General features: G+C 46.0%; 27 protein-coding genes, 6 non-coding genes, 2 pseudogenes and 1 gene segment (V, D, J or C); 16 read left to right on the top strand and 20 right to left on the bottom strand.

Moving 5' to 3' along the window:
• Nucleotides 1-148,997: 148,997 nt before the first annotated feature.
• Nucleotides 148,998-678,370, top strand: LOC144484402 (uncharacterized). 4 transcript variants are annotated; one of them, XM_078202930.1, is made up of 2 exons: nucleotides 148,998-149,097; nucleotides 294,900-296,954. In XM_078202930.1, exon 2 carries the CDS (start codon nucleotides 295,258-295,260, stop codon nucleotides 296,236-296,238), a length of 981 nt encoding a protein of 326 aa, XP_078059056.1. In that variant the 5' UTR covers nucleotides 148,998-149,097; nucleotides 294,900-295,257; the 3' UTR covers nucleotides 296,239-296,954. The 4 variants fall into 4 exon arrangements, 3 of the variants coding, with proteins under 3 accessions (XP_078059056.1, XP_078059058.1, XP_078059057.1); XM_078202932.1 differs by having other exon boundaries at nucleotides 148,998-149,109; XR_013496085.1 differs by lacking the exons at nucleotides 148,998-149,097; nucleotides 294,900-296,954 and adding exons at nucleotides 192,676-192,710; nucleotides 678,312-678,370.
• On the bottom strand, nucleotides 172,600-175,546 carry LOC144484395 (uncharacterized). Its single transcript, XM_078202916.1, has 2 exons — nucleotides 175,439-175,546; nucleotides 172,600-173,851 (listed from the first exon to the last, which is right to left on the bottom strand). The coding sequence occupies exon 2, from the start codon at nucleotides 173,740-173,742 to the stop codon at nucleotides 172,630-172,632; it is 1,113 nt and encodes a 370-aa protein (XP_078059042.1). The 5' UTR covers nucleotides 173,743-173,851; nucleotides 175,439-175,546; the 3' UTR covers nucleotides 172,600-172,629.
• LOC144484403 (uncharacterized) lies at nucleotides 210,568-224,326 on the bottom strand. Of its 2 annotated transcripts, none has more exons than XR_013496086.1 (3): nucleotides 220,848-220,987; nucleotides 213,129-218,895; nucleotides 210,568-210,920 (listed from the first exon to the last, which is right to left on the bottom strand). XR_013496086.1 is itself a non-coding variant. In XM_078202934.1 (3 exons), the coding sequence occupies exon 2, from the start codon at nucleotides 218,529-218,531 to the stop codon at nucleotides 217,608-217,610; it is 924 nt and encodes a 307-aa protein (XP_078059060.1). In that variant the 5' UTR covers nucleotides 218,532-218,895; nucleotides 224,253-224,326; the 3' UTR covers nucleotides 210,568-210,920; nucleotides 213,129-217,607. The 2 variants fall into 2 exon arrangements, 1 of the variants encoding a protein (XP_078059060.1); XM_078202934.1 differs by lacking the exon at nucleotides 220,848-220,987 and adding an exon at nucleotides 224,253-224,326.
• Nucleotides 245,239-248,204, top strand: LOC144484415 (uncharacterized). The gene is made up of 3 exons (XM_078202951.1): nucleotides 245,239-246,220; nucleotides 247,476-247,609; nucleotides 248,070-248,204. Exons 1-3 carry the CDS (start codon nucleotides 245,239-245,241, stop codon nucleotides 248,202-248,204), a joined length of 1,251 nt encoding a protein of 416 aa, XP_078059077.1.
• LOC144484409 (uncharacterized) lies at nucleotides 283,984-290,008 on the top strand. Its single transcript, XM_078202947.1, has 2 exons — nucleotides 283,984-284,034; nucleotides 285,331-290,008. Exon 2 carries the CDS (start codon nucleotides 285,718-285,720, stop codon nucleotides 286,138-286,140), a length of 423 nt encoding a protein of 140 aa, XP_078059073.1. The 5' UTR covers nucleotides 283,984-284,034; nucleotides 285,331-285,717; the 3' UTR covers nucleotides 286,141-290,008.
• Nucleotides 331,456-334,594, top strand: LOC144484406 (uncharacterized). The gene is made up of 2 exons (XM_078202938.1): nucleotides 331,456-331,659; nucleotides 333,060-334,594. Exon 2 carries the CDS (start codon nucleotides 333,361-333,363, stop codon nucleotides 333,892-333,894), a length of 534 nt encoding a protein of 177 aa, XP_078059064.1. The 5' UTR covers nucleotides 331,456-331,659; nucleotides 333,060-333,360; the 3' UTR covers nucleotides 333,895-334,594.
• Nucleotides 377,039-436,509, top strand: LOC144484412 (uncharacterized). The gene is given in 6 exon segments (XM_078202949.1): nucleotides 377,039-377,108; nucleotides 382,758-383,653; nucleotides 393,554-394,440; nucleotides 417,003-417,443; nucleotides 422,635-423,717; nucleotides 435,193-436,509. Coding segments are annotated over 5 exon segments (4,398 nt in total). The 5' UTR covers nucleotides 377,039-377,108; nucleotides 382,758-382,846; the 3' UTR covers nucleotides 436,373-436,509.
• Nucleotides 403,921-409,732, bottom strand: LOC144484392 (uncharacterized). The gene is made up of 3 exons (XM_078202912.1): nucleotides 409,637-409,732; nucleotides 405,783-407,705; nucleotides 403,921-404,321 (listed from the first exon to the last, which is right to left on the bottom strand). Exon 2 carries the CDS (start codon nucleotides 407,394-407,396, stop codon nucleotides 406,122-406,124), a length of 1,275 nt encoding a protein of 424 aa, XP_078059038.1. The 5' UTR covers nucleotides 407,397-407,705; nucleotides 409,637-409,732; the 3' UTR covers nucleotides 403,921-404,321; nucleotides 405,783-406,121.
• LOC144484405 (uncharacterized) lies at nucleotides 409,477-411,804 on the top strand. 2 transcript variants are annotated; one of them, XM_078202937.1, is made up of 2 exons: nucleotides 409,477-409,536; nucleotides 410,799-411,804. In XM_078202937.1, exon 2 carries the CDS (start codon nucleotides 410,899-410,901, stop codon nucleotides 411,439-411,441), a length of 543 nt encoding a protein of 180 aa, XP_078059063.1. In that variant the 5' UTR covers nucleotides 409,477-409,536; nucleotides 410,799-410,898; the 3' UTR covers nucleotides 411,442-411,804. The 2 variants fall into 2 exon arrangements, with proteins under 2 accessions (XP_078059063.1, XP_078059062.1); XM_078202936.1 differs by having other exon boundaries at nucleotides 409,477-409,638.
• Nucleotides 448,644-450,667, bottom strand: LOC144484404 (uncharacterized). Its single transcript, XM_078202935.1, has 2 exons — nucleotides 450,433-450,667; nucleotides 448,644-449,996 (listed from the first exon to the last, which is right to left on the bottom strand). The coding sequence occupies exon 2, from the start codon at nucleotides 449,313-449,315 to the stop codon at nucleotides 448,659-448,661; it is 657 nt and encodes a 218-aa protein (XP_078059061.1). The 5' UTR covers nucleotides 449,316-449,996; nucleotides 450,433-450,667; the 3' UTR covers nucleotides 448,644-448,658.
• On the top strand, nucleotides 452,239-456,184 carry LOC144484385 (uncharacterized). The gene has a single exon (XM_078202906.1). It carries the CDS (start codon nucleotides 452,318-452,320, stop codon nucleotides 454,421-454,423), a length of 2,106 nt encoding a protein of 701 aa, XP_078059032.1. The 5' UTR covers nucleotides 452,239-452,317; the 3' UTR covers nucleotides 454,424-456,184.
• On the bottom strand, nucleotides 468,828-477,534 carry LOC144484398 (uncharacterized). Of its 2 annotated transcripts, XR_013496083.1 has the most exons (3): nucleotides 477,434-477,534; nucleotides 472,372-472,705; nucleotides 468,828-469,994 (listed from the first exon to the last, which is right to left on the bottom strand). XR_013496083.1 is itself a non-coding variant. In XM_078202919.1 (2 exons), the coding sequence occupies exon 2, from the start codon at nucleotides 472,352-472,354 to the stop codon at nucleotides 471,344-471,346; it is 1,011 nt and encodes a 336-aa protein (XP_078059045.1). In that variant the 5' UTR covers nucleotides 472,355-472,705; nucleotides 477,434-477,534; the 3' UTR covers nucleotides 470,794-471,343. The 2 variants fall into 2 exon arrangements, 1 of the variants encoding a protein (XP_078059045.1); XM_078202919.1 differs by lacking the exon at nucleotides 468,828-469,994 and having other exon boundaries at nucleotides 470,794-472,705.
• On the bottom strand, nucleotides 515,880-532,514 carry LOC144484391 (Ig heavy chain C region-like). The segment is given in 7 exon segments: nucleotides 515,880-516,329; nucleotides 516,826-517,134; nucleotides 518,058-518,369; nucleotides 519,342-519,641; nucleotides 530,710-530,778; nucleotides 531,948-532,274; nucleotides 532,406-532,514. Coding segments are annotated over 7 exon segments (1,755 nt in total).
• Nucleotides 602,023-602,095, bottom strand: trnav-aac (transfer RNA valine (anticodon AAC)). Its single transcript has one exon. It is a non-coding gene; the product is annotated as a tRNA-Val (tRNA).
• trnav-aac (transfer RNA valine (anticodon AAC)) lies at nucleotides 606,171-606,243 on the bottom strand. Its single transcript has one exon. It is a non-coding gene; the product is annotated as a tRNA-Val (tRNA).
• trnar-acg (transfer RNA arginine (anticodon ACG)) lies at nucleotides 621,163-621,235 on the bottom strand. The gene has a single exon. It is a non-coding gene; the product is annotated as a tRNA-Arg (tRNA).
• Nucleotides 625,856-625,945, bottom strand: trnap-agg (transfer RNA proline (anticodon AGG)). Its single transcript is given in 2 exon segments — nucleotides 625,856-625,891; nucleotides 625,910-625,945. It is a non-coding gene; the product is annotated as a tRNA-Pro (tRNA).
• A 12,258-nt stretch (nucleotides 678,371-690,628) lies between the features above and the next one.
• Nucleotides 690,629-710,588, top strand: LOC144484411 (Ig heavy chain C region, membrane-bound form-like; annotated as a pseudogene). Its single transcript, XR_013496089.1, has 8 exons — nucleotides 690,629-690,743; nucleotides 690,876-691,198; nucleotides 692,375-692,438; nucleotides 703,525-703,824; nucleotides 704,799-705,119; nucleotides 706,039-706,347; nucleotides 706,855-707,184; nucleotides 710,452-710,588. The product of XR_013496089.1 is annotated as an Ig heavy chain C region, membrane-bound form-like (transcript).
• Nucleotides 710,589-790,740: 80,152 nt separating this feature from the next.
• Nucleotides 790,741-809,228, bottom strand: LOC144484394 (uncharacterized). Of its 3 annotated transcripts, XM_078202914.1 has the most exons (5): nucleotides 809,166-809,226; nucleotides 807,889-807,977; nucleotides 802,938-803,233; nucleotides 796,070-796,181; nucleotides 790,741-793,090 (listed from the first exon to the last, which is right to left on the bottom strand). In XM_078202914.1, exon 5 carries the CDS (start codon nucleotides 792,738-792,740, stop codon nucleotides 791,562-791,564), a length of 1,179 nt encoding a protein of 392 aa, XP_078059040.1. In that variant the 5' UTR covers nucleotides 792,741-793,090; nucleotides 796,070-796,181; nucleotides 802,938-803,233; nucleotides 807,889-807,977; nucleotides 809,166-809,226; the 3' UTR covers nucleotides 790,741-791,561. The 3 variants fall into 3 exon arrangements, with proteins under 3 accessions (XP_078059040.1, XP_078059039.1, XP_078059041.1); XM_078202913.1 differs by lacking the exon at nucleotides 807,889-807,977 and having other exon boundaries at nucleotides 809,166-809,228; XM_078202915.1 differs by lacking the exons at nucleotides 802,938-803,233; nucleotides 807,889-807,977 and having other exon boundaries at nucleotides 809,166-809,221.
• Nucleotides 809,229-816,214: 6,986 nt separating this feature from the next.
• On the bottom strand, nucleotides 816,215-822,480 carry LOC144484399 (uncharacterized). Of its 4 annotated transcripts, XR_013496084.1 has the most exons (3): nucleotides 821,854-822,480; nucleotides 818,009-820,395; nucleotides 817,850-817,923 (listed from the first exon to the last, which is right to left on the bottom strand). XR_013496084.1 is itself a non-coding variant. In XM_078202921.1 (2 exons), exon 2 carries the CDS (start codon nucleotides 820,035-820,037, stop codon nucleotides 819,057-819,059), a length of 981 nt encoding a protein of 326 aa, XP_078059047.1. In that variant the 5' UTR covers nucleotides 820,038-820,395; nucleotides 821,854-822,480; the 3' UTR covers nucleotides 816,215-819,056. The 4 variants fall into 4 exon arrangements, 3 of the variants coding, with proteins under 3 accessions (XP_078059047.1, XP_078059048.1, XP_078059049.1); XM_078202921.1 differs by having other exon boundaries at nucleotides 816,215-820,395; XM_078202922.1 differs by having other exon boundaries at nucleotides 816,215-820,395; nucleotides 821,824-821,858.
• On the top strand, nucleotides 821,077-934,113 carry LOC144484419 (uncharacterized). The gene is made up of 8 exons (XM_078202956.1): nucleotides 821,077-821,236; nucleotides 826,095-826,987; nucleotides 847,127-847,410; nucleotides 860,335-860,545; nucleotides 919,323-919,988; nucleotides 924,357-925,150; nucleotides 932,192-932,510; nucleotides 932,760-934,113. The coding sequence occupies exons 2-8, from the start codon at nucleotides 826,436-826,438 to the stop codon at nucleotides 933,246-933,248; spliced, it is 3,315 nt and encodes a 1,104-aa protein (XP_078059082.1). The 5' UTR covers nucleotides 821,077-821,236; nucleotides 826,095-826,435; the 3' UTR covers nucleotides 933,249-934,113.
• On the bottom strand, nucleotides 822,612-832,456 carry LOC144484393 (uncharacterized; annotated as a pseudogene). The gene is made up of 2 exons (XR_013496082.1): nucleotides 832,413-832,456; nucleotides 822,612-825,611 (listed from the first exon to the last, which is right to left on the bottom strand). The product of XR_013496082.1 is annotated as an uncharacterized LOC144484393 (transcript).
• LOC144484407 (uncharacterized) lies at nucleotides 847,496-929,929 on the bottom strand. Of its 8 annotated transcripts, XR_013496087.1 has the most exons (3): nucleotides 858,830-859,047; nucleotides 856,514-857,424; nucleotides 847,496-849,081 (listed from the first exon to the last, which is right to left on the bottom strand). XR_013496087.1 is itself a non-coding variant. In XM_078202939.1 (2 exons), the coding sequence occupies exon 2, from the start codon at nucleotides 857,121-857,123 to the stop codon at nucleotides 856,644-856,646; it is 480 nt and encodes a 159-aa protein (XP_078059065.1). In that variant the 5' UTR covers nucleotides 857,124-857,424; nucleotides 858,830-859,016; the 3' UTR covers nucleotides 855,892-856,643. The 8 variants fall into 8 exon arrangements, 6 of the variants coding, with proteins under 6 accessions (XP_078059065.1, XP_078059070.1, XP_078059067.1 ...); XR_013496088.1 differs by lacking the exon at nucleotides 858,830-859,047 and having other exon boundaries at nucleotides 856,514-858,168; XM_078202939.1 differs by lacking the exon at nucleotides 847,496-849,081 and having other exon boundaries at nucleotides 855,892-857,424; nucleotides 858,830-859,016.
• On the top strand, nucleotides 848,416-852,958 carry LOC144484413 (uncharacterized). The gene is made up of 3 exons (XM_078202950.1): nucleotides 848,416-848,517; nucleotides 851,705-851,821; nucleotides 852,101-852,958. The coding sequence occupies exons 1-3, from the start codon at nucleotides 848,416-848,418 to the stop codon at nucleotides 852,830-852,832; spliced, it is 951 nt and encodes a 316-aa protein (XP_078059076.1). The 3' UTR covers nucleotides 852,833-852,958.
• On the bottom strand, nucleotides 868,429-884,072 carry LOC144484397 (uncharacterized). Of its 2 annotated transcripts, none has more exons than XM_078202917.1 (3): nucleotides 884,010-884,072; nucleotides 872,000-872,111; nucleotides 868,429-869,797 (listed from the first exon to the last, which is right to left on the bottom strand). In XM_078202917.1, the coding sequence occupies exon 3, from the start codon at nucleotides 869,444-869,446 to the stop codon at nucleotides 868,436-868,438; it is 1,011 nt and encodes a 336-aa protein (XP_078059043.1). In that variant the 5' UTR covers nucleotides 869,447-869,797; nucleotides 872,000-872,111; nucleotides 884,010-884,072; the 3' UTR covers nucleotides 868,429-868,435. The 2 variants fall into 2 exon arrangements, with proteins under 2 accessions (XP_078059043.1, XP_078059044.1); XM_078202918.1 differs by lacking the exon at nucleotides 884,010-884,072 and adding an exon at nucleotides 882,041-883,158.
• Nucleotides 887,882-930,055, bottom strand: LOC144484400 (uncharacterized). 6 transcript variants are annotated; one of them, XM_078202924.1, is made up of 4 exons: nucleotides 930,018-930,055; nucleotides 927,681-928,601; nucleotides 917,767-917,891; nucleotides 887,882-895,084 (listed from the first exon to the last, which is right to left on the bottom strand). In XM_078202924.1, exon 4 carries the CDS (start codon nucleotides 894,724-894,726, stop codon nucleotides 893,746-893,748), a length of 981 nt encoding a protein of 326 aa, XP_078059050.1. In that variant the 5' UTR covers nucleotides 894,727-895,084; nucleotides 917,767-917,891; nucleotides 927,681-928,601; nucleotides 930,018-930,055; the 3' UTR covers nucleotides 887,882-893,745. The 6 variants fall into 6 exon arrangements, with proteins under 6 accessions (XP_078059050.1, XP_078059052.1, XP_078059054.1 ...); XM_078202926.1 differs by lacking the exons at nucleotides 917,767-917,891; nucleotides 927,681-928,601; nucleotides 930,018-930,055 and adding an exon at nucleotides 896,511-896,545; XM_078202928.1 differs by lacking the exons at nucleotides 917,767-917,891; nucleotides 927,681-928,601; nucleotides 930,018-930,055 and adding an exon at nucleotides 895,613-895,732.
• LOC144484389 (uncharacterized) lies at nucleotides 897,960-907,093 on the bottom strand. The gene is made up of 2 exons (XM_078202909.1): nucleotides 907,066-907,093; nucleotides 897,960-900,314 (listed from the first exon to the last, which is right to left on the bottom strand). Exon 2 carries the CDS (start codon nucleotides 899,982-899,984, stop codon nucleotides 898,488-898,490), a length of 1,497 nt encoding a protein of 498 aa, XP_078059035.1. The 5' UTR covers nucleotides 899,985-900,314; nucleotides 907,066-907,093; the 3' UTR covers nucleotides 897,960-898,487.
• A 1,856-nt stretch (nucleotides 934,114-935,969) lies between the features above and the next one.
• LOC144484388 (uncharacterized) lies at nucleotides 935,970-947,261 on the bottom strand. Its single transcript, XM_078202908.1, has 4 exons — nucleotides 946,591-947,261; nucleotides 946,429-946,537; nucleotides 938,356-938,358; nucleotides 935,970-937,490 (listed from the first exon to the last, which is right to left on the bottom strand). Exons 1-4 carry the CDS (start codon nucleotides 947,259-947,261, stop codon nucleotides 936,669-936,671), a joined length of 1,605 nt encoding a protein of 534 aa, XP_078059034.1. The 3' UTR covers nucleotides 935,970-936,668.
• Nucleotides 947,262-954,322: 7,061 nt separating this feature from the next.
• LOC144484410 (uncharacterized) lies at nucleotides 954,323-956,039 on the top strand. Its single transcript, XM_078202948.1, has 2 exons — nucleotides 954,323-954,393; nucleotides 954,943-956,039. The coding sequence occupies exon 2, from the start codon at nucleotides 955,293-955,295 to the stop codon at nucleotides 955,701-955,703; it is 411 nt and encodes a 136-aa protein (XP_078059074.1). The 5' UTR covers nucleotides 954,323-954,393; nucleotides 954,943-955,292; the 3' UTR covers nucleotides 955,704-956,039.
• A 4,774-nt stretch (nucleotides 956,040-960,813) lies between these two features.
• LOC144484418 (uncharacterized) lies at nucleotides 960,814-974,570 on the top strand. The gene is made up of 4 exons (XM_078202955.1): nucleotides 960,814-960,898; nucleotides 965,512-967,616; nucleotides 972,555-972,716; nucleotides 974,054-974,570. Exons 2-4 carry the CDS (start codon nucleotides 965,695-965,697, stop codon nucleotides 974,568-974,570), a joined length of 2,601 nt encoding a protein of 866 aa, XP_078059081.1. The 5' UTR covers nucleotides 960,814-960,898; nucleotides 965,512-965,694.
• Nucleotides 974,571-985,990: 11,420 nt separating this feature from the next.
• Nucleotides 985,991-1,006,166, top strand: LOC144484417 (uncharacterized). Its single transcript, XM_078202953.1, is given in 2 exon segments — nucleotides 985,991-986,673; nucleotides 1,004,998-1,006,166. Coding segments are annotated over 2 exon segments (1,770 nt in total). The 3' UTR covers nucleotides 1,006,085-1,006,166.
• A 9,290-nt stretch (nucleotides 1,006,167-1,015,456) lies between these two features.
• On the top strand, nucleotides 1,015,457-1,018,824 carry LOC144484420 (uncharacterized). Of its 3 annotated transcripts, none has more exons than XM_078202958.1 (2): nucleotides 1,015,457-1,015,519; nucleotides 1,017,565-1,018,824. In XM_078202958.1, the coding sequence occupies exon 2, from the start codon at nucleotides 1,017,916-1,017,918 to the stop codon at nucleotides 1,018,504-1,018,506; it is 591 nt and encodes a 196-aa protein (XP_078059084.1). In that variant the 5' UTR covers nucleotides 1,015,457-1,015,519; nucleotides 1,017,565-1,017,915; the 3' UTR covers nucleotides 1,018,507-1,018,824. The 3 variants fall into 3 exon arrangements, with proteins under 3 accessions (XP_078059084.1, XP_078059085.1, XP_078059083.1); XM_078202959.1 differs by having other exon boundaries at nucleotides 1,015,508-1,015,752; nucleotides 1,017,565-1,018,603; XM_078202957.1 differs by lacking the exon at nucleotides 1,015,457-1,015,519 and adding an exon at nucleotides 1,015,632-1,015,780.
• Nucleotides 1,018,825-1,042,374: 23,550 nt separating this feature from the next.
• Nucleotides 1,042,375-1,050,954, bottom strand: LOC144484390 (uncharacterized). The gene is made up of 2 exons (XM_078202910.1): nucleotides 1,050,858-1,050,954; nucleotides 1,042,375-1,047,275 (listed from the first exon to the last, which is right to left on the bottom strand). Exon 2 carries the CDS (start codon nucleotides 1,046,999-1,047,001, stop codon nucleotides 1,045,571-1,045,573), a length of 1,431 nt encoding a protein of 476 aa, XP_078059036.1. The 5' UTR covers nucleotides 1,047,002-1,047,275; nucleotides 1,050,858-1,050,954; the 3' UTR covers nucleotides 1,042,375-1,045,570.
• Nucleotides 1,050,955-1,054,418: 3,464 nt separating this feature from the next.
• LOC144484384 (uncharacterized) lies at nucleotides 1,054,419-1,057,800 on the bottom strand. The gene is made up of 2 exons (XM_078202905.1): nucleotides 1,056,710-1,057,800; nucleotides 1,054,419-1,055,025 (listed from the first exon to the last, which is right to left on the bottom strand). The coding sequence occupies exon 1, from the start codon at nucleotides 1,057,792-1,057,794 to the stop codon at nucleotides 1,056,781-1,056,783; it is 1,014 nt and encodes a 337-aa protein (XP_078059031.1). The 5' UTR covers nucleotides 1,057,795-1,057,800; the 3' UTR covers nucleotides 1,054,419-1,055,025; nucleotides 1,056,710-1,056,780.
• Nucleotides 1,057,801-1,080,991: 23,191 nt separating this feature from the next.
• On the top strand, nucleotides 1,080,992-1,081,063 carry trnaq-cug (transfer RNA glutamine (anticodon CUG)). Its single transcript has one exon. It is a non-coding gene; the product is annotated as a tRNA-Gln (tRNA).
• A 5,630-nt stretch (nucleotides 1,081,064-1,086,693) lies between these two features.
• On the top strand, nucleotides 1,086,694-1,086,776 carry trnal-aag (transfer RNA leucine (anticodon AAG)). The gene has a single exon. It is a non-coding gene; the product is annotated as a tRNA-Leu (tRNA).
• Nucleotides 1,086,777-1,087,500: the final 724 nt, after the last annotated feature.

The raw sequence follows: 1,087,500 nt of genomic DNA, 5'->3' as shown, positions 1-1,087,500 counted from the left end.
GTACCACGTGTACTGAGCTCACCAGCGTTCTGTCTGTATTGTGTGAATCCAGTCTTGAAATATCCACTCATGTTGCTAATTCTGCCAAGACAGAAACAGAAAGAGTGTTTGAATTCTCCGTGATTAGAGCCCTTAACGATAAACAACATGGTGGATGAGAGAGATAGAGAGAGAGAGAGGAAGAGAGAGAGAGAGGAAGAGGGAGAGAGAGAGAGAGAGGAAGAGAGAGAGAGAGGAAGAGGGAGAGAGAGAGATGGAGCGATGCAGAGTAACAGAGAGATAGGGAGAGGGAGCAATGCAGAGAGTAACAGTTAGACAGTGAGGAATAGAGATTAATTCAGATGGATAGTGAGTGACAGGGGAGTCCAAGACGCTACATAAGCAAGGTAAAGATTTGAAAATGGAGGAGTGTTTCTTACCCACTTTTAAAAGACAATCCACACTCACACCAGTCACATTTCACACTCTCTGCTCAGTCCTGAATTGGGGGGTGATGAGTGTGGGATCAGTGTTTGCTTTTCTCAAACCGCACTGATATTCCCAACAAGGGCAAGAGGTTTCAGTGTTTAAAACTGTAAACATTTAAAAACAAAAGCAGACAGGATTTGGTTAAATCTCACGGGATCCAGGGTAAGGTAGCCAAATGGATATAAAATAGGCTTGATGACAGAAGACAGAGGGTGGTTGTAGAGGGTTGTTTTTTTTGTCAAACTGGGGGCCTGTGACCAGCGGGGTGCCTCAGGGATCGGTGCTGGGTCCACTGTTATTGGTCATCTATATTAATGATTTGGATGAGAATTTAGGAGGCATGGTTTGTAAGTTTACAGTTGACACCAAGATTTGTGGCATAGTGGACAGTGAAGAAGGTTATCTCGGGTTGCAATGGGATCTTGATCAATTGGGCCAGTGGGCTGTTGAATGGCAGATGGAGTTTAATTTAGATGAATGCAAGGTGATACATTTTGGTGGATTGAACCAACACAGGACTTACTCAGTTAATGGTAGGGTGTTGGTGAGAGTTACAGAACAAAGGGATCTCGGGGTACAGATTGATAGCTCCTTGAAAGTGGAGTCACAGGTGGATAGAGTGGTGAAGAAGGCATTCCACATGCTTGGTTTCATTGGTCAGAACATGGAATACAGGAGCTGGGACGTCTTGTTGGAGTTGTACAAGACATTGGTAAGACCACACTTGGAATGCTGTGTATTGTTCTGGTCACCCTGATAAAAAGGAGATTATTAAGCTAGAAAGTGTGCAGAAAAGAATTACTGGGATGCTATGGGGTCCTAATGGTTTGAGTTATAATGAGAGGCTGGATACTCTGGGACTTTTTTTCCCTTGAGTTGGCTTAGTGGTGTTCTTCTAGAGGTCTCTAAAATAATGAGGGCATGGATATAGCAGCTTTATAGAACCTTAGTTAGGCCGCACTTGGAATATAGTGTTCAATTCTGGTCGCCACACTACCAGAAAGATGTGGAGAATTTGGAGAGGGTTCAGAAAAGATTTACCAGGATGTTGCCTGGTATGGAGGGCATTAGCTCTGAGGAGAGATTGGAGAAACTTGGTTTGTTCTCACTGGAACGACGGAGGTTGAGGGATTATGAGGGGCATGGACAGAGTGGATAGTCAGAAGCTTTTTACCAGGGTGGAAGATTCAAAATCTCGGGGGCATAGGTTTAAGGTGTGAGGGCAAGGTTTAAAGAAGATGTACAAGGCAAGTTTTTTTACACAGAGGGTGGTGGGTGCCTGGAACTCGCTGCCAGGGGAGGTAGTGGAAGCAGATACGATAGTGAGTTTACGGAACGTCTGGACAAATACATGAATAGGATGGGAATAGAGGGATATGGTCCCCGGAAGGGTAGGGGGTTTTAGATCAGTCGGGCAGCATGGTTGGTGCAGGCTTGGAGGGCCGAAGGGCCTGTTCTTGTGCTGTAATTCTCTTTGTTCTTTGATAAGCTCGTCAACATCTTTTCCAAAAGGGAGGGGAGTCTAAAACTAGAAGACATAGGTTTAAGGTGAGAGGGGAGAGGGTCCAGAGGGTAATTCTTTTCACACATAGGGTGGTGAGGGATTGGAACAAGCTGCCAGAGGTCGTAGTAGAAGCGGATACAATTTTATATTTTAAAAAGGATTTGGACAGTTATTCTGGTAAGATTGGTATGGAGGGATTTGGGCCAAACGCAAGGCATTTGACACGAGCTTAATGGTAAAAACTGGGTGGCAGGGAAAAGTTGGGCCAAAGGGCCCATTTGTATCTGAGCTCTGTTTTCTGCCCGGAAACCATTTCTCAATCCATCCCAGTATTTTCCAAATTTGTGGATTGGACACAGTAAATTGCCGTTTCCTGTCCAAAGCTGTGTAGGTTCGGTGGATTAAGGTAAATGTGTGGGGTTACGGGGATAGGGCTGGGTCAAGGGCCTTGGCAAGATACTGTGTCAGAGAGTCAGTACAGACTCGATGGGCTGAATGGTCTCCTTCTGCACTGCAGGGATTCTGTGACTCTACTATTAAGATCCCTTTGTCATTTGAAGCTTCCAGCTAAAATGCTGACAATGCTGCCTATTTCTGTGCACTTTGGCAAACGTTCTGTCTCATCACCGGGCGACACGGTGGCACAGTGGTTAGCACTGCTGACTCACAGCGCCAGGGACCTGGGTTCGATTCCCCGCCTCGAGTGACTGTCTGTGTGGAGTTTGCACATTTGCTAAATTGCCCCTTAGTGTCAGGGGGATTCGGGCCTGGGTGGGATTATTGTCGGGGCAGGCTTGTTGGGCTGAATGGCCTCATTCTGCAGTGTAGGAATTCTATGGCTCTTGGATCTTAAGTGGTTGATAAAGAGAGAAACTGAGACACAAACTGGGGCTTGGCAGCAGCTGACAGAATGGGAATCATTGCATCCTGCAGGGATTTTTATTACAGAATCAATTTCAGAAAATTTACAACTCAAAATTCACAACAGCAAAGTGTGGGATTGCAAACTTGGAATGATTAGCCCAGGACTAAAGTTTAAAAGCTACAGGTTGACATTCAGAAACAAGAGATGGCCTCACATCTTCAATTCTGTGATTGTCTGGCATCTCCTGCTCTGAATATTACAAAATCTTTGCCCCCTTCATGCGTCTGGAGACTTTGAAAGTTACGCAGACATTGGTAAAACTTTCCTTTATCTCAAGGCATCTCCTGTGAAATACTCAACTTCTGCAAAGAGACACAATCTAATTGACACTTTCTGAATCTCCTTTCAAACAACCTCCCAACCCCACTGTGCAGGATGCAGGAATGTCACCTTTTGTCACATTCCCCAACACAATTGTTGACACGTTTTCGGGACAGGAAAAGTAGATTCAACTGACAGATTCTGAGCCCCAGGTTGAATCTTTAAGATGTAAAAATGAACTGAAAGCCCAGGTCTCTCTGTTCCTGCATCCATTTTTGCTTCTCCTGTGTGTAAAATACCATCTATCAACTTCAGGTTTGAACATTAATAAGCGACTGAGCATCAACTGTGAATTATAGAAGGTAGTTCCAAACTAATATCACACCTGGTGTGGCAAAGTGTTCCTGAATTTCACTCTGAAAAGTCTAAAACCCTAAACATTGTCTAAAATCCAATGTCCCCCAAGTCCTGTCCCCATCAAACACTCCCAGAACAGGTACAGCACAGGGTTAGGTACAGAGTAAAGCTCCCTCGACACTGTCCCCATTAAACACTCCCAGGACAAATACAGCACGGGGTTCAATACACAATAAAGGTCCCTCGACACTGTCTCCATCAAACACTCGCAGGACAGGTACAGCACGGGGTTAGATACAGAGTAAAGCTCCCTCTATACTGTTCCCCATCAAACACTCCGAGGACAGGTACAGCAAGGATTTAGATACAGAGTGAAGCTCCCTATACACTGTCACTATCAAATAATCCAAGTGACAGATACAGCATGGTGCTAGATTAAAGGAAAAGCTGCCTCCACATTGTGCACATCAAACAGACCCAGGACAGGTACAGCACGGGGTTAGATACAGCTCAAATCTTCCTCTACATTTTGCCGCATCATTCTGTGTGTGTGTGTGTGAGAGAATGTGTGTGTGAGAGAGAGAGAGAGAGTGTGTGTGTGTGTGAGAGAGATTGCGTGCGAGAGAGTGTGTGAGAAAGTGTGTCTGTGTGTGAGAGAGTGTGTGTGAGAGAGAGAGTGTGTGCGAAAGAGTGTGTGCGAGAGAGAGAGAGTGTGTGCGAGAGAGAGAGAGAGTGTGTGCGAGAGAGAGAGTGTGTGCGAGAGAGAGTGTGTGCAAGAGAGAGAGTGTGTGCAAGAGAGAGAGTGTGTGCGAGAGAGAGAGTGTGTGCGAGAGAGAGAGTGTGTGCGAGAGAGAGAGTGTGTGCGAGAGAGAGAGTGTGTGCGAGAGAGAGAGTGTGTGCGAGAGAGAGAGTGTGTGCGAGAGAGAGAGTGTGTGCGAGAGAGAGAGTGTGTGCGAGAGAGAGAGTGTGTGTGTGAGAGAGAGTGTGTGTGTGAGAGAGAGTGTGTGTGTGAGAGAGAGTGTGTGTGTGAAAGAGAGAGTGTGCGTGAAAGAGAGAGTGTGCGTGAGAGAGAGTGTGTGCGTGAGAGAGTGTGTGTGCGTGAGAGAGTGTGCGTGAGAGAGTGTGCGTGAGAGAGAGTATATGTTTGAGAGAGTGTATGTGTGAGAGAGAGTGTGTGTGTGTGAGAGAGAGTGTGTGAGAGAGAGTGTGTGCGAGAGAGAGAGAGTGTGTGTGTGAGAGAGAGTGTGTGTGTGAGAGAGAGTGTGTGTGTGAGAGAGAGTGTGTGTGTGAGAGAGAGTATATGCTTGAGAGAGAGTGTATGTGTGAGAGAGTGTATGTGTGTGAGAGAATGAGTGTATGTGTGTGAGAGAGTGAGTGTATGTGTGTGAGAGAGTGAGTGTATGTGTGTGTGAGAGACTGAGTGCATATGTGTGAGAGTGTGACAGTGAGAGAGAATGCATGGGTGAGAGTGTGAGCGTGAAAGTGTGTGTGAGAGAGAAAGTGTGTGAGAGAGAAAGTGTGTGTGACAGAGAGAAAGAGCATGTGTGTGAGAGAGAGAGTGCGTCAGAGATAGTGTATGTGTGTGTGAGAGACAGAGAGAGCATGTGTGTGTGTGTGTGTGTGTGTGTCTGAGTGTATGTAAAGAGAGCGTGTGTGTGACCTGATCTTCCTCTACAGTCTATCAGTAACTGAAACACGGGATTAGATGCAAAGTAAAGCTCCCTCGACACTGATCCCATCAAACACTCCGAGGAAAGGTACAGGTACAGCACAGAGTTCGATACAGAGTAAAGCTCTCTCTACACTGTTCCCATCAAACACTCCCAGGACAGAGACAGCACAGAGTTCGATACAGAGTAAAGCTCCCTCTACACTGTCCCCATCCAACACACCCAGGACAGATACAGCACGGGGTTAGATACAGAGTAAAGCTCCCTCTACACTGTCCCCATCAAACACTCCCAGGACAAGTACAGCATGGGGTTAGATATAGAGTAAAGTTCCCTCTACACTGTCCCCATCAAACAAACCAAGGACAGGTACAGCACGGGGTTCGATACAGTGTAAAGCTCCCTCTGCACTGTCCCCATCAAACTCGCCCAGGACAGGTACAGCACGGGTTTAGATAAAGAGTAAAGCTCCCTCTACACTGTCCCCATCCAACACACCCAGGACAGATACAGCACGGGGTTAGATACAGAGTAAAGCTCCCTCTACACTGTCCCCATCAAACACTCCCAGGACAAGTACAGCACGGGGTTAGATATAGAGTAAAGTTCCCTCTACACTGTCCCCATCAAACAAACCAAGGACAGATACAGCACGGGGTTCGATACAGTGTAAAGCTCCCTCTGCACTGTCCCCATCAAACTCGCCCAGGACAGGTACAGCACGGGTTTAGATAAAGAGTAAAGCTCCCTCGATACTGTCCCCATCAAACACTCCCAGGACAGGCACAGCATGGGTTAGATACAAAGTAAAGCACCCTCTGCACTATCCCCATCAAACACTCCAAGGACAGATACAGCAGGGGGTTAGATATGGAGTAAAGCTCCCTCTACAATATCCCCATCAGACAAACCAAGGACAGGTACAGCACGGGGTTAGATACAGAGTAAAGCTCCCTCTTCACTGTCCCCATCAAACACTCCCAGGACAGATACAGCAAGTGGTTAGATATAGAGTAAAGCTCCCACTTCACTGTCCTCATCAAACACTCCCAGGACATTTACAGCACAGGGTTAGATACAGATAAAGCTCCCTCTACACTATCCCCATCAAACACTCCCAGGACATGTACAGCACAGGGTTAGGTACAGATAAAGCTCCCTCTACACTATCCCCATCAAACACACCCATGACATGTATAGCACGGGTTTAGATACAGAGTGAAGCTCCCTCGACACTGTCCCCGTCAAACACTCCCAGGACAGACACAGCATGGGGTGAGATACAGAGTGAAGCTCCCTATACACTGTCCCCATCAAATAATCCAATGACAGATACAGCATGGTGCTAGATTAAAGGAAAAGCTGCCTCCACATTGTGCACATCAAACAGACCCAGGACAGGTACAGCACGGGGTTAGATACAGCTCAAATCTTCCTCTACATTTTGCCCATCATTGTGTGTGTGTGTGTGTGTGTGTGTGTGTGTGTGTGTGTGTGTGTGTGTGTGTGTGTGTGTGAGAAAATGTGTGTGTGAGAGAGAGTGTGTGTGTGAGAGAGCGTGTGTGCGAGAGAGCGTGTGTGCGAGAGAGAGAGAGTGTGTGACAAAGTGTGTGTGTGTGAGAGAGTGTGTGTGTGAGAGAGAGAGAGTGTGTGAGAGAGAGAGTGTGTGCGAGAGAGCGTGTGTGCGAGAGAGAGTGTGTGACAAAGTGTGTGTGTGAGAGAGTGTGTGTGTGAGAAAGTGTGTGTGTGTGAGAAAGAGTGTGTGTGTGAGAAAGAGTGTGTGTGTGAGAAAGGGTGTGTGTGAGAGAGAGAGTGTGTGCGAGAGAGAGAGTGTGTGCGAGAGAGTGTGTGCGAGAGAGTGAGTGTGTGCGAGAGAGAGTGTGTGTGCGAGAGAGAGTGTGTGTGAGAGAGAGAGTGTGTGTGTGCGAGAGAGCGTGTGCGTGAGAGACAGTGTGTGCCGAGAGAGAGTATATGTTTGAGAGAGAGTGTGTGTGAGAGAGAGAGAGTGTGTGAGAGTGTGTGCGAGAGAGAGAGTGTGTGAGAGAGAGTGTGTGCGAGAGAGAGAGTGTGTGCGTGAGAGAGAGTATATGTTTGAGAGAGAGTGTATGTGTGTGAGAGAGTGAGTGTATGTGTGTGAGAGAGTGAGTGTATATGTGTGAGAGAGTGAGTGTATATGTGTGAGAGACTGAGTGCATGTGTGTGAGAGTGTGTCAGTGAGAGAGAATGCATGGATGAGAGTGTGTGAGCGTGAAAGTGTGTGTGAGAGAATATGTGTGAGAGAGAGAAAGCGTGTGTGTGACAGAGAGGAAGAGCATGTGTGTGAGAGAGAGAGTGCGTATGAGATAGTGTATGTGTGTGTGAGAGACAGAGAGAATTTGTGTGTGTGTGTGTGTGTGTGTGTGTGTGTGTGTGTGTGTGTGTGTGTGTGTGTGTGTGTGAGAAAATGTGTGTGTGAGAGAGAGTGTGTGTGTGAGAGAGCGTGTGTGTGAGAGAGCGTGTGTGCGAGAGAGAGAGAGTGTGTGACAAAGTGTGTGTGTGAGAGAGTGTGTGTGTGAGAGAGAGAGTGTGTGTGAGAGAGAGTGTGTGTGCGAGAGAGAGTGTGTGCGTGAGAGAGTGTGTGTGAGAAAGCGTGTGTGTGTGAGAAAGAGTGTGTGTGTGAGAAAGAGTGTGTGTGTGAGAAAGAGTGTGTGTGTGAGAAAGAGTGTGTGTGTGAGAGAGACTGTGTGTGAGAGAGAGAGTGTGTGCGAGAGAGAGTGTGTGCGAGAGAGAGTGTGTGTGCGAGAGAGTGTGTGTGTGAGAGAGAGAGTGTGTGTGTGCGAGAGAGCGTGTGCGTGAGAGACAGTGTGTGCCGAGAGAGAGTATATGTTTGAGAGAGAGTGTGTGTGAGAGAGAGAGAGTGTGTGAGAGTGTGTGCGAGAGAGAGAGTGTGTGAGAGAGAGTGTGTGCGAGAGAGAGAGTGTGTGCGTGAGAGAGAGTATATGTTTGAGAGAGAGTGTATGTGTGTGAGAGAGTGAGTGTATATGTGTGAGAGAGTGAGTGTATATGTGTGAGAGACTGAGTGCATGTGTGTGAGAGTGTGTCAGTGAGAGAGAATGCATGGATGAGAGTGTGTGAGCGTGAAAGTGTGTGTGAGAGAATATGTGTGAGAGAGAGAAAGCGTGTGTGTGACAGAGAGGAAGAGCATGTGTGTGAGTGAGAGAGTGCGTATGAGATAGTGTATGTGTGTGTGAGAGACAGAGAGAGCATGTGTGTGTGTGTGTGTGTGTGTGTCTGAGAGTGTGTAGGGAGAGTGTGTGTGTGACCTGATCTTCCTGTACAGTCTATCAGTAACTGAATCACGGGATAAGATGCCAAATAAAGCTCCCTCGACACTGTTCCCATCAAACACTCCCAGGAAAGGTACAGGTACAGCACAGAGTTCGATACAGAGTAAAGCTCTCTCTACACTGTTCCCATCAAACACTCCCAGGACAGACACAGCACAGAGTTCGATACAGATTAAAGCTCCCTCTACACTGTCCCCATCCAACAGACCCAGGACAGATACAGCACGGGGTTAGATTCAGAGTAAAGCTCCCTCCACACTGTCCCCATCAAACACTCCCAGGACAGGTACAGCACGGGGTTAGATACAGATTAAAGCTCACCGTACACTGTCCCCATCAAACTGTCCCAGAACAGATACAGCACGGGGTTAGATATAGAGTAAAGCTCCCTCCACACTGTCCCCATCAAACAAACCAAGGACAGATACAGCACGGCGTTAGATACAGAGTAAAGCTCCCTCTGCACTGTCCCCAACAAACTCGCCCGGGACAGGTACACACGGGTTTAGATACAAAGTAAAGCTCCCTCGATACTGTCCCCATCAAACACTCCCAGGACAGGGACAGCATGGGTTAGATACAGAGTAAAGCTCCCTCTGCACTATCCCCATCAAACACTCCAAGAACAGATACAGCAGGGGGTTAGATATGGAGTAAAGCACCGTCTACAATATCCCCATCAGACAAACCAAGGACAGGTACAGCACGGGGTTAGATACAGAGTAAAGCTCCCTCGACACTGTCCCCATCAAACACTCCCAGGACAGATACAGCACGGGGTGAGAAACAGAGTAAAGCTTCCTTGACACTGTCCCCATCAAACACTCCCAGGACAGATACAGCAAGTGGTTAGATATAGAGTAAAGCTCCCACTTCACTGTCCTCATCAAACACTCCCAGGACATATACAGCACAGGGTTAGATACAGAGTAAAGCTCCCTCGACACTATACCCATCAAACACTCCCAGGACAGGTACAGCACGGGGTTAGATACAGATAAAGCTCCCTCTACACTGTCCCCATCAAACACTCCCAGGACATGCACAGCACGGGTTTAGATACAGAGTGAAGCTCCCTCGACACTGTCCCCATCAAACACTCCCAGGACAGGTACAGCACGGGGTTAGATACAGAGTGAAGCTCCCCATACACTGTCCCCATCAAATAATCCAATGACAGATACAGCATGGTGCTAGATTAAAGGAAAAGCTGCCTCCACATTGTGCACATCAAACACACCCAGGACAGGTACAGCACGGGGTTAGATACAGCTCAAATCTTCCTCTACATTTTGCCCATCATCGTGTGTGTGTGTGTGTGAGAGAATGTGTGTGTGAGAGAGAGAATGTGTGTGTGTGTGAGAGAGAGAGAGTGTGTGAGAGAGAGTGTGTGTGTTTGTGTGTGAGAGAAGGTGTGTGTGAGAGAGAGTGTGTGTGTGTGTGAGAGAGAGTGTGTGTGTGTGAGAGAGAGTGTGTGTGCGAGAGAGAGATTGTGTGAGAAAGTGTGTGTGAGATAGAGTATGTGTGAGAGAGTGTGTGCGAGAGAGAGAGTGTGTGTGTGTGTGAGAGAGAGTGTGTGTGAGAGAGAATGTGTGAGAGAGAGACAGAGTGTGTGTGAGAGAGAGACCGTGTGTGTGAGAGAGAGAGTGTGTGTGAGATAGAGAGAGTGTGTGTGTGAGAGAGAGACATAGAGTGTGTGTGAGAGAGAGACATAGAGTGTGTGTGAGAGAGAGACCGTGTGTGTGAGAGAGAGAGTGTGTGAGAGAGAGTGTGTGTGTTTGTGTGTGAGAGAAAGTGTGTGTGAGAGACATAGAGTGTGTGTGAGACAGAGAGACCGTGTGTGTGTGAGAGAGATTGAGAGTGTGTGTGAGAGAGAGTGTGTGCAAGAAAGTGAGCGTGTGCGTGAGAGAGAGTGTGTGAGAGAGAGAGTGTGTGCGAGAGAGAGAGAGTGTGCGAGAGAGAGAGTGTGTGCGAGAGAGAGAGTGTGTGTGAGAGAGAGAGTGTGTGTGTGCGAGAGAGAGTGTATGTGTGAGAGAGTGAGTGTGTGTGTGTGTGAGAGAGACTGAGTGCATGTGTGTGAGAGTGTGTCAGTGAGAGAGAGTGCATGGGTGAGAGTGTGTGAGCGTGAAAGTGTGTGTGAGAGAATGTGTGTGAGAGAGAAAGTGTGTGTGACAGAGAGAAAGAGCATGTGTGTGAGTGAGAGAGTGCGTCAGAGATAGTGCATGTGTGTGTGAGAGACAGAGAGAGCGTGTGTGTGTGTGTGTGTGTGTGTGTGTGTGTCTGAGAGTGTGTAAGGAGAGCATGTGTGTGACCTGATCTTCCTCTACAGTCTATCAGTAACTGAAACACGGGATTAGATGCAACGTAAAGCTCCCTCGACACTGTTCCCATCAAACACACCCAGGAAAGGTACAGGAACAGCACAGAGTTCGATACAGAGTAAAGCTCTCTCTACACAGTCCCCATCAAACACTCCCAGGACAGACACAGCACAGAGTTCGATACAGAGTAAAGCTCTCTCTACACTGTTCCCATCAAACACTCCCAGGACAGACACAGCACAGAGTTCGATACAGAGTAAAGCTCCCTCTACACTGTCCCCATCCAACACACCCAGGACAGATACAACACGGGGTTAGATACAGAGTAAAGCTCACTGTACACTGTCCCCATCAAACACTCCCAGGACAGGTACAGCACGGGGTGAGATACAGAGTAAAGCTCCCTCTACGCTGTCCCCATCAAACACTCCCAGGACAGGGACAGCACGGGGTTAGATCCAGAGTAAAGCTCCCTCGTCACTGTCCCCATCAAACACTCCCAGGACAGGTACAGCACGGGGTTAGATAGAGAGTGAAGCTTCCTCTACACTGTCCCCATGAAACACACACAGGACAGGTACAGCACAGGGTTGGATACAGATAAAGCTCCCTCTACACTGTCACTATCAAATAACTATCAAATCTCCACATCATGACGGTCAAATGTTCCAATGACAGATACAGCATGGGGATAGATACAGGGAAAAGCTGCCGATACATCAAACACACCCAGGACAGGTACAGCATCGGGTGAGATACAGCGTATATCTCCCTATACATTGTGTGTGTGAGAGAGAGAGTGTGTGTGTGAGAGAGAGAGCGTGTGTGTGAGAGAGAGAGAGAGAGCGTGTGTGTGTGAGAGAGAGAGAGAGCGTGTGTGTGAGAGAGAGAGAGAGCGTGTGTGTGTGAGAGAGAGAGAGCGTGTGTGTGTGAGATTATGTGTATGTCTAAGAGTGTGTGAGAGAGAATGTGTGTGTGAGAGAGAGAGTGTGTGTGTGTGTGAGATTATGTGTGTGTCTAAGAGTGTGTAAGAGAGAGCGTGTGTGTGTGAGCTGATCTTTTTCTACAGTCTATCGGTAACTGCAACACTATATTCTGCACCCTTTCCTCTCCTTCTCCCTGTGTACTCTATGTACAGAATGTTTTGTCTGTATAGCGCACAAGAAACAATACTTTTCACTGCATCCCAACACAAATCAATCAAATCAAATCAAATTAACACGGTGAAGTTTGGACCCTGTGGGGTGACAGTTGTCTGAATACAGATTCTATCTTATTGTAACATTCAGGTACCACGTGTACTGAGCTCACCAGCGTTCTGTCTGTATTGTGTGAATCCAGTCTTGAAATATCCACTCATGTTGCTAATTCTGCCAAGACAGAAACAGAAAGAGTGTTTGAATTCTCCGTGATTAGACCCCTTAATGATAAACAACATGGTGGATGAGAGGGATAGAGAGGGCGAGGGAGAGAGAGAGAGCGGGAGAGGAAGAGAGAGAGATGGAGCGATGCAGAGTAACAGAGAGATAGGGAGAGGGAGCAATGCAGAGAGTAACAGTTAGACAGTGAGGAATAGAGATTAATTCAGATGGGTAGTGAGTGTCAGGGGAGTCCGAGACGCTACATAAACAAGGTAAAGATTTGAAAATGGAGGAGTGTTTCTTACCCACTTTTAAAAGACAATCCACACTCACACCAGTCACATTTCACACTCTCTGCTCAGTCCTGTGTTGGGGGGTGATGAGTGTGGGATCAGTGTTTGCTTTTCTCAAACTGCACTGATATTCCCAACAAGGGCAAGAGGTTTCAGTGTTTAAAACTGTAAACATTTAAAAACAAAAGCAGACAGGATTTGGTTAAATCTCACGGGATCCAGGGTGAGGTAGCCAAATGGATACAAAATAGGCTTGATGACAGAAGACAGAGGGTGGGTGTAGAGGGTTGTTTTTTTGGTCAAACTGGAGGCCTGTGACCAGCGGGGTGCCTCAGGGATCGGTGCTGGGTCCACTGTTATTTGTAATTTATATTAATGATTTGGATGGGAATTTAGGAGGCATGGTTTGTAAGTTTGCAGTTGACACCAAGATTAGTGGCATAGTGGACAGTGAAGAAGGTTATCTAGGGTTGCAATGGGATCTTGATCAATTGGGCCAGTGGGCTGTTGAATGGCAGATGGAGTTTAATTTAGATAAATGCAAGGTGATGCATATTGGTGGATCGAACCAACACAGGACTTACTCAGTTAATGGTAGGGTGTTGGTGAGAGTTACAGAACAAAGGGATCTCGGGGTACAGATTGATAGCTCCTTGAAAGTGGAGTCACAGGTGGATAGAGTGGTGAAGAAGGCATTCCACATGCTTGGTTTCATTGGTCAAAACATTGAACACAGGAGTTGGGACGTCTTGTTGAAGTTCTACAAGACATTGGTAAGACCACACTTGGAATGCTGTGTATTGTTCTGGTCACCCTTATAGAAAGGAGATGATTAAGCTAGAAAGTGTGCAGAAAAGAATTACTGGGATGCTATGGGGTCCTGATGGTTTGAGTTATAATGAGAGGCTGGATACTCTGGGACTTTTTTTCCCTTGAGTTGGCTTAGTGGTGTTCTTCTAGAGGTCTCTAAAATAATGAGGGCATGGATATAGCAGCTTTATCGAACCTTAGTTAGGCCGCACTTGGAATATAGTGTTCAATTCTGATCGACACACGACCAGAAAGATGTGGAGAATTTGGAGAGGGTTCAGAAAAGATTTACCAGGATGTTGCCTGGTATGGAGGGCATTAGCTCTGAGGAGAGGTTGGAGAAACTTGGTTTGTTCTCACTGGAACGACGGAGGTTGAGGGGCGACCTGATAGAAGTCTACAAGATTATGAGGGGCATGGACAGAGTGGATAGTCAGAAGCTTTTTACCAGGGTGGAAGATTCAAAATCTAGGGGGCATAGGTTTAAGGTGTGAGGGGAAAGGTTTAAAGGAGATGTACAAGGCAAGTTTTTTTACACAGAGGGTGGTGGGTGCCTGGAACTCGCTGCCGGGGGAGGTAGTGGAAGCAGATACGATAGTGAGTTTTACGGAACGTCTGGACAAATACATGAATAGGATGGGAATAGAGGGATATGGTCCCCAGAAGGGTCGGGGGTTTTAGATCAGTTGGGCAGCATGGTTGGTGCAGGCTTGGAGGGCCGAAGGGCCTGTTCCTGTGCTGTAATTCTCTTTGTTCTTTGATAAGCTCGTCAACATCTTTTCCAAAAGGGAGGGGAGTCTAAAACTAGAAGACACAGGTTTAAGGTGAGAGGGGAGAGGGTCCAGAGGGCAATTCTTTTCACACATAGGGTGGTGAGGGATTGGAACAAGCTGCCAGAGGTCGTAGTAGAAGCGGATACAATTTTATATTTTAAAAAGGATTTGGACAGTTATTCTGGTAAGATTGGTATGGAGGGATTTGGGCCAAACGCAAGGCATTTGATACGAGCTTAATGGTAAAAACTGGGTGGCAGGGAAAAGTTGGGCCAAAGGACCCATTTGTATCTGAGCTCTGTTTTCTGCCCGGAAACCATTTCTCAATCCATCCCAGTGTTTTCCAAATTTGTGGATTGGACACAGTAAATTGCCGTTTCCTGTCCAAAGCTGTGTTGGTTCGGTGGATTAAGGTAAATGTGTGGGGTTACGGGGATAGGGCTGGGTCAAGGGCCTTGGTAAGATACTGTGTCAGAGAGTCAGTACAGACTCGATGGGCTGAATGGTCTCCTTCTGCACTGCAGGGATTCTGTGACTCTACTATTAAGATCCCTTTGTCATTTGAAGCTTCCAGCTAAAATGCTGACAATGCTGCCTATTTCTGTGCACTTTGGCAAACGTTCTGTCTCATCACCGGGCGACACGGTGGCACAGTGGTTAGCACTGCTGACTCACAGCGCCAGGGATCTGGGTTCGATTCCCCGCCTCGAGTGACTGTCTGTGTGGAGTTTGCACGTTTGCTAAATTGCCCCTTTGTGTCAGGGGGATTCGGGCCTGGGTGGGATTATTGTCGGGGCAGGCTTGTTGGGCTGAATGGCCTCATTCTGCAGTGTAGGAATTCTATGACTCTTGGATCTTAAATGGCTGATAAATAGTGAAACTGAGACACAAACTGGGGCTTGGCAGCAGCAGACAGAATGGGAATCATTGCATCCTGCAGGGATTTTTATTACAGAATCAATTTCAGAAAATTTACAACTCAAAATTCACAACAGCAAAGTGTGGGATTGCAAACTTGGAATGATTAGCCCAGGACTAAAGTTTAAAAGCTACAGATTGACATTCAGAAACAAGAGATGGCCTCACATCTTCAATTCTGTGATTGTCTGGCATCTCCTGCTCTGAATATTACAAAATCTCTGCCCCCTTCATGCGTCTGGAGACTTTGAAAGTTACGCAGACATTGGTAAAACTTTCCTTTATCTCAAGGCATCTCCTGTGAAATACTCAACTTCTGCAAAGAGACACAATCTAATTGACACTTTCTGAATCTCCTTTCAAACAACCTCCCAACCCCACTGTGCAGGATGCAGGAATGTCACCTTTTGTCACATTCCCCAACACAATTGTTGACACGTTTTCGGGACAGGAAAAGTAGATTCAACTGACAGATTCTGAGCCCCAGGTTGAATCTTTAAGATGTAAAAATGAACTGAAAGCCCAGGTCTCTCTGTTCCTGCATCCATTTTAACATTGACCCATTGATATTAAATTGCTTCTCCTGTGTGTAAAATACCAGCTATCAACTTCAGGTTTGAACATTAATAAGCGACTGAGCATCAACTGTGAATTATAGAAGGTAGTTCCAAACTAATATCACACCTGGTGTGGCAAAGTGTTCCTGAATTTCACTCCAAAAAGTCTAAAACCCTAAACATTGTCTAAAATCCAATGTCCCCCAAGTCCTGTCCCCATCAAACACTCCCAGGACAGGTACAGCACAGGGTTAGGTACAGAGTAAAGCTCCCTCGACACTGTCCCCATTAAACACTCGCAGGACAAATACAGCACGGGGTTCAATACAGAGTAAAGGTCCCTCCACACTGTCTCCATCAAACACTCGCAGGACAGGTACAGCACAGGGTTCGATACAGAGTGAAGCTCCCACAACACTGTCCCCATCAAACACTCGCAGGACAGGTACAGCACGGGGTTAGATACAGAGTAAACCTCCCTCTATACTGTCCCCCATCAAACACACCCAGGACAGGTACAGCAAGGGTTTAGATACAGAGTGAAGCTCCCTATAGACTGTCACTATCAAATGATCCAATGACAGATACAGCATGGTGCTAGATTAAAGGAAAAGCTGCCTCCACATTGTGCACATCAAACTCACCCAGGACAGGTACAGCACGGGGTTAGATACAGAGTAAAGCTCACTGTACACTGTCCCCATCAAACAGTCCCAGAACAGAATCAGCCTGGGGTTAAATATAGAGTAAAACTCCCTCTACACTGTCCCCATCAAACAAACCAAGGACAGATACAGCACAGGGTTAGATACAGAGTAAAGCTCCCTCTGCACTGTCCCCAACAAACTCGCCCAGGACAGGTACAGCACTGGTTTAGATACAGAGAAAGGCTCCCTCGATTCTGTCCCCATCAAACACTCCCAGGGCAGGGACAGCATGGGTTAGATACAGAGTAAAACTGCCTCTCCACTATCCGCATCAAACACTCGAACAACAGATACAGCAGGGGGTTAGATATGGAGTAAAGCTCTCTCTACAATATCCCCATCAGACAAACCAAGGACAGGTACAGCACGGGGTTAGATACAGAGTAAAGCTCCCTCTTCACTGTCCCCATCAAACACTCCCAGGACAGGTACAGCACGGGGTTAGATACAGAGTAAAGCTCCCTCTTCACTGTCCCCATCAAACACTCCCAGGACAGGTACAGCACGGGGTTAGATACAGAGTAAAGCTCCCTCTACACTGTCCCCATCAAACACTCCCAGGACAGGTACAGCATGGGGTTAGATACAGAGTAAAGCTCCCTCTTCACTGTCCCCATCAAACACTCCCAGGACAGATACAGCAAGTGGTTAGATATAAAGTAAAGCTCCCTCGACACTATCCCCATCAAACACTCCCAGGACAGGTACAGCATGGGGTTAGATACAGAGTAAAGCTCCCTCGACACTATCCCCATCAAACACTCCCAGGACAGGTCCAGCGCGGGATTAGATACAGAGTAAAGCTCCCTCTACACTGTCCCCATCAAACACTCCCATGACAGATATAGCACGGGGTTAGATACAGAGTAAAGCTCCCACTTCACTGTCCCCCATCAAACACTCCCAGGACAGATACAGCACAGGGTTAGATACAGATAAAGCTCCCTCAACACTATCCCCATCAAACACTCCCAGGACAGTTACAGCACGGGTTTAGATACAGAGTGAAGCTCCCTCGACACTGTCCCCATCAAACACTCCCAGGACAGGTACAGCAAGGGTTTACATACAGAGAGAAGCTCCCTATACACTGTCCCCATCAAATAATCCAATGACAGATACAGCATGGTGCTAGATTAAAGGAAAAGCTGCCTCCACATTGTGCACATCAAACACACCCAGGACAGGTACAGCACGGGGTTAGATACAGCTCAAATCTTCCTCTACATTTTGCCCCATCATTCTGTGTGTGTGTGTGTGTGTGTGTGTGTGAGAGAGAGAGGGAGAGAGTGTGTGTGTGTGTGAGAGAGATTGTGTGTGAGAAAGTGTGCGTGTGTGTGTGAGAAAGAGTGTGTGTGAGAGAGAAAGTGTGTGCGAGAGAGAGAGTGTGTGCGAGAGAGAGAGTGTGTGCGAGAGAGAGTGTGTGCGAGAGAGAGCGTGTGCGAGAGAGAGCGTGTGCATGAGAGTGAGTGTGTGTCTGTGAGAGAGAGAGTGTGTGTGTGAGAGAGAGAGTGTGTGCGTGAGAGAGAGTGCGTGTGTGAGAGAGAGAGTGTGTGCGAGAGAGAGAGTGTGTGCGAGAGAGAGAGTGTGTGCGAGAGAGTGTGCGAGAGAGAGAGCGTGTGCGAGAGACAGTGTGTGCGAGAGAGAGAGCGTGTGTGTGTGAGAGAGAGTGTGTGTGTGAGAGAGAGTGTGTGTGTGAGAGAGAGTGTGTGTGTGAGAGAGAGTGTGTGTGTGAGTGAGAGTTTCTGTGTGAGAGAGTACATGTTTGAGAGAGAGTGTATGTGTGAGAGAGTGAGTGCATGTGTGTGAGAGTGTGACAGTTGGAGAGAATGCACGGGTGAGAGTGTGTGAGCGTGAAAGTGTGTGTGAGAGAGAATGTGTGTGAGAGATAAAGTGTGTGTGACAGACAGAAAGAGCATGTGTGTGAGTGAGAGAGTGCGTAAGAGATAGTGTATGTGTGTGTGAGAGACAGAGAGAGCATGTGTGTGTGTGTGTGTGTATCTGAGAGTGTGTAAGGAGAGCGTGTGTGTGACCTGATCTTCCTCTACAGTCTATCAGTAACTGAAACACGGGATTAGATACAAAGTAATGCTCCCTCGACACTGTTCCCATCAAACACTCCCAGGAAAGGTACAGGTACAGCACAGAGTTCGATACAGAGTAAAGCTCCCTCTACACTGTTCCCATTAAACACTCCCAGGACAGACACAGCACAGAGTTCGATACAGAGTAAAGCTCCCTCTACACTGTCCCCATCCAACACACCCAGGACAGATACAGCACGGGGTTAGATACAGAGTAAAGCTCTCTCTACACTGTCCCCATCAAACACACCCAGGACAGATACAGCACGGGGTTAGATACAGAGTAAAGCTCCCTCTACACTGTCCCCATCAAACACTCCCAGGACAGGTGCAGCACGGGGTTAGATACAGAGTAAACCTCCCTTGACACTGTTCCCATCAAACATCCCCAGGACAGGCACACCACGGGGTTAGATACAGATAAAGCTCCCTCTACACTGTCACTATCAAATAACTATCAAATCCCCACATCATGACGATCAAATATTCCAATGACAGATACAGCATGGGGATAGATACAGGGAAAAGCTGCCACACATCAAACACACCCAGGACAGGTACAGCATCGGGTGAGGTACAGCGTAAATCTCCCTCCACATTGTGTGTGTGAGAGAGAGAATGTGTGTGTGTGAGAGAGAATATGAGTTTGTGTGTGTGTGTGTGTGTGAGAGGGAGAGTGTGAGAAAGAGAGACAATGTGTGATGGAGACAGAGTGCGTCTGAGAGAGAGTGTGTGTGTGTGTGAGAGAGAGTGTGTGTGTGAGAGAGAGTGTGTGTGAGAGAGAGAGAGTGTGTGTGTGTGTGAGAGAGAGAGTGTGTGTGTCTGAAAGTGTGAGAGAGTGTGTGTGTGAGAGAGAGAGTGTGTGTGAGAGAGAGTATGTGTGTGTCTGAGAGTGTGAGAGAGTGTATGTGTGAGAGAGAGAGAATGTGTGTGTGTGTGAGAGAGAGAGAGTGTGTGTGTCTGAAAGTGTGAGAGAGTGTGTGTGTGAGAGAGAGAGAGTGTGTGTGTGAGAGAGAGTGTGTGTGTGAGAGAGAGAGAGCGTGTGTGAGAGAGAGTGTGTGTGTGTGAGATAGTATGTGTGTGTCTGAGAGTGTGAGAGTATGTGTGTGTGAGAGAGAGTGCGTGTGTGTGAGAGAGAGTGTGTGTGTGAGATAGTATGTGTGTGTCTGAGAGTGTGAGAGTGTGTGTGTGTGAGAGAGAGTGCGTGTGTGTGAGAGAGTGTGTGTGTGAGAGAGAGAGCGTGTGTGTGTGTGAGATTATGTGTGTGTCTAAGAGTGTGTAAGAGAGAGTGTGTGTGTGTGAGCTGATCTTTCTCTACAGTCTATCGGTAACTGCAACACTATATTCTGCACCCTTTCCTCTCCTTCTCCCTGTGTACTCTATGTACAGAATGTTTTGTCTGGATAGTGCACAAGAAACAATACTTTTCACTGCATCCCAATTCAAATCAATCAAATCAAATCAAATTAACACGGTGAAGTTTGGACCCTGTGGGGTGACAGTTGTCTGAATACAGATTCTATCTTATTGTAACATTCAGGTACCACGTGTACTGAGCTCACCAGCGTTCTGTCTGTATTGTGTGAATCCAGTCTTGAAATATCCACTGATGTTGCTAATTCTGCCAAAACAGAAACAGAAAGAGTGTTTGAATTCTCCGTGATTAGACCCCTTAACGATAAACAACATGGTGGATGAGAGGGATGGAGAGGGAGAGAGAGAGAGGAAGAGAGAGAGATGGAGCGATGCAGAGTAACAGAGAGATAGGGAGAGGGAGCAATGCAGAGAGTAACAGTTAGACAGTGAGGAATAGAGATTAATTCAGATGGATAGTGAGCGTCAGGGGAGTCCGAGACGCTACATAAGCAAGGTAAAGATTTGAAAATGGAGGAGTGTTTCTTACCCACTTTTAAAAGACAATCCACACTCACACCAGTCACATTTCACACTCTCTGCTCAGTCCTGTGTTGGGGGGTGATGAGTGTGGGATCAGTGTTTGCTTTTCTCAAACCGCACTGATATTCCCAACAAGGGCAAGAGGTTTCAGTGTTTAAACATGTAAACATTTAAAAACAAAAGCAGACAGGATTTGGTTAAATCTCACGGGATCCAGGGTGAGGTAGCCAAATGGATATAAAATTGGCTTGATGACAGAAGACAGAGGGTGGTTGTAGAGGGTTGTTTTTTTGGTCAAACTGGAGGCCTGTGACCAGCGGGGTGCCTCAGGGATCGGTGCTGGGTCCACTGTTATTTGTCATTTATATTAATGATTTGGATGAGAATTTAGGAGGCATGGTTTGTAAGTTTACAGTTGACACCAAGATTTGTGGCATAGTGGACAGTGAAGAAGGTTATCTCGGGTTGCAATGGGATCTTGATCAATTGGGCCAGTGGGCTGTTGAATGGCAGATGGAGTTTAATTTAGATAAATGCAAGGTGATACATTTTGGTGGATCGAACCAACACAGGACTTACTCAGTTAATGGTAGGGTGTTGGTGAGAGTTACAGAACAAAGGGATCTCGGGGTACAGATTGATAGCTCCTTGAAAGTGGGGTCACAGGTGGATATAGTGGTGAAGAAGGCATTCCACATGCTTGGTTTCATTGGTCAGAACATGGAATACAGGAGTTGGGACGAGTTGTTGAAGTTGTACAAGACATTGGTAAGACCACACTTGGAATGCTGTGTATTGTTCTGGTCACCCTTATAGAAAGGAGATGATTAAGCTGGAAAGTGTGCAGAAAAGAATTACTGGGATGCCAAGGGGTCCTGATGGTTTGAGTTATAATGAGAGGCTGGATACTCTGGGACTTTTTTTCCCTTGAGTTGGCTTAGTGGTGTTCTTCTAGAGGTCTCTCAAATAATGAGGGCATGGATACAGCAGCTTCATAGAACCTTAGTTAGGCCGCACTTGGAATATAGTGTTCAATTCTGATCGACACACGACCAGAAAGATGTGGAGAATTTGGAGAGGGTTCAGAAAAGATTTACCAGGATGTTGCCTGGTATGGAGGGCATTAGCTCTGAGGAGAGATTGGAGAAACTTGGTTTGTTCTCACTGGAACGACGGAGGTTGAGGGGCGACCTGATAGAATTCTACAAGATTATGAGGGGCATGGACAGAGTGGATAGTCAGAAGCTTTTTACCAGGGTGGAAGATTCAAAATCTCGGGGGCAGAGGTTTAAGGTGTGAGGGGCAAGGTTTAAAGGAGATGTACAAGGCAAGTTTTTTTACACAGAGGGTGGTGGGTGCCTGGAACTCGCTGCCGGGGGAGGTAGTGGAAGCAGATACGATAGTGAGTTTTACGGAACGTCTGGACAAATACATGAATAGGATGGGAATAGAGGGATATGGTCCCCAGAAGGGTAGGGGGTTTTAGATCAGTCGGGCAGCATGGTTGGTGCAGGCTTGGAGGGCCGAAGGGCCTGTTCCTGTGCTGTAATTCTCTTTGTTCTTTGATAAGCTCGTCAACATCTTTTCCAAAAGGGAGGGGAGTCTAAAACTAGAAGACATAGGTTTAAGGTGAGAGGGGAGAGGGTCCAGAGGGCAATTCTTTTCACACATAGGGTGGTGAGGGATTGGAACAAGCTGCCAGAGGTCGTAGTAGAAGCGGACACAATTTTATATTTTAAAAAGCATTTAGACAGTTATTCTGGTAAGATTGGTATGGAGGGATTTGGGCCAAACGCAAGGCATTTGATACGAGCTTAATGGTGAAAACTGGGTGGCAGGGAAAAGTTGGGCCAAAGGGCCCATTTGTATCTGAGCTCTGTTTTCTGCCCGGAAACCATTTCTCAATCCATCCCAGTATTTTCCAAATTTGTGGATTGGACACAGTAAATTGCCGTTTCCTGTCCAAAGCTGTGTTGGTTCGGTGGATTAAGGTAAATGTGTGGGGTTACGGGGATAGGGCTGGATCAAGGGCCTTGGTAAGATACTGTGTCAGAGAGTCAGTACAGACTCGATGGGCTGAATGGTCTCCTTCTGCACTGCAGGGATTCTGTGACTCTACTATTAAGATCCCTTTGTCATTTGAAGCTTCCAGCTAAAATGCTGACAATGCTGCCTATTTCTGTGCACTTTGGCAAACGTTCTGTCTCATCACCGGGCGACACGGTGGCACAGTGGTTAGCACTGCTGACTCACAGCGCCAGGGATCTGGGTTCGATTCCCCGCCTCGAGTGACTGTCTGTGTGGAGTTTGCACGTTTGCTAAATTGCCCCTTAGTGTCAGGGGGATTCGGGCCTGGGTGGGATTATTGTCGGGGCAGGCTTGTTGGGCTGAATGGCCTCATTCTGCAGTGTAGGAATTCTATGGCTCTTGGATCTTAAGTGGTTGATAAAGAGTGAAACTGAGACACAAACTGGGGCTTGGCAGCAGCAGACAGAATGGGAATCATTGCATCCTGCAGGGATTTTTATTACAGAATCAATTTCAGAAAATTTACAACTCAAAATTCACAACAGCAAAGTGTGGGATTGCAAACTTGGAATGATTAGCCCAGGACTAAAGTTTAAAAGCTACAGATTGACATTCAGAAACAAGAGATGGCCTCACATCTTCAATTCTGTGATTGTCTGGCATCTCCTGCTCTGAATATTACAAAATCTCTGCCCCCTTCATGCGTCTGGAGACTTTGAAAGTTACGCAGACATTGGTAAAACTTTCCTTTATCTCAAGGCATCTCCTGTGAAATACTCAACTTCTGCAAAGAGACACAATCTAATTGACACTTTCTGAATCTCCTTTCAAACAACCTCCCAACCCCATTGTGCAGGATGCAGGAATGTCACCTTTTGTCACATTCCCCAACACAATTGTTGACACGTTTTCGGGACAGGAAAAGTAGATTCAACTGACAGATTCTGAGCCCCAGGTTGAATCTTTAAGATGTAAAAATGAACTGAAAGCCCAGGTCTCTCTGTTCCTGCAAGTATTTTAACATTGACCCATTGATTTTAAATTGCTTCTCTTGTGTGTAAAATACCATCTATCAACTTCAGGTTTGAACATTAATAAGTGACTGAGCATCAACTGTGAATTATAGAAGGTAGTTCCAAACTAATATCACACCTGGTGTGGCAAAGTGTTCTTGAATTTCACTCCGAAAAGTCTAAAACCCTAAACATTGTCTAAAATCCAATGTCCCCCAAGTCCTGTCCCCATTAAACACTCCCAGGACAGGTACAGCACAGGGTTAGGTACAGAGTATAGCTCCCTCGACACTGTCCCCATTAAACACTCCCAGGACAGATACAGCACGGGATTCAATACAGAGTAAAGGTCCCTCGACACTGTCTCCATCAAACACTCACAGGACAGGGACAGCACGGGGTTCGAAACAGACTAAAGTTCCCTCGACACGGTCCCCATCAAACACTCGCAGGACAAGGACAGCACAGGGTAAGATACAGAGTAAAGCTACCTCGATACTGTCCCCATCAAACAAACCAAGGACAGATGCAGCACGGGGTTCGATACAGAGTAAATCTCCCTCTGCACTGTCCCCAACAAACACTCCCAGGACAGGTACAGCACGGGGTTAGATACAGATTAAAGCTCACTGTACACTGTCCCCATCAAACACTCCCAGAACAGATACAGCACGGGGTTAGATACAGAGTAAAGCTCCCTCTACACTGTCCCCATCAAACAAACCAAGGACAGGTACAGCACGGGGTTAGATACAGAGTAAAGCTCCCTCGATACTGTCCCCATCAAACACTCCCAGGACAGGGACAGCATGGGTTAGATACAGAGTAAAGCTCCCTCTGCACTATCCCCATCAAACACTCCAAGAACAGATACAGCAGGGGGTTAGATACAGAGTAAATCTCCATCTACACTGTCCCCATCAAACACTTCCGGAACAGATACAGCACGGGGTGAGATACAGATTAAATCTCCCTCTACACTGTCCCCATCAAACTCGCCCAGCACAGGTACAGCACGTGATTAGATACAGAGTAAAGCTCCCTCGACACTGTCCCCATCAAACACTCCCACGACAGATACAGCAAGTGGTTAGATATAGAGTAAAGCTCCCACTTCACTGTCCTCATCAAACACTCCCAGGACAGGTACAGCACAGGGATAGATACAGAGTAAAGCTCCCTATACACTGTACCCATCATATAATCCAATGACAGATACAGCATGGTGTTAGATTAAAGGAAAAGCTGCCTCCACATTGTGCACATCAAACACACCCAGGACAGGTACAGCAAGGGGTTAGATACAGCTCAAATCATCCTCTACATTTTGCCCATCATTGTGTGTGTGTGTGTGTGTGTGAGAGAATGTGTGTGTGAGAGAGAGTGTGTGTGTGTGTGTGAGAATGTGTGTGTGTGTGAGAATGTGTGTGCGTGAGAGAGAGTGTGTGCGTGAGAGAGAGTGTGTGCATGAGAGAGAGTGTGTGCGTGAGAGAGAGTGTGTGCGTGAGAGAGAGTGTGTGCGTGAGAGAGAGTGTGTGTGAGAGAGAGAGTGTGTGTGCGAGAGAGAGAGTGTGTGCGAGAGAGGGAGCGTGTGCGTGAGAGAGAGTGTGTGTGAGAGAGAGAGAGACTGTGTGAGAGAGAGAGTGTGTATGTGTGTGAGAGAGTGAGTGTACGTGTGTGTGAGAGAACGAGTGCATGTGTGTGAGAGTGTGTCAGTGAGAGATAATGCATGGGTGAGAGTGTGTGAGCGTGAAAGTGTGTGTGAGAGAATGTGTGTGAGAGAAAGTGTGTGAGAGAGAGAAAGAGTGTGTGTGACAGAGAGAAAGAGCGTGTGTGTGAGAGAGTGCGTAAGAGATAGTGTATGTGTGTGTGAGAGACAGAGAGAGCGTGTGTGTGTGTGTCTGAGAGTGTGTAAGGAGAGCATGTGTGTGTGAGCTGATCTTCCTCTACAGTCTATCAGTAACTGAAACACGGGATTAGATGCAAAGTAAAGCTCCCTCTATACTGTTCCCATCAAACACTCCCAGGAAAGGTACAGACACAGCACAGAGTTCGATACAGAGTAAAGCTCTCTCTACACTGTTCCCATCAAACACTCCCAGGACAGACACAGCACAGAATTCGATACAGAGTAAAGCTCCCTCGTCACTGTCCCCATCAAACACTCCCAGGACATATACAGCACGGGGCTAGATAGAGAGTAAAGCTCCCTCTACACTGTCCCCCATCAAACACTCCCAGGACAGGGACAGCACGGGGCGAGATAGAGAGTAAAGCTCCCTCTACACTGTCCCCCATCAAACACTCCCAGGACAGGGACAGCACGGGGCTAGATAGAGAGTAAAGCTTCCTCTGCATGTTCCCATCAAACACTCCCAGGACAGGTACAGCACGGGGTTAGATACAGATAAAGCTACCTCTACACTGTCCCCATCAAATAACTATCAAATCTCCACATCATGACGATCAAATATTCCAATGACAGATACAGCATGGGGATGGATGCAGGGAAAAGCTGCCTACACATCAATCACACCCAGGACAGGTACAGCATCGGGTGAGATACAGCGTATATCTCCCTCTACATTGTGTGTGTGAGAGAGAGAGAGTGTGTGAGAGAGAGTGTGAGAGAGTGTGTGTGTGTGAGAGAGAGAGAGTGTGTGTGTGTGTGTGTGTGTGTGTGTGTGTGTGAGTGAGATAGTATGTGTGTGTCTGAGAGCGCGAGAGAGTGTGTGAGTGAGACAGAGAGTGTGTGTGAGAGACAGAGTGCGTGTGTGAGCGAGACAGAGAGTGTGTGTGAGAGACAGAGTGTGTGTGAGAGACAGAGAGTGTGTGTGAGCGAAACAGAGAGTGTGTGAGCGAGACAGAGAGTGTGTGTGAGCGAGACAGAGAGTGTGTGTGAGACAGAGAGTGTGCGTGAGCGAGACAGAGAGTGTGTGTGAGAGACAGAGAGTGTGTGAGAGAGACAGAGAGTGTGTGTGAGCGAGACAGAGAGTGTGTGTGAGAGACAGAGAGTGTGTGTGAGAGACAGAGTGTGTGTGAGCGATAGAGAGTGTGTGTGAGCGAGACAGAGAGTGTGTGTGAGCGAGACAGAGAGTGTGTGTGAGCGAGACAGAGAGTGTGTGAGAGAGACAGAGAGTGTGTGTGAGCGACAGAGTGTGTGTGAGCGATAGAGAGTGTGTGTGAGCGAGACATAGAGTGTGTGTGAGAGACAGAGTGTGTGTGTGAGAGACAGAGAGTGTGTGAGAGAGACAGAGAGTGTGTGTGAGAGACAGAGAGTGTGTGTGTGAGACAGAGTGTGTGTGTGAGAGACAGAGAGTGTGTGTGAGCGATAGAGAGTGTGTGTGAGCGAGACAGAGAGTGTGTGTGAGCGAGACATAGAGTGTGTGTGAGAGACAGAGTGTGTGTGAGCGATAGAGAGTGTGTGTGAGCGAGACAGAGAGTGTGTGTGAGTGAGACAGAGAGTGTGTGTGAGAGAGACAGAGAGTGTGTGTGAGAGACAGAGTGTGTGTGTGAGAGACAGAGAGTGTGTGAGAGAGACAGAGAGTGTGTGTGAGACAGAGAGTGTGTGTGAGCGAGACAGAGAGTGTGTGTGAGAGACAGAGAGTGTGTGAGAGAGACAGAGAGTGTGTGTGAGAGACAGAGAGTGCGTGTGAGCGAGACAGAGAGTGTGTGTGAGCGAGACATAGAGTGTGTGTGAGAGACAGAGTGTGTGTGAGCGAGACAGAGAGTGTGTGTGAGCGAGACAGAGAGTGTGTGTGAGCGAGACAGAGAGTGAGTGTGAGCGAGACAGAGAGTGTGTGTGAGCGAGACAGAGAGTGTGTGTGAGCGAGACAGAGTGTGTGTGAGCGAGACAGAGAGTGTGTGTGAGCGAGACAGAGAGTGTGTGTGAGCGAGACAGAGAGTGTGTGTGAGAGACAGAGAGTGTGTGTGAGCGAGACAGAGAGTGTGTGTGAGCGAGACAGAGAGTGTGTGTGAGCGAGACAGAGAGGGAGTGTGAGCGAGACAGAGAGGGTGTGTGAGCGAGACAGAGAGGGTGTGTGAGCGAGACAGAGAGTGTGTGTGAGCGAGACAGAGAGTGTGTGTGAGCGAGACAGAGAGTGTGTGTGAGCGAGACAGAGAGTGTGTGTGAGAGACAGAGAGTGTGTGTGAGAGACAGAGAGTGTGTGTGAGCGAGACAGAGAGTGTGTGTGAGCGAGACAGAGAGTGTGTGAGCGAGACAGAGAGTGTGTGTGAGCGAGACAGAGAGGGTGTGTGAGCGAGACAGAGAGTGTGTGTGAGCGAGACAGAGAGTGTGTGTGAGAGACAGAGAGTGTGTGTGAGCGAGACAGAGAGTGTGTGTGAGAGACAGAGAGTGTGTGTGAGCGAGACAGAGAGTGTGTGTGAGCGAGACAGAGAGTGTGTGTGAGAGACAGAGAGGGTGTGTGAGCGAGACAGAGAGTGTGTGTGAGCGAGACAGAGAGTGTGTGTGAGCGAGACAGAGAGTGTGTGTGAGCGAGACAGAGAGTGTGTGTGAGAGACAGAGAGTGTGTGTGAGCGAGACAGAGAGTGTGTGTGAGAGACAGAGAGTGTGTGTGAGCGAGACAGAGAGTGTGTGTGAGCGAGACAGAGAGTGTGTGTGAGAGACAGAGAGTGTGTGTGAGCGAGACAGAGAGTGTGTGTGAGCGAGACAGAGAGGGTGTGTGAGCGAGACAGAGAGTGTGTGTGAGAGACAGAGAGGGTGTGTGAGCGAGACAGAGAGTGTGTGTGAGCGAGACAGAGAGTGTGTGTGAGAGACAGAGAGTGTGTGTGAGAGACAGAGTGTGTGTGAGCGATAGAGAGTGTGTGTGAGCGAGACATAGAGTGTGTGTGAGAGAGACATAGAGTGTGTGTGAGAGAGACAGAGAGGGTGTGTGAGCGAGACAGAGAGGGTGTGTGAGCGAGACAGAGAGGGTGTGTGAGCGAGACAGAGAGGGTGTGTGAGAGACAGAGAGTGTGTGTGAGAGACAGAGTGTGTGTGAGCGATAGAGAGTGTGTGTGAGCGAGACATAGAGTGTGTGTGAGAGAGACAGAGAGGGTGTGTGAGCGAGACAGAGAGGGTGTGTGAGCGAGACAGAGTGTGTGTGTGAGAGACAGAGAGTGTGTGTGAGAGACAGAGTGTGTGTGAGCGATAGAGAGTGTGTGTGAGCGAGACATAGAGTGTGTGTGAGAGAGACAGAGAGTGTGTGTGAGCGAGACAGAGAGTGTGTGTGAGCGAGACAGAGAGTGTGTGTGAGCGAGACAGAGAGTGTGTGTGAGCGAGACAGAGAGTGTGTGTGAGCGAGACAGAGAGTGTGTGTGAGAGACAGAGAGTGTGTGTGAGCGAGACAGAGAGTGTGTGTGAGCGAGACAGAGAGTGTGTGTGAGCGAGACAGAGAGTGTGTGTGAGAGACAGAGAGTGTGTGTGAGCGAGACAGAGAGTGTGTGTGAGCGAGACAGAGAGTGTGTGTGAGAGACAGAGAGTGTGTGTGAGAGACAGAGAGTGTGTGTGGGAGACAGAGAGTGTGTGTGGGAGACAGAGAGTGTGTGTGAGAGACAGAGAGTGTGTGTGAGAGACAGAGTGTGTGTGTGAGAGACAGAGTGTGTGTGTGAGAGACAGAGAGTGTGTGTGAGCGAGACATAGAGTGTGTGTGAGAGACAGAGAGTGTGTGTGAGCGAGACAGAGAGTGTGTGTGAGCGAGACAGAGAGTGTGTGTGAGCGAGACAGAGAGTGTGTGTGAGAGACAGAGAGTGTGTGAGCGAGACATAGAGTGTGTGTGAGCGAGACAGAGAGTGTGTGTGAGCGAGAGAGAGTGTGTGTGAGCGAGAGAGAGAGTGTGTGTGAGCGAGACAGAGAGTGTGTGTGAGAGACAGAGAGTGTGTGTGAGCGAGACAGAGAGTGTGTGTGAGCGAGACAGAGAGTGTGTGTGAGCGAGACAGAGAGTGTGTGTGAGCGAGACAGAGAGTGTGTGTGAGAGACAGAGTGTGTGTGAGCGAGACAGAGAGTGTGTGTGAGCGAGACAGAGAGTGTGTGTGAGAGACAGAGTGTGTGTGAGCGATAGAGAGTGTGTGTGAGCGAGACATAGAGTGTGTGTGAGCGAGAGAGAGAGTGTGTGTGAGCGAGACAGAGAGTGTGTGTGAGCGAGACAGAGAGTGTGTGTGAGCGAGACAGAGTGTGTGTGAGCGAGACAGAGAGTGTGTGTGAGCGAGACAGAGAGGGTGTGTGAGCGAGACAGAGAGGGTGTGTGAGCGAGACAGAGAGTGTGTGAGAGCGAGACAGAGAGTGTGTGTGAGAGACAGAGTGTGTGTGAGAGAGACAGAGTGTGTGTGAGCGATAGAGAGTGTGTGTGAGTGAGACAGAGAGTGTGTGAGTGAGACAGAGAGTGTGTGTGAGAGACAGAGAGTGTGTGTGAGAGACAGAGAGTGTGTGTGAGAGACAGAGTGTGTGTGAGAGACAGAGAGTGTGTGTGGGAGACAGAGAGTGTGTGTGAGAGACAGAGAGTGTGTGTGAGAGACAGAGTGTGTGTGAGAGACAGAGAGTGTGTGAGCGAGACAGAGAGGGTGTGTGAGCGAGACAGAGAGTGTGTGTGAGAGAGACAGAGAGTGTGTGTGAGCGAGACAGAGAGGGTGTGTGAGCGAGACAGAGAGTGTGTGTGAGCGAGACAGAGAGTGTGTGTGAGAGACAGAGTGTGTGTGAGAGAGACAGAGTGTGTGTGAGAGAGACAGAGTGTGTGTGTGAGCGATAGAGAGTGTGTGTGAGCGAGACAGAGAGTGTGTGTGAGTGAGACAGAGAGTGTGTGTGAGCGAGACAGAGAGTGTGTGTGAGAGACAGAGAGTGTGTGTGAGAGACAGAGAGTGTGTGTGAGAGACAGAGAGTGTGTGTGAGAGACAGAGAGTGTGTGTGAGAGACAGAGAGTGTGTGTGAGAGACAGAGAGTGTGTGTGAGAGAGACAGAGAGTGTGTGTGAGAGAGACAGAGAGTGTGTGTGAGAGACAGAGTGTGTGTGTGAGCGAGACAGAGAGTGTGTGTGTGAGAGACAGAGAGTGTGTGTGAGAGAGACAGAGAGTGTGTGTGAGAGACAGAGAGTGTGTGTGAGAGACAGAGAGTGTGTGTGAGAGACAGAGAGTGTGTGTGAGAGACAGAGAGTGTGTGTGAGAGACAGAGAGTGTGTGTGAGCGATAGAGAGTGTGTGTGAGCGAGACAGAGAGTGTGTGTGAGTGAGACAGAGAGTGTGTGTGAGAGACAGAGAGTGTGTGTGAGAGACAGAGAGTGTGTGTGAGCGAGAGAGAGAGTGTGTGTGAGCGAGACAGAGAGTGTGTGTGAGCGAGACAGAGAGTGTGTGTGAGCGAGACAGAGAGGGTGTGTGAGCGAGACAGAGAGGGTGTGTGAGAGACAGAGAGTGTGTGAGAGAGACAGAGTGTGTGTGAGCGATAGAGAGTGTGTGTGAGTGAGACAGAGAGTGTGTGAGTGAGACAGAGAGTGTGTGTGAGAGACAGAGAGTGTGTGTGAGAGACAGAGAGTGTGTGTGAGCGAGACAGAGAGGGTGTGTGAGCGAGACAGAGAGTGTGTGTGAGAGACAGAGAGTGTGTGTGAGAGACAGAGTGTGTGTGTGAGCGAGACAGAGAGTGTGTGTGAGCGAGACAGAGAGTGTGTGTGAGCGAGACAGAGAGTGTGTGTGAGCGAGACAGAGTGTGTGTGTGAGCGAGACAGAGAGTGTGTGTGAGTGAGACAGAGAGGGTGTGTGAGAGACAGAGAGTGTGTGTGAGAGACAGAGTGTGTGTGTGAGCGAGACATAGAGTGTGTGTGAGCGAGAGAGAGAGTGTGTGTGAGCGAGACACAGAGTGTGTGTGAGCGAGACAGAGTGTGTGTGAGCGAGACAGAGTGTGTGTGAGCGAGACAGAGTGTGTGTGAGCGAGACAGAGAGTGTGTGTGAGCGAGACAGAGAGGGTGTGTGAGCGAGACAGAGAGTGTGTGTGAGCGAGACAGAGAGTGTGTGTGAGAGACAGAGAGTGTGTGTGAGCGAGACAGAGAGTGTGTGAGAGAGACAGAGAGTGTGTGTGAGAGACAGAGTGTGTGTGAGTGAGACAGAGAGTGTGTGTGAGCGAGACAGAGAGTGTGTGTGAGCGAGACAGAGAGTGTGTGAGAGACAGAGTGTGTGTGTGAGCGAGACAGAGAGTGTGTGTGAGCGATAGAGAGTGTGTGTGAGCGAGACAGAGAGTGTGTGTGAGCGAGACAGAGAGTGTGTGTGAGCGAGACAGAGTGTGTGTGAGCGAGACAGAGAGTGTGTGTGAGCGAGACAGAGAGGGTGTGTGAGAGACAGAGAGTGTGTGTGAGCGAGACAGAGAGTGTGTGAGAGCGAGACAGAGAGTGTGTGTGAGAGACAGAGTGTGTGTGAGAGACAGAGTGTGTGTGAGAGACAGAGTGTGTGTGTGAGAGACAGAGAGTGTGTGTGAGAGACAGAGAGTGTGTGTGAGAGACAGAGAGTGTGTGTGAGAGACAGAGTGTGTGTGTGAGTGAGACAGAGAGTGTGTGAGCGAGACAGAGTGTGTGTGTGAGAGACTGAGAGTGTGTGTGAGCGAGACAGAGAGTGTGTGTGAGAGACAGAGAGTGTGTGAGCGAGACAGAGAGTGTGTGTGCGAGACAGAGTGTGTGCGTGAGCGAGACAGAGAGTGTGTGTGAGAGACTGAGAGTGTGTGTGAGCGAGACAGAGAGTGTGTGTGAGAGACAGAGAGTGTGTGAGCGAGACAGAGAGTGTGTGTGCGAGACAGAGAGTGTGTGTGAGCGAGACAGAGAGTGTGTGTGAGCGAGACAGAGAGTGTGTGTGAGAGACAGAGAGTGTGTGTGAGAGACAGAGAGTGTGTGTGAGAGACAGAGTGTGTGTGTGAGAGACTGAGAGTGTGTGTGAGCGAGACAGAGAGTGTGTGTGAGAGACAGAGAGTGTGTGTGAGAGACAGAGTGTGTGTGTGAGAGACTGAGAGTGTGTGTGAGCGAGACAGAGAGTGTGTGTGAGAGACAGAGAGTGTGTGAGCGAGACAGAGAGTGTGTGTGAGAGACAGAGAGTGTGTGTGAGAGACAGAGAGTGTGTGTAAGAGACAGAGAGTGTGTGTGAGAGACAGAGTGTGTGTGTGAGAGACAGAGTGTGTGTGTGAGTGAGACAGAGAGTGTGTGAGCGAGACAGAGAGTGTGTGTGAGAGACAGTGTGTGTGTGTGAGAGACAGAGAGTGTGTGGGCGAGACAGAGAGTGTGTGTGAGAGACAGAGAGTGTGTGAGCGAGACAGAGAGTGTGTGTGAGCAAGACAGAGAGTGTGTCTGAGAGACAGAGAGTGTGTGTGAGCGAGACAGAGAGTGTGTGTGAGAGACAGAGAGTGTGTGTGAGAGACAGAGAGTGTGTGAGCGAGACAGAGAGTGTGTGTGAGAGACAGAGAGTGTGTGTGAGAGACAGAGAGTGTGTGAGCGAGACAGAGAGTGTGTGTGAGAGACAGAGAGTGTGTGTGAGAGACAGAGAGTGTGTGTGAGAGACAGAGAGTGTGTGTGAGAGACAGAGTGTGTGTGTGAGAGACTGAGAGTGTGTGTGAGCGAGACAGAGAGTGTGTGTGAGAGACAGAGAGTGTGTGAGCGAGACAGAGAGTGTGTGTGAGCGAGACAGAGAGTGTGTGAGAGACAGAGTGTGTGTGTGAGAGACTGAGAGTGTGTGTGAGCGAGACAGAGAGTGTGTGTGAGAGACAGAGAGGGTGTGAGCGAGACAGAGAGGGTGTGTGAGCGAGACAGAGAGTGTGTGTGAGCGAGACAGAGAGTGTGTGTGAGAGACAGAGAGTGTGTGAGAGACAGAGAGTGTGTGTGAGCGAGACAGAGAGTGTGTGTGAGCGAGACAGAGAGTGTGTGTGAGCGAGACAGAGAGTGTGTGTGAGCGAGACAGAGAGGGTGTGTGAGCGAGACAGAGAGTGTGTGAGCGAGACAGAGAGGGTGTGTGAGCGAGACAGAGAGGGTGTGTGAGCGAGACAGAGAGTGTGTGTGAGCGAGACAGAGAGTGTGTGTGAGAGACAGAGAGTGTGTGAGAGAGACAGAGAGTGTGTGTGAGCGAGACAGAGAGTGTGTGTGAGCGAGACAGAGAGTGTGTGTGAGCGAGACAGAGAGGGTGTGTGAGCGAGACAGAGAGTGTGTGTGAGCGAGACAGAGAGTGTGTGTGAGCGAGACAGAGAGTGTGTGTGAGAGACAGAGTGTGTGTGAGAGACAGAGTGTGTGTGAGAGACAGAGTGTGTGTGTGAGAGACAGAGTGTGTGTGTGAGTGAGACAGAGAGTGTGTGTGAGAGACAGAGTGTGTGTGTGAGCGAGACAGAGAGTGTGTGTGAGCGATAGAGAGTGTGTGTGAGCGAGAGAGAGAGTGTGTGTGAGCGAGACAGAGAGTGTGTGTGAGCGAGACAGAGAGTGTGTGTGAGAGACAGAGAGTGTGTGTGAGAGACAGAGTGTGTGTGAGCGATAGAGAGTGTGTGTGAGCGAGACAGAGAGTGTGTGTGAGCGAGACAGAGAGTGTGTGTGAGCGAGACAGAGAGTGTGTGAGAGAGACAGAGAGTGTGTGTGAGCGACAGAGTGTGTGTGAGCGATAGAGAGTGTGTGTGAGCGAGACATAGAGTGTGTGTGAGAGACAGAGTGTGTGTGTGAGAGACAGAGAGTGTGTGAGAGAGACAGAGTGTGTGTGAGCGATAGAGAGTGTGTGTGAGCGAGACATAGAGTGTGTGTGAGAGAGACAGAGAGTGTGTGTGAGCGAGACAGAGAGTGTGTGTGAGCGAGACAGAGAGTGTGTGTGAGCGAGACAGAGAGTGTGTGTGAGCGAGACAGAGAGTGTGTGTGAGAGACAGAGAGTGTGTGTGAGAGACAGAGAGTGTGTGTGAGCGAGACAGAGAGTGTGTGTGAGCGAGACAGAGAGTGTGTGTGAGAGACAGAGAGTGTGTGTGAGAGACAGAGAGTGTGTGTGGGAGACAGAGAGTGTGTGTGAGCGAGACAGAGAGTGTGTGTGAGCGAGACAGAGAGTGTGTGTGAGAGACAGAGAGTGTGTGTGAGAGACAGAGAGTGTGTGTGAGAGACAGAGAGTGTGTGTGAGAGACAGAGTGTGTGTGTGAGAGACAGAGTGTGTGTGTGAGAGACAGAGAGTGTGTGTGAGCGAGACATAGAGTGTGTGTGAGAGACAGAGAGTGTGTGTGAGCGAGACAGAGAGTGTGTGTGAGCGAGACAGAGAGTGTGTGTGAGCGAGACAGAGAGTGTGTGTGAGAGACAGAGAGTGTGTGTGAGAGACAGAGAGTGTGTGTGAGCGAGACATAGAGTGTGTGTGAGCGAGACAGAGAGTGTGTGTGAGCGAGAGAGAGTGTGTGTGAGCGAGAGAGAGAGTGTGTGTGAGCGAGACAGAGAGTGTGTGTGAGAGACAGAGAGTGTGTGTGAGCGAGACAGAGAGTGTGTGTGAGCGAGACAGAGAGTGTGTGTGAGCGAGACAGAGAGTGTGTGTGAGCGAGACAGAGAGTGTGTGTGAGAGACAGAGTGTGTGTGAGCGAGACAGAGAGTGTGTGTGAGCGAGACAGAGAGTGTGTGTGAGAGACAGAGTGTGTGTGAGCGATAGAGAGTGTGTGTGAGCGAGACATAGAGTGTGTGTGAGCGAGAGAGAGAGTGTGTGTGAGCGAGACAGAGAGTGTGTGTGAGCGAGACAGAGAGTGTGTGTGAGCGAGACAGAGTGTGTGTGAGCGAGACAGAGAGTGTGTGTGAGCGAGACAGAGAGGGTGTGTGAGCGAGACAGAGAGGGTGTGAGAGCGAGACAGAGAGTGTGTGTGAGCGAGACAGAGAGGGTGTGAGAGCGAGACAGAGAGTGTGTGTGAGAGAGACAGAGTGTGTGTGAGAGAGACAGAGTGTGTGTGAGCGATAGAGAGTGTGTGTGAGTGAGACAGAGAGTGTGTGAGTGAGACAGAGAGTGTGTGTGAGAGACAGAGAGTGTGTGTGAGAGACAGAGAGTGTGTGTGAGAGAGACAGAGAGTGTGTGTGAGCGAGACAGAGAGGGTGTGAGAGCGAGACAGAGAGTGTGTGTGAGAGACAGAGTGTGTGTGAGAGAGACAGAGTGTGTGTGAGCGATAGAGAGTGTGTGTGAGTGAGACAGAGAGTGTGTGAGTGAGACAGAGAGTGTGTGTGAGAGACAGAGAGTGTGTGTGAGAGACAGAGAGTGTGTGTGAGAGACAGAGAGTGTGTGTGAGCGAGACAGAGAGGGTGTGTGAGAGACAGAGAGTGTGTGTGAGCGAGACAGAGAGGGTGTGTGAGCGAGACAGAGAGTGTGTGTGAGCGAGACAGAGAGTGTGTGTGAGCGATAGAGAGTGTGTGTGAGAGACAGAGAGGGTGTGTGAGCGAGACAGAGAGGGTGTGTGAGCGAGACAGAGAGTGTGTGTGAGCGAGACAGAGAGTGTGTGAGAGCGAGACAGAGAGGGTGTGTGAGCGAGACAGAGAGTGTGTGAGAGCGAGACAGAGAGTGTGTGAGAGCGAGACAGAGAGTGTGTGTGAGCGAGACAGAGAGTGTGTGTGAGCGAGACAGAGAGTGTGTGAGAGCGAGACAGAGAGTGTGTGTGAGCGAGACAGAGAGTGTGTGAGAGCGAGACAGAGAGTGTGTGTGAGAGACAGAGTGTGTGTGAGAGAGACAGAGTGTGTGTGAGAGAGACAGAGTGTGTGTGTGAGCGATAGAGAGTGTGTGTGAGCGAGACAGAGAGTGTGTGTGAGTGAGACAGAGAGTGTGTGTGAGAGACAGAGAGTGTGTGTGAGAGACAGAGAGTGTGTGTGAGAGACAGAGAGTGTGTGTGAGAGAGACAGAGAGTGTGTGTGAGAGAGACAGAGAGTGTGTGTGAGAGACAGAGTGTGTGTGTGAGCGAGACAGAGAGTGTGTGTGTGAGAGACAGAGAGTGTGTGTGAGAGAGACAGAGAGTGTGTGTGAGAGACAGAGAGTGTGTGTGAGAGACAGAGAGTGTGTGTGAGAGACAGAGAGTGTGTGTGAGAGACAGAGAGTGTGTGTGAGAGACAGAGAGTGTGTGTGAGCGATAGAGAGTGTGTGTGAGCGAGACAGAGAGTGTGTGTGAGTGAGACAGAGAGTGTGTGTGAGAGACAGAGAGTGTGTGTGAGCGAGACAGAGAGTGTGTGTGAGAGACAGAGTGTGTGTGAGAGAGACAGAGTGTGTGTGAGCGATAGAGAGTGTGTGTGAGTGAGACAGAGAGTGTGTGAGTGAGACAGAGAGTGTGTGTGAGAGAGACAGAGAGGGTGTGTGAGCGAGACAGAGAGGGTGTGTGAGCGAGACAGAGAGTGTGTGTGAGCGAGACAGAGAGTGTGTGTGAGAGACAGAGTGTGTGTGTGAGCGAGACAGAGAGTGTGTGTGAGTGAGACAGAGAGGGTGTGTGAGAGACAGAGAGTGTGTGTGAGAGACAGAGTGTGTGTGTGAGAGACAGAGAGTGTGTGTGAGAGACAGAGAGTGTGTGTGAGCGAGACAGAGAGTGTGTGTGAGCGATAGAGAGTGTGTGTGAGCGAGACATAGAGTGTGTGTGAGCGAGAGAGAGAGTGTGTGTGAGCGAGACACAGAGTGTGTGTGAGCGAGACAGAGTGTGTGTGAGCGAGACAGAGTGTGTGTGAGCGAGACAGAGTGTGTGTGAGCGAGACAGAGAGTGTGTGTGAGCGAGACAGAGAGGGTGTGTGAGCGAGACAGAGAGGGTGTGCGAGCGAGACAGAGAGTGTGTGTGAGAGACAGAGTGTGTGTGTGAGAGACAGAGAGTGTGTGTGAGCGAGACAGAGAGTGTGTGTGAGAGACAGAGTGTGTGTGTGAGAGACAGAGAGGGTGTGTGAGCGAGACAGAGAGGGTGTGCGAGCGAGACAGAGAGTGTGTGTGAGAGACAGAGTGTGTGTGTGAGAGACAGAGAGTGTGTGTGAGCGAGACAGAGAGTGTGTGTGAGCGATAGAGAGTGTGTGTGAGCGAGACAGAGAGTGTGTGTGAGAGACAGAGTGTGTGAGCGAGACATAGAGTGTGTGTGAGCGAGAGAGAGAGTGTGTGTGAGCGAGACAGAGAGTGTGTGTGAGCGAGACAGAGTGTGTGTGAGCGAGACAGAGAGGGTGTGTGAGAGACAGAGAGTGTGTGTGAGCGAGACAGAGAGTGTGTGAGAGCGAGACAGAGAGTGTGTGTGAGAGACAGAGTGTGTGTGAGAGACAGAGTGTGTGTGAGAGACAGAGTGTGTGTGTGAGAGACAGAGAGTGTGTGTGAGAGACAGAGAGTGTGTGTGAGAGACAGAGAGTGTGTGTGAGAGACAGAGTGTGTGTGTGAGTGAGACAGAGAGTGTGTGAGCGAGACAGAGTGTGTGTGTGAGAGACTGAGAGTGTGTGAGAGAGACAGAGAGTGTGTGTGCGAGACAGAGTGTGTGCGTGAGCGAGACAGAGAGTGTGTGTGAGAGACTGAGAGTGTGTGTGAGCGAGACAGAGAGTGTGTGTGAGAGACAGAGAGTGTGTGAGCGAGACAGAGAGTGTGTGTGCGAGACAGAGAGTGTGTGTGAGCGAGACAGAGAGTGTGTGTGAGCGAGACAGAGAGTGTGTGTGAGAGACAGAGAGTGTGTGTGAGAGACAGAGAGTGTGTGTGAGAGACAGAGTGTGTGTGTGAGAGACTGAGAGTGTGTGTGAGCGAGACAGAGAGTGTGTGTGAGAGACAGAGAGTGTGTGTGAGAGACAGAGTGTGTGTGTGAGAGACTGAGAGTGTGTGTGAGCGAGACAGAGAGTGTGTGTGAGAGACAGAGAGTGTGTGAGCGAGACAGAGAGTGTGTGTGAGAGACAGAGAGTGTGTGTGAGAGACAGAGAGTGTGTGTAAGAGACAGAGAGTGTGTGTGAGAGACAGAGTGTGTGTGTGAGAGACAGAGTGTGTGTGTGAGTGAGACAGAGAGTGTGTGAGCGAGACAGAGAGTGTGTGTGAGAGACAGTGTGTGTGTGTGAGAGACAGAGAGTGTGTGGGCGAGACAGAGAGTGTGTGTGAGAGACAGAGAGTGTGTGAGCGAGACAGAGAGTGTGTGTGAGCAAGACAGAGAGTGTGTCTGAGAGACAGAGAGTGTGTGTGAGCGAGACAGAGAGTGTGTGTGAGAGACAGAGAGTGTGTGTGAGAGACAGAGAGTGTGTGAGCGAGACAGAGAGTGTGTGTGAGAGACAGAGAGTGTGTGTGAGAGACAGAGAGTGTGTGAGCGAGACAGAGAGTGTGTGTGAGAGACAGAGAGTGTGTGTGAGAGACAGAGAGTGTGTGTGAGAGACAGAGAGTGTGTGTGAGAGACAGAGTGTGTGTGTGAGAGACTGAGAGTGTGTGTGAGCGAGACAGAGAGTGTGTGTGAGAGACAGAGAGTGTGTGAGCGAGACAGAGAGTGTGTGTGAGCGAGACAGAGAGTGTGTGAGAGACAGAGTGTGTGTGTGAGAGACTGAGAGTGTGTGTGAGCGAGACAGAGAGTGTGTGTGAGAGACAGAGTGTGTGTGAGAGACAGAGTGTGTGTGTGAGAGACAGAGAGTGTGTGTGAGAGACAGAGAGTGTGTGTGAGAGACAGAGAGTGTGTGTGAGAGACAGAGTGTGTGTGTGAGTGAGACAGAGAGTGTGTGAGCGAGACAGAGTGTGTGTGTGAGAGACTGAGAGTGTGTGTGAGCGAGACAGAGAGTGTGTGTGAGAGACAGAGAGTGTGTGAGCGAGACAGAGAGTGTGTGTGCGAGACAGAGTGTGTGCGTGAGCGAGACAGAGAGTGTGTGTGAGAGACTGAGAGTGTGTGTGAGCGAGACAGAGAGTGTGTGTGAGAGACAGAGAGTGTGTGAGCGAGACAGAGAGTGTGTGTGCGAGACAGAGAGTGTGTGTGAGCGAGACAGAGAGTGTGTGTGAGCGAGACAGAGAGTGTGTGTGAGAGACAGAGAGTGTGTGTGAGAGACAGAGAGTGTGTGTGAGAGACAGAGTGTGTGTGTGAGAGACTGAGAGTGTGTGTGAGCGAGACAGAGAGTGTGTGTGAGAGACAGAGAGTGTGTGTGAGAGACAGAGTGTGTGTGTGAGAGACTGAGAGTGTGTGTGAGCGAGACAGAGAGTGTGTGTGAGAGACAGAGAGTGTGTGAGCGAGACAGAGAGTGTGTGTGAGAGACAGAGAGTGTGTGTGAGAGACAGAGAGTGTGTGTAAGAGACAGAGAGTGTGTGTGAGAGACAGAGTGTGTGTGTGAGAGACAGAGTGTGTGTGTGAGTGAGACAGAGAGTGTGTGAGCGAGACAGAGAGTGTGTGTGAGAGACAGTGTGTGTGTGTGAGAGACAGAGAGTGTGTGGGCGAGACAGAGAGTGTGTGTGAGAGACAGAGAGTGTGTGAGCGAGACAGAGAGTGTGTGTGAGCAAGACAGAGAGTGTGTCTGAGAGACAGAGAGTGTGTGTGAGCGAGACAGAGAGTGTGTGTGAGAGACAGAGAGTGTGTGTGAGAGACAGAGAGTGTGTGAGCGAGACAGAGAGTGTGTGTGAGAGACAGAGAGTGTGTGTGAGAGACAGAGAGTGTGTGAGCGAGACAGAGAGTGTGTGTGAGAGACAGAGAGTGTGTGTGAGAGACAGAGAGTGTGTGTGAGAGACAGAGAGTGTGTGTGAGAGACAGAGTGTGTGTGTGAGAGACTGAGAGTGTGTGTGAGCGAGACAGAGAGTGTGTGTGAGAGACAGAGAGTGTGTGAGCGAGACAGAGAGTGTGTGTGAGCGAGACAGAGAGTGTGTGAGAGACAGAGTGTGTGTGTGAGAGACTGAGAGTGTGTGTGAGCGAGACAGAGAGTGTGTGTGAGAGACAGAGAGGGTGTGAGCGAGACAGAGAGGGTGTGTGAGCGAGACAGAGAGTGTGTGTGAGCGAGACAGAGAGTGTGTGTGAGAGACAGAGAGTGTGTGAGAGAGACAGAGAGTGTGTGTGAGCGAGACAGAGAGTGTGTGTGAGCGAGACAGAGAGTGTGTGTGAGCGAGACAGAGAGTGTGTGTGAGAGACAGAGAGTGTGTGAGAGAGACAGAGAGTGTGTATGAGAGACAGAGAGGGTGTGTGAGCGAGACAGAGAGTGTGTGAGCGAGACAGAGAGGGTGTGTGAGCGAGACAGAGAGGGTGTGTGAGCGAGACAGAGAGTGTGTGTGAGCGAGACAGAGAGTGTGTGTGAGAGACAGAGAGTGTGTGAGAGAGACAGAGAGTGTGTGTGAGCGAGACAGAGAGTGTGTGTGAGCGAGACAGAGAGTGTGTGTGAGCGAGACAGAGAGGGTGTGTGAGCGAGACAGAGAGTGTGTGTGAGCGAGACAGAGAGTGTGTGTGAGCGAGACAGAGAGTGTGTGTGAGAGACAGAGTGTGTGTGAGAGACAGAGTGTGTGTGAGAGACAGAGTGTGTGTGTGAGAGACAGAGAGTGTGTGTGAGAGACAGAGTGTGTGTGTGAGTGAGACAGAGAGTGTGTGTGAGAGACAGAGTGTGTGTGTGAGCGAGACAGAGAGTGTGTGTGAGCGATAGAGAGTGTGTGTGAGCGAGAGAGAGAGTGTGTGTGAGCGAGACAGAGAGTGTGTGTGAGCGAGACAGAGAGTGTGTGTGAGAGACAGAGAGTGTGTGTGAGAGACAGAGTGTGTGTGAGCGATAGAGAGTGTGTGTGAGCGAGACAGAGAGTGTGTGTGAGCGAGACAGAGAGTGTGTGTGAGCGAGACAGAGAGTGTGTGAGAGAGACAGAGAGTGTGTGTGAGCGACAGAGTGTGTGTGAGCGATAGAGAGTGTGTGTGAGCGAGACATAGAGTGTGTGTGAGAGACAGAGTGTGTGTGTGAGAGACAGAGAGTGTGTGAGAGAGACAGAGTGTGTGTGAGCGATAGAGAGTGTGTGTGAGCGAGACATAGAGTGTGTGTGAGAGAGACAGAGAGTGTGTGTGAGCGAGACAGAGAGTGTGTGTGAGCGAGACAGAGAGTGTGTGTGAGCGAGACAGAGAGTGTGTGTGAGCGAGACAGAGAGTGTGTGTGAGAGACAGAGAGTGTGTGTGAGAGACAGAGAGTGTGTGTGAGCGAGACAGAGAGTGTGTGTGAGCGAGACAGAGAGTGTGTGTGAGAGACAGAGAGTGTGTGTGAGAGACAGAGAGTGTGTGTGGGAGACAGAGAGTGTGTGTGAGCGAGACAGAGAGTGTGTGTGAGCGAGACAGAGAGTGTGTGTGAGAGACAGAGAGTGTGTGTGAGAGACAGAGAGTGTGTGTGAGAGACAGAGAGTGTGTGTGAGAGACAGAGTGTGTGTGTGAGAGACAGAGTGTGTGTGTGAGAGACAGAGAGTGTGTGTGAGCGAGACATAGAGTGTGTGTGAGAGACAGAGAGTGTGTGTGAGCGAGACAGAGAGTGTGTGTGAGCGAGACAGAGAGTGTGTGTGAGCGAGACAGAGAGTGTGTGTGAGAGACAGAGAGTGTGTGTGAGAGACAGAGAGTGTGTGTGAGCGAGACATAGAGTGTGTGTGAGCGAGACAGAGAGTGTGTGTGAGCGAGAGAGAGTGTGTGTGAGCGAGAGAGAGAGTGTGTGTGAGCGAGACAGAGAGTGTGTGTGAGAGACAGAGAGTGTGTGTGAGCGAGACAGAGAGTGTGTGTGAGCGAGACAGAGAGTGTGTGTGAGCGAGACAGAGAGTGTGTGTGAGCGAGACAGAGAGTGTGTGTGAGAGACAGAGTGTGTGTGAGCGAGACAGAGAGTGTGTGTGAGCGAGACAGAGAGTGTGTGTGAGAGACAGAGTGTGTGTGAGCGATAGAGAGTGTGTGTGAGCGAGACATAGAGTGTGTGTGAGCGAGAGAGAGAGTGTGTGTGAGCGAGACAGAGAGTGTGTGTGAGCGAGACAGAGAGTGTGTGTGAGCGAGACAGAGTGTGTGTGAGCGAGACAGAGAGTGTGTGTGAGCGAGACAGAGAGGGTGTGTGAGCGAGACAGAGAGGGTGTGTGAGCGAGACAGAGAGGGTGTGAGAGCGAGACAGAGAGTGTGTGTGAGCGAGACAGAGAGTGTGTGAGAGCGAGACAGAGAGTGTGTGTGAGAGACAGAGTGTGTGTGAGAGAGACAGAGTGTGTGTGAGCGATAGAGAGTGTGTGTGAGTGAGACAGAGAGTGTGTGAGTGAGACAGAGAGTGTGTGTGAGAGACAGAGAGTGTGTGTGAGAGACAGAGAGTGTGTGAGAGAGACAGAGTGTGTGTGAGCGATAGAGAGTGTGTGTGAGTGAGACAGAGAGTGTGTGAGTGAGACAGAGAGTGTGTGTGAGAGACAGAGTGTGTGTGAGAGACAGAGAGTGTGTGTGAGCGATAGAGAGTGTGTGTGAGAGACAGAGAGTGTGTGTGAGCGAGACAGAGAGGGTGTGTGAGCGAGACAGAGAGGGTGTGTGAGCGAGACAGAGAGTGTGTGTGAGCGAGACAGAGAGTGTGTGAGAGCGAGACAGAGAGGGTGTGTGAGCGAGACAGAGAGTGTGTGAGAGCGAGACAGAGAGGGTGTGTGAGCGAGACAGAGAGTGTGTGAGAGCGAGACAGAGAGTGTGTGTGAGCGAGACAGAGAGTGTGTGAGAGCGAGACAGAGAGTGTGTGTGAGAGACAGAGTGTGTGTGAGAGAGACAGAGTGTGTGTGAGAGAGACAGAGTGTGTGTGTGAGCGATAGAGAGTGTGTGTGAGCGAGACAGAGAGTGTGTGTGAGTGAGACAGAGAGTGTGTGTGAGAGACAGAGAGTGTGTGTGAGAGACAGAGAGTGTGTGTGAGAGACAGAGAGTGTGTGTGAGAGAGACAGAGAGTGTGTGTGAGAGAGACAGAGAGTGTGTGTGAGAGACAGAGTGTGTGTGTGAGCGAGACAGAGAGTGTGTGTGTGAGAGACAGAGAGTGTGTGTGAGAGAGACAGAGAGTGTGTGTGAGAGACAGAGAGTGTGTGTGAGAGACAGAGAGTGTGTGTGAGAGACAGAGAGTGTGTGTGAGAGACAGAGAGTGTGTGTGAGAGACAGAGAGTGTGTGTGAGCGATAGAGAGTGTGTGTGAGCGAGACAGAGAGTGTGTGTGAGTGAGACAGAGAGTGTGTGTGAGAGACAGAGAGTGTGTGTGAGCGAGACAGAGAGTGTGTGTGAGAGACAGAGTGTGTGTGAGAGAGACAGAGTGTGTGTGAGCGATAGAGAGTGTGTGTGAGTGAGACAGAGAGTGTGTGAGTGAGACAGAGAGTGTGTGTGAGAGAGACAGAGAGGGTGTGTGAGCGAGACAGAGAGGGTGTGTGAGCGAGACAGAGAGTGTGTGTGAGCGAGACAGAGAGTGTGTGTGAGAGACAGAGTGTGTGTGTGAGCGAGACAGAGAGTGTGTGTGAGTGAGACAGAGAGGGTGTGTGAGAGACAGAGAGTGTGTGTGAGAGACAGAGTGTGTGTGTGAGAGACAGAGAGTGTGTGTGAGAGACAGAGAGTGTGTGTGAGCGAGACAGAGAGTGTGTGTGAGCGATAGAGAGTGTGTGTGAGCGAGACATAGAGTGTGTGTGAGCGAGAGAGAGAGTGTGTGTGAGCGAGACACAGAGTGTGTGTGAGCGAGACAGAGTGTGTGTGAGCGAGACAGAGTGTGTGTGAGCGAGACAGAGTGTGTGTGAGCGAGACAGAGAGTGTGTGTGAGCGAGACAGAGAGGGTGTGCGAGCGAGACAGAGAGTGTGTGTGAGAGACAGAGTGTGTGTGTGAGAGACAGAGAGTGTGTGTGAGCGAGACAGAGAGTGTGTGTGAGAGACAGAGTGTGTGTGTGAGAGACAGAGAGGGTGTGTGAGCGAGACAGAGAGGGTGTGCGAGCGAGACAGAGAGTGTGTGTGAGAGACAGAGTGTGTGTGTGAGAGACAGAGAGTGTGTGTGAGCGAGACAGAGAGTGTGTGTGAGCGATAGAGAGTGTGTGTGAGCGAGACAGAGAGTGTGTGTGAGAGACAGAGTGTGTGAGCGAGACATAGAGTGTGTGTGAGCGAGAGAGAGAGTGTGTGTGAGCGAGACAGAGAGTGTGTGTGAGCGAGACAGAGTGTGTGTGAGCGAGACAGAGAGGGTGTGTGAGAGACAGAGAGTGTGTGTGAGCGAGACAGAGAGTGTGTGAGAGCGAGACAGAGAGTGTGTGTGAGAGACAGAGTGTGTGTGAGAGACAGAGTGTGTGTGAGAGACAGAGTGTGTGTGTGAGAGACAGAGAGTGTGTGTGAGAGACAGAGAGTGTGTGTGAGAGACAGAGAGTGTGTGTGAGAGACAGAGTGTGTGTGTGAGTGAGACAGAGAGTGTGTGAGCGAGACAGAGTGTGTGTGTGAGAGACTGAGAGTGTGTGAGAGAGACAGAGAGTGTGTGTGCGAGACAGAGTGTGTGCGTGAGCGAGACAGAGAGTGTGTGTGAGAGACTGAGAGTGTGTGTGAGCGAGACAGAGAGTGTGTGTGAGAGACAGAGAGTGTGTGAGCGAGACAGAGAGTGTGTGTGCGAGACAGAGAGTGTGTGTGAGCGAGACAGAGAGTGTGTGTGAGCGAGACAGAGAGTGTGTGTGAGAGACAGAGAGTGTGTGTGAGAGACAGAGAGTGTGTGTGAGAGACAGAGTGTGTGTGTGAGAGACTGAGAGTGTGTGTGAGCGAGACAGAGAGTGTGTGTGAGAGACAGAGAGTGTGTGTGAGAGACAGAGTGTGTGTGTGAGAGACTGAGAGTGTGTGTGAGCGAGACAGAGAGTGTGTGTGAGAGACAGAGAGTGTGTGAGCGAGACAGAGAGTGTGTGTGAGAGACAGAGAGTGTGTGTGAGAGACAGAGAGTGTGTGTAAGAGACAGAGAGTGTGTGTGAGAGACAGAGTGTGTGTGTGAGAGACAGAGTGTGTGTGTGAGTGAGACAGAGAGTGTGTGAGCGAGACAGAGAGTGTGTGTGAGAGACAGTGTGTGTGTGTGAGAGACAGAGAGTGTGTGGGCGAGACAGAGAGTGTGTGTGAGAGACAGAGAGTGTGTGAGCGAGACAGAGAGTGTGTGTGAGCAAGACAGAGAGTGTGTCTGAGAGACAGAGAGTGTGTGTGAGCGAGACAGAGAGTGTGTGTGAGAGACAGAGAGTGTGTGTGAGAGACAGAGAGTGTGTGAGCGAGACAGAGAGTGTGTGTGAGAGACAGAGAGTGTGTGTGAGAGACAGAGAGTGTGTGAGCGAGACAGAGAGTGTGTGTGAGAGACAGAGAGTGTGTGTGAGAGACAGAGAGTGTGTGTGAGAGACAGAGAGTGTGTGTGAGAGACAGAGTGTGTGTGTGAGAGACTGAGAGTGTGTGTGAGCGAGACAGAGAGTGTGTGTGAGAGACAGAGAGTGTGTGAGCGAGACAGAGAGTGTGTGTGAGCGAGACAGAGAGTGTGTGAGAGACAGAGTGTGTGTGTGAGAGACTGAGAGTGTGTGTGAGCGAGACAGAGAGTGTGTGTGAGAGACAGAGAGGGTGTGAGCGAGACAGAGAGGGTGTGTGAGCGAGACAGAGAGTGTGTGTGAGCGAGACAGAGAGTGTGTGTGAGAGACAGAGAGTGTGTGAGAGAGACAGAGAGTGTGTGTGAGCGAGACAGAGAGTGTGTGTGAGCGAGACAGAGAGTGTGTGTGAGCGAGACAGAGAGGGTGTGTGAGCGAGACAGAGAGTGTGTGAGCGAGACAGAGAGTGTGTGTGAGAGACAGAGAGTGTGTGAGAGAGACAGAGAGTGTGTGTGAGCGAGACAGAGAGTGTGTGTGAGCGAGACAGAGAGTGTGTGTGAGCGAGACAGAGAGGGTGTGTGAGCGAGACAGAGAGTGTGTGTGAGCGAGACAGAGAGTGTGTGTGAGCGAGACAGAGAGTGTGTGTGAGAGACAGAGTGTGTGTGAGAGACAGAGTGTGTGTGAGAGACAGAGTGTGTGTGTGAGAGACAGAGAGTGTGTGTGAGAGACAGAGTGTGTGTGTGAGTGAGACAGAGAGTGTGTGTGAGAGACAGAGTGTGTGTGTGAGCGAGACAGAGAGTGTGTGTGAGAGACAGAGTGTGTGAGCGAGACATAGAGTGTGTGTGAGCGAGAGAGAGAGTGTGTGTGAGCGAGACAGAGAGTGTGTGTGAGCGAGACAGAGTGTGTGTGAGCGAGACAGAGAGTGTGTGTGAGCGAGACAGAGAGGGTGTGTGAGAGACAGAGAGTGTGTGTGAGCGAGACAGAGAGTGTGTGAGAGCGAGACAGAGAGTGTGTGTGAGAGACAGAGTGTGTGTGAGAGACAGAGTGTGTGTGAGAGACAGAGTGTGTGTGTGAGAGACAGAGAGTGTGTGTGAGAGACAGAGAGTGTGTGTGAGAGACAGAGAGTGTGTGTGAGAGACAGAGTGTGTGTGTGAGTGAGACAGAGAGTGTGTGAGCGAGACAGAGTGTGTGTGTGAGAGACTGAGAGTGTGTGTGAGCGAGACAGAGAGTGTGTGTGAGAGACAGAGAGTGTGTGAGCGAGACAGAGAGTGTGTGTGCGAGACAGAGTGTGTGCGTGAGCGAGACAGAGAGTGTGTGTGAGAGACTGAGAGTGTGTGTGAGCGAGACAGAGAGTGTGTGTGAGAGACAGAGAGTGTGTGAGCGAGACAGAGAGTGTGTGTGCGAGACAGAGAGTGTGTGTGAGCGAGACAGAGAGTGTGTGTGAGCGAGACAGAGAGTGTGTGTGAGAGACAGAGAGTGTGTGTGAGAGACAGAGAGTGTGTGTGAGAGACAGAGTGTGTGTGTGAGAGACTGAGAGTGTGTGTGAGCGAGACAGAGAGTGTGTGTGAGAGACAGAGAGTGTGTGTGAGAGACAGAGTGTGTGTGTGAGAGACTGAGAGTGTGTGTGAGCGAGACAGAGAGTGTGTGTGAGAGACAGAGAGTGTGTGAGCGAGACAGAGAGTGTGTGTGAGAGACAGAGAGTGTGTGTGAGAGACAGAGAGTGTGTGTAAGAGACAGAGAGTGTGTGTGAGAGACAGAGTGTGTGTGTGAGAGACAGAGTGTGTGTGTGAGTGAGACAGAGAGTGTGTGAGCGAGACAGAGAGTGTGTGTGAGAGACAGTGTGTGTGTGTGAGAGACAGAGAGTGTGTGGGCGAGACAGAGAGTGTGTGTGAGAGACAGAGAGTGTGTGAGCGAGACAGAGAGTGTGTGTGAGCAAGACAGAGAGTGTGTCTGAGAGACAGAGAGTGTGTGTGAGCGAGACAGAGAGTGTGTGTGAGAGACAGAGAGTGTGTGTGAGAGACAGAGAGTGTGTGAGCGAGACAGAGAGTGTGTGTGAGAGACAGAGAGTGTGTGTGAGAGACAGAGAGTGTGTGAGCGAGACAGAGAGTGTGTGTGAGAGACAGAGAGTGTGTGTGAGAGACAGAGAGTGTGTGTGAGAGACAGAGAGTGTGTGTGAGAGACAGAGTGTGTGTGTGAGAGACTGAGAGTGTGTGTGAGCGAGACAGAGAGTGTGTGTGAGAGACAGAGAGTGTGTGAGCGAGACAGAGAGTGTGTGTGAGCGAGACAGAGAGTGTGTGAGAGACAGAGTGTGTGTGTGAGAGACTGAGAGTGTGTGTGAGCGAGACAGAGAGTGTGTGTGAGAGACAGAGAGGGTGTGAGCGAGACAGAGAGGGTGTGTGAGCGAGACAGAGAGTGTGTGTGAGCGAGACAGAGAGTGTGTGTGAGAGACAGAGAGTGTGTGAGAGAGACAGAGAGTGTGTGTGAGCGAGACAGAGAGTGTGTGTGAGCGAGACAGAGAGTGTGTGTGAGCGAGACAGAGAGGGTGTGTGAGCGAGACAGAGAGTGTGTGAGCGAGACAGAGAGGGTGTGTGAGCGAGACAGAGAGGGTGTGTGAGCGAGACAGAGAGTGTGTGTGAGAGACAGAGAGTGTGTGTGAGAGACAGAGAGTGTGTGAGAGAGACAGAGAGTGTGTGTGAGCGAGACAGAGAGTGTGTGTGAGCGAGACAGAGAGTGTGTGTGAGCGAGACAGAGAGGGTGTGTGAGCGAGACAGAGAGTGTGTGTGAGCGAGACAGAGAGTGTGTGTGAGAGACAGAGTGTGTGTGAGAGACAGAGTGTGTGTGAGAGACAGAGTGTGTGTGTGAGAGACAGAGAGTGTGTGTGAGAGACAGAGTGTGTGTGTGAGTGAGACAGAGAGTGTGTGTGAGAGACAGAGTGTGTGTGTGAGCGAGACAGAGAGTGTGTGTGAGCGATAGAGAGTGTGTGTGAGCGAGAGAGAGAGTGTGTGTGAGCGAGACAGAGAGTGTGTGTGAGCGAGACAGAGAGTGTGTGTGAGAGACAGAGAGTGTGTGTGAGAGACAGAGTGTGTGTGAGCGATAGAGAGTGTGTGTGAGCGAGACAGAGAGTGTGTGTGAGCGAGACAGAGAGTGTGTGTGAGCGAGACAGAGAGTGTGTGAGAGAGACAGAGAGTGTGTGTGAGCGACAGAGTGTGTGTGAGCGATAGAGAGTGTGTGTGAGCGAGACATAGAGTGTGTGTGAGAGACAGAGTGTGTGTGTGAGAGACAGAGAGTGTGTGAGAGAGACAGAGTGTGTGTGAGCGATAGAGAGTGTGTGTGAGCGAGACATAGAGTGTGTGTGAGAGAGACAGAGAGTGTGTGTGAGCGAGACAGAGAGTGTGTGTGAGCGAGACAGAGAGTGTGTGTGAGCGAGACAGAGAGTGTGTGTGAGCGAGACAGAGAGTGTGTGTGAGAGACAGAGAGTGTGTGTGAGAGACAGAGAGTGTGTGTGAGCGAGACAGAGAGTGTGTGTGAGCGAGACAGAGAGTGTGTGTGAGAGACAGAGAGTGTGTGTGAGAGACAGAGAGTGTGTGTGGGAGACAGAGAGTGTGTGTGAGCGAGACAGAGAGTGTGTGTGAGCGAGACAGAGAGTGTGTGTGAGAGACAGAGAGTGTGTGTGAGAGACAGAGAGTGTGTGTGAGAGACAGAGAGTGTGTGTGAGAGACAGAGTGTGTGTGTGAGAGACAGAGTGTGTGTGTGAGAGACAGAGAGTGTGTGTGAGCGAGACATAGAGTGTGTGTGAGAGACAGAGAGTGTGTGTGAGCGAGACAGAGAGTGTGTGTGAGCGAGACAGAGAGTGTGTGTGAGCGAGACAGAGAGTGTGTGTGAGAGACAGAGAGTGTGTGTGAGAGACAGAGAGTGTGTGTGAGCGAGACATAGAGTGTGTGTGAGCGAGACAGAGAGTGTGTGTGAGCGAGAGAGAGTGTGTGTGAGCGAGAGAGAGAGTGTGTGTGAGCGAGACAGAGAGTGTGTGTGAGAGACAGAGAGTGTGTGTGAGCGAGACAGAGAGTGTGTGTGAGCGAGACAGAGAGTGTGTGTGAGCGAGACAGAGAGTGTGTGTGAGCGAGACAGAGAGTGTGTGTGAGAGACAGAGTGTGTGTGAGCGAGACAGAGAGTGTGTGTGAGCGAGACAGAGAGTGTGTGTGAGAGACAGAGTGTGTGTGAGCGATAGAGAGTGTGTGTGAGCGAGACATAGAGTGTGTGTGAGCGAGAGAGAGAGTGTGTGTGAGCGAGACAGAGAGTGTGTGTGAGCGAGACAGAGAGTGTGTGTGAGCGAGACAGAGTGTGTGTGAGCGAGACAGAGAGTGTGTGTGAGCGAGACAGAGAGGGTGTGTGAGCGAGACAGAGAGGGTGTGTGAGCGAGACAGAGAGGGTGTGTGAGCGAGACAGAGAGTGTGTGAGAGCGAGACAGAGAGTGTGTGTGAGAGACAGAGTGTGTGTGAGAGAGACAGAGTGTGTGTGAGCGATAGAGAGTGTGTGTGAGTGAGACAGAGAGTGTGTGAGTGAGACAGAGAGTGTGTGTGAGAGACAGAGAGTGTGTGTGAGAGACAGAGAGTGTGTGTGAGAGACAGAGTGTGTGTGAGAGACAGAGAGTGTGTGTGAGCGAGACAGAGAGGGTGTGTGAGCGAGACAGAGAGTGTGTGTGAGCGAGACAGAGAGTGTGTGAGAGCGAGACAGAGAGGGTGTGTGAGCGAGACAGAGAGTGTGTGTGAGCGAGACAGAGAGTGTGTGAGAGCGAGACAGAGAGTGTGTGTGAGAGACAGAGTGTGTGTGAGAGAGACAGAGTGTGTGTGAGAGAGACAGAGTGTGTGTGTGAGCGATAGAGAGTGTGTGTGAGCGAGACAGAGAGTGTGTGTGAGTGAGACAGAGAGTGTGTGTGAGAGACAGAGAGTGTGTGTGAGAGACAGAGAGTGTGTGTGAGAGACAGAGAGTGTGTGTGAGAGAGACAGAGAGTGTGTGTGAGAGAGACAGAGAGTGTGTGTGAGAGACAGAGTGTGTGTGTGAGCGAGACAGAGAGTGTGTGTGTGAGAGACAGAGAGTGTGTGTGAGAGAGACAGAGAGTGTGTGTGAGAGACAGAGAGTGTGTGTGAGAGACAGAGAGTGTGTGTGAGAGACAGAGAGTGTGTGTGAGAGACAGAGAGTGTGTGTGAGAGACAGAGAGTGTGTGTGAGCGATAGAGAGTGTGTGTGAGCGAGACAGAGAGTGTGTGTGAGTGAGACAGAGAGTGTGTGTGAGAGACAGAGAGTGTGTGTGAGAGACAGAGAGTGTGTGTGAGCGAGACAGAGAGTGTGTGTGAGCGAGACAGAGAGTGTGTGTGAGCGAGACAGAGAGGGTGTGTGAGCGAGACAGAGAGTGTGTGTGAGAGACAGAGAGTGTGTGTGAGAGAGACAGAGTGTGTGTGAGCGAGACAGAGAGTGTGTGTGAGCGAGACAGAGTGTGTGTGTGAGCGAGACAGAGTGTGTGTGTGAGCGAGACAGAGAGTGTGTGTGAGCGAGACAGAGTGTGTGTGTGAGCGAGACAGAGAGGGTGTGTGAGCGAGACAGAGAGTGTGTGTGAGAGACAGAGTGTGTGTGAGAGAGACAGAGTGTGTGTGAGCGATAGAGAGTGTGTGTGAGTGAGACAGAGAGTGTGTGAGTGAGACAGAGAGTGTGTGTGAGAGAGACAGAGAGGGTGTGTGAGCGAGACAGAGAGGGTGTGTGAGCGAGACAGAGAGTGTGTGTGAGCGAGACAGAGAGTGTGTGTGAGAGACAGAGTGTGTGTGTGAGCGAGACAGAGAGTGTGTGTGAGTGAGACAGAGAGGGTGTGTGAGAGACAGAGAGTGTGTGTGAGAGACAGAGTGTGTGTGTGAGCGAGACAGAGAGTGTGTGTGAGCGATAGAGAGTGTGTGTGAGCGAGACATAGAGTGTGTGTGAGCGAGAGAGAGAGTGTGTGTGAGCGAGACACAGAGTGTGTGTGAGCGAGACAGAGTGTGTGTGAGCGAGACAGAGTGTGTGTGAGCGAGACAGAGTGTGTGTGAGCGAGACAGAGAGTGTGTGTGAGCGAGACAGAGAGGGTGTGTGAGCGAGACAGAGAGGGTGTGTGAGCGAGACAGAGAGTGTGTGTGAGAGACAGAGTGTGTGTGTGAGAGACAAGAGAGTGTGTGTGAGCGAGACAGAGAGTGTGTGAGAGAGACAGAGAGTGTGTGTGAGCGAGACAGAGAGTGTGTGAGAGAGACAGAGAGTGTGTGTGAGAGACAGAGTGTGTGTGAGTGAGACAGAGAGTGTGTGTGAGCGAGACAGAGAGTGTGTGTGAGCGAGACAGAGAGTGTGTGAGAGACAGAGTGTGTGTGTGAGCGAGACAGAGAGTGTGTGTGAGCGATAGAGAGTGTGTGTGAGCGAGACAGAGAGTGTGTGTGAGAGACAGAGTGTGTGAGCGAGACATAGAGTGTGTGTGAGCGAGAGAGAGAGTGTGTGTGAGCGAGACAGAGAGTGTGTGTGAGCGAGACAGAGTGTGTGTGAGCGAGACAGAGAGTGTGTGTGAGCGAGACAGAGAGGGTGTGTGAGAGACAGAGAGTGTGTGTGAGCGAGACAGAGAGTGTGTGAGAGCGAGACAGAGAGTGTGTGTGAGAGACAGAGTGTGTGTGAGAGACAGAGTGTGTGTGAGAGACAGAGTGTGTGTGTGAGAGACAGAGAGTGTGTGTGAGAGACAGAGAGTGTGTGTGAGAGACAGAGAGTGTGTGTGAGAGACAGAGTGTGTGTGTGAGTGAGACAGAGAGTGTGTGAGCGAGACAGAGTGTGTGTGTGAGAGACTGAGAGTGTGTGTGAGCGAGACAGAGAGTGTGTGTGAGAGACAGAGAGTGTGTGAGCGAGACAGAGAGTGTGTGTGCGAGACAGAGTGTGTGCGTGAGCGAGACAGAGAGTGTGTGTGAGAGACTGAGAGTGTGTGTGAGCGAGACAGAGAGTGTGTGTGAGAGACAGAGAGTGTGTGAGCGAGACAGAGAGTGTGTGTGCGAGACAGAGTGTGTGTGTGAGAGACAGAGAGTGTGTGAGAGACAGAGTGTGTGTGTGAGCGAGACAGAGAGTGTGTGTGAGCGAGACAGAGAGTGTGTGTGAGCGAGACAGAGAGTGTGTGTGAGCGAGACAGAGAGTGTGTGTGAGCGAGACAGAGAGTGTGTGTGAGCGAGACAGAGAGTGTGTGTGAGCGAGACAGAGAGTGTGTGTGAGCGAGACAGAGAGGGTGTGTGAGCGAGACAGAGAGGGTGTGTGAGCGAGACAGAGAGTGTGTGTGAGCGAGACAGAGAGTGTGTGTGAGCGAGACAGGGAGTGTGTGTGAGCGAGACAGAGAGTGAGTGTGAGCGAGACAGAGAGTGTGTGTGAGCGAGACAGAGAGTGTGTGTGAGCGAGACAGAGAGTGAGTGTGAGCGAGACAGAGAGTGTGTGTGAGCGAGACAGAGAGTGTGTGTGAGCGAGACAGAGAGTGTGTGTGAGCGAGACAGAGAGTGTGTGTGAGCGAGACAGAGAGTGTGTGTGAGAGACAGAGAGTGTGTGTGAGCGAGACAGAGAGTGTGTGTGAGCGAGACAGAGAGTGTGTGTGAGCGAGACAGAGAGTGAGTGTGAGCGAGACAGAGAGTGTGTGTGAGCGAGACAGAGAGTGTGTGTGAGCGAGACAGAGAGTGTGTGTGAGAGACAGAGAGTGTGTGTGAGCGAGACAGAGAGTGTGTGTGAGCGAGACAGAGAGTGTGTGTGAGCGAGACAGAGAGGGTGTGTGAGCGAGACAGAGAGGGTGTGTGAGCGAGACAGAGAGTGTGTGTGAGAGACAGAGAGTGTGTGTGAGAGACAGAGAGTGTGTGTGAGAGACAGAGAGTGTGTGTGGGAGACAGAGAGTGTGTGTGGGAGACAGAGAGTGTGTGTGAGAGACAGAGAGTGTGTGTGAGAGACAGAGTGTGTGTGTGAGAGACAGAGTGTGTGTGAGCGAGACATAGAGTGTGTGTGAGAGACAGAGAGTGTGTGTGAGCGAGACAGAGAGTGTGTGTGAGCGAGACAGAGAGTGTGTGTGAGAGACAGAGAGTGTGTGAGCGAGACATAGAGTGTGTGTGAGCGAGACAGAGAGTGTGTGTGAGCGATAGAGAGTGTGTGTGAGCGAGACAGAGAGTGTGTGTGAGCGAGACAGAGAGTGTGTGTGAGAGACAGAGAGTGTGTGAGCGAGACAGAGAGTGTGTGTGAGCGAGACAGAGAGTGTGTGTGAGCGAGACAGAGAGTGTGTGTGAGCGATAGAGAGTGTGTGTGAGCGAGACATAGAGTGTGTGTGAGCGAGAGAGAGAGTGTGTGTGAGCGAGACAGAGAGTGTGTGTGAGCGAGACAGAGAGTGTGTGTGAGCGAGACAGAGAGGGTGTGTGAGCGAGACAGAGAGTGTGTGTGAGCGAGACAGAGTGTGTGTGAGCGAGACAGAGAGTGTGTGTGAGCGAGACAGAGAGGGTGTGTGAGCGAGACAGAGTGTGTGTGAGCGAGACAGAGTGTGTGTGAGCGAGACAGAGAGGGTGTGTGAGCGAGACAGAGTGTGTGTGAGCGAGACAGAGTGTGTGTGAGCGAGACAGAGAGGGTGTGTGAGCGAGACAGAGTGTGTGTGAGCGAGACAGAGAGTGTGTGTGAGCGAGACAGAGAGGGTGTGTGAGCGAGACAGAGAGGGTGTGTGAGCGAGACAGAGAGTGTGTGAGAGCGAGACAGAGAGTGTGTGAGAGCGAGACAGAGAGTGTGTGTGAGAGACAGAGTGTGTGTGAGAGAGACAGAGAGTGTGTGTGAGCGAGACAGAGAGTGTGTGTGAGAGACAGAGAGTGTGTGTGAGAGACAGAGAGTGTGTGTGAGCGAGACAGAGAGTGTGTGTGAGAGACAGAGTGTGTGTGAGAGAGACAGAGTGTGTGTGAGCGATAGAGAGTGTGTGTGAGTGAGACAGAGAGTGTGTGAGTGAGACAGAGAGTGTGTGTGAGAGACAGAGAGTGTGTGTGAGAGACAGAGAGTGTGTGTGAGAGACAGAGAGTGTGTGTGAGCGAGACAGAGAGTGTGTGTGAGCGAGACAGAGAGGGTGTGTGAGCGAGACAGAGAGTGTGTGTGAGCGAGACATAGAGTGTGTGTGAGCGAGACAGAGAGTGTGTGTGAGCGAGACAGAGAGTGTGTGTGAGCGAGACAGAGAGTGTGTGTGAGCGAGACAGAGAGTGTGTGTGAGAGAGACAGAGAGTGTGTGTGAGCGAGACATAGAGTGTGTGTGAGCGAGACAGAGAGTGTGTGTGAGCGAGACAGAGAGTGTGTGTGAGCGAGACAGAGAGTGTGTGTGAGAGACAGAGAGTGTGTGTGAGAGACAGAGAGTGTGTGTGAGCGAGACAGAGAGTGTGTGTGAGCGAGACAGAGAGTGTGTGTGAGAGACAGAGAGTGTGTGTGAGCGAGACAGAGAGTGTGTGTGAGCGAGACAGAGAGTGTGTGTGAGCGAGACAGAGAGGGTGTGTGAGCGAGACAGAGAGGGTGTGTGAGCGAGACAGAGAGTGTGTGTGAGAGACAGAGAGTGTGTGTGAGAGACAGAGAGTGTGTGTGAGAGACAGAGAGTGTGTGTGGGAGACAGAGAGTGTGTGTGGGAGACAGAGAGTGTGTGTGAGAGACAGAGAGTGTGTGTGAGAGACAGAGTGTGTGTGTGAGAGACAGAGTGTGTGTGAGCGAGACATAGAGTGTGTGTGAGAGACAGAGAGTGTGTGTGAGCGAGACAGAGAGTGTGTGTGAGCGAGACAGAGAGTGTGTGTGAGAGACAGAGAGTGTGTGAGCGAGACATAGAGTGTGTGTGAGCGAGACAGAGAGTGTGTGTGAGCGATAGAGAGTGTGTGTGAGCGAGACAGAGAGTGTGTGTGAGCGAGACAGAGAGTGTGTGTGAGAGACAGAGAGTGTGTGAGCGAGACAGAGAGTGTGTGTGAGCGAGACAGAGAGTGTGTGTGAGCGAGACAGAGAGTGTGTGTGAGCGATAGAGAGTGTGTGTGAGCGAGACATAGAGTGTGTGTGAGCGAGAGAGAGAGTGTGTGTGAGCGAGACAGAGAGTGTGTGTGAGCGAGACAGAGAGTGTGTGTGAGCGAGACAGAGAGGGTGTGTGAGCGAGACAGAGAGTGTGTGTGAGCGAGACAGAGTGTGTGTGAGCGAGACAGAGAGTGTGTGTGAGCGAGACAGAGAGGGTGTGTGAGCGAGACAGAGTGTGTGTGAGCGAGACAGAGTGTGTGTGAGCGAGACAGAGAGGGTGTGTGAGCGAGACAGAGTGTGTGTGAGCGAGACAGAGTGTGTGTGAGCGAGACAGAGAGGGTGTGTGAGCGAGACAGAGTGTGTGTGAGCGAGACAGAGAGTGTGTGTGAGCGAGACAGAGAGGGTGTGTGAGCGAGACAGAGAGGGTGTGTGAGCGAGACAGAGAGTGTGTGAGAGCGAGACAGAGAGTGTGTGTGAGAGACAGAGAGTGTGTGAGAGCGAGACAGAGAGTGTGTGTGAGAGACAGAGTGTGTGTGAGAGAGACAGAGAGTGTGTGTGAGCGAGACAGAGAGTGTGTGTGAGAGACAGAGAGTGTGTGTGTGAGAGACAGAGAGTGTGTGTGAGAGACAGAGAGTGTGTGTGAGCGAGACAGAGAGTGTGTGTGAGAGACAGAGTGTGTGTGAGAGAGACAGAGTGTGTGTGAGCGATAGAGAGTGTGTGTGAGTGAGACAGAGAGTGTGTGAGTGAGACAGAGAGTGTGTGTGAGAGACAGAGAGTGTGTGTGAGAGACAGAGAGTGTGTGTGAGAGACAGAGAGTGTGTGTGAGCGAGACAGAGAGTGTGTGTGAGCGAGACAGAGAGGGTGTGTGAGCGAGACAGAGAGTGTGTGTGAGCGAGACATAGAGTGTGTGTGAGCGAGACAGAGAGTGTGTGTGAGCGAGACAGAGAGTGTGTGTGAGCGAGACAGAGAGTGTGTGTGAGCGAGACAGAGAGTGTGTGTGAGAGAGACAGAGAGTGTGTGTGAGCGAGACATAGAGTGTGTGTGAGCGAGACAGAGAGTGTGTGTGAGCGAGACAGAGAGTGTGTGTGAGCGAGACAGAGAGTGTGTGTGAGAGACAGAGAGTGTGTGTGAGAGACAGAGAGTGTGTGTGAGCGAGACAGAGAGTGTGTGTGAGCGAGACAGAGAGTGTGTGTGAGAGACAGAGAGTGTGTGTGAGAGACAGAGAGTGTGTGTGGGAGACAGAGAGTGTGTGTGGGAGACAGAGAGTGTGTGTGAGAGACAGAGAGTGTGTGTGAGCGAGACAGAGAGTGTGTGTGAGCGAGACAGAGAGTGTGTGTGAGCGAGACAGAGAGTGTGTGTGAGAGACAGAGAGTGTGTGAGCGAGACATAGAGTGTGTGTGAGCGAGACAGAGAGTGTGTGTGAGCGAGACAGAGAGTGTGTGTGAGAGACAGAGTGTGTGTGAGCGAGACAGAGAGTGTGTGTGAGAGACAGAGAGTGTGTGTGAGCGAGACAGAGAGTGTGTGTGAGCGAGAGAGAGAGTGTGTGTGAGCGAGACAGAGAGTGTGTGTGAGAGACAGAGAGTGTGTGTGAGCGAGACAGAGAGTGTGTGTGAGAGACAGAGAGTGTGTGTGAGCGAGACAGAGTGTGTGTGTGAGCGAGAGAGAGAGTGTGTGTGAGCGAGACAGAGAGTGTGTGTGAGAGACAGAGAGTGTGTGTGAGCGAGACAGAGAGTGTGTGTGAGAGACAGAGAGTGTGTGTGAGCGAGACAGAGAGTGTGTGTGAGAGACAGAGAGTGTGTGTGAGCGAGAGAGAGAGTGTGTGTGAGCGAGACAGAGAGTGTGTGTGAGAGACAGAGAGTGTGTGTGAGCGAGACAGAGAGTGTGTGTGAGCGAGACAGAGAGTGTGTGTGAGCGAGACAGAGAGTGTGTGTGAGCGATAGAGAGTGTGTGTGAGCGAGACATAGAGTGTGTGTGAGCGAGAGAGAGAGTGTGTGTGAGCGAGACAGAGAGTGTGTGTGAGCGAGACAGAGAGTGTGTGTGAGCGAGACAGAGTGTGTGTGAGCGAGACAGAGAGTGTGTGTGAGCGAGACAGAGAGGGTGTGTGAGCGAGACAGAGAGTGTGTGTGAGCGAGACAGAGAGTGTGTGTGAGAGACAGAGAGTGTGTGTGAGAGACAGAGAGTGTGTGTGAGAGACAGAGAGTGTGTGTGGGAGACAGAGAGTGTGTGTGGGAGACAGAGAGTGTGTGTGAGAGACAGAGAGTGTGTGTGAGCGAGACAGAGAGTGTGTGTGAGCGAGACAGAGAGTGTGTGTGAGCGAGACAGAGAGTGTGTGTGAGAGACAGAGAGTGTGTGAGCGAGACATAGAGTGTGTGTGAGCGAGACAGAGAGTGTGTGTGAGCGAGACAGAGAGTGTGTGTGAGAGACAGAGAGTGTGTGTGAGCGAGACAGAGAGTGTGTGTGAGAGACAGAGAGTGTGTGTGAGAGACAGAGTGTGTGTGAGCGAGACAGAGAGTGTGTGTGAGAGACAGAGAGTGTGTGTGAGCGAGACAGAGAGTGTGTGTGAGAGACAGAGAGTGTGTGTGAGCGAGACAGAGAGTGTGTGTGAGAGACAGAGAGTGTGTGTGAGCGAGAGAGAGAGTGTGTGTGAGCGAGACAGAGAGTGTGTGTGAGAGACAGAGAGTGTGTGTGAGCGAGACAGAGAGTGTGTGTGAGCGAGACAGAGAGTGTGTGTGAGCGAGACAGAGAGTGTGTGTGAGCGATAGAGAGTGTGTGAGAGACAGAGAGTGTGTGTGAGAGACAGAGTGTGTGTGTGAGAGACAGAGAGTGTGTGTGAGCGAGACAGAGAGTGTGTGTGAGCGAGACATAGAGTGTGTGTGAGCGAGACAGAGAGTGTGTGTGAGCGAGACAGAGAGTGTGTGTGAGCGAGACATAGAGTGTGTGTGAGCGAGAGAGAGAGTGTGTGTGAGCGAGACAGAGAGTGTGTGTGAGCGAGACAGAGAGTGTGTGTGAGCGAGACAGAGTGTGTGTGAGCGAGACAGAGAGTGTGTGTGAGCGAGACAGAGAGTGTGTGTGAGCGAGACAGAGAGTGTGTGTGAGCGAGACAGAGAGTGTGTGAGAGCGAGACAGAGAGTGTGTGTGAGCGAGACAGAGAGTGTGTGTGAGAGCGAGACAGAGAGTGTGTGTGAGAGACAGAGTGTGTGTGAGAGAGACAGAGTGTGTGTGAGCGATAGAGAGTGTGTGTGAGTGAGACAGAGAGTGTGTGAGTGAGACAGAGAGTGTGTGTGAGAGACAGAGAGTGTGTGTGAGAGACAGAGAGTGTGTGTGAGAGACAGAGAGTGTGTGAGAGACAGAGAGTGTGTGTGAGCGAGACAGAGAGGGTGTGTGAGCGAGACAGAGAGGGTGTGTGAGCGAGACAGAGAGTGTGTGTGAGCGAGACAGAGAGTGTGTGAGAGCGAGACAGAGTGTGTGTGTGAGTGAGACAGAGAGTGTGTGTGAGAGACAGAGTGTGTGTGAGAGAGACAGAGTGTGTGTGAGAGAGACAGAGTGTGTGTGTGAGTGAGACAGAGAGTGTGTGTGAGCGATAGAGAGTGTGTGTGAGCGAGACAGAGAGTGTGTGTGAGTGAGACAGAGAGTGTGTGTGAGAGACAGAGAGTGTGTGTGAGAGACAGAGAGTGTGTGTGAGAGACAGAGAGTGTGTGTGAGAGACAGAGAGTGTGTGTGAGCGAGACAGAGAGTGTGTGAGAGCGAGACAGAGAGGGTGTGTGAGCGAGACAGAGAGTGTGTGTGAGCGAGACAGAGAGTGTGTGAGAGCGAGACAGAGAGTGTGTGTGAGAGACAGAGTGTGTGTGAGAGAGACAGAGTGTGTGTGAGAGAGACAGAGTGTGTGTGTGAGCGATAGAGAGTGTGTGTGAGCGAGACAGAGAGTGTGTGTGAGTGAGACAGAGAGTGTGTGTGAGAGACAGAGAGTGTGTGTGAGCGAGACAGAGAGTGTGTGTGAGCGAGACAGAGAGTGTGTGAGCGAGACAGAGAGTGTGTGTGAGCGAGACAGAGAGTGTGTGTGAGAGAGACAGAGAGTGTGTGTGAGAGACAGAGTGTGTGTGTGAGAGAGACAGAGAGTGTGTGTGAGAGACAGAGTGTGTGTGTGAGCGAGACAGAGAGTGTGTGTGTGAGAGACAGAGAGTGTGTGTGAGAGAGACAGAGAGTGTGTGTGAGAGACAGAGAGTGTGTGTGAGCGAGACAGAGAGTGTGTGTGAGAGAGACAGAGAGTGTGTGTGAGAGACAGAGTGTGTGTGTGAGCGAGACAGAGAGTGTGTGTGTGAGAGACAGAGAGTGTGTGTGAGAGAGACAGAGAGTGTGTGTGAGAGACAGAGAGTGTGTGTGAGAGACAGAGAGTGTGTGTGAGAGACAGAGTGTGTGTGTGAGTGAGACAGAGAGTGTGTGTGAGAGACAGAGAGTGTGTGAGCGAGACAGAGAGTGTGTGTGAGAGACAGAGTGTGTGTGTGAGTGAGACAGAGAGTGTGTGTGAGAGACAGAGTGTGTGTGTGAGCGAGACAGAGAGTGTGTGTGAGCGATAGAGAGTGTGTGTGAGCGAGAGAGAGAGTGTGTGTGAGCGAGACAGAGAGTGTGTGTGAGCGAGACAGAGAGGGTGTGTGAGCGAGACAGAGAGGGTGTGTGAGCGAGACAGAGAGTGTGTGTGAGCGAGACAGAGAGTGTGTGTGAGCGAGACAGAGAGGGTGTGTGAGCGAGACAGAGAGTGTGTGTGAGCGAGACAGAGAGGGTGTGTGAGCGAGACAGAGAGTGTGTGAGAGCGAGACAGAGAGTGTGTGTGAGCGAGACAGAGAGTGTGTGTGAGAGACAGAGAGTGTGTGTGAGAGACAGAGTGTGTGTGTGAGTGAGACAGAGAGTGTGTGAGCGATAGAGTGTGTGAGCGAGACAGAGTGTGTGTGTGAGAGACAGAGAGTGTGTGTGTGAGAGACAGAGAGTGTGTGTGAGAGAGACAGAGGGTGTGTGTGAGAGACAGAGAGTGTGTGTGAGAGACAGAGTGTGTGTGTGAGTGAGACAGAGAGTGTGTGAGCGATAGAGTGTGTGAGCGAGACAGAGTGTGTGTGTGAGAGACAGAGAGTGTGTGTGTGAGAGACAGAGAGTGTGTGTGAGAGAGACAGAGAGTGTGTGTGAGAGACAGAGAGTGTGTGAGCGAGACAGAGAGTGTGTGAGCGAGACAGAGAGTGTGTGTAAGAGACAGAGTGTGTGTGTGAGTGAGACAGAGAGTGTGTGAACGATAGAGAGTGTGTGAGCGAGACAGAGAGTGTGTGTGAGAGACAGAGTGTGTGCGTGAGCGAGACAGAGAGTGTGTGTGAGAGACAGAGAGTGTGTGTGTGAGAGACAGAGAGTGTGTGTGAGAGACTGAGAGTGTGTGTGAGCGAGACAGAGAGTGTGTGTGAGAGACAGAGAGTGTGTGAGCGAGACAGAGAGTGTGTGTGCGAGACAGAGAGTGTGTGTGAGCAAGACAGAGAGTGTGTGTGAGCGAGACAGAGAGTGTGTGTGAGAGACAGAGAGTGTGTGTGAGAGACAGAGAGTGTGTGTGAGAGACAGAGTGTGTGTGTGAGAGACTGAGAGTGTGTGTGAGAGACAGAGAGTGTGTGTGAGAGACAGAGAGTGTGTGTGAGAGACAGAGTGTGTGTGTGAGAGACAGAGTGTGTGAGTGAGACAGAGAGTGTGTGAGCGAGACAGAGAGTGTGTGAGCGAGACAGAGAGTGTGTGTGAGAGACAGTGTGTGTGTGTGAGAGACAGAGAGTGTGTGAGCGAGACAGAGAGTGTGTGTGAGAGACAGAGAGTGTGTGAGCGAGACAGAGAGTGTGTGTGAGCAAGACAGAGAGTGTGTGTGAGAGACAGAGAGTGTGTGTGAGCGAGACAGAGAGTGTGTGTGAGAGACAGAGAGTGTGTGAGCGAGACAGAGAGTGTGTGTGAGAGACAGAGAGTGTGTGTGAGAGACAGAGAGTGTGTGAGAGACAGAGAGTGTGTGTGAGAGACAGAGAGTGTGTGTGAGAGACAGAGTGTGTGTGTGAGAGACTGTGAGTGTGTATGAGCGAGACAGAGAGTGTGTGTGAGACAGAGAGTGTGTGTGAGAGACAGAGTGTGTGTGAGAGACAGAGTGTGTGTGTGAGAGACAGAGAGTGTGTGAGAGAGACAGAGAGTGTGTGTGAGAGAGACAGAGAGTGTGTGTGAGAGACAGAGAGTGTGTGTGAGAGACAGAGAGTGTGTGAGCGAGACAGAGAGTGTGTGAGAGACAGAGTGTGTGTGTGAGAGACTGAGAGTGTGTGTGAGCGAGACAGAGAGTGTGTGTGAGAGACAGAGAGTGTGTGTGAGAGACAGAGTGTGTGTGAGAGACAGAGTGTGTGTGTGAGAGACAGAGTGTGTGTGAGAGAGACAGAGAGTGTGTGAGCGAGACAGAGAGTGTGTGAGCGAGACAGAGAGTGTGTGTGAGAGACAGAGAGTGTGTGAGCGAGACAGAGAGTGTGTGTGAGCAAGACAGAGAGTGTGTGTGAGCGAGACAGAGAGTGTGTGTGAGAGACAGAGAGTGTGTGAGCGAGACAGAGAGTGTGTGAGCGAGACAGAGAGTGTGTGTGAGCAAGACAGAGAGTGTGTGTGAGCGAGACAGAGTGTGTGTGTGAGAGACAGAGTGTGTGTGTGAGAGACAGGGAGTGTGTGTGAGAGACAGAGAGTGTGTGTGAGCGAGACAGAGAGTGTGTGTGAGAGAGACAGAGAGTGTGTGTGAGAGACAGAGAGTGTGTGTGAGAGACAGAGAGTGTGTGTGAGAGACAGAGTGTGTGTGTGAGTGAGACAGAGAGTGTGTGTGAGAGACAGAGAGTGTGTGTGAGAGACAGAGAGTGTGTGTGAGAGACAGAGAGTGTGTGTGAGAGAGACAGAGAGTGTGTGTGAGAGACAGAGAGTGTGTGTGAGAGACAGAGAGTGTGTGTGAGAGACAGAGTGTGTGTGTGAGTGAGACAGAGAGTGTGTGTGAGAGACAGAGAGTGTGTGTGAGAGACAGAGAGTGTGTGTGAGAGACAGAGAGTGTGTGTGAGAGAGACAGAGAGTGTGTGAGAGAGACAGAAAGTGTGTGAGAGACAGAGAGTGTGCGTGAGAGACAGAGTGTGTGTGAGAGACAGAGAGTGTGTGTGAGAGACAGAGAGTGTGTGTGAGCGAGACAGAGAGTGTGTGTGAGCGAGACAGAGAGTGTGTGTGAGAGACAGAGAGTGTGTGTGAGAGACAGAGAGTGTGTGTGAGAGACAGAGTGTGTGTGTGAGTGAGACAGAGAGTGTGTGAGCGATAGAGTGTGTGAGCGAGACAGAGAGTGTGTGTGAGAGACAGAGAGTGTGTGAGTGAGACATAGAGTGTGTGAGAGACAGAGTGTGTGTATGAGAGACAGAGTGTGTGTGAGAGACAGAGTGTGTGTGAGCGAGACAGAGAGTGTGTGTGAGCGAGACAGAGAGTGTGTGTGAGCGAGACAGAGAGTGTGTGTGAGAGACAGAGTGTGTGTGAGAGACAGAGAGTGTGTGAGAGACAGAGAGTGTGTGTGAGAGACAGAGAGTGTGTGTGAGCGAGACAGAGAGTGTGTGTGAGAGACAGAGAGTGTGTGAGAGACAGAGAGTGTGTGTGAGAGACAGAGAGTGTGTGTGAGCGAGACAGAGAGTGTGTGTGAGCGAGACAGAGAGTGTGTGTGAGCGACAGAGAGTGTGTGTGAGCGAGACAGAGAGTGTGTGTGAGCGAGACAGAGAGTGTGTGTGAGCGAGACAGAGAGTGTGTGTGAGCGAGACAGAGAGTGTGTGTGAGCGAGACAGAGAGTGTGTGTGAGCGAGACAGAGAGTGTGTGTGAGCGAGACAGAGAGTGTGTGAGAGCGAGACAGAGAGTGTGTGTGAGAGACAGAGTGTGTGTGTGAGAGACAGAGTGTGTGAGAGACAGAGAGTGTGTATGAGAGACAGAGAGTGTGTGTGAGCGAGACAGAGAGTGTGTGTGAGCGAGACAGAGAGTGTGTGTGAGCGAGACAGAGAGTGTGTGTGAGAGAGACAGAGAGTGTGTGTGAGCGAGACAGAGAGTGTGTGTGAGAGAGACAGAGAGTGTGTGAGAGCGAGACAGAGAGTGTGTGTGAGAGACAGAGTGTGTGTGTGAGAGACAGAGTGTGTGAGAGACAGAGAGTGTGTATGAGAGACAGAGAGTGTGTGTGAGCGAGACAGAGAGTGTGTGTGAGCGAGACAGAGAGTGTGTGTGAGAGACAGAGTGTGTGTGTGAGTGAGACAGAGAGTGTGTGTGAGAGACAGAGAGTGTGTGAGTGAGACAGAGTGTGTGTGAGAGACAGAGAGTGTGTGAGAGACAGAGTGTGTGTGAGAGACAGAGAGTGTGTGAGAGACAGAGTGTGTGTATGAGAGACAGAGTGTGTGTGTGAGAGACAGAGTGTGTGTGAGAGACAGAGTGTGTGTGAGAGACAGAGAGTGTGCGTGAGAGACAGAGTGTGTGTGAGAGACAGAGAGTGTGTGTGAGAGACAGAGAGTGTGTGTGAGAGACAGAGAGTGTGTGTGAGCGAGACAGAGAGTGTGTGTGAGAGACAGAGAGTGTGTGTGAGAGACAGAGAGTGTGTGTGAGAGACAGAGTGTGTGTGTGAGTGAGACAGAGAGTGTGTGAGCGATAGAGTGTGTGAGCGAGACAGAGAGTGTGTGTGAGAGACAGAGAGTGTGTGAGTGAGACAGAGAGTGTGTGAGAGACAGAGTGTGTGTATGAGAGACAGAGTGTGTGTGAGAGACAGAGTGTGTGTGAGCGAGACAGAGAGTGTGTGTGAGCGAGACAGAGAGTGTGTGTGAGAGACAGAGTGTGTGTGAGAGACAGAGTGTGTGTGAGAGACAGAGAGTGTGTGAGAGACAGAGTGTGTGTATGAGAGACAGAGTGTGTGTGTGAGAGACAGAGTGTGTGTGAGAGACAGAGTGTGTGTGAGAGACAGAGAGTGTGCGTGAGAGACAGAGTGTGTGTGAGAGACAGAGAGTGTGTGTGAGAGACAGAGAGTGTGTGTGAGCGAGACAGAGAGTGTGTGTGAGCGAGACAGAGAGTGTGTGTGAGAGACAGAGAGTGTGTGTGAGAGACAGAGAGTGTGTGTGAGAGACAGAGTGTGTGTGTGAGTGAGACAGAGAGTGTGTGAGCGATAGAGTGTGTGAGCGAGACAGAGAGTGTGTGTGAGAGACAGAGAGTGTGTGAGTGAGACATAGAGTGTGTGAGAGACAGAGTGTGTGTATGAGAGACAGAGTGTGTGTGAGAGACAGAGTGTGTGTGAGCGAGACAGAGAGTGTGTGTGAGCGAGACAGAGAGTGTGTGTGAGCGAGACAGAGAGTGTGTGTGAGAGACAGAGTGTGTGTGAGAGACAGAGAGTGTGTGAGAGACAGAGAGTGTGTGTGAGAGACAGAGAGTGTGTGTGAGCGAGACAGAGAGTGTGTGTGAGCGACAGAGAGTGTGTGTGAGCGAGACAGAGAGTGTGTGTGAGCGAGACAGAGAGTGTGTGTGAGCGAGACAGAGAGTGTGTGTGAGCGAGACAGAGAGTGTGTGTGAGCGAGACAGAGAGTGTGTGTGAGCGAGACAGAGAGTGTGTGAGAGAGACAGAGAGTGTGTGTGAGAGACAGAGAGTGTGTGTGAGAGACAGAGTGTGTGTGTGAGAGACAGAGTGTGTGAGAGACAGAGAGTGTGTATGAGAGACAGAGAGTGTGTGTGAGCGAGACAGAGAGTGTGTGTGAGCGAGACAGAGAGTGTGTGTGAGCGAGACAGAGAGTGTGTGTGAGCGAGACAGAGAGTGTGTGAGAGAGACAGAGAGTGTGTGTGAGAGACAGAGTGTGTGTGTGAGAGACAGAGTGTGTGAGAGACAGAGAGTGTGTATGAGAGACAGAGAGTGTGTGTGAGCGAGACAGAGAGTGTGTGTGAGCGAGACAGAGAGTGTGTGTGAGAGACAGAGAGTGTGTGTGAGAGACAGAGAGTGTGTGTGAGAGACAGAGAGTGTGTGTGAGAGAGACAGAGAGTGTGTGAGAGAGACAGAGAGTGTGTGTGAGAGACAGAGTGTGTGTGTGAGAGACAGAGTGTGTGAGAGACAGAGAGTGTGTATGAGAGACAGAGAGTGTGTGTGAGCGAGACAGAGTGTGTGTGTGAGTGAGACAGAGAGTGTGTGTGAGAGACAGAGAGTGTGTGTGAGAGACAGAGAGTGTGTGTGAGAGACAGAGAGTGTGTGTGAGAGAGACAGAGAGTGTGTGAGAGAGACAGAAAGTGTGTGAGAGACAGAGAGTGTGCGTGAGAGACAGAGTGTGTGTGAGAGACAGAGAGTGTGTGTGAGAGACAGAGAGTGTGTGTGAGCGAGACAGAGAGTGTGTGTGAGCGAGACAGAGAGTGTGTGTGAGAGACAGAGAGTGTGTGTGAGAGACAGAGAGTGTGTGTGAGAGACAGAGTGTGTGTGTGAGTGAGACAGAGAGTGTGTGAGCGATAGAGTGTGTGAGCGAGACAGAGAGTGTGTGTGAGAGACAGAGAGTGTGTGAGTGAGACATAGAGTGTGTGAGAGACAGAGTGTGTGTATGAGAGACAGAGTGTGTGTGAGAGACAGAGTGTGTGTGAGCGAGACAGAGAGTGTGTGTGAGCGAGACAGAGAGTGTGTGTGAGCGAGACAGAGAGTGTGTGTGAGAGACAGAGTGTGTGTGAGAGACAGAGAGTGTGTGAGAGACAGAGAGTGTGTGTGAGAGACAGAGAGTGTGTGTGAGCGAGACAGAGAGTGTGTGTGAGAGACAGAGAGTGTGTGAGAGACAGAGAGTGTGTGTGAGAGACAGAGAGTGTGTGTGAGCGAGACAGAGAGTGTGTGTGAGCGAGACAGAGAGTGTGTGTGAGCGACAGAGAGTGTGTGTGAGCGAGACAGAGAGTGTGTGTGAGCGAGACAGAGAGTGTGTGTGAGCGAGACAGAGAGTGTGTGTGAGCGAGACAGAGAGTGTGTGTGAGCGAGACAGAGAGTGTGTGTGAGCGAGACAGAGAGTGTGTGTGAGCGAGACAGAGAGTGTGTGAGAGCGAGACAGAGAGTGTGTGTGAGAGACAGAGTGTGTGTGTGAGAGACAGAGTGTGTGAGAGACAGAGAGTGTGTATGAGAGACAGAGAGTGTGTGTGAGCGAGACAGAGAGTGTGTGTGAGCGAGACAGAGAGTGTGTGTGAGCGAGACAGAGAGTGTGTGTGAGAGAGACAGAGAGTGTGTGTGAGCGAGACAGAGAGTGTGTGTGAGAGAGACAGAGAGTGTGTGAGAGCGAGACAGAGAGTGTGTGTGAGAGACAGAGTGTGTGTGTGAGAGACAGAGTGTGTGAGAGACAGAGAGTGTGTATGAGAGACAGAGAGTGTGTGTGAGCGAGACAGAGAGAGTGTGTGAGCGAGACAGAGAGTGTGTGTGAGAGACAGAGTGTGTGTGTGAGTGAGACAGAGAGTGTGTGTGAGAGACAGAGAGTGTGTGAGTGAGACAGAGTGTGTGTGAGAGACAGAGAGTGTGTGAGAGACAGAGTGTGTGTGAGAGACAGAGAGTGTGTGAGAGACAGAGTGTGTGTATGAGAGACAGAGTGTGTGTGTGAGAGACAGAGTGTGTGTGAGAGACAGAGTGTGTGTGAGAGACAGAGAGTGTGCGTGAGAGACAGAGTGTGTGTGAGAGACAGAGAGTGTGTGTGAGAGACAGAGAGTGTGTGTGAGAGACAGAGAGTGTGTGTGAGCGAGACAGAGAGTGTGTGTGAGAGACAGAGAGTGTGTGTGAGAGACAGAGAGTGTGTGTGAGAGACAGAGTGTGTGTGTGAGTGAGACAGAGAGTGTGTGAGCGATAGAGTGTGTGAGCGAGACAGAGAGTGTGTGTGAGAGACAGAGAGTGTGTGAGTGAGACAGAGAGTGTGTGAGAGACAGAGTGTGTGTATGAGAGACAGAGTGTGTGTGAGAGACAGAGTGTGTGTGAGCGAGACAGAGAGTGTGTGTGAGCGAGACAGAGAGTGTGTGTGAGAGACAGAGTGTGTGTGAGAGACAGAGTGTGTGTGAGAGACAGAGAGTGTGTGAGAGACAGAGTGTGTGTATGAGAGACAGAGTGTGTGTGTGAGAGACAGAGTGTGTGTGAGAGACAGAGTGTGTGTGAGAGACAGAGAGTGTGCGTGAGAGACAGAGTGTGTGTGAGAGACAGAGAGTGTGTGTGAGAGACAGAGAGTGTGTGTGAGCGAGACAGAGAGTGTGTGTGAGCGAGACAGAGAGTGTGTGTGAGAGACAGAGAGTGTGTGTGAGAGACAGAGAGTGTGTGTGAGAGACAGAGTGTGTGTGTGAGTGAGACAGAGAGTGTGTGAGCGATAGAGTGTGTGAGCGAGACAGAGAGTGTGTGTGAGAGACAGAGAGTGTGTGAGTGAGACATAGAGTGTGTGAGAGACAGAGTGTGTGTATGAGAGACAGAGTGTGTGTGAGAGACAGAGTGTGTGTGAGCGAGACAGAGAGTGTGTGTGAGCGAGACAGAGAGTGTGTGTGAGCGAGACAGAGAGTGTGTGTGAGAGACAGAGTGTGTGTGAGAGACAGAGAGTGTGTGAGAGACAGAGAGTGTGTGTGAGAGACAGAGAGTGTGTGTGAGCGAGACAGAGAGTGTGTGTGAGCGACAGAGAGTGTGTGTGAGCGAGACAGAGAGTGTGTGTGAGCGAGACAGAGAGTGTGTGTGAGCGAGACAGAGAGTGTGTGTGAGCGAGACAGAGAGTGTGTGTGAGCGAGACAGAGAGTGTGTGTGAGCGAGACAGAGAGTGTGTGAGAGAGACAGAGAGTGTGTGTGAGAGACAGAGAGTGTGTGTGAGAGACAGAGTGTGTGTGTGAGAGACAGAGTGTGTGAGAGACAGAGAGTGTGTATGAGAGACAGAGAGTGTGTGTGAGCGAGACAGAGAGTGTGTGTGAGCGAGACAGAGAGTGTGTGTGAGCGAGACAGAGAGTGTGTGTGAGCGAGACAGAGAGTGTGTGAGAGAGACAGAGAGTGTGTGTGAGAGACAGAGTGTGTGTGTGAGAGACAGAGTGTGTGAGAGACAGAGAGTGTGTATGAGAGACAGAGAGTGTGTGTGAGCGAGACAGAGAGTGTGTGTGAGCGAGACAGAGAGTGTGTGTGAGCGAGACAGAGAGTGTGTGTGAGCGAGACAGAGAGTGTGTGAGAGCGAGACAGAGAGTGTGTGTGAGAGACAGAGTGTGTGTGTGAGAGACAGAGTGTGTGAGAGACAGAGAGTGTGTATGAGAGACAGAGAGTGTGTGTGAGCGAGACAGAGAGTGTGTGTGAGAGACAGAGAGTGTGTGAGAGACAGAGAGTGTGTATGAGAGACAGAGAGTGTGTGTGAGCGAGACAGAGAGTGTGTGAGAGAGACAGAGAGTGTGTGTGAGCGAGACAGAGAGTGTGTGTGAGCGAGACAGAGAGTGTGTGTGAGCGAGACAGAGAGTGTGTGTGAGCGAGACAGAGAGTGTGTGAGAGCGAGACAGAGAGTGTGTGTGAGAGACAGAGTGTGTGTGTGAGAGACAGAGTGTGTGAGAGACAGAGAGTGTGTATGAGAGACAGAGAGTGTGTGTGAGCGAGACAGAGAGTGTGTATGAGAGACAGAGAGTGTGTGTGAGCGAGACAGAGAGTGTGTGAGCGAGACAGAGAGTGTGTGTGAGAGACAGAGTGTGTGTGTGAGTGAGACAGAGAGTGTGTGTGAGAGACAGAGAGTGTGTGAGTGAGACAGAGAGTGTGTGTGAGAGACAGAGTGTGTGTGTGAGCGAGACAGAGAGTGTGCGTGAGCGAGACAGAGAGTGTGTGTGAGAGACAGAGAGTGTGTGTGAGAGACAGAGAGTGTGTGTGAGAGAGACAGAGAGTGTGTGTGAGAGAGACAGAGAGTGTGTGTGAGAGACAGAGTGTGTGTGTGAGCGAGACAGAGAGTGTGTGTGAGAGACAGAGAGTGTGTGAGAGAGACAGAGAGTGTGTGAGAGAGACAGAGAGTGTGTGTGAGCGAGACAGAGAGTGTGTGTGAGCGAGACAGAGAGTGTGTGTGAGAGACAGAGTGTGTGTGAGAGACAGAGTGTGTGAGCGAGACAGAGAGTGTGTGTGAGCGAGACAGAGAGTGTGTGTGAGCGAGACAGAGAGTGTGTGTGAGCGAGACAGAGAGTGTGTGTGAGCGAGATGGAGAGTGTGTGTGTGAGAGACAGAGTGTGTGTGAGAGACAGAGTGTGTGTGAGAGACAGAGAGTGTGTGAGAGACAGAGTGTGTGTATGAGAGACAGAGTGTGTGTGTGAGAGACAGAGAGTGTGTGTGAGCGAGACAGAGAGTGTGTGTGAGCGAGACAGAGAGTGTGTGTGAGAGACAGAGTGTGTGTGAGAGAGACAGAGAGTGTGTGTGAGAGACAGAGAGTGTGTGTGAGAGAGACAGAGAGTGTGTGTGAGCGAGACAGAGAGTGTGTGTGAGCGAGACAGAGAGTGTGTGTGAGCGAGACAGAGAGTGTGTGTGAGTGAGATGGAGAGTGTGTGTGTGAGAGACAGAGTGTGTGTGAGAGACAGAGAGTGTGTGAGAGACAGAGTGTGTGTGAGAGACAGAGTGTGTGTGTGAGAGACAGAGAGTGTGCGTGAGAGACAGAGTGTGTGTGAGAGACAGAGAGTGTGTGTGAGAGACAGAGTGTGTGTGTGAGTGAGACAGAGAGTGTGTGTGAGAGACAGAGTGTGTGTGTGAGTGAGACAGAGAGTGTGTGAGCGATAGAGTGTGTGAGCGAGACAGAGAGTGTGTGTGAGAGACAGAGAGTGTGTGAGTGAGACAGAGAGTGTGTGAGAGACAGAGTGTGTGTATGAGAGACAGAGTGTGTGTGAGCGAGACAGAGAGTGTGTGTGAGCGAGACAGAGAGTGTGTGTGAGCGAGACAGAGAGTGTGTGTGAGCGAGACAGAGAGTGTGTGAGAGCGAGACAGAGAGTGTGTGTGAGAGACAGAGTGTGTGTGTGAGAGACAGAGTGTGTGAGAGACAGAGAGTGTGTATGAGAGACAGAGAGTGTGTGTGAGCGAGACAGAGAGTGTGTGTGAGAGACAGAGTGTGTGTGTGAGTGAGACAGAGAGTGTGTGTGAGAGACAGAGAGTGTGTGAGTGAGACAGAGAGTGTGTGTGAGAGACAGAGTGTGTGTGTGAGCGAGACAAAGAGTGTGTGTGAGAGGCAGAGAGTGTGTGTGAGCGATAGAGAGTGTGTGTGAGAGACAGAGTGTGTGTGTGAGCGAGACAAAGAGTGTGTGTGAGAGGCAGAGAGTGTGTGTGAGCGATAGAGAGTGTGTGTGAGCGAGACAGAGAGTGTGTGTGAGAGACAGAGTGTGTGTGTGAGAGACAAGAGAGTGTGTGTGAGAGACAGAGTGTGTGTGTGAGTGAGACAGAGAGTGTGTGAGCGATAGAGTGTGTGAGCGAGACAGAGAGTGTGTGTGAGAGACCGAGTGTGTGTGTGAGAGGCAGAGAGTGTGTGAGAGAGACAGAGAGTGTGTGTGAGCGAGACAGAGAGTGTGTGTGAGAGACAGAGTGTGTGTGTGAGTGAGACAGAGAGTGTGTGTGAGGGACAGAGAGTGTGTGTGAGAGACAGAGAGTGTGTGTGTGAGAGACAGAGAGTGTGTGAGAGAGACAGAGAGTGTGTGTGAGCGAGACAGAGAGTGTGTGTGTGAGAGGCAGAGAGTGTGTGAGAGAGACAGAGAGTGTGTGTGAGCGAGACAGAGAGTGTGTGTGAGAGACAGAGTGTGTGTGTGTGAGACAGAGAGTGTGTGTGAGAGACAGAGAGTGTGTGAGTGATAGAGAGTGTGTGAGTGAGACAGAGAGTGTGTGTGAGAGACAGAGTGTGTGTGTGAGCGAGACAAAGAGTGTGTGTGAGAGGCAGAGAGTGTGTGTGAGCGATAGAGAGTGTGTGTGAGCGAGACAGAGAGTGTGTGTGAGCGAGGCAGAGTGTGTGTGAGAGACAGAGAGTGTGTGTAAGAGACAGAGAGTGTGCGTGAGAGACAGAGAGTGTGTGTGAGAGACAGAGAGAGTGTGTGAGAGACAGAGAGTGTGTGTGAGAGACAGAGTGTGTGTGTGAGAGACAGAGTGTGTGAGAGACAGAGAGTGTGTGTGAGAGACAGAGTGTGTGAGAGACAGAGAGTGTGCGTGAGAGACACAGAGTGTGTGTGAGAGACAGAGAGTGTGTGTGAGAGACAGAGAGTGTGTGTGAGAGACAGAGTGTGTGTGTGAGTGAGACTGAGAGTGTGTGTGAGAGACAGAGAGCGTGTGTGAGAGACAGAGAGTGTGTGTGAGCGAGACAGAGAGTGTGTGTGAGCGAGACAGAGAGTGTGTGTGAGCGAGACAGAGAGTGTGTGTGAGCGAGACAGAGAGTGTGTGTGAGCGAGACAGAGAGTGTGTGTGAGAGGCAGAGAGTGTGTGTGAGTGAGACAGAGAGTGTGTGTGAGGGACAGAGAGTGTGTGTGTGAGAGACAGAGAGTGTGTGAGAGAGACAGAGAGTGTGTGTGAGCGAGACAGAGAGTGTGTGTGAGAGACAGAGTGTGTGTGTGAGTGAGACAGAGAGTGTGTGTGAGGGACAGAGAGTGTGTGTGTGAGAGACAGAGAGTGTGTGAGAGAGACAGAGAGTGTGTGTGAGCGAGACAGAGAGTGTGTGTGAGAGACAGAGTGTGTGTGTGAGTGAGACAGAGAGTGTGTGAGTGATAGAGAGTGTGTGAGTGAGACAGAGAGTGTGTGTGAGAGACAGAGTGTGTGTGTGAGCGAGACAAAGAGTGTGTGTGAGAGGCAGAGAGTGTGTGTGAGCGATAGAGAGTGTGTGTGAGCGAGACAGAGAGTGTGTGTGAGCGAGGCAGAGTGTGTGTGAGAGACAGAGTGTGTGTAAGAGACAGAGAGTGTGCGTGAGAGACACAGAGTGTGTGTGAGAGACAGAGAGAGTGTGAAAGAGACAGAGAGTGTGCGTGAGAGACACAGAGTGTGTGTGAGAGACAGAGAGTGTGTGTGAGAGACAGAGAGTGTGTGTGAGAGACAGAGTGTGTGTGTGAGAGACAGAGAGTGTGTGTGAGAGACAGAGAGTGTGTGTGTGAGAGACAGAGAGTGTGTGTGAGAGACAGAGAGTGTGTGTGAGAGACAGAGAGTGTGTGTGAGCGATAGAGTGTGTGTGAGAGACAGAGTGTGTGTGTGAGAGACAGAGAGTGTGTGTGAGAGACAGAGAGTGTGTGTGAGAGACAGAGAGTGAGTGTGAGAGACAGAGAGTGTGTGTGAGAGACAGAGAGTGTGTGTGAGAGACAGAGAGTGTGTGTGAGAGACAGAGAGTGTGTGAGCGAGACAGAGAGTGTGTGAGCGAGACAGAGAGTGTGTGTGAGAGACAGAGAGTGTGTGTGAGAGACAGAGAGTGTGTGTGAGAGACAGAGAGTGTGTGTGAGAGACAGAGAGTGTGTGTGAGAGACAGAGAGTGTGTGTGAGCGAGACATAGAGTGTGTGTGAGAGACAGAGAGTGTGTGTGAGCGAGACAGAGAGTGTGTGTGAGCGAGACAGAGAGTGTGTGTGAGCGAGACAGAGAGTGTGTGTGAGAGACAGAGAGTGTGTGAGCGAGACATAGAGTGTGTGTGAGCGAGACAGAGAGTGTGTGTGAGCGAGAGAGAGTGTGTGTGAGCGAGAGAGAGAGTGTGTGTGAGCGAGACAGAGAGTGTGTGTGAGAGACAGAGAGTGTGTGAGCGAGACAGAGAGTGTGTGTGAGCGAGACAGAGAGTGTGTGTGAGCGAGACAGAGAGTGTGTGTGAGCGAGACAGAGAGTGTGTGTGAGAGACAGAGTGTGTGTGTGAGTGAGACAGAGAGTGTGTGTGAGAGACAGAGAGTGTGTGAGTGAGACAGAGAGTGTGTGTGAGAGACAGAGTGTGTGTGTGAGCGAGACAAAGAGTGTGTGTGAGAGGCAGAGAGTGTGTGTGAGCGATAGAGAGTGTGTGTGAGAGACAGAGTGTGTGTGTGAGCGAGACAAAGAGTGTGTGTGAGAGGCAGAGAGTGTGTGTGAGCGATAGAGAGTGTGTGTGAGCGAGACAGAGAGTGTGTGTGAGAGACAGAGTGTGTGTGTGAGAGACAAGAGAGTGTGTGTGAGAGACAGAGTGTGTGTGTGAGTGAGACAGAGAGTGTGTGAGCGATAGAGTGTGTGAGCGAGACAGAGAGTGTGTGTGAGAGACCGAGTGTGTGTGTGAGAGGCAGAGAGTGTGTGAGAGAGACAGAGAGTGTGTGTGAGCGAGACAGAGAGTGTGTGTGAGAGACAGAGTGTGTGTGTGAGTGAGACAGAGAGTGTGTGTGAGGGACAGAGAGTGTGTGTGAGAGACAGAGAGTGTGTGTGTGAGAGACAGAGAGTGTGTGAGAGAGACAGAGAGTGTGTGTGAGCGAGACAGAGAGTGTGTGTGTGAGAGGCAGAGAGTGTGTGAGAGAGACAGAGAGTGTGTGTGAGCGAGACAGAGAGTGTGTGTGAGAGACAGAGTGTGTGTGTGTGAGACAGAGAGTGTGTGTGAGAGACAGAGAGTGTGTGAGTGATAGAGAGTGTGTGAGTGAGACAGAGAGTGTGTGTGAGAGACAGAGTGTGTGTGTGAGCGAGACAAAGAGTGTGTGTGAGAGGCAGAGAGTGTGTGTGAGCGATAGAGAGTGTGTGTGAGCGAGACAGAGAGTGTGTGTGAGCGAGGCAGAGTGTGTGTGAGAGACAGAGAGTGTGTGTAAGAGACAGAGAGTGTGCGTGAGAGACAGAGAGTGTGTGTGAGAGACAGAGAGAGTGTGTGAGAGACAGAGAGTGTGTGTGAGAGACAGAGTGTGTGTGTGAGAGACAGAGTGTGTGAGAGACAGAGAGTGTGTGTGAGAGACAGAGTGTGTGAGAGACAGAGAGTGTGCGTGAGAGACACAGAGTGTGTGTGAGAGACAGAGAGTGTGTGTGAGAGACAGAGAGTGTGTGTGAGAGACAGAGTGTGTGTGTGAGTGAGACTGAGAGTGTGTGTGAGAGACAGAGAGCGTGTGTGAGAGACAGAGAGTGTGTGTGAGCGAGACAGAGAGTGTGTGTGAGCGAGACAGAGAGTGTGTGTGAGCGAGACAGAGAGTGTGTGTGAGCGAGACAGAGAGTGTGTGTGAGCGAGACAGAGAGTGTGTGTGAGAGGCAGAGAGTGTGTGTGAGTGAGACAGAGAGTGTGTGTGAGGGACAGAGAGTGTGTGTGTGAGAGACAGAGAGTGTGTGAGAGAGACAGAGAGTGTGTGTGAGCGAGACAGAGAGTGTGTGTGAGAGACAGAGTGTGTGTGTGAGTGAGACAGAGAGTGTGTGTGAGGGACAGAGAGTGTGTGTGTGAGAGACAGAGAGTGTGTGAGAGAGACAGAGAGTGTGTGTGAGCGAGACAGAGAGTGTGTGTGAGAGACAGAGTGTGTGTGTGAGTGAGACAGAGAGTGTGTGAGTGATAGAGAGTGTGTGAGTGAGACAGAGAGTGTGTGTGAGAGACAGAGTGTGTGTGTGAGCGAGACAAAGAGTGTGTGTGAGAGGCAGAGAGTGTGTGTGAGCGATAGAGAGTGTGTGTGAGCGAGACAGAGAGTGTGTGTGAGCGAGGCAGAGTGTGTGTGAGAGACAGAGTGTGTGTAAGAGACAGAGAGTGTGCGTGAGAGACACAGAGTGTGTGTGAGAGACAGAGAGAGTGTGAAAGAGACAGAGAGTGTGCGTGAGAGACACAGAGTGTGTGTGAGAGACAGAGAGTGTGTGTGAGAGACAGAGAGTGTGTGTGAGAGACAGAGTGTGTGTGTGAGAGACAGAGAGTGTGTGTGAGAGACAGAGAGTGTGTGTGTGAGAGACAGAGAGTGTGTGTGAGAGACAGAGAGTGTGTGTGAGAGACAGAGAGTGTGTGTGAGCGATAGAGTGTGTGTGAGAGACAGAGTGTGTGTGTGAGAGACAGAGAGTGTGTGTGAGAGACAGAGAGTGTGTGTGAGAGACAGAGAGTGAGTGTGAGAGACAGAGAGTGTGTGTGAGAGACAGAGAGTGTGTGTGAGAGACAGAGAGTGTGTGTGAGAGACAGAGAGTGTGTGAGCGAGACAGAGAGTGTGTGAGCGAGACAGAGAGTGTGTGTGAGAGACAGAGAGTGTGTGTGAGAGACAGAGAGTGTGTGTGAGAGACAGAGAGTGTGTGTGAGAGACAGAGAGTGTGTGTGAGAGACAGAGAGTGTGTGTGAGCGAGACATAGAGTGTGTGTGAGAGACAGAGAGTGTGTGTGAGCGAGACAGAGAGTGTGTGTGAGCGAGACAGAGAGTGTGTGTGAGCGAGACAGAGAGTGTGTGTGAGAGACAGAGAGTGTGTGAGCGAGACATAGAGTGTGTGTGAGCGAGACAGAGAGTGTGTGTGAGCGAGAGAGAGTGTGTGTGAGCGAGAGAGAGAGTGTGTGTGAGCGAGACAGAGAGTGTGTGTGAGAGACAGAGAGTGTGTGTGAGCGAGACAGAGAGTGTGTGTGAGCGAGACAGAGAGTGTGTGTGAGCGAGACAGAGAGTGTGTGTGAGCGAGACAGAGAGTGTGTGTGAGAGACAGAGTGTGTGTGAGCGATAGAGAGTGTGTGTGAGCGAGACATAGAGTGTGTGTGAGCGAGAGAGAGAGTGTGTGTGAGCGAGACAGAGAGTGTGTGTGAGCGAGACAGAGAGTGTGTGTGAGCGAGACAGAGTGTGTGTGAGCGAGACAGAGAGTGTGTGTGAGCGAGACAGAGAGGGTGTGTGAGCGAGACAGAGAGGGTGTGTGAGCGAGACAGAGAGTGTGTGTGAGAGAGACAGAGTGTGTGTGAGCGAGACAGAGAGTGTGTGAGAGCGAGACAGAGAGTGTGTGTGAGAGACAGAGTGTGTGTGAGAGAGACAGAGTGTGTGTGAGCGATAGAGAGTGTGTGTGAGTGAGACAGAGAGTGTGTGAGTGAGACAGAGAGTGTGTGTGAGAGACAGAGAGTGTGTGTGAGAGACAGAGTGTGTGTGAGAGACAGAGAGTGTGTGTGAGCGAGACAGAGAGGGTGTGTGAGCGAGACAGAGAGTGTGTGTGAGAGACAGAGAGTGTGTGTGAGCGAGACAGAGAGTGTGTGTGAGCGAGACAGAGAGGGTGTGTGAGCGAGACAGAGAGTGTGTGTGAGCGAGACAGAGAGTGTGTGAGAGCGAGACAGAGAGTGTGTGTGAGCGAGACAGAGAGGGTGTGTGAGCGAGACAGAGAGTGTGTGTGAGCGAGACAGAGAGTGTGTGAGAGCGAGACAGAGAGTGTGTGTGAGAGACAGAGTGTGTGTGAGAGAGACAGAGTGTGTGTGAGAGAGACAGAGTGTGTGTGTGAGCGATAGAGAGTGTGTGTGAGCGAGACAGAGAGTGTGTGTGAGTGAGACAGAGAGTGTGTGTGAGAGACAGAGAGTGTGTGTGAGAGACAGAGAGTGTGTGTGAGAGACAGAGAGTGTGTGTGAGAGAGACAGAGAGTGTGTGTGAGAGAGACAGAGAGTGTGTGTGAGAGACAGAGTGTGTGTGTGAGCGAGACAGAGAGTGTGTGTGTGAGAGACAGAGAGTGTGTGTGAGAGAGACAGAGAGTGTGTGTGAGAGACAGAGAGTGTGTGTGAGAGACAGAGAGTGTGTGTGAGAGACAGAGAGTGTGTGTGAGAGACAGAGAGTGTGTGTGAGAGACAGAGAGTGTGTGTGAGCGATAGAGAGTGTGTGTGAGCGAGACAGAGAGTGTGTGTGAGTGAGACAGAGAGTGTGTGTGAGAGACAGAGAGTGTGTGTGAGAGACAGAGAGTGTGTGTGAGCGAGAGAGAGAGTGTGTGTGAGCGAGACAGAGAGTGTGTGTGAGCGAGACAGAGAGTGTGTGTGAGCGAGACAGAGAGGGTGTGTGAGCGAGACAGAGAGTGTGTGAGAGCGAGACAGAGAGTGTGTGAGAGAGACAGAGAGTGTGTGTGAGAGACAGAGAGTGTGTGTGTGAGAGACAGAGAGTGTGTGAGAGAGACAGAGAGTGTGTGTGAGCGAGACAGAGAGTGTGTGTGTGAGAGGCAGAGAGTGTGTGAGAGAGACAGAGAGTGTGTGTGAGCGAGACAGAGAGTGTGTGTGAGAGACAGAGTGTGTGTGTGTGAGACAGAGAGTGTGTGTGAGAGACAGAGAGTGTGTGAGTGATAGAGAGTGTGTGAGTGAGACAGAGAGTGTGTGTGAGAGACAGAGTGTGTGTGTGAGCGAGACAAAGAGTGTGTGTGAGAGGCAGAGAGTGTGTGTGAGCGATAGAGAGTGTGTGTGAGCGAGACAGAGAGTGTGTGTGAGCGAGGCAGAGTGTGTGTGAGAGACAGAGAGTGTGTGTAAGAGACAGAGAGTGTGCGTGAGAGACAGAGAGTGTGTGTGAGAGACAGAGAGAGTGTGTGAGAGACAGAGAGTGTGTGTGAGAGACAGAGTGTGTGTGTGAGAGACAGAGTGTGTGAGAGACAGAGAGTGTGTGTGAGAGACAGAGTGTGTGAGAGACAGAGAGTGTGCGTGAGAGACACAGAGTGTGTGTGAGAGACAGAGAGTGTGTGTGAGAGACAGAGAGTGTGTGTGAGAGACAGAGTGTGTGTGTGAGTGAGACTGAGAGTGTGTGTGAGAGACAGAGAGCGTGTGTGAGAGACAGAGAGTGTGTGTGAGCGAGACAGAGAGTGTGTGTGAGCGAGACAGAGAGTGTGTGTGAGCGAGACAGAGAGTGTGTGTGAGCGAGACAGAGAGTGTGTGTGAGCGAGACAGAGAGTGTGTGTGAGAGGCAGAGAGTGTGTGTGAGTGAGACAGAGAGTGTGTGTGAGGGACAGAGAGTGTGTGTGTGAGAGACAGAGAGTGTGTGAGAGAGACAGAGAGTGTGTGTGAGCGAGACAGAGAGTGTGTGTGAGAGACAGAGTGTGTGTGTGAGTGAGACAGAGAGTGTGTGTGAGGGACAGAGAGTGTGTGTGTGAGAGACAGAGAGTGTGTGAGAGAGACAGAGAGTGTGTGTGAGCGAGACAGAGAGTGTGTGTGAGAGACAGAGTGTGTGTGTGAGTGAGACAGAGAGTGTGTGAGTGATAGAGAGTGTGTGAGTGAGACAGAGAGTGTGTGTGAGAGACAGAGTGTGTGTGTGAGCGAGACAAAGAGTGTGTGTGAGAGGCAGAGAGTGTGTGTGAGCGATAGAGAGTGTGTGTGAGCGAGACAGAGAGTGTGTGTGAGCGAGGCAGAGTGTGTGTGAGAGACAGAGTGTGTGTAAGAGACAGAGAGTGTGCGTGAGAGACACAGAGTGTGTGTGAGAGACAGAGAGAGTGTGAAAGAGACAGAGAGTGTGCGTGAGAGACACAGAGTGTGTGTGAGAGACAGAGAGTGTGTGTGAGAGACAGAGAGTGTGTGTGAGAGACAGAGTGTGTGTGTGAGAGACAGAGAGTGTGTGTGAGAGACAGAGAGTGTGTGTGTGAGAGACAGAGAGTGTGTGTGAGAGACAGAGAGTGTGTGTGAGAGACAGAGAGTGTGTGTGAGCGATAGAGTGTGTGTGAGAGACAGAGTGTGTGTGTGAGAGACAGAGAGTGTGTGTGAGAGACAGAGAGTGTGTGTGAGAGACAGAGAGTGAGTGTGAGAGACAGAGAGTGTGTGTGAGAGACAGAGAGTGTGTGTGAGAGACAGAGAGTGTGTGTGAGAGACAGAGAGTGTGTGAGCGAGACAGAGAGTGTGTGAGCGAGACAGAGAGTGTGTGTGAGAGACAGAGAGTGTGTGTGAGAGACAGAGAGTGTGTGTGAGAGACAGAGAGTGTGTGTGAGAGACAGAGAGTGTGTGTGAGAGACAGAGAGTGTGTGTGAGCGAGACATAGAGTGTGTGTGAGAGACAGAGAGTGTGTGTGAGCGAGACAGAGAGTGTGTGTGAGCGAGACAGAGAGTGTGTGTGAGCGAGACAGAGAGTGTGTGTGAGAGACAGAGAGTGTGTGAGCGAGACATAGAGTGTGTGTGAGCGAGACAGAGAGTGTGTGTGAGCGAGAGAGAGTGTGTGTGAGCGAGAGAGAGAGTGTGTGTGAGCGAGACAGAGAGTGTGTGTGAGAGACAGAGAGTGTGTGTGAGCGAGACAGAGAGTGTGTGTGAGCGAGACAGAGAGTGTGTGTGAGCGAGACAGAGAGTGTGTGTGAGCGAGACAGAGAGTGTGTGTGAGAGACAGAGTGTGTGTGAGCGATAGAGAGTGTGTGTGAGCGAGACATAGAGTGTGTGTGAGCGAGAGAGAGAGTGTGTGTGAGCGAGACAGAGAGTGTGTGTGAGCGAGACAGAGAGTGTGTGTGAGCGAGACAGAGTGTGTGTGAGCGAGACAGAGAGTGTGTGTGAGCGAGACAGAGAGGGTGTGTGAGCGAGACAGAGAGGGTGTGTGAGCGAGACAGAGAGTGTGTGTGAGAGAGACAGAGTGTGTGTGAGCGAGACAGAGAGTGTGTGAGAGCGAGACAGAGAGTGTGTGTGAGAGACAGAGTGTGTGTGAGAGAGACAGAGTGTGTGTGAGCGATAGAGAGTGTGTGTGAGTGAGACAGAGAGTGTGTGAGTGAGACAGAGAGTGTGTGTGAGAGACAGAGAGTGTGTGTGAGAGACAGAGTGTGTGTGAGAGACAGAGTGTGTGTGAGCGAGACAGAGAGTGTGTGTGAGAGACAGAGAGTGTGTGTGAGCGAGACAGAGAGGGTGTGTGAGCGAGACAGAGAGTGTGTGTGAGAGACAGAGAGTGTGTGTGAGCGAGACAGAGAGTGTGTGTGAGCGAGACAGAGAGTGTGTGTGAGCGAGACAGAGAGTGTGTGAGAGCGAGACAGAGAGTGTGTGTGAGCGAGACAGAGAGGGTGTGTGAGCGAGACAGAGAGTGTGTGTGAGCGAGACAGAGAGTGTGTGAGAGCGAGACAGAGAGTGTGTGTGAGAGACAGAGTGTGTGTGAGAGAGACAGAGTGTGTGTGAGAGAGACAGAGTGTGTGTGTGAGCGATAGAGAGTGTGTGTGAGCGAGACAGAGAGTGTGTGTGAGTGAGACAGAGAGTGTGTGTGAGAGACAGAGAGTGTGTGTGAGAGACAGAGAGTGTGTGTGAGAGACAGAGAGTGTGTGTGAGAGAGACAGAGAGTGTGTGTGAGAGAGACAGAGAGTGTGTGTGAGAGACAGAGTGTGTGTGTGAGCGAGACAGAGAGTGTGTGTGTGAGAGACAGAGAGTGTGTGTGAGAGAGACAGAGAGTGTGTGTGAGAGACAGAGAGTGTGTGTGAGAGACAGAGAGTGTGTGTGAGAGACAGAGAGTGTGTGTGAGAGACAGAGAGTGTGTGTGAGAGACAGAGAGTGTGTGTGAGCGATAGAGAGTGTGTGTGAGCGAGACAGAGAGTGTGTGTGAGTGAGACAGAGAGTGTGTGTGAGAGACAGAGAGTGTGTGTGAGAGACAGAGAGTGTGTGTGAGCGAGAGAGAGAGTGTGTGTGAGCGAGACAGAGAGTGTGTGTGAGCGAGACAGAGAGTGTGTGTGAGCGAGACAGAGAGGGTGTGTGAGCGAGACAGAGAGTGTGTGAGAGCGAGACAGAGAGTGTGTGTGAGAGACAGAGTGTGTGTGAGAGAGACAGAGTGTGTGTGAGCGATAGAGAGTGTGTGTGAGTGAGACAGAGAGTGTGTGAGTGAGACAGAGAGTGTGTGTGAGAGACAGAGAGTGTGTGTGAGAGACAGAGAGTGTGTGTGAGCGAGACAGAGAGGGTGTGTGAGCGAGACAGAGAGTGTGTGTGAGCGAGACAGAGAGTGTGTGTGAGAGACAGAGTGTGTGTGTGAGCGAGACAGAGAGTGTGTGTGAGCGATAGAGAGTGTGTGTGAGCGAGACATAGAGTGTGTGTGAGCGAGAGAGAGAGTGTGTGTGAGCGAGACACAGAGTGTGTGTGAGCGAGACAGAGTGTGTGTGAGCGAGACAGAGTGTGTGTGAGCGAGACAGAGTGTGTGTGAGCGAGACAGAGAGTGTGTGTGAGCGAGACAGAGAGGGTGTGTGAGCGAGACAGAGAGTGTGTGTGAGCGAGACAGAGAGTGTGTGTGAGAGACAGAGTGTGTGTGTGAGAGACAGAGAGTGTGTGTGAGAGACAGAGTGTGTGTGAGTGAGACAGAGAGTGTGTGTGAGCGAGACAGAGAGTGTGTGTGAGCGAGACAGAGAGTGTGTGAGAGACAGAGTGTGTGTGTGAGCGAGACAGAGAGTGTGTGTGAGCGATAGAGAGTGTGTGTGAGCGAGACAGAGAGTGTGTGTGAGAGACAGAGTGTGTGAGCGAGACATAGAGTGTGTGTGAGCGAGAGAGAGAGTGTGTGTGAGCGAGACAGAGAGTGTGTGTGAGCGAGACAGAGTGTGTGTGAGCGAGACAGAGAGTGTGTGTGAGCGAGACAGAGAGGGTGTGTGAGCGAGACAGAGAGTGTGTGTGAGAGACAGAGTGTGTGTGTGAGTGAGACAGAGAGTGTGTGAGCGAGACAGAGTGTGTGTGTGAGAGACAGAGAGTGTGTGTGAGAGACAGAGAGTGTGTGTGAGAGACAGAGAGTGTGTGTGAGAGACAGAGTGTGTGTGTGAGTGAGACAGAGAGTGTGTGAGCGAGACAGAGTGTGTGTGTGAGAGACTGAGAGTGTGTGTGAGCGAGACAGAGAGTGTGTGTGAGAGACAGAGAGTGTGTGAGCGAGACAGAGAGTGTGTGTGCGAGACAGAGTGTGTGCGTGAGCGAGACAGAGAGTGTGTGTGAGAGACTGAGAGTGTGTGTGAGCGAGACAGAGAGTGTGTGTGAGAGACAGAGAGTGTGTGAGCGAGACAGAGAGTGTGTGTGCGAGACAGAGAGTGTGTGTGAGCGAGACAGAGAGTGTGTGTGAGCGAGACAGAGAGTGTGTGTGAGAGACAGAGAGTGTGTGTGAGAGACAGAGAGTGTGTGTGAGAGACAGAGTGTGTGTGTGAGAGACTGAGAGTGTGTGTGAGCGAGACAGAGAGTGTGTGTGAGAGACAGAGAGTGTGTGTGAGAGACAGAGTGTGTGTGTGAGAGACTGAGAGTGTGTGTGAGCGAGACAGAGAGTGTGTGTGAGAGACAGAGAGTGTGTGAGCGAGACAGAGAGTGTGTGTGAGAGACAGAGAGTGTGTGTGAGAGACAGAGAGTGTGTGTAAGAGACAGAGAGTGTGTGGGCGAGACAGAGAGTGTGTGTGAGAGACAGAGAGTGTGTGAGCGAGACAGAGAGTGTGTGTGAGCAAGACAGAGAGTGTGTCTGAGAGACAGAGAGTGTGTGTGAGCGAGACAGAGAGTGTGTGTGAGAGACAGAGAGTGTGTGTGAGAGACAGAGAGTGTGTGAGCGAGACAGAGAGTGTGTGTGAGAGACAGAGAGTGTGTGTGAGAGACAGAGAGTGTGTGAGCGAGACAGAGAGTGTGTGTGAGAGACAGAGAGTGTGTGTGAGAGACAGAGAGTGTGTGTGAGAGACAGAGAGTGTGTGTGAGAGACAGAGTGTGTGTGTGAGAGACTGAGAGTGTGTGTGAGCGAGACAGAGAGTGTGTGTGAGAGACAGAGAGTGTGTGAGCGAGACAGAGAGTGTGTGTGAGCGAGACAGAGAGTGTGTGAGAGACAGAGTGTGTGTGTGAGAGACTGAGAGTGTGTGTGAGCGAGACAGAGAGTGTGTGTGAGAGACAGAGAGGGTGTGAGCGAGACAGAGAGGGTGTGTGAGCGAGACAGAGAGTGTGTGTGAGAGACAGAGAGTGTGTGAGAGAGACAGAGAGTGTGTGTGAGCGAGACAGAGAGTTTGTGTGAGCGAGACAGAGAGTGTGTGTGAGCGAGACAGAGAGGGTGTGTGAGCGAGACAGAGAGTGTGTGAGCGAGACAGAGAGGGTGTGTGAGCGAGACAGAGAGTGTGTGTGAGCGAGACAGAGAGTGTGTGTGAGAGACAGAGTGTGTGTGAGAGAGACAGAGAGTGTGTGAGCGAGACAGAGAGTGTGTGTGAGCGAGACAGAGAGTGTGTGTGAGCGAGACAGAGAGTGTGTGTGAGAGACAGAGTGTGTGTGAGAGACAGAGTGTGTGTGAGAGACAGAGTGTGTGTGTGAGAGACAGAGAGTGTGTGTGAGCGAGACAGAGAGTGTGTGTGAGCGAGACAGAGAGTGTGTGTGAGCGAGACAGAGAGGGTGTGTGAGCGAGACAGAGAGTGTGTGTGAGCGAGACAGAGAGTGTGTGTGAGCGAGACAGAGAGTGTGTGTGAGAGACAGAGTGTGTGTGAGAGACAGAGTGTGTGTGAGAGACAGAGTGTGTGTGTGAGAGACAGAGAGTGTGTGTGAGAGACAGAGTGTGTGTGTGAGTGAGACAGAGAGTGTGTGTGAGAGACAGAGTGTGTGTGTGAGCGAGACAGAGAGTGTGTGTGAGCGATAGAGAGTGTGTGTGAGCGAGAGAGAGAGTGTGTGTGAGCGAGACAGAGAGTGTGTGTGAGCGAGACAGAGAGTGTGTGTGAGAGACAGAGAGTGTGTGTGAGAGACAGAGTGTGTGTGAGCGATAGAGAGTGTGTGTGAGCGAGACAGAGAGTGTGTGTGAGCGAGACAGAGAGTGTGTGTGAGCGAGACAGAGAGTGTGTGAGAGAGACAGAGAGTGTGTGTGAGCGACAGAGTGTGTGTGAGCGATAGGGAGTGTGTGTGAGCGAGACATAGAGTGTGTGTGAGAGACAGAGTGTGTGTGTGAGAGACAGAGAGTGTGTGAGAGAGACAGAGAGTGTGTGTGAGAGACAGAGAGTGTGTGTGTGAGACAGAGTGTGTGTGTGAGAGACAGAGAGTGTGTGTGAGCGATAGAGAGTGTGTGTGAGCGAGACAGAGAGTGTGTGTGAGCGAGACATAGAGTGTGTGTGAGAGACAGAGTGTGTGTGAGCGATAGAGAGTGTGTGTGAGCGAGACAGAGAGTGTGTGTGAGTGAGACAGAGAGTGTGTGTGAGAGAGACAGAGAGTGTGTGTGAGAGACAGAGTGTGTGTGTGAGAGACAGAGAGTGTGTGAGAGAGACAGAGAGTGTGTGTGAGACAGAGAGTGTGTGTGAGCGAGACAGAGAGTGTGTGTGAGAGACAGAGAGTGTGTGAGAGAGACAGAGAGTGTGTGTGAGAGACAGAGAGTGCGTGTGAGCGAGACAGAGAGTGTGTGTGAGCGAGACATAGAGTGTGTGTGAGAGACAGAGTGTGTGTGAGCGAGACAGAGAGTGTGTGTGAGCGAGACAGAGAGTGTGTGTGAGAGACAGAGAGTGTGTGTGAGCGAGACAGAGAGTGTGTGTGAGCGAGACAGAGAGTGAGTGTGAGCGAGACAGAGAGTGTGTGTGAGCGAGACAGAGAGTGTGTGTGAGAGACAGAGAGTGTGTGTGAGCGAGACAGAGAGTGTGTGTGAGAGACAGAGAGGGTGTGTGAGCGAGACAGAGAGTGTGTGTGAGAGACAGAGAGTGTGTGTGAGCGAGACAGAGAGTGTGTGTGAGAGACAGAGAGGGTGTGTGAGCGAGACAGAGAGGGTGTGTGAGCGAGACAGAGAGGGTGTGTGAGCGAGACAGAGAGTGTGTGTGAGCGAGACAGAGAGGGTGTGTGAGAGACAGAGAGTGTGTGTGAGAGACAGAGTGTGTGTGTGAGCGAGACAGAGAGTGTGTGTGAGCGAGACATAGAGTGTGTGTGAGAGAGACAGAGAGTGTGTGTGAGCGAGACAGAGAGTGTGTGTGAGTGAGACAGAGAGTGTGTGTGAGCGAGACAGAGAGTGTGTGTGAGCGAGACAGAGAGTGTGTGTGAGCGAGACAGAGAGTGTGTGTGAGAGAGACAGAGAGTGTGTGTGAGAGACAGAGTGTGTGTGAGCGAGACAGAGAGTGTGTGAGAGCGAGACAGAGAGTGTGTGTGAGAGACAGAGTGTGTGTGAGAGAGACAGAGTGTGTGTGAGCGATAGAGAGTGTGTGTGAGTGAGACAGAGAGTGTGTGAGTGAGACAGAGAGTGTGTGTGAGAGACAGAGAGGGTGTGAGAGCGAGACAGAGAGTGTGTGTGAGTGAGACAGAGAGGGTGTGTGAGAGACAGAGAGTGTGTGTGAGAGACAGAGAGTGTGTGTGAGTGAGACAGAGAGTGTGTGTGAGAGACAGAGAGTGTGTGTGAGAGACAGAGAGTGTGTGAGAGAGACAGAGAGTGTGTGTGAGAGACAGAGAGTGTGTGTGAGCGAGACAGAGAGGGTGTGTGAGCGAGACAGAGAGGGTGTGAGAGCGAGACAGAGAGTGTGTGAGAGCGAGACAGAGAGTGTGTGTGAGTGAGACAGAGAGTGTGTGTGAGAGACAGAGTGTGTGTGAGAGAGACAGAGTGTGTGTGAGCGATAGAGAGTGTGTGTGAGTGAGACAGAGAGTGTGTGAGTGAGACAGAGAGTGTGTGTGAGAGACAGAGAGTGTGTGTGAGCGAGACAGAGAGTGTGTGTGAGAGACAGAGTGTGTGTGAGCGAGACAGAGAGTGTGTGTGAGCGAGACAGAGAGTGTGTGTGAGCGAGACAGAGAGTGTGTGTGAGAGACAGAGAGTGTGTGTGAGCGAGACAGAGAGGGTGTGTGAGCGAGACAGAGAGTGTGTGTGAGCGAGACAGAGAGTGTGTGTGAGCGAGACAGAGAGTGTGTGAGAGAGACAGAGTGTGTGTGTGAGCGAGACAGAGAGTGTGTGTGAGCGAGACAGAGAGTGTGTGTGAGCGAGACAGAGAGTGTGTGTGAGCGAGACAGAGAGTGTGTGAGAGAGACAGAGTGTGTGTGTGAGCGAGACAGAGAGTGTGTGTGAGCGATAGAGAGTGTGTGTGAGCGAGACATAGAGTGTGTGTGAGCGAGAGAGAGAGTGTGTGTGAGCGAGACACAGAGTGTGTGTGAGCGAGACAGAGAGTGTGTGTGAGCGAGACAGAGTGTGTGTGAGCGAGACAGAGTGTGTGTGAGCGAGACAGAGAGTGTGTGTGAGCGAGACAGAGAGGGTGTGTGAGCGAGACAGAGAGGGTGTGCGAGCGAGACAGAGAGTGTGTGTGAGCGAGACAGAGAGTGTGTGTGAGAGACAGAGAGTGTGTGTGAGAGACAGAGTGTGTGTGAGTGAGACAGAGAGTGTGTGTGAGCGAGACAGAGAGTGTGTGAGAGACAGAGTGTGTGTGTGAGCGAGACAGAGAGTGTGTGTGAGCGATAGAGAGTGTGTGTGAGCGAGACAGAGAGTGTGTGTGAGAGACAGAGTGTGTGAGCGAGACATAGAGTGTGTGTGAGCGAGAGAGAGAGTGTGTGTGAGCGAGACAGAGAGTGTGTGTGAGCGAGACAGAGAGTGTGTGTGAGCGAGACAGAGTGTGTGTGAGCGAGACAGAGAGTGTGTGTGAGCGAGACAGAGAGGGTGTGTGAGCGAGACAGAGAGTGTGTGAGAGCGAGACAGAGAGTGTGTGTGAGAGACAGAGTGTGTGTGAGAGACAGAGTGTGTGTGAGAGACAGAGTGTGTGTGTGAGAGACAGAGAGTGTGTGTGAGAGACAGAGAGTGTGTGTGAGAGACAGAGAGTGTGTGTGAGAGACAGAGAGTGTGTGTGAGAGACAGAGTGTGTGTGTGAGTGAGACAGAGAGTGTGTGAGCGAGACAGAGTGTGTGTGTGCGAGACAGAGTGTGTGCGTGAGCGAGACAGAGAGTGTGTGTGAGAGACTGAGAGTGTGTGTGAGCGAGACAGAGAGTGTGTGTGAGAGACAGAGAGTGTGTGAGCGAGACAGAGAGTGTGTGTGCGAGACAGAGAGTGTGTGTGAGCGAGACAGAGAGTGTGTGTGAGCGAGACAGAGAGTGTGTGTGAGAGACAGAGAGTGTGTGTGAGAGACAGAGAGTGTGTGTGAGAGACAGAGTGTGTGTGTGAGAGACTGAGAGTGTGTGTGAGCGAGACAGAGAGTGTGTGTGAGAGACAGAGAGTGTGTGTGAGAGACAGAGTGTGTGTGTGAGAGACTGAGAGTGTGTGTGAGCGAGACAGAGAGTGTGTGTGAGAGACAGAGAGTGTGTGAGCGAGACAGAGAGTGTGTGTGAGAGACAGAGAGTGTGTGTGAGAGACAGAGAGTGTGTGTAAGAGACAGAGAGTGTGTGTGAGAGACAGAGTGTGTGTGTGAGAGACAGAGTGTGTGTGTGAGTGAGACAGAGAGTGTGTGAGCGAGACAGAGAGTGTGTGTGAGAGACAGTGTGTGTGTGTGAGAGACAGAGAGTGTGTGGGCGAGACAGAGAGTGTGTGTGAGAGACAGAGAGTGTGTGAGCGAGACAGAGAGTGTGTGTGAGCAAGACAGAGAGTGTGTCTGAGAGACAGAGAGTGTGTGTGAGCGAGACAGAGAGTGTGTGTGAGAGACAGAGAGTGTGTGTGAGAGACAGAGAGTGTGTGAGCGAGACAGAGAGTGTGTGTGAGAGACAGAGAGTGTGTGTGAGAGACAGAGAGTGTGTGAGCGAGACAGAGAGTGTGTGTGAGAGACAGAGAGTGTGTGTGAGAGACAGAGAGTGTGTGTGAGAGACAGAGAGTGTGTGTGAGAGACAGAGTGTGTGTGTGAGAGACTGAGAGTGTGTGTGAGCGAGACAGAGAGTGTGTGTGAGAGACAGAGAGTGTGTGAGCGAGACAGAGAGTGTGTGAGAGACAGAGTGTGTGTGTGAGAGACTGAGAGTGTGTGTGAGCGAGACAGAGAGTGTGTGTGAGAGACAGAGAGGGTGTGAGCGAGACAGAGAGGGTGTGTGAGCGAGACAGAGAGTGTGTGTGAGCGAGACAGAGAGTGTGTGTGAGAGACAGAGAGTGTGTGAGAGAGACAGAGAGTGTGTGTGAGCGAGACAGAGAGTGTGTGTGAGCGAGACAGAGAGTGTGTGTGAGCGAGACAGAGAGGGTGTGTGAGCGAGACAGAGAGGGTGTGTGAGCGAGACAGAGAGGGTGTGTGAGCGAGACAGAGAGTGTGTGTGAGCGAGACAGAGAGTGTGTGTGAGCGAGACAGAGAGTGTGTGTGAGAGCGAGACAGAGAGTGTGTGTGAGCGAGACAGAGAGGGTGTGTGAGCGAGACAGAGAGTGTGTGTGAGCGAGACAGAGAGTGTGTGTGAGCGAGACAGAGAGTGTGTGTGAGAGACAGAGTGTGTGTGAGAGACAGAGTGTGTGTGAGAGACAGAGTGTGTGTGTGAGAGACAGAGAGTGTGTGTGAGAGACAGAGTGTGTGTGTGAGTGAGACAGAGAGTGTGTGTGAGAGACAGAGTGTGTGTGTGAGCGAGACAGAGAGTGTGTGTGAGCGATAGAGAGTGTGTGTGAGCGAGAGAGAGAGTGTGTGTGAGCGAGACAGAGAGTGTGTGTGAGCGAGACAGAGAGTGTGTGTGAGAGACAGAGAGTGTGTGTGAGAGACAGAGTGTGTGTGAGCGATAGAGAGTGTGTGTGAGCGAGACAGAGAGTGTGTGTGAGCGAGACAGAGAGTGTGTGTGAGCGAGACAGAGAGTGTGTGAGAGAGACAGAGAGTGTGTGTGAGCGACAGAGTGTGTGTGAGCGATAGAGAGTGTGTGTGAGCGAGACATAGAGTGTGTGTGAGAGACAGAGTGTGTGTGTGAGAGACAGAGAGTGTGTGAGAGAGACAGAGAGTGTGTGTGAGAGACAGAGAGTGTGTGTGTGAGACAGAGTGTGTGTGTGAGACAGAGAGTGTGTGTGAGCGATAGAGAGTGTGTGTGAGCGAGACAGAGAGTGTGTGTGAGCGAGACATAGAGTGTGTGTGAGAGACAGAGTGTGTGTGAGCGATAGAGAGTGTGTGTGAGCGAGACAGAGAGTGTGTGTGAGTGAGACAGAGAGTGTGTGTGAGAGAGACAGAGAGTGTGTGTGAGAGACAGAGTGTGTGTGTGAGAGACAGAGAGTGTGTGAGAGAGACAGAGAGTGTGTGTGAGACAGAGAGTGTGTGTGAGCGAGACAGAGAGTGTGTGTGAGAGACAGAGAGTGTGTGAGAGAGACAGAGAGTGTGTGTGAGAGACAGAGAGTGCGTGTGAGCGAGACAGAGAGTGTGTGTGAGCGAGACATAGAGTGTGTGTGAGAGACAGAGTGTGTGTGAGCGAGACAGAGAGTGTGTGTGAGCGAGACAGAGAGTGTGTGTGAGCGTGACAGAGAGTGTGTGTGAGCGAGACAGAGAGTGTGTGTGAGCGAGACAGAGAGTGTGTGTGAGCGAGACAGAGAGTGTGTGTGAGCGAGACAGAGAGTGTGTGTGAGCGAGACAGAGAGTGTGTGTGAGCGAGACAGAGAGTGTGTGTGAGCGAGACAGAGAGTGTGTGTGAGCGAGACAGAGAGTGTGTGTGAGCGAGACAGAGAGTGTGTGTGAGCGAGACAGAGAGGGTGTGTGAGCGAGACAGAGAGTGTGTGTGAGCGAGACAGAGAGTGTGTGTGAGCGAGACAGAGAGGGTGTGTGAGCGAGACAGAGAGGGTGTGTGAGCGAGACAGAGAGTGTGTGTGAGCGAGACAGAGAGTGTGTGTGAGAGACAGAGAGTGTGTGTGAGCGAGACAGAGAGTGTGTGTGAGAGACAGAGAGTGTGTGTGAGAGACAGAGAGTGTGTGTGAGAGACAGAGAGTGTGTGTGAGAGACAGAGTGTGTGTGAGCGATAGAGAGTGTGTGTGAGCGAGACAGAGAGTGTGTGTGAGCGAGACAGAGAGTGTGTGTGAGCGAGACATAGAGTGTGTGTGAGCGAGACAGAGAGTGTGTGTGAGCGAGACAGAGAGTGTGTGTGAGCGAGACAGAGAGTGTGTGTGAGAGACAGAGAGTGTGTGAGCGAGACAGAGAGTGTGTGTGAGAGACAGAGAGTGTGTGTGAGCGAGACAGAGAGTGTGTGTGAGCGAGACAGAGAGTGTGTGTGAGAGACAGAGAGTGTGTGTGAGAGACAGAGAGTGTGTGTGAGAGACAGAGAGTGTGTGTGGGAGACAGAGAGTGTGTGTGGGAGACAGAGAGTGTGTGTGAGAGACAGAGAGTGTGTGTGAGAGACAGAGTGTGTGTGTGAGAGACAGAGTGTGTGTGAGCGAGACATAGAGTGTGTGTGAGAGACAGAGAGTGTGTGTGAGCGAGACAGAGAGTGTGTGTGAGCGAGACAGAGAGTGTGTGTGAGCGAGACAGAGAGTGTGTGTGAGAGACAGAGAGTGTGTGAGCGAGACATAGAGTGTGTGTGAGCGAGACAGAGAGTGTGTGTGAGCGATAGAGAGTGTGTGTGAGCGAGACAGAGAGTGTGTGTGAGCGAGACAGAGAGTGTGTGTGAGAGACAGAGAGTGTGTGTGAGCGAGAGAGAGAGTGTGTGTGAGCGAGACAGAGAGTGTGTGTGAGAGACAGAGAGTGTGTGTGAGCGAGACAGAGAGTGTGTGTGAGCGAGACAGAGAGTGTGTGTGAGCGAGACAGAGAGTGTGTGTGAGCGATAGAGAGTGTGTGTGAGCGAGACAGAGAGTGTGTGTGAGCGAGACAGAGAGTGTGTGTGAGAGACAGAGAGTGTGTGTGAGCGAGAGAGAGAGTGTGTGTGAGCGAGACAGAGAGTGTGTGTGAGAGACAGAGAGTGTGTGTGAGCGAGACAGAGAGTGTGTGTGAGCGAGACATAGAGTGTGTGTGAGCGAGACAGAGAGTGTGTGTGAGCGAGACAGAGAGTGTGTGTGAGCGAGACAGAGAGTGTGTGTGAGAGACAGAGTGTGTGTGAGAGACAGAGTGTGTGTGAGAGACAGAGTGTGTGTGTGAGAGACAGAGAGTGTGTGTGAGAGACAGAGTGTGTGTGTGAGTGAGACAGAGAGTGTGTGTGAGAGACAGAGTGTGTGTGTGAGCGAGACAGAGAGTGTGTGTGAGCGATAGAGAGTGTGTGTGAGCGAGAGAGAGAGTGTGTGTGAGCGAGACAGAGAGTGTGTGTGAGCGAGACAGAGAGTGTGTGTGAGAGACAGAGAGTGTGTGTGAGAGACAGAGTGTGTGTGAGCGATAGAGAGTGTGTGTGAGCGAGACAGAGAGTGTGTGTGAGCGAGACAGAGAGTGTGTGTGAGCGAGACAGAGAGTGTGTGAGAGAGACAGAGAGTGTGTGTGAGCGACAGAGTGTGTGTGAGCGATAGAGAGTGTGTGTGAGCGAGACATAGAGTGTGTGTGAGAGACAGAGTGTGTGTGTGAGAGACAGAGAGTGTGTGAGAGAGACAGAGAGTGTGTGTGAGAGACAGAGAGTGTGTGTGTGAGACAGAGTGTGTGTGTGAGAGACAGAGAGTGTGTGTGAGCGATAGAGAGTGTGTGTGAGCGAGACAGAGAGTGTGTGTGAGCGAGACATAGAGTGTGTGTGAGAGACAGAGTGTGTGTGAGCGATAGAGAGTGTGTGTGAGCGAGACAGAGAGTGTGTGTGAGTGAGACAGAGAGTGTGTGTGAGAGAGACAGAGAGTGTGTGTGAGAGACAGAGTGTGTGTGTGAGAGACAGAGAGTGTGTGAGAGAGACAGAGAGTGTGTGTGAGACAGAGAGTGTGTGTGAGCGAGACAGAGAGTGTGTGTGAGAGACAGAGAGTGTGTGAGAGAGACAGAGAGTGTGTGTGAGAGACAGAGAGTGCGTGTGAGCGAGACAGAGAGTGTGTGTGAGCGAGACATAGAGTGTGTGTGAGAGACAGAGTGTGTGTGAGCGAGACAGAGAGTGTGTGTGAGCGAGACAGAGAGTGTGTGTGAGCGAGACAGAGAGTGTGTGTGAGCGAGACAGAGAGTGTGTGTGAGCGAGACAGAGAGTGTGTGTGAGCGAGACAGAGAGTGTGTGTGAGCGAGACAGAGAGTGTGTGTGAGCGAGACAGAGAGGGTGTGTGAGCGAGACAGAGAGGGTGTGTGAGCGAGACAGAGAGTGTGTGTGAGCGAGACAGAGAGTGTGTGTGAGCGAGACAGAGAGTGTGTGTGAGCGAGACAGAGAGTGTGTGTGAGCGAGACAGAGAGTGAGTGTGAGCGAGACAGAGAGTGTGTGTGAGCGAGACAGAGAGTGTGTGTGAGAGACAGAGAGTGTGTGTGAGCGAGACAGAGAGTGTGTGTGAGAGACAGAGAGTGTGTGTGAGCGAGACAGAGAGTGTGTGTGAGCGAGACAGAGAGTGTGTGTGAGCGAGACAGAGAGGGTGTGTGAGCGAGACAGAGAGGGTGTGTGAGCGAGACAGAGAGTGTGTGTGAGAGACAGAGAGTGTGTGTGAGCGAGACAGAGAGTGTGTGTGAGCGAGACAGAGAGTGTGTGTGAGAGACAGAGAGTGTGTGTGAGAGACAGAGAGTGTGTGTGAGAGACAGAGAGTGTGTGTGGGAGACAGAGAGTGTGTGTGGGAGACAGAGAGTGTGTGTGAGAGACAGAGAGTGTGTGTGAGAGACAGAGTGTGTGTGTGAGAGACAGAGTGTGTGTGAGCGAGACATAGAGTGTGTGTGAGAGACAGAGAGTGTGTGTGAGCGAGACAGAGAGTGTGTGTGAGCGAGACAGAGAGTGTGTGTGAGCGAGACAGAGAGTGTGTGTGAGAGACAGAGAGTGTGTGAGCGAGACATAGAGTGTGTGTGAGCGAGACAGAGAGTGTGTGTGAGCGATAGAGAGTGTGTGTGAGCGAGACAGAGAGTGTGTGTGAGAGACAGAGAGTGTGTGTGAGCGAGAGAGAGAGTGTGTGTGAGCGAGACAGAGAGTGTGTGTGAGAGACAGAGAGTGTGTGAGCGAGACAGAGAGTGTGTGTGAGCGAGACAGAGAGTGTGTGTGAGCGAGACAGAGAGTGTGTGTGAGCGATAGAGAGTGTGTGTGAGCGAGACATAGAGTGTGTGTGAGCGAGAGAGAGAGTGTGTGTGAGCGAGACAGAGAGTGTGTGTGAGCGAGACAGAGAGTGTGTGTGAGCGAGACAGAGAGTGTGTGTGAGCGAGACAGAGTGTGTGTGAGCGAGACAGAGAGTGTGTGTGAGCGAGACAGAGAGGGTGTGTGAGCGAGACAGAGAGGGTGTGTGAGCGAGACAGAGAGTGTGTGAGAGCGAGACAGAGAGTGTGTGTGAGCGAGACAGAGAGTGTGTGTGAGAGCGAGACAGAGAGTGTGTGTGAGAGACAGAGTGTGTGTGAGAGAGACAGAGTGTGTGTGAGCGATAGAGAGTGTGTGTGAGTGAGACAGAGAGTGTGTGAGTGAGACAGAGAGTGTGTGTGAGAGACAGAGAGTGTGTGTGAGCGAGACAGAGAGTGTGTGTGTGAGAGACAGAGAGTGTGTGTGAGAGACAGAGAGTGTGTGTGAGAGACAGAGAGTGTGTGTGAGCGAGACAGAGAGTGTGTGTGAGCGAGACAGAGAGTGTGTGTGAGCGAGACAGAGAGGGTGTGTGAGAGACAGAGAGTGTGTGTGAGAGAGACAGAGTGTGTGTGAGCGATAGAGAGTGTGTGTGAGCGAGACAGAGAGTGTGTGTGAGCGAGACAGAGAGTGTGTGTGAGCGAGACATAGAGTGTGTGTGAGCGAGACAGAGAGTGTGTGTGAGCGAGACAGAGAGTGTGTGTGAGAGACAGAGAGTGTGTGTGAGCGAGACAGAGAGTGTGTGTGAGAGACAGAGAGTGTGTGTGAGAGACAGAGAGTGTGTGTGAGCGAGACAGAGAGTGTGTGTGAGCGAGACAGAGAGTGTGTGTGAGAGACAGAGAGTGTGTGTGAGAGACAGAGAGTGTGTGTGGGAGACAGAGAGTGTGTGTGGGAGACAGAGAGTGTGTGTGAGCGAGACAGAGAGTGTGTGTGAGAGACAGAGAGTGTGTGAGCGAGACATAGAGTGTGTGTGAGCGAGACAGAGAGTGTGTGTGAGCGAGACAGAGAGTGTGTGTGAGAGACAGAGAGTGTGTGTGAGAGACAGAGAGTGTGTGTGAGAGACAGAGAGTGTGTGTGAGCGAGACAGAGAGTGTGTGTGAGAGACAGAGAGTGTGTGTGAGCGAGACAGAGAGTGTGTGTGAGAGACAGAGAGTGTGTGTGAGCGAGACAGAGAGTGTGTGTGAGAGACAGAGAGTGTGTGTGAGCGAGAGAGAGAGTGTGTGTGAGCGAGACAGAGAGTGTGTGTGAGAGACAGAGAGTGTGTGTGAGCGAGACAGAGAGTGTGTGTGAGCGAGACAGAGAGTGTGTGTGAGCGAGACAGAGAGTGTGTGTGAGCGATAGAGAGTGTGTGTGAGCGAGACATAGAGTGTGTGTGAGCGAGAGAGAGAGTGTGTGTGAGCGAGACAGAGAGTGTGTGTGAGCGAGACAGAGAGTGTGTGTGAGCGAGACAGAGTGTGTGTGAGCGAGACAGAGAGTGTGTGTGAGCGAGACAGAGAGGGTGTGTGAGCGAGACAGAGAGTGTGTGTGAGCGAGACAGAGAGTGTGTGTGAGAGACAGAGAGTGTGTGTGAGAGACAGAGAGTGTGTGTGAGAGACAGAGAGTGTGTGTGGGAGACAGAGAGTGTGTGTGGGAGACAGAGAGTGTGTGTGAGAGACAGAGAGTGTGTGTGAGCGAGACAGAGAGTGTGTGTGAGCGAGACAGAGAGTGTGTGTGAGCGAGACAGAGAGTGTGTGTGAGAGACAGAGAGTGTGTGAGCGAGACATAGAGTGTGTGTGAGCGAGACAGAGAGTGTGTGTGAGCGAGACAGAGAGTGTGTGTGAGAGACAGAGAGTGTGTGTGAGCGAGAGAGAGAGTGTGTGTGAGCGAGACAGAGAGTGTGTGTGAGAGACAGAGAGTGTGTGTGAGCGAGACAGAGAGTGTGTGTGAGAGACAGAGAGTGTGTGTGAGCGAGACAGAGAGTGTGTGTGAGAGACAGAGAGTGTGTGTGAGCGAGAGAGAGAGTGTGTGTGAGCGAGACAGAGAGTGTGTGTGAGAGACAGAGAGTGTGTGTGAGCGAGACAGAGAGTGTGTGTGAGCGAGACAGAGAGTGTGTGTGAGCGAGACAGAGAGTGTGTGTGAGCGATAGAGAGTGTGTGTGAGCGAGACATAGAGTGTGTGTGAGCGAGAGAGAGAGTGTGTGTGAGCGAGACAGAGAGTGTGTGTGAGCGAGACAGAGAGTGTGTGTGAGCGAGACAGAGTGTGTGTGAGCGAGACAGAGAGTGTGTGTGAGCGAGACAGAGAGGGTGTGTGAGCGAGACAGAGAGGGTGTGTGAGCGAGACAGAGAGTGTGTGTGAGCGAGACAGAGAGTGTGTGTGAGCGAGACAGAGAGTGTGTGTGAGCGAGACAGAGAGTGTGTGAGAGCGAGACAGAGAGTGTGTGTGAGAGCGAGACAGAGAGTGTGTGTGAGAGACAGAGTGTGTGTGAGAGAGACAGAGTGTGTGTGAGCGATAGAGAGTGTGTGTGAGTGAGACAGAGAGTGTGTGAGTGAGACAGAGAGTGTGTGTGAGAGACAGAGAGTGTGTGTGAGAGACAGAGAGTGTGTGTGAGAGACAGAGAGTGTGTGAGAGACAGAGAGTGTGTGTGAGCGAGACAGAGAGGGTGTGTGAGCGAGACAGAGAGTGTGTGTGAGAGACAGAGAGTGTGTGTGAGAGACAGAGAGTGTGTGAGAGACAGAGAGTGTGAGAGCGAGACAGAGAGTGTGTGTGAGAGACAGAGTGTGTGTGAGAGAGACAGAGTGTGTGTGAGAGAGACAGAGTGTGTGTGTGAGTGAGACAGAGAGTGTGTGTGAGTGAGACAGAGAGTGTGTGTGAGCGATAGAGAGTGTGTGTGAGCGAGACAGAGAGTGTGTGTGAGTGAGACAGAGAGTGTGTGTGAGAGACAGAGAGTGTGTGTGAGAGACAGAGAGTGTGTGTGAGAGACAGAGAGTGTGTGTGAGAGACAGAGAGTGTGTGTGAGCGAGACAGAGAGTGTGTGTGAGAGACAGAGAGTGTGTGTGAGCGAGACAGAGAGTGTGTGAGAGCGAGACAGAGAGTGTGTGTGAGAGACAGAGTGTGTGTGAGAGAGACAGAGTGTGTGTGAGAGAGACAGAGTGTGTGTGTGAGCGATAGAGAGTGTGTGTGAGCGAGACAGAGAGTGTGTGTGAGTGAGACAGAGAGTGTGTGTGAGAGACAGAGAGTGTGTGTGAGAGACAGAGAGTGTGTGTGAGCGAGACAGAGAGTGTGTGTGAGAGAGACAGAGAGTGTGTGTGAGAGACAGAGTGTGTGTGTGAGCGAGACAGAGAGTGTGTGTGTGAGAGACAGAGAGTGTGTGTGAGAGAGACAGAGAGTGTGTGTGAGAGACAGAGAGTGTGTGTGAGAGACAGAGAGTGTGTGTGAGAGACAGAGTGTGTGTGTGAGTGAGACAGAGAGTGTGTGTGAGAGACAGAGAGTGTGTGAGCGAGACAGAGAGTGTGTGTGAGAGACAGAGTGTGTGTGTGAGTGAGACAGAGAGTGTGTGTGAGAGACAGAGTGTGTGTGTGAGCGAGACAGAGAGTGTGTGTGAGCGATAGAGAGTGTGTGTGAGCGAGAGAGAGAGTGTGTGTGAGCGAGACAGAGAGTGTGTGAGAGCGAGACAGAGAGTGTGTGTGAGAGACAGAGTGTGTGTGAGAGACAGGGTGTGTGTGTGAGAGACAGAGAGTGTGTGTGAGAGACAGAGAGTGTGTGTGAGAGACAGAGAGTGTGTGTGAGAGACAGAGTGTGTGTGTGAGTGAGACAGAGAGCGTGTGAGCGATAGAGTGTGTGAGCGAGACAGAGTGTGTGTGTGAGAGACAGAGAGTGTGTGTGTGAGAGACAGAGAGTGTGTGTGAGAGAGACAGAGGGTGTGTGTGAGAGACAGAGAGTGTGTGTGAGAGACAGAGTGTGTGTGTGAGTGAGACAGAGAGTGTGTGAGCGATAGAGTGTGTGAGCGAGACAGAGTGTGTGTGTGAGAGACAGAGAGTGTGTGTGTGAGAGACAGAGAGTGTGTGTGAGAGAGACAGAGAGTGTGTGTGAGAGACAGAGAGTGTGTGAGCGAGACAGAGAGTGTGTGAGCGAGACAGAGAGTGTGTGTAAGAGACAGAGTGTGTGTGTGAGTGAGACAGAGAGTGTGTGAACGATAGAGAGTGTGTGAGCGAGACAGAGAGTGTGTGTGAGAGACTGAGAGTGTGTGTGAGCGAGACAGAGAGTGTGTGTGAGAGACAGAGAGTGTGTGAGCGAGACAGAGAGTGTGTGTGCGAGACAGAGAGTGTGTGTGAGCAAGACAGAGAGTGTGTGTGAGCGAGACAGAGAGTGTGTGTGAGAGACAGAGAGTGTGTGTGAGAGACAGAGAGTGTGTGTGAGAGACAGAGTGTGTGTGTGAGAGACTGAGAGTGTGTGTGAGAGACAGAGAGTGTGTGTGAGAGACAGAGAGTGTGTGTGAGAGACAGAGTGTGTGTGTGAGAGACAGAGTGTGTGAGTGAGACAGAGAGTGTGTGAGCGAGACAGAGAGTGTGTGAGCGAGACAGAGAGTGTGTGTGAGAGACAGTGTGTGTGTGTGAGAGACAGAGAGTGTGTGAGCGAGACAGAGAGTGTGTGTGAGAGACAGAGAGTGTGTGAGCGAGACAGAGAGTGTGTGTGAGCAAGACAGAGAGTGTGTGTGAGAGACAGAGAGTGTGTGTGAGCGAGACAGAGAGTGTGTGTGAGAGACAGAGAGTGTGTGAGCGAGACAGAGAGTGTGTGTGAGAGACAGAGAGTGTGTGTGAGAGACAGAGAGTGTGTGAGAGACAGAGAGTGTGTGTGAGAGACAGAGAGTGTGTGTGAGAGACAGAGTGTGTGTGTGAGAGACTGTGAGTGTGTGTGAGCGAGACAGAGAGTGTGTGTGAGACAGAGAGTGTGTGTGAGAGACAGAGTGTGTGTGAGAGACAGAGTGTGTGTGTGAGAGACAGAGAGTGTGTGAGAGAGACAGAGAGTGTGTGTGAGAGAGACAGAGAGTGTGTGTGAGAGACAGAGAGTGTGTGTGAGAGACAGAGAGTGTGTGAGCGAGACAGAGAGTGTGTGAGAGACAGAGTGTGTGTGTGAGAGACTGAGAGTGTGTGTGAGCGAGACAGAGAGTGTGTGTGAGAGACAGAGAGTGTGTGTGAGAGACAGAGTGTGTGTGAGAGACAGAGTGTGTGTGTGAGAGACAGAGTGTGTGTGAGAGAGACAGAGAGTGTGTGAGCGAGACAGAGAGTGTGTGAGCGAGACAGAGAGTGTGTGTGAGAGACAGAGAGTGTGTGAGCGAGACAGAGAGTGTGTGTGAGCAAGACAGAGAGTGTGTGTGAGCGAGACAGAGAGTGTGTGTGAGAGACAGAGAGTGTGTGAGCGAGACAGAGAGTGTGTGAGCGAGACAGAGAGTGTGTGTGAGCAAGACAGAGAGTGTGTGTGAGCGAGACAGAGTGTGTGTGTGAGAGACAGAGTGTGTGTGTGAGAGACAGGGAGTGTGTGTGAGAGACAGAGAGTGTGTGTGAGCGAGACAGAGAGTGTGTGTGAGAGAGACAGAGAGTGTGTGTGAGAGACAGAGAGTGTGTGTGAGAGACAGAGAGTGTGTGTGAGAGACAGAGTGTGTGTGTGAGTGAGACAGAGAGTGTGTGTGAGAGACAGAGAGTGTGTGTGAGAGACAGAGAGTGTGTGTGAGAGACAGAGAGTGTGTGTGAGAGAGACAGAGAGTGTGTGTGAGAGACAGAGAGTGTGTGTGAGAGACAGAGAGTGTGTGTGAGAGACAGAGTGTGTGTGTGAGTGAGACAGAGAGTGTGTGTGAGAGACAGAGAGTGTGTGTGAGAGACAGAGAGTGTGTGTGAGAGACAGAGAGTGTGTGTGAGAGAGACAGAGAGTGTGTGAGAGAGACAGAAAGTGTGTGAGAGACAGAGAGTGTGCGTGAGAGACAGAGTGTGTGTGAGAGACAGAGAGTGTGTGTGAGAGACAGAGAGTGTGTGTGAGCGAGACAGAGAGTGTGTGTGAGCGAGACAGAGAGTGTGTGTGAGAGACAGAGAGTGTGTGTGAGAGACAGAGAGTGTGTGTGAGAGACAGAGTGTGTGTGTGAGTGAGACAGAGAGTGTGTGAGCGATAGAGTGTGTGAGCGAGACAGAGAGTGTGTGTGAGAGACAGAGAGTGTGTGAGTGAGACATAGAGTGTGTGAGAGACAGAGTGTGTGTATGAGAGACAGAGTGTGTGTGAGAGACAGAGTGTGTGTGAGCGAGACAGAGAGTGTGTGTGAGCGAGACAGAGAGTGTGTGTGAGCGAGACAGAGAGTGTGTGTGAGAGACAGAGTGTGTGTGAGAGACAGAGAGTGTGTGAGAGACAGAGAGTGTGTGTGAGAGACAGAGAGCGTGTGTGAGCGAGACAGAGAGTGTGTGTGAGAGACAGAGAGTGTGTGAGAGACAGAGAGTGTGTGTGAGAGACAGAGAGTGTGTGTGAGCGAGACAGAGAGTGTGTGTGAGCGAGACAGAGAGTGTGTGTGAGCGACAGAGAGTGTGTGTGAGCGAGACAGAGAGTGTGTGTGAGCGAGACAGAGAGTGTGTGTGAGAGACAGAGAGTGTGTGTGAGCGAGACAGAGAGTGTGTGTGAGCGAGACAGAGAGTGTGTGTGAGCGAGACAGAGAGTGTGTGTGAGCGAGACAGAGAGTGTGTGTGAGCGAGACAGAGAGTGTGTGAGAGCGAGACAGAGAGTGTGTGTGAGAGACAGAGTGTGTGTGTGAGAGACAGAGTGTGTGAGAGACAGAGAGTGTGTATGAGAGACAGAGAGTGTGTGTGAGCGAGACAGAGAGTGTGTGTGAGCGAGACAGAGAGTGTGTGTGAGCGAGACAGAGAGTGTGTGTGAGAGAGACAGAGAGTGTGTGTGAGCGAGACAGAGAGTGTGTGAGAGCGAGACAGAGAGTGTGTGTGAGAGACAGAGTGTGTGTGTGAGAGACAGAGTGTGTGAGAGACAGAGAGTGTGTATGAGAGACAGAGAGTGTGTGTGAGCGAGACAGAGAGTGTGTGTGAGCGAGACAGAGAGTGTGTGTGAGAGACAGAGTGTGTGTGTGAGTGAGACAGAGAGTGTGTGTGAGAGACAGAGAGTGTGTGAGTGAGACAGAGTGTGTGTGAGAGACAGAGAGTGTGTGAGAGACAGAGTGTGTGTGAGAGACAGAGAGTGTGTGAGAGACAGAGTGTGTGTATGAGAGACAGAGTGTGTGTGTGAGAGACAGAGTGTGTGTGAGAGACAGAGTGTGTGTGAGAGACAGAGAGTGTGCGTGAGAGACAGAGTGTGTGTGAGAGACAGAGAGTGTGTGTGAGAGACAGAGAGTGTGTGTGAGAGACAGAGAGTGTGTGTGAGCGAGACAGAGAGTGTGTGTGAGAGACAGAGAGTGTGTGTGAGAGACAGAGAGTGTGTGTGAGAGACAGAGTGTGTGTGTGAGTGAGACAGAGAGTGTGTGAGCGATAGAGTGTGTGAGCGAGACAGAGAGTGTGTGTGAGAGACAGAGAGTGTGTGAGTGAGACAGAGAGTGTGTGAGAGACAGAGTGTGTGTATGAGAGACAGAGTGTGTGTGAGAGACAGAGTGTGTGTGAGCGAGACAGAGAGTGTGTGTGAGCGAGACAGAGAGTGTGTGTGAGAGACAGAGTGTGTGTGAGAGACAGAGTGTGTGTGAGAGACAGAGAGTGTGTGAGAGACAGAGTGTGTGTATGAGAGACAGAGTGTGTGTGTGAGAGACAGAGTGTGTGTGAGAGACAGAGTGTGTGTGAGAGACAGAGAGTGTGCGTGAGAGACAGAGTGTGTGTGAGAGACAGAGAGTGTGTGTGAGAGACAGAGAGTGTGTGTGAGCGAGACAGAGAGTGTGTGTGAGCGAGACAGAGAGTGTGTGTGAGAGACAGAGAGTGTGTGTGAGAGACAGAGAGTGTGTGTGAGAGACAGAGTGTGTGTGTGAGTGAGACAGAGAGTGTGTGAGCGATAGAGTGTGTGAGCGAGACAGAGAGTGTGTGTGAGAGACAGAGAGTGTGTGAGTGAGACATAGAGTGTGTGAGAGACAGAGTGTGTGTATGAGAGACAGAGTGTGTGTGAGAGACAGAGTGTGTGTGAGCGAGACAGAGAGTGTGTGTGAGCGAGACAGAGAGTGTGTGTGAGCGAGACAGAGAGTGTGTGTGAGAGACAGAGTGTGTGTGAGAGACAGAGAGTGTGTGAGAGACAGAGAGTGTGTGTGAGAGACAGAGAGTGTGTGTGAGCGAGACAGAGAGTGTGTGTGAGCGACAGAGAGTGTGTGTGAGCGAGACAGAGAGTGTGTGTGAGCGAGACAGAGAGTGTGTGTGAGCGAGACAGAGAGTGTGTGTGAGCGAGACAGAGAGTGTGTGTGAGCGAGACAGAGAGTGTGTGTGAGCGAGACAGAGAGTGTGTGAGAGAGACAGAGAGTGTGTGTGAGAGACAGAGTGTGTGTGTGAGAGACAGAGTGTGTGAGAGACAGAGAGTGTGTATGAGAGACAGAGAGTGTGTGTGAGCGAGACAGAGAGTGTGTGTGAGCGAGACAGAGAGTGTGTGTGAGAGACAGAGTGTGTGTGAGCGAGACAGAGAGTGTGTGTGAGCGAGACAGAGAGTGTGTGTGAGCGAGACAGAGAGGGTGTGTGAGCGAGACAGAGAGTGTGTGTGAGCGAGACAGAGTGTGTGTGAGCGAGACAGAGAGTGTGTGAGAGCGAGACAGAGAGTGTGTGTGAGAGACAGAGTGTGTGTGAGCGAGACAGAGAGTGTGTGTGAGCGAGACAGAGAGTGTGTGTGAGAGACAGAGTGTGTGTGAGAGACAGAGTGTGTGAGAGACAGAGAGTGTGTATGAGAGACAGAGAGTGTGTGTGAGCGAGACAGAGAGTGTGTGTGAGAGACAGAGAGTGTGTGAGAGACAGAGAGTGTGTATGAGAGACAGAGAGTGTGTGTGAGCGAGACAGAGAGTGTGTGAGAGAGACAGAGAGTGTGTGTGAGCGAGACAGAGAGTGTGTGTGAGCGAGACAGAGAGTGTGTGTGAGCGAGACAGAGAGTGTGTGTGAGCGAAACAGAGAGTGTGTGAGAGCGAGACAGAGAGTGTGTGTGAGAGACAGAGTGTGTGTGTGAGAGACAGAGTGTGTGAGAGACAGAGAGTGTGTATGAGAGACAGAGAGTGTGTGTGAGCGAGACAGAGAGTGTGTATGAGAGACAGAGAGTGTGTGTGAGCGAGACAGAGAGTGTGTGAGCGAGACAGAGAGTGTGTGTGAGAGACAGAGTGTGTGTGTGAGTGAGACAGAGAGTGTGTGTGAGAGACAGAGAGTGTGTGAGTGAGACAGAGAGTGTGTGTGAGAGACAGAGTGTGTGTGTGAGCGAGACAGAGAGTGTGCGTGAGCGAGACAGAGAGTGTGTGTGAGAGACAGAGAGTGTGTGTGAGAGACAGAGAGTGTGTGTGAGAGAGACAGAGAGTGTGTGTGAGAGAGACAGAGAGTGTGTGTGAGAGACAGAGTGTGTGTGTGAGCGAGACAGAGAGTGTGTGTGAGACAGAGAGTGTGTGAGAGAGACAGAGAGTGTGTGAGAGAGACAGAGAGTGTGTGTGAGCGAGACAGAGAGTGTGTGTGAGCGAGACAGAGAGTGTGTGTGAGAGACAGAGTGTGTGTGAGAGACAGAGTGTGTGAGCGAGACAGAGTGTGTGTGTGAGCGAGACAGAGAGTGTGTGTGAGCGAGACAGAGAGTGTGTGTGAGCGAGACAGAGAGTGTGTGTGAGCGAGATGGAGAGTGTGTGTGTGAGAGACAGAGTGTGTGTGAGAGACAGAGTGTGTGTGAGAGACAGAGAGTGTGTGAGAGACAGAGTGTGTGTATGAGAGACAGAGTGTGTGTGTGAGAGACAGAGAGTGTGTGTGAGCGAGACAGAGAGTGTGTGTGAGCGAGACAGAGAGTGTGTGTGAGAGACAGAGTGTGTGTGAGAGAGACAGAGAGTGTGTGTGAGAGACAGAGAGTGTGTGTGAGAGAGACAGAGAGTGTGTGTGAGCGAGACAGAGAGTGTGTGTGAGCGAGACAGAGAGTGTGTGTGAGCGAGACAGAGAGTGTGTGTGAGTGAGATGGAGAGTGTGTGTGTGAGAGACAGAGTGTGTGTGAGAGACAGAGAGTGTGTGAGCGAGACAGAGAGTGTGTGTGAGAGACAGAGTGTGTGTGAGAGACAGAGTGTGTGAGCGAGACAGAGTGTGTGTGTGAGCGAGACAGAGAGTGTGTGTGAGCGAGACAGAGAGTGTGTGTGAGCGAGACAGAGAGTGTGTGTGAGAGACAGAGTGTGTGTGAGAGACAGAGTGTGTGAGCGAGACAGAGTGTGTGTGTGAGCGAGACAGAGAGTGTGTGTGAGCGAGACAGAGAGTGTGTGTGAGCGAGACAGAGAGTGTGTGTGAGCGAGATGGAGAGTGTGTGTGTGAGAGACAGAGTGTGTGTGAGAGACAGAGTGTGTGTGAGAGACAGAGAGTGTGTGAGAGACAGAGTGTGTGTATGAGAGACAGAGTGTGTGTGTGAGAGACAGAGAGTGTGTGTGAGCGAGACAGAGAGTGTGTGTGAGCGAGACAGAGAGTGTGTGTGAGAGACAGAGTGTGTGTGAGAGAGACAGAGAGTGTGTGTGAGAGACAGAGAGTGTGTGTGAGAGAGACAGAGAGTGTGTGTGAGCGAGACAGAGAGTGTGTGTGAGCGAGACAGAGAGTGTGTGTGAGCGAGACAGAGAGTGTGTGTGAGTGAGATGGAGAGTGTGTGTGTGAGAGACAGAGTGTGTGTGAGAGACAGAGAGTGTGTGAGAGACAGAGTGTGTGTGAGAGACAGAGTGTGTGTGTGAGAGACAGAGAGTGTGCGTGAGAGACAGAGTGTGTGTGAGAGACAGAGAGTGTGTGTGAGAGACAGAGTGTGTGTGTGAGTGAGACAGAGAGTGTGTGTGAGAGACAGAGTGTGTGTGTGAGTGAGACAGAGAGTGTGTGAGCGATAGAGTGTGTGAGCGAGACAGAGAGTGTGTGTGAGAGACAGAGAGTGTGTGAGTGAGACAGAGAGTGTGTGAGAGACAGAGTGTGTGTATGAGAGACAGAGTGTGTGTGAGCGAGACAGAGAGTGTGTGTGAGCGAGACAGAGAGTGTGTGTGAGCGAGACAGAGAGTGTGTGTGAGCGAGACAGAGAGTGTGTGAGAGCGAGACAGAGAGTGTGTGTGAGAGACAGAGTGTGTGTGTGAGAGACAGAGTGTGTGAGAGACAGAGAGTGTGTATGAGAGACAGAGAGTGTGTGTGAGCGAGACAGAGAGTGTGTGTGAGAGACAGAGTGTGTGTGTGAGTGAGACAGAGAGTGTGTGTGAGAGACAGAGAGTGTGTGAGTGAGACAGAGAGTGTGTGTGAGAGACAGAGTGTGTGTGTGAGCGAGACAAAGAGTGTGTGTGAGAGGCAGAGAGTGTGTGTGAGCGATAGAGAGTGTGTGTGAGAGACAGAGTGTGTGTGTGAGCGAGACAAAGAGTGTGTGTGAGAGGCAGAGAGTGTGTGTGAGCGATAGAGAGTGTGTGTGAGCGAGACAGAGAGTGTGTGTGAGAGACAGAGTGTGTGTGTGAGAGACAAGAGAGTGTGTGTGAGAGACAGAGTGTGTGTGTGAGTGAGACAGAGAGTGTGTGAGCGATAGAGTGTGTGAGCGAGACAGAGAGTGTGTGTGAGAGACCGAGTGTGTGTGTGAGAGGCAGAGAGTGTGTGAGAGAGACAGAGAGTGTGTGTGAGCGAGACAGAGAGTGTGTGTGAGAGACAGAGTGTGTGTGTGAGTGAGACAGAGAGTGTGTGTGAGGGACAGAGAGTGTGTGTGAGAGACAGAGAGTGTGTGTGTGAGAGACAGAGAGTGTGTGAGAGAGACAGAGAGTGTGTGTGAGCGAGACAGAGAGTGTGTGTGTGAGAGGCAGAGAGTGTGTGAGAGAGACAGAGAGTGTGTGTGAGCGAGACAGAGAGTGTGTGTGAGAGACAGAGTGTGTGTGTGTGAGACAGAGAGTGTGTGTGAGAGACAGAGAGTGTGTGAGTGATAGAGAGTGTGTGAGTGAGACAGAGAGTGTGTGTGAGAGACAGAGTGTGTGTGTGAGCGAGACAAAGAGTGTGTGTGAGAGGCAGAGAGTGTGTGTGAGCGATAGAGAGTGTGTGTGAGCGAGACAGAGAGTGTGTGTGAGCGAGGCAGAGTGTGTGTGAGAGACAGAGAGTGTGTGTAAGAGACAGAGAGTGTGCGTGAGAGACAGAGAGTGTGTGTGAGAGACAGAGAGAGTGTGTGAGAGACAGAGAGTGTGTGTGAGAGACAGAGTGTGTGTGTGAGAGACAGAGTGTGTGAGAGACAGAGAGTGTGTGTGAGAGACAGAGTGTGTGAGAGACAGAGAGTGTGCGTGAGAGACACAGAGTGTGTGTGAGAGACAGAGAGTGTGTGTGAGAGACAGAGAGTGTGTGTGAGAGACAGAGTGTGTGTGTGAGTGAGACAGAGAGTGTGTGTGAGAGACAGAGAGCGTGTGTGAGAGACAGAGAGTGTGTGTGAGCGAGACAGAGAGTGTGTGTGAGCGAGACAGAGAGTGTGTGTGAGCGAGACAGAGAGTGTGTGTGAGCGAGACAGAGAGTGTGTGTGAGCGAGACAGAGAGTGTGTGTGAGAGGCAGAGAGTGTGTGTGAGTGAGACAGAGAGTGTGTGTGAGGGACAGAGAGTGTGTGTGTGAGAGACAGAGAGTGTGTGAGAGAGACAGAGAGTGTGTGTGAGCGAGACAGAGAGTGTGTGTGAGAGACAGAGTGTGTGTGTGAGTGAGACAGAGAGTGTGTGTGAGGGACAGAGAGTGTGTGTGTGAGAGACAGAGAGTGTGTGAGAGAGACAGAGAGTGTGTGTGAGCGAGACAGAGAGTGTGTGTGAGAGACAGAGTGTGTGTGTGAGTGAGACAGAGAGTGTGTGAGTGATAGAGAGTGTGTGAGTGAGACAGAGAGTGTGTGTGAGAGACAGAGTGTGTGTGTGAGCGAGACAAAGAGTGTGTGTGAGAGGCAGAGAGTGTGTGTGAGCGATAGAGAGTGTGTGTGAGCGAGACAGAGAGTGTGTGTGAGCGAGGCAGAGTGTGTGTGAGAGACAGAGTGTGTGTAAGAGACAGAGAGTGTGCGTGAGAGACACAGAGTGTGTGTGAGAGACAGAGAGAGTGTGAAAGAGACAGAGAGTGTGCGTGAGAGACACAGAGTGTGTGTGAGAGACAGAGAGTGTGTGTGAGAGACAGAGAGTGTGTGTGAGAGACAGAGTGTGTGTGTGAGAGACAGAGAGTGTGTGTGAGAGACAGAGAGTGTGTGTGTGAGAGACAGAGAGTGTGTGTGAGAGACAGAGAGTGTGTGTGAGAGACAGAGAGTGTGTGTGAGCGATAGAGTGTGTGTGAGAGACAGAGTGTGTGTGTGAGAGACAGAGAGTGTGTGTGAGAGACAGAGAGTGTGTGTGAGAGACAGAGAGTGAGTGTGAGAGACAGAGAGTGTGTGTGAGAGACAGAGAGTGTGTGTGAGAGACAGAGAGTGTGTGTGAGAGACAGAGAGTGTGTGAGCGAGACAGAGAGTGTGTGAGCGAGACAGAGAGTGTGTGTGAGAGACAGAGAGTGTGTGTGAGAGACAGAGAGTGTGTGTGAGAGACAGAGAGTGTGTGTGAAAGACAGAGAGTGTGTGAGCGAGACAGAGAGTGTGTGAGCGAGACAGAGAGTGTGTGAGCGAGAGAGAGTGTGTGAGCGAGAGAGAGTGTGTGAGCGAGACAGAGAGTGTGTGAGCGAGACAGAGTGTATGTGAGAGACAGAGTGTGTGTGTGAGCGAGACAGAGAGTGTGTGTGAGAGACAGAGAGTGTGTGTGAGAGACAGAGAGTGTGTGTGAGAGACAGAGAGTGTGTGTGAGAGACAGAGAGTGTGTGTGAGAGACAGAGAGTGTGTGTGTGAGAGGCAGAGAGTGTGTGAGAGAGACAGAGAGTGTGTGTGAGCGAGACAGAGAGTGTGTGTGAGCGAGACAGAGTGTGTGTGTGAGACAGAGAGTGTGTGAGTGATAGAGAGTGTGTGAGCGAGACAGAGAGTGTGTGTGAGAGACAGAGAGTGTGTGTGAGAGACAGAGAGTGTGTGTGAGAGACAGAGAGTGTGTGTGAGCGTGACAGAGTGTGTGTGAGCGAGACAGAGTGTGTGTGAGCGAGACAGAGAGTGTGTGTGAGCGAGACAGAGAGTGTGTGTGTGAGAGACAGAGAGTGTGTGTGAATGAGACAGAGAGTGTGTGTGAGTGAGACAGAGAGTGTGTGAGCGAGACAGAGAGTGTGTGAGAGAGACAGAGAGTGTGTGAGCGAGACAGAGTGTGTGTGAGAGACAGAGAGTGTGTGTGAGAGACAGAGAGTGTGTGTGAGAGAGACAGAGAGTGTGTGTGTGAGAGACAGAGTGTGTGTGAGCGAGACAGAGTGTGTGTGAGCGAGACAGAGTGTGTGTGAGCGAGACAGAGTGTGTGTGAGCGAGACAGAGTGAGTGTGAGAGACAGAGAGTTTGTGTGAGAGAGACAGAGAGTGTGTGTGAGAGACAGAGTGTGTGTGAGAGACAGAGAGTGTGTGTGAGAGACAGAGAGTGTGTGTGAGAGACAGAGAGTGTGTGTGAGAGACAGAGAGTGTGTGTGAGAGACAGAGTGTGTGTGTGAGAGACAGAGTGTGTGTGTGAGAGACAGAGAGTGTGCGTGAGAGGCAGAGAGTGTGTGTGAGAGACAGAGAGTGTGTGTGAGAGACAGAGTGTGTGTGAGCGAGACAGAGTGTGTGTGAGCGAGACAGAGAGTGTGTGAGCGAGACAGAGAGTGTGTGTGAGAGACAGAGTGTGTGTGAGCGAGACAGAGTGTGTGTGAGCGAGACAGAGAGTGTGTGAGCGAGACAGAGAGTGTGTGTGAGCGAGACAGAGAGTGTGTGTGAGCGAGACAGAGAGTGTGTGTGAGCGAGACAGAGAGTGTGTGTGAACGAGACAGAGAGTGTGTGTGAACGAGACAGAGAGTGTGTGTGAGCGAGACAGAGAGTGTGTGTGAGCGAGACAGAGAGTGTGTGTGAGCGAGACAGAGAGTGTGTGTGAGCGAGACAGAGAGTGTGTGAGAGACAGAGAGTGTGTGTGAGCGAGACAGAGAGTGTGTGAGAGCGAGACAGAGAGTGTGTGTGAGAGACAGAGTGTGTGTGAGAGACAGAGTGTGTGTGAGAGACAGAGTGTGTGTGAGAGACAGAGTGTGTGTGAGAGACAGAGTGTGTGTGAGAGACAGAGAGTGTGTGTGAGCGACAGAGAGTGTGTGTGAGAGACAGAGAGTGTGTGAGAGAGACAGAGAGTGTGTGAGAGACAGAGAGTGTGTGTGAGAGACAGAGAGTGTGTGAGAGAGACAGAGAGTGTGTGTGAGAGACAGAGAGTGTGTGAGCGAGACAGAGAGTGTGTGAGCGAGAGAGAGAGAGTGTGTGAGCGAGACAGAGAGTGTGTGTGAGCGAGACAGAGAGTGTGTGAGAGACAGAGAGTGTGTGTGAGCGACAGAGAGTGTGTGTGAGAGACAGAGAGTGTGTGTGAGAGACAGAGAATGTGTGTGAGAGACAGAGAATGTGTGTGAGAGACAGTGTGTGTGAGAGACAGAGAGTGTGTGAGCGAGACAGAGAGTTTGTGAGCGAGACAGAGTGTGTGTGAGCGAGACAGAGAGTGTGTGTGAGAGACAGAGTGTGTGTGTGAGTGGGACAGAGAGTGTGTGAGCGATAGAGTGTGTGAGCGAGACAGAGAGTGTGTTTGAGGGAGAGAGTGTGTGTGTGTGAGAGGCAGAGAGTGTGTGAGAGAGACAGAGAGTGTGTGTGAGAGAGACAGAGAGTGTGTGTGAGCGAGACAGAGAGTGTGTGTGAGAGACAGAGTGTGTGTGTGAGGGACAGAGTGTGTGTGTGAGTGAGACAGAGAGTGTGTGAGTGATAGAGAGTGTGTGAGCGAGACAGAGAGTGTATGTGAGAGACAGAGTGTGTGTGTGAGCGAGACAGAGAGTGTGTGTGAGAGACAGAGAGTGTGTGTGAGAGACAGAGAGTGTGTGTGAGCGAGACAGAGAGTGTGTGTGAGCGAGACAGAGTGTGTGTGTGAGACAGAGAGTGTGTGAGTGATAGAGAGTGTGTGAGCGAGACAGAGAGTGTGTGAGAGAGACAGAGTGTGTGTGTGAGAGACAGAGTGTGTGTGTGAGCGAGACAGAGAGTGTGTGTGAGAGACAGAGAGTGTGTGTGAGCGTGACAGAGTGTGTGTGAGCGAGACAGAGAGTGTGTGTGAGCGAGACAGAGAGTGTGTGTGAGAGGCAGAGACTGTGTGTGAGCGAGACAGAGAGTGTGTGTGAGAGACAGAGTGTGTGTGTGAGTGAGACAGAGAGTGTGTGTGAGGGACAGAGAGTGTGTGTGAGAGACAGAGAGTGTGTGTGTGAGAGACAGAGAGTGTGTGAGAGAGACAGAGAGTGTGTGTGAGCGAGACAGAGAGTGTGTGTGTGAGAGGCAGAGAGTGTGTGAGAGAGACAGAGAGTGTGTGTGAGCGAGACAGAGAGTGTGTGTGAGAGACAGAGTGTGTGTGTGTGAGACAGAGAGTGTGTGTGAGAGACAGAGAGTGTGTGAGTGATAGAGAGTGTGTGAGTGAGACAGAGAGTGTGTGTGAGAGACAGAGTGTGTGTGTGAGCGAGACAAAGAGTGTGTGTGAGAGGCAGAGAGTGTGTGTGAGCGATAGAGAGTGTGTGTGAGCGAGACAGAGAGTGTGTGTGAGCGAGGCAGAGTGTGTGTGAGAGACAGAGAGTGTGTGTAAGAGACAGAGAGTGTGCGTGAGAGACAGAGAGTGTGTGTGAGAGACAGAGAGAGTGTGTGAGAGACAGAGAGTGTGTGTGAGAGACAGAGTGTGTGTGTGAGAGACAGAGTGTGTGAGAGACAGAGAGTGTGTGTGAGAGACAGAGTGTGTGAGAGACAGAGAGTGTGCGTGAGAGACACAGAGTGTGTGTGAGAGACAGAGAGTGTGTGTGAGAGACAGAGAGTGTGTGTGAGAGACAGAGTGTGTGTGTGAGTGAGACAGAGAGTGTGTGTGAGAGACAGAGAGCGTGTGTGAGAGACAGAGAGTGTGTGTGAGCGAGACAGAGAGTGTGTGTGAGCGAGACAGAGAGTGTGTGTGAGCGAGACAGAGAGTGTGTGTGAGCGAGACAGAGAGTGTGTGTGAGCGAGACAGAGAGTGTGTGTGAGAGGCAGAGAGTGTGTGTGAGTGAGACAGAGAGTGTGTGTGAGGGACAGAGAGTGTGTGTGTGAGAGACAGAGAGTGTGTGAGAGAGACAGAGAGTGTGTGTGAGCGAGACAGAGAGTGTGTGTGAGAGACAGAGTGTGTGTGTGAGTGAGACAGAGAGTGTGTGTGAGGGACAGAGAGTGTGTGTGTGAGAGACAGAGAGTGTGTGAGAGAGACAGAGAGTGTGTGTGAGCGAGACAGAGAGTGTGTGTGAGAGACAGAGTGTGTGTGTGAGTGAGACAGAGAGTGTGTGAGTGATAGAGAGTGTGTGAGTGAGACAGAGAGTGTGTGTGAGAGACAGAGTGTGTGTGTGAGCGAGACAAAGAGTGTGTGTGAGAGGCAGAGAGTGTGTGTGAGCGATAGAGAGTGTGTGTGAGCGAGACAGAGAGTGTGTGTGAGCGAGGCAGAGTGTGTGTGAGAGACAGAGTGTGTGTAAGAGACAGAGAGTGTGCGTGAGAGACACAGAGTGTGTGTGAGAGACAGAGAGAGTGTGAAAGAGACAGAGAGTGTGCGTGAGAGACACAGAGTGTGTGTGAGAGACAGAGAGTGTGTGTGAGAGACAGAGAGTGTGTGTGAGAGACAGAGTGTGTGTGTGAGAGACAGAGAGTGTGTGTGAGAGACAGAGAGTGTGTGTGTGAGAGACAGAGAGTGTGTGTGAGAGACAGAGAGTGTGTGTGAGAGACAGAGAGTGTGTGTGAGCGATAGAGTGTGTGTGAGAGACAGAGTGTGTGTGTGAGAGACAGAGAGTGTGTGTGAGAGACAGAGAGTGTGTGTGAGAGACAGAGAGTGAGTGTGAGAGACAGAGAGTGTGTGTGAGAGACAGAGAGTGTGTGTGAGAGACAGAGAGTGTGTGTGAGAGACAGAGAGTGTGTGTGAGAGACAGAGAGTGTGTGAGCGAGACAGAGAGTGTGTGAGCGAGACAGAGAGTGTGTGTGAGAGACAGAGAGTGTGTGTGAGAGACAGAGAGTGTGTGTGAGAGACAGAGAGTGTGTGTGAAAGACAGAGAGTGTGTGAGCGAGACAGAGAGTGTGTGAGCGAGACAGAGAGTGTGTGAGCGAGAGAGAGTGTGTGAGCGAGAGAGAGTGTGTGAGCGAGACAGAGAGTGTGTGAGCGAGACAGAGTGTATGTGAGAGACAGAGTGTGTGTGTGAGCGAGACAGAGAGTGTGTGTGAGAGACAGAGAGTGTGTGTGAGAGACAGAGAGTGTGTGTGAGAGACAGAGAGTGTGTGTGAGAGACAGAGAGTGTGTGTGAGAGACAGAGAGTGTGTGTGTGAGAGGCAGAGAGTGTGTGAGAGAGACAGAGAGTGTGTGTGAGCGAGACAGAGAGTGTGTGTGAGCGAGACAGAGTGTGTGTGTGAGACAGAGAGTGTGTGAGTGATAGAGAGTGTGTGAGCGAGACAGAGAGTGTGTGTGAGAGACAGAGAGTGTGTGTGAGAGACAGAGAGTGTGTGTGAGAGACAGAGAGTGTGTGTGAGCGTGACAGAGTGTGTGTGAGCGAGACAGAGTGTGTGTGAGCGAGACAGAGAGTGTGTGTGTGAGAGACAGAGAGTGTGTGTGAATGAGACAGAGAGTGTGTGTGAGTGAGACAGAGAGTGTGTGAGCGAGACAGAGAGTGTGTGAGAGAGACAGAGAGTGTGTGAGCGAGACAGAGTGTGTGTGAGAGACAGAGAGTGTGTGTGAGAGACAGAGAGTGTGTGTGAGAGAGACAGAGAGTGTGTGTGTGAGAGACAGAGTGTGTGTGAGCGAGACAGAGTGTGTGTGAGCGAGACAGAGTGTGTGTGAGCGAGACAGAGTGTGTGTGAGCGAGACAGAGTGAGTGTGAGAGACTGAGAGTTTGTGTGAGAGAGACAGAGAGTGTGTGTGAGAGACAGAGTGTGTGTGAGAGACAGAGAGTGTGTGTGAGAGACAGAGAGTGTGTGTGAGAGACAGAGAGTGTGTGTGAGAGACAGAGAGTGTGTGTGAGAGACAGAGAGTGTGTGTGAGAGACAGAGTGTGTGTGTGAGAGACAGAGTGTGCGTGTGAGAGACAGAGAGTGTGCGTGAGAGGCAGAGAGTGCGTGTGAGAGACAGAGAGTGTGTGTGAGAGACAGAGTGTGTGTGAGCGAGACAGAGTGTGTGTGAGCGAGACAGAGAGTGTGTGAGCGAGACAGAGAGTGTGTGTGAGAGACAGAGTGTGTGTGAGCGAGACAGAGTGTGTGTGAGCGAGACAGAGAGTGTGTGAGCGAGACAGAGAGTGTGTGTGAGCGAGACAGAGAGTGTGTGTGAGCGAGACAGAGAGTGTGTGTGAGCGAGACAGAGAGTGTGTGTGAACGAGACAGAGAGTGTGTGTGAACGAGACAGAGAGTGTGTGTGAGCGAGACAGAGAGTGTGTGTGAGCGAGACAGAGAGTGTGTGTGAGCGAGACAGAGAGTGTGTGTGAGCGAGACAGAGAGTGTGTGAGAGACAGAGAGTGTGTGTGAGCGAGACAGAGAGTGTGTGAGAGCGAGACAGAGAGTGTGTGTGAGAGACAGAGTGTGTGTGAGAGACAGAGTGTGTGTGAGAGACAGAGTGTGTGTGAGAGACAGAGTGTGTGTGAGAGACAGAGTGTGTGTGAGAGACAGAGAGTGTGTGTGAGCGACAGAGAGTGTGTGTGAGAGACAGAGAGTGTGTGAGAGAGACAGAGAGTGTGTGAGAGACAGAGAGTGTGTGTGAGAGACAGAGAGTGTGTGAGAGAGACAGAGAGTGTGTGTGAGAGACAGAGAGTGTGTGAGCGAGACAGAGAGTGTGTGAGCGAGAGAGAGAGAGTGTGTGAGCGAGACAGAGAGTGTGTGTGAGCGAGACAGAGAGTGTGTGAGAGACAGAGAGTGTGTGTGAGCGACAGAGAGTGTGTGTGAGAGACAGAGAGTGTGTGTGAGAGACAGAGAATGTGTGTGAGAGACAGAGAATGTGTGTGAGAGACAGTGTGTGTGAGAGACAGAGAGTGTGTGAGCGAGACAGAGAGTTTGTGAGCGAGACAGAGTGTGTGTGAGCGAGACAGAGAGTGTGTGTGAGAGACAGAGTGTGTGTGTGAGTGGGACAGAGAGTGTGTGAGCGATAGAGTGTGTGAGCGAGACAGAGAGTGTGTTTGAGGGAGAGAGTGTGTGTGTGTGAGAGGCAGAGAGTGTGTGAGAGAGACAGAGAGTGTGTGTGAGAGAGACAGAGAGTGTATGTGAGCGAGACAGAGAGTGTGTGTGAGAGACAGAGTGTGTGTGTGAGGGACAGAGTGTGTGTGTGAGTGAGACAGAGAGTGTGTGAGTGATAGAGAGTGTGTGAGCGAGACAGAGAGTGTATGTGAGAGACAGAGTGTGTGTGTGAGCGAGACAGAGAGTGTGTGTGAGAGACAGAGAGTGTGTGTGAGAGACAGAGAGTGTGTGTGAGCGAGACAGAGAGTGTGTGTGAGCGAGACAGAGTGTGTGTGTGAGACAGAGAGTGTGTGAGTGATAGAGAGTGTGTGAGCGAGACAGAGAGTGTGTGAGAGAGACAGAGTGTGTGTGTGAGAGACAGAGTGTGTGTGTGAGCGAGACAGAGAGTGTGTGTGAGAGACAGAGAGTGTGTGTGAGCGTGACAGAGTGTGTGTGAGCGAGACAGAGAGTGTGTGTGAGCGAGACAGAGAGTGTGTGTGAGAGGCAGAGACTGTGTGTGAGCGAGACAGAGAGTGTGTGTGAGCGAGACAGAGAGTGTGTGTGAGCGAGACAGAGTGTGTGTGTGGGAGACAGAGAGTGTGTGTGAGAGACAGAGAGTGTGTGTGAGCGAGACAGAGAGTGTGTGTGAGAGACAGAGTGTGTGTGAGCGAGACAGAGAGTGTGTGTGTGAGACAGAGAGTGTGTGTGAGAGACAGAGAGTGTGTGTGAGAGACAGAGAGTGTGCGTGAGAGACAGAGAGTGTGTGTGAGACAGAGAGTGTGTGTGAGCGAGACAGAGAGTGTGTGTGAGCGAGACAGAGAGTGTGTGTGAGAGACAGAGAGTGTGTGTGAGCGAGACAGAGAGTGTGTGTGAGCGAGACAGAGAGTGTGTGTGAGCGAGACAGAGAGTGTGTGTGAGAGACAGAGAGTGTGTGTGAGCGAGACAGAGAGTGTGTGTGAGAGACAGAGAGTGTGTGTGAGCGAGACAGAGAGTGTGTGTGAGCGAGACAGAGTGTGTGTGAGCGAGACAGAGTGTGTGTGAGCGAGACAGAGAGTGTGTGTGAACGAGACAGAGAGTGTGTGTGAGCGAGACAGAGAGTGTGTGTGAGCGAGACAGAGAGTGTGTGAGAGCGAGACAGAGAGTGTGTGAGAGACAGAGAATGTGTGTGAGCGAGACAGAGAGTGTGTGAGAGACAGAGTGTGTGTGAGAGACAGAGTGTGTGTGAGAGACAGAGTGTGTGAGCGACAGAGAGTGTGTGTGAGAGACAGAGAGTGTGTGAGAGACAGAGAGTGTGTGAGAGACAGAGAGTGTGTGAGCGAGACAGAGAGTGTGTGAGCGAGACAGAGAGTGTGTGTGAGAGACAGAGTGTGTGTGTGAGTGAGACAGAGAGTGTGTGTGAGAGACAGAGAGTGTGTGTGAGAGACAGAGAGTGTGTGAGCGATAGAGTGTGTGAGCGAGACAGAGAGTGTGTGTGAGGGACAGAGTGTGTGTGTGTGAGAGGCAGAGAGTGTGTGAGAGAGACAGAGAGTGTGTGTGAGTGAGACAGAGAGTGTGTGAGCGATAGAGTGTGTGGGCGAGACAGAGAGTGTGTGTGAGGGACAGAGTGTGTGTGTGAGGGACAGAGTGTGTGTGTGTGAGAGGCAGAGAGTGTGTGAGAGAGACAGAGAGTGTGTGTGAGTGAGACAGAGAGTGTGTGAGCGATAGAGTGTGTGAGCGAGACAGAGAGTGTGTGTGAGGGACAGAGTGTGTGTGTGAGGGACAGAGTGTGTGTGTGTGAGAGGCAGAGAGTGTGTGAGAGAGACAGAGAGTGTGTGTGAGGGACAGAGAGTGTGTGTGAGCGAGACAGAGTGTGTGTGAGCGAGACAGAGAGTGTGTGTGAGCGAGACAGAGAGTGTGTGAGAGACAGAGAATGTGTGTGAGCGAGACAGAGAGTGTGTGAGAGACAGAGTGTGTGTGTGAGAGACAGAGAGTGTGTGTGAGAGACAGAGAGTGTGTGTGAGAGACAGAGTGCGTGTGAGAGACAGAGTGTGTGAGCGACAGAGAGTGTGTGTGAGAGACAGAGAGTGTGTGTGAGAGACAGAGAGTGTGTGAGAGACAGAGAGTGTGTGAGCGAGACAGAGAGTGTGTGAGCGAGACAGAGAGTGTGTGTGAGAGACAGAGTGGGTGTGTGAGAGACAGAGTGTGTGTGTGAGAGAGACAGAGAGTGTGTGTGAGAGACAGAGTGTGTGTGTGAGTGAGACAGAGAGTGTGTGAGCGATAGAGTGTGTGAGCGAGACAGAGAGTGTGTGTGAGGGACAGAGTGTGTGTGTGAGGGACAGAGTGTGTGTGTGTGAGAGGCAGAGAGTGTGTGAGAGAGACAGAGAGTGTGTGTGAGAGACAGAGAGTGTGTGTGAGAGACAGAGTGTGAGAGACAGAGAGTGTGTGTGAGAGACAGAGAGTGTGTGTGAGAGAGACAGAGAGTGTGTGTGAGAGACAGAGAGTGTGTGAGCGATAGAGTGTGTGAGCGAGACAGAGAGTGTGTGTGAGGGACAGAGTGTGTGTGTGTGAGAGGCAGAGAGTGTGTGAGAGAGACAGAGAGTGTGTGTGTGAGACAGAGAGTGTATGTGAGAGGCAGAGAGTGTGTGTGAGAGACAGAGAGTGTGTGTGAGAGACAGAGAGTGTGTGTGAGAGACAGAGTGTGTGTGAGAGAGACAGAGAGTGTGTGTGAGAGACAGAGAGTGTGTGTGAGAGACAGAGAGTGTGTGTGAGAGACAGAGAGTGTGTGTGAGAGACAGAGAGTGTGTGTGAGAGACAGAGAGTGTGTGTGAGAGACAGAGAGTGTGTGTGAGAGACAGAGAGTGTGTGTGAGAGACAGAGTGTGTGTGTGAGAGACAGAGTGTGTGTGTGAGTGAGACAGAGAGTGTGTGAGCGAGACAGAGAGTGTGTGTGAGGGACAGAGTGTGTGTGTGAGGGACAGAGTGTGTGTGTGTGAGAGGCAGAGAGTGTGTGAGAGAGACAGAGAGTGTGTGTGAGAGACAGAGAGTGTGTGTGAGAGACAGAGTGTGAGAGACAGAGAGTGTGTGAGAGAGACAGAGAGTGTGTGTGTGAGACAGAGAGTGTGTGTGAGAGACAGAGAGTGTGTGTGAGAGGCAGAGAGTGTGTGTGAGAGACAGAGAGTGTGTGTGAGAGACAGAGAGTGTGTGTGAGAGACAGAGAGTGTGTGTGAGAGACAGAGAGTGTGTGTGAGAGAGACAGAGAGCGTGTGTGAGAGACAGAGTGTGTGTGAGAGACAGAGTGTGTGAGTGCGCGCGAGTGAGTGAATGTGAGTGTGTGTGAGAGTGTGTGAGGGAGTATTAATGTGTGTGTTGATGAGAGTGTGTTAAAGTGAGTGTTTATGAGAGTGAGTGTGTGTGTGAGCAAGTGTGCAAGAGGGAGTGTGTAAAAGTGAGTATGTGTGTAATGTGTGTGAGACTGAGTAAGTGTATAAGAGTGAGTGAGTGCTGGCGGGAGAGTGCAGGAGTGTTAAGTTTCAGTTTATTTACGAGTGTCACAAGTAGGGTTACATTAACACTGCAATGAAGTTACTGTGAGAATCCCCTATTTGCCACACTCCAGTGCCTATTCGGGTTACACTGAGGGAGAATTTAGCACGGCCAATGCACCCTAACCAGCACGTCTTTCAGACTGTGGGAGGAAACCGGAGCACCCGGAGGAAACCCATGCAGACACGGGGAGAACGTGCAGACTCCGCACAAACAGTGACCCAAGCCAGGAATCGAACCCGGGTCCCTGGTGCTGTGATGCAGCAGTGCTAACCACCGGTGCTAAGGGGGAGAGTTAACAGAAAGCAGCTGGTGAGAATATACTGGCCGGTTTTAATTTAATCCAAATTAATGAATTAGAAACTTTTAATCTAAGGAATTGACATCCGAGGATTTCAGTTTAAAATCCCATTGAAGCTCCGTGTCTCTTAATGGGATGTTTTTGCCTGTATTTAGTAATTAGTGACTTCATATCTCACAGCGAGATAAATAAAACTTTTTTCCAATTGATAGGGACAGCTCAATGGACAAAACTGGTGTGAGAAAGGGGCAAATCCTTTGAAAATGGAGGCAGAGAGGAGGCTTTGTTCAACTCCCATTCTTTCCCTGTCTTCAGCAGGCTGGGCAGGAAGTGTGAGCAGAGAGGGGGGGATAGACAGACACACACTGACACAATCCCCCCAATCCACTCACTCACACATCCCCATTCCCCCTCCACTCGCTGGGTTGTGGGGAGCGGCTGCAGGGATTTTCAGGGCTGCTGTGGGGGGGGGGTCAGGGGGTTTTTGAAATGGACGAACACGACCTACAGGGGAAAAGAAATAAAGTTTGAAACTAAAGAAACTAAAGGCAGGAACTTGCAGAATCCATTGCCTCCCTGCATTAACATATCAAGAGTCAGTCTGACATTGCCACAAACTCCTCTGGGGTGAGAGGGGGAGGGGGGGTGAATTAGCATCTCAATAGAGAGACAGACATTGTAAACATGTCAGAGACTTCGGGTGGGGTTTGCATCCAGCACACTCAGGATAAATGTGAATCTGAGAGCCTTCAGTCCCCACACCAATAATCCCCCTGCACTGAAAACATTCCCACTCTGATTCAGTGTGTGTGTGTGTCAGTGTGTGTGTCAATCTGCTTTTTGACCTGTGCTTTGCTTGTGTGGACATGATGCTGAATGGACTTGAATGGAAATGCTGGACTCCTCGCTGTGATATGTTGTGTGTCTTATTGTTCAAATGGACTTGTCTCTTTTTCTCTCTCTTTTTAACCAATTTTTATCTCTTTTTCTCCTGAGGAATTTTGAAAACTGGGGATGTGTCGAGGATCCAAAGGACGGGAATGTTTGTGACCAGGATGAGGGAGAGGAGCTTCTTCCAGAGGGAGGGCTGACTGAGGCCTGTTGCTCAGGCTTCGGCCTGTTGCTCAGGCTTCACCCTGAGTGAGTTGTGTCTGTTTATTAACCTGATCCAGATTTAATGTTTCATATCAGAGGGAGCGAGATCTGAATGAGAGTGGAATAGAGAGAGAGAGAGAAACACACAGGGAGGGAACTGTCTCATAGAATCATAGAAACCCTACAGTACAGAAAGAGGCCATTCGGCCCATCGAGTCTGCACCGACCACAATCCCACCCAGACCCTACCCCCATATCCCTACATATTTACCCACTAATCCCTCTAACCTAGGCATCTCAGGACACTAAGGGCAATGTTTAGCATGGCCAATCAACCTAACCCGCACATCTTTGGACTGTGGGAGGAAACCGGAGCACCCGGAGGAAACCCATGCAGACACGAGGAGAATGTGCAAACTCCACACAGACAGTGACCCAAGCCGGGAATCGAACCCAGGTCCCTGGAGCTGTGAAGCAGCAGTGCTAACCACTGTGCTACCGTGTCACCCTAACTCTTTAGTCTCTGCTTTACAACTGACTTGTTGTGTTTGGGTGTTACTGAGAGATTGTGTAACTGAGAGGAGATCCTGGGTTTTTGCTGTGCTATTTAATTTAAATATTTTCTTGTATTTTAATTATTTTCTCTCTCTTTCCCCAAGAATTAATATTTAGATTTTACTGAGAGATTGTGTAACTGGGAAGGGGGAATCCTGGCCTCTTGTGCTATTTAATTTAAAGAATTCTTGTATTTTAATTAATTATTTTCTCTGTTCCCCAGGGATTTGAATTTTGAAGACTGCAATGTGACTCGGAATCCTTGGACAAGGAGCTTTTCTCCAGAGGATGATGGATGGACTGAGGCCTGTTCTCTAGGCTGCAAGTGAGTTGTTGTCTCTTTATTATCCTGATCCAGGTTTAATTTTAATCTCGCTTTCTTGGACGAACCAGTTCTGGTTCGATTGTGGGGTGGGGTGGAGTTTAAAACCCTGGGGTTAAAATATCCCGGCTTTGCAATTAGTCACAAACAGGTTAACCCTTTGCTGGGTGGCAAAGAGTAAATTAAATATCTGTAATATGAAACTGTCTAAAAGTTAGTTTTAAATCCAAGATAACAGGGATGGGAGACAGAGCGCTGTTCCTAATTGTTGAATAAAATTCATAGAGGCCTTTATAATTCAGTTTTCAGGTGTTCAGACTTTCATTGTGTCCTCTCTGCAGCTTTTCCCCCATTCTGTCTATTTCTCTCTCTCTTTCTCTCTCTCTTTCTCTCCCTGTCCTTCCTCTATCTGTCTCTCTTTTTTATTCCCTCTCTCTCCCTCTTTTTCGCAGGAAGTCATATTTTGTTGGACAATCTCTCAGTAAAATCTGAGAAAGGGGAATCCTGGGCTCTTGTGCGATTTAATTTAAACATTTTCTGGTATTTTAATATATTTCTCTCTCTTTTACCCAAGAATTAATATTTAGATTTTACTGAGAGATTGTGTAACTGAGAAAGGGGAATCCTGGGCTCTTGTGGATTAAATTTAAACATTTTCTTGTATTTAAATTAATTATATTCTATCTCTTCCCAAGGAATTCATATTTGGTTAGACAATCTCTCAGTGAAATCTTAGAAGGGGGAATCCTGGGCTCTTGTGCTATTTAATTTAAACATTTTCTTGTACTTTAATTAATTATTTTCTCTTCTCCCCAGGAATTTGAATTTTGAAGACTGCAACATGACTCGGAATCCTTGGACAAGGGGCTTTTCTCCAGAGGAGGATGGATGGACTGAGGCCTGTTCTATAGGCCGCATGTGAGTTGTCGTCTCTTTATTACCCTGATCCAGGTTTAATTTTAATCTTGCTTCCTCGGATGAACCAGTCCTGGTTCGATTGTGGGATGGGGGGGCTGGAGTTTGAAACCCTGGGGTTAAAATATCCCGGCTTTGCAATTAGTTACAAACACATTAACCCTTAGGTGGGTGGCAAAGAGTGAATTAAATGTCTGTAATATGAAACTGTCTCAATTTGTTTTAATTCCAAGGTAACAGGGATGGGTGACAGACCGCTGCTCCTAATTGTTGAATAAAATTCACAGAGGCCTTTACAATTCAGTTTTCAGAAGTTCAGAATTTCATTTCGTCCTCTCTGCAGCTTTTCCCCCATTCTGTCTATTTCCTCTCTGCTTTCTCTCTCTCCATCCCTTTCCTTCCTCTATCTGTCTCTTTTTTTTATTCCCTCTCTCTCTCCCTCTTTTTCCCAGGAAATAATATTTTGTTGGACAATCTCTCAGTAAAATCTGAGAAGGGGGAATCCTGGGGCTCTTGTGCTATTTAATTTAAATATTTTCTGGTATTTTAATATATTTCTCTCTCTTTTACCCAAGAACTAATATATAGATTTTACTGAGAGATTGTGTAACTGAGAAAGGGGAATCCTGGGCTCTTGTGTATTAAATTTAAACATTTTCTTGTATTTAAATTAATTATATTCGATCTCTTCCCAAGGAATTAATATTTAGTTGGACAATCTCTCAGTGAAATCTTAGAAGGAGGAATCCTGGGCTCTTGTGCTACTTAATTTAAACATTTTCTTGTATTTTAATTAATTATTTTCTCTGTTCCCCAGGGATTTGAATTTTGAAGACTGCAATGTGACTCGGAATCCTTGGACAAGGGGCTTTTCTCCAGAGGAGGATGGATGGACTGAGGCCTGTTCTATAGGCTGCAAGTGAGTTGTTGTCTCTTTATTATCCTGATCCAGGTTTAATTTTAATCTCACTTTCTTGGACGAACCAGTTCTGGTTCGATTGTGGGATGGGGTGGGGTGGAGTTTAAAACCCTGGAGTTAAAATATCCCGGCTTTGCAATGAGTCACAAACAGGTTAACCCTTTGCTGGGTGGCAAAGAGTAAATTAAATATCTGTAATATGAAGCTGTCTAAAAGTTTGATGCAAATCCAAAATAACAGGGGTGGGAGAGACTGACTTACCCGAATGTTAAATAAGATTCACAGAGGACATTACAATTCAATTTTCTGAAGTTCAGCCATTACATTTATCTTCCCCTCTACAGCTTTCTTCCCCATTCTATTTCTCTCTGCTTTTCTCTCTGTCTCTCTCTCCAGTATTTTTCCCCTATCTTCAGCTTTCTCTCCCTTCCTGTTTCTTTCCAATCATCTCTCCCTCTCGAGCATTCTTCCATATCTGTCCATGACTCACCAGAATGTCTCTCTCTCTCGAGCGTTCTTCCATATCTGTCCATCACTCTCCAGAATGTCTCTCTCTCTCTCGAGCATTCTTCCATATCTGTCCATCACTCTCCAGAATGTCTCTCTCTTTCTCTGGCTCCATCTTCCTTTGTGTCTCTTTAAACCTTTAATCAACAAAAACTGTGTTATTGTAAACAGGGAGACAGGAATATGGCATCGCTCATTTCAATGCAGAGTACATGAGAGAGGGGGAAAGAAACAGCTATGGACAGAGACAACGCGTGAGAAAGAGAGGGGACAGGGACAAGGATCTAGACAGGAACATCCATCTTTACACTGAGTAAGAGAGACAGGAGCAGAGGGAGAAAAGAGAGGGAGATAGTGAAAGGGAGATGGAGGGAGTTGTAGAAATCAATCTTGGGAGGGCGATTTTAGAAAGTGTCCCGAAGGAATCAGCAGCCCCTTCCCAAACTGAAAGAGGGAGATGAGCAGCTCCTGGAGTCTGAGAGGGAGACAGGGATGGACTGGGGGCTTATGGATATTGGAATTCAGTTTTAGGAGATTCTGTTTGTAGATTTCTCTCTCTCTGTTCGTGCCATTCTGATGTTTCTGAGAGATTGTGTAACTGAGAAGGGGGAATCCTGCGTTTCGGTGAGATTTAATTTAAATGGTTTCTTGTATTTAATTAATTTTCTCTCTCTTTTCCCCAAGAATTCATATCTAGTTAGACAATCTCTCAGTAAAATCTGAGAAGGGGGAATCCTGGGCTCTTGTGCTATTTAATTTAAATATTTTCTGGTACTTTAATTATTTTCTCTCCCTTTTCCCCAAGAATTAATATTTAGATTTTACTGAGAGATTGTGTAACTGAGAAGGGGGAATCCTGGCCTCTTGTGCTATTAAATTGAAACATTTTCTTGTATTTTAATTAATTATTTTCTCTCTCTCTTCTCCCCAGGAATTTGAATTTTGAAGACTGCAACGGGACTCAGAATCCTTGGACAAGGGGCTTTTCTCCAGAGGAGGATGGATGGACTGAAGCCTGTTCTATAGGCCGCATGTGAGTTGTCGTCTCTTTATTACCCTGATCCAGGTTTAATTTTAATCTCGCTTCCTCGGATGAACCAGTTCTGGTTCGATTGTGGGGTGTTTGGGGGGGGCTGGAGTTTGAAACCCTGGGGTTAAAATATCCCGGCTTTGCAATTAGTCACAAACAGGTTAACCCTTTGGTGGGTGGCAAAGTAAATTATGTATGAAACTGTCTATAAGTTTGCTTTAAATCTAAAATAACAGGGGTCGGAGACAGAGCAATGAACCTAATTGTTGAATAAAATTCACAGAGGCCTTTACAATTCAGTTTACAGATGTTCAGATTTTCATTTCATCCTCTCCACAGCTTTTCCCCCATTCTGTCTATTTCTCTCTGCTTTTCTCTCCATTTCCTTCCTCTATCTGCCTCTCTTTATTCTCTCTCTCCCTCTTTTTCCCAGGAATTAATATTTAGTTGGACAATCTCTCAGTAAAACCTGGAAAGGGGCAATCCTGGGATTTTGTGCTGTGTAATTTTCATTCTGGGTGTCCCGGGGGGTTTGATTTCACTGTCTCAGCCCCTCTCTGCCTCACTCTCTCTCTGTATAAACTTTTCCCAAATTACAAAACACTCAACACAGCTGACTGCACCTTGTGGGATCTTGCTGGGGATTTTGTTTTAAAAAGGGTGTTTTCTCAGAGGCAGTTTAAACCTTTCAGGGGACTGTGGGGAAGTCTCAGACTTGGGACAACACACACACAGGGTTGGGGGCTGGGGGTGGCGGGCGGGGAGGTGGGCAGTCGGGTATACTGGTATTCTGGGGGACTGATATTCCCAACAAGGGCCAGAGGTCTCAGTGCTGAAACATATTAAACTGTTCAAACAGAGGCAGGCAGAAAGCCATGAGGCTTCAGAGCTCCCTGTAGATGCAAAGGTAACTCCCATTGCCAAAAAGTAGCCACATGTGAAGTGGAAACACCTTCCCTCAGCTTGTTACACACTGACCTTTCCACAACCCCAACATGTTTACAAACACTCGCTGCAGTTTCTGCAAACTTTGTATCAAACTGCCTCCCATTCTGCTCAATACTGACCCCCTCTCAACCTGGCACTGAACTAGTGTCTGAATTGAGACAGAGACACACAGAGTTTTTAAAGTTGAAAGTTTTGAAGTTTATATATTAGTGTCACAAGTAAGGCTTACATTAAAACTGCAATGAAGTTACTGAGAGAGACAGAGAGAGGCAGAGACACACAGAGACAGAGACATAGATAAAGAGACAGAAAGAGACAGAGAGATAAAGAGACAGAGAGGATGTTTAAAGTTTTAAAGTGTGTTTATTCCTGTCACAAGTCAGGCTCACATTAACGCTGCAGTTACTGAGAGAGACAGAAAGAGAGAGTTTTTAAAGTTGAAAGGTTTAAAGTTTATTAGTGTCACAAGGCTTACATTAACACTGCAATGAAGTTAGTGAGAAAGACAGAGATAGAGGGAGCATCCAGAGTGGGTTCAGTAACACATTTATTTATCAGATATCTCTCTCTGTGACTCTTTAGCGATGAGATATTCAGCCAGGATGGTTTCACTGACCCTCTTCAGCAGGCAGATATTCCCAAATCCAGCCTAGGTCTCAGACACACACACACACACCACTCACACATTCCCTCTGCTCTGTCCAAGGGAATATTTTAATCCAGGAATTTCTATTTTATATTTACAGGGTGAGGGGGGGGAGAAACTCAACTCAAAAATCCTGCAGTCTCTCCAAGCTGCTTTGAAATTTCAATTCAAACCCTGGGCCACATGGGAAGCTGCAGAGATTGGGAAACTTACCAAACCCAGTTTGTGTGTGTGAGTGTCTGCAGTTTTTGTGTCTTTGAACTTGTGAGGGTGCCAGGGAGAGAATGTCACTGTCTTCACCTCTCTCTCTGCCTCTCTGTATAAAAAAATCACCAAATTAAACCACACTCAATAATGCGACCATACACAATTAATTATCAAATATCTGTCTCTCTCGCTTTATCTCTCTCTCTCTCCCTGTTCTCTCTCTCCCTGTCTCTTCTCGAGCAGAAACAGGTGGAGACAGAGAGGCAGGGAGAGAGAGGAAGAGGGAGGGATGGAAACAGCTGGAGTTGTGGGTTAGATGCAGGGGGAGAGACACAGGCTGTTAGAGGGAGGGGGGTTTTCAGTGAGGGACAGGGTCTCCAGTTTAATTCTGAGGGTCCTGAGAGAGGGATTTCACTGTCTCAGCCCCTCTCTGGCTCCCTCACTCTGTATAAACAATTCCCAAATTAAAAAACGCTCAACACAGCTGACTGCGCTTTGTGGGATCTTGCTGTGCACCACAGGGATTTTAGTTTTAAAAAGGGTTACTTTTAAGAGGGAGTTCCAGCCTTTCTGGAGATTTGGGATGATGCAGACACACACACACACAGGGTAGTGAGTGGGGAAGGGGGGTCACAGCAGGCGAGAGAGTGGGAGGGGGGTGGGGGGAGGACTGTGTCCCATCTGATTCAGGTTCACATTGCTGCTGCTGTGGGATCTTGCTGTGCACACACTGGGCCTGCGGCCTTTGCCCGCACTGCAACAGCGACCAGACTTTTTATTTTCAAACAAAATCTGGCTCAGGGACCGCAAAGTGGGTTCAAGGAAAAAGCTTGAAAAGGGGTCGGGTAAATTCAAGCACTTTAATCGCCAAGGCATCGTAGGCTCTGGAGCAAGTGCTGGGGAATGGGAGGAGGATAGATTGGGATTTGATGGCCAACATGGAGCTGGTGGGCCGAAGGGCCTGTTTCTGTGCTGTGTGACTCCAGATTCTTTTCTCTCTCTCTTTTCCCAGGAATTTCTATTTGGATGGGGGGGGGGGGGGGGTTATCGAATTTCCCTGTTTCTGTCTCTCCAGTATTCTTACCAATCCCAGCACCCCTCCACTCTCTCTCTCCCCAGACATTCCTGTCTATATTTCATCTTTCAATAAAATGTTTAAGAAAACACCAATGTGAATTGTTGTCAATTTAATTTGGGAAGAGAGAGAGAGAGAGAGGAGTGGATCCCATTTCCCACACACTCTCCTGCAGTCCTCACCCACAACATTTATTTAATCCGGCCCTCACCAGGTTGTGTGTGTGTGTGTGGGATCTTACTGTGCACACAGGTGGGTCTGGCTCCCTATTCCTCGCACTGTGACCGTGAGCAGAACTTTAAACAGGAAAGATTGAGGGGAAGGAGAAGGGTTGGGGAGGCGGAGGAGGCAGAGAGAGAGATAGAGAAATGGAGGGAGAGCTAAACAGAGAGGGTGTGGGGGGGGGGGGTGTGAGAGGGTCTCAGGAGGGGCAGGGGGAAAGAGACAGAGTCTGGGGCTGCCCTCCTCCATCGTGGGACTGGCAGTGGGATCTTGCTGTGCAGAATTACCTTCATTGTCATTTGAATCATTCATTCATTGACTAAGGGGGGGTGGGTGTGTGATTGTGGGATTGTAAATATTGTTACCACTCTGAGGTGATGTTTCCCTCTGCGCTATTTTGTAACCCCCCCAAAGGGATACACCTCGCCTCGTAATCTTAAGTAAGTGTGTGTGAGACAGGAGAAAGCTACTGGTTTTAGACAGATGTGCAGAAGGAGGTCATTCGGCCCATCTAGTCTGTACCGACCACAATCCCAACCAGGCCCTATTCCCATGACCCCACACTTTTAACCTGCTAATCCCCCTGACACTGGGGTCAATTTAACACGGCCAATCCACCCAACCCGCACAGCTTTGTGCTGTGGGAGCAATTGGTAAATTAAAGCAGGATCTGACACTCTCTGTATCAGGAACAACTAACAGGTCTTTAATTTAGACTGGGTGACAACTGTCGTGGTTCCCCAGGACGACAATTCATTCACATCGGTTTAAAACAGAGAGTCTGAGCAGCGATCTTTCAAGCAATAGACTTTATTTCTCATCACAAGAGACAAAGTCGGGAGCGTCCGGAACACTCCAAAGAGCCCTTGGGCTTACACTCTTTTATGTACATTTCAGCCTCCTATCTCAAGATCCTTATCTCCCTTTTACTGCCTGTCCTTGGTTGTAATCTTACCCTACAGCCCGCTCTTTCTTTGGCCACCATTATTTTTAGTTGACCCTTTATCTGTTTTCTTTGCAATCGGTCGTTCCCTGTTATATCTCTTCGTTTCTTAAACCATGGTGGTTATAACTCTTGCTCTTATCTGAACTTTTCTGTTTGTACAATAATCGTGGTTTTGTAAACTAAGGCCGAAAGTGTTTAGAAGAAAAGAAATCCTCCCTGCTGATTTATTGTCCACTAATGTGTTTAGAAAAAAAGACACTCTCTCTGCTGACTTATGTTCCACTATTAAGTTGAACCACCGAGCAGTCTTCCTTGTTTTCTTAAGTGACTATTGTTTGCTTTTGCTAATCAGTGACTGCTATATTACTTCTTTAGTTCCTCTCGTTCCTCCACTTTAATCATATCGACTACACTTGATTATATTAGGTCACACGAAGTTACTTTAGGTTACATTGGTTACATACCCATCTCACTATTCACCTAAATCTACTTTATCATTTCACTAAGACCTAAATCTACTTTATCATTTTACTAAAACCTGTGAATCTGAATTCCATACTAAACTCATACAATATCCAGTACAATTTCCCTTACAAGTGAATCTGAATTCCATACTAAACTCATACAATATCCAGTACAATTTCCCTTACAAGTGAATCTGAATTTCATACTAAACTCATACAATATCCAGTACAATTTCCCTTACAAGTCCCCCCTTTGAGGCTATTCCCTAGCCTCATCCCAATTACCAAGCTCAAATAATCCCCTCGCTCGATCCCATTTGTATTTTATTTTAATCACTCTTTGCAGGCGATGTGGAGGAGCCGAATATTTTGGTCAGGGATCAGTGTCCCTATTCTAACTTTATCATAATTTGTCTATCCCGGTTCTGATTTTTGGGTTGCTCCTCCAGATTGCCTGCCCCTGACAGTCATCAGCCAAAAACCTTCCCACTCTTGTCTAGGGAAGGGAAAAAGACTGATTCCTGTGTACAGACTAAGTTCTCCTGGTTTCGTGCGGACTTCAGCAAAGTGCTGTTGTTTCCACAAGGTGATCTTCCACTATTGTAGTTATTTTACAGAGTGACGAGTTTCAACTTCGACCAAGGTCATTGTGAATCCACTCAGCGGGGCGGCTCAAGATTTTCCCATTCCTCTGTTTTTTCTCTCGAGCGTGAGCTGCTTAGCACCCGCGTCACCATCTGCCGCGCTGCCACTCTGGTAAGGAAAGATCTCAGGGCGGGTAAAAAACAACAAAATATCAATCCCAGAATGATTATTGTTGCGATTGCTACAGCTCCAGCTTTGGCAAACCACGCCCCCCATCTTCCTAATATTCTGTCCAGCCAACTCCATACCTCATGCCCAAACCCAGCATTTTCTTTCACTTCTTTCTTAAGATTTCTTAACTTATTCATGGCTTGTGTAAATGACCCCTCTGGATTAGTGTTATTAGGGATAAATGTGCAGCACTGATCCCCAAACATAACACACACCCCTCCTTTCTCTGCCAGGAGCCAATCTAACGCCTGTCGGTTTTGCCACGCCATTTTGCTGGTCGCATCCAACTGCTCTCCTAAGGCCTCCAGGGCATCATTCGTATAATTAATAAACCTCTGCTGATTATAATAGATGTAATTGATCCACTCAGTATTCTTGCTGGGTGTGATCCAAATAAAGAGGGATTCAAACCCTGCAGCTATTTCGTTCCTAGCTTTGAACTCATTCGGGATGCCGCGGGGCTGTCCGATTGCGTCCAATTTTATCGTAGGGTCAGGGGTATATGCCCTCTTAATTCTTTGTGATTTAATTTCTCTTTCCCCCGGTAGTATCACAATGCTCTGGGCAAGCATAACTCGGGCACATAGTCCCTTCCAATTCTGTGGTAATTTTGCCAATAGCCCTTTCTCCGGGCCACAAAGCCACCAGAGATCGGCCAGTTGATTTTCTTGATAGTCTAACACAAAAGGAGGGGGTGCCCATCCCCCTCCTGAGAGGATCAGATAAAGAGCATCGGTTATATTCCAAATCCTTTCACACTCTCCTGTGTAATTTCCCACACTACTTCCTGTGCTACTTTCCCTCCAATAGCAATCTCGGATTTGTAAGTTGGGCTCTACACTCCATTCCTTTGGGACCGCGTCCACTGCCGTTTTTGGCCACTTTGGACACCTGTGGGTCAAGTTGTAGATGCCCTTTTTTACCCCAGCAAACAGGATGCAGTGGTATTGACACAACGGCGGCTCACCTTTACAAAGGTTATCACATGCGGATCCGGAACAGTCTATATTCTCATACGAGTATTTCCGATTCCCTATCATATGATACCTTATATATGTGGTATATGGACGGCAATTTTCCTTTCTCCAGCTTTGTTTCCTGGTTCTACAGTCTCCTGATCCCCATGGTATATCGGTTACTTGGGTGTTAGGTTTCTCTGATGCACATACTACACACTCTTTCCCATCACTGTTTCTCTGACCTGTATACTCAGCCCATTTCCACCATTTGTTTTTCTGCGCTTTTTCCCAAATAGTATTTGTGCTCACTAATCGTTCACGTTTTATTCGTCTTAATACTCTATCTTCCTGATTTTGCACCCTTATGTCTTCTGTATCCCATTCTCCTTTTCTATGGGTCACGGAAGTTCCTAAGGGAAATAGTTTCCAAGTCCCAGGTGGGGAATGGGGCCCCTTCCCTGTCCTCAGCTCCCTCGGCACCTTGACTAATAGGCTCAGGCTGGGCATTTGTATCATCAGCCAGCTCATGTACAGAACTACTTTCATCATCCTCTATTCTTTTTGTTCTTCCTTGGCCCTGTTCCTCCTCCCCACGATTCTCCCCATGTATTTCTATTTCTTCCTCGCTATCACCTCTATCCACTCTGTGTACTTCTTCAATTTCCCTTCTCTCCCCCACCCCTGGTACCGTTCTGGTACAATGGTTTAAGTGATACCACAGTGTACTGCCTTCTACTTGCAAAGCCGTGGGAGACACTTTGGTGACTTCAAACGGTCCTTCTCGTCTCGGTTCGTTCCAACGTCTCCGGAACTTTCTGATGTATACTCGATCTCCAGGCTTGATCTGATGTTCTGTTACCGGATTCTCCTCCTCCTTGGCTTTTTCCTGTTCAAATATAGTTCTATGTATAACAGTTAATTGTTGTATATATTCTTTTGTGCTTTGATCTAAACATTCTAGCGTAGGACCTCCTGATCCCCTGATCTTGGGTACCGGCATTACTCTTCCTGTCATCATTTCATGTGGGCTCAAATGTGTGATTCTGTTTTCCTGACTCCTGTATTGCATTAGAGCCAATGGCAGAGCATCTATCCAGTTTTTCCCTGTTTCACTGCAAATTTTGCTTATTTTAGCCTTAAGGGTCCCGTTTGCTCTCTCCACCATTCCTTGGGATTGAGGGTGATATACGCATCCAAACTTCTGCTTTATTCGGAGTGCCGAGAGTGTCTCTCTCAGTGCCCTTCCTATAAAAGCAGATCCATTGTCTGAACTTAATTGCGTGGGTATGCCAAATCTTGGGATAATTTCTTTTGACAGGAAGTTAATCACCGTTCCAGATCCTTGATCTTTGGATGGCGTTGCTTCTATCCATCTGCTGAATCTATCAATAATCACTAGCATGTATCTTTTCCCCCTCACCACCTTTCCCATATCCACATAGTCCATGCATAGATGTTTAAATGGTCCTTCAGGAATGGGTATATGCCCTATTGGGGCAGTAGTGCCCTTCCTGATGTTATTCTGAGCACACACCTCACACTGACTTAGTATGTAGTCAATTGAGTTTTGCAGGTATGGTGACCAGAATCCTTCCTTCTTGATCTTTCTAGCCACTTCTCCTCTTGCACAGTGGTCCACTCCATGCGCTTCGCTAATTAGTACGGTTAGTAATGATGTGGGTGCTATGACTAATCCCTCCCCATTTCTCCATATCCTGTCCTGTTGTCCCTGTAGTGCTCCTCTATCTTTCCACATTGCCTTTTCAGCTACAGAGGTTTCCTCCTGTAACTGTGCTACATCCTCTAATGTGATATGAGGTTCGATATCCCCCGTACCTGGCCCTGGGTGCGGCCTTGCTATTTCTACTGGGGCTATCGTAGCCTCAATGCATCCTGACGCTTCTTTAGCTGCCTTGTCGGCTTTGGTGTTTCCCTGTGTGATGCTGTCTGCTCCCTTTTTATGCGCCTGACACTTAATTATGGCTAATTCCCTTGGACCCATCATGGCCCTTATTAAAGCCCTGATTTGACCTTCGTGTTGTATTGGTCCTCCTCCGCTTTTCCTAAATCCCCTTTGCTTCCATATTGCCCCGAACAGATGGCAGACCCCGTGGGCATAGGCCGAATCAGTATAAATTTCCACTGCTTCCCCGTTTGCGAGCTCACATGCTCTGGTCAATGCTTTAAGCTCTGCTAATTGGGCCGAACAGGGCTGTTCACATTTCTCTGCTTCTATGACTTCAAGTGTTTCCCCTTTCTGTTCAACTATGGCATAGCCTGCGTGGTTTCCTAAGTGATCCCTGTAACATGAGCCATCTACATACAGTATCCTTTTCCCTTCTGTCACTAGTCCCTCTGCTCTTAAATCTTTTCTCAGTTTCATAAATGTTTTTGCTTCTCTTAAGCATTCATGTTCTTCTCCTTCATGAGGTAATGGCATGTAATCAGCTGGATTTACTCTGTTGCACTTTATTATCGTGATATCTGGAAATGTGGTTAGCATTCGATAATGATGGATCCTAGCAGGTGTCAGCACAAATTTTCCTTGCTCAATCAATTCAGCTACCTTATGGTATACATGTATGTTTATCGGATATCCCATTGTGACCGTGGCTGCCTTTTCGTACGCCCACCAAGCTGCTGCCAGGCCTTGATAGCACGGAGGGTATCCCATTGCTACGTCGTCTAGCTTGGTACTGTAATATGCTACAGCCTGCCTTCGTCTACCCTTGCAATTTTCCTGCGTTAACACTGCTGTAGCAAATCCGGCTTCTCTGTTACTCACAAATAAGTCAAAGGGCTTGTCATAGGTCGGTAAGGCCAATGCTGGTGCCTGTGCCATTTCTCTTTTCACGTTTTCAAATGCGTCTGAAGCATCTTTATCCCATTTTAGTTTGGCTTTTAATTCGTCACACCCTGCCTCCTTCATTATCTTTCGTAGTGCCTGCGTTTTTTCGGCATAGCTTTCCACCCATTCTGAACTGAATCCTGTCATTCCCAAAAATGTCATCATTTGTCCCACCGTCCGTGGTTTCGGAACTTTTAGTACTGCTTCTATTTGCTGTGAAGCTATCTCCTTCTGTCCTGCTGATATTTCTCTTCCCAAGTATTCTACCTTTTTCTGGCACAGCTGCAGCTTTTTCCTGGAAACTTTATGACCCCCTTCTGCTTGTCTTTTCAATAGTTTTAAACTATCCTTCCTGCACTGTTCTTGTGTTCCTGTGCATAATAATAAATCATCCACATATTGTATCAGTGTTCCTTCCAACTGTATTCCTTCTAAATCTGCTCTCAACACCTGATTGAATACATGTGGGGAATGTTTAAATCCTTGGGGCATCCTATTGTATGTGTATTGTTTCCCCTCGTACGTAAATGCAAAGAGATACTGACTTTCTTGAGCTAGTGGCACACTAAAAAATGCCGAACATAGGTCTACTACAGTAAACCATCTACTTTCAGGTGGTATATTTGTCATCAAGGTATAAGGGTTTGGAACCTCTGCTGGCATATCTTCCACTACCTCATTAATTGCCCTTAGGTCATGCACCAATCTCCATTTTTCTCCGTCCGCCTTTTTCACTGGTAGTAGCGGTGTATTACACCTGCTCCGGGTTTCTTTTAATACCCCTGCTTCTATCAATCCCTTAATTGTCCCTCTAATTCCTTCAATTGCTTCTGTCTTGATTGGGTATTGCGGCCTATACGGCCCCTGACGTCCTATCTTTAATCTGACTTCAACTGGATTCGCGTTTTTGACCCTTCCTACATCCGTGTCCTGTCTGGACCACAACTCCTGCGGGAGGGAGTTCAAATCCTGCTCTAACCTCTCTCCACTCCAGTTCCTGTTTCTCGATTTGCACTCCTATTATTATCTGCTTCGGTTTCCCAAGCATTTTAACATCCAAAATTATTTTCGTCATTTGTCCATTGCTGGACGTCCAAATATCTACATTGTCTGTCTGGACAAATTCTAAATCTTGTGCTCTCAACACCATTGGTCCTAGGTCTTTTGATCTGTATCCCGGATTCACTTTCAATGTGACATGTGGCTCCGCCCCAGATACAGAGAACCATTTGTTAACCCATTCATTCCTAACAATGGTGAGGGCTACTCCCTCTAGTCCGATTAAAATACTTCCTGACTTTATTTCCTGTTCTCGTCCTGCCTCCCTTTCCCATTTCTCCTGTATCTCAGGTTCCTGCCCTTCATCAAATATCATTGTACTGTGTAATTCTGTTCTTGGCCATTTGGCTTGTGGAACCCAAGTGTTTATAAGCTTTCCCCAAACTTCCCATGTCTGTTTTTTAACTTGTTCCTCTATATCTCCCAACCAATATACATTAACCCCTTCCTTTCCTGGTATTTCAAGTGGATACATTCCCATCAAATCAATTCCTTGTTCAGTGCATTCTAATTTCAGTCCTAAACCTAGGATTGCATCCCTTCCCAATAGATTTAAAGGAGTTTTATCACATACTAAAATAGGTACATGGGTTGTCTTATTTCCAATGGTAACAGGCACCGGCGTCGTCATTCGAGCTAATATTACTTACCCGAGAACCCCACAGTTTTTACAAACTGGTTTGACAATGGTAAGTGATCCGCATATTTCGTTTGCATGCACGTACATGTGGCGCCGATGTCTATCATCATGGGGACCTCGATCCCTCCTACTCTAACGTTAACTATAGGTTCCTGCTCTGCAGTTTCTGTTATCTGTACGTACTGTCCTACCATTTCGGGGTTCTCTGGGCCTCCCTATGGGGAACTCTGATGGTTTACCGGCCCTTGAAACATCGGGATGCTGTTTGGCGATCCTTGGATCAGTTGTTGGCCTGTCTGCTGCTGGTTTTCTCCCTGTCTGGGGAAATTCCGCGGGCAATTCCTTTTTATGTGCCCTGCCTCCCCGCACCCCCAACACACACCTGAAGGGCCAGGCAGTGGTCCCTGTCTCGGAGTCTGATGATTAACCTGTCCCTGTCCTCTCTGATTCTGATAGGGTGGCCTACCACCTCCCTGTCCTTTCCCATTTCTATTCCAGTCAGTCTGACTTTGCAGGGCGTATGGGTTTTGATAATTTAGGCCATAGGCTCCTGGGTTCATGGACAGTGGGAAGGCAGAAATGTTATAGGTTATGACGGGCTGGCCTCCATCTCCGCTCCCCCCTTTGATTAGTGCAGGTATTTCCTCTGGCTTTTGCTCCACCATCATCGGTGCTATTTTTCTGGGTGCGAGATCCTCTTTTGCCTTTAGCTTATCCTTGCTTTTGATCTCCTCCAACTGTGCCTGAAGGAGTTTACGTTGTATCTCCTTCAGCTGTTTGTCTGTATTCTTTTCATCTTTGCGATGTCTCTCTACTGCATGGGCAACATAATCCACAAACTCTCGGTAATTTTTTGAGTCCAAGCCCACCACTTCCTCCAGCCTTGTCTTAGCTGGGGCTGGCAAGCCCTCTAGGATTGCAGCCCGGAACATGGAGTTGGTCAGTGGGTCTATTAGAATGTCCCTCTCCGTGTCCCTTCTCCACCTTTTTAATTGATTCTCCACATACACCGCTGCATTCTCCTCCTCACCCAGTGGCTCTCCCTTTAGGGTTTTTACATCCATTCGATTGGGGTACATATCCCGCAGTGCCTGCCAGATGTCTTGGCGGTACTGGTCCATTAGTATCCCATCCACCGCTGGGTCATAAGCTGCGGTCGGGATGCCAGCACGTCTCATTACTTCCGCCATTTGGTCCATTCCTAGCACCTTTGTCAGGAGAGCTTTGATGTCACCCAGTGCCATCCTTTTTCCCACCATTCCTGCCTCCAACTGTCCAATCCACCTTCCAGCTCCATCCAAAATATTGGGTAATTCATTAATTAAATTAGGCAAATCCTGACCTGACCAAGGGATATACTGCGGTCTGCCACCCTTCAGAATCACCGGGAATACCCTTTTCCCTCTCCTATCCACATCTGGAAACTTTACAGGTGGGTGCCTTTCCCGCCTTGATTTTCTTTGCACCCCTAACATTGATTGGCTCTCTTCGTCTTCACTACTTTCTTCTGTTTCTCCTTCCGTCTCTCTCGCCATTCTACTTTCCTCTGGGTGCTTCCACCTCCATCCTTTCTCCCATTGTTGTCTGTCTGGCTCTCTGCACACTTCCCAGCGCATCCCCTCTCCGCTCCTTTCTCTTTCTTATTCTTCTCTGCTCACTCCGACTCTCTTTCCTTCTATTTTTCCCTGTGATGTCTCACTTCCACACTCGCAAAAATCATTTACTGTTTTCCCCTCATATTCTTTTCTAACATTTTCTCCTCCCTCTTCTCGTTCTTTTTCCTTTTTCATTACCTTCTTTGCCCATTCCAAAAGTTCTACCACCTTTACTTCGTCCTCCAACTCCTTTCTCCTTTGGTTCAGCCCCTCCAAATCCTCTTCTGTTTTTCTAGCCGCTTCCTCTATACCTTGTCTCTTTTCTCCCTCCTTTTGTGCCTGATATAACTGGGTACAGTCCCGTGGAGCTCTGTTTCTCTAAGTATGGGGGTGGGGCTATGTTTGGATCTTCCAATTTTGCTTTTTCCTCAAGTTGTACTGGCATCTGCATTCTACCTCCCCTCCATACCCCTCTTCTCTCTTTCCCTTCTTGTTGGAATAGGGCTAATATCTCTAACTCCTTTTCTCGCTTTTCCCCTCTTTTGCTCGATTTATCCTTAATCTTATAGTTCTTTATCATTCCCTTCTGGTCCTCACACCTCTCTATGGACCATGTGCCTTCCTCCGGCCACTGTGTATTGGTCTTATTTGTTCTTTTGGCCCATTTTTTAGAGACGTGTTCTATATCTCCCCTAAGGGCTGGGAACTTATCCCCTAATATCTCCACTGGTGTCTTAACTTGGTGCGCCATTACTCGTCTTTTTGGATCACTGTCGCAATTTTTGTCACTTAGTCCGTCAGAGTTAGGTATTACAGTGATTATTACTTGCTGTATTGTTTTTCCGTGCTCAGTCCCCTGTTTACCTTTCCTTTGGATTTCTTTTGCCACTATCTGTAATTCTAACCGGGGTCCTGATATCCACTTCCCGTAGTCCCCTGTCCCGGCACTATCTTCCTCTCCCGGGCCAGAGGGTAGTAGGTTTTCACTTGCTCGTCTCTGTGTATCAGAATCCTGTATCGGTCAGATCCCTTTATTAATTTCTCTAGGGTTTCCAATTTTATTTCGTCTATCCAATTCCTATCGACTACTCTTTCCCAATTTACATACGGCCACTCATTCTTTATCTCCTCTAAGTTAATTATGTGTGTAATCTTTTTCCAATCCAGTGTTGCTTCCGTTTTTGTTATTATTCAAAGATTAGTTATTTTCAATCTTGCCACCAGGCAGTTTTGTCAGGGTAATTTTTCAAGTTGTTAGTTATTACCCTACCTATATTCCGACTCTCTCTCTTATTTCTGTCCTTCACGCTGTTTTCTCAGACCAGTTTGTTCAAATTGGTCTTTTACTTCCTCTATTCTAGCTGCTACTCCCCTTTCCTGTGGTTAAAATCCACTCCTGTGCTTTTGGCTACTATATTAGGTCCTGGAGCGATCTCTCACTGATCTCTCTCCCTCTCGGTTGACGTCCCTTACCCGAGGTCCTGGGTAGGTTTGGACTGGCAGATTTTCCCACACTTACTCTCTTCTGGGCAAGTCGTGACCTGAAAAACCCGCTCCAAACCGCTTGACTTAACCTAATTGCATTACTTTAGCGTTCGGCCTTTTTCCCGTCTCACTTTTTACCCATTCACAGACAATACAGTATTCGCAGCGCGCTTTTGCATGCAAAAATTCTGCTCTTCGGATCAGACTCAGTCTCTCAAAATTTTTACACAATTTGGTTTTACCTGTGCAGGATATCTTTTTGGGTTGGGGAGATCCAGGACCAGCAGAGAGCCGGGCGCACCGGGCCTCGAGAAAACCCCTTTCTGACAACAAGGATTTACATGCATGCAAGTCTGCTTACCTTGTTGACAGAAGGCCGGCTGGGGACTTCTCGGTTCCGGCCGGACCACTGTCTCCGCCACTCCTTCCAGATGCTTTTCTGGGCGATCTCTCACCAACCCTGCTAAGCAGCGCCAATTTTGTCGTGGTTCCCCAGGACGACAATTCGTTCACATCGGTTTAAAACAGAGAGTCTGAGCAGCGATCTTCTAAGCAATAGACTTTATTTCTCAGCACAAGCGATAAAGTCGGGAACGTCCGGAACACTCCAAAGAGCCCTTGGGCTTACAATCTTTTATGTACATTTCAGCCTCATATCTCAAGATCCTTATCTCCCTTTTACAGCCTGTCCTTGGTCGTTATCTTACCCTACAGCCCGATCTTTCTTTGGCCACCATTATTTTTAGTTGACTCTTTATCTGTTTTCTTTTCAATTGGTCGTTCCCTGTTATATCTCTTCGTTTCTTAAACCATGGTGGTTATAACTCTTGCTCTTATCTGAACTTTTCTGTTTGTACAATAATCGTGGTTTTGCAGGCTAAGGCCGAATGTGTTTAGAAGAAAAGATATCCCCTCTGCTGATTTATGGTCCACTAATGTGTTTAGAAGAAAAGACATTCTCTCTGCTGACTTATGGTCCACTAATGTGTTTAGAAGAAAAGACATTCTCTCTGCTGATTTATGGTCCACTATTAAGTTGAACCACCGAGCAGTCTTCCTTGTTTTCCCAGGTGGCTATTGTTTGCTTTCCTTAATTAGTGATTGCTATATTACTTCTCTAGTTCCTCCACTTTGATCATATCGACTACACTTGATTATATTAGGTCGGTCACACGAGGTTACTTTAGGTTATATACCCATCTCACTACTCACCTAAATCTGCTATATCATTTTACTAAAACCTGTGAATCTGAATTTCATACCTCGCTCATACAATTTCCCTTACACACCCTGGGGAATTTCCTCTGCACCTTCTCCAGTGCAATTACATCCTTCCTCTCGTGTGGCAACCAGAACTGCACACAGTACTCCAGCTGTGGCCTATCCAGTGTTTTAGACAGCTCCATCATAACCTCCCTGCCCTTATATTCAATGATGTGGAGATGCCGGCGTTGGACTGGGGTGAACACAGTAAGAGTTTTAACAACAACAGGTTTATTTGGTAGCCAATGCCATTAGTTTCAGAGCGCTGCTCCTTCGTCAGATGGAGTGGATATCTGCTCTCAAACAGGGCCATGATGTGGAGATGCCGGCGTTGGACTGGGGTGAACACAGTAAGAAGTCTCACAACACCAGGTTAAAGTCCAACAGGTTTATTTGGTAGCAAATACCATAAACTTTTGGAACGCTGCTCCTTCGTCAGATGGAGTGGAAACAGGGCACAGAGGCACAAAATCAAGTTACAGAATACTGATTAGAATGTGAATCTCTACAGCCATATATTCAATGCCTCGGTTAATAAAGGCAAGTATTCCATGTGCCTTCTGAACCACCTTATGTAACTGTCCTACTGTCTTCAGAGATCTATGGACATTCACACCAAGGTCCCTCTGATCCTCTGTACTTCCTAGGATCTGACCATTCATTGTGCATTCCGTTACCTTGCTCGTCCTCCAAAAATTAACTAAACTTTTCAGGGTCGAATTCCACTTGCCACTATTCTGCCCATTTAACTAAAGTTTTAAGGTTTATTTACCAGTGTCACAAGTAGGCTTACATTAACACTGCAGTGAAGTTACTGTGAAAATCCCTGAGTCGCCACACTCCAGCGCCTGTTTGGGTACACTGAGGGAGAATTTAGCATGACCACTGCACCTAATCAACACGGCTTTTGGACTGTGGGAGGAAACCGGAGCACACGGAGGAAACCCACGCAGACATGGGGAGAATGTGCAGACTCCACACAGAGGGTGACCCAAGCCGGGAATCAAACTTGGGTCCCGGGCACTGTGAGGCAGCAGTGCCTCCGTGCCACCCTGTCGATATCATCCTGTCATCTAAGGCTTTGCTCCTCGGTTTTTAGCACATCATCAATTTTTGTGTCATCTGCAAACTTACTTATCATACCTTCTATATTCACCTCCAGATCATTAACGTACACTACAAGTAACAAACAACCCAGCACCAATCCCTGCGGAACATCACTAAACACAGGCATCCTGTCACAAACACAATTTTGAGTCCAGTTTGGCAAATTGCCCTGGATCCCATGGGCTTTTACCTTCTTCGTCAGCCTCCCATGTCAAAAGCCTTAATGAAGTCCATGTTGACGACATCAACTGAACTCCCCTCATCTGCACACCGAGTCACCTCCTCAAAAATTCAACCAGGTTTGTAAGGCATGATCTCTCTTTGCCAAAACCATGCTGCCCATCCTTGATTAATCCTTACCTCCCCAAGTGGAAATTAATTCTGTCCCCCAGAATTTTTTCCAATCGTTTCCCTATTGCTGAATTTAGACTCACTGGCCAGTAATTTGTTGTTTTTTTCCCTACTTCTCTTCTTGACTAGTGGTACCATATCAGTTGTCCTCCAGTCCTCTGGCACCGCTCCTGTCCCGAGGCAGATACATTAGGGAGACCATGCAGACGCTACGACAACGAATGAATGAACACCGCTCGACAATCACCAGGCAGGAGTGTACCCTTAAGTTGAGAAACACTTCAGCAGTCACGGGCATTCAGCCTCTGATCTTCGGGTAAGCGTTCTCCAAGGCGGCCTTCATGACACATAACAACGCAGAATCGCTGAGCAGAAACTGATAGCCAAGTTCCACACACATGAGGATGACCTCAACCGGGATCTTGGGTTCATGTCACACTATCTGTAACCCCCACGACTTGCCTGGGCTTGCAAAATCTCACTAACTGTCCTGGCTGGAGACAATACACATCTCTTTAACCTGTGCTTGGCCCTCTCTCCACTCACATTGTCTGTACCTTTAAGACTTGATTACCTGTAAAGACTCGCATTCCAACCATTATTTTGTAAATTGAGTTTGTGTCTTGATTAATATGCCCTGTTTGTGAACAGAACTCCCATTCACCTGATTAAGGGACAGCGCTCTGAAAGCTAGTGGCTTGTGCTACCAAATAAACCTGTTGGACTTTAACCTGGTGTTCTGAGACTTCTTACTGTGTTTACCCCAGTCCAACGTCAGCATCTCCACATCATAACTGAAGCATAACATCCTCTTTCCTATGTTCAATTTCCCTCGTAATAAAGGACAGCATTCCATTTGTAAAAACTTTGATTTATTTAAATGAAGATTTATAGGGTTCACTTGTTTACAATAACCTCCCTAATCGTAAATCACACCAGGTTCCAGTGACTTAACCAAATGGCAAGAAAGAACGCTTTAAATGGTGAATTCAGAAAGTTTATTAATGATTAAAAATTTAACAAGAGAGAAGGATGAAAAAAGCAAAGAATCTATTACCAGTAAAAGGAGAAAGCTTAACTTAAACAATTGAACAAACTTCTCTCCATCCTTCTCAGACCAGGGCAAAAAGTGACCGCTCCAAAAACATGGATGACTTGTAAAATCAACAGCTTTCAACACCTCTCTGTCGGGCACAGTGGTTAGCACTGCTGCCTCACAGCGCCTGGGACCCGGCTTGGGTCACTGTCTGTGCAGGGTCTGCATATTCTCCCCCAGTCTGTGTGGGTTTTCTCCCACAGACCGAAGGACTTGCTGGTTAGGTACATTGAGCATGCTGAATTCTCCCTCAGTTTACCCTAACAGGCGCCAGAGTGTGGTGACTGGGGGATTTTCAGAGTAACTTCATTGCAGTGTGAATGTGTGACACGAATAAATAAACTTTAAAAAACCATGAACTTTTAAAAACTTCAACCAAATTGGTTTCTTGAATCCCCTTTTTTATACTTTCAAAATGTAGAAAGCCCAGCTCAGCCAATTGTTGGGAATTAGCCAATTGGTCGATAACTTGTCAATAATGAAACTGGTTTGGTTTTTAGCTAGTTACACACATTGTCTGAATTTTAAGACAATTCTTTCTCTCAAACGATATCTCTTAGCTTGGGGTAGCCTGAGTGTTGACCAATAATTGGTTAACATCAGTCATTCAATGTTGAGACATCTTGAACAGGAACTGATTCATTCCCTCCAGTCAAGGTTAAGAAAGTATTAAAGTTTATTTATTAGTGTCACCAGTAGGCTTACGTTAACACTGCAATGAAGTTACTGTGAAAATCCCTTAGTTGCCACACTCTGGCGTCTGATCGGATACACTGATTGAGAATTTAACATGGCTAATGCACCTAACCAGCACGTCTTTCGGACTGTGGGAGGAAACTGGAGCACCCGGAGGAAACCCACGCAGACACGGGGGAGAACGTGCAGACTCCTCATGGTCACCCAAGCCGGGAATCGAGCCCAGGTCCCTGGCACTGTGACGCAGCAGTGCTAACCATTGTGGCACCGTGCCACGCTAACAAGTCTTGTTATCTGTTTTTTTCTATTCTGTTGCTGCCAGAAGGTAACATTTTATAATTCCCACAGAATTTTAAACATTCTTTATATCTTTATAATTCTAAACGTTATAAACTTTTGTGTTCAAATTTACATTTCGAGCCTAACAACTGTATTAATGAATCATTTATTCTTCAATTGTCACACAATTCAGGCTGTCCATTTAACTAATCTCCTGCTTTACAATTGTGGGAACTTCATTCCACAAATAAGGTAGTCAAATGTGTTGTTAAAAGCAGGATGTTCTTTATATAAATAAATAACAACGTTTAAAAATCATTGGCAAACAAAAGGAAACAGGAGCATTGGAACCAGCCTGGACTTGCAGACTGAAACCCCGCCCAAAGCCCGCACGTGCTCAGAAGGGAGAGAGGTTGTGAAGAACACTCTGGAACACTTCTCCTCTCCTTAAATTTCAATCCCCCATCAGGACAGAAATACAACAAAGTAATGTCTTTAACAATACGGAAGCCTGTCAGGAGCTTTGTGGTTGCATTGCAACCTGTACAATACCACTGGTAAATCTTGTAATGGTGTTTCTGGAATGGGAGGTGAAGAGGTAGTTTGAGAATCTGTACATGAACATTCCTCTTCCACTCCCACAGCAGAGTCAACTGGCAAAGCTGGAACCATTTCCTGGTGATCTGTGCTTCCAACCATTATCAATGCACATTTACAACGACCCCTCAAAGGCCACATTGAGTCTGGACCACGGCCTATCAGGCCACTCCTAAGGATGAAGTGGGAATGTACCCAGTGTGTTGTGCCTGATTCAATCGACAAACAATTTATTGAGTTACGCCAGCGGGGAGAAGCCACAGGGGCTGACCATGTGCAACTCCACCCAACAAAGAATATCATCAATTCTTATCCAGTTACTCAGCGCATCAGAATGGTGATAGATTACATGCATTATAGGTTCAATAAAATTAGTATCTGGGCATTATGGGGCTTTGTGATCATCTCATGGACAGGTGCCCCCATCATGATGCTTTCCAGACCCCCCTTGGTGGGGTCTTTCTTGGGCTTTCTTTGTACATCGACTCCCTTAGTTAGAAATGGGGTGGATTAAAAGTTCTCAAATGGACGTCAGCACTCTTCCTTTGTTTTAATCTAATGACCACATGGTCTGGGAACATTTCTATTTAACACTCTCTCTTTTTAAACTCTTTTCTTCAGTATCCAATTCCAGAATTTTCCCTTTCTTTGTGTTACTTGCGTCAGGAATAAATCTTTGGACCTGACAGGAAGTTTAACCCAAGATCAATCCAACACAGGATTGGTCAGAATCATTTCACATGTGTCAAATTTTAAATAACCATTACAAATTAAAACTCTCATTCTCTCATGAGTGAGTTTTATCCGGATTAAAATTCCCACATGTTTAGTAAAATATCCTGGAATCCTGTCTCTGGCCAGTAAATATGGCTCCAGGTTCACAACTTCAGAACAAAAAAAGTTTTATTGATCACACTTCCTTTGTTAAAAATCTGTTTGATTTAAATCACAGACAGAAAACCTCAAAGCTTGAAGCGTTCAACCCACAAATATCGTCCATACACAAACAGAGAAACTTAGCATGTGCTTTACAACAACAATAACCAAAATTAATTACTTAAGCGTTCTTGTGATCCTGTTTTTAAACTTCCAAAAATGCCTTTAATTAAAGACTCACGGTAAGGTTAATTCTCCAGAAAGATAAACCTTAACAAATGTAGCCCAAAACAATGATAAAACACATCGACAAACATCCACAAAAAACAAATGAAACACACAGGTGGAAAAAGTGGTGAAGAAGGCATATGGCATGCTTGCCTTTATTGGACGGGGCAGAGTATAAAAGTTGGCATATGATGTTGCAGTTATATAGAACGTTGGTTCGGCCACATTTGGAATACTGCGTCCAGTTCCAGTCGCCACACTACCAGAAGGATGTGGAGGCTTTGGAGAGAGTGCAGAGGAGGTTTACCAGGATGTTGCCTGGTATGGAGGGTATTCGCTATGAGGAGAGATTGGGTAAACTAGGGTTGTTCTCACTGGAAAGACGGAGGTTGAGGGGCGACCTAATAGAAGTTTATAAAATTATGAAGGGCATAGATAGGGTGAACAGTTGGAAGCTTTTTCCCAGGTCAGAAATGACAAACACAAGGGGTCACAAGTTCAAGGTAAGGGGGGCAAGGTTCAATACAGATATGCGGGGGACGTATTTTACACAGAGGGGGGACGTATTTTACACAGAGGGTGGTGGGAGCCTGGAATGCACTACCAAGCAAGGTGGTTGAGGCAGACATGCTAGGATCATTTAAAACTTATCTAGATAGCCACATGAACAGACTAGGAATAGAGGGATACAAACGGATGGTCGAGCGAGGAACACATGATCGGTGCAGGCTTGGAGGGCCGAAGGGCCTGTTCCTGTGCTGTATTGTTCTTTGTACACATTCCAGACTTTCACTCGACTGTAGGTGGATATCAGATTGAAATATTCCATTCAACCACACCCAAGGTGAGTTACTCCAATTCCTTTTTTGTCCAGGACAATATATTCACAATATCTTTAAAACAGAAATTAAACATTCCCATTTGATTTCAGACAGGAACATATTCTGTTAGTTTGTTCTTTAGTGTCAATGTCAGGCTGGGGTTGTTCTCCTTGGAGCAAAGGAGGTTGAGGGGAGATTTGATAGCGGTGGACAAGATTCTGACAGGTTTAGATAAGGTGGACAAAGAAAAGCTGTTCCCATGAGCTGAAGGGACAAGGACGACAAGGGGACACAGATTTCTTGTTTTGAGTCAGAGATGCAAGGGGGAGAATGGTGGGGGGGGGGGGGGGGGGGGGGGGGGGAGAGATGTGAGGAAGAATATTTTGATGCAGCGAATGGTAATGACCTGAAACCCGCTGCCTACGAGGGTGGAGGAAGTGGAGACAATAAACAATTAAAAAGGAAATTGGATGGGCATTTGGGGTGTTCCAAACAGAACGAAGAACAAAGAAAATTACAGCACAGAAACAAGGCCTTTGGCCCTCCAAGCCTGCAGCAACCATGCTGCCCGTCTGAACTAAAACCCCCTACCTTTAAGAACATAAGAAATAGGAGCAGGAGTAGGCCATCAAGCCCCTCGAGCCTGCCCCACCATTCAATCAGATCATGGCTGACCTGAAGTGGATCAGTTCCACTTACCCGCCTAATCCCCATAACCCCTAATTCCCTTACCGATCAGGAATCCATCTATCAGTGATTTAAACATATTCAACGAGGTAGCCTCCACCACTTCAGTGGGCAGAGAATTCCAGAGATTCACCACCCTCTGAGAAGAAGAAGTTCCTCCTCAACTCTGTCCTAAACTGACCCCCCTTTATTTTGAGGCTGTGCCCTCTAGTTCTAGCTTCCTTTCTAAGTGGAAAGAATCTCTCCACCTCTACCCTATCCCGCCCCTTCATTATCTTATAGGTCTCTATAAGATCCCCCCTCAGCCTTCTAAATTCTAACGAGTACAAACCCAATCTGCTCAGTCTCTCCTCATAATCAACACCCCTCATCTCTGGTATCAACCTGGTGAACCTTCTCTGCACTGCCTCCAAGGCCAATATATCCTTCCGCAAATACCTTTCCGGGGACCACATCCCTCTATTCCTATGCTATTCTTATATTTGTCAAGACACATCCTAAAAGTCACGATCATATCTGCTTCCACTACCTCCCCCGGCAACGGGTTCCAGGCACCCACCACCCTCTGTGTAAAAAACCTGCCTTGTACATCTCCTTTAAACCTTGCCCCTCGCACCCTAAAACAATGCCCCCTAGTCATTGACTCTTCCACCCTGCGAAAAAGCTTCTGATTATCCACTCTGTCCATTCCTCTCATAATCTTGTAGACTTCTATCAGGTCGCCCCCCTCAACCTCCGTCGTTCCAGTGAGAACAAACCAAGTTTCTCCAACCTCTCCTCATAGCTAATGCCCTCCACACCAGACAACATCCTGATAAATATTTTCCGTACCCTCTCCAAAGCCTCCATATCCTTCTGGTAGTGTGATGACCAGAATTGAACACTAGATTCCAAGTGCGGTCTAACTAAGGTTCTATAAAGCTGCAACATGACTTACCAATTTTTAAACTCAATGCCCCGGCCGATGAAGGCAAGCATGCCATATGCCTTCTTGATTATCTTCTCCACCTACATTGCCACTTTCAATGACCTGTGTACCTGTACACCCAGATCCCTCTGCCTATGAATATTCTTAAGGGTTCTGCCATTTAATGTATATTTCCCATCTGTATTAGACCTTCCAAAATGCATTACCTCACATTTGTCCAGATTAAACTTCATCTGCCATCTCTCCGCCCAAGTCTCCAACTGATCTATATCCTGCTGTATCCTTTGCCGGTCCCCATCGCTATCCGCAATTCCACCAACCTTTGTGTCATCCACAAACTTACCAATCAAACCAGTTACATTTTCCTCCAAATCATTTATATATATTACAAACAGCAAAAGTCCCAGCACTGATCGCTGAGGAATGTCACTTGTCACAGCCCTCCATTCAGAAATGTACCTTTGCACTGCCAACCTCTGTTTTCTTCTGACTAAATATCTCTAAACTTCCTAACACCCTGTCACTCTGTGATCCTTGTGACATTTGAAATCAGGTATTCACAAAAAGACACAAATAGCATCAGCCCACTGGAGGCTGAGACCGGCCAGTCCATCACAAAGAAACCCTCTGACCCTTCCTATTGACCAACTGTGAGAATGAACAAAATGCAGTCCTGGATGTAACTGAGAGCAGAAACAATAACAGCAGAATCCAACCACTGTCATCACTCGTGAACTTGTTGATGTCTCAGCAGCCGGGATGAAACGCTGAAACCCTTCCCACACACAGAGCAGGTGAATGGCCACTCCCCAGTGTGAACTGGCTGGTGTCTCCGCAGGTCAGATGACTGAGTGAATCCCTTTCCACACTGAGAGCAGGTGAATGGTTTCTCTACAGTGTGAATTCGCTGGTGTGTCTGCAAGTTGGATAACTGAGTGAATCCCTTCCCACACTGGGAGCAGGTGAATGGCCTCTCCCCAGTGTGAACTCGCTGGTGTGTCTGCAGGTTGGATACCCGAGTGAATCCCTTCCCACACTGAGAGCAGGTGAACGGCCTCTCCCCAGTGTGAACACGCTGGTGTGTCAGCAGGTTGGATACCCGAGTGAATCCCTTCCCACACTGAGAGCAGGTGAATGGTCTCTCCCCAGTGTGAACTTGCTGGTGTGTCTGTAGGAGGGATACCCGAGTGAATCCCTTCCCACACTGAGAGCAGGTGAATGGTGTCTCCCCAGTGTGAACTTGCTGGTGTGTCCGCAGGCTGGATAACTGAGTGAATCTCTTCCCACATTGAGAGCAGGTGAATGGTCTCTCCCCAGTGTGGCTGCGCCGATGAACTTCCAGCTCTGATGGGGCTCTGTATCCCTTCCCACAGTCCACACATTTCCATGGTTTCTCCATGATGCAGGTGTCCTTGCCTCTCCCTTGGGTGGACAATTAGTTGAAACTTCGTCCACACACAGAACAAGATTACAGTCTCTCCCCGCTGTGAATGGTGTGATATTTATTCAGACTGTGTAACTGGTTAAAGCTCTTTAGTCAGTGCAGTGGAACACACTCACTCAAGTGTGGCAGTGTGTTGATGCATTTTTCACTCACACTGACATTTCAAATCTTTTCAAATCGACAGACTGGACAATCATTTCTCCTCCTCGATTCAAAGTTCGATGATATTGAGGTCCCAAGGGATATGACTCTGTCACGTCTAGACGTGATGTTTGAGATTTCGGCCTGTGATTCCTCTTTCAAGATCCTGTAAAATTAGTTTCCAAAAGTCATCAGTGTCAGTACAGGATAGAAATTCAGAACAGACAATTTCTATGGAACATTCTTTCCTCTCTCATTCCCCAAAAGCTGTAAATCTCCATCCCATACACTCTCTCCCCATTCTCAGCAGGTCTGGCAGCATCTGTATGGAGAGAAAAGAACTGATGTTTCAGAGCTTTGACAAAGGGTCATCTCGACAAGAAACATCAACTCTTTTCTCTCCTTACAAATGCTGCTAGAACTGCTGAGATTTTCCAGCATTTTCTCTCTTGGTTTCAGATTCCAGCATCCGCAGTAATTTGCTTTTATAAGGCTGCAGATACCTCCTCCCAAGTAACATGCGTGTGCCCAAGACATCATCACTTGTTTCCCTTATTTCTTTAGCACCCATGGTGCTCTCCGCAGTAAACACAGAGGAGAAGTATTCATTAAAAATCTCACCCATCTCCTGTGGCTCCACACACAGATGGCCATACTGATTTTTAAGGGGATCTATTCTCTCTCTAGCCACCCTTTTACTCTTAATATAGCTATAGAACCTCTTGGAATTTTCTTTAATCTTACCTGCCAGATCCATATCATACCCTCTTTTTGTCCTCCTGATTTCCCTCTTCAGTATTTTCTTACACTTTTTATAGTCAGAGTGATTCACTTGTCCCCGATTTCCTAAACCCAATGTATGCTTCCTTCTTTTACCTGACCAGAGCCTCAATGTCCCTTGTCTGCCAGAGATCCTTAAATTTACCATTATTTCCCTTCACCTTAACAGGAATATACTGCCCCTGGATTCTTGATATCACACTTTTAAAACCTCCCATTTGCCAGTCATTCCTTTCCTTTCAAACAAACTCACCGAATCGACATCTGCTCGATCCTGCCTAATGCCCACAAAAGTGGCCCTGCTCCAGTTTAGGGCCTTGACCTGTGAACCTGTCCTATTTTTTTCCAGAACTATTTTGAAACTATTGGTGCTCCCAATAGTGCTCCCTGACTGACACTTCAGTCACTTGCTCGACCTTGTTTCTTAACTGTCTAATAGAAAGTGAGTCCAGGAATTGATGATGAAAAATAAGGAGCTGGGAGATGAATTGAACAAGTATTTTGCCTCGGTCTTCACAATAGAGGATACAGTTAAAACTCAGAAACAGCTGGAAATCAGAAAACAGGAGTGTGGGATGAACTCTGAAAAAGCACAATTCCCAGGGAAGTGGTCCTCAGCAAACTGTTGGAGCTGTGGGCTGATGAGTCCTCGGGTCCTGCTGGGCTTCATTCTCGGGTCCTGCTGGGCTTCATTCTCGGGTCCTGCTGGGCTTCATTCTCGGGTCCTGCTGGGCTTCATTCCCGGGTCCTGCTGGGCTTCATTCTCGGGTCCTGCTGGGCTTCATTCTCGGGTCCTGCTGGGCTTCATTCTCGGGTCCTGCTGGGCTTCATTCTCGGGTCTGAACAGAGGGAGATAGTTGATGTTGTTCAATTTTCTAAACCGTCTGTCGCCATTACCCGCACTGCGCATGCTTCAGGTCCCGCTCCTCATTCACTCCGATTGTTTGGAGGACCAGCCGCTCCCGCTCGGTCATCCAGCCCCGCCCCCTCTTCCTATTGGCCCGGAGCTGCCGTCAATCAGTCCCGGGGCATTGTGATGTGGAGCATGCGCAGTGTCATTGCTGTCCTTGGCGCTTGTTTGTCCCGGAGAAGCGGAGTCAGCGTTAGGCGGTGGCTGGGAGGATTTGGAAACACTTTGTGGATCCGCAAACCCTTCAGAATCATTGTCAGCTCCCTGGTTTGCAGCTGCGGGGCTTCTCCCTCCCAGGAACAGGCCCAGGTTAACGGCCCCATCCTGGCTCAGCCACTGGAGGATGGTTCACATCAGAGGATGGGGGAGGGGGACAATAAATAAGAGGTTACACTTTGGCCTCAAATCAATGAGGACTCTGATCTCTGGGAAGGAAGGAAACCCTGGGAGGTGGGCGGGGAGGATTCACAAACACCCGCTGGAGACCCCAACACCCCCAATAAGAAGCTGCAGCTCCCTGCAGTGACCGGGAAAGAAAATAATTGATTTTATTTTCACTCTGTACAAAAGAGAATTGAACCCAGCCAGAATAGAGGGTGGGAGAAAAGATTTGTGAAGATATTTCACACTGGGTTTGCCAGGCTGACCAACTCTCTGAGAAAATGAAAGGACATCCTTCATGAGTCTGTCGGAGCAGGTGAGCAGTATTGTGTGCGGTGCTGCTGGAACTGTGTGGGTGGACAGGGGCTGGTTGGCAGCCAGAACAGTTGGAAGAGGGTGCTGCACACATCCATCTTATGGGTGAAACAGCGCCCATACGCCATGCAGCCTGGCACAGTGGAGTCATGGGACAATCCATTGAAATATGAGCTGATTGGTCAATGTGGGAGTTGGTTGCAGGACAGGGAGGAGGTAAAGTGTTCAGGATGAGGATTTACTGCTGCACAGGAACAAGTGAGGAAACGATGTTCCACAGAACATAGTTTCAAATTCCAGCATCCGCAGTAATTTGCTTTGATTCCAAATAAACTTATTGGACTTTAACCTGGTGTTCTGAGACTTCTTACTGTGCAAACTCCACAGAGACAGTCACCCACCGCTGGAATCGAACCCAGACTCAATGAGGCAGCAGTGCTAACCACTGTGTCACAGTGAAGGGAGTTTGCCGCAAATTTCGGGTGATAACAATGGACTGGATGCTGCTCAGAATGTGGAGCACTGCAGCAAAGTACAGAGAGACAGAGCAGCAAACTGGACTGAGAAATGGAGTCTGCAGACTGGAATTGGCAGCATGAGGAGAGGTTATTTAGTCTAACACTCACAGCAATCGACAACCCACCCCCATTACCGAGACAGAGATTACAAACACTCACCAACACAGCTCCAGTGAAACGTCCCAGGAAAAAGAGGGAATCTGTGGCAGTTCCTGTCCTGATATAGCCCCAGGACTGTCACTCAAACCCCCAACCCGGCCCAGTTCACAGCTCAGCCTCTCAGCTTGCAGCTTCCTGCACCTTGAGCCAACCCTGTCCAGGTGTGGGAGGGATGTGGAACCACAGAGTGGGGGGAGGGGTGACCACCTGCTGTGCCCCAAATAGTTTCTCCTTCCCCTCCCCCTTGGCTCTCTAAGGTCTGAATGTGGATGTGTTGATGGACATTGCAGAGCCTCACTGAACTTATCCTGGGTCACCCCCTCCCCCTGGGTTCAGTGTGTTCAGTTCGCTGCTTCTTTCCCTGCTGAACCTTCAGTTAATCAAAAACAGAAAGTGCTGGAAAACCTCAGCAGGTCTGATCGCATTTGTGATCATCCAGACTGGAAGCATTAACTCCATTCTCTCTCCACAGATGCTGTCAGACCTGCTGAGATTTTCCAGCATTTTCTGTTTCTGTTTCAGATTCCAGCATCCGCAGTATTTTGCTTTTATCTTCATTTAAACAAACATTCTTTCATGGCCTTTACCCTCCGTGCTCCTTTCCAGAGCTTCCCACCTTCTGCTATTGTCCCTGACTCCCACATTAACTGTCATTCCTTCCCTTTATCCCGCTCACATCCCGCTCGAAACTCAGGCTCAGAGTTTTCCCGCCATCTCCCCCTCCCCCAGCTCCCACATCCCAACACCCGGAATCTCCAACCCAGCGGTTCCAGTTTGTCTGGTTTGAGTTCAGATTTGCCGCAGCACCGACAGGATTTCACTTCAAACCAGCCGGAACTGACTGCTCACAAATCCCTAAATGTTTCTCCAGCAGCCCGGGCTTGTTAATGTTGTTTAAAGTCAGCGCCCAAATGCAGTTACTCTCCTCAGTTTAAAAAACTTCTCCGTTTAATCCAAAGTATTATTCGCAGCAGACATAAACACAAAATTGTGAACGTTACCCACCGCCCCCGCCCCCAACTCCCCCTCCCCCTCCTCCCCCCCCCCTCCCCCTCCTCCCCCCCCCCTCCCCCTCCTCCCCCCCAACGAGACCCGAGCTGGGGTGTCCTGAGTAAGAGACATCTGTTTCGGGTGTGACAATTCTTACACATTCTCTGGTTGACATAAAACGGAAAACGCTGGAAATTGCCTCCATTACCGAGACAGTGAGACAGAGATTACAAACACTCACCAACACAGCTCCACTGAAATGTCCCAGGGAAAAGGGGGAATCTGTGGCTGTTCCTGTCCTGATATCGCCCCAGGACTGTCACTCAAAACCTCAACGCCGCCCAGTTCACAGCAAATTGCTGCTTTTGCCAAAAGGGTCACTTGGACTCGAAACGTCAGCTCTTTTTGTCTCCTTACAGATGCTGCCAGACCTGCTGAGATTTTCCAGCGTTTTCTCTTTTGGCTGGAAATACTCAACAAGTCAGGCAGCCTCTGTGGAGAGAGAAACAGACTGAATGTGACCTGTCATCGGAACTGGGAAATATAATATTATTTCTCGCAACTGAAAGAGACACTTTACAGCCTTCAGAACAAAAGTGAGCTCAACAATTTTACACCACAATCTCTGCCCCCATTGTGTTCTGCGTTTCGTTGCTGCTTTTTTCACCTCATTTCCCTCTTGTTTACTTTACATTCAGACTATCGCTAACCGGCTATTCACACCTCATCCAGAACATCTTTTGTGTCTTTACTTGTCCCATTACCACTCGCTTTGGTCTTGGGCCGTGAAACATTTTGTCAGTTTGCAGATCTTTCATTTTGTTCTCCTCCACCTCCCTCTCTCAATTGATCATAGGTCAGGTTTGACAAAGGGTCATCTGGACTCGAAACGTCAGCACGTTTCTCTCCTGACAGATGCTGCCAGATCTGCTGAGATTTTCCAGCATTTTCTCTTTTGGTTTCAGATTCCAGCATTCACAGTAATTTGCTTTTATCTTGATTTTCTTTGTGTGGCTCTGGAGAGCGCATTGGACTTGAGACATTAGGGACAGAGAGAACTAGATTTTTCTCTCTCTCTCAGAGGGTCTTTGGTCTGTGGAATTCTCTTCCCCAGAGAGCAGTGGGAACAGAGTCATTGAATATTTTTAAGGCTGAATAAATGGATTCCTGATTGACAAGAGAGTCAGAGGACTTGGGGGGAGACAGAAACGTGGAGTTCTGACCTCAATCAGATCAGTCGAGATCTTGTCAAATGCTGCAGCAGAGGGGCCCAATGGTCCACTGCTGCTCCTCATTCATATGGATGTTTGGCTGTATGTTTCACTCTGTTTTTGGCCCAATAGAAGCTGCTGGGCCTGTTGACTATTTGTGGCATTGACTGTTTTATTTCAGATTTTAAGACTCTGTGACATGTCACTGTGTAATCCAACAATTAATCCAGTTCTCCTGGATTACTGCTCTGTAACATATCACTGTGTAATCCAACAATTAATCCCGTTCCCCTGGATTACTGCTCTGTAACATATCACTGTGTAATCCAACAATTAATCCAGTTCTCCTGGATTACTGCTCTGTAACATATCACTGTGTAATCCAACAATTAATCCCGTTCCCCTGGATTACTGCTCTGTAACATATCACTGTGTAATCCAACAATTAATCCAGTTCTCCTGGATTTCTGCTCTGTAACATATCACTGTGTAATCCAACAATTAATCCCGTTCCCCTGGATTTCTGCTCTGTAACATATCACTGTGTAATCCAACAATTAATCCCGTTCCCCTGGATTACTGCTCTGTAACATATCACTGTGTAATCCAACAATTAATCCAGTTCTCCTGGATTTCTGCTCTGTAACATATCACTATGTAATCCAACAATTAATCCAGTTCTCCTGGATTACTGCACTGTGGCATAGTGCTTAGCACCGCTGCCTCACAGCGCCAGGGACCCGGGTTCAATTCAAGTTTCAGGTCACTGTCTGTGTTCAGTTTGCACATTCTCCCCGTGTCTGCGTGGGTTCCCTCTGGATGCTCCAGTTTCCTCCCACAGATCAAAGATGGGCGGGTTATGTGGATTGGCCATGCTAAATTGCCCCTTAGTGTCAGGGGGACTACCTAGGGTAAATGCATGGCGTTAAGGGGATCGGGCCTGGATAGGATTGTGGTCATGCAGACTCGATGGGCCGAATGGCCACCTTCTCCACTGTTGGATTCTATGATTCTAGTTAGAAATCTCACAACACCAGGTTAAAATCCAACAGGTTTATTTGGTATCACGAGCTTTTGGAGCGCTGCTCCTTCATCAGGTGAGTCAATCGTCTATGATTCTAGATACAGACAAACTCACAGATGTATAAATATATTCACAGACACGCATATATGATTTCAAGAAGTAATTAGATATAGCTCATGGGGCTAAAGGGATCAAGGGATATGGGAGGAAGGGGGGAATCAGGATATTGAATTCGATGGTCAGCCATGATCAAAATGAATGGTGGGGCAGGCTCGGAGGGCCGAATGGCCTACTCCTGCTTCTTGTTTCTATCTTTCTGCACTCACACACACACACTGAGACCACCTGCTGGGCACCAAAATAATAACAGAAGCAAATCTGAAACTCAGTGTGTGGGTTTTATTGTGAAATGAGATAATGTATAAATATATCCCCATAGCTCCGGGTGGGAGTGGAATTGATGATTTTTTGACTGTCTGTCTGCACTGCTGCCTCACAGCGCTAGGGACCCGGGTTCAATTCCCGGCTTGGGTCACTGTCTGTGTGGAGTCTGCACGTTCTCCCCGTGTCTGTGTGGGTTTCCTCCGGGTGCTCTGGTTTCCTCCCACAGTCTGAAAGATGCGCTGTTTAGGTGCATTGACCTGAACAGGTGCCGGACTGTGGCGACTCGGGGAATTTCACAGTAACTTCATTGCAGTGTTAATGTAAGCCTTACTTGTGACTAATAAATAAATTTAACTTTTAACTTTAATTTTGTGAACTCATAGAATCATAGAATCTTACAGAGCAGAAGAAGGCCATTCAGCCCATCGAGTCTGCACCAACCACAATCCCACCCAGGCCCTACCCCGGTAACTCAACATATTTAACCTGCTAATCCTCCCGACACTAGGGTCAATTTTGCAAGGCCAGCCAACCTAAGCAGCACATCTTTGGACTGTGGGAGGAAACCGGAGCACCCGGAGGAAATCCACACAGAATGGGGAAAATGTGCAAACTCCACACAGTGACCCAAGCCGGGAATCAAATCCAAATCCCTGGCACTGTGAGGCAGCAGTGCTAACCACTGTGTCACTGTACCACCCAGTGCTCTGAGGTTGAGTTTCTTCTTCAAACCTAAGAAGATTCAGTGTCACATCAGGGCGGGGAAAAGGAAGTCCATTGGCTTCAGATGGATAAGGGTAAAAGTTAAGATCCCAATTTATTCACTTTATTCCTTCAAGCTGAGGTTTACAAAGTGAAAATTCTGCTGTTTACAGCAGTGACTAAATAAGCAATGACACTCATCCTATATTTAAATTAGTCTGGAATACACCTCAATTTCACACATGTTAACAGCTTTCAAGCATTTGGAACCCCAAATGTCTGCTGATGTGTCATCCAGAGCTGTTTTCCTGGCAGTTTGTGTCAGTAGCAGGCTGCCGTTACCATCCACTCTTGGGCAGGGTGAGGAGACAGCTCCGACACCGACCTCAGCTGGAATGGGAATTGAACCATACATTAGTCCGCAGGCCAGCAATGCTGCAGGAATTGCAAAGGGGTTGCACAGAGGTCCAGAATTAGAAGAGGGGGTTGTGAAGATGGAGGAAGCGTCTGCAAGACATGGGGACATTTTGGATTATCTCAAAATTACAGAATGTGGGAGACCAGTCAGGAATGTGTTGAAATTGTCAAGTCTGGCAGTAATGTGTGGATGTGGGATTCAGCAGCAGATGAAGGGCTGCACGGTGGAACAGTGGTTAGCACTGCTGCCTGACAGCAGTGGGTTTCTGTGTACGTTCTCCCTGTGTCTGAGTTTCCTCTGGGTGCTTCCGTTTCCTCCTACATTCCAAAGATGTGCAGGTTAGGTGGATTGGCCATGTTAAATTATCCATTCGCATCCAAAGATGTGTAGGTTAGGGGGGTTAGCAGGGTAAATGCACAAGGGTACAGGGCCCATCAAGTCTGCACCGACTCTCCAACAGAGCATCTTACCCAGGCCCTATCCTCGTAGCCCCACATATTTACCCCGCTATTCCACTGTGTTACTTATTCATTACAATAGGGACCAGAGTCTGAGGTTATAAATGGGTGAGTTTACTCCAATAGTAATTCTTTCGACATCTGCCAAGTTTACAGCTATTAACATCCTGCCTATCAAATAGCTCCAGCCGACATATGAGAGGACCAACATTCAGAGCTTTTAAATCTTTATCCTGAAGTTACAAAACAGACTTTAGTCATCGGCCTGCTGATACATCGGCACATTCACACAGGGGTGGATTGGACTGTGATCTGTTTATTGTTCATCTTTAGTTCAATACAGTTTCTGAGTGATTTAAATTTAAAACAAGGTCTGCAGGCGTGAAGGTTTATTGACACATGAATGTGAGATGCTGTGGGGCATTCTACAAGTCCAACAGGGTTGATTTACATCAGAAAAACTCCAACTATCAGGATAAACATTATTTAGTTGGGATGTAATTAACAGCAGCAATAACAGCAGAATCACACCCCTGTGATCACTGGTGAACCCGCTGGTGTCTCACCAGGTTGTATGACTGGGTGAATCTCTTTCCACACTTTGAACAAGTGAACGGCTTCTCCTCACTGTGAACTTGTTGGTGTCTCAGCAGAATGGATGACCGGGTGAATCCTTTCCCACACTCAGTGCAGGTGAACGGTTTGTCCTCAGAGTGATTTCGCTGGTGTGCGAGCAGAAGTTTTCTGCTTTTAAAGCTCTTCTCACAGTCAGAACATTTGAACGGTCTCTCATTTGTGTGAACAACTTGGTGTGAAGTGAGAGAGGATAAACAAGTGAATCCCTTCCCACACACAGGGCAGGTGAACGGCCTCTCCCCAGTGTGAATTCGCTGGTGTACAGTGAGGTCGCCTGATCGCCTGAAGCCAGTCCCGCAGTGAGAACACGTGAATGGTCTCTCGTCAGAGTGAACACATTGATGGTGACGCAGTTCCTCAGAACTTTTATAGCCCTTCCCGCAGTCTGGACATTTAAACGGTCTCTCTTCACTGTGAACTCGTTGGTGTTTCTGCATGTTGGATGATCGGTTAAATCCCTTCCCACATTCAGAGCAGGTGAATGGCCTCTCTCCAGTGTGAATGCGCTCATGTGCCACAAGGTGGAATGATGTCCTGAACCCCTTCTGGCAGTGGGAGCAGCTGAACGGTGTGGAACCGGTGTGAATGTACTGGTGCTCCCGCAGTGTGCGTGGAGTTTTAAAACTCTTTCCACACTCAGGGCATTTAAACTCTTGTCGGTGTGAACCCGCTGGTGTCTCTGCAGGGCAGAGAAATCTGTGAATCCCTTCACATACACGGAGCAGGTGAAAGGCCTCTCCCCTGTGTGAATGTGTCGCTGTATCAGCAGGGCCGATGACTGAGTCAATCCTTTTCCACATTCAGAGCAGGTGAACTGCCTCTCCCTGCTGTGAATGCGCTGGTGTGTCAACAGGCCAGCTGTCCACATTCAGAGCAGGTAAAAGTTCTCTCTCCAGTGTGAATGTGTTAGTGATTTTCCAGGTCAACTGGATAATTGAATCCTTTCCACAGTCTCCACATTTATACGGTCTCTCCCTGGTGTGACTGCGCTTGTGACTCTACAGGCCAGATGATTGGTTGAAGCCTTGTCCACACACAGAACACGTGTATGGTTTCTCCCCACTGTGAACGGTCCTTCTTTCTTCCATGTTGAAAGGCTGATGATGTTTAGATCCTGATGAATCGAGACACTCTGTCAGATCTTGATGTGATCCTTGATTTACAATTGTCTGTCATTCCTCACGTTCTAATCCCTTGAAAAATGAAGTGAAAACAGAAAGAGGGAAACATGAGAGACAAGCCATTAAAACACAAAATACGAAATTCAGCTGAACTAATCTGGTAAACTGTGGAATTGGGACTAGGAAATAGTGGATATGAAAGCTGCTGGATTGTGACAAAGCCTCAAACTGTTCACCAATGCACTGAGAGAAAGGAACCCTCCACCTCTTCAGAGCTACAAGAATTCAGCCTTTATGTGTGAAGAGGGAGAGGTCGGGAGGAGGATGACGAAGAGAGACTTTATACATCAGCAACTCAACCAGGATTTTGGCAGAATCTCCTAAACCCACAATCTTCCCCACCTGGAAGTACCAGAGCAGCTGGAACATGGGAAAACCACACAACTCCCTGACTTGGACAAATATCACTGTCCCTTCAATGTGACTCTTACAATCATAGAATCCTACAGTGCAGAAAGAGGCCATTCGGCCCATCGAGTCTGCACCAACCACAATCCCACCCAGGCCCTATCCCCATATCCTTACATATTTACCCACTAATCCCTCTAACCTATGCATCCTGGGACACTAAGGGGCAATTTAGAATGGCCAATCAACGTAGCCCGCACATCTTTGGACTGTGGGAGGAAACCGGAGCACCCGGAGGAAACCCACGCAGACACAGGGAGAACGTGCAAACTCCACACAGACAGTGAGACCTGAGCTGGGATTTGAACCCAGGTCCCTGGAGCTGTGAAGCAGCAGTGCTAACCATTGTGCTACCGTGCCGCCCCTGGGTTAAAATCTGGGTTAAAATTCTAATACTCTTGCATTGTGGGAGCACCTTTACTATATGGACTGCAGAGGTTCAAGAAGGCGGCCAACTATCACCATCACAAAGGACAATTGGTGATTGGTAAGATATCTCTGTCTGTGATAGTAATTCAGTAAGAAGTTTAACAACACCAGGTTAAAGTCCAACAGGTTTATTTGGTAGCAAAAGCCACACAAGCTTTCGAGGCTCTAAGCCCCTTCTTCAGGTGAGTGGGAATTCTGTTCACAAACAGAATTTATAAAGACACAGACTCAATTTACATGAATAATGGTTGGAATGCGAATACTTACAACTAATCCAGTCTTTAAGAAACAAAACAATGGGAGTGGAGAGAGCATCAAGACAGGCTAAAAAGATGTGTATTGTCTCCAGACAAGACAGCCAGTGAAACTCTGCAGGTCCACGCAACTGTGGGAGTTACAAATATTGTGACATGAACCCAATATCCCGGTTGAGGCCGTCCTTGTGTGTGCGGAACTTGGCCTCAACCGGGATATTGGGTTCATGTCACAATATTTGTAACTCCCACAGTTGCGTGGACCTGCAGAGTTTCACTGGCTGTCTTGTCTGGAGACAATACACATCTTTTTAGCCTGTCTTGATGCTCTCTCCACTCCCATTGTTTTGTTTCTTAAAGACTGGATTAGTTGTAAGTATTCGCATTCCAACCATTATTCATGTAAATTGAGTCTGTGTCTTTATAAATTCTGTTTGTGAACAGAATTCCCACTCACCTGAAGAAGGGGCTTAGAGCCTCGAAAGCTTGTGTGGCTTTTGCTACCAAATAAACCTGTTGGACTTTAACCTGGTGTTGTTAAACTTCTTACTGTGTTTACCCCAGTCCAACGCCGGCATCTCCACATCATAGTAATTCAGGACAGATACCTGGGCCTTGCCAGTAATGTCCACTTCCAAAGAATTTTTTATTTTTTTGCAAATCTGTATGAAACCTGCAAGTTCATACATTCATAAGATATAGGAGCAGAATTAGGCCATTCGGCCCCTCAAGTCCGCTCTGCCATTCAATCCTGGCTGATATGCTTCTCATCCCCATTTTCCTGCCTTCTCCCCATAACCTTTCAACCCATAACCAATTAAAAATCTGTCCAATTCCTCCTTAAATTACTCACTGCCCAGCATCCACCGCACTTTGGGGTAGCAAATTCCACAGATGAAAGGAAAACAAGGAAACAAAACCCATGACCGCTACAATCTAGGAGGACAAGGACAGTGGACAGGTGGGGAAAACCACTACCTGGAAGTCCCCCTCGAAAGCACTCAGCATCTTGACTTGGAAATATGTCACTGTTCCTTCAATGTCATTGGATCAAAATCCTGGAATTCCCTCCCCAACAAGACTATGGATGTACCTACACCACATAGACTGCAGCGATTCAAGAAGGCAGCTCACCACCACCTTTTCAAGGGCAATAAATGCTAGTCTCACCAACGACTAGAATCAATTGAATGATTTTAAAAATGACTTGGAATATCCATGAGAAAACAATCCTGACAGTTACTCAAATAAATACTTCACTCAGTCACACCAGCTTCCGAGTTTACATTTGACTGGAGTGGTTGGATTTTGCTGTCATTGCTGCTGATTGTTGAAAACTTTGGGGCATTTTCCCAGTCCATTACGCAAACCAGCCTCCCATCCATTGACTCTGTCTACACTTCCCGCTGCCTCGGAAAAGCAGCCAACATAATAAAGAATGCCACACACCCCAGACATACTCTCTTCCACCTTCTTCCATTAGGAAAAAGGTACAAAAGTCTGAGATCATGTACCAACTGACTTAAGAACACCTTCTTCCTTGCTGCCATCAGACTTTTGAATAGACCTACTTCTCATTAACTTGATCTTTCTCTACAGCCTAACTGTGACTGTAACACTACATTCTGCACTCTCCCCTTTCCTTACCTATGTACAGTATGCTTTGCCTGTATAGTGCACAAGAAATAATACTTTTCACTGTACACTAATCCACGTGACAATAATAAATCAAATCAAAAAAGAACCCCACACACCCTCTCTTCCACCTTCTTCCATCGGGAAAAAGATACAAAAGTCTGAGATCACGTACCAACTGACTCAAAAACAGCTTAATCCTTGCTGCCATCAGACTTTTGAATGGAGTTGCCTTATATTAAGTTGATCTTTTGCTACACCCTAGATATGACTGTAACACTACATTCTGCACCCTCTCCTTTCCTTCTCCCCTATCTGCTCTATGAACAAAGAACAAAGAACAGTACAGCACAGGAAACAGGCCCTTCGGCCCTCCAAGCCTGTGCTGCTCCTTGGTCCAACTAGACCAATCGTTTGTATCCCTCCATTCCCAGGCTGCTCCTGTGACTATCCAGGTAAGTCTTAAACGATGTCAGCGTGCCTGCCTCCACCACCCTACTTGGCAGCGCATTCCAGGCCCCCACCACCCTCTGTGTAAAAAACGTCCCTCTGATGTCTGAGTTATACTTCGCCTCTCTCAGCTTGAGCCCCTGACCCCTCGTGATCGTCACCTCCGACCTGGGAAAAAGCTTCCCACTGTTCACCCTATCTATACCCTTCATAATCTTATATACCTCTATTAGATCTCCCCTCATTCTCCGTCTTTCCAAGGAGAACAACCCCAGTCTACCCAATCTCTCCTCATAGCTAAGACCCTCCATACCAGGCAACATCCTGGTAAACCTTCCCTGCACTCTCTCCAATGCCTCCACGTCCTTCTGGTAGTGCGGCGACCAGAACTGGACGCAGTACTCCAAATGTGGCCTAACCAGCGTTCTATACAGCTGCATCATCAGACTCCAGCTTTTATACTCTATACCCTGTCCTATAAAGGCAAGCATACCATATGCCTTCTTCACCACCTTCTCCACCTGTGTTGCCACCTTCAAGGATTTGTGGACTTGCACACCTAGGTCCCTCTGTGTTTCTATACTCCTGATGACTCTGCCATTTATTGTATAACTCCTCCCTACATTATTTCTTCCAAAATGCATCACTTCGCATTTATCCGGATTAAATTCCATCTGCCACCTCTCCGCCCAATTTTCCAGCCTATCTATATCCTGCTGTATTGCCCGACAATGCTCTTCGCTATCCGCAATTCCAGCCATCTTCGTGTCATCCGCAAACTTGCTGATTACACCAGTTACACCTTCTTCCAAATCATTTATATATATCACAAATAGCAGAGGTCCTAGTACAGAGCCCTGCGGAACACCACTGGTCACAGACCTCCAGCCGGAAAAAGACCCTTCGACCACTACCCTCTGTCTCCTATGGCCAAGCCAGTTCTCCACCCATCTAGCCACTTCTCCTTGTATCCCATGAGTCTTAACCTTCTTAACCAACCTGCCATGTGGGACTTTGTCAAATGCCTTACTGAAATCCATATAGACGACATCCACGGCCCTTCCTTCATCGACCGTTTTTGTCACTTCCTCAAAAAACTCCACCAAATTTGTAAGGCACGACCTCCCTCTTACAAAACCATGCTGTCTGTCACTAATGAGATTGTTCCGTTCTAAATGCACATACATCCTGTCTCTAAGAATCCTCTCCAACAACTTCCCTACCACGGACGTCAAGCTCACCGGCCTATAATTTCCTGGGTTATCCCTGCTACCCTTCTTAAACAACGGGACCACATTCGCTATCCTCCAATCCTCAGGTACATCACCCATGTCCAAAGAAGCGACAAAGATTTCCGTCAGAGGCCCAGCAATTTCACCTCTTGTCTCCCTGAGCAGTCGAAGATAGATGCCATCAGGCCCTGGGGCTTTGTCAGTTTTAATGTTCCCTAAAAAAACCTAACACTTCCTCTCTTGTAATGGAGATTTTCTCTAACGGGTCAACACCTCCCTCCGAGACACTCCCGGTTAACACGCCCCTCTCCTTCGTGAATACCGATGCAAAGTATTCATTTAGGATCTCCCCTATTCCCTTGGGTTCTAAGCATAATTCCCCTCCTTTGTCCCTGAGAGGTCCGATTTTCTCCCTGACAACTCTTTTGTTCCTAACGTATGAATAGAATGCCTTAGGATTCTCCTTAATCCTGCCTGCCAAGAACATCTCGTGACCTCTTTTTGCCCTTCTAACTCCCTGTTTGAGATCTTTCCTACTCTCTCTGTATTCCTCCAGAGCTCCATCTGTTTTCAGTTGCCTGGACTTAACGTACGCCTCCCTTTTCATTTTAATCAGATCCTCAATTTCCCTGGTTATCCACGGCTCTCGAATCCTACCTTTCCTATCTTTCCTTTTTACAGGCATATGCCTGTCCTGCAGCCTTATCAATAGTTCCTTAAAAGACTCCCACATGCCAGACGCGGACTTACCCTCGAACATCCTCTCCCAATCAACATCCACCAATTCCTGCCTAATCCGGCTATAGTCAGCCTTCCCCCAATTTAGCACCCTGCCCGTAGGACAGCACTCATCCTTGTCCATTACTATCCTAAAGTTAACAGAGTTGTGGTCACTATTTGCCACATGTTCCCCTACCGAAACTTTGACGACCTGACCGGGCTCATTTCCCAGAACTAGGTCCAGTATAGCCCCCTCTCTAGTCGGGCTATCTACATACTGTTCCAAAGAACCTTCCAGTACGCATTTTACAAATTCCTCCCCGTCCGGTCCCCCAGCTCTAAGCACTTTCCAGTCTGTGCCAGGGAAATTAAAGTCCCCCACTACAACAACCCTATGTTTTCTGCACCTATCCAGAATCTCCTGACATATCCTTTCCTCCACTTCCCGTGGGCTGTTGGGTGGTCTGTAGTACACCCCCAGCATAGTGACTGCACCCTTCCTGTTTCTGAGTTCCACCCACAGCGACTCAGTACATGACCCCTCTAAGTTGTCTACCCTCTGCACCGCGGTAATATGCTCCTTAACTAATATCGCTACTCCCCCACCTTTTTTAGCCCCTCCTCTGTCTCGCCTAAAACACTTATACCCCGGAATATTCAGCTGCCAGTCCTGTCCTTCTTTTAACCAAGTTTCCGTCACCGCAACCACATCCAAATTCCGCACAAGCATTAAGGCCCTAAGTTCGTCTGTTTTACCCGTTACACTCCTCGCATTGAAGCAGATGCACTCCAGACCTCCAGGCCCAGTCAGGTCCTCCTCCTCCAGAGTGCTCCTCTTCTTAGCTAGCCTTGCCCTGGCCCCCAGCTCGACCCCAGCCTCAGTATTTACTGACCTCCTGTTTTGTTCCCCACCCCCCTGCCACACTAGTTTAAATCCTGCCGAAACACTCTAGCAAAACTCCCAGCCAGGATATTTGCTCCCTTCCAGTTAAGGTGTAACCCATCCTTTCTGTACAGTTGCCATCCTGACTTGAAGATTTCCCAGTTATCTATGAATTTAAAACCCTCCCTCTTGCACCAGTCCTTTAGCCATGCGTTCAACTGTAGAATCTCCCTGTTCCGAGCCTCACTTGCACTAGGCACCGGGAGCAGTCCAGATATTGCTACCCTGGAGGTCTTACTTTTTAGCCGAGCACCCAACTCCCTGAATTTCTCTCGTATGACCCCCCTGCTCTTCCTACCTACATCATTTCCCCCAATGTGTACAATCACATCCGTTTGACTACCTTCCTTTTTAAATATGCTTCCTACCCTCTCGGAGACATCCAGTACCCCGGCACCAGGGAGGCAGACTACCATCCTGGATTCTCGTTCAGTCCCACAGAAGCGCCTGTCTGTGCCTCTAACCATTGCGTCCCCCACAACTATCGCTCTCCTAAACCCCTTCTTTCCCTTTCGGACCCCTGAGCCTGTCTCCGTGGAGGCGATCTGGTCCTCGTGGTTTACCCCTGGAGGGTCATCCCCCTCCACAGAATCCAAAACAAGATACCTATTTTGGAGGGGGACAACCACAGGGGATCCCTCCACAGACTGCTCACTCCCTTCCCTTCTCCCATCTGTTGCCCATTCCTTTCTTTTATGGGAGACTGCCACTGGGGTACTTTCTGGCACATCACCCTTCTGACTATTACCCCTCCTAACTGTGACCCACGTGTCTTCCTTCCGAGACCCTGGTGTCACTACCTGACTATAACTTTTATCTATTACTCTCTCATTTTCCCTAACTAAACTGAGTTCATCGAGCCTCAGCTCCAGCTCCCTTACACGATCCTTCAGGAGATGCAGTTCCACACATCTGGCACAGATATGGACTTCCGGGAGGCAAGTTGTCTCCAGGAACTCCCACATCCCACACCGAATGCAGTATACTGGCCTCCCACTCATACCAGCCATGTCCTTTTTAGTTTTGGGGATAAAACAAAAAGGGGGTGTAACCGAAGAAAAACAAACAAACAACCTTCCTCGCCTTCGCCGAAGCCCTGTGAGCCAAAGCCCTTTTAGCTCTCACTCTGTCCCCTGCTCACTCCGCTGCCCGCTCAAAGGTGCGGCCTACTTTTAAACCCTCCAAAACCTTCCCAGGCTGCTGCTGGGCCTATTTCCTGTTTAGAAAAACAACCTCCGATTTTTTTCACTAATCTAACTGAAAAATAATTAAATAAATTAGTGCACACACAAGCTCCCTTACCCTCAGCCTGCTCCTGTGGAACAGTATACTTTGTACAACGCGCAAGAAGCATTAATTTTCACTGTAAACCAATACATGTGACAATAATAAATCACAATTATCCACCAATTCCCACTTCTGTTCTTTCTGATGAATGAAGGATCTGTGCACAGCTTTTTCGACCCTCCTCCCAATCTCCACATCGCAGCAAAAAGATCACCGGTCAACAATAACGACTTTCAATGACGGAGGGTTTACCCAGCATTCGCCGCGGTGGTGAATGCCCCCTATTTACACCAGAGGAAGGCACTGTTCAGCCACAGTATCGCCCTGTATTGGAGCATGCGCAGTCAGTCATGGCGATGGGGTGAGTCTCTCTTTTGGTCTCTTTGCCACGGGAAAGGAAGCGGAAACTCTGAGGGAGCAATGGAGCCGGCTCTGGATAAGGAGAGTTTCTAAACACCTGGTGGGCACCTCAAACCCCGATTGAAACTCTGCGCTTCCGTGTTTGCAGCTCCGGATCTTTTCCCCCCCGAGGCCCAAGTCCAGGCTAAAGGCCGCCATCTTGGATCAGCGAGAGGCGCATGCGCCAGGGTCTTCGTGACGCAACAGTAAGGGCGGGGCTTAGGTTTTACAGTTCCCACCGGGTCCCAGTTTCCAGCACATCAGAGTGAATATTTTTTATTAGTGTCAGAAATAGGTTTACATTGACACTACAATAAAGTTACTGTGAAAATCCCCTAGTCGCCACACTCCGGCGCCTGTTCAGGTACACAGAGAGAATTTAGCACGGCCAGTGCACCTAACCAGCACATCTTTCGGACTGTGGGAGGAAACCTGAGCACCTGAAGGAAACCCACACAGACACAGGGATAATGTGCAAACTCTACACAGACAGTGACCCAATCCGGGAACTGAAGCCAGGTCTAACCACTGTGTCACCATGCCTCCCAGCAAACTGGGCAACAGGTGTCTAAACAGTTTCACCCGCTCCCAGCCTGCAGCTGATGTTTGCAGGAGTCCATGAACCATGTACATATTCAGTGTGAGAGGTTGCAGTCCCTGAAGGAGCTGCTTCTCCACTTTTAGTTCCACTTCTATTCTGCCCCATGCTCCTAATCATTGGCTTCCCATGTGGAGGAGGCTTGGGAGGTCAGAGGATCTTTTCCTGGACCTGCTCTTGGGGCTGGTTAAAACAGTGATTTGTAGATCAGCATGGGGTAACTAGGTTGTTGGCCTCTCTCCCACGGTCTTGTCCATGCTCGCGTGGTCCTGGAGAAGAAGCGTGCAGTGTCGACTGGAACACTCGATACCTTCCACAACTCAGGGTACAGAGTGTCTCATAGACACTGGAAACAAAGTTCTGGTTTAGTTGAGATGGAAGTTGATTGGACCACAAGATTGGGAAACAAGAGAGAAAAGAATATTCCATGGAAATGAGAATTGTCTGTTATGACTTTCTATCCTGTGCTGACAATGATACTGACTCTGCCAATGTCTTTTACAAGGTCCACGAGGGCGATGAATTGCAGATTGGAAACTGAAACCAAACATTACATCAAGAGCTGATAGAGTCCCTCAATTCATCAGAACCTGAATATCATCAACCTTTAAATGTGGAAGGAGAAATGTTTTTCTATTTTGGCGGTGAGGAAAGATTTCAAACGTCACTGTGACTAGAAAAGCACCAAGACATACACACACACCTGGGTGAGAGTGTTCCAGTAAACTGACTGAGGAAAGAGCTTTAACCAGTTACACAGCCTGATTTTTAAAAAAAGTTTCACTATTCACAGCAGAGAGCCAAAGGATGAGAAGATCTTGGAGCAGAATTAGGCCATTGGGCCCATTCAGTCTGCTCCACTATTCACTGATCTGATATAATCCTGAACTCCACTTTCCTGCCTTATCCCCATGACTCTTGATTCCCTTACTGAGAAATAATACACAAGTTCTTTATGTGGACAAGGCTTGAACAGATTGTTTAACCTAGAGGGACACAAGGACACCCACACCATGGAGAAACCATGGAAATGTGGGGACTGTGGGAAGGGATTCAGTTACCCATCGCTGCTGGAAATACATCGCCGCAGTCACACTGGGGAGAAACCATTCACCTGCTCCGTGTGTGGGAAGGGATTCATTCAGTCATCCCACCTGCTGACCCACCAGCAAGTTCACATTGAAGAGAGGCTTTTTAACTACTCTGACAGCGATAACAACTCTAAAACCTCTGAGGACCTGGTCAAGCACCAGATTGTTCACATTGCGAGACAGGTCAGTTGCTCTCACTGTGGGAAGCTGTTTAAACAATCACAGAACCTCATTGAACATGAACGCACTCACACTGGGGAGAGGCCGTTCACCTGCTCTGTGTGTGGGAAGGGATTCACACGATTATCCTACCTCGCTACACACCGACTGGTTCACACTGATAACAGACCTTTCAAATGTTCCGAATGTGAGAAGAGTTATAAAACCACAAGTGATCTGCTGATACACCAGCGAGTTCACAATGAGGAGAGGCCATTCAGATGTACAGTGTGTGGGAAGGGATTCACTCTGTTATCCAGCCTCCAGAAACACCAGCGAGTTCACACTGGGGAGAGGTCGTTCAACTGCTCCTTGTGTGGAAAAGGATTCATTTATTTAACCAGCCTCAGATCACACCAACTTGTTCACTCAGATAAGAAACCTTTCAAATGTTCTGAATGTGAGAAGAGCTTTAAGACCTCAAGTATTCTGCTGAGGCACCAACAAGTTCACACTGGGGAGAGACCGTTCACCTGCTCTGACTGTGGAAAAGGATTCACTCGCTCATCCACCCTGCGAACACACCAGCACATTCACACCAGGGAAAAATGATTCACTTGCTCTGAATGCGGGAAGGGATTTTCTCACTCATCCCACCTGCTGAGACACCAACACACTCACAATGGAGAGAGACCGTTCACCTTCTCTGAGTGTGAGATGGGATTCACTCAGTCAACCCATCTTCTAACTCACCAGCAAATTGACAAGTATCTGGAGGAATTGGATTCTGCTGTTATTGCTGCTGTTAATCACATCCAGGACTGAACAATGTTCATTCTGACAGTTGGGGTGTGTTTTTGCTGATGTTAGTGATCGCTATAACTGGGCTGGAGTTTATTACTCCGGATAAATGTCAAATTAACTCATATTGTTTAAGACACAAAGCTGAGACCTTCATTTCTCCAGGATAAGAAAATATTAATCAATGTCTTGTTACCAATTGCTGCATTTTTGTGGCATTTTCTCCTTTCTAACTCTGGATTATTTCAGTTTTCATACCTTCAGTTACTCTCCTGGGCAAGTCCCAGCTCCCCATACCTTCCAGAGTGTCTTTCCTGGCCTGAGAATCCATGGAAGGCATCAGTAACACATCCGTGATCACCAAACACTAATCACAGTTCCAGTCATTCAGGATGGTGATGTTTGTGGAGCTTTCTCTTGTCCACCACCATTCACGACTGGATGTGGGGGGACTGCAGCTCTGATCTGATCCGTTGTTTGTGGGATCGCTTGGCCCTGCCTGGAACATGCTGCTTCTGCTGTTTAGCATGTTTATAGTCTCATGTTACAGAGTAATCAGGTTGGAATCTCAGTTTTAGGGTGCCCAGTGCTGCTCCTGACTTGTTCTCCTACACTCCATGTTGAACTAGGGGAGGTGATGACTGGTGGTATTATTGCTGAACTATTAATCCAGAAACTCAGCTAATGATTTGGTATGGTACATTGGGGAAACCATGCAGACGCTACGACAACGGATGAATGAACACCGCTCGACAATCACCAGGCAAGACTGTTCTCTTCCTGTGGGGGAGCACTTCAGCAGTCACGGGCATTCAGCCTCTGATCTTCAGGTAAGCGTTCTCCAAGGCGGCCTTCACGACACACGACAGCGCTGAGCAGAAACTGATAGCCAAGTTCCGCACACATGAGGACGGCCTAAACCGGGATGTTGGATTTATGTCACGTTATCAGTAACCCCCACAGCTTGCCTCCTGGACTTGCAGGCTGTCCTGTCTGGAGACAATACACATCTCTTTAACCTGTGCTTAATGCTCCCTCCTCCCACATTGTCTGTATCTTTAAGATCTGGCTGGCTGTAGGGATTCGCATTCTAATCAGTATTCTGTAACTTGATTTTTGTGTCTATGTGCCCTGTTTGAGAGCACTTTTCCACTCCATCTGACGAAGGAGCAGCGCTCCGAAAGCTAATGGTATTTGCTACCAAATAAACCTGTTGGACTTTAACCTGGTGTTGTTAACACTCTTACTCTGCTCCCTCTACTCAGGTCTGAACTGCTGGTAGGACAGCACATTTTGGCAGGAAGAATAAAAGGGAAGCAGATTATCTAAATGGTGAGAGATTGTAGAGCTCTGAGATGCAGAGGGATCTGAGTGTTCTAGAGATTGAATAAACTGGGATTGTTCTCCCTGGAAAGATGGAGGCTGAGGCGTGACCTGATAGACGTTTATCAAATTATGAGGGGTATGGATAGGATGAACAGTTGGGACCTTTTTGCCAGGGCAGAAATGACAATTACAAGGCGGCACAAGCTCAAGATAAGGGGGAAAGGTTCAGTGGAGATGTGCGGGGGATGTTCTTTACACAGAGGGTGGTGGGGCCTAGAATGCGCTGCCAAGTGAGGTGGTTGAGGCAGACACGTTAGTGACATTTAAGACTTATCTGGGGCGGCACGGTAGCACAGTGGTTAGTACTGCTGCTTCACAGCTCCAGGGTCCCGGGTTCGATTCCCGGCTCGGGTCACTGTCTGTGTGGAGTTTGCACATTCTCCTCGTGTCTGCGTGGGTTTCCTCCGGGTGCTCCGGTTTCCTCCCACAGTCCAAAGATGTGCGGGTTAGGTTGATTGGCCAGGTTAAAAAAATTGCCCCTTAGAGTCCTGGGATGCGTAAGTTAGAGGGATTAGCGGGTAAAATATGCGGGGGTAGGGCCTGGGTGGGATTGTGGTCGGTGCAGACTCGATGGCCTCCTTCTGCACTGTAGGGTTTCTATGATTCTTTCTATGAAACATATGAACAGACGGGGAATAGAGCGATATAAGCGGTTGGTGTCGATAGGACAATGTGATCAGCGTTGGCCGAAGGGCCTGTTCCTGTGCTGTTATTTGTTCTTTGCATGAATCACAAAAAGCTTGTCAGCAGGTAAAGCAAGTAATTAGGAAAGCTATCATTTGTGAGGGGAATTAATTACATAAATATGGAGGTTATGCTTCAGTTATCCAGAGCACCAGTGAGACCACATCTGGAGTACGGTGTACAGTATTGGTCATCTTGTTTAAGCAAGGATGTAAATACATTGGAAGCAGTCGATTGACCAGACTAATGCCAGAAATGTGTGGATTATGGGTAAAGCTTGGACAGGCTAGGTTTGTGTCTGCTGGAGTTTAGAAGAGTAAGATAAATTTGATCGAAACATGGAAGATCCTGAAGGGTCTTGACAGGCTGATGTGGAAAGGATGTTTCCTCTTGTGTGAGAATCTAGAGCTAGAGGTCCCTGTTTAAAAATAAGGGTTCACACATTTAAAACGGAGATGAGGTTAAATATTTTCTTTCAGGAGGGTCGTAAACCTCTGGAACACTCTTCTGAAAAGACGGTGGGAGCAGGATCTTTGAATATTTTTAAGGCAGATGTAGATAGATTCTTGGCAAGCAAGTGGGTGATAGATTACTGGGGGTAGGCAGGATGCAGATTTAAGGTTACTATCAGATCAGCCCTGATCTGATTAAATGGTGGAGCAGACTCGAGGGACCAAATAGCCGAATCCTGCTCCTTGTTCCTGTGAGACATTGGCAGTAAGATATGATTCAAAGTATGACTGTGTCAGCCTGTTGCTTGACTGTAGGAACGGTCATGTTTAATAGTTTGTAGCTTAGTTATGTGTAATGATCAAGTAATTGAAGTTTATTAATCAATTAACCTGATGTGATATTCTGCTTAATTGTAATACATTCGTATCATGTAACTGGCTTCGTCTGTAGCTGCATCCTTATTTGACAAGTGAAATACATCACATGACCCGAGGCCGGTGTAAAGCTACACTTTTATACTTTAATTACAGAGTCCTGTGGATCCCATCAACTCTGGATGAGCTGAGGTCTAGAATTGTTCATTCCTCTGCCATTGACAACAACAGTTATACTTGAGTTAGAGGCCATATTGTGTGAAGAAATCAGCTGTGAAGTTTCAAACCTTCAGCACCGTGTCATAAATTAATGTATCCTTTTAACTTGTAATATCTTAAAAGAAGCAGTTACTTTCCTTCAGACTTTATAACTATCTTTGATTTGAAAAATTAAAGATTTTAGTTCTCCAATCAGTTTTCATAGCGTAGTGGTTATTCTGACTAATTACTTTTGAACATTTATCAATTGAATGTATCATACTGTATTTGTGTTTCCTGCTATCTCACCTTTTACACACTGATTTGATGCCCACTATCTTTGGATTTCAGATCTGAAGTAACTTTGTAATTTCTGTATTAGTTTAAGGCTGTGTGTCACTTTGTGTCCTTTTAATTAACTGTGTTCCAAGCTCTGGCAACCACTACAAAAACCAGCAAGCACTTTCTTTAACCAAAATATACTGAGAGTCACCTGCCCCAATGAGAACTCTACAGGATTTCTACACATCAATTAGACATTTGAGACAATGAACCCAAATGTTAACCATGGGGATTTGACACCATAAACTTGCTTATCTCAAATAAGTGACAAAGAAGATATCTTTAGGCCCCCATTATCTCAGTATAAAGAAGCCATAAAATTTAATAAAATGACAGGAAAGGTTATAACGTGGGGCAGACTCCGAAAGTAACTGATACATTAGAGGGCCAGTCAGGAGGTTGCAGGAAATGATCGGTAGATGACCATCACCATGAAGAAACCAATCAGAAACTGATTCCACACCACCTAAATAAATCAGGGACATCTTTCTTGTGTCCAACCAAATAAACAAAATCAACTTAACTTCGGGACAACTCAAAAGGGGCAGCTTCCTAAAAGGAGGGGAACCGCCCGAAACAAAAAACAAAGCGGAAAGGAAACTTAAAGCATCAAATTAAAATGTGATTAAAGGGGTCAATAATACACCCCAGTCCCTGCAGTGCCCAGCGGGCATGGAAGGCTTCAGTGGTGCCCTCGGACACCGCATGCTCCCTTTCCAGGGACACCTGGCCATGAATATAGCTGCGGTAGAGGGGGCAGACAGTCAGGTTGGAAACCCCTTCGATCGCCCTCCGCCTGGACCTGTAAATGGAATTAAATCAATCAGAGACTGATCATGGTGAACCAGAGTTCAGGAACACCATTGATCGTGCTCAGGGGCTGTGTCCAGAAAAAGTTAATAAGTATCAGCTTTCAGCTGCCCGGTTCACAGCTCAGAGAAGCTGAGAAGGAAGAAGATAGACAACAGTCTATCTGTATTATGTCACCCAGTGGCGGCATGTAGATGAGAAACAGGAGGGGCAAAGGATAAACTCTTGGGGGACACTTAGTGCAGGGGCTTTGGAGAGGAAAGAGAGGTTGGAGATGGGGTAGTAGCTGGCAAAGACTGTGGGATTGAGTGTTTTTTTAGGATTGGTGATGACAGTGGATTTGAAAGTGAGAGGGACAGTGTGAGAGAAAAGAGAGAACCGTCAACAATATCACCTAATGTGGGGAAGTTGGATGATCAGCAGTTTAGTGAGAATAGGATTGATGGAGCACAAGGCGGGTCTCATGGACAAGATGCAGAGGGCATGAAGGGAGATAGGAGAGAAACTGGAGAAAGCTGTAGGTTCTGGGCTTGGGCAAGACGGAACTTTAGACACGGTTTGTCCCGGTGAGCTTGTGGAAGGGAGGGAAGCAGCAGAGGCAGCTGATCAGATCAGCCCAATCTTACAAAGAAGCTCCATGAGCTCCTCACACTTGGAGGTGAGGATGGAAGAGGCAGGGGAGTGTGAGAACCCTTCAAAAGGAAATAACATATGTTAAAAGATTAAACACTGTTAACACAAAGCTAATTTATTGAAATTATTTGTGAATTCGCTGGTGTCTCAGCAGGTTGGATGACTGAGTGAATCTCTTCCCACACTTGGGGCAGGTGAACGGCCTTTCCCTGGTGTGAACTCGCTGGTGTGTCAGCAGGGAGGATGACTGAGTGAATCCCTTCCCACACTGGGAGCAGGTGAATGGTCGCTCCCCAGTGTGAACTCGCTGATGTACAGTGAGGTCAGATGATGTCTTGAACCCAGCGTCACAGTGAGAGCACCTGAATGGTTTCTCGTCAGTGTGAACACGTTGATGGCGCATCAGTTCCCCAGAACTTTTAAAGCATTTCTCACAGTCTGGGCATTTAAAAGGTCTCTCCTCAGTGTGAACTCGTTGATGGTGGAGCAGTTGCCGGGAACTTTTGTAGCACTTCCTGCAGTCTGGACATTGAAATGGTCTCTTCTCATTGTGAACACTCTGGTGATTCAGCAGAGTGGATAATTGAGTGAATCCCTTCCCACACTCAGAACATGTGAAAGGTCTCTCCCCAGTGTGAATTCGCTGGTGTATCCGCAGGTTAGATGACCGACTGAACCCATTCCCACACACAGAGCAGGTGAATGACCTCTCCCCGGTGTGAGTACGCTGGTGCTCAGTGAGTTGAGACGATTGTTTGAACCCAGTCCCACAATGAGAGCATCTGAATGGCCTCTCCTCACTGTGAGCACGTTGATGGAGTATCAGGTCCCGGGAACTTTTATAGCACTTCCCACAGTCTGGACATTTAAATGGTCTCTCGTCAGTGTGAACTCGCTGGTGCGCCATCAAGTCAGAGGACCGAGCGAATCCTTTCCCACACTCTGAGCAAGTGAATGGTCTCTTCCCAGTGTGAACTCGCTGGTGTCTCAGCAGGTTGCCTGACTGAGCGAATCCCTTCCCACAGTTGGAACAATTAAAAGGTCTCTCTCCAGTGTGAACTCGCTGGTGTTGCAGCAGGCTGGATGAGCGCGAGAATCCCTTCCCACACTTGGAGCAAGTGAATGACCTCTCCCTGGTGTGTCTGGGCCAATGAGTTTCCAGTTCACATGGAGATCTGAATCCCTCCCCACATTCCCACTGTTTCTCCCCACTGTGAATGGTGCTTTTTCCTTCCATGTTCAAAACTCACAAATATTCAGCTGACAATAAATTGGGTGACTCCATCTGATCCTGATGGGATGTTTGGTTTGAGTTTTCTGATTGGAAATCCTCCGCTTCAGATAATCTGAAATTGATTTTAAACAGAAAAAAGGGGATGAGAAAGAACTCACAAAAGGCAGGTTGTGAAATTGAGCTGAATTAATCTGGTTATTTATGGGGCTGGCACAAGGAAAAAGTGACTATGAAACCTGTTTGATCCTTTGTCAGAAGTGAAATGGTCAGTACTGTCCTTCAGGGAAGAAAGCCGGCCTCTGGTCTGAGTCTACACAAGGTTCTGGCCTCTGCAACAACACAAGAAATAGGAGCAGGAATAGGCCATTCAGCCTGTCGAGGCTGCTCTGCCTTTCAACCACATGTCATCATCATGTAGCACCCTGGGCCCGAGAAATCTATGTTACAAGAGAGACAGAGAGAAAAACAGAGGGAAAGTAGCAAGAGACAGGGGCAAATGGGAGGCATTCTCTCGACCTAGAACTGAACCACAATCTCATACTCCCTCAACCTCCACCACCTGGATGGACCAGGGCAGCAAGAGTATGTGGACACCATCACCTGCAAGTGCCCCTCCAAGCTACATAGCATCCGAACTTGTCTGAAATCCTAGGTTGGATGAGCAGAAATGTCCCCCATTTAAAGATTAAAGTTAAAGCGAAAGTTTATTTATTAGTCACAAGTAAGGCTTTCATGAACGCTACAATGAAGTTACTGTGAAATTCCCCGAGTCGCCACACTCCGGCGCCTGTTTGGGTAGTTAACTAACACGTCTTTCAGACTGTGGGAGGAAACCGGAGAACTCAGAGGAAACCCACGCAGGCACGGGGAGAACATGCAAGCTCCACGCAGACAGACAGTGACCCAAGCCGGGAATGGAACCCGGGTCCCTGACGCTGTGAGGCAGCAGTGCTAACCACTGTGCCGCCCATGGCACATATATTGATGAATGCTGATCTACAAACAAATGCTCACTGAAATACAATGCTTCATTTTAAGATGCACCAAGATTGTAAATTTCTTATCCTTGTTTTCCTCCATGGTAGCAATCATCCCAATCTCTGTAATCTCCTCCAGGCCCACACCCTCCGAGATCTCTGCACTCATCTAATTTTGACCACTTGAGCATTCCCGATTTTAATCGTTCCATCATTACTGATTTTGCCTATTTCAGAAGCTCTGGAATTTCCTCCTTAAACCTCTCTGATTCGCCACCTCACTTTTCTCAGTTAAGATTCTCTTTAAAACCTAATATCTCGTCATGTGGCTCAATGTCAATTGTTATTTCATAACATTTCTCTGAAATGTCTTTAAAAGTTTAATTCTATTTATGCACAATATAAATACAAATAATGGTCACTGCCCTGGATATATATCATTGTTCTGCCTCATCAGTAAGAAACTGGAAGTGACAAAGTGAAGCAGGCGAATAGAGATTCTCACTTGGAGATAATCAAAATTGTTGCCCCCAACAAAGGTGGCGGCGATACACATTCTGCTGCTAATGCCTGGATAAAGATAGCGGCCGCTGAACCCAGCTCTGTGAGAAAGCTGCGGCCCCTGCTGCAGGGAGGAGGCAACGGTTCACGGGAAACGCTGGGATATTTTTCCGCATTTGCGGTTTGTGTAACGTGTTTACGGAACGTATCCAGTCACTCACCTGATCCGTGGTTCCCTTCGTCTCGCCATTCTCTCCGTTACGGATGGCAGATCCAAAGAAAAAAATCTTGTCTCCGTCGCCATTAACTGGACTGCGCATGCTTCACTCACAGCCAAGCCCCGCCCCCTCATTCACTCTAATTGCTTGGAGGACCAGCCGCTCCCGATCGGTCCTCCAACCCCGCCCTCTCTCCCTATTGGCCCCAAGCTGCTGTCAATCACTCGCCAGGCAGTGTGAGGTATCCAGGAGAGGTCAATGTCGGGGGGCGTGGGCGTGTTTAGTGCAATCTGGATTCTCAGCACAGCAGCAGGAAACCTTTCCTCTTGTTTGGCTGCTCTAAGAAAATCTCCACGCAGTCAGTTCTGGATACAAGGTCTGTTCCTCTAGAATCATAAAATCCGACAGTGCAGAAGGAGGCCATTTGGCCCATCAAGTCTGCACCAGGCCCCATCCCCACAACCCCATGCATTCACCTTGCTAGCCACCACCCCTCCCCCCCCCCCCTCTCCAAACACCAAAGGGCAATTTAGCATGGCCAATCCACCTTACCTGCACATAGAACATAACAGCGCAGTACAGGCCCTTCATCCTCGATGTTGTGCCGACCAGTGAAACCAATCTAAAGCCCCTCTAACCTACACTATTCCAATATCATCCATATGTTTATCCAATGACCATTTAAATGTCCTTAATGTTGGCGAGTCCATTACTGCTGCAGGCAGGGCATTCCACGCCCTTACTACTCTCTGAGTGAAGAACCTACCTCTGATATCTGTCCTATATCTATCAAAACTCAATTTAAAGCTATGTCCCCTCGTGTTAGCTGTCACCATCTGAGGAAAAAGTCTCTCACTATCCACCCTATCTAACCCTCTGATCATCTTGTAAGCCTCTATTAAGTCACCTCTTAACCTTCTCTCTAACGAAAACAACCTCAAGTCCCTCAGCCTTTCCTCATAAGACCTTCCCACCATACCAGGCAACATCCTAGTAAATCTCCTCTGCACCCTTTCCAATGCTTCCACATCCTTCCTATAATGCGGTGACCAGAACTGTACGCAATACTCCAAGTGCGGCTGGACCAGAGTTTTGTACAGCTGCAACATGACCTCCTGGCTCCGAAACTCAATCCCTCTACCAATAAAAGCTAACACTCCGTACGCCTTCTTAACAACCCTATCAACCTGGGTGCCAACTTTCAGGGATCTATGCACATGGACACCGAGATCTCTCTGTTCATCCACACTACCAAGTATCTTACCATTAGCCCAGTACTCTGTATTCCTGTTACTCCTTCAAAAGCGAATCACCTCACACTTTTCCGCATTGAACTCCATTTGCCTCCTCTCAGCCCAGCTCAGCAGCTTATCTATGTCCCTCTGTAACCTGCAACAACCTTCTGCACTCCACAGCTCCACCAACTTTAGTGTCATCCACAAATTTACTAACCCATCCTTCTGCGCCCTCATCCAGGTCATTTATAAAAATGACAAACAGCAGTGGCCCCAAAACAGATCCTTGTGGTACACCACTAGTAACTGAACTCCAGGATGAACATTTCCCATCAACCACCACCCTCTACCTTCTTACAGCTAGCCAATTCCTGATCCAAACCGCTAAATCACCCTCAATCTCATGCCTCCGTATCTTCTGCAATAGCCTACCGTGGGGAACCTTATCAAACGCATTACTGAAATCCATATACACCACATCAACTGCTTTACCCTCATCCACCTCTTTGGTCAACTTCTCAAAAAACTCAATAAGGTTTGTGAGGCACGACCTACCCTTCATAAAACCGTGTTGACTATCCCTAATCAAATTATTCCATTCCAGATGATTATAAATCCTATCTCTTATAATCCTTTCCAAAACTTCGCCCACAACAGAAGTAAGGCTCACTGGTCTATAATTGCCAGGGTTGTCTCTACTCCCCTTCTTGAACAAGGGGACAACATTTGCTATCCTCCAGTCTTCTGGCACTATTCCTGTAGTCAATGACGACATAAAGGTCAAAGGCAAAGGCTCTGCAATCTCCTCCCTAGCCTCCCAGAGAATCCTGGGATGAATCCCATCCGGCCCAGGGGACTTATCTATTTTCACACTATCCAGAATTGCTAACACCTCCTCCTTATTAACCTCAATCCCATCTAGTCCAATAGCCTGTATCTCAGTATTCTCCTCGACAACATTGTCTTTTTCCTGCGTGAATACTGACGAAAAATATTCATTTGGCGCCTCTCCTATCTCTTCATGCTCCACGCACAACTTCCCACTACCGTCCTTGACTGGCCCTAATCTTACCCTAGTCATTCTTTTATTCCTGACATACCTATAGAAAGCTTTAGGGTTTTCCTTGATCCTACCTGCCAAAGACCTCTCATGTTCCCTCCTGGCTCTTCTTAACTCTCTCTTTAGGTCCTTCCTGGCTAACTTGTAACTCTCAAGCGTCCTAACTGAGCCTTCACGTCTCATCTTTATATAAGTCTCCTTCTTCCTCTTCACAAGAGATTCAACTTCTTTAGTAAACCACGGTTCCCTCACTCGACCACTTCCTCCCTGCCTGACAGGTACATACTTATCAGGGAAACCCAGTAGCTGTTCCTTGAACAAGCTCCACATTTCAATTGTGCCCATCCCCTGCAGTTTCCTTCCCCAACCTATGCATCCTAAATCTCACCTAATCGCATCATAATTTCCTTTCCCCCAACTATAATATTTGCCCTTCAGTATATACCTATTCCTTTCCATCTCTAAAGTAAACATAACCAAATTGTGGTCACTATCACCAAAGTGCTCCCCTACCTCCAAATCTAACACCTGGTCTGGTTCATTACCCAGTACCAAATCCAATGCGGCCTTGCCTCTTGTTGGCCTATCCACATACTGTGTCAGGAAACCCTCCTGCACACATTGGACAAAAACTGACCCATCTAAAGTACTCGAACTATAGCTTTTCCAGTCAATATTTGCAAAGTTAAAGTCCCTTTAGCACTGCCCAGTATGTGTGCCCCTATTACACTGTACAGCACTGCCCAGTATGTGTGCCCCTATTACACTGTACAGCACTGCCCAGTGTGTGTGCCCCTATTACACTGTACAGCACTGCCCAGTGTGTATGTCCCAATTATATTCCGCAGCCAGCAGCCAACACAATGCAAGGATTGATTTGTTCCTGCCGTTGACAGCTTGTATGTTGTAAATCTTTCCTTGTACTTGTTACTTTCAATTCATCACCTTTCTCAGAAGATATCCCACAATGGCATAAACATTGTAAAACTCCAATAGTGCAATGAAAGTACAGTACACATTCCATTTGATACACACCAGCAGTTCACATAGGTAAATGGTAAAAAATAATGGAGATGCAGGCAACACTCGTGACAATTAATAAGTTGATATATAACACTTGAGAACACAAGATCATGGGAAATAGGAAATAGGAGCCAGAGTAGGCCACTCGGCCATCAAGCTCTATTATTAAATGAGCTTATGCTGATCCATCTCTTTGGACATCATTCTATACCAAATTTGTTAAAAGCATACAGAAATAATTATCCATCACTTTATTTTAATTTCAGCCCAGGGAGGAGGGAGTGTGTGTGGGATGGGTATTTACAGATTTGGGGGAACAACAGACAGAAACATGTTCCAGAGAAGCTAGAATTGTCTGTTCTGCATCTTAATGCTGGACTGACACTGGTTACATTTTAAAATTCCTTTTACGGAATTTATTAAAAGGAGAACATTTGCATACAGGAAATTCAAATCAAACATCACATCAAGATCTGATACCCTCATATTATTCATCAGGATCTGAATATCATCAGCCTTAGGATGGAGAAAAACTTCATTTTCCAGATTCAATCTGTGGAAAAACCTTCCAAACATCAGTGTGATTAGAAAAAGCACCGAGATATACACCTGGGTGTTGCAGTGAAGTGAGTTTTGATTAGTTTCACAACCTGAAAAAAAACATTGTTCCAGTGACAGCGGGGGACTCGATAGTAAACCTATTCTGTATGTGAACGGCGCTGACTGTCCAACCTGGAGAGACACAAGAGCTCTGGCTGTATGAAGACACCATGGAAATGTGAGGATTTTGGTAAAGGATTCAATTATCCATCCCATCTGGAAAACCACTGACACAGCCACATTGGAGAAATCGTGGAAATATGAGGACTGTGGTAAAGGATTCTATTACCCATCCCTGAAAATCAGATGAGACCTTCAACCATGGCCCCATCTGCCCTCTTAGTTGGGTGTAAAACTTCCCAGGATGTTATTCCAAAGAGCGGAGAAGTTTATTGCTTAATATTTATCCCTCAACAATCATCACTGAACAGATTCTCTGCTCACAATCACATGTGTGTGGGATCTTGCTGTGCACAATTTGGGGACTGCATTTCCTACACTAAGGCATTGATTACACTTCAAAGAACTTCATTGGCTGTAAAAGCACTTTGGGACATCCTGAAGTTGTGAAAGGCGCGATTATAAATATAAATCTTCCATTAAAAAAGGAGAAAAGACCCAACAATGGAACAGTCAGTAACAGGACATCAATCAGTCCCCTCTTAGTGAAATCAAGGACTCCAACACTGAGCTTGTCACAAAGCTGATTTAATTATATACAGATTATTAAACTCCAGCCCAGTTCCAGGGATTATTAACGTCAACTGAAAAAAAACCTCCAAATATCAGAATGAACACAGTTGAGTCCTGGATGTGATTAAAGCAGAATCCAACCCCTGGAATCACTTGTTATCTCACTGGTGTGTCTGCAGGGTGAATGAGAATAAATTGCTTCTCTCGCACACTGCAGGTGAAAGGCCTCTCCAGTATCTGTGGGTTGATGTCTCAGCAGATTACTTTTTTCATATTAATTTACAGGATGTGGGCATCTCTGTCCACTTCCCATTCCGAGGAGAATATCACCTCCAGCGATCAGCGGAGATCAGTATTTCCTTCATCCGGGATCTTACCTATTACAGGTTGTATGTCTTTTATGTATCATATCTAAACTGTTGCTTCTTAATAACTGAGTGAAAAATCACCGATGACTTCTTTCCATTTTTCAAATGCTCAGGCCAGCATTTATTGCCCCTTCCTCATTACTCTGTGAAGGTGGTGGTGAGCTGCCTTCTTCAATCACTGCAGTCCCTATGGTGCAGGTACACGGTGCTGTTAGGGAGGGAGCTTTTAAACCTCTTCTCACAGTCCAAGCATTTAAACAGTCTCTTCTCAATGTGAACAAGTTGATGTTTACTGAGATACAATGACTGAGTGAATCCCTTCCCACACATGGAGCAGGTAAACAGCCTCTGCTCAGTGTTGTGCTTGTGTTGCAGCAGATCCATTGCACTTTTAAATCTCGTCACAATCAGAACATCAAAACCATTTATTTTTCGGTCTGAACAAGTTGATGTGAAATAAAGCTGCTGAACTGATTGAATCCCTTGTCTCACACGGAGCAGGTGAACATGCTCCCTCAGTGGGAGTGCACTGGTGTTTTAGCAGGCTGGATGACACTTCCCACACACAAATCAGATGAATGGCCTCCCACCAGTGTGAACCCTCAGGTGTCCAGTGATTTGGGATGAAGTAGTGAATCAGTTCCCAGATGAAGAGCAGCTGAACAGCCTCTCTCAGTGTGAGTGGTTTGGTGTCTCTGCCGATTCCCTGCACTTTTAAAGCTCTTTCCACAGTCAGAGCATTTAAATGGTCTCTTATCAGTGTGAACAAGCTGATGGTTGCTGAGCTGTGATGACTGAGTGAATCCCTTCCCACACACAGAGCAAGCAAACGGCCTCTCCCCTGTGTGAAGAGGCTGGTGTTTCATCAGTTCATTTCTGCTTTTAAACCTCTTCCCACAGTCAGAACATTTACAGGGTCTCTCATCGGAGTGAACAATTTTGTGTCTTCTGAGGTAGGATAAACATGTGAATCCCTTGCCACATAGGGAGCAGGTGAAAGGTTTCTCCCCAGTGTGAAGACTCTGGTGTTCGCTGAGGTGAGATGTCGTAGTGAATCTCTTCCCACACTCAGCGCAGGTGAATGGTCTCTCTCCAGTGTGGATGCGCTGGTGTCGAAGAAGATGGGATGATTTAACAAATCCTTTCCCACAAAAGGAGCAAACAAACGGTCTCTCCCCAGTGTGAACACGCTTGTGTTCAGTGAGGGTGGAATACTGCCTGAAATGTTTCCCACACTGAGAGCAGCTGAATGGTCTCTCCCCAGTGTGAACACGTTTGTGTTCAGTGAGGTGGGAAGCACAAGTGAATCCCTTCCCACACATGGAGCAGGTGAAGGGTTTCTCCCCAGTGTGAACACGTAGGTGTTCAGTGAGGTGAGATACTTGCCTGAAGTTCTTCCCACATTGAGAGCAATTGAATGGTCTCTTGCCAGTGTGAACCCGTTGATGGTGAATTAAACCCTCAGAACTCTTAAAACTGTTCCCACAGTCAGAGCATTTAAACGGTCTGTCCTCAGTGTGAACTCGCTGGTGTGACACCAGGCTAAATGACTGAGCGAATCCTTTACCACACATACAGCAGATGAATGGTCTCTCCCCAGTGTGACTGCGTCGATGAATTTCCAGCTGAGATGGGGTTTTACACACTTTTCCACAGTCTTCACATTTCCACTGTTTCTCCATGGTGCTGGTGTCTTTGTGTCTCTCCAGGTTGGATGATCTGTTAAATCCTCGTCCACACAGAACACGTGTACGGTTTCACCTGACAGTAAATGGTGTGATGTTTTTCAGGCTGTGTAACTGGTTAAAGCTCTTTCCACAGTCAGTTCACTGGAACAGTCTCACTCCAGTGTGTGCATGTGTCTCGATGCTTCTCCAGTCACACTGATGTTTGAAATCTTTTCCCACAGGCAGAACAAACATTTTTCCTTCCACGTTCAAAGGCTAATAGTGTTTAGGTGCTGATAAATCGAATGATTGTAAAATATTCATATGAAATTTGATTTGAGTTTCCAGTCTGTGAATCTTCCCCTTCAAATATCCTGCAAAAGAAGAGAACAAAACTACTGTCAGTCCAGGATCAAAATTCTGAACAGACAATTCTAGTTTCTCTGGAACATTTTTTCCGCTTGTTCCCCCAAATCTGTAAATCCCCGTCCCACACACTCTCCCTCCTCCCTGGGCTGAAATCCAAACCTATCTCACCATCTCCAACATTCTTTTCCTCCATTCCCAGTTTTCTCCCTCCCTCCCTCTCCTCTGTCTGGATTCAGTTCTGATCAATGACATGTCATTGATGAAGACGAACATCTCGCCAAGGCCATCCCCACACCCCCACTTCTTGCCTTCAAACAACCGCACAACCTCAAACAGACCATTGTCCGCAGCAAACTAACCAGCCTTCAGGAGAACAGTGACCACGACACCACACAACCCTGCCATAGCAAACTCTGCAAGATGTGCCGGATCATCGACACGGATGCCATCATCTCACGTGAGAACACCATCTACCAGGTACACGGTACCTACTCTTGCAACTCGGCCAACGTTGTCTACCTGATACGCTGCAGGAAAGGATGCCCCGAGGCATAGTACATTGGGGAAACCATGCAGACGCTACGACAACGGCTGAATGAACACCGCTCGACAATCACCAGGCAAGACTGTTCTCTTCCTGTTGGGGAACACTTCAGCGGTCATGGGCATTCAGCCTCTGATCTTCGGGTACGCATTCTCCAAGGCGGCCTTCACGACACACGACAGCGCAGAGTCGCTGAGCAGAACTGAGAGCCAAGTTCCGCACACATGAGGGCGGCCTAAACCGGGATCTTGGGTTCATGTCACACTATCGGTAACCCCCACAGCTTGCCTCCTGGACTTGCAGAATCTCACTGGCTGTCCTGTCTGGAGACAATACTCATTTCGTTAACCTGTGCCTAATGCTCCCTCCACTCACATTGTCTGTATCTTTAAGACCTGATTAGCTGTAAAGATTCGCATTCTAATCAGTATTCTGTAACTTGATTTTGTGTCTCTGTATGCCCTGTTTGAGAGCAGATATCCACTCAATCGGACAAAGGAGCAGCGCTCCGAAAGCTAATGGCACTTGCTGCCAAATAAACCTGTTGGACTTTAACCTGGTGTTGTTAAAACTCTTACTGTGGATTCAGTTCTCCAGCTCCTGTCTGCAGACTGACAATAAAACCAATGGGTCTTATTGGGGATGTTGGGGCCTCCAGCGGGTGTTTGTGAATCCTCCCCGCCCACCTCCCAGGGTTTCCTTCCTTCCCAGAGATCAGAGTCCTCATTGATTTGAGGCCAAAGTGTAACCTCTTATTTATTGTCCCCCTCCCCCATCCTCTGATGTGAACCATCCTCCAGTGGCTGAGCCAGGATGGGGCCGTTAACCTGGGCCTGTTCCCGGGAGGGAGGGAGGGAGAAGCCCCGCAGCTGCAAACCAGGGAGCTGACAATGATTCTGAAGGGTTTGCGGATCCACAAAGTGTTTCCAAATCCTCCCAGCCACCGCCTAACGCTGACTCCGCTTCTCCGGGACAAACAAGCGCCAAGGACAGCAATGACACTGCGCATGCTCCATATCACAATGCCCGGGGACTGATTGACGGCAGCTCCGGACCAATAGGAAGAGGGGGCGGGGCTGGAGGACCGAGCGGGAGCTGCTGGTCCTCCAACCAATCGGAGTGAATGAGGGGCGGGACCTGAAGCATGCGCAGTGCGGGTAATGGCGACGGACAGACGGACGGTTTTAATTTGGAAGCGAGATCAATACGAGGTAGAGGGCGGCGTGCGGGGAATGATAAATGTGGCGGGTGGGTGGAGAGGCTTTCTCAACATGTTGTTCAAACCCAAACCCCGGAAATGAACTTCCCGGTCCCCGCCTTTGGACCAAATGGAGCGGCAGCTTGTAGTGTTAGACCCGGGCTGACTGCCGCCATTGAGGCTGCATGTGGGAGGCCGGCAGGGATTGTGATCGGAGAGTGAAGCCCTGACGTCACAATGGAATGGGTGAGAGTGTGACATCACAATGGAATGTGTGAGGGTGTGATGTCACAATGGAATGGGTCGGAGTGTGAGGTCACAATGGAATGGGAAAAGATATTGACTATCCCGCTGATCTATGCCCCTCATTATTTTATAGACCGCTATAAGGTCACTACAAAGCCTCCTACGCTCCAGAGAAAAAAGTCGCAGTCTATCCAGCCTTATAACTCAAACCATCAAGTCCCGGTAGCATCCTAGTAAATCTTTTCTGCATGTTTTCTTGTTTAATAATATCCTTTCTATAATAGGATGACCAGAACTGTACACAGTATTCCAAGTGTGGCCTTACCAATGTCTTTTACACCTCCAACAAGACGTCCCAACTCCTGTATTCAATGTTCTGACCAATGAAATCAAGCATGCTGAATGCCTTCTTCACCATTCTATCCGCCTGTGACTCCATTTTCAAGGAGCTATGAACCTGTACTCCTGGATCTCTTTATTCTATTACTCTCTTCAATGTCCCACCATTAACTGAGTAAGTCCTGCCCTGGTTCGATCCACCAAAATGCATCACCTTGCATTTATCTAAATTTAACTCCATCTACCATTCATCAGCCCACTGGCCCAACTGATCAGGATCCTGTTGCAATCCTAGTAACCTTCACTGTCCATTTTGCCACCAATCTTGGTGTCATCTGCAAAATTAATAACAATGCCTCCTATATTCCCATCCAAATCATTAATATAAATGGCAAATAACAGAGGACCCAGCACCGATCTGTGAGGCACACTGCTGGTCACAAGCCTCCAGTTTGAAAAACAACCCTCCACAACCACCCTCTATCTTCTGTCATCAAGCCCATTTTGTATCCATTTGGCTACCGTACCCTGGCTCCTGTGAGATTTAACCTTATGCTACAACCTACCATGTGGTACCTTGTCAAAGGCTTTGCTAACGTCCATGTAGACAACATCAACTGCACTGCCCTCATCTACCTTCTTGGTTACCCCTTCAAAAATATAATATCAAGGGTAAGACTCTTAGCAGTGTAGAGGATCAGAAGGACCTTGGGGTCCGGGTCTTTAGGACTCTTAAATCGGCCTCGCAGGTAGAGGAGGTGGTTAAGAAGGCATATGGTGTGCTGGCCTTCATCAATCGAGGGATTGAGTTTAGGAGTTGGGAGATAATGATGCAGCTTTATAAGACCCTCGTCAGACCCTACTTGGAGGACGGTGCTCAGTTCTGGTCGCCTCATTACAGGAGGGATGTGGAAATGATTGAAAGGGTGCGGAGAAGATTTACAAGGATGTTGCCTGGATTGGTTGGCATGCCTTATGAGGATAGGTTGAGGGAGCTCGGTCTTTTCTCCTTGGAGAGGTGACGTGATGGAGGTGTACAAGATGTTGAGAGGTATAGATCGGGTGGATTCTCGGAGGCTTTTTCCCAGGGCTGAAATGGCTGCTACGAGAGGACACAGGTTTAAGATTCTGGGGAGTAGGTACAGAGGAGATGTCAGGGGTAAGTTTTTCACTCAGAGGGTGGTGGGTAGTGGAATCGGCTGCCGTCAGTGGTGGTGCAGGCAAACTCAATACGGTCTTTTAAGAGACTTCTGGATGAGTACATGGAACTTATTAGGATTGAGGGTGATAGGTAAGCCTATATATAAGCCTAGGTAGGTAGGGACATGACCGGCGCAACTTGTGGGCCGAAGGGCCTGTTTGTGCGGTATTTTTTTCTATGTTCGAAAAAACTCAATCAAATTTGTGAGACATGATTTTCCACTCACAAAGCCATGCTGTCCCGAATCAGTCCTTGCGTCTCTAAATGCCTGTAGATCCTGTCTCTCAAAATACCTTCGAGCAACTCAGCCACTGCAGATGTGAGGCTCACCCACCGGCCTGTAGTTCCCAGACTTTTCCCTGCAGCCCTTCTTAAACAAAGGCACAACATTTGCCACCGTCCAATCTTCAGGCACCTCACCTGTGACTATCGATGATTCAAATATCTCTGCTCGGAGATCCGCAATTTCCTCTCTAGCCTCCCACAATGTCCTGGGATACACTTCAGCAGGTCCCCAGGATTTATCTACCTTGATGCACTTTAAGACTTCCAGCACCTCCTTCTCTGTTATATGTACACTCCTCAAGACATCAGTATTTATTTCCTCAAGTTCCCTAACATCCATGCTTTTCTCAACAAAGGATTTCTCAAAGGATTGTGAATGAAGCCCAGTCCATTGCGCAAACCTGCCTCCCATCCATTGACTCTGTGTACACATCCGGCTGCCTCGGAAAAGCAGCCAGCATAATCAACCCTCGCACCCCGGACATTCACTCTTCCACCTATTTCCTTTGGGAAATGAAACAAAAGTCTGAGCTCACGTACCAACCAACTCAAGAACAGCTTCTTTCCTGTTGCCGTCAGACTTTTGATTGGACCTATCTCGCACTAAGTTAATCTTTCTGTCCACCTTAGCTATGACTGTAACACTAAGAACATAAGAAATAGGAGCAGGAGTAGGCCATCTGGCCCTTCGAGCCTGCCCCGCCATTCAACAAGATCATGGCTGATCTGAAGCGAATCAGTTCCACTTACCCGCCTGCTCCCCATAACTCCTAATTCCCTTATCGATCAGAAAACTATCTACCCGTGATTTAAACATATTCAACGAGGAAGCCTCCACCACTTCAATGGGCAGAGAATTCCAGAGATTCACTACATCCTGCACTCTCTCCTTTCCTTCTCTATGAACTGTATGCCTTGTCTTGATAGTGTGCAAGAAACAATTCTTTTCACTGTATACTAGTACATGTGACAATAATAAATCTAATCAAGTGCATCCTCTGATCTTGTGGAAGGGTGGGGAAGAAATTGCAGAGGCTCTTGCAGAGATATTTGCTTCATCCCTTTCCACTGGTGAAGTTCTGGAAGACTAGAGTGTGGCTCATGTTGTTCCGCTGTTTAAGAAGGGTTGCAAAGAGAAGCCTGGTAATTACAGGCCGGTGAACCTGACAACAGTGGCGGGTAAGTTACTGGAGAGGATTCTGGCCAACCTTTGGATAATCAAGGTCCGGTTAGGGATAGTTGTCAGAGATCCTGGGTACCAGCAACTTTAGGCATTCTTAGTCGACTTGAGTACAAACAGCACTGGACACCAGGCATAATCCAATGTGGGGCCTTTAATAACTTGTGCACAAGGAGAAACCCTGTGCAGCTGTCCCGCAAGTGGTTCTGATGTTACAGAAAAATAACTTGGCAATAATAGTCAATTACAACAAATCAGAAACCAGGAATGTTTCTAATCCTTCATTGACGGACATATTCGCCAATTAAATCCGAGCTTTTCACCCTTTCGCATTCAAAATTGACTTCTGCAAATCTTTTATTTGCATAGCATATCCCCAGATCTCGCCTTTGGTATTTGTTATGGAGAAATCTGGTCTTGCTCACCCTCTGGTGAAGGCCGAAAAGCAGAATGTTATGGGGCTTACGTAGGTGAAGATTAGCCTGTTCATGCTGAAATAGCAGACACTGACTCCTTTGAAGGTCTGCAAGCCGATAAACATTTTCACTCGCTGTTAAAGAAAAGGCAGGAAACTTTAATCTGAGCATTTCCATATAGTCAGCACTGCTTCATGCATGTGTTAGAGTGGGCCAAGGCTGAGGCAGCTGTCGTATATATATTTATAGAGAGAGAATAGACCAACGTTTCGAGTCTGGATGACCCTTTGTCAGAGCTCTGATGAAGGGTCATCCAGACTTTAAATGTTGGCTCTATTCTCTCTCCACAGATGCTGTCAGACCTGCTGACATTTTCCAGCATTTTCTGTTTTTGTTTCAGATTCCAGCATCCGCAATATTTTGTTTTTATCTGTATTTATATATCCAAATGTGCTATGTTAACAAAATGGACCGTTACTAACCGTAATATAAAGCATCATGTGATTTAGCTGACTTGACCATATTCCTATAGTTATTCAGTCATTAAAGACACAGTCATGGAGCATTAAACTTGCCGCGCAGGGCCCCTTGTATCAGCACACAGGCAGCTGCTTTGTGAGACTGCGAGCAGAACAGACAAGTCAGAGATAAGAGTGTCCTGAGAAGAGAGATTCATTGTGAAGGCTCAGGGATGGTTGGTAAGATGTAAGAATTCTATGATTCTCATGAACATTCTTTCCTCTCGTTCCCCAAATGCTGTGAATCTCCATCCCACACACTCTCCCTCCATTCTCACTCTGCTGTATCTAATATTCACCCTCCCAATTCTCCTGAAGGTGCTGATTGAGGCTGATTGACAGATCCATGCTCACTGCTTCCTGTCCACCACACACAAATCATAAGAAACAGGAGCTGCAGTTGGCCATTCAGCCCATCGAACTGCCTCAACCATTCATTGAGAATTGGCTGATCTACCGCAGCATTATTTCCCACGCTATCCGCCAGATAGAGAGAGAATAGAGCCAATGTTTGGAGTCTCGAGAGAGGAAAGAATGTTCCATAGAAACTAGAATTGCGTGTTCTGAATTTCCATCCTGCACTGACACTGATGACCTCTGTAAACTTGTTTTACAGGATACTGAAAGAGGAATCACAGGCTGAAATCTCAAACGTCACATCTAGATCTGACAGAGTCACATTCCTTGGGACCTGAATATCATCGGCCTTTGAATCGAGGAGAAATGGTTGTCCGGTCTGATGACTTGAAAAGATTTCAAACATCAGTGACTGGAAAAGTGCCAACACACTGCCAGACTGGAGTGAGTGTGTTCCAGTGCACTGAGCTTGAACCAGTTACACAGCCTGAATAAATATCACACCATTCACAGCGGTGGGGGAGGGGCGGGGGACTGTTCTGTGTGTGGACGAGTCTTCAACTGAAGAGAGAGGAAAGGACACCTGCACCATGGAGAAACCATGGAAATGTGGGGACTGTGGGAAAAGATACAAAGTCCCATCCCTGCTGGAAGCTCATCGGCGCAGCCACACTGGGGAGAGACCATTTACTTGCTCTCAGTGTGGGGAGGGATTCACTCGGGTATCCCATCTGCAGAGACACCAGCGAGTTCACACTGGGGAGAAACCGTTCACCTGCTCTCAGTGTGAGAAGGGATTCACTGATTTATCCACCCTGCGGACGCACCAGCGGGTTCACACTGGGGAGAGGCCGTTCACCTGCTCTCAGTGTGAGAAGGGGTTCAGTCAATTATCTAACCTGCAGACACACCAGCGAGTTCACACTGGGGAGAGGCCGTTCACTTGCTCTCAGTGTGAGAAGGGATTCACTGATTTATCCACCCTGCGGACGCACCAGCGAGTTCACACTGGGGAGAGGCCGTTCACCTGCTCTCAGTGTGAGAAGGGGTTCAGTCAATTATCTAACCTGCAGAGACACCAGCGAGTTCACACTGGGGAGACACCGTTCACCTGCTCTCAGTGTGGGAAGGGATTCACTCGGTCATCCAGCCTGCAGGCACACCAGCGAGTTCACACTGGGGAGAAGCCGTTCACCTGCTCTCAGTGTGAGAAGGGATTCACTGATATTTCCACCCTGCGGAAACACCAGCGAGTTCACACTGGGGAGAGGCCGTTCACCTGCTCTCAGTGTGAGAAAGGGTTCAGTCAATTAGCTAACCTGCAGAGACACCAGCGAGTTCACACTGGGGAGAGACCTTTCACCTGCTCTCAGTGTGGGAAGGGATTCACTGATTTATCCACTCTGCGGAGACACCAGCGAGTTCACACTGGGGAGTGGCCATTCACCTGCTCTATATGTGGGAAGGGGTTCAGTCAGTTAGCTAAGCTGGAGGCGCACCAGCGAGTTCACACTGGGGAGAGACCATTCACCTGCTCTCAGTGTGGGAAGGGATTCACTGATTTATTCACCCTGCGGTGTCACCAGCGAGTTCACACTGGGGACTGGCCGTTCACCTGCTCTCAGTGTGAGAAGGGATTCAGTCAGTTATCCAACCTGCGGATACACCAGCGAGTTCACACTGGGGAGAGGCCGTTCACCTGCTCTCAGTGTAGGAAGGGATTCATAGTTTCATCCCAGCTGCTGAAACACCAGCGAGTTCACGAGTGATTCCAGGGGTTGGATTCTGCTGTTATTCTTTCTGCTCTCAATTACATCCAGGACTGCATTTTGTTCATTCTCACAGTTGGTCAATGGGGAGGGTCGGAGGGTTTCTTTCTGCTGGACTGGCCGGTCTCATGTCTTTGCCTCTAGTGGGCTGATGCTCTTTGAGTCTTGTTGCGAATACCTGGTTTCAAATTTCACAAGGATCACAGAGTGACCGGGTGTTAGGAAGTTAAGAGTCACTATTTCTGTTTGAAACTCCCCCAGATGCCCATCCAATTTCCTTTGTAATTGTTTATTGTCTCCACTTCCTCGACCCTCGTAGGCAGCGAGTTCCAGGTCATTACCATTCACTGCATCAAAATATTCTTCCTCACATCCCGCCTTCCTCTCTGACCCAAAACCATAAACCTGTGTCCCTCTCATCCTTGTCCCGTCAGCTAATGGGAACAGCTTTTCTTTGTCCACCTTATCTAAACCTGTCAGAATCTTGTCCACCTCTATCAAATCTCCCCTCAACCTCCTTTGCTCCAAGGAGAACAACCCCAGCCTGTCATTGACAATAAAGAACAAACAAACAGAATATGTTAATACCTGAAATCAAATGGGAATGTTTAATTTCTGATTTAAAGAAATCATGAATATATTGTCACGTACAATAAAGGGATTTGAATAACTCAGCTTGGGTGCAGTTGAATGAAATGTACCAATCTCGTATCCACCCACAGTCTAGAGGAAGTATGGAATGTGTAGCTGGAAATCCCTCCCTAACAGCACTGTGGGTGTACTTACACCTTCGGCATCATAGCAGTTCAGGAAGGCAGTGTTGGCGCTGATCGTGGCCGAGGCAGCTACAGACAGCCACATATCCTGTTATAACTGAAGGACTGCAGATTAAATGCGAGGCATTGTGGGACATGACTATCTTGACCACATTCCTGTGACTGCTCAGTTTCTGCAATCATGAACCATTAAAGCTGCTTAGCAGGGCTCTGAAAGAGGACCTGGTGAGAATATTTACTCATAATGAGTTAGAATTAAACTTATCCCAGGACCGGCTGGTGTTCAGTGGCTGAGATTCCTGAATGTGTAAAAAGGGGGTCTGATCAATCAACAAACAGTGATAGGTAGTTAGTTAAGAAGCGTTCTCATGCATTATTTGAATTATTTTATCATAAATTTGTGATCAGAACTGTGAGGGACTTGTAACCCAATAGTTGTTGAATTGACGGTAAACTCCAAGTAGCACTGGACTGAAAAGGGGGTCTGACCAAGAAGTGAAGTGATCTCAAGGCATTGTTTAAATTACATCATCATTGGCCAACTTCCCCTTTGTGACGTCACAGTGGAGCCATCCTTGAATCAGCCAATAGGAATCACTCTGCTCCGCGGTGACGCCCCGGGTTCCAGTGAGCAGGCCCGGGCGCGCGGACCCGGGAGCCCCGCCCCCACCCATTGTTCCCCTCCCCCTACACCACATCGAGCCAAGGTTTCCAGGCAACCGGCTGACGGCTCCGGCCAGAGCGAGAAGCCGCTCGGTGATCTCCCCCTCCCCCCGGCCCGGGACTGCGCATGTCCAAGGGAGGGGGAAGCTGCGAATTGCAGGGCAGATCCCACCCCCTGACCTTCTGAGGTGTTGATTAATAGGAAGAGTTGGAGGACCGGAAGGACACTGGTCCTCCAGCTGATCAGAGCGCGGGCTTTGCGTGAATGAAGATTGAGCTTCAGACAGACTGAAACTTCCTCCTGTCTCCAACATCAGAGAGGTTGTTTCTGCAGTGAAGTGGTTGTCACATTTGCCTGACACGCGAAAGGTCCCCGGGTCAGAACCGGGCAGAAATGTTAATTTGGTCATTCCAGCATCTGAAAGTGGGAAGGGGAAGGAAGATGAGCTGTTGCCTGCCTGCCTGCCTGTCGTCTGGCCTGCCTGCCTGTCGTCTGGCCTGCCTGCCTGTCGTCTGGCCTGCCTGCCTGCCTGTTTTCTGGCCGGCCTGCCTGCTGTCTGGCCTGCCTGCCGACCTGTTGTCTGGCCTGCCTGCCTGCCGTCTGGCCTACCTGCCTGCCGTCCGTCCGTCCACTGGAGGGTGCTCTCTCCCTGGAGGGAGAGAGGACACGGAGTGACTTTCTTTTTTCTTTCCATCTTTGGGAGGGAGGACTGCACGTTTCAACATCTAGGGACTGAGTGGTTGGGCTGGTGCCCTCATCATCAGAAGGTCGGTGCCTGAAAGGGATGGGGGGGGGGGGGGGGGGGGGTGGTGAAGTAAATTCAGACTGTTTTTTCCATCTGCAGTGGGGGGGGAGGGGGGCGGGGTGGTGAAGACACCCCGGACTTGAACTGTTTGCGCCCGAAAGGGCTGGAGGAGTAAAGTCCCCCACCCACTGCTGCTGCCCCCAACACTGACACCCCCTCCCCTCTTTCCCCCTGACTGGGGCACCGGCCCCCCTCCGTGCCTTGTCCCTCGTCCTCCCTCCTGCTCCTCCGACCTCCTCTCTCCTCTCTCGCTCCGGGGAGAGAGCACCTAAACCCCCATCCACCTACCCTCCCCTCCCTTATTTTTCCCTCCTTATGTACACCCTGCCGTGCATCTGGGCAGTCTCGGGGTGGGAATAGCACTCCCTTGATTACTATGGAGGCATCGCCAGCGTCGCCGGTGGCAGAGCCTTCTCGGCCCACCTATGCGGGCGTGGCGTCTACCAGAGCCCCCGCCGCTCCCAAGGCCCTGCCACCTTTTTTGTTGCTCACGCGGCAGCTCGGGGTTAAGTGCTACGCCCACCCCGACATGTCCATCGAGGCCTGTGTCAAGGCAATGGCTGGGGTTGTCGGCCCCTGAGCCATTGTCGCGGCCTCTAAGATGTACGGCCGGGCCGTATTCTTTTTGAAGGCCGAGCGGGCAGTCCACCTCGCCCTGGAGAGGGGGCTCACGGTGGGCGGGACGTTCCTGGCGGTGGACCCTTTGGAGACCACCGCCCATAAGATCGTAATATCAAACGTCCCGCCTTTCCTACCGAGTGAGCTCCTCCTCCCCCACCTCCATCCACTGGGGGAGGTCAGGTCCGGGATGGTGCCGATCCCGCTTGACCTTTGCGACCCCTCCCTCCGCCATGTCTACTCCTTTTTGTCCATTTCTCCATTTGTCTGCCTGACCCGGGAGGAGGTCCTGGAGGGAGGGTTTAGTATCCGTTCCACCCAGCCGATTACAACCCGGAGTTCTTTTTCAGTATGCCGGGGGACTGGGGCAACTCCCCAATGTTTGTGTCCCCGTGCGGCGGTGGTGAGGAAATGGTCCACTCGTCCTCTCCGTCCCGGCCTTGGACGCTGGACATCCCCGACCTTAATCCGGAGGTTGTACCGGACCTGGGGGGTGTCCAAGCGTCTGGGGCAGAGCGGGGGACTGAGTCGCCGCCGCACGCGGGCCTGCAAACCAGGGAAGGTGAGCCCGGGGGGAACCCCTCCTCCGCCGATCCTGGGGGTGGGATCAGGGAGGGGTTGGGGCGAGTTGGCGCCTCCGTGCCGCCCGCCGTACGTCCTGCGGCGGGGGACTCGGAGTCGAGGGGTGACTGCCCTGAGGAGGTCAGCGGCTCGGTGGTGGGCACGAGGGCACTTTTGGAGTCTGCCCAGAGCGAGGCGGGGGACTCCCTCGTGCCCCCCACCGAGTCGTCCCTCGTGCGGTTCTTCTGGGACAATCGACTGCACTGGGTCCCTGCTGCGGTTCTGCATCTCCCGCTTGAGGAGGGCGGACAAGGTCTGGTGTGCCTCCGCACTCAGATAGCGACCTTCCGCCTCCAGGCCCTGCAGAGGTACCTTTACGTTGAGCCCCCTCCACAGTGGTGTGCCATGGCGACGTATTTCTTCCACCAGTGGCACAACCTCAATTATGACGTGCAGCTCCTGCATATCGAACTGGGGCGTGCTTCGACCGCCCTGCAGGAGTTGCCCGTCTTTTACCAGGACCTCCTCACTGTCTGGAACACGGTCGCCTCGCGATGCTGCTCCCCAACCCCCACCCCACCCCCCCCACCCCACCCGCACCTCCCCCAACCCCCCCACCCCACCCCCAACACCCCCCACCCCCACGCCCCCACACCCCCACCCACCCCAACCCCCTCCCAACCCCCCCACCCCCACCCCCCTACCCCAACCACCCCCCCCACCCCCCCACCTCAACTACCCCCAGCCCCGCCCCCCCACCACCCCACCCTACCCCCCCACCCCCCTCCCCACCCCAACCACCCCCCCCCCCCACCACCCCCCCACCCACCCCCACCCCCTCCCCCCCCCACAACCGTAGGATTCACTGGTTCACGGGCTCCGAAGACTGCCCTTTCTGCGGCCTTGTGGAGTCCGTGGACCATGTCTATGTTGTGTGTCTTCGGCTGCACTCCCTTTATGTTTTCCTAAAGAACCTTTTATTGATGTTCTGTTTGCACTTCAGCCCCTCACTCCTGATCTATGGACACCCGGTGCGGAGAGGGTCGGGTCGGGATGGCGACCTCCTCGTGAACCTGCTCCTGGGCCTGGCGAAACACGCCATTTACCGGTCCAGGCTGCGGGCGATCGAGGGGGCCGTCCATCCTGACTGTCTGCCCCTCTTTCGCGGCTACGTTCGTGGCCAGGTGTCCCTGGAGAGGGAGCATGCGGTGTCCACGGGCACAGTTGACGCCTTCCGCGCCCGCTGGGCACCGCAGGGGTTGGTGTGCGTTATCGACCCTGATAATCACATTTTAATTTGATGTCTTTAAGTTTCCTTTGTACTTTGATTTCTGTTCGGGCTGTTCCCCTCCTTTTGGGGAGCTGCCCCTTTTACTTTGTCCTGACTTAATTTGAGTTTGTTTATTTGGTTTGACCTAAAAAGAGGGCAACATCTGTGAGTAAAAGACTTTCTTTTCTCTCCCTTTCCATTTCTTTTCTCATTCTGGGGGAAATTGGGGACTTGCAGCAACTGAAGGGAAAGGAAGTGAATCCAGGGAGGCTGCAGACTCTGGAAAGATTGGCCCAGGTCTGTCTGTCTCTCTTTTTTAAAGACATTGACATCCTTTGCTCCCTCAGCTTGACTCATTTATTTGTCTGGATGAAGCATGGTCTCTTTGCTAATGTTCACAATTAAAGGGATGTTTTCTCCAGGAGATGGCTGACATTTAAGGGCACACTAAATTAATGTTGTGCTCATTCATGACCTAGACACGTCAGACCTATGATCAATAGAATCATAGAATCCTGCAGTGCAGAGGGAGGCCATTTGGCCCATCGAATCTGCACTGACACACAAACACATTGACAGACACTGGGAAACTCACAAACATATCTCCAGATATACATAATCTCAAACACATTCACAGACATGCAGACGAAAAAATATTCAGACTTACACAAACACATGCACAGACATACACATTATCACACACACTCTCACAAACACGGAGACTGAGACCATGAAGGGTTGATGTTAATGTCAATCTAATATCCACCTGCTGGACACTAAAATAATAACAGAAGCAAATCTGAGGCTCAGTGTGTGGGTTTTACTATGAAATGAGATAATGTATAAATATATCCCCTATTGCTCAGGCTGGGAGTGGAATTGATGATTTATCTGCTGTCTGTGATCACCTTGAACAAATATTAAATTGTAGAGATTATAAAGTTTGAATTGTAATATCTAATGGTGTAAAGTATCTGGGAGCAGAGTGGATGTGATGAAGGCTGGAATACAGACTGGAGGAATGAAGATGAAACTGCTGTGCAGAGTGAATGGTTCTTGTTTTAGGGAGGGATGGATGGAGAGAGAGAGAGAGAGAGAGGAAGTGTGAGGTGGATTGTGGGAGAGATGGATGGATGGGGCTGAATGTGAGAAGCTGAAGTTTACATTTGAAGAGGTTACCAGTGCCTCTGAGCAGCTGAACTGGGGAAGCTTTTGGCCAGACTGTGCTGCTGCTGCAGTTTCCCCTCCTGGCCACGAAGGAACGCTGTAACTCTACCGGCCATTGCTGTTCCCACTGTCACCTCTTGCCCGCTCCAGCCCGCCCGCAGCTCATACAGGAACTCACTGACCAGGAGCGGAGTGGAATTGGAGATGATCAATGATTCCAAAATGAAACTGGATGGATGATTGAAATTGATTTGAAGGAAATCAACTTGCAGGGGAATTGGAATCTAGAAGGGGAATAGGATTGACAGGATTGCTCTACAGAGAGTCGTCATGGACTCGAGTTGCCAACCCGACCTCTAACTATTGCAGAACACGCTGGAGGAATGAAAGAAAACAGATGCTCACAGGGTTGTAAAAGGATAGAACTGAGTCTAAAACACCAATATGTTTTCATGGTCGTACATTTAAAATCAGATTATTGGAGATTAAAACTAAACCAATGGCATTGCTAAAGATGGCTGGTGTTTCTCCTGCGAAGGTTGCAGCAAAGGAGGAAGCTTGTCAGAAATCAGTACCTTCTAATGTATTTATGATGGGTGAAAATAGAGACATGAGGGATTATGAAGGAATTGTAAATTCCACCTTGTCCTATACAGTATATAACACATTTTTCTTCTCTTTAGTTCTGAAAGAGTCACACAGATTTGAAACATTATCTCTATTTTCTTCCTACAGTTGTTGCCAAACCTGCAGAGTTTTTCCAGCATTCTCTGTTTTTGTTTCAGAATCCATCATCCACAGAATTTTGCTTTTATGAAGCATTTATATTTGAAGGGGAAATCACTCCATTTTTGTCCAAGAGCCTAGAAAGATTGTTATCCTGTGAGATACTGCCTCAGTTCAGGGTTTATTGGGAAAAGATTTAGACTTTTCCAAAAGTTCTCTGAAACAAAATGTATTGATTTTGGGGCATTGATTGGAAGTGTCTGTCTATCCCATTGTGTAGATTTTTAAAAAAAATTCATTTATCAGATGTGTGCATCACTGGCTGCACCAGCATTTATTTCCCATCCCTAATTGCCCTCCGTTTCAGAGGACATCTAAGAGTCAACCACATTTCTGTGGCTCTGGAGTTGCACGTGGACCAGACCAGGTAAGGATGGCAGATTTCCTTCCCGAAAGGACATTACTGAACCAGATGGAGTTTTTCCGATAATCGACAATGGTTTCATGGTCATCAGTAGATTCTTAATTCTCCATTTTTTTATTGCATTCAAATTTCACCAGCTGCTGTGATGGGAAGTGTGTGTGACATTCAGGAGAGTGAACTTAAACTACACTTTGGTCATTGATTTGAATTGTGTGTCTATCTCATTTGTGTAGAGTTAAAACTACAATTTGGGTATTGATGGAGTCCAGAGCTAGGGGTCATAGATTGAGGATAAGGGGTAAAGCTTTTACACCTTTTTGAGGTGAGGAGAAATTTCTTTACCTAGAAGGTGGTGAATGTGTTGAATTCATCATCACAAAATATAGTTGAGGCCAAAATGTTGTCTGATTTCAAGAAGAAATCAGATATAGCTCTTGGGGCTAAAGGGATCAAGGGATATGGGGGGAAGGGGATCAGGATATTGAGTTTGATGATCAGCCATGAGCAAAATGAATGGCGGAGTAGGCTCGAAGGGTTGAATGGCCTACTCCTGCTTCTAGTTTCTATGTTTCTAAATGTGTGTCTATCATTGTGCAGTGTAAATTTAAACTACGCTTTAATAAAGGGGACAGTTATCGGCTTACTGATTAGAGATTTTATAGTGGGGAATTATATAGTCGGTGATATTGTTTTTCATGTTCTGAAACCATGTTCACGGTTCAGAAGATGTTCCTGTGAGTAAAACAATCCCTCATCTATTTGTGCTCCAGTGAAGCAACAAATTTCTTCACCCAGAGGTGCCTCTACTTTCTCAGAAGACGAAGGAAACTTGACATATCAGCTACGACTCTCACCAACGTTTACAGATGCACCATAGAAAGCATTCTTTCTGGTTGTATCACAGCTTGGTATGGCTCCTGCTCTGCCCAAGACCGCAAGAACTACAAAGGGGGTTGTGAATGAAACCCAGTCCATCACGCAAACCAGCCTCCCATCCATTGAGTGTCAACACTTCCCGCTGCCTCGGAAAAGCAATCTGCATAATTAAGGACCCCACGCACCCCGGACATTCTCTCTCCCACCTTCTTCTGTCAGAAAAAGATACAAAAGTCTGAGGTCCCATACCAACCGACTCAAGAACAGCCTCTTTCCTGCTGCCATCAGACTTTTGAATGGACCTACCTCACACTAAGTTGATCTTTTGCTACACTCTAGCTATGACTGTAACACTACATTTTGCACACACTCCTTTCCTTCTCTATGAATGGTATGCCTTGTCTGTATAGTGCACAAGAAACAATACTTTTCACTGTATATTAGTACATGTGACAATAATAAATCAAATCAAACTAACATGAGTAAAGATATTGATATCCACCCTGGTAATGGACAATGCAGAGGCAGGAAAAGTGCTGGAAACATTTCAAGATAAAAGTCCACCACCAGAGGAAATAAGACCTCAAATAGTGAATGACAATTGACACTGAGTAGCTGCTATTGCTGAGACAGAACAAGAAATAACAACAACAGGAGTTCAGAGAAATGGACAAATTATTTTTTAAAAAATATTTAAACCCCCCCCAATGATTGGAATGAGTAGTTTGTGAGTGATGAGGAAGATTCAAAATGTTAGAAAACAAAATGAAAGTCCAGAATGAAGAAGCTTCGACATCGCTGGAAAGAAATTAAATAAAACTCAATCTGAATTAGATCAGGAGAAACTCCAGGATTATGAAATGTTCAAAGAACAAACAGGAGCAGCAAACCATTTTGCTTAAACATCAGAAGTATTTGAATGACATTCTGGAAATGGTGAAGAAAATTTGGACCAATGACCTACAGCAGATTAGCGTGTGGAATGAGAACAAAAGTCTGACCATTTATAGACAGGGGCTGGTAAATGAAAGTTTTACCTTGGAGAATAACTGGAGCTGAGGAGAATTCTCCCAAGGGACAGTGGTATGTTTATTGTGGTCTAGACAGAAATAAATAACTTCCAGATTGTGCCTTGTGAGAGAATCTGGGCATGTAAAAAGTAAACCTGAACACATCACACACAGTTATAAATAATAGTGTTAAATTAAAAGAATTAAAACAAAATAGTATTATGTACAATAAAGTTCATTTTGGTAAAAAGAATTGTGTAGCTTTGTTGGTTTAAAGAAGGTATTCAGCTTTCTTTAATGAGGAAGTGACAATGCCAAGGCCGGACCTTGTTTCCTCCTTGGTCGAAATGTAACCCCTGTCCACATCTCCACTTCATTCTTCCACTGGTCTTATGGTTCAGACTCCGAGAACATCGGTGGGAAATCAGACCCTGACAATTCCCACTCACTTTCAGCCATCCTCACAAAAGCTGCTGGGATTGTAATCTTCTGCCTGAAATTTTATTTTTCTTGAGTTTCCAACATTCAGCAAGAATTCTGTGACCATCTATTATTCCTGACAGTCTTATGGTGAAGGAAGAAACTGGAGCCAATCTTTACTTGGAATAGATTTATTCAGAGTGAAACATGACAGGTGTATACCTCCTAAAGTAACTCGTTGTTAGTCTCCCTTTCTATGTAGTCGCTCAATTGATGCGATTAACAGCCACAGTCAGAGCATCGAATCACTGTAACTGCCTTGGTGTCTCAGCAGTTTGGATGAACAAGTGAATCCCTGCCCACACACACAGCAGGTGAATGAATCTCTGCGTTATGAAATCGTTGGTGTCTCAGTAAATTGGATAAATCATTGAATCCTTTCTCACACACGGAGCAGGTGAACGATCTCTCCCCATTGTGAACTCGCTGGTGTGTCTGCAGGTGGGATGACTGAGTGAATCCTTTCCCACACTGAGAGCAGGTGAATGGCTTCTCCCCAGTGTGAACTCGCTGGTGTGTCTGCAGGTGGGATAACTGAGTGAATCCTTTCCCACACTGAGAGCAGGTGAATGGCTCCTCCCCAGTGTGAACTCGTTGGTGTCTCTGCAGGTTGGATGAATCACTGAACCCCTTCCCACAGTCAGAACAGGTGAATGGCTTCTCCCCGGTCTGAACTCTCTGATGTCTCAGCAGATCGTATGACATTCTAAAGCTCTTTGTGCAGTGAGAGCAGCTGAACGGTCTCTCCTCAGTGTCCAGCAGCACAGATTGTATGAAGCAACTCCCACAGTCAGAGCATTTAAAATGTGTCTCATTGGTGTGGGTGCCTCGTTGTCCCAGCAGACTGTCAGACTGACTGAATCCCTTCCCACACACGGAGCAGGTGAATGGCGTCTCCCTGGTGTGAATGCGTCGATGTCTCACCAGACTTGATGACTGAGTGAATCCCCTCCCACAGTCAGAGCAGCTGAACGGCCTCTCCCCGGTGTGAATGCGCTGGTGTGTCAGCAGGAGGGATGAGTGAGCGAATCCCTTCCCACAGTCAGAACAGGTGAACAGCCCCTCACCGGTGTGAAAGCTCTCGTGATTCCTCAAAGCAGATGCCCGTGTGAATCCTTTCCCACACTGAGAGCAGGTGAATGGTCTCTCCCCAGTGTGAACTCGCTGGTGTATCAGCAGGTTGGATGAATCACTGAAGCCTTTCCCACATTCAGAGCAGGTGAACGGCCTCTCCCCGGTGTGAACTCTCTGGTGTCTATGCAGGGTGGATGAATCAATGAATCCTTTCCCACACATCGAGCAGGTGAATGGCCTTTCTCCGCTGTGACTGCGTTGATGAGTTTCCAGCTCACAGGGAGCACGGAATCCTTTCCCACAAACCTCACATTTCCAGGGTTTCTCCATGGTGCTGGTGTCCTTGTTGTTTCTCCTGGTTTGATGATCAGTTGAAGCCTCGTCCACACACACAGAACACGTGTACAGCTTCTCTCCACTCTGAACGGGATGATGTTTTTACATGTGATGCAACTCAGTGCTTTTCCAGTCACACTGACGATTGACATCTTTTCCACAGACAAACATTTCTACTTCCACATTCAAAGGTTGAAGAATAATCGAGTGACTCAAGTCAAGATGTTTGTCCTGAGTTTTGCATCTGCAAACTTTTCCCTTGTAATACCTGTAAAGAGAGTTTACAAAATTAAGCAGTCAGTCCGGGATAGAAATTCTGAACAGACAATTCTAGTTTCTAAGGAATATTCTTTCCTCCCTCAATCCTCAAAATCTGCTAATCTCCACACCACACAGCCTCCCTCTATCCCCACTCTGCTGTACGTAATTCTACACCTTTGCAATTCTGCTGATGGACAGATCTCTGTTAACGGCTTCCTGTCTTGGACTCAGAGATAGTAAGAAATAGGAACAGAAGCAGGCCATTCACCCCATCAAGCCTACTCTGTCACTCAATATGATTAAGGTGAAAGGTGTCCCCCCCCCACCCCTTGTCTTGCCTTTTCACAACACCAGCGGTCACAATCAAAGGATAGATGCCCTGCAGTCAGAAGAAGGCCATTTGGCCGATCGAGCCTGCACCAACAACAATCCCACTCAGGTCCTATCCCCGAAACCCCACATATTTACCCTGCTAATCCCTCTAACATACACATCCCGGGACACTAAGGGGCATTTTGACATGGCTAATCCACCTAATCTGCACATCTTTGGACCATGGGAGGAAACCAGAGCACCTGGAGGAAACCCACACAGACAAGGGGAGAATGTGCAAACTCTGCACAGACAGTGACCAAGCTGGGAATTGAACACAGGTCCCTGGAGCTGTGAGGCAGTCGTGCTAACCATGTGATCATTTCTGCCAATTCTAGCATGCTACCACCATGAAACACATCCGCTCACCACCCCAATCAGCATTCTGCAGAGACCGTTTCCTCCATGATACCCGGTCCACTCCTCCATCACCCTCAACCCCTCATCCCACTTTACATGCCCACGCATTCGCAAAAGGTGCAATAGTACATCCTCCTTGTCCAACACTCCTGACACTCCCTTCAGGTGAAGCAGCATTTCATTTGTATCTCCTTCAATTTAGTCCACTGCATTACTTATTAGGACTTATTAGGGAGAGTCAACATGGCTTTGTGCGTGGTAGGTCATGTTTGACCAATCTATTAGAGTTTTTTCGAGGAGGTTACCAGGAAGGTGGATGAAGGGAAGGCGGTGGATGTTGTCTACCTGGATTTCAGCAAGGCCTTTGACAAGGTCCCTCATGGGAGGTTAGTTAGGAAGGTTCAGTCGCTAGGTATACATGGGGAGGTAGTAAATTGGATAAGACACTGGCTCAATGGAAGAAGCCAGAGAGTGGTTGTGGAGGATTGCTTCTCTGAGTGGAGGCCTGTGACTAGTGGTGTGCCGCAGGGATCGGTGTTGGGTCCATTGTTGTTTGTCATCTATATCAATGATCTGGATGATAATGTGGTAAATTGGATCAGCAAGTTTGCTGATGATACAAAGATTGGAGGTGTAGTGGACAGTGAGGAAGGTTTTCAAAGCTTGCAGAGGGATTTGGACCAACTAGGAAAATGGGCTGAAAAATGGCAAATGGAATTTAACGCAGACAAGTGTGAGATATTGCACTTTGGAAGGACAAACCAAAGAAGAACGTACAGGGTAAATGGTAGGACTCTGAAGAGTGCAGTTGGACAGAGGGATCTGGGAATACAGGTACAGAATTCCCTAAAAGTGAGGTCACAGGTGGATAGGGTCGTAAAGAGTGCCTTTGGTACATTGGCCTTTATAAATCGGAGTATCGAGTATAAAAGTTGGAGTGTTATGGTAAGTTTATATAAGGCATTGGTGAGGCAGAATTTAGAGTATTGTGTGCAGTTTTGGTCACCTAGTTACAGGAAGGATGTAAATAAGATTGAAAGAGTGCAGAGAAGGTTCACAAGGATGTTGTCGGGACTTGAGAAGCTGAGTTACAGAGAGAGATTGAATAGGTTGGGACTTTATTCCCTGGAGCGTAGAAGATTGAGGGGAGATTTGGTAGAGGTGTATAAGATTTTGATGGGTATAGATAGAGTGAATGCAAGCAGGCTTTTTCCGCTGAGGCTCGGGGAGAAAAAAACCAGAGGGCATGGGTTAAGGTGAAAGGAGAAAAGTTTAAAGGGAATATTAGGGGGGGCTTCTTCACGCAGAGAGTGGTGGGAGTGTGGAATGAGCTGCCGGATAAAGTGGTAAATGCGGGGTCACTTTTAACATTTAAGAAAAACTTGGACGGGTTCATGGATGAGAGGGGTGTGGAGGGATATGGTCCAAGTGCAGGTCAGTGGGACTAGGCATAAAATGGTTCGGCACAGACAAGAAGGGCCAAAAGGCCTGTTTCTGAGCTGTAATTTTCTATGGTTCTATTACAATACCGTCTCCTCTATGCTGGGGAGATTAAACACAGACTGAGTTACTGCTTTGCAGAACACCTTTGCTCAGTCCACAAGCATGACATTCGCTTTCCAGTCACTTGCCATTTCAACTCAGCATCTTGCTCTCATGCCCACATCTCTGTCCTTGGCCTGTTGCAATGCCCCAGTGTCGCCCAATGCAATCTGGAGGAACAACACCCCATCTTCCGATTGGGCACATTACAGCCTTTTGGACTCAACATTAAGTTCAGCATCTTTAGACTGTGAATATTCCCCTACATGCAATAAACACAACTGAGGCCCACGCCCTGTGAAATAATAAATAAATAACAAATTCCTGCAATTGGAGATAAACATGTCCCTGGGAGGGGGCGGGGCTGACCTGGAATTCCAGGCTCACGCTGCGCATGCGCACTACTTCTCATTGCCCATAATAAAGATGGCGGCCGCGCATGCGCTATGTTGTATCCCCTCCGTTTCAAGATGGCGGCCGTTACCCTTGAACCGCGAACGCGGCCCGCTGCCTGCAAACGCGGGACTGGGAGCTTTCTATTCGGGATTCGGAGCCTCTATCATATACTTCTGAAGCTTCCAACCCACACACCGGCTCTATCGCACCCCGCTTACCCGGCGATTTCTAAATTTGAGTTGCTCCGAATTGCAACGCAACAACCACTTCCAGTATCCGGACTGCGCATGCTCCACATCACAATGCCCAGGCAGTGATTGATGGCAGCTCCGGCCCAATAGGAAGAGGGGGCGGGGCTGGAGGACCGAGCGGGAGCGGCTGGTCCTCCAACCAATCGGAGTGAACGAGGGGCGGGGCTGAGCCCGGATCTCCCTCATTGGCTGAAACTCTGCATCATTGTGAAAGTTACCGGCATCTCCACATCATGTCCCCCTTCTCCAATCAGCTTGGCTCATGTAGATCAGGCCCAGGACAGGGTGGTTTGGTCGCTCGCCCTGTCTTGTCAGCCTGGATCTGAAGTGTCTCAACTTGTTGAGACTCTGAATTGGATTTGATTTGATTGAATTGGAAAAGTATAAAAAAAAAGTCCAGGAGAAAACTGGACCTTTCTGTTTGTGGTTTCAAACAGATGGAGCCCTGTGGGTGTAGGGGCAAACACATCAACATTTGTCACTGAAACAAAAACAGAAAATGCTGGAAAATCTCAGGTGGTCTGTGGAGAGAGAATAGAGCCAACGTTTCGAGTCTGGATGACCCTTTGTCAGAGCGAAGAACAAAACATTTTGTTACTGAAATGTGGGAACATGAGGGAAAAAAACACAACTAATTCAAGGGCTGATTTAAAGTAACAACGTACCTTTAAGACTTGATTACCTGTAAAGCCTCGCATTCCAACCATCATTTTGTAAATTGAGTTTGTGTCTTTATATGCCCTGTTTGTGAACACAACTCCCACTCACCTGACGAAGGAGCAGACCTCCGAAAGCTTGTGTGGCTTTTGCTACCAAATAAACCTGTTGGACTTTAACCTGGTGTTGTGAGACTTCCTAAAGTAACAGCAGACAGGGAATCTCATCATTAGAACAAGGACTGATTTCAGTAATTGAACTGCAAGAAGGGTTAAGAAAAGTTAAAGTTTATTTATTAGTCACAAGTAAGGCTTACATTAACACTGCAATGAAGTTACTGTGAAATTCCCCTAATCGCCACACTCTGGTGCCTGTTTGGGTACACTGAGGGAGAATTTAGCATTGCCAATGCACCAAACCAGCATGTCTTTCAGACTGTGGGAGGAAACTGGAGCACTCGGAGGAAACCCACAAAGAACGTGCAAACTCCATAGAGACAGTGACCCAAGCTGGGGATTGAACCTGGGTTCCTGGTGCTGTGAAGTAGCATCGCTAACCGCTGTGCCACCATGCCGCCCATAAAGACAGGTTAGACAGAAGGTTAATACTGTCATCGTTCAGAACAACAGACTATAAAGGAACAAGTGAGCTTAAAGCCAATCTTTCTCATTCTGTGTGGAGGGGGTGTGCTGAACCAGTTTTAATGGGGTTTTATATTTGTTTATACAATGTGGGCATTGCTGGCTCGACCAGCATCGATTATCCAATCCAAATTATTCTTGAGAAGGTGGTTGAGGCTGCCTTCTTGAACTGCAGAGTTGAAGTTACCGTCAGATCAGCCGTGATCTAATTAAATGGGCCATGGGCTGAATGATCTACTCCTGCTCCTATGTTTATAAGTTTGCTGTTAGTCCATGTAGTGTAGGTACATCCAAAGTGCTGTGAGGAAGGGATTTCCAGGATTTTTGATCAGCAACAGTGAAAGGACAGCAACATGATTCCAAGTCAGGATCGTTTAAGTCTTGGGTGCCATTGTTTTTCGGTGAAGGGTCTGTTCCTCTGCTGTACTGTTCTTTGTTCTTTAGATAACTTGCAGTTGTCCATGTTACCAATTATCTGCTGCCCTTGTTCTCTAGGTGGGACAGTTTGTAGGATTGGAAGGTAAAGGTCGCAGTGTTGGAAGGTGCTGTTGAAAGTTAAATTATATTAGTTTCCTCATATTAAAAAATGGAACTCAGGTGAGGATATGGTGGGGAGATCGAGATCAGAGAGGCAGTATTTCAGAATTTATCACTGTGATAGCAGCAATCCCATTGCTATCTGTTGGCAAGACTGATGGAAATATTTAAAGTGAAGACCATTGGAGGATGAGGTACAATGGAATTTGTGAACTATCTGAGGATAATGGCGAGGGGAAAGGAAGGGATCAGGAAAGCAGCAGACACGTTGTTCCAGGAGAAGTGGGGTCTGGTTGTGTATATGTCAGGTTTTACACAGCACACAGTGGTTTCACTCTGGATGGAGAATCTCTGAATCACTCAAATCACTCAATTGGAAACTCAGAGACCTATCATTGTCTGCTTGGATGAAGGTTTGTGTTGCAACTGATGAGAAGCAGCCTCACTCAGACACCCACACACAGAGACACATACTCTCTCTCTCACACACGCGCACACACACACATATACACACATCCTCATGCACAGAAACTAACACATGCAGCCATCCTCCCACCCACCCACCCACCCACACGCTGTACCAACTGAATTAAGAACTGCTTCTTCCCTGCTATCAGACTTTTGAATGGACCAACATTGATCTTATTCTACACCCTAGCTATGACTGTAACACTATATTCTGCACCCTCTTCTTCTCCCCGATGTACTTTATGGATGGTATGTTTTGTCTGTATAGCGCACAAGAAACAATAATATTCACTGTATCCCAATACATGTGACAATCGTAAATCAAATCAAATCAAATCCTCTCACATGAAACAGGGCCTGTGCCATTGGGTGGACAACACCAGCTAACCTGACTAAAAGTGAGGATAAAGTATTGTTGTCTGTAAGGGCTAAAGAAATACACTTGGCTCCCTTGTAGATCTGTGCCATGAAGTTCAAGACTCCTTCATGAATCATCCTCTTGACCTCTCGCCTGTCAACCCCCCATGAGAATCTTATACGTTTCAGAAAGTTCACCGCTTATTCTTCTAAACTTAATGAGTATAGGTGCAACCCTTCCCCAAAAGACAACGAGTTGGATTCTCCGGCCACGCTGGCCCCAAAACCGGAGAATCCCCCCCGAGGTCAAAGGACCTTTGTGTGGTCCACCCCCCGGCCTGCTACGATTCCTGTGGTGGGCGGGATGGGAGAATTCTCCCCTACACCTTCACAACCTTTCCTCAAAAGACAACACCTTCATCTTAGGAATGGGCCTGGTGAACTTTCTCTGAACTTTCCAATGAAAGCATGTCATTCCATAAGTAGGGAGACCAGAACCGTACACAGTATTCCAGCTGCTATCTCAGCAATGTCCTGTGTAGGTGCAGCAAGTTCCCTTTTTCAAACTCCACCCCCTTGCAGTAAAGTCCAACACTCCATTTGCTGCCTTCTTTACTTGCTCTACCTTCATCCTATTTTTTCACGATTCATGTACAAGGTCACCCAGATTCCTCTCTACGGCAGTATTCTTCAGTTTCTGTACATTTATAAATTGTTTGCTTCTCTATTCTTCCTGCCAAAGTGGAAAAGCTCCCACTTTCCCGCACTATACTCCATCTGCCATTTTTCTGTCCATTCAGGTAACTTATCTGTGTCCCTTACAGATTTTTTGTAATAACCTCACAACTTGCCTTTTTACCTATCTTTGTATCATCAATTCTGGCTTCATCCAAGTCATTGATCAAGGTGGCTGTTTTTCTCTCTCTCAGTTGTGGGTGATATTTGTCTCTATTCTCCTGGAAACTGAATGAATCTTGTTCCAAACTGGGTTCAATCTCAGACATTTCAGGGAGTCAGGAATCATTCACCCCTGAACCTACACTGGTAAAACCCCAGGCAGTTCCTCAGTAAGGATTTTTCTGGTTCCTCACCGTATATTAGTCAGGATACTGAAACCCAGCTTTTCTTACAGTCCACTCCTGGAGGTCCCACTCCCTGAGCCGACAAAATTCAGCAGTGTCAGTGCTGAAGTTTCACCGTGGAGTGATTCCCAGAGTAACTGTCAATCATATCACCATTGATGTCCAGGTTTGTGCAGTTTTAGTTATCCTGATGTCTAACACACACACATCAATAAAACAGGGAATTCCTGCAAACAAACTGCAGCTTCTTCTCTATCTGGAAATCCAATGTTTGTTGAATAATTGTCCCAGTGGTTAACAGGCTCCTGTGAACTCATCCAACTCGTATTTTAATACTGACTTTAACAAATATATTTTAAATAGGTTTATTTTAAATGAGTTAAAACCAGCCGTAAAATGGTATATATAGTATAACAACCATGGTACTTTTCAGACTGGAAACTTTAACCTGCTGTTTCACTTTCATTTAGGAGCAGATCCCAGTTTTACACCAATCTCTGATTCATGTATCCAGCATTCACCGTCATTCTAAAAGCAGAAGTTGCTGCAAAATCTCAATAAGTCTGACAGAATCTGTAAAGACAGGAACAGTTAATGTTTCCAGTTGAATGTGACTCTTCTTCAGTGTCAAAACATTAGCTCTGTTTCTCTCTCCAGAGATGCTGTCAGACCTGCTGAGTTTTTACAGCACTTCTTGTTTTTATTTACGAGTTCAGGACTCAGACAAGACAATCCACAATACAAATCTTACAACTGGGCCAGGGTTTATTAACATCAGCAGAAACAGACACCAATGAAAATGGTTGGGACCTCGATGAGATTAACAGCAAAATTCAGTCCTTGCAGTCACTCGTGAACATGATGGTGTTTCAGCAGGTGAGGTGACTGAGTGAATCCCTTCCCACACACGGAGCAGGTGAATGGCCTGTCCCCAGTGTGAATTCGCTGGTGCTTTATCAGGTTGGATGATTGACTGAATCCCTTGCCACAATCAGAGCAGGTGAATGGCCTGTCCCCAGTGTGAATTCGCTGGTGCTTTACCAGGTTGGATGAATCAATAAATCCCTTCCCACAACTGGAGCAAGTGAATGGCCTCTCTCCAGTGTGACTTGGCTGGTGTTTTAGCAGGTTGAATGACTGAGTAAATCCCTTCCCACACTCGGAGCAGATAAATGGCCTCTCCCTATTATGAATTCTCTGGTGTTTCAACAGGTCGGATGAATCAGTGAATCCCTTCCCACAATCAGAGCATCCTCCCCATTGACCAACTGTGAGAATGAACAAAATGCAGTCCTGGATGTAACTGAGAGCAGAAACAATAACAGCAGAATCCAACCCCCTGGAATCACTCGTGAACTCGTTGGTGTCTCAGCAGCTGGGATGAAAGACTGAATCCCTTCCCACACTGAGAGCAGGTGAATGGCCTCTCCCCAGTGTGAACTCGCTGGTGTATCCGCAGGCTGGATAATCGAGTGAATCCCTTCTCACACTGAGAGCAGGTGAACGGCCTCTCCCCAGTGTGAATTCGCTGGTGTCTCAGCAGGTGGGATGACTGAGTGAATCCCTCCCCACACTGAGAGCAGGTGAATGGCCTCTCTCCAGTGTGAACTTCATGGTGTCTCTGCAGCTGGGATGACCGAGTGAATTCCTTCCCACACTGAGAGCAGGTGAATGGCCTCTCCCCAGTGTGAACTCGCTGGTGTCTCTGCAGCTGGTTTGACCAAGTGAATCCCTTCCCACACTGAGAGCAGGTGAATGGCCTCTCCCCAGTGTGAACCCGCTGGTGTATCCGCAGGCTGGATGAATCATAGAATCCCATCCCACACTGAGAGCAGGTGAACGGCCTCTCCCCAGTGTGAACTCGCTGGTGTCTCAGCAGGCTGGATGGATTACAGAATCCCTTCTCACACTGAGAGCAGGTGAATGGCCTCTCCCCAGTGTGAACCCGCTGGTGTATCCGCAGGCTGGATGGATCACAGAGTCCCTTCCCACACTGAGAGCAGGTGAACGGCCTCTCCCCAGTGTGAACTCGCTGGTGTGACTGCAGGATGGATAACCGAGTGAATCCCTTCCCACACTGAGAGCAGGTGAATGGCCTCTCCCCAGTGTGAACTCGCTGGTGTTTCTGCAGGGTGGATAACCGAGTGAATCCCTTCCCACACTGAGAGCAGGTGAACGGTCTCTCCCCAGTGTGAACTTGCTGGTGTGACTGCAGGATGGATAACCGAGTGAATCCCTTCCCACACTGAGAGCAGGTGAATGGCCTCTCCCCAATGTGGTTGCGCCGATGAGCTTCCAGCTCATTTGGGTATCTGTATCTCTTCGCACAGTCCGCACATTTCCATGGTTTCTCCATGGTGCAGGTGTCCTTGCCTCTCCCTTGGGTGGACAATCAGTTGAAGCCTTGTCCACACGCAGAACACGGGTACAGTCTCTCCCCGCTGTGAATGGTGTGATAGTTATTCAGGCTGTGTAACTGGTTAAAGCTCTTTAGTCAGTGCACTGGAAGACTCTCACTCCAGTGTGGCCGTGTGTTGGTGCTTTTCCAGTCACACTGATGTTTGAAATCTTTTCAAATCAACAGACTGGACAACCATTTCTCCTTCTAGATTCAAAGGCCGATGATATTCAGCTCCCATGGAATATGACTCTGTCAGATCTGACGTGACGTTTGAGATTTCGGCCTGTGATTCCTCTTTCAATATCCTGTAAAACAAGTTTACAAAAGTCATCAGTATCAGTACAGGATAGAAATTCAGAACAGACAATTCTAGTTTCTGTGGAACATTCTTTCCTATTTCAGTCCCAAAAAGCTGTAAATCGCCATCCCACACACTCTCCCTCCATTCTCACTCTGCTGTATCTAATATTCACCCTCCCAATTCTCCTGAAGGTGCTGATTGAGGCTGATTGACAGATCCATGCTCACTGCTTCCTGTCCTGGACACAGAGACCATAACAAATAGGAGCTGCAGTCGGCCATTTGGCCCATCGAGCCTTTTAAACTATTCAATGAGATAATTCGTTCATCTACCTCAGCATCATTCTCCCCACACTAAACCCATATCCCTTGATATCCTCAATATCTAGAAACCAATCAATCGCTCTCTTGCAAGTAGTTGATGACTGAGGTTTCACTGTCCTCAGGGATTGAGAATTCCAAAGCTTTACCACATCCTTGAGTGAAGAAATCCCCCCACATCTTAGCTTTTGCTCCATCTTCTTGTCTGTTCCCCATAACCCTTGACACCCTTGTCAGTCAAAGATCTGTCTAACTGGAATATATTCAATGATCCTCAGCCTCCACTGGTCCCTGTAGAAGAGAAATCCAAAAGACTAACAGCCCTCTGAGGGAAGAGACGTCTGGAAATATATATATATACAGGGGGATCTTCATCAGTTGATCGGTTAAGGAAGTGAGCCGATGATTGGCAAATGGATTTCAGTACAAATAATACAGAGCACAGAGGCACAACCTCAGGCTAAAGGGACGATCCTTTAAAACAGAGATAAGGAGGAATTTCTTCAGCCAGAGAGTGGGGAATTTGTGGAACTCTTTGCTGCAGAAGGCTGTGGAGGCCAGGTCATTGACTGTCTTTAAGACAGAGATAGATAGGTTCTTGATTAATAAGGGGATCGGGGTGATGGCAAAAAGGCAGGAGAATGGGGATGAGAAAAATATCAGCCATGATTGAATGGCGGAGCAGACTCGATGGGCCGAGTGGCCTAATTCTGCTCCTATGTCTTATGGTCTTAAGTGTGAGTGTTGCATTTTGGAAAGTCAAACCAGGGTAGGACTTATACAGTGAATGGTAAGGCCCTGGGGAGTGTTGAGGAACAGAGGAACCCAGGAGTACAAGTATATCGTTCGTTGAAAGTGATGTCACAGGTAGACAGAGTGGTGAAGAAGGCATTTAGCACACTGGCCTTCATCAGTCAGGGCACTGAGTATAGGAGTTGGGACATTATGTTATAGTTGTATAAGTCATTGGTGAGGCCGCACTTGGAGTATTGTGTACAGTTTTTGTAACCCTGTTATAGGAAAAACATTGATAAACTGTAAAGAGTGCAAAGAAGATTTATGAGGATGTTGCCGGGACTAATGGGTCTGAATGATCATGAGAGGTTGGACAGGCTCGGGTTTATTCCTTCGAATGTAGGAGAATGTGGGGTGACTATATTGAGGTGTATTAAATAATGAGGGGCATAGATAGGATGAACCCACATTGTCTTTTTGCCAGGGTCGGGGAATTGAAAACTAGAGGACATAGATTTAATATGAGAGGGGAAAGATTAAAAGGGACCTGAGGGGCAACTTCTTCATGCAGAGGGTGATGTGTACATGGATTGAGCTGCCAGAGAAAGTGGTTGAATGTTCAAACAGCAGGTTTAAACATTTAAAAAGCATTTGGATAAGTACATATCCCTCTAATCCTTTCCAATTCATGAGCCAAACACGGGCATTTGGGACTAGCTGGGAGGGCACCATGGTTGGCATGGATCAGTTGGGCCTAAGGGCCTGTTTCCGTGCTGTATTGCTCTGTGACTCTGTGCGCTGGCTGCATCAGCATCTACTGCCCATAACTCATTGCCCTTGAACTGAGTGGCTTGCATTGCTGGGGGATGTGGTAGATTTCCTTCTATAAAGGACATTATTAAATCAGATGGATTTTTACAATTGTCATCAATGGACTTCCAATTCTAGATTTTTACTGAATTCAAATTTCAACATCTGCCACTGTGGGATTCGAACCCAGGGTTCACAGTGCATTGCCCTGGATCCCTGTATTACTAATCCAATAACACTATCACTGCACCATTGCCTGCCCATCCATGGTAAAGGAGTCACAGTAGCCCGAGATCCATGGAATCAGAGCATGCTCTAAATTTAACTTAATGCTCAGTAGCACTCACCCCAAAACCATTTCACTGTTTTCAACATTTTAAATCCGCTGGAGTCTACATCTGCAAAGATCTCAGAGAGATTGGTGTCCGGGAAAAATGTTGCAATCTTCAAATCTTGACACTGTAAATGAGGAAAGTTATAGGTGTAATTCAAGGTTAGAAATTCAAGACAGACAAACATTTCTTTTGGTCTGAGTTTGCTGTGTGTAAATCTTTCCCTTCTAATCCCCTGTAAAAGGAGTTTCCAAAATCCATCAGCATCTGTCCAGAACAGAAATTCCAAACATTCACTCCTCCTTTAACCTGGCACAGAATTACTTCAGCTGGGACAAAATTGCAGTGGAGGCAGTTCAGGGAAGATCCAGTTGGTTGATTCCTGAAATGAGGGGTTTTATCTTTCAGGTTGAGCAGCTTGGGCCTGTACTCTTTGGAGTTTAGAAGACTGAGAAGTAATCCTATTGAAATATCTGGGAATTTAAGGGCGGCATGGTGGCTAGCACTGCTGCCTCACAGTGCCAGTGTCCCAGGTTCAATTCCGGCCTTGGGTCACTGTCTGTGTGGAGTTTGCACATTTTCTGTGCACTGTCTGTGTGGGTTTCCTCCAGGTGCTCTGGTTTCCTCCCACAGTCCAAAGACTGTGGTTCGGTGGATTGGCTATGCTAAATTGACCCTCGGGTCAAATGCATGGGGTTGTGGGGATGGGGCTTGGGTGGGATTGTGGTCGGCACAGACTCGATGGGCCAAATGGCCTGCTTCTGCACTGTAGGGATTCTGTGATTCATATGATATAAGGTGCTTGACAAGGTAGATGCTGAGAGGATGTTTCCTCAGGTGTGGGAATCAAGTAAAAATAAAGGATCTCAAATTTAAGATGAAGATGAAAAGAGATCTTTTCTCTCAGCGGGTTGTTGATCTTTGGAACTCTGTCTTCACCAGTGAGGATTGGAGGCAGGTCACTGAATATATTCAAAGCTGAGGTTCTGATCCACAAGAAAGTTAAGGGTATGGACGGGGTGGGGTAGCAAAGTAGACATGATCTTATTGAATGATGCAGCAGGCTCGATGGGCCGAATGACGGGCTCCTGTTTCGAATTCTTATTCCGATGTTCTTGGATAGCTGCGCATGCGCCCTACTACCTATTGTCCCTCTGAAGATAGAGGTTCTGAACCAGCCCCCGAAACCACGCCCATTGTGACCCGTCACAGACAGCAGCGCATGTGCCCTCCTTCCCCGCTGAAACAAGATGGCGGCCGATAACCGGGGCCTGTTCCCGAGATAAAAGCCTGGGAGCTGTAAACCCGGGACCTGCAGGGTCTGATTCGGGCCGTGCAGCCTACAGCGGATGTTTGTGAAGCCTCCGCTCGCTCCCTCCCTACCCCAACTCCCGGCTCCACTTCTCCCGCAGCCCAACCGACTCACCCGCTGAAAAAAGCGTCTCCCGCATTCAGGACTCTGAGCAGTGACACTGCGCATGCCCCAGATACAGCACTGCGCCTGCGCAATAGGCTCCTGTGGAATGACTATAGAACATAGAACATTACAGCGCAGTACAGGCCCTTCGGCCCTCAATGTTGCACCGACCTGTGAAACGAATCTAAACCCATCCAACCTACACTATTCCAATCTCATCCATATGTTTATCCAATGACCCTTTAAATGCCCTTCATGTTGACGAGTCCACTACTGTTGCAGGCAGGCATTCCACACCCTTACTACTCTCTGAGTAAAGAACCTACCTCTGACATCTGATCTATATCTATCACCCCTCAATTTAAAGCTATGCCCCCTCGTGCTAGCCATCATCATCCGAGGAAAAAGGCTTACACTGTCCAACTTATCTAATCCTCTGATCATCTTGAATGCCTCTATTAAGTCACCTCTTAAACTTCTTCTCTCCAACGAAAAAAGCCTCAAGTCACTCAGCCTTTCCTCATAAGACCTTCCCACCATACCAGGCAACATCCTGGTAAATCTCCTCTGCACCCTTTCCAATGCTTCCACATCCTTCCTATAATGCGGCGACCAGAACTGTACGCAATAGTCCAAGTGCGGCCGCACCAGAGTTTTGTACAGCTGCAACATGACAGCATGGCTCCGAAACTCAATCCCTCTTCTAATAAAAGCTAACACACTGTACGCCTTCTTAGCAACCCTATCAATCTGGGTGCCAACTTTCAGGGATCTATGCACATGGACATCGAGATCTCTCTGCTCATCCACACTACCAAGTATCTTACCATTAGCCCAGTACTCTGTATTCCTGTTACTCCTTCCAAAGTGAATCACCTCACACTTTTCCACATCAAACTCCATTTGCCACCTCTCAGCCCAGCACTGCAGCTTATCTATGTCCCTCTGTAACCTGCAACATCCTTCCACACTGTCCTCAACTCCACCGACTTTAGTGTCATCCGCAAATTTACTAACCCATCCTTCTACGCCCTCATCCAGACCATTTATAAAAATGACAAACAAAAGTGGCCCCAAAACAGATCCTTGCGGTACACTAGTAACTGAACTCCAGGATGAACATTTCCCATCAACCACCACCCTCTGTCTTCTTACAGCTCGCCAATTTCTGATCCAAATCTCAAAATCACCCTCAATCCCATGCCTCTGTATTTTCTGCAATAGCCTACCGTGGGGAACTTTATCAAATGCTTTACTTAAATCCATAAACACCACATCAACTGCTTTACCCTCATCCACCTCTTTGGTCACCTTCTCAAAGAACTCAATAAGGTTTGTGAAGCACGACCTTCCCTTCACAAAACCGTGCTGACTATCCCTAATCAAATTATTAATTTCGAGATGATTATAAATCCTATCTCTTCTAATCCTTTCCAAAACTTTGCCCACAACAGAAGTAAGGCTCACTGGTCTATAATTACCAGGGTTGTCTCTACTCCCCTTCTTGAACAAGGGGACAACATTTGCTATTCTCCAGTCTTCTGGCACTATTCCTGTAGACAATGACATAAAAATCAAAGCCAAAGGCTCTGCAATCTCCTCCCTAGCTTCCCAGCGAATGCTAGGATAAATCCCATCCGGCCCAGGGGACTTATCTATTTTCACACTTTCCAGAATTGCTAACACCTCCTCCTTATGAACCTCAATCCCGTCTAGTCCAATCGCCTGTATCTCAGTATTCTCTTCGACAACATTGTCTTTTTCCTGTGTGAATACTGACGAAAAATATTCATTTAGCGCCTCTCCTATCTCTTCAGACTCCACGCACAACTTCCCACTACTGTCCTTGACTGGCCCTAATCTTACCCTAGTCATTCTTTTATTCCTGACATACCTGTAGAAAGCGTTAGGATTTTCCTTGATCCTACCTGCCAAAGACTTCTCATGTCCCCTCCTGGCTCTTCTTAGCTCTCTCTTCAGCTCCTTCCTGGCGAACTTGTAACTCTCAAGCGCCCTTACTGAGCCTTCACGTCTCATCTTTACATAAGTCTCCTTCTTCCTCTTCACAAGAGATTCAACTTCTTTAGTAAACCACGGTTCCCCCGCTCGACCACTACCTCCTTGCCTGACAGGTACATACTTATCAAGGACACGCAGTAGCTGTTCATTGAACAAGCTCCACATTTCAATTGTGCCCATCCCCTACAGATTTCTTCCCCATCCTGTGCATCCTAAATCTCGCCTAATCGCATCATAATTTCCTTTCCCCCAGCTATAATACTTGCCCTGCGGTGTATACCTATCCCTTTCCATTGCTAAAGTAAACGTAACCGAATTGTGGTCACTATCACCAAAGTGTTCACCTACCTCCAAATCTAACACCTGGCCTGGTTCATTACCCAGTACCAAATCCAATGTGGCCTCGCCTCTTGTTGGTCTATCTACATACTGTGTCAGCAAACCCTCCTGCACACATTGGACAAAAACTGACCCATCTAAAGTACTCGAACTATAGCATTTCCAGTCAATATTTGTAAAGTTAAAGTCCCCCATAACAACTGCCCTGTTACTTTCGCTCCTATCCAGAATCATCTTTGCAATCTTTTCCTCTACATCTCTGGAACTTTTCGGAGACCTATAGAAAACTCCCATCAGGGTGACCTCTCCTTTCCTGTTTCTAACCTCAGCCCATACTACCTCAGTAGACGAGTCCTCATCAAACATCCTTTCTGCCACCGTAATACTGTCCTTGACTAACAATGCCGCACCTCCTCCTCTTTTACCACCTTCCCTGATCTTACTGAAACATCTAAACCCCGGAACCTGCAACAACCATTCCTGTCCCTGCTCTATCCATGTCCCCGAAATGGCCACAACATCGAAGTCCCAGGTACCAGCCCATGCTGCAAGTTCACCCACGTTATTCCGGATGCTCCTGGCATTGAAGTAGACACACTTCAAAGCACCTTCCTGCCTGCCGGTACACTCCTGCGACCTTGAAATCTTATTCATCACCTCACCACTCACATCCTCCTGTACACTGGAGCAGAAATCCAGGTTCCCACCCCCCTGCCGAATTAGTTTAAACCCTCCCGAAGAGCATTAGCAAATTTCCCCCCCAGGATATTAGTACCCTTCTGGTCCAGGTGAAGACCATCCCGTTTGTAGAGGTCCCACCTACCCCAGAATGAGCGCCAATTATCCAGGTATCTAAATCCTTCCCTCCTGCACCATTCCTGTAGCCACGTGTTCAACTGCTCTCTCTCCCTATTCCTCTCCTCACTAGCACGTGGCACGGGTAACAAACCAGAGATAACAACTCTATTTGTTCTCGCTCTAAGCTTCCACCCTAACTCCCTGAATTTCTGCCTTATATCCCCATCTCTTTTCCTACCTATGTCATTGGTGCCTGTGTGGACCACAACTTGGGGCTGGTCCCCTTCCCCCTTAAGGATCTTGAAAACACGATCCGAGACATCAAAGACCCTGGTACCTGGGAGGCAACACACCAGCCGCGAGTCCCTCTCGCTCTCACAGAATCTCCGATCTGTCCCCCTAACTATGCAGTTCCCAATGACTAATGCTCTACTCCTCCCCCCCTTTCCCTTCTGAGCAACAGGGACAGACTCTGTGCCAGAGATCTGTACCCCATGGCTTACCCCTGGTAAGTCGCCCTCCCCAACAGTATCCAAAACGGTATACTTGTTATACAGAGGAACGGCCACAGGGGATCGCTGCACTGTCTGCTTCTTACCCTTTCTAACAGTCACCCAAGTATCCTCATTCCTAGGAGTATGAACCTCCCTGTAGCTTTTATCTATAACTGTCTCTGCCTCCCGAATGATCCTGAGTTCATCCAGTTCCAACTCCAGATCCCTAACATGGTCTTCAAGGAGCTGGAATTGGGTGCACTTCCTGCAGGTGTACTCAGCTGGGACACTAATGGTGTCCCTCACCTCACACATCCCACAGGAGGAACATTGCACTGCCTGCACTGACATCCCTGCTAACTTCCCGAACTAATAAACGAAAGAGAAAAGAAGAAAAAGAAAAAGAAAGCTCACCTGCTCTCACACCGAGTCTTTTTTTTTAGGTTAGAGGAGGAGGGAGGGTGGGAGACTCTATACACGTGTAGAGTCTCGGGTTACCTCCCCGTTCAAATTTAGTGGGCAAAAAAAAAAAACGTCCCAGGTCTCCCTACGGCTGACTTCCAGTTTCCTGTTTCTCAGGAAAAAAACAACTCCGAAAAAAGTAAGTAAAAATAAATTCAGCTTATCTTATCTTCCAGTTCTGCCCTCCAAAAATCACTCCCCTCTCTGCCCGCTTCACCGGAAGAATAGGGCACGTTCACAACCGCAGGGGCACCTGGGAATTAACAGCGCCATTGTCAATCAAAGACATAATAGAAAATTATCTTGTGCAATTGAGATCAATTAATTTTTTAAAATACATTCCTCTGAATTTGTGCACTGCCATTCTCTATTTCTAAAATTGATTTAAACCAGTGCTCTCCTGTGGGAACACCCTGAGTTTTTAAAACATTTCTCACTGGTTTCCCCCCTCCCCCCGCTCTCCTGAAGGTGCTCATACTGATTGGGTAAATCCCCCAGAAACTGGTTTATTTCACTTTCTTTCTCCTGAGACTGAATATTCTGTTTTATGCAATGATACATCACAGATGGAAACCATTTGGCTCACATTTCCATGCTGTAAACCTCTGTGACTTTATCCTGCCCAGCCGGGCTCTCTTTAAGATCGATCCAATTAATTCCACAGCCCTGCTGGCAGAGTCAGAACAATGTATATTTACTGCAGCAATGCAGGAGGTAAATAGAGAATGTTTTTAGTTGTATATTTCTCAGACACACTCACCCCTGGAAAGATCAATCGGCCGGTGTACCAAGCAAATATTAAGGTTCCACTTAAAATTAAAACAGAAGGTGCAGAAAAAAAGCAGCAGTTATCAGGGCCGAGTTTATGGTCAAAATGATGGTGCTGAGCTGCCTTTAGAAAATAACCAGCAATCCAACAAGTCACTCACAATATTGAATCAAACAAAATTGATCAAAGATTCAGATAAAGTATTCTGTTTTCCAACATGATGCTGTGATATTTTGTGATGGTTTCAATGTTCTCAAAACTACTTGCTGTAGTCCTGGTTTATTTTATACTCACTCCCACCCATCGCTGTCCATGAAGCACATTACCCCCACTCTGATTCTCCATCCCATCACAGACAACTCAGTCACTGACTGGAAATTAGGGCTTTTAATGACAGCTCTGACAGCCTGGAATGCACCATGAGGCAGAATCAACCCGAGCGAACAAACCCCAGACAGTGAACATTATCCCCCCTCAGACCCGAATATAAAACAGTGAACATTATCCCCCCCAGACCCGAATATAAAACAGTGAACATTATCCCCCAGACCCGAATATAAAACAGTGAACATTATCCCCCCCCAGACCCGAATATAAAACAGTGAACATTATCCCCCCCAGACCCGAATATAAAACAGTGAACATTATCCCCCAGACCCGAATATAAAACAGTGAACATTCTCCCCCCAGACCCGTATATAAAACAGTGAACATTATCCCCCCCAGACCCTAATATAAAACAGTGAACATTATCCCCCCCAGACCCGAATATAAAACAGTGAACATTATCCCCCCTAGACCCGAATATAAAACAGTGAACATTATCCCCCCCAGACCCGAATATAAAACAGTGAACATTATCCCCCAGACCCGAATATAAAACAGTGAACATTATCCCCCCCAGACCCGAATATAAAACAGTGAACATTATCCCCCCCAGACCCGAATATAAAACAGTGAACATTATCCCCCCAGACCCGAATATAAAACAGTGAACATTATCCCCCCCAGACCCGAATATAAAACAGTGAACATTATCCCCCCTAGACCCGAATAGAAAACAGTGAACATTATCCCCCAGACCCGAATATAAAACAGTGAACATTATCCCCCCCAGATTTGAATATAAAATGGTGAACATTACAGTGCCGGCGAGTCCAGTAAATGGCTAACAGAATAAAACAGCATGTTCCTCGATTTGTTCATAATGGGTCGTGATTTTCTTTTCAGCAGCCCACACTCACAAAACCAAAAATACAATGTTTACTGTGATTACAGATTGGGCAGCACTTGCTGAACAATCCTGAGTGTGCTAATAGCTACACTCAATCAATTGAAGATAATCAGTCGAGTTCATAATACGGCTCAGTTATATTTGCGAGAAGTGACATACATACATACGCAGCGATCCTTTCCCTGCAAACAAAGCCTTGCACCTTTTTTGAATTTCCCAGAAGCTTGAGAAACCTACAGTCTCCTATTGGTTTCTCCATGGCAAAGCTTCAAGTCAATGAGAGTCCACCAATTAGCACCCTTTTCTCCTGTAGTATAAATTGCAATCATTTAAAATTTGGCATTCTTCCGTTTGTCCTGATGAGTGCATGCTGAAAAGATTCAGCAACATGTCTCTCTTGTCAGCAATATTCAAGTTCAGGACCAACAAGTATCTGTGCATTGTTTTATGTTCCTTGATAATTAAATGTGATCGTGGAAGTGTCACTGTGAAGAATGTGTAAGTCAGTAAGAATTGTCAGCATTTTCTCATTGGAAATCTTAATCAGTGGAATCTTTCAGACACTGAATTGTAGTTTGTACCAAATGTCAATTTCAGACTGAAGGAAAATGTATTATAAACAAGTTCCTGATTAAAACAAAAAAAAATCACAGATAGTACGTTTAAAAGGGGACACAACAGCCCTGAAAATCAGTGACATCTCAGAATATTAAAGCAGAATTCCAGATTGTTAATGTCAGCAGAAACAAACCAATATTGTCAGAATATCAATCCTGAATGTGATTAACAGCAGCAGTAACTGCAAAATCTAACTCCTGCTGACAATTGTGAACTTGCAGAGGTGTCAGCAAGTGGGATGACCGAGTGTATCCCTTCCCACACACAGAGCAGGTGAATGGCCTCTCCCCAGTGTGGGTGAGCTCGTGTAAATGCAGGCTGCCAGACTGAGTGAATCCCTTCCCACACACGGAGCAAGTGAATGGTCTCTCCCCAGTGTGAGTGTGTTGATTTGCAGTGAGGATTGATAACTGCCTGAAACTCTTTCCACAGTATGTGCAAATAAATGGCTTCTCCTCAGTGTGAATTCACTGATGTGACAGGAGGCCGGATGAATTGGTGAATTCCCTCCCACACGTGGAACAGGTGAACGGCCTTTCCCCAGTGTGAACTCGCTTGTGTGCACTGAGGTTGGATGAAGACCTGAACCTCTTTCCACAGGAAAGCTGAACGGTCTCTCCTCTGTGTGAACTCACTGGTGTGACAGCAGGTTAGATGACAGAGTGAATTTCTACCACACACAGAATAGGTGAATGGCTCCTCTCCTGTGTGAATTCGCTGGTGTGATCAAAGACCGGATGGTCCAGCAATTCCTTCCCACACAAGGAGCAGGTGAACGATCTCTCCCCAGTGTGAACTCGCTGATGTGCACCGAGGTTGGATGAATATGAGAACTCCTTTCCACAGGTGGAGCAGCTGTACAGCCTCTCCTCAGTGTGAATTTGTTGGTGTAACAGCAGGTGGGATGAGGTAGTGAATCTTTTCCCACACACGGAGCAGGTGAATGGCCTCTCTCCAATGTGACTGTGTCTATGGTTTTCCAGCAAGTATGGATAATTGAATTCTTTACCACAATCCTCACATTTCCACGGTGCAGGTGACCTTGTGTCTCTCCAGGTTGGATGATCAGTTGAAGCCTTATCCACACACGGACCACGTTTATGGTTTCTTCTCACTGTGAATGGTGTGATTTTTTTCAGGCTGTGTAACCGGTTAAAGCTCTTTTCAGTCAGTTCACTGGAACACTCTCACTCGGGGGTGTGTGTCTCGGGTCTTTTTCTGCCACATTGAATTTTTAAAATTTTCTTCCACTGACAAAACAGGCAATGATTTCTCCCTCCACTGTAAAAAGCAATCATACTGAGGTCATGATGAATCAAATGGTTCTGCAGACCTTGACCTAAAGTTTAGTTTGAGTTTCCTGTCTGTGAATCCTCCTCTTCTAGTTCCCTGCAAAAAGAGCTTAAAAAACGAATTCATAACAGACAATTCGAGTTTCCATGGAACACTTCTTCATCTCATTTATCTTGAGCTGTAATCTCCATCCCACACACTCTCTCTTGTCCCTGGTCTAAATCAAACTCCTTGCCCCATCTCCACCATTTCATGTCTCCACTCTGAGACCAGCTCCCTCTGCCTTGTCACTCTGGCTGGATTCAGTTCTCCAGACCATGTGCAGATTGACTGTACAACCAAGGAGTCAATTATTTTCTTTTAAGGTCAGGGGACATGAAGTCCCACCGACTCTGTTGTTACCACAATGGCCACACGTCCCCTGCTCACCACTGAAACAACACGGTGACCGTTAACATGGACCTGTTCCGAGGAAAGGCTCCATTTTATTTGTGCCACAGCACCAGGGGAATTACCTCCTGCACAGGCACAAAGGTATCATCAGTCACAGGAAGTAATGGCAGCTGGTGTCTCAAACCTCATTTTAACATTTGCTCCCAGATATTCTAAATTACATTTGAAATACAAACTGACTTCTGGCATTATGGAGTAAATTAAAACATAATCATTTTCAGAATGACCATTCCCGAGAATCAATTCCCAAATCAGTAATATTAAAATTCTCATCAGAAATACATTGGAAAAATGGCTATTTTAATGGACATTTTCACAAACGCTATAAAAATGATTCTTCAAAACAAATTAATATTTTCTTCAACAGATGAATAATAATATTTTAATAAAACAACCACCCAATGAGGATCCTGACTCAGGGTTTCTGAGCTTCATTGACCACTAACTGAACCAGCCGGGAATTGTCTCCACAAAACTTCCCCAACTCCCTCCCGGGAAAAAGCTGCAAACCCGGGAGCTGCAGCTTTTTACTGGGGGTGTTGGGGCCTCCAGCGGGTGTTTGTGAATCCTCCCCGCCCACCTCCCAGGGTTTCCTTCCTTCCCAGAGATCAGAGTCCTCATTGATTTGAGGCCAAAGTGTAACCTCTTATTTATTGTCCCCCTCCCCCATCCTCTGATGTGAACCATCCTCCAGTGGCTGAGCCAGGATGGGGCCGTTAACCTGGGCCTGTTCCCGGGAGGGAGGGAGGGAGAAGCCCCGCAGCTGCAAACCAGGGAGCTGACAATGATTCTGAAGGGTTTGCGGATCCACAAAGTGTTTCCAAATCCTCCCAGCCACCGCCTAACGCTGACTCCGCTTCTCCGGGACAAGGACAGCAATGACACTGCGCATGCTCCACATCACAATGCCCGGGAGCTGATTGACGGCAGCTCCGGACCAATAGGAGGAGGGGGCGGGGCTGGAGGACCGAGCACAAGCGGCTGGTCCTCCAACCAATCAGACTGAATAGGGGCGGAGGGGGCTGAGCATGGAGCTCCCTCTGTCTGCGCGTGCGCTCGGCCGCACACTGTCAAGATGGCGGTCGTTCACCCGGGCCTGAATCGGGGGAAAAGCCCGAACAACTTTTCAACGGTTCAAATATCGAATCCGAGCTTCCCATTGGGGGCTTGCGGCCTACACGGGACTTTTATGAAGCCTCCAAGTCCGCCCACCCACCGGCTCCATCACTCATTCCTGATTTACCCGGTGTTATCGCCCGGACTGAATATTTCCGCAACCGCCTCAATCCCCAGTGATCGGCACTGCGCATGCTCCAGATCACCACAGTGCAACTGGCCCTTAGCCCCGCCCCTCATTCACTCCGATTGGTTGGAGGACCAGCCGCTCTCGCTCGGTCCTCCAGCCCCGCCCCCTCATTCATTCTGAATGTTTTGCCTTCTCCCAAAACCCAAGGCCATCTTTCCCAGAACTCCATATTTGAATTCTTCAATCAGGTTTCTGCCTTGCCACATTACTGAAACAGCTCTTATCAAAGTCCGCACTGACATCCTTTGTGACTGCAACAAAAATGAACTTTCCCTTTTTATCCTCGACCTATTTGCAGCCTTTGGCAAGGTCGCCCACATCATTCTGCTCCATCCCTCTCCACTGTCGTCCAGCTGGGTGGGGCTACTCTCTTCTGGTTCTACATGGGCGGCACGGTGGCACAGTGGTTGGCACAGTGGTTAGCACTGCCGTCTCAAGCACCAGGGACTCGGGTTCGATTCTGGGTCACTGTCTGTGTGGGTTTCCTCCGGATGTTCTGGTTTCCTCCACAGTTCAAAAGATGTACTGGTTCGCATTGACCATGCCAAATTCTCCCTCAGTGTACCCAAACAGGCGCAGGAATGTGGCGACTAGGGGATTTTCATAGTAACTTCATCGCAATGTTAATGTAAGCCTACTTGTGAAACTAATAAATAAACATTAAACTTTAAACCTATTCTTCTCTCTTCAATCAGAGTCAGAGAATCACTTATAATATCTTCCCTTCCCATTCCCACACTTACCTCTGGTGTCTCCAGAGGCTTGGCCTCTTATTTCTTATCAACATATTCCCATCAGTGACAACATCTGAAAACAGTGTCAGTTTTCACATTTACTCTGTTAAAGAGACAATATAAATGTAGAGTGTTGTTATTGTCTGACAATGATAGATCAGGAATATCACAAACATTTTAAATGTTCATTCCACATTTCTATTTCTTCTCAAAGTCTCAGTCTGGAACAGATCCCAATTTAACACCAATCTCTGACTTGACATCACATTTCCAATATTCACCGTTGTTCTTCCTGACTCTAAACCCAGTTGTAAAGGAGTTTCTGTTCTGCCTCCAGGACCACTGAATCATGGAAGAGCGTGGCTGGGACACATTTCTTACACACCTCAGCTTACACAGCCACATGTTCAGTCCGGGATGTCACTAAAAGCAGCAATGACAAACGCCAAATTCTACAATCATTTGTGAACTCGCTGGTGTCTCAGAAGGTCGGATAACTGAATGAATCCCTTCCCACACTCAGAGCAGGTGAATGGCCTCTCTCCAGTATGAACTCGTTGGTGTCTCTGAAGAGTAGATGACTGAGCAAAGCTGTTCCGACATACAGAGCAGGTGAATGGCCTCTCCCCAGTGTGAACTCGCTGGTGTACCAGAAGGTCGGACAACTGACTGAATCCCTTCCCACACTCAGAGCAGGTAAATGGCCTCTCCCCAGTGTGAACTCGCTGATGTCTCAGAAGTTGGGATGACTGAATGAATCCTTACCACACACAGAGCAGAGGAATGGTCTCTCCCCAGTGTGAACTTGCTGATGTGTCAGAAGGTGGGATGACCGATTGAATCTCTTCCCACACACAGAGCAGAGGAACGGCCTCTCCCCAGTGTGGACAAGCTGATGTGCTACCAGATGCTTCTTGCTTTTAAACCTCTTCTCACAATCAGAGCATTTAAAAGGTCTCTGATCACTGTGTACAAGTTGATGGTCAGTGAGATGGGATGACTGAGTGAATCGCTTCCCACATACAGAGCAGGTGAATGGTGTCTCCCCAGTGTGACAATGATAACGTTTTCTCAGCTTTGGGTAATTGAAACTCTTCCCACAGTCCCCACATTTCCACAGTTTCTCCATGATGCCAGTGTCCTTGTGACTCTCCAGATTGGACAATCAGTTGAAACCTTGTCCAAACTGTATGGTTTCTCCTTGCTGTGAATGATGTGATGTTTTATCAGGCTGTATAACTGGTTAAAGCTCTTTCCACAGTCAGTTCACTGGAACACTCTCACTCGGTGCTTTTCCAGTCAATTGTTTCAAAACTTTCAGTTTGAAATCCTCAGACAGAAACAGAGAAACATTTCTCATTCCACATTCAAAGGTTCACAATATTCAAGCGCTGATGAATCAAGTGAGTAGATGTTGGATGTCATGTTTGGTTTGATGTTCTTGTTTGGAATTCCTCCCTTTCTCATAGCCTGTAAAAGGAGTTTATAAAATGAATCCTCGTAAGTACAGGACAGAAATTCTAAATAGACAATTCTGATGCTGTGGAACATCTTTTCCTCGCTTGTTCACTTATGGGCTGAAGGACCTCTTTCTGTGCTGTGTGACTCTATGACAGCAAGTCCAGTTAGCCCCAAGACCTCAGTGCCTGCTCACCCACATTGATTCCCAGTCACAACAAAAGCAGAAACTGCTGGAAACTCTCAGCAGGTCTGACAGCATCTGTGGACAGAGAATAGAGCCAACTTTTCGAGTCAGGATGACCCTTCATCAGATTTCAGCATCTGCAGTACTTTGTCATGATTTCCAGTCAAGCGGAATCTTGATTTTGAAATTATCAGTCTTATATCCAAATACCAGACACATTGATAGCTGAAATAATTTCCCACAGACAGAACAGCTTCTTTACACATTCAAAGGTCAATGATCTTGATGAATCGACTGAATCTAGATACAATGTTTTGAATTGTGAATTCTCTCCTCCGAGTATCCTGTAAATACATTATTGTCAGTCCAGGTTAGCAATCCACCATTTTCGGTTTTTATTTCAGATTTCTAGAACTCACAGAATTTTGCTTTTAACATAGAAATGCATAAAGCTCTGTCCTGCTGCTGGTATTGCCCCCTATAAAGATGGCAGCGCCCTTGCCGGAACATTGCCCCTTATAAAGATGGCGGCCGGCGAGCCCGGCCCGACACCGAGAGAACAACCGTCTCGGTCCAAATGGGGGACCGTTAGATTTTTACTCGAACTTTGCGAGCCGAGTCCGGTGGTAATGAAATCTCTCCACCCACCGGCTCCGTTCCCCATCCACACTGGGTGTTTTATTTCACCCGTTGCGAAAGCCACACGACCGCCTCGCCCTTCCATCAAGCTGCAGCACCCGCACCGCGCATGCTCCAATCACAACCTAACAGTGCGCCTGCGCAGCAGCTCCCGCAGTGAATGCTGGGCAATGGCTCTGCCATTGGATTGTACCTTTGTGGACACAGATTGGAACAACAGGGACAAGACCATTCATCAGCAATTCACACACTGGTCATGTCTGCCATGTCCTTGGTTATTGGTCACATGTGGTCAGCACTGCTGCCTCACAGCGCCAGGGACCTGGGTTCAATTCCAGCCTCAGGTTACTGTGTGGAGTTTGCACATTCTCCCCGTGTCTGCGTGGGTTTCCTCCCACAGTCCAAAGATGTGCAGGTTAGGTGGATTAGCCATGATAAATTGCCCCTTTCATGTTGGGGCATGAGATTACAGGAATAGGGCCTGGATGGGATCGTTGTCGGTGCAGGCTTGATGGGCCGAATGGCCTCCTTCTGCACTATAGGGATTCTATGATTCTGTGTGTCAAATTTAGTGCTCTGAACATTGTATAATTAAAAAGTAAGCATGCAACCTATTTTGCCAACAGAAATCGAGTACAATGTTGGTAAATGTGAGGTCATCCATTTTGGTAGGAATAACAGCAAAATGGACTATTTTTTTTTATTGTCACATGTTTTAGCATACAATGAAAAGTATTGTTTCTTCTGCGCTATAAAGACAAAACATACCGTTCATAGAGAAGGAAATGAGAGAGCGCAGAATGCAGTGCCACAGCCACAGCTAGGGTGCAGAGAAAGACCAACCCAATGCAAGATAGGCCCACCCAAAAGTCCGACAGCAGCACGGGAAGAAGCTGCTCTCGAGTCGGTCGGCACGCGACCCCAAGACCTCTGCATCCCCCTCCCGATGGAAGAAGGTGGAAGAGAGAATGTCGGGGGTGCGCGGGGTCCCCAACCATGCATTTAAATGGTAATAAATTGCAGCATGCTGCTGCGCAAAGGGACCTGGGTGTCCTTGTGCATGAATCACAAAAAGATGGTTTGTCAGAGCCACCGGATGATAGTCATTAAGGCACGCTGCCCTGACTTTTCTTTGGTATCGGGATGATGGTCCTCTTCTTGAAGCAGGTAGGGACCTTAGATTGTTGTAATGAGAGGTTGAACATGTCTGTGAATACCCTTGCCAGCTGTTCCACGCAGGACCTCAGTGCTCATTGGGGTACCCCGTCTGGGCCAGTTGCTTTCCATGGGTTGACTTTTGAGAAGGCGACTCTGATGTCTGCACTGGTGACCTAACATACAGAATCATTCGAGGCTTCTGGTATGGAGGGTGTGCTCTCGCTGACCTCTTGCTCACAACGGGCATAGAATGTGTTGAGCTCAGTGGGGAGGGGTGCATTGGAGCCGGTGATTTTACCTGCCTTAATCTCGTAGCCTTTTATGTCTTGCAGACCTTGCCATAGTCGACGGGAATCCATGTGGATAGCCTAGGATTCTAGCTTGATCCGGTACTGTCTTTTGGCATCTTTGATCGATCTTCATAGATCATATCTGGCTGTCTTGTATAGGTCAGTGTCGCCTGACATGAACGTCTCAGATCTAAACTTCAGCAGACAGTGGATATCCCTGTTCATCCATGGTTTCTGGTTGGGAAACACATGGATTTGCTTCTTTGGCACGCAGTCTTCTACACGCTTACTAATGAGTCAGTTACTGTGGTGGAGGACTCATTCAGGCTGGTCACAGAGTTTTTAAATACTGACCAATCTACTGACTCTAAGCAGTCTAGTAGGAGATCATCCGATTCCTCAGACCAATATTGCACGACTTTCTTTGGCAGATTCTCCCATTTCAGTTTTTGCTTTTAAGCTGGGAGCAGGAGCACAGACGTGATTTTCCAAGGTGTGGACTGGTGATAGAGCAGTAGGCATTTTTGATATTTGTATAGCAGTGGTCTAGGATGTTTGGGCCTCTGATGGAACAGGAGATGTGTTGCAGGTACCTTGGTAGAACACCCTTGAGCTTGGCCTGATTGAAGTTTCGGCTACGATGAACAAGGCCTCAGGACAAGGCCTCGTCTCAAGGCTATTTGTGGTGGTGTATATTTCATCCAATGCCGTCTTCACGCCTGCGTGGGGTGGGACGTAAACTGCTGTCAGGCTAACAGAGGTGAACTCCCATGGAAGGTAGTCAGGGTGGCATTTTAGCGGCGGGTATTCTAGGCCCGGGGATCCAATGTAATGATAATGCAGTCAATATCTCGTGCACCATAACCAAAGTTTGGGTCTCATTTGATAGCGAGTGAGTCATGGTCTATTGATATAATATATTCCAATTCTGTTATTTGTCACTCTGCCACTTACTATTTGACAATAACATGCCTGATATTAAAATGTTACTGCATTTTACAACTGCAGGTCCTGGGGCTGATTGGAATCTGGTGTAACAATGATAATCACAAAGATCGGTTCCAGTGTCGCTGAGGTCATTTTGCCTGCAGGTAACCTGACATTAAGGGAGACAAGAGGCCCAACAAATATTTGCTTGTAAGAGGAGGACAAGATGTAAGGGGGCAATGATAGTTTGAGGTTTGTGTGTTATGCTGAGTGTCACTGGGAGGTGAGTGGTAAAATAGGAATGCAAACATCATGGCAGAGACATGTGTTACTGACCCTGCTTGACTGAGAGCTGTTATGCTCAAGGGGAGAATAATGAGGACATGGGGAACTCCAGAGATTTCTGATATTGAGGTGTACCTGTGAGAGGAACTGAAAATAATCAGTTCCTTCTCATGGTTATCTGCAATTCTTGAGTTACAGTCACATGGGAAACAGATCTGACAGCTCATCAAACCCAATATTTTGATCTTCTGTTTGAGACACATTGTGACTGAAAAGATCAAATGTTAAAACCTCAGGAGAGAAACATTCAGAATGTCACAAAGACGAGTGAACTGTCAATTAATCCCATTTACCATCGTTCTGCCAAATTCCCTCTGCAAGTATTTATCCAATTCTCTTTGAAATTTACTATTAAATTGGGCAGCACGGTGGCTGGGCAGCACGGCGGCACAGTGGTTAGCACTGCTGCTTCACAGCGCCGGGTTCAATTCCCGGCTTGAGTCACTGTGTGGAGTTTGCACGTTCTCCCCATGTCTGCGTGGGTTTTTCCGGGTGCTCCGGTTTCCTCCCACATTCTGAAAGACGTGCTAGTTAGATGCATTGACCCAAACAGGCGCCGGACTGTGGCGACACGGGGAATTTCACATAACTTCATTGCAGTGTTAATGTAAGCCTTACTTGTGACTAATAAACTTTACTTGAAATCTGCTTCTAGCACCTGTCAGTTTGTACATTCCAGATTGCATCAAATTATTGTGTAAAAAATCATCCTCATCACCCTCTCCAGTTAAGTTGTCAATTATGTTAAATCTCTGTATCCCCTCTGTGTACAGACTCTCCTGCACCTGGGAAACAGTTTCTTCCTATCGACAGACCCTCCAATACCTGAGAAATAGATTCTCTCCATCGACAGACCCTTCTGCACCTGGGAAAGTTTCTCCCCATCGACAGACCCTTCTGCACCTGGGAAAGTTTCTCTCCATCGACAGACCCTTCTGCACCTGGGAAAGTTTCTCTCCATCGACAGACCCTCCTGCACCTGAGAAATAGATTCTCCCCATCGACAGACCCTCCTGCTTCTGGGAAACAGTTCCTCTCCATTGACACTATCATAAATCGTTTGTCATTTTAAACGTCTCTATTAAACCTCCCCATCACGTACCCTGATCTAAGACAGAAAAACCCATGTTTTTCCTGCCCTGAAGAATCATATGGACTCAAAATGTTAACTGTTTCTCTCTGACTTGCTGAGTTTTTCTGCTTTTTTCCCTGTTTTTCCTTCTATAATCAATCAGAAACCCTTCATGATGTTGAACATCTCGATTAAATAGGAACACAGAGACTGAGAGAGATCCAGAGGAGAGACAGAAAGACAGAAACATTGAGAGAGATTTAAAAAAACAGAAAGATGAGGTGGTCAGGGATAAAAGCTGAGAAACAGAGGAAACAAGCAATACAGAGAGAATGATATACAATATAAGGGAGCGGGCAATCAGTTCCTGGCTATGGGGAGCAGAGGGAACTCAGTGACTGATCCACAAATACAGCTCGTTATATCCGGGAATGGAGACTCTGAACAGAAATAACAGACTCATTTGTAAATGTCACTGCAATGTGATCCTGTGTGACTCTGCCCTGTCTCTGTGGATGGATATAGGCCGCACTGATACATGTTCTCACCAGATTGTGGCCCCTGGATTTATTTTTTGCCCAGAAGTGAGATGCGCGGTTTGCAACCGGCAGCAGAGAAACAGGAAGTTGTATTTCCTGAGAGTGAAACAGGCGACATCAGTTTGAGATGTTATCACCGTGAATATTCTTCCTGTCTGTGAGGGTGAACTCACTCTGACAGCATCAAGAACAACCACACAGATTGCTGCCGCTCTCAGCATTACATTCACCTCCATTCCCATGTTAAACAATAAACAAAGATTATTTGGGTTTTTAACAGTCAATGAATTGGGAGATGGACTGAGGGTCATCACTGGGAGAGATGAGGGGAAATTATAGAAAGGAATGAGTTTCCCCCAAAGAGGGTGATCAGAAAATGAGAGTGAGTCAGGGCCTGTCAGAGGAAGTGGGAGAGAGAAGTGGGGCGACAATGGCCTCGTGGTATTATCGCTAGGTGTTAATGCAGAAACTCAGCAAATTTTCTGGGGACCCAGATTCGAATACCGCCATGGCAGATGGTGGAATTTGAATTCAATTCAAAACATCTGGAATTAAGAATCGAGTGATGACCATGAAACCATTGTCAGAAAAACCCATCTGGTTCGCTAATGTCCTTTAGGGAAGGAAATCTGCTGTCTTTACCCGGTCTGGTCTACATGTGACTCCAGGGCCACAGCAATGTGGTTGACTCTCAGCTGCCCTCTAAACAAGGGCAACTAGGGATGGGTAATAAATGCTGGCCAGTCAGCGGCACCTGTGTCCCACATATGAATAAAAAAAACAGAGAGAGAAGATTGAGTCTCTGTAAATTCGATGTTGTCTCAGACAGAGAAGAGAGATTGAAGGTGTTTGGTGCTTTTTTAGAGAGAGATAACCTGAGAATAAAAAAATTAAGTGAGTTTCAGCACTATCTGACATAAAAAAGTTAAATGAATGAGTGTCTGAGAGAAAGATAGAGGTTAAGTGACTGAGACAGTATTTGAGAGAGAGGTTAAGGGAGTGAAAGGAGCGTGTTTAATTGAGTGGTGAGGTGGAAGGTAAGTGAAATGAGTGTCTGAGAGGAGAGCGATGTTAAGTGAGTCAGTATCTGACAGAGGAGAGATATTAAGTGAGTACCTGACAGAGAGGAGAGATATTGAGTATCTGACAGAGAGGAGAGATATTGAGTATCTGACAGAGAGGAGAGATATTAAGTGAGTATCTGACAGAGAGGAGAGATATTGAGTATCTGACAGAGAGGAGAGATATTGAGTATCTGACAGAGAGGAGAGATATTAAGTGAGTACCTGACAGAGAGGAGAGATATTGAGTATCTGACAGAGAGGAGAGATATTGAGTATCTGACAGAGAGGAGAGATATTGAGTATCTGACAGAGAGGAGAGATATTAAGTGAGTACCTGACGGAGGGGAGAGATATTAAGTGAGTATCTGACAGAGAGGAGAGATATTAAGTGAGTGAGAAGAGGTTCACACAACTGAGGATCACTGAGAATAATCCAAAATAAGGAGATCACCCAGAAAACTACCAATAGGAATCTTCAGCTGAACACATCATTCATTCTTAAAGGGACAGTTGGGGCTTGATGCTGTTCAGTTTCCAGTTAAAGGGACAGGCACAGCTTCACTCTTCTCTCTATTCTGTTTATAATGGTTAAAGGTTGATAGCAGTGAGGTTTATTTAAAAGGACAGTGTGTGGGAAGCCACATCAATAAAACTGGGAATTCTTGGACACGCTGTAGCTCCTTTTTATCTGGGAATCAAATTGTTGTCTAATTGTCCCAGCAGATAACAGGTTCCTTTGAACTCTCCAGCTGCTACTTTAATGCAGACTTTAACCAATTTATTTTAAGCTGGTTTCTGTTCAATAAACTGTCACTGACAAACAAACACATTGAAATATTTTTGACTTTTCTGCTTTTTCAGTCTGGAAATCTAATCCTGCCGTTTCACTCTCAGTCAGGAACAGATCCCAGTTTTGCACCAATCTCTGATTTAGCAGCATGCTTCCAGCATTCACTGTTGTTCTTCCTGACTCTAAACACAGTTGTAAAGGAACTTCTGTCTAGGAGCGCTGAAACATGGAAGGGAGCGACTGAGGTTCTTGCACATCTCAGGATTAAACCACACGGGTACTTTGCTGTCGTGAAGAGAGATGAGGAAGAGCAAAGTGCTGTTTGTCCCTCTCTGTGACCCTGAAGGACTGCGTCCTGTTTGCCATATGATCCTCCCCTTGTCCTTTCTGAGCTCCAGCCTGGTGATGTGGGGTCAGGCGGGAAAGACAAAAATCTACAACAATTTTAAAAACAAAGCTGGTATATTTCATATTTATTCAGAACATTAAACCTCAACGGATGAAGACTGTCAGAGTGAACACGATTCAGTCCTGGATATGATTACCAGCATCAATAAGAGTAGAATCCAAACCTTGCAGTCCCTTGTGAACTCGCCGGTGTGTTAGCAGGTGGGAGGACTGAATAAATCCCTTTCCACAGACATTACAGGTGAACGGCCTCTCCCCAGTGTGAACTCGCTGGTGTTTCAGAAGATCAGATAAATGAGAAAATCCCTTCCCACAAACAGAGCAGGTAAACGGCCTCTCCGCACTGTGAACTTTCTGGTGTGTCAGCAGGTTGGATGACTGACTGAATCCCTTCCCACACACAGAGCAGGTGAACGGCCTCTCTCCAGTGTGAACTCGCTGGTGATTCAATAGATTGGATGAACGAGTGAATCCCTTCCCACACACGGAGCAAGTGAATGGCCTCTCCTCACTGTGAACCTGCTGGTGTGTCAGAAGGTTGTATGAACGGGTGAATCCCTTCCCACATTCAGAGCAGGTGAACGGTCGATCCCCTGTGTGGAGCTGCTGGTGAATCAGAAGGTTGGATGAATTAATGAATCCCTTCCCACAGTCTGAGCAGGTGAAGGGCCTCTCCCCAGTGTGAATTATCTGATGGTTCAATAGGGCAGATGGGCGGCTGAATCCCTTCCCACACACACAGCAGGTGAATGGCCTCTCCCCAGTGCGAGTATATTGGTGCGTCAGCAGATCCTTTTTATTTTTAAAGCTCTTCTCACAGTGAGAACAATTAAAAAGTTTGTTATCAGAGTGAACAAGTTGATGTGTCTGCAGGTGGGGTGACTGAATGAATCCTTTCCCACACACAGAGCAGGTGAACGGTCTCTCCCCAGTGTGAATACGTTGGTGTGTCAGCAGATCCTTTTTGCATTTAAAACTCTTCTCACAGTCAGAACATGTAAACAGTCTCTCATCAGTGTGAACAAGTTGGTGTGTCACAATGTGGGATGAGCGAGTGAATCCCTTCCCACACACAGGGCAGGTGAACGGCCTCTCCCCAGTGTGAACCCGTTGGTGAGTCAGAAGATTGTATGAATGGGTGAATCCCTTCCCACAGACGGAGCAGGTGAACGGTCTCTCCCCAGTGTGACTGCGCCGATGAACTTCCAATTGTGATGGGAAACCGAATCCCTTCCCACAATCCACACATTCCCACGGTTTCTCCATGGTGCTGGTGTCCTTGTGCTTCTCCAAGTTGGATGATCAGTTAAAGCCTGGTCCACACACACAACATACATATAGTTTCACCCTGCTGTGAAAAGTGTTATGTTTCTTCAGGCTGTGTAACTGGTTAAAGATCTTTCCACAGTCAGTTCGCTGGAACACTCTCACTTGGGTGTGTGTTTGTCCCGATGCTTTTCCAGTCACACTGATGTTAAATTTCTTTGCCCACAGGCAGAACAGACAAATATTTCTCCTTCCACATTCAAAGGCCGATGATATTCAGCTCCTAAGGAACTGAATGACTTTGTCAGATGTGATGTCCGGTTTGAGTTTTCCGACTGCCGTTCCTTCACTTCGAATATCCTGTAAAAAAGTTTAGAAAAGTCATCACTGTCAGAACTGGATAAAAATTCTGAACAATTCCAGTTTCTCTGGAACATTTTTTCCTCTCTTGTTCCCCCAAATCTGTAAATCCCCGTCCCACACACTCTCCCTCCTCCCTGGGCTGAAATCCAAACCCATCTCCACCATTTCTTTCCTCCACTCCCAGTTTTCTCCCACCCTCTCCTCTGTCTGGGTTCAGTTCATGATGTGGTTTTAAGACTTGATGAGCTGTAAGTATTCGCATTCCAACCATTATTCTGTAAATTGAGTTTGTGTCTTTATATGCCCTGTTTGTGAACAGAATTCCCACTCACCTGATGAAGGAGCAGCGCTCCGAAAGCTTGTGGCTTTTGCGACCAAATAAACCTGTTGTACTTTAACCTGGTGTTGTTAAACTTCTTACTGGGTTCAGTTCTCCAGCTCCTGTCTGCAGACTGACAATAAAACCAATGGGTCTTATTGGGGGTGTTGGGGCCTCCAGCGGGTGTTTGTGAATCCTTCCCGCCCTCCTCCCAGGGTTTCCTTCCTTCCCAGAGATCAGAGTCCTCATTGATTTGAGGCCAAAGTGTAACCTCTTATTTATTGTCCCCCTCCCCCATCCTCTGATGTGAACCATCCTCCAGTGGCTGAGCCAGGATGGGGCCGTTAACCTGGGCCTGTTCCCGGGAGGGAGGGAGGGAGAAGCCCCGCAGCTGCAAACCAGGGAGCTGACAATGATTCTGAAGGGTTTGCGGATCCACAAAGTGTTTCCAAATCCTCCCAGCCACCGCCTAACGCTGACTCCGCTTCTCCGGGACAAACAAGCGCCAAGGACAGCAATGACACTGCGCATGCTCCACACAACACAATGCCCAGGGACTGATTGACGGCAGCTCCGGACCAATAGGAAGAGGGGGCGGGACTGGAGGACCGAGCGGGAGCGGCTGGTCCTCCAACCAATCAGAGTGAATGAGAGGCGGGGCTGAGCCCGGATCTCCCTCATTGGCTGAAACTCTGCATCATTGTGAAAGCTGCTTTGTGTCAAACTCCAGGAGAAAACTGGACCTTTCTGTTTGTGGCTTCAAACAGATGAGCGGAAAGGAAGGGATCTGGAAAGCAGCAGACACCAGGTTATTCTGGGAGAAATAGGATCTCTGCAATGTCAGGTTTCACACAGCACACGGGCAGCCTGTGGTTTCACCCTGGATGGAGAATCTCCGAATTGCATCATTCAAATCACTCCATGGAATTCTCAGGAACCACATTGTTTGTTTGGAGAGGAAGGCTTGTAGTACAGTTAATGAAAAGCAGCACACAGCTAAACACAGAGGCCCACACACTCTCTCCCGCAGTCACACACAAACGGACATCTTCTCAACGCACAGAAACCCACGTATATCAACAGGTACATGCACAGAGGATATACGCAGATTTACTCCATGATACACACATGGATACACTTACTCACACACAAATATACACACGGGACACTTACTGTCCTTTGGGGCGGACAACGCTCACCCATCTGTCTAATATTCGGGATAAAGCCACAAAGTTCAAGAAATTTCAGGAAAAATGACCCTCCAAGGACAACGAGCAGTCTTGACCATCCAATATTCGACCTTCTTCTCTGAAACAGAATCTTACATTCAGCACAGAAACAACAACAAACACTAACATTAAACATTCCGTTCCCACCCTATGTTATCAGGCCCATTTGGAGAAAGTAGACAATGCAGAATATCTCAGGATAATTGCAGCCACTAATTTTCCTTTTGTAATTACAGAAATGCTCATCCTCTCATATTGATCATCTAGTTGTTGAAGGAAATAGTGATCGTCTCGTTATTGAAGGAAATTCTAAGACAGGTTAGAAGGAGAAAAAAAAATCTAATGTTATTGTAACTCTGCAGTCCAATATTCCCTTGGCCCTAATCCTTGCTGCTCTAATCTGATAGGATTAGATATATTGCACAATACCTAGCAGGTGCCATTGACATTGTACATCTTCACTATCAATAATACTCCGAACTTAGTATCATCCACAAACTTACTAACCATGCATTGTACATTCACATCCAAATTTGTTTTGATTTGATTGGATTTATTATTGTCAAATATATACAGTGAAAAGTATTGTTTCTTGCGCGCTATACAGACAAAGCATAACATTCATGGAGAAGGAAAGGAGAGAGTGCAGAATGTAGTGTTACAGTCATAGCTAGGGTGTAGAGAAAGATCAACTTAGTGCGACGTAAGTCCATTCAAAAATCTGATGGCAGCAGAGAAGAAGCTGTTCTTGAGTCGGTTGGTATGTGACTTCAAGATTTTATATCTTTTTCCCGACAGAAGAAGGTGGAAGGTGGACACTGACCTACACAAGAAAGCCAGATACGATCGAAGGAGATCCATCAAAGATGCCAAAAGACAATACCAGACCAAGTTAGAGTCCCAGGCTAGCCACACCAAACCCAATTATGGCAAGGTCTGCAAGACATAACAGTCTACAAAATGAAGGCATGTAAAATTGCCGGCTCCAACGCACCCCTCCCTGATGAGATCAATGCATTCTATGTCCGTTTTGAGAAAGTGGTCAGCGAGAGCATGCCCTCCACCCTGGAAGCCCTGGATGAACCTGTATCTGGGGTCACCACTTCAGATGTCAGAGCAGCTTTCTTGAAGGTCAACCCACGGAAAGCAACTGACCCAGGTGGGGTACCCGGAAATGCACTCAGATCATGCATGGATTAGCTGGCAGAGGTATTCACAGACATCTTCAACCTCTCTTTACAAGAATCTGAGGTCCCTATCTGCTTCAAGAAGATGACCATAATCCCGGTACTTAAGAAAAATCAAGCAGCATGCCTTAATGACTATCGGCCGGTGGCTCTGACATCCATCATTATCAAGTGCTTTGAAAGGTTAGTCATGGCACAAATCAATTCCAGCCTCCCAGACTACCTGGATCCACTACAGTTTGCCTACCACTGCAACAGGTCCACAGCAGATGCCATTTCCCTGGCCCTGCACTCAACCCTGGAACACAGAGATAACAAGGACACCTATGTCAGACTCCTATTTATTGACTACAGCTCAGCCTTCAACACTATTATTCCCAAGAAACTCCTCTCCAAACTCCATGGCCTGGGCCTCGGCACCTCCTTCTTCGACTGGATCCTGAACTTCCTAACTCATAGACCACAATCAGTAAGGATAGGCAACAGCACCTACTCCACGATCATCCTCAATACTGGTGCCCCACAAGGTTGTGTTCTCAGCCCCCTACTATACTCCTGATACACCTATGACTGTGCGGAAAAATTCCCCTCCAATTCAATTTTCAAGTTTGATGATGACACCACCGTAGTGGGATAGATCTCAAACAATGACAAGACAGAGTACAGGAATGAGATAGAGAATCTGGTGAACTGGTGCGGCAACAAAAATCTCTCCCTCAATTTCAACAAAACAAAGGAGATTGTCATCAACTTCAGGAAGCGTAAATGAAAACATGCTCCTTTCTACATCAATGGGGATGAAGTAGAAAGGGTCGAGAACTTCAAGTTTTTAGGTGTCCAGATCACCAACAATCTGTCCTGGTCCCCCCATGCTGACACTATAGTTAAGAAAGCCCACCAGCGCCTCTACTTTCTCAGAAGACTAAGGAAATTTGGCATGTCAGCTACGACTCTCACCAACTTTAACAGATGCACCATAGAAAGCATTCTTTCTGCTGTATCACAGCTTGGTATGGCTCCTGCTCTGCCCAACACCGCAAGGAACTACAAAAGGTCGTGAATGTAGCCCAATCCATCACGCAAACCAGCCTCCCATCCATTGACTCTGTCTGCACTTCCTGCTGCCTCGGCAAAGCAGCCAGCATAATTAAGGACCCCACGCATCGCAGACATTCTCTCTTCCACCTTCTTCCTTTGGGAAAAAGATACAAAAGTCTGAGGTCACGTACCAACCGACTCAAGAACAGCTTCTTCCCCACTGCTGTCAGGCTTTTGAATGGACTTACCTTGCATTAAGTTGATCTTTCTCTACACCCTAGCTATGACCGTAACACTACATTCTGCACCCTCTTCTTTCCTTCTCTATGAACGGCATGCTTTGGCTGTATAGCGTGCAAGAAACAATACTTTTCACTGTATGTTAATACATGCGACAAAAAAAGATCAAATCAAATCAAAGAGGGTATGCCCGTGGTGCGTGGGGTCTTTAATTATGCTGCTGCCTTGCCAAGGCAGCGGGAAGTGTAGGCATGGATGGGAGGCTGGTTTGCGTGATGGATTGGGCTACATTCACAACCTTTTGTAGCTTCTTGCTGTATTGGGTGAATAACAAGGCTCCCAACACCGACCCCTGAGGCACGCCACGAGTCATAGGCCTCCAAGGATATGAAATACATTCAGGGCCAGAAAGGAGAAGTTTGTTTTTCAGAGTGGAGGGAAGCTTTCAGCAGTGTGACCCCCAGGGCTCAGTGTTGGCACCATTGCTCTCATTGATACATATTCATACCTGGACTTGGAACACAGGACAGAACTTCAATTTTTTCACAGGATTCAAAACTCAGATATACGGGAAATAGTGAGGAGGATAATAAAACTTCAGGAGAACACAGAGAGATTAGAAGAAATGGAAATATAGATGGAGAGGTTAATAACAAACTTCAGGAGGACAGAGACTGGGGAAAATGGAGATGTAGGAAACAGTGAGGAGAACAGTAACAAACTTCAGAAGGTCAGAGAGACTGGCAAACCTGGCTGACATATAGCAGATAGAACGTATATATCATACTGCTTGGAACATCTTACATCCTTAACAACTCTGGGAACATTGTCTGTATGATCAGGATGGTGCTACATAAAGCCAATGGGAAATTGATTTAGAAATAGTCTAGGGAAGAAAGCAATAGGGGAAACAGCAGTGAGAGAAACAGCAGTGAGAAAGGACACATGAACACAAGACTGAGGTTGGTTGACTGCTGGAGCAGTAAAAAAACTGGGTGACATGAAATATCGATCATTAATAGTACTGGAATAAATGTGTCTTGAAGACAATTAGCTAAAAAAATGATTAAAATACATGTGCGATGTAATAAACATGGAATATACAAACAAAGTGCATTTATTGTGTTTTCCTAGCTGAGGGTGCCAAAGGGTCTGCAGTTTCACAATCAACACTGTTACGGAATGTTTTACACCATTTTTCAGTGCCATTGATTTATGTCGGTAAAATCTGTGCATTTCTGTGTTGATTATATGGGAATAACAGCAATGTTTTGGGATTAAATTGGAGACACGACTATCAAAATGTCAGCAATCAGCTATTTTAATATAGGGACAGTTAACACTCCTTTGAAACGTTTTGATTGTTGTTCAGGTGCTATAAAAATGCAAGTAATTTCCTGTAGAAAAAGACTGAATTCCCTGTCTGAGCTCAGAACAGATGATACAGTCACACAGCAGATTGACCACTCAGCAGCTGAATGTGGGAAGAGAAGCACTCGATCATCCCATTTACTGACAGAACAGCTGTTGGAGAGAGACCACTCACATATTTCACGTTAGTGAGCTCGTTTTGTTATTTTCCCAACTGTTCACACTCCAGATTAAGGCTTTCATGCATGGACAGCATATTCTTACGGGAGAGACGCTGTTTAAATGTTTCAAGTTTAAAGTTTGTTTATTAGTGTCACAAGTAGGCTAACATCAACACTGCAATGTAGTTACTGTGAAAATCCCCTAGTCGCCACACTCCAGCGCCTGTTCAGGTGCACTGAGGGAGAATTTAGAATGGCCAATGCACCTAATCAGCACGTCTTTTGGACTGTGGGAGGAAACCAGAGCACCCAGAGGAAACCCACGCAGACACAGGGAGAACATGCAAACTCCACACAGACAGTGACCCAAGCCAGGAATTGAACCTGGGCCCCTGGTGCTGTCAGGCAGCAGTGCTAACCACTGTCCCATGTATAGGTAGAGATTCACTTGTTAATCATACCTGCCGAAATATTAGTGAGTTCATTTGTGACTATCATGGATGTTTAGAATTATTTCCACCGTTTTGGTGATTCTCGATTTCTGACAGTTCCAAGCCCCCTTCTTTGAACTTGGATAATGGACCTTGCATTTTAATTTCTATGTTCCCTAATTTTATTAATGGTCCTTCAGCCCCGTTTTTCACATTATAATCAAAGAGAAATCTCTCCAACTCGATTTTCAAGTTTGCTAATGAACCACAGTAAAGCCAAAGAAAAGCCAAGCAGTGTGCCTTAATGACTATCATCCAGTGGTTCTGATATCCATCATTATGAAATACTTTGAAAGGTTAGTCATGGCACGAATCAATTCCAGCCTCCCGGACTGCCTGGATCCACTACAGTTTGCCTCGCACCGCAGCAGGTCCACAGCAGACGTCATCTCCCTGGCCATGCACTTAACCCTGGAACACCTAGATAACAAACACACCGATGTCAGACTCCTATTTATTGACAGCTCAGCCTTCAACAACATTATTCCAACAAAACTCATCTCCAAACTCTGTGGCCTGGGCCTCGGCTCCTCCCTCTGCGATTGGATCCTGAACTTCCAAACCCATAGACCACAATTAGTAATGATAGGCAACAACACCTCCTCCAAGATCATCCTCAACACCGGTGCCCCACAAGGCTGTGTTCTCAGCCCCCTATTACACTTCTGATACATCTGTGACTGTGTGGTCAAATTTCCCTCCAACTCGATTTTCAAGTTTGCTGACGACACCACCGGATGGTGGGTCGGATCTCAAACAATGATGAGACAGAATACCGGAATGAGATAGAGAATCTGGTGAACTGGTGCGGCAACAATAATCTCTCCCTCAATGTCAACAAAATGAAGAAGATTGTCATTGACTTCAGAAAGTGTAGAGGAGAATATGCCCCTGTCTACAGCAACAGGGACGACGTAGAAAGGGTCGAGATCTTCAAGTTTTTAGGTGTCCGGATCACCAACCTGTCCTGGTCCAACACTATAGTGAAGAAAGCCCACCAACTCCTCTACTTTCTCAGAAGACTAAGGAAATTTGGCATGCCAGCTATGACTCTCATCAACTTTTACAGATGCATCATAGAAGTCATTCTTTCTGGTTGCATTACAGCTTGGCATGGCTCCTGCTCTGCCCAAGACCACAAGAAACTACCAAAGATCGTGAATTAAGCTCAATCCATCACGCAAACCAGTCTCCCATCCATTGACTCTGTCTACACTTCTGGCAAAGCAGCCAGCATAATTAATAGCCCCACGCACTCCGGACATTCTCTTCTCTTCCACCTTCTTCCGTCAGGAAAAAGATACAAAAGTCTGCAGTCACATACCAACCGACTCAAGAACAGCTTCTTCCCTGCTGCCATCAGACTTTTGAATAGGCCTACCTTGTCTTAAGTTGATCCTTCTCTGCATCCTAGCTATGACTGTAACACTACATTCTGCATCCTCTCCTTTCCTTCTCTATGTATGATATGCTTTGTCTATATAGCGCAAGAAAGAATACTTTTCACTGGATACTAATACATGTGGGAATAATAAATCAAATCAAAAAACTATTTGTTCTGTTCAATGGCGGGGTGTTTACCCAGCATCGCTAGCGGCGGTGAATGTCTCCTATCAACACGAGAGCACTGCGCAGGCGCAGTACTGCCCCTTGTCTGGAGCATGCGCATTGGGAGTGCTCGGGAAAGGAAGTTGCTTCTTTCTTGTCTCTGCAACGGGTAAGGTAGCGGCGTGTCCGAGCGATCGTAGGGCGCAGGGGGGTGATCGGAAAAGCTTTATAAATACCAAGTGAAAGCATTAAACCCCGAATAAGAAGCTCGAGGCCAGCCCCGCGGTTGTCCGGAATCACACTGCTTCCAGCCGTTACAGACCCTGGTTAAACAGCCGCCATCTTGAGAGGGGGCAGTGTGCAGCGGTGCGCATGCGTGGACAGCCCTGTCAGCAGGAGGAGAGTATGTTGCTCAGAGTCTGACAGCTCAGAAAGAATGATCCTGTCTGTGCCAGCCAGCAAACAGCTAGCTCGCATTTTCCAGCACTTGATCCATGGCCTCGTGTGCTGTGGTATTTCAAAAGCCGTCTACATTGAATACAGGAGTTGGGACGTCTTGTTGAATTTGTACAAGACATTGGTAAGGCCACACTTGGAATACTGTGTACAGTTCTGGTCACCCTATTATAGAAAGGATATCATTAAACAAAAAAGAGTGCAGAAAAGATTTACTAGGATTCCAATGGGACTTGATGGTTTGAGTTATCAGGAGAGCTGGATAGACTGGGATTTTTTTCTCTGGAGTGTCGGAGGCTGAGAGGTGACCTTATAGAGGTCTATAAAATAATGAGGGGCATAGATCAGCTAGATAGTCAACATCTTTTCCCAAAGGTAAAACTAGAGGGCATAGGTTTAAGGTGAGAGGGGAGAGATACAAAAGTGTCCAGAGGGACAATTTGTTTCACTCAGAGGGTGGTGAGTGTCTGGAACAAGCTGCCAGAGGTAGTAGTAGAGACAGGTACAATTTTGTCTGTTAAAAAGCGTTTAGACAGTTACGTGGATAAGATGGCTGTAGAGGGATATGGACCAAACGTGGGTAATTGGGACTAGCTTAGTGGTTTAAAAAAAGGGCGGCATGGATGAGTTAGGTTCCTGTTTCCATGCTATAAACCTCTATGACTCAATGACATACTTTTTACTTGTGAGATTTCCTGCCTCTACCACCTTTCCTCTGTTTCTCTCTCCACAGATTCTGACCAGAATTCTCTGGCCATTCATGCCGTGGGATTCTGCATACCTGCTGGCAGCACACCCCCGCCCATGGGTATCCCACTGGCATGGGGTGATGTTCATGGGAATTCCCATCGACAGCAGTGGGACCAGAGAATCCTGCTGCTAGCAAACATCGCGTCTTTTCCCGTCCGCGGGAAACACACTGCTGGGAGGCCGGGGAATCTTACCCACTGTCTGACCTGCTGAGTATTTCCAGCATTTTTTGTGTTTATTTCAGATATCCAGCAGCTGCAATATTTTGCTGGTATTTTATTGTAGGCATTGCTCACAGAGGCAACTTTAGAAACAAGATTGACCAATTATGAAACAAAAACAAAGAGCTGGAAAATCTCAACAGGTCAGACAGCATCTGTGGAGATGGAGCCAAAGTTTGAAATGTTGGCTCTGTTCTCTCTCCACAGATCAGCTCCTCTGATCCTTCTTGGGGGTGGAGTTTGAGGGATTGGAAGATTCTGTCAAGGTTCTGGTTAGTGATGGGTAAATAAAATCCCTATACTTCACCTCCTGCCTCTCCAACATCTTTCTCTCTCCTCCCATAGATCCAATCGTCATGTGTAGACCCACACTGGTTGGCACCTCCCTTCCCTGAAGGGCATTGGTGAACCAGTTGGGTTTTTGTGAAAATTGAGCAGTTTTCATGATCACTTTTTCCTCCTGCTGGCCCCACAAATTACCACATTCATTCAGCTCAATTTCTCAACCTGCCTTTATGTTTTTGTGAACTCTCTCTCACTCCCTTTTTTTTGTTTTAAATCACAGGATTGTAGAAGAGGAGGATTTACAAGCGGAAAACTCAAATCAAACATCACACCAGAATCTGAGAATCGTCCAATTTGTCATAACCTGAATATCATAGGACTTTCAACATGGAAGGAAAAAGCACCATTCACAGTGGAGAGAAACTGTACACGTGTTCTGTGTGTGGACAAAGATTCAGCCAATCATCTGCCCTTTTGAAACACCAGCGAGCTCACACTGGAGGGAGGCTGTTCATTTGCAGTGTTTGTGGGAAAGGATTTACTCGATCATTTACCCTTCTCAGACACCAGCGAGTTCACACTGGGGAGAGGCCATTTACCTGCTCTGTGTGTGGGAAGGGATTCACTCAGTTATCCTGCCTGCTAACACACCAACACACTCACACTGGGGAGAGGCTGTTCACCTGCTCGGAATGTGGGAAGGGATTCATTAATTCAACTAATTTGCTGACACACCAGCGAGTTCACACTGGAGAGAGGCCTTTCACCTGCCCTGCATGTGGCAAAGGATTCATGAATTCATCCAACCTGCAGAGACACCAACGAGTTCACACTGGGGATACTCCGTTCACCTGCTCTGTGTGTGGGAAGGGATTCACTCAGTCATCCCATCTGCAGACACACCAGCGGGTTCACACTGGGGAGAGGCCATTTACCTGCTCTCAGTGTGGGAAGGAATTCACTCAGTTATCTCACCGGCTAAGACACCAGCGAGTTCACACGGGGGAAAGGCCATTCACCTGCTCCGAGTGTGGAAAGGGGTTCACTCAATCAAATGACCTGCTCAGACACGATCGAGTTCACACTGGGGAGAGACCATTTACCTGCTCTGAGTGTGGGAAGGGATTCACTCGGTCATCCAACCTATTGGATCACCAGAGAATTCACACTGGGGAGAGACCATTTATCTGCTCTGAGTGTGGGAAGGGATTCACTACCTCATCCAGCTGGCAGGGGCACAAGCGAGTTCACACTGAAGCAAGAACTTTGACCTGCACCGAGCCTGGGAAGGGAGTCACAATCTCATCCAGCCAGCAAGGACACCGGAGAGTTCAGACTGAGGGAAGTCCAGTTACCTGCACTGAGGGAAGTTCAGTTACCTGTACTGAGGAAAGTTCAGTTACCTGTACTGAGGGAAGTTCAGTTACCTGTACTGAGGAAAGTTCAGTTACCTGTACTGAGGAAAGTTCAGTTACCTGTACTGAGGAAAGTTCAGTTACCTGTACTGAGGGAAGTTCAGTTACCTGTACTGAGGAAAGTTCAGTTACCTGTACTGAGGAAAGTTCAGTTACCTGCATTGAGGAAAGTTCAGTTACCTGCATTGAGGAAAGTTCAGTTACCTGTACTGAGGAAAGTTCAGTGACCTGTACTGAGGAAAGTTCAGTTACCTGTACTGAGGAAAGTTCAGTTACCTGTACTGAGGAAAGTTCAGTTACCTGCACTGAGGGAAGTTCAGTTACCTGTACTGAGGGAAGTTCAGTTACCTGCACTGAGGGAAGTTCAGTTACCTGCACTGAGGAAAGTTCAGTTACCTGTACTGAGGAAAGTTCAGTTACCTGTACTGAGGGGAAGTTCAGTTACCTGCATTGAGGAAAGTTCAGTTACCTGCACTGAGGGACGTTCAGTTACCTGCACTGAGGGAAGTTCAGTTACCTGTACTGAGGAAAGTTCAGTTACCTGCATTGAGGGAAGTTCAGTTACCTGTACTGAGGGAAGTTCAGTTACCTGCATTGAGGGAAGTCCAGTTACCTGCTCTGAGTCTGGGAAGGGAGTCATTCAGTCATCCAGCCAGCAGAGATGCCACAGAGTTCGCACTGAGGAAAGTCCAGTTACCTGCACAGAGTCTGGGAAGGGATTCATTCCATTATCTAATCTGCTGACAGACGAGCGAGACGACACTGCTGAAAGACCTTTGAAATGTCCAGACAGTGGGACTTGTTTTCAAAGTTCTGTGGAATTGGTGTCCCATCAATGTGTTCACACTGACGAGAGACTATTCAGGTGCTCTCACTGTGGGGCTGCGTTCATGCGATCGTCTGACCTCACTGAACACCAATGCACTCACTCTGGGGAAAGGCTCCTCACTTTCCCCAAGTGTGGAAAGGGATTCACTCAGTCATCCAACCTGCTGACACGCCAGCAAGGTCGCAATGTGAAGAGGCAGTTCACTTGTCCCGAGTGTGGGAAGGGATTTACCCAGTCAACCAACCTGCTGAGACACCAGCGAGTCCACACTAGAGAGAGGCCATTCCTCTGCTCCGAGTGTGGGAAGGGATTCACTGAGTTATGCAACCTGATGACACACCAACGGGTTCACACTGGGGAGAGGCCCTTCCTCTGCTCAGAGTGTGGGAAGGGTTTTATTAATTCCACCAACATGCTGCGACACCAGCGAGTTCACACTGGAGAGAGGCCGTTCACCTACCTCAATTGTGGGAAGAAATTCACTCAGTTACCACATCTACAGAGACACCAGCGAGTTCACTCAGGGGAGAGGCCGTTCCCCTGCACTGTGTGTGAGAAGGGATTCGCTCAGTTATCACACCTGGTAAGACACCAACGAGTTCACACTGGGGAGAAACCATTCACCTGCTCCCAGTGTGGGAAGGAATTCACCCAGTCAAATGACTTGCTGAGACACCAGCGACTTCACACTGAGGAGAGACCATCCATGTGGCTCTGAGTGTGGGAAGAGATTCACTCAGTTATCCAGTCTGCTGAAACACCAGAGAGTTCACACTAGGGAGGTGCTGTCCATCTGCTCTACATGAGAAAACGGATTCTCTCAGTCATCCTGCCTGCTTCGATTCACCAGTAATTTCACATTGGACAAAACCCTTTAAATGCCGGGACTGTGGGAAGTACAATAAATGTTCCTGGGAACTGCAACATCTACATGTTCATACTGATCAGATACCATTCAGGTGCTTTCACTGCAGATGCGTCCAAGAAATCATTTCAACTTACTGTACACCGGAAATTTCACAGTGCGGAGAGCCTCCACCTGCCTTGAATGTGGGAAGGAATTTGCTTATTTATCCCATGTGCTGAGATACCAGCGAGTTCACAATTAACTACAGTGATCAGACTTTGCTGTTGATCATGTTCAGGATTGAATCATGTTAATTGGGGTCTGTTTCTGCTGACGTTAGTAAACCCCACCCTAGTTATAGGGGCTGATCCTCTTGCTAAAAGTCAAATAAGTCAACTTTGCATCAAATAAACTTGTATTCTTTTTACTATCTCCGACATCAAGTCAGAAGGTCTCTCCCCTCCCCTGTCTCCTCCATCCTCACCTCCAACAAAAAGTGTGAGGAGCTCATGGAGCTTCTCTGTCACTAAGATTGAGACAATCTGATCAGCTGCCTCTGCTGCGTCCCTCCCTTCCACTGGCCCATTGGGCTGAACGGCTTCTACAGTTTCCCCTTGTCTGAGCCCTGAACCCACATCTTCCCCTAGTTTCTCTCTCATATCCCTTCATGCCCATCTTGTCCATCAGACCCACCGTGTGCTCAAAGGGCTGAATGGCCACCCTCTGTGCTGTAACAATTGGCCATCAACCCCAAATTGCTGATCGCCAAACTTACCCACGTAAACTGGGATTGTTCTCACTTTCCAGGTGTTACCCTGACTCTATTAAATATTTGAAATGGGAAACTAGCAAACAATGGTGTGTGGGTTTGTTACTGACATATTGACAGAGGTTGATTGTCAGGATGGACATGAACAATCATCACACGGTGTGAATGGTCGGAGCTGGAACTTGGGCTTTGTACCCTATGGTGAAATTTTTCAGAGTGAGGTAGGGGGAGGGGGTGGGGGGCGGGGAGGAAGGAAAGTGGGGTTGGGGTTATAATCAGATCAGCCATGATCATATTGAATGATGTAATAGCCTCGAAAAGCTGGGTGGCCTGCTCCTAATTCGTATGTGCATATGTACTTTTTCAGAGAATCCCTACAATGCAGAAGGAGGCCATTCTGCCCATTGAGTCTGCACCGACCACAATCCCAACTAGGCCCTATCCCCACTTACCCATGCTAATCCCCCTGACACCAGGCTCAATTTAGAATGGCCAATTAACCTAACCTGCACATCTATGGACTGTGGGAGGAAACCGGAGCATCCAGAGGAAACGCACACAGACACGGTGAGAATATGTAAACTCCATACGGACAATGACCCAAGGCCGGAATTGAACACGGGTCCCTGGTGCTGTGAGACAGCAGTCCTAACCACTGTGATGACCTATGGTAGGATCTCATCCTCACTTTCCCACATTCAAACAAAGACTAACTGAGAGTCCATCTGTAATGGCAGCCAGATTGTCCACAATCCCCCGCGCTGTAGAAACTGTTCTATCTGCCGCAGGCTGGCCGGGTGGATGGCGCATGCTCAGTCATTGACAGGTCACAATACCCGAGTGATTGATGGCAGCTCCGGACCAATAGCAAGAGGGGGCGGGGCTGGAGTACCGAGCGGGAGCGGCTGGTCCTCCAACCAGAGTAAATGAGGGGCGGGGCTGAGCTCTGCATCATTGTGAAAGCTGCTTTGTGTCAAACTCCAGGAGAAAACTGGACCTTTCTGTTTGTGGCTTCAAACAGATGGAGCCCTGTGGGTGCGGAGCAAACAGATGGAGCCCTGTGGGTGCGGAGCAAACAGATGGAGCCCTGTGGGTGCGGAGCAAACAGATGGAGCCCTGTGGGTGCGGGGCAAACAGATGGAGCCCTGTGGGTGCGGAGCAAACAGATGGAGCCCTGTGGGTGCGGGGCAAACAGATGGAGCCCTGTGGGTGCGGGGCAAACAGATGGAGCCCTGTGGGTGCGGGGCAAACAGATGGAGCCCTGTGGGTGCGGAGCAAACAGATGGAGCCCTGTGGGTGTGGAGCAAACAGATGGAGCCCTGTGGGTGCGGAGCAAACAGATGGAGCCCTGTGGGTGCGGAGCAAACAGATGGAGCCCTGTGGGTGCGGAGCAAACAGATGGAGCCCTGTGGGTGCGGAGCAAACAGATGGAGCCCTGTGGGTGCGGAGCAAACAGATGGAGCCCTGTGGGTGCGGAGCGAACAGATGGAGCCCTGTGGGTGCGGAGCAAACACATCAACATTCGTTACTGAGATAGATTCATTCAACACAGACAGCAGGGATTAATTCAGGAAATTACACAGAGCAGTGAGAAAGGAAATTCAGTGCCAGGTTTGAGGAGCTGGGAATTGCAACTGAAGGTTTGAGAATAGAAAAAAAACTGGAGTAAGGAAGGAGAAAATGACAATAAACTGAAGATGAATTTACATTCCTGGGTGTCCTTTATCCCTAATTTTAATCACTCCACCATTGGTAGCCGTGTTTTCAGCTGCCTGGACCCCAAACTCTGGAATTTCCTCCCTGAACCTCTCCATCTTTCCACTTCACTTTCCTCCTGAAAGACTCTCCTTATAACTGATCTCTTTGACCAAGACTTTGGATCATCCGACCCAATATGTCCTTATGGTTCTGTGAAACTGCTTAGGACATTTTAAGTGAAAAGCTCACTACAACTAAAAGTGAGATCTGATCACTTGCTGAGTGAGTCTGTGTAAATATAGCTCAGATAGACACAGCTTGTGTCAGAGTTTAGTGAGATCTGATCACTTACTGAGTGAGTGAGTCTGTGTAAATGTAACTCAGACACAACTTCTGTCATAATTCAGTGATATTTAATCACTTACTGTGTGATATACATATATATCAATTGCATGGCTATGTCAAAACATATATCCGGATATATGAATTAGGAGCAGGAGTCGGCCACTCAGCCTGGTCTGCCATTCAATAAGATCATGTCTGGTCTGATTGTAACCTCAACTCCATAAACCCACCAACCCCAATATCCTTTCACCCCCTTATTTATTGTTACGATCCTTGACCAGACCCCAGGATACAAGGAGAAATCCAGTTAAAATAGATAATATTTGAGACAAGACATTTAAGTATTATAGAATCCCTACAGTGCAGAAGGGGGCCATTTGGCCCATCGAGTCTACACCAATCACAATCCCACCCAGGCCCTATCCCCGTAACCCCACTAGCTCTGCTAGACCCCTGACACTAAGAGGCAATTTAGTATGGACAATCCACCTAACCTGCACATTTTTGGATTATGGGAGGAAACCAGAACACCCGGAGGAAACCCACCAGACATGGGGAGAACGTGCAAACTGCACACAGACAGTGACCCAAGGCTGGAATCGAACCTGGATCCCTGGCACTGTGAGGCAGCAGTGCTAACCACTGTGCCACCGTGCCGCCCATGTTTAGCAAATGAATAAAGGCACAAGATTCCACAGATTCAGAACAAACAAAATAAACTTTACTATGCAAGGTAGGAGAGGTAAAAAATTTACAATATGTATTTTATTCTCTGACATTCATGGTAAATGAGGTACATGTGAATTAACAAACTGTGGTCGGACACATCACACTGTAAAATAAAATGACAGATGCAATCAAAATCAATTCCATGGATTTCTCCACGACCTTTCCAGACATCAGACCCGCTGCGAGTCAACCAATCTCACGAAAGCTTTACCTTTCTCATGAGGGTTTTCCAACAGCATCTTTGAATATCTCTCCATGGAATTGTCTCTAAACATTAGCCCCAGTCAGATGCTTTTAATAATTGCCCACCTCAGAGAGTTTCAATCTCAGCTCCTGAAATTCTTTCTCCCTGGATTCCGGAGTACACTCAAACACCAGCTTTCAAACATATTTTGAGATCTCTTGTCGTGCCAAGCAGAATATCGCTACTCCAAAGGGACACCTTTGCCCCAATGGCCCTCTTTACTTAAAGTCTGCTCCCCACAGTCTTTCTCCAACTTTTTAGACTCAACTTTACTGGGACCTCAGCCTATCTCTGTGGTATTTCTTGGCTATCAAACTCCCTGAAGCTGCATCAAGAAGTACTGATCACTGACCCTTGAAATGATCTGGTGACCCCCCCAACACTCACAGAAGGTTCCACTCTTGTTACCAGGCAGCAACCAATGTAACAAGCATTGAAACATCTATCTTAAGGTTACAATCTCCAGATGTTTAACAATCTCCAGATGTTTAATTTAGAAGCCAGGAACACAATTAATTAAATTCCGGACATTATCAAGAATCTATCTACCTCTGTTTTGAAAATATGCAAAGACTCTGCGTCTACTGCCTTTTGAGGAATAGAGTTCCAAACGACTCACGATCCATTGAGAGAGAAAAAAGTCTCCTAATCTCTGTCTTAAATAAAAAACTCTACATTTTTATATGGTGACTCCTAGTTCTAGATTGTCCAACAATAGGCAACATTCTCTCCACATCCGCTCTGTCAAGTTGTCTTTTACACTTCTAAACTCCAGCACGAGGGGGCATGGCTTTAAATTGAGGGGGGGTAGTTATAGAACCGATGTCAGGGGTAGGTTCTTTACCCAGAGGGTGGTGAGGGATTGGAATGCCCTGCCAGCATCAGTTGTAAATGCGCCTAGTTTGGGGGCGTTTAAGAGATCCGTAGATAGGTTCATGGACGAAAAGAAATTGGTTTAGGTTGGAGGGTCACAGTTTTTTTTTTAACTGGTCGGTGCAACATCGTGGGCCGAAGGGCCTGTTCTGCGCTGTAATGTTCTATGTTCTATGTTCTATGAACTGTGTTCCCTGGTGAGGTCACGGGCTGAGGTATTGGTGTCGTGACCTTTGGGGCAGCAATGGTGGTTGTGGGGCAGAGATTCAGCTTGGACAGTCCTGCTTTGAGGCTCCATGACCTGCATGCAAGTGTTCTTGCTGCTGGTTCACGTGTCCAGAGAATGAAGTCTCAGGCCTGAGGCCCCATCAATGCCTCTGTCATAAAGACCAGTGAACAAGTGACTGCTGCACCACCCCTCACTGCTCTCTCAACTCGTTCCTCCCAGCATTTCCACAATTCTTACCAACTCTGCCCTGCCCCCACAACTCTTACACCACCCCCACCCCAGTCTCACTCTGATGTCTGTGTTCTGTGGACGAGGTTTCAACTAATCACCCGATCTGGAGAGAAAAAGGAAACCCTGCAAAGAATCTGGAAAAGGCTGAGAGATCAGATCTAAGACAGGAGAATGTCAGAGACAGATTGGCCCGGTGGACTAGTGGAAGGGAGAGAAGCAGCAGAGGCAGCTGTTCAAATTGTCTCAATCTTAGTGACAAAGAAGCTCCATGAGCTCCTCACAGAGGAAGAGCCGTTCAAAATGAGATATTCAAAAGATTCAATACGCTGTGCATTTAACACAAAGCTGATTTACTTGACTTTTATCCATAATAAAAGGGACGGCACAGTGGTTAGCACTGCTGCCTCACAGCACCAGAGACCCGAGTTCAATTCTGGCCTTGGGTGACTGTGTGGAGTCTACACGTTCTCCCTGTGTCTGCGTGGCTTTCCTCTGGATGCTCCGGTTTCCTCCCACAGTCCAAAGGTGTGTGGATTAGGTGGATTGGCCATGCTAAATTGCCCCTTAGTGTCAGGGGGATTAGCAGGGTAAATATATGAATTTACGGGGATAGGACCTGGGTGGGATTGTTGTCAGTGCAGGCTCGATGGGCCGAATGGCCTCCTTCTGCACAGTAGGAATTCTATGACTCTCTGATTCTTTAAACATTAAGCACTCCAACTGGAGCTGGGATTTATTAATATCAACTGAAACAGATCTCAGTGAACTCTGTTCAGTCACTACTGTAGTTACTTGTGAACTTGGTGTCTCAGGAGGGTGGATGACTGAGAAAATCTCCTCCCGCATAGAACAGGTGAATGGCCTGTCCCCAATCTGAGCCTGCTGGTGTGTCCACAAGTTGGATAACTGAGTGAATCCCTTCCCACACACAGGGCAGGTGAATCGCCTCTCCCTCGTGTGAACTTGCTGGTGATTCAGCAGGGTGGATGACTGAGTGAATCCTTTCCCACTCACAGAACAAGTGAATGGTCTCTCCCCAGTGAGAGATTCCTGATGTGTCTGCAGTGGGGTAAACAAGTGAATCCCTTCCCACACTCAGAGCAGGTTAACGGTCTCTCCCCAGTGTGAATCCACTGGTGCAGTGAGTTTGGTTAATCATCAGAATGTGACGCATGGTGAGAACATCTGAACGGTCTCTCGTCAGTGTGAACAAGCTGATGATGCCTCAGGTCCCAAGAACTTCCAAAGCACTTCTCACAGTCTGGGCATTTAAAAAATCTCTTCCCAGTGTGAACTCGCTGGTGCGTCAGCAAGGTAGATGAACTAGTAAATCGCTTCCCACAGTCGGGACAGGGGAATGGCCTCTCCCCAGTGTGATTGCGTCGATGAATTTCCAGCACTGACAGGTAACTGAATCCTTTCCCACATTCCCATAGTTTCTGCCCAGTGTGACTTGTGTTTCAACAGGTCAGACGATTGGCAGAAGCCATTTCACCCACTGTCAGAATGAACATGGTTCAGTCCTGGATGTGATTAACAGCAGCAATAACAGCAGAATCCAACCCCTGTCATCACTTGTGAATTCGCTGGTGTCTCAGCAGGCGGGATGACCAAGTGAATCCCTTCCCACACACGGAGCAGGTGAATGGTTTCTCCCCAGAGTGAATTCGCTGGTGTGTCTGCAGGCTGGAGAACTGAGTGAATCCCTTCCCACACACGGTGCAGGTGAACAGCTTCTCCCCGGTGTGAACTCGCTGGTGTGTCAGCAGGGTGGATGAGTGAGTAAATCCCTTCTCACACTCTGAGCAGGTGAACGGCCGCTCCCCAGTGTGAACTCGCCAGTGTGTCAGCAGGGTGGAGGAGTCTTTAAATCCCTTCCCACAGTCAGAGCAAATGAACGGCCTCTCCCCAGTGTGAACTCGCTGGTGCCTCAGCAGAAGAGATGGATTAGTGAATCCCTTCCCACATTGAGAGCAGGTGAATGGTCTCTCTCGACTGTGAACCTGTTGGTGTGTCAGCAGTGTGGACGACTGAGCAAATCCCTTCCCACACTTGGAGCAGGTGAATGGTCTCTCCCCAGTGTGACTGCGTCGATGAGTTTCCAGCTCAGACGGGGACCTGAATCCCTTCCCACAGTCCCCACATTTCCACGGTTTCTCCATGGTGCCGGTGTCCTTGTGACTCTCCAGGTTAAACAATCAGTTAAATCTCACATGGAACACGGGTACAGTCTCTCCCGCTGTGAATGCTGTGATGTATTTTCAGGCTGTGTAACTGGTTAAAGCTCTTTCCACACTCAGTGCACTGGAACACTCTCAATCAGGTGTGTGTGTGTCTCGGTGCTTTTCCAGTCACAATGATGTTAGAATGGCCGATGGTTTCACATCCCAGTGAATTGAGTGGCTCAGATCTTGATGTTTGTTTTGAGATTTCTGTCTCAAAATTCTCCCCTTCTAATATCCTGTAAAAGGAGTTCACAAAAGTCCTATTAGTGTAGGATAAAAATTCAGAACAGACAGTTTTAGTTTCTCTGGAACAATCTGTCCTCTCATTCCCCCAAAGCTGTAAATCTGTCTATTTTTCCTCCATTCTCAGTCTGCTGTACCTCCAACACTCCTGAAGATGCTAATTCATGTTGATTGACAGATCAATACATAATGCTTCCTGTCCTCAACACAGAGACCATAACATCATGGAAAGTAGGAGGAATAGACCATTCGGCCCATTGAGCCTGCCGTTCCATTCAATAAGATGATGGTTGATCCGATTGTGCCCTTAACTCCACGTTCCCGCCTGTCGGCCATAACTCTTGTGGATAACAATCTGTCTAACTCAGCCTGACGCAGCCTCCACTGCTCCCTGGGGAAAATAATTCCAAAGACCCCCTGAGGGAAGAAATTTCTCCTCATCTCCATTCGAAATGAGAAACCCTTCATATTTGGCATTCTGCCCATGTGGGGAAATAACCTCTCTTCATCTGTCAAGCTACCTTGGGCAGCACGGTGGCACAGTGGTTAACACTGCTGCCTCACAGCGCCAGGGACCCGGGTTCAATTCCCGGCTTAGGTCACTGTCTGTGCAGAGTCTGCACATTCCCCCCGTGTCTGTGTGAGTTTCTTCCAGATGCTCCGGTTTCCTCCCACAGTCTGAAAGACGTGCTGGTTAGGTGCACTGGCCAAACTAAATTCTCCCTCAGTGTACCCGAACAGGCGCTGGAGTGTGGCAACTAGAGGATTTTCACAGTAACTTCTTTGCAGTGTTAACATAAGCCTACTTGTGGCACTAATAAATAAAATTTAAACTTAAAAAGATTACCCCTCATTCTTCTAAACTCCAATGAGTACAGGCTCAACCGTTCCCAATAACACAACACCTTCCCAGGTATTAGACTGGTGATCCAGTATAACATGGGAAAATGTAAACTTGTCCACTCAGACAGAAAGAACAGAAAAAGCAGCAGCTTATTTAAATGAATTGCAGAATAAAGAACAATACAGCACAGGAACAGGCTCTTCGGCCCTCCAAGCCTGCACCGATCATGTGTTCCTAACTAGACCATCCGTTTGTATCCCTCTATTCCCAGTCTGTTCCTGTGGTTATCTAGATAAGTCTTAAATGATCCTAGCGTGTCCGCCTCAACCACCTTGCTTGGTAGTGCATTCCAGGCCCCCACCACCCTCTGTGTAAAAAACTTTCCCATACTTATCTGTATTGAACCTTGCCCCCCTTACCTTGAACTTGTGACCCCTTGTGTTTGTTCTTTCTGACCTGGGAAAAAGCTTCCAACTGTTCACCCTATCTATGCCCTTCATAATTTTATAAACTTCTATTAGGTCGCCCCTCAACCTCCGTCTTTCCAGGGAGAACAACCCTAGTTTACTCAATCTCTCCTCATAGCTAATACCCTCCATACCAGGCAACATCCTGGTAAACCTTTTCTGCACTCTCTCCAAAGCCTCCACGTCCTTCTGGTAGTGTGGCGACCAGATCTGGACGCAGTATTCCAAATGTGGCCTAACCAACGTTCTATATAACTGCAACATCATATGCTAACTTTTATACTCTATGCCCTGTCCAATAAAGGCAAGCATGCCACATGCCTTCTTCACCACCTTTTCCACCTGTGCTGCCACCTCTAAGGATCTGTGGACTTGCACACCCAGGTCCCTCTGCGTGTCTATACTCCTGATAGTTCTGCCATTTATTGTATAACTCGCCCCTGCATTAGATCTACCAAAATGCATCACTTCGCATTTATCTGGATTAAATTCCATCTGCCATTTCTCTGCCCAATTTTCCAGCCTATCTATATCCGGCTGTATTCTCTGACAATGTTCATCACTACCCGCAACCCCAGCAATCTTTGTGTCGTCCGCAAACTTACTAATCAGACCAGCTACATCTTCTTCCAAATCATTTATATATATCACAAACAGAACTCTGAGGTACAGAGCAATCTGGGTGCCTTGGCAGGGGAATCACAAGTTGGTTTCCAGGTGCAGGGTTAATACTCGGGTCCATGAACTCCACCACCGTGCACCCCACAAACTGTGTCACCCTCATCAGTGATACTATCCTCCTCTCTGACCACAGGCTGAACCAGACCAATTGCAATCTTCCTTTCCTATTTGACCTTGAGTTGAACTATTGGCTACATATCCTCACCGTCTCTAATATTACTGTTTCCACCTCTAAGACAATTAGATCCATCCTGCCTCAGTTCATTTGCTGCTGAACTTCTCATCTTGCCTTTGTTACTTTCAGATTTGACTATTCCAACGCTCTTCTGACCGATCCCCCATCTTCCATTCTCCATAAACTTACCCTCCTCCAGAACTCTCTGGATGGTTGGCAGTTTAGTGGGAAAGAGTGAATAGAACGGAAGATGGGTTTCATGGACAAGATTAGCTCTTGAAGGGATATGGGAAGATGGAGAGAAACTAAAGAAAGAAGTCAGTTTAAGGCCTGGGCTGGGCAGATCTTCAGAACAATTTTGAACTTCCGGGGTAGTGGACGGGAGGAAAGCAGCAGAGGCAGCTGATCAGATTGTCTCAATCTTAGTGACAATGGGGCAGCACAGAGGCAGAGTGGTAGCATTGCTGCCTCACAGCGCCAGAGACCCAGGTTCAATTCCAGACCAGGTGGGCAGTTTGCACGTTCTCCTGAAGTCTGTGTGGGTTTCCTCCGGGTGCTCTGCTTTCCTACCACAGTCCAAAGATGTGCAGGTTAGGTGGCTTGGCCATGCTAAATTGCCCCTTAGTGTCTAAAGATATGTGGGTTGGGTGTATTGGCCATGATGGATGCATGGGGATAGGGCCGAGGTAATATGCTCTGTTGGAGAGTTGGTGTAGACTGAATGGGCCGAATGGCCTCCTTCCACATTGCAGGGATTCTATGATTCCATGAGCTCCTCACACTCGTTGCTTTGGCAAGAATGGAGGAGACTGGGATACCGAGGATGTTTTAAAAAGAGCTAACTTGTGTTAGAGATATTAAAATTATTAACCACACTGGCTGTTCCAACACAAAGCTGATTTATTTGACTTTTATCCAGAATATGATCGGGATCGAGTTTATCAACATCAGCAGAAACAGAGCACAAAGGTATTTTTAAAGACAAATGATAGAAAAATATCAGGAAGGTCAATGCAATAAGAAGATTGGATTAAGTAAAAGCAAATTACTGTGGATGCTTGAAATCTGAAATAAAACAGAAAATTTGGGAAAAACTCAGCAGGTTTGGCAGCATCTGTGGAAAGAGAAACAGAGTTAACGTTTCAAGTCTGTACAGATCAGGTAAGAATGGCAGATTTCCCTCCCTCAAGGACACTAATGAACCAAAGATCCAATTTCTGGACTGTCAAGTTGAGATTAGGGAAGGGGATGAGAGTGAAGGTAAAGATTATGGGTGAAGACTTGAAGAATATGAGTAGCTTCAAGTTCCTGGGGTCAGTGATGGGAGGAGATGGAAATTTGGAAATGAAGAAACAGATTAGCTCTGGCTGCAGTAATTGGAAGATGTGCAGTGGAATATTCGGTGATAGAAAATCATCACTGAACTTGAAAAGAAAGAATCTACAATCACAAAGTAGTTGAGGCCAAAACATTGTGTGATTTCAAGAAGAAATTAGATATAGCTCTTGGGACTAAAGGGATCAGGATATTGAATTCGATGATCAGCCATGATCATAATGAATGGCGCAGCAGGATCGAAGGGCCGAATGGCCTACTCCTGCTTCTAGTTTTTATGTTTCTATGTAGTGGAGAAGAGATTGAAATGGTCTGGACATCTGTTATGGAGAGTGAGGGAGGAAATGTGGTGAGGGGAGTGATGGACATGGGACTGTCAGGAAGAAGGAGAGGAGGAATGTCTAAGACCAGATGGAAAGATGTGGTGGACAGAATCAGAAATACAGTGGGATTGGGAGAGGGATGGTGACTGACAGGAGGAGATGGTGAAGCAGCTTTGTGGTGATTCCAAGTAAAATCGGAAGAGGAGGAAGAAAAACACCCAGATCCCAGTGAACATGGATGTGGTTAACAGCAAAACCAAATTGTGGTAGTTACTCGTGAACTGACTGGTGTCTCAGCAGATTGGATAACTCGATGAATCCTTTCCCGCACTGGGAACAGGTGAATGGCCTCTCCCCAGTGTGAATTCGCTGGTGCCTCTGCAGGTTGGCTGACTGAGTGAATCCCTTCCCACATTTAGGGCAGGTGAATGGCCTTTCTCCAGTGTGTGTGCGCTGGTGTTTCAGCAGGGTGGATAAATCAGTGAATCCCTTCCCGCACTCGGAGCAGGTGAACGGTCTCTCCCCGGTGTGAATTCGTTGGTGAACAGTCAGGTTTGTTGAACTCCTGAACCCAGTCCCGCAGTCAGTGCACTTGAATGGTCTCTCGTCCGTGTGAACGCGTTGATGGGACATCAGTTGGCTGGAACTTTTATAGCACTTCCCACAGTCTGGGCATTTAAAAGGTCTCTCGTCAGTGTGAACTCGCTGGTGTATCAGCAAGTCAGATGGCCGAGTGAATCCCTTCCCACACTCGGAGCCAGGTGAATGGCTTCTCCCCAGTGTGAGTCAGTTTGTGTAAATGCAGGCTGCCGGGATGAGTGAATCCCTTCCCACACTCGGAGCAGGTGAACGGTCTCTCCCCAGTGTGAACCTGCCGGTGAACCAAGAGGTTGGATAATTGAATGAATCCCTTCCCACACTCAGAGCAGGTAAATGGTCTCTCTCCAGAGTGAACTCGCTGGTGCGTCTGTAGGTGGGATGACCGAGTGAAACTCTTCCTACACACGGAACAGGTGAATGGCTTTTCCCCAGTGTGATCACGTTGGTGTGTCAGCAGGTGGGATAACTGAGTGAATCCCTTCCCACACTGAGAGCAGGGGAATGGCCTCTCCCCAGTGTGAACTCGCCGGTGATTCAGCAAGGTTGCTGACCGAGTGAATCCCTTCCCACACTCGGGGCAGGTGAACGGCCTCTCCCCACTATGAAGTCGCTGGTGATTCTGCAGGGCAGATGAATGACTGAATTCCTTCCCACAGTCCCCACATTTCCACACCTTCTCCCTGGTGTGACTGCGCTTGTGTCTCGACAGGCCAGATGACTGGCTGAAGCCTCGCCCACACACAGAACACACGTACAGTTTCTCTCCACTGTGAACAGTGCTTTTTCCTTCCATGTTCAAAATCCGATGAAATTCAGGTTATGATAAATTAGGTGACCCCGTCAGATTTTGATGTGATGTTTGATTTCTGTTTCCTGACTGCAAATCCTCCCCTTCTAAAACCCTGTGAAATTGATTTAAAACAGAAAAAAGGGCGTGAGAGAGAACCCACAAGAACACAAAGGCAGGTTGTGAAATTGAGCTGATTGAATCTGGTAATTTGTGGGGCAGGCACTAGGAAAACGTGACCATGGAAACTGCTGGATTGTCACAAAAATCAGACAGGTTCAGTAATATCCTTCAGGGAAGGGAACCTGCCGCCTGTTCTGTGCCTTCACAAGACTCTGGACACAATGGGTGAAGAGAGATAGAGAGTGATATATATACACATAATATATACATACACACGAGAGAGATTGCCCCAATACAAACTTCACTCCCTAACCGCGCTATCCTTCTCCCGAGCAACTATCTGAAGTGAAATTAATTTCACAACATTACTGCCATCCTTTACCCAAAACTGAGCTTCCGACCCTGTACCTCTAGACTTAACCACCCCATCTCTGAAATCTCCTCCATCACACAACCCTGTGAGATATCTGTACTGATCTAATTGTGGCATCATGAGTGTGCCACATTTCAATCACACCAACACTGTGAAAAAGTGTGTGTAACTGGAAAACACAGATCAACATCCACAACCAACACCCGCCCCGATACAAGTCACTCTTAATTGGTCAATCTCTGCTTCAAGGCTCGGTTCTGGGACAAACGCCTGCAACAAAATAATAGCAAAATACTGTGGTTGCTGAAAATCTGAAATAAAAAGAGCAAATACTGAAAATACTTAACTTGTTAGCAAGTAACTGTGGCAAGAGAACAGAGTTAAAATATCAGGGTGTGCAGAATCCATATGGATATACAATCAGGATCAAGCGTAGGCCATTCAGCCCCTCAAGCCTGCTCCACCATTTAATAAGATCATGGCTAATCTGACAGTAAGTTCAAATCTTCAATTCCAGGGAATTATGGTGCAGATTTGATGTTTAATATCAGCCAATGAGCAAAAGAGAAATGATCTCCAGTGCAGGAAAAATAATTCCTGACCATTGGAAGATAAAGATGGTACATCAGAAGCACATAGCTGAGGGATGGGAAAAGGTGAAAGCTTCATTTAGATACAGTTGCAAGAAAATAACAGTAAAGTACCAAACACGGTTAAAATAAATCTACCACTAGAAAAATAGAGAGTTAAACAATGACAGAGGTAATCAGAGAGGGCAGAGGTGAAACAGAGCAATGGATGGATATAGATTCAGATCCAAATGAAAGGACTCAGACCAGCCTGAGAGGTAGAACAGAGCACAAATAACAGAGCATAGCACTAAAAGCACTGGATTGTAGATGAATGCTCAATAATACTCACTTCTGGAACTATTTGAAAACCTCCTGCTGCAGCTGGAAAGATATCAGAAGCATTGGAATCAGAGAAATCACAGACTTCAAATCTTCCAACTCCCTGTAAAAGGGGATTACAAGAGTCATGTGTCAACTGTGGTTAGAAAATAAGAGATAAACATTTTTCTTGGTTTGCGATTGCTCCCCTTTTAACCCCCTGTAAAAGGGTGCAGGATTATGTAAAATGGGATATGCTTACATTGGAAGTAATTCAGACAAGGTTCACTGAGCTGATTCCAGGCACGAAGTGTTTTTTTTAAATGAGGAAACATTGGGCAGGGTGTACCTATACTCATTAGATTTTAGATAAATGTTGTAACTGAAGCATATAAGATTCTGTGGGTGCTTGACAGGATAAGTGCTGCAAGGATGTTTCCCCTCAGAGGGAAATGTGGAACTGCAGAGACAGTTTAAAAGGAAGGGTTGAAGACAGATGAGGAGAAATCGCTTCGCTCAGAGGTCCAGTAGCCTGTGCAATTCTCTCCTTCAGTGAGCAATGGAAGCTGGCTCATTGGGTATACACACAGTAAGCGTTTTAACAACACCAGGTTACGCTTACTGTGTTTACCCCAGTCCAACGCCGGCATCTCCACATCATTGGGTATATTCAGGGCTGTGTTGTACACCATTTTTACCGACAAGGGAGTGGTGGGTTGGGGAGGTTGGGGCTGGAGGAACATTGAGTGAAGGCAATGATCAGATAAAGCACTGAATGGGAGAGCAGCCTGGATGGGTGGAATGGCCTGACACATGCGCACTGATTCACATTCCCACCTACAGAAGGGCGGCAGTCAGCCCAGGCCCAACACTACCAGCTGCGGCTCCATTTGGTACAAACGGGGGGACCGGGATGTTCTTTCCCGGGATTTGAACAACATGTTTCCGAAGCCTCTCCAACCGCCACATTCACCGCGCGCCGCTCTTCACCTCCTATTGACCCGGGATCCGTCTGTCGCCATTTCCCGCACCGCGCATGCCCGAGGCTCCGCCCCTCATTCACTCTGATTGGTTGGAGGACCCGCCGCTCCCGCACGGTCCTCCAGCCCCGCCCCTCATTCACTCTGATTGGTTGGAGGACCAGCCGGTCCCGCTTGGTCCTCCATCCCCGCCCCTCATTCACTCTGATTGGTCCGGAACTGCCGTCAATCTGTTCCCGGGCCCAGCGAGCTGGAGCATGCGCATTGTCGAATCCGGATGGGGTCAGTTTGGTTGGAAACTGGCAGCGGGTCAGATTCAGAAACGAGGTGAGCGGGAAACACTGGAGCCGGCGGGTAATGTGGGAGGCTAAATAAACACACGGTGTAGGCCCAGAACCGCCAACGAAAAACCATCGGCCTTCCATTTGCCACACAGGAGCCGTCGTTTTTTTTGTTCTGCGGTTGAAGGCTCGGGTTAGCGCCGCCATCTTTATAGGGGGCAACATTCTGCAATGCGCATGCGCCATCTTGATCATGGGCCATGTACTGCAGTGCGCAGGCGCGGCCATTGTGGCTGGACTCTGGGGAGGATTCCCAGTCTCTGACCTGCTCTTGTCGCAAGAAGTCTCACACCACCAGGTTAAAGTCCAACAGGTTTATTTGGTAGCAAAAGCCACTCGCTTTCGGAGCTCTGCTCCTTCATCAGGTGAGTGCGAGTTCTGTTCACAAACAGGGCACAAAGACACAAACTCAATTTACAAGATAATGATTGGAATGCGAGTCTTTTCAGGTAATCAAGTCTTAAAGGTCCAGACAATGTGAGTGGAGAGAGGGTTAAGCACAAGTTAAAGAGATGTGTATTGTCTCTTTTAGACACAGGCTCTTGTAGGTCCAGTATTCATATGTCTAGTCCAGTTCAGTTTTTGGTCAACGGTAATCCCCAGGATGTTGATAGTTGGGGAATTCATTGATGGTAATGCCATTTAATATCATGGAGATGATGGTTAGATTCCCTCTTGTTGGGGATGGCATTGGCTGACATTTGTGTGTCGTGAAGGTTACTTGTCACTTATTAGCCCAAACCTGAACATTATCCAGGTCTTGCTGCTTTTGGACATGGACTGCTTCAATATCTGGGGAGTCATGAACAGTGCTGAACTTTGTATTATCACCAGTGAACATCCCCTCCCGAGCCCCCCCTTTTCTGAGCTTATGGCGGAGGGAAGTTATTGAAGAAGTCACTGGAGTTGGTTGGACCAAGGACAGGACTCTGAGGAACTCCTGAAGTGATGTCTTGGGCCTGAAATGACTGATCTCCAAAAATCACAACCATCTATACTTGTGATCTGGAGATGCCAGCATTGGACTGGGGTGGGCCCAGTAAGAAGTCTCACAACACCAGGTTAAAGTCCAACAGGTTTATTTGGAATCACAAGCTTTTGGAGTGCTGCTCCTTCACCTGATGAAAGCTCGTGATTTCAAATAAACCTGTTGGACTGTAACCTGATCTCTATTTGTGTGAGGTGTGACTGAACTCGTGCAGAGGTTTTGCCCTGATTCCCATTAACCTCAATTTAGATAGGATTCCTCGTGTTGACCTCTTTTATCCATGTTTAGATCAAGGCTGTAGTGAGTTTAGGAGCTGAGTGGCTCTGGTGGAACCCAAACTGAGCTTCAGGGAGCAAATTATTATTTTATAAGTACCATTTGATTGCACTGTCTAGAACCCTTTCCATCACTTTGCTGATGATCAAAATCCTGTAACTCTCTTCCTAACAGCACTGTGTAGCTGCACCACATGGACTGCAGCAGTTCAAGAAGGCAGCTCACCACTCCTTTCTTGAGGGCAATTAGCAATAAATGTCGGCTTAATCAGCAACACCCAGATCCCACAGAGGAACTTTTAAAAATTAGGAAAGGTAAAACAATGTTATGGTTTTGTGAGGGGAATTGAATACATAACAAAACAAACTGATGTGGCTGCACTTGGCCAGGCTGGATTTGTCCTGCTTTTTGTGGACAGCACAAACCGGCGCAATCTTTGACATTATTAGGTAGGTGTCAATACTCCAACAGCACATTAGCAGCTTGCTGGAAAATCATTCAGGAAGTGAAACCTTGTCCATTTTGGAGTTGTCTGACATCACTCTGGGTCTTTGGATTACTCGTCCAGTGACAAAACCACAATGCCACCATCTCCCCATAAGGTTACTGGTCTCTATGGGGAGATAACAATAGAGATATCTCCAGTGTTGTTTTATATACACATTAGATATAATAATCATGTTTCAGTTATAGAATATATTTATTATTTCCATTCTTGTAATCTAGTACTGTAACTATGTTACATAGTTCCAGTTTGTGACAGTACAGATCAGAAGGAATCTGGTTTAAAATTTGAGTCCCTGTCAACTCTCTGCATTCCAATCCACTCAGTCCCATTCCGTCCTCTTTATCCCCTTACTGTGTATGTCATTTTCCTTTGAGTGTCCACCCAATATCATTTTGAAACTTTATCTTCTCTTTAACCATCCTCAGAGACATTCCAGATTTTGACCACTCGCTGTCAAGATAAAATTCTTCCTCCCATTCCCCCTTCCCACCTCTCTCTAATTAAGAAATGCAGTATTTATACCACATATTTTTAGTCCAGTTATATGACCACAGAAACTAGAAATGTCTGTGCTGAATGTTAATCCTGCACTGACAGAGACAACTTTTGTAAATTCCTTTTACAGAATATGAGAAGGTGAGGATTTGCAGACAGAATTCTCAAACCAAATGTCAGGTGAAGAATGGCCAGAATTGCTCGATCGTCAGGACCTGAATATCGTTGGTCTTTGAATCGAGAAGGAGAATGTTTCTCTGTTCTGTCTGCTTCAGAAAATTTTAAACGTCAGTGTGACTTGAAAAGCACGAAACACACATGCAAATGAGAGCGTTCCAGTGCACTGACTGAGGAAAGAGCTTTGACCAGTTAGATAATCTAAAGAAACATTACAGGAGAGAAAGACCATATCTGTGCTGAGGGTGTGGACACCTCAGCTGATCAACAAACCTGGAGAAACACAAGGACGCCCGCACCATGGAGAAACCGTGGAAATGTGGGGACTGTGGGAAAGGATTCAGATCTCCATCCGAGCTGGAAATTCATCGACACAGACACACTGGGGAGAGACCGTTCACCTGCTCTAAGTGTGGGAAGGGATTTACTAATTCATCTGATCTGCACACACACCAGCGAGTTCACACAGGAGAGAGGCCCTTCACCTGCTCTGTGTGTGGGAAAGGATTCTCTCGCTCATCCAACCTGTTAGAACACCAGAAAATTCACACTGGAAACAAGCCATTCACCTGTTCTGTTTGTGGAAAGGGATTCTCGTGGTCCTCCCACCTCCTAGTACACCAGCGGGTTCACACTGGGGAGAGGCCGTTCACCTGCTCTGAGTGTGGGAAGGGATTCACTCGGTCCTGTAAACTGCAGATGCACCAGCGATTTCATGCTAGTGAGAGGCCGTTCACCTGTTCTGAGTGTGGGAAGGGATTCATTTATTCATCTACCCTGCGGACACACCAGCGAGTTCACACTGGGGAGAGGCCGTTCACCTGCTCTGAATGTGGGAAGGGATTCACTCGGTCAGCCCACCTACAGACACACCAGCGAATTCACACCGGGGAGAGGCCATTCCCCTGCTCCGATTGTGGGAAGGGATTTACTCGGTTTTCCATCTTGAAAACTCACCAGCGAGTTCACAGTAGGGAGAAGCTATTCACCTGCTGTCAATGTGGAGAGGAATTCTCTCGGTTATCCATCCTGCAGACACACCAGCAAATTCACACAGGCAAGAAACCGTTCACGTGTTCTGACTGTGGGAAGAGATTCTTTCATTCATCCGCCCTGCTGAGACATCAGCGAGTTCACACCAAGGAGAGGCCATTCCCCTGCTCCGAGTGTGGGAAAGCATTCACGCAGTTATCCAATCTGCAAACACATCAACAAATTCACACCGGGGAGAGACCCGTTCACCTGCTCTGTGTGTGGAAAGGGGTTCACTCGATTATCCCACCTGCGGACACACCAGCGAATCCACACTGGGGAGAGGCCGTTCCCCTGCTCTGAATGTGGGAAGGGATTCACTCGGTTATCCATCCTGAAGACACATCAGCGAGTTCACAAGTGATTGCAGGGGGTGGATTGTGCTGTTATTGCTGCTGTTAATCACAGTAAGAAGTCTCACAACACCAGGTTAAAGTTTGGACTTTAACCTGGTGTTGTGAGACTTCTCACTGTGCTTACCCCAGTCCAATGCTGGCATCTCCACATCATGTTAATCATAACCAGGACTCAACCATGTTCATTCTGATAGTTGGTGAAATGGGAGGGTTGGAGGGTTTCTTTCTGCTGGAGCCTCCCAACCTTTCTAAAGAGCAGTAACCTGAGCTGGGCTCAGTGTTCTGTTGTGGCCTCACCAGAGCTTTAGAAACTATCAGAATAACCTCCCTGCTTTTGTTACAATTCCTCAATTTCTGAAGCCCAAGATCCCAGATTTTCCAAACAGGAACATCAAACAGTTTTGCCAGAAAATAAAATGCATTTTAACAACATTCTTAAAATGGCAGAAGAAGATTTTGACCAGTGAAGGAAGGAGTTGTTGACACAAACAGAAGCCATTTTGACCTTGCTCTCTCCAAAAGAGAATCCAGAATGTTTGAGTCTGGGAAATGAAATTAAAAATGAAGCTGCAGCTACAACAGAGCAAGAAGAAGACATTTCAATGTGGAATTGACTGGAATATTCTCTCTGGATTTAAACAATGGAGAAACTGCAAACGTGGGAGAAAATAAATTTCAAAATGTGAACTCTGTACAGACTGTTTTCAAAATAGAACTTGAACATTCACAAATGAACAGCAGTGAAGACTCTCCTTTTGCAGGAGAAACTTTGGACTATAATTATTGTAAAAAGAAAAGTTTCAGAAAACACTGCAAGCAGTAATTTCCATCTTCAGTGGACTGAATTCCTGGACATGGAACCCAGCAGTGTGCTGAGTATAAAGAAACTCTTGGGGTGAGGTAAAAAAATAGAACTAGGTTTATATCATAAATCTTTATTGACTGTACTATTCAATTTGTAGTGCTGTCTTTTTAAATTTTATTTAAACATACAGTAAAGTTTGTTTTTGTTTAACAATGTGGAATCTTGTGATGTAATTCTTTCAGTTAATCACTGGGTGTTCGAATTTCTCTGCAAACGTTAACAGTCCTGACTGGGATCGCAAAACTTCACACAAACAGTGTTTCAAAACAAATCAAAGAGAAAGATATTTATTCTCCTTCAGTACAAACGTTACACATGAAGAGACCCTCTTCTGGTATCTCCAATAATTTGTTGCTTCAAGCAATTCTTTTCATGGAACAATCAGATAATTGATGACTGAAAATGGAACTAATTGTATCCCTTTAAAGCAGGAGGGCGATCGCCCGGCACAGAGGGGAATTCGGGATTTCTCCCATAGACCAATTGACAGGGATTCTACCCTCCAACCACCTGAAGTGAATTCTTTACATGAATCATCCGTGCCAGTGCAGGTATCAACTTGCAGTTTGGCTGATCAGAAAATGCTTTGTTGCTGATTTTCCTTGTGTTAGGAAGTGACAATGCCAAGGCCAGATCTTGTTTCCTCCTTGATCGGGATGTAACCCGTGTCCACGTCGCCACTTCATTCTTCCACTGGTTGTATGGTTCAGACTCCGAGAGCATCAGCAGGTAATCAGACCCTGACAATTCCCACTGCCTTTCAGTCATTTCTCACAAAAGCTGCTGGGATTGGAAGCTTCTGTCTGAAATATACTCTCTTTTAGTATCCAACCTTCACCATTAGACAAGCATTTTCTGTTACCATGTTATAATCCTGACAGCCTTGGGGTGGAGTCAATCTTTATTTGGTACAGATTTGTTCACAGAATCAAACATTACAGGTTCAACTCTGACTCCAAGCTATATTAGTGAGTCCCACTTTTTACCTGCTCATTATAACTATCTAATCAATACCCTCTATTTGAATAAACTTAACCTCTATTGATATAATTAACAGCCACAGTCAGAGCATCCGAAAGATCACTAATGGGTGTGACTGCCCTGGTGTCTCAGCAGCTTGGGGGAACAAGTGAATCCTTTCCCACACACTGAGCAGGTGAATGGTCTCAGTTTGGAAACTAAGGGAAAATAAAATTTCAGGCAGAAGCTTCCAATCTGGTAGGTTTTATGAGAAATCACTGAAAGTGAGTGGGAATTATCAGGGTCTCTCCCCAGTGTGAATTCCCTGATGTTTCAGGAGGTCAGATGATGTTCTAAACCTCTTTGCACAGTGAGAGCGCCTGAACGGGGTCTCCTCAGTGTGAATGCGCTGGTCGACCCTCAGGCAGGCTCAGGTTTTAAAGCAGCTCCCACAGTCAGAGCATTGAACAGGTTTCTTATTGGGGTCGGAGCCTCAGTATTCCAGCAGACTGGATGATTCACTGAGTCACTTCCCACACACACATCAGATGAATGGCCTTTCCCCAGTGTGTAATCGTTTGTGTCTCAGCAGACTAGATAATTGAGTGAATCCCTTCCCACACTCGGAGCAGATGAATGGCCTCGGCCCAGTGTGAATGCGTTGGTGTGTCAGCGGGAAGGATGAGCGAGTGAATCCCTTCCCACGCTCTGAGCAGGGGAACAGTCCCTCACCCGTGTGAAATCGCTGGTGGTTCTGCAGGGTAGATGACTGAGTGAATCCCTTTCCATACACACAACAGGTGAATGGTCTCTCCCCATTGTGAACCCGCTGGTGTGTCAGCAGGGCAGACGAATCGCTGAATTTCTTCCCACACTCAGAGCAGGTGAATGGCCTCTCCCTGATGTGAAGTCGCTGGTGATTCCTCAGGGTGGATGAATCACGAAATCCCCTTCCAAACTCAGAGCAGGTGAACGGTGTCTCCACAGTGTGGCTGCATCGAAGGGTTTCCAGCTTCGAGGGACAATTGAATCCCGTCCCACAGTCCCTACATTTCCATGGTCTGAGTGTCTTTGTACATCTCCAGGTTCAGATGAAGGTTTGACCCCACAGATAACACATACATGGTCTCTCCTCATTGTGAATCCTTCAATCTTTTCCAGGCTGTGTAACTGGTTAAAGCTCTTTCCACAGTCAGTTCACTGGAATACTCTCACTCGAGTGAATGTGTCTCAATGATTTTCCAGTCACACTGATGTTTAAACAGTTTGAAGGAACAGACAAACATTTTCCATTCTAGTTTCAAATGCCAATGGTATTCAGATCCTGAATAATTGGGTGACTCTGTCAGATCCTAACGTCATGTTTGTTGAGATTTGTGTCTGTAAATTCTCCCCTTCTAATAGCCTGTGAAAGAAATTCACAAAAATCATTGCTGCCAGTCCAGGATAAAAACTCAGAACAGACAATTCTAGTTTCTGTGGAACATTCTTTCCTCTCATTCTTGAAAATTTGTAAATCTCCATCCCAAACACTCTCCCTCCATTCTCACCTTTGTCTATTTGAGGTCTAGCATTGTCCTGAGGGTGCTGATTCATCCTAATCGACAGATCCGTGCCGACTGTTTCATGTACAGGACACATATTCCTGAAATCTTCACACAGGCTTGTGTCTAAGCATATCAAAAATTTGCATATTTAGTGAACTAAAAATGTATGCAATATTCAGAACTCTATTACATGATTAGAGATACAGATGGGTGTGGAAGAACTTGACTTGGGGAGCAAGCAATCATGTTCTGGAACTCACTGACGATGAGAGTGGTGGAAGTGGAGACGACCAGTGATTTCAAAATAAAATTGGTCAGGCACTTGAAGGAATGAAACGTACTGGGGAACAGGGATATCGAGGACAAATGGCACTGAGTGGATTCCCCGACAGAGACTTGGCATAGACTCAAGTTGCTGAATTAATTTATCTTGTGCTCTGATGACTCTTTGACTGGAAAATATACAGTGTAGTTATAATACTATTCTGGAATTAAACAAAATCAACTGTAATACCGATCCATAAATAATACTTATTATCCACCATATAGTAAGAAGTCTCACAATACGAGGTTAAAGTCCAACAGGTTTATTTGGAATCACAAGCTTTCAGAGCACTGCCCCTTCATCAGGTGAGAAGGAGCAGCGCTCTGAAAGCTCGTGATTCCAAATAAACCTGTTGGACTTTAACCAGGTGTTGTGAGACTTCTTACTGTGTTTACCCCAGTCCAACACCGGCATCTCCACATCATATGCACCATATAACAACACCAGACATATCAATGTTGTTACGATCCTCATGGTCACCTTATAATAAACACATTCCCACAAATCACAATGGAATAAACTGAAAGACAATGTTTCATTTTTAAACATTTTTACTTTAAAAATTAATCTAAAATTGTCACTGAATCATTCATTAAGAAACAGTATTTGAATAGACAGGATAAATTACACTTTAAAAAGCTCAGACAATAAAAACAGGTTCCACAAAATCACAAACATTTTCCCCCTCAGTATATTTAGCTCTAATTCCAGTTCCAGAGAATTTCTCTGTCTCTGTATTTCCCAGGGGCAGAAAGAAAGTGTTTTCCTCACAGATGTTGTCCAGAGGATGAAGTTTGAGTCTGTGTGTGAAGTTTGAGTCTGTGTGTGAAGTTTGAGTCTGTGGTGAAGTTTGAGTCTGTGGTGAAGTTTGAGTCTGTGGTGAAGTTTGAGTCTGTGTGTGAAGTTTGAGTCTGTGTGTGAAGTTGGAGTCTGTGTGTGAAGTTTGAGTCTGTGTGTGAAGTTTGAGTCTGTGTGTGAAGTTGGAGTCTGTGGTGAAGCTACAAACAGAAGCTGTTCTGTTTCAAATCAAACTGCGGGACTGGGAAGAAAATGATGGGAAGAGATTTTGCAAAGTCTCCTCCCCCACTCCCTCAGCTGGCAGCCCAGCACGCAGGCGCAGAGAGCGCTGCTGAGCCGAGCTGTCCGGAGCAGGCGCAGAGAGCGCTGCTGAGCCGAGCTGTCCGGAGCAGGCGCAGAGAGCGCTGCTGAGCCGAGCTGTCCGGAGCAGGCGCAGAGAGCGCTGCTGAGCCCAGCTGTCCGGAGCAGGCGCAGTGCGGCTGCCGCCAGCGGTCGCTCTCGATCTCTTTTTGGAGCCGCAGCCGCCGGAGAGAGAGGGGGGAGGGGGAGGTCACCGAGCGGCTTCTCGCTCTGGCCGGAGCCGCCAGCCGGTTGCCTGGAAACCTTGGCTCGATGTGGTGTAGGGGGAGGGGAACAATGGGTGGGGGCGGGGCTCCCGTGTCCGCGCGCCCGAGCCTGCGCACTGGAACCACAGGACGTCACATCGGAACAGACTTATTCCTATTGGCTAATTCAGGCTGGGTTCCATTGTGCTGTCACAGTGCGGAAGTTGGCCAAAGAGTAAAACTCCCTCCTCTGCAACATCTGGGAGGAAATCAATGTTTCCCCCTTTCCATTTCTTTTCTCATTCTGGGGGAAATTGGGGACTTGCAGCAACTGAAGGGAAAGGAAGTGAATCCAGGGAGGCTGCAGACTCTGGAAAGCTTACAGACGAAGACCGGATTCAGGAACAGGACGAGGCCCAGGTATATTTTTCTTTCTCTCTCAAAGACACTGACATCCTTTCGTTCCCTCAGTTTGACATTTATTTATCTGGCTAATAGGATAGCCTCTTACCCAATGTTCACAATTAAAGAGGGAGTTTTCCCCCAGAAGAAGGCTAACATTTGAATGAAAAATAAATTTGGATGGGAGAGAGAGATGTTACTTATGATCCCCTATTTTTTGCCTTAAAAGCAGCCACACTGCTGTATATTTCGTTTCCCAGATGCTTAGTCTGAAGCCCATTCTCTCATCTGCCTCAGTGAATATGTCGATGATAGTTTGTAGATCAGACAGGTATTTTTTTCATTCATTTGTGGGACATGGTGTCGCGAGCTGGCCAACATTTATTGCCCATCCCCATTACCTGAGGGCATTTGAGAGTTAACCACATTGCTGTGGCTCTGGAGTTACATGTAGGCCAGACCAGGTGAGAACAGCAGATTTCCTTCCCTAAAGGACATTAGTGAACCAGATGGGTTTTTCTGACAGTCGACAATGGTTTCATGGTCATCAGTAGGTTCTTAATTTTTAAAATTAAATTCAAATTCCACCATCTGCCATGGGAGGATTCAAACCCGGGGTCCCCAAAACATTAGCTGAGTTTCTGGATTAATAGTCCTGTGATAGGGCCCCGGGTTCGATTCCCGGCTCGGGTCACTATCTGTGTGGAGTTTGCACATTCTCCTCGTGTCTGCGTGGGTTTTCTCCGGGTGCTCCGGTTTCCTCCCACAGTCCAAAGATGTGCGGGTTAGGTTGATTGGCCAGGTTAAAAATTGCCCCTTAGAGTACTGGGATGCGTAGGTTAGAGGGATTAGCGGGTAAAAAAAAAAGGATTAGCGGGTAGGGCCTGGGTGGGATTGTGGTCGGTGCAGACTCGATGGGCCGAATGGCCTCCTTCTGCACTGTAGGGTTTCTATGATTTCTATGATAATACCACTAGGCCATCACTTCCCCCCCCCAGAGTCTGTGTACTGCAGCCTAATGACTGAGATTGGGCTGGTCTTGGTTCTGGCCTGGAGGGGTGGGACATTGAAGGCTTCCCACTGGTCCAGTAGGTTAGCTCGACTCCAGCAGGGAGCTTCATGGTGCTGGGGTGCAGTGTTGCTGCGGGGAAGGTGGGGATGAACGTTCGTGCAATGACGCAGCCCTGCTTGACCCCAGTTTGCACTCATACTGATCGCCTCACCATAGGAAGGACGTGATTGCACTGGAGGGAGTGCAGAGGAGGTTCACCAGGATGTTGCCTGGGATGGAGCAGCTGAGCTACAAGGAGAGACTTGATAGGCTTGGATTGTCTTTTTTAGAGCAGAGAAGGCTGAGGGGGGACATGATTGAGGTGTATAAGATTGTGAGGGGTATGGACAGGGTGGATAGGAAGCAGCTGTTCCCCTTAGTTGAAGGGTCAATAACGAGGGGGCATCATTTTAAGGTGAGGGGCAGGAGGTTTTGGGGGATTTGAAGAAAAATGTTTTCACCCAGAGGGTGGTGGGAGTCTGGAATTCACTGTCTGGGAGGGCAGTGGAGGCGGGAAACCTCACAACCTTTAAAAAGCACATGGATGAGCACTTGAATGTTTTGACAGTTCAAACGCCATCAGCCAAGTGCTGGAAAATGGATGAGTGTAAATTTAGTATAGTTTTGTCAGTGCAGACTCGATGGGCTGAAAGGCCTCTTCTGTACTGTATGACTCTGACTTGTGAATTCGCTGGTGTTTCTGCAGTCGGGATGACTGAGTGAATCCCTTCCCACACACGGTGCAGGGGAATGGCCTCTCCCCAGTGTGAACTCGCTGATGTGTCCACAGGGCAGATATCGATCTGAATCTCTTTGTGCAGTGAGAGCAGCTGAAAGGTCTCTCCTCAGTGTGAATGCGCTGGTGGGACATCATTAGCTGAGAGCTTTTGAAATCCCTTCCACAGTCAGAGCATTTAAAGGGTCTCTCTTGGGTGTGAATGACATTGTGCCTCAGCAAGTAGGGCAACTGACTGAAACCTTTCCCACACACAGAGCAAGTGAACGGCCTCTCCCCAGTGTGAACTCGCTGATGGCTCTGCAAATCAATTATCTTATCATCATAGAAACCCTACAGTACAGAAAGAGGCCATTAGGCCCATCGCGTCTGCACCGACCACAATCCCACCCAGGCCCTACCCCCATATCCCTACATAGTTTACCCGCTAATCCCTCTAATTTACGCATCCCAGGACACTAAGGGGCAATTTTTAGCATGGCCAATCAACCAAACCCGCACATCTTTGGACTGTGGGAGGAAACCGGAGCACCCGGAGGAAACCCACGCAGACACGAGGAGAATGTGCAAACTCCACACAGACAGTGACCCAAGCCCCGGAATCGAACCCAGGTCCCTGGAGCTGTGAAGCAGCAGTGCTAACCACTGTGCTACCGTGCCGTATCCCTTCCCACACCGATACCGCTACCGTATCCCTTCCCACACACACAGCAGGTGAACGGCTTCTCCCCAGAATGACTGCGCCGATGGATTTCCAGCTGAGATGGAAAACTGAATCCTTTCCCACAGTCCCCACATTTCCACGGTTTCTCCATGGTGCGGGTGTCCTTGTGACTCTCCAGGTTAAACAATCAGTTAAATCTCACACAGAACACAAGTACAGTCTCTCCCCGCTGTGAATGCTGCAATGTATTTTCAGGCTATGTAACTGGTTAAAGTTCTTTCCACACTCAGTGCACTGGAACACTCTCACTCGGGTGTGTCTGTGTCTCGGTGCTTTTCCAGTCACACTGATGTTTAAAATCTCCTGAAGAGACAGAACAGAAAAACATTTCTCCTTCTAGATTCAAAGGTCGATGATATTGAGGTCTGGATGAATTGAGTGACTCTGTCAGATGTTGATACGATGTTTGGTTTGAGATTTCTGTCTGTAAATCCTCACCTTCTGATATCCTGTCAAACGAATTTACAAAAGTCATCACTGTCAGTACAGGATAGAAATTCAGAACAGACAATTCTAGTTTCTATGGAACATTCTTTCCTCTCTCATTCCCCAAAAGCTGTGAATCTCCATCCCACACACTCTCCCTCCATTCTCACTCTGCTGTATCTAATATTCACCCTCCCAATTCTCCTGAAGCTGCTGGTTGAGGCAGATTGACAGATCCATGCTCACTGCTTCCTGTCCTGGACACAGGGAGCTGAAAATCTCCATGCAGGCTGCCAGACAGATGTCTATAATACTGGTTAAAAGTGTAATATACAGGACATTACTTGAGTAGTGGTAGAGCAGGGATTTGAGGAAGATTTATATTTAGGGAGAGCACATGATCTGGAACTCACTGCCTATGAGGATGGAGGAACAGAAGATGTTCAATCATTTCAAAATGAAATTGGGTGGGCACTTGAAGGAAATAAAACTTGCAGAGGAATGTTGATAGAGAGATAGAAAAGGACTGATTGGTTTGTTCTCCAGAGAATTAATCTGCAGTCTATAAGATGACGTGGAGATGTCAGCATTGGACTCGGGTGGGTACACAACACCAGGTTCATCAGGTGAGTGGCCATTCACCTGATGAAGGAGCAGCGCTCCAAAAGCTCGTGCGATCAAATAAACCTGTTGGACTTTAACCTGGTATTGTGAGACTTCTTATAAACAGTAAGATGTACAGGTTAGGTTGATTAGCCATGCTCAATTGCCACTTCGTGTCCCAGGATGTGTGGGTTGGGGGGATTAGCAGGATAAATCCGTCGTACTACTGGGAGAGGGCCTGGGAAGAACGCTCTGTTGGAGAGTCGGTGCAGATTTGATGGGCCGAAAGGCCTCTTTCTGCACTGTAGGGACTCTGTGACTTGAGTTACCCAATAGACTCCTTCTGTGCTGCAATGAGTTTATGACTGGAAATATATAATGTAGCTGCAGTAATATATTACACAACTAGAAATAATAAGGAATGGAAAGGGGGAAGAAAAGAAAGTGTTTTACTCACAGATGTCGGCGACAGGAGGAAGTTTTAGGTTTTCTGAAGCTCAATCTTCATTCACTCAAAGCCCGTGCTCTGATTGGCTGGAGGACAAGAGTCCTTCCAGTCCTCCAACTCTTCCCATTGGTCAAAACCTAAGCTTGCAGGTCAGGGAGGGTGGGCACTGCCCCACACATACACAGGTTCCCCTCTCCCTTTGGACATGCGCAGTCCCTGGCCTGGGGGAGGGGGAGGTCACCGAGCGGCTTCTCAGTCTGGCTGGTGCCGTCAGCCAGTTGCCTGGAAACCTTGGCTCCAGGAGATGCAGGGAGAGGGGGTGAGTGGGCGGGGCTCCCGGGCCTGCACACTGGAACCCGGAGACGTCACCGCAGAGCACAGTGATTCCTATTGGCTGATTCAGGCAGGGTTCCATTGTGACGTCACAATGCGGAAGTTGTCCAATGAGCTTCAGAGTGAAACTTCCTCCTCTGGGCAACATCTGGGAGGAAATCAATGTTTCCCCCTTTCCATTTCTTTTCTCATTCTGGGGGAAATTGGGGACTTGCAGCAACTGAAGGGAAAGGAAGTGAATCCAGTCGGTTTCTTCCACACATTATTTGTCCACTGATATCGACATATATCTGTCTGGCAGCCTGCAGGTACATTTTCAGCTCTCTGTGTCCAGGGTAGGACAGGAAGCAGTGAGCATGGATCTGTCAATCAGCTTCAATCAGCACCTTCAGGAGAATTGGGAGGGTGAATATTAGATACAGCAGAGTGAGAATGGAGGGAGAGTGTGTGGGATGGAGATTTACAGCTTTTGGGGAATGAGAGAGGAAAGAATGTTCCATAGAAACTAGAATTGTCTGTTCTGAATTTCTATCCTGTGCTGACACTGATGACTTTTGTAAATTCCTTTTGCAGGATATCAGAAGGTGACGATTTAAAGATGAATATCAAACCAAACTTCACATCAAAATCTAACATAGTCACTCAGTTCATTGGGACCTGAATATCATCGATCTTTGAATCTGGAATGGAAATATTTCTCTGCTCTGTCTGCTTCAGGAGATTTTAAACATCAGTGTGACTGGAAAAGCACCGAGACACACACACACTGAAACATGCACACACCTGAGTGACTGTGGAAAGAACTTTAACCAGTTAAACAGCCTGAAAATACATTGCAGCAGAGAGACTGCACCCATGTTATGTTGTAACTGAACTGATTGTCAAGCCTGGAGAGTCACAAGGACACCCGCACCATGGAGAAATTGTGTAAATGTGGGGACTGTGGGAAAGGATTCAGGTTCCCATCTGCACTGGAAACTCATCGGCGCAGTCACACTGGGGAGAGACCATTCACCTGCTGTGCGTGTGGGAAGGGATTCACTCGGTTATCCCATTTACAAACACACCAGGGAGTTCACAGTGGGGAGAGGCCATTCACCTGCTCTGTGTGTGGGAAGGGATTCAGTCAGTTATCCAACCTGCTGAAACACAAAGTCACTCACACTGATGAGAGACCCTTTAAATGCTCTGACTGTGGGAGTGGTTTCAAATGCTCTGGAGATCTGGTGTCCCACCAGCGCATTCACAGTGAGGAGAGACCGTTCAGCTGCTCTCACTGCACAAAGTGGTTTAGAACATCATCCAACCTGCGGGAACACCAGCGCATTCACACCGGGGAGAGGCCGTTCACCTGCTCTGTGTGTGGGAAAGAGTTCACTCGGTTGAACAATCTGTTGACACACCAACGGGTTCACACCAGAGAGAGACCCTACACCTGCTCTGTGTGTGGGACGGGATTCACTCAGTTGCCCAACCTGTTGAGCCACAAGGTCACTCACACCCAGGAGAGACCCTTTAAATGCTCTGACTGTGGGAGTGGCTTCAAAAGCTCTCGGGAACTGATGGTCCACCAACCCATTCACACTGACGAGAGACCGTTTAGCTGCTCTCACTGCTCAAAGAGGTTTAGGAGGTCATCCACACGGCGGAGACACCAGCGGGTTCACACCGGGGAGAGACCATTCACCTGCTCTGTGTGTGGGAAGAGATTCAATCGATCATGCAACCTGCAGAGACACCAGCGAGTTCACAAGTGATTCCAGGGGTTGGATTCTGCTGTTGGTGAAGTGGGAGGGTCGGACAGATTCTTTCTGCTGGACTGGCCGGTCTCACGACTTTGCCTCCAGTGGGCTGATGCTCTTTGAGCCTGGGAGAGCACATTTCCACTGAAATGATCCACAAAAGCTGATCAAGGACATTTATTTTATCCTGGATAGTAAATAGTGCTTTTCCTGCCACTACAGGTAGATCTGAAATAAACACAGAAAGAACTGGAAAAACGCAGCAGGTCTGGCAGCATCTGTGGAGAGGTAAACAGAGTTAATGTTTCACATCCAATGTAACTCTACTTCAGAACCAAAGAGAGGGAGAAATATAATGAGTTTGGTGTTGGTGGGAAAGGGGGAGAGTCATGTGGATGGTCAAAGAACCACTACAAAATTAATTTTTGAATTCCATAATGGCAATATTAGCTTTTAAAAGCAATGGTGACTAAGAATTAGGCATGCTGGGATTTTTGGTCAACTTATAATTAAAAACAGATGCAGGCTGCAGAGTTACTGTGAGCGATGACCTGGTCTGGGAACTGTGACCTGAAGCTTCCTGTGTTGACCAAATGAACAAAGAACAAAGAAATTTAAGCACAGGAACAGGCCTTTTGACCCTCCAAGCCTGCACCAACCAGACTGCCCGACTGAACTGAAACCCCCTACCCTTCCGGGGACCATATCCCTCCATTCCCATCCTAGTCATGTACTTGTCAAGACCTCTCTTAAAACTCACTACCATATCCGCTTCACTACCTCCCCCGGCAACGAGTTCCGGGCACCCACCACTCTCTGTGTGATAAAAAACTTGCTTCGTACATCTCCTTTAAACCTTGCCCCTCGCACCTTAAACCTATGCCCCTAATAATTGACTCTTCCACCCTGGGAAAAAGCTTCTGACTATCCACTCTGTCCATGCTTCTCATAATATTGTAGAATTCTATCAGGTCTCCCCTCAACCTCCATCGTTCCAGTGAGAACAAACCAAGTTTCTCCAACCTCCTCTCATAGCTAATGCCCTCCACACCAGGCAACATCCTGGTAAATCTTTTCGATACCCTCTCCAAAGCCTCCATATCCTTCTGATAGTGTGGCGACCAGAATTGAACACTATATTCCAAGTGCAGCCTAACTAAGGTTCTATAAAGCTGCAACATGACTTGCCAATTTTTAAACTCAATACTCTGTCCGATGAAGGCAAGCATGCCGTATGCCTTCTTGACTACCCTCTCCACCTGCATTGCCACTTTCAGTTTCCCCAGGAAATAGAAACTAGAAGCAGGAGTTGGCCATTCGGCCCTTTGCGTTTACTCCACCATTCATTATGATCATGGATGATCATCAAATTCAATATTGTGATTTCCTCCCCATATCCCTTGATGCCTTGAACCTCAAGAGCTCGATCTAATTTATTCTAGAAATCACACAGCGTTTTGGCCTCAACTACTTTCTGTGGTAGTGAATTCCGCACATTCACCACTCTCTGGGTGAAGACATTTCTTCTCACTTCATCTCTTTTCTTCAAACTATGACCCCCTAGTTCTGGATTCACCACCATCGGGAACATCGGGAGATGGCTGACATTGAAGGAGACAGTGAATATAGGACAGAGATACATCTAATGTTGTTACATGGTACAGATTAGATATATTATTTATGGTTCTGTAATAAAATACATTTATTATTTCTAGCCTTGTAATATGCCACTGTAGCTACATTATAGAATGAGAGAGGAAAGAATGCTCTGTAGAAACTCGAATTGTCTGTTTTGAGTTTCTATCCTGTTCTGGCAGTGATGACTTTTGTAAAATCTTTTCCAGGATATCAGAAGGTGAGGATTTACAGACAGAAATCTCGAACCAAACGTCACATCAACATCTGACAGAGTCGCTCAATTCATTGGGAGCTGAGTATCATCGGCATTTGAATCTCGAAGGAGAAATGTTTGTCTATTTTGTCTGCGACAGAAGATTTTAAACATCAGTGTGACTGGAAAAGCACCGAGACACACACACATCTGAGTGAGAGTGTTTCAGCTTTAACTAGTTACACAGTTTTTCAAAACATTACCCTTTGGAACCTGGAAAGACGCTACACGTGTTGTGTGTGTGTGGACACCTCAGTTGATTCTTGAATATGGAGAGACACAAGGACACCTGTACCATGGAGAAACCATGGAAATGTGCGGACTGTGGGAAGGGCTTCATTACTCCATCAAGTCTGGAAAGTCATCGACGCATTCACACCGGGGAGAGGCCGTTTACTTGCTCTGACTGTGGGAAGGGATTCACTCAGTTATCCCACCTGCGGACACACCAGCGAGTTCACACAGGGGAGAGGCCTTTTATCTGCATTGACTGTGGGAAGGGATTCACTCAGTCATCCAACCTGCTCGGACACCAGCGAGTTCACACTGGAGAGAGGCCATTCATCTGCACTGAGTGTGGAAAGGGATTCAGAGATTCATCCACTTTGCAGAAACACCAGAGAGTTCACACTGGGGAAAGACCATTCACCTGCTCTGATTGTGGGAAGCGATTCCGAGATTCCTCCACCCTGGTGAGACACCATCAGTTTCATACCGGGGAGAAACCGTTCATCTGCTCTGACTGTGGGAAGGGATTCACTCAGTTATCCACCCTGCAGACACACCAGCGAGTTCACACCGGGGAGAGACCATTCACCTGCTCTCAGTGTGGGAAGGGATTCACTCGGTCAACATCCCTGCTGAGACACCAGCGGGTTCACAATTGCTGACACGGGTTGGATTCTGCTGTTAATCACATCCAGGACTGAACCATGTTCATTCTGACAGTTGGTGAAGTGGGAGGGTCGGAGGGTTTCTTTCTGCTGGACTGGCCAGTCTCCCAACTTTGTTTCCAGTGGGCTGATGCTCTTTGAGCCTGGGAGAGCACATTTCCACTGAAATGCTCCACATACGCCGATGAAGGACGTTTATGTTATCCGGTTGTAAATAATGTGTTTCCCCCCCTACTACATGCAGGCCTAAAATAAATGCAGAAAGAACTGAAAAAATGCAGCTCGTGGAAAAAAATATCCTGGAGCAAAAGAGAAAGGGAGAGGTAATGGTTGTTGTAAATAAATAAAGCATTGGTCCAGAGTAAGTTTAATGGCTGAATAAAGGACAGCCCTCCATATATCTCTCCAGATAAGGCAATTGAAGCCTGATCCACACACACGTGTATGGTCTCTCCCCGCTGTGAATGGTGCGATGTTTGTTCAGGATGGGTAACCAGTTAAAGTTCTTTCCATAGTCAGTGCACTGGAACACTCTCACTCAGGTGTGTTTGTATGTATGTGTTGGTGTCTTTACAGTCACACTGATGTTATCATTTGAAACCCCATTTGGGGTGGCCTTGGAAAGGGTTCAGAGGAGGTTCACAAGAATGATTCCTGGAATGAAGAGCTTGTCATATGAGGAATGGTTGAGGACTCTGCATCTGTACTCGGAGTTTCGAAGGATGAGAGGGGATCTTATTGAAACTTACAGGATAGTGCGAGGCCTGGATAGAGTGAACATGGAGAGGATGTTTCCGTGAGTAGGAAAAACTAGAACTAGAGGGCACAAGCTCAGACTAAAGGGACAATCCTTTAAAACAGAGATGAGGAGGAATTTCTTCAGCCAGAGAGTGGTGAATCTGTGGAACTCTTTGCCACAGAAGGCTGTTGAGGCCAGGTCATTGAGTGTCTTTCAGACAGAGATAGATAGGTTCTTGATTAATAAGGGGATCAGTGGTTATGGGAAAAAGGTTGAGAAAAATATCAGCCATGATTGAATGGCAGACAGACGCGATGGGCCGAGTGGCCTAATTCTGCTCCTATGCTTTATGATCTAAACCGACAGAACAGAGAAACATTTCTCCTCCTAGATTCAAAGCCGATGATGTTCTGGTCGCAAGGAATCAAGTGACTGTCAGATCTGTACGTGAAGTTGGAGATTTCTGTCTGTAAATCCTCACCTAATATCCTGTAAAAGGTGTTTGCAACAGACATCACAGTCAGTACAAGATAGAAATTCAGAACAAACAATTCTAGTTTCTATGGAACATTATTTCCTCTCTCATTCCCCAAATCTGTAAATCTGAATCCTTTTTATTTATTAGTGGGAGAAGTTGGTTTACATTAACATTGCAATGAAGTTACTGTGAAAATCCCCGAGTTGTCACACTCCGGCACCTGTTTGGCCATGCCAAATTCTCCTTCAGTGTAACCAATGTGCCGAACCAGCACGTCTTTCGGACTGTGGGAGGAAACCGGAGTAACCGGAGGAAACCCACGCAAGCACAGGGAAAACATGCAGAGTCCGCATACTCAGTGATCCAAGCTGGGAATTGAACCCTGGTCCCTGGCGCTGTGAGGCAGCAGTGCTTTCCGCTGTGCTGCCCTTTACTCAACACTCCCTCCATTCTCACTCTGCTGTATCTAATATTCACCCTCCCCATTCTCCTGAAGGTGCTGATTGAGGCTGATTGACAGATCCATGCTCACTGCTTCCTGTCCTGTTGTGAGACTTCTTACTGTGTCCTGCCTCATTATTTTGTAAATTGTGTTTGTGAACTGAAATATCACTCACCTGATCAAGGAGCAGCACTTCGAAAGCTAGTGGCTTTTGCTGCCAGATAAACCTGTTGGACTTTAACCTAATGTTGTGAGACTTCTGACTGTGTTTACCCCAGTCCAACTCCAGTATCTCCACATCCTGCCCTGGACACAGAGAGCTGGAAATCTCCATGCAGGCTGCCAGACAGATATATGTCTATCTGACTGGACTAATAATGTGTGGAATGTCCAGACTGGGGGAACAATGGGTGGGGGCGGGGCTCCCGGGTCCGTGCGTCTGAACCCGGAGACGTCACCATGGAGCACAGTGATTGCTATTGGCTGAATCAGGAGGGGTCCATTGTGCCGTCACAATGACTCAGAGGGGCGTTCCCAGCACACAGTGTCCCATTGGCAGCAATATCACTGGTTACAGAAGCAAAACACTGCGGATTGGACACCAGCTCAGCGCGGCTGGCGGTCAAAGCCCCGCCCACCCCCACGTGGGCTCGGGTTCCGCCCCCTCATTGTCTCCATGCGGCAGATTGACCAATGGCAACGCGTGGAGGACCGGATGGGCGCTGGTCCTCCAGCCAATCAGAGTCCGGCCCCTGTGTCAATGACCGCGCGGAGCTTCCTGTGGACATGAATGTGGGGGTTCGATCAGTAAGTTTGCTGATGGTCCAAAAATTGGTGATGTGGTAAATAGCGAGGAGGAAAGCCTTAGATTACAGGATGATGTGGGCGGGCTGGTTAGATAGGCAAAATAGTGGCAATTGTAATTTAACCCTGAAATGTCTGAGGTGATGCATTTTGGAAGGACTAACAAGGCAAGGGAACAGATAATGAACAATAGGACGCCAGGAAGTACAGAGGACCAGAGGGACCTTGGGGTGCATGTCAATAGGACCCTGAAGACAGCAGGACAGATTGATAAACTGGTTAAGAAGGGATATGGGATACTTGTCTTTTTTAGCCAAGGCATCAAATATTACAGCAGGCAGGTTATGATTGAGTGTATAAAATGCTGGAGTACTGTCTGCAGTTCGGGTCGCCACACTTTAGGAAGGATGTGATTGCACTGGAGAAGGTGCAGAGGACATTCACCAGGATGCTGCCTGGGCTGGAACGTGTCAGTCATGAAGAGAGGCTGGTTAGGCTCGAATTGGTCTCCCTAAAGCAGAGAAGGCTGAGGGGGAGCCTGATTGAGATGTACAAAAATATGAACCCTCAGTTCACTGACCTTTAGTAGCTGGGTCAATCTCCAGGGACATAGATTTAAGTGAGGGGCAGGAAATTTAGAGGGGATTTGAGGGAAAAGATTTTCACCCAGAGGGTGGTGGGAATCGGGAACTCACTGCTTGAAAGGGTGGGAGAGGTGGGAACGCTCAACATTAAGAAGCATTTAGATAAGTACTTGAAGACCCATAACATATAAGGCTGCTGCTGACCAAGTGGTGAAAGGTGGGCTGAGAACAGATCGGTGCTTGAGAGCTGGCACAAATACGATGGGTCAAAGGGCCTCTTGCTGTGCTTTAAAACTCTGAGGACAGAATTATGACAGTGTGGTTATGTGATAAATATTGGATGGTTCTATAATAAAGTACATTTATTATTATTTCTTGTCTTGTAATATAGTACTGTAGCTACGTTATATATTTCCAGTCAGAGCCATTATAGCACAGGGGGAGTCCATTGGACAATTCAAGGCCCTGCTGACTCTCTGTCGAGCAATTCTGTCAGTCTGGAGAAGGTCCCATTCTGTAACCCTGAAGCACCCATCCAATCTCATGTCGAAATTACTGATCATCTCTGCTTGACTACCCTCAGAGGCAGCAAGTTCAGGAGCATGACTAATCACAACCCCCTGTATCTTAACCAACTTACAGGTTTAGGGGAATGAGTGGGGAAAGAATGTTCTATAGAAACTAGAATTATCTGTTCTGAATTTTGATCCTGTAGTGACTGTGATGTCTGCTGCAAACTCCGTTTATAGGATATCAGAAGGTTAGGATCCATTGACAGAATCCCAAACCATACGCCACGTCAAGATTTGACAGTCGCTCAATTCATCTGGACCTGAATACCATCGGCCTTTGCATCTAGAAGGAGAAATGTTTCTCTGTTCTGTCTGCTTCAGAAGGCGTTAAACGTCAGTGTGACTGGAAAAGCACCAACGCAACACAACCGAGTGAGAGTGTTCCAGTGCACTGACTGTGGAAAGAGCTTTAACCAGTTACACAGCCTGAAAATACATCACAGCATTCACAGTGGGCAGAGACTGTACCTGTGTTCTGTGTGAGATTTAACTGATTGTTTAACCTGGAGAGTCACAAGGACACCCGCACCATGGAGAAACCATGGAAATGTGGGGACTGTGGGAAGGGATTCAGATTCCCATCTTGGCTGGAAATTCATCGACGTATTCACACTGAGGAGTGGCCATTCACCTGCTCTGTGTGTGGCATGGGATTCACTTATTTCTCCAAGCTGTTGAACCACAAAGTCACTCACACTAATGAGAGACCCTTTAAATGCTCCGACTGTGGGAGCAGCTTCAAAAGGTCGCAGGAACTGCTGAGACACGAGCGAATTCACACTGAGGAGAAACCGTTCAGCTGCTCTCAATGCTCAAAGAGATTTAGATCAACATCCAACCTGCAGGAACACCAGCGAGTTCACACCAGTGAGAGACCCTTTAAATGCTCCGACTGTGGGAGTGAATTCAAAAGGTCTCAGGATCTGAGGGACCACCAGCACATTCACACCTAGGAGAGACCATTCAGCTGCTCTCACTGCACAAAGAGGTTGAGAACATCATCCCACCTGCAGAGACACCAGCGAATTCACACTGAGGAGAAACCATTCACCTGCTCTGTGTGTGGGAAGGGATTCACTGATTCATTCAACCTGCGGGAACACCAGCGAACTCACATTGGGGAGAGGCCATTTATCTGCTGTGTGTGTGGAAAGGGATTCACCCGGGCATCCAGCCTGCTGACACACCAGCGGGTTCACACCGGGGAGGGGCTGTTTACCTGCTCTCACTGTGGGAAGGGATTCACTCAGTCATCCAGACTGCAGGTACACGTTCGAGTTCACACTGGGGAGAGACCATTCACCTGCTCTGTGTGTGGAAAGGGATTCACTCAGTCAACATCCCTGCAGAGACACCAGCGAGTTCATAAGTGATGACAGGGGTTGGATTCTGCTGTTATTGCTGCTGTTAATCACATCCAGGACTGAACCATGTTCATTCTGACAGTTGGTGAAGTGGAGGGTCGGAGGGTTTCTTTCTGCTGGACTGGCCGGTCGCACAACTTTGCTTCCAATGGGCTGATGCTCTTTGAGCCTGGGAGAGCACATTTCCACTGAAATGATCCACAAAAGCTGATGAAGGACATTTATTTTATCCTGGATAGTAAATAGTGTTTTTCCCCCCACTACAGGTAGATCAAAAATAAATACAGAAAGAACTGGAAAAACACAGCAGGTCTGGCAGCATCTGTGGAGAGAGAAACAGAGTTAATGTTTCACGTCCAATGTAACTCTACTTCAGAACGAAAGAGAGGGAGAAATGTGATGGGTTTGATGCTGGTGAGAAAGGGGGGAGGGTCAGGTAGGACAAAAGGGAAAGTCAGGAATTGGTTAGGGGGTGGGTGAGATTAAATGACAAAAATATCCCGGAACCCAAGGCAAAGGGAGAGGTAATGTTTGTGGTAAAGAAACAAAGCATTGGCCCAGAGTAAGTGTTATTGGCAGAATAAAGGACAGCTCTGTCTGGAAGCAAAAAAACATGAAAACAAGGTGTAGACTGGCACTCAGCAAAAAACAACAAATCAAAATGGAGGAGAGAGTTCAGGGGGTGAAGTTGTTGAACTCAATGTTGAGTCCAGAAGGCTGTAAAGTGCCTCATCGGAAGATGAGGGGCTGTTTGTCCAGCTTGTGTTGGGCTTCTCCGGAACATTGCAGCAGGCCGAGGACAGAAATGTGAGTGTGAGAGCAAGATGGTGAATTCTAATGGCAAGCAAGCGGAAGGTCAGGGTCATGCTTGTGGACTGAGCGGAGGTGTTCCACAAAGAGGGCAGGGAACCGGCTACAGATGAATTCAAGAGAAACCATTTGTGTCCAGAACATTGTGAACATCCTTTTACTCTAGTTGTCTTTGATCCTCAAGTCATTTTCTGTTTGTTTTAACCATGTTCTGTTTCATTAATAGACTTTTATCAGTAAAAATATTTGATATTTGAATCAATTATTAGGATCTCTGTAATGATCAATAATTTAAAGAAATGAATTCTAAACTCAAGGAGTAAATTGAAGAATCACATGACAAAACTTCAAGTTTTATGACTTCTACTCCAACAAACTGGAAGCAACAATGACGAAACACTTTTTTGTCGGGAACATAACCCTTAAACTATAAAATTGAACTTTGCCCTTTTACTCTTAACACCATCAAATATCCCACTCAATGGTTATATTTTATTCCACCTTGGAATGTTGACACTCAATTCTCCAAGAATGAGTCCAAGGTGATTTTTCACTCCCCAAGGGTTTATTTCCATTGTTTTCCTTTTCCAGTCTGGCAACCTTTTAATCCCAGAACTGTCCTTCACAGTGATGGTTCTCCTGGACATTTTCCCACTAACACAAGCAAGGCGAATCTTCCAGCCTTGTTTCACAATCCTCAGGAATTTGTGACCAACATTTGACATAGGAGCAGAAGTTGGCCATTTGACCCTTTGAGTCTGCTCCAACATTTATTTAGATCATGGCTGATCTGTTTGTGTTGTGTTGTGGGAAATTTACCACTTCGGAGTCAGACTTGGAGGTTCAACAAAACAGTTTTATTTCGGACAAAGCTTTGGGAGAAAGCACTGGTACTCCGCAGTACTTGGCAGCGACCTTCTCAACTACACAATGGTAGTTGAGCATCTTTATACTTTTTAGACAGTAGATAGTATGGACATTAGCCGTTAATACATCGTTACAAGTTGAGTAGGCAGATACGGACATCGACAATTAACACATCGTTCCAAGCAGACAGGTACGGACATGGACAGTTAACACATCATTATACATAGAATGGATACATTTATGCAGTTATGTCCTCTATCAATGACTGGTTTCGATATATACATTTATGTATTTATGTCTCCATCAGTGGCGGATCTTATCATCAAACTCATTGTTCTGGGTCTGCTCTTATCTCAAGTCTTAAAGTGCTCCAGGTCTGACCAGCTTCCTGCAGCAATTCAGATACTGCAGGTTTTAACTCTTTGTGTAACTGTCTGTGCCCAAAGCCAGTGCCTTTTAATGTCCCTTCCCAGAGTCCATTTTGTGTGCCAGGTAACCATTTTGTGTCCATCATTTTAATTTCACCATAACAGTTGCGTTCCACATTCTCGTTCCACACCCGATATTTTAGATTCCCTTATCCAACAACAGTTGGTGTGAAGGCAAAATTCTGCTGTTGTTGGAATCTGAAACAAAAACAGAAAATGCTGGACAATCTCAGCAAGTCTGACAGCATCTGTAAAGAGAGAATAGAGACAGCATTTTGAGTCAGGATGATTCTTTGTCAGGTTAAGACAAGGAAAATCGGACAAAATTTATCCTGTGAGGGTCAAGAATTGGGAAGCAATCTATTAAACCTCCTCTGAACCACTTTCTATGCATTTGTATCATTTCTTAAATAGGAGACAAAGCTGCACCCAGTGTTCAAGATGCAGTCTCAGCAACACCCTGTATAACTGAAGCATAATATCTTTACTTCTATGTTCAATATCTCTCGTAATAAAGGATAGCATTCCATTTGTAAGAACTTTGATTTATTTGAATTAAGATTTATGGGGATTCTCTTGTTTACAATAACCTCCCCAATCGTAAATCACACCAGGTTCCAGTGACTTAACCAAATGGCAAGAAAGAACAATTTAAATGGTGAATTCAGAAAGTTAATTAACCATTAAAAATGTAACAAGTCAGAACGGTAAAAGGCAAAGTATCGATTAACAGTTAATAGAGAAAGTTTAACTTTAACAATTGAACAGACTTCTCTCCATCCCTCTCAGACCAGGACATGAAGTGACCGCTCCAAAAACATGGATAACTTGTAAAACCAACAGCTCTCCACACCTCTCTGTAAACATCTCTCCCTCCACCTCTCTCTACCAAATTGCCTTCTCAAGACCACTTTTTTATACTTTAAAAATGTCGAAAGCCCATCTTAGCCAATTCCCATAAATCTTCAATTATAAACTAAAATAGACACGAGTTTTCAGATGATTTGAAAAGAAATGAACTGTCTGCTGAAAGGGTTAAGTTTTCTACAGAACCTAAAGGGGTGGGGAGTGAGCAGAAAAATATTGGCCCACAATAATCCCACTTTACACAAGTATAAAAATCAAAACAAACTCGATTGTAAACTTCATCTCTTAATTTTTTTGTTATATCCCACAACCTAATTATTTCTATTTGATCAGTTTTGTTCGGGATGGACAACTTCTGTTCTTTATAAACTGCTTCACTCATTTTGTTTATTCTACATGGGCTCGGAGAATCAGAACCCAGACTTTATCATCCTTATGCTTTTTCCCCTTTTGCCACCACTCCCTCTGTTTTGCGGGACGGTCGTGGGGATTCCAATCAGACCGAATCATTTTATCATAAAAGTTAAATACGGCGGATGCTGGAATCTGAAACAACAACAGAAAATGCTGGAAAATCTCAGCAGGTCTGGCAGCATCTGTGGAGATAGAATAGAGCCAATGTTTCAGGTATGGATGACCCTTCATAAGAGCTGTTATGAAGTGTCTTCCAGACTTGAAACATTGGCTGTATCCTCTAATAATTTTATCGATAAGTTTCTTGTTCTTAGTTTCCAAACAGCAGGTAAGAGACCTGCCCAGTCCTCACTTGAGCTCTGATTTTTTCACTGGCCATGCTTGGGTAAGATTATAACCATTAGAATCTACTCTGAGGTCTGCTTTTCAGTCCAGTGCTATTTGGAGTATACCGTTACTTCACCGACTAACGGGTCACATGTCCCTCACAGTTCTTATCACAAATTTGGGATAAAATAATTTAAACAATGCCTGAGAACGCTTTTTAACTTCTTAACCAACTATCTGCCAGTTTGTTGATTGGTCAGACCTCCTGTTCACAGATTAGGGTATCTCAGCCGCTGAACACCAGCCGGTCCTGGAATAAGTTTAATTCTAACTCATTCTGAGTAAATATTCTCACCAGGTCCTCTGTTGGAGCCCTGCTGAGCAGCTTCAATGGTCCGTGATTGCAGAATCTGAGCAGTCACAGGAATGTGGTCAAGATAGTCCAGTCCCATATTGCCTCACATTCAATCTGCAGTCCTTCAATTATAACAGAATATGTGGCTGTATGTAGCTGCCTCGGCCACGATCAGCGCCAAAACTGCCTTCCTGAACTGCTACAATGCCTGAGGTGTAAGTACACCCACAGTGCTGTTAGGGAGGGATTTCCAGCTACACATTCCAGACTTTCACTGGACTGTAGGTGGATATCAGATTGATATATTCCATTCAACCACACCCAAGGTGAGTTATTCCAATTCCTTTATTGTCCAGGACAATATATTCACAATATCTTTAAAACAGAAATTAAACATTCCCATTTGATTTCAGGTATTAACACATTCTGTTAGTTTGTTCTTTATTGTCAATGTCAGGCTGGGGTTGTTCCCCTTGGAGCAAAGGAGGCTGAGGGGAGATTTGATAGAGGTGGACAAGATTCTGACAGGTTTAGATAAGGTGGACAAAGAAAAGCTGTTCTCATTAGCTGATGAGACAAGGACGAGGGGGGTCACAGATTTATGGTTTTGGGTCAGAGATGCGGGGCGGGGGGAATGGGAGGAAGAATATTTTGATGGAGTGAATGGTAATGACCTGGAACTCGCTGCCTATGAGAGTGGAGGAAGTGGAGACAATAAACAATTACAAAGGAAATTGGATGGGCTTCTGGGGGAGTTTCAAACAGAAATGCTGACTAAATATCTCTGAACTTCCTCACACCCGGTCACTCTGTGATCCTTGTGAAATTTGAAACCAGGTATTCACAACAAGACTCAAAGAGCATCAGCCCATTGGAGGCAAAGTTGTGAGACCGGCCAGTCCAGCAGAAAGAAACCCTCCGACCCTCCCCATTGACCAACTGTGAGAATGAACAAAATGCAGTCCTGGATGTAATTGAGAGCAGAAACAATAATAGCAGAATCCAACCCCTGTGAACTTGTTGGTGCCTCAGCAGCTGTGATGAAATTTTGAACCCTTTTTATACACTGAGCAGGTGGACGGTTTCTCCCCAGTGTAACCTCACTGATGTCTCAACAGGTGGGATAACTGAGTGGATTCCTTCCCACACTGAGAGGAGGTGAATGGCCTCTCCCCATGTGAACTCGCTGGTGTCTCTGCAGGTTGGATGAACGAGCGAAACCCTTCCCACACTGAGAGCAGGTAAACGGCCTCTCCCCGCTGTGTATGCGCTGATGTGTCCGCAGGACGGATGACCGAGTGAATCCCTTCCCACACTGAGTGCAGGTGAACGGCCTCTCCCCGCTGTGAATGCGCTGATGTGTCCGCAGGTCGGATGACCGAGCGAATCTCTTCCCACACTGAGAGCAGGTGAATGGTCTCTCCCCAGTGTGAATTCGCTGGTGTCTCTGCAAAGTGGATGACACGGTGAATCCCTTTCCACACTGAGAGCAGGTGTACGGCTTCTCCCCAGTATGAACGCGTTGATGTGTCTGCAGGTCGGATAACCGAGTGAATCCCTTTCCACACTGAGAGCAGGTGAATGGCCTCACCCCAGTGTGAATTCGCTGGTGTGTCCATAGATTGGATAACTGGTTGAATCCCTTCCCACACTGAGGGCAGGTGAACGGCCTCTCCCCAGTGTGAATTCGCTGGTGTCTCTGCAAAGTGGATGACACAGTGAATCCCTTTCCACACTGAGAGCAGGTGAACGGTCTCTCTCCAGTGTGAACTCGCTTGTGTGTCTGCAGGTGGGGGAACCGAATGAATCCCTCCCCACACTCAGAGCAGATGAATGGCCTCTCCCCAGTGTGGCTGCGCCGATGAGCATCCAGCAGAGAGGGGTATCTGTATCTCTTCCCACAGTCTGCACATTTCCATGGTTTCTCCATGGTGCAGGTGTCCTTGCCTCTCCCTTGGGTGGTCAATCAGTTGAAGCCTTGTCCACACACAGAACACGGGTACAGTCTCTCCCCGCTGTGAATGGTGTGATATTTATTCAGGCTGTGTAACTGGTTAAAGCTCTTCAGTCAGTGCACTGGAACACTCTCACTTGAATGTGGAAGTGTGTTGGTACTTTTCCAGTCACATTAATGTTTGAAATCTTTTCAAATCTTCCAGATTCAATGGCCGATGATATTCAGGTCCCAAGGAATATGTCTCTGCCAGATCTAGACGTGACGTTTGAGATTTTAGCCTGTGATTCCTCTTTCAATATCCTGCAAAACAAGTTGACACAAGTCATCAGTGTCAGTACAGGATCGAAATTCAGAACAGACAATTCCAGTTTCTATGGAACATTCTTTCTCTCTCAATCCCCAAAAGCTGTAAATCTCCATCCCACACACTCTCCCTCCATTCTCACTCTGCTGTATCTAATATTCACCCTCCCAATTCTCCTGAAGGTGCTGATTGAGGCTGATTGACAGATCCATGCTCACTGCTTCCTGTCCTGGACCCAGAGAGCTGATATAACTGGACTAAAAATGTGAGGAATATACAGACTGGATTCACTTCCTTACCCTTCAGTTGCTGCAAGTCCCCAATTTCCCCCAGAATGAGAAAAGAAATGGAAAGGGGGAAACATTGATTTCCTCCCAGATGTTACCCAGAGGAGGAAGTTTCAATCATTGGCCAACTTCCGCATTGTGACGGCACAATGGAACTCAGCCTGAATTAGCCAATAGGAATAAGTCTGTTCCCATGTGACGTCCTGTGGTTCCAGTGCGCAGGCCCGGGCGAACGTCCACGGGAGCCCCGCCCCCACCCATTGTTCCCTTCCCCCTGCACCAGATCCAGCCAAGGTTTCCCGGCAACCGGCTCCGGCCAGAGCGAGAAGCCGCTCGGTGATCTCCCCCTCCCCCCTCTCTCTACGGCTGCTGCTCCAAAAAGAGATCGAGAGCGACCGCTGGCGGCAGCCGCACTGCGCCTGCTCCGGACAGCTCGGCTCAGCAGCGCTCTCTGCGCCTGCTCCGGACAGGTCGGCTCAGCAGCGCTCTCTGCGCCTGCGCGCTGGGCTGCCAGCTGAGGGAGTGGGGGAGGGGACTTTGCAAAATCTCTTCCCATCATTTTCTTCCAAGTCCCGCAGTTTGATTTGAAACAGAACAGCTTCTGTTTGTAGCTTCACCACAGACTCAAACTTCACACACAGACTCCAACTTCATACACAGACTCAAACTTCACCACAGACTCAAACTTCACCACAGACTCAAACTTCACCACAGACTCAAACTTCACCACAGGCTCAAACTTCACCACAGACTCAAACTTCACCACAGGCTCAAACTTCACCACAGACTCAAACTTCACCACAGGCTCAAACTTCACCACAGACTCAAACTTCACCACAGGCTCAAACTTCACCACAGACTCAAACTTCACCACAGACTCAAACTTCACCACAGACTCAAACTTCACCACAGGCTCAAACTTCACCACAGGCTCAAACTTCACACACAGACTCAAACTTCACACACAGACTCAAACTTCACACACAGACTCAAACTTCACACACAGACTCAAACTTCACACACAGACTCAAACCTCCTCCTCTGGACAACATCTGTGAGGAAAACACTTTCTTTCTCCCCCTGGGAATTACAGAGACAGAGAAATTCTCTGGAACTGGAATTAGAGCCAAATATACTGAGGGGGAAATGTTTGTGATTTTGTGGAACCTGTTTTTATTGTCTGAGCTTTTTAAAGTGTAATTTATCTTGTCTATTCAAATACTGTTTCTTAATGCATGATTCATTGATGTTAATTTTACATTAATTTTTAAAGTAACATTTTAAAAAAATGAAACATTGTCTTTTAGTTTATTCCCTTGGGATTTGTGGGAATTTGTTTATTATAAGGTGACCATGAGGATCGTAACAACATTGATATGTCTGGTGTTGTTATATGGTGTGGAGATGCCGGCGTTGGACTGGGGTAAACACAGTAAGAAGTTTAACAACACCAGGTTAAAGTCCAACAGGTTTATTTGGTAGCAAAAGCCACACAAGCTTTCGAGGCTCTGAACCCAGACAGAGGAGAGGGAGGGAGAAAACTGGGAGTGGAGGAAAGAAATGGTGAGATGGGTTTGGATTTCAGCCCAGGGAGGAGGGAGAGTGTGTGGGACGGAGATTTACAGATTTGGGGGAACAAGAGAAGAAAAAATGTTCCAGACGAACTAGAATTGTCTGTTCAGAGTTTCTATCGTGTTCTGACAGTGATGACTTTTCTAAACTGTTTTTACAGGATATTGGAAGTGAAAGATTGGCAGACAGAAAATTCAAACCGGACATCACATCTGACAAAGTCATTCAGTTCCTTCGGAGCTGAATATCATTGGTCTTTGAATATAGAAAGAGAAATATTTGTCTGTTCTGCCTGTGGGCAAAGAAATTAAACATCAGTGTGACCGGAAAAGCATCGAGACAAACACACACCCGAGTGAGAGTGTTCCAGTGAACTGAATGTGGAAAGAGCTTTAACCAGTTACACAGCCTGAAAAAACATCACAGTTCACAGCAGGGTGAAACTACGTGTATGTTGTGTGTGTGGATGAGGCTTGAACTGATCATCCAACCTGGAGAAACACAAGGACACCCGCACCATGGAGAAACCGTGGAAATGTGTGGATTGTGGGAAGGGATTCGGTTTCCCATCACAACTGGAAGTTCATCGGCGCAGTCACACTGGGGAGAGACCGTTCACCTGCTCCGTCTGTGGGAAGGGATTCACCCATTCATACAACCTTCTGACTCACCAACGGGTTCACACTGGGGAGAGGCCGTTCACCTGCCCTGTGTGTGGGAAGGGATTCACTCGCTCATCCCACATTGTGACACACCAACTTGTTCACACTGATGAGAGAATGTTTACATGTTCTGACTGTGAGAAGAGTTTTAAATGCAAAAAGGATCTGCTGACACACCAACGAATTCACACTGGGGAGAGACCGTTCACCTGCTCTGTGTGTGGGAAAGGATTCATTCAGTCATCCCACTTGCAGACACATCAACTTGTTCACTCTGATAACAAACTTTTTAATTGTTCCCACTGTGAGAAGAGCTTTAAAAATAAAAAGGATCTGCTAACGCACCAATATGCTCACACTGGGGAGAGGCCATTCACCTGCTGTGTGTGTGGGAAGGGATTCAGCCGTCCATCTGCCCTATTGAACCACCAGAGAATTCACACTGGGGAGAGGCCCTTCACCTGCTCAGACTGTGGGAAGGGATTCACTCGTTCATCCAACTTATTGAATCACCAGCGAGTTCACACTGGGGAGAGGCCGTTCACCTGCTCTGTGTGTGGGAAGGGATTCAGTCAGTCATCCAACCTGCTGACACACCAGAAAGTTCACAGTGCGGAGAGGCCATTTACCTGCTCTGTCTGTGGGAAGGGATTTTCTCATTTATCTTATCTTCTGAAACACCAGCGAGTTCACACTGGGGAGAGGCCGTTCACCTGTAATGTCTGTGGAAAGGGATTTATTCAGTCATCCCACCTGCTAACACACCAGCGAGTTCACAAACGACTGCAAGGTTTGGATTCTACTCTTAATGATGCTGTTAATCATATCCAGGACTGAATCGTGTTCACTCTGACAGTCTTCATCCGTTGAGGTTTAATATTCTGAATAAATATGAAATAGACCAGCTTTGTTTTTTAAAATTGTTGTCGATTTTTGTCTTTCCCACCTGACCCCACATCACCAGGCTGGAGCTCAGAAAGGACAATCGGGGGAGGATCATATGGCAAACAGGACGCAGTCCTTCAGGGTCACAGAGAGGGACAAACAGCACTTTGCTCTTCCTCATCTCTCTTCACGACAGCAAAGTACCCGTGTGGTTTAATCCTGAGATGTGCAAGAACCTCAGTCGCTCCCTTCTATGTTTCAGCGCTCCTAGACCAGGAACAGAAGTTCCTTTACAACTGTGTTTAGAGTCAGGAAGAACAACAGTGAATGCTGGTAGGATGCTGCTAAATCAGAGATTGGTGCAAAACTCGGATCTGTTCCTGACTGAGAGTGAAACGGCAGGATTAGATTTCCAGACTGAAAATGCAGAAAAGTCTAAAATATTTTAATGTGTTTGTGTCAGTGCCAGTTTATTGAACAGAAACCAGTTTAAAATAAATTGGTTAAAGTCTGCATTAAAGTAGCAGCTGGAGAGTTCAAAGGAACCTGTTATCTGCTGGGACAATTAGACAACAATTTGATTCCCAGATAAAAAGGAGCTACAGCGTGTCCAAGAATTCCCAGTTTTATTGATGAGGCTTCCCACACACTGTCCTTTTAAATAAACCTCACTCCTATCAACCTTTAACCATTATAAACAGAATAGAGAGAAGAGTGAAGCTGTGCCTGTCCCTTTAACTGGAAACTGAACAGCATCAAGCCCCAACTGTCCCTTTAAGAATGAATGATGTGTTCAGCTGAAGATTCCTATTGGTAGTTTTCTGGGTGATCTCCTTATTTTGGATTATTCTCAGTGATCCTCAGTTGTGTGAACCTCTTCTCACTCACTTAATATCTCTCCTCTCTGTCAGATACTCACTTAATATCTCTCCCCTCTGTCAGGTACTCACTTAATATCTCTCCTCTCTGTCAGATACTCAATATCTCTCCTCTCTGTCAGGTACTCACTTAATATCTCTCCTCTCTGTCAGATACTCAATATCTCTCCTCTCTGTCAGATACTCAATATCTCTCCTCTCTGTCAGATACTCAATATCTCTCCTCTCTGTCAGATACTCACTTAATATCTCTCCTCTCTGTCAGGTACTCAGTTAATATCTCTCCTCTCTGTCAGATACTCAATATCTCTCCTCTCTGTCAGGTACTCAGTTAATATCTCTCCTCTCTGTCAGATACTGACTCACTTAACATCGCTCTCCTCTCAGACACTCATTTCACTTACCTTCCACCTCTACACTCAATTAAACACGCTCCTTTCACTCCCTTACCTCTCTCTCAAATACTGTCTCAGTCACTTAACCTCTATCTTTCTCTCAGACACTCATTCATTTAACTTTTTTATGTCAGATAGTGCTGAAACTCACTTAATTTTTTTATTCTCTGGTTATCTCTCTCTAAAAAAGCACCAAACACCTTCAATCTCTCTTCTCTGTCTGAGACAACATCGAATTTACAGAGACTCAATCTTCTCTCTCTGTTTTTTTTATTCATATGTGGGACACAGGTGCCGCTGACTGGCCAGCATTTATTACCCATCCCTAGTTGCCCTTGTTCAGAGGGCAGCTGAGAGTCAACCACATTGCTGTGGCCCTGGAGTCACATGTAGACCAGACCAGGTAAAGACAGCAGATTTCCTTCCCTAAAGGACATTAGCGAACCAGATGGGTTTTTCTGACAATGGTTTCATGGTCATCACTCGATTCTTAATTCCAGATGTTTTGAATTGAATTCAAATTCCACCATCTGCCATGGCGGTATTCGAATCTGGGTCCCCAGAAAATTTGTTGAGTTTCTGCATTAACATCTAGCGATAATACCACGAGGCCATTGTCTCCCCACTTCTCTCTCCCACTTCCTCTGACAGGCCCTGACTCACTCTCATTTTCTGATCACCCTCTTTGGGGGAAACTCATTCCTTTCTATAATTTCCCCTCATCTCTCCCAGTGATGACCCTCAGTCCATCTCCCAATTCATTGACTGTTAAAAACCCAAATAATCTTTGTTTATTGTTTAACATGGGAATGGAGGTGAATGTAATGCTGAGAGCGGCAGCAACCTGTGTGGTTGTTCTTGATGCTGTCAGAGTGAGTTCACCCTCACAGACAGGAAGAATATTCACGGTGATAACATCTCAAACTGATGTCGCCTGTTTCACTCTCAGGAAATACAACTTCCTGTTTCTCTGCTGCCGGTTGCAAACCGCGCATCTCACTTCTGGGCAAAAAATAAATCCAGGGGCCACAATCTGGTGAGAACATGTATCAGTGCGGCCTATATCCATCCACAGAGACAGGGCAGAGTCACACAGGATCACATTGCAGTGACATTTACAAATGAGCCTGTTATTTCTGTTCAGAGTCTCCATTCCCGGATATAACGAGCTGTATTTGTGGATCAGTCACTGAGTTCCCTCTGCTCCCCATAGCTGGGGACTGATAGCCTGCTCCCTTATATTGTATATCATTCTCTCTCTATTGCTTGTTTCCTCTGTTTCTCAGCTTTTATCTCTGACCACCTCATCTTTCTGTTTTTTAAAATCTCTCTCAATGTTTCTGTCTTTCTGTCTCTCCTCTGTATCTCTCTCAGTCTCTGTGTGTTCCTATTTAACCGAGATGTTCAGCATCATGAAGGGTTTCTGATTGATTATAGAAGGAAAAACAGGGAAAAAAGCAGAAAAACTCAGCAAGTCAGAGAGAAACAGTTAACATTTTGAGTCCATATGATTCTTCAGGGCAGGAAAAACATGGGCTTTTCTGTCTTAGATCAGGGTACGTGATGGGGAGGTTTAATAGAGGTGTTTAAAATGACAAACGATTTATGATAGTGTCAATGGAGAGGAACTGTTTCCCAGAAGCAGGAGGGTCTGTCGATGGGGAGAAACTTTCCCAGGTGCAGAAGGGTCTGTCGATGGGGAGAAACTTTCCCAGGTGCAGAAGGGTCTTTCGATGGAGAGAATCTATTTCCCAGGTATTGGAGGGTCTGTCGATAGGAAGAAACTGTTTCCCAGGTGCAGGAGAGTCTGTTCACAGAGGGGATACAGAGATTTAACATAATTGACAACTTAACTGGAGAGGGTGATGAGGATGATTTTTTACACAATAATTTGATGCAATCTGGAATGTACAAACTGACAGGTGCTAGAAGCAGATTTCAAGTAAAGTTTATTAGTCACAAGTAAGACTTACATTAACACTGCAATGAAGTTATGTGAAATTCCCCGTGTCGCCACAGTCCGGCGCCTGTTTGGGTCAATGCATCTAACTAGCACGTCTTTCAGAATGTGGGAGGAAACCGGAGCACCCGGAAAAACCCACGCAGACATGGGGAGAACGTGCAAACTCCACACAGTGACTCAAGCCGGGAATTGAACCCGGCGCTGTGAAGCAGCAGTGCTAACCACTGTGCCGCCGTGTTGCCCAGCCACCGTGCTGCCCAATTTAATAGTAAATTTCAAAGAGAATTGGATAAATACTTGCAGAGGGAATTTGGCAGAACGATGGTAAATGGGATTAATTGACAGTTCACTCGTCTTTGTGACATTCTGAATGTTTCTCTCCTGAGGTTTTAACATTTGATCTTTTCAGTCACAATGTGTCTCAAACAGAAGATCAAAACATTGGGTTTGATGAGCTGTCAGATCTGTTTCCCATGTGACTGTAACTCAAGAATTGCAGATAACCATGAGAAGGAACTGATTATTTTCAGTTCCTCTCACAGGTACACCTCAATATCAGAAATCTCTGGAGTTCCCCATGTCCTCATTATTCTCCCCTTGAGCATAACAGCTCTCAGTCAAGTAGAGTCAGTAACACATGTCTCTGCCATAATGTTTGCATTCCTATTTTCCCACTCACCTCCCAGTGACACTCAGCATAACACACAAACCTCAAACTATCATTGCCCCCTTACATCTTGTCCTCCTCTTACAAGCAAATATTTGTTGGGCCTCTTGTCTCCCTTAATGTCAGGTTACCTGCAGGCAAAATGACCTCAGCGACACTGGAACCGATCTTTGTGATTATCATTGTTACACCAGATTCCAATCAGCCCCAGGACCTGCAGTTGTAAAATGCAGTAACATTTTAATATCAGGCATGTTATTGTCAAATAGTAAGTGGCAGAGTGACAAATAACAGAATTGGAATATATTATATCAATAGACCATGACTCACTCGCTATCAAATGAGACCCAAACTTTGGTTATGGTGCACGAGATATTGACTGTATTATCATTACATTGGATCCCCGGGCCTAGAATACCCGACGCTAAAATGCCACCCTGACTACCTTCCATGGGAGTTCACCTCTGTTAGCCTGACAGCAGTTTACGTCCCACCCCATGCAGGCGTGAAGACGGCATTGGATGAAATATACACCACCACAAATAGCCTTGAGACGAGGCCTTGTCCTGAGGCCTTGTTCATCGTAGCCGAAACTTCAATCAGGCCAAGCTCAAGGGTGTTCTACCAAGGTACCTGCAACACATCTCCTGTTCCATCAGAGGCCCAAACATCCTAGACCACTGCTATACAAATATCAAAAATGCCTACTGCTCTATCACCAGCCCACACCTTGGAAAATCAAGTCTGTGCTCCTGCTCCCAGCTTAAAAGCAAAAACTGAAATGGGAGAATCTGCCAAAGAAAGTCGTGCAATATTGGTCTGAGGAATCGGATGATCTCCTACTAGACTGCTTAGAGTCAGTAGATTGGTCAGTATTTAAAAACTCTGTGACCAGCCTGAATGAGTCCTCCACTACAGTAACTGACTCATTAGTAAGCGTGTAGAAGACTGTGTGCCAAAGAAGCAAATCCATGTGTTTCCCAACCAGAAACCATGGATGAACAGGGATATCCACTGTCTGCTGAAGTTTAGATCTGAGACGTTCATGTCAGGCGACACTGACCTATACAAGACAGCCAGATATGATCTATGAAGATCCATCAAAGATGCCAAAAGACAGTACCGGATCAAGCTAGAATCCCAGGCTATCCACATGGATTCCCGTCGACTATGGCAAGGTCTGCAAGACATAAAAGGCTACGAGATTAAGGCAGGTAAAATCACCGGCTCCAATGCACCCCTCCCCACTGAGCTCAACACATTCTATGCCCGTTGTGAGCAAGAGGTCAGCGAGAGCACACCCTCCATCCCAGAAGCCTCGAATGATTCTGTATGTTAGGTCACCAGTGCAGACATCAGAGTAGCCTTCTCAAAAGTCAACCCATGGAAAGCAACTGGCCCAGACGGGGTACCCCAATGAGCACTGAGGTCCTGCGTGGATCAGCTGGCAAGGGTATTCACAGACATGTTCAACCTCTCATTACAACAATCTAAGGTCCCTACCTGCTTCTAGAAGAGGACCATCATCCCGATACCAAAGAAAAGCCAGGGCAGCGTGCCTTAATCACTATCATCCGGTGGCTCTGACAAACCATCTTTTTGTGATTCATGCACAAGGACACCCAGGTCCCTTTGCGCAGCAGCATGCTGCAATTTATTACCATTTAAATGCATGGTTGGGGACCCCGCGCACCCCCGACATTCTCTCTTCCACCTTCTTCCATCGGGAGGGGGATGCAGAGGTCTTGGGGTCGCGTGCCAACCGACTCGAGAGCAGCTTCTTCCCGTGCTGCTGTCGGACTTTTGGGTGGGCCTATCTTGCATTGGGTTGGTCTTTCTCTGCACCCTAGCTGTGGCTGTGGCACTGCATTCTGCGCTCTCTCATTTCCTTCTCTATGAACGGTATGTTTTGTCTTTATAGCGCAGAAGAAACAATACTTTTCATTGTATGCTAAAACATGTGACAATAAAAAAAAATAGTCCATTTTGCTGTTATTCCTACCAAAATGGATGACCTCACATTTACCAACATTGTACTCGATTTCTGTTGGAAAAATAGGTTGCATGCTTACTTTTTAATTATACAATGTTCAGAGCACTAAATTTGACACACAGAATCATAGAATCCCTATAGTGCAGAAGGAGGCCATTCGGCCCATCAAGCCTGCACCGACAACGATCCCATCCAGGCCCTATTCCTGTAATCTCATGCCCCAACATGAAAGGGGCAATTTATCATGGCTAATCCACCTAACCTGCACATCTTTGGACTGTGGGAGGAAACCCACGCAGACACGGGGAGAATGTGCAAACTCCACACAGTAACCTGAGGCTGGAATTGAACCCAGGTCCCTGGCGCTGTGAGGCAGCAGTGCTGACCACATGTGACCAATAACCAAGGACATGGCAGACATGACCAGTGTGTGAATTGCTGATGAATGGTCTTGTCCCTGTTGTTCCAATCTGTGTCCACAAAGGTACAATCCAATGGCAGAGCCATTGCCCAGCATTCACTGCGGGAGCTGCTGCGCAGGCGCACTGTTAGGTTGTGATTGGAGCATGCGCGGTGCGGGTGCTGCAGCTTGACGGAAGGGCGAGGCGGTCGTGTGGCTTTCGCAACGGGTGAAATAAAACACCGAGTGTGGATGGGGAACGGAGCCGGTGGGTGGAGAGATTTCATTACCACCAGACTCGGCTCGCAAAGTTCGAGTAAAAATCTAACGGTCCCCCATTTGGACCGAGACGGTTGTTCTCTCGGTGTCGGGCCGGGCTCGCCGGCCGCCATCTTTATAAGGGGCAATGTTCCGGCAAGGGCGCTGCCATCTTTATAAGGTAAACACAGTAAGAAGTTTAACAACACCAGGTTAAAGTCCAACAGGTTTATTTGGTAGCAAAAGCCACACAAGCTTTCGAGGCTCTGAGCCCCTTCTTCAGGTGAGTGGGAATTCTGTTCACAAACAGAACTTATAAGACACAGACTCAATTTACATGAATAATGGTTGGAATGCGAATACTTACAACTAATCCAGTCTTTAAGAAACAAAACAATGGGAGTGGAGAGAGCATCAAGACAGGCTAAAAAGATGTGTATTGTCTCCAGACAAGACAGCCAGTGAAACTCTGCAGGTCCACGCAACTGTGGGAGTTACAAATAGTGTGACATAAATTCTGATTCTAGGATCGCATGATAAAGACTCAGGAGGAAAAAAGCAGAAATATTTATGTGAAATAGTGTGACAGAAACCCAATATCCCGGTTGAGGCCGTCCTTGTGTGTGCGGAACCTGGCTATCAGTTTCTGCTCCGCGACTCTGCGCTGTCGTGTGTCGCGAAGGCCGCCTTGGAGAACGCTTACCCGAATATCAGAGGCCGAATGCCCGTGACCGCTGAAGTGCTCCCCAACAGGAAGAGAACAGTCTTGCCTGGTGATTGTCATCTTTATAAGGGGCAATGTTCCGGCTAGGACGCTGCCATCTTTATAGGGGGCAATACCAGCAGCAGGACAGAGCTTTATGCATTTCTATGTTAAAAGCAAAATTCTGTGAGTTCTAGAAATCTGAAATAAAAACCGAAAATGGTGGATTGCTAACCTGGACTGACAATAATGTATTTACAGGATACTCGGAGGAGAGAATTCACAATTCAAAACATTGTATCTAGATTCAGTCGATTCATCAAGATCATTGACCTTTGAATGTGTAAAGAAGCTGTTCTGTCTGTGGGAAATTATTTCAGCTATCAATGTGTCTGGTATTTGGATATAAGACTGATAATTTCAAAATCAAGATTCCGCTTGACTGGAAATCATGACAAAGTACTGCAGATGCTGAAATCTGATGAAGGGTCATCCTGACTCGAAAAGTTGGCTCTATTCTCTGTCCACAGATGCTGTCAGACCTGCTGAGAGTTTCCAGCAGTTTCTGCTTTTGTTGTGACTGGGAATCAATGTGGGTGAGCAGGCACTGAGGTCTTGGGGCTAACTGGACTTGCTGTCATAGAGTCACACAGCACAGAAAGAGGTCCTTCAGCCCATAAGTGAACAAGCGAGGAAAAGATGTTCCACAGCATCAGAATTGTCTATTTAGAATTTCTGTCCTGTACTTACGAGGATTCATTTTATAAACTCCTTTTAGAGGCTATGAGAAAGGGAGGAATTCCAAACAAGAACATCAAACCAAACATGACATCCAACATCTACTCACTTGATTCATCAGCGCTTGAATATTGTGAACCTTTGAATGTGGAATGAGAAATGTTTCTCTGTTTCTGTCTGAGGATTTCAAACTGAAAGTTTTGAAACAATTGACTGGAAAAGCACCGAGTGAGAGTGTTCCAGTGAACTGACTGTGGAAAGAGCTTTAACCAGTTATACAGCCTGATAAAACATCACATCATTCACAGCAAGGAGAAACCATACAGTTTGGACAAGGTTTCAACTGATTGTCCAATCTGGAGAGTCACAAGGACACTGGCATCATGGAGAAACTGTGGAAATGTGGGGACTGTGGGAAGAGCTTCAATTACCCAAAGCTGAGAAAACGTTATCATTGTCACACTGGGGAGACACCATTCACCTGCTCTGTATGTGGGAAGCGATTCACTCAGTCATCCCATCTCACTGACCATCAACTTGTACACAGTGATCAGAGACCTTTTAAATGCTCTGATTGTGAGAAGAGGTTTAAAAGCAAGAAGCATCTGGTAGCACATCAGCTTGTCCACACTGGGGAGAGGCCGTTCCTCTGTTCTGTGTGTGGGAAGAGATTCAATCGGTCATCCCACCTTCTGACACATCAGCAAGTTCACACTGGGGAGAGACCATTCCTCTGCTCTGTGTGTGGTAAGGATTCATTCAGTCATCCCAACTTCTGAGACATCAGCGAGTTCACACTGGGGAGAGGCCATTCACCTGTTCTGTATGTCGGAACAGCTTTGCTCAGTCATCTACTCTTCAGAGACACCAACGAGTTCATACTGGAGAGAGGCCATTCACCTGCTCTGAGTGTGAGAAGGGATTCATTCAGTTATCCGACCTTCTGAGACACCAGCGAGTTCACAAATGATTGTAGAATTTGGAGTTTGTCATTGCTGCTTTTAGTGACATCCCGGACTGAACATGTGGCTGTGTAAGCTGAGGTGTGTAAGGAATGTGTCCCAGCCACGCTCTTCCATGATTCAGTGGTCCTGGAGGCAGAACAGAAACTCCTTTACAACTGGGTTTAGAGTCAGGAAGAACAACGGTGAATATTGGAAATGTGATGTCAAGTCAGAGATTGGTGTTAAATTGGGATCTGTTCCAGACTGAGACTTTGAGAAGAAATAGAAATGTGGAATGAACATTTAAAATGTTTGTGATATTCCTGATCTATCATTGTCAGACAATAACAACACTCTACATTTATATTGTCTCTTTAACAGAGTAAATGTGAAAACTGACACTGTTTTCAGATGTTGTCACTGATGGGAATATGTTGATAAGAAATAAGAGGCCAAGCCTCTGGAGACACCAGAGGTAAGTGTGGGAATGGGAAGGGAAGATATTATAAGTGATTCTCTGACTCTGATTGAAGAGAGAAGAATAGGTTTAAAGTTTAATGTTTATTTATTAGTTTCACAAGTAGGCTTACATTAACATTGCGATGAAGTTACTATGAAAATCCCCTAGTCGCCACATTCCTGCGCCTGTTTGGGTACACTGAGGGAGAATTTGGCATGGTCAATGCGAACCAGTACATCTTTTGAACTGTGGAGGAAACCAGAACATCCGGAGGAAACCCACACAGACAGTGACCCAGAATCGAACCCGAGTCCCTGGTGCTTGAGACGGCAGTGCTAACCACTGTGCCACCGTGCCGCCCATGTAGAACCAGAAGAGAGTAGCCCCACCCAGCTGGACGACAGTGGAGAGGGATGGAGCAGAATGATGTGGGCGACCTTGCCAAAGGCTGCAAATAGGTCGAGGATAAAAAGGGAAAGTTCATTTTTGTTGCAGTCACATAGGATGTCAGTGCGGACTTTGATAAGAGCTGTTTCAGTAATGTGGCAAGGCAGAAACCTGATTGAAGAATTCAAATGTGGAGTTCTGGGAAAGATGGCCTTGGGTTTTGGGAGAAGGCAAAACATTCAGAATGAATGAGGGGGCGGGGCTGGAGGACCGAGCGAGAGCGGCTGGTCCTCCAACCAATCGGAGTGAATGAGGGGCGGGGCTGAGGGCGAGTTGCACTGTGGGGATCTGGAGCATGCGCAGTGCCGATCACTGAGGATTGAGGCGGTTGAGGAAATATTCAGTCCGGGCGATAACACCGGGTAAATCAGGAATGAGTGATGGAGCCGGTGGGTGGGCGGACTTGGAGGCTTCATAAAAGTCCCGTGTAGGCCGCAAGCCCCCAATAGGAAGCTCGAATTCGATATTTGAACCGTTGAAAGGTTGTTCGGGCTTTTCCCCCGATTCAGGCCCGGGTGAACGACCGCCATCTTGACAGTGTGCGGCCGAGCGCGCGCGCAGACAGAGGGAGCTCCATGCTCAGCCCCCTCCGCCCCGATTCAGTCTGATTGGTTGGAGGACCAGCCGCTTGTGCTCGGTCCTCCAGCCCCGCCCCCTCCTCCTATTGGTCCGGAGCTGCCGTCAATCAGCTCCCGGGCATTGTGATGTGGAGCATGCGCAGTGTCATTGCTGTCCTTGTCCCGGAGAAGCGGAGTCAGCGTTAGGCGGTGGCTGGGAGGATTTGGAAACACTTTGTGGATCCGCAAACCCTTCAGAATCATTGTCAGCTCCCTGGTTTGCAGCTGCGGGGCTTCTCCCTCCCTCCCTCCCTCCCTCCCGGGAACAGGCCCAGGTTAACGGCCCCATCCTGGCTCAGCCACTGGAGGATGGTTCACATCAGAGGATGGGGGAGGGGGACAATAAATAAGAGGTTACACTTTGGCCTCAAATCAATGAGGACTCTGATCTCTGGGAAGGAAGGGAACCCTGGGAGGTGGGCGGGGAGGATTCACAAACACCCGCTGGAGGCCCCAACACCCCCAGTAAAAAGCTGCAGCTCCCGGGTTTGCAGCTTTTTCCCGGGAGAGAGTTGGGGAAGTTTTGTGGAGACAATTCCCGGCTGGTTCAGTTAGTGGTCAATGAAGCTCAGAAATCCTGAGTCAGGATCCTCATTGGGTGGTTGTTTTATTAAAATATTATTATTCATCTGTTGAAGAAAATATTAATTTGTTTTGAAGAATCATTTTTATAGCGTTTGTGAAAATGTCCATTAAAATAGCCATTTTTCCAATGTATTTCTGATGAGAATTTTAATATTACTGATTTGGGAATTGATTCTCGGGAATGGTCATTCTGAAAATGATTATGTTTTAATTTACTCCATAATGCCAGAAGTCAGTTTGTATTTCAAATGTAATTTAGAATATCTGGGAGCAAATGTTAAAATGAGGTTTGAGACACCAGCTGCCATTACTTCCTGTGACTGATGATACCTTTGTGCCTGTGCAGGAGGTAATTCCCCTGGTGCTGTGGCACAAATAAAATGGAGCCTTTCCTCGGAACAGGTCCGTGTTAACGGTCACCGTGTTGTTTCAGTGGTGAGCAGGGGACGTGTGGCCATTGTGGTAACAACAGAGTCGGTGGGACTTCATGTCCCCTGACCTTAAAAGAAAATAATTGACTCCTTGGTTGTACAGTCAATCTGCACATGGTCTGGAGAACTGAATCCAGCCAGAGTGACAAGGCAGAGGGAGCTGGTCTCAGAGTGGAGACATGAAATGGTGGAGATGGGGCAAGGAGTTTGATTTAGACCAGGGACAAGAGAGAGTGTGTGGGATGGAGATTATAGCTCAAGATAAATGAGATGAAGAAGTGTTCCATGGAAACTCGAATTGTCTGTTATGAATTCGTTTTTTAAGCTCTTTTTGCAGGGAACTAGAAGAGGAGGATTCACAGACAGGAAACTCAAACTAAACTTTAGGTCAAGGTCTGCAGAACCATTTGATTCATCATGACCTCAGTATGATTGCTTTTTACAGTGGAGGGAGAAATCATTGCCTGTTTTGTCAGTGGAAGAAAATTTTAAAAATTCAATGTGGCAGAAAAAGACCCGAGACACACACCCCCGAGTGAGAGTGTTCCAGTGAACTGACTGAAAAGAGCTTTAACCGGTTACACAGCCTGAAAAAAATCACACCATTCACAGTGAGAAGTAACCATAAACGTGGTCCGTGTGTGGATAAGGCTTCAACTGATCATCCAACCTGGAGAGACACAAAGTCACCTGCACCGTGGAAATGTGAGGATTGTGGTAAAGAATTCAATTATCCATACTTGCTGGAAAACCATAGACACAGTCACACTGGAGAGAGGCCATTCACCTGCTCCGTGTGTGGGAAAAGATTCACTACCTCATCCCACCTGCTGTTACACCAACAAATTCACACTGAGGAGAGGCTGTACAGCTGCTCCACCTGTGGAAAGGGGTTCTCATATTCATCCAACCTCGGTGTACATCAGCGAGTTCACACTGGGGAGAGATCGTTCACCTGCTCCTTGTGTGGGAAGGAATTGCTGGACCATCCGGTCTTTGATCACACCAGCGAATTCACACAGGGGAGAAGCCATTCACCTATTCTGTGTGTGGTAGAAATTCACTCTGTCATCTAACCTGCTGTCACACCAGCGAGTTCACACAGAGGAGAGACCGTTCAGCTTTCCTGTGGAAAGAGGTTCAGGTCTTCATCCAACCTCAGTGCACACAAGCGAGTTCACACTGGGGAAAGGCCGTTCACCTGTTCCACGTGTGGGAGGGAATTCATCCGGCCTCCTGTCACATCAGTGAATTCACACTGAGGAGAAGCCATTTATTTGCACATACTGTGGAAAGAGTTTCAGGCAGTTATCAATCCTCACTGCAAATCAACGCACTCACACTGGGGAGAGACCATTCACTTGCTCCATGTGTGGGAAGGGATTCACTCAGTCTGGCAGCCTGCATTTACATGAGCTCACCCACACTGGGGAGAGGCCATTCGCCTGCTCTGTGTGTGGGAAGGGATACACTCGGTCATCCCACTTGCTGACACCTCTGCAAGTTCACAATTGTCAGCAGGAGTTAGGTTTTGCAGTTACTGCTGCTGTTAATCACATTCAGGATTGATATTCTGACAATATTGGTTTGTTTCTGCTGACATTAACAATCCCTACAACTGGAATTCTGCTTTAATATTCTGAGATGTCACTGATTTTCAGGGCTGTTGTGTCCCCTTTTAAACGTACTATCTGTGATTTTTTTTTTTGTTTTATTCAGGAACTTGTTTATAATACATTTTCCTTCAATCTGAAATTGACGTTTGGTACAAACTACAATTCAGTGTCTGAAAGATTCCACTGATTAAGATTTCCAATGAGAAAATGCTGACAATTCTTACTGACTTACACATTCTTCACAGTGACACTTCCACGATCACATTAAATTATCAAGGAACATAAAACAATGCACAGATACTTGTTGGTACTGAACTTGAATATTGCTGACAAGAGAGACATGTTGCTGAATCTTTTCAGCATGCACTCATCAGGACAAACGGAAGAATGCCAAATTTTAAATGATTGCAATTTATACTACAGGAGAAAAGGGTGCTAATTGGTGGACTCTCATTGACTTGAAGCTTTGCCATGGAGAAACCAATAGGAGACTGTAGGTTTCTCAAGCTTCTGGGAAATTCAAAAAAGGTGCAAGGCTTTTGTTTGCAGGGAAAGGATCGCTGCGTATGTATGTATGTCAGTCACTTCTCGCAAATATAACTGAGCCGTATTATGAACTCGACTGATTATCTTCAATTGATTGAGTGTAGCTATTGGCACACTCAGGATTGTTCAGCAAGTGCTGCCCAATCTGTAATCACAGTAAACATTGTATTTTTGGTTTTGTGAGTGTGGGCTGCTGAAAAGGAAATCACGACCCATTATGAACAAATCAAGGAATATGCTGTTTTATTCTGTCAGCCATTTACTGGGCGAGCCGGCACTGTAATGTTCACCATTTTATATTCAAATCTGGGGGGGATAATGTTCACTGTTTTATATTCGGGTCTGGGGGATAATGTTCACTGTTTTATATTCGGGTCTGGGGGGGATAATGTTCACTGTTTTCTATTCGGGTCTGGGGGATAATGTTCACTGTTTTATATTCGGGTCTGGGGGATAATGTTCACTGTTTTATATTCGGGTCTGGGAGATAATGTTCATTGTTTTATATTTGGGTCTGGGGGGGATAATGTTCACTGTTTTATATTCGGGTCTGGGGGGGGATAATGTTCACTGTTTTATATTCGGGTCTGGGGGGGGATAATGTTCACTGTTTTATATTTGAGTCTGGGGGGGATAATGTTCACTGTTTTATATTCGGGTCTGGGGGAGAATGTTCACTGTTTTATATTTGGGTCTGGGGGATAATGTTCACTGTTTTATATTCGGGTCTGGGGGTGATAATGTTCACTGTTTCATATTTGGGTCTGGGGGTGATAATGTTCACTGTTTCATATTCGGGTCTGGGGGGGATAATGTTCATTGTTTTATATTCGGGTCTGGGGGGGATAATGTTCACTGTTTTATATTCGGGTCTGGGGGGGATAATGTTCACTGTTTTATATTCGGGTCTGGGGGATAATGTTCACTGTTTTATATTCGGGTCTGGGGGATAATGTTCACTGTTTTATATTCGGGTCTGGGGGGGATAATGTTCACTGTTTCATATTCGGGTCTGGGGGTGATAATGTTCACTGTTTTATATTTGGGTCTGGGGGATAATGTTCATTGTTTTATATTCGGGTCTGGGGGGGATAATGTTCACTGTTTTATATTTGGGTCTGGGGGGGATAATGTTCACTGTTTTATATTCGGGTCTGGGGGGGATAATGTTCACTGTTTTATATTCGGGTCTGGGGGATAATGTTCACTGTTTTATATTCGGGTCTGGGGGGGGGATAATGTTCACTGTTTTGTATTCGGGTCTGGGGGGGGGATAATGTTCACTGTTTTATATTCGGGTCTGGGGGTGATAATGTTCACTGTTTTATATTCGGGTCTGGGGGATAATGTTCACTGTTTTATATTCGGGTCTGGGGGTGATAATGTTCACTGTTTTATATTCGGGTCTGGGGGGGATAATGTTCACTGTTTTATATTCGGGTCTGGGGGGGATAATGTTCACTGTTTTATATTCAGGTCTGGGGGATAATGTTCACTGTTTTATATTCGGGTCTGGGGGATAATGTTCACTGTTTTATATTCGGGTCTGGGGGGGATAATGTTCACTGTTTTATATTCGGGTCTGGGGGATAATGTTCACTGTTCTTTATTCGGGTCTGGGGGGGATAATGTTCACTGTTTTATATTCGGTCTGGGGGATAATGTTCACTGTTTTATATTCGGGTCTGGGGGAGATAATGTTCACTGTTTTATATTCGGGTCTGGGGGATAATGTTCACTGTTTTATATTCGGGTCTGGGGGGGATAATGTTCACTGTTTTATATTCGGGTCTGGGGGGGATAATGTTCACTGTTTTATATTTGGGTCTGGGGGGGATAATGTTCACTGTTTTATATTCGGGTCTGGGGGATAATGTTCACTGTCTGGGGTTTGTTAGCTCGGGTTGATTCTGCCTACGGTGCATTCTCGGTTATCAGAGCTCTCATTAAAAGCCCTAATTTCCAGTCAGTGACTGAGTTGTCTCTGATGGGATGGAGAATCAGAGTGGGGGTAATGTGCTTCATGGACAGCGATGGGTGGGAGTGAGTATTAAATAAACCAGGACTACACCAAGTAATTTTGAGAACATTGAAACCATCACAAAATATCACAGCATCATGTTGGAAAACAGAATACTTTATCTGAATCTTTGATCAATTTTGTTTGATTCAATATTGTGAGTGACTTGTTGGATTGCTGGTTATTTTCTAAAGGCAGCTCAGCACCATCATTTTGACCATCAACTCGGCCCTGGTAACTGCTGTTTTTTCTCTGTACCTTCTGTTTTAATTTTAAGTGGAACCTTAATATTTGCTTGGTCCACCAGCCGATTGATCTTTCCAGGGGTGTGTGTCTGAGAAATATACAACGAAAAACATTCTCTATTTACCTCCTGCATTGCTGCAGTAAATATACATTGTTCTGACTCTGCCAGCAGGGCTGTGGAATTAATTGGATCGATCTTAAAGAGAGCCCGGCTGGGCAGGATAGAGTCACAGAGGTTTACAGCATGGAAACGTGAGCCAAATGGTTTCCATCTGTGATGTATCATTGCATAAAACAGAATATTCAGTCTCAGGAGAAAGAAAGTGAAATAAACCAGTTTCTGGGGGATTTACCCAATCAGTATGAGCACCTTCAGGAGAGCAGAGAGGGGGGGGAGGGGGGAAACCAGTGAGAAATGTTTTAAAAACTCGGGGTATTCCCACAGGAGAGCACTGGTTTAAATCAATTTTAGAAATAGAGAATGGCAGTGCACAAATTCAGAGGAATGTATTTTTAAAAATTAATTGATCTCAATTGCACAAGATAATTTTCTATTATGTCTTTGATTGACAATGGCGCTGTTAATTCCCAGGTTCCCCTGCGGTTGTGAACGTGCCCTATTCTTCCGGTGAAGCGGGCAGAGAGGGGAGTGATTTTTGGAGGGCAGAACTGGAAGATAAGCTGAATTTATTTTTACTTACTTTTTTCGGAGTTGTTTTTTTCCTGAGAAACAGGAAACGGGAAGTCAGCCGTAGGGAGACCTGGGACGGTTTTTTTTTTGCCCACTAAATTTGAACGGGGAGGTAACCCGAGACTCTACACGTGTAGAGTCTCCCACCCTCCCTCCTCCTCTAACCTAAAAAAAAAGACTCTGCGTGAGAGCAGGTGAGCTTTCTTTTTCTTTTTCTTTTCTCTTTCATTTATTAGTTCGGGAAGTTAGCAGGGATGTCAGTGCAGGCAGTGCAATGTTCCTCCTGTGGGATGTGTGAGGTGAGGGACACCATTAGTGTCCCAGCTGAGTACACCTGCAGGAAGTGCACCCAATTCCAGCTCCTTGAAGACTGTGTTAGGGATCTGGAGTTGGAACTGGATGAACTCAGGATCATTCGGGAGGCAGAGACAGTTATAGATAAAAGCTACAGGGAGGTTCATACTCCTAGGAATGAGGATACTTGGGTGACTGTTAGAAAGGGTAAGAAGCAGACAGTGCAGCGATCCCCTGTGGCCGTTCCTCTGTATAACAAGTATACCGTTTTGGATCCTGTTGGGGAGGGCGACTTACCAGGGGTAAGCCATGGGGTACAGGTCTCTGGCACAGAGTCTGTCCCTGTTGCTCAGAAGGGAAAGGGGGGGAAGAGTAGAGCATTAGTCATTGGGAACTGCATAGTTAGGGGGACAGATCGGAGATTCTGTGAGAGCGAGAGGGACTCGCGGCTGGTGTGTTGCCTCCCAGGTGCCAGGGTCTTTGATGTCTCGGATCGTGTTTTCAAGATCCTTAAGGGGGAAGGGGACCAGCCCCAAGTTGTGGTCCACACAGGCACCAATGACATAGGTAGGAAAAGAGATGGGGATGTAAGGCAGAAATTCAGGGAGTTAGGGTGGAAGCTTAGAGCGAGAACAAATAGAGTTGTTATCTCTGGTTTGTTACCCGTGCCACGTGCTAGTGAGGAGAGGAATAGGGAGAGAGAGCAGTTGAACACGTGGCTACAGGAATGGTGCAGGAGGGAAGGATTTAGATACCTGGATAATTGGCGCTCATTCTGGGGTAGGTGGGACCTCTACAAACGGGATGGTCTTCACCTGGACCAGAGGGGTACTAATATCCTGGGGGGGAAATTTGCTAATGCTCTTCGGGAGGGTTTAAACTAATTCGGCAGGGGGGTGGGAACCTGGATTTCTGCTCCAGTGTACAGGAGGATGTGAGTGGTGAGGTGATGAATAAGATTTCAAGGTCGCAGGAGTGTACCGGCAGGCAGGAAGGTGCTTTGAAGTGTGTCTACTTCAATGCCAGGAGCATCCGGAATAACGTGGGTGAACTTGCAGCATGGGCTGGTACCTGGGACTTCGATGTTGTGGCCATTTCGGGGACATGGATAGAGCAGGGACAGGAATGGTTGTTGCAGGTTCCGGGGTTTAGATGTTTCAGTAAGATCAGGGAAGGTGGTAAAAGAGGAGGAGGTGCGGCATTGTTAGTCAAGGACAGTATTACGGTGGCAGAAAGGATGTTTGATGAGGACTCGTCTACTGAGGTAGTATGGGCTGAGGTTAGAAACAGGAAAGGAGAGGTCACCCTGATGGGAGTTTTCTATAGGTCTCCGAAAAGTTCCAGAGATGTAGAGGAAAAGATTGCAAAGATGATTCTGGATAGGAGCGAAAGTAACAGGGCAGTTGTTATGGGGGACTTTAACTTTACAAATATTGACTGGAAATGCTATAGTTCGAGTACTTTAGATGGGTCAGTTTTTGTCCAATGTGTGCAGGAGGGTTTGCTGACACAGTATGTAGATAGACCAACAAGAGGCGAGGCCACATTGGATTTGGTACTGGGTAATGAACCAGGCCAGGTGTTAGATTTGGAGGTAGGTGAACACTTTGGTGATAGTGACCACAATTCGGTTACGTTTACTTTAGCAATGGAAAGGGATAGGTATACACCGCAGGGCAAGTATTATAGCTGGGGGAAAGGAAATTATGATGCGATTAGGTGAGATTTAGGATGCACAGGATGGGGAAGAAATCTGTAGGGGATGGGCACAATTGAAATGTGGAGCTTGTTCAATGAACAGCTACTGCGTGTCCTTGATAAGTATGTACCTGTCAGGCAAGGAGGTAGTGGTCGAGCGGGGGAACCGTGGTTTACTAAAGAAGTTGAATCTCTTGTGAAGAGGAAGAAGGAGACTTATGTAAAGATGAGACGTGAAGGCTCAGTAAGGGCGCTTGAGAGTTACAAGTTCGCCAGGAAGGAGCTGAAGAGAGAGCTAAGAAGAGCCAGGAGGGGACATGAGAAGTCTTTGGCAGGTAGGATCAAGGAAAATCCTAACGCTTTCTACAGGTATGTCAGGAATAAAAGAATGACTAGGGTAAGATTAGGGCCAGTCAAGGACAGTAGTGGGAAGTTGTGCGTGGAGTCTGAAGAGATAGGAGAGGCGCTAAATGAATATTTTTCGTCAGTATTCACACAGGAAAAAGACAATGTTGTCGAAGAGAATACTGAGATACAGGCTATTGGACTAGACGGGATTGAGGTTCATAAGGAGGAGGTGTTAGCAATTCTGGAAAGTGTGAAAATAGATAAGTCCCCTGGGCCGGATGGGATTTATCCTAGCATTCGCTGGGAAGCTAGGGAGGAGATTGCAGAGCCTTTGGCTTTGATTTTTATGTCATTGTCTACAGGAATAGTGCCAGAAGACTGGAGAATAGCAAATGTTGTCCCCTTGTTCAAGAAGGGGAGTAGAGACAACCCTGGTAATTATAGACCAGTGAGCCTTACTTCTGTTGTGGGCAAAGTTTTGGAAAGGATTAGAAGAGATAGGATTTATAATCATCTAGAAATTAATAATTTGATTAGGGATAGTCAGCACGGTTTTGTGAAGGGAAGGTTGTGCTTCACAAACCTTATTGAGTTCTTTGAGAAGGTGACCAAAGAGGTGGATGAGGGTAAAGCAGTTGATGTGGTGTTTATGGATTTAAGTAAAGCGTTTGATAAAGTTCCCCACGGTAGGCTATTGCAGAAAATACGGAGGCATGGGATTGAGGGTGATTTTGAGATTTGGATCAGAAATTGGCGAGCTGTAAGAAGACAGAGGGTGGTGGTTGATGGGAAATGTTCATCCTGGAGTTCAGTTACTAGTGTACCGCAAGGATCTGTTTTGGGGCCACTTTTGTTTGTCATTTTTATAAATGGTCTGGATGAGGGCGTAGAAGGATGGGTTAGTAAATTTGCGGATGACACTAAAGTCGGTGGAGTTGAGGACAGTGTGGAAGGATGTTGCAGGTTACAGAGGGACATAGATAAGCTGCAGTGCTGGGCTGAGAGGTGGCAAATGGAGTTTGATGTGGAAAAGTGTGAGGTGATTCACTTTGGAAGGAGTAACAGGAATACAGAGTACTGGGCTAATGGTAAGATACTTGGTAGTGTGGATGAGCAGAGAGATCTCGATGTCCATGTGCATAGATCCCTGAAAGTTGGCACCCAGATTGATAGGGTTGCTAAGAAGGCGTACAGTGTGTTAGCTTTTATTAGAAGAGGGATTGAGTTTCGGAGCCATGCTGTCATGTTGCAGCTGTACAAAACTCTGGTGCAGCCGCACTTGGACTATTGCGTACAGTTCTGGTCGCCGCATTATAGGAAGGATGTGGAAGCATTGGAAAGGGTGCAGAGGAGATTTACCAGGATGTTGCCTGGTATGGTGGGAAGGTCTTATGAGGAAAGGCTGAGTGACTTGAGACTTTTTTCGTTGGAGAGAAGAAGTTTAAGAGGTGACTTAATAGAGGCATTCAAGATGATCAGAGGATTAGATAGGTTGGACAGTGTAAGCCTTTTTCCTCGGATGATGATGGCTAGCACGAGGGGGCATAGCTTTAAATTGAGGGGTGATAGATATAGATCAGATGTCAGAGGTAGGTTCTTTACTCAGAGAGTAGTAAGGGTGTGGAATGCCTGCCTGCAACAGTAGTGGACTCGTCAACATGAAGGGCATTTAAAGGGTCATTGGATAAACATATGGATGAGATTGGAATAGTGTAGGTTGGATGGGTTTAGATTCGTTTCACAGGTCGGTGCAACATTGAGGGCCGAAGGGCCTGTACTGCGCTGTAATGTTCTATGTTCTATAGTCATTCCACAGGAGCCTATTGCGCAGGCGCAGTGCTGTATCTGGGGCATGCGCAGTGTCACTGCTCAGAGTCCTGAATGCGGGAGACGCTTTTTTCAGCGGGTGAGTCGGTTGGGCTGCGGGAGAAGTGGAGCCGGGAGTTGGGGTAGGGAGGGAGCGAGCGGAGGCTTCACAAACATCCGCTGTAGGCTGCACGGCCCGAATCAGACCCTGCAGGTCCCGGGTTTACAGCTCCCAGGCTTTTATCTCGGGAACAGGCCCCGGTTATCGGCCGCCATCTTGTTTCAGCGGGGAAGGAGGGCACATGCGCTGCTGTCTGTGACGGGTCACAATGGGCGTGGTTTCGGGGGCTGGTTCAGAACCTCTATCTTCAGAGGGACAATATGTTGCAGGGCGCATGCGCAGCTATCCAAGAACATCGGAATAAGAATTCGAAACAGGAGCCCGTCATTCGGCCCATCGAGCCTGCTGCATCATTCAATAAGATCATGTCTACTTTGCTCCCCCACCCCGTCCATACCCTTAACTCTCTTGTGGATCAAAACCTCAGCTTTGAATATATTCAATGACCTGCCTCCAATCCTCACTGGTGAAGACAGAGTTCCAAAGATCAACAACCCGCTGAGAGAAAAGATCTCTCTTCATCTTCATCTTAAATTTGAGATCCTTTATTTTTACTTGATTCCCACACCTGAGGAAACATCCTCTCAGCATCGACCTTGTCAAGCACCTTATATCATATGAATCACAGAATCCCTACAGTGCAGAAGCAGGCCATTTGGCCCATCGAGTCTGTGCCGACCACAATCCCACCCAAGCCCCATCCCCACAACCCCATGCATTTGACACGAGGGTCAATTTAGCATAGCCAATCCACCGAACCACAGTCTTTGGACTGTGGGAGGAAACCAGAGCACCTGGAGGAAACCCACACAGACAGTGCACAGAAAATGTGCAAACTCCACACAGACAGTGACCCAAGGCCGGAATTGAACCTGGGACCCTGGCGCTGTGAGGCAGCAGTGCTAGCCACCATGCCGCCCTTAAATTCCCAGATATTTCAATAGGATTACTTCTCAGTCTTCTAAACTCCAAAGAGTACAGGCCCAAGCTGCTCAACCTGAAAGATAAAACCCCTCATTTCAGGAATCAACCAACTGGATCTTCCCTGAACTGCCTCCACTGCAATTTTGTCCCAGCTGAAGTAATTCTGTGCCAGGTTAAAGGAGGAGTGAATGTTTGGAATTTCTGTTCTGGACAGATGCTGATGGATTTTGGAAACTCCTTTTACAGGGGATTAGAAGGGAAAGATTTACACACAGCAAACTCAGACCAAAAGAAATGTTTGTCTCTCTTGAATTTCTAACCTTGAATTACACCTATAACTTTCCTCATTTACAGGGACAAGATTTGAAGATTGCAACATTTTTCCCGGACACCAATCTCTCTGAGATCTTTGCAGATGTAGACTCCAGCGGATTTAAAATGTTGAAAACAGTGAAATGGTTTTGGGGTGAGTGCTACTGAGCATTAAGTTAAATTTAGAGCATGCTCTGATTCCATGGATCTCGGGCTACTGTGACTCCTTTACCATGGATGGGCAGGCAATGGTGCAGTGATAGTGTTATTGGATTAGTAATACAGGGATCCAGGGCAATGCACTGTGAACCCTGGGTTCGAATCCCACAGTGGCAGATGTTGAAATTTGAATTCAGTAAAAATCTAGAATTGGAAGTCCATTGATGACAATTGTTGTAAAAATCCATCTGATTTAATAATGTCCTTTAAAGAAGGAAATCTACCACATCCCCCAGCAATGCAAGCCACTCAGTTCAAGGGCAATGAGTTATGGGCAGTAGATGCTGATGCAGCCAGCACATAGAGTCATAGAGCAATACAGCACGGAAACAGGCCCTTAGGCCCAACTGATCCATGCCAACCATGGTGCCCTCCCAGCTAGTCCCAAATGCCCGTGTTTGGCTCATGAATTGGAAAGGATTAGAGGGATATGTACTTATCCAAATGCTTTTTAAATGTTTAAACCTGCTGTTTGAACATTCAACCACTTTCTCTGGCAGCTCAATCCATGTACACATCACCCTCTGCATGAAGAAGTTGCCCCTCAGGTCCCTTTTAATCTTTCCCCTCTCATATTAAATCTATGCCCTCTAGTTTTCAATTCCCCGACCCTGGCAAAAAGACAATGTGGGTTCATCCTATCTATGCCCCTCATTATTTAATACACCTCAATATAGTCACCCCACATTCTCCTACATTCGAAGGAATAAACCCGAGCCTGTCCAACCTCTCATGATCATTCAGACCCATTAGTCCCGGCAACATCCTCATAAATCTTCTTTGCACTCTTTACAGTTTATCAATGTTTTTCCTATAACAGGGTTACAAAAACTGTCCACAATACTCCAAGTGCAGCCTCACCAATGACTCATACAACTATAACATAATGTCCCAACTCCTATACTCAGTGCCCTGACTGATGAAGGCCAGTGTGCTAAATGCCTTCTTCACCACTCTGTCTACCTGTGACATCACTTTCAACGAACGATATACTTGTACTCCTGGGTTCCTCTGTTCCTCAACACTCCCCAGGGCCTTACCATTCACTGTATAAGTCCTACCCTGGTTTGACTTTCCAAAATGCAACACTCACACTTAAGACCATAAGACATAGGAGCAGAATTAGGCCACTTGGCCCATCGAGTCTGCTCCGCCATTCAATCATGGCAGATATTTTTCTCATCCCCATTCTCCTGCCTTTTGCCATCACCCCTGATCCCCTTATTAATCAAGAACCTATCTATCTCTGTCTTAAAGACAGTCAATGACCCGGCCTCCACAGCCTTCTGCGGCAAAGAGTTCCACAAATTCCCCACTCTCTGGCTGAAGAAATTCCTCCTTATCTCTGTTTTAAAGGATCGTCCCTTTAGCCTGAGGTTGTGCCTCTGTGCTCTGTATTATTTGTACTGAAATCCATTTGCCAATCATCGGCTCACTTCCTTAACCGATCAACTGATGAAGATCCCCCTGTATATATATATATTTCCAGACGTCTCTTCCCTCAGAGGGCAGTTAGTCTTTTGGATTTCTCTTCTAGAGGGACCAGTGGAGGCTGAGGATCATTGAATATATTCCAGTTAGACAGATCTTTGACTGACAAGGGTGTCAAGGGTTATGGGGAACAGACAAGAAGATGGAGCAAAAGCTAAGATGTGGGGGGATTTCTTCACTCAAGGATGTGGTAAAGCTTTGGAATTCTCAATCCCTGAGGACAGTGAAACCTCAGTCATCAACTACTTGCAAGAGAGCGATTGATTGGTTTCTAGATATTGAGGATATCAAGGGATATGGGTTTAGTGTGGGGAGAATGATGCTGAGGTAGATGAACGAATTATCTCATTGAATAGTTTAAAAGGCTCGATGGGCCAAATGGCCGACTGCAGCTCCTATTTGTTATGGTCTCTGTGTCCAGGACAGGAAGCAGTGAGCATGGATCTGTCAATCAGCCTCAATCAGCACCTTCAGGAGAATTGGGAGGGTGAATATTAGATACAGCAGAGTGAGAATGGAGGGAGAGTGTGTGGGATGGCGATTTACAGCTTCTTGGGACTGAAATAGGAAAGAATGTTCGATAGAAACTAGAATTGTCTGTTCTGAATTTCTATCCTGTACTGATACTGATGACTTTTGTAAACTTGTTTTACAGGATATTGAAAGAGGAATCACAGGCCGAAATCTCAAACGTCACGTCAGATCTGACAGAGTCATATTCCATGGGAGCTGAATATCATCGGCCTTTGAATCTAGAAGGAGAAATGGTTGTCCAGTCTGTTGATTTGAAAAGATTTCAAACATCAGTGTGACTGGAAAAGCACCAACACACGGCCACACTGGAGTGAGAGTCTTCCAGTGCACTGACTAAAGAGCTTTAACCAGTTACACAGCCTGAATAACTATCACACCATTCACAGCGGGGAGAGACTGTACCCGTGTTCTGTGTGTGGACAAGGCTTCAACTGATTGTCCACCCAAGGGAGAGGCAAGGACACCTGCACCATGGAGAAACCATGGAAATGTGCGGACTGTGGGAAGAGATACAGATACCCAAATGAGCTGGAAGCTCATCGGCGCAACCACATTGGGGAGAGGCCATTCACCTGCTCTCAGTGTGGGAAGGGATTCACTCGGTTATCCATCCTGCAGTCACACCAGCAAGTTCACACTGGGGAGAGACCGTTCACCTGCTCTCAGTGTGGGAAGGGATTCACTCGGTTATCCACCCTGCAGAAACACCAGCGAGTTCACACTGGGGAGAGGCCATTCACCTGCTCTCAGTGTGGGAAGGGATTCACTCGGTTATCCATCCTGCAGTCACACCAGCGAGTTCACACTGGGGAGAGGCCGTTCACCTGCTCGCAGTGTGGGAAGGGACTCTGTGATCCATCCAGCCTGCGGATACACCAGCGGGTTCACACTGGGGAGAGGCCATTCACCTGCTCTCAGTGTGAGAAGGGATTCTGTAATCCATCCAGCCTGCTGAGACACCAGCGAGTTCACACTGGGGAGAGGCCGTTCACCTGCTCTCAGTGTGGGAAGGGATTCTGTGATTCATCCAGCCTGCGGATACACCAGCGGGTTCACACTGGGGAGAGGCCATTCACCTGCTCTCAGTGTGGGAAGGGATTCACTTGGTCAAACCAGCTGCAGAGACACCAGCGAGTTCACACTGGGGAGAGGCCATTCACCTGCTCTCAGTGTGGGAAGGAATTCACTCGGTCATCCCAGCTGCAGAGACACCATGAAGTTCACACTGGGGAGAGGCCATTCACCTGCTCTCAGTGTGGGGAGGGATTCACTCAGTCATCCCACCTGCTGAGACACCAGCGAATTCACACTGGGGAGAGGCCGTTCACCTGCTCTCAGTGTGAGAAGGGATTCACTCGATTATCCAGCCTGCGGATACACCAGCGAGTTCACACTGGGGAGAGGCCATTCACCTGCTCTCAGTGTGGGAAGGGATTCAGTCTTTCATCCCAGCTGCTGAGACACCAACGAGTTCACGAGTGATTCCAGGGGTTGGATTCTGCTGTTATTGTTTCTGCTCTCAGTTAAATCCAGGACTGCATTTTGTTCATTCTCACAGTTGGTCAATGGGGAGGATGCTCTGATTGTGGGAAGGGATTCACTGATTCATCCGACCTGTTGAAACACCAGAGAATTCATAATAGGGAGAGGCCATTTATCTGCTCCGAGTGTGGGAAGGGATTTACTCAGTCATTCAACCTGCTAAAACACCAGCCAAGTCACACTGGAGAGAGGCCATTCACTTGCTCCAGTTGTGGGAAGGGATTTATTGATTCATCCAAACTGCTGAGACACCAGCGAGTTCACACTGGGGAGAGACCATTCACCACCTCTGATTGTGGCAAGGGATTCAGTCAATCATCCAACCTGATAAAGCACCAGCGAATTCACACTGGGGACAGGCCATTCACCTGCTCCGTGTGTGGGAAGGGATTCACTCAGTCACCTCACCTGCTGAAACACCATCATGTTCACGAGTGACTGCAAGGACTGAATTTTGCTGTTAATCTCATCGAGGTCCCAACCATTTTCATTGGTGTCTGTTTCTGCTGATGTTAATAAACCCTGGCCCAGTTGTAAGATTTGTATTGTGGATTGTCTTGTCTGAGTCCTGAACTCGTAAATAAAAACAAGAAGTGCTGTAAAAACTCAGCAGGTCTGACAGCATCTCTGGAGAGAGAAACAGAGCTAATGTTTTGACACTAAAGAAGAGTCACATTCAACTGGAAACATTAACTGTTCCTGTCTTTACAGATTCTGTCAGACTTACTGAGATTTTGCAGCAACTTCTGCTTTTAGAATGACGGTGAATGCTGGACACATGAATCAGAGATTGGTGTAAAACTGGGATCTGCTCCTAAATGAAAGTGAAACAGCAGGTTAAAGTTTCCAGTCTGAAAAGTACTATGGTTGTTATACTATATATACAATTTTAAGGCTGGTTTTAACTCATTTAAAATAAACCTATTTAAAATATATTTGTTAAAGTCAGTATTAAAATACGAGTTGGATGAGTTCACAGGAGCCTGTTAACCACTGGGACAATTATTCAACAAACATTGGATCTCCAGATAGAGAAGAAGCTGCAGTTTGTTTGCAGGAATTCCCTGTTTTATTGATGTGTGTGTGTTAGACATCAGGATAACTAAAACTACACAAACCTGGACATCAATGGTGATATGATTGACAGTTACTCTGGGAATCACTCCCACTGTGAAACTTCAGCACTGACACTGCTGAATTTTGTTGGCTCAGGGAGTGGAACCTCCAGGAGTGGACTGTAAAAAAGCTGGGTTTCAGTATCCTGACTAATATATGGTGAGGAACCAGAAAAACCCTTACTGAGGAACTGCCTGGGGTTTTACCAGTGTAGGTTCAGGGGCGAATGATTCCTGACTCCCTGAAATGTCTGATATTGAACCCAGTTTGGAACAAGATTCATTCAGTTTCCAGGAGAATAGGGACAAATATCACCCACAACTGAGAGAGAGAAAAACAGCCACCTTGATCAATGACTTGGATGAAGCCAGAATTGATGATACAAAGATAGGTAGAAAAGCAAGCTGTGAGGTTATTACAAAAAATCTGTAAGGGACACAGATAAGTTACCTGAATGGACAGAAAAATGGCAGATGGAGTATAGTGCGGGAAAGTGGGAGCTTTTCCACTTTGGCAGGAAGAATAGAGAAGCAAAAAATTGTTTAAATATACAGAAACTGAAGAATACTGCCGTAGAGAGGAATCTGGGTGTCCTTGTACATGAATCGTGAAAAAATAGGATGAAGGTACAGCAAGTAAAGAAGGCAGCAAATGGAGTGTTGGACTTTACTGCAAGGGGGTGGAGTTTGAAAAAGGGAACTTGCTGCACCTACACAGGACATTGCTGAGATAGCAGCTGGAATACTGTGTATGGTTTTGGTCTCCCTACTTATGGAATGACATGCTTTCATTGGAATGAGTTCAGAGGAAGCTCACCAGGCCCATTCCTAAGATGAAGGTGTTGTCTTTTGAGGAAAGGTTGTGAAGGTGTAGGGGAGAATTCTCCCATCCCACCCACCACAGGAATCGTAGCAGGCCAGGGGGTGGACCACACAAAGGTCCTTTGACCTCGCAGAATCCAACTCGTTGTCTTTTGGGGAAGGGTTGCACCTAAACTCATTGGGTTTGGAAGAATGAGCAGTGAACATTCTGAAACATATAAGATTCTCATGGGCAGTTGACAGGCTAGAGGCCGAGAGGATGATTCATGAAGCAGTCTTGAACTTGGTGCCACAGATCTACAAGGAAGCCAAGGGTATTGTTTTAGCCCTTACAGACACCAATACTTTATCCTCAGTTTTAGTCAGGTTAGTCAGAGGTTTAGTCGGGTGTGGTGAAAGCTTCAACCAATCATCTGGCCTTTTGGAACATAATTTGCAGTCACAGGGAGATGCCATGGAAATGTGGGGATTGTGGGAAGAACATAAGAACTAGGAGCAGGAGTCGGCCATCGGGCCCCTCGAGCCTCATGGCTGATCTTTTTGTGGACTCAGCTCCACTTACACGCCCGCTCACCATAGCCCTTAATTCCTTTACTGTTCAATAATTTATCTATTCTTGCCTTAAAAACATTCAATGAGGTAGCCCCAACTGCTTCACTGGGCAGGGAATTCCACAGATTCACAACCCTTTGTGTGAAGAAGTTCCTCCTCAACTCAGTCCTAAATCTGCTTCCCCTTATTTTGAGGCTATGCCCCCAAGTTCTAGTTTCACCCGCCAGTGGAAACAACTTCCCTGCTTCTATCTTATCTATTCCCTTCATAATCTTATATGTTTCTATAAGATCTCCCCTCATTCTTCTGAATTCCAATGAGCATAGCCCCAATTTACTCAGTCTCTCCTCATAAGCCAACCCTCTCAACTCCAGAATCAACCTCGTGAATCTCCTCTGCACCCCCTCCAGTGCCAGTATATCCTTTCTCAAGTAAGGAGACCAAAACTGTACACGGTACTCCAGGTGTGGCCTCACCAGCACCTTATACAGCTGCAACATAATCTCGCTGTTTTTAAACTCCATCCCTCGAGCAATGAAGGACAAAATTCCATTTGCCTTCTTAATTACCTGTTGCACCTACAAACCAACTCTTTGCGATTCCTGCACAAGGACACCCCTGTCCCTCTGCACAGCGTAAGAAGTCTCACAACACCAGGTTAAAGTCCAACAGGTTTATTTGGTAGCAAATACCATAAGCTTTCGGAGCACTGCTCCTTTGTCAGATGGAGTGGAAATGTGCTCTCAAACGGTGCAAACAGACAAAATCAAGTTGCAGAATACTGATATGAATGCGAATCCTCCAACCAGCCAGGTCTTAAAGGTACAGACAATGTGGGTGGAGGGAACATTAAACACAGGTTAAAGAAATGTGTATTGTCTCCAGACAGAACAGCTAGTGAGATTCTACAAGCCCAGGAGGCAAGCTGTGGGGGTTACTGATGATGTGACATAAATCCAACATCCCGGTTTCGGCCGTCCTCATGTGTGCGGAACTTGGCTATCAGTTTCTGCTCAGCGACTGCGCTGTCGTGTGTCGTGAAGGCCGCCTTGGAGAACGCTTACCTGAAGATCCAAGGCTGAATGCCCGTGACTGCTGAAGTGCTCCCCCACAGGAAGAGAACAGTCTTGCCTGGTGATTGTCGAGCGGTGTTCATTCATCCGTTGTCGTAGTGTCTGCATGGTTTCCCCAATGTACCATGCCTCGGGACATCCTTTCCTGCAGCGTATCAGGTAGACAACGTTGGCCGAGTTGCAAGAGTAGGTACCGTGTACCTGGTAGATGGTGTTCTCACGTGAGATGATGGCATCCGTGTCAATGATCCGGCACGTCTTGCAGAGGTTTGTTTGAGGTCATTAGGTTACATTGAAGCTTCATATGTTTCATATGAAGCAATTTTTAAAAGCAGCATCTCGGCCTTTTGGCTAAGATGCAAATGAGATCAAGTCTTGGAGGAGGAATTGCTTTCCCTCCTCCAATCAGCTTGGCCTCTGCACAGTAGCACACTGCAATTTTTTCCCATTTAAATAATAGTCAATTTTGCTGTTATTCCTACCAAAATGGATGACCTCACATTTACCAACATTGTACTCCATCTGCCAGACCCTCGCCCACTCACTTAGATTATCTATATCCCTTTGCAGACTTTCAGCGTCCTCTGCACACTTTGCTCTTAGTGTCATCTGCGAATTTTGACACACTACACTTGGTCCCCAACTCCAAATCATCGATGTAAATCGTAAACAATTGCGGTCCCAACACTGATCCCTGAGGCACACCACTAGTCACTGATCGCCAACCAGAAAAACACCCATTTACCCCCACTCTTTGCTTTCTGTTAGTTAACCAATTCTCTATCCATGCTAATACATTACCCGTAACACTGTGCACCTTTATCTTATGCAGCAGTCTTTGGTGCGGCACCTTGTCAAATGCCTTCTGGAAATCCAGATACACCACATCCACAGGTTCCCCATTGTCCACTGCACATGTAATGTTCTCAAATAATTCCACCAAATTAGTCAAACATGACCTGCCCTTCATGAACCCATGCTGCGTCTTACCAATGGGACAATTTATATCCAGATGTCTCGCTATTTTTTCCCTGATGATAGATCCAAGCATTTTCCCTCCTACAGAAGTTAAGCTAACCAGCCTATAGTTACCTGCCTTTTGTCTACCTCCTTTTTTAAATGTTTGTGATTTTGTGAAACCTGTTTTTGTTGTCTGAGCTGACTGGAATTAGAGCCAGAGCAGGAGTAATCCAGGAGAATGATTTGGAGGTAAAGCAAAATCCAGCAGATGCTGGAGTTCTGAAAAGAACCAACCTGCTGAGTTTATCCAGCATTTTCTCTATTTATTATAATGATTTTGGGACCTGGGTTTGAATCCCACCACGTTTCAATAAAAATATTGATGAGCATGAATTAATTGTTGTAAAAACACATCTGGTTCTCTAATTCCCTTCAAGGAAGGAAATCTGCCGCCCTGATCCAGTCTAACCGACATGTGACTGGATTCACAAACAATTCAAGGGCTGACTGGGTCAACAGGGAATGTCACCATCAGAAAAACAGAGCCCCCTGGAGGGCAGAAGGGTTAGGACAGGTTATGGAGGTTAAAACTGTCACCATTGAGAACAACCCAGACTTTAACGGAACAACTGGTCCCAAACACAATCTCTTGTAGTTAGTGTGGCAGGGTGTGGTGAATCAGGTTTAAAAAGAGTCAAATTATATATGTTTTCTAGTTTGGACAACCACATTTAAATCTGGGACACGGATGAGGATATGAATTGGTGTTTGGTGGTAAGATCTAAATGTGTGTCTGACGCCAGGAAGCCTTAAACCCAGAGAGAATATTTCAGAACCAGGATTCAAAATACATGGCTGTGGATGGTGAATTCACCCTCAAAAGAAAACAAAGAAACTTACAGCACAGGAACACCCCCTTTAGCCCTCCAAGCCTGCACCAACTACACTGCCCGACTGAACTGAAACCCCCTACCCTTCTGGGGACCATATCCCTCCATTCCCATCCTATTCATGTATTTGTCAAGACGCCCCTTAAAAGTCACTATTGTATCTGCTTCCACTACCTCCCCCGGCAGCGAGTTCCAGGCACCCACCACCCTCTGGGTAAAAAATCTGCCTCGTACATCTTTAAACCTTGCCCCTCGCACCTTAAACCTATGCCCCCTAGTAATTGACTCTTCTACCCTGGGAAAAAGCTTCTGACTATCCACTCTGCCCAAGCCCCTCACAATCTTGTAGACTTCTGTCAGATCGCCCTCAACCTGCGTCGTTCCAGTGAGAACAAGCCAAGTTTCTCCAACCTCTCCTCATAGCTAATGCCCTCCATGCCAGGCAACATCCTGGTAGATCTTTTCTGTACCCTCTCCACCCTCTCCAAAGCCTCCACATCTTTCTGGTAGTGTGGCAACAAGAATTGAACACTATATTCCAAGTGCGACCTAACTGAGGTTCTATAAAGCTGCAACATGACTTGCCAAAAGGCCTGCAGAAATTAAGTCTTGTGAGGAACTACTGGAAGAAATAAATCATCCTGTACATGGGAGAGGCAGAAACTGTGAGGACCATCTCCTCCAATCACAGATTCTGTCTCTCCCGATGTTGCTACATCTGCAGAGACAGAGTCTCAAACTGGAGGAACAGCTTTGCCACCTATTTTGAGAAAAGACTCAGCAGCCTATCAGTGATGTGTGGAGGAGTTGTGTCTTCCTGCTACAGAACTAGTTTCATAGCAGTGTGAGCCTCAAAAGGAATGAGCCAACCATCGGCAGAGCTTTCCCCATTCTGCTGAACAAGTCTCGATTATTTTTATATATCTCAGGAGGTGGGGTTTACAGCTCAGGAATTTGAGTAACCAGATATTGTGAACATACTTACCAATCACTTGGGTCGTCACATTAGAAATTGAGATCCATTCATCCAGGTCCATATTCTAAACTGCTTTTATTTGCAGTTGAACGTTCACAGAAAACATACAGAATCCCCGGTCAGAGCTGATCTCAGCTGGTGTAGTGAGGTTATTGATGGGTTATCAATGTAAATCCACACACAATGAAGATCAGAATCGGGAGAGATTTTTCCTGCTCCACCGTCTGAACCAGTAAACATCTGATTCAGTTACCTTGTGTCAAATAGTTAGAATTCTCATTTTGGAAAGAGAGTATGGGAGTATTTTTAAAATAAGTTAACAAAACATATCATTCATAGATTCCAATTTAAAAGATTTAATATATACACAGTCTTCAGTATTTGTGCTATCTTATTCAAAGAAGTAAACTAACAGAAACACAAAAGGTAATGTTACTACGTGACTACATCATTAATAAAGGAGTTACTGAGAATGGAAAACGATCCCCTGGAAACCAAAAAAATAGCCCTTAAAAATCAAAGAGTAGCTTTCCAGAAAATCTCAATACAAGCATTGAAAATAAATACTTTGTGCCCTGCAGATGGATCTTTCAGAGAATGAATTGTAGATTTTGCCCAAAGATCAAATTAGAATTGAAGCAAAAGTTCTTAACTTTATTCTAAACAAGTTCCTGTTGAGAGTTCTTCAATTAAGGGGGAAGATCATTGGTGGTGCTTTTAAAAAGTGGCATTGCAGCCCTGAAAATCAGTGACACTTCCAGAATATTAAATTCCAGCTAGTTATAGGATTTGTTAACATCAGCAGAAATAAAATATTGTCAGACTGTCAATACTGAACAGCAGCAAAAACAGCAAAATCCAACCCCTGCAGTCACTTGTGAACTTGTTGATGTCTCAGGAGCCATTGTGACTGAGTGAATCCCTTCCCACACACAGAGCAGTTGAATGGCCTCTTAGCGTGAGTGCGTTGGTGAGCCAGCAGGTTGAAAGACTTTGCAAATCCCTTCCCACACACGGAGCAAGTGAATGGCCTCTCCCCTGTGTGAACTCGCTGGTGAGCAGAGAGGTTGGATGACCGATTGAATCCCTTCCCACACACGGAGCATGTGAATGGTCTTTCTGCAGTGTGAGTGCGTCGGTGAGCAGTGAGGTTGGATGACTGCCTGAAATTCTTTCCACAGTCAGTGCAGCGGAATGGCTTCTCTTCAGTGTGAATTTTCTGGTGTCTCAGCAGACTGGGTAAAACTGTGAATCCCTTTCCACACAAAAAGCAAGTAAACGGTCTCTCCCCAGTGTGAATTCGCTGGTGTGCAATGAGGGAGGATGCCTGTCTGAAACTCCGTCCACAGTCAGTGCAGCTGAATGGCTTCTCCTCAATGTGAACTCGCTGGTGTGACAGTAAGTGGGATGACCCAGTGAATCCCTTCCCACAGTCGGAGCAGGTGAACGGCCTCTCCCCAGTATGAACTCGCTGGTGTGACAGCAGGTGGAATGACTGAGTGAATCCCTTCCCACACACGGAGCAGATGAATGGTCTCTCCCCGGTGTGAGTGCGTTGGTGCACAGTGAGTGCTGAAGAATGCCTGAACCTCTTCCCACAGGAGGTGCAGGTGAATGGCTTTTCCTCAGTGTGAATTCTCTGGTGAGACCAAAGGCCCGATGACTGAATGAATCCCTCCCCACAGACAGAACAGGTGAACGGTCTCTCACCAGTGTGACTGCGCCGATGGTTTTCCAGCAGGGAAGGGTAACTGAATCCTTTCCCACAGTCCCCACATTTCCACGGTTTCTCCATGGTGCTGGTGTCCTTATGTTTCTCCAGGTTAAACGATCAGTTGAAGCCTCATCCACACACAGAACACGTGTACAGTTTCTCCTTGCTGTGAATGGTGTGATGTTTTTTAAGGCTGCGTAACTGGATAAAGCTCTTTCCACAGTCAACTCACTGAAACACTCTCACTCGGGTGTGCGTGTATCTTGGTGCTTTTTCAGTCACACTGATGTTTGAAATCTTCTCCTCCAGACAGAAGACAAACATTTCTCCTTCCACATTCAAAGTCTGAGGATATTTAAGTCCAAGTGAATCGAGACTCTGTCTGATTTTGATGTGATGTTTCTTCACCTCACCTGTAAAAGGAGTTTACAAAATTAATCACTGTCAGTCCAGGATAGAAATTTTGAACAGACAATTCTAATTCTCTGGAACATTTCTTCCTCTCTTGCTCCCCAAATCAATAAATTCCTGTCCCACAAATTCTCCCTCCTCCCTTGGCTTAAATCCAAACCCATCTCACCATTTCTTTCCTCCACTCCCAGTTTTCTCCCTCCCTCTCCTCTGTCTGGGTTCAGTTCTCCAGCTCCTGTCTGCAGACTGACAATAAAACCAATGGGTCTTATTGGGTGTGTTGGGGCCTCCAGCGGGTGTTTGTGAATCCTCCCCGCCCACCTCCCAGGGTTTCCTTCCTTCCCAGAGATCAGAGTCCTCATTGATTTGAGGCCAAAGTGTAACCTCTTATTTATTGTCCCCCTCCCCCATCCTCTGATGTGAACCATCCTCCAGTGGCTGAGCCAGGATGGGGCCGTTAACCTGGGCCTGTTCCCGGGAGGGAGGGAGGGAGAAGCCCCGCAGCTGCAAACCAGGGAGCTGACAATGATTCTGAAGGGTTTGCGGATCCACAAAGTGTTTCCAAATCCTCCCAGCCACCGCCTAACGCTGACTCCGCTTCTCCGGGACAAACAAGCGCCAAGGACAGCAATGACACTGCGCATGCTCCACATCACAATGCCCGGGGGCTGATTGACGGCAGCTCCGGACCAATAGGAAGAGGGGGCGGGGCTGGAGGACCGAACGGGAGCGGCTGGTCCTCCAACCAATCGGAGTGAAGGAAGGGCGGGGCTGGAGCAAATATTTCAGCACCGGGTGAAGCGCTGGAGCCGGCGGTTGGAGTTTGGGGAGGATCCGCAAACCGTTCAGAATCATTGTCAGCTCCCTGGTTTGCAGCTGCGGGGCTTCTCCCTCCCTCCCTCCCGGGAACAGGCCCAGGTTAACGGCACCATCCTGGTTGGAGCTGGAGCATGCGCAGTGCCTGCGGCAGACGGTAAGGAGCTCGAGCGAGCGGGTTTTAAATGGAGATTTTTACAAAGACCGAGTGCAGATCCAGAGCCTGAAATAAAACCGGAAACATAAATGGAGTTTGCGGGTGGATGGTGAGGCTTTATAAACACCCGGTGTCGGCCACAGTCCCTCAATTTGCGAAGCAAATTCCTCAGACCTTCTGATGGTTTCAGGCCGGAGTTCAAATCCGCCATCTTTATAAAGGTCCGTGTACTGCAAAGCGCATGCGCATCCGCCATCTTTATTGAGGTAAATTGGAACAACGCATGCGCAGCCACCGTATTTGTTGAGGGTGAAACCAAATGAATAACCCACAGGGAACAAAAAAAATCAGAGTTTGATTTCATAACAAAATCGATGTGTTGTTGTAAAACCGGAAGTTAGGGTTACAGCCAACAACAACTTCTATTTATATAACACCATTAATATCAGCGTGGTTAGCACTGCTGCCTCACAGCTCCAGGGACCCAGGTTCGATCCCAGCCTTGGGTCACTGTCTGTGCGGAGTTTGCACGTTATCCCTGTGACTGTGGGTTTCCTCTGGGTGCTCCGGTTTCCTCCCACCGCCCAAAGATGTGACGTTTAGGGGAATTGGCCATGCTATATTGCCCCTTCGTGTCCAAAGATGTGCGGGTAAGGGGGATTAGTGGGGTACAGATCAGGGGTAAAATATTCAGAGTCAGTGTAGACTTGATGGGCTAAATGGTTTCCTTCTGCACTGTAGGAATTCTTTGAGAAGTCATCCTTGTGCACTGAAGGTCTAGTCACTAATGGTGGAGTGATTAAAATAGGGAATGTGCAGGAAACCAGAATCAGCACAGTGTTAGAGGTGATTCCAGAGATAGGAACAGGCCTTGGAGTGATTTGTACAAATTAGTTGTAAGGATGCATGAAAAATACGCATTTCATTTGGATCTCATAGAATTCTACAGTGCAGAGGGAGGCCATTTGGCCCATTGAGTCTGCACTGACCACAATCCCACCCAGGCCCTATCCCCATTACCACATGCATTTATCCTAGCTAGCCCCCCTGATACTCAGGGGTAATTTAGCATAGCCAATCTATCTAACCCGCACATGTTTGGACTGTGGGAGGAAACCAGAGCACCTGCAGGAAACCCATGCAGACACGGGAGAACATGCAAACTCCACACAGACAGTGACCCAAGCTGGGAATCAAATCGGGTCACTGGGGCTGTGAGGCACAGGGCTAACCACTGCGCCACCATGCCGCCCTCTGCTCAGGGAAGAGGGAGAGTGTATGGGACAGATTTACTGTTTTGGGGAACAAGAGCAGAAAAGTTGTTCCTTAGAAATTAGACTTGTCTGATCAGAATTTCTATCCTGGACTGACAGTAGTTTTGTAAACTTCTTCTTTTGCAGAATATTTGATGGGGAAGATTTACAGTCAGAAAAATTGAATCAAGATTTAACAGTCGCTCAATTCACCAGCACCTGAACACGATCAGCCTTTGAATGTGGAGTGCGGGAAAAGATTTCAAACATCAGTGTGACTGGAAAAGCACTGAGACAGACACACACCCGAGTGAGAGTTTTCCAGTGAACTGACTGTGGAAAGAGCTTTAACCAGTTACACAGCCTGAGAAAACATCACACCATTCATAGCAATGTGAATCTGTGCATGTGTTCTGTGTGTGGACGAGGCTTCAACTAATCACTCAATATGGAGAGACATGATGATACTGACATCATAGAGAAACCGTGGATATGTGGAGACTGTGGGAAAGCATTCACTTGCCCATCCAAACTGGAAACTCATCGACGCACCCACCCAGGGGAGAGACCCTTCACGTGTCCCGTGTGTTGGAAGGAATTTACTCAATCATCCTGCCTAACATTACACCAGCGAGTTCACACTGGAGAGAGACCATACACTTGCTCTGTGTGTGGGAAGGGATTCGTCCAGATGTATAACCTACAATTACACAGGAGAGTTCACACTGGAGAGAGGCCGTTCACCTGCTCCGTGTGTGGGAAGCGATTCATTAATTCATCCAACCTTGTGACACACCAGCGAGTTCACACTGAGGAGAGGCCATTCAGCTGCACTGACTGTGGAAAGAGCTTCAGACATTCATCCAGCCTCAAAGCACATCAGCGACTTCACACTGGGGAGAGACCATTCACCTGCTCAGAGTGTGGGAAGGGATTCACTACCTCCTCCCACCTGGTGACACACCAGCGACTTCACGAGTGAATGCAGGGAGTGGATTCTGCTGTACCTGCTGCTGTTAATCACATCCAGGAGTGAGCCACATTCATTCTGACATTTGAGGTTTGTTTCTGCTGATAATAATCCCTGTAGCTGGGCTGGAGTTTAATATTCTCGATCGAGAGCTGATTGTGTTTTTGGGGTTGCCATTTCCCTTTAAGAACCACTGTCTGTGATCTTTCCCCATCATTCAGGAACTCTCGTCACCGATTCTTCACAGTACAGAAAGAGGCCATTCAGCCCATCAAGTCTGCACTGGCTCACTGAAAGAGCCTTATCCCATTCCCCTGCCATACTTCTGTAACCTTGCACACTCTTTCTTTTCAGATAACAATCCAATTCTCTTTTGAGTACCTTGATCAAACCTGCCTCCACTGCTCTCACAGGACGTTTATTCCAGACTCCAACCACTCACGAGGTGAAAATAATTTTCCTTGCATCACTTTGACTCTGTTTTCCCCATTAACGTAGGTCTGTGCCCTCTAGTTCTTGATGTTCTCTTGGTGGGAACATTTTCTCACTATTTCACCTGCCCAATTCCTCAGGATCTTGAATACCTCTATCAATCTCCTCTCGACCATCTTCAATCAGACAATTAACATTTATTTCTTCTGATGTTAATCTCTAACTGACCTGGAATTTAATATTCTGAAATCTGTTAAATAAATCAGCTTTGTTCCAAACACACGGTGTGTTAAATCCTTGATTTCTCCAGGATAAGAGATTAATTGATGTCTTGTTACTGACTTCTGTTTTTTGGTTCTTTTCTCCTTTTAACTCCAGATTATTTCAGTCTCAGACCTTCAGTTACACTCATTTTTTTAAAATTTGACTTATTATTGTCACAAGTATTAGCATAAAATGAAAAGTATTGTTTCTTATCATGGACAAGTCCCAGCTCCCTATACTTTCTAGAATGTCTCTCCCAGCCTTGAGATCTAGGGAAGTTTTCAGTATTTAAAAACAGAAAATACTGGAAATTATAATCCATACTTTTCCAAGTGTCAGTTGATTGTGTCCCAGATTATTGGCTTTTCCCCACTGCTGATGTTAAGCTGATTGTTCTGTAATTGCTGTGTTTTTGAACAGGGATGTAACATTTACATTCTCTGTCCTTTGTCACTACGACTCTATAAGGATGGGAAGATTGTGGCCAGAGCTCCACAAGCTCCATGTGAAGGACAGTGTGTGTCAGAGTGCAGCAGTCCCTCAATGTCAGACTGCAGTGTCAGCCTAGATAATGTGCTCAGCTTGATGAGTATTTCCTGTTGTTATTGATGTGGATCATTCAGAAACAATGGACTCTGATGATGTCATCCAGTCCTGCTGCGATGATGTCATAGAGACTATTACATCACAGCAGAGCCTTAGTAGTGAAAACAGTTTTGTTCCAGATGAGAGGTGATGGCCCAATGCTATTATCCCTGGACTTAATCCATAAACTCAGCTTATGTTCTGGGGACCGGGTTCAAATCCCACCACAGCAAGTGGTGTAATTTGAACAAAGAACAAGAAAAAAGAAAATTATAGCACAGGAACAGGCTCTTTGGCCCTCCAAGCCTGCACTGATTATGCTGCCCGTCTGAACTAAAAAGGCCTCCGGGGACCATATCCCTCTATTCCCATTTTATTCATGCATTTGTCCAGGTGTCCCTTAAAAGTCACTATCATATCTGCTTCCACTACCTCCCCCAGCAGCGAGTTCCAGGCACCTGCCACTCTTGGTAAAAAAAAAACTTGCCTCGTACATTTAATTCAATAAAAATAATTGAATTCAATAAAAAAAAAATCAGGATTAAGAATCTACTGCTGACCATGAAACCATTGTCAATTGTCAGAAAAAAACCATTTGGTTCAGTAAAGCAAAAAGTAAAGTTTATTTATTAGTCACAAGTAGGCTTATATTAACAGTGCAGTGAGGTTACTGTGAAATTCCCCTGGTTGCCACACTCCGGCATTTGTTCGAGTCAATGCACCCTAACCAGCATGTCTATCAGACTGTGGGAGGAAACCGGAGCACCCGGAGGAAACCCACGCAGACACACAGAGAACGTGCAAACTCCACACAGACAGGGACCCAAGCTGGGAATCGAACTCCAGTCCCTGGCGCTGTGAGGCAACAGTGCTAACCACTGTACCACCCCATGAATGTCCGTTTGGGGAAGGAAATCTGCTGTCCTTACCTGTCTGGCCTACATGTGACTCCAGAGGCACAGCAATGTGGTTGACGATCAACTGCCCTCTGAAATGGCCCAGTGAGCCACTCAGTTCGATGGTAACTAGGGATGGGCAATAAATGCCGGCCATGCAATGACGCCCATGTCCCACAAATGCATAAAAAATCCTCAGTTTAAATTCACACAGACATTCTGTCTCCTTTTATAATTACCACTCACTTCATCCGTTTAAATAAATGGACGTCAATGAACATAATTCATTCCTGGATGTGATTTACAGTAAAATCCAGTCACTGATTATTTGTGAACTCGCTGGTGACTCATCAGGGTGGATGAGCGAGTGAATCTCTTCCCACACACGAAGCAGGTGAATGGTCTCTCCCCAGTGTGAATTCGCTGGTGTCTCTGCAGGGTGGCTGATTGAGTGAATCCTTTCTCACACTGCAAACAGATGAATGGCTTCTCCCCAGTGTGAACCCGCTGGTGTGCAGTCAGTTGACATAATTGTCTAAACCCAGTCCCGCAGTGAGAGCACCTGAACGGTCTCTCGTCAGTGTGAACAAGCTGATGGCGCATCAGGTCCACAGAACCTTTATAGCATTTCTCACAGTCAGCACATTTAAAAGGTCTCTCGTCAGTGTGAACTTGCTGGTGTTTCAGCAGAGTGGACGAATCGCTGAATCCCTTCCCACATTTGGAGCAAGTGAATGTTCTCTCCCCTGTGTGAACTCGATTGTGTTGTAGAAGCCCTGATGATCGAGTGAATCTCTTCCCACATTTGAAACAGATGAACAGCTTCTCCCCAGTGTGAATTCGCTGATGTGCAGTGAGTTCAGATGATTGTCTGAACCCAGTCTCACAGTGAGAGCATCTGAAGGGTCTCTCGTCAGTGTGAACAAGCTGATGTCGCATTAGGTTCTGAGAACTTTTATAGCACTTCCCACAGTCCAGGCATTTAAATGGTCTCTCATCAGTGTGAACTTGCTGATGTTTCAGCAGAGTGGATGAATCAGTAAATCCCTTCCCACACTTGGAGCAGGTGAATGGCCTCTCCCCAGTGTGAACTCGGTGGTGTTGTTGCAGCCCAGATGATCGAGTGAATCCCTTCCCACACTCGGGACAGGTGAATGGCTTCTGCCCATTATGAACACGCTGGTGCCTCAACAGGTTGGATGACCAAGTGAATCCCTTCCCACACTCAGGGCAGGTGAATGGCCTCTCCCCAGTGTGACAGGGCTGATGAGTTTCCAGCTCAGACGGGGATCTGAATCCCTGCTCACAGTCCCCAGATTTCCACGGTTTATCTACACTGTGAACATTGCTGTTTTCTTGCATGTTAAAAACCCGATGATATTCAGATCCTGATGTGATGTTTGGTTTCAGTTTCCCTGACTGCAAATCTTCCCCTTCTAATGCCCTGTGAAATTGATTTAAAACAGAAAAAAGGGAGTGAGAGAGAACTCACAAAAACAGAAATGCAAGTTGTGAAATTGAGCTAGTTTTAGCGCCAATTTCCCACCCCCTTCCCGAATCCTTTGATTCCCTGAAAGATCTCTCCAGCTCTGGGCTAGAATTTTCCTCCATTTTAATCCTGGGAAAACTGCAGTTATTGTCACCGCTCTCTGCTACAAATTCCACCCATTGACTCCATCCCTCTCCTCGGAAACTGTCTGAGACTGAGCCAGACTGTTCACATAGCAAAATATTTCACCCAACCTGAGAATCTGACCACAAATCCACATCATTACCAAGACCAGTTCCACCTCAGTAACATCACCCAACTCCAGTCTCCTCTCAGTTCATCTGCTGCTGAAACCGTCACCCATTCCTTTGTTTTGAGTTGATTTGATTTATTATTGTCACATGCATTAGTATACAGTGAAAAGTATTGTTTCCTGCATACTATACAGACAAAGCATACCATTTATAGAGAAGGAAATGAGACTGTAGTGCTACAGTCATAGCTAGGGTGTAGAGAAAGATCAACTTAATGCAACGTAGGTCCATTCAAAAGTCTGATGGCAGCAGGGAAGAAGCTGTCCTCGAGTCGGTTGGTACGTGACCTCAGACTTTTGTATCTTTTTCCTGACGTAAGAAGGTGGAAGAGAGAATGTCCGGGGTGCGTGGAGTCCTTAATTATACTGGCTGCTTTAGCAAGGCTGCGGGAAGTGTAGACAGAGTCAATGGATGGGAGGCTGGTTTGAGTGATGGATTGGACTACATTCACGACATTCTGTAGTTCCTTGCGGTCTTTGGGCAGAGCAGGAGCCATACCAAGCTGATGCTAATGCTTTCTATGGTGCATCTGTAAAAGTTGGTGCGAGTCATAGCTAACATGCCAAATTTCATAGAGTCATAGAGTTTACAGCATGGAAACAGGCCCTTCGGCCCAACTTGTCCATGCTGCGCTTTTTTAAAAAACCCCTAAGCTAGTCCCAATTGCTCACATTTGGCCCTTATCCCTCTATACCCATCTTACCCATGTAACTGTCTGCAACGTTTTTTAAAAGACAAAATTGTACCCACCTCTACTACTACCTCTGGCAGCTTGTTCCAGACACGTTGCCCCTCTGGATCCTTTTGTATCTCTCCCCTCTCACCTTAAACCCATGCCCTCTAGTTTTAGACTCCCCTACCTTTGGGAAAAGATATTGACTATCTAGCTGATCTATGCCCCTCATTATTTTATAGAGCTCTATAAGATCACCCCTCAGCTTTCTATGCTCCAGCGAAAAAAAGTCCCAGCCTCTCCTTATAACTCAATCCATCAAGTCCCGGTAGCATCCCAGTAAATCTCTTCTGCACTCTTCTAGTTTAATAATATCCTTTCTATAATAGGGTGACCAGAACTGAACACAGTATTCCAAGTGTGGCCTTACCAATGTCTTGTACAACTTCAACAACTCCTGTATTCAATGTTCTGACCAATGAAACCAAGAATGCTGAATGCCTTCTTCACCATTCTGTCCACCTGTGACTCCAGTTTCAAGGAGCTATGAACATGTACCCCTAGATCTCTTTGTCCTGTAACTCTCCCCAGTGGCCTACCATTAACTGAGTAAGTCCTGCCCTGGTTCAATCTACCAAAATGCAATACGTCGCATTTATCTAAATTAAACTCCATCTGCCATTCGTCAGCCCACTGACCCAATTGATCAAGATCCCGTTGCAATCCTGGATAACCTTCTTCACTGTCCACTATGCCACCAATCTTGGTGTCATCTGCAAACTTACTAACCATGCCTCCTATATTCTCATCCAAATCATTCATATAAATGACAAATAACAGTGGACCCAGCACCGATCTCTGAGGCACTCTGCTGGTCACAGGTCTCCAGTTTGAAAAACAACCCTCTACAACTACCCTCTGGCTTCTGTCATCAAGCCAATTTTGTATCCATTTAGCTACCTCACCCTGGATCCCGCGAGATTTTCCTTCGTCTTCTGAGAAAGTAGAGGTGTTGGTGGGCTTTCTTAACTATAGTGTTGGCTTGGGGGGACCAGGACAGGTTGTTAATGATCTGGGCACCTAAAAACATGAAGCTTTCGACCATTTCTACTTCATCCCCGTTGATGTAGACAGGACACGTTCTCCACTATGTTTCCTTATGTCGATGGCAATCTCCTTCATTTCTGTTTACAATGAGGGGGAGATTATTGTTACTGCACCAGTTCACCAGATTCTCTATCTCATTCCTGTATTCTGTCTTGTCATTGTTGGAGATCCGACCCACTACGGTGGTGTCACCAGCAAACTTGAAAATCGAGTTGGAGGGAAATTTAGCCGCACAGTCATAGGTGTATAAGGAGTATAGTAAGGGCTGCGAACACAGCCTTGTGGGGCATCGGTGTTGAGGATGATCGTGGAGGAGGTGTTGTTGCCTATCCTTACTGATTGTGGTCTGTGGGTTAGGAAGTTCAGCATCCAGTCGCAGAGGGAGGAGCCGAGGTCCAAGCCACAGAGTTTGGAGATGGGTTTCGTGGGAATAATGATGTTGAAGGCTGAACTGTAGTCAATAAATAGGAGTCTGACATAGCTGTCTTTGTAATCTCGATGTTCCAGGGTTGAGTGCAGGGCCAGGGAATTGGCATCTGCTGTGGATTTGTTGGGCGGTAGGCGAACTGTATTGGATCCAGGCAGTCCGAGAGGCTAACCTTTTGAAGCACTTCATAATGATGGATGTTAGACCCACCGGACGAGAGCCATTAAGGCACGCTGCTTGGCTTTTCTTTCGTACTGAGATGATGGTCATCTTCTTGAAGCAGATAGGACCTCAGATTGTTGTAAAGAGAGGTTGATGATGTCTGCGAATACCCCATGCCAGCTGATCCATGCAGGTTCTGAGTGCTTGTTACCATCAGACTTAATAATTCTAACACACCCCTGGCCGGTCTCCCTCACTCAACCTGTCTATTAACTTGAGGTCATCACAATTCTGCTGCCCACGTGTTTACTCATTCCAAACCTTGTTCACCCACCACCCCTGCGCTACAAAGGCTGTTTATGAATCAACATTTTAAATTTCTCATCCTTGTTCTCAAGTCCCTCCATGGTTTCACCCCTCCCCATGTCTGTAATCTCCTCTCGCCTCACAACCCTCCAATATCTCTGCATTCCTTTCATTCCGGCTTCCTCAGCATTCACAGTTTTAATCACTCCATCATACGTGTCCCAGTTACCAAGGCCATAATCTTTGGAATTTCCCCCTAAACTGCTCCCCCTCTGTATCTTCCTTCCCCACCTTTAAGATACTCATTCAAACTACCTCTTTAACCAAGCCTTTACCCTTCCACCCTCATGTCTGCTCACATGACTCTATGTCAAATGTTGCTTTATAACACACCTGAGAAACACCTCAGAATGTTCCAGTACATGAACGATGCTGTATAAATACACATTGTAATTATTGATTTGGAGATGTATCACTGTCCCTTCATCATCACTGGGTGAATAGCCTGTAACTCTTGACCTAAAGGGGAGCACCTTCACCACATGGACTGCAGCTGTTCAAGAAGATAAAACATAATCTTCTCCACAGGTAATTTCATAGAAACCCTACAGCACGAAAAGAGGCCATTCGGCCCATCGAGTCTGCACCAACCACAATCCCACCCAGGCCCTATCCCCATATCCCTACATATTTTACCCGCTAATCCCTCTAACCCAGGACACTAAGGGGCAATTTTTTTTTAGCATTGCCAATCAACCTAACCCGCACATCTTTGGACTATGGGAGGAAACCGGAGCTCCCGGAGGAAACCCACGCAGACACGAGGAGACAGTGACACAAGCCGGGAATCGAACCCAGGTCCCTGGAGCTGTGAAGCAGCAGTGCTAACCACTGTGCTCCCGCGCCGCCCGTTTTGGGGATGGGAAATATTTTCTGTTGGTCTTGTTAGTGAAAAGACAGGGTAGTGGGATGAGCTGATTCCCTTGTAGAGAACCAGCAAATGCATGACGGGTTAGTCATTTTCTGTAGTGCAATAATTCAATGTTTCTGTGGCTTAATGAAAAAGAGACCAATTCTGGAGGCCAGGAACTAACTTCTGGAATCAATGCCCACTGCCTCCTATGGAGGTGGTGGCTGCACATGCGTCCTGTTGCCCCCTATAAAGATGGCCACCGCCCTGCTGTCCATTGCCCCCAATAAATATGGCGGTCACGCTGCCCATTTTTCTCTAAAGATGGAGACTGCAAAATCGGTCAGGCAGGGCCTCGGGCGTCTTATTTGTGGTTTTAAGCTAATATCCGATGTTTATGAAAGCTCCGCTTCCTATACCGGGTGTTTATGAGTCCTCCCTTTTGACTCTCAGGCTCCATTTAATCTCACTCACCCGGTGTCTACAATCAGTTTCTGGTCTCCCTGCTGCTCCGACACCACCCCATCCGACCACTGCCTGCACCGCACTGCGCATGCTCCAGTCAGAGAGGCACTGAGCCTGCGCAATGATCTCCTGTATTGAAGATAGGGTATCGTCACCCTCTCGGTGCACGCTGGGTAATGGCACCGCCATTGCCACTTGATGTTGTCAAATACAAATACATCTTTTGTGGTCCATGATCATAATGACTGGCCTGGCCGAGAATGGCTTACTCCTGTTCCTATTTTCTATGAAAATATATTTAAACAGGCTTATTTTAAATTACTTAACACCTTTCTTGAAATAGTGTGCAGTGTAATTACCACAATCATTTGTCATCTGGAAATTTAAACCTGCTGTTTCACTTTCAGTCAGGAACACGTCCCAGTTTCACACTAATCTTTGATTTGACAGCACATTTCCAGCCTTCACCGTTGTTCAAAATTTTTGCAAACTCTTGGCAGCTGTGACGGAATTTGTAAAGACAGAAACAGAGTCAATGTTTCTAGTCCAATATGACTCTTCAGTTCCAAAACATCTGCTCTGTTTCTGTAGAGATGCTACCAAACCTGCTGAGTTTTTCTTGCTTTGTTTTTATTTCCGATTTCCAGCATCTGTAATATTTTGATTTTCTTTCAGAATTGTTCACCTGACTCGAAACATAGTTATAAAAGAGCCTTCTGTTCCATGTCAAGGAGCTCTGGACTATAGAAAAGAGCAGTTGGGACACATTTCTTACACACCTCAGGATTAACCCACTTTGCTGTCAGTGAAGAGAGATGAGAAAGTCCAAAGTGCTGTTTGTCCCTCTCAGTGTGACCCTATGGCAGGAACACACTGCAGTTCTGTTCCTGCTGTGTGAACCTCCTCCAGATTGCCCCTTCTGAGCTCCAACCAGGCAATGTTAAACATTCAGCTGGGAAAGACGAACATCTGCAACTATGTATTCAAATATCACTGTTTTATTTCACATTTATTTAGAATATTAAACTCCAGTCCAGTTACAGGGATTATTAACATAATTAGAAACAAATTCCAAATATCAGAATGAACAAAGTCCAGTCCTGAATGTGATTCACAGCAGCAGCAATAACAGCAGAATCCAGCCCCTGTAGTAACTTATGAACTTGCTGGTGTGTCAGAATGTGAGGTAAACAAATGAATCCCTTCTCACATGGAGCAGGTGAACAGCCTGTGAATGTGTTTGTGTATCAGCAGATACATTTTGCATTTAAATCTCTGCTCACAGTCAGAAGTTTGAAAAAGTTCCTTATCAGTGTGAACAAGTTGATGTGCAGTGAAGTGGGATGACTGAGTAAATCTCTTGCTAAACATGGAGCAGGTGAACAGCCTCTCCCAGAGTGAGTGCACTGGTGGACACTGAGTTCACATGACCAGCTGAACCCAGTCCCATAGTGAGAGACTCTGGATGGTCTGCTGTCAGTGTGAACCTGCTGATAGCACATCAGATTCATAGAAATTTTAAAACATTTCCCACACTCCAGACATTTGAAACACATTCCATCAGTGTGAACTCACTGGTGTGTTAACAAAACGAATGAATCAGTGAATTGCTTCCCACACATGGAGCAGGTGAATGACCTCTCCCTGGTGTGAACTCTCTGCTGTTGCTGCAGGATGGACAATCGCTTGAACCTCTCACTGCACTGAGAGCAGATGAATGGAGTGGAACGGACTGAATGCACTGGTGAACCATCAGTGAATGTGGGTTTTTAAAGCTCCTGTCACAGTCTCAGCATTTAAATCCTCTCTCTGCAGTATGAACCCACTGGTGTGTGTGGAGACTGGATGGAGAAAAGTGGGAGTTCGGGGCTCAGACAAGAGGGATGTTTAGAGACAGTTTGGCCCATTGGGCTAATGGAATGGAGCAAAGCAACAGAGACAGCTGATTGGATTATCTCAATCTTAGTGACAAAGTATTTCCATGAGCTCCTCACACTTGTTGTTGGAGGTGAGGATGGAGGAAACGGGAGAGGGAGAGCCCTTCAAAAGGAACTGACTTGTATTAGAGTTATTAAAAATATTCACGATGTGAATATCTTTCGAACTTGATCGAGTTTTTCGAGGAAGTGATGAAGATGATTGATGAGGGTAGGGCAGTGGATGGTGTCTACATGGACTTCAGTAAGGCCTTTGACAAGGTCCCTCATGGCAGACTGGTGCAGAAAGTGAAGTCGCATGGGATCAGAGGTGAGCTAGCAAGGTGGATACAAAACTGGCTCGGTCAAAGAAGACAGAGGGTAGCAGTGGAAGGGTGTGTTTCTGAATGGAGGGCTGTGACAAGTGGTGTTCCTCAGGGATCAGTGCTGGGACCTTTGCTGTTTGTAATATATATAAGTGATTTGGAGGAAAATGTAACTGGATTGATTAGTAAGTTTGCGGATGACACAAAGGTTGGTGGATTTGCGGATAGCGATGAGGACCATCAGAGGATACAGCAGGATATAGATCAGTTGGAGACTTGGGCGGAGAAATGGCAGATGAAGTTTAATCCGGACAAATGTGAGGTAATGCGTTTTGGAAGGTCTAATACAGATAGGAAATATACAGTAAATGGCAGAACCCTTAAGAGTATTGATAGGCAGAGGGATCTGGGTGTACAGGTACACAGGTCACTGAAAGTGGCAATGCAGGTGGAGAAGGTAGTCAAGAAGGCATATGGCATGCTTGCCTTCATTGGCCAGGGTATTGAGTTTAAAAATTGGCAAGTCATGTTGCAGCTTTATAGAACCTTAGTTGGGCCGCACTTGGAATATAGTGTTCAATTCTGGTCACCACACTACCAGAAGGATGTGGAGGCTTTGGAGAGGGTATAGAAAAGATTTACCAGTATGTTGCCTGGTATGGAGGGCATTAGCTATTAGGAGAGGTTGGAGAAACTTGGTTTGTTCTCACTGGAGCGACGGAGGTTGAGGGGAGACCTGATAGAAGTCTACAAGATTATGAGAGGCATGGACAGAGTGGATAGTCAGAAGCTTTTTCCCAGGGTGGAAGAGTCAATTACTAGGGGGCATAGGTTTAAGGTGAGAGGGGCAAGGTTTAAAGGAGATGTACGAGGCAAATTTGTTACGCAGAGAGTAGTGGGTGCCTGGAACACGTTGCCAGGTGTATAGTGGAAGCGGATACGGTAGTGACTTTTAAGGGCCATCTTGACAAGTCCCTGAATAGGATGGGAATAGACAGATATGGTCCCCGGAAGGGTAGGGGTTTTAGTTAAGTCAGGCAGCATGGTCAGTGCAGGCTTGGAGGGCCGAAGGGCCTGTTCCTGTGCTGTAATTTTCTTTGTTCTTTGATGTTTAAAACAAATCTAGAATACCTAAGTGCAGAAGGAGGCCATTTGGCCCATTGAGCATACACTGATAACAATCCCACCCAGGCCCTATCCCCGTAACTCCATGTATTTGCCCTGCTAATCCCCCTGACAATGAGGAGCCACTTAGCATGGCCAATCAACCTGACCCACAAACCTTTGGACTGCCGGAGGAAATCCACGCAGTCATCCGGTATTCCAGGGCCGGAATTGAACTCGGGTCCCTAGCGCCGTGAAGCAGCAGTGCCAACAACTGTTACCGTGCCGCCCTGAGATGGAGTTTATTAACATCAGTAGAAACAGAGTCCAATGGATATGATTCATTTCTGGCTGTAATTGATGGCAAAATCCACTCACTTGTGAACTCGCTGGTGTGTCAGCAGATTGGATGAATGAGCGAATCCCTTCCCACACACAGAGCAGGTGTACGGCCTCTCCCCAGTGTGAACACGCTGGTGTATCAGCAAGTTGAATGAATGAGAGAATCCCTTTCCACATTCTGAGCAGGTGAACGGCCTCTCCCCAGTGTGAGTGCGCTGGTGTACAGTGAGGTGACATAATTCTCTGAATGCAGTCCCACAATCAGAGCACCTGAAAGGTCTCTCCCCAGTGTGAACGCGTCGATGGGACACCAGATTGCTGGAAATTTTAAAGCCCTTCCCGCAGTCTGGACATTTAAAAGGTCTCTCCTCGGTGTGACCTCGTTGATGGCGTACCAGTTCCCCTGAACTTTTAAAGCATTTCCCACATTCTGCGCATTTAAAAGGTCTCTCCTCAGTGTGCGTGCGCTGATGTGATGTGAGGGCAGGCGATGTCTTGAATCCAGTCCCACAGTGAGAGCACCTGAACGGGGTCTCATCAGTGTGAATACGTTGATGGCACAGCAGCTTTGCGGAACTTTTATAGCACTTCCCACATTCTGGGCATTTAAATGGTCTCTCAGTCGTGTGAACTTGCTGGTGTGTCAGCAAGTTGGTGGACTGACAATCCCTTCCCACATTTGGAGCAGATGTAAGGTTTCTCATGAGTGTGAACATGCTGGTGTCTCTGCAGACTAGATGAGTGAGTGAATCTCTTCCCACATTGAGAACAGGAGAATGGCCTCTCCCCGGTGTGAGTGCGCTGGTGTACAGACAGGTTACTTGATTGCCTGAATGTAGTTCCACACTGAGAGCATCTGAAAGGTCTCTCATCAGTGTGAATGCGCTGGTGTTTAGTTAGGGCATAGGATGTCTTGAACCCACCCACTCCCCCCCCCGAGCTTTGCCCCCCCCCGGGCTTTGCCCCCCCCCCCCCGAGCTTTGCCCCCCCCGGGCTTTGCCCCCCCCCCGGGCTTTGCCCCCCCCCCCTAAGTTGTCCCCCCCCCCCCCCCGAGTTGCCCCCCCCCGAGTTGCCCCCCCCCAAGTTGCCCCCCCCCCGAGTTGCCCCCCCCCCGAGTTGTCCCCCCCCGAGTTGTCCCCCCCCCGAGTTGTCCCCCCCCACCCCCCCCCCCGAGTTGTCCCCATGTCTGTGACATGGTGAAAGGAGAAAAGTTTAAAGGGAATATTAGCGGGGGCTTCTTCACGCAGAGAGTGGTGGGAGTGTGGAATGAGCTGCCGGATAAAGTGGTAAATGCGGGGTCACTTTTAATATTTAAGAAAAACTTGGACGGGTTCATGGATGAGAGGGGTGTGGAGGGATATGGTCCAAGTGCAGGTCAGTGGGACTAGGCATCAAATGGTTCGGCACAGACAAGAAGGGCCAAAAGGCCTGTTTCTGAGCTGTAATTTTCTATGGTTCTAGGAAACCCACACAGACATGGGGAGAACGTGCAGACTCCACAAAGACAGTGACAAAAGCTGTGGATCGAACCCGAGTCCCTGACACTATGAGCCAGCACTGTTAACCACTGTGCCACAGGGCCACCCAGTTAGACTGAACAATGTTCATTCTGCGAGTCAGGTTTTGCTTCTGACAATAATAACCATCCTATCTTGACTGGGCTTTACTTCTGGATAAATATGAAATTCATCAACTTTTAAAAATATATATATTTTTCTGGATTTTTTCTTTTCCAAAGACTACAGAGCTTTTACATTATTTCTGCTGAGAACCATTATCACTCTCCATCCATTTCAGGAAACCTCATCTGGTAAAGATCTGTTCCCACAGGATTTTAGCTGTAGTGTCTGCATCATTTTTACAAACAGGGAAAGCGTCAACCCACCAGCTAAATATACCTGTAATTAGCAGGATATACCAGTCTCCTCCTTTTAGTGTGGAGAGTGAGCCGGTATAATCAAGCTGCAGTGTTTCCCAGGGAAGATCAATAATATGGGATGTGTTCATTAGGACAATGCATTTTGCAGGATCTGATTAGTTTAGATACAGATGAGGCACAGCTTCAGGTGCTGATGGACATTCTGATGCATCCTCAGCTGCTGATAGTGTGATCATCTTGTATAATATTGAGGAGTCAATAAACAAGAAATATGCCTTGCTTTGATCTTATACTACCTTTCTAAGGTGTGACTAAAGTCAAATTCAAACCATGCTTGTGATTTTAAAAAAACTCTGTCAGATGAGTGAGTCCTTACTTGCTGAGTGATGAGGGGAAGTTTTTTCTATGGTGCCCACCCTCTTTGCCCACAGTCACATTTGGGTCAGCGTCCTGATAATTTTTTAAAAGACATTTACCTGGAGTCTGTCGTACCAGTCCCAACGATTGTGTTTTGAGTGGATCCCATGGAATCTCCTCTAGAGCAGCTTTCCTGGTGATTCAGTTTGCTTGGTTATTACCATCACTCCCTTCACTAACTCCTGCTGCTGATCTACCTTCACCTCACAAATAGCAATTTGTCCTGGACACTTACCAGCAACATCCCCAATCTTTCAGTTTGGAGTGGTGAGGAGTGGTTTCCTTTCTGCTGTGGAGAAGCCGTGTTTTCTCCCCCAAAGGGGTAGGTTTTCTGTGAGGGAATTACAACCAAAGGAGCTTTCAGAATATTTGGTGATTGTATCAGTAACAGTTTGAAGGCTGTGATCACAATAAATTCAGATTTCTGGGCTAACTGTTGTGGTTGTGGTGGATATTTAGTGAGGATATGACAACTGTTGTGGAGAATCAAAGACACAGCTCCAGTCTGATACGGACCTTGTTCATAAAACCAGATCACATAAACCCCAGTGCAATCTAACAGTGATTTGTATTTAACAGGTCCATTGGACATGATCTCTTTGCCTGACTAATATGTGGGATTCTTTCATACTGAAACATCCCAGCCAAGTAATAATTCTGAAGATTCAGGACATGAATTCTTTATCTTTGTAATTCCATCAATCAATCACTCTTAACACACTGGAATACTCCCTTGTCCCTTTAGGATAATATCACTACAGTATATGGGGGGCTGCAGAAATATATAATTAATCTCTGGCAGGCACTTTGTGTGCTTAATGGGCACTTTATATCTGCTCAATGAATTGGATAATCAATCTTTCCACAGGGGCAATTGTGTCTGAGAACTATCCGACTGGAAAACTTTTTCCATTAAGGTCTCAGATTACTGCAGCAGATATACATTGTTCTGACTCTGCCAGCGGGGCTGTGGAATTAATTGGATAGATCTTCCAGAGAGCCAACACAGACATAATGGGCCAAATGGTTTCTATTTGTGTTGTATCATTATATAGAAGAGTGAATATTCAGTATCAGGGACAGAGAGAGGAACCAGTGACTGTGCGATTGAACCCAGCCAGAATCAGCACCATCAACAGAGGAGTTTGGATACAGGAGTTGGGACGTCTTGTTGAAGTTGTACAAGACATTGGTAAGGCCACACTTGGAATACTGTGTGCAATTCTAGTCACCCTATTATAGAAAGGATATTATTAAACTAGAAAAAGTGCAGAAAAGATTTACTAGGATGCTACCGGGACTTGATGGATTGAGTTATAAGGAGAGGCTGGATAGACTGGGACTTTTTTCTCTGGAGTGTAGGAGGCTGAGGGGTGATCTTATAGAGGTCTATAAAATAATCAAGGGCACAGATCAGCTCGATAATCAATATCTTTTCCCAAAGGTAGGGGAGTCTAAAACTAGAGAGCATAGGTTTAAGGTGAGAGGGGAGAGATACAAAAGTGTCCAGAGGGGCAATGTTTTCACACACAGGGTGATGAGTGTCTGGAACAAGCTGCCAGAGGTAGTCGTAGAGGTGGGTACAATTTTGTCTTTTAAAAAGCATTTAGTTACATGGGTACAATGGGTATAGAGGGATCTGGGCCAAATGCGGGCAATTGGGATTAGTTTAGGGGTTTAAAAAAATGGCGGCATGGATAAGTTGGGCCGAAGGGCCTGTTTCCATGCTGTAAACCTCTATGACTCTATGAGTGAGAGAGGAAACGGTGTAAAAACTTTGATACCTCTGTGTGATCCACAGCAGATCTTCCAGAAATAGAGCACAGCAAATCACCAATTCACAATATTTTGTTATCTCAAATGTTAACAATTTTATTTTGTATTAACTGTTTGAGAATTCAATGGTGCAGTTATCACCCAGCATTCGCTGCGGGTGTGAAAGTGCCCTATTTACGCCACAGGCGCCCAATGCGCAGGCGCAGTGTCACTTTACCCGGAGCCCTGCGAGTGCGGGAGACGGTTTTTCCAGCGGTGAGAGTCGATGGGGCGGAGGGCGGTGCAGAGCCGGGGTGGGGAAGGAGCGGAGGCTTCACAAACACCCGCTGTAGGCCGCAAGGTCGGAATCAGACCCGACGGGTCTCGGGTTTGCAGCTGCGGAGATTTTATCCGGGATCAGGCCCTGTGCCGTGGTCGCCATCTTTGTTCCGCGGGGAGCAGGGCGCATGCGCAGGCAGTGGGCGGAGCTAAACCAGACAATGTTGGAAAAGCTCAACAGGTCTGACAGCTTCTGTGGGGACAGAATCAGAATGGAGCCAATGTTTCCAGTCTGGATGACCCTTTGTCAGAGCTAAGGGTAAAGAGAATCAGAAAAGATTTATACTATGGGGTGGAATGGGACAAAGGGAATGTAATTAGGATAAAGATGGCACGGCTTCACCTGAAAGGGGTGTTTAGGATCTTGGATGGTGAGCAGAGAGGAGGTAAAGGGGCAGGTATTGCACCTTCGAGCAGGACCCAGACCTTCCTGTGATTTGCCACTTCAACAGACCACACTACGCTCTAGTCCACATGTCCATCCTTGCAATGTTCTGGTGAACCCCAACGCAAACTGGAGGAACAATTGGGCACTTTAAAGCCTTCTGGATTGAACATTGAGTTCAACAACTTCAGAGCATGAACACTCCCCTCCACCATCACCCCATTTCCATTTATTTTATTTAATCCTGTTTCTTCTTTTCATCTCATTCATCCATTTTTATCATCCTTCTTTCTCTCTTTCATTTTTCCACTTTTCCAATCCCACTCTCCTTGCCTCCCCCACCCCCACCCCACCGTTCAAGCCAACTGCCTGAACCATCTGTACCTCTATTCTGCCATTCACACATTATGATCCCTTAATGGACACTTTTAGCACTTCTCTCTGTCATCTTTACCCTAATTTACATTCTTTTTGTCGTTTTACAGCTCCCCCTCCCCCACCCTCATTTTTTTTTTGATTTTCTTTGTCCTTAGCTCTGACGAAAGGACATCCAGACTCAAAACGTTGGCTCTATTCTCTCCACAAATGCTGTCAGACCTGCTGAGATTTTCCAGCATTTTCTCCTTTTGTTTCAGATTCTGGCATCTGCAATGGGTGGAGCTCCAGGGTCCTGGTGACCAGGAGAGAAGATGTTTGATTCGTTGACTAACAGGGCTGGGTTACTGTACACCCTCTTCAGAGGGGGTGGTTATGCAGGGTGAATGTGTGGCCATCCGAATAACAGAAGAAAAGGATCATCAGAATTAGGAGCAGGAGCAGGCCATTGACACATTCAGTACACATTGACACATTCAGTACACATTCAGTACACATTGACACATTCAGTACACATTCAGTACACATTGACACATTCAGTACACATTAACACATTCAGCTCGACCATTCAGTAAACTCATGTCTCATCTGATCATTGTATTTTCCTCCAGCCCTAACCCATGACTGGGAGTGAAAATGGTGTAGAAAGCAGTCTTGAATATACTCAATGAACCAGCCTTGACTGCTCACTGGGGGAGAGAATTCCACAGGCTATTGGTCCTCAGAGAAGAAATTTCTCCTCATCTCTGTCTTAGAGCCTTATTTTTAAATTGCCTGCAGTTCTAGATTTCCCGTTTTGGAGAAACATTCTTTCAGGACTTATCTTGTCAAGCACCAACATAATCTTACATGCTTCAGTAAGCTCATCTCTCATTTATCTAAAAGTTAATGAGTACAGATGCACCCTGCCCAAACTTTCTTCATAAAACAAACACATTTATGCCTGGAATCAGCTTAGTGAATCCTGTCTGAACTGCTCCCAATGTAAGCATATTGATCTTAAATAATCGTACACAAGGAAATAGGAGAGAATGTTACAAATTTCTATCTTGGACTGACTGATGGATTTTGGAAACTCCTTTAGCAGGGAGTTGCAAGGGGAGGATTTACACAGCAATCTCAAACAAGGAAAATGTTTATCTCATAATTTCTAACCACAGTTGACAAATGACTCTTGTAACCTCCTTTTACAGGGAGTTAGAAGATTTGATGACTGCAATTTTTCCCTGACTCCAGTACTTCTGATATCTTTCCAGCTGCAGGCTCCAGGAGGAGGTTTTAAATTTGAAAAGAGTGAAATTGTTCCAGAGGTGAGTATTATTGAACATTCACCTACAATTCAGAGTTTTTAGTGCTGTGCTCTGTTATCTGTGAGAGGTTCCTTGGCTCTGGGGCTGCTGTGATTCAGCAGCAAGTTCACACTGGGGAGAGGCCGTTCACCTGCATTGTGTGTGCAAAGGGATTCAGTCATCCAATCATAGAATCGATGGAACGGAGACAGGCCCTTCGGCCCAAACTGGTCCATGCCGATCAAAATGCCCATCCAAGCTGACCCCATTTGGCTGCATTTGGCCCATATCCCTCTAAACGTTTCCTATCCATGTATCTGTCCAAATACCTTTTAAAAGTTGTCAATGTCCCTGCCTCAACCACTTCCTGTGGCAGTCCATTCCACATATGTATCACCCTCTGTGTAAAAAAGATGCTCCTCAGGTTCCCATTAATTCTTCCCCTCTTAACTTAAATCTATGCCCTCTCATTCTTGATTCCCCAACCCTGGGAAAAAGACTGAGTATGTTCACCCTATCCATGCCTCTCATGATCTTATACACCTCGATAAGATCACCCCTCAGTGTCCTACGCTCCAAAGAAAAAAGTCTAGTGTATCCAATCTTTCTCTATAACTCAGTCCCTTGAGTCCTGGCAACATCCTTGTAAATCTCTTCTGCACTCCTTCCACTTTAATAACATCTTTCCTATAGCAAGGCAACCAAAACTGAACACAATATTCCAGCTGCGGCCTCACCAACTTCCTGTACAACTGCAACATAACTTCCTAACTTCTATACCCAATGCCCTGACTGATGAAGGCCAGCATGCCAAAAACCTTTTTCACTACCCTACCTACCTGTGACTCTACTTTTAGAGAACCGTGCACTTGAACTCCAAGTTCCCTCTGTTCCTCGATACTCCCTCAGGTCCAGCCATTCACCGTGAAAGTCCAACCCTGATTTGACTTTCCAAAATGCAACACCTCACACTTATCTGTATTGAACTCCATTTGCCATTTCTCGGCCCACTTCCCCAGCTGATCAAGATCCTGCTGCAATTTTTGATAACCTTCCTCACTGTCTGCAATACCACCTATTTTAGTGTCATCTGCTGACACATCAGTGAATTCACACTGGGGAGAGGCCATTTACCTGTTATGTCTGTAGGAAGGGATTAGCTCAGTCATCCCACCTGCTCAGACACCAGCGAGTTCACAAGTGGTTACAGGGGTTGGATTCTGCTGTTATTGCTGCTGTTAATTACATCCAGGATTGAACCATGTTCATTCATCTGAGTCATCAGTGCAGACTTGATGGGCTGAAGAGCCTCTTTCTGCACTGTAGAGATTATGAGTTCTTAAAATTCTGTATGAATTAAACATAATTTTACGATTTCTGATTTCTGTACATCTGGAGAGAAATTCCACTCCTTTGTGAGCATTTTGATTGATTTGCTGACTTGCAATAATGTTTTAAATTCATTATTCACTTTAAGCCAGTGAGGAAAGAATGTTCCACAGCAACTTGAATTGTCTATTCTCAGTTTGAGCTGTACTGACTGTGATGAGATTTTAAACTCCTTTTACAGGATATTAAAAGGGGAGGATTTGCCAATAGAAATCTCAAAGCTTCACACCAAGCTCTGACAGAGTCACTCATTAGGACGGGGAAACCATTGCCTGTTTCACCATCAGAGTGTCAGGAAAAGCACCAAGACGCAGACACCCACACCATGGGAAAACCGTGGAAATGTGGGGATTGTGGAAAGGGATTCAGATTCCCGTCTGTGCTGGAAACACATCAACGCAGTCACACTGGACCGTTCACCTGCTCCGTGTGTGGGAAAGGATTCAGTGATTTATCTACTCTGCTGAAACACCAGCGAGTTCACACTGGGGAGAGACTGTTCACCTGTTCCAATTGTGGGAAGGGCTTCACTCAGTCATCCCATCTGCTGACACACCAGCGAGTTCACACTGGAGAGAAGCCGTTCACCTGCTCTGTGTGTGGGAAAGGATTCGGAGATTCCTCCAGTCTGCTGAGACACCAGCAAGTTCACACTGGGGAGAAACCATTCACCTGCTCCAATTGTGGGAAGGGATTCACTCAGTCATCCCATCTGCTGAGACACCAGCAAGTTCACACTGGGGAAAGACCATTCACCTGCTCAGAGTGTGAGAAGGGATTCCGTGATTTATCAACCCTGCGGAGACACCAGCGAGTTCACACTGGAGAGAGACGATTTACCTGCTCTGACTGTGGGGAGGGATTCACTCGGCCATCCACGCTGCTGACACACCAGCAAGTTCACGAGTGATGACAGGGGTTGGATTCTGCTGTTCTTGCTGCTGTTAATCACATCCAGGACTGAACCATGTTCATTCTAACAGTTGGTGAAGTGGGAGGGTCGGAGGGTTTCTTGCTGTTGGACTGACTGGTCTCTCAATTTTCATTCCAGTGGCTGGTTCCCTTTGAGCGAGGGCACATTTCCACTGAAATGATCCACAAAAGCAGGTGTCAGATGAGACTGAGATGAGGAGAAAATTCTTCAAAGGGTAGTGAACTTGTGGAATTCTCCACCACTGAAGGCTGTGGAATCCAAGTCACTGAATATGTTCAAGGAAGAGATAGATTTTTTTTAGATTTTAATGGCTTCAGGTGGTATGGGGAGAATATGGCATTGAGATCGAGGATCAGCCATGATCATGTTGAATGGTGGAGCAGACTTGAATGGCCTGCTCCTAGTTTCTATCGAGTACATTAATTTTACCCTGGATAGTAAATAGTCTTTTTCCTACCGCTACAGGTGTCTTGTCTTTTATCCGTCCTCGTTCTGAGGGTTGGCCGCGCTCTGGACAATCTTTCTCCACTGCCTGTCCCATCGAGAGGCCGGTCCACATTCTGATATTATCCACCTGTCTCGGGCCTTCCTTGCACACATTTTCCAGGTGTTCTGTCTCACATTACCTCTTTCCAAATACTCTCTCCCTTTTCACAACACGTGTCCAAAATAGGTGAGCTTCCGGGATGTGAGTGCCTCAGACAGGTTCCGGTGAACACCAGCTTTCTCCAGCACCCACTCATTCACCCACTTTGCCGTCCGTGACACACGGAATATCCGTCTGAGTCCTTTCATTTCAAACACTTTTATTGGAGCCTCGTCACTCTTAGAATCTTAGAAGCCCTACAGCACAGAAAGAGGCCATTCGGCCCATCGAGTCTGTACCGACCACAATCCCACCCAGGCCCTACCCCCATATCCCCCCGCTAATCCCTCTAACCTACGCATCCCAGGACACTAAGGGGCAATTTTTAGCATGGCCAATCAACCTAACCCGCACATCTTTGGACTGTGGGAGGAAACCAGAGCACCCGGAGAAAACCCACGCAGACACGAGGAGAATGTGCAAACTCCACACAGACAGTGACCCAAGCCGGGATTCGAACCCAAGTCCCTGGAGCTGTGAAGCAGCAGTGATAACCACTGTGCCACTGGTCTCGATGGTCCAGCTTTCACAGACGCACATTGTCACTGGCCACACAAGGACTTTCAGGAGATGAGTATTCATTGTAACCGAGATGCTGGGGCTGCTCCACACTGTTTTCACTGAGATTACAACACCATGAACCTTAAGCCTGGCCTGAATTTATTGATAGATTCTGTATCTATCACTACAGGTAGTTCTCAGATAAATACATTAGTCTCTGTTCCATTGAGTCTCCAGCACAGGGCCGGGCCAGTCAGCTCTTTTGGTCTGTCAGTAATTTGCTCCACATCAGCCTCCACCTACCCCACTGCATCTCCTCCCGATCAGCATATCCTTCTCTTTTTCCCTCATGTGTGTATCTAACTTTCCTTTCAATGTATTCATGCTGTTCACCTCAACCACTCACCATGGACCAAGTTCCATATTCTCTGTGATTTGGGGTCAATAATGAATTGCCCTTCTTTTTAACATCAGAATTTGGATCAAATTAAATGAATGGCGGGGGGGTTCGGGGGGGGAGTCCTTTAAAGGGACAAAAACTAAACCGTGAATGAAAAGTTAAAAACTTAAAACTATGATGTGGTTCTGGTGAGAAATGAAGAACTCCAGCCCCCGCAGTGCCCACGGAAGATCTTGTGTTGGTAGTCACCACATGCTCCCTCTCGAGGGCCACCCGGTCACAAACATGGGCTGGCACAGTGGTTAGCACTGCTGTCTCACAGCTCCAGGGACCCGGGTTCAATTGTAGCCTTGGGTGATTGTGTGGAGTTTGCACATTCTCCCCATGTCTGCATGGGTTTCCTCTGGGTAGTGTCACAGTAGGTTTACATGAGCACTGTAATGAAGACACTGTGAAACTCTCCTAGTCGCCACACTCTGGTGCCTGTTCGGGTACACTGAGGGAGAATTTAGCACTGGACCCAGTTAGGTTAGGTGCCAATGCACCTAACCAGCACGTCCTTTAGACTGTGGGAGGTAACCGGAGCACCCGGAGGAAACCCACGCAGACACGGGGAGAACCTAGACTGTGACCCAAGCTGGGAATCAAACTCAGGTCCCTGGCGCTGTGAGGCAGCTAACTGCTGTACCGCCGTGCCACCAATGACCCAGGTGAATGTTAAATAAGAGACAGACTAGAATTATAATCCCTAAACTATTATAATGGTTTATTCAAAAAAAGTAAATAATACAAGAGAAATTAAAACAATGAGTCTCACTGCCTTCTGCCTGTCGGGGACCCTTCTAACGACAGCTGGTCTGGAGCTCGAGAGGTCCTGGCAACGTTCGTGATCCCGGTCCAAGGTGAAGACCAACGTACCCGGGTCGAAGCCCCGCCCCCCGTGTTTTACAGTGCGGCACAAACAACCTGACAGGAGATTTGGTCAATTCCCAGGCTTGGGAAACAATAGACAAATACAGCACTGGAAGGTCAGCTTGTTTCTGTAGCACAGCTGCTTCTTTAGGTTCTCACAGCATGAATAAATGCTGAGTTGACTGGTGAATATCTTAACTCTTTACTTTCTATACATTCCACCCTGAGATTCAGCAGTTAACGCAGCAATCCCATCTGTACCTGTATAAGTTCCTTCACAGCAATGACCTGTGTGAACAATGCACGCACTCTGTGCCACAAGACAATTAAGATGAACAAAAGGGTACAAAGTAGCAGTATGACAACAGGATGTAACATTAAAGTAAAAACAGCGGATGCTTTGGATGACCATACATTACAAACATCCCACCAAAGGTGAAAACTGAGGCAATTAAGTTCACCCGATGTTTGGTGAAGTTTGCCTTAAGCATAGGTCATTTCCACACTCTGCCTAAGAAGATGTTGCCTGTCTTAACTTAGGTGTGCAGAAACTTGTGTATTTTGTTCAATAAACCTGCATAATTTATTAAGTTCAATTGAAGGCAGATGCACAATACCGTGGGTGTGTCTATATCAAATAATATGTTCTATTAGTATGTACATCAAATATGTCCCATGCATCTTTCCAACATTGGTTTACAGGGGGTTCAAGCTATCTGGCATTCAGATGCACATTGTGAGTGCTGGTAATGCAGACATAGTTTTTTTAAATTATTCGTGGAGTCACATGTGGGCCAGACCAGTTAAGGATGGCAGATTTCCTTCCCGAAAGGACATTGTGAATCAGATGGGTTTTTTTCTGACAATCGACAATGGTTTCATGGTCATCAGGAGATTCTTATTTCCAGATCTTTTTCATTAAATTTCACCATCTGCTGTGGTGGGATTTGAACCTGGGTCCCCAGAACATTAGCTGAGTTCTGAATTAGTAATCTAGCGATAATATCACGAGACCATCGCTTCCCCACCAAACTTGTCCAATTTCATGCATAATAGTATCATTAACTGGCGATAATTCCTATTGACATTGGCCATGACTCAGCTGTAAGGTACAAGCTTCATGTATGAGGAGTTATGTAGAGGACATACCATCACAAAAGGCCATTGGCTACAATCCGCCACATTGAGCACGGATGCCTGGACAGTGATGTTATACAAATAATATTTCTGTCCTTCTGCCCAAGTACATTTGTTTTGAGTGCATATTTTACTGGATGCCTTCCATCCCCCATGCATAGGGAGTGAACGCAGTTTAGGAGGTACAAGCCAAGCATGTCGAGCAGCAATTATCTCCCCTTTTCTGTGGGGTTTGGTTTGAGATATGTACCCACACCTTGCCACCCTTACATACAGGTGTGTCATATTCCCTGTCTGGGGGAAGAATTGAAGAGACAGGTTGTTTTATCATCTTACTCAAGAGGGTTCATAGAATCCCTACAGTGCAGAAGGCGGCCATTCGGCCCATCGAATCTGCACCGACCACAATCCCACCCAGGCCCTACCCCCATAACCATACTTATTTACCCTATAACACCCTGACACTAAAGGGCAATTTATCATGGCCAATCAACCTAACCCACATCTTTGGAGTGTGGAAGGAAACCGGTGCACTTGGATGAAACCCACGCAGACACGGGGAGAATGTGCAAACTCCACACAGACGGTGACACAAGCCAGGAGTCAAATCCAGGTCCCTGGTGCTGTGAGGCTGCAGTGCTAACCACTGTGCCGCCGTGCCACCCCTCCGTTTTGTGGCCTATTATTCAAATTATGTAAGGCCTTTGCCACTCTTTGAGTGTGTGGTCAAGCTTGATTTGTTGTTTCAATAGCCCATTCATGTGTTCAATCAGGCCAGGCTAGGGGATGTGCAATACCCAATGTATTCCATTCATTGACTCCTATGTGATACAAATGTCATCCCAACTTGATTTTTACACGGTGAGATCTTATTCCTTCGCACCTTATCACATTATTATTCTTGATCACTCGAGCTCAGATTTTTCACTGGCCATGCTAGGGTAGGTTTATAACCATTCATTAGAATCTACTCTCGTTTTTCAGTCCAGTGCTACTTGGAGTATACCGTCACTTCAGTGACTATCGGGTCATAGTCCCTCACAGTTCTCATCACAAATTTATGATAAAATAACTTAAACAATGCCTGAGAACGCTTCTTAACTTCTTAATCAACTACCTACCACTGTTTGTTGATTGGTCAGACCCCCTTTTCACAGATTCGGGTATCTCAGCCACTGAACACCAGCCAGTCCTGGAATAAGTTTAATTCTAACTCAATGAGGAAATATTCTCACCAGGTCCTCTGTCAGGGCACTGCTAAGCAGCTTTAATGGTCCATGATCGCAGAAACTGAGCTGTGGTCAAATTTGATTGAGTTTTTTGAAGGGGTAACTAAGAAGATAGATGAGGGCAGTGCAGTTGATGTTGTCGACATGAACTTTAGCAAGATCTCTGACAAAGTACCTAATGGTAGGTTGTTGCATAAGGTTAAAATCTCACGGGATCCAGGGTGAGGTATCTAAATGGATACAAAATTGGCTTCTTGACAGAAGCCGGAGGGTGGTTGTAGAGGGTTGTTTTTCAAACTGGAGGACTGTGACCTGCGGTGTGCCTCAGGGATCAGTACTGGGTCCACTGTTATTTGTCATTTATATATTAATATTAATGATTTGGATGAGAATATAGGAGGCACGGTTAGTAAGTTTGCAGATGACACCAAGATTGGTGGCATAGTGGACAGTGAAGAAAGTTATCTCCAATTGCAACGGGATCTTGATCAATTGTGCCAGTGGGCTGACGAATGGCAGATGGAGTTTAATTTGGACAATTTGGTAGATTGAGCTAGGGCAGGACTTACTCAGTTAATGGTAGGGCGTTGGGGAGTTACAGAACAAAGAGATCGAGGGGTACACATTCATAGCTCCTTGAAATTGGAGTCACAGGTGGACAGAATGGTGAAGCAGGCATTCGGCATGCTTGGTTTCATCGGTCAGAACATTGAATACAGGAGTTGGGACGTCTTGTTGAAGTTGTACAAGACATTGGTAAGGCCACACTTGGAATAGTGTGTGCAGTTCTGGTCATCCTATTATAGAAAGAGTATTATTAAACTAGAAAGAGTGCAGAAAAGATTTACGAGGATGCTACTGGGACTGGATGGTTTGAGTTATAAGGAGAGGCTGGATAGACTGGGACTTTTTTCTCTGGAGCACAGGAGGCTGAGGGGTGACCTCGTTTATATAAAATAACGAGGGGCATTGATAAGGTAGATAGTCAATATCTTTTCCCAAAAGTAGGGGAGTCTAAAACTAGAAGGCATAGGTTTAAGGTGAAAGGGGAGAGATACAAAAGTGTCGAAAGGGGCAATTTTTTCACACAAAGGGTGGTGAGTGTCTGGAACAAGCTGCCAGAGGTAGTAGTAGAGCCGGGTACAATTTTGTCTTTTAAAAAGCTTTTAGACAGTTACATGGATAAGATGGGTATAGAGGGATATGGGCCAAATGCGGGCAATTGGGATTTGCTAAGGGGTTTAAAGAAAAGGGCAGCATGGACAAGTTGGGCTGATAGGCCTATTTCCATGCTGTAAACCTCGATGACTCCGTAGTCCAGTCCTATAGTGCCTCACATTCAAACTACAGTCCATCAATGATAAGAGAATATGTGGCTGTATGTAGCTGCCTCGGCCATGGTCAACCCCAACACTGCCTTCCTGAACTGCTACAATGCCTGAGGTATAGGTGACCCAAAGTGCTGTTAGGGAGGGATTTCCAGCTACACATTCCTGACTTTCACTAGAATGTAAGTGGGTTCCAGATTGATATATTCCATTCAACCACTCCCAAGATGAGTTATTCCAATTCCTTTATTGTCCAGGACAATATATTCACAATATCTTTAAAACAGAAATTGAACATTCCCATTTGATTTCAGAAGGCAACATATTCTGTTGGATTGATCTTTATTGTCAATGTCAGGCTGGGGTTGTTCCCCTTGGAGCAAAGGAGGTTGAGGGGAGATTTGATAGAGGTGGACAAGATTCTGACAGGTTTAGATAAGGTGGACAAAGAAAATCTGTTCCTATTAGCTGATGGGACAAGGATGACAAGCAAATTTAAAGTTTTGGGTGGGATCATAGAATCAGAGAAACCCTACAGTACAGAAAGAGGCCATTTGGCCCATCGAGTCTGCACCGACCACAATCCCACCCAGGCCCTACCCCCATATCCCTACACATTTACCCGCTAATCCCTCTAACCTACGCATCTCAGGACTCTAAGGGGCAATTTTTAGCATGCCCAATCAACCTAACCCGCACATCTTTGGACTGTGGGAGGAAACCAGAGCACCTGGAGGAAACCCACGCAGACACGAGGAGAATGTGCAAACTCCACACAGACTGTGACCCAAGCCGGGAATCGAACCCAGGTCCCTGGAGCTGTGAAGCAGCAGTGCTAACCACTGTGCTACCGTGCTGCCCATGTGAGGAAAAATATTTTGATGCAGTGAATGGTAATGACCTGGAACTCGCTGCCTACGAGGGAGGAGGAAGTGGAGACAATAAACAATTACAAAGGAAATTGGATGGGCATTGGGGGAGTTGCAAACAGAAATAGTGACTAAATATCTCTGAACTTCCGAGCACCCTGTCACTCTGTGATCCATGTGAAATTTGAAACCAGGTATTCGCAACAAGACTCAAAGAGCATCAGCCATTGGAGGCAAAGTTGTGAGACCGGCCAGTCCAGCAGAAAGAAACCCTCCGACCGTTCCCATTGACCAATATAATTGAGAGCAGAAACAATAACAGCAAAATCGACCACTGGAATCACTCGTGAACTCGCTGGTGTACCAACAGCTGAGATGAAAGACTGAATCTCTTTTCACACACAGAGCAGCTGAACGGTCTCTCCCCAGTGTGAATTCCCTGGTGTGTCTGCAGGCAGAATAACCGAGAGAACCCCTTTCCACACACAGAGCAGGTGAACGGTTTCCACCCAGTGTGAACTTGTTGGTGTTTCTGCTGGCTGGATGAATCACTGAACCGCTTCCCACACAGAGTAGGTGAAAGGCCACTCCCCAGTGTGAACTTGCTGGTGCCTCCGCAGGTGGGATGACTGAGTAAATCCCTTCCCACACAGAGAGCAGGTGAATGGTCTCTCCCCAGCGTGAACTCGCTGGTGTGTCCGCAGGCTGGATGAAGTTATGAATGCCTTCCCACACTGAGAGCAGGTGAACGGTCTCTCCCCAGTGTGAACCCGCTGGTGTGTCCGCAGGCTGGATGACCGAGTGAATCCCTTTCCACACTGCGAGCAGGTGAACGGTCTCTCCCCAGTGTGAACTCGCTGGTGTGTCCGCAGGCTGGATGAAGCTCTGAATCCCTCCCCACACTGAGAGCAGGTGAAGGGCCTCCCCCCGGTGTGAACTCGCTGGTGTCTCCACAGGTGGGAGGACCGAGTGAATCCCTTCCCACACAGAGAGCAGGTGAACGGCCTCTCCCCAGTGTGAACTCGCTGGTGTGTCCGCAGGCTGGATGAAGCTCTGAATCCCTTCCCACACTGAGAGCAGGTGAACGGCCTCTCCCCAGTATGAACCCGCTGATGTGTCTGCAGGCTGGAAAACTGACTGAATCCCTTCCCACACTGAGAGCAGGTGAATGGCCTCTCCCCAGTGTGAACTCGCTGGTGTCTCCACATGTTCGATAACCGAGTGAATCCCTCCCCACACTGAGAGCAGATGAATGGCCTCTCCCCAGTGTGAACTCGCTGGTGCGTCCGCAGGCTGGACAACTGAGTGAATCCCTTCCCACACTGAGAGCAGGTGAATGGCCTCTCCCCAGTGTGAACTCGCTGGTGTGCCTGCAGATTGGATAACTGAGTGAATTTGTTCCCACACTGAGAGCAGGTGAACGGCCTCTCCCCAGTGTGAACTCGCTGGTGTGTCTGCAGGCTGGATGACAGAGTGAATCCCTTCCCACACTGAGAGCAGATGAACGGCCTCTCCCCAGTGTGACTGCGCCGATGAGCGTCCAGCTGAGATGGGGCTCTGTATCTCTTCCCACAATCCACACATTTCCATGGTTTCTCCATGGTGCAGGTGTCCTTGCCACTCTCTTGGGTGGACAATCAGTTGATGCCTCGTCCAGGCACAACACCAGTACGGTCTCTTCTCACTGTGAATGGTGTGATATTTATTCAGGCTGTGTAACTGGTTAAAGCTCTTTAGTCAGTGCATTGGAATACTCTCACTCGAGTGTGGCAGTGTGTTGGTGCTTTTCCAGTCACACTGATGTTTGAATTTTTTTTCAAATCGACAGACTGGACAAACATTTCTCCTTCTAGATTCAAAGGCCGATGATATTTCACTCCCAAGGAATATGACTGCCAGATCTAGACGTGACATTTGAGATTTCAGCCTGTAATTCCTCGTTCAATATCCTGTAAAATGAGTTAGAAATAGAAATAGAAATTCAGAACAGACAATTCTAGTTTCTATGGAACATTCTTTCCCCTCTCATTCCCCAAAAGCTGTAACTCTCCATCCCACACACTCTCCCTCCATTCTCACTCTGCTGTATCTAATATTCACCCTCCCAATTCTCCTGAAGGTGCTGATTGAGGCTGATTGACAGATCCATGCTCACTGCTTCCTGTCCAGCACAGAAATCGTAAGAAATAGGAGCTGCAGTTGGCCATTCAGCCCATCGACCTGCTTCAACCATTGATTGAGAATTGGCTGATCTCCCGCAGCATCATTTCCACAGGGCCAATATTTCCCAAACTATCCCCCAGGTTACTCAATGCCTCAAAAGTTACCAATCTCTCTCTTGAAAATATTTGATGACTGAGGCTCCACAGTCCTCTGGAGCGCAGAATTCAAACACTTTACTCACAGACAATGGACCAAGCTCCGCGCAGCCATTGACACAGGGCCCGGACTCTGATTGGCTGGAGGACCAGCGCCCATCCGGTCCTCCACGCGTTGCCATTGGTTAATCTCCCGCATGTGGACAATGAGGGGGCGGAAGCCGAGCCCAAGTAGGAGTGGGCGGGGCTTTGACCGCCAGCCGCGCTGAGCTGGTGTCCAATCCGCAGTGTGCTGCTTCTGTAACCAGTGACATTGCTGCCAATGGGACACTGTGTGCTGGGAACGCCCCTCTGAGTCATTGTGACGGTACAATGAGCCCTGCCTGAATCAGCCAATAGCAATCACTCTGCTCCGTGGTGACGTCTCCGGGTTCAGGCGCGCGGACCCGGGAGCCCCGCCCCCACCCAGGCGCGCGGACCCGGGAGCCCCGCCCCCACCCATTGTTCCCCCCAGTCTGGACATTCCACACATTGTTACTCCAGTCAGATAGACATATATCTGTCTGGCCGCCTCGGCCTTTTGGCTAAGATCAAGTGTAGTATCTGTAAGTTTACAGGCTATCGCTTCTCGGCCTTTTGGCTAAGATCAAGTGTAGTATGGATCGCCTGCGCTTGGTTGGGGTCATTGGGTTGCACTGAAGCTTCATGTGTTTCATATGAAGCAATTTTTAAAAGCGGCGTCTCGGCCTTTTGGCTAAGATGCAGATGAGCCCAAGTCTTGGAGGAGGAACCTCCCCCTTCTCCGGTCAGCTTGGCTCATGTGGATCAGGCCCAGGACAGGGTGGTTTGGTCGCTTGCCCTGTCTTGTCGGCCTGGATCTGGGATGTCTCAACTTGTTGAGACTCTGAATTGGATTTGATTTGATTGAATTGGAAAAGTATTTAAAAAAATATCTGTCTGGCCGCCTGCATGGAGATTTCCAGCTCTCTGTGTCCAGGACACAGAGAGCTGAAAGTGTCCAATACACATCTCTTTAGCCTGTCTTGATGCTCTCTCCACTCACATTGTTTGTGTCTTAAAGACTTGATTAGCTGTAAGTATTCGCATTCCAACCATTATTCATTGAGTTTGTGTCTTTATATGCCCTGTTTGTGAACAGAATTCCGACTCACCTGAAGAAGGGGCTTCAGGCTCCAAAAGCTTGTGTGGCTTTTGCTACCAAATAAACCTGTTGGACTTTAACCTGGTGTTGTTAAACTTCTTACTGTGTTTACCCCAGTCCAACGCCGGCATCTCCACTCCAGGACAGGAAGCAGTGAGCATGGATCTGTCAATAAATAGAACGGACAAGAGTTTGACATGCAAAGTGCCAGCATTGAATCAGTGGACTGAATGACCCCATTCTAGACGCTAATGTCTTGACTGATTTAAAGAGAGATATTTCAGCTGCTCCAGTCTCTCCAACGAACTGAATTGCCTCATCATTGAATCGTGCAGTGCTGAAGAGGGCCTTCAGCCCATCGAGTCTGCACTGACATGCAAGAAACACCTGACCTCCCTCCGAATCCCATTTACCAGCACCTGGCCCATAGCCTTAACTGTTCTGACTTGCCAAGTGCTGATCCAGCTACTTTTTAATGATGTGAGATGCCATTCGTGCAAATCTCCTCTGCACCCTCTCTAAGAACTTCACATCTTCCCGAAGGTCTGGGGCCCATAAATAGGGTTCTATTTTCGAGAGATAGAATTGAACAGCAGGGATGTTATATTCAACTTGTTTAGAAGCATGGTTATACTGCACTGGGAGTATTGTCAGCATTTGTGATCTCCATTGAGAATCATAAAATTCCTCCAATGCGGAAGGAGGCCACTCAGCCCATTGAGTCTGCACCGACTCAACCATCAAGCAAAGACTCAGATATCAAATCAGTCAATACTATCAAAGTTTATTGTTTATATGTAACATTTAGAAACTCCCCTTCCCAGGGGAGGTAGTGGAAGCAGATACGATAGTGACTTCTAAGGGGTGTCTTGACAAATAAATGAATAACTTGGGAATAGAGGGACATGGTCCCGGAAAGGGCAGAGGGTTTTCATTCAGGTGGGCAGCATGGTCATTGCAGGCTTGGAGGGCCGAAGGGCCTATTACTGTGCTGTAATTTTCTTTGTTCTTTATCACCTAACTAACGGAGGTGGGATATAAGGTAAAGTTTACTCATCAATGAAACTCTACCAACTCCACACTTTCTCATCAGTGATCAATCCAAGAGAAGTGGACGACAACGTGAACTCCTGGGGCTGACAGAGAAACAGTCACTGCCTCTGAGAAGCACAGGCGGCACCTTCCTGGGGTTTCGACTGGCAGGGAACCCATCACTGAACCAGTGCCAGGACAAACTACTCATCTGCCCCTGAGCTTTATTGGAAACAACCTTCACGCTGATAGGAGGAAGCTCAACTGTCCCTGAAGATCCAAACCGCTTCTCCACACTCCATGTTCACAAAGGTGGATCCCTCTCTTTACACTCAAAGGATGTTGTGAGCCCACCTCAGGCACATGTCAAGATATAGAAGTGTCCAGAGGGGCAATTATTTCACACAGAGGGTGATAAGTGTCTGGAACAATCTGCCTGAAGTGGTAGTAGAGGTGGGTACAATTTTGTCTTTTAAAATGCATTTAGATAGTTACATGGGTACGATGGATATCAAGGGATATGCGCCAAATGCGGGCAATTGGGATTAGCTTAGGGTTTTTTTAAAAACAAAAGGCGGCATGGACAAGTTGGGCCAAAGGGCCTGTTTCCATGCTGTAAACCTCTATGACTCTAAGTGGTTGGAAACGGCTGATTGGTCTATAATTTGTCAGTAGAGTCAACTCCATTGGTTCCAGCTAATCACGCACAATCTCTTCAACTTCGGACAATGCCTTCCTTTCAGCTCTGTCTGTTATCTTGATGTCTTTACAGGAATCCCATTCATTCAGACAGACTCAACAGTCAAGGACAGTGTGTGTGTTCCTGATAGGGAGAGAGTCCAAGGCTTATCCCATTTCTTTCCCAGCTCTGACACCACCTTCATGTCCTCATAAGAAAAGCTGATGGAGAAATACAGAAATATCCCAAAGTGACTTCCCATTAACTGCTGATTATTAATAACTTATCCTTCAACTGAAACTTAACTGAGGTTCACTATTTGGTCAGTCACCTGTTTCTGGCCGATTCCTATTGATGTAATAACCCTTCATGAATACATGGGAGTGATTATACTGAACACTAAACGGCTTCTTATCTCTGTGCGAGAACAAAATGACATTTTGACCTTTCATTGCTGTCAATGTAACTGGAATTAAATTGAAAATGGTTGGGTTTCACTAAAATCTAGCGTGCAGACTTAGTTACACGACTGGCCCGGCCCTGTGCTGTAGATTCAATGGAACAGAGACAAGTTTATTTATTTTAGATCTGTCTGTAGTGGTGAGAAAAACTATTTACATCCAGGATAAAATATATGTCTTTCATCAGCTTTGTGGAGCATTTCATTGGAAATGTGCTCTCCCAGGCTCAAAGAGCATCAGCCCACTGGAAGCAAAGTCATGAGACCGGCCAGTCCAGCAGAAAGATACCCTCCGACCCTCCCACTTCACCCACTGTCAGAATGAACATGCTTCAGTCCTGGATGTGATCAACAGCAGCAATAACAGCAGAATCCAACCCCTGTCATCACTTGTGAATTCGCTGGTGTCTCAGCAGGTGGGATGACTGAGTGAATCCCTTCCCACACATGGAGCAGGTGAATGGTCTCTCCCCAGAGTGAATTTGCTGGTGTGTCCGCAGGGCAGATGACAATTTAAACTTCTTTGTGCAGTGAGAGCAGCTGAACGGTCTCTCCTCAGTGTGAATGCGCTGGTGGGACACCAGATCCTGAGAGCTTTTGAATCCACTCCCACACTCAGAGCATTTCAAGGGTCTCTCATTGGTGTGAGTGACTTCGTGGTTCAGCAGGCTGGATAAGTGAACATAGCTGTTCCCATACACTGAGCATGTGAACGGTTTCTCCCTGGTATGAACTCGCTGGTGTCTCCGCAAAGTGGATAACTGAGCGAATCCCATCCCACACTCAGAACAAAGGAATGGTTTCTCCCCAGTGTGTACTCGCAGGTTGGATGACGTTCTAAACCTCTTTGAGCAGTGAGAGCAGCTGAACGGTCTCTCCTCAGTGTGAATGCGCTGGTGGGAAATCAGTACCCGAGAGCTTTTGAATCCGCTCCCACAGTCAGAGCATTTAAAGGATCTCTCCTGGCTGTGAGTGACTTTGTGACTCAGCAGCTGGAATAACCGAGTGAATCCCTTCCCACAGTCAGAACAGGTGAATGGCCTCTCCCCAGTGTGAACTCGCTGGTGTCTCTGCAGGCTGGATAACTGAGTGAATCCCTTCCCACAGTCAGGGCAGGTGAATGGTGTCCCCCCCTTGTAACTGCATTCATGAATTTGCAGCTCAGATGGAATTCTGTATCTCTTCCCACAGTCCTCACATTTCCACAGTCTCCCCATGATGCGGGTGTCCTTGTGACTCTCCAGCTTAAACAATCAGTTAAATCTCACACAGAACACGGGTACAGTCTCTCCCCGCTGTGGATGCTGCGATGAATTTTCAGGCTGTGTAACTGGTTAAAGCTCTTTCCACACTCAGTGCACTGGAACACTCTCACTTGGGTGTGTGTGTGTTTTTCGGTGCTATCCCAGTCACATTGATGTTTAAACTTTTCTGAAGCAGACAGAATAGAGAAACATTTCTCCTTCTAGATTCAAAGGCCAATGATATTCAGCTCCTGATGAATTGAGTTACTCTGTCAGATGTTGATGGTTTGGTTTGAAATTTCTGTCTGTAATTCCTCACCTTCTGATATCCTGTAAAAGGAGTTTATAAAAGCCATCACTGTTGGTGCAGGATAGAAATTCAGAACAGAACATTACTTCCTCTCTCATTCCCAAATTTCCATCCCACACACTCTCCCTCCATTCTCACTCTGCTGTATCTAATATTCACCCTCCCGATTCTCCTGAAAGTGCTGATTGAGGCTGATTGACAGATCCATGCTCACTGCTTCCTGCCCTGGACACAGAGAGCTGGAAATCTCCAGGTAGGCTGCCAGACAGACATATGTCCATATGACCAAGTTATGCCAACTCTTTGCTTCCTGTCTGCTAACCAGTTTTCCATCCATCTCAAGACATTACCCGCAATCCCATGTGCTTTAGCTTTACATAGTAATCTGTCATGTGAGATCTTGCTAAAAGCCATCTGAAAGTCTAAACAACATCTCCCTGGTGAACTCTACGAATTCCAGTAGGTTTGTCAAGCATGATTTCCCTTTTGTAAATCCAAGCTGACTTTGTCTGGTTATGCCACTGCTTTCTAAATGCTGAGCTATGAAATCCTTGATAATAAACTCGAGCAGGGGCGGCACGGTAGCACAGTGGTTAGCACTGCTGCTTCACAGCTCCAGTGACCTGGGTTCGATTCCCGGCTTGGGTCACTGTCTGTGTGGAGTTTGCACATTCTCCTCGTGTCTGCGTGGGTTTCCTCCGGGTGCTCCGGTTTCCTCCCACAGTCCAAAGATGTGCGGGTTACGTTGATTGGCTATGCTAAAAATTGCCCTTAATGTCCTGAGATGGGTAGGTTAGAGGGATTAGTGGGAAATATGTAGGGATATGGGGGTAGGGCCTGGGTGGGATTGTGGTCGGTGCAGACTCGATGGGCCGAATGGCCTCTTTCTGTACTGTAAGGTTTCTATGATTTCTAAGTTAACTTCCCTCCTACTGATGTTAGGCTCAATAGTCCATAGTTCCCTATTTTATCTCTTCCTCCCTTTTTGAATCATGGGATTCATAAGAAAGAAGCAAAATACGAATTTAGTTCTTCAGCTATTTCTTTTTTCCCTATTATGAATTCCTGTTTCTGACTGTAAAGGGCCCACATTCGTTTTTGTCAACCTTTTTCTCTTTACCATAGAAACTTTTACACTCAGTTTTTATGTTCCCCACTGGCTTATTTTCATATTCTATTTTCCCCTTCTGAATCAATCCCTTGATCTTCCTTTGTTGAATTTTAAACTGCTCCCAATCCTCAGGTCTGTTGCTCTTTCTTGCCAATTTGTCTGCTTCTTCTTTGAATCCAGTGCTCTCTCTATTTTCCCCTGTAAGACATGGTTTGGCTACAGTTCCATTTCCATGTTTGCGCCAAATAGGAGAAAACAACTTTTGGAGTTCACCTATTTGTTCCTTAAATGCCTATCATTGTCTGTCCACTGTCCTTCCTTTCAGTAATGTTTCCCAGTCCATCATAGCCAACTCATGCCTCAATCCATTATAGTTACCTTTGCTGAGATTCAGGACACTGGTGTCAGAATCAACTACATCATTATTCACCTTGACAAAAAATTCTATCATATTATAGTCATTCGTCCCCAAGGGTTCTCTCACAACTAGTTTGCCAACTAGTCCTTTCTCATTGCACAATACCCAGTCCAAGATGGCATGTTCCCTTGGTCCCTCAAAAGTATTGGTCCAGAAAACCATCCTCTATACACTCCAAACATTCCTCCTCTATTGTAATGTGATTAATTTGATCACCCAATCTATATGCAGATCAAAGTCACCCTGTAATCACAGATATTCCTTTAACACATGCATCTCTGATTTCCTGTCTAATGCTTTTCCCAACATTACCACTGGTTTGGTGGTCTGTATACCACACCCATAAATGTTTTTTGCCCCTTGGTTTGGCTTAACTTGACCTATACAGATTCCACATCTTCTGTGCTATCTTTCCTTAATATTGTATCAATATCTTCTTTAATTAACAATGCAACTCCACCATCTTTTTGTTTATGTCTGTCCTTCCTAAACACTGAATAGCCCCCAATGTTTAGTTCTCATCCTTGGTCACATTGGAGCTATGTCTCTGTGGTCCCAATTGTATCATACCCCTTTACATCTAACTGTGCAACTAATTCATCCATTTTATTTTGAATGCTCCAGGCGTTCACGTACAAAACTTTAAGGCTTGTCCTTTTAACATTTGTTGTCCCATTCCTACTATTTTTTACTGTATTCGGATCTGATTCTGGCTCTCGATTCTGTCTACCACTTTTCTTATTCTTCTTGCTGTCTTTTTCTCCTGTTCTTGATACCCTCTGCTCTGAATCCTTACATAGGTTTCCATCTCCCTGCCATTTTAGTTTAAAACTTCCCAATGACTCAACAAGTACACCCGCAACCTCCCAAGGACATCAGTCCTGGCCCTGTCCAGTTGTACTGGTCCCACCTTCCCCAGAACCAGTCGCAATGTCCCAGGAATCTGAAACCCTGCCTCTCACATCATCTTTTCAGCCAGGTATTCACCCAATATATCCTGCTGTTTCAACTCTGAATAGCACATGGCACTGGTAGTAATCCTGAGATAATGTTAATACAGTCAGTCTTAGAGGATTTGTGGCCAGGAAACTCTCACAAAACATCAGATCAGGATTGGATGTAGCCACAGAATTTATCATAACCTGAAAAGTAGAAAGTTTTGAACATGGAAGAAATCAGCATCATTGATAACCAGTCACATTTGGCAGAAACCATGGAAATGTGGAGAGTATAAAGAGACATTCAATTAACCGTCAGAGCTGGAAACCACACTGGGGAAATGCCCTTTACCTGCTCTGAGTACGGCAAGGGGTCATTCAGTCTTCTCAGCTTGTTAGCGACACCAGTGGGTTTAAACTGGGGAGATGCCATTTATCTGCTTCAAGTGTGGGAAGCGTGATGGTCGTGTTGCAGTGGGTGTATGTTTTTCTGCTGAGGGGGAATGTTTAAAAATCCAGCTTTATTCTGCAGGTATCTGGTGTGTCTGTGTCTCTCAAGGGTTGTGAAAGCTGGGAATCAGTTACTTTGATAGAGCTGATGGGCTTTTGTTTAAACAAGACATTCCTCTGGGATTTCTAGATTTGATTGACAGGTCATGTGATAGTGGGTCTTTGCAGGGAGAAAGAAGCTTTTGCAGTTCTGATCGTTTGAAGATAGAGGGTTTCTACAAGCTGCTCTGAGACTTGTTGTCGTTCTGAAAGCTTTAAGACTGTCTACACTCAAGTATATTTATGGTTACTAACTATATTTAAAGTGGCACTTACAACTATAAGAGTAATGTTGCTTATTTGGAACTGAAATAGTGATAAGTTAGAAATTAAGATTGTTCCTTTGCATTTTTAAATGTTGTTCAACTGTTAATGATTAAGCTGATTCATTTGTTAGAGTTATATTTAAACTGTGATATTAAATAAAGTTAGCTTTACTATGAAATATCCCTAATTTGTCAGTGGAATTTCTCCTCGTCAGAAGCATCCGATCCTCACATTTATGCCAAAATAGAAAAATTGATGGGATCTAGCTTGACTTCCGAATGTAATTTAGGGGTTCTGGTCCAGGACCCTAACAGAAGGGATTCACTCACCCATCCTGCAAACACCCCAGTTTCATACTGAGGAGAGACCTTAAATTTGCCCAGACTGTGGGAGCTGCTATAAAAGTTTTATAGAATCCTTACATTCAGAAGGAGGCCATTTGGCCCATTGAGTCTGACCACAATCCCGCCCAGGCCCTATTCCCCAAACCCCACATATTTACCCTACTAATTCTCCTGACACTCGGGCCAATTTAGCATGGCTAATCAAACAAACCTGCACATCTTTGGACTGTGGGAGGAAATCAGAGCACCCGGAGGAAACCCATGCAGACATGGGGAGAATGTGCAAACTCCACACAGACACTGACCCGAAGGCAGAATTGAACCCAGATCCCTGGCACTATGTGGCAGCAGTGCTAACCATTGTGTCACCGTGCCACCCCAAAATTGTGGATTACTAATGTCTCATCAATGTTTTCACACTGATGAGAGACTGGGTTCAGGGGATCATTTCAACTCACTGTATACCAAGTTCACATTGGGGAGGGGCTGTTCACCTGCTTTGAGTTTGGGAAGATATTCACTGTTTTGAGGTCGGATTTGCAGTATCTAGTTTTGGGGTCACTGTGGATAGTTTTCTCTGACTTACCGTTATCTGTTTAAAGATGAAGAAGGAGTTTTAAGAAGGAGACAACAGTAACTCTCATCCTGTTCAACATGAAACTAAACTCACTGTTAATTCCTCCTCAGTAACAATTTTAAACACAAAGTTTGCAGGCAGGATTGAAGCGGGGACTTTCTCCTGTAAAGTTGCAGTGAGAATGAGTGCCCTGGGGAAATGAGTGTGAATCCCCCAGCCCCGGACAGAGGGGAACTGACCATCCATCTCTTGCTCTAATTCCAGTTTGAAAAGCAACCCTCGACCACCACCCTCTGTCTCCTTCCAGCAAACCAATTCTGTATTCAATTTTTGATTTGATTTATTATCACATGTATTAATATACAGTGAAAAGTATTGTTTCTTGCACGCTGTACAAAGTATACCATTCATAGAGAAGGAAACGAGAGAGTGCAGAATGTAGCGTTAGTCATAGCTAGGGTGTCGAGAAAGATCAACTTAGTGCAAGGTAGGACCATTTATAAGTCTGGCTAGTTCTCCATGGATCCATTGTGATCTAACCTTAACTGGCCAGTCTACCATAGATACCTTGTCGAAGGCCTTGCTGGAGTCCATGTAGACAACATCTACTGCACCGTCCTCATCTATTTTTTTTTGGTCACCCTTTCAAAAAGCTCTGTTAAATTTTTAAGACACAATTTCCCATGCACAAAGCTATGCTGACAATCTGTAATCAGCCTTTGCCTTTCCAAATGCATGTAGATCCTGTCTCTCAGACTACCAACCAACAACTTACCCACCACTGATGTTAGGTTCACCGGTCTGTAGTTCCCTGGCTTTTCTCTGCTGCCTTTCTCAAATAGCTGTAACACTTGCCTCTCTCCAGTCTTCTGGCACCTCACCCGTGGTTGTTGATGATACAAATATATACACTAGGGGGCGCCACAATGTTTTCCCGAGCTTCCCACAATGTCCTGGGATGCGCTTGATCAGGTCCTTGAGATTTATCTACCTTTATGTGTTTTAAAACTTCCAGCACCTTGTCTTCTGTAATGTGGGCGCCATTGAAGACATCACTATTTACATCCCTGAATTCCCAAGTTTTCATGTCTTTCTCCAGGGTAAATACTGATGAGAAATATTCCATTAGGATCTCACCCATCTCCTGTGGCTTCACACATAAATGACCTTGTTGATCTTTAAGGGGCCGATTCTCTCCCTAGTTACTCTTTTGCCCTTAATATACTTGTAGAATCTCTTTGGATTTTCTTTTACCTTATCTGCCAAAGCTATCTCATGTTCCCTTTTTGCCGTCCTGATTTCCATTTTAAGTGGACTTCTGCACTCCCGATACTCCTCAAGGGATTCACTTGGCCCCAGCTGTCTGAACCTGACATATGCTTCCTTCTTTTTATTGACCAGAATCTCAGTATCTCTCGTCATTGAGTGTTTCCTCCTCCTGCCAGCTTTGTCCTTTACAGTAACAGGAAGGTGCTGGCCCTGAACTCTCGCTATCTCGCTTCTGAAAGCATCCCACATTCCAGACGTTCCTTGACCTGTGAACAGCCTTCCCCAATCAGCTTGTGAAAGTTCCTGTACAATACCATCAAAATTGGCCAAGCCCCAATTTAGAACTTTAACTTGTGGACCAGACCTATCCTTTTCCAAAACTATATTAAAACTAATCGAATTATGGCCATTGATCCCAAAGTGCTCCCCAGTAACACTTCAGTCACATGCTGCTTCACATCCTGGTTACTTGTTCGTATGTATATTTCCTCAACTTCATATCACAACAAGGACATCAATTTGTGTCTTATCTTGGGGAAATCAACAATAAATAAACTTTGAAACTTTAAACTTTTACCCAACACACAGTCAAAACGCTGTTAGACTTAATACTATAAGAAAATATTAACTCCAGTGCAGTCACAGGAATTATTAACATCATGAAAAGAATGAGCCCTGTCAGAATGAACATAGTCCAGTCCCGGATGTGATTAACAGGAGCAATAATAGCAGAATCCAACCCTGCAATCACTCGTGAACTCGCTGGTGTCTCAGTAGGTGGTAGGACTGAGTAAATCCCTTCCCACACTGGGAGCAGATGAATGGCCTCTCTCCAGTGTGAATTCGCTGGTGTCTCAGCAGTTGGAATGACTGAATGAATCCTATCTCACACTCAGAGCAGATGAAAGGCTTCTCTGTAGAGTGAACACGCTGGTGTCTCAGGAGGAGAGCTGACTGAGTGAATCCCTTACCACAGATGAAACAGATGAATGGGTTCTCCGCAGAGTGAATTTGTTGATGTCTCTGCAAGCTGCACGACCGACTGAATCGCTTTCCACATTTAGTGCAAGAGAACGGCCTCGCCCCAGTGTGAACTCGCTGGTGTCGCAGGAGACTGAATGACCGAGTGAATCCCTTACCGCACACAGAACAGGAGAATGGGCTCTGACTACAGTGAATGTATTGGTGTCTCTGTAGATTCCTTGTACTTTTGAAGCTCTTACCACAGTCCGAACATTTAAAAAGTCTCTTATCAGTGTGAACAAGCTGATGAGAAGTGAGATTAGTTAAACTGGTGAATCCCTTCCCACACACAGAGCAGCTAAATGGTCTCTCCCCAGTGTGAACTTGCTGATGTACAGTGAGGTGAGATAACTGAGTGAATCCCATGCCACATTGGGAGCAGATGAACGGCCTCACCCCAGTGTGAACTCGCTGGTGTCTCAGCAGGGTGGATGTCCGAGCAAATCCTTTCCCACACTTGAAGCAGGTGAATGGTCTCTCCCCAGTGTGACCACGTCGATGAGTTTCCAGATCTGATGGGGATCTGATCACTTTACCACAGTCCCCACATTTCAGTGGCCTGTGTGTGATGTTGGCTCCAGTGTGAGTGCATCGATGATATTCCAGCCGGGATGGATAATTAAATCCCTTCCCACAGTCCCCACATTTCCATGGTTTCTCCATGGTGCTGGTGTCCTTGTGTCTCTCCAGGTTGCACGATCAGTTGAAGCTTCATCCACACACAGAACACATGTACAGTTTCTCCTCGCTGTGGATGGTGTGATGTTTTATCAGGCTGTGTAACTGGTTGAAGCTCTTTCCACAGTCAGTTCACTGGAACACTCTCATTCGGGTGTGTGTGTCTCGGTGCTTTTCCAGTCACAGTGATGTTTGAAATCTTTTCCCACAGACAGAACAGACATTCTCCTCCTTCCACAGTGTACGGTTGATGATATTCAAATCCTGACGAATCGGGTGATTCTGTTAAATCTTGATGTGATGTTTGCTTTTGTACTTTTTATCTGCAAATTCTCCCCTTCTAACACCCTGCAAAAGAAATTTAGGAAAATTATAACTAAGTCTGGATTAGAAGTTCTGAAAAGATAATTCTAGTTTTTCTGGAACATTTTTTCCTCTTTTGTTCCCCCAAATCTATAAATCCCCGTCCCACACACTCTCCCTCCTCCCTGGGCTGAAATCCAAACCCATCTCACCATCTCCACCATTTCTTTCCTACACTCCCAGTTTTCTCCCTCCTCTCCTCTGTCTGGGTACAGATATCCACTCCATCTGATGAAGGAGCAGCGCTCCAAAAGCTAATGGCATTTGCTACCAAATAAACCTGTTGGACTTTAACCTGGTGTTGTTAGAACTCTTACTGTGTTTACCCCAGACCAATGCTGGCATCTCCACATCATGGGTTCAGTTCTCCAGCTCCTGTCTGCAGACTGACAATAAAACCAATGGGTCTTATTGGGGGTGTTGGGGCCTCCAGCGGGTGTTTGTGAATCCTCCCCGCCCACCTCCCAGGGTTTCCTTCCTTCCCAGAGATCAGAGTCCTCATTGATTTGAGGACAAAGTGTAACCTCTTATTTATTGTCCCCCTCCCCCATCCTCTGATGTGAACCATCCTCCAGTGGCTGAGCCAGGATGGGGCCGTTAACCTGGGCCTGTTCCCGGGAGGGAGGGAGGGAGAAGCCCCGCAGCTGCAAACCAGGGAGCTGACAATGATTCTGAAGGGTTTGCGGATCCACAAAGTGTTTCCAAATCCTCCCAGCCACCGCCTAACGCTGACTCCGCTTCTCCGGGACAAACAAGCGCCAAGGACAGCAATGACACTGCGCATGCTCCACATCACAATGCCCGGGGACTGATTGACGGCAGCTCCGGACCAATAGGAAGAGGGGGCGGGGCTGGAGGACCGAGCGGGAGCGGCTGGTCCTCCAACCAATCAGGATGAATGAGGGGCGGGACCTGAAGCATGCGCAGTGCGGGTAATGGCGATGGACGGACGGTTTTAAGTCGGAACCAAGATCAATACCAGGTAGAGGGCGGCGCGCGGGGAGCGATGAACATGGCGGGTGGGTGGAGACCTTCCTAAACGTTCAAAGGCAAACCCCGGAAATGAACTTCCCGGTTCCCCCCGTTTGTGCCAAATGGAGCCGCAACTTGTCGTGTTGGGCCTGGGCTGACTGCCGCCATTGAGGCTGAGTGTGGAAGCCGGCAGGGAGTGAAGTCCGAACGTCTCAATAGAATTCATGACAGTTTCGCGTCACAATGGAGAGTGAGTGTGACGTCACAATGGAGAGTGAGTGTGACGTCACAACAGAATGGATAAGGGTGCCAGATGAGCTGAGACTGGGGCGGAGTCGGGCGATGTCACTGAGGTGGAAGGAGGCGGTCTTGATGATGATGTGGATATCATAGAATCATAGAATCACTACAGTGCAGATGGAGGTCATTCGGCCCATCGAGTCTGCACCGACCACAATCCCACCCAGGCCCTACCCCCACATATTTACCCACTAATCCCTCTAACCTATGCATCTCAGGACTCTAAGGGGCAATTTTTAACCTGGCCAATCAACCTAACCCGCACATCTTTGGACTGTGGGAGGAAACCGGAGCACCCGGAGGAAACCCACGCAGACACGAGGAGAATGTGCAAACTCCACACAGACAGTGACCCGAGCCGGGAATCGAACCCGGGACCCTGGAGCTGTGAAGCAGCAGTGCTAACCACTGTGCTACCGTGCCGCCCATATGATATGTGGCTGGAACCTCATCTTGGGGTGAAATATTTCACCAGGATTGTGAACAGCCTGGTTCAGCCTCAGACAGTTCCCAGGAAGAGGGATAGAGTTGCTGGTGAGGGAGTGGAGTTTGCAGTGGGGACTGAAGACAATGGGTTCAGAATTCCCAGTATTGATATGGAAAAAAATTCTCTTAGTCCTGGACGTCAGACAAGTCAGGATGGTGTGTGAGCTGGAGGGGAACTTGGAGGTGATGGTGTTCACGTCTACCTGCTATCTTAGTCCTTCTTAATGATGGAGGTTGAGGGTTTGGGAGATTCTGTCAAAGTTCTCATTGAGTTGTTGATGTATAAAATCCCTCTCCTTCACCCCTGACCTCTCCGACTTCTCTCTGTCTCCTCCCACAGTGCCCAGAGTCTTGTGTAGACCCAGCCTGGATGACAAGTTTCTTTTCGTGAAGGACATTAGTGAATCAGTTGGAACAAAAACAGAAAATGCTGGAGAAACTCAGCAGGTCTGACAGTGTCTGTGGAGAGAGAATAGAGCCAATGTTTTGAGTCTGGATGACACTTGTCGACAATGGGTCTTCCAGACTCAGAACGTTGGCCCCATTCTCTCTCTACAGATGCTGTCAGACCTAGAACCATAGAACCAAAAAAATTACAGCTCAGAAACAGGCCTTGTGGCCCTTCTTGTCTGTGCCGAACCATTTTTTGCCTAGTCCCACTGACCTGCACTTGGACCATATCCCTCCACACCCCTCTCATCCATGAACCCGTCCAAGTTTTTCTTAAATGTTAAAAGTGACCCCGCATTTACCACTTTATCCGGCAGCTCATTCCACACTCCCACCACTCTCTGCGTGAAGAAGCCCCCCCTAATATTCCCTTTAAACTTTTCTCCTTTCACCCTTCGCCCATGCCCTCTGGTTTTTTTCTCCCCCAGCCTCAGCGGAAAAAGCCTGCTTGCATTCACTCTATCTATACCCATCAAAATCTTATACACCTCTATCAAATCTCCCCTCAATCTTCTACGCTCCAGGGAATAAAGTCCCAACCGATTCAATCTCTCTCTGTAACTCAGCTTCTCAAGTCCCGGCAACATCCTTGTGAACCTTCTCTGCACTCTTTCAACCTTATTTACATCCTTCCTGGAACTGGGTGACCAAAACTGTACACAATACTCCAAATTCGGCCTCACCAATGCCTTATATAACCTTACCATAACACTCCAACTTTTATACTCGATACTCCGATTTATAAAGGCCAATGTACCAAAGGCACTCTTTACTACCCTGTCCACCTGTGACGTCACTTTTAGGGAATTCTGTACCTGTATTCCCAGATCCCTCTGTTCAACTGCACTCTTCAGAGTCCTACCATTTACATAGAACACAGAAAGCCACAGCACAAACAGGCCCTTCGGCCCACAAGTTGCGCTGATCATATCCCTACCTCTAGGCCTATCTATAGCCCTCAATCCCATTAAATCCCATGTACTCATCCAGAAGTCTCTTAAAAGACCCCAACGAGTTTGCCTCCACCACCACCGACGTCAGCCGATTCCACTCACCCACCACCCTCTGAGTGAAAAACTTACCCCTGACATCTCCTCTGTACCTACCCCCCAGCACCTTAAACCTGTGTCCTTCCAAAGTGCAATATCTCACACTTGTCTGCGTTAAATTCCATTTGCCATTTTTCAGCCCATTTTTCTAGTTGGTCCAAATCCCTCTGCAAGCTTTGAAAATCTTCCTCACTGTCCACTACACCTCCAATCTTTGTATCATCAGCAAACTTGCTGATCCAATTTACCACATTATCATCCAGATCATTGATGTAGATGACAAACAACAATGGACCCAACACCGATCCCTGCGGCACAGGCCTCCACTCAGAGAAGCAATTCTCCACAACCACTCTCTGGCTTCTTCCATTGAGCCAGTGTCTAATCCAATTTACTACCGCCCCATGTATACCTAGCGACTGAACCTTCCTAACTAACCTCCCATGAGGGACCTTGTCAAAGGCCTTGCTGAAATCCAGGTAGACAACATCCATCGCCTTCCCTTCATCCACTTTCCTGGTAACCTCCTCGAAAAACTCTAATAGATTGGTCAAATATGACCTACCACGCACAAAGCCATGTTGACTCTCCCTAATAAGTCCCTGTCTATCCAAATATTTGTAGATCCTATCCCTTATCACACCTTCCAATAACTTGCCCACCACCGACGTCAAACTTACTGGCCTATAATTTCCCGGATTTCTTTTGGAACCTTTTTTAAACAACGGAACAACATGAGCCACCCTCCAATCATCCGGCACCTCCCCCGTGAATACTGACATTTTAAATATGTCTGCCAGGGCCCCTGCAAGTTCAACACTAGCTTCCCTCAAGGTCCGTCGGAATACCCTGTCCGGTCCTGGGGATTTATCCACTCTGATTTGCCTCAAGACAGCGAGCACCTCCTCCCCTTTAACCTGTAAAGGTTCCATGACCTTCCTACCAGTTTGCCCTATTTCCGTAGACTCCATGCCCGTTTCCTCAGTAAATACGGATGCAAAAAAACCATTTCGTATCTCCCCCATCTCTTTTGGTTCCATACACAGTCTACCACTCTGGTCTTCAAGAGGACCAATTTTATCCCTCACTATCCTTTTGCTCCGAACATACCTATAGAAGCTCTTTGGATTTTCCTTCACTCTGTCTGCCAAAGCAACCTCATGTCTTCTTTTAGCCCTCCTGATTTCTCTCTTAAGTAGCTTCTTGCACTTTTTATACTCCTCAAGCATCTGACCTGTTCCTTGCTGCCTGTACATTTCATACAACTCTCTCTTCCTCTTAATCAGTGTTACAATCTCCCTCGAGAACCAAGGTTCCTTATTCCTATTTACTTTGCCTTTAATCCTGACAGGAATATACAAACTCTGCACTCTCAAAATTTCTCCTTTGAAGGCCTCCCACTTTCCATTTACATCCTTACCAGAGAACAGCCTGGGCCAATCCACACTTCCCAGATCCCTTCTCATTTCATCAAATTTGGCCTTTTTCCAGTTCAGAACTTCAACCCGAGGACCAGATCTATCCTTATCCACGATCAGGTTGAAACTAATGGCATTATGATCACTGGATCCAAAGTGTTCCCTCACACTTCCATCCATCACCTGCCCTAACTCATTTTCCAATAGGAGATCCAATATCGCATCCTCTGTAGTTGGCATCTCTATATACTGATGTAGAAAATTCTCCTGAACACATTTTACAAACTCTACCCCGTCTAAACCTTTAACAGTATGCGAGTCCCAATCTATATGTGGAAAATTAAAATCCCCTACTATCACAACTTTGTGTTTCTTGCAGTTGTCAGCTATCTCTCCGCTGATTTGCTCCTCCAATTCTCGCTGATTATTGGGTGGTCTATAATACAACCCCATTAATGTGGTCATATCTTTCTTGTTTCTCAGCTCCACCCGTAGGGCCTCTGTAGACAAGCTCCCTAATCTATCCTGCCTGAGAACCGCTGTAACATTTTCTCTGACCAACAATGCCACCCCCCACCTTTTATCCCTCCGCCTCTATCCCGCCTGAAACATTGGAACCCTGGAACATTGAGCTGCCAGTCCTGCCCCTCCTGTAGCCAAGTTTCACTAATGGCTATAATGTCATATTTCCATGTGTCTATCCACGCCTTCAGCTCATCTGCCTGCCCCACAATACTCCTGGCATTGAAATAGACACACCTCAAAAGATTATTTCCACCACACTCTACCCTTCCATTTGTGATTTTGCTTGAACTAACCTGTCTTTTTACCCCTGCTCCACTATCTGCTCTGGCACTCTGGTTCCCATCCCCCTGCAAATCTAGTTTAAATGCTCCCCAATAACACTAGCAAATCTCCCTGCAAGTATATTGGTCCCCTTGTAGTTTAGGTGTAACCCGTCTCTCTTGTACAGGTCCCACCTGCCCCAGAAGAGGTCCCAATGATCCAAGAATTGGAAACCCTGCCCCCTGCACCAGTTCCTCAGCCACGTGTTCATCCGCCCAAGCATCCTACTCCTACCCTCACTGGCATGTGGCTCAGGTAGCAATCCTGAGATTACTACCCTCGGGGTCCTGCTTTTTAACTTCCTTCCAATCTCTTTGTACTCACTCTTTAGGACCTCCTCACTCTTCCTTCCCACGTCATTGGTACCGACATGTACCACGACATCTGGCTGATCACCTTCCCACTTTAGAACGCTGTGCACGCGATCAGAGACATCGCTGACCTTTGCACCTGGGAGGCAACAAACCATGCGGGAGTCTCTGTCCCGACCACAGAACCTCCTGTCTGTACCTCTGACCATTGAGTCCCCTATCACTACTGCTCTCCTCTTCTTCATCCCATCCTTTTGCGCTGTAGAACCAGACTCAGTATCAGAGTTCCGGCTGTTGCAGCTTGTCCCAGGTAAAGCATCTCTCACAACAGTATCCAATTCAGTATACCTGTTGTGGAGGGGTATGTCCACTGGGGAACACTGCTCTGCCTGTCCTTTCACATTTCCATTTCCTCTCCTTACAGTAACCCAATTTCCTGTGCTCTGCTGCTTAGGTGTAACTACCTCCCTAAAGCTACTGTCTATAAACTCCTCATTCTCCCGAATTAGATGGAGGTCATCAAGCTCCTTCTCCAGTTCCCTAACACGCTTTGCTAGCAGCTGCAGCTGGATGCACCTGCTGAGTTTCTCCAGCATTTTCTGTTTTTGTTTCAGATTCCAGCATCCGCAGTATTTTGCTTTTATCTTAGTGAATCAGTTGGGTTTTTCATGACAATCCAACAGCTTTCATAGTCACTTTTCCCTAGTGCTGGCCCCAGATTCATTCAGCTCAATTTCACAACCATTGTATTTTTATGGGTTCCCTTACTCTTTTCTTTCTGTTTCAATCAATTTCACAGGGTTTTAGAAGATGAGGATTTAAACAATACATCAGAACCTGATGGAATCGGCCAATTTATTGTAACCTGAATATCATTGTATTTTGAACATGGAAGAAAATAGCACCGTTCACAGTGGAGAGAAACTGTACATATGTTCTCTGTGTGGACAAGACTTCAACCAATCATCTGGCCTTTCGGAACATAATTGCAGTCACAACAGGGAGATGGCATGGAAATGTAGAGACTGTGGGAAGGAATTCAATTACCCATCCCTGCTGGAAACTCATCGGCGCAGTCACACTGGGGAGAGACCATTCACCTGCTCCCAGTGTGGGAAGGGTTTTGCTCACCCATCCACCCTAGTAAAACACCAGCGAATTCACACTGGGGAGAGACCATTCACCTGCTCCCAGTGCGGGAAGCGATTTGCTTACTCATCCAATCTGCTGAAACATCAGCGAATGCACACTGGAGAGAGACCTTTCACCTGCTCTGTGTGTGGGAAGGGATTCACTCAGTCATCCAACCTTGCATTACACAAGCAAATTCACACTGAGGAGAAGCCGTTCACCTGCTCCCAATGTGGGAAGGGATTCAGTCGGTCATCAAATTTGCTGACACACCAGACTGTTCACACTGGGGAGAGGCCGTTCACCTGTTCCCAGTGTGGGAAGGGATTTGCTCACTCACACACACTGCGGACGCACCAGCGAATTCACACTGGGGAAAGACCATACACCTGCTCTGTATGTGGGAAGGGATTCAATCAGTCATCCAACCTAGCAATACACAAGGAAGGGCACACCGGGGAGAGACCATTCACCTGCTCGCAGTGTGGGAAGGGATTTGCTCATTCAGCCAATCTGCTGAAACACCAGAGAGTTCACACTGGGGAGAGGCCATTCATTTGCTCCGTTTGTGGGAAAGGTTTTGCTCGCTCATCCAACCTGCGGTTACACCAGCGAGTTCACACTGGGGAGAGACCTTTCATCTGTTCCACATGTGGGAAGGGATTCACTCAGTCATCCACTCTGCAGACACACCAGCGAGTTCACAAGTAACTATTGTGATGGGATTTTTCTGTTAATCATATTCGTTGAATGATTCAACCTCTGCTGAGACATCGCAGCAGTCACTCCGATTAGATTTATTATCTGCTCCGACTCTTGGGGATAACCAAATCATTTGAGATTAAGTACATACAAATTGAGGGCATTGATTGGATGATTATGAATGCAAATAAAGAGACATGTACTGACATAGTGTGAAGTTCAGAGAGAAATACCTGTGAAGTTTCACTCTAAATAAATCTGTACCAAATAAAGATTGGCTCCAACTTCTTCCTTCACCATAAGCTGTCAGGATTGTAACATGGTCAGAGGGAATATTTTCTAATGGTGGAGATTGGAAGCTAAAGGGAAATATTTTTCAGACAGAAGTTTTGCAATCCCAACAGCTTTTGTGAGAAATGGCTGAAAGTGAGTGGGAATTGTCAGGGTCTGATTACCCGCTGCTGCTCTCAGAGTCTGAACCATGTGAAAGTGGAGATGTGGATACTGGTTACATCCCTACCAAGGGGGAAACAAGGTCTGGCCTTGGCATTGTCACTTCCCAGCAAAAGGAAAATCAGAAGCAAAGTATTTTGTGAGCTGGATGTCCGTCAGTTAGACACTGATAAAGATTTGGACACTGATAAAGATTTGGATCTTCTGTTTGGGTTCAATGATGAGATTGACAAGATAGATGATCTACTGAATGGTTATGAAACATGGTTAGACTTTGACAGCTTTTGTAGGGGGTGAAAGCAGCTATAGCAGATCTGGATATCACAACAAAAGACAGATTGGAACAGCATTAATAAACAAATGAACCCCGGGAATGACTGGGGAACAATTAGCAAGTGCTTCAGGTCTGACTCAAAATATCATCATGTGATGAACTTCCCAAAGTGGAAAATTAGGGATTTTGCAGTGAGACACAACACAGAGAATTCTGAGAAATTAGAGATAGCATTAGATCCAAGATAGAGACATACAATTTGGCCAAGGAAAACAACAGACCTGATGATTGGGAGCAGTTTAGAATTCAGCAACAGAGGACCAAGGAATTGATTAAGAAGAGGAAAATGGAATATGAGAGTAAGCTTGCAGGGAACATAAAAACTGACTGTAAAAATTTCTACTGGTGTATGAAGAGAGAAAGATTGATGAAGACAAATGTCATTTACAGTCAGAAACAGGAGAATTTATAATGGAGAACAAAGAAATGGCTGACCAACTGACTACATACTTTGGTTCTGTCTTCACAAAGGAGGACACAAAAATGTTGGGGAACACAGGGTTTAGTGAGAGGAAGGAATTGAAGGAGATCAGTATTAGTCGAGGATTAGTGTTGGGGAAACTGATGGGATTAAAGGCCTATAAATCTTCAGGACTTGATCATTTGCATCCCAGAGTACATGAGGAAGATGCCTGAGAAATAGTGGATGCATTGGTGGTCAACTTCCAAGATTCTATAAACTCTGGAACAGTTCCTACAGGTTGGAGGATAGCTAATGTAGCCCCACTATTTAAAAAGGGAGGGTAGGGAGAAAGTAAGGAATTATAGACCAGTAAGCCTGACACTGTTAGTGGGGAATATTCAAGAATCAATTTTCAAGGATTTTATAGCAAAACACTTGAAAAACAGTGGCAGGATCGCACAGAAAGGGAAATTGTGCTTGACAAAACTATTAGAATTCTTTGAGGATATCACTAGTCGAGTTGATGAGGGGGAGCCAGTGGATGTGGTTTATTTCGACTTTCAGAAGAATTCCGACAAAGTCAAAAAAGATTAACGTGTAAAATTAAAGCACATGGGATTGGGGCAGTATGTTGAGATGGATAGAAAACTAGTTGGCAGACAGGAAACAAAGAGTAGGGATAAATGGGTCTTTTTCCAAATGGCAGGAAGTGACTAATAGGGTACTGAAGGGATCAGAGCTGAGACCCCAGCTATTTACTACATATATATTATTGATTTAAATGAGGGAACTAAAGGCAATATCTCCATATTTGCTAATGACACAAAGCAAGGTGGGAGGGTGAGCTGTGAGGAGGATGCAGCAATCCTTCAGTGTAATTTGACAAGTTGAGTGAGTGGGCAAATGATTGGCAGATGCAGTATAATTTGGATAAATGTGAGGTCATCCACTTTGGGAGCAAAAACGGGAAGACAGATTACTATCTGAATAGCCAAGAAGTAGGAGGAGGAAATATGCAACAAGACCTGGGTGTCCTCGTACACTCATCACTGAAGGTAAGCATGCAGGTGTAAAAGACAGTAAAAAAGGCAAATGGTATGTTGGAAAAAAAACTCAACAGGTCAGGCAGCATCTGTGCAGAGAGAGAAACACAGTTAACATTTCAAGTCTGTGACCTTTCACCAGAACTGGGAAAAGTTAGAAATGTAACAGGTTTGGAGAAAGGGGCGGGTGGAAGACAGGAGAGATCGAATGAGAGAAAAGTGAATCCCCCCAGAGCCAAAGGGAATGGAGATGGAGCGAGAAAAGAAACAGAAGCTGTGCCTGGAGCAGGGGGGCTGCTGACTGAAAGAAAGAAAAATGAAAGAATCGAAGACAAAGAAACAGAATGGGCTGAGAGTTTACTCTCTGAAACTGCTGGACTGAATGTTGAGTCCAGATGGCTGTAGTGTGGAGGGTGTGGGTGAGTGGAAGGATCTTCTCCTGGACCTGCTCTAGACCCTGGTTAAAACAGTAATCTGTAGATCCAGGATCGGAGGGGCTGAATGGGGAGGCAGGGGTCACTCTGGCTGCCGACTGATCTTCTGTGACCTTGTCTGTGCCCAGGTGGCCCTGGGGAGGGGAATTCTATTGGTACTTTGTTGCCGATTTTGGTCTTTTTGTTTGATTGAACCACATGTTTGGGTGAAGGAGAGGAAAGAATGTTCCGAGAAAGTGGAATTGTCTGTTCTGAATTTCTATCCTGCACTGATAGTTGATGTCAGTGTCACTATCTCACGCACCATTTCTACCCCTCTTCAACTAAAGAACAGACATTCGGACTCGAACATTAACTCTGTTTCTCTCTCCACAGAAACTGCCAGGCCTGCTGAGTTTTTCCAATTTTCTGTTTTTATTTCAGATTATCAGCACCTGCAAAATTTTACTATTATCTCAATAGCCGCACTTAAGATCCCAGGATTAAGTCCATCGGGACCCGGTCTCTCCCCAGTGTGAACTCACTGGGGTACAGTGAGTTGAGATGATCCCCTGAACCCAGGCTCACAGTAAAAGCATCTGAATGTCTCTCATCAGTGTGAATACGCTGGTGAGACATCAGTTCTTCACTACTTTTATAGCAGTTCCCGCAGTCTGGGCATTTGTAAGGTCTCTCCCCAGTGTGAAACCAGAGTGTTTGCAGTGTGGATGATTGAGTGAATCCCTTCGGTTAGAGTCCTGGACCAGAACCTCTAAATTACATTAGAAAATTAGAGTAGACCCCAACAATTTTTCTATTTTGGCATAAGTGTGAGGATAGAATGCTTCACTCCAGGAATGATTCCACTGACAAATTAGGGATTTTTCATGGTAAAATAAACGTTTTTAAATAAAAGTTCAAATATAATTCCAACAAATGAAACAGTTTGACTATTAACAGTTGAATAATATTTAAAAGTGAAAGGAAAGAACTTTAATTTCTAACTTATCACAATTTCAGTTCCAAAGAACTGAAGGTTGGTTAGGGCAAGTTTAGGGCCAGTTATAGATGGCAGAGGGAAGTTATGTGTGGAACCGGAGGAGATTGGTGAAGCATTGAACCAATATTTCTCTTCGGTGTTCACGCAAGGGGACATGAATATAGCTGAGGAGGACACTGGGTTGCAAGGGAGTAGAATAGACAGTATTACAGTTGATAAGGAGGATGTGCAGGATATTCTGGAGGGTCTGAAAATAGATAAATCCCCTGGTCCGGATGGGATTTATCCAAGGATTCTCTGGGAGGCAAGAGAAGTGATTGCAGAGCCTCTGGCTCTGATCTTCAGGTCGTCGTTGGCCTCTGGTATAGTACCAGAAGATTGGAGGTTAGCGAATGTTGTCCCATTGTTTAAGAAGGGGAACAGAGACTTCCCCGGGAATTATAGACCGGTGAGTCTCACTTCTGTTGTCGGCAAGATGTTGGAAAAAATTATAAGGGATAGGATTTATAGTTATTTGGAGAGTAATGAATTGATAGGTGATAGTCAGCATGGTTTTGTGGCAGGTAGGTCGTGCCTTACTAACCTTATTGAGTTTTTTGAGAAAGTGACCAAGGAGGTGGATGGGGGCAAGGCAGTGGACGTGGTATATATGGATTTTAGTAAGGCGTTTGATAAGGTTCACCATGGTAGGCTTCTGCAGAAAATGCAGATGTATGGGATTGGGGGTGATCTAGGAAATTGGATCAGGAATTGGCTAGCGGATAGGAAACAGAGGGTGGTGGTTGATAGTAAATATTCATCATGGAGTGCGGTTACAAGTGGTGTACCTCAGGGATCTGTTTTGGGGCCACTGCTGTTTGTAATATTTATTAATGATCTGGATGAGGGTATAGTTGGGTGGATTAGCAAATTTGCTGATGACACCAAAGTCGGTGGTGTGGTAGACAGTGAGGAAGGGTGTCGTAGTTTGCAGGAAGACTTAGACAGGTTGCAAAGTTGGGCCGAGAGGTGGCGGATGGAGTTTAATGCGGAGAAGTGTGAGGTAATTCACTTTGGTAGGAATAACAGATGTGTTGAGTATAGGGCTAGCGGGAGGACTTTGAATAGTGTGGAGGAGCAGAGGGATCTAGGTGTATGTGTGCATAGATCCCTGAAAGTTGGGAATCAAGTAGATAAGGTTGTTAAGAAGGCATATGGTGTCTTGGCGTTTATTGGTAGGGGGATTGAATTTAGGAGTCGTAGCGTTATGTTGCAACTGTACACAACTCTGGTGCGGCCGCACTTGGAGTACTGTGTGCAGTTCTGGTCCCCACATTACAGGAAGGATGTGGAGGCTTTGGAGAGGGTGCAGAGGAGGTTTACCAGGATGTTGCCTGGTATGGAGGGGAGATCCTATGAGGAGAGGCTGAGGGATTTGGGATTGTTTTCACTGGAAAGGCGGCGGCTAAGAGGGGATCTTATTGAAACATATAAGATGATTAGAGGTTTAGATAGGGTGGATAGTGATAGCCTTTTTCCTCTGATGGAGAAATCCAGCACGAGGGGGCATGGCTTTAAATTGAGGGGGGGTAGTTATAGAACCGATGTCAGGGGTAGGTTCTTTACCCAGAGGGTGGTGAGGGATTGGAATGCCCTGCCAGCATCAGGAGTAAATGCGCCTAGTTTGGGGGCGTTTAAGAGATCCGTAGATAGGTTCATGGACGAAAAGAAATTGGTTTAGGTTGGAGGGTCACAGTTTTTTTTTTAACTGGTCGGTGCAACATCGTGGGCCGAAGGGCCTGTTCTGCGCTGTAATGTTCTATGTTCTATGTTCTATGTACTATGTTCTAAATAAGCAACATTCCTCTTACCAATGTAAATCCCACTTTAAATAGTTAGCAACTATAAATATACTTGCTATAATGAGTATAGACTGCCTTGAAACTTCCAGAGAGATGACAAGTCTCAGAGTAGCTTGTAGAAAACCTCTATCAACAAAGAATCCTCGTTGAGCTTCCAGCTCTGACGGATAACTGAAACTCTCCTCACAGTCTCCACATTTTCACGGTTTCTCCCTAATTTGAAATCCAGTCACAACAGTTACTTGTGAGTTCGCTGGTGTGTCAGAAGATTCAATGAGGTAGCATATCCCTTCCCACACTACAAACAGGTGAATGGTCTCTCCCCACTGTGAACCCACTGATGTATTGCTAGTTTAGATGACTGATTGAATCGCTTCCTAAACACATAACAGATGAATGGCCTGTCCTCTGTGTGGATTCGCTGGTGTATTGCTAGGTTGGATGAGTGATTGAATCCTTTCCCACACACAGAGCAGATGAATGACTTCTCCCAGTGTGAACTCGCTGGTGTGTCAGGAGAGTTGATAACCGACTGAATCCTTTCCCACACACAGAGCAGGTGAATGGCCTTTCCCCAGTGTGAATTCACTGGTGTGTGAACAAAGTGGCTGACTGAACAAATCCCTTTCCACACTGGGAACAGGTGAATGGCCTCTCCCCAGTGTGAACTTGCTGGTGTTTCAACAAATTGGTTAAGTCAGCAAATCCCTTCCCACACAGGGAGCAAGTGAATGGCTTCTCCTGAGTGTGAGTTTGTACTGTATCAACAGAGTGGATGAGTGAGCGAATCTCATCCCACATTCAGAGCAGGTGAACGGTTTCTCCCCAGTGTTGAACTTGCTGGTGTGTTGCGAGGTTGGATGACTAATTGAATCCTTTCCCACATTGGGAGCAGGTGAATGGCCTCTCCTCAGCATGAGTCCTCTGGTGTATATGAAAGCTGGATAACTGAGTGAATCCCTTCCCACACTGGGAACAGGTGAATGGCCTCTCCCCAGTGTGACTACGTCGATGAATTTCCAGCAGGGATGGGTAATTGAATTCCTTCCCACAATCCTCACATGCTATTTCCCTGTTGTGACTGCAACTATGTTCCTCAAGGCCAGATGATTCTCCACACAAAGAACACGTGTACATTTTCTCTCCACTGTGAATGGCGCTTTTTTCTTCCATGTTCAAAATACAATGATATTCAGGTTACAATAAATTGGCCGACTCCATCAGGTTCTGATGTCATGTTTGGTTTCAGTTTCTCAACTGCAAATCCCCCTCTTCTAAAACAGTGCAAAATTGATTTAAAACAGAAAACAGAGTGAAAAAGAACCCACAAAAACGCAAAGGTGGGTTGTGAATTTGAGTTGAATGAATCTGGTAATCTGGTAATTTGTGGGGTCAGCGTGAGGAAAAGGTAACCATGAAAGCTGCTGAATTGTCATAAAAACACAACTGGTTTATTGATGTCCTTCAGGGAAGGGACCCTGCCACACAGTCTGGGTCTACACAAGACCCACTGTGGCACTGTGGGAGGAGACAGAGAGAAGTAGGAGTGGCTGGGGTGAAAAAGAGGGATTTAAACATCTGCATCTTGACAAGAACTTTGACAGAATCTCCTAAACCCTCAACCTCCAGCATCTAGAAGGACCAAGGTAGCAGGTGGATATAAACACCATCACCTCCAAGTTCCTCCAACTCACACACCATCCTGACTTATCTGACTTCCAGTACTAAAAGAACAGAAATTTCTTTTGTATAAATACTGGGAAAACTGAACCCATTGTCTTCAGTCTGAATACAAACTCCACTCCCTCACCAGCAACTGAAAGATGTGCTGGTTAAAAAAGTGCATTGACCCGAACAGGCGTCGGAGTGTGGCGACTAGGGGAATTTCACAGGAACTTCATTGCAATGTTAATGTAAGCCTTACTTGCGACTAATAAATAATCTTTTTTAAAAAACTCTCTCCCTCTTCCTGGGAACTGTCTGAGGCTGAACAAGGCTGTTCACAACCATGGTGAAATATTTCACTCCAAGATGAGCTTCCAGCCACATATCCACATCATCGTCAAGACCGCTTTGTTCCTCCTCAGTGACATTGCACAACTCCACCCCAGTCTCAGATTATCTGGCACTCTCACCCCATTCCATTGTGACGTGAAACTCAGGGGAATGGGAATATAGAGAGGGGATGGGACTGACTGAATTGCTCTACAGAGAGTTGGCATGGATCTGTATTGCCAAACTGATCCATTCTATGTTGTAATGTCTCCATCACTGGAAATAAATAAAGTAGCCACATTGCTATATATTTCAAGACAAGAAATAAGGGATCATAAATAACGTAGTAGATGCAATATAACTACATTATACATATCTCTGTACCATACAAATTTTCTGTTCATTTAAATGTTAGCTTTCTCCTGGGAAAACTCCCTCTTTAATTGTGAACATTGGGTAAGAGGCCATCCTATTAGCCACATAAATAAATGGGTCAAACTGAGGGGGCTAAAGGATGTCAATATCTTTGAGAGAGAAAGAAAAAGATACCTGGGCCGAGTCCTGCTCCTAATTCCGATGTTCGTCTGTAAGCTTTCCAGAGTCTGCAGCCTTCCTGGATTCACTTCCTTTCCCTTCAGTTGCTGCAAGTCCCCAATTTCCCCCAGAATGAGGAAAGAAATGGAAAGAGGGAAACATTGATTACCTCCCAGATGTTGTCCAGAGGAGGGAGTTTCAGTCGGAAGCTCATTGGACAATTTCCGTATTCTGACGTCACAATGGAGGCGTGCCTGAATAGCCAATAAGAATCACACTGCTACGCGGTGACGTCTCCGGGTTCCAGTGCGCAGGCCCGGGCGCGCGGACCCGGGAGCCCCGCCCCCACCCATTGTTCCCTCCCCCGACACACATCGAGCCAAGGTTTCCAGGCAACCGGCTGACGGCTCCGGCCAGAGCGAGAAGCCGCTCTGTGATCTCCCCCTCCCCCCGGCCCGGGACTGCGCATGTCTAATGGAGAGGGGAAGTTGCGAATGTTCCGGGGGAGAGCCCACCCTCTGACGTTCATGCTGAATTGTTGACCCATGGGAAGAGTTGGAGGACCGGAAGGGCTGTGGCCCTCCAGACAATCCAGGGCGCGGGCTTTGTGACAATGCAGGTTGAACTTCACACAGACTGAAATTTCCTCCTGTCTCCTTAAAAGAGGCCAAAATCTGTGAGTAAAATACTTTCTTTTCTTCCCCTTTCCATTTCTTTTCTCATTCTGGGGAAAATTGGGGACTTGCAGCAACTGAAGGGAAAGGAAGTGAATCCAGGGAGGCTGCAGACTCTGGAAAGATTGGCCCAGGTCTGTCAATCAGCCTCTTCAGGAAAACTGGGAGGGTGAATCTTAGATCCAGCAGAATGAGAATGGAGGGAGAGTTCTTTTTTCTTCATTCGTGAGACATGGGCATCACTGGCTGGCCAGCATTTATTGCCCATCCTTCATTGCCCTTGAACTGATTGGTTCACTGGGCTGTTTCAGAGGGCAGTTGCGAACCAACACATTTCTGTGGCTTTGGTGTCACATGTAGGCCAGGCCAGGTGAGGGTGGCAGATTTCCTTCCCTAAAGGGCATTAGTGAACCAGATGGGGTTTTCCGACAATCGACAATGGTTTCACAATCATCAATAGATTCTTAATTCCACATTTTTTTTATTGAATTCAAATTCTACCGTCTGCTGTGGCGGGATTCGAACCTGGGTCCCCAGAACATTAGCTGAGTTTTGGATGAATAATCTAGCAATAATACCACTCGGGCATTGCCTCCCAATGTGTGCGAATGAAATTTACAGATTTTGGGGAATGAGAGAGGAAAAAATGCTCCAGAGAAACTAGAATTGTCTGTTCTGAATTTCTATCCTGTACTAACGCTGATTACTTTTGTCAACTTCTTTTACAGGTGTTAGAAGTGGGGATTTAAGCCAGAAATCTCAAATCAAACGTCGCATCAGGATCTGAAAGATTCAGTTGATTCATTGCAAAGTGAACATCAGTGGCCTCTGAATCTAGATGGAGAAATAATTGTCTGCTCTATCAGCTTCAGCAGTTATTAACTATCAGTGTGATGAGAAAAGCATCAACACACACACTCTGAACTGAGTGTTCCAGTTTTAACCAGTTACACAGCTTGAAAAAACATTCCCATTTGGAGCCGGGTGTCCTGTGTGCAGAAACCTAATTTGATTGTTGAACATGGAGAGACACAAGGACACCTGCACCACGGAGAAACCATGGAAATGTGAGGACTGCGGAAAGAGATTCATAACCCCCTCAAAACTAGAAACTCATCGGCGCATTCACACTGGGGAGCGGCCGTTTACCTGCTCTGACTGTGGGCAGGGATTCACAAATTCATCTCACCTGCTGACACACCAGCGAATTCACACTAAGGAAAGGCCATTCACCTGCACTGCATGTGGGAAAGGTTTCAAACATTCATCCACCCTGAAGATACATCAGCGCGTTCACTCTGGGGAGAGGCCATTTGTTTGCTCTGAGTGTGGGAAGGGATTCACTCAGTTATCCAACCTGCAGACACACCAGCGAATTCACACTGGGGAGAGGCCATTCAGCTGCTCTGAGTGTGGGAAGAGATTCAATCAGTTCTCCGATCTGCTGACACACCAGCGAGCTCACACTGGGGAGAGGCCGTTTACCTGCTCTCAGTGTGGGAAGGGATTCACTCAGTCATCCAACCTGCAGACACACCAGCGAGTTCATACTGAGCAGAAACAATTCAGCTGCTCTCACTGCGCAAGAAGGTTCAGATGGTTATCCAACCTGATACGACACCGACAGGTTCACACCGAGGAGAGGTCATTCATCTGTTCTGACTGTGGGAAGGGATTCAAAAATTCAACCCATCTGCTGACACACCACCGAATTCACACTGAGGAGAGGCCGTTCATCTGCACAGTGTGTGCGAAGAAATTCAAAGATTCATCCACTCTGCAAAAACACCAGCGAGTTCACACTGGGGAGAGACCATTTCCCTGCTCTGATTGTGGGAAGCAGTTCCGAGATTTGTCCAACCTGAGAAGACACCAGCGAGTCCACACTGGGGAAAGACCATTCGCCTGCTCTGACTGTGGGAAAGAATTCACTCAGTTATCTACCCTGGTGAGACACCAGCGAGTTCATAATTGATGACAGTGGTTGGATTCTACTGTTATTGCTGCTGTTAATCACACCCAGGACAGAACCATGTTCACTCTGACTGTTTGTGAAGTGGGAGGATCGGAGGGTTTCTTTCTGCTGAACTGGCCGGTCTCACAACTTTGCTTCCAGTGGGCTGATGCTGTTTGAGCCTGGGAGAGCACATCTCCACTGAAACGATCCACAAAAGTTGATGAAGGACATTTATTTTATCCTGGGTAGTAAATAGTGTTTTTTCTATACTACAGGTAGATACATTTGTCTCTGTTCCATTGAGTCTACAGCACAGGGCCAGGCCAGTCGGCTCAATTGGTCTATGTCAGTATTTATGCTCCACATGAGCCTCCACCCACCCCTCTTCATCTCCCCCCATCAGCATATCCTTCTATTCCTCTCTCCCTCATGTATGTGTCTAGCTTCCCCTTCAATGTGTTCATGCTGTTCACCTCAACCACTCGCTGTGATAGTGAGTTCCACATTCTCACCACTCGCTGGGTAAAGAGGTTTCTCCTGAAATACCTATTGGATTATTGAACCCCTTCATAAGCTTAAAGAGTTGCATCAGGTCACCCTTCAGTCTTCTCTGTCCTCGAGAAAAACAGCCCTAGCCTTTCCTGAGGGTCAAAGGGTATGTTGCTGGTCTGGAGGATTTAAGGTACAAGAAGAGGTTGGACAAGTTCAGATTGTTTTCACTGGAAAGACGGATGCTGAGGAGTGACCTCCACAAAACTATGAGAAGCAAATGTAGGGTGGATTGTCAGAGGCTTTTCCCCAGAGGAGAAGGGTCGACTACAAGTGGGCACAAGGTGAGAGGTGATAAGGTTCGGGGAAACATGTGGGGAAAGTTTTCACATACATTTTGAAAAGGGATGAGGTCCTGAAGAGTGAATTTAGAGAGTTAGGCAGCAGACTAAAGTGCAGGACCTCAAAGGTAGTAATTTCTGGACTACTGTCGGTGCCACGTGTTAGTGAGAGTAGGAATAGGAAGATGAGGCTGATGAATGTGTGGCTTGAGAGCTGGTGCAGGTGGGCAGGGATTTAGATTTGTGGATCATTGGGATCTCTTCTGGGGAAGGGGTGACCTGTTCAAGAGGGACGGGTTACACCTGAACCTGGAGGGGGACTAACATCCTGGCGCGGAGATTTGCAAGAGCCACTCTGGAGGGTTTAAACTAGTTTGGCGGGGGGGGGGGGGGGGGGGGGGCTGCTGTGGGACCCAAAGCAATAGGAAGACAGAAGAGAAGGTTGAGGACAGAAGTTAAAGAGAGCACATTAAATAGTAAAGACAGTGTCAGTAATCCTAGTACTGGACAGGTCTGGCAAAAGCAGAGCAGAGAGCAAGGGAAGTCCAGATTAAACTGGACTTATTTCAATGCAAGAGGCCTGACAGGCAAGGCAGATGAACTCAGGACATGGATGGGTACATGGGACTGGGATATTATAGCTATTACTGAAACATGGCTGAGGGAGGGACAGGACTGGCAGCTCAATGTTTCAGGGTACAGATGCTAGAGGAAAGATAGAACAGGAGGTGAAAGAGGAGGGGGAGCTGCACTTTTGATGAGGGAAAACACCACAGCAGTATTGAGAGGGGATATATCCGAGGGTTCACCCACTGAGTCTGTATGGGGAGAATTGAGTAATAAGAAGGGGGAAATCACTTTGATAGGATTGTACTATAGGCCCCCAAATAGTCGGTGGGAAATTGAGGAGCAAATATGTAAGGAGATTACAGATAGCTCCAAAAAATAGGATGGTAATAGTCGGAGTTTTTAACTTTCCCAACATTGACTGGGACAGCCATTGTATTAGAGGGTTGGATGGAGAGAAATTTGTTGAGTGTATTCAGGAGGAATTTCTCATTCAGTATGTGGATGGTCTGACTAGAGAGGGGCAAAACTTGACCTCCTTTTGGGAAATAAGGAAGGGCAGGTGGCAGAAGTGTTAGTGAGGGATCACTTTGGGACCAGTGACCATTAGTTTTAAGATAGCTATAGAGAACGGTAGGTCAGGCCCAAAGGTTAAAATTCTAAATTGGGGCAAGGCCAATTTTGATGGTATCAGGCAGGAACTTTCAAAAGTTAATTGGGGGAGTCTGTGGGAAGGCAAAGGGACGTCTGGTAAGTGGCACTCTTTCAAAAGTGTGTTAACCAGTGTTCAGGATAAGCACATTCCTCTTAGAGTGAAGGGTAAGGCTGGTAGAAGTAGGGAACCCTGGATGACTTGGGATATTGAGGCCCTGGTCAAGAAGAAGGAGGAGGCACATGACATGCATAGGCAGCTGGGATCAAGTGGATCCCTTGAAGAGTATAGACGGTGTAGGAGTAGAGTTAAGAGAGAAATCAGGAAGGCAAAAAGGAGACATGAGATTGCTTGGGCAGATAAGACCATAAGACCATAAGACATAGGAGCGGAAGTAAGGCCATTCGGCCCATCGAGTCCACTCCACCAGATAAGGCAAAGGATAATCCAGAGATTCTACAAATGCAGAGTATAGAGAGTCGGGTCTTTAAAGGATCAACAAGGTCATCTATGTGCGGACCCACAAGAGGTGTGTGAGATCCTAAATGAATATTTCTCATCAGTATTTACTGTTGAGGCATGGATGTTGGGGAACTTGGGAAAATAAATAGTGATGTCTTGAGAAGTGTGCACATAACAGAGAAGGATGTGCTCGAAGTTTTAAAGCGCATCAAGGTAGATAAATCCCCGGGACCTGATGAAGTGTGTCCCAGGACGTTGTGGGAGGCTAGGGAGGAAATTGCGAGTCCCCTAGCAGAGATATTTGAATTGACATCCACAGGTGAGGTGCCTGAAGATTGGAGGGTGGCAAATGTTGTGCCTTTGTTTAGAAAGGGCTGCAGGAAAAAGCCTGGGAACTACAGGCTGGTGAGCCTCACATCTGTAGTGGGTACGCTGGTCGAAGGTATTCTGGGAGACAGGATGTACAGGCATTTAGAGAGGCAAGGACTGATCAGGGACAGTCAGCATGGCTTTGTGAGTGGAAAATCATGTCTCAGAAGTTTGATTGAGTTTTTTGAAGGGGTAACCAAGAAGGTAGATGAGGGCAGTGCAGTTGATGTTGTCTACATGGACTTTAGCAAGGCCTTTGACAAGGTACCGCATGATAGGTTGTTGCATAAGATTAAATCTCACGGGATCCAGGGTGAGGGAGCTAAATGGATACAAAATTGCTTGGTGACAGAAGACAGGGTGATTGTAGGTGGTTGTTTTTCAAACTGGAGCCTGTGACCAGCGGTGTGCCTCAGGAATCGGTGCTGGGTCCACTGTTATTTGTCATTTATATTAATGATTTGGATGAGAATTTAGGAGGCATGATTAGTAAGTTTGCAGATGACACCAAGGTGGGTGACGTAATTGATAGTGAAGAAGGTTAGCTCGGATTGTAATGGGTTCTTGATCAATTGAGCCAGTGGGCTGACGAATGGCAGCTGGAGTTTAATTTAGATAAGTGCGAGGTGATGCATTTTTGTAGATTGAACCAGGGCAGGACTTAGTTAATGGTGGGGCATCGGGGAGAGCTATAGAACAAAGAGATCTAGGGGTACATGTTCATAGCTCATTGAAAGTGGAGTCACAGATGGACAGGGTGGTGAAGAAGGCATTCGGCATGCTTGGTTTCATTGGTCAGAACATTGAATACAGGAGTTGGGACGTCTTGTTGAAGTTGCACAAGACATTGGTAAGGCCACACTTGTAATACCGTATACAGTTCTGGTCACCCTATTATAGAAAGGATATTACTAAGCTAGAAAGAATGCAGGAAAGATTTATTAGGATGTTCCCAGGACTTGATGGTTTGAGTTATAAGGAGAGGCTGGATAGACTGGGACTTTTTTCTCTGGAGCGTAGGAAGCTTACGGGTGATCTTATAGAAGTCTATAAAATAATGAGGGGCATAGATCAGCTAGATAGCCAATATCTTTTCCCAAAGGTAGGGAAGTCTAAAAATAGAGGCCATAGGTTTAAGGTGAGAGGGGAGAGATGAATTATTACTATTATTACTATTCCTTAATGGAGATGCGTATGTCCAAGAATGCAACTGATTCCGGAGAGTAGTCCATGGTGAGTCTGATGGTGGGATGGAACTTGTTGATGTCATCATATAGTTGTTTCAGTGATTGGTCACCATGAGTCCAAAGGAAGAAAATGTCATCGATGTATCTAGTGTATAGCATCGGTTGAAGGTTCATATCACACTATTTGTAATCCCCACAACCTGTCTGGACCTGCAGAGTTTCACTGGCTATCCTGTCTGGAGACAATACACATCTTTTTAGCCTGTCTTGATGCTCTCTCCACTCACATTGTTTGTATCTTAAAGACTTGATTAGCTGTAAGTATTCGCATTCCAACCATTATTCATGTAAATTGAGTCTGTGTCTTTATATGCCCTGTTTGTGAACAGAATTCCCACTCACATGAAGAAGGGGCTCCGAAAGCTTGTGTGGCTTTTGCTGCCTGTTGGAATTTAACCTGGTGTTGTTAAACCTCTTACGCTGTTGATGATATCCAGTAAGAAGTCTCACAACACCAGGTTAAAGTCCAACAGGTTTATTTGGTAGCAAATGGAGTGGAGAAGCTACGGCATCTCCTCCGGAGCCTTCAACATGTAATTGATGAAGACGAACATCTCGCCAAGGCCATCCCCACACCCCCACTTCTTGCCTTCAAACAACTGCGCAACCTCAAACAGACCATTGTCCTCAGCAAACTACCCAGCCTTCAGGAGAACAGTGACCACGACACCACACAACCCTGCCACAGCAACCTCTGCAAGACGTGCTGGATCATCGACACAGATGCCATCATCTCACGTGAGAACACCATCCACCAGGTACACGGTGCATACTCTTGCAACTCGGCCAACGTTGTCTACCTGATACGCTGCAGGAAAGGATGTCCCGAGGCATGGTACATTGGGGAAACCATGCAGACACTGCGACAAGGGATGAATGAACACCGCTCGAAAATCACGAGGCAAGACTGTTCTCTTCCTGTTGGGGAGCACTTCAGCAGTCACGGGCATTCAGCCTCTGATATTCGGGTAAGCGTTCTCCAAGGCGGCCTTCACGACACACAACGGCGCAGAGTCGCTGAGCAGAAACTGATAGCCAAGTTCCGCACACATGAGGACGGCCTCAACCGGGATATTGGGTTCATGTCACACTATTTGTAATCCCCACAGCCTGCCTGGACCTGCAGAGTCTCACTGGCTGTCTTGTCTGGAGACAATACACATCGTTTTAGCCTGTCTTGATGCTCTTTCCACTCACATTGTTTGTATCTTAAAGACTTGATTAGCTGTAAGTATTCGCATTCCAACCATTATTCATGTAAATTGAGTCTGTGTCTTTATATGCCCTGTTTGTGAACAGAATTCCCACTCACCTGAAGAAGGGGCTTGGGGCTCCGAAAGCTTGTGTGGCTTTTGCTACCAAATAAACCTGTTGGACTTTAACCTGGTGTTGTGAAACTTCTTACTGTGTTTACCCCAACGCTGGCATCTCCACATCATATCATCAACAGCAGCAGCTACATTAGAAACTATCCCTATCATTAAATGTGAGCCCATTCATGAATTGCGAGCTCAGGTGATTGAATTAATGAATTTTATCGAACACACATTAAAACATTTGGGCAGCACGGTAGCACATGGTTATCACTGCTGCTTCACAGCTCCAGGGACTTGGGTTTGATTCCCGGCTTGGGTCACTGTCTGTGTGGAGTTTGCACATTCTCCTCGTGTCTGCGTGGGTTTCCTCCAGGTGCTCCGGTTTCCTCCCACAGTCCAAAGATGTGCAGGTTAGGTTGATTGGCCATGCTAAGATTGCCCCTTAGTGTCCTGAGATGCGTAGACTCGAGGGATTAGCGGATGGATATGGGGGTAGGGCCTGGGTGGGATTATGGTCGGTGCAGACTCGATGGGCCGAATGGCCTCTTTCTGTACTGTAGGGATTCAGTTTACATTAAACAAGGCCATATCTCAGAGATTGCAGCCCTACGCCAGGTCTCTGCTGATTATGCACTTGGATCTTTCTAAATTTATATTAACTCGACATTTCTTTGTTTATTTTACACTAGATCATGTCTCTGTTTACATTAAGTAAACTCTGGCCAGCATTTTATGGCCCTACCACAGCCTGTCGTCCTCTGCAGAGGCGATCAACCATTTAAATCTCCATTTAGTTTAACGGGACAATAATGTGCTGCTGGACGCGAATGGCCGAAAAATCCTGGTTCCCATCTCTGACTATTTTAATCTGGGCCCTGTGTCAGTTATTATTATCTGTTATTATTACACCTGAGCCTTTTTGTACTACTCCAGACCCTGTCTGAGTTCACATTGTTCACAGCTCTGTCTCAGTTACTGTGCCAGCCGTGCCCCTATTTAAATTACTGCAGACCCTCCCTTTGTTAATACTGTTTCTGGACCATGTTCATATTTCAAAGCATGGAATCCCTACCGTGCAGAAAGAAGCCATTCAGCTGATCAAGCCTGCACCGACGATCCCGCACTGGCCCAAGCCCCATAACCCCACATATTTACCCTGCTAATGCCCCTGACACTAAGGGGCAATTTAGCACGGCCAATCAACCTAACCCACATATCTTTGGAGTGTGCGAGGAAACCGGAGCACCCGGAGGAAACCTAAGCAGATATGGGGAGAATGTGCAGACTCCGCACAGACAGTGACCCAAGCCAGGAATCAAGCCTAAATCTCTGGTGCTGTGAGACAGCAGTGCTAACCACTGCTACCGATATTTATGTTAAACCAGGTTGTGTCTCAGTTTATGTTACACTGGACAATTGCTCTATTCTACATTTAACTACCCTTATTAATAATTAGACAAAACATCTCTCTGTTTAGACCATAGGAGGCCCTGGTTTTATTACCACTCAAGATCAAGTCTCGGTTTATACTTCATGTTTACACTTCACATCTCTCTTAGTTACTGTTACATTAGATTCTGCATCGGCTTACATCAGACTGGATATTCTGTTAAAACTGCACCAGACACATCTCAGTTTTAACTTTACAATTGACCCTTTCTCACTGCTGCTGCATTCAATCATGTTTCTCACTGTAAGTAGGTCTGATTGGTTAGACCTGAATTTAACTTGATCATTTTTATATTGTACCTGCTGTAATAACTAACAAGGTCAAGGAAGTAATTTTGATACTAACATGTATCTAGGGGTACATGTTCATAGCTCCTCGCAAGTGGAGTCACAGGTGGATAGAGTGGTGAAGAAGGCATTCGGCATACTTGGTTTCATCAGAACATTGAATACAGGAGTTGGGACGTCTTGTTGAAGTTGTACAAGACATTGGTGAGGCCACACTTGGAATACTGTGTGCAGTTCTGGTCACCCTATTATAGAAAGGATATTATTAAACTAGAAAGAGTGCAGAAATGATTTACTACGATTCTACCGGGACTTGATGAATTGAGTTATAAGGAGAGGCTGGATAGACTGGGACTTTTTCCTCTGGAGGCTGAGGGGTGATCTTATCGAGGTCTATAAAATAATGAGGAACACAGATCAGCTAGATAGTAAATATCTTTTCCCAAAGGTAGGGGAGTCTAAAACTAGAGGGCATTGGTTTAAGGTGAGAGGGGAGAGATACAAAAGTGTCCAGAGGGGCAATTTTTTCACACAGAGGGTGGTGAGTGTCTGGAACAAGCTGCCAGAGGTAGTAGTAGAGGCGGGTACAATTTTGTCTTTTAAAAAACATTTAGATAGTTACATGGGTACGATGGGTATAGACGGATCTGGGCCAAATGTGGGCAATTGGGATTAGCTTAGGGGTTTTAAAAAAAAAGGTGGCATGGACAAGTTGGGCCGAAGGGCCTGTTTCCATGCTGTAAACCTCTCTGACTCTATGACTCAATGTGATGAAAGAGCTCATTGTATTTTCTGTATTAACCACATATATTAATCAAATTCTGAAGGGAGTAACCAGTCATGAAACAGATGATTGTACAATTGTTGAACCTTGATTAAGTTATAAATAATGAATCAATCATCATATTGGAAAGACTGGATTTTCATTTAAAACTCGTTAAGTTGAATTATTGCATGTCTCTCTGTTTGTGTGAGAAACAGTAATTTCAGACAAACGGTTCTAATAATGAAGGATCCCTGATAAAGGTCCCGAGGAATGGTACATTATAATGTTTAGTTTGATCCAGTGTCATAGAGTCATAGAGGTTTACAGCATGGAAACAGGCCCTTCGGCCCAACTTGTCCATGCCGACCTTTTCTTTTAAAACCCCTAAACTAATCCCAATTGCCCACATTTGGCCCATATCCCTTTATATCCATCGTACCCATGTAGCTTTCTAAATGCTTTTTAAAAGCTAAAATTGAACCCGCCTCTACTACTACCTCTGGCAGCTTGTTCCAGATACTCACCACCCTGTGTGTGAAAAAATTGCCCCTCTGGACACTTTAGCATTTCCCCTCTCTCACCTTAAATAGTGGATAGCGAAGTACTTGAAAGTCAAGAGATTTTAACTCTCTTGTATTCTTGTCTGATGTACTGAGGCTGGGTGGCTACCGTGCCTAAGAATTAATTGGATTAACCCGAGCAGCAGCTTGAGGTAATTATTCACTGAGGAAAAGGTTGACTCTGACACAGGGCGCTGGCCACTCAGGGGTGAAAAGCCAGGGCTCTGTAATGATTTGTTGCTGGCTGATTACTGAAGACACTCACTCGAGGCAAGAATCACATGTCCATCTCAGCAAGTGGGATTGTGTCTGAGACAGAGTCTTGAGAGGGGAGCACTGTGATGGATCAACACTTAGATAAAGTTGTAAAAATCATTGTCTGATTTGATTTGATTTATTATTGTCACGTGTATTAGCATACAGTGAAAAGTATTGTTTCTTGGGTGCTATACAGACAAAGAGTACCGTACATAGAGAAGGAGAGGATGCTGAATGTAGTGTTACAGTCATAAGAGTCAGAATAAAGTTTTAGAAGCATCGAACGAGTAGAAGATAGAATTAGAGGGTATGCTGGGCACAGCTTGCAAGAAGTCGCCTCACTCCAGCACCATCTTGGAAATTTTCCTGAATTGATATGCAAATCTCTTTCCTTTAATAATAATTTTAATGTTAATTTAATGGAAAATTTATTATTCAAAGAATCCTGTCCTGCCTTAATTAAGTCTTGTTTGAACAGACATTTTCTTTTCATGGGGTGTGGGTGTCACTGGCCAGACCAGTATTTTTATTGCCTGTTCCTAATTGCCCTTGAGGTGGTGGTGAGCTGCCCTTCCTGAACCGCTGCAGTCCCTGTGGTTTGAGGGACACTCGCAGTGCTGTTAGGGAAGGAATTTACTAAGTCATTCACAGATTGGGGCGGCTGAGGTTAGTTGTGTTACTGATAAGAAAATCAGAATACAATCAGATAACACAGGTGGGAAAGACAAAAAATCTATTCTGATGTGTTTTAATCAAGCTGATTTCACATTTATCCAGAATTATACACTGCAGCCCAGTTCGAGGAGTTATTAACATCAGCAGAAACAAACTCCAACTGTCAGAACTGAAATATAGAAAATTCACTGAACAGCAGGAGGCCATTCAACCCATCAGGTCTGTGCTGGCTGGAAAAGTACTGTCCAGTTTCACCCTACTTTCCAGCTCTTGATCTGTCCCTCTGTGTGTAACAGAATCTCAACTGCGTATCTGAGTTCCTGTTTAATGTGATGAGGGTTTCTGCCTCTCCCGTCCTTTCAGGCAGTGAGTTCCAGATCCCCGTGACTCTCCGGGTGAAATGATTCCTCCACGAACCCTCCTAATTCTTCAATCCTTTATTCACTAGATTTGAAAATTGAACAGATTGGAATTATATTAAAAAATCACCAACTGTCTTCAGCTTTCTGCCACACAGCTTGACTTGACATATACTTTTATAACTGATTAATCTGGTAACCAGAACAGAGCTCAGTACTCCAGCTTGCTCCAACTAGCATTTTATAAATATAAACAGACGATGCTGGGTAACCTCAGCAGGTCTGGCAGCATCTGTGGGGAGAAACAGAGTTAATCTTTTGGATCTAAATGATCCTTCGACAGAACGTTTTATGAAGCGTTTTATAAACATAGAAAATAGGTGCAGGAGTCGGCTATTCGGCCCTTCGAGCCTTCACCACCATTCAATATGATCATGGCAGATCATGCACTTTCAGTATCACAGTCCCACTTTCTCTCCATAGCCCTTGGTCCCTTTAGTCACATCCAACTCCCTCTTGAACATATTTAACAAACTGGCCCCAACAGCTTTCTGTGGTAGAGAATTCCACAGGTTCACAACAAGAAGTTCTTCCTCATCTCAGTCTAAGATTGTAACCCCTAGTTCTGGACTTCCCCAACATTGGGAACATGTTGGGACTGCATCGAGCCTGTCCAGTCCCATCAGGATTTTAAATGTTTCTATGAGATCCCCTCTCATTCTAAATTCCAGTGAGTAAAAGCCCAGTCGATCCAGTCTCTCTTCATATGTCAGTCCTGCCATTCCAGAAATCAGTCTGGTGAACCTTAGCTGGACTCCCTCAATAGCAAGAATGTCCTTCCTCAGACTAGGAGGAAAAATGCACACAATACTCAAGGTGTGGCTTCACCAAGGCCCTGTACAACTGAGAAAAACATCTTTACTCCTGTACTCAAATCCTCTCGCTATGAAGGCCAGCATGCCATTAGCTTTCCTCACCGCCTGCTGTACCTGCATGCCAACCTTCAGCAACTGTCCCACCATGACATCCAGGTCACGATGCACTTCCCCTTTTCCTAAACTGCCACCATTCAGATAATAATCTTTCTTCCTGTTTTTGCCACCAAAGTTGATAACCTCACATTTATCCACATTATATTGCATTTGCCAAGTATCTGCCCACTCAGCCTGTCCAAGCCCCCCTGTAGCCTCTCGGGATCCTCCTCACAGCACACACTGCCACCCAGCTTAGTGTCGGCTGAAAATTGGAGATATTGCATTCAATTCCTTCATCCAAATCATTAATGTATATTATGAACAGCTGGGGTTGCAGCACTGAACCTGCCGGACCCACTAGTCACTGCTTCCCACTCTGAAAAGGATCCACTTATTCCCACTCTCTGCTTCAGTTTGAGCAAAATCTCCCTCCTCTTATACACTAGGCTTGGGCCAAATGTCTTCTTGACCACCTGATTGAGAAACTGATCAGCCTTGATTGAATGGCAGAGCAGACTCAATGGGCTGAATGGCCTAATTCCGCTCCTACATCTTCTGGTCTTATGATCTACCTGTCCAGCCTCCTTCACAGATGCCTGGATGTTGACTCCAGGTTCTCTCTGATCCTCTATAATTCTCAGCATCATCCCTTTATTGTTCACTCCCTTGTCTTGTCTAATGTCCCAAATTCATTCTCTCTCACTGCTCCAGATCGAATTCCATGTGCCATTTTTCTGCCCATCTGACCAGCCCACTGATATCTTCCTGCAGTCCACGGCTTTCTTCTGGATTGTTAAACACAAACACAATTGTTGTTTCATCTGCAAACTGAATCATGAGCCTTACATTTAAGTCTAAGTCATTGAGATATACCACAAAACTGTGGAACCTCACTGGTAACCAGACACTATTCAGTCCTGGGTGTGATGAACAGCAGCAATAACAGCAGAATCCAACCCCTGCTGTCGCCTGTGAACTTGCTGGTGTTTCAGCAGGTTGTTTGACTGAGCGAATCCCTTCCCACACATGGAGCAGTTGAACGGCCTTTCCCCAGTGTGAACTCGCTGGTGTTTCAGCAGATTCTGTTTACTTTTAAATCTCTTCTCACAATCAGAACATTCAAAAGGTCTCTGATCAGTGTGAACAAGTTGGTGTGTAGTCAGGTGGGATGACTGAGTGAATCTCTTGCTGCACCGGAGGCAAGTGTAAGGTCTCTCTCCAGTGTGAACTCGCCGGTGTATCAGAAGGTCAGATGTATCAATGAATTCCTGACAACACACAGGGCAGGTGAACGGCCTCTCCCCAGTGTGAACTCGATAGTGTCTCAGAAGGTGGGCTAATCGAGTGAATCCCTTCCCACAGAGAGAGCAGATGAACGGCCTCTCCCCAGTGTGAGTGTTTTGGTGTTTCAGAAGATCCTTTTTGCTTTTAAATGTTTTCTCACATTTAGAACAATTGAAAGGTCTCTGATCAGTGTGAACAAATCGGTGTTTCAGGATCTGGGATGAACAAGTGAATCCCTTCCCACACACGGAGCAGATGAACGGCCTCTCCCCAGTGTGAGTGCGTTGATGAATCAGTAAATCCTTTTTACTTTTAAAGTTCTTCTCACAGTCAGAACATTTAAATGGTCTCTGATCAGTGTGAACACTTTGGTGTGTCAGGAGGTGGGATGACTGAGTGAATCCCTTCCCACACACGGAGCAGATGAATGGCCTCTCCCCAGTGTGAGTGCGTTGGTGAATCAATAAATCCGTTTTACTTTTAAAACTCTTCCCACAGTCACAACATTTAAACGGTCTCTGATCAGAGTGAACTTGGTAGTGAGTCTGGAGGTTTGATAAAGCATTAAATCCCTTCCCACATTGAAGACAAGTAAATGGCCTCTCACCGGTATGGACATGCTGGTGTGTGTAGAGGCTGGATGACTGAGTGAAACCCTTCCCACACACGGGACAGGTGAACGGTCTCTCCCCAGTGTGAATACGTCGATGAGTTTCCAATTCAGACGGGTAATTAAATCCCGTCCCACAGTCTCCACATTTCCATGGTTTCTCCATGGTTAACGACAGGTTATTGGGCGTAGGTGGGGTGAGATTTGAAGTCACTATCAGATCAGCCATGATGTTATTAAATGACAGAGCAGGCTGGTGGGGCCGAATGGCCTGTTGCTGTTCCTTGTTCATATGGTAATCAGTTGAAGCCTGATCCACAAATACAACACGAGTAAGGTGTCTCCTGATGTAAATGTGCAGTTTCTTTTCATGCTGTGTGACTGGTTAAAGCTCTGTTCCAGAAAACTGCGGAAAATCGCTTAGATGTGTGTCTCGGTTCTTTTCCAGTCACACTGATATTTGAATCATTTCCCAAAGACAAAACAGACAACATTTCTCCTTCCACATTCATAGGCTGATGATGATCAGCTCCTGATGAATCAAGTGACTCTGACCAATCTTGACATGATATTCAGTTTGAATTTCCAATCTGCAAATATTCTGCGAAAGGAGTTTAAATTGAATTACTTCAAACTTATCAGACACAAACAGTCCATTTGGTCCAACTAACCTGCTGTTGTTTATACTCGACACACATCTCCTCCTATCCCATCATGGGCGGCACAATGGTTAGCACTGCTGCCTCACATGCCAGGGACCTGGGATTGATTCCAGCCTCAGGTGACTGTCTGTGTGGAGTTTGCACATTCTCCCCGTGTCTGTGTGGATTTCCTTTGGGTGCTCCGGTTTGCCCCCTCAGTCCAAATATGTGCAGGTTAGGTTGATTGTCCATGCTAAATTGTCCCTTACTGTCAGGGGGACTACCAGGTTAAATAAGTGGGGTTATGAGTATAGGGTCAGGGTGGGATTGTGGTTGTGCAGACTCAATGGGCCAAATGGCCTCCTACATTGTAGGAACACTATAAATTCTACCTACCACATCTCAATCTTTCAGCTGATCTTTCTATTCCTTTTTCTCTGATGTGTTTGTCATGAATTTCTTCAGCCAGAGGATGGTGAATCTGTGAAATTCAGTGCCATAGAAGACTGTGGCGGCAAGGTCATTGAGTACATTTCAAAGAGATAAAAAGGTTCTTGATTGGTAAAGGGATCAAAGGTTACAGAGAAAGAGCAGGAGAATGGGGTTGATAAACTTATCAGCCATGATTGAATAGTGGAGCAGACACAATGGGCCAAATAGCTGAATCCTATATTTTATGGTCTTATGTTTTCCTTCTGACAACAGCTCAATAATTTCCTCAACTGCTTCCTGTATTAATGAATTTCACATTCTCAACCTGTGAGTAAAGAAATTTATCCTCAGCTTCATCTTGGATTGATTAGTAACTATCATGTATTTATCACTCTTTGCTTATTGATGGTCGCTAATTTTGAACTCTCTCAAATGGAAGTATTTTCTCCACATCTCCCCTGTCCAAGCATCTGATAATTTTAAAAGACTATCGGGTCACTGCGTAATCCCTTATTTTCTAAAGAAAAATGGTTCAACCCCTTCAATCTCTGTTTACAAAACCCATTGCTGTCAATGCACGATAGAAATCACAAAGTGACATTTGTCTTGGTTTGAGTTTCCTGTGTGTAAATCCTCATCTGTAAAAGCAGTTTCAAAAATCCATCACTGTCAGTCCAGGATAGAAATTCTGAACAGACAATTCTAGTTTCTCTGGAACATTTTTTTTTCTTGTTCCCTCAAATCTGTAAATCCCCGTCCCACACACTCTCCCTCCTCCTCACCATCTGCACCATTTCTTTCCTCCACTCCCAGTTTTCTCCCTCCCTCTCCTCTGTCTGGGTTCAGTTCTCCAGCTCCTGTCTGCAGACTGACAAAACCAATGGGTCTTACTGGGGATGTTGGGGCCTCCAGCGGGTGTTTGTGAATCCTCCCCGCCCACCTCCCAGGGTTTCCTTCCTTCCCAGAGATCAGAGTCCTCATTGATTTGAGGCCAAAGTGTAACCTCTTATTTATTGTCCCCCTCCCCCATCCTCTGATGTGAACCATCCTCCAGTGGCTGAGCCAGGATGGGGCCGTTAACCTGGGCCTGTTCCCGGGAGGGAGGGAGGGAGAAGCCCCGCAGCTGCAAACCAGGGAGCTGACAATGATTCTGAAGGGTTTGTTTCGCTCACAATGCCCAGGGACTGATTGACAGCAGCTCCGGACCAATAGGAAGAGGGGGCGGGGCTAAAGGACGGAGCGGAAGCAGCTGGTCCTCCAATCAGTTATTGAGGGGCGGGGCTGGGGTATAAATGAAGCATGCGCAGTGTGATTAATGGCGGTGGAGCCGAATCTTGCTCAGATCCACAATGAGAAAAGGTGGGAATGGCGAGGCAGAGGGAGCGATGGATCAGGGGGGCGGTTTGCGAGACTTCGTAAAGACGTTACATAAACCGCGAATCCTTGAAAAAGAACCTACCGGTAATTGGGATGGTCCCCGGCCCTTTGCACAGAGCAGGGCCGTAACTTTCTCTCAGTTACAGACCCGGGTTAACCGCCGCCATCTTTTTCGGGTGGTCGCAGCAAGACGCATGCGCAGCTGTCATCTTTAGCGGGGGCACTCGCAATAGGGCGCATGCGCAGATGCCATTTTTGTTGGGGGCAATAATTTTGAAATTTCTCCAGTGACAGAACGTGGACAACTTGCCCATCAAACTGCTTCACTCTTTCACTTCCAATTTCTCACTGATGCAGCACAACAACTGTGCCACCCCCTCAACCATGGTTATATAACATCATGGTTCTGAACAACCTGGTTATTTATTAGTGTCACAAGTAGGCTTACATTAACACTGCAATGAAGTTAATGTGAGAATTCCGGCGCCTGTACGGATACACTGAGGGAGAATTCAGCATGGCCAATGCACCTTACCAACATGTCTTTCAGATTGTGCGAGGAAACTGGAGCACCCGGAAGTAACCCACACAGACACGGGGAGAATGTGCAAACTCTGCACAGACAGGCACCCAAGCCAGGAATCGAACCCAGGTCCCTGGCGCTGTGAGGCAGCAGTGCTAACCACTGTGCCAGCCACACAGTTGGCCGAGAGAGTGACGGTGTCAGTAGTTAGAGAATGAAGTTTGGAGTGGGAACTGGAAAGTATGGCTTCAGTCTTCTCAATATTTAAATGAGAGAAAATTTCTGATGTTCCAGTATTGGATGTCAGACAAGTCAGGACGATGTGTGAGTTGGAGGGGAACTTAGAGGTAATGGTCTTAACATATGCTGAATACTCTGGCCGTTGTCGGTGGTGGAGGTTGAGGGTTAAGGTGATTCTGTCAGAGTTCTGATCAAGCTGCAAATACAGAAAAATCCCTCTTCTTCATCCTCTGCTTCTTCTAACCTCTCTCTCCCTCTCATTCCCTTCCATAGATACTGGATCGTGTATCGGTCCAGACTGGGTGGCAGGTTCCCTTTCCTGAAGGATATAATGAACCAATTGTTAAATTTATGACAATCCAGCAGTTTTCATGGTCACTCTTTCCTGGTGCCGGCCCCATAAATTAACAGATTCATTCAGCTCCATTTCACAACCTACTTTTGTGTTTTTGTGGCTTCACTCTCACTTTTTCTGTTTCAGAAGGGGTGAATTTGCAATCAGAAAGCTCAAACCAAACATCAGGTCAGGATCTGATGGATCACCCAATTTATCGTAACCGGAACATCATTGGATTTTGAACATGGAAGGAAAAAGCACCATTCACAGTGGGAAGAAATCGTACACATGTTCTGTGTGTGCGCGAGACTTCAGCCAATCATCCGGCCTGTCAAGACACAAATGCAGTCACAACAGGGAGAAGCCGTGGAAATGTGGGGACTGTGGAAAGAGATTCAATTACCCATCACAGCTGGAAATTCATCAGCGTGGTCACACAGGGCAGAGGCCATTCACCTGTTGTGTGTGTGGGAAGGGATTCATTAATTCATCTAACCTGATGACACACCAAAGTGTTCACAGTGAGGACAGACCTTTTAAATGTCTGGACTGCGGGAAGTGTTATAAAAATTGTCAGGAACTAATGTACCATCAACGTGTTCACACTGATGAGAGACCATTCAGGTGCTCTCAATGTGGGACTGGGTTCAGACAATCATCTCATCTCACTGTACACCAGCGCACTCACACTGGGGAGAGGCCATTCACCTGCTCTGAGTGTGGGAAGAGATTCACTCAGTCATCCCAGCTGCTGAAACACCAGCGAGCATACGAACATAAAAATTAGGAGCAGAAGTAGGTCATTCGGCCCCTCGAGCCTGCTCCACCATTCAGTAAGCTCATGGCTGATCTGATTGTAACCTCAACTCTACATTCCTGCCTACATCCCATAACCTTTCACCCTCTTGTTAGTCAGGAATCTATCTAGCTTTGTCTTAAAAATATTCAAAGACTCTGCTTCCACTGCAGAGGAAGAGAATGGCTTTTAACATTTTCCCTGTGACAAATGTTCGGCTAACTGGCCTGAACTTTCCCACTTTCTCTCTTCCTTTTTGAATAATAAAACATTTGCCATTTTTCCCTGAATCGCTGAAATTTTGTAAAATTAAAATGACTGCATCAATGATCTCAGTAGCCTCTTCTTTCAAGACCTTAGGGAGAAGTCCATTCGGACCAGAGAACCTGTCAGCGCACACACCCAACAATGTGCTCAATACCACTGTTCGTAATTTTCCTGATTTGCACCATCTCTTCCATTTCCTGATTTACAACTATCTCTGGGAGGTTACTTGTGCTGTCTATAGCAAAGACAGGTGCAAAATATCTGTTTAGTTCATCCACCATAGCCCTACTTTCCACAACCAATTCTCCAGATCACTTTCTATGGGACCAATGCTCACTTTGTTAACTTTTCTTATTAAATATCTATACAAATTCCCTGACAGCCAAGGGCTCGGATGGAGAACAATTTGTTAGATTGTCCTAGAGGCCTTTTTGATACAGTGTGTTGACAATCCAACCCGGAGGGGGCTATACTCGACTTGGTATTGGGGAATGAGCTGGGCCAGGTGATCAATGTTTCAGTGGGGGAGCATTTTGGGTTTAGCAACCATAATTCCATAAGATTTCAGATAGTCGTGGATAAGAACAAGAGTTGCCCTCGGGTGAGGGTGCTTAATTAGGCACGGGCCAATTACATCCAAATTAGACAGGAACTGGGGAATGTGGACTGGGAGCAGCTATTTGAAGGTAAATCCATGTCTGGCATGTGGAAGGCTTTTAAAGGCCGGTTGATTGAAGTGCAGGACAGGCATGTTCTCGCAAAAAATGAAGATAGAAATGGCAGGATTCAGGAACCATGGATGACAAGGAAAATTGTAATTTCAGTCAAAAGGATAAAAGAAGCATATGACAGGCCTCGTCTAAAAATGAATGAAGCGCTTGAGGAGCACATTGAAAGTAGGAAGGAACTTAACCGTGGAATTAGGAGGGCTAAAAGGGGCCATGAAATGTCTTTAGTAAACAGGGTCAAGGAGAACCCCAAAGCTTTTTATGCGCATATTAGGAGCAAGAGGGTAGCAAGAGGAAGAGTAGGCCCACTCAAGGACAATGGAGGGAAGTTTTCCGTGGAGCCATAGGAAGTGGGTGAGAACCTTAATGAGTACTTTGTATCGGTATTGATCAAGGAGAAGGACATAATGGATGTTGAGTTCAGGGATAGGTGTGTGAACGCTCTAGTGAATGTAAATATATCGAAGGAAGAATTGTTGAGTATCCTAAATTGTGTTAAGGTAGACAAGTCCCCAGGGCCAGGTGGGATCTATCCCAGGTTGCTGCAGGAGACAAGGGAAGAAATAGCCGGGGCCTTAACAGATATCTTCACGTCCTCTTTGACCACAGGTGAGGTTCCAGAGGACTGGAGAATAGCCAATGTTGTTCCCTTGTTTGAGAAAGGAAGCAGGGATAATCCAGGAATTTATAGGCTGGTGAGCTTTATGTCAGTGGTGGAGAAGCTTTTGGAGAAGATACTGAGGGACAGGATATATGCACATTTGGAAGAAAATGGACGAGTTAGTTACAAGCAGCAGGGTTTTGTATGGGGAAGGTCATGTCTCACTAATTTGATTGAATTTTTTGAAGAGGTGACAAAGATAATTGATGAGGGAAGGGCTGTGGACGTAGTTTACTATGGTGTTTGACAAGGTCCCACATGGCAGACAGGTACATAAACTAAAAATCACATGATTCAGGGTGGGCTGGCTAGATGGATACTAGATGGATGGTGTTCTGCAGGGATCTGTACTGGGACCTCTGTTAGTATATATATAAATGATCTGGAGGAAAATGTGAGGGATTAGTAAATTTGCAGATGACACAAAGACTGTTGGAGTTGCTGATAGTGCCAGGGATTGTCAGAGGATACAACAGAATTTAGATAAATTGGAGACTTGAGCACAGAAATGGCAGATGGAGTTTCATCCATACGAACACGAGGCGATGTATTTTGGAGGATCAAATTAGATGTGAATTATATTGTAAATAGTAGAACCCTTAGGAACATTAAGATACAAAGGGATCTGGGCATGCAGGTTCACAGTTCCCTAAAATTGGCAACACAGATTGCCAAAGTGATTAAAAAAGCAGAAGTCATGCTTGCCTTCATCAGCCGGGGCATTGAGTACAAGAGTTGGGAAATCATGTTGCAGCTATATAAAACCTTGGTTAGGCTGCATTGAAATGAATCATAGAATCATAGAAACCCTACAGTACAGAAAGAGGCCATTCGGCCCATCGAGGCTGCACCTACCACAATCCCACCCAAGCCCTACCCCCATATCCTGACATATTTTACCCACTAATCCCTCTAACCTATGCATCTCAGGACACTAAGGGGCAATTTTAGCATGGCCAATCAACCTAACCCGCACATCTTTGGACTGTGGGAGGAAACCGGAGCACCCGGAGGAAACCCACGCAGACACGAGGAGAATGTGCAAACTCCACACAGACAGTGACCCAAGCTGGGAATCGAACCCAGGTCCCTGGAGCTGTGAAGCAGCAGTGCTAACCACTGTGCTACCGTGCCGCATTTGGACTATCAGGTCTCCCCTCATCCTACATCTTTCCAGTTGAAAACAAGACTAGTTTATTCAATCTCTCCTCATGGTCCACACCTCGAGACCAGGCAACATCCGGGTGAACCTTCTCTGCACTCTCTCCAAAGCTTCCATGTCTTTCTGGTAGTGTGGTGACCAGAACTGCATGCAATACCTCAAATGCGCCTAACCAAGGTTTTACTCACACATGTTGGCCAGAGAAGGACGTTTGAGTCTGAAACAAAAGCTGTGCTGTTTCAAATCAAACTGCGGGACTTGGAAGAAAATGATGGGAAGAGATTTTGCAAAGTCCCCTCCCCCACTCCCTCAGCTGGCAGCCCAGCACGCAGGCGCAGAGAGCGCTGCTGAGCCGAGCTGTCCGGAGCAGGCGCAGAGAGCGCTGCTGAGCCGAGCTGTCCGGAGCAGGCGCAGAGAGTGCTGCTGAGCCGAGCTGTCCGGAGCAGGCGCAGAGAGCGCTGCTGAGCCGAGCTGTCCGGCGCAGGCGCAGTGCGGCTGCCGCCAGCGGTCGCTCTCGGGTCTCTTTTTGGAGCAGCAGCCGCCGTGGAGAGAGGGGGGAGGGGGAGATCACCGAGCGGCTTCTCGCTCTGGCCGGAGCCGCCAGCCGGTTGCCTGGAAACCTTGGCTCGAGGAGGTGCAGGAGGAGGGGAACAATGGGCGGGAGCGGGGCCCGCGTTTGCGGGCCGGGCCTGCGCACTGGAAAACCATGACGTCACCGCGAAGCAGACTGATTCCTATTGGCTGATTCAGGGGGGCTCCTTTGTGACGTCACATGCGGAAGTTGTCCAATGAGCTTCAGAGTGAAGCTTCCGCCTCTGGACAACATCTGGGAGGAAATCAATGTTTCCCCCTTTCCATTTCTTTCCTCATTCTGGGGGAAATTGGGGACTTGCAGCAACTGAAGGGAAAGGAAGTGAATCAAGGGAGGCTGTAGACTCTGGAAAGGAAACAGACGAACATCGGAATTAGGAGCAGGACAAGGTCCAGGTATCTTTTCCTTTTTCTCTCAAAGATATCCTTTAGCTCTCTCAGTTTGACACATTTATTTGTCTGGTTAATAGGATGGCCTCCTACCTAATGCTCACAATTAAAACGTTTTCCCAAGAGATGGATGACGTTTAAAGGAACAGTAAATCAAATGAGGACAGAGATAGTGTGGTCATATGGCACATACAAAATCATTTATGATTCTCTGAAGTTCATTATAATTATTTCTTGTCTTGAAATATATAGCAGCGTTGCTATGTTTTATATTTCAAGCCATAGAGTCACTGTGGCACAAAATGAATCTATTTGGCAACTCAAGTCCATACCAACTCTCTGTACAGAAAATCAGTCAATTCCATACCCCTCAATATCCCCATTTCCCTGAAAGTTTATTTCCTTCAAGTGTCCATCAAATTTCATTTTGAAATCGCTGATTATCTCCAGTTGCACCACTCTCACCAGCAGCAAGTTCCAGGGCCTAAAAAAAGTTCTTCCTCACTGATCCCTATCTTGCCAATCACATAACAGAGTGCTGTATATTACACACATTTATTATCCATTAAATATGCAAATATATAAAATATATATGGGCCATATATATGGGCCATCATATCTGTACCCGACTCGCCAAATGAGCATTTTGACTGAGTGCCATTCTCCTGTGTTTTTTCTCTCTCTCTGGGAAATACAGAGAGTTGTGGTAAATTGAATTAGTGCCACGAATTCTAAGGGAGAAATTGCTGGTGATTTTGTTGAGACTGGTTTTATTGAAGTAAAAGTATCCCATCTATTCAAATACTATTTGTCTGTCAATGCCTGATTCATTTATGTTGCTTTTATTTTGATTTTTACAATGAAACATTTTAAAAAGTGAAACCTCACTCATTTTATCCTTGGAATTGTCAGGAATGTGTTTATTATAAGGTTATCAGTTGGCTTGGGACGTAACAACAGAGATATATCCAGTGTTGTTTTATAGTACGTATTAGGTATAATATTTATATTTCAGTAAAATAATGTATTTATTATTTCCATTCTTGTAATCTAGTACTGCAGCTATGTTATACATTTCCAATCATGGACTCTACACTTCAGAAGGAACTTGAGTCCATGTCAACTTTCTGCAGAGTGATCCACTCAGCCCCATTCCCCTCTATATCTCCATTAGTGCAGCATGTTCATTTCCTTTGTGTGCCGATCCAATCTCATTTTGAAACCATTTGTTTACTGTTCCACCATCCTCATAGACATTGAGTTGCATAGAAACATAGAAAATAGGATCAGGAGTAGGCCATTTGGCCCTTCAAGCCTGCTCTTCTATTCATTATGATAATAGCCCAAACCCCCATATCCTTTGATCCCTTTTGCCTTTTAACTTTATGTCTCTTTCCATAGATAAGATAATGTTTGCCAGTTGCATGAGGAGAAAATGAGTTTTTTTCTGTTCTAAATCAATTTCACAACCTTTTAGGAGAGGAAGATTTGCAGTTGGTAAACAGAAATCAAACATGATCTCAGACCTGATTGAGTCGACCAATTTATTGTAACCTGAATATCATTGTATTTTGAATATAGAAGGAAAAAGCACCATTCACAGTGGAGAGAAACTGTGTTCTGTTTGTGGACAAGACTTCACCCAATCATCTGGCCTTTCAGGACATAATTGCAGTCACAACAGGGAGATGGCTTGGAAATGTGAGGATTGTGGGAAGGGATTTGATTACCCATCCCACCTGGAAACTCATCGACGCATTCACACCGGGGAGAGACCGTTCACCTGCTCTCAATGTGGGAAGGGATTCACTACCTCATCCCATCTGCTGAAACACCAGCGAATTCACACAGGGGAGAGACCGTTCACATGTTCTGTGTGTAGGAAGGAATTCAATCAGTCATCCAACCTAGTGATACACGAGCGAATTCATACTGACGAAAGGCCATTCGCCTGCTCTCAGTGTGGGAAGGGATTTACTCAGTCATCCACGCTGCTAAATCATCAACGAGTTCACACTGGGGAGAGGCCGTTCACCTGCTCCCAGTGTGGGAAGGGTTTCACTACCTCAGCCATGCTGCTGAAACACCAGCGAATTCATACTGGGGAGAGGCCGTTCACCTGCTCTGTGTGTGGAAAGGGATTCATTACCTCATGCACGATGCTAAATCACCAGCGAACTCACACTGGAGAGAGGCCATTCACTTGCTCCCAGTGTGGGAAGGGATACATTACTTCATCCAGGCTGCGAAAACACCAGCAAATTCACAAGTAACTATTGTGATTGGATTTTGCTGTTAATCATATTCAGACTTAACCATGTTTGTTTGTGTCTGTTTCTGCTGAATTGAAAAATAACTCCAGCTCTGTTATAGGTGTTAATATAATTGGCTTAGAAGGGGAGGATTTGGGGTCAGGAAACTCACACAGAATATCAGGATTGGATGGAGCTGCACAATTTATCGTAACCTTAACAGCAGAGAATTTTGAACATGGAAGGAAACAGCACCATTCACATCCACAGTCACATTAGGGAGAAACCGTGTAAATGTGGAGACTGTGAGGAGAAATTCAGTTCCCCGTCAGAGGATTCTGAGTGTCCTGGTTCATGAGTCACAAAAGGCTAGTAGAAGGGTACAGCAAGTAATTGGGAAAGTTAACATAATGTTATTGTTTATTGTGAGGGGAATTGAATACAAAACAGAGGTTATGCTTCTGCTTTACAGAACACTGGCGATTTGGAATATGATTAAAGTATTTGTCTCCTTATTTAAAGAAGAATGTAAATGTGTTAGAAGCAGTTCAGAGAAGGTCTACTAGACTATACCAGAAATGGGAGGTTCTCTTATGAGGAAAGACTGAGTAGCCTGAGCTTGTATCTGCTGGAGCTTAAAAGAGTAAGAGGCAATTTGATTCAAATCTTTTTCAGTTCCTGAGGTATTTTGACAGGATCGATTTAAAGAGGATGATTTCTCATGTGAGCGAATCTAATTCTTATTATTGAATACATTATTGAAAAATAAAATGTTGCTCAGTTGACACAAAGATGAGAAATAAATGTTTTCTCTTAGAGGGCAGCGAGTCTCTGGGTCTTCCTCAAAAAGCATTGGAAGCAGTGTCTTTAAATATTTTGAAGGCAGAGCTGGATAGATTCTTGATTAACAAGGGGTAAAAGGAATGTGGATTTGAGGTTACAATCAGATCAACCATGGTCTTATTGAGTGGTGGAACAGGCTAGAGGGGCCGAGTGGCCTACTCCTGCTCCTAATTTGTATGTTGATATTTGTGTGGAAAGTTATCACAGTATTGCTGTTTATAAACAAAGCATAGTTATAAATGTTAAGTTATACATTGTTAAGTAAAATAAATTCAGTTTGTGTTCGACATGAAGAGTGTTGAGCTTTTTTAATATCTCAAACACAATTTGGATCCTTTGAAGGTCTCTCTTTCCCCTGTCTCCTCCATCTTCACCTCCAGTGTGAGGAGCTCATGGAGCTTCTTTGTCATTAAGATTTAGACAATGTAATCAGCTGCCTCTACTGCTTCCCTCCCTTCCCCTAGCCCACCGAGCCAAACTCTCTCTCATGACCCCCCTTTGCTGTAGCCCTGAATTTGATCCTTTGTTTCAATTCTCTCCTATCTCTCCTTGTATCCTCTCAGAGTATATCTTTCCAGCAATCCCACCTCCTCCCTCGACCTTATTCCCACTAAACTGCTCCTCACCCAGCTTCCCTATTTTCACTGATATCGTTCATGGTTCTCTCCCTTCAGGTATTCCTATGTCCTTCAGTTCTGCCATCATCACCAGCACCCTCCCCCAATGAAACCAACCCTTAACTCCCAATATCCTTGTAAACTCTCGCCCCAATCTCTAATCGTCTTTTCCCCTGTAACGTCCTTGTCACCTCCCAAATCCTGTAACTCCATGTTTCAACCCTCCAATCGGATTTCTGTCTCTGCGCCAGTGCAGACACAGCTCTCTCTCTCACTGTCCTGCTCATTCTGTCTGCAATCAGCCCAATTCACCGATGCCTGTAAACAACTCTCTCAGTTATTTTACTTTAAACAAGACTTTTAACCACTGGATAAGACGTTCTCCCCATGTCTGCGTGGGTTTCCTCCGGGTGCTCTGGTTTCCTCACACTCCAAAGATGTGTGGGTTAGCTTGATTGGCTGTTCTAAATTGACCTTGAGTGTCAGGGGGATTAGCAGGGTAAATGGGTTATGAGGTTAGGCCTGGGTGGGATTGTTGTTGGTGCAGGTTCCATGGGCCGAATGGCCTCCTTCAGCACTGTAGGGATTCTATGACAGGAATCTCAGATAATCAATTGAAGGAAGCTTATTTAAAAGAAAAATACTTGTCAATATAGAATGGAAAAATATACTTAACAGAACAGACTTTTATAATTTATGTTGGTTGATCAGGCTGAAGATGTGTAATTCCTCGTTTCCATTTTTAACAACAGTCCTGATGAGATTCTTGTTTTGTTGACTTCCAGAAACATAGAAAATAGGAGCAGGAATAGGTCATGTGGCCCTTCGATCCTGTTCTGCTGTTCAATATGATCATGACTGATCCCCTATCTCAACACCATTCTCCACTGATCCCCCCAAACTCCTTGAGGCTTTTAGAGTCTGAATATATCTCAGAAGGTAAACAGATATATTTCTAATGTTTTGGCCTCCGCAGCCTTCTGTGCTGACAAATTCCACAAGTTCACCACTCTCTGCATGAAGAAATTTCTCCTCCTCTCACTCATAAACTTCCCCATATCATATTTCATATATTATAATCATATTTGATTTCAGGCATTATCAAGATCTTTGTTTTAGATGGTCTTTTATTTCCTAAAAATAACACAAATTTTCTCTGACTTTTTTTCTGAAATTAACCCAAATTCAAGTAGAAATATTATTGTGAAAAAGAAATCGTTTTTGACACTGAGGAACCACCTGGCTGTTAGTTGTTAGTTTCTTTTTGTTCTGACAATGTGATTATTCCCTTAAACTTTCCCTTTGGATGTTCAAATCAGCCATTCATATCAATTTATTTTGTCAATTTCAATTTGAGGAATAATCTCTTAAGATAAAAGCAAATTACTGTGGCTGCTGGAATCTGAAACAAAAACAGAAAATGCTGGGATCTCAGCAGGTCTGACAGCCTCTGTGGAGAGAGAATAGAGCCAACATTTTGAGTCTAGATGACCCTCCATCAGAGCTCAATAATTACACTCAGCCTTATTGACTTTAAATGGTGATTTACATCAGAGACATAAACGTTTGCAATCAGTTTTGAGGTAACTTCCAACAGCTGAACAATGCAGTCATGTGGGATCAGGATATTGAATTCGATGATCAGCCCATTGAATTCGATGATTAGCCATGATTATAATGAATGGTGGAGCAGGTTTGAAGGGCCAAATGGCCTACTCCTGCTTCTCGTTTCTATGACAGCGCATTCCACATCCGGAATTCGGCAGCATTCCGACTTCTGTGCCGCCATCACTGCGTGTCTGATAATACATTCATTGTCACCAATTAGCAGCAAGGGTGGGTTGTAGACCTTCATTTTGCTCAATGAGTGTTGGAGAGTGGGATGTCTAGTGTTGTAGACTGCAGGCAGTGACCCAGAACAAGGTCACGGCCAGCACTTTAAAAGGCTCCCTGCATGGGACAGTGTCAGCTGATTCATCAGATGATCATTCGAGTGGATTAACTAGACAGAGAAAAGATGTGGGCATTTTCCAGTCTGTCCAGTTAAGTGCATTAAATTGTTAATCTCTGCAAACCATGCCAGTTTTCAGAGGCAGTAATTTTAAAAATCAGCAATATCTTTTGGCTGTGAGGAGTTGGACATTGGTTACATATTTCCAAATGTCTGTGCCACTGGAGCAGGGGGAGAGGGGAACCAGAAGGGCCAAACCAGCCTTGAGGCTGCCCTTGGTGTCCTCCTGCATGAGGTTCATCATTGACATGGCCAGCTCATGTCAACCGCCGGCAAGACGGGGAAGCCCAGCCACTCACACAGATACAGAGAGAATGTACAAACTCCCCACAGACAGTCACCCAAGGCCGGAATTGAACCTGGGTCCCTGGCGCTGTGAGGCAGCAGTGCTAACCACTGTGCCACTGTCCAAATCTTTACAGCTGTATTTAACAAACTCTTTTGCGAAAGGGGCGTCACAATCAAACCCACAGGTACCAAACCCAAACCCACGAATTTTCACCCCAGTCCCAGGAGTTTGGAGACCGGCTGAATAATGGCAGCCGCATACCCACAATCCACGGCGCTGGGGAAACCGCTCTATTCGCCACGCAAGCAGGCGACCCCGAATGCGCATGTCCAGGGGAGAGGGAAGGTGCGCATGTACGGAGGAGGTCCCACCCACCATTATGTCGCGTGAGACATTCACCAATGAGAATAGTTGGAGGACCGGCAGCCCTCTGGTCCTCCAGCCAATCAGAATGCTGTCTTTGTGACAATGCAGATTGAGCTTCATGCAGACAGAAACGTCCTCCTGTCTCCGACATCTGTCAGTGAAACACTTTCTTTTCAACCCCCTTCTCATTCTGGGGGAAACTGGGGACTTGCAGCAACTGAAGGGAAAGGAAGTGAATCCAGGGAGGCTGCAGACTCTGGTAAGGTTGCCCCAAGCCTTTCTCTTTTAAAGACATTAACATTCTTTAGCTCCCTCAGCTTAATACATTTATTTGTCTGGCTAAAAGGATGGTCTATATTCGTAATGGTCACAATTAAAGGGGTGGATCCCCAGGAGATAGCTGATATTAAGGAGACAGTAAATTAATACAGGACAGGGATATGTCGAGTGTTGTTCTATGATGTGTATTAGATGCAGGGTAAGAATGGCGGGAGAAAGTAAAGAATTTTCTATAAAAACTAGAATTGTCTTTTCTGAATTTCTAAGTTGCACTGACAGTGATGAATTTTGGAACTCATTTTACAGAATATCAGAATTGGACTTCTCAAAACAAATATTCGTGGTGATCTGCCAGATTAACTTGATAAATCGGGACCTGAACAACATCAGCCTTTGGAATCTATAAAGAGAAATATTTCTCTGTTCTGTCTGCTTCAAGAGATTTCAACCATAAGTGTGATTGGAAAACGTGGAGACACAGACATGAGTGGGTGTTCCTGTGCACTGACTGTGGAATAAAGCTTCAACCAGTTACACAGCTTGAAAAGACATCACTAGTCACTATTCAGGTTTTTTATGTATGGACAAGGCTTCAACTGACTGTCAAACTGGGAGAGACACATGGACACCTACACCATGGAGAAACCATGGAAATGTGGAGACTGTGGTAAAGGATTCAATTTCCCATATCAGATGGAAACTCATCGACGCAGTCTCACTGGGGAGAGGCCTTTCACTTGCTTGGAGTGTGGGAAGGGATTCGCTCATTCATCCTCCCTGCAGACACACAAACGAGTTCACACAGGGGAGAGGCCATTCACCTGCCCTGAGTGTGGGAAAGGATTCACAAGTTCATCCCACCTGCTGACACACAAGCGAGTTCACACTGGGGAGAGGCCATTCACCTGCTCCGATTGTGGAAAGGGATTCAGTGATTCATCCAACCTGTTGATGCACCAGCGAGTTCACACCAGGGAGAGGCGGTTCACCTGCTCGGAGTGCGGGAAGGAATTCACTCAGTTATCCCGCCTCCAGTCACACGAGCGCATTCACACCGGGGAGAGACCATTCAGCTGCTCTGAGTGTGGGAAGGCATTCAGTGATTCATCCAACCTGCTGAGGCACCAGCGAGTTCACACTGGGGAGAGGCCATTCGCCTGCTCCGAGTGTGGGAAGGGATTTACTGATTCATCCAACCTGCTGATGCACCAGAGGGTTCATACCAGAGAGAGACCATTCCCCTGCTCAATGTGTGGGATGAGATTCAGTGATTCATTCAGTCTGCTGATGCACCAACGAGTTCACACTGGGGAGAAACCATTCACCTGCTCTACCTGTGGGAAGGGATTTAGTCGCTCATCCCATCTGTTGATGCACCAGCGAATTCACACTGGGGAGAGGCCATTCACCTGCCCCGAATGTGGGAGGGGATTCACTGATTCATCGCATCTGTTGATACACCAGCGAGTTCACACTGGGGAGAGACCGTTGACCTGCCCCGATTGTGGGAAGGGATTCCCAGATGCATCCAATCTGCAGAAACACCGACGAGTGCACACTGGGGAGAGGCCATTCACTTGCTCTGATTGTGGGAAAGCATTTACTCAGTCATCCCACCTGCAGACACACCTGCGAGTTCACACCGGAGAGAGACCATTCACCTGCTCTCAGTGTGGGAAGGGATTCAGTAATTCATCCAACCTGTAGGCACACCTGAGAGTTCACACTGGGAAGAGACCATTTACCTGCTCTGTGTGCGGGAAGGGATTCACTCAGTCATCACAGCTGCTGAGACACCAGCGAGTTCACAAATGATGACAGGGTTGGATTCTGCTGTTATTGCTGCTGTTCATCATGTCCAGGACTGAACCATTTTGGTGAAGTTTCTTTCTGCTGGACTGGCTGGTCTCGATGTTGATTCCAGTGGGTTGATGCACTTTGAGCCTGGGAGAGCACATTTCTACTGAAATGATCCACAAAAGCTGATGAAGGATATTTATTTTATCTTGGATAGTAAATAGTGCTTTTAATAGCACTCCAGGTAGATCTAAAATACATTTGTCTCTGTTCCATTGAGTCTACAGCACAGGGCCAGGCCAGTCGGCCCAATCAGTCTGCGTCACTATTTATACGCAACATAAGTTTCCACCCACCCCTCTTCATCTTCCTCATCAGCATATCCTTCTATTTCTTTCTCCCTCATGTATGTATCGAGCTTCCCCTTCAATGTATCCATGCTGTTCACCTCAACCACTCGCTGTGGTAGGGAGTTCCACATTCTCACCACTCGCTGGTAAAGAGGTTTCTCACTGAAATACCTATTGGAATATTGAACCCCTTCATAATTTTAAAGACTTCCATCAGATCACTTCTTCGTCTTCTCTTTGGAGAAAACCACCCCATCATTCAAAATGTGGCAAATTTAGACTCAACCTTTAACAATGATTTTGATGCAGGGACTGAGTGTAATATATACAATATTGTGGAGAACAAAAAAAAATTGCATTTCTGTAGCACCTCTCACAACCACAGGGTGTCAGATGAACATATGATTCAGGAGCCTGTTCTGCCATTCAACACGATCATGGCTGACCTAATTGAAACCTCAACTCCACATTCCCACCTCCCCCGATAACCTTTCACCACCTTGTTTCTCTATCTATGCCTTTGTCCTGAAGCATTATACAGTGAATGAAGTTCTGTGAATTGTAGTGACTGTTGTAATGGAAGAAATTGCAGGCCTGAGTAACCAAATTTAGTTTCAAAAATCAATCGCTTTCATACCATATAAGAACATAAGAACATAAGAAATAGGAGCAGGAGTAGGCCATCTGGCCCTTCGAGCCTGCCCCGCCATTCAACAAGATCATGGCTGATCTGAAGCGAATCAGTTCCACTTAGCCACCTGCTCCCCCTATCCCCTAATTCCCTTATCGATCAGAAAACTATCTATATTCATTGCTATAAGTAACAAGGTCAAGGAAACCATTTTAAAATCGAACATGTGGCTTCTAACAGTCTATTCCCCTTCTGTCACTGGCTTTATTAGCTACAAATTGATTGTATATGAAAAGCCAGTCATGTAACATACGATTATTCAGGAATGAACCTTGAATAAGCTATCGTCAGTGACTCAGTGTAATAGACAATTATATAAAGGCTAGATCTTTATTTTAAAATATTAACATTGAATAACCTGAAAAGTTTCCAGAAACCGCAGAGCCGGCAGAAGTTGTTTAAAGAAATAAATTATTTTATAATTTTGATAAGCTACAGGATATCATATTCTTCCAAAGTCCAACTAAAGAATAAGGTTCATTGTTCAGTCTGGTCAGGATTAGTAAGGAAGAAAGCTGTTATCTTTCGACAAACTGTCTTTTTGAACCAGTCTATCTTGTAGTAACCAAGTTTATTAACTAAAGATTACTGTATTAATTAGCTCGCATTCAGTAACAAATAACTGGAGAAGTAGTGAGATTTAATTGAGTTACGGTTAATAAATCGATAAAGAATGTCATTTTTTTATCTATTAGTGTCACAAGTAGTCTTATAGTAAAAGACTGAGTTTTATTTGCTGTAAAAACATATCATTTGAATTGCTGTGTATGTGAAGAATGTGCAATGATGATAAATGTACTGGTAAGAGAGACCTTCAAGCTCTGATTTGTCTCAGAATTTGAAATTGTCTGAATACCTGATTGTATAGAATCAGATAAAGGGTTAGTATGAAACTGTGCAATTGTATTCCTGTCTAAGATTTTGAGAGAAGGTGGTGTCAGTAATTGGGGATCCGGTTAAATTAATCTGGTAACCAAATTGACCAAGTGTCATGTCACAATCAGCCCAACTCTGATGTCAGGTAATGGTCACTTTGGGGATAAAAGTAGATTCCCAACATCTTCCCTGCCAGCCAAGTACTGAATATTCACAGGGTCGAGTTCCAGGTAAATTATTGTCAAAGAAGGAACCAGACTTCTGAGGTTGAAATCCACAAGAATTCCTGTCAAAGAAGGAGCCAGAGAGGGTTAACCTTCGACAGACTGATCACCCACATCAAGCTGTAAAAGCCAATGTTTGAAGTAAACATTTCTTGTTGAATAAATTTATTTTTAAAATTTACTCACCGGAGAATCCTGCTGTTGCCTTAATTGGTTAAAATATTCTTTGATCCAAAGTGAATTTGTTAAATGGCAAGTTTTGGGGGTGGCTGAAGTCAATTCAGATTCAGATATCAAGATCAGGGAACACAAATCTGAAATTAAAAAACTTGCATTTAGCATCGTTCAGGACCACAGGGTGTCCCAATGCACTTTCCAACCAATGAAGCAGCTTTGAAGTGTGGTCGTTGTTGTAATGCAGGAAATGTGGCAGCTAATGTGTACACAGCAAGATCCCAAAAGCAGCAACATGATCACGAGCAGATGATCTGTTTATAGTGATGTTGATTGATAAATATTGGTCAAGACTCTGGGGATAGGCCCCCTGCTCTTCTTCAAAATCATACCCATGGCAACATCTATGTCCTTGAAGGGGCAGATGGGGTACTTGGGTTGGCATCTCATCCTAAAGGCAGCAGCTCTAATAATGCAGCACTCCCTCAGTGCTGGCACTTTGAATGTTGGCCTCAGGTCAATGGACTGGGATTGGAAAGAACAATCTTCTGATTCAGAGTGAAGATTTGATTTATTATCATCACATGTATTAGTATACAGTGAAAAATATTGTTTCTTGCATGCTATACAGACAAAGCATACCGTTCATAGAGAAGGAAAGGAGAGAGTGCAGAATGTAGTGTTACAGTCACAGCTAGAATGTAGAGAAAGATCAACTTAATATGAAGTAGGTCCATTCAAAAGTCTGATGGCAGCAGGGAAGTCAGTTGGTACGTGTCCTCAGACTTTTGTATCTTTTTCCCAATGGAAGAAGGTGGAAGGGAGAATGTCTGGGCTGTGTAGGGTCCTTGATTATGCTGGCTGTTTTTCCGAAGCAGCAGGAAGTGTAGACACAGGCAATGGATGGGAGGCTGGTTTGTGTGATAGACTGGGTACATTCACCACCCTTTGCAGTTTCTTGTGGAAGCGTGTGGATCCACTGCGCTGTGGCTGATACAATAGACAATAGACAGGTTCACAAGGATGTTGCCGGGACTTGAGAAGCTGAGTTACAGAGAGAGATTGAATAGGTTGGGACTTTATTCCCTGGAGCGTAGAAGATTGAGGGGAGATTTGATAGAGGTGTATAAGATTTTGATGGGTAGAGATAGAGTGAATGCAAGCAGGATTTTTCCGCTGAGGCGAGGGGAGAAAAAAACCAGAGGGCATGGGTTAAGGGTGAAAGGAGAAAAGTTTAAAGGGAATATTAGGGGGGGCTTCTTCACGCAGAGAGTGGTGGGAGTGTGGAATGAGCTGCCAGATAAAGTGGTAAATGCAGGGTCACTTTTAACATTTAAGAAAAACTTGGACGGGTTCATGGATGAGAGGGGTGTGGAGGGATATGGTCCAAGTGCAGGTCAGTGGGACTAGGCATAAAATGGTTCGGCACAGACAAGAAGGGCCAAAAGGCCTGTTTCTGAGCTGTAATTTTCTATGGTTCTATGGTTCTAATTCAAAGTTGGAAAGGGAAAGTTATTCTTCGCCTCCAGTGCCTCAATGTCAAAATAACAACCTCATACAAAAACAGGTATTGAATGCACAAATGTTGAAGAGTTTGTTTGGAGCCACAAGTTTCAAGTTCCCATTTCAGCCTGGGGCACCTTTCTCTCTCTGTTGCTCATGTTAGTGACAGCCAGGTGACGGAGTTGAGAGCTGAATTTCGCTGAGAATAACAGGGCCTGAGCCTCAATTGGGAAGCTGCCCTGGGCGTTGCACTGATAGAGAGACAGGAAGGTGCTGGAGGACTGACTGGGAAATGGGCCTCCAGCCAATTGGGGCAGGAGACGGGGCGATTGGGGCAGATGGTGATGGAACCCCTGGGGTTCAGTCCATGTGCCCAAAGTGTGGAGTCACAGTAACAGGGTGCAGAGGAGCTGAAGAGAAACCATTTGGGCCCAGAGTATTGTGAACATCCTTTTATTCTATAGAATTGGGATTCGGGGTGTCCATTAGCCCTTTATTCTCTTTCCCCAAACTCTGAAATGATTGCCAGTGATAACCCTTATTGGTGACAGTGGTTAGATTTTATTCAGTATCAATAAGAGCTGACACAGTCTAATGTCTGAGCAGTCGTATCAAAGTGCAGCAGCATTACCATTACACTCTGGGTCGAAGCAGCATCTCCATGGAAATGCTCCCTGGTTGCCTGCCACAGTCCAAAGATGTACAGGTTAGGCAGATTGACCAATGCTAAATTGCCCCATAGATGTCCCAAGATGTTATGGTTCGGGGAATTAGTGGGGTAAATGCGTGGGGTAATGGGGCTAGCGTGGGAGGGGTGTGTCTGGGGAAGATGCTCTGACAGAGAGTCGGTGCAGACTCGATGGGCCAAATGGCCTCCTTCTGCATTGTAGGGATTCTATGATTACCATAATTACCACAATCAGTTCCAGACAGGAAACTTAAACCTGCTGTTTCACTCTCACTCAGGAACAGATCCCAGTTTTACACCAATCTCTGATTTGACGGCATGTTTCCAGCATTCACTGTTGTTCTTCCTGACTCTAAACACAGTTGTAAAGGAGCCTCTGTTCCGTGCCGAGGAGCTCTGAACCATGGAAGAGCAGCTGGGACACATTTCTTACACACCTCAGGTTTAATCCACACATTTAGTCCTCAATGTGATCAACAGCAGCAATACAGAGAACTCCAACCTCTGCACTCACTTGTGAATTTGCTGGTGTGTCAGCAGGTTAGAAGATTGAGTGAATCCCTTCCCACACATGGAGCAGGTGAATGGTCTCTCCACAGTGTGAGTGCGCTGGTGTTTCAATAGATGAGATGAATAAGTAAATCTCTTCCCACACTCCGAGCAGGCGAATGGCCGCTCTCCGCTGTGAACTCGCCGGTGTGTCAGCAGTGCGGCTGATCGAGTGAATCCCTTCCCACACTCAGAGCAGGTGAACGGCCTCTCTCCAGTGTGAGTGCGTCGATGTCTCAGCAGATTATCACTGTTTTTAAAGCTCTCCTCACAGTCAGGACATTTGAAAGTTCTTGCATCAGAGTGAGTGCGCTGGTGTCTCAGCAGGTTGGATGAATTAATGAACCCCTTCCCACACATGGAGCAGGTGAACGGCCTCTCCCCAGTGTGAGTGCGCTGATGTACAGTGAATTCAGATGATTTCCTGAACCCAGTCCCGCAGTGAAAGCACCTGAATGGCCTCTGGTCAGTGTGAACACGTTGATGGGACATCAGGTCCCCAGAACTTTTATAGCCCTTCCCGCAGTCTGGGCATTTAAAAGGTCTCAGGTCAGTGTGAACTCGCTGGTGTTGCAGCAGGTTGGATGACTCTCTGAATCCCTTCCCACACATGGAGCAGGTGAATGGCCTCTCCCCAGTGTGAGTGCGCTGATGGATTTCCAGCTGGGATGGCCAGTCAAGTGGATAGAGCTGTGAAGAAGGCCTATAGTGTGTTAGCTTTTATTAACAGGGGGTTGGAGTTTAAGAGCCGTGGGGTTATGCTGCAACTGTACAGGACCTCGGTGAGACCACATTTGGAATATTGTGTGCAGTTCTGGTCACCTCACTATAAGAAGGATGTGGAAGCGCTGGAAAGAGTGCAGAGGAGATTTACCAGGATGCTGCCTGGTTTGGAGGGTAGGTCATATGAGGAAAGGTTGAGGGAGCTAGGGCTGTTCTCTCTGGAGCGGAGGAGGCTGAGGGGAGACTTAATAGAGGTGTATAAAATGATGAAGGGGATAGATAGAGTGAACGTTCAAAGACTATTTCCTCGGGTGGATGGAGCTATTACAAGGGGGCATAACTATAGGGTTCGTGGTGGGAGATACAGGACGGATATCAGAGGTAGGTTCTTCATGCAGAGAGTGGTTGGGGTGTGGAATGGACTGCCTGCAGTGATAGTGGAGTCAGACACTTTAGAAACATTTAAGAAGTTATTGGATAGGCACATGGAGCACACCAGGATGATAGGGAGTGGGACAGCTTGATCTTGGTTCCAGATAAAGCTCGGCACAACATCGTGGGCCGAAGGGCCTGTTCTGTGCTGTACTGTTCTATGTTCCTCACATTTCCATGGTTTCTCCATGGTGCCAGTATCCTTGTGTCTCTCCAGGTTGATGATCAGTTGACTACACACACTGCACATGTACGGTTCCTCCCTGCTGTGAATGGTGTGATGTTTTTTCAGGCTGTGTAACTGGTTCAAGCTCTTTTCACAGTCAGTTCACTGGAACGCTGTCACTCGGGTGTGTGTGTCTCGCTGCTTTTCCAGTCACACTGATGTTTGAAATCTTTTCCCACAGACAGAACAAACAAACATTTCTCCTTCCACATTGATATTCAGGTCCTGATGAATCGAATGACTGTCAGATCTCAATGTGATGTTTGATTTAAGTTTCCCACCTGTCAATCCTCCCATCCTAATCCCCTGTAAAAGGAGTTTACAGAAGTTATCAGTGTAAATACAGGATAGAAATTCAGAACAGACAATTCTAGTTCGGATGGAACATTCTTTCCTTTCTTATTCCCTCCAATCATATGGTCCAAACGAACTGAAAGACAAAAATCAACAACCAAGCATCAACAAAACCAAAGGGAACCTTCCGAACTGAACCAGAAAGTTCTGACCAGTGTGACTGATCCTTTTATGTGACTCGGGCACTAGGACCCAGTTAAAAACAGAAATCCTGAATCCCGTCCACTCTCTGTTGTGTGACAATGGGCGTCACCAAGACGTCAGCGCATGCGCTCTGCCCTCCGCTGAACTAAGATGGCGGCTGGTAACCGGGGTCTTCGCCCCAGGAGGACAAACCGGAGCTGCAAACGCGGAACCTGCAGGTCCGTATTCGCGGTTTGAGGCTTTCAGCAGGTATTTAGAAACCCTCCCCGTTCACCCGCCGACTCCATCGGCCCTGCGCGTTTCCACACCTTCACCGGCTGCGGATCAGACAAAAGGATCCTCTCTCCCCTTCGCCATCACTGACATCGCGCATGCTCCCGACCATGTTCGGTACTGCGCCTGCGCACTGTTCCCCTATGGTGTGGCTAGGGGATAAAGAACAAAGAACAGTACAGCACAGGAACAGGCCCTTCAGCCCACAAGCCTGCGCCCATCACGTTGTCCTATCTAAACCAACCGCTTATATCCCTCTATACACCGTCTGTTCATGTTTTTATCCAGATAAGTTTTAAATGTTGCTAATGTATCTGCCTCGACCACCTCACTTGGCAGTGCATTCCAGGCCCCACCACCCACTGTGTAAAAAAAACGTCCCCCCCCCCCCCCCCCCGTGTCTCCACTGAACTTTTCCCCCCCTTACTTTGAATTGTGCCCCCTTGTGATTGTCATTTCTGCCCAGGAAGAAAGCTTCCAACTGTTACCTTACCTACGCCCCTCATAATTTTATAAACTTCTATCAGGTTGCCCCATGGCCTCCATCTTTCCAGTTTATTCAATCTTTCCTCATAGCTAATACTCTCCATACCATGCAACATCCTGGTAAACATTTTCTGTACTCCCTCCAAAGCCACCACGTCCTTCTGGTAGAATGCCGACCAGAATTGGACACAGTATTCCAAATGTGACCTAACCAATATTTTATATGACTGTAACATAATTTGCCAACTTTTATACTCAACATTCACCACCGTGGGGGATGTTGGTTAAAATCACCACCTTTGAAAGTCCCAAATAGTTAAGTCAGTTTTTGCTTTGATGTGAAAATTAAGGTGGCACGGTGGTTAGCACTGCTGCCTCACAGCGCCAGGGACACGGATTCGATTCCCAGCCTTGTGGAGTCTGTGTGGAGTTTGCACGTTCTCTCTGTGTCTGCGTGAGTTCCCTCTGGCTGCTCTGGTTTCCTCCCAGAGTCCGAAAGACGTGCTGGTTAGGTACATTGGCCATGCTAAATTCTCCCTCAGTGTACCCGAGCAGGCGCCGGAGTGTGGCGACTATGGGGTTTTCACAGTAACTTCATTGCAATGTGAATGTAAGCCTACTTATGATGCTAATAGATAAATAGACTGTGTCCTTTCACTAACAAGACCAGCAGCAAACATTCCCCATCCCCAGGTATCTGTGGGCAAGATGATCTTTGACTTTCTTGAACTTTGCAGTCCATGTGGTGAAGATGCTCCCACAATGCGTTAGGTAAGAGTTACAGGTTATTCACCCAGTGATGATGAAGGAACGATGATACATGTCAATAATAACAATCTGTATTTATATGTCTTCCATGTCATAGACTTTCCCAGGGCATTTCAAAGAAGTGTTGTACATTAAGTGCCTTTGCAGGTCAGTGAGCTCAGGGGTGATGATGAACAAGACTTGGTGTGAGTAAGCACACGGCCAGCAGAGATTTGGATGAGAAGTCTTAAAGACTTCAGGGAGATTGAATGTAGGAGGCTGGAAATGCATTCGGATAGTTAAGTCTGGAGTTATTGAAGAAATGGATGAGAGTTCCAGCTGCAGATGAGCAAAATCAAGGACAGAGTCAGATGATGTTACTGAGATGGAAATTGGCAGTCTTGGTGATTATTCAGATATGAGGTCAGGAGCTCAGTTTCGAATGAAAGCTGTTGTTGAAGCTGGGAACAGTCCGGTTCAGTCTCAGACAGTTGTCAGGGAGAAGGATGGAGTCAGTAGTTTGGGAGTGGAGTTTGTAGCGGGGACTGAAGAGAAACAATGGTTTTCTTCTTCCCAGTAGTTAAATGGAGCACATTGCTGTTCATTCAGTACTGGGTATCGGACAGGGCAGGACAGTGTGCGAGTTGGAGGGGAATTTGGAGATTATGGTGTTCGAATGCAACTGGTCCTCCTTGGTGTGGAAGTTGAAGGTTTGGAGAATTTTGTCAAAGTTCTAGAATTCAAAATAGAAAATCACCTCCTTTGCCCCTGCGTCTTTCACCTCTCTCCCCTCCCGTAGAGGCCAGAGTCTTGTGTAGGCCCAGACTGGGTGGTAAGTCCCCTTCCCTAAAGGACATTAGTGAACCAGTTGGGTTTTTATGACAATCCAGGAGCTTCCATGATCACTTTTTCCTAGTGTCGACCCCACAGATTACCAGATTCATTCAGCTCAATTTCATAACCTGCCTTTGTGTTTTTGTGGGCACTCTCTCACTCCCTTTTCTCTGTTTTAAATTAATTTCATGAGGTATTGAAAGAGGAGGATATGTAGTCAGGAAACTCAAACCAAACATTCACATCAGGATCTGATGGAGTGTCCAAATTATGGGATTTTGAACATTGAAGGAAAAAGCACTGTTCACAGTGGGGGGAAAACCGTACACATGTTCTATGTGTGGATGAGGCTTCAACCAATCGTCTAACCTGTCGAGACACTATCACACCGGGGAGAACTGTGGAAACATGAGGACTGTGAGAAGGCCTTCAGTTACCGTCTAAACTGGAGACTCAGTGACGCAGTCACACAAGGGAGAGGCCGTGAGCCGGCTCTGAGTGTGGGTTGTGATTCAATAAGTCAAACAACCTGTTGAAACACCAGCAGGTTCACTCGGGGGAGAGGCCATTCACCTGCTCTGTATGTGGGGAAACGATTCACTCAGTCGGCATTACCCATGACACAACAGCGAGTTCACACTGACAAGAGACCTTTTAATTGCCCAGACTGTGGGAAGTGCTATAAAAGTTCCCAGGAACTGACATCCCATCAATATGTTCACACTGAAGAGAGGCTGGAATTAGGGGCGAGCATCGATGATGGAGAATTGTGTGACTGAAGGATATTACAGAGAGAGGAGTGGTCGCAGTCATGGAGAAATTTGGAAACAAGAACGGGAGTTTTTAAATGTTAGTGGTTCTTAAACAGGAACCTTTATAGGTCAGTGAGCACAGGGGTGATGGGTGAACAAGTCTTGAATAATTACACAGACAGCAGAGTTTTGGATGACCTGAGGATTGCAGGGAGGCTGAATGTGGGAGGCCAGCAAAGAGTGCTCTGGGAGAGTTAAGTCCAGAGGTAACAAAGGAATGGATGAGAGTTTCTGAACAAGATGATTTGAGACTCGGGCGATGTTACTGAGGTGGAAATAGACATTCTGGGTGATGATGAGGATATGTGGCTGGAAGCTCAGTTTGGGATGAGACAGGACACTGAGGTTGTGAGAAGTCTGGTTCAGCCTCAGACAGTTGCCAGGGAGAGAGAGTGGAGTCTGTTGTGAGGACTGAAGACAACGGCTTGGTTCTTAATATTCAATTGGAAGAAGTTTCTGTTCATCCAGTACTGGATGTCAGACACGTCAGGATGGTGTGTGAGTTGAAAAGGAACTTGGAGATGATGGTGTTCCCATACACCTGCTTCGTTGCTCCATCGAGGTGGTCGAGGTTGTGGGAGTTTGAAATATTTGAAATTCCTTTTTTCCTGTGCTGCCCAATTCTGTCTCACCCTCTCCTACTTCTGTCTCTCTGCCTCTTCCCCCTCGATCTCTTCTCCCAGATTGTCCAGAGTCTTGTGTCACCCCTGACCAGGGAGCAGGTTTCCTTCCCTGAAGGACATTAGTGAATCAGTTGGGTTTTTTTAAAGTTAAAAATTTATTAGTCACAAGTCGGCTTCCATTAACACATCAATGAAGTTGCTGTGAAATTCCCCTAGTTGCCACAATCCAGCACCTGTTCGGGTCAATGCACCTAACCAGCATGTCTTTCGGACTGTGGGAGGAAACCGGAGCACCCGGAGGAAACCCACGCAGACACAGGGAGAGCGTACAAACTCCACACAGACAGTGACCCAAGCTGGGAATCAAACACGGGTCCCTGGCGCTGTGAGGTAGCAGTGCTGATCACTGCGCCCCCGTGCCGCCCACTGACAATCCGGCAGTTTCCCTGGTAACTTTTTCCCAGTGCCGGCCCCACAAATGACCAGATTCATTCAGCTCAATTTCACAACCTGCCTTTGTGTTTCTGTGGGTTCTCTCTCACTGCCTTTTTTCCATTTAAATCAATTTCACAGGGTATTAGAAGAGGAGGATTTTCAGTCGGGAAACACAAAGCGAACATCACATCAGGATCTGATGGAGTCGCCCAATTTATTGTAACCATTGTATCATGATTGGATTTTGAACATGGAAGAAAAAAGCATCGATTGCAGTGGGGAGAATCTGTACGCGTGTTCTGTGTATGAATCATCTGACCCCACGAACCACAAGTGCCGTCACACTGAAGAGAAGCCGTTGAAATGTGGGGACTGCGAGGAAGGATTCTATTCCCCATCTGAACTGGAAATTCACCAGCGAGTTCATGCTGGGGAGAGGCCGTTCACCTGCTCTGTGTGTGGGAAAGGATTCACTCAGTCGTTCAACCTGCTGAGACACCGGCAAGTTCACACTGGAGAGAGACCATTCACCTGCTCCAAATGTGGGAAGGGATTCACTCAGTCCTCCAATCTGCTGGTACACCAGAGAGTTCACACCGGGGAGAGGCCATTCACCTGCTCCCAGTGTGGGAAGGGATTCATTCACACAAGCAACCTGCTATCACACCAGCGAGTTCACACTGACAAGAGACCTTTTAAATGTCCAGCATGTGGGAAGTGCTTTAAAAGTTCCCGGGAACTGACACGCCATCAGCAAGTTCACACGGAGGAAAGACCTTTTCACTGTGCAGAATGTGGAAAGGGCTATAAAAGTTCCTGGGAACTGACGTACCACCAACGTGTTCACACTGAGGAGAGACCGTTCAGGTGCTCTCACTGCGGGACTGGGTTCAGGCAATCATCTCAACTCACTGTACACCAGCGAATTCACACTGGGAAAAGGCCATTCACCTGCACGGAGTGTGGGAAGGGATTTAGTCGGTCATCCCAACTCATGGTGCACCAGCGGGTTCACTCTGGAGAGAGACCTTTCAAGTGCCTCGACTGTGAGAATTACTATAAAAGTTCTGGAGAACTGAAATCCCATCAGCATGTTCACACTGACAAGAAACCGTTCAGATGCTCTCACTGTGCAATTGGATTCAGGCAATCATCCCATCTCACTGAACACCAGCGAATTCACACTGGGGAGAGACCGTTCACCTGCTCCAATTGTGGGAAGGGATTCACTCAGTCCTCCCAACTCATGGCTCACCAGCGGGTTCACACTGAGGAGAGACCTTTCAAATGCCCAGACTGTGGGAAGTGCTACAAACGATCTGGAGATCTGAGGTCCCACCAACGTGTTCACACTGACGAGAGGCCATTCATGTGCTCTCAATGTGGGACTGGGTTCAGTCGATCGTCGATACTAATTGAACACCAGCGAGTTCACACTGGGGAGAAACCATTCACCTGCTCCAAGTGTGGGAAGGGATTCACTCGGAAATCCAACCTGCTGACGCATCAGCGAATTCATAAGTGAAGGCAGGAGTTAGAGTTTGCTGTTAATCACACCCAGGACTGAACAACATTCATTAGGGTCCTATTCTGCTGGTGGTCATAAACTGCAGCTCGGTAATAGGTGTTAATGTTCTGGATAAAATTAAACTGAATCAGTTTTGTGTCAAACAATATATGGCAAATGTTTTTAATATTAACACAAGTTAGTTGCTTTTGAAGTGAGCTTTCTCTGGACCAAGATTTACTCTGGCTACTTGTTTCCTGTTGTTTCCTTTTTTTTACACTGCTTGGATAGGTATGATCCCATTCAATAAGAACAATATGCAACGAGAGAGTTCGGGGAGTCCATTCAGCCCTCATCATTTGACTGTCAAGTTGACTTGGACGAAATGCATCATCTGTAAGGCTGTATTTATATCACATTCATAGCCCATCCACCAAGTCACAGCTCATACTGAGCCAGAGGATCTACCATTTTACAGCCATAGGGCTGTCACACCATGCCAAATATATGAACATTTCCATTAGTGGATGGAAATGATGGCAGTCTGGGGGCCCAATTGGAGACACAAGCACAGAAATATGGGGAATTGACCATGTTAATGTGGGGATTTGTCACAAACCTTCGTCTTCATCAATGACATGTTGAAGGCTCCAGAGGAGATGCCGTAGCTTCTCCGCTCCGGGGAAGTACTGGACGACAAAGGGTATTCTGTCCACCATGTCCCGTGTTTGTCTTCTGAGGAGGTCGGTGCGGTTTATCGCTGTGGCACGTCGGAACTGTCGATCGATGAGTTGAGCGCCATATCCTGTTCTTTATGAGGGCATCTTTCAGCGCCTGGAGGTGTCTGTTGCGATCCTCCTCATCCGAGCAGATCCTGTGTATACGGAGGGCTTGTCCATAGGGGGTGACTTCTTTAACGTGTTTAGGGTGGAAGCTGGAGAAGTGGAGCATCGTGAGGTTATCCATGGGCTTGCGGTATAGTGAGGTGCTGAGGTGACCGTCCTTAATGGAGATGTGTGTGTCCAAGAATGCAACCGATTCCGGAGAGTAGTCCATGGTGAGTCTGATGGTGGGGTGGAACTTGTTGATGTCATCATATAGTTGTCTCAGTGATTGTTCACCATGAGTCCAAAGGAAGAAAATGTCATCAATGTATCTAGTGTATAGCATCAGTTGAAGGTCCTGTGCGGTGAAGATGTCTTGTTTGAACCTGTGCATGAAGATGTTGGCATATTGAGGTGCAAATTTGGTCCCCATGGCTGTTCCGTGTGTCTGGATGAAGAACTGGTTGTTGAAGGTGAAGACATTGTGGTCCAGGATTAAGCGGATGAGTTGTAAAATTGCATCTGGAAACTGGCAGTTGTCGGTGCTGAGCACTGAAACGGCCTGAGTGGCCTGCTCATAGTTCATTTGTCCATATATTCTTATGTCTCTTTTCCTGGAAATCTCTCTCTCTCTCTTGGGAATGTGCATCACACAACTTTTCCATTCGCACTGATGATTGAAATCTTTTTGAACAGGGCATCAGTGTTCCTCTGACATTTGATCACTGATGATAGTCGTGTCCGAATGAATCAAGATGTTTCTGACTGAAAATCCTTCCATTCTAATCCCTTGTCAATAAAAACATCTATCAAAGCAATGAATGTAAGCACAGGATAGAAATTTGAAACTGATATTCTGGTTGTCACGTAACATTCTCCTCCCTTTCTGGAAAGCATTCTTTCTGGTTGTATCACAACTTGATATTGCTCCTGCTCTGTCCAAGACCACAAGAAACTACAAAGGGTCATGAATGACCTAATCCATCATGTAAACCAGCCTCGTATCCATTGACTCTGTCTACATTTCCCACTGTCTTAGAAAAGCAGCCAGCATAATCAAAGACCTGGACATTCTTTCTTCCACCTTCTTCCATCGGGAAAAAGATATAAAGGTCTGAGGACATGTACAACCAAATCAAGAATAGCTTCTGCTCTGTGGCCATCAAACTTTTGAGTGGAACTATCTCACATTAATTTGATCTTTCTCTATATCCTAGCTATGACTGTCATACTCCATTCTGCACCCTCCTCTTTCCTTCTCTTTGTCAGTAAAACGTACAAGAAACAATACTTCGCACTGTCTACTAATACATGTGACAATAATAAATCAAATCTAATCAAATTTCAAACTTTAAACATCTGCCTCCTCCCTATCAATTGTAAGCCTAATTCTTTTGACCATCCTCCTTATTTTTCCCCAGTTCTCCCCCAAGGACGCTGCTGACTCTGGGGTTCAGTTTCACATTGAGCTATTCCACTCCCCAATATGTCACCCAGGTGTCTAAATTTTTACACCTGAATTTTGCGAAGGCGGCTTCGCTATCAATTCCAGTGACTACCCAGATGTACATTATATCCGGATGGGGTCACTTCGCCTCCTCCCCATCCCATCCATCGCAGTCCCAGGTGTTTGGAGACTCGGCTCCGGCCGAGTAATGGCGGCCGTGGCTCCCACAATCCCCCGCGCTGAGGAAATCGCTCTATTCGCCGGGTGGGACTGCGCATGATGAACCCAGAGAAGTTCTGCGCATGTGCGGAGGATAGCGTTTCCCATTGGCCAACAACTTCGAGCGATCCAGGGTCAAAGTGTCTCCCACTCACTTCCGCTGCACCACTGTCTTCATGAGGGGCATTGACCAATGGGAGGAATTGGAGGACCGGAAGGACACTGGTCCTCCAGCCAATCAGAGTGCGGGCTTTGTGACAATGCAGATTGGATTTCAGACGGACTGAAATCTCTTCCTGTCGTCAACATCTGTCAGTAAAACTCTTTGTTTTCTTCTCTCCTTTTTCTTCTCATTCTGGGGTTAAATTGGGGACTTGCAGCAACTGAAGGGAAAGGAAGTGAATTCAGGGAGCTGCAGACTCTGGAAAGGTTGGCCCAGGTATCTCTCTCCCTCTTAAAGACATTGCCATCCTTTGCTTCCTCAACTTGTCACATTTATTTGTCTGGTTAAGAGGATGGTCTCTTTCCTAATGTTCACAATTTAAAGGGGTGATTTCCCGAGGAAATAGCTGAAATTTAAGGGGCAGTAAATTAATATAGGACAGAGATGTGTGCAGTCTTGTAAGATGATACAAATTAGATATATTATGCATGGTCCAGTAATAAAGTTCATTTTTTATTATTTTTAGTTTTGTTAATACTGTAACTAAGTCGTTTATTTTCAGTAATCGGGTTATTGTATCACACAAGGAGTCCATTCAGCAACTCAAGTCCATGCTAACTCTCTGTAGAGCAATCCAGTCAGTCCCATTCCCCCTTAAGTTCATAAGATATAGGAGCATAATTAGGCTATTTGGCCCATCGAGTCCACTCCGCCATTCAATCATGGCTGATATGCTCCTCATCCCGTCTGTATCCCTGCTCCCCTGCCAGTCTATTTTGACTGCCCATCTAATTTCATTTTGAAATATTGAATGTATCAAAATGCACCACCCTCATAGCCAAACAATTGATATTCAAGAATGTTCACTGTTGAAATAATGTTCTATCTCATAGCCTTGCTGTACTTCTATTTATTAAACTGGTCCCCTATGTTACATACATTTTACTTCACTAAGTATATTTAGGTATTTAGACTGGCAGCCTGCATGAAGATATCTCAGTGCTGGAGAAGAAGCAGTGAGTATGGATTTGTTGATCAGCATGAATCAACACCTTCAGGAGAATTGGAAGGGTGTATTATACATACAGCAGAGTGAGGAGACAGGGATAGGGTGTGGGATGGAGATGTACAGATCGAGAGGAACGAGAAAGGAAGAAATGTTCCACAGAAACTAGAATTGTCTATTCTGAATTTCTGTTTGATACTGACAGTGATGACTTTTGTAAACTCATTTTACAGGAAGTTATAAGGGGAAGATTTGCTGCCAGCAATCTCAAAACATGTTAAGGCTTAATAGAGTCACTCAAATTATCAGAACTTGAATATCATCAGACTTTGAATCTAGAAGAAGAAATATTTATCTGTTTTTTCTGTCACATCAGTGTGACTGGAAAGGCACCAAGAAACACAGGCCTGAGTGAGAGTGTCCAGTACACTGACTGTCAAAAGACCAGTTACACAGACTGCAAAAATATCACATCATTTACAGCGGGGACAGACAGTGCACATGCTCTATGTGTGGATGAGGATTTAACTGATTGTTAAACCTGGAAAGACACAAGGACATCCACACCATGGAGAAACCGGGGAAAGATGAGGATTGTGGTAAGGAATTCCATATCCCGTCTGCACTGCAAACTCATCAACATATTCGCACTGGGGAGAGACTGTTCCCCTGCTCCAAGTGTGGGGAAGGAGACTGCTCCCCATCTGCCCTGAAGATTCATCAATGCAGCCACACTGGGGAGAGGCCCTTCATCTGCTCTGAGTGTGGGAAGGGTTTTCTCCAGGCAGCCGACCTGTGGAATCACCAAGCAGTTCACAGTAGGGAGAGGCTGTACACCTGCTCTGAGTGTGGGAAGGGATTCACTCAGTTATCCCACCTGCTGACACACCAGCAAGTTCACACTGGGGAAAAACCATTCAACTGCTCTGAGTGTGGGAAGCAATTCAATCATTCATCTGAACTTTTGAATCACCAACAAATCCACACCGGAGAGCGACCATTCACCTGCTCCGACTGTGGAAAGGGTTTCACTCAGTCATCTCACCTGCAGATACACCAGCGAGCCCACACTAAGGAGAGGCCTTTCAACTGCTCTGAGTGCGGGAAGTGTTTTATTCAATTATCACACCTAGTGACTCACCAGGGAGTCCACAGGGGGGAGAGGCCGTTCCCCTGCTCCGAGTGTGGGAAGCGTTTTATTCAGTTATCACATCTAGTGACACACAAAGGAACACACACAAGGGAGAGGCCATTCAGCTGCCCCGAATGTGGGAAACGTTTTATCCAATCGTCACACCTAATGTCACACCAGGGAGTTCACAGCAGGGAGAGGCCATTCGTCTGCTCCGAGTGTGGGAGGCGTTTTATTCAATCATCCCACCTAGTGTCACACCAGGAGGTTCACACCAGGGAGAGGCCATTTACCTGTTCCGAGTGTGGCAGGGGATTCATTCAGTTATCTGACCTGCAGAATCACCAGCAAGTTCACACCGGGGAGAGGCCGTTCACCTGCTCTGAGTGTGGGAAGGGATTTACTCGTTCAGCTAACCTGCAGGCACACCGACGTGTTCACACCAGGGAGAGACCATTCACCTGCTCTGAGTGTGGGAAAGGATTCGCTCTTTCATCTTATCTGCAGAGTCACCAGCAAGTTCACACTGGAGAGAGGCCGTTTATCTGCTCTGAGTGTGGAAAGGGATTCATTCAGTCATCCCACCTGCAGACACACCAACGAGTTCACAAGGATTCACAAAGGGATTCACTCAGTCATCCCACCTGCTGAGACACCAGTAAGTTCACAAGTGATGACAGGGGTTGGATTCTGCTGTTATTGCTGCTGTTAATCACATCCAGGACTGAACCATGTTCATTTTGACAATTGGTGAAGTGGGAGGGTCGGAGAGTTTCTTTCTGCTGGACTGGCCAGTCTCACAACTTTGTTTCCAGTGGGCTGATGCTCTTTGAGTCTGGGAGAGCACATTTCCACTGAAATGATCCACAAAAAAAAAGCTGATGAATGTGCCAACTCGACACAGCCACCCAAGGTCGGAATCGAACCCGGTCCCTGGGGCTGTGAGCCAACTGGTCTAACCACTGTGCCACCCAGATCATGGACCCCTGGCAAAACTGGAATCAATGGATATCAAGGGGCAAACTCTCTGCTGGTTGGACGTGTACTGGCAATTAGGAAGATGGTTGTGGTTGTGGAGGGTCAGTCATCTCAGCTCCAGGACATCAATGCAGGGATCTCTCAGGGTCGTGTCCGAGGCCCAACCATCTTCAGCTGCTTCATCAATGACCTTCCCTCCATCATAAGATCAGAAGTGGGGATATCCGCCAATGAATACACAATGTTCAGCACCATTTGTGACTCCTCAGATACTGAAACAGTCCATGTCCAAATACAACAATATCCAGGCTTGGGCTGACAAGTGGCAAGTAACATTCATGCCACATAAGTCCGAGGCAATGACCATCTCCAACAGGAGAAGATCTAACCATCACCCCTTGACATTCAAGGGTATTACCATCACTGAATCCCCCTTCCATTATCAACATCCTGCGGGGGTTACATTGACCAGAAACTCATAGACACTGTGGCTACCAGAGCAGGTCAGAGACTGGCAGCCCTGAGGAGAGTAACTCACTTTCTGACTCCCCCAGCCAAAGCCCGTCCACCATCTACAAGACACAAGTCAGGAATGAGATGGAATACTCTCCACTTGCCTGAATGAGTGCAGCTCCCAACAACACTCAAGCTCAAAACCACCCAGGGCAAAGCAGCCCCACTTGATCAACACACTAACCACAAACATTCACTCCCTCTACCACCGACGGACAGGAGCAACAGTGTGTACCATCTACAAAATGCACTGCAGGGACTCACCAAGACTCCTTAGGCAGCATCTTACAGACTCAGGAACATTACCATCTAGAAGGCCAAGAGCAGCAGATACATGAGAATATCACCACCTGGAGTTTCCTCTCTAAGTCACTCATGTCAGGAAAACAGAGATAGTTTTAAGTGATCTATGTTTCTATTGTTAAATATTAGAAATAAAGTATAGATTTAAGTAAGTTTGATTTAGTGTTTCTGTGTAGGAAGAGGAGAACTTTGGTTGGATTCATGTTGAACAAAGGTGTTTGCATGTGTGGGGGATAGGTTTCAATTGAAATTGTATTCCTGTTGTGCTGAGAGAGTTTATGGCGTGAAAAATAAACGTGAAGTTGGAGAAATAATGCATTGTTGCATAGCAACCAGGGGCACCTTGAGGGTGAGAAGGTTTTTTGAGTGTAGTATTAGTTGAATTTATAGTCTTTGGTCGTGACTTTTAAGGGGCGTCTTGACAAATACATGAATAGGATGGGAATAGAGGGATATGGTCCCCGGAAGGGGAGGGGGTTTTAGTTCAGTCGGGCAGCATGACCGGTGCAGGCTTGGAGGGCTGAAGGGCCTGTTCCTGTGCTGTAATTTTCTTTGTTCGTTGTTCTATAGCAGTTGGGGTGAGGAAACGAGAGAGTGAGCAGCTCTCAGCTCTACTAGAAGCAGGAAAGCCATACAATGGAGTAATGTGTCCGAAAGCAAGCTCCAGAGGAATTAAAGGACAGTTCGTTTGAGAAACCCGGGAATGGAAAAGAAGTTTCAGGAATATTTAAGTAAAAAAGGAACAGCATTGTCTTTGGAACAGGATACTATTCATGGAAGTTAAACTCAGACCTGGGAAGAAAAGAACTGATGAGGTTGGCGAAAGAGAAGCCGCATATCTGAAATAGTGGGAAGGTTTGATGTCCTTAAATCCAGATTTTGAAGCAATTGTATTCTGTTACGGACTGATGATCTGAGTTTATGCAGAATTTTGGAAGCATGTTGCAATTCAAGGCAAAGGAATTCTGAGAGTTAAAAACCTAGAGGCAGCTTCTTGCTAAAAGAGTGGAGAGAAAGCCTTGTTTGAAAGAACAATTGGAAGACCTGGAAGTGAGAAAGTTGCTTTGGAAGGAGATATTAACACGTGTCTTTTTGAGAGCCAAGTTTGGAAACACTCGTGACAATCATCTGGGGGGAAATTTGAGGAGAAATCCACAGAGGATCGATTGAGTTGCATCTGCCACTTGGTTTCAGAGTGGGGCTTGTCTGATCACAGCCAACCTGTGGGTTTAAAGGAACCATGTGTTTACTGAGAACATTATAGCATAAGGAATTTTAAATCTATGTTATTCTTGAAATCTGGATACATTTGTGAAGGTAAGTGTGAGTCAAGGAGTATTTTGTTATCGTCAAACTCTTCGTGTTTAATAAATATTTTGTTAAAAGCTAATTGGCAGTCCTGTGATTCTGTTCCTTTATGTTTTCTACAAAAAGTAAAAGTTGCGGTCTTTTGAGCCAGTGTTCCATCCTGGAATCATCCTGTCCAATTATAACATCAACTGGGATCGTAACACTCACCATCTTGACTTCAAAATATATCGCTGTTCCTTCGCTGTCACTCGGTCAAAATCCTGGAGCTTCCTCCCAAACAAGTGTGGGTGTCCCTATGCCACAGGGATTGGCCAGGATTGACAAAGACTGCTGGAGGCAAGGCTATTGGTTAATATAACTTTTTATTGCACCTTCTTCTAAATATGTACAGCACAAGGCTCAGCATAGAACCATCTCTCAGCAAACTCTTATCATCTGATCTTACATCACTGGGTAGAATATTTACAAATTTAACATTGACCCTTTACACTGCACCAAGTCTTCAGTCAGCCTCCTAACATCCCCTCAGTGCCAGTTGTCTGATTTATCAATTGATGTTTCTGAGATTCACCTTGGGACACTCTCCTACATTGAAGGTCTGATGTAAACAAAAGTTATTTTTTAAATCTCATTGTAACAGACTGAGGAAGTCAGGATTAAAACAATATCTGGGTAAATGGAGTTAGGTCACAGATCAGCCATGACCTCAGTGAATGAGAGAACAGGCTTGAGGGATAAATGACCTCCTCCTGTTCCTGGTAAACTTGGACTCAGACACCAGCTGATGAATGGAAAGTGATGGGAGACCTGGGGAGAAGAGACTTCATCAGAAACCAGCACTGGAGCAGAGTTAGAGAGTGGGAGAAGCCTGGGAGAAACTACACAGGAACTGGAGTTGGTTGTTCAGCTCTTCCAGTCCGCTCTGTCATTCATAGAAATCATAGAAACCCTACAGTGCAGAAGGAGGCCATTCGGCCCATCGAGTCTGCACCGACCACAATCCCACCCAGGCCCTACCCACACATATTTACCCACTAATCCCTCTAACCTACGCATCTCAGGACTCTAAGGGGCAATTTTTAACCTGGCCAATCAACCTAACCTGCACATCTTTGGACTGTGGGAGGAAACCGGAGCACCCGGAGGAAACCCACGCAGACACGAGGAGAATGTGCAAACTCCACACAGACAGTGAACCGAGCCGGGAATCGAACCCGGGACCCTGGAGCTGTGAAGCAGCAGTGCTAACCACTGTGCTACCGTGCCGCCCAGTTAGACCCTGGCTGAACAATCAGATTGGCAAGATTTATTTGATTCTATTCTGTAGATTAAGCTGCAGCTCAGTTTTTTGGGAAATTAACATCAGCAGAAACAAACTCCAACTATCACAATGGGAACATGTGAATTAGGAGCAGGAGAAGGCCACTCGGCCCCTCGAGCCTGCTCCACCATTCAATAGGGTCCCGGCTGATGTGATTGTAGCTTCAACTCCACTTTCCTTCTTACCCCTCACACCCTTTCACTCTCGTCAATCAAGAATCTATTAAATTCAGACTTCAGAATATTCAGTGAGCCAGCCTCCACCACTCTCTGTGGAAGAGAATTCCACACTGTAACAACCCTCTGAGAGAAAAGGTTTCTCCTCATCCCAGTCTTAAATGGGAGACCCCGTATTTTTAAACTGTGCCTCTAGTTCTCCTCTCTCTACAATCAACATCCACTCTGTCAAGTCCCCTCTGAATTTTATGTTTCAATCAGATCCTCTCTCATTCTTCTAAACCCCTTTAGATACAGGCCGAACATGTCCAACATTTCCTTGTATGATAACACCCTCATCCCGTGAATCAGTCAACTAAACCTTCTCTGAACTACTTCTCACACAAGTCCTCTCTTAAGTAAGGAGACCAAAACTGTACACCGTGCTCTAGATGTGGTCTCACCAATACCCTGAACAAATGCAGCAAAACATCTCTGCAATAAACAACAATTCATTTACCTTTCTAATCATTTGCTGGATCCACACACTAACTTTTCCTGATTACGGTACCAGGACACCCAGATCCCTCTGTACCTCAAAGTTCTGCAATCTCTCTCTGTTTAAATAATCAGCTGCTTTTCCATCCTTCCTGCCAAATGGACAAGTTCACATTATCCAAAAATCTTGTTCCAGTTGCCAACTTTTTGCCCACTCACTGACCCTATCTATATCGCTTTGCAGGCTTGTTATGGTCATTCACATCTCACTTTCCTACCTACCTTTGTGTTATCAACAAATTTTGATCCTGTCATCCACATCATGAAAATAGTTTGTCAATAGTTGAGGGCCCAGCACTGGTCCCTGTGGCACTCCACAGGCTACACTTTGCCATCCCAAAAATGACTTGTTTCTCCCTCAGCATGGTTTTGTGGCAGGTAGGTCGTGCCTTACTAACCTTATTGAGTTTTTTGAGAAAGTGACCAAGGAGGTGGATGGGGGCAAGGCAGTGGACGTGGTATATATGGATTTTAGTAAGGCGTTTGATAAGGTTCACCATGGTAGGCTTCTGCAGAAAATGCAGATGTATGGGATTGGGGGTGATCTAGGAAATTGGATCAGGAATTGGCTAGCGGATAGGAAACAGAGGGTGGTGGTTGATAGTAAATATTCATCATGGAGTGCGGTTACAAGTGGTGTACCTCAGGGATCTGTTTTGGGGCCACTGCTGTTTGTAATATTTATTAATGATCTGGATGAGGGTATAGTTGGGTGGATTAGCAAATTTGCTGATGACACCAAAGTCGGTGGTGTGGTAGACAGTGAGGAAGGGTGTCGTAGTTTGCAGGAAGACTTAGACAGGTTGCAAAGTTGGGCCGAGAGGTGGCGGATGGAGTTTAATGCGGAGAAGTGTGAGGTAATTCACTTTGGTAGGAATAACAGATGTGTTGAGTATAGGGCTAACGGGAGGACTTTGAATAGTGTGGAGGAGCAGAGGGATCTAGGTGTATGTGTGCATAGATCCCTGAAAGTTGGGAATCAAGTAGATAAGGTTGTTAAGAAGGCATATGGTGTCTTGACGTTTATTGGTAGGGGGATTGAATTTAGGAGTCGTAGCGTTATGTTGCAACTGTACACAACTCTGGTGCGGCCGCACTTGGAGTACTGTGTGCAGTTCTGGTCCCCACATTACAGGAAGGATGTGGAGGCTTTGGAGAGGGTGCAGAGGAGGTTTACCAGGATGTTGCCTGGTATGGAGGGGAGATCCTATGAGGAGAGGCTGAGGGATTTGGGATTGTTTTCGCTGGAAAGGCGGCGGCTAAGAGGGGATCTTATTGAAACATATAAGATGATTAGAGGTTTAGATAGGGTGGATAGTGATAGCCTTTTTCCTCTGATGGAGAAATCCAGCACGAGGGGGCATGGCTTTAAATTGAGGGGGGGTAGTTATAGAACCGATGTCAGGGGTAGGTTCTTTACCCAGAGGGTGGTGAGGGATTGGAATGCCCTGCCAGCATCAGTAGTAAATGCGCCTAGTTTGGGGGCGTTTAAGAGATCCGTAGATAGGTTCATGGACGAAAAGAAATTGGTTTAGGTTGGAGGGTCACAGTTTTTTTTTTTAACTGGTCGGTGCAACATCGTGGGCCGAAGGGCCTGTTCTGCGCTGTAATGTTCTATGTTCTATGTTCTATGTTCTATGTTCCTCTCTGTTTCCGATTAGCTCATCAATCCTCTATCCATGCTAATATAAAGAATCAACATGGATAAAATGCTAATATGCCTTATGCTACGAATTCTTATTAAGTGTGGTAAACATTGATGTGGCACCTTGTCAAATGCCTTCTGGAAAACTAAATACACCACATCCACAGGTTCCACTTTATCCACATTGCTTGTTACTTCCTCAAAGAATCCAACACATCAATTAACAGGATGTCCCTTGCACAAAACCATGTTGACTCTGCCTGATTGCACGGAGATTATCTGTGTCCCATCCCAGTCTCCTTAATAACAGAATGAACATGATTCAGTCCTGCATGGGATTAGCAGCAACAGCAGAATCCAACCCCTGCAGTGACTTGTGAACTTGCTGGTGTCTCAGCAGATTGGCTGACCGAGCAAATCTCTTCCCACATACGGAGCAGGTGAACGATCTCTCTCCCGTGTGAACCTGCTGGTGTCTCAGCAGGTGGGATGACTGAGTGAACCTTTTCCCACACATGGAGCAGGTGAATGATCTCTCCCCAGTGTGAATTTGCTGGTGTCTCAGCAGGTCCTTCGTGCTTTTAAAGCTCTTCTCACAGTCAGAACATTTAAAAGGTCTCTGATCAGTGTGGACCAGTTGATGTGCAATGAGCTGGGGTGGCTGAGTGAATCGTTTCCCACATGTGGAGCAAGTGAAGGGTTTCTCCCCAGTGTGAATTCGCTCGTGTATCAGAAGCTGGGCTGAATCAGTGAATCCCTTCCCACACACACAGTGCAAATGAATGGCTTCTCCCCGGTGTGAGCTCGCTGGTGTCTCAGACAGTGGGATGAATGGGTGAATCCCATCCCACACACCGAGCAGGTGAACGGTTTCTCCCCGGTGTGAACTCGCTGGTGTCTCAGACGGTGGGATGAATGGGTGAATCCCATCCCACACACCGAGCAGGTGAACGGTTTCTCCCCAGTGTGAACTCGCTGGTGTCTCAGACAGTGGGATGAATGGGTGAATCCCATCCCACACACCGAGCAGGTGAACGGTTTCTCCCCAGTGTGAACTCGCTGGTGTGTCACCAAATCCTGTTTACTTTTAAAGCTCTTCTCACAGTCAGAACACTGAAATGGTCTCTTATCAGAGTGAACTCGCTGGTGTGTTTGCAGCTGGGATAAACGTCCGAATCTCCTCTCACATACGGAGCAGGTGAATGGCTTCTCCCCAGTGTGAGTGCGCTGATGGACTTGTAAATCATTTTTACTTTTAAATCTCTTCTCACAGTCAGAACACTGAAATGGTCTCCGATCAGTGTGAACAAGTTGGTGTGTCAGAAGGTGGGATGACTGAGTGAATCCCTTCCCACACACTGAGCAGGTGAACGGTCTCACCGCCATGTGAGTGCGCTGGTGTCTCAGGAGGTCCTTTGTGCTTTTAAAGCTTTTCTCACAATCAGAACACTGAAACAGTCTCTGATCGGAGTGAACCTCCCGGTGAATCAGGAGGCTTGATAAAGCATGACATCCCCTCCCACATTCGAGGCAGGTGAACGGCCTCTCACCAGTGTGAACACGCCGGTGTGTATAGAGGCTGGATGAGTAAGCAAATCCTTTCCCACACTCAGAGCAGGTGAACGGCCTCTCTCCAGTGTGAATGCGACGATGAATATCCAATTCGGACGGGTAATTGAATCCCCTCCCACAGTCCACACATTTCAATGGTTTCTCTGTGCTGCGGGTGTCCTCATGTGACTCCAGGTTGGATGATGAGTTGAAGCCTCGTTTACACAGAATATGTGTCGGGTCACTACTCAGTTAGAATGATGTGATTATTTTTCAGACTTGTTAAACCACTTTCCACATTCAGCACATTGGAAACTCTCAGGTGTGTTTGTGTGTCTAGGTGCTTTTTCAGTCACACTGATGTTTGAAATCTTTGCCCGCAGACAGAATGAACATTTCTCCTTCTGTAGACAAAGGCTGATGATATTCAGTTTCTGATGAATCAAATCACTGAAACAGATCTTGATGTGAAGTTTGGTTTGAGTTTCACATCTGTAAATCCTGCTTCATAATACCCTGCAAAAACAGTTTACAAATACCATCACTGTCAGTGCAGGATAGAAATTCTGAACAGACAATTCATAGTTTCTCTGGAACATATTTTCCTCTCTTGTTCCCCCAAATCTATAAATCCCCGTCCCACACACTCTACCTCCTCCCCTGGACTGAAATCCAAACCCATCTCAACATCTCCACCATTTCTTCCCTCCACTCCCAGTTTTCTCCCTCCCTCTCCTCTGTCTGGGTTCAGTTCTTGATGTGGAAATCTCACTAACTGTCCTGGCTGGAGACAGTACACATCTCTTTAACCAGTGCTTAACCCTCTCTCCACTCACATTGTCTGTACCTTTAAGACTTGATTGCCTGTAAAGACTCACATTCCAACCATTATCTTGTAAATTGAGTTTGTGTCAATATATATGCCCCGTTTATGAACACAAGTCCGACTCACCTGATGAAGGAGCAGTGATCCGAAAGCGAGTGGCTTTTGCTACCAAATAAACCTGTTGGTCTTTAACCTGGCGTTGTGAGACTTCTTACTGGGTTCAGTTCTCCAGCTGCTGTCTGCAGACTGACAATAAAACCAATGGGTCTTATTGGGGGTGTTGGGGCCTCCAGCGGGTGTTTGTGAATCCTCCCCGCCCACCTCCCAGGGTTTCCTTCCTTCCCAGAGATCAGAGTCCTCATTGATTTGAGGCCAAAGTGTAACCTCTTATTTATTGTCCCCCTCCCCCATCCTCTGATGTGAACCATCCTCCAGTGGCTGAGCCAGGATGGGGCCGTTAACCTGGGCCTGTTCCCGGGAGGGAGGGAGGGAGGGAGAAGCCCCGCAGCTGCAAACCAGGGAGCTGACAATGATTCTGAAGGGTTTGCGGATCCACAAAGTGTTTCCAAATCCTCCCAGCCACCGCCTAACGCTGACTCCGCTTCTCCGGGACAAACAAGCGCCAAGGACAGCAATGACACTGCGCATGCTCCACATCACAATGCCCGGGGACTGATTGACGGCAGCTCCGGACCAATAGGAAGAGGGGGCGGGACTGGCCGACCGAGCCGGAGCGGCTGGTCCTCCAACCAATCGGAGTGAACGAGGGGCGGGACTGGAGGACCGAGCGGGAGCGGCTGATCCTCCAACCAATCGGAGTGAATGAGAGGCGGGACCTGAAGCATGCGCAGTGCGGGTAATGGCGACGGGTAGACGGGCGGTTTTAATTTGGAGGCGAGATCAATACTAGGTAGGGGGCGGCGCGCGGGGAATGATAAATGTGGCGAGTGGGTGGAGAGACTTTGTAAACATGTTGTTCAAACCCAAACCCCGGAAATGAACTTCCCGGTCCCCCCTTTGTACCAAATGGAGCGGCAGCTTGTAGTGTTAGACCCGGGCTGACTGCCGCCATTGAGGCTGCATGTGGGAGGCCGGCAGGGATTGTGATCGGAGAGGGAAGCCCTGACGTCACAATGGAATGGGTGAGAGTGTGAGGTCACAATGGAATGGGTGAGGGTGTGACATCACAATGGAATGGGTGAGTGTGTGACGTCACAATGGAATGTGATCGGAGAGCGAAATTTCACTCTGAAGCTCATTGGACAACTTCCGCATTGTGACGCTACGATAGAACCCTGCCTGAATCAGCCAATAGGAATCACTGCGCTCCGCGGTGATGTCTCCGGGTTCCATGGTGCAGGCCCGGGCGTGCGGACCCGGGAGCCCTGCCCCCACCCATTGTTCCCCTCCCCCTACACCACATCGAGCCAAGGTTTCCAGGCAACCGGCTGACGGCTCTGGCCAGAGCGAGAAGCCGCTCGGTGATCTCCCCCTCCCCCCGCCCGGGACTGCAAAATGTGTGAGGGAGAGGGGAAGCTGTGCATATGCGGGGGAGAACCCACCCTCTGAATGAGAGAGGAAAGAATGTTCCATAGAAATTGTCTGTTCTGAATTTCTATCCTGTACTGACACTGATGACTTTTGGAAACTCATTTTCCAGGATATTGAAAGAGGAATCACAGGCTGAAATCTCAAACGTCACGTCTAGATCTGACAGAGTCATATTCCTTGGGACCTCAATATCATCGGACTTTGAATCCAGAAGGAGAAATGATTGTCCAGTCTGTCGATTTGAAAAGATTTGAAATGTCAGTGTGAGTGAAAAAGCGTCAACACACTGCCACACTCGAGTGAGAGTGTTCCGATGCACTGACTAAAGAGCTTTAACCAGTTACACAGTCTGAATAAATATCACACCATTCACAGCAGGTGGAGACTGTAATCTTGTTCTGTGTGTGGACGAAGTTTCAACTAATTGTCCACTCAAGAGTGAGGTAAGGACACCTGCACCATGGCGAAACCATGGAAATGTGCGGACTGTGGGAAGGGATACGGAACCCCATCAGAGCTGGAAGCTCATCGGCGCAGCCACACTGGGGAGAGGCCGTTCATCTGCTCTCAATGTGGGAAGGGATTCAGTCAGTTATCCAACCTGCAGAGACACCAGCGAGTTCACACTGGGGAGAGGCCGTTCACCTGCTCTCAATGTGGGGAGGGATTCACTCAGTCATCCCACCTGCAGAGACACCAGCGAGTTCACACTGGGGAGAGGCCCTTCACCTGCTCTCAGTGTGGGAAGGGATTCACTCGGATATCCAGCCTGCAGAGACACCAGCGAGTTCACACTGGAGAGAGGCCGTTCACTTGCTCTCAGTGTGAGAAGGAATTCACTTATTTATCCAGCCTGCAGACACACCAGCGAGTTCACACTGGGGAGAGGCCATTCACCTGCTCTCAGTGTGGGGAGGGATTCACTCGGTCATCCCGCCTGCAGTCACACCAGCGAGTTCACACTGGAGAGAGGCCGTTCACCTGTTCTCAATGTGGGGAGGGATTCACTCAGTCATCCCACCTGCAGAGACACCAGCGAGTTCACACTGGAGAGAGGCCGTTCACTTGCTCTCAGTGTGAGAAGGAATTCACTCATTTATCCAGCCTGCAGATACACCAGCGAGTTCACACTGGGGAGAGGCCGTTCACCTGCTCTCAGTGTGGGGATGGATTCACTCAGTCATCCCGCCTGCAGAGACACCAGCGAGTTCACACTGGAGAGAGGCCATTTACCTGCTCTCAGTGTGGTAAGAGGTTCACTCAGTTATCCAGCCTGCAGAGACACCAGCGAGTTCACACTGGGGAGAGGCCATTCACCTGCTCTCAGTGTGGGAAGGGATTCATTCAGTTATCCGAGCTGCGGACACACCAGCGAGTTCATACAGGGGAGAGGCCATTCACTTGCTCTCAGTGTGGGGAGGGATTCACTCGGTCATCCAGCCTGCTGACACACCAGCGAATTCACACTGGGGAGAGGCCGTTCACCTGCTCTCAGTGTGGGAAGGGATTCAATCAGTTATCCAACCTGCAGGCACACCAGCGAGTTCACACTGGGGAGAGGCCGTTCACCTGCTCTCAGTGTGGGAAGGGATTCACTCGGTCATCCGACCTGCGGGCACACCAGCGAGTTCACACTGGGGAGAAGCCCCCATTCACCTGCTCTCAGTGTGGGAAGGGATTCACTCGGTCATCCCACCTGCAGAGACATCAGCGAGTTCACACTGGGGAGAGACCGTTCACCTGCTCTCAATGTGAGAAGGGATTCACTCTGTCATCCCACTTGCAGACACATCAGCGAGTTCACACCGGAGAGAGACCATTCACCTGCTCTCAGTGTGCGAAGGGATTCATTCAGTTATCCAGCCTGCAGAGACACCAGCGAGTTCACACTGGAGAGAGGCCGTTCACCTGCTCTCAGTGTGGGAAGGGATTCACTCAGTTATCCAGCCTGCAGACACACCAGCGAGTTCACACTGGGGAAAGGCCGTTCACCTGCTCTCAGTGTGGGAAGGGATTCACTCGGTCAACCCATCTGCGGACACACCAGCGGGTTCACACTGGAGAGAGACCGTTCACCTGCCCTCAGTGTGGGAAGGGATTCACTCGGTTATCCAGCCTGCAGACACACCAGCGAGTTCACACTGGGGAGAGACCATTCACCTGCTCTCAGTGTGGGAAGGGATTCACTCGGTCATCCGACCTGCGGACACACCAGCGGGTTCACACAGGGGAGAAACCATTCACCTGCTCTCAGTGTGGGCAGGGATTCACTCAGTCATCCAGCCTGCGGGCACACCAGCGAGTTCACACAGGGGAGAGGCCGTTCACCTGCTCTCAGTGTGGGAAGGGATTCACTCAGCTTTCCAACCTGCAAACACACCAGCGAGTTCACACTGGGGAGAGGCCGTTCACCTGCTCTCAGTGCGGGCAAGAATTCACTCAGTTATCCAACCTGCAGACGCACGAGCGAGTTCACACTGGGGAGAGGCCGTTCACCTGCTCTGTGTGTGGGAAGGGTTTCAGCGTTTCATCCCGGCTGCTGAGGCACCAGCAAGTTCACGAGTGATTCCAGAGGTTGGATTCTGCTGTTATTGTTCCTGCTCTCAATTACATCCAGGATTGCATTTTGTTCATTCTCACAGTTGGTCAATGGGAAGGGTCAGAGGGTTTCTTTGTGCTGGACTGGCTGGTCTCAGCCTCCAGTGGGTTGATGCTCTTTGAGTCTTTTTGCAAATACCTGGTTTCAAATGTCACAAGGATCACAGAGTGACAGGGTGTTAGGAAGTTTAGAGATATTTAGTCAGAAGAAAACAGAGGTTGGCAGTGCAAAGGTACCTTTCTGAATGGAGGGCTGTGACAAGTGACATTCCGCAGGGATCAGTGCTGGGACTTTTGCTGTTTGTAATATATATAAATGATTTGGAGGAAAATGTAACTGGTTTGATTGGTAAGTTTGTGGACGACACAAACGTTGGTGGAATTGCGGATAGCGATGGGGAACGGCAAAGGATACAGCAGGATATAGAGCAGTTGGAGAATTGGGCGGAGAGATGGCAGATGAAGTTTAATCCGGACAAATGTGAGGTAATGCATTTTGGAAGGTCTAATACAGAATGGAAATATACAGTAAATGGCAGAACCCTTAAGAGCATTCATAGGCAGAGGGATCTCGGTGTACAGGTACACAGGTCATTGAAAGTGGTAATGCAGGTGGAGAAGGTAGTCAAGAAAGCATATGGCATGCTTGCCTTCATCGGCCGGGGCATTGAGTTTAAAAATTGGCAAGTCATGTTGCAGCTTTATAGAACCTTAGTTTGACCGCACTTGGAATCTAGTGTTCAATTCTGGTCACCACACTACCCGAAGAATGTGGAGGCTTTGGAGAGGGTACGGAAAATATTTATCAGGATGCTGCCTGGTGTGGAGGGCATTAGCTATGAGGAGAGTTTGGAGAAACCTGGTCTGTTCTCACTGGAACGACGGAGGTTGAGGGGAGACCTGATAGAAGTCTCCAAGATTATGAGGGGCATGGACAGAGTGGATAGTCAGAAGCTTTTTCCCAGAGTGGAAGAGTCAGTTACTGGGGGGCATAGGTTTAAGGTGCGAGGGGCAAGGTTTAAAGGAGATGTACAAGGCAGGTTTTTTACACAGAGGGTGGTGGGTGCCTGGAACTCGTTGCCGGGGAAGGTAGTGGAAGCAGATACGATAGTGACTTTTAAGATGTGTCTTGACAAATATATGAATAGCATAGGAATAGAGGGATATGGTCCCGGAAAGGTAGGGGGTTTTAGTTCAGACAGGCAGCATGGTTGCTGCAGGCTTGGAGGGCCAAAGGGCTTGTTTCTGTGCTGTAATTTTCTTTGTTCTTCGTTCTGTTTGGAACATCCCAAATGCCCATCCAATTTCCTTTTTAATTGTTTATTGTCTCCACTTCCTCCACCCTCATAGACAGCGAGTTTCAGGTCATTACCATTCACTGCATCAGAATATTCTTCCTCACATCTCCCCCCTCAATTCCCCCCCCACCCCACTGCCCCCCCCCCCCCCCAGCCCCCCACTCCCCCCTCCCTTGCATCTCTAACCCAAAACAAGAAATCTGTGTCCCCCCTCGTCCTTGTTCCATCAGCTAATGGGAACAGCTTTTCTTTGTCCACCTTATCTAAACCTGTCAGAATCTTGTCCCCCATCTATCAAATCTCCCCTCAACCTCCTTTGCTCCAAGGAAAACAACCCCAGCCTGACATTGACAATAAAGAACAAACTAACAGAATATGTTACTGTCTGAAATCAAATGGGAATGTTTAATTTCTGTTTGAAAGATATTGTGAATGTATTGTCCTGGACAATAAAGGAATTGGAATAACTCACCTTGGGTGTGGTTGAATGGAATATATCAATCTGATATTCACCTACAGTCCAGTGAAAGTCTGGAATATGTAGCTGGAAGTCCCTTCCTAACAGCAATGTGGGTGTACGTACACCTCAGGCATTGCAGCAGTTCAGGAAGGCACCCTTGGGGTTGGGGTTGACCACGGCCAAGGCAGCTCCATACAGCCACATATTCTGTTATAATTGAAGGACTGCAGATTGAATGTGAGGCATTGTGGGACTGGACTATCTTGACCACATTCCTGTGACTGCCCGGAAACTCATGTGTCTATTTTAAAGCACAAAGAACAATAGAGCACAGGAACAGGCCCTTCGGCCCTCCAAGCCTGCGCTGATCATGTGTTCCTAACTAGACCATCCATTTGTATCCCTCTATTCCTAGTCGTTCATGTGGTTATCAAGATGAGTCTTAAATGTTTCTCGCGTGTCTGCCTCAACCACCTTGCTTGGTAGTGCACTCCAGGCCCCCACCACCCTCTGTGTAAAATACGTCCCCCGCATATCTGTATTGAACCTTGCCCCCCTTACCTTGAACTTGTGACCCCTTGTGTTTGTCATTGCTGACCTGGAAAAAAGCTTCCAACTGTTCACCCTATCTATGCCCTTCGTAATTTTGTAAACTTCTATTAGGTCGCCCCTCAACCTCCGTCTTTCCAGGGAGAACAACCCGAGTTTACTCAATCTCTCCTCATAGCTAATACCCTCCATACCAGGCAACATCCTGGTAAACCTTTTCTGTACTCTCTCCAAAGTCTCCGCGTCCTTCTGGTAGTGTGGTGACCAGAACTGGACACAGTATTCCAAATGCGGCCGAACCAACGTTCCATATAACTGCAACACCATGTGCCAACTTTTATACTCTATGCCCCAATAAAGGCAAGCATGCCATATGCCTTCTTCACCACCTTTTCCACCTGTGCTGCCACCTTTAAGGATCGTGGACTTGCACACCCAGATCCCTCTGTGTGTCTATACTCCTGATGGTTCTGCCATTTATTGTATAGCTCCCCCCTGCATTAGATCTACCAAAATGCATCACTTCACATTTATTTGGATTAAATTCCATCTGCCATTTCTCCACCCAATTTTCCAGCCTATCTATATCCTGCTGTATTCTCTGACAATGTTCATCACAATCCACAACTCCAGCAATCTTTGTGTCGTCCGCAAACTTACTGATCACACCAGCTACATCTTCCTCCAAATCATTTATATATATCACAAACAGCAGAGGTCCCAGTACAGAGCCCTGTAGAACACCGCTAGTCACAGACCTCCAATCAGAAAAAGACCCCTCCACTGCTACCCTCTGTCTTCTATGGCTAAGCCAGTTCTGTACCCATCTAGCTGGTTCACCTTTGATCCCATGAGATTTAACCTTTTGCACCAGCCTTCCATGAGGGACGTTGTCAAACGCTTTACTAAAATCCATGTCGACGACATCCACGGCCCTTCCCTCGTCAGTCATTTTTGTCACCTCCTCAAAAAACTCAACCAAATTTATGAGGCATGACCTCCCTTGTACAAAACCATGTTGTCTATCGCTAATGAGATTATTCAGTTCTAAATGTGTATAGATCCTATCTCTAAGAATCTTCTCCAACAATTTCCCTACCACGGACATCAAGTTCACTGGCCTATAATTACCCGGGTTATCCTTGCTACCCTTCTTAAATAACGGGACCACATTTGCTATCCTCCAATCCTCTGGGACCTCACCTGTGTCCAATGAAGAAACAAAGATTTTTGTGAGAGGCCCAGCAATTTCATCTCTTGTCTCTCTCAGTAACTGGAAACTTGATAAGGTGCCCCATGCAAGGCTTATTGAGAAAGTGAGGGGGCATGGGATCCAAGGGGACGTTGCTTTGTGGATCCAGAACTGGCATGCCCACAGAAGGCAAAGAGTGGTTATAGACGGGTCATATTCTGCATGGAGGTCGGTCACCAGTGGAGTGCCCCAGGGATCTGTTCTGGGACCCTTACTCTTTGTGATTTTTATAAATGACCTGGATGAACAAAGAACAGTACAGCACAGGAAACAGGCCCTTCGGCCCTCCAAGCCTGTGCTGCTCCTTGGTCCAACTAGACCAATCGTTTGTATCCCTCCATTCCCAGGCTGCTCATGTGACTATCCAGGTAAGTCTTAAACGATGTCAGCGTGCCTGCCTCCACCACCCTACTTGGCAGCGCATTCCAGGCCCCCACCACCCTCTGTGTAAAAAACGTCCCTCTGATGTCTGAGTTATACTTCGCCCCTCTCAGCTTGAGCCCATGACCCCTCGTGATCGTCACCTCCGACCTGGGAAAAAGCTTCCCACTGTTCACCCTATCTATACCCTTCATAATCTTGTACACCTCTATTAGATCTCCCCTCATTCTCTGTCTTTCCAAGGAGAACAACCCCAGTCTACCCAATCTCTCCTCATAGCTAAGACCCTCCATACCAGGCAACATCCTGGTAAACCTTCTCTGCACTCTCTCCAATGCCTCCACGTCCTTCTGGTAGTGCGGCGTCCAGAACTGGACGCAGTACTCCAAATGTGGCCTAACCAGCGTTCTATACAGCTGCATCATCAGACTCCAGCTTTTATACTCTATACCCCGTCCTATAAAGGCAAGCATACCATATGCCTTCTTCACCACCTTCTCCACCTGTGTTGCCACCTTCAAGGATTTGTGGACTTGCACACCTAGGTCCCTCTGTGTTTCTATACTCCTGATGACTCTGCCATTTATTGTATAACTCCTCCCTACATTATTTCTTCCAAAATGCATCACTTCGCATTTATCCGGATTAAATTCCATCTGCCACCTCTCCGCCCAATTTTCCAGCCTATCTATATCCTGCTGTATTGCCCGACAATGCTCTTCGCTATCCGCAATTCCATGAGGAAGTGAAAGGATGGGTTGGCAAGTTTGCTGATGACACAAAGGTTGGAGGTGTTGTGGATAGTGTGGAGAGATGTCAGAAGGTGCAGCGAGACATTGATAGGATGCAAGACTGGGTGGAGAAGTGGCAGATGGAGTTCAACCCAGATAAGTGTGAGGTGGTTCATTTGGCAGGTCAAATAGGATGGCGGAATATAATATTAATGGTAGGACTCTTGGCAGAGTGGAAGATCAGAAAGATCTTGGGGTCAGAGTTCGTAAGACGCTCAAAGCAGCTGTGCAGGTTGAGGCTGTGGTTAAGAAGGTGGATGGTGTACTGGCCTTCATCAATCGAGGAATTGAGTTTAGGAGTCGTGAGATAATGTTGCAGCTATATAAGACCCTGGTCAGACCACACTTGGGGTACTGTGCTCAGTTCTGGTCGCCTCATTACAGAAGGATGTGGAAATCATAGAAAGGGTGCAGAGGAGATTTACAAGGATGTTGCCTGGATTAGGTGACATGCCTTATGAGGATAGGTTGAGTGAGCTCAGTCTTTTCTCCTTGGAGACATGAAGGATGAGGGGTGACCTGATAGAGGTGTATAAGATGTTGAGAGGTATTGATCGAGTGGATAGTCAGAGGCTTTTTCCCAGGGCTGAAATGGTTGCCACAAGACCACACAGGTTTAAGGTGCTGGGGAGTAGGTACAGAGGAGATGTCAGGGGTAAGTTTTTCACTCAGAGGTTGGTGGGTGCGTGGAATGGGCTGCCAGCAACGGTGGTGGAGGCGGATTCGATTGGGTCTTTTAAGAGACTTTTAGATAAGTACATGGAACTTAGTAAGATAGAGGGTTATAGGTAAGCCTAGTAATCGCTAAGGTAGGGACATGTTCGGCACAACTTTGTGGGCTGAAGGGCTGGTATTGTGCTGTAGTTTTTCTGTGTTTCGATGGAAGTCCCTTCCTAACAGCACTGTGGGTGTACGTACACCTCAGGCATTGCAGCAGTTCAAGAAGGCACCCTTGGGGTTGGGGTTGACCATGGCCAAGGCAGCTACATACAGCCACATATTCTGTTATAATTGAAGGACTGCAGATTGAATGTGAGGCATTGTGGGACTGGACTATCTTGACCATATTCCTGAGACTGCCCGGAAACTCATGTGTCTATTTTAGTTTATAATTGAGGATTTCTGGGAATAAGTTAAATGTGGAAATATTAAGCATAGCCTGGAGGAATTTGGAATAACTGAGAATTTTATCCCCAGATAAAGAACAAAGATTTTGCCGGTGTTTGGGTGTAACGTGTTTGGGGTTTTAAATCAACAAAGATGTTATAGAACATAGAACAGTACAGCACAGAACAGACCCTATAATGGAATATACCAATCTGATATCCACCGACAGTCGAGTGAAAGTCTGGAATATGTACAAAGAACAATACAGCACAGGAACAGGCCCTTCGGCCCTCCAAGTCTGCACCGATCATGTGTTCCTAACATACCATCCGTTTGTATCCCTCTATTCCCAGTCTGTTCATGTGGTTATCTAGATAAGTCTTAAATGATCCTAGCGTGTCTGCCTCAACCACCTTGCTTGGCAGTGCATTCCAGGCCCCCACCACCCTCTGTGTAAAATACGTCCCCCGCATATCTGTATTGAACCTTGCCCCCCTTACCTTGAACTTGTGACCCCTTGTGTTTGTCATTTCTGACCTGGGAAAAAGCTTCCAACTGTTCACCCTATCTATGCCCTTCGTAATGTTATAAACTTCTATTAGGTTGCCCCCTCAACCTCTTTCCAGAGAGAACAACCCTAGTTTACTCAATCTCTCCTCATAGCTAATACCCTCCATACCAGGCAACATCCTGGTAAACCTTTTCTGCACTCTCTCCAAAGCCTCCACGTCCTCTGGTAGTGTGGTGACCAGAACTGGACGCAGTATTCCAAATGCGGCCTAACCAACGTTCGATATAACTGCAACATCATGTGCCAACTTTTATACTCTATGCCCCATCCAATAAAAGCAAGCATGCCATATGCCTTCACCACTTTTTCCACCTGTGTGTTTCATTTGTTTTTTGTGGATGTTTGTAGATGTGTTTTATCATTGTTTTGGGCTACATTTGTTCAGGTTTATCTTTCTGGGGAATTAACCTTGTCTTGAGTCTTTAATTAAAGGCATTTTTAGAAGTTTAAAAACAGGATCACAAGAACGCTTAAGTAATTAATTTTGGTCATTGTTGTTGTAAAGCATATGCTAAGTTTCTCTGTTTGTGTATGGATGATATTTGTAGGTTGAATGCTTCAAGCTTTGAGGTTTTCTGTCTGTGATTTAAATCAAACAGATTTTTAAAAAAGGAAGTGTGATCAATAAAACTTTTTTTGTTCAGAAGTTATGAACCTGGAGCCATATTTACTGGCCAGAGACAGGATTCCAGGATATTTTACTAAACATCTGGAAATTTTAATCCGGATACAATTCACCCATGTGAGAATGAGAGTTTTAATTTGTAATGGTTCTTTAAAATTTGACACATGTGAAATGATTCTGACCAATCCTGTGTTGGATTGATCTTGGGTTAAACTTCCTGTCAGGTCCAAAGATTTATTCCTGACACAAGTCACACAAAGGAAAGGAAAATTCTGGAATTGGATACTGAAGAAAAGAGTTTAAAAAGAGAGAGTATTAAATAGAAATGATTCCCAGACCATGTGGTCATTCGATTAAAACAAAGGAAGGGTGCTGACGTCCATTTGAGAACTTTTAATCCGCCCCATTTCTAACTAAGGGAGTCGATGTACAAAGAAAGCCCAAGAAAGACCCCCCCCCCAAGGGGGGTCTGGAAAGCATGATGGGGCACCTGTCCATGAGATGATCACAAAGCCCCATAATGCCCAGATACTAATTTTATTGAACCTATAATGTATGTAATCTATCACCATTCTGATTGGATTGTGTCCAGCCGGGATGGGCTGAGTAGCTGGATAAGAATTGATGATATTCTTTGTTGGGTGGAGTTACACATGGTCAGCCCCTGTGGCTTCTCCCCGCTGGCGTAACTCAATAAACTGTTTGTCGATTGAATCAGGCACAACACACTGGGAAGAGATACAAAGTGCCCTCTCCACTGGAAGCTCATCGGCACAGCCACACTGGGGAGAGGCCGTTCGCCTGCTGGGTGTGTGGGAAGGGATTCACTGATTCATCCACTCTGCAGAGACACCAGCAAGTTCACACTGGTGAGAGTGCATTCACCTGCTGTCAGTGTGGGAAGGGATTTACTCGGATATGAAGCCTGCAGACACACCAGCGAGATCACACAGGGGAGAGACCATACAGCTGCTTTCAATGTGGGAAGGGATTCAGTAAGTCATCCAACCTACAGAAACACCAGCGAGTTCACACAGGAGAGCGGCCATTCAACTGCTCTGCATGTGGGAAAAGATTCACTCAGTTATCGAATCTGCTGAGACACCAGCGAGTTCAGAAGTGAATATGGGGATGAGAGTCTGCTGTTATTGTTTCTGCTCTCAATTACATCCAGGACTGCATTTTGTTCAGTCTCACAGTTGGTCATTGGGGAGGGTCGGAGGGTTTCTTTCTGCTGGACTGGCCGGTCTCACAACTTTGCCTCCAGTGGGCTGATGCTCTTTGAGTCTTGTTGCAAATACCTGATTTCAAATTTCACAAGAATGACAGAGTGACCGGGTGTGAGGAAGTTCAGAGATATTTAGTCAGCATTTATTTTTGAAATGCCCCAAACGCTCATCCAATTTCCTTTGTAATTGTTTATTGTCTCCACTTCCTCCACCCTCGTAGGCAGCGAGTTCCAGGTCATTACCATTCGCTGCATCAAAATAATCCCATCATAATTCCACCTCCCCCAATTGTAAACCTTGCCCTGCCGTACGGCCCTATCCCTCTCCATTGCAATAACGAAAGACACCGAATTGTGGTCACTATCTCCAAAGTGCTCTCCCACAAACAAACCGAACACTTGGTACTGGGTAATGAAACGGGCCAAGTCCAATGTGGCCCCACCTCTTGTCGGCCTATCCACATATTGTGTCAGGAAACCCTCCTGCACACACTGTACAAAAACTGCCCCATCCGAACTATTTGACCTATAAAGGTTCCAATCAATATTTGGAAAGTTAAAGTCACCCATGACAACTACCTTGTGACCTCCACACCTATCCATAATCTGCTTTGCAATTTCTTCCTCCACATCTCTATTACTATTTGGGGGCCTATAGAAAACTCCTAACAACGTGACCGCTCCTTTCCTATTTCTAACTTCAGCCCATATTACCTCAGTAGGCAGATCCCCCTCGAACTGTCTTTCTGCAGCCGTTAAACTATCCTTGATTAATAATGCTACTCCTCCACCTCTTTTACCACCTTCCCTACTCTTACTGAAACATCTATACCCCAGAACTTCCAACAACCATTCCTGTCCCTGTTCTAACCATGTCTCCGTAATGGCCACAACATTGTAGTCCCAAGTACCAATCCACACTCCAAGTTCACCTGCCTTATTCCAGATGCTCCTTGCATTGAAGTAGACACACTTCAACCCACCTTCCTGTCTGCCGGTACACTCCTGCAACCTTGATACCCTCCTCAGTACCTCACAACACTCAACACTGGCTTCTGGACTACAGCTCATTTTCCCATTCCCATTTCAAAGTTTATTTTTAGAAAGGTAAAATTATGAATAACAATAATGACTTTCACTAACTCCATTGAGTGACCACCCCAAGTAGAAATGTGAATCTTCCTCGGGGTCCTGAACCAAAGGCGATTTCCCAAAATCCTGCCCCAGGGGCACTCAGTACCTCCACAACTAGAGTCCAACCTGCAAAGCCCAAGATCACTCACAAATCCCACTGAGCATTCTAACACAGCTCCCAGCTCCAATACAGCTATAAATGTTATACTGTTAGTCAGAGCACAGAACATTGTTCAAAAATTCCTATTTTGCCTATGTAGGTTTATTATTAAAACTTCACCCAAAGACTTGTCTGTAATCCAGAAACTGTTTGTTCCTCAAACAAGTAAACAACCTTGCTGATATTAGAACCTTGATGTGGAGCATTTGATTAACATGTGATTTTACTCTAATGCAGGGGTGTTACATCCATCACCCCTTTTACTAAATCTATTCATTCACTCTGGCATTTTCCCCCTTTTCCTCATTGGCTTAGCCCAAGGTAGCCAACTTCCATTCCCTTTACAATCTCCTTCTCACAACTAATTTTCAGACATAATTGAAATGGTATAATTGGATATAAAAGCAGTGATAACATATAATTGCTGTATAAATTGCATAGATTCAAAACAATTCTCAAGCTGTCCCTTAACCTGCTCCATCTTGTAATAATTCTTATTCAGTATTATTTCTCCCGCGCCTTCATTTGTCCCAGTCCAAAATTCCATTTACTTTAATTTGTTCTTCCAGTCAGTTTCTCTGGAGTCTGTGTCAGTGCCTTGATCATTTCAAAATGATTTCTTACTCTTCAGGTCATATTAACCATTTCATGTCACGCTGTTAGTCAAGCAGCTGAGAAAGTCCCATTTGAATCATAGAATCATTACAGTGCAGAAGGAGGCCATTTGGCCCATCGTGTCTGCACAGCCCACAATCCCATCCAGGCTCTATCCCCAAAACCCCATTTATTTACCCTGCTAGTTCGCCTGACGCTCAGAAGCAATTTACTATGGCCAATCAACCTAACCTGCATATCTTTGGAGTGTGGGAGGAAACCGGAGCACCTGGAGGAAACCCACGCAGATACGGAGAGATTGTGCAAACTCCACACAGACAGTGACCCGAGGCCAGAATTGAACCCGGGTCCTTGGGCGCTATGACGAAGCACTGCTAACCATTGTGCCACCGTGCCACACTTCATTCTTCAATACAGCTGCACTGTGCACTCTCGCATATTAGTTCATTCACAACTTACAAACCAATTCTGCAATCTCACATCAGTGTTCCAATTCCTTCTTTAATTCTCTGTTGGAGTCTCACATTCATAAGCCATCTTCACACATTTCCCTCCATGTTAAATGTTGTCTCTCATGTTGTTGTTATTAACCAGACATGTACTTTGTCTTGCTTGTTGTTATCTCTCTGTCCTCTCCCACAAATCCTTGTTGTGTATTTGTGAAAGGTTTATCAGGTCTATAGCGATGGTGCTGGGTATTTTACCAATCATCATCCTGAATTCCACTCTCTTTCAAAGGATGCACCATCCAATAATTCTGCTGGAAACTTCAAAAGAAAGTCAAAAGCCGGGGTCAAAGGGGTTTTCCATCTCAACGTATTTGCTTATTTCCCCCTGTACAATCCCAACGTCTCAGATGGCGGCCAGATTATAAAATTCAGTTCTCTCAAATAGTTCATGGACAAAGAAACAAACAAGGGGTGGCACGGTGGCTCGCACTGCTGCCTCACAGCACCAGGGATCTGGGTTTGATTCCCGACTTGGGTCACTGTCTGTGCGGAGTTTGCACATTCTCCCCGTGTCTGCGTCGGTTTCCTCCGGGTACTCCGGTTTCCTCCCACAGACTGAAAGACATGCTGGTTAGGTGCATTGTCCCAAACAGGCGCCGGAATGTGGTGACTAGGGGAATTTCACAGTGACGTCATTGCAATAAGCCTTACTTGTGACACTAATAAATAAACTTTAAATATCTCCAAGAAAAAGCTGTCACCTCATTTACCTCGTCTATACTTCCCCTTTACCAGAATGTTCCATACCCGAATGTATGCATTCCTTTAAACTGCACTTTCCGGAGTTCTGGAGAATCTTTTAAAACATGAAATATGCTCATAATATCTTTAAAAAGAAACCGAACATTTCACAGTAACTTCATTGCAGTGTTAATGCAAGTCTAGTTGTGACACTAATAAATAAACTTTAAAAACTTTAAGAATATTTGAAGTCAAAGTTTATTCATTAGTCACAAGTAGGCTTACATTCACACTGCAATGAAGTTACTGCGAAAATCCTAGTCGCCACACTCCGGCGCCTGCTCTGGCACACTGCGGGAGAATTTAGCCTAGCCAATGCACCTAACTAGCACGTCTTTTTGACTGTGGGAGGAAACTGGAGCACCCGGAGGAAATCCACGCAGACACAGGGAGAACGTGCAGACTCCGCCAGACAGTGACCCAAGTCAGGAATCGAACCGGGTCCCTGGCCTATTTGCTACCAAATAAACCTGTTGGACTTTAACCTGGTGTTGTGAGACTTCTTACTGTGAGACAGCCATGAGAACCATTGTGCCACAGTGCTGCCCCAAATTTGTGTTTGATTCCAGGCATTATCAACTTTGTTCTTTCCCTTAAACAACAGGTGATTTCCATTTTCAATGCTTGAAATAGCAACTCACATCAGATGTTTATCAATTCCAGTATCCTAAGCAGGCTTGGTGGTTTTCTGAAAAGTAAAGTCTTTTATTCTCTGCTTTAATTCTCAAAACTGTTGACTTCACTCAGAGCTGGAAACCATCATCACCTGTTTAAAAAACACAAACAATCCATCTGGCTCTGGCCAAGATCTCAGTGAGTTAATATGTCCAAGTATAGGTTACATTAAAAAACAAAGGCTGTGTGGAGATTTATAACAATCAACTGTCTGCTGAAAGTGTTAACTTCTCTGTGGAACCGAGAGAGGCGGGGAGTGGGCAGAGGAAACTTGGCAATTGCATCAACTTACATAATTTAAAAAACTTCTCTCGTGTTATTTTCTTCAATTTTGTTCCAATTTCATCTCTTTTATCGATCCTTTTTTGAACACCAATTTCAACTTTCAATATTTTCCACTTAATCAAAGTTGAAAGAAATACTTTGTGAAATATGTTGTTAACCGAATCTCAACAATTTTAACTCAGATGTTTAGGAAAGTTGGAACTGGTTTGCTGCCAAACTGCAGCCTGATCTTTGTGTTTTGGGAGCAAATTGGCCTTCACAATTCTAACCTTGAACAACTTAATTTCAAACCCAAATACATTCCTTTCACATTTTAGTACAGTCTGAATTTATTTCAAACAGAAACACACGGCAGTTCAAATTAAATTAATTTTTATTCCCTTTCCAAACTAATTCTTCGAATCTGTGATGCTTTCAAACAACACCCTGCTTCAACAATTATGACTCAAATGTACAGCATTCCTTCAACTGGGCAAACCAACTTGGAGTAAGCGTTGTGGATCATGATGGTGCAGAAGTCATGGCTAATCACACACACCTGCATTCCCTTATCACACAGGAGAGGCAGAGGAGAAGGGGGAGTGCTTTCAGTGATTCTTTTTTTGGAGAAAACAACTACATTTACTCACTGGTGACTGATTTGTGTCTCAGGTTGTTTGATGTTAGCTAAACACAGGGAGTGGTCTGCTTCAGGGGAGGTGTCACTTTGTGGCTGAATTAACTTCCTCAAAGTCCCCACGGCATTTTCTAACTCTTCACTTGATCTGATATTTTCTGACTGTAAATCAATATCTTGTTCCAGAGTTTGGCCGAACAGCAGTAGATTTTTCTGAGCTCCACTCACCCTATCATCTGCCCCCTGTTCCCAATGTAACTGATTGTCCAGGTGAGACGTGCTCTCCTGCCAGCAATCAGCTCCATTCTGCAGCTTATCCACCAGTTCCCTCAACTCTTTATATTTTGTACTCAGCTGTGAGGCACAGGTTTCCAATGTAACTGGAAATTAATTTATTCTGGACTTTTTCCAACTTGCTGCTTCCTTTCTGAATCTCTTTAGAAAACCAATCAAGGACCCGCACGTAATCTCCGTCGCATTCTTCTCCACCTCCCAGGGTATCTTTTGCTCCTGATGCCCTTGACTCCGTTGTCAATCTGTCAGTCACATTGTAGCAGATGCCAAAGCCATTGTTGTATTTGCTTTTTTGAGGCAGCAGTGCGAACCACTGTGCCACTGGATGGAATGCTGGCCCAGTGGAGAGAAACATAGAAACTAGAAGCAGGAGTAGGCCATTCGGCCCCTTGAGCCTGCTCCACCATTCATCTTGATCATGGCTGATCATTGAATTCAATTTCCTGATTCGCCCCTTCCTTCCATATCCCTTGATCCCTTTAGCCCCAAGAGTATATCTCATATCTTCTTGAAATCAGGCAATGTTTTGGCCTCAACTATCGGGTGACATGGTGGCACAGTGGTTAGCACTGCTACCTCACAGCGTCAGGCATTTAATTCCAGCCTTGGGTGAGTGTCTGTTTGGAATTTGCATGTTCTCCCTGTGTCTGCGTGGGCTTCCTCCGGGTGCTCCAGTTTCCACCCACAGACCAAAGATGCCCAGATTCAGTGGATTTGCAATGTTGAATTCCCTCTTCGTCTCCCAAGCTGTGTGGGTTAGATAGGTTAGCCATGGTAAATGTGTGAGATTACAGGGATAGGGCAGGGGAGAGGGCCTGGGTAAGGTGCTCTGTTAGAGAGATGGTGCAGACTCGATGGTCCGAATGGTCCCTTCTGCACTGGAGGGATTCTATGATTCAATGAACACAGGAATGGTCAGAATTATTTCACATGTCCCAAATTTTAAATAACCATTACAATTAAAACTCTCTCATACTCATATGTGTGAGTTTGAATCTGGATTAAAATTCCCACAAGTTTAGCAAAGTTTCCTGGAATCATGTCTCTGGCCAGTAAATGTGGCTCCAGGTTCACAACTTTTATGAAAAAAAGCTTTATTAATTACACGTCCTTTATTTAAATGTTTGATTTAAATCACAGACAGAAAACCTGAAAGCTTGAAGCATTCAACAAATATCATCCACACACAAACAGAGAAACATAGCATGTGCTTTACAACAATAAACAAAATTAATTCCTTAAGCGTTCTTGTGGTTCTGTTTCTAAACTTCCAGAAATGCCTTTAATTAAAGACTCAAGATAAGGTTAATTCCCCAGAAAGATAAACCTTAACAAATGTAGCCCAAAACAATAATAAAACACATCTACAAACATCCACATAAAACAAATGAAACACACAGGTTCTCACAGCTCGTAAATTTCAAACAATGAATCCTCAGCATTCTCTCTCGCAGCTATAGCTTCTTAAAGCGACAGAGCACCACAAACGTTTCGCAATATACATTAATGATTTGGAAGATGGAACTGAAGGCATTGTTGCTAAGTTTGCAGATGATACAAAGATATGTAGAGGGGCAGGTAGTATTGAGGAAGCAGAGGGGCTGCAGAAGGACTTTGATGGGCTAGGAGAGTGGGCAAAGAAGTGGCAGATGGAATACAATGTGGAAAAGTGTGAGATTATGTACTTGGGGAGGAGGAATGGAGACATCGACTATTTCCTAAATGGGGAAATGTTTCAGAAATCAGAAGCACAAAGGGACTTGGGAGTCATTGTTCAAGATTCTCTTGAAGTTAACGTGCAGGTTTAGTTGGCAGTTCGAAAGGCAGATGCAATGTTAGCATTCATGTCAAGAGGGCTAGAATACAAGAGCAGCGATGTACTTCTGAGACTGTATAAGGCTCTGGTCAGACCCCATTTGGAGTATTGTGAGCAGTTTTGAGCCCCACATCTAAGGAACGATATGCTGGTCTTGGAAAGGGTCTGGAGGAGCTTCACAAGAATGATCTCTGGAATGAAGAGCTTGTCGTATGAAGAATGGTTGAGGACTCTGGGTCTGCACTCATTGGAGTTTAGAAGGATGAAGGGAGATCTTATTGAAACTTAGTGGGAAAAAACTAGAGGGCACAACCTCAGGCTAAAGGGATGATCCTTTAAAACAGAGATGAGGAGGAATTTCTTCAGCCAGAGAGTGGTGAATCTGTGGAACTCTTTGCCACAGAAGGCTGTGAAGGTCAGTTCATTGAGTGTCTGTAAGACAGAGATAGATAGGTTCTTGATTAATAAGGGGATCAGGGGTTATGTGGAAAAGGCAGGAGAATTTGGATGAGAAAAATATCAGCCATGATTGAATAGCGGAGAAGACTCGATGGGCCGAGTGGCCTAATTCTGCTCCTGTGTCTTATGGTCTAAGCTCACAACTCCTTGATTAAAATAAGACACAAGATCCTTCATTCCCCTTCATTATAACTTAAACTTTTTTTAGCCAACTTCCAAGGCCTGATTTTATCGGAAACATCAAGTCTTTGTTGATTTAAAATCCCAAACATGTTGCCAGCTGCAAAATCTTTGTTTTAGCTAATTTTAGCTCATTCTGAGTAAATATTCTCACCAGGTCCTCTGTTGGGGCGCTGCTAAGCAGCTTTAATGGTTCATGATTGCAGAAACTGAGCAGTCACAGGAATGTCGTTAAGATAGTCCAGTCCCATAATGCCTCACATTCAATCTGCAGTCCTTCAATTATAACAGAATATGTGGCTGTATGTAGCTGCCTCGGCCATGGTCAACCCCAACACTGCCTTCCTGAACTGCTACAATGCCTGAGGTGTAAGTACACCCACAGTGCTGTTAGGGAGGGATTTCCAGCTACACATTCCACACTTTCACTAGACTGTAGGTGGATATCAGATTGAGGTATTCCATTCAACCACACCCAAGGTGAGTTATTCCAATTCTGTTATTGTCCAGGACAATATATTCACAATATCATTAAAACAGAAATTAAACATTCCCATTTGATTTCAGGTATTAACATATTCTGTTAGTTTGTTCTTTATTGTCGATGTCAGGCTGGGGTTGTTTCCCTTGGAGCAAAGGAGGTTGAGGGGAGATTTGATAGAGGTGGACAAGATTCTGACAGGTTTAGATAAGGTGGACAAAGAAAAGCTGTTCCCATTAGCTGATGGGACAAGGATGAGGGGGACACAGATTTAAGGTTTTGGATCAGAGATGCGTGGGGGTGGGATGTGACGAAGAATATTTTGATGCAGCGAATGGTAATGAGCTGGAACTTGCTGCCTACGAGGGTGGAGGAAGTGGAGACAATAAACAATTACAAAGGAAATTGGATGGGCATTTGAGGGGATTTCAAACAAAAATAGTGACTCTTAACTTCCTCACACCCTGTCACTCTGTGATCCTTGTGAAATTTGGTAACACGACTCAAAGAGCATCAGCCCACTGGAGGCAAAGTCATGAGACCGGCCAGTCCAGCAGAAAGAAACCCTCCGACCCTCCCCATTGACCAACTGTGAGAATGAACAAAATGCAGTCCTGGATGTAATTGAGAGCAGAAACAATAACAGAAACAACCCCTGGAATCACTCGTGAACTTGTTGGTGTCTCAGCAGGGCGGATGAAAGACTGAATCTCTTCTCACACACAGAGCAGCTGAACGGTCTCTCCCCAGTGTGAACTCGCTGGTGTATCTGGAGGTGGGAGGACCGAGTGAATCCCTTCGCACATTGAGAGCAGGTGAACGGCTTCTCCCCAGTGTGAACTCGCTGGTGTGTCAGCAGGCTGGATGACTGAGTGAATCCCTTCCCACACTGAGAGCAGGTGAATGGCCTCTCCCCAGTGTGAACTCGCTGGTGTATCTGCAGCTGGGATGACTGAGTAAATCCCTCCCCACATTGAGAGCAGGTGAATGGCCTCTCCCCAGTGTGAACTCGCTGGTGTGTCTGCAGGTGGGATGACCGACTGAATCCCTCCCCACATTGAGAGCAGGTGAATGGCCTCTCCCCAGTGTGAACCCGCTGGTGTGTCTGCAGGTGGGATGACTGAGTGAATCCATTCCCACACTGAGAGCAGGTGAATGGCCTCTCCCCAGTGTGAACTCGGTGGTGTATCCGCAGGTGGGATGACTGAGTGAATCCCTTCCCACACTGAGAGCAGGTGAATGGCCTCTCTCCAGTGTGAACTCGCTGGTGTGCCCGCAGGTTGAATGACTGAGTGAAACCCTTCCCACACTGAGGGCAGGTGAATGGCCTTTCCCCAGTGTGAACTCGCCGGTGTGACTGCAGGCTGGATGAACAAGTGAATCCCTTCCCACACTGAGGGCAGGTGAACGGCCTCTCCCCAGTGTGAACTCGCTGGTGTGTCCGCAGGCTGGATAAATGACTGAATCCCTCCCCGCACTGAGAACACGTGAACGGTCTCTCCCCAGTGTGAACTCGCTGGTGTGACTGCAGGCTGAATGACTGAGTGAATCCCTCCCCACACTGAGAGCAGGTGAATGGTCTCTCCCCAGTGTGGTTGCGCCGATGAGCTTCCAGCTCTGATGGGGCTCTGTATCTCTTCCCACAGTCCCCACATTTCCACGGTTTCTCCATGGTGCAGGTGTCCTTACCTCTCTCTTGGGTGGACAATCAGTTGAAGTCTAGTCCACACTCAGAACACGGGTACAGTCTCTCCCTGCTGTGAATGGTGTGATATTTATTCAGGCTGTGTAACTGGTTAAAGCTCTTTAGTTAGTGCACTGGAACACTCTCACTCGAGTGTGGCAGTGTGTTGCTGCTTTTCCAGTCACACTGACATTTCAAATCTTTTCAAATCAACAGACTGGACAATCATTTCTCCTTCCAGATTCAAAGTCCGATGATATTCAGCTCCCAAGGAATATGACTCTGTCAGATCTAGACGTGACGTTTGAGATTTCGGCCTGTGATTCCTCTTTCAATATCCTGTAAAACAGGTTGACAAAAGTCATCAGTGTCAGTACAGGATAGAAATTCAGAACAGACAATTCTAGTTTCTATGGAACATTCTTTCCTATTTCAGTCCCAAAAAGCTGTAAATTTCCATCCCACACACTCTCCCTCCATTCTCACTCTGCTGTATCTAATATTCACCCTCCCAATTCTCCTGAAGGTGCTGATTGAGGCTGATTGACAGATCCATGCTCACTGCTTCCTGTCCTGGACACAGAGACCATAACAAATAGGAGCTGCAGTCGGCCATTTGGCCCATCGATTCTTTTAAACTATTCAATGAGATAATTCGTTCATCTACCTCAGCATCATTCTCCCCACACTAAACCCATATCCCTTGATATATTCAATATCTAGAAACCAATCAATCTCTCTCTTGCAAGTAGTTGATGACTGAGGCTTCACTGTCCTCAGGGATTGAGAATTCCAAAGCTTTCCCACATCCTTGAGTGAAGAAATCCCCCCACGTCTTAGCTTTTGCTCCATCTTCTTGTCTGTTCCCCATAACCCTTGACACCCTTGTCAGTCAAAGATCTGTCTAACTGGAATATATTCAATGATCCTCAGCCTCCACTGGTCCCTGTGGAAGAGAAATCCAAAAGACTAACAACCCTCTGAGGGAAGAGATGTCTGGAAATATATAACGTAGCTACAGTTCCATATTACAAGATATTCAGATCCCAAGGAATATGGCTCTGTCTAGACGTGACGGTTGAGATTTTTGCCTTTGATTCCTCATTCAATATCCTATGAAATGAGTTTGCAAAAGTCATCACAGTCATAGAATCATAGAAACCCTACAGTGCAGAAGGAGGCCATTCGGCCCATCGAGTCTGCACCGACCACAATCCCACCCAGGCCTTACCCGCTAATCCCTTTTTTTTTTTACCCGCTAATTTACCCGCTAATCCCTCTAACCTACGCATCCCAGGACTCTAAGGGACAATTTTTAACCTGGCCAATCAACCTAACCCGCACATCTTTGGACTGTGGGAGGAAACCGGAGCACCCGGAGGAAACCCACGCAGACACGAGGAGAATGTGCAAACTCCACACAGACAGTGACCTGAGCCGGGAATCGAACCCAGGACCCTGGAGCTGTGAAGCAGCAGTGCTAACCACTGTGCTACCGTGCCGCCCCTGTCAGTATAGGATAGAAATTCAGAGCAGCCAATTCTAGTTTCTATGGAACATTCTTTCCTATTTCATTCCCAAAAAGTTGTAAATCTCCATCCATATCTATGGATTCTATTTAAAAACGAAAGTGGATGGGCATTTGAAGGAAATAAACTTTCAGGAGAATGGGGATATAGAGGGGGATTGGGACTGGAATGTTATACAGAGAGTCAGAATGGACTCGAGTTACCGAATGGATTCCTTCTGTGCTGTAATGACTTTATGACTGGAAATGTATAACATCGCTATAGCATTATATTACAATGCAAGAACTAATAATAAAAGTATTTTATTACAGAAACATAAATAATATATCTAATCTGGGTACCATATAATAACACTAGACAGATCTCTGTCCTATATTAACATACTGTCCCCTTAAATGTCAGCCATCTCCTGGGGAAAGCTGCCCTTTAATGTGAACATGAGGAAAAAGACCATCCTTTTCGACAGACAAATAAATGTGTCAAGCTGAGGGAGCAAAGGATGTTCACCAGGCTGATTCAGGGAATCGCGGGACTGATGTATGAGGAGAGATTGACCAGGTTAGAATTGTTTTCGTTGGAGTTCAGATGAATGAGGGGGGAATCTCAAAGAGACTTATAAAATTCTAACAGGTCGAGACAGGATAGATGCAGGGAGGATGTTCCCGATGGAGTCCAGAACCAAGGGTCACAGTCTGAGGATTCAGGGCAGACCATTTAGGACGGAGGTGAGTAGACATTTCTTCACCCAAAGAGTAGTCACCCTGTGGAATTCATTACCACAGGAAGTAGTTGGTGCCAAAACATTGAATGTATTCAAGAGGCGGCTGGATAAAGCACTTGGGGTGAATGGGATCACAGGTTATGGGGAAAAAGCAGGATTAGGCTACTCAGTTGGATGATCAGCCATGATCATAATGAATGGCGGAGCAGGCTCGAAGGGCCAAATGGCCTCCTCCTGCTCCTATCATCTCTGTTTCTATATCAATGTCTTTAAGAGAGAGAGAGAGGGAGACCTGGGCCAACCTTTCCAGAGTCTGCAGCCTCCCTGGATTCACTTCCTTTCCCTTCAGTTGCTGCAAGTCCCCAATTTCCCCCAGAATGAGAAAAGAAATGGAAAGGGGGAGAAAAGAAAGTGTGTTACTCACAGATGTTGGCCTCTTTTAGGTCAAAACAAATAAACAAACTCAGATTAAGTCAGGACAAAGTAAAAGGGGCAGCTCCCCAAAAGGAGGGAGAACAGTCCGAACAGAAATCAAAGTACAAAGGAAACTTAAAAACATCAAATTAAAATGTGATTATTAGGGTCGATAACGCACCCCAACCCCTGCGGTGCCCAGCGGGCGCGGAAGGCGTCAACCGCGCCCGTGGACACCGCATGCTCCCTCTCCAGGGACACCTGGCCGCGAACGTAGCCGCGGTAGAGGGGAAGACAGTCAGGATGGACGGCCCCCTCGATCGTCCGCAGCCTGGACCGGTAAATGGCGCGTTTCGCCAGGCCCAGGAGCAGGTTCACGAGGAGGTCGCCATCCCGACCCCAACAAAAAGAAAGTGCAACCTAAGACACAAAACATAGACATGGTCCACGGAATTCACAAGGCCACAGAAGGGGCAAGCTTCATAGCCCGTGAACCAGTGAATCCTACGGTTGTGCGGAACTGCTGCATGCATCACCCTTCACCCCAGGTCCCCGATGTAATTGGGGCAATCCCTCCGTAGAGGGACCTCTACGGAAACAAGGCCCGCCAAGGTGTATCCGGGCGACAGGCAAGGAGGCGGTAGTGGAAGGTGTGCAGCAGCAGCCCACACAGGAAACGCCTCCGCGCGGTAGGAAAAGGCACGGAGGACATTTCCACGAGGCGGCTCAGGCTGTGGGGCACCTGACCCGAGGAGGAGGGTTGAAGTTTTGGGCCAATGTGGAATTCTGTCCGAACAGGGGAACGCTCGGGCGGGATCCCACCGCACGCCTGCGCCGCCTCGAGTTTGCGTGCAGTTTCGGGGCCGAGCACGACCGTCCTAAGGTCTAGGATGGCTTTGGCCGTGTGCCGGACGGTCGTCCCCACGCGCTCAGCCAGCACGCGGGGGCCCATCCAGCCCGCTCCTCCGCCATCGAGCACGTCCCCGATTCTGGTCACCCCGGCGTCCACAGCCCTCCTCTCCGCCAGCCACCTGAAGTCATACGGCTGGAGGAGCGGATTCCTGAGCAGCGGCTCTCGCACGAGAGCTGCTACTCCTGACGGGGGAGAGCTGTGTCGCGAGGCGACCGTGTTCCAGACGGTGAGGTAAAAGATGGGCAACTCCTGCAGGGCGGTCGAAGCACGCCCCAGTTCGATATGCAGGAGCTGCACGTCATAATTGAGGCCGTGCCAGTGGCAGAAGAAATATGGCACACCATTGTGGAGGGGGCTCAACGTAAAGGTACCTTTAGCGGAAGGTCGCTATCTGAGTGCGGAGGCACACCAGACCTTGTCCGCCCTCCTCAAGCGGGAGATACAGAACCGCAGCAGGGACCCAGTGCAGTCGATTGCCCCAGAAGAACCGCAGGAGGGTTCTCTGGATATTGGCGACAAAGTAAGAAGTTTAACAACACCAGGATATTGGCGACAAAGCCAGGGGGAGGGGTCAAAGGGACCAGCCGGTACCACAGCATGGAGGCGAGCAGCTGGTTTATGACGAGAACCCGCGCCCGTGAATGGTCACAAACACTCACCTCTGAAACAATTTAACTGATTTTAATATTAAAATCTCCTGCTGGAGCCTGCAGCTGGAAAGATATCAGAAGCATTGGCATCAGAGAAAAATCTCCCAGTTGAGGAAATCCCCGGGGAGCGGGGGTGATGTCACTGTGCAATTGTAAGTATGTGATGAGATCACAGACAGGAATACAGAATACCTGGGTCTGTGCAAACCAGTGAACACCACACATTATGGAGGATGTGAGGCTCCTTGACAGGGTGCAGAGGAGATTTATCAAAATGGTTTCAGGGATGAGGAATTATAGTTACAATGTTAGGCTGGATAACTTGGGGTTGTTCTCCTTGGAGCAAAGTAGATTGATTGAGGTGTACAAGGGTACATGGAGGTGTCAAAGTTTACATGCTCTGTTTACACGTGTACAAGCTCTGACTATGGGTCATCCAGTCTCGAAACGTTGGTTCTATTCTCTCTCCACAGATGCTGTCAGATCTGCTGAGATTTTCCAGCATTTATTGTTTTTATTTTCCTTTCTTTTTCCTTCTCTACCACCGCTCTGCTTCATCAATAAGACATTGGGACTCAGGGTTGATGCAGTTTGATGGACAGGTTGTCTCCATTCTGAGCACTGGGGAACAAGCCCCTCCCACTGATTGACAACATTGCCCTCTACAAACATGGCGGCCGCACGTGCGCACTGCTGCCTATTGCCCCCAATAAAGATGGCGAACGTTAACCTTGGACGAACACGAGGAGCTGCAGCCTTGCTCGGTACAAACTGGGTCCGGGAAGTTCTCTTCCGCGGTTTGCGGCTTACACAACATGCTTATGCAGCGTTTCCACCCACCTGGACGATCCATTGCTCTCTCCGTACCTCCAGTCACCTCTAACAGATTTCCGAGCCCACAGCAAAAGCCGTTTCCCATCGCCATTACTCATACTGCGCATGCTCGAGTCAAAGTTGGCCCCGCCCCTCGTTCGCTCCGATTGGTTGGAGGACCGACCGCTCCATGTCGGTCCTCCAGCACTGTCCCCTCTTCCCATTGGTCCGCGCTGCCGTCAATCAGCCGGGCATTGTGACGGTGATTTGCTGCTTGTCCAATAATAACAGTAAGAAGTTTAACAACACCAGGTTAAAGTCCAACAGGTCTATTTGGTAGCAAACGTCACACAAGCTTTCGGAGCCTCAAGCCCCTTCTTCAGGTGAGTGGGAATTCTGTTCACAAACAGAGCTTATAAAGACACAGACTCAATTTACATGAATAATGGTTGGAATGCGAATCCTTGCAGCTAATCAAGTCTTAAAGGTACAAACAATGTGAGTGGAGAGCTTCCACTCTAAACACGTTAAAGAAGCCATCCCCTACGGACAAGCCCTCCGTATACACAGGATCTGCTCGGATGAGGAGGATCGCAACAGACACCTCCAGACGCTGAAAGATGCCCTCATAAGAACAGGATATAGCGCTCAACTCATCGATCGACAGTTCCGACGCGCCACAGCGAAAAACCGCACCGACCTCCTCAGAAGACAAACACGGGACACGGTGGACAGAGTACCCTTCGTCGTCCAGTACTTCATCGGAGCGGAGAAGCTACGGCATCTCCTCTGGAGCCTTCAACATGTCATTGATGAAGACGAACATCTCGCCAAGGCCATCCCCACACCCCCACTTCTTGCCTTCAAACAACCGCACAACCTCAAACAGACCATTGTCAGCAGCAAACTACCCAGCCTTCAGGAGAACAGTGACCACGACACCACACAACCCTGCCACAGCAACCTCTGCAACACGTGCCGGATCATCGACACAGATGCCATCATCTCACGTGAGAACAGCATCCACCAGGTACACGGTACATACTCTTGCAACTCGGCCAAAGTTGTCTACCTGATACGCTGCAGGAAAGGATGTCCCGAGGCATGGTACATTGGGGAAACCATGCAGACGCTGTGACAACGGATGAATGAATACCACTCGACAATCACCAGGCAAGACTGTTCTCTTCCTGTTGGGGAGCACTTGAGCGGTCACGGGCATTCGGCCTCTGATATTCGGGTAAGCATTCTCCAAGGCGGCCTTCACGACACACGACGGCGCAGAGTCGCTGAGCAGAAACTGATAGCCAAGTTCTGCACACATGAGGACGGCCTCAACCGGGATATTGGGTTCATGTCACACTATCTGTAATCCCCACAACTTGCCTGGACTTGCAGAGTCTCACTGGCTGTCCTGTCTGAACAGTGGGGCGGCACGGTAGCACAGTGGTTAGCACTGCTGCTTTACAGCTCCAGGGACCTGGGTTCGATTCCCGGCTTGGGTCACTGTCTGTGTGGAGTTTGCACGTTCTCCTCGTGTCTGCGTGAGTTTCCTCCGGGTGCTCCGGTTTCCTCCCACAGTCCAAAGATGTGTGGGTGAGGTTGATTGGCCGTGCTAAAATTGCCCTTAGTGTCCTGAGATGCGTAGGTTAGAGGGATTAGTGGGTAAATATGTAGGGATATGGGGGTAGGGCCTGGGTGGGATTGTGGTCAGTGCAGACTCGATGGGCTGAATGGCCTCTTTCTGTGCTGTAGGGTTTCTATGATTCTATGAATACACATCTCTTTAGCCTGTCTTGATGCTGTCTCCACTCACATTGTTTGTACCTTTAAGACTTGATTAGCTGTAAGTATTTGCATTCCAACCATTATTCTGTTAATTGAGTTTGTGTCTTTATATGCCCTGTTTGTGAACAGAATTCCCACTCACCTGAAGAAGGAGCTTAAGACTCCGAAAGCTTGTGGCTTTTGCTACCAAATAAACCTGTTGGACTTTAACCTGGTGTTGTTAAACTTCTTACTGTGTTTACCCCAGTCCAACGCCGGCATCTCCACATTAGTAATAACAGTGACAGAGTCTCAGTGTAACAATGACACACACAGGCTCCAATTCATTCAGAGTGGAGATGGGGCACAGAGACAACACAGCAAAGCACTGACTTACTCTGAGTGTAACAAATACAATGTTTGTTAAAATATTTAGAGTCACATTGCAGTATGTTAGTGAACACAGCATTAGATCCAATGTAATGGTAATACAGTCAGTATCTCGTGCACCATAACCAAAGTTTAGGTTTCATTTGATAGTGTGAGTGAGTCGTGGTCTATTGATATGATGTATTTAAATTCCGATGTGTGTTACTCTGCTACTGTCATTATCGGACAATAACCTGTCTGTTATTCCAATTCTGCTGTATTTTACAACTGCAGTTTCAGTGTCTCTGAGGTCATTTTAACTGCAGGTAATCTGACATTAAGGGAGACAAGAGGCCCAACAAACATTTGATTATAATAGGAGGACAAAGTGCAAGGGAACAATGATATTTTAAGGTGTCTGTGTTATGGTGAGTGTCACTGGGAGGTGAGTGATAAAATACAAGTGGAAACATCATGACAGAGACACATGTGACTGACTCGGCCTGACTGAGAGCTGTTATACTCGAGGCGAGAATAATGAGGACATGGGAAACTCCAGGGATTTCTGATATCTGAGGTGTATCTGTTAGAGGAACTGAAAATAATCAGTTCCTCCTCATGGTCATCTCCAGTTCTCAAGTTACACAGACACACAGGAAAGAGATCTGACAGCTCATCAAACCCAATATTTTAATCTTCTGTTTGAGACACATTATAATCGAAAAGATCAAATATTAAAACCTGAGGAGAGATACATTCAGAATGTCACAAAGATGAGTGAACTGTCTAATTAATCCCATTCACCATAACTTTGCCAATTTATCCTCTGCAAGTATTTATCCAATTCCCTTTGAAAGCTACTATTAAACTTGCTTCTAGCACCTGTCAGTTTGTGCATTCCAGATCATATCAAGTTATTGTGTAAAACATTCTCCTTAACACCCCTTCCAATTCTGTTGTCAATTAAATTAAATCTCTGTGTCCTCTGCTTACAGACCCTCCTGCACCGGGGAAATCGATTCTCTCCATCGACAAACCCTCCTGCTGCTGGGAGATAATTTCTCTCCATTGACACTATCATAAATCATTTGTCATTTTAAACACCTCTATTAAATCTCCCCCAGCACATTCCCTGATCTAAGATGGATAACCCATGTTTTTCCTGCCCTGAAGAATTATATGGACTCAAAATGTTAACTCTCTGAACAGATGCCGCCGGACCTGCCGGGTTTTTCTGCTTTTCTCCCTGTTTTTCCCTCTGTAATCAATCAGAAACTCTCCCTGATTTTGAACATCTTGATCAAATAGGAACACACAAAGCCTGAGAAAGATACAGAGGAAAGGAGAGACAGAAAGACTGAGAGAAAAACTGAGAGAGATTTTAAAAAGCAGAAAGATGAGGTGGTCAAAGATAAAAGCTGAGAAACAGAGGAAACAAGCAATACAGAGAGGATGATATACAATATAAGGGAGCAGGCTATCAGTTCCTGGCTATGGGGAGCAGAGGCACGTCTCTGTCCTGTATTAGTTTACTGTCCCCTTTAATATATTTCAGAAATTAGATGGGCACATAAAGGAAATAAAGTTGCAGGGGAAAGGTAATATAGAAAGGGAATGGGACTGACTGGATTGTTCGACAGAGAGTCGGCATGGATTTGAGTTACTGAATGGACTCCTTCTGCGCTGTAATGACTCGATGAGTGAAAATATATAACATAGCTTCAGTGCTACATTACAAAACGAGAAATAATAATAAATGTACTTTGTTACAGAACCATAAATATTACACCAAATCTACAATATAACACAAGGCATATCTCTATCCTATATTAATTTATTGTTCTTTTAAATGTCAGCACGGCACGGTAGCACAGTGGTTAGCACTGCTGCTTCACAGCTCCAGGGTCCCAGGTTCGATTCCCGGCTTGGGTCACTGTCTGTGTGGAGTTTGCACATTCTCCTCGTGTCTGCGTGGGTTTCCTCCGGGTGCTCCGGTTTCCTCCCACAGTCCAAAGATGTGCGGGTTAGGTTGATTGGCCAGGTTAAAAAATTGCCCCTTAGAGTCCTGGGATGTGTATGTTAGAGGGATTAGCGGGTAAAATATGTGGGGGTAGGGCCTGGGTGGGATTGTGGTCGGTGCAGACTCGATGGGCCGAAGGCCTCCTTCTGCACTGTAGGGTTTCTATTCTATTCTATCACCTGGGGAAACCAGCCCTTTAATTGTGAACATGAGGAAAGGGACCTTTTAGCCAGACAAATCAGCGTGTCAAGCTGAGGGAGCAAAGGATGTCAATGTCTTTAAGAGAAAGAGAGACCCGGGCCAACCTTTCCAGAGTCTGCAGCCTCCCTGGATTCACTCCGTTTCCCTTTAGTTGCTGCAAGTCCCCAATTTCCCCCAGAATGAGAAAAGAAATGGAAAGGGGGAGAAAAGAAAGTGTTTTACTCACAGATGTTGGAGACAGAAGAAGTTTGAGTCTGTCTGAAGCGCAATCTTCATTCAGAGAGAGACCTCTTTTTAGGTCAAACCAAGTAAACAAACTCAAATTAAATCAGGACAAAGTAAAAGGGGCAGCTCCCCAAAAAGGAGGGGGAACAGCCCGAACAGAAATCAAAATGCAAAGGAAACTTAAAAACATCAAATTAAAATGTGGTTATTAGGGTTCATTCAGAGAGAGAGAGCAGCAGCTTTGCTGGGCAGGAATGAGCAGCTGAACAAGCTCATTGTCCACTTCCGCATTCAGACAATGGGGGAGCTCTGATTGGCTGGAGGACCAGAGAACGTCCGGTCCTCCAACTTTCCATTGGCCAACACCTCAAGCAGCAGGTCAAAAGGTTGGCTCCCCCCGCACATGCACATCTTCCCCTCTCCCTTGGACATGCGCAGTCCCGGGCCGAGGGAGGGGGCGATCAATACGCGGCTTCTCGCTCTGGCCGGAGCCGTCAGCCGGTTGCCTGGAAACCGTGGCTGGAAGAGGTGGAGGGGGAGGGGGAACAATGGGTGGGGGCGGGGCTCCCGGGTCCGCGCGCCCGGGCCTGCGCACCGGAGACGTCATCGCGGAGCAGAATGATTCCTATTGGCTGATTTAGGCAGAGCTCTATTATGGACGTCACAATGCGGAAGTTGTCCAAACTCCCTCCTCTGGGCAACATCTGGGAGGAAATCAATGTTTCCCCCTTTCCATTTCTTTTCTCATTCTGGGGGAAATTGGGGACTTGCAGCAACTGAAGGGAAAGGAAGTGAATCCAGGGAGGCTGCAGACTCTGGAAAGGTTACAGATGAAGACCGGATTCAGGAACAGGACTAGGCCCAGGTATATTTTTGTTTCTCTCTCAAAGACATTGACATCTTTTAGTTCCCTCAGTTTATCTGGCTAATAGGGGAGCCTCTTACCCAATGTTCACAATTCAGTTTTCCCAGAAGAGGGCTAACATTTAAATCAACAGTAAATTTGTATGGGAGAGAGATATGTTATTTATGATCCCATATTTTTTGTCTTGAAATATACAGCAGTGTGGCTGCTTTATCAATTTCCAGTGATGCAGAGATTACAACATAGAAGGAAATGCATTTGGCAACTTAAATCCATGCTAACTCTCCATGGTAGCCATGATGTGGAGATGCCGGCATTGGACTGGGTTGGGCATAGTAAGAAGTCTCACAACACCAGGTTAAAGTCCATCAGGTGAGTGACCTGAGGAAGGAGCAGTGCTCCAAAAGCTCGTGATTCCACATAAACCTGTTGGACTTTAACCTAGTGTTGTGAGACTTACTGAACTCTCTGTGGAGCAATTTGGTCAGTTCCATTCCCTTGAGTTCCACGTCACATTGGAATGGATGAGAGTTCCAGATGAAGTGAGACTGGGGTGGAGTCGGGCGATGTCACTGAGATGGGAATAGGCGGTTTTGATGATGATGTGGATATGTGGTTGGAAGCTCATCTTGGGGTGAAATAGTTCACCATGGTTGTGAACAGTTTGGTTCAGCCTCAGACAGTTACCAGGAAGATAGAGTTGCTGAGGAGGGAGTGGAGTTTGTAGTGGGGACTGAAGACAATGTGTTCAGTCTTCCCAGTGTTTATATGAAAGAAGTTTCAGTTCTTTTAGTACTGGATGTCAGACAAGTCAGGATGGTGTGTGAGTTGTGGGGGGAGAAACTCGGAGATGATGGCGTTCACATCTACCTGCTACCTTGGTCCTTCTAGGTGGTGGAGGTTGAGGGTTTGGGAGATTCTGTCAAAGTTCTCATTGAGTTCTAGATGTATATAATCTGTCTCCTTCACCCCGGCCCCTTCTACTTCTCTCTGTCTCCACTCAGTGCCCAGATTCTTATCTAGACCAGGTGCCTGATTTCCTTTCTTGACAGACATCAGCATACCACTTGGGTTTTTATGACAATCCAGCAGCTTTCCTCCATGTCTGTGTGGGTTTCCTCCAGGTGCTCTGGTTTTCTCCCACAGTCATGATGTGGAGATGCTGGCGTTGGACTGGGGTAAACACAGTAAGAGTTTTAACAACACCAGGTTAAAGTCCAACAGGTTTATTTGGTTACCAATTTGTGTTTCTCCCACAGTCCAGAGATATGCAGATTAAGTGGGTTGGCCATTTCCCCTTAGTGTCCCAAGACATGTAGGTTAGATGGATTAGCCATGGTAAATGTGTGAGGTATGGGGATAGGGGCTCTGGGTTAGAGACTATGTGAGAGAATCGGTGCAGACTCACTGGGTTGAATGTCTTCCTTCTGCACTGTAGGGACTCTATGATAATGTGGGAAAATGTGAAACTGTTCATTTTGGAACGGAGAATAGGGGGGTATTATTGAAATGGGGAAAAAACTGTAAAGCTGCAACACAACAGGACTTGGGGGACTTCTGCACAAAACACAGAAACCTAGCACACAGGTGCAGTTGATAATCAGGAAGCCTAATAGAATGTTGGCCCTTATTTCAAGTAAAGTAAAGTTTATTTATTTGTCACAAGTAAGCTTACATTAACAATGCAATGATGTTACTGTGAAAATCCCCGAGTCGCCACACTCCGGCACCTGTTCAGGTACACTGAGGGAGAATTTAGCATGACCAGTTCACCTAACCTGCACATCTTTGGACTGTGGGAGGAAACCGGAACACCCGGAGGGAACCCACGCAGAACCGGGGAGAATGTGCAAACTCCACACAGACAGTGACCCAAGCCAGGAATTGAACCCGAGTCTCTGGCGCTGTGAAGCAGCAGTGCTAACTGCAGTGCCACCATGGTTGGAGTATATGAGTCGGGAAGTCTTGCTGCAGCTGTACAAGGTACTGACGAGACCATATCTGGAGGACTGTGAGCAGGTTTGGTCTCTTTATTTCAGGAAAAATATTATTTCATTGGAGGCAGTTTACAGTAGATTCACTTGGATTATCCCCGTTATGGAGGGATTGTTTTATGAGGAAAGGTTAAACAGGTTGGGACTCTCCTCATTGGAATTTAGAAGAATGAGAGGTGATCTCATTGAAGCATGTTGGATTCTTAAGGGACTTGACAAGGTAAATGCTGAGCGGATGTTTCCTCTCATGGGAGAGTCTGGGACCAGAGGGCACAGTCTCAGAATAAAAGGTGCCAATTTAAGACTGAGATCAGGAGCAATTTCTTCTCCCAGAGGGTTGAGAGTCTTTGCAACTCCTTGCCACAGAGAGCTGTGGGGGCAAAGCCCTTGTGTATATTTTTGAACAGTAAGGAAATCAAGGGTTACGGGAAAAGGGCAAGAAAGTGGACATGAGGAATGTCAGATCAGCCATGATCCTATTGAATGGGTGACATTCAATCCCTTCCCTGCAGGACATCAGTGAATCACTTGGATTTTTATGACACTCCAGAATTTTCATGGTCACTTTTTCCTGGTGTCGGCCCCAGAAATTACCAGATTCATTCCGCTCAATTTCACAACCTGCCTTTGTGTTTTTGTGGGTTCTCTCTCTCATTTTTTTTCTTTTAAATTCAGTGTCACAGAGTTTTAGAAGAGGAGGATTTGCAGTCAGGAATCTTCGAACAAACATCACATCAGGATCTGACGGAGCTGCCCAGTTAACGGTAACTTGATTATCATTCAGATTTTAAACATTGAAGGAAAAAGCATTGTTCACAGTAGATTAAACTGTTCTCTGCGTGGACGAGGCTTCAGTTGATCATCTGGCCTCAGGAGCTACAAATATAAACATCCTGGGGAGGAACCATGGAAGAGAGAGGACAGTGATGAGGGATTCAGTTACCCGTCTGAGCTGGAAGCTCATCGTGCACCGGGGAGAGGCCGTTCGCCGGCTCTGTGTATTGGACTGATTTCACTCCATCAGCCAACCTGTTGGCTCACTGACATATTCACACTGGGGGGAGATTGTTCAAATGCTCCAGAGATGGAAAGGGATTCATTCAGTCATCCCACCATATGACACACAAACGTGTTCACACTTGAGTGATTTTGTTAATTGCCCAGACTACGAGAAGAGCTGTAAAAGTTCCAGGGAAGTGATATCCTATCAACGTGTCCAAACTGACGAGAGACCGTTCAGGTGCTCTCACTTTGGGACTGAGTTCAGGTGATTATCTCACCTCACAGTGCGCCAGCAAATTCACACTAGGGAGAGGTTATTCCTCTGCTCTGATTCAGTTGAAAAAAATTACAAGTAAATCACTATTTGCTATAGACCAAAGAAAGATACTTTATTGGAAGAGTAAGGGTCACAAGGTAAAACAAGCCAAGTTCCAGAATATTAAACATCCAGAGATTGTAAACATCAACAGAAACAAACCCAACAGGTATCAGGCGGGTAAGTGGAACTGATCCACTTCAGATCAGCCATGATATTATTGAATGGCGGGGCAGGCTCGAGGGGCTAGATGGCCTACTCCTGCTCCTATTTCTTATGTTCAAACTATCAGAATGAACAGAGTTCAGTCTTGGATTAACAGCAGCAACAACAGCAGAATCCAATCCCAGTAATCACTGCTGAACTCGCCGGTGTGTCAGCCGATTAGATGATCGATTGTATCTTTCTCACATGTGGAGCAGGAGTCTGGTCTCTCCCCAGTCTGAACTCGCTGGTGTGTGTCTTGGAGGTGATGGTTTTCCAGCTGCTCTTATCTTTCTGTGGGTGGAGTTATGGGTTTGGGAGATTCTTTCGAAATTCAAATTCAGTTACGGATCTATGAAGTTCATCTCTTTTACCCTCTCCTTCACATCTCTCTCTCCTCCCATGGAAGCCAGAGTCTTGTGTAAGCCTCGACTGGGTGGCAGGTTCCCTTCTCTAAAGAACATTAGTGAACCAGTTGGGTTTTTATGAGAAACCAGCAGTTTTCAGGGTCACTTTTTCCTAGCGCTGGCCCCACAAATTACAAGATTAATTTTGCTCAATTTCACAACCTCACTTTGTGTTTTTGTGGGTTCTCTTTTACATTTCCTTGATTCTGTCTTAAATTCATTTTACAGAATATTTGAAAGGTTCACAATCAGGAAAGTCAAACCAAACATCACATCAAAATCTGACGGAGTCACTCGATTCATCAGGACTTGAATATCATCGGCCTTTGAACATGGAAGCAAAAAGCACCATTCACGCCAGGGAGAAGCGGTGGAAATGTGTGGACTGTGGGAAGGGATTCAGATCCCCATCTGAGCTGGAAATTCATCGACGCAGACACACCGGGGAGAGGCCGTTCATTTGTTCCGTATGTGGGAAGAGATTCGCTCAGTTCATCTGCCTTCAGCTGCATGAGCGACTCCACACCGGGGAGAGGCCGTTCACCTGCTCGGTGTGTGGAAACGGATTCACTCGCTCATCCCACCTGCTGAAACACCAGCAAGTTCACACTGACAAGAGAGAGTTTCAATGCTCCAAGTGTGAGAAGAGCTTTAAAAGCCCACACGGACTGAGGGAGCACCAGCGCATTCACACCGAGTACACACTGTTCAGCTGCTCTAAGTGTGGGAAGAGTTTCAGGACAGCAACCCACCTTCAGACACACCAACGAGTTCACACTGACAAGAGACCTTTTCAATGTCCAGAGTGTGGGAAGTGCTTTAAAAGTTCTGGTGAACTGATGTCCCATCAACGTGTTCACACTGAGGAGAGACCGTTCAAGTGCTCTCACTGTGGAACTGGGTTCAGGCGATCATCTCAACTCATTGTACACCAGCGAGTTCACACTGGGGAGAAGCCATTCATCTGCTCCAAGTGTGGGAAGGGATTCACTCAGTCCTCCAACCTGCTGACACACCGACAAATTCACACTGAGGTGAGGCCATTCACCTGCTCCGAGTGTGGAAAGGGATTCGCACGATCATCCCACCTGCTGACACACCAGCGCATTCACACTGGGGAGAGGCCGTTCACCTGCTCCGAGTGCGGGAAGAGATTTACCGAATCATCCAATCTGGTGAAACACCAGCGAGTTCACAGATGACGGCTCTGCTCTGATTCTGCTGTTAATCAGATTCAGGATTGAACCTTATTCATCATGACATTGGGGAAGTGTTGATGATGTTGCTGCAAAGTACAGTAACCGGGCTGGAGTCGACAGAATTTGTGTTCATATAGCACCTTTCACAACCTCAGGACATCTGGATAGGTTGGCCGATTGGATAGGTAACTGGCTATCTGATCGAAGACAGAGGGTGGTGGTGGATGGAAAATTTTCGGACTGGAGGCAGGTTGCTAGCGGAGTGCCGCAGGGATCGATGCTTGGTCCTCTGCTCTTTGTGATTTTTATTAATGACTTGGAGGAGGGGGCTGAAGGGTGGATCAGTAAATTTGCTGATGACACCAAGATTGGTGGAGTAGTGGATGAGGTGGAGGGGTGTTGTAGGCTGCAAAGAGACATAGATAGGATGCAAAGCTGGGCTGAAAAATGGCAAATGGAGTTTAACCCTGATAAATGTGAGGTGATTCATTTTGGTAGGACTAATTTAAATGTGGATTACAGGGTCAAAGGTAGGGTTCTGAAGACTGTGGAGGAACAGAGAGATCTTGGGGCCCATATCCACAGATCTCTAAAGGTTGCCACTCAAGTGGATAGAGCTGTGAAGAAGGCATATAGTGTGTTAGCTTTTATTAACAGGGGGGTGGAGTTTAAGAGCCGTGGGGTTATGCTGCAACTGTACAGGACCTTGGTGAGACCGCATTTGGAATATTGCGTGCAGTTCTGGTCACCTCACTATAAGAAGGATGTGGAAGCGCTGGAGAGAGTGCAGAGGAGATTTACCAGGATGCTGCCTGGTTTGGAGTGTCGGTCTTATGAGGAAAGGTTGAGGGAGCTGGGGCTGTTCTCTCTGGAGCAGAGGAGATTGAGGGGAGACTTAATAGAGGTTTATAAAATCATGAAGGGGATAGATCGAGTGAACGTTCAAAGACTATTTCCTCGGGTGGATGGAGCTATTACAAGGGGGCATAACTATAGGGTTCATGGTGGGAGATATAGGAAGGATATCAGAGGTAGGTTCTTCACGCAGAGAGTGGTTGGGGTGTGGAATGGACTGCCTGCAGTGATAGTGGAGTCAGACACTTTAGGAACATTTAAGCGGTTATTGGATAGGCACATGGAGCACACCAGGATGGTAGGGAGTGGGATAGCTTGATCTTGGTTTCAGATGAAGGTCGGCACAACATCGTGGGCCGAAGGGCCTGTTCTGTGCTGTACTGTTCTATGTTCTATGTTCTATCTCTGTGCGCAGTCAGCCTCCACAAGCAGCAATGTGATGAGGGGCAGTGATCTGTTTTCAGTGAGATTGGGTGAGGGGTAATATTGGTTTCAGTGGGGTAAACCACATCAACAATGTGATAATGAGCAGTGTTCTGTTTTCAGTGAGATTGGGTGAGGGGTAATATTGGTTTCAGCAGGGTGAGCTCCCTCCTCTCCTTCCAAATAGAAGCCGTGTGATCTTTCATCTCTGCCTGACAGAGCAGACGGGACCCTCGGGTTAACATCCTCATATCAGTGAAGTGAAGAACCTTCATTCTGAGACAATTGAAGAATCAGCACTTAATCAATAGATGTACTTGTCAGACTGGTAATATAACCTGTAACACAAAGTCTGTAATGTTTTATTATAATATGATTTTAAGTACACTGGTCATAAATCATGAGAACTGTCAAATTATGTTTTCCAGCCAATCTAGAAAGATAAGTTAGAGCTCACAAAACATTTATGGCTTTGACAAGTTACGTTAAGTTGGGGAATGAATGGGACCTTACCCAAGATGTCTCATTTATTCAGTCGACCTTTGTACTCAGACATCAGGAGATGCTCGGAGGTGTCAGGGGCCAATCAGACAATTAAGTTAATCAAATATAGTTCAACACTGAGGCTAATTTGAGTTAAGCAAATGTGAGTTGAAGGGGTTAAAATAAAGTGTTGGAGTAGCCATTCTGTTAACATGTCCTTTGCTGATGATCATTTCACGTCTTTGGCCTGATCAACCGAGGAAAGTTGTGAGAAGTCTGTTTCATTGTTAAAGATGAGCTTTCTCCTCCTCCTCTCCATCACTGTTAATTCAAACTTTGCTTTTTATCTTTCTAACTTGTTACCTTTTAATGGTTAATAAATCTTTTGAATTTACCAATTAGAATGTTCATTCTAGCCAGATAGTTAAATCTTGTAGGTTTAATTTAAAATTGGGGATTTATTGCAAACAACTTCTACCTGATAAATCAACATCAAAGTACAAATGCTGCCTGGATTTGGTGTCTCGGTGTTAGTGCTCCCTGGATTTGGTTTCTCAGTCCATGTGGGCCCCGCACTGCCTTCAACCCAACTGTCTGTCTCAGATCTTTCATTGATTTCAATTTAATGGAAACTGGGGATTGGGACCTGTCAACATTTGAAATATATTTACAAATGTTTGGAGGGTTTCTTACAGTTGGGACCTTTCTCTGTTCTGTCCACTCAAGATGTTGAGTAACAGACTTTCTCCTGTGAATATCCAGCTGGAGCTTTGGGCCCTGATGTGTTTCCTTGTTCATCTTGTTGACTCTAAATATTGAATCTTGTGGTTTCATACATCAGATCATCAAACTCCCAACACCAGATTGTCTTTAACTGACTTTATTACAGCACTGCAATAATAGACAGAGTATAGTTACTTGTTCTGCAGAACAGAGGTAATACCCTAGATTCAGAGCTCTCTATCCTGAGCAAGCTATTCAGTTGTGTCAAATTGCTACAGAAGAGTCAATGATAAAACCAGACAGACCCCCCCGCATTGACCTAGGTTCCAGAAATGATAAACGCACACTGTTCCCAAGTTAATCCTGCAAAGAATTCCTGGCTAACAGCTGGGGGCTTGTGCCAAAGTTGGCAGAGATTTTCTGAAAGACGTGGGTTCACCTCAACTTAAATGTAAGACTTAAAGTCAATTACAATTGTTGGGTTTAGTTGCCTTTTCTGTGATTTCATTAAATGTTATGGCTTCCTACTGAGATAATGGAGGCATAAAGATATCTTCTTTGTCACTTATTTGAGAAAAGCAAGTTTATGGTGTCAAATCCCAATGGTTAACATTTGGGTTCATTGTCTCAAATGTCGCATTGATGTGTCGAACTTTTAGAGTTCTCATTGGGGCAGGTGACTCTCAGTATATTTTGGTTAAAGAAAGTGCTTGCTGGTTTTTGTAGTGGTTGCCAGAGCTTGGAACACAGTTAATTAAAAGGACACAAAATGACACACAGCCTTAAACTAATACAGAAATTACAAAGTTACTTCAGATCTGAAATCCAAAGATAGTGGCATCAAATCAGTGTGTAAAAGGTGAGATAGCAGGAAACACATAGAAATACAGCATAATAAATTCAATTGATAAATGTTCAAAACTAATGAGTCAGAATAACTACTGCGCTACGAAAATTAAACTGAAACCTTTAATTTTTCAAACCAATGATGGTTATATAGTGTGAAGGAAAGTGATTGCTTCTTTTAAGATATTACAAGTTAAAAGTTTAAACTAATTTACGATACAATGCTGAAGGTTTGAAACTTCACAGCTGATTTCGTCACACAATATGGCCTCTAATTCAAGTATAACCGTTAATTAATGGCTGAGGGGTTAACAGTTCCAGACCTCAGCTCATCCAGAGTTGATGGGATCCACAGGACTCTGTAATTAAAGTATAAAAGTGTAGGTTTACACCAGCCTCGGGTCATGTGATGTATTTCACTTGTCAAATAAGGATGCAGTTACTGACAAAGCCAGTTACATGATACTAATATATTATAATTAAGCAGAATATCGTATCAGGTTAATTGATTAATAACCTTCAATTACTTGATCATTACACATAACTAAGCTACAAACTATTAAACATGACTATTCCTACAGTCAAACAGTCCAGTCAAGCAACAGGCTGAGTCATACTTTGAATCATATCTTACTGCCAATGTCTCACAGGAACAAGGAGCAGGATTCAGCTATTTGGCCCCTTGAGTCTGCTCCACCATTTAATCAGATCGGGGCTGATCTGATAGTAACCTTAAATCTGCATCCTGCCTGCCCCCAATAATCTATCACCCACTTGCTTGCCAAGAATCTATCTACATCTGCCTTAAAAATCTTCAAAGATTCTGCTCCCACCGCCTTTTCAGAAGAGGTTCACGACCCTCTGAAAGAAAATATTTCACCTCATCTCTGTTTTAAATGTGCGAACCCTTATTTTTAAACAGGGACCCCGAGCTCTAGATTCTCACAGAAGAGGAAACATCCTCTCCACATCAACCTGTCAAGACCCTTCAGGATCTTCCATGTTTCGATCAAATTTATCTTACTCTTCTAAACTCCAGCAGACACAAACCGAGCCTGTCCAAGCTTTACCCATAATCCACACATTTCTAGCATTAGTCTGGTCAATCGACTGCTTCCAATGTATTTACCTCCTTGCTTAAACAAGATGACCAATACTGTACACCGTACTCCAGATGTGGTCTCACTGGTGCTCTGGATAACTGAAGCATAACCTCCATATTTATGTAATCAATTCCTCTCACAAATGAGAGCTTTCCTAATTACTTGCTTTACCTGCTTACCAGCTTTTTGTGATTCATGCAAAGAACAAAGAACAACACAGGAACAGGCCCTTCGGCCAACGCTGATCACATTGTCCTATCAAGACCAACCGCTTATATCCCTCTATTCCCCGTCTGTTCATGTGTTTATCAAGATAAATCTTAAATGTCGCTAAGGTATCTGCCTCAACCACCTCACTTGGCAGTGCATTCCAGGCCCCCACCACCCTCTGTGTAAAAAAAACCTTCCCCTGCACATCTCCACTGAACCTTTCTCCCTTGTCTTGAACTTCTGTCCCCTTGTAATTGTCATTTCTGCCCTGGGAAAAAGCTCCCAACTGTTCACCCTATCCACACCCCTCATAATTTTATAAACGTCTATCAGGTCGTGCCTCAGCCTCCATCTTTCCAGGGAGAACAATCCCAGTTTATTCAATCTCTACAACACCCAGATCCCTCTGCATCTCAGAGCTCGACAATCTCTCACCATTTAGATAATCTGCTTCCCTTTTATTCTTCCTGCCAGAATATCCTGTCCTACCAGCAGTTCAGACCTGAGTAGAGGGAGCAGCACAGAGGTGGACAGTGCAAGTGAGTCATCCTGGGAGTCCTCAACTTGAAATTCTTTTTTATTCATTCGTGGGAAATGGGCATTGCTGGATGGCCAGCATTTATGGCCCAGTCCTTGTTGCCCTTGAACTGAGTGACTTGCGAGGCCATTTCAGAGGGAGTCACATGTAGGCCAGACCGGGTAAGGAGAGCAGATTTCCTTCCCTGAAGGGCATTAGTGAACCAGATGGTTTTTTTACGATAATCAACAATGGTTTCATGGTCATCAATAAATTCTTAATTCCAGATTTTTTTCATTGAATTCAAATTCCACCAACTGATGTGGCAGGATTTGAAACCCGGTCCCCAAATCATTAGCTGAGTTTCTGGATTAATAGTTCAGCAATAATACCACCAAGTCATCACCTCCCCTAGTTCAAGATGGAGTGTAGGAGAACAAGTCAGGAGCAGCACTGGGCACCCTAAAACTGAGATTCCAATCTGGTGACTCTATAACATGGGACTATAAGCACGCTAAACAGCAGAGGCAGCATGTTCCAGGCAGGACCAAGCGATCCCACAAACAACGGATCAGATCAGAGCTGCAGTCCTCCCACATCCAGTCGTGAATGGTGGTGGACAAGAGAAAGCTCCACAAACATCACCATCCTGAATGACTGGGGAAAGAAGTGGATCAGTGAAAACAACTGTGATTTGTGTTTGGTGATCACGGATGTGTTACTGATGCCTTCCATGGATTCCAAGGCCAGGAAAGACACTCTGGAAGGTATGGGGAGCTGGGACTTGTCCAGGAGAGTAACAAGGTATGAAAACTGAAATAATCTAGAACGAGAAAGGAGAAAAGGTCACAAAAATGCAGCAATTGGTAACAAGACATTGATTAATCTTTTCTTGTCCTGAAGAAATGAAGGTCTCAGCTTTGTGTCTTAAACAATATTAGTTAATTTGACATTTATCCAGAGTAATAAACTCCAGCCCAGTTATAGCGATCACTAACATCAGCGAAAACACACCCCAACTGTCAGAATGAACATCGTTCAGTCCTGGATGTGATTAACAGCAGCAATAACAGCAGAATCCAATTCCTCCAGACACTTGCCAATTTGCTGGTGTGTTAGAAGATGGGTTGACTGAGTGAATCCCATCTCACACTCAGAGAAGGTGAACGGTCTCTCTCCATTGTGAGTGTGTTGGTGTCTCAGCAGGTGGGGTGAGTGAGAAAATCCCATTCTGCACTCAGAGCAAGTGAACGGTTTCTCCCCGGTGTGAATGTGCTGGTGTGTTCGCAGGTTGGATGAGCGAGTGAATCCCTTTCCACAGTCAGAGCAGGTGAACGGTCTCTCCCCAGTGTGAACTTGTTGGTGTCTCAGCAGAACACTTGAGGTCTTAAAGCTCTTCTCACATTCAGAACATCTGAAAGGTTTCTTATCCGAGTGAACAAGTTGGTGTGATCTGAGGCTGGTTAAATAAATGAATCCTTTTCCACACAAGGAGCAGGTGAACGACCTCTCCCCAGTGTGAACTCGCTGGTGTTTCTGGAGGCTGGATAACAGAGTGAATCCCTTCCCACACACTGTACATCTGAATGGCCTCTCCTCATTGTGAACTCGCTGGTGTATCAGCAGATCACTTGTGGTTTTATAACTCTTCTCACATTCGGAACATTTGAAAGGTCTGTTATCAGTGTGAACCAGTCGGTGTGTAGCGAGGTGGGATGATCGTGTGAATCCCTTCCCACACACAGAGCAGGTGAACGGCCTTTCCCCAGTATGAGTGCGTTTGTGTTCAATGAGATTCTGTGATCGCTTAAATAACTTCCCACAGTAAGAGCAGCAGAACTGTTTCTCGGTGTGAATAGATTGGTGCGTGACCAGGTCCTCAGGGCTTTTAGAGCTGTGATCACCGTCAGCATGGTTAAAAAGCCTCTCTTCAATGTGAACTTGCTGGTGGGTCAGCAGGTGGGATGACTGAATGAATCCCTTCCCACACATGGAGCAGGTGAATGGTCTCTCCCCAGTGTGACTGCGCCGATGCATTTCCAGCAGCGATGGGTAACTGAATCCCTTCCCACAGTCCCCACATTTCCATGGTTTCTCCATGGTGCAGGTGTTCTTGTCTGTTCAAGCCTTGTCCACACACAGCATGTGTATTGCTTCGAAGTAAGGCTATTAAGGGTTATGGGACAAGGCAGAAAATTGGATTGTCATATCAGATCAGTCGTGATCTCATTGAATGGAGGAGCAGACCCGATGAGTCCAATGGCCTAATTCTGATCCTAATTCTTATGGTCTTATGGTTCTCTGCTGTGAATGGTGTGATGTTTCTTTCAGGCTGTGTAACTGGTTAAAGCTCTTTCCAGTCAGTTCACTCTCACTCAGGTCTGTGTCTCGGTGCTTTTCCAGTCACACTGATGTTTGAAATTGTTCCACACCACCAGAACAGACAAACATTTCTCCTTCCACATTTAAAGGTCGATGGTATTCAGGTTCTGATGAATTGAGTGACTCTGTCAGATCTTGATGTGATGTTTGGTTTCAGTTTCCCATCTGCAATTCATCGCCCTTGTGGACCTTGTAAAAGACATTGACAGAGTCGGTATCACTGTCAGTATAGGACAGAAATTCAGAACAAACAATTCTAGTTTCCACGGAATATTATTTCAAATCTTGTTTCCCCAATCTTGTGAACCAATCGAACTTCCATCTGAACTAAACCAGAACTTTGTTTCCAGTGTTTGTGAGACACTCTGTACCCTGAGTTGTGGAAGATATCGAGTGTTCCAGTCGACACTGTCTGCTCCCTCTCCAGGACCACACGAGCACGGACAAGAAAGTTAAAGTTTATTTTTATTAGTCACAAGTAAGGCTGACAGTAACACTGTAATGAAGTTACTGTGAAACCACAGAAGAGGGGCCCACAGCCAAGTTACCCTCTGCTGAACTACAAATTACTGTTTTAACCAGCCCCAAGAGCAGATCCAGGAAAAGATCCTCTGCCCTCCCCAGTCTCCTTCACTGGAGCATGGGGCAGAACAGAAGTGTAACTAAAAGTGGAGAAGCAGCTCCTTCAGGGGTTGCAATCTCTCACACTGAATATGTACATGGCTCATGGATTTATCGAGTCTGCCAATTAATTTAAAGAGGAGAAAAAACAGTGATAAACACAAAGGCAGGTTGTGAAATTGAGCTGAATGAATTTGGTAATTTGTGGAGCCGGCACAAGGAAGAAGTGACTCCGGAAGCTGCTGGATTGTGATTAAAAACCCAAATGGTTTGTTAATGTCCTTCAATGCAGGAAACCTGCCACCCATCCAGATCTACACAAGAATTCAGCCTCAATGAGAGGAGAAAGATGAAGATGAAACAGGGAGGGAATGAATGGTAAGGACTTTATACATCTACAACTGGACAAGAACTTTGACAGAACCTGCCAAACCACAACCTTCACCAACTCAAAGGATGCAGGAAAACGATCACCTCCAAATGTCGCTTTCAATCTCAAAACAACTTGTAATCCTGAGGTAACCTGCATCCCCCTGCATTTAAGGGGCAATTTAGCATAGCCAATCCACCTAACCTGTACACCTTTGGGGTGTGGGAGGAAACCGGAGCACCTGAAGGAAACTCATGCAGTCACAGAGAGAACGTGCAAACTCCACACAGTCACCCAAAGCTGGAATCAAACCTGGGTCCCTGGTGCTGTGAGACAGGAGTGCTGACCACTGTGCCACCCTGTGCCACTGTACTGTGTTGCTCGGAAATAAGTTTTAGGATTTTGGCTAAGTGATTATGAAGGCAGAGCAGTATACTACCAAGTCAAAATAGTGCGAGATTCTGAAGAGTAAATGCAGGTAGTGGGGTTTCTGGGCATAAACTGCCCTTATCCATGTTGGAGAAGGTGCTGTCAAAGGAGGTTTAGCCAATTGCTGGTAATTCTAGTTATGTACATGTTCCGGTTACTTGTGAACTCGCTGGTGCCTTAGCAGTGTGGATGAACGACAACCGGGATATTGGGTTCATGTCACACTATTTGTAACTCCCACAGTTGCGTGGACCTGCAGAGTTTCACTGGCTGTCTTGTCTGGAGACAATACACATCTTTTTAGGCTGTCTTGTTGCTCTCTCCACTCACATTGTTTCGTCTCTTAAAGACTTGATTAGTTGTAAGTATTTGCATTCCAACCATTATTCATGTAAATTGAGTCTGTGTCTTTATAAGCTCTGTTTGTGAACAGAATTCCCACTCACCTGAAGAAGGGGCTAAGAGCTCCGAAAGCTTGTGTGGCTTTTGCTACCAAATAAACCTGTTGGACTTTAACCTGGTGTTGTTAAACTTCTTACTGTGTTTACCCCAGTCCAACGCTGGCATCTCCACATCGTTATTATATGGGACAGATTTACTTCTGGTCCTGTAATAAATGCATTTATTATTTCCAGTCTTGTAATATAGTCCTGTAGCTACGTTATATATTTCCAGTCATAGAGTCATTCCAGCACAGAAGGAGTCCATTGGATAACTCGAGTCCATACCGACTCTCACAGTAATTTCATAGTTTTTCATGATTTTCACAGTGACTTCATTGCAGTGTTAATGTCAGCATCCTTGTGACACTAATTAATAAATTATCAAAAATAAACTATAAACTGTCTGTCGAGCAATTCTGTCCGTCTGGAGTGGGTCCCATTCTGTAACCCTGCAGCACCCATCTAATCTCATTGAGAAATTATTGATCATCTCTGCTTGACTACCCCCACAGGCAGCAAGTTCAAGACCATCATCAATCGCAACGCCCTGTATCTTCACCAACTGGAGCCATCCTATCCATTAAATATATTTTTAGTTCAATCATAGCTGAGGTATTTGTATCATCGATAGTCACAGGTGAGGTGCCTGAAGACTGGAGGGTGGCAAATGTTGTGCCTTTGTTTAAAAAGGGCTGCAGGGAAAAGCCTGGGAACTATAGGCCGGTGAGCCTCACATCTGTGGTGGGTAAGTTGTTGGAAGGTATTTTGAGAGACAGGATCTACAGGCATTTAGAGACGCAAGTACTGATTAGGGACAGTCAGCATGGTTTTGTGAGTGGAAAATCATGTCTCACAAATTTGATTGAGTTTTTTGAAGGGGTAACCAAGAAGGTAGATGAGGGCAGTGCAGTCGATGTTGTCCACATGGACTTTAGCAAGGCCTTTGACAAGGTACTGCCTGGTAGGTTGTTGCATAAGGTTAATTCTTACGGGACCCAGGGTGAGGTAGCTAAATGGATACAAAATTGGCTTCTTGATAGAAGCCAGAGGGTGGTTGTAGAGGGTTGACCAGCGGTGTGCCTCAGGAATCCGTGCTGGGTCCACTGTTATTTGTCATTTATATTAATGATTTGGATGAGAATATAGGGGGCATGGTTAGTAAGTTTGCAGATGACACAAAGATTGGTGGCATAGTGGACAGTGAAGAAGGTTATCTCAGATTGCAATGGGATCTTGATTTATTGGGCCAGTGGGCTGACGAATGGCAGATGGAGTTTAATATAGATAAAGGCAAGGTGATGCATTTTGGTAGATTGAACCAGGGCAGGACTTACTCAGTTAATGGTAGGGCGTTGGGGAGAGTTACAGAACAAAGAGATCTCGGGGTACAGGTTTATAGCTCCTTGAAAGTGGAGTCACAGGTGGACAGAGTGGTGAAGAAGGCATTCGGCATGCTTGGTTTCATTGGTCAGGACAATGAATACGGGAGTTGGGATGTCTTGTTGAAGTTGCACAAGATATTGGTAAAGCCACACTTGGAATACTGTGTACAGTTCTGGTCACCCTATTATAGAAAGGATATTATTAAACTTGAAAGAGTGTAGAAAATACTTACTAGGATGCTACCCAGACTTGGTGGTTTGAATTATAAGGAGAGGCTGGATAGACTGAAACTTTTTTCCCTGGAGCGTAGGAGGCTGACGGGTGATCTTATAAAGGTCTATAAAACAATGAGGGACATAGATCAGCTAGCTCGTAAATATATTTTCCCAAAGGTAGGGGAGTCTAAAACTAGAGGGCATAGGTTTAAGGGGAGGAAGGAGAGATACAAAAGGGTCCAGAGGGGCAACTTTTTCACACAGGGTGGTGAGTGTCTGGAACAAGCTGCCAGAGGTAGTAGTAGAGGCAGGTACAATTTTGTCTTTTAAAAAGCATTTCGACAGTGACATGGGTAAGATGGGTATAGAGGGATATGGGCCAAATGCGGGCAATTGGGATTAGCTTAGGGGTTTAAAAAAAAAGGTGGCATGGACAAGTTCGGCCAAAGAGCCTGTTTCCTCTATGACTCTACAAAGACATATATCTGTCTGGCCGCCTGCATGGAGATTTTCAGCTCTCTGTGTCCAGGACAGGAAGCAGTGAGCATGGATCTGTCAATCAGCCTCAATCAGCCCCTTCAGGAGAATTGGGATGGTGAATATTAGATACAGCAGAGTGAGAATGGAGGGAGAGTGTGTGGGATGGAGAGTCACAGCTTTTGGGGAATGAGAGAGGAAAGAATGTTCCATAGAAACTAGAATTGTCTGTTCTGAATTTCGATCCTGTACTGACTGTGATGACTTTTGTAAACTCCTTTTACAGGATATCTAGAAGGTGAGGATTTACAGACAAAAATCTCAGACCAAATGTCACATCAACATCTGACAGAGTCACTCAATTCATCGGGACCTGAATATCATCAGCCTTTGAATCTCGAAGGAGAGATGTTTCTCTGCTCTGTCTGCTTCATATTTTAAACATCAGTGTGACTGGAAAGCACCGAATCTGACACACACCAGAGTGAGAGTGTTCCAGTGCATTGCATGTGGAAAACGCTTCAGTTGCACAGCCTAAAAGAAATCGCAGCATTCACAGCGGGGAGAGACTGTACCCGTGTTCTGTGTGTGGATGAGGTTTCAACTGTTTGTCCGACCTGGAGAGTCACAAGGACACCTGCACCATGGAGAAACGGTGGAAATGTGGGGACTGTGGGAAAGGATTTAGATACCCTTCTCACCTGGAAACTCATCGACGCAGTCACACTGGGGAGAGACCGTTCACCTGTTCTCAGTGTGGGAATGGACTCAGTCGATTATCCACTCTGCAGACACACCAGAGAGTTCACAATGAGGAAAGGCCATTCATCTGCTTTCATTGTGGGAAGAGATTCACTCAGTCATCCAGCCTGCAGACATACCAGCGAGTTCACAATGAGGAGAGACCATTCATCTGCTCTCAGTGTGGGAAGGGATTCAGTCAGTCATCCAGCCTGCGGACACATCAGCGAGTTCACACGCGGGAGAGGCCGTTTACCTGCTCTCAGTGTGGGAATGGGTTCACTCAGTTATCCCATCTGAAGACACACCAACGGTTTCACACTGGGGAGAGGCCGTTCACCTGCCCTCAGTGCGAGAAGGGATTTGCTCAGTTATCCACTCTTCAGACACACCAGCGAGTTCACACCAAGGAGAGACCGTTCACCTGCTCTCAGTGTGGGAAAGGATTCACTCAGTTATCCAATCTGCGGAGACACCAGCAAGTTCACATGTGATTCCAGGGGTTGGATTCTGCTGTTACTGTTTCTGCTCTCAGTTACATCCAGGACTGCATTTTGTTCATTCTCACAGTTGGTCACTGGGGAGAATTGGAGGCTCTCTGTCTGCTGGACTGGCCGGTCTCACCACTTTGCCTCCAGTGGGCTGATAATCTTTTAACCTTGTTGCGAATATCTGGCTTTGGATTTCTCAAGGATCACAGAGTGAAAGGGTGTTTGGAAGTTTAAAGATATTTTGTTCGCAATTATGTTTGGAAGGCTCGCAAAGCACGCAGAGGGAGTAGTGAGCATGAGGAACTGAAAGAGATTAGTATTAGTGAAAAAGTAGCACTGGAGAAATTAATGGGGTTGGAAGTGAATAAATCCCCAAAAAGCTGCTGATCTACATCCCAGAGTGTTGGAAGAGGTGGCTGTGGAGATAGTGGATACATTGGTGGTCATCTTTCCAAATTCTATAGATTGTGGAATTTTTGCTGCAGATTGGAAGGTGGTAAATGAAACCCCACTGTTTAAGGAGGGAGAGAGAAAACGGGGAACCACAGACCCATCAGCCTGACATCAGCCGGAGGGAAAATGCTACAATCTATTGTACAGGATGTGATAACAAATGAATATGCACATTCAGAACAGGGGTACGTCCCTCACGCCTGCTCCACCATTCAATACGTGCACAGCTGATCTGATTGTAACCTCAACTTCACATTCCCGCCGACCCCCCGATAAACTTTCACCCCCTTGCTTATTAAGAATCTATCCAGCTCTGCCTTCAAAAGATTCAGAGACTCTGCGTCCACTGCCCTTTGAGAAAGAGAGTTCCAGACATTCAGACCCTCTGAGAGGAAGAAGTTCTCCTGTTATTTGTTTTAATCGAGCCGCCTCTTACTCTTCTAAACTCCAGTAGATACAAGTCTAACCTGTCCAATCATTCCTCATTAGACAAACCAGCCATTTCAGGTATTAGTCCAGTAAACCTTCTCTGAGCTGTTTCCAATGTGTTTACATCTTTCCGAAGTGAGAGCCATATTGTACACAGTACTCCAGATGGTTTCACCAATATCCTGTATAACTGAAGCATAACCTTCCTACTTTTTTATTAAATTCCCTTCGCAATAAACAGTAACAGTCTATTAGCTTTCCCAATTCCTTGCTGTACCTGTATACCGGCCTTTTGTGATTCACGCACTGGGACACCCAGATCCCTCTGCAATCCCAGCTCTGCAATCTCACACCATTTAAATGATAAGCTTCTCTTTTATTCTTCCTGCCAAAATGGATGATTTGACTTTTTGCCACATTATATTCCATTTGGCAGATCTTTGCCCCGGTCTTAACCTATCGATATATTTTTGTAACCAAAAAGAGAAAATGCTGGAAAATCTCAGCAGGTCTGGCAGCATCTGTAAGGAGAGAAAAGAGCTGATGTTTCGAGTCCAGACGGCCCTTTGTTAAAGCTAAAAGGCAGAGAAAGTGGGAGATGTTTATACTGCCGGGTGAGGGAATTAAAGATGAGTCATAGCCACAGAAACCAGGGGAAAAGACTGCTCATAGCTGTCCACAGAGAGAATAAAGGGTGTGAATGGCCAAAAGACAGAGAAGCTAAAATGAAGATGTTTGGGATTTGTGGGGCGGGTGGGGGGGGGGGGGGGGGGGGGAGCATGGGGGTGGAATGAATGGGACGAGGTAAGATTTAGCAAAGGGGGAGAAAAGGTCAGGGAAGGGGAATAAAGAAGGGGGAAAGAGTGGGAGGGAGGAAGAAAAATGAAGAAACACAATAAAGAAATAAAAGAAATCTCCTTATGTCGTCTTCACAACTTTCCCACCTATCTTTATGCCATTAGCAAATTTAGCAACCATCCCCTCAGTCCTTTCACCCAAGTCTAAGGGCTAAAAGGGGTCACGAGAAAGCATTGGGCAGCAGGATTAAGGAAAATCCCAAGGCTTTTTATACATATATAAAGAGCAACAGGGAGAGGGTTGGCCCACTCAAGGACAGTGGAGGGAATCTATGCACGGAGGCAGAGGAAATGGCGATGTATTAAATGAGTACTTTGCGTCCGTATTCATCAAAGAGAAGGACTTGGTGGATGATGAGTCTGGGAAAGGATGTGTAGATAGTTTGAGTCATGTTGAGATCAAAAAGGAGGAGGTATTGGGGTTCTTGAGAAACATTAAGATAGACAAGTCCCCAGGGCCTGATGGGATTTACCCCAGAATACCGAGAGAGGCAAGGGAGGAAATTGCTGGGGCCTTGAGAGAAATCTTTGTATCATCACTGGCTACAGAGGAGGTAAACACAGTAAGAAGTTTAACAACACCATGTTAAAGTCCAACAGGTTTATTTGGTAGCAAATGCCACTAGCTTTCGGAGCGCTGCCCCTTCGTCAGGTGGACTTGCAAATCTCACTAGCTCTCCTGTCTGGAGACAATACATATCTCTTTAACCTGTGCTTAATGCTCCCTCCACTCACATTGTCTGTACCTTTAAGACTTGATTAGCTGTATTAGTGTTGATTAGCATTCCAATCATTATTCTGTAAATTGAGTTTGTGTCTCTGTATGTCCTGTTTGTGAGCACATCTCCCACTCCACCTGACGAAGGGGCAGCACTCCGAAAGCTAGTGGCATTTGCTACCAAATAAACCTGTTGGACTTTAAGCTGGTGTTGTTAGACTTCTTACTGTGTTTAGCCCAGTCCAACGCTGGCATCTCCACATACAGAGGAGGTCCCAGAGGATTGGAGAATAGCCAATCTTGTTCCTTTGTTTAAGAAGAGTAGCAAGAACAATCCAGGTAATTACAGGCTGCTGAGCATTACATCAGTGGTAGGGAAATTATTGGAGTGGATTCTTCAAGATAGGATTTATTCCCACTTGGAAACAAGTGGATGTATTAGCAAGAAGCAACATGGTTTTGTGAAGGGGAGGTCGTGTCTCATTAAATTGATTGAGTTTTTCAAGGAAGTGATGAAGATGATTGATGAGGGTAGGGCAGTGGATGTTGTCTACATGGATTTCAGTAAGGCCTTTGACAAATGTAACTGGTTTGCGGACGACTCAAAGGTTGGTGGATTTGTGGATAGTGTTCACGACCATCAGAGGATACAGCAGGATATAGATCGGTTGGATGGCAGATGGAGTTTAATCTGGACAAATGTGAGGTAATGAATTTTGGGATGTCTAATACAGATAGGAAATATACAGTAAATGGCAGAACCCTTTAGAGCATTGATAGGCAAAGGGATCTGGGTGGACAGGTACACAGGTCACTGAAAGTGGCAATGCAGGTGGAGAAGGTAGTCAAGAAGACATACGGCATGCTTGCCTTCATTGGCTGAGGCATTGAGTTTAAAAATTGGCAATTCATGTTGCAGCTTTAGAGAAGCTTAGGCTTCACTTGGAATATAGTGTTCAATTCCGGTCGCCACACTACCAGAAGGATGTGGGAGGCTTTGGAGAGGGTACAGAAAAGATTTACCAGGATGTTGCCTGGTGTGGAGGGCATTAGCTATGAGGAGAGGTTGGAGAAACTTGGTTTGTTCTCACCGGAGCGACCTAGTACTGTCTGCAATTCGGGTCGCCACATTTTAGCAAGGATGTGATGGCGCTCGAGAAGGTGCAGAGGAGATTCACCAGGATGCTGCCTGGGCTGGAAAGTTTCAGCCATGAAGAGAGGCTGGTGAGGCTGGAATTGTTTTCCCTAATTCAGAGAAGGCTGAGGGGGCCCTGATTGGGGTGGACAAAAATATGAACCCTTAGTTCAAGTAACTTTAGTCGCTGGGTCAACTTCCAGATTTAAGGGGAGGGGCAGGAGATTTAGAGGGGAATTGAGGGAAAAGATTTTCACCCAGAGGGTTATGGAATCAGGAACTCACTGCCTGAAAGGGTGGTAGAGGTGGGAACGCTCAACATTAAGAAGCATTTAGATGAGCACTTGAAATGCCATCGCTTACAAGGCTACTACTGATCAAATGGTGGAAGGTGGGATTAGAACAGATCGATGCTTGAGAGCTGGCACAAATTCGATGGGCCAAAGGGCCTCTTGCTGTGCTTTAAAACTCTGAGAACAGAAATATGACCAGTGTTGTTATGTGATAAATATCAGATGGTTCTGCAATAAAGGACATTTATTATTATTTCTAGTCTTGTAATATTGTACTGTAGCTACGTTATATATTTCCAGTCAGAGTCATTACAGCACAGGAGGAGTTCATTGGACAACTCCAGACCCTGCTGAGCAATCCTGTCCGTCTGGAGTGGGTCCCATTCTGTAACCCTGCAGCACCCATCCAATCACATTCAAAATTACTGACCATCTCTGCTTGACTCCCCTCACAGGCAGCAAGTTCGAGAACATGACCAATCACAACCCCCTGTATCTTAACCAATTTACAGATTTAGGGGAATGCGTGGGGAAAGAATGTTCCTTAGAAACTAGAATTCTAGTTCTGAATTTTGATCCTGTACTGACTGTGATTTCTGCCGCAAACTCCTTTACAGGATATCAGAAGGTTAAGATCCATAGACGGAAATCCCAAACCAAACATCACATCAAGATCTGACAGTCGCTCAATTCATCTGGACCTCAACATCATCGACCTTTGAATCTAGAAGGAGAAATATTTCTCTGTTTTTTCTGCTTCAGAATGTTTAAACATCAGTGTGACTGGAAAGCACCGAGACACAAACACACCAGAGTGAGAGTGTTCCAGTGCAGTGAGTGTGGAAAGAGCTTTAACCAGTTACACAGCCTGAAAATACATCACAGCATTCACAGCGGGGAGAGACTGTACCCACGTTCTGTGTGAGATTTAACTGATTGTTTAACCTGGAGAGTCACAAGGACACCCGCATCATGAAGAAACTGTGGAAATGTGGGGACTGTGGGAAGGGATTCAGGTTCCCATCTCAGCTGGAAACTCATCAATGCAATTACACTGGGGAGCGGCCGTTCACCTGCTCTGTGTGTGGGAAGGAATTCACTCGGTCATCCAATCTGCTGAGTCACAATCTCACTCATACCAGTGAGAGACCCTTTAAATGCTCTGACTGTGGGACTGGTTTCGAAAGCTCTCGGGATCTGGTGTCCCACCAGCGCATTCACACTGTGGCGAGACCGTTCAGCTGCTCTCACTGCACAAAGACGTTTAGAAGATCATCCAACCTGCGGAATCACCAACGAGTTCACACGAGGGAGTGGCCATTCACCTGCTGTGTGTGTGGGAGGGGATGCAGTGATTTATCCAGCTTGCAGTCACAAAGTCAATCACAGCAATGAGCGACCCTTTAAATGCTCTGACTGCGGGAAAGATTTCAAAAGTTCTCATCAACTGTTGGTCCACCCGCGCATTCACACTGAGGAGAGACCGTTCAGCTGCTCTCACTGCACAAAGAGGTTTACAACATCAACCTACCTGTGGGAACACCAGCGAGTTCACACCAATGAGCGACCCTTTAAATGCTCTGACTGTGGGAGTGGCTTCAAAAGGTCTCAGGATCTGGTGTCCCACCAGCGCATTCACACTGAGGAGCGACTGTTCACCTGCTCTCACTGCACAAAGAGCTTCAGAACTTCATCCAACCTGCGGAAACATGAGCGAGTTCACACCGGAGCGAAACCGTTCACATGCTCTCTGTGTGGGAAGGGATTCAGTGATTCATGCAACCTGCGAGAACACCAGCGAGTTCACACCGGGGAGAGGCCATTCACCCGCTCTCAGTGTGGGAAAGGATTTAGTGATTCATCCCTCCTGCTGAGACACCAGCGAATTCACAAGTGATTACTGGTGTTGGATTCTGCTGTTATTGCTGCTGTTAATCACATCCAGGACTGAACAGTGTTCGTTCTGACAGTTGGTGAAGTGGGAGGGTCGGAGGGTTTCTTTCTGCTGGACTGGCCGGTCTCCCAACTTTGCTTCCAGTGGGCTGATGCTCTTTGAGCTTGGGAGAGCGCATTTCCACTGAAATGATCCACAAAAGCTGATGAAGGACATTTATTTTATCCTGGATAGTAAAGAGTGCTTTTCCTATGACTAAGGTAGATTTAAAATAAATACAGAAAGAACTGAAAAAACACAGCAGGTCTGGCAGCATCTGTGGAGAGAGAAACAGAGAATGTTTCACGTCCAATGTAACTCTACTTCAGAACGAAAGAGAGGGAGAAATGTGATGGGTTTGATGCTGCTGAGAAAGGGGGGAGGGGCAGGTAGAACTAAAGGGAGAGTCAGGGATTGGTTAGAGGACGGGTGAGATTAAATGACAAAAATGTCCTGGAACAAAAGGCAAAGGGAGAGGTAATGGTTGTAATAAAGAAACAATCAGAGTTTTAACAACAGCAGGTTAAAGTCCAACAGGAACCTGGTGTTGTTAAAACTCTTACGGTGTTTACCCCAGTCCAACGCCGGCATCTCCACATCGTAAAGAAACAAAGCATTGGTAAGTGTTAATGGCAGAATAAAGGACAGCTCTGTCTGGAAGCAAAAAAACATGAAAACAAGATGCAGACTGGCACTCAGCAAATAAAAAACAAATCAAAATGGAGGAGAGAGTTCAGGGTGTGAAGTTGTTGAACTCAATGTTGAGTCCAGGAGGCTGTAAAGTGCCTCATCGGAAGATGAGGGGCTGTTTGTCCAGCTTGTGTTGGGCTTCTCCGGAACATTGCAGCAGGCCGAGGACAGAAATGTGAGTGTGAGAGCAAGGTGGTGAATTCTAATGGCAAGCGGAAGGTCAGGGTCATGCTTGTGGACTGAGCGGAGGTGTTCCACAAAGAGGGCAGGGAACAGGCTACAGATGAATTAAAGAGAAACCATATTTGTGTCCAGAACATTGTGAACATCCTTTTACTCTGGTTGTCTTTGATCCTCAAGTCATTTTCTGTTTGTTTTAACCATGTTCTGTTTCATTAATAAACTTTTATCAGTAAATGTTACATAGAACATAGAACATAGAAAGCCACAGCACAAACAGGCCCTTCGGCCCACAAGTTGCGCCGATCACATCCCCACCTCTAGGCCTATCTATAGCCCTCAATCCCATTAAATCCCATGTACTCATCCAGAAGTCTCTTAAAAGACCCCAACGAGTTTGCCTCCACCACCACCGACGTCAGCTGATTCCACTCACCCACCACCCTCTGAGTGAAAAACTTACCCCTGACATCTCCTCTGTACCTACCCCCCAGCACCTTAAACCTGTGTCCTCTCGTAGCAACCATTTCAGCCCTTGGAAATAGCCTCTGAGAGTCTACCCTATCCAGACCTCTCAACATCTTGTAAACCTCTATCAGGTCACCTCTCATCCTTCGTCTCTCCAGGGAGAAGAGACCAAGCTCCCTCAACCTATCCTCATAAGGCATGCCCCCCAATCCAGGCAACATCCTTGTAAATCTCCTCTGCACCCTTTCAATGGCTTCAACATCTTTCCTGTAATGAGGTGACCAGAACTGCGCGCAGTACTCCAAGTGGGGTCTAACCAGGGTCCTATAAAGCTGCAGCATTATCTCCCGACTCCTAAACTCAATCCCTCGATTAATGAAGGCCAGTACGCCGTACGCCTTCTTGACCGCATCCTCCACCTGCGAGGCCGATTTAAGAGTCCTATGGACCCGGACCCCAAGGTCCTTCTGATCCTCTACACTGCTAAGAATGGTACCCTTCATATTATACTGCTGCTTCATCCCATTGGATCTGCCAAAATGGATCACCACACACTTATCCGGTTCCTCCAGTTTGCATTGGAGTGCCTCCTGTTACCATTGTTTATTGCCCCTTCCGTCACGTTACAGATGATCAAGAGTAGACTGGTAGTTATTGGCGGTGTTGGATTTGATCTGAGTTTTGTAAAGCGGGCAATCTTGGGCATATTGTACCATTGGCGGTTAGATGCCCGTGTTCTAGCTGAGGAACATCTTAGCTAAGGTTGCGGCAAGTGCTGAAGCACAATTCTTCAGCACCATTGCCAGAATCTTTTTCAGGGCTGTAGTATTTGCTCTTTCCAATGCTCCAAGTTTGTTTTTTTCTTGAAATCATAAGGAATGGTGAAGTGTATCTGTTCCGTTCAATGTCTACCCCACTCTGTCTCTATATTTACCTCTTTCTCTCTGGACATCTGCCTTGGTCTTTCCCTCTTTCAGTCTAACTCTCCATTTCCCCTCTTTTGTTTTTGTTCCTTCTCTTCTCTCCCTGTCTGGGTGGAATCAAGTTTCATTGATTTGATTCCTGAAATGAGGTGGTCGTTGAGCTGGGGATCCGTCTTGATTTTAAATGGCAGAAGAGACTCAAAGGGACATGTGACCGAATTCAACTCCATTGATTTTGTTCACTGCCAATACCAGCTCTGACAGCAATGACTTCTGCTGCTGCCGTTGTTGGGAAGTCTAAGACACAAATTTAGGATCGTGATGTTTATGGCGGAGTGGGATCAAATCCCCCACTGTCACATTTTCACTTAAATTACTATAAACGTTCTGAACACCTTTGGTCAAAGCATGTGATTACTTGAATTGAATGCAGTAGAATGTATCATCATTCATTTTGACTCGAAAAACCAGCAGAGACAATGCAAAGCGAGTAACTGACAGCCTTGAAACGAGTTTAGTTGTTCCGCCAGTTAGCCGGATCTGTTTCACATGCATGCATCGCCGTGTTTCTGTAGTGTAGTGGTTGTCACGTTGGCCTCACATGTGGAAGGTCCCCGGTCACATTTGAACATTTCCATAATGGTTCTGATTTCAGTTGTTCTCGTTTCGCATGAAACATTAATTGAGCTGATGAGTTTTTCCAGCATTTAGGACGGGAATCACACAGTGAAAAGAATCCCTGTGATAGCGAGCAAGACAGGATGGATTAACTGACACAAGGATTGATGGACAAGGACAACGTTGATTGGTTCTCATTAATTTTAAACGTTGCTGCATCACCTCTCAAACTGAGACTGTCTCCATCCCGCTTTGCTAATCTCACAGTTACTGTTTTCTGAATGAAAACTGCTTACAATCAGTCGAAGTCAAATAGTTTAGTGTTTCATTCAGTGAGAAGTTTTTTGTCATTTCGCCCGAGATTTTCATCCACAAATGAGTGATTTTTCTGTCAGTGCACACGGTTAAATCTGACCCATTACCCAGACTTTACCCTGTATCACCACATCCATCGTCAGTGCTTTGCATCCGAACACCCCCTTTTCACTATCTGTGTTTGTTCTCAGCCTGTTGCCCATGTGACTTTTCCAACTGGGAAGCAAAATCTCACTCGACTGATGCTGACAGAGTTGCTTTCGATCAGGAAGTAATTCAAGTTTGTTTATCAAAAACATTAAATCTTAATATATCGAAGCCAGTCTGCGACCCTGAAAGCGCTGAACCCTTACCACTAGACCAGCAGGATGGTAGGGCGTTGGGGAAAGTTCTAGAACAAAGAGATCAACAGGTACATGTTCATAGCTCATTGAAGGTGGAGTCACATGTGGACAGAGCAGTGAAGAAGGCACTCGACATGCTTGGTTTCATTCGTCAGAAAATTGAATACAGGAGTTGGGACGTCTTGTTGAAGTTGTACAAAATATTGGTACGGCCACACTTGGAATACTTTGTGCAGTTCTGGTCGCCCTATTATAGGAAGGGTATTATTAATCTTGAAAGAGTGCAGAAAAGATTTACTAGGATGCTACCGGGACTTGATGGTTTAAATTATAATGAGTAGTTGGATAGATTGGGGCTTTTAATTTCTGGAGCGTAGGAGGCTGAGTGGTGATCTTACAGAGGTCTATAAAATAATAAGGCGCATAGATCAGCTTGATAGTAAATATATTTTCCCAAAGGTAGGGGAGCCTGAAACGAGAAGGCATAAGTTTAAGGTGAGAGAGGAGAGATATAAAGGGGTCCAGAGGGGTAATTCTTTCACACAGAGGGTGGTGAGTGTCTGGAACAAGCTGCCAGACAGTCTTTTAAAAAGCGCATAGAGAGTTGCATGGCTATCGAGGGTAATGGGTCAAACGCGGGCAATTAGGACGAGCTTTGTCGTTAAAAAGGGCGGCATGGACATGTTGGGCCGAAGGGCCTGTTTGCATGCTTATACCTCTGTGACTCTATGACTCTATCTCACCTTCCTGATTCTCCCAGATACTGATTACAGATGAGTCAGCCTCCGATTTAAATGGATGAAGGAGATATGAAGGCCTGTTTCTGAGCTGTAATTTTCTATGGTTCTATCATGGATGAGAGGGGTGTGGCGGGATATGGTCCAAGTGCAGGTCAGTGGGACTAGGCATAAAATGGTTCGGCACAGCCAAGAAGGGCCAAAAGGCCTGTTTCTGAGCTGTAATTTTCTATGGTTCTATGTTTCTATATCATTATGCTGTGTTGTAAAATGCGATTGCCTGAGCAACTTGTCAGGAATTATTATTGATGTATGTTTACTGAACGTAATTGATTCTTAAACTAACATGAGGTCGAAACGATCGGTACGAAAATCTATAATTGATCTGTTATTGATGGTACACGTTAGATGCATCGGAAAGATCCTGCCGCTCTATTCCAGAGCTTCTTAACCCTTTTGGTCATCTCCAAGCAGCTGATAGTTCTGTTTTTGTTTTAAATAAATGTTCCGTCCTTACACAGAGATATCTGCCACGTGAGTTTTATATTGTCTGTAGTTAAATACAGTATTGGTCATCTCAAATTATCCCATAGCACTCGCCTTAATTTGGAAATTTGTAATCTATTATGTGCTTATGTGAACTGCACCTCAGTCTCTTGGTTTCACCTCATGGTTTGCACCTCTGCTCTGTATGTGTTCTCTATCTAGCTTGTGGCATGTCTGCCTTGTAAGTATTTCATCGGACGAAATATAGAGAGATTCACACTGTTAACCCACGCTGCAGCGTGGTTTTTTTAAGGGGCAGTGTAAAGGAAACTATCTTCTGCCACACACTGTCCTGCATCGGCCTCTGATGAAATAGAGCCTTTGCTTTTTAGAATGACCTGAAACTCGGTCAGTGACAGACCAGTTTATGAGTGAAATCACCGAGGTTCTCCTCATTCTTCACTCGCTCTGTCTCTGGATTTTATCATAAAAAGGCAGAGATGAAGGTGTCTTTATACGGATTGGCCACTGGGTGGCGCAGTGACTCTTTCACTGAACGGCCTTGAGTTCAAACACATCCCGCACAGGACTGGGGAACAGACATGTCTGGGAAAGAGGGGAAACCGTATAATATGGAATATGGGGCGGAGTTGATGGGCTTTGGAAAACGGAATTAAACCAAGCCAGAGATGGTTAAATTTTCATTCAATATTTATTTTAAAAATTCAGAGAATATTTTACAGCGACATTATTTTTTAAAGTTAGAAAAGTGAATTTAACGATCGAGCTTCACATTGAGAACACAACACAACACATGCACAGGGAATCCGTCAATATTTGTACATCTGTTACATACACCAGAAAGAGAAAACAGGACCTTAATAGAAAGAGGAATTAACAAATATGGATAAGGAATGAGAAAAGTTTCTTATTTATACATGATATTTAAACTATGGGGAAACTGTTAACCACAATTACATTATAACAAAAAATGCCTCGTGCTTTTCACTCTGAAAACTGAAATACCGTCTATGATTGTCTCAGTTACAGATTCAGAATGATAAACTGAGAGAATTTTACTGATAGAGTCACCAAGAGCAGATATTGTATTTGTGTCATACGGAGATCATAATAATCAGCTGAGGGAAATCTGCAGCATCCAAAATTCAACCCATCACTTGATCTGTAAAAGAAAGATACAATAATGAAGCAGATGTTTATGATGCGGGACATTAAAGTTAGAGTTTTTAATCAGTGGAACATTGAGAGATTTTTCAAATCCATTCTGTCAGTTTGATATGTGAGTGCATTCAATCATCTCACCTTCACCAGAGTGACCGCAGTGCTGTAGAAAATGCTCAGGAAGAACAGGACAATGAATGTGGAAGCCGTTGTCCAGATGTTACTGTTATCATCCTCATTGTCTTCAATCCAGATGCGGTCGGTGGAGTCTAGGGGACGGAGACCAGGAGAGGAAATTAGATTACTTTATTTATCCAGGTAATCTTATTGTTATTTTTCTTTTCCCCGTTCTCCTTTTTAAACTGTTCATTTATTCTTGAACTTAATTTTCAATGTATACCTACTCTTAAGCTCAGGACACTCAGTAACCAATCTCCGTAACTATTTTCACACCTGATCTTTATTGACATTCCTTGGACAGTCCATGTCAGAAAGCACTGAAGATGTTTTCTTGAAAATCAGTTGATTTTTTGACAATTCGGAACTATCCCTTATTGAAGAGTATTATGACTGATATCGAGGAACGTTCACTGATCAATGATTGTTTTCACAGATGGTTACTGATCTGTAAACTGTGAATGTTGTTGTTTAAGAGTTGGGATGTAATTTCCGATCTGTGCTTCTTTATGGTGGAAATATTCAGTCGATCGTGAGCTTAATTCAGTTTCTCAGCGTGTTTATATGTTCATTGTACATTGGGATAATAAATCTGTGGATATCTCCATTAAAAAGTCACGTTTAAATTTTACTTTCATCATTTGCCTACCGTTTGTATTGAAGATTTTGCATTTGTGTGCGTGTGCATGAGCATCTCGTGCTCTGCATTAATCTTTGGCTCTGAGTTAATATGTGATTATGAGTGTTAATGTACGCGTTCATTTGCCAGTGATTGTTGATTTGTGTAGTTGTGTGTCTGCATCTGTGCGCATATTTTATTCTTTTGTCATTGTGTATATATGACTCTATTATTGTGTGAAGTCTATGAATATATATTAATGCCACTATTAATGCGTGCACATGTGTTTATGCCTATTGCTATGTGTTAATTTCTGTCACTCTAATAATGTTTGTTTCCCTTTCTGTGGAGTTGCCGGCGTTGGACTGGGGTCGGCACAGTAAGTAGTCTCACAACACCAGATTAAAGTCCAACAGGTTTATTTGGTTGCACGAGCTTTCGGAGCGTTGTCCCTTCATCAGGTGACTACTTACTGTTTCCCTTTCTGTGTGCGTCTGTGCACGCCTGTTAACATGTCAGTGTATGTATACACGTGTTGACATTCTTTATAACGGTACGTTGATGTATATTTGTGTTTCGATGTGCAGTAATGTGTGCTATGGTGTTCTGTTCTATGAGCATGTTAATGTTTGCGTCTACATGTTTGTGTGTAAATGTTTTGCTGTCTGTTCTTCTATATGCAGTCTGGTGATTTGTTTATATGTATTTCCATATATGTTTGTGAATGTGTATAACATTGTGTGTCTTTATATCTATATTCCTATCAGCGTGAACGTGTGCTAATATATGTATTTATTTGAGTCTAAGTATGTGCTTGTGTATTTATGTGGGTCTGCATGCGTGTGTATCTGTCTGTATTGTGTCTATGCATGTATGTGTTTGTGTTTGAGTCTGTACCTACTCACGTATGTGTATGTGTATGCACTTGTGTTTCATGTGTACATGTGTGCGTTTGTACATATTTGATTATGTGTGTGTATGTTGTTGTTTTAGTGTCTGTTTGTCCAAGAGCGCGTGTCTATGTGTTCGTATGTGTGTGTGTGTGTGTGTGTATGTGTGCGTGTGTATGTGTGTGTGTGTGTGTGTGAGAGAGAGAGAGAGAGAGAGAGAATGGGTGTGTCCCTATGTATATTTGTGTACGGATGTGTTTGTGTATGGGTGTATTTTTGTGTGGGTGTATTTGTGTAAGTGTGTATTTCTGTTTGTGCATGTTTTGCCCATGAGTGCATTTGTGTGTGCATTCTTGTTTCTCTGCATGTGTGTTCGTTTGTGCAAGTATTGAGTGTACCTATGATGTGTGAAAGTGTATCTGTTGTGTATTTGTGTGTTTCTGTGTCTGTATTTGAATGTGCCTGTCCCTATTTCTGTATATGTATGTGTGTGGGGGTATGTGCATGCGTTTGTGTGTGTATATTTACATGTGTCTTTCTGTATTTGTGTGCATATGTGTGAGTATGTGTATTTGTGTGTGTAGTTGTGCATTTGTGTCGATGTGTGTGTGTGTGTGTGTGTGTGTGTGAGTGTGTGTGTGTGTGCGCTTATGTGTGTATTTATAATTGTGACAGTTTTGTGGAGTATTGTGGGTGTGTGTATTTTTTAGCTGTTGCTCCAAGTTTCACCGCAATCATTAACTGAAAATGATCCAAACAATACGAATAATGGAGCATATTTTCAATGTTTTGCTGTATGAATGTAGTTTATGTGAGTGGCACGGTGATATCAGGAGAACGAATGAAATCATTCATTGATGCATCTCAGAAACATCAGGGACAGAACAGTAAAAACCGGGGAGGATTCAATCATTTGTTTCAATTTGCATTATGGGAAATCAATGCCAGGACATGATTAACAGGAACAAGAGTGCAGAAACATTTTATAATTATGTTGCATAAGTATATATGCATCACATTGATTAGGATAATGATACTTCAAACTCTGCAGCAAATAAACCAGAAGCTAATTTGTACTGTTGGCAACTGGGTTCTTCTAGTAGAGAGTTGGTCCCTTCCAAACACGTTACTTGCGAAGAGGGAGGAGAGTGAGCTCATAATTTCCCTCTCTCTACCCGGTGAAGCAATGTGCCTGATGGTTCTAACCAGTGACGAGGTGGAGGTGAGTGGATTAAATAATGACATTCCTCCTCATTTCATTGAGGAAGTGGTGGTACATGGGTTAGCTGCTGCTCTCCCCTCTCTTTGTTGGGTGAGTAGGAGTCCGGTATGTTAACAATTTCACTCTCTCCTCTCTCTGATGGGGGATTGTTGCTCCATGTTTCTGTGTGACCCTCACTTCAGTTCCCAGTGGGTGTGGTGCAGCAGCTTAAAGCTGACATCAATGGTAAAGGCATGGACAATGAGAGAAGCAGGAATACCGAGATCTAAATTGTGTTTGTTTGTCAGAAATGTTGAAATTGTCAGATTTCTCCTCAGTGGGAGGAAAGTCGGTGAAGATATTTTGCAGAATACTGTAATGAATGTGCTCTACTCTGTCTCTAACCCAGGGTGTATCTGAGCTGGGTGCACTGGTTCAACAAGGCTTGGGCCCAAGACGTGAAAATACCTGACTCAAACCAAAGATACATAGTGGAAGTAAAATTGAAAATCAATCAATTAAGCAATTGGGTATTTCATTTATCGTTGGAGGAAAAAGATTTTATTCTTTTTATTGAAGTTTTTAATGTAACCGAGTGATTCTCATTGACATGAATTAACGGTGTCCATCAGTGCAAGGGAAATGTTCACAAAACTGGGTTTACCGCTGGATTTGTCAACTGTTCTGTTGATGATCTTCAAGGGGATGGCTTCATGTCCCACCACACAGGAGTAAGAAGCGCCGCTGGACCACTCCTCCGCTGCAATGGATAACAGACTGTACATGAAGAAGGAGCTATTCCCGCTCTCCGCGACCACCTCGGTGTTCTTATAGTTCCCAGGATTCACTGGCTTGTCGTTGACGGTCCACTTGACGAAGATCTCTCGAGGGGAGAAACGTCTCACTAAGCAGCTGAGGGAGACGAATCTCTGAGCGGAGACTTCTTCTGCCGAGGGCAAGAGGACAGAGACGAACGGTTCCCGCGGATTTGGATCTGCAGAAAAAGTACAATAAATGTCAATAAACTGGAGAATTCTGGAGACAATGAAACTGCTGGCTCGGTATCAGAAAAATGTGCTTCGCTTTCGATTTTAAATGTTTCCATTTTTGACTTCCAGCTTGGAGGAGAGTTGAACGCAATTGTTTTCTCAAATAACTCAGCGGGTTGGACTGGAAAGTTTCAGAAAGTTTACAGCACTGAATCAGGCTCTTCGGCCCAACTGATCTGCTTTTTTTATTGGTTTTCATGCTCCACATCAGGCTCCTCCCTCCTTATTCGATCTAAATCCAATAACATCGCCTTCAGTTCACTTTTCATTCATCAACACATCAAATATCCCCCTAAAACTATCTGCAGGACCAGAGTCTTTAGTTAGTGGAGTTTCCACTCAGGGGACACCATTAATGCACTGAATACTAAATATTGACCAGTACACTGACACTGGAAATAGACACAGTGACACATTTATTGCTTCAATCTCTCAGCTCACCTGTTTCCTTGTGGATGGATTTTCTTAAAGGAGTCGGTAGATCCTGATGGCTCACCACGCAGTGAAACACAGCCGCACTCAGCCAGGCTTCTGTCGAGATGTTTAATTTGCTGACCACGCTGTCAGGATCCGCTCCTGGCTTTTCGGCAATCTCTGATTTCAAATACTTCCTGTCTCGGATCCAGGACACATTGACTCCATAAGGAGCATTAGAAATGATGCAGGTTAAGGTCACTGTTGCCTCCAGTAAGACCTGTTCTATTGGTGGTGGCTGTATCGTCACTGTGGAATCATGGCACTGGCAAGGACCTGTGAATGACAAATGAAAATCAACCCAAGTTCCCTCTTCAGAAGCAGGACAGTAGTATTCAGCCTGAAGGAGAAAAAGTCGCCTTCGAGATATCAACCTCTAAGTATCGCCTTTAAACTTCTATAGACGATGGAAAACCAGCTTGTTCTGTGAAATTATTCTCTTTATTAAAATATATTAGCAGCGGTATCATTCTCATGAATCAGCATTGCAGCATTCCAAACCATGCCCCTACTCAGGAACACAGCACTTGTCATTGATTTATTATTAGGGTGAATGCACTTTCCAACATTTAACCCCTCCGCTTTGACCTGTGAAACAGTCCAACACCAACTGTTTCTCCAAATCTTACCAGCCGTCTCAGGAAAAAAGCTGACATCAAGGCCGCCTCGCTCACTATGTTACTTCAAAATAGAAAGAAACACTCTTTCAAGGGGAGGCAGTGGTATTGTCAATGGACTTGTAATCCAAGAGACCGAGGACAAGACTCTAATTGAAGAGACACGGATTCGAATCTCACCACTGCAAATGGTGAAATTTGAATTCAATAAAAATCTATAATTAAAAGTCAAATGATCATCATGAAGCCGTTGTTGTAAAAGCCCACCTGGTTCACGAATGCCCTTTAAAAAAGTAAATCTGCTGTCTTTATCTGGCCTGGCATGCATGTGACTCCAGGTCCACAGCAACGTGGTTGACACTTAAGTGCCCTCAGGGATGGGAAATAAATGCACATCTCATGAAGGAATAACAAAAATTGCTGTTGTGATGAAATTCTGAATGGGGCACTGTCCTAATGCAGCAAACCACATGACAGCAAATTAGAAGTTGTTCTGTGCTTTGTACTAACTTTAATAGACCCCTAATTCCGATTAACATCGGAATGGTATATTTTATTTTATCCTCGGTTTGAGTCTCTTACCCAGAGATCCGCTGATGTTCTGACTCTGAGTGAATTCTTGATGAGTGACCTGGCAGGTATAGACCGCTTTGCTGATCCATTCCTGAGCGGAGACTGTCAGCCGACTGCTGGCCGAGAAGTTCCTGTTCACCTCATAGGCGGGAGAGGTGACAATTCCTGAATCCATGGGTTGTCCATTCTTCAGCCACTTCACCGTCATTGACTTTGGCTGGAAATCGATGATTGAACAGACGATGATTGCAAATTTTCTGGTGGTGATTTCTTCACTGGAACTCACGGTGAGGATAACGGTTGGGGTGATAACGATTGGGCCTTCAACAAACAAATGTTCAGACGTTACTTGAAGATTCAATTGACATTAATTATAAATTAGTTCTTTTATTTGAGCAAAATAGCTGCCGATTTGAGAATTATATCCATGGTTTGGTTGAATTGGCAGGGAAATGGCGAATGGAATTCAACGGTCAAAAGTGCCACACAATGCATTTGGGGAGGGAAAACAAAGCAAGGCAATAAACTGGAATGTTAAGTGGGATTGAGGAAATGCAAGACCTTAGAGTGCACGTCCACAGGTCCTTGTAGATGGTAGGGCAGCTGGAAAAGTTGATCAAGAAAGCATATCGGATTAGTTCCTCTATTATGTGAGATATTGAATGCAAAAACAGTGATGCAATGATGGAGATGCATAAAACCTAGTTAGGCCACGTTTGGAGTTTGCTGTACAGTTCTGGTCACCACGTTGCAGGAATAACGTAATGACTCTGGCGAGAGATGAGGTTTACAAGAATGTTGCCAGGGACTGAAAATTGCAGCCATGAGGCGAGATTGGATAGGCAGGGTTTGTTCTCTTTAGGAAAAGAGGAGGCTGAGGCGTGACATAATTGTGGTTCACAAAAAAATAAGGGACGTAGGCAGAAATAATTCATTCCCCAAGTGGAGGGCTCAATTACCAGGGAGCATGGTCACTTAAAAGGTATCTGGGTCTGCATCTCAATTGCTTTAAGCTGCAATGCTACGGAGCAAGGGCTGGAAAATAGGCTTACTTTGTCAGGCTAGTTTATTTGTTCTCCCTTTTGACCAGCACAGACATGATGGGCTAAATGGCCTCATTCTGCACAGTATCATTTCTGTTGTTCTTTGATTCTGAGCAACTTTTCAGTCAGTAGACACTTACCTGGATTTTGCATAATTCAATTTTTCAGAATGCTACAGATCAGTTATAACAAAGGCCTTATAGAGTTCAATCAGAGCGCCCCTGTCTTGCCCAGGTTCCACAACACTTACATTGCATTTCAATGCTCTTGACTGAGCCGCTGTGTCGAACCTCACAGTCGATTTTGCTGCACTCTCCCTTTGACTGGGTGATGGTTAACTGGCTGCTCAGGGTGTAGGTTCCCTTCGTGTTTCTCACTGATGGGTAAGTCTTAAATCCAGTGGTGATCAGCTGTCCATTTTTCTTCCAGGTGAGACTGGTGATTTCTGGGGAGTAGTCCATCGCCAAACAGCCATAGGTGACGGAGCCGCCGGTGTTGGGTTGCTGACAGGAGGAGATCAGGCTGTACAGATTGGGCAGAGACGGTGTCGCTGGGAAAGAATAGTCGATTCAACAAGTTAGACTCTTACCTGCGTTTATTAATTAGTCAAACATATTTATACAAGTAAGTTTCTATATTAGGTATAGCTCTTGGGGCTAAAGGGATCAATGGATATGGGTAGTAGACGGGGTCAGGATATTGATGAGCTGTGATCAAAGTGAATGGTAGAGCAGGGTCAGAGGGCCGAATGGCCTACTGCTGCTTCTATTTTCTATGTTTCTACATCACGATTTGTCTAGAATTATGAACTTAACTTAATATTTCCCGATTAAGACCTACATACACCTTTCAGCTTTTGTTACTCCTATCATTTGAGAATCGCCATCTTTGTAGAAACTCACATCACTGTCTCGACCTCTATCAGATTGGAAAGACAAAAACATTTTGATGTCATTGTAATGACATACCATTCATTAGATTAACAGAGAAGTGTAAAGAGTTTCTCCATTACTTCAGGCACTCGCTATTTCTCAAACAACAGCACTTTGTGATGAAGAAGTTGTCTCTTCATTCATATCAGCCACTCACCTGATGAAAGAGCTCCAAAAGCTCACGATTCCAAATAAGTCTGTTGTACTTTAACCTGGTGTTGTGAGACTCCTTACTGTGCCCACCCCAACCTGGCGTCGGCATATCCACATTGTAGTTTTGGATATTGCCCATGTACAAACTAACTGATGTCCCTTCCTCTCTCCAACTCACTGCCCCTCACTCCACAAAACGAAGATGAGTGACTTTGCTTCAAAACTACCTTCGGAATGAATACTTACTGAATGACCAGGAAACTCTCAATGTGATTACAAATTCAAATAATTGCAACATTGACTAATTGAAGGGTCAGACATTAATAGCAAGAGTTGGCCATTCGGGCCCTGAAGTCTCCTCCATTATTCACTGAGATTACAGATGATCTGGTTGTGGTGCTAGCTCTATTTTGCACATCCTCACTCCCCACGTCGATCACCCACTCTCTGCCCATTTCCCCCGATTCTCTGCCCTTTCCCCTGGCTCTCTGCTATTCCCTGTGGCTCTTTACCCCTTTCACCCGGCTCTCCGCACTTCCACCTGGCTCTCTACACTTCCCTCCAGCTCTGTGCCCTCTCCCCCGGCTATCTGCCCTTTCCCTCGGCTCCCTACACTTTCCCCCGGCTCTCTGCCCGGTGTCCCTGCTCCCTATCCACTTTCCCCTTTCCCTTGGCTCTCTGACCGTTACCCCGGCTCTCTGCCCTTTCCCCCTGACTCTCTGCCTTTCTCCCTGAATCTCTGCCCTTTCCCCTGGGCTCTCTTTCACTATTCCTCGGCTCCCTGTCGTTTCCCCGGCTTCCCTGCCCTTATTCCTGGCTCTCTCCCCTTTCCCTGGTCCCTCTGCCCTTTCCCCTGGTTCTTTGCCTTTCACCTGGCTCCCTGCCCTTTCTCCTGGCTCTCTGCCCTCCTCCGCACCCCTCCTTCCCCCCCCCCCCGCCTCTGCTCTCTGCCCTCCCCCCTCCCCCCCCCCTGCTCTCTGCCCTTTACCACGCCTCCTGTTCTCCCCCGCTCTTTGCCATTGTCCTTGGCCCTGAGCCCCCAGGGATTTCCCCCAGCTCTCCACATTCGCAGGGCAGCTCCCACATTTGAACACCAAACTGCCGCTTGAGATCGTTCTTCTCTCTCGTTGCAGACCTCCACACACAGGTTTAGTGAGGGTGAGTGAGAGAATGTGAGTGCGTGAGGATGAGTGAGTGAAGGAGTGAGAGTGGATGAGTGATGGTGTGTGAGTGACAGAGAGTGGATAAGTGAGGGTGAGTGAATGAAGTTCTTTGAGTGAGGATGAGTGATTGAGGGTGAGTGAGTAAGTGTGGGTGAGGGTGAGAGGGCGTTAGTAAATGAGGGTGTGTGCGAGAGGGGGTGTGTGAGTGACGGTGGCTGAATGGGTGAGTGAAAGTGTGTGAGTGAATGTTGGTGAGCGAGAATGAATGAATGAGGGTGAGTGAGTGAGGATGCATGAAGGTTAGCGAAGGTGGGTGAGTGAGAGCGAGTGAATGAGGGTGAGGGAATGAATATGACTTAGTAAATGAGGGTGAGAGAGTGAGTAAGTCAGGGTGTGTTATTGGGGGTGGTGTGTGAGACTGTGAGGGAGATTGAATGCGGATGGGTGGATGAGTGAGGATGAGTGAGTGAAGGTGTTTGAGTGAGGTTGAGTGATTGAGGATCTGTGAGTTAGGGTGGGTGAAGTTGAGTGATGGTGAGTACGTGAGGGTGTGTGAGTGAATGTAGGTGCGTGAGTCTGAGTGAGTTTGAATGGGTCAGGTGGCGTAAGTGAAAGAGAGAGGGTGATTGAGCTTGAGTGTGTGGGGGTGAGTCTAGGTGAGTGAGGGTGGGTAAGTGGGGAGAGTGAGTGAGGGTGAGTGGAGTGAGTGAGACTGGATGAGTGAGGGTGGGTAAGTGCGGTGAGTGAGTGAGAGTGAGTGAGACTGGGTGAGTGAGGGTGGGTAAGTAGGGTGAGTGAATGAGGGTGAGTATGAGTGTTGGTGAGTGACTGAGGGTTAGTGAGTGAGGTTGAGTGTGTGATGGTGTGTGAGTGTGGGTGGCTGAGTGACAGTGCGTGAATGAGGGTGAGTAAATGAGGGTATCTGAGGGTGAGTGAGTGTGAGTGAATGAATGCGGGTGCGTGAGTGAGGGTGTGAGAGTGAGTGAATGAGGGTGACTGAATGTGAGTGAGTAAGTGAGGGTGTGAGGATGAGTGATTCAGGATGTGTGATTGAGGTTGAATGAGTGAGGTTGAGTGAGGGTGTGTGAGTGAGTGTGGGTGAGTGAGTGAGGATGGGTGAGAGTGAGTGAGCGAATGTTTGTGAGTGATTGTGAGTGAGTGAGGGTGTGAGGGTGAGTGACTCAGGGTGAATGAGGATCAGTGAGTTTCTGAGGGTGAGTGTGTGAGGGTGACTATGTGAGGTAGAGTGTGTGAGGTAGAGTGTGTGAGGTAGAGTGTGTGAGGTTGAGTGTGTGAGGTTGAGTGTGTGATGCTCAGTGTTTGAGGTTGAGTGTGTGAAGGTGAGTGTGTGAAGGTGAGTGTGTGAGGGTGAGTGTGTGAGGGTGAGTGTGTGAGGCTGAGTGTATGAGGGTGAGTGTGTGAGGGTGAGTGTGTGAGGGTGAGTGTGTGAGGGTGAGTGTGTGAGGTTGGATGAGTGAGCAAGGGAGAGTGAGCGGGGATGAGTGAGCGGGGATGAGTGAGCGGGGATGAGTGAGCGGGGATGAGTGAGCGGGGATGAGTGAGTGGGGATGAGTGAGTGGGGATGAGTGAGTGAGAGTGTGTCAGCGAGGGAAGTTGGGTAAGTGAAGGTGAGTGAGTGAAGTTCTTTGAGTGAGGATGAGAGATTGAGGGTGAGTGAGGAAGTGTGGGCGGGGGTGAGAGAGTCAGTGGGCCACCTCCTCCTCTTCCTCTCCATCGATCTTTTCCCGATTGTCTACATTGATCAGCTTTCTGTAACAGGGCTGTGTAAAGTCAGGCAGCAGTGTAGATCACCGGGCAGCTGCTTTAATGTCGGTGCCTTTCTTTAAGAAACGCGTATCAGTTAATAAATAGACAGACTGAGGGAGCTGGAAGGGAAGCTGACAGCGCAACCAGAATGGGTCGCACAGGAATCAAACAGCAGGTTTACACCAGTATTGGGGAGCCAGGCGGCCTTGGTCTCAGCCAAGTCCCTTCTTACTTATTGCGTCTTTGTGTCCGGTGTAACACATGGAAATCTCTACTTCTGACCTCATGTTGGATGGAATGTCTTTGGTGAAGCAGTAGAAGATTGTTGGTCCCAGAACAATCCCCTGCCGAACTTTTGCAGTGAAATCTGAACTTAGATGTTTGACCTCCAACAACCAACACCATCTTGCTTTGTGCTAAGTATGACTCCGAACAGAGAAGAATTTCCCGCCGATTCTTATTGACTTGAGTTTTACTCGGGCTCCTCGATCCCACCCTCATTCAAATGCTAGCGGGGGTTGGGGGGGTGGGCGGTGGCACGGTGATTAGCACTGCTGCCTCACAGTTCGATTCCCGACTTGGCTCACTGTCTGTGTGGAGTTTGCAAGTTCACCCCGTGTCTGCTTGGGTTTCCTACGGGTGCTCCTGTTTCCCCCCCACAGTCCAAACATGTGCGGGTTCGTTGGATTGGCCGTGCTAAATTGCCCCGTAGTGTCAGAGGGACTAGTTAGGGTAAATACATGTGGTTATGGGGATAGGGCTTTGGTGGGACTGCTGTTGGTGCAGACTCAATGGGCTGATTGGCCCCTTCTGCACTGGAGGATCCTATGCTTCAATTTATGATGTCAAGGACAATTACTCTGACGTATGTGAGATGGAAAGTGGAGAGGGTGTTTGGCTGTGTGAGAGAGATAGAGGGTGAATGTATGTGTGAGGGTGCCTGTGTGTGATAGACTGCGTTTGCACGTGTGTGAGACAGTGGGCTGTGTGTGCAAGAGGGGAGAGTGTGTGTGAGAGAAAGGTGTGTGAGATAACGTGTGTGTGTGTGAGAGAGAATGTGTGTTTGAAAAGTTATTCTTTGTGTGTGAGAGTGTGTCTCTTCTTGAAAGTGTGTGTGTGGGCAGTCTGTGTGAGAGAGTACTTCGGTGTGTGATTGAGTGTGTGTTTATGTGAAAAGAAGTGTGTCTATATGAGATACAGGGTGTCTATGAAAGTGAGTGTGTGTGCTTGAGGGAGGGTGTGTGTGTGTGGGAGAGAGTGTTGTGTTCATGTGAAAGACAGTATGTGTGAGAGGGAGTGCCTATTGGAAAGCAAAATAATATGTTCATGAGTGTGTGAAAGTGTGCATGGGATGGCGTGTGAGTGAGAACGATATGTGCAATGTGTGTGGGTGATAGAAGCGATGTGTTTGAGTGTGTGTGTGTGTGTGTGTGCGTGTGTGAGACAGAGAGAGAGAATTTTTGTGAGAGAGAGAGACGTTGTGTTGGTTTATGTGTGTGAGAGTGTGTCAGACACATGAGTGTTTTGCACGTGTTTGAGAAAGTGGTCTGTGTGTGCAAGAGGAGAGAGTGTGCGTGAGAGAAAGGATATGTGAGATAGAGAATGCGTGTGTGCGAGAGAGTGTGTGTGTGTTTGAAGAGTTATTTTTTATGTGTGTGAGAGTATTTTTCTGTTCTTCAAAGTATATGTGTGTGCGTGTGTGTGTGTGGAGGGGCGGGGAGAGTGTGTGTGAGTGAGAAAAACTGTGAAAATGATGCAGAATGGATGCGTGAGTGTGTGTGAGTGAAATAACGGTTGAGAGGACATGTGTCTGTGATAGGTGGAGTGTTTAAGAGAGATACATTGTGTATACATGTGTGTTCGTGTGTGAGAGACGGAGAGACTGTGTGCGTGTGAGAGAGAGAGGGTGTTTGTGAGATACAGTGTTTGAGAGCAAGATTGTGCGTGTGTGAGATAATGTGTAAGGGAGTGAGCGGGTGAAAGAGAGATAAAAACGTACCTGTGTGAGAGAATGCGTGTGCAAGTGTCCGTATGAGAGAGAGAGAGCATGGGAATGTGTGTGAGACGGAGTGAGAGCACGGAAGAGGGAATGTGAGAGGGATAGTGCATGTGTGTGTGTGTGTATGTGTGTGTGTGTGAGGGAGAATGTGTGCGCGAGACTGTGCTTATGTGAGAGACTGTGTCTGTGTGTAAGAGTGTGTGTCCGAGTGTGTGCGTGGGTCTATGTTTGTGAGAGAGTGTGTTTATGAGAGAGCCAGTGTGTGAGAGCAAGAATGTACAGGTGTGAGATAGTGTGTGCAAGAGCTTTAGAAATATATGCGTGTGTGTATGTGTGAGTGAGAGAGAGAGATGCGTGCGCAAGAGGAATTGTGAGAGAGCGTGTGTGAATAAATGTGAGACAGCTTGAGCGTGTGTGACAGAGTGTGGGAGAGAGAGTGCATGTGAGAGTGTGAGACTGTGCTTATGTGAGAGTGTGTGTCTGTGTGTAAGAGAGAATGTGTGTCGGGGGTGTGCGTGTGAGTGCTTTTGTGTATGGTGGTATGAGAGAGCGAGAGTATGTGTGTATTTGTATTTGAGAGAATGTATGTAGAACGTGAGAGAGAGAATGTGTATGGGTGTGTGAGAGAGATCGGATGAGAGACAAAGTAAGTGTGAATATATATGTGTGCATGTGTGAGAGACTATGAGAATGTGTATGTGTGTATTTATGTGTGTGAGAGTGTGTGATGTGTGTAAGTCTCTCTCTGGCTGATTCAGTCTGGAAAAACACCCTCACTTCACATACACACTCACCCACTCACACAGTAAATGGGAGTGACAAGTGAGCACAATACGGAGCGCGGGCCAAGGGTTGGAAAAACATTTAAATCTTTCACAAGTCAGTTCACAATTGAATAATTTCCTCTTTCCTCAATGAGCGAAACTTGTAAAAACTCAAGGAATTTGACACAATCCAGGACAAAGCCACCCACAAGATTACCCAACCCCCTCAGTCACCCTATTCACTCTCTCTATCACTAACAAGCAGTTACAGCAGTGTATAATATACAAGATGCACTGCAGCAACTCACCAAGACTCCATAGAAAGCACTGTCCAAACCCACTGCCTTTACAGCCTAACGGGACAAGGGCAGAAGCCACATATGAACACTATCACCTGCAAGCTCCCCGACAAGACACACACCATCTTGACTTGAAACAATATCTCAGTTCCTTCACAGTCGCTGGGTCAAAATCCTGGAACTTCCTGCCCATCAGCACGGCGGACGCCTGCAGCATATGCACTGCAGTTATTCAAGGATACTTAATATCAATTCTTTCCCAAGGAACAATTATGTAGGGACATATTTAAAATTCTTGCTTTGCAAGCGACTCTAAATTGCCTTTAGAAATTAAGAATAAGATGCAAACGAATTTGACCCTGTAACTGTTCTACTAAACAGGTCAGGGACCGCTATAGTATACAGTACAATATAGTAAATCTCCCTTTGCATTTGCTCATCCAAAGTTCCCAAAGCCGGTATATCACTGGTTAAGAATCAACCAAATCTCTCTCTGCAGCCTGACGTTTCTGCTCTCTCTAACGGTCACAGTGTGCTTTAGGGATCTTATTTCTGAGACTCCGAGTCAAACATCAGATCAACCTGTCACGTTTCTCACAGATACAAGTTTATTGAAGAAATAAATCAATTTTCACTCCCGGAAATACAGGGGAAGGAACCAAAAGGTTTATAACCAGTCAGGCAGATTCTTGGTGCCAACACAGTGACCACGCGCACAGAAACAGAACAGACACAAACGGTGCAACAATCGAGTGCCCAGCAGATAGATCTGTTCAATCTGTCAATTTCATTCAAATTGTTGGATTCTAATTGATCAACGGTCAACTTACAACAACAGAAAATCAATAACCTACTTTAAATTAAACTGATATTCATTTCAGAACTCCTTTCGACTTTTAATTATTTCTCTGTCTCACTTCTCGAAAACTATGTAAAAATGTAATTTTGCTGAAAATGAGCAATGAAAAATAACAGGTTCAGGACAGTTCAATGTCCCTAACAGAGATGCAGTGACACAGTCAGAATTAAACAAATCAGGAAACATTTACATTGAAAATCATTATCTGATTCGAGTTAATTTCTTAATTAAATTAATGAACAAAATAATCAAGGCAAAATACTTTATCGAGCTGAGCATAGCTGAGTAAAGAAATGTTTTGTTTCTGAATTCATTTTCGATACAATTAAATATTCTCTAAAACTAATTGTATTTTGCACACCTGTACAATATTCAAGTTCTTTTGTTTTAAATTAATCAGCAGCAATATTATATTTTAAGTTATTGTTAATTGCCAGTTAGTTCTCTTATCAGCTGATTTGAACTCTGTAATAAAATGAGTTTTCAATCATTCAAAACGTGCTTCTACCTCCAGCATTGTTAAATAATTAGGTTACAATTAAACCTTATACAATGTTAAACAATAATTTCAAATTACTGAATGGAAACATTCAGAATCTGTCATTCATTTACTTAAATCCAATCACATTGTAATATTTTACTTTTCCACTTTTACTACAAATATCGTATTATAACCTAGAAACGTGTTAAAAATGCATACTTCTGAATTTGTATAGGCTGTAACGGCCTGGCAGTTTGAAATCAATAATAATGCATTCTAGATGTAAAAAGTTAGCCCATCCATATAACTTAATTACTGAACACATTGTTTAATTAAAGAAAATCTGAATTAAACAGTGCAAACACAAAGAGGACAATTGATTCAAATCCTCTAAAGCACGATGCAGAATATAAGTCCAGACTTTTTCTTCATTATAATATTTAACAAGTATTAAACATAAGGTTCAGATATAATCAATTCTTCTATTCTGTCATTTATTCTTCCCATAATTCTATCCTGAGTTCAGCAGTAATGGGAGACATGATGTTATTATTAAGTGCAGAGCTAATATTATTTTTATAGTATCAGAATATTTTTACATAAATTAATCTTTTTGAATTTCAAGCATTAACTTGTCCATCTCTAGCCAGTTTGTGTTGACACTTTACTACAATTCAAACACAATCATATGAACAATTGCTTGAGTGTCAGCGAATTCCACCTGTCAGAAAACTCTGTTCACTCTGTCAAATTTATACAAACTCTTTGATTCTAATTGATCAAAGGTCAAATTACAACAACAAAAAAATCAATACATATTTTAAATTAACCTGATGTTCATTTCAAAACTCCCTTCGCCTTTTAACTATCTCTCCCTGTCTGTCTCAAATCCCGAAAACTGGGCAAAAATGTATTTTTTCTGAAAATGAGCACATCAAATATAAAAGATTCAGGGTAGTGTAATGTCCCTGAAGAGATACGGTGACACAGTAAGAATTGTAATTCATGATTTATTTTAATCTGTAAGCATCAGTTAACATGAATAAAAGTCCTAACATATATTTATTTTATTTTTCCGAAACCTGTTTACTTTACCCCTCCAAGAATTTTCAAACGCAGTTTTATTTTCATTTAGCCAGAAAACGTGTAACCGTTCAGTATCACTGAGTTGAACCAATACAGAAACAATTGAGAAACACCAAACCATTTCACAAATTTTGAGATGAGATTAGTAATTAATTATCTCGGTATCCAATTACAAATTACTTGGAAGGAATAATCTGGTTGCGACTGCACAGGAAAAAAATGTAGTATTCGGATACAAAAATAGCCAAAAAGCAACGTCTTATTCTGCAAAACTCGTATTCCAGTGAATGCGAACTTAATCTGGGATATAACGACTAATGCCAAGTATCGTGTTCAGCTGAGAGCTGCTGTGGAAACAGCATGTTATCATTGAAATAATTTCTGGAATTGTCACAAAATATTTGCAGTCTGGAAATTTTTCTGGTCATGTTAATTGTGTGAAAAGCACAACAGAACTATTAAAGGGGATGACTGCTAAATTATATCAATACAAAGTAATCTTTGGTGAATATGGAGATATATTACCGATTAATAATTGTTTGATTTATATTAATTTTACTATTAAACTTGTTAATGAGAAGTTTTTGATTGCAGCAACGACGTAGTGTCCGAATGAGCGTTGTACGTCATGATGTATTTTAATTTGTAAGCGTTAGTTAAAATTTATAAAAATGCTGTAATATCTTTATTTTAGTTTTTTTTCCAAAACCTGCTCGTTTTCTCCCTACAAGGATTTTCAAACTCAAAGATTGTTTGCATTCAACCAGAAAACGTCTAACCGCTCAGTGGCACCGAGTTTGAACAATGCAGAAATAATGCAGCAAAGCCAAACTATTTCACAAATTTTAAACATTCATAGTGACCAAACCACAGAATCTCCTCAACGGAAACACCCCAAAACACATCAATGAGGGAATGAATCCGTTTCATGGAGAAACAGCTCAATTATCCATTGAACAGAATCAAATGTCACATTGCAAGAAAATCTCAATATCGAATCTAGCAAACCAGCTCTTAACCAATTGTTAAAGGAAACATGAATCTGGAATAATAACAATAGCATTGCGAGGAGATGGAATATGCCCAACAAATTAGTATTGAAACGTTATCACATTTTATTCAGATTGGAATATATTTCAAACATATTCAAACATTTGGATGGTAAAAGCTCCAGCCATCAAATGCCACCGAGATTAAACATTGCAGGTACCTCAGATTGTGAATGCAGTGACAAACTATGTTCTGAACGAGCGGCGTAAACCGTGGTTTAGTTTAACCTGCAATTATCACTTAAAATTTTAAAAATACAAACACACTAAAGCCTGTCTGATTTCTGCCTGCAGTCATGCGTCAAGCAATTGTAAACCCGCAGACTGTTCATATTCAATCACAAAGCGTGTAACAGCTGTGTCACCGAGTTTAAACAATGCAGAAACACCAAACTATTTCACAAATTTTACTTACTTAAAGTCACCCAGATACATAATCTCCTCACCAGAAAAAACGCACCACTGAGAGTCTGAACCCCGCTTCCTGCAGAAGCAGCTCAATTCTACAAACACTTTCAACAGAATCAAATGTAACATTGACAGAAAATTTTAATATAAATTCCAGCCAATCCACCCATCACCAAAGTAATTAATGTTTATAATAAGCAGAAATATTGCATAGCAGCACCAGCACTGCTAGTGAGTGGAACATGTTCACTGGATTAATCTAGAAATTTTAGAACTTTAAAAAAATATTGGGTTAGATTTCAAACACTTGAGCAGTAGATGGTACAACCCGCAGCCACTAGATGTCCCCGAGATTAAACATGACCGACACGCTGAATTGTTTAACAGACGTCAGGCTTTTAAAGTAACCCAGCCACACAGTAGCCTCAAAAGATAAACACAAAATCACAATAATTAGGGATTGAATCGCTCAGCAGCCTCTAGTGTCAAGAAACAGCAGAATTCTAGAACCCCTTTGCAGCAGAATCACAGGAAACATTGTAAAAATTCTCAATCCACCAAACCCACATTTAAGTAAACAAATTGATTATAAGTATAGACAAAAATATAAAACAAAGACACATGTAAACCAATTATTCAATAAGTGCATCGTTCTTACCTGCAGTCACCGTCACCATGGTACCTTGTCCCCAGTAGTCGAAGTAGTCACAGTGCCACATTCCCTGGACTGTGTCGTACAATAACGGTCCCTGCACAAAATAGACACAAAACCACCATTATTTTAAATATTCAAATACCAGAGGAAAAGCAAAGTCAATTAATGTTCATTAAATTATAATTGTATTTCTGGATACCATTCTCCATTTATAAATGACCCTAATGTTTTATATTTCACAGAGGAATACATGAACATGTTATTGAAAACACCAACTGATAACTGAGTAATTATCACAGATTTTCCATATTCATTCTTATCATGTGGTCAGTGTTGGACATAAATAATACTGTCCTGTGATTAAAGTTGGAATTTAAAAGTTACACTGATCCAGCCTCAATCAGTTGGTGCTGAGGGGTTTTTGTATTGACAGTAACTGCTGTGCCACCCAGTTATCACAGTGAGACACAGCATGACAAATACTGCGGCAGATTGTTAACTGTATCATGCAGATGGTTAATTCCACTGCTATTTCAAAAGCCTGTTTCCATCTCGTTTAAGAGTGAGTCAGTGAGATATTTCAATTTTTACTGGTCATAATATTGATAAAGGGGATTAGAAACTTTTACCTTCTCTGTGCACACTCAGCATGTAAATCAATAACAATAAATTTGAAGTATTTTATATCTTTTTTAAAAAAACAATGCTGCCTCTACCTATTATTTTGTTCAACCCCATTTTGTTTGGCATTCGACAATGGCACTGATCACAAATTTAAGCAAAGTCCTTCTCTGAGGTTTTTGTATGAGGGTGTCGCTTTTCTCAGCACTGTGGCTCCCCCATAGTATCACAGTGACACACACCCACACAAAAACTGCACTCATTCTGTTCAGTACTGCCGCTCAATATTCACTTCAAATGGACCATTAGTTCTGCTCTAATTTAAAATGTAGGCAACTGTTTATATAACACAATCTATCAGAAATATTAAAACGAGTAATATATCCAGTGTTGTAATTGCTGAAACTACAATAAATATAAAGTCAGTGAAAATCTCACCCCGTTATATCGGTGAGTTTGTTAAATTTTACTGTTAAATGCTTCCTTTGCTACTTTTTTAACACGATTATGGTTTGGTTCTGACCACTGTCGGTTATATCACATTTAAAACAGATACTGACCTTCAGGTTATGAGTTAAGTTGCTGAATTCCCTCTCGAGCTGTTCTTGTCCGGGTCCAACCCTGGTTCCTCTCGCTGTGCCATCTTGCACAATAATAGATGGCGGTGTCTTCGATTTTAAGGTTCGTCATGGCCAAAGCGGAGATGCTGTTTGAAAGGTCTTTGGACGGAGTAAATCGATTCTGAATCCCTGGGGCGTAGTAGATGGTGTTAGATGAATCCTTGTAGAGAGTCAGCCACTCCAGCCCCTGTCCAGGAACCTGCCGGATCCAGCCCATCCAGTAGCTGCCAAGATTGAAGCCGCTGGTTTTACAGGTCAGTTTGAGGGAGCCTCCGGGAAGCCCGGTCTCTGTCTCTGGCTGAGTCAACACAACCTCCGACTGGACACCTGTAAAAATAGATCAAAAACCCCGAGGATTAATCCTGGTGAAATGATTGCTGATTCTGGAACATTCCAGAGATAGACTAACACTGAGACAGTAGCAGTCAGACTTGCACAATAAAAATAAAACTACTCACCGGATAAGAAAGTCAGCAAGAAACTGAGAGAAATCGCTGACCTCATCCTTCTGGTGATTTGGGGGAAATGGTTGTGTCAGGAAATCAGTGAACAAACCAGCTCCCGGACTGTTTGATTCCGGTCCCAGTGAGCGGCATTTAAATACCCGGCAGAAGGGGGCGGCTTTCCAGGCGCCGCCTGTTGATTCCCTGCTGGAGGCGGCGACTGGATCCAGGTTCCACCTTCCACACCCCAACAGAATGGAGTCCCAGATTTAGAATAGGTTAATATTAAAATGGCCATTTTATCTGTGTCGGGATATTTGTTTGGCTGAATATGTTCATTGTAATGTCTCCATTATTTCTGATGGTGATATTGCAGTTCATCATTTCTTTATTTAGAAAACTAATTCCATTGTAAATATGGTGTTTTTATTACCTCGCCCCCAAGAAGAGCACAAATCTAAAAATGCTGAAATAACATTTTTGGAAAATAAGGAGACCTTCAGTCTATTTTGTAACAATTCCGAATCCCTGTCACATTACAATAATAAAGCATAATTGATCAAAAGAATGTTTATCGAATTCTGTAACTAAATATGGGGGATGAACAAAGTGACTGCATTTACAGTGTGGATGGCTATCACTGGACAGTTTGGGTTTGGAGATGAGAAGAAACTCTCACACAATACAATGTTTCTCCTTATATTTGTCAAACTACCTCAATCTCGACGACAGCCATTTGAAAATAATAAGAATCACGCCCTCTTAATCATTAAATAATGAGTTGACAGAGAAACATAAAATTAAACCGACTTATGACAGAGAAGTTAATGAATGAATGGACACGGAGGTCATTAAAGTTCTCTTTCAGCATCCAAATTGTTGCAACTCACTCTATTGGCCACCGGCTGTCTAACATTCGCGGGTGTTGGGAACACGGGATATCAGGACTTTGCGGCACATTTCACAATATTACAAGAATAAATGTTTTATCTTCCATTGAATGAGGTTATGACCTGATCATTTCTCCACTCATTGGCAGCTATGAGAGGAACTTTTCAATAATGGAAATCAGATTATGCTGTACCATAGAACACGGTGCAAATCAGGTACAAGAGACGCTGCTGTTTAAATGAGATACAGAACTTTGAGAATATTCCAGCAATCCCCGCTTTTCTTGTCAGTTTTATAATGTTCTTTTAATACTATTTCGATGCATTTTTGCCATTGTTCTGATCTCAATTGACCGGGGAATTGGGACCATCAACATCTCTCTCTCTCGCATTTCATGAAGTGTTCAATAAACAGACTTTAATTATTGGAATGGCATTTGCTAGCAAGTTATACAAACGAAAAATCATCTGGTCAATTTATTGCTTTGCGATACTATTTAGTCACATAATGAACAGGACAGTGAATGAAAATATTTGATTAGAATGATTACGATTTAAAATGTGTCATTCTTGTGGGAATGAAACATTTATTGTTTAAATGGCTGAATCCCATTTTGTCCTTCAGGTTCACGCTGATCTGTCCCCACAGCATTTGGCAGCAATCCAGCCTGCTGCCAAATGCTCAAAGTTATTGACAGGAAGCATCTGGGGGTGTTTGTGCAGTAGATCAAAGATCTGTGTCCGCAGTGCTGACCATTTGGCTGCAAGCCAAATTAGAAACCTTCACGTTGTCAATGAGGCCTATTTATAAACAAATCTACCCAGCAACAGTACTGGAGGCACTTTCATGTTTTTAAGTTGTAAATCTGAAATGATTGGTTCCCATCTCTAAAGAAAGGAAAGTTATGCAGCTTCTCTGGCACCTTGTTGGCAACAATGATGATTTTTCCAACACATGAAGATATTGTGATGGATGGATAGAAAGAATTACAGGCAAACTAAGAGATGACTCAGAGAGACGATACATGAACATGTATGTTTGTATTTTCTTTCCCTTTATCTTTCCATGAGATGCTTGGTTGGAAAGACCAGCACTTTTTGCATGTCCCAAATTCCCTTGAACTTACTGGTTTTCTAGGGCACTTCTGAAAATACTAAAGAGTCAGCTCTTTTGCTGTCCGTCTGGAGTCACATCCTTGTGAGACCAGGTAGCGATGGCAGATTTCCTCCATTGGGGAATTAGAGAGGTTCCAATGGTCGCCATTAATATATCTTCCATATTTATTAATTGAATTCAAATTCCATCAGCTGCAATGCTCCGATTTAAATCCCTGTCCTCACATCATTGTCCTAGGCCTCTGGATCACTGGATCAATTAAATTAATATTATATCACAATGTACGCAAACAATAAATGTATTACTGTGTTGATGCAGGAATGAATGACATTTGAATGAATGATGTTTGGATGAATGACAGTTTGATGCCTGAATATTTTGATTGAGGAATCAATGAATGGATTGATTGATGCATTGCTAGATGGCATTGAAAAATGCTGTTCTACATTCCCATATTTGTGCTTGATTATTTCATAAATTGAATCAGCTCCTTTATTCCATTTGTGTCAGTCTAATACCTTCAACTCTTCCAGAGTCTCTGGGTGAAATCCATCCCGAGTTTATCGGGAGTTAGCAAACTGATCCTCACGAAGAGAAGGACGAGATATTCCTGCCGCTCGGATGGTTCATTTCTCTGCTGATGCTGAATCTTCATATCCAAGATAAAAAGAGTGAACATGATTAGTTTGAGGAGGGAGGATTGTAATATTTGAAACATGTGGTTTTTTGACGTACAGCAAATCACTCAACATGCCCTCACCTAAATTAGTGAAGGTAACAGAGTGAAAAGTAAATAAGGTACCAACAGAAATATTGTGAGACTCACTGGGCAACGACAAGTGTTACATTACTTCCCAAAACAGTGTAATACTGGATCGGGATTTAAAGATTCAGTAACTTCACATGAGGTACAGGTAGTTTCATTTATATCATCACTTTGAAAATCATCACACACTCCAGCTATGTACCAGGACATTCTGTGTGACGATGAGGTGATTACTTGTCAATGAAGAAGAGGCTGCTGGGTAGCTGTTCATTATCCTCGCTCTGAATTAATTTCATTCCCCACTGAATTCTGGGACAGATTATATTCCTTGGTGACAAAAAGGCCAATATGATGCCAATAAATGTTAATATCAATACATCCTACAAAGCAAATTACAATTGTATGTTGTATAGAATGAAATACTGAAAACAAACAGAAAATGATGGAAAATCGCAGCAGGTCTGACAGCTTCTGTGGAGACAGAATAGAGCCAACGTTTCGTGTCTGGATGGCGCTTCGGCAGAGTATTCCTGATGCGTTGGAGAGATCATCATTGTTTCTAACAAGGTGTCAGAGAAGCTGCATCACTTTCCTGTGAGATGGGAATAGTTTAAGTCGTTACTGTTTAATGATATACACTATTTCGAGCCACACACAAGTTACATCAATTCAGATATCGATCCCAAATATCATATTCAACTTCTCCATCCTAACTAACCTAATCAACGCCTCAATCACTAACTCTATTCTAAAAAAAACTTCCTAATCCCTATCCAACTGCATCATTTCCCAATTTCATCATCCACTTCAATTTCCTCCAAATAAAAATTGGTCATCCTGACTCAAAATGTTGGCTCTATTCTCTCTCCCCAGATGCTGTCAGACCTGTTGAGATTTTCCAGAATTTATTGTTTTTGTTTCAGTTTCCAGAATCTGTAGTATTTTGCTTTTATCAAAATGCTGAATATAATTGGTGAAATAATTGTTTATCTGTATGAATTGATGATAATTGGTGAAGTGGAACAACCCCGCCTGGAAATTCCCCCCCCCCCCCCCACCTCCCCCCCTCCCCAAGACACTCATCAACCCCACTTGAACATATATTACCATTCCCATACTGTCGCTGGGTCGGAATCCATGAGCACCCTCCCGAACAGCACGGTGGGAGTACCTACTCTGCAGGTTTTGCAGCGGTTCAACAAGGCGGTTCACCACCACTTTACTGAATGCAATTAGCAATGGGGAACAAATGCTGGCCTAGAAAGTGTCGCCCACCTCCCATAAAGTAATGTTAAATATACTAATCTTTATGAATGAATGAGAACTGGTGAATGCATTTTTAAAAATTGTGAATGGATGGTCGTTGGTGAAAATAATTACTATTTTTCTGAACATTTATGACATTCTCCTTATCTGCTGGAAGATTTAAGGTTTTGGAGTTTATTTATTAATGACACAAGTAGGCTTACATTAACACTTCAATGAAGTTACTGTGAAAATCCCCGAGTCGCCACGTTGCGGCGTCTGTTCGGGTACACCGAGGGAGAATTTAGCCTGGCCAGTGAACCCTACCTGCATGCCTTTTCGGACTGTGGGAGGAGCACCCAGAGGAAATCCACGCATACACGGGAAGAATGTGCAGATTCCGCACAGACACTGACCCAAGCCGGGAACCAAACCTGTGGCCCTGGCGATGTGAGGCAACAGAGCTATCCACTGTGCCATCCTGGCACCCACCATTCCACAAGAGATGCATGATTCAAATTCATCACACTTTTTGCAAAGTAAGCCAATGGAAGAGACTGCTGCAGCTACAGACATATCTCAGTCATGGCATCACGGGAAAGATCTTTGCTAGGGTCACACTTGAAATACATCATCTACTTGCAGACCGGGTGTTCCTGATGTGCAGTGTAGTGATTGTGTTGGAAGATTTACTCCAGCCAACAACTTCTCCATGTTCCATATGTCCATATCTTTAACGTACTTTGATCAATCTCGCTAAGACATTCAACGCCGTCAGCACGGCAAGGACTATAGGATTTTGGTGATAACTGGCTCTACACCAAAATATCCATTCATGATACAAAAACGATAACACACTATGACAAATGGTAGCTTAATGAGCAGCACTTGTGGCAGAACTAACCTTTCAAAAATTGTCCTCTTCAATCATCAGAAAAGGTGACATATGTCAAGGAAGCCAATCTGAATTGGATGTGTTTATTGTGTGTCCATCATGTAGTGTAAATGGAAGGATGCAAGTGATCATTTTGAAATTAATTTCTGTCAAACATGATATATTTCACAAAACACACGCAAACCAAGATGCTTAACTTTTGTTCCGCCAGGATCACTCGATTCCAGAAATGATTTAAAATGAGTCCAAATATAGATACAAATTTTAAATTAAAAGGTGAAGAGAGGTTGCGTGCCCTTGACATCGACACAGCAATTGACCATTTATCGCATCAAGGAGCCCGAGCGAAACTGCAGTTAATGGGAATCAGGGGGAAACAGTCCACTGGCTGGAACACAAAGGAAGATGGTTGTGGTTCTTAATGGTCAATCATCTCAGTCACACGGCTTTGCAGGAATTCTTCAGGTTAGTGACAAAGCCCTAAGCTTCAGCCATCATCAAAGTTCATATGTGGGATGTTCACTGATGATTGAACAAAGTTCAGCACCAGTTCCGACTCCTCAGGTACTGGCACAGTCTGTGTCCATATGAAGCAAGACTTAGAAAACATTCAGACTTGGGCTATTGAGTGACAAGTAACATTAATGCCACACAAGTGGCAGGCAATGACCCTCTCCAGTAAGGGAGATTCCAACCATCTCCCCTTGACACTAAGTAGCATTACTAGCGCAGAATCCCTCACTATCAACATCCTGGGCATTATACTTCGTGAAAATCTGAACTGGAGCAGGCATTTAAATCATGTAGCTACAAGAGCAGGTCAGATGCCAGAGGTTCTTCGGCGAACAGCTCACCTCCTGAATTTCCAAACCCTATCCATCATCTACCAGGCAAAAGGCAGGAATATGAACAAAGGACAGTACAGCACATGAACAGGCCCTTCTGCCCATCAAGTCTGTTCCAACATAAATGATTGAATATTCTCGACTTGCCTAACTTGTGCCACTCAAAAAGCTCAATGCCATTCTGGAGAAAGTAGCTGTCTCGAAGAACACCCCACCCACCAGCTTCCCAAAGCTTGCCACCATATTCTCAAAGGAAATTATGATTTGGCAACAAAAGCTGACTGTCAGTGACGTCAGAATCCCATGAAGTAATGTTAAAAATATCATATCTCTGCTTATATTCAACTCATCTCTGACTCTGTCCGTGTTACACTAGGTTCTGCCTGGATCACATTCCAGGAGTTCCTATCTACGTTTTTTTGCTGCACTCGGCTCAATATCAGCTGTTCATGTACAGGCCCTGTTAATATTATAATTTCTAAGTTATGGTTGCACATAGCCATGTCTCTGCTAATCTGACAAGAGACCGTGTCTTAATTCTTACTGCCTCAGAACATTTATCTCTGTGTACTAAACTGGAAATTCTGTCTTCATGCATTACACATGGTTCTGTCACAGTTATTTTGCGAGTCGTTCATTAGATTTTAATAATCCAAGTCCTTTTTAAGTTAATGCTGCACCAGTCCATGTATTTGGTTATTTAAGACTATGTCATGTCTCAGTTTTATTGTACTTTGCAATACCTCCTAATTGCTGCATTGTCCGAATCTCAGTGTGCATCAGTCTAGTTCCTTTATCAACAACTACTACGAATATAGTGGGCTCTGTCTCAGTTTATATCAGTCAAGGTACTATATCAGTAATTATCACTAACACACTGGACTTTGTTTCAGTTTAAACCTGTCTCAATCCTGTATCAGTAATTATTACTAATGCACTTGGCTCCATCGCAGTTCATATAAATCTCGGTCCAGTATCATTAATTACTCGGCGCTGTCTCAGTTCATGTCGCATAAGCTCCTATATCAGTAAAACTGCGCTAGACACTGTCTCAGTTTTCTTTTCCTTGGCAATGTCATTTTTAAAAATGTTTCTTTCATGGGATGTGGCTGTCATTGGAATTTGGCATTTGACCATCCCCACATGGCACTCGGCACTAACTCATTTCTATTTTGTTGGATCTGGCCCCTGTTTATATTAAAATACAGTCTGGTTCTGTTAATACTCTGCTCGATCGAAATTCAGTTTATATTGCACGAGACATTCTCTCTGGATACATAATATTTGATACCGACCCTGTGTATATTTCACTAGACTGTGTCAGTGTTATTCCTGCACTTAACTATCGCTGTTTGAATTATGTCTGTATTACTACACGGTTCTGTGAGAAGAAGAGATAATATGTTGGGATAAAAACATTGTTATCAGGCAGGATCCAGAAACGGGCAGTATTGGATCGACAGTATTTGGTTGGTGCAGTCTTGGAGGGCCGATAGGCCTTTCCCTGTGCGGTGATTTTCTTTGTTTTTTTGTTCTTTATTGACAACGCATGCTACACAGGGCTTGGTATCCATTTTCAATGCAGTCAGCAGAAGTACATTTCAGATATCGCTTCTTCTTTTCCCGTGCCCAAAACCTCATAAAGTTTGCAGAGAATTGTATTCCCCCAACCACTTCCCTCATTACTGGCATTGTCCAGTGCAGTTAAAAACTGAGACCATGTCCAATACAATATAAACGTGGACAGGGTCAATTGCAGAAATAAGACTGCATCTAGTTTAATGCAAATAGAGATCGGTCTATATTAATATAAACAGAGACAACGTCTCGCTTAATATGAACAGAAACATGGTAACGTATAATATAACGTATAACAGCGTCTAATTTAGTATAAACAGATACAACATCCAGTTTCATATGAATAGAGACAGGTAATATAATATTGTACGTGCAATATAAAAATAGTTAGGGTCCAGTGAAAAATCAACAAAGGCATGGCCTCATAATATAAGCTGACAGAGGGTAAATTTACTGTAATATAAAGAGACTGGTTCAACCCCATGAAATTTGTAGAGACGGCGACTATCCCATCAAAAGCTTACAGGACAGGAGTAACGTGGTGTTAGCTGAAGAATGCAAAGTTCCCTCTGCATTGCCAAATTAAACCCTCCCAAGGCAGGAATAGCATGAGTTACATACAAAGTGAATCTCGCTCTATACTATCCAAATCAAACATTCCCAGAACAGTATACTGTCTAGAAAGAGAGTGAAACTCCCTCTACAAAGTCTGCTCAAACAAAATGAAGGCAGAAAGAGCAGTAACTCTCTTCTACGTATAACCTCTTCTGCACTCTTCCTTCAGAGATTCGGGAGGCAGATTTAAATTAGTGTTAGGTACAGGGAAAAGAGCTGTCTACATAGTGCCATAAAACACACCCAGGTCAGGTACATCAGAGATGAGATACGGATTAAATCTTCCTTGACAAAGTCATATCAAACATTCAAAAGGAAGGTACAGTGAGTTTAGATGCAGAGTAAATATTCCAAAGACAGGGACAGCAGCGGCTAAATATGGGGACAGATCCTTTGGTACTGCCACATTGAATCCTTATCACCAGGTTAGATACAGAGGAAAATGTATCAAATATACCAAGATCAAAGAATGCTCAAGAGATCTTTTAGAGTCAAGCTCTTTCACAGATTCCAATTCATTGAGTTAAATTCTTTTAGAAGTCTATAACTCCGGCTGAGAGAACACATTGGGTAGACATTGACTTCATGTTGTGGAGTGAAGGTGACGAACCATTGTGGGGAGATCAGACACTGAAACAGACAGGAGAAAGACAGAGAGATGAAACAGGAAATTTCAATGAATACATTTGCCGTGTCATTATATTTCGGGATCAGAGGGATGTTTTCCTAATTCTGGACATAGATATCATCATGACGTTTTTCCTCATGTAATTTAAAATCATAGCTTTCAATAATATTGAAAAACAATCGTTACTGGAATCCGTTGATTGATTTGCATGTTTGTCTCTATTTCTGTGCTGTGTTGGTGGGGAAATATTTGTTGTGTTTTTGTCAGTCAACAATCTAATCTGGGATTTCTATTTCTGTATTTATTTACATAAACACCTCACTGTTTACAATGAAATGTTCATGGCAGCAAAACCATAAACCGTCACTTATTGATCTGTTTCAAATCAAAATAGCGTTTATTTTAAGAATATTAACAGTTGATTCAAAATTAATAGAAACTTTTTGAACATTCATTACACAAGATACAAAGTAGCAAAGATTAGTGGGAAAATAGAGCATTTGGAAATCTTTAAAGGTCAACAGAAAGCCACGAAGAAAGCTATAAGGAAAAGTAAGATGGATGATGAAAGTAAACTAGCTTAGAATATAAAAACAGATATCAAATGTTTCTACAAATATATAAAGCAAAAAGAAAGAGTGGCTAAAGTAAACATTGGTCCTTTAGATGATGACAAGGGGGATGTAATAACTGGAAATGAAGAAATTCAGAGATTTTGAACATATAGTCATTGGAATTCAGAAGAGTGCCGGGAGAATCTTATAGAAGCATATAAGATTAGGAAGGGAATTAATAAGATAGAAGCGGGAAGTTCATAGAATCATAGAAACCCTACAGTGCAGAAGGAGGCCATTCGGCCCATCGAGTCTGCACCGACCACAATCCCACCCAGGCCCTACCCCCACATATTTTACCCGCTAATCCCACTAACCTACACATCACAGGACTCTAAGGGGCAATTTTTTTAACCTGGCCAATCAACATAACCCGCACATCTTTGGACTGTGGGAGGAAACCAGAGCACCCGGAGGAAACCCACGCAGACACGAGGAGAATGTGCAAACTCCACACAGACAGTGACCCGAGCCGGGAATCGAACCCGGGACCCTGGAGCTGTGAAGCAGCAGTGCTAACCACTGTGCTACCGTGCCGCCCTAGTTTCCACTGGCAGGTGAAACCAGAACTAGGGGGCATAGCCTCAAAATAAGGAGGAGCAGAGTTAGCACTCAGTTGAGGAGGAAATTCTTCACACAAAGGATTGTGAATCTGTGGAATTCCCTGCCCAGTGAAGCAGTGGAGGCTACCTCATTGAATGTTTTTAAGGCAAGGAAAAATACATTTCTGAACAGTAAAGTAATTAAGGGTTATGGTGTGCAGACTGATAAGTGGAGCCGAGTCCACAAAAAGATAGGCCATGATCTTATTCAATGGCGGAGCAGGATCGAGGCGCCAGTTGGCCTACTTCAGCTCCTAGTTCTTACATTCCTAAGATACTACAAACACTGTCCAGGGACCTGTCTGACCCAGACACCCAGTTGCTGCCATGGGTAAAGCCACGCGATGGCTTTCCAGGTCAGTCTCAGGGAGCCTCAGGGACGCCCGGTTTCTGCCTCTGGCTGAGCCAACACAATATCTGATTAGACACTTTTACAAATATGAAAGAAAAACATGTAAAAACAACGCCACGCACCCCGGACATACTCTCTCGCCTTTTTCCATCGCGATGATGCAAAAGCTTGAGGACATTTATAAACCGAGTCAAAAACAGTTTCTTTCCTGCTGCATTCAGACTTTTGAATGGACCTACCTCGCATGAAGTTGATCTTTTTCTACACCCTAGCTATGACTGTAACATTACATTCTATACTCTCTCCCTTTCTTCCCTATGTACAGTATGCTCTGTCTATATAGTGAACACGAAACAATAACTTTCACTGTGTAGTAATATGTGTGATAATAATAAATCAAATAAAATCAAATAAAATTTATCAAAAATACCGAGGATTACTCCCGGTGAATTGATTGCTGACACTGGAACATTCCAGAAACAGACTAATACTGAGGCAGTAAGATTGAGATCCATTGTAATGTCTCTGTAAGTCCAAGGGGTGAAATTGCATTTGATTATCTGTTATATAAAAGAAACAATTTCATTGTAAATTAAATACCTTCATTTCTGCACCCCTTCACAAGGGAATAGACATAAATAAGGTGACATTATCTTATCAGGGTAAAGACGTCAGTCAGATTTGCAATAATTCTGTGTCTCTAACACATTGCAGCAAAATAATAATTCATGAGAGGAATTATTATCGATTTATGTAACTACATGCTGGGATGATTGTATTTCAGGTGTGGATAGCTATCCGTGTAATTTGGGACTGGATATAAGCAAAAAGGGAAGCAATGGCTTCGTGTTATTATCGCTATACAATTAATCCACAAACTCAACTAATGTTCTCAGGATCTGGCTTCGAATCCCGCCACGGCAGATGGTGGAATTTAAATTCAGTAAAAACGTCTGGACTTAGGAATCTACTTATGATCATGATATCATTGTCGATTGTCTTCAGTAATGTCCTTTAGAGAAGGAAATCTGCTGTCCTTACCTGGCTGGCCTACATGTGATTCCAGAGCCACAGCAATGTGGTTGGCTCTCAACTGCCCTCGGACAAGGAGTGGCCAATAAATGCTGACCATCCAGTGGCATCCATGTCCATAGAATCCCTACAGAGCAGAAGGAGGCCATTTGGCCCATTCGGCCTGCACCGACAACATTCCCACTGAGGCCCTATCCCCATCACCCCACGTATATTCGCTGCTAATTCCCTTGGCATCATGGAAGAATTTATCATCGCCAATCAACCTAAGCGGCGCATCTTCGGACCGTGTGAGTAAATAGGCAGACAATTGGAGGACGTGCAGACTCCACACAGACAGAGACTCCACGCAGATCCAAACCGGGAATTGAATCCGGGTCCCTTGCGTTGTGCGGCAGCAGTGCTAACAACTATGCCACCGTGGCGTCCATGAATGAATTGAAAAAAGAAACTCCTCATATGATACAATGTTACACCTCATATTTCCCCAACAGCTCCTTCACCCTGTGAAAATTAACAGTGAAAGAAACATGGTTGACTTATAATTAATTGAGTTGACAGAGATACATAAAATTGAAATCGATTTGGACAGAGAAATTAATGAATCAGAACCAACACGGCGATCAGGAAAGTTCTCCTTCAGCATCCCAATCATTACAGCTCATTTTATTGGCCACCGCTGTCTAACATTCATTCGTCGTGGGAACACAGGATATCAGGACTTTGCGGCATTTTGCACAATATCACAAGAGTAAATGTTTTATCTTCCACTGAACCAGGTTATGAACTGGTCATTTCTTCACTCATTGGCAGCTATGAGAGGGACTGTTAAATAATCGAAATCAGGTTATGCTGCACAACAGAACATGGTGCCAATCACGTATAATTGACGTTGTCTTTTTAAAGAGGTGTAGAACACTGAGAATATTCCAGGAATCCGCGCTGTTCAAGGCAGTTATATGACTTTCTTTTACTTTTAATTATTTTAATTTTGGGCCATTACACTGATCTCATTGGACTGAGGGATTGGGGACATCAAAATCTCTTTCGTGCACTTCATGAAGTTGCTCACAACGTGGATTTAATTGTTGGAACGACATTTATTTGGAAGTTATACAAATGAAATAGCACCGAGCCAATTTACTAGTTTCCGATACTGTTTAATCACATAATGAACAGTGCATTCATTTCAAATATTTGCTGAGAATACCATTTAAAACGTGTCTTTCTTGTGGGAATCAAACATTTATTATAGAACTGGCTAAGTCCCATTTTATTCTTACAGATTCACGTTAATCTGTCCCACGCAGTATTTGGCAGCAGTCCAACCTGCTGCCAAATACCCGAAGATATTTACAGGAAGCATCTGAGGGTGTTTGTTCAGAAACTCAAAGATCTGTTTCCTCAGCACTGAGCGCTTGGCTGCAAGCCAACTTCAAACTCTTAACTTTGTTAATAGGGCCTATTTATAAACAAATCTGCCCAGCAACAGTACTGGAGGCAAGTTAATTATTGTTTAAGTTGTAAACCTATATAAATGCTTCCCATTTCTTTGGAAAAGAAAGTTTCCAGCTTCTCTGGCACCTTGTTCGCAACAATGATGATCTCTCCAACACAACAAAATACTGTGAACGATGGATAAAAATAAACACAGGCAGATTGTGAGAGTTGATTCAGAGAGGTGATACATTTTATAATACATAAACATGTATGCTTGTGTTTTATTTCACTTTTTTCTTCCATGGGACGTGGGAGTCTCTGGAAAGACCAACATTTGTTTCCTGTGCTTAATTTATTTTGAACTGAGTGGTGTGTTAGGACATTTCAGAAGGCATTGCCCAGTTACGCATACTGCTGTCCGTCTGGAGTCACACCCTGGTGAGACTAAGTAGGGATGGCAGATTTCCTTGATTGGGGAATCAGAGTGGTTCATCTGGTCGCTGCAAATATGAATCCAGATTTATTGATTGAAATCAAATTCCACCAGCTGCCATGGTCGGATTTAATCTCGTGTTCACACATCACTGGCCTGGGCCTCTGGATTACTGCTCCACTGGCATTAATATTACGCCACCATCGACACAAGAAATAAATAAATGCCTGTGTTGATGCAGGGATGAACGATAGTTGGCTGCCTGAATGTTTTCATCGAGGAATCAGTGAATGGACTGATGGATGTGATGATAGCTGGTCCTGACATTTGTTGTTCCACATTCGCACACTTGTGTTTTACTACTTCAAAAATCGAGGCTGGTCCTTTATTACAATTGTGTCAGTCCACAACCTTTAATCCTTCCAGATTTTCTGGGTGAATTCCATCCCAGGGACATGCGGAACAAATGAATTGAACGTCACTAAGAGTAGTCTGATTCCCCCCCCCCCCCCCCCCCCCCCTGCTGATGGTGAATCTCCAAATGCAAGATGGAAAGAGGGAACATGATTAGGTTGATGAGGGAAGATTGTAATATTTGAAACATGTGGCCTTCCTAGTGCAACAAAATCACTCAACAGATCATCACCCAAATTAGTGAAGATAATACGCTAAAAAATAAACGATGTGGCAACTACAATATTGTGAAACTCACTGGACAGCTTGAAGTTTTAAATTACTTGCCAGAACTTTGTAAAAATGAATCGGGATTTTAAGCGTCTATAAATTCACATTAGATACAGATACTTTCAGTTGTACAGTCATTTTTAAAATGATCACACACTCCAGTTATATATCAGGAGTTTCTGTGTGATGATGAGGTCATTACTTGTTAATAAAGCGCAGAGGCTGCTGGGTAGCTGCTACTATTTGGCTGATTTAATTCAATTTCCCGCTGAATTCTGGGGCAGATTTGTTTCTTTCGTGACAGAAAGGCCAATGTTATCTCAATACATTTGAATCTGCAGTTTCATAAACTGCAATTATATTTGCATCAAATAAAATACTGACAATAATTGGTGAAATATTAATATATTTTTGTGAATTGAAGGTTGTTGGTAATATTGACGCCAGGCAATGATCATCTCCAAAAAGGGAGAACCGACCCATTGCCCCTTGTCACTCAATGATATTATGGTACTGAATCACCCACTATAAACATCGGCGGGGTTACCATTGGCTAATAAGAACATAAGAACATAAGAAATAGGAGCAGGAGTAGGCCATCAAGCCCCTCGAGCCTGCCCCGCCATTCAATAAGACCATGGCTGATCTGATAGTGGTTTAGTTCCACTTACCTGCCCGCTCCCCATAACCCTTAATTCCCTTATTGATCAGAGATCTATCTACCTGTGACTTCAGCATATTTAACGAGGTAGCCTCCACTGCTTCAATGGGCAGAGAATTCCAGAGATTCACTACCCTCTGAGAGAAGAAGTTGCCCCTCAACTCTGTTCTAAACTGACTCCCCCTTATTTTGAGACTGTGTCCTCTAGTTCTTGTTTCCTTTCTAAGTGGAAAGAATCTCTCTGCCTCTACCCTGTCTAGCCACTTCATTATCTTATATGTCTCTATAAGATCTCCCCTCAGCCTTCTAAACTCCAACGAGTACAGGCCCAATCTACACAATCTCTCCTCATAAGCTAACCCCCTCATCTCTGGTATCAACCTGGTGAACCTTCTCTGTACTCCCTCCAAAGCCAATATATCCTTCCGCAAATAAGGGGAATAAAATTGCACACAGTACTCTAGTTGCGGCCTCACCAGTACCTTGTACAACTTCAGCAAGACCTCCCTGCTTTTATACTCCATCCCCTTCGCAATAAAGGCCAACATTCCATTTGCCTTCTTGATCACCTGCTGCACCTGCAAACTGAGTTTTTGCGATTCATGCACAAGGACCCCCAGGTCCCTCTGTACAGGAGCATGTTGTAATTTTTCACCATATAAATAATAGTCCATTTTACTATTATTCCTTCCAAAGCGGATAACCTCACACTTGTCAACGTTATACTCCATCTGCTGCATTATAATCGCTGCATTAACTAGGTATATAAATGCTCCGGCTAGAATATCAGGTCAGCCTGCTTTGAGTAACCCACCTCCTGACTCCCCAAACCTGTGCACCACCTACACGACACAAGTCAGGAGAGTAAAAGGGTTCTCTCCACTTGCTTGAGTAAGTGCAGCTCAAACAAAATTCAAGAATCTTCATACCATTCAGGACAAAGCCGCCGGCTGGACTGGCACAGCATTTGCAAATGCTCAGTCCCTCCACCACAGAGAGCAGCATTATGTACCATCTACAAGTTTCACTTCCGAAACTCACCGAAACTCCTTACGCAACACCTTCCAACCACACGACACCTACCATCTGGAAGGACAGGGGTAACAATTACCAGGGAATATCATCTATAAATTCCCCTCCAAGTCAGTCATATACCTGACTTGGAAATATATCGTCCTTCCTTCACTATCGCTGGATCGAAATCCTAGAAGTCCCTCTGCAACAGCACAGTGTGGGTACCAGCACCACCGGTTCTGCAGCAATTCAAGAAGGTAGCTCACCACCAGCTCACTAAGGGCAATTAGGTATGGGCAACAAATGCTGACTGAGCCAGCAACGCACGTATCCATTAAATTAAAACTTAAACGATTAATGTTTATGAATGGATGATAACTTATGAACAAAATTGTGTAACTTTGTGAATGGATGGCAATTGGTGAAAATAAATACCAACTTTCTGAACATTTATGACCTTCTCTTTCTCTGCCAGAAGATAGGTTCCGTTCCACAGGAGACTCATAATTCAAAAGCATCACACTATCCGAAGACAAGGTCGACAGAAGAGGCGGCAACATCTGCAGCTGTATCTCAATCATAGCATCATGGGAAAGGCCTTTGATAGGATGACAATTTGGTTACTCATCTGCTTGAAGACCGGGATTAACCTGAAGCACAGTGTTGTGTTGGTGTTGGAAGATATACGTATCATAACCATACCTTCCTGAATCTAAATAAGACATTCGACACTAGCATCAGAGCAGAGACTACAAGATTTGGGGGAACTAGGCTCTCCAACAAAAATTCCTCGGTCTCATTCATGACACAGAAAACGACAATATACAACCACAACTAATAGCTTCATGGGCAACACTTGCCGTTGATTCAACCTCTCAAAAATTGCCCATCGAGTCTGCACCGAATCTCTGACAGAGTATCTGAGCCAAACCCTTTCCCCTACCCATGCCCCATAGCCCCACACATTTACCATGACCAATCCACCTAATCTGAACATCTTTGGATACTAAGGGGCAATTTAGCATGGCCATTAGAATGTATTCCATATTTATTAATTGAATTCAAATTCCATCAGCTGCAATGCTCCGATTTAAATCCCTATCCCCACATCATTGTCCTGGGCCTCTGGATCACTGGGCCAATTAAATTGATATTACGTCACCATCTGCACAAACAAAAAATGAATGACTGTCTTGATGCAGGAATGAATGACAGTTGAATGAATGATAGTTGGACGAATGACAGTTGGATGCCTGAATATTTTGATTGAGGAATCAGTGAATGGATTGATAGATGCATTGTTAAATGGTACTGAAATATGTTGTTCTACATTCCCATATTTGTACTTCACTGGTCCATAAATTGAAACAGCTCCTTTATCCCATTTCTGTCAGTCTAATAACGTCAATACTTCCAGAGGTTCTGGGAGAAATACAACCCTAGTTTCTAGGGAGCGAGCAAGCTGATCCTCACGAAAAGAAGAGGGGATTTTCCTGCCGCACGGATGGTTCATTTCTCTGCTGATGCTGAATATTCATATCCAAGATCGAAAGAGAGAACATGATTTGGCTGAGGAGGGAGGATTGTAATATTTGAAACATGTGCAGCAAATCACTCACCATGCCCTCCCCCAAATTAGTGAAGGTAACAGGCTGTAAAATAAATAATGTGGCAACAGATATATTGTGAAACTCACTGGACAACTACAAGTGTTACATTATTTCCCAAAACGGTGTAATAATGGATCGGGATTTAAAGATTCAGTAAAATCATATTTGGTGCAGGTAGTTTAATTTGTATGATTACTTTGGAAATCATCACACCAGTTATGATTCAGGAGTTTAAAGCGCAGAGACTGCTGGGTAGCTACTCATGATCCTCGGTCTGTATTCATTCAATTTCCAATTGAATTCTGGGACAGATTTTATCCTTGGTGACAAAAAGGTGTCAATAAATGTTAATATCAATAAATTATTCAAAGCAAAGTTGTATAGAAGGAAATACTGGAAACAAACAGAAAATGCTGGAAAATCTCAGCAGGTCTGACAGCATCTGTGGAGACAGAATAGAGCCAACGTTTCGAGTCTGGATGACGCTTCGGCAGAGTATTCCTGATGCGTTGGAGAGATCATCATTGTTTCTAACAAGGTGTCAGAGAAGCTGCATAACTTTCCTGTGAAATGGGAATAGTTCAAATAGATACTGTTTAATTATATGCACGATTTCGAGCCACACACAAGTTGCATCAATTTACATACCGATCCCGAAAATCATCAACTTCTCCATGCTAACTAACCTAATCAACATCTCAATCGCTAACTATATCCTAATCCCTTTCCAGCTCATCATTTCCCAATGTCCTCACCCTCTTCAATTTCCCCCAAATAAAAAAAAAGGGTCATCCCGACTCGAAACTTTGACTCTATTAAATTATAGCTTAGACAGTCGCCCACCTTCCATCAAGTAATTTTAAATAGACTAACCTTTGTGAATGAATGAGAATTGGTGAATGCATTTATTAAATTGCGAATGGATGGTCATTGGTGAAAATAATTACTATCTTTCTGAACATTTATGACATTCTCCTTATTTGCTGGAAGATTTAAGGTTTGTAGTTCATTTATTAATGTCACAAGTAGGCTTACATTAACACTGCAATGAAGTCACTGTAAAATCCCTGAGTCGCCACACTATACCGTCTGTTCGGGGACACTGAGGGAGAATTTAGCCTGGCCAGTGCACATTACCGGCATGCCTTTTCGGACTGTGCAGGAAACTGGACCACCCAGCAGAAATCCACGCATAAACGGGGAGAAAGTACAGACTCCGCACAGACACTGACCCAAGCCGGAACCAAACAAGTGGCCCTAGCACTGTGAGGCAACAGAGCTAAGCACTGTGCCACCATGGCACCCATCATTCCATAAGACAGGCATGATTCAAATTCATCACACTTTTTGCAAAGTAAACCGATGGAAGAGACTATTACAACTACAGACATATCTCAGTCATAACATCACGGGTAAGATCTTTGCTGGGGTCACACTTGAAATACATCATCTGCTTGCAGACCGGGTGTTCCTGATGTGCAGTGTAGTGACTGTGTTGGAACATTTACTCCAGCCAACAACTTCTCCATGTTCCATATGTGTCCATATCTTTAACGTACTTCGGCCAATCTCGCGAAGACATTCAACACCGTCAGCAGGGCAAGGAATACAGGATTTTGGTGATAACTGGCTCTACACCAAAGCTCCTAATATCCATTCATGATACAAAAACGATAACACACAATGACGAATGGTAGCTTAATGGGCAGCACTTGTGGCAGAACTAACTTTTCAAAAATTGGCCTCCTCAATCATTAGAAAAGGTGACATATGTAAAGGAAGCCAATCTGAATTGGATGTGTTTATTGTGTGTCCATCATGTAGTGTAAATGGAAGGATGCACGTGATCATTGTGGAATTAATTTGTATCAAACACGATGTATTTCACACAACACACACACACACCAAGATGCTCAATGTGGGTCCCGCACGGAGCACTCGATTCCAGAAATGATTTGGAAAGAGTCCAAATATAGATTTTAAAACATAAATTAAAAAGGTGAATAGAGAGTGCCTGCCCTTGACATCGACGCAGCGTCTGACCGTTTGTGGCATCAAGGAGCCCGAGCGAAACTGCAGTCAATGGGAATCAGGGGGAACAGAGTCCACTGCCTGAGTCATGCTGAGCACAAAGGAAGATGGTTGTTGATGGTCAATCATGCCAGTCACACGCATTGCTGCAGGAATTCTTCAGGTTAGTGACCTAGCCCCAAGCTTCAGCCTTCATCAAAGTTCAGAAGTGGGATTTTCACAGGTGATTGCACAAAGTTCCGCACCAGTTGCGACTCCTCAGTTACTGACACAGTCTGTGCCCATATGCAGTAAGACTTAGAAAACATTCAGTCTTTGGATAATGAATGACAAGGAACATTCATGCACCACAAGTGGCAGGCAATGACAGTCTCCAATGAGGGAGATTCCAAACCACTCCCCATGACATTAAATGGCATTACCCATCGCTGAATTCGCCCACTATCAACATCCTGGGAATTATAATTCGTGAAAATCTGAACGGAGACAGACGTTTAAATCATGTGGCCACAGGAGCAGGTCAGACGCTCGGAGTTCTGCAGTGAACAACGCACCTCCTGAATTCCCAACTCCTATCCATCATCTACAAGGCAAAAGGCTGGAGTGTGAACAAATATCACAGAATAGTAAAGCACAGGAACAGGCCCTTCGGCCCACCAAGTCTGTGCCGACACAAATGATTGAATATTCTCTACTTGCCTGACTTGTGCCACTCAAAAGCTCAATGCCATTCTAGACAAAGTAGCTGCCTCGAAGAACACCCCACCCACCAGCTTCCCAAAGCTTGCCACCACATTCTCAAAGGAATTCATGGTTTGACAACAAAAGCTGACTTTCCCAGTGACATTAAAATCACATGAAACGATTTTAAACATACCATATATCTGCCTATATTCAGCTAGCCTCTGCGTCTGTCTATATTACAGTAGGCTGCGCCTGGATCCCATTCCAGGAGGTCATGTCTAAGCTTTTTCCTGCACTTGGCTCAATATCAGGTGTTCGTATATGAGACACAGGCCCTGTTTATATTATAATTTCTAAGTTATGGCTGTACTGAGCCATGCTTCTGCTGATCCGACAAGAGGCCGTGTCTCAATTCTTACTGCCTCAGAACATTTGCCACTGCATACTAAACTGGAGCAACTGCTTCATGCATGACACATGGTTCTGTCACAGTTATTTTGCTAATAGTTCATTAGATTTTGATAAACTCGATCCTGTTTGCGTTAATGCTGCACCAGTCCATGTATTTATTTATTTCAGACTCTATCACGTCTGAGCTATAATTGCATTTTGCAATACCTCCTAATTGCTGCATTGTCCGTATCTCAGTGTGTATCAGTCTAGGCCCTGTACCAGTAATTATTACAAATAAACTGGGCTCTGTCTCAGTTTACATCAGTCTAGGTGCTGTATCAGTAATCATTACTAATACACTGGACTCTGTCTCAGTTTACATTTGTCACTGTCCTGTATCTATTAGTAATTATTATTAATGCACTTGACTCCGTCTCACTCTAAAGACATTTAGGTCCTGTATCATTAATTACTGGGCTCTGTCTCAGTTTATATGCATAAGCTCCTATGTCCAGTAAAACTGCACTAGACACTGTCTCAGTTTTATTTTCCTCGACATTGTCATATATATTTGTAATGTTTGTTTCATGGGATGTGGGTGTCACTGAAAAGATCAGCATTTGGCCTTTGACCATCCCCACATGGCACTCGGAAAGAAACCCATTTCTATTTTGCTGGATCAGGGTTTATGTTAAATTAGAGTCTGTCTCTGTTAATACACTGCTAGACTAGAAATCAGTTTATATTGCACTAGCCATACTCTCTGGTTAAGTAATATTTGATCCTGACCCTGTACATATTTCACTAGACTGTGTTAGTGTTATGCCTGTACTTAACTTTGCCTCTATTTGAATGATGTCTGCATTTCTCCGCGGTTCTACGAGAAGAAGAGATATTATGTTGGATGAAAAACAGTGGTCTCTGGCAGGATTCTGAAACAGGCAGTATTGGATCGACAGTATTTGGTCGGTGCGGGGTTCCAGTGCCGAAGGGCCTGTTCCTCTGCAGTAACTTTTCTTGTTCTTTGATCTGTGTTGACAGTGCATGCTATACAGGTCTTAGTAACCATTCTCAATGCAGTCAGCAGAAGTAGATTTCAGATAACACTGCTTCTTTTCCTTGTTTAAGAGGATGCAGAGAATTGTGTCCCCCTAAAACTTTCCTCATTACTGGCATTGTCCAGTGCAGTAAAAACTGAGACCAGGTCCAATGCAATATAAACGTGGATAGGGTCAAGTGCAGAAATAAGACTCCATCTAGTTTAATACAAACAGACAGGTCTAAATTAATACAAACCGATACAGCGTCTAGTTTGATATAAACTGAAACATGTTGATGCATAATATAAACAAGGACAAGGTCTAATTTAGTATAGTCAGAGAAAGCATCTCGTTTAATATGTGTAGCGATAGGGTCCAGTGCAACATAAACCGAGGCATGAACTTATATAATAAGAAATTGATAAATTCTTGATTTCTCGAGGAATTAAGGGCTATGGGGAGAGAGCGGGTAAATGGAGTTGAAATCAACCATGATTGAATGGTGGAGTGGACTCGATGGGCCGAATGGCCTTACTTCCGCTCCTATGTCTTATGGTCTTATGGTCTTAATAGAAGCTGACACAGGGTAAATTTACTGTCTAATAAAGAAGCTGGTTCAATCTCCATGAAATTTGGAGAGACGGCCTACTGCCCCATCAAAAGTTCACAGGACAAGAGTAACATGGGGTTAGCTGTAAAGTTCCACCATGCATTGCCAAATTCAACACTCCCAAGTCAGGAATAGCATGATTTAGATACAAAGTGAACCTCCCTCTCACTATCAAAATCAAACATTCCTGGAAAAGGGAGACTGTCCAGAAAAAGAGTGGAACTCCCTCTACAAAGTCTGCTCAAACACAATGAAGGCATACAGACCAGGGACTCTCTTCTCGGTAAAACCACTTCTGAATTTTTCCTTCAGAGAATCGGGAGGCAAGTTTGAATTGGTGTTCGGTAGAGGGGGCAGATCCCTCGACACAGTCCATAAAATACACCCAGGTCAGGTACAGCAGAGATTAGATACGGATTAAATCTCCCTTTACAAGTAATATCAAACATTCAAAGGGCAGTTACGTGAGTTTAGATGCAGACTAAATATTCCTCTACAATGTCCAGTCAAACAGTCCAAGGGCAGGGATAAATACAGGGAAAATTTCTTTGGTACTGCCACATCGAATCCTTGTTACGAGGTACAACACAGGTTAGATACAGAGGAAAATGTATAAAATATCCCAAGATCATAGAATGCTCAAGAGATCTTTCAGATTAAATCTCCCTCATGGATTCCAATTGATTGCGTTGCATTCCTTACAACTCTGGCTGAGAGAATACATTGGGCAACATTGAATTCAGGTTGTGGAGGGAAGACGATGAACTATCGTGAAGAGACAAGACACAGAACCAGAAGGAGAAAGACAGAGAGAGAGAGATGAAACACAGGGAATTTCCACGAACACATTTGCCGTGTTATCACATTTCGGGATCAGATGGATTATTTCCTAATTCTGAACATAGATATTGTCATGATTTTTCTCCTCATATAATCGATGAATAACTAAAGTATAAAAACAATCATTTCTGGAATCTGTTGATCGATTTGCATGTTTGTCTCTATTTCTGTGCTGTGTTGGTGGGGAAATATTTGTTGTGTTTTCGTCAGTCAACAATCTAATCTGGGATTTCTATTTCTGTGTTTATTTACATAAACACCTCACTGTTTACAATGAAATGTTCATGGCAGCAAAAACAGATAAACCGTCACTTATTCATTCGTTTCAACTCAAAATAGCGGTTATTTTAAGAATATTAACAGTTGGTTCAAAATGAATAGAAATATTTTTTAACATACATTACATCAGATGCTATTTAATTAAATGAATAAATACATTCTATTTAAGAATTTGTTCTGAAAGTTCTGATGTCACAATAAATAAAGTATCTGTGAACAGGCTGGTATTCCATTGAATGTTAATTTGAGTGATGATCTAAATTGCTTCAACTAGACAAGTTAAAACAAAGAGAACTGATGTGTGAAATATTCCTGTCATAATTAGTGATCAGACTCACACGAGGGGAGAATAAAAAATCCAGTGTGGTTATCACTAAGTGATACAAGTAGCATTGCTGCCTCACAGTGACAGGGAAGCGGGTTCGACTCCAAACTTGGGTGACTGTGTGTGGTTTTTCACATTCGACCATGTCCATGTGAGTTTCCTCCGGTGCTCCGGTTTCCTTCCAGAGTCCAAGGATGTACGGGCTAGGTGGATTGGTATGATAAATTGCTCCTTTGAGTCCAAGGATGAGCAACGGAGAATCACAGAATCCCTACAGTGCAGAAGGAGACCATTCGCTTCATCAAGTCTGCACCAGCTGTCCAGCAGGGCATCATTCCCAGGCCCAAGGTGGATTGGCGATTCTAAATTGCCCCTTAGTGTCCAACGATGTGTAGGTTAGAGACATTAGCCTCTGAATATGTGAGGTTGTCGGGAAACGGTGAAGGCTGGGCCTGGATAGGATGCTCTGCTGGAGAGCAGCTGCAGACTTGATGGACCGAATGGCCTCCTACTGCACTGCACTGGATTCTATGATTCTATGCTGCTATGATCAGCAGAGGAATGAATATATTCGCATTAATCTCTCAGCACTTCCAACGTATTACAACTTTCATTTTGGTAGAGCTTCCATTTATAAAACGCTTTACCGGACTTCATGTCGTCCCAAATTGTTGTCTCAGTGAGGGAGTGCTGCTCGGGCTGCAGTGGAGAGTGACAGTTGGTGTCTCAGTGAGGGAGTGTTGCTCGGGCTGCAGTGGAGAGTGACAGTTGGTGTCTCACTGTGGGAGTGTTGCTCGGGCTGCAGTGGAGAGTGACAGTTGGTGTCTCAGTGAGGGAGTGCTGCTCGGGCTGCAGTAGAGTGTGACAGTTGGTGTCTCACTGTGGGAGTGCTGCTCGGGCTGCAGTAGAGTGTGACAGTTGGTGTCTCAGTGAGGGAGTGTTGCTCGGGCTGCAGTGGAGAGTGACAGTTGGTATCTCACTGTGGGAGTGTTGCTCGGGCTGCAGTGGAGAGTGACAGTTGGTGTCTCAGTGTGGGAGTGCTGCTCGGGCTGCAGTGGAGAGTGACAGTTGGGGAAGTGTGGGGAAGTTTTTTGTTTTCTTTTTTTCTTGCTGGTAATGGCTTCAGGGATGGCAGTTCAGGCAGTATGCTGCATCTCCTGTGGGATGTATGTGGTGAGGAAATCCAGTAGTGTTTCAGGAGATTTTAGTTGTAAGAAGTGCATTAGATTGCAGCTTCTGGAGGAGCGTGTAAAGGAGCTGGAGGGGGAGGTAGAGGAACTCCGCATAATTCGGGAGGCGGAGGTGGAAGTTGATAGGAGTTATAGAGAAATAGTAACTCCTAGAAATGAGGCTTGGGTCAATGCCAGGAGGAGGGGTAAGAAGCAATCGGGAAGACAATCCCCTGGGGCGGTTCCCCTCCATAATAGGTTTTCGGTGCTGGAGGCTACAGTTGAGGAGGAATCAACTGAGCATAGAGAGCAGATCTCTGGGGGTGAGCCGAGTGAGAAAGCTCAGGTGGTTAGGGGCTGTAAAAGACTGGGCCTTGTGATTGGGGACTCCACAATTAAGGAGACAGATAGGAGGGTCGGAACTAAAGGTAGGGACTCAGGGTTGGTGTGTTGCCTACCAGGGGCTGGGGTCCAGGATGTGTCTGACAGGGTATTCAGGACTCTTAGGGGGGAGGGAGATAAACCACAAGTTATTGTACATGTGGGGACACACGACATAGGGAGGATAGGGGAAGGGGATATTAGGCAGGGATTTATGGAGTTGGGGTGGAAACTAAAGGCCAAGACTGACAGAGTGGTTATCTCTGGACTCTTGCCTGTACCACGGGATAGTTTAGAGAGGAATAGGGAGAGGGAAGGTTTGAATTCATGGCTGAGGGGATGGTGCAGGAGGGAGGGGTTCAGGTACTTAAGCAATTGGGGCTCGTACTGGGGAAGGTGTGACCTCTATGAGAAGGATGGTCTACACCTTAATCAGAAGGGGACCAATATCCTGGGGGGTAAATTTGCTAAGGCCATGCAGGGAGGTTTAAACTGATTCGGGGGGGGGGAGGGATCCTGAGTAGTGGGGCTGAAAGTGAGGGATGCATGGATGGGGACTGCAATGCACGGCATTGCAGAGGTGGGGTGGAGCAGGGTTTGAAATGTGTATACTTCAATGCCAGGAGTATTCGCAATAAAGTGGGTGAACTTGCAGCGTGGATCAGTACCTGGGACTTCGATGTTGTGGCTATTTCAGAGACATGGATAGAGCAGGGGCAGGAATGGATGCTGCAGGTCCCGGGGTTCAAATGTTTTAGTCGAAGTAGGGAAGGAGGTAGAAGAGGGGGAGGGGTAGCATTATTGGTCAGAGATTGTATCACAGTGTCAGAGAGGAGGTTTGATGAGGACTTATCTGTTGAGGTAGTATGGGCGGAGATTAGAAATAGGAGAGGAGAGGTCACCCTGTTGGGAGTCTTTTATAGACCTCCTAAAAGTTCTAGAGAGGTTGAGGAAAGGATTGCGGAGTCAATCCTGCTTAGGAGTGAAAGTAATAGGGCAATTGTTATGGGGGATTTTAACTTGACTAATATTGACTGGAATTGTTATAGCTCTAGCTCGTTAGAGGGGTCAGTTTTTGTTCAAAGCGTGCAGGAAGGTTTTTTGACTCAGTATGTAGACAGGCCAACTAGAGGTGAGGCTATATTGGATCTGGTGCTGGGAAATGAGCCAGACCAGGTGCTAGACTTGGAAGTTGGTGTGCATTTTGGTGATAGTGACCACAATTCGGTTACGTTCACCTTAGTGATGGAAAGGGATAGGCATGAACCTCGGGCCAATGGTTTTAGCTGGGGGAAGGGTAATTATGAGGCTATTAGGAGAGAATTAGGAAACATAGGTTGGACTAGGAGATTACAGGGACTGGGAACGTCCGACATGTGGAGTTTTTTCAAGGAGCAGCTACTGCGAGTCTGTGATAGGTATGTCCCTGTCAGGCAAGGAGGAATTGGTAGGGCTAGGGAACCGTGGTGCACCAAAAAAGTTTCTTTGTTGGTTAAAAAGAAAAAGGAGGCTTATGTTCGGATGAGACGTGAGCACTCGGGTAGTGCACTAGAAAGCTTTAGATTGGCTAAGAGGGAGTTGAAGAGCGAGCTTAGAAGGGCTAAAAGGGGACATGAGAAGACTTTGGCGGATAGGGTTAAAGAGAATCCTAAGGCGTTCTATAGGTATGTCAAGAACAGAAGGTTGGTTAGGGCAAGTTTAGGGCCAGTTATAGATGGCAGAGGGAAGTTATGTGTGGAACCGGAGGAGATTGGTGAAGCATTGAACCAATATTTCTCTTCGGTGTTCACGCAAGGGGACATGAATATAGCTGAGGAGGACACTGGGTTGCAAGGGAGTAGAATAGACAGTATTACAGTTGATAAGGAGGATGTGCAGGATATTCTGGAGGGTCTGAAAATAGATAAATCCCCTGGTCCGGATGGGATTTATCCAAGGATTCTCTGGGAGGCAAGAGAAGTGATTGCAGAGCCTCTGGCTCTGATCTTCAGGTCGTCGTTGGCCTCTGGTATAGTACCAGAAGATTGGAGGTTAGCGAATGTTGTCCCATTGTTTAAGAAGGGGAACAGAGACTTCCCCGGGAATTATAGACCGGTGAGTCTCACTTCTGTTGTCGGCAAGATGTTGGAAAAAATTATAAGGGATAGGATTTATAGTTATTTGGAGAGTAATGAATTGATAGGTGATAGTCAGCATGGTTTTGTGGCAGGTAGGTCGTGCCTTACTAACCTTATTGAGGTTTTTGAGAAAGTGACCAAGGAGGTGGATGGGGGCAAGGCAGTGGACGTGGTATATATGGATTTTAGTAAGGCGTTTGATAAGGTTCACCATGGTAGGCTTCTGCAGAAAATGCAGATGTATGGGATTGGGGGTGATCTAGGAAATTGGATCAGCAATTGGCTAGCGGATAGGAAACAGAGGGTGGTGGTTGATAGTAAATATTCATCATGGAGTGCGGTTACAAGTGGTGTACCTCAGGGATCTGTTTTGGGGCCACTGCTGTTTGTAATATTTATTAATGATCTGGATGAGGGTATAGTTGGGTGGATTAGCAAATTTGCTGATGACACCAAAGTCGGTGGTGTGGTAGACAGTGAGGAAGGGTGTCGTAGTTTGCAGGAAGACTTAGACAGGTTGCAAAGTTGGGCCGAGAGGTGGCGGATGGAGTTTAATGCGGAGAAGTGTGAGGTAATTCACTTTGGTAGGAATAACAGATGTGTTGAGTATAGGGCTAACGGGAGGACTTTGAATAGTGTGGAGGAGCAGAGGGATCTAGGTGTATGTGTGCATAGATCCCTGAAAGTTGGGAATCAAGTAGATAAGGTTGTTAAGAAGGCATATGGTGTCTTGGCGTTTATTGGTAGGGGGATTGAATTTAGGAGTCGTAGCGTTATGTTGCAACTGTACACAACTCTGGTGCGGCCGCACTTGGAGTACTGTGTGCAGTTCTGGTCCCCACATTACAGGAAGGATGTGGAGGCTTTGGAGAGGGTGCAGAGGAGGTTTACCAGGATGTTGCCTGGTATGGAGGGGAGATCCTATGAGGAGAGGCTGAGGGATTTGGGATTGTTTTCGCTGGAAAGGCGGCGGCTAAGAGGGGATCTTATTGAAACATATAAGATGATTAGAGGTTTAGATAGGGTGGATAGTGATAGCCTTTTTCCTCTGATGGAGAAATCCAGCACGAGGGGGCATGGCTTTAAATTGAGGGGGGGTAGTTATAGAACCGATGTCAGGGGTAGGTTCTTTACCCAGAGGGTGGTGAGGGATTGGAATGCCCTGCCAGCATCAGTAGTAAATGCGCCTAGTTTGGGGGCGTTTAAGAGATCCGTAGATAGGTTCATGGACGAAAAGAAATTGGTTTAGGTTGGAGGGTCACAGTTTTTTTTTAACTGGTCGGTGCAACATCGTGGGCCGAAGGGCCTGTTCTGCGCTGTAATGTTCTATGTTCTATGTTCTAAAGTTCTTAAAACTCACTAATGTACCTTTGCTGAATTTAGTCACTGCTATCATATTGCAAATACACTCCCACAAACCGAGATGTGATAATTTGCCAGTAAATTTGTGATTTTGTTTGAAGAATCAGTATTAAGGTAGGATATTGGGGAGAACAGCCTTGCTCTTTAGAATTAAATCAATGAGATTTTGCATCCTGGCATCGATTTTAAATGTGAATCTGGTTCTCTATCTGCTTATGCACACTGACCTGCTCAGTAGCATTTGTGTTGCTTTAGTTTTAGATTTCCAGAATCGGCAGCACTTTACACTGTTGTTATTGATCCTCTGGATGTGAGCATCACTGACAAAGCCAACATTTAGTTGTCCCTGCTGAGAAGGCTGTTGTGAACCACCTTGTTGAAACCTGCCCTCTGGATGATTTTATTATTTGTTTTTCCATAGCAGCTTTGATTCAACTGACTGGCCTGACCGGCAATTTCAGTAGTGGCTAAGAGTCATTTTCATCATAGTGGAATTGGAGTCTATGCAGAACAGACAGGGTAAAGATAGGAATCTTCTGTTTTCAGTTATTTCCAAAGAGACGATGTCGTTTAAAGTATAAAAGCAAATTACTACGGATTCTGGAATTGAAACCAAAAGAGAAAATGCTGGAAAATCTCAGCAGGCCTGGCAATATCTGAGGAGAGAAAATAGCTGACATTTCGAATGTTTTGACAAAGGGTCATCTGGAATCGAAAAGTCAGTTCTTCTCTCTCCTTACAGATGCTGCCAGACTTGCTGAGGTTTTCCAGCATTTTCTCTTTCCGTTGTTTGAAGTGTCTTTGGTTGGGTAAATTGATTCTGAATCCCTGGGGCGGAGGAATTGCAGGCTGACCCAAGACTATCGTACTGAAGAAGACACTGTAAACACTGTTCAGGGACCTGTCGGACCCAGACCATCCAGTCACTGCCAACATTGAACGCGTTGGCTTTGCAGGTCAGTCTCAAAGAGTTTCAGGGGCGCCCAGTTTCTGCCTCTCGCTGACTCAACGCAACCTCCGATTCGACACTTGTAAAAATATCTAAAATCCTATGAAAATAAAACGCCACGCTCTTCGGACATACTCTCTCACCTTTTCCCATCGAGAACAAGGTACAAAAGTCTGAGGACACGTATAAACCGACTCAAAAACAATTTATTTCCTGCTGCAATCAGACGTTTGAATGGACCTCCGTCGCATTAAGTTCATCTTTCTCTACACCCCAGCTATGACTGCAAAATTTACATTATTCACTCTCTCCCTTCCTTCCCTATATACGTTATGCTCTGACTGTATAGTGCGCAAGAAACAATAATTTACACTGTGTACTGATTAAGTGCCTTTATTTCTGCACCTCTTCACAAGGGAATGGAAATAAACAGATGACATTACCTTATCAGGGTAAAGACGTCAGTCTGATTTGCAATAATTCTGTGTCTCTAACACATTACAGCGAAATATAATTCATTGGAAGAATTATTATCGATTTATGTAACTTAATGCTGGGATGATTGTGTTTCAGGTGTGGGTAGCTATCACTGTAATTTGGGACTGGATCTCAGAAGAAGAGAACCAGTGGCCTAGTGTTATTATCGCTAGACAATTAATCCACAAACTCAACTAATGTTCTCAGGACCCGGCTTCGAATCCCGCCACGGCAGATGATGGAATTTAAATTCAGTAAAAACATCTGGAATTAAGAATCTACTTATGACCATGATATCACTGTCGATTGTGTAAAAACCTATCTTGTTCATTAATGTCCTTTAGAGCAGGACATATGCCGTCCTTACCTCATCTAACCTACATGTGATTGCAGAGCCACAGCAATGTGTTTAGCTCTCAACTGCCCTCGACAATGGGTGGGCAATAAATGCTGATCAGCCAGAGGCACCCAAGTCCATAGAATCCCTGCAGTGCAGAAGGAGCATATCGGGCCCGCAGCGACAACGCTCCCACCCAGGCCCTATTCCCATCCCCGCTAATTCATATATTCCCTGCTAATTCACTTGATTCTATGGGACAATTCATCATCGCCAATCAACCTAATCGGCATATCTTTGGACCATGGGAGTAAACAGGCAGACAATTGGAGAATGTGCAGACTACACACAGACAGTGACCCATTCCGGGAATTGAACCACGGTCCCTGATGCTGTGAAGCAGCAATGGTAACCACTATGCCACCTTGCCGCCCACGAATAAATTAACAAAATAAACTCCTTATCTGATACAATGTTACACCTTATATTTCCCCAACAGCTCCTTAACCCTGTGAAAATTAACGGTGAAAGGAAACTTCTTGACTTACAATTAAGCATTGAGTTGACAGAGAAACATAAAATTGACATTGACTTTTGACAAAGAAGCTAATGAATGAGAACGGACACGGCAATCAGGAAAGTTCTCCTTCAGCATCCAAGTCATGACAGATCATTTTATTGGCCAGCAGCTGGTATTGGGAACACAGGACATCAGGACTTTGCGGCATAATGCATAATATCACAAGAATAAATATTTTATCTTTCACTGAACCAGGTTATGAACTGGTCATTTCTTCACTCATTGGCAGTTATGAGAGGAACTGTTAAATAATCGAAACCAGATTATGCTGGACAACAGAACACGTTGTACATCAGGTATAACTCGTTGGGGTCTTTTAAGAGACTTCTGGATGAGTACATGGGATTTAATGGGATTGAGGGCTATAGATAGGCCTAGAGGTGGGGATGTGATCGGCGCAACTTGTGGGCCGAAGGGCCTGTTTGTGCTGTGGCTTTCTATGTTCTATGTTCTATGTTCTATAAGTTTTTAATGAGGAGCAGAACATTGAGAATTTTCCAGAAATCCCCGCTGTTCAATGTAGATATATGATTTTCTTTTACTTTTAATTATTTTCATTTTTGTGCCTTTACACTGACCTCATTGGACTGAGGGATTGGGGACATCAACATATTTTTCCTGCACTTCATGAAGTTGTTCATAAAGAGGCTTTAATTGTTGGAAGGCCATTTCTTTGGAGGCTATACAAATGAAATAGCATCAAATCAATTGACTAGTTTCCGATACTTTTTAATCACATAATGAAAAGTGCATTCATTTAAAATATTTTCTTAGAAGAAAAGCCATTTAAAATGTGCCTTCCTTTTGGGAATAAAACATTTATTGTATAACTGACGAAGTCCCATGTTATCCTTACAGATTCACGTTAATCTGTCCTACGCAGTATTTGGCAACAGTCCAGCCTGCTGCCAAATACCCAAAAATATTTACAGGAAGCAGCTGAGGGTGTTTGTTCAGTAAATCAAAAACCTGCTTCCTCAGTACTGAACACTTGGCTGCAAGCCAACTTCAAACTCTCAGCATTGTCAATGGGGCCTATTTATAAACAAATCTACCCAGCAACAGTACTGGAGGCAATTTAATTATTTTTAAGTTGCAAACATCTATGAATGTTTCCCATTTCTTCGGAAAAGAAAGTATTCAGCACCTCTGGCACCTTGTTAGCAACAATGATGATCTCTCCAACACAACAAAACATTGATGGATGGATATAAAAAAAATACCGGCAGATTATGAGAGTTGATTCAGAGAGGTGATATATTTTATACTAGATAAACATGTCTGCTTGTGTTTTCTTTCACTTCATTCTTCCATGGGACATGAGAATCTCTGGAAAGGCCAACATTTATTCCCTTTGCCTAATTTCTTTTGAACTGAGTGGTATGCTAGGGCATCTCAAAAGGCATTGCCCAGTTAGTTATATTGCTGTCCGTCTGCAGTCACATCCTGATGAGACCAGGTAGGGATGGCAGATTTCCTTCATTGGGGAATCAGAGAGGTTTATCTGGTCGCTGTCAGTATGTATTCCAGATTTATTGATTGAATTCAAATTCCACCAGCTGCCAGGGTCGGATTTAATCTCGTGTCTCCACATCATTGGCCTGGGCTTCTGGATTACTGGTTTACTGGCATTTATATTACGCCACCATCTACCCAACAATAAAGGAATACTAGCGTTGATGCAGGGATGAACGATAGTTGGATGCCTGAATGTTTTGCTTCAGAAATCAGAGAGTGGACGGATGGATGGGACGATAGCTGGTCCTAAAATTTGCTGTTCTACATTCGCATATTTGTGATTTACTACTTCAAAAATCGAAGCATGTCCTTTATTCCAAGTGTGTCAGTATATAAGACCATAAGTCCATAAGACATAAGAAATAGGAGCAGAATGAGGCCACTCGGTCCATCGAGTCTGCTCCCGCCATTCAATGATGGCTGATATTTTTCTCATCCATATTCTCTTGCCTTTTCCCCATAACCACTGATCCTCTTATTAATCACAAACCCATCTATCTGTGTCTTAAAATCACCCAATGACCTGGCCTCCACAGCCTTCTCCGGCAAGAGATCCACAGATTCGCCACACTCTGGCTGAAGAAATTCCTCCTCATCTCTGTTTTAAAGGATCGTCCCTTTAGTCTGAGGTTGTGCCCTCTGGTTCTAGTTTTTCCTACGAGTGGAAACATCCTCTCCACTCCCACTCCATCCAGGCCTCGCAGTATCCTGAAAGATTCAATAAGATCTCCCCTCATCTTTCAAAACTCCAACGAGTACAGATCCAGAGGACTCAACCGTTCCTCATACAGCAAGCTCTTCATTCCAGGAATCATTCTTGTGAAACTCCACTGGACCCTTTCCATGGCCAGCACATCCTTCCTTAGATATGGGGCCCAAAACTGCTCAATAATACTCCAATTGGGTCTGACCAGAGCCTTGTACAGCCTCAGAAGTACATCCCTGCTCTTGTATTCTTGCCCTCTCGACATGAATGCTAACATTGCATTTGCCTTCCTGAACCTGCACTTTAACCTTAAGAGAATCTTGAACAATGACTCCCAAGTCCCTTCGTATTTTTGATTTCCTCAGCATTTTCCCATTTAGAAAATAGTCTATGCCTCCATTCCTCCTTCCAAGAGCATAACCTCACACTTTTCCAAATTGTATTCCAGCTGCCACATCTTTGCCGACTCTGCTAACCTGTCCAAGCCCTTCTGCAGCCCCCCTGCTTCCTCAATACTACCTGTCCCTCTACATATCTTTGTATCATCTGCAACCTTAGCAACAGTGCCTTCAGTTCCTTCCTCCAAATCGTTAAAGCATACTGTGAAAAGTTGTGGTCCCAGCACTGACCCCTGAGGCACACCACTAGTCACCGGCTGCCATCCTGAGAAAGACCCCTTTATTCCCACTCTCTGCCTTCTGCTAATCAACCAATCCTCTATCCATGACAGGATCTTACCCTTAACACCATGTGCACTTAACTTATTTAACAGTCTCTTTTTTGGCACCTTGTCAAAGGCCTTCTGGAAATCTAAATAAATTATGTCCACTGGCTCTCATTTATCTAACTTCCTTGCTACCTCCTCAAATAACTCTAACAGATGTGTCAGATATTACCTCCCCTTCACAAAACTGTGCTGACTCAGTCCTTCTTTATCATGCACTTCCATGTACTCTGCGATCTCATCTTTAATAATGGAATTTAAAGTCTTGCCAATGACGGAAGTCAGGCTAACCGGCCTACAATTTCTCGTCTGCTGCCTGCCTCCCATCTTAAACAGTGGTGTTACATTCGCTACTTTCCAGTCCTCTGGTACATTCCCTGCCTCCAGTGATTTCTGAAAGACCACCACCAATGCTTCCACAATTTCCTCAGTTATCTCTTTTAGAACCCTACGGTGTAGTCCTTCCGGTCCAGGTGATTTATCCATCTTCAGACCTTTCAATTTCCCCAGAACCTTCTCCTTAGTGATGGCCACTACAGTCACCTGTGTCCCCGGACTCTCCTGGAGCTCTGGAATTCCACTGGTGTCTTCCACCGTGAAGACTGATGCAAAGTAACTATTCAGGTCCTCTGTCATTGCTTTGTTTCCTATTATTACTTCTCCAGTCTAATTTTCCAGTGGTCCAATGTCAATTTTTGCGTCTTTCTTACCTTTTTTTATATTGAAAAGAACTCTCCCTGTCTTATTTGATATTACTAGCTAGCTTACACTCATATTTCATCTTCTCCCCCCTTATTGCTTTTTTAGTTGTCCTCTGCTCGCTTTTAAAGACGTCCCAATCCTCTGGCTTCCCACTAATCTTTGCCGCTTTGTATGCTTTAACTTTTGCTTTAATGCTGTGCTTGACCTTTATGCTGTGCGACAACCTTTAGTCCTTCCAGATTTTCTCGGTGAATCCAATCCCCGAGATATCGGGAACAAATGAACTAAGAGCAGTCTGACTTTTTTTCCATCTGCTGATGGTGACTCGAGTCATAGAGTCATAGAGGTTGAGAGCATGGACACAAGCATTTCGGCCCAACTTGTCCATACCGCCCTTTTTATTAACCATTAAGCTTGTCCCAATTTCCCGCGTTTGACCCATAACGCTCTGTACCCATCCTACCCATGTAACTGTCTAAACCCTTTTTAAAAGACAAAATTGTACCCGCCTCTACCACTACCTCTGGCAGCCTGTTCCAGACACTTGCCACACTCTGTGTGAAACAATATCCCCTCTGAACCATTTTGTATCTCTCCATTCTCATCATAAACCTATGCCCTCTCGTTTTAGACTCCTCCAGCATTGGGAAAATATATTGACTATCGAGCTGATCTATGCACCTCATTATTTTATAAACATCTATAAGATCCCCCCCAAGCCTCCTACGCTCCGGAGAAAAAGTCCCAGTCTATCCAGTCTCTCCCGACAACTCAAACCATCAAGGCCTCGTAGCATTCTAGTAAAACTTTTCTGCATTCTTTCTAATTTAATAATATCCGTTCTATTATAGGGTGACCAGAACTGTACACAGCATTCCAAGTGTAGCCTCACCGATGTCTTCAAATTCTTCAAATCCAAGATGGAAAAAGGGATTAGGTTGTAATATTTGGAACATATGGCCCTTTCTAGTGCAACAAATCACTCAACATATCATCACCTAAATTAGCGAAGGTAACAGGCTAACAAAATAATGAGGCAATTGAAATGTTGTGAAACTCACTGGACAGATCCAAGTGGTAAATGACTTTCCAGTACTGTGTAAGTGTGCAAGGGCGGCACGGTGTCATATTGGTTAGCCCTGCTGCCTCACAATGCCAGGGACCCGGGTTCAATTCCGTCCTCAGGTCACTGTCTTTGTGGAGTTTGCCGTTTCTCTCCTTGTCTGTGTGGATTTCCTCCGGGTACTCTAGTTTCCTCCTGCAGTCCGAACATATGCAGTTCAGGTTGATTGGCGATGCTGAATTAACCCTTGTGTCAGGGGTATTAGTGGGGTTAATATGAGGGGTCACGGGAATAGGGCCTGGGTAGGATTCAGGTCGTTCCAGACTCGATGGGCCCAATGGTCTCACTCTGCACTGTAGATTCGTTGTTCTATGAATAATTAATTTGGATCTTAAGATTCTATACCGTCAGATTCGATATTATAAATTATATATAACATTAGATACAGGTCCTTTCAGTTGTACAGTCACTTTAAAAATGGTTACACACTCCAGTTATATATCAGGGATTTATGTGTGATGATGAGGTGATTACGTGTCAATAAAGCGCAGAGGCTGCTGGGTAGCTGCTCATTACCCTCAGTCTGATTTAATTCAACTTCCCAGTGAATTCTGGGACAGATTTGATTCTTTGGTGACAGAAAGGCCAAAGTGACCTCAATACATTTGAATCTCAATAAACTACAATAAATAAACTGCAATTATATTTGTACCAAATAAAATGCTGAAAATAATTTGTGAAATATTGATTTGTTCTTGTGATTTGGAGATTATTAGTAATATGAGCGCCAGGAAATGACCATCTCCAAAAAGAGAGAATCTACCCATTGCTCCTTGTCATTCAATTATATTACGATACTGAATCACCCACTGTAAACATCGTCGGGGTTACCATTGGCTAATCGCTGAACTAACTCGATATATAAATGCTCCGGCTGGAATATCAGGTCAGCTTGCTGTGAGTAAATCACCTTCTGACTCCCCAAACCTGTCCACCACCTATAAAACTACAACTCAGGAGTGTAATAGAGTTCTTTCCACTTGCTTGAATGAGTGCAGCTCAAACAACATTCAAAAGGCTTTATAGCATTCAGGAAAATGCAGGCGGCTTGACGAGCATAGCATTTGCAAATGCTCACTCCCTCCACCACCGACAAACAACAGCAGCATTATACACCATCTACGGTTTCCTCCGGGTGCTCCGGTTTCCTCCCACAGTCCAAAGATGTGCGGGTTAAGTTGATTGGCCATGCTAAAAATTGTCCTTAGTGTCCCGGGATGCGTAGGTTAGAGGGATTAGTGAGTAAATATGGAGGGATATGGGGGTAGGGCCTGGGTGGGATTGTGGTCGGTGCAGACTCGATGGGCCGAATGGCCTCTTTCTGTGCTGTAGGGTTTCTAGGTTTCTAAGTTTCTAAGTATCTACAAGTTTCACTTCAGGAACTCATTAGGCAACACCTTCCAACCACAGGACTGTTACCAGTTGGAAGGACAGGGGTAAGAGTTACCTGGGAATATCACCTGTAAATTCCACTCCAAGTCAGTCATAGAGCTGACTTCGAAAAATATCGCCCTTCCTTCACTGTCGCTCGATTGAAATCCTGGAACACCCTCTGTAACAGCACTGTGTGAGTACATACACCACAGGCTTCACAGCAATTCACGAAGGTAGCTCACCACCAGCTTACTAAGAGCAATTAGGGATCGGCAACAACTTTTGACCTAGCCAGCAACGATCACATCACTTAAATTAAAACGTAAATATATTAATGTCTATGAATGGTTGGTAACTGGCGTACAAAATTATGCAACTTTGTGAATGGATGGCAATTGGTGAAAATAAATACCAATTCTGTGAATATTTATGATCTTCTCTTTCTTAATGGAAGATAGGATGCACTCCCCAGGAGATGCTTGATTCAAAAGCACAACACTACCCGGAAAAAAAGCCGCCAGAGGACACTGCAACAACTATAGATATATATACATCATTGCCAGTGACACATCTGAAAACATTCATCTGTTTGAAGATCCGGATTATCCTGAAGCACAATGTTGTGTTTTTAATGGAAGATTGACTCTGGAAAATATCTGCTTCATGTTCCCAATGTACCTATCTTTACCTTCATCAATCTCATCAAGACATTCAACACCGGTAGGAGAGCAGGGACTACCATACTTGGGAAAAAGTCGCACTCCATCAGGACTCCTCGGTCTCATTCATGACACAGAAAACGACAACAGAAAACCACAATTGGTAGCTTCATGGGCAGCATTTGTAACAGAGCCAACCTCTCAAAAATTGTCCTTCTCAGTCATCAACAAAGGTGACATTTGAAAAAGAAACCACTCTGAAATTGATGTGTTCACTCTGTGTCTATTTTTTATTTTAAATGGAAGGACGCCGGTTATCATTGTGAAATTGATTTGTAAACAATATGACGTTTTTCAGACAACGCACACACACACACACACACACATTTTCCTGCAACTTAAGACTCCATCTTTGCTTCCTGGGGGGCTTAAGAGACAATTACCCCAACTATCTTTCAGATGGAATGAAGAACAAATACATTTTCCCCAGCACCATGTTTGCTGAACTGAACATTAAAGGTCCCATTGTCTCCAACAGCGCCCTGGTCAGCATTCCTCCTTCTAACCAAAATGAACAAACATACATTACCATGGATTGAGGCATTATGCTTCGATGCTGACCTGGCATCATAGGAACATAGGAGCAGAAGTTCCCCTCCAAGCCACTCACCATCCTGACTTGGAAATATATCGCCGTTCCTTCACAATCGCTCAGTCAAAATCCTTAAATTTCCTCCCTAACGGCATTGTGGGTCTACGCACAGAACATGTACTGCAGCGATTCAAGAAGGCAACTCACCATAACCTTCTCAAGGGCAACTAGGTATGGGGAATAAATGTTGACCAGCCAGCGAAGCCCATGTCCCAAGCATGAATAAAAAAAGCAGACGCATGCCATTCAGCTTCTCGAACTCGGCCCCCATTTATAAGATCATCGCTGATCTGTGGCCAAACCCTATGTACCTGCGCTTGGCCCATATCCCTTGATACCCCTGTTCAATAAAAAAATCGATCTCAGAGATAAATCTAACAATTGAACCAGCACCCACTGGCCTTTGCGGAAGAGAATTCCAAAAGTCCACCACTCTCTGTGCGTAGAAATACTTTCCATCAACTCTCCTGAACGGCTTGGCCCTGTTTTTTTTTAAAATTATGGCCCTTTATTCTAGAGCCTTCAACTTATTGATCCGCCCGATCCGACCCGTAAATATTTTGTAGATTTCTGTCAGAACACCCCTCAACCTTCTGAATTCGAGAGAAAAAGTCCCAATTTGTCTAATTTCTCCTCGCAACTTAACCCCTGAAGGCCAGGTATAATTCTTGTGAACCTGCGTTCAACTCCCTCCAGGGCCAAAATCTTTGCAAAGGTGTGGTGCCCAAACCTGTGCACAGTACTCCAGGTGGGCTCTAACCAGGATTTTGCATAATTGCAGCATAACATCTGCATCGCTATATTCCAGTCCTTTAGATACAAAGGCCAGAATTCCGTTGACCTGCTTGACTATTTTCTGCATCAGTTCGTGGCATTTTAAGAAGCTATTCACTTGAACACCCAAATCTCGCTGGGCATCCACTAAATTTTACTTTGTGCCTTCTAAAAACTACCTTGATCTTTCATTTGGATTAGTTGAATTTTTGTGTCATTATCTAAGCCGTTATGAATATTGTAAATAATTGAGACCTCAGACAGATTCCTGCGGGACACAACTTAACCTGTATTATTCAGCAACGTACATCTAATCTGTAATTCGTTGCACCTTAAATTTGGGCACTTTCCGCAGAAGGGGATGTGGTATTACATTTATGAATGTGAATTATTTGTATATTACTCTCATAAATCATACCTGACAGCGATATATTTACAGTAACTGTAATTGCAGAATTTTGCCAGCAGATGGAATTGGCATCTTGATGGTTTACATTCCATGAAGAAGGCACTGCCTCAATAAATACTACACTGGACCCTAACTTTGCAGTTCTGCCACATGCAGTCCTGAATGGTGATGGACATTTAAACAAGTAACTGCAGCAGGAGCCTCAAACGAAAGCCCCATTTTTAATGATGGGGGAGCTCTGCAAAAGGTAAAAGAAACAAGACTGAAACAATTGCTGCCATCTTCAGCCAGAAGATGTTCCATCTCGGCCTCTCCCTGATGCCCCGAACATCACAGATGCCAGTCTCCAAGGAGGTCAACTCATTCAACATGATAACATGGAGGATAGGAATAGGAGTAGACCATTCAGCCCCTGGAGCCCGCTCCGCCATGCAATATGATCATGATTGATCTGTGGCCTAACCCTGTGCTGAAAGCATTGGATACTGCAAAGATTATGGATCCTGACAATATTTCAGCAATAATAATAACGATTTGTGCTCTGGAGCTAGCTGAGCCTCAGCCAATCTCTGCAAGTACAGCTACATCACGGTCACATACACAACAGTGTGAGAATTGGCAGACATGACCTATTTCAGAAGGTAGGACAAACCCAACCCGACCAAATATCCCCCAATGCGTCCTCACTCGATCAACGTAATGGGAACTATGAAGGATCATCTAAAAAACTAATAATAACATAATAATAGCAATGCTGCTACAACTACAAATACTAGAATTCTGCTGAATGATGCTCTGTTTGGGTCCCACTCGGAGCACTCAGTTCCAGAAATCACTTAAGCTTAGTCCAAATCTAGTGGAAATAGCTGCTTTAATGAGGTGAGGTGAGAGTGCCGGCCCTCGACATCAACGCAGTACTTGACCGATTGTGGCATCAATAAGCCCGAGCAAAGCTGCAGTCAATGGGCATCCGGGGAAAAAAACATTCCACTGGCTTCAGTCATACCGAGCACAGAGTAAGATGGTTGTGGCTGTTGAAAGCCAATCATCTCAGTCACAGTGCATTTGCTGAAGGAACTCCTCAGGATAGTGCCCTCGGCCTAATATTCACGCTTCAATACAAGATCAGAAGTCGGATGTTCACTGATGATTGCACGATGTTCAGCACATTAACAACTTCTCAGATACTGAAGCTATCCGTGTCCGTAAGCAGAAAGACTTAGAAACATTCAGGTTTTGGCTGTGAAGTGGCATGTGAAATTCGCGCCACCCAAGTGACAGGCAATGACCCTTTCAGGTAAGGGAGATTGCAATCATCTCCGCTTGCCATTAATGGAATGACTACAGCCGAAACCCGACTATCATCATTCTGGGAATTGCCATTGATGGAAAATTGAACTGGGACAGCCATGTAAATAATATTGCTACAAAAGCAGGTCAGATGCTGGGAATTGTGCGCTAAGTAACTCACCTCCAGATTTCCCAAACCTATCCATCATATAAAGGCAAAAGTCAGGATTGTGATTGAATATTCTCCACTTGCCTGGCGTATGGTCCTGAACCAACCCCCAAAAAGCTCGAAACCACCCAGTAAAAAGCAGGCGGCTGGATGGACACCCCACCAACCACTTTAAACATTCACTCTCTGCATCACAGATGTACAACTCTAGTCGTGTGACCCATATACAACTTGTATAGCAGCAACATAATCCTTTGGTAGCAACTTCCAAACACATTAACTCTGACACTTAAAATGACAAGGGCAGCAGATGCATGAGAACACAATCATCTGCAAATGCCCATAAAACCTCCACACCGTCTTGACTGGGATCTATATCACTATTTTTTCAGTGTCAATGGATGAAAATCTTGCAACTCCCTTCCTATCAGCACTGTATGTGTACCTACTCATATGGAATGCAATGATTTAAGAAGAGGGCTCACTAGCACATTCTCAAAGGAAAAATTATAAGTGGCAACAAATCCTACTTTACCAGTGACACCAAAACCTCATGAAATAATTTTGAACATGTCATATCTCTGATTACGTTCAACTGGCCCCCACGTCTGTTTGTATTGCAACAGGCCATGTCCCAATCACATTACAGCATGTCCTGTCTCTGTTGTTTCTCTACTCGGCTCATTATCAGTTGTTCATAAGTGAAGCCAAGGCCTGTTTTAACGATGGTTTCTGAATTATGACTGTGTTGAAATATGTTTCAGTTAATCAGGGCGGCACGGTGGCACAGTGCCAGGGACCAGGGTTCAATTCCCAACTTGGGTGACTGTCTGTGTGGAGTCGGCACGTTATCCTTGTGTCTGCGTGGGTTTCCTCCGGGTGCTCCGGTTCCCACTCACCGTCCGAAAGAGGTGCTGGTTTGGTGCATTTTGCCATGCTAAATTCTCCCTCAGTGTACTCAGACAGGCGCCGGAGTGTGACCACTCGGGGTTCTTCACAGTAACTTCATTGCAGTGTGAATGAAAGCCGACTTATGACACCAATAAATAAGCTTTAAATCTTTAATCTGGGAAGAGACTGTGTCTCAATTCCTACTGCAACAGAACCTTTATCTGTGACTCCTATACTGGAGCAACATCCTTCTTGCGTTACAAAAGTTTCGGTCACTGTCATTACACTAACGGTTCATTAGATCTAATAAAGTCGACACTGTTTTAGTTAATGCTGCACAAGTGCATGTATTTGTTTATTCAACACTGTGCCCTGCCTCTGTTATTATTGCATCATGTGATCCCTCTAATTTGCTGCATTGTCCATATCTCAGTGTATGCCAGTCTAGATCACATATTCATAATTATTACCAATGCACTATCCTTTTTCTGAGTTCATATCAGTCTAAATATCGTATCTCCAATCATTAACAATACACTAAATTCTGTCTCAGTTTTTATCAGTCGAGGTACTTCTTCAGTAATGATCATTAACACACTGGACTCTGTCTCAGTTTATGTCAGTCCAGAATCTGTATCAGTAATTACTGCTAATGCGCTAAGCTCTGCCTCCGTTAATATCGGTTCAGGCCTGTATCAGTAATTGACACTATATGTCTCAGTTTATATCGCGCAAGTTCCTGCATTCGGTTAAATTGCACTAGACACCATCTCAGTTTTTCTTGTACTCGTTGATGTCATCCATATTTTTAAAATATTTCTTTCATGGGATGTGGGTGTCTCTGGTAAGGCCAGTATTTTGCCTTTAACTTCCCACAAAGCACTCGGTACGACCTCATTTCTATTTCACTGCATAAGGCCTCTGTTTATATTAAAATAGATCCTGTCTCTGTTAATACTCCGCTTGACTGGAGCTTAGTTTATGATGCACTAGACCCAATCCCTGTTTATATGACATTTGACCCTGACTCTGTCTATATTTCGCGAGACCAGGTCACTGTTAATACTGCAGTATAGTATGCCTCTGTCTGAACTATGGCTCCATGAACATTACTCCACGGTTCTGTGAGGTAGAGAGATAATATAATGCATAAATATGCTGGGCTAAAAAATCTGTATTGAAACGGAAAGTATTGGATCGAGAGTGTATGCTGCGCAGTGTTTGATATCTATTTTCAATGCAGTCAGTAGAATGAGCTTTCAAATATCACATCTTCTTTTCCAGTTCCCAAGACTAGTCTCCATCCGTCAGAGTTGTACCTTCAGGAGGATGCAGAGAATCATGTTCCATAGCCACTTTTCACATTATTGTGCATTGTCCAGTGCAGTAATAACTGAGTCCGTGCCCAATATAAAATGAACATGAACATGGTCAAGTGCAGAACTAAGACCGCATCCAGTTTAGTACAGAGACAGGTCTACATTAATAAAAGCAGAGTCATTGTCGATCTCAATATGAACAGAGACATGGTGACGTGTAATATTAACAGAGACAACATCTAGTTTATTATAAACAGAAAGTACGTCTCGTGTAATGTGAACAGAGACAAAATCTTCTTTAATATAAACCGAAACAGGGATTAGTTAATTTAACATCAGCAGAGACAGGTCACAGATGAGTGCAATACAGAGACAGGGCCTAGTGTCCCATCAAATATTCCAAGGTCAGGTGTAGCATGTGGTTAGGCTCCGAATGTAAAGCTCCCTTCACAGTGCAACATTAAACACTCCCAAGCAGGTGTAGCACGGGATAGATAAAAAGTGAAACTCCATCCACACTATCTCAATCAAGCATTTCCAGCAAATGAAGACTGTTTAGAAACAGTAAGAACCTCTCTACACTGTCCATTGAAACAATTGGACGCGGGGACAGAAAAGGTTAAATACAGGGAATGATCAGGAGAAAAGCTCCCTCTATAGATTGAATTAAACCCATTTAGTTAGAGGCCTAAAAATAGGCCTGAGAGAATATATTAGCTGGAGTTTGACTTGAAGTTGTTGAGTAAAGACAATGACCCATCATGGAGAGACAAAACAAGACACAGAATCAGAGAGGAGAAAGACAAAGAGAGATAAAGCACAATAAATCGCCGCAAATACATTTGCCGTGTCCTTATATTTTGTGATTAGAGGGAATCTTTCCTAATTTTGAACATTGATAATCATAGCTTGGTTTGTGCATATAACTGATGAAAAAATATGTCCAAAAACAATCACGACTGGAATCCAATGATTGATTTGCATGTTTGCCTCTATTTCTGTGCTGTGTTGATGGGGAAATATTTGTTGTGTTTTTGTCAATCAATAAATCTAATCTGGGATTTCTATTTCTGTGTTTATTTACATAAACACCTCACTGGTTACAATGAGATGTTCATGGCAGTAAAACCAGATAAACCGTCATTTTTTCATTAGTTTCAATTCAAAATAGCGGTTTCTTTTAAGTATATTGACAGCAGGTTCAAAATCAATAGAAGCTTCGTGAATACCCATTTGACCAGACGCTATTTAATTCAAATAAAAAAATATCCTCTAATCAAGAATTTGTTCTGAAAGTTCTGATGTCAGAATAAATAAAACATGTTTGAAAAGGCTGGTATTCCACTGAATGTCAATTTGATTGATGATTTAATCTACTAAAACTAGACACGTTAAAACATCACGCAGAGGAGTGACGATAATCGCATTAACCTCAGAGCTTTTAACATATCAATTCTTGCATTTTATAATATTAACATTTGGAAAGGCCTTGCATTTTCATAACGCTTTACCTGACGTTAGGTCGTCCCAAACCATTTACAACTCACTGATATATTTTCGCTGAAGTTATTCACTGCTGTAATGTTGGACATACAACAAGTATTTGGTGCACAACAAGCTCCCACAAAGCGAGATGTGATAAATGAACAGTAATTTTGTGATTTTAGTTGAAGAATGAGTGGCCAGGATACTGGGCAGAACAGTCCTGTTATATCGAATTTTATCAATGAGATTTTACATTCTGTCATCGGCCTGAAATGAGAATCTGTTTCACCCACTGCTAATGCCCACTGACCTGCCTTTTTTGTTGTATTACTTTTAGATTTCCGGAATTCGCAGTAGTTTGCACTGTTCTATTCATTCTCTGCATATGGGCATCACTGACAAAGTCAGCATTAATTGCCCATACTGAGAAGGCGGTTGTGAACTACCTTTTTGTAATAATTGCCCTCTGGTCGGTTTTATTTATGTTTGACTTTCTGCAGCAACTTTGAAACACCTGAATGGCTGTTTTGTCAATTTCAGAGGCACGTAAGGGTCAGCTTCATCACTGTGGAACTGGAGTCACATGTAGGACAGACAGGCTAAACATAGCTTTTTTTATTGATTCGTGGGCCTTGCACATTACTGGCTGGCCAGCATTTGTTGCCCATCTCTAGTTGCCCTTGGAGGGCAGTTGAGAGTCAACCACATTGCTGTGACTCTGGAGTCACATGTAGGTCAAGCAAGGTAAGAACGGCAGATTCCGTTCCCTAAAGGGACATTAGTAAACAAGATGGGTTTTTACAACTATCAACAATGGTCTCATAGTCATCAATAGATTCTTAATTCCAGCTATTTTTTATTGATTTCAAGTTCCACCATCTGCTCTGGCGGGATTTGAACTCAGGTCCTCAGAACATTGACTGAACATTAGTTACATAGAAATTAGGAGCCGGAGGAGGCCATTCGAGCCTGATCCACCAGTCTTCATGATCATTGATTAATTTCCTATTTCAAGGCCACATTATTGGATTCTGCTCACACCCCCGATACCATTAAAATCTAATCACAAATCAATTTATTTCTTGAATCTATTCAGTGGCATGACATCCTAAGCCTTCAGTGCTCGAGCACTCCGTATGTTCACTAGTCTCTGAAGTGAAGAAATATTTCCTAATTTCTGTCCTAACTTGGCTACCCTATGTCTTGAGACTGCATCCCTGGTTTGATACTACCTAACCAGCGAAAACGTCCTTCCTTCATCTCGCCTGCCCAGCCCTGTTAGAATTCGTTTAATTATTCATAAGTTCATTGATTATCAATGTCACAAGTAGACTACACTGCAATGAAGTTACTGTGAGAAGGCCCTATGGCCACACTCCAGCGCCTGTTCAGGTACGCTGAGGGAAAATTTAGCATGGCCAATGCACCGAATCAGCACGTCTTTCGGACTGTGGGAGGAAAAGGGAGCACCTGAAGGAAACCCACGCAGATAATGGGAGAATGTGCAGTCTCTGCACAGACAGTGACCCAAGTTGGCAATCGACCCCAGGTCCCTGGCATTGTGAGGCAGCCGTGCTAGCCACTGTTCCACTGCATCGCCCTCATTTTTTATGCTTTGAATGTTGCAATCACAATTTTACGTATTTCAATCAGATCTCCTCTCATCCTTCTAAACTCGAATGAATACATGAGGTGGAGATGCTTGCGTTGCACTAGGGTGTGCACAGTAAGAAGTCTCGCAACGCCAGGTTAAAGTCCAACATGTTTATTTGGAATCACGAGCTTTCCGAGCGCTGCTCCTTCATCAGATCAGTCAAGTGAATACAGGCCCAGTCGAAGCAATTTCGCCGTATAGGACAGTCCCACCAATCCGTGTATCAGCTGCACTCGCCAGAGACCCTTTCTTAGGTCGGGAGATCAAATCTATACGCATTACTCCAGATGTGGTCTGATGAAGACCAGGCATTACTGCAGTAAGACTTCACTAATTCCGAACTCAAATCTTCTTGCAACGAAGGCCTTCCCAATTGCTTGCTGTACATACCTCTCCGATTTCATTGTTTGGTGTAAAAGGATACCCAGATCAATTTGTACATCACACTTCCAAATATATATTGTTTTGTGCTTTACACACGCATATAACTGTACATTTAGCCACGTTGTATTGCATCTGCCACATGTTCACCCATTCACACAACTTGTCCAGATCACATTGAAGACCCTTGCATCCTCCTCTCAGCTCACAAGTCACTGCATCCTCCTCATAGCTCACAGTTATGCATCGCCAGCCGCTTAGGACATTTTACATTTGATTTCCTTATCCAGATCGCACGGTGGCACAGCGTTGGGGACCGGGTTCGATTCCCAGCTTGGGGCATTTTCTGTACGGAGTCTGCACATTCTCCCCGTGCTTACGTGGATTTCTTCTGGGTGCCCGGTTTCCTCCAACAATCCGAAGGACGTGCAGCTTAGGGACATTGGCCATGCTAAACTCTCCCTCAGTGCACCCGAACAGGCGCTGGAGTGTGGTGACTCGGGGTTTTTCACAGTAACTTCATTGCAGTGTTACCGTAAGCCTACATGTGACTAATAAATAATATAAGTTGGGATCCTGAAGTACCCCACCAGTCGCTGACTGCCACTCGGAAAAAGACCCATGTATTTCCATTCTCTGTTTCTTATCTGTCAACGAATTCTACACAAATGTCAATACATTATTCCCGATCCCACGTGCTTTAATTTGACCTACTAATATTTTACGAGGAACCGTCTCAAATGTCTTCTGAAAGTGCAAATGCACCACGTACATGCACGCTGACATAGGTAGGAAGACGGAAGGGGTAATGAAAAGAGAATATAGGGAGTTAGGTAGACAGTTGGGAAGGAGGAACACAAAGGTTGTCATCTCAGGATTGCTGCCTGTGCCAGGGGAAAGTGAGAGCAGGAATGGAGTGAGGTGGAGGATGAATGTGTGGCTGAGGGACTGGAGCGGGGGGCAGGGATTCAGTTTCCTGGATCATTGGGACCTCTTTAGGGGAAGGTGTGACCGGTACAAAAACGACGGGTGGCACTTGAATCCTAGGGAGACAAATATCCTGGCAGGAAGGTTGGCTAAGGCTACTGGGGAGACTTTAAACTAGAAAGGTTGGGGGGAGGGAATCGTGGTGAGGTGACTGAGAGCGAGGAGGCTAGCCCGCAAATAGAGAAGGATTGTACACAGTGTAAGAGGGAGAATAGACGGGTGATGGAGAAGGGGAGAGCTCAAACCAAAGGTTTGAGATATGTCTATTTTAATGCCAGGAGTGAACTGAATAAAGTGGATGAGCTTAGAGTGTGGATCGATGCTTGGAAGTGTGATGTGGTGGCCATTACGGAGACTTGGGGACAGGGACAGGACTGGATACTTCAGGTGCCGGGTTTCAGATGTTTCAGAAAGGACAGACAGGGAGGCAAAAGAGGGGGGTGGGGAGTGGCACTGCTGATCAGGGATAGTGTCAGAGCTGCAGAGAATGTGGAAGCCGTGGAGGGATTGTCTACGGAGTCTCTGTGGGTGGGAGTTCGGAGCGGGAAGGGGTCGATAACTTTGCTGGGTGTTTTGTACAGGCCGCCCAATAGTAACAGGGATGTTGAGGAGCAGATAGGGAACAGATCCTGGAGAGATGTAGGAATAACAGGGTTGTCGTGATGGGAGACTTTAATTTCCCAAACATCGATTGGAATATCCATAGAGTAAGGGGTTTGGATGGGGAGGGGTTTGTTAGGTGTGTTCAGGAGGGTTGCCTGACACAGCATGTGGATAAGCCTACAAGAGGAGAGGCTGTACTCGACCTGGTACTGGCTAATGAGCCAGTACCAGATGTCGGATCTCTCAGTGGGGGAGCATCTTGGGGATAGTGATCATTACTCTATCTCCTTTACGCAAGCATTGGAAAGAGATAGGATCAGGCAAGCTAGGAAAGTGTTTATCTGGAGTAAGGGGAAATATGAAGCCATCAGGCAGGAGATTAGATGCGTAAATTGGAAGGAGGCATTCTCGAGGAAAAGTACTGAAGTAAGGTGGCAGATTTTCAAGGAATGTTTGCCTCGAGTTCTGCATGACAACGTTCCGATGAGAGAGGGAGGTGTTGGTAGGTTACGGGAACCATGGTGCACGAAAGCTGCGCTGAACCTAGTGAGAAAGAAAAGGAAAGCGTACAAAAGCTTCAGAGCGCTAGGCGATGATAGGGATCTAGATGAGTCGATGGCTTGTCGGAACGAAAGAAATTAGGAGAGCCAGAAGGGGTCACGAGAAGGCCTTGGCAGGTAAGATTAAGGAGAACCCGAAGGCATTCTATAAATATGTGAAGAGTAAAAGGATGAGATGTGATGGAATAGGAATTATAAAAGGTGAAGGTGAGATAGTCTGTACAGAACCGGAAGAAATAGCAGAGGTGCTTAATGAATATTTTACCTCGGTATTCATGGTGGAAAAAGACCTGGGTGGTTGTACTACAGGACTGAGGTGGGCTGAAAAGATTGAGTATGTGGACATTAAGAAAGAGGATGTGTTGGAAATTTTGAATAGCATCAAGATAGATAAGTCGCCGGGACCGGATGGGATGTACCCCAGGTTACTGTGGGAGATGAGGGAAGAGATTGCAGAGCCTCTGGTGATGATCTTTGCGTCGTCGATGGAGACGGGAGAGGTTCTGGAGGATTGGACGATTGCGGATGTGTTTCCTATATTCAAGGAAGGGAATAGGGATCGCCCAGGAAATTACTGACTGGTGAGTCTAACCTCAGTGGTTGGTAAGTTGATGGAGAAGATCCTGGGGAACAGGATTTATGAACATTTAGAGAAGTTTCGTATGCTCAAACGTAGTCAGCACGGCCTTGTCAAAGGCAAATCGTGCCTTACGAAACTGGTGGAGTTCTTTGAAAATGTGACGAAACACATTGACGAAGGAAAAGCGGTAGATGTGGTTTACATGGACTTCAGCAAGGCGTTCGATAAGGTACCCCATGCAAGACTTCTCAAGAAAGTGAGAGGGCATGGGATGCAAGGGGCTGTTGCCTTGTGGATTCAGAACTGGCTTGCCTGCAGAAGGCAGAGAGTGGTTGTAGACGGGTAATTTTCTGAATGGAGGTCGGTCACCAGTGGAGTGCCCCAGGGATCTGTTCTGGGACCCTTGCTGTCTGTCATTTTCATAAATGACCTGGATGTGGAAGTGGAGGGATGGGTTGGTAAGTTTGCCGGCGACACGAAGGTTGGTGGTGTTGTGGATAGGTTGGACGCATGTCAGAAGCTGTAGTGTGACATTGATAGGATGCAAGACTGGGGAGAGAAGTGGCAGATGGACTTCAAACAGGATAAATGTGTAGTGGTCCATTTTGGCATGTCGAATGGGATGAAGGAGTACAATATCAAGTGTACGACTCTTAGCAGTGTAGAGGATCAGAAGGACCTTGGGGCCCAGGTCCATAGGACTCTTAAATCGGCCTCGCAGGTAGAGGGGGTGGTTAAGAAGGCGTATGGTGTGCTGGCCTTCATCAATCGAGGGATTGAGTTTAGAAGTCAGGAGATAATAATGCAGCTTTATAAGACCCTCGTCAGACCCCACTTGGAGTACTGTGCTCAGTTCTAGTCGCCTCATTACAGGAGGGATGTGGAAATGATTGAAAAGGTGCAGAGAAGACTTACAAGGCTGTTGCCTGGATTGGTTGGCATGCCTTATGAGGATAGGCTGAGGGAGCTCGGTCTTTTCTCCTTGGAGAGATGAAGGCTGAGAGGTGACCTGAAAGAGGTGTACATGATGTTGAGAGGTATAGATCGGGTGGATTCTCGGAGGCTTTTTTCCAGGGCTGAAATGGCTGCTACGAGAGGACACGTGTTTAAGGTGCTGGGGAGTAGGTACAGAGGAGATGTCAGGGGTAGGTTTTTCACTCAGAGGGTGGTGGGCGAGTGGAATCGGCTGCCATCAGTGGTGGTGGAGGCAAACTCGATAGGGTCTTTTAAGAGACTTCTGGATGAGTACATGGGACTTAACAGGATTGAGGGTTATAGATAAGCCTATATATAAACCTAGGTAGGTAGCGGCATGACCGGCGCAACTTGTGGGCCGAAGGGCCTGTTTGTACTGTATTTCTTTCTATGTTTCTATGTACTATGTACCCTGGTTCCCTCCCCCCTCCCTCCACCCCCCCCCCTCGCCCCCCCTCACTATTCTATTACTTGCAGCCTCAGAAAATGCAAGTAGGTTTGTTAAGAATGACATATCTTCCTTAAGCCCATGCTGGCTTCATCAAATTCCGTTAATGCTTTCCAAATATTTTGCTATCATGTCGTTGATAACAGTCTCTAACATCTTCGCTTATGCTAAAGTCAGGCTGTAATTCAACATTTTTACTCTCCCTTCCTTTGTACATGTTGGGATTTCATTTGTCACCCTCTAATCTATAGGAACTGATCCAGAGTGTATAGAATTTTAGAGGATGACACCAATGCACCCAATATTTTGAGGGACATTTTCATTCATACTCTGGGATGTAGATTCTCAGGCCTTAGTGATTTATCAGCATTTCACCCCATTAATTTCCCCAGCATGATTTTGCTACTAACACTGGTCTTCTTCAATGCCAACCAGCTCTTGGTTCCCTAACATTTCTGGGAGGATATTTGTGTCCCCTTTTGTGAAGATGGAGTCAAACTTTGTGTTCTATTCATCCAACATTTCTTTGTTCCCCATTATAATTTCCCTGGATTCTGACTGGAAGCTACCGAATTTGTCTTAACTAATCTTTGTCTCTTCAGATATTCAGAGAAGCTTGTACAATTAGTTTCTCTGCTTCCTGCCATTATACTTTCATTCTCTCTTTCCCCCCTCGCACATTGTGTCTTCTTTTGTTGAATTTTAAAACATTCCAAACCCTCAGGCTTGTTGCTTCTTCTGGCAATTTTATATGTCTTACAAGTAAGAAGTAAAATTTCCTCTCCAAAAATACATCAGAGAAGAAGATGAACTTTGCCGAAATATGATTGTTATTAATTAGACACCGATGTTTGATTCAGCTTAATCAATTAATTGAATTGAAATTCCCCAGTTGCTGGGGTGGAATTTGAACCCTTGCCCGCAGAGCATAACTTCAAGCTTCTGGAATACAAGCTTAATAATAATATTGTAAGCTACGCCTTGGACTGCAATATCATCACATCCAATAATGGAACAACTGAACATTCAGCACTTGGTCACAGGTTGTATCATGAGCTGAGGTATCTGTTGTGGGAATTGAGCACATTGCCAATTGACTCAAAAATGATGTTGATTCCACTGGGATAAGACTGTTAACCGATCACAGTTTTGTGTTTTGACATAACATTGAGCTCAGTGTGTCTAAACTCTGAGATCTGTGTCCAATATTTCACTGATGCATTTAATTGTCAGAAGCAAGTCTTTTCTTGGCCTTGAATCTTATTCTGACACGATGCCATTGATTAATGAGAATCCATGTGAAAGTTCCATCAATTCCTAAAATGACATCGGGAAACATGCGAGGCAGAAGGTGGTGTGGAGCTTGACGTTCATCATGCATGAGCTGCACTATCAGAACAGCTGAACGCAGAGTTTCTTTCCTTTAGAACAGTGCAGTTTATGGGAGATTTAGTACAGAAGTTCAAAGTTATGAATGAGCATGTTTTGCTCATTAGGAAGAAAACGCTATCCATTGGCAATAGGGCCAGTATGTAGAAGACCCTGCTTTATTGGTTATTAATTCACTGAATCAATCCTCTGATTACATTACACTGGTCCATGCTTCTATTTATGTTGTACCAGACCCAGTCTTTAATGATATGGTAGTGGACCCTGTCTCTATACTACATTCGGTCGTTTTTCTCGTTATGCTACACTCAGCCATTTCTCTATTTATGCTACATCAGGTCCTCTCAATTAGTCCTACAGTGGACCACAGATCTGATTACATTACGTCGGATCCCATCTCTTTTTACATTACACAGGATTTGTCTCTTTACATTACATCAGAGCCTGTCTCTGTTAGTCCAACATGCGACCATGAATATGTTGCCTGTCGAGATATTATCAATCACGATATATGTGGGTGTGCCTGTCCGATACCAATCATTCTTGTTTGAAACAGTAGGTTTATTTTTTGCTAATATTTATAAGTAGCTGTGAGAAACGTCTAATCACTCTGCTATTGTGTGGGTAATATTTAGCGTGAAAGTTATAACAATTTCTCAGTGATAAACTGGCATTGAGGGACAGGTCAATATGAACAATAGTGCAGTGCTCTTTGCAATATATTTAGGAATCTCTGTTATGATGCATTTTATTCGTTGTAGATTGTGTTGCACTATGTCAATTTGCTGCAGATTTTAGCGATAAAGACTGTTTCGCCTGTCGTATTTTATTAATAGCATTCAACTGATACACTGGCGGTATGAGACAGAATTTTGTACTCACAATATCGCCAGATGGGCTCCCACAGGCCAATTTTCTAACCAATGGTTAATTGTTCATCTGTTTCAGAGAGAAATAAAACGAAATGGCAACAGAACAAGTTATGTTTGAATAGAATTGAAATATATATATTTTCTGCAATTTCCATTCTTATCTTCAAAATTATTTTTCAGTTTGGGATGTGTTAATCTGCCCAGGCCCTAAGCTCTGTTATTCCCTCCCTAAATCTCCTTGTCTCACTTTCCTCGTCTAAATCAATGCATAAAACTGTCCCTGTATTGATCGTCCTTTTAGTAATCTGTTCAAATATCTCCTTGCTCAAAAACAAGATACTGCGGATGCATGGGATCTGAAAAATGAACTGCCAGAAACACTCAGCAGATCATTCATCATAAATGGAGTGATATTAGTGCACTTGTCCATCTGTCTCTCTCTCTCTCTCTCCTCCCTCAGTCAACACTGCAGTTCATCCTCCAGGATTCATAGCATTAGATCACATATCGTTATTACTGAATTAGGTTATGATTCCGAGGAACATATTAATGGCCATTTTTGTTCTATTGCTTACTATGGTACGACGATGTATATGCTTAAATTTCACGATATATTGAGTTTAGTTTTATTACACTGCCCCTCCTTCTGTTATTACTGCATTTCACCATGTAATTTTTTTTATTGCACAGGAGTTGTCTCAGTCATGTCTGTACGCCACCATATCTCGTTTTATCTTTCTTTCTGCACTATATAACGCAACCTGAAGTTTAATTTATTAACGGACTGGGCCTTGATCTATAAGGGCTACAATTAACCCTGTCTCAGTTAGTACTGTACTTGACGATGTTCGCTGCAATAACCCATTTGGTGCAGTCGTATACAGTAATGCACTAGGCCATGCCTCTTCATATACTGCATTTGATTCATTTGAATCATTATTGCAATATACCTTGTATCTGTTTACATTACATTACATGCCGCTTCCTTTATATTACATGAAGACATGCCGTGATATATGCTACAATTAATCATTTCTGAGCTGTTGTTGCTCAGTCAATAGTCCACATATGTTACATTAGGTTCCATCTCAGATATTATTTTTGGTAGGTTGTATGTCATGCACTACTGAGTACACCCGTACCTCACGTTGCATTACATTGGGTCCGAATAAAATAGCAGGCACTGCCTCAGTTACTAATTTTCTATAAAATGCCTCTGATTGATGGAAAAAGAGGAAGACCAAGCTAGCTGGATGGCGCAGTGGTTAGCAGTGGTTAGCACTGCTGCCTCACAGTGCTGGGGACTCGAGTTCGATTCCTGGCTTGGTCACTACATGTGTGGAGTTTGTACGTTCTCCCTGTGTCTGTGTCGGTTTCCTTCCACATTCCAAAGCTGTGCTAGTTACGTGCATTGGGAATGTCAAATTCTCCCTCAGTGTACCCGAACAGCTGCCAGAGTGTGGCGACTGGGGGATTCTCAGAGCCGCTTCATTGCAGTGCTAATGCAAGCCGACATGTGACTAATAAATTAACTTTGAATAAATAGATACTAACTTAAGAAATGAAACGTATTCGTGTGGATGAAAGGGGTTGGAAGTATGCATTTCATCTTGTTAATAAATATTCGGTGTTGCACATCCTATCTCGTTGCTCTCGTATTGTGTGCAATAATTTCTTGCAAGCTTGGGATGAATCTTGTAACATCCTCTTGTTCAAAAGAAATTGAGGAATACAATAAACGTATGCCACGTTGGACTGCAAATGGATACTCAGGGACAATTCAGCATGACCACTCCTCCTAACCTGCACATCTTTGGACTGCAGGAGGAAAGTGGTAAACTTGGCGGAAACCCACGCACACAATTTGCACAAACCACACAGACAGTTACACAAGGCCGAAATGGACCCTATGCCCATAACAATGTGAGGTACCAGTCATAACTCCTATGTAAATAATTGCAATTAGTTTTAAGCATTTTATGGTAATTTGTTCAGTATTTACTTGCACATTCTTTGCCTCAGTCAATGCCTAAAGTTAATGAACTGCTCTGGACGCTCTTGAATGTGATATACAGCTGGCCATTCCACTGCCAAGGCATTGCATCTTTCAAATGACTCATTGAACTTCTCTCCTCTCTTTCTCTGTCTCAGACAATACCTAAATCGGAAAACCTCTCTTCTCTCTCTCAACCTCCTTTAGCTCACTTACAGCGGTACCCATGAGCCGGATCTGGCTACTCGTTCAAAAATGTTTAACTTTCATGCTTCAGGCAACTTGTGACTGAAAAGATGAAGCACAACAATCTCAACAGAGGAAAATTCAGTGCCGGAAACAGACCAGTTCACTCTTTTATACGCTCTCCTCGATTTCACTCACACAACACCTAACACACTTAAACTTTCTATTTTAGAACACCTGTGCGGGGAAAAATGTTGCTTTAATTTTCCCTCTTTTCTCTCAGCGATAATCTTCAATCCGTCTTCCTTTCAATTAACCTACCTAAACCCCAAATATGATCATTTTCTTGATTCATTAACATGGCAATCGAAGTGAATGTAATGCTGCGACCGGCAGCAATTCTGTGACTGTTCTTGAAGCTTTCAGAATGAGTTCACCCTCGCAGGCAGGAAGACTGTTCACGGTGATAACATTAAACTGGCCCCGTTTGTTTCATTCTCAGGTAATATAACTTCCTGATTCTTGCTGCCAGTTCCAAACCACACATCTCACTTCTGAGCAGAAAATAAATCCAGGGGCCACAATCTGACGAGAACATCTGTCAGTGCGGCCTATATCTGTCCACAGAGCCAGGGCAGAGTTATAAAGATCACATTGTGGTGACATTTACAAATGAGTCTGTTGTGATCTGTTCAGAGTTTCCATTCCAGGACATAACTGGATGGTCAGTGGATCAGTCACTGAGCTCTCCCAGGTTTCGTGAAGAAACGAAATGATAGCTGTTATCTTGCATTGTTCGATCATTTTCTCTCCATCTGCTATTTATTTTTTGTTCTTCAGCTTTTATCTGTCAGCACCCCGTTTTTCTTTCTCCTAACTCTCCCGGTGTCTCTCTCTCTCTCTATCTCCTTGCCAGTGTTTTGAACACTTTTATTCGTGTTCAAAATCATGACGTTTTGAGTGGGGTAATTAAAGAGCGGATATTTCAACTGGGAGGACGGTCAGCAACCAGTGGGCACAGATTTATTTTATTAAGCAGAGAGACAGAAATGTAATTGTTTACTTTTACACAAGAGTTGTTGAGGACTGGAATGAACAGCTTCAGAGGGTGATCGAATCAGATTTCACAGTAACTTTGAAAATAAATGAGATATATCCTTCATGGAGTAAAATGTGAAGGATTTTCGAGAATAGGTCCATTTTAATGGTTCTTATGCATCATTGTCCTAGCATCATTTTTGAGTCTCCCCCTGTCCTTCATTGAGACTGAATAAGATGCAATATTTATACAGCTGTCGTCTTGTGCTAATCTTATGTTTTGACAGCACGTGTGTGTGTGCGCGCGGTGTGGGGGGCGGGGGGGGGGGGGCGGGGGGGGGTGTATGGGAGGGTTGGAGGTGGACATTTGCCAGGAACGATTCCGAAATTCAATTATTCAATTCTATTTACAAGCCATCACTTTGAACAAATTGGCATTGGATCGAACTTGTTTCGGAAAAGTGCAATAATCCTTAACAGTTAACAGTGAATTGGAACCTATATCTGGTTTTGCTACGTTTGACACCTGCCAGTTGTTATTGAACAATTTACTTTTTTCTAGAATGATCACACGGAAAAAATTGTTTATTTAAATGTTATATCATGTTCTGTCTCTCATATTCTATATATCTCATACATTAATTTACATGGCTCTCCCGGCCAGTTTATGTTATCATTGCGCCAGCACATCTGTCTATATTAGATTAGATTCTGTCTCTGTTGTTACCGCATAATTTTTAATCATTTATGGGATGTGGGCATCACTGGCATCTGTTGCCCTTCTCTAATTGCCCTGACAAAGTGATGATGAGCTGCCATCTTGAACAGCTACTGTCCATGTTCACCAGGCAATATCACTGTTTATATCCACCCTCATAATATACCTGATCCTGATTCATCGTGTTACCGAGATTGTACAACCTATACACAGTAGAACATATTTAGGATGGTTACCATGGAGTTGGCGAATGTAACGGTTAAACAGAAATATTGCTCCATCTCTGGAGAGCAGCTGATGTTTCAATCATTTGCATTAATAGGAATAAGAAGTCTGAGAATTACAGGTGTAATTATCTCCTGCCGCCATCATTTTCACAAATCAGCACATAATTGAGTCGAAAATCAGGAACTTTAGTGAGACACGAAGAGGATCAATTTCCAGTAATCTCCTCGTCATTCGAGATGTGATTTATCCATTTTCCAACAGATTTTTAATGACAGATAAGTCAACGCTGGGAGCAAGATAGTCAGATTGAAATCGTTTTGTGTGCAAGAGCACACAGCAGAATGGCTGTCAATAAATAGTTACATATGAAATGTTCTTCAGTTGAAATACATGAACTGTCTGGTGTTTTCATACACTCACGGAAGGCAGAGATGGACTGAAGGTTATCACTTGGAAAACTGAAGGGAAATTGCTGAAAGAAACCATTGCTCCAAAGGGGGTAATTGGAGAAAAGAATATTTAAAAGAAATAAGCACTCGAATGTCTAAGCAAGGTATGATATGATAATTCTTAGACATAGAACCATAGAATCCCTAGAGTTCAGAAAAAGACCATCTGGCTCACCGAGTTTGCATCCCACCCAGGCCCTCCCCTCTGCCCTGTCCCCGTTAGCCCCACACATTTACCATGGCGAATCCACATACCCTATGGACAATAACAGGCAATTTCGCATAGCCAATCCATCTAATACGATCTGTTGTATTATGAACGAAGGACGGGTTTTGTGCAGTGATACAGAGACAGTGTCGAGTGCATCAATTATTGATACAGCACTTGTACTAATATGAATGTAGACTGGGTCCAGTTCAGTGCTTACTGAGAGCGGGTATAGAACAAAGAAAAATTACAGCACAGGAACAGGCACTTCGGCCCTCCAAGCCTGCACCGACCATCTGCCCGACTTAACTAAAACACGCTACGCTTCCGAAGACCATATCCCTCTATTCCCATCTCATTCATGTACTTTCCTAGGCGCCCCTTAAAAGACACTACCGTGTCGGCTTCCACTACCTCCCCGGCAACGGGTTCCAGGCACCCACAACTCTCTGTGTAAAAGATCTGCCTCGTACATCTCTTTTAAAACTTGCCCCTCGCACCATAACCTATGCCCCCTAGTAATTGACTCTTCCACCCTGGGAAAAAGCTTCTGACTATCCACTCTGTCCATGCCTCTTATAATCTTGTAGACTTCTATCAGGTCTCCCCTCAACCTCCGTCGCTCCAGTGAGAACAAACCAAGTTTCTCCAACCTCTCCTCATAGCTAATGCCCTCCATACTGGGCAACATCCTGGTAAATCTTTTCTGTACCCTCTCCAGAGCCTCCACATCCTTCTGGTAGTGTGGCGACCAGAATTGACCATATATTCCAAGTGCGGCCTCACTAAGATTCTATAAAGCGTCAACATGACTTGCCAATTTTTAAACTCAATACACCGGCCGATGAAGGCAAGCATGCCGTATGCCTTCTTGACTACCTTTTCCACCCGCCTTGCCACTTGCAGTGACCTGTGTACCTGTACACCCAGATCCCTTTGGCCTATCAATACTCCTAAGGGTTCTGCCATTTACTGTAAATTTCCTATCTGTATTAGACCTTCCAAAATGCATTACCTCACATTTGTCCGGAATTTGTATAGCGTAGTACTAACCAGCGTGATATTTTCTCACATAGACAGAAACATGAATTACGCAGCTGTAACAAAGTCAAGGTTTATTCCAATGTAAGCAGAGACAATGTGTACTATAATTTAAACTGAGACAGGTTCTAGTGTAATGTAATCTCACATGGACGCTATTAGAATATAGGGATATAATCTCGTGTGATATAAACAGAGATGTGACCCAGTGGAATAAAAAGTGAGGCAATGCAGAGTAAAGCAATAACTGAGAGAGGATAATGTGTAAAATGAACAGTGGTATGGTTTGGCGCATTAATAAAGGACACAGCCGCTAGCGCAATAAAACTCCACCTGTTCAATCGGTTCAAATACTGTTCAATCTGATTCTGGGCAAAGTATGATATAAACTGAGACAAAGCTGATGCAATAATTTCAAACTAAGGCTTCAGATTGTTAAAAGATTTGACAGGGACATTAGAGCAATAAACGAGTCATGAAATAGAACAATAATTAGAGACAGGATATTATTCGGTATAAACAGGGAGGTGGACTGGTGCAGCAGTGATTGAGGTATAGTCGAGGTTTCTTTCGACGTTGCAGGTTCCAGCAATGTAATATCAAATGGGACTTGGTACGGTATACTGACAACTGGTATTTTGCTGAGTATAGAATCAATTGAGAATTATTGTCATGTAATCAGAATTATGATTTTGTGTCATATAAACTAGGTCTAGTTTCGGATGGATAAAGACTGCATCTATTGCAGCAATGACTGAGACGATCTGTTTCGCGTCGTGCCAAAGAGCACGGTTTCACTGCCATCTCCTGGACGTCCTTTGATATAGCAGATGTTATGAAATGCTGATTTTCGTTGCTGTTTCTTATTCTTTCATGGGGTGTACACACAGCTGGCAAGGCCAGCATAATTTGGCAATCGCGAGTACTCTGAATTCATTGGTTTCCTAGATCATCACAGAAGGTATGTAAACGCCAAACACGTGTGGGCCTGGAGTCAGCTATGGGCCAAACTGGGAAATGATGGATGGTTTCCTTTTCTGCTGGGCATTTGAGGATCTGTTATATTACTTGTATTGGCCGCAATTACGGAACGAGGTTTAAATTCAAAATTGCAATTGCATTTTAAAACCCACGTTCTTTTGCAGTTAGATTTGAACATATACCTTGAGAAAATTGCCTCCCCTCTGAAATCCTCTCCCAGTGATATTACCACTTTGCCACTGACTTCATTTTCCACACTGGTAGACTATTTACAGGAGAGAAGAAGGCCATTTTGAAGCATCATGTATGTGCTGGTCCTCTTAAGGAGCAATTCATCCAATAAGACTCTATACCCGACAGTCCAGCATTTTGTTCAATTCCAGACAATAATCCAATCCCATTTTGAAACCATCAATTGGCGCTCCCTGAACCATACTCTGAAACAGCAGATTGCAGGTCTGAATCAGTCACTGTCCGAAAATGTTTTTCGTTATGACTCCATGCTTCTTTCACCAATTAACTTCAACCCGCGCCCTCTGTTACAAAATCCACCTGCTATTGAACAATTCCTCTCTATCTACTCTGTCAAGACCCCTCAGGATTTTGAAGGCCTCAATGGGATCACATCAGCAACTTCCTGTCAAGGAAATCAGCCCGAACCTCACAAATATATTTTCGCAACTGAAGTTTCTGATCTCTGGAACTAATCTCGTATTTTCCCCCTGCATCCAGCCTATTGACTTTACATTTCTCCTTACGTTTGGTGCCCAGAATTTGACGCAATTTTTCAGTTGACTATTTTCCAGTGCTTTTAACAAATTTAGCATAACTTCCTTGCTTCTGTATTCTTTTCCCCAACAGACAAAGACTGTTAACTATTTTATTTTCCACTGTCTTCCACCATGAATGATTTGTGCACATATTCATTCAGGTCCCTCGGCGTCTTACCGCCACTTTCATAGCGTTTTCATCATTTCCTTTTGTCTCTTCACATTCTGCTTAACAAAACTAATCATGTAACTTTACATGCAATCAATTAAATCTCCCAATTGCAGGACAATTCCACAAATTCGTTTTTTTTTCGTTCTGAAGTTCTGCTCGGTCTTCTGATGGTTGGCAATGTTTCCATGTTTTGCATTATACACAGATTTTGAAAGTCTGACCTCCATCCCAAGCTCTCGGCCATTACTATGCCGGGAAGATCAAGAGTCATATAACCTGTTCCTGGCACCTTCACTACAAACTTTGTTCTAGTCCGAAAAACAGTTATGAGTTGTTTCCTGGCACTCAGCCAATTTCCTATCCGTGTTCGTCCTATCCATTTTATTCCCTGCTCTCCACATTTACTCACAAGCTGTGATGCAGCACCATATCACATGACCCTTGGACGCCCATTAAGAGAAATACCCTCACAAACCATCTCTGTTGTTCAGCATTAAACTCAAGCAAGTTGACGAAAAACGATTTGATCTGAACAAATGCATTCTGGCTGAATTTGTCAAAAAGCATTAAAGTGGGATGATTTCTGCAGTGATGAAGGCAGTGAAGATATGGATGCTATATCTGCTGACGACACTAGGATAGACCGGAAAATTGGGCATTGGCGAGGGCATTGGATATATCTCGAATATTGTGTACACTATTTCTCTCCTTATCTTAAGAAATATGTTAATGCATTAGAAAAAGTTCAGAGGAGTTTTACGAAACCATCACCAGCTATCTGCTTGGTTATCTTTCTGAGTGATTGTCCGTGTGTCTCGTGGAACAAGCTGCCAGAAGTATTAGTAGATGCCGTTACAAGTTTATCTTTTAAAAAGCATTTAGATAGTATATGGGTAGGATGGGTATAGAGGGATATGGGCCAAATGCGGGCAATTGGGATTAGCTGAGGGGTTTAAACAAAAAAGGGCGGCATGGACAAGTTGGGCCGGAGGGCCTGTTTCCATGCTGTAAACCTCCATGTCTTTATGACTCTATGTTTGAGTCGATCGGTTTGGGAATCTATCACTTAGTTTACTTGCCTCTGTGTTGATTCTGTGCAGTATCCGAGGCTTCCAGTGAACACGGAGGTGGAGGTATTCATGCATTATCATGGTTAGCAACGCAAACTAATAGGTGTCAGAAATCTGCAGAATAATTCTGGATTTATAACGAGGGACGTTAGAATTGATGTCACTGTCTGGGCATATATCTATATGGTTATATATCCTTATTCGTGTTGGTCTTTCCACGTGACCGTGTGTGTATCTGTTCTCCGCATGTCTGCTGGGCTTCCTCGGGTGCTGTGGTTTCCTCCAACAGTCCAAAGATGTGCGGATTAGGTGGATTGGCCAGGCTAAATTGACCCTTAGTGTCAGGGAGATTAAGTGTGCGGTTACCGGAATAGGGCCTCGGTGGAATTGTGGTCGGTACAGACTCTCTGGGCCGAATGGCCTCCTTCTGTTCTTTAGGGGTTCTATGATTCTATGATCTCTATAAGTGTCAGTCTTTTCAGGTTGCCAATATGCGGCTGTGCTGTCCACGGGAGAGCGCTCTCTGATCACTTATGAAAGTTCACAACCCCTTTCTAAAGGAATTGTCTGTTTGAAGATGTAAAGATGGGCGGAGAGATGGAGTCCCCTTGGACCTCATAGCATCCCCCTGACTGTTTCAACATCTCCAATTGCAGATCTGATTCAGACAGTGATCAGTCTCTCTGTTTCTGGTGTTCAGTCTCGAACCATGGGGGTGAATCTCTGTCTCACTCTGGTTATTGTCCTGATTGCAGGTTTGTCATTTTGAACTTCTGCGTGACATCTGCCAGTCACCAGATTCATTCCCCATTTCCATCTCGAGGGGATTATTCCATTGTTGTTACTCCTTCTAACCCACTGCGTGTCTGTTGCCTATTTTCAGACATCAGTAACGGTGACTCAGTGTCCCAGTCAAAACAAGGAGTTCAAGCAGCAGAGAGTGAAGATTCAGCAATACCCTGCAGTTACTCGGGATCGAGTTTAACGATGCAACATTACCTGTTCTGGTATCGCCAGTATACACACCGAGCTCCTCATTGACTGCTCAGAGCCGCTAATGTACCGAAACGGCTCCAGGTTTCTTATACTGCAGCGGGAATCTCAACCTGAAACAAAATTCTTTTCACTTGCCCATGAAAGATTTGAAGGTGACAGACAGCGCCGAGTATTACTGTGCACTGAGAGCCACAGTGAATGAGGCTCCCGCGGGCCTCAGACAAAATCTGGCACAGGTCGATAATCAATGATTCATTGTCAGGACAACACATGGGGTTAAACTTCAGAGAAAATTTACTCATAGTGAACGTGACAATACAGCCCCGTCTGAGTGTTTTCTCTCACTGAGGTTACTGATTGTCACTGTTGGGAAATTTGACATGTTTTTACTCATATTGCTATCACATCAAGTCCAATCGCTCCCCGATCCTTTCACACAAACCCGCAGATCTCCCAGGTGAACGATGTCATCAATCTGTACTTTAAATGTTCCAGATCTTTTAACTGTCTGACAGACAACACCTTTCAAAAGTGATCAAATATCAAAGGCAGACTCAGAGTTGTCACATGTTGAAGTCGCTGGGTTAAAATAATTGACTGTAACATGTGTGCTTTATAAACAAAAGCCCCCAGTTGCAAACAGTCGAGGTAACAACATTGGACGGATATTTTGCTGGAACTTAAAGTCCACAAATGCCGATGCGGTGAGTTATTTAAACAATTTCGGCGTTCACTCAAGGTCTCAGAACTGCTTTGTAGAAAGTTAAACAATTTTTATTTCGCTACCGGCTGACGTGCAGGTTCGTTTGTCTAGGGGTATGATTCTCGCTTAGGGTACCGCAATCTATTAGCATGTGAGAGGTCCCGGGTTCAAATCCCGGACGAGCCCCTCATTTGTTTCTTATTGACCAAGTCAGATATTGTGATTTGTTTCAGGTGCAAAGGGCTTTCTGCTGACTGGCTCCGAAAAAGAGTCAAAGAGGCACAGAGTTTTACAGCACGGAAAGAGCCCACTCGGACACCCACATGTGACATCTGGACGGGAAACGTTAGTTCTGATTCTCGCTCCACAGATAGTGCCAGAAATACTGGCATAACCCAGTATTTTCTGTTTCTATTTCATATTTCGAAAGTCCGCAGTGTGCTGCATTATATAAGACTGTAGGTTTTGGGCTGACAAGTGGCAAGTAACATTCGCGCCACACAAATGCCAGACAATGTCCATCACCTTAAGAGAAAATCTAACCACCGCCTCTTGACTGTCAATAGTTTTTCCACCACTGAATCCCCCGCTGTTAACGTCCTTACGGTCAGCATTGACCAGAAACTCAATTGGACTCGCCACATAAACACAATGGCTACAAGAGCAGGTCAGAGGTCAGGAATACTGCGGCGAATACCTCACCTCCTGACTCCCCAGAGTCTGTCCACCATCTACAAGGCACAAGTCAGGAGCGTGATGGAATGTTCCCACCTCGCCTGGATGGATGCAGCTCCAAAAACACTCAAGAAGATTGACATTATCCAGGACAAAGCAGCCCGCTTGATTGGCACCACATCTACAAGCATTCAATCCCACCGCAGCCGATGCTCAGTAGCAGCGATGTGTATCTAAAAGATACACAGCAGCAATTCACCAAAGATCCTTAGACAGCACCATCGAAACCCACGACCACTTCCATCCAGAAGGAAAAGGGTAGTAGACACATGGGAACATCACCACCTGCAAGTTCTCCTCCAAGTCACTCACCATCCTGACTTGGAATTGTATTGCCATTCCTTAGCATGGCCTTATTCTGTGGTGTACTCATTTTCCGATTTAGTGTGTACCTCACCCTGAGGCCGTGAACCGCAAAGTATTTTCTCATTTCTCATTTCTGTCATCTCTCCCTCAATGTCAACAAAACGGAGATTGTCATTGACTTCAGAAAGCGTAGAGGAGAACATCCCCTGCCTCCATCAAAGGGGACGAAGTGGATTGGGTCAAGAGGTTCAGGTTTTTAGGTCTCCAGATCACCAACAACCTGTCCTGCCTCCCATGCCGACACTATGGTGAAGAAAGCCCATCAATGCCTCTACTTTCTCAGAAGACTTAGGAAATTTGGCATGTTAGCAACGACTGTCAGCAAGTTTTACAGGTGCACCATAGAAAACATTATTTCTAGTTGTATCACAGCTTGGTATGGCTCCTGCTCTGCCCAAGACCGCAATAAACTACAAAGGGTCGTGAATGTAGCCCAATCCATCACTCAAACCAGCCTCCCATCCATTGATTCTGTCGAGGCTTCCTGCTGCCTCGGCAAAGCAGCCAGCATAGTTAAGGACCGCACGCACCCCGGACATTCTCTCTTCCACCTTCTTCCTTCGAGAGAAAGATACAGAAGTCTGAGGTCACGTACTAGCCCACTCAAGAACAGCTTGTTCCCTGCTGCCATCATAATTTTGAATGGACATTATCTTGCATTAAGTTGATCTTTCTCTACACCATGACAATGACTGTAACACCACATTCTGCACTCTCCCGTTTCCTTCTCTATGAACGGTACGCTTTGCCTGTATAGCGCGCAAGAAAAAATACTTTTCACTGTATACTAATACATGTGACAATAATAAATAAAACCAAATCAAATCATTTCATTTCTCCTGACTTCCAGACTATTCCTGTTGTTACATTTCCTCCCTCCTGAGTTTCAGTCGTTTCAAATTCCCACATTTTTCACCTTTTCCTGTTGTAATGAAAGGCCATGGACGTAAAAGATGAGCTTTGTTTCCCTGTCCACAAATTCTGCCTGAATTCCTAAGTTTCTGCAGCATCTTCCGCCTTCGCTGCAGTTATCTGATCGGTTTTGAATGGCCAAGAGAACATCTTTTCTTTCAATCAGTGGCTGCTTATAGGCTCCTTGGTGTAGGGGTATGAATCGCATTTTGGTATGCCTTAACCACCGAGATCCCGAGTTGAAATCCGAGACTAGCCCTACTGTTTCTTCTTATCCCTGTTACATCAAAACATCGAAACCAGGAGTTGGTCATTGGAACATCATCTACCACTCATTGTTGTCATGCCTGATAATCAAATTCAATACCCTGATCCGCCATTTAGCCCCAAGAGCTATATTAAACTTCTCTTGAAATCATAGTGTTCGGCCTCAACTACTTTCTGTGGGAGAGAACTCTGCAGATTCACCACTCTCTGGCTGAAGGAAGTCTCATCATCTCAGCCGTTATCCTCAAACTATTATCCCGAGTTCTGGACTCCCCACTAAAGAGAACATTCTTTCTGAATCTACCCTGTTTCATCCGGTCAGAATGTTATAAGGTTCCATTAGAATCATAGAATCCCTGCAGTACAGAACGAGGCCAATTCGGCCCATCAAGTCTGTACTGACCGCAATCCCATCCAGGCCCCACTCCTGTAACTACATGCATTCACCCTGCTAATACCCCTGACACTAGGGCCAATTTAACACGGTCAATCAACATTAGCCGCACATCTTTGGACAATGGGAGGAAACCGGAACACCCGGAGGAAACCCATGCAGATAGGGGGAGAATGTGCAAACTCCACACAGACAGCGACCCGATGCCAGATTTGAACCTCGGACCCTGGCGTTTTGAGGCGGCAGTGCTAACCAATGTACCACCCAAAACATATCTGCCCAGAAATAGCCAGGATTAGTTGGCAAGAAATGCATTTGCCAATGTTGGACACCTAAGTGTTAAAATAAGCCGCATCCCAGAAGTGACTCGAACACATGCTCCCTGGTTTAGGAAGCCAGTGCCTTACGCGTTAGGTTACTGGGACTATCGGTGAGCTACTGCTGCAACTTTAAAAAGCTGTATATCTCCATCCACATAGACAGTGACTAACCCCAGAATCGAAATCAGGTCCCTGGTATTGTGAGCCAGCAGAACTAGCCACTGTGCCGCCCTCTCCCACGAAGATTTGATCAGATTTCATGAGCTGCAGATTTTGTTTTTTTCTTTGCATTGCAGACTTTGGGATTGGTCCACATGGGGTTTCGTTTGAGAACCTGAGCACAAACTGTGAAGAAACTATCAGCACAACACACTCGCTCGAAAATAAAGATATGATCAACAGGGTTGGCTATGTAACTTGACGTTCATTTTATCTCCATTCACCTCTTCAGCTGGCCCCATGATTATGGAACTTTTTGGAACAGCTTGTGATGGAGCCCACGAGGGAACAGGCTATTCTGGACTTAGTGTTATGTAATGAGCCAGACGTGATAAAAGATCTTAAAGTAAGGGAACACTTAGGAAGCAGTGATCATAATATGGTAGAATTCAGTCTGCAATTTGAAAGAAGGAAGGCAGAATCAGATGTGAAGGTTCTACAGTTAAATAAAGGTAATTACAGGCGCATGAGGGAGGAACTGACAAAAATCGACTGGAAGCAGAGCCTAGTGGGAAAGACAGTAGAACAGCAATGGCAGGAGTTTCTGGGAGTAATTGAGGACACAGTGCAGAGGTTCATCCCAAACAAAAGAAAGGTTATCAGAGGGGGGATTAGGCAGCCATGGCTGACAAAGGAAGTCAGGGAATGCATCAAGGCAAAAGAGAGAGCCTATAATGTGGCAAAGAGTAGTGGGAAGTCAGAAGATTGGGAAGGCTATAAAAACAAACAGAGGATAACAAAGAGAGAAATAAGGAAGGAGAGGATCAAATATGAAGGTAGGCTAGCCAGTAACATTAGGAATGATAGTAAAAGTTTCTTTAAATACATTAAAAACAAACGGGAGGCAAAAGTAGACATTGGGCCGCTCCAAAATGACGCTGGTAATCTAGTGATGGGAGACAAGGAAATAGCTGAGGAACTTCATAAGTACTTTGCGTCAGTCTTCACAGTAGAAGACATGAGTAATATCCCAACAATTCAGGAAAGTCAGGGGGCAGAGTTGAATATGGTTGCCATCACAAAGGAGAAAGTGCTAGAGAAACTAAAAGGTCTGAAAATTGATAAATCTCCGGGCCCAGATGGGCTACATCCTAGAGTTCTAAAGGAGATAGCTGAAGAAATAGTGGAGGCGTTAGTTATGATCTTTCAAAAGTCACTGGAGTCAGGGAAAGTCCCAGAGGATTGGAAAATCGCTGTTGTAACCCCACTGTTCAAGAAGGGAACAAGAAAAAAGATGGAAAATTATAGGCCAATTAGCCTAACCTCAGTTGTTGGCAAAATTCTAGAATCCATCGTTAAGGATGAGATTTCTAAATTCTTGGAAGTGCAGGGTCGGATTAAGACAAGTCAGCATGGATTTAGTAAGGGGAGGTCGTGCCTGACAAACCTGTTAGAGTTCTTTGAAGAGATAACAAATAGGTTAGACCAAGGAGAGCCAATGGATGTTATCTATCTTGACTTCCAAAAGGCCTTTGACAAGGTGCCTCACGGGAGACTGCTGAGTAAAATAAGGGCCCATGGTATTCGAGGCAAGGTACTAACATGGATTGACGATTGGCTGTCAGACAGAAGGCAGAGAGTTGGGATAAAAGGTTCTTTCTCAGAATGGCAACCGGTGACAAGTGGTGTCCCGCAGGGTTCAGTGTTGGGGCCACAGCTGTTCTCTTTATATATTAACGATCTAGATGACGGGACTGGGAGCATTCTGGCCAAGTTTGCCGATGATACAAAGATAGGTGGAGGGGCAGGTAGTATTGAGGAGGTGGGGAGGCTGCAGAAAGATTTAGACAGTTTAGGAGAGTGGTCCAAGAAGTGGCTGATGAAATTCAACGTGGGCAAGTGCGAGGTCGTACACTTTGGAAAAAAGAATAGAGGCATGGACTATTTTCTAAACGGTGACAAAATTCATAATGCTAAAGTGCAAAGGGACTTGGGAGTCCTAGTCCAGGATTCTCTAAAGGTAAACTTGCAGGTTGAGTCCGTAATTAAGAAAGCAAATGTAATGTTGTCATTTATCTCAAGAGGCTTGGAATACAAAAGCAGGGATGTACTTCTGAGGCTTTATAAAGCACTGGTTAGGCCCCATTTGGAGTACTGTGAGCAATTTTGGGCCCCACACCTCAGGAAGGACATACTGGCACTGGAGCGGGTCCAGCGGAGATTCACACGGATGATCCCAGGAATGGTAGGCCTGACATACGATGAACGTCTGAGGATCGTGGGATTATATTCATTGGAGTTTAGGAGGTTGAGGGGAGATCTGATAGAAACTTACAAGATAATGAACGGCTTAGATAGGATGGACGTAGGGAAGTTGTTTCCATTAACAGGGGAGACTAGGACGCGGGGGCACAGCCTTAGAATAAAAGGGAGTCACTTTAGAACAGAGATGAGGAGAAATTTCTTCAGCCAGAGAGTGGTGGGTCTGTGGAATTCATTGCCACAGAGGGCTGTGGAGGCCGAGACGTTGAGCGTCTTCAAGACAGAAATTGATAAATTCTTGATTTCTCGAGGAATTAAGGGCTATGGGGAGAGAGCGGGTAAATGGAGTTGAAATCAACCATGATTGAATGGTGGAGTGGACTCGATGGGCCGAATGGCCTTACTTCCGCTCCTATGTCTTATGGTCTTATGGTCTTATTTCTCAGTGATGAAAACGATTTTAAAAAGATTCTTCTGTGAAATGTGCGCCATTTCCTCGAGTTCACTTACAGTATGACTTGTATCTGTCTTTTTGAGCACACACTACTGTCAGATATTTCAGATGGCGATTAACCATATTAGTCTGCACCTATAAACCCATTAAATTCTGTTGTAGACTGAACGAGATGCGAATAAGTGTTCGGTGTCAAAATCGAATTTTCCTGTCAGTGCGTCAAAAAAAAGCGTTTCTTATTTCACAGAATGCATTTGAGGGTGACGTCAGAGCAATGATAACATGCCGTTAACATCGAGGCTCGTATAATGATTCGGAACAAACAAAAATCAATCAATTTTCCCTTACGCGACATGAGGAAGCTCAATGAACGTTTCTGCCTGGTTTCGAACCAGGGACCCTTCGCGTGTTAGGCGAATGTGGTAACCACTACACTACAGAAACAGCTGTCATTGCACTAGAGCAAATCTGCCTGTCTGCAATGTTCAACTACGCTGTGATGCTGCAGGTTCCGATGGTGAGACTGAGAGCCCATGTCACTGAATTCAGGAAGATAACCGTTACTTTCAATCTGATTGTGCGACTTATCCCGAACATCAAAATTCAAAACCGTTCTTCTGGCAAATATCTAAGGGAGCAATGATTTCTGCTCATTCGTTAATGCATCATCTTCATCTTTCTTCGAATCATCTCAATCAATTGTACTGAGTAATAAAAGCAAATTACTGCGGATGAGAAAAGAGAAAATGCTGCAAAATCTCCCAATGTCTGGCAGCACCTGTAAGGAGTGAAAAGGGCGGACGTTTCGAGTCCAGATGACACTTTATCAAAGCTTATTGTACAATTGTACACAGTATTTGTTTCAATATTTAATATCAATGCGTTATTTAACATATATGTCTTCATTATGAATTGAATATCTCTGAAATTGAACATCACTGAATTGCAAACAAAACTGCCCAACAGAACGAATCGAATCACCGGGAAATACAGATCGCAAATTTGAGATTGACTGTCGTCAGCTTTTAAACAGAGTCAACTGCATTTAAATGGAGAAAAATCAAGAATTATCTGTTCGTGACACTTGAGCCTTTTTAATTATGGGCCTGAAACATTTAGGCGCATAACTTCCTGACCTTTCCCGGAAAGTCCAGTAGATCCGCACTGAGCCTCGATTCCCTCATCTGTCTTAGAGTGGCTTTTCCTGTTTCGCAGTGATGAAAAACGATTTAAAAATAGATCTTGTGTGAAATGTGCGTCATTTCCTCTAGTTCACTTGCAGTATGACTTGTATCTGTCTTTTTGAGCACACACTACTGTCAGATATTTCAGATGCTGATTAACCATATTAGTCTGCACCTATAAACCCATTAAATTCTGTTGTCGACTGAACGAGTTGCGAATAAGTGCTCGGTGTCAAAATCGAAATTTCCTGTCAGTGCGTCAAAAAAAACGTTTCTTATTTCACACAAAGCATTTGAGGGTGATGCCAGCATGTCTTTCAGACTGTGGGAGGAGACCGGCGCACCCGGAGGAAACCCATGCAGACACGGGGAGAAGATGCAGACTCCTCTCAGACAGTGATCCAAACAGGGAATCGAACCTGGGACCCTGGCGCCTTGAGGCAGCAGTCTTAACTGCTGTGCCACTGCGCTACCCTATGTTTCTGCCTGGTTTCGAACCGGTGACTTTCCACGTGTTAGGCGAATGTGATAACCACGACACCACAGAAACAGCTTAATGATAACATGCCTTTCACATCGAGGCTCGGATAATGATGAGCAACGAACTGAAAACAAGCAATTTTCCCTTCCACGACATGAGGAAGCTTAATGCATGTTTCTGCCTGGTTTCGAACCACGGACTTTTCGCGTGTTAGGCGAACGTGATAACCACTAGACTACAGAAACTGCTTGAATAGCAGTGGAGCAAATCTGCCTGTCTGCAATGTTCAACTACGCTGTGTTGCTGCAGGTTCCGATGGTTAGACTGAGAGCCCATTGTCACTGAATTCAGGAAGATAACCGTCACTTTCAATCTGATTGTGCGACTTATCCCGAACATCAAAATTCAAAACCGTTCTTCTGGCAAATATCTAAGGGAGCAATGATTTCTGCCCATTCGTTAATGCATCATTTTCATCTTTCTTCGAACAATCTCAATCAATTGTACTCAGTAATAAAAGCAAATTACTGCGGATGAGAAAAGAGAAAATGCTGCAAAATCTCCCAATGTCTGGCAGCACCTGTCAGGAGTGAAAAGGGCGGATGTTTCGAGTCCAGATGGCACTTTATCAAAGCTCATTGTACAATTGTACACAGTATTTCTTTCAATATTTAATATCCATGCCTTATTTAACACATATGTCTTCATTATGAATTGAATATCTCTGAAATTGAACATCACTGAATTGCAAACATAACTGACCAACAGAACGAATCGAATCACCGGGAAATACAGATCGCAAATTTGAGATTGACTATCGTCAGCTTTTAAACAGAGTCAAATGCATTTAAATGGAGAAAAATCAAGAATGATCTGTTCGTGACACTTGAGCCTTTTTAATTATGGGCCTGAAACATTTAGGCGCATAACTTCCGGACCTTTACCGGAAAGTCCTGTAGATCCGCACTGAGCCTCGATTCCCTCATCTGTCTTGGAGTGGCTTTTCCTGTTTCGCAGTGATAAAAAACGATTTAAAAATAGATCTTGTGTGAAATGTGCGTCATTTCCTCTAGTTCACTTGCAGTATGACTTGTATCTGTCTTTTTGAGCACACACTACTGTCAGATATTTCAGATGCTGATTAACCATATTAGTCTGCACCTATAAACCCATTAAATTCTGTTGTCGACTGAACGAGTTGCGAATAAGTGCTCGGTGTCAAAATCGAAATTTCCTGTCAGTGCGTCAAAAAAAACGTTTCTTATTTCACACAAAGCATTTGAGGGTGATGCCAGCATGTCTTTCAGACTGTGGGAGGAGACCGGCACACCCGGAGGAAACCCATGCAGACAGGGGGAGAAAAACGCGCAGACAGTGATCCAATCCGGGAATCGAACCTGGGACCCTGGCGCCTTGAGGCAGCAGTCTTAACTGCTGTTGCCACTGTGCTGCCCTATGTTTCTGCCTGGCTTCGAACCGGCGACTTTCCACGTGTTCGGCGAATGTGATAACCACTGCACCACAGAAACAGCTTAATGATAACATGCCTTTCACATCGAGGCTCGGATAATGATGAGCAACGAACTGAAAACAAGCAATTTTCCCTTCCACGACATGAGGAAGCTTAATGAATGTTTCTGCATGGTTTCGAACCGGGGACCTTTCGCGTGTTAGGCGAACGTGATAACCACTACACTCCAGAAACAGCGTGAAAAGCGCAGGAGCTAATCTGCCCGTCTGCAATGTTCAACTACGCTGTGATGCTGCAGGTTCCGATGGTGAGACTGAGAGCCCATTGTCACTGAATTCAGGAAGATAACCGTTACTTTCAATCTGATTCTGCGACTTATCCCGAACATCAAAGTTCAAAATCGTTCATCTGGCAAATATCTAAGGGAGCAATGATTTCTGCCCATTCGTTAATGCATCATTTTCATTTTTCTTCGAATCATCTCAATCATTTGTACTCAGTAATAAAAGCAAATTACTGCGGATGACAAAAGAGAAAATGCAGCAAAATCTCCCAATGTCTGGCAGCACCTGTAAGGAGTGAAAAGGGCGGATGTTTCGAATCCAGATGGCACTTTATCAAAGCTCATTGTACAATTGTACACAGTATTTGTTTCATTATTTAATATCGATGCATTATTTAAAACATATGTCTTCATTATGAATTGAATATCTCTGAAATTGAACATCACTGAATTGCAAACATAACTGACCAACAGGACGAAGCGAATCACCGGGTAATACAGATCGCAAATTTGAGATTGACTCTGGTCAGCTTTTAAACAAAGTCAACTGCATTTAAATGGAGGAGAATCAAGAATGATCTGTTCGTGACAGTTGAGCCTTTTTTATTACGGGCGTGAAACGTTCATGCGCTTAACTTCTGGACGTTTATCGGAAAGTTCAGTAGATCCGCGCTGAGTCTTGATTCCCTCATCTGTCTGAGTGGCTTTTCCTATTTCTCAGTGATGAAAACGATTTTTAAAAGATTCTTCTGTGAAATGTGCGCCATTTCCTCGAGTTCACTTACAGTATGACTTGTATCTGTCTTTTTGAGCACACACTACTGTCAGATATTTCAGATGGCGATTAACCATATTAGTCTACACCTATAAGCCCATTAAATTCTGTTGTAGACTGAACGAGATGTGAATAAGTGTTCGGTGTCAAAATCGAACTTTCCTGTCAGTGCGTCAAAAAAAAGCGTTTCTTATTTCACAGAAAGCATTTGAGGGTGACGTCAGAGCAATGATAACATGCCGTTAAAATCGAGGCTCGGAAACTGATTCGGAACAAACTAAAATCAATCAATTTTCTCTTACGGGGCATGAGGAAGCTGAATGAGTGTTTCTACCTGGTTTCGGACCAGGAACCTTACGCGTGTTAGGCGAATGTGATAACCACTACACTACAGAAACAGCTGTAATCGCACTGGAGCAAATCTGCCTGTCTGCAATGTTCAACTACGCTGTGATGCTGCAGGTTCCGATGGTGAGACTGAGAGCCCATGTCACTGAATTCAGGAAGATAACCGTCACTTTCAATCTGATTCTGCGACTTATCCCGAACATCCAAATTCAAAATCCTTCTTCTGGCAAATATCTAAGGGAGCAATGATTTCTGCCCATTCGTTAATGCGTCATTTCCATCTTTCTTCGAACAATCTCAATCAATTGTACTCATTAATAAAAGCAAATTACTGCGGATGAGAAAAGAGAAAATGCTGCAAAATCTCCCAATGTCTGGCAGCACCTGTAAGGAGTGAAAAGGGCGGACGTTTCGAGTCCAGATGACACTTTATCAAAGCTTATTGTACAATTGTACACAGTATTTGTTTCAATATTTAATATCAATGCGTTATTTAACACATATGTCTTCATTATGAATTGAATATCTCTGAAATTGAACATCACTGAATTGCAAACATAACTGACCAACAGAACGAATCGAATCACCGGCTAATACAGATCGCAAATTTGAGATTGACTATCGTCAAATTTTAAACAAAGTCAACGACATTTAAATGGAGGAGAATCAAGAACTATCTGTTCGTGACACTTGAGCCTTTTTTATTACGGGCGTGAAACATTCAGGCGCATAAATTCCGGCCCTTTACAGGAAAGTCCAGTCGATCCGCAGTGAGTCTCGATTCCCTCATCTGCCTGAGTGTCTTTTCCTGTTTCTTAGTGACGAAAAACCATTTTAAAAAAGATTCTTCTGTGAAATGTGCGCCATTTCCTCCAGTTCACTTACAGTATCACTTTTTGAACACACACTACTATCAGATATTTCAGATGGTGATTAACCATATTAATCTGCATCTATAAGCCCATTAAATTCTGTTGTAGTCTGAACGAGATGCGAATATGTGTTCGGTGTCAAAATCGAACTTTCCTGTCAGTGCGTCAAAAAAAAATCGTTTCTTATTTCACAGAAAACACTTGAGAGTGATGCCAGAGCAATGATAACATGCCATTAACATCGGGTTTCGGATAATGTTGAGCAATTAACTGAAATCAAGCAATTTTTCCTTACACGACATGCGAAAGCTTAATGAATGCTTCTACTTGGTTTCGAAGCGGGGACTATTTGCGTGTTTAGCGAATGTGTTAACCACTACACTACAGAAACAGCCTAAAACACGTTAGAGCAAAGCTGCCTATCTGCAATGTTCAACTCCGCTGTCTTGTTGCAGGTTCCGATGGTGAGACTGAGAGCCCATGTCACTGAATTCAGGAAGATAACCGTTACTTTCAATCTGATTGCTCAACTTATCTCAAACATCAAAATTTAAAAGCGTTCGTCCCGCAAATATCTAAGGGAGCAATGATTTCTGCCCATTCATTAATGCATCATTCTCATCTTTCTTCGAATAATCTCAACCAACTGTACTCAGTAATAAAAGCAAATTACTGCGGATGCTGGAATAGGAAACCAAAAGAGAAAATGCTGGAAAATCTCAGAAGCTCTGACAGCAAATGTAAGGAGTGAAAAGGGCTGTCGTTTCAAGTCCAGATGACACTTTGTCAAGGCTCATTTTACAATTGTACTCAGTATTTGTTTCAATATTTAGCATCAATGCATTATTTAACACGTCATTATGAATTGAATATCTCTGAAATTGAATATCATTGAATTGCAAACATAACTGACCAACAGAAGGAATCGAGTCACCGGGTAATACCGATCGCAATTTTGCGATTGACCATAGTCAGCTTTCACACAGAGTCAACTTCATTTGAATGGAAGAGATTCAAGAATTATCTGTTCGTGACACTTGAGCCTTTTTTATAATGGGCGTGAAACATTCAGACGCATAAATTCTGGCCATTAATAGGAAAGTCCAGGAGAACCGCACTGAGTCTCGATTCCCTCATCTGTCTGAGTTTTTTTTTCTCCCTATTTCTTTGTTGTGAAGAACGATTTCAAAAAAGAATCTTGTGGGAAATGAGTGTCTTTCATGTAGATCACTTGTGTCAGTCTTCTGGAGCACACATTACTATAAGATATGTTTCAGATGGTGATTAACCATGTTAGTCTGCACCTATAAACCCATTAAATTCTGTTGTAGACTGAACGAGATGCGAATATGTGTCACAATCGAAACGTTTCTTTCCTGTCAGTGTGTCAAAAAATGAATCAGCATTTCTTATTTTATAGAAAACATTTGAGGCCCAGGTTTAGGGCAAAGATAATATGGCTGTAACATCGAGATTCGGATAATGTTCAGCAATGAACTGAAATGATACAGATTTCTCTCCCCCTACATGAGAAAGATGAATGAATTTTTCTGCTCGGTTTCGGACCGGGGACTTCTCGCGTGTGAAGTGAACGTGATCACCACTACACTACAGAAACAGCTGATAAGTGACGACAGCAAATCGGCCTGTTCCTTATTTTACAGCAAGCATTTGAGGGTGATGTCAGAGCAAGGATAACGCGCCTTTAACATCGAGGCTCGCATGGTGATGAGCAACGAACTGAAATTAAGCAATTTTCCCTTACACGACATGAAGAAGCTTAACGAACGTTTCTGCGTGGTTTTGAACTGGGGACTTTTCGCGTGTCAGGCGAACGTCAGAACCACTACACTACAGAAACAGCTTGAGTGACATTAGAGCAAATCGGCCTGTTTGCAATGTTCAACTGTGCTGTATTGCTGCACGTTCAAATGGTTAGACTGAGAACTCCCTCTCCTCCGCCACCCCCCCCCCCCCCCTACCCCCATGTGACTTGTGTCGGGAAGATAACCGCGACTTTCAACCTGATTGCTCAACTTATCTTGAACTTCAAAACTTAGAAGCGTTCGTCTGGCAAATATCTGAGGGAGCAATGATTTCTGCCCATTCATTAATGCATCATTTTCATCCTCCTTCGAATAATCTCAACCAATTGTACTCAGTAATAAAAGCCAGTTACCGCAGATGCTGGAATCTGAAACCAAAAGATAAAATGCTGGAAAATCTCACAAGATCTGGCAGCATCTGAAGGGGAGAAAAGAGCTGGCGTTTCGAGTCCAGACGACACTTTGTCAAAGCTCATTGTGCAATTGTACTCAGTATTTGTTTCACTATTTAGTATCAAGGCATTATTTAACACATATGTCTTCATTATGAATTGGATATCTCTGAAAGTGAACGTCAATGAATTGCAAACATAACTGAGCAACAGAATGAATCGAGTCACCGGGTAATACAGATCACAATTTTGAGATTGACTATGGCCAGCTTTTAAACAAAGTCAACCACATTTAAATGGAAGACTTTGAAGAATTGTCTGTTAGTGACAGTGGAGCCTTTTTTATTATGGGCGTGAAACTTTCAGGCGCATCAGTTCCGGCCATCTATTGGAAAGTCCACTAGATCCGCATTGAGGCTCGATTTCCTCATCTGTCTGAATGGTTTTTTTCCCTATTTCTTTGTCATGAAGAACGGTTTCAGTAGAGATTCTCCTGGGAAATGTGCAACATTTCCTCTAGTTCACTTACAGTAGCATTTGCGTCAGTCTTCTGGAGCACATACTACGATTAGAAAAGTTTCAGATGGTGAATAACGATGTTAGTCTGCACCTATAAACCCCTTAAATTCTGTTGTAGACTGAACGTGATGCGAATATATACACGGTGTCAAAATCGAAACGTTTCTTTCCTGCCAGTGCATCAAAAAACTATCAGCATTTCTTACTTAGCAGAAAGAATTTGTGGCCAAGGTCTGAACAAAGATAATATGGCTGTCACGTCGAGATTCGGATAATGTTCAGCAACGAACTGAAATCACACAGGTTTCCCTCACCCTGCATGGGAAAGCTTAATGAATGTTTCTACTCAGTTTCAAACCCGGGGCCGCTTGCGTGTGAGGCGAACATGATAGCAACTACACTACAGCAACTGCTGACAGCAGACTACAGCAAATCGGCCTTCCTGCAATGTTCAACTGCGCTGTATTTCTGCAGGTTCCAATGGTTAGACTGAGAGCCCATGTCACTTGTTTCAGGAAGGTACCCATTACTTTCAAAGAACAAAGAACAGTACAGCACAGGAAACAGGACCTTCGGCCCTCCAAGCCTGTGCCGCTCATTGGTCCAACGAGACCATTCGTTTGTATCCCTCCACTCCCAGACTGCTCCTGTGACTATCCAGGTAAGTCTTAAACGATGCCAGCGTGTTTACCTCCACAACGCTACTTGGCAGCGCATTCCAGGCTCCCACCACTCTCTGTGCAAAAAAACGTCCCTCTGATATCTGAGTTATATCACGCCCCTCTCACCTTGAGCCCTTGACCCCTCGTGATCGTCACCTCCGACCTGGGTAAAATCTTCCCACTGTTCACCCTATCTATACCCCTCATAATCTTGTACACCTCTATTAGGTCTCCCCTCATTCCCGTCTTTCCAGGGAGAACAATTCCAGTTTACCCAATCTCTCCTCATAGCTAAGACCCTCCATACCAGGCAACATCCTGGTAAACCTTCTCTGCACTCTCTCTAAAGCTTCCACGTCTTTCTGATAGTGCGGCGACCAGAACTGGATGCAGTACTCCAAATGTGGCCTAACCAGCGTTCTATACAGCTGCAACATCAGACTCCAGCTTTTAAAATCTATAGCCCGTCCTATAAGGATAAGCATACCATATGCCTTCTTCACCACCTTCTCCACCTGTGCTGCCACCTTCAAGGATTTGTGGACTTGCACACCTAGGCCCCTCTGTGTTTCTATACTCTTGGTGGCTCTGCCGTTTATTGTATAACTCCCCCCGACATTCGTTCTTCCAAAATGCATCACTTCGCATTGATCTGGATTAAATTCCATCTACCATTTCTCCGCCCAATTTTCCATCTGATTGCTCAACTTACCTGGAACTTTAAAATTTAAAAGGGTTCGTCTGACAAATATCTGAGGGAGCAATGATTTCTGCTCATTCATTAATGCATCATTCACATCTTCCTTCGAATAATCTGAACCATTTGTACTCCGTAATAAAAGCAAATTACTGCGGATTCTGGAATCGGAAACCAAAAGAGAAAATGCAGGAAAATCTCACAAGGTCTGGCAGCACCTGTAAGGATAGAAAATAGCTGACATTTCGAGTCCAGATGATACTTTGTCAAAGCTCATTTTACAATTGTACTCAGTATTTGTTTCAATATTTAATATCAATGCATTATTTAACACATATAAATGTGATAAATGTGAGGTGGTTCATTTTGGTAGGCCCTGATAAATGTGAGGTGATTCATTTTGGTAGGATTAATTTAAATGTGGATTACAGGGTCAAAGGTAGGGTTCTGAAGACTGTGGAGGAACAGAGACATCTTGGGGTCCATATCCACAGATCTCTAAAGGTTGCCACTCAAGTGGATAGAGCTGTGAAGAAGGCCTATAGTGTGTTAGCTTTTATTAACGGGGGTTGGAGTTTCTGAGCCGTGGGGTTATGCTGCAACTGTACAGGACCTTGGTGAGACCACATTTGGAATATTGTGCACAGTTCTGGTCACCTCACTATAAGAAGGATGTGGAGGCGCTGGAAGGAGTGCAGAGGAGATTTACCAGGATGCTGCCTGGTTTGGAGGGTTGGTCTTATGAGGAAAGGTTGAGGGAGCTAGGGTTGTTCTCTCTGGAGCGGAGGAGGCTGAGGGGAGACTTAATAGAGGTTTATAAAATGATGAAGGGGATAGATAGAGTGAACGTTCAAAGACTATTTCCTCGGCTGGATGGAGCTATTACAAGGGGGCATAACTATAGGGTTCATGGTGGGAGATATAGGAAGGATATCAGAGGTATGTTCTTTACGCAGAGAGTGGTTGGGGTGTGGAATGGACTGCCTGCAGTGATAGTGGAGTCAGACACTTTAGGAACATTCAAGCGGTTATTGGATAGGCACATGGAGCACACCAGGATGATAGGGAGTGGGATAGCTTGATCTTGGTTTCAGATAAAGCTTGGCACAACATCGTGGGCTGAAGGGCCTGTTCTGTGCTGTACTGTTCTGTATGTCTTCATTATGAATAGAATATCTCTGAAATTGAATATCACTCAATTGCAAACATAACTGATAAACAAAGGGAATCGAATCACCGGGTAATACAGATCGCAATTTTTTTGATTGACCATAGTCTGCTTTCAAACAAAGTCAACCACATTTAAATGGAAGGGATTGAAAAGATATCTGTGAGTTACACTTGAGCTTTTTATTATGGGCGTGAAATATTCAGGCGCATAATTTCCGGCCATCTTTTGGAATGTCCAGTAGATCCGGACTGAGTCTCCATTCCCTCATCTGTCTGAGTCTTCTTTCCTATTTCTTTGTTATGAAGAACGATTTTAAAAAGGATTCTTCTGGGAAATATGCTCCGTTTCCTCTAGTTCACTTGCAGTATCACTTGTGTCTATCCTTTAGAGCACACCCTACTATTGGACATGATTCAGATGGTGATTAACGATGTTAGTCTGCACCTATAAACCCATTAAATTCTGTTGTAGACTGAACGTGGTGCTATTATGTGCATTGCGTCAAAATCGAAACGTTTCTTTCTGTCAGTGCGTCAAAAATAAATCGGCATTTCTTATTTTCCAGAAAACATTTGAAGCCGAGGTCAGAGCAATGATAATATGGCTGTAACATCGAGATTCGGATAATGTTCAGCAACGAACTGAAATCATATCGATTCCCCCCACCCGACATGAGAAAGCTTAATGAATGTTTCAGCCCGGTTTCGAGCCAGAAACCTTGCGCGTGTTCAACAAATGTGATAACCACTACACTACAGAAACAAGAGACAGCACCACGCCTCCAATTCGCCTGACTACAATGTTCAACTCCACTGTTTTGCTGCAGGTTCTCATGGTTAGATTTAGGGCCCATGTTACTTAATACAAGAACATATCCGTTACTATCCACCTGATATCTCAACTCATCTTGAACTTCAAAATTCAAAAGCGTTCGTCTGGGAAATGTCTATGGGAGCAATGATTCCTGCTCAATCATTAATGCATCATTATCATCTTCCGTCGAATAATTTCAACCAGTTATATCCAGTATTTGTCGTTATTCAACATTTTATGTCGAACATAACTGACCAACAAAAGGAATCGAGTCACCGGTTAATATATGTAACTAACATTCAGGCGCTTAAAAAATTCCGTCCATCGATAGGAAAGTCCAACAAATCCGCACTAAGTTTCGATTTTCTCATTTGTCTGAGTGTTTTTTTTTCTATTTCTTTATTATGAAGAACGATCTTCAAAAAAGAATGCTCCGGAAAATGTGTGCAATTTCCTTTAGTTCACTTACAGCATCACTTGTGTCTGTCTTTCTGAGCACTCATCACTATTAGACATGTTTCAGATGGTGATTAACTATGTTAGTCTGCATCTATTAAACCAACTAAACACTGGTGTAAACTGAAGCAGATGCTAATATGTGCACGGTGTCAAAATAGGAACGTTTCTTTCCTGACATTGCGTCATAAATTTCAGCATTTCTGATTTTGGAGAAAGCATTTGAGGCCGAGGTCAGAGCAAAGATAATGTGGCTGTAACATCGAGATTCCGATGATATTCAGCAAGAAACTGAAATCATACAGACATACCTCACCCTCCATGAGAAAGTTTAATGAATGTTTCTGCCTGATTTCAAACCGGGATCTTTTTTGCGTTGGGGGCGAACGTGATAACAACTACACTACTGATACCGCCGGCTGCCGGTGTGTTGAAAAATGTCTGTTTGGATTTTTTGGCCGAGTGCGTGTTTTAAAGCAGGGGAAGAACCCCTGGAAATTAATTTACGTAATTCAGGATGTGAAAGAGAGTTTGACAAACTTGACCAACATGCATTTAGCGATGCCACCACCAGGTGGCATGACTTTCATTGCGAAGTTTTAAATTGGTGCCTGAGATTCTATTTGTCTCATTCAGTGAATTCATAGTGAGCAGAGAGCATGAGGATGCCACAGTGACTACGAAACGGACAGATGAAGTCAGCAATACCCATTGAAGGTCACTTGTGTTCCCTGCTGTTGCAGAGGTTGGAAATAGATATTGTTCAGCTGACATATGGAGAGATGGAATTAGGCGCATAGGAATCACAGAAAAATAGGCAGAGGAATCGACAGAATTGCAAGGACAATGACAAGTCAGTGAGAGAGTTAAGGGGAGGCACAGTGATAAAAGCAAATAGACAAAGGGAGAAGCAATGACTGAGATGGCAGCAGAAATTCAAGGAATATATGAAGTCAACAATATAAAGTACAATCTGATATGGGAAAGGTTTATCTTGAAACATCTAGTAGATTGAACTGTGATTGTAGAGCATCAGGCCACCGTTTCATTTAAATAAGTTTAAATTTGGGGCACAGGTAAGGGCCCAGTTGGTTATGTAGAGAGTGGTCATCATTAACAATGGAATTTGATCAATGTAACAGAGTCCAAATCAAACATAGTGGTCTCCTAACAAGTAAGGCAAATTATAAGGATGTTTGCAGATTTCTGAATTGGTGACTTATGATGAGAATAATGAAAGCCCTCATTCCCCAGTGCCATGCGACTTCTTGGTGGATTAGCTGCAGTGGTCATGAATACGTGATGCATGAGCTTCCTCTGTTGGTGCTGAGTGGTAAATGGCCTTCTTTCTGGAGATTCAATGTATTCATTATATTTTCAAAATATGTTTCTGCCAATCCAAACAGACATCTGATTTGTATTATTGTTACTGTGATGCAAGCTGTAGATTTTAGGACTCCTCTGAAATTGAATGCGAGTTGTTTTCTACACAGATAGTTTTGAAATTTGCTGTTGAGTGCAATGACGGTGGGTTCAATGCCTGTAATGTTTTGAGAACTATCCCCAATTAACAAAGAAGGCTTTTATTCCCAACTGCGGTCGCAGGCAATGGAAACATTCCCATGACCAGGACATTAATTGTGTCGCAGCTTGAGGTATTTCCATTCACTGGTATCCAGCTCACCACCGACTGGTGGAGCCAGACCAGAAAAGTGGCATGATTGTCTTTTGGAAGAATGAGTCGAGTATGGTTCTGTGCTGGATCTGCCTGACAGATTGGATTCTGCAGTTTGTTTTCTCCATTGCGGCTGGAAAGAGTTAGGTGTCAGTTGCATCTGCGGTTAACTTGGTTTCCTCTGTTTGTGTTTGAGCGGCTGAAAACTCACTGAACGTCTGGCCATGAGTCTCAGCAATCCTCAGTCGCCATCTCCAGTGTTAAGCAGGTTTCTGAATGAGGGTGAGCCTTCTTTCTATCTCTGTAAGTCTGGACGCGCAATGATAAACGGCAGCATCAGTCAGGCTCAGATCAAATATACTTAAACTCATGAATTTGTTCGAGGTCTGGAGATAGACCTAGAGTCATGAAGTCATAGAGGTTAACAGCATGGATCCAGGCCCTTCGGCCCAACTTGTCCATGCCGCCTTTTTTTAAAAAAATCCAAAGCTAGTCCCAATCGCCCACATTTGACCCATATCCCTCTGTACCTGTCTTACCCATGTAATTGTCGAAATCCTTTTTAAAAGACAAAATTGTACCCGCTTCTACCACTACCTCTGGCAGCTTGTTCCAGACGCTCACCATCCTCTGTGTGAAAAATCTGCCCTCTGGACACTTTTGCATCTTTCCCCTCCCTCCTTAAACCTATGCCATCTAGTTTTAGACTCCCCTACCTTTGGGAAAATATATTGACTACCTAGATGATCCATGCCCCTCATTATTTTATAGACCTCTATAAGGTCACCCCTCAGCCTTCTACACGCCAGAGAAAAATGTCCCAGTCTATCCAGCCTCTTCTTATAACTCAAACCATCAAGTCTCGGTAGCATCCTGGTAAATCTTTCCTGCACTTTTTCTAGTTTAATAATATCCTTTCTATAATAGGGTGAACAGAACTGTACACAGTATTCCAAGTGTAGCCTTACCAATGTCTTGTACAACTTCAACAAGACGTTCCAATCCCTGTATTCAATGTTCTGAGCGATGAAACCAAGCACGCTGAATGTCTTCTTCACCACTCTGTCCACCTGTGGCTCTACATTCAAGGAGCTATGGACCTGCACCTCTAGATTTCTTTGCTCTGTAACTCTTCTCAATTACCTACCATTAACTGAGTAAGTCCTGCCCTGGTTCAATCTACCAAAATGCATAACCTCGCATTTATCTAAATTAAACTCCATCTGCCATTCGTGAGCCCACTGGCCCAATTTATCAAGATCCCGTTGCAATCCGAGATAACCTTCTTCACTGTCCACTATGCCACCAATCTTCGTGTCATCTGCAAACTTCCTAAACATGCCTCCTTTTTTCTCACCCAAATCATTAATATAAATGACAAATAACAGTGGACCCAGCACCGATCCCTGAGGCACAACGCTGGTCACAGGCCTCCTGTTTAAAAAACAACCCTCTACAACCGCCCTGTGGCTTCTGTCATCAAGCCAATTTTGTATCAATTTAGCTACCTCCTACAGAGCGACATTAGCTACAAAGAAGCGACTTTTAAAAACATCTGCTTTATTTTCATAACTATCAGTATCTTTCCGCACTATAAACACGGGCTGCGTGTCTGGATGTTGTCGGTACCAGTACAACCTATAGTCGCTCTCTGCTCCTTGAAAGTGGAGTCACAGGTGGACAGAGTGGTGAAGAAGACATTCAGCGTGCTTGGTTTCATTGCTACATGTTAAAGTCACGATCTCGCCTTCTCTCTTAACATCTGATGTGAGCGGCTGGGTGACAGAATCTCCATGTCTCAAATATGGAAATAACAAAACAGAAAATGGTCAGAAGGGCGTATGATTAATTTGTGGTCTGGAACCAAGCTTGGGAAACGTGTGAAATGGTGCAACGTCTTTTGCACATAATTACCTGTCAGGAATGATCCCCACAGCAGCTGCATTGCCGCTGTCGCTCTGTAAAAGGGGAGCTGTGTGTTTGATTTTATCCGGTCTAATCCCCGCCTTCAATAATCAGCTTCCTTTCTCCGGATGTTCTCAGCTCCCTCCCTTCTGTCTCCAGTGGTGCTGTGTGACACCCAGGTGGTGAGATAGCAGACAGTAACCAGACGCACCGTGAGCTGGATTAATATAATCATCCTTACAGAGACAACTTACACATTTAGCTATTGACTTGGGGAAGAATGTAGAAAAATGGGGTACAGGAACATGGGAACAGCAGTAGGCCATTCTGTCCTTCGATTCTGCTTCGTCATTCAGTTAGATCAGGGCTGACCAGCCTGAACGCCACTTTCCCGCGCTATCTGCATAGCGCTTAATGCCATTAGGCTTCCAAAAGCTGTTGATTTTTTTGAACATGCTCAATAATTGACATTCCACAAAAAACCCTTATTTTCTTACTGTGACCCGGAAGCTAATGGAGGCTAAATAGTTCTGTCCTTGTTTTTTTTTTCTCAATACGTCCATTAGCCTTATTATCAGGACAGTTTTAACAGTGATTCCAGTGAATTTTTTCTGTGTGTGGGACTTGGATACCACTAGTTGTCCATTGGTAGTTGAGATCAACCACATTGTTTTGGCTTTGGAGTCACGTGTAGGCCAGACCAGGTAAGGACGGCAGATTTCATTCCCCAAAGTACATGAGTGAACAAAGTGGGTTTTTCCGACAATCGACAATGGCTTCATGGTCGTCAATAGATTCTTAGTTGTTGATATTGTTTTAGTTGAATCGGGTCCGCACAACATTCGCTGAGTTTCTGGATTAATAGTCTCAGGATAATACCCCTCGGCCATCACCTCTCCTGTTGTGAATATCAGCAATACCGAAAATGTATAGAAGCACCACAGAGTGAATCATGCTCTATTTATAGCCCAATATTATTACCATTCTCTGCTCCGTTCATCTTGTCACTCTGGGGCAATGTTTTTTTTTCATACCAGGCTCCCTCTGGTTTCTGTCATTGCGTCTCTCAGTCCACAGTAATACACCGCGCTTTCCGACAGCCGCAGCTCACACATGCTGAAGTTCCCCTCGCTTTTCGACCTCTCGATATATGCAGAAAATAGTGTTCCCACACCCTTTGCACTGGAAATATCTTCATAATAAGAGATATAGATCAAGAAGATGGGGGCTTTCTCCGTTCTTTTTGCTGGGAACTTTCTCCCGGTCCTGGCGATACAATTGAATGTAATATGCACCAGCTGCTGTGCCGTTAATCTATTGGTCACCGGGGCATTGAGTTTAAAAAATGGCGAGTCCTATTGCAGCTTTATAGCACGTTAGTTAGGCCGTACTTGGAATATAATTTTCAATTTTGATCGCCACACTACCAGAACGATGTTGAGGCTTTGGAGAGGGTGCAGAAAAGATTTACCAGGATGTTGCCTGGCATGGAGAGCATCAGAATCATAGAAACCCTGCAGTACAGAAGGAGGCCATTCGGCCCATCGAGTCTGCACTGACCACAATCCCACCCAGACCCTACCCCCACATGTACACGTTAATCCCTCAAACCTACGCATCTCAGAACTCTAAGGGGCAATTTTAGCATGACTAATAAACCTAACCCGCACATTTTTGGACTGTGGGAGGAAATCCGAGCACCTGGAGGAAACCCACGCTGACACGAGGAGAATGTGCTTACGCTACAGACCGTGACCAAAGCCGGGAATCAAACCCAGGTCCCTGGAGCTGTGAGGAAGCAGTGCTAACCGCTGTGCTACCATGCCGCCCATTAGCTAAGAAGAGAAGTTGGAGAAACTTGGTTTGTTCTCACTTGAACGACGGAGGTTGAGGGACGACCTGATACAAGTCTACAAGATTCTGAGGGGCATGGCTAGAGTGGATAGTCAGAAGGTTTTTCCCAGGGTGGAAGAGTCAATTACTAAGGGGCATAGGTTTAAGGTGCGAGGGGCAAGGTTTAAAGGAGATTAATGAGGTAAGTGTTTTACACCGAGTGTGATGGGTGCCTGGAACACGCTGCCGGAGGAGGTAGTGGAAACAGATACGATAGTGACATTTAAGGTGCGTCCGGACAAATATATGAGTAAGATGGGAATAGAGGGATATGGTCCCCGGAAGGATAGCGGGTTTTAGTTCAGTCGGGCAACATGATCGGTCCAGGCTTGGAGGGCCTAAGAGCCTGTAACTTTCTTTGTTCTTTGTTCTTTGAGTCCCATTCAAACTTCATCGCTGTAACCGGCTCCTTTGATATTGAGTCTCCAGTAGTGACACCGGCAGAAATTTAGAAATATTGAAAGTTAAGGTGTTATTATCATTCTATTGTAACTCATAACATCAGAACACGGATCACATTATCATCTACAGCAAAGCGGACCTAAATTACTGTCGACATCGCTTGCAAGAAGAAGTTTATGTCCCTTGTAGACTTACCAGGCAAAAGAGCTGAAACAGTGAGAAACGAATACAAAATGATACCCAACATGTTTGCAGCGAGTTTATTGCGGAATTAAACAGAATGGGTTCAATCTGTAATTGTTTGGGTGAAGATATTTACATGTATTTCCGGTCTCTCCAGCGATTGGTTAGTTCCCAAACGAATCAACTGGTGACGTCCAATCATGTCCCTGATTCTCCAATTCATCCAATCAGCTCACAGACCCTTTGTTCTCCAGTTTATTACGTCAGAGCAGGGCCAGTGAATCAATGAAGTTGTTTTCCCCACAGCGGGACCGAAACGAGGATTCACCGCAATGTTGGCCCTTTGGCCAAGACAGCTTCTGAGGTGGTGACAATGAGGTAAATGGTTAATGTTGTCCTTGTAACAATGTCGGGAGTTCCCATTCAACAGTCTGAATATTTTGCATATCCTTTTTCACGTTATATGATATTGAAAATATCTACAACGAAGAACGAATGGTCCAAAATACCCTTTTTGATTTTGATGCCCTTGCATTTAATATCAGCGGGGTTCTTGTCAAACATTTTGGAGGGCCGAAGGGCCTGTTTCCTGTGCTGTACTGTTCTCAACAGTGGGTGGGGGCGGTGGCCGGGGAAGGGGTGTGCTTCCACAGGTTGATCTTCAGATTCAATGTCACCGAGGAGATCCATCTACCTGCCTAAAGAATGTTCCTGGAGACCCATCTTCTTTCTCAGGAGGTCCATGTCCACCTCAGAATTTCTATTACCTAAATTGACCTCATCCAAAACTCTCGGAGGCAATGAGTTCCAGGTCCTGAGCATTCGCTGTGGAAAAAATGTTGCTTCCAAATCTTCTTCGCCCCCGCCTTGCCCAATATCTTAAAATTTGCCCCTCCCCCTCTAAACTTGCCCTAATCTAGTCCACCTCGATTAAATCGCTCCTCAATCTCCTTCGCTCCAATGGACAACAATCCCAGCATCACAAACCAGAAACTTCTGGCTAATTTGAACTTTTCAAAACTAAACTTACTCCAAAGAAATTCCTCCATCTGATTTAACTGAAATTTGTCAACTTTTAAAAAACATTTCTGTGTATTTTGCTTCTTAAAATTAAACATGTTTAATCAGAGTTCATCAACGTTTTAGAAAGTGTTTTCACTATTTTGAAAAATGTAATGTTTCCACGTATTTTTCGAGAAATTTCCACCTTTTTAAAAGGTAGCTTAAACTTGCTAACATATTTTCCCCGAATACTTTAACGAGAATTCGTCATTTAAAGAAACTATTTTTTAAATAAAAACTTAATTGAACTTTATCAGTATTTTTTTCTTAAAATAGTCAACATTTTTTTGAACAATCATTGGCTAAGATAAATTTCATCACAGAAGCTGACTGCATTTGGTCAAAACATTTCTCTGAATTGGTCCAAAATTTGTGAAAACACATTTTTCATCCACACGAATATTGTTAAAATCCACATGAACTACTGTTAAATTATTACACCGAGCCAGTCAGGAGTCGAACCTGGAATCTTCTGATCCGTAGTCAGACGCGTTATCCATTGCGCCACTGGCCCACAGCAAAACCACATGCAGCAATGTTTACATATCGGTCCGAGGCTTCAAAATCGGCAGAAACATGGTCAAAACATTTTAGTGAGGAAATGTTGCATAATTAAAATTTTCTCTACTCACTTACAGTAATTCTACTTTGCCTTGAATTGCGTTAACCTGCTGTGTTGGAATTCGAACCCTGGTTCCCAAAGCTTCAGCCTGCTTCTCTGCTTTATCAATCCAGCGTCAACAACATGACTCGAAACCGTACCCCTCCCGCCAGTGAATCCACGATTGAATATTACCTGAATGTAGTATCTTACAATCATATGACATTGGCCCTTACTTGAGCCTCAAAATACATTCAGGAAAAGACAAAAGTGCGGAAAATTCACGACAAACTGAGCAGGAAAGAAGACACACCTATTCTGACTCAGCACGCATGTTATCAGTTTATTCAGTGGCTAAAAGAGCAGGGCAGAGGATGGGAATCCTATGGGAGTAACTCATCTCCCGACTCCCACAAAACAGTCCACGATCGACGTGGCACAAGTCAGGAGTGCGATAGAATATTCTCCACTTGTCTGCATGATGCAGGAATCCACCAAAGGCATTTTAGACAGCATCTCCCAAACCCAAGACCGCTTCCACCTGGCAGCTCCCCTGCCAGCCCCCCCCCCCCCCCCCGCCCCCTCTCCCCCCCTCCCCCCTCCAACGCCACACAGCCAACACCACACTCAATTCCCTCAGCATTCTGATTTGGAAATATATCGCCGTTCCTTCACTGTCATTGGGACAAATTCGTGGACTTCCCTCCCTAACAGCACTGTAAGTGTACCTGTACAAATGGATTACAACGTTTCAAGAAGGCAGCTCACCACTACTTTCTCAAGGCTAAATACTGATGGGCAGTGCATGCTGATCTAGCCAGCGACACCCACATGAACAAAAAGAAACATCCAGGCAGCTCACTGAACCCATAATCATGGGGCCAGCTGAAGAGGTGAATGGAGATAAAATGAACGTCAAGTTACATAGCCAACCCTGTTGATCATATCTTTATTTTCGAGCGAGTGTGTTGTGCTGATAGTTTCCTCACAGTTTGTGCTCAGGTTCTCAAACGAAACCCCATGTGGACCAATCCCAAAGTCTGCAATGCAAAGAAAAAAACAAAATCTGCAGCTCATGAAATCTGATCAAATCTTCGTGGGAGAGAGGGGCACAGTGGCTAGTTCTGCTGGCTCACAATACCAGGGACCTGGTTTCGATTCTGGGGTTAGTCACTGTCTATGTGGATGGAGATATACAGCTTTTTAAAGTTGCAGCAGTAGCTCACCGATAGTCCCAGTAACCTAACGCGTAAGGCACTGGCTTCCTAAACCAGGGAGCGTGTGTTCGAGTCACTTCTGGGATGCGGCTTATTTTAACACTTAGGTGTCCAACATTGGCAAATGCATTTCTTGCCAACTAATCCTGGCTATTTCTGGGCAGATATGTTTTGGGTGGTACATTGGTTAGCACTGCCGCCTCAAAACGCCAGGGTCCGAGGTTCAAATCTGGCATCGGGTCGCTGTCTGTGTGGAGTTTGCACATTCTCCCCGTATCTGCATGGGTTTCCTCCGGGTGTTCCGGTTTCCTCCCATTGTCCAAAGGTGTGCGGCTAATGTTGATTGACCGTGTTAAATTGGCCCTAGTGTCAGGGGTATTAGCAGGGTGAATGCATGTAGTTACAGGAGTGGGGCCTGGATGGGGTTGTGGTCAGTACAGACTTGATGGGCCGAATTGGCCTTGTTCTGTACTCAGGGATTCTATGATTCTAATGGAACCTTATAACATTCTGACCGGATGAAACAGGGTAGATTCAGAAAGAATGTTCACGTTAGTGGGGAGTCCAGGGCTGGGGATTATAGTTTGAGGATAACGGCTGAGATGATGAGACTTCCTTCAGCCAGAGAGTGGTGAATCTGCAGAGTTCACTCCCACAGAAAGTCGTTGAGGCCAAACACTATGATTTCAAGAGAAGTTTAATATACTCTTGGTGCTAAATGGCGGATCAGGGTATTGAATTTGATTATCAGGCACGGTAGGGGTGGCACGGTAGCACATGGTTAGCACTGCTGCTTCACAGCTCCAGGGTCCCGGGTTCGATTCCCTGCTCGGGTCACTGTCTGTGTGGAGTTTGCACATTCTCCTCGTGTCTGCGTGGGTTTCCTCCGGGTGCTCCGGTTTCCTCCCACAGTCCAAAGATATGCGGGTTAGGTTGATTGGCCAGGTTCAAAATTGCCCCTTAGAGTCCTGAGATGCGTAGGTTAGAGGGATTAGCGGGTAAATATGTGGGGGTAGGGATAGGGCCTGGGTGGGATTGTGGTCGGTGCAGACTCGATGGGCCGAATGGCCTCCTTCTGCACTGTAGGGTTTCTATGATTCTATGAATGGTAGATGATGTTCCAATGACCTCCTCCTGCTTCCGATGTTTTGATGTAACAGGGATAAGAAGAAACAGTAGGGTTAGTCTCGGATTTTAACTCGGGATCTCGGTGGTTAAGGCATACCAAAATGCGATTCATACCCCTACACCAAGGAGCCTATAAGCAGCCACTGATTGAAAGAAAAGATGCTCTGTTGGCCATTCAAAGCCGATCAGATAACTGCAGCGAAGGCGGAAGATGCTGCATAAACTTAGGAATTCAGGCAGAATTTGTGGACAGGGAAACAAAGCTCATCTTTTACGTCCATGGCCTTTCATTACAACAGGAAAAGGTGAAAAATGTGGGAATTTGAAACGACTGAAACTCAGGAGGGAGGAAATGTAACAACAGGAAGAGTGTGGAAGTCAGGAGAAATGAAACTATTTGATTTAGTTTTATTTATTATTGTCACGTAATAGTATGCTGTGAAAAGCATTTTCACTTGCGCGCTATACAGACAAAGCGTACTGTTCATAGAGAAGGAAACGGGAGTGCAGAATGTGGTATTGCAGTCACTGTCAGGGTGTAGACAAAGATCAACTTAATGCAAGGTAATGGCCATTCAAAAGTATGATGGCTGCAGGGAAGAAGCTGTTCTTGAGTCGGCTAGCACGTGACCTCAGACTTCTGTATCTTTGTCTCGAAGGAAGAAGGTGGAAGAGAGAATGTCCGGGTGCGTGGGGTCCTTAACAATGCTGGCTGCTTTGCCGAGGCAGCAGGAAGCGTAGACAGAATTAATGGATGGGAGGCTGGTTTGAGTGATGGATTGGACTACATTCACGACCCTTTGTAGTTTATTGCGGTCTTGGGCAGAGCAGGAGCCATATCAAGCTGTGATACAACTCGAAAGAATGTTTTCTATGGTGCACCTGTAAAACTTGGTGACAGTTGTAGCTGACATGCCAAATTTCCTAAGTCTTCTGAGAAAGTAGAGGCGTTGATGGGCTTTCTTCACTATAGTGTCGGCATGGGAGGCCAGGACAGGCTGTTGGTGATCTGGAGACCTAAAAACCTGAAGCTCTCGACACTTTCTACTTCGTCCCCTTTGATGGAGACAGGGGCATGTTCTCCTCTACGCTTTCTGAAGTCAATGACAATCTCCGTTTTGTTGACATTGAGGGAGAGATGACAGAAATGAGAAAATACTTTGCGGTTCACGGCCTCAGGGTGAGGTCCGCACTAAATCAGAAAATGAGTACACCACAGAATAAGGCCATGCTAAGGAATGGCAATATAATTCCAAGTCAGGATGGTGAGTGACTTGGAGGAGAACTTACAGATGGTGGTGTTCCCATGTGTCTACTACCCTTGTCCTTCTGGATGGAAGTGGTCGTGGGTTTCGAAGGTGCTGTCTAAGGATCGTTGGTAAATTGCTGCTCTGTATCTTTTAGATAATACACATCGCTGCTCCTGAGCGTCGGTTGTGGCGGGATTGAATGCTTGAGGATGTGGTGCCAATCAAGCGGGCTGCTTTGTCCTGGATGATGTCAATCTTCTTGTGTGTTGTTGGAGCTGCACCCATCCAGGCGAGGTGGGAATATTCCATCACGCTCCTGACTTGTGCCTTGTAGATGGTGGACAGGCTCTGGGGAGTCAGGAGGTGAGTTATTCGCCACAGTATTCCTGGCCTCTGACCTGCTCTTGTAGCCATTGTGTTTATGTGGCGAGTCCAATTGAGTATCTGGTCAATGGTAACCGTAAGGATGTTAACAATGGGGGATTCAGTGATGGAACAACTATTGACTGTCAAGAGGCGGTGGTTAGATTTTCTCTTATTTGTGATGGACGTTGTCTGGCATTTGTCTGGCGCGAATGTTACTTGCCACTTGTCAGCCCAAAGTCTAATATAATGCCGCACACTGCGGACTTTCAAAATCTGAAATAAAAACAGAAAATGCTGGGTTATGTCAGCATTTCTGGAAGTATCTGTGCAGCGAGAATCAGAACTAACGCTTCCCGTCCAGCTGTCACGTGGCAGGCGCAGATGGGTGTCCGCGCCTGCCATGTGGGTGTCCCCGCCTGCCATGTGGGTGTCCCAGTGGGCTCTATCCGTGCTGTAAGATTCTGTGCCTTTATGACTCTTTTTCGGAGCCAGTCAGCAGAAAGCCATCCCGCCGTTTGCACCTTAAATAAATCAAAATATCTCCTTTCGAACACAATATTTCGGTCAAAACGGGGCTCGTCCGGGATTTGAACCCGGGACCTCTCGCATGCTAATGGGGCGAGGTACCCTAAGCGAGAATCATACCCCTAGACCAACGAACCTGCACGTTAGTAGCTAACAAAATAAAAATTGTTTAACTTTCTACAAAGCAGTTCTGACACCTCGAGTGAAAGCCGAAATTGATTAAATAACTTACCGCATCAGCATTTGTGGACTTTAAGTTCCAGCAAAATATCCGTCCAATATTGTTACCTCGACTGTTTGCAACTGGGGGTTTTTGTTTATAAAGTACACATGTTACAGTCAATAATTTTAACCAGCAACTTCAACATGTGACAACTCTGAGTCTGCCTTTGAAACTTGATCACTTTTGAAAGGTGTGGTCTGTCTGATGACATGGTTCACCTGGGAGATCTGTGGGTTTGTGTGAAAGGATCGGGGAGCGATTGGACTTGATGTGATAGTAATATGAGTAAAAACATGTCAAACTTCCCAACAGTGACAATCAGTAACCTCAGTGAGGGAAAACACTTAGACGGGACTGTATTGTCAGGTTCACTATGAGTAAATTTTCGCTGATTTTTAACCCCATGTGTTGTCCTGACAATGAATCATTGATTATCGACCTGTGCCAGATTTTGTATGAGGCCCGCGGGAGCCTCATTCACTGTGGCTCTCAGTGCACAGTAATACACGGTGCTGTCTGTCACCTTCAAATCTTTCATGGGCAAGTGAAAAGTGCTTTGTTTCAGGTTGAGATTCCCGCTGCAATGTAAAAAACCTTGAGACCCGTACATTCGCGGCTCTGAGCAGTCAATGAGGAGCTCGGTGTGTATACTGGCGATACCAGAACAGTAATGTTGTACAGTTAAACTCTGTCCCGAGTAACTGCAGGGTATTGCTGAATCTTCACCCTCTGCTGCTTCAACACCTGGTCCTGACTGGGACACTGAGTCACCGTTACTCATGTCTGAAAATAGGTAACAGACACGCAGTGGGTTAGAAGGAGTAACAACAATGGAATAATCCCCTCCAGATGGAAATGGGGAATGAATGTGGTGACTGGCAGATTTCACGCAGAAGTTCAAAATGACAGACCTGTAATCAGGACAATAACCAGAGTGAGACAGAGTTTCACCCCCATGGTTCGAGTCTGAACAGCAGAAACAGAGAGACTGATCACTGTCTGAATCAGATCTGCAATTGGAGATGTTGAAACAGTCAGGGGGATGTTATGAGGTCCAAAGTGACTCCATCTCTCCGCCCATCTTTACATCTTCAAACAGACGCTTCCTTTAGAAAGGGATTGTGATCTTTCATAAGTGATCAGAGAGTACTCTCCCGTGGACAGCACAGCCGCATATTGGAAACAGGGACACACGCGGCAACCTGAAAAGACTGACACTTATAGAGAACATTGAATCATAGAACCCCTACAGTACAGAAGGAGGCCATTCGGCCCAGCGAATCTGTACCGACCACAATTCCACCGAGGCCCTATTCCCGTAACCGCACACATAATCTCCCTGACACTAGGGGTCAATTTATCATGGCCAATCCACCTAATCCGCACATCTTTGGTCTGTTGGAGGAAACCACAGCACCCGAGGAAACCCAGCAGACATGCGGAGAACAGATAGACACACGGTCACGTGGAAAGACCAACACGAATAAGGATATATAACCATATAGATATATGCCCAGACAGTGACATCAATTCTAACGTCCCTCGTTATAAATCCAGAATTATTCTGCAGATTTCTGACACCTATTAGTTTGCGTTGCTAACCATGATAATGCATGAATACCTCCACCTCCGTGTTCACTGGAAGTCTCAGATACTGCACAGAATCAACACAGAGACCAGTAAACTAAGTGATAGATTCCCAAACCGATCGACTCAAACATAGAGTCATAGAGTCAAAGAACAAAGAACAATACAGCACAGGAACAGGCCCTTCGGCCCTCCAAGCCCGCGCCGCTCCCTGGTCCCAACTAGACCATTCTTTTGTATCCCTCCATTCCCACTCCGTTCATGTGGCTATCTAGATAAGTCTTAAACGTTCCCACCACCTCCACCACCTTGCCCGGCAGCGCATTCCAGGCCCCCACCACCCTCTGTGTAAAATACCTCCTTCTGATATCCGTATTAAACCTCCCCCCCCCCCCCCCTCCACCCCTCATCTTGAACCTATGACCCCTCATGAACGTCACCACCGACCTGGGAAAAAGCTTCTCACCGTTCACTCTATCTATGCCTTTCATAATTTTATACACCTCTCTTAGGTCACCCCTCTTCCTCCGTCTTTCCAGTGAGAACAACCCCAGTTTACCCAATCTCTCCTCATAACTAAGCCCTTCCATACCAGGCAACATCCTGGTAAACCTCCTCTGCACTCTCTCTAAAATCTCTGGAGGTTTACAGCATGGAAACAGGCCCTTCGGCCCAACTTGTCCATGCCGCCCGTTTTTGTTTAAACCCCTCAGCTAATCTCAATTGCCCGCATTTGGCCCATATCACTCTATACCCATCGTACCCATATACTATCTAAATGCTTTTTAAAAGATAAACTTGTAACGGCCTCTACTAATACCTCTGGCAGCTTGTTCCACGAGACACACGGACAATCACTAAGAAAGATAACCAAGCAGATTGGCACAGCCATTGACACACAAAAGAGACATGAACTCATTGGCAACGTAAAAAGCGTGCTAGCTCCAGAGTAAACTTCCTGAACTGGAATTCCCTGGTGTGGTGTAAGTGCGGCAATATCGTGTTAGATACTCATTGCGATGGAACACAACATTTTAACAACAGGAGCAGCCAGAAATCTATTTCTCATCAATGGTGATCATTGATTGACAAATCGACGTGGACCCTTTTGCAGAATAAGCAATAATGGATATATTTATTTTTACGCCAAACATATTCTGGATGTGTCCGTGTGCAAAACATATTTACTAGTGTCACAACCAGGCTTACATTAATCCTGCAATTAATAATTCAAGTTACTGTGAAAATCCTCTCGTCGCCACATTCCGCCGCCTATTCGTGTACACGAAGGAGGAATTTCAATTGAACCCGGGTCCCTAGCATTGTGAAACAGCAGTACTAACCACTGTGCCACTGTGTTGGCCTATGTGAAGTCCGTGTGAATAAGACAGATTCTCCATCCATTCTCGAGGTTTTCGGATTGGATGTTCAGGACACAGGAGGACAGCACAAGAAGACTGCTTCAGGTGTAGGTGATTTATTCTCGTCTGTTATATTCCACACTCTGTGGAAGGTTGTGGAGTAAATGTAGTTATATTAGGTATAATTCAGAAATAATGAGGAGATGCTTCATCAGATTTAAATTCGTTTTGTAAAATCGATATAAAATCAATTGCAAAAATAAATATATGTTTACGTTGAAAACTATATCAGGAAGCTAAATCCAATACTTGCTGCCATTGGGTAAGGGAAAGGTTGTTAAAGCAAATTGTCCATGGATTCCGCAGAAACTCCTTCTTCAAATTGGGATTTTTCAATGACTTAAAAGGGAGAAACATCAACTTCATGGAATTAGAGGAGGAAATTGAAATTGGAACAAAGAACAGTTCAGGACAGGAACAGGCCCTTCGACCCATCAATCCCGCAACGACATCTTAATTATTCAGCTCCTCATAAAATAATTCGCAAAGATCTGATGGATTGATGAGCCTCTCATCGTTCTGTGACATTGTTAACCATTTTCAATCATTCTTAGATTAATGTGTCTCCAGCATTCCCAACGAATATTGCAACATATCAACTCAGCCCCATTGGGCTACGGAGCAGCCAACAGTTTCTGTGGTGTAGTGCTGATTGCATTTGCCTCACGCACGCAAGGGCCCACGTTCGAAATCGAGCAGAATCATTAATGACATTTGTCCATTAAGGTTGAGGGAAGTCTGTATAATTTCAGATTGTAGCTGAACATTATCCAAAACTCGATGTTACAGCCATGTTATATTTGCGCTCACCTCAAAAGCTTTCAGCAAAATCAGAAACCTTGTATTTTCATGACGCAATGAGAGGAAATAGATGTTCCTATTTTAAAACCGTGCACATATTAGCAATATTTTCAGCCCACTCCCGAATTTAATAGGTTTATAAATGCAGACTAACATAATTCATCACCAACTGAAACATGTCTAATAGTATTGTGTGCTCACAAATACAGATACAAGTGATACTGTAACTGAAGTAGAGAAAATGGAGAACATTTCCCCGAAGCATCTTTTTAAAATTGTTCTTCATAATAACGAAATAGGGAAAACCTCTCAGACAGAAGAGGAAATCGAGAATCAAAGCGGACCTTCTGGATCTCCTATAGATGAACGAGATTTAGGTGCCAGAATGTTTCACACACAGAATAAAGAGGGATCAAGTATAACTGGCAGATCATTCTTGAATCTCTTTCCTTTAAATATATTTGATTTGGTTTAAAGGCTGATCATGGTCAAACTCAAAAAAGCACCATTGGATGTGTATTACCCGTGACTCGATTTATTTTGTTGGTCAGTAATGTTTGCAATTTAATTTTGTATATTTCAGACATATTCAATTCGCAATGAGGACATCTGTGTTAAATAACTGGATTGATAGTAAATGTTGATTGCCGAACAAATACTGGATATAAGTGGTTGAAGTTAATCGATGGTATATGAGAATGACGCATTCACGATGGAGCAGAAATCATTGCTCCCTTAGACATTTGTCCGATGAATGTTTTTAAATTTTGAAATTCGAGACAAGTTGAGACATCACGTTGCAAGTAACGGTTGTCTCTTGCACGGAGGTACATGGACTCTCAGTCTAACCATTCGAACCTGCAGCAATAGAGCGGGGTTGAACAATGCAGTCAGACCAATTGCATATTCCAGAGATATTAAATTCAGAATTTGGACATATATATATTAAAAATCTGTATTGATATTAAAAATTGAATGATGATCCAAGGTGGATTGGGCATTGCCCCTCGGTTAGATTGATTAGCCATGGGGAAAGAGTAGCGTTGTGGGGACAGCAGGGGTAATGGCCTGGTTATGATACTCTGGCGTCGCTGCTGATTCGTTGGGCCGATTGGCCGTTTCTGCACTGATTCTATGAAACAGATACTGAGTATAATTGGTTGAAATTATTCGCAGGAAGATAAGAATGGCGCATTAATAATTGAGCACAAATCAGTGCTTCCTTAGATATTTGCCGGACGAACACTTTTTAATTTTGAAGAACAAGGTAAGTTGAGATATCGGGTTGAAAGTCAGGGATGTGCTGTTGTATTAAGTGACATGGGCCCTCAATCATACCATTCAAACCTGCAGCAACAAAGTGGAGTTAAACATTGTAGTCAGGGCCATTGAGGCCCCAATGCTAGCTGCAGTGGAGTGGTTATCCCGTTCCCCTAAAACACGAAGAGTCCCCGGTCCGAAACGGGGAAACAGCATTCGTTAAGCTTTCTCATGTAAGATGAGGGAAATCCTGTATGATTTCAGTTCGTTGCTGACCATTATCCGAATCTCGATATTACAACAATATTATATTTCCTCTGAACTCAACCTCAAATGGTTTCTGTGAATAAGAAACGCTGATTTTTTTGACGCACTGACAGGAAAGAAACGTCTCTACTTTGACAACCTGCACATAGTATCATCTTGTTCAGTGGACAACAAAATTTAATGGGTTCACAGGGGCAAACTAAAATAGCGAATCACCATCTGAAGCATGTCTAATAGGAGTGTGTGCTCAAAAAGACAAACACAAGTGATACTCAAAGTGAACTCGGGGAAATGGCGCACCTGCCGATAGCTCCTGTCAATGACCTCCTCACAATGGATAGTGAGGAGGTCATTGACAGGAGCTATCGGCAGGTGGTCACACCGGGACCACGGGAGGAGGGTAACTGGGTAACAGTGAGGAAGGAGAAAGCTCGGTTGATGGTGAGCACCCCGATGGATGTGCCCCTTAATAATAAGTACTCCTGTCTGAGTACTACTGGGGTGGACAGCCCACCTGGGGGAAGCAGCGGTGGCAGTGTCTCTGGAGCTGAGCCTGGCCCAGTAGTGCAAAAGGGTAAGGAAAGGAGGGTAGTGCTAATTGGGGACTCTACGGTGAGGGGGTCAGATAGGCGTTTTTGCGGACACAGACGGGACTCTCGGATGGTGGTTTGCCTCCCTGGTGCAGGGGTCCGGGATGTCTCTGGTCGAGTCCCAGAAATCCTGAAGGGGGAGGGAGAGGAGCCGAAGGTCGTGATGCATATAGGTACTGCTGACATAGGTAGGAAAAGGGAAGGGGTCATGAAAAGAGAATATAGGGAGTTAGGTAGACAGCTGAGAAAGAGGAATGCAAAGGTAGTAATCTCGGGATTGCTGCCTGTGCCGCGGGAGAGTGAGAACAGGAATCGGTGGAGAATGAATGCGTGGCTGAGGGTCTGGAGCAAGGGACAAGGATTTGGGTACTTGGATCATTGGGACCTCTTTAGGGGCAGGTGTGACCTGTTTAAAAAAGACGGGTGGCACTTGAATCCCAGGGGGACCAATATCCTGGCGGGAAGGTTGGCTAAGGCTACTGGAGAGACTTTAAACTAGAAAGGTTGGGGGGAGGGAATCGAAATGAGGGGACTGAGAGCGAGGAGGTTAGCTCGGAAATAGATAAGGAATGTAAACAGGGTAAGAGGGAGGTTAGACGAGTGATGGAGAAGGGAAGTGCTCAGGCTGAAGGTCTGAGATGTGTCTATTTTAATGCCAGGAGTGTAGTGAATAAAGTGGATGAGCTTAGAGCGTGGATTGCTGCTTCGAATTGTGATGTGGTGGCCATTACGGAGACTTGGATGTCTCAGGGACAGGACTGGGTGCTTCAGGTGCCGGGTTTTAGATGTTTCAGGAAGGACAGGGAGGGAGGCAAGAGAGGGGGGGGGAGTGGCACTGTTGATCAGGGATAGTGTCACGGCTGTAGAGAAGGTGGACGCCGTGGAGGGATTGACTACGGAGTCTCTGTGGGTGGAGGTTAGGAACAGGAAGGGGTCGGTAACGTTGCTGGGTGTTTTCTATAGGCCGCCCAATAGTAACAGAGATGTTGAGGAGCAGATGGGGAAACAGATCCTGGAGAGATGTAGGAATAACAGAGTTGTCGTGATGGGAGATTTTAATTTCCCAAACATAGATTGGAATATCCCTAGGGCTAGGGGTTTGGATGGAGAGGAGTTTGTTAGGTGTGTCCAGGAGAGTTTCCTGACACAGTATGTGGATAAGCCTACTAGAGGAGAGGCTGTACTTGATCTGGTGCTGGCTAATGAACCTGGACAGGTGGAGGATCTCTCGGTGGGTGAGCATCTTGGGGATAGCGATCATAATTCTATCTCCTTCACGATAGCATTGGAAAGAGATAGGATCAGGCAGGCTAGGAAAGTGTTTCTCTGGAGTAAAGGGAAATACAGTGTCATCAGGGAGGAAATTAGACGGGTAAATTGGAAGGAGGCATTCTTGGGGAAAAGTACCAAAGGAAAGTGGAGGATTTTCAAGGAATGTTTGTCTGGAGCTCTGCATGACAACGTTCCGATGAGACAGGGGGGTGTTGGTAGGGTACGGGAACCGTGGTGCACGAAGGTTGTGATGAACCTGGTGAATAAGAAAAGAGAGGCGTACAGAAGGTTCAGAGAGCTAGGAGGTGTTAAGGATTTAGAGGAGTATACGGGATGTAGGAAGGAGCTTAAGAAGGAAATTACGAGAGCGAGAAGGGGTCATGAGAAGGCCTTGGCGGGTAAGATTAAGGAGAATCCCAAGGCTTTCTACAAATATGTCAAGAGTAAAAGGATGAGATGTGAAGGCATAGGACCCTTAAAAGGTGAAGGGGGAAAAGTTTGTGCGGAACCGTTAGAAATGGCGGAGCTGCTTAATGAATACTTTACCTCGGTATTCACGGTGGAAAGGGATCTGGGTGGTTGTACTGCTGGTTTGCGGTGGACAGAAAGGATCGAGCATGTGGACATAAAGAAAGAGGATGTGTTGGAACTATTGAATGGCATCAAGGTTGGTAAGTCGCCGGGACCGGATGGGATGTACCCCAGGTTACTGTGGGAGGCGAGGGAGGAGATTGCGGAGCCTTTGGCGATGATCTTTGCATCGTCGATGGAGACGGGAGAGGTTCCGGAGGATTGGAGGATTGCAGATGTGGTCCCTATATTCAGGAAAGGGAACAGGGACAGCCCGGGAAATTACCGACCGGTGAGTCTAACCTCAGTGGTTGGTAAGTTGATGGAGAGGATCCTGAGAGAAGTTTAGTATGATCAAAAGTAGTCAGCACGGCTTTGTCAAGGGCAGGTCGTGCCTTACGAAGGAAGAGCGGTGGATGTGGTCTATATGGACTTCAGCAAGGCGTTCGATAAGGTCCCCCATGCAAGACTTCTTGAGAAAGTGAGAGGGCATGGGATCCAAGGGGCTGTTGCCTTGTGGATCCAGAACTGGCTTGCCTGCAGAAGGCAGAGAGTGGCTGTGGAGGGGTCTTTCTCTGCATGGAGGTCAGTGACCAGTGGAGTGCCCCAGGGATCTGTTCTGGGACCCTTGCTGTTTGTCATTTTCATAAATGAACTGGATGAGGAAGTGGAGGGATGGGTTGGTAAGTTTGCTGACGACACCAAGGTAGGTGGTGTTGTGGATAGTTTGGAGGGATGTCAGAAGTTGCAGCGAGACATAGATAGAATGCAAGACTGGGCGGAGAAGTGGCAGATGGACTTCAACCCGGATAAGTGTGTGGTGATCCATTTTGGCAGATCCAATGGGATGAAGCAGCAGTATAATATGAAGGGTACCATTCTTAGCAGTGTAGAGGATCAGAAGGACCTTGGGGTCCGGGTCCATAGGACTCTTAAATCGGCCTCGCAGGTGGAGGATGCGGTCAAGAAGGCGTACGGTGTACTGGCCTTCATTAATCGAGGGATTGAGTTTAGGAGTCGGGAGATAATGCTGCAGCTTTATAGGACCCTGGTTAGACCCCACTTGGAGTACTGCGCGCAGTTCTGGTCACCTCATTACAGGAAAGATGTTGAAGCCATTGAAAGGGTGCAGAGGAGATTTACAAGGATGTTGCCTGGATTGGGGGGCATGCCTTATGAGGATAGGTTGAGGGAGCTTGGTCTCTTCTCCCTGGAGAGACGAAGGATGAGAGGTGATCTGATAGAGGTTTACAAGATGTTGAGAGGTCTGGATAGGGTAGACTCTCAGAGGCTATTTCCAAGGGCTGAAATGGTTGCTACGAGAGGACACAGGTTTAAGGTGCTGGGGGGTAGGTACAGGGGGGATGTCAGGGGTAAGTTTTTCACTCAGAGGGTGGTGGGTGAGTGGAATCGGCTGACGTCGGTGGTGGTGGAGGCAAACTCGTTGGGGTCTTTTAAGAGACTTCTGGATGAGTACATGGGATTTAATGGGATTGAGGGCTATAGATAGGCCTAGAGGTGGGGATGTGATCGGCGCAACTTGTGGGCCGAAGGGCCTGTTTGTGCTGTGGCTTTCTATGTTCTATGTTCTATTTCCCAGAAGAATCTTTTTTTAAAATGTTGCTTCATCACATGGAAATCGGAAAAAAAACACTCAGACAGATGAGGAAATGGAGACTCAGTGCGGATCAACTAATCTTTCCTATAGCTGGCTGGAATTTATGCGCCTGAATGTTTCACACTTATAATAAAAAGGCTCAAGTATACCTAACAGATAATTGTTCAATCTCTTCCATTTAATTATAGTTGACTTTGTTTAAAAGCTGACGATGGCCAATCTCAAACAAACACCATGGGATCTGTATTACCCGGTGATTCGACTCTTTCAGTTGGCCAGTTATGTTTGCAATTCAGTGATATTCAAGTTCAGAGATATTCAATTCATAATGAAGACATATGTGTTAAATAACGCATTGATACTAAATATTGAAACAAATACTGAGTACAATTGTACAATGAGCTTTGACAAAGTGTCATCTGGACTCGAAACGTCAGCTCCTTTCTCTCCTTACAGATGCTGCCAGACCATATGAGATTTTCCAGCATTTTCTCCTTTGGTTTCAGAATCCATCATCCGCAGTAATTTGCTTTTATTAATGAGCACAAGTGGTTGAGATTATTCGAAGGAAGATGAATATGATGCATTAGTGAATGAGCAGAAATCATTGATCCCTTAGATATTTGCCAGGCGATCGCTTTCAAATTTTGAAGTTCAAGATAAGTTGAGCAATCACATTGAAAGTAACGGTTATCTTCCTGAAACAAGTGACATGGGCTCTCAGTCTAATCATTTGAAACTGCAGCAATACAGCGCAGTTGAAAATTGCAGAGAGGCGAAAGGTTCCCGGTTCAAAACCTGGCAGAAACATTTATTGAGCTTCCTAATTTAGATTGAGGAAAATCTGTATGATTTCAGTACAAAGAACAAAGAATATTACAGCACAGGAACAGGCCCTTCGGCCCTCCAACCCTGCACCGACCATGCTGCCCGAATTAACTAAAACCCCGATCCTTCCGGGGACCATATCCCTCTGTTCCCATTCCTATTCATGTACTTGTCAAGACGCCCCTTAAAAGTCACGACCGTATTCGCTTCCACTACTTCCCCTGGCAACAAGTCCCAGACACCCACGAAACCCTGTGTAAAAATTCTGCCTCGTACATCTCCTTTAAACCTTACCCCTCGCAACTTAAACCTATGTCCCCTAGTCATTGACTCTTCCACCCTAGGAAAAAAGCTTCTGACTATCCATTCTGTCCATGCCTCTCATAATCTTGTAGACTTCTATCAGGTCGCCCCTCAACCTCCGTCGCTCTAGTGAGAACAAACCAAGTTTCTGCAATCTCTCCTCGTAGCTAATCCTCTCCATACCACGCAACATCCTGGTAAATCTTTTATGTACCCTCTCCAAAGCTCCACATCCTTCTGGTTGTGTGGCAACCAGAATTCAACACGATATTCCAAGTGCGGCCTAAATAAGGTTCAATAAAGCTGCAACATGACTTGCCAATTTTTAAACTCAATGCCCCGGCCGATGAAGGCAAGCATGCGGTATGCCTTCTTGACTACCTTCTCCACCTGCATTGCCACTTTCAGTGACCTGTGTACTTGTACACCCAGATCCCTTTGCCTATCAATACTCTTAAGGGTGCTGCCATTTACTGTATATTTCCTATCTGTATTAGACCTTCGTTGCTGAACGTTATCCGAATCTTGATATTGCAGCCATATGATCTTTGCTCTGACCTCGGCCTCAAGTGCTTTCTGTAAAATAAGAATGTTGATAGCTTTGTGACGAAATGACAGGAAAGAAACATTTCGATTTTGACACTGTGCACATATTCGCATCACGTTCAGTCAACAACAGAATTTAATGAGTTTATGGGTGCAGATTAACGTAGCTAATCACCATCTGGAACTGTTCGAATTGTAGTATGTGCTCCAGGGGACTAACACAAGTGATACTGCAAGCGAACTATCGGAAATGGCGCACATTTCCCAGAATAATCTTTTTCTTTAATCGTTCTTCAAAACAAAGAAATAGGAAAAAAAAAACCACTCAGACAGATGAGGAAATCGAGACTTAGTGCGGATCTACTGGACTTTCATTTAAGTGTCCGGAATTTATGTGCCTTAATATTTCACGCCCATAATAAAAAAGACACAAGTGTCAATAGCAGATAATTCTTCAATCTCGTCTATTTAAATGTAGTTCACTTTGTTTAAATGTCGTTCGCTATGGTCAATCTCATAATTGTGATCTGTATTCCCCGGTGACTCGATTCATGTTGGTCAGTTATATTTGCAATTCTATTGTATTGAATTTCAGAGATATACAATTCATAATGAAGACATATGTGTTAAATAATGCATTCAGACTAAATACTGAAACAAATACTGAGTACAATTGTACAATGAACTTTGTTAAAGTGTCACCTGGATTCGAAACATCAGCTCATTTCTCTCCTTACAGGTGCTGGCAGACGTTTTGTGATTTACCAGCATTTTTTCGTTTGGTTTCCGATTCCAGTTTCCGCGGGAATTTGCTTTTATCGCTGAGTAAAATTGGTTGAGATTAGTCGAAGGAAGATGAGAATGATGCATTAATGAATGGCCAGAAATCATTGTTCCCTTAGATATTTGCCAGAAGAACGCTTTTAACTTTTGAAGTTCATGATAAGTTGAGCAATCAGATTGAAAGCAACGGTTATCTTCCTGAATTAAGTGACATGTGCTCTCAGTCTAACCATTGGAACCTGCAGCAGTTGAACATTGCGGACAGGCCGATTTGCTGCAGCTTGCGTCCAGCTGTTTCTGTAGTGTAGTGGTTATTATGTTCGTCTGACACGCGGAAGGATCCTGGTTCCAAACGAAGCAGAAACATTCATTAAGATTTCTCATGTCGGGTGAAGGAAAATTGCATGATTTCAGTTCGTTCCTCAACATTATCTGAACCTCGGTATTACAGGCATATTATCGGCTCTGACATCGGCCTCTAATGTTTTCTGTAAAATAAGAAATGCTGATTTTGTTTTGATGCACTGACAGGAAAGAAACGTTTCGATTTTGACACTGTGCACATATTCGCATCTCGTTCAGTCTACAACAGAATTTAATGGGTTTACAGGTGCAGACTGACATGGCTAATCACCGTCTGAAATATATCTAATAGTAGTGTCTGCTCCAGAAGACTGACACAAGTGATATTGTAAGTGATCTATCGGAAATGGCGCTCATTTCCCAGAAGATTCCATTTTAAAATCGTTGTTCACAACAAGGAAATAGAAAAAAAAACACTCAGACAGATGAGGGAATCGGGACTCAGTGCAGATCTTCTGGACTTTCCTATAAATGGTCGGAATTTATGCGCCTGAATATTTCACCCCCTAGATAAAAAAAAGGCCCAAGTGTCACGAAAAGTTCATTTTTGAATCACTTCCAATTAAACGTAGTTGACTTTGTTTAAAAGCTGGCTATGATCAATCTCAAAATTGCGATCTGTATTACCCGGTGATTCGATTCGTTCTGTTAGTCAGTTATGTTTGCAATTCTGTGACATTCAATTCCAGAGATATTCAATTAATAATGAAGACATATGTGTTAAATAATGCATTGATACTAAATATTGAAACAAATACTGAGTGCAATTGCTCAATTAGCTTTGACACAGTGCCATCTGGACTCGAATCGTCAGCCCTTCTCTCTCCTTACAGATGCTGAGATATTGCGAGATTTTCCAGCATTTTCTCTTTTGGTTTCCGATTCCAGCATCCGCAGTAATTACTTTTATTAATGAGTACAATTGTTTGAGATTATTCGAAGGAAGATGAGAATGATGCATTAATGAATGGGCAGAAATCATTGCTCCCTCAGATATTTGCCAGACGAAAGCTTTTAAATTTTGATGTTCAAGATAAGTTGTGAAATCAGGTTAAAAGTACCAGTTTTCTTCTTGAATTCAGTGACATGGGCTCTCAGTCTAACCATTGGAACCTGCAGCAGCGCAGCGCAGTTGGACATTGCAGACATGCCGATTAGCTAAAATATGCTGTCAGCTGTTCATGTAATGTCATGGTTATCACGTTCGCCTCACACTCGAAAGATTCCCGTATCAAAACCCGACAGAAACACTTTGGGACCTTTCTTATTAATGGCGTGCGAAGCCTGCATAGTTTAACTTCCGAGAATCACATACTGAAGAATGAGGCAATTCGGCCCATCGAAGCTGCACCGAACACAATCCCACCCAGGCCCTATCCCCATTACCCCATGTATTTACCTGGCTCGTCCCCCTGACACTAAGGGGCAATTTTGCATGGCCAACCCGCCTCACCCGCAACTCTCTGGACTGTAGGAGGAAACCAGAGGACCCGGGGAACCCCACACAGACACGGGGAGAACGTGCAAACTCAACACAGACAGTGACGCAAGCCAGGAATCGAACCCAGGTCTCTGTGAGACCGCAGTGCTAACCACTGTGATGCTGTGCCGCCCCCACTGTGCAACCATCATTGCTCAACGTTATGTGAATCTCGATGTTACACCAACTCAAATGCTTTTGGGAAAATCGGATCTTACAGTAACTCAATTGTCTTTAGGAAAATCAGAATTGCCGTGTTTTAGGATGCAATGGCAGGAAATAAATGTCTGTATTGTTTGTATGCATATTCGCAACCCGTTCAGTCCACAATAAAATTTAATGCGTTTACAGGTGCAGACTAAGAGCTTTAATCACCATCTGAAACATGTCTCCCAGCAGTGCGGGCTCATAAGGACAGACACAAGTGAAACTGTAACTGAACTAGAGGAAATGGCACACATTGCTTCGAAGCTTATTTTTAAAATTGTTCTTCCTGATAAAGAAATGGGAAAGACCATTCAGGCCGATGAGGAAATCGGAAATCAGTGCGAACCTCCTATAAGACCATAAGACCATAAGACATAGGAGCGGAAGTAAGGCCATTCGGCCCATCGAGTCCACTCCACCATTCAATCATGGTTGATTTCAACTCCATTTACCCGCTCTCTCCCCATAGCCCTTAATTCCTCGAGAAATCAAGAATTTATCAATTTCTGTCTTGAAGACGCTCAACGTCTCGGCCTCCACAGCCCTCTGTGGCAATGAATTCCACAGACCCACCACTCTCTGGCTGAAGAAATTTCTCCTCATCTCTGTTCTAAAGTGACTCCCTTTTATTCTAAGGCTGTGCCCCCGCGTCCTAGTCTCCCCTGTTAATGGAAACAACTTCCCTACGTCCATCCTATCTAAGCCGTTCATTATCTTGTAAGTTTCTATCAGATCTCCCCTCAACCTCCTAAACTCCAATGAATATAATCCCACGATCCTCAGACGTTCATCGTATGTCAGGCCTACCATTCCTGGGATCATCCGTGTGAATCTCCGCTGGACCCGCTCCAGTGCCAGTATGTCCTTCCTGAGGTGTGGGGCCCAAAATTGCTCACAGTACTCCAAATGGGGCCTAACCAGTGCTTTATAAAGCCTCAGAAGTACATCCCTGCTTTTGTATTCCAAGCCTCTTGAGATAAATGACAACATTACATTTGCTTTCCTAATTACGGACTCAACCTGCAAGTTTACCTTTAGAGAATCCTGGACTAGGACTCCCAAGTCCCTTTGCACTTTAGCATTATGAATTTTGTCACCGTTTAGAAAATAGTCCATGCCTCTATTCTTTTTTCCAAAGTGTACGACCTCGCACTTGCCCACGTTGAATTTCATCAGCCACTTCTTGGACCACTCTCCTAAACTGTCTAAATCTTTCTGCAGCCTCCCCACCTCCTCAATACTACCTGCCCCTCCACCTATCTTTGTATCATCGGCAAACTTGGCCAGAATGCTCCCAGTCCCGTCATCTAGATCGTTAATATATAAAGAGAACAGCTGTGGCCCCAACACTGAACCCTGCGGGACACCACTTGTCACCGGTTGCCATTCTGAGAAAGAACCTTTTATCCCAACTCTCTGCCTTCTGTCTGACAGCCAATCGTCAATCCATGTTAGTACCTTGTAGATGAAAGATATTTAAGCGCCAGAATGTTCGACACACAGAATAAAGAAGGATCAAGTATAACTAACAGATCATTCTTAAATCTCTTCCCTTGAAAGATATTTGCTTTTGTTTGAAAGCTGACTGCGGTCAATTTCAAAAAGGTACCATGGGATGTGTATTTCCCAGTGACTCGCTTTCTTTTGTTGGTCAGTCATGCTTGCAATTCAATGTTCTCTATTTCAGAGATATTCAATTCAGAATGAGGACATTTGAGTTAAATAAATGTATTGAAGTTAAAGGTTGAATCAAAAGAACCGGGAAGATGCAATGTGATTGGATGGGATTTCTTTTCTCCGCCCATTTTCGCATCAGCAAATTGTCACTTTCTGCAAAAGGAGACTGATGTTCGGTAAGTGATCAAAGAGCGCCCTCCCGTGGACAGTACAGCAGTGGTAACAGACGCAGAACCAAGATCTGAGATATCGGCACTCAGAGAATATCCAGGACAGCTACAACATTGGACAAGAGGAAACATCCGCTCAACATCCACACTGTTCGCACCCCTTAGGGTTTTGAAGGTTTCAGCCAATATGCCTCTTACTCTTCTAAACTCCCGTGGGTACAAACCTGACGGTACCATTCTTTCCTCATAAACTGACCCGCTCATAGCTGGTAATAGTTTAGTGAAACTCCTCTGAACTTTTTTCTAACGCATTAACATCTTTCTTAAGATAAGGAGACAAGTAGTGCACACAATATTCGAGACATGCCCAATGCCCTCGCCAATGCTCAATTTTCCGATCTATCTTTGTGTCGTCAGCAGATTTAGCATTTATATCTTCACTCTCTTCATCACTGCAGAAATCATCCCACTTATATGTTTCGCGACAAATTCAGCCAGAATGCATTTGTTCAGGTCAAATCGTGTATAATTAACTTGCTTGAGTTTTATGCTGAGTAACAGAGATGGTTTGTGAGGGTATTTCTCTTATTGGGCGTCCAAAAGTCATGTGATACGGTGCTGCACCACAGCTTGTGAGTAAGTATGGAGCTCACAGAATAAAATGGACAGGAGTAACATGGATAGGAAATTGGCTGAGTGCCAGGAAACAACTCGTCGCTATTTTTCGGACTTGAGCAAAGCTTGTAGTGAAGTTGCCAGGAATAGTTGACCTTCCTGGCATAGTAATGACCGAGAGCTTGGTATGGAAGTCAGACTTTCAAGACCTGTGAATGATACAGAACTTGGAAACATTGCCAACCATCAGTAGATCATGCAGAACTTTAGAACGAAAAAGATCCTAATTGGTGCAATTGGCGTGCAATTAGGAGGTTTAGTTTTTTGCAGAGTAAAGTTACATGCTTAGCTGTGTTGTGCAAAATGTGAAGAGACAAATGGAAATGATGAAAACGCTATGAAAGTGGGTTTCGACGCCGAGGGAACTGAGAGAATATGTGAATAAATCATCCATGGTGGAAGACAGTTGAGACTGCAGTCAATAAAATAGTTAACAATCTTTGTCTATTGGGGAATAGAATACAGAAGCAAGGAAATTAGGCCATATCTGTCGAAAGCAATGGAAAACAGTCAACAGAAATATTGCGTCCAATTCGGGGCACCAAACTTAAGGAGGAATGTAAAGCCAACAGGATGGCTGCAGAGGAAAAACACGAGAATAGTTCCAGAGTTCAGAAACTTCAATTACAAGAATATATTGGAGAGGTTAGGACTGTTTTCCTTGACAGGGAGTTACTGACGTGATCTTAGCATGGGTTCGTGAAGGGAAGGTCATGTTTCACTAATTTGGTGGAATTCTTTGAGAACGTTACATGTGCAGTGGACAATGGGAACCTGTGGATGTGGTGTATCTGGATTTCCAGAAAGCATTTGACAAGGTGCCGCGCCAAAGACTGCTGCATAAGATAAAGGTGCACGGTGTTACGGGTAATGTATTAGCATGGGTAGAGGATTGGCTAACTAACAGAAAGTTAAGAGAAGGGGTAAATGGGTGTTTTTCTGGTTGGCGATCAGTGACTAGTGGTGTGCCTCAGGGATCAGTGTTGGGACAGCAATTGTTTACGATTTAAATAGATGATTTGGAATTGGGGACCAAGTGTAGTGTGTCAAAATTCGCAGACGACACGAAGATGAGTGGCAGAGCAAAGTGTGCAGAGGATGCTGGAAGTCGACAAAGGGATATAGATAGTCTAAGTGAGTGGGCGAGGGTCTGGCAGATGGAATACAAGGAGCTCCCTGCCCAGTGAAGCAGTTGAGGCTACCTCATTGAATGTTTTTAAGGCAAGGATAGATACATTTTTCAACAGTAAAGGAATGTAGGGTTATGGTGAGCGGCGCGGTTAAGTGGAGCTGAGTCCACGAAAAGATCTTATTGAATGGCGGAGCAGGCTCGAGGGGACAGATGACCTACTCCTGCTCCTAGTTCTTATGTTCTTATTAAGGCATTCAAAATGCAAAGTGGTCTGGAGAGAGTCGATAGAGAGGAACCGTTAACTGGGAGAAGGATCTTGTACCAGAGGGTGCGGGTCGAAGTTAATTGGCAAAAGAAGCATGGAGACATAACGGAAAACATTTTCAGACAGTGACTGACTCAGATTTGGAATGTGCTGTTTGAGAGTCTGGTGCAGGCAGCGCCAATTGATGGTTTCAAAATGGGATTGAATTATTGTCTGGAAATGAACAAAATGCTGGACTGTGGGGTAGAGAGTGCTGTTGGATGAATTGCTCCCTTAGAGGGCAAACACATACACGATGAGTCAAATGGCCTTCTCCACTGTTGTAAATGCTCTATGAACCTTGAAAGGGGAGGCAGTGGCATAGTGGTAATATCACTGGGCTAGTAATTAGGAGGGGAGGCAATTTTCTCAAGGTATATATTCAAAGACAACTACAACAGTACGTGGGATTTAGAATGCAATTAAAATTTTGAATTTAAAGTTTGTTTCCTTAATTGCTGCTATTACAAAAAAACACGTTAGATTCGCTAATGCCCTCTGGAAAAGGAAACCTTCCATCCTTCCCCAGCTTGGCCCATACGTAACTCCAGGCCTCCAAGTGGTTGGCGCTAACGGCCTGCTGTGATGCTTTAGAAACCCAATAAATTCAGAGTATTAGCGATTACTGGCCTCTCCAGCCGGGATAACAGACAATGAAAAAATAAGAAACAGCAACTAAAATCAGCATTTCACAACATCTGCAATAGCAAAGGTTGTCCAGGAGATGGCAGTGAAACCGTGATTTTTGGCATGACACAAAACTGAGGTTGTCTCAATTATTGCTGCCATGGACTCAGGCTTTGCCCATCGTAAACTAGAGCCAGTTTATATGACAAGAAATCCTATTTCTGATAATATGACAATAATTCTGAGTTGATTCCGTACTCATCAAAATCCCAGTTGTTATTATACTGAACAAAGCCTGAGTTGATATTGCACCGTGCATTCTGGTAGTTACGGCAGCACGGAATTAATTCTCGGCTAATGTCATGATTCTCCATGTCTCTGTTGTTACGTCACTTGACCCTCTGTCTTCTGATACTGCACCAGAACACGTTACTGTTTTTATGACACGAGGCTCGGTCTGTTATTGCACGGTAGCACAGTGGTTAGCACTGCTGCTTCACAGCTCCAGGGACTTGGGTTCGATTCCCGGCTTGGGTCACTGTCTGTGTGGAGTTTGCACATTCTCCTCGTGTCTGCGTGGGTTTTCTCCGGGTGCTCCGGTTTCCTCCCACAGTTCAAGCTGTGCGGGTTAGGTTCATTGGCCATGCTAAAATTTCCCCTTTGGCGTCCTGGGATGTGGGGATTAGCGGGTAAAATATGTAGGGATATGGGGGTAGGGCCTGGGTGGGATTGTGGTCGGTGCAGACTCGATGGGCCAAGTGTCCTCTTTCTGTACTGTAGGATTTCTATGATTGCTGGAACCTGCCACGTATATAACAAACATCGACAATATCTCAATCACTCCTGCACCAGTCTACCTCCATGTTTATAGCGAACAGCATCCTGTCTCTGTAATTATTGTTTAATTACACGTTTCATTTATTGATGCACTTGCCGCGTCAAAGTTTATATCAATCTAAGGCCTTGGTCTGAAATTACTGTGTCAGGCTTTGTCTCATTTTATATTATACAATGCCCAGAATCAGACAAAATTATTCTCGGCCCGCTGTCAGTTTTATTCCGTTTGATGTTCTCTCCTTTATTATGCGCTAAACCATACCGCTGTTCATTTTGCACATCATCCTCTCTCAATTATTGCTTTACTCTGCATTGCCTCACTTTTTATTCCACTGGGCTACATCTCTGTTTATATCACGCTAGATCATGTCCCTATATGTTGATAGCACTTATATGAGTTTACATTACACTAGAACCTGTCTCAGTTGAAATTATTGTGCACATTGTCTCCGCTGATATTAGAATAAATCTTGTCTTTGTTACAGCTGCATGTCTCTGTTTATATTAGAAAGTACCACGCTAGTTACTAATACACAAGACATTCAAGAATTATTGAACTGAACCCAACCTCCATTCATACTAGTGCAGGTACTGTATAAATAATTGTTGCACTCGGCCCTGTCTCTGCATTACTGAACAAACGCCTACCCCCAATTTTTATTTAATCATACCATGTTAGATGGATTGGCCATGCGAAATTGCCCCTTCGTGTCCAAAGATGTGTAGGTAACGTGGATGAGCCATCGTAAATGTGCAGGGCCATCGGGAATAGGGTAGAAGGAAGGGTAGAATGGCATAGGGTAGAAGGAAATTTGGGCCGAATGACCTGGATGGGATGCAGACTCGATGGGCCAAATGACCTTTTTCTCCACAATAAGGATCATATGGCTCTATGTCTAAGAAATATCACATAATTTCCCTCCTTAAATATTTGTCTGCTTATTTATTTAAATTAATCTAGTTTCTATTAACCCCACTTGGAGAAATAAACTTTCATTTAGCAAATTCCCTTCAATTTTCCAGTGATAACCTTCAATCCATTTCTGCCTTCCGTGAGTGTATGAAAACCCGAAACAATTCATGTATTAAATTGAAGAATAGGTAATACTGTAATTATTTATTGTCAACCATTCTGTTCTGTGCTCTTGTTTACAAAATGATTTCAGACTGACTATTTTCCCAGCGTTGACTTATTTGTCTTCAGAGATCAGTTGGAAAATGAATAACTCACATGTCAAATGGCGAGGAGATTTTAAGAAAATGACCTTCTCAGTTTCTCACTGAATTTCCTGAAATAAGACTCGAATATGTTCCGATTTGTGAAAATGATGCCGAAAATGAACCTGGATATATAGCCGACAGGAGATAATTATAACTTTAATTCTCAGTCCTCTTATTCCTATTGATGCAAAGGATGGAAACATCTGCTGCTCTCCAGAGAAGGAGCAATATTTCTGTGTAACCGTTACCTTCACCAATTCCATGGTAACCAACCTAAATATTTTCCATTGTGTATACATAAGAACGTAAGAAACATAAGAAACAGGAGCAGGAGTAGGCCATCTGGCCCTTCGAGCCTGCCCCGCCATTCAACAAGATCATGGCTGATCTGAAGCGAATCAGTTCCACTTACCTGCCTGCTCCCCATATCCCCTAATTCCCTTATCGATCAGAAAACTATCTACCCGTGATTTAAACATATTCAACGAGGAAGCCTCCACCACTTCAATGGGCAGAGAATTCCAGAGATTCACTACCCTCTGAGAGAAGAAGTTCCCCCTCAACTCTGTTCTGAACCGGCCCCCCCTTATTTTGAGGCTGTGCACACTAGTTCTGGTTTCCCTTCTAAGTGAAAAGAATCTCTCCACCTCTACCCTATCCAGCCCCTTCATTATCTTATATGTCTCTATAAGATCACCCCTCATCCTTCTAAACTCCAACGAGTACAGACCCAATCTGTTTAATCTCTCCTCATAAGCTACACCCCTCATCTCCGGTATCAACCTGGTGAACCTTCTCTGCACTCCCTCCAAGGCCAATATATCATTTCGCAAATAAGGGGACCAAAACTGCACACAGTACTCCAGTTGCGGCCTCACCAGTGCCTTGTATAGTTGCAGCAAGACCTCCCTGCATTTATATTCTATCCCCCTCGCGATAAAGGCCAACATTCCATTCGCCTTCTTGATCACCTGCTGCACCTGCAGACTGAGTTTTTGCGATTCGTGCACAAGGACCCACAGGTCCCTCTGCACAGTCGCACGATGTAATTTTTCTCCATTTAAATAATATTCCAATTTACTATTATTTCTTCGAAAGTGGATAACCTCACATTTGCTAACGTTATATTCCATCTGCCAGACCCTCACCCACTCGCTCAGCTTATCCAAATCTCTCTGCAGACTTTCCGCATCCTCCTCGCAATTCGCTTTCCCACTCACCTTCGTGTCATCAGCAAACTTGAATACCCTACATTCAGTCCCCTCCTCCAGATCATCTATGTAAATGGTAAACAATTGAGGCCCCAGCACCGATCCCTGCAGCACGCCACTGGTCACCAACTGCCAACCAGAAAAGCACCCATTTATCCCAACTCTCTGCTTCCTGTTAGATAGCCAATCCCCAATCCACGCCAACACCTTACCCCTAACTCCGTGTCCCCCAATCTTCTGCAGCAACCTTTTGTGAGGCACCTTATCGAATGCCTTCTGGAAATCTAAAAACACCACATCCACCTGTTCCCCTCTGTCAACCGCACTAGTGACATCTTCATAAAAGTCCAGTAGATTCGTCAAACACGACTTTCCCTTCATGAATCCATGCTGCGTCTGCTTGATCGAACCATTCTTATTCAGGTGTTCTGTTATTTCCTCTTTAATAATGGACTCTAGCATCTTCCCAACTACGGACGTTAAGCTAACCGGCCTGTACTTACCCGCCTTTTGTCTACTTCCTTTTTTAAACAGCGGCGTAACAGTCGCTGTTTTCCAGTCAGCCGGCACTACCCCAGAGTCCAGCGAATTTTGATAAATTACTACTAACGCATCTGCTATTACCTCAGCCATTTCTTTCAGTACCCTGCATTCCATCCGGGCCCGGGGACTTGTCTACCTTCAGTCCTATTAGTCTACCAAGCACCACCTCCTTAGTAACAGTAATTGTATTAAGGACCTCCCCTCCCACCAACTCTCGATCTCTAATATTCGGCAAACTATTTGTGTCTTCCACCGTGAAGACCGACACAAAGCACTTAGTTAACGTCTCAGCCATTTCCTCGTTTTCCACTATTCAATCCCCCCTCTCATCTTCCAAGGGTCCAACATTCACTCTAGCCACTCTATTCCTTTTTATATACTTGTAAAAACTTTTACTATTATAGTATAGGTTGTACAATTTCGGTAATATGATTAATCAGGATCAGGTGTATCGTAAGGGTGTTCAGAGCTTGTGTGGTATAAACAGTGATACGGGCTGCTGAACATGGATCGCAGTGGTTCAAGATGGCAGCTCATCACCACTTTGTCAGGGGCAATTAGGGAAGGGCAACAGATGCCAGTGATGCCCAAATCCCATAAATGATTAAAACTTATTCAGGAACAACAGAGACAGAATCTAATCTAATATAGACAGATATGCTAGCGCAATGATGACATAAACTGACCGGGGGAGAATCATGTAAACCAATGTATGGGATATATAGAATAGGAGAGACAGAACATGATATGACATTTAAATAAACATTTTTGTGCGTGTGATCATTCTCGAAAAAAGTAATTTGTCCAATGATAACCGGCAGGTGTCAAATGAAACAAAATCAGATATAGGTTGTAATTCACAACTGATTGGCTAACGGTTTCCAGAAATAATCATGGAGAATTAGAATATTATAATTTGAATGACCGGCTCCAGTGTATCACTAACAGAGACAGCTGGGCCCGGAGTCGGACTGGGAACTGATATAAGTAAGCAATCAGTTCTAGGGCCTTAGCGCAGGTTTCTTTGTCATGACGAGTCTCGTAGGGATTTGTGTGGCAAACACGGATTGAAAACCCGATGACGACCGCAGGAGTGACTGACTCTACCTGACTAAGAGCTGTTATTCCCAAGGGGGACAATCGTGGCGGGCTCCATAAATTTCTGTTATCTGAGGTAACAATGGTGAATCTGTCAGAGGAACAGAAAATAATCTGTTTCTTCTCTTTCCTACAAACAGTTCCACATTTACAGACAGAATTAGGACATATGATGACTGAAAAGTCTAAATATGAAAACTTCATCGGAGGAAAAAAGAACAGTGCAATAAATATTAAGGGTAATTGTGCTTTTCCTAAACAATCGATCCAATGCTAATTTGTTCAAAGTGATACTCTTATCTTAACACAAGACGACAGCTGTATAAATATTGCGTTCTATTGAGTCTCAATGAAGGGCAGGGAGAGACACAAAAAGGATGCGAGGACAATTATATAGATGAACCATCAAACTGCTCCCATTCTTGAAAACCCTTCAAATTGTAACCCCATGAAGGATATATCTTATTTATTTTCTAAAGTTACTGTGAAATCTGATTCGATCACCCTTTCAAGCTCTTTATTCCAGTTCATAACAACGTCTGTGTAAAAATAAACGATTATATTTCTGTCTCCCTGCTCAATAAAATAAATTTGTGCCCATTGGTTGCTGACCGTCCTCCCAGTTGAAACATTCTCTCTTTAATTACCCCACTCACAACTTCATGATTATGAACACTAATAAAAGTGTTCAAAAGATAGGAGACAGACAGAGATACCGGGAGAGTTAGCAGAAAGAAAAACGGGGTGCTGACAGATAAGGAACAAAAAATAAAAAGCAGATGGAGAGAAAATGATCAAACACTGCAAGATAACAGCTATCATTCCCTTCCGTCACGGAACCCGGGGGAGCTCAGTGGCTAATCCACTGACCATCGAGTTATGTCCGGGAATGGAAACTCTAAGCAGATCACACCAGGCTCATTTGTAAATGTCACCGCAATGTGATCTGTGTGACTCTGCCCTGACTCTGTGGACAGATATAGGCCGCACTGACAGATGTTCTCACCAGATTGTGGTCCATGGATTTATTTTCTGCTCAGAAGTGAGATGTGCGGTTTGGAACCGGCAGCAAGAAACAGGAAGTTGTGTTACCTGAGAATGAAACAACCGAGGCCAGTTTGATGTTATCACCGTAAACATTCTTCCTGACTGTGAGAGTGAACTCACTCTGACAGCATCAAGAACAACCACACAGATTGCTGCCAGTCTCAGTATTACATTCACTTCTATTCCCAGTTTAATGAATCAAGAAAATGATCATATTTGGGGTTTAAATAGATTAATTGAAGTGAAGATGGACCGAAGGCTATCACTGAGGGAAAAGAGGGAAAATTAAAGCAGCATTTTTTTCCCCGCAGAGGTATTCCATATAAGAAAGTTTAAGTGTGTTAGGTGTTGTGTGAGAGAAATGGAGGAGAAAGGTTAAGTGAGTGAACTGGTTTGTTTCCGACACTGAATTTTCCGCTGATGAGATTTTTGTACTTTATCTTTTCAGATACAAGGTGCCTTAAACAACAAAAAAAATATTTTTTTTAACTCGTAGCCAGATCCGTCTCCTGGATACCTGTGTAAGCGAGTTAATGGAGACTGAGAGAGAGAAGGTAGGTTATCTGATTTAGGTGCAGCCTGAGGCTGAGAAAGAGAGGAGAGAAATTCAGTGAGTCATTTGAAAGATGCATTGCGTTGGCAGCGAAATGGCCAGCTGTGCATCACATTCAAGAGCGTCCAGGGCAATTCATTAACTTTAGGTATTGACTGAGGCATAGAATGTGTAAGTGAATACTGAATAAATTACCGTATCATGTTTAAAGGTAATAGCAATTATTTAGCCAGTGGTTCGCACTGGTACCTCACACTGTTCCGGGCACAGGTTCCATTTCGGCCTTGTGGAAATGTGTGGTGTTTGCACATTCACCCCGTGTGTGCGTGGGTTTCCTCCAGGTTAACTGCTTTCCTCCTACAGTCTAAAGATGTACAGGTTAGTTGAAGTGGCCATGCTGAATAGCCCTTTAGTGTCCGTTTGCTCTGCAACGTGGCGTGCGTTTATTAATCTCTTCTGAACAAGAGGATGTTACAAGTTGCATCCCAAACTTTCAACAAAATATTGCAGACAATACGAGAGCAATTAAATATTACACGCAACACCTAATAGTTATTAACAAGACGAAACGCATTCTTCGAACCCCTTTCATCGACCGAAATATATTACGTTTTTTAAGCTAATATCCATCTTTTCTCGCTCGCCCCTTCTTTCTTTCCATCTGTCAGACGCATTTTATAGAAAACCAATTGCTGAGACAGTGTCTGCTTTATATATAAGACAAGGTGAGGCACGGATGGTTCAGTAGTGCACGACATAGAGCCTAGCGCAATAATATCTGAGATGGAGCCGAGTGTAACAGAAATGGCCTCTTGACTGAACAAAAACTCAGAAATAATGACTTGTAGCATTGTCGTGATGTAATAATAAATGAAGCGGCATATTATGTAAAGTAAAGTAATAGCAGCATTTGGCTCCATGGCTCAGTGGTTTAAGCACTGGCTTTGTAAACCAGGGGTCGCGAGTTCAATTCTCACTGGAATCTGAAAACAAAATCTAGCTCATAGAAGCTGCACGGAAGAGACTGGGAGACGAAGCAGAGAGCTTTGATCAGTGGAGAGAATAGATCGGATGTCATTTTAGTGCGGCACGGTAGCACAGTGGTTAGCACTGCTGCTTCACAGCTCCAGGGATCTGGGTTCGATTGCCGGCTTGGGTTACTGTCTGTGTGGAGTTTGCACATTCTCCTCGTGTCTGCATGGGTTTCCTCCGGGTGCTCCGGTTTCCTCCCACAGTCCAAAGATGTGCGGGTTAGATTGATTGGCCATGCTAAAATTGCCCCTTAATGTCCTGAGATGCGGAGGTTAGAGGGATTAGCGGGTAATTATGGGGGTAAGGCCTGGGTGGGATTGTGGTCGGTGCAGCCTCGCTGGGCCAAATGGCCTCTTTCTGCACTGTAGGGTTTCTATGATTCTAATGTAAACAGACACCAAGATCTATTGCAAATGCTCACATGCAGCATATAAATAGGCATGGCCTAGTGCATTACTGTACATGACTGCGCCAAATGTGGGTGACAGAGAGGGAAGGAGAGAGAGACACACAAGGAGAGAGAGAGACACACAAGGAGAGAGAGAGAGAGATGCACATTAATACCACTCCATTTATGATGAATGATCTGCTCAGTGTTTCAGCATTTTTTTTCAGACCCATGCATCGGCAATATCTTCCTGATGAGCAACGAGATATTTAATCAGGTTACTGACAGGATGGCCAATAAAAGTGATAGTTTTATGGATTGATTTAGACGAGGAATATGAAGTAACGAGATTTAGGGAGGGAATAACAGAGCTTAGGGCCTCGACAGATGAACACATCCCAAACTGAAAAATAATTTTGAAGATAACAATACGAATTGCAGAAAATATATGTTTTTAATTCTATTCAAACATAACGTACCAGTCAACACTTGTTCTGTGGCCATTTCGGTTTGTTTCTCTCTGAAACAGATGAGCAAATAATGAATGGACAGATATTTAGCCTGTGGGAGCCCATCTGGCGATATTGTGAGGACACAATTCTGTCTCTCACTGTCAGTATATCAGTTGAATGGTATAAATAAAATAAGATAGGCGAACAATTTTTATCGCTAAACTCTGTGGCATATTGACTCAGTGCAACACAATATTCAACTAATAAAATGTATCACAACAGAGGTTGCTTGAAGTTATTGCAACGAGCACCGAACGATTGTTCAGATATTGACTTGTCCCCAATGCCGGTTAATCACTGAGAAATTGTTATGACGTTCACGCTAAATATTACCCACATGATAGCAGAGCAATTAGACGTTTCTCACAGCTATTTATATATATTAGCAAAAAAATAAACCGACTCTTCGAAACAAGAATGATTGGTACCGGACAGGCAAACCCATATTATATCGTGATTGATCATATCTCGACAGGCAACATATTCATGGTCGTATGTTGGATTAACAGAGACAGGTTCTGATGTAATGTAAAGAGACAAATCCTGTTTAATATAAAAAGAGATGGGATCTGATGTAATATAATCAGATCCGTGGTCTATTCTAGTAATAATTGACAGGACCAAATCTAGCATAAATAGAGAGATGGCCTAGTGTAGCAAAACGAGAGAAATGACCGAATGTAACGTGAAGAGAGACAGGGTCTACTGTCATTCAATTAAAGACTGGGTCCAGTACAGCACAAATAGCAGTATGGTCTTGTATAAAGCAGCTCCTTCTGTGTATTGGCCTCTTTCCAGTGGGTAACAGTTTCTTCCTAATGAGTAAAACATTCCCATTCATAACTTTGAACTTCTGTACTAAATCTCCCATAAAGATTGGGATCAAAGGTGAACACGGGATCAAAGGTGAACTAGCTAGATGGGTACAGAAATGGCTTGGCCATAGAAGGCAGAGGGTAGCAGTGGAGGGGTCTTTTTCTGATTGGAGGTCTGTGACTAGTGGTGTTCCGCAGGGCTCTGTACTGGGACCTCTGCTGTTTGTGATATATATAAATGACTTGGAAGAAGATGTTGCTGGTCTGATTAGTAAGTTTGCGGACGACACAAAGATTGCTGGAGTTGCGGACAGTGATGAACATTGTCAGAGAATATAGCAGGATATAGATAGGCTGGAAAATGGGGCGGAGAAATGGCAGATGGAAGTTAATCCAGATAAATGTGAAGTGATTCATTTCGGTAGATCTAATGCTGGGGGGAGCTATACAATAAATGGCAGAACCATCAGGAGTATAGACACACAGAGGGATCTGGGTGTGCAAGTCCACAGATCCTTAAAGGTGGCAGCACAGGTGGAAAAGGTGGCGAAGAAGGCATATGGCATGCTTGTCTTTATTGGACGGGGCATAGAGTACAGAAGTTGGCATGTGATGCTGCAGTTATATAGAACGTTGGTTGGGCCACATTTGGAATTCTGCGTCCAGTTCTGGTCGCCACACTATCAGAAGGACTTGGAGAGAGTGCAGAATAGGTTTACCAAGATGTTGCCTGGTATGGAGGGTATTAAACAAATAACAGATGCATGTAAAAATGGAACAGCAATAATCATGGGGGATTTTACCCTCCATATTGATTGGTCAACTCAAGTCGGACGCGGTTCTTAGAATGCTGTCGCGATAGTTTCCTCGAACAGTGTGTTACAGAACCTTTGAGGGAGCAAGCTATCTTGGACCTGGGGTGGAGGGTGATGCATGCAGCAGTGCCGCACAACCGTAGGATTCACTGGTTCACGGGATCCGAAGACTGCCCTTTCTGTGGCCTTGTGGAGTCCGTGGACCATGTCTATGTTGTGTGTCTTCGGCTGCACTCCCTTTATGTTTTCCTAAAGAACCTTTTATTGATGTTCTGTTTGCACTTCAGTCCCACACTCCTGATCTACGGACACCCGGTGCGGAGAGGGGAGTGTCGGGATGGCGACCTCCTCGTGAACCTGCTCCTGGGCCTGGCGGAACGCGCCATTTATCGGTCCAGGCAGCGGGCGATCGAGGGGGCCGTCCATCCTGACTGTCTTCCCCTCTACCGTGGCTACGTTCGCGGCCGGGTGTCCCTGGAGAGGGAGCATGCGGTGTCCACGGGCATGGTTGATGCCTTCCGCGCCCGCTGGACACCGCAGGGGTTGGGGTGCGTTATCGACCCTAATAATCACATTTTAATTTGATGTTTTTTAAGTTTCCTTTGTACTTTGATTTCTGTTCTGGCTGTTCCTCGCCCCCCCCCCCCCCCGCCTTTTGGGGAGCTGCCCCTTTTACTTTGTCCTGACTTAATCTAAGTTTGTTTATTTGGTTTGACCTAAAAAGAGGGCAAGCTATCTTGGATCTGGTCCTGTGTAATGAGACAGGTAAAATTAATGATCTCCTTGTGAGGGATCCTCTTGGAATGAGTGATCACAATATGGTTGAATTTCTAATACAGGTGGAGGGTGAGAAAGTAGCGTCCCAAACCAGTGTCCTCTGCTTGAACAAGGGGGATTACAAAAGGATGAGGGCGGAGTTGGCTAATGTAGCCTGGGAACACAGACTAATTGGAGGGACAGTTGAGGAACAGTGGAGGATGTTTACGGAGATTTTTCTCAGGACTCAGCAAAAATATATTCCAGTGAAAAAGAAGGAATGTAAGAAAAGGGATAACCAGCCATGGATAACCAAGGAAATAAAGGAGAGTATCAAATTAAAAACAAATGCATACAGAGAGGCCAAAATTAGTGGCGAACTAGAAAATTGGGAAAGCTTTAAAAAACAACAAAAAGCTACCAAGAAAGCAATAAAGAAAGGAAAGATAGATTATGAAAGTAAACTGGCACAAAATATAAAAACTGATAGTAAAAGTTTTTACAAACATATAAAACGGAAAAGAGTGGCGAAAGTAAATGTTGGTCCCTTAGAAGATGAGAAGGGGGATTTAATAATAGGAAACGAGGAAATGGCCGAGGCCTTAAACAAGGTTTTTGTGTCGGTCTTCACAGTGGAGGACACAAATAGCTTACCAATAATTGATGGTCATGGGACTGTAGGGTGTGAGGACCTTAAAACGATCACTATTACTAAAGAGGTAGTGCTGGGTCGGCTAATGGGACTAAAGGTACACAAGTCCCCTGGTCCAGATGGAATGCATCCCAGGGTACTAAAAGAAACGGCAGAAGAAATAGCAAATGCATTAGTTGTAAGTTATCAAAATTCACTGGACTCTGGGGAGGTGCCAGCTGATTGGAAAACAGCTAATGCAACGCCACTGTTTAAAAAAGGAGGTAGACAAAAGACAGGTAACTACAGGCTGGTTAGCTTAACATCCGGAGTTGGGAAAATGCTGGAATCTATCATTAAGGAAGAAATAGCAGGACAACTGGAAAAGAATGGTTTAATCAAGCAGACGCAGCATGGATTCATGAAGGGAAAGTCATGTTTGACTACTTTACTGGAATTTGTTGAGGATATAATGAGTGCGGTTGACAGAGGGGAACCGGTGGATGTGGTGTATTTAGATTTCCAGAAGGCATTCGATAAGGTGCCTCACAAAAGGTTGCTGCGTAAGATAAAGGTACACGGAGTTGGGGGTAAAGTATTAGTGTGGATTGAGGATTGGCTATCTAACAGAAAGCAGAGAGTCGGAATAAATTGGTGCTTTTCCGGTTGGCAATCAGTGACTAGTGGCGTGCCGCATGGATTGGTGCTGGGGCCTCAACTATTTACCATATACATAGACGATCTGGAGGAGGGGACCGAGTGTAGGGTAACAAAGTTTGCGGATGACACAAAGATGAGTGGGAAAGCAAATTGCGTGGAGGACACAGAGAGTCTGCAGAGAGATTTGGATAGGTTAAGTGAGTGGGCAAGGATCTGGCAGATGGAGTATAACGTTGGTAAGTGTGAGGTTATCCACTTTGGAAGGAATAATAGTAAAATTGACTTTTATTTAAACGGTGAAAAATTACAACATGGTACTGTGCAGAGGGACCTGGGGTTCTTGTGCATGAATCACAAAAACTCAGTTTACAGGTGCAGCAGGTAATCAAGAAGGCAAATGGAATGTTGGCCTTTATCGTGAGAGGGATGAAGTATAAAAGCAGGGAGGTCGTGCTGCAGCTGTATAGGGTACTGGTGAGGCAGGACCTAGAATACTGTGTACAACTTTCGTCCCCTTATTTAAGAAATGATATATTAGCTTTGGCGGGGGTACAGAGAAGGTTCACCAGGTTGATTCCGGAGATGAGGGGGTTAGCTTATGAAGAGAGATTGAGTAGACTGGGCCTGTACTCATTGGAGTTTAGAAGGTTGAGGGGAGATCTTATAGAGACATATAAGATAATGAAGGGGCGAGACAGGGTAGAAGCAGCGAGGTTATTTCCACTTATTAAGGAAACAAGAACTAGGGGGCATAGCCTCAAAATACGGGGGAGTCAATTTAGAACAGAGTTGAGGAGGAACTTCTTCTCCCAGAGGGTAGTGAATCTTTGGAATTCTCTGCCCAATGAAGCAGTAGAGGCTACCTCGTTAAATGTGTTTAAGTCACAGATAGATAGATTTTTAACCATTAAGGGAATTAAGGGTTATGGGGAGCGGGCGGGTAAGTGGAACTGAACCCACTACCAGATCAGCCATGATCTCATTGAATGGCGGAGCAGGCTTGAGGGGCTAGATGGCCGACTCCTACTCCTATTTCTTATGTTCTTATGTTCTTATGTAGCGATGAGGTGAGATTGAGTAAACTAGGGTTGTTCTCCCTGGAAAGACGGAGGTTGAGGGGCGACCTAATAGAAGTTTATAAAATTATGAAGGGCATAGATAGGGTGAACAGTTGGAAGCTTTTTCCCAGGTCAGAAATGACAAACACAAGGGGTCACAAGTTCAAGGTAAGGGGACAAGGTTCAATACAGATATGCAGGGGACGTTTTTTACACAGAGGGTGGTGGGGGCCTGGGATGCACTACCAAGCAAGGTGGTTGAGACAGACACGCTAGGATCATTTAAGACTTATCTAGATAGCCACATGAACAGACGGGGAATAGAGGGATACAAACGGATGGTCTAGTTAGGAACACATGATCGGTGCAGACTTGGAGGGCCGTAGGGCCTGTTCCTATGCTGTATTTTTCTTTGTTCTTTATTTGTTCTTTGTAAACTGCTCAGCTCTAAGGGAACCAAACTCAGCTTTCAGCTGTTCTGATAGTGCAGCTCATGCATGATTAACGTCAAGATCGATATGACCTTCTACCTCGCGTGCTTCCCGATGTCATTTTAGGAATTGATGGAACTTTTGGATGGAATCCCATTAATCATTGTCATTATGTCAGCATAAGATTCCAGGCTGGGAGAAGACTTGCTTCTGACAATTAAATGCCAACAACATATACATAGTCGTATGTTGAATTAACAGAGACAGTCTCTGATGTAATGTAAAGAGAAAAAATCTGTGTAATATAAAAAGAGATGGGATCAAATGTAATAGAAACAGATCCGTGGTCTACTCTCGTACTAATTGAGAGGACCTAATGCAGCATAAATAGAGGGATGGCCTCATAACGAGTGTAGTATAACGAGAGAAATGACCGAATGTAGCATAAATTCATACTACATTCGGTCATTTCTCTCGTTCTGCTACACTAGGCCATTACAAATTCCAAATTCCAAATTTGGAAATTTCAAATTACAAACTACAAATTCATTACAAATGAATTTATTCTATAAATGTAACCTACGTGTCTGCGTGGGTTTCCTTCGGTTACTCAATTTTCCTCCCACATTCGGAAATACGCGCTGTTTAGGTGCATTGACCCGAACAGCCGCTGGACTGTGGCGACTAGAGAAATTTCACAGTAACGTAATTGCAGTGTTAATGTAAGCCTTACTTGTGAGTAATAAATAAACTTTGTATAGTGTATTATTGGACACAGATTTCAGACTGTGGGCACACTGAGCTGAATGTCCAATTATGACCAGTTAACAGTCTAATCTCAGTGGAATCCGCATAAGTTTTGAGTCAAACGGTAATGTGTTCAATTCCCACAACAGACACCTGAGCTCGTGATCCAACCTGTGACCCAGTGCTGAATGTTCAGTTATTCAATTATTAGTTGTGATGATATTTCAGTCTAAGGGGTGGTATAGCAATATCATTTTTAAGCTAGCATTCCAGAAGCTTGAAGTAATGCTCTGGGGACAGGAGTTCCAATTCCACCCTGGCAGCTGAGAATTTCAATTCACTTAATTGATTATGCTGAAACAAACATCATGTGTATTTAAAGTTTAAAGGTTTAAAGTGTATTTATTCGTCACAAGTAGGCTTACATTCACTATGTAATGAAGTTACTGTGAAAATCTTATGTCGCCAAAGCTCATCTTCTTCTCGAATGTCTTTCAGGAGAGGAAATTTTACTTCTTAGTTCTAAGATATATAAAATTACCAGAAGAAGCAACAAACCTGAGGTTTAGGACCGTTTTAGAATTCAACAAAAGAAGACCAAATGATCGGGGGGGGGGGGGGGGGGGGGGGAAATAGAGTATGAGAGTAAAATAGCAGGGAACATAGAAACTAATTGCAAAAGCTTCTATGAATATCTGAAGAGACAAAGATTAGTAAAGACAAATGTAGTACCTTACAGTCAGAATCCAGGGAAACTATAATGGGGAACAAAGAAATGTTGGGTGAATAGAACACAAAGTTTTACACCACCTTCACAAAAGAGGACACACATATCCTCCCAGAAATGTTAGGGAACCAAGGGGCTAGTTGGAAGGCGGCATTGTTGAAAACCAATATTAGTACGAAAATCGTACTGGGGAAATTAATCGGGTTAAATGCTGATCAATCACTAGGGCCTGATAATCTACATCCCAGAGTATGAAAGGAAATGGCCCTGAAAATATTGGATACATTGGTGGTCACCTTCCAATCTTCTATAAACTCTGGAACAGTTCCTACAGATTGGAGAGTGACAAATGTAACCTCAATGTACACAAAGGAAGGGAGAGTAAAAATGATGAATTACAGCCTGACTTTAGTATCATCGAAGATGTTAGAAACTTATAAAAGACATGATAGCAAAACATGTGGAAAGCATTAACGGAATTTGATGAACCCAGCACGGGCTTAATAAAGACGTCATTCTTAACAAACCTACTTGCGTTCTTTGAAGATGCAAATAATGGGATAGGCAAGGTGGGACCAGTGTACATGGTGTATTTGCACTTCAAGAAGACATTTGAGATGCTTCTTCATAAAATATCAGGAGGCCAAATTAAAGCGCGTGAAATGGAGTTAATGTATTGGCATAGGTATGGAATTCATTGACAGATAAGAAACAAGAGAGTGGAAATAAATGGGTCATTTTCCGAGTGGGAGTCAGCGACTCGTGGGGTACCCCAGATCCCAACTTTTTTAATTTATTAATTCGTCACAAGTCGGCTTACGTTAACACTGCAATGAAGTTACTGTGAAAATCCCCGAGTCGCCATATTCCAGCGCCTGTTCGGGTACACTGAGGGAGAATTTAGCATGGCGTAGCTAATGCACATAGCCAGAACATCTTTCAGACTGTGGGAGGAAACCGGAGCACCCAGAAGAAATCCATATAGACACGGGGAGAATGTGCAGGCTTCGTACAGACAGTGACCCAAGCTGGGAATCGAACCCAGGTCCCTCGCACTGTACAACTGTGGGATCTGGATGAGGGAATCAAATGTAACATTTTCAAAAGGGTTGGCGATATATAACTGGGCGTAATTGTGAGCTGTGTGGAGGATCTGGACAAGTTGAGTGAATGGGTGAACACGTGGCAGATGCAGTACAGGGTGACTAAATGTGCAGTTATATACTGGTGTGTAAAGCAGAACGCAACATATATTTGGAAGTGTGACGTAGAAATGGATCTGCGTGTCCTTGTACACCAGTCAATAAAATTGGAGAGGCATGCACAGCAAGCAATTAGGAAGGCCTTCTCTGCACGAAGATTTGAGTTCAGAATTACGGAAGCCTTACTGCAGTTATGCCGGGCCTTCCTAGGACCATGCCCCGTGTAGTGCGTGTAGTTCTGATCTCGGAAAATAAGAAAGGGTCTGTGGGCACTACAACTGATACCGGAATTGGTGGGACTGTCCTAGGAGGTTAGGTTGATTCGACTGGGCCTGTATTCACTTGACTCACCTGATGAAGGAGCGGTGCTCTGAAAGCTCGTGATTCCAAATAAACCTGTTGGACTTTAACCTGGTGTTGTGAGACGACTTACTGTGTTCACCCCATTCCAACGCTGGTATTTCCACCTCATGTATTCACTTGAATTTAGAAGGATGAGAGGGCATCTGATCGAAACATATAAAATTGTGACTGAAACGTATAAAACATATAAAACGAGGGTGGCACAGTGGCATAGTGGCGGGCCTCATAGCGCCAGGGACTCGGATATGATTCCCAGCTTGGGCCACTGTCTGTGCAGAGTCTGCATTCTCCCCGTGTCTGCATGGGTTTCCTTCGGGTGCTGCAGTTTCCTCCAACAGTCTGAAAGACGTGTTGGTTAGGTGCGTTGACCATGCTAAATTTTCGCTCAGCGCACCTGAGTAGGGGCTGGAGTGTGACAGTAGGGCATTTTCACAGTAACTTCATTGCAGTATTAATGTATGCCTACCGGTGACACAAATAATAAATATACATTATGAATGAATAAAGTATAACAGGACTGGACAGGCTAGATGAAGGAAAGATGTTTTCGCTGGTTAGGGAGTCTCAAACCAGGGATGCAGTTTCAAGACACAGGGTAGCCAATTTAGGATATAAATGGGGAAAGCGCTCTTCACTTCAGAGGCTAGTGAACCTGCGGAGTGATCTCGCACAGATGACTGTGGATGCCATGTCGCTGCATATATTCAAGAAAAAAATAGATTTGTGATTAAATTTTAATGCTATCGAGGGGTGTGGACAGAATGCAACAATGTGGCCTGGAGATAGAAAACTATCCATGATCATGATGAATGACGGATCAGGTTCGAATGGCCGACTTCGACTCCTAGTTTCTATCTACCTAATGTTCAGCTAATGTTCTGAGGACCTGGGTTCAAATCCCACCACGGCAGATCGTGGAATTTGAATTCAATAAAAAATATCTGGAACTAAGAATCTATTGATGACTGAGACCATTGTTAATTTTTGCAAAAACCCATCTGATTCGCTAATGCCCCTTGAGGGAAAGAAATCTACCGTCCTTAACTTGTCTGACCTACATGTGACTCCAGAGGCACAGCAATGTGGTTGACTCTCAACTGCCCTCCAAGTGCAACTAAGGATGGGCAAAGAATGCTCGTCAGCCAGTGACGCCCAAGTCCCACGAATGAATAAAAAAGAGTGTGTTTACCCTGTCTGTCCTACATGTGACTCCAGTTCCACAGTGATGAAGCTGTCACTTAAATGCCTCTGAGATTTCCGAAATAGCCATTCAGGTGTTTCAAAGCTGCTGCAGAAATTCAAACACAAATAAAATCGACCAGTGGGCAATTATTTTCAAAAAGGTGGCTCAGGTCAGCCTTCTCAGGATGGGCAATTAATGCTGACTTTGTCAGTGATGCCCATATCCAGAGAATGAATAAAACAGTGCACACAGTGCGGTTCCAGAAATCTGACAGAAAAACAACAAAAACGGTTGATCAGTGGGTATCAGCAGAGAGTGAAACGGATTCTCATTTCAGGCCGATGGCAGAATGCAAAATCTCGATGATATAATTCTGTAGAACAGGGCTGTTCTCCCCAGTATCCTGGGCCATTCATTCTTCAACTAAAATCACAAAATTGCTGTTCCTTTATCACATCTCGGTTTGTGGGAGGCTGCTGTGCCCCAGATATTTGCTGTATTCCCAAGTAGTGAATAAATTAAGCGAAAATACATCAGAGAGTTTTAAATGCTTTGGGGCGACCTGAGGTCGGGGAAACCGTTATAAAAACGTGGGCGACACGGTGGCACAGTGAGGCAGCACTGTGGCACAGTGGTTAGCACTGCTGCCTTACATCTCTAGAGCCGTGGTTCGATTCCCGGCTTGGGTCACTGTCTGTGTGGAGCTCGCACATTCTTCCACATGTCTGCGAGGGTTTCCTCCGGTGCTCCGGTTTCCTCCCACAGTGCAAAGATGTACGGGTTAGGTTGATAGGCCATGCTAAATTGCCCCTTAGTGCCCCAGGATATGCAGGTGAGCGAGATTAACAGGGTAAATATGTTGGGTTGCGGGGATAGGGCCTGCATGGGATTTTTGTCGGTGCAGACTCGACGGGCTGAATGGCCACCTTCTGCACTGTCGGGCTTCTATGTTTCCATAAACTCAATGCAAGTTCTTTCTAAATATTAACATTAGAAAATGCAAGATTTGATATGTTGAGAGCTCTGAGATTAATGTGATTGTATTCATTCCGCTGCCTGATGTCTTAACTTGTCCAGTTTAAGTAGATTAAATCATCAATCAAATTGACATTCGGTGGAATACCAGCCTGTTCAACTATGTTTCATTTATTGTGACATCAGAATACTCTGAACAAATTTTTGATTAGAATGTATCTCTTTATTTGAATTAAATAGCATCTGTTCTAATGGGTATTCACAAAGTTTCTATTCATTTTGAACCAATTGTCAATATACTTAAATTAAACCGTTATTTTGAGTTGAAACGAATCAATAAGTGACTGTTTATCTGGTTTTGCTGCCGTGATACTTCATTCTAACCAGTGAGGTGTTTGTGTAAGTAAACAGAGAAGTAGCAATCCTAGAATAAATTTATTGATTGAGAAAAAGACAACAAAAATTTCCCCATCAACACAGCACAGAAATAGACAAACATGCATATAAATCAACGGATTCCAGTCGTGAATGTTTTTTGGACATTTTTCTTCATCGGCTATATGTGCAAAAAAGGCTATGATCATCTCTGTATTCAAAAGTAGGAAAGATTCCCTCCAATCTCGAAATATAATGCCACGGCAAATATATTTGTGGAGATTTCTTGTGCTTTTTCTCTCTGTTTTTCTGCTATCTGATTCTGTGTCTTGTTTTGTCTCTCCACGACAGGTCATTGTCAACAACATCAAGTCAAACTCCAGCTAATGTATTCTCTCAGCCATATCAATAGGCTTCTAACTAAATGGGTCTAGTTCAATTAATTGGAATGTATCGAGGGAGCTTTTCTCCAAAATGTATATTGGTCATTCCCTGGATCTAACTCGTCCTGTCCCGGCCACCCAATTGTTTCAATGGACAGAGTAGAGAGAGTTTTACTGTTTCTAAACAGCCTACATTTTCTGGGAATGTATGATTAGGACAGTGGAGATGGAGATTCACTTCGTATCTATCCCGTGCTACACCTGCCTTGGGAGTGTTTAATGTTGCAATGTGAAGGGAGCTTAACATTCGGTACCTAAACACATGCTACACCTGTCCTTGGAATGGTTGATGGGACACTAGGCCCTGTCTCTATAATGCACTCGTCTGTGATCCAGGTCTGCTGATGTTAAATTAACTAATCTCTGTGTCAGTTTATATAAAAGAACGTTCTGTCTCTGTTCATATTACACTAGATGTGCTCTCTGTTTATACTAAACTAGATGCTGTCTCTGTTTATATTACACGTCACCATATCTCTGTTTACATAAAGCTCGACAGTGACTCTGCTTCTATTAATGTAGACCTGTCTCTGTACTAAACTGGAAGCGGTCTTCGTTCTGCACTTCACTATGTCCACTTTCATTTTATATTGGGCACGGACTCAGTTATTACTGCGCTAGACAAGGTGCAATAATGTGAAAAGTGGCTGGGGGAACACATTTCTCTGCATCCTCCGACAGACACAACTCTCTGGGATGGAGACTGGTCTTGGGCACTGGAAGAAGTGATATCTGAAATGCAATTCTGCTGACTGCATTGCAAGTAGATATCAAACCCTGCGCTGGATGCACTGTCGATCCAATAGTTTCTGTTTCAGGATCCTGCTGAATACAGATGTTTTTAGCACAGCATATTTATGTATTGTATTATCTCTCCTCCTCACAGAACCGTAGAGTAATGCGACCATAATTCGAACAGAGGCATAATCTAGTGCATTAATAACAGTGACCTGGTCGCATTAAATGTAGGCAGAGTCAGGATGAAATCAACACATACATGGACTGATGCAGCATTAAGACCATACCATAAGACATAGTAGCAGAAATGGGCCACTCGGCCCATCGAGACTGCTCCGCCATTCAATCATGGCTGATACTTTTCTGATCTTCATTCTCCTGCCTTTTGCCCATAACCCCTGATCCCTTTATCAATCAAGAACCTATCTAACTCTATCTTAAAGACACTCAATGACTTGGCCTCCACAGCCTGCTATGGCAAAGAATTCCACAGATTCACCACTCTCTGGCTGAAGACATTTTTCCTCATCTCTGTTTTAAAGGATCACCCCTTTAGCGTGAGGTTGTGCCCTCTGGTTCTAGCTTTTCCTACGAGGGGAAACATCCTCTCCATGTTCACTCTATCCAGCCCTCGCAGTATCCTGCAAGTTTCAATAAGATCTACCCCCCCATTCTTCTTAACTCCATCGAGTACAGACCCAGAGTCCTCAAACGTTCCTCATACGGCAAGTTCTAACTAAAACAAGATCGAGTTAATTTGATAATGAACTATTCAAGCAAATACTGTGACCGAAACATTTGTAATGTAAGAATGTTGTTTCAGTTTAGTATACACAGATAAATGCTGTGATGCAGTAGGAATTGAGACACAGCCAGATTAAAGTTTTAAAGCTTATTTGTTAGTGTCACAAGTAGGCTTACATCAACACTGCAATTAAGTTACTGTGAAAATCCCCTAGTCGCCTGTTCGGGTAGAATTTAGGGGAGAATTTAGCATGGCCAAAATGCACCTAAACAGCACGTCCTTCGGACTGTGGGAGGAAACCGGAGGACCCGGATGAAACCCACCCAGACACAGGGAGAACATGCAGACGACACACAGACAGTCACCATAGCTGGGAATTGAAACCGGGTCCCTGGTGCTATCAGGCAGCAGTGATAACTATTGTGCCACCGTGCCGCCCGTATTAACTGAAACATAGTTCAGCACAGTCATAACTCAGAAACTATCGTCGAAGTAGGGCCTTGGCTTCTTGTCGGAACAACTGATAATGAGCCGAGTAGGGAAATAACGGAGATAAGACATGTTGTAATGTGATCGAGACATGGCCTATTTCAATACAAACAGAAATGGGGGTTAATTGAATATAAGCAGAGATATGATATGTTTAAAGTTATTTTATGAGATTTTTGTGTCACTGGTAAAGTAGCATTTGTTGCCACTTCGTTTTTCCCTTTGAGAATGTAGTGGTGAGCACTCTTCTCGAGCCATTGAATTCCACAGAGTAAATACACGCACAGTGCTGACAGGAAGGGAGTTACAAGGTTTTCATCCATTGACACTGAAATATACAGTCAAGATGGCGTGTGGGTTTTATGGGCACTTGCAGGTAATTGTGTTCTCGTGCATCTGCTGCCCTTGTCGTTTTAAGTATCAGAATGAATGTGTTTGGAAGGTGCTATCGAAGGATTATGTTGCCGCTCTCCAAGTTGTGTATAGTTCACACTACTGGAGTTGTACATCTGTGATGCAGAGAGTGAATGCTTAAAGTGGTGTGTGGGGCGTTCATCGAGCAACCTGCTTTTTGCTGGGTGGTTTCGAGATATTTGGGTGTTGCTTCAGGGTCACACGTCAGACAAGTGGAGAACATTCAATCAGACTCCTGACCTTTGCTCTGTACATGATGGAGAGGGTTTGAGAAGTCAAGGGGTGAGTGACTCAACACAAAATTCCCAGCGTCTGACATGTCCTTGTCGCAATATTTTTTACATGGCTGCCTAGTTCAGTTTTTAATCAACGGTAATTCACAGAATGATGATAGTGGGGGTTTCAGCCGTCGTCATGCCATTTAGTGTCAAAGGGAGATGTTTGGAATCTCTCTTACTTGCAGAAGGTCATTGCCTGCCACTTGTGTGGCGTGAATGTTATTCTCTAATCCTCAGAAAAGCCTGAATGTGTTCTAAGTCTTGCTGCATATGGACACGGACTGCTTCAGTATCTGAGGAGTCGCAAATGTGCTGAACACTGTGCAATCATTAGTGAACATCCCACTTCTGACCTTCCAATGAAGGGTGAAGATTAGGCCGAGCACACTATCCTGAGGACTTCCTGCAGCAAAGCCCTGTGACTCAGATGATTGGCTTTCAACAACCACAACCATCTTACTCTATGTTCGGTTTGACTGAAGCCAGTGGAATGTTTACCCCCGGATCCCCATTGACTGCAGCTTCGCTCGGGCTTATTGATGCCATAATCAGTCAAGTGCTGCGTTATTGTCGAGGGCAGGCACTCTCACCTTACCTTATTAAATCAGCTATTTCTACTATATTTGGACTAAGTTCAAATGATTTCTGGAACCGCGTGCCCCTAGTGGGACCCAGAGAGAGCATCATTGAGCGGATTATTATTATTGCTGATCGGATGATCCTTGATACTTTCTATTACGTTGATCGAGTGAGGACGCATTGGGCGATAATTGGCCGGATTGGATTTTCCCTGCTTTTCGTGACAGGACATGTCTGCCAATTTTCCATACTGTTGGGTATGTGACCGTGATGTATATACTTGAATAGATTGGCTGGGGCGCAGCTAGCTCCAGAGCACAAATCGTCATTATTATTGCTGAAATATTGTCAGGACCAATAACCTTTGCAGTGTCCAAAGCCTTCAGCTCAGTGTTAGGCCACAGATCAATCATGAACATATTGCGTGGCGGAGCGGGCTCCAGGGGCTGAATGGCCTATTCCTGTTCCAATATTATACTGTGAAATGAATTGAACTGCTTGGAAACAGGCATCTGTGATGCTGGGGACCTCAGGAGGAGGCTGAGATGGAACATCTTCTCGGCACTTCCGGCTGGAGATGGTAGCAATTGTTTCAGTTTTGTTTCTTTACCCTTTGCTGAGGTCCCACATCATTAAGAATGTGGGTTTTATTTGAGGCTCCTGCGGCGGTTAATTGTATTAATGTCCACGACCATTCAGGACTGCATGCGGCAGAACTGCAAAGTTTGATCCTTCCTGGAAATATTCGGATCAGAGTGATTGTGTGATGTATACATTGACATGTACTGGTGCAATATTAGTTTAAACAGGGTGCCATATAATATAATGTAGTATAATCAGAGACTGTGCCCATTCTAAATAGATACATATGGAGGTCAATTCAAAATGAACAGATACAGGGTCCAGTGTAGTATTTATTGCGGCATTCATTGCGTCATGTAATGTAACCCATCAAGATTTCATTTCCATCTGCTGGCAAAACTCTGTAATTACAGTTACTGTGAAAATATCGCTGTTAGGTATGATCTATGATATGAATGTACCACGAATTCACATCCATTAATGTAATACCACATCCCCTTCTGCGGAAGGTGCCAAATTGTAAGGTGCAACGAATTGTACACGTACGTTGCTGAATCATGCAGCTTAAGTGGTGTCCCGCAGGAATCTGTCTTGGGGCCTCAATTATTGACAGTATTCATTAATGGCTTAGATAATGGCATAAAAAGTCAAATGTCCAAATGATAGATCAAGGTATTTTTAGAAGGCACAAAATTAAATTTAGTGGATGCCCAACGAGATTTGGGCCTTCAGGCGCATAGTTTCTCAAAATGCCACGAACTGATGCAGAAAATAGACATTAAGGCCAATGGAATGCTGGCCTTCATTCCCAAAGGACTGGAGTATAGGGATGCAGATGTTGTACTGCAATTGTGAAAATCTTTGTTACACCACAAAAAGAGTACTGTGAGCAGGCATGGGCAACAAATCTTTGGAAAGATGTTGGCTCTGGAGGGAGTTCAACGCAAGTTGCGAGGAGAGATCAGACAAATTAAGACTTTTTCTCTCGAATTCAGAAGGTTGAGGGCTGCTCTGATAGAAATCTATGAAATATTTACAGGGAAGGTAGATAAAGATAAAGTGTTTCCACACGTTGAAAGTTCGAGAATAAAGGGCCATAGTTTTAAAAAATAGGGACAGGCCGTTCAGGAGAGTTAATAGAAAGAATTTGTACACGCAGAGAGAGATGGATGTTTGGAACTCTCTTCCGCAGACGCCGGTGGGTGCTGGTTCAATTGTTAGATTGAAGTCTGAGATCGATTTTCTTTTATTGAACAGGGGTATCAACATGGGCCGAGGGAAGGTACATGTATTCGGCCACAGATCAGCCATGAACTTATTGAATGGCGAGGCGAGTTCGAGGAGCTGAATGGCCTACTCCTGCGGCTATGTTCCGATGTTGCCAGATCAGCATCAGATCAAAATAGCTCAATCCATGGTAATGCATTTTTGTTCATTTTGGTTAAAAGGAGGGATGTTGACCAGGGCGCTGTTGGAGACCATGGGACCTTTAACGTCCAGCTCAGCAAACATGGCGTTGGGGAAAGTTTATTTGTTCATCGTTCCATCTGAAAGATAGTTGGTCACACATTCCAGTTATTTATCAGGAGTTTCTGTGTGATGATGAGGTGATTCCTCGGAAGCCAAGATGGAGTGTTAAGTTGAAGGAAAGTGTGTGTGTGTGTTTCTATTTCTGTACGTGTACGTGCGTATGAAAGGGAGACAATTTGTGGGACAGAATGAGAACAAGAGAGAATATATGTGTGTGCCTCTGCGTGCGTTGTCGGAAAAATGTCATATTGTTTACAAATCAACGTCACAATGATAACCGGCATCCTTCCATTTACAATAGAAGTTAGAAACACAATAAACACATTCATTTCAGTTTGGTTTCTTTTGCATATGTCAAATTTGTTGATGACTGAGGGGGACAACTTTTGAGAGATTGATTCAACTACAAGTGTTGCCCATGACGCTATCAGTTGTGGTTGTAGATTGTCGTTTTGTGTGTCATGAATGAGACCGAGGACTTTTTGGTGGAGAGCCTAGTTCCCCCAAATCTTGCAGTCTCTGCTCTGATGCGAGTGTCGAATATCTTCTTGCGATTCACGAAAGTATGGTTATGATACGTATATCTTCCAACACAACCACAACACTGTGCTTCAGGTTAATCCCGGTCTTCAAGCAGACGAGTAACAAAATTGTAATCCTATCAAAGGCCTTTCCCGTGATGCTATGATTGAGATACAGCTGCAGATGTTGCCGCCTCTTCTGTCGACCTTGTCTTCGGATAGTGTGATGCTTTTGAATCATGAATCTCCTGTGGAACGGAACCTATCTCCTGGCAGAGAAAGAGAAGGTCATAAATGTTCAGAAAGTTGGTATTTATTTTCACCAATTGCCATCCATTCACAAAGTTGCACAATTTTGTTCACAAGTTATCATCCATTCATAAACATTAATGCATTTAAGTTTTAATTCAAGGGACATGGGTGTTGCTGGCTAAGTCAGCATTTATTGCCTATACCTAATTGCCCTTAGTAAGCTGGTGATGAGCTAACTGCTTGAATTGCTGCAGAACCTGTGGTGTCGGTACCCACACTGTGCTGTTCTAGGATTTCAATCCAGCGACAGTGTAGGAAGGACGATATGTTTACAAGTCAGGTATATGACTGATTTGGAGGGGAATTTATAGGTGATATTCCCTGGTAACTGTTACTCCTGTCCTTCCAGATGGTAACTGTCGTGTGGTTGGAAGTTGCTGCCTAAGGAGTCTTGGTGAGTTTCGGAAGTGAAACTTGTAAATGGTACATCATACTGCTCTCTGTGGTGGAGGGAGTGAGCATTTTCAAATTCTATGCCAGTCAAGCCGGCAGCTTATTCCTGAATGGTATGAAGATTCTTGAATGTTGTTTGAGCTCCACTTATTCAAGCAAGTGGAAAGAACCCTTTTACTCTCCTGACTTATGTCGTGTAGTTGGTGCACAGGTTTGGGGAGTCTGGAGGTGGGTTACTCACAGCAGGCTGACCTGATTTTCCAACCGGAGCTGGATGGAATATAACGTTGACAAGTGTGAGGTTATCCACTTTGGAAGCAATAATAGTAAAATGGACTCTTATTTATATGATGAAAAATTACAACATGCTACTGTGCAGAGAGACCTGTGGGTCCTTGTGCATGAATCGGAAAAAATCAGAGTGCAGGTGCAGCAGGTGATCAAGAAGGCAAATGGAATGTTGGCCTTTATCGCGAAGGGGATGGAGTATAAAAGCAGGCAGGTCCTGCTACAATTGTACAATGTACTGGTGAGGCCGCAACTAGAGTGCTGTGTGCAATTTTGGTCCCCTTATTTGCGGAAGGATATATTGGCCTTGGAGGGAGTACAGAGAAGGTTCACCAGGTTGATACCGGAGATGAGGGGGTTAGCTTATGAGGAGAGATTGAGTAGATTGGGCCTGTACTCATTGGAGTTTAGAAGGCTGAGGAGAGATCTTATAGAGACATATAAGATAATGAACGGACTAGACAGGGTAGAGGCAGAGAGATTCTTTCCACTTAGAAAGGAAACAAGAACGAGAGGACACAGCCTCAAAATAAGTTTAGAACAGAGTTGAGGAGGAACTTCTTCTCTCAGAGGGTAGTGAATCTTTGGAATGAATTCTCTGCCCATTGAAGCAGTGGAGGCTACCTCGTTCAATATGTTTAAGTCACAGGTAGATAGATTTCTGATCAATAAGGGAATTAAGGGTTATGGGGAGCGGGCGGGTAAGTGGAACACACTATCAGATCAGCCATGGTTTTATTGAATGGCGGGGCAGGCTCGTGGGGCTAGATGGCCTACTCCTGCTCCTACTTCTTATGTTCTTATATTCTTGTTAGCCATTGGTAACACCGACGATGTTTATAGTGGGTGATTCAGTATCATAATATCATTGAGTGACAAGGAGCAATGGGTAGATTCTCCCTTTTTGGAGGTGGTCATTGCCTGGCGCTAATATTACCAATAATCTTCAATTCACAAAAATTAATTAATATTTCACCAATTATTGTCAGTATTTTATTTGATGCGAATATAATTTCAGTTTATTTAGTACAATTCATTGAGATTCAAATGTATTGAGACAGCATTCGCCTTTCTGTCACGAAAGAATCAAATCTGCCTCAGAATTCAGTGGGAAATTGATTTAAATCAGACCAAATAGTAGCAGCTACCCAGCAGCCTCTACGCTTTATTACAAGTAATCACCTCATCATCACACAGAAACTCCTGATAAATAACTGGAATGTGTGACCATTTTTATAATGGCTGTATAACTGAAAGTATCTGTATCTAATATGAATTTATAGGAGCTTAAAAATCCCGATTCATTTTTACACAGTTCTGGAAAGTAATTCAAAACTTCAAGCTGTCCAGTGAGTTACACAATATTTTCGTTGCCACATTATTTATTTATTAGGCTTCACTAATTTGGGTGATGATCTGTTGAGTGATTTTGTTGCACTGGAAAGGCCACATGTTCCAAATATTACAATCCTCCCTCATCAACCTAATCATGTTCCCTCTTTCCATTTTGGATTTGAAGATTTACCACCAACATGGGGAAAAATCAGACTAATCTTAGTGAGGTTCAATTCATGTGTTCCCGATATCCCGGGGATGGATTTCACCCAGAAAATCTGGAAGGATTAAAGGTTGTAGACTGACACAATTGTAATAAAGGACTAGATTCGATTTTTGAAGTAGTAAAACACAAGTAAGCGAATGTAGAACAACAAATTTCAGGACCAGCTATCGTCGCATCCATCAGTCCATTCACTGATTCCTCAATGAAAACATTCAGGTATCCAACTATCGTTCATCCCTGCGTCAACACAGGCATTTATTTATTTCTTGTGTCGATGGTGGCGTAATATTAATGCCAGTGGAGCAGTAATCCAGAAGCCCAAGCCAGTGATGAGGGAACACGAGATTACATCGGACCATGGCAGCTGGTGGAATTTGATTTCAATCAATAAATCTGGATTCATACTTACAGCGACCAGATAAACCTCTCTGATTCCCCAATCAAGGAAATCTGCCATCCCTACTTGGTCTCACCAGGGTGTGACTACAGACAGGCAGCAATATGTGTAACTGGGCAATGCCTTCCGAAATGCCCTAGCACACCGCTCAGTTGAAAATAAATTATGCACAGGAAACAAATGTTGGTCTTTCCAGAGACTCCCACGTCCCATGGAAGAATCAAGTGAAATAAAGCACAAGCAGACATGTTTATGCAGTATAAGATATATCACCTCTCTGAATCAACTCTCACAATCTGCCTGTATTTATTACTATCCATCGATCACAGTGCTTTGTTGTGTTGGAGAGATCGTCATTGTTGCTAACAAGGAGCCAGAGAAGATGGAAACTTTCTTTTCCAAAGAAATGGGAAACATTCATACAGGTTTACAACATTAAAAATAATTAAGTTGCCTCCAGTACTGTTGCTGGGCAGATTTATTTATAAATAGGCCCCATTGACAATGCTGAGAGTTTGAAGTTGGCTTGCAGCCAAGCGCTCAGTACTGAGGAAACAGATCTTTGAGTTTCTGAACAAACACCCTCAGATGCTTCCTGTAAATATTTTCGGATATTTGGCAGCAGGTTGGACCGCTGCCAAACACTGCGTGGACAGATTAACGTTAATATGTAAGGATAAAATGGGACTTAGCCAGTTATGCAATAAATGTCTGATTCCCACAAGAAAGACACGTTTTAAATGGTATTCATTCCAAGCAAATACTTTTAATGAATGCACTGTTGATTATGTGATTAAACAGTATCGGGAACGAGTCAATTGGCTGGGTGCTATTTCATTTGTATGACTTACAAATAAATGTCCTTCCAACAATTAAAGCCACTTTGTGAGCAACTTCAATGAAGTGCAGGAAAGAGATTTTGATGTCCCCAATCCCTCAGTCCAATGAGATCAGTGTAATGGCCCAAAAATGAAAATAATTAAAAGTAAAATAAAGTCATATAATTGCCTTGAACAGCGCGGATTCCTGGAATATTCTCAGTCTTCTGCCCCTCATTAGAAAGGCAACGTCTCTTGTACCTGAGTAGTACCATGTTCTAATGTGCAGCATAATTTGATTTTGATTATTTAACAGTGCCTCTCAGAGCTGCCAATCTGTGAAGAAATGTCCAGTTCATAACCTGGTTCTGTGGAAGATAAAGCATTTACTCTTGTGATATTGTGCAATATGCTGCAAAGTCCTGATGCCCTGTGCTCCCACTACCAGTGAATGTGAGACAGCCGGTGGTCAATAAGATGAGCTACAATGATTTGGATGCTGACGGAGAACTTTCCTGATCGCTGTGTCCGTCCTGATTTATTCAATTCTGTCAATAGTCGATTTCAATTTTTTTTCTCTGCCAGCTCAATTAATTATAAGCCAACCAGGTTTCGTTCACCGCTAATTGTCACAGGGTTAAGGAGCTGTTGGAGAAATATAAAGTGTAATACTGTATCATATGAGGATTTTCTTTTTTGAATTCATTCGTGGGAGGCACAGTGGCATAGTTGTTAGCACTTCTGCCTCACAGCGCCACGTACCCGGGTTCAATTACCGGTTTGGGTCTGTGTGGAGTCACTGTCTCTGTGGAGCATGCACATTCTCCAATTGTCTGCCTATTTACTCATACGATCCAAGGATGTGCTGCTTAGGCTGATTGGCGATGATAAATTGTCCCATAGTGTCAAGGGAATTAGCAGGGAATATACGTGGGGTGATGGGTATAGGGCCTGGGAGAGAATGGTGTCGGTGCGGGCCTGATAGGCCAAATGGCCTCCTTCTGCTCTGTAGGGATTCTATGGACATGGGTGCCGCTGAACGATCAGCATTTATGGCCCACCTCTTATCCGAGGGCAGTTGAGAGCTAACCACATTGTTGTGGCTCTGGAATCACATGTAGGCCAGACCAAGTAAGGACAGCAGATTCCCTTCCCTAAAAGACATTAGTGAACCAGATAGGTTTTTACACAATCGGCAATGATATCATGGTCATAAGTAGATTCTTGATTCCAGATGTTTTTACTGAATTTAAATTCCACCATCTGCCGTGGCGGGACTCGAAGCCGGATCCTGAGGCCATTAGTTGAGTTTGTGGATTAATTGTCTCGCGATAAAAACACTAGGCCATTGTATTCCTTTCTTCTTATATCCAGTCCCAAGTTACAGTGATAGCTATCCACACCAGAAATACAATAAATCGATAATAATTCCTTTAATGAATTATATTTTTGATGCAATGTGCTAGAGACACAGAATTATTGCAAATCAGATTGACATCTTTACCCTGATAAGTTAATGTCATCTTCTTTATGTCTATTCCCTTGTGGAGGGGTGGATAAATGAAGGGACTTAATTTACAATGAAATTGTTTTTTTTTCTATAACAGAGGCTCAAATGCAATTTCACCTCTTGGACTAGCAGAGACGTGACAATGGATCTCACTGTTACTGTCTCAATGTTAGCCTATCTCTGGAATGTCGCAGTGTCAGCAATCAATTCATCGGGAATAATCCGCAGGGTTTTTGATTTATTTGATTTGATTTGGTTTGGTTTCATTTGATTTATTATTGGCGTGCATATTAGTACACAATGAAAATTATTGTTTCTTGCGCACTATACAGAGAAAGCATACCGTACATAGAGATGGAAACGAGCGAGTGCAGAATGTAGTGTTGTAGTCATAGCTAGGGTATAGAGAAAGATCAACTTAATGAGAGGAAGGTTCATTCAAAAGTCTGATTGCAGCAGGAAAGAAGCGATTTTGTTTTCGGTTTGTCCGTGTCCTAATACTTTTGTATCTTGTTCCCGATGTAAAAAGGTGAGAGAGTATGTTCGGGGTGTGTGGCCTTTCGTTTTCATTGTTTTCTTTATATTTTTACAAGTATCGAATCGGAGGTTATGTTCACTCAGCCAGAGGCAGAAACCGGGCGTCTCTGAGGCTCCCTGAGACTGAGCTGTAAGGCCAACGCGTTGAATATTGGCAGCAACTGGGTGGTTCGGGTCCCACAGGTCCCTGGACAACGTTTATAGTGTCTTCTTCAGTAGGATAGATTTGGATCAACCTACAATTCCTCCGCCCCAGGGATTCAGAATCAATTTACTCCGCCCAAAGACACTTAAAACAACGTAAAGAGAAAATGCTGGAAAATCTCAGCAAGTCTGGCATCATCTGTAAGGAGAAAGAAGAGCTGACGTTTCGAGCACAGATGACCCTTTGTCGAAGCTTTTTCAAAGGGCCATCTGGACTCGAAACGTCAGCTCTTAGCTCTCCTTACAGATATTACCAGGCCTGCTGAGATTTACCAGCATTTATTCTTATGGTTTCAATTCCAGGATCCGCAGTAATTTGCTTTTATACTTCAAACAACGTCGTCTCTTTGGAAATAACATGAAAACCGAAGATTCCCAACTTTCCCCTGTCTGTCCTACATCGACTCCAGTTCCACGGTGATGAAAATAACTCTTCGCCACCGATGAAATTGCCAAGCAAGCCATCCAGTTGTATCAAAGCTGCTATGGAAAGTCAAACAGAAAATCATCGTGAGGGCAGGTTTCAACGAGGTGGCTCACAATCGCCTTCTCAGTAGGGACAATTACTGTTGGCTTTGTCAGTGATGCTCACATCCAGAGATTCAATAAAAGCAGTGCAAAGTGCTGCAGATTTCGGAAGTCTAATACTAAAACAACAAAAGTGCTACTCAGCATCTCAATGGGCATCAGCAGAGACAGAACCAGATTCACATTTTAATCGATGCCAGGATGCAAAATCTCTTGATATAATTATGAAGGGCAAGGCTGTTCTGCCCAATATCCTACCCAAATCCTCATTCTTCAAATAAAATCGCAAATTTACTGGCCATTTATCATATCTCGGTTTGTTGGAGCAAGTTTATGCAAATTACATAGAACATAGAACAGTACAGCACAGAACAGGCCCTTCGGCCCGCGATGTTGTGCCGTGCTTTATCTGAAACCAAGATCAAGCTATCCCACTCTCTATCATCCTGGTGCGCTCCATGTGCCTATCCAATAACCGCTTAAATGTTCCTAAAGTGTCTGACTTCACTATCACTGCAGGCAGTCCATTCCGCACCACAACCACTCTCTGCGTAAAGAACCTACATCTGATATCCTTCCTATATCTCCCACCACGAACCCTATAGTTATGCCCCCTTGTAATTGCTCCATCCACCCGAGGAAATAGTCTTTGAACGTTCACTCTATCTATCCCCTTCATCATTTTATAAACCTCTATTAAGTCTCCCCTCAGCCTCCTCCGCTCCAGAGAGAACAGCCCGAGCTCCTTCAACCTTTCCTCATAAGACCTACCCTCCAAACCAGGCAGCATCCTGGTAAATCTCCTCTGCACTCTTTCCAGCGCTTCCACATCCTTCTTATAGTGAGGTGACCAGAATTGCACACAATATTCCAAATGTGGTCTCAGCAAGGTCCTGTACAGTTGCAGCATAGCCCCACGGCTCTTAAACTCCAACCCCCTGTTAATAAAAGCGAACACACTATAGACCTTCTTCACAGCTCTATCCACTTGAGTGGCAACCTTTAGAGATCTGTGGATATGGACCCCAAGATCTCTCTGTTCCTCCACAGTCTTCAGAACCCTACCTTCGACCCTGAAATCCACATTTAAATTAGTCCTAACAAAATGAATCACCTCATATTTATCAGGGTTAAACTCCATTTGCCATTTTTCAGCCCAGCTTTGCATCTCATCTATGTCTCTTTGCAGCCTACAACAGCCCTCCACCTCATCCACTACTCCACCAATCTTGATGTCATCAGCAAATTTACTGATCCACCCTTCAGCCCCCTCCTCTAAGTCATTAATAAAAATCACAAAGAGCAGAGAACCAAGCACTGATCCCTGTGGCACTCCGCTAGCAACCTGCCTCCAGTCCGAAAATGTTCCATCCACCACCACCCTCTGTCTTTGATCAGACAGCCAGTTACCTATCCAATCGGCCAACTTTCCCTCTATCCCACAGCTCCTCACTTTCATCATAAGCCGACCATGGGGGACCTTATCAAATGCCTTACTAAAATCCATGTATATGACATCAACTGCCCTAACTTCATCAACACACTTAGTTACCTCCTCAAGAAATTCAATCAAATTTGTGAGGCACGACTTGCCCTTCACGAATCCGTGCTGACTATCCTGGATTAATCCGCATCTTTCTAAATGGTCGTAAATCCCATCCCTAAGGACCTTTTCCATCAATTTACCAACCACCGAAGTCAGACTAACGTTCTATAATTACCAGGGTCATTTCTATTCCCATTCTTAAACAGAGGAACAACATTCGCCATTCTCCAGTCCTCTGGCACCATCCCCGTGGACAGTGAGGACACAAAGATCAAAGCCAAAGGCTCTGCAATCTCATCCCTTGCCTCCCAAAGAATCCTAGGATATGTTTCATCAGGCCCAGGGGACATTTCGAACTTCAGTCTATTCAAAACTGCCAGGACATCCTCCCTCCGAACATCTATTTCCTCCAGCCTATAAGCCTGTAACACCTTCTCTTCCTCAAAAACATGGCCCCTCTCCTTGGTGAACACTGAAGAAAAGTATTCATTCATCACCTCGCCTATCTCTACTGACTCCATACACCAGTTCCCACTACTGTCCTTGACCAGCCCTAACCTCACCCTGGTCATTCTTTTATTCCTCACATAAGAGTAAAAAGCCTTGGGGTTTTCCTTGATCCGACCCGCCAAGGACTTCTCATGACCCCTTCTAGCTCTCCTAAGCCCCTTTTTCAGCTCATTCCTTGCTAACTTGTAACCCTCAATCGAGCCATCTGAACGTTGTTTCCTCATCCCCACATAAGCTTCCCTCTTCCTTTTCACAAGACATTCCACCTCTTTCGTGAACCATGGTTCCCTCACTCGGCCATTTCCTCCCTGCCTGACAGGGACATACCTATCAAGGACACCCAGTATTTGTTCCTTGAAAAAGTTCCACTTTTCATTAGTTCCTTTCCCTGACAGTTTGTGTTCCCAACTTATGCCCCCTAATTCTTGCCTAATCGCATCATAATTACCTCTCCCCCAATTGTAAACCTTGCCCTGCCATACGGCCCTATCCCTCTCCATTGCAATCACAAAAGAAACAGAATTGTGGTCACTATCTCCAAAGTGCTCTCCCACAACCAAATCTAACACTTGGCCCGGTTCATTTCCCAGTACCAAATCCAATGTGGCCTCACCTCTTGTCGGCCTATCCACATATTGTGTCAGGAAACCCTCCTGCACACACTGGACAAAAACTGCCCCATCCGAACTATTTGACCTACAAAGGTTCCAATCAACATTCGGAAAGTTGAAGTCCGCCATGACAACTACCCTGTGACCCCCACACATATCCATAATCTGCTTAGCAATTTCTTCCTCCACATCTCTATTACTATTTGGGGGCCTATAGTAAACTCCTAACAACGTGACCGCTCCTTTCCTATTTCTAACCTCAGCCCATATTACCTCAGTGTGCAGATCCCCCTCGACGATCGGCCCTATTACCTGCTATATTTCCAACATTACAGCAGTGACTAAATTCAGCAAATATACATCAGTGAGCTTTAAGAACGTTGGGACGACATGAGGTCGGGTAAAGTGTTCTATAAATGCAAGTTACACCAAAATGAAAGTTGTGCCTGATAATAGCAGCATAAAATCATAGAATCCCTACAGTTCGAAAGGAGGCCATACGGTCCAGCCAGTCTGCAGTGGTTCTCCAGCACAGCATCCTACCTGGGCCCAGCCTTCACCCTATCCCGACAACAACACATATTCACAGGCCAATCCCTCAAACCTACACATCATTGGACACTAACAGGAAATTTAGCACAGACAATCCACCTTGGGCGTGGGAAGGATGCTTTGCTGGATAGCTGGTGCAGACTTGATGAACTGAATGATCTCCTTCTGCACTGTAGGGATTCTATGATTCTAAGTTGCACATCATTGGACGCTAAGGGGCAATTTATCATAGCCAATCCACCTAACCTGCACATCCTTGGACTGTGAAAGTAAACTGGTGCACTTGGGGGAAACTCACATGGATATGGGTAGAATGTGAAAACCACACACAGTCACCCGAGGTTGGAATCGAACCCGCTTCCCTGTCGCTGTGAGGCAGCAAAGCTCCTTGTATCTCTCATTGATAACCACACTGGATTTTTTATTCTTCCCTGAGTGTGAGTGTGATCACTATTTGTGACAGGAATACTTCAGACATCAGATCTGTTTCTTTTTTTTAACTTGGCTAGTTTAAACAGATTAAATCCTCAATCAAATTAATATCTGCGTGTTCACAGATGCTTTATTAATTGTGACATCAGAACTTACAGAACTAATTCTGAAATGGAATTTTTCATTTTCTTTTAATTAAATACAACTGGTGTAATGAATGTTCAAAACATTTCTATTCATTTTGAACCAACTGTTAATATTCTTAAAATAAACCTCTACTTTGAGTTGAAACTTATCAATAAGTGACGGTTTATCTGGTTTTGCTGTCATGGACATTTCGTTGTAACCAGTGAGGTGTTTATGTAAATAAATACAAAAATAGAAATTCCAAATTAGATTGTTGACTGACAAAAACACAACAAATATTTCCCCACGAACACAGCACAGAAATAGAGACAACCATGCAAATCAATCAACGGATTCCAGTAATGATTGTTTTTCAACATTATTTATTCATCAGTTATGTGAAGAAAAACATCTTGATGATATCTATGTTCAGAATTAGGAAATAATTCCTCTCATCCCGAAATATAATAACACGGCAAATGTGTTCGTAGAAATTTCCTGTGTTTCATCTCTTTCTCTGTCTTTCTCCTTTCTGGTTTTGTATCTTGTCTCTCCACGATGGTTCATCGTCTTCACTCCACAGTTTAAAGTCAGTGTCTGCCCAATGTATTCTCTCAGCCAGAGTTATAGGCTTCTAAAAGAATGTAATTCAATAAATTGGATCCGTGAGTGAGATTTACTCTAAAAGATCTCTTGAGCATCCTGTGATCTTGAAATGCTTGAGACATTTTTTTTTGTATCTAACAGAGATGTACCGAGTGGTAAGGATTCGATGTGGCAGTATCGAAGGATCTTTCCCTATATTTAGCCGGTGCTGTCCCTGTCCTTGGAGTATTTGACTGGACAGTGTCGAGGAATATTTACTCTGCATCTAAACTCACTGTACCTGCCTTTTGAATGTTTGATATGACTTTGTCAAGGAAGATTTAATCCGTATCTAATCTCTGCTGTACCTGACCTGGGTGTGTTTTATGGAACTGTGTAGACGGTCTTTCCCCTGTAACTAACACTAATGTAAACCTGCCTCCCGAATCTCTAAAGGAAGAGTGCAGAAGAGGTTGTACCTATAAGAGAGTCCATACTCTTTCTGCCTTCATTTTGTTTGAGCAGACTTTATAGAGGGAGTTTCATTCTGTTTCCAGACAGTATACTGTTCTGGGAATGTTTGATTTGGATAGTGTAGAGGGAGATTCACTTGTATCTAACTCATGCTATTTCTGCCTTGGGAGTGTTTAATTTGGCAATGCAGAGGGAACTTTGCATTCTGCAGCTAACCCGATGTTCCTCCTGTCCTGTAAGATTTTGATGGGACAGTCGGCCGTCTCTACAAATTTCATGGGGACTGAAGCAGTCTCTTTATATTACAGTAAATTTACCCTGTGTCAGCTTATGTTATGAGGCCATGCCTTTGTTTATTTTTCACTAGACCTTAACTCTTTTTATATTGCACGTAGAATTTTATATTGCCTATCTCTACTCATATTAAATTGGATGTTTTGTCTGTTTATACTAAATTAGACGCTGTCCCTGTTTATATTATACGTCACCATGTTTCTGTTTATATTAAGCGAGACGTTGTCTCTGTTTACATTAATTTAGATCTGTCTCTGCTTGTATCAAACTAGATGCAATCTTATTTCTGCAATTGATCGTGTCCACGTTTATATTGCATTGGACATGGTCTCAGTTTTTAATCAGTCAATGCCAGTAATGATGAAATTGGTTGGGGGAACACAATTCTCTGCATCCTTCTGCATGTGCAAACTTGATGAGGTTTTGGGCACTGGAAAAGAAGAAGAGATATCTGAAGTCTACTTCTACTGACTGCATTGAAAATGGATACCAAGCCCTGTGCAGCATGCACTGTCAACAAAGAACAAAAAAGAAAGAAAATTACAGCACAGGAAAAGGCCCGTCGGCCCTCCAAGACTGCACCAACCAAATACTGTCGATCCAATACTGCCCGTTTCTGGATCCTGCCTGATAGCAATGTTTTTATCCCAATATATTATCTCTTCTTCTCGCAGAACCGTGTAGTAATACAGACATAACTCAAACAGAGACATAGTTAAGTGCAGGAATAACACTGACACAGTCTAGTGAAATATATACAGGGTCAGTATCAAATATTAAATATCCAGAGAGAGTATCCAGTGCAATATAAACTGAGTTCAGGTCTAGCAGATAACAGAGCCAGACTGTATTTTAATATAAACAGGGGCCTGATCCAATAAAATAGAAATGAGTTAGTGCCGACTGCCAAGTGGGGATGGTCAAATATCAAATACTGGTATTTCCAATAACACCCACCACCCCATGACAGAAACATTAAAAAAATATTTATGACATTGTCAAGGAAAAGCAAACGGAGATAGTGTTTTAGTGCAGTTTCACTGGATATAGGAGCTTGAGCGATATGAACTGAGACAGAGCCGAGTAATTAATGATACTGGAGCGAGACTTGTATGAACTGAGATGGAGCCAAGTGCATTAGTAATCACTACTGATACAGGACTGAGACCGGTTTAAATTGAGACAGAGTCCAGTGTGTTAGTGATAATTACTGATACAGTACCTAGAATGATATAAACTGAGACAGAGCCCATTTTATTCGTGGTAATTGTTGATGCAGGACCTCGACTGATACACACTGTGGTTCGGACAAAGCAGCTATTAGGACGTATTGCAACGTACAATGAAACGGAGACATGACAGTCTTAAATAATCAAATACATGGACTGGTGAAGCATTAACTTAAGCAAGACCTAAACTATTAAAATCTAATGAACTATTAGTATAATAAATGTGACAGTACCATGTGTAATGCATGAAGACAGTATTTCCAGTTTAGTATACAGTGTTAAATGTCCTGAGGCAGTAAGAATTAAGACACGGCCTCTTGTCAGATTAGAAGAGAACTGGCTAAGTGCAGCCATAACTTAGAAATTATAATATTAACAGGGTCTGTGCCTCGTATATGAACACCTCAAATTGAGTAGAGTGCAGGAAAAAAACTTAGATAGGACCTCATGGAATGTGATCCAGGCAGAGCCTAGTGTAATACAGACAGGGTCAGAGGCGAGTTGAATATAAGCAGGGATATGAAATGTTTAAAACTGTTTCATGAGATTTTGGTGTCACTTATGTGAAGTCAACTTTTGTTTCCAAATCCTAATTTCCTTTGAGAATGTGGTGGCAAGCTTTGGGAGGTTGGTGGGTGGGGTGTTCTTCGAGACAGCTACTTTTTCCAGAATGGCATTGAGCTTTTTGAGTGGCACAAGTTAGGCAAGTAGAGAATATTCAATCATCTGTGTTGGAACAGACTTGGTGGGCAGAAGGGCCTGTTCATGTGCTGTACTGTTTTTTGTTCTTTGTTCATACTCCTGACTTTTGCCTTGTCGATGATGGATAGGGTTTGGGAATTCAGGTGGTGAGCTGTTCGCCGCAGAACTCCTGGCATCAGACCTGCTGTTGCAGCCACATGATTTAAATGCCTGTTCCAGTTCAGATTTTCACGAAGTATAATGTCCAGGATGTTGATAGTGAGGGATTCTGCGCTAGTAATGCTGCTTAGTGTGAAGGGGAGATGGTTGGAATCTCCCTTACTGGAGAGGGTCATTGCCTGCCACTTGTGTGGCATAAGTGTTACTTATCACTCATTATTCCAAGGCTGAATGCTTCCGAAGTCTTGCTTCATATGGATGCAGACTGTGTCAGTACCTGAGGAGTCGGAACTGGTGCTAAACTTTGTTCAATCATCAGTGAACATCCCACATATGAACTTTAATGATGGCTGAAGCTTGGGGCTAGGTCACTAACCTGAAGCCCTGTGACTGAGATGATTAACCATTAAAAACCACAACCATCTTCCTTTGTGCTCCAGCCAGTGGATTGTTTCCCCCTGATTCCCATTAACTGCAGTTTCGCTCCGGCTCCTTGATGCTGCAAGCCGTCAAATGCTGCATCGATGTCAAAGGCACGGACTCTCAATTGACCTTTTAAATTAAAATTTCTATCTATATTTGGACTCATTTTAAATCATTTCTGGAATCGAGTGATCCTGGCGGAACAAAAATTGTGCAATTTGGTGTCCGTGTGTTTTGTGAAATGTATCATGTTTTATAGAAATTAATTTCAAAATGATCAATTAGATCCTTCCATTTGCAGTACATGATGGACACACAATAAACGCATCCAATTCAGATTGGCTTTCTTTACATATGTCACCTTTTCTGATGATTGAGGAGGACAATTTATGAAAGGTTAGTTCTGCCACAAGTGCTGCCCATTAAGCTACCATTTGTCATTGTGTGTTATCGTTTTTGTATCATGAATGGATATTAGGAGATTGGTGTAGAGCCAGTTATCACCAAAATCCTATACTGCTTGCCGTGCAGACGGTGTTGAATGTCTTAGCGAGATTGACCAAAGTACCTTAAAGAAATGGACACATATGGAAAATGGAGAAGTTGTCGGCTGGAGTAAATGTTCGAACACAGTCACTACACTGCATATCAGGAACACCCGGTCTGCAAGCAGATTATGTGTTTCAAGTGTGACCCGAGCAAAGATCGTTCCCGTGATGCTATGACTGAGATATGTCTGTAGCTGGAGCATTCTCTTACATTGACTTACGTTGCAAAAAGTGTGATGAATTTGAATCATACATCTCTTGTGGAATGGTGGCACAGAGATTAGCTCTGTTGCCTCACAGCGCCAGGGCCACAGGTTTGGTTCCCAGCTTGGGTCAGTGTCTGTGCGGAGTCTGCATATTCTCCGTGTATGTGTGGATTTCCTCTGGGTGGTCCAGTTTCCTCCCACAGTCCGAAAAGGCATGCAGGTAAGGTGTACTGGCCAAGCTAAATTCTCCCTCAGTGTACCCGAACAGACGCCGCAATGTGGCAACTCGGGGATTTTCACAGTAACTTCATTGCAGTGTTTATGTAAGCCTACTTGTGACATTAATAAATAAACTTCAATCCTTAAATCTTCCAGCAGATAAGGAGAATGTCATAAATGTTCAGAAAAATAGTAATTATTTTCACCAATGACCGTCCATTCACAATTTAATAAATGCATTCACCAGTTCTCATTCATTCATAAAGATTAGTATATTTACATTACTTTATGGAAGGTGGGCGACACTGTCTAGGCCAGCATTTATTTCCCATTGCTAATTGGATTCGGTAAGTTGGTAGTGAGCCATCTTCTTGAACCGCTGCAAAACCTGCAGTGTAGGTACTTCCATGGTGCTGTAAGGGAGAGTGCTCATGGATTCCGACCAGCGACAGTATAGGAACGGTAATATATGTTCAATTCAGATTGATGGGCGTCTTGGAGGGGAATTGCCAGGCGGGGTTATTCCAATTCACCAATTATCATCAATTCATACAGATAAACAATTATTTCACCAATTATATTCAGCATTTTGAAAAAAAGCAAAATACTACGGATTCTGGAAACTGAACAAAAACAATAAATTCTGGAAAATCCCAACAGGCCTGACAGCATCTGTGGAGAGAGAATAGAGCCAACGTTTTGAGTCAGGATGACCCTTTTTTATTTGGAGGAAATTGAAGCGGATGATGAAATTGGGAAATAATGAGGGTGGATAGGAATTAGGAAGTTTTTTTAGGATATCGTTAATGATTGAGGCATTGATTAGGTTAGTTAGGATGGAGAAGTTGATTATGATATTTGGGATCAGTATGTGAATTGATGTAACTTATGTGTGGCTCGAAATAGTGTACATCATTAAACAGTAACTATTTAAACTATTCCCATCTCACAGGAAAGGTATGGAGCTTCACTGACACCTTGTTAGAAACAATGATGATCTCTCCAACGCATCCGGAATACTCTGCCGAAGCGTCATTCAGGCTCTATTCTGTCTCCACAGATGCTGTAAGAGTTTTAACAACACCAGGTTAAAGTCCAACAGGTTTATTTGGCAGCAAATGCCATTAGCTAAGGAGCAGGGCTCCGAAGGCTAATGGCATTTGCTACCAAATAAACCTGTTGGACTTTAACCTGGTGTTGTTAGAACTCTTACTGTGTTTACCCCAGTCTAACGCCGGCATCTGCGCATCATGTCCACAGATGCTGTCAGACCTGCTGCGATTTTCCAGCATTTTCTGTTTGCTTTCAGTATTTCATTCTATACAACATACAAATGTAATTTGTTTCGTATGATTTATTGATATTAACATTTATTGACATTATATTGTCCTTTTTGTCACAAAGGAATAAAATCTGTCCCAGAATTCAGTGGGGAATGGAACTAATTCAGACCAAGGATAATGAACAGCTATCCAGCCGCTTCATTGACAAGTAATCACCTCATCATCACACAGAAAGTCCTGATACATAGCTGGAGTGTGTGTGATGATTTTCAAGGTGATGATATAAATGAAACTACCTGTACTTCATGTGAAGTTACTGAATCTTTAAATCCCGATTCATTATTACACTGTTTTGAGAAGTAAGGTAACACTTGTAACTGTCCAGTGAGTCTCACAATATTTCTGTGGCTACCTTATTTACTTTTCACCCTGTTACCTTCACTAATTTGGGTGAGGGCATGTTGAGTGATTTGTTGCACGTGAAAGAACAACATGTTTCAAATATTACAATCCTCCATCCTCAAACTAATCATGTTCACCCTTTTTATCTTGGATAGGAAGATTCAGCATCAGCAGAGAAATGAACCATCCGAGCCGCAGGAATATCTCGTCCTTCTCTCCGTGAGAATCAGCTTGCTAACTCTCGATAAACTCGGGATGGATTTCACCCAGACATTCTCGAAGAATTGGAGGTATTAGACTGACACAAATCTAATAAAGGAGCTGATTCAATTTATGAAATAACCAAGCATAAATATGGGATTGTAGAACAGCATCTTTCAATGCCATCTATCAATGCATCCATCAATCCATTCATTGATTCCTCAATCAAAATATTCAGGCATCAAACTGTCATTCATCCAACTATCATTCATTCAAATGTCATTCATTCCTACATCAGCATAGTAATACATTTATTGTTTGCGTCGGTTCTGACATAATATTAATTTAATTGATCCAGTGATCCAGAGGCCCAGGACAATGATGTGAGGACAGGGATTTAAATCGGAGCATTGCAGCTGGTGGAATTTTAATTCAATTAATAAATCTGGAATAGATACTAATGGTGACCTTTGGAACCTCTCTAATTCCCCAATGGAGGAAATCTGCCATCGCTACCTGGTCTCACAAAGATGTGACTCCAGGCAGACAGCAAAATAGCTGACTCTTTAATATCTTCAGAAGTGGTCGAGAAAACCATCAATTCGAGGGAATTTGGGACAGGCAAAAAGTGCTGGTCTTTCCAACCAAACATCCGATGGAAAGATAAAGGCTGTCAGACAGAAGGCAGAGAGTTGGGATAAAAGGTTCTTTCTCAGAATGGCAACCGGTGACAAGTGGTGTCCCGCAGGGTTCAGTGTTGGGGCCACAGCTGTTCTCTTTATATATTAACGATCTAGATGACGGGACTGGGAGCATTCTGGCCAAGTTTGCCGATGATACAAAGATAGGTGGAGGGGCAGGTAGTATTGAGGAGGTGGGGAGGCTGCAGAAAGATTTAGACAGTTTAGGAGAGTGGTCCAAGAAGTGGCTGATGAAATTCAACGTGGGCAAGTGCGAGGTCGTACACTTTGGAAAAAAGAATAGAGGCATGGACTATTTTCTAAACGGTGACAAAATTCATAATGCTAAAGTGCAAAGGGACTTGGGAGTCCTAGTCCAGGATTCTCTAAAGGTAAACTTGCAGGTTGAGTCCGTAATTAAGAAAGCAAATGTAATGTTGTCATTTATCTCAAGAGGCTTGGAATACAAAAGCAGGGATGTACTTCTGAGGCTTTATAAAGCACTGGTTAGGCCCCATTTGGAGTACTGTGAGCAATTTTGGGCCCCACACCTCAGGAAGGACATACTGGCACTGGAGCGGGTCCAGCGGAGATTCACACGGATGATCCCAGGAATGGTAGGCCTGACATACGATGAACGTCTGAGGATCGTGGGATTATATTCATTGGAGTTTAGGAGGTTGAGGGGAGATCTGATAGAAACTTACAAGATAATGAACGGCTTAGATAGGATGGACGTAGGGAAGTTGTTTCCATTAACAGGGGAGACTAGGACGCGGGGGCACAGCCTTAGAATAAAAGGGAGTCACTTTAGAACAGAGATGAGGAGAAATTTCTTCAGCCAGAGAGTGGTGGGTCTGTGGAATTCATTGCCACAGAGGGCTGTGGAGGCCGAGACGTTGAGCGTCTTCAAGACAGAAATTGATAAATTCTTGATTTCTCGAGGAATTAAGGGCTATGGGGAGAGAGCGGGTAAATGGAGTTGAAATCAACCATGATTGAATGGTGGAGTGGACTCGATGGGCCGAATGGCCTTACTTCCGCTCCTATGTCTTATGGTCTTATGGTCTTATGGAAAGAAAATACAAACATGTATGTTCATGTATTGTCTCTCTGAGACATCTCTCAGTTTGCCTGTAATTCTTTCTATCCATCTATCACCATATCCTGATGTGTTGGAAAAATCATCATTGTTGCTAACAGGGTGCCCGAGAAGCTGCATCACTTTCCTTTCATTAGAGATGGGCAAAATTCATATAGATTTACAACTTTAGAAAATTAATGTGCCTCTAGTACTGTTGCTGGGTAGATTTGTTTATAAATAGGCCTGATTGACAACGTGAAGGGTTTTAAGTTGGCTTGGAGCCTAGCGTTCAATACTGAGGAAACATATTTTGATCTACTGCACAAACACCCCCAGATGCTTCCTGTCAATAACTTTGAGCATTTGACAGCAGCCTGGATTGTTGCCAAATACTGCGTGGGACAGATTAGCGTGAACCTGAATGGACAAATTGGGATTCAGCCATTTAAAGAATAAATGTTTCATTCCCACAAGAAAGACACATTTTAAATCGAAATCATTCTAATCAAATATTATCATTCAGTGTCCTGTTCATTATGTGAGTAAATAGTATCGCAAAACAATAAAGTGACCAGATGCTTTTTCATTTGTATAACTTCCAAGTAAATGCCATTCCAATAATTAAAGTCTGTTTATTAACCACTTCATAAAATGACAGAGAGAGATGTTAATCGTTCCAATTCCCCAGTCAATTGAGATCAGAACAATGGCAGAAAATGCTTCGAAATAATATTAAGAGAACATCATAAAACTGACATGAATAGCGGGAATTCCTGGAATATTCTGAAAGTTCTGTATCTCATTTAAACAGCAGCGTCTCTTGTACCTGATTTGCACCGTGTTCCATTGTACAGTATAATCTGATTTCTGTTATTGAAGAGTGCCTCTCATAGCTGCCAATGAGTGGAGGAATGATCAGTTCATAACCTGATTCAATGGAAGATAAAACATTTAATCTTGTGATATTGTGCAATGTGCCGCAAAGTCCTGATATCCTGTGTTCCCACTACCAGTGAATGTTAGACAGCCAGTGGCCAATAGAGTGAGCTGCAATGATCTGGACGCTGAAGGAGGACTTTAATGATCCCCGTGTCCGTTCCGATTCATTAGCTTCTCTGTCGAAAGTCGATATTAATGTTATGTTTCTCTGTCACCTCAATATTTAATTATCAGGAGGGCGGGATTCTTATTATTTTCAAAGGGCTGTCTTCGCGATTGCGGTAGTTTGACAAATATAAGCAGAAATATTGTATTGTGTGAGAGTTTCTTCTCATCTCCAAACCCAAATTGTACAGTGATAGCCATCCACACTGTAAATCGAATCACTTTGTTCATACCCCGCATTTAATTAGAAATCGATAACAATTCTTCTGATAAATGATGCTTTATTATTGTAATGTGACAGAGACCCGGAATTGTTGCAACATAGACTGGCGGTCTCTTTATTTTCCAAAAATGTTATTTCATCATTTTTAGATTTGTGTTCTTCTTGGGGCGTGGTAATAATAGCACCATATTTACAATGGAATTAGTTATTTAAATAAAGAAATGATGAACTGCAATATCGCCATCAGAAATAATGGAGACAATATAGTGGACATATTCAGCCAAACAAATGTCCCGACACAGATAAAATGTCCATTTTAATATTAGTCTATTATAAATCTCGGAGTCCATTCTATTGGGAGTGTGGAAGGTGGGGCGTGAGTCCAGTCGCCGCCTCCAGCAGGGAATCAACAGGCGGCGCCTGGAAAGCCGCCCCCTTCTGCCGGGTATTTAAATGTCGCTCACTGGGACCGGAATCCAACAGTCCGGGAGCTGGTTTGTTCATTGAGTTCCTGACACAACCATTTCCCCCAATTTACCAGAAGGATGAGGTCGGCGATTTCTCTCAGTTTGTTGCTGACTTTCTTATCCGGTGAGTAGCTTTTTTTCATTGTCCAATTCTCTCACTGTTACTGTCTCAGTCTTAGTCTATCTCTGTAATATTCCAGAGTAAAAAATCATTACACCAGGATTAATCCTCGGGTTTTTTGATCTACTTTTACAGGTGTCCAGTCGGAGGTTGTGTTGACTCAGCCTGAGGCAGAGACCGGGCGTCCAGGAGGCTCCCTGAAACTGACCTGTAAAACCAGCGGTTTCACTCTTGGCAGCAACTACATGGGTTGGATCCGGCAGGTTCCCGGGCAGGGCCTGGAGTGGCTGGTTAGCTACTATAGTTCATCCAGCAACTACTACGCCCCAGGAATTAAGAATCGATTTACTGCGTCCAAAGACAATTCAAAGAGCACCTTCGTTTTGGACATGAAGAGCCTGAAGATTGAAGACACGGCCATCTATTACTGTGCAAGAGACCACAGCGAGAGGAACCAGGTCTGCACCCGGACAAGAACAGCTCGAGAGGAAATTCAGCAACTTCCATCATAACCTGAAGGTAAATATCTGTTTTAAATGTAATATTAACGACAGTGGTCAGAACCGAACCATAATCGTGTTTAAAAGAAGTAACAAAGAAAGCATTTAACAGTAAAATATAACAAACTCACCACTATAACGGGGTGAGCTTTTCACTGACTTTATATTTGTTGTAGTTTCAGCAAGTACATCACTGGACATATTACTCGTTTTAATATTTCTGATAGATTGTGTTATATAAACTTTTGCCTGCATTTTAAATGAGAGCAGAACTAATGGTCCATTTGAAGTGAATATTGAGCGGCAGTACTGAACAGAATGAGTGCAGTTTTTGTGTGGATGTGTGTTACTGTGACACTATCGGGGGGACACAATGCTTAGCACAGCGACAATCTCATACAAAAACCTCAGGAAAAGATTTTGCTTAAATATGTGATCAGTGCCACTGCCGAATGCTCAACAAAATGAGGAATAGATAAAATAATAGGTAGAAGCAGCATTGTTTTTTTAAAAGATATAAAATACTTCAGCTTTATTGTTATTGATTTACATGCTGAATGTGCACGGAGAGTGTAAAAGTTTCTAATCCCCTTTATCAATATCATGACCAGTAAAAATTGAAATATCTCACTGACTCACTCTTAAACGACATGGAAACAGACTTTTGAAATCGCAGTGAAATGACCTATCTGCATTTTACAGTTAATAATCTGCCGCTGTATTTGTCATGCTGTGTCTCACTGTGATAACTGGGTGGCACAACATTTACTGTCAATGCAAAAACCCCTCAGCACTAATTGATTGAGGCTGGATCAGTGTCACTTTTAAATTCCAACTTTAATCACAATACAGTATTATTATGTCCAGCACTGACCACATGATAAGAATGAATATGGAAAATCTGTGATAATTACTCAATTATCGGTTGGTGTTTATCAATAACATGTTCATGTGTTCCTCTGTGAAATATAAAACATTAGGGTCATTTATGAATGGAGAATGGTATCCAGAAATACAATAATAATTTAATGAACATTAATTGACTTTGCTTTTCCTCGGGTTTGTGAATATTTAAAATAATGGTGGTTTTGTATCTATTTTGTGCAGGGACGGTTATTGTACGACACAGCCCAGGGAATGTGACACTGTGACTACTTCGACTACTGGGGACAAGGAACCATGGTGACGGTGACTGCAGGTAAGAGCGATGCACTTATTGAATAATTGGTTTACATGTGTCTTTGTTTTATATTTTTGTCTATACTAATAATCAATTTGTTTACTTAAATGTGGGTTTGGTGGATTGTGAATTTTTACAATGTTTCCTGTGATTCTGCTGCAAAGGGGTTCTAGAATTCTGCTGTTTCTTGACAATAGAGGCTGCTGAGCGATTCAATCCCTAATTATTGTGATTTTGTGATTATCTTTTGAGGCTACTGTGTGGCTGGGTTACTTTAAAAACCTGACGTCTGTTAAACAATTCAGCGTTTCGGTCATGTTTAATCTCGGTGACATCTAGTGGCTGCGGGTTGTACCATCTACTGCACAAGTGTTTGAAATCTAAGCCAATATTTTAAAAAAGTTCTAAAATGTCTATATTAATCCAGTGAACATGTTCCACTCACTCACAATGCTGGTGATGCTATGCAATATTTCTGCTTATTTTAAACATTAATTACTTTGGTGATGGGCGGATTGGCTGGAATTTATATTAAAAATTTCTGTCAATGTTACATTTGAATCTGTTGAAAGTGTTTGTAGAATTGAGCTGCTTCTGCAGGAAGCGGGGTTCAGACTCTCAGTGATGCGTTTTTTCTGGTGAGGAGATTATGTATCTGGATGACTTTAAATAAGTAAAGCTGGTGAAATAGTTGGGTGTTTCTGCATTGTTTCTGCATTGCTTAAACCCTCGGTGAGACTGAGCTGTTACACGCTTTGTGATTGAATACGAACAGTCTGCGGGTTTGCAACTGCTTGACGCATGACTACAGGCAGAAATCAGGCAGGCTTTATTCTGTTTGTATTTTTAAAATCTTAAGTGATAATTGCAGGTTAAACTAAAGTTCGGTTTATGCCACTCGTTCAGAACATAGTTTGTCACTGCATTCGCAATTTGGGGTACCTGCAATGCTAAATCTCGGAGACGTTTGATGGCTGGAGCTTTTACCATCCAAATGTTTAAATATGTTTGAAACATGACCCAATATGAATTAAATGTGATAAAGTTTCAATACTAATTTGTTGGACACATTCCACCACCTCGCAATGCTATTGCTATTATACTAGATTTCTGTTCAGTTTAATAGTTGGTTAAGAGCTCGTTTGCTAGATTCGACATTGAGATTTTCTTGCAATGTTCTGTTGAATGGATAATTGAGCTGCTTCTCCGTGAAATTGATTCATTCCCTCATGGATGTGTTTTCGTGTGTTTCTGTTGAGGAGACTCTGGTTCAGCCACTATGAATGTTTAAAATTTGTGAAATGGTTAGGTGTTTCGGCATTATTTCTGCATTGTTTTAGCTCGGTGGCACTGAGTGGTTAGACGTTTTCTGGTTGAATGCAAACAATCTTTGAGTTTGAAAATCCTTGGAGGGAGAAAACGAGCAGGTTTTGGAAAGAAACTAAAATAAAGATATCACAGCATTTTTATAAATGTTAACTAATGCTGACAAATTAAAGTAACCTTTCGACTTTTATCGAAAAATCATGACTTACAATGCTCATTCGGAAACTAAGTCGTTGCTGCAAACACAAACTTCTCATTAACAAGTTTAATTGCAAAGTTAATATAAACCAAACAATTATTAATCGGTAATATAACTCCATATTCACCTAAGATTATTTTATATTAATATAATTTAGCATTAATCCCCTTTAATAGTTCTGTTGTGCTTTTCACTAACATGACCAGAAAATTTTCCAGACTGGAAATGTTTATTGATAATTCCAGAAATGACTTCAATGATAACGTGCTGTTTCCACCGCAGCGCTCAATTCAACAAGATACTTTGCATTAATCGTTATATCCCAGATTAGTTCGCATTCACTGGAATACGTGTTTTGCACAATAAGACGTTTCTTTTTGGCAATTTTGGTATCCGATTTTTACATTTTTTTTCAGTGAAGTCGCAACCAGATTATTTCTTCCAACTAATTTGTCATTGGATACCGAGATAATTAATTACTAATCTCATCTAAAAAATTGTGAAATGGTTTGGTGTTTCTCAATTGTTTTTGTATTGTTTCAACTCATTAATACTGAGCAGTTACACGTTTTCTGGCTAAATGAAAATTCTTGTCGGGATAAAGCAAACAGGTTTCGGAAAATTAAAATAAATATATGTTAGGGCATTTTATTCATGTTAACTGATGCTTACATATTAATATACATCATGAATTACATACTGTGTCACTGTATCTCTCTTAGGGACATTACACTACCCTGAATCTGTTATATTTGAGGTGCTCTTTTTCGGAAAAAATACATTTTTGCCCAGTTTTCGGGATTTGAGACAGACAGGGAGAGATAGTTAAAAGACGAAGGGAGTTTTGAAAGGAACGTCAGGTTAATTTAAAATTTTTCATTTTTGTTGTTGTTGTAATTTGACCTTTGATCAATTAGATTCAAACAGTTTGAATACATTTGACAGCGTGAACAGAGTTTTCTGACAGGTGGAATTCGCTGACACTCAAGTAATTGTTCACAAAATTGTGTTTAAATTGTAGTAAAGTGTCAACAGAAACTGGCTAGAAATTGACAAGTAAATACTTGAAATTCAAAAAGATTAATTTATATAAAAATATTATAATATCATAAATATTATAAAGATAATATTAGCTCTGCACTTAATAATAGCATAATGTCTCCCTTTACTGCTGAACTCAGGCTAGAATTATGGGACGAATAAATGACAGAATAGAAGAATTGATTCTATCTGAACCTGATGTTTAATTCTTATTAAATATTATAATGAAGAAAAAGTCTGGACTTATATTCTGCACCATGTTTTAGTGTTAGAGGAGATTTGAATCAATTGTCCTCTTTGTGTTTGCACTGTTTAATTCAGATCTTCTTTAATTAAACAATATGTTCACTAATTAAGTTATATGGATGGTCTAAATTACTAAATCGAGGAAGCAGTATTATTGATTTCAAACTGCCAGTCCGTTACAGTCTATACAAATTCAGAAGTACGCATTTTTAACACGTTTCTCTGTTACAATAAGACATTGGTAGTAAACGTGAAAAGTAAAATATTACAATGTGATTAGATTTAAGTAAATGAATGACAGATGTCTGAATGTTTTCATTCAGTAATTTGAAATTATTGTTTAACATTGTCTAAGACTTAATTGTAACCTAATTATTTAACAATGTTAAAGGCAGAAGCACGTTTTGAATGATTGAAAACTCATTTTATTAGAGCACAAATCAGCTGACAGGAGAATTAACTAACAATTAACAATAACTTAAAATATAATATTGATGCTGATTAATTTAAAACAAAAGAACCTGAATACTGTACAGGCGTGCAAAATACAATTAGTTTTAGAAAATATTTAATTGTATCGAAAATGAATTCAGAAACAAAACATTTCTTTACTCAGCTATGCTCAGCTCGATAAAGTGTTTTGCCTTGCTTATTTTGTTCACTCTATTTAATTAAGAAATTAACTCGAATCAGATCATGATTTTCAATGTAAATGTTTCCCGATTTGTTTAATTCTGACTGTGTCACTGCATCTCTGTTTGGGACATTGAACTGTCCTGAACCTGTTATTTTTGATTGCTCATTTTCAGCAAAATTACATTTTTACATAGTTTTCGAGAAGTGAGACAGAGAAATAATTAAAAGTCGAAAGGAGTTCTGAAATGAATATCAGTTTAATTTAAAATAGGTTATTGATTTTCTGTTGTTGTAAGTTGACCATTGATCAATTAGAATCCAACAATTTGAATGAAATTGACAGATTGAACAGATCTATCTGCTGGGCACTCGATTGTTGCACCGTTTATGTCTGTTCTGTTTCTGTGCGCGTGGTCACTGTGTTGGCACCAAGAATCTGCCTGACTGGTTATAAATCTTTTGGTTCCTTCCCCTGTATTTCAGGGAGTGAAAATTGATTTATTTCTTCAATAAACTTGTACCTGTGAGAAACGTGACAGGTTGACTTGATGTTTGACTCGGCGTCTCAGAAATGAGATCCCTGAAGCACATTGTGACAGTTAGAAGAGCAGAAACGTCAGGCTGTAGAAAGAGATTTGGTTGATTTTTAACCAGTGACATACCGGCTTTGGGAACTTTGGATGAGCAAATGCAAAGGGAGGTTTACTGTATTGTATTCTATACTATAGCAGTCCCTGACCTGTTCAGTAGAACAGTTGCAGGGTCAAATTCGTTTGCATCTTATTCTTAATTTCTAAAGGCAATTTAGAGTCGCTTGCAAAGCAAGAATTTTAAATATGTCCCTACATAATTGTTCCTTGGGAAAGAATTGATATTAAGTATCCTTGAATAACTGCAGTGCATATGCTGCAGCCATCCGCCGTGCTGTTAGGCAGGATGTTCCAGGATTTTGACCCAGCGACTGTGAAGGAACTGAGATATTGTTTCAAGTCAAGATGGTGTGTGTCTTGTAGGGGAGCTTGCAGGTGATAGTGTTCATATGTGGCTGCTGCCCTTGGCTTGTTAGGATGTAAAGGCAGCGGGTTTGGACAGTGTTTTCTCTGGAGTCTTGGTGAGTTGCTGCAGTGCATCTTGTATAAAATACACACTACTGTCACTGCTTGTTAGTGATAGAGAGAGTGAATAGGGTGAATGAGGGGGCGGGTAATCTTGTGGGTGGCTTTGTCCTGGATTGTGTCAAATTTCTTGAGTTTTTACAAGTTTCGCTCATTGAGGAAAGAGGAAATTATTCAATTGTGAACTGACTTGTGAAAGATTTAAATGTTTTTCCAACCCTTGGCCTGAGGTCCGTATTGTGCTCACTTGTCACTCCCATTTACTGTGTGAGTGGGTGAGTGTGTATGTGAAGTGAGGGTGTTTTTCCAGTCTGAATCAGCCAGATAGAGACTTGCACACATCACACACTCTCACACACATAAATACACACATACACATTCTCATAGTCTCTCACACATGCCCACATACATATTCACACTTACTTTCTCTCTCATCCGATCTCTCTCACACGCCCATACACATTCTCTCTCTCACATAAACTCTCTCAAATACAAATACATACATACTCTCGCTCTCTCAATCAGTCTCTCATACCACCATACACAAAAGCACTCACACGCACACCCCCGACACACGTTCTCTCTTACGCACAGCCACACACTCTCACATAAGCACAGTCTCACACTCTCGCATACGCACTCTCACATGCATTCTCTCTCCCACACTCTGTCACACACGCTCAAGCTGTCTCACATTTATTCACACACGCTCTCACAATTCCTCTTGCACACACGCATCTCTCTCTCTCTCTCTCAAGCACACGCATATATTTCTATATCTCTTGCACACACTATCTCACACCTGTACATTCTTGCTCTCACACACTGGTTCTCTCACAAACACTCTCTCACAAGCAAAGACTCACGCACGCACTCAACACACACTCTTCCGCACAGACACAGTCTCTCACATAAGCACAGTCTCGCGCACACATTTTCCCTCACACACACACACATGCACTATCCCTCTCACATTCCCTCTTCCGTGCTCTCACTCCATCTCACACTCATTTGCATGCTCGCTCTCTCTCTCATACGGACACTTGCACACGCATTATCTCACACAGGCACATTTTTCTCTCTCTTTCACACGCTCACTCCCTTACACATTGTCTCACACACGCACAATCTCGCTCTCAAACTCTGTATCTCACAAACACCCTCTCTCTCTCACACGCACACAGTCTCTCCGTCTCTCACATATGAACACACATGTATACACAATGTATCTCTCTTAAACACGCCACTTATCACAGACACATGTTCTCGCAACCGTTATTTCACTCACACACACTCACGCATCCACTCTGTCTAATGTTCACAGTTTTTCTCACTCACACACACTCTCCCCGCCCCTCCACGCACGCACACACACGCACACACATATACTTTGAAGAACAGAAAAATACTCTCACACACATAAAAAATAACTCTTGAAACACACACTGTCTCTCGCACACACGCATTCTCTATCTCACATATCCTTTCTCTCACGCACACTCTCTCCTCTTGTACACACAGACCACTTTCTCAAACACGTGCAAAACACTCATGTGTCTGACACTCTAACACACATAAACCATACACAACGTCTCTCTCGCACAAAAATGCTCTCTCTCTGTCTCACATACGCACACACACACACACACACACACAGACACACAGACACACGCACACACACACACACACTCAAACACATTGCTTCTATCACCCACACACATTGCGCATATCTTTCTCACTCACACACAATCCCATGCACACTTTCACACACTCATGAACATATTAATTTGCTTTCCAATAGGCACTCCCTCTCACACACACTGTCTTTCACATGAACACAACACTCTCTCCCACACACACACACACACCCTCCCTCAAGCACACACACTATCTTTCATAGATACCGTGTATCTCATATAGACACACTCCTTTTCACATAAACACACACTCAATCACACACCGAAGTACTCTCTCACACAGACTGCCCACACACACACTTTCAAGAAGAGACACACTCTCACACACCAAGAATAACTTTCCAATCACACATTCTCTCTCTCACACACGTTATCTCACACACCCTTTCTCTCACGCACACTCTCCCCTCTTGCACACACAGCCCACTGTATCACACACGTGCAAACACAGTCTATCACACACAGGCACCCTCACACATACATCCACCCTCTCTCTCTCTCTCACACATCCAAACACCCTCACACACTTTCCATCTCACATAGTCAGAGTGATTGTCCTTGACATCATAAATAGAAGCATAGGATCCTACAGTGCAGAAGGGGGCCATTCAGCCCATCGAGTCTGCACCAACAGCAATCCCACCAAAGCCCTATCCACATAACCACATGTATTTACCCTAACTAGTCCCTCTGACACTAAGGGGCAATTTAGCACGGCCAATCCACCGAACCCGCACATCTTTGGAATGTGGGAGGAAACAGGAGCACCCGAAGGAAACCCAAACAGACACGGGGTGAACTTGCAAACTCCACACAGACAATGAGCCAAGTCGGGAATCGAACTGTAAGGCAGCAGTGCTAATCACCGTGCCACCCCCCGCCCCCCAACCCCCCGGTAGCATTTGAATGAGGATGGGATCGAGGAGCCCGAGTAAAACTCAAGTCAATAAGAATCGGCGGGAAATTCTTCTCTGTTCGGAGTCATACTTAGCACAAAGCAAGATGGTGTTGGTTGTTGGAGGTCAAACATCTAAGTTCTGATTTCACTGCAAAAGTTCGGCAGGGGATTGTCCTGGGACCAACAATCTTCTACTGCTTCATCAAAGACATTCCATCCAACATGAGGTCAGAAGTAGAGATTTCCATGTGTTACACCGGACAGAAAGACACAATAAGTAAGAAGGGACTTGGCTGAGACCAAGGCCGCCTGGCTCCCCAATACTGGTGTAAACTTGCTGTTTGATTCCTGTGCGACCCATTCTGCTTTCGCTGTAAGCTTCCCTTCCAGCTCCCTCAGTCTGTCTATTTATTAACTGATACGTGATTCTTAAAGAAAGACACCGACATTAACCAGCTGCCCGGTGATCTACACTGCTGCCTGACTTTACACAGCCCTGTTACAGAAAGCTGATCAATGGAGACAATCGGGAAAAGATCGATGGAGAGGAAGAGGTGGAGGTGGCCCACTGACTCTCTCACCCCCGTCCACACTTCCTCACTCACCCTCAATCTCTCATCCTCACTCAAAGAACTTCACTCACTCACCCTCACTTACCCACCATCCTTCGCTGACACACTCTCACTCACTCATCCCCACTCACTCATCCCCGCTCACTCATCCCCACTCACTCTCCCTTGCTCACTCATCCAGCCTCACACACTCACCCTCACACACTCACCCTCACACACTCACCCTCACACACTCACCTTCACACACTCACCCTCACACACTCACCCTCACACACTCACCTTCACACACTCACCCTCACACACTCACCCTCACACACTCACCTTCACACACTCAACCTCACACACTGAGCCTCACATACTCACCCTCACACACTCACCCTCAGAAACTCACTGATCCTCATTCACCCTGAGTCACTCACCCTCACACCCTCACTCACTCACAAACATTCGCTCACTCACTCTCACCCATCCTCACTCACTCACCCACACTCACTCACACACCCTCACTCAACCTCACTCATTCAACCTCAATCACACATCCTGAGTCACTCATCCTCACACCCTCACTTACTCACTCACATTCATTCACCCTCATTCACTCACTCTCACACCCTCACTCACACACCCGCATTCACTCACTCGCACTCACTCACCCTCAGACACCCTCATTTACTCACCCTCATTCACGCACTGTCACTCAGCCACCCACACTCACACACCATCACACACGCAACCTCACTCACCAACCCTCAGTCACTCACTCAGAGCCTCAGTCACTCACCAACACTCATACTCACCCTCATTCACTCACCCTACTTACCCACCCTCACTCGCTCGGTCTCACTCACTCACCGCACTTACCCACCCTCACTCATCCAGTCTCACTCACTCTCACTCACCCTCACTCACTCTCCCCACTTACCGACCCTCACTCACCCAGACTCACCCCCACACACTCAAGCTCAATCATCCTCTCTCTTTCACTTGCGCCACCTGACCCATTCAAACTCACTCAGACTCACGCACCTACATTCACTCACACACCCTCACGTACTCACCATCACTCAACTTCACCCACCCTAACTCACAGATGCTCAATCACTCATCCTCGCTCAAACACCTTCACTCACTCATCCTCACTCACCCACCCATCCGCATTCATTCTCCCTCACGCACTCTCACACACCACCCCTAACAATACACCCTGACTCACTCACTCTCTCACCCTCACTTACTAAGTCATATTCACTCCCTCACCCTCATTCACTCGCTCTCACTCACCCACCTTCGCTAACCTTCACGCATCCTCACTCACTCACCCTCATTCATTCATTCTCGCTCACCGACACTCACTCACCCACCTTCACTCACCCCCCCCTCACACACCCTCATGTACTCACGCCCTCTCACCCTCACTCACACTTACTCACTCACCCTCAATTACTCATCCTCACTCAAAGAATTTCATTCACTCACCCTCACTTATCCACTTTCCGTCACTCACACACCATCACTCATCCACTCTCACTCCTTCAATCACTCACCCTCACGCACTCACATTCTCTCACTCACACTTGCTAAACCTATGTGTGGAGGTCTGCAACGAGAGAGAAGAAAGATCTCAAGCGGCAGTTTGGTGTTCAAATGTGGGAGCTGCCCTGCGAATGCAGAGAGCTGGAGGGAATCCCTGGGGGCTCAGGGCCAGGGACAATGGCAAAGAGCCGGGGAGAACAGGAGGCGTGGTAAAGGGCAGAGAGCAGGGGGTGGGGGGGAGGGCAGAGAACCTGGGGAAAGGGCACACAGCCGGGCAACAGGGCAGAGAGCCGGGGGAAAGGGCAGAGAGCCAGGAGAAAGGGCAGAGAGCCAGGAGAAAGGGCAGGGAGCCGGGGGAAAGGGCAGAGAGCCAGGAGAAAGGGTAGAGAGCCAGGAGAAAGGGCAGGGAGCCAGGTGAAAGGTAAAGAACCAGGGGAAATGGCAGAGAGACGGTGGAAAGGGCAGAGAGATGGGGGAAAGGGCAGAGAGACCAGCGAACGGGGAGAGAGCCAGGAATAAGGGCAGGGACGCCGGGGAAACGACAGGGAGCCTAGGAAAAGGGCAAGAGAGCCCAGGGGAAAGGGCAGAGAGTCAAGGGGAAAGGGCAGAGAGCCGGGGGAAAGGACAGAGAGCCAGGGGAAAGGGGAAAGTGGATAGGGAGCAGGGACACCGGGCAGAGATCCGGGGGAAAGGGTAGGGAGCTGAGGGAAAGGGCAGATAGCCGGGGGAGAGGGCGCAGAGCTGGAGGGAAGTGTAGAGAGCCAGGTGGAAGTGCGGAGAGCCGGGTGAAAGGGGAAAAGAGCCACAGGGAATAGCAGAGAGCCAGGGGAAAGGGCAGAGAGTCGGGGAAAATGGGCAGAGAGTGGGTGATCGACGGGCGGAGTGAGGATGTGCAAAATAGAGCGAGCACCACAACCAGATCATCTGTAATCTCAGTGAATAATGGAGGAGACTTCAGGGCCCGAATGGCCAACTCTTGCTATTAATGTCTGACCCTTCAATTAGTCAATGTTGCAATTATTTGAATTTGTAATCACATTTAGAGTTTCCTGGTCATTCAGTAAGTATTCATTCCGAAGGTAGTTTTGAAGCAAAGTCACTAGTCTTCGTTTTGTGGAGTGAGAGGCAGTGAGTTGGAGAGAGGAAGGGGCATCAGTTAGTTTGTACACAGGCAATATCCAAAACTACAATGTGGAGATGCCGACGTTAGGTTGGGGTGGGCACAGTAAGGAGTCTGACAACACCAGGTTGAACTCCAACAGGCTTATTTGGAATCGTGAGCTTTTGGAGCTCTTTCATCAGGTGAGTGGCTGATATGAATGAAGAGACAACTTCTTCATCACAAAGTGCTGTTGTTTGAGAAATAGCTCGTGCCTGAAGTAATGGAGAAACTCTTTACACTTCTCTGTTAATCTAATGAATGGTATGTCATTACAATGACATCAAAATGTTTTTGTCTTTCCAATCTGATAGAGGTCGAGACAGTGATGTGAGTTTCTACAAAGATGGCGATTCTCAAATGATAGGAGTAACAGAAGCTGAAAGGTGTATGTAGGTCTTAACCGGGAAATATTACGTTAAGTTCATAATTCTAGACAAATCGTGATGTCGAAACATAGAAAATAGAAGCAGGAGTAGGCCATTCGACCCTTTGACCCTGTTCTACCATTCACTTTGATCACGGCTCATCAATATCCTGACCCCGCCTACTACCCATATCCATTGATCCCTTTAGCCCCAAGAGCTATACCTAATATAGAAACTTACTTGTATAAATATGTTTGATTAATTAATAAACGCAAGTAAGAATCTAACTTGTTCAATTGGCTGTTCTTTCCCAGCGACACCGTCTCCGCCCACTCTCTACAGCCTCGTCTCTTCCTGTCAGCAACACAACTCCGCTGGCTCCATCACCTACGGCTGTTTGGCGATGGACTACTCTCCAGATGTCTCCAAACTGACCTGGAAGAAAAATGGGCAGCTGATCGCCACTGGATTTAAGACTTATCCATCAGTGAGAAACACGAAGGGAACCTACACCTTGAGCAGCCAGTTAACCATCACCCAGTCAGTGGGAGAGTGCAGCAAAATCGACTGTGAGGTTCGACACAGCGACTCAGTCAAGAGCATTGGAATGCAATGTAAGTGTTGTGGAACTTGGGCAAGACAGGAACGCGCCGATTGAACTATATAAGGCCTTAGTTATAACTGATCTGTAACATTCTGAAAAAAATTGAATTATGCAAACTCCAAGTAAGTGTCTCCTGACTGAAAAGTTGTTCAGAACCAAAGAACAACAGGACTGTTACTGAGCAGAATGAGGCCATTTAGCCCATCCTGTCTGTGCTGGCCAAAAGGGAGAACAAATAAACTAGCCTGACATTTTGAGCCCATTTTCCAGCCCTTGCGCCGTAGCCGTGCAGGTTAAAGCACCTGAGATGCAGACGTAATGACCTTTTAAATGACCATGCTCCCTGGTAATTGAGCCATCCACTTGGGGAATGAATTATTTCTGCCTACATCCCTTATAATTTTGTGAACCACAATTACGTCACGCCTCAGCCTCCTCTTTTTCTAAGGAGAAAAACTCCTGCCTGTCCAATCACGCCTCATGGCTGCAATTTTCAGTCCCTGGCAACATTCTTGTCAGCCTCATCTCCCTTCAGAGTCATTACATCATTCCTGCAACGTGGTGACCAGAACTGTACAGCAAACTCCAAACGTGGCCTAACTAGCGTTTTATACAGCTCCATCATTACACCACTGTTTTTGTATTCAATCCCTCACATAACAGAGGAACTAATCCGATATGCTTTCTTGATCAACTTGTCCAGCTGCCCTACCATCTACAAGGACCTGTGGACATGCACTCTAAAGTCTTGCATTTCCTCAATCCCTCTTAACATTCCAGTTTATTGCCTTGCGTTGTTTTCCCTCCCCAAATGCATTGTGTGGCACTTTTGACGGTTGAAATCCATTCGCCATTTCCCTGCCAATTCAACCAAACCATGAATATAATTCTCAAATCGGCAGCTATGGTGCTAAAATAAAAGAACTAATTTTAATTGTTGTCAATTGAATCTTCAAGTAACGTCAAAACATGTGTTTGTCAAAGGCGACATCCCCCCAACCGTTATCCGCCCAAGCGTTATCCTCACCGTGAGTTCCAGTGAAGAAATCACAAGCAGAAAATTTGCAACCATCGTCTGTTCAATCATCGATTTCCAGCCAAAGTCAATGACGGTGAAGTGGCTTAAGAATGGACAACTCATGGATTCAGGAATTGTCACCTCTCCCGCCTGTGAAGTGAACGGGAACTTCTCGGCCAGCAGTCGGCTGACAGTCTCCGCTCAGGAATGGTTCAGCAAAGTGGTCTATACCTGCCAGGTCACTCATCAAGGATTCACTCAGAGTCAGAACATCAGCGGATCTCTGGGTAAGAGACTCAAACCGAGGATAAAATATACCATTCCGATGTTAATCGAAATTAGGGATCTATTAAAGTTAGTACAAAGATAGAACAACTTCTAATTTGCTGTCATGTGGTTTGCTGCATTGGGACAGTGCCCCATTCAGAATTTCATCACAACAGCAATTTTTGTTATTCCTTCATGAGATGTGCATTTATTTCCCATCCCTGAGGGCACTTAAGTGTCAACCACATTGCTGTGGATCTGGAGTCACATGCATGCCAGGCCAGATAAAGACAGCAGATTTACTTTTCTAAAGGGCATTCGTGAACCAGGTGGGTTTTTACAACAATGGCTTCATGATGATCATTTGACTTTTAATGATAGATTTTTACTAAATTCAAATTTCACCATCTGCAGTGGTGAGATTCGAATCTGTGTCCCCAGAGTCGTGCCCTTGGTTACAAGCCCATTGGCAACACCACCATGCACTGCCTCCCCTTGAAATAGTGTTCCCTTCCATTTTGAAGTAACATCGTAAGCGAGGTGGTCTTGATGTCAGCTTTTTCCTGAGACAGCTGGTAAGATTTGGAGAGACAGTCGGTGTCGGACTGTTTCACAGGTCACAGCATAGGGGTAAAATATTGGGAAGTGCATCCACCCGACTTATAAACTAACTGCCAGTACTTGGTTCCTGAGTTCAGGAATGGTATATTTGTTGGGGAATACTGCAATGTTGATTCATGAGAATGAAACCGCTGCTAAAATACTTGAACAAAAAGAGAATAATTTCACAGAGCAGGCTGGTTTTCCATCCTCCATAGAGGTTGAAAGGTGATAGTTAGAGGTTGATATATCGAAGGCAACTTCGTCTCCTTCAGGCTGAAGACTGCTGTCCTGCTTCTGAAGAGGGAACTAGGGTTGATTTTCATTTTTCATTCACAGATCCTCCCCAGTGCCCTGATACCACAGTGACGATACAGCCACCACCAATTGAACAGGTCTTACTGGAGGCAACAGTGACCTTAACCTGCATCATTTCTAATGCTCCTTATGGAGTCAATGTGTCCTGGATCCGAGACAGGAAGTATTTGAAATCAGAGATTGCCGAAAAGCCTGGAGCGGATCCTGACAGCGTGGTCAGCAACTTAAACATCTCGACACAAGCCTGGCTGAGTGCGGCTGTGTTTGACTGCGTGGTGAGCCATCAGGATCTGCCGACTCCTTTAAGAAAATCCATCCACAAGGAAACAGGTGAGCTGAGAGATTGAAGCAATAAATGCGTCACTGTGTCTATTTCCAGTGTAAGTGGACTGGTCAATATTCAGTATTCAGTGCATTAATGGTCTCCCCTGAGTGCAAACTCCACTAACTAAAAACTGGGGATTGTAGATATTTTTACGGGGAAATTTGATGTGTTGATGAATGAAAAGTGAACTGAAGGCGATGTTATTGGGTTTAGATCGAATAATGAGGGAGGAGCCTGATGTGGAGCATAAAAACCAGAAAACCAAAAATAAAGCCGATCAGTTGGAATCAGGCCGAAGAGCCTGATTCTGTGCTGTAAAATTTCTGAAACTTCCCAGTCCAGCCCCCTGAGTTATTTGAGAAAATAATTGTGTTCACCTCTGCTCCAAGCTGGAAGTCAAAAATGGAAACATTTAAAATCGAAACGAAGCACATTTTTCTGATATCGAGCCAGTGGTTACATTCTCTCCGGAATTCTCCAGTTTATTGACATTTATTGTACATTTTCTGCAGATCCAAATCCGCGGGAACCGTTCGTCTCTGTCCTCCTGCCCTCGGCAGAAGAAGTCTCCGCTCAGAGATTCGTCTCCCTCAGCTGCTTAGTGAGACGTTTCTCCCCTCGAGAGATCTTCGTCAAGTGGACCGTCAACGACAAGCCGGTGAATCCTGGGAACTATAAGAACACCGAGGTGGTCGCGGAGAGCGGGAATAGCTCCTTCTTCATGTACAGCCTGTTATCCATTGCAGCAGAGGAATGGTCCAGCGGTGCTTCTTACTCCTGTGTGGTGGGACATGAAGCCATCCCCTTGAAGATCATCAACAGAACAGTTGACAAATCCAGCGGTAAACCCAGTTTTGTGAACATTTCCCTTGCACTGATGGACACCGTTAATTCATGTCAATGAGAATCACTCGGTTACATTAAAAACTTCAATAAAAAGAATAAAATCTTTTTCCTCCAACGATAAATGAAATACCCAATTGCTTAATTGATTGGTTTTCAATTTTACTTCCACTATGTATCTTTGGTTTGAGTCAGGTATTTTCACGTCTCGGGCCCAAGCCTTGTTGAACCAGTGCACCCAGCTCAGATACACCCTGTGTTAGAGACAGAGTAGAGCACTTTCATTACAGTATTCTGCAAAATATCTTCACCGACTTTCCTCCCACTGAGGAGAAATCTGACAATTTGAACATTTCTGACAAACAAACACAATTTAGATCTCGGTGTTCCTGCTTCTCTCGTTGTCCATGCCTTTACCATTGATGTCAGCTTTAAGCTGCTGCACCACACCCACTGGGAACTGAAGTGAGGGTCACACAGAAACATGGGGCAACAATCCCCCCATCAGAGAGAGGGGAGAGTGAAATTGTGAACATACCGGATTCCTACTCACCCAACAAAGAGAGGGGAGAGCAGTAGCTAACCCATGTACCATCACTTCCTCAATGAAAAGAGGAGGAATGGCATTATTTAATCCACTGTACCTCCACCTCCTCAGTGGTTAGAACCATCAGGCACATTGCTTCACCGGGTAGAGAGAGGGAAATTATGAGCTCACTCTCCTCCCTCTTCGCAAGTAACGTGTTTGGAAGGGACCAGCTCTCTACTAGAAGAACCCAGTTGCCAACCGTACAAATTAGCTTCCGGTTTATTTGCTGCAGAGTTTGAAGTATCATTATCTTAATCAATGTGATGCATATATACTTATGCAACATAATTTAAAAATGTTTCTGCACTCTTGTTCCTGTTAATCATGTCCTGGCATTGATTTCCCATAATGCAAATTGAAACAAATGATTGAATCTTCCCCGGTTTTCACTGTTCTGTCCCTGATGTTTCTGAGATGCATCAATGAATGATTTCATTCGTTCTCCTGATATCACCGTGCCACTCACATAAACTACATTCATACAGCAAAACATTGAAAATATGCGCCATTATTCGTATTGTTTGGATCATTTTCAGTTAATGATTGCGGTGAAACTTGGAGCAACAGCTAAAAAATACACACACTGACAATACTCCACAAAACTGTCACAATTATAAATACACACATAAGCGCACACACACACACTCACACTCACACACATACACACACACACACATCGACACAAATGCACAACTACACACACAAATACACATACTCACACATATGCACACAAATACAGAAAGACACATGTAAATATACACACACAAACGCATGCACATACCCCCACACACATACATATACAGAAATAGGGACAGGCACATTCAAATACAGACACAGAAACACACAAATACACAACAGATACACTTTCACACACCATAGGTACACGCAATACTTGCACAGACGAACACACATGCAGAGAAACAAGAATGCACACACAAATGCACTCATGGGCAACGCATGCACAAACAAAAATACACACTTACACAAATACACCCACACAAAAATACACCCATACCCAAACACATCCGTACACAAATATACATAGGGACACACCCATTCTCTCTCTCTCTCTCTCACACACACACACACACACGCACACGCACACATACACACGCACACACACATACGAACACATAGACACGCGCTCTTGTACAAACAGACACTAAAACAACAACATACACACACATAATCAAATATGTACAAACGCACACATGTACACATGAAACACACAAGTACATACACATACACATACGTGAGTAGGTACAGACCCAAACACAAACACATACATGCATAGACACAATACAGACAGATACACACGCATGCAGACCCACATCAATACACAAGCACATACTTGGACTCAAATAAATACATATATTAGCACACGTTCACGCTGATAGGAATATAGATATAAAGACACACAATGTTATACACATTCACAAACATATATGAAAATACATATAAACAAATCACCAGACTGCATATAGAAGAACAGACAGCAAAACATTTACACACAAACATGTAGACGCAAACATTAACATGCTCATAGAACAGAACACCATAGCACACATTACTGCACATCGAAACACAAATATACATCAACGCACCATTATAAAGAATGTCAACACGTGTATACATACACTGACATGTCAACAGGCGTGCACACAGACGCACACAGAAAGGGAAACAGTAAGTAGTCACCTGATGAAGGGACAACGCTGCGAAAGCTCGTGCAACCAAATAAACCTGTTGGACTTTAACCTGGTGTTGTGAGACTACTTACTGTGCCGACCCCAGTCCAACGCCGGCAACTGCACAGAAAGGGAAACAAACATTATTAGAGTGACAGAAATTAACACATAGCAATAGGCATAAACACATGTGCACGCATTAAGAGTGGCATTAATATATATTCATAGACTTCACACAATAATAGAGTCATATATACACAATGACAAAAGAATAAAATATGCGCACAGATGCAGACACCCAACTACACAAATCAACAATCACTGGCAAATGTACGCGCACATTAACACTCATAATCACATATTAACTCAGAGCCAAAGATTAATGCAGAGCACGAGATGCTCATGCACACGCACACAAATGCAAAATCTTCAATACAAACGGTAGGCAAATGATGAAAGTATAATTTAAACGTGACTTTTTAATGGAGATATCCACAGATTTATTATCCCAATGTACAATGAACAGATAAACACGCTGAGAAACTGAATTAAGCTCACGATCTACTAAACATTTCCACCATAAAGAAGCGCAGATCGGAAATTACATCCCAACTCTTAAACAACAACATTCACAGTTTACAGATCAGTAACCATCTGTGAAAACAATCATTGATCAGTGAACGTTCCTCGATATCAGTGATAATATTCTTCAATAAGGGATAGTTCCGAATTGTCAAAAAATCAACTGATTTTCAATTAAACATCTTCAGTGCTTTTTGACATGGACTGTCCAAGGAATGTCAATAAAGATCAGGTGTGAAAATAGTTACGGAGATCGGTTACTGAGCTTAAGAGTCGGTATACATTGAAAATTAGGTTCAAGAATAAATGAACAGTTTAAAAAGGAGAACGGGGAAAAGAAAAATAACAATAAGATTACCTGGATAAATAAAGTAATCTAATTTCATATCCTGGTCTCCGTCCCCTAGACTCCACCGACCGCATCTGGATTGAAGACAATGAGGATGATAACAGTAACATCTGGACAACGGCTTCCACATTCATTGTCCTGTTCTTCCTGAGCATTTTCTACAGCACTGCGGTCACTCTGGTGAAGGTGAGATGATTGAATGCACTCACATATCAAACTGACAGAATGGATTTGAAAAATCTCTCAATGTTCCACTGATTAAAAACTCTAACTTTAATGTCCCGCATCATCAACATCTGCTTCATTATTGTATCTTTCTTTTACAGATCAAGTGATGGGTTGAATTTTGGATGCTGCAGATTTCCCTCAGCTGATTATTATGATCTCCGTATGACACAAATAGAATATCTGCTCTTGGTGACTCTATCAGTAAAATTCTCTCAGTTTATCATTCTGAATATGTAACTGAGACAATCATAGACGGTATTTCAGTTTTCAGAGTGAAAAGTACGAGGCATTTTTTGTTATAATGTAATTGTGGTTAACAGTTTCCCCATAGTTTAAATATCATGTATAAATAAGAAACTTTTCTCATTCCATTTCCATATTTGTTAATTCCTCCTTCTATTAAGGTCCTGTTTTCTCTTTCTGGTGTATGTAACAGATGTACAAATATTGACGGATTCCCTGTGCATGTGTTGTGTTCTCAATGTGAAGCTCGATCGTTAAATTCACTTTTCTAACTTTAAAAAATAATGTCGCTGTAAAATATTCTCTGAATTTTTAAAATAAATATTGAATGAAAATGTAACCATCTCTGGCTTGGCTTAATTCCGTTTTCCAAAGCCCATCAACTCCGCCCCATATTCCATATTATACGGTTTCCCCTCTTTCCCAGACATGTCTGTTCCCCCAGTCCTGTGCGGGATGTGTTTGAACTCAAGGCTGTTCAGTGAAAGAGTCACTGCGCCACCCAGTGGCCAATCCGTATAAAGACACCTTCATCTCTGCCTTTTTATGATAAAATCCAGAGACAGAGCGAGTGAAGAATGAGGAGAACCTCGGTGATTTCACTCATAAACTGGTCTGTCACTGACCGAGTTTCAGGTAATTCTAAAAAGCAAAGGCTCTGTTTCATCAGAGGCCGATGCAGGACAGTGTGTGGCAGAAGATAGTTTCATTTACACTGCCCCTTAAAAAAACTATCAGTGTCGCTGCAGCGTGGGTTAACAGTGTGAATCTCTCTATATTTCGTCCGATGAAATACTTACAAGGCAGACATGCCACAAGCTAGATCGAGAACACATCCAGAGCAGAGGTGCAAACCATGAGGTGAAACCAAGAGACTGGGGTGCATTTCACATAAGCAGATAATAGATTACAAATTTCCAAATTAAGGCGAGTGCTATGGGATAATTTGAGATGACCAATATTGTATTTAACTACAGACTAGAGACAATTCAAGTGTTGTCATTTTGGTCTGAGTTTAGGTAACCTCATCTCACTGTACACCAGTGCATTGACACTGAGGAGAGAATATTCACTCCCTCTAAATGTGGGAAGGGAGTCACTCATTCGTCCCATCCGCTGAGATCCAGTGATTTCAGAAATAACTATATTGATTGTATTTTACTTTTAATCACAGCCAGGACTGAATCCCATTCTTTGGGGTCTGTTTCTACTGCTGATGATAAACTCCAGGCCAGTTGTATGTTTTTAATCTTCTGGTTAAAAGTTAAATAAATCAGCTTTATGTTAAGCTGAGTGTCAATTTTTTTTTATATCTCCAATATGTTAGGAGTTTTTGAGATGCTCTGCCCATTCCCTCTTTCCTCCATCCTCACTTCCAATAACAAGTGTAAGCAACTCATAGAGCTTCTTTAGGATTGAGAACATCCAATGAATTACCTCTACTACTTCCAACAGCCCACCAGAAAAATACTGCTTCTAAAGTTCCTCATTGTCTGAGCTCTGAACCTGCATCTTCCTCTGCGTTCTGTCACCATTTAATTGGGACCATCAGTGGTGGTGTTTTTAACCCAGCATTCCCCAAGGTTGAGAGTATCCCCTTTCCACAGCACAGGAGAGCAGTGGGCAGGCCTGGTTCTGCCCTGTGTTTGGAGCATCCGCAGTGTCAGCCATGACTATGAACAGACATTTCTCTCTCGGATCCATGATGGGTAAAAGGTGGGATGGCGGGAGGAATGGATTTGGTGGGTGGATAGAGATTCTCTGGAAACCTGCTGTGTAAACTGCAAATCCCAAATGAGAAGCTACTGAGTGGACACAAGGGGAATTATCCCGGTGACAAAGCTGGAGCAGGAGGAGAGAATGTTGTGAATTTCTATCCTGGATGGATTTCGGAAACTCCTTTGACGGGGGGTTAGAAGAGGAGGATTTACACACGGCAATCCCAAACTAAAGAAAGGTTCATCTCTACAGGGTGGTACAGTGGTTAGCACTGCTGCCTCACTGTCTGTGTGGAGTTTGCACATTCCACCTGTGACTTTAGGGGTTTTCTCCAGGTGCTCTGCTTTCGTCCCACAGTCAAAAGATGTGCAGGTTAGAGGATTAGCGGGGTAAACGTGTGGAGTTGCTGGCGGTGGGCCTGGGTAAGATGTTCTTTTGCAGAGTCAGTGCAGACTCGATGGGCTGAATGGTCTCCTTCTACACTGTAGGGGATTCTATGATTCTTCGGATACAGGTCTTCAAATGGGATGGACAGGTAAGTATGGACAGAATGTTTCCACTGAGACATGAATACACAGTAAATAGTAGTAAATCCAACCATTTACACTCAGACACCAAATCCAGGGACCAGTTACACCCAGGCACCAAATCCAGAGACCACTGGCACCATGACATCAAACTCAAGGACCACTTACAACGAGACACCAAATTTAAGCAGCAATAAAAGGACATCTATGCAAGCAGCCAGTGCCACAATAAAATAAAGCTGCTTACAAACTGCGGAGAACATGTTTTTAAAAAATACATTTCTTAAAGGCACACTGGCGTCACTTTCCTGAAAACATAAAAGTGCAACCTTCCCCAACAAAAATTCTATTTGTCAAAAGAGTCTGATGAGTTTGACACTGCAATCTTCCCAAACTCTGTCAATTTCTTTAGCAATTGGGAGATTTGTGTCCATGGGGGAGCGGGTGGTGTAGAGCTTTTGCATGCCAGAGGAGCCATCAAAATCAACGATGACAATTGCAAAGATCAGAACAGTTCAAAGGCTCTCACATGCAGTACGTGTGGTGGAGTTTTAATAAACAAGATTCCAAAAGGGTTAATTGAGCCAGAAAATAACAGATTTCTTCTGCAATATCGTTCTACAATGGATGGTTCACAGGAACTCCAGATGTGTGTAAAGTGAAACACACTGACGAAGGGAAGGCGGTAGATGTGGTTTATATGGATTTCAGCAAGGCGTTCGATAAGGTCCCCCATGCAAGGCTTCTAGAAAAAGTGAGAGGGCACAGGATCCAAGGGGCTGCTGCCCGATGGATCCAGAACTGGCTTGCCCAAAGGAGGCAGAGAGTGGGTATCGATGGGTCTTTTTCTAAATGGAGGTCGGTCACCAGTGGTGTGCCCCAGGGATCTGTTCTGGGACCCTTGCTGTTTGTCATTTTCATAAATGACCTGGATGAGGAAGCGGAGGGATGGGTTGGTAAGTTTGCCGATGACACGAAGGTTGGTGGGGTTGTGGATAGTCTGGAGGGATGTCAGAAGTTACAGAGGGACATAGATAGGATGCAAGACTGGGCAGAGAAGTGGCAGATGGACTTCAACCCAGAAAAATGCGAAGTGGTCCATTTTGGCAGGTCAAATGGGATGAAGGAGTACAATATAAAGGGAAAGACTCTTAGTACGGTAGAGGATCAGAAGGACCTTGGGGTCCGGGTCCATAGGACTCTAAAATCGGCCCCACAGGTGGAGGAGGTGGTTAAGAAGGCGTATGGTGTGCTGGCCTTTATCAATCAAGGGATTGAGTTTGGGAGTCCGGGGATAATGATGCAGCTATATGAGACCCTCGTCAGACTCCACTTGGAGTACTGTGCTCAGTTCTGGTCGCCTCATTACAGGAGGGATGTGGAAAAGATTGAAAGGGTGCAGAGGCGATTTACAAGGATGTTGCCTGGATTGAGTGGCATGCCTTATGAGGATAGGCTGAGGGAGCTCGGGCTTTTCTCCTTGGAGAGACGTAGGATGAGAGGAGACCTAATAGAGGTGTATAAGATGTTGAGAGGCATAGATCGGGTGGACTCTCAGAGGCTTTTTCCCAGGGTGGAAATGGCTGCTACGAGAGGACACAAGTTTAAGGTGCTGGGGTGTAGGTACAGGGGAGATGTTAGGGGGAAGTTTTTCACACAGAGGGTGGTGGGTGAGTGGAATCGGCTGCCGTCGGTGGTGGTGGAGGCGAACTCAATAGGGTCCTTTAAGAGACTCCTGGATGAGTACATGGGATTTAATAGGATGGAGGGTTATAGGTAGGCCTAAAAGGTAGAGACATGTTCGGCACAACTTGTAGGGCCGAAGGGCCTGTTTTGTGCTGTAGTTTTCTATGTTTTCTATTACAGTTCAATTTGTCACACCCACAAGTAGAACAGTCAAACAGAACAAGCTTGTGGTTTCTTTCCTTCTGCTGTCTGAGAGAAGAAGCAAAAACCGTGTTAAATACTAATCTCTGAGCTCGATATCCAGGTCAAAGCTTCTGGTGTAAGATTTCTTATGAGTTTAGGGGCACCCAGTGGCGAAGTAATATTGAACAAGTAATCCAGAAACCCAAAGTCATGTTCTGGGGACCTGGGTTCAAATCCCACCAGGGCAGCTGGTGGAATTTGAATTCAATAACAAAAAAATCCGGAAATAAACTTTTAATGAAACCATTGCCGATTGTCATAAAAAACTCTTGTCCTTTAGGGAAGGAAATCTGCCACCCTTACCCGGTATATTCCACATGTGACTCCAGATCCACAGCGATGTGGGTCTTTAAATGGTCCAGCAAACCATTCAGTAAAAGGGCAATTAGGATTGAGCAATGAGTATGGACAGAGTAAATAGGCAGAAACTGTTCCCACTCAAGAGAGCACCAAGAAGTAGGGCACAGATTCAAAGTATTTAGCAAAGGAGTAAGAGTGATGTGAATAAAAATGTTTCACTCAGAGGTTGGTTGGAGTCTGGAACAAATTCACTGAGAAGGTCGTGGAGGCAGGTTCTATCGAGGTATTGAAAAGAAAATTAGATTGCTATCCGAAAAGAAAGAATGTGCAATGTTACGGGAATAAGGCAGGGAAGTAGGACTGGGTACAATGCCCTTTCAGAGACCCAGGACAGACTCAATGGGCTGAATGATGTCCTTCTGCGCTGTGAGGATTCTGTGTTTCTGTCAGCACAGACCCCACATCATCAGCATTGGAACTGAAACTCCCATCGTTACATCAACACCAGAACCACGATGAATTTCAGAAAACTGGGAAATCTTCCAAAAGGCAATGACACCAACATCAGGTGGGTTTAACCAAGCACCCAATGTCTTCAATAGATTGATAGGATTGATGAAAGTTCAGAGTTTAATCCGGGAGAAGATGAATCAGAGAACAGAAATAATCTTGAGTAAGAAAAGGCCCAAATAATGGCACTGTCAAAAACAGGAGATCAATCATTCTCCTCTTATTATTGGAGAAATCCAAAACACTGTGTTTGAATCAAAGCTGATTTAATCAACATTTACATACAACATCACTGCACACACCAGCTTTCATGCTTATTAATATCAGCAGCAACAAACTCCAACTGTCAGAATGAACATGGTTCAGTCCTGGATGTGATTAACAGCAGATTCTAAATCCAATCCCTTCAGTTACTTGTGAACTCGCTGGTGCCTCAGCTGTGTGGATGAACGACTGAATCTCTTTCCACACACTGAGCAAGGAAATGGCCTCTCCCCGGTGTGAACTCGCTGGTGCCTCAGCTGTGTGGATGAACGACTGAATCTCTTTCCGCACACTGAGCAAGGAAATGGCCTCTCCCCGGTGTGAACTCGCTGGTGTGTCAGCAGGGTGGACGACTGAGTGAATCCCTTCCCACACACTGAGCAGGTGAACGGCCTCTCCCCAGTGTGACCCCTTTGGTGATTAAGTAGGTTGGACATCCAAGTGAAGCCTTTCCTACAGAAAATGCAGGTGAAGGGCCTCTCCCTGGTGTGAGTGAGTTGGTGCATCAGCAGATCCGTCTGGCTTTTAAAGTACTTCTCACAGTCAGGACATTTAAACAGTCTCTTATCAGTATGAACAAGTTGGTGTGTCAGTAGGTCGAATGAACGGGTGAATCCCTTCCCACACACGGAGCAGGGGAACAGTCTCTCCCCAGTGTGAGTGCGTTTATGGTTCAACAGATCATTTTTCCTTTTATAGTTTTTCTCACAGTCAGAACATTGGAAAGGTCTCTCCTCACTGTGGATTCGATGGTGTGACAGGAGGTGGGATGAGTTTGTGAAGTCTTTCCCACAGACGGAGCAGGTGAATGGTCTCTCCCCAGTGTGAACCCGCCGGTGTCTTAGAAGGTGGGATGATTTAGTGAATCCTTTCTGACACACAGAGCAAGTGAATGGCCTCTCCCCAGTGTGACTGCGGTGATGAATATGTAACTCAGATGGGTAATCAAATCCCTTCCCCAAGTCTCCACATTTCCATGGTTTCTCCCCAGTGGGACAGCACTTGTGTTTTGACAGGTTTGTTGAGCGACTGAAACCTCGTCCACACACAGAACATGTAAACACCTTCTCCCCATTGTGAACGGTGCTTTTTGATTCCATGTTCAAAAGTCGATGATATTCAGGCCCTGATGAATTGGGTGTCTGTCAGATCCTGATGTGATGTTTGATCTGAGTTTCCCACCTACAAATCATCCTCTTCTAATATGCTGTAAAATTAATTCAAAAAGGAGAAAAAAACAGTGATAAACACAAAGGTAGGTTGTGAAATTGAGCTGAATGAATCCGGTAATTTGTGGAGCCGGCACAAGGAAAAAGTGACCACGAAAGCTGCTGGATTGTGATTAAAAACTCAAATGGTTTGCAAATGTCCTTCAATTCAGGAAACCTGCCACCCAGTCCAGATCTACACAAGAATTCAACCTTAATGGGAGGAGAAAGTTAGAGATGAAACAGGGAGGGAATGAACGGTAAGGACTTTATACATCTACAACTGGACAAGAACTTTGACAGAACCTGCCAAACCACAACCTTCACCAACTCAAAGGATGCAGAAAAACTATCACCTCCAAATGTCGCTTTCAATCTCAAAACAACTTGTAATCCTGAGGTAACCTGTAACCTCCTGCATTTAAGGGGCAATTTAGCCTGGCCAATCCGCCTAACCTTTGGGGTGTGGGAGGAAACCGGAGCACCTAAAGGAAACTCATGCAGTCACAAGGAGAACTTGCAAACTCCACACAGTCACCCAAAGCTGGAATTGAACCCGGGTCCCTGGTGCTGTGAAACAGCAGTGTTGACCACTGTGCCACCCTGTGCCACTGTACTATTGTTGCTCAGAAATAAGTTTTAGGATTTTGGCCGAGTGATTGTGAAAGCAGTATACTACCAAGTCAGAATAGTGTGTGATTTTGAAGAGTAAATGCAGGTAGTGGGGTTTCCACGGACAAAATGCCCTTATCCATGTTGGAGAAGAGGTTTGTAGTTTTGGAAGCTGCTGTCAAAGGAGGTTTAGCCAATTGCTGGTAATTCTAGTAATGTCCATGTTCCAATTATTAATTTGAAAATTTTCTAAATGTAAATTTAATGAAAATCCCCAACAGAACTACTTTTTCCTTACTTGAAACACAGCTTTAAATGGTCCATTTGGTTCTAGATTCAGTTCCATGAGCAATGCCTTCAAATAAACAAAACCAAACTCTGCAGCTGCTGGAAATCTGAAATGAAAAGAGAAAATGTTGGAAATACTCATCAGGTTAGACAGCATCTATGGAGACAGAAACAGAGTTAATGTTTGCAGTCACCGACGCTTCTCTAATAAAACACATACCAATAGCTGCTGTTTAATGGGGCCGTGGATCCCACAATCCCCTGTGCCCCAGAAACAGCTCTATCCATCACACACATTTCCCATTATGACACTTCTATGTCAAGAGGGCGAGCTGTTTAAAAGTCATTAAGTTCCATTTTTGTGTGTTGATGTTCATTAAAGATAAGGATCGATTTCCCCCTCATTATGTATCAATTTCAGATACTTCGGTTGAGAATTTCCATTCCCCTACTTTCTGGTGGATAATGAATGCCTTGAGTACTTAGATTACAGTATAATTTGATTCCTAATTTTATTGACTGCACCTCTATCCCTAATTTTCACATCGCAGCAAAAAAAGCTCACTGTTCACAAATGAGGAGTTTCGATGGCGTGCGCTTTACCCACCATTCCTCGCGGTGGAGAATGTCCCCTCTCCACAGCACGGGAGCGTTGTGTATGCGCAGTCAGGCAGTGTGTGGCGCATGCGTAGCGTGGATGACGGCAATGGGGAGCGACATTCCTCTGTCTCATCAGCAACCGGTAAGGATGCGGATACATGGAGGAAGGATTGGAACCGGCAGATGGACGGAGAGGGTTTCTAAATATCTGCTGAAGGTCTCAAACCTCTAATAGTAATCCGCAGGTCCCGTGTTTGCAGCTTCAGGTCTTTTTCCCGGGACGAGGCTCAGGTTAACAGCCGCCATCTTGATTCAGCAGGGAGCGGAGCGCATGCGTCGGTGTCTTGGTGACGCAACAGTGAGTGGGTGGGGCTTCAGCGTTTTCTGCTCCCAACTGGGTCCTAGTGACCGGATTTAACAGCAAACTGAGCAACAGGTTTTAAACACCCACTCCCAGGCTGCAGCCAATGTTTGCAGCCTTGAGGAATCCATGGGCCATGTACATACTCCAGAAGTTGTTTATTCCTGTTTGGCGCAAGAGTGGTAAGGGAATTGTGGCCAAGCCATGGCTTACAAGGGAAATTAGAGATAGTATCAGATTCAAGGAAGAAGCATACAAATCGGCAAGAAAAAGCAATAGGCCCGAGGATTGGGAGCAGTTTAAAATTCAGCAAAGGAGGACCAAGGGATTGATTAAAAAGGGAAAAATGGAGTATGAAAGTAAGCTAGCAGGGAACATAAAAACTGACTAAAAGTTTCTGTCGATAAAGAGAAAAAGATTGACAAAAACAAATGTTAGAAATGGGAGAATTCATAACGGGGAATAAAGAAATGGCCGACGAATTAAATTTGTACTTTGCTTCAGTCTTCACAAAGGAAGACGTGAATAATGGACCAGATGTGCTGAGAGAAACATGTTTTAGTCAGGGGCTGAAGGAAATCAGCATCAGTCGAGAAATGGTTTTGGGGAAATTGATGGGATTGAAGGTGGATAAATCTCCAGGTCCAGATAATCTTCATCCCAGAGTACTTAAGGAAGTGACCCTGGAAATAGTAAATCCATTGGTGGTTATTTTCCAAAATTCTTTGGACACTGGAATAGTTCCTGCAGATTGGAGGGTAGCTAATGTAAACCCACTGTTCAAAAAGGGAGGGAGAGAGAAAACAGGGAACGAGAGACCAGTGAGCCTAACATCGGTACTGGGGAAGTTGCAGGTGTCTATTATCAAGGATTTCACAACTCGGCATTTGGAAGGCAGTGGTATAATCAGACAAAGACAGCATGGATTTACAAAAGGGAAATCATGTTTGACGAATCTATTGGAATTTTGTAAGGATGTAAGTAGTAGAGTTGACCGAGGAGAACCAGTGGATGTGGTTTATTTAGACTTTCAGAAGGCTTTCGACAAGGTCTCACATAACAGACTATTTTGTAAAGTTAAAGCACATGGGATGCTGATAATGTCTTGAGATGGATAGAAAACTGGTGAGCAGATAGGAAACAAGAGCTGACATAAATGAGTCTTTTCCATGGTGCTGGTGTCCTTGTGTCTCTCTCGGTTAAACAATCTGTTCAAGCCTTGTCGACACAAAGAACTTGTGTATTGTTTCTCAGTGAGGGAATCAAGGTTTATGGGGCAAGGTGGAAAAGTGGAGTTGGGGATTATATCAGATCAGCCATGATCTTATTGAATGAGATCAAACAGTGTCATCACTGATCAGTCAAGAGGTGTTGTGGACCAGGCCCAATTTAAGATTATTAATTAGACTCACAATGTGGCTCACTTATGCTGACTAGAAGATCCATATATCCCAACTCGGGGTCTGGTTCACTCCAGGCAAAAGCAACTTTCCAGGAAGTCTTGCTACAGCTGTACAAGGGATTGTTAAGACCACACCTTGCGTATTCTGTACAGTTTTGGGCTTCTTCCTTCAGAATGATATACAAGCATTGGAAGCAGTTCATAGAAAGTTCACGAGGCTGATTCCTGGGATGAAGGGTTGTCTTATGAGGAAATGCAGAGCATGTTGAACCTTAACTCAGTGGAGTTTAAAAGAAAAAGTAGTGACATTATTGAAACAAATAGGATTTTGAGGGGGTTTGGTAGGAGCTGCGAGGTGGATGTTTTCTCTCATGAGGAAATCGAGAACAGTTTGAATAGATGGAGATGAGGAGGAGTTTCTTCTCTCAGAGGGTTGTTAGTCTTTGGAATTCTGTTCCACAGAGAGCAGCGAAGGCTGGGTCATTGAATGTATTCAAGGCTGAGTTGGACAGATTTTTGACCAACAGGGAAGTCAAGAGGAATGGGTAACTGGCAGGAAAGTGCAGTTAAAGCCAGATCAGGTCAGCCATGGTCTCACTGAATTGCAGAGCAAGCTTGATGGAGTAAATGGCCTCCTTTTTACTCCCATTTCTTATGATCTCTGACTCCAGGACAGCAAACAATGAGCATGGATCTGAGAGCGTGTATATTAGGTACAGCAAAGTGAGAATGGAGGGAGTGTGTGTGGAATGGAGATTTACAGATTTTGGGGAATGAGAGAGGAAAGAATGTTCCATGGAAACTCGAATTGTCTGTTCTGAATGTCTATCCTTTACTGATACTAATGATCTTTGTAAACTCCTTCTCCAGAATATTAGAAGGCGAGGATTTGCCTCAACTCAAGATCTGACAGAATCTGCAATTCACTTGACCTGAATATCATCGGACATTGAATCTAAAAGCAGAAATATTGGTTGTTCTGTCTGCTTCAAACTTCAATGTGATTGGAAAAGCACCGAGATGTACACACACCCAAGTGAGAGTGTTCCGGTGCACTGACTGGAGAAAGCTTTAACTCGCTATACAGCTCCACAAACACATTAGACCGTTCACAGCGTGCAGAGACTGTACAGGTGTTCTGTGTGTGGACGAGGCTTCAACTGACCATCCAACCTGGAGAGACACAAGGACACCAGCGCCATGGAAAAACCATGGAAATGTGGGGACTGTGGGAAGAGATTCCAATCCCCGTCTGCACTCGAGAAACATCGACGCAGTCACACTGGGGAGCGGCCATTCACCTGCTCCAAATGTGGGAAGGGATTCACTCACTCATCGGCCCTCCTGACACATCAGCGAGTTCACACTGGGGAAAAGCCGTTCATCTGCTTTGTGTGTGGAAAGCGATTCTGTGATTCATCAGCCTTATTGGCACACCAGCATGTTCACACTGGGGAGAGGCCATTCACCTGCTCTGAGTGTGGGAAGGGATTCAGTCAATCAGCCAACCTGCAGACACACCAGCGAGTTCACACTGGGGAGAGGCCATTCACCTGCTCTGAGTGTGGGAAGGGATTCACTCGGTTGTCCAACCTGCAAACACACCAGCGAATTCACTCTGGGGAGAGACCGTTCACCTGCTCTGACTGTGGGAAAGGATTCAGTGATTCATCCAACCTGCTTACGCACCAGCGAATTCACACGGGGGAGAGGCCGTTCACCTGTTCTGACTGTGGGAAAGGATTCACTAATTCCTATAACCTGCTGAGACACCAGCGGATTCATACTGGCGAGAGGCCATTAACCTGCCCTGCTTGTGGGAAGGGATTCATTAATTCCTACAACTTGCTGATACACCAGCGAGTTCACACTGGGGAGAGGCCATTCACATGCACTGTGTGTGGGAAGGGATTCACTCAGTCATCCAACTTGCTGACACACCAACGAGTTCACTCTGGAGAAAGGCCGTTCACATGCACTGAGTGTGGGAAGGGATTCATTCAGTTATCCCATCTAACGACACACCAGTGAGTTCACACCGGGGAGAGACCATTCACCTGCTCTGTGTGTGGGAAGCGATTCACACATTCATCCACCCTGCTAACACACCAGCGAGTTCATAAGTTGGATTCTGTTGTTATTACTACTGTTAATCACACCCAGGACTGAACCATGTTCATTCTGACAGTTGGTGAAGTGGGAGGGTCGGAGGGTTTCTTTCTGCTGGACTGGCCGGTCTCACGACTTTGCTTCCAATGGGCTGATGGTCTTTGAGCCTGGGAGAGCACATTTCCACTGAAATGATTCACAAAAGCTGACAAATTCATTTAATCCTGGATAGTAAATAGTGTTTCTCCTACCACTACAGCTAGATCCAAAATAATACTTTTGTCTCAGTTCCATTGAGTGTCTCTCCAGTGCCTCCATGTCCTAAATGGAGATCACTAATTTGGCAGAGCTCCCAGTGTTGTGTAACCCTGGTTTTAAACAAGTTGAACATAATCTTCCTGCTTTTCAATTCTATCCCTCTGGAATGGAACCCTATCTATGGGCCCTACACTTTAGGAAAGATGTGAAGTTCTTAGAGAGGGTGCAGAGGGGATTTACGGGAAGGAAACCAGGAATGAGGGACTTCAGTTAGTTGGAGAGGCTGGAGTAGCTGAAATTATTCTCTTTAGATCACACAGTAATAGGGACAGGCCATTTGGCCTATTGAGTCCAGGCCAACTCTGTAGAAAAAACATTCCGTCCCATTGCCCCGTTCTAGTGCCATAATCCGCAGATTTATTCCCCTCAAGCGTCCATCCAATTTCCTTTTGGTATCGTTCAGTCTCTGCTTCCACCCCCTCATATTCAGCGAGTTTCAGTTCATTATCAGGGTCTGTGATAAAATGTTCTTCCTTACATCCCCTCTGCATCTCTTCGCCAAACCTTAAATCTGTGCCACCTCATCCTTGAACAACCAGCCAATGGCAACAGCTTTTCTTTCTCTGTCTGATCTAAACCTGTCATAAATTTCTACACCTCTATCGAATCTATCAAACCAAGAGAAATGTTTGTCTCTTCCAAATTTCAGACCTGGACATGACTGTGATGGATTTTGTAAATTTATTTTGTCGTGTATTGGAAAAGAAGTTGCAGGCAGTAACTCAAACTAGATCTCACATCAAAATCTGACTGAGTCACTGTTCAACAGGACCTGGATATTGAGTTCCAGGTCATTACCACTCACTGTGTAAATGTTTTTCCTCCAACCTCCTCTGTAGATCTTGCTCAAAATCTTAAAACTGTGTCCGAAGATCCTTTGTAAATCAGCTGATCAGAACAGCATTTCTTTATCTATCTTCTAAAATCTGTTATAAATGTGTACACCTTCATCAAATCTCCCCTCAATCTACTTTGCTCCAAGGAGAACAACCCCAGTTTCTCCAGCCTAACATTGTTGTTAAAACCCCTCATCCCGGGTATTATTCTGGTAAATCTCCTCTGCACCTTCTCAAGGGCCCTCACTTCCTAAAGTGTGGTGATCAGAAATGGACTCACGACTCAAGTTGGGGTCTAACTGGTCCCAGAGGAAACCAATGCAGACAGGAGCATAACATACAAACTCCACACAGTCACCAAAGGCCAGAATTGAACTGGCCGTGTGAGGCAGCAGTGCTAACCACTGTGCCAAAAGCAGGAGGTCATTTGATCCATTGTGCTTATGCCAGCTATCCGATTAATCCCATAGCTCTGCAATTTTCTCAGTGTTTACCCATTTAAAGCCCCCTCCCTTTATCTGCAGTCACAAAGTTTAATAATAAAACCCCAGTCTAAATACCATGTATCTGACTGACAAATGTTGAAGTGTTTGTTTGGATCCACAAGTTTCAAGTTTCCATCTGAGCTTCGGGAACCTTTCTGCCTGTCTTGCTTCTTGTGTCAATGACACACTGCTCTGCCCCAGATGCCATGGCACCAGTCAATGCAATATGTAAAACCTTGACTAATCTGTGTTCAGGGAATCCCTTCTTATACTTTTTCACATCACAACGACTATGGAGATTGATTTAACTCAGTCATTGCCGAGCTAACATTTGAACAGACCAATTATAAAATATGTCTTTGAACCATCTGTATCCATTCAAGCCACGTCAAACTCTCAAACAATTGCCATCCCACACTCCATCCCCGGTAAAGGGAGTCAGCATTGCCATGCCAAGCAGTGAAAACAAGGTTATCTTGACACCCAGGTGTCGTTTAGAATTCAGAAAAAGTGTTCCATATGCCTTTTTCACCACCCTACTAACATGTCCTTGCGTCTCTAGAGATCTATGGACAAACATGTCAAGATCCCTTTGTTCCACAGAACTTCCGAGTGTTCCATCATTCATTGAGTACTTTCTTGTCAAATTACTTCCAAAGTGTATCACCTCACACTTTTCAGAGTTAAATTTCATCTGCCACTTATCTGTCCATTTGACCATTCTGTCTCGTATCTTCTCGTAGACCAACACATTCTGCCTCACTGTTAACCACCCGTTGGTTCTTTGTGTCATCCGCAAACTTACTAATCCTACCCCCCACTTGGTTATCAATGTCATTTATAATAATGACGAATAATAGGGGGCCCAACACAGCTCCCTGTGGTACACCACTGGACACTAGCTTCCAATCATTAAAGTAGCTTCACTCTCTGCCTCCTACAACTGAGTCAATTTTGAATCCACTTTATCAAATTACCCTGTATCCCATGTGAATTTATCTTCTTTACACATCTCCCATGTGAGACCTTGTCAAAAGCTTTGGTGAAATCCATATAAACTACATTGACTGCACTACCCTCATCCACACACCTAGTCACCTCCTTAAAAAATTCAATCAAATTTGTTTGGCATGACCTCCCTCTGACAAAGCCATGCTGACTATCCCTGATCAAGCTTTGCCTCTCCAAGTGAAGATAGATGCTCTCCTTCAGAAGTTTCTCTTGAGGAGAAGGAGATCTCTCTCTCTCTGACCCCTCACTCAATTTCACTCTGTTGTTTTGCAGTTCTGTTCTGGGCCTGAATGGTGTAACATCTACTCAATCTTTCCTTCTGAAGGAGCATCGTGAGTTCTAGGTTCCTAGTACATGAGGACAGATGCTTCAAGCAACAGATCAAGCATGGATGTAAAAGATTCTCCAGCTCTCTCTTTACCTCTATCCAACTTGTGGACAGTTCTTATTCAGCATTGTTTCTCTCAAGACCTTAATTGTCCCAATCCATTATTTTATCAATTTTATTTCAATTTCACTCACTTTGTGAGCATGTGCAGTGTGTTTAATTGGACCCTGATTGTTTTGAACTCAGTTTCTCTCTGGAGTGTGTGTCAATGCCTTGATGGTGTCACAATGTTGTCTCAATGCCCTGGCCACAATAACCATTTCATCTCCTGCTGTGTCTCAAGTAGCTGTGTGTGTTTGGGACCCGCTCTTCACTCCATCTCACCATGAATTTAGGCTTGTTATTTTTCACATGTAACAAATCACATCTGCACACTCACTCCGGTATCCCAAAATCATGTCACACATTCTTAACTCTCAGATGTGTTGATGTAAAGATCAAAGTGAGTGTCTGTCTTACCTTGCCCTGTTATGGTTCTGACATTTCAGATATTTCAGCAGGGATTACAAATGTGGCTTTCCTTAAAACAAAGTTCATGGACAAGGATATTAAAAATTCCAAGAAAAAGTGATCCACCTCTTCATCCCATCTCACGTTTTAGGAGTGTTGATGGAAAGGAGGTCATTGATATTGTTAAATATCATAAGAATAAAAAATCTACAAATTCAAACAATACTGAGATGTCAATCATTAAGCAGGTTATTGATTGTGGAGTAAAACCATTGACTTATATTTGCAACCGGTCTTTTCAAACTGGACTATTTCCCTGTAAAATGAAAATAGACAAAGTTATTCCCTGGTTTAAAACTGATGACAAATGTGATTTTACTAATTCCAGGAGCGTGTCTTCACTTTCCTTGTTTTTCAGAGAAAAGGGAAGTCATTTGCTAAATGATCTGATAATTCCATTGCTCAATGTAACTCACTGTGTAATAGTCAGATCAAGTCAGTCGATCTCATTATTACTGATGGAATTTGTGGAGGAAATGATGAATCCTGTGGATAAAAAGACATTTACAATAGAGGTTTTTATTGATCTTACACAGCATTTAATACAATTGACCATGGAATATTACTTGAAACACTGGAATCATATGCGATTCAGGGAGTGGTGAATAATTGTCTCAGAAGTTATTTGGAAAATCTCAACAATTTGTAACAATAGATGATTGTGAATCAGATTGTGTGAATATTGTGTGTGGAGTCTCACAGGGATCTGTTTTGGGCCCTAAATTGTTTATTTTATATATTAAGGACATTTGAAATATATCAACATTATTACAATTTGTTTTATTTGCAGATGATGCCAATATTTTTGCCGTGGGTGGGACCTTCAAGAGCTTATTGAAATTGTTAGTGCTGGTTTGTCAAAAATAAGTTGTCACTGACTCTGAGTAGAATGAAGTTTCTATTATTTGGTAAAGTAAATCCTCAGACTAATAAAATAAACAATGTCAATATTTACAAAAATAGAAGAGGGGTCAGACCCCTCTGATGAAGGGTCATCTAGACATGAAATATTGGCTCTATTCTCTCCCCACAGACAATGTCTACTTTTACTTATTCATGGGATGTGGGTGTCGCTGGCTGGCGCAGCATTTATTGCCCATTCCTAATTGTCCTTGAACTGAGAGGGCAATTAAAGGCAACCACATTGCTATGGATCTGGAGTTACGTGTTGGCCAGACCAGATTAGGGAAGCAAATCTGCCGACCTTAAGGACATCAGTAAACCAGATGTGATTTTACGACAATCATTTCTAATCATCATTAGTGTCATGTTCAAAATAAATAAATAAGTTCAGTGTAACTTAGGTAAGGGGCCTATTAACCACTTCCACACAAGATCTCATACCTTTACTATTTCTTATCTCGACCCAAACTGATTCTATATCCTGACCTTTCAGGCTAAGGTTGTCGCTCTGTACTGGACTAATGTCATCGTTAATTAATGTGAGAGATCCTGTCATCTTTTCCTAGCTTCCTGCCATTCCGTAATGTCAAATACCCTTTCATATTTAGATCCCAGACTTGGTCACCTTTCAAGTCTCTGTAATGTCAATCAGGACACACATATTTAACTTTAGTGAGCCTCACATCTGTGGTGGGTACGTTGTTGAAAGGTATTTTGAGAGGCAGGAACTACAGGCATTTACAGACACAAGGTCCAATTAGGAACAGTCAGCATGGCTTTGTGAGTGGAAAATCATGTCTCTCAAAGTTTTTTGAAGGGGTAACCAAGAAGGTAGATGAGGGCAGTGCAGTTGATATTGTCTACATGGACTTCAGCAAGGCCTTTGACAAGGTACCACATGGTAGGTTGTTGCATAAAGTTAAATCTCACGGGATCCAGGGTGAGGTATCTAAATCGATACAAAATTGGCTTCTTGACAAAAGCCAGAGGGTGGTTGTAGAGAGTTGTTTTTCAAACTGGAGGCCTGTGACCAGTGGTGTGCCTCAGGGATCAGTGCTGGGTCCACTGTTATTTGTCATTTATATTAATGATTTGGATGAGAATATAGGAGGTATGGTTTGTAAGTTTGCAGATGACACCACGATTGGTGGCATAGTGGACAGCGAAGAAAGTTATCTCCGATTGCAATGGGATCTTGATCAATTGGGCCAGTGGGCTGACGAATGGCAGATGGAGTTTAATTTAGGTAAATGCGAGGTAATGCATTTTGGTAGATTGAACCAGGGTAGGACTTACTCAGTTAATGGCAGGGCGTTGGGGAGAATTACAGAACAAAGAGATCTAGGGGTACAGGTTCATAGCTCCTTGAAAGTGGAGTCACAGGTGGACAGAGTGGTGAAGAAGGCATTCAGCATGCTTGGTTTCATTGGTCAGAACATTGAATACAGGAGTTGGGACGTCTTGTTGAAGTTGTACAAAACATTGGTAAGGCCACATTTGGAATACTGTGTACAGTTCTGGTCACCCTATTATAGAAAGGATATTATTAAACTAGAAAGAGTGAAGAAAAGATTTACTAGGATGCTACCAGGACTTGGTGGTTTGAGATATAAGGAGAGACTGGATAGACTGGGACTTTTTTATCTGGAGCACAGGAGGCTGAGGGGTGATCTTATAGAGGTCTATAAAATAATGAGAGGCACAGATCAGCTCGATAGTCAATATCTTTTCCCAAAGGTAGGGGAGTCTAAAACTAGAGGGCATAGGTTTAAGGGGAGAGATACAAAAGTGTCCAGAGGGGCAATTTTTTCACACAGGGTGGTGAGTGTCTGGAACAAGCTGCCAGAGGTAGTAGTAGAGGCGGGTACAATTTTGTCTTTTAAAAAGCATTTAGACAGTTACATGGGTACGATGGGTATAGAGGGATATGGGCCAAATGCGGGCAATTGGGATCAGCTTTGGGGTTTTAAAAAAAAGAGTACGGACAAGTTGGGCCAAAGGGCCTGTTTCCATGCTATAAACCTCTATGACCTCTATCCACGCTGACAATTCATTCCTTTTGTTACAAATGCTGTGTGCATTTTCAGAGATTCAATAATCTTAATGGGATTTAATGAGAAACCTCTTTACCAGCGAGTGGTGAGAATGTGGAACTCACTATCACAGCGAGTGGTGAGAATGTGGAACTCACTACCACAGCGAGTGGTGAGAATGTGGAACTCACTATCACAGCGAGTGGTTGAGGTGAACAGCATGAATACATTGAAGGGGAAGCTAGATACATACATGAGGGAGAAAGGAATAGAAGGATATGCTGATGGGGGGAGGTGAAGAGGGGTGGGTGGGGGCTCATGTGGAGCATAAATACTGACATAGACCAATTGAGCCGACTGGCCGGGCCCTGTGCTGTAGACTCAATGGAACAGAGACAAATGTATTTATTTCAGATCTACCTGTAGTGGTAGGAAAAACAATATTTATGATCCAGGATTAAAAAACATCCTTCATCAGTTTGTGTGGGTCATTTCAGTGGAAATGTGCTCTCCCAGGCTCAAAGAGCATCAACCCACTGGAAACAAAGTCGTGAGACTGGCCAGTCCAGCAGAAAGAAACCCTCCGACCCTCCCATTTCACCAACTGTCAGAATGAACATGGTTCAGTCCTGGGCGTGATTAACAGCAGAATCCAATGCTTGTAATCGTTTGTGAATTCGCTGGTGTCTCAGCAGGTGGGATGATCGTGTGAATCCCTTTCCACATTCAATGCAGCTAAACGGTCACTCCCCAGTGTGAAGTCACTGGTGTGTCAGCAGGTTAGACAATCGACTGAATCCCTTCTGACACACAAAGCAGTTAAATGGCCTCTCCCCAGTGTGAACTCGCTGGTGTGAAATCAGGTTGGATGAATCACTGAATCCCTTGCCACATACTGAGCAGGTGAATGGCCTCTCCCCGGTGTGGACTTGCTGGTGTGTCTGCAGGCTGGATGCCTGACTAAATCCCTTCCCACACAGAAAGCAGGTGAATGACCTCTCCCCAGTGTGAGTTCGCTGGTGTGAAAACAGGTTGAATGAATCACTGAATCCTTTACCACACTCAAAGCAGGTGAAGGAAGCCTCCCCAGTATGAAGTTGCTGGTGTCTCAGCAGGTTGGCGGAGTTAGTGAATCCCTTCCCACACACAGAGCAGGGAAACGGCCTCTCTCCGGTGTGAACTCGCTGGTGTGAATACAGGTTGGATGACTGAGCAAATCCTTTACCACACATGGAGCAGATAAACGGCCTCTCCCCAGTGTGAACTCTCTGGTGTGTCTGGAGTGTGGATGAAACGCTGAATCCCTTCTCACACATGGGGCAAGTGAATGGCCTCTCTCCATTGTGAACTCGCTGGTGTATCAGCAAGTGCGATGACTGAGTGAATCCCTTCCCACAATCAGAGCAGGTGAATGGCTTCTCCCCAGTGTGAACTCGCTGGTGTGTTAGCAAGATCGATAACCGAGAGAACCCTTTCCCACAATTGGAGCAGGTGAACGGCCTCTCCCCGGTGTGACTGCGTCGATGAATTTCCAGCACCGATGGGGAACGGAATGACTTTTCACAGTCCCCACATTTCCATGGTTTTTCCATGATCTGAGTGTCTTTTTGTCTCTCCTGCAGCTTTCACAATACGTGCACTGGGACACTGTCACTCGGGACTGGAACACTGTCACTCGGGACTGGGACACTGTCACTCGGGACTGGGACACTGTCACTCGGGTTGCGCGGGCCTCGATGCTTTTCTGTTCACACCAATGGTTCACCGAATTCAAGCAGGTAAACGTTTCTTCTTCCAGATTCAAAACCGATGACATTCAGCTCCCATGAATTGAGTGACTGTTAGATCTTGACATTTCTATCAGCAAATCCTCTCCTTCTCATATCCTGTAAAACAAATTTACAAAAGTCATCACTGTCAGAACGAGATAGAAATTCAGATCAGACAATTCTAGTTCCTGTGGAACACTGCAAAGAATGCCAATGTCTTTAAGAGAGAGAGAAACCTGGGCCAACCTTTCCAGAGTCTGCAACCTCCCTGGATTCACTTCCTTGCCCTTCAGTTGCTGCAAGCCCCAATTTCCCCCAGAATGAGAAAAGAAATGGAAAGGGGGAAACATTGATTTCCTCCCAGATGTTGGCCAGAGGAAGTTTTGAGTCTGAATCTGAACCAATCGAGCTTCCGCATTGTGACGTCCACAATGGAGCCTGCCTGAATGACCCAATAAGAATCAGTCTCTTCCGCAATTACGTCATGGGGTTCCAGTGCGCAGGCGCGAGGACCCGGGAACTCCGCCCCCACCTCCCTCCCCCTGCACATCCTCGAGCCAAGGTTTGCAGACAGCCGGCTGGCGGGAGCGAGAAGCCGCTTGGAGATTTCCCCCGGCCCGGGACTGCGCATGTCCGGGGAAAGGGGACACTGCGCATGAGCGGGGTAGCCCGCATCCTGACCTGCATACTGAGGTGTTGACCAATGGGAAGACCTGGAGGACCGGAAGGACACTGGTCCTCCAGCCAATCAGGTCTTTGTGACGCTCAGATTGAGCTGCACACAGACTGAAACTTCCTCCTGTCTGAAGTGAGTTATTTTAGATGACATGAATTACACTTCTGAGGATTATGCTTCATATCCCAGATGAAGCGAGGTACCTAAGTATGTTTTATTCTCCAAACAAGCGGTCAGATGACATCGAACTCTGGCGGATAACTTATTTATCACTTATTTCCTTAAAAGAGGCCAACATCTCGCTTTTTCCTTTGTACTTTGATTTCTGTTCTGGCTGCTCCCCCTCCTTTTGGGGAGCTGCCCCTTTTACTTTGTCCCGATTTAATTTGAGTTTGTTTATTTGGTTTGACCTTAAAAGAAGCCAACATCTGTGAGTAACACACTTTCTCCCCCCCCACCCCTTTCCATTTCTTTTCTCATTCTGGGGGAAATTGGGGACTTGCAGCAACTGAAGGGAAAGGAAGTGAATCCAGGGAGGCTGCAGACTCTGGAAAGGTTGGCCCAGGTCTCTCTCTCTTAAAGACATTGACATCCTTTGCTTCCTCAGCTTGACACATTTATTTATCTGGCTAAAAGGATGGTCTCTTTCCTGATGTTCACATTTAAAGGCTGGTTTCCACCGGAGATGGCTGACATTTAAGGGAACAATAAACTAATATAGGACAGAGATATGTCTAGTTTTGTTCTATTGTACAGATTAGATTTTATTTATGGTCCTGCAATAAAGTACATTTATTTGGAAAGAAAGCGAAGATGAGGTGGGATTTCTTCATTCAAGGATGTGGTGAAGTTTTGGAATTCTTTACCTCAGAGGACTGTAAAGCTCAGTGATCAAGAATTTTCAAGTGAGGTTTTGATAGGTTTATTCAAGATATCAAGGGATCCAGGGGATACTGTGGGGAAAATGGTGCTCAGGTACATCTGGGCGGCACGGTGGCTCAGTGGTTATCACAGCTGTCTCACAGCGTCAGGGACCTGGCTTCCATTCCTGGCTTGGGTCACTGTCTGTGTGGAGTTTGCATGATCTCTGCGTGGGTTTCCTCCAGTGCTCCGGTTTCCTCCCACAATCCAAAGATGTGTGGATTGGATTGATTGGCCATGATAAATTGACCCTTAATGTTAGGAGATTCGAAGGGTAAATATGGGGGGTTACGGGGATTGGATCTGGTTGGGATTGTTGTTGGTGCAGGCTCGATGGGCCTAATGCCTTCCTTCCGGACTGTAGATTCCATGATTCTATGAATGGTTGAGCGGACTCGATGGGCCGAATTGCTGATTGCAGCTCCTTTTTGTTCTGATTTCTGTGCTGGACAGAAAGCAGTGAGCATGGATCTGTCAATCAGCCTCAATCAGTACCTTCAGGAGAATTGGGAGGGTGAATATTAGATACAGCAGAGTGAGAATGAAGGGAGAGTGTGTGGGATGGAGATTCACAGCTTTTGGGGAATGAGAGAGGAAAGAATGTTCCATAGAAACTAGAACTGTCTGTTCTGAATTTCTATCCTGCACTGACACTGATGGCTTTTATAAACTCCTTTTACAGGATATCAGAAGGTGAAGATTTACAGACAGAAATCTCAAACCAAATAACTGACAGAGTCACTCAATTCATCTGGACCTGAATATCATCAGCCTTTGAATCTAGAAGGAGAAATGTTTCTCTGTTCTGTCTGCGAGAGAAGATTTTAAACATCAGCATCACTGGAAAAGCACCAAGACACAGACACACTCAATTGAGAGTGTTCCAGTGCACTGAGGAAAAAGCTTTAACCAGATACACAGCCCGAAAATACATCGCAGCATTCAGTGGGGAGAGACTGTACTTGTATTCTGTGTGAGTTTTAACTGATTGTTTAACCTGGAGAGTCACAAGGACACCCGCACCATGGAGAAACCGTGGAAATGTGAGGACTGTGGGAAAGGATTCAAAGCTCCATCTGATCTGGAAATTCATCGGCGCAGCCACACTGGGGAGAGGCCGTTCACCTGCTCTGTATGTGGGAAGGGATTCACTTTATCATCCAAACTGCAGAGACACCAGCAAGTTCACACTGGGGAGAGACCGTTCGCCTGCCCTCAGTGTGGGAAGGGATTCAGTCAGTTTTCCAACCTGCGGACACACCAGCGAGTTCACACTGGGGAGAGGCCATTCAGGTGCTCTCAGTGTGGGAAGGGATTCACTCTGTCATTCAGCCTGCGGACACACCAGCGAGTTCACACTGGGGAGAGACCATTCACCTGCTCTCAGTGTGGGGAGGGATTCAGTCAGTTATCCAGCTTGCAGACACACCACCGAGTTCACACTGGGGAGAGGCCATTCACCTGCCCTCAGTGTGGGGAGGGATTCACTCAGTCATCCCACCTGCGGACACACCAGCGAGTTCACACTGGGGAGAAACCGTTCACCTGCTCTCAATGTGGGGAACGATTCACTCAATTATCCATCCTGCAGATACACCAGCGAGTTCACACTGGGGAGAAACCGTTCACCTGCTCTCAGTGTGGGAAGGAATTCACTGACTTATCCAACTTGCAGAAACACCTGCGAATTCACACTGGGGAGAGGCCATTCACCTGCCCTCATTGTGGAAAGAGATTCACTGACTCATCCAGCCTGCAGAAACACCAGCGAGTTCACACAGGGGAGAGGCCATTCGTCTGCTCTCAATGTGGGAAGGCATTCAGTGTTTCATCTGCCCTATTGAGACACCAACAAGTTCACGAGTGATTCCAGGGGTTGGATTCTGCTGTTGTTGTTCCTGCTCTCAGTTACATCCAGGACTGCATTTTATTCATTCTCACAGTTGGTCAATGGGGAGGGTCGGAGGGTTTCTTTCTATTGGACTGGTCGGTCTCATGATTTTGCCTCCAGTGGGCTGATGCTCTTTGAGTCTTGTTGCGAATACCTGGTTTCAAATTTCACAAGGATCACAGAGTGACAGGATGTTAGGAAGTTCAGAGATATTTAGTCAGCATTTCTGTTTGAAACCTCACAAATGCCCATCCAATTTCCTTTGTAATTGTTTATTGTCTCCACTTCCTCCACCCTCGTAGGCAGCGAGTTCCAGGTCATTCGCTGCATCAAAATATTCTTCCTCACATCCCCCCCACCCCCCCCCCCCCCCCCCTGCATCTCTGACCCAAAACCATAAATCTGTCTCCCCCTCGTCCTTGTCCCATCAGCAAATGGGAACAGCTTTTCTTTGTCCACCTTATCTAAACCTGTCAGAATCTTGTCCACCTCTATCAAATCTCCCCTCAACCTCCTTTGCTCCAAGGGGAACAACCCCAGCCTGACATCGACAATAAAGAACAAACTTACAGAATATGTTAATACCTGAAATCAAATGGGAATGTTTAATTTCTGTTTTAAAGATATTGTAAATATATTGTCCTGGACAATAAAGGAATTGGAATAACTCACCTTGGGTGTGGTTGAATGGAATATATCAATCTGATATCCACCTACAGTCTAGTGAAAGTCTGGAATGTGTAGCTGGAAATCCCTCCCTAACAGCACTGTGGATGTACTGACACCTCAGGCATTGCAGCAGTTCAGGAAGGCAGTGTTGGGGTTGACCACGGCCGAGGCAGCTACATACAGCCACATATTCTGTTATAATTGAAGGACAGCAGATTGAATGTGAGGCATTATGGGACTGGACTATCTTGACCACATTCGTATGACTGCTCAGTTTCTGCAATCACGGACCATTAAGCTGCTTTGCAGGGCCCCGATAGAGGACCTGGTGAGAATATTTACTCAGAAGAGTTAGAGGTAAATTTGTTCAGCGGCTGAGATACCAAATCTGTGAACAGGGGGTCTGACCAATCAACAATCAACAGTTGACTAAAAAATTAAGAAGCATTCTCATGCATTGTTTAAATCAATTTATCCTAAATTTGTGATAAGAACTGTGAGGGACTTGTGACCCAATAGTCGGTGGTGACGGTATACTCCAAGTAGCACTGCACTGAAAAGTGGACCTCTGAGAGTAGATTCTAATGGTTATAATCCTACCCAAGCATGGCCAGTGAAAAATCAGAGCTCAAGTGGGAACCGGACAGGTCTCTTACCTGCTATTTGGAAACTAAGAACAAGAAACTTATCGATTAAATGATTCGAGAATAGAACCAACATTTCGAGTCTGGATGACACTTCGTAAGAGCGCTTATGAAGGATCATCCAGACTCGAAACATTGGTTCTGTTCTCTCTCCACGGATGCTGTCAGACTTGTTGAGATGTTTTGGCATTTTCTGTTTTTGTTTCAGATTCCAGCATCCGCAGTATTTAACTTTTACGATAAAATGTTTAATCAAAATAGAGGGAGTGGTGGCAAAAAGATAAACAGGGTAAGGGTGATAAATTCTGGGTTCTGATTCTCCGAGCCCATATAGAATTTTTAAAAATGAGTGAACCAGTTTATAAAGAACAGAAGTTACCCATCCCTAACAAAAACTGATCATATTAAAATAATTAAGGTGAGGAATATAACAAAAAAATTAATAGATGAAGTTTAAAATCAAGTTTGTTTTATTGTTAGAGAAGTTTTTTAAACTTGTGTAAAGTGATGTAATTGTGTGCCAAGTTTTTGCTGCTCACCCCCCACCCCTTTAGATTCTGTAGAAAAGTTCACCCTTTCAGCACACAGCTCATTTGTTTTTAAATTGCCTGAAAACTCATGTATGTTTTAGTTTATAGTTGAAGATTTATGGGAATTTGCTGAGGTAGCTGTTTGACATTTTTAAAGGATTGAAAAGTGGTCTTGAGAAGCCACTTTGGTAGAGAGAGGTGGAGGGAGAGATGTTTACATAGAGGTGTTGAGAGCTGTTGGTTTTACAAGTTATCCCCATTTTCAGAGCCGTCACTTCATGTCCTGGTCTGAGAGGGAGAGAAGTCTGTTCAATTGTTAAAGTAAAGCTTTCTTTATTAACTCTTAATCGATACTTTGTTTTTTATCTTTCTGACTTGGTGCATTTTTAATGGTGAATAAACTTTCTGAATTCACCATTTAAAGTGTTCTTTCTTGCCATATGGTTAAGTCACTGGAACCTGGTGTGATTTACGATGAGGGAGGTTATTGTAAATAAGAGAACCCCCATAAATCTTAGTTCAAATAAATCAAAGTTCTTACAAATGGAATACAATCCGTTATTCCGAGAAAAATTAAACATAGAAGTAAAGATGTTATACTTCAGTTATACAGGGCATTGCTGAGGCCACATCTTGAAAACTGGATGTAGTTTTTGTCTCCCATTTAAGAAATGATACAAATGCATTGAAAGTGGTTCAGAGGAGGTTTAATAGATTGCTTCCCAATTGTTGACCCTTACAGTATAACTTTTGTCCAATTTTCCTTGTCTTCAGCTGACAAAGATTCATCCTGACTCAAAATGTTGTCTCTATTCTCTCTCTACAGATGCTGTCAGACTTGCTGAGATTCTCCAGCATCTTCTGTCTCTGTTTCAGATTCCAGCAACAGCAGAATATTGCCGTTATCCCAATTCTTATTGTATCAGGGAATCAAAAGTATCGGCTGTAGAATGAGAATGTGGAACTCCACACAAACAGATCAGCCATGATCTAAATAAATGGTGGAGCAGACTCAAAGGGCCAAATGGCCTACTGCTGCTCCTATATCGAATTTGGTAACAAATTCCTGAAAATTGCAAAACAAGGCTGGAAGATTCGCCTTGCTTGTGTTAGTGGGAAAATGTCCAGGAGAACCATCACTGTGAAGGACAGTTCTGGGATTAAAGGTTGTCAGACTGGAAAAGGAAAACAATGGAAATAAACCCTCTGGGAGTAAAGAATCACTTTGGACTCAATCTTGGAGAATTGAGTGTCAACATTCCAAGGCAGAGTAAAATATAACCGTTGAGTGGGATATTTCATTGTGTTAAGAGTAAAAGGGCAAAGTTCAATTTTTTAGTTTAAGGGCAATGTTCCCTACAAAGAACAGTGTTTAATCATTGTTGCTTCCAGTTTGTTGGAGTAAACATCATAAAACCTGAAGTTTTGTCGTGTGATTCTTTAATTTACTCACTGGGTTTAGAATTCATTTTTTAAAATTATCGATCGTTAGAGAGATGCTAACAGTTCATTTAAAGTCCTGTGTTTCGACTTCCCATTTGAGCCTGGGGCACCTTTCTGTCTCTCTATTGCTCGTGTCAATGACAGCCAGGTGACGGAGCTGAGGGCTGAATTTAGCTCAGAATAACGAGGCCTGCGCCGCAGTTGAGAAACTGCCATAGGGATTGCACTAATAGAGAGACAGGGAAGTGCTGGAGGACTGAGTGGGAAATGGGCCTCCAACCAATTGTTATATCTGTCTCTCAGAGCGAAAGAGAAACCTGTCTCTTTAAATACATATACAGGGAAAAGGCTGCACTGAAATCTGTCCCTTTTAAACTGCACAGAAGCAGGAGGCTGAGATTGACAGGCTGCAGGAGTCCATTTAGCCCATCATGCCCCTGCTATCTCTTTGAAAGGATTCATGCTACCACTCTGCCCTGTTCCCACAGTCCTGCAAATTCTTCCCTTCAAGTCTTTACCCTTTGGAAAGATTCTATTGAATCTGCTTTCAGGCAGATCAGAACAACTCGCTGTGTCAAATAATAAAATAAAATCTCATCTCCCCCTCTGGCCACTTTGCCAATTACCTTAGAGGGACTCACTTTCTGTTAAAGAGCCTGCCAACCCCTCTCACCCACTTTTCCGAAAGTGCATCAATCAGGAAAGGACCAGAAAAATCAAATATTTTTACTGATAAAATGTATTAATGAAACAGAACATGGTTAAAACAAACAGAAAATGACTTGAGGACCAAAGACAACTAGAGTAAAAGGATGTTCACAATGTTCTGGACACAAATGGTTTCTCTTTAATTCATCTGTAGCCTGTTCCCTGCTCTCTTTGTGGAACATCTCCGCTCAGTCCACAAGCATGACCCTGACCTTCCGCTTGCTTGCCATTAGAATTCACCACCTTGCTCTCACGCTCACATTTCTGTCCTCGGCCTGCTGCAATGTTCCGGAGAAGCCCAACACAAGCTGGACAAACAGCCCCATATCTTCCGATGAGGCACTTTACAGCCTTCTGGACTCAACAACTTCACACCCTGAACCCTCTCCTCCATTTTGATTTGTTGTTTTTTGCCGAGTGCCAGTCTGCATCTTGTTTTCATGTTTTTTTGCTTCCAGACAGAGCTGTCCTTTATTCTGCCAATAACACTTACTCTGGACCAATGCTTTGTTTCTTTACCACAACCATTACCTCTCCCTTTGCCTTGGGTTCCGGGATATTTTTGTCATTTAATCTCACCCGCCCTCTAACCAATCCCTGACTTTCCCTTTTGTTCTAACTGCCCCTCCCCCCTTTCTCACCAGCATCAAACCCATCACATTTCTCCCCCTCTTTAGTTCTGAAGTAGAGTTACATTGGACGTGAAACATTATCTCTGTTTCTCTCTCCACAGATGCTGCCAGACCTGCCATGTTTTTCCACACTTTCTGTATTTATTTTAGATCTCCCTGCTTTGGGTGGAAAAATACTATTTACGACCCAGGATAAAATAAATGTGCTTCACCAGCTTTTGTGGATCATTTCAGTGGAAATGTGCTCTCACAGGCTCAAAAAGCATCAGCCCACTGGAAGCAAAGTCGTGAGAGCGGCCAGTCCAGCAGAAAGAAACCCTCCGACCCTCCCATTGACGAACAGTAAGAATTAACAAAATGCAGTCCTGATGTAACTGAGAGCAGAAACAATAACAGCAGAATTCAACCCCTGTAATCACTCGTGAACTTGCTGATGTGCCTGCGGGCTGGATAGCTGAGTGAATCCCTTCCTGCACACAGAGCAGGTGAACGGCCTCGCCCCTGTGTGGATGACTTGCTAAATCCCTGCCCACATGTGGAACAGGTGAATGGTCTCTCCCCAGTATGAACCCGTTGATGAGTTTCCAGGTCAGACGGGCAACGGAATCCCTTCCCACAGTCCCCACATTTCCATCTTTTCTCCATGGTGCCAGTATCCTTGTGTCTCTCCGGGTTGGACAATCAGTTCAAGATTCATCTGCACACAGAACATGTACAGTTTCACCTCACTTTGAGTGGTGTGATATTTTTTCAAGCTGTGTAACTGGTGAAAGTTCTTTCCACAGTCAGTTCAATGGAACGCTCTCACTCCGGTGTGTGCATGTGTCTCGGTGCTTTTCCAGTCACACTGATGTTTGAAATCTTTTCCCACAGACAGAACAGAGAAACATTTCTCCATCCCACATTCTAAGGTTGACAGTGTTCGTGTGCTGATAAATTGAGCAACTGTGAAATATTAGTAAGAATTTTGATTTGAGTTTCCTGTCTGTAAAACTTCCACTTCAAATATTCTGCAAAAGAAGTTTACAAAATCACTGTCAGTACAGGAAAAAAAATCGAAACAGGCAATTCTCGTTTCTCTGGAATATTTTTTCCTCTCTAGTTCCCCTAAATCTGTAAATCTCCGTCCCACACACTCTCCCTCCTCCCTGGACTGAAATCCAAACCCATCTCACCATTTCTTTCCTCCACTCCCAGTTTTCTCCCTCCCTCTCCTCTGTCTGGGTTCAGTTCTCCAGCTCCTGTCTGCAGACTGACAATAAAACCAATGGGTCTTATTGGGGGTGTTGGGGCCTCCAGCGGGTGTTTGTGAATCCTCCCCGCCCACCTCCCAGGGTTTCCTTCCTTCCCAGAGATCAGAGTCCTCATTGATTTGAGGCCAAAGTGTAACCTCTTATTTATTGTCCCCCTCCCCCATCCTCTGATGTGAACCATCCTCCAGTGGCTGAGCCAGGATGGGGCCGTTAACCTGGGCCTGTTCCCGGGAGGGAGGGAGAAGCCCCGCAGCTGCAAACCAGGGAGCTGACAATGATTCTGAAGGGTTTGCGGATCCACAAAGTGTTTCCAAATCCTCCCAGCCACCGCCTAACGCTGACTCCGCTTCTCCGGGACAAACAAGCGCCAAGGACAGCAATGACACTGCGCATGCTCCACATCACAATGCCTGGGGATTGATTGACGGCAGCTCCGGACCAATAGGAAGAGGGGGCGAGGCTGGTCGCCCAACCAATCGCAGTGAATGAGGGCCCGGACCAATAGGAAGAGTTCCCTATTCTTTGCATGGGAGAGATGCACATGCGCAGTAAGCAACGGCGTTCGCAGTGCGGGTGACAGCAACTGGAGAGAAGTTCCTCTGTCTCATCAGCAGCCGGTAAGGATGCAGAAACATAGAGAGAGTAATGGAAGCGGCGGATGGGTTTCTAAATATCTGGTGAAGGCCTCAAACCTCGAATATGAGCCCGTCGGTCCCGTGTTTGCAGCTTCAGGTCTTTTTCCCGAGACGAAGCTCAGGTTAACGGCCGCCATCTTGATTCAGCGGGGAGCAGAGCGCACGCGTTGGTGTCTTGGTGACGCAACCGTGAGTGGGCGGGTCTTTGTGTTTCTGCTCCCACCGGGTCCTAATGCACACCAACAATGAGCAATAGATTTTCAAACAGCTTCACCCACTCCCAGGCTGCACCTCACGTTTGCAGCCGAGAGAAGTTGATGGGTCATGTACATATTCAGTGTGAGAGGTTGCATCCCTGTGTACTTAGCTGAAGCGGTTACACGGCTTTTGTACTCATTGGAGTTTAGAAGGTTGAGGAGGAATTTATTAAAACTTACAGGATACTTCGAGGCCTGGACAGAGTGGACGTGGAGAGGATGTTTCCACATCACAATGTTGGAAAAACTAGAACTCGAGGGCACAACCTCAGACTAAAGGGATGATCCTTTAAAACAGATGAGGAGGAATTTCTTCAGCCAGAGAGTGGTCAATCTGTGGAACTCTTTGCCACAGAAGGCTGTGGAGGCCAGGTCATTGAGTGTCTTTAAGATAGAGATAGATAGGTTGTTGATTAATAAGCAGATCAGGGGTTATGGGGAAAAGGTAGGAGAATGGGGATGAGAAAAATATCAGCCATGATTGAATGGTGGAGCAGACTCAGTGGGCCGAGTGGCCCAATTCTGTTCCGATGTCTTATAGCCTTTTCGTTACACTTCAGCCCCAGGCTCCTCATGTTTACATAGAAGCGGAAGTAGACTATTCAGCTCTTTGAGCATTCCCTGCCATTCATTATAGTCATGGCTGATCCTCAAATTCAATACCCTAATCCCACCCCCCACCCCATAATATCCCTTTATCCCCAAGAGATATATCTAATTGAAATCAGGCTCTACTTCCACTTTTGAGGAACAGAGATCCAAAGAGTCACAGCCCACTGAGAGAAAAACATCTCATCTCTGTCTCTATGGGCAGCACTGTTTTTTAAATAGTGACCGCAAGATTCTCCCATAAGAGTAAACAACAGTTCTAACAAGTTTTTAGAAGGTATTTTGAGAGACAGGATCTACAGGCATTTAGAGACACAAGGACTGATTAGAGACAGTCATGTGAGTGGCATTTAGAGACAGCATGGCTTTGGAGTGGAAAATCATATCTCACAAATTTGATTGAGTTTTTTGAAGGGGTAACCAAGAAGGTAGATGAGGGCAGTGCAGTTGATGTTCTCTACATGACCTTTAGCAAGGCCTTTGACAAGATACCACATGGTAAGTTGTTGCATAAGGTTAAATCTCTCAGGATCCAGGGTGAGGTAGCCAAATAGGTACAAAATTGGCTTGATGACAGAAAAAGTCTCACAACACCAGGTTAAAGTCCAACAGGTTTATTTGGTAGCACAAGCTACAAGCTTTCAGAACACTGCCCCTTCATGACAGAAGACAGAGGATGGTTGTAGAGGATTGTTTTTCAAACTGGAGGCCTGTGACCAGCGGTGTGCCTCAGGGATTGGTGTTGCGTCCACTGTTATTTATCATTTATATTAATGATGTGGATGAGAATTTAGGAGGCATGGTTAGTAAGTTTGCAGACACCAGGATTGTGGCATAGTGGACAGTGAAGAAGATTATCTCTGATTGCAACGGAATCTTGATCAATTGGGCCAGTGGGCTGACGAATGGCAGATGGAGTTTAATTTAGATAAATGCGAAGTGATGCATTTTGGTAGATCAAACCAGGGCAGGACTTACTCAGTTAATAGTAGGGCATTGGGGAGAGTTATAGAACAAAGAGATCTCGGGGAACAGATTCATAGCTCCTTGAAAGTGGAGTCACAGGTGGACAGAGTGGTGAAGAAGGCATTTGGCATGCTCAGTTTCATTGGTCAGAACATTGAATACAGGAGTTGGTACGTCTTGTTGAAGTTGTACAAAACATTGGTAAAGCCACACTTGGAATACTGTGTGCAGTTCTGGTCACCCTATTATAGAAAGGATGTTATTAAATGAGAAAGAGTGCAGAAAAGATTTACTAGGATGCGAACAGGACTTGATGGTTATAAGGAAAGACTGGATAGACTGGGACTTTTTTTTCTGGAGCGCAGGAGGCATAGGGGTGATCTTATAGCGGTCTGTAAAATAATGAGGGGCATAGATCAGCTAGACAGTCAATATCTTTTCCCAAAGATAGGGGAGTCTAAAACAAGAGGTCATAGGTTTAAGGGGAGAGATAAAAAGAGTCGAGAGGGGCAATATTTTCATACAGAGGGTGGGGAGTGTCTTGAATAAACTGCCAGAGGTAGTAGTAGAGGCGGGTACAGTTTTGTCTTTTGAAAAGCGTTTAGACAGTTACATGGGTATGATGGGTATAGAGGGATATGGGCCAAATGTGGGCAATTGGGTTTAGCTTCGGGGTTAAAAAAAGGGGCGGCATGGACAAGTTGGACTGAAGGGCCTGTTTCAATGCTGTAAACCTCTATGACTCTATGAATCTCTGCATCCAAGACCTTTCAGGATGTGAAAGGTTTAAATTAAGTTGCCTCTTACTCTTTTAAACTCGAGCAGAAGCTAAACTCAAGCAGAGACTGTCTCACTGCTCCTCATCAGACAATCCACCTATTCCAGGTATTAGTCTACTAAACCTGCTATGAACTTCTTCTAATGCACTTATATTTTTCCTTAAATAAGGAAATCGAAATGTAGACATTGCTCCAGATACAGACTCACTGTGTGCAACTGAAACATAACTTCCCTGCTTTTACTCCATTCCCCTCATAACAACTAATAGCTTTCTGAATTAGTTGTACCTGGATTTTCTATCGTGATGGATTTTGGATATTTTTTGTTAAGGGGGTTAGAAAGGGAGGATTTACACACAAGCTCAAACCAAGAGAAAAATGTTGTCTCTTCTGATATGGGCTTTCTGAATGGGACAAGTAGGGGATGTGAATGGAATGTTTTCACTTGTTGGTTTTTCCATTACTGGGAACCATGAACAGACAACAAATAAATCAAACAGGAAAATAGGAGATGTTTCTTTCTTCAGACAGTTAGAATTTGGAACTCACTGCGACTGGAAGTGGTTGACACAAATACTTTAGATGCTTTCAAAAGGAAAATATACGAGCCTATGGGAGAAAAGGGATTGAAAATTTCAACTGAAAAGCTGAGATGTGGTGATCAGAATGAGAGGAGACTCATGTGGAGGATAAACTCCAGGACAGACTCGATAAACCGAATGGCCTGTTTGTGTATTGTCACAGGCAGAACAAACAATTCTCCTTCCCTGTTCAAAGACAATAACAATCAGCTCCTAATGATCCGAGTGACTGTCAGATCTCAACGTGATGTTTGGTTTGTGTTTTCTTGCTGTAAATCCTCCTTTCCATTATCCTGTAAAGGGAGTTTACAAAAGTCATCACTGTCAGTCCAGGATAGATATATTCATAGAATTCCACAGTTCGGAAGGAGGCTATTTGGCCCATCAAGTCAACTCTCTGACAGAGCATCCCACCAAGGCCACAACAACATAACCCAACTTATTTACCCTATTAATCTCCCTAACCTACATATCCTGGGGGAAAAATGGATAATTTAGCATGGCCAATCCACCTAACCTGAATATCTTTGGACTGTGGGAGAAAACCGGAGCACCCGGAGGAAACCCACGCAGACAAGTGGAGAATGTGCAAACTCCACACTGCAGCGCTCCGAAAGCAAGTGGCGTTTGCTACCAAATAAACCTGTTGGACTTTAACCTGGTGTTGTTCGACTCCTTACTGTGTAAACTCTACACAGACAGGTAACCAAGGCCGGAATCGAACCCAGGTCCCTGGCGCTGTGAGGCAGGAGTACTAACCACTGTGCCACCGTGCCAGCCACGTAATTCTTTGTAAACTTATTTTGCAGGAAATAGAAGAGGAGGATTTGCAGTCTGGACAAACAAATCTCACGTCAGACAGAGTCAATCAATTCATTGGGATTTGAAGATTTGTACATCTGAAGGGATTTAATTGACCATCTCAGTTGGAAACTGGTGAGAATCTGTTTCCTTGCTCCTCCTGTGGGAAGGGATTGATACAGCTGGAAAACATGCTGACACGACAGCGAGCTCGCAACAGTGAGAGTCCGTTCACCTGCTCCGTGTGTGGGAAGAAATTCATGTGTTCGTCCAACCTGCTGGCTCACCAACTCGATCACATTATTCAGAAGCCTCTTCAAAGCTCTGACTCTGGGCAAAGCATTGAAACTTCTGAGGAACAGGCCCAACACCAGCTCCTTCACACTGACGAGAGACCGTTCAGCTGCTCCCACTGCGGGAAGAGGTTCAGCCAGTCCTCCCGCCTTGCAGAGCACCAGCTCCTTCACACACACGAGAGACCGTTCAGCTGCTCTCACTGTGGAGAGTCATTCAGCGACTCAGTGCATCTCACTGAGCACCAACAAGTTCACACCAAGGACAGGCCATTCAGCTGCTCCCAGTGTGGGAAGAGATTCACTCAGTCCTCCCACTGCACCGTTCACCAACAGATTCATTTTCAGAAGAGACATTTTAAATGCTTTAAATGTGAGAAGACCTTCAAAAGAAGGATTAGTCTGCTGAGACACCAGGGCACTCACACTGGGGAGAGGCCATACGTTTGCCCTGTGTGTGGGAAAACATTTACTTGTTTGCAGCATCTGCTGAGTCACCGGCCTATTCACACCGGGGAGAAGGCATTCATCTGCTCCGTGTGTGGGAAGGCTTTCACGGAGTCATCCAGCCTCCGGAGACACCGCCGCACTCACACAGGGGAGAAGCCGTTCTCCTGCTCCATTTGCGGCAAAAGATTTGCTCAGTTTTCCTACTGCAATCAACACCAACACATTCACTCTGATAAGAGACCTTTTCAATGCTCAGAATGCAATAAGACCTTTAAAAGAAGTGATGATCTGCTGAAACACAAACGCATTCACACCGGGGAGAGGCCGTTCCTGTGCTCTGTGTGTGGAAAGGGATTCGCTCAGTCGTCTGGCCTGCTGAGACACCAACGCATTCACACCGGGGAGAAGCCGTTCACCTGCTCTGTGTGTGGGAAGGGATTCACTGATTCATCCTATATGCTGAAACACCAGCGAGCTCACACTGCGACAGAACCGTTCACCTGCTCCCTGTGTGGGAAGGGATTCACTGATCCATCCCGCCTGCAGAGACACCAGCGAGTTCACACTGGGGCAAAACCTTTCAACTGCTCCATGTGTGGGAAGGGATTTAATCAGTATTACAGCCTGCTGAAACATAGACGACTTCATGTGTGACCGGCAAAGTTGGATTCTGTTGTTTCTGCGCCCTGAGATAAACAATAACAATTGGATGAATAGGGGAGGCAGCGGCACAGTGGAATTATCACTGGACTCAGGGTAAGGCTCTGGGGACCCAGGTTCGAATTCCACTACAGTCGATGGTGAGATTTGTATTCAATTAAAATCTTCAATTAAAAGTCTAATGACAAACCTCAACCTTTAATCAATTGTCGTAAAAACCCATTTGATTCAGTAACGCCCTTTAGAAAAGGAAACCTGCCGTCCTTACTTGGTCAGGCCTACATGTGACTCCAGACCAGCAATGTGGTTGACTCTCAAATGCCCTCTGAAATGGAGGGCAGTTAGGGATGGGAAAGAAATGCTGGCCCAGCCAGTGACGTCTACATCCCGTAAAAATGAATTTAAAAAAGTTCCTCAGTATCTCAGTAACCTCCTCCAGCCCCACAACACACTGTGTAAATACAAGTTGTTGATGATTATGCCCTGAGATAGATAACGTGAACCCGATTCCCCTCGTCCACCAACACAGCAACTTCTTCACAAAAAGTAAAGCACATGGGATTGGGGCTGTTGTACTGAGATGGGTAGAAAACTGACTGGCAGACAGGAGACAAAGAATAGGATTAAAACGGGTCTTTTTCCAACTGGCAGGCAGTGACTATTTGGGTAACGCAGGATCAGTGCTGGGGCCTCGGTTACTCACCTGCCATGGGTCTTGTTTTTTTCCCCGTTTATTATGCATAATTTTTAAATTGTTGCTTCCTAATAATCTAATTTAAAACCATGGATAAACTCAAACCACTTTTGGAAAATCTGTGACTCTCTGATCAAGAATCTTACTGACCACTGCATACCATTCTGGTCACCGTATTATTAAAAAAAATATCCAGGCACTGGAAAGGGTGCAGAGAGGATTTATATGATGAGATTTTAATGTAGAAGGCAGCTCACCACCACCTTCTCGGGGGCAATCAGGGATTAGCCATAAATGCTGGCCAAGCCAGCAATGCCCACATCCCATAAATGATTTTCAAAACGTGTGTGGTTTTTTTATCAGGAAAGGATTGACAGGCTAGTTCTTCTTTCTTGAGAAATGAAGGCTGAGGGGTAACCTGAGCAGAGGTCCTCAAAATTATAAAGGGTTTAGATACAGAAATAGTGTTTCCTCTTGAGGGGAAGAGCAAAAAGTAAAGTTTTTATTTATTCGTCACAAGTAGGCTTAGATTAACACTGCAATGAAGTTACTGGGAAACTGGAGACAATCAACATAAAAACAGTCACTAAGAAACCCAATAGGAAATCCAAGATAAATTTCTCTACACAAAGAGTGGCGAGAATATGGAAATCACAACTACAGGGAGTGAAATGAACAGTATAGATGTCTTTCAGGGGAATCTCAACAAGTACTTATGTATGATTTTATAGTTCATTCAGGATTTATTTCAAAAAGACTAAAAACAATAAAGTGACAGGAGATAATTTGCAGGGTGTGAGACTCTGTGTGTGAGGGTGTCTGTGAGTGTGTGTGTTGCTTTTCATTGGTGTCACAGAAACCTTCCTCTTTCTGAGCAGACAATCTGGCCCCTGAATGATGTGAATTGTACAACTCAGAGATTCTCCATTCAGAATGACCATGTGCTGTGTAAAACCTGACATCTCCACAACCAGACGCCACTTCTCCTGGAACAACGTGAAGTGACTACAATTTTCTAGATTGATTTCTTTGCTCTCACATATTTTCTCAGTTCATAAATTCCATCACGACCTTTAAACACACCGATGGTCTCCACTTTAAATACTTCCCTCAGTCTTACCAACATATAGCAATTGGATTGCTGATATTACAGGAATCCATTCTGAAATTCTGTAAATCTGATTCCCACCAAACACCAACCCATATCCCCATCTGAGTTCCAGATTTTAATGAGATTTCTTAAAACACAGGCAGCCTGGCAGCACAGTGGTCAGCATTGCTGCCTCACAGCGCCAGGAACCCGGGTTCAATTCGTGCCTCAGCTGACTGTGTGGAGTCTGCACATTCTCCCTGTATCTGTGTGGGTTTCCTCCGGGTGCTCTTATTTACTCCCACACTCCAAAAATGTGCAGATTAGATTGATTGGCCATGCTAAATTGGCCCTTAGTGTCGGGGATTAGCAGGATAACTACATGGGTGACGGGGATAGGGCTGGGGGTGAGATCGTTGTTGGTATAGGCTCAGTGACCTCCTTCTGCACTGTAGGGATTCTATACTGTCTGCCCTATCATTACATTGGATCCAATACTGTGTTCACTGACACACTGCAGCCTGACTTATATTTGGAATAAACACTATGTTTGTTAAATCCAGAGTAAGTAAACTAAGCCAATCCATGACGAAGGGTCATCCAGACTCGAAATGTTGGCTAGAATCTCTTTGTAAGTCTCACAAACTCCCCAGCCTTCAGGAGAACAGTGACCACGACACCACACAACCCTGCCACAGCAACTTCTGCAAGACGTGCCGGATCATCAACACGGCTGCCATCATCTCACGTGAGAACACCATCCACCAGGTACACGGTACATACACTTGCAACTCAGCCAACGTTGTCTGCCTGATACGTTGCAGGAAAGGATGTCCCGAGGCATGGTACATTGGGGAGACTATGCAGACGAGACGACCACGGATGAATGAACAGCGCTCGACAATCACCAGGCAAGAGTGTTCTCTTCCTGTTGGGGAACACTTCAACAGTCACAGGCATTCATAGAATTCGGCCTCTGATCTTCGGGTAAGCGTTCTCCAAGACGGCCTTCATGACACACAACAACGCAGAGTCGCTGAGCAGGGACTGATAGCTAAGTTCCGCACACATGAGGACGGCCTCAACCAGGATCTTGGGTTCATGTCACACTATCTGTAACCCCCACAACTTGCCTGGACTTGCAAAATCTCACTTTCTGTCCTGGCTGGAGGCAATACACATCTCTAACCTGTGCTTAATGCTCTCTCCACTCACGTTGTCTGTACCATTAAGACTTGATTACCTGTAAAGACTTGCATTCCAACCATTATTTTGTAAATTGGGTTTGTGTCTTTATATGCCCTGTTTGTGAACAGAACTCCCACTCATCTGATGAAGGGGCAGCGCTCCGAAAGCTTATGGCTTGTGCTACCAAATAAACCTGTTGGACTTTAACCTGGTGTTGTGAGACTTCTTACTGGGCCTACCCCAGTCGAACGCCGGCATCTCCACTTCATGGAATCTCTCTCCACAGTTGCTGTCAGACTTGCTGAGGTTTTGCAGCATTTTCTGTTTTGAAGTCAGTGCTTTGCTGTGTTGTCTCTGTGCTCCATCCCCACTCTGATTGTATTGGAGTCTGTGTGTGTCATTGTTACACTCAGAGTAAGTCAGTGCTTTGCTGTGTTGTCTCTGTGCTCCATCCCCACTCTGATTGTATTGGAGCCTGTGTGTGTCATCATAGAATCCCATTATAGAATCATAGAATCCCTACAGTGCAGAAGGAGGCCATTCGGCCCATCGAGTCTGCACCGACCACAATCCCACCCAGGCCCTACCCCCACATATTTTACCTGCTAATCCCTCTAACCTCCGCATCTCAGGACTCTAAGGGGCAATTTTTAACCTGGCCAATCAACCTAACCTGCACATCTTTGGACTGTGAGAGGAAACCGGAGCACCCGGAGGAAACCCACGCAGACACGAGGAGAATGTGCAAACTCCACACAGACAGTGACCCGAGCCAGGAATCGAACCCGGGACCCTGGAGCTGTGAAGCAGCAGTGCTAACCACTGTGCTACCGTATTGTAACACTGAGACTCTGTCACTTATTATTGGACAAGCAGCAAGTCACCGTCACAATGCCCGGCTGATTGACGGCAGCGTGGACCAATGGGGAGACAAGGGGCGCGGTTGGAGGTCCGAGTGGGAGAGGCTGGTCCTCCAACCAATCACAGTGAATGAGGGGCGGGGCCCGCTCTGACTGGGGCATGCGCAGTGTGGGTAATGGCGACGGAGACGGGGCTGTTTTTTCGGCTCGGAGATAGGTTAGCGGTGATTGACGGTACGGAGGGGGCGAGGGATCTCGCGGGTGGACGGAAACGCTGCGTAAGCAGGTTGTGTCAGCCGTGAACCTCGGTAAAGAGCTTCACGGACCCAGTTTGTCCTCTTTTTAGGTCAAACCAAACCAAGTAAACAAACTCAGATTAATTCAGGACAAAGTAAAAGGGGCAGCTCCCCAAAAAGGAGGGGGAACAGCCCGAACAGAAATCAAAGTACAAAGGAAACTTAAAAACATCAAATTAAAATGTGATTATTAGGGTCAATAATGCACCCCAACCCCTGCGGTGCCCAGCGGGCGCGGAAAGCGTCAACCTCGCCCGTGGACACCGCATGCTCCCTCTCCAGGGACACCTGGCCGTGAACGTAGCTGCGGTAGAGGGGAAGACAGTCAGGATGGACGGCCCCCTCGATCGCCCGCAGCCTGGACCAGTAAATGGCGCGTTTCGCCAGGCCCAGGAGCAGGTTCACAAGGAGGTCGCCATCCCGACCCTCCCCTCTCCGCACCAGGTGTCCGTAGATCAGGAGCGTGGGACTGAAATGCAGACAAAACATCAACAAAAGGCTCTTTAGGAAAACATAAAGGGAGTGCAGCCTAAGACACTCAACATAGACATAGTCCATGGACTCCACAAGGCCGCAGAAAGGGCAGTCTTCGGAGCCCGTGAACCAGTGAATCCTACGGTTGTGCGGAACTGCTGCATGCATCACCCTCCACCCCAGGTCCCCGACGTAATTGGGGGAGATCCCTCCGTAGAGGGACCTCCAACGGACCCAGTTTGTACCGAGCGGTACCGCAGCTCCTCATGTTCGGGCCGCGCTCACGGCCGCCATCTTTATTGGGGGCAATATGCAAGAAGGCGCATGCGCAGCCGTCATCCTTTTAGGGGGCAATGTTGTCATTGAGTGGGAGGAGCTTGTTCCCCATTGTTCAGAATGGAGACAACTTGTCCATCAAACTGCATCAACCCTCTGAGTCCCAATGTCTTATTGATGAGGCAGAGCGGTGGCAGAGAAGGAAAGAAAGGGAAATAGCTTTGACAAAGGGTCATCCGGCCTCAATGTCAGCTCTTTTCTCTCCTCACAGATGCTGCCAGACCTGCAGAGATTTTCCAGCATTTTCTCTTTTGGAAAGGGAAATAAATTCTGCTTTCCAGATCCCACTATATCATGAGATGTATTTCCCATTCATCTTCTGTTCCACCATCCTTTTAGGCAGCGAGTTCCAGATCATGTGCTCTCCCTACCCAAGTATAAATCTTCCTCAAATCCCTGCTCTGTCACTATTCAAATAATGTCCTGTATATTACACTTTTATCCAGTATTATAGACATCTGTCTGGCAGCCTGCATGGAGATTTTCAGCTCCCTGTGTCCAGGACAGGAAGCAGTGAGCATGGATCTGTCAATCAGCCTCAATTAGCATCTTTAGGAGAATTGGGAGGGTGAATATTAGATACAGCAGAGTGAGAATGGAGAGAGAGTGTGTGGGATGGAGATTTACAGCTTTTGGGGAATGAGAGAGGAAAGAATGTTCCATAGAAACTTGAACTGTCTGTTCTGAATTTCTATCTTGTACTGACATTGATGACTTTTGTAAATTCCTTTTACAGGATATTAGAAGGTGAGGATTTACAGACAGAAATCTCAAACCAAACGTCACATCAATATCTGACAGAGTCCTCAATTCGTCGGGACCTGAATATTATCGACCTTTGAATCCAGAATGGAAATGTTTCTCTGTTCAGTCTGCTTCAGGAGATTTTAAATTTCAGTGTGACTGGAAAAGCACCGAGACACACACCCGAGTGAGAGTGTTCCAGTGCACTGAGTGTGGAAAGAGCTTTAACCAGTTACACAGCCTGAAAATACATCGCAGCATTCACAGCGGGGAGTGGTGGGTGCCTGGAACTCGGGGGAGGTAGTGGAAGCAGGTACGGTAGTGACTTTTAAGGGGCGTCTTGACAAGTACATGAATACGATGGGAATAGAGTGATATGGTTCCCAGAAGGGTAGGGGGTTTTACTTAAATCGGGCAGCATGGTCGGTGCAGGCTTGGAGGGCCAAAGGGCCTGTTCCTGTACTGTAATTTTCTTTGTTCTTAGTACACAGGCCAATTTATCTTTCTAGGGGTGAGTGTGTCTGAGAGGTGTGCAACTGGAAAACATTTTCCATTCACCTCCTGCACTGCTGCAGTATATAGATATTGTTCTCACTCTGCCAGCAAGGCTGTGGGATTAATTGGATAGATCTTAAAGACAGCCCGATTGGGCAGGATGAGCAAAATGGTTTCCATCTGTGATGTATCATTCCATAAAACAGAATATTCAGCATCAGGGGAAAGAAAGTGAAAGAAACCAGTCTCTGTGGGATTTACCCAACCAGTATGAGCACCTTCAGGAGAGCAGAGAGGGGAAGAAACCAGTGGGAAAAGTTTTTAAAACTCGGGGTATTCCCACAGGAGAGCACTGGTTTAAATCAATTTTAGAAATGGAGAATGGCAGTGCACAAATTCCGAGGAATACATTTTTTTAAATTATTTGATCTTAATTGCACAAGATAATTTTCTATTATCGTCTTTGACAATGACGCCGTTAATTCCCAGCTGCCCCTGCGGGTGTGACAGTGTCCTATTCATTCCACAGGAGCCTATTGCGCAGGCGCAGTGCTATATCTGGAGCGTGCGCAATGTCACTTTGCTCGGAGTCTTGCGAGTGCGGGAGTTGGCACATTTTTCTGCGGGTGAGTCGGTTGGGCTGTGGGAGAAATGGAGCCGGGAGTCGGGATAGGGAGGGAGGTATGGCTTCGAAACACCCGCTGTAGGCCGCACGGCCCGAATAGACCCTGCAGGTCCCGAGTTTACAGCTCCCAGGCTTTTATCCCTGGAACAGGCCCCGGTTATCGGCCGCCATCTTGTTTCAGCGGAGACGGAGGGCGCATGCGCTGCTGTCTGTGACGGGTCATAATGGGCGTGGTTTCAGGGGTTTGTTCAGAACCTCTATCTTCAGAGGGACAATAGGTAGCAGGGCGCATGCGCAGCTATCCAAGAACAGGAGCCAGTCATTGGGCCCATCGAGCCTGCTGCATCATTCAATAAGATCATGTCTACTTTGCTACCCCCACCCCGTCCATACCCTTGGCTTTCTTGTGGATCAAAACCTCAGCTTTGAATATATTCAATGACCTGCCTCCAATCCTCACTGTTGAAGACAGAGTTCCAAAGATCAACAACCCGCTGAGAGAAAAGATCTCTCTTCATCTTAAATTTGAGATCCTTTATTTTTACTTGATTTCCACACCAGAGGAAACATCCTCTCAGCATCTACCTTGTCAAGCACCTTATATCATATGAATCATAGAATCCCTACAGTGCAGAATGAGGCCATTTGGCCCATCAGGTCTGTACCGACCACAATCCCACCCAGGCCCCAGCCCCACAACCCCATGCATTTACCCTGCTAATCCCCCTGACACTAGGGTCAATTTAGCATAGCCAATCCACCTAACCCACACATCTTTGAACTGTGGGAGGAAACCAGAGCACCCGGAGGAAACCCACGCAGACATGGGGAGAATGTGCAAACTCCATACAGACAGTGACCCAAGGCCGGAATTGAACCTGGGACCCTGGTGCTGTGAGGCAGCAGTGCTAACCACTGTTCCGCCCTTAAATTCCCAGATGTTTCATTAAGATTACTTCTCAGTCTTCTGAACTCCAAAGAGTAGAGGCCCAAGCTGCTCAACCTGAAAGATAAAACTCCTCATTTCAGGAATCAACCAACTGGATCTTCTCTGAACTGCCTCCACTGCAATTTTGTCCCAGCTGAAGTAATTCTGTGCCAGGTTAAAGGAGGAGTGAATGTTTTGAATCTCTATCCTGGACAGATGCTGATGGATTTTGGAAACTCCTTTTACAGGGGATTAGAAGGGAAAGATTTACACACAGCAAACTCAGACCAAAAGAAATGTTTGTCTGTCTTGAATTTCTAACCTTGAATTACACCTATAACTTTCCTCATTTACAGGGAGAAGATTTGAAGATTGCAACATTTTTCCCGGACATCAATCTCTCTGAGATCTTTTCAGCTGCTGCAGATTTTAAAATGTGAAAACAGTGAAATTGTTTTGAGGTGAGTGTTAGTGAGCATTAATTTAAATTTAGAGCATGCTCTGATTCCATGGATCTCGGGCTATTGTGACTCCTTTACCATGGATGGGGAGGCAATGGTGCAGTGATAGTGTTATTGGATTAGTAATACAGGGATCCAGGTCAATGCACTGTGAACCCTGGGTTCGAATCCCACAACGGCAGATGTTGAAATTTGAATTCAGTAATAATCTAGACTTAGAAGTCCATTGATGACAATTGTTGTAAAAATCCATCCAATTTAATAATGTCCTTTAAAGAAGGAAATTACCACATCCCCCAGCAATGCAAACCACTCAGTTCAAGGGCAATGAGTTATGGGCAATAGATGCTGATGCAGCCAACACATAGAGTCATAGAGCAATATAGCACGGAAACTGGCCCTTGGGCCCAACTGATCCATGCCAACCATGGTGCCCTCCCAGCTAGTCCCAGTTGTCCATGTTTGGCTCATATCCCTCTAATCCTTTCCAATTCATGTAATTATCCAAATGCTTTTAAAAATGTTCAAACCTGCTGTTTGAACCTGCCTCAACCACTTTCTCTGGCAGCTCATTCCATGTACACACCACCCTTTGCATGAAGAAGTTGCCCCTCAGGTCCCTTTTAATCTTTCCCCTCTCATCTTAAACCCATGCCCTCTAGTTTTCAATTCTCTTACCCTGGCAAAAAGACAATGTGGGTTCATCCTATCTATGCCCCTCATGATTTAATACACCTCAATATAGGCACCCCACATTCTCCTACATTCAAAGGAATAAAGCCCTAGCCTGTCCAACCTCACACGATCATTCAGGCCCATTAGTCCCGGCAACATCCTCATAAATCTTCTTTGCACTCTTTCCAGTTTATCAATGTCTTTCCTGTAACACGGTTACAAAAACTGTACACAGTACTCCAAGTGCAGCCTCACCAATGACTTATACAACTATAACATAATGTCCCAACTCCTATACTCAGTGCCCTGACTGATGAAGGCCAGTGTGCTAAATGCCTTCTTCACCACTCTGTTTACCTGTGCCGCCACTTTCAATGAACTATGTACTTGTATTCCTGTGTTCCTCTGTTCCTCAACACTCCCCAGTGCCTTACCATTCACTGTACAAGTCCTACCCTGGTTTGACTTTCCAAAATGCAACACTCACACTTAAGACCATAAGAGATAGGAGCAGAAATAGGCCACTCGGCCCATCGAGTTTGCTCCGCCCTTCAAACATGGCTGATATTTTTCTCATCCCCATTTTCCTGCCTTTTTCCCATAACCCCAGATCTCCTTATTAATCAAGAACCTATATATCTCTGTCTTAAAGACAGTCAATGACCTGGCCTCCACAGCCTTCTGCGGCAAAGAGTTCCACAAATTCACCACTCTCTGGCTGAAGAAATTCCTCCTTATCTCTGTTTTAAAGGATCGTCCCTATAGCCTGAGGTTGTGCCTCTGTACTCTGTATTATCTGTACTGAAATCCATTTGCCAATCATTGGCCCACTTTCCTAACCGAACAACTGATCAAGATCCCCCTGTAATTTTTGATAACCTTCTTCACTATCAGCGATTCCTCCTAATTTAGTATCGTCTGCAAACTTGCTAACCATGCTTTTTATGAATTTTTAAACGACCATCCATTTCTCTGTTTCACCTCTGCCCTCCCTGATCAGCTCTCTGCCATTGTCTACCTTCCTCTGCCTCTAATAATGGGTGTATTTTAACTATTATTTCCACAAGCTATGTCTTGATGAGGTTTTTACCACTTCACAACTCTATTCACTGCTGAGTGACCAGCTTAGTCTTACAATGTTCAGGAACTGTTTCTCTTCCACTGGAGATCATTTCCCTTCCACTTCTGAGCTTATATTAACCAACAAAATCTGATACATTTTTATTCCCTGTAATTCATTCTGCCCACCCTGAAACGTTAATCTTCTTTCTGTCTAAAAGGATGGTCTCTTTCCTAATGTTCACAATTAAAGGGCAGGAGATGGCTGATATTTAAGGGGACAGTAAATTAATATAGGACAGAGATATGTCTAGTGTTATTATATGGTACCCAGATTAGATAAATTATTTATGTTTCTGTATTTATTATTATTTCTTGCATTGTAATATAATGCTGTAGCGATGTTATACATTTCCAGTCATAAAGTCATTACAGCACAGAAGGAATACATTTGGTAACTCGAGTCCATGCTGACTCTCTGTATAACATTCCAGTCCCATTCCCACTCTATATCCCCATTCTCCTGAAAGTTTATTTCCTTCAAGTGCCCATCCACTTTCATTTTTAAATAGAATCCTGTTCTGACTTTCTATCCTGTACTGACACTGATGACTTTTGTAAACTAATTTCACAGGACATTGAAAGAGGAATCACAGCCCGAAATCTCAAACGTCATGTCAGATCTGACAGAGTCATATTCCTTGGGAGCTCAATATCATCGGACTTTGAATCTCGAAGGAGAAATGATTGTCCGGTCTGTTGATTTGAAAAGATTTCAAACATCAGTGTGACTGGAAAAGCACCAACACACTGCCACACTCGAGTGAGAGTGTTCCAGCGCACTGACTAAAGAGCTTTAACCAGTTACACAGCCTGAATAAATATCACATCATTCACAGCAGCGAGAGACTGTACCCGTGTTCTGTGTGTGGACGAGGCTTCAACGGATTGTCCACACAAGAGAGAGGCAAGGACACCTGCACCATGGAGAAACCATGGAAATGTGCAGACTGTGGGAAGAGATACAGATACCCAAATGAGCTGGAAGCTCATCGGCGCAACCACACTGGGGAGAGACCATTCATGTGCTCTCAGTGTGGGGAGGGATTCACTCAGTCATTCAACCTGCAGAGACACCAGCGAGTTCACACTGGGGAGAGACCGTTCATGTGTTCTCAGTGTGGGAAGGGATTCATTCAGTCATTCAACCTGCTGACACACCAGCGAGTTCACACTGGGGAGAGGCTGTTCACGTGTTTTCAGTGTGGGGAGGGATTCAGTCATTTATCCAGCCTGCGGAGGCACCAGCGAGTTCACACTGGGGAGAAGCCATTCACCTGCTCTCAGTGTGGGAAGGGATTCACTCGGTCATCTGACCTGCGGATACACCAGCGAGTTCACACTGGGGAGAGGCCATTCATCTGCTCTCAGTGTGGGAAGGGATTCGCTTGTTCATCCAACCTGCGGGCACATGAGCACATTCATACTGGGGAGAGGCCATTCACCTGCCCTCAGTGTGGGAAGGGATTCGCTCAGTCATCCCACCTGTTGAGACACCAGCGAGTTCACGAGTGATTTCAGAGGTTGGATTCTGCTGTTATTGTTTCTGCTCTCAATTACACCCAGGACTGCATTTTGTTCATTCTCACAGTTGGTCAATGGGGAGGGTCGAAGGGTGACCCCCCTGCATCTCTGACCCAAAACCATAAATCTGTGTCCCCCTCATCCTTGTCCCATCAGCTAATGGGAACAGCTTTTCTTTGTCCACCTTATCTAAACCTGTCAGAATCTTGTCCACCTCTATCAAATCTCCCCTCAACCTCCTTTGCTCCAAGGGAACAACCCCAGCCTGACATTGACAATAAAGAACAAACTAACAGAATATGTTAATACCTGAAATCAAATGGGAATGTTTAATTTCTGTTTTAAAGATATTGTGAATATATTGTCCTGGACAATAAAGGAATTGGAATAACTCATCTTGGGTGTGGTTGAATGGAATATATCAATCTGATATCCACCTACAGTCTAGTGAAAGTCTGGAATGTGTAGCTGGAAATCCCTCCCTAACAGCACTGTGGGTGTACTTACACCTCAGGCATTGTAGCAGTTCAGGAAGGCAGTGTTGGGGTTGACCACGGCCGAGGCAGCTACATACAGCCACATATTCTGTTATAATTGAAGGACTGCAGATTGAATGTGAGGCATTATGGGACTGGACTATCTTGACCACATTCCTGTGACTGCTCAGTTTCTGCAATCACGGACCATTAAAGCTGCTCAGCAGGGCCCCAACAGAGGACCTGGTGAGAATATTTACTCAGAATGAGTTAGAATTAAACTGTGGTGGCACGTGGCACAGTGGTTAGCACTGCTGCCTCACAGCGCAAGGAACCCGGGTTCGATTCCCAGCTTGGGTCACAGTCTGTGTGGAGTTTGCACATTCTCCCCGTGTCTGTGTAGGTTTCCTCCAGGTGCTCCGGTTTCCTCCCACAGTCCAAAGAAGTGCAGGTTAGATGGATTGGCCATGCTAAATTGCCCCTTAGTGTCAGGGGGACTAGCTAGGGTAAATGAATGGGATTATGGGGATAGGGTTGGTGGGACTGTGGTTGGTGCAAACTTGATGGGCCAAATGGCCTCCTTCTGCACTGTCGAGATTCTATGAGATTATTGCGGGACCGGCTGGTGTTCAGCAGCTGAGATCCTGGAATCTGTAAAAAAGGGGGCTGACTAATCAATAAACAGTGGTAGGTAGCTAAGAAGTGAAGCGTTTTCAGGCATGTTTACATTATTTTATCATAAATTTGTGATAAGAACTGTGAAGGTCTTGTGACCCGGTAGTCGGTGAAGTGACGGTACACTCCAAGTAGCACTGGACTGAAAAGTGGACCTCTAAGAGTGGATTCTAATGGTTATAATCTTACCCAAGCATGGCCAGTGACAAATCAGAGCTCGAGTGGGCACCAGACAGATTTCTTACCTGTCTTTTGGAAACTAAGAACAAGAAACTTAACGATAAAACGATTTGAGAATAGAGCCAACATTTTGAGTCGAGGTGACACTTCATAGGAGCTCTGATGAAGGGTCTTCCAGACTTGAAACGTTGGCTCGATTCTCTCCCTACAGATACTGTCAGATCTGCTGGGATTTTCCAGCATTTTCTGTTTTTGTTTTACTTTTATAATAAATGATTCGGTCTGATTGGAATCCCCACGATCCTCCCGCAAAACAGAGAGAAAGTGGTGGCAAAAGGAGAAAAAGGATATGGATGATAGAGTCTGGGTTCTGATTCTCCGAGCCCATGTAGAATTAACAAAATGAGTGAACCAGTTTATAAAGAACAGAAATTACCCATCCCTAACAAAAACTGATCAAATTAAAATAGGTTGAGAATATAACAAAAAAATTCATAGATGAAGTTTAAAATCAAGTTTCTTTTGTTGTTAGAGAGGGGATTTTTTACAGTAACTTCATTGCAGTGTTAATGTAAGCTTACTTGAGACTAATTATAAACTTTAAATTTTTTAAAGTTATTTTGTTAGAGGGGTTCAGAATACCTTGAGATTAAAAACTAATAAAGGCTATTGAAACAGGGTGGACTGACTTAGACTAATGTAGAATAAGGACCACAATGTGCCTTATTTATATTATACAAAGGTACTGTCTGCATAGAGACACATATAACCACTGGTAGAGAATTTAAACATGTATTTCAGATTTAAATATACTTTTTGTACTAAAATGTATACCTTGGCCAAACTGCAGACTGCCCTAAAGCATAATGGGATAAAAGCTGAGTGAGACAGGCCACATTCTTTCAGAACGGTGAAGCCACAGAACACAGTTTTTATCAGTATGAGTTATAGAAAATACTTGCTTCCCAGACATTAGAATGAATAGAATTATTCATTTTTTACTGATAAGGGATGGCTCAGCAGACAGTGGAAAGGAACTTTTGAACCCTATAAGCTCTGTAATAGAAGTTATCACAGAGTTACAGAATCCTACAGTGCAGAAGGAGGCCATTTGGCCCATCAAATCTGCACCAACCAGAATCCCACCCAGGCCCTATCCCCATTTACCCTAGCTAGTCCGCCTGACACTAAGGGGCAATTTAGCATGTCTAATCCACTTAACCGGCACATCTTTGGATTGTGGGAGAAAACCTGAGCACCCAGAGGAAACCCACGCAGACACGGGGAGAATGTGCAAACTCCACACAGACAGTGACCCAAGCCGGGAATCGAACTCGGGTCCCTGACGCTGTGAGGCAGCAGTGCTAACCACTGTGCCACTGTGTCGCCTGTGCTGAGAGTCAGTTAGAAAGCAACCTTTGAACCCTCTGGACCTACGTAAGTGAATGTTGCAAAGTAACAGTGGGCAGGAACTTTCAGATTCTACAGACCAATGAATTCCCATTCTTCCAGAAGATAGGATGTTATTGGCCAAGGTAAATATTGTGCATGAACATGATTGGAGCATCCAGTTAGGATGGCAGAGTGGGAGGATGAAATGAACTTTCAAAATAGTATAACTACATGGCCAATGTATTGTAACTTTAGAAAGGAATTGGACTGCCCAGCTGCCTTTCTCAATAAGTAATGCCTTTAACCAGTATACTGTCTTTTGCAAATCTTTGTATTAACTGGGTTCAGCTCAATACTTAGCCTCCGAGAAAAACCCCCATCATATGTAAAGTGAAGTAATTGTGGGCCAAGTTTTTTCTGCTCACTCCCGACCCCTTTAGGTTCTGTAGAAAAGTTAACCCTTTCAGCAGACAGTTCATTTCTTTGTAAATCACCTGGAAACTCATGTGTCTATTTTAGTTTTTGATTGAGGATTTATGGGAACCAGTGAAACGTGGAAATTTTAAGCGGAGCCTGGAGGAATTTGGAAGAACTGTGAGGATTTTATCGTGTTGTCACCTCAACCCCAGATAAAGAACAAAGATTTTGCAGCTGGCAACATGTTTGGGATTTTAAATCAACAAAGACTTGATGTTTCCGATAAAATCAGGCCTTGGAAGTTGGCTAAAAAAAAGTTTAAGTTATAATGAAGGGGAATGAAGGATCTTGTGTCTTATTTTAATCAAGGAGTTGTGAACTTAGACCATAAGACATAGGAGCAGAAATAGGCCACCAGACCCATCGAGTCTTCTCCGCTATTCAATCATGGCTGATATTTTTCTCATCCCCATTCTCCTGCCTTTTCCCCATAACCCCTGATCCCCTTATTAATCAAGAACCTATCTATCTCTGTCTTACAGACACTCAACAAACTGACCTTCACAGCCTTCTGCGGCAAAGAGTTCCAAAGATTCACCACTCTCTGGCTGAAGAAACTCCTCCTCATCTCTGTTTTAAAGGATCATCCCTTTAGCCTGAGGTTGTGCCCTCTAGTTCTAGTTTTTTCCTACTAAGTTTCAATAAGATCTCCCCTCATCCTTCTAAACTCCAATGAGTGCAGGCCCGGAGTCCTCAACCATTCTTCATACGACAAGCTCTTCATTCCAGAGATCATTCTTGTGAAGCTCCTCCAGATCCTTTCCAAGACCAGCATATCCTTCCTTAGATGTGGGGCTCAAAACTGCTCACAATACTCCAAATGGGGTCTGACCAGAGCCTTATACAGCCTCAGAAGTACATTCCTACTCTTGTATTCTAACCCTCTTGACATGAATGCTAACATTGCATCTGCCTTCCGAACTGCCAACTAAACCTGCACGTTAACTTTAAGAGAATCTTGAACAATGACTCCCAAGTCCCTTTGTGCTTCTGATTGCCGAAGCATTTCCCCATTTAGAAAATAGTCGATGACTCCATTCCTCCTACCCAAGTGCATAATCTCACACTTTTCCACATTGTATTCCATCTGCCACTTTGCCCACTCTCCGAGCCCATCAAAGTCCTTCTGCAGCCCCCCTGCTCCCTCAATACTACCTGTCCCTCCACATATCTTTGTATCATCTGCAAACTTAGCAACAGTGCCTTCAGTTCCATCTTCCAAATCATTAATGTACATTGTGAAACGTTTGTGGTGCTCTGTCGCTTCAAGAAGCTATCGCTGTGAGAGAGAATGCTGAGGATTCATTGTTTGAAATTTACGAGCTGTGAGAACCTGTGTGTTTCATTTGTTTTATGTGGATGTTTGTAGATGTGTTTTATCATTGTTTTGGGCTACATTTGTTAAGGTTTATCTTTCTGGGGAATTAACCTTATCTTGAGTCTTTAATTGAAGGCATTTCTGGAAGTTTCGAAACAGAACCACAAGAACGCTTAAGGAATTAATTTTGGTCGTCGTTGTTGTAAAGCACATGCTAAGTTTCTCTGCTTGTGCATGGATGATATTTGTGGGTTGAATGCTTCAAGCTTTCAGGTTTTCTGTCTGTGATTTAAATCAAACAGATTACAGGGATAGGGCAGGGGAGAGGGCCTGGGTAAGGTGCTCTGTTGGAGAGATGGTGCAGACTCGATGGTCCGAATGGTCCCTTCTGCACTGGAGGGATTCTATGATTCAATGAACACAGGAATGGTCAGAATTATTTCACATGTCCCAAATTTTAAATAACCATTACAATTAAAACTCTCTCATACTCACATGTCAAACAGATTTAAATCAAGGACGTGTAATTAATAAAGCTTTTTTTCACAAAAGTTGTGAACCTAGAGCCACATTCACTGGCCAGAGACATGATTCCAGGATACTTTGCTAAACATGTGGGAATTTTAATCCGGATTCAAACTCACACATGTGAGTATGAGAGAGTTTTAATTGTAATGGTTATTTAAAATTTGGGACATGTGAAATAATTCTGACCATTCCTGTGTTCATTGAATCATAGAATCCCTCCAGTGCAGAAGGGACCATTCGGACCATCGAGTCTGCACCATCTGTCTAACAGAGCACCTTACCCAGGCCCTCTCCCCTACCCTATCCCTGTAATCTCACACATTTACCATGGCTAACCTATCTAACCCACACAGCTTGGGATACTAAGAGGGAATTCAACATTGCAAATCCACCGCACCTGGGCATCTTTGGTCTGTGGGTGGAAACTGGAGCACCCGGAGGAAGCCCATGCAGACACAGGGAGAACATGCAAACTCCACACAGACACTCACCCAAGGCTGGAATTAAATGCCTGGCACTGTGAGGCAGCAGTGCTAACCACTGTGCCACCATGTCACCCTATAGTTGAGGCCAAAACATTGTCTGATTTCAAGAAGATATGAGATATACTCTTGGGGCTAACGGGATCAAGGGATATGGGAGGCGGGCGGGCGGTGGGGGGGTGGAATCAGGAAATTGAATTTGATGATCAGCCATGATGAAGATGAGTGGTGGAACAGGCTCAAGGGGCCGAATGGCCTACTCCTGCTTCTAGTTTCTATGTATCTCTCCACTGGGCCAGCATTCCATCCAGTGGCACAGTGGTTAGCACTGCTGCCTCAAAAAAGCAAATACAACAATGGCTTTGGCATCTGCTACAATGTGACTGACAGTTTGACAATGGAGTCAACGGCATCAGGAATAAAAGATACCCTGGGAGGTGGAGAAGAATGTGACGGAGATTACGAGCGGGTCCTTGATAGGTTTTCTAAAGAGATTCAGAAAGGAAATAGCGAGTTGGAAAAAGTCCAGAATAAATTAATTTCCAGTTACATTGGAAACCTGTTGCCTCACAGCTGAGTACAAAATATAAAGAGTTGAGGGAACTGGTGGATAAGCTGCAGAATGGAGCTGATTGCTGGCAGGAGAGCACGTCTCACCTGGACAATCAGTTACATTGGGAACAGGGGGCAGATGATAGGGTGAGTGGAGCTCAGAAAAATCTACTGCTGTTCGGCCAAACTCTGGAACAAGATATTGATTTACAATCAGAAAATATCAAATCAAGTGAAGAGTTAGAAGATGCCATGGGGACTTTGAGAAAGGTAATTCAGCCACAAAGTGACACCTCCCCTGAAGCAGACCACTCCCAATGTTTAGCTAACATCAAACAACCTGAGACACAAATCAGTCACCAGTGAGCAGATGTAGTTGTTTTCTCCAAAAAAAGAATCACTGAAAGCACTCCCCCCTCTCCTCTGCCTCTCCTGTGTGATAAGGGAATGCAGGTGTGTGAGGTTAGCCATGACCTTTGCACCGTCATGATCCACAACGCTTACTCCAAGTTGGTTTGCTCAGTTGAAGGAATACCGTACATTTGAGTCATAATTGTTGAGGCAGGGCGTTGTTTGCAGGCATCACAGATTCGAAGAATTAGTTTGGAAAGGGAATAAAAATTAATTTAATTTGAACAGCCGTGAGTTTCTGTTTGAAATAAATTCAGACTGTACTAAAATGTGAAAGGAATGTATTTGGGTTTGAAATTAACTTGTTCAAGGTTAGAATTGTGAAGGACAATTTGCTCCCAAAACAGAAAGATAAGGCTGCAGTTTGGCAGCAAACCAGTTCCAACTTTCCAAAACATTTGAGTTAAAATTGTTGAGATTCAGTTAACAACACATTTCACAAAGTATTTCTTTCAACTTTGATTAAGTAGCAAATATTGAAAATTGAAATTGGTGTTCAAAAAAGGATAGATAAAAGAGATGAAATTTGAACAAAATTGAAGAAAATAACACGAGAGAAGTTTTTTAAATTATGTAAGTTGATGGAATTGCCAAGTTTCCTCTGCCCACTCCCCGCCTCTCTCGGTTCCACAGAGAAGTTAACCCTTTCAGCAGACAGCTGATTTTTATAAATCTCCACACAGCCTTTGTTTTTTAATGTAACCTGTGATTGGACACATTAACTCACTGGGATCTTGGCCAGAGCCAGATGGATTGTTTGGGTTTTTTAAACAGGTGATGATGGTTTCCAGCTCTGAGTGAAGGCAACAGTTTTGAGAATTAAAACAGAGAATAAAAGACTTTACTTTTCAGAAAGCCAACAAGCCTGCTTTTGAGATTGGAATTGATAAATATCTGACATGAGTTGCTATTTCAAGCATTTAAAATGGAAATTACCTGGTGTTTAAGGGAAAGAACAAAGTTGATAATGCCTGGAATCAAACAGAAATGTTTGGTTTCTGTTAAAAGATATTATGAGAATATTTAATGATTTATTTAACTCTAATGATTCTCGAGAACTCCTAAAAGTGTAGTTTAAAGGAATCCATATATTTGGGTGTTTATGAAGATTTGAGTGAAAGGGAAATCTAGGTGAGATGAATGAGGTGACAGTTTTCTCTTGGAGATACTTGCTTCTTTGTCTATGAATTATTTGAGAGAACTGAATTTGATAATCTGGCCACCATCTGAGACATTGGGATTGTACAGGAGGAAACAAGCAAAGACATACACCTGACTTTCGATTTTCTTCTGAAGATTCTGACAGAATTATTGAATGGTGCATCCTTTGTAAGACAGTGGCATCCAGGATGATGAAACTAATTGGTAAAATGCACAGCACAATCCCAAAAGACCTGATGAATCTTCCACAAATGCAAAACAATGATTTGTGGGAGAGGGCAGAGAGATGCCAACAAGCAGGACAAAAGAACACACTCTGGTTTAAAAGAAAATGAGTGACAACATTTAACAGGGAGGGAAATGAGTGAAGATGGCTTATGAAGGTGAGATTCCAACAGAGAATTAAAGAAGGAATTGGAACACCGATGTGAGATTGCAGAAGTGGTTTGAAGATTGGGAATTAACTAACATCCGAGAGTACACGGTGCAGCTGCACTGAAAAATGAAGGGCAGTCCAGTGTCACAGTGGTTAGCACTACTCCCTTACAGCGCCAAGGACCCAAATCCAGCCTCGGATGACTGCCTGGATAGAGTTTGCACATTCTCCTTGTGTCTGCCTGGGTTTCCTTTAGGTGCTCCGGTTTCTTGCCTTCATCCAAAGATGTGCGGGTTAGGTTGATTGGCCATAGTAAATTGTGCCTTATTGCCAGCTGGACGAGCAGGGTAAATAAGTGGGGTTATGGGGATATGGCCTGGATGGGATTGTGGTCTGTGCAGACTCGATGGGCCACCTTCTGCGTTGTCATGATTCTATGATTAAATGGGACTTTCTCAGCTACTTGACTAAATGACATGAAATGGTTAATATGGTCTGAAGAGTAAGAAATCACTTTGAAATGATAAAGGCACTGACACATACACCATATAGAAACTGACTGTAAGAACAAATTAAATGGAATTTTCGATTAGGTCAAATGAAGGGGAGGGAGAAATAATACATAATCAGAATTAATTACAAGATGGATACAGGTGAAGGGACAGCTTGAGAATTTTTTTAAGTCTATGCAATTTGTATGGGAATTATATGTTATCACTGCTTTTATATCCAATTATACCGCTTCAATTATATCTAAAAATTAGTTATGAGAAGAAGATTGTAAAGGGAAAGGAAGTTGGCTACCTCGGACAAAGCCAATGAACAAAAGGGGGGAAATGTCAGAGTGAATTAGGGTAACAGAGTGAGTGTAGGGGAACAAAGTTTGCAGACGACACAAAGATAAGTGGAAAAGTGAATCGTGTGGAGGGCGTAGAAGGTCTGCAGAGAGATTTGGACAGGCTGAGTGAGTGGGCGAGGATCTGGCAGATGGAGTATAACGTTAACAAATGCGAGGTTATTCACTTTGGTAGAAATAATAGCAAATTGGATTATTATCTAAATGGAAAGAAATTACAACATGCTGCTGTGCAGAGGGACCTGGGGGTCCTTGTGCATGAGACGCAAAAACCCAGTCTGCAGGTGCAACAGGTGATCAAGAAGGCAAATGGGATGTTGGCCTATATCGCAAGGGGGATAGAATATAAAAGCAGAGATGTCTTGCTGCATCTGTACAGGGCATTGGTGAGGCCAAGCTGGAATATTGTGTGCAGTATTGGTCCCCTTATTTGCGGAAGGATATATTGGCCTTGGAGGGAGTGCAGAGAAGGTTCACCAGGTTGATACCAGAGATGAGGGGTGTTGATTATGAGGAGAGACCGAGCAGATTGGGTTTGTACTCGTTGGAATTTAGAAGGCTGAGGGGGGATCTTATAGAGACCTATAAGATAATGAAGGGGCTGGATAGGGTAGAGGTGGAGAGATTCTTTCCACTTAGAAAGGAAACTGGAACTAGAGGGCACAGCCTCAAAATAAAGAGGGGTCGGTTTAGGACAGAGTTGAGGAGGAACTTCTTCTCTCAGAGGGTGGTGAATCTCTGGAATTCTCTGCCCATTGAAGTAGTGGAGGCTACTTCGTTGAATATGTTTAAATCACGGATAAATGGATTCCTATCGGTATGGGAATTAGGGGTTATGGGGATCAGGCGGGTAAGTGGAACTGATCCACTTCAGATCAGCCATGATCTTATTGAATGGCGGGGCAGGCTCGAGGGGCTAGATGGCCTACTCCTGCTCCTATTTCTTATGTTCTTATGTTCTTATGATTTCGTAAAAGGGGTGATAGATGTAACACCCCTGCATTAGAGTAAAATCACATGTTTGTCAAATGTTCTACATCAAGGTTCTAATATCAGCAAGGTTGTTTACTTGTTTGAGGAACAAACAGTTTCTAGATTATAGACAAACCTTGGGTGAAGTTTTAATAATAAACCTATATAGGCAAGATAGGAATTTTAGATCAATGATTTGTATTCTGACGAACAGTACAGCATTGATATCTGTCTTGTAGCTGAGAGCTGTGTCAGAATGCTCAGTGGGATTTGTGAGTGAACTTGGGCTTTGCAGGTTGGACTCTGGTTGTGGAGGTACTGAATGCCCCTGGGGCAGGATTTTGGGAAATCGCCTTTGGATCAGGAACCTGAGGAAAATTCGTATTTCTACAGGGGTGGCCACCCATTTGAAGTGATAAAAGTCGCTTGTGTAGTTCATCATTGTACCTTTTTTTAAAATAAATTTCAACTCATTTGCTATTTCAGATGCTTTTCTTGATGGTTAAGTCCCTTTCAAATTAAAGCATTTAGAGCGTCAATATGGAACTGAGTTACCATGCTGTTGTAACCAAATCAAATTGAGTCTAAATATTAATAGATGTCCCTTTAAAACTGACAGAAGAGCTCTATTAAAGTTCAAAAAAGATTCACAAGGATGTTAGCAGAGCTGAGTGTGTTTAAGTCACAGGATGGATTGAACAGGCTGGGGATAATTTCTCCAGGAAAGAGAAGGCTGAAGACTGACCTGATGGGGACTTTAATGGGTGTGATAGGGTTGACATCATCAAGTCATCACTGTGATTACAGGATTGAAATCCAGAACTGACAAATCTAGTTCTCACAGAAAATCCTTCTTCATCTCAAATTATAAATCTCTGTCCCCACACACTCCCTCCTTCCTAAAGTAACGTTTATTTATTAGTCAAAAGCAAGGTTTACATTGAACTGCAATGAAGTTACTGTGAAATTCCCCGAGTCGCCACATTCCAGCGCCTGTTGGGGTCAATGCACCCTAACCAGCACGTCTTTCAGACTGTGGGAGGAAAGCGGAGCCCCGGGGGAAATCCACGCAGACCTATTGATTGTAACATTAAGTCATCCTAATATCCTCCTCTTGCTTTTTCTCCAATTTTCCTCCCCTGAAGGTGCTGACTCTCGAATTCAGTCTCATACTCACCTATTGCCCTCCCCAATATGTCACCCAGTTCTCTAAATCATTCCACCTAAAGTTAACAACCTGTTTTGCAATAAGGTGACATTCCAATCCAATCCAGTGATACCCCATGTGTACTTTGTAAAAGGGCTGCGCCCCACTTTCCATTCCAGTCCCAGGGTTTTGGAGACTGCGGTCCGGATGCGTAATGGCGGCTGCACCTCCCACACTCCATCGCGCTGCAGAAAACGCTCTACCCGTTGCGCGGAGGGCGGCCCGGGACTGCGCATGTCCAAGGGAGAGGCAACATCTTTGTTGATTTAAAATCCCAAACACGTTACACCCAAACACCGGCAAAATCTTTGTTCTTTATCTGGGGATAAAATTCTCAGTTATTCCAAATTCCTCCAGGCTATACTTAATATTTCCGCATTTAACTTATTCCCAGAAATCCTCAATTATAAACTAAAATAGACACATGAGTTTCCGGGCAGTCACAGGAATATGGTCAAGATAGTCCAGTCCCACAATGCCTCACATTCAATCTGCAGTCCTTCAATTATAACAGAATATGTGGCTGTATGTAGCTGCCTTGGCCATGGTCAACCCCAAGGGTGCCCTTCTTGAACTGCAGCAATGCCTGAGGTGTACGTACACCCACAGTGCTGTTAGGAAGGGACTTCCAGTTACTGAGAGAGACAAGAGATGAAATTGCTGGGCCTCTCACAAATATCTTTGTTTCTTCATTGGACACAGGTGAGGTCCCAGAGGATTGGAGGATAGCAAATGTGGTCCCGTTATTTAAGAAGGGTAGCAAGGATAACCCGGGTAATCATAGGCCAGTGAGCTTGACGTCCGTGGTAGGGAAATTGTTGGAGAAGATTCTTAGAGATAGGATCTGTACACATTTAGAACTGAATAATCTCATTAGCAATAGACAACATGGTTTTGTGCGAGGGAGGTCATGCCTCACAAATTTGGTTGAGTTTTTTGAGGCGGTGACAAAAATGACTGACGAGGGAAGGGCCGTGGATGTCGTCTACATGGATTTTAGTAAAGCATTTGACAAGGTCCCTCATGGCAGGCTGGTGCAAAAGGTTAAATCTCACGGGATCAAAGGTGAGCTCGCTAGATGGGTACAGAACTGGTTTGGCCATAGAAGACAGAGGGTAGCAGCGGAGGGGTCTTTTTCTGATTGGAGGTCTGTGACTAGTGGTGTTCCGCAGGGCTCTGTATTGGGACCTCTGCTGTTTGTGATATATATAAATGATTTGGAAGAAGATGTAGCAAGTCTGATTAGTAAGTTTGCGGACGACACAATGATTGCTGGAGTTGTGGATTGTGATGAACATTGTCAGAGAATACAGCAGGACATAGATAGGCTGGAAAATTGGGCGGAGAAATGGCACATGGAACTTAATCCAGATAAATGCGAAGTGATGCATTTTGGTAGATCTAATGCAGGGGGGAGCTATACAATAAATGGCAGAACCATCAGGAGTATAGACACGCAAAAGGATCTGGATGTGCAAGTCCACAGAACCTTAAAGGTGGCAACACAGGTGGAAAGGGTGGTGAAGAAGGCATATGGCATGCTTGCTTTTATTGGACGGGGCATAGAGTATAAAAGTTGGGGTCTGATGGTGCAGATGTATAGAACGTTGGTTCGGCCACATTTGGAATACTGCGTCCAGTTCTGGTCGCCACACTACCAGAAGGACGTGGAGGCTTTGGAGAGAGTGCAGAAAAGGTTTACCAGGATGTTGCCTGGTATGGAGGGTATTAGCTATGAGGAGAGATTGAGTAAACTAGGGTTGTTCTCCCTGGAAAAACAGAGGTGGAGGGGCGACCTAATAGAAGTTTATAAAATTATGAAGGGCATAGATAGGGTGAACAGTTGGAAGCTTTTTCCCAGGTCAGAAACGACAAACACAAGGGGTCACAAGTTCAAGGTAAGGGGGGGCAAGGTTCAATACAGATATGCGGGGGACGTATTTTAATGATAACCATATGAACAGACTGGGAATAGAGGGATACAAACGGATGGTCTCGTTAGGAACACATGATCGGTGCAGGCTTGGAGGGCCAAAGGGCCTGTTCCTGTGCTGTATTGTTCTTTGTTCTTTAAAATAGACACATGAGTTTCCGGGCAGTCACAGGAATATGGTCAAGAGAGTCCAGTCCCACAATGCCTCACATTCAATCTGCAGTCCTTCAATTATAACAGAATATGTGGCTGTATGCAGCTGCCTTGGCCATGGTCAACCCCAACCCCAAGGGTGCCTTCTTGAACTGCTGCAATGCCTGAGGTGTACGTACACCCACAGTGCTGTTAGGAAGGGACTTCCAGCTACATATTCCAGACTTTCACTAGACTGTAGGTGGATATCAGATTGACATATTCCATTCAACCACTCCCAAGGTGAGTTATTCCAATTCCTTTATTGTCCAGGACAATATATTCACAATATCTTTAAAACAGAAATTAAACATTCCCATTTGATTTCAGGTATTAACATATTCTGTTGGTTTGTTCTTTATTGTCGATGTCAGGCTGGGGTTGTTTTCCTTGGAGCAAAGGAGGTTGAGGGGAGATTTGATAGAGGTGGACAAGGTTCTGACAGGTTTAGATAAGGTGGACAAAGAAAAGCTGTTCCCATTAGCTGATGGGACAAGGACGAGGGGGGACACAGATTTCTTGTTTTGGGTCAGAGATGCAAGGGAGGGTGAGTGGGGGGCGAGGGGGGGGTGGGCGGTGGAGATGTGAGGAAGAATATTCTGATGCAGTGAATGGTGATGACCTGGAACTCGCTGCCTACGAGGGTGGAGGAAGTAGCGACAATAAACAATTAAAAAGGAAATTGGATGGGCATTTGGGATGTTCCAAACAGAATGAAGAACAAAGAAAATTACAGCACAGGAACAAGCCCTTTGGCCCTCCAAGCCTGGAGCAACCATGCTGCCCGTCTGAACTAAAACCTCTTACCTTTCCGGGGACCATATCCCTCTGTTCCTATGCTATTCATATATTTGTCAAGACACATCTTAAAAGTCACTGCCGTATCTGCTTCCACTCCCTTCCCCGGCAACGGGTTCCAGGCACCCACCACGCTCTGTGTAAAAAACCTGCCTTGTACATCTCCTTTAAACCTTGCCCCTCGCACCTTAAACCTATGCCTCTAGTAATTGACTCTTCCACCCTGGGAAAAAGCGTCTGATTATCCACTCTGTCCATGACCCTCATAATCTTGTAGACTTCTATCAGGTCGCCCCCCTCAACCTCCGTCGTTCCAGTGAGAACAAACCAAGTTTCTCCAACCTCTCCTCATAGCTAATGCCCTCCATACCAGGCAACATCCTGGTAAATATTTTCCATATCCTCTCCAAAGCCCCCACTTCCTTCTGGTAGTGTGGTGACCAGAAATGAACACTAGATTCCAAGTGCGGTCTAACTAAGGTTCTATAAAGCTGCAACATGACTTACCAATTTTTAAACTCAATGCCCCGGCCGATGAAGGCAAGCATGCCGTATGCCTTCTTGATTATCTTCTCCACCTCATTGCCACTTTCAATAACCTGTGCACCTGTACACCCAGATCCCTCTGCCTATGAATACTCTGAAGGGTTCTCCATTTACTGTATATTTCCCATCTGTATTCGACCTTCCAAAATGCATTACCTCACATTTGTCCGGATTAAACTTCATCTGCCATCTCTCTGCCCAAGTCTCCAACTGATCTATATCCTGCTGTATCCTCTGCCAGTCCCCATCGCTATCCGCAATTTCACCAACCTTTGTGTCGTCCACAAACTTACCAATCAAACCAGTTACATTTTCCTCCAAATCATTTATATATATTACAAACAGCAAAAGTCCCAGCACTGATCGCTGAGGAATGTCACTTGTCACAGCCCTCCATTCAGAAATGTACCTTTGCACTGCCAACCTCTGTTTTCTTCTGACTAAATATCTCTAAACTTCCTAACACCCTGTCACTCTGTGATCCTTGTGACATTTGAAACCAGGTATTCACAAAAAGGTTCAAAGAGCATCAGCCCACTGGAGGCTGAGACCGGCCAGTCCAGCACAAAGAAACCCTCTGACCCTTCCCATTGACCAACTGTGAGAATGAACAAAATGCAATCCTGGATGCAACTGAGAGCAGAAACAATAACAGCAGAATCCAACCCCTGTCATCACTCGTGAACTCGCTGGTGTCTCAGCAGCCGGGATGAAACGCTGAAACCCTTCCCACACTGAGAGCAGGTGAATGGCCTCTCCCCAGTGTGAACTGGCTGATGTGTCCGCAGGGTGGATGACCGAGAGAAGCCCTTCCCACACTGAGAGCAGGTGAATGGTTTCTCCCCTGTGTGAACTCGCTGGTGTGTCCGCAGGTCGGGTAACCGAGTGAATCCCTTCCCACACTGAGAGCAGGTGAACGGCCTCTCCCCAGTGTGAACTCGCTGGTGTGTCTGCAGGCTGGATAACTGAGTGAATCCCTTCCCACACTGAGAGCAGGTGAATGGCCTCTCCCCAGTGTGAACTCGCTGGTGTGTCTGCAGGCTGGATAACTGAGTGAATCCCTTCCCACACTGAGAGCAGGTGAATGACCTCTCCCCAGTGTGAACTCGCTGGTGTGTCTGCAGGTGGGATGACTGAATGAATCCCTTCCCACATTGAGAGCAGGTGAATGGTCTCTCCCCAGTGTGAACTCGTTGGTGTGTCCGTAAGCTGGAGAACTGATTAAATCCCTTCTCACACTGAGAGCAGATGAACAGCCTCTCCCCAGTGTGGCTGCGCCGATGAGCTTCCAGCAGACATGGGGCTCTGTATCCCTTCCCACAGTCCCCACATTTCCATGGTTTCTCCATGGTGCAGGTTTCCTTGCCTCACTCTTGGGTGGACAATCAGTTGAAACTTCGTCCACACACAGGACAAGATTACAGTCTCTACCCGCTGTGAATGGTGTGATATTTATTCAGACTGTGTAACTGGTTAAAGCTCTTTAGTCAGTGCATTGGAACACTCTCACTCAAGTGTGGCAGTGTGTTGATGCTTTTTCACTCACACTGACATTTCAAATCTTTTCAAATCGACAGACTGGACAATCATTTCTCCTTCTGGATTCAAAGTCCGATGATATTGAGGTCCCAAGGAATATGATTCTGTCACGCCTAGACGTGACGTTTGAGATTTCAGTCTGTGATTCCTCTTTCAATATCCTGAAAATGAGTTTCCAAAAGTCATCAGTGTCAGTACAGGATAGAAATTCAGAACAGACAATTTCTATGGAACATTCTTTCCTCTCTCATTCCCCAAAAGCTGGAAATCTCCATCCCACACACTCTCTCCCCATTCTCAGCAGGTCTGGCAGCATCTGTATGGAGAGAAAAGAACTGATGTTTCAGAGCTTTGACAAAGGGTCATCTAGACAAGAAACATCAACTCTTTTCTCTCCTTACAGATGCTGCCAGACCTGCTGAGATTTTCCAGCATTTTCTCTCTTGGTTTCAGATTCCAGCATCCGCAGTAATTTGCTTTTATAAGGCTGCAGATATCTCCTCCCAAGTAACATGCGTGTGCCCAAGACATCACCACTTGTTTCCCTTATTTCTTTAGCCCCCATGGTGCTCTCTGCAGTAAACACAGAGGAGAAGTATTCATTAAAAATCTCACCCATCTCCTGTGGCTCCACACACAGATGGCCATACTGATTTTTAAGGGGATCTATTCTCTCTCTACCCACCCTTTTACTCTTAATATAGCTATAGAACCTCTTGGAATTTTCTTTAATCTTACCTGCCAGATCCATATCAGACCCTCTTTTTGTCCTCCTGATTTCCCTCTTCAGTATTTTCTTACACTTTTTATCGTCAGAGTGATTCACTTGTCCCCGATTGCCTAAACCCAATGTATGCTTCCTTCTTTTACCTGACCAGAGCCTCAATGTCCCTTGTCTGCCAGAGATCCTTAAATTTACCATTCTTTCCCTTCATCTTAACAGGAATATACTGCCCCTGGACTCTTGATATCACACTTTTAAAACCTCCCATTTGCCAGTCATTCCTTTCCCTTCAAACAAACTCACCTAATCGACATCTGCTAGATCCTGCCTAATGCCCACAAAAGTGGCCCTGCTCCAGTTTAGGGCCTTGACCTGTGGACCTGTCCTATCTTTTTCCTGAACTATTTTGAAACTATTGGTGCTCCCAATAGTGCTCCCTGACTGACACTTCAGTCACTTGCTCCACCTCATTTCTTAACTGTCTAATAGAAAGTGAGTCCAGGAATTGATAATGAAAAATAAGGAGCTGGGAGATGAATTGAACAAGTATTTTGCCTCGGTGTTCACAATAGAGGATACAGTTAAAACTCAGAAACAGCTGGAAATCAGAAAACAGAAGTGTGGGATGAACTCTGAAAAAGCACAATTCCCAGGGAAGTGGTCCTCAGCAAACTGTTGGAGCTGTGGGCTGATGAGTCCTCGGGCCCTGCTGGGCTTCATTCTCGGGTCTTAACAGAGTGAGATAGTTGATGTGTTGTTCAATTTTCTAAAATTCCCCATCGGGAATTGGATAAAGGGAAACCGGTGGATGTGCTGTACTCAGATTTCCAGAAGACATTTGATGAGGTGCCACATGAAAGGTTATTGCAGCAAATAAAAGTTCATGCTGCGGGGATAACATATTGGCGTGGATAGAAGATTGGCTAACAGCAAACAGTGGGCAGAAATGGATCATTTTCTGGTTCGAGAGAGCGAGAAACCTGGACCAACCTTTCCAGAGTCTGCACCCTCCCTGGATTCACTTCCTTTCTCTTCAGTTGCTGCAAGTCCCCAATTTCCCCCAGAATGAGAAAAGAAATGGAAAGGGGGTTGAAGAGAAAGTGTTTTACTCACAGATGTTTGAGACAGGAGGAAGTTTCAGTCTGTCTGAAGATCAATCTTCATTCACACAAAGCCCACGCTCTGATTGGCTGGAAGACCAGAGTCCTTCCGGTCCTCCAACTCTTCCCATTGGTCAACACCTCAGCATGAAGATCAGAGGGTGGGTTCTCCCCCGCATATGCGCAGCTTCCCCTCTCCCTCGCACATGCGCAGTCCCGGGCCAGGGGGCGGGAGAGCTCACTGAGCGGCTTCTCGCTCTTGCCGGAGCCGTCAGCCGGTTGCCTGGAAACCTTGGTTCAAGGAGGTGGAGGGGAAGGGGAACAATGGGTGGGGGCGGGGCTCCTGGGTCCACGCGCCCGGGCCTGCGCACTGGAACCCGGAGACGTCACCGCGGAGCAGAGTGATTTCTATTGGCTGATTCAGGCAGGGCTCTATTGTGACGTCACAATGCGGAAGTTGTCCAATGAGCTTCAGAGTGAAACTCCCTCCTCTGGTCAACATCTGGGAGGAAATCAATGTTTCCCCCTTTCCATTTCTTTCCTCATTCTGGGGGAAGTTGGGGACTTGCAGCAACTGAAGGAAATGAAGTGAATTTGGTCTGTATATTCCACACATTTTTACTCCAGTAATGTAGACATTTATCTGTCTGGCAGCCTGCATGGAAATTTTCAGCTCTCTGCATCCAGGGCAAGAAGCAGTGAGCATGGATCTGTCAATCACACATGAGGATGGCCTCAAACGGGATCTTGGGTTCATGTCACACTATCTGTAACCCCCACGACTTGCCTGGGCTTGCAAAATCTCACTAACTGTCCTGGCTGGAGACAATACACATCTCTTTAACCTGTGCTTAGCCCTCTCTCCACTCTCATTGTCTGTACCTTTTAGACTTGATTACGTTTAAAGACTCGTATTCCAACCATTATCTTGTAAATTGAGTTTGTGTCTTTATATGCCCTGTTTGTGAACAGAACTCCCACTCACCTGATGAAGGGGCAGCGCTCTGAAAGCTTGTGGCTTGTGCTACCAAATAAACCTGTTGGATTTTAACCTGGTGTTGTGAGATTACTTACTGTGCTTACCCCAGTCCAACGCCGGCACATCTTTGGACTGTGGAAGGAAAACCGGAACATCCGGAAGAAACCCACACAGACACGGGGAGAATGTAGAAACTCTGCACAGACAGTGACCCGAGGCTGGAATTGAACCCGGGTCCCTGGCGCTGTTAGGCAGCTGCACTAACCACTGTGCCACCGGGCCACATGTCAGTGCCATCGCCCGACTCCAGCCCAGTCTCAGCTCATCTGGAACCCTCACCCATTCCATTGTGACCTCACACCCTCACCCATTCCATTGTGACGTCACACCCTCACCCATTCCATTGTGACGTCACACTCTCACCCATTCCATTGTGACGTCAGGGCTTCACTCTCCAATCACAATCCCTGCCGGCCTCCCACATGCAGCCTCAATGGCGGCAGTCAGCCCGGGTCTAACACTACAAGCTGCCGCTCCATTTGGTACAAAGCGGCGGACCGGGAAGTTCATTTCCGGGGTTTGGGTTTGAACAACATGTTTACAAAGCCTCTCCACCCACCCACCACATTTATCATTCCCCGCACGCCGCCCTCTACCTCGTATTGATCTCGCTTCCAAACTAAAACCGGCCGTCCGTCGCCATTACCCGCACTGATGTGGAGATGCCGGCTTTGGACTGGGGTAAACACAGCAACAAGTCAAACAACACCAGGTTAAAGTCCAACAGGTTTATCTGGTTCACCCGCACTGCGCATGCTTCAGGTCCCGCCTCTCATTCACTCTGATTGGTTGGAGGACCAGCCGCTCCCGCTCGGTCCTCCAGTCCCGCCCCCTCTTCCTATTGGTCCGGCGCTGCCGTCAATCAGTCCCTGGGCATTGTGATGTGGAGCATGCGCAGTGTCATTGCTGTCCTTGGCGCTTGTTTGTCCCGGAGAAGCGGAGTCAGCGTTAGGCGGTGGCTGGGAGGATTTGGAAACACTTTGTGGATCCGCAAACCCTTCAGAATCATTGTCAGCTCCCTGGTTTGCAGCTGCGGGGCTTCTCCCTCCCTCCCTCCCTCCCGGGAACAGGCCCAGGTTAACGGCCCCATCCTGGCTCAGCCACTGGAGGATGGTTCACATCAGAGGATGGGGGAGGGGGACAATAAATAAGAGGTTACACTTTGGCCTCAAATCAATGAGGACTCTGATCTCTGGGAAGGAAGGAAACCCTGGGAGGTGGGCGGGGAGGATTCACAAACACCGGCTGGAGGCCCCAACACCCCCAATAAGACCCATTGGTTTTATTGTCAGTCTGCAGACAGCAGCTGGAGAACTGAACCCAATAAGAGTTTTAACAACACCAGGTTAAAGTCCAACAGGTTTATTTGGTAGCAAATGCCATTAGCTACCATTAGGTGTTTGCTACCAAATAAACCTGTTGGACTTTAACCTGGTGTTGTTAAAACTCTTACTGTGTTCACCCCAGTCCAACGCCAGCATCTCCACATCAGAACTGAACCCAGACAGAGGAGAGGGAGGGAGAAAACTGGGAGTGGAGAAAAGAAATGGTGAGATGGGTTTGGATTTCAGCCCAGGGAGGAGGGAGAGTTTGTGGGACAGGAATTTATTGATTTGGGGCAACAAGAGAGGAAGAAATGTTCCAGAGAATTAGAATTGCCTGTTCAAAATTTCTATCCTGGACTGACAGTGATTAATTTTGTAAACTCCTTTTACAGGTGAGGTGAAGAAACATCACATCAAAATCAGACAGAGTCTCGATTCACTCGGGCTTAAATATCCTCAGACTTTGAATGTGGAAGGAGAAATGTTTGTCTTCTGTCTGGAGGAGAAGATTTCAAACATCAGTGCGTCTGAAAAAGCACCAAGAAACACGCACACCCGAGTGAGAGTGTTTCAGTGAGTTGACTGTGGAAAGAGCTTTATCCAGTTACGCAGCCTTAAAAAACATCACAGCATTCACAGCGAGGAGAAACTGTCCACGTGTTCTGTGTGTGGATGAGGCTTCAACTGATCGTTTAACCTGGAGAAACATAAGGACACCAGCACCATGGAGAAACCGTGGAAATGTGGGGACTGTGGGAAAGGATTCAGTTACCCTTCTCTGCTGGAAAACCATCGGCGCAGTCACACTGGTGAGAGACCGTTCACCTGTTCTGTCTGTGGGGAGGGATTCATTCAGTCATCTGGCCTTTGGTCTCACCAGAGAATTCACACTGAGGAAAAGCCATTCACCTGCACCTCCTGTGGGAAGAGGTTCAGACATTCTTCAGCATTCACTGTGCACCAACACACTCACACCGGGGAGAGACCATTCATCTGCTCCGTGTGTGGGAAGGGATTCACTCAGTCATTCCACCTGCTGTCACACCAGCGAGTTCATTCTGGAGAGAGGCCGTTCACCTGCTCCGACTGTGGAAGGGATTCACTGGGTCATCCCACTTACTGTCACACCAGCGAGTTCACATTGAGGAGAAGCCATTCAGCTGCACTGACTGTGGACGGAGTTTCAGACAGGCATCCTCCCTCATTGCACACCAGCGAATTCACACTGGGGAGAGACCGTTTACCTGCTTTGTGTGTGGAAAGGGATTCACAGCTTTACCCACCCTGCTGAGACACCAGAAAATTCACACTGAAGAGAAGCCATTCAGCTGCACTGACTGTGGAAAGAATTTCAGGCAGTCATCCAACCTCACTGCTCACCGACGCATTCACACTGCAGAAAGACCATTCACATGCTCCGTGTGTGGGAAGGGATTCAATCGGTCATCCAACCTCTCTGCTCACCAGCGAGTTCACACAGGGGAGAGGCCATTCACTTGCTCCATGTGTGGGAAGGGATTCGCAAAGTCTTTCAACCTGCTGGCTCACCAACGCACTCACACTAAGAGGCCATTCAACTGCTCTGTGTGTGGGAAGGGATTCACTCAGTCACAATGGCTCCCGAGACATCAACAAGTTCACAAGTGACTGCAGGGGTTGGATTCTGCTGTTTTTGCTGCTGTTCAGTATTGACAGTCTGACAATATTTTATTTCTGCTGATGTTAACAAACCCCATAACTAGCTGGAATTTAATATTCTGGAAGTGTCACTGATTTTCAGGGCTGCAATGCCACTTTTTAAAAGCACCACCAGTGATCTTCCCCTTTAATTGAAGAACTCTCAACAGGAACCTGTTTAGAATAAAGTTAAGAACTTTTGCTTCAATTCTAATTTGATCCTTGGGCAAAATCTACAATTCATTCTCTGAAAGATCCATCTGCAGGGCACAAAGTATTTATTTTCAATGCTTGTATTCAGATTTTCTGGAAAGCTACTCTTTGATTTTTAAGGGCTATTTTTTGGTTTCTAGGGGATCGTTTTCCATTCTCAGTAACTCCTTTATTAGTGATGTAGTCACGTAGTAACATTACCTTTTGTGTTTGTGTTAGTTTACTTCTTTGAATAAGATAGCACAAATACTGAAGACTGTGTGTATATTAAATCTTTTAAATTGGAATCTATGAATGATATTTTTTGTTAACTTATTTTAAAAATACTCCCATACTCTCTTTCCAAAATGAGAATTCTAACTATTTGACACAAGGTAACTGAATCAGATGTTTAGTGGTTCAGACGGTGGAGCAGGAAAAATCTGTCCCGATTCTGATCTTCATTGTGTGTGGATTTACATTGATAACCCATCAATAACCTCACTACACCAGCTGAGATCAGCTCTGACCGGGGATTCTGTATGTTGTCTGTGAGCGTTAAACTGCAAATAAAAGCAGTTTAGAATATGAACCTGGATGAATGTATCTCAATTTCTAATGTGACGACCCAAGTGATTGTAAGTACGTTCACAATATCTGGTTACTCAAATTCCTGAGCTGTAAACCCCACCTTCTGAGATATATAAAAATAATCGAGACTTGTTCAGCAGAATGGGGAAAGGTCTGCCGATGGTTGGATCATTCCTTTTGAGGCTCACACTGCTATGAAACTAGTTCTGTAGCAGGAAGACACAACTCCTCCACACATCACCGATAGGCTGCTGAGTCAGTGAACTTCTTTTCTCAAAATAGGTGGCAAAGCTGTTCCTCCAATTTGAGACTCTGTCTCTGCAGATGTAGCAACATCGGGAGAGACAGAATCTGTGATTGGAGGAGATGGTCCTCACAGTTTCTGTCTCTCCCATGGACAGGATGATTTATTTTCTTCCAGTAGTTCCTCCTAAGACAGAATTTCTGCGGGCCTTTTGGCAAGTCATGTTGCAGCTTTATAGAACCTCAGTTAGGCCGCACTTGGAATATAGGGAAGGGTTTTTATTTTAACTTTAAAAGTCAGTTACCTGGGAGGTTCCCCCTCATTGATCCACTGGAGCAAGCTGAGAGGGGTGATTGAAAAGCAGCAGTGCTGGTAAGAGATTAATTGGATTAATTGAATTGTTTATTTATTTAATTAGTCAGCTAGTGTGTGTATTTTTTTGGCCTTTACTTTAACAGCAGTTTTTCAAGTTTAAAGTGAAAACTAGAAGTGGGCAGCAAAGGAGTCTGGGAAGGGTTTTTTAAGCGCGTGAAGTATAAAAGGTAGGCTGCAGTATACAGCGGGCAGCGTCGGGAGCGGGCAGTGGAGTGTGTGGGAAGCAGAGTGTGAGCTATAAGACTTTGGCTCACAGGGCTTGAGTGTGTGAGAAGCAGAGTGTGAGCTATAAGACTTTGGCTCACAGGGCTTGAGTGTGTGGGAAGCAGAGTGTGAGCTATAAGACTTTGGCTCACAGGGCTTGAGTGTGTGGGAAGCAGAGTGTGAGCTATAAGACTTTGGCTCACAGGGCTTAGGCTGAAAGGGCGAGCAGGGGTGAGTTGAATTCATTTTTGCACTTTCTACCTGGTACTGGCAAGGTATCTAGAGGGGATGGGTGTGCAGGCAGTGCTATGTTCCTCTTGCACTATGTTTGAGGTGAGGGACGACGACAGTGTCCCTACTGATTACACCTGTGGGAAGTGCACCCATCTGCAGCTCCTCCAAAACCGTGTTAGGGAACTGGAGCTGGAGTTGGATGAACTTAGGATCATCAGGGACGCAGAGATGGCCATAGACACAAGCTTTAGGAATACAGTTACTCCGAGGATTGAAAACAGATGGGTGACGGTGAGAGGGGCTGGGAGGAAGCAGTCCGTGCAGGGATCCCCGGTGGTCGTTCCCCTTAGCAACAAGTATTCCGCTTTGGATACGGTTGAGGGGGATGACATACCAGTGGGGAGCCGCAGTGAGAGGATCTCCAGCACTGTGTCCGTCTCTGTGGCTCGGGAGGGAAAGGGGGAGAGCGGGAGGGCGATAGTTATTGGGGACTCGTTAGTTAGAGGGATAGATAGGAGGTTCTGTGGCAGCAAAAGAGACTCACGGATGGTATGTTGCCTACCGGATGCCAAGGTCCGTGATGTCTCAGACCGTGTTTTCCAGATTCTGAAGGGGGAGGGGAAACAGTCACAAGTCGTAGTACACATTGGTACCAATGACATAGGTAAGAGAAGGGACGGGGATTTAAAGCAGGAATTTCTGGAGCTGGGCTGGAAGCTGAGAGCCAAGACGAAACATGTGGTCATCTCTGGTACGTTGCCGGTACCACGTGATAGCGAGTTGAGGAACAGGGAGAGAGTGCAGTTAAATATGTGGTTGCAGAGATGGTGTAGGAGGGAGGGTTTCAGATACGTGGATAATTGGAACACGTTCTGGGGAAGGTGGGACCTGTACAAACAGGACGGGGTGCACCTGAACCAGAGGGGCACCAATATCCTCGGAGGGAAATTTGTTACGGCTCTTCAGGGGGGTTTAAACTAATTTGTCAGGGGAGTGGGAAAGGGAGTTGTAGTCCAGAAGTCAGTGAGGGTGGTGAGGTATTGGGGAAGGTATCAGGGTCAAGGGTGGGTACTGGTAGACAGGAAGGTGGGTTGAAGTGTGTCTACTTCAATGCAAGGAGCATCCGGAACAAGGTAGATGAACTTGGGGCGTGGATTGGTACTTGGGACTACGATGTTGTGGCCATTACGGAGACGTGGGTAGAACAAGGACAGGAATGGTTGTTGGACGTTCCGGGGTATAGATGTTTCACTAAGTGTAGGGAAGCTGGTAAAAGAGGTGGAGGAGTGGCATTGTTAATCAAGGATAGTTTAACGGCTGCAGAAAGGCACTTCGTGGGGGATCTGCACACTGAGGTAATATGGGCTGAAGTTAGAAATAGGAAAGGAGCGGTCACGTTGCTAGGAGTTTACTATAGGCCCCCAAATAGTAATAGAGATGTGGAGGAAGAAATTGCTAAGCAGATTATGGATATGTGTGGGGGTCACAGGGTAGTTGTCATGGGGGACTTTAACTTTCCAAATATTGATTGGAACCTTTGTAGGTCAAATAGTTTGGATGGGGCAGTTTTTGTGCAGTGTGTGCGGGAGGGTTTCCTGACACAATATGTGGATGGGCCGACTAGAGGTGAGGCCACATTGGATTTGGTACTGGGAAATGAACCGGGCCAAGTGTTAGATTTGGTTGTGGGAGAGCAATTTGGAGATAGTGACCACAATTCGGTGTCTTTTGTTATTGCAATGGAGAGGGATAGGGCCATACGGCAGGGCAAGGTTTACAATTGGGGGAGGGGTAATTATGATGCGATTAGGCAAGAATTAGGGGGCATAAGTTGGGAACAGAAACTGTCAGAGAAAGGAACTAATGAAAAGTGGAATTTTTTCAAGGAACAAATACTGGATGTCCTTGATAGGTATGTTCCTGTCAGGCAGGGAGGAAATGGCCGAGTGAGGGAACCATGGTTCACAAAAGAGGTGGAATGTCTTGTGAAAAGGAAGAGGGAAGCTTATGTAGGGATGAGGAAACAAGGTTCAGATGGCTCGATTGAGGGTTACAAGTTAGCAAGGAATGAGCTGAAAAAGGGGCTTAGGAGAGCTAGGAGGGGACATGAGAAGTCCTTGGCGGGTCGGATCAAGGAAAACCCCAAGGCTTTTTACTCTTATGTGAGGAATAAAAGAATGACCAGGGTGAGGTTAGGGCCGGTCAAGGACAGTAGTGGGAACTTGTGTATGGAGTCAGTAGAGATAGGCGAGGTGATGAATGAATACTTTTCTTCAGTGTTCACCAAGGAGAGGGGCCATGTTTTTGAGGAAGAGAAGGTGTTACAGGCTAATAGGCTGGAGGAAATAGATGTTCGGAGGGAGGATGTCTTGGCAGTTTTGAATAAACTGAAGGTCGATAAGTCCCCTGGGCCTGATGAAATGTATCCTAGGATTCTTTGGGAGGCAAGGGATGAGATTGCAGAGCCTTTGGCGTTGATCTTTGGGTCCTCGCTGTCCACGGGGATGGTGCCAGAGGACTGGAGAATGGCGAATGTTGTTCCTCTGTTTAAGAAAGGGAATAGAAATGACCCTGGTAATTATAGACCGGTTAGTCTTACTTCGGTGGTTGGTAAATTGATGGAAAGGGTCCTTAGGGATGGGATTTACGACCATTTAGAAAGATGCGGATTAATCCGAGATAGTCAGCACGGATTCGTGAAGGGCAAGTCGTGCCTCACAAATTTGATAGAATTTTTTGAGGAGGTAACTAAGTGTGTTGATGAAGGTAGGGCAGTTGATGTCATATACATGGATTTTAGTAAGGCGTTTGATAAGGTCCCCCATGGTCGGCTTATGATGAAAGTGAGGAGGTGTGGGATAGAGGGAAAGTTGGCCGATTGGATAGGTAACTGGCTGTCTGACCGAAGACAGAGGGTGGTGGTCGATGGAAAATTTTCGGATTGGAGGCAGGTTGCTAGCGGTGTGCCGCAGGGATCAGTGCTTGGTCCTCTGCTCTTTGTGATTTTTATTAATGACTTAGAGGAGGGGGCTGAAGGGTGGATCAGTAAATTTGCTGATGACACCAAGATTGGTGGAGTAGTGGATGAGGTGGAGGGCTGTTGTAGGCTACAAAGAGACATAGATAGGATGCAAAGCTGGGCTGAAAAATGGCAAATGGAGTTTAACCCTGATAAATGTGAGGTGATTCATTTTGGTAGGACAAATTTAAATGTGGATTACAGGGTCAAAGGTAGGGTTCTGAAGACTGTGGAGGAACAGAGAGATCTTGGGGTCCATATCCACAGATCTCTAAAGGTTGCCACTCAAGTGGATAGAGCTGTGAAGAAGGCCTGTAGTGTGTTAGCTTTTATTAACAGGGGGTTGGAGTTTAAGAGCCGTGGGGTTATGCTGCAACTGTACAGGACCTTGGTGAGACCACATTTGGAATATTGTGTGCAGTTCTGGTCACCTCACTATAGGAAGGATGTGGAAGCGCTGGAAGGAGTGCAGAGGAGATTTACCAGGATGCTGCCTGGTTTGGAGGGTAGGTCATATGAGGAAAGGTTGAGGGAGCTAGGGCTATTCTCTCTGGAGCGGAGGAGGCTGAGGGGAGGCTTAATAGAGGTGTATAAAATGATGAAGGGGATAGATAGAGTGAACGTTCAAAGACTATTTCCTCGGGTGGATGGAGCTATTACAAGGGGGCATAACTATAGGGTTCGTGGTGGGAGATACAGGACGGATATCAGAGGTAGGTTCTTTACGCAGAGAGTGGTTGGGGTGTGGAATGGACTGCCTGCAGTGATAGTGGAGTCAGACACTTTAGAAACATTTAAGCGGTTATTGGATAGGCACATGGAGCACACCAGGATGATAGGGAGTGGGATAGCTTGATCTTGGTTTCAGATAAAGCTCGGCACAACATCGTGGGCCGAAGGGCCTGTTCTGTGCTGTACTGTTCTATGTTCTATGTTCTATATAGTGTTCAATTCTGGTCGCCGCACTACCAGAAAGATGTGGAGGCTTTGGAGAGGGTACAGAAAAGATCTACCAGGATGTTGCCTGGTATGGAGGGCATTAGCTATGAGGAAAGGTTGGAGAAACTTGGTTTGTTCTCACTGGAACGACGCAGGTTGAGGGCGATCTGACAAAGTCTACAAGATTGTGAGGGGCTTGGGCAGATGGATAGAAGCTTTTTCCCAGGGTAGAAGAGTCAATTACTCGGGGGGCATAGGTTTAAGGTGCGAGGGGCAAGGTTTAAAGGAGATGTACGAGGCAGAATTTTTACCCAGAGGGTGGTGGGTGCCTGGAACTCGCTGCCGGGGGAGGTAATGGAAGCAGATACAATAGTGAATTTTAAGGGGCGTCTTGACAAATACATGAATAGGATGGGAATGGAGGGATATGGTCCCCAGAAGGGTAGGGGGGTTTTAGTTCAGTTAGGCAGCGTGGTTGGTGCAGGCTTGGAGGGCTAAAGGGAGTTTTCCCGTGCTGTAATTTTCTTTGTTTTCTTTTGAGAGTGAATTCACCATCCACAGCCGTTCATTTTGAATCCTGGTTTGAAATATTCTCACTCTGGGTTTAAGGCTTCACGGCGTAATACACAGATTTAGATCTTACCACCAAACACCAATTCATATCCTCATCCCAGTCCCAGATTTAAATGTGGTTGTCCAAACTAGAAAACATATATAATTTGACTCTTTTTAAACCTGATTCACCACACCCTGCCACACTAACTACAAGAGATTGTTTTTGGGACCAGTTGTTCCGTTAAAGTCTGTGTTGTTCTCAATGATGACAGTTTTAACCTCTCCATAACCTGTCCTAACCCTTCTGCCCTCCAGGGGGCTCTGTTTTTCTGATGGTGACATTCCCTGTTTACCCAGTCAGCCCTTGAATTGTTTGTGAATCCAGTCACATGTCGGTTAGACTGGATCAGGGCGGCAGATTTCCTTCCTTAAAGGGATTAGAGAACCAGATGTGTTTTTACAACAATTAATTCATGCTCATCAATATTTTTATTGAAACGTGGTGGGATTCAAACCCAGGTCCCAAAAGCATTATAATAAATAGAGAAAATGCTGGATAAACTCAGCAGGTTGGTTCTTTTCAGAACTCCAGCATCTGCTGGATTTTGCTTTACCTCCAAATCATTCTCCTGGATTACTCCTGCTCTGGCTCTAATTCCAGTCAGCTCAGACAACAAAAACAGGTTTCACAAAATCACAAACATTTAAAAAAGGAGGTAGTCAAAAGGCAGGTAACTATAGGCTGGTTAGCTTAACTTCTGTCGGAGGGAAAATGCTTGGATCTATCATCAGGGAAAAAATAGCGAGACATCTGGATATAAATTGTCCCATTGGTAAGACGCAGCATGGGTTCATGAAGGGCAGGTCATGTTTGACTAATTTGGTGGAATTATTTGAGAACATTACATGTGCAGTGGACAATGGGGAACCTGTGGATGTGGTGTATCTGGATTTCCAGAAGGCATTTGACAAGGTGCCGCACCAAAGACTGCTGCATAAGATAAAGGTGCACAGTGTTACGGGTAATGTATTAGCATGGATAGAGGATTGGTTAACTAACAGAAAGCAAAGAGTGGGGGTAAATGGGTGTTTTTCTGGTTGGCGATCAGTGACTAGTGGTGTGCCTCAGGGATCAGTGTTGGGACCGCAATTGTTTACGATTTACATAGATGATTTGGAGTTGGGGACCAAGTGTAGTGTGTCAAAATTCGCAGATGACACTAAGAGCAAAGTGTGCAGAGGACGCTGAAAGTCTGCAAAGGGATATAGATAATCTAAGTGAGTGGGCGAGGGTCTGGCAGATGGAGTACAATGTTGGTAAATGTGAGGTCATCCATTTTGGTAGGAATAACAGCAAAATTGACTATTATTTAAATGGGAAAAAATTGCAGCATGCTGCTGTGCAGAGGCCAAGCTGATTGGAGGAGGGAAAGCAATTCCTCCTCCAAGACTTGATCTCATTTGCATCTTAGCCAAAAGGCCGAGATACTGCTTTTAAAAATTGCTTCATATGAAACTTCAATGTAACCTAATGACCTCAAACAAACCTCTGCAAGACGTGCCGGATCATTGACACGGATGCCATCATCTCACGTGAGAACACCATCTACCAGGTACACGGTACCTACTCTTGCAACTCGGCCAACATTGTCTACCTGATACGCTGCAGGAAAGGATGTCCCGAGGCATGGTACATTGGGGAAACCATACAGACACTACGACAACGGATGAATGAACACCGCTCGACAATCACCAGGCAAGACTGTTCTCTTCCTGTGGGGGAGCACTTCAGCAGTCACGGGCATTCAGCCTTGGATCTTCAGGTAAGCGTTCTCCAAGGCGGCCTTCACGACACACGACAGCGCAGAGTCGCTGAGCAGAAACTGATAGCCAAGTTCCGCACACATGAGGACGGCCTAAACCGGGATGTTGGATTTATGTCACATTATCAGTAACCCCCACAGCTTGCCTCCTGGGCTTGTAGAATCTCACTAGCTGTTCTGTCAGGAGACAATACACATTTCTTTAACCTGTGTTTAATTTTCCCTCCACCCACATTGTCTGTACCTTTAAGACCTGGCTGGCTGGAGGATTCGCATTCTAATCAGTATTCTGCAACTTGATTTTGTCTGTTTGCACTGTTTGAGAGCACATTTCCACTCCATCTGACGAAGGAGCAGTGCTCCGAAAGCTTATGGTATTTGCTACCAAATAAACCTGTTGGACTTTAACCTGGTGTTGTGAGACTTCTTACGCTGTGCAGAGGGACAGGGGTGTCCTTGTGCAGGAATCTCAAAGAGTTGGTTTGCAGGTGCAACAGGTAATTAAGAAGGCAAATGGAATTCTGTCCTTCATTGCGAGAGGGATGGAGTTTAAAAACAGCGAGATTATGTTGCAGCTGTATAAGGTGCTGGTGAGGCCACACCTGGAGTACTGTGTACAGTTTTGGTCTCCTTACTTGAGAAAGGATATACTGGCACTGGAGGGGGTGCAGAGGAGATTCACGAGGTTGATTCTGGAGTTGAGAGGGTTGGCTTATGAGGAGAGACTGAGTAAATTGGGGCTATGCTCATTGGAATTCAGAAGAATGAGGGGAGATCTTATAGAAACATATAAGATTATGAAGGGAATAGATTAGAAGCAGGGAAGTTGTTTCCACTGGCAGGTGAAACTAGAACTTGGGGGCATAGCCTCAAAATAAGGGGAAGCAGATTTAGGACTGAGTTGAGGAGGAACTTCTTCAAACAAAGGGTTGTGAATCTGTGGAATTCCCTGCCCAGTGAAGCAGTTGGGGCTACCTCATTGAATGTTTTTAAGGCAAGAATAGATAAATTATTGAACAGTAAAGGAATTAAGGGCTATGGTGAGCGGGCGTGTAAGTGGAGCTGAGTCCACAAAAAGATCAGCCATGAGGCTCGAGGGGCCAGATGGCCTACTCCTGCTCCTAGTTCTTATGTTCTTCCCACAATCCCCACATTTCCATGGCATCTCCCTGTGACTGCAATCATGTTCCAAAAGGCCAGATGATTGGTTGAAGCTTTCACCACACCTGACTAAACCTCTGACTAACCTGACTAAAACTGAGGATAAAGTATTGGTGTCTGTAAGGGCTTGGCTTCCTTGTAGATCTGTGGCACCAAGTTCAAGACTGCTTCATGAATCATCCTCTTGGCCTCGAGCTTGTCAACTGCCCATGAGAATCTCATGTTTCAGAATGTTCACTGCTCATTCTTCCAAACCCAATGAGTATTGGTGCAACCCTTCCCCAAAAGACAACGAGTTGGATTCTGCGAGGTCAAAGGATTTTTGTGTGGTGCACCCCCCGGCCTGCTACGATTCCTGTGGTGGGTGGGATGGGAGAATTCTCCCCTACACCTTCACAACCTTTCCTCAAAAGGCAACACCTTCATCTTAGGAATGGGCCTGGTGAACTTTCTCTGAACTCATTCCAATGAAAGCATGTCATTCCATCAGTAGGGAGATCAAAACCGTACACAGTATTCCAGCTGCTATCTCAGCAATGTCCTGTGTAGGTGCAGCAAGTTCCCTTTTTCAAACTCCACCCCCTTGCAGTAAAGTCCAACACTCCATTTGCCTTCTTCTTTACTTGCTGTACCTTCATCCTATTTTTTCACGATTCATGTACAAGGACACCCAGATTTCTCTCTACGGCAGTATTCTTCAGTTTCTGTATATTTAAACAATTTTTTGCTTCTCTATTCTTCCTGCCAAAGTGGAAAAGCTCCCACTTTCCCACACTATACTCCATCTGCCATTTTTCTGTCCATTCAGGTAACTTATCTGTGTCCCTTACAGATTTTTTGTCACAACCTCACAACTTGCTTTTCTACCTATCTTTGTATCATCAATTCTGGCTTCATCCAAGTCATTGATCAAGGTGGCTGTTTTTCTCTCTCTCAGTTGTGGGTGATATTTCTCTCTATTCTCCTGGAAACTGAATGAATCTTGTTCCAAACTGGGTTCAATATCAGACATTTCAGGGAGTCAGGAATCATTCGCCCCTGAACCTACACTGGTAAAACCCCAGAGAGTTCCTCAGTAAGGATTTTTCTGGTTCCTCACCATATATTAGTCAGGATACTGAAACCCAGCTTTTCTTACAGTCCACTCCTGGAGGTCCCACTCCCTGAGCCTACAACATTCAGCAGTGTCAGTGCTGAAGTTTCACAGTGGGAGTGATTCCCAGAGTAACTGTCAATCAGATCACCATTGATGTCCAGGTTTGTGTAGTTTTAGTTATCCTGATGTCTAACACACACACATCAATAAAACAGGGAATTCCTGCAAACAAACTGCAGCTTCTTCTCTATCTGGAAATCCAATGTTTGTTGAATAATTGTCCCAGTGGTTAACAGGCTCCTGTGAACTCATCCAACTCGTATTTTAATACTGACTTTAACAAATATATTTTAAATAGGTTTATTTTAAATGAGTTAAAACCAGCCTTAAAATGGTATATATAGTATAACAACCATGGTACTTTTCAGACTGGAAACTTTAACCTGCTGTTTCACTTTCATTTAGGAGCAGATCCCAGTTTTACACCAATCTCTGATTCATGTATCCAGCATTCACCGTCATTCTAAAAACAGAAGTTGCTGCAAAATCTCAGTAAGTCTGACAGAATCTGTAAAGACAGGAACAGTTAATGTTTCCAGTTGAATGTGACTCTTCTTCAGTGTCAAAACATTAGCTCTGTTTCTCTCTCCAGAGATGCTGTCAGACCTGCTGAGTTTTTACAGCACTTCTTGTTTTTATTTACGAGTTCAGGACTCAGACAAGACAATCCACAATACAAATCTTACAACTGGGCCAGGGTTTATTAACATCAGCAGAAACAGACACCAATGAAAATGGTTGGGACCTCGATGAGATTAACAGCAAAATCCAGTCCTTGCAGTCACTCGTGAACCTGATGGTGTTTCAGCAGGTGAGGTGACTGAGTGAATCCCTTCCCACACACGGAGCAGGTGAATGGCCTGTCCCCAGTGTGAATTCGCTGGTGCTTTACCAGGTTGGATGATTGACTGAATCCCTTGCCACAATCAGAGGAGGTGAATGGTCTCTCCCTGGTGTGAACTCGCTGGTGCCTCCGCAGACTGGATGAATCAATAAATCCCTTCTCACAACTGGAGCAAGTGAATGGCCTCTCTCCAGTGTGACTTGGCTGGTGTTTTAGCAGGTTGAATGACTGAGTAAATCCCTTCCCACACTCGGAGCAGATAAATGGCCTCTCCCTATTATGAATTCTCTGGTGTTTCAGCATGTCGGATGAATCAGTGAATCCCTTCCCACAATCAGAGCATCCTCCCCATTGACCAACTGTGAGAATGAACAAAATGCAGTCCTGGATGGAATTGAGAGCAGAAACAATAACAGCAGAATCCAACCCCTGTCATCACTCGTGAACTCGTTGGTGTCTCAGCAGGTGGGATGAAAGACTGAATCCCTTCCCACACTGAGAGCCGGTGAATGGCCTCTCCCCAGTGTGAACTCGCTGGTGCATCCGCAGGCTGGATGAATCACAGAATCCCTTCCCACACTGAGAGCAGGTGAACGGCCTCTCCCCAGTGTGAATTCGCTGGTGTATCTGCAGGTGGGATGACCGAGTGAATCCCTTCCCACACTGAGAGCAGGTGAACGGCCTGTCCCCAGTGTGAATTCGCTGGTGTCTCAGCAGGTGGGATGACCGAGTGAATCCCTTCCCACACTGAGAGCAGGTGAACGGCCTCTCCCCAGTGTGAACTTGCTGGTGTCTCAGCAGGCGGGATGACCGAGTGAATCCCTCCCCACACTGAGAGCAGGTGAATGGCCTCTCCCCAGTGTGAACTCGCTGGTGTCTCTGCAGCTGGTTTGACCAAGTGAATCCCTTCCCACACTGAGCGCAGGTGAATGGCCTCACCCCAGTGTGAACTCGCTGGTGTCTCAGCAGGCTGGATGAATCACAGAATCCCTTCCCACACTGAGAGCAGGTGAATGGCCTCTCCCCAGTGTGAACTCGCTGGTGTCTCAGCAGGCTGGATGAATCACAGAATCCCTTCTCACACTGAGAGCAGGTGAATGGCCTCTCCCCAGTGTGAACTCGCTGGTGTCTCAGCAGGCTGGATGGATCACAGAATCCCTTCTCACACTGAGAGCAGGTGAACGGTCTCTCCCCAGTGTGAACTCGCTGGTGTCTCTGGAGGCTGGATGACCAAGTGAATCCCTCCCCACACTGAGAGCAGGTGAACGGCCTCTCCACAGTGTGAACTCGCTGGTGAGTGCGCAGGGTGGATAAATGAGAGAAACCCTTCCCACACTGAGAGCAGGTGAATGGCCTCTCCCCAGTGTGAACTCGCTGGTGTTTCTGCAGGATGGATAACCGAGTGAATCCCTTCCCACACTGAGAGCAGGTGAACGGCCTCTCCCCAGTGTGAACTCGCTGGTGTGACTGCAGGATGGATGACCGAGTGAATCCCTTCCCACACTGAGAGCAGGTGAATGGTCTCTCCCCAGTGTGGTTGCGCCGATGAGCTTCCAGCAGGGATGGGAGTCTGTATCTCTTCCCACAGTCCGCACATTTCCATGGTTTCTCCATGGTGCAGGTGTCCTTGCCTCTCCCTTGGGTGGACAATCAGTTGAAGCCTTGTCCACACACAGGACACTGGTACAGTCTCTCCCCGCTGTGAATGGTGTGATATTTATTCAGGCTGTGTAACTGGTTAAAGCTCTTTAGTCCGTGCACTGGAACACTCTCACTCGAGTGTGGCCGTGTGTTGGTGCTTTTCCAGTCACACTGATGTTTGAAATCTTTTCAAATCAACAGACTGGACAACCATTTCTCCTTCTAGATTCAAAGGCCGATGATATTCAGCTCCCATGGAATATGACTCTGTCAGATCTGACGTAACGTTTGAGATTTCGGCCTGTGATTCCTCTTTCAATATCCTGTAAAACAAGTTTACAAAAGTCATCAGTGTCAGTACAGGATAGAAATTCAGAACAGACAATTCTAGTTTCTATCGAACATTCTTTCCTATTTCAGTCCCAAGAAGCTGTAAATCTCCATCCCACACACTCTCCCTCGATTCTCACTCTGCTGTATCTAATATTCACCCTCCCAATTCTCCTGAAGGTGCTGATTGAGGCTGATTGACAGATCCGTGCTCACTGCTTCCTGTCCTGGACACAGAGACCATAACAAATAGGAGCTGCAGTCGGCTATTTGGCTCATCGAGCCTTTTAAACTATTCAATGAGATAATTTGTTCATCTACCTCAGCATCATTCTCCCCACACTAAACCCATATCCCTTGATATCCTCAATATCTAGAAACCAATCAATCTCTCTCTTGAAAGTAGTTGATGACTGAGGTTTCACTGTCCTCAGGGATTGAGAATTCCAAAGCTTTACCACATCCTTGAGTGAAGAAATCCCCCCACATCTTAGCTTTTGCTCCATCTTCTTGTCTGTTCCCCATAACCCTTGACACCCTTGTCAGTCAAAGATCTGTCTAACTGGAATATATTCAATGATCCTCAGCCTCCACTGGTCCCTGTAGAAGAGAAATCCAAAAGACTAACAGCCCTCTGAGGGAAGAGACGTCTGGAAATATATATATATATACAGGGGGATCTTCATCAGTTGATCGGTTAAGGAAGTGGGCCGATGATTGGCAAATGGATTTCAGTACAAATAATACAGAGCACAGAGGCACAACCTCAGGCTAAAGGGACGATCCTTTAAAACAGAGATAAGGAGGAATTTCTTCAGCCAGAGAGTGGGGAATTTGTGGAACTCTTTGCCGCAGAAGGCTGTGGAGGCTGGGTCATTGACTGTCTTTAAGACAGAGATAGATAGGTTCTTGATTAATAAGGGGATCAGGGGTGATGGCAAAAAGGCAGGAGAATGGGGATGAGAAAAATATCTGCCATGATTGAATGGCGGAGCAGACTCGATGGGCCAAGTGGCCTAATTCTGCTCCTATGTCTTATGGTCTTAAGTGTGAGTGTTGCATTTTGGAAAGTCAAACCAGGGTAGGACTTATACAGTGAATGGTAAGGCCCTGGGGAGTGTTGAGGAACAGAGGAACCCAGGAGTACAAGTATATCGTTCGTTGAAAGTGATGTCACAGGTAGACAGAGTGGTGAAGAAGGCATTTAGCACACTGGCCTTCATCAGTCAGGGCACTGAGTATAGGAGTTGGGACATTATGTTATCGTTGTATGAGTCGTTGGTGAGGCTGCACTTGGAGTATTGTGTACAGTTTTTGTAACCCTGTTATAGGAAAGACATTGATAAACTGGAAAGAGTGCAAAGAAGATTTATGAGGATGTTGCCGGGACTAATGGGCCTGAGTGATCGCGAGAGGTTGGACAGGCGAGGGCTTTATTCCTTCGAATGTAGGAGAATGTGGGGTAACTATATTGAGGTGTATTAAATAATGGGGGGCATAGATAGGATGAACCCACATTGTCTTTTTGCCAGGGTGGGGGAATTGAAAACTAGAGGGCATAGATTTAATATGAGAGGGGAAAGATTAAAAGGGACCTGAGGGACAACTTCTTCATGCAGAGGGTGGTGTGTACATGGAATGAGCTGCCAGAGAAAGTGGTTGAATGTTCAAACAGCAGGTTTAAACATTTAAAAAGCATTTGGATAAGTACATATCCCTCTAATCCTTTCCAATTCATGAGCCAAACACGGGCAATTGGGACTAGCTGGGAGGGCACCATGGTTGGCATGGATCAGTTGGGCCTAAGGGCCTGTTTCCGTGCTGTATTGCTCTGTGACTCTGTGCGCTGGCTGCATCAGCATCTACTGCCCATAACTCATTGCCCTTGAACTGAGTGGTTTGCATTGCTGGGGGATAAACAAAAGAACAAAGAACAATACAGCACAGGAACAGGCCCTTCGGCCCTCCAAGCCCGCGCCGCTCCCCGGTCCAGGATTGAATCCTGAATCCAGGATCCCCGCCCAATTTTCCAGCCTATCTACATACCAATATCCTATCCACCGAGCTGTCCCTCACAGCTATGATGCTTTGTTCATCACAACCTATGAACTCACCCCCACCCCCCCATTCCAGACCATGTGATCTCCAGGGAGAGGCGAAAACCCAGAGTGAAAACCCCAGGGCCAATATGGGGAAAAAACAAATCTGGGAAATTCCTCTCCGACCCCCTGAGGCGATCGAAACGAGTCCAGGAGATCACACTGGCCCTGATCGGAAAATGCTTCCCAACCCTATTCATTTCCACTTCCACGAACACCATATGAATTCCCTGCCCCCGAGACAGGTTCCCAACTATCCGCAGTCTCGCTCTGTACTGGCACCAGCAAGATGATCATAGAATGAAGCCTTGAAACGAGAAACAAGGAACAATTAGCCCGTGCCGCTCCCTGGTCCAAACGAGACCACTCATTTGTATCCCTCCATTCCCACTCCGTTCATATAGCTGTCTAGATAAGTCTTAAACGTTCCCAGTGTGTCCGCCTCCACCACCTTGCCCGGCAACACATTCCAGGCCCCCACGACCCTCTGTGTAAAATATGTCCTTCTGATATCTGTGTTAAACCTCCCCCCCTTCACCTTGAACCTATGACCCCTCGTGAATGTCACCACCGTGGTAGATGTGGTAGATTTCCTTCTTTAAAGGACATTATTAAATCAGATGGATTTTTACAACAATTGTCATCAATGGACTTCTAATTCTAGATTTTTACTGAATTCAAATTTCAACATCTGCCACTGTGAGATTCGAACTCAGGGTTCACAGTGCATTGCCCTGGATCCCTGTATTACTAATCCAATCACACTATCACTGCACCATTGCCTCCTCATCCATGGTAAAGGAGTCACAGTAGCCCGAGATCCATGGAATCAGAGCATGCTCTAAATTTAACTTAATGCTCAGTAGCACTCACCCCAAAACCATTTCACTGTTTTCAACATTTTAAATCCACTGGAGTCTACATCTGCAAAGATCTCAGAGAGATTGGTGTCCGGGAAAAATGTTGCAATCTTCAAATCTTGTCCCTGTAAATGAGGAAAGTTATAGGTGTAATTCAAGGTTAGAAATTCAAGACAGACAAACATTTCTTTTGGTCGGAGTTTGCTGTGTGTAAATCTTTCCCTTCTAACCCCCTGTAAAGGGAGTTTCCAAAATCCATCAGCATCTGTCCAGAACAGAAATTCCAAACATTCCCTCCTCCTTTAACCTGGCACAGAATTACTTTAGCTGGGACAAAATTGCAGTGGAGGCAGTTCAGAGAAGATCCAGTTGGTTGATTCCTGAAATGAGGAGTTTTATCTTTCAGGTTGAGCAGCTTGGGCCTGTACTCTTTGGAGTTTTGAATACTGAGAAGTAATCCTATTGAAATATCTGGGAATTTAAGGGCGGCACGGTGGCGAGCACTGCTGCCTCACAGCGCCAGGGTCCCAGGTTCAATTCCGGCCTTGGGTCACTGTCTGTGTGGAGTTTGCACATTTTCTGTGCACTGTCTGTGTGGGTTTCCTCCAGGTGCTCTGGTTTCCTCCCACAGTCCAAAGACTGTGGTTCGGTGGATTGGCTATGCTAAATTGACCCTCGTGTCAAATGCATGGGGTTGTGGGGATGGGGCTTGGGTGGGATTGTGGTCGGCACAGACTCGATGGGCCAAATGGCCTGCTTCTGCACTGTAGGGATTCTGTGATTCATATGATATAAGGTGCTTGACAAGGTAGATGCTGAGAGGATGTTTCCTCAGGTGTGGGAATCAAGTAAAAATAAAGGATCTCAAATTTAAGATGAAGATGAAGAGAGATCTTTTCTCTCAGCGGGTTGTTGATCTTTGGAACTCTGTCTTCACCAGTGAGGATTGGAGGCAGGTCATTGAATATATTCAAAGCTGAGGTTTTGATCCACAGGAGAGTTAAGGGTATGGACGGGCTGGGGGTAGCAAAGTAGACATGATCTTATTGAATGATGCAGCAGGCTCGATGGGCCAAATGACGGGCTCCTGTTTCGAATTCTTATTCCGATGTTCTTGGATAGCTGCGCATGCGCCCTGTTACCTATTGTCCCTCTGAAGATAGAGGTTCTGAACCAGCCCCCGAAACCACGCCCATTGTGACCCGTCACAGACAGCAGCGCATGTGCCCTCCTTCCCCGCTGAAACAAGATGGCGGCCGATAACCGGGGCCTGTTCCCGAGATAAAAGCCTGGGAGCTGTAAACCCGGGACCTGCAGGGTCTGATTCGGGCTGTGCAGCCTACAGCGGATGTTTGTGAAGCCTCCGCTCGCTCCCTCCCTACCCCAACTCCCGGCTCCACTTCTCCCGCAGCCCAACCGACTCACCCGCTGAAAAAAGCGTCTCCCGCATTCAGGACTCTGAGCAGTGACACTGCGCATGCCCCAGATACAGCACTGCGCCTGCGCAATAGGCTCCTGTGGAATGACTATAGAACATAGAACATTACAGCGCAGTACAGGCCCTTCGGCCCTCAATGTTGCACCGACCTGTGAAACGAATCTAAACCCATCCAACCTACACTATTCCAATCTCGTCCATATGTTTATCCAATGACCCTTTAAATGCCCTTCATGTTGACGAGTCCACTACTGTTGCAGGCAGGGCATTCCACACCCTTACTACTCTCTGAGTAAAGAACCTACCTCTGACATCTGATCTATATCTATCACCCCTCAATTTAAAGCTATGCCCCCTCGTGCTAGCCATCATCATCCGAGGAAAAAGGCTTACACTGTCCAACTTATCTAATCCTCTGATCATCTTGAATGCCTCTATTAAGTCACCTCTTAAATTTCTTCTCTCCAACGAAAAAAGCCTCAAGTCACTCAGCCTTTCCTCATAAGACCTTCCCACCATACCAGGCAACATCCTGGTAAATCTCCTCTGCACCCTTTCCAATGCTTCCACATCCTTCCTATAATGCGGCGACCAGAACTGTACACAATAGTCCAAGTGCGGCCGCACCAGAGTTTTGTACAGCTGCAACATGACAGCATGGCTCCGAAACTCAATCCCTCTTCTAATAAAAGCTAACACACTGTACGCCTTCTTAGCAACCCTATCAATCTGGGTGCCAACTTTCAGGGATCTATGCACATGGACACCGAGATCTCTCTGCTCATCCACACTACCAAGTATCTTACCATTAGCCCAGTACTCTGTATTCCTGTTACTCCTTCCAAAGTGAATCACCTCACACTTTTCCACATCAAACTCCATTTGCCACCTCTCAGCCCAGCACTGCAGCTTATCTATGTCCCTCTGTAACCTGCAACATCCTTCCACACTGTCCTCAACTCCACCGACTTTAGTGTCATCCGCAAATTTACTAACCCATCCTTCTACGCCCTCATCCAGATCATTTATAAAAATGACAAACAAAAGTGGCCCCAAAACAGATCCTTGCGTTACACTAGTAACTGAACTCCAGGATGAACATTTCCCATCAACCACCACCCTCTGTCTTCTTACAGCTAGCCAATTTCTGATCCAAATCTCAAAATCACCCTCAATCCCATGCCTCCGTATTTTCTGCAATAGCCTACCGTGGGAAACTTTATCAAACGCTTTACTTAAATCCATAAACACCACATCAACTGCTTTACCCTCATCCACCTCTTCGGTCACCTTCTCAAAGAACTCAATAAGGTTTGTGAAGCACGACCTTCCCTTCACAAAACCGTGCTGACTATCCCTAATCAAATTATTAATTTCTAGATTATTATAAATCCTATCTCTTCTAATCCTTTCCAAAACTTTGCCCACAACAGAAGTAAGGCTCACTGGTCTATAATTACCAGGGTTGTCTCTACTCCCCTTCTTGAACAAGAGAACAACATTTGCTATTCTCCAGTCTTCTGGCACTATTCCTGTAGACAATGACATAAAAATCAAAGCCAAAGGCTCTGCAATCTCCTCCCTAGCTTCCCAGCGAATGCTAGGATAAATCCCATCCGGCCCAGGGGACTTATCTATTTTCACACTTTCCAGAGTTGCTAACACCTCCTCCTTATGAACCTCAATCCCGTCTAGTCCAATAGCCTGTATCTCAGTATTCTCTTCGACAACATTGTCTTTTTCCTGTGTGAATACTGACGAAAAATATTCATTTAGCGCCTCTCCTATCTCTTCAGACTCCACGCACAACTTCCCACTACTGTCCTTGACTGGCCCTAATCTTACCCTAGTCATTCTTTTATTCCTGACATACCTGTAGAAAGCGTTAGGATTTTCCTGCCAAAGACTTCTCATGTCCCCTCCTGGCTCTTCTTAGCTCTCTCTTCAGCTCCTTCCTGGCGAACTTGTAACTCTCAAGCGCCCTTACTGAGCCTTCACGTCTCATCTTTACATAAGTCTCCTTCTTCCTCTTCACAAGAGATTCAACTTCTTTAGTAAACCACGGTTCCCCCGCTCGACCACTACCTCCTTGCCTGACAGGTACATACTTATCAAGGACACGCAGTAGCTGTTCATTGAACAAGCTCCACATTTCAATTGTGCCCATCCCCTACAGATTTCTTCCCCATCCTGTGCATCCTAAATCTCGCCTAATCGCATCATAATTTCCTTTCCCCCAGCTATAATACTTGCCCTGCGGTGTATACCTATCCCTTTCGGGCAATACAGCAGGATATAGATAGGCTGGAAAATTGGGCGGAGAGGTGGCAGATGGAATTTAATCCGGATAAATGCGAAGTGATGCATTTTGGAAGAAATAATGTAGGGAGGAGTTATACAACAAATGGCAGAGTCATCAGGAGTATAGAAACACAGAGGGACCTAGGTGTGCAAGTCCACAAATCCTTGAAGGTGGCAACACAGGTGGAGAAGGTGGTGAAGAAGGCATATGGTATGCTTGCCTTTATAGGACGGGGTATAGAGTATAAAAGCTGGAGTCTGATGATGCAGCTGTATAGAACGCTGGTTAGGCCACATTTGGAGTACTGCATCCAGTTCTGGTCGCCGCACTACCAGAAGGACGTGGAGGCATTAGAGAGAGTGCAGAGAAGGTTTACCAGGATGTTGCCTGGTATGGAGGGTCTTAGCTATGAGGAGAGATTGGGTAGACTGGGGTTGTTCTCCTTGGAAAGACGGAGAATGAGGGGAGATCTAATAGAGGTATACAAGATTATGAAGGGTATAGATAGGGTGAACAGTGGGAAGCTTTTTCCCAGGTCGGAGGTGACGATCACGAGGGGTCACGGGCTCAAGGTGAGAGGGGCGAAGTATAACATAGAACATAGAAAGCCACAGCACAAACAGGCCCTTCGGCCCACAAGTTGCGCCGATCACATCCCCACCTCTAGGCCTATCTATAGCCCTCAATCCCATTAATTCCCATGTACTCATCCAGAAGTCTCTTAAAAGACCCCAACGAGTTTGCCTCCACCACCACCGACGTCAGCCGATTCCACTCACCCACCACCCTCTGAGTGAAAAACTTACCCCTGACATCTCCTCTGTACCTACCCCCCAGCACCTTAAACCTGTGTCCTCTCGTAGCAACCATTTCAGCCCTTGGAAATAGCCTCTGAGAGTCTACCCTATCCAGACCTCTCAACATCTTGTAAACCTCTATCAGGTCACCTCTCATCCTTCGTCTCTCCAGGGAGAAGAGACCAAGCTCCCTCAACCTATCCTCATAAGGCATGCCCCCCAATCCAGGCAACATCCTTGTAAATCTCCTCTGCACCCTTTCAATGGCTTCAACATCTTTCCTGTAATGAGGTGACCAGAACTGCGCGCAGTACTCCAAGTGGGGTCTAACCAGGGTCCTATAAAGCTGCAGCATTACTCAGACATCAGAGGGACGTTTTTTACACAGAGGGTGGTGGGGGCCTGGAATGCGCTGCCAAGTAGGGTGGTGGAGGCAGGCACGCTGACATCGTTTAAGACTTACCTGGATAGTCACATGGGCAGCCTGGGAATGGAGGGATACAAACGATTGGTCTAGTTGGACCAAGGAGCGGCACAGGCTTGGAGGGCCGAAGGGCCTGTTTCCTGTGCTGTACTGTTCTTTGTTCTTTCCATTGCTAAAGTAAACGTAACCGAATTGTGGTCACTATCACCAACGTGCTCACCTACCTCCAAATCTAACACCTGGCCTGGTTCATTACCCAGTACCAAATCCAATGTGACCTCGCCTCTTGTTGGCCTATCTACATACTGTGTCAGCAAACCCTCCTGCACACATTGGACAAAAACTGACCCATCTAAAGTACTCGAACTATAGCTTTTCCAGTCAATATTTGTAAAGTTAAAGTCCCCCAGTACAACTGCCCTGTTACTTTCACTCCTATCCAGAATCATCTTTGCAATCCTTTCCTCTACATCTCTGGAACTTTTCGGAGACCTATAGAAAACTCCCATCAGGGTGACCTCTCCTTTCCTGTTTCTAACCTCAGCCCATACTACCTCAGTAGACGAGTCCTCATCAAACGTCCTTTCTGCCACCGTAATACTATCCTTGACTAACAATGCCGCACCTCCTCCTCTTTTACCACCTTCCCTGATCTTACTGAAACATCTAAACCCCGGAACCTGCAACAACCATTCCTGTCCCTGCTCTATCCATGTCCCCGAAATGGCCACAACATCGAAGTCCCAGGTACCAGCCCATGCTGCAAGTTCACCCACGTTATTCCGGATGCTCCTGGCACTGAAGTAGACACACTTCAAAGCACCTTCCTGCCTGCCGGTACACTCCTGCGACCTTGAAATCTTATTCATCACCTCACCACTCACATCCTCCTGTACACTGGAGCAGAAATCCAGGTTCCCATCCCCCTGCCGAATTAGTTTAAACCCTCCCGAAGAGCATTAGCAAATTTCCCCCCCAGGATATTAGTACCCCTCTGGTCCAGGTGAAGACCATCCCGTTTGTAGAGGTCCCACCTACCCCAGAATGAGCGCCAATTATCCAGGTATCTAAATCCTTCCCTCCTGCACCATTCCTGTAGCCACGTGTTCAACTGCTCTCTCTCCCTATTCCTCTCCTCACTAGCACGTGGCACGGGTAACAAACCAGAGATAACAACTCTATTGTTCTCGCTCTAAGCTTCCACCCTAACTCCCTGAATTTCTGCCTTACATCCCCATCTCTTTTCCTACCTATGTCATTGGTGCCTGTGTGGACCACAACTTGGGGCTGGTCCCCTTCCCCCTTAAGGATCTTGAAAACACGATCTGAGACATCAAAGACCCTGGCACCTGGGAGGCAACACACCAGCCGCGAGTCCCTCTCGCTCTCACAGAATCTCCGATCTGTCCCCCTAACTATGCAGTTCCCAATGACTAATGCTCTACTCCTCCCCCCCTTTCCCTTCTGAGCAACAGGGACAGACTCTGTGCCAGAGACCTGTACCCCATGGCTTACCCCTGGTAAGTCGCCCTCCCCAACAGGATCCAAAATGGTATACTTGTTATACAGAGGAACGGCCACAGGGGATCGCTGCACTGTCTGCTTCTTACCCTTTCTAACAGTCACCCAAGTATCCTCATTCCTAGGAGTATGAACCTCCCTGTAGCTTTTATCTATAACTGTCTCTGCCTCCCGAATGATCCTGAGTTCATCCAGTTCCAACTCCAGATCCCTAACACGGTCTTCAAGGAGCTGGAATTGGGTGCACTTCCTGCAGGTGTACTCAGCTGGGACACTAATGGTGTCCCTCACCTCACACATCCCACAGGAGGAACATTGCACTGCCTGCACTGACATCCCTGCTAACTTCCCGAACTAATAAATGAAAGAGAAAAGAAGAAAAAGAAAAAGAAAGCTCACCTGCTCTCACACCGAGTCTTTTTTTTTAGGTTAGAGGAGGAGGGAGGGTGGGAGACTCTACACGTGTAGAGTCTCGGGTTACCTCCCCGTTCAAATTTAGTGGGCAAAAAAAAACGTCCCAGGTCTCCCTACGGCTGACTTCCAGTTTCCTGTTTCTCAGGAAAAAAACAACTCCGAAAAAAGTAAGTAAAAATAAATTCAGCTTATCTTATCTTCCAGTTCTGCCCTCCAAAAATCACTCCCCTCTCTGCCCGCTTCACCGGAACAATAGGGCACGTTCACAACCGCAGGGGAACCTGGGAATTAACAGCACCATTGTCAATCAAAGACATAATAGAAAATTATCTTGTGCAATTGAGATCAATTAATTTTTTAAAATACATTCCTCTGAATTTGTGCACTGCCATTCTCTATTTCTAAAATTGATTTAAACCAGTGCTCTCCTGTGGGAACACCCCGAGTTTTTAAAACATTTCTCACTGGTTTCCTCCCTCCCCCCCCGCTCTCCTGAAGGTGCTCATACTGATTGGGTAAATCCCCCAGAAACTGGTTTATTTCACTTTCTTTCTCCTGAGACTGAATATTCTGTTTTATGCAATGATACATCACAGATGGAAACCATTTGGCTCACGTTTCCATGCTGTAAACCTCTGTGACTCTATCCTGCCCAGCCGGGCTCTCTTTAAGATCGATCCAATTAATTCCACAGCCCTGCTGGCAGAGTCAGAACAATGTATATTTACTGCAGCAATGCAGGAGGTAAATAGAGAATGTTTTTAGTTGTATATTTCTCAGATACACTCACCCCTGGAAAGATCAATCAGCCGGTGTACCAAGCAAATATTAAGGTTCCACTTAAAATTAAAACAGAAGGTGCAGAAAAAAAGCAGCAGTTACCAGGGCCGAGTTGATGGTCAAAATGATGGTGCTGAGCTGCCTTTAGAAAATAACCAGCAATCCAACAAGTCACTCACAATATTGAATCAAACAAAATTGATCAAAGATTCAGATAAAGTATTCTGTTTTCCAACATGATGCTGTGATATTTTGTGATGGTTTCAATGTTCTCAAAACTACTTGGTGTAGTCCTGGTTTATTTTATACTCACTCCCACCCATCGCTGTCCATGAAGCACATTACCCCCACTCTGATTCTCCATCCCATCAGAGACAACTCAGTCACTGACTGAAAATTAGGGCTTTTAATGACAGCTCTGACAGCCTGGAATGCACCATGAGGCAGAAACAACCCGAGCGAACAAACCCCAGACAGTGAACATTATCCCCCCCCAGACCCGAATATAAAACAGTGAACATTATCCCCCCCAGACCCGAATATAAAGCAATGAACATTATCCCCCCCAGACCTGAATATAAAACAGTGAACATTATCCCCCCAGACCCGAATATAAAACAGTGAACATTATCCCCCAGACCCGAATATAAAACAGTGAACATTATCCCCCCCAGACCCGAATATAAAACAGTGAACATTATCCCCCCCAGACCCGAATATAAAACAGTGAACATTATCCCCCCCAGACCCGAATATAAAACAGTGAACATTATCCCCCCCAGACCCGAATATAAAACAGTGAACATTATCCCCCAGACCCGAATATAAAACAGTGAACATTATCCCCCAGACCCGAATATAAAACAGTGAACATTATCCCCCCCAGACCCGAATATAAAACAGTGAACATTATCCCCCCCCAGACCCGAATATAAAACAGTGAACATTATCCCCCCCAGACCCGAATATAAAACAGTGAACATTCTCCCCCAGACCCGAATATAAAACAGTGAACATTCTCCCCCAGACCCGAATATAAAACAGTGAACATTATCCCCCCCAGACCCGAATATAAAACAGTGAACATTATCCCCCCCAGACCCGAATATAAAACAGTGAACATTATCCCCCAGACCCGAATATAAAACAGTGAACATTATCCCCCCCAGACCTGAATATAAAACAGTGAACATTATCCCCCCCAGACCTGAATATAAAACAGTGAACATTATCCCCCCCAGACCCGAATATAAAACAGTGAACATTATCCCCCCCCAGACCCGAATATAAAACAGTGAACATTATCCCCCCCCCAGACCCGAATATAAAACAGTGAACATTATCCCCCCCAGACCCGAATATGAAACAGTGAACATTATCCCCCCCAGACCCGAATATAAAACAGTGAACATTATCCCCCCCAGACCCGAATATAAAACAGTGAACATTCTCCCCCCCAGACCCGAATATAAAACAGTGAACATTATCCCCCAGACCCGAATATAAAACTGTGAACATTCTCCCCCCCAGACCCGAATATAAAACAGTGAAGATTATTGACCCAGACCTGAAGAGAAAAGAGTGAATATTATAGCCCAGACTCGAGTATAATACAGAGAACATTATCACACCCAGACCCGAAAATAAAACAATGAACATTATCCCCCCCAGATTTGAATATAAAATGGTGAACATTACAGTGCCGGCTCGCCCAGTAAATGGCTGACAGAATAAAACAGCATGTTCCTTGATTTGTTCATAATAGGTAGTGATTTTCTTTTCAGCAGCCCACACTCACAAAACCAAAAATACAATGTTTACTGTGATTACAGATTGGGCAGCACTTGCTGAACAATCCTGAGTGTGCTAATAGCTGCACTCAATCAATTGAAGATAATCAGTCGAGTTCATAATATGGCTCAGTTATATTTGCGAGAAGTGACATACATATATATATGCAGCGATCCTTTCCCTGCAAACAAAAGCCTTGCACCTTTTTTGAATTTCCCAGAAGCTTGAGAAACCTACAGTCTCCTATTGGTTTCTCCATGGCAAAGCTTCAAGTCAATGAGAGTTCACCAATTAGCACCCTTTTCTCCTGTAGTATAAATTGCAATCATTTAAAATTTGGCATTCTTCCGTTTGTCCTGATGAGTGCATGCTGAAAAGATTCAGCAACATGTCTCTCTTGTCAGCAATATTCAAGTTCAGTACCAACAAGTATCTGTGCATTGTTTTATGTTCCTTAACAATTTAATGTGATCGTGGAAGTGTCACTGTGAAGAATGTGTAAGTCAGTAAGAATTGTCAGCATTTTCTCATTGGAAATCTTAATCAGTGGAATCTTTCAGACACTGAATTGTAGTTTGTACCAAACGTCAATTTCAGATTGAAGGAAAATGTATTATAAACAAGTTCCTGTTGAGAGTTCCTGAATAAAACAAACAAGAAAATCACAGATAGTACGTTTAAAAGGGGACACAACAGCCCTGAAAATCAGTGACATCTCAGAATATTAAAGCAGAATTCCAGTTGTAGGGATTGTTAATGTCAGCAGAAACAAACCAATATTGTCAGAATATCAATCCTGAATGTGATTAACAGCAGCAGTAACTGCAAAACCTAACTCCTGCTGACAATTGTGAACTTGCAGAGGTGTCAGCAAGTGGGATGACCGAGTGTATCCCTTCCCACACAGAGCAAGTGAATGGCCTCTCCTCAGTGTGGGTGAGATCATGTAAATGCAGGCTGCCAGACTGAGTGAATCCCTTCCCACACATGGAGCAAGTGAATGGTCTCTCCCCAGTGTGAGTGCGTTGATGAGCAGTGAGGATTGATAACTGCCTGAAACTCTTTCCACAGTATGTGCAAATAAATGGCTTCTCCTCAGTGTGAATTCGCTGATGTGACAGGAGGCCGGATGAATTGGTGAATTCCCTCCCACACGTGGACAGGTGAACGGCCTTTCCCCAGTGTGAACTCGCCTGTGTGCACTGAGGTTGGATGAACACCTGAACCTCTTTCCACAGGAAGTGCAGCTGAACGGTCTCTCCTCTGTGTGAACTCGCTGGTGTGACAGCAGGTTAGATGACAGAGTGAATCTCTTACCACACACAGAACAGGTGAATAGCTTCTCTCCTGTGTGAATTCGCTGGTGTGACCAAAGACCGGATGGTCAAGCAATTCCTTCCCACACAAGGAGCAGGTGAACAACCTCTCCCCAGTGTGAACTCGCTGATGTGCACCGAGGTTGGATGAATATGAGAACCCCTTTCCACAGGTGGAGCAGCTGAACGGCCTCTCTTCAGTGTGAATTTGCTGGTGTAACAGCAGGTGGGATGAGGTCGTGAATCTTTTCCCACACACGGAGCAGGTGAATGGCCTCTCTCCAGTGTGACTGCGTCTATGGTTTTCCAGCAAGTATGGATAATTGAATCCTTTATCACAATCCTCACATTTCCACGGTGCAGGTGACTTTGTGTCTCTCCAGGTTGGATGATCAATTGAAGCCTTATCCACACACGGACCACGTTTATGGTTTCTTCTCACTGTGAATGGTGTGATTTTTTTCAGGCTGTGTAACCGGTTAAAGCTCTTTTCAGTCAGTTCACTGGAACACTCTCACTCGGGGGTGTGTGTCTCGGGTCTTTTTCTGCCACATTGAATTTTTAAAATTTTCTTCCACTGACAAAACAGGCAATGATTTCCCCCTCCACTGTAAAAAGCAATCATACTGAGGTCATGATGAATCAAATGGTTCTGTAGACCTTGACCTAAAGTTTAGTTTGAGTTTCCTGTCTGTGAATCCTCCTCTTCTAGTTCCCTGCAAAAAGAGCTTAAAAAACTAATTCATAACAGACAATTTGAGTTTCCATGGAACACTTCTTCATCTCATTTATCTTGAGCTGTAATCCCCATCCCACACACTCTCTCTTGTCCCTGGTCTAAATCAAACTCCTCGCCCCATCTCCACCATTTCATGTCTCCACTCTGAGACCAGCTCCCTCTGCCTTGTCACTCTGGCTGGATTCAGTTCTCCAGATCATGTGCAGATTGACTGTACAACCAAGGAGTCAATTATTTTCTTTTAAGGTCAGGGGACATGAAGTCCCACCGACTCTGTTGTTACCACAATGGCCACACGTCCCCTGCTCACCACTGAAACACCGCGGTGACCGTTAACACGGACCTGTTCCGAGGAAAGGCTCCATTTTATTTGTGCCACAGCACCAGGGGAATTACCTCCTGCACAGGCACAAAGGTATCATCAGTCACAGGAAGTAATGGCAGCTGGTGTCTCAAACCTCATTTTAACATTTGCTCCCAGATATTCTAAATTACATTTGAAATACAAACTGACTTCTGGCATTATGGAGTAAATTAAAACATAATCATTTTCAGAATGACCATTCCCGAGAATCAATTCCCAAATCAGTAATATTAAAATTCTCATCAGAAATACATTGGAAAAATTGCTATTTTAATGGACATTTTCACAAACGCTATAAAAATGATTCTTCAAAACAAATTAATATTTTCTTCAACAGATGAATAATAATATTTTAATAAAACAACCACCCAATGAGGATCCTGACTCAGGATTTCTGAGCTTCATTGACCACTAACTGAACCAGCCGGGAATTGTCTCCACAAAACTTCCCTAACTCTCTCCCGGGAAAAAGCTGCAAACCCGGGAGCTGCAGCTTTTTACTGGGGGTGTTGGGGCCTCCAGCGGGTGTTTGTGAATCCTCCCCGCCCACCTCCCAGGGTTTCCTTCCTTCCCAGAGATCAGAGTCCTCATTGATTTGAGGCCAAAGTGGAACCTCTTATTTATTGTCCCCCTCCCCCATCCTCTGATGTGAACCATCCTCCAGTGGCTGAGCCAGGATGGGGCCGTTAACCTGGGCCTGTTCCCGGGAGGGAGGGAGGGAGAAGCCCCGCAGCTGCAAACCAGGGAGCTGACAATGATTCTGAAGGGTTTGCGGATCCACAAAGTGTTTCCAAATCCTCCCAGCCACCGCCTAACGCTGACTCCGCTTCTCCGGGACAAACAAGCGCCAAGGCCAGCAATGACACTGCGCATGCTCCACATCACAATACCCGGGAGCTGATTGACGGCAGCTCCGGACCAATAGGAGGAGGAGCGGGGCTGGAGAACCGAGCGGGAGCGGCTGGTCCTCCAACCAATCAGACTGAATCGGGGCGGAGGGGGCTGAGCATGGAGCTCCCTCTGTCTGCGCGTGCGCTCGGCCGCACACTGTCAAGATGGCGATCGTTCACCCGGGCCTGAATCGGGGGGAAAGCCCGAACAACCTTTCAACGGTTCAAATATCGAATCCGAGCTTCCTATTGGGGGCTTGCGGCCGACACGGGACTTTTATGAAGCCTCCAAGTCCGCCCACCCACCGGCTCCATCACTCATTCCTGATTTACCCGGTGTTATCGCCCGGACTGAATATTTCCTCAACCGCCTCAATCCTCAGTGATCGGCACTGCGCATGCTCCAGATCACCACAGTGCAACTGGCCCTCAGCCCCGCCCCTCATTCACTGCGATTGGTTGGAGGACCAGCCGCTCTCGCTCGGTCCTCCAGCCCCGCCCCTCTTCACTCCGATTGGTTGGAGGACCAGCCGCTGTCGCTCGGTCCTCCAGCCCCGCCCCCTCATTCACTCTGAATGTTTTGTCTTCTCCCAAAACCCAAGGCCATCTTTCCCAGAACTCCACATTTGAATTCTCCAATCAGGTTTCTGCCTTGCCACATTACTGAAACAGCTCTTATCAAAGTCCGCACTGACATCCTATGTGACTGCAATAAAAATGAACTTTCCCTTTTTATCCTCGACCTATTTGCAGCCTTTGGCAAGGTCGCCCACATCATTCTGCTCCATCCCTCTCCACTGTCGTCCAGCTGGGTGGGGCTACTCTCTCCTGGTTCTATATGGGCGGCATGGTGGCACAGAGGTTAGCACTGCCGTCTCAAGCACCAGGGACTCGGGTTCGATTCTGTCACTGTCTGTGCATTCTTGCCTGTGTGGGTTTCCTCCGGATGTTCTGGTTTCCTCCACAGTCCAAAAGATGTACTGGTTAGCATTGACCATGCCAAATTCTCCCTCAGTGTACCCAAACAGGCACAGGAATGTGGCGACTCGGGGATTTTCATAGTAACTTCATCGCAATGTTAATTGTTAAGCCTACTTGTGAAACTAATAAATAAACATTAAACTTTAAACCTATTCTTCTCTCTTTAATCAGAGTCAGAGAATCACTTATAATATCTTCCCTTCAGATTCCCACACTTACCTCTGGTGTCTCCAGAGCTCCAGCCTTAGCCTCTTATTTCTTATCAACATATTCCCATCAGTGACATCATCTGAAAACAGTGTCAGTTTTCACATTTACTCTGTTAAAGAGACAATATAAATGTAGAGTGTTGTTATTGTCTGACAATGATAGATCAGGAATATCACAAACATTTTAAATGTTCATTCCACATTTCTATTTCTTCTCAAAGTCTCAGTTAGGAACAGATCCCAATTTAACACCAATCTCTGACTTGACATCACATTTCCAAAATTCACCGTTGTTCTTCCTGACTCTAAACCCAGTTGTAAAGAGTTTCTGTTCTGCCTCCAGGACCACTGAATCATGGAAGAGCGTGGCTGGGACACATTCCTTACACACCTCAGCTTACACAGCCACATGTTCAGTCCGGGATGTCACTAAAAGCAGCAATGACAAACTCCAAATTCTACAATCATTTGTCAACTCGCTGGTGTCTCAGAAGGTCGGATAACTGAATGAATCCCTTCTCACACTCAGAGCAGGTGAATGGCCTCTCTCCAGTATGAACTCGTTGGTGTCTCTGAAGAGTAGATGACTGAGCAAAGCTGTTCCGACATACAGAACAGGTGAATGGCCTCTCCCCAGTGTGAACTCGCTGGTGTACCAGAAGGTCGGACAACTGACTGAATCCCTTCCCACACTCACAGCAGGTAAATGGCCTCTCCCCAGTGTGAACTCGCTGATGTCTCAGAAGTTGGCATGACTGAATGAATCCTTACCACACACAGAGCAGAGGAATGGTCTCTCCCCAGTGTGAACTTGCTGATGTGTCAGAAGGTGGGATGACCGATTGAATCTCTTCCCACACACAGAGCAGAGGAAGGCCTCTCCCCAGTGTGGACAAGCTGATGTGCTACCAGATGCTTCTTGCTTTTAAACCTCTTCTCACAATCAGAGCATTTAAAAGGTCTCTGATCACTGTGTACAAGTTGATGGTCAGTGAGATGGGATGACTGAGTGAATCGCTTCCCACATACAGAGCAGGTGAATGGTGTCTCCCCAGTGTGACAATGATAACGTTTTCTCAGCTTTGGGTAATTGAAGCTCTTCCCACAGTCCCCACATTTCCACAGTTTCTCCATGATGCCAGTGTCCTTGTGACTCTCCAGATTGGACAATCAGTTGAAACCTTGTCCAAACTGTATGGTTTCTCCTTGCTGTGAATGATGTGATGTTTTATCAGGCTGTATAACTGGTTAAAGCTCTTTCCACAGTCAGTTCACTGGAACACTCTCACTCGGTGCTTTTCCAGTCAATTGTTTCAAAACTTTCAGTTTGAAATCCTCAGACAGAAACAGAGAAACATTTCTCATTCCACATTCAAAGGTCCACAATATTCAAGCGCTGATGAATCAAGTGAGTAGATGTTGGATGTCATGTTTGGTTTGATGTTCTTGTTTGGAATTCCTCCCTTTCTCATAGCCTCTAAAAGGAGTTTATAAAATGAATCCTCGTAAGTACAGGACAGAAATTCTAAATAGACAATTCTGATGCTGTGGAACATCTTTTCCTTGCTTGTTCACTTATGGGCTGAAGGACCTCTTTCTGTGCTGTGTGACTCTATGACAGCAAGTCCAGTTAGCCCCAAGACCTCAGTGCCTGCTCACCCACATTGATTCCCAGTCACAACAAAAGCAGAAACTGCTGGAAACTCTCAGCAGGTCTGACAGCATCTGTGGACAGAGAATAGAGCCAACTTTTCGAGTCAGGATGACCCTTCATCAGATTTCAGCATCTGCAGTACTTTGTCATGATTTCCAGTCAAGCAGAGTCCTGGTTTTGAAATTATCAGTCTTATATCCAAATACCAGACACATTGATAGCTGAAATAATTTCCCACAGACAGAACAGCTTCTTTACACATTCAAAGGTCAACGATCTTGATGAATCAACTGAATCTAGATACAATGTTTTGAATTGTGAATTCTCTCCTCCGAGTATCCTGTAAATACATTATTGTCAGTCCAGGTTAGCAATCCACCATTTTCGGTTTTTATTTCAGATTTCTAGAACTCACAGAATTTTGCTTTTAACATAGAAATGCATAAAGCTCTGTCCTGCTGCTGGTATTGCCCCCTATAAAGATGGCAGCGTCCTTGCCGGAACATTGCCCCTTATAAAGATGGCAGCGCCCTTGCCGGAACATTGCCCCTTATAAAGATGGCGGCCGGCGAGCCCGGCCCGACACCGAGAGAACAACCGTCTCGGTCCAAATGGGGGACCGTTAGATTTTTACTCGAACTTTGCGAGCCGAGTCTGGTGTTAATGAAATCTCTCCACCCACCGGCTCCGTTCCCCATCCACATTCGGTGTTTTATTTCACCCGTTGCAAAAGCCACACGAGCTCCTCACGCTTCCGTCAAGCTGCAGCACCTGCATCGCGCATGCTCCAATCACAGCCTGACAGTGCGCATGCGCAGCAGCTCCCGCAGTGAATGCTGGGTAATGGCTCTGCCATTGGATTGTCCCTTTGTGGACACAGATTGGAACAACAGGGACAAGACCATTCATCAGCAATTCACACACTGGTCATGTCTGCCATGTCCTTGGTTATTGGTCACATGTGGTCAGCACTGCTGCCTCACAGCGCCAGGGACCTGGGTTCAATTCCAGCCTCAGGTTACTGTGTGGAGTTTGCACATTCTCCCTGTGTCTGCGTGGGTTTCCTCCCACAGTCCAAAGATGTGCAGGTTAGGTGGATTAGCCATGATAAATTGCCCCTTTCATGTTGGGGCATGAGATTACAGGAATAGGGCCTGGATGGGATAGTTGTCGGTGCAGGCTTGATGGGCCGAATGGCCTTCTTCTGCACTATAGGGATTCTATGATTGTGTGTGTCAAATTTAGTGCTCTGAACATTGTATAATTAAAAAGTAAGCATGCAACCTATTTTGCCAACAGAAATCGAGTACAATGTTGGTAAATGTGAGGTCATCCATTTTGGTAGGAATAACAGCAAAATGGACTATTTTTTTTTATTGTCACATGTTTTAGCATACAATGAAAAGTATTGTTTCTTCTGCGCTAGAAAGACAAAACATACCGTTCATAGAGAAGGAAATGAGAGAGCGCAGAATGCAGTGCCACAGCCACAGCTAGGGTGCAGAGAAAGACCAACCCAATGCAAGATAGGCCCACCCAAAAGTCCGACAGCAGCACGGGAAGAAGCTGCTCTCGAGTCGGTCGGCACGCGACCCCAAGACCTCAGCATCCCCCTCCCGATGGAAGAAGGTGGAAGAGAGAATGTCGGGGGTGCGCGGGGTCCCCAACCATGCATTTAAATGGTAATAAATTGCAGCAAGCTGCTGCGCAAAGGGACCTGGGTGTCCTTGTGCATGAATCACAAAAAGATGGTTTGTCAGAGCCACCGGATGATAGTCATTAAGGCACGCTGCCCTGGCTTTTCTTTGGTATCGGGATGATGGTCCTCTTCTTGAAGCAGGTAGGGACCTTAGATTGTTGTAATGAGAGGTTGAACATGTCTGTGAATACCCTTGCCAGCTGATCCACGCAGGACCTCAGTGCTCATTGGGGTACCCCGTCTGGGCCAGTTGCTTTCCATGGGTTGACTTTTGAGAAGGCTACTCAGATGTCTGCACTGGTGACCTAACATACAGAATCATTCGAGGCTTCTGGGATGGAGGGTGTGCTCTCGCTGACCTCTTGCTCACAACGGGCATAGAATGTGTTGAGCTCAGTGGGGAGGGGTGCATTGGAGCCGGTGATTTTACCTGCCTTAATCTCGTAGCCTTTTATGTCTTGCAGACCTTGCCATAGTCGACGGGAATCCATGTGGATAGCCTGGGATTCTAGCTTGATCCGGTACTGTCTTTTGGCATCTTTGATGGATCTTCATAGATCATATCTGGCTGTCTTGTATAGGTCAGTGTCGCCTGACATGAACGTCTCAGATCTAAACTTCAGCAGACAGTAGATATCCCTGTTCATCCATGGTTTCTGGTTGGGAAACACATGGATTTGCTTCTTTGGCACGCAGTCTTCTACACGCTTACTAATGAGTCAGTTACTGTGGTGGAGGACTCATTCAGGCTGGTCACAGAGTTTTTAAATACTGACCAATCTACTGTCTCTAAGCAGTCTAGTAGGAGATCATCCGATTCCTCAGACCAATATTGCACAACTTTCTTTGGCAGATTCTCCCATTTCAGTTTTTGCTTTTAAGCTGGGAGCAGGAGCACAGACTTGATTTTCCAAGGTGTGGACTGGTGATAGAGCAGTAGGCATTTTTGATATTTGTATAGCAGTGGTCTAGGGTGTTTGGGCCTCTGATGGAACAGGAGATGTGTTGCAGGTACCTTGGTAGAACACCCTTGAGCTTGGCCTGATTGAAGTTTCGGCTACGATGAACAAGGCCTCAGGACAAGGCCTCGTCTCAAGGCTATTTGTGGTGGTGTATATTTCATCCAATGCCGTCTTCACGTCTGCGTGGGGTGGGATGTAAACTGCTGTCAGGCTAACAGAGGTGAACTCCCATGGAAGGTAGTCAGGGTGGCATTTTAGCGTCGGGTATTCTAGACCCGGGGATCCAATGTAATGATAATACAGTCAATATCTCGTGCACCATAACCAAAGTTTGGGTCTCATTTGATAGCGAGTGAGTCATGGTCTATTGATATAATATATTCCAATTCTGTTATTTGTCACTCTGCCACTTACTATTTGACAATAACCTGCCTGATATTAAAATGTTACTGCATTTTACAACTGCAGGTCCTGGGGCTGATTGGAATCTGGTGTAACAATAATAATCACAAAGATCGGTTCCAGTGTCGCTGAGGTCATTTTGCCTGCAGGTAACCTGACATTAAGGGAGACAAGAGGCCCAACAAATATTTGCTTGTAAGAGGAGGACAAGATGTAAGGGGGCAATGATAGTTTGAGGTTTGTGTGTTATGCTGAGTGTCACTGGGAGGTGAGTGGTAAAATAGGAATGCAAACATCATGGCAGAGACATGTGTTACTGACTCTACTTGACTGAGAGCTGTTATGCTCAAGGGGAGAATAATGAGGACATGGGGAACTCCAGAGATTTCTGATATTGAGGTGTACCTGTGAGAGGAACTGAAAATAATCAGTTCCTTCTCATGCTTATCTGCAATTCTTGAGTTACAGTCACATGGGAAACAGATCTGACAGCTCATCAAACCCAATGTTTTGATCTTCTGTTTGAGACACATTGTGAAAAGATCAAATGTTAAAACCTCAGGAGAGAAACATTCAGAATGTCACAAAGACGAGTGAACTGTCAATTAATCCCATTTACCATCGTTCTGCCAAATTCCCTCTGCAAGTATTTATCCAATTCTCTTTGAAATTTACTATTAAATTGGGCAGCACGGTGGCTGGGCAGCACGGCGGCACAGTGGTTAGCACTGCTGCTTCACAGCGCCGGGTTCAATTCCCGGCTTGAGTCACTGTGTGGAGTTTGCACGTTCTCCCCGTGTCTGCGTGTGTTTCTTCCGGGTGCTCCGGTTTCCTCCCACATTCTGAAAGACGTGCTAGTTAGATGCATTGACCCAAACAGGTGCCGGACTGTGGTGACACGGGGAATTTCACAGAACTTCATTGCAGTGTTAATGTAAGCCTTACTTGTGACCAATAAACTTTACTTGAAATCTGCTTCTCGCACCTGTCAGTTTGTACATTCCAGATTGCATCAAATTATTGTGTAAAAAATCATCCTCATCACCCTCTCCAGTTAAGTTGTCAATTATGTTAAATCTCTGTATCCCCTCTGTGTACAGACTCTCCTGCACCTGGGAAACAGTTTCTTCCGATCGACAGACCCTCCAATACCTGGGAAATAGATTCTCTCCATCGAAAGACCCTTCTGCACCTGGGAAAGTTTCTCCCCATCGACAGACCCTTCTGCACCTGGGAAAGTTTCTCCCCATCGACAGACCCTCCTGCTTCTGGGAAACAGTTCCTCTCCATTGACACTATCATAAATCGTTTGTCATTTTAAACACCTCTATTAAACCTCCCCATCACGTACCCTGATCTAAGACAGAAAAGCCCATGTTTTTCCTGCCCTGAAGAATCATATGGACTCAAAATGTTAACTGTTTCTCTCTGACTTGCTGAGTTTTTCTGCTTTTTTCCCTGTTTTTCCTTCTATAATCAATCAGAAACCCTTCATGATGCTGAACATCTCGGTTAAATAGGAACACACAGAGACTGAGAGAGATACAGAGGAGAGACAGAAAGACAGAAACATTGAGAGAGATTTTAAAAAACAGAAAGATGAGGTGGTCAGAGATAAAAGCTGAGAAACAGAGGAAACAAGCAATACAGAGAGAATGATATACAATATAAGGGAGCAGGCTATCAGTCCCCAGCTATGGGGAGCAGAGGGAACTCAGTGACTGATCCACAAATACAGCTCGTTATATCCGGGAATGGAGACTCTGAACAGAAATAACAGACTCATTTGTAAATGTCACTGCAATGTGATCCTGTGTGACTCTGCCCTGTCTCTGTGGATGGATATAGGCCGCACTGATACATGTTCTCACCAGATTGTGGCCCCTGGATTTATTTTTTGCCCAGAAGTGAGATGCGCGGTTTGCAACCGGCAGCAGAGAAACAGGAAGTTGTATTTCCTGAGAGTGAAACAGGCGACATCAGTTTGAGATGTTATCACCGTGAATATTCTTCCTGTCTGTGAGGGTGAACTCACTCTGACAGCATCAAGAACAACCACACAGATTGCTGCCGCTCTCAGCATTACATTCATCTCCATTCCCATGTTAAACAATAAACAAAGATTATTTGGGTTTTTAACAGTCAATGAATTGGGAGATGGACTGAGGGTCATCACTGGGAGAGATGAGGGGAAATTATAGAAAGGAATGAGTTTCCCCCAAAGAGGGTGATCAGAAAATGAGAGTGAGTCAGGGCCTGTCAGAGGAAGTGGGAGAGAGAAGTGGGGAGACAATGGCCTCGTGGTATTATCGCTAGATGTTAATGCAGAAACTCAGCAAATTTTCTGGGGACCCAGATTCGAATACCGCCATGGCAGATGGTGGAATTTGAATTCAATTCAAAACATCTGGAATTAAGAATCGAGTGATGACCATGAAACCATTGTCAGAAAAACCCATCTGGTTCGCTAATGTCCTTTAGGGAAGGAAATCTGCTGTCTTTACCCGGTCTGGTCTACATGTGACTCCAGGGCCACAGCAATGTGGTTGACTCTCAGCTGCCCTCTGAACAAGGGCAACTAGGGATGGGTAATAAATGCTGGCCAGTCAGCGGCACCTGTGTCCCACATATGAATAAAAAAAACAGAGAGAGAAGATTGAGTCTCTGTAAATTCGATGTTGTCTCAGACAGAGAAGAGAGATTGAAGGTGTTTGGTGCTTTTTTAGAGAGAGATAACCAGAGAATAAAAAAATTAAGTGAGTTTCAGCACTATCTGACATAAAAAAGTTAAATGAATGAGTGTCTGAGAGAAAGATAGAGGTTAAGTGACTGAGACAGTATTTGAGAGAGAGGTAAGGGAGTGAAAGGAGCGTGTTTAATTGAGTGTAGAGGTGGAAGGTAAGTGAAATGAGTGTCTGAGAGGAGAGCGATGTTAAGTGAGTCAGTATCTGACAGAGAGGAGAGATATTAACTGAGTACCTGACAGAGAGGAGAGATATTGAGTATCTGACAGAGAGGAGAGATATTAAGTGAGTACCTGACAGAGAGGAGAGATATTAAGTGAGTATCTGACAGAGAGGAGAGATATTGAGTATCTGACAGAGAGGAGAGATATTAAGTGAGTACCTGACAGAGAGGAGAGATATTAAGTGAGTATCTGACAGAGAGGAGAGATATTGAGTATCTGACAGAGAGGAGAGATATTGAGTATCTGACAGAGAGGAGAGATATTGAGTATCTGACAGAGAGGAGAGATATTAAGTGAGTACCTGACAGAGAGGAGAGATATTGAGTATCTGACAGAGAGGAGAGATATTAAGTGAGTACCTGACAGAGGGGAGAGATATTAAGTGAGTATCTGACAGAGAGGAGAGATATTAAGTGAGTGAGAAGAGGTTCACACAACTGAGGATCACTGAGAATAATCCAAAATAAGGAGATCACCCAGAAAACTACCAATAGGAATCTTCAGCTGAACACATCATTCATTCTTAAAGGGACAGTTGGGGCTTGATGCTGTTCAGTTTCCAGTTAAAGGGACAGGCACAGCTTCACTCTTCTCTCTATTCTGTTTATAATGGTTAAAGGTTGATAGGAGTGAGGTTTATTTAAAAGGACAATGTGTGGGAAGCCTCATCAATAAAACTGGGAATTCTTGGACACGCTGTAGCTCCTTTTTATCTGGGAATCAAATTGTTGTCCAATTGTCCCAGCAGATAACAGGTTCCTTTGAACTCTCCAGCTGCTACTTTAATGCAGACTTTAACCAATTTATTTTAAACTGGTTTCTGTTCAATAAACTGGCACTGACACAAACACATTAAAATATTTTAGACTTTTCTGCATTTTCAGTCTGGAAATCTAATCCTGCCGTTTCACTCTCAGTCAGGAACAGATCCGAGTTTTGCACCAATCTCTGATTTAGCAGCATCCTACCAGCATTCACTGTTGTTCTTCCTGACTCTAAACACAGTTGTAAAGGAACTTCTGTTCCTGGTCTAGGAGCGCTGAAACATAGAAGGGAGCGACTGAGGTTCTTGCACATCTCAGGATTAAACCACACGGGTACTTTGCTGTCGTGAAGAGAGATGAGGAAGAGCAAAGTGCTGTTTGTCCCTCTCTGTGACCCTGAAGGACTGCGTCCTGTTTGCCATATGATCCTCCCCCGATTGTCCTTTCTGAGCTCCAGCCTGGTGATGTGGGGTCAGGTGGGAAAGACAAAAATCGACAACAATTTTAAAAAACAAAGCTGGTCTATTTCATATTTATTCAGAATATTAAACCTCAACGGATGAAGACTGTCAGAGTGAACACGATTCAGTCCTGGATATGATTAACAGCATCATTAAGAGTAGAATCCAAACCTTGCAGTCGTTTGTGAACTCGCTGGTGTGTTAGCAGGTGGGATGACTGAATAAATCCCTTTCCACAGACATTACAGGTGAACGGCCTCTCCCCAGTGTGAACTCGCTGGTGTTTCAGAAGATAAGATAAATGAGAAAATCCCTTCCCACAGACAGAGCAGGTAAATGGCCTCTCCGCACTGTGAACTTTCTGGTGTGTCAGCAGGTTGGATGACTGACTGAATCCCTTCCCACACACAGAGCAGGTGAACGGCCTCTCCCCAGTGTGAACTCGCTGGTGATTCAATAAGTTGGATGAACGAGTGAATCCCTTCCCACAGTCTGAGCAGGTGAAGGGCCTCTCCCCAGTGTGAATTCTCTGGTGGTTCAATAGGGCAGATGGACGGCTGAATCCCTTCCCACACACACAGCAGGTGAATGGCCTCTCCCCAGTGTGAGCATATTGGTGCGTTAGCAGATCCTTTTTATTTTTAAAGCTCTTCTCACAGTGGGAACAATTAAAAAGTTTGTTATCAGAGTGAACAAGTTGATGTGTCTGCAAGTGGGATGACTGAATGAATCCTTTCCCACACACAGAGCAGGTGAACGGTCTCTCCCCAGTGTGAATTCGTTGGTGTGTCAGCAGATCCTTTTTGCATTTAAAACTCTTCTCACAGTCAGAACATGTAAACATTCTCTCATCAGTGTGAACAAGTTGGTGTGTCACAATGTGGGATGAGCGAGTGAATCCCTTCCCACACACAGGGCAGGTGAACGGCCTCTCCCCAGTGTGAACCCGTTGGTGAGTCAGAAGGTTGTATGAATGGGTGAATCCCTTCCCACAGACGGAGCAGGTGAACGGTCTCTCCCCAGTGTGACTGCGCCGATGAACTTCCAGTTGTGATGGGAAACCGAATCCCTTCCCACAATCCACACATTTCCACGGTTTCTCCATGGTGCGGGTGTCCTTGTGTTTCTCCAGGTTGGATGATCAGTTCAAGCCTCATCCACACACACAACATACACGTAGTTTCACCCTGCTGTGAACTGTGATGTTTTTTCAGGCTGTGTAACTGGTTAAAGCTCTTTCCACATTCAGTTCACTGGAACACTCTCACTCGGGTGTGTGTTTGTCTCGATGCTTTTCCGGTCACACTGATGTTTAATTTCTTTGCCCACAGGCAGAACAGACAAATATTTCTCTTTCTATATTCAAAGACCAATGATATTCAGCTCCGAAGGAACTGAATGACTTTGTCAGATGTGATGTCCGGTTTGAATTTTCTGTCTGCCAATCTTTCACTTCCAATATCCTGTAAAAACAGTTTAGAAAAGTCATCACTGTCAGAACACGATAGAAACTCTGAACAGACAATTCTAGTTCGTCTGGAACATTTTTTCCTCTCTTGTTCCCCCAAATCTGTAAATCTCCGTCCCACACACTCTCCCTCCTCCCTGGGCTGAAATCCAAACCCATCTCACCATTTCTTTCCTCCACTCCCAGTTTTCTCCCTCCCTCTCCTCTGTCTGGGTTCAGTTCTCCAGCTCCTGTCTGCAGACTGACAATAAAACCAATGGGTCTTACTGGGGGTGTTGGGACCTCCAGCGGGTGTTTGTGAATCCTCCCCGCCCACCTCCCAGGGTTTCCTTCCTTCCCAGAGATCAGAGTCCTCATTGATTTGAGGCCAAAGTGTAACCTCTTATTTATTGTCCCCCTCCCCCATCCTCTGATGTGAACCATCCTCCAGTGGCTGAGCCAGGATGGGGCCGTTAACCTGGGCCTGTTCCCGGGAGGGAGGGAGAAGCCCCGCAGCTGCAAACCAGGGAGCTGACAATGATTCTGAAGGGTTTGCGGATCCACAAAGTGTTTCCAAATCCTCCCAGCCACCGCCTAACGCTGACTCCGCTTCTCCGGGACAAACAAGCGCCAAGGACAGCAATGACACTGCGCATGCTCCACATCACAATGCCCGGGAGCTGATTGACGCCAGCTCCGGACCAATAGGAAGAGGGGGCGGGGCTGGAGGACCGAGCGGGAGCGGCTGGTCCTCCAACCAATCGGAGTGAATGAGGGGCGGGACCTGAAGCATGCGCAGTGCGGGTAATGGCGGCGGCGGACGGACGGTTTCAACTTGGAAGCGAGAACAATACAAGGTAGAGGGCGGCGCGCGGGGAATGATAAATGTGGCGGGTGGGTGGCCTTCAAAAAGAATACGGCCCGGCCGTACATCTTAGAGGCCGCGACAATGGCTGAGGGGCCGACAACCCCAGCCATTGCCTTGACACAGGCCTCGATGGACATGTCGGGGTGGGCGTAGCACTTAACCCCGAGCTGCCGCGTGAGCAACGAAAAAGGTGGCAGGGCCTTGGGAGCGGCGGGGGCTCTGGTAGCTGCCACGCCCGCATAGGTGGGCCGAGAAGGCTCTGCCACGGCAGGGCGTATAAGAGGAGGGAAAAATAAGGGAGGGTAGGGTAGGTGGATGGGGATCTAGGTGCTCTCTCCCCGGAGCGAGAGAGGAGAGAGGAGGTCGGAGGAGCAGGAGGGAGGACGAGGGACAAGGCACGGAGGGGGGGCCGGTGCCCCAGTCAGGGGGAAAGAGGGGAGGGGGTGCCGGTGTTGGGGGCAGCAGCAGTGGGTGGGGGACTTTACTCCTCCAGCCCTTTTGGGCGCAAACAGTTCAAGTCCGGGGTGTCTTCACCGCCCCCCCCCCCCCCAGATGGAAAAAACAGTCTGAATTTACTTCACCCCCCCATCCCTTTCAGGCACCGACCTTCTGATGATGAGGGCACCAGCCCAACCACTCAGTCCCTCGATGTTGAAACGTGCAGTCCTCCCTCCCATAGATGGAAAGAAAAAAGAAAGAAAGTCACTCCGTGTCCTCTCTCCCTCCAGGGAGAGAGCACCCTCCAGTGGGCGGACGGACGGAAGACAGGCAGGCCAGACGGCAGGCAGGCCAGACGACAGCAGGCAGGCAGGCAACAGCTCACCTTCCTCCCCCTTCCCACTTTGATGCTGGAATTAACAAATTAACATTCCTGCCCGGTTCTGACCCGGGGACCTTTCGCGTGTCAGGCAAACGTGACAACCACTTCACTACAGAAACAACCTCTCTGATGTTGGAGACAGGAGGAAGTTTCAGTCTGTCTGAAGCTCAATCTTCATTCACGCAAAGCCCGCGCTCTGATCAGCTGGAGGACCAGAGTCCTTCCGGTCCTCCAACTCTTCCTATTAATCAACACCTCAGAAGGTCAGGGGGCAGGATCTGCCCTGCAATTCGCAGCTTCCCCCTCCCTTGGACATGCGCAGTCCCGGGCCGGGGGGAGGGGGAGATCACCGAGCAGCTTCTCGCTCTGGCCGGAGCCGCCAGCCGGTTGCCTGGAAACCTTGGCTCGATGTGGTGTAGGGGGAGGGGAACAATGGGTGGGGGCGGGGCTCCCGGGTCCGTGCGCCCGGGCCTGAGCACTGGAACCCGGAGACGTCACCGCGGAGCAGAGTGATTCCTATTGGCTGATTCAGGCAGGACTCCATTGTGACATCACAAAGGGGAAGTTGGCCAATGATGATGTAATTTAAACAATGCCTGAGATCACTTCACTTCTTGGTCAGACCCCCTTTTCAGTCCAGTGCTACTTGGAGTTTACCGTCAATTCAACAACTATTGGGTTACAAGTCCCTCACAGTTCTGATCACAACTTCATGATAAAATAATTTAAATAATGCATGAGAACGCTTCTTACCGGACTACCTACCACTGGTCAGACCCCCTTTTTACAGATTCGGGAATCTCAGCCACTGAACACCAGCCGGTCCTGGAATAAGTTTCATTCTCACTCATTCTGAGTAAATATTCTCACCAGGTCCTCTGTCAGGACCCTGCTAAGCAGCTTTAATGGTTCATGATTGCAGAAACTGAGCAGTCACAGGAATGTGGTCAAGATAGTCCAGTCCCATAATGCCGCACATTTAATCTGCAGTCCTTCAGTTATAACAGAATATGTGGCTGTATGTAGCTGCCTCGGCCACGATCAGCGCCAACACTGCCTTCCTGAACTGCTATAATGCCGAAGGTGTAAGTACACCCACAGTGCTGTTAGGGAGGGATTTCCAGCTACACATTCCACACTTCCTCTCGACTGTGGGTGGATACGCGATTGAGACATTTCATTCAACTGCACTCAAGCTGAGTTATTCAAATCCCTTTATTGTACGGGACAATATATTCATGATTTCTTTAAAACAGAAATTAAACATTCCCATTTGATTTCAGGTATTAACATATTCTGTTAGTTTGTTCTTTATTGTCAATGTCAGGCTAGGGTTGTTCCCCTTGGAGCAAGGAGGTTGAGGGTAGATTTGATAGAGGTGGACAAGATTCTGACAGGTTTAGATAAGATGGACAAAGAAAAGCTGTTCCCATTAGCTGACGAGAGAAGGACGAGGGGGACACAGATTTATGGTTTTGGGTCAGAGAGGAAGGGGGGATGTGAGGAAGAATATTTTGATGCAGTGAATGGTAATGACCTGGAACTCGCTGCCTACGAGGGTGGAGGAAGTGGAGACAATAAACAATTACAAAGGAAATTGGATGAGCATTTGGGAAGTTTCAAACAGAAATAGTAACTCTTAACTTCCTCACACCCTGTCACTCTGTGATCCGTGTGAAATCTGAAACCAGGTATTCGCAACAAGACTCAAAGAGCATCAGCCCACTGGAGGCAAAGTCATGAGACCGGCCAGTCCAGCAGAAAGAAACCCTCCGACCCTCCCCATTGACCAACTGTGAGAATGAACAAAATGCAGTCCTGGATGTAATTGAGAGCAGAAACAATAACAGCAGAATCCAACCCCTGGAATCACTCATGAGCATTTTGGTGTCTCAGCAGGGCGGATGAAACTCTGAAACACTTCCCACACTGAGAGCAGGTGAATGGTCTCTCCCCAGTGTGAACTCGCTAGTGTGTCCGCAGGGTGGATAATTGACTGAACCCCTTCCCACACTGAGAGCAGGTGAACGGTCTCTCCCCAGTATGAAGGCGCTGGTGCGTCTGCAGGTTAGATAATTGACTGAACCCCTTCCCGCACTGAGAGCAGGTGAACGGTCTCTCCCCAGTGTGAACTCGCTGGTGCTTCTGCAGGTTGGATAATTGACTGAACCCCTTCTCACACTGAGAGCAGGTGAACGGCCTCTCCCCAGTGTGAACTCGCTGGTGAGTCCGCAGGGTGAATAAATCAGTGAATCCCTTCCCACACTGAGAGCAGGTGAACGGTCTCTCCCCAGTGTGAATTCGCTGGTGGGTCTCCAGCTTAGCTAATTGACTGAACCCCTTCCCACACATAGAGCAGGTGAAAGGCCACTCCCCAGTGTGAACTCGCTGGTGTCTCCGCAGAGTGGATAAATCAGTGAATCCCTTCCCACAATGAGAACAGGTGAACGATCTCTCCCCAGTGTGAATTCGCTGGTGCTTCTGCAGGTTAGATAATTGACTGAACCCCTTCTCACACTCAGAGCAGGTGAACGGCCACTCCCCAGTGTGAACTCGCTGGTGAGTCCGCAGGGTGAATAAATCAGTGAACCCCTTCTCACACTGAGAGCAGGTGAATGGTCTCTCCCCAGTGTGAACTCGCTGGTGCGTCTGCAGCTCAGCTAATTGACTGAACCCCTTCCCACACATAGAGCAGGTGAACGGCCACTCCCCAGTGTGAACTCGCTGGTGTCTCCGCAGGGTGGATAAATCAGTGAATCCCTTCCCACACTGAAAGCAGGTGAAAGGTCTCTCCCCTGTGTGAACTCGCTGGTGTCTCTGCAGGTTAGCTAAATGACTGAACCCTTTCTCACACTGAGAGCAGGTGAACGGCCTCTCCCCAGTGTGAACTCGCTGGTGTCTCTGCAGGTTAGCCAATTGACTGAACCCCTTCTCACACAGAGCAGGTGAACGGTCTCTCCCCAGTGTGAACTCGCTGGTGTGCCTGCAGGCTGGATGACCGAGTGAATCCCTTCCCACACTGAGAGCAGGTGAAGGGCCTCTCCCCAGTGTGAGCTCGCTGGTGTCTCTGCAGCTGGGATACCCGAGTGAATCCCTCCCCACACTGAGAGCAAGTAAATGGTCTCTCCCCAGTGTGGCTGTGCCGATGATCTTCCAGCTCTGATGGGGCTCTGTATCTCTTCCCACAGTCCCCACATTTCCATGGTTTCTCCATGGTGCAGGTGTTCTTTCCTTTCTCTTCAGTTGAACACTCGTCCACACACAGAACAGTCCCCCCACCCCCGCTGTGAATGGTGTGATATTTATTGCTGTGTAACTGGTTAAAGCTCTTGAGTCAATGCACTAGAACACACTCACTCCAGTGTTGCAGCGTGTTGGCACTTTTCCAGTCACACTGATGTTTGAAATCTTTTCAAGTCACCAGACCGGACAACCATTTCTCCTTGATTTAAAGGCCGATGATATTCAGGTCCCGAGGAATATGACTCTGTCAGATCTAGACACAACGTCTGAGATTTCGGTCTGTGATTCCTCTTTCAATTTCCTGTAAAACAAGTTTGCAGAGGTCATCAGTGTCAGTGCAGGATAGAAATTCAGAACAGACAATTCTAATTTCTATGGAACATTCTTTCCTCCCTCCAGACTCGAAACATTGGCTCTATTCTCTCTCTATCTGGGGGATAGCGTGGGAAATGATGCTGCGGTAGATCAGCCAATTCTCAATGAATGGTTGAGGCAGTTCGATGGGCTGAATGGCCAACCGCAGCTCCTGTTTCTTATGATTTGTGTGTGGTGGACAGGAAGCAGTGAGCATGGATCTGTCAATCAGCCTCAATCAGTACCTTCAGGAGAATTGGGAGGGTGAATATTAGATACAGCAGAGTAAGAATGGAGGGAGAGTGTGTGGGATGGAGATTCACAGCTTTGGGGATGAGAGAGGAAAGAATGTTCATTGGAAATTAGAATTGTCTGTTCTGAATTTCTATCCTGTGCTGACACTGATGATGTTTGTAAATTCCTTTTGCAGGATATCAGAAGGTGAAGATTTAAAGACGAATATCAAACCAAACCTCACATCAAAATCTAACATAGTCACTCAGTTCATTGGGACCTGAATATCATCGAGCTTTGAATCTAGAATGGAAATGTTTCTCTGCTCTGTCTGCTTCAGGAGATTTTAAACATCAGTGTGACTGGAAAAGCACCGAGACACACACACACTGAAACATGCACACACCTGAGTGACTGTGGAAAGAACTTTAACCAGTTAAACAGCCTGAAAATACATTGCAGCAGAGAGACCGCACCCATGTTATGTTGTAACTGAACTAATTGTCAAGCCTGGAGAGTCACAAGGACACCCACACCATGGAGAAATTGTGTAAATGTGGGGACTGTGGGAAAGGATTCAGGTTCCCATCTGCACTGGAAACTCATCGGCGCAGTCACACTGGAGAGAGACCATTCACCTGCTGTGTGTGTGGGAAGAGATTCACTCAGTTATCCCATTTACAAACACACCAGGGAGTTCACACTGGGGAGAGACCATTCACCTGCTCTGTGTGTGGGAAAGGATTCACTCGGTTAAACAATCTGCTGACCGACCAGCGCATTCACACCGGGGAGAGACCGTTCACCTGCTGTGTGTGTGGGAAGGGATTCACTCAGTTGCCCAACCTGTTGAGCCACAAGGTCACTCACACCCAAGACAGACCCTTTAAATGCTCTGACTGTGGGAGTGGCTTCAAAAGCTCTCGAGAACTGATGGTCCACCAACCCATTCACACTGACGAGAGACTGGTTAGCTGCTCTCACTGCACAAAGAGGTTTAGGAGGTCATCCACATGGCAGAGACACCAGCGAGTTCACACTGGGGACAGACCGTTCACCTGCTCTGTGTGTGGGAAATGGATTCAATCGGTCATCCAACCTGCAGCAACACCAACAAGTTCACAAGTGATTGCAGGGGTTGGATTCTTTCTCTCTCAATCTTTCTCTCTCTCTCTCTCTCAGCAGATTCGATGAATGATTGAATCCCTTCCCACAAGTGGAGCATATGAACGGTCTCTCCCCGGTGTGACTGCGTCGATGAGATTCCACCCCAGATGGGGCTCTGAATCCCTTCCCACAGTCTCCACATTTCCATGGTTTCTCCATGGTGTCGGAGTCCTTGTGTCTCTCCACAATCAGTGCACTGGAACACTCTGATACGGGTGTGAGAATCTCAGTGCTTTTCCAGTCAAAACCTCTCCTTCCAATATCCACTGAAAGCAGTTTACAAAAATCATCACTGTCAGCACATGATAGAAATTCAAAACAGACAATTGTAGTTTCTATGGAACATTCTTTAAATCTCCACCCACGCCCCTCACACATACACTCTCTCTCTCTCATTCCATTTAGCATTCTGCAGCACGGTAGCACAGTGGTTAGCACCATCAGCTCCAAGTTCCCCTCCAACCCACACACCATCCTGACTTGTCTGACATCCAGGACTAAGAGAACAGAAGTTTCACCCATATAAATACTGGGAAGTCTGAACCCATTGTCTTCAGTCCCCACGACAAACTCCACTCCCTGTCGGAGCCGGAACCAGGCTGTTCACAACCATGGTGAAATATTTCACTCCAGGATGAGCTTCCAGCCACATCATCATCAAGACTGTCTATTTCCACCTCAGTGACATCGTCCGACGCCACCCCAGTCTCAACTCATTAGACCATAAGACACAGTAACAGAATTAGGCCACTCGGCCCATCGAGTCTGCTCCGCCATTCAATTATGGCTGATATTTTTCTCATCCCCATTCTCCTGCCTTTTCCCCATAACCCCTGATCCCCTCATTAATCAAGAATCTATCTATCTCTGTCTTAAAGACACTCAATGTCCTGACCTCCACAACCTTCTGCAGCAAAGAGTTCCACAGATTCACCACTCTCTGGCTGAAGAAATTCCTCCTCCTCTCTGTTTTAAAGGATCGGCCCTTTAGTCTGAGGTTGTGCCCTCTATTTCTAGCTGTTCCTACTAGTGGAAACATTCTCTCCACATCCACTCTATCCAGGCCTCGCAGTATCCTGTAAGTTTCAATAAGATCCCCCCTCATCCTTATAAACTCCAATGAGTACAGACCCAGAGTCTGAACTGTTCCTCATAGGACAAGCTCTTCATTCCAGGGATCATTCTTGTGAACCTCCTCTGGACCTTTTCCAAAGCCAGCACACCCTTCTTTAGATATGGGGACCATAACTGCTCACAATAGTCCAAATGGGGACTGACCAGAGCCTTCCGCAGCCTCAGAAATATATCCCTGCCCTTGTATTCTAGGCCTATCGACATGAATGCTAACATTGCATTTGCCTTCCTAACTGCCGACTGAACCTGCACGTTAACTTTAAGAGAATCTTGAACAATGACTTCCAAGTCCCTTTTTGTTTCTGATTTCCTAAGCATTTCCCCATTTAGAAAATACTTGTTGTCTCCATTCCTCCTTCCAAAGTGCAGAACCTCACACTTTTCCACATTGTATTCCATCTGCCGCTTCTTTGCCCACTCTCCGAACCTGTCCAAGTCCTTCTGCAGCCTCCCTGCTTCCTCGTTACTACCTCTCCCTCTACATATCTTTGTATCATCTGCAAACTTAGCAACAGTGCCTTCAGTTCCTTCCTCCAAATCGTGAATGGATATTGTGAAAAGTTGTGGTCCCAGCACTGACCCCTGAGGCACACCACTGGTCACCGGCTGCCATCCTGAGAAAGATCCCTTTATCCCCACTTCTGCCTTCTGCCAGTCAGCCAATCCTCTATCCATGCCAGGATTTCACCCTTAACACTATGGGCACTTAACGGATTTAACAGTTTCCTCTGCAGCACCTTGTCAAAGGCCTTCTGGAAATCTAAATAAATCAGGTCCACTAGTTCTCCTTTATCTAACTTCTTTGTTACCAGATACGATCTAAGGAGATCCATCAAAGATGCCAAAAGACAATACCGGACCAAGCTAGAGTCCCAGGCGAGCCACACCAACCCCCGCTGACTATGGCAAGGTCTGCAAGACATAACAGGCTACAAGATGAAGGCATGTAAAATCGCCAGCTCCAACGCACCCCTCCCTGATGAGCTCAATGCATTCGCTTTGAGCAAGAGGTCAGTGAGAGCATGCTCTCCCCCTGGAAGCCCTGGAAGAACCTGTATCTGGGGTCTCCATTGCAGATGTCAGAGCAGCTTTCTTGAAGGTCAACCCACAGAAAGCAACTGGCCCGGATGGGATACCCGGACGGGCATTCAGATCCTGTGCGGATCAGCTGGCAGAGGTATTCACAGACATCTTCAACCTCTCTTTACAACAATCTGAGGTCCCTATCTGCTTCAAGAAGACTACCTTCATCCCGGTACCGAAGAAAAACCAAGCAGCGTGCCTTAATGACTATCGGCCGGTGGCTCTGATATTCATCATTATGAAGTGCTTCGAAAGGTCAGTCATGGCACAAATCAATTCCAGCCTCCCGGACTATCTGGATCCACTACAGTTTGCCTACCGCCGCAACAGGTCCACAGCAGATACCATCTCCCTGGCCCTGTACTCAACCCTGCAACACGTAGATAACAAGGACACCTATGTCAGACTCCTATTTGTTGACTACAGCTCAGCCTTCAACACTCTTCTTCCCATGAAACTCATCTCCAAACTCTGTGGCCTGGGTCTCGGCACCTCCCTCTGCAACTGGATCCTGAACTTCCTCACTCACAGACCACAATCAGTAAGGATAGTCAACAACACCTCCTCCACGATCATCCTCAACACCGGTGCCCCACAAGGCTGTGTTCTCAGCCCCCTATTATACTCTTATACACCTATGACTGTGCGGCTAAATTCCCCTCCAATTCGATTTTCAAGTTTGCTGACGACACCCCAGTACTGGGTCGGATTTCAAACAATGATGAGACAGAGTACAGGAATGAGATAGAGAATCTCGTGAACTGGTGCAGCAACAATAATCCCTCCCTCAATGTCAACAAAACAAAGGAGATTGTCATCGACTTCAGGAAGCATAAAGAAGAACATGCCCATGTTTACATCAATGGGGACGAAGTAGAAAGCGTCAAGAGCTTCAGGTTTTTAGGTGTCCGGATCACCAACAACCTGTCCTGGTCCCCTCGTGTTGACACTATAGCTAAGAAAGCTCACCAACACCTCTACTTTCTCAGAAGACTAAGGAAATTTGGCATGTCAGCTACGACTCTCACCAACTTTTACAGATGCACCATAGAAAGCATTCTTTCTGGTTGTATCACAGCTTGGTATGGCTCCTGCTCTGCCCAAGACCGCAAGGATCTACAAAAGGTCGTGAATGTGCCCAATCTATCACACAAACCAGCCTCCCATCCATTGACTCTGTCTACACTTCCCGCTGCGTCGGCAAAGCAGCCGGCATAATTAAGGACCCCACGCACCCCGGACATTCTCTCTTCCACCTTCTTCCTTTAGGAAAAAGATACAAAAGTCTGAGGTCACGTACCAACCGACTTGAGAACAGCTTCTTCTCTGCTGCTGTCAGACTTTTGAATGGACTTAACTTGCATTAAGTTGATCTTTCTCTACATCCTAGCTGTGACTGTAACACTACATTCTGCACTCTCTCGTTTCCTTCTCTATGAACGGTATGTTTTGTCTGTATAGCGAGCAAGAAACAATACTTTTCACTGTATGATAATACATGTGACAATAATAAATTATTATTGGAGGACACGGAAAGTCTGCAGAGAGATTTGGATAGGCTGAGCGAGTGGGCGAGGATCTGGCAGATGGAATAGACATTGGCAAATGTGAGGTTATCCACTTTGGAAGAAATAATAGTAAATTGGAATATTATTTAAATGGAGAAAAATTACATTGTGCGACTGTGCAGAGGGACCTGGGGGTCCTTGTGCACAAATCGCAAAAACTCAGTCTGCAGCTACAGCAGGTGATCAAGGTGGTGAGTGGAATGTTGGCCTTTATCGCGAGGGGGATAGGATATAAAAGCAGGGAGGTCTTGATACAACTGTACAGGGCACTGGTGAGGCCGCAACTGGAGTACTGTGGGCAGTTTTGGTCCCCTTGTTTGCGAAAGGATATATTGGCCTTGGAGGGAGTGCAGAGAAGATGCACCAGGTTGATACCAGAGATTAGGGGTGTAGCTTATGAGGAGAGATTGATCAGATTGGGTCTGTACTCGTTGGAGTTTAGAAGGCTGAGGGGTGATCTTCTCGAGACGTATAAGATAATGAAGGGGCTGGATAGGGTAGAGGTGGAGACATTCTTTCCACTTAGAAGGGAAACCAGAACTCGAGGGCACAGCCTCAAAATAAGTGGGGGCCGGTTTAGAACAGAGTTGAGGGGGAACTTCTTCTCTCAGAGGGTAGTGAATCTCTGGAATTCTCTGCCCATTGAAGTGGTGGAGGCTACCTCGTTGAATATGTTTAAATCATGGAGTAGATAGATTTCTGATCGCTAAGGGAATTAAGGGATATGGGGAGCAGGCGGGTAAGTGGAACTGATTCGCTTCAGATCAGGCATGATCTTGTTGAATGGCGGGGCAGGCTCGAGGGGCTAGATGGCCTACTCCTGCTCCTATTTCTTATGTTCTTAAATCGAATCAGATGGAGAAATTTCATTGGTCTGTGGAATTCTCTACCACAGAAAGCACTGGAGGCTGGGTCATTTCATAAAGATGTGGAGATGCCGACATTGGACTTGGATAAACACAGTAAGAAGTTTAACAACACCAGGTTAAAGTCCAACAGGTTTATTTGGTAGCAAAAGCCACTTCCCGGTGTGGCTCTTTCTACCAAATAAACCTGTTGGACTTTAACCTGGTGTCATTTAATAAATTCAAGGCTGAGTTAGACTATTTTTTATCTGAGGGAGGCAGTCAGCATAATAGAATTAATCAGATGAGCCACGAGTTTATTGAATGACAGAGCAAGGTCAATGGGCTGAATGGCCTACTCCTGACGCTAACACACTGATGTTCTCAGGATGTCCACAGTCTCTGCAGCAGCTCCGTTCACCAGGGCCTGTCAATCAATCACACAATCATTTTCTCTCCTGGGGACCGGGACCCCGAAGCCCCGCCCCCTCTCTGTTGCGTCACCAAGAGGGCCACGCATGCGCTCCGCTCCTTGCTGGACCAAGATGGCGGCCATTAACCTGGGCCTGCTCCAAGAAAAAAATCCCCAAAGCAGCAAACCCGGGACCCGCAGGGTCTTATTCGGGCCTTCGGCTTTCAGCAAGTGTTTGTGAAGCCTCCGATCCCTCCCCACCCCGACTCCCGGCTAATTCCTCCCTCCGCCCCACTGATTCTCACCAGCTGAAGAAAAGCGTCTGCCGCACACAAGCATCCGAACAAGTGACACTGCGCATGCTCTAGATGCAGCATGGAGCCTGCGCACTGGTCTCTTGTGAAGGAAATCAGGCACTTTCAAACCCACGGGGAATGCTGGGTAACAACAGGGCCATTGAAAAACCAAATAGCAACAGAAAATGGATTTGTTACTAATTGAGATCAATTAATAAAAATATTAAAATAAATTATTGGTTTTAGTATTGTCACGTGTTAGTATATGGTGAAAAATATTGTTTCTCACGTGCTATACAGATAAATTGTGAATTCTGTGAATTGTGAATGTGTCTATTGTGAATGGGCACTCTGCTGTGCTCCATTTCTCGAAACCATGCACGCAGCACAGGAGCACAGTGGGTAGCACTGCTGCCTCACAGCACCAGGCACCCGGGTTCAATTCCGGCCTCGTTTCACTGTCCATATGGAATTTGCACGCTTTCCCTGTGTCTGCGTGGGTTTCGTCCGGTTTCCTCCCACACTCCAAAGATGTGTGAGTTAGGCTGATTGGCCCTGCTGAATTGCCCTATCGTGTCAGGGGACCAGAAGTTGTAATGTGCACAGGGTAGGACAAAGAACAACAAAGAACAGTACAGTACAGGAAACAGGCCCTTCGGCCCTCCAAGCCCATGCCGCTCCTTGGTCCAACTAGACCAATCGTTTGTATCCCTCCATTCCCAGGCTCATGTGACTATCCAGGTAAGTCTTAAACGATGTCAGCGTGTCTGCCTCCACCACCCTACAGGACCTGGCTGGGATTGGTGTCAGTGCAGGTTCAATGAGTTAAATGGCCTCCTTCTGCTATCGTCTGGAACAATGGAGAGTTTTTCAAGTTTTTTCCTTCTAGTTCCCCTGACTCTCATTCTCAGAAGATGCAGACACTGGCTGGGTTCAAAAATCAGAATTAGTAGTTCCTCTGTCATTACTACTTTATTTGTGATTATTACTTTGTTGTGTCTATTACTTGATTCCCTATAAGACCATAAGACATAGGAGCGGAAGTAAGGCCATTCGGCCCATCGAGTCCACTCCACCATTCAATCATGGTTGATTTCAACTCCATTTACCCGCTCTCTCCCCATAGCCCTTAATTCCTCGAGAAATCAAGAATTTATCAATTTCTGTCTTGAAGACGCTCAACGTCTCGGCCTCCACAGCCCTCTGTGGCAATGAATTCCACAGACCCACCACTCTCTGGCTGAAGAAATTTCTCCTCATCTCTGTTCTAAAGTGACTCCCTTTTATTCTAAGGCTGTGCCCCCGCGTCCTAGTCTCCCCTGTTAATGGAAACAACTTCCCTACGTCCATCCTATCTAAGCCGTTCATTATCTTGTAAGTTTCTATCAGATCTCCCCTCAACCTCCTAAACTCCAATGAATATAATCCCACGATCCTCAGACGTTCATCGTATGTCAGGCCTACCATTCCTGGGATCATCCGTGTGAATCTCCGCTGGACCCGCTCCAGTGCCAGTATGTCCTTCCTGAGGTGTGGGGCCCAAAATTGCTCACAGTACTCCAAATGGGGCCTAACCAGTGCTTTATAAAGCCTCAGAAGTACATCCCTGCTTTTGTATTCCAAGCCTCTTGAGATAAATGACAACATTACATTTGCTTTCTTAATTACGGACTCAACCTGCAAGTTTACCTTTAGAGAATCCTGGACTAGGACTCCCAAGTCCCTTTGCACTTTAGCATTATGAATTTTGTCACCGTTTAGAAAATAGTCCATGCCTCTATTCTTTTTTCCAAAGTGTACGACCTCGCACTTGCCCACGTTGAATTTCATCAGCCACTTCTTGGACCACTCTCCTAAACTGTCTAAATCTTTCTGCAGCCTCCCCACCTCCTCAATACTACCTGCCCCTCCACCTATCTTTGTATCATCGGCAAACTTGGCCAGAATGCTCCCAGTCCCGTCATCTAGATCGTTAATATATAAAGAGAACAGCTGTGGCCCCAACACTGAACCCTGCGGGACACCACTTGTCACCGGTTGCCATTCTGAGAAAGAACCTTTTATCCCAACTCTCTGCCTTCTGTCTGACAGCCAATCGTCAATCCATGTTAGTACCTTGCCTCGAATACCATGGGCCCTTATTTTACTCAGCAGTCTCCCGTGAGGCACCTTGTCAAAGGCCTTTTGGAAGTCAAGATAGATAACATCCATTGGCTCTCCTTGGTCTAACCTATTTGTTATCTCTTCAAAGAACTCTAACAGGTTTGTCAGGCACGACCTCCCCTTACTAAATCCATGCTGACTTGTCTTAATCCGACCCTGCACTTCCAAGAATTTAGAAATCTCATCCTTAACGATGGATTCTAGAATTTTGCCAACAACTGAGGTTAGGCTAATTGGCCTATAATTTTCCATCTTTTTTCTTGTTCCCTTCTTGAACAGTGGGGTTACAACAGCGATTTTCCAATCCTCTGGGACTTTCCCTGACTCCAGTGACTTTTGAAAGATCATAACTAACGCCTCCACTATTTCTTCAGCTATCTCCTTTAGAACTCTAGGATGTAGCCCATCTGGGCCCGGAGATTTATCAATTTTCAGACCTTTTAGTTTCTCTAGCACTTTCTCCTTTGTGATGGCAACCATATTCAACTCTGCCCCCTGACTTTCCTGAATTGTTGGGATATTACTCATGTCTTCTACTGTGAAGACTGACGCAAAGTACTTATTAAGTTCCTCAGCTATTTCCTTGTCTCCCATCACTAGATTACCAGCGTCATTTTGGAGCGGCCCAATGTCTACTTTTGCCTCCCGTTTGTTTTTAATGTATTTAAAGAAACTTTTACTATCATTCCTAATGTTACTGGCTAGCCTACCTTCATATTTGATCCTCTCCTTCCTTATTTCTCTCTTTGTTATCCTCTGTTTGTTTTTATAGCCTTCCCAATCTTCTGACTTCCCACTACTCTTTGCCACATTATAGGCTCTCTCTTTTGCCTTGATGCATTCCCTGACTTCCTTTGTCAGCCATGGCTGCCTAATCCCCCCTCTGATAACCTTTCTTTTGTTTGGGATGAACCTCTGCACTGTGTCCTCAATTACTCCCAGAAACTCCTGCCATTGCTGTTCTACTGTCTTTCCCATTAGGCTCTGCTTCCAGTCGATTTTTGTCAGTTCCTCCCTCATGCGCCTGTAATTACCTTTATTTAACTGTAGAACCTTCACATCTGATTCTGCCTTCCTTCTTTCAAATTGCAGACTGAATTCTACCATATTATGATCACTGCTTCCTAAGTGTTCCCTATGATGTGGAGATGCTGGCATTGGACTGGGGTGGGCACAGTAAAAAGTCTCACACTACCGGGTTAAAGTCCAACAGGTTTATTTGGAATCATGAGCTTCCAGAGCGCTGCTCCTTCATCAGGTGAGTGATGAAGGAGCAGCACTCCAAAAGCTCATGATTCCAAATAAACCTGTTAGACTTTAACTTGGTGTTGTGAGACTTGATTCCCTATGACAGTAGTATCATTACTAAAAATCCGCCGCAACAGTTAACACAGAAATCTGAGGGCATTGTCATCACAGCCTTTCAAACCATTAATAATAGAATCATCAGATATTCGGTTGTAATTCTCTCTATGAAAATCTCTCTGGCAAAATAAATATGGCTTCTCCACAGTAGAAAGGAAATCATTCACTCATCAATCCAAGCTCAGAATGCATGGGGATATTGCTGGTAAGTGTCCAGGACAAATTGCTATTTGTAAGATGAAGGTACATCAGCAGCAGGAGTTAGTGAAGAGGGTGATGGTAATAACTAGGCAAACTGACTCAGCAGGAAAGCTGCTCTAAAGGAGATTCCATAGGATCCACCCAAAACACAATCATTGGCACCAGTACGACAGATTCCAGTTAAACCTGACTGGTGTCGGTGCAGGTTCAATGAGTTAAATGGCCTCCTTCTGCAGTGTAGGTATGAAAATACTGCTATCTTCTGGAACAATGGAGAGTTTTTCAAGTTTTTTCCTTCTGACCCTGACGTGAGTATGGCCAAAGATACCACACACCATAGGAAAGCCTTTCCCTCATCCCTCATAGCAAGTAAGAACTCATCCATCCTACATGATGAGGTTTTCTGTCACAAGGATGTGATGTGTATCACAAAGATGGTTAAAACCTTTTTTAGTTACATGGATTACATACATTGTTGTTGGATCATAGCTTGGTATATTTCTGTTTTGAGTCCTCGATATTATATCCAGGTTGTGTATCTCACCAGGCTTCCACACCCCATCATTACTCTACAGACTCATGGCCAGTTTCTTCAGAATCTCCAACAAATCTTCACATTCCCCCTGCTACAGACAGTGGAAAAGATGGATCCTGCCCATCTCAACACCTCCAGGGAGAAACTCCCACACAGTACACTAACTGTTCAATGTGAAATGAAGTAATGTTAAAAACATTGTTATAAAATGAGGCCAGGTGGCAAATTGGGAAGGTACATTTGATGTTCCAGATAGATTGGGGAAAAGCAAAACTTATCTTAGCAAATTGGAAATGAGGGAAGGAAACACACCATGAAGGCCAGTGAAAAGGTCAGGAAACTGGATGGAGAATAAACGCAATGAAGTTACTGTGAAAATCCCCTAATCACCACACTCCACCGCTTGTTCGGGTACACTAAGGGAGAATTTAGCATGGCCAATGCACCAAACCAGCACATCTTTTTGGACTGTGGGAGGAAACCGGAGCACCCGGAGGAAACCCAAGCAGAAAAGGGGAGAACATGCAGATTCTGCAAACAGTGACCCTGATTTTATCAACAGGGACAAGATGTGGATGGTAGTCATGATCCTGGACTGTGCCCACGCAGATTGTCTTTCTGAGCTCCAGACAGGTGATAAACACTCTGGTGTCGATTTTGTCTTGCCATCCTATGTCTCAAAACAAAGCTGGATTATTTCACATTTATTCAAAATATTAAACTGTAGCAAAGTTAAAGTGGTGATTCAGAAAGAAAATTTGACTCTCTGAACAAACATGGTTCAATCCTGGATATGATTAAAAGCAGCAGTGACAGCTGAAGCCAATCTCTGCAGTCACTTGTGAACTTGCTGCTGTCAACACAGGTTAGAAGAATGGATGAATACTTTCCCACACATGGAGCCAGTGAATGACCTCTGCAGTGTCAATTAATTGGTGTTTCAGCACTTCACATCTGCTTTTAACTTTCTTCTCACATTCAGATCATTTAAAATGTCTTCTCACATTCAGATCATTTAAAATGACTCTTTTCAGTGTGAACAAGTTGATGTTCAGTGAGACAGTATGACTGAGCGAATCCCAGATTAGGGTTTGGAATACACGGCCTGAGAGTGTGATGGAGGCAGGTTCAGTTGATGCATTCAAAAGGGAATTAAGAATGTTCCCAATTGTGGGGGAGTCCAAACGTAGGGGTCGTAGTTTGAGGACAAGGGGTAAACCTTTTCGGACTGAGGTGAGGAGAAATTTCTTCACCCAGAGGGTGGTGAATGTGTGGAATTCCTGATCACAGAATGTAGTTGAGGCCAAAATGTTGTCTGATTTCAAGAAGAAATTAGATATAGCTCTCGGGGCCAAAGGCATCAAGGGATGTGGCGGGGGTGGGGGGGGGGGGTGGGGGGGGGGGTGGAGGTTAGATCAGGATATTGAATTCGATGATCAGCCATGATCAAATTGAATGGCACAGTAGGTTCGAAGGGCTGAATGGTCTACTCCTGCTTCTAGTTTCTATGTTATCTGAAAAGGAAGAATGTGCAGGATTACAGGGAGAAGGCGGGAGAATGGAATTAGGCGAGTTGTTCATTCGGAGAGCTGGTGCACACATGATGGGCCAAATGGCCTCCTTCTGCATCAAAACTATTTGGTGATTCTGGTGAAATCCTTAAAAACTGTAATTGCTGGAACAAAACTCAGTAGGTTCAGCAGCATCTGTGCAGAGAGAGAGAAACAGAGTTAACATTTCAGGTCTGTGACCTTTCCTGTGAACTGGGGAAAGCCAGAAATGTAACAGGTTTGGAGAAAGGGGCGGGTGGGACAGGGACTAAAGGAAGGGTGGAAGACAGGAGAGATTGAATGAGAGAAAAGTGAATCACCCCCAGAGCCAAAGGGAATGGAGATGGAGCGAGAGAAGAAAGAGGGAAACAGAAGCTGTGCCTGGAGCAGGGGGGCTGCCGACTGAAAGAAAGAAAAGTGAAACAATCAAAGAAAAAGAAACAGAACGGGCTGAGAGTTTACTCTCTGAAACTGTTGGACTGAATGTTGGGTCCAGAAGGCTGTAAAGTGTGGAGGGGATGGGTCAGTGGGAGGATCTTCTCCTGGACCTGCTGCAGACCCTGGTTAGAACAGTAATCCAGGATGGGTGGGGCTGAAGGGGATGGCGGGGGTCACTCTGACAGATCTTCTGTGGTCTTGTCTGTGCCCAGGTGACCCTGGAGAGGGAGATTCTATCGGGGGTTTGTTGCTGATTAGTTTGATTTAATCACAAGTTTGGGGAAACGAGAGGAAAGAATGTTCCAGAGAAACTGGAATTGTCTATTCTGAATTTCTATCCTGCACTGATAGTGACACTGACACTGTCAACTCTTTTTACAGGGGATTAGAAGGGGAGGATTTACTGATAGAAAACTCAGATCAAACATCTGACAGTCACTCATTTCATCAGGACCTGAATTTCACAGACGTTTGGCACAGAAGGCCATTTGGCCCATCATGTCTGTGTCTGCTCCCCAAGTGAGCATTAAGGCATAGTGCCATTCTCCTGCCTTTTCTCCATGCTAGTGAATTTCATAAGCTATCCAGCTCTTGGCTCCCCCAAGAGACCAAATGAAGATTTTCGGAGTCTAAAATTGCCCTTTATTCAAGTTAAAGCAGGGCAAACTGGTTTCCACACACATGGCGACAGACTGCCAGAACAAAGGAATACTATTGCAATCATACCTTTAGGATCAACTACAGGTAATTAACATACACAGATTGAAATTGTACACTGATTTAAAGGTACTCACTATCCAATCACAACTAATAGTTCTGATTACTTCATTTGTTTCCCACAGTGATGTTTAACCAATTACAGCAACTCTCCCCTTGCCTAATTGAAATATCCAATTATCAACAGGGCACGTACACATAGCTACATCATCAATAAACACATGTCTATGGTCCTTGACGATCTGGCACCCTGAGTGCTGACATATGACTTCTATCAAAACACTGCAGTCTTGGGCTGTTATCTGAAAGCAGTGATGTTGTAGTTACAGCCTCTTGTGGCCTATCAAAGCCCCCTTGTCTATTGTTTGTGCAGCTGTGCCTTGCAGCTCCAGCAGTTTCCCAGGAACTTTGCTGCATTGAATGATTTTTAACCCTTTCACCATCTATTAGTCCAGTGGACCTTCTCCGAACCATTTCTTACGCATTTACATCCTTTCTTAAATAAGGAGACCAATAATACTCCAGGTGTGACCTCACCAGTGTTCTGTATAACCGAAGAATAACATCCCTTCTTTTGTAATTAATTCTCCTCACAATAAACAATAACATTCTATTAACTTTCCTGATTACTTGCTGTACCTGCCTTTTCTGATTCATGCACAAGGACACCCAGATCCCTCTAAATCTCTCACTGTTTAGACAATATTCTTTGTATTTATACTTCCTGCCAAAATGGACAATTTCGCATTTACCCACATTATACTACATTTGCCAGTTCTTTGCCCACTCACTTAACCTATGTCCCTTTGTAGCCTCCTCACATCCTCTTCACAACTTATTTTACTAATTATTTTATATCATCAGCAAATTTAGCAACCATACATTCAGTACCTTCATCCAAGTCATTGAAATAAATGGTAAAAAGATTCCAGCATTGAACCCAGTGGCACACCGCTCATCACATCCAGCCAACTAGAAAAATTCCTCTTTATGCCAACTCTCTTCTTCCTGTTAGTCATAGAGTTATACAACACAGAAAAAGGCCATTCGACCCATCATTTCTATGCTGGTCAAAGACAAATCATCAAACTATTCTAATCCCATTTCCCAGAACTTGGACCGTTGCCTTGCATGTCTTGGTATCGCAAATGCACTTCTAAATAAGCAACAAAGAAAATTACAGCACAGGAATAGGCGCCTCAGCCCTCCAAGCCTGCACCGACCATGTTGCCTCACTGAACTAAAACCCCCTACCCTTCTGGGGGTCATATCCCTCTCTTCCCATCCTATTCATGTATTTGTCCAGATGCCCCTTAAAAGTCACTATCATATCTGCTTCCACTATCTCCCCTGGCAGCGAGTTCCAGGCACCCACCACCCTCTGAGTAAAAGAACTTGCCTCGTACATCTCCTTTAAACCTTGCCCCTCGCACCTTAAACCTATGCTCCCGAGTAATTTGACTCTTCCACCCTGGGAAACTAACTATCCACTCTGTCAATGCCCCTACTAATCTTGTAGACTTCTATCAGATCGCCCCTCAACCTCTGTCTTTCCAGTGAGAACAAACCAAGTTTCTCCAACCTCTCCTCATAGCTAATGCCCTCCATACCAGGCAACATCCTGGTAAATCTTTTCTGTACCCTCTCCAAAGCTGCCACATCTTTCTGGTAGCGTGGCGACCAGAATTGAACACTAGATTTCAAGTGCGGTGTAACTAAGGTTCTATAAAGCTGCAACATGACTTGCCAATTTTTAAACTCAACACCCCAGCCGATGAAGGCAAGCATGCCCTGTGCCTTCTTGACTACTTTCTCCACCTGCATTGCCACTTTCAGTGACCTGTGTACCTGTACACCCAGATCCCTCTGCCTAGCAATACTCTTACGGTTTCTGCCATTTATTGTATATTTCCTGTCTTTATTAGACCTTCCAAAATGCATTACCTCACATTTGTCCAGATTAAACTCCACCTGCCATCTCTCTGCCCAAGTCTCCAACCGATGTATATCCTGCTGTATCCCCTGATGGTCCTCATCACTATCCGCAATTCCACCAACCTTTGTGTCGACCGCAAACTTATCAAACCAGTTACATTTTCCTCCAAATCATTGATATATATTACAAACAGCAAAGGTCCCAGCACTGATCCCTGAGGAACGCCACTGGTCACAGCCCTCCATTCAGAAACGCACTCTTCCACTGCTACCCTCTGTCTTCTTTGACCAAGCCAGTTTTGTATCCATCTTGCCAGCTCACCTCTGATCCCATGCGACTTCACCTTCTGCACAAGTCTGCCATGAGGGACCTTGTCAAAGGCCTTACTGAAGTCCATGTGGACAACATCCACTGCCCTACCCTCATCAACCATCTTCGTCACTTCCTCCAAAAACTCGATCAAGTCCGTGAGACATGACCTCCGCTTCACAAAACCATGTTGCCTCTCACTAATACATCCACTTATTTCCAAGTGGGAGTAAATCCTGTCTCGAAGAATACTGCCCAATAATTTCCCTATCACTGAAGCAAGGCTCACTGGCCTGTAATTACCTGATTATTCTTGCTACCCTTCTTAGACAAAGGAACAACATTGGCTATTCTCCAATCCTCTGGGACCTCCCTGTAAAAAGTCTCACAACACCAGGTTAAAGTCCAACAGGTTTATTTGGTAGCAAAAGCCACTAGTTTTCGGAGCGCTCGCTGCTCCTTCGTCAGGTGAGTGGGAGATGTGTTCACAAACAGGGCATATAAAGACACAAACTCAATTTACAAAATAACGGTTGGAATGCAAGTCTTTACAGGTAATCAAGTCTCAAAGGTACAGACAATGTGAGTGGAGAGAGCGTTAAGCACAGGTTAAAGAGATGTGTATTGTCTCCAGACAGGACAGTTAGTGTGATTTTGCAAGCCCAGGTAAGTCGTGGGGGTTACAGATAGTGTGACATGAACCCAAGATCCCGGTTGAGGCCGTCCTCATGTGTGTGGAACTTACCAAGCATTCTCCAACGCTTGGTAAGCGTTCCCCAAGGCGGCCTTCACGACACACGACAACACAGAGTCGCTGAGCAGAGACTGATAGCCAAGTTCGCACACAAGAGGACTAACTGTCCTGGCTGGAGACAATACATATCTCTTGAACCTGTGCTTAGCCCTCTCTCCACTCACATTGTCTGTACCTTTAAGACTTGATTACCTGTAAAGACTCGCATTCCAACCATTATTTTGTAAATTGTGTCTTTATATGCCCTGTTTGTGAACAGAACTCCCACTTACCTGATGAAGGAGCAGCACTGCGAAAGCTAGTGGCTTTTGTTACCAAATAAACCTGTTGGACTTTAACTTGGTGTTGTGAGACTTATTGTGTTTACCCCAATCCAACACTGGCATCTCCACATTTTGGAAATATATCGCCGTTCCTTCACAGTCGCTGGGTCAAAATCCTGGAATTCCCTCCCTATCAGCAGGGTGGATGTACCTGCACAACATGGACGGCAGTGGGTTCAGGTCCCATACATCACAAAGGTGGACACTCCTGCGCCCCCTACAAACATGGCGATCGCACCCTGCTGCACATTGCCCCTTACAAAGATGCCGGCCGCACATGCGCACTGATAGACATTGCCACCAACAGATTGGCGGCCGTCAGCCCAGGCCCAACACGACAAGTTGCGCCTCCAATTTGGTACCAACAGGGCGCCCGAGAAGTTATTTTCCGAAGTTTGGGTTGAACAACATGTTTACGAAGCCTCTCCACCCACCCGCCACATTCATCGCTCTCCGCGCGCCGCCCTCTACCTTGAACTGATCTCGGCTCCGAGTTAAAACCGTCCGTCCACCGCCATTACCCACACTGCGCATGCTTCAGACCCCTCCCCTATTCACTCTGGTTGGAGGACCAGCCGCTCCTGCTCGGTCCCCCAGCCCCGCCCCCTTTTCCTAGTGGTCCAGAGCTGCCGTCAATCAGTCCCCGGGCATTGTGACGTTGGGCATGCGCAGTGCGGCTCATGTCCAGGGACAGGCGCTTGTTTGTCTGATCTTCAGGCGGGAAGGAGGCGGATAAGCGGAGGCAGCGTTAGGGGCAGTGGGTGGGAGGGGAGGCTCCACACACCCAGTGGAGGCTTCAACACCCCCAATAAGGAACTAGCGGCGCCGCCTCAACACTCAACACAACGGCAGCTGCAGCGCTTTCTCCCGGGGCCAGGCCCCACTGGACAAATGTGGCTTCAGGAAGGAAATGCAGCAATGGGTTTGATTTGATTTATTGTCACATGTACTGGGATACAGTGAAAAGTATCGTTTCTTGCGCGGTATACAGATAAGTCATACTGTTCATAGAGTACATAGGGGAGTAGGAAAGGAGAGAGTGCAGAATATAGTGTTTCAGTTACAGAAAGGGTGAAGAGAAAGATCAGCTTAATATGAGGTAGGTCCATTCAAAAGGAGCAGGCTTTGGAGAGGGTACAGAAAAGATTTACCAGGATGTTGCCTGGTGTGGAGGACATTAGCTATGAGGAGAGGTTGGAGAAACTTGGTTTGTTCTCACTGGAACAACGGAGGTTGAGGGGTGAACTGATAGAATTCTACAAGATTATGAGGGGCGTGGACAGAGTGGATAGTCAGAAGCTTTTTCCCAGGATGGAAGAGTCAATTACTAGGGGGCATAGGTTTAAGGTGTGAGGGGCGAGGTTTAATGGAGATGTTTGAGGCAAGTTTTTTACACAGTCATAGTCATAGAGGTTTACAGCATGGAAACAGGTCCTTTGGCCAACTTGTCCATTAAGAAGTCTCACAACACCAGGTTAAAGTCCAACAGGTTTATTTGGTAGCAAATACCTGGTATTTGCTACCAAATAAACCTGTTGGACTTTAACCTGGTGTTGTGAGACTTCTTACTGTGCTTACCCCAGTCCAACGCTGGCATCTCCACATCACAACTTGTCCATGCCACCCTTTTTTAAAAAACTTCTAAGCTAATCCCAATTGCCCGCATTTGGCCCATATCCCTCTATGCCCATTGTGCCCATGTAACTATCTAAATGCTTTTTAAAAGACAAAATTGTACCGGCCTCTACTCCTAAGTCTGGCAGCTTGTTCCAGACACTCACCACCCTCTGTGTGAAAAAATTGCCCCTCTGGACACTTTTGTATCTCTCCCCTCTCTCCTTAAACCTATGCCCTCTAGTTTTAGACTCCCCTACCTTTGGGGAAAGATATTGACTATCGAGCTGATCTGTGCCCCTCATTGTTTTATAGACCTCTACAAGATCAACCCTCAGCCTCCGACGCTCCAGAGAAAAAAGTCCCAGTCTATCCAGTCTCTCCTTATAACTCAATCCATCAAGTCCTGGTCGCATCCTAGTAAATCTTTTCTGCACTCTTTCTAGTTTAATAATATCCTTTCTATAATAGGGTGACCAGAATTACACACAGTATTCCAAGTGTGGCCTTACCAATGTCTTGTACAACTTCAACAAAACATTCCAACTCCTGTATTCAGTGTTCTGACCGATGAAACCAAGCATGCCGAATCCCTTCTTCACCACTCTGTCCATCTGTGACTCAATTTTCAAGGAGCTATGAACATGTACCCCAAGATCTCTTTGTTCTGTAACTCTCCCCAACGCCCTACCATTAACTGAGTAAGTCCTGCCCTGGTTCAATCTACCAAAATGCATCACCTCGCATTTGTCTAAATTAAACTCCACCCGCAAGTGGTTCTGATGTTACAGAAAAATAACTTGGCAATAATAGTCAATTACAGCAAATCAGAAACCAGGAATGTTTCTAATCCTTCATTGACGGACATATTTGCCAATTAAGTCTGAGCTTTTTGCCCTTTCGCATTCGATGAAAAATTGACTGCTGCTAATCCTTTATTTGCATAGCATATCCCCATATCTCGCCTTTGGTATTTGCTATGGAGAAATCTGGTCTTGCTCACCCTCTGATGAAGGCCGAAAAGCAGAATGTTCTGGGGCCTACGTCGGTGAAGATTAGCCTGTTCATGCTGAAATAGCAGACACTGACTCCTTTGAAGGTCTGCAAGCCGATAAACATTTTCACTCGCTGTTGAAGAGAAGGCAGGAAACTTTAATCTGAGCATTTCCACATAGTCAGCCCTGCTTCGTGCATGTGTTAGAGTGGGCCAAGGCTGAGGCAGCTGTCCTATATATATTTATAGAGAGAGAATAGACTAACATTCGAGTCTGGATGACCCTTTGTCAGAACTCTGATGAAGGGCCATCCAGACTTTAAATGTTGGCTCCATTCTCTCTCCACAGATGCTGTCAGACCTGCTGACATTTTCCAGCATTCTCTGTTTTTGTTTCAGATTCCAGCATCCGCAATATTTTGCTTTTATATGTATTTATATATCCAAATGTGCTATGTTAACAAAATGGACAGTTACTAACCGAAGTATAAAGCATTATGTGATTTAGCTGACTTGACCATAATCCTATAGTTATTCAGTCATTAAAGACACAGTCATGGAGCATTAAACTTGCTGAGCAGGGCCCCTTGTATCAACACACAGGCAGCTGCTTTGTGAGACTGCGAGCAGAACAGACAAGTCAGAGATAAGAGTGTCTTGAGAAGAGAGATTCATTGTGAAGGATCAGGGACAGTTGATAAGATGTAGGAATTCTATGATTCTAATGAACATTCTTTCCTCTCTCATTCCCCAACAGCTGTAAATCTCCATCCCACACACTCTCCCTCCATTCTCACTCTGCTGTATCTAATATTCACCCTCCCAATTCTCCTGAAGGTGCTGATTGAGGCTGATTGACAGATCCATGCTCACTGCTTCCTCTCCACCACACACAAATCATAAGAAACAGGAGCTGCAGTTGGCCATTCAGCCCATCGAACTGCCTCAACCATTCATTGAGAATTGGCTGATCTACCGCAGCATCATTTCCCACGCTATCCCCCAGATAGAGAGAGAATAGAGCCAATGTTTCGAGTCTGGAGAGAGGAAAGAATGTTCCATAGAAACTAGAATTGTGTGTTCTGAATTTCTATCCTGCACTGACACTGATGATCTCTGTAAACTTGTTTTACAGGATACTGAAAGAGGAATCACAGGCCGAAATCTCAAACGTCACATCTAGATCTGACAGTCATATTCCTTGGGACCTGAATATTATCGGCCTTTGTATCTTGAAGGAGAAATTGTTGTCTGGGCTGTCAGTTTGAAAAGATTTCAAATGTCAGTGTGACTGGAAAAGCAGCAACACACTGCCACACTAGAGTGAGAGTGTTCCAGTGCCCTGACTAAAGAGCTTTAACCAGTTACACAGCCTGAATAAATATCACACCATTCACAGCGGGGAGAGACTGTACCCGTGTTCTGTGTGTGGACAAGGCTTCAACTGATTGTCCACCCAAGAGAGAGGCAAGGACACCTGCACCATGGAGAAACCATGGAAATGTGCGGACTGTGGGAAGAGATACGGAGCCCCTTCAGAGCTGGAAGTTCATCGGCGCAGCCACACTGGGGAGAAGCCATTCATCTGCTCTCAGTGTGAGAAGGGATTCAGTCAGTTATCCAACCTGCAGAGACACCAGCGAGTTCACACTGGGGAGAGACTGTTCACCTGCTCAGTGTGAGAAGGGATTCAGTCAGTTATCTGGCCTGCAGGCACACCAGCGAGTTCACACTGGGGAGAGGCCGTTCACCTGCTCTCAGTGTGGGAAGGGATTCACTGATTTATCCACCCTGCTGTCACACCAGCGAGTTCACACTGGGGAGAGGCCGTTCACCTGCCCTCAGTGTGGGAAAGGGTTCAGTCGATTATCTAACCTGCAGATGCACCTGCGTGTTCACACTGGGGAGAGGCCGTTCACCTGCTCTCAGTGTGAGAAGGGATTCAGTCAGTTATCCAGCCTGCTGACACACCAGCGAGTTCACACTGGGGAGAGGCCATTCACCTGCTCTCAGTGTGGGAAGGGATTCACTGATTTATCCACCCTGCGTAGACACCAGCGAGTTCACACTGGGGAGAGGCCGTTCACCTGCTCTCAGTGTGGGAAGGGGTTCAGTCAATTATCTGACCTGCAGATACACCAGCGAGTTCACACTGGGGAGAGGCCGTTCACCTGCTCTCAGTGTGGGAAGGGATTCAAAGTTTCATCCCGGCTGCTGAGACACCAAAAAGTTCATGAATGATTCCAGGGGTTGGATTCTGCTGTTATTGTTTCTGCTCTCAATTACACCCAGGACTGCATTTTGTTCATTCTCACAGTTGGTCAATGGGGAGGGGCGGAGGGTTTCTTTCTGCTGGACTGGCCGGTCTCATGACTTTGCCCCCAGTGGGCTGATGCTCTTTGAGCCTCGTTGCGAATACCTGGTTTCAGATTTCACAAGGATCACAGAGTGACAGGGTGTGAGGAAGTTCAGAGAGGGCAATGGACAGCAGGGCGGTGGCCATCTTTATAGGGGGCAATGGGCAACAGGACGCATGTGCAGCCGCCACCTCTATAGGAGGCAGTGGGCATTGATTCCAGAAGTTAGTTCCTGGCCTCCAGAATTGGTCCCTTTCCATTAAGCCACAGAAACATTGAATTATTGCACTACAGAAAATGACTAACCAGTCACGCATGTGCTGGTTCTCTGCAAGGAAATCAGCTCATCCCACTACCCTGTCTTTTCACTAACAAGACCAACAGAAAATATTTCCCATCCCCAATTACCTGTGGAGAAGATTATGTTTTATCTTCTTGATCAGCTGCAGTCCATGTGGTGAAGGTGCTCCCCTTTAGGTCAAGAGTTACAGGCTATTCACCCAGTGATGAAGAAGGGACAGTGATACATCTCCAAATCAATAATTACAATGTGTATTTATACAGCATCTTTCATGTACTGGAACTTCTGAGGCATTTCTCAGGTGTGATATAAAGCAACATTTGACATAGAGTCATGTGAGCAGACATGAGGGTGGATGGGTAAAGGCTTGGTTAAAGAGGTAGTTTTAATGAGTATCTTAAAGGGGGGAAGGATGATAGAGAGGGGGAGCAGTTTAGGGGGAAATTCCAAAGATTATGGCCTTGGTAACTGGGAGTGCGGACACGTATGATGGAGTGATTAAAACTGTGAATGCTGAGGAAGCCGGAATGAAAGGAATGCAGAGATATTGGAGGGTTGTGAGGCGAGAGGAGATTACAGAGATAGGGAGGGGTGAAACCATGGAGGGACTTGAGAACAAGGATGAGAAATTTAAAATGTTGATTCTTAAACAGGAGCCTTTGTAGCACAGGGGTGATGGGTGAACAAGATTTGGAATGAGTAAACACGTGGGCAGCAGAATTGTGATGACCTCAAGTTAATAGACAGGTTGAGTGAGGGAGACCGGCCAGGGGTGTGTTAGAATTATTAAGTCTAATGGTAACAAGCACTCAGATCCTGCAGGAATCAGCTGGCCGGGGTATTCGCAGACATCATCAACCTCTCTTTACAACAATCTGAGGTCCTATCTGCTTCAAGAAGATGACCATCATCCCGGTACCAAAGAAAAGCCAAGCAGCGTGCCTTAATGACTTCCATCCGGTGGGTCTAACATCCATCATTATGAAGTGCTTCGAAAGGTTAGTCATGGCACGAATCAATTCCAGCCTCTCGGACTGCCTGGATCCAATACAGTTCACCTACCACCCAACAAGTCCACAGCAGACGCCAATTCCTTGGCCCTGCACTCAACCCTGGAACACCTAGATTACAAAGACAGCTATGTCAGACTCCTATTTATTGACTACAGTTCAGCCTTCAACATCATTATCCCCACGAAACCCATCTCCAAACTCCGTGGCCTGGGCTCGGCACCTTCCTCTGCAACTGGATCCTGAACTTCCTAACCAACAGACCACAATCAGTAAGGATAGGCAACAACACCTCCTCCACGATCATCCTCAACACCGATGCCCCACAAGGTTGTGTTCTCAGCCCTTACTATACTCCTTATACACCTATGATTGTGTGGCCAAATTTCCCTCCAACTCGATTTTCAAGTTTGCTGGTGACGCCACCGTAGTGGGTCGGATCTCCAACAATGACGAGACAGAGTACAGGAATGAGATCGAGAATCTGGTGAAATGGTGCGGCAACAATAATCTCTCCCTCAATGTCAACAAAATGAAGGAGATTGCCATCGACTTAAGGAAACATAGTGGAGAACGTGTCCTGTCTACATCAACGGGGATGAAGTAGAAATGGTCGAAAGCTTCATGTTTTTAGGTGCCCAGATCATTAACAACCTGTCCTGGTCCCCCCAAGCCAACACTATAGTTAAGAAAGCCCACCAACGCCTCTACTTTCTCAGAAGACTAAGGAAAACCTCACGGGATCCAGGGTGAGGTAGCTAAATGGATACAAAATTGGCTCGATGACAGAAACCAGAGGGTGGTTGTAAAGGGTTGTTTTTCAAACTGGAGACCTGTGACCAGCGGAGTGCCTCAGGTACCGGTGCTGGGTCCACTGTTATTTGTCATTTATATTAATGATTTGGATGAGAATATAGGAGGCGTGGTTTGTAAGTTTGCAGATGACACCAAGATTGGTGGCATAGTGGACAGTGAAGAAGGTTATCTCGGATTGCAACGGGATCTTGATCAATTAGGTCAGTGAGCTGACGAATGGCAGATGGAGTTTAATTTAGATAAATGCGAGGTATTGAATTTTGGTCGATTGAACCAGGGCAGGACTTACTCAGTTAATGGTAGGCCATTGGGGAGAGTTACAGAACAAAGAGATCCAGAGGTACAGATTCATAGCTCATTGACAGTGGAGTCACAGGAGGACAGAGTGGTGAAGAAGGCATTCGGCATGCTTGGTTTCATTGGTCAGAACATTGAATACAGGAGTTGTTGAAGTTGGACACGACATTGGTAAGGCCACACTTGGAATACTGTGTTCAGTTCTGGTCACCCTATTATAGAAAGGATATTATTAAACTAGAAGAGTGCAGAAGAGATTTACTGGGATGCTACCGGGACTTGATGGTTTGAGTTATAAGGAGAGGCTGGATAGACTGGGACTTTTTTTCTCTGGAGCATAGAAGACTGAGGGGTGATTTTATAGAGGTCTATAAAATAATGAGAGGCATCAATCAGCTGGATAGTCAATATCTTTTCCCAAAGGTAGGGGAGTCTAAAACTAGACGGCATAGGTTTAAGGTGAGAGGGGAGAGATACAAAAGGATCCAGAGGGGCAAAGTGTCTGGAACAAGCTGCCAGAGGTAGTAGTAGAGGTGGGTACAATTTTGTCTTTTAAAAAACGTTTAGACGGTTACATGGGTAAGATGGGTACAGAGGGATATGGGCCAAATGCGGGCAATTGGGACTAGCTTGGGGGTTTAAAAAAAAAGCGCAGCATGAACAAGTTGGGCCTCAGGGCCTGTTTCCTTGCTGTAAACCTCTATGACTCTATGAAATTTGGCATGTTAGCTATGACTCTCTCCAACTTTTACAGAAGCACCATAGAAAGCATTAGCATCAGCTTGGTATGGCTCCTGCTCTGCCCAAGACCGCAAAGAACTACAGAAGGTCGTGAATGTAGCCCAATCCATCACTCAAACCAGCCTCCCATCCATTGACTCTGTCTACATTTCCTGCTGCCTTGCTAAAGCAGCCGGCATAATCAAGGACCCCACGCACCCCGGACATTCTGTCTTTCACCTTCTTACGTCAGGAAAAAGATACAAAAGTCTGAGGTCACGTACTAACCGACTCGAGGACAGCTTCTTCCCTGCTGCCATCAGACTTTTGAATGGACCTACGTTGCATTAAGTTGATCTTTCTTTCCACCCTAGCTATAACTGTAGCACTACAGTCTCGTTTCCTTCTCTATGAACGGTATGCTTTGTCTGTATAGCACACAGGAAACAATACTTTTCACTATGTTAATACATGTGACAATAATAAATGAAATCAAAACAAAGGAATGGGTGACGGTTTCAGCAGCAGATGAACTGAGAGGAGACTGGAGTTGGGTGATGTTACTGAGGTGGAACTGGTCTTGGTGATGATGTGGATTTGTGGTCAGATTCTCAGGTTGGGTGAAATATTTTGCTATGGTTGTGGATCAGTCTCAGACAGTTTCCGAGGAGAGGGATGGAGTCAATGGGTGGAATTTGTAGCAGAGAGCGGTGACAATAACTGCAGTTTTCCCAGGATTAAAATGGAGGAAAATTCTAGCCCAGAGCTGGAGAGATCTTTCAGGGAATCAAAGGATTCGGGGAGGGGGTGGGAAATTGGCGCTAAAACCAGCTCAATTTCACAACCTGCCTTTCTGTTTTTGAGAGTTCTCTCTCACTCCCTTTTTTCTGTTTTAAATCAGTTTCACAGGGCGTTAGAAGGGGAAGATTTGCAGTCAGGGAAACTGAAACCAAACATCACATCAGGATCTGAATATCATCGGGTTTTTAACATGCAAGAAAACAGCAACGTTCACAGTGTAGATAAACCGTGGAAATCTGGGGACTGTGAGCAAGGATTCAGATCCCCGTCTGAGCTGGAAACTCATCAGCCCTGTCACACTGGGGAAAGACCATTCACCTGCCCTGAGTGTGGGAAGGGATTCACTTGGTCATCCAACCTGTTGAGGCACCAGCGAGTTCATAATGGGCAGAAGCCATTCACCTGCCCCGAGTGTGGGAAGGGATTCACTCGATCATCTGGGCTGCAACAACACCACCGAGTTCACACTGGGGAGAGGCCATTCACCTGCTCCAAGTGTGGGAAGGGATTTACTGATTCATCCACTCTGCTGAAACATCAGCAAGTTCACACTGATGAGAGACCATTTAAATGCTTGGACTGTGGGAAGTGCTATAAAAGTTCTCAGAACCTAATGCGACATCAGCTTGTTCACACTGACGAGAGACCCTTCAGATGCTCTCACTGTGAGACTGGGTTCAGACAATCATCTGAACTCACTGCACATCAGCGAATTCACACTGGGGAGAAGCCGTTCATCTGTTTCAAATGTGGGAAGAGATTCACTCGATCATCAGGGCTTCGACAACACCATCGAGTTCACACAGGGGAGAGAACATTCACCTGCTCCAAATGTGGGAAGGGATTCAGCGATTCGTCCACTCTGCTGAAACACCAGCAAGTTCACACTGACGAGAGACCTTTTAAATGTGCTGACTGTGAGAAATGCTATAAAGGTTCTGTGGACCTGATGCGCCATCAGCTTGTTCACACTGACGAGAGACCGTTCAGGTGCTCTCACTGCGGGACTGGGTTCAGACAATTATGTCAACTGACTGCACACCAGTGGGTTCACACTGGGGAGAAGCCGTTCATCTGTTTGCAGTGTGAGAAAGGATTCATTCAATCAGCCACCCTGCAGAGACACCAGCGAATTCACACTGGGGAGAGACCATTCACCTGCTTCGTGTGTGGGAAGAGATTCACTCGCTCATCCACCCTGATGAGTCACCAGCGAGTTCACAAATAATCAGTGACTGGATTTTACTGTAAATCACATCCAGGAATGAATTATGTTCATTGACGTCCATTTTTTTAAACGGGTGAAGTGAGTGGTAATTACAAAAGGAGACAGAATGTCTGTGTGAATTTAAACTGTGAGGATTTTTTATGCATTTGTGGGACATGGGCGTCACTGCATGGCCGGCATTTATTGCCCATCCCCGGTTACCATCGAACTGAGTGGCTCACTGGGCCATTTCAGAGGGCAGTTGACAGTCAACCACATTGCTATGGCTCTGGAGTCACATGTAGGCCAGACAGGTAAGGACAGCAGATTTCCTTCCCCAAACGGACATTCAGGTCGTGCCTTACAAATTTGGTGGAGTTTTTTGAGGAAGTGACAAAAACGGTTGATGAAGGAAGGGCCGTGGATGTTGTCTATATGGATTTCAGTAAGGCATTTGACAAAGTCCCACATGGCAGGTTGGTTAAGAAGGTTAAGGCTCATGGGATACAAGGAGAAGTGGCTAGATGGGTGGAGAACTGGCTTGGCCACAGAGACAGAGGGTAGTGGTCGAAGGGTCTTTTTCCGGCTGGAGGTCTGTGACCAGTGGTGTTCCGCAGGGCTCTGTACTGGGACCTCTGCTATTTGTGATATATATAAATGATTTGGAAGAAGGTGTAACTGGTGTAATCAGCAAGCTTGCGGATGACACGAAGATGGCTGGAATTGCGGATAGCGAAGAGCATTGTCGGGCAATACAGCAGGATATAGATAGGCTGGAAAATTGGGCGGAGAGGTGGCAGATGGAGTTTAATCCGGATAAATGCGAAGTGATGCATTTTGGAAGAAATAATGTAGGGAGGAGTTATACAATAAATGGCAGAGTCATCAGGAGTATAGAAACACAGAGGGACCTAGGTGTGCAAGTCCACAAATCCTTGAAGGTGGCAACACAGGTGGAGAAGGTGGTGAAGAAGGCATATGGTATGCTTGCCTTTATAGGACGGGGTATAGAGTATAAAAGCTGGAGTCTGATGATGCAGCTGTATAGAACGCTGGTTAGGCCACATTTGGAGTACTGCGTCCAGTTCTGGTCGCCGCACTACCAGAAGGACGTGGAGGCATTGGAGAGAGTGCAGAGAAGGTTTACCAGGATGTTGCCTGGTATGGAGGGTCTTAGCTATGAGGAGAGATTGGGTAGACTGGGGTTGTTCTCCTTGGAAAGACGGAGAATGAGGGGAGATCTAATAGAGGTATACAAGATTATGAAGGGTATAGATAGGGTGAACAGTGGGAAGCTTTTTCCCAGATCAGAAGCTTTTTCCCAGGTCGGAGGTGACGATCACGAGGGGTCACGGGCTCAAGCTGAGAGGGGCGAAGTATAACTCAGACATCAGAGGACGTTTTTTTACACAGAGGGTGGTGGGGGCCTGGAATGCGCTGCCAAGTAGGGTGGTGGAGGCAGGCACGCTGACATCGTTTAAGACTTACTTGGATAGTCACATGAGCAGCCTGGGAATGGAGGGATACAAACGATTGGTCTAGTTGGACCAAGGAGCGGCACAGGCTTGGAGGGCCGAAGGGCCGGTTTCCTGTGCTGTACTGTTCTTTGTTCTTGTTCTTTGTTCATGGGGTGGCACAGTGGTTAACACTGTTGCCTCACAGCGCCAGGGACCCGGGTTCAATTCCCAGCTTGGGTCACTGTCTGTGTTGAGTTTGCATGTTCTCTGCATGTCTGCGTGGGTTTCCTCCGGGTGCTCCGGTTTCCTCCCACAGTCTGAAAGACATGCTGGTCCGGTGCATTGACTCGAACAAATGCCGGAGTGTGGCAACCTGGGGAATTTCACAGTAACTTCACTGCACTGTTAACGTGAGCCTACTTGTGACTAATAAATAAACTTTACTTTTTGCTTTACTGAACCAAATGGTTTTTTTCTGACAATTGACAATGGTTTCATGGTCAGCAGTAGATTCTTAATTCTGATTTTTTTAATTGAATTCAATTATTTTTATTGAATTAAATGTACGAGGCAAGTTTTTTTTTACAAAGAGTGGCAGGTGCCTGGAACTCGCTGCCGGGGGAGGTAGTGGAAGCAGATATGATAGTGACCTTTAAGGGACACCTGGACAAATGCATGAATAAAATGGGAATAGAGGGATATGGTCCCCGGAGGCCTTTTTAGTTCAGACGGGCAGCATAATCAGTGCAGGCTTGGAGGGCCAAAGAGCCTGTTCCTGTGCTATAATTTTCTTTTTTCTTGTTCTTTGTTCAAATTACACCACTTGCTGTGGTGGGATTTGAACCCGGTCCCCAGAACATTAGCTGAGTTTATGGATTAAGTCTAGGGATAATACCATTGGGCCATCACCTCCCATCTGGAACAAAACTGTTTTCACTACTAAGTCTCCGCTGTGATGTAATAGTCTCTATGACATCATCGCAGCAGGACTGGATGACATCATCAGAGTCCATTGTTTCTGAATGATCCACATCAATAACAACAGGAAATACTCATCAAGCTGAGCACATTATCTAGGCTGACACTGCAGTCTGACACTGAGGGACTGCTGCACTCTGACACACACTGTCCTTCACATGGAGCTTGTGGAGCTCTGACTACAATCTTACAATCCTTACAGAGTAGTGGTGACAAAGGACAGAGAATGTAAATGTTACATCCCTGTTCAAAAACACAGCAATTACAGAACAATCAGTTTAACATCAGCGGTGGGGAAAAGCCAATAATCTGGGACACAATCAACTGACACTTGGAAAAGTATGGATTATAATTTCCAGTATTTTCTGTTTTTAAATACTGAAAACTTCCCTGGATCTCAAGGCTGAGAGAGACATTCTGGAAGGTATAGGGAGCTGGGACTTGTCCATGATGAGAAACAATACTTTTCACTTTATGCTAATACATGTGACAATAATAAATCAAATTTTAAAAAATCAGTGTAACTCGAGGTCTGAGACTGAAATAATCTGGAGTTAAAAGGAGAAAAGAACCAAAGAACAGAAGTCAGTAACAGGACATCAATTAATCTCTTATCCTCGAGAAATCAAGGATTTAACACACCGTATGTTTGAAACAAAGCTGATTTATTTAACAGATGTCAGAATATTAAATTCCAGGTCAGTTAGAGGTTAACATCTCAAGAAATAAATGTTAATTGTCTGATTGAAGATGGTCGAGAGGAGATTGATACAGGTACTCAAGATCCTGAGGAGTTGGGCAGGTGAAATAGTGAGAAAATGTTCCCACCAAGAGAACATCAAGAACTAGAGGGCACAGACCTACCTTAATGGGGAAAACAGAGTCAAAGTGATGTGAGGAAAATTATTTTCACCTAGTGGGTGGTTGGAGTCTGGAATAAACTTCCTGTGAAGGCAGTGGAGGCAGGTTTGATCAAGGTACTCAAAAGAGAATTGGATTGTTATCTGAAAAGAAAGAGTGTGCAAGGTTACAGGGGAATGGCAGAGGAATGGGATTCGGCTCTTTCAGTGCGCCAGTGCAGATTTGATGGGCTGAATGGCCTCTTTCTGTACTGTAAAGAATCTGTGATGAGAGTTCCTGAATGATGCAGAAAGATCACAGTGGTTCTTAACAGGAAACTGCAACCCCAAAAACACACACAGCTCTAGATCGAGAATATTAACCTGCAGCCCACCTACAGGGATTATTAACATCAGCAGAAACAAACCTCAAATGTCAATGAATGTGGCTCACTCCTGGATGTGATTAACAGCAGCAGCTACAGCAGAATCCACTCCCTGCACTCACTCGTGAAGTCGCTGGTGTGTCACCAGGTGGGAGGAGGTAGTGAATCCCTTTCAACACTCTGAGCAGGTGAATGGTCTCTCCCCAGTGTGAAGTCGCTGATGAGCTTTGAGGCTGGATGAATGTCTGAAGCTCTTTCCACAGTCAGTGCAGCTGAACGGCCTCTCCTCAGTGTGAACTCGCTGGTGTGTCACAAGGTTGGATGAATTAATGAATCGCTTCCCACACACGGAGCAGGTGAACGGCCTCTCCCCAGTGTGAACTCTCCTGTGTAATTGTAGGTTATACATCTGGACGAATCCCTTCCCACACACAGAGCAAGTGTATGGTCTCTCTCCAGTGTGAACTCGCTGGTGTAATGTTAGGCAGGATGATTGAGTAAATTCCTTCCAACACACGGGACACGTGAAGGGTCTCTCCCCTGTGTGGGTGCGTCGATGAGTTTCCAGTTTGGATGGGCAAGTGAATGCTTTCCCACAGTCCCCACATATCCACGGTTTCTCTATGGTGTCAGTATCATCATGTCTCTCCATATTGAGTGATTAGTTGGAGCCTCGTCCACACAAAGAACACATGCACAGATTCACATTGCTATGAATGGTGTGATGTTTTCTCAGGCTGTGTAACTGGTTAAAGCTCTTTCCACAGTCAGTTCACTGGAAAACTCTCACTCGGGTGTGTGTCTGTCTCAGTGCTTTTCCAGTCACACTGATGTTTGAAATCTTTTCCCGCACTCCACATTCAAAGGCTGATCGTGTTCAGGTGCTGGTGAATTGAGCGACTGTTAAATCTTGATTCAATTTTTCTGACTGTAAATCTTCCCCATCAAATATCCTGCAAAAGAAGAAGTTTACAAAACTACTGTCAGTCCAGGATAGAAATTCTGATCAGACAAGTCTAATTTCTAAGGAACAACTTTTCTGCTCTTGTTCCCCAAAACAGTAAATCTGTCCCATACACTCTCCCTCTTCCCTGAGCAGAGGGCGGCATGGTGGCGCAGTGGTTAGCCCTGTGCCTCACAGCCCCAGTGACCCGATTTGATTCCCAGCTTGGGTCACTGTCTGTGTGGAGTTTGCATGTTCTCCCGTGTCTGCATGGGTTTCCTGCAGGTGCTCTGGTTTCCTCCCACAGTCCAAACATGTGCGGGTTAGATAGATTGGCTATGCTAAATTACCCCAGAGTGTCAAGGGGGCTAGCTAGGATAAATGCATGTGGTAATGGGGATAGGGCCTGGGTGGGATTGTGGTCAGTGCAGACTCAATGGGCCAAATGGCCTCCCTCTGCATTGTAGAATTCTATGAGATCCAAATGAAATGCGTATTTTTCATGCATTCTTACAACTAATTTGTACAAATCACTCCAAGGCCTGTTCCTCTCTATCTCTGGAATCACCTCTAACACTGTGCTGATTCTGGTTTCCTGCACATTCCCTATTTTAATCACTCCACCATTAGTGACTCGACCTTCAGTGCACAAGGATGACTTCTCAAAGAATTCCTACAGTGCAGAAGGAAACCATTTAGCCCATCAAGTCTACACTGACTCTGAATATTTTACCCCTGATCTGTACCCCACTAATCCCCCTTACCCGCACATCTTTGGACACGAAGGGGCAATATAGCATGGCCAATTCCCCTAAACGTCACATCTTTGGGCGGTGGGAGGAAACCGGAGCACCCAGAGGAAACCCACACAGTCACAGGGATAACATGCAAACTCCGCACAGACAGTGACCCAAGGCTGGGATCGAACCTGGGTCCCTGAAGCTGTGAGGCAGCAGTGCTAACCACGCTGATATTAATGGTGTTATATAAATAGAAGTTGTTGTTGGCTGTAACCCTAACTTCCGGTTTTACAACAACACATCGATTTTGTTATGAAATCAAACTCTGATTTTTTTTGTTCCCGTGGGTTATTCATTTGGTTTCACCCTCAACAAATACGGTGGCTGCGCATGCGTTGTTCCAATTTACCTCAATAAAGATGGCGGATGCGCATGCGCTTTGCAGTACACGGACCTTCATAAAGATGGCGGATTTGAACTCCGGCCTGAAACCATCAGAAGGTCTGAGGAATTTGCTTCGCAAATTGAGGGACTGTGGCCGACACCGGGTGTTTATAAAGCCTCACCATCCACCCGCAAACTCCATTTATGTTTCCGGTTTTATTTCGGGCTCTGGATCTGCACTCGGTCTTTGTAAAAATCTCCATTTAAAACCCGCTCGCTCGAGCTCCTTACCGTCTGCCGCAGGCACTGCGCATGCTCCAGCTCCAACCAGGATGGGGCCGTTAACCTGGGCCTGTTCCCGGGAGGGAGGGAGAAGCCCCGCAGCTGCAAACCAGGGAGCTGACAATGATTCTGAAGGGTTTGCGGATCCTCCCCAATCTCCAACCGCCGGCTCCAGCGCTTCACCCGGTGCTGAAATATTTACTCCAGCCCCGCCCCTCATTCACTCCGATTGGCTGGAGGACCAGCCGCTCCCGCTCGGTCCTCCAGCACCGCCCCCTCTTCCTATTGGTCCGGAGCTGCCGTCAATCAGTGCCCGGGCATTGTGATGTGGAGCATGCGCAGTGTCATTGCTGTCCTTGGCGCTTGTTTGTCCCGGAGAAGCGGAGTCAGCGTTAGGCGGTGGCTGGGAGGATTTGGAAACACTTTGTGGATCCGCAAACCCTTCAGAATCATTGTCAGCTCCCTGGTTTGCAGCTGCGGGGCTTCTCCCTCCCTCCCTCCCGGGAACAGGCCCAGGTTAACGGCCCCATCCTGGCTCAGCCACTGGAGGATGGTTCACATCAGAGGATGGGGGAGGGGGACAATAAATAAGAGGTTACACTTTGGCCTCAAATCAATGAGGACTCTGATCTCTGGGAAGGAAGGAAACCCTGGGAGGTGGGCGGGGAGGATTCACAAACACCCGCTGGAGGCCCCAACACCCCCAATAAGACCCATTGGTTTTATTGTCAGTCTGCAGACAGCAGCTGGAGAACTGAACCCAGACAGAGGAGAGGGAGGGAGAAAACTGGGAGTGGAGGAAAGAAATGGTGAGATGGGTTTGGATTTAAGCCAAGGGAGGAGGGAGAATTTGTGGGACAGGAATTTATTGATTTGGGGAACAAGAGAGGAAGAAATGTTCCAGAGAATTAGAATTGTCTGTTCAAAATTTCTATCCTGGACTGACAGTGATTAATTTTGTAAACTCCTTTTACAGGTGAGGTGAAGAAACATCACATCAAAATCAGACAGAGTCTCGATTCACTTGGACTTAAACATCCTCAGACTTTGAATGTGGAAGGAGAAATGTTTGTCTTCTGTCTGGAGGAGAAGATTTCAAACATCAGTGTGACTGAAAAAGCACCAAGATACACGCACACCCGAGTGAGAGTGTTTCAGTGAGTTGACTGTGGAAAGAGCTTTATCCAGTTACGCAGCCTTAAAAAACATCACACCATTCACAGCGAGGAGAAACTGTACACGTGTTCTGTGTGTGGATGAGGCTTCAACTGATCGTTTAACCTGGAGAAACATAAGGACACCAGCACCATGGAGAAACCGTGGAAATGTGGGGACTGTGGGAAAGGATTCAGTTACCCTTCCCTGCTGGAAAACCATCGGCGCAGTCACACTGGTGAGAGACCGTTCACCTGTTCTGTCTGTGGGGAGGGATTCATTCAGTCATCTGGCCTTTGGTCTCACCAGAGAATTCACACTGAGGAAAAGCCATTCACCTGCACCTCCTGTGGGAAGAGGTTCAGGCATTCTTCAGCACTCACTGTGCACCAACGCACTCACACAGGGGAGAGACCATTCATCTGCTCCGTGTGTGGGAAGGGATTCACTCAGTCATTCCACCTGCTGTCACACCAGCGAGTTCATACTGGGGAGAGGCCGTTCACCTGCTCCGACTGTGGGAAGGGATTCACTGGGTCATCCCACTTACTGTCACACCAGCGAGTTCACATTGAGGAGAAGCCATTCAGCTGCACTGACTGTGGACGGAGTTTCAGACAGGCATCCTCCCTCATTGCACACCAGCGAATTCACACTGGGGAGAGACCGTTTACTTGCTTTTTGTGTGGAAAGGGATTCACAGCTTTACCCACCCTGCTGAGACACCAGAAAATTCACACTGAAGAGAAGCCATTCAGCTGCACTGACTGTGGAAAGAATTTCAGGCAGTCATCCAACCTCACTGCTCACCGACGCACTCACACTGCAGAAAGACCATTCACATGCTCCGTGTGCGGGAAGGGATTCAATCGGCCATCCAACCTCTCTGCTCACCAGCGAGTTCACACAGGGGAGAGGCCATTCACTTGCTCCGTGTGTGGGAAGGGATTCGCAAAGTCTTTCAACCTGCTGGCTCACCAACGCACTCACACTAAGAGGCCATTCAACTGCTCTGTGTGTGGGAAGGGATTCACTCAGTCACAATGGCTCCTGAGACATCAACAAGTTCACAAGTGACTGCAGGGGTCGGATTCTGCTGTTTTTGCTGCTGTTTTTGCTGCTGTTCAGTATTGACAGTCTGACAATATTTTATTTCTGCTGATGTGAACAAACCCTATAACTAGTTGGAATTTAATATTCTGGAAATGTCACTGATTTTCGGGGCTGCAATGTCACTTTTTAAAAGCAACACCTGTGATCTTCCCTCTTAACTGAAGAACTCTCACAGGAACCTGTTGAGAATAAAATTAAGAACTTTTGCTTCTATTCTAATTTGATCTTTGGGGCAAAATCTACAATTCATTCTCTGAAAGATCCATCTGCAGGGCACAAAGTATTTATTTTCAATGCTTGTATTGAGATTTTCTGGAAAGCTGCTCTTTGATTTTTAAGGGCTATTTTTTGGTTTCCAGGGCATCGTTTTCCATTCTCAGTAACTCCTTTATTAGTGATGTAGTCACGTAGTAACATTACCTTTTGTGTTTCTGTTAGTTTACTTCTTTGAATAAGATAGCACAAATACTAAAGACTGTGTATATATTAAATCTTTTAAATTGGAATCTATGAATGATATTTTTTGTTAACTTATTTTAAAAATACTCCCATACTCTCTTTCCAAAATGAGAATTCTAACTATTTGACACAAGGTAACTGAATCAGATGTTTACTGGTTCAGACGGTGGAGCAGGAAAAATCTCTCCCGATTCTGATCTTCATTGTGTGTGGATTTACATTGATAACCCATCAATAACCTCACTACACCAGCTGAGATCAGCTCTGACCGGGGATTCTGTATGTTGTCTGTGAACGTTAAACTGCAAATAAAAGCAGTTTAGAATATGAACCTGGATGAATGGATCTCAATTTCTAATGTGACGACCCAAGTGATTGTAAGTACGTTCACAATATCTGTTTACTCAAATTCCTGAGCTGTAAACCCCACCTCCTGAGATATATAAAAATAATCAAGACTTGTTCAGCAGAATGGGGAAAGCTCTGCCGATGGTCGGATCATTCCTTTTGAGGCTCACACTGCTATGAAACTAGTTCTGTAGCAGGAAGACACAACTCCTCCACACATCACCGATAGGCTGCTGAGTCAGTGAACTTCTTTTCTCAAAATAGGTGGCAAAGCTGTTCCTCCAGTTTGAGACTGTCTCTGCAGATGTAGCAACATCAGGAGAGACAGAATCTGTGATTGGAGGAGATGGTCCTCACAGTTTCTGTCTCTCCCATGTACAGGATGATTTATTTTTTCCAGTAGTTCCTCCCAAGACAGAATTTCTGCGGGCCTTTTGGCAAGTCATGTTGCAGCTTTATAGAACCTCAGTTAGGCCGCACTTGGAATATAGTGTTCAATTCTGGTCGCCACACTACCAGAAAGATGTGGAGGCTTTGGAGAGGGTGGAGAGGGTACAGAAAAGATCTACCAGGATGTTGCCTGGCATGGAGGGCATTAGCTATGAGGAGAGGTTGGAGAAACTTGGTTTGTTCTCACTGGAACGACGCAGGTTGAGGGCGATCTGACAAAGTCTACAAGATTGTGAGGGGCTTGGGCAGAGTGGATAGTCAGAAGCTTTTTCCCAGGGTAGAAGAGTCAGTTACTCGGGGGCATAGGTTTAAGGTGCGAGGGGCAAGGTTTAAAGGAGATGTACGAGGCAGATCTTTTACCCAGAGGGTGGTGGGTGCCTGGAACTCGCTGCCGGGGGAGGTAGTGGAAGCAGATACAATTGTGACTTTTAAGGAGCGTCTTGACAAATACATGAATAGGATGGGAATGGAGGGATATGGTCCCCAGAAGGGTAGGGGGTTTCAGTTCAGTCGGGCAGCGTGGTTGGTGCAGGCTTGGAGGGTCGAAGGAATGTTCCTGTGCTGTAATTTTCTTTGTTTTCTTTTGAGAGTGAATTCACCATCCACAGCCATTTATTTTGAATCCTGGTTTGAAATATTCTCACTCTGGGTTTAAGGCTTCACGGCGTAATACACAGATTTAGATCTTACCACCAAACACCAATTCATATCCTCATCCGAGTCCCAGATTTAAATGTGGTTGTCCAAACTAGAAAACATATATAATTTGACTCTTTTTAAACCTGATTCACCACACCCTGCCACACTAACTACAAGAGATTGTGTTTGGGACCAGTTGTTCCGTTAAAGTCTGTGTTGTTCTCAATGATGACAGTTTTAACCTCTCCGTAACCTGTCCTAACACTTCTGCCCTCCAGGGGGCTCTGTTTTTCTGATGGTGACATTCCCTGTTTACCCAGTCAGCCCTTGAATTGTTTGTGAATCCAGTCACATGTCGGTTAGACTGGATCAGGGCGGCAGATTTCCTTCCTTGAAGGGAATTAGAGAACCAGATGTGTTTTTACAACAATTAATTCATGCTCATCAATATTTTTGTTGAAACGTGGTGGGATTCAAACCCAGGTCCCAAAATCATTATAATAAATAGAGAAAATGCTGGATAAACTCAGCAAGTCTGTTTTATTCAGAATTCCAGCATCTGCTGGATTTTCCTTTATCTCCAAATCATTCCCCTGGATTACTCCTGCTCTGGCTCTAATTCCAGTCAGCTCAGACAACAAAAACAGGTTTCACAAAATCGCAAACATTTAAAAAAGGAGGTAGTCAAAAGGCAGGTAACTATCGGCCGGTTAGCTTAACTTCTGTAGGAGGGAAAATGCTTGGATCTATCATCAGGGAAAAAATAGCGAGACATCTGGATATAAATTGTCCCATTGGTAAGACACAGCATAGGTTCATGAAGGGCAGGTCATGTTTGACTAATTTGGTGGAATTATTTGAGAACATTACATGTGCAGTGGACAATGGGGAACCTGTGGATGTGGTGTATCTGGATTTCCAGAAGGCATTTGACAAGGTGCCGCACCAAAGACTGCTACATAAGATAAAGGTGCACAGTGTTACGGGTAATGTATTAGCATGGATAGAGGATTGGTTAACTAACAGAAAGCAAAGAGTGGGGGTAAATGGGTGTTTTTCTGGTTGGCGATCAGTGACTAGTGGTGTGCCTCAGGGATCAGTGTTGGGACCGCAATTGTTTACGATTTACATAGATGATTTGGAGTTGGGGACCAAGTGTAGTGTGTCAAAATTCGCAGATGACACTAAGAGCAAAGTGTGCAGAGGACGCTGAAAGTCTGCAAAGGGATATAGATAATCTAAGTGAGTGGGCGAGGGTCTGGCAGATGGAGTACAATGTTGGTAAATGTGAGGTCATCCATTTTGGTAGGAATAACAGCAAAATGGACTATTATTTAAATGGGAAAAAATTGCAGCGTGCTACTGTGCAGAGGCCAAGCTGATTGGAGGAGGGAAAGCACTTCTTCCTCTATGACTTGATCTCATTTGCATCTTAGCCAAAAGGCCGAGATACTGCTTTTAAAAATTGCTTCATATGAAACATATGAAGCTTCAATGTAACCTAATGACCTCAAACAAACCTCTGCAAGACGTGCCGGATCATTGACACGGATGCCATCATCTCACGTGAGAACACCATCTACCAGGTACACGGTACCTACTCTTGCAACTCGGCCAACATTGTCTACCTGATACGCTGCAAGAAAGGATGTCCCGAGGCATGGTACATTGGGGAAACAATGCAGACACTACGACAACGGATGAATGAACACCGCTCGACAATCACCAGGCAAGACTGCTCTCTTCCTGTGGGGGAGCACTTCAGCAGTCACGGGCATTCAGCCTTGGATCTTCAGGTAAGCATTCTCCAAGGCGGCCTTCACGTCACACGACAGCGCAGAGTCGCTGAGCAGAAACTGATAGCCAAGTTCTGCACACATGAGGACGGCCTAAACCGGGATGTTGGATTTATGTCACATTATCAGTAACACCCACAGCTTGCCTCCTGGGCTTGTAGAATCTTAATAGCTGTTCTGTCTGGAGACAATACACATTTCTTTAACCCGTGTTTACTGTTCCCCCCACCCACATTGTCTGTACCTTTAAGACCTGGCTGGCTGGAGGATTTGCATTCTAATCAGTATTCTGCAATTTGATTTTGTCTGTTTGCACCGTTTGAGAGCACATTTCCACTCCATCTGACGAAGGAGCAGTGCTCCGAAAGCTTATGGTATTTGCTACCAAATAAACCTGTTGGACTTTAACCTGGTGTTGTGAGACTTCTTACGCTGTGCAGAGGGACAGGGGTGTCCTTGTGCAGGAATCTCAAAGAGTTGGTTTGCAGGTGCAACAGGTAATTAAGAAGGCAAATGGAATTTTGTCCTTCATTGCTCGAGGGATGGAGTTTAAAAACAGCGAGATTATGTTGCAGCTGTATAAGGTGCTGGTGAGGCCACACCTGGAATACTGTGTACAGTTTTGGTCTCCTTACTTGAGAAAGGATATACTGGCACTGGAGGGGGTGCAGAGGAGATTCACAAGGTTGATTCCGGAGTTGAGAGGGTTGGCTTATGAGCAGAAACTGAATAGACTGGGGCTATACTCATTGGATTTCAGAAGAATGAGGGGAGATCTTATAGAAACATATAAGATTATGAAGGGAATAGATAAGATAGAAGCAGGGAAGTTGTTTCCACTGGCGGGTGAAACTAGAACTTGGGGGCATAGCCTCAAAATAAGGGGAAGCAGATTTAGGACTGAGTTGAGGAGGAACTTCTTCACACAAAGGGTTGTGAATCTGTGGAATTCCCTGCCCAGTGAAGCAGTTGGGGCTACCTCATTGAATGTTTTTAAGGCAAGGATAGATAAATTATTGAACAGTAAAGGAATTAAGGGCTATGGTGAGCGGGCGGGTAAGTGGAGCTGAGTCCACAAAAAGATCAGCCATGAGGCTCGAGGGGCCAGATGGCCTACTCCTGCTCCTAGTTCTTATGTTCTTCCCACAATCCCCACATTTCCATGGCATCTCCCTGTGACTGCAATTATGTTCCAAAAGGCCAGATGATTGGTTGAAGCTTTCACCACACCTGACTAAACCTCTGACTAACCTGACTAAAACTGAGGATAAAGTATTGGTGTCTGTAAGGGCTAATACAATACCCTTGGTTTCCTTGTAGATCTGTGGCACCAAGTTCAAGACTCCTTCATGAATCATCCTCTTGGCCTCTCGCCTGTCAACTGTCCATGAGAATCTTATATGTTTCAGAATGTTCACTGCTCATTCTTCCAAACCTAATGAGTATAGGTGCAACCCTTCCCCAAAAGACAACGAGTTGGATTCTGCGGCCTCACTTGCCCCAAAACTGGAAAATCCCCCCCCCCTGAGGTCAAAGGACCTTTGTGTGGTCCAACCCCCAGCCTTCTACGATTCCTGTGGTGGGCGGGATGGGAGAATTCTCCCCTACACCTTCACAACCTTTCCTCAAAAGACAACACCTTCATCTTAGGAATGGACCTGGTGAACTTTCTCTGAACTCATTCCAATGAAAGCATGTCATTCCATCAGTAGGGAGACCAGAACCGTACACAGTATTCCAGCTGCTATCTCAGCAATGTCCCGTGTAGGTGCAGCAAGTTCCCTTTTTCAAACTCCACCCCCTTGCAGTAAAGTCCAACACTCCATTTGCCTTCTTCTTTACTTGCTGCACCTTCATCCTATTTTTTCACGATTCATGTACAAGGTCACCCAGATTCCTCTCTACGGCAGTATTCTTCAGTTTCTCTATATTTAAACAATTTTTTGCTTCTCTATTCTTCCTGCCAAAGTGGAAAAGCTCCCACTTTCCCGCACTATACTCCATCTGCCATTTTTCTGTCCATTCAGGTAACTTATCTGTGCCCCTTACAGATTTTTTGTAATAACCTCACAACTTGCTTTTCTACCTATCTTTGTATCATCAATTCTGGCTTCATCCAAGTCATTGATCAAGGTGGCTGTTTTTCTCTCTCTCAGTTGTGGGTGATATTTGTCTCTATTCTCCTGGAAACTGAATGAATCTTGTTCCAAACTGGGTTCAATATCAGACATTTCAGGGAGTCAGGAATCATTCGCCCCTGAACCTACACTGGTAAAACCCCAGAGAGTTCCTCAGTAAGGATTTTTCTGGTTCCTCACCATATATTAGTCAGGATACTGAAACCCAGCTTTTTTACAGTCCACTCCTGGAGGCCCCACTCCCTGAGCCTACAACATTCAGCAGTGTCAGTGCTGAAGTTTCACAGTGGGAGTGATTCCCAGAGTAACTGTCAATCAGATCACCATTGATGTCCAGGTTTGTGCAGTTTTAGTTATCCTGATGTCTAACACACACACATCAATAAAACAGGGAATTCCTGCAAACAAACTGCAGCTTCTTCTCTATCTGGAAATCCAATGTTTGTTGAATAATTGTCCCAGCGGTTAACAGGCTCTCCTGTGAACTCATCCAACTCATATTTTAATACTGACTTTAACAAATATATTTTAAATAGGTTTATTTTAAATGAGTTAAAACCAGCCTTAAAATGGTATATATAGTATAACAACCATGGTACTTTTCAGACTGGAAACTTTAACCTGCTGTTTCACTTTCATTTAGGAGCAGATCCCAGTTTTACACCAATCTCTGATTCATGTATCCAGCATTCACCGTCATTCTAAAAGCAGAAGTTGCTGCAAAATCTCAGTAAGTCTGACAGAATCTGTAAAGACAGGAACAGTTAATGTTTCCAGTTGAATGTGACTCTTCTTCAGTGTCAAAACATTAGCTCTGTTTCTCTCTCCAGAGATGCTGTCAGACCTGCTGAGTTTTTACAGCACTTCTTGTTTTTATTTACGAGTTCAGGACTCAGACAAGACAATCCACAATACAAATCTTACAACTGGGCCAGGGTTTATTAACATCAGCAGAAACAGACACCAATGAAAATGGTTGGGACCTCAATGAGATTAACAGCAAAATTCAGTCCTTGCAGTCACTCGTGAACATGATGGTGTTTCAGCAGGTGAGGTGATTGAGTGAATCCCTTCCCACACACGGAGCAGGTGAATGGCCTGTCCCCAGTGTGAATTCGCTGGTGCTTTACCAGGTTGGATGATTGACTGAATCCCTTGCCACAATCAGAGGAGGTGAATGGTCTCTCCCTGGTGTGAACTCGCTGGTGCCTCCGCAGACTGGATGAATCAATAAATCCCTTCCCACAACTGGAGCAAGTGAATGGCCTCTCTCCAGTGTGACTTGGCTGGTGTTTTAGCAGGTTGAATGACTGAGTAAATCCCTTCCCACACTCGGAGCAGATAAATGGCCTCTCCCTATTATGAATTCTCTGGTGTTTCAGCAGGTCGGATGAATCAGTGAATCCCTTCCCACAATCAGAGCATCCTCCCCATTGACCAACTGTGAGAATGAACAAAATGCAGTCCTGGATGTAACTGAGAGCAGAAACAATAACAGCAGAATCCAACCCCTGGAATCACTCGTGAACTCGTTGGTGTCTCAGCAGCTGGGATGAAAGACTGAATCCCTTCCCACACTGAGAGCAGGTGAATGGCCTCTCCCCAGTGTGAACTCGCTGGTGTATCCGCAGGCTGGATAATCGAGTGAATCCCTTCTCACACTGAGAGCAGGTGAACGGCCTCTCCCCAGTGTGAATTCGCTGGTGTCTCAGCAGGTGGGATGACTGAGTGAATCCCTCCCCACACTGAGAGCAGGTGAATGGCCTCTCCCCAGTGTGAACTTCATGGTGTCTCTGCAGCTGGGATGACCGAGTGAATTCCTTCCCACACTGAGAGCAGGTGAATGGCCTCTCCCTAGTGTGAACTCGCTGGTGTCTCTGCAGCTGGTTTGACCAAGTGAATCCCTTCCCACACTGAGAGCAGGTGAATGGCCTCTCCCCAGTGTGAACCCGCTGGTGTATCCGCAGGCTGGATGAATCATAGAATCCCTTCCCACACTGAGAGCAGGTGAACGGCCTCTCCCCAGTGTGAACTCGCTGGTGTCTCAGCAGGCTGGATGGATTACAGAATCCCTTCTCACACTGAGAGCAGGTGAATGGCCTCTCCCCAGTGTGAACCCGCTGGTGTATCCGCAGGCTGGATGGATCACAGAATCCCTTCCCACACTGAGAGCAGGTGAACGGCCTCTCCCCAGTGTGAACTCGCTGGTGTGACTGCAGGATGGATAACCGAGTGAATCCCTTCCCACACTGAGAGCAGGTGAATGGCCTCTCCCCAGTGTGAACTCGCTGGTGTTTCTGCAGGGTGGATAACTGAGTGAATCCCTTCCCACACTGAGAGCAGGTGAACGGTCTCTCCCCAGTGTGAACTCGCTGGTGTGACTGCAGGATGGATAACCGAGTGAATCCCTTCCCACACTGAGAGCAGGTGAATGGCCTCTCCCCAATGTGGTTGCGCCGATGAACTTCCAGCTCATTTGGGTATCTGTATCTCTTCGCACAGTCCGCACATTTCCATGGTTTCTCCATGGTGCAGGTGTCCTTGCCTCTCCCTTGGGTGGACAATCAGTTGAAGCCTTGTTCACACACAGAACACGGGTACAGTCTCTCCCCGCTGTGAATGGTGTGATAGTTATTCAGGCTGTGTAACTGGTTAAAGCTCTTTAGTCAGTGCACTGGAAGACTCTCACTCCAGTGTGGCCGTGTGTTGGTGCTTTTCCAGTCACACTGATGTTTGAAATCTTTTCAAATCAACAGACTGGACAACCATTTCTCCTTCTAGATTCAAAGGCCGATGATATTCAGCTCCCATGGAATATGACTCTGTCAGATCTAGACGTGACGTTTGAGATTTCGGCCTGTGATTCCTCTTTCAATATCCTGTAAAACAAGTTTACAAAAGTCATCAGTATCAGTACAGGATAGAAATTCAGAACAGACAATTCTAGTTTCTATCGAACATTCTTTCCTATTTCAGTCCCAAGAAGCTGTAAATCGCCATCCCACACACTCTCCCTCCATTCTCACTCTGCTGTATCTAATATTCACCCTCCCAATTCTCCTGAAGGTGCTGATTGACAGATCCATGCTCACTGCTTCTTGTCCTGGACACAGAGACCATAACAAATAGGAGCTGCAGTCGGCCATTTGGCCCATCGAGCCTTTTAAACTATTCAATGAGATAATTCGTTCATCTACCTCAGCATCATTCTCCCAATAATAAACCCATATCCCTTGATATCCTCAATATCTAAAAACCAATCAATCGCTCTCTTGCAAGTAGTTGATGACTGAGGTTTCACTGTCCTCAGGGATTGAGAATTCCAAAGCTTTACCACATCCTTGAGTGAAGAAATCCCCCCACATCTTAGCTTTTGCTCCATCTTCTTGTCTGTTCCCCATAACCCTTGACACCCTTGTCAGTCAAAGATCTGTCTAACTGGAATATATTCAATGATCCTCAGCCTCCACTGGTCCCTGTAGAAGAGAAATCCAAAAGACTAACAGCCCTCTGAGGGAAGAGACGTCTGGAAATATATATATATACAGGGGGATCTTCATCAGTTGATCGGTTAAGGAAGTGAGCCGATGATTGGCAAATGGATTTCAGTACAAATAATACAGAGCACAGAGGCACAACCTCAGGCTAAAGGGACGATCCTTTAAAACAGAGATAAGGAGGAATTTCTTCAGCCAGAGAGTGGGGAATTTGTGGAACTCTTTGCCGCAGAAGGCTGTGGAGGCCGGGTCATTGACTGTCTTTAAGACAGAGATAGATAGGTTCTTGATTAATAAGGGGATCAGGGGTGATCGCAAAAAGGCAGGAGAATGGGGATGAGAAAAATATCTGCCATGATTGAATGGCGGAGCAGACTCAATGGGCCAAGTGGCCTAATTCTGCTCCTATGTCTTATGGTCTTAAGTGTGAGTGTTGCATTTTGGAAAGTCAAACCAGGGTAGGACTTATACAGTGAATGGTAAGGCCCTGGGGAGTGTTGAGGAACAGAGGAACCCAGGAGTACAAGTATATCGTTCGTTGAAAGTGATGTCACAGGTAGACAGAGTGGTGAAGAAGGCATTTAGCACACTGGCCTTCATCAGTCAGGGCACTGAGTATAGGAGTTGGGACATTATGTTATAGTTGTATGAGTCGTTGGTGAGGCTGCACTTGGAGTATTGTGGACAGTTTTTGTAACCCTGTTATAGGAAAAACATTGATAAACTGTAAAGAGTGCAAAGAAGATTTATGAGGATGTTGCCGGGACTAATGGGTCTGAATGATCATGAGAGGTTGGACAGGCTCGGGTTTATTCCTTCGAATGTTGGAGAATGTGGGGTGACTATATTGAGGTGTATTAAATAATGAGGGGCATAGATAGGATGAACCCACATTGTCTTTTTGCCAGGGTCGGGGAATTGAAAACTAGAGGACATAGATTTAATATGAGAGGGGAAAGATTAAAAGGGACCTGAGGGGCAACTTCTTCATGCAGAGGGTGATGTGTACATGGATTGAGCTGCCAGAGAAAGTGGTTGAATGTTCAAACAGCAGGTTTAAACATTTAAAAAGCATTTGGATAAGTACATATCTCTCTAATCCTTTCCAATTCATGAGCCAAACACGGGCATTTGGGACTAGCTGGGAGGGCACCATGGTTGGCATGGATCAGTTGGGCCTAAGGGCCTGTTTCCGTGCTGTATTGCTCTATGACTCTATGTGCTGGCTGCATCAGCATCTACTGCCCATAACTCATTGCCCTTGAACTGAGTGGCTTGCATTGCTGGGGGATGTGGTAGATTTCCTTCTTTAAAGGACATTATTAAATCAGATGGATTTTTACAACAATTGTCATCAATGGACTTCCAATTCTAGATTTTTACTGAATTCAAATTTCAACATCTGCCACTGTGGGATTCGAACCCAGGGTTCACAGTGCATTGCCCTGGATCCCTGTATTACTAATCCAATAACACTATCACTGCACCATTGCCTGCCCATCCATGGTAAAGGAGTCACAGTAGCCCGAGATCCATGGAATCAGAGCATGCTCTAAATTTAACTTAATGCTCAGTAGCACTCACCCCAAAACCATTTCACTGTTTTCAACATTTTAAATCCGCTGGAGTCTACATCTGCAAAGATCTCAGAGAGATTGGTGTCCGGGAAAAATGTTGCAATCTTCAAATCTTGTCCCTGTAAATGAGGAAAGTTATAGGTGTAATTCAAGGTTAGAAATTCAAGACAGACAAACATTTCTTTTGGTCTGAGTTTGCTGTGTGTAAATCTTTCCCTTCTAATCCCCTGTAAAAGGAGTTTCCAAAATCCATCAGCATCTGTCCAGAACAGAAATTCCAAACATTCACTCCTCCTTTAACCTGGCACAGAATTACTTCAGCTGGGACAAAATTGCAGTGGAGGCAGTTCAGGGAAGATCCAGTTGGTTGATTCCTGAAATGAGGGGTTTTATCTTTCAGGTTGAGCAGCTTGGGCCTGTGCTCTTTGGAGTTTAGAAGACTGAGAAGTAATCCTATTGAAATATCTGGGAATTTAAGGGCGGCATGGTGGCTAGCACTGCTGCCTCACAGCGCCAGGGTCCCAGGTTCAATTCCGGCCTTGGGTCACTGTCTGTGTGGAGTTTGCACATTTTCTGTGCACTGTCTGTGTGGGTTTCCTCCAGGTGCTCTGGTTTCCTCCCACAGTCCAAAGACTGTGGTTCGGTGGATTGGCTATGCTAAATTGACCCTCGTGTCAAATGCATGGGGTTGTGGGGATGGGGCTTGGGTGGGATTGTGGTCGGCACAGACTCGATGGGCCAAATGGCCTGCTTCTGCACTGTAGGGATTCTGTGATTCATATGATATAAGGTGCTTGACAAGGTAGATGCTGAGAGGATGTTTCCTCAGGTGTGGGAATCAAGTAAAAATAAAGGATCTCAAATTTAAGATGAAGATGAAGAGAGATCTTTTCTCTCAGCGGGTTGTTGATCTTTGGAACTCTGTCTTCACCAGTGAGGATTGGAGGCAGGTCATTGAATATATTCAAAGCTGAGGTTTTGATCCACAAGAGAGTTAAGGGTATGGACGGGCTGGGGGTAGCAAAGTAGACATGATCTTATTGAATGATGCAGCAGGCTCGATGGGCCGAATGACGGGCTCCTGTTTCGAATTCTTATTCCGATGTTCTTGGATAGCTGCGCATGCGCCCTGCTACCTATTGTCCCTCTGAAGATAGAGGTTCTGAACCAGCCCCCGAAACCACGCCCATTGTGACCCGTCACAGACAGCAGCGCATGTGCCCTCCTTCCCCGCTGAAACAAGATGGCGGCCGATAACCGGGGCCTGTTCCCGAGATAAAAGCCTGGGAGCTGTAAACCCGGGACCTGCAGGGTCTGATTCGGGCCGTGCAGCCTACAGCGGATGTTTGTGAAGCCTCCGCTCGCTCCCTCCCTACCCCAACTCCCGGCTCCACTTCTCCCGCAGCCCAACCGACTCACCCGCTGAAAAAAGCATCTCCCGCATTCAGGACTCTGAGCAGTGACACTGCGCATGCCCCAGATACAGCACTGCGCCTGCGCAATAGGCTCCTGTGGAATGACTATAGAACATAGAACATTACAGCGCAGTACAGGCCCTTCGGCCCTCAATGTTGCACCGACCTGTGAAACGAATCTAAACCCATCCAACCTACACTATTCCAATCTCATCCATATGTTTATCCAATGACCCTTTAAATGCCCTTCATGTTGACGAGTCCACTACTGTTGCAGGCAGGCATTCCACACCCTTACTACTCTCTGAGTAAAGAACCTACCTCTGACATCTGATCTATATCTATCACCCCTCAATTTAAAGCTATGCCCCCTCGTGCTAGCCATCATCATCCGAGGAAAAAGGCTTACACTGTCCAACCTATCTAATCCTCTGATCATCTTGAATGCCTCTATTAAGTCACCTCTTAAACTTCTTCTCTCCAACGAAAAAAGTCTCAAGTCACTCAGCCTTTCCTCATAAGACCTTCCCACCATACCAGGCAACATCCTGGTAAATCTCCTCTGCACCCTTTCCAATGCTTCCACATCCTTCCTATAATGCGGCGACCAGAACTGTACGCAATAGTCCAAGTGCGGCTGCACCAGAGTTTTGTACAGCTGCAACATGACAGCATGGCTCCGAAACTCAATCCCTCTTCTAATAAAAGCTAACACACTGTACGCCTTCTTAGCAACCCTATCAATCTGGGTGCCAACTTTCAGGGATCTATGCACATGGACATCGAGATCTCTCTGCTCATCCACACTACCAAGTATCTTACCATTAGCCCAGTACTCTGTATTCCTGTTACTCCTTCCAAAGTGAATCACCTCACACTTTTCCACATCAAACTCCATTTGCCACCTCTCAGCCCAGCACTGCAGCTTATCTATGTCCCTCTGTAACCTGCAACATCCTTCCACACTGTCCTCAACTCCACCGACTTTAGTGTCATCCGCAAATTTACTAACCCATCCTTCTACGCCCTCATCCAGACCATTTATAAAAATGACAAACAAAAGTGGCCCCAAAACAGATCCTTGCGGTACACTAGTAACTGAACTCCAGGATGAACATTTCCCATCAACCACCACCCTCTGTCTTCTTACAGCTCGCCAATTTCTGATCCAAATCTCAAAATCACCCTCAATCCCATGCCTCCGTATTTTCTGCAATAGCCTACCGTGGGGAACTTTATCAAACGCTTTACTTAAATCCATAAACACCACATCAACTGCTTTACCCTCATCCACCTCTTTGGTCACCTTCTCAAAGAACTCAATAAGGTTTGTGAAGCACAACCTTCCCTTCACAAAACCGTGCTGACTATCCCTAATCAAATTATTAATTTCTAGATGATTATAAATCCTATCTCTTCTAATCCTTTCCAAAACTTTGCCCACAACAGAAGTAAGGCTCACTGGTCTATAATTACCAGGGTTGTCTCTACTCCCCTTCTTGAACAAGGGGACAACATTTGCTATTCTCCAGTCTTCTGGCACTATTCCTGTAGACAATGACATAAAAATCAAAGCCAAAGGCTCTGCAATCTCCTCCCTAGCTTCCCAGCGAATGCTAGGATAAATCCCATCCGGCCCAGGGGACTTATCTATTTTCACACTTTCCAGAATTGCTAACACCTCCTCCTTATGAACCTCAATCCCGTCTAGTCCAATAGCCTGTATCTCAGTATTCTCTTCGACAACATTGTCTTTTTCCTGTGTGAATACTGACGAAAAATATTCATTTAGCGCCTCTCCTATCTCTTCAGACTCCACGCACAACTTCCCACTACTGTCCTTGACTGGCCCTAATCTTACCCTAGTCATTCTTTTATTCCTGACATACCTGTAGAAAGCGTTAGGATTTTCCTTGATCCTACCTGCCAAAGACTTCTCATGTCCCCTCCTGGCTCTTCTTAGCTCTCTCTTCAGCTCCTTCCTGGCGAACTTGTAACTCTCAAGCGCCCTTACTGAGCCTTCACGTCTCATCTTTACATAAGTCTCCTTCTTCCTCTTCACAAGAGATTCAACTTCTTTAGTAAACCACGGTTCCCCCGCTCGACCACTACCTCCTTGCCTGACAGGTACATACTTATCAAGGACACGCAGTAGCTGTTCATTGAACAAGCTCCACATTTCAATTGTGCCCATCCCCTACAGATTTCTTCCCCATCCTGTGCATCCTAAATCTCACCTAATCGCATCATAATTTCCTTTCCCCCAGCTATAATACTTGCCCTGCGGTGTATACCTATCCCTTTCCATTGCTAAAGTAAACGTAACCGAATTGTGGTCACTATCACCAAAGTGTTCACCTACCTCCAAATCTAACACCTGGCCTGGTTCATTACCCAGTACCAAATCCAATGTGGCCTCGCCTCTTGTTGGTCTATCTACATACTGTGTCAGCAAACCCTCCTGCACACATTGGACAAAAACTGACCCATCTAAAGTACTCGAACTATAGCATTTCCAGTCAATATTTGTAAAGTTAAAGTCCCCCATAACAACTGCCCTGTTACTTTCGCTCCTATCCAGAATCATCTTTGCAATCTTTTCCTCTACATCTCTGGAACTTTTCGGAGACCTATAGAAAACTCCCATCAGGGTGACCTCTCCTTTCCTGTTTCTAACCTCAGCCCATACTACCTCAGTAGACGAGTCCTCATCAAACATCCTTTCTGCCACCGTAATACTGTCCTTGACTAACAATGCCGCACCTCCTCCTCTTTTACCACCTTCCCTGATCTTACTGAAACATCTAAACCCCGGAACCTGCAACAACCATTCCTGTCCCTGCTCTATCCATGTCCCCGAAATGGCCACAACATCGAAGTCCCAGGTACCAGCCCATGCTGCAAGTTCACCCACGTTATTCCGGATGCTCCTGGCATTGAAGTAGACACACTTCAAAGCACCTTCCTGCCTGCCGGTACACTCCTGCGACCTTGAAATCTTATTCATCACCTCACCACTCACATCCTCCTGTACACTGGAGCAGAAATCCAGGTTCCCACCCCCCTGCCGAATTAGTTTAAACCCTCCCGAAGAGCATTAGCAAATTTCCCCCCCAGGATATTAGTACCCCTCTGGTCCAGGTGAAGACCATCCCGTTTGTAGAGGTCCCACCTACCCCAGAATGAGCGCCAATTATCCAGGTATCTAAATCCTTCCCTCCTGCACCATTCCTGTAGCCACGTGTTCAACTGCTCTCTCTCCCTATTCCTCTCCTCACTAGCACGTGGCACGGGTAACAAACCAGAGATAACAACTCTATTTGTTCTCGCTCTAAGCTTCCACCCTAACTCCCTGAATTTCTGCCTTACATCCCCATCTCTTTTCCTACCTATGTCATTGGTGCCTGTGTGGACCACAACTTGGGGCTGGTCCCCTTCCCCCTTAAGGATCTTGAAAACACGATCCGAGACATCAAAGACCCTGGCACCTGGGAGGCAACACACCAGCCGCGAGTCCCTCTCGCTCTCACAGAATCTCCGATCTGTCCCCCTAACTATGCAGTTCCCAATGACTAATGCTCTACTCTTCCCCCCCTTTCCCTTCTGAGCAACAGGGACAGACTCTGTGCCAGAGACCTGTACCCCATGGCTTACCCCTGGTAAGTCGCCCTCCCCAACAGGATCCAAAACGGTATACTTGTTATACAGAGGAACGGCCACAGGGGATCGCTGCACTGTCTGCTTCTTACCCTTTCTAACAGTCACCCAAGTATCCTCATTCCTAGGAGTATGAACCTCCCTGTAGCTTTTATCTATAACTGTCTCTGCCTCCCGAATGATCCTGAGTTCATCCAGTTCCAACTCCAGATCCCTAACACAGTCTTCAAGGAGCTGGAATTGGGTGCACTTCCTGCAGGTGTACTCAGCTGGGACACTAATGGTGTCCCTCACCTCACACATCCCACAGGAGGAACATTGCACTGCCTGCACTGACATCCCTGCTAACTTCCCGAACTAATAAATGAAAGAGAAAAGAAAAAGAAAAAGAAAGCTCACCTGCTCTCACGCAGAGTCTTTTTTTTTAGGTTAGAGGAGGAGGGAGGGTGGGAGACTCTACACGTGTAGAGTCTCGGGTTACCTCCCCGTTCAAATTTAGTGGGCAAAAAAAAAACCGTCCCAGGTCTCCCTACGGCTGACTTCCCGTTTCCTGTTTCTCAGGAAAAAAACAACTCCGAAAAAAGTAAGTAAAAATAAATTCAGCTTATCTTCCAGTTCTGCCCTCCAAAAATCACTCCCCTCTCTGCCCGCTTCACCGGAAGAATAGGGCACGTTCACAACCGCAGGGGCACCTGGGAATTAACAGCGCCATTGTCAATCAAAAACATAATAGAAAATTATCTTGTGCAATTGAGATCAATTAATTTTTAAAAATACATTCCTCTGAATTTGTGCACTGCCATTCTCTATTTCTAAAATTGATTTAAACCAGTGCTCTCCTGTGGGAATACCCCGAGTTTTTAAAACATTTCTCACTGGTTTCCCCCCTCCCCCCCCTCTCTGCTCTCCTGAAGGTGCTCATACTGATTGGGTAAATCCCCCAGAAACTGGTTTATTTCACTTTCTTTCTCCTGAGACTGAATATTCTGTTTTATGCAATGATACATCACAGATGGAAACCATTTGGCTCACGTTTCCATGCTGTAAACCTCTGTGACTCTATCCTGCCCAGCCGGGCTCTCTTTAAGATCGATCCAATTAATTCCACAGCCCTGCTGGCAGAGTCAGAACAATGTATATTTACTGCAGCAATGCAGGAGGTAAATAGAGAATGTTTTTCGTTGTATATTTCTCAGACACACACCCCTGGAAAGATCAATCGGCTGGTGGACCAAGCAAATATTAAGGTTCCACTTAAAATTAAAACAGAAGGTACAGAGAAAAAACAGCAGTTACCAGGGCCGAGTTGATGGTCAAAATGATGGTGCTGAGCTGCCTTTAGAAAATAACCAGCAATCCAACAAGTCACTCACAATATTGAATCAAACAAAATTGATCAAAGATTCAGATAAAGTATTCTGTTTTCCAACATGATGCTGTGATATTTTGTGATGGTTTCAATGTTCTCAAAATTACTTGGTGTAGTCCTGGTTTATTTAATACTCACTCCCACCCATCGCTGTCCATGAAGCACATTACCCCCACTCTGATTCTCCATCCCATCAGAGACAACTCAGTCACTGACTGGAAATTAGGGCTTTTAATGAGAGCTCTGATAACCGAGAATGCACCGTAGGCAGAATCAACCCGAGCTAACAAACCCCAGACAGTGAACATTATCCCCCAGACCCGAATATAAAACAGTGAACATTATCCCCCCCAGACCCAAATATAAAACAGTGAACATTATCCCCCCCAGACCCGAATATAAAACAGTGAACATTATCCCCCCCAGACCCGAATATAAAACAGTGAACATTATCCCCCAGACCCGAATATAAAACAGTGAACATTATCTCCCCCAGACCCGAATATAAAACAGTGAACATTATCCCCCAGACCGAATATAAAACAGTGAACATTATCCCCCCCAGACCCGAATAAAGAACAGTGAACATTATCCCCCAGACCCGAATATAAAACAGTGAACATTATCCCCCCCAGACCCGAATATAAAACAGTGAACATTATCCCCCAGACCCGAATATAAAACAGTGAACATTATCCCCCAGACCTGAATATAAAACAGTGAACATTATCCCCCCCAGACCCGAATATAAAACAGTGAACATTATCCCCCCCAGACCCGAATATAAAACAGTGAACATTATCACCCCCAGACCCGAATATAAAACAGTGAACATTATCCCCCAGACCCGAATATAAAACAGTGAACATTATCACCCCCAGACCCGAAGATAAAACAGTGAACATTATCCCCCCCCCAGACCCGAATACAAAACAGTGAACATTATCCCCCCCCCAGACCCGAATATAAAACAGTGAACATTATCCCCCAGACCCGAATATAAAACAGTGAACATTATCCCCCCCAGACCCGAATATAAAACAGTGAACATTATCCCCCCCAGACCCAAATATAAAACAGTGAACATTATCCCCCCCAGACCCGAATATAAAACAATGAACATTATCCCCCAGACCCAAATATAAAACAGTGAACATTATCACCCCCAGACCCGAATATGAAACAGTGAACATTATCCCCCCCAGACCCGAATATAAAACAGTGAACATTATCCCCCAGACCCGAATATAAAACAGTGAACATTATCCCCCAGACCCGAATATAAAACAGTGAACATTATCCCCCCCAGACCCGAATATAAAACAGTGAACATTATCCCCCCCAGACCCGAATATAAAACAATGAACATTATCCCCCCCAGACCCGAATATGAAACAGTGAACATTATCACCCCCAGACCCAAATATGAAACAGTGAACATTATCACCCCCAGACCCGAATATAAAACAGTGAACATTATCCCCCAGACCCAAATATAAAACAGTGAACATTCTCCCCCAGACCCGAATATAAAACAGTGAACATTATCCCCCCCAGACTCAAATATAAAACAGTGAACATTATCCCCCCCCAGACCCGAATATAAAACAGTGAACATTATCCCCCCCAGACCCAAATATAAAACAATGAACATTATCTCCCAGACCCGAATATAAAACAGTGAACATTATCCCCCAGACCCGAATATAAAACAGTGAACATTATCCCCCAGACCCGAATAGAAAACAGTGAACATTATCCCCCCCAGACCCGAATATAAAACAGTGAACATTATCCCCCAGACCCGAATATAAAACAGTGAACATTATCCCCCCCAGATTTGAATATAAAATGGTGAACATTACAGTGCCGGCTCGCCCAGTAAATGGCTGACAGAATAAAACAGCATATTCCTTGATTTGTTCATAATGGGTCGTGATTTCCTTTTCAGCAGCCCACACTCACAAAACCAAAAATACAATGTTTACTGTGATTACAGATTGGGCAGCACTTGCTGAACAATCCTGAGTGTGCTAATAGCTACACTCAATCAATTGAAGATAATCAGTCGAGTTCATAATACGGCTCAGTTATATTTGCGAGAAGTGACTGACATACATACATACGCAGCGATCCTTTCCCTGCAAACAAAAGCCTTGCACCTTTTTTGAATTTCCCAGAAGCTTGAGAAACCCACAGTCTCCTATTGGTTTCTCCATGGCAAAGCTTCAAGTCAATGAGAGTCCACCAATTAGCACCCTTTTCTCCTGTAGTATAAATTGCAATCATTTAAAATTTGGCATTCTTCCGTTTGTCCTGATGAGTGCATGCTGAAAAGATTCAGCAACATGTCTCTCTTGTCAGCAATATTCAAGTTCAGTACCAACAAGTATCTGTGCATTGTTTTATGTTCCTTGATAATTTAATGTGATCGTGGAAGTGTCACTGTGAAGAATGTGTAAGTCAGTAAGAATTGTCAGCATTTTCTCATTGGAAATCTTAATCAGTGGAATCTTTCAGACACTGAATTGTAGTTTGTACCAAATGTCAATTTCAGATTGAAGGAAAATGTATTATAAACAAGTTCCTGAATAAAACAAAAAAAAATCACAGATAGTACGTTTAAAAGGGGACACAACAGCCCTGAAAATCAGTGACATCTCAGAATATTAAAGCAGAATTCCAGTTGTAGGGATTGTTAATGTCAGCAGAAACAAACCAATATTGTCAGAATATCAATCCTGAATGTGATTAACAGCAGCAGTAACTGCAAAACCTAACTCCTGCTGACAATTGTGAACTTGCAGAGGTGTCAGCAAGTGGGATGACCGAGTGTATCCCTTCCCACACACAGAGCAGGCGAATGGCCTCTCCCCAGTGTGGGTGAGCTCATGTAAATGCAGGCTGCCAGACTGAGTGAATCCCTTCCCACACATGGAGCAAGTGAATGGTCTCTCCCCAGTGTGAGTGCGTTGATTTGCAGTGAGGATTGATAACTGCCTGAAACTCTTTCCACAGTATGTGCAAATAAATGGCTTCTCCTCAGTGTGAATTCACTGATGTGACAGGAGGCCGGATGAATTGGTGAATTCCCTCCCACACGTGGAACAGGTGAACGGCCTTTCCCCAGTGTGAACTCGCTTGTGTGCACTGAGGTTGGATGAAGACCTGAACCTCTTTCCACAGGAAAGCTGAACGGTCTCTCCTCTGTGTGAACTCGCTGGTGTGACAGCAGGTTAGATGACAGAGTGAATTTCTACCACACACAGAATAGGTGAATGGCTTCTCCCCTGTGTGAATTCGCTGGTGTGATCAAAGACCGGATGGTCCAGCAATTCCTTCCCACACAAGGAGCAGGTGAACGATCTCTCCCCAGTGTGAACTCGCTGATGTACACCGAGGTTGGATGAATATGAGAACCCCTTTCCACAGGTGGAGCAGCTGTACAGCCTCTCCTCAGTGTGAATTTGTTGGTGTAACAGCAGGTGGGATGAGGTAGTGAATCTTTTCCCACACACGGAGCAGGTGAATGGCCTCTCTCCAGTGTGACTGTGTCTATGGTTTTCCAGCAAGTATGGATAATTGAATTCTTTACCACAATCCTCACATTTCCACGGTGCAGGTGACTTTGTGTCTCTCCAGGTTGGATGATCAGTTGAAGCCTTATCCACACACGGACCACGTTTATGGTTACTTCTCACTGTGAATGGTGTGATTTTTTTCAGGCTGTGTAACCGGTTAAAGCTCTTTTCAGTCAGTTCACTGGAACACTCTCACTCGGGGGTGTGTGTCTCGGGTCTTTTTCTGCCACATTGAATTTTTAAAATTTTCTTCCACTGACAAAACAGGCAATGATTTCTCCCTCCACTGTAAAAAGCAATCATACTGAGGTCATGATGAATCAAATGGTTCTGCAGACCTTGACCTAAAGTTTAGTTTGAGTTTCCTGTCTGTGAATCCTCCTCTTCTAGTTCCCTGCAAAAAGAGCTTAAAAAACGAATTCATAACAGACAATTCGAGTTTCCATGGAACACTTCTTCATCTCATTTATCTTGAGCTATAATCTCCATCCCACACACTCTCTCTTGTCCCTGGTCTAAATCAAACTCCTTGCCCCATCTCCACCATTTCATGTCTCCACTCTGAGACCAGCTCCCTCTGCCTTGTCACTCTGGCTGGATTCAGTTCTCCAGACCATGTGCAGATTGACTGTACAACCAAGGAGTCAATTATTTTCTTTTAAGGTCAGGGGACATGAAGTCCCACCGACTCTGTTGTTACCACAATGGCCACACGTCCCCTGCTCACCACTGAAACAACACGGTGACCGTTAACACGGACCTGTTCCGAGGAAAGGCTCCATTTTATTTGTGCCACAGCACCAGGGGAATTACCTCCTGCACAGGCACAAAGGTATCATCAGTCACAGGAAGTAATGGCAGCTGGTGTCTCAAACCTCATTTTAACATTTGCTCCCAGATATTCTAAATTACATTTGAAATACAAACTGACTTCTGGCATTATGGAGTAAATTAAAACATAATCATTTTCAGAATGACCATTCCCGAGAATCAATTCCCAAATCAGTAATATTAAAATTCTCATCAGAAATACATTGGAAAAATGGCTATTTTAATGGACATTTTCACAAACGCTATAAAAATGATTCTTCAAAACAAATTAATATTTTCTTCAACAGATGAATAATAATATTTTAATAAAACAACCACCCAATGAGGATCCTGACTCAGGATTTCTGAGCTTCATTGACCACTAACTGAACCAGCCGGGAATTGTCTCCACAAAACTTCCCCAACTCTCTCCCGGGAAAAAGCTGCAAACCCGGGAGCTGCAGCTTTTTACTGGGGGTGTTGGGGCCTCCAGCGGGTGTTTGTGAATCCTCCCCGCCCACCTCCCAGGGTTCCCTTCCTTCCCAGAGATCAGAGTCCTCATTGATTTGAGGCCAAAGTGTAACCTCTTATTTATTGTCCCCCTCCCCCATCCTCTGATGTGAACCATCCTCCAGTGGCTGAGCCAGGATGGGGCCGTTAACCTGGGCCTGTTCCCGGGAGGGAGGGAGGGAGAAGCCCCGCAGCTGCAAACCAGGGAGCTGACAATGATTCTGAAGGGTTTGCGGATCCACAAAGTGTTTCCAAATCCTCCCAGCCACCGCCTAACGCTGACTCCGCTTCTCCGGGACAAGGACAGCAATGACACTGCGCATGCTCCACATCACAATGCCCGGGAGCTGATTGACGGCAGCTCCGGACCAATAGGAGGAGGGGGCGGGGCTGGAGGACCGAGCACAAGCGGCTGGTCCTCCAACCAATCAGACTGAATCGGGGCGGAGGGGGCTGAGCATGGAGCTCCCTCTGTCTGCGCGCGCGCTCGGCCGCACACTGTCAAGATGGCGGTCGTTCACCCCGGGCCTGAATCGGGGGAAAAGCCCGAACAACCTTTCAACGGTTCAAATATCGAATTCGAGCTTCCTATTGGGGGCTTGCGGCCTACACGGGACTTTTATGAAGCCTCCAAGTCCGCCCACCCACCGGCTCCATCACTCATTCCTGATTTACCCGGTGTTATCGCCCGGACTGAATATTTCCTCAACCGCCTCAATCCTCAGTGATCGGCACTGCGCATGCTCCAGATCCCCACAGTGCAACTCGCCCTCAGCCCCGCCCCTCATTCACTCCGATTGGTTGGAGGACCAGCCGCTGTCGCTCGGTCCTCCAGCCCCGCCCCCTCATTCATTCTGAATGTTTTGTCTTCTCCCAAAACCCAAGGCCATCTTTCCCAGAACTCCACATTTGAATTCTTCAATCAGGTTTCTGCCTTGCCACATTACTGAAACAGCTCTTATCAAAGTCCGCACTGACATCCTATGTGACTGCAACAAAAATGAACTTTCCCTTTTTATCCTCGACCTATTTGCAGCCTTTGGCAAGGTCGCCCACATCATTCTGCTCCATCCCTCTCCACTATCGTCCAGCTGGGTGGGGCTACTCTCTCCTGGTTCGACATGGGCGGCACGGTGGCACAGTGGTTAGCACTGCTGTCTCAAGCACCAGGGACTCGGGTTCGATTCTGGGTCACTGTCTGTGTGGGTTTCCTCCGGATGTTCTGGTTTCCTCCACAGTCCAAAAGATGTACTGGTTAGCATTGACCATGCCAAATTCTCCCTCAGTGTACCCAAACAGGCACAGGAATGTGGCGACTCGGGGATTTTCATAGTAACTTCATCGCAATGTTAATTGTTAAGCCTACTTGTGAAACTAATAAATAAACATTAAACTTTAAACCTATTCTTCTCTCTTTAATCAGAGTCAGAGAATCACTTATAATATCTTCCCTTCCCATTCCCACACTTACCTCTGGTGTCTCCAGAGCTCCAGCCTTAGCCTCTTATTTCTTATCAACATATTCCCATCAGTGACATCATCTGAAAACAGTGTCAGTTTTCACATTTACTCTGTTAAAGAGACAATATAAATGTAGAGTGTTGTTATTGTCTGACAATGATAGATCAGGAATATCACAAACATTTTAAATGTTCATTCCACATTTCTATTTCTTCTCAAAGTCTCAGTTAGGAACAGATCCCAATTTAACACCAATCTCTGACTTGACATCACATTTCCAAAATTCACCGTTGTTCTTCCTGACTCTAAACCCAGTTGTAAAGGAGTTTCTGTTCTGCCTCCAGGACCACTGAACCATGGAAGAGCGTGGCTGGGACACATTCCTTACACACCTCAGCTTACACAGCCACATGTTCAGTCCGGGATGTCACTAAAAGCAGCAATGACAAACTCCAAATTCTACAATCATTTGTGAACTCGCTGGTGTCTCAGAAGGTCGGATAACTGAATGAATCCCTTCTCACACTCAGAGCAGGTGAATGGCCTCTCTCCAGTATGAACTCGTTGGTGTCTCTGAAGAGTAGATGACTGAGCAAAGCTGTTCCGACATACAGAACAGGTGAAAGGCCTCTTCCCAGTGTGAACTCGTTGGTGTACCAGAAGGTCGGACAACTGACTGAATCCCTTCCCACACTCACAGCAGGTAAATGGCCTCTCCCCAGTGTGAACTCGCTGATGTCTCAGAAGTTGGGATGACTGAATGAATCCTTACCACACACAGAGCAGAGGAATGGTCTCTCCCCAGTGTGAACTTGCTGATGTGTCAGAAGGTGGGATGACCGATTGAATCTCTTCCCACACACAGAGCAGAGGAACGGCCTCTCCCCAGTGTGAACAAGCTGATGTGCTACCAGGTGCTTCTTGCTTTTAAACCTCTTCTCACAATCAGAGCATTTAAAAGGTCTCTGATCACTGTGTACAAGTTGATGGTCAGTGAGATGGGATGACTGAGTGAATCGCTTCCCACATACAGAGCAGGTGAATGGTGTCTCCCCAGTGTGACAATGATAACGTTTTCTCAGCTTTGGGTAATTGAAGCTCTTCCCACAGTCCCCACATTTCCACAGTTTCTCCATGATGCCAGTGTCCTTGTGACTCTCCAGATTGGACAATCAGTTGAAACCTTGTCCAAACTGTATGGTTTCTCCTTGCTGTGAATGATGTGATGTTTTATCAGGCTGTATAACTGGTTAAAGCTCTTTCCACAGTCAGTTCACTGGAACACTCTCACTCGGTGCTTTTCCAGTCAATTGTTTCAAAACTTTCAGTTTGAAATCCTCAGACAGAAACAGAGAAACATTTCTCATTCCACATTCAAAGGTTCACAATATTCAAGCGCTGATGAATCAAGTGAGTAGATGTTGGATGTCATGTTTGGTTTGATGTTCTTGTTTGGAATTCCTCCCTTTCTCATAGCCTGTAAAAGGAGTTTATAAAATGAATCCTCGTAAGTACAGGACAGAAATTCTAAATAGACAATTCTGATGCTGTGGAACATCTTTTCCTTGCTTGTTCACTTATGGGCTGAAGGACCTCTTTCTGTGCTGTGTGACTCTATGACAGCAAGTCCAGTTAGCCCCAAGACCTCAGTGCCTGCTCACCCACATTGATTCCCAGTCACAACAAAAGCAGAAACTGCTGGAAACTCGCAGCAGGTCTGACAGCATCTGTGGACAGAGAATAGAGCCAACTTTTCGAGTCAGGATGACCCTTCATCAGATTTCAGCATCTGCAGTACTTTGTCATGATTTCCAGTCAAGCAGAGTCCTGGTTTTGAAATTATCAGTCTTATATCCAAATACCAGACACATTGATAGCTGAAATAATTTCCCACAGACAGAACAGCTTCTTTACACATTCAAAGGTCAATGATCTTGATGAATCGACTGAATCTAGATACAATGTTTTGAATTGTGAATTCTCTCCTCCGAGTATCCTGTAAATACATTATTGTCAGTCCAGGTTAGCAATCCACCATTTTCAGTTTTTATTTCAGATTTCTAGAACTCACAGAATTTTGCTTTTAACATAGAAATGCATAAAGCTCTGTCCTGCTGCTGGTATTGCCCCCTATAAAGATGGCAGCGCCCTTGCCGGAACATTGCCCCTTATAAAGATGGCAGTGCCCTTGCCGGAACATTGCCCCTTATAAAGATGGCGGCCGGCGAGCCCGGCCCGACACCGAGAGAACAACCGTCTCGGTCCAAATTGGGGACCGTTAGATTTTTACTCGAACTTTGCGAGCCGAGTCCGGTGGTAATGAAATCTCTCCACCCACCGGCTCCGTTCCCCACCCACACTGGGTGTTTTATTTCACCCGTTGCGAAAGCCACACGACCGCCTCGCGCTTCCATCAAGCTGCAGCACCCGCACCGCGCATGCTCCAATCACAGCCTGACAGTGCGCATGCGCAGCAGCTCCCGCAGTGAATGCTGGGCAATGGCTCTGCCATTGGATTGTCCCTTTGTGGACACAGATTGGAACAACAGGGACAAGACCATTCATCAGCAATTCACACACTGGTCATGTCTGCCATGTCCTTGATTATTGGTCACATGTGGTCAGCACTGCTGCCTCACAGCGCCAGGGACCTGGGTTCAATTCCAGCCTCAGTTTACTGTGTGGAGTTTGCACATTCTCCCTGTGTCTGCGTGGGTTTCCTCCCACAGTCCAAAGATGTGCAGGTTAGGTGGATTAGCCATGATAAATTGCCCCTTTCATGTTGGGGCATGAGATTACAGGAATAGGGCCTGGATGGGATCGTTGTCGGTGCAGGCTTGATGGGCCGAATGGCCTTCTTCTGCACTATAGGGATTCTATGATTGTGTGTGTCAAATTTAGTGCTCTGAACATTGTATAATTAAAAAGTAAGCATGCAACCTATTTTTCCAACAGAAATCGAGTACAATGTTGGTAAATGTGAGGTCATCCATTTTGGTAGGAATAACAGCAAAATGGACTATTTTTTTTTATTGTCACATGTTTTAGCATACAATGAAAAGTATTGTTTCTTCTGCGCTATAAAGACAAAACATACCGTTCATAGAGAAGGAAATGAGAGAGCGCAGAATGCAGTGCCACAGCCACAGCTAGGGTGCAGAGAAAGACCAACCCAATGCAAGATAGGCCCACCCAAAAGTCCGACAGCAGCACGGGAAGAAGCTGCTCTCGAGTCGGTCGGCACGCGACCTCAAGACCTCTGCATCCCCCTCCCGATGGAAGAAGGTGGAAGAGAGAATGTCGGGGGTGCGCGGGGTCCCCAACCATGCATTTAAATGGTAATAAATTGCAGCATGCTGCTGCGCAAAGGGACCTGGGTGTCCTTGTGCATGAATCACAAAAAGATGGTTTGTCAGAGCCACCGGATGATAGTCATTAAGGCACGCTGCCCTGGCTTTTCTTTGGTATCGGGATGATGGTCCTCTTCTTGAAGCAGGTAGGGACCTTAGATTGTTGTAATGAGAGGTTGAAGATGTCTGTGAATACCCTTGCCAGCTGGTCCACGCAGGACCTCAGTGCTCATTGGGGTACCCCGTCTGGGCCAGTTGCTTTCCATGGGTTGACTTTTGAGAAGGCTACTCTGATGTCTGCACTGGTGACCTAACATACAGAATCATTCGAGGCTTCTGGTATGGAGGGTGTGCTCTCGCTGACCTCTTGCTCACAACGGGCATAGAATGTGTTGAGCTCAGTGGGGAGGGGTGCATTGGAGCCGGTGATTTTACCTGCCTTAATCTCGTAGCCTTTTATGTCTTGCAGACCTTGCCATAGTCGACGGGAATCCATGTGGATAGCCTAGGATTCTAGCTTGATCCGGTACTGTCTTTTGGCATCTTTGATGGATCTTCATAGATCATATCTGGCTGTCTTGTATAGGTCAGTGTCGCCTGACATGAACGTCTCAGATCTAAACTTCAGCAGACAGTGGATATCCCTGTTCATCCATGGTTTCTGGTTGGGAAACACATGGATTTGCTTCTTTGGCACGCAGTCTTCTACACGCTTACTAATGAGTCAGTTACTGTGGTGGAGGACTCATTCAGGCTGGTCACAGAGTTTTTAAATACTGACCAATCTACTGACTCTAAGCAGTCTAGTAGGAGATCATCCGATTCCTCAGACCAATATTGCACGACTTTCTTTGGCAGATTCTCCCATTTCAGTTTTTGCTTTTAAGCTGGGAGCAGGAGCACAGACGTGATTTTCCAAGGTGTGGACTGGTGATAGAGCAGTCGGCATTTTTGATATTTGTATAGCAGTGGTCTAGGATGTTTGGGCCTCTGATGGAACAGGAGATGTGTTGCAGGTACCTTGGTAGAACACCCTTGAGCTTGGCCTGATTGAAGTTTCGGCTACGATGAACAAGGCCTCAGGACAAGGCCTCGTCTCAAGGCTATTTGTGGTGGTGTATATTTCATCCAATGCCGTCTTCACGCCTGCGTGGGGTGGGACGTAAACTGCTGTCAGGCTAACAGAGGTGAACTCCCATGGAAGGTAGTCAGGGTGGCATTTTAGCGTCGGGTATTCTAGACCCGGGGATCCAATGTAATGATAATACAGTCAATATCTCGTGCACCATAACCAAAGTTTGGGTCTCATTTGATAGCGAGTGAGTCATGGTCTATTGATATAATATATTCCAATTCTGTTATTTGTCACTCTGCCACTTACTATTTGACAATAACCTGCCTGATATTAAAATGTTACTGCATTTTACAACTGCAGGTCCTGGGGCTGATTGGAATCTGGTGTAACAATGATAATCACAAAGATCGGTTCCAGTGTCGCTGAGGTCATTTTGCCTGCAGGTAACCTGACATTAAGGGAGACAAGAGGCCCAACAAATATTTGCTTGTAAGAGGAGGACAAGATGTAAGGGGGCAATGATAGTTTGAGGTTTGTGTGTTATGCTGAGTGTCACTGGGAGGTGAGTGGGAAAATAGGAATGCAAACATTATGGCAGAGACATGTGTTACTGACTCTACTTGACTGAGAGCTGTTATGCTCAAGGGGAGAATAATGAGGACATGGGGAACTCCAGAGATTTCTGATATTGAGGTGTACCTGTGAGAGGAACTGAAAATAATCAGTTCCTTCTCATGGTTATCTGCAATTCTTGAGTTACAGTCACATGGGAAACAGATCTGACAGCTCATCAAACCCAATATTTTGATCTTCTGTTTGAGACACATTGTGACTGAAAAGATCAAATGTTAAAACCTCAGGAGAGAAACATTCAGAATGTCACAAAGACGAGTGAACTGTCAATTAATCCCATTTACCATCGTTCTGCCAAATTCCCTCTGCAAGTATTTATCCAATTCTCTTTGAAATTTACTATTAAATTGGGCAGCACGGTGGCTGGGCAACACGGCGGCACAGTGGTTAGCACTGCTGCTTCACAGTGCCGGGTTCAATTCCCAGCTTGAGTCACTGTGTGGAGTTTGCACGTTCTCCCCATGTCTGCGTGGGTTTTTCCGGGTGCTCCAGTTTCCTCCCACATTCTGAAAGACGTGCTAGTTAGATGCATTGACCCAAACAGGCGCCGGACTGTGGCGACACGGGGAATTTCACATAACTTCATTGCAGTGTTAATGTAAGTCTTACTTGTGACTAATAAACTTTACTTGAAATCTGCTTCTAGCACCTGTCAGTTTGTACATTCCAGATTGCATCAAATTATTGTGTAAAAAATCATCCTCATCACCCTCTCCAGTTAAGTTGTCAATTATGTTAAATCTCTGTATCCCCTCTGTGAACAGACTCTCCTGCACCTGGGAAACAGTTTCTTCCTATCGACAGACCCTCCAATACCTGGGAAATAGATTCTCTCCATCGAAAGACCCTTCTGCACCTGGGAAAGTTTCTCCCCATCGACAGACCCTTCTGCACCTGGGAAAGTTTCTCCCCATCGACAGACCCTCCTGCTTCTGGGAAACAGTTCCTCTCCATTGACACTATCATAAATCGTTTGTCATTTTAAACACCTCTATTAAACCTCCCCATCACGTACCCTGATCTAAGACAGAAAAGCCCATGTTTTTCCTGCCCTGAAGAATCATATGGACTCAAAATGTTAACTGTTTCTCTCTGACTTGCTGAGTTTTTCTGCTTTTTTCCCTGTTTTTCCTTCTATAATCAATCAGAAACCCTTCATGATGCTGAACATCTCGGTTAAATAGGAACACACAGAGACTGAGAGAGATACAGAGGAGAGACAGAAAGACAAAAACATTGAGAGAGATTTTAAAAAACAGAAAGATGAGGTGGTCAGAGATAAAAGCTGAGAAACAGAGGAAACAAGCAATACAGAGAGAATGATATACAATATAAGGGAGCAGGCTATCAGTCCCCAGCTATGGGGAGCAGAGGGAACTCAGTGACTGATCCACAAATACAGCTCGTTATATCCGGGAATGGAGACTCTGAACAGAAATAACAGACTCATTTGTAAATGTCACTGCAATGTGATCCTGTGTGACTCTGCCCTGTCTCTGTGGATGGATATAGGCCGCACTGATACATGTTCTCACCAGATTGTGGCCCCTGGATTTATTTTTTGCCCAGAAGTGAGATGCGCGGTTTGCAACCGGCAGCAGAGAAACAGGAAGTTGTATTTCCTGAGAGTGAAACAGGCGACATCAGTTTGAGATGTTATCACCGTGAATATTCTTCCTGTCTGTGAGGGTGAACTCACTCTGACAGCATCAAGAACAACCACACAGATTGCTGCCGCTCTCAGCATTACATTCATCTCCATTCCCATGTTAAACAATAAACAAAGATTATTTGGGTTTTTAACAGTCAATGAATTGGGAGATGGACTGAGGGTCATCACTGGGAGAGATGAGGGGAAATTATAGAAAGGAATGAGTTTCCCCCAAAGAGGGTGATCAGAAAATGAGAGTGAGTCAGGGCCTGTCAGAGGAAGTGGGAGAGAGAAGTGGGGAGACAATGGCCTCGTGGTATTATCGCTAGATGTTAATGCAGAAACTCAGCAAATTTTCTGGGGACCCAGATTCGAATACCGCCATGGCAGATGGTGGAATTTGAATTCAATTCAAAACATCTGGAATTAAGAATCGAGTGATGACCATGAAACCATTGTCAGAAAAACCCATCTGGTTCGCTAATGTCCTTTAGGGAAGGAAATCTGCTGTCTTTACCCGGTCTGGTCTACATGTGACTCCAGGGCCACAGCAATGTGGTTGACTCTCAGCTGCCCTCTGAACAAGGGCAACTAGGGATGGGTAATAAATGCTGGCCAGTCAGCGGCACCTGTGTCCCACATATGAATAAAAAAAACAGAGAGAGAAGATTGAGTCTCTGTAAATTCGATGTTGTCTCAGACAGAGAAGAGAGATTGAAGGTGTTTGGTGCTTTTTTAGAGAGAGATAACCAGAGAATAAAAAAATTAAGTGAGTTTCAGCACTATCTGACATAAAAAAGTTAAATGAATGAGTGTCTGAGAGAAAGATAGAGGTTAAGTGACTGAGACAGTATTTGAGAGAGAGGTAAGGGAGTGAAAGGAGCGTGTTTAATTGAGTGTAGAGGTGGAAGGTAAGTGAAATGAGTGTCTGAGAGGAGAGCGATGTTAAGTGAGTCAGTATCTGACAGAGAGGAGAGATATTAACTGAGTACCTGACAGAGAGGAGAGATATTGAGTATCTGACAGAGAGGAGAGATATTAAGTGAGTACCTGACAGAGAGGAGAGATATTAAGTGAGTATCTGACAGAGAGGAGAGATATTGAGTATCTGACAGAGAGGAGAGATATTGAGTATCTGACAGAGAGGAGAGATATTGAGTATCTGACAGAGAGGAGAGATATTAAGTGAGTACCTGACAGAGAGGAGAGATATTGAGTATCTGACAGAGAGGAGAGATATTAAGTGAGTACCTGACAGAGGGGAGAGATATTAAGTGAGTATCTGACAGAGAGGAGAGATATTAAGTGAGTGAGAAGAGGTTCACACAACTGAGGATCACTGAGAATAATCCAAAATAAGGAGATCACCCAGAAAACTACCAATAGGAATCTTCAGCTGAACACATCATTCATTCTTAAAGGGACAGTTGGGGCTTGATGCTGTTCAGTTTCCAGTTAAAGGGACAGGCACAGCTTCACTCTTCTCTCTATTCTGTTTATAATGGTTAAAGGTTGATAGGAGTGAGGTTTATTTAAAAGGACAATGTGTGGGAAGCCTCATCAATAAAACTGGGAATTCTTGGACACGCTGTAGCTCCTTTTTATCTGGGAATCAAATTGTTGTCCAATTGTCCCAGCAGATAACAGGTTCCTTTGAACTCTCCAGCTGCTACTTTAATGCAGACTTTAACCAATTTATTTTAAACTGGTTTCTGTTCAATAAACTGGCACTGACACAAACACATTAAAATATTTTAGACTTTTCTGCATTTTCAGTCTGGAAATCTAATCCTGCCGTTTCACTCTCAGTCAGGAACAGATCCGAGTTTTGCACCAATCTCTGATTTAGCAGCATCCTACCAGCATTCACTGTTGTTCTTCCTGACTCTAAACACAGTTGTAAAGGAACTTCTGTTCCTGGTCTAGGAGCGCTGAAACATAGAAGGGAGCGACTGAGGTTCTTGCACATCTCAGGATTAAACCACACGGGTACTTTGCTGTCGTGAAGAGAGATGAGGAAGAGCAAAGTGCTGTTTGTCCCTCTCTGTGACCCTGAAGGACTGCGTCCTGTTTGCCATATGATCCTCCCCCGATTGTCCTTTCTGAGCTCCAGCCTGGTGATGTGGGGTCAGGTGGGAAAGACAAAAATCGACAACAATTTTAAAAAACAAAGCTGGTCTATTTCATATTTATTCAGAATATTAAACCTCAACGGATGAAGACTGTCAGAGTGAACACGATTCAGTCCTGGATATGATTAACAGCATCATTAAGAGTAGAATCCAAACCTTGCAGTCGTTTGTGAACTCGCTGGTGTGTTAGCAGGTGGGATGACTGAATAAATCCCTTTCCACAGACATTACAGGTGAACGGCCTCTCCCCAGTGTGAACTCGCTGGTGTTTCAGAAGATAAGATAAATGAGAAAATCCCTTCCCACAGACAGAGCAGGTAAATGGCCTCTCCGCACTGTGAACTTTCTGGTGTGTCAGCAGGTTGGATGACTGACTGAATCCCTTCCCACACACAGAGCAGGTGAACGGCCTCTCCCCAGTGTGAACTCGCTGGTGATTCAATAAGTTGGATGAACGAGTGAATCCCTTCCCACAGTCTGAGCAGGTGAAGGGCCTCTCCCCAGTGTGAATTCTCTGGTGGTTCAATAGGGCAGATGGACGGCTGAATCCCTTCCCACACACACAGCAGGTGAATGGCCTCTCCCCAGTGTGAGCATATTGGTGCGTTAGCAGATCCTTTTTATTTTTAAAGCTCTTCTCACAGTGGGAACAATTAAAAAGTTTGTTATCAGAGTGAACAAGTTGATGTGTCTGCAAGTGGGATGACTGAATGAATCCTTTCCCACACACAGAGCAGGTGAACGGTCTCTCCCCAGTGTGAATTCGTTGGTGTGTCAGCAGATCCTTTTTGCATTTAAAACTCTTCTCACAGTCAGAACATGTAAACATTCTCTCATCAGTGTGAACAAGTTGGTGTGTCACAATGTGGGATGAGCGAGTGAATCCCTTCCCACACACAGGGCAGGTGAACGGCCTCTCCCCAGTGTGAACCCGTTGGTGAGTCAGAAGGTTGTATGAATGGGTGAATCCCTTCCCACAGACGGAGCAGGTGAACGGTCTCTCCCCAGTGTGACTGCGCCGATGAACTTCCAGTTGTGATGGGAAACCGAATCCCTTCCCACAATCCACACATTTCCACGGTTTCTCCATGGTGCGGGTGTCCTTGTGTTTCTCCAGGTTGGATGATCAGTTCAAGCCTCATCCACACACACAACATACACGTAGTTTCACCCTGCTGTGAACTGTGATGTTTTTTCAGGCTGTGTAACTGGTTAAAGCTCTTTCCACATTCAGTTCACTGGAACACTCTCACTCGGGTGTGTGTTTGTCTCGATGCTTTTCCGGTCACACTGATGTTTAATTTCTTTGCCCACAGGCAGAACAGACAAATATTTCTCTTTCTATATTCAAAGACCAATGATATTCAGCTCCGAAGGAACTGAATGACTTTGTCAGATGTGATGTCCGGTTTGAATTTTCTGTCTGCCAATCTTTCACTTCCAATATCCTGTAAAAACAGTTTAGAAAAGTCATCACTGTCAGAACACGATAGAAACTCTGAACAGACAATTCTAGTTCGTCTGGAACATTTTTTCCTCTCTTGTTCCCCCAAATCTGTAAATCTCCGTCCCACACACTCTCCCTCCTCCCTGGGCTGAAATCCAAACCCATCTCACCATTTCTTTCCTCCACTCCCAGTTTTCTCCCTCCCTCTCCTCTGTCTGGGTTCAGTTCTCCAGCTCCTGTCTGCAGACTGACAATAAAACCAATGGGTCTTATTGGGGATGTTGGGGCCTCCAGCGGGTGTTTGTGAATCCTTCCCGCCCACCTCCCAGGGTTTCCTTCCTTCCCAGAGATCAGAACCCTCATTGATTTGAGGCCAAAGTGTAACCTCTTATTTATTGTCCCCCTCCCCCATCCTCTGATGTGAACCATCCTCCAGTGGCTGAGCCAGGATGGGGCCGTTAACCTGGGCCTGTTCCCGGGAGGGAGGGAGGGAGGGAGAAGCCCCGCAGCTGCAAACCAGGGAGCTGACAATGATTCTGAAGGGTTTGCGGATCCACAAAGTGTTTCCAAATCCTCCCAGCCACCGCCTAACGCTGACTCCGCTTCTCCGGGACAAACAAGCGCCAAGGACAGCAATGACACTGCGCATGCTCCACATCACAATGCCCGGGAGCTGATTGACGCCAGCTCCGGACCAATAGGAAGAGGGGGCGGGACTGGAGGACCGAGCGGGAGCGGTTGGTCCTCCAACCAATCGGAGTGAATGAGGGGCGGGACCTGAAGCATGCGCAGTGCGGGTAATGGCGGCGGCGGACGGACGGTTTCAACTTGGAAGCGAGAACAATACAAGGTAGAGGGCGGCGCGCGGGGAATGATAAATGTGGCGGGTGGGTGGCCTTCAAAAAGAATACGGCCCGGCCGTACATCTTCGAGGCCGCGACAATGGCTGAGGGGCCGACAACCCCAGCCATTGCCTTGACACAGGCCTCGATGGACATGTCGGGGTGGGCGTAGCACTTAACCCCGAGCTGCCGCGTGAGCAACGAAAAAGGTGGCAGGGCCTTGGGAGCGGCGGGGGCTCTGGTAGCTGCCACGCCCGCATAGGTGGGCCGAGAAGGCTCTGCCACGGCAGGACGTATAAGAGGAGGGAAAAATAAGGGAGGGTAGGGTAGGTGGATGGGGATCGAGGTGCTCTCTCCCCGGAGCGAGAGAGGAGGTCGGAGGAGCAGGAGGGAGGACGAGGGACAAGGCACGGAGGGGGGCCGGTGCCCCAGTCAGGGGGAAAGAGGGGAGGGGGTGCCGGTGTTGGGGGCAGCAGCAGTGGGTGGGGGACTTTACTCCTCCAGCCCTTTTGGGCGCAAACAGTTCAAGTCCGGGGTGTCTTCACGCCCGCCCGCCCGCAGATGGAAAAAACAGTCTGAATTTACTTCACCCCCCCATCCCTTTCAGGCACCGACCTTCTGATGATGAGGGCACTCAGTCCCTCGATGTTGAAACGTGCAGTCCTCCCTCCCATCGATGGAAAGAAAAAAGAAAGAAAGTCACTCCGTGTCCTCTCTCCCTCCTGGGAGAGAGCACCCTCCAGTGGGCGGACGGACGGAAGACAGGCAGGCCAGACGGCAGGCAGGCCAGACGGCAGGCAGGCAGGCCGGACAGCAGGCAGGCAGGCAACAGCTCACCTTCCTCCCCCTTCCCACTTTCAGATGCTGGAATTAACAAATTAACATTCCTGCCCGGTTCTGACCCAGGGACCTTTCGCGTGTCAGGCAAACGTGACAACCACTTCACTACAGAAACAACCTCTCTGATGTTGGAGACAGGAGGAAGTTTCAGTCTGTCTGAAGCTCAATCTTCATTCACACAAAGCCCGCGCTCTGATCAGCTGGAGGACCAGAGTCCTTCCGGTCCTTCAACTCTTCCTATTAATCAACACCTCAGAAGGTCAGGGGGCAGGATCTGCCCTGCAATTCGCAGCTTCCCCCTCCCTTGGACATGCGCAGTCCCGGGCCGGGGGGAGGGGGAGATCACCGAGCAGCTTCTCGCTCTGGCCGGAGCCGCCAGCCGGTTGCCTGGAAACCTTGGCTCGATGTGGTGCAGGGGGAGGGGAACAATGGGTGGGGGCGGGGCTCCCGGGTCCGCGCGCCCAGGCCTGAGCACTGGAACCCAGAGACGTCACCGCGGAGCAGAGTGATTCCTATTGGCTGATTCAGGCAGGACTCCATTGTGACATCACAAAGGGGAAGTTGGCCAATGATGATGTAATTTAAACAATGCCTGAGATCACTTCACTTCTTGGTCAGACCCCCTTTTCAGTCCAGTGCTACTTGGAGTTTACCGTCAATTCAACAACTATTGGGTTACAAGTCCCTCACAGTTCTGATCACAACTTCATGATAAAATAATTTAAATAATGCATGAGAACGCTTCTTACCGGACTACCTACCACTGGTCAGACCCCCTTTTTACAGATTCGGGAATCTCAGCCACTGAACACCAGCCGGTCCTGGAATAAGTTTCATTCTAACTCATTCTGAGTAAATATTCTCACCAGGTCCTCTGTCAGGACCCTGCTAAGCAGCTTTAATGGTTCATGATTGCAGAAACTGAGCAGTCACAGGAATGTGGTCAAGATAGTCCAGTCCCATAATGCCGCACATTTAATCTGCAGTCCTTCAGTTATAACAGAATATGTGGCTGTATGTAGCTGCCTCGGCCACGATCAGCGCCAACACTGCCTTCCTGAACTGCTATAATGCCGAAGGTGTAAGTACACCCACAGTGCTGTTAGGGAGGGATTTCCAGCTACACATTCCACACTTCCTCTCGACTGTGGGTGGATACGCGATTGAGACATTTCATTCAACTGCACTCAAGCTGAGTTATTCAAATCCCTTTATTGTACGGGACAATATATTCATGATTTCTTTAAAACAGAAATTAAACATTCCCATTTGATTTCAGGTATTAACATATTCTGTTAGTTTGTTCTTTATTGTCAATGTCAGGCTAGGGTTGTTCCCCTTGGAGCAAGGAGGTTGAGGGTAGATTTGATAGAGGTGGACAAGATTCTGACAGGTTTAGATAAGATGGACAAAGAAAAGCTGTTCCCATTAGCTGACGAGAGAAGGACGAGGGGGACACAGATTTATGGTTTTGGGTCAGAGAGGAAGGGGGGATGTGAGGAAGAATATTTTGATGCAGTGAATGGTAATGACCTGGAACTTGCTGCCTACGAGGGTGGAGGAAGTGGAGACAATAAACAATTACAAAGGAAATTGGATGGGCATCTGGGGGAGTTTCAAACAGAAATGCTGACTAAAAATCTCTGAACTTCCTAACACCCTGTCACTCTGTGATCCGTGTGAAATTTGAAACCAGGTATTCGCAACAAGACTCAAAGAGCATCAGCCCACTGGAGGCAAAGTCATGAGACCGGCCAGTCCAGCAGAAAGAAACCCTCCGACCCTCCCCATTGACCAACTGTGAGAATGAACAAAATGCAGTCCTGGATGTAATTGAGAGCAGAAACAATAACAGCAGAATCCAACCCCTGGAATCACTCGAGCATTTTGGTGTCTCAGCAGGGCGGATGAAACTCTGAAACCCTTCCCACACTGAGAGCAGGTGAATGGTCTCTCCCCAGTGTGAACTCGCTGGTGTGTCCGCAGGGTGGATAATTGACTGAACCCCTTCCCACACTGAGAGCAGGTGAACGGTCTCTCCCCAGTATGAAGGCGCTGGTGCGTCTGCAGGTTAGATAATTGACTGAACCCCTTCCCGCACTGAGAGCAGGTGAACAGTCTCTCCCCAGTGTGAACTCGCTGGTGCTTCTGCAGGTTAGATAATTGACTGAACCCCTTCTCACACTGAGAGCAGGTGAACGGCCACTCCCCAGTGTGAACTCGCTGGTGAGTCCGCAGGGTGAATAAATCAGTGAATCCCTTCCCACACTGAGAGCAGGTGAACGGTCTCTCCCCAGTGTGAATTCGCTGGTGGGTCTCCAGCTTAGCTAATTGACTGAACCCCTTCCCACACATAGAGCAGGTGAAAGGCCACTCCCCAGTGTGAACTCGCTGGTGTCTCCGCAGAGTGGATAAATCAGTGAATCCCTTCCCACAATGAGAGCAGGTGAACGGTCTCTCCCCAGTGTGAATTCGCTGGTGCTTCTGCAGGTTAGATAATTGACTGAACCCCTTCTCACACTCAGAGCAGGTGAACGGCCACTCCCCAGTGTGAACTCGCTGGTGAGTCCGCAGGGTGAATAAATCAGTGAACCCCTTCTCACACTGAGAGCAGGTGAATGGTCTCTCCCCAGTGTGAACTCGCTGGTGCGTCTGCAGCTCAGCTAATTGACTGAACCCCTTCCCACACATAGAGCAGGTGAACGGCCACTCCCCAGTGTGAACTCGCTGGTGTCTCCGCAGGGTGGATAAATCAGTGAATCCCTTCCCACACTGAAAGCAGGTGAAAGGTCTCTCCCCTGTGTGAACTCGCTGGTGTCTCTGCAGGTTAGCTAAATGACTGAACCCTTTCTCACACTGAGAGCAGGTGAACGGCCTCTCCCCAGTGTGAACTCGCTGGTGTCTCTGCAGGTTAGCCAATTGACTGAACCCCTTCTCACACTGAGAGCAGGTGAACGGTCTCTCCCCAGTGTGAACTCGCTGGTGTGCCTGCAGGCTGGATGACCGAGTGAATCCCTTCCCACACTGAGAGCAAGTGAAGGGCCTCTCCCCAGTGTGAGCTCGCTGGTGTCTCTGCAGCTGGGATACCCGAGTGAATCCCTCCCCACACTGAGAGCAAGTAAATGGTCTCTCCCCAGTGTGGCTGTGCCGATGATCTTCCAGCTCTGATGGGGCTCTGTATCTCTTCCCACAGTCCCCACATTTCCATGGTTTCTCCATGGTGCAGGTGTTCTTTCCTTTCTCTTCAGTTGAACACTCGTCCACACACAGAACAGTCCCCCCACCCCCGCTGTGAATGGTGTGATATTTATTGCTGTGTAACTGGTTAAAGCTCTTGAGTCAATGCACTAGAACACACTCACTCCAGTGTTGCAGCGTGTTGGCACTTTTCCAGTCACACTGATGTTTGAAATCTTTTCAAGTCACCAGACCGGACAACCATTTCTCCTTGATTTAAAGGCCGATGATATTCAGGTCCCGAGGAATATGACTCTGTCAGATCTAGACACAACGTCTGAGATTTCGGTCTGTGATTCCTCTTTCAATTTCCTGTAAAACAAGTTTGCAGAGGTCATCAGTGTCAGTGCAGGATAGAAATTCAGAACAGACAATTCTAATTTCTATGGAACATTCTTTCCTCCCTCCAGACTCGAAACATTGGCTCTATTCTCTCTCTATCTGGGGGACAGCGTGGGAAATGATGCTGCGGTAGATCAGCCAATTCTCAATGAATGGTTGAGGCAGTTCGATGGGCTGAATGGCCAACCGCAGCTCCTGTTTCTTATGATTTGTGTGTGGTGGACAGGAAGCAGTGAGCATGGATCTGTCAATCAGCCTCAATCAGCACCTTCAGGAGAATTGGGAGGGTGAATATTAGATACAGCAGAGTGAGAATGGAGGGAGAGTGTGTGGGATGGAGATTCACAGCTTTGGGGATGAGAGAGGAAAGAATGTTCCATAGAAACTAGAATTGTCTGTTCTGAATTTCTATCCTGTGCTGACACTGATGATGTTTGTAAATTCCTTTTGCAGGATATCAGAAGGTGAAGATTTAAAGACGAATATCAAACCAAACCTCACATCAAAATCTAACATAGTCACTCAGTTCATTGGGACCTGAATATCATCAATCTTTGAATCTAGAATGGAAATGTTTCTCTGCTCTGTCTGCTTCAGGAGATTTTAAACATCAGTGTGACTGGAAAAGCACCGAGACACACACACACTGAAACATGCTCACACCTGAGTGACTGTGGAAAGAACTTTAACCAGTTAAACAGCCTGAAAATACATTGCAGCAGAGAGACCGCACCCATGTTATGTTGTAACTGAACTGATTGTCAAGCCTGGAGAGTCACAAGGACACCCGCACCATGGAGAAATTGTGTAAATGTGGGGACTGTGGGAAAGGATTCAGGTTCCCATCTGCACTGGAAACTCATCGGCGCAGTCACACTGGAGAGAGACCATTCACCTGTTGTGTGTGTGGGAAGAGATTCACTCAGTTATCCCATTTACAAACACACCAGGGAGTTCACACTGGGGAGAGGCCATTCACCTGCTCTGTGTGTGGGAAAGGATTCACTCGGTTAAACAATCTGCTGACCGACCAGCGCATTCACACCGGGGAGAGACCGTTCACCTGCTGTGTGTGTGGGAAGGGATTCACTCAGTTGCCCAACCTGTTGAGCCACAAGGTCACTCACACCCAAGACAGACCCTTTAAATGCTCTGACTGTGGGAGTGGCTTCAAAAGCTCTCGAGAACTGATGGTCCACCAACCCATTCACACTGACGAGAGACTGGTTAGCTGCTCTCACTGCACAAAGAGGTTTAGGAGGTCATCCACACGGCGGAGACAGCAGCGAGTTCACACCGGGGACAGACCGTTCACCTGCTCTGTGTGTGGGAAATGGATTCAATCGGTCATCCAACCTGCAGCGACACCAACAAGTTCACAAGTGATTGCAGGGGTTGGATTCTTTCTCTCTCAATCTTTCTCTCTCTCTCTCTCTCTCTCAGCAGATTCGATGAATGATTGAATCCCTTCCCACAAGTGGAGCATATGAACGGTCTCTCCCCGGTGTGACTGCGTCGATGAGATTCCACCCCAGATGGGGCTCTGAATCCCTTCCCACAGTCTCCACATTTCCATGGTTTCTCCATGGTGTCGGAGTCCTTGTGTCTCTCCACAATCAGTGCACTGGAACACTCTGATACGGGTGTGAGAATCTCAGTGCTTTTCCAGTCAAAACCTCTCCTTCCAATATCCACTGAAAGCAGTTTACAAAAATCATCACTGTCAGCACATGATAGTAATTCAAAACAGACAATTGTAGTTTCTATGGAACATTCTTTAAATCTCCACCCACGCCCCTCACACATACACTCTCTCTCTCATTCCATTTAGCATTCTGCGGCACGGTGGCACAGGGGTTAGCACCATCAGCTCCAAGTTCCCCTCCAACTCACACACCATCCTGACTTGTCTGACATCCAGGACTAAGAGAACAGAAGTTTCACCCATATAAATACTGGGAAGTCTGAACCCATTGTCTTCAGTCCCCACGACAAACTCCACTCCCTGTCGGAGCCGGAACCAGGCTGTTCACAACCATGGTGAAATATTTCACTCCAGGATGAGCTTCCAGCCACATCATCATCAAGACTGTCTATTTCCACTTCAGTGACATCGTCCGACGCCACCCCAGTCTCAACTCATTAGACCATAAGACACAGCAACAGAATTAGGCCACTCGGCCCATCGAGTCTGCTCCGCCATTCAATCATGGCTGATATTTTTCTCATTCCCATTCTCCTGCCTTTTCCCCATAACCCCTGATCCCCTCATTAATCAAGAATCTATCTATCTCTGTCTTAAAGACACTCAATGTCCTGACCTCCACAACCTTCTGCAGCAAAGAGTTCCACAGATTCACCACTCTCTGGCTGAAGAAATTCCTCCTCTCTGTTTTAAAGGATCGGCCCTTTAGTCTGAGGTTGTGCCCTCTATTTCTAGCTGTTCCTACTAGTGGAAACATTCTCTCCACATCCACTCTATCCAGGCCTCGCAGTATCCTGTAAGTTTCAATAAGATCCCCCCTCATCCTTATAAACTCCAATGAGTACAGACCCAGAGTCTGAACTGTTCCTCATAGGACAAGCTCTTCATTCCAGAGATCATTCTTGTGAACCTCCTCTGGACCTTTTCCAAAGCCAGCACATCCTTCTTTAGATATGGGGACCATAACTGCTCACAATAGTCCAAATGGGGACTGACCAGAGCCTTCCGCAGCCTCAGAAATATATCCCTGCCCTTGTATTCTAGGCCTATCGACATGAATGCTAACATTGCATTTGGCTTCCTAACTGCCGACTGAACCTGCACGTTAACTTTAAGAGAATCTTGAACAATGACTTCCAAGTCCCTTTTTGTTTCTGATTTCCTAAGCATTTCCCCATTTAGAAAATACTTGTTGTCTCCATTCCTCCTTCCAAAGTGCAGAACCTCACACTTTTCCACATTGTATTCCATCTGCCGCTTCTTTGCCCACTCTCCTAACCTGTCCAAGTCCTTCTGCAGCCTCCCTGCTTCCTCGTTACTACCTCTCCCTCTACATATCTTTGTATCATCTGCAAACTTAGCAACAGTGCCTTCAGTTCCTTCCTCCAAATCGTTAATGTATATTGTGAAAAGTTGTGGTCCCAGCACTGACCCCTGAGGCACACCACTGGTCACCGGCTGCCATCCTGAGAAAGATCCCTTTATCCCCACTTCTGCCTTCTGCCAGTCAGCCAATCCTCTATCCATGCCAGGATTTCACCCTTAACACTATGGGCACTTAACGGATTTAACAGTTTCCTCTGCAGCACCTTGTCAAAGGCCTTCTGGAAATCTAAATAAATCAGGTCCACTAGTTCTCCTTTATCTAACTTCTTTGTTACCAGATACGATCTAAGGAGATCCATCAAAGATGCCAAAAGACAATACCGGACCAAGCTAGAGTCCCAGGCGAGCCACACCAACCCCCGCTGACTATGGCAAGGTCTGCAAGACATAACAGGCTACAAGATGAAGGCATGTAAAATCGCCGGCTCCAACGCTCCTCGCCCTGATGAGCTCAATGCATTCGTTTTGAGCAAGAGGTCAGCGAGAGCATGCCCTCCACCCTGGAAGCCCTGGATGAACCTGTATCTGGGGTCTCCATTGCAGATGTCAGAGCAGCTTTCTTGAAGGTCAACCCACAGAAAGCAACGGGCCCGGATGGGATACCCGGACGGGCACTCAGATCCTGCGCGGATCAGCTGATGGGGGTATTCACAGACATCTTCAACCTCTCTTTACAACAATCTGAGGTCCCTATCTGCTTCAAGAAGACTACCTTCATCCTGGTACCGAAGCAAAACCAAGCAGCGTGCCTTAATGACTATCGGCCGGTGGCTCTGATATTCATCATTATGAAGTGCTTCGAAAGGTCAGTCATGGCACAAATCAATTCCAGCCTCCCGGACTATCTGGATCCACTACAGTTTGCCTACCGCCGCAACAGGTCCACAGCAGACACCATTTCCCTGGCCCTGTACTCAACCCTGCAACACGTAGATTACAAGGACACCAATGTCAGACTCCTATTTGTTGACTACAGCTCAGCCTTCAACACTCTTCTTCCCATGAAACTCATCTCCAAACTCCGTGGCCTGGGTCTCGGCACCTCCCTCTGCAACTGGATCCTGAACTTCCTAACTCACAGACCACAATCAGTAAGGATAGTCAACAACACCTCCTCCACGATCGTCCTCAACACCGGTGCCCCACAAGGCTGTGTTCTCAGCCCCCTATTATACTCTTATACACCTATGACTGTGCGGCAAAATTCCCCTCCAATTCGATTTTCAAGTTTGCTGACGACACCCCAGTACTGGGTCGGATCTCAAACAATGATGAGACAGAGTACAGGAATGAGACAGAGAACCTGGTGAACTGGTGTGGCAACAATAATCCCTCCCTCAATGTCAACAAAACAAAGGAGATTGTCATCGACTTCAGGAAGCGTAAAGAAGAACATGCCCATGTCGACATCAATGGGGACGAAGTAGAAAGCGTCAAGAGCTTCAGGTTTTTAGGTGTCCGGATCACCAACAACCTGTCCTGGTCCCCCCATGTTGACACTATAGTTAAGAAAGCTCACCAACGCCTCTACTTTCTCAGAAGACTAAGGAAATTTGGCATGTCAGCTACGACTCTCACCAACTTTTACAGATGCACCATAGAAAGCATTCTTTCTGGTTGTATCACAGCTTGGTATGGCTCCTGCTCTGCCCAAGACCGCAAGGATCTACAAAAGGTCGTGAATGTGCCCAATCTATCACACAAACCAGCCTCCCATCCATTGACTCTGTCTACACTTCCCGCCGCGTCGGCAAAGCAGCCGGCATAATTAAGGACCCCACGCACCCCGGACATTCTCTCTTCCACCTTCTTCCTTTAGGAAAAAGATACAAAAGTCTGAGGTCATGGACCAACCGACTTGAGAACAGCTTCTTCTCTGCTGCTGCCAGACTTTTGAATGGACTTAACTTGCATTAAGCTGATCTTTCTCTACATCCTAGCTGTGACTGTAACACTACATTCTGCACTCTCTCCTTTCCTTCTCTATGAACGGTATGTTTTGTCTGTATAGCGAGCAAGAAACAATACTTTTCACTGTATGATAATACATGTGACAATAATAAATTATTATTGGAGGACGCGGAAAGTCTGCAGAGAGATTTGGATAGGCTGAGCGAGTGGGCGAGGATCTGGCAGATGGAATAGACATTGGCAAATGTGAGAAAAATTACATTGTGCGACTGTGCAGAGGGACCTGGGGGTCCTTGTGCACGAATCGCAAAAACTCAGTCTGCAGCTACAGCAGGTAATCAAGGTGGTGAGTGGAATGTTGGCCTTTATCGCGAGGGGGATAGAATATAAAAGCAGGGAGGTCTTGATACAACTATACAAGGCACTGGTGAGGCCGCAACTGGAGTACTGTGGGCAGTTTTGGTCCCCTTGTTTGCGAAAGGATATATTGGCCTTGGAGGGAGTGCAGAGAAGATGCACCAGGTTGATACCAGAGATTAGGGGTGTAGCTTATGAGGAGAGATTGATCAGATTGGGTCTGTACTCGTTGGAGTTTAGAAGGCTGAGGGGTGATCTTCTCGAGACGTATAAGATAATGAAGGGGCTGGATAGGGTAGAGGTGGAGACATTCTTTCCACTTAGAAGGGAAACCAGAACTCGAGGGCACAGCCTCAAAATAAGTGGGGGCCGGTTTAGAACAGAGTTGAGGGGGAACTTCTTCTCTCAGAGGGTAGTGAATCTCTGGAATTCTCTGCCCATTGAAGTGGTGGAGGCTACCTCGTTGAATATGTTTAAATCATGGAGTAGATAGATTTCTGATCGCTAAGGGAATTAAGGGATATGGGGAGCAGGCGGGTAAGTGGAACTGATTCGCTTCAGATCAGGCATGATCTTGTTGAATGGCGGGGCAGGCTCGAGGGGCTAGATGGCCTACTCCTGCTCCTATTTCTTATGTTCTTAAATCGAATCAGATGGAGAAATTTCATTGGTCTGTGGAATTCTCTACCACAGAAAGCACTGGAGGCTGGGTCATTTCATAAAGATGTGGAGATGCCGGCATTGGACTTGGATAAACACAGTAAGAAGTTTAACAACACCAGGTTAAAGTCCAACAGGTTTATTTGGTAGCAAAAGCCACTTCCCGGTGTGGCTCTTTCTACCAAATAAACCTGTTGGACTTTAACCTGGTGTCATTTAATAAATTCAAGGCTGAGTTAGACTATTTTTTATCTGAGGGAGGCAGTCAGCATAATAGAATTAATCAGATGAGCCACGAGTTTATTGAATGACAGAGCAAGGTCAATGGGCTGAATGGCCTACTCCTGACGCTAACACACTGATGGTCTCAGGATGTCCACACAGTCTCTGCAGCAGCTCCGTTCACCAGGGCCTGTCAATCAATCACACAATCATTTTCTCTCCTGGGGACCGGGACCCCGAAGCCCCGCCCCCTCTCTGTTGCGTCACCAAGAGGGCCACGCATGCGCTCCGCTCCTTGCTGGACCAAGATGGCGGCCATTAACCTGGGCCTGCTCCAAGAAAAAAATCCCCATAGCAGCAAACCCGGGACCCGCAGGGTCTTATTCGGGCCTTCGGCTTTCAGCAAGTGTTTGTGAAGCCTCCGATCCCTCCCCACCCCGACTCCCGGCTAATTCCTCCCTCCGCCCCACTGATTCTCACCAGCTGAAGAAAAGCGTCTGCCGCACACAAGCATCCGAGCAAGTGACACTGCGCATGCTCGAGATGCAGCATGGAGCCTGCGCACTGGTCTCTTGTGAAGTAAATCAGGCACTTTCAAACCCACGGGGAATGCTGGGTAACAACAGGGCCATTGAAAAACCAAATAGCAACAGAAAATGAATTTGTTACTCATCGAGATCAATTAATAAAAATATTAAAATAAATTATTGGTTTGATTTAGTATTGTCACGTGTTAGTATATGGTGAAAAATATTGTTTCTCACGTGCTATACAAATTGTGAATTCTGTGAATTGTGAATGTGTCTATTGTGAATGGGCACTCTGCTGTGCTCCATTTCTCGAAACCATGCACGCAGCACAGGAGCACAGTGGGTAGCACTGCTGCCTCACAGCACCAGGCACCCGGGTTCAATTCCGGCCTCGTGTCACTGTCCGTATGGAATTTGCACGCTTTCCCTGTGTCTGCGTGGGTTTCGTCCGGTTTCCTCCCACACTCCAAAGATGTGTGGGTTAGGCTGATTGGCCCTGCTAAATTGCCCTATAGTATCAGGGGACCAGAAGTTGTAATGTGCACAGGGTAAGACAAAGAACAACAAAGAACAGTACAGTACAGGAAACAGGCCCTTCGGCCCTCCAAGCCCATGCCGCTCCTTGGTCCAACTGGACCAATCGTTTGTATCCCTCCATTCCCAGGCTCATGTGACTATCCAGGTAAGTCTTAAACGATGTCAGCGTGTCTGCCTCCACCACCCTACAGGACCTGGCTGGGATTGGTGTCGGTGCAGGTTCAATGAGTTAAATGGCCTCCTTCTGCAGTGTAGGTATGAAAATACTGCTATCTTCTGGAACAATGGAGAGTTTTTCAAGTTTTTTCCTTCTAGTTCCCCTGACTCTCATTCTCAGAAGATGCAGACACTGGCTGGGTTCAAAAATCAGAATTAGTAGTTCCTCTGTCATTACTACTTTATTTGTGATTATTACTTTGTTGTGTCTATTACTTGATTCCCTATGATGTGGAGATGCTGGCATTGGACTAGGGTGGGCACAGTAAAAAGTCTCACACTACCGGGTTAAAGTCCAACAGGTTTATTTGGAATCATGAGCTTCCAGAGCGCTGCTCCTTCATCAGGTGAGTGATGAAGGAGCAGCACTCCAAAAGCTCATGATGCCAAATAAACCTGTTAGACTTTAACTTGGTGTTGTGAGACTTGATTCCCTATGACAGTAGTATCATTACTAAAAATCCGCCGCAACAGTTAACACAGAAATCTGAGGGCATTGTCATCACAGCCTTTCAAACCATTAATAATAGAATCATCAGATATTCGGTTGTAATTCTCTCTATGAAAATCTCTCTGGCAAAATAAATATGGCTTCTCCACAGTAGAAAGGAAATCATTCACTCATCAATCCAAGCTCAGAATGCATGGGGATATTGCTGGTAAGTGTCCAGGACAAATTGCTATTTGTAAGATGAAGGTACATCAGCAGCAGGAGTTAGTGAAGAGGGTGATGGTAATAACTAGGCAAACTGACTCAGCAGGAAAGCTGCTCTAAAGGAGATTCCATAGGATCCACCCAAAACACAATCATTGGCACCAGTACGACAGATTCCAGTTAAACCTGACTGGTGTCGGTGCAGGTTCAATGAGTTAAATGGCCTCCTTCTGCAGTGTAGGTATGAAAATACTGCTATCTTCTGGAACAATGGAGAGTTTTTCAAGTTTTTTCCTTCTGACCCTGACGTGAGTATGGCCAAAGATACCACACACCATAGGAAAGCCTTTCCCTCATCCCTCATAGCAAGTAAGAACTCATCCATCCTACATGATGAGGTTTTCTGTCACAAGGATGTGATGTGTATCACAAAGATGGTTAAAACCTTTTTTAGTTACATGGATTACATACATTGTTGTTGGATCATAGCTTGGTATATTTCTGTTTTGAGTCCTCGATATTATATCCAGGTTGTGTATCTCACCAGGCTTCCACACCCCATCATTACTCTACAGACTCATGGCCAGTTTCTTCAGAATCTCCAACAAATCTTCACATTCCCCCTGCTACAGACAGTGGAAAAGATGGATCCTGCCCATCTCAACACCTCCAGGGAGAAACTCCCACACAGTACACTAACTGTTCAATGTGAAATGAAGTAATGTTAAAAACATTGTTATAAAATGAGGCCAGGTGGCAAATTGGGAAGGTACATTTGATGTTCCAGATAGATTGGGGAAAAGCAAAACTTATCTTAGCAAATTGGAAATGAGGGAAGGAAACACACCATGAAGGCCAGTGAAAAGGTCAGGAAACTGGATGGAGAATAAACGCAATGAAGTTACTGTGAAAATCCCCTAATCACCACACTCCACCGCTTGTTCGGGTACACTAAGGGAGAATTTAGCATGGCCAATGCACCAAACCAGCACATCTTTTTGGACTGTGGGAGGAAACCGGAGCACCCGGAGGAAACCCAAGCAGAAAAGGGGAGAACATGCAGATTCTGCAAACAGTGACCCTGATTTTATCAACAGGGACAAGATGTGGATGGTAGTCATGATCCTGGACTGTGTCCAGGCTGAAGTTCTGTTCTTGCCATACGATCCCCACGCAGATTGCCTTTCTGAGCTCCAGACAGGTGATAAACACTCTGGTGTCGATTTTGTCTTGCCATCCTATGTCTCAAAACAAAGCTGGATTATTTCACATTTATTCAAAATATTAAACTGTAGCAAAGTTAAAGTGGTGATTCGCATCAGAAAGAAAATTTGACTCTCTGAACAAACATGGTTCAATCCTGGATATGATTAAAAGCAGCAGTGACAGCTGAAGCCAATCTCTGCAGTCACTTGTGAACTTGCTGCTGTCAACACAGGTTAGAAGAATGGATGAATACTTTCCCACACATGGAGCCAGTGAATGACCTCTGCAGTGTCAATTAATTGGTGTTTCAGCACTTCACATCTGCTTTTAACTTTCTTCTCACATTCAGATCATTTAAAATGTCTTCTCACATTCAGATCATTTAAAATGACTCTTTTCAGTGTGAACAAGTTGATGTTCAATGAGACAGTATGACTGAGCAAATCCCAGATTAGGGTTTGGAATACACGGCCTGAGAGTGTGATGGAGGCAGGTTCAGTTGATGCATTCAAAAGGGAATTAAGAATGTTCCCAATTGTGGGGGAGTCCAAACGTAGGGGTCGTAGTTTGAGGACAAGGGGTAAACCTTTTCGGACTGAGGTGAGGAGAAATTTCTTCACCCAGAGGGTGGTGAATGTGTGGAATTCCTGATCACAGAATGTAGTTGAGGCCAAAATGTTGTCTGATTTCAAGAAGAAATTAGATATAGCTCTCGGGGCCAAAGGCATCAAGGGATGTGGCGGGGGCGGGGGGGGGGGGGGGGGGGGGGTGGAGGTTAGATCAGGATATTGAATTCGATGATCAGCCATGATCAAATTGAATGGCACAGTAGGTTCGAAGGGCTGAATGGTCTACTCCTGCTTCTAGTTTCTATGTTATCTGAAAAGGAAGAATGTGCAGGATTACAGGGAGAAGGCGGGAGAATGGAATTAGGCGAGTTGTTCATTCGGAGAGCTGGTGCACACATGATGGGCCAAATGGCCTCCTTCTGCATCAAAACTATTTGGTGATTCTGGTGAAATCCTTAAAAACTGTAATTGCTGGAACAAAACTCAGCAGGTTCAGCAGCATCTGTGCAGAGAGAGAAACAGAGTTAACATTTCAGGTCTGTGACCTTTCCTGTGAACTGGGGAAAGCCAGAAATGTGACAGGTTTGGAGAAAGGGGCGGGTGGGACAGGGACTAAAGGAAGGGTGGAAGACAGGAGAGATTGAATGAGAGAAAAGTGAATCACCCCCAGAGCCAAAGGGAATGGAGATGGAGCGATAGAAGAAAGAGGGAAACAGAAGCTGTGCCTGGAGCAGGGGGGCTGCCGACTGAAAGAAAGAAAAGTGAAACAATCAAAGAAAAAGAAACAGAACGGGCTGAGAGTTTACTCTCTGAAACTGTTGGACTGAATGTTGGGTCCAGAAGGCTGTAAAGTGTGGAGGGGATGGGTCAGTGGGAGGATCTTCTCCTGGACCTGCTGCAGACCCTGGTTAGAACAGTAATCCAGGATGGGTGGGGCTGAAGGGGGTGGCGGGGTCACTCTGACAGATCTTCTGTGGTCTTGTCTGTGCCCAGGTGACCCTGGAGAGGGAGATTCTATCGGGGGTTTGTTGCTGATTAGTTTGATTTAATCACAAGTTTGGGGAAACGAGAGGAAAGAATGTTCCAGAGAAACTGGAATTGTCTATTCTGAATTTCTATCCTGCACTGATAGTGACACTGACACTGTCAACTCTTTTTACAGGGGATTAGAAGGGGAGGATTTACTGATAGAAAACTCAGATCAAACATCTGACAGTCACTCATTTCATCAGGACCTGAATTTCACAGACGTTTGGCACAGAAGGCCATTTGGCCCATCGTGTCTGTGTCTGCTCCCCAAGTGAGCATTAAGGCATAGTGCCATTCTCCTGCCTTTTCCCCATGCTAGTGAATTTCATAAGCTATCCAGCTCTTGGCTCCCCCAAGAGACCAAATGAAGATTTTCGGAGTCTAAAATTGCCCTTTATTCAAGTTAAAGCAGGGTAAACTGGTTTCCACACACATGGCGACAGACTGCCAGAACAAAGGAATACTATTGCAATCATACCTTTAGGATCAACTACAGGTAATTAACATACACAGATTGAAATTGTACACTGATTTAAAGGTACTCACTATCCAATCACAACTAATAGTTCTGATTACTTCATTTGTTTCCCACAGTGATGTTTAACCAATTACAGCAACTCTCCCCTTGCCTAATTGAAATATCCAATTATCAACAGGGCACGTACACATAGCTACATCATCAATAAACACATGTCTATGGTCCTTGACGATCTGGCACCCTGAGTGCTGACATATGACTTCTATCAAAACACTGCAGTCTTGGGCTGTTATCTGAAAGCAGTGATGTTGTAGTTACAGCCTCTTGTGGCCTATCAAAGCCCCCTTGTCTATTGTTTGTGCAGCTGTGCCTTGCAGCTCCAGCAGTTTCCCAGGAACTTTGCTGCATTGAATGATTTTTAACCCTTTCACCATCTATTAGTCCAGTGGACCTTCTCCGAACCATTTCTTACGCATTTACATCCTTTCTTAAATAAGGAGACCAATAATACTCCAGATGTGACCTCACCAGTGTTCTGTATAACCGAAGAATAACATCCCTTCTTTTGTAATTAATTCTCCTCACAATAAACAATAACATTCTATTAACTTTCCTGATTACTTGCTGCACCTGCCTTTTCTGATTCATGCACAAGGACACCCAGATCCCTCTAAATCTCTCACTGTTTAGACAATATTCTTTGTATTTATACTTCCTGCCAAAATGGACAATTTCGCATTTACCCACATTATACTACATTTGCCAGTTCTTTGCCCACTCACTTAACCTATGTCCCTTTGTAGCCTCCTCACATCCTCTTCACAACTTATTTTACTAATTATTTTATATCATCAGCAAATTTAGCAACCATACATTCAGTACCTTCATCCAAGTCATTGAAATAAATGGTAAAAAGATTCCAGCATTGAACCCAGTGGCACACCGCTCATCACATCCAGCCAACTAGAAAAATTCCTCTTTATGCCAACTCTCTTCTTCCTGTTAGTCATAGAGTTATACAACACAGAAAAAGGCCATTCGACCCATCATTTCTATGCTGGTCAAAGACAAATCATCAAACTATTCTAATCCCATTTCCCAGAACTTGGACCGTTGCCTTGCATGTCTTGGTATCGCAAATGCACTTCTAAATAAGCAACAAAGAAAATTACAGCACAGGAATAGGCGCCTCAGCCCTCCAAGCCTGCACCGACCATGTTGCCTCACTGAACTAAAACCCCCTACCCTTCTGGGGGTCATATCCCTCTCTTCCCATCCTATTCATGTATTTGTCCAGATGCCCCTTAAAAGTCACTATCGTATCTGCTTCCACTATCTCCCCTGGCAGCGAGTTCCAGGCACCCACCACCCTCTGAGTAAAAGAACTTGCCTCGTACATCTCCTTTAAACCTTGCCCCTCGCACCTTAAACCTATGCTCCCGAGTAATTTGACTCTTCCACCCTGGGAAACTAACTATCCACTCTGTCAATGCCCCTACTAATCTTGTAGACTTCTATCAGATCGCCCCTCAACCTCTGTCTTTCCAGTGAGAACAAACCAAGTTTCTCCAACCTCTCCTCATAGCTAATGCCCTCCATACCAGGCAACATCCTGGTAAATCTTTTCTGTACCCTCTCCAAAGCTGCCACATCTTTCTGGTAGCGTGGCGACCAGAATTGAACACTAGATTTCAAGTGCGGTGTAACTAAGGTTCTATAAAGCTGCAACATGACTTGCCAATTTTTAAACTCAACACCCCAGCCGATGAAGGCAAGCATGCCCTGTGCCTTCTTGACTACTTTCTCCACCTGCATTGCCACTTTCAGTGACCTGTGTACCTGTACACCCAGATCCCTCTGCCTAGCAATACTCTTACGGTTTCTGCCATTTATTGTATATTTCCTGTCTTTATTAGACCTTCCAAAATGCATTACCTCACATTTGTCCAGATTAAACTCCACCTGCCATCTCTCTGCCCAAGTCTCCAACCGATGTATATCCTGCTGTATCCCCTGATGGTCCTCATCACTATCCGCAATTCCACCAACCTTTGTGTCGACCGCAAACTTATCAAACCAGTTACATTTTCCTCCAAATCATTGATATATATTACAAACAGCAAAGGTCCCAGCACTGATCCCTGAGGAACGCCACTGGTCACAGCCCTCCATTCAGAAACGCACTCTTCCACTGCTACCCTCTGTCTTCTTTGACCAAGCCAGTTTTGTATCCATCTTGCCAGCTCACCTCTGATCCCATGCGACTTCACCTTCTGCACAAGTCTGCCATGAGGGACCTTGTCAAAGGCCTTACTGAAGTCCATGTGGACAACATCCACTGCCCTACCCTCATCAACCATCTTCGTCACTTCCTCCAAAAACTCGATCAAGTTAGTGAGACATGACCTCCCCTTCACAAAACCATGTTGCCTCTCACTAATACATCCACTTATTTCCAAGTGGGAGTAAATCCTGTCTCGAAGAATCCTCTTCAATAATTTCCCTATCACTGAAGCAAGGCTCACTGGCCTGTAATTACCTGATTATTCTTGCTACCCTTCTTAGACAAAGGAACAACATTGGCTATTCTCCAATCCTCTGGGACCTCCCTGTAAAAAGTCTCACAACACCAGGTTAAAGTCCAACAGGTTTATTTGGTAGCAAAAGCCACTAGCTTTCGGAGCGCTCGCTGCTCCTTCGTCAGGTGAGTGGGAGATGTGTTCACAAACAGGGCATATAAAGACACAAACTCAATTTACAAAATAACGGTTGGAATGCAAGTCTTTACAGGTAATCAAGTCTCAAAGGTACAGACAATGTGAGTGGAGAGAGCGTTAAGCACAGGTTAAAGAGATGTGTATTGTCTCCAGACAGGACAGTTAGTGTGATTTTGCAAGCCCAGGTAAGTCGTGGGGGTTACAGATAGTGTGACATGAACCCAAGATCCCGGTTGAGGCCGTCCTCATGTGTGTGGAACTTACCAAGCATTCTCCAACGCTTGGTAAGCGTTCCCCAAGGCGGCCTTCACGACACACGACAACACAGAGTCGCTGAGCAGAGACTGATAGCCAAGTTCGCACACAAGAGGACTAACTGTCCTGGCTGGAGACAATACATATCTCTTGAACCTGTGCTTAGCCCTCTCTCCACTCACATTGTCTGCACCTTTAAGACTTGATTACCTGTAAAGACTCGCATTCCAACCATTATTTTGTAAATTGTGTCTTTATATGCCCTGTTTGTGAACAGAACTCCCACTTACCTGATGAAGGAGCAGCACTGCGAAAGCTAGTGGCTTTTGTTACCAAATAAACCTGTTGGACTTTAACTTGGTGTTGTGAGACTTATTGTGTTTACCCCAATCCAACACTGGCATCTCCACATTTTGGAAATATATCGCCGTTCCTTCACAGTCGCTGGGTCAAAATCCTGGAATTCCCTCCCTATCAGCAGGGTGGATATACCTGCACAACATGGACGGCAGTGGGTTCAGGTCCCATACATCACAAAGGTGGACACTCCTGCGCCCCCTACAAACATGGCGATCGCACCTGCACCCTGCTGCACATTGCCCCTTACAAAGATGCCGGCCGCACATGCGCACTGATAGACATTGCCACCAACAGATTGGCGGCCGTCAGCCCAGGCCCAACACGACAAGTTGCGCCTCCAATTTGGTACCAACAGGGCGCCCGAGAAGTTATTTTCCGAAGTTTGGGTTGAACAACATGTTTACGAAGCCTCTCCACCCACCCGCCACATTCATCGCTCTCCGCGCGCCGCCCTCTACCTTGAACTGATCTCGGCTCCGAGTTAAAACCGTCCGTCCACCGCCATTACCCACACTGCGCATGCTTCAGACCCCTCCCCTATTCACTCTGGTTGGAGGACCAGCCGCTCCTGCTCGGTCCCCCAGCCCCGCCCCCTTTTCCTAGTGGTCCAGAGCTGCCGTCAATCAGTCCCCGGGCATTGTGACGTTGGGCATGCGCAGTGCGGCTCATGTCCAGGGACAGGCGCTTGTTTGTCTGATCTTCAGGCGGGAAGGAGGCGGATAAGCGGAGGCAGCGTTAGGGGCAGTGGGTGGGAGGGGAGGCTCCACACACCCAGTGGAGGCTTCACACACCCAGTGGAGGCTTCAACACCCCCAGTGGAGGCTTCAACACCCCCAATAAGGAACTAGCGGCGCCGCCTCAACACTCAACACAACGGCAGCTGCAGCGCTTTCTCCCGGGGCCAGGCCCCACTGGACAAATGTGGCTTCAGGAAGGAAATGCAGCAATGGGTTTGATTTGATTTATTGTCACATGTACTGGGATACAGTGAAAAGTATTGTTTCTTGCGCGGTATACAGATAAGTCATACTGTTCATAGAGTACATAGGGGAGTAGGAAAGGAGAGAGTGCAGAATATAGTGTTACAGTTACAGACAGGGTGAAGAGAAAGATCAGCTTAATATGAGGTAGGTTCATTCAAAAGGAGCAGGCTTTGGAGAGGGTACAGAAAAGATTTACCAGGATGTTGCCTGGTGTGGAGGACATTAGCTATGAGGAGAGGTTGGAGAAACTTGGTTTGTTCTCACTGGAACAACAGAGGTTGAGGGGTGAACTGATAGAATTCTACAAGATTATGAGGGGCGTGGACAGAGTGGATAGTCAGAAGCTTTTTCCCAGGATGGAAGAGTCAATTACTAGGGGGCATAGGTTTAAGGTGTGAGGGGCGAGGTTTAATGGAGATGTTTGAGGCAAGTTTTTTACACAGTCATAGTCATAGAGGTTTACAGCATGGAAACAGGTCCTTTGGCCAACTTGTCCATTAAGAAGTCTCACAACACCAGGTTAAAGTCCAACAGGTTTATTTGGTAGCAAATACCTGGTATTTGCTACCAAATAAACCTGTTGGACTTTAACCTGGTGTTGTGAGACTTCTTACTGTGCTTACCCCAGTCCAACGCTGGCATCTCCACATCACAACTTGTCCATGCCACCCTTTTTTAAAAAACTTCTAAGCTAATCCCAATTGCCCGCATTTGGCCCATATCCCTCTATGCCCATTGTGCCCATGTAACTATCTAAATGCTTTTTAAAAGACAAAATTGTACCGGCCTCTACTCCTAAGTCTGGCAGCTTGTTCCAGACACTCACCACCCTCTGTGTGAAAAAATTGCCCCTCTGGACACTTTCTCCTTAAACCTATGCCCTCTAGTTTTAGACTCCCCTACCTTTGGGGAAAGATATTGACTATCGAGCTGATCTGTGCCCCTCATTGTTTTATAGACCTCTACAAGATCAACCCTCAGCCTCCGACGCTCCAGAGAAAAAAGTCCCAGTCTATCCAGTCTCTCCTTATAACTCAATCCATCAAGTCCTGGTCGCATCCTAGTAAATCTTTTCTGCACTCTTTCTAGTTTAATAATATCCTTTCTATAATAGGGTGACCAGAATTACACACAGTATTCCAAGTGTGGCCTTACCAATGTCTTGTACAACTTCAACAAAACATTCCAACTCCTGTATTCAGTGTTCTGACCGATGAAACCAAGCATGCCGAATCCCTTCTTCACCACTCTGTCCATCTGTGACTCAATTTTCAAGGAGCTATGAACATGTACCCCAAGATCTCTTTGTTCTGTAACTCTCCCCAACGCCCTACCATTAACTGAGTAAGTCCTGCCCTGGTTCAATCTACCAAAATGCATCACCTCGCATTTGTCTAAATTAAACTCCACCCGCAAGTGGTTCTGATGTTACAGAAAAATAACTTGGCAATAATAGTCAATTACAGCAAATCAGAAACCAGGAATGTTTCTAATCCTTCATTGACGGACATATTTGCCAATTAAATCTGAGCTTTTTGCCCTTTCGCATTCGATGAAAAATTGACTGCTGCTAATCCTTTATTTGCATAGCATATCCCCATATCTCGCCTTTGGTATTTGCTATGGAGAAATCTGGTCTTGCTCACCCTCTGATGAAGGCCGAAAAGCAGAATGTTCTGGGGCCTACGTCGGTGAAGATTAGCCTGTTCATGCTGAAATAGCAGACACTGACTCCTTTGAAGGTCTGCAAGCCGATAAACATTTTCACTCGCTGTTGAAGAGAAGGCAGGAAACTTTAATCTGAGCATTTCCACATAGTCAGCCCTGCTTCGTGCATGTGTTAGAGTGGGCCAAGGCTGAGGCAGCTGTCCTATATATATTTATAGAGAGAGAATAGACTAACATTCGAGTCTGGATGACCCTTTGTCAGAACTCTGATGAAGGGCCATCCAGACTTTAAATGTTGGCTCTATTCTCTCTCCACAGATGCTGTCAGACCTGCTGACATTTTCCAGCATTCTCTGTTTTTGTTTCAGATTCCAGCATCCGCAATATTTTGCTTTTATATGTATTTATATATCCAAATGTGCTATGTTAACAAAATGGACAGTTACTAACCGAAGTATAAAGCATTATGTGATTTAGCTGACTTGACCATAATCCTATAGTTATTCAGTCATTAAAGACACAGTCATGGAGCATTAAACTTGCTGAGCAGGGCCCCTTGTATCAACACACAGGCAGCTGCTTTGTGAGACTGCGAGCAGAACAGACAAGTCAGAGATAAGAGTGTCTTGAGAAGAGAGATTCATTGTGAAGGATCAGGGACAGTTGATAAGATGTAGGAATTCTATGATTCTAATGAACATTCTTTCCTCTCTCATTCCCCAACAGCTGTAAATCTCCATCCCACACACTCTCCCTCCATTCTCACTCTGCTGTATCTAATATTCACCCTCCCAATTCTCCTGAAGGTGCTGATTGAGGCTGATTGACAGATCCATGCTCACTGCTTCCTCTCCACCACACACAAATCATAAGAAACAGGAGCTGCAGTTGGCCATTCAGCCCATCGAACTGCCTCAACCATTCATTGAGAATTGGCTGATCTACCGCAGCATCATTTCCCACGCTATCCCCCAGATAGAGAGAGAATAGAGCCAATGTTTCGAGTCTGGAGAGAGGAAAGAATGTTCCATAGAAACTAGAATTGTGTGTTCTGAATTTCTATCCTGCACTGACACTGATGATCTCTGTAAACTTGTTTTACAGGATACTGAAAGAGGAATCACAGGCCGAAATCTCAAACGTCACATCTAGATCTGACAGTCATATTCCTTGGGACCTGAATATTATCGGCCTTTGTATCTTGAAGGAGAAATTGTTGTCTGGGCTGTCAGTTTGAAAAGATTTCAAATGTCAGTGTGACTGGAAAAGCAGCAACACACTGCCACACTAGAGTGAGAGTGTTCCAGTGCCCTGACTAAAGAGCTTTAACCAGTTACACAGCCTGAATAAATATCACACCATTCACAGCGGGGAGAGACTGTACCCGTGTTCTGTGTGTGGACAAGGCTTCAACTGATTGTCCACCCAAGAGAGAGGCAAGGACACCTGCACCATGGAGAAACCATGGAAATGTGCGGACTGTGGGAAGAGATACGGAGCCCCTTCAGAGCTGGAAGTTCATCGGCGCAGCCACACTGGGGAGAAGCCATTCATCTGCTCTCAGTGTGAGAAGGGATTCAGTCAGTTATCCAACCTGCAGAGACACCAGCGAGTTCACACTGGGGAGAGACTGTTCACCTGCTCTCAGTGTGAGAAGGGATTCAGTCAGTTATCTGGCCTGCAGGCACACCAGCGAGTTCACACTGGGGAGAGGCCGTTCACCTGCTCTCAGTGTGGGAAGGGATTCACTGATTTATCCACCCTGCTGACACACCAGCGAGTTCACACTGGGGAGAGACCGTTCACCTGCCCTCAGTGTGGGAAAGGGTTCAGTCGATTATCTAACCTGCAGATGCACCTGCGTGTTCACACTGGGGAGAGGCCGTTCACCTGCTCTCAGTGTGAGAAGGGATTCAGTCAGTTATCCAGCCTGCTGACACACCAGCGAGTTCACACTGGGGAGAGGCCATTCACCTGCTCTCAGTGTGGGAAGGGATTCACTGATTTATCCACCCTGCGTAGACACCAGCGAGTTCACACTGGGGAGAGGCCGTTCACCTGCTCTCAGTGTGGGAAGGGGTTCAGTCAATTATCTGACCTGCAGATACACCAGCGAGTTCACACTGGGGAGAGGCCGTTCACCTGCTCTCAGTGTGGGAAGGGATTCAAAGTTTCATCCCGGCTGCTGAGACACCAAAAAGTTCATGAATGATTCCAGGGGTTGGATTCTGCTGTTATTGTTTCTGCTCTCAATTACACCCAGGACTGCATTTTGTTCATTCTCACAGTTGGTCAATGGGGAGGGGCGGAGGGTTTCTTTCTGCTGGACTGGCCGGTCTCATGACTTTGCCCCCAGTGGGCTGATGCTCTTTGAGCCTCGTTGCGAATACCTGGTTTCAGATTTCACAAGGATCACAGAGTGACAGGGTGTGAGGAAGTTCAGAGAGGGCAATGGACAGCAGGGCGGTGGCCATCTTTATAGGGGGCAATGGGCAACAGGACGCATGTGCAGCCGCCACCTCTATAGGAGGCAGTGGGCATTGATTCCAGAAGTTAGTTCCTGGCCTCCAGAATTGGTCCCTTTCCATTAAGCCACAGAAACATTGAATTATTGCACTACAGAAAATGACTAACCAGTCACGCATGTGCTGGTTCTCTGCAAGGAAATCAGCTCATCCCACTACCCTGTCTTTTCACTAACAAGACCAACAGAAAATATTTCCCATCCCCAATTACCTGTGGAGAAGATTATGTTTTATCTTCTTGATCAGCTGCAGTCCATGTGGTGAAGGTGCTCCCCTTTAGGTCAAGAGTTACAGGCTATTCACCCAGTGATGAAGAAGGGACAGTGATACATCTCCAAATCAATAATTACAATGTGTATTTATACAGCATCTTTCATGTACTGGAACTTCTGAGGCATTTCTCAGGTGTGATATAAAGCAACATTTGACATAGAGTCATGTGAGCAGACATGAGGGTGGATGGGTAAAGGCTTGGTTAAAGAGGTAGTTTTAATGAGTATCTTAAAGGGGGGAAGGATGATAGAGAGGGGGAGCAGTTTAGGGGGAAATTCCAAAGATTATGGCCTTGGTAACTGGGAGTGCGGACACGTATGATGGAGTGATTAAAACTGTGAATGCTGAGGAAGCCGGAATGAAAGGAATGCAGAGATATTGGAGGGTTGTGAGGCGAGAGGAGATTACAGAGATAGGGAGGGGTGAAACCATGGAGGGACTTGAGAACAAGGATGAGAAATTTAAAATGTTGATTCGTAAACAGGAGCCTTTGTAGCACAGGGGTGATGGGTGAACAAGATCTGGAATGAGTAAACACGTGGGCAGCAGAATTGTGATGACCTCAAGTTAATAGACAGGTTGAGTGAGGGAGACCGGCCAGGGGTGTGTTAGAATTATTAAGTCTAATGGTAACAAGCACTCAGATCCTGCATGGATCAGCTGGCCGGGGTATTCGCAGACATCATCAACCTCTCTTTACAACAATCTGAGGTCCCTATCTGCTTCAAGAAGATGACCATCATCCCGGTACCAAAGAAAAGCCAAGCAGCGTGCCTTAATGACTTCCATCCGGTGGGTCTAACATCCATCATTATGAAGTGCTTCGAAAGGTTAGTCATGGCACGAATCAATTCCAGCCTCTCGGACTGCCTGGATCCAATACAGTTCGCCTACCGCCCAACAAGTCCACAGCAGACGCCAATTCCTTGGCCCTGCACTCAACCATGGAACACCTAGATTACAAAGACACCTATGTCAGACTCCTATTTATTGACTACAGTTCAGCCTTCAACATCATTATCCCCACGAAACTCATCTCCAAACTCCGTGGCCTGGGCTTGGCACCTTCCTCTGCAACTGGATCCTGAACTTCCTAACCAACAGACCACAATCAGTAAGGATAGGCAACAACACCTCCTCCATGATCATCCTCAACACCGATGCCCCACAAGGCTGTGTTCTCAGCCCTTACTATACTCCTTATACACCTATGATTGTGTGGCCAAATTTCCCTCCAACTCGATTTTCAAGTTTGCTGGTGACACCACCGTAGTGGGTCGGATCTCCAACAATGACGAGACAGAGTACAGGAATGAGATAGAGAATCTGGTGAAATGGTGCGGCAACAATAATCTCTCCCTCAATGTCAACAAAATGAAGGAGATTGCCATCGACTTAAGGAAACATAGTGGAGAACGTGTCCTGTCTACATCAACGGGGATGAAGTAGAAATGGTCGAAAGCTTCATGTTTTTAGGTGCCCAGATCATTAACAACCTGTCCTGGTCCCCCCAAGCCAACACTATAGTTAAGAAAGCCCACCAACGCCTCTACTTTCTCAGAAGACTAAGGAAAACCTCACGGGATCCAGGGTGAGGTAGCTAAATGGATACAAAATTGGCTTGATGACAGAAACCAGAGGGTGGTTGTAAAGGGCTGTTTTTCAAACTGGAGACCTGTGACCAGCGGAGTGCCTCAAGTACCGGTGCTGGGTCCACTGTTATTTGTCATTTATATTAATGATTTGGATGAGAATATAGGAGGCGTGGTTTGTAAGTTTGCAGATGACACCAAGATTGGTGGCATAGTGGACAGTGAAGAAGGTTATCTCGGATTGCAACGGGATCTTGATCAATTAGGTCAGTGAGCTGACGAATGGCAGATGGAGTTTAATTTAGATAAATGTGAGGTATTGAATTTTGGTCGATTGAACCAGGGCAGGACTTACTCAGTTAATGGTAGGCCATTGGGGAGAGATACAGAACAAAGAGATCCAGAGGTACAGATTCATAGCTCATTGACAGTGGAGTCACAGGAGGACAGAGTGGTGAAGAAGGCATTCATCATGCTTGGTTTCATTGGTCAGAACATTGAATACAGGAGTTGTTGAAGTTGGACACGACATTGGTAAGGCCACACTTGGAATACTGTGTTCAGTTCTGGTCACCCTATTATAGAAAGGATATTATTAAACTAGAAGAGTGCAGAAGAGATTTACTGGGATGCTACCGGGACTTGATGGTTTGAGTTATAAGGAGAGGCTGGATAGACTGGGACTTTTTTTCTCTGGAGCATAGAAGACTGAGGGGTGATTTTATAGAGGTCTATAAAATAATGAGAGGCATCAATCAGCTGGATAGTCAATATCTTTTCCCAAAGGTAGGGGAGTCTAAAACTAGACGGCATAGGTTTAAGGTGAGAGGGGAGAGATACAAAAGGATCTAGAGGGGCAAAGTGTCTGGAACAAGCTGCCAGAGGTAGTAGTAGAGGTGGGTACAATTTTGTCTTTTAAAAAACGTTTAGACGGTTACATGGGTAAGATGGGTACAGAGGGATATGGGCCAAATGCGGGCAATTGGGACTAGCTTGGGGGTTTAAAAAAAAAGCGCAGCATGGACAAGTTGGGCCTCAGGGCCTGTTTCCTTGCTGTAAACCTCTATGACTCTATGAAATTTGGCATGTTAGCTATGACTCTCTCCAACTTTTACAGAAGCACCATAGAAAGCATTAGCATCAGCTTGGTATGGCTCCTGCTCTGCCCAAGACCGCAAAGAACTACAGAAGGTCGTGAATGTAGCCCAATCCATCACTCAAACCAGCCTCCCATCCATTGACTCTGTCTACATTTCCTGCTGCCTTGCTAAAGCAGCCGGCATAATCAAGGACCCCACACACCCCGGACATTCTGTCTTTCACCTTCTTCCGTCAGGAAAAAGATACAAAAGTCTGAGGTCACGTACCGACCGACTCAAGGACAGCTTCTTCCCTGCTGCCATCAGACTTTTGAATGGACCTACGTTGCATTAAGTTGATCTTTCTCGACACCCTAGCTATGACTGTAGCACTACAGTCTCATTTCCTTCTCTATGAACGGTATGCTTTGTCTGTATAGCGCGCAGGAAACAATACTTTTCACTGTATGTTAATACATGTGACAATAATAAATCAAATCAAAACAAAACAAAGGAATGGGTGATGGTTTCAGCAGCAGATGAACTGAGAGTAGACTGGAGTTGGGTGATGTTACTGAGGTGGAACTGGTCTTGGTAATGATGTGGATTTGTGGTCAGATTCTCAGGTTGGGTGAAATATTTTGCTCTGGTTGTGGCTCAGTCTCAGACAGTTTCCGAGGAGAGGGATGGAGTCAATGGGTAGAATTTGTAGCAGAGAGCGGTGACAATAACTGCAGTTTTCCCAGGATTAAAATGGAGGAAAATTCTAGCCCAGAGCTGGAGAGCTTTTTCAGGGAATCAAAGGATTCGGGGAGGGGGTGGGAAATTGGCGCTAAAAGCAGCTCAATTTAACAATCTGCATTTCTGTTTTTGAGAGTTCTCTCTCACTCCCTTTTTTCTGTTTTAAATCAGTTTCACAGGGCATTAGAAGGGGAAGATTTGCAGTCAGGGAAACAAACCAAACATCACATCAGGATCTGAATATCATCGGGTTTTTAACATGCAAGAAAACAGCAATGTTCACAGTGTAGATAAACCGTGGAAATCTGGGGACTGTGAGCAGGGATTCAGATCCCCGTCTGAGCTGGAAACTCATCAGCCCTGTCACGCTGGGGAGAGGCCATTCACCTGCCCTGAGTGTGGGAAGGGATTCACTTGGTCATCCAACCTGTTGAGGCACCAGCGTGTTCATAATGGGCAGAAGCCATTCACCTGTCCCGAGTGTGGGAAGGGATTCACTCGATCATCTGGGCTGCAACAACACCACCGAGTTCACACTGGGGAGAGGCCATTCACCTGCTCCAAGTGTGGGAAGGGATTTACTGATTCATCCACTCTGCTGAAACATCAGCAAGTTCACACTGATGAGAGACCATTTAAATGCCTGGACTGTGGGAAGTGCTATAAAAGTTCTCAGAACCTAATGCGACATCAGCTTGTTCACACTGACGAGAGACCCTTCAGATGCTCTCACTGTGAGACTGGGTTCAGACAATCATCTGAACTCACTGCACATCAGCGAATTCACACTGGGGAGAAGCCGTTCATCTGTTTCAAATGTGGGAAGAGATTCACTCGATCATCAGGGCTTCTACAACACCATCGAGTTCACACATGGGAGAGACCTTTTAAATGTGCTGACTGTGAGAAATGCTATAAAGGTTCTGTGGACCTGATGCGCCATCAGCTTGTTCACACTGACGAGAGACCGTTCAGGTGCTCTCACTGCGGAACTGGGTTTAGACAATTATGTCAACTGACTGCACACCAGCGGGTTCACACTGGGGAGAAGCCGTTCATCTGTTTGCAGTGTGAGAAAGGATTCACTCAATCAGCCACCCTGCAGAGACACCAGCGAGTTCACACTGGGGAGAGACCATTCACCTGCTCTCAGTGTGGGAAGAGATTCACTCGCTCATCCACCCTGATGAGTCACCAGCGAGTTCACAAATAATCAGTGACTGGATTTTACTGTAAATCACATCCAGGAATGAACTATGTTCATTGACGTCCATTTCTACTGATATGTCAAGAAAATCTGAGAAATTAAAATATTTTTTGTGGGTAATTTCTGATTTTTTTTAAACGGGTGAAGTGAGTGGTAATTAGAAAAGGAGACAGAATGTCTGTGTGAATTTAAACTGTGAGGATTTTTTATGCATTTGTGGGACATGGGCGTCACTGCATGGCCAGCATTTATTGCCCATCCCCAGTTACCATCGAACTGAGTGGCTCACTAGGCCATTTCAGAGGGCAGTTGACAGTCAGCCACAATGCTATGGCTCTGGAGTCACATGTCGGCCAGACCAGGTAAGGACAGCAGGTTTCCTTCCCCAAACAGACATTCATGGGGTGGCACAGTGGTTAACACTGTTGCCTCACAGCGCCAGGGACCCGGGTTCAATTCCCGGCTTGGGTCACTGTCTGTGTGGAGTTTGCACGTTCTCTGCGTGTCTGCATGGGTTTCCTCCGGGTGCTCCAGTTTCCTCCCACAGTCTGAAAGACATGCTGGTTCGGTGTATTGACTCGAACAAATGCCGGAGTGTGGCAACCAGGGGAATTTCACAGTAACTTCACTGCACTGTTAATGTAAGCCTACTTGTGACTAATAAATAAACTTTACTTTTTGCTTTACTGAACCAAATGGTTTTTTTCTGACAATTGACAATGGTTTCATGGTCAGCAGTAGATTCTTAATTCTGATTTTTTAAATTGAATTCAATTATTTTTATTGAATTAAATGTACGAGGCAAGTTTTTTTTTACAAAGAGTGGCAGGTGCCTGGAACTGGCTGACGGGGGAGGTAGTGGAAGCAGATATGATAGTGACTTTTAAGGGACACCTGGACAAATGCATGAATAAGATGGGAATAGAGGGATATGGTCCCCGGAGGCCTGTTTAGTTCAGACGGGCAGCATAATCAGTGCAGGCTTGGAGGGCCAAAGGGCCTGTTCCTGTGCTATAATTTTCTTGTTCTTTGTTCAAATTACACCACTTGCTGTGGTGGGATTTGAACCCGGTCCCCAGAACATTAGCGGAGCTTATGGATTAAGTCTAGGGATAATACCATTGGGCCATCACCTCCCACCTGGAACAAAACTGTTTTCACTACTCAGGCTCCGCTGTGATGTAATAGTCTCTATGACATCATCGCAGCAGGACTGGATGACATCATCAGAGTCCATTGTTTCTGAATGATCCACATCAATAACAACAGGAAATACTCATCAAGCTGAGCACATTATCTAGGCTGACACTGCAGTCTGACATTGAGGGACTGCTGCACTCTGACACACACTGTCCTTCACATGGAGCTTGTGGCGCACTGGCCAGAACCTTCCAATCCTTATCGAGTCGTGGTGACAAAGGACAGAGTGTGTAAATGTTACATCCCTGTTCAAAAACACAGCAATTACAGAACAATCAGCTTAACATCAGCGGTGGGGAAAAGCCAATAATCTGGGACACAATCAACTGATACTTGGAAAAGTATGGATTATAATTTCCAGTATTTTGTGTTTTTAAATCTTGAAAACTTCCCTGGATCTCAAGGCTGGGAGAGACACTCTGAAAGGTATCGGGAGCTGGGACTTGTCCATGATGAGAAACAATACTTTTCACTTTATGCTAATACTTGTGACAATAATAAATCAAATTTTAAAAAATGAGTGTAACTGAAGGTCTGAGACTGAAATAATCTAGAGTTAGAAAGGAGAAAAGATCCAAAAAACAGAACAGTCAGTAGCAGGACATCAATTAATCTCCTATCCTGAGAAATCAAGGATTTAACACACCGTGTGTTTGAAACAAAGCTGATTTATTTAACAGATGTCAGAATATTAAGTTCCAGGTCAGGTAGAGATTAACATCTGAAGAAATAAATGTTAATTGTCTGATTGAAGATGGTCGAGAGGAGATTGATACAGGTATTCAAGATCCTGAGGAGTTGGGCAGGTGAAATAGTGAGAAAATGTTCCCACCAAGAGAACGTCAAGAACTAGAGGGCACAGACCTACCTTAATGGGGAAAACAGAGTCAAACTGATGTGAGGAAAATTATTTTCACCTAGTGGGTGGTTGGAGTCTGGAATAAACTTCCTGTGAGAGCAGTGGAGGCAGGTTTGATCAAGGTACTCAAAAGAGAATTGGATTGTTATCTGAAAAGAAAGAGTGTGCAAGGTTACAGGGGTATGGCAGGGGAATGGGATTAAGCTCTTTCAGTGAGCCAGTGCAGACTTGATGGGCTGAATGGCCTCTTTCTGTACTGTAAAGAATCTGTGATGAGAATTCCTGAATGATGGGGAAAGATCACAGACAGTGGTTCTTAAAGGGAAACTGCAACCCCAAAAACACACTCAGCTCTAGATTGAGAATATTAACCTGCAGCCCACCTACAGGGATTATTAACATCAGCAGAAACAAACCTCAAATGTCAATGAATGTGGCTCACTCCTGGATGATTAACAGCAGCAAGTACAGCAGAATCCACTCCCTGCACTCACTCGTGAAGTCGCTGGTGTGTCACCAGGTGGGAGGAGGTAGTGAATCCCTTCCCACACTCTGAGCAGGTGAATGGTCTCTCCCCAGTGTGAAGTCGCTGATGTGCTTTGAGGCTGGATGAATGTCTGAAGCTCTTTCCACAGTCAGTGCAGCTGAACGGCCTCTCCTCAGTGTGAACTCTCTGGTGTGTCACGAGGTTGGATGAATTAATGAATCGCTTTCCACACACGGAGCAGGTGAACGGCCTCTCCCCAGTATGAATTCTCCGGTGTAATTGTAGGTTATACATCTGGACGAATCCCTTCCCACACACAGAGCAAGTGTACGGTCGCTCTCCAGTGTGAACTCGCTGGTGTAATGTTAGGCAGGATGATTGAGTAAATTCCTTCCAACACACGGGGCAGGTGAAGGGCCTCTCCCCAGTGTGGGTGCGTCGATGAGTTTCCAGTTTGGATGGGCAAGTGAATGCTTTCCCACAGTCCACACATATCCACGTTTTTTCTATGGTGTCAATATCATCATGTCTCTCCATATTGGGTGATTAGTTGAAGCCTCATCCACACAATGAACACATGCACAGATTCACATTGCTGTGAATGGTGTGATGTTTTTTCAGGCTGTGTAACTGGTTAAAGCTCTTTCCACAGTCAGTTCACTGGAAAACTCTCACTCGGGTGTGTCTCTCTCTCGGTGCTTTTCCAGTCACACTGAAGTTTGAAATATTTCCCCACACTCCACATTCAAAGGCTGATAGTGTTCAGGTGCTGGTGAATTGAGCAACTGTTAAATCTTGGTGTGAAACTTGATTCCATTTTGCTGACTGTAAATTTTCCCCTTCAAATATCCTGCAAAAGGAGTTTACAAAACTACTGTCAGTCCAGGATAGAATTCTGATCAGACAAGTCTAATTTCTAAGGAACAACTTTTCTGGTCTGGTTCCCCAAAACAGTAAATCTATGTCTCCCTCCTCCCTGAGCTCTCCCTCTCCCCTCCTCCCTGAGCTGAGGGCGGCACGGTGGGACAGTGGTTAGCACTGCTGCCTCACAGCACCAGGAACCCGAGTTTGATTCCCAGCTTGGTTCACTGTCTGTGTGGAGTTTGCAGGTTCTCCCTGTTTCTGCATTAGTTTCCTCCGGGTGCACCAGTTTCCTCCCACAGTCCAAACAGGTGTGGATTAAGTAGATTGGCAATGCTAAATTAACCCTGAGTGTTGCGGGGGAGGGGGGGGTCTCGCTAGGGTAAATGCATGGGGTAACGGTGATAGGGCCTGGGTGGGATTGTGGTCAATGCAGATTCGATGGGCCCAATGGCCTCCTTCTGCACTGTAGGATTCTATGAGATCCAAATGAAATGTTGCATTTTTTCATGCATCCTTACAACTAATTTATACAAATCACTCCAAGGCCTGTTCCTCCCCATCTCTGGAATCACCTCTCGTACTGCTCTGATTCTGGCTTCCTACACATTCCATTTTTTAATCACTCCACCATTAGTGACGAGACCTTCACTGCACAAGGATGACTTCTCAAAGAATTCCGACCATGCAGAAGGAAACCATTTGGCCCATCAAGTCTGGACCAACTCTGAATATTTTACCCCTGATCTATACCTCTAACCCACCTTACCTGCACATCTTTGTACACGAAGGGGCAATATATTCCCCTAAGCATCACATCTTTGGACGGTGGGAGAAAACCAGAGCATCCAGAGGAAACCCACAGTCACAGGGATAACGTGCAAACTCTGCACAGACAGTGACCTAAGGCTGGAATCGAACCTGAGTCCCTGGAGCTGTGAGGCAGCAGTGCTAACCACCCTGATATTAATGGTGTTATATAAATAGAAGTTGTTGTTGGCTGTAACCCTAACTTCCGGTTTTACAACAACACATTGATTTTATAACAAACTGTCTGATTTTTTTTGTCTCCAGTGGGTTATTCATTTGGTTTCACCCTCAAGAAGTATGGTGGCTGCGCATGCGTTATTCCAATTTACCTCAACAAAGATGGCGGATGCGCATGCGCATTGCAATACTTGGTTCCCTCTAAAGATGGCGGATGTGAACTCGGGTCTGAAGCCTTCGGAAGGCCCGAGGAATTTGCTTTGCAAATTGAGGGTTTGTGGCCGACACCGGGTGTTTATAAAGCCTCACCATCCACCCGCCAACTCCATTTATGTTTCCAATTTTATTTTGGGCTCTGGATCCGCACTGGATCTTTGTAAAAATCTCCATTTAAAACCTGCTCGCTCGAGCGCCTTACCGTCTGCCGCAGGCACTGCGCATGCTCCACATCACAATGCCCGGGGACTGATTGACGGCAGCTCCGGACCAATAGGAAGAGGGGGCGGGGCTGGAGGACGGAGCGGGAGCGGTTGATCCTCCAACCAATCGGAGTGAATAGGGGCGGGGCTGGAGGACCGAGCGGGAGCGGCTGGTCCTCCAACGAATCGGAGTGAATGAGGGGCGGGCCCAGGCTGGGAGTGGAGCATGCGCAAAGATGATAAAGCGCTGGGGAGCCTGGGAACGCACTGCGCAGGTGTGGTGTGCACAGTAAGAAGTCACAACACCAGGTTCACATCTAACAGGTTTATTTGGAATCAGGAGCTTTCGGAGCGCCGCCCCTTCATCAGGTGACTCACCCAGTCCAACACCAGCATCTCCACATCAGGTGGTGTGGGTGCACGCTCTGAGCATGCTCAGTGTCAGTCATGGTGTTGGGGAGGGTTCGGGAGGAGTTTGTGAGCACAGGATAGGAATGGAAACCACGGCTGTACTGGAAACAGCACCAACTTCTGGCCCAGGAAACAGGCCCTGGCTTTACCACAGGGACAGCAGGTGGCTGGACATTGGGGAGGATTTGGAAACACTTTGTGGATCCGCAAACCCTTCAGAATCATTGTCAGCTCCCTGGTTTGCAGCTGCGGGGCTTCTCCCTCCCTCCCTCCCTCCCGGGAACAGGCCCAGGTTAACGGCCCCATCCTGGCTCAGCCACTGGAGGATGGTTCACATCAGAGGATGGGGGAGGGGGACAATAAATAAGAGGTTACACTTTGGCCTCAAATCAATGAGGACTCTGATCTCTGGGAAGGAAGGAAACTCTGGGAGGTGGGCGGGGAGGATTCACAAACACCCGCTGGAGGCCCCAACACCCCCAATAAGACCCATTGGTTTTATTGTTAGTCTGCAGACAGGAGCTGGAGAACTGAACCCAGACAGAGGAGGGAGGGAGAAAACTGGGAGTGGAGGAAAGTGAATTGTCTGTTCAGCATTTCTATTGTGGATTGACACTGAAAGATGTTTGAAAACTGCTTTTACACATTGTTACAAATTGATGATTTGCACACAGAAAACTCAACTCCAAGAGGAATGTTTGTCTCTCTGTGATTTCTATTCTGCATTGACTGTGATGATGTTTGTAAACAGAGATTACAGCTTTCAGGAAAGATTAAATGGATTGAAGGTTTTTCCTATGGAGCAGTGACCTGATAGAAGTCTTTAAAATTATTAGTGGCTTGGACAGGGGAAATGTAGAGAGAATGTTTCCACTCGTGACAGAGTCTAAAAGAAGGAACGATCAATAAACAAAGAGTCATAAATACCAGATAGTTACTAATAAATCCAAGAAGGCAATAAGGACAAACGTCTTCACTCACAGGTTTAGAATCACCATAGAAATGAGTTGAGGAAAGTGCTGAGATTGTTTCAAAAGGAAATGGGAGAAACACACGAGAGAAAAAGAAATAGAAAAATCAACTGAAAGGCTGAGATTAGGTCTATGGGACAGGAGAAGATGTGTCAAGTATAAAGAATTAAACTGAATGGCTTGTTTGTGTCTTGTATATTCAAAGTAATTCAATGTAAACTCCTTTTCCAGAATATCTGCAGTCGGGCGATTCAAACCAAACGTCTCGGGATCTGACAGTGTCACATGGTTCTTCAGGATCTGAATATCAAAGGCCTATGAATGTGGACGGAGAAACGTTTGCCTATTTTGTCTTTGGGAAATTATTCAACATCAGTGTGACTGGAAAAGCCCCGAGACACAGACATCTCAGTTATTTTTCCACAGTCAGCTGGAACAGAGCTTTAACCAGTCACACAGCGTGAAAAGAAATAGCACATTTACATCAGGTAGACACCGTACTCGTGTTCTCTGTGTGGACCTGGTTTCAACTGATTATATAACCTGGAGAGACAGGAGGACACCGGCACCATGTGAACAAGGAGCAGCAATAGGCCATTCGGCCCCACGGGCCAGTTCCGCCATTTAATAACATCATGGCTGATCTGATAGTGAGCTCAAATCTGCATCCCGCCTACACCCGATAGCCTGTCAATAATCATGGAGAAACCGTGGAAATGTGCGGACTGTGGGACGGGATTCAATTACCCATCTGAATTGGAAACCCATCGACGTATTCACACTGGGGAGAGACCATTCACCTGCTCTGTGTGTGGGAAGGGATTCACTCAGTCATCCAGCCTGTACACACACCAGCATGTCCATACTGGTGAGAGGCCATTCACCTGTCTTCAATGTGGGAAGGGATTTAATGCTTTATCAAACCTCCGGACTCACCACCAGGTTCACTCTGATCAGAGACCGTTTAAATGTTGTGAGTGTGGGAAGAGCTTTAAAAGCAGAAAGGATTTGTTGATTCACCAACGCACTCACACTGGGGAGAGGCCATTCATCTGTAACATGTGTGGTAAGGGATTCACTCAGTCATCCCACCTCCTGACACACCAAAGTGTTCACACTGATCGGAGACCATTTAAATGTTCTGATTGCGAGAAGAACTTTAAAAGTAAAAAGGATTTACTGATTCACCAACGCACTCATACTGGGGAGAGGCCGTTCATCTGCTCCGTGTGTGGGAAGGGATTCACTTGTCCATCCCAGCTCCTGAAACATCGATTTGTTCACACTGATCAGAGACCTTTCAATTGTTCTGAATGTGAGAAAACATTTAAAAGCAAAAAGGATCTTCTGAAACACCAGCACACTCACACAGGGGAGAGGCCGTTCATCTGCTCTCTCTGTGGGAAGGGATTCACTCGATTAGCTCACCTTCTGAGACACCATCGAGTTCACACTGGGGAGAGGCCGTTCACCTGCCCTGTGTGTTGTCAGGAATTCATTGATACATCTGACCTTCTGATACACCGGCGAGTTCACACTGGAGAGAGACCTTACACTTGCCCCCTGTGCGGCAAGAGATTCACTCAGTCATCCCACCTGACTACACACCAACTTGTTCACACTGATCAGAGACCTTTTGAGTGTTCTGATTGTGAGAAGAGATTTAAAAGTAAACAGAATCTGCTGAAACACCAGCGAGTTCACACTGGGGAAAGGCCGTTCAACTGCTCCATGTGTGGGAAGGGATTCGCTCAGTCAAACAACCTGCTGAAACACCAGCAAGTTCACAGGCAACAGCAGGGGTTGGATTCTGCTGTTATTGCTGTTGTTCATCACACCCAGGACTGAATGATGCCAAGATGCCTGTTTCCAGCGGTGTTCACAGTTTTCTGGTATGTGTCAATAATTTTGGCTCAACTGTGTGGAAAATGATTGCTAAGTTTGCATCTGATACAAAAGTTGCTCCCATGGTTGACGATGAGGAATAAAGCTGTGGACAGCAGGAAGATATTAATGGACTGGGGGGTTCGTCAACACAAAAATAGCAAATAGAATTCAATCTGGATCAATGAGAGAGATTGAATTTGGGAGAGTAAACAAGACAAGGGAATGAACAATACATGGGATGATGTTGAGAATTATAGAGGAACAGAGGGACTTTGGAGTGCATATCCACTGATCCCTGAAGATGGCTGCACATGTAGATCAGATGGTCAAGGAGGCATTTGGGACACTTTCCTGTCTGAGGCCTGGAATATAAGAGCAGGGAGATTATGTTAGAACTGATAAAAGACGAGTTAGAACACAGCTAGAATACTGAGCACAGTTCTGGTCACTGCATCATCCAACTATAAAGTAAGACATGATTCATTAATTTGTATAAAACTGATAATTTATCATATAATTGCAGATAATGTTTAATTCATCAAATTTAGGAGATAAATAATTATAAGGTGACTTCAGGAAAATGGAAAAGGCTGATTAGTGACTAGCTGAAGAATCTTTATTTATTTTAATCTTGACTTTACTTTTCATAGAATCCCTACAGTGCAGAAGGAGGCCATTCAGCCCATCGAGTCTGCACTGACTCTCAGACAGTGTCTCTAGAGGAGTTGGATTCTGCTTTTGTTGCTGCTGTTGATCATATTTAGGATTGAATCACATTAATTCTGGCCTTTATTTTGCTGATGTTAACTCCTGTAATGTGGCTGGAGTTTAATATTTTAATGCATCAAATAAATCAGCTTTGTTTCAAACAGACAGTGTTTCGTGTGGTTCATCTCTGAGATGTCATGAACATTTTCCCTTAAATCTGCTCTGGAAATGTATTAAACAGAAGATCAACAATTAAATACGTCGCATCAAATAATTGGGAAAAATCCACTGGGGGCATTCATTTCTCAATTAATTCTGTTCTGGAATGTTCTGCCTGAAAGGGGATGGAAGCAGATTCAGATACATCTTTCCGAAGTGAATTGGATCTCCAGTTGAAGGTAAAGTTAGCAGGGCTCTGGGGAAAGGGGAGGGGAGTGGGGCTGATGGGCAGCTCTTTCAAATGTGTGACTACAACCCCATAAGGCAGCTGTATATTGACAGGAGAAAGGCTGATGTCCAAATACCCGAGAATAACAAGGCAGTTGTGATGAACCAGAATAAAACATTGGTTCAGCTTCAACTGGAGCATTGTGGCCAACTCCGGATAGATCGCTATAGGAAGGAGGTGAAGACATTGTAGAGGATGCAGAAAAAATTTATGAGACTGGTTCCAGGGATGAGAAACTTCAGTTATGAGGGTAGATCGGCAAAGCTGGGGCTGATCTCTATAGAGAAGAGGAGGTTCGATAGAAATATTCAAAATCAAGAGGGATTTGGACAGAGTAGATCGGAAGAAACTATTCTGATTGGCAAAAAGGTCAAGAAGCAGAGGACACAGATTAAAGGTGATTTGTGAAATAAGCAATGGTGATTTGAGGAAATCCTGTTTCCAGAGTGAGTGGTTAGAACCCGGCGTGCACTGACCCAGTGTGGGGAGGAGGAAGGTTCAAACAAGATTTCAAAACACAACTCGATAATTATCTGAAGAGAAAAAAAAATGTTCAGGATTACGAGAGAAAGACTGTGCACTGGCCGAGGGAGAGGCCAGGGAGGGATCGAGGGAAAGGACGGGAGTGACCGAGGGAGAGGCCGGGGAGTGACCGAGGGAAAGGACGGGGAGGGATCGAGGGAGAGGCCGTGCACTGACCGAGGGAGAGGCCGGGGAGTGACCGAGGGAGAGGCCGTGCACTGACCGAAGGAGAGGCCAGGGAGGGATCGAGGGTGAGGCCGGGGAGTGACCGAGGGAGAGGCCGGGGAGTGACCGAGGGAGAGTCCAGGGAGGGATCGAGGGAGAGGCCAGGGAGGGAGTGAGGGTGAGGCCGGGGTGTGACCGAGGGAGAGGCCGGGGAGTGGGACTGGGTGTGTCACTCTCTCAGAAAGCTGGTGTGGGTGTGAACACGATGGGCTGAATGACCTCTTTGTTTGCTGTCATCATTCTCTAATTGTAGTGAAGGCTCTGAGGAAAAGGGACTAACCGGCAGCTCCTTCAGAGATGATCCTGACCCTGCAATGCAGCTGTACATCGACAGGACACAGTCACAGTGGTCATGCTGAGTATATCCCTCATCGAGGAGACCACTGTGGAATTCTGCAGCCTCTCTATTTAAATAAAATGCTGATTTTCTATTCTTCCCAACAATGCGGATAACCTTTTTCCCCAAATTATACTTTATCATTCCGACGTTCCCATCTACTTACCCTATAGTGTGATGTATTTTCAGGCTGTGTAACTGGTTAAAGCTCTTTCCACACTCAGTTCACTGGAACACTCTCACTCGGGTGTGTGTGTGTGTCTCAGTGCTTTTCCAGTCACAATTATATCTGAAATCTTATCCCATGGACAGAATAGATGTAACATTGCTCCTTCCACATTCAAAGGCCAGTGATGTTCAGGGCTGTTACGGGGTTTCTTTCAGAGACAAAGTATTGCCAAAACTTTAGCTAATACAAAGACTTGTGACACAGCATCCTGGTGAAAGGCATTTTTATTGACCAATGCGAGACAAAACACCTGGAAAATGTGTACAAGGAAGGCCCGAGATGGCACGGGTGGATAATATCAGAATGTGGACCGGCCTCTCGATGGGACAGGCAGTGAGAGCAGCTGAGAAATCAGTGGAGAAAGATTGTTCAGAGTGCGGCCAACCCTGAGAACGAGGACGGATGAGCGACAAGACACCTGTAGTGATAGGAAAAAGACTATTTACTATCCAGGATAAAGTTAATGTAATCTATAGAAACTAGGAGCAGGCCATTCGAGTCTGCTCCACCATTCAATATGATCATGGCTGATCCTCGATCTCAATGCCATATTCTCCCCACACCGCTTGAAGCCATTAAAATCTAAAATAAAATCCATCTCTTCCTTGAATATATTCAGTGACTTGGATTCCACAGCCTTCTGTGGTGGAGAATTCCACAAGTTCACTGTCCTTTGAGTTCAGAATTTTTTCCTCATCTCAGTCTCATCTGACATCTGCTTTTGTGGATCATTTCAGTGGAAATGTGCCCTCGCTCAAAGAGAATCAGCCACTGGAATGAAAATTGAGAGACCGGCCAGTCCAACAGCAAGAAACCCTCTGACCCCCACACTTCACCAACTGTCAGAATGAACATGGTTCAGTTCCGGATGTGATTAACAGCAGCAATAAGAGCAGAATACAACCCCAGTCATCACTTGTGAACTCGCTGGTGTCTCAGCAGGTGGGATGACTGAGTGAATCCCTTCCCACAGTCAGAGCAGGTGAATGGTCTCTCCCCAGTGTGAACTCGCTGGTGTGTCTGCAGGTTCGATGACCGATTGAATCTCTTCCCACACACAGAGCAGGTAAATGGCTTCTCCCCGGTGTGAACTCGCTGGTGTGTCTGCAGGGTAGGTAAATCACTGAATCGCTTCTCACACTCCGAGCAGGTGAAAGGCCTCTCCCTGTCCCCGCTGTGAATTTGTTGGTGTCTCAGCAGATTGGCTAACTGACTGAATCCCCTCCCACAATTGGAGCAGGTGAACGGCCTCTCCCCAGTGTGAACTCGCTGGTGTGTCAGCAGGGTGGAGGAATCTCCAAATCCTTTCCCACACACGGAGCAGATGAACGGCCTCTCTCCAGTGTGAACTCGCTGATGTGCCAGCAGGTCAGATGAATCTCTGAATCCTTTCCCACACTCTGAGCAGGTGAATGGTCTCTCCCCAGTGTGAACGCGATGGTGTCTCTGCAGACTGGATAACCGAGTGAATCCCTTCCCACACTCAGAACAAGTGAACAGCCTCTCCTTGGTGTGAACTTGCTGGTGTACCAGCAGGGTGGATGAATCTCTGCATCTTTTTCCACACACTGAGCAGGTGAATGGTCTCTCCCCAGAGTGAACTCGACGGTGTCTCACTAGATTGGATGAAATACTAAATTTCTTCCCACAATCAGAGCAGGTGAATGGCCTCTCCCCAGTGTGAACTCGTTGGTGTGTAAGCAGGTCGGATGAATTAGTAAATCTCTTTCCACACTGATAGCAGGTGAATGGCCTCTCCCCAGTGTGACTGCGTCGATGTGTTTCCAGCTCAGATGGGGATCTGAATCCCTTTCCACAATCCCCACATTTCCATGGTTTTCCCATGGTGTGGGTGACTGCGTCTTGGTGCTTTTCCTGTCACTCTGATGGTAAAATGGGTGATGGTTTTCCCCGTCCTAATGAGTGACTCTGTCAGAGCTTGACGTGAAGTTTCATTTGAGATTTCTTCTGGCAAATCCTCCCCTTTTAATATCCTGTAAAAGGAGTTTACAAATGTCATCACAGTCAGTACAGCTCAGAAACTGAGAACAGACAATTCTAGTTGCTGTGGAACACTCTTTCCTCACTGGCTTAGAGTGAATAATGAATTTGAAACATCATTGCGAGCCATCAAATCAATCAAAATGCTCACAAAGGAGTGGAATTTATCTCCAGATGTACGGAAATCAGAAATAGTGAAATTATCTTCAATTCGGACAGAATTTTAAGAATCCGTGGAACCCCTACAGTGCAGAAAGAGACTATTCAGCCCATCAAATCTGCATCGATGATTCAGATGAATGAACATGGTTCAATCCTGAATGTGATTTAACAGCAGCAAAACAGCAAAATCCAACCCCTGCAACCACTTGTGAACTCGCTGGTGTCTCAGCAGGTGGATGACTGACTGAATCCCTTCCCACACACAATGCAGGTGAACAGCCTCTCCCCAGTGTGAACTCGCTGGTGAATCACACCAGTCCCAGAGCCATGAAACCTCTCGCAGATAACAGAGCAAAGCACTAAAAACTCTAAACTGTAGACGAATGCGCAATAATACTCACCTCTGGAACAATTTCACTGTTTTCAAATTTAAAACCTCCTGCTGGAGCCTGCAGCTGGAAAGATGCCAGAAGCACTGGAGTCGGACAACAATTGCAGTCTTCAAATCTTCTAATTCCCTGTGAAAGGAGATTACAAGAGTCATGTGTCAACAGTGGTTAGAGATTAAGAGATAAACATTTTTCTTGGTTTGAGATTGCTGTGTATAAATCCTCCCCTTCTAACCGTAAAAGGAGTTTCCAAAATCCATTAGTTAGTCCACAATATAAATTCATAACACCTCTCCTTCTGTTTCCTAGCATAGGATTATTTAAGATTGAAATGGTGACATAGGTTGCAGTTCAGACAAGGTCCACTACGATAATTCCTGGCATAAAGAAGTTTGTTTATTAAGGAAAGGTTAACAGGGTGCGTCGATACTCATTGGATTTTAGATAAATGAGAGGAGATCTAACTGAAGCACATATGATTCTGAGGGTACTTGACAGGGTAAGTGCTGTTTCCCCATATCAGGGAATCAAAAATTGCAGGGACAGTTTAAAAAAAGGGACAGAGATGAGGAGCAATTGCATCTCTCAGAGGGCCAGTAGCCCGTGGAGTTCTCTCCCCCAGTGGGCAGTGGAGATTGGTCATTGAGTATATTCAAGGCTGTGTTCGCACCGGGAGTTTCACCTCCAAGGGAGTTAAGGGTGAGAGAGGCTGGAGGAAAACTGAGTTATGACAATGAACAGATGAGCTCTGACGAAGGGTCATCCAGACTTGAAACTTTAGCTCTATTCTCTCTCCACAGATGCTGTCACACCTGAGATTTTCCAGCATTTTCTTGATCAGATGAGCCATGAGTTTATTGAATCGCAGAGCAACCTTGATGGGTCGAATGGCCTCCTCATGCTCCTAATTCTGATTATATTTTCTTCTGTTATTCGGATGGCCGCACATTCGCCCTGCAGCACCTTCCCTCTCGAAAGAGAGCGCCAATTAACCCGCTCTGTCAGTCAGTGAGTCAAACCTTTCCTCTCCTGGTCACCGGGACCCTGAAGCACCGCCTACTGGCCGCGCATGCGCTCTGCTCCCCGCAGAACAAAGATGGCGGCCGCTGCCCTGGGCCTGATGCCGGATAAAATCCCCGCAGCTGCAAACGCGGGACCCGCAGGCTCTTATTCGGGCCTTGCGGCCTACAGCGGGTGTTTGTGAAGCCTCCGCTCCCTCCGCACCCTGACTCCCGGCTCCATTCCTCCCTCCCCACTCTGACTCCCAGCTCCATTCCTCCCTCCGCTCCACACACTCTCACCCGTTGAAAAAAGCAACTCCGGCACTCGCAGAGCTCCGAGCAAAGTGACATTGCGCATGCTCCACATACAACACCGCGAATGCGCAGTGGGCTCCTGTGGAGTGAATAGGGTACTTTCACATCCGCAGGGAATGGTGGTTAACAGCAGCGCCATTGTAACCTCAAACAGTGAATATAAAATAACATTGTTAGCTATTGAGATAAGTTAATTTTTTTAAAACGCACATTATTGCGAATTGATGATCTGCTATGTTAAATTACTCAAATTCTCCTGTGGGAAGCTTTTACACTGTCTCCTCTCTTTCCCTTTCCCTGATGGTGCTGACTGTCTGGATTCAATCGCACAGTCACTGGTTCCTCTCGTTCTGTCTCTTCCTGATTCTGAATATTCGTTGTTTTACAGAATGATACAGCACAGATGGAAACCATTCAGCTCAGTATGCCTGTGCTGGCCTTTGGAAGATCTATCCAATAAATTCCATAGCCCTGTTGGCAAAGTCAGAACAATAAGACCCCGTTTGGAATATTGTGTGCAATTCTGGTCACCCTATTATAGAAAGAATATTATTAAACTAGAAAGATTGAAGAAAAGATTTACTCGGATGCTACCGGGACTTGATGGATTGAGTTATAAGGAGAGGCTGGATAGATGGGACTTTTTTCTCTGGAGCATAGGAGGCTGAGGAGTGATCTTATCGAGGTCTATAAAATAATGAGGGGCACATATCAGCTAGATAGTCAATATCTTTTCCCAAATGTAGGGGAGTCTCAAACTAGAGGGCATAGGTTTAATGTGAGAGAGGAGAGATACAAAAGTGTCCAGAGGGGCAATCATTTCACACAGAGGGTGGTGAGTGTCTGGAACAAGCTGCCAGATGTAGTAATAGAGGCGGGTACAATTTTGTCTTTTAAAAAGCATTTAGATAGTTACATGGGTACGATGGGTATAGAGGGATATGGGCCAAATGCGGGCAATTGGGATTCGCTTAGGGGTTTAAAAAAAAAGGGCGGCATGGACAAGTTGGGCCAAAGGGCCTGTTTCCATGCTGTAAACCTCTGTGACTCAAATATATATGCTCTCGTGAACTGAGAGCTTAATGGAAAAGGTATTCCAGGTTGATACATCTCAGACACATTCACCTGTGTGCAAAGATTGATTGTCCCGTTTATTAAGCATATATTAAATGCTCACTGGAGTGAAACGCACAGAGTACCTGTTAGACTTTAATTGGATGATTCTACAGACTGGACAAGCCATGGTAACATTGTGAATAAAGGGAGTGCTCCTGGTGTTAAAGAGTAGACAAATTGTGAGATTACAAAGTAAAGTCATTAATATCCTGAAACTTCACAATTATCACTAGGCTGGGATATTGAAGCATGAAAGAATCCCACATACCTAACAGAAGAAAGAGACAAAGTCCAATCATGTTAAAGTCATATCCCTGTTTGACTATTAGAGTTCGTAGATTGACCTGGGTTTTATGAATCAGGTCCATATCAGTCTGGTGCTGTGTCTTTGATTTCCAGTGACAGTATGTGGCATCCTTATTAAATTGGCACCACACTATTTAGCCCAGAAATCTGAGGACATCATCAATACAGCCCATTACTGATAGAATCACCAACCATTCTGAAAGTTTCATTAGTTGTATCTCCTTCACTGGAAACAACTTCTCTGGCAAAAAAAAATCACCCACCACTCCAAACTCTGAATGATTGGGGATGTTGCTGGTAAGTGTCCGGGACAAATTGCTATTTGTAAGGTGAAGGTAGACCAGCAGCAGGAGTTAGTGAAGAGGGTGATGGTAAGAACCAGGCAGACTGACTCACCAAGAAAGCTGCTTTGGAGGAGATTCCATGGACTTCACCCAAAACATAATCATTGGCACTGGTCTGACAGACTCCAGTTAAACCTGATTTTAAAACTCGTCACGATCCTGACTCTGATGTGACTGTGGTCAGATAGGCCGTAGACCATAGGAACAACTTTCCCTTATGGCTCACAGCGAGTAAGGACTGAACAATCCTACAAGGTGGATTGAATTTAACTTGCTGCATTGTGATGTCTTACGAAACATGGGTGGCACGGTGGCGCAGTGGTTAGCACTGCTGCTTCACAGCTCCAGGGTCCCGGGTTCGATTCCTGTCTCGGGTCACTGTCTGTGTGGAGTTTGCACATTCTCCCCGTGTCTGCGTGGGTTTCCTCCGGGTGCTCCGGTTTCCTCCCACAGTCCAAAAATGTGCGGGTTAGGTTGATTGGCCAGGTTAAAAATTGCCCCTTAGGGTCCTGGGATGCGTAGATTAGAGGGATTAGCGGGCAAATATGTGGGGGTAGGGCCTGGGTGGGATTGTAGTTGGTGCAGACTCGATGGGCCGAATGGCCTCCTTCTGCACTGTAGGGATTCTATGATTCTATGAAAACAACTAGTTTAGTTTAGGGATTAAATTAGGAAGTGTTTCTCTTTTGATTCATCCTTATGTTCATAATTACTACCGGTGGCTGAGGAAACAGGAGGATGTTCCTCACCACCTGAATCTGTCCAAATTAATCTGGCTCTGTGAAATAAAATGTCCAAATGGACACATCCCATCTGAATGATGTTCCCTGGGAAACATTGCAGGTTGATTATACAGGCCCATTATCCACAGTAAAAGGAGGGAGCGGGTATATCCTAGTAGTTCGCTTGATGGATTGAAGGTTTTGCAGTCTGAAAAATAAGAGACCCAGCTTGTCAATCCTTTCCTAGTATCTAGTACCTACACATTTCTGATATAATTATTGTAAATTTTCTCTGTTCCCTTTCTAATGCCTCAACTTCTTTTGGAGTTTAAGAGCCGTGGGGTTATGCTGCAACTGTACAGGACCTTGGTGAGACCACATTTGGAATATTGTGTGCAGTTCTGGTCACCTCACTATAAGAAGTATGTGGAAGCGCTGGAAAGAGTGCAGAGGAGATTTACCAGGATGCTGCCTGGTTTGGAGGGTATGTCTTATGAGGAAAGGTTGAGGGAGCTAGGGCTGTTCTCTCAGGAGCGGAGGAGGCTGAGGGGAGACTTAATAGAGGTTTATAAAATGATGAAGGGGATAGATAGAGTGAACGTTCAAAGACTATTTCCTCGGGTGGATGGAGCTATTACAAGGGGGCATAACTATAGGGTTCGTGGTGGGAGATATAGGAAGGATATCAGACGTTGGTTCTTTACGCAGAGAGTGGTTGGGGTGTGGAATGGACTGCCTGCACTGATAGTGGAGTCAGACACTTTAGGAACATTTAAGTGGTTATTGGATAGGCACATGGAGCACACCAGGATGATAGGGAGTGGGATAGCTTGATCTTGGTTTCAGATAAAGCTCGGCACAACATCGTGGGCCGAAGGGCCTGTTCTGTGCTGTACTGTTCTATGTTCTATGGATACACTCAGTCTGCAAGTAGCTGCAGTATTTTAAACATCATCCTCACGAAAGCCTTCCCAATGATGCTAAGGAGTGAGATGTCCCTGTAGTTGTTGCAATCTCCTCTGTCACTGCTGTTTTTGTACATTGTGATGATTTTTGCTTCACGCACGTGGAATGATTCCTGCCTCCCAGCAGGGTAGGAGGTGGAAACAATAGATGTGACTTTCTGTGTTTGACCAGTTCAGCTGTAATTCCATCCTTGCCGGGAGGCTCTCTCCTTGCTCAGCAATCTATGGCCTTTCGCAGCTCAAATTATGAGGGTTCCTCATCCAACTCAACCATGTCAGGAAGCTGCAGGAGAGTCAAGCAGAGACTGGGACATGTCTGTCCCATGGAGTACGGCTCACAGTCGTATTCAACCCAGCGGGACATCTGTTTACTTGTTGGTGAGAACTTCATCATTTGCTGATTTCAGGGGGGCAACTTTAGTGATTGTAGGACAAAGTGGCCTCTTGATCCCATCATGCACAGCATGCAGATAATAAGGTTGGACTAGGAGATTACAGGGACTGGGAACGTCCGACATGTGGAGTTTTTTCAAGGAGCAGCTACTGCGAGTCTGTGATAGGTATGTCCCTGTCAGGCAAGGAGGAATTGGTAGGGCTAGGGAACCGTGGTGCACCAAAAAAGTTTCTTTGTTGGTTAAAAAGAAAAAGGAGGCTTATGTTCGGATGAGACGTGAGCACTCGGGTAGTGCACTAGAAAGCTTTAGATTGGCTAAGAGGGAGTTGAAGAGCGAGCTTAGAAGGGCTAAAAGGGGACATGAGAAGACTTTGGCGGATAGGGTTAAAGAGAATCCTAAGGCGTTCTATAGGTATGTCAAGAACAGAAGGTTGGTTAGGGCAAGTTTAGGGCCAGTTATAGATGGCAGAGGGAAGTTATGTGTGGAACCGGAGGAGATTGGTGAAGCATTGAACCAATATTTCTCTTCGGTGTTCACGCAAGGGGACATGAATATAGCTGAGGAGGACACTGGGTTGCAGGGGAGTAGAATAGACAGTATTACAGTTGATAAGGAGGATGTGCAGGATATTCTGGAGGGTCTGAAAATAGATAAATCCCCTGGTCCGGATGGGATTTATCCAAGGATTCTCTGGGAGGCAAGAGAAGTGATTGCAGAGCCTCTGGCTCTGATCTTCAGGTCGTCGTTGGCCTCTGGTATAGTACCAGAAGATTGGAGGTTAGCGAATGTTGTCCCATTGTTTAAGAAGGGGAACAGAGACTTCCCCGGGAATTATAGACCGGTGAGTCTCACTTCTGTTGTCGGCAAGATGTTGGAAAAAATTATAAGGGATAGGATTTATAGTTATTTGGAGAGTAATGAATTGATAGGTGATAGTCAGCATGGTTTTGTGGCAGGTAGGTCGTGCCTTACTAACCTTATTGAGTTTTTTGAGAAAGTGACCAAGGAGGTGGATGGGGGCAAGGCAGTGGACGTGGTATATATGGATTTTAGTAAGGCGTTTGATAAGGTTCACCATGGTAGGCTTCTGCAGAAAATGCAGATGTATGGGATTGGGGGTGATCTAGGAAATTGGATCAGGAATTGGCTAGCGGATAGGAAACAGAGGGTGGTGGTTGATAGTAAATATTCATCATGGAGTGCGGTTACAAGTGGTGTACCTCAGGGATCTGTTTTGGGGCCACTGCTGTTTGTAATATTTATTAATGATCTGGATGAGGGTATAGTTGGGTGGATTAGCAAATTTGCTGATGACACCAAAGTCGGTGGTGTGGTAGACAGTGAGGAAGGGTGTCGTAGTTTGCAGGAAGACTTAGACAGGTTGCAAAGTTGGGCCGAGAGGTGGCGGATGGAGTTTAATGCGGAGAAGTGTGAGGTAATTCACTTTGGTAGGAATAACAGATGTGTTGAGTATAGGGCTAACGGGAGGACTTTGAATAGTGTGGAGGAGCAGAGGGATCTAGGTGTATGTGTGCATAGATCCCTGAAAGTTGGGAATCAAGTAGATAAGGTTGTTAAGAAGGCATATGGTGTCTTGGCGTTTATTGGTAGGGGGATTGAATTTAGGAGTCGTAGCGTTATGTTGCAACTGTACACAACTCTGGTGCGGCCGCACTTGGAGTACTGTGTGCAGTTCTGGTCCCCACATTACAGGAAGGATGTGGAGGCTTTGGAGAGGGTGCAGAGGAGGTTTACCAGGATGTTGCCTGGTATGGAGGGGAGATCCTATGAGGAGAGGCTGAGGGATTTGGGATTGTTTTCGCTGGAAAGGCGGCGGCTAAGAGGGGATCTTATTGAAACATATAAGATGATTAGAGGTTTAGATAGGGTGGATAGTGATAGCCTTTTTCCTCTGATGGAGAAATCCAGCACGAGGGGGCATGGCTTTAAATTGAGGGGGGGTAGTTATAGAACCGATGTCAGGGGTAGGTTCTTTACCCAGAGGGTGGTGAGGGATTGGAATGCCCTGCCAGCATCAGTTGTAAATGCGCCTAGTTTGGGGGCGTTTAAGAGATCCGTAGATAGGTTCATGGACGAAAAGAAATTGGTTTAGGTTGGAGGGTCACAGTTTTTTTTTAACTGGTCGGTGCAACATCGTGGGCCGAAGGGCCTGTTCTGCGCTGTAATGTTCTATGTTCTATGTAATCATGCCACAGGCAGTTTAAAATTATTCACACAGGAAGATGCAGTGTTTATTTGCACAGTCTCTTGTTGCTTTTTACACATCTGTCTTGGCTACTTCCAAGTGATGCAGTGTTTCAGCTGTTGGGTTGATGTTGTACATCAGATAGGCTTTGCTTTTTGCTTCAATGACAGAAGTCATCTCTGCTGAGTGGGTCTCAAACCAGTCTTTGTTGTGGGTTCCACCTTTACCAAATGTTGCTTCTGCTGTGTCAGAAATTATTGAACTCAGCGACTTCCCAGTTTCATCAACATCAGTGTTGATTGATGAAGCTTTTATTGATGAGCCTGTTAAATATTTCACTGTTTTGTTCAAAATATTTCTTTTGTTTAGGTTCCTTCACAATACAGTTTCCCAATTGAGGTGTCGCTGTGAAAAAGTCAGTGAGAACTATCAGGAAGGATTAATCACTACTTTCTACGGAGATGTTTATCAGTGGAAACTTTCAGACACTGAATTTTGCATCAAAGATCAATTTAGGGTTGAATTTTACTGCAACCAGGTTTCTGTTGCGAATTCTTGAATTAAGGAGAAAGATCACAGATTATGCTTTTAGAAAGGGACATTGCAGCCCTGAAAATCTTGACACCTCCAGAATATTAAACTCCAGCCAGTTATAGGAATGTTAACATCAGAATCACACCTCTGTAATCACTTGTGGACTTGACGGTGTTTCATCAGGTTTGATGACTGAGTGAATCCCTTCCCACACACGGAGCAGGGGAACGGTCTCTCTCCAGTGTGAACTCGCTGGTGTGACTGTAGATTGTTCGAATGAGCAAATCTCTTCCCACACTTGGAGCAGCTGAATGGCCTCTCCCCGCTGTGAACTCTCTGGTATGTCAGGAGGTGGCAGAATCCATTCTCTGTAATCACTTGTGAACTCGCTGGTGTGTCTGCAGATGGGATAACTGAGTGAATCCCTTTCCACACAAGGAGCAGATGTATGGCCTCTCCCCACTGTGAACCCGTTGATGTGTCAGCAAGTTAGATGATTGAGTGAATCCCTTCCCACACTCAGTGCAGGTAAATGGCCTCTCTCCAGTGTGAACTCGCTGGTGCATCTGCAGGGTGAATGATTCAATGAATCCCTTCCCGCATTCAGAGCAGGTGAATGGCCTCTCTCCAGTGTGAACTCGCTGGTGTGCCAGCAGATGGGACAACTGAATGAATCTCCTGCCACAGTCAGAGCAGTTGAATGGTCTCTCCCCAGTGTGAACACGCTGATGTGTTTGCAGGCTGCATAAGCGACTGAATCCCTTCCCACACTCAGAGCAGGTGAATGGCCTCTCTCCAGTGTGAAGTCGCTGGTGTGTCAACAGATTCCATGAGTGAGTGAATCCCTTCCCACACACAAAGCAGGTGAACGGCTTCTCTCCACTGTGAACTCGCTGGTGCATCCGCAGGTTGTTTAAATGAGTGAATCCTTTCCCACAGTCAGAGCAGGTGAATGGCCTCTCCCCGGTGTGAATGCGTCGATGAATCTCCAGCTCTGATGGGGAACGGGATTCCTTCCCACAGTCCTCACATTTCCAGGGTTTCTCCATAGCGCCGGTGTCCTTGTATCTCTCCAGGTTGGATAATCAGTTGAAGCCTCGTCCACACACAGAACACATGTACAGTTTCTCCTCACTGTAAATGGGGTGATGTTTTTTCAGGCTGTGTAACGATTATAGCTCTTTCCAGTCAGTTCACTGGTACACTCTCACTGTGTGTGAGAGCCTGTGTGTCTCGGTGATTTTACAGTCTCACTGATGTTCAAAATATTTTGAAGTAGATTTAAGAGAAAAACATTTCTCCTTCTCAACTCAAAGGCCAATGATTATCAGGACCTGATAAATTGAGTAACTCTATGAGACCTTGATGTGATGTTTGGTTTGAGATTTCTTACTGAAAATTCTCATTTCCAGATATCCTGCAAAAGAAATTGACAACAGTCATCACTGTCAGTCCAGGATAGAAATTCAGAACAGAAAATTATAGCTTCTATGGAACAATATTTCCTCATTCTTTCCCTCAAAGCTCCATCCCTCACTCTCTCCCTCTTTTCTTACTCTGTTGTACCCATTATACACCCTCCCAATTCTCCTGAAGTTGCTGATTAAGGCTCACCAACAGATCCATGCTCACCGTGTCCTGTCTGGGACACAGAGACCATCTGACAATCTTTATGCAGACTACTGCCTATATGTATATTTTGTGCATTAGAATTTGTAGAGTACAGGATTGTATAATACAGGATGTGTGGCTGGGGGATGTGAAGAAGAATGAGAGGGTGCAGAGGAGATTTACCAGAAGGATAGCAGGGATGAGGGAATTTAGTGACATGGTTAGTTGGAGAATCTAGGGTTGATCTCCTTGCACTAAAGCAGGTTGAGGGCAGAATTCATGGAGCTGTATGAGAGATTGTTGCTGTGGAGAAAGGCAGAGCTGTGACTGGTGACAGGATTTTTGGGGTAAGAATTAGTTTTAAGTACTTTTCCGCGGGTGTTATTTATTTATTTAATTTAGTTTTAAATTTTGGCGCGCAACCGGCAGTGGCCGCGGGGTTTACTGGGAAGGGTCTCTTGAGTTTTTTTTTAGTGCACAGGAGGTTTAAAAGGCAGGTCCCACTATCTAGCGGGCAGCGGAGTGAGACGGAGCTGAGTGAGAACTGAGGGGCTTTGGCTCACCGGGCTTAGGCAGAAAGGGCGAGCAGGGGTGAGTTTCTTATTTTTAAAAAATTTTATTTATAAGTTACTTTTCTCCGGGTACCTTGGTAGAAATAATTTGGAACAGAGAGGAATATTCTTCATTCACTTTTTTCCCTGTGTTTAAAAGGGCAATTATGACTGTCAGGCCAGTATGTTGTTCCCAATGTAGGATGTGGGAGGTCCTGGAGGCTCCTAGCCTCCCGGACGACCATATCTGTGCTGGGTGTGTTGAGCTGCGGTTCCTAAGGGACCATGTTAGGGAACTGGAATTGCAGCTCGAGGACCTTCGCCGGGTTAGGGATAGTGAGGAGGTCATTGACAGGAGCTATCGGCAGGTGGTCACACCGGGACCACGGGAGGAGGGTAACTGGGTAACAGTGAGGAAGGAGAAAGCTCGGGTGATGGTGAGCACCCCGGTGGATGTGCCCCTTAATAATAAGTACTCCTGTCTGAGTACTACTGGGGTGGACAGCCCACCTGGGGGAAGCAGCGGTGGCAGTGTCTCTGGAGCTGAGCCTGGCCCAGTAGTGCAAAGGGGTAAGGAAAGGAGGGTAGTGCTAATTGGGGACTCTACGGTGAGAGGGTCAGATAGGCGTTTTTGCGGACACAGACGGGACTCTCGGATGGTGGTTTGCCTCCCTGGTGCAGGGGTCCGGGATGTCTCTGGTCGAGTCCCAGAAATCCTGAAGGGGGAGGGAGAGGAGCCCAAGGTCGTGATGCATATAGGTACTGCTGACATCGGTAGGAAGAGGGAAGGGGTCATGAAAAGAGAATATAGGGAGTTGGGTAGACAGCTGAGAAAGAGGAATGCAAAGGTAGTAATCTCGGGATTGCTGCCTGTGCCGCGGGAGAGTGAGAACAGGAATCGGTGGAGAATTAATGCGTGGCTGAGGGACTGGAGCAAGGGACAAGGATTTGGGTACTTGGATCATTGGGACCTCTTTAGGGGCAGGTGTGACCTGTTTAAAAAAGACGGGTGGCACTTGAATCCCAGGGGGACCAATATCCTGGCGGGAAGGTTGGCTAAGGCTACTGGTGAGACTTTAAACTAGAAAGGTTGGGGGGAGGGAATCGAAATGAGGGGACTGAGAGCGAGGAGGTTAGCTCGCAAATAGATAAGGAATGTAGACAGGGTAAGAGGGAGGTTAGACGAGTGAGGGAGAAGGGAAGTGCTCAGGCTGAAGGTCTGAGATGTGTCTATTTTAATGCCAGGAGTGTAGTGAATAAAGTGGATGAGCTTGGAGCGTGGATTGCTGCTTCGAATTGTGATGTGGTGGCCATTACGGAGACTTGGATGTCTCAGGGACAGGACTGGGTGCTTCAGGTGCCGGGTTTTAGATGTTTCAGGAAGGACAGGGAGGGAGGCAAGAGAGGGGGGGGAGTGGCACTGTTGATCAGGGATAGTGTCACGGCTGTAGAGAAGGTGGACGCCGTGGAGGGACTGACTACGGAATCTCTGTGGGTGGAGGTTAGGAACAGGAAGGGGTCGGTAACTTTGCTGGGTGTTTTCTATAGGCCGCCCAATAGTAACAGAGATGTTGAGGAGCAGATGGGGAAACAGATCCTGGAGAGATGTAGGAATAACAGAGTTGTCGTGATGGGAGATTTTAATTTCCCAAACATAGATTGGAATATCCCTAGGGCTAGGGGTTTGGATGGAGAGGAGTTTGTTAGGTGTGTCCAGGAGAGTTTCCTGACACAGTATGTGGATAAGCCTACTAGAGGAGAGGCTGTTCTTGATCTGGTGCTGGCTAATGAACCTGGACAGGTGGAGGATCTCTCGGTGGGTGAGCATCTTGGGGATAGCGATCATAATTCTATCTCCTTCACGATAGCATTGGAAAGAGATAGGGTCAGGCAGGCTAGGAAAGTGTTTCTCTGGAGTAAAGGGAAATACAGTGTCATCAGGGAGGAAATTAGACGGGTAAATTGGAAGGAGGCATTCTTGGGGAAAAGTACCGAAGGAAAGTGGAGGATTTTCAAGGAATGTTTGTCTGGAGCTCTGCATGACAACGTTCCGATGAGACAGGGGGGTGTTGGTAGGGTACGGGAACCGTGGTGCACGAAGGTTGTGATGAACCTGGTAAATAAGAAAAGAGAGGCGTACAGAAGGTTCAGAGAGCTAGGAGGTGTTAAGGATTTAGAGGAGTATACGCGATGTAGGAAGGAGCTTAAGAAGGAAATTAGGAGAGCGAGAAGGGGTCATGAGAAGACCTTGGCGGGTAAGATTAAGGAGAATCCCAAGGCTTTCTACAAATATGTCAAGAGTAAAAGGATGAGATGTGAAGGCATAGGACCCTTAAAAGGTGAAGGGGGAAAAGTTTGTGCGGAACCGTTAGAAATGGCGGAGGTGCTTAATGAATACTTTACCTCGGTATTCACGGTGGAAAGGGATCTGGGTGGTTGTACTGCTGGATTGCGGAGGACAGAAAGGATCGAGCATGTGGACATAAAGAAAGAGGATGTGTTGGAACTATTGAATGGCATCAAGGTTGGTAAGTCGCCGGGACCGGAGGGGATGTACCCCAGGTTACTGTGGGAGGCGAGGGAGGAGATTGCGGAGCCTTTGGCGATGATCTTTGCATCGTCGATGGAGACGGGAGAGGTTCCGGAGGATTGGAGGATTGCGGATGTGGTCCCTATATTCAAGAAAGGGAACAGGGACAGCCCGGGAAATTACCGACCGGTGAGTCTAACCTCAGTGGTTGGTAAGTTGATGGAGAGGATCCTGAGAGACAGGATTTATGATCATCTAGAGAAGTTTAGTATGATCAAAAGTAGTCAGCACGGCTTTGTCAGGGGCAGGTCGTGCCTTACGAGCCTGGTTGAGTTCTTTGAAAATGTGACCAAGCACATTGACGAAGGAAGAGCGGTGGATGTGGTCTATATGGACTTCAGCAAAGCGTTCGATAAGGTCCCCCATGCAAGACTTCTTGAGAAAGTGAGAGGGCATGGGATCCAAGGGGCTGTTGCCTTGTGGATCCAGAACTGGCTTGCCTGCAGAAGGCAGAGAGTGGCTGTGGAGGGGTCTTTCTCTGCATGGAGGTCAGAGACCAGTGGAGTGCCCCAGGGATCTGTTCTGGGACCCTTGCTGTTTGTCATTTTCATAAATGACCTGGATGAGGAAGTGGAGGGATGGGTTGGTAAGTTTGCTGACGACACCAAGGTAGGTGGTGTTGTGGATAGTTTGGAGGGATGTCAGAAGTTGCAGCGAGACATAGATAGAATGCAAGACTGGGCGGAGAAGTGGCAGATGGACTTCAACCCGGATAAGTGTGTAGTGATCCATTTTGGCAGATCCAATGGGATGGAGCAGCAGTATAAAATGAAGGGTACCATTCTTAGCAGTGTAGAGGATCAGAAGGACCTTGGGGTCCGGGTCCATAGGACTCTTAAATCGGCCTCGCAGGTGGAGGATGCGGTCAAGAAGGCGTATGGCGTACTAGCCTTCATTAATCGAGGGATTGAGTTTAGGAGTCGGGAGATAATGCTGCAGCTTTATAGGACCCTGGTTAGACCCCACTTGGAGTACTGCGCGCAGTTCTGGTCACCTCATTACAGGAAAGATGTTGAAGCCATTGAAAGGGTGCAGAGGAGATTTACAAGGATGTTGCCTGGATTGGGGGGCATGCCTTATGAGGATAGGTTGAGGGAGCTTGGTCTCTTCTCCCTGGAGAGACGAAGGATGAGAGGTGACCTGATAGAGGTTTACAAGATGTTGAGGGGTCTGGATAGGGTGGACTCTCAGAGGCTATTTCCAAGGGCTGAAATGGTTGCTACGAGAGGACACAGGTTTAAGGTGCTGGGGGGTAGGTACAGGGGGGATGTCAGGGGTAAGTTTTTCACTCAGAGGGTGGTGGGTGAGTGGAATCGGCTGACGTCGGTGGTGGTGGAGGCAAACTCGTTGGGGTCTTTTAAGAGACTTCTGGATGAGTACATGGGATTTAATGGGATTGAGGGCTATAGATAGGCCTAGAGGTGGGGATGTGATCGGCGCAACTTGTGGGCCGAAGGGCCTGTTTGTGCTGTGGCTTTCTATGTTCTATTAAGGTGGACAAAAAAAAGCTGTTCCCATTAGCTGATGGGACAAGGACTTGGAAAACAGATTTAAGGTTTGGGAAGACATGAAGGCAGGGATCTGAGGAAGAAATTGTTTACACAGAGCCTAAACAAGATGTTTGAGGGTGGGATGGGAGAGGGTTCCTGTGTATTCACTCATGGACCCCACTTTGTTAACCAGCCTCCCATCCATTGACACTGTCTACACTTCCCGCTGCCTTGGCAAAGCAGCCAGCATAATCAAGGACCCCACGCACCCTGGACCTAAGGTCATGCACCAACTAACACAAAAACAGTTTCTTCCCGACTGCCATCTGACTCTTGAATGGACCTACCTTGCATTAAGGTCTTTCTCCGCACCCTAGCTATGACTGTAACACTACATTCTGCACTCTCTCCTTTCCTATGTATGGTATGCTTTGCCTGCATAGTGCACAAAAAACAATACTTTTCACTTTATACTAACACATGTGACAAGAATAATTTTTTAAAAATCAAGTCTCCAGACTCCCCACTCTTCATCCACAGTTTCAGCCGCTCTCCCCTTGTGTTCACCTGCATTTTTCCAGGCTCCCCAGGCTTGTGCTCACTTAAGGTTTCCTGCCACCCCACCCCACTCACATTCACCCAGTGTTTAGGTCCCCTTCTGAACCTGTCTTCACCCACAGTTTCCAGCTCCCCACGCCGGCTTACCCACAATTGGCAGGCCCCACACAATGCTCAATTTGTCAGCAACAGCACCAGACTATGCATGCTCAGAGCACATGCCAATTCCCTATCTGTGCACTGGGTACCTAGAATCATGGACAGGGACTTTATGGGGTGCTCTGGGTAACTAATGCAGCATTGACAGAGTGAATTTCAGACAGATCATTAATGTTTTAGCCTTCCAATTGAGATCAGGAAGAGAGCAGAGACTCAATATGAAAAATCATCATGATCTGTTTCGGATAGAATTCAGAAGAGACAGACATTTCTCTTGGTTTGAGTTTTGTATATAGAAATTCATTACTTTCCTCTGCTGACAGGGAGCACTGCGCATGCGCACTGTAAGAAGTTTAACAACACCAGGTTAAAGAACATCATGCGCACTGTTGCAACCTCCTGCGTTCAAAAGGCAGCCTTGGCCCCAGGTCTGTCATCAAAAACTCACAACACCAGGTTAAAGTCCAAAAGGTTTATTTGGTAGCAAAAGCCACTAGCTTTCGGAGCGCTGCTCCTTCACCACTTACCTGATGAAGGAGCAGCGCTCCGAAAGCTAGTGTTTGTGCTACCAGATAAACCTGTTGGACTTTAACCTGGTGTTATGAGACTTCTTACTGTGTTTACCCCAGTCCAACACCGGCATCTCCACATCATCAAAAAACTCTCAGCTTCTTTTACTGAAAACGCGGAACCCATAGCTTCTTATCCGGATCGTGAATCCTCCAGAAGGTGTTAATGGAACCTCCCAGTCCACTCACCGGCTCTGTTCCTCTCCTGCCCGGGGATCATGTCTCCCCGCGGATTCCACACCACTGTCTCCATCCGCACTGCGCATGCTCCAGTCACATCCCCGCACTGAGCCTGGGCAGCGGGCTCCTGCAGCGGTTAGGGCCCCGCCCCTCATTCATTCCGATTGGTTGGAGGACCAGCCGTTCCCTCTCGGTCCTTCAGCCCCGCCCCTCATTCACTCCCATTGGTTGGAGGACCAGTCGTTCCCGCTCGGTCCTCCAGCCCCGCCCCTCATTCACTCCCATTGGTTGGAGGACCAGCCGCTCTCGCTCGGTCCTCCAGCCCCGCCCCTCATTCACTCCCATTGGTTGGAGGACCAGCCGCTCCCGCTCGGTCCTCCAACCCCGCCCCCTCACATTGTTCCGGAATCTCACTCTGCCGCTTCCGCCTTCACCCCAGCAGCAACTTCAACCAAAGACCCAACTGGGAAAAGGTGAATATTTCCGCATGTTTAAAATCAGTCATAAAATCATTAAATATGATTTGTTGTTGTGAGCTGCATTATTTGTGAGAATGAGAGTGACGGAGTGGGATTGATCCACAGCCTGAGTCACCAGTTTAACAGGTTTATTTGGTAGCAAATACCATTAGCTTTCGGAGCGCTGCTCCTTCGTCAGATGGAGTGGAAACATTTCCACTCCATCTGACGAAGGAGCAGCGCTCCGAAAGCTACTGGTATTTGCTACCAAATAAATCTGTTGGACTTTAACCTGGTGTTGTGAAAACTCTTACTGTGTTCACACCAGTCCAACGCCGGCATCTCCACATCACCAGTTTAAGGACGGGGGGAGAGAGAATCTGGAGAGGAGAAAAGAATCAGGAGGAGACTGGAGACTGAATCTGGAGCAATGAGCAGAGAGGGAGAGGAGTGTGTGGGACACAGAGTTATCGATCTGGGGGAAATGTCCCACAGAAACTAGAATTGCCTGTTCTGAATTTCTGTCCTGTGTTTACTCTAAGTTCTGTAAAACTCTTTTCACAGGGAGTTAGAGGGAGAGGAGTTCCAGATGGGAAAGTCAGAACAAACATCATGTCAAAATCTGACAGAATCACTCGATTCATCAGGAACTGAATATCATCGGTCTTTGAATGTGGAAGGAGAAATGTTTGTTCTGTCTGGGGGAAAAGATTTCAAACATCAGTGTGACTGGAAAAGCATCGAGACACACACACTCACCTGAGTGAGAATGTTCCAGTGACCTGACTGTGGAAAGACCAGTTACACAGCCTGAAAAAACATCATACCTTTCACAACGCGGAGAAATGTACAGGTGTTCTGTGTGAGGCTCCAACTGATCATCCAACCTGGAGAGACAAATGAATAACTGAATCATGGAGAAAGCATGGACATATGGTGATTGTGGGATGGGATTAATGTTCCCATTTGAACTGGGAAATGATCAATACAGTCACACTGCGGAGGGACCGTTCACCTTCTCCATGTGTGGAGATGGATTTACTCAGTTATCCAGTCTGTCGACACACCAGCCAGTTCATTCTGGGGAGAGGCCGTTCAGATGCTCCATGTGTGGGAAGGAATTTACTGACTCATGTGACCTGCTGGCGCATGAGCAAGTTCACACTGAGGAGAGCGCATTCACCAGACCTGTGTGGGGGAACAAATTCACTCAGTCATCGCAGCTCACTGAGCATCAACATGTACACAGTGATCAGCAACTTTTTAAATGTTCTGACTGTGAGAAGAGCTTTAAAGGCAAAATAAATCGGCAAATACACCAATGACTTCACACTGGGGAGAGACTGCTCAGCTGCTCTGAGTGTGGGAAGAGATTCGTTCAGTCATCTCAGTTGCTAATACACCTGCGAAGTCACACTGGGGTAAGGCCATTCACCTGCTCTGTGTGTGGAAAGGGATTCACTCAACCCCACCACCTTTGGACACACCAGAGAATTCACACTGGGGAGAGGCCGTTCATCTGCTCTGAATGTGGGAAGGGATTCACTCACTCATATCAGCTTCTGTTGCACCAGCGAATTCATACTGGGGAGAGGCCGTTCACCTGCTGTGTGTGTGCTAAGGGATTCATTCAGTCATCAGATCTACTGGTGCACCAGCGAGTTCATACTGGAGAGAGACCATTCACCTGCTCCGTATGTGGGAAAAGATTCTCTCAGTCATCGCAACTCCTGAAACACCAGCAAGTTCACACTGGAGAGAGGCCGTTCACCTGCTCTGACTGTGGGAAGGGATTCACTCAGTCATCCCATCTGCTGAGGCACCAGCGAGTTCACACTGGGGAGAGGCCGTTCACCTGCTCAATGTGTGGGAAGGGATTCAATCAGTCATCACACCTTGTGACACACCAGCGAGTTCACAAATGACTGCAAGAATTAGATTCTGCTTTTATTGCTGCTGTTAATCATATTGAAGACTAAATGTGTGGGTTAATCTTGAGATGTGTAAGAAAGCCACTCTCTTCCATGGTTCAGAGCTCCTAGGTATGTTTAGAGTCAGGAAGAACAACGGTGAATGCTGGAAACGTGCTGTCAATCAGAGATTGGTGTAAAACTGGGATCTGTTCCTGACTGAAAGTAAAACGGCAGGTTTAACTTTACAGTCTGAAAATATTACGAAGATTGAAAATGTTTGTGTGACATTCCTGAATCTACCAATGTAAGGTAATGATAACATCAAGTTACATTTCTATCTGGAACCTTTAGCCATCTCTCACCTTCCATTGACTTCACTGTGATAGAAACTGACTTGAAATCTGTTAACATTAGAAACCTATTTATAAATAATTTGAGGGTTTTTTACAGTTGGGATCTTTCTCTGTTCTCTCCACTCAAGGTATTAGATAACAGACTTTCTCCTGTGAATATCCAGCTGGAGTATTGGGCCCTGATGTGTTTCTTTGTTCATCTTATTGACTCTAAATATTGAACCTTGTGGTTTCAGCCGCTGATAATCAAGCTCCCAACAACAGATTGTCTTTTACTGACTTTATTAACAGCACTGCAATAATACAGACAGAGTAATTCCTCACATGGTTCCAGTACTCAGTGAAGTACTTTTTAAAAATTCATTCATGTGATGTGGATGTCACTGGCTTGGCCAGCATTTAGTACCCACCCTAATTACCCTTGAACTGAGCGGATTGCTAGGCCATTGCAGAGGGCATTTAAGAGTCAACCACATTGCTGTGGATCTAGAGTCAAAGATGTGCCAGACCAGTAAGGACGGCAGATTTCCTTCCCTAAACACATTAGTGAACCAGATGACTTTTTTTTACAACAATTGACAGCATGGTCATTAGACCATGGTTCATGAGTGCTCACCTGATGAAGGGGCAGCGCTCTGAAAGCTAGTGACTTGTGCTACCAAATAAACCTGTTGGACTTTAACCTGGTGTTGTGAGACTTCTTACTGTGCTCCTGTTAAATACAGAGCAGTACAGGAACACACTGACAGTGTCTCATGAGCCTGCATGTTCCTGTTAAATACAGAGCAGTACAGGAACAGATATTCAAGAGGTGGCTGGATATGGCCCTTGGGCGAATGGGATCAAAGGTTACGTGGAAAAAGCAGGATTAGGCTATTGAGTTGGATGATTGTAAAGAATGGTGGAGCAGGCTCGAAGGGGCAAGTGGGCTCCTCCTGCTCCTATCTTCTATGTTTCTATTAACACACTGACAGTTAACACTGTTTCATCAGCCTGCAGGTTCCTGTTAAATACAGAGCAGTACAGGAACACACTGACAGTGTAACACTGTCTCATCAGCCTGCAGGTTCCTGTTAAATACAGAGCAGTACAGGAGCACACTGACAGTGTAACACTGTCTCATCAGCCTGCAGGTTCCTGTTAAATACAGAGCTGTACAGCAGCACACTGACAGTTTACACTGTTTCATCAGCCTGCAGGTTCCTGTTAAATACAGAGCTGTACAGGAACACACTGACATTGAACACTGTCTCATCAGCCTGCAGGTTCCTGTTAAATACAGAGCTGTACAGGAACACACTGACAGTTTACACTGTTTCATCAGCCTGCAGGTTCCTATTAAATAGAGCTGTACAGGAACACACTGACAGTGTAACACAGTCTCATCAGCCTGCAGGTTCCTGTTAAATACAGAGCTGTACAGGAACACACTGACAGTGAACACTGTCTCATCAGCCTGCAGGTTCCTGTTAAATACAGAGCTGTACAGGAACACACTGACAGTGAACACTGTCTCATCAGCCTGCAGGTTCCTGTTAAATACAGAGCTGTACAGGAACACACTGACAGTGAACACTGTCTCATCAGCCTGCAGGTTCCTGTTAAATACAGAGCTGTACAGGAACACACTGACAGTGAACACTGTCTCATCAGCCTGCAGGTTCCTGTTAAATACAGAGCTGTACAGGAACACACTGACAGTGTAACACAGTCTCATCAGCCTGCAGGTTCCTGTTAAATACAGAGCTGTACAGGAGCACACTGACAGTGTAACACAGTCTCATCAGTCTGCAGGCTCCTGTTAAATACAGAGCAGCAGAGGAACACACTGACAGTGTAACACTGTCTCATCAGCCTGCAGGCTCTTGTTAAATTTGCTGAGACGATTTCAATTTAAACCAGGGTTGCAGGCATCATGTTCCATTCACATATCAAAGAAGAGAGAGATGGTTTGGGACAGGGGTGAAGTCCAAGAGTCAAAAACAACAAGCAAACTTGGTTTTCGCTTTACTGATCACAGGACTGTGACCGATAACTTCCCTGGATCCCAGCGCCAGGAGAGACACTCTGGAAAATATGGGGAGCTGAGAATTGTCCACGAGACTAACCGAAGGCGTGAGAACTGAAATAATCTAGAGTTCGAAATGAGAAAAGGCCCCAAAATGAAGCTGGTAGCAGGACATCAATTAGTCTCCTCTTCCATTGGAGAAATATTAACACAGCACTGAGCATTTCCATAAAAACTGACTTAGTGACATTTATCTAGAATATCAATAACTCCTATAACAGGGTTGGAGTTTAACATGAGCAGAAACACACAATGGAAGTGATTGACAGAATCCCACCCTTGCACAAAAACTTACTGATGTCTCAATCGGTGTTGTGACTGAATAAGTCCCTTCCACAGACAGAGCAGGTGAGCATCCACTCTCCAACACGAATGCATTGGTGTGTCTGCAACTCACTCTTCTCTCATTCGTAATGTTTAAAAAGTAATTTTTCAGTGTGAACATGTTGATGCAAACTGAGAGTGTCTAACCGAGTGAATTCCTTCCCACACTTGGAGCAAGGGAACGGCCTCTCCCCAGTGTGAACTCGCTGGTGCCTCAGCAGGGTGGATGACTGAATGAATCCTTTCCCACACACTGAGCAGGTGAACGGCCTTTTTCCTGTGTGAGTCTGCTGGTGTCTCATCAGGGTGGCTGACTGAGTGAATCCCTTCCCACACACAGAGCAGATGAATGGCCTCTCTCCAGTGTGAGTGTGTTGGTGTTGTTTCAAGTGCTTTTTGCTCTTAAAGCTCTTCTCACAGTTGGAACATTTTAAATGTCTCTTATTGGAATGAGAGCGTTGGTGTGACTGCAGGTGTTGTGACTGAACAAAACCTTTTCCACACACACAGCAGATGAACGGTCTCTCTCCTGTGTGACTGCGACGATGAGTTTCAAGATGGGAAGGATAATTGAATCCCTTCCCACAGTCCTCACATTTCCACGGTTTCTCCATAGTGCCAGTGTCCTTGTGTCTCTCCAGGTTGGATGATCAGTTGAAGCTTCAGAACACGTACAGTTTCTCCCAGCTGTGAATGGTGTGATGTTTCTTCAGGTGGTGTGATGTTTTTTCAGGCTGTGTAACTGGTTTAAGCTCTTTCCACGGTCAGTTCACTGGAACACTCTCACTCGGGTGTGTGTGTCTCAGTGCTTTTCCAGTCACACTGATGTTTGAAATCTTCTCCTCCAGGTAGAACAGACAAACATTTCTCCTTCCACGTTCAAAGTCTCAGGATATTAAGGTCCAAATAAATCGATACTCAGTCTAATTTTTATGTGATGTTTCCTCACCTCACCTGTAAAAGGAGTTTACAAAAATCGCGGTCAATCCTGATAGAAATTCTGAACAGACAATTCTAGTTTCTTTGGAACATTTTTTCCTCTCTTGTTCCCCCAAATCAGTAAATCCCCGTCCCACACACTCTCCCTCCTCCCTGGGCTGAAATTCAAACCCACCTCACCATTTCTTTCCTCCACTCCCAGTTTTCTCCCTCTCCTCTGTCTGGACTCAGTTCTCCAGTCTGCAGACTGACAATAAAACCAATGGGTCTTATTGGGGGTGTTGGAGCCTCCAGCGGGTGTTTGTGAATCCTCCCCGCCCACCTCCCAGGGTTTCCTTCCTTCCCAGAGATCAGAGTCCTCATTGATTTGAGGCCAAAGTGTAACCTCTTATTTATTGTCCCCCTCCCCCATCCTCTGATGTGAACCATCCTCCAGTGGCTGAGCCAGGATGGGGCCGTTAACCTGGGCCTGTTCCCGGGAGGGAGGGAGGGAGAAGCCCCGCAGCTGCAAACCAGGGAGCTGACAATGATTCTGAAGGGTTTGCGGATCCACAAAGTGTTTCCAAATCCTCCCAGCCACCGCCTAACGCTGACTCCGCTTCTCCGGGACAAACAAGCGCCAAGGACAGCAATGACACTGCGCATGCTCCACATCACAATGCGCGGGGACTGATTGACGGCAGCTCCGGACCAATAGGAAGAGGGGGGGGGGGGGCTGGAGGACCGAGCAAGAGAGGCTCGTCCTCCATCCAATCGGAGTGAATGAGGGGCGGGGCTGAGGTGTCCCCATACAACGCACTAGAGGAGGTTCGCATGCGCAGAAATGTTAGTCTGGAGCATGCGCAGTAAGCAACGGCGTTTGCAGCACGCACGGTGTGGGTGATAGCAATCGGAGCGATGTTCCTCTGTCTCATCAGCAGCCGGTAAGGATGCGGAAACATAGAGGGAGCAATGGAACCGGCGGATGGACGTAGAGGGTTGCTAAATACCTGGTCAAGGCCTCAAATCTCGAAAATGAGCCCGTCGGTCTGTGTTTGCAGCTTCCGGTCTTTTTCCCGACCTCTTTTTAGGTCAAACCAAACCAAGTAAACAAACTCAGATTAAATCAGGACAAAGTAAAAGGGGCAGCTCCCCAAAAAGGAGGAGGAACAGCCCGAACAGAAATCAAAGTACAAAGGAAACTTAAAAAACATCAAATTAAAATGTGATTATTGGGGTCAATAATGCACCCCAACCCCTGCGGTGCCCAGCGGGCGCGGAAAGCGTCAACCTCGCCCGTGGACACCGCATGCTCCCTCTCCAGGGACACCTGGCCGCGAACGTAGCCGCGGTAGAGGGGAAGACAGTCAGGATGGACGGCCCCCTCGATCGCCCGCTGCCTGGACCGGTAAATGGCGCGTTTCGCCAGGCCCAGGAGCAGGTTCACGAGGAGGTCGCCATCCCGACCCTCCCCTCTCCGCACCGGGTGTCCGTAGATCAGGAGCGTGGGACTGAAGTGTAAACAGAACATCAATAAAAGGTTCTTCAGGAAAACAAAAAGGGAGTGCAGCCTAAGACACTCAACATAGACATGGTCCACGGACTCCACAAGGCCGCAGAAAGGGCAGTCTTCGGAGCCCATGAACCAGTGAATCCTACGGTTGTGCGGAACTGCTGCATGCATCACCCTCCACCCCAGGTCCCCGACGTAATTGGGGGAGATCCCTCCGTAGAGGGACCTCCAGCGGGGACCTCCGCCGCCCGGCGGCAACAAGGCCCGCCAGGGTGTATCCGGGCGACAGGCGAGGAGGCGGTAGTGGAGGGTGTGCAGCAGCAGCCCGCACAGGAAACGCCTCCGCGCGGTAGAAAAAGGCACGGAGGGCATTTCCGCGAGGCGGCTCAGGCTGTGGGGCACCTCACCCAGGGGAGGGGGCTGAGGCTTTGGGCCAATGCGGAATTCCGCCCGAACAGGGGAACGCTCGGGTGGGATCCCACCGCACGCCTGCGCCGTCTCAAGTTTGCGTGCAGTTTCGGGGCCGAGCACGACCGTCCTAAGGTCTAGGATGGCTTTGGCCGCGCGCCGGACGGTCGTCCCCGCGCGCTCAGCCAGCACGCGGGGACTCATCCAGCCCGCTCCTCCGCCATCGAGCACGTCCCCGATTCTGGTCACCCCGGCGTCCACAGCCCCCCTCTCCGCCAGCCACCTGAAGTTACGGTCTTTTTCCCGAGGCGAGGCTCAGGTTAACGGCCGCCATCTTGATTCAGCAGGGAGGAGAGCGCATGCGCAGTGTCTTCGTGACGCAACAGTGAGTGGGCGGGGCTTCATGTTTCTGCTTCCCCTCCAGGTCCTAGCTCCCGGTCCTATAGCACAAAGTGCAATAGGTTTCCAAACAGCTTCACCCACCCTCAGGCTGCAGCTGCTGTTTGCAGCCTCGATGAGTCCATGGGCCATGTACATATTCAGTGTGAGAGTTGAAAACCCTGTATAGTTACCTAAAGCGGTTACACAGCTTTTGGTTACACTTCAGCCCCAGGCTCCTCATGTTTACATAGAAACATGATGTGGAGATGCCGGCTTTGGACTGGGGTGAACACAGTAAGAAGTCTCACAGCACCAGGTTAAAGTCCAACAGGCTTATTTGGTAGCAAATACAAAATAAACCTGTTGGACTTTAACCTGGTGTTGTGAGACTTCTTACATAGAAACATACATAGAAAATAAAAGCTGGGAGAAGGCCGTTCGGCCCTTCGAGCATGCTCCACCATTCATTATTGTCATGGCTGATTATCAAATTCAATACCCTGATCCCTGTCACCCCAAGAGATTTATCTCATTGAAATCAGACTCTACTTCCACTTTTGAAGAACGTGAATCCAAAGATTCATGACCCTCTGAGAGAAAAACATCTCATCTCTGTTTTCAATGGGCAATGCTGTTTTTTAAAACAGCGACTCCCTCGATTCTCCCCTGAGAGTAAACATCCTCTCCAGATCCAAAACAGAAAACGCTGGAAAATCTCAGCAGGTCAGGCAGCACCTTTTCTCCCCCTTTGCTTCGCCTTTCCCCTTTTTTCTCAATTTTTCCTCCCTCCAATCCACCCCCCCCCCCCCCCCCCCCCCCCCCCCCCAACATCTTCATCCATCACAACTTCTTCAGCTTCTCTGCTGTTTGGCCATTCACACTTCTATATTCTCTATGGACTGCCATTAGCATCCTTTCCCCTGGTTCCTGTGGCTTGGACCCATCTTTCATCCCCTCACAGTGTAAACATCTCCCACTTTCTATGCCTTTTTTATGCTTTGACGAAAGGTCATCTGGACTCGAAGCTTCAGCTCTTTTCTCTCCCCCACAGATGCTACCAGACCTGCTGAGATTTTCCAGCATTTTCTCTTTTGGTTTCAGATTCCAGCATCCGCAGTAATTTGCTTTTACCTTTCTCTCCATATCCACCCTGTCAAGAGTTTTCAGAATCTTGAAGGTTTAAATGAAGTTGCCTCTTACTCTTTTGAAGTCGAGCAGAAGCTAAACTCAAGCAGAGACTGTCTCACTGCTCCTCATCAGACAATCCACCTATTCCAGGTGTTAGTCTACTAAACCTTCTATGAACTGCTTCTCATAAAGCAGTTAAAGAATAATATGCACTCATATTTTTCCTTAAATAAGGAAACCAATAATGTACACACTGCTCCAGATATGTCTAACCAATGCCCTGTGCAACTGAAACATAACTTCACTGCTTTTACTCAATTCCCCTCACAATAAATAATAGCTTTCTGAATTACTTGTACCTGAGACAATATTGCGATTTTCTATCGTGATGGATTTTGGACACTTTTTCTTAAACAGGGGGTTAGAAAGGGAAGATTTACACACAAGCTCAAACCAAGAGTTGTCTCTTCTGATATAGGCTTTCTGAATGGGATAAGTCGGTAGATGTGAATGGAATGTTTCCACTTGTTGGTGTTTCCAATACTGGGAACCATGAACAGACAACAGAGACGAATAAATCAAACAGGAGTTTAAGAGCCGTGGGGTTATGCTGCAACTGTACAGGACCTTGGTGAGACCACATTTGGAATATTGTGTGCAGTTCTGGTCACCTCACTATAAGAAGGATGTGGAAGCGCTGGAAAGAGTGCAGAGGAGATTTACCAGGATGCTGCCTGGTTTGGAGGGTAGGTCATATGAGGAAAGGTTGAGGGAGCTAGGGCTGTTCTCTCTGGAGCGGAGGAGGCTGAGGGGAGACTTAATAGAGGTGTATAAAATGATGAAGGGGATAGATAGAGTGAACGTTCAAAGACTATTTCCTCGGGTGGATGGAGCTATTACAAGGGGGCATAACTATAGGGTTCGTGGTGGGAGATACAGGACGGATATCAGAGGTAGGTTCTTTACGCAGAGAGTGGTTGGGGTGTGGAATGGACTGCCTGCAGTGATAGTGGAGTCAGACACTTTAGAAACATTTAAGCGGTTATTGGATAGGCACATGGAGCACACCAGGATGGTAGGGAGTGGGATAGCTTGATCTTGGTTTCAGATAAAGCTCGGCACAACATCGTGGGCCGAAGGGCCTGTTCTGTGCTGTACTGTTCTATGTTCTAGGAGGAGATATATATTTCTTGTTAGAATATGGAACTCACTGCGACTGGAAGTGGTTGAGTCAAATACTTTAGATGCTTTAAAAAGGAAACCAGATGAGAACATGAGAGAAAAGGGATTAAAAAGTTGAGCTGAAAAGCTGAGTTGAGGTGAGCAGAATGAGAGGAGATTTGTGTGGAGTAGAAATTCCAGTACAGATCAGGGCAGGGGTGGGGTGGCGGCGGGGGCAGGGGTGGGAGGGTGGCGGCGGAGGCAGTGGCACAGTGGAACTATCACTGGACTAGCAATCCGGAGACCCAGGATAATGTTCTGGGGACCTAGGTTCGAATCCCACCACAGCAGATGGTGAAATTTAAATTCAATTAAAAGTCTGATGATGACCATGAAACCATTGTTGATTGTCGTAAAAACCCATCTGGTTCACTGATGTCCTTTAAGGATGGAAATCTGCCAGCCTTAACTGGTCTGGCCTACATGTAACCCACAGCAATGTGGTTGACTCTCAAATGCCCTGTGAAATGGAGGGCAGTTGGGGATGGGCAATAAATGCTGTCCCAGTCGGCGACGCCCACACCCCGTTAAAAATGAATTAAAAAAATAGACTGGCCTGTTTGTGTTTTGTGTATCTCATGTATTCATAGAATCTCTACAGTGCAGAAGGAGGCCTATCAGACCACCCCACCCAGGCTATTCCCGTAACTCCACATATTTACCCCGCTAATCTCCCTAACCTACACATCTTGGGACAGAAAGGGGCAACCACCTAACCTGAACATCTTTGGAGAGTGGGAGGGAACCAGAGCACCCGGAGGAAACCCATACAGACACGAGGAGAATGCGCAAACTCCAGACAGACAGGTAACCAAGGCCACAATCGAACCCAGGTCCCTGGTGCTGTGAGGCAGGAGTACTAACCACTCTGCCATCCATGTAATTCTTTGTAAACTGATTTTGCAGGAAATTGAAGAGAAGGATCTGCAGTCTGGATGATCGAATCTCACGTCAGACAGAGTCAATCGGTTCATCGGGATCTGAAGATTTGTGCATCTGAAGGGATTTAATTGACCATCTCAGTTGGAAACTGGTGAGAATCTGTTTCCTTGCTCCTCCTGTGGGAAGGGATTGATACAGCTGGAAAACATGCTGACACGACAGCGAGCTCGCAATAGTGAGAGTTCATTCACCTGCTCCGTGTGTGGGAAGAAATTCATGTGTTCGTCCAACCTGCTGGCTCACCAACTCGATCACATTGATGAGAAGCCTCTTCAAAGCTCTGACTCTGGGGACAGCGTTGAGACGCCTGAGGAACAGGCCCAACACCAGCTCCTTCACACTGACGAGAGACCGTTCAGCTGCTCCCACTGCGGGAAGAGGTTCAGCCAGTCCTCCCGCCTTGCAGAGCACCAGCTCCTTCACACTGACGAGAGACCATTCAGCTGCTCCCACTGCGGGGAGTCGTTCAGCGACTCAGTGCATCTCACTGAGCACCAACAAGTTCACACCAAGGACAGGCCATTCAGCTGCTCCCAGTGTGGGAAGAGATTCACTCAGTCCTCCCACTGCACCGTTCACCAACTGGGTCATTCTCAGAAGAGACATTTTAAATGCTTTAAATGTGAGAAGACCTTCAAAAGAAGGATTAGTCTGCTGAGACACCAGGACACTCACACCGGGGAGAAGCCGTACCCCTGTTCTGTTTGTGGGAAGAGATTCGCTCATTCATCTCATCTTCTGACACACAAGCGAGTTCACACTGGGGAGAGGCCTTTCCTCTGCTCCCTGTGTGGGAAGAGATTCACTCGATTTTCACGCCTTTTGACACACAAGAGTATTCACACTGGAGGGAAACCATTCACCTCCTCAATGTGTAGAAAGGAAGAAGTTCAATCAACTGACCAGCTGACACACCAGCGAGTTCACACTGGGGAGAAGCTGTTCACCTGCTCGGTGTGTGGGAAGGAATTCACTCGGTCTCACTATCTTCTGAGGCACCGGCGAGTTCACACTGGGGAGAGGCCATTCCTCTGCTCCGTGTGTGGGAAGATGTTTCCTCGTTCATCCCAGCTTGTGATACACGAGCGTGTTCACACAGGGGAGAGGCCTTACGCTTGCCCTGTGTGCGGGAAAGCATTTGCTTCTTTACAACACCTGCTGAAACATCGGCCTGTTCACACCGGGGAGAGGGCATTCATCTGCTCCGAGTGTGGGAAGGCTTTCACCGAGTCATCCAGCCTCCGGACACACCGCCGCACTCACACAGGGGAGAAGCCGTTCTCCTGCTCCATTTGTGGCAAGAGATTCACTCAGTCATCTGACCTGCTGAGACACCAATACATTCACACAGGGGACAGGCCGTTCACCTGCTCTGTGTGTGGGAAGGGATTCATTGGTTCATCCCGCCTGCAGACACACCAGCGAGTTCACACCGGGGAGAAGCCGTTCACCTGCTCTGTGTGTGGGAAGGGATTCACTCAGGTATCCAGCCTGCAGAGACACCAGCGAGTTCACACTGCGACAGAACCGTTCACCTGCTCTCAGTGTGGGAAGGGATTCACTGATCCATCCCACCTGCAGAGACACCAGCGAGTTCACACTGGGGAGAAGCCGTTCACCTGCTCTGTGTGTGGGAAGGGATACACTCAGGTATCCAACCTGCAGAGACACCAGCGAGTTCACACTGGAGAGAGGCCGTTCCTGTGCTCTGTGTGTGGAAAGGGATTCGCTCAGTCGTCTAGCCTGCTGAGACACCAACGCATTCACACCGGGGAGAAGCCGTTCACCTGCTCTGTGTGTGGGAAGGGATTCACTGATTCATCCTATATGCTGAAACACCAGCGAGCTCACACTGCGACAGAACCGTTCACCTGCTCCCTGTGTGGGAAGGGATTCACTGATCCATCCCGTCTGCAGAGACACCAGCGAGTTCACACTGGGGCAAAACCTTTCAACTGCTCCATGTGTGGGAAGGGATTCACTGATCCATCCCGCCTGCAGAGACACCAGCGAGTTCACACTGGGGCAAAACCGTTCAACTGCTCCATGTGTGGGAAGGGATTTACTCAGTATTACAGCCTGCTGAAACATAGACGACTTCATGTGTGACCGGCAACGTTGGATTCTGTTGTTTCTGCGCCCTGAGATAAACAATAACAATTGGATGAATAGGAGAGGCAGCGGCACAGTGGAATTATCACTGGACTCAGGGTAAGGCTCTGGGGACCCAGGTTCGAATCCCACCACAGGCAATGGTGAAATTTGAATTCAATTAAAATCTCGAATTAAAAGTCTAATGACAAACCTTAACCATTGTTGATCCTTGTCAAAACCACTCTGGTTCAGTCATGTCCTTTCGGGAAGGAAACCTGCCATCCTTACTTGGTCTGGCCTACATGTGACTCCAGACCCACAGCAATGTGGTTGACTCTCAAATGCCCTCTGAAATGGAGGGCAGTTAGAGATGGGCAAGAAATGCTGGCCCAGCCAGTGACGCCTATATCCAGTAAAAATTAATTTAAAAAAGTTCCTCAGTATCTCAGTAACCTCCTCCAGCCCCACAACACTCTGTGTAAATACAAGTTGTTGCTGATTATGCCCTGAGATAGAAAATGTGAACCCGATTCCCCTCGTCCACCAACACAGCAACTTCTTCATAAAAATTGAAGCACATGGGATTGGGGCGATTGTATTGAGATTGAAAACTTGTTGGCAGACAGTAAATAGAGTAAGAGTAAACAGGTCTTTTTCCAACTGGCAGGCAGTGATTATTGGGGTAATGCAGGATCAGTGCTGAGACCCCAGCGAGTCACCTGCCATGGGTCTTCTGTTTTTTTCCCCCCGTTTACAATGCATCATTTTTAAATTGTTGCTTCTTAATATTCTGATTTAAAACCATGGATAAGCTCAAACCACTTTTGGATAACCTGTGACTCCCTGATCAAGAATCTTACCGACCACTGCATGCTATTCTGGTCACCGTGTTATAAAAAAGATATCTCGGCACTGGAGAAGGGTACAGAGATGATTTTTAATGATGATATCAGAAACGTAGAAAGCAGCTCACCACCACCTTCTCAAGGTCAATCTGAGGTTAGCAATAAATGCTGGCCAAGCTCGCGATGTCCACATCCCATAAATGATTTTGAAACTGTGTGTTTGGTTATCTATCAGGAAAGGATTGACACGCTCACGCTTTCTTGAAAAATTAAGGCTGAGGGGGAACCTAATAGAGGGCTTCAAAATTATAAAAGGTTTTGAAATAGTGTTTCCTCTTGTGCAGAAGGGCAAAACTGGAGACCATCAATACAAGACAGTCGCCAAGAAACCCAATAGGAAATCCAAGATAAATTTCTCCACCCAAAGAGTGGTGCGAATATGGAAATCATGACCACAGGGAGTGAAATGAAGAGTATCGATGTCTTTCAGGGGAAGCTCAACAAGTATTTATGTAACTCATTCAGGATTTATTTCAAAAAAACTAAGAACAATAAGGTGACAGGAGATATTTTGAGGCATCTGAGAGTCTGTGTGTGTGTGTGAGGGTGTCTGTGAGTGTGTGTGTGAGGGTGTCTGTGAGTGTGTGTGTGAGGGTGTCTGTGAGTGTGTGTGAGGGTGTCTGTGAGTGTGTGTGTGAGGGTGTCTGTGAGTGTCTGTGTTACTTCTCATTGGTTTCACACCAACCTTCCTCTTTCTGAGCAGACATTCTGGCCCCTGATAAACCCATTGAGTGATTTGAATGGTACAATTCAGAGATTCTTCATCCAGGGTGAAACCACAGGCTGACTGTGTGCTGTGTAAAACCAGACATCTACACAACCTAATCCCACCTCTCCTGGAACAACGTGAAGTGACTACAATTTTCCAGATTGATTTCTTTGCTCTCAATATTCTTTCAGATAGTTCATAAATTCCATGAGTACGTTATCCTTTAACACCCCTATGGTGTCCAGTTTAAATACTTTCCTCAGTCTGACCAACATATAGCAATGGGATTGCTGCTATTACAGGGATCCATTCTGTAAATCTGATTCCTGGCTCTCTGGAGTAATGCATTGATCCAGACCTTCCCACTCAACACCAATCCATATCCCCATCTGAGTTCCAGATTTTAATATGATTTCTCAAAACACAGGCAGCAAAGTGGCACAGTGATCAGCAGTGCCAGGGTCCCGAGTTCAATTCTGGCCTCAGGTGTTACAAGGAAGCTTACATTAACACTGCAATGAAGTTACTGTGAAAATCCCCTAGTCGTCACGCTTGGCGCCTGTTCAGGTGCACTGAAGGAGAATTTAGCACGGCCAATGCAGCTAAGCAGCATGTCTTTCGGACTGTGGTAGGAAACCTGAGCACCCAGAGGAAACCCATGCAGCTACAGAGAGAACGTGCAAACTCCACACAGTCACCCAAGACTGGAATTGAACCGGATCCCTGGCACTCTGAGGTAGCAGTGCTAACCACTGTGCCACAGCTCTCTGTGTGGAGTTTGCACGTTCTCCCTGTGTCTGCATGAGGTTGCTCAGAGTGCTCCGATTTCATCCCACACTCCAAAGATGTGTAGGTTAGGTGGATTGGCCATGGCAAATTGCCTCTTAGTGTATGGGTTGGGGGAATTAATGGGGTAAATACATGTCACACAAAATCCTCCTTCATCTCAAACTATAAATCTCTGTCCCCACAGACTTCCTCCTTCCTAAAGTAAAGTTTATTTATAAGTCACAAGTAAGGCTTACATTAACACTGCAATGAAGTTACTGTGAAATTCCCCTAATTGCCACCATCCGGCGCCTGTTCGGGTCAATGCACCTAATCAGCATGTCTTTCAGACTGTGGGAGGAAACTGGAGCACCTGGAGGAAACTCATGCAGGCCTATTGATACGATTCTCTGCCCACTGAGGTGGTGGAGGCTACCTCGCTGAATATGTTTAAAGCGCGGATGGATGGATTCCTGATCGGTAAGGGAATTAAGGGTTATGGGGATCAGGCGGGTAAGTGGTACTGATCCACGTCAGATCAGCCATGACCTTATTGAATGGCGGGGCAGGCTCGAGGGGCTAGATGCCGACTCCTGCTCCTATTTCTTATGTTCTTATGATTGATTGTAACACTATCCTCCACCTTCTTTTTCCCCAGTTCTCCTCCCCTTCTCCTCCCCTGAAGGTGCTGACTCTCGGGATCAGTTTCACACTCACCTGCTGCCTTCCCCAATATCACCCAAGTGTCTAAATCTTTCCACCTGAAGTTTACAAACTGTTTTGTAAAGGGGACATCCCAATCCAATCCAGTGACTCCCCACATGTACTTTGTGTCAGGGTGGGGTCACTGTGCCCCCCACTCCCACTTTCCATCACAGTCCCAGGAGTTTAGAGACTGGGCTCCGGATGAGCAATGGCGGCCGCAGCTCCCATAATCGCCCACGATGGAGAAACCGCTCTATCCACCACGCGGGCGGGCCACATTGGACTGCGCATGTCCAGAGGAGAGGGGCAGCTGCGCATGTGCAAAGAGAGCTCACCTCCTGACCTTCATGCTGAAGTGTTGACCAATGGAAAGAGTTGGAGGACCGGAAGTACTCTGGTCCTCCAGTCAATCAGAGCGCGGGCGTTTTGTGAATGAACATGGAGATGCAGTCAGACAAAATCTTCCTGCTGTCTCTGTGAGTAAAACACTTTATTTTCTCCCCCTTTCAATTTATTTTCTCCCCCTTTCAATTTATTTTCTCATTCTGGGGAACATTGGGGACTTGCAGTAACTGAAGGGAAAGGAAGTGAATTCAGTCTGTACATTCCACACATTTTTACTCCAGTAATGTAGACATTTATCTGTTTGACAGCCTGCATGGAGATTTTCAGCTCTCTGTGGCCAGGACAGGAAGCAGTGAGCATGGATCTGTCAATCAGCCTCAATCAGCACCTTCAGGAGAATTGGGAGGGTGAATATTAGATACAACAAGAGTGAGAATGGAGGGAGAGTGTGTGGAGATTCACAGCTTTTGGGAAATGAGAGAGGAAAGAATGTTCCACAGAAAGTAGAATTGTCTCTTCTGAATTTCTATCTTGTATTGACAGTGATGACTTTAATAAATTCCTTTTACAGAATATCAGAAGGTGAGGATTTACAGACAGTAATCTCAAAGCAAATGTCACATCAATATCTGACAGAGTCATTCAATTCATCATGTCCTGAACATCATCAGCCTTTGTACCTAGAAGGAGAAATATTTCTCTGTTCTTTTTGCTTCTGGAGATTTTAAACATCAGCGTGACTGGGAATTTACCAAGTCTCACGCACACACCTGAGTGAGAGTGTTCCAGTGCACTGACTGTGGAAAGAGCTTTAACCAGTGACACAGTCTGAAAAAAACATTGCGGCATTCACAGTGGGGAGAGACTGTACCCGTGTTCTGTGTGAGATTTAACTGATTGTTTAACCTGGAGAGTCACAAGGACACCCGAACCATAGAGAAACCGTGGAAATGTGGGGACTGTGGGAAGGGATTCAGGTTCCCATCTGAGCTGGAAATTCATCGACGCAGTCACACTGGGGAGAGACCGTTCACCTGCTGTGTGTGTGGGAAGGGATTCTATGATTCATCCAACCTGCAAACACACCAACGAATTCACACAGGGAAGAGACCATTCACCTGTTCTGATTGTGGCACCGGATTTACTCAGTTATGTCATCTGCAGACACACCAGCAAATTCACACTGCGGAGAGACCATTTACCTGTCCTGTGTGTGGGAAGGGATTCACTGACTTATCCAGCCTGCGGATACACCAGCGAGTACATTCCGGGGAGAGGCCGTTCAACTGTCCTGTGTGTGGGGAAGGATTCACTTGGTTATCCAGCATGCGCAGACACAGAGTCACTCACAGCAATGAGAGACCCTATAAATGCTCTGAATGTGGGAGCAACTTCAAAAGCTCTCAGGTTCTGATGTCCCACCAGCGCATTCACACTGAGGAGAGACCGTTCAGTTGCTCTCACTGCTCAAAGAGATTTAGAATGTCATCCTATCTGCGGGTACACCAGCGAGTTCACACTGGGGAGAAACAATTCACTTGCTCTGCCTGTGGAAAGGGATTCACTCAGTTAACCAATCTGCAGAGACACCAGCGAGTTCATACCGGGGAGAGGCCATTCACCTGCACCGTATGTGGGAACGGGTTCACTCAGTCATCCCACCTGCAGACACACCAACGAGTTCACAAGTGATCACAGGGGTTGAATTCTGCTGTTATTGCTGCTGTTAATCACATCCGGGACTGGGCTCATTGGCAGGCTCTTTAACAGAAAGTGAGTCCCTCTAAGGTAATTGGCAAAAGAGCCAGAGGGGGAGATGAGACTTTATTTTTGACACAGCGATCTTAGAAAATGGGGTTCAGGGAGTCAATTAGCCCTTTCTCCCCTTTTCCCAAACTCTGAAATGATTGCCAGTGATAACCCTTATTGGTGACAGTGGTTAGATTCTATTCAGTATCAATAAGAGCTGACGCAGGCTAATGTCTGAGCAGTCGTATCAAAGTGCAGCAGCATTACCATTACACTCTGGGTAGAAGCAGCATCTCCACGGAAATGCTCCCTGCTCTGCCCCAAATGCCATGGCACCAGTTAATGCAATATGTGAAACCTCGACTAATCTCTGTGCTCGGGGAATCCCTCCTTATACTTTGTTACATCACAAAGTCTATGGAGACTGATTTAACCCAATCATTGCCGAGCCAACATTTGAACGGACCAATTACAAAACCAAATAGTGCAAAGGGACAAGAGGGACATGAGTCCCTGGAAGGTGTTGAAGATAATTTTCTGCAGCAGTGTGTTTCTGCTCCAATGAGAGGGCAGGCACTGCTGGACCTGGTTCTGGGGAATGAGTTGGCCCAAGTGGATCAAATATCAGCGGGAGAGCATTGAGGGAAGAGTGACCATTGTATCATAATGTTCAGGTTGGCCATGGAAAAGGACAAGGAACGATCCAGAACAGGGATCATTAATCAAGGGAAAGCCTCACCTTCGATGGGATGAGAATGGATCTGAGTCGAGTGAGTTGGAATCAAATGTTGGCAGAAAAGCTGATGGCTGAACAATGGGTCACCTTTAAGGAAAATCTATTGCGGGCAATGTCAGGGTCTATTCCCTTAAAGGTGAAGGTTGGAGAACTAAATCCAGGGAACCAAATCGTCAAACCTGGAGAGTTACAAGGCCGTCCATACCCTGACGATATGATGGAAATGTGGGGATTGTCGGAAAGGATTCCATGCCCCCTGTGAACTGGAAACCCATCGACCCAGGCACAGCAGAAAGAGGCGTCCATCTGCTCTGTGTGTGGGAAGGGATTCATTGATTCATCCACTCTGCAGCGACACCAGCGAGTTCACACTGGGGAGAGGCCATTCACCTGCTCTGTGTGGGGGAAGGGATTCATTGATTCATCCACTCTGCAGCAACACCAGCGAGTTCACACTGGGGAGAGGCCATTCACCTGCTCTGTGTGGGGGAAGAGATTCAGTAATTCCTCCAATCTGCTGATATACCAGCAAGTTCACACTGGGGAGAAACCGTTCACTTGTTCAGAGTGTGGGAAGGGACTCAATGACTCATCAACCCTGCTGATACACCAGCACATTCACACGGGAGAGAGGCCATTCCCCTACTCTGAGTGTAGGAAGGGATTCACTCAGTTATCCAATCTGCTGAGACACCAGTGCACTCACACCAATGAGAAAACATTTAAATGCTCTGATTGTGGGAGTTGCTTCAGAAACTCTGCCGACCTGAAGGTCCACCAGTGCATTCATACTGGGGAGAGACCATTCTGCTGCTCTCGCTGCACAAGGAGGTTTCAAACGTCATCCAACCGACTGAGCCATTGGCGAGTTCACACTGGGGAGAGGCCTTTCACCCGCCCTGTGTGTGGATGGGATTCACTTGGTCATCGGAGCTGCTGGGACACCAGAGCAGTCACACTGATTGGAGCCTTTCTTGATGCTCTGACTGTGGGTGTTAATTGTATCGATTAAGGTGAACTACATGTGGAGGTTATTGATTGGATCTATAAAGGGACAGTTAGTGACGGTGCCTGGAGTTAGGAGGTATACACCTGTAATGTTTCACTCCGTGAATAAATCTACACCAAATAAAGATTGACTCCACCCTAAGGCTGTCAGGATTATCACATTCATTGCAGCGCAGGTTTCTTTCCTCAACTCCAGTAGATGTTCCGACAGTTTCAGGATCCACTTCCTGTTGGGAAGCAGCATCTCAGTAAGTTTCCCTTTGGACCATCGATTATCCTCACCCGCTCTGTTGTGGGGTATTTTGTGATGGCCAATTATGTTTTAACTTAAACAATGTAAAACTCACAAGGCAGGTATCTCTGTATAAAGATGTAACATTTATTTTAAAACAAACAAACAAGCAGCTGCCCGGAGACCATCAAAGGGTTAAGTAGCTCCAGAGCGGCAAAAACCACTCCGATGGTTCTGACGTACAATCAAAAACAGATCAATAGATTTTCTTATCAATAATTCCTGCCTTATATTAGCTTAAAATCAATTACATTTAGTATACACACATCAATATAAATCTCTATCAAGTACCCCAGCCAACCACATTCTGCCAGTCAGCATAATGATATCTCATTTATCCATTCAATGCCAGGTGCTAACCCCCATCTTGGCTGAACCCATCCCTATTGCTAAGTAACTATAACCGCTCATCATAGAGGTCAAAGTGAATGTGCCCACCGGCTCATTGCCAAACTGAATAGACACGTGTTCCTGCATCCAGGTACATATCTATTCTATGTCCAGACAATGAATATCTCTTTTCATAAAGTTTCAATGTGTGTTCCCTCATAAGAAACTTTCTGATATAAATTCTACGAACTAAAGGGATCCCAGGCCTTTGGCTCTGAACTTTTAGCTGATACCATCATACTTTGCAGCATCTTTGCTTTTGGGTGATGTGAGCAATACTTAGAACATTTTCAAAATACATTTAAAAATATCAGCATATGTTTTCAAATTGTAATTGTTTAATCTTCTTACTGCAGACACATAGGTATAGTCTATTCCCCTGTTAACTATCCACTAGTTTCAAGAATCATTCTGAGGGGCTTGGATAGAGTGGACGTGGAGAGGATGTTTCCAAGAGTGGGAGAGACTAGAACTCGAGGGCACAATCTCAGAGTGAAGGGACGCTCCTTTAAAACTAAGATGAGAAGGAATTTCTTCAGTCAGAGTGGTGAATCTGTGGAATTCATTGCCACAAAGGGCTGTGGAGGCCAGGTCATTGAGTGTCTTTAAGACAGAGATAGATAGGTTCTTGATCAATAAGGGGATCAAGGGTTACAGGGAGAAGGCAGGAGAATGGGGATGAGAATCATATCAGCCATGATTGAATGGTGGTGCAGACTCGATGGGGAAACGGCCTATTTCTGCTCCTATATCTTATGGTCTTATTTAACTCTTTATTACTATTCTGTCTGAAAATCTTATTAGCTGGTTAGGAATCCCCCTCTACCCGCTCCCTGTGAGGAGGCCGGATGTGGATTATTACCAAAAGTCTGATTGTCGTTGGGGGCCTGGTGGGTGGAAGCAGAACCTGGCGTTGGGCAGTGGGTGTTACCGTACTGGTATTGAGGCTCCTGGGTGGTCACACTGTGTTCCCCTTCTCCATGGGATGCCACCTGTGTGGGTTCATGGTGGGCACTGGAAATTTCCAGCGTACAGTTTAGTGTGGTGTTACATCCCCCTCCCTACAGGGTGTGGGCAGACAACATTCCTCCCTTTCTCCCGACACCCCACAAACAAGATTCCCGGAGAGAGGGATCCACTCTGAGTTATAGTCAGTACATTTAATCAATGCAGTAGATTGTGTGGACATAAAAGATTCTCCAGTTCTCCATTCACCTGGATCCACCTTATGGATAAATGTTATGAAGTATTATTACCCCCGAGCCTTCAATTGTCCCTATCCAAAATTCCTTTAAGCTTTAGTCCATCTTCATTGTCTTAAAGTCCGTTTGTCTATGGGGTTTGTGTCAGTGCCTTGATCATTTCAAAATGTTTTCTTACTCTTCAGGCCATGTTAACCATTGCACGCCGTGTATTCTGAGGGAGTCTGCATCAGTGTCCTGTACACCCTGTCCGACTGGTAACTACTGTGAGGAGGCTGAGGGACCACCCCCACCTCTTTCCTGTGCTATTTCTCATCTGTACCCAGTCTGATCCTTCGTGTTGCTATTTCAAGCTAAGGACATCTCTCACGACTGTACTAATATCATCCTTCATTAACAGAGCTACCCCACCTCCTTTTCTCAGCTTCCTATCTTTTCAAAGTGTCAAATATTCTGCAATATTTAGTTCCCAGCCTTGGTCACTCTGTAACCATTGTTAGGATACCAGGCCGGAACTCCAAGTTATATTAGGAAGCCAGACGAGACCCCAACATTTTTTCTTTTTGGGAAAAATGTGAGGAGAGGAGACTTTGCTCCAGGAGTGATGAGAAAATAGGGATTTTTTAATATTAAAATAAACTTTATTCACAACTGTTTAAATACAACACTAACGTAAACAATTAACAGCTGAACAATACTTAAAATGAAAGGAAACAATTTAATTTCTAACTTAGCAACATCCATTCAGAGGTTCAAATCCCACTTTAAATACAGTTAACAAGCACAGATCATAGAGTCTTCGAGGTTTACAGCATGGAAACGGTGTCTTCGGCTCAACCTGTCCATGGCGCCCTTATTTTTTTAACCATCAAGCTAGTCCTAATTTCCCACGTTTGGCCCATATCTCTCTATACCCACCTTACGCATGTAACTGTCTACAACGTTTTTTAAAAGACAACATTGTGCCCGCCTCTACTACTACCTCTGGCAGCTTGTTCCAGACACTCACCACCCTCTGTGTGAAAAAATTGCCCCTCTGGACCCTTTTTATCTCCCCTCCCACCTTAAACCTATGCCCTCTAGTTTTAGACTCCCCTGCCTTTGGGAAAAGATGTTGACTGTCTAGCTGATCCATGCCCCTCATTATTTTATAGACTTCCATAAGATCACCGCTCAGCCTCCTACGCCCCAGAGAAAAAAGTCCCAGTCTATCCAACCTCTCCTTATAACTCAAACCACCAAGTCCCGGTAGCATCCTAGTAAATCTTTTCTGCACTCTTTCTAGTTTAATAATATCCTATCTATAATAGGTTGATCTGAACTGTACACAGCATTCAAAGTGTGGTCTTACCCAATGTCTTCTACAACTTCAGTAAGATGTCCCAACTCCTGGACTTAATGTTCTGACCAATGAAACCAAGCATGTCGAATGCCTTCTTCACCATTCTGTCCACCTGTGACTCCACTTTCAAGGAGCTATGAACCTGTACCTCTAGATCTCTTTGTTCCATAACTCTCCCCAATGCCCTACCGTTAACTGAGTAAACCCTGCCCTGGTTTGATCACCTCACATTTATCTAAATTAAACTCCATCTGCCATTCATCAGCCCACTGGCCCATTTGATCAAGATCCCGTTGCAACCCGAGAAACCTTCTTCACTGTCCACTATGCTACCAATATACTGGCTATAATACATGCCGAAAATCTAGGAGCTTTCAGAGAGAAAGGGAGTTTCAGAACAGCTTCCAGAAGTTCGCGTCTTCAACCAGAACTCCAGCTAAACTCCAAACCTCGCCTCACTCCTCCCATTAACCCCATCATCACAAGACCCGGCATTCCTAAACCCACATTCCAATCCTTTTAGCAAAACCCTCCTTTCAACAGACACAAGTCCATTAAAGCCCATTTTGATAAACAACTGCATGGCTGAAATGAGTAATTATCCTGCTGGTGGTCCCCTGAGATGCATTCTTCCGCGAAATAGCACTGCTTGTAGAATAAACCAGAAGTTTTTAAACATTCTCCCAGAATAGATTAAAAGAAAATATATGTCAGTATATATTGAACACATTCATTACCCGCCCCTGAAAAACAATGAACCAACAATATGAATACTCACAGAATACTGCAAGACCTGGACAGAGCGGACATGGGGAAGATGTTTCCATTAGTAAGAAAGACTGGGATCTGAGGGCACAGCCTCAGAATAAAGAGACAACCCTTTCGGACCAAAATGAGGAGGAATTTCTTCAGCCAGAGGGTGGTGAATCGATGGAATTCATTGCCATTGATGGCTGTGGAGGCCAGGTCATCGAGTGGATTTAAGACAGAGATAGAGAGGTTCTTGATTGGTAAGGGGATCAAAGGTTACAGGGAAAAGATGGGAGAATGGGGTTCAGATACTTATCAGCCATGATTGAATGGTGGAGCAGACCTGATGGGCCAAATGGCCTAATTCTGCTCATATATCTTACGGTATAAAACTTGGCTGCGTTAGTGAAGAATGATTGAAGACAAATTGCTCGACACACAGGTCTGTTCCAATCATCAAATGGTCTTTATTTTACAGCGGCGGGGAGGAAGTCGCTGATCTCACCTTGCAACCTCTACCCTGAACATAGAAAATCACACATTCTTATTCATTTACTGCAGCCCATTCCGGCTGGTTACAAACTAATCACAATATGAATCGATTAGAGACATATCCAATCAAGCTAACTATTAGGCATCATGTGGCTGTGTGATCAGCTCATGGACAGCTCTGGACCATCTCATCATGTGGACCAGACACCTTATAACAACTGACCTTGTGACATCACAATGACTCACTATACTCAGGACTTTCTGATCTCCACCACATCCCAGCCTATTCCGTTAGCAGTCGGTTACTCAGTGCAGCTGCCTGTGTGCTGATAAGAGGGGCCCTGCTGAGCAGCTTTACTGGTCCGTGATTGCAGAAACTGAGCAGTCACAGGAATGTGGTCAAGATAGTCCAGTCCCATAATGCCTCACATTCAATCTGCAGTCCTTCAATTATAACAGAATATGTGGCTGTATGTAGCTGCCTCGGCCGTGGTCAACCCCAACACTGCCTTCCTGAACTGCTACAATGCCTGAGGTGTAAGTACACCCACAGTGCTGTTAGGGAGGGATTTCCAGCTACAAATCCAGACTTTAACTGAACTGTAGGTGGATATCAGATTGATATATTCCATTCAACCACACCCAAGGTGAGTTATTCCAATTCCTTTATTGTCCAGGACAATATATTCACAATATCTTTAAAACAGAAATTAAACATTCCCATTTGATTTCAGACAGTAACATATTCTGTTAGTTTGTTCTTTATTGTCGATGTCAGGCTGGGGTTGTTCCCCTTGGAGCAAAGGAGGTTGAGGGGAGATTTGATAGAGGTGGGCAAGATTCTGACAGGTTTAGATAAGGTGGACAAAGAAAAGCTGTTCCCATTAGCTGATGGGACAAGGACGAGGGGGACACAGATTTAAGGTTTGGGTCAGAGATGCAGAGTGGGGGGGATGTGAGGAAGAATATTTTGATGCAGTGAATGGTAATGACCTGGAACTCGCTGTCTACGAGGGTGGAGGAAGTGGAGACAATAAACAATTACAAAGGAAATTGGATGGGCATTGGGGGAGTTTCAAACAGAAATGCTGACTAAATATCTCTGAACTTCCTCACACCCTGTCACTCTGTGATCCTTGTGAAATTTGAAACCAGGTATTCGCAACAAGACTCAAAGAGCATCAGCCCACTGGAGGCAAAGTCATGAGACCGGCAAGTCCAGCAGAAAGAAACCCCCCCCCGACCCTCCCCATTGACCAACTGTGAGAATGAACAAAATGCAGTCCTGGATGTAATTGAGAGCAGAAACAATAACAGCAGAATCCAACCCCTGGAATCACTCATGAACTTGTTGGTGTCTCAGCAGCAAGAATGAAACTCTGAATCCCTTCCCACACTGAGAGCAGGTAAATGGCCTCTCCCCAGTGTGAACTCGCTGGTGTCTCCACCAGCTGGATGACCGAGCAAATCCCTTCCCACACTGAGAGCAGGTGAATGGTTTCTCTCCAGTGTGAATTCGCTGGTGTGTCTGCAGATCGGATAACTGAGTGAATCCCTTCCCACACAGGGAGCAGGTGAATGGCCTCTCCCCAGTGTGAACTCGCTGGTGCCTCCGCAGGTTGGATGACTCACTAAATCCCTCCCCACACACAGAGCAGATGAATGGCTTCTCCCCAGTGTGACCTCGTTGGTGTCTCTGCAGGTTGGATGACTGAGTGAATCCCTCCCCACACTGATAGCAGATGAATGGCCTCTCCCCAGTGTGAATGCGCTGGTGTGTCTGCAGAGTCGATAACCGAGTGAATCCCTTCCCACACTGAGAGCAGGTGAACGGCCTCTCCCCACTGTGAACTCGCCGGTGTCTCTGCAGGCTGGATGACAGAGTGACTCCCTTCCCACACTGAGAGCAGATGAATGGCCTCTCCCCAGTGTGGCTGCGCCGATGAGCATCCAGCAGAGATGGGGATCTGTAACTCTTCCCACAGTCCACACATTTCCATGGTTTCTCCATGGTACAGGTGTCCTTGCCTCTGTCTTGTTTGGACAATCAGTTAAAGCCTCGTCCACACACAATATGAGTATAGTCTCTCCCCACTGTGAATGGTGTGATATTTATTCAGGCGGTGTAACTGGTTAAAGCCCTTTAGTCAGTGCACTGGAACACTCTCACTCGAGTGTGGCAGTGTGTTGCTGCTTTTCCAGTCACACATACATTTGAAATCTATTCAAATCGACAGATCAGACAATTATTTCTCCTGCTAGATTCAAAGGCCAATGATATTCAGATCCCAAGGAACATGACTCTGTCGGATCTAGACGTGACGGCTGAGATTTCGGTCTGTGACTACTCTTTCAATATCCTGCAAAATGAGTTTGCAAAAGTCATCAGTGTCAGTACAGGATAGAAATTCAGAACAGACAATTCTAGTTTCTATGGAACATTCTTTCCTCTCTCATTCCCCAAAAGCTGTCAATCTCCATCCCACACACTCTCCCTCCATTCTCACTCTGCTGTATCTAATATTCACCCTCCCAATTCTCCTGAAGGTGCTGATTGAGGCTGATTGACAGATCCATGCTCACTGCTTCCTGTCCTGGACACAGGGACCATAACAAATAGGAGCTGCAGTCGGCCATTTGGCCCATCGAGCCTTTTAAACCATTCAATGAGATAATTCGTTTATCTACCTCAGCATCATTCTCCCCACACTAAACCCATATCCGTTGATACTTTCAATATCTAGAAACCAATCAATCTCTCCCCTGAAAATACATGATGACTGAGGCTCCACTGTCCTCAACAGTTGAGAATTCCAAAGCTTCACCACATCCTTGAGTGAAGAAATCCCCCCACATCTGAGCTTTTGCTCCATCTTCTTGTCTGTTCCCCATAACCATTAATGCCCGTCAGTGAAAAATCAGTCCAACTCATCCTCGAATATATTCAATGATCCTCAGCCTCCACTGGTCCCTGTGGAAGACAAATCCAAAAGACTTACAACCCTCTGAGGGAAGAAATGTCTGGAAATATATAATGTAGCTACAGTTCCATATTACAAGTCTATGGATTCTATTTAAAAATGAAACTGGATGGGCACTTGAAGGAAACAAACTTTCAGGAGAATGGGGATACAGAGTGGGAATGGGACTGGAACGTTATCCAGAATGTCGGCATGGACTCAAGTTACCGAATGGACTCCTTCTGTGCTGTAATAACTCGATGACTGGAAATGTATAAGATAGCTACAGCATTATATTACAAGACAAGAAATAACAGTAAATGCACTTTTTTACAGAAACATAAATAATATATCTAATCTGTACCATATAACACCACTCGGCATATCTCTGTCCTGTATCAATTTACTGTCCCCTTAAATGTCAGCCATCTCCTGGGGAAAGATGCCCTTTAATTGTGAACATTAGGAAAGAGACCATCCTTTTAGCCAGACAAATAAATGTGTCAAACTGAGGGAGCAAAGAATGTTTACCAGGCTGATTCAGGGAATCGCGGGACTGATATATGAGGAGAGACTGACGAAGTTAGGATTGTTTTCGTTGGAGTTCAGATGAATGAGGGGGGATCTCACAGAGACTTATAAAATTCTAACAGGTCGAGACAGGATAAATGCAGGGAGGATGTTTCTGATGGTGGGGGAGGCCAGAACCGGGGGTCACAGTCTGAGGATTCAGGGTAGACCATTTAGGACGGAGGTGAGGAGACATTGCTTCACCCAAAGAGTGGTGAGCCTCTGGAATTCATGACCGCAGGAAGAAATTGATGCCAAAACATTGAATGTATTCAAAAGCAGCTAGATGTAGCACTTGGGGTGAATGGGATCAAAGGTTATGGGGAGAAAGCAGGATTAGACTATTGAGTTGGATGATCATCCATGATCTTAATGAATGGCAGAGCAGGCTCGAAGGGCCAAATGGCCTCCTGCTCCTATCTTCTATGTTTCTCTTAAATTTCTTTAAGAGAGAGAGAGTCCTGGGCCAACCTTTCCTGAGTCTGCACTCTCCCTGGATTCACTTCCTTTCCCTTCAGTTGTTGCAAGTCTCCAATTACCCCCAGAATGGGAAAAGAAAGTGTTTTACTCACAGATGTTGGCCTCTTTTAGGTTGCAACAGGAGGAAGTTTGAGTCTGTCTGAAGCTCAATCTTCATTCACACAAAGCCCGCGCTCTGATTGGCTGGAGGACCAGGGTCCTTCCGGTCCTCCAAGTCTTCCCATTGGCCGGAGCTGGTGAGCGGAAGTGAATCAGATGTGCGCATGTGCGGGTTCTGGGGGAATGCGCATGTGTGGGGTGGGGCCCGGGACAAAGCCGGCGCACTGACCATTGTCTGTCCGGGTCTTCCAGCCTTTCCCATTGGACAACAGCTCAGCGCGGCTGGAGGGCAAAGTGCCGCCCACCCCCACGTGGGGCTCCGCCCTTCAATGTCTGTCTGCGGGGGATTGACCAATGGGAACTCTGGAGGACCGGAAGTACTCGCGTCCTCCAGCCAATCAGAGCTTCCCCATTGTCTGAATGCGGAAGTGGACAATGAGCTTGTTCAGCTGCTCATCCCTGCCCAGCAAAGCTGCTGCTCTCTCTGAATGAAGATTGAGCTTCAGACAGACTCAAACTTCCTCCTGTCGTCAACATCTGTGAGTAAAACACTTTCTGTTCTCCCCCTTTCCATTTATTTTCTCATTCTGGGAGAAATTGTTGACTTGCAGCAACTGATCACGAGAAATAGAAGCAGGAGTGGCCACCAGGCCCTTGAAGCCTGTGCCGCCATTCAATCCGATCATGGCTGATTTATGCAGGTTTCAACTCCTTTCCTGTGCCATTTCCCCATAGCCCTCTATTCCCCGATCTATCAAATATTTATCCACCTCCACTTTAAATACTTCTAACGATCCAACCTCCACTACCCTTTGGGGCAGAGAATTCCAGAGCTTCATCATCCTCTGTGAGAAGAAATTTCTGCACACCTCAGTTTTAAATGACTGACCCTTTATTTTGTTTGAGACTCTCCCACTCGTGAAAATATCTCACCATCTACCCTGTCAAGCCCTCTCAGGATCTTATATGTTTCAATCACTCCTTTGTCTTCAAAACTTCAAGGAACACAGACCTTGACAATTTACTCCCTCGTGATAGGACAACCCTCCTATCCCAGGAATTAGTCTGGTGAATTTCCTTTGGACTATGTCCAATATTAATATATCCTTGTTTAGATAAGGGGATCAAAACTGTATGCACTATTCCAGGTGAGGCATCACCAACACACTGTACAGTTGCAACAAAACCTCCTTGTTTTTAAACTCCAACCCCTTTGCAATAAAAGCCAAAATGCCATTTTCCTTCTTACCTCATGTGGGACCTGCCTGCTAGCTTTTTGTGATTCATGCACAAGAACATCAAGATCCCTCTGTACTTCACTCACCGGCAGCCTCTTTCCATTTAGACAATCTCCCTGTTGATTCCTCCTACTGAAATACATGACCTCACACTTCCCCACTTTAAACTCCATTTGCCAGCTTTAGAAGACAGAGGGGTGACTTTATTGCATCTTCCCCAACGCTCGACTTATCTTTCCCAGGCCCTATCCCTGTAGCCCTACATTTTTACCCCACTAATCCACCTAATCTACATCTATTGGGACACAAAGGGGCAATTTAGCATGGCCAATCAATCTAACCCGCACATCTTTGGACTGTGGGAAGAACCTGGAGAACTCAGAAATCCACACAGACATGGAGAGAATGTGCATACTCCACACAGACTGTCACCCAAGGCCGGGATTGAACCCGGGTCCCTGGCACTGTGAGGCAGCAGTGCTAACCACTGTGCTGCCGTGGAGCCCTTTTAAAATAAACTACAGATTTCTCTCGATCTACTTATATCTTCTTATATCCTCAAACAAATCAAGCAAATTTGTCAAACATAATTTATCTTTCATAGAACCATGTTGACGAGGTTTGATTCTATTCAGCTTTCCTCAATGATTAGCTATTTGCTCTTTGATTATTGACTCCAGCGTCTTGCCAATAATAGATATTAAATTAACTGGCCTATAGTTCCCTGCCTTCTGCCTTTCTCCCTTTTTGACCAAGGGAGTCACATTGGCTGATTGCCAATCTTCTGATACTCTCCCGGAATCTAGCAAGTTGCGAAAAATTTCAACAAAATTCTCCACTATCTCTTCAGCAACCTCCATTCAAAAGCTAGCGTGCAGTTCATTGGGTCCTGGTGACTTGTCCGCCCTTAGCCACTGAAGGGAAAGGAAGTGAGTTCAGTCTATATAATCCATACATTTTTGGTCCAGTCACATATACATATATCTGTCTGGCAGCCTGCATGGAGATTTCCAGCTCTATGTGTCCAGGACAGGAAGCAGTGAGCATGGATCTGCCAATCAGCGCCTTCAGGAGAATTGGGAGGGTGAATATTAGATACAGCAGAGTGAGAATGGAGGGAGAATGTGTGGGGTGGAGATTTACAGCATTTGGGGAATGAGAGAGAAAAGAATGTTCCTTAGAAACTTGATTTGTCTGTTCGGAATTTCTATCCTGTACTGACACTGATGACTTTTGTAAACTCCTTTTACAGGATATTAGAAGGTGAGAATTTACAGACAGAAATCTCAAACCAAACATCACATCAATATCTGACAGAGTCACTCAATTCATCGGGACCTCAATATCACTGACCTTTGAATCTAGAAGGGGAAATGTTTCTCTGTTCTGTCAGCTTCTGAAGATTTTAAGTATCTGTGTGACTGGAAAAGCACCAAGACACACACACACCTGAGTAAGAGTGCTCCAGTGCACTGAGTGTGGAAAGAGCTTTAACCAGTAACACAGCTTGAAAATACATCGCAGCATTCACAGCGGGGAGAGATTGTACCCGTGTTCTGTGTGAGATTTAACTGATTGTTTAAACTACAGAGTCACAAGGACCCGAACCATGGGGAAACCGTGGAAATGTGGGGACTGTGGGAAGGGATACATGTGCCCATCTCGGCTGGAAATTCATCGACGCAGTCACACTGGGGAGAGGCCCTTCAGCTGCTGTGTGTGTGGAAAGGGATTCACTCAGTCATCTGAACTGCAGACACACCAACTAGTTCACACTGGGGAGAGGCCATTCACCTGCTCTGTGTGTGGGAAGGGATTCACTCAGTCATCCAGCCTGCAGAAACACCAGCGAGTTCACACTGGGAAGAAGCCATTCACCTGCTGCGTGTGTGGAAAGAGATTCAGTCAGTTATCCAACCAGCAGAAACACCAGCGAGTTCACACCGGAGAGAGGCCGTTCACCTGCCCTCAGTGTGAGAAAGGATTCTCCAACTCTTCCAGCCTGCAGACACACCAGCGAGTTCACACTGGGGAGAGACCATTCACCTGCCCGAAGTGTGGGAAGGGATTTACTGCCTCATCCAGTCTGCAGACACACCAGCGAGTTCACACCGGAGAGAGGCCGTTCACCTGCCCGAAGTGTGAGAAGGGATTCACTAACTCATCCACCCTGCAGATACACCAGCGAGTTCACACTGGGAAGAGGCCGTTCACCTGCTCTCAGTGTGGGAAGGCATTCACTCGGTTATCCAACCTGGGGACACACCAGCGAGTTCACACTGGGGAGAGACCGTTCACCTGCTCTGTGTGGGAAGGGATTCAAAGTTTCATCCCACCTGCTGAGACACCAACAAGTTCATGAGTGATTCCAGGGGTTGGATTCTGCTGTTATTGTTTCCGCTCTCAATTACATCCAGGACTACATTTTGTTCATTCTCACAGTTGGTCAATGGGGAGGGTCGGAGGGTTTCTTTCTGCTGGACTGGCCGGTCTCACAACTTTGCCTCCAGTGGCTGGTGCTCGGTAGTTAAGAGATATTTAGTCAGCATTTCTGTTTGAAAGCCCCCAATGCCCATCCAATTTCCTTTGTAATTGTTTATTGTCTCCAGTTCCTCCACCCTCATAGGCAGCGAGTTCCAGGTCATCACCATTCACAGCAGAAATCAAATAGGAATGTTTAATTTCTGTTTTAAAGATATTGTAAATATATTGTCCTGGCCAATAAAGAAATTGTAATAACTCACCTTGGGTGTGGGTTGAATGGAATATATCAATCTGGTATCCACCTACAGTCTAGTGAATGTCTGGAATGTGTAGCTGGAAATCCCTCCCTAACAGCACTGTGGGTGTACTTACACCTCAGGCATTGTAACAGTTCAGGAAGGCAATGTTGGCGCTGATCGTGGCCGAGGCAGCTACAGACAGCCACATATTCTGTTATGATTGAAGGACAGCAGATTGAATGTGAGGCATTATGGGACTGGACTATTGATGCGCGTTATCACACACGAGGCTTGAGATGCTCAGGAAATAAAGGCTTTTATTTGCTGTAACAATGAAGCTACTAATTATATACACGATCCCAGACTGAGGGGTCCCAGACAGAGCAGAGACCTTTATACCTCTCCCAGGAGGCGGAGCCTGACTGGGATGTACCACAATAACTATAATACAAGGTGTAACAACCCAACCCTAACCCCAACAGCAACAAGTAGAACAACCCATCCCTAACCCAACAGCAACATATATACATACTTGTAGTACTGGCCAGACCCTGGCTCAGTACTATCTAGTGGGAACCAACGATGGTTCACCACATTCACTCCTCCTTTGAAGACAAAGGCCGGCGGGGTACAAAAAACAGAATAATTTGTCATCAGTCTATAAGTTCAGACGGTCAGGGGGATCGCACCGTCGTTGTGACCTCCTCAATACCGGCGATGACACCGGAGTCGGCACTCGCGGTGACGTTCTCCCCAAGGCGATGTCCAACTGTTCCTCCACAGTCTCACGGGCCGGTTGACCCCGAGGTGATGGTAATCCATGGCGTTCCGACACGCCCTGCAGTGGCGACCATCCCCTGGACTCAGGCAAGCTGAATGTCCATCATAGACTTGTCAAGTCTATGAGGCTTGGCCTGGTCCGGGATGATCGACGCCACCGTTGGTTCATGAGCGCCACTGCAGGCGGCTGAGATTGACGAGGATGACCACTGCTGGTCGTTCGCGGTCGGTGCCGACCAACATGGCCGCTCCCATAGGTCGCACGTGGGTGATGGCGCCAAACTCAGCGACCCCTGGTGGTCACACCTCTCCGACTCCGTCGACCGTAATGGCGTCGTCCTGGCCTCGCACGTGGACGAAACCCTCGACGATGCCGACGACGAAGAACCGGGCTCCGAGGAATCGCAGGCCGCACTGCTGTTCCGAGAAGCAGATTTAGATCGGCACACTTTCGAATAGTGCCCCTTCTTACCGTAGGCGGAGCACAACACAGCTCTAGCGGGACACCATTGCCGAGTATGCTTCGCTCCCCCACAGAAGTAACACCGCGGGCCGCCCGGAGCTGCTGCCGTCGTCTGGCCCGAGTGTGAGCACGCCATCACGCAGCTTTTTGAACCCGAGGGACGAGGAGGGATCAGCGACTGCTACTGCCACGTTGTCTCCACGTGGTCTTCAGGATACAATACTAGGCTTTTGGAGGCCGTCTCCAACATATCCGCTAGTTCTATTGCCTGGGTGAGGTCAAGATTACCTTTCTCCAGTAGTCTGAGTCGGATATAAGATGATCCGATTCCCGCCACAAACGCATCTCGAGCGAGGTCGTTCATATTCTGATCCGCCGACACTGCTTTGCAGTTACAGCCGCTGGCTAGCTGTAGGAGCTCGTTCGCGTATTCTTCCGTCGTTTCGCCGGACTGCCGTCGTCGAGTGGCTAAGAGGTAACGAGCGTGCATTTCGTTGGGCGGTTTAATATAACGCTTCTGAAGAAGCTCGAGGGCCTTTGTGTAGTCGGTGGCCGCACGGATCGCGAGGTAGACGGTGTCGCTTACCCTCGCATGGAGGACCCGGAGTCTGTCATCATCTGTGGTGACCGCTGCGGAGGCTGCCAGGTAGTCCTCAAAACATTTCAACCAGTGGTCGAAGGTGTTAGAGGCGCCCGCCGCACGTGGATCCAGTGTAAGGCGTTCAGGCTTCAGTATCTGCTCCATACTCTATCGGTTTTTTTTTCGACGAGAGTTTATTTACAGCAAATAAAATTGATGCGCGTTATCACACACGAGGCTTGAGATGCTCAGGAAATAAAGGCTTTTATTTGCTGTAACAATGAAGCTACTAATTATATACACGATCCCAGACTGAGGGGTCCCAGACAGAGCAGAGACCTTTATACCTCTCCCAGGAGGCGGAGCCCGACTGGGATGTACCACAATAACTATAATACAAGGTGTAACAGCCCAACCCTAACCCCAACAGCAACAAGTAGAACAACCCATCCCTAACCCCAACAGCAACATATATACATACTTGTAGTACTGGCCAGACCCTGGCTCAGTACTATCTAGTGGGAACAAACGATGGTTCACCACAACTATCTTGACCACATTCCTGTGACTGCTCAGTTTCTGCAATCACGGACCATTAAAGCTGCTTAGCAGGGCCCCAACAGAGGACCTGGTGAGAATATTTACTCAGAATGAGTTAGAATTAAACTTATTCCAGGACCGGCTGGTGTTCAGCGGCTGAGATACCCGAATCTGTAAAAAGGGGGTCTAACCAATCAACAAACGATGATAGGTAGTTGGTTCAAAGCGTTCTCAGGCATTATTTAAATTATTTTATCATATATTTGTGACCTGATAGTTGGTGAAGTGACGGTATACTCCAAGTAGCACTGGATTGAAAAGCGGACCTCTGAGAGTAGATTCTAATGGTTATAATCCTACCCAAGCATGGCCAGCGAAAAACCAGAGCTCCAGTGGGGACCGGACAGGTCTCTTACCTGCCATTTGGAAACTAAGAACAAGAAACTTATCGATACAATGATAAGAGAATAGAGCCAACATTTTGCGTCTGGATTACACTTCAGAAGAGCTCTTATGAAAGGTCATCCATACTCGAAACATTGGCTCTATTCTCTCTCCACAGATGCTGTCAGACCTGCTGAGACTTTCCAGCATTTTCTGTTTTTGTTTCAGATTCCAGAATCCGCAGTATTTCACTTTTATGATAAAATGATTAGTTCTGATTGGAATCCCCACGACCCTCCCGCAAAACAGAGGGAGTGGTGGTAAAAGGAGAAAAAGGATAAGGATGATAAAGTCTGGGTTCTGATTCTCATGTAGAACTAACAAAATGAGTGAATCAGTTTATAAAGAACAGAAGTGACCCACCCCAAACAAAAACTGATCAAATTAAAATTATTCGGTTGAGGAAGAAAACAAAAAGAATAATAGATGAAGTTTAAAATTAAGATTGTTTTGTTGTTAGAGATTTTTTAAATTATGTAAAATGATGTAATTGTGGGCCAAGTTTTTTCTGCTCACTCCCCACCCCTTTAGGTTCTGTAGAAAAGTTCACCCTTTCAGCAGACAGTTCATTTGTTTTTAAATCGCCCGGAAACATATGTCTATTTTGCTTTATGATTGAGGATTTATGGGTAACAGTTAAATGTGGAAATTTTAAGCATAGCCACCAAGACCATATTCGCTTGCGGTGTGACCCCGAGTCAGGAAGTTTCAGAGTCAACAACTGTTACTGAGAACATGGCAGAGGGTCATGCTGCTGTGGATGTTCACCAGGAAATGGTTCCAGCTTTGCCAGTTGACTCTGCTGTGGGAGTGGAAGAGGAATGTTCATGTACAGATTCTCAAACTACCTCTTCACCTCCCATTCCAGAAACACCATGACAAGATTTACCAGTGGTATTGTACAGGTCGCAATGCAACCACAAAGCTCCTGACAGACTTCCGTATTGTTAAAGACATTACTTTGTTGTATTTCTGTCCTGATGGGGGATTGAAATTTAAGGGAAGAAGTGTCACAGAGTGTTCTTCTCAGCCTCTCTCCCTTCTGAGCACGTGTGAGCTTTGGGCGGGGTTTCAGTCTGCAAGTCCAGGCTGGTTCCAATGCTCCTGTTTCCTTTTGTTTGCCAATGATTTTTAAACTTTGTTATTTATTTATATGAAGAACATCCTGCTTTTAACAATGCATTTGACGACCTTATTTGTGGACTGAAGTTCCCACAATTGTAAAGCAGGAGATTAGTTAAATGGACAGCCTGAATTGAGAGACAATTAAAGAATAAATGATTCATTAATACAGATGTTAGGCTGGAAATGTAAATTTGAACACAAAAGTTTATAACGTTTAGAATTATAAACATATAAAGAATGGTTAAAATGCTGTGGGGATTATAAGATGTTCCCTTTGGAGGCCAACAGAACAGAAAAAAACAGGTAACAAGATGTGTTGGGGCGACAAGGTGCCACAGTGGTTCGCACTGCTGCCTCACAGCGCGCCAGGGACCTGGGTTCGATTCCCGGCTTGGGTGACTGTGCAGAGTCTGCAACTTCTCCCAATGTCTGCATGGGTTTCCTCCGGGTGCTCCAGTTTGTTCCCATCGTCCAAAAGACGTGCGGGTTAGGTGGATTGGCTATGCTAAATTCTCCCTCAGTGTACCCGAACAGATGTCGGAGTGTTGCGACGAGGGGGATTTTCCCAGTAACTTCATTGCAGTGTTAATGTCAGCCTACTTGTGACACTAATAAATAAACTTTAAAACATTGTTAACTTTGAGTGGAGGGAATGAATCAGCTCCTGTTCAAGATGTCTCAACATTGAATGACTGATGTTAACCAATCATTGGTCAACACTCAGGCTCCCCCAAGTTAAGAGATATCGTTTGAGAGAAAGAATTGTCTTAAAATTCAGACAATGTGCAACTCGCTAAAAACCAAACCAGTTTCATTCTTGACAAGTTACGGTAGCACAGTGGTTAGCACTGCTGCTTCACAGCTCCAGGGTCCCGAGTTCGATTCCCGACTTGGGTCACTGTCTGTGTGGAGTTTGCACATTCTCCTCGTGTTTGCGTGGGTTTCCTCCGGGTGCTCCGGTTTCCTCCCACAGTCCAAAGATGTGCGGGTTAGGTTGATTGGCCAGGTTTAAATTGCCCCTGAGATGCATAGGTTCGAGGGATTAGCGGGTAAATATGTGGGGGTAGGGCCTGGGTGGGATTGTGGTCGGTGCAGACTCGATGGGCCGAATGGCCTCCTTCTGCACTGTAGGGGTTCTATGAAGTTATAGACCAATTGGCTAATTCCCAACAATTGGCTGAGCTGGGCTTTCTACATTTTGAAAGTATAAAAAAGGGGATTCAAGAAACCAATTTGGCAAAAGTTTTTAAAAGTTCAAGGTGTTTTTAAGTTTATTTATTAGTGTCACACATCGGCTTACATTCACACTGCAATGAAGTTACTCTGAAAATCCCCTAGTCGCCACACTGGTGCCTGTTCGGGTAAACTGAGGGAGAATTTAGCGTGCTCAATGTACCGAGCCAGCAAGTCCTTTGGACTTTGGGAGAAAACCCACACAGACAGGGGGAGAATGTGCAGACTCTGCACAGACAGTGACCCAAGGCGGAACTCAAACCCGGGTCTCTGGCACTGTGAGGCACAGTGAGAAGTCTCATAACACCAGGTTAAAGTCCAACAGGTTTATTTGGTAGCAAATACCATAAGCTTTCGGAGCGCTGCTCCTTCGTCAGATGGAGTGAATATCTGTTCTCAAACAGTGCAAACAGACACAGAAATCAAATTACAGAATACTGATTAGAATGCAAATCTCTACAGCCAGCCAGGTCTTAAAGGTACAGACAATGTGGGTGGAGGGAGCATTCAACACAGGTTAAAGAGATGTGTATTGTCTCCAGACAGAACAGCTAGTGAGATTCTACAAGACCAGGGGGCAAGCTATGGGGGTTACTGATAATGTGACATAAATCCAACATCCTGGTTTAGGCCGTCCTCATGTGTGCGGAACTTGGCTATCAGTTTCTGCTCAGCGACTCTGCGCTGTCGTGTGTCGTGAAGGCGGCCTTGGAGAACGCTTACCTGAAGATCCAAGGCTGAATGCCCGTGACTGCTGAAGACTGTGAGGCAGCAGTGCGAACCACTGTGTCCTACAGAGAGGTGTTGGGAGCTGTTGATTTTACAAGTTATCCGTGTTTTCAGAGCCACCACTTCATGTCCTGGTCTGAGATGGATGAAGAGAAGTTAAAGTTAAGCTTTCTCCTTTACTGTTGATCGATACTTTGCTTTTTTATCTTTCTGACTTGTTACATTTTTAATGGTGAATAAACTTTCTGAATTCACCATTTAAAGTATTCTTTCTTGCCATATGGTTGAGTCACTGGAACCTGGGTGTGTTATGATTAGGGAGGTTGTTGTAAACAAGTGAACCCATAAATCTTAGTTCGAACAAATCAAAATTCTTACATATGGAATGCAATCCTTTATTCTGAGAGAAATTAAACATTGAAGTAAAGATGTTCTGCTTCAGTTATACAGGGCGTTGCTGAAACTGCATCTTGAATTGTGGCTGCAGTTTTTGTCTCCTATTAAACAAAGGATTGTAGAATCCCTACAGTACAGACAGAGGCCGTTCTGTCCATCGAGTCTGTACCAAACACCATCCCATCCAGGCCCTATTCCCATAACCACATGCATTTAGTCCAGCCAGTCCGCCTGACACTAAAGGTCAATTTAGCACGGCCAAATCAACCTAACCCACACATCTTTGGACTATGGGAGGAAACCGGCGCACCCGGAGGAAACCCACGCAGACACGGGGAGAATGTGCAAACTCCAAACAGACAGTGACCCGGGCTGGAATTGAACCTGGGTCCCTGGCGTTGTGAGGCAGCAGTGCTAACCACTGTGCTGTCCCATTTTATAAATACCATGGAAACAGTTCAGAGGAGATTTACCAGATTGATTCCCAATCCAGTAGTGTGAAATATTAACACTGTTTCTCTCTCCATAAATGTTGCATTTTTGCAGTCCTGTCTGTATTTATTTCAGATCGACCTGTAGTGGTAGGAAAAACACTATTTACTATTCAGGATAAATAAATGTCCTTCATCAGCTTTTGTAGATCATTTCAGTGGAAATGTGCTCTCCCAGGTTCAAAGAGCATCAACCCACTGGAAGCAAAGTTGTGAGACCGGCCAGTCCAGCAGAAAGAAACCCTCCGACCCTCCCACTTCACCAACTGTCAGAATGAACATGGTTCAGTCCTGGATGTGATTAACAGCAGCAATAACAGCAGAATCCAACCCCTGTCATCACTTGTGAACTCGTTGGTGTCTCCGCAGGCTGGATGACTGAGTGAATCCCTTCCCACACAAACAGCAGGTGAACGGTCTCTCCCCAGTGTGAACTCGCTGGTGTTCCTGAAGGTTGGATGATGTTCTAAATCTCTTTGTGCAGTGAGAGCAACTGAACGGTCTCACCTCAGTGTGAATGCGCTGGTGGATAACCAGATCCCGAGAACTTTTGAAACCACTGCCACAGTCAGAGCATTTAAAGGGTCTCTCCTGGGTGTGAGTGAGATTGTGACTCAGCAGGCTGGATGAATGAGTGAATCCCTTCCCACACACAGAGCAGGTGAACGGTCTCTCCCTGGTGTGAATTCGCTGGTGCTCCCGCAGGTGGGATGATGTTCTAAATGTCTTTGTGCAGTGAGAGCAGCTGAACGGTCTCTCCCCAGTGTGAATCCGCTGGTGGATCGTCAGTTCCCGAGAGCTTTTGAAACCACTTCCACAGTCAGAGCATTTAAAGGGTTTCTCATTACTGTGAGTGACTTTGTGTTTTGACAGATTGGATAACTGCATAAATCCTTTTCCACACACCAAGCAGGTGAATGGTCTCTCTCCAGTGTGAACGCGCTGGTGTCTCTGCAGATCGGGTAAATGAGCGAATCCGTTCCCACACTCAAAGCAGATGAATGCTCTTTCTCCAGTGTGAACCAGCCGATGTCGCTGCAGATGATATAACCGAGTGAATCTCTTCCCACACACAGAACAGGTGTACGGCTTCTCTCCAGTGTGAATACGTCGATGAATTTGCAGCTCAGAGGGGGTTTTGCAACCCTTCCCACAGTCCCCACATTTCCACGGTTTCTCCATGGTGCAGGTATCCTTGTGTTGCTCCAGGTTTGACCATCAGTTGAAGTCTCACACGGAACAATATTATGGTGCCCTGCTGCGATGGTGCAATATTGTTTACAGCTGTGTAACTGGGAGGCTCTTTCCACAGTCACTGCACGGGAAAGTCTCAGTTGATTTTGTGTGTGTGTGTGTGTGTGTGTGTGTGTGTGTGTCAGTCCTGTTCCAGTCACACTGATGTTTAAAGACTGCTGAAGCCGATAGAACAGAGAAACATTTCTCCTTCTGGATTCAAAGACCGAAGATATTCAGGTCCCGATGAATTGAGTGACTCTGTCAGATGTTGATGTGATGTTTGGTTTGAGATTTCTGTCTGTAAAATCCTCAACTTCTGATACCCTGTAAAAGGAGTTTACAAAGGTTATCATTGTCAGTACAGGATAGAAATTCAGAACAGACAATTCTAGTTTCTATGGAACATTATTTCCACTCTCATTCCCCAAGAGCTGCAAATCTCCATCCCACACACTCTCCCTCCATTCTCACTCTGCTGTATCTAATATTCACCCTCCCAATTCTCCTGTCAGTGCTGATTGAGGCTGATTGACAGATCCATGCTCACTGCTTCCTGTCCTGGACACAGAGAGCTGGAAATCTCCATGCAGGCTGCCAGACAGATATATGTCTATCTGACTGGACTAAATGTGTGGAACATACCGACTGGATTCACTTCCTTTCCCTTCAGTTGCTGCAAGTCCCCCAGAATGAGAAAAGAAATGGAAAGGGGGAGAAAAGAAAGTGTTTTACCCACAGATGTTGGCCTCTTTTAAGGTCAACCCAAATAAACAAACTCAAGTTAAATCAGGACAAAGTAAAAGGGGCAGCTCCCCAAAAGGAGGGGGAACAGCCCGAACAAAAATCAAAGTACAAAGGAAACTTAAAAACATCAAATTAAAATGTGATTATTAGGGTCGATAACGCACCCCAACCCCTGCGGTGCCCAACGGGGGCGGAAGGCGTCAACCGCACCCGTGGACACCGCATGTTCCCTCTCCAGGGACACCTGGCCGTGAACGTAGCCGCGGTAGAGGGGCAGACAGTCAGGATGGACGGCCCCCTCGATCGCCCGTTGCCTGGACCGATAAATGGCGCGTTTCGCCAGGCCCAGGAGCAGGTTCACGAGGAGGTCGCCATCCCGACCCGCCCCTCTCTGCGTGGGTTTCCTCCGGGTGCTCCGGTTTCCTCCCACAGTCCAAAGATGTGCGGGTTAGGTTGATTGCTATGCTAAAAAAATTGCCCCTTAGTGTCCTGGGATGTGTAGATTCGAGGGATTAGCGGGTAAAATATGTAGAGATATGGGGGTAGGGCCTGGGTGGGATTGTGGTCGGTGCAGACTCGATGGGCCGAATGGCCTCTTTCTGTGCTGTAGGGTTTCTATGATTCTATTGTCCCTCTGAAGACAGAGGTTCTGAACCAGCCCCTGAAACCACGCCCATTGTGACCCGCCACCGACAGCAGCGCATGCGCTCTCCTTCCCCGCTGAAACAAGATGGCGGCCGATAACCGGGGCCTGTTCCCGAGATAAAAGCCTTGGAGCTGTAAACCCAGGACCTGCAGGGTCTTATTCGGGCCGTGCGGCCTACAGCGGATGTTTGTGAAGCCAGAGCTCCCTCCCTACCCCGACTCCCGGCTCCATTTCTCCCGCAGCCCCACCGACTCACCCGCTGAAAAAAGCCGCTCCCGCACTCACACGGCTCCGAGCAAAGTGACACTGCGCACGCTCCAGATATAGCATTGCGCCTGCGCAATAGGCTCCTGTGGAATGAATAGGACACTTTCACACCCGCAGGGCCACCTGGGACTTAACGGCGTCATTGTCAAAGACAATAATAGAAAATTATCTTGTGCAATTAAGACCAATTAATTTTTTAAAATGCATTCCTCGGAATTTGTGCGCTGCCATTCTCTATTTCTAAAATTGATTTAAACCAGTGCTCTCCTGTGGGAATACCTCGAGTTTTTAAAACTTTTCCCACTGGTTTCCTCCCCTCTCTCTGCTCTCCTGAAGGTGCTCACACTGGTTGGGTAAATCCCACAGAGACTGGTTTCTTTCACTTTCTTTCTCCTGATGCTGAATATTCTGTTTTATGGAATGATACATCACAGATGGAAACCATTTGGCACATCCTGCCCAGTCGGGCAGTCTTTAAGATCTGTCCAATTAATCCCACAGCCCTGCTGGCAGAGTGAGAACGATATCTATATGTACTGCAGCAATGCAGGAGGTGAATGGAAAATGTTTTCCAGTTGCATACCTCTCAGACACACTCATCCCTAGAAAGATAAATTGGCCTGTGTACTAAGAACAAAGAAAATTGCAGCACAGGAACAGGCCCTTTGGCCCTCCAAGCTTGCACCGACCATACTGCCTGACTTAACTAAAACCCACTACCCTTCCAGGGACCATATCCCTCTATTCCCATCTCATTCATGTACTTGTCAAGACGCCCCTTAAAAGTCAATACCGTATCTGCTTCCACTACCTCCCCCGGCAATGAATTCCAGGCACCCACCACTCTCTGTGTAAAACATCTGCCTCGTACATCTCTTTTAAACTTTACCCCTCGCACCTTAAACCTATTCCCCCGAGTAATTGACTCTTCCACCCTGGGAAAAAGCTTCTGACTATCCACTCTGTCCATGCCTCTCATAATCTTGTAGACTTCTATCAGGTGTCCCCTCAACCTCCGTCGCTCAAGTGAGAACAAACCAAGTTTCTCCAACCTCTCCTCATAGCTAATGCCCTTCATACCAGGCAACATCCTGGTAAATCTTTTCTGGACCCTCTCGAAAGCCTCCACATCCTTCTGGTAGTGTGGCAACCAGAATTGAACACAATATTCCAAGTGCGGCCTAACTAAAGGTTCTATAAAGCTGCAACATGACTTGCCAATTTTTAAACTCAATGCCCGAGCCGATGAAGGCAAGCATGCCGTATGTCTTCTTGATGACCTTCTACACCTGCATTGCCACTTTCAGTGATCTGTCCACCTGTACACCCCAATCCCTTTGCCTATCAATATTGTTAAGGGTTCTGCCATTTACTGTATATTTCCTATCTGTATTAGACCTTCCAAAATGCATTACGTCACGTGTCTGGATTAAACTCCATCTGCCATCTCTCCACCCAAGTCTCCAACCGATCTATATCCTGCTGTATCCTCTGATAGTCCTCATCGCTATCCGCAAATCCACCAACCTCTGTGTCGTCCGCAAATTTTCTAATCAATCCAGTTACATTTTCCTCCAAATCATTTATATATATTATATATATCCTGTGTGAATTCGCTGTTGTGTCCAAAGACTGGATGGCCTAGCAAACTCCTTCCCACACAAGGAGCAGGTGAACGATCTCTCCCCAGTGTGAACTCGCTGATGTGCACTGAGGTTGGATGAACATGAGAACCCCTTTCCACAGGTGGAGCAGCTGAACGGCCTCTCCTCAGTGTGAATTTTCTGGTGTAACAGCAGGTGGGATGAGATAGTGAATCCTTTCCCACACACAGAACAGATGAATGGCCTCTCTCCAATGTGACTGTGTCTATGGTTTTCCAGCAAGTATGGATAATTGCATCCTTTATCACAATCATCACATTTCCATGGTTTCTCCATTTTCCCAACCCCAATGAGACCGTGTCAATGGGTTTCCAACCGGGTGGATAATTGAATCCTTTACCACAATCCTCACATTTCCACGGTTTGTCCATGGTGCTGGTGTCCTTCTGTCTCTCCAGGTTGGATGATTAGTTGAAGCCTCATTCACATACAGACCATGGTGTGATGTTTTTCTGGCTATGTAACTGGTTAAAGCTCTATCCACTGTCAGGTCACTGGAGCACTCTCACTTGGGTGTATGTGTGTGTCTCAGTTCTTTTTCTGTCACATTGAATTTTGAAATTTTCTTCCACTGACAAAACAGGGAATGATTTATCCCTCCACTGTCAAAAGTAATCATATTTAGGTCATGATGAATCGAATGGCTCTGTCAGACTTTGATGTGAAGTTTAGTTTGAGTTTCCTGTCTGTGAATCCTCCTCTTCTAGTTCCCTGCAAAAAGAGTTTTAAAAAACTGCTTTAGAACAGACAATTTCAGTTTCCACGAAACATTTCTCTATCTCATTTATCTTGAGCTGTAATCCCCATCCCACACACTCTCTCTTGTCCCTGAGCTGAAATCAAACTCATTGCCCCATCTCCACTCTGAGCCCAGCTCCCTCTCCCTCCAGCTGGATTCAGTCCTCCAGACCATGTGCAGATTGAGAGGACAATCAAGGAGTCAATTATTTTCCTTCCAAGGCAGGGGACGTGCAGCCCCACTGACTCTGTTGTTACCACAATAGGCACATGTGCTCTGCTCACCAATGAAACACCGCGGTGACCATTAACATGGGCCGGTTCCTGGGAAAGGCTCCATTTTATTTGTGCCACAGCACCAGGGGAATTACCTCCTGCACAGGCACAAAGGTATCATCAGTCACAGAAAATAATTGCAGCTGGTGTCTCAAACCTCATTTTACCATTTGCTCTCAGACATTCCCAATTGAATTTTGAAATGCAAACTGAAATCTGCAATTATGGGGTAAATTAAAACACATTTTAATGGTCATTTTCAGAATGACTATTCCCGAGAATTAATTCCCAAGTCAGTAAATTAAAATTCTCATCAGCAATGTAGGCGGCACAGTGGTTCGCACTGCTGCCTCAGAGCTCCAGGGACCTGGGTTCAATTCCCAACTTGGGTCACTGTCCGTGTGGAGTCTGCCCATTCTCCCCATGTCTGTGTGGGTTTTCTGCAGATGCTCCAGTTTCCTCCTATCGTCCAAAGATATGCCAGTTAGGTGCATTGGCCACACTAAATTGCCCCTTAGTGTCCTGGGATGAGTAGGTTAGAGGGATTAGCAGGTTACATATGTGGGAATAGAGCATAGGTGTGATTGTTGTCGGTGCAGACTCGATGGGCCGAATAACCTCCTCCAGCCCTGTAGGGATCCTATGAAATACATTGGGAGAATTGCTATTTTAATGGGTATTTTCACAAATGCTATAAAATGATTTTTCAAAACAAATTAATATTTTCTGCAACAGATGATTAATAAATAAAAAGTATTTAATAAAACAACCACCCAGTGTGGGGTTCAGGATTCTAACCCAGGGTTTCTGAGCTCCAGGAACCACTAACTGAACCAGCCGGGAATGGTCTCCACAAAACATCCCCAACTCCCTCCCGGGAAAAAGCTGCAAACCCGGGAGCTGCAGCTTTTTACTGGGGGTGTTGGGGCCTCCAGCGGGTGTTTGTGAATCCTCCCCGCCCACCTCCCAGGGTTTCCTTCCTTCCCAGAGATCAGAGTCCTCATTGATTTGAGGCCAAAGTGTAACCTCTTATTTATTGTCCCCCTCCCCCATCCTCTGATGTGAACCATCCTCCAGTGGCTGAGCCAGGATGGGGCCGTTAACCTGGGCCTGTTCCCGGGAGGGAGGGAGGGAGAAGCCCCGCAGCTGCAAACCAGGGAGCTGACAATGATTCTGAAGGGTTTGCGGATCCACAAAGTGTTTCCAAATCCTCCCAGCCACCGCCTAACGCTGACTCCGCTTCTCCGCGACAAACAAGCGCCAAGGCCAGCAATGACACTGCGCATGCTCCCGCATCACAATGCCCGGGGGCTGATTGACGGCAGCTCCGGACCAATAGGAAGAGGGGGCGGGGCTGGAGGACCGAGCGGGAGGGGCTGGTCCTCCAACCAATCGGAGTGAATGAGGGGCGGGAAGTGCGGGTAATGGCGACGGACAGACGGACGGTTTTAACTGGGAAGCGAGATCAATACCAGGTAGAGGACGGTGCGCGGGGAGCGATGAATCCCCCGGTGGGTGGAGAGGCTCCTTAAACATGTTGTTCAAACTCAATCCCCGGAAATGAACTTCCCGGTCCCCCCCTTTGTACCCAATGGAGCGGCAGCTTGTAGTGTTAGACCCGGGCTGACTGCCGCCATTGAGGCTGCATGTGGGAGGCCGGCAGGGATTGTGATCGGAGAGTGAAGCCCTGACGTCAAAGAACAAAGAACAGTACAGCACAGGAAACAGGCCCTTCCGCCCTCCAAGCCTGTGCCGCTCCTTGGTCCAACTAGACCAATCGGACCAATCGTTTGTATCCCTCCATTCCCAGGCTGCTCATGTGACTGTCCAGGTAAGTCTTAAACGATGTCAGTGTGCCTGCCTCCACCACCCTACTTGGCAGCGCATTCCAGGCCCCCACCACCCTCTGTGTAAAAAAACGTCCCTCTGATGTCTGAGTTATACTTCGCCCCTCTCAGCTTGAGCCCGTGACCCCTCGTGATCGTCACCTCCGACCTGGGAAAAAGCTTCCCACCGTTCACCCTATCTATACCCTTCATAATCTTGTATACCTCTATTAGATCTCCCCTCATTCTCCGTCTTTCCAAGGAGAACAACCCCAGTCTACCCAATCTCTCCTCATAGCTAAGACCCTCCATACCAGGCAACATCCTGGTAAACGTTCTCTGCACTCTCTCCAATGCCTCCACGTCCTTCTGGTAGTGCGGCGACCAGAACTGGACGCAGTACTCCAAATGTGGCCTAACCAGCGTTCTATACAGCTGCATCATCAGACTCCAGCTTTTATACTCTATACCCCGTCCTATAAAGGCAAGCATACCATATGCCTTCTTCACCACCTTCTCCACCTGTGTTGCCACCTTCAAGGATTTGTGGACTTGCACACCTTGGTCCCTCTGTGTTTCTATACTCCTGATGACTCTGCCATTTATTGTATAACTCCTCCCTACATTATTTCTTCCAAAATGCATCACTTCGCATTTATCCGGATTAAATTCCATCTGCCACCTCTCCGCCCAATTTTCCAGCCTATCTATATCCTGCTGTATTGCCCGACAATGCTCTTCGCTGTCCGCAATTCCAGCCATCTTCGTGTCATCCGCAAACTTGCTGATTACACCAGTTACACCTTCTTCCAAATCATTTATATATATCACAAATAGCAGAGGTCCTAGTACAGAGCCCTGCGGAACACCACTGGTCACAGACCTCCAGCCGGAAAAAGACCCTTCGACCACTACCCTCTGTCTCCTATGGCCAAGCCAGTTCTCCACCCATCTAGCCACTTCTCCTTGTATCCCATGAGCCTTAACCTTCTTAACCAACCTGCCATGTGGGACTTTGTCAAATGCCTTACTGAAATCCATATAGACGACATCCACGGCCCTTCCTTCATCAACCGTTTTTGTCACTTCCTCAAAAAACTCCACCAAATTTGTAAGGCACGACCTCCCTCTTACAAAACCATGCTGTCTGTCACGAATGAGATTGTTCCGTTCTAAATGCACATACATCCTGTCTCTAAGAATCCTCTCCAACAACTTCCCTAGCACGGACGTCAAGCTCACCGGCCTATAATTTCCTGGGTTATCCCTGCTACCCTTCTTAAACAACGGGACCACATTCGCTATCCTCCAATCCTCAGGGACCTCACCCGTGTCCAAAGAAGCGACAAAGATTTCCGTCAGAGGCCCAGCAATTTCACCTCTCGTCTCCCTGAGCAGTCGAGGATAGATGCCATCAGGCCCTGGGGCTTTGTCAGTTTTAATGTTCCCTAAAAAACCTAACACTTCCTCTCTTGTAATGGAGATTTTCTCTAACGGGTCAACACCTCCCTCCGAGACACTCTCGGTTAACACGCCCCTCTCCTTCGTGAATACCGATGCAAAGTATTCATTTAGGACAATGGAATGGGTGAGAGTGTGACGTCACAATGGAATGGGTGAGAGTGTGACGTCACAATGGAATGGGTGAGAGTGTGACGTCACAATGGAATGGGTGAGAGTGTGACGTCACAATGGAATGGGTGAGGGTTCCAGATGAGCTGAGACTGGGCTGGAGTCGGGCGATGGCACTGACATGTGGCCCGGTGGCACAGTGGTTAGTGCAGCTGCCTAACAGCACCAGGGACCCGGGTTCAATTCCAGCCTCGGGTCGCTGTCTGTGCAGAGTTTCTACATTCTCCCCGTGTCTGTGTGGGTTTCCTCCGGGTGTTCCGGTTTCCTTCCACAGTCCAAAGATGTGCCGGTTCGACGGATTGGCCATGATAATTGCCACTTGGTATCAGGGGGATTAACAGGTAAATATGTGGATAGGGCCTGGATGGGATTGTTGCCGGTGCAGGCTCGATGGGCTGAATGGCCTCCTACACTATTTTCTGATTCATTATTATTAATTAATTACTATTAATGCTTCTATGAATGAAGGTGGTCTTGATGATGATGTGGACGTTTGGCTGGAAGCTCATCTTGGGATGAACTATTTCACCCTGGTTGTGAACAGCCTGGTTCAGCCTCAGACAGTTGCCAGGAGGAGAGATAAAGTTGTTGGTGAGGGAGTGGAGTCTGTAGTGGGGACTGAACACAATGGGTTCAGTCTTCCCAGTATTTATATGAAATAAATTTCTGTTCTTTCAGTACTGGATGTCAGACAAGTCAGGATGGTGTGTGAGTTGGAGAGGAACTTGGAGCTGATGGTGTTCACAGGGTTTGGAAATTCTGTCAGAGTTCCTGTTGAGTTGTGGATGTATAAAATCTCTCTCCTCACCTCCGGCCTCTCCTACTTCTCTCTGTCTCCGCTCAGAGTGTGGAGATGCCGGCGTTGAACTGGGATAAGCACAGTAAGTAATCTCACAACACCAGGTGAGAATCCATTGATATGGATGGAGATTTACAACTTCTTGGGAATGAAATAGGAAAGAATGTTCCATAGAAACTAGAATTGTCTGCTCTGAATTTCTATCCTATACTGACTGTGATGACTTTTGCAAACTCATTTCACAGGATTTTCAATGAGGAATCACAGGCAAAAATCTCAACCGCCACGTCTAGACAGAGTCATATTCCTTGGGACCTGAATATCTTGTAATATGGAACTGTAGCTCCGTTATATATTTCCAGACATCTCTTCCCTCAGAGGGTTGTTAGTCTTTTGGATTTCTCTTCTACAGGGACCAGTGGAGGCTGAGGATCATTGAATATATTCCAGTTAGACAGATCTTTGACTGACAAGGGTGTCAAGAGTTATGGGGAACAGACAAGAAGATGGAGCAAAAGTAATATGTGGGGCGATTTCTTCACTGAAGGATGTGGTAAAGTTTTGGAATTCTCAACCCCTGAGGACAGTGAAGCCTCAGTCATCAACTATTTTCAAGAGAGATATTGATTGGTTTCTAGATATTGAAGATATCAAGGGATATGGGTTTAGTGTGGGGAGAATGATGCTGAGGTAGATGAACAAATTATCTCATTGAATAGTTTAAAAGGCTCGATGGGCCAAATGGCCGACTGCAGCTCCTATTTGTTATGGTCTCTGTGTCCAGGACAGGAAGCAGTGAGCATGGATCTGTCAATCAGCCTCAATCAGCACCTTCAGGAGAATTGGGAGGGTGAATATTAGATACAGCAGAGTGAGAATGGAGGGAGAGTGTGTGGGATGGAGATTTACAGCTTTTTGGGACTGAAATAGGAAAGAATGTTCCATAGAAACTAGAATTGTCTGTTCTGAATTTCTATCCTGGACTGACAGTGATGACTTTTGTAAACTTGTTTTACAGGATATTGAAAGAGGAATCACTGGCCGAAATCTCAAACGTCACGTCTCGATCTGACAGAGTCATATTCCATGGGAGCTGAATATCATCGGCCTTTGAATCAAGAAGGGGAAATGGTTGTGTGGTCTGTCGATTTGAAAAGGTTTCAAACATCAGTGTGACTGGAAAAGCACCAACACACTGCCACACTCGAGTGAGAGTCTTCCAGTGCACTGACTAAACCAGTTACACAGCCTGAATAAATATCACACCATTCACAGCAGGGAGAGACGGTACCCGTGTTGTGAGTGTGGACGAGGCTTCAACTGATTGTCCACCCAAGGGAGAGGCAAGGACACCTGCACCATGGAGAAACCATGGAAATGTGCAGACTGTGGGAAGGGATACAGAGCCCCATCTCTGCTGGAAGCTCATCGGCGCAGCCACACTGGGGAGAGACCATTCACGTGTTCTCAGTGTGGGAAGGGATTCACTCGGTCATCTGACCTGTGGACACACCACCGAATTCACACTGGGGAGAGACCGTTCACCTGCTCTCAGTGTGGGGAGGGATTCACTCAGTCATCCCACCTGCAGAAACACCAGCGAGTTCACACTGGGGAGAAACCATTTACGTGTTCTCAGTGTGGGGAGGGATTCACTCAGTCATCCAGCCTGCGGGCACACCAGCGAGTTCACACTGGGGAGAGACCATTCAGCTGTCCTCAGTGTGGGAAGGGATTCACTTGTTCATCCCACCTGCGGAGGCACCAGCGAGTTCACACGGGGGAGAGACCATTTACGTGTTCTCAGTGTGGGGAGGGATTCACTCAGTCATCCAGCCTGCGGACACACCAGCGAGTTCACACTGGGGAGAGACCATTCAGCTGCTTTCAGTGTGGGAAGGGATTCACTTGTTCATCCAGCCTGCGGGCACACCAACGAGTTCACACTGGGGAGAGGCCATTCAGCTGCTCTCAGTGTGGGAAGGGATTCACTCAGTTATCCAACCTGCAGAAACACCAGCGAGTTCACACTGGGGAGAGGCCGTTCAGCTGCCCTCAGTGTGGGGAGGGATTCACTTGTTCATCCAGCCTGCAGAGGCACCAGCAAGTTCACACTGGGGAGAGACCATTCAGCTGCCCTCAGTGTGGGGAGGGATTCACTTGTTCATCCAGCCTGCGGAGGCACCAGCGAGTTCACACTGGGGAGAGGCCATTCACTTGCTCTGATTGTGGCAAGGGATTCAGTCAATCATCCAACCTGGTAAAGCACCAGCGAATTCACACTGGGGACAGGCCATTCACCTGCTCCGTGTGTGGGAAGGGATTCACTCAGTCACCTCACCTGCTGAAACACCATCATGTTCATGAGTGACTGCAAGGACTGAAGTTTGCTGTTAATCACATCGAGGTCCCAACCATTTTCATTGGTGTCTGTTTCTGCTGATGTTAATAAACCCTGGCCCAGTTGTAAGATTTGTAATGTGGATTGTCTTGTCTGAGTCCTGAACTCGTAAATAAAAACAAGAAGTGCTGTAAAAACTCAGCAGGTCTGACAGCATCTCTGGAGAGAGAAACAGAGCTAATGTTTTGACACTGAAGAAGAGTCACATTCAACTGGAAACATTAACTGTTCCTGTCTTTACAGATTCTGTAAGAAGTCTCACAACACCAGGTTAAAGTCCAACAGGTTTATTTGGTAGCAAATACGTGTATTTGTGGCATTTGTTACTTGGTACACAGATTGCTTTTCTACCTATCTGTATCATCAATTCTGGCTTCATCCAAGTCATTGATCAAGGTGGCTGTTTTTCTCTCTCTCAGTTGTGGGTATAACCCCAGACAGTTCCTCAGTAAGGATTTTTCTGGTTCCTCACCATATATTAGTCAGGATACTGAAACAGATAAGTATCTGTGGTATCTCCAAGGTATTTGCTCCCAAATAAACCTGTTGGACTTTAACCTGGTGTTGTGAGACTTCTTACTGTGCTTACCCCAGTCCAACGCCGGCATCTCCACATCATGACTACCATTTACAGATTCTGTCAGACTTACTGAGATTTTGCAGCAACTTCTGTTTTGAGAATGACGGTGAATGCTGGATACATGAATCAGAGATTGGTGTAAAACTGGGATCTGCTCCTAAATGAAAGTGAAACAGCAGGTTAAAGTTTCCAGCCTGAAAATTACTCTGGTTATTATTCTATATCTACCATTTTAAGGCTGGTTTTAACTCATTTAAAATAAACCTATTTAAAATATATTTGTTAAAGTCAGTATTAAAATACGAGTTGGATGAGTTCACAGGAGCCTGTTAACCGCTGGGACAATTATTCAACAAATATTGGATCTCCAGATAGAGAAGAAGCTGCAGTTTGTTTGCAGGAATTCCCTGTTTTATTGATGTGTGTGTGTTAGACATCAGGATAACTAAAACTAAACAAACCTGGACATCAATGGTGATCTGATTGACAGTTACTCTGGGAATCACTCCCACTGTGAAACTTCAGCACTGACACTGCTGAATGTTGTCGGCTCAGGGAGTGGGGCCTCCAGGAGTGGACTGTAAAAAAGCTGGGTTTCAGTATCCTGACTAATATATGGTGAGGAACCAGAAAAATCCTTACTGAGGAACTGCCTGGGGTTTTACCAGTGTAGGTTCAGGGGCGAATGATTCCTGACTCCCTGAAATGTCTGATATTGAACCCAGTTTGGAACAAGATTCATTCAGTTTCCAGGAGAATAGAGACAAATATCACCCACAACTGAGAGAGAGAAAAACAGCCACCTTGATCAATGACTTGGATGAAGCCAGAATTGATGATACAAAGATAGGTAGAAAAGCAAGTTGTGAGGTTATTACAAAAAATCTGTAAGGGACACAGATAAGTTACCTGAATGGACAGAAAAATGGCAGATGGAGTATAGTGCGGGAAAGTGGGAGCTTTTCCACTTTGGCAGGAAGAATAGAGAAGCAAAAAATTGTTTAAATATAGAGAAACTGAAGAATACTGCCGTAGAGAGGAATCTGGGTGTCCTTGTACATGAATCGTGAAAAAATAGGATGAAGGTACAGCAAGTAAAGAAGGCGGCAAATGGAGTGTTGGACTTTACTGCAAGGGGGTGGAGTTTGAAAAAGGGAACTTGCTGCACCTACACAGGACATTGCTGAGATAGCAGCTGGAATACTGTGTACGGTTTTGCTCTCCCATCCCACCCACAACAGGAATCATAGCAGGCCAGGGGGTGGACCACACAAAGGTCCTTTGACCTCGCAGAATCCAACTCGTTGTCTTTTGGGGAAGGGTTGCACCTATACTCATTCGGTTTGGAAGAATGAGCAGTGAACATTCTGAAACATGAGATTCTCATGGACAGTTGACAAGCTCGAGGCCAAGAGGATGATTCATGAAGCAGTCTTGAACTTGGTGCCACAGATCTACAAGGAAGCCAAGGGTATTATTTTAGACCTTACAGACACCAATACTTTATCCTCAGTTTTAGTCAGGTTAGTCAGAGGTTTAGTCAGGTGTGGTGAAAGCTTCAACCAATCATCTGGCCTTTTGGAACATAATTGCAGTCACAGGGAGATGCCATGGAAATGTGGGGATTGTGGGAAGAACATAAGAACTAGGAGCAGGAGTAGGCCATCTGGCCCCTCGAGCCCTCATGGCTGATCTTTTTATGGACTCAGCTCCACTTACCCGCCCGCTCACCACAGCCCTTAATTCCTTTCCTGTTCAATAATTTATCTATCCTTGCCTTAAAAACATTCAATGAGGTAGCCCCAACTGCTTCACTGGGCAGGGAATTCCACAGATTCACAACCCTTTGTGTGAAGAAGTTCCTCCTCAACTCAGTCCTAAATCTGCTTCCCCTTATTTTGAGGTTATGCCCCCAAGTTCTAGTTTCACCCGCCAGTGGAAACAACTTCCCTGCTTCTATCTTATCTATTCCCTTCATAATCTTATATGTTTCTCTAAGATCTCCCCTCATTCTTCTGAATTCCAATGAGCATAGCCCCAATTTACTCAGTCTCTCCTCATAAGCCAACCCTCTCCACTCCAGAATCAACCTCGTGAATCTCCTCTGCACCCCCTCCAGTGCCAGTATATCCTTTCTCAAGTAAGGAGACCAAAACTGTACACGGTACTCCAGGTGTGGCCTCACCAGCACCTTATACAGCTGCAACATAATCTCGCTGTTTTTAAACTCCATCCCTCGAGCAATGAAGGACAAAATTCCATTTGCCTTCTTAATTACCTGTTGCACCTGCAAACCAACTCTGAGATTCCTGCACAAGGACACCCCTGTCCCTCTGCACAGCGTAAGAAGTCTCACAACACCAGGTTAAAGTCCAACAGGTTTATTTGGTAGCAAATACCATAAGCTTTCGGAGCACTGCTCCTTCGTCAGATGGAGTGGAAATGTGCTCTCAAACAGTGCAAACAGACAAAATCAAATTGCAGAATACTGATTAGAATGCGAATCCTCCAGCCAGCCAGGTCTTAAAGGTACAGACAATGTGGGTGGGGGGAACAGTAAACACGGGTTAAAGAAATGTGTATTGTCTCCAGACAGAACAGCTAGTGAGATTCTACAAGCCCAGGAGGCAAGCTGTGGGGGTTACTGATAATGTGACATAAATCCAACATCCCGGTTTAGGCCGTCCTCATGTGTGCAGAACTTGGCTATCAGTTTCTGCTCAGCGACTCTGCGCTGTCGTGTGTCGTGAAGGCCGCCTTGGAGAACGCTTACCTGAAGATCCAAGGCTGAATGCCCGTGACTGCTGAAGTGCTCCCCCACAGGAAGAGAACAGTCTTGCCTGGTGATTGTCGAGCGGTGTTCATTCATCCGTTGTTGTAGCGTCTGTATGGTTTCCCCAATGTACCATGCCTCGGGACATCCTTTCCTGCAGCGTATCAGGTAGACAATGTTGGCCGAGTTGCAAGAGTAGGTACCGTGTACCTGGTAGATGGTGTTCTCACGTGAGATGATGGCATCCGTGTCAATGATCCGGCACGTCTTGCAGAGGTTTGTTTGAGGTCATTAGGTTACATTGAAGCTTGATATGTTTCATATGAAGCAATTTTTAAAAGCAGTATCTTGGCCTTTTGGCTAAGATGCAAATGAGATCAAGTCTTGGAGGAGGAATTGCTTTCCCTCCTCCAATCAGCTTGGCCTCTGCACAGTAGCACGCTGCAATTTTTTCCCATTTAAATAATAGTCAATTTTGCTGTTATTCCTACCAAAATGGATGACCTCACATTTACCAACATTGTACTCCATCTGCCAGACCCTCGCCCACTCACTTAGATTATCTATATCCCTTTGCAGACTTTCAGCGTCCTCTGCACACTTTGCTCTTAGTGTCATCTGCGAATTTTGACACACTACACTTGGTCCCCAACTCCAAATCATCGATGTAAATCATAAACAATTGCGGTCCCTGAGGCACACCACTAGTCACTGATCGCCAACCAGAAAAACACCCATTTACCCCCACTCTTTGCTTTCTGTTAGTTAACCAATCCTCTATCCATGCTAATACATTACCCGTAACACTGTGCACCTTTATCTTATGCAGCAGTCTTTGGTGCGGCACCTTGTCAAATGCCTTCTGGAAATCCAGATACACCACATCCACAGGTTCCCCATTGTCCACTGCACATGTAATGTTCTCAAAGAATTCCACCAAATTAGTCAAACATGACCTGCCCTTCATGAACCCATGCTGCATCTTACCCATGGGACAATTTATATCCAGATGTCTCGCTATTTATTCCCTGATGATAGATCCAAGCATTTTCCCTCCTACAGAAGTTAAGCTAACCAGCCGATAGTTACCTGCCTTTTGACTACCTCCTTTTTTAATTGTTTGTGATTTTGTGAAACCTGTTTTTGTTGTCTGAGCTGACTGGAATTAGAGCCAGAGCAGGAGTAATCCAGGAGAATGATTTGGAGGTAAAGCAAAATCCAGCAGATGCTGGAGTTCTGAAAAGAACCGACCTGCTGAGTTTATCCAGCATTTTCTCTATTTATTATAATGCTTTTGGGACCTGGGTTTGAATCCCACCACGTTTCAACAAAAATATTGATGAGCATGAATTAATTGTTGTAAAAACACATCTGGTTCTCTAATTCCCTTCAAGGAAGGAAATCTGCCGCCCTGATCCAGTCTAACCGACATGTGACTGGATTCACAAACAATTCAAGGGCTGACTGGGTAAACAGGGAATGTCACCATCAGAAAAACAGAGCCCCCTGGAGGGCAGAAGTGTTAGGACAGGTTACGGAGAGGTTAAAACTGTCATCATTGAGAACAACACAGACTTTAGTGGAACAACTGGTCCCAAACACAATCTCTTGTAATTAGTGTGGCAGGGTGTGGTGAATCAGGTTTAAAAAGAGTCAAATTATATATGTTTTCTAGTTTGGACAACCACATTTAAATCTGGGACTCGGATGAGGATATAAATTGGTGTTTGGTGGTAAGATCTAAATCTGTGTATTACGCCGTGAAGCCTTAAACCCAGAGTGAGAATATTTCAAACCAGGGTTCAAAATAAATGGCTGTGGATGGTGAATTCACTCTCAAAAAAAAACAAAGAAAATTACAGCACAGGAACATTCCTTCGACCCTCCAAGCCTGCACCAACCACGCTGCCCGACTGAACTGAAATCCCCTCCCCTTCTGGGGACCATATCCCTCCATTCCCATCCTATTCATGTATTTGTCAAGACGCCTCTTAAAACTCACTATCGTATCTACTTCCACTACCTCCCCCGGCAGCGAGTTCGAGGCACCCACCACCCTCTGGGTAAAAAACCTGCCTCGTACATCTCCTTTAAACCTTGCCCCTTGCACCTTAAACCTGTGCCCCCGAGTAATTGACTCTTCTACCCTGGGAAAAAGCTTCTATCCACTCTGCCCAAGCCCCTCACAATCTTGTAGACTTTGTCAGATCGCCGTCAACCTGCGTCGTTCCAGTGAGAACAAACCAAGTTTCTCCAACCTCTCCTCATAGCTAATGCCCTCCATGCCAGGCAACATCCTGGTAAATCTTTTCTGTACCCTCTCCACTCTCCAAAGCCTCCACATCCTTCTGGTAGTGTGGCGACCAGAATTGAACACTATATTCCAAGTGCGGCCTAACTGAGGTTCTATAAAGCTGCAACATGACTTGCCAAAAGGCCCGCAGAAATTCTGTCTTGGGAGGAGCAACTGGAAGAAAATAAATCATCCTGTACATGGGAGAGACAGAAGCTGTGAGGACCATCTCCTCCAATCACAGATTCTGTCTCTCCCGATGTTGCTGCATCTGCAGAGACAGAGTCTCAAACTGGAGGAACAGCTTTGCCACCTATTTTGAGAAAAGAAGTTCACTGACTCAGCAGCCTATCGGTGATGTGTGGAGGAGTTGTGTCTTCCTGCTACAGAACTAGTTTCATAGCAGTGTGAGCCTCAAAAGGAATGATCCAACCATCGGCAGAGCTTTCCCCATTCTGCTGAACAAGTCTCAATTATTTTTATATATCTCAGGAGGTGGGGTTTACAGCTCAGGAATTGGAGTAACCAGATATTGTGAACATACTTACCAATCACTTGGGTCGTCACATTAGAAATTGAGATCCATTCATCCAGGTTCATATTCTAAACTGCTTTTATTTGCAGTTTAATGTTCACAGACAACATACAGAATCCCCGGTCAGAGCTGATCTCAGCTGGTGTAGTGAGGTTATTGATGGGTTATCAATGTAAATCCACACACAATGAAGATCAGAATCGGGAGAGATTTTTCCTGCTCCACCGTCTGAACCAATGAACATCTGATTGTTACCTTGTGTCCAATAGTTAGAATTCTCATTTTGGAAAGAGTATGGGAGTATTTTTAAAGTAAATTAACAAAACATATCATTCATAGATTCCAATTTAAAAGATTTAATATATACACAGTCTTCAGTATTTGTGCTATCTTATTCAAAGAAGTAAACAAACACAAACACAAAAAGTAATGTTACTACGTGACTACATCACTAATAAAGGAGTTACTGAGAATGGAAAACGATGCCCTGGAAGCCAAAAAATAGCCCTTAAAAATCAAAGAGTAGCTTTCCAGAAAATCTCAATACAAGCATTGAAAATAAATACTTTGTGCCCTGCAGATGGATCTTTCAGAGAATGAATTGTAGATTTTGCCCCAAAGATCAAATTAGAATTGAAGCAAAAGTTCTTAACTTTATTCTCAACAGGTTCCTGTGAGAGTTCTTCAGTTAAGAGGGAAGATCACAGGTGTTGCTTTTAAAAAGTGACATTGCAGCCCCGAAAATCAGTGACATTTCCAGAATATTAAATTCCAGCGAGTTATAGGGTTTGTTAACATCAACAGAAATAAAATATTGTCAGACTGTCAATACTGAACAGCAGCAAAAACAGCAGAATCCAACCCCTGCAGTCACTTGTGAACTTGTTGATGTCTCAGGAGCCATTGTGACTGAGTGAATTCCTTCCCACACACAGAGCAGTTGAATGGCCTCTCCCCTGTGTGAACTCGCTGGTGAGCAGAGAGGTTGGATGGCCGATTGAATCCCTTCCCGCACACGGAGCATGTGAATGGTCTTTCTGCAGTGTGAGTGCGTCGGTGAGCAGTGAGGTTGGATGACTGCCTGAAATTCTTTCCACAGTGCAGCGGAATGGCTTCTCTTCAGTGTGAATTTTCTGGTGTCTCAGCAGGGTGGGTAAAGCTGTGAATCCCTTTCCACACACAAAGCAAGTAAACGGTCTCTCCCCAGTGTGAATTCGCTGGTGTGCAATGAGGGAGGATGCCTGTCTGAAACTCCGTCCACAGTCAGTGCAGCTGAATGGCTTCTTCTCAATGTGAACTCGCTGGTGTGACAGTAAGTGGGATGACCCAGTGAATCCCTTCCCACAGTCGGAGCAGGTGAACGGCCTCTCCCCAGAATGAACTCGCTGGTGTGACAGCAGGTGGAATGACTGAGTGAATCCCTTCCCACATACGGAGCAGATGAATGGTCTCTCCCCGGTGTGAGTGCGTTGGTGCACAGTGAGTGCTGAAGAATGCCTGAACCTCTTCCCACAGGAGGTGCAGGTGAATGACTTTTCCTCAGTGTGAATTCTCTGGTGAGACCAAAGGCCAGATGACTGAATGAATCCCTCCCCACAGACAGAACAGGTGAACGGTCTCTCACCAGTGTGACTGCGCCGATGGTTTTCCAGCAGGGAAGGGTAACTGAATCCTTTCCCACAGTCCCCACATTTCCACGGTTTCTCCATGGTGCTGGTGTCCTTATGTTTCTCCAGGTTAAACGATCAGTTGAAGCCTCATCCACACACAGAACACGTGTACAGTTTCTCCTTGCTGTGAATGGTGTGATGTTTTTTCAGGCTGTGTAACTGGATAAAGCTCTTTCCACAGTCAACTCACTGAAACACTCTCACTCGGGTGTGCGTGTATCTTGGTGCTTTTTCAGTCACACTGATGTTTGAAATCTTCTCCTCCAGACAGAAGACAAACATTTTTCCTTCCACGTTCAAAGTCTGAGGATATTTAAGTCCAAGTGAATCGAGACTCTGTCTGATTTTGATGTGATGTTTCTTCACCTCACCTGTAAAAGGAGTTTACAAAATTAATCACTGTCAGTCCAGGATAGAAATTTTGAACAGGCAATTCTAATTCTCTGGAACATTTCTTCCTCTCTTGTTCCCCAAATCAATAAATTCCTGTCCCACACACTCTCCCTCCTCCCTGGGCTGAAATCCAAACCCATCTCACCATTTCTTTTCTCCACTCCCAGTTTGCTCCTTCCCTCTCCTCTGTCTGGGTTCAGTTCTGATGTGGAGATGCCGGCATTGGACTGGAGTTTTAACAACACCAGGTTAAAGTCCAACAGGTTTATTTGGTAGCAAACACCTAATGGTAGCTAATGGTGTTTGCTACCAAATAAACCTGTTGGACTTTAACCTGGTGTTGTTAAAACTCTTACAGGGTTCAGTTCTCCAGCTCCTGTCTGCAGACTGACAATAAAACCAATGGGTCTTATTGGGGGTGTTGGGGCCTCCAGCGGGTGTTTGCGAATCCTCCCCGCCCACCTCCCAGGGTTTCCTTCCTTCCCAGAGATCAGAGTCCTCATTGATTTGAGGCCAAAGTGTAACCTCTTATTTATTGTCCCCCTCCTCCATCCTCTGATGTGAACCATCCTCCAGTGGCTGAGCCAGGATGGGGCCGTTAACCTGGGCCTGTTCCCGGGAGGGAGGGAGGGAGAAGCCCCGCAGCTGCAAACCAGGGAGCTGACAATGATTCTGAAGGGTTTGCGGATCCACAAAGTGTTTCCAAATCCTCCCAGCCACCGCCTAACGCTGACTCCGCTTCTCCGGGACAAACAAGCGCCAAGGACAGCAATGACACAGCGCATGCTCCACATCACAATGCCCGGGCACTGATTGACGGCAGCTCCGGGCCAATCAGAAGAGGGGGCGGGGTTGGAGGACCGTGTGGCAGCGGCTGGTCCTCCAACAATCGGAGTGAATGAGGGGCGGGACTGGAGGACCAGCGGGAGTGGCTGGTCCTCCAACCAATCGGAGTGAATGAGGGGCGGGGCTGGGGGACCGAACGGGAGCGGCTGGTCCTCCAACCAATCGGAGTGAATGAGGGGCGGGGCTGGAGGACCGAGCGGGAGTGGCTGGTCCTCCAACCATTCGGAGTGAATGAGGGGCGGGTCCTGAAGCATGCGCAGTGCGGGTAATGGCGACGGACAAGCGGTTTTAACTCGGAAGCGAGATCAATACGAGGTAGAGGGCGGCGCGCGGGGAATGATAAATGTGGCGGGTGGGTGGAGAGGCTTCGTAAACATGTTGTTCAAACCCAAACCCCGGAAATGAACTTCCCGGTCCCCCCCTTTGTACCCAATGGAGCGGCAGCTTGTAGTGTTAGACCCGGGCTGACTGCCGCCATTGAGGCTGCATGTGGGAGGCCGGCAGGGATTGTGATCGGAGAGTGAAGCCCTGACGTCACAATGGAATGGGTGAGCGTGTGATGTCACAATGGAATGGGTGAGAGTGTGACGTCACAATGGAATGGGTGAGGGTTCCAGATGAGCTGAGACTGGGCTGGAGTCGGGCGATGGCACTGACATGTGACCCGGTGGCACAGTGGTTAGTGCAGCTGCCTAACAGCGCCAGGGACCCGGGTTCAATTCCAGCCTCGGGTCGCTGTCTGTGCAGAGTTTCCACATTCTCCCCGTGTCTGTGTGGGTTTCCTCCGGGTGTTCCGGTTTCCTTCCACAGTCCAAAGATGTGCCGGTTAGACGGATTGGCCACGATAAATTGCCACCTGGTATCAGGGGGAATTAACAGGTAAATATGTGGATAGGGCCTGGATAGGGATTGTTATCGGTGCAGGCTCGATGGGCTGAATGGCCTCCTTCTACACTGTATTTTATTATTCATTACTTTTAATTAATTACTATTAATGCTTCTATGAATGAAGGTGGTCTTGATGATGATGTGGACATGTGGCTGGAAGCTCATCTTGAGATGAACTGTTTCACCCTGGTTGTGAACAGCCTGGTTCAGCCTCAGACAGTTGCCAGGAGGAGAGATAAAGTTGTTGGTGAGGGAGTGGAGTTCATAGTGGGGACTGAACACAATGGGTTCAGTCTTCCCAGTATTTAAATGAAATAAATTTCTGTTCTTTCAGTACTGGATGTCAGACAAGTCAGGATGGTGTGTGGGTTGGAGAGGAACTTGGAGCTGATGGTGTTCACAGGGTTTGGAAATTCTGTCAAAGTTCCTGTTGAGTTGTTGATGAATAAAATCTCTCTCTTCACCTCCGGCCTCTCCTACTTCTCTCTGTTTCCACTCAGAGTGTGGAGATGCCGGCGTTGGACTGGGGTAAGCACAGTAAGAAGTCTCACAACACCAGATGAGAATCCATTGATATGGATGGAGATTTACAACTTTTTGGGAATGAAATAGGAAAGAATGTTCCATAGAAAGTAGAATTGTCTGCTCTGAATTTCTATCCTATATTAACTGTGATGACTTTTGCAAACTCATTTCACAAGATTTTGAACGAGGAATCACAGGCAAAAATCTCAACTGTCACATCGAGACAGTCATATTCCTTGGGATCTGAATATTTTGTAATATGGAACTGTAGCTACATTATATCTTTCCAGACATCTCTTCCCTCAGAGGATTGTTCGTCTTTTGGATTTCTCTTCCACAGGGACCAGTGGAGGCTGAGGATCATTGAATATATTCCAGTTAGACAGATTTTTGACTGACAAGGGTGTCAAAGGTTATGGGGAACAGACAAGAAGATGGAGCAAAAGCTAAGATGTGGGGGGATTTCTTCACTCAAGGATGTGGTAAAGATTTGGAATTCTCAACCCCTGAGGACAGTGAAGCCTCAGTCATCAACTATTTTCAAGAGAGAGATTGATTGGTTTCTCGATATTGAAGATATCAAGGGATATGGGTTTAGTGTGGGGAGAATGATGCTGAGGTAGATGAACGAATTATCTCATTGAATAGTTTAAAAGACTCGATGAGCCAAATGGCCGACTGCAGCTCCTATTTGTTATGGTCTCTGTGTCCAGGACAGGAAGCAGTGAGCATGGATCTGTCAATCAGCCTCAATCAGCACCTTCAGGAGAATTGGGAGGGTGAATATTAGATACAGCAGAGTGAGAATGGAGGGAGAGTGTGTGGGATGGAGATTTACAGCTTTTGAGGAATGGGAGAGGAAAGAATGTTCCATAGAAACTAGAATTGTCTGTTCTGAATTTCTATCCTGTACTGACACTGCTGACTTTTGTAAACTTGTTTTACAGGATATTGAAAGAGGAATCACAGACCGAAATCTCAAACGTCACGTCTAGATCTGACAGAGTCATATTCCTTGGGAGCTGAATATCATCGGACTTTGAATCTAGAAGGAGAAATGATTGTCCAGTCTGTTGATTTGAAAAGATTTCAAACATCAGTGTGACTGGAAAAGCACCAACACACTGCCACACTCGAGTGAGAGTGTTCTAGTGCTCGGACTAAAGAGCTTTAACCAGTTACACAGCCTGAATAAATACCACACCATTCACAGCGGGTAGAGACGGTACCCGTGTTCTGTGTGTGGACGAGGCTTCAACTGATTGTCCACCCAAGAGAGAGGCAAGGACACCTGCACCATGGAGAAACCATGGAAATGTGGGGACTGTGGGAAGAGATACAGAGCCCCATCACAGCTGGAAGCACATCGGCGCAACCACACTGGGGAGAGGCCATTCACCTGCTCTCAGTGTGGGAAGGGATTCACTCGGTCATCCAGCCTGCAGACACACCAGCGAGTTCACACTGGGGAGAGGCCATTCACCTGCTCTCAGTGTGGGAAGGGATTCACTCGGTCATCCAGCCTGCGGGCACACGAGCGCATTCATACTGGGGAGAGACCGTTCACCTGCTCTCAGTGTGGGAAGGGATTCGGTGATTCATCCAGCCTGCTGAGACACCAGACAGTTCACACTGGGGAGAGGCCATTCACCTGCTTTCAGTGTGGAAAGGGATTCTGTGATCCATCCAGCCTGCTGAGACACCAACGAGTTCACACTGGGGAGAGGCCGTTCACCTGCTCTCAGTGTGGGAAGGGATTCGCTCAGTCATCCAACTTGCAGGCACACCAGCGAATTCACACTGGGGACAGGCCATTCACCTGCTCCGTGTGTGGGAAGGGATTCACTCAGTCACCTCACCTGCTGAAACACCATCAGGTTCACGAGTGACTGCAAGGACTGAATTTTGCTGTTAATCACATTGAGGTCCCAACCATTTTCATTGGTGTCTGTTTCTGCTGATGTTAATAAACCCGAGCCCAGTTGTAAGATTTGTATTGTGGATTGTCTTGTCTGAGTCCTGAACTCGTAAATAAAAACAAGAAGTGCTGTAAAAACTCAGCAGGTCTGACAGCATCTCTGGAGAGAGAAACAGATCTAATGTTTTGACACTGAAGAAGAGTCACATTCAACTGGAAACATTAATTGTTCCTGACTTTACAGATTCTGTCAGACTTATTGAGATTTTGCAGCAACTTCTGTTTTTAGAATGACGGTGAATGCTGGATACATGAATCAGAGATTGGTGTAAAACTGGGATCTGCTCCTAAATCAAAGTGAAACAGCAGGTTAAAGTTTCCAGTCTGAAAAGTACTATGGTTATTATACTATATATACCATTTTAAGGCTGGTTTTAACTTATTTAAAATAAACCTATTTAATATATATTTGTTAAAGTCAGTATTAAAATACGAGTTGGATGAGTTCACAGGAGCCTGTTAACCATTGGGACAATTATTCAACAAACATTGTCTGTCCAGACAGAGAAGAAGCTGCAGTTTGTTTGCAGGAATTCCCTGTTTTATTGATGTGTGTGTGTTAGACATCAGGATAACTAAAACTACACAAACCTGGACATCAATGGTGATCTGATTGACAGTTACTCTGGGAATCACTCCCACTGTGAAACTTCAGCACTGACACTGCTGAATGTTGTCGGCTCAGGGAGTGGGACCTCCAGGAGTGGACTGTAAAAAAGCTGGGTTTCAGTATCCTGACTAATATATGGTGAGGAACCAGAAAAACCCTTACTGAGGAACTGCCTGGGGTTTTACCAGTGTAGGTTCAGGGGCGAATGATTCCTGACTCCCTGAAATGTCTGATATTGAACCCAGTTTGGAACAAGATTCATTCAGTTTCCAGGAGAATAGAGACAAATATCACCCACAACTGAGAGAGAGAAAAACAGCCACCTTGATCAATGACTTGGATGAAGCCAGAATTGATGATACAAAGATAGGTAGAAAAGCAAGTTGTGAGGTTATTACAAAAAATCTGTAAGGGACACAGATAAGTTACCTGAATGGACAGAAAAATGGCAGATGGAGTATAGTGCGGGAAAGTGGGAGCTTTTCCACTTTGGCAGGAAGAATAGAGAAGCAAACAATTTATAAATATACAGAAACTGAAGAATACTGCCGTAGAGAGGAATCTGGGTGTCCTTGTACATGAATCGTGAAAAAATAGGATGAAGGTACAGCAAGTAAAGAAGGCGGCAAATGGAGTGTTGGACTTTACTGCAAGGGGGTGGAGTTTGAAAAAGGGAACTTGCTGCACCTACACAGGACATTGCTGAGATAGCAGCTGGAATACTGTGTGCGGTTTTGGTCTCCCTACTTATGGAATGACATGCTTTCATTGGAATGAGTTCAGAGAAAGTTCACCAGGCCCATTCCTAAGATGAAGGTGTTGGCTTTTGAGGAAAGGTTGTGAAGGTGTAGGGGAGAATTCTCCCATCCCACCCACCACAGGAATCGTAGCAGGCCGGGGGGTCCTCTGACCTCAGGGGGGGATTCTCCAGTTTTGGGGAAGTGATCCCACAGAATCCAACTCGTTGTCTTTTGGGGAAAGGTTGCACCTATACTCATTAGTTCTGGAAGAATGAGCAGTGAACATTCTGAAACATGAGATTCTCATGGACAGTTGACAGGCAAGAGGCCAAGAGGATGATTCATGAAGGAGTCTTGAACTTGGTGCCACAGATCTGCAAGGAAGCCAAGGGTATTGTTTTAGCCCTTACAGACACCAATACTTTATCCTCAGTTTTACTCAGGTTAGTCAGAGGTTTAGTCAGGTGTGGTGAAAGCTTCAACCAATCATCTGGCCTTTTGGAACATAATTGCAGTCACAGGGAGATGCCATGGAAATGTGGGAATTGTGGGAAGAACATAAGAACTAGGAGCAGGAGTAGGCCATCTGGCCCCTCGAGCCTCGTGGCTGATCTTTTTGTGGACTCAGCTCCACTTACACGCCTGCTCACCATAGCCCTTAATTCCTTTACTGTTCAATAATTTATCTATCCTTGCCTTAAAAACATTCAATGAGGTAGCCCCAACTGCTTCACTGGGCAGGGAATTCCACAGATTCACAACCCTTTGTGTGAAGAAGTTCCTCCTCAACTCAGTCCTAAATCTGCTTCCCCTTATTTTGAGGCTATGCCCCCAAGTTCTAGTTTCACCCGCCAGTGGAAACAACTTCCCTGCTTCTATCTTATCTATTCCCTTCATAATCTTATATGTTTCTATAAGATCTCCCCTCATTCTTCTGAAATCCAATGAGTATAGCCCCAGTCTATTCAGTTTCTGCTCATAAGCCAACCCTCTCAACTCCGGAATCAACCTCGTGAATCTCCTCTGCACCCCCTCCAGTGCCAGTATATCCTTTCTCAAGTAAGGAGACCAAAACTGTACACAGTGTTCCAGGTGTGGCCTCACCAGCACCTTATACAGCTGCAACATAATCTCGCTGTTTTTAAACTCCATCCCTCGAGCAATGAAGGACAAAATTCCATTTGCCTTCTTAATTACCTGTTGCACCTGCAAACCAACTCTTTGAGATTCCTGCACAAGGACACCCCTGTCCCTCTGCACAGCGTAAGAAGTCTCACAACACCAGGTTAAAGTCCAACAGGTTTATTTGGTAGCAAATACCATAAGCTTTCGGAGCACTGCTCCTTCGTCAGATGGAGTGGAAATGTGCTCTCAAACAGTGCAAACAGACAAAATCAAATTGCAGAATACTGATTAGAATGCGAATCCTCCAGCCAGCCAGGTCTTAAAGGTACAGACAATGTGGGTGGAGGGAACATTAAACACGGGTTAAAGAAATGTGTATTGTCTCCAGACAGAACAGCTATTAAGATTCTACAAGCCCAGGAGGCAAGCTGTGGGTGTTACTGATAATGTGACATAAATCCAACATCCCGGTTTAGGCCGTCCTCATGTGTGCGGAACTTGGCTATCAGTTTCTGCTCAGGGACTCTGCGCTGTCGTGTGACGTGAAGGCCGCCTTGGAGAACGCTTACCTGAAGATCCAAGGCTGAATGCCCGTGACTGCTGAAGTGCTCCCCCACAGGAAGAGAACAGTCTTGCCTGGTGATTGTCGAGCGGTGTTCATTCATCCGTTGTCGTAGTGTCTGCATTGTTTCCCCAATGTACCATGCCTCGGGACATCCTTTCTTGCAGCGTATCAGGTAGACAATGTTGACCGAGTTGCAAGAGTAGGTACCGTGTACCTGGTAGATGGTGTTCTCACGTGTGATGATGGCATCCGTGTCAATGATCCGGCACGTCTTGCAGAGGTTTGTTTGAGGTCATTAGGTTACATTGAAGCTTCATATGTTTCATATGAAGCAATTTTTAAAAGCAGTATCTCGGCCTTTTGGCTAAGATGCAAATGAGATCAAGTCATAGAGGAGGAAGTGCTTTCCCTCCTCCAATCAGCTTGGCCTCTGCACAGTAGCACGCTGCAATTTTTTCCCATTTAAATAATAGTCCATTTTGCTGTTATTCCTACCAAAATGGATGACCTCACATTTACCAACATTGTACTCCATCTGCCAGACCCTCGCCCACTCACTTAGATTATCTATATCCCTTTGCAGACTTTCAGCATCCTCTGCACACTTTGCTCTTAGTGTCATCTGCGAATTTTGACACACTACACTTGGTCCCCAACTCCAAATCATCTATGTAAATCGTAAACAATTGCGGTCCCAACACTGATCCCTGAGGCACACCACTAGTCACTGATCGCCAACCAGAAAAACACCCATTTACCCCCACTCTTTGCTTTCTGTTAGTTAACCAATCCTCTATCCATGCTAATACATTACCCGTAACACTGTGCAACTTTATCTTATGTAGCAGTCTTTGGTGCGGCACCTTGTCAAATGCCTTCTGGAAATCCAGATACACCACATCCACAGGTTCCCCATTGTCCACTGCACATGTAATGTTCTCAAATAATTCCACCAAATTAGTCAAACATGACCTGCCCTTCAAGAACCTATGCTGTGTCTTACCAATGGGACAATTTATATCCAGATGTCTCGCTATTTCTTCCCTGATGATAGATCCAAGCATTTTCCCTCCTACAGAAGTTAAGCTAACCAGCCTATAGTTACCCGCCTTTTGTCTACCTCCTTTTTTAAATGTTTGCGATTTTGTGAAACCTGTTTTTGTTGTCTGAGCTGACTGGAATTAGAGCCAGAGCAGGAGTAATCCAGGGGAATGATTTGGAGATAAAGGAAAATCCAGCAGATGCTGGAATTCTGAATAAAACAGACTTGCTGAGTTTATCCAGCATTTTCTCTATTTATTATAATGATTTTGGGACCTGGGTTTGAATCCCACCACGTTTCAACAAAAATATTGATGAGCATGAATTAATTGTTGTAAAAACACATCTGGTTCTCTAATTCCCTTCAAGGAAGGAAATCTGCCGCCCTGATCCAGTCTAACCGACATGTGACTGGATTCACAAACAATTCAAGGGCTGACTGGGTAAACAGGGAATGTCACCATCAGAAAAACAGAGCCCCCTGGAGGGCAGAAGTGTTAGGACAGGTTACGGAGAGGTTAAAACTGTCATCATTGAGAACAACACAGACTTTAACGGAACAACTGGTCCCAAAAACAATCTCTTGTAGTTAGTGTGGCAGGGTGTGGTGAATCAGGTTTAAAAAGAGTCAAATTATATATGTTTTCTAGTTTGGACAACCACATTTAAATCTGGGACTCGGATGAGGATATGAATTGGTGTTTGGTGGTAAGATCTAAATCTGTGTATTACGCCGTGAAGCCTTAAACCCAGAGTGAGAATATTTCAAACCAGGGTTCAAAATAAATGGCTGTGGATGGTGAATTCACTCTCAAAAGAAAACAAAGAAAATTACAGCACAGGAACATTCCTTCGACCCTCCAAGCCTGCACCAACCACGCTGCCCGACTGAACTGAAACCCCCTACCCTTCTGGGGACCATATCCCTCCATTCCCATCCTATTCATGTATTTGTCAAGACGCTCCTTAAAAGTCACAATTGTATCTGCTTCCACTACCTCCCCCGGCAGCGAGTTCCAGGCACCCACCACCCTCTGGGTAAAAAATCTGCCTCGTACATCTCCTTTAAACCTTGCCCCTCGCACCTTAAACCTATGCCCCCGAGTAACTGACTCTTCTACCTGGGAAAAAGCTTCTGACTATCCACTCTGCCCAAGCCCCTCACAATCTTGTAGACTTTGTCAGATCGCCCTCAACCTGCGTCGTTCCAGTGAGAACAAACCAAGTTTCTCCAACCTCTCCTCATAGCTAATGCCCTCCATGCCAGGCAACATCCTGGTAGATCTTTTCTGTACCCTCTCCACCCTCTCCAAAGCCTCCACATCTTTCTGGTAGTGTGGCGACCAGAATTGAACACTATATTCCAAGTGCGGCCTAACTGAGGTTCTATAAAGCTGCAACATGACTTGCCAAAAGGCCCGCAGAAATTCTGTCTTGGGAGGAACTACTGGAAAAAATAAATCATCCTGTACATGGGAGAGACAGAAACTGTGAGGACCATCTCCTCCAATCACAGATTCTGTCTCTCCTGATGTTGCTACATCTGCAGAGACAGTCTCAAACTGGAGGAACAGCTTTGCCACCTATTTTGAGAAAAGAAGTTCACTGACTCAGCAGCCTATCGGTGATGTGTGGAGGAGTTGTGTCTTCCTGCTACAGAACTAGTTTCATAGCAGTGTGAGCCTCAAAAGGAATGATCCGACCATCGGCAGAGCTTTCCCCATTCTGCTGAACAAGTCTCGATTATTTTTATATATCTCAGGAGGTGGGGTTTACAGCACAGGAATTTGAGTAACCAGATATTGTGAACATACTTACCAATCACTTGGGTCATCACATTAGAAATTGAGATCCATTCATCCAGGTTCATATTCTAAACTGCTTTTATTTGCAGTTTAACGTTCACAGACAACATACAGAATCCCCGGTCAGAGCTGATCTCAGCTGGTGTAGTGAGGTTATTGATGGGTTATCAATGTAAATCCACACACAATGAAGATCAGAATCGGGAGAGATTTTTCCTGCTCCACCGTCTGAACCAGTAAACATCTGATTCAGTTACCTTGTGTCAAATAGTTAGAATTCTCATTTTGGAAAGAGAGTATGGGAGTATTTTTAAAATAAGTTAACAAAAAATATCATTCATAGATTCCAATTTAAAAGATTTAATATATACACAGTCTTCAGTATTTGTGCTATCTTATTCAAAGAAGTAAACAAACACAAACACAAAAGGTAATGTTACTACGTGACTACATCACTAATAAAGGAGTTACTGAGAATGGAAAACGATGCCCTGGAAACCAAAAAATAGCCCTTAAAAATCAAAGAGCAGCTTTCCAGAAAATCTCAATACAAGCATTGAAAATAAATACTTTGTGCCCTGCAGATGGATCTTTCAGAGAATGAATTGTAGATTTTGCCCCAAAGATCAAATTAGAATTGAAGCAAAAGTTCTTAATTTTATTCTCAACAGGTTCCTGTGAGAGTTCTTCAGTTAAGAGGGAAGATCACAGGTGTTGCTTTTAAAAAGTGACATTGCAGCCCCGAAAATCAGTGACATTTCCAGAATATTAAATTCCAACTAGTTATAGGGTTTGTTCACATCAGCAGAAATAAAATATTGTCAGACTGTCAATACTGAACAGCAGCAAAAACAGCAGAATCCGACCCCTGCAGTCACTTGTGAACTTGTTGATGTCTCAGGAGCCATTGTGACTGAGTGAATCCCTTCCCACACACAGAGCAGTTGAATGGCCTCTTAGTGTGAGTGCGTTGGTGAGCCAGCAGGTTGAAAGACTTTGCGAATCCCTTCCCACACACGGAGCATGTGAATGGCCTTTCTGCAGTGTGAGTGCGTCGGTGAGCAGTGAGGTTGGATGACTGCCTGAAATTCTTTCCACAGTCAGTGCAGCTGAATGGCTTCTCTTCAGTGTGAATTTTCTGGTGTCTCAGCAGGGTGGGTAAAACTGTGAATCCCTTTCCACACAAAAAGCAAGTAAACGGTCTCTCCCCAGTGTGAATTCGCTGGTGTGCAATGAGGGAGGATGCCTGTCTGAAACTCCGTCCACAGTCAGTGCAGCTGAATGGCTTCTCCTCAATGTGAACTCGCTGGTGTGACAGTAAGTGGGATGACCCAGTGAATCCCTTCCCACAGTCGGAGCAGGTGAACGGCCTCTCCCCAGTATGAACTCGCTGGTGTGACAGCAGGTGGAATGACTGAGTGAATCCCTTCCCACACACGGAGCAGATGAATGGTCTCTCCCCGGTGTGAGTGCGTTGGTGCACAGTGAGTGCTGAAGAATGCCTGAACCTCTTCCCACAGGAGGTGCAGGTGAATGGCTTTTCCTCAGTGTGAATTCTCTGGTGAGACCAAAGGCCAGATGACTGAATGAATCCCTCCCCACAGACAGAACAGGTGAACCGTCTCTCACCAGTGTGACTGCGCCGATGGTTTTCCAGCAGGGAAGAGTAACTGAATCCTTTCCCACAGTCCCCACATTTCCACGGTTTCTCCATGGTGCTGGTGTCCTTATGTTTCTCCAGGTTAAACGATCAGTTGAAGCCTCATCCACACACAGAACACGTGGACAGTTTCTCCTCGCTGTGAATGCTGTGATGTTTTTTAAGGCTGCGTAACTGGATAAAGCTCTTTCCACAGTCAACTCACTGAAACACTCTCACTCGGGTGTGCGTGTTTCTTGGTGCTTTTTCAGACGCACTGATGTTTGAAATCTTCTCCTCCAGACAGAAGACAAACATTTCTCCTTCCACATTCAAAGTCTGAGGATATTTAAGCCCGAGTGAATCGAGACTCTGTCTGATTTTGATGTGATGTTTCTTCACCTCACCTGTAAAAGGAGTTTACAAAATTAATCACTGTCAGTCCAGGATAGAAATTTTGAACAGGCAATTCTAATTCTCTGGAACATTTCTTCCTCTCTTGTTGCCCCAAATCAATAAATTCCTGTCCCACAAACTCTCCCTCCTCCCTGGGCTGAAATCCAAACCCATCTCACCATTTCTTTTCTCCACTCCCAGTTTTCTCCCTCCCTCTCCTCTGTCTGGGTTCAGTTCTGATGTGGAGATGCTGGCGTTGGACTGGGGTGAACACAGTAAGAGTTTTAACAACACCAGGTTAAAGTCCAACAGGTTTATTTGGTAGCAAACACCTAATGGTAGCTAATGGTGTTTGCTACCAAATAAACCTGTTGGACTTTAACCTGGTGTTGTTAAAACTCTTATTGGGTTCAGTTCTCCAGCTGCTGTCTGCAGACTGACAATAAAACCAATGGGTCTTATTGGGGGTGTTGGGGCCTCCAGCGGGTGTTTGTGAATCCTCCCCGCCCACCTCCCAGGGTTTCCTTCCTTCCCAGAGATCAGAGTCCTCATTGATTTGAGGACAAAGTGTAACCTCTTATTTATTGTCCCCCTCCCCCATCCTCTGATGTGAACCATCCTCCAGTGGCTGAGCCAGGATGGGGCCGTTAACCTGGGCCTGTTCCCGGGAGGGAGGGAGGGAGAAGCCCCGCAGCTGCAAACCAGGGAGCTGACAATGATTCTGAAGGGTTTCCGGATCCACAAAGTGTTTCCAGATCCTCCCAGCCACCGCCTAACGCTGACTCCGCTTCTCCGGGACAAACAAGCGCCAAGGACAGCAATGACACTGCGCATGCTCCACATCACAATGCTTGGGGACTGATTGACGGCAGCGCCGGACCAATAGGAAGAGGGGGCGGGACTGGAGGACCGAGCGGGAGCGGCTGGTCCTCCAACCAATCGGAGTGAATGAGAGGCGGGACCTGAAGCATGCGCAGTGCGGGTGAACCAGATAAACCTGTTGGACTTTAACCTGGTGTTGTTTGACTTGTTGCTGTGTTTACCCCAGTCCAACGCCGGCATCTCCACATCAGTGCGGGTAATGGCAGACGGCCGGTTTTAGTTTGGAAGCGAGAGCAATACGAGGTAGAGGGCGGCGCGCGGGGAATGATAAATGTGGCGGGTGGGTGGAGAGGCTTTGTAAACATGTTGTTCAAACCCAAACCCCGGAAATGAACTTCCCGGTCCCCCGCTTTGTACCAAATGGAGCGGCAGCTTGTAGTGTTAGACCCGGGCTGACTGCCGCCATTGAGGCTGCATGTGGGAGGCCGGCAGGGATTGTGATCGGAGAGTGAAGCCCTGACGTCACAATGGAATGGGTGAGAGTGTGACGTCACAATGGAATGGGTGAGGGTGTGACGTCACAATGGAATGGGTGAGGGTTCCAGATGAGCTGAGACTGGGCTGGAGTCGGGCGATGGCACTGACATGTGACCCGGTGGCACAGTGGTTAGTGCAGCTGCCTAACAGCGCCAGGGACCCGGGTTCAATTCCAGCCTCGGGTCACTGTCTGTGCAGAGTTTCTACATTCTCCCCGTGTCTGTGTGGGTTTCTTCCGGGTGTTCCGGTTTTCCTTCCACAGTCCAAAGATGTGCCGGCGTTGGACTGGGGTAAGCACAGTAAGTAATCTCACAACACCAGGTTAAAATCCCAACAGGTTTATTTGGTAGCACAAGCCACAAGCTTTCAGAGCGCTGCCCCTTCATCAGGTGAGTGGGAGTTCTGTTCACAAACAGGGCATATAAGGACACAAACTCAATTTACAAGATAATGGTTGGAATACGAGTCTTTAAACGTAATCAAGTCTTAAAGGTACAGACAATGAGAGTGGAGAGAGGGTTAAGCACAGGTTAAAGAGATGTGCATTGTGTCCAGCCAGGACAGTTAGTGAGATTTTGCAAGCCCAGGCAAGTCGTGGGGGTTACAGATAGTGTGACATGAACCCAAGATCCCGGTTGAGGCCATCCTCATGTGTGATTGACAGATCCATGCTCACTGCTTCTTGCCCTGGATGCAGAGAGCTGAAAATTTCCATGCAGGCTGCCAGACAGATAAATGTCTACATTACTGGAGTAAAAATGTGTGGAATATACAGACCGAATTCACTTCATTTCCTTCAGTTGCTGCAAGTCCCCAACTTCCCCCAGAATGAGGAAAGAAATGGAAAGGGGGAAACATTGATTTCCTCCCAGATGTTGAACAGAGGAGGGAGTTTCACTCGGAAGCTCATTGGACAACTTCCGCATTGTGACGTCACAATAGAGCCCTGCCTGAATCAGCCAATAGGAATCACTCTGCTCCGCGGTGACGTCTCTGGGTTCCAATGCGCAGGCCCGGGCGCGCGGACCCAGGAGCCCCGCCCCCACCCATTGTTCCCCTCCCCCTACACCTCCTTGAACCAAGGTTTCCAGGCAACTGGCTGACGGCTCCGGCAAGAGCGAGAAGCCGCTCAGTGAGCTCTCCCGCCCCCCGGCCCAGGACTACACATGTGCGAGGGAGAGGGGAAGCTGCGCATGTGCGGGGGAGAACCCACCCTCTGATCTTCATGCTGAGGTGTTGACCAATGGGAAGAGTTGGAGGACCGGAAGGACTCTGGTCCTCCAGCCATTGAGAGCGCGGGCCTTGTGTGAGTGAAGATGGAGTTTCAGACAGAGTCAGACTTCCTCCTGTCGGCCACATCTGTGAGTGGGAAAGATTGGATTGTCCAGCCAGTCCACCATATTGGCCGTTCGCTTTGCGTGTTGGCCAGTATAGTGTGCTCCAGGCAGGGGGCGGGCAGAGGATAAGGAGTTCAAGGCGGGCTTAATGCGCGCCTTGCGGTGAGCTTTTGGAAATGTGGCCGCTGGGAGGAACGCCTTGGTCGGCGTGAAGTTTCTGTTTCAAGTGCTTGGGTTCGTGACTTGTGCAAGAACTTTTTGTTTCGGCTGGGGCTTGTTGAATGCTGCTCTCGCTGGGATTCCTGTGCCTTGAAAGGCGTGGCCCAGGTAGATGCAATCTCGGAAGACCCAAGCCAGGGAGGAGCCATTTGGGAACTATGGTTTCGGAAGGTTCAGCCGCGGAAGGTGTGACCCCAGACGGTGCAGCCCCAGTGGGTGTGATTTTGGAAGTTCTGGCCCGGAGTGGTGGACTTTGGAGGACTGTATTTGAGCGTTGTCGACTTCGGACGGTGGAATGTTGATGGGCGAAGCTCTGGAAGGCAATGCCTCCGAAATGTTTCACAATTGTATGGTTGTTCATGGATTGTTTGTTATTGTAATATGTGGTTTTCCTGTTATGATAGTTGGTGGTTTGTTCCGGCCCCCGTCTATTTTCTTGCGTTATTTGTGGCCTGGGGGGCATCCCCCCCTGGATGGAGTCACCCCCGGGGGGTGTGACATCCACTTGGGGAAAGTTCTGGGTGGTGAAGCCCCGGACATAGTAACACCAGAGGGATTTTTATTCTCCGGGAGAAAAATTGGGAAGGCAGGCCCGAACTGAGTACCCTGGAGAGACTCTCCCACCACCCCGGCTGAAATTCCGGAAGGCAGTCCGGATTGAGTAGGCGGGGTGGTTTCCCCATTTCCCCCCTCCGGCTGAACATCCGTAAGGTGTAACCCCCGGATATGAGTACCACTGGAGGGTTGCATCCCCCGGCAGGTGGACAAACCCAGGGGACGGTGCCCTTATGCTTCAGTGTTTATTTTTTTGTTGTGTACAGTTGTAGTGTTGTTAATGTTTGTAGATTTGTAGATTATGATTTGTAAATGGAGGTGTATTTTGAGGGCAATGCCCTGGAAAACTGTAATTGACGATGAACCCTTCCGAAATGGAAGGTAGTAATTGATAAATGGATGGTGTTAGCCATCGGTAATGTATTTTTCATGAATTGTTTGTTATTGTAATATGTGGTTTTCCTGTTATGGTAGTTGGTGGTTTGTTCCGGCCCCCGTCTATTTTCTTGCGTTATTTGTGGCCTGGGGGGCATCCCCCCCTGGAAAAAGTCACCCCCGGGGGGTGTGACATCCACTTGGGGAAAGTTCTGGGTGGTGAAGCCCCGGACATAGTAACACCAGAGGGATTTTTATTCTCCGGGAGAAAAATTGGGAAGGCAGGCCCGAACTGAGTACCCTGGAGAGACTCTCCCACCGCCCCGGCTGAAATTCCGGAAGGGATTCCGGATTGAGTAGGCGGGGTGGTTTCCCCCATTTCCCCCCTCTGGCTGAACATCCGTAAGGTGTAGCCCCCGGATGTGGGTGCCACTGGAGGGTTGCATCCCCCGGCAGGTGGACAAACCCAGGGGACGGTGCCCTTATGCTTCAGTGTTTATTTTTTGTTGTGTACAGTTGTAGTGTTGTGTTAATGTTTGTAGATTTGTAGATTATGATTTGTAAATGGAGGTGTATTTTGAGGGCAATGCCCTGGAAAACTGTAATTGACGATGAACCCTTCCGAAATGGAAGGTAGTAACTGATAAATGGATGGCGTTAGCCATTGGTAATGTATTTTTTTCACATTTGTTCTTTGTGTATTTGTAATTGTTTTGTATTAACGTATTTGTAATAAACAAAAAGAAAGCCACATCTGTGAGTGGGAAAGATTGGATTGTCCAGCCAGTCCACCATATTGGCCGTTCGCTTTGCGTGTTGGCCAGTATAGTGTGCTCCAGGCAGGGGGCGGGCAGAGGATAAGGAGTTCAAGGCGGGCTTAATGCGCGCCTTGCGGTGAGCTTTTGGAAATGTGGCCGCTGGGAGGAACGCCTTGGTCGGCGTGAAGTTTCTGTTTCAAGTGCTTGGGTTCGTGACTTGTGCAAGAACTTTTTGTTTCGGCTGGGGCTTGTTGAATGCTGCTCTCGCTGGGATTCCTGTGCCTTGAAAGGCGTGGCCCAGGTAGATGCAATCTCGGAAGACCCAAGCCAGGGAGGAGCCATTTGGGAACTATGGTTTCGGAAGGTTCAGCCGCGGAAGGTGTGACCCCAGACGGTGCAGCCCCAGTGGGTGTGATTTTGGAAGTTCTGGCCCGGAGTGGTGGACTTTGGAGGACTGTAGTTGAGCGTTGTCGACTTCGGACGGTGGAATGTTGATGGGCGAAGCTCTGGAAGGCGATGCCTCCGAAATGTTTCACAATTGTATGGTTGTTCATGGATTGTTTGTTATTGTAATATGTGGTTTTCCTGTTATGACAGTTGGTGGTTTGTTCCGGCCCCCGTCTATTTTTCTTGCGTTATTTGTGGCCTGGGGGGCATCCCCCCCTGGATAAAGTCACCCCCGGGGGGTGTGACATCCACTTGGGGAAAGTTCTGGGTGGTGAAGCCCCGGACATAGTAACACCAGAGGGATTTTTATTCTCCGGGAGAAAAATTGGGAAGGCAGGCCCGAACTGAGTACCCTGGAGAGACTCTCCCACCGCCCCGGCTGAAATTCCGGAAGGGATTCCGGATTGAGTAGGCGGGGTGGTTTCCCCATTTCCCCCCTCCGGCTGAACATCCGTAAGGTGTAACCCCCGGATATGAGTACCACTGGAGGGTTGCATCCCCCGGCAGGTGGACAAACCCAGGGGACGGTGCCCTTATGCTTCAGTGTTTATTTTTTGTTGTGTACAGTTGTAGTGTTGTGTTAATGTTTGTAGATTTGTAGATTATGATTTGTAAATGGAGGTGTATTTTGAGGGCAATGCCCTGGAAAACTGTAATTGACGATGAACCCTTCCGAAATGGAAGGTAGTAATTGATAAATGGATGGTGTTAGCCATCGGTAATGTATTTTTCATGGATTGTTTGTTATTGTAATATGTGGTTTTCCTGTTATGATAGTTGGTGGTTTGTTCTGGCCCCCGTCTATTTTCTTGCGTTATTTGTGGCCTGGGGGGCATCCCCCCCTGGATAAAGTCACCCCCGGGGGGTGTGACATCCACTTGGGGAAAGTTCTGGGTGGTGAAGCCCCGGACATAGTAACACCAGAGGGATTTTTATTCTCCGGGAGAAAAATTGGGAAGGCAGGCCCGAACTGAGTACCCTGGAGAGACTCTCCCACCACCCCGGCTGAAATTCCGGAAGGCAGTCCGGATTGAGTAGGCGGGGTGGTTTCCCCATTTCCCCCCTCCGGCTGAACATCCGTAAGGTGTAACCCCCGGATATGAGTACCACTGGAGGGTTGCATCCCCCGGCAGGTGGACAAACCCAGGGGACGGTGCCCTTATGCTTCAGTGTTTATTTTTTTGTTGTGTACAGTTGTAGTGTTGTTAATGTTTGTAGATTTGTAGATTATGATTTGTAAATGGAGGTGTATTTTGAGGGCAATGCCCTGGAAAACTGTAATTGACGATGAACCCTTCCGAAATGGAAGGTAGTAATTGATAAATGGATGGTGTTAGCCATCGGTAATGTATTTTTCATGGATTGTTTGTTATTGTAATATGTGGTTATCCTGTTATGGTAGTTGGTGGTTTGTTCTGGCCCCCGTCTATTTTCTTGCGTTATTTGTGGCCTGGGGGGCATCCCCCCCTGGATAAAGTCACCCCCGGGGGGTGTGACATCCACTTGGGAAAAGTTCTGGGTGGTGAAGCCCCGGACATAGTAACACCAGAGGGATTTTTATTCTCCGGGAGAAAAATTGGGAAGGCAGGCCCGAACTGAGTACCCTGGAGAGACTCTCCCACCGCCCCGGCTGAAATTCCGGAAGGGATTCCGGATTGAGTAGGCGGGGTGGTTTCCCCCATTTCCCCCCTCCGGCTGAACATCCGTAAGGTGTAACCCCCGGATATGAGTACCACTGGAGGGTTGCATCCCCCGGCAGGTGGACAAACCCAGGGGACGGTGCCCTTATGCTTCAGTGTTTATTTTTTGTTGTGTATAGTTGTAGTGTTGTGTTAATGTTTGTAGATTTGTAGATTATGATTTGTAAATGGAGGTGTATTTTGAGGGCAATGCCCTGGAAAACTGTAATTGATGATGAACCCTTCCGAAATGGAAGGTAGTAATTGATAAATGGATGGTGTTAGCCATCGGTAATGTATTTTTCAGATTTGTTCTTTGTTCATTTGTAATTGTTTTGTAATATCGTGTTTGTACTAACCAACGGAAAATCTTTGCATTGTTTGTGGCCTGGGGGGTATCCCCCCCCCCCTGGATAGAGTGACCCCCAGGGGGTGTGACATCCAGTTGGGGAAAGTGTCCGGGGCACCCAGAGGGGTAACACCGGGGGGGTTTTGTTCTCCGGGAGAAAAATTGGGAAGGCAGGCCGAATTGAGTATCCCGGAGAGCTTTTCCCACCGCCCCAGCCGAAAATCCGGAAGGCAGTCCGGATTGAGTAGGTTCGGGGTGGTTTTCCTGTCCCCCCGCCTCCAGTCGAACATCCGTCAGGTGGAACCCCCGGACCTGAGTACCTCTGGAGGGTTGCATCCCCCGGCAGGGGAAAAACCCAGGGGACGGTGCCCTTATGCTTCAGTGTTTATTTTTTTGTTGTGTACAGTTGTAGTGTTGTGTTAATGTTTGTAGATTTGTAGATTATGATTTGTAAATGGAGGTGTATTTTGAGGGCAATGCCCTGGAAAACTGTAATTGACGATGAACCCTTCCGAAATGGAAGGTAGTAACTGATAAATGGATGGCGTTAGCCATTGGTAATGTATTTTTTCACATTTGTTCTTTGTGTATTTGTAACTGTTTTGCATTAACGTATTTGTAATAAACAAAAAGAAACCAACACCTGTGAGTGGGAAAGATTGGATTGTCCAGCCAGTCCACCATATTGGCCGTTCGCTTTGCGTGTTGGCCAGTATAGTGTGCTCCAGGCAGGGGGCGGGCAGAGGATAAGGAGTTCAAGGCGGGCTTAATGCGCGCCTTGCGGTGAGCTTTTGGAAATGTGGCCGCTGGGAGGAACGCCTTGGTCGGCGTGAAGTTTCTGTTTCAAGTGCTTGGGTTCGTGACTTGTGCGGGAACTTTTTGTTTCGGCTGGGGCTTGTTGAATGCTGCTCTCGCTGGGATTCCTGTGCCTTGAAAGGCGTGGCCCAGGTAGATGCAATCTCGGAAGACCCAAGCCAGGGAGGAGCCATTTGGGAACTATGGTTTCGGAAGGTTCAGCCGCGGAAGGTGTGACCCCAGACGGTGCAGCCCCAGTGGGTGTGATTTTGGAAGTTCTGGCCCGGAGTGGTGGACTTTGGAGGACTGTAGTTGAGCGTTGTCGACTTCGGACGGTGGAATGTTGATGGGCGAAGCTCTGGACGGCGATGCCTCCGAAATGTTTCACAATTGTATGGTTGTTCATGGATTGTTTGTTATTGTAATATGTGGTTTTCCTGTTATGATAGTTGGTGGTTTGTTCTGGCCCCCGTCTATTTTCTTGCGTTATTTGTGGCCTGGGGGGCATCCCCCCCTGGATAAAGTCACCCCCGGGGGGTGTGACATCCACTTGGGGAAAGTTCTGGGTGGTGAAGCCCCGGACATAGTAACACCAGAGGGATTTTTATTCTCCGGGAGAAAAATTGGGAAGGCAGGCCCGAACTGAGTACCCTGGAGAGACTCTCCCACCGCCCCGGCTGAAATTCCGGAAGGGATTCCGGATTGAGTAGGCGGGGTGGTTTCCCCCATTTCCCCCCTCCGGCTGAACATCCGTAAGGTGTAACCCCCGGATATGAGTACCACTGGAGGGTTGCATCCCCCGGCAGGTGGACAAACCCAGGGGACGGTGCCCTTATGCTTCAGTGTTTATTTTTTTGTTGTGTACAGTTGTAGTGTTGTGTTAATGTTTGTAGATTTGTAGATTATGATTTGTAAATGGAGGTGTATTTTGAGGGCAATGCCCTGGAAAACTGTAATTGACGATGAACCCTTCCGAAATGGAAGGTAGTAACTGATAAATGGATGGCGTTAGCCATTGGTAATGTATTTTTTTCACATTTGTTCTTTGTGTATTTGTAATTGTTTTGTATTAACGTATTTGTAATAAACAAAAAGAAACCAACATCTGTGAGTAAAACACTTTCCTTTCTCCCCCTTTCCATTTCTTTTTTCATTCTGGGGGAAATTGGGGACTTGCAGCAACTGATCATGAGAAATAGAAGCAGGAGTGGCCACCAGGCCCTTCAAGCCTGTCCCGCCATTCAGTATAATCACAGCTAATCTATTCCGGCCTCAACTCCTTCACAATGCCACTTCCCATAGCCCTCTATCCCTCAATCTATTAAATATTTATCCACCTCACTTTAAATACTTCTCATCATCCAGCCTCCACCACCCTCTGGGACAGAGAATTCCAGAGATTCACCATCCTCTGCGAAAATAAATTTCTGCGCACCTCAGGTTTAAATGACCGACCCTTTATCTTGTAGCTTGTTTGTGATTCTTCCACTTGTGAAAATATCTCACCATCTACCCTGTCAATCCCCCAAGGATCTTATCTGTTTCAATAAACTCACCCCTTTGTCTTCTAAACTTGAAAGAATGCAGATCCAGACAATTTATTCTCTCCTGTCCTCTTATCCCAGGAATTAGCCTGGTGAATCTCCTTTGGACTACTGCCAATGTTACTATATCCTTGTTTAAGTAAGGGGATCAAAACTGTACGCAGTGTTCCGCGTGAGGCCTCACCAACACCCTGTGCAGTTATCACAAAACCTCCCTGCTTTTAAATCCAACCCCTTTGCAATAAAGGTCAAAATTCCATTTTCCTTCTTACCTATTGTGGAACCTGCCTGCTAGCTTTTTGTGATTCATGCACAAGAACACCGAGATTCCTCTATACTTCAATCACTTGCAGCGCCTCTCCATTTAGATAATCTCCCTTTTGAAATACATAGGCGGCACGGTGGCACAGTGGTTAGCACTGTTGCCTCACAGTGACAGGGATCCGGATTCGATTCCCAGCTTGGGTCACTGTCTGTGAAGTTTGCACGTTCTCCCCATATCTGCGTGGGTTTCCTCTGGGTGCTCTGATTTCCTCCCACACTCTGAAAGACGTGCTGGTTCGGTGCATTGACCCGAACAGGTGCCAGACTGTGGTGACTAGGGGAATTTCACAGTAACTTCATTGCAGTGTTAATGTAAGTCTTACTTGTGACGAATAAATAAACTTTAACTTTATGATCTCACACTTCCCCAAGTTCAACTCCATTTGCCAGGTTTTTGTCACCCAATCTATCTGGATCCCATTGCAGAATCAAAATATCCTCATCACAACATGTCCTTCCACCTATCTTTGCATCATTTGGAAACCTTATATTCTGTTCCTTCCTCCAAGTCATTAATTAAATAATGAACAATTGCGAGCCAAGAACTGATCCCTGTGGTACTCCACTAGTTACATCTTTCCTCTCTGAAAAGGACCCATTTATTCCAACTTTCTGTTTTCTATGTGATGGCCAGTTTTCAATCCATGTGAACACACTTCCACAATTCCATGGGCCTTTACTTTATGCGCCAGCCTCTTCTGCGCCACCTTGTCGAATCCCTAGAGTGCAGAAGGAGGCTATTTGGCCCATCTAGTCTGCATCAGCTCTTGAACAGAGCATCTTTCCCAGGCCCTATCGCCATTACCCCACATTTTTACCCCACTAATCCCCTAATCTATATCTATTGGGACACAAAGGTGCAATTTAGCAGGGCAAATCTACCTAACCCACACATCTTTGGACTGTGGGAGGAAACTGGAGCACCCGGAGGAAACCCACGCAGAGAACGTGCAGACTCCACGCAGACAGTGACCCCAGGCTAGAATTGAACCCGGGTCCCTGGTGATGTGAGGCAGCAGTGCTAACCACTCTGCCACCGTGCTGACCTTTGTGCCATTCTTACGATTGAATTACTCCTGTTCCTGATGTTCAAAGGGCATTGCACCACCAGCTTTTGAAGGGCAATTAGGAATGGGGAGCATATAGGGCGGCACGGTGGCACAGTGGTTAGCACTGCAGCTTCACAACTCCAGGGTCCTGGGTTCGATTCCCGGCTCGGGTCACTGTCTGTGTGGAGTTTGCGCGTTCTCCTCGTGTCTGCGTGGGTTTCCTCCGGGTGCTCCGGTTTCCTCCCACAGTCCAAAGATGTGCGGGTTAGGTTGATTGGCCAGGTTAAAAATTGCCCCTTAGAATCCTAAAATGCGTAGGTTAGAGGGATTAGCGGGTAAATATGTGGGGGAAGGGCCTGGGTGGGATTGTGGTCGGTGCAGACTCGATGGGCCGAATGGCCTCCTTCTGCACTGTAGGGTTTCTATGTTTCTATGATTTCTATGAGTGGCCTAGCCAGCGATGCCCACATGCCATAAAAGAATGAAAAAAAGAGAATTGCCTGTTCTGAATTTCTCCCTGGTACTGATTTTGTCAACTCCTTTCACAGGATATTAGAAGGTGAGGATCTACAGTCAAAAGTCTCAAACCAAACGTCACGTCAAGATCTGGCACAGTCACTGAATTCATCAGGAGCTGATTATCATCGGCTTTGGAATCTAGAAGGAGAAATGTCCGTCTCTTCTGTTTGTCCCAAAAGGGTTGAAACATCAGTGTGATTGGAAAAGCACCGAGACACACACACACCTGAGTGAGAGTGTTCCAGTGCACTGACTGTGGAAAGAGCTTTCACTTGTTGCACAACCTGGAAAAAACTGCACAATTTGGATCAGGGAGACCGTGCACCTGTTGTGTGTGTGGACAAGTCTTCAACTAATCGTTAAACTTTGAGAGGCAAAAGGACAGCAGCCCCATGGAGAAACCGTGGCAATGTGAGGACTGTGGGAAGAAATGGCGATTCCCGTCTGAGCTGGAAATTCATCGACGCGTTCACACTGGAGAGAGGCCGTTTACCTGCTCGGACTGTGGGAAGGGATTTGCTCATTCATGCAACCTGCTGACACATCAGCGAGTTCACAGCGGGGAGAGGCCATTCACCTGTTCTGACTGTGGAAAGGGATTCACTCATTTAACCCACCTCCACACACACAAGCGAGTTCACACTGGGGAGAAACCGTTCTCCTGCTCTCAGTGCGGGAACGGATTCTCTCAGTTATCCCACCTTCTGAGGCACCAGCAAGTTCATACCAGGGAGAGGCCTTTCACCTGCACGGAGTGTGGAAAAACATTCACTACTTCATGGAACCTGCTGACACACCAGCGAATTCACACTGGGGAGAAGCCATTCACCTGCTGTGCATGTGGGAAGGGGTTCAGTCGGTTATGCAGCCTGCAGACACACCAGCGAGTTCACACCGGGCAAAAACCATTCACCTGCTCTGAGTGTGAGAAGGGATTCGCTCAGTTATCCCACCTGCTGTCAGACCAGCGAGTTCACACCGGGGAGAGGCCGTTCGTCTGCACCATGTGTGGGAAGGGATTCAGTGAATCATTCACCCTGCTAATACACCAGCGTGTTCACAAGGACGAGAGGCCATTCACCTGCTCAGAGTGTGGGATGGGATTCACTAAGTCATCCAACCTGCTGACGCACCAACATGTTCACACAGGGGAGAAGCCGTTCACCTGCTCTGTGTGTGGGAAGGGATACACTCAGTTATCCAGCCTGCGCAGGCACCAGAAAGGTCACAAGTGATGAGAGATTTTGCTGCTCCTGCTGTTGTTAATCACTTCCTCGACTGAACCAGGTTCATTGTGATTGTTGGGAGGGTCGGAGGTTTCTTTCTGCTGGACTGACCAGTCTCACAACTTTACTTCCTGTCGGTTTTTGAGAATTGTTGCAAGTATCTACTTTCATGTTTTATTTGCATCACTGAATAAAATGGTGTTTGGAACGTAAAAGATATTTGTTCAAAACTGTTGGGAACTCCCGAAATCATGCCAGGTTTCCATGGAGATGGGCTGTGGTGGTTTGAATGTTCTTCTGTTTAATTTCTCTGGCTGTTTCTCACAGAAACAAATTGCGAAGCTATAAGGTCTACGTTAGCTGTGATCAAGTGGGACACTACATTAAAATATATGATCTCGAAAATTAAGGGCTGTTTTTTAAGGAATGCAGTGCTGGAGTGGTATTGCCACTGGAATTGTAATCCAGAGACCCAGGTTAATGCACAGAGGTCATGGGTTAAATCCCTCCACAGTACATCAATCTGTAAGAATCTGGAACTAAACCTCTAATGGTGACCATGAAACCATTGTCGGTTGTTGGAAAAACCCATCTGGTTTACTGATGTCCTTTAGGGAAGGAAATCTACCGTCCTTACCTGGTCTGGCCTACAAGTGACTCCAGACCCCCCCAGCAATGTGGTTCGCCCTTAAGTGTCCTCCGAAATGGCCGAGCAAGTCACTCAGTTGTATCAGACTGCTAGAAAGACTCTCAGGAATGAAATCAAACTATCTCCATACCAAACATCATAAACAGCAAGCGATAGACAGAGCTGAATGATCCCACTGATCAGATCTGAGCTCTGCAGTCCTGCCAGTAATATTCGTGCTGTACAAGTGTGACACAATGAGCATCTCCATCATGAGAGAATTGAGCCATCGTCCCTTGACATTCACTGACATTGCCATTACTGAATTCCCTAACTATCAACAGGCTGGGGATTACTATTGACCAGAAACTGAACTGAACCAGCCATATAAATACAATGGCTATAAGGGCATGTCGGAGGCTGGGAATCCTGCAGCCAGTAACTCACCTCTTGACTCCCAAGAGCCTGTCCACCGTTTACAAGTCAGAAATATGATGGAATGCAGCTCCAGCAACACTCAAGAAGCTCGCCATCATCCAGGACAAAGCAGCTCGCTTGATCGACACCCCACTCTCAAACATTCTCTCCCTCCACCACCGACGCACAGGGGCAGCAGTGTGTACCGTCCACAAAATGTAGTGCAGCAACTCAGTGAGGCTCCTTAGACAGCACCTTCCCATCCTGTGACCTGTACCATCTAGAGGGACAAGGGCAACAGAAACATGGGCACACTGCCACCTGGAATTTCCCCTCTGAGTCACAGAGCAGCGTGACTTGGAAATATATCGCTGTTCCTTCACTGTCACTGGGACCCAGAACTCCCTCACTGACAGCACTGTGGTTGTACCTGCACCACATGGACTGCCAACGGTTGAAGGCAGCAGCTCACCAACACCTTCTTAAGGACAATCGAAGAGGCAATAAATCCCAACTTAGCCGGCGATGCCCACATCACATGAATGAAAAGAAATTGAAAATTGGATTGGGACAATTAAGGGCTTGGGAAAAATAATACTGAGTAAGAACTGTCCACAAGTTGGATAGGGGTAAAGAGAGCTGGAGAATCTTTTACATCCATGCTTGATCTGTTGCTTGAAGCATCTGTCCTTATGTACTAGTAACCTAGAACTCACAGCGCTCCTTCAGGAGAAGTAAAGATCGAGTAGATGTTACCCCAGGCGGGACCAGAACAGAACTGGAAAATAACGGAGTGAAATTGAGTGAGGGGTCAGAGAGAGAGTTCTCCTCTCCCTCAAGCTGTGGACTGTAAGAATCCTGAGGGACCCCCTACTTCAGGTGTTTTTGCTAATTAGTGAATATTAAATTAAATTCTATGACTGGCTGTGCATTTATTTTGAATTTGATTGTTACACTTCTCCTGTTTTTATTCCTGTTGTGATTACGCTCTGGGTAAGGATGGTTGACAGGTGACAGGATGGGAAATTGTGGTTTGGATCTTCATTGACCAAATGTTTTATTGATCCGAAAGGTGTAAAAGGGGCCAAACTTCAGCAGAAATGCAGCAGAGCTGAGAACACACGACTTGCTGTGTGGGAGCAGGGAGATAAACAGCTCCCAGAGGACAGAGAAAACAGGAGGGCCTTGAATCCTAGATGACACCTGTGTGTCAAGGCCACCATGTTTTCACTGCTTGGCATGGGAATGCTGACTCCCTGTACCAGGGACGGAGCGTGGGAAGACAATTGGTTTTAGAGTTTGACGTGGCTTGGGCAGGTACAGATGGTTCAATGACACGTTTTGTAATTGGTCCGTTCAAATGTTAGCTGGGCAATGATTGGGTAAAATCAGTCTCCATAGACTTTGTGATGTAAAAAAGTATAAGGAGGATTCCCTGAGCACAGAGATTTGTCGAGGTTTTACATATTGCATTGACTGGTGCCATGGCATCTGGGGCAGAGCAGGGAGCATTTCCGTGGAGATGCTGCTTCTACCCAGAGTGTAATGGTAATGCTGCTGCACTTTGATACGACTGCTCAGACATTAGCCTGTGTCAGCTCTTATTGATACTGAATAAAATCTCACCACTGTCACCAATAAGGGTTATCACTGGGAATCATTTCAGAGTTTGGGAAAAGGGGAGAAAGGGTTAATTGACTCCCTGATCCCCATTTTCTAACATCGCTGAGTCAAAAATAAAATCCCATCTCCCCCTCTGGCTCCTTTGCCAATTGCCTTAGAGGGACTCACTTTCTGTTAAAGAGCCTGCCAACCCCTCTCACCCACTTTTCCTAAAGTGCATCAATCTCATCAGGAAAAGTCCAGGATCAAAAACAACCAGAGTAAAAGGATGTTCACAATGTTCTGGACACAAATGGTTTCTCTTTAATTCATCTGTAGCCTGTTCCCTGCCCTCTTTGTGGAACACCTCCGCTCAGCCCACAGGCATGACCCTGACCTTCCGCTCGCCATTAGAATTCACCACCTTGCTCTCATGCTCACATTTCTGTCCTTGGCCTGCTGCAATGTTCCGGAGAAGCCCAACACAAGCTGGACAAACAGCCCCTCATCTTCGGATGAGGCACTTTACAGTCTTCTGGACTCAACATTGAGTTCAACAACTTCACACCCTGAACTCTCTCTTCATTTTGATTTGTTGTTTTTTGCTGAGTGCCAGTCTGCATCTTGTCTTCATGTTTTTTTGCTTCCACAGTAAGAAGTTTAACAACACCAGGTTAAAGTCCAACAGGTTTATTTGATAGCAAATGCCACTAGCTTTCGGAACAGGCTGTCCCTTCCTCAGGTGGAATGGAGAAATGCTCACAAACAGGGCATACAGAGACACAAACTCAATTTACAGAATAATGATTGGAATGCAGTCTTTACAGATAATCAAGTCTTAAAGGTACAAACAATGTGAATGGAGGGAGCATTAAGCACAGGTTAAAGAGATGTGTATTGTCTCCTGACAGGACAGCCAGTGAGATTCAGCAAGTCCAGACAAGCTGTGGGGGTTACAGATAGTCTGACATGAACCCAAGATCCCGGTTTAGGCCGTTCTCATGCGTGCGGAACTTGGCTATCAGTTTCTGTTCAGGACTCTGCGCTGTCATGTGTCGTGAAGGCCGCCTTGGAGAACGCTTACGCGAAGATCAGAGGCCGAATGCCCGTGACATGCCATTTTTGCTTCCAGACAGAGCTGTCCTTTATTCTGCCATGAACAATTATTCTGGACCAATGATTTGTTTATTTCATGCAACTTTCACCTCTCCCTTTGCACTTTTGACTTCTTTGCTATCTGATCTCACCTGCACTCCAACTAATCCCTGACTTTCCCTTTTGTTCTACCTGACCATTATTTGGCGACTGATTCAAAATCTTTCAAGCATTCCAGTTTAATGTGACAACAAGGACAGGAGTCAACTTTTAATTCTCTTAACAATCTTCTTTTATTTGACACTTTAGATATGAACTCAAACTTAAAACCGTTGCAACACTTCAACTCTTTACTAAACAGTAACTCTAATTATTTAACTGAAAATAGACACGACATGGTTAGAATGAAGTCCATTCCTGATGTGGAATCTGTTCTTTTAGTCTTTGACGATGTTCTTCAGAGTGGTCTTCTTCTTGTGATGGTTGATCTCCAGAGTTATCATTACAGACAAACAACTGCACATCTTTTATCTACAAATTGTTTCAACTTTCCAGCCAATTCTCTGGTGCCCAGCCAATGCTGTAACCAGAAACCAATCACATGGCTTGAACAGTCAATGAAATTTCTTGTAAACAACTCTGTTATGCTTTGTGTCGATAACATGTAGCTCACATGACCTCCGTAAAACCTGGTGCCATCAGGTCAACCTCAAAATAAACAACTCCCCACATTTGGTCAACACAGGAAGCTGCAGGTCACAGTTCCCAGACCACACCATGACTTACAGTAACTCTGCAGCCTGCATTTGTTTTTAATTATAAATTGACCAAAAATCCCAGCATGCCTAATTCTCAGTCACCTTTGCTTTTGAAAGCTAATGTTGTCATTATGGGCGTCAAAAATCATTGTTGTAGACGTGCATTGTCCGTCCACATGACATAAGAACATAAGAAATAGGAGCAGGAGTAGGCCATCTAGCCCCTCGAGCCTGCCCCGCCATTCAATAAGACCATGGCTGATCTGATAGTGGTTTAGTTCCACTTACCCGCCTGATCCCCATAACCCTTAATTCCCTTATTGATCAGAAATCTATCTACCTGTGATTTAAACATATTTAACGAGGTAGCCTCCACTGCTTCAATGGGCAGAGAATTCCAGAGATTCACTACCCTCTGAGAGAAGAAGTTCCTCCTCAACTCTGTTCTAAACTGACTCCCCCTTATTTTGAAGCTGTGTCCTCTAGTTCTTGTTTCCTTTCTAAGTGGAAAGAATCTCTCTGCCTCTACCCTGTCTGGCCCCTTCATTATCTTATATGTCTCTATAAGATCCCCCCTCAGCCTTCTAAACTCCAATGAGTACAGGCCCAATCTACTCAATCTCTCCTCATAAGCTAACCCCCTCATCTCCGGTATCAACCTGGTGAACCTTCTCTGTACTCCCTCTAAGGCCAATATATCCTTTCCCCCCTTTCCTGCCAGCTCCAAACCCATTACATTTCTCCCTCTCTTCATTTTGAATAATAGTGAAACATTAACTCTGTTTCTCTCTCCAGAGATGCTGTGTTTTTCCAGTTCTTTCTGTATTTATTTCAGATCTACCTGCAGTGGTAGGAAAAACACTATTTACTATCCAGGATAAAATAAATGTCCTTCATCAGCTTTTGTGGATCATTTCAGTGGAAATGTGCTCTCCCAGGCTCAAAGAGCATCAGCCCACTGGAAGCAAAGCCACGTGATGGGCCAATCCAGCAGAAAGAAACCCTCCGACCCTCTGTTAGCGGGGTTTACCAGGTGGCCGGGTATCGCTGAAACTTCAGCGAATACAAAGACTCACAAAAGCCAGTTTCCAAGTTTAAAGATTTATTTGACCAGCAAAGCTCAGGGAGAGATTATCGAAGAGTCCTCGGCCCCTCCAGAGATACAGCAGCCTGACATCTCCAATAAACTCCAACAAATACAGTTTAAGATCGATCAATTATACATTTTTCATATCAAATTGTCCCGCCTTTCATTAGCTTTGAATCAATCTTCAATATACTTAAATCATTAATAATATCTGTCACATACTTTAGACAATTGCATTTTACCCTCTGACATGATGGTTATTCATTGGTCCGCAGAATCTGGACGTTTCCTCCCCTGTTGCTGACTCAACTTCCTCTCCTGCTTAGCAACGCCAGACGCTAAGGTCAAAGTTAATCTTCCCACTATTTTCCTCCATGTCACCGGCCATATCAGACGGATGCACGTTCTCATGTCTCAGAAGGCATTGTCTTATCCAGATAGAGAATAACTCTGTTCATAAGCAGCCCTGAGAACCTGACTGCTCACAATTCCCGTTAATAAGAACTTGCACATTCCGAGGTTTCATTGTTTCCTAAGAATGAGGCTCTGTCTGAAAGTCCCCAGACCATCAGGCCCGGCGGCAACTTGCTCTTGGCTAAAGCACTCAATCACTCTATAAAAATACAGTCAATACATTTAAAATATCAAAAGATGCGTTTAAATCATAATCACTTGTTTTAAATCTCTTACTGCATTCACATGTGTGTGAACTATTCCCTTGTTAGCTTCTGAGTCTGATTTAGAGTCATTTAACTCAATGCTGGTCGTTCAGTCAGTGTCTTAAATGCCTAATGGTTTAAAATCTTCTCTAACCTACTAGGATTTTTTTCCTTTCCCCAACACCCTCCCACTTCACCAATTGTCAGAATGAACATGGTTCAGTCCAGGATGTGATTAACAGCAGCAATAACAGCAGAACCCCACCCTGGTCATCACTTGTGAACTCGCTGGTGTCTCCGCAGGCTGGATGATGTACTGAATCCCTTCCCACACTGAGGGCAGGTGAATGGTCTCTCCCCTGTGTGAACTCGCTGGTGTCTCTTCAGGGCATTTGAATGTCTGAATCCCTTGTCACACACAGTGCAGATGAAGGGCCTCTCCCCAGTGTGAATTCGCTGGTGTCTCTTCAGGGCATTTGAATGTCTGAATCCCTTGTAACACGCAGTGCAGGTGAAGGGCCTCTCCCCAGTGTGAATTCGCTGGTGTCTCTTCAGGGCATTTGAATGTCTGAATCCCTTGTCACACACAGTGCAGATGAACGGCCTCTCCCCAGTGTGAATTCGCTGGTGTCTCTTCAGGCTGCATAACTGAGTGAATCCTTTCCCACAGTCAGAGCAGGTGAACGGTCTCTCCCTGGTGTGAACTCGCTGGTGTGTCAGCAGAATGGTTGAGTGAGTGAATCTTTTCCCACAGTCAGAGCAAGTGAATGGCCTCTCTCCAGTGTGACCTCGCTGGTGTCTCTGCAGGTTGGATAACTGAGTGAATCCCTTCCCACACACAGAGCAGTTGTACGGCCTCTCTCCAGTGTGAACCCGCTGGTGTATCCGCAGGTCAGATAACTGAGTGAATCTCTTCTCACACACAGAGCAGGTGATTGGCTTCTCCCCAGTGTGAACCCGCTGGTGTGTCCGCAGGGTGGATGACCATTTAAATCTCTTTGTGCAGTGAGAGCAGCTGAAGGGTCTCTCCTCAGTGTGAATGCGCTGGTGAATCATCAGATCTGCAGCACTTTTGAAGCCACTTCCACAGTCAGAACATTTAAAGGGTCTCTCATTGCTGTGAGTGACTTTGTGTGTCAGCAGGTTGGATGAAGTAGTGAATCCCTTCCCACACACACAGCAGGTGAACGGTTTCTCCCCGGTGTGAACTCGCTGGTGTCTCCACAGAATGGTTGAGTGAGTGAATCCTTTCCCACAGTCAGAGCAAGTGAACGGCCTCTCCCCAGTGTGAACCCGCTGGTGTATCCGCAGGTCAGATAACTGAGTGAATCTCTTCTCACACACAGAGCAGGTGAATGGCTTCTCCCCAGTGTGAACTCGCTGATGTCTCCACAGGCTGGATGACCATTTAAATCTCTTTGTGCAGTGAGAGCAGCTGAACGGTCTCTCCTCAGTGTGAATGCGCTGGTGGGACATCAGATCCTGTGAGCTTTTGAAGTCACTCCCACAATCAGAGCATTTAAAGGGTCTCTCATTGGTGTGAGTGAGATTATGACTCAGCAGACCGGGTAACTGAGTGAATCCCTTCCCACACACAGAACAGGTGAATGGTTTCTCCCCAGTGTGACTGCGTTGATGAGTTTCCAGCTCGGATGGAAACCTGAATCCCTTCCCACAGTCCCCACATTTCCATGGTTTCTCCATGGTGCGGGTGTCCTTGTGACTCTCCTGGTTAAAGCTCTTTCCACACTCAGTGCACTGGGACACTCTTCACTCCGGTGTGTGTGTGTCTCGGTGTTTTTCTGGTCACACTGATGTTTAAAATCTTCTGAAGCAGACAGAACAGAGAAGTTTTCTACTTTTGGATTCAAAGGTCGATTATATACATGTCCCAGTGAATTGAGTGACTGTCAGATCTTCAGGTGATCTTCAGGAGAAGTTTGAGATTTCTATCTGTAAATCCTCACCCTCTGATATCCTGTAAAAGGAATTTACAAAAGTCATCATTGTCGGTGCAGGAGAGAAATTCAGAACAGACTATTTTAGTTTCTATGGAAAATTCTTTTTTCATTGTTGAAAGTCAGGTCGGATACTTCGAGGTGTTCTATGAAGCTCGCCTGACCTGTAACATTTTACTCCAGGTGTGATTCAACTGACCCTCGAGGAGCTTTTATCGAAAACAAAGTTTAATAAAGAATATTGTTGACATGCACAGCAAGACAATTAGCAAGAACTTTTAGTAATTGCAAACAAGAAACACAACAACCACGATAAGGTATAACGCTTAAGGAATATCTCTAACGTGTTCTAACCAAAGCCAACATCCAATACACAAAACACTCCTAATAAGCACACGACAGCATAGGTTAATGCCCACTTGTTACAGGTATCCAGCCTCCTGGGTTGAATGCTGAAAATCCCTTGGGAAGAAACTCAGAAGTGATTGTACTCGAATCTGTTCCCCTAAAACACAGTTTCTTTAAGGCAGAACCAAACAAAGGGAAATTACAGGCAAAGAGACTGCTTCTTAGCTTGCTGCTAAACTGCTTTCCAAAACGAAACTAAAAGCCTAAAGGAAAAAACTCCGATCACCTTACTGCCACAAACGAAACTGAAAGCCCCATCACCTGAATGCCACAGCTTAACTCCACCCCGTAATGACATCGCTCAAGCCATAAGCGGCATGATTTTAAAAAAAAAATTTTTTTCAAGGTACACTCACATGACATCATTTCCTAAAAGCTGTGAATCTCCATCCCACACACTCTCCCTCCATTCTCACTCTGCTGTATCTAATATTCACCCTCCCAATTCTCCTCAAGGTGCTGATTGAGGCTGATTGACAGATCCATGCTCACTGCTTCCTGTCCTGGACACAGAGAGCTGGAAATCTCCATTCAGGCTGCCAGACAGATATATGTCGATGTGACAGGATGAACAATGTGTGGAATGTACAGACTGGATTCACTTCCTTTCCCTTCAGTTGCTGCAAGTCCCCAATTTCCCTCAGAATTAGAAAAGAATGGAAAGGGGAGAAAAGAAAGTGTTTTACTCACAGATGTTGCCCTCTTTTTAAGTCAAACCAAATAAACAAACTCAAGTTAAATCAGGACAAAGTAAAAGGGGCAGCTCCCCAAAAGGAGGGGGGGAACAGCCCGAACAAAAATCAAAGTACAAAGGAAACTTAAAAACATCAATTTATAATGTGATTATCAGGGTCAATAATGCACCCCAACCCCTGCGGTGCCCAACGGGTGCGGAAGGCGTCAACCGCGCCCGTGGACACCGCATGCTCCCTCTCCAGGGACACCTGGCCGCGAACGTAGCTGCGGTAGAGGGGCAGACAGTCAGGATGGACGGCCCCCTCGATCGCCCGCTGCCTAGACCGGTAAATGGCGCGTTTCGCCAGGCCCAGGAGCAGGTTCACGAGGAAGTCGCCATCCCGACCCGCCCCTCTCCGCACCGGGTGTCCGTAGATCAGGAGAGTGGGACTGAAGTGCAAGCAAAACATTAATAAAAGGTTCGTTAGGAAAACATAAAGGGAGTGCAGCCTAAGACACACAACATAGACACGGTCCACGGACTCCACAAGGCCACAGAAAGGGCAGTCTTCGGAGCCCGTGAACCAGTGAATCCTACGGTTGTGCGGCACTGCTGCATGCATCACCCTCCACCCCAGGTCCCCGACGTAATTGGGGGAGATCCCTCCGTAGAGGGACCTCCAGGAGGGACCTCCGCCGCCCGGCGGCAACAAGGCCCGCCAAGGTGTATCCGGGCGACAGGCGAGGAGGCAGTAGTGGAGGGTGTGCAGCAGCAGCCCGCACAGGAAACGCCTCCGCGCGGTAGAAAAAGGCACGGAGGGCATTTCCGTGAGGCGGCTCAGGCTGTGGGGCACCTCACCCAGGGAGGGGGGGTTGAGGTTTTGGGCCAATGTGGAATTCCGTCCGAACAGGGGAACGCTCGGGCAGGATCCCACCGCACGCCTGCGCCGCCTCAAGACCACGTGCACTTTTGGGGCCGAGCACGACCGTCCTAAGGTCTAGGATGGCTTTGGCCGCACGCTGGACGGACGTCCCCGCGCGCTCAGCACGTCTCTGATCCTGGTCACCCCGACGTCCACAGCCCCCCTCTCCGCCAGCCACCTGAAGTTATACGGCTGGAGGAGCGGATTCCTGAGCAGCGGCTCTCGCATGAGAGCCGCTACTCCTGACTGGGGGGAGCTGCATCACGAGGCGACCGTGTTCCAGACAGTGAGGAGGTCCTGGTAAAAGACGGGCAACTCCTGCAGGGTGGTCGAAGCACGCCCCAGTTCGATATGCAGGAGCTGCACGTCATAATTCAGGCCGTGCCACTGGCGGAAGAAATACGTCGCCATGGCACACCACTGTGGAGGGGGCTCAACGTAAAGGTACCTCTGCAGGGCCTGGAGGCGGAAGGTCGCAATCTGAGTGCAGAGCCACACCAGACCTTGTCCGCCCTCCTCAAGCGGGAGATGCAGGACCGCAGCAGGGACCCAGTGCAGTCGATTGTCCCAGAAGAACCGCACGAGGGTTCTCTGGATATTGGCAACATGCTACCAAATAAACCTGTTGGACTTTAACCTGGCGTTGTGAGACTTCTTACTGTACTGGCAACAAAGCCAGGGGGAGGGGTCAAAGGGACCAGCCGATACCACAGCATGGAGGCGAGCAACTGGTTTATGACGAGAACTCGCGCCCGTGAATGGTCACAAACACTCACCTCTGAAACAATTTAACTGATTTTAATATTAAAATCTCCTGCTGGAGCCTGCAGCTGGAAAGATATCAGAAGCATTGGCATCAGAGAAAAATCTCCCAGTTGAGGAAATCCCCGGGGAGCGGGGGTGATGTCACTGTGCAATTGTAAGTATGTGATGAGATCACAGACAGGAACACAGAATACCTGGGATTGTGCAAACCAGTGATCACCACACACATTATGGAGGATGTGAGGCTCCTTGACAGGGTGCAGAGGAGATTTATCAAAATGGTTCCAGGGATGAGGAATTATAGTTACAATGTTAGGCTGGATAACTTGGGGTTGTTCTCCTTGGAGCAAAGTAGATTGATAGAGGTGTACAAGGGTACGTGGAGGTGTCAAAGTTTACATGCTCTGTTTACACGTGTACAAGCTCTGACTATGGGTCATCCAGTCTCAAAACGTTGGTTCTATTCTCTCTCCACAGATGCTGTCAGATCTGCTGAGATTTTCCAGCATTTACTGTTTTTATTTTCCTTTCTTTTTCCTTCTCTGCCACCGCTCTGCCTCATCAATAAGACATTGGGACTCAGGGTTGATGCAGTTTGATGGACAAGTTGTCTCCATTCTGAGCACTGGGGAACTGATTGACAACATTGCCCTCTACAAACATGGCGGCCGCACGTGCGCATTGCTGCATATTGCCCCCAATAAAGATGGCGAACGTTAACCCGGGACGAACACGAGGAGCTGCAGCCCTTCTCGGTACAAACTGGGTCCGGGAAGTTCTCTTCCGCGGTTTTCGGCTTACACAACATGCTTACGCAGCGTTTCCACCCACCTGGACGATCCATTGCTCTCTCCGTACCTCCAATCACCTCTAACAGATTTCCGAGCCCAGAACAAGAGCCGTTTCCCATCGCCATTACTCACACTGCGCATGCTCCAGTCAAAGCTGGCCCCGCCCCTCGTTCGTTCCCATTGGCTGGAGGACCGACCGCTCCAGGTCGGTCCTCCAGCACTGTCCCCTCTTCCCATTGGTCCGCGCTGCCGTCAATCAGCCGGGCATTGTGACGGTGATTTGCTGCTTGTCCAATAATGACAGTAAGAAGTTTACAACACCAGGTTAAAGTCCAACAGGTCTATTTGGTAGCAAACGCCACAGCTTTCGGAGCCTCAAGTCCCTTCTTCAGGTGAGTGGGAGTTCTGTTCACAAACAGGGCATATAAAGACACAGACTCAATTTACATGAATAATGGTTGGAATGCGAATTCTTGCAGCTAATCAAGTCTTAAAGGTACAAACAATGTGAGTGGAGAGCTTCCACTCTAACCACGTTAAACAAGCCATCCCCTACGGACACGCCCTCCGTATACACAGGATCTGCTCGGATGAGGAGGATCGCAACAGACACCTCCAGACGCTGAAAGATGCCCTCATAAGAACAGGATATGGCGCTCAACTCATCGATCGACAGTTCCGACGCGCCACAGCGAAAAACCGCACCGACCTCCTCAGAAGACAAACACGGGACAAGGTGGACAGAGTACCCTTCGTCGTCCAGTACTTCCCCGGAGCGGAGAAGCTACGGCATCTTCTCCGGAGCCATCAACATGTCATCGATGAAGACGAACATCTCACCAAGGCCATCCCCACACCCCCACTTCTTGCCTTCAAACAACCGCACAACCTCAAACAGGCCATTGTCCGCAGCAAACTACCCAGCCTTCAGGAGAACAGTGACCACGACACCACACAACCCTGCCACAGCAACCTCTGCAAGACGTGCCGGATCATCGACACAGATGCCATCATCTCACGTGAGAACACCATCCACCAGGTACACGGTACATACTCTTGCAACTCGGCCAACGTTGTCTACCTGATACGCTGCAAGAAAGGATGTCCTGAGGCATGGTACATTGGGGAAACCATGCAGACACTGCGACAACGGATGGATGAACACCGCTCGACAATCACCAGGCAAAACTGTTCTCTTCCTGTTGGGGAGCACTTGAGCGGTCACGGGCATTCAGCCTCTGATCTTCGGGTAAGCGTTCTCCAAGGCTGCCTTCACGACACACGACAGCGCAGAGTCGCTGAGCAGAAACTGATAGCCAAGTTCCGCACACACGAGGACGGCCTCAACCGGGATATTGGGTTCATGTCACACTATCTGTAATCCCCACAGCTTGCCTGGACTTGCAGAGTCTCACTGGCTGTCCTGTCTGGAGACAATACACATCTCTTTAGCCTGTCTTGATGCTCTCTCCACTCGCATTGTTTGTACCTTTAAGACTTGAATAGCTGTAAGTATTCGCATTCCAACCACTATTCTGTAAATTGAGTTTGTGTCTTTATATGCCCTGTTTGTGAACAGAATTCCCACTCACCTGAAGAAGGAGCTTAAGGCTCCGAAAGCTTGTGGCTTTTTCTACCAAATAAACCTGTTGGACTTTCACCTGGTGTTGTTAAACTTCTTACTATGTTTACCCCAGTCCAACGCCGGCATCTCCACATTAGCAATAACAGAGTCTCAGTGTAACAATGACACACACAGGCTCCAATACAATCAGAGTGGAGATGGGGCACAGAGACAACACAGCAAAGCACTGACTTACTCTGAGTGTAACAAATACAATGTTTGTTCAAATAATAAGTCATGTTGCAGTATGTTAGCGAACACAGCATTGGATCCAATGTAATGGTAATACAGTCAGTATCTCGTGCACCATAACCAAAGTTTCGGTTTCATTTGACAGTGTGAGTGAGTCATGGTCTATTGATATAATGTATTTAAATTCCGATGTGTGTTACTCTGCCACTGTCAGTATCAGACAATAACCTGTCTGTTACTCCAATTCTGCTGTATTCTACAACTGCAGTTTCAGTGTCTCTGAGGTCATTTTAACTGCAGGTAATCTGACACGGTAGCGCAGTGGTTAGCACTGCTGCTTCACAGCTCCAGGGTCCCGGGTTCGATTCCCGGCTCGGGTCACTGTCTGTGTGGAGTTTGCACATTCTCCTCGTGTCTGCGTGGGTTTCCTCCGGGTGCTCCGGTTTCCTCCCACAGTCCAAAGATGTGCGGGTTAGGTTGATTGACCAGATTAAAAATTGCCCCTTAGAATCCTAAAATGCGTAGGTTAGAGGGATTAGCAGGTAAATATGTGGGGGTAGGGCCTGGGTGGGATTGTGGTCGGTGCAGACTCGATGGGCCGAATGGCCTCCTTCTACACTGTAGGGTTTCTATGACATTAATGGAGACAAGAGGCCCAACAAACATTTGATTATAATAGGAGGACAAAGTGTAAGGGAGCAATGATATTTTAAGGCGTCTGTGTTGTGGTGAGTGTCACTGGGAGGTGAGTGATAAAATACAAGTGGAAACATCATGACAGAGACACATGTGACTGACTCGGCCTGACTGAGAGCTGTTATACTCGAGGCGAGAATATTGAGGACATGGGGAACTCCTGAGATTTCTGATATCTGAGGTGTATCTGTTAGAGGAACTGAAAATAATCAGTTCCTCCTCATGGTCATCTCCAGTTCTCAAGTTACACAGACACACAGGAAAGAGATCTGACAGCTCATCAAACACAATATTTTAATCTTCTGTTTGAGACACATTATAACCGAAAAGATCAAATCTTAAAACCTTAGGAGAGAAACATTCAGAATGTCACAAAGATGAGTGAACTGTCCAATTAATCCCATTCACCATAACTCTGCCAATTTACCTTCTGCAAGTATTTATCCAATTCCCTTTGAAAGCTACTATTAAACCTGCTTCTAGCACTTGTCAGTTTGTGCATTCCAGATCATATCAAGTTATTGTGTAAAACATTCTCCTTATCACCCCCTCCAGTTCTGTTGTTAATTGAATTAAATCTCTGTGTTCTCTGCTTACAGACCCTCCTGCACCTAGCAAATCGATTCTCTCCATCGACAAACCCTCCTGCTCCTGGGAGATAATTTCTCTCCATTGACACTATCATAAATCATTTGTCATTTTAAACACCTCTATTAAATCTCCCCATCACATTCCCTCATCTAAGATGGATAACGCATGTTTTTCCTGCCCTGAAGAATTATATGGACTCAAAATGTTAACTGTTTCTCTCTGAACAGATGCCGCCGGACCTGCCGGGTTTTTCTGCTTTTCTCCCTGTTTTTCCCTCTGTAATCATAGAATCATAGAAACCCTACAGTGCAGAAGGAGGCCATTCGGCCCATCGAGTCTGCACCGACCACAATCCCACCCAGGCCCTACCCCCACATATTTACCCGCTAATCCCTCTAACCTACACAGGACTCGAAGGGGCAATTTTTAACCTGGCCAATCAACCTAACCCGCACATCTTTGGACTGTGGGAGGAAACCGGAGCACCCGGAGGAAACCCACGCCGACACAAGGAGAATGTGCAAACTCCACACAGACAGTGACCCGAGCCGGGAATCGAACCTGGGACCCTGGAGCTGTGAAGCAGCAGTGCTAACCACTGTACTACTGTGCCGCCCAATCAGAAATTCTTCATGATTTTGAACATCTCGATTAAATAGGAACACACAGAGACTGAGAGAGATACAGAGGAAAGGAGAGACAGAAAGACTGAGAGAAAAATTGAGAAAGATTTTAAAAAGCAGAAAGTTGAGGTGGTCAAAGATAAAAGCTGAGAATCAGAGGAAACAAGCAATACAGAGAGAATGATATAAAATATAAGGGAGCAGGCTATCAGTTCCCAGCTATGGGGAGCAGAGGGAACTCAGTAACTGATCCACAGACACAGCTGGTTATATCTGCGAATGGAAACTCTGAACAGAAATAACTGGCTCATTTGTAAATGTCACCACAATGTGACCTGTGTGACTCTGCCCTGACTCTGTGGACAGATAAAGGCCGCATTGACAGATGTTCTCACCAGATTGTTGTGCCTGGATTTATTTTCTGCTCAGAAATGAGAAGTGCGTTTTTGAACCGGCAGCAGAGAAACAGGAAGTTGTGTTACCTGAGAATGAAACAGCCGGTGTCAGTTTGATGTTATCACCGTGAACAGTCTTCCTTCCTGTGAGGGTGAACTCACTCTGACAGCATCAAGAACAACCACACAGATTGCTGCCGCTCTCAGCATTACATTCACCTCCATTCCCATTTTAAACAATGAAGAAAGGAGATTATTTGGGTTTTTAACATTCACTGAATTGGGAGATGGACTGAGGGTCATCACTGGGAGAAATGAGGAGGAATTAGAGAACAAATGAGTTTTCCCAAAGAGCGTTATTAGAAAAGAGGAGATTTAAAGTGAGTCAGGGCCTGTCAGAGGAAGTGGGAGAGAGAAGCAGGGAGGATTGAATCTCCATCAATTAGATGTTTTCTCAGACAGTGAAGAGAGATGAAGTGTGTTTGTGCTTTTTCAGAAAGAGGTAATGAGAGAGAGAAAACAATGAATAAGTTTAAGCAGATCTGAAATAGGAAGGTTAAACGAGTGAGTGTTTGAAAGAAAGATAGAGAGACATTAAGTGACGAAGACAGTTTCTGAGAGGAGAGAGATTAAGTGAATGTGAGAGAGGAGTGAGGTTAGAGTGTAAGAGAGGTGGAAGGTAAGGTGTGAGTGAATGCCTGGAGAGAGAGAGAGACAATTCAGTGAGTGTGAGAGAGATGAGAGATGTTGAGCGATTGAGTTTCTGAGAGAGAAGAGATGTTAGTGAGTGAATGTCTGAAAGAGAGGAGAGCAGGTTCACACCCAGGGGTCACTGAGAATAATCAAAATAAGGAGATCACCCAGAAAACTGCCAACAGGAAACTTCAGCTGAACACATCACTCATTCTTAAATGGTCAGTCAGGGCTCTGTTGCTGCTCAGCTTCTCTCTGTTCTGTTTATAATGGTTAAAGGCTGAAAGGAGTGAGGTTTATTTAAAAGGATAGTGTATGGGAAGCACACATCAACAAAACTGAGAATTCTTGGACACACACTGCAGCTCCTTCTCTATCTGGGAATCAAATTGTTGTCTAATTGTCCCAGCAGTTAACAGGCTCCTTTGAACTTCTCCAGCTGCTACTTTGATGCAGACTTCAACCAATTTATTTGACGCCAGTTTCTGTTCAATAAACCAGGACTGACACACACACATTAAAATGTTTTAGACTTTTTTGCATTTTTAGTCTGGAAACCTAAACCTGCCGTTTCACTCTCAGTCAGGAATAGATCCCAGTTTTACACCAATCTTTGACAGCACGTTTCCAGCATTCACCATTGTTCTTCCTGACTTTAAACACAGTTGTAAAGGAGCTTCTTTTCCGTGTCTAGGAGCTCTGAACCATGGAAAAGAACGACTGGGACACATTTTTTACACACCTCAGGATTCACCCACGCGGGGACTTTGCTGTCAGTGAAAAGTGACGAAAAAGACCAAAGTGCTGTTTGTCCCTCTCAGCGTGACCCTGAAGGACTGTGTCAAGAATGAAGTTCTGTTCCTACTGTATGATCCTCCCTCAGATTGCCCTTTCTGAGCTCCAGCCTGGTGACGTTAAACACTCAAATGGAAAAGACAAAAATCTACAACAATGATTCAATCAAATGTCGATTTCACATTTATTCAGAATATCAAACCTCAACAGAAGAAAAAAGTCAGAGTGAAGATGATTCAGACCTGGATATGATTAACAGCATCAATAAGTGTAGAATCCAAACCTTGCAGTCCCTTGTGAACTCGCTGGTGTGTTAGCAGGTGGGATGACTGAATAAATCCCTTTCCACAGACATTACAGGTGAACAGCCTCTCCCCAGTGTGAACTCGCTGGTGTTTCAGAAGATAAGAGAAATGAGAAAATCCCTTCCCACAGACAGAGCAGGTAAATGTGAATTTTCTGATGTGTCAGCAGGTTAGATGACTGACTGAATCCCTTCCCACACATGGAGCAGGTGAACGGCCTCTCCCCAGTGTGAACTCGCTGGTGATTCAATAGGTTGGATGAACGAGTGAATCGCTTCCCACACATGGAGCAAGTGAATGGCCTCTCCTCACTGTGAACCTGCTGGTGTGTCAGAAGGTTGTATGAACGGGTGAATCCCTTCCCACATTCAGAGCAGGTGAACGGTCGATCCCCTGTGTGGAGTTGCTGGTGTATCAGAAGGTTGGATGAATTAATGAATCCCTTCCCACAGTCGGAGCAGGTGAAGGGCCTCTCCCCAGTGTGAATTCTCTGGTGGTTCAATGGGGCAGATGGGCGGCTGAATCCCTTCCCACACACACAGCAGGTGAATGGCCTCTCCCCAGTGTGAGTATATTGGTGCGTCAGCAGATCCTTTTTGTTTTTAAAGCCCTTCTCACAGTCAGAACAATTTAAAAGTTTGTTGTCAGAGTGAACAAGTTGATGTGTCTGCAGGTGGGATGACTGAATGAATCCTTTCCCACACACAGAGCAGGTGAATGGTCTCTCCCCAGTGTGAATGCGTTGGTGTGTCAGCAGATCTTTTTTGCATTTAAAACTCTTCTCACAGTCAGAAGGTGGAAACATTCTCTCATCAGTGTGAACAAGTTGGTGTGTCACAATGTGGGATGAGCGAGTGAATCCCTTCCCACACACAGGGCAGGTGAACGGCCTCTTCCCAGTATGAACCCGTTGGTGAGTCAGAAGGTTCTGTGAATGGGTGAATCCCTTCCGACACTCGGAGCAGGTGAACGGTCTCTCCCCAGTGTGACTGCAATGAACTTCCAGTTGTGATGGGAAACCGAATCCTTTCCCGCACTCCACACATTTCCACGGTTTCTCCATGGTGCTTGTGCCCTTGTGTTTCTCCAGGTTGGATGATCAGTTGAAACCTCGTCCACACACACAACATACATGTAGTTTCACTCTGCTGTGAACTGTGTGATGTTCTTTCAGACTGTGGACTGGTTAAAGCTCTTTCCACAGTCAGTTCACTGGAACACTCCCAATCGGGTGTGTGTTTGTTCCAATGCTTTTCCGGTCACACTGATGTTTAAAATCTTTGCTGACAGACAGAAGAGTCAAACATTTCTCCTCCCGCATTCAAAGACCAATGATCTTCAGCTCCAAATGAACAAAATGACTTTGCCAGTCATGATGTTCGGTTTGAGTTTTCTGTCTACCAATCCTCCACTTCCAATATCCTGCAAAAAAAATTTGGAAAAGTCATCACTGTCAGTCCGGAATAGAAACTCTGAACAGACAATTCTAGTTTCTCCAGAACATTTTTTCCTCTCTTGTTCCCCAAAATCTGGAAATCCCCGTCCCACACACTCTCCCTCCTCCCTGGGCTTAAACCCATCTCACCATCTGCATCATTTCTTTCCTCCACTCCCAGTTTTCTCCCTCCCTCTCCTCTGTCTGGGTTCAGTTCTCCAGCTGCTGTCTGCAGACTGACAATAAAACCAATGGGTCTTACTGGGGGTGTTGGGGCCTCCAGCGGGTGTTTGTGAATCCTCCCCGCCCACCTCCCAGGGTTTCCTTCCTTCCCAGAGATCAGAGTCCTCATTGATTTGAGGCCAAAGTGTAACCTCTTATTTATTGTCCCCCTCCCCCATCCTCTGATGTGAACCATCCTCCAGTGGCTGAGCCAGGATGGGGCCGTTAACCTGGGCCTGTTCCCGGGAGGGAGGGAGAAGCCCCGCAGCTGCAAACCAGGGAGCTGACAATGATTCTGAAGGGTTTGCGGATCCACAAAGTGTTTCCAAATCCTCCCAGCCACCGCCTAACGCTGACTCCGCTTCTCCGGGACAAACAAGCGCCAAGGACAGCAATGACACTGCGCATGCTCCACATCACAATGCCCGGGGACTGATTGACGGCAGCTCCGGACCAATAGGAAGAGGGGGCGGTGCTGGAGAACCGAGCGGGAGCGGCTGGTCCTCCAACCAATCGGAGTGAATGAGGGGCGGGGCTGGAGGACCTGAAGCATGCGCAGTGCGGGTAATGGCGACGGACAGAGGGACGGTTTTAACTTGGAAGCGAGATCAATACGAGGTAGAGGGCGGCGTGCGGGGAATGATAAATGTGGCGGGTGGGTGGAGAGATTTTGTAAACATATTGTTCAAACCCAAACCCCGGAAATGAACTTCCCGGTCCCCCGCTTTGTACCAAATGGAGCGGCAGCTTGTAGTGTTAGACCCGGGCTGACTGCCGCCTGTGATAAACCACTGTTAAGCTTATTGCCTGTGTGTGTGTGTGTGTGTGGCATGTCTGGGCATGCCCCTGCCAGCCCTGCATGAGACTCCTCCCCCCCCGTCCAGGTATGAAGGTGACTGCTCCCCACCCTCCTGCCTCAGTTGCTGGACCAGTTCATCAGCATGGGTGTGTGCTCCAAGTCTTTTGCGAATAAAAGCCTATTTGTTCTTGCAAACAAACTAGTCTTTGCTTGATTGATAGATAGTGCATCACCGCCATTGAGGCTGCATGTGGGAGGCCGGCAGGGATTGTGATCGGGGAGTGATGTCACAATGGAATGGGTGAGGGTGTGACGTCACAATGGAATGTGTGAGGGTGTGACGTCACAATGGAATGGGTGAGAGTGTGACGTCACAATGGAATGGGTCGGAGTGTGACGTCACAATGGAATGGGTGAGGGTGTGACGTCACAATGGAATGGGTCGGAGTGTGAGGTCACAATGGAATGGGTGAGGGTTCCAAATTCGCCCGACTTCGGTCATTGCCAAGATTTCCGAGTCCATTATTAAAGCTGAGATCACAGAGTACTTGGAAGTGCAGGATAAAGTAGGACTGAGTCAGCACGGCTTTGTCAAGGGGAGGTCATGTCTGACAAATCTGTTAGAGTTCTTTGAGGAGCTTTTGATTTGATTTATTATTGTCACATGTATTAACATACAGTGAAAAGTGTTGTTTCTTGCACGGTATACAGAGAAAACATACCATTCATAGAGAAGGAAATGAGAGAGTGCAGAATGTAGTGTTACAGTCAGAGTGAGAGTGTAGAGAAAGATCAACTGAATGCAAGGTAAGTCCATTCAAAAGACTGACAGCAGCAGAGAAGAAGCTATTCTTGAGTCGGTGGTACGTAACCTCAGACTTTTGTATCTTTATCCCGAGGGAAGAAGGTGGAAGAGAGAATGTCGGGGTGCTTGGGGTCCTTAACTATGCTGGCTGCTTTGCCGAGGCAGCGGGAAGTGTAGACAGAGTCAATGGATGGGAGGCTGGTTCGCATGATGGATTGGGCTACATTCACAACCTTTTGTAGATCCTTGCAGTCTTGGGCAGAGCAGGAGCCATACCAAGCTGTGCTACAACCAGAAAGAATGCTTTCTATGGTGCATTTGTAAAGGTTGGTGAGAGTCGTAGCTGACATGCCAAATTTCCATAGTCTTCTGAGAAAGTAGAGGCGTTGGTGAGCTTTCTTAACAAGAGTGTCGACATGGGGAGACCAGGACATGTTTTTGGTGATCTGGATACCTAAAAACCTGAAACTCTCGACCCTTTCTACTTCGTCCCCATTGATGTCGACATGGGCATGTTCTTCTTTATGCTTCCTCAAGTCGATGACAATCTCCTTTGTTTTGTTGACATTGAGGGAGGGATTATTGTTGCCGCACCAGTTCACCAGGTTCTCTATCTCATTCCTGTACTCTGTCTCATCATTGTTTGAAATCCGACCCAGTGCTGTGGTGTCGTCAGCAAACTTGAAAATCGAATTGGAGGGAAATTTAGCCGCACAGTCATAGGTGTAGAAGGAGTATGTTAGGGGGCTGAGAACACAGCCTCGTGGGGCACTGGTGTTGAGGATGATCGTGGAGGAGGTGTTGTTGCCTATCCTTACTGATTGTGGTCTGTGAGTTAGGAAGTTCAGGATCCAGTTGCAGAGGGAGGTGCCGAGACCCAGGCCACGGAGTTTGGAGATGAGTTTCGTGGGACTAATAGTGTTGAAGGCTGAGCTGTAGTCAACAAATAGGAGTCTGACATAGGTGTCCTTGTTATCTAGCTGTTCCAAGGTTGAGTACAGGGCCAGGGAAATGGCGTCTGCTGTGGACCTGTTGCGGCGGCAGGCAAACTGTAGTGGATCCAGATAGTCCGGGAGGCTGGAATTGATTCGTACCGTGACAAACCTTTCGAAGGACTTCATCATGATGGATGTCAGAGCCACCGGCCGATAGTCATTAAGACACGCTGCTTGGTTTTTCTTAGGTACCAGGATGATGGTCATCTTTCTTGAAGCAGATAGGGACCTCAGATTGTTGTAAAGAGAGGTTGAAGATGTCTGTGAATACCTCTGCCAGCTAATCCGCACAGGATCTGAATGCACATCCGGGTATCCCATCCGGGCCAGTTGCTTTCTGTGCGTTGACCTTGAAGAAAGCTGCTCTGACATCTGCAATGGAGACCCCAGATACAGGTTCATCCAGGGCTTCCAGGGTGGAGGGCATGCTCTCGCTGACCTCTTGCTCAAAACGAATGCATTGAGCTCATCAGGGAGAGGTGCGTTGGAGCCAGCGATTTTACATGCCTTCATCTTGTCGCCTGTTATGTCTTGCAGACCTTGCCACAGTCAGCGGGGGTTGGTGTGGCTCGCCTGGGACTCTAGCTTGGTCCAGTATTGTCTTTTGGCATCTTTGATGGATCTCCTTAGATCATATCTGGTAACAAAGAAGTTAGATAAAGGAGAACTAGTGGACCTGATTTATTTAGATTTCCAGAAGGCCTTTGACAAGGTGCTGCAGAGGAAACTGTTAAATAAGTTAAGTGCCCATGGTGTTAAGGGTAAGATCCTGGCATGGATAGAGGATTGGCTGGCAGAAGGCAGAGAGTGGGGATAAAGGGGTCTTTCTCAGGATGGCAGCCGGTGACCAGTGGTGTGTCTCAGGGGTCAGTGCTGGGACCACAACTTTTCACAATATACATTAACGATTTGGAGGAAGGAACTGAAGGTCCTGTTGCTAAGTTTGCAGATGATACAAAGATATGTCGAGGGACAGGTAGTATTGAGGAAGCAGGGGGGCTGCAGAAGGACTTGGACAGGTTAGAAGAGTGGGCAAAGAAGCGGCAGATGGAATATAATGTGGAAATGTGTGAGGTTTTGCACTTTGGAAGGAGGAATGGAGACATCAACTATTTTCTAAATGGGGAAATGCTTAGGAAATCAGAAACACAAAGGGACTTGGAAGTCATTGTTCAAGATTCTCTTCAAGTTAACGTGCAGGTTCAGTTGGCAGTTAGGAAGGCAAATGCAATGTTAGCATTCATGTCGATAGGCCTAGAATACAAGAGCAGGGACATATTTCTGAGGCTGCGTAAGGCTCTGGTCAGTCCCCATTTGGACTATTGTGAGCAGTTTTGGTCCCCATATCTAAGGAAGGATGTGCTGGCTTTGGAAAAGGTCCAGAGGAGGTTCACAAGAATGATCCCTGGAATGAAGAGCTTGTCCTATGAGGAACAGTTGAGGACTCTGGGTCTGTACTCATTGGAGTCTAAAAGGATGAGGGGGGATCTTGTTGAAACTTACAGGATACTGCGGGGCCTGGATAGAGTGGACGTGGAGAGAATGTTTCCACGAGTAGGAACAGCTAGAAATAGAGGGCACAACCTCAGACGAAAGGGCCGATCCTTTAAAGCAGAGAGGAGGAGGAATTTCTTCAGCCAGAGAGTGGTGAATCTGTGGAACTCTTTGCTGCAGAAGGCTGTGGAGGTCAGGACATTGAGTGTCTTTAAGACAGAGATAGATAGGTTCTTGATTAATGAGGGGATCAGGGGTTATGGGGAAAAGGCAGGAGAATGGGGATGAGAAAAATATCAGCCATGATTGAATGGCGGAGCAGACTCGATGGGCCGAGTGGCCTAATTCTGTTACTGTGTCTTATGGTCTAATGAGTTGAGACTGGGGTGGCGTCGGACGATGTCACTGAGGTGGAAATAGACAGTCTTGATGATGATGTGGCTGGAAGCTCATCCTGGAGTGAAATATTTCACCATGGTTGTGAACAGCCTGGTTCCGGCTCCGACAGGGAGTGGAGTTTGTGGTGGGGACTGAAGACAATGGGTTCAGACTTCCCAGTATTTATATGGAAAACATTTCTGTTCTCTTAGTCCTGGATGTCAGACAAGTCAGGATGGTGTGTGGGTTGGAGGGGAACTTGGAGCTGATGGTGCTAACCACTGTGCTACCGTGCTGCAGAATGCTAAATGGAATGAGAGAGAGAGAGTATGTGTGAGGGGCGTGGGTGGAGATTTAAAGAATGTTCCATAGAAACTACAATTGTCTGTTTTGAATTACTATCATGTGCTGACAGTGATGATTTTTGTAAACTCCTTTCAGTGGATATTGGAAGGAGAGGTTTTGACTGGAAAAGCACTGAGATTCTCACACCCGTATCAGAGTGTTCCAGTGCACTGATTGTGGAGAGACACAAGGACTCAGACACCATGGAGAAACCATGGAAATGTGGAGACTGTGGGAAGGGATTCAGAGCCCCATCTGGGGTGGAATCTCATCGACGCAGTCACACCGGGGAGAGACCGTTCATATGCTGCACTTGTGGGAAGGGATTCAATCATTCATCGAATCTGCTGAGAGAGAGAGAGAGAGAAAGATTGAGAGAGAAAGAATCCAACCCCTGCAATCACTTGTGAACTTGTTGGTGTCGCTGCAGGTTGGATGACCGATTGAATCCATTTCCCACACACGGAGCAGGTGAACGGTCTGTCCCCGGTGTGAACTCGCTGGTGTCTCTGCCACGTGGATGACCTCCTAAACCTCTTTGTGCAGTGAGAGCAGCTAACCAGTCTCTCGTCAGTGTGAATGGGTTGGTGGACCATCAGTTCTCGAGAGCTTTTGAAGCCACTCCCACAGTCAGAGCATTTAAAGGGTCTGTCTTGGGTGTGAGTGACCTTGTGGCTCAACAGGTTGGGCAACTGAGTGAATCCCTTCCCACACACACAGCAGGTGAACGGTCTCTCCCCGGTGTGAATGCGCTGGTCGGTCAGCAGATTGTTTAACCGAGTGAATCCTTTCCCACACACAGAGCAGGTGAATGGCCTCTCCCCAGTGTGAACTCCCTGGTGTGTTTGTAAATGGGATAACTGAGTGAATCTCTTCCCACACACACAGCAGGTGAATGGTCTCTCTCCAGTGTGACTGCGCCGATGAGTTTCCAGTGCAGATGGGAACCTGAATCCTTTCCCACAGTCCCCACATTTACACAATTTCTCCATGGTGCGAGTGTCCTTGTGACTCTCCAGGCTTGACAATCAGTTCAGTTACAACATAACATGGGTGCAGTCTCTCTGCTGCAATGTATTTTCAGGCTGTTTAACTGGTTAAAGTTCTTTCCACAGTCACTCAGGTGTGTGCATGTTTCAGTGTGTGTGTCTCGGTGCTTTTCCAGTCACACTGATGTTTAAAATCTCCTGAAGCAGACAGAGCAGAGAAACATTTCCATTCTAGATTCAAAGCTCGATGATATTCAGGTCCCAATGAACTGAGTGACTATGTTAGATTTTGATGTGAGGTTTGGTTTAATATTCGTCTTTAAATCTTCACCTTCTGATATCCTGCAAAAGGAATTTACAAACATCATCAGTGTCAGCACAGGATAGAAATTCAGAACAGACAATTCTAATTTCTAATGAACGTTCTTTCCTCTCATTCCCCAAAGCTGTAAATCTCCATCCCACACACTCTCCCTCCATTCTCACTCTGCTGTATCTAATATTCACCCTCCCAATTCTCCTGAAGGTGCTGATTGAGGCTGATTGACAGATCCATGCTCACTGCTTCCTGTCCACCACACACAAATCATAAGAAACAGGAGCTGCAGTTGGCCATTCAGCCCATCGAACTGCCTCAACCATTCATTGAGAATTGGCTGATCTACCGCAGCATCATTTCCCACGCTATCCCCCAGATAGAGAGAGAATAGAGCCAATGTTTCGAGTCTGGAGAGAGGAAAGAATGTTCCATAGAAATTAGAATTGTCTGTTCTGAATTTCTATCCTGCACTGACACTGATGACCTCTGCAAACTTGTTTTACAGGAAATTGAAAGAGGAATCACAGACCGAAATCTCAGACGTTGTGTCTAGATCTGACAGAGTCATATTCCTCGGGACCTGAATATCATCGGACTTTAAATCAAGGAGAAATGGTTGTCTGGTCTGGTGACTTGAAAAGATTTCAAACATCAGTGTGACTGGAAAAGTGCCAACACGCTGCAACACTGGAGTGAGTGTGTTCCAGTGCATTGACTCAAGAGCTTGAACCAGTTATACAGCCTGAATAAATATCACACCATTCACAGCGGGGGTGGGGGGACTGTTCTGTGTGTGGACGAGTCTTCAACTGAAGAGAAAGGAAAGAACACCTGCACCATGGAGAAACCATGGAAATGTGGGGACTGTGGGAAGAGATACAGAGCCCCATCAGAGCTGGAAGATCATCGGCGCAGCCACACTGGGGAGAGACCATTTACTTGCTCTCAGTGTGGGGAGGGATTCACTCGGGTATCCCAGCTGCAGAGACACCAGCGAGCTCACACTGGGGAGAGGCCCTTCACCTGCTCTCAGTGTGGGAATGGATTCACTCGGTCATCCAGCCTGCAGGCACACCAGCGAGTTCACACTGGGGAGAGACCGTTCACCTGCTCTCAGTGTGAGAAGGGGTTCAGTCAATTGGCTAACCTGCAGAGACACCAGCGAGTTCACACTGGGGAGAGGCCGTTCACCTGCTCTCAGTGTGAGAAAGGATTCAGTCATTTAGCTAACCTGCAGAGACACCAGCGAGTTCACACAGGGGAGAGACCTTTCACCTGCTTTCAGTGTGGGAAGGGATTCACTGATTTATCCACCCTGCGGAGACACCAGCGAGTTCACACTGGGGAGTGGCCGTTCACCTGCTCTATGTGTGGGAAGGGGTTCAGTCAATTAGCTGAGCTGCAGACGCACCAGCGAGTTCACACTGGGGAGAGACCATTCACCTGCTCTCAGTGTGAGAAGGGGTTCACTGATTTATTCACCCTGCGGAGTCACCAGCGAGTTCACACTGGGGAGTGGCCGTTCACCTGCTCTGAGTGTGAGAAGGGGTTCAGTCAATTATCTAACCTGCAGAGACACCAGCGCGTTCACACTGGGGAGAGATCGTTCACCTGCTCTCATTGTGGGAAGGGATTCACTGATTTATCCACTCTGCGGAGACACCAGCGAGTTCACACTGGGGAGTGGCCTTTCACCTGCTCTATGTGTGGGAAGGGGTTTAGTCAATTAGCTAAGCTGGAGACCCACCAGCGAATTCACACTGGGGAGAGACCGTTCACCTGCTCTCAGTGTGGGAAGGGATTCACTGATTTATTCACCCTGCGGACTCACCAGCGAGTTCACACTGGGGAGAGGCCGTTCACCTGCTCTCAGTGCGGGAAGGGGTTCAGTCAATTATCTAACCTGCAGAAACACCAGCGAGTTCACACTGGGGAGAGACCGTTCACCTGCTCTCAGTGCGGGAAGGGGTTCAGTCAATTATCTAACCTGCAGACGCACCAGCGCCTTCATACTGGGGAGAGACCGTTCACCTGCTCTCAGTGTGGGAAGGGGTTCAGTCAATTATCCACCCTGCGGACACACCAGCGCGTTCACACTGGGGAGAGACCATTCACCTGCTCTCAGTGTGGGAAGGGTTTCAGAGTTTCATCCGCCCTGCTGAGACACCAAAATGCTCATGAGTGATTCCAGGGGTTGGATTCTGCTGTTATTGTTTCTGCTCTCAATTACATCCAGGACTGCATTTTGTTCATTCTCACAGTTGGTCAATGGGGAGGGTCGGAGGGTTTCTTTCTGCTGGACTGGCCGGTCTCATGACTTTGCCTCCAGTGGGCTGATGCTCTTTGAGTCTTGTTGCGAATACCTGGTTTCAGATTTCACACGGATCACAGAGTGTTAGGAAGTTCAGAGATATTTAGTCAGCATTTCTGTTTGAAACTCCCCCAGATGCCCATCCAATTTCCTTTGTAATTGTTTATTGTCTCCACTTCCTCCACCCTTGTAGGCAGCAAGTTCCAGGTCATTACCATTCACTGCATCAAAATATTCTTCCTCACATCCCCCATTCCTCTCTGACCCAAAACCATAAATCTGTGTCCCCCTCGTCCTTCTCTCGTCAGCTAATGGGAACAGCTTTTCTTTGTCCATCTTATCTAAACCTGTCAGAATCTTGTCCACCTCTATCAAATCTACCCTCAACCTCCTTTGCTCCAAGGGGAACAACCCTAGCCTGACATTGACAATAAAGAACAAACTAACAGAATATGTTAATACCTGAAATCAAATGGGAATGTTTAATTTCTGTTTTAAAGAAATCATGAATATATTGTCCCATACAATAAAGGGATTTGAATAACTCAGCTTGAGTGCAGTTGAATGAAATGTCTCAATCGCGTATCCACCCACAGTCGAGAGGAAGTGTGGAATGTGTAGCTGGAAATCCCTCCCTAACAGCACTGTGGGTGTACTTACACCTTCGGCATTATAGCAGTTCAGGAAGGCAGTGTTGGCGCTGATCGTGGCCGAGGCAGCTACATACAGCCACATATTCTGTTATAACTGAAGGACTGCAGATTAAATGTGCGGCATTATGGGACTGGACTATCTTGACCACATTCCTGTGACTGCTCAGTTTCTGCAATCATGAACCAAGACTGACAGAGTGGTTATCCAAGACTGACAGAGTGGTTATCCAAGACTGACAGAGTGGTTATCCAAGACTGACAGAGTGGTTATCCAAGACTGACAGAGTGGTTATCTCTGGACTCTTGCCTGTACCACGGGATAGTTTAGAGAGGAATAGGGAGAGGGAAGGTTTGAATTCATGGCTGAGGGGATGGTGCAGGAGGGAGGGGTTCAGGTACTTAAGCAATTGGGGCTCGTACTGGGGAAGGTGTGACCTCTATGAGAAGGATGGTCTACACCTTAATCAGAAGGGGACCAATATCCTGGGGGGTAAATTTGCTAAGGCCATGCAGGGAGGTTTAAACTGATTCGGGGGGGGGGAGGGATCCTGAGTAGTGGGGCTGAAAGTGAGGGATGCATGGATGGGGACTGCAATGCACGGCATTGCAGAGGTGGGGTGGAGCAGGGTTTGAAATGTGTATACTTCAATGCCAGGAGTATTCGCAATAAAGTGGGTGAACTTGCAGCGTGGATCAGTACCTGGGACTTCGATGTTGTGGCTATTTCAGAGACATGGATAGAGCAGGGGCAGGAATGGATGCTGCAGGTCCCGGGGTTCAAATGTTTTAGTCGAAGTAGGGAAGGAGGTAGAAGAGGGGGAGGGGTAGCATTATTGGTCAGAGATTGTATCACAGTGTCAGAGAGGAGGTTTGATGAGGACTTATCTGTTGAGGTAGTATGGGCGGAGATTAGAAATAGGAGAGGAGAGGTCACCCTGTTGGGAGTCTTTTATAGACCTCCTAAAAGTTCTAGAGAGGTTGAGGAAAGGATTGCGGAGTCAATCCTGCTTAGGAGTGAAAGTAATAGGGCAATTGTTATGGGGGATTTTAACTTGACTAATATTGACTGGAATTGTTATAGCTCTAGCTCGTTAGAGGGGTCAGTTTTTGTTCAAAGCGTGCAGGAAGGTTTTTTGACTCAGTATGTAGACAGGCCAACTAGAGGTGAGGCTATATTGGATCTGGTGCTGGGAAATGAGCCAGACCAGGTGCTAGACTTGGAAGTTGGTGTGCATTTTGGTGATAGTGACCACAATTCGGTTACGTTCACCTTAGTGATGGAAAGGGATAGGCATGAACCTCGGGCCAGTGGTTTTAGCTGGGGGAAGGGTAATTATGAGGCTATTAGGAGAGAATTAGGAAACATAGGTTGGACTAGGAGATTACAGGGACTGGGAACGTCCGACATGTGGAGTTTTTTCAAGGAGCAGCTACTGCGAGTCTGTGATAGGTATGTCCCTGTCAGGCAAGGAGGAATTGGTAGGGCTAGGGAACCGTGGTGCACCAAAAAAGTTTCTTTGTTGGTTAAAAAGAAAAAGGAGGCTTATGTTCGGATGAGACGTGAGCACTCGGGTAGTGCACTAGAAAGCTTTAGATTGGCTAAGAGGGAGTTGAAGAGCGAGCTTAGAAGGGCTAAAAGGGGACATGAGAAGACTTTGGCGGATAGGGTTAAAGAGAATCCTAAGGCGTTCTATAGGTATGTCAAGAACAGAAGGTTGGTTAGGGCAAGTTTAGGGCCAGTTATAGATGGCAGAGGGAAGTTATGTGTGGAACCGGAGGAGATTGGTGAAGCATTGAACCAATATTTCTCTTCGGTGTTCACGCAAGGGGACATGAATATAGCTGAGGAGGACACTGGGTTGCAAGGGAGTAGAATAGACAGTATTACAGTTGATAAGGAGGATGTGCAGGATATTCTGGAGGGTCTGAAAATAGATAAATCCCCTGGTCCGGATGGGATTTATCCAAGGATTCTCTGGGAGGCAAGAGAAGTGATTGCAGAGCCTCTGGCTCTGATCTTCAGGTCGTCGTTGGCCTCTGGTATAGTACCAGAAGATTGGAGGTTAGCGAATGTTGTCCCATTGTTTAAGAAGGGGAACAGAGACTTCCCCGGGAATTATAGACCGGTGAGTCTCACTTCTGTTGTCGGCAAGATGTTGGAAAAAATTATAAGGGATAGGATTTATAGTTATTTGGAGAGTAATGAATTGATAGGTGATAGTCAGCATGGTTTTGTGGCAGGTAGGTCGTGCCTTACTAACCTTATTGAGTTTTTTGAGAAAGTGACCAAGGAGGTGGATGGGGGCAAGGCAGTGGACGTGGTATATATGGATTTTAGTAAGGCGTTTGATAAGGTTCACCATGGTAGGCTTCTTCAGAAAATGCAGATGTATGGGATTGGGGGTGATCTAGGAAATTGGATCAGGAATTGGCTAGCGGATAGGAAACAGAGGGTGGTGGTTGATAGTAAATATTCATCATGGAGTGCGGTTACAAGTGGTGTACCTCAGGGATCTGTTTTGGGGCCACTGCTGTTTGTAATATTTATTAATGATCTGGATGAGGGTATAGTTGGGTGGATTAGCAAATTTGCTGATGACACCAAAGTCGGTGGTGTGGTAGACAGTGAGGAAGGGTGTCGTAGTTTGCAGGAAGACTTAGACAGGTTGCAAAGTTGGGCCGAGAGGTGGCGGATGGAGTTTAATGCGGAGAAGTGTGAGGTAATTCACTTTGGTAGGAATAACAGATGTGTTGAGTATAGGGCTAACGGGAGGACTTTGAATAGTGTGGAGGAGCAGAGGGATCTAGGTGTATGTGTGCATAGATCCCTGAAAGTTGGGAATCAAGTAGATAAGGTTGTTAAGAAGGCATATGGTGTCTTGGCGTTTATTGGTAGGGGGATTGAATTTAGGAGTCGTAGCGTTATGTTGCAACTGTACACAACTCTGGTGCGGCCGCACTTGGAGTACTGTGTGCAGTTCTGGTCCCCACATTACAGGAAGGATGTGGAGGCTTTGGAGAGGGTGCAGAGGAGGTTTACCAGGATGTTGCCTGGTATGGAGGGGAGATCCTATGAGGAGAGGCTGAGGGATTTGGGATTGTTTTCGCTGGAAAGGCGGCGGCTAAGAGGGGATCTTATTGAAACATATAAGATGATTAGAGGTTTAGATAGGGTGGATAGTGATAGCCTTTTTCCTCTGATGGAGAAATCCAGCACGAGGGGGCATGGCTTTAAATTGAGGGGGGGTAGTTATAGAACCGATGTCAGGGGTAGGTTCTTTACCCAGAGGGTGGTGAGGGATTGGAATGCCCTGCCAGCATCAGTAGTAAATGCGCCTAGTTTGGGGGCGTTTAAGAGATCCGTAGATAGGTTCATGGACGAAAAGAAATTGGTTTAGGTTGGAGGGTCACAGTTTTTTTTTTAACTGGTCGGTGCAACATCGTGGGCCGAAGGGCCTGTTCTGCGCTGTAATGTTCTATGTTCTATGTTCTATGTTCTATTAAAGCTGCTTAGCAGGGTCCTGACAGAGGACCTGGTGAGAATATTTACTCAGAATGAGTTAGAATGAAACTTATTCCAGGACCGGCTGGTGTTCAGTGGCTGAGATTCCCGAATCTGTAAAAAGGGGGTCTGACCAGTGGTAGGTAGTCCGGTAAGAAGCGTTCTCATGCATTATTTAAATTATTTTATCATGAATTTGTGATCAGAACTGTGAGGGACTTGTAACCCAATAGTTGTTGAATTGACGGTAAACTCCAAGTAGCACTGGACTGAAAAGGGGGTCTGACCAAGAAGTGAAGTGATCTCAAGGCATTGTTTAAATTACATCATCATTGGCCAACTTCCCCTTTGTGATGTCACAATGGAGTCCTGCCTGAATCAGCCAATAGGAATCACTGCTCCGCGGTGACGTCTCTGGGTTCCAGTGCTCAGGCCCGGGCGCGCGGACCCGGGAGCCCCGCCCCCACCCATTGTTCCCCTCCCCCTCCACCACATCGAGCCAAAGTTTCCAGGCAACCGGCTGGCGGCTCCAGCCAGAGCGAGAAGCCGCTCGGTGATCTCCCCCTCCCCCCGGCCCAGGACTGCGCAGGTCCAAGGGAGAAGGAAGCTGTGAATTGCAGGGCAGATCCCACCCCCTGACCTTCTGAGGTGTTGATTAATGGGAAGAGTTGGAGGACTGGAAGGACTCTGGTCCTCCAGCTGATCAGAGCGCGGGCTTTGCGTGAATGAAGATTGAGCTTCAGACAGACTGAAACTTCCTCCTGTCTCCAACATCAGAGAGGTTGTTTCTGTAGTGAAGTGGTTGTCACGTTTGCCTGACACGCGAAAGGTCCCCGGGTCAGAACCGGGCAGAAATGTTAATTTGGTCATTCCAGCATCTGAAAGTGGGAAGGGGGAGGAAGGTGAGCTGTTGCCTGCCTGCCTGCTGTCGTCTGGCCTGCCTGCCTGTCGTCTGCCTGCCTGCCTGTCGTCTGGCCTGCCTGTCGTCTGGCCTGCCTGCCTGCCGTCTGGCCTACCTGCCTGCTGTCCGTCCGTCCATTGGAGGGTGCTCTCTCCCTGGAGGGAGAGAGGCCACGGAGTGACTTTCTTTTTTCTTTCCATCTATGGGAGGGAGGACTGCACGTTTCAACATCGAGGGACTGAGTGGTTGGGCTGGTGCCCTCATCATCAGAAGGTCGGTGCCTGAAAGGAAGGGGGGGTGAAGTAAATTCAGACTGTTTTTTCCATCTGCAGTGGGGGGGGGGGGGGGTTGCTGAAGACACCCCGGACTTGAACTGTTTGCGCCCGAAAGGGCTGGAGGAGTAAAGTCCCCCACCCACTGCTGCTGCCCCCAACACCGGCACCCCCTCCCCTCTTTCCCCCTGACTGGGGTACCGGCCCCCCTCCGTGCCTTGTCCCTCGTCCTCCCTCCTGCTCCTCCGACCTCCTCTCTCGCTCCGGGGAGCGGGCGGTCCACCTCGCCCTGGAGAGGGGGCTCACGGTGGGCGGGACGTTCCTGGTGGTGGACCCTTTGGAGGCCACCACTCATAAGATCATCATCTCGAACGTCCCGCCCTTTCTACCCGGTGAGCTCCTCCTCCCCCACCTCCATCCACTGGGGGAGGTCAGGTCCGGGGTGCAGCCGATCCCGCTTGACCTTTGGGACCCCTCCCTCCGCCATGTCCACTCCTTTTTGTCCATTTCTCCATTTGTCTGCCTGACCCGGGAGGAGGTCCTGGAGGGAGGGTTTAGTATCCGTTCCACCCAGCCGATTACAACCCGGAGTTCTTTTTCAGTATGTCGGGGAACTGGGGCAACACCCCAATGTTCGTGTCCCCGTGCGGTGGTGGCGAGGAAATGGTCCACTCGTCCTCTCCGTCCCGGCCTTGGACGCTGGACATCCCTGACCTTAATCCGGAGGTTGTACCGGACCTGGGGGGTGTCCAAGCGTCTGGGGCGGAGCGGGGGACTGAGTCGCCGCTGCACGCGGGCCTGCAAACCGGGGAAGGTGAGCCCGGGGGGAACCCCTCCTCCGCTGATCCTGGGGGTGGGATCGGGGAGGGGTTGGGGCGAGTTGGTGGCTCTGTGCCGCCCGCCGTACGTCCTGCGGCGGGGGACTCGGAGTCGAGGGGCGACCGCCCTGAGGAGGTCAGCGGCTCGGTGGTGGGTACGGGGGCACTTTTGGAGTCTGCCCAGAGCGAGGCGGGGTCTCCCTCGTGCCTCCCACCGCGTCGTCCCTCGTGCGGATTCACTGTCTGGAACACGGTCGCCTCGCGACGCTGCTCCCCAACCCCCACCCCACCCTCACCCCCCCACCCCACCCCCCCCAACCCCTCCACCCCTCCCCACGCCCCCACCCCCCCACCCACCCCCAAACCCCTCCCCACCTCCCCCCCCCCCCCCCCCCCCCACAACCGTAGGATTCACTGGTTCACAGGCTCCGAAGACTGCCCTTTCTGCGGCCTTGTGGAGTCCGTGGACCATGTCTATGTTGAGTGTCTTAGGCTGCACTCCCTTTTTGTTTTCCTAAAGAACCTTTTAATGATGTTTTGTTTGCACTTCAGCCCCTCGCTCCTGATCTACGGACACCCGGTGCGGAGAGGGGAGGGTCGGGATGGCGACCTCCTCGTGAACCTGGGCCTGGCGAAACGCGCCATTTACCAATCCAGGCAGCGGGTGATCGAGGGGGCCGTCCATCCTGACTGTCTTCCCCTCTACCGCGGCTACGTTCGCGGCCAGGTGTCCCTGGAGAGGGAGCATGCGGTGTCCACGGGCGAGGTTGAAGCCTTCCACGCCCATTGGGCACCACAGGGTTTGGGGTGCATTATCGACCCTGATAATCACATTTTAATTTGATGTCTTTAAGTTTCCTTTGAACTTTGATTTCTGTTCGGGCTGTTCCCCCTCCTTTTGGGGAGCTGCCCCTTTTACTTTGTCCTGACTTAATTTGACTTTGTTTATTTGGTTTGACCTAAAAAGAGGCCAACATCTGTGAGTAAAAGACTTTCTTTTCTCTCCCTTTCCATTTCTTTTCTCATTCTGGGGGAAATTGGGGACTTGCAGCAACTGAAGGGAAAGGAAGTGAATCCAGGGAGGCTGCAGACTCTGGAAAGGTTGGCCCAGGTCTGTCTGTCTCTCTTTTTAGAAGACGTTGACATCCTTTGCTCCCTCAGCTTGACTCATTTATTTGTCTGGATGAAGCATGGTCTCTTTGCTAATGTTCACAATTAAAGGGATATTTTCCCCAGGAGATGGCTGACATTTAAGGGCACAGTAAATTAATATTGTGCACATTCATGACCTAGACACGGCAGACTTATGATCAATAGAATCATAGAATCCTACAGTGCAGAAGGAGGCCATTCGGCCCATCGAATCTGCACTGACCACAATTTCATGGAGATTTACAGCATGGAAACAGGCCCTTTGGCCCAACTTGTAAATGCCACCCTTTTTTTTAAAACCCCTAAGCTTGTCCCAATTGCCTGCATTTGGCCCACATCCCTCTATACCCATCGTATCCATGTTCCAATCTAAGTGCTTTTTAAAAGACAGAATTGTACCCGCCTCTACTACTACCTCTCGCAGCTTATTCCAGACACTCATTATCCTCTGTGTGAAAAAATTGCCCCTCTGGACACTTTTGTACCACTCCCCTCTCACCTTAAACCTATGCCCTCCAGTTTTAGACTTCCCTACCTTTGGGAAAAGATATTGACTATCCAGCTGAGCGATGCCCCTCATTATTTTATAGACTTCTATAAGATCACCCCTCAGCCTTCTATGCTCGAGAGAAAAAAGTCCCAGTCTATCCAGCCTTTCCTTATAACTCAAACCATCAAGTCTGGGTAGCATCCCTGTAAATCTTTTCTGCACTATTTCTAGTTTAATAGTATCTTTTCTATAATAGGATGACCAGAACTGTACACAGTATTCCAAATGTGACCTTACCAATGTCTTGTACAACTTCAACAAGACGTCCAACTTCCTGTATTCAATGTTCTGACCGACGAAACCAAGCATGCCGAATGCCTTCTTCACCACTGTCCATCTTGTGACCTCACTTTCAAGGAGCTATGAACATGTACCTCTAGATCTCTTTGTTCTGTAACTCTCCTCAACGCCCTACCATTAACTGAGTAAGTGCTGCCCTGATTCATAGAACATAGAACATTACAGCGCAGTACAGGCCCTTCGGCCCTCGATGTTGCGCCGACCAGTGAAACCAATCTAAAGCCCATCTAATCTACACTATTCTAATATCATCCATATGTTTATCCAATGACCATTTAAATGTCCTTAATGTTGGCAAGTCCACTCCTGCTGCAGACAGGGCATTCCACGTCCTTACTACTCTCTGAGTGAAGAACCTACCTCTGACATCTGTCCTATATCTATCACCCCTCAATTTAAAGCTATGTCCCCTCGTGCTAGCTATCACCATCCGAGGAAAAAGGCTCTCACTATCCACCCTATCTAATCCTCTGATCATCTTGTACGCCTCTATTAAGTCACCTCTTAACCTTCTTCTCTCTAACGAAAACAACCTCAAGTCTCTCAGCCTTTCCTCATAAAACCTTCCCACCATACCAGGCAACATCCTAGTAAATCTCCTCTGCACCCTTTCCAATGCCTCCACACCCTTCCTATAATGCAACATAGACGGGGAAACAAAATGATCAATGATTCTCTCTACCCCAGTTCCACAGTGAGTGGGACAGGGACAAGCAGCAGGATCTTACCACGCACTCTCCAATCACCCATCCGCTGCCAGCAGAAAGCGGCAACTGCAGCTTCAATCAGCGGCTTACTGCCCATCCCTGGGACACAGGATACTCCAAACGGTGTGAAACATAACAATGCACCGACCAAACGCTCATCAAAAAGTTGATCGATTATCGCGCGCTCACTGAATATTCAAACAGCATTTACACAATACCCGAGTAAGTCACTAACAATATTTATACCAACTTTCCAAAACTTTTCAGTCATAAATTCGTTAATTTGACTGAAAAGCTGAGTGTTGTGAATCTGGAAATGAGCACTGTGGGATTTCTGTTACCCAGTGAATTGTTTTCCATTGTTTGTCCGTCAGATTTGCAATTCCATTTGTGTTGTACAGTGAAGAGAATCTCATTTCAAAATGATGAGAAAACCAGGAAAATATTAAATACTGGAAGAAATCCTGAGGGAAATGGATCACAATGTTGGGAAGGCGGTGCAGCTGTGAATGATGTTATTTGTGATTGAGTGGAAAGTATTATATCCTGCGGGATTCTGCGGGATCAACATAACCAAAGAGACTTATATAGAATTGTAAACGCTGCGGTCATGCTGTAGTTCTGGAACAGGTTTTGCAGAAATAGAATTTGGGTCATTGGCACCCTGGTTTAGAATATCTTTAGCAGCTGTTTTGTCAGTCTCTGTGGCGCAATTAGTCAGCGCGTTCAGCTGTTAACTGAAAAGTTGGTAGTTTCAGACCACAGCAAGAGTTTTAACAACACCAGGTTAAAGTCCAACAGGTTTATTTGGTAGCAAATACCATTAGCTTTCGGAGCGCTGCTCCTTCGTCAGATGGAGTGGAAATGTGCTCTCAAGCTAATGGTATTTGCTACCAAATAAACCTGTTGGACTTTAACCTGGTGTTGTTAAAACTCTTGCTGTGTTCACCCCAGTCCAACGCCGGCATCTCCACATCAGTTTAAGACCACCCAGAGACGTAGTTTTCACTGTTTTGACCCCATCAGCATTCATAGGCAAACGGTTGCGGGTTGGCAATGGGCCCGGAGGTGTCATTAAATATATAAGAACAAAAGACCAAAGAAAATTACAGCTCAGGAACAGGCCCTTCGGCCCTCCAAGCCTGCATCAACCATGCTGCCCGATTGAACTAAAACCCCCGACCCTTCCGGGGACCACATCCCCCTATTCCCATCCTATTCATGTAGTTGTCCAGACGCCCCTTAAAACTCACCATCGTATCTGCTTCCACTGCATCTCCCGATGAGTTCCAGGCACCCACCACTGTCTGTGTAAAAAACATGTCTCGTACATCTATATATCCATCAAGTGTTACTGGTTGGAATGTTATCCGGTGTTATCAACATTCTTTAATGCACATTGATTTCAAACAAATTACACGTAATTTAAATTTGCTTCCATTATCCCATTAAACTTAACAATTAGAATCAAAACATTATTTAAGTTTATTCATTTATTATTCATTATTAGTTTCACAAATAGCCTTACATTAACACTGCAATGAAGTTACTGCAAAAGTCTTAGATTCCACAGCCAGGGAAAATAATGTCTTCCCCTATCAAATTCATAGAATGATAGATTCCCTGCAGCACAGAAGGAGGCCATTCGGTACACCGAGCCTGCACCGACAACAATCCCACATCCGTCAAATCCCTGCAACACCACGTATTTAACCTGCTATCCCCTCTGACACTGAGGGGCATTTTAGCATGGCCAATCACCGAATCCACACATCTTTGGACTGTGGGTGGAAAGCGGAACAACTGAAAGGAAAGCTGCGCAGACACAGGGCGAACGTGCAAACTCCACACAGAGAGTCACCTGAGGCCAGAAATGTACCGGGGTCCCTGACGCTGTGAGGCAGCATTGCTAAACCCCGACCAACAGTAGCAATACTTCAAAAACTTCAAAACTTAACTCCGTGTTGAAGCCTGGAAGGAGAGTGTGACCGTGGGTAATTGGCAGTGTGCACATTCCTGTAATCAGTTTCTGGGAGGATCAGGAAGATGAGATATCTGGATCTCTTTATACTGTCATCTCTAAACTCCATCTCCTCTCAGTACCGTGTGTCTTACATTCCCTGCCCCTGCTTTCCAGGTATAGCTCGGGCTCACTACTTGTCTCTGTCTGCATTAAGCAGCTAATTGACCCTGGGAGCTGGACGGTCAGAGGAAGCTGGAAAACTGAAACAGGAAGAGAAGCGGCATGATAGTGTTTCGTAAATGACTTGTATCACTTGCTCTCTGTGATGAATGCCTGCCGTGTGTTACCTTGTAAGTTTCACAGGAGCCACAGTGATGGAGTTGGTGGGTTTTGGAAATTGAAAGTGTCACATGGCAGCTTGCGGGACTATTTCACCTCACTGTCGATTTCATGTTCCAACTAACAGAATTCGCTGTTTTCATTTGCTGAAGCAGTCACTTGTGTTCGATCTAAACATTAAACTTTGAAGGAGAAACATGCTCTGGTGAATATATGTCCAACATAAAATAAAAGGCAGGTGGTCCATGTATAAATTAGTGTTTTAAAGAATTCGCATTAACTTCCCTGATGGTCTAGTGGTTAGGATTCAGCGCTCTCAGTACCGCGGCCCGGGTTCGATTCCCGGTCAAGGAATGTCGATTTATTGCTATACCCTGTACAACAATCCCGCGTTACTTCCGGGTCAGCACCAGTTCTATCGCAATCAGTATCAGGGAGATTTCCTCCTTTGTGTCTGAATTGGAAATGTCACATGTCAAGAATGTTTAAAAAGCGATGGGCTGGAAAGCGCTGACGATAGAGATGGTGATGCGGGGTAAAATTTGGCTGATAATGGGGTGGATTTCATTGTTTCCACTGACACAAAGATCTTGCAGATCAGGGTCCAAATCTCGGGCTCAGTGACAAGAAAACCTTTAATTGAATTCAACAGCAAACTTTCTGACCTCCAGTGAAATGGAGGCAGTTTTCACTCAGGAACCAGTATCGGTGAGATTAACAGCGCGGGATGGAGAGGGACTCAGTTTCAATGGTGAGACTGCGGGTGGAATGGCGAGCTGGAGTTCAACCAGAAATGCAGCAAAGTTTAAAAACAATCGCGCTCAACGTGGGGCTGGAACCCACGGGTCCATTAACGGTGATAAATTCATGTTGTTCAGCAGAATTACCACAACATGATTTAATCACAGGTTGATACTAACACTGCCCTTTGAACGCAGCGAGCTGCAGTAAAATTGAATGCAGTAGAAAGGACGACACGTTGGGACAGTTGTTCGAACTGATGCCTCACAGCGCCAGTGACTAAGGTTCAATTTCTCGGGTTACTGTATATGCGGAGTTTTCACGTTCTCCCCCTGTCTGCGTGCGTTTCCTCCTGATGATCCGGTTTCCTTTTCAAAGATGTGTGGGTTAGGCTGATTGTCATGATGTGGAGATGCCGGCGTTGGACTGGGGTAAACACAGTAATGAGTTTAACAACACCAGGTTAAAGTCCAACAGGTTTATTTGGTAGCAAAGGCCACAAGATTTCGGAGCCTTAAGCTCCTTCTTCAGGTGAGTGGGAATTCTGTGAGTGGAGAGAGCATTAAGACAGGTTAAAGAGATGTCCAGATAGGACAGCCAGTGAAATCCTGCAAGTCCAGGCAAGCTGTGGGGATTACAGATAGTGTGACATGAACCCAATATCCCGGTTGAGGCCGTCCTCATGCGTGCGGAACTTGGCTATCAGTAAAGAGATTAAAAGGGAAGGTCTGTGATAGAGAGCATAACAGGATGGATTAACTGACACAAGGAATGATGGACAAGGGCAACATTGGGTGGTTCTCATTATTTTTAAACTTTGCTGCTTTCCTGGGTGAACTCCAGCTCTCCATTCCTCCGGCAGCGTCACCAATCAAACTGAGTCTTTCTCTATCCCACTTTGTTAATCTCACAGTTACTGCTTTCTGAATGAAGACTGCTTGGAATCAGTCTAAGTCAAATAGATTACTGCTAAATTCAGTGAGAAGTTTCTTGTCATTCAGCACGATATTTTAATCCAGAAATGAGTGATATTTCTGTCAGTGCAAATGGTTAACTCTGACACATTACCACACAGATTTTACCTTGTATCAACGTCTCCATCGTCAGCGCTTTGCAGACTATCACTGTCTTTCACTATCAGTATTTGTTCTCGACCTGACCCTGTTGCCCATATGACATTTCCAACTCGGAAGCAAAAACACAAATCTCACTCCACTGTTTCTGGCAGAGCTGCTTTCGAGCAGAAAGTATTGCAGGTTTGTTTATCAAAGCATTTAAACCTTTATATATCGAAGCCAGTCTGCGACCCTGAAAGGGCTGAACCCTAACCACTGGATCACCAGGATCTCATCTTCTTGATTCTCCCAAATACTTACGACAGGAATGTGCACGGTGCCAATTATCGACATTCATACACTCCTCCCTGTCTCTTAAGACATTAAATTGTTCATATTTTCACACTGGTTTCCAGTGTGACGAAAGCAGAGCTGTGATATGCTGATGTTCGAACATAGAACAGTACAGCACAGAACAGGCCCTTCGGCCCACGATGTTGTGCCGAGCTTTGTCTGAAACCCAGAATCCAGCTATTTCCTCCCTATCATCCCGAAGTACTCCATGTGCCTATCCAATAGCTTCTTAAATGTTCCTAAAGTTTCTGACTCCACTATCCCTGCAGGCAGTCTATTCCACACCCCAACCACTCTCTGAGTAAAAAACCTACCTCGGACATCCTTCCTATATCTCCCACCATGAACCCTATAGTTATGCCCCCTAGTTACCACTCCATTCACCCGAGGAAATAGTCTTTGAACGTTCACTCTATCTATCCCCCTCATCATCTTATAAACCTCTATCAAGTCTCCTCTCAACCTCCTCCGCTCCTAAGAGAAAAGCCCAAGTTCCCTCAACCTTTCCGCATAAGACCTACCCTCCAAACCAGGCAGCATCCTGGTAAATCTCCTCTGCACTCTTTCCAGTGTCTCCACATCCTTCTTAGAGTGAGGTGACCATGTTGTTCAGCATTTTTAACACAACAGGTTTATAAAAGTTCGATGCTAACATTGCTCTTTAAACGTGGTGAGCTACAGTGAAATATAATGCAGTTGAAGGTAGCTTACTCATTTTTGCGGAAGGAATCAGCAAGGGCAATGTAAATATGAATTGCTGTGGGTAATTGACGGAATTGTGCAATGGGACTGATATTTCGCCCTGCTGTTCAAATTGGCACAGGTACTGAGCGACCATTTTCAGATTGCTCCCGTGTGCTGGGTTCCGTGGTGTAATGGTGAGCACTCTGGACTCTGAATCCAGCGATCCGAGTTCAAATCTCGGCGGAACCTTGCTTTAATTTGCAGATGATGGATATACTAAAGGGCGTTTAATTTTCTCACCAAGTCCAAATCGAGAGGACAATTTGTCAGCCAGTTCAGCTGCGGTTCCAATGCACATTGCTGAACCTCTGGCGCCAGATGCCTGCAACATCAGTGCTTTTCATCTTTTCGCTACTCTTTACCTCCTCTGTTGAAAGATAGAAGCAGTTGGTGTCGCACAATAGCAATTCGATTGGAGCCTGGCAATTATTGAGCAAAATGTGTGTGTGTGTGAGTGCGTGAGAGAGAGAAAGAGAGTCGGTGCGTGCGTGTGTTCTGGAGAAAAGACTGCTGTCGATTCCATGGTGAAATGGTTCGCACTCTGGCCTCTCGCCTCCGAATTCTGGTTTAAATTGGGATGAATGAGTGAATGAGTGACACATGTAGGTGGACCCCCTGCCCACTGTGGTGACTCTGCTTCTCAGCCCTTTGTGTTCTTGAGCAATCGTTCTCTGGAGCTGATGCAATGACGCCGGGAGAGTCATTCGCTGCATCGTCTGCAATGTGATTGCGGTGGAATTTGCTGAAATTTCCTCAGTGTTTAGTTTTCCACTTTCTGAGAATTAAAAATGAAATGCGCTTCAGCAAACTCATCATCGTCTTCAGCAAATAAAAACAATCTTTCACCGAGTTCTGAACTCCGCTTACTACATTCGGAGTCCAGAGTGCCCACCGTCACACCACAGAAATAGGAACAGAGCCACCTGATGCAAATGGTTACTCAAAGCATGTGACCTTTTTCATTCAATGTGGCAGCAACAGCAAGTGGGTCAAATGCTTTGAGTGACCATTTGCAGCCGGCTGCTATGTTGTAGGTCCTCTGGTCTAATGGTGACCTCTCTGAATCCAGCGAACCGAGTTTAAATTTAGGCGGACCCTTGCTCTTCTTTGCCATTGTTGAGGATTGATTTGTCGATGGATCTTTTATTTCAGTTCTTCATAAAGCAGGAATCGGGAGGACAATTTGTCAGCCAGTTCAACTTCCATTACACTGCACAATGCTGAGCCTCTGGCGACAGGTGCCGACATCAGCAATGTTTTTTTTCATCTTTCGCTACTCTTTAAATCATCTGCTGAAAGAAAGAATCAGTTGGTGTCACACAACAGCAACCATTCGACTGGAGACTGGCAATTATTGAGCAAGTGTGTGTGTGTGTGTGTGTGTGTTTTGGGAGCAAGGTCTGGTGTCATAGGTCAGAGTGCTGTCGTTTCCTTGGTGTAACGCTAAGCAATCTGGACTCTCGCCGTCCGACTTCTTGTTTCAATTGGGACAGATGAGTGAGTGAATGGCACCCGGAGGTGGACCCCCTGCAAAAGATATTTTGAATTAGGAACATCTTTTGGAATGATTGATCCTCATTTTGTTTCATTTTATGTCAAATAGGGTGACACATTCTTGTATCTTATTTTTTAATACCTCGGCCCTTTAACGATTTAAACAGGGAACATTCAGTCCAAGAAAACTAATCCACATTGAACTAGAAAAAGAAACACTGAAGTTACTGAAAATCCCATTTCAAAACAGAAAATATTGGAAACACTCAGCAGGTCAAACGTCGTCTTTGGAGAGGGAAACAGAGTGAATGTTTCGGGTCGCTGACGTTACATCCAAAATGGAAGAAGTTAGAGATTTAATGGTTTACAAGCAACTACAGAGTGAAGGACAAAAAGAGGGCAAGAACTCTTTTTATGACCTTGTGACAGGATGTAAGGTTGGAGTGACTGAATGGCAATTGGGATGATTATTGTTTCCACTGACACAATCTCCCAGATCTTGGTTCCAATCTCGCGCAAAATGAGAGGAAAACTTCTAGCTGAATTAAGCACTAAATTCTTCGACTGCCAGGGAAGCAGAGATCGCTTTAACTCATGAAAGCGGTAATTGTGAAATTCATAGAGCGGCACGGTGGGACAGTGCTCAGCACCGCTGTCTTTCAGCGCCAGGGACCTGGGTTCGATTCTCGGCTTGGGTCACTATCTGTGTGTGGTTTGCACGTTCTCCCCGTGTCAGCGAGTGTTTCATCCCACAGTAGGAAAGATGTGCTGGTTAGGTGCATTGACCCGAAGAGGCGCTGGAGTCTGGCGACTAGGAGAATTTCACAGTAACTTCATTCATGCAAGCCTTCCTTGTGACTACGAAATAAACTTCAAAAGAAAACGGGATGGGAAAAGGTTCAGTTTGAGCGGCGACACTGCTGGAACTTAACCCAGTAAAAACAGAGCCCAACGTGGGACTCAAATGCACGACCCTGAGCTAGACGGACACATATCAGAACTGGCACTCCATATACTCAAATGCATGGAGACAAATATGGCTTTTCCATCTACTATCTCAGCTTATTCCAATTAGAAAGTTGGCGATTAATCAACCGGCAGAATCTTTGAGGTTAGAATGCATTCCTCTCAATGATCGACAACTTCATTCACATCTTGCACTTCTCAGCTGGATCTCCTTCCAAACATTGCAAACTCCTCTTACATCTTTCGCCTTAATATTTTTGATCTAACTACTCAAACCAGATGCGGAAACAGCATCTCAGTATGCCCGGAGGCAAACTATCGCCCCATTTTCAGACTTTTCCATCTGACCACCTCTCAGCCCAAAATCATCCCACTGAGTCTCTCCTCCCCGCACAACCGCCTCATCACAGGATTAAATCCAGTGAACGTTGGTTAAACATAGACAGCGAGAGAATAGAGGGTGCAAAGAGCAAAAGAGGGAACAGTGATCGATGCACAGACAGAGAGACTGAAAAGTGAGAGAGTCTGAGACAGGTCTCCAGCGACAAAAAGGGACAGACAGGGACAGAGAGTGAAGCATTCACCCACAACTCAATATACAGAAAACAACTGTCGGAACCCACAAGCATGGGGTCCTCTGAATGGGTGAATAAGTATTAAATGAATGTGTGCAAGCATTGTCATCTATTGAAAATGTCTGGATCCTCTGTGAGTGTGTTGTACGAACAGAATTTGATTCGATTTATTGTCACATGTATTAACATACAGTGAAAAGTATTGTTTCTTGCACGCTATACAGACAAAACATACAATTCATGCAGCAGGAAACGTGAGAGTGCAGAACGTAGTGTTAGTCATAGCCAGGGTGTAGATAAAGATCAACTTAATGCAAGGTAAGTCCATTCAAAAGTCTGACAGCAGCAGGGAAGAAGCTGTTTTTGAGTCGGTTGGTACGTGACCTCAGAATTTTTGTGTCTTTTCCGGATGGAAGAAGATGGAAGAGAGAATGTTGGGGTGCGTGGGGTCCTTAATTACGCTGGCTGCTTTGCCGAGACAGCGGGAAGTGTAGACAGAGACAATGGGAAGCCTTTCAGTGTGTTCTCAGGTTCTAAAATCATGTCCCATGTGAACCAATTCCACCATGTCACGGGAAATAAACTAACAAAATCCACGACTTGTCCATTACAAAGGAAGGGCTTGTCCGGGATTTAAACCAGGGACCTCTCGCAAGCCTGCGGATTTTAACACCCAAAGCGAGAATCATACCCATCGACCAACAGCCCGCGGCAAAAAAGCATGTCAACTAAATATATGTTCATTGCCACCTAACAGCGGATCAGAAATTTGCAATGAAATGTGATAATGTTGGAAAAACTCAGGAAGTCAGACAGCGTCTGTGCATAGGGAAACAAAAGATAAACTTTCACCTCCATGACCTTTCGTTAACATTGGGAATGTTTAGAAATGTAGGAATTTTAAAAGAAGTGAAATCCAGCAGGGAGGAAACATAACAACATCTGATATGGTGGAAGCCAGGGGGAAATAAATGAGGGAAACAGAGAATGACAGAATGATTACAGCACAGAATGAGACGATTACAAATTTACTTGCAAGACTCACATGCGTTGTGGGTGAAGGAGAACCAGAGGGCGTACTGTACATATATTTCAACAAAACCGTCGTGATGAGGTTGGTAGGCTTGAAAATTGAACGCTATACATAGGAACATAGGAACATAGGAATTGGGAGCAGGTGTCGGCAAATTCAGCCCTGTGGTCCTGCTCTGCCATTCAATCAGATCATGGTTGACCTCTCCTTGATCTGAAACCCACCTCCCCACCTATTCTCCATATCCCTTTAATGTGTTTTTCTTCATCAGAAATATTTCTATCCCTTCTTGAAATCATTCAACGATTCAGATTCCAACGCGCTATGGAGCAGCGAGTTCCACCAATTCACCACCCTTTACGAGAAGTAGTTTCTCCTCATCTCAGTTTTAAATCAACGGGCTCTCAAACTATACACGTGAGCTCTTGTCCTTGATTGCCCCATAAGAAGAAACTTTTGGTCTACCTTTTCTTTATCAATCCATTTAGAATGTTATATATGTCTATCAGATCCCCTCCTCATCCTTCTAAACTTTAGCATTTTGTGGGACCATTTCACCTCACTATCAATTCCATGACCCAGCGAATTCAATCCGTGTTGTCATTGGCTGAAGGAGGCAATTATGTATCCAAACAGGACATTTTGAAGAGGAAACGTGTCACAAGTGAAAAAGATCTGAGAGGAAAATAATGAGCAAAGGGACATGTATGAAATCAGTTTGAAAAACACAGTTCACCGGTTTCCATGGTAGTCCAGTGGCTCATGTTCAACACTCTCCTTGTGATGTCTGGTTTCAATTCCCGCTTTGGAAAAGAGGACTATTTGCTCTCAGTAAACCATTAATAATGATCTGATTTACTCTCCGATCGAAAGCAGATCTACTAGAATCAGCCGAGTGAGGTTTGCAAGTTTATATCAGAGCTGGAAATTTCACATGTGCAACAGTTCAAGAACAAACACAGAAAGAGAAGGACAGTGATAGGGTGCATTGTATGAACGATTGAGAAGTTGTTGCAAGGTCAAATCTGTCTGGTAATTGGTCAGATTTTACCGTTTACATTGACACTGAATAATGAAACTTTTTTCCTCACTCTGCATTGAAAAGCATTTGGAAATATTTCTGTCCGGTTTCGAACCGTCGGAAGCGAAAGTGATAATTGCACTGGAGTGTTTGTTATATGTTGTCATTGGCTGAACACATCACTGGCGTTGAAACAGAGGGCGCCATTTTGCAGGAGAAAGCTGTTTGTGGTGAAAGTGGCGTGAAAATTAAAGTAACAAAAGCAGCGTGGATAAATTAAATTCTAAAACACGCTGTAAGCTGCTGGCCTGGTTGTTAGAGTTTGTCTCTGTCGCTGCTGTTTAGATCACTGGTCTGGAATTGAAGATTTATTGCTCTCATTCAAACTGTGAAAACTGTGAGTTATTGCCTCGATGAAGATATAAAACATAATCTCGCCTCGTGCCCTGAAGTGCAGACCCTGAGCAAATTCAACAGGAGGTTCCCTTGTCATTTCTGGCAGGAAATTGGGAAGAGACGAGCTTAAGGTCAGTTTAAATGATGCCGGCCCTTCACTGCAGCTCATTGTGTTTCTGACGTGGATGATTTCTGTTTGTTGCGCAGTTCAGGCTGACCTGATTCAGGGAAGGAGTGGGCTCATGTCGCTTGATGGCCTTTCCCACCTCCATTGCTTTTAATGAATTTGAGTAACATTATCATTAAATAACATGATTGCGACGCGTTCCAACGTGGTAGTGTGGCCGAGCGGTCTAAGGCGCTGGATTAAGGCTCCAGTCTCTAGGGGGGGCGTGGGTTCAAATCCCACCGCTGCCATGAGTTTGAGTTTTGGTCCTTGCAGCTGCAGTCCAACAGCTCAGAATTCATCCCATGAGTGTGTGTGGTGCCGTTTTCGTCATGAACAACGAGCAGAGACATTAGCAACTTTAAAAAGTTGTTGGGGTAAAGCAGCGTGTGTGCAAGATGCACCTTTCGAGAGTACACACAGGCTGAATTTCTGACTGCCGAGTTAAACAACCTAATGAAGGAGCAGCGCTCCGACAGCTCGTAATTCCAAATAAGCCTGTTTGACTTCAGCTGGTGTTGTGAGAATTCTTGCTGTACCCACCCAGTCCAAAGCCGGCATCTCCACATCATGATATAAACAACATGATTACAAATAGTGAGACTGTATTCCCGGCCCAGGAATTCAGGTGATGGATTTGAATTTTATAACTGAAGTTCAAATCCTGTCATGTATGCTTCACATCATTCTGACCAGATATTTACAGAATTAACCTGGCTCCTGTGATAATCACCGCACTATATAAACACGGAGATGGCCTCAGGGCAAACAGATCGGGTTTACTGGAGAACAACAAGACTGGCTCCAGAAGCTCATCTTTTGCCCACAGCAATTGATATTACATTGCCTCTGCGTGTTCCTCCTGTCAAAATGAATAATGGTACTTCCCACTGTATTAAAGTTTCGTAATAACATGTTCGAGAAAAAGTATTCACGACGTTTAAAGAAAATCAACTGAACACCAGAAATTTGTGG

This window comes from Mustelus asterias, unplaced genomic scaffold (genome assembly GCF_964213995.1).
Source record: "Mustelus asterias unplaced genomic scaffold, sMusAst1.hap1.1 HAP1_SCAFFOLD_106, whole genome shotgun sequence".
In the NCBI taxonomy this organism is placed as follows: domain Eukaryota; kingdom Metazoa; phylum Chordata; class Chondrichthyes; order Carcharhiniformes; family Triakidae; genus Mustelus; species Mustelus asterias.
This window is presented reverse-complemented; position numbering and strand designations above follow the sequence as displayed.

Coding starts and splice junctions, on each gene's coding strand:
- LOC144484397 (XM_078202917.1), bottom strand. CDS start 869,446: ATGGAGAAACCATGGAAATGTGCGGACTGTGCGAAGAGATACAGATAC.
- LOC144484400 (XM_078202924.1), bottom strand. CDS start 894,726: ATGGAGAAACCGTGGAAATGTGTGGATTGTGGGAAGGGATTCGGTTTC.
- LOC144484389 (XM_078202909.1), bottom strand. CDS start 899,984: ATGGAGAAACCATGGAAATGTGGGGACTGTGGGAAGAGATACAGAGCC.
- LOC144484406 (XM_078202938.1), top strand. CDS start 333,361: ATGGAGAGACATGATGATACTGACATCATAGAGAAACCGTGGATATGT.
- LOC144484413 (XM_078202950.1), top strand. CDS start 848,416: ATGGCCTTGGTAACTGGGAGTGCGGACACGTATGATGGAGTGATTAAA. Junction 848,518..851,704: donor TGCAGAGATATTGGAGGGTT/GTGAGGCGAGAG, acceptor GTTTTAAATCAG/TTTCACAGGGCGTTAGAAGG. Junction 851,822..852,100: donor AAAACAGCAACGTTCACAGT/GTAGATAAACCG, acceptor ACCTGCTCCAAG/TGTGGGAAGGGATTTACTGA.
- LOC144484390 (XM_078202910.1), bottom strand. CDS start 1,047,001: ATGGAGAAACCATGGAAATGTGGGGACTGTGGGAAGGGATTCAGGTTT.
- LOC144484394 (XM_078202913.1), bottom strand. CDS start 792,740: ATGGAGAAACCATGGAAATGTGCGGACTGTGGGAAGAGATACAGACTC.
- LOC144484399 (XM_078202921.1), bottom strand. CDS start 820,037: ATGGAGAAACCGTGGAAATGTGTGGATTGTGGGAAGGGATTCGGTTTC.
- LOC144484409 (XM_078202947.1), top strand. CDS start 285,718: ATGGAGAAACCATGGAAATGTGGGGACTGTGGGAAGGGATTCAGATTC.
- LOC144484384 (XM_078202905.1), bottom strand. CDS start 1,057,794: ATGGAGAAACCGTGGAAATGTGTGGAGTGCGGGAAAGGATTCGGTTTC.
- LOC144484403 (XM_078202934.1), bottom strand. CDS start 218,531: ATGTCAGTGCAGGCAGTGCAATGTTCCTCCTGTGGGATGTGTGAGGTG.
- LOC144484420 (XM_078202958.1), top strand. CDS start 1,017,916: ATGGAGAAACCATGGAAATGTGGGGACTGTGGGAAGAGATACAGAGCC.
- LOC144484410 (XM_078202948.1), top strand. CDS start 955,293: ATGGAGAAAGCATGGACATATGGTGATTGTGGGATGGGATTAATGTTC.
- LOC144484395 (XM_078202916.1), bottom strand. CDS start 173,742: ATGGAAGGAAAAAGCACCATTCACAGTGGGGAGAAACAGTGGGAATGT.
- LOC144484398 (XM_078202919.1), bottom strand. CDS start 472,354: ATGGAGAAACCGTGGAAATGTGGGGACTGTGGGAAGAGATACAGAGCC.
- LOC144484407 (XM_078202944.1), bottom strand. CDS start 857,123: ATGGAGAGACATGATGATACTGACACCATAGAGAAACCGTGGATATGT.
- LOC144484402 (XM_078202930.1), top strand. CDS start 295,258: ATGGAGAAACCGTGGAAATGTGTGGATTGTGGGAAGGGATTCGGTTTC.
- LOC144484385 (XM_078202906.1), top strand. CDS start 452,318: ATGGCGAAACCATGGAAATGTGCGGACTGTGGGAAGGGATACGGAACC.
- LOC144484418 (XM_078202955.1), top strand. CDS start 965,695: ATGCTGACACGACAGCGAGCTCGCAATAGTGAGAGTTCATTCACCTGC. Junction 967,617..972,554: donor TGTGGGAAGGGATTTACTCA/GTATTACAGCCT, acceptor AAAGAGATTTAG/AATGTCATCCTATCTGCGGG. Junction 972,717..974,053: donor TGCACCGTATGTGGGAACGG/GTTCACTCAGTC, acceptor GTGGGGGAAGAG/ATTCAGTAATTCCTCCAATC.
- LOC144484388 (XM_078202908.1), bottom strand. CDS start 947,261: ATGGAGAAACCCTGGAAATGTGAGGACTGTGGGAAGGAATCCCGTTCC. Junction 946,538..946,590: donor ACACACCAGCGAGTTCACAA/GTGATTACAGAG, acceptor GAGAGTTCACAG/CGGGGAGAGGCCATTCAGCT.
- LOC144484415 (XM_078202951.1), top strand. CDS start 245,239: ATGGAAGGAAAAAGCACCATTCACAGTGGAGAGAAACTGTACACGTGT. Junction 246,221..247,475: donor AGTTACCTGCACTGAGGGAA/GTTCAGTTACCT, acceptor TCCTCTGCTCAG/AGTGTGGGAAGGGTTTTATT. Junction 247,610..248,069: donor ATCTACAGAGACACCAGCGA/GTTCACTCAGGG, acceptor CTTTCACTGCAG/ATGCGTCCAAGAAATCATTT.
- LOC144484419 (XM_078202956.1), top strand. CDS start 826,436: ATGGAGAAATTGTGTAAATGTGGGGACTGTGGGAAAGGATTCAGGTTC. Junction 826,988..847,126: donor GTGGGAAATGGATTCAATCG/GTCATCCAACCT, acceptor CACACTGGGGAG/AGGCCGTTCACCTGCCCTCA. Junction 847,411..860,334: donor TGCTCTCAGTGTGGGAAGGG/GTTCAGTCAATT, acceptor CTGTGGGAAGAG/GTTCAGGCATTCTTCAGCAC.
- LOC144484392 (XM_078202912.1), bottom strand. CDS start 407,396: ATGAACAAGGAACAGCAACAGGCCATTCGGCCCCACCAGCCTGCTCTG.
- LOC144484405 (XM_078202937.1), top strand. CDS start 410,899: ATGGAAGGAAAAAGCACCATTCACAGTGGGAAGAAATCGTACACATGT.
- LOC144484404 (XM_078202935.1), bottom strand. CDS start 449,315: ATGGCGGTGAGACCGTTCACCTGCTCAGTGTGTGGGAAGGGATTCACT.